Below are 1,048,206 nucleotides of genomic sequence, written 5' to 3'. Positions count from 1 at the left end.
AAGCCACACCATTCATCACCCTAATACACCGTAACATAGGTCTTATCACAAAAGACAGAATTACTGGGAAAAAAATTGTTGTTTTTTTTTAGCACCTACAGGGTGAGAAATTATGTTTATGTTAATAATAACAGGTCTAATAGATTGAGAGTTTCCCAATGAGACCTGCAAGGGGGTAGAAAGAAATAATTTTGAGGACTAAATAAGTGTTAGGAGTTTATTGGGTACAAACCTTTACATTTAAGCAAAAAAAAAAAAAAAAAACTTGTTTCCATTTTTTTTCTTTCACATATGTTGTTTATTCCCATTAGAGCATCCCACGAATACTCTTCATTCTCACTTCTAGATTTGATAGATATAGAAGTATTTTTAAATTTCTAAATTTATACTCACATTGCACTTTATTACTTTAAGTTGTGAAGAAGAAAAACGCATTCTTGTTATTGGGTAACCAAGGATAAGATTCTTTTATTTCACCTCTCATGATGCTATTCCTTAAGAAACTTGCAAAGTTTATCAGAATATTTGTTATATTCTTTAAGAATATGATTAGATAAATAGTCTTTAAAATATGTTGGTATCTATTAACCTTATTTAGAAGAATAGGAAACCTAAGCATATAAGAGATTAAAAAAATACTTGGCAAATTGCATAGCAAATGAGGAACAGAACTGGGTCTCACTTAGGTCTGTTTTTGACCTCGAGTGGAATTCATTATGCCTAAGAGCTCACACTAATATTCCATTTCCTGAAATAACTAGAAGACAGTCTTAATAAGGGAACTGTGTGCTTAATCAGCGACTTACACTAATAAGTACTATGAGTCAAGTGACCGCCACCAACCCATGTGAAAAGTGAACGTAACTGTGGGCCGAGGGAAACTCTCATTCACTGTTGGTGGGAATGCAAAATGGTACAGCCACTTGGAGACAGGTTAGCAGTTTCTTATAAAACTAAATGTACTCTTACCATGCAATCTAACAACTGAGCTACGTGGTATTTACTCAGAGGAGTTGAAAACTTATGTCCACGCCAAAACCTGCACATGAATGTTTAGAGCAGCCTTATTCATAGTTGCCATAACTTGGAAACAATCAAGATGTCCTTCAGTAGGTGAATGGATAAATCAACTGTGGTACCTCCAGATAAGGGAATATTATTCAGTGTTCAAATGAAGTGAGCTATCAAGCTGTGAAGATGTGGAGGAACCTTAAATGCATATCACTAAGAGAAAGATGCCCATCTGAAAAGGCTTCATACTGTATGATTACAACTATGTGACATTCTGGAAAAGGGAAAACTAAGGAGATGGTAAAAAGATTAGTGGTTTCCAGGGTTTGTGGATGTTAGAGGGGTGAAAAGGCTGAACCCAGAGGATTTTTAGGGCAGTGGAACTATTCTGTATGAGACGACAATGGTGGATCCAAGTCATTACACACTTGTCCAAATTCATAGAGCATACAACACTAAGAATGATCCATAATGTAAACTGTGGACTTTGCTGATGATGTGTCAACGTTGGTTCATCATTTATAACAAATGTACCACTCTGCTGGGGGATGTTGATAGTGGGGAGGTTATACGTGTGTGCGGGTTTGGAGGATATGTAAATTCTCTGTGCTTTCCACTCAATTCTTCTGCGGACTTAAAACTTCTCTTAAAAAAGTCTATTAGAAGGAAAAAAAGTGAACACAACTGGCAAAGGAAGTGTCTTTCTCAAAATGGAGGTCAAGGAGAAAGTGTCCATCACCCACATATGATCATTCTCACCGGCTTATTTTGAACCTAAGAATCATATTCTTGGTTTAAATGAGGTAAAATTATCTGAGAAAATTTTATTGTTTAACAATTGGGTCAAGATTCTCTGTAAGAAGAAATCTAGCATTGTCTGGGAAATGGCTTGATGAGATGCTTTGGACTTTGGTCCTAAATCCGGCATGTGGAGTGAGGGTGTAGGATAGAGAGAAGGGTCAGAGACCTCTTCTCCCTCCCTGAAGTAGTGTAGCCAATGCTCAACTTTAGAGAAAAATCAATGAACACCAAAGATTTCAAGTTTACTGACGTGCATGATATTAAAATGCCTTTATCACCTCTAAACAATATTTAGCAAATTTTACATTGCTCATTAATGCAGAAGCATTGATAAGAGTAGATTTTGCTGTTGGGGCAGTTTGAAAAGGAGGATGTCTGAGCTACAGAAGTAGAATGTTTCCCTTATTAAAAAAATTTCATATATATAGAACATACGCCTAAAGCCAATAATTCAGAAGAAAATTATTTTCTAATGTGTCTTCTAATTTTATGGAGATTTACTACAGGACTCTGTTAATCAAACTAACAGATGTTGACAGAATCCAATTATTCTTAGGAACATACAAGGAGGATAATATTTATTTTTATCTTCAAACAGATTAGGATTACTCAAGAGGCCATCTATGCATTTGCTTAGTGCACCAAAAACAGGAAAAAAATTTAAAGAATAACATTTCCCAAAACAAGTATAGAAAATTCTGAAATTTGCTAGACTTTCTTATCCTTATTTGACTGAATAACACCATTTTTATTTTGAATTAGATGTGGTAGTGGAGGAGATGCCAAAATTTTTTCAGTACCTAGGGTCTCTTGAGATCTTAATCTAATCTCTGTCCTCAAGTAATTTAAAAACTTGATGGGGAGGTAAAACACACAGGAAACAAAAAGAGAAAACACAGCATTATATCATCATGTGGCAACTGTGTGTTTCTGTCTATGAGCACAATAGAAATTTTATGAGACATATAGACATATAGATGAGATGAGACTTAGGCAAGGCCAGAAGGACTGGATAGGCCAGTCCTTGATATTCAGAAGATATTCAGAAGGAGATATGGAATTTTTATATCCAGAGGACAGTTTAAATAACCCACACTTTCCATGACTTCTGAAGATGATTCCTTTAAAACATCTTCACTTACAGGTAATGTTTTAGGAACATGTTGTCAAACACCCTCACTTGTTGAGTCTTCAGGGCTTAGAGTCATTAGACATAAGAAATGTAGCATCAGGGGAGTGATTTCCATGGGTTTCTGAATTTTCACCACAGGTATCCTTTGGACGCTAAAAGGTGGGGAGGCATAAATTCCCCTCACAAGCTCAAGATCTCCTGGGAAAACTCATCTTTGTAAAATTCATGGACTAAAAAGGCCAACAGTTTGAATTTGCTTTAAGGACTCCTGACCTTCTAGCCCAATGTTTAGGGAATTTGTTATGTTTTGTTTTAAGAAAAGAAGAGAAACTGGGGTTAATGACAGAGGATATTTTTTATGTCCAAATGATTTAAGAAAACAAAGTCTAAAATAGGCATGTCTTAGCCTCTTCAGCAAACACTAAATAAATTCATTCTGTTTCCTTCCAGTCATGAGAAATCCCTGAACCCTTCACCTTCTCTTTATCCTCAAGTTACCATGTAGGTACTGGGAATCTAAATGAAGAAAACTAATGATGACATATTTAGATGCTAAATAAAACATAAGACATGAATTCCTGTTGATTAAAGCAGGCCTATGTTTTATTGCTGGGAAAAAAATAAAGAAGATAAGGGTCCTGCTTCCGTTTCTTGTGTTAGATAGAAGCATTTTTTTCTTTTCTTCATTGCATTTCTACCAATTTTACTCTTTTAACTGCCAGAACCTGCGAGGCAGTATAATTCCCTTATTTTACAAACTTAAAGAACATTTGATAATAATAGTGTTTTGGTTACTTCTGAGAAAATGTTCAACTGGGAATCTATTGCTAATGGTCTGCAAAGAATACAACACAGATTAAATATGAAATCAGAAGGGAGGTAAGAATGAAGAATGAGAATGGGACATTGTGAAGGTTATCTGTACTCTTAATTGCACTTAGAGCTTTCTAGATCACAGACTCAAAGTGAAATGGAAAATACAGGAAGGAAGATCCACTAGAAAGAGTGAAAAATTAACTCTGTTCAATTGATTATTCTTTCTTTTCTTTTATGGTAAAAATCAAATTACCATATATTATTAGACTGAATATATCTCTGCCTTGGATCACTTGGCCTCAAATATTCACAAATCCTGCATATTAATAAATCTATCCTTCATTAATGAAGAAACACAAAACACCACTTCTTCACTTTCTCTTTCAACAGTTCAATGAAGTAGGGTAGAGTCTAACCTTTTCACATTTTGCAGATGAAGGCACCAAAGGAGAGAGAGGTTAAGTGCCTTCTAAGAGGCTGTACAGTGAGTCAGGGTCAACCTGGGGTATGAGCGATAGGACTTGCATATTATTTTACTATCGTACTTGAACGCTTCAGGGGGACACATACCTATGCAGTGATTCCATTTGCCTTTAGTTAGTGGTAATAAAAGATGATCTCTTAGCAAGCATTTCTCTTCTTTCATGGGGATTGTAGTGAGGCAGACAGGAGCTAGCCATGAAAACAAATGTTAACACCATGTGACAAAAGAATATGCAGAAGAAAAAGACACCACTAATCTCTGCTTGGTGGGAAATAGGAGGTCTTAAGCAAGGATGTAAAACAAAATGAGGCTGAAACAGCATGGGGTTTGCTCTTTAGTTCACCTAATGAAAGGGTGTTTGGGCTCAGAGAATTATGCTTTATATGTATTTCATCCCAAACTGAGGAGCTTGGATTTTTATTTTAAAATAAAAATTAGGATCAACAATTTCTACAAAGGTGAAACCCAGCCTCTAAGTGAATAGTCAGTCCTAATGGTTGAAAACCTTTAGGGTGCATCAGAACAAACTAAGGAACTCATTCAATGCAATTATTGAGACGCACTCCCTGAGATTCAGCAGAATGGGGTTAATCTGAATTTAGAATAAGCACTTTAGGGGCTTCTAGTGCACGTAGTTCATGGACCACACTTTGAGAATACTCCCAACTTTTCTGCTGCTTTCCGGAGCTGATGGGTCATCTATTGAACAAATCCATCTTCAGGTCTCATCTAAACCACTTAGACTTTTCTGGCATCCCATTATAGCTGGATGTTTTATTTGAAAAACCATACATAATTCAAAATACTTATAGGCATACCTGTCTCACCCTCTCCTTGAGAACCATTTTTTAAGCAGGGTGTAAAAAGCCATGTGTAATTCAGATATTTACAAACCAATGGATGTCAAACACATCAGAGACTTGATATATTAAAGAATTTTATAAAGGTACGTAAAATAAAATCACTCCCTATCTATATTTTTTCATAAATCTGAATTTAAGTTGGGCTTACTTTAAAGTAAGATGTACCTATAGGTTAATACTCATTTTTTCTAGCATAGTACAGGTGGTTGTCACTCTACTAAGGTAAACAAAGACCTGAGGGTTTAAGAATGAGATCTGGGGGCTAAATTATTTTAACATAATCTTAGGTTACTCAAAGTTGATCATCTTTTTAGCTTATTTTATACAACAATAACTCTAATTGCTTCCTATGTTTTTGATTGGAAAGAATTAACTGCTTTTCCACTAATATAAATTGTCAAAGCCCTTCAAAAAAAAAAAAAAAACATTCGTGCTCTGTCTGTGAAGTGTGTTTTCCCCTCATTTAATCAAAGACTCAGAGGTAACTGCCTTTCCCAAGATCTCCCAGAGAACAATGACTCTCCATTCATATTTGTAGGCCTGGGACCTGACCCGGTTTCACACAAAGTATGCCTGCAAGGGATGCTGGACAGGAAAGTCCTTCTATCTTCACTTGCCAGCTCATCTGGCCACTTCCCCTGAGAAAAAATACCTCGGAGCAAAGCCATTCATTTTCAAAGGCAACATTTCACAATAAGTGGTGTTTTATATTAACCATACTGTTACTTCGAGTCCACTTACTCTCATTCAGAATTTATGAGCCCTGTTAAAATCAAGATGACCTTTTCCCAGGTTTCTAGATAACTCATAACCTCCTTTACCTGCCCTATGAGCACAGGAATGTGGAAGGAGCACTGAATGGACTTGGGGAAACAGTGATTCCAGTCCTGTTGTCAACACTAAATAGACTGTCTCTTCTTTCTGTGAGGTGAGATTCAGAATCCATCACCTTGCTCTCTGGGCTATACTTCAATGTGTTTCTTTTTCTTTTTGTATAATTATGATGGCAAAGTAGTTGGTGACCTAGCCTTGTTTGTAGTAAGACACTGGTTAATTGGAATGCTGCAGCCCATTGAGATACACACTGGTTATCAGGTCCCATGTCAAGCATTTCACACACAGAATGAGGGATTATCTCTTGTGATCTCACAAGGACCCTCAGGTGGTATGCGGGCACTGGATGCTTTGTGAGGTAAATTAGATTACACTACAGAAGGATTAACCAAATTATAATCTACTTGCTTGTCTCTAATGAACATCTTGTGTCTTTCTTCTATCGGGTACAGGGTACAGGCATAGTGGGAAGACAGGGTAGTCATGGCTTCTCTCTCTCTTTTTTGCCTATAAAATTCAGTTTATTGATTTTTTCTTTTATACACTGTTCTTTTAAACATTATTAATTGAAGTATAGTTGAGTTACAATACAATGTTGTCTTCACTTTACCTTCTAAAAAGAGAATGACAGTAAACGGCAACAACGAAGCTTGGTTAATCCTACAAGTAAACGTGTATACGATTTTAGGAACCCCAAAATAGACAAAAGTGAGACCACACACACTGGAATACTTAAAGAGGAGGAGAAAAAAGGTCTGCTCTTTTTCTTTCATTAGATTTTTTATCCAGAAACCGCATGCTTACTGATGTGTCTCTGGATCATCAGTGTCACTTGTAGAGGCCCCTCAAATTCTCTCTGCTTGCTGTGCTAGATATTCATTCACCATGAACAAATTCCTTGGACCACTGAATTCATATGTTGAGTAAAGGGCATGAGATACACAGTGTTTGAATCTGGGCTTGGACAGGACTTTGGGTTTCTAGGCAAGTCAGTTGATGTCTTTGTCTCAATACCCATTTACAAAAATAGAATAAAAACAACTGCTTTACCAATGTTTCAGAAAGTATGAAGTATATGAGAGCACTTTATAAGATGCTTCACAAATGCTAAAGTGCTTTAAACATGTAAATTATATATTTCATAACATAATTAAAGTTTGTGATTGTGTTTTCTTATGTCTACTGGGCAGGACCCAATCTTTTTACCTCAGTGGTTCCCACATCAGTTGTTCCTTTGTTGCCTTTGGGAAGCTTTTTAAAGATACACATTCCCAGCACCCAACCCATCCCAGATATCCTGACTCAGAACTCCAGGGATGGGCTCAGATATAGGATCTCTCATGTGACTCGGGTGGTCAGCCAGATTGGGGAGCTATTGTTACATGGTACTGGATATTCGCCAACCCCCGCTCAATATAAGTACATAGCAGGAACTTAAATCTGATAATGGAGAAAGATTAAAATATAAATGTCTCTGCAAGACATAGGATCTTGAAAAAGTCATACTAATTTATAAAGCACAATGTGATATTTTGGTTAGAGTAGATCTTAATAGGAGAATAATTCCTAGAAATCAAACTTGAAGCTAAAAATCATCTGTTATTGAATCTTGACTTCATGTAGGAAGGGAAAATGCAAAAGAAATAAAGAAAAAATTTCAAAATGTAATCTAGGATTGAGCCTGCTCTCACTGTGTCCTTCCTATTCCTCCTTTCTGTCTTTTCTCTCTCAGCATGCAGCACACACACATACAGAGGACTGGATTCATACCATTTTCCTAGACTGCTAAGTAAATTAGTTCATCAGATTCAAATTATTAATCATTTGAGCACCTGCTATGTTCAAAGCCTGATTTTATGTAGAAAAACAAGTCCCTGGAATCTTGCTTATGAAAGAGAAACAAGTACAACTGTCACTACAGTAAAAATGAGGGAAGGTAACACCCACCAGTTAAAATAGCCTCATAACCTCTCTCCTCTGTGTACTTCACTGTGACCAGCTTCGCTCACGGTCAGAATCAGAAGCCAGGGGCCATCAAATTAATTAGCTAATTTAAGCATCAGGGATAGAGTGAATTCAAAGTAGAGAATGGTTATCAAACCAAGATACACATAGATTAAAATAAATTGTTCAGGGTCAGTCTATGAATGAGAAGCGTTTTCTAAGGGGTTCCTCTACGTGAGGAGATGCTGGACTGCGTCACCAGATTAGCCAAGGATACTCGCAAGTGTAAACCTCTGCTGTAAACACGTGCTCTGAGCTGAGAGGGAAAGGGAGAGGAGAGGCCAAGAAAGGACTTTATGGAGGAATTGATGTTTGAAATGGACTTTGAAGAATGGAAAAAACATTTAATAAGCAGAGATTGGAGGAAGGTGGTGCCAGTAGCAGCTTGAGCTTTATCTGGGAGAAAACCTTCCCTGCTATTGCACAGCATTTCAGTAGTCATTCAGGTCCCTACACCCTGACAGTTACCCTTCCCAAAAAATAAGACAGAGTTTTTTCAACTCTAACTGCTGCAGCTGCACTCCAAGCCCCAGGCACGACCCCGCTGATGCTGCAGCCCTGAGCAGGCGGCCGGTCTGCCTGGGAAGGAGGTGGGAGGGAAAATGAGACAGTCACTGCCCTTGTCTATTCTGTAATCCCTGAAGGAGAACTCCCAGAGCCCAGACTTCAGGTGACGCATGGCTACTCTTTCAAGAACAGTTTGGCATATGCCACTGCCCATCCCTACCAACTCTGAGAAGACGGATGAGAAAAAAGGAGGAGAGGAAGGGGAGAAGAGAAGATGAGAAACAAGACCACAGATAAGTTTCAGAAAAGTTAGAGAGATGGATTTTTGGAGCTAAACTAGTAAAGACAGAAGAGGTTGGTCCAGGAGATCTCGGGATGTGTGTTAAAGTTCGGTGTAGTAATAAAATTAGCTATCAGTTCCTTGAGTGCTTACCATGGGCATTGGGATCATTATCTTTTTTGTTTTTTTTGCAGTATGTGGGCCTCTCACTGTTGTGGCCTCTCCCATTGTGGGGCACAGGCTCCGGACGTGCAGGCTCAGCGGCCATGCCTCACGGGCCCAGCCACTCCGCGGCATGTGGGATCCTACCAGACCAGGGCACAAACCTGTGTCCCCTGCATCGGCAGGCGGACTCACAACCACTGCGCCACCAGGGAAGTCTGGGATCATTATCTCTTTACGTCTTTACCATGACCCTATATTTTCATCTCTATTTTACAGATAAGGACACTGAGGTTTGCAAAAGTAAATACTTGCATAGATTCATAAAGCTTTTTAAAGTGGCTGAATTTAAAAAAAAAAAAAAAAAGACTGAACCCCGTTCACTGACTCCAGAAACCCAGGCTCCTAGCCCACATCATAATGGGCTTAACCATTTAGGTTCAGCAGTGGGAAGCAATTCGGTTACAATTATTTCAGTTTACCTAACAGAAAGGTTTTCTCCTTCTTCCTCATCTTCAGTGATTCCGAACTGATACATTCTCCATTAGCACCTCCTTTTCAAGAAGAAAAATGTTAATGCTAATACAGTATTCCTTCCTTGTTAACAACCTGAAAACAGTAATTAACTTTATGACTCCAGGATGACCCAATTCCAGGTCCCATCTCCATATCGTTACCATCCATTCTCATTTTTTGACCTCTTCCTGCAATACATGAATCAATACTGATTCCCTTTGGATTTTTGCACCTTCACTCCCAGCTCCAGTGTCCACATGTTCCCAGGAAGAAAAGTTCTGAAGTCAAATAAGTTGCACATTGCTCCTGGTGTAAGGACAAAGCTGCCACTGTCAGGGGAAGCCTGGATCCATTTGGAGGCCAACTGATAACAAAGGCAAACTCTGTCTCTAGTTTTCTTTCCAAGACACCCAGATGACAGGTGGTTTCCATTTAAGCTATAAACACACGACACATATTTTATTCACTTTGAAGTTTGTTAAAATCTAACCACAGATAGAAAATAAAGCCCTTGATATGATTTTACCATGGAGTACATATGTACCAAGCATGAATCATTCAGTTTCTACAGCATTCGAAATGAAGAGACATTAGGAATCAGACTGGTTCCCTTTTCCACTTTTCTATTGGTGAAAAGGCCTGGCATGACTTGCATGAGACCCACGTTGAGCCATGTGCAGGATGTCTCAAACACATGGGTTTGAGAGAATAGACATTTACTAAATTTGTACTATGGCTACTTGTGTCCAGTTTTGAGGTTTTGGGCTGTTATTTTTAAGTGGCTCATTTCTAAACAACAGCAAGTAGAGAAAATTTGAAGGTGTATCTCCAAGTAAATGTAAGGCCAACTTGAATCTAAGAATGAGAAAGTTGGTCAAGTGAAATGGGGTGCTTTAAATGCACATTATGGATTTGAAGGGTTCAGAATGTGCCACCCAAAATATGTTGCTTTGGCATTTTGATTATTTTGAGCTGAAGGCACTTGAGAAAGAGCAGATGCAGGAAGAGGTCTCTGACTTCTCCCTTTCTACCTAAAAGCAGGTTGAAAACTTTCCCATAAGAAAGGTGCACTCCCTGTACCAGGGAGAGAAGAACATTCTTATCACCAGACACTTCGAGCTGACTCCAAAATGGACCTGTACAAACAAACCTACTAAAATAACCCTTATCTTACATAGTTTCCCCCATATATTTCCTAGTCACTGTCCCACAATTTACTGCCCCTAGCCCAAGCCCCTTTGTCTTGTCATATCCTCACAATTTATTGTTCTCTTTGTAGAAAGGTTTATAAGTTCTGGTGTCTAACAGCTTCTTTGGGTCTTCATTTTCCTTCTGAAGACCCTTGTGTACATGTAAAAATATTTAAAAATGTTTATGCTTTTCTTCTCTTAATCTGCCTTATGTCAGTTTAATTCTTAGGCCAGCCACAGGACCTAAAGGAGTAGAAGGAAGTTTTACCTCCTCTGCAGACAATAGTTAAGACCGTGGGCTGTTTTTCCATCACTATCAATCTTATAGGAAATTCACACATGACCTAGTACAGGCCCTCTCACCCTCTTTACAACACTCCCTAAATTCCCGGAAGATTCTTCACTCTTATCCCCATGAACCATACATGGACATGAGCCTTCTAAGCAGAAGGTCAAAACTACACAACATGTCATCAGAACTACAGAGAGGATGTACCTTCCAAGTGTTCTGTGAGTGGCAACGCGATAAACTTTTCTCTCAAAAGACATCTCTTTAAAAAGCTCTATAGCTCTCAAAGTACATGTTTGCCCACATTTTGACAAAAAGTATAAGGTTAAATCTATTTTAGAACAGAAAGACATTTAAAATGAAGTGAAGAATGAAAGTGAAGACATTTCATGGCTTCACGAAAGAAAAAATTTTCATACCCCAGAGATTGGAAGGACATAATCTCTAAACAAATTTCTTGATCAAGGGCTGCTGGCAACCTTAAACACACACACACACACACACACACACACACACACCCCACATAGACAACATTGTCTTTATTTTGATCACTTCACCATGGACTAGCAGCAGTCTACAGCCTGGTATTTGAAAACTATATCTGTAAGCAATGGGGAGCCACTGAACGTTCTAAATGGGGAGTACTAAGAATAGATTTGTTAAAGAAAAGACGTTGATGACAAAGACTATAAATTAAGGAGCGACAGGACAAGGTGATAACTCCCCATGTGCTGCATATGAAGCAAACCATACTTTCCTTCCACTTAAAGAATTAAAAACAATCTAATTGTTTTCATAGATGTACACTATGTGTGCCTAATTTAAGACTGAAAATTGTACATAATACAGAATTGTATTAGGTGATGAGTAAAATATGAGAAAGAATTGGAGATAAGCACACATAAGTTGGGAAGGGGAGAAAAGAGAGAGTGGACGGAGACGTGGGCAGGGTGGGAACACTACATCAGAGACTGGATAGCCATTTGCTATCCAGTTTCCTCTTCTTCCTGGACCACAACTAAGTTACATTTCAAAGAGTCCCTTGCAATTAGATGTGCTATGTGATACAATGAAACTTGAGTGGAAGTGATACTGGGTACTCCCAAGCTGAGAGGGCAGAGAAATGGATGTGCCTCTCTCTGCTCCTTTTCCTTATCTACCAGCTGTATACAGAGAACTCTGAAGACCTAGAGACATAAGATGGAAAGAACTTAGGTCTCTGAGTGAATGCATGGGAGACTCTTTGGCTACCAGGAATACCCATTATGGGAATAAGAAAACAAATTTGCTAATGTGAAGCCACCATAATGTTTGAGTGTCTTTGTTACACCAGCCAGCATTACCCTAAAAAATAATGTATCCAATTCTCATGCCTAAGTTTTAAAGAAAAGTAACAGCTTTATTGAGATATAACTTATATACAATAAGTTTACAATTCAATGATTTTTAGTATGTTTGCAGAGTTGTGGAGCCATCACTGCAACCTAATTCCAGAGCATTTTCATCACTTCACAAAGAAACCCTATACCCATTAGCAGTCTCCCCCCCCACTTCCCTCCAACCCTCCCAGCCCTAGACAACTACTCATCTTCTTGTCTCTATAGATTTGCCTAGTCTGGACACTTTCTATAAATGGAACAATAAAATATATGGTCATTGTGACTATCTCCTCTCACTTAGCACAATGTTTTCAAGGTTCATCAACATAGCGTGTATCAGTACTTCATTCCTTTTCATTGCTGAATAATATCTCATGGTATGGATATACCATATTGTACACTTCCATCCATTAACCAAGCTTTTCTTATCTTTGCTGTAGGAGCTTTAAAATATCCTATCACCATACTGAAGAGGCGATTCATTCATCTGGAGAATGCACACACACATTCAAAGTCTTGTGGGTTACAGCTATCAATACCTTACCAAAAAATGGCTTGACTTAAAAGCATTCAGAAAACTTGAAATTCCTGTTAGAGTGATAACATACAAAGTACCCCAAAGTGAAAAAAACAAGAGGAAAGCACATGGTTTCATACCTTTTAATTCAAGAATATAAGGAAAAATAATGCATTGCAGCCAAACAGTCTGGAAGCAGCCTCCATGAAGATACATTCTGGGGAGGAACCCAAATAACTAAACCAAGTGTCAACAGAAAGCAATTAAGTAGAAATTAGGTATTGCTGGGTCAGGAAGAAAAGTTCATTAAAGGAATTAAATCTCAGTGTTTTCCTAAAGATAAATCCCAGCTAGTCTGAAAATCATTAAATCTTAATGACAGAGTCAATTTGTTAGTGTTGTTTACAATTGAAATATTAACATATTTCTGTAGCCTGGAAGTTTAGAATTGTGATTGCCTTTCCATGGTAGAGAAGTTAAATTTCTGGAATGATTTACAACAGAGGAGAAAAATGCCATAAGACAGAAAAATGCTGCTTCTGTATTCACTCTCTTTAGGTCATCAGGAGGACATTCACAAAGAAAGAACTGACTCTGCAAGCATTACATTCATTTGATAGGCACTTATCAAGCCCCCCTTGTTTCCTGGGCACTATGGTGATGCTGGGAATACAGAGATATAGAGACATTGGCTTGGTAATTACAACAGAATGTAGTAAGATCTGTAAGAGAGTCGTGGATAAAGGGGAAACTGGGAGAGAAAGACTAATTCTGACTGAACTCCTGATCTCAATGGAAAACATATTGTGTAGGGTCTTGGGGATGAGTAATTTACTATGTGAGAAGGACAGCAAGGAAATTCTGGATAGTGGGAATGGGATCCACAAAGATTTGGAGTCATGAAAGGTCATGACAGGCTTAGAAAAAAGGGAGTTATGCAAGGCAGAATTATAGAGAATGCAGAAGTAGGTTGAAAACTATTTTGGGTTCAGTGTATAAAGGGACCTGCATGGCAAGCTCATGAGTTTAGATTTTGTTCTTTAGCCATCAGAGAATTAGCAGATTTTTTTTTAAAGAGTTTCATGGTTGGATTATTTTTAAAATTTTACTATGAAAACTTATACACACACAAAAGAATAAGATGCAAATTACCATATGCATATCAACCACTCAGCAATTGTCAAGATTTTTCCACTTTTGCCTTATTTTACTTAAATGAAGGATTTTAAAATAAACTTCCCACCTGATTTCATTTCACCTCTACATCTCTACATGCAGATATGTTCTTATCAAACCACAATCCACTTTCACATCTAACTAAATTAATAATATTGTATTGGAATAATTTAATCATTGTGGACTGAAATGTTGTGAATTATCTCATAAATATCTTTTTTATAGTAGGTTTGCTCAATTAATTTCCCATGTTGCCCTAAGTTGCAATGATTCTTAAAAATCTTAATTTAGAGCACTTCCTCTTCATCCCATCCTCTTTTATCCCCATGGCATTGACTTACTGAAGAAACCTGGTATGTTCTGGAGTCTGTCCCACACATTGCATTTATCTGTTTGCTTCCTTGTTGAAATAATTTAACCTTTTTTTTTTTTTTTACACTTTTCCTGTTTTCTATAACTGGTAGGCTTAGGCTTTCTATAACTGAAAGGCTTAGTTACATTCACCCTCAATTATTTTTTTTAAGGCAAGAGTACTTCATAGGAGGTATTACATAATTTATATTGCATCCCACTGAGAAGCACTTAATATCTGGTTGTCCTACTCACAGTGATGTTAATATTGATGATCAGATTTTCTTCCAAGATGACTTTACTAGTACTATGTGGAAGATGGGCTATGGTGAAGCCACTTTTGTAGCAGGGAGATCAGGCATTGCAGCATAATAGGAGCAATGAAGTGATGTGAGGCAGGAACCATAGATAAACAGAGAGACTGACATGATAATAATTCTGGAGTAGAAGTATTGGAAGATTGGAAATTTATTATAAGTTTGGATGGGGGATGGCAATCAGGGCAGGTGAACATGTGATGAGGACAAAAGAATGTAAACTCCATGATAGCAAAGAACTATGTGTATGTTGCTCAGTACTAAAGCCTTAATGCTTAGCACTGTGCCTAGCACACAGTAGATATTTGATAAATATGTGTTAAATCCATATATGAATGTATTGTTGGATGGGTGGATGGGTGGATAGGTGGATGGATGGCACTGAAGTTACTAAAATAAAAAACTAGTTGGGTGTTCACACTACTGCTAGTAGCTGGGGAGATAATATGAAATGTCCTTCAAATTTGACTTGCCTCCAATATATTTGTCTATTAGCACCTCAGGAAAATGCTTAACATTGTAAGGTATATTCCAAATCATACAGCCCGGAGATGTAAAAAAAGATCCAAGTGAATCTAAATTTATTCCTTGGAATGCATATCTAGATTTTAGAAATGTAGGAATGAACTTTGTGGTTTTGGAGGGCCTCAAATCATACAAGAGTTTCAGGAAATTCCTAGGATGATGACAATGTGAGAATTTATGCATGCTCACCAGGAGGCATTTCACATAGTAAAGTCAAGAAACATTGAAAATAATAATAGATCAACAAAAGCAGAATCTGGTTCCTTGAAAAGATCAATAAAATCAATAAGCCTCAGCCAGGCTATCTAAGAAAGAAAAGAGATGACACAAATTACTAATATAAAAAATAAAAGTGTGGGCATTACTACAGATCTCACAGACATTAAAAAGATAATAAACAAATATTATGCCTACAGATCTGATAACCTATATTAAATGTACCAATTCCTTGAAAGGCACAATCTACCAAAATTCACACAAAATAAATAGAAAATCTGATAGACTTGTATCTATTAAGGAATTTGAATTAATAAATTAATAGCCTTCCAAAACAGCATCAGGCTTAGACAGGCTCACTGGTGAATTCTACCAAACATTTAAGGAAGAAATCATACCAATTATCTATAATTTCTTCCAGAAGGAAGAACTACATGGAATACTTCCTAACTCATTATATGAGATCAGCATTACCCTAGTACTAAAACCAGACAAAGGCATTACATAAAAAGAAAACTACAGACCAATATCTCTCGTGGACATAGATGTAAAAATTGTTAACCAAATATTAGCAAATTGAATCCAACAATGTATATACAGAATTATACACCATGACCAAGTGGGATTTATGTCAGGTATACAAGTTTGGTTCAACATTCAAAAATCAATTAATGCAATCACATCAACAGACTAAAGAGAAAAATCACATGGTCATATCAATAGACACAGAAAAAGTAGTTGACAAAAGCCAACACCCATTCATGATAAAAGCCTCAGCAGACTAAGAATACAGGAGAAATTCCACAACTTATAAAGAACACCTATAAAAAATCAATAGCTAACATCAGACTTATTGATAAGAAACAGGAAACTTTCTCACTAAGATCAGGGGCAAAACGAGGATGTCCTCTGTCAACACTGCTTTTCATATTGTACTGGAAATCTTAGCTAATGCAACAAGGCAAGAAAAGGAAATAAAAGGTATACAGATGGTGAAGGAAGAAATGAAACTGTCTTTGTTAGCAGATGACATGATCATCTTTTTAGAAAATCTGAAAGAATCAACAAAAATCTCCTGGAACTAATAAGGGATTATAGCAAGTTTGCAGAATATAAAGTTGATACACAAATATGAATCACTTTCTTATATGCTAACAATGAGAAAGTGGAAATTAAACACAGTGTCATTTCCAAAAATAAAATATTTAGGTATAAATCTAATAAGCCAGGTATAAGAACCACATGAGGGGAATTATGCTCTAATAAAGATATCAAAGAGAAGGACCTTCAAGATGGTGGAGGAGTGAGACGTGGAGATCACCTTCCTCCCCACAAATACATCAAAAATATATCTACATGTGGAACAACTCCTACAGAACACCTACTGAACACTGGCAGAAGACCTCAGACTTCCCAAAAGGCAAAAAACTCCCCACGTACCTGGGTAGGGCAAAAGAAAAAAGAAAAAACAGAGACAAAAGAATAGGGACAGAACCTGCACTTCTGGGAGGGAGATGGGAAGGAGGAAAAGTTTCCACACACTAGGAAGCCCCTCCCCTGGTGGAAATGGGGGATGGGCGGGGGGGAAGCTTTGGAGCCACAGAGGAGAGTGCAGCAACAGGGGTGCAGAGGGCAAAGTTGAGAGATTCCCACACAGAGGACTGGTGCCTGAGAGGTTTCTCTGCTCACCTGCTGGAGCGGGTAGGGGTTGGGAGCTGAGGCTTGGGCTTCGGAGGTCAGATCCCAGGGAGAGGACTGGGGTTGGCTGCGTGAACACAGCTTGAAGGGGGCTAGTGCATCACAGCTAGCTGGGAGGGAGTATGGGAAAAAGTCTGGACCTACCTAAGAGGCAAGAGACCTTTGTTTCAGGGTGTGCGAGGAGAGGGGATTCAGGGCACCACCTAAATGAGCTTCAAAGATGGGTGCAAGCCACGGTTGCTCCTGCAGCCACCAAGCATCTGTGCAAGCATAGGTCACTATCCACATCTACCCTCCCAGGAGCCTGTGCAGCCTGTCACTGCCAGGGTCCTGTGATCCAGGGACAACTTCCCTGGGAGGACACACAGCACGGATCAGGATCTTGCAATGTCACGGTGACCTCTGCTGCCACAGGCTCGCCCCACATTCTGTACCCCTCCCACCCCCCGGCCTGAGTGAGCCAGAGCACACTAATCAGCCACTCCTTTAACCCCCTCCTGTCTGGGCGAAGAACAGACACCAGAAGGCGACGTACATGTAGAGGCAGGACCAAATCCAAAGCTGAACCCCAGGAGCTGTGTGAAAAAGAAGAGAAAGGGAAATTTCTCCATGCAGTCTGAGGAGCAACAGATTAAATCTCCAAAATCAACTTGATGTGAAATACCTGAATAGACAACGAATCATCCCAAAATTGAGGTGATGGACCTTGAGAGTAAATGTAGACTTGGGGTTTGCTGTATGTGACTGACTAGTTTCTAATTTTTATGTTTATCTTCGTATACTTTTTAGCACTTGTTATAATTAGTGGATTTGTTTATTGGTTTGGTTGCTCTCTTCTTTTTTATTACTTTTTAAATTTTTTTAAAATAATTTTTTAAATTTTAGTAACTTTTTAATTTAATTTAATTTTGTTTTATTTATTTACTTATTTAATTTATTTTTCTCCTTTTTCTTCTAAGCCACGGGACTGACAGAGTCTTGGTGCTCCGGCCAGGTGCCAGGCCTGAGCCTCTGAGGTGGGAAAGCCAACTTCAGGACATTGGACTACCAGCGAACTCCCGGCACCACGTAACATCAATTGGTAAGAGCTCTCCCAGAGACCTCCGTCTCAACATTAAGACCCAGCTCCATTCAAGAACCAGCAAGCTCCAGTGCTAGACACCCCATGCCAAACAACTAGCAAGACAGGAACACAACCACACCCATTAGCAGAGAGGCTGACTAAAATCATAATAAGTTCACAGACACCCCAAAACACACCACCAGATGTGGCCCTGCCCACCAGAAAGACAAGATCAAGCCTCATCCACCAGAACACAGGCACCAGTCCCATCCACCAGGAAGCCAACTGTTTGCTAGTATTTGCTAGCCTACAACTCACTGAACCAACCTTACCCATTGGGGGCAGACACTGAAAACAACAGGAACTACAAACCTGCAGCCTGTGAAAAGGAGACCCCAAACACAGTAAGTTAAGCAAAATGAGAAGACAGAAATACATAGCAGATGAAGGAGGAAAGTAAAAATCCACCAGATGAAACAAATGAAGAGGAAATAGGCAGTCTATCTGAAAAAGAATTCAGAGTAATGACAGTAAATATGTCCAAAATCTTGGAAAATGAATGGAGAAAATACAAGAAACGTTTAACAAGGACATAGAAGAACTAAAGAGCAAACAAACAATGAAGAATAACAAAATAAATGAAAGTAAAAATTGTCTAGAAGGGATCAAAAGCAGAATAACTGAGGCAGGAGAACGGATAAGTGACCTGGAAGATAAAATACTGGAAATAACTACCGCAGAGCAGAATAATGAAAAAAAGAATGGAAAGAATAGAGGACAGTCTCAGAGACCTGTGGGACAACATGAAATGCACCAACTTTCAAATTATAGGGGTCTCAGAAGAAGAACAGAAAAGAAAGAGACTGAGAAAATATTTGAAGGGATTATTGTTGAAAACTTCCCTAATATGGAAAAGGAAATAGTCAATCAAGTCCAGGAAGGGCAGAGAGTCCCATAAAGGATAAATCCAAGGAGAAACATGCCAAGACACATATTAATCAAACTATCAAAAATTAAATACAAAGAAAAAATATTAAAAGCAGCAAGGGAAAAGCAAAAAATAACATACAAGGGAATCCCCATAAGGTTAACAGCTGATCTATCAGCAGAAACTCTGCAAGCCAGAAGGGAGTGTCACGACATATTTAAAGTGATGAAAGGGAAAAACCTACAACCAATATTACTCCACCCAGCAACAATCTAATTCAGATTCAACAGAGAAATTAAAACTTTTACAGACAAGCAAAAGCTAAGAGAATTCAGCACCACCAAATGAGCTTCACAACAAATGCTAAAGGAAATTCTCTAGGCAGGAAACACATGAGAAGGAAAACACCTTCAATAACAAAACTAAAACAATTAAGAAAATGGTAATAGGAACATACATATCAAGAATTACCTTAAATGTAAATGGATTAAATGCTCCAACCAAAATATATAGATTGATTGAATGGATACAAAAACAAGACCCATAAATATGCTGCCTACAAGAGACCCACTTCAGACTTAGGGACACATACAGACTGAAAGTGAAGGGATGGAAAAAGATATTCCATGCAAATGGAAATCAAAAGAAAGCTGGAGTGCAATTCTCATATCAGACAAAATAGACTTTAAAATAAAGACTATTGGGCTTCCCTGGTGGCTCAGTGGTTCGGAGTCCGCCTGCCGATGCAGGGGACGCGGGTTCATGCCCCGGTCTGGGAGGATCCCACATGCTGCGGAGCAGCTGGGCCCATGAGCCATGGCCGCTGGGCCTGTGCGTCTGGAGCCTGTGCTCCGTGGCGGTGAGAGGCCCGCGTACCGCAAACAAACAAACAAACAAACAACAAAAAGACTATTACAAGAGACAAAGAAGGAAACTACAGAATGATCAAGGGTTCAATCCAAGAAGAAGATATAACAATTGAAAATATTTATGCACCCAACATAGGAGCAACTCAATACATAAGGCAAATGCTAACAGCCATAAAAGGGGAAATTGACAGTAACACAATCATAGTAGGGGACGTTAACACCCCACTTTCACTAATGGACAGATCATTCAAAATGAAAGTAAATTGGGAAACACAAGCTTTAAATGACACGTTAAACAAGATGGACTTAATTGATATTTATATGGCATTCCATCCAAAAACAACACAATACACTTTCTTCTCAAGGGCTCATGGAACATTCTCCAGGATAGATCCTATCTTGGGTCACAAATCAAGCTTTGGTAAATTTAAGAAAAATGAAATCATATCAAGCATCTTTTCCGAGTGAAACGCTATGAGACTAGATATCAATTACAGGAAAAAAAAACTGTAAAAAATACAAACACATGGAGGCTAAACAATACACTACTAAACAACCAAGAGATCACTGAAGAAATCAAAGAGGAAATAAAAAAATACATAGAAACAAATGACAATGAAAACACGAACCCCAAAAATATGGGATGCAGCAAAAGCCGTTTTAAGAGGGAAGTTTATAGCAATACAATCCTACACCAAGAAACAAGAAACATCTCTAATAAACAACCTAAACTTACACCTAAAGCAATTTGAGAAAGAAGAAAGAAAAACACCAAAATCAGCAGAAGGAAATAAATCATAAAGATCAGATCAGAAATTAAAAAGAAACGAAGGAAATGATAGCAAAGATCAATAAAACTAAAAGCTGCTTCTTTGAGAAGATAAACAAAATTGATAAACCTTTAGCCAGACTCATCAAGAAAAAATGGGAAAACACTGAAGTCAACAGAATTAGAAATGAAAAAGGAGAAGTAACAACTGTCACTGCAGAAATACAAAGGATCATGAGAGATTACTACAAGCAACTATGTGCCAATAAAATGGACAACGTGGAAGAAATGGACAAATTCTTAGAGAAACACAACCTTCGGAGACTGAACCAGGAAGATAGAAAATATAAACAGACAAATCACAAGCACTGAAATTGAGACTGTGATTAAAAATCTTCCAACAAACAAAAGTCCAGGATGAGAAGGCTTCAGAGGCGAATTCTATCAAACATTTAGAGAAGAGCTAACACCTATCCTTCTCAAACTCTTCCAAAATATAGCAGAGGGAGGAACACTCCCAAACCCATTCTACGAGGCCACCATCACCCTGATATTAAAACCAGACAGACTTCCGGGTAAGATGGCGGAAGAGTATGACGCGGAGATCAACTTCCTCCCCACAGATACACCAGAAATACAGCTACACGTGGAACAACTCCTACAGAACACCTACTGAACGCTGGCAGAAGACCCCAGACCTCCCAAAAGGCAAGAAACTCCCCACATACCTGGGTAGGGCAAAGCAGAGAGATTCCCGCACAGAGGAGCGGTGCCGAGCGGCACTCACCAGCCCGAGAGGCTTGTCTGCTCCCCCGCCGGGGCGGGCGGCGCTGGAGCTGAGGCTCGGGCTTCGGTCAGAGCGCAGCGAGAGGACTGGGGCTGGCGGCGAGAACTCAGCCTGAAGGGGGCTAATGTGCCACAGCTAGCCGGGAGGGAGTCCGGGAAAACTCTGGAGCTGCCGAAGAGGCAGGAGACTTTTTCTTCCCTCTTGGTTTCCTGGTGCGCGAGGAGAGGGGATTAAGAGCGCCACGTAAAGGAGCTCCAGAGACGGGCGCGAGTCGCGGCTGAAAGCGCGGAGCCCAGAGACGGGCGTAGGACGCTGGGGCTGCTGCTGCCGCCGCCAAGAAGCCTGTGTGCGAGCGCAGGTCACTGTCCACACCGCCCTTCCGGGAGCCTGTGCAGCCTGCCACTGCCGGGGTCCCGGGATCCAGGGGTGGCTTCCCTGGGAGAACGCACGGCGCACCTCGGGCTGGTGCAACGTCACGCCGACCTCTGCCGCTGCAGGCTCGCCCCGCACTCCGTGCCCCTCCCTCCTGCCCGGCCTGAGTGAGCCAGAGTCCCCGAAGAGGCTGCTCCTTCAACCCTGTCCTGTCTGAGCAAAGAACAGACGCCCTCCGGCGACCTACACGCAGAGGCGGGGCCAAATCCAAAGCTGAGACCCAGGAGCTGTGAGAACAAAGAAGAGAAAGGGAAACCTCTCCCAGCAGCCTCAGAAGCAGCGGATTAAAGCTCCACAATCAACTTCATGTACTCTGCATCTGTGGAATACATGAATAGACAACAAATCATCCCAAATTGAGGAGCCAGGAGTCAGTGCTGTGCCTCTGAGGTGGGAGAGTGAACTTCAGGACACTGGTCCACAAGAGACCTCCCAGCTCCACATAATATCAAACGGCGAAAATCTTCCAGAGATCTCCATCTCAACACCAGCACCCAGCTTCACTCAACGACCAGCAATCTACAGTGCTGGACACCCTATGCCAAACAACTAGCAAGACAGGAACACAACGCCACCCATTAGCAGAGAGGCTGCCTCAAATCATAAAAAGTCCACAGACACCCCAAAACACACCACCAGACGTGGACCTGCCCACCAGAAAGACAAGATCCAGCCTCATCCACCAGAACACAGGCAGTAGTCCCCTCCACAAAGAGGCCTACACAACCCACTAAACCAACCTTAGCCACAGGGGACAGACACCAAAAACAACGGGAACTACGAACCTGCAGCCTGCAAAAAGGAGACCCCAAACACAGTAACATAAGCAAAATGAGAAGACAGAAAAACACACAGCAGGAGAAGGAGCAAGATAAAAACCCACCAGACCTAACAAATGAAGAGATAATAGGCAGTCTACCTGAAAAAGAATTCAGAATAATGATGGTAAAGATGATCCAAAATCTTGGAAATAGAATAGACAAAATGCAAGAAACAGTTAACAAGGACCTAGAAGAACTAAAGACGAATCAAGCATCGATTAAAAACACAATAAATGAAATAAAAAATACTCTAGATGGGATCAATAGCAGAATAACTGAGGCAGAAGAACGGATAAGTGAGGTGGAAGATAAAATAGTGGAAATAACTGCTGCACAGCAAAATAAAGAAAAAAGAATGAAAAGAACAGAGGACAGTCTCAGAGACCTCTGGGACAACATTAAACGCACCAACATTTGAATTATAGGGGTTCCAGAAGAAGAAGAGAAAAAGAAAGGGACTGAGAAAATATTTGAAGAGATTATAGTTGAAAACTTTCCCAATATGGGAAAGGAAATAGTTAATCAAGTCCAGGAGGCACAGAGAGTCCCATACAGAATAAATCCAAGGAGAAATACACCAAGACACATATTAATCAAACTGTCAAAAATTAAACACAAAGAAATCATATTAAAAGCAGCAAGGCAAAACCAACAAATAACACACAAGGGAATCCCCATCAGGATAACAGCTGATCTCTCAGCAGAAACTCTACAAGCCAGAAGGGAGTGGCAGGACATACGTAAAGTGATGAAAGAGAAAAACCTTCAACCAAGATTACTCTACCCAGCAAGGATCTCATTCAGATTTGATGGAGAAATTAAAACGTTTACAGACAAGCAAAAGCTGAGAGTTCAGCACCACCAAACCAGCTTTACAACAAATGCTAAAGGAACTTCTCTAGGCAAGAAACACAACAGAAGGAAAAGACCTACAATAACGAACCCAAAACAATTAAGAAAATGGGAATAGGAACATACATATCAATAATTACCTTAAATGTAAATGGACTAAATGCTCCCACCAAAAGACACAGACTGGCTGAATGGATACAAAAACAAGACCCATATATATGCTGTCTACAAGAGACCCACTTCAGACCTAGAGACACATACAGACTGAAAGTAAGGGGATGGAAAAAGATATTCCATGCAAATGGAAACCAAAAGAAAGCTGGAGTAGCAATTCTCATATCAGACAAAATAGACTTTAAAATCAAGACTACTAGAAGAGACAAAGAAGGACACTACATAATGATCAAGGGATCAATCCAAGAAGAAGATATAACAATTGTAAATATTTATGCACCAAACATAGGAGCACCTCAATACATAAGGGAAATATTAACAGCCATAGAAGGAGAAATCGACAGTAACACAATCATAGTAGGGGACTTTAACACCCCACTTTCACCAATGGACAGGTCATCCAAAATGAAAATAAATAAGGAAACACAAGCTTTAAATGATACATTAAACAAGATGGACTTAATTGATATTTATAGGACATTCCATCCAAAAACAACAGAATACACATTTTTCTCAAGTGCTCATGGAACATTCTCCAGGATAGATCATATCTTGGGGCACAAATCAAGCCTTGGTAAATTTAAGAAAATTGAAATTGTATCAAGTATCTTTTCCGACCACAATGCTATGAGACTAGATATCAAGTACAGGAAAAGAGCTGTAAAACATACAAACACATGGAGGCTAAACAATACACTACTTAATAACGAAGTGATCACTGAAGAAATCAAAGAGGAAATTAAAAAATACCTAGAAACAAATGACAATGGAGACACGACGACCCAAAACCTATGGGATGCAGCAAAAGCAGTTCTAAGAGGGAAGTTTATGGCAATACAATCCCACCTTAAGAAACAGGAAATATCTCGAATAAACAACCTAACCTTGCACCTAAAGCAATTAGAGAAAGAAGAACAAAAACATCCCAAAGTTAGCAGAAGGAAAGAAATCATAAAAATCAGATCAGCAATAAATGAAAAACAAATGAAGGAAACGATAGCAAAGATCAATAAAACTAAAAGCTGGTTCTTTGAGAAGATAAACAAAATTGATAAACCATTAGCCAGACTCATCAAGAAAAAAAGGGAGAAGACTCAAATCAATAGAATTAGAAATGAAAAAGGAGAAGTAACAACTGACACTGCAGAAATACAAAAGATCATGAGAGATTAAGCAACTCTATGCCAATAAAATGGACAACCTGGAAGAAATGGACAAATTCTTAGAAATGCACAACCTGCCAAGACTGAATCAGGAAGAAATAGAAAATATGAACAGACCAATCACAAGCACTGAAATTGAAACTGTGATAAAAAAATCTTCCAACAAACAAAAGCCCAGGACCAGATGGCTTCACAGGCGAATTCTATCAATCATTTAGAGAAGAGCTAACACCTATCCTTCTGAAACTCTTCCAAAATATAGCAGAGGGAGGAACACTCCCAAACTCATTCTACGAGGCCACCATCACCTTGATAGCAAAACCAGACAAGGATGTCACAAAGAAAGAAAACTACAGGCCAATATCACTGATGAACATAGATGCAAAAATCCTCAACAAAATACTAGCAAACAGAATCCAACAGCACATTAAAAGGATCATACACCATGATCAAGTGGGGTTTATTCCAGGAATGCAAGGATTCTTCAATATACGCAAATCAATCAATGTGATACACCATATTAACAAACTGAAGGAGAAAAACCATATGATCATCTCAATAGATGCAGAGAAAGCTTTTGACAAAATTCAACACCCATTTATGATAAAAACCCTGCAGAAAGTAGGCATAGAGGGAACTTTCCTCAACATAATAAAGGCCATATATGACAAACCCACAGCCAGCATCGTCCTCAATGGTGAAAAACTGAAACCATTTCCACTAAGATCAGGAACAAGACAAGGTTGCCCACTCTCACCACTCTTATTCAACATAGTTTTGGAAGTTTTAGCCACAGCAATCAGAGAAGAAAAGGAAATAAAAGGAATCCAAATGGGAAAAGAAGAAGTAAAGCTGTCACTGTTTGCAGATGACATGATACTATACATAGAGAATCCTAAAGATGCTACCAGAAAACTAATAGAGCTAATCAATGAATTTGGTAAAGTTGCAGGATACAAAATTAATGCACAGAAATCTCTGGCATTCCTATATACTAATGATGAAAAATCTGAAAGTGAAATCAAGGAAACACTCCCATTTACCATTGCAACAAAAAGAATAAAATAACTAGGAATAAACCTACCTAAGGAGACAAAAGACCTGTATGCAGAAAATTATAAGACACTGATGAAAGAAATTAAAGATGATACAAATAGATGGAGAGATGTACCCTGTTCTTGGATTGGAAGAATCAACATTGTGAAAATGACTCTACTACCCAAAGCAATCTACAGATTCAATGCAATCCCTATCAAACTACCACTGGCATTTTTCACAGAACTAGAACAAAAAATTTCACAATTTGTATGGAAACACAAAACACCCCGAATAGCCAAAGCAATCTTGAGAACGAAAAATGGAGCTGGAGGAATCAGGCTCCCTGACTTCAGACTATACTACAAAGCTACAGTAATCAAGACAGTATGGTACTGGCACAAAAACAGAAAGATAGATCAATGGAACAGGATAGAAAGCCCAGAGATAAACCCACGGACATATGGTCACTTTATCTTTGATAAAGGAGGCAGGAATGTACAGTGGAGAAAGGACAGTCTCTTCAATAAGTGGTGCTGGGAAAACTGGACAGGGACATGTAAAAGTATGAGATTAGATCACTCCCTAACACCATACACAAAAATTAGCTCAAAATGGATTAAAGACCTAAATGTAAGGCCAGACACTATCAAACTCCTACAGGAAAACATAGGCAGAACACTCTATGACATAAATCACAGCAAGATCCTTTTTGACCCACCTCCTAGAGAAATGGAAATAAAGACAAAAATAAACACATGGGACCTAATGAAACTTCAAAGCTTTTGCACAGCAAAGGAAACCATAAACAAGACCAAAAGACAACCCTCAGAATGGGAGAAAATATTTGCAAATGAAGCAACTGACAAAGGATTAATCTCCAAAATTTATAAGCAGCTCATGCAGCTCAATAGCAAAAAAACAAACAACCCAATCCAAAAATGGGCAGAAGACCTAAATAGACATTTCTCCACAGAAGATATACAGACAGCCAACAAACACATGAAAGGATGCTCAATATCTTTACTCATTAGAGAAATGCAAATCAAAACTACAATGAGATATCATCTCACACCAGTCAGAATGGCCATCATCAAAAAATCTAGAAACAATAAATGCTGGAGAGGGTGTGGAAAAAAGGGAACACTCTTGCACTGCTGGTGGGAATGTGAATTGGTACAGCCACTATGGAGAACGGTATGGAGGTTCCTTAAAAAACTACAAATAGAACTACCATATGACCCAGCAATCCCACTACTGGGCATATACCCTGAGAAAACCATAATTCAAAAAGAGACATGTACCAAAATGTTCATAGCAGCCCTATTTACAATAGCCTGGAGATGGAAACAACCTAAGTGTCCATCATCGGATGAATGGATAAAGAAGATGTGGCACATATATACAATGGAATATTACTCAGCCATAAAAAGAAATGAAATTGAGCTATTTGTAATGAGGTGGATGGACCTAGAGTCTGTCATACAGAGTGAAGTAAGTCAGAAAGAGAAAGACAAATACTGTATGCTGACACATATATATGGAATTTAAGAAAAAAATGTCATCAAGAACATAGGGGTAAGACAGGAATAAAGACACAGACCTACTAGTGCATGGACTTGAGGATATGGGGAGGGGGAAGGGTAAGCTGTGACAAAGTGAAAGAGCGGCATGGACATATATACACTACCAAACGTAAGGTAGATAGCTAGTGGGAAGCAGCCGCATAGCACAGGGAGATCAGCTCGGTTCTTTGTGACCACCTGGAGGGGTGGGATAGGGAGGGTGGGAGGGAGATGCAAAAGGGAGGGGATATGGGAACATATGTATATGTATAACTGATTAAATTTGTAAAAAAAAAAAAAAAAAAAAAAACCCAGACAAAGATGTCACAAAGAAAGAAAACTACAGGACAATATCACTGATGAACATAGATGCAAAAATTCTCAACAAAATACTAGCAAACAGAATCCAACAGCATGTTAAAAGGATCACACACTATGATCAAGTGGGGCTTATCCCAGGAATGCAAGGATTCTTAAATATAAGTAAATCAATCAATGTGATATACCATATTAACAAATTAAAAGATAAAAACCATATGATAATCTCAATAGATGCAGAAAAAGCTTTCAACAAAATTCAACACCCATTTATGATAAAAAACCCTCCAGAAAGTAGGCATAGAGGGAAATTACCTCAAAATAATAAAGGCCATATATGACAAACCCACAGCCAACATGGTCCTCAATGGTGAAAAATTGAAAACTTTTCCTCTAAGATCAGGAACAATACAAGGTTGTCTACTCTCACCACTATTATTCAACATAGTTTTAGAAGTTTTAGCCACATCAATCAGAGAAGAAAATGAAATAAAAGGAATCCAAATTGGTAAAGAAGAAGTAAAATTGTCACTGTTTGCAGATGACATGATACTATACACAGAGAATCCCAAAGATGCTACCAGAAAACTACTACAGCTAGCCAATGAATTTGGTAAAGTGGCAGTTTACAAAATTACTGCACAGAAATCTCTTGCATTTCTGTACACTAATGATGAAAAATCTGAAAGAGAAATTAAGCAAACATTCCCATTTACCATTGCATCAAAAAGGATAAAATGCCTAGGAATAAACCTACCTAAGGAGACAAAAGACCTGTATGCAGAAAACTATAAGACACTGATGAAAGAAATTAATGATGATACAGACAGATGGAGAGATATACCATGTTCTTGGATTGGAAGTATGAACATTGTGAAAATGACAACCCTGTCAAACTACTAGTGGCATTTTTCACAGAACTAGAACAAAAATTTCCCAATTCGTATGGAAACACAAAAGACCTCAAATAACAAAAGTAATCTTGAGAAAGAAAAATGGAGCTGGAGGAATCAGGCTCCCTGACCTCAGACTATACTACAAAGCTACAGTAATCAAGACAGTATGCTCCTGGCACAAAAACAGAACTGTAAATCAATGGAACAGGATAGAAAGCCCAGAGATAAACCCATGCACATATGGTCATCTTACCTTTGATAAAGGAGGCAAGAATATACAGTGGAGAAAAGACAGCCTCTTCAAAAAGTGGTGCTGGGAAAACTGGACAGCTACATGTAAAAGAATGAAATTAGAACACTCCCTAACACCATACACAAAAATAAACTCAAAATAGAATAAAGACCTAAATGTAAGGCCAGACACTATCAAACTCTTACAGGAAAATAGAGGCAGAACACGCTACAACATAAATCACCTCAAGATCCTTTTTGACCCACCTCCTAGAGAAATGGAAATAAAAACCAAAAATAAACAAATGGGACCTAATGAAACTTAAAAGCTTTTGCACAGCAAAGGAAACCATAAACAAGACAAAAAGACAACCCTCAGAATGGGAGAAAGTATTTGCAAATGAAGCAACTAACAAAGGATTAATCTCCAAAATTTACAAGCAGTTCCTGCAGCTCAATATCAAGAAAACAAATAACCCAATCCAAAAATGGGCAAAAGACCTAAACAGACATTTCTCCAAAGAACAGATACAGATTGCCAACAAACACATGAAAAGATGCTCAACATCACTAATCATTAGAGAAATGCAAATCAAAACTACAGTGAGGTATCATCTCACACCAGTCAGAATGGTCATCATCAAAAAATCTACAAACAATAAATGCTGGAGAGGGTGTGGAGAAAAGGGCACCCTCCTGCACTGTTGTTGGGAATGTAAATTGATAGAGCCACTATGGAGAACAGTATGGAGGTTCCTTAAAAAAACTAAAAATAGAACTACCATACGACCCAGCAATCCCACTACTGGGCATATACCCTGAGAAAACCATAATTCAAAAGGAGTCTTGTACCACAATGTTCATTGCAGCTCTTTTTACAATAGCCAGGACATGGAAGCAACTGAAGTGTCCATCAACAGATGAATGGATAAAGAAGATGTGGCACATATATACAATGGAATATTACTCAGCCATAAAAATAAACAAAATTGAGTTATTTGTAGTGAGGTGAATGGACCTATAGTCTGTCATACAGAGTGAAGTCAGTCAGAAAGAGGAAAGCAAGTACCGTATGCTAACACATATATATGGAATCTAAAAAAACAATGGTTCTGATGAACCTAGGGGCAGGACAGGAATAAAGACAGAGACGTAGAGAATGGACTTGAGGGCACAGGGAGTGGGAAGGGGAAGCTGGGGCAAAGTGAGAGAACATTGACATATACACACTACCAAATGTAAAATAGATAGCTAGTGGGAAGCAGCCGCATAGCACAGGGAGATCTGCTTGGTGCTTTATGAGCACCTAGAGGGGAGGAATAGGGAGGGTGGGAGGGGGATGAAAGAGGGAGGGGATATGGTGATATATGTATGCATATAGCTGGTTCACTTTGTTATACAGCAGAAACTAACACAACATAGTAAAGAAATTATACTCCAATAAGGATGTTAAAAAAAAAGAGATTGTAATTATGTGATGTGACTGAGACGTTAACAAACCCTGCTGCAGTAATCATTTCACAATATACTCATATATCAAAATCATCACATTTTACACCTTAAACTTACCCAATGTTATATGTCAACTATATCTCAAAAACACTGGAAAAAAATAAAATTAATTAAAAACCTAATAATATATAATGAAAATGATGATGCTTACAAAAATAAAACTTAAAAGACTTAAAATAGGTCACTAAGGCAAAGCCTTTGGTCTTTAATGATGGTGTTTTTCCTTTTTCTTTCTTCAAATAACATCTTTTTAAATTTCATAGATTACTACCTGCCCTCCTTATCCTCAGATTCTGTATCCATGGACTCAACAAACTGCAGGATCATGTAATTCTATATTTACAATCCTTGGTTGGTTGAATCCATGGATGCAGAACCCACAGATGTGGAGAGCCAACTATGTGACTTGAGCATCTGTGGATTTTGGTATCTGCAGCAGGTCCTGAAACCACTTCCCCATGAATACCAGTGGATGACTGTATTAACTCTTCTGTTCTGAATGTTTGAAAATATCTGGTGGTGTTCTTCCTAGTAAGATAAGAAAGTCTGTATTATCATATTCCTTCCTTACTACCAGATTGGTATCAGTCATGCCATTAATAGTTACCTTTCAATGGCTTAATAAGTGAAAGGTTCATATATGTTTTACCAATTTTTTAAAAAATATAATCTGATTCAAACAGCTTTAGTGCAAATGGGGGATTTATCAGTTCACCTAAGTGAAAATTCAGGAATAGCACGCCTTTAGACCTAGGCTGTTCCAGGGACTCAAACCACACCATCAGGGCACCATGACCTTGAGCACTCAATTCTCCTTTTTCTGAAGGGACGTCCTTCTCAATCTCCACTATTTAGAGACTAGCTACAGGCCCACATCCTCCTGGGTTTAATTTCAAGAGAACAGAGAGAGTACCACCAGTAGCTCCCATATAACTCCCCGAATTCATTTCTGATTCAACCAGTTTGGATAAGTTGTCCATCCCTGATCCAAATCTCTGTGGTTATTTTATAAGCATCATCAATTAGTGTTCTGATTTGCTAGGTCTGTGTCACATGCTCTGTGCCAGGTAGAGGAATGGCTAGTTCCCAGAAGAAATTTTGGATACTAGAAAAAGAGTAGATGCATTCTAGCAAGGCAAAAACTCTAAAACATTGTTTTGTACTTTGCTTTCATATTATTTTGTTGTGAATATCATCCCCACCTCACAAATGAAAAACTGAAACTCACTGAGTGGTGTCGTTTGGACTGCAGCTCAGGTCTCCCCTTTCTTAGCTTGGTGTTATCCCGCTGGACTAGATTGTGCTGCATGCTAGAATAAATATTCATTACTCCAAAAATGAATAATGGAACTCTTCCTCCAGAAAAGGTGTACTTTTTTGTTCCTGGATAAAGGAAAAGATTTTGGAGGCAAATGTAAAAATTCCTCTTTCCAAATTTTCAGTTGTTATTCAATTGTTATTCCAATTGATTCTCTGAAATCAATATGATGGATGGAATAAGAATTAGCTCCTAAGAAAGTTGATGGCCCTAAGAGAAAACAATTGCTCATTAATTCACACTGACCTTAAAAAGATCCCATGATTCAAATAGCAAAGTTCCTGGCAGAGAGCGCTGAGGTGGGTTGCTTACCACTAAAGAAATCACCCTAATGTCCTTTTAATAAGATTTACATAGACTCTTGTGCAGTTTCAACGTACTCGAGCTGAATGATTAATTTTCCCCAATAAAAGAAAGACATTAAAATGAATACATCTTTCACTCAGTGTACTGACTGGCCTGGGTTGACCCTAACTGGAGCCATAACAACTTAGAATGATATACTGAAAATTTGCTTTTTAATAAAATGGGCTGGCAAATGGATGAACACTTAAAGTACAGACTAGACTATTCTGTATCAATACCTCCTGCTCTTTGCTTTCTCCAAGAAGTAGGACATGGCAGAACTAAAAAAGTTTTTCTTGACAAACTAGACTTTAAATTCTACAAGAGCAAAGACCTTTGTCTTTTGGACTCACTGCCTGGCACATACACAGACACTAGTACAGGAGAGATAAATAAAGTTTGTTGAATAAATTAGTAAGCAAACAATTCATTTAACTTTCTTAGAGGAGCAAGAGTCTTCCAGCTTTGGGATTCCACTGTGACATATTTTTTTTCTAGAACTCTAAGTCCAAATTTTGGAATTTCAATTTATCACCCTCCAATTTAGAAATCTCTCCTTTTCTTCAGAATTCTCTTGTATTTTCTCTCCATATCTCTATCACTTGGAATTTATTTACTGTCTTGTCATTTTCATATGTGTATGTTTTTGTCCTCAATTTATGTTTCTAGATTTCAGACACCTAGGTTTATCCTTTTTATACCCCCTACCACCTCCTACATCCCTCAGATATTTAAGTTTGCATTTCCACTTGTTTCTGATAACCTGGACAGTTTTCAAAAAGACATACCCCAAAGAAATACAGTATACTGTTTAAAACAAAAAGTAAATAAAAACCAGGCCACAGAAAATAAGAGTCAATGTCAACAGAAGGAAGGGATAAATTCTTTCAGAGCTAGACAATTATACTTGGGCAATAAATTTGGTTTCAAGTTTTCCAGTCCAAAAAGAAAAAGGGGGATGCCCAAATTACATGTCAGATGACTATGCATTGGCAGAAACATTTCCCCCGAGAAATTAAACCCAAGTAAAAATTTATGAGGGGTCTTTGTAATAGAAAGCAAATGGGCATTGGAGTCAGGTCGTCCTGGTTTTACATCCATTTTCTCCCCGTTTCCTAACTGTGTGACTTTGGGCAAGGCATTTAAACTCTCCAGACCTCAGTTTCTTCATCTGGAAAATGAGGACTTTGATGATGATAAGCCCCACAAGGTTACTGTAAAGAGCGTTATTATTAAACTAGTTACATAATAGTAATAATAGTTACTACTACTTCATGCTTACTATACCAGGCACTGTGCCAAGGTCTCTATGTGTCGTATCTCACTTCCCTCTCATTCCCACCTTGTGAGAGAGGTGACTGAAGTAGTGGGATGAAGTAACTGGCTTAAGGTCCCACAGCTAGCTCACTCTGTGACTCAGCATTCGATCAAAGTTAATTCCCTTTCCCTTGCATGGCCTGGTAAATATCTCCCGCCATCACATTTTTACAAAAAGAATAACCAGTGCAGCATGATTTCCTATCATTTCCTCAGGACTGCAAGCCATCTTGGGATAGTATTGGGACCTACGTAAGGAGAAAAGGGCAGATGACACAGAATCTCAAGTCTTGGTAATTACACTAAATAAATTTCTGTGTGCCTTCTTTGCATGTTTATATGCATTAAGTTTAGATCAGTCAGGTCCAACCATAGTTTCCGCTGCTCCTACCTCACTGAATTTTCCCTGCTTATAATACACAGTAACCTAGTGCCTGTCCAGCCTCATCCCATCACTCTCTGTCTCTAAGGAGACCTTAGTTCCAGGTGAGAAAGAAGTCAAAAGAGCATTTACCACTTAAGTGAGTTACAGGAGAGTCAGTGGACTGAGCTCAATTCCAGACACGCTACTCATTAGCCATAGGACCTTAAGAAGGTCACTCTGAAACATGAGTGTCACTGTGTATACAGAGAATAAGTTGGACAAGCTTAGTAATAGTTATTGAATTACTAACTCGATAGGGAGCTGCCTCGGGGACTGCTGCTCCAGGGAAAGGAGGAGATTAAAATGTTCTCAACCCCTAACTTCAACCTGTGGAGCTCCAGTTTTATTGGTTTTTTAATTTACTGGGTGTTGACTTTAGTTTGGTTTAAAAAGGGCTTCTGATAGATTGAACTAAATGATTGCTAAGGTCCTGGTTTAACAATCTGGTTTAACAATGTCAATACACATCTATTCCTGGCTGGACTGACTGCCCTAGGTGGGACTTCTATGTTACAATTTGCCACTAGTAGTAGGCATGGCAGGTTTACCAAGAGAAGAGTTAGGAAGAGACCTTTTTCCTTTGTTAACTTTGTTAACTTCTGAAAAGAAGTAAAATATTCCAGATGATACTCTTTCTCTGAAACTAGCAAAGAGATGGCCAGAGGAAGACACTGGTTGCAAGTGAGACCAGATGAACTGGGAAATTATTTACTGCTTTCAGCAAATTAGCTGGAGGAAGAAAAAAGAACACTTTCTCCCCTTTAGCACTGTGGGGCGGAAGTAAACAAAACATTCCATCAGATGTGATTCAGAATTTCCCAGATGCTAAGCCAATCGGCCCATTGCAGAGTTCTAAATCAGTAGGACTTTCCCAGAGCATCCTCAAAGCAAAGAATCGTCTCTCATGAAAGAGGCAGGGGCAGAGGGGACTGTCCGCAGGCTCCCACTCAAAAGATCTGGTCCTCCTGGTCTCTCCTCTGTCTCTCTTTGTTTGGAGTTGGGCAAGTCGCTTTCTTCTCTGGTCTTGGTTTCCAAATCTGTCAAAGGAAGATTCTGGACTAGGTATGTGTTACTAAAGTCTCTTCTTGCTACAACATAGTGTGTTCCTCCAAATAACCCAGGAGTCAGCCAAATGGACAGCCCCAAGTCGCCTGGCCTCTGTAACACTTCTCAGTGTTGAAGTAGAAATGCTTCAAGCCCCAACCCTGCAGACAATGATACACCCACTGACCCTCTCCTCAGTACCTTCAAGGTTTACTGGGTGGGTTATATTCCTTTTAAGCATATCTCATTCAGATGGTCTATTTACACTGAATTCTTGATGTGTTTTTTCTTTTAGAGCTGATTTTTATTTCCTCTGTACTTCATGCTGATGTTTCAGGACAATGCCTCCTTTTTTCCCCAAAATTTCCCCTAAATATCACATATTAAAGAGTAGTGGGTAATAGACTTTAACAACAACAAATAGGCAATAATAAAGGAAATGTTACATACTAGAAAAGTAGGTTACTTAAAACTAATTTTTAAATATTTCTGTTCTTAAAAATCACAAGTCATTATTATCACAGAGAACCTTCCTTCTGCCAAATTTCTTCATCGTCCCTCAGCCCCTCACTCTGTTACAGATCCTAGCTCACTGCCATCCATTCTAAGTCCTCTCCTTGGCAATTCCTGGATATTTGACATTTTTTTTCAACTTCATTTTATAGAGCAGTTCAGCTCTCTCTCTCTTTTCTAATGATGTTCCTTGGCCATGCCTTGGGGTTAGTTCTCCACATCTAAAAACAACAAAGTATTTTTTCTAATTGATTTCTCTGTGCAGTTTCACATCTCAGTTTCCTTATCTGTAAAAGGGGGAAATCCTATTTCTGTGAGTTATTGTGAAGCTTCAATGAGATGATACCTGCTTGGCCTGCTTGGTACCCCAAATAGTGCCTGGTAGAGTCATAGTCGGTGCTCAATTAATGTTAGCTATTATTAGCTATTGGTATTTGCAATACTATAATCTTTCAGGATTTCTTTGAGGATTAGAGATAAAGTGAATACAGGGCCTGCCTCAAGGAAGGCAGATAAAAGCATGTAAATGTGTTAAAACTTAAAGAGGGCTTACTCAAGGCCAAGCACTCTTCTATTTAAGCACAGTCAATATTCACAACAGCCCAGAGAGGTAGAGTATAGATATTCTTATCTTCACTTTACATATGAGGAAACTGAAACATAAAGAGGTTAAGTAACTGACCTAAGGTCACACAGCTAGTTAGTGGCATAACTAAGATTTAAACTCAGGCAATTGAACTTCAGAGTCTGTGCTTTTACCCACCATGTTGTTCTGCCTTTTAACATTTTTTTAGTAGCATTCATAAATAAATGAGGACAGAAGGTTCATTTAATGCATACTCTAACTATAGGAATCTGTATCAAGGAAAAAATTCTCTTAAAACACTTTTAAAAGTAGCTTTTAGCAGTTCACTAGGTCTTCCAGGAATGTTGTCAAGAAGTCTGGTTGTTTTTTCGTTGTTTACTGTAAAATGCATCCAGTGTCTAAACAGAAGAACCATAGTACACAATACTGGCAAAAATCGTGAGATTTCAACAACTGGATTGGCAAAGTGGTAGATTTCAGAGTTTCCTGTATTTGTTTAGGTGTATGAGCTACAAAGATGACCTTACTCATGAAACTTACAAGCCTGAAAAACATTTGGTATTTCAATCAAATAAAGCCAACAACAATATCAATCCGGTACTTATTTCATAGTCACACAATTGTTCCTGTCCTACATTGTAATTAAGCATCAGTGATCATCTGCCCAGTCAAAAGCTGCAGTTCAAATTATTTTCCTAAAATCAAACCAAACATTTTCGAGGTCAGCTTCCGGGATGGCTAATCCGTTGAAGGAAAAGAGAGTGTTTGGGCCTCCAGGCTTCCCTGCAGCAGATCTGTGATGAGATGAGATGGTCTATTTCTCTTCTTGAAATGAAGGCCTTTTGTTGGGAAGTGTGTGTGAGTAGCCCTTGGTTGGTTGTCAACCCAGTACCCATCTCCTCCTTCCCCAGTCATAGCACATTTCCTCTTTCCAACATTACCTGGGCTTTTTTCAGTTATCCACTCCTCCACTCATCCACGTGCTTCAAGGGACTCTAACCCCCTCCTCTCTGGCTCCAGCAAGGGGACCTTGATTATCCTGATTAACCTAAACTGATCACAGTCATCTCATTTCCCTGGCTAAACCACCGGGTTAGGAATAGACCCAAGACATGAAACATGAGACGTTTGTTTGGGGCTTCTGGGAAATGTATCTGGGCTCTAAACAGAGGCACCCTAGAGACAGCTCCCTCTACCCAGGACACTGTTTTATCCAAAGGTAATGCCTGTGACAGTCATAGCCATTTTGCAATGCTGAGGATGGCAGCACGGAGAAAAGCCTGGATATTTGATGACACTATGGAATCATGGACTCTACTGCTCCTGGAGCCTGTTTTGACTCTCTCTGCTCTTTCAGTTGTGTAAAATAATAAGTCTCATGGTTGAAGGCAGTTTGAGTCAAAGTCAAACTTTCCCCTTATTTGAAGCTCTAAGGATTCTAAGTCACAGCATGCATGCATGCGTTTGTGCAGGATTGTGTCACTCTAAGTATTAGGAAGATAGGGTAAACCAGACTGATTTTAGGGAAAGATGGTAGCTCCACTGTAAGCCAAGATGAAACAGAAATTCAGGATCTGCCCAAAACCCCAAACACGCCAAACCTGTCAGCTTGCTGCCCAAAGTGTGGTCCGTGGACCAGCAGTATCAGCCTCACCCATGAGCTTATTAGAAATGCACAATGTCAAGCGCCGCACCACCTAACCCCACCACCTGACCTGCTGTGTCAGAATATGCATTTTAACAAGATTGGTAGGTGTTTCCTGTACACAGTAAAGTTGGAGAAGCATTATCTTAGGATCCTTGAGTCCTGGAAGAAAAGCGGAAGAAATGGGACCAGCGATATGGTTCCCCAGGGATCTCTTGAGGAATTTTCAAGACTCAGCCTACTTTCCCTTTCCCTTGTCTCTAGCTGGAGGGAAGGGCCTGGAAATCATGTACCCTTGTTAGCCCCTCTCCAGGTCCTGTCCTCTAAAGATTTTTCTCTTTGACTCTTTGAAATCAAATGATAACACCTGCATGGCAGGATTGCAGTTCTGTTCCTTTGCAGCCAGGTGAGAAGGAATACGTCTCCCTGATATGATGGTTGCTGGAGGGGGCTCTCATTAAACAAAGGGCACCACACATCACAAACCCAGGCATTACTTGTTCATTCAACTTGGGGCAAGAAGAGCCAAATTGGTAAGACAGGCTATTCTACAGCTGCCAGTCTAGTCCACTGTGTACGTTAAGTGTTCAGGCAGGACCTGGTACATAATTTGTGGGGCTTGGTGCAACACGAAAATGTAGGATTCCTTGCTCAAAAATTATTAAGAATTTTAAGCAAGTAACAGCAGGGCACTAAGCCAAGTGCACGGCCCTTCTAAGCCTTATGCAACAGGACAGGTTGCACAAACATGAAGCCAGGCCTGCTCTCAGGATAAAATGAGCGGGAGAGAATATGAATGTAGTTGTCTCTGCTTTCAGAAAACCTTTTGCAATAAAAAGATATTGTCAATGGAAGAGGTCTAAGATTGGCTCATGGTGAATAAGACTCCATGATAAAACCATTCATTCTAAATATCATCTACTGTAATTATTTCTTCATTCAGACTCACCACATGCAAGGCACATTGCTAGTTTCTTGGATACAAATTTTAGAAAGAGACATCCTCCATCTTCATGGGGCTCACACTCCAGTGGTCAAACTGACATGAAAACAGGCCTATAATCTGAGGCGGCAGATTGTTATAATGGAAGAATCCAAAAATATTAAGTATTCAAAGCTGAATCACTGATCCATAAAATCTAAGGGTGTTCTATAAATTAGTAAACTTCCCCTACTAACTAAAGGGGAACTTTAATTTTCTGTGTGGCAAACTTTTCAAATGAAGCCAAGAAGTAGGCTGATTTAGGGGACCACAAGTTGAATTGCTTTTTGAGGGACGAGGCACATCATTTTGCCTATGTGGAAATTTTGTCTAGTGTGTACCTACTTATTTTTCACCTTCATGAAATCTTGCCCCTACTCCTCCTTTCTTCACTATATCCTCCTAAAACATCTATCCCAATCCCATTGCCAGAGGTGGGCAGATCAAACAAAGTGACCCATTTTCCTGAGGTTTTTGGAGAATGTTTGTCAAGGAGATAACAGAGAGATCTGCATTTAATGTCAGGCTGAAATTAAAAAGAGGAAAAAAAGAGCCAGCTTATTTTAGACCTTCCAAATCCCAACAATAGTGAGCAATTTTCACATCTTCAAGCACCAAAGCCAGTTAACCTTTTGTGGAGGATTCTGATGCAGGCTGCATCTGGCCAGGGCAGTTGATGGATGAGCAATGTTGGCCATAGGTGTGGAGTGGGAAAGTTCCAAAAGCCTTATGTGAAAACCATTTGTACAAAAACCTAGTCATTTCACCGATTCAGAAGTAGAGTTTACCCTTAACATTTGGACAAGAATCTCCAAATTATAATTTCTACTCCAGAGACTCCAGACATGTGGATGCTGGATGCACAGCTGGGTATATTCTCTAACTGACCCTCACCTAAACCCCTGCATCCCTACCTGGGTGATTCATAGTCACACCTTAGCACATACAAATTATTTCTTGCTGTGAGTCTAAAATGCATGGTATGAATACTGGAAACTTGAATGCTAAAGCTGTAAATATCAAGATACAACAGTTGTCTGTCAAGCATGGACTCTGAAAACATAATTTAACCAGGTTGATATTCTCTTAAATAACTGCGATTCACATGATTAGGCTTCTCTGAGGAAAAAGCTTTCAAGGAGAGCGAAAATATTAAGCTTGAAAATCCAATAAGGGAACCGTTTGAGACATCTTGTGTTACAGATCATTTTATCCATGATGGATCACTCACCCTTTAAAAAACACTTTCTGATCTGCACACTCATTTGAACAGTGTCCAGCTGGCATCAGAAGTAGGGCATCTTGCATAAACCATCCTGTGACTTGTGGGTGGAGGAGGGAAAGTTCTGGAGCCTTGGTTTTAAGGGTACCAGTGACACATATCCAATGCCATGCTTTGCAAGGAAGCTGGGCACACAGCCTGCCTTCCCCCATCTCCATTGCAAGCCTGGAAGCAAGCCTGTCTGTGCTTTTGTGAATGTGAACCTACATCAGGTTGAGCCAACTCAATCAGTGGGGAAATACAAATGCCCACTTCATTTTTATTCAGCGATCAGAGGCTTGCAGTGCAGAGCTTCCTAGGATAGCATGCCAGAGAAACTCTAGGAAGCAGAGCTTCCTTAAATAAGGCGCATCCTGCCGTTATCCATGTAGAATTTTCAGAGGGCCAGAGAAGACCCTTAAAAGGAAAAGGAGGAGCTGGAGCTAGGGTAAGGTTGTTATTATTTAATGCCAAAACACAAGGATACATCTATTCATAAATAGCTAGGAGAGCATCTCACTGGGGATTCTGAATACACAAGAATTGAATCAAAAGGACCATCCATACCTAATAAGATCATATTGTGCTTCATTGATTGTAGAGTCTGCCTTAGGAGATTATTTTTATTCTTGGGGTTAGTCTGATAATATATTCACTATTTTCCTATGCCTTGCAATGGTGTGAGGATTAGCACAGTATAATGCTGACAATTGCATACTCTGTAACCCCTGGATTTGAATCCAGGTTGAATCATGTTCTAGCTCTCTTATCTTAGGCAAGTTACTTAATCTCTCTGGACCTCAGTTTTCACATCAATAAACTGGGAGTAATAAAGCACCTAACTTCACAATGTTAATGTAATGGTTCAGTGAGTAAAGCATTGACAAAGCACTCAGAATAGGGCCTGACACATAGGAAGAGCTTCCTCCTTCTCCAGTCTGTAAGAGAAATGACTATGGCCAGATTTTGGCCAATTTAAAATCCTTTGTTGATTTCACTGATTTCATTCTTCATTAAGTGTATGAAGCAAAGCAGCTTTCTAACACTAAGACCACAGAGCTATAAATTAGTACCACTGGGGTTTAAAGAATCCTGACATGAATGTAGGATACAGTAGTCAAGGATACCCTCGTGGAAGGGAGTCATATACTAATTCAGCTAACACTTACTAAGTTCTCCTTATGTGCCTGGCCTTGTGCATGTGCTCAGGATACATCTTTCTTGATGAACAAGAGGGACAGGGCTCTTCTTTGTACTTGGGCTAGACCTTGAAGGACTTGGAAGAATTCAATGAAGAGAGTTGTAGAAAACAGTCTTGGCAAAGGTTCAGAGAAAAGATAAAGATGGTGGCCATGGGAGTACAGAAAGCTTATTTGGGACAGTTTCTGCTTATGGAAGCCTAGAGAACTTGATATTGCAAGTGATAGGGAAGGAACAATTGAGGTTTCAGACAAGAACAAGAAGTAAGCAAATATGTATACACACAAGAAGGATTGGGAGGAAAACTGGGTAGCGCCTGGGAGTATGGACAGCTTGCAATGTATTTCAGGATTCCAGGAGTGAAATAAGATCCAGATTTACAGTAGAGGGTGACAAAAATAGGAAAGAAGAATACAGAAAGGCATTTTGAGAAGAGAAGTGATGGTACTTGGTGATTGAACCTATGAGATAGGGAGAAAGAAGAAAAAAAGGCAATTCCACATCCGACTTCTAACCAGTTGAGATGACTAAAGCATTAACATGGCTTAAGATAAAATAGAATCTCTTAAGATTACTTAATTTAAAGATAATCAGTTTTATAGATTGATTTTATAGATGAAGAATATCTTAATCAAAGCAGCAAATGAAAAATTAGTAGCAGAGCTGGAATGAAATTTCCAATCTAGTGCCTCTTTCTACTATGAAACCAAAAGAAAGATCACAGTATTGTATAAAAAATATAAGTAGACTCAAATTTGAATTCTCTACACAAGCTTTGGGGCCTCATTCTGTCTGAGCCTTGGAGAAAGTACCTAATCTCATAAGATTGTGAAAAACAAAGCAAAAGATATTTAACTCGGTAGAGCTCAACGGTTGTTGGGTTCTCTCTCTTCTATACTGTACTCCAATCTTGATTAGACTCTGCAGAGCATCATTTCTTCTGAAATTGTATGAACTTGTGGATCAAGGCAGCATACATTCAGGAACTACCAGAAGTGAATTCTTGAAGCCCTATTGGATGCCTTAGAAGATTTGCTCAATGGTAATGGAACAAGGAATGTTTGGTCGGTACAGGAAACACAGTAATGGACTCTGTCATGTGATTGAGAGACAGAGTCATAGACAGTTGCAGCATAAACCAAGCAGCAATGAGCAAATGAGGCCTGTCCATACACATCTGGATGGATGCTCAAGATGGGTACCACTGGCAACGGTGCTTCTAAATTCAGATACCGACCCAGAGCGCTAGAATGTCAGAGCTGGAGGAAACTCTCAATCATTTTACAGATGAGAAAACTGAGGCCAAGAGAGGGCAGTGTAGCAAGGAGGGTGTGCAGCAAAGTGAAGGGAGCAAGATGGTGAGGTGTTAAGAGCACAGATACTGGAATCACATCACGTAGATCTGAGCCAAATTAACTTCTCTTGGCCTCACTGTTGATGACTTAATTTTAAAATGGAAAACATAATATCATCCATAAGAGGAGGTTTCAAATAAAATGCTTCGTGAAAAGTACCAGACAGAGATGGCTCTGAGCATCTTTTGAATTCTTTACACTCGCCCCTCCCCACCTGCACACGAGTTATCATATGTGCACTGATGCATGACTGTTGCAGGCAAGTGAACAGAAAGCCATTGTTCCCCCAGTTTTCTGCCCAGCCTCCTAAGACCATAAGACCCAAACCATGGAGCTATTGCCAACACCCCCCTGCACTGGAAATATGGGAGGCATATGGTAAGACAGGAATTGCAAGAGTTAAGAGAAAAACAACACTTGGATGATGTATTGGTCCCTGTGGCAGTAGGCCAACGTGCTTTGTGGCCAAGGGGAACTTGAAAAGGAAGGAATGGGAAGCACCTTAAAGGGAGAACTTGTCTTGTTTTCTTCCTGGGGGAAGGGTTTTCCTTAGAGTGGTTAAAGTCATTTCTCTCTCAACAAAATGATGGGATTTCCTGATATAAATTACTCACCATTGAAAAATTTATAAAAAAATTTATTAGGCAAGTGATTTCTAAGCTTAGGCACTAACCTAAGCACTTTATATATATTAGCTCATTTATTCCTTATAATAACTCTATGAGATAGGTATTAGTATTGTAATGTTGATTTTAAAGCCGAAAAAACAGAAAACCAAGGCATAGAGAAATAAATTACCTGAGGTTTCAGAACTTGTAAGTGAAGGGGGTGGGATTTGAAGCCCAGCAGCCAAGCTCAAAAGGCTGCTGTCTCGTCAAACGTGACTGCAGGAGGGGAGCAGGAAGCGGGGAGATCACAGAACGGGAACACAGGAAGCAGCAGCATGATGCAAACCAGGTAAGAGAACACGAGAAGAAATGAGGAGAGATGAGAGAAGAGGCAGCAGTGGAACAGTGTGAAATAGCACACAGAGCAGAAAAGAAGGGCCAAGTGAAGCAGCCGGGCCAAGTGAAGCAGCCAAGAGTAGCGCAGCTCCGGAAATTGTGTTGCTAAATGAATTTGATAAAGTCAGTAAAGACTCATTAAAATACGTAGCCAGCAAAACAGGCACACTCAAGAGCTCAGACGGCATGATGAGTGGTGATAAAGAAGTCCCAGGTGAAGTCTTTGACTGCTCTTGACAATGGATGAGAGCTTCACCAGCCCAGCTTCCTCTAACAAGCCCGTGATGATGGCAGACATCAAACACAGAGATGACAGGATCTGGACTCAGCAGTCCCATCCTGCTCTACCATCTCCTAGCAGCGCATGTGACCTTGGGCCTCATTTTCCTCATTTATCAAGTGTGATTAAGAATAACCCTCATTGAATGTAAATTGGTGCAGCTACTATGGAAAACAGTATGGAGGTTCCTTAAAAAACTAAAAATGGAGCTATTATATGATCCAGCAATCCCACTCCTGGACATATATCTGGAACAGATGAAAACTCTAATTCAAAAAGCTACATGCACCCCAATGTTCATAGCAGTACTATTTATAATAGCCAAGACATGGAAACAACCCAAGTGCCCATCAACAGATTATTGACTTAAGAAGATGTGGTACGTATATATAATGGAATATTACTCAGCCATAAACAAGAATGATATATTGCCTTTTGACACAACATGGTTGAACCTAGAGATTGTACTAAGTGAAGTAAGTCAGACATAGAAAGACAAATATTATATGATATCACTTGTATGTGGAATATAAAAAATAATACAAATGAATTTATTTACAAAAGAGAATAGACTCACAGACATAGAAAACAAATTTATGGTTACCAAAGGGGGAGTGGGGGAAGAGGGATAAATTAGGAGTATAGGATTAACAGATATACACTACTGTATATAAAATTATATAAGCAACAAGTATTTACTGTATAGCACAGGGAGCTGTATTCAATATCTTGTAATAACCTATAACAGAATAATCCAAAGAAATATATACATATACAACTGAATCACTCTGCTGACACAGTATTGTAAATCAACACATTATTGTGTGTGTAGTAACACATTATTGTAAATCAACTATACTTAAATTAAAAAGAAAAGAATAACCCTCACAGAGTTATGGTGAGAAACAGGTGATCCATCATTTATACAGTCACTCACTCAGAGCCCTGCACACATAATTACTATTATACATAGTACTAATACTGGCTATCGTTACTACCAGCCTTGGGTGCTCTGGCCAATTTTGCCCTCAGAGAATCTACGTGGTTTTGGACTATTGCACACTTTAGGGGCATGTGCCTTATACAGGGAGTTCAACTATGCTGTTGTTTTTCCTGCTCTGCCTAAAGAGCTTGTGATGAGAACAAGAAACAGTGCACAGGGGAAAAAAAGGCAATACCTAGCACTGTATTTATATTTGCTGCAGAATAAATAGCATAAATGCTCTATTTTGGGTTTATAAATAAACTTGGAGAGGATCTGCATATTTTTACACATTTCTAAAATATGCATTTTATTATAGTTATTGAGGACTGAGCATCTGTTAGGAATATTAAAATCAAAAGCAGTGTTAAGTCTTAACTACAGTGAAGCTATTAATATGGAATTAGAAACTATAACTTTTTCCAAACCACACAGTCAGAAGGACTTTATTTCTCATATTAAACAAAAGTGAACTGGTGATTGAACTGCCTCTGAAATTCTATAAAATAAAAATTGTATGATGTGCCCAATAGATTATTAAGCAAAAGGTGGAAATAGATTTCTCATTCTAGCAGAGGAGAAGTGCTTTAAGTACTGAAAAGGCAGTGCAAATTCCTCTGAAACATCCAGTGCAGTTTATTAAAGTTTGCTTTACCATACAGTGCCATAGAAACCTATAAAGTAAATGTGAGAAACTGCAAATCAATCTGATTAAGAACAATCAGAACAAAAGCATCCTGGACAATGTTTTTTTACCTCTACCATTATCTACTCATTTTTTTATTAGCCAGAAAATTTTATGTGAGGTATTATAGACGTTTTATAATATATGCAGGAATTGAACAGCAATCTCCTCAAAGTCACAATTTATCTGGTGAGAAGAAATTGGTAAGCATGCTGTAATTGTCAGTTGTGATGATGTCGCTGTTTTTCTTGATATGGGAATATATTAACATAATTTCTTTTTGCGGTATGCGGGCCTCTCACTGTCGCGGCCTCTCCCGTTGCGGAGCACAGGCTCCGGATGCGCAGGCCCAGCGGCCATGGCTCACGGGCCCAGCCGCTCCGCGGCATATGGGATCCTCCCAGATCGGGGCACGAACCCGTATCCCCTGCATCGGCAGGCGGACTCTCAACCACTGCGCCACCAGGGAGGCCCTAACATAATTTCTTCAAGGTTAAAAATTTGAGACACAATATTACTTAGTGATTCAAACATAAGTTTGAGAGTCAGATCAGTGTTCAAGTCCTAAATATTTAGGCAAGTCATAAACTCCCTCATCCTCAGTTTTCTTATCTATATAATGGGAATAATTATCATAGTATCAACCTCAGAGAACTGTTGTGAAGGTTAAATGAGATAAATGCTTATAAAGAATTTAAGAACAGTTTATGGCATATATCAGGGGCTCGAGAAATGGTAGCTAGTTTTACATTAATAAATCTGAGCTCTACCCGAACATTCCCTCCTCCTGGGGAGGGCAGTTGTTATAGCTGTAGTTACTTGTTAAGAGCAATTGTGGAATATTTCAGGGATAATGTTATTCTTAGTCTTTCTTATGTCTGGAGATCTAGTGTTGTTCTGGGGCAGCTATCTTTCTATAAGGTATAATTAGAGAATAGGAAGAAAGGAAGGGAGAACTAAAGTCAGTTATGAGCAACTTCAGAAGAAGAGGTGATTCTGAGCTAATGGCTATAAAAAGCTATTCCTCTCACCCATCAGCTGGAAAAATCAACAATTTACCATGCATAGATGTATGTATCACATATGCACAGACAATATAAAAAATTAAAACCATAGTTTCACAGACTTTGGTATGAAGAAATGGAAAGTTTGAGGATTCAACTGATGGCATAGGCTCTAAGGCAGTGATGAACAGGAAAGACTTGCTGGAAATCAGTGTGAAGAAATATTACCTAAGGCTCATAATTCAGCCAGAACAGGTGCTTATGGTGTCGAGCGGGTGTAACCATGGGCTCTTCAAAGAGGCTTAAACAGAGAAGGAGGAATCCTCCTTTTCTTTTGAAAAATCTCCTAAAAGGTTCCTCTTCCCTTCTGGAACAGCATAGCAACAAGGCAGTTGTCATGTTGGGATCTGGATGACATTCATTTAGGAGATAAAGCAATAAGATCAGGAGATCAGGAGCTTTCTAAGGAATCCAGGTGAGTCAAGGCATGGCTGGAACTCAAAGTGTGAGTGGCTAGTCCCAGAAACTACTCAGAAAGCAGGTCAGAAATTAGGTAAACTGGCAGGCATCAGGGAGCACAGATGCAGAGCAGCTCCAGGCAAATAACCAAGAACGCAGTCAATAGACATTTTTGGAGCACCCTGTAGCAAGTTCTGGGAAAGCTCACTGAATCAAGGATACACACATACACATGGTGTATCCATACATGTGTATCCATACACATATACACATACTACATGCACACACATGGTGTGCATGTAGTATTAACAATGACAATAGCAATGATAATATAACAATAACAATGATGATCCACTAAGTGCAAAGGTCCCAGGAAATATGTTATACGTACAGCATCAGTTAATGTTTGCAACAACTTTGACTCATCCCCACCTTATCAGGTTAGGCCCCATAGTTAAAAAGCTCTGTGACATAGAAAACAAACTTATGGTTACCATATCAGAAAGGGAATCGGGGAGGGATAAATTAGGAGTTTGGGATTAGCAGATACAAACTCTTATATATAAAATAGATAAACAACAAGGTCTTACTGTATTGCACGGGGAACTATATTCACTATCCTGTAATAAACCATAATGGAAAAGAACATACATATATATGTGAATCACTTTGCTGTATACCAGAAACTAACAACACTGTAAATCAACTATACTTCAATAAAAATAAATAAATAAAGAGCTCTGTGAGAATCCCATTCAGTACTTCCATCACAGCACTTTGCTTGCTTGCAATCATTTCATCATCTGTATTATTTTTTTTATTAAAAAAGACATTTATTTCCTTTTGGATATGTTTCATTGTTCATGGTAATCAGAACCTCTATATATTAGGTACTTAACAAATACTTGCAGACTAACTATCTGAAAATTTAAATTGTCAATGTGTCTTTTTTTTATTCCATTCCTGTGAACTTCAAACCAGTTTTATGTGGTATTTTTTGAAGATTTTTTAACATCTTTATTGCAGTATAATTGCTTTACAATGGTGTGTTAGTTTCTGCTGTATAACAAAGTGAATCAGCTATACATATACATATGTTCCAACATCTCTTCCCTCTTGCGTCTCCCTCCTTCCCACCCTCCCTATCCTACCCCTCTAGGTGGTCACAAAGCACCGAGCTGATCTCCCTATGCTATGCGGCTGCTTCCCACTAGCTATCTATTTTACATTTGGTAGTGTATATATGTCCATGCCACTCTCTTACTTTGTCCCAGCTTACACTTCCCCCTCCCCATATCCTCAAGTCCATTCTCTAGTAGGTCTGCATCTTTATTCCTGTCTTGCCCCTAGGTTCTTCATGACCATTTTTTTTTTAGATTCCATATATATGTGTTAGCATATGGCACTTGTTTTCCTCTTTCTGACTTACTTCATTCTGTATGACAGACTCTAGGTCCATCCACCTCACTACAAATAACTCAATTTCATTCCTTTTTATGGCTAAGTAATATTCCCTTGTATATATGTGCCACATCTTTATCCATTCATCTGTCGATGGACACTTAGGTTACTTCCATGTCCTGGCTATTGTAAATAGAGCTGCAATGAACATTCTGGTACAAGACTCCTTTTGAATTATGGTTTTCTCAGGGTATATGCCCAGTAGTGGGATTGCTGGGTCATATGGTAGTTCTATTTTTAGTTTTTTAAGGAAACTCCATACTATTCTCCATAGTGGCTCTATCAATTTACATTCCCACCAACAATGCAAGAGGGTTCCCTTTGCTCCACACCCTCTGCAGCATTTACTGTTTGTAGATTTTTTAATGATGGCCATTCTCACCAGTATGAGATGATATCTCACTGTAGTTTTGATTTCCATTTCTCTAATGATTCATGATGTTGAGCATTCTTTCATGTGTTTGTTGGCAATCTGTATATCTTCTTTAGAGAAATGTCTATTTAGGTCTTTCACCCATTTTTGGATTGGGTTGTTTGTTTTTTGATATTGAGCTGCATGAGCTGCTTGTAAATTTTGGAGATTGATCCTTTGTCAGTTGCTTCATTTGCAAATATTTTCTCCCATTCTAAGGGTTGTCTTTTAGTCTTCTTTATGGTTTCCTTTGCTGTGCAAAAGCTTTTAAGTTTCATTAAGTCCATTTGTTTATTTTTGTTTTTATTTCCATTTCTCTAGGAGGTGGGTCAAAAAGGATCTTGCTGTGATTTATGTCATAGAGTGTTCTGCCTATGCTTTCCTCTAAGAGGTTGATAGTGTCTGGCCTTACATTTAGGTCTTTAATCCATTTTGAGTTTATTTTTGTGTATGGTGTTAGGGGGTGTTCTAATTTCATTCTTTTACATGTAGCTGTCCCGTTTTCCCAGCACCACTTTTTGAAGAGGCTGTCTTTTCTCCACTGTATATTCTTGCCTCCTTTATCAAAGATAAGGTGACCATAGGTGCATGGGTTTATCTCTGGGGTTTCTATCCTGTTCCATTGATCTATATCTCTGTTTTTGTGCCAGTACCATACTGTCTTGATTACTGTAGTTTTGTAGTATAGTCTGAAGTCCGGGAGCCTGATTTCTCCAGCTCCGTTTTTCTCTCTCAAGATTGCTTTGACTATTCGGGGTCTTTTGTGTTTCCATACAAATTGTAAAATATTTTGTTCTAGTTCTGTGAAAAATGCCAGTGGTAGTTTGATAGGGATTGCATTGAATCTGTAGATTGCTTTGGGTAGTATAGTAATTTTCACAATGTTGATTCTTCCAGTCCAAGAACATGGTATATCTCTCCATCAATTTGTATCATCTTTAATTTCTTTCATCATTTTCTTATAATTTTCTGCATACAGGTCTTTTGTCTCCTTAGGTAGGTTTATTCCTAGGTATTTTATTCTCTTTGTTGCAATGGTAAATGGGAGTGTTTTCTTAATTCCATTTTCAGATTTTTCATCATTAGTGTATAGGAATGCAAGATATTTCTGTGCATTAATTTTGTATCCTGCTACTTTACCAAATTCATTGATTAGGTCCAGTAGTTTTCTGGTAGCATCTTTAGGATTCTCTATGTATAGTATCATGTCATCTGCAAATAGTGACCACTTTACTTCTTCTTTTCCAATAATCCCAATCTCCCAATTTATCATACCACCGCCACCACCCCTGCCACCTTCCCCCCTTGGTGTCCATACATTTGTTCTCTACATCTGTGTCTCTATTTCTGCCCTGCAGTTCGGTTCACCTGTACCATTTTTCTAGGTTCCACATATATGCGTTAATATACGATATTTGTTTTTCTCTTTCTGACTTATGTACTCTGTATGACAGTCTCCAGATCCATCCACGTCTCTACAAATGACCCAGTTTCATTCCTTTTTATGGCTGAGTAATATTCCATTGTATATATGTGCCACATCTTCTTTATCCATTTGTCTGTCAGTGGGCATTTAGGTTGCTTCCATGACCTGGCTATTGTAAATAATGCTGCAGTGAACACTGGGGTGCATGTGTCTTTTGAATTATGGTTCATCTGTACTAATTTGTATTAATTTAATGTCTATGTCACTATACTGTAAATTCCAGAAGGCCTGACGTTTGCTCACCATAAACACCTAGTACTGAGCACAGTATTTAGAACCTCAATAAATACTTGCTGAAAATCTTGTGAATTTGTGATAGATTAAAAACCTGAGAAAGACACACAAAAAAACCCTGAAGTTTAGGCTTGCCCAAAGGCACACAGTAAGTTGCAGAGGCAGGATTTGAACACAGGTCTGTTTTGACTTCCAAGACTGTGTAATTCCCTGCTATGAATACTTAGAAAAGAACACTAGAGTCCTAAGTATCAAGAAGATTGGAATAGGAGCACGTGCCACCATCAGGAAGGGGACAAACGCATACAGCATTGGCAGTTTTGGCACCTGCAGGTAGGCAGGTAGAGCTGTAGAGCTGGAGGTGTGCACAGGTGAATCTACTTAATGGAAGCAATAGGGACTCAGGCAATGAAATTCAGAAAGGACACAAGAGGTTTTAATGGAAACATTTGTGGAGAAAATGGAACACCAAGAGATCAACCTCTATCAACAGCAAGGTCTCTTAAGTACTCCATCTTTCTGATCTGGCCTAGAGAGAAAGAGCCTCAGTGATGAAAGCCAGCCTAATACACTAACTGATTCAGTATCAAAATGACTATCAAACAACTGAAGTGCTTTGAAGCCATTTAAAAATAAGTACATAAGGGCTTTCTTGATGGCACAGTGGTTAGGAATCTGCCTGCCAGTGCAGGGGACATGGGTTTGAGCCCTGGTCTGGGAAGATTCCATATGCCATGAAGCAACTAAGCCCAGGTGCCACAACTAATTAGCCTGCACTCTAGAGCCCACAAGGCACAACTACTGAGCCCACATGCCACAACTACTGAGGCCCACGCACCTAGAACCCGTGCTCTGCAACAAGAGAAGCCACTGCCATGAGAAGCCCGCACACCACAACGAAGAGCAGCCCCTGCTCACCACAACTAGAGAAAGCCCATGTGCAGCAACAAAGACCCAAAGCAGCCAAAAATAAATAAATAAATAAATTAAAAAAACAAAAACAAAACAAAAAAACAAGTACGTAACACAAACACATATTAATATACTTTAATATCTTCAATTTTTTCACCTGTCAACATGCCTCTGAAAAAAATCTAATGCCAGAACCATTTGGCTTAAACAAAGAATTGATTAAATAAAGTCGAATTAAACCTCACTTTGAGCCCTCAGACCTCAGCACAGATGGTGCTGAGTAGTTGGGGGAAGGGCAGCACAATTCCTTCAAATTTCTCTTAGCTTTCCCAAAAATGAACATACAATTTAAATAAAATCAGAGTATTCATTACTCAAACACAGATTCAAGACAATCTCCTCTCAGAAAAACAAACAAACAAAAAAAAACCCAAAACACCCACTCAAAAAACCATAATGCTACCTCTAGCCACTCAAGTTCATCCAACATCCACAGTAATTGTTTAAAGACACAAATGGAAGCATGACCTTCTGCTAAAACGCCTCCAGTGGATTTCCATTGCCTCAGAATAAATTTTAGATCCACCTCTATTCCTCGTAAAGACATCCCTGACATGAATCTTGCCTTCGTTCTTTCTTGCCTCCTTCCCCCTCCTTCACTGGTCTCCAGTCACCCTGGCTTTCCTTTTGTTCCTTGAGCTTACCAAGTTCCAGGCCTTTGACCCTTGCAATCCTCACTCCTGCAGGATCTTCACATGTCACAGTGTGAAGAAGTCCCAGCTCAAATACTTTCCCGGACCCCCTAAAGTAGCATTCACCACCACTCTCCATTCTCTTCCATATGATTCTCTTTTTAAAATTGATTTTACCACCATCTGAAATTGTCTCATTTATTCATTTGGTTTGTTAGTCTTATCTTCTCATAGAAGAATGCAAGCCCCATGAGAGCAAGGACTCTCTGTGTCTTGCTCACAGGTATCCCACACCTAGATCCATGGCTAGCACAAAGCACTCCACTGCCACCAAAAAACTTCCTCTGTATCTTAGTCAAAGTTTATCAAGAAAGTAACAAGCTCTATCCTTCAACGTGCCAACCTGAAGTGGGTTGCCGTGATGATAGAAGATACCAGAAAACTCTGGAAAAGAAATCCAGATTAAGTAATTTGATCTGGCAATTAGATTGAGCAGATTAGACTTTGCTGAGATTATATATTTGGTTTTGTAACTATGCCAAGATAGATTTTAGTTGGACACACTTTTAAATGTATTTTAAATTGTCCCACTACAAATTCATTATTAGAAACAATATTTTTACCCAGTTTAACAAAATGATATACTATACTGTTCAAATAAATAATTCACCAAATTAGGAAAGTTTTTGGTCTCCTGGTATCCAAAAATGAAGAAAACCATTTGTATGCATGAAACGTGGGAGGTATGGGGAGAGGGGTTAACTCTAGCAGGGACACAGCCCAAAATCCTAGTACCAGATCACAGACCCTCAAAACTAGTTAGCGCCTCCCAAATTACTTAGCCTAAACTTTCACTTGAAGACAGAGTTTCCTAGATACTAAATGTAATTATAGCCCTAATACTATACTACATTTATATAAAAATTTAGAGCTTTCAAAATAATTTCACATTATATTTTGTGCTTTGATATTTATAACCTAGTGAGAAAGGCAGGAAAGTTCATATCATTTACCATCCTACAGATGGGAAAATAAAGAGATAGTGACTTGTCCAAGATACACAGCCAGAACCTTCAAATAAGACATAAAAAATCGATTCCTACCCACCTGGCAAACTCTTGGCCTCATAGCCACAGCTAATAAAGAATGGTGCCAGGAGATGCTAGAATTTTTTGAATTACTATCAATTTCTCTTTCTACTCTTTGCTTTCTCTTCTCAGTGTTATATGGCTGTCCAAGGTCCCTCTGCTGGCTGGGGTAGTGCTAGGACTAGAACCCATACAGAACACGCACCACATCACCAAGCTATCATATTAAATGAAAACCAAGAATTCATACTATTCCATGAGACTCAATGTGAGCCATTCTAGCTCAAAATGCAAATCAAGCTCCAGCTAACAGTATAAATGTGTAACACCAAGGAAATAGTAAAATAACATATGATGTTATGGAATATTATGCAGCCAGCAAAAATAAGGTTTTTGGAGATTATTTCATGAATATGATAATGAGAGCTAACATTTATTTTTTGTTGTTGTTGTTGGCTGAGTTGGGTCTTCGTTGTTGCATGTGGGCTTCCTCTAGTTGTGGTGAGCAGGGGCTACTCTTTGTTGTGGTACATGGGCTTCTCATTGTGGTGGCTTCTCTTGCTGTGGAGCATGGGTTCTAGGCCACATGGGCTTCAGTAGTTGTGGAGCGTGGGCTCAGTAGTTGTGGCACACAGGCTCAGTAGTTGTGGCTCGTGGGCTGTAGAGTGCCCAGGCTCAGTAGTTGTGACACTTAGCTGCTCCATGGCACACGGGATCTTCCTGGACCAGGGCTCAAACCCGTGTCCCCTGCATTGGCAGGCGGATTCTTAACCACTGTGCCACCAGGGAATTCCCAAGAGCTAACATTTCTTTTTTGTTTTTTCAACGTTTTTATTGGAATATAATTGCTTTACAATGTTGTGTTAGTTTCTGCTTTACAATGAAGTGAATCAGTTATACATATACATAGATCACCATATCGCTTCTCTCTTGCGTCTCTCTCCCTCCCATCCTCCCTATCCCACCCTTCTAGCTGGTCAAAAAGCACTGAGCTGAGCTCCCTGTGCTATGTGACTGCTTCCCCCTATCTATCTATTTTACATTTGGTAGTGTATATATGTCCATATATACACTACCACTCTCTCACTTTGTCCCAGCTTACCCTTCCCCCTCCCCATATCCTCAAGTCCATTTACTAGTAGGTCTGCATCTTTATTCCCATCTTGCCCCTAAGTTCTTCATGACCTTTTTTTTTTTTTTTTTTTTTAGATTCCATATATATGTGTTAGCATACGGTATTTGTTTTCCTCTTCCTGGCTTCATTCTGTATGACAGACTCTAGGTCCATCCACCTCACTACAAATAACTCAATTTCGTTCCTTTTTATGGTTGAGAAATATTCAATTGTATATATGGGCCACATCTTCTTTATCCATTCTTCTGTTGATGGACACTTAGGTTGCTTCCATGTCCTGGCTATTGTAAATAGAGCTGCAATGAACATTGTGGTACATGACTCTTTTTGAGTTATGGTTTTCTCAGGGTATATGCCCAGTAGTGGGATTGCTGGCTCATATGGTAGATCTATTTTTAGTTTTTTTGGAACCTCCATACTGTTCTCCATAGTGGCTGTATCAATTTACATTCCCACCAACAGTGTATGAGGGTTCCCTTTTCTCCACACCCTCCCCAGCATTTATTGTTTGTAGATTTTTTGATGATGGCCATTCTGACCAGTGTGAGATGATATGGCATTGTAGTTTTGATTTCCATTTCTCTAATGATTCATGATGTTGAGCATTCTTTCATGGGTTTGTTGGCAATCTGTATCTCTCCTTTGGAGAATTGTCTTTTTAGGTCTTCTGCCCATTTTTGGATTGGGTTTTTTGTTTTTTTGATATTGAGCTGCATGAGCTGTTTGTAAATTTTGGAGATTAATCCTTTGTCAGCTGCTTCATTTGCAAATATTATCTCCCATTCTGAGGATTGTCTTTCCACATTGTTTATGGTTTCCTTTGCTGTGCAAAAGCTTTTAAGTTTCATTAGGTCCATTGCTTATTTTTGTTTTTTATTTCCATTTCTCTAGGAGGCGGGTCAAAAAGATCTTACTGTGATTTATGTCATAGAGTGTTCTGACTATGTTTTCTTCTAAGAGTTTGATAGTATTTGGCCTTTCATTTAGGTCTTTAATCCATTTTGAGTTTATCTTTGTGTGTGGTGTTAGAGAGTGTTCTAATTTCATTCTTTTACATGTAGCTGTCCCGTTTTCCCAGCACCACTTATTGAAGAGGCTGTCTTTTCTCCACTGTATATTCTTGCCTCCTTTATCAAAGATAAGGTGACCATATGTGAGTGGGTTTATCTCTGGGCTTTCTATCCATTAATCCATTAGTTCTATTAATCTATATTTCTGTTTTTGAGTCAGTACCATACTGTCAATTGCTGTAGCTTTCCAGTATAGTCTGAAGTCCGGGAGCCTGATTCCTCCAGCACTGTTTTCTTTCCTCAAGATTGCTTTGGCTATTCAGGGTCTTTTGTGTTTCCATACAAATTGTGAAATATTTTGTTCTAGTTCTGTGAACAATGCCAGTGGTAGTTTGATAGGGATTGCATTGAATCTGTAGATTGCTTTCGGTAGTATAGTCATTTTCACAATGTTGATTCTTCCAATCCAAGAACATGGTATATCTCTCCATCTATTTGCATCACCTTTAATTTCTTTCATCAGTGTCTTATTATTTTCTGCAAATAGGTCTTTTGTCTCCTTAGGTAGGTTTATTCCTAGGTATTTTATTCTCTTTGTTGCAATGGTAAATGGGAGTGTTTTCTTAATTTCACTTTCAGATATTTTCATCATTAGTGTATAGGAATGCATGAGATTTCTGTGCATTAATTTTGTATCCTGCTACTTTACCAAATTCATTGATTAGCTCTAGTAGTTTTCTGGTAGCATCTTTAAGATCCTCTATGTATAGTATCATGTCATCTGCAAACAGTGACATCTTTACTTCTTCTTTTCTGATTTGGATTCCTTTTATTTCTTTTTCTTCTCTGATTGCTGTGGCTAAAACTTCCAAAAATATGTTGGATAACAGTGGTGAGAGTGGGCAACCTTGCCTTATTCCTGATCTTAGTGGAAATGGTTTCAGTTTTTCACCATTGAGAATGATGTTGGCTGTGGGTTTGTCATTTATGGCCTTTATTGTGTTGAGGTAAGTTCCCTCTATGCTTACTTTCTGGAGGGTTTTTATCATAACTGGGTGTTGAATTTTGTCAAAAGCTTTCTCTGCATCTATTGAGATGATCATATGGTTTTTCTCCTTCATTTTGTTAATATGGTGTATCACATTGATTGATTTGCATATATTGAAGAATCCTTGTATTCCTGGGATAAACCCCACTTGATCATGGTGTATGACCCTTTTAATGTGCTGTCGGATTCCGTTTGCTCATATTTTGTGGAGGATCTTTGCATCTATGTTCATCAGTGATATTGGTCTGTAGTTTTCTTTTTTTGTGAAATCTTTGTCTGGTTTTGGCATCAGGTTGATGGTGGCCTCGTAGAATGTGTTTGGGAGTGTTCCTCCCTCTGCTATATTTTGGAAGAGTTTGAGAAGGATAGGTGTTAGCTCTTCTCTAGATGTTTGATAGAATTCGCCTGTGAAGCCATCTGGTCCTGGACTTTTGCTTGTTGGAAGATTTTTAATCACATTTTCAATTTCAGTGCTTGTGATTTGTCTGTTCATATTTTCTATTTCTTCCTGGTTCAGTCTCAGAAGGTTGTGCATTTCTAAGAATTTGTCTATTTCTTCCAGGTTGTCCATTTTATTGGCATATAGTAATAATCTTGTAGTAATCTCTCATGATCCTTTGTATTTCTGCAGTGTCAGTTGTTACTTCCCTTTTTCATTTTTCATTCTATTGATTTTTCTTGATGAGTCTGGCTAATGGTTTATCAATTTTGTTTATCTTATCAAAGAACCAGCTTTTAGTTTTATTGATCTCTGCTATCATTTGCTTCATTTCATTTTCATTCATTTCTGATCTGATCTTTATGATTTCTTTCCTTCTTCTAACTTTGGGGTTTTTTTGTTCTTCTTTCTCTAATTGCTTTAGGTGTAAGGTTAGGTTGTTTATTTGAGATCTTTCTTGTTTCTTAAGGTAGGATTGTATTGCTATAAACTTCCCTCTTAGAACTGCTTTTGCTGCATCCCACTGACAGCTAACATTTCTTGATCGAGCATTTACTCTTTACCAAATGTTCTTTAAGTATATTATATATGACATATATTAGAATAAAATTATAATAACTATATTAAACTCATTTAATCCTTATAGTAAACTTCTCATTGGGGATTATTTCATATAGAAGAAGGAACTGAGGCACAGAGGGGTTAAATTACTTGCCTAAGCTAGCATAGTTGGCAAAGGTAGAGAGATCAGGATTTGAGTCTGGGAAGTTTATCTCCAGTTCCCCTGTGCTTAACAAATATACATGCTGCTTAGGATAGTGGTTACAATCTAATGTAAACTGGAAAAGTCATGTGTATGAATATACACAGAAATATGTATAAATATGTACATATTTATAATGATAGAATTGGGTTCTTTGACATAAATATATATTTTGAACATAAAGCTACTAAGAGCTAGCATGTATTCCGTGCTTACTTAATACACCAGGTAAGTTCCAAGTGCAGTCTATACATTATATTATTTTATTTCCCCACCATCTTGTGGTAGCTGTTATGTCAACTCACTTTACTGATGAGATTGCTGAGGTTTAAACAGTTTCAGATTGTCCATTCCCAAAACCTGTATTCTACACTCAACAAGTTGTAACCGTGTTTGGTTATTTTATTGATATAACAATGAGATTACTGGTGATTTCAATTTCTTCTTCACATCTTCTTTGTAACTTTTAAGTTTTCTACAGTGAAACCTACTCTCCCTTAAAATGAGAGGAACACAATTAAAAGAGTCAAGAGGAATTTGAGATACTAGATTAACTGCATACTCCTGGAACCAGAGTGTGGCTCTTGGCCTGAGGGAGCCTACACAGCAGATGGGTGCTTTGGGGAGAGCAGAGAGAGCACAGTCCCCCGGGGTACTGCCTGGCATCCAGAAACCGTGCTGGATTGTGCCCAACAGAGTAAACTGAGTAAGTCTTTCCTATGGACCAAATACTCTTCTAAATGTTTTATGTATATTAATTCATTTAATTCTCATGATAGCCATAGACTGGGTGGCTTGAGTATCCTCCAAAGAGTCTGTTATCCCTCGACAGGATTCATTCATTTACTGGATATTTACTTAGCACTTTTACAGGCCACACAGTGATAATACAAAAATGAGTAAGACATGGTCCTGGCTCTAGCCGAGTCCTTGGGTCCTTGGGGGAGACACAAACAAAGTAGGTGTAAGAACAAAAAATAGCAGCTAATATTTATTGAGAGCTTAACATTTTGCCTCAAGACTGCAACATCAACCCCACCTAAGTTTCTAGCCTGCCAGTCTGTTCTGTGGACTTTGGACTTGCCAGTCCCCACAATCAAGTGACCTATTTCCTTAAAAATCTCTCTCTCCCTCTCTCTCTCTTTTAGCCTATTGGTTCTGTATCTCCAGAGAACTCTGAGTGCAAAAGTGCACTTTCTGATTTAATCCTCAAGACCTTTATGTGATTAAATTATCCATGAGAAAGATACTGTTATTATCACTCTCATTTTCCAGATGAGAAAACAGGTTCACTAGCTTCTCAAGGTCACACACATGAGGTTTAACCGAGGTCAGTCTGACTCCAAAGCCAAGGCTCTTAAACCTTCTGCTACTTGGCCTTGGAGAGTGGGAATTGAGAATTAAGCACAGGGAAGGGAGCACCTCACCATCAACCTGGGAGACTGTAGGAAGGCTTCCTTGAAGGGGTTGCTTTTGTTTGACCTTGAATGATCAGAACAGACCGTTACCACACAGAGAAGGGGAGGGACAGCATATATAAGGGAAAGAGAAGGCAAGGCACTTCTCTTTGGCAGGGGCAGTGAGACATGAGGGCATAACGTGGCCCATGTGTGAAAGTGTTGCACAGCACACGAATGCATTTGGACCTCATCTTAGAAGCATGAGGAACAATCAAAGGCAAGTGAGGAAAGGGATGTCTTTGATGGTTGTGAGGAGGATGGATTGGAAGATGGAGGCAGCAATGCCTTATCAGGTGTGATAGCAGGGGATGAAAGAGAGAGAACAGAGTCAGGAGCTCTTCAGGAAGGATAATCAACAGCTCTTGAGGACCCACTGACACAAGGCAGGCAGGAAGGAGGAGTCAGGAATGAATCCCAACAAGGACTCTGGTTTGGTTACTTGGTAGACACAGTTCTTTGAATTCGGGGCACAAGGAGGCTAAGAGAAACTTGATGGTTAAGGTCAACAGCACAGGAGTAGGGTCCTACCTGTTACAGGGCTTACAGACCACTTCCTATTATTGCTACCATAACCAGGGCTGTGGGCAATTTTTCACATGTTATTTTTCAGTGACTCACTAAGGGCATTTGTAAAGACTGGGTGCACAGCTAGACCACCCGTATTCTAGTTTTATGCATTGTATTTCAACTTACGGAAACTGCCCGTGAAAGGGAGAGCAAAGTGATATCATCTCATGTGCCAACTTCAATCAACTGGCAGAGGTGGCCTGGAATGGGATGTTGAGATAGGTGCTGAGGCTGGACAGAAAGATGATTATGATTGATTAGTGATGTCTGCCATGTTCAAGAAAGGGGCAGCGTAGCACACGTACACTGAGAATAGAGGATGATAGAATATGCTAGTAACTAACAGTATGAAGAGAAGAGGGAAATCTATAAGCCTTCTCTGCAAAAGAGATGCAGCAATAATCTACTTGAAAAGCAAAATAGCAAGCAGTAGTGCCTAGCCACCAAATGCTAACAGACCCACATGTAACAACCAAGCTGAGAGAGAGCCATCTGAGAAAGTAACTGGCATTTGCATCACACCCTTTCAGATGTTTTCATATTGATGACCTCATTTGATTTTCACAATGACTCTGAGGGAGGGAACCAGCATTATTGCTACCTTACAAATGGGGAGGGTGAGGCCAAAGCAGGTCCAGAACTCACTCAAGGTCACATAGCTACTCAGGAGGTACAGCCTCTTCAGGTCCTGGTCCTTCCCTCCACATGGCCCTGACTCCCAACAGCAGATGCAGGAGGCATGGCAGCCCAGGAGGCAGCTATAAATGGCCCCATTGTATGCTCACTCAGTAGAGCAATGGCCCTGGGGACACATTCATTTGTGTGTCTTTGGGCAGTCACCCAATCAGCCCCAGCACCTTTAAACATGAAAGACACCACAGGTTCCAAGTCTTTGTCTATTCACATTTTTGGAATCATTACTAAAATAAACTTTGACTTGTCCTCTTACAGAAAGAATAAAAATCCTTGGGAAGGTTGTTTCATTTGGTTTTGGTTTCCTCAATGCAAAATGAGGTTGGACTAGATTGGCTAATCTTCCAGGGTAGCACACACCATCACGCTTTCATGATAATGGTCAAGGCTTTCACGGAATGTCAGTGAACACCGAACTGTCCTTCTCAGAGAGAAAGGGCTTTTGTTCATAGTGGGAGCCAGGCTTTCTGATAAAGTGTTTTGTAGAATGTAAGCTGTGAAAGTTTAGAGTCCACTGGCTTAGTGATATCACATGTCCCTTCCCATCATAAAATTCGAGGAACCAGTCAGTGTCATTGAAAGGAGCCCATTGGGCTAAAACACTCCTGCATTAGGTAGCTTTCTTCAGGATGGTGGCTTGTCTAAAGGCTCATGACCTGATAATAAAATTAACTTGCTTAGTTTTTAAGAAGGCTCTTGAAATACCGTGTCAAATTTAGACAGTCTGCTGTTGGCTTGTCTGCCAGAGACCCAGGCCAAACAATTTCAGATTTCAGCAGGATGTTCCAATCACAGCATTAAACAAACAAAGAGCACTTGACTAGGATTCAAGTTTGGCTAATAAATGCTGGTTCTGCCTTTTGGTAAGGTGGTCACCTTAAACAAGTCACTTGACATCACTGAGTCCTAGTTGCCTCCTGTTTGAAATGAAGATAGTAATGCCTATTTCTACCACACAGAGATAGTGTAGAATAAAATATGTACAGAGTACGTGATAATATATACTAGACTCTGAGTTTCTGAGGATGGCAACTACAGCTGCCCCTTTTTGCTATCATATTCACTGGGCCTAGAATTGCACATGAGACTAAGGAAAAAGTTCCAGATATACCTGTTAAATGAATGAAACATTTTGGAAACTTTGAAGTATGTTCAAGTGCCACATAATTTTATGACAATGTCCTAAGTTAGATAGGACATGTTAGATAACATGTTAGGTAACGTCTTCCTTATACTGTTTGTAAAGATATGAGACATGGGTCACTCTGGGCCTTTTAAAAAATCCTAAAGTACTAGCCCTGGTACATAATAGAAATTTATATGAACCAAATAAAAATAAACACCTCTGATACATAGTCAACATATTTGTGAATTGATGTGGAATTCTGATTCTGATATCACCTTATCATGAAACTCTATCTTTTGTGTGGAAATGTTCAAGACTAGAATTGTAGCTGAATTCTCAGCTTTAACTTTGGGCTTGAAACCATAAGCCAAGGCAAGAGCATGATATGCATCCACTTACTGAAATACGGGGGAAGACTGGGTCTGAGAGGAACCATCAAAAGACAGTCACAGAACTAGGATCAGAATACCAGGCTTCTGAATGCCCACCTGATGCTTGACACACGGCTAACACAGGCCCATGCAGACTGACTTCTGCAAAAGGAAACTGGCTTTCCTAGCATTGGAAAGTATCCAGCGATTCCACTCCTGGGTATTTGTCTGAAGAAAACAAAAACACTAATTCCAAAAGATACATGCATCCCAATGTTCATCACAGCATTATTTACAACAGTCAAAGATATGGAAGCAACCTAAGTGTCCCTCAACAGATGAATGGATAAAGAAGACATGATAATATCTTTATATATGTATGTATATATATGTGTGTGTGTACATATATATATATATATATATATATATATATATATATATATATATATATGTACACACACACACATGCACTCATGCAATGGAATATTACTCAGCCATAAAAGAGGATGAAATCTTGCCATCTGCAACAACAAGGATGGACTTGGAGGGTACTGTGCTAAGTGGAATAAGTCAGAGAAAGACAAATACTGTTTGTTTTCACTTATATGTGGAATCTAAAAAACAAAACTAATAACCAAATATAAGAAAACAGAAACAGACTCACAGATAGTGGTTGCCAGCGGGAAGGGTTGTGGGGGTATTGGTGATATAGGTGAAGGTACAAACTACCAATTATACAATATAAATAATAGGAATGTAATGTACAGCACAGGGAATATAGTCAATAATATTATAATAACTTTGTATGGTGAGTAACCTATAAAAATATTGAATCACCATGTTGTACACCAGAAACTAATATAATATTGTAAGTCAACTATATTTCAACCAAAAAAAAAAAAAGAAAAGAAAAGAAAGGGGGCTTCCCTGGTGGTGCAGTGGTTAAGAATCCACCTGCCAATGCAGGGGACATGGGTTCAATCCCTGGTCCAGGAAGATCCCACATGCCGCAGAGCACCTAAGCCCGTGCACCACAACTATTGAGCCTGTGCTCTAGAGCTCACGAGCCACAACTACTGAAGCCCGCACACCTAGAGCCCGTGTTCTGCAACAAGAGAAGCCACCGCAATGAGAAGCCTGCGCACCGCAGCAAAGAGTAGCCTCTGCTTGCCGCAACTAGAGAAAGCCATGCACAGCAACAAAGAACCAAAGCAGCCAAAAGTAAATAAGTAAAATAAATAAATTTTTTAAAAAAGAGAGAGAGAAAGGGACTCATAGGTGTCTGTTTGTTCTTACCTCTCTGAGTACCTCTCTTGAACATTCCCCTGACCTTTGCTCCAGACCCACGGGCCTCCTTGCTGTTCCGCCCACATTCTGAGCCTTTCACTGGCTCTTCCCCCTGTTTCTTTAGACTGTTCCTCCAGGTAATTACTTGGCTGCTCACTCCCTTCCCTCCCTCAAGTCTTTGCTCAAATGTCTTCTCAGCGAGGCTTTCCATCACCACCCTATTTACTAACTGCAACCCCATCTGCCCTGATCCTTCTACTACTTCCTCTATCCCCTTTCTCCACTCGGCTCTTATCCAAAGCCCTTACCCCCATCCAATGTACTCTGCATTTTATTTTATTTTATCATGTCTCTCTTGCACCAAACAGGAAGCTCCGTGCAGGCAGGAATCTGTTTTATTCACTATTGAGCCTCTAGCACCTAGAACCATGCCTAACACCTAGTATTCATTCAATATACAATTTTTAATGGACACATAAATAGTTCTATGCTAAGAGCTATAGAAGAGGGTTGCATAGATGCATTTTTGTCTTCTAGCACAGCAAAGATGCAAGACAAACTTGTAGCATAAGTGCAAAAGGACAGCAGAGGAAGAATAAACCAATAAAAGCAGATAGTAATATATTTGAATCATTTTTTGTGTCAGCAAAGGTATATTCTGAGGTAGGATGAAGAGGAGTCAATCATTAGAATTTAAACCTTGGAGGGAGTGAAATGCGGAATCCACATCATTCAGCAAATGCCAGAGACTCTTAGAGCTGGAAGTTCTAGAGGGATGACAGATCAATATTCATATTTTGTTTGCAAGGAAACAGAACCCCAGGAAAGTAAAGTAATCCTCTCAAGACACATAGCCAAGAAGTTACAACTCTTAGTCTCAAACCTAAGTCTGACTTCTGAGTCCATGCTCTTTCAACCAAAAAAATTCAGTCTGCACAAATTCAGAGAACATATTGAGTTTCTAAGGTTCATAGATTCTCCAATCAAGAATAATTTGGCATCTGAAAAACCTCACATACCAACACATTGCCACTGCATGCACAAATACATCGTACAATATTACACTAGTTTACATACATTAACTTATTTAAAAACACTTTCCCAAATTCCAAGTCAAACTTTCTAGCTCTATAATCTATTATTTTCAGATCTGGTCTTAAACCAGAGAAAAGGAAAGAGAGCCCCGGAATGAAAAGGAAGAATGGAAGAATGAGAAAAATGGAGAAAGGAAGGCAGAAATACAAGGAAAGCAGAAGGAAGAGAAAAAAAAAAATGTACAGGATATTGACAACAATGCCTCTGGGAATGTCTTTGAATAGCTCTGCTGTAACTTGTCTTTTTCCAATATGAAATCATTTTCTTGGAGCTAATCACCAAAATAATTTAAGCTCGAGTACATATTTTCAAATGGACTATTTCTTTTCTTTTGCTTCTCAAAAGGTATTATCTGTATCTGACAATTAGTACTCCATAACACATATCTTTTCCCTAGTTATCTCATGTTTATAGATCTTGTTTCTCCAGCAAGAATATTAATTTGAGCAATTTATTTTTCTTATATCCACCATAATGCCCCAAATAATACCTTATAATGTAAACTATGAAGTCATCAGAGTCATTTACATCAGGTTTTATTCACTTAGTCAATAAACAAACATCTAAGCATCCACTCTGCATTAAGAGCTAAGGATACAGAGGGGAGATGACAGACCAGATTCCTGCCCTCATGGAGCTTACCTCTGAGTGAGAGATTTAGCCGATACACCGTTAAACAACCATGAATAATAAATACAGCTCTTAGGAGAGAGAGGACACTGAGTTGGACTCAGGGCCCAGGGTGTGTGTCTGGGAGCTTGGGATGACAAGGATGGTAGGGAAGGCCTCCTGAGGAGGTGGCAGTATTGCTGGGATCACAAGAGAATCAGTTACTCCATGAGCTGGCAAAAGAGCGTTCTAGGCAGGGCAAAAGCACTGAGACAGGAAAGTATTTGTTCTAGACACTCTGAGACAGGCAGTAAGGCTGTCGGTGTTAAGTGCCACGTGAGATGAGCTTGAAGAAGCACAGAAGGCCAGAGTGTGCCGGCTCCTGTATGCTCTAGATTTTAAGAGAAATGAGAAGGTATTGAAGTTTTTTTAAATAAGGAAGCAACATGATAGAAAATATTAAATAGAGATACTGAATATCCTTCTAACACCCTGTAGGTACAATTAAATGGCATACATGTTCCAAGAATGGAGATTCATTCCTCCCCAAGTCTACACCTCCTTCCCTAAAGCTCTTCTGCTAGTGAGCAAGCCATCCTAAGCCCATAGAAATATTAGGTAGTCAGTGCACAAACCCATTAGATCCAATACCTCTGCCTCACACCCTACTTTCTCCTCAAAGGAATTCTGCACTTAGCATGCTCCCTAATTCCCTTCTACCTATGATCTCTTCTCCAGTTAATTTCTCCTCAGAGACTTTTGTAGACACGTGAGCTCACATCCATTATAATCCCTTAATTTTGTCAACTCCTTTACAATTATCTTTCTCTCTTTCTTAATTCCATTTGTGAGTTTCTATAAAGTGATCACAATTAAACAGCATTAGATTTGATAAAATTGAATTACAAATAGGTAAACCACAAGTATGGACATAAAATGGAACATAATTGAAAAATCCAGTGTTGAGTCTCTAAAACTTCTAAAAATACCTTAAAAAAAACCCTTCAAAATTTCTCCCCATCTCCTCATTGTCCTCTAAGTAAACCTTCTTCCCCTCATGTAGCAATGTTAGAAGTTGAAAATACATTTAATGCCATTGTTCTCTTTTGGCTAACTACTATAGTAACTGTCATGTTCTATACATTTCATGGCAAATATTTAGTTTCAGGTAGATAACGGGTTAAGAGCCTTTGATGGACTACTGAAAGAATGCAACCATCATTTATATCATCATTTCTACAGGAAAACTTGTTTCAAATGACCAGTTCCCAAACAAACACAGGAACATAAAAATTGAGTTGCTGACTTCCTGCAACTTGTTTATTTGAAACATGGATAGTGTATGTGCCAAATCCAACAGAAAGAATTATCCACAGTCTTCTAGCATGGTTTATCTAAGTTAATTTTTTTAAAAAGACTACATGTTCTTTTTAGAGATTTAAAGTTGGCCTTGGGAATTGGATGGGAATTTATACACAACAGGAGGCTTTTTCCAACCCTGAGCCCCTTAGGAAGGAGAGAAATTACATAAGGGATGGAATACATATTATAATCTCATAGGCATGCTTAAGATTTTCCAAAATATCATCACCATTTCTGGGAAGGGAATTGGTAGGACAGTGAGAAGCATTCCCTTTAAAACTTCTTAGCTAACTAGAAAATGAACAGTTGTAGCTTCAAAATGCTTCGTTCCTTTTTGATTACAGCAAAGAAATTTCCAAATAAATAAACTTCATTTCTAGATAGGGGAAAGAAAAGCCTTTACTGTTACAAGGTTCACTGCCACAACAGAAGATCAGTTAATCTAGAATTGTTTAAATTTTTCTAAATATTGATTTTGGAAGTAAAAGGTATTAACAAGGAATTGAGAGGTGTGATCCTGTGAGTACTCACATTTAAAAGAGAGACAGATGAAACCAAAGAAACTTAAGGCTTAGCTTTCAATCAGGTTAATATACCCACCTTGAAACAAAGTAAAAAGAAAAAGTTCATATTTAAAACGTTATAAGGGATCAAAAATAGGAGCTTTCTTGTTAAATGAACTTGGGTCGAAAATCCATCCTCCCATTTTTCTGCCTCAATGTATTAGTTTTTATTTTTACAATTTATAAAAAGTACTGCAGAAGCACTCAGTGCAGAATACATTTACTTGCAGGTTATTGTGAATAGTAAAAATAATAAAATTAATTAAATTACTCTGCACATTGCAATTAAACCCAGTAAACCCTTAAAATATATTGGTAACTTCAAAAATTATTTATAGGATGAAACTATTGGCCGCCCCTAAACTTTTCTTTCCAGTAAAACACCTAAGAGCCTGAATAGGGAACTGAAAACACGAGCACTTCCGGTCCAGTTCCTCCACACAAGGGAAAATTTCCCAGACTGCCTTACAAATTAATAAATGTCCCTGGAAACCCTGCTTAGTTTCACTTATCTTAAAAAAAGTAGCTAAAAGGTCATTTTCAAACTTTAATAATATATGAAAAACAACAGAATCCCTGAATAGTTGCCCTAATCACACAGACTGCACTGTAAGCTTGGCCAACATATATGCCCTTTAGCAAATAATTCCCTTTGCTCATCCTCTTTCCCTTCACAGTCATACTACATAAGGTTCCACATCACAGGTCATTCTTTAGGAAAGACCCAATACTAACCACTGCCAAAAAATAAAGAATGCAGGAATCAACAAATCAAGTCCCTTAAAATATACTTTTTAAAAGAAAAATATTTGAAAGGAGTCATGAAGCCACAAACTACCGATAACGTGCTTGAGGTCCCTACAGAAGTACTTCACTGCCTTCTGTGATACTTGAATCACTGGGGAGGTAGTAACGGTTCTCTTTTATGGCCAGAATTTCCAATAGGCATGGAATGAATGGAGCTTATATCCTGTTCCATCAAAATGAGAACACAAAATTAAACCATAAGCCATTCTGATGAATATTTGTTTACTCTTGTTTTACACAAAGTAGAGAAGTAGCTTTGAAAAGTTGCCATGGCCATGCTTTTCCTGAGCACTAGACTAAAACACTTCAGTAAATATAGAAATATATACACACACAAATGCAAATGTGGGTTCTCTCCCTTTCTAAAATACTGTATATGTGTGGATGACATATACGTGTGCAACTCTGTGTTTGTGTGTGTGTGTCTGTGTGTGGCATATGAACTAATTGAGAAAACAGCATGTTACCTATCTGGATGTTTGGTGACACATTCTCAGAGCCCACTGATGTTTTGGCAGACGGCTGCCATGACAGGATTTCAGGGTGCTTTTTAGGGGCTTTCTTATCTTTCCAAAGCTATCATGATAGATGGAAGCCTAGCTTCCTCTAGGGAAGAGTTAAGTGGGAATGACAACTGCTATAACACACTTTCAGAGTAAGAGCAATTCAGAGGTGAAATTCTGAGATGCAGTATCAGAAATATGCATATATTGCCAAAAAGGCTGGCAACTAAGTTGGAAGGCCATTGATAGGCAAATTGATTCCTGATTAAGGTTCCCACCAGCCTTTCTAAGGTCCCTGAACCGTGAAGATAATAAGTCTTGAATAGTATTTAAGTAGGAACTATAGGTAGATAAAAATTATTAGTTTCATTTAAATGTTTAAGCCACTGGAAACACCTGTCCAATTTCTTTTGCAGGGATCTGATGGATGGCCACTGCACCTCTAGTGTCACCTTTAATTCATAACAGTGCTAAGATAGCATCCTTCATTAGATACATTTGGTCAACGCAGAGCAATAGTGTTAATTCAGCTCCAACACTTGTCTTTGTTACAGTTCTCATTTCAGTGTAGGCAGCTCAGATAAGCTTATCACAGGGCTCTGAACTGACATTCTGGGGTGGCACAATAGACAATATTACCAAGAGAATCATTAATGAGCATCAAAAAATATTACTTCCTTCAAAGATACTTTAAGTCCATAGTTTATAAGGTAAGAAGTAAAAGGAAAGCTCTTCCACTTCCCCGTGTAAGATTAAAATCTAATCAGAACGTGTGCAGATTTATTCTCAAGAAATGCTACGTGAAATTTAGCTGGAGAAACCTAGTACCTCTATAGACACAAATTTTTTCTGAAGGGGGTAATCCACCCTGAGCTTCTAATTGAAAAGTTCATCAGTAATGCTCTTTCTTGTTTGTTTTGCCTTGTGACTCAAAGGTTAAATCCATTTTGGATTTCATTTTGAGTTAATGAAAATGATTTAATCTTAGAGCATTAGTAATCTCACTTTATTTAGGCCTATATTTTAAAAACTAGCTTGAGAGCCCTTTGCAAACAAGACCAGTCTCCACAGCAAAATGATACCCAATCTCTCTTTTCAGGCTATTTTCTAAAATCTGTGGGCCATGACTGTAGAATTCTTCACTCCCCAAATCACATTAACAATGTTTGACATGATGACAGAGAAAGCAAAAAGAATTCATTTCTGCCAAATAAGTACAGGCAATGCTTCTGGTTTTTGCAACCATTCTCCTCTTATTCCATTTTGGTAAATTTCTAAGGAATGTTTAAAATCTGTAAGACAGACCTTGGCTTAAGAGGTGGCCTCTCTGCCATTTTCATGGCTGATTTGAGACCCATTATGCACTCGATTCCGCATTGTGAAATCCAGGCTGGGGACAAATTTCTGCCTGTCATCTTAGGAAAGGCCAGGAGTTTTGCACCATCCTGTAGTGTGAAAACAGAAAATCAAAGCCAGGGTAGGGCTGCCTGCTTCTTTCCTAATCAGCTTGCTGCTTTTCTGAGGCACTCTTGGTTGTCACCATCTCAAGCTTAGAAGGGTAATTTAGTAGAATAAAATATAGTTTAAACAATATCTCCCCAGGGAAAGTTCCTCCTTACACTTAAAATTGAATGCAAAAAGGTAATCAGTTAAGTAATCATTTGATGCTTGGCTAAGAACCATTGCATGGAGAACACATTTAGGAAGCACAAAATTCTTTTTTTTTTTTTAACCTGATAAGACCCCTAATCAGAAGCCAAGAGTCCCACATATTTTCCACATATTGCTCATTCTGTTGCAATGACAGCCCCATAAAACTATAGCTTATGGACTAAATTTGCTGCACCTCTCGCTCCAACAGTATGATGTAAATTGCAGAGAGAAAAATATCTTACAAGAATTTTTTAAAATTTTAAACAGTTCACTGAAAATGACAGCATGCATAACTCTGTCAATGACCTCTCCTGTCTAATGTTAATTTCAGAAGACAAGTTTCCGTTGTAAATGTTTAATCAGTGTAGTCCCAGGAACCCAGAGCAGAAAACCTTATCTTCTCTCCCAACTTCTTTGCTTTGCAAGCTCTTTGCTAGCTCTATCTCAGCTCCTTGCAAGCACTTTAGGCAAGCTCTGTAGGTTCTGAGCTAAACAAGAAGCCCTGTGGTTTGATTCCATTAGTCTGAGCCCTGGTCCGCTGCAAGCAAACTGCAGAATTTCTGCTTGCAAATCCTGGCAACCAGGTTCTAGACCAGCCACAAACACAGATTGTACACATAATTCAACACTGTTCTGCCCAAACCTTGCCTGAAGCCAGTCAACCACAGCAGAAAGCATCCTACCTTCCATCATGGTGGCAGAATTGCATTCCTTAATTTCCAAAGAGTCTGAAAAAATACAGGAGGATACGATTCCAGGTCCCAGCTAAGTCCTCACAACGCTGCTGCTGCTGCCGAGGGATCTGCTCTGTCCGATGCTGAAGCCAAAGGAGACAAGTGTTAACCCCAAAGATAGGCCATGGATGCTGCTGGTGCTGCTTCACCTACAGGCTCCCAGGAAGATGCTGCGAGAGAAAGGGAGAGGAACAGCAAGCCGGCCAAGCTGCACCGCCTGCGCTGCCTCGGCCAATCCCTTCAGCTCTGGACCGCGTCACATGGTAGCCAGCCTGCATCTCCTGACACAATACCCCCGGAGAGCACACAGAACCTATTTCCCGTCCCCATTCCCCTCCACCCCCATCCCCTCCTCTTGTCACCAAATGCACAGCCCCTTCCCCACCTGGTGACGCACTTCCCCCGCCCCTCCTCTTCGTCTTCTTAAGCCTATTGCAGCGTCTGGGTACCCGAGATTAATTATCAGACGCTGCCACCTTAACCGGGGACTCTGGCATGAAACGAGCACCTAAGTGGCTCGCTTCGGAGGAGACTTTCTTTTCTTTTTTCTTTCCTTTCTGTCTTTTTTCTTTTTTTTAAGAAAAACTTCTTAAATATTCCGTGCAGCCTGAAGTCTTGGCTGCACACTTTCAAGCTCCCATTGCTATCTCCCTTTGCCCTGAAGGAATTCCAAATGTCAGTTATCTGTGGCCTCCGCACACATCTGTGACCCTCTCTCGCGCTCTCTCTCTCTCTCTCTCATTCAGGAGAGAAAAATGAATCCGGCTGACGTCACATCATAAACAATTATCCCCAGAAGGATGATGCAGAAGAAATATCACCCCAGTTGCCTTCAAAAGAGCCAGAGAATTAATCGCGCATGACACGCCGAAGGGCTGGGAACTGTCATTAAAACAAAGAAACAAAAGAACCCACCCGAGTGGGGCTCTGGAATCGCACTGGCAACGCTTGAGATAATTTCTGGGGCGGGAGGCGGGAGAGAGGGGAGCAGGCGGGGAGGGAGGCCTCAGCCCGACGGAAGCCAGCTGTGCGCGCCGCTTCCTCCCACTCGGACCTGGGCCGCCGGCCGCCGACCAGACCGCGGGGCGCAGCTCCGCTCGGCGTTCGAATCCCGCCGCCGGCGCGTTCCCGGGCCCAGCGCACACGTGAGCCACCGCGCCGCCCACGGCAGTCCCTGTAGAAATCAGCTTTCTTAATGACACCTTTCTCGCCAAGCGCCTCTAGGATCCGTAGTCGCCGTTAAACCCATTCGTTCATTCCAGTGGGAATCCGGCGGGAGACAAACGTGCCGGGTTCCGGCCCGAGGGGTGGGTGGAGCCCAGGGTTACGCAGCTTCCAGGGATGGGGTCGGGGCGCCGTGCTGCTACTTAAGTGGAAAGGGTTAGAACACCCCAGCTGCTTGGGTTGAGACTGTCACCCGACTGGTCCCTAGGGATCCAGGAGCCTTTGAGAGGGCTCCAAGCCCCGGGGTCTGGCTGTCCTTGTTTCATTTCAAGCAGGCTTAGCCCTCAGAGGGCCAAGGAAGGAGAGGGCAGGAGGAGTTTAGGAGTCAGGCGAGAAAGAAGGGAGATGGGCAGGGGAGGAAAGTCCTCTCTAGAACCCTAGGCGACAACATCTGGCAACGTGACTGAGAGAAAGGCCACTACATCACAGAACAATTCTGAGCATCGAATGAAATAATTTTAAGAAGTATGATGCATTAGACCATCAAGGTTGAGTCTCTAATACTATTCTTAATTATTTATATTAGAAATATACCCATGAACTTTGGATATTGCCCAGCCCTTGTCATAGTCTAGTTCTTTCTATGAGAGCAAATATGAGGTATTGGTGGCTGAGGACTACTGAAGAAAATATAACTAAAGGAGCTAACTGAAGTACCATATTAACAGATGAAAAAAATTCAGTTCCTTAGCAACTTAGAAGTTTTGAAAAACTCATTGTTCTCCCTAAGGACACATACTTCAATGGCCTTGAAATTTCAAAATGAAACTCTCCAGGGAGATACAAATGCTTGTGCCTTATTCCATATATCTATGAGGTAGTTGAATTTTAAAAGAGGAAAGAATTCCAAAGTAAAACCTGTCTTGAGTATAACCTACACTGCTCTGAAGAATACAAGGGTATTATTGCAAAAATCAGATTGATTATTGTGGGAGTATTTAGCCAAATGTTTTGTAATGGTTAAGAACATGGATAGATATTGGTGTCAAACAGACTGGGATCAAGTTCTATCTCTGCCACTTCATGAGCTCTAGTGACCCTGTACAAGTTATGTAATTCTCTGTGACTCACAGCTTCCTTATCTGCGAAATGAAGATAATAGTACCAAGTTCATAGGACTATAAATAGTACTAATAACAAATCTTTATTAATGGCTTACTGTGTGCTAAGCAGTGTTCTAAATGCTTTGCCAGTAAATTACTTAGCATTGTGTCTGGAGCATAATATACGTTCCATGTTGGCTTTTTAATATTAGTATTATTACCACCAAAGGGCTGCCAGAGGCATCAAAGAAGTTTGCAGCCAACTGAGAGTTATACCACATGCACAGAGAACAACTCAGTGAAAGTTTAGGTGTTGCATCCAGAGGTGTAACATGTCAGAGAGTTCTCAGAGACTGCTCTGTAAAAGAGTGATTACTAAATAAGATAGGGAGCTATAAATTAGAAAATTGGCTCAATATAAAATCTGGAGGTAAGTGTAAGCACTGAAGTGTAGGGCTAGGCAACATTGTCAAAGATGTAAGGGGAGAGAAGAGCCAGGGAAACCTAGGCTGCCTGGCTTTTCTCACCCAATGTAAGTTTTACAGTGTGTTAGAGCAAACCTCTCAGATAGATTCAATGTGGGCACACATCAGTTTTGTTTTCGACTTGGAGCAAAGCAACTAGCCAGAGACAGAAAGATGGTTCAAAGATTCTTTTGGTCACTGGGGTGGTTATAGAAAAAAGAAAAGTGTCTCGTTAGGATTGTTAGAAAAGGAACATGAAAGGGATGTGTAGTTAAAGGTTATAAGGCCAGTATCAAGACTGGTTGAACTTTATGCAACCTCATCAAAAAAAATGTTATCAATTATAAAAGCATCCGATGAACAAAGTTCTGCTTCAAATAAAAAACTGCTCAAGTATGTTATCAGAAAAGTTTAAGCATTCTAATTTTTTCTCATAGGTTTTCTGGGGAAAAAAATTGTTTTCTCAAGAACAAAGACAGTACTTTAGATTGTAACCCCAATTTCATCCCTTCCTAGGATAGTTTTTACTTACCAACAAGAAGGAGAATTTCTAGCTGCTATAATAATGGAATACTTTTTACAAGTCTTAAATGGAAGTCAAAGGATCTGTGGAAAAGATCAGTCAAATTACTGACTTGCACCAAAGTACAGGGACTTCCCAGGAGTCTAATCCAGGATAACAAGTGTGTGCCCAGATCACACCAGGCTCTCAGAGAGTGCCTGAGATTTGTCCAAGACCAAAAACTTAATTGCTGAAGTCACTAGACATTTAGTTTTTTTTCTGAGATATTTGTATGCTAATGATGCCCTATTACACATTGGTTTTTTACAAATCCTATTATATTTTACTATGCACATTGAATTTCTGCACTATATACCAATTGTCATGTGTGTGTGGAAAATCAGCTCATATCTCAGAAGGAGGAAGAAAATAATGAGAACTGAGTCACAAATGAAGAAGGAAACAAAATTAACACAGAAGGAAAGTTTAAAAAATGGATCCAGATATGTATCTCCAAGACAGTGATCTCAGCACGACATTGACTCTGTCCCTCTTGCTATCCCTGCTGAGGCAGTTCCATGAATGTAGAAAGGAAAATATTGTCCAAGCCCTGGAAATCAGCAAGGGTCCCACTTAGAGAATTAGATTTCCACAGGATGAAACAGGAAAATATATATACCCATGCTCAGAATGTTTATACTCTTTGTTAGAAGGAAAAACTCCAACTGGAACTGACATGGGCAAAGAAGGGGTCTATTTGGGTAGCTCACAATATGTGAAGCACTGCACAGCTGAGGGAAAGCCGGAATTCAGTCCTCCAGGAAATGTTGTGACCAGAACCAAGTACTTACAACTCTGCTTCTCCCAGTACATCAGCTTCTTTTTGCTGCCTAGTTTTTCTCCCTGTGATCAGAGAGCTGGCCGGTATGAGATGATATTTCACTGTAGTTTTGATTTCCATTTCTCTAATGATTCATGATGTTGAGCATTCTTTCATGTGTTTGTTGGCTATCTGTATATCTTCTTTGGAGAGATGTCTATTTAGGTCTTCTGCCCATTTTTGGATTGGGTTGTTTGTTTTTTTGATATTGAGCTGCATGAGCTGCTTGTAAATTTTGGAGATTAATCCTTTGTCAGTTGCTTCATTTGCAAATATTTCCTCCCATTCTGAGGGTTGTCTTTCCAACTTGTTTATGGTTTCCTTTGCTATGCAAAACTTTTAAGTTTCATTAGGTCCCATTTGTTTATTTTCGTTTTTATTTCCATTTCTCTAGGAGGTGGGTCAAAAAGGATCTTGCTGTGATTTATGTCATAGAGTGTTCTGCCTATGTTTTCCTTTAAGAGTTTGATAATGTCTGGCCTTACATTTAGGTCTTTAATCCATTTTGAGTTTATTTTTGTGTATGGTGTTAGAGAGTGTTCTAATTTCATTCTTTTACATGTAGCTGTCCAGTTTTTCCAGCACCACTTTTTGAAGAGGCTGTCTTTTCTCCACTGTATATTCTTGCCTCCTTTATCAAAGATAAGGTGACCATATGTGTGTGGGTTTATCTCTGGGCTTTCTATCCTGTTCCATTGATTTACAGTTCTGTTTTTGTGCCAGGAGTATACTGTCTTGATTACTGTAGCTTTGTAGTATAGTCTGAAGTCCAGGAGCCTGATTCCTCCAACTCCGTTTTTCTTTCTCAAGATTGCTTTGGCTATTCGGGTCTTTCATGTTTCTATACAAATTGTGAATTTTTTTGATCTAGTTCTGTGAAAAATGCCTGTGGTAGTTTGATAGGGATTGCATTGAATCTGTTGATTGCTTTGGGTAGTATAGTCATTTTCACAATGTTGATTCTTCCAATCCAAGAACATGGTACATCTCTCCATCTATTTGTATCATCTTTAATTTCTTTCATCAGTGTCTTATAATTTTCTGCAAACAGGTCTTTTGTCTCCTTAGATAGGTTTATTCCTAGATATTTTATTCTTTTTGTTGCAATGGTAAATGGGAGTGTTTTCTTAATTTCACTTGCAGATATTTTCATCATTAGTGTATAGGAATGTAAGAAATTTTTCTGTGCATTAATTTTGTATCCTGCTACTTTACCAAATTCATTGATTAGCTCTAGTAGTTTTCTGGTAGCATCTTTAGGATTCTCTATGTATAGTGTCATATCATCTGCAAACAGTGACATCTTTACTTCTTCTTTTCTGATTTGGATTCCTTTTATTTCTTTTTCTTCTCTGATTGCTGTGGCTAAAACTTCCAAACCTATGTTGAATAATAGTGGTGAGAGTGGGCAACCTTGTCTTGTTCCTGATCTTAGTGGAAATGTTTTCAATTTTTCACCATTGAGAATGATGTTGGCTGTGAGTTTGTCATTATGGCCTTTATTATGTTGAGGTAAGTTCCCTCTATGCCTACTTTCTGGAGGGTTTTTATCATAACTGGGTGTTGAATTTTGTTGAAAGCTTTCTCTGCATCTATTGAGTTGATCATATGGTTTTTCTCCTTCAATTTGTTAATATGGTGTATCACATTGATTGATTTGCGTATATTGAAGAATCCTTGTATTCCTGGGATAAACCCCACTTGATCATGGTGTATGATCCTTTTAATGTGCTGTTAGATTCTGTTTGCTAGTATTTTGTGGAGGATTTTTGCATCTATGTTCATCAGTGATATTGGTCTGTAGTTTTCTTTTTTTGTGACATCTTTGTCTGGTTTTGGTATCAGGGTGATTGTGGCCTGGTAAAATGGGTTTGGGAGTGTTCCTCCCTCTTCTAAGTTTTTGAAGAGTTTGAGAAAGATAGGTGTTAGCTCTTCTCTACATGTTTGATAGAATTCACCTGTGAAGCCATCTGGTCCTGAGGTTTTGTTTGTTGGAAGATTTTTAATCACAGTTCAATTTCAGTGCTTGTGATTGGTCTGTTCATATTTTCGATTTCTTCCTGGTTCAGTCTCAGAAGGTTGTGCATTTCTAAGAATTTGTCCATTTCTTCCAGGTTGTCCATTTTATTTATTTATTTATTATTATTATTTTTTGTGTGTGTGGTAGGCGGGCCTCTCACTGTTGTGGCCTCTCCCCTTGCGGAGCACAGGCTCCGGATGCGCAGGCTCAGTGGCCATGGCTCACGGGCCTAGCCGCTCCGCGGCATGTGGGATCTTCCCAGACCAGGGCACGAACCCGTGTCCCCTGCATCGGCAGGCGGACTCTCAACCACTGCGCCACCAGGGAAGCCCCAGGTTGTCCATTTTATTGGCATATAGTTGCTTGTTGTAATCTCTCATGATCCTTTGTATTTCTGCAGTGTCAGTTGTTACTTCCCTTTTTCTTTTCTCATTCTATTGATTTGAGTCTCCTCCCTTTTTTTCTTGATGAGTCTGTCTAATGGTTTATCAATTTTGTTTATCTTCTCAAAGAACCACCTTTTAGTTTTAATGATCTTTGCTATCGTTCCCTTCATTTCTTATTCATTTATTTCTGATCTGATCTTTATGATTTCTTTCCTTCTGCTGACTTTGGGGTCTTCTTGTTCTTCTTTCTCTAATTGTTTTAGGTGTAAGCTTACATTGTTTATTTGAGATGTTTCTTGTTTCTTAAGGCAGGATTGTATTGCTGTAAACTTCCCTCTTAGAACTGCTTTTGCTGCATCCCATATGTTTTGGGTCGTTGTGTTTTCCTTGTTATTTTTTTCTAGGTATTTTTTGATTTCCTCTTTGATTTCTTCAGTGATCTCTTGGTTATTAAGTAGTGCATTGTTTAGCCTCTATGTGTTTGTATTTTTTACAGATTTTTTCCTGTAATTGATATCTAGCCTCATAGCGTTGTGGTCAGAAAAGATACTTGATACAATTTCAATTTCCTTAAATTTACCAAGGCTTGTTTTGTGACCCAAGATATGATCTATCCTGGAGAATGTTCCGTGAGCACTTGAGAAGAAAGTGTATTCTGTTGTTTTTGGATGAAATGTCTTATAAATATCAATTAAGTCCATCTTGTTTAATGTATCATTTAAAGCTTGTGTTTCCTTATTTATTTTCATTTTGGATGATCTGTCCATTGGTGAAAGTAGGGTGTTAAAATCCCCTACTATGATTGTGTTACTGTCGATTTCCCATTTTATGGCTGTTAGTATTTGCCTTACGTATTGAGGTGCTCCTGTGTTGGGTGTATAAATATTTACAATTGTTATATCTTCTTCTTGGATTGATCCCTTGATCATTATGTAGTGTCCTTCTTTGTCTCTTGTAATAATCTTTGTTTTAAAGTCTATTTTGTCTGATATGAGAGTTGCTACTCCAGCTTTGTTTTGATTTCCATTTGCATGGAATATCTTTTTCCAGACCCTCACTTTCAGTGTGTACTTGTCCCTAGGTCTGAAGTGGGTCTCTTGTAGGCAGCATATATACGGATCTTGTTTTTGTATCTATTCAGCCAGTCTACATCTTTTGGTTGGAGCATTTAATCCATTTACATTCAAGGTAATTATCGATATGTATGTTCCTATTACCATTTTCTTAATTGTTTTGGGTTTGTTATTTTATGTCTTTTCCTTCTCTTGTGTTTCCTGCCCAGAGAAGTTCCTTTAGCATTTGTTGTAAAGCTGGTTTGGTAGTGCTGGATTCTCTTAGTTTTTGCTCGTCTGTAAAGGTTTTAATTTCTCTGTCAAATCTGAATGATATCCTTGCTGTGTAGAGTAATCTTGGTTGTAGGTATTTTCCCTTTCATCACTTTAAATATGTCCTGCCATCTCCTCTGGCTTGCAGAGTTTCTGCTGACAGCTCAGCTGTTAATCTTATGTGGATTCCCTTGTGTGTTATTTGTTGTTTTTCCCTTGATGCTTTTAATATATTTTCTTTGTATTTAATTTTTGATAGTTTGATTAATATGTGTCTTGGCATGTTTCTCCTTGGATTTATCCTGTATGGGACTGTCTGTGCTTCCTGGACTTGATTAACTATTTCCTTTCCCATATTAGGGAAATTTTCAACTATAATCTCTTCAAATATTTTCTCAGTCCCTTTCTTTTTCTGTTCTTCTTCTGGGACCCCTATGATTTGAATGTTGGTGCATTTAATGTTGTCTCAGAGGTCTCTGAGACTGTCCTCAATTCTTTTCATTCTGTTTTCTTTATTCTGCTCTGCGGTAGTTATTTCCAGTATTTTACCATCCAGGTCACTTATCCGTTCTTCTGCCTCAGTTATTCTGCTATTGATCCCTTCTAGAGAATTTTTAATTTCATTTATTGTGTTGTTCATAACTGTTTGTTTGCTCTTCAGTTCTTCTAGGTCCTTGTTAAACGTTTCTTATATTTTCTCTATTCTATTTCCAAGATTTTGGGTCATCTTTACTATCATTATTCTGAATTCTTTTTCAGGTAGACTCCCTATTTCCTCTTCACTTGTTCAGTCTGGTGGGTTTTTACCTTGCTCCTTCATCTGCTGTGTGTTTCTCTGTCTTCTCATTTTGCTTAACTTACTCTGTTTGGGGTCTCCTTTTGCAGGCTGCAGGTTTGTAGTTCCCGTTGTTTTTGGTTTCTGCCCCCAGTGGCTAAGGTTGGTTCAGTGAGTAGTGTAGGCTTCCTGGTGGAGGAGACTAATGCCTGTGCTCTGGTGGATGAGGCTGTGTCTTGTCTTTCTGGTGGGCAGGTCCACGTCTGGTGATGTGTTTTGGGGTTTCTGTGGCCTTATTATGATTTTAGGCAGCCTCTCTGCTAATGGGTGGGGTTGTGCTCCTGTCTGGCTAGTTGTTTGGCATAGGGTGTCCAGCACTGTAGCTTGCTTGTCATTCAGTGGAGCTGGGTCTTGGTGTTGAAATGGAGATTTCTGGGAGATTTTCACCATTTGATATTACATGGAGCTCGGAGGTCTGTTGTGGACCAATGTCCTGAACTTGGCTCTCCCACCTCAGAGGCACAGCCCTGACGCCTGGCTGGAGCATCAAGAGCCTGTCATCCACACAGCTCAGAATAAAAGGGAGAAAAAAAAAGAAAGAAAGAAGAAGATAAAATAAAGTTATTAAAATAAAAAATAATTCTTAAATTTTTTTAACTTATTAAAGAAAAAAAAAACGAAAGAAAGAAGAGAGCAACAAAACCAAAAACCAAATCTACCAATGATAACAAGCACTAAAAACTATACTAAAACAACAACAACAAACAACAGACAGAACTCTAGGACAAATGGGAAAAGCAAAGCTATACAGACAAAATCACACACAGAAGCATACACATACACACTCATAAAAAGAGAAAAAGGGAAATATATATATATGTATAAATAAATAAATAAATATATATATATATATATCATTGCTTCCAAAGTCCACCTCCTCAATTTAGGATGATTCATTGCCTATTCAGGTATCCCACAGTTGCAGGGTATCAGGTTGATTGTGGAGATTTAATCTGCTGCTCCTGAGGCTGCTGGGAGAAATTTCCCTCTCTCTTCTTTGTTCGCACAGATCCTGGGGTTCAACTTTAGATTTGGCCCCGCCTCTGTGTGTAGGTTGCCTGAGGGCATCTTTTCTTCGCTCAGACAGGAGGGGGTTAAAGGAGCAACTGATTCAGGGGCTCTGGCTCACTCAGGCTGGGGGGAGGGAGGGGGTACGGAATGCGGGGTGAGCCTGTGGTCGCAGAGGCTGGAGTGATGTTGCATCAGACTGAGGCAAGCCGTGTGTTCTTCGTTAGACTTTGGATGTGCAAGAAATAAACTTGCATTGTGTTAATTTCTATACTATGAATATACATTATATATATGTGAATATTTACATATTGTTTCACATTATATGTGTGAATAATCTTTTATGAATGATTTATCCAAAAGTATATATTTTTAAAAGAGATAGAGGAAGAGTAATCCAAGCAGAGGACCCTCCAGGTGTAGGGGCCATCAGAAGGGGGAGAACACTGAGCAGCACTATGGCAGTCAGCCAGAACAAGCACCTTACAAAAGGTGGCCAAAAGGGGGCAAGAAGAAAGTGGTTGACCCATTTTCTAAGAAAGATTGGTATGATGTGAAAGCACCAGCTATGTTCAATATAAGAAATATTGGGAAAACACTAATCACGAGAACTCAAGGAACCAAAATCGCATCTGATGACCTCAAGGGTCATGTTTTTGAAGTGAGCCTTTCTGATCTGGAGAATGATGAAGTTGCATTTAGAAAATTCAAGCTAATTATTGAGGATGTTCAGGGCAAAAACTGCCTGACTAATTTCTATTACATGTCTTACCTGTGACAAAATGTGCTCCATGGTCAAAAAATGGCAGACCATGATTGAAGTTCATGTTGATATGAAGACTACCCATGGTTATTTGCTTCATCTATTCTGTGTGCATTTTATTAAAAAATGCAACAATCAGATTCAGAAGACTTCTTATGCCCAGCACCGACAGTTCCTCCTAATCTGGAAGAAGATGATGGAAATCATGACCCAAGAGGAGCAGACAAATAAATGACTTGAAAGAGGTAGTCATTAAGTTGATTCCAGATAGCACTGGAAAAAGCATAGAAAAAGCTTGCCAATATATTTATCTGCTCCATGATTCTTTGTTAGAAAAGTAAAAATGCTGAAGAAGCCCAAATTTGAATTGGGAAAACTCTGGAGCTTCATGGTGAAGGTAATCGTTCTTGGAAAAGCTACTGGAGATGAGACAGGTGTTAAGGTCGAATGAGCTGATGGATATGAGTCACCATTCCAAGAATCTGTTTAAAATTCAGACTTTTAATGGTGACAAATAAAAGAGGTTATTTGTGTGTTTTTTTAAAAAGGGAAAGAACTAGGTATGTTCTAGAATCTAAAACTACTCTGTCTAATACAGTAGTCACTACTACACGTGCCCCTTTTGCAATTGAAATGTGTCTAGTCTGATAGAAAACAAACTTATGGTTACCAAAGGGGAAAACTGGTGGGGGGAGGGAGGGATAAATTAGGACTTTGAGATTAACATATACACACTACTATATATATAATAGATAACCAACAAGGACCCACTGTATAACATAAGGAACTATATTCAATATCTTGCAATAACCCATAATGGAAAAGAATCTAAAAAGGAATATATATGTAAATATATATAGAGAATATATATATTTTATACTCATATATATAAAACAATGTACATATATATAGCACCTTTTTTTTTTTTTTCCGTACGCGGGTCTCTCACTGCTGTGGCCTCTCCCGTTGCGGAGCACAGGCTCCGGACGTGCAGGCTCAGTGGCCATGGCTCACGGGCCCAGCCGTTCCATGGCATGTGGTATCTTCCCGGACCGGGGCACGAACCCGTGTCCCCTGCATTGGCAGGTGGACTCTCAACCACTGCGCCACCAGGGAAGCCCAATGAACATATATATATAAACAAATATAATTTGATAAACAAATATATCATTTTTTATTTTGTTATGTAAATCCAGTAACAAAACATTCTGCTTATTCTCATAATTTCTTTGGCAGTGAAAAAATTGAGGAGAAAATAAAACTTTCTTGTGTAATCTCCTCAGAGAGGTCCCATTGAAAGTCCCAGTGGGAATATAAACCTGGCAATTACTTCTCAGATTGGATCCAGAAGCCAGACCTGGTTGGGTGGAGTTGTTATTAGAGCAATCAGAAGCAGAAACCACAGAGCACCATGATAACAGCCAGAGTTTATGAAGCATCTCATAGCATTCTATATTTTATTAAGTATTCTATAGGCAGTCTACTAAACACTTTCTGATTATTATTTCATACAATTCTCCAAACCTATGAGTTAGGTATTCTATTCCCATTTTACAGATGAGGAAATAAAGACTCAGAAGTGGTAAATGACTTGTCCAAGAGAACAGCAAGTATCAGAGTTGGGGTTTGAACTCACATCTGTCTGACTCTAAAGCCTATGACTTACCCTTAAAATTCAATGAGTATAAATTTGGTTTGTTTTTTTTTTTGTTTGTTTTTATAAATTTGTTTTGTGAATATTTATTGGTTTGGGGGGAGGTCTAATATTCCTTATTTCCTCTGGTAATACAACTCCCTTCTTTGGGGAAAAATTCCCCTCTTCTTTCCACCATGCTCCATCATGAAGAAGAAATGGTTACTGTCATCTCTCAACATGGCAATACCTCCCTACCCATAATGTTTAGTCAAGGGAGAGATATCTGCCCAAGCTGAGCCAACAATACCTGATTTCCCAGATCAGAACCCAAGCTGCCCCAATTAGAATTCTTCCCCCAAATTCAAGAAACTAAACCTGTGAGTGAGGAGTGTTTCCTGTTAGGTACTCAAACTATACAAATGTAAACCTGAAGCCATGGCATGTCCTTCACCTCCTGAAAGAAGACTGTGTGCAGGAGAGAATAAAACTGACATGGGGAGAGAGGGAGAGAGAGCCAGCCCTACTGCTTGTGAAACGTCCTCACTCACCTTTTCTCCCTTGCTGCTTCTGACCTTCCCATGGTGAGTGGAACCAATAACTTCCCCATCTTGCCCAAGCAAGTGCTTTCTGTCACTTGCAAAGGAGTCATAAATGATTCAGCCCAACCCAGGAAGTGCTGAAGGTCAAAAATCAGTAAAATTAAGACTCATTAACGTAATGAAGAAGTAAATGAAATATTGGAAGCAAGAGACAAAGCCAAGAGGTTGCAAATCAGACAGCACCAAGAGTGGATTAGGGGTGAGAGACAATGGAATTAAAGCCACCTAAGATCATCTATCCTGGAAGAGCTCTGTGAGACCTGAAACTATTTTCTTTTTAAAGGTCACTAGCCAAAATAAGAGTCAGCAGGTCAGTTAGTTCAAAGACATGGATGGAGTAAGAGCAATAATCAGAATTTCATAAGATAAAATTATTCCTTTTAAGAATTAAGGCCAAATAAAGCTATCTCCATCTTAAAAGAGTGTTTTTTACTGGTATTCGCCACCTTCTTTTTAATGACCATTACAAACTACATAAATCATATGTTAGACCCAAGGAAGGAATTCAAAGGAAATCAAAGACATTTGAATATGTAATATGTCATATTGGCTAAGAACTAAAGTTATATAGAATTTACTCACAGAAGAAAAAGAGGCTTAGCTCTTGGTAGACTTAATTTCACCAGGATGATGTGCTGAGGTTTAGAGTAGGTGAGAATCAGTCTTTGACAATGGACCAGAGAGGCACACTAATATGGCTGTAAAAAGAAGCTTTCTCAGTCTGCATTTTCATTTCAAAAATATAGGTGCACAAACTTAATTTCTTAACTGGGTTTACCTGGAGATCAGTGTCAAGGAGCAAGCTCTAAAATGTAAATAATTCATTGGTTCACCGAGTGATTTTCCAAGCTACCACGGACTTTAGTGCCCTGACCTCTGGGAGAAAAGGGTGAAGGCTTGGATTGAAGCTTTTTTTAGCAAATCCTTTCCATTCAAAACCCATAAGCTTCTTGTCCTTGTCCGCAAGTGTCCAGAAGGTGCCTTGTCAACAGATCCCATTCGAGGGGAGTACAGCTGGGAGCTGACAGAAGTGGGAGGAGCCTTGGGAGCTTTTGCTACAATCTGGCCTGTGACATGAATTGAAAACTGCTTTGGTTTTTCAGCTGGATGTAAATTACATTCCTTTGACTCACTTTCTGCTTTGTGATGTGCCTGTATGTGTACACAGTATGTGTGGTTTGGACATGTACATGCACACACACAAGTGTGTTTATCAGTTGAAACTGGGCAGTGTTTTCACATAGTGCATAGTCCAATAAAAACTGTTGAATCTCCAATTGCTTCCTGTGGGTTTTGTGATCATTGCCCAGAATAAGAGCCAGATCCAATCCAGCTCATTGCAGAATCTGCCACCAATACAGTCATGTAGTATGATCAAAAATTGTTGAGAACTGCTAATTTAAATGGATAAATGTGCACCCAAAGTATAATATTAATCTTTCAACTTTTTTTGCTGAAGTCTTTAAAATTAGGGCATGGCTTAGGATTTACACACAAAAAAGAGATGCTTATACAATTGCTTTTTTTTTTCTCTTTAAGAAAATCATTGTGCCTCCATTTAGTCACTTCATTGGAAATAGGCCATGGTGAAGTGTTTCTACCATAAAAAGGACAGATTACTAAGTTCTCTAAATCCTATCACTTTTACAGTTGACAATTAAACCAAATTATTACACCCATAAAATGGAATAAGAGAAGGTCCTTGGTAAATAAATCATTTCAGTTTCAGGGTTGCTTGATAAATAGTGACAGGAATATAAATTCTATTAAGTGAGAAACTCTACACTCTAAATTGGATACACATGGTGGACTTGAGAAATGAATTTGAGATGAGAAATATATTCGCTTTGTGAACCAAAGTAATATAGTGGTTGCTAAATTCATTAAACCATTAGCTGATTATAATTCAGTGTGTTAATTTAATATTATGGGAGATAAGCTTTGCCCTAGTTCTAGTTATGATCTGTAATAAACCTGGATGTTTATTTGTACCCCATTTTCAGTCTGTGCCTTTTTCAGTCCCTTTGAACTAACACTGTTGACACCTTTTTATCTGTAGCCTCAACTGCACTTCTTATGAACCTCTTCTGACAAAAGCTGGAAAGAATGTTAGTAATTGCATTCATTCCTCCCAGCAGGTGAAGCCACGAATCATTTGTGTTTGCAGTGTGGTATCAGTGTACTGAGGGTCAACTCTGGATGCTTGAGTGCCCTCCATCATTTTATTCTGGTCCATATCCCTTATCTCCCCTTAGTTTTCCTCCCAGCTTCTTCAGAGGGACTGCTTATCAGGGGCTCTGGCACCTTTTCTGGTTTTACCAAACAATTTCTATGGTATCCACCTTCCACTTGCAGTTTTACATCACTGGACATAACTGCCACAGAGGCCAAGAGTACTGAATATAAACCAGCAATAGAGGATCACTCATTGTGTCAGTCTGAGTTTGTTCAAAAACATTGAGGCATTGCAAGTATTGATGGGTGTAATTGATGTTTAATAATGAAGACAGGGCTTACACAAATATGGAAAGAGCTGCAGGATTATCAGTCTGGATGGCTGAAGCTAGAGAATCAAGAAAGAGTCACAAATATCAGACTGAGGCAAAGGAATAAAGAAAGAAGCATACCACTTATGGGGGGGAGTTTTCAAACCAGTATGACCGCTAGGTGAAAGCTCTTGAAGAAGTCTTGAAGCCTACCACATGGGATTATAATAACTTTCCAAGAATTCATTTGCTTTACTTTACCTTCCAAATCTCAAGAAAGTTGTTCTCATTGGAAAACTCTAATCCAGAACCGTGTATGGAAGGAGATTTTAGGAAACATACTTTCCAGCCCTAAAAGGGGATTTTGAAGATACTGCTAAATTGACAACAATCTAACAGAGTCAACCCCTTTGGAAATTTGACAACTATGCCCCATTCCATTTAACTGCATTTAACTCGATAAGTAATATAAGGACATCATGTTTTTAATTAGCACAATGCAACCATCCTTTGACAACCAAAGACCAACAAACCCTCTTCCCGAAGAGTAGACTCAAGTCTCATATATCATTTTAACTATCTCTAAATGATGCTTAACCCTCTTTAGATAAATTATACTTGCCCCTTTGAAATCCTGTAATACAAATGCTAATGTTGTGTTAAAATATCTGATGTTAGATAATACAACATGAAGAGACAGAACAGAAAAGAATAATTCATTAACGTATGTAAATATAAACAAATCAAAGCAATAAGGAAGATGAGTGTAATCATTATAGTTATTGTTTCTACAAGTGATGATTTGGCCATAATTGGTATTTATATCTTTCTTATTCCACTAAACTTTCCTTAGCCTCTTTGTTTTCAATAAGTGGTTCAGTTGGTTGTGGTTCTTTGCTCAATGGAATTACTCAAATCCTCCTGAAGGATCTGTCATCAGCAGTCTTGTCTGTATTGGGTTTCTGTAGTTTCTAATTATCTTTTGCTAGTGGACATAAGAGGACTAAGAAACACACCCATAGAATATTCTGGGTTATAGTCATGTCCTCTTTACTCCCATTTTGTAGTAGCAACAAAATTTCCCCTTTATAATCAGAATGAATTACCCCACCTATTAGAGTAACACCCTCTTTTGCTATTGGTTCAGTGGCATGAGGTACCCATAGTGGCCAGATGGAACTGGCAGTTTCTAGTTCATAATAACTATGTTGTGTCCCCTGATTCTAGGAATTAAGATCTTAAAGCAGCAAGCCCAAGTTGTAATATTGGGAATAGAAAATTTGCTAGTGGATTGTTAGGGGTAATAATGAGAGAATCCAGTTCCATTTCCACCCTGTAGTTCTTAAATCCATACATCCTGGCTATGGGTGAAATAACATCATATACTGATTGCTGATTCAAAGCATGTACAGTATCCTGAGGACATTTTCCCAGACTTGCAACGTTTGTCAAGCACCTAAAGCCCTCCATCTATAACCTATAGAGGGTTATATTGTCCCTCTGATCATTGAAAGTCTCCTCTGTTGTGGTAGCCCTTTCATGAACATTTATATGACACAAAAAAATCCTAATATTCTATGCCAATTTGGAAAATTACATCTACTTATCTCTTCTCCAGACCTCCTTTTCTACAGTTTTCCAGTTTTGTGTCTTCTCACTCCATGATCATCTAGCTAAACTGTTAGCGACTGCCCACAAAACTGTATAGATCCATACCTCTGTCTACATTTCCTTCCAAGAAAAATGAATAACAAGGGGCATTGCTCAAAGTTCTTTGTACTGGTAGGATTTCTCTTTACTACCATTCTTTAGGATCACCCCTGTGTGGCGCTACAGTGTTGAAGCTGCCCACTTTAAATTGTTACTGGGATATAATACAGAATCATCTTGTAAACAAGCTCTGTGTTTGTCCATGAGCTGATCACAGAGGACTCACCATGAAGCTAGAGGTGCTGATCAAGGAAAAGAAGTCTGGCAACAGGAGTAGGGACCTCAGGAGTCTTGAGTAATTCATCTGGGCAAATTGCTTGTGCCTCCAACAGCTGCTTGGGCCCTATCTTGTATATAGTACTTGATGATGAAGTGCTGTTGTACACATCCAAATTTATAACTTCATGAGCCAGACAGCACACATACTATGAGAAAAGCTTGTCATTTTATCATGAAAAGCTTAGGTCACATGGTAACTCGATGGCCCATTATCACACATTCAGTCTCTTTTAGGACCCAGGAGCAAGCTGAAAGCTGTTTCTCAAAAGGACAGTAGTTATCTGCAAAAGACAATATAACTTTACTCCAAAATTCAAAAGGTCTGTACTGTTATTTATCTATAGGACTTGCCAAAGACTCCATATAGCATTCATATCTGTCATAGATACTTCACCACCATTGGGTATGCAGGCTTATATGGCTCAAGTGGCAAAACAGCTTGAAGAGCAAGCAACCTGGACCTGTTGCATAGCTTTTCCTTGTCCTGTTTCCACTCAAAACTGGCAGTCTTAACAGATTACTCAGTAAATGGATCAAATCTGTGTTCCTAAATGAAGAATAGATTGCTTCAATACCCAAAGAGGTACCCTAGGTGTTATACATTTTCCTTACTGGTTGGAGCCACTTGTCCTTCACTTTGTAATGATTATCTCAATGTATCCCAGAAATTCCTAGAATTCCTAGAAATTTCACTGAGTTTTCAAGCCCTGAATTTTGTGGTTTTACCCCCTGGTATGCATGAGTTTTATTAAGGGGTACAAGGATATTAGCTACTTCCTGCTCACTAATTTCAATCAGCCTGATAACATCAATGCAGTAGGCCAGAATAATGTCCCATCGAATCACTAGATAATCAAGGTCTTTGAGCACTGGAGTATTGAAGGGGTCTGAGGTAAGTCCACCTAGTGAAGGTATATTGTTACTCCCCCTATATCAAAGAACACTTGTTCTGATTGTGCTTACTAACAAGTGTAGAAAAAAAAAAAAAGCACCAGCTAGATCAACAGCTACCTACAAGATATCCGGAGCTGTGATGATTTGTTCAGTAAAAATCCACATCTGGTCAATAGCTTCAATTGCAGTCACCATCTAATTAAGTTTATGATAATTCACTGTCATTTCCAAGATTTATATATTCTCTGTCCTGGCCAAGTATGTAGGTAGTAGGTAGGTTGAATGGGAAAAGTGGTAGAGACAAATATCTCTCCATATTTCAAGTCTTTGATCAGTATTACTTTTGGTTTTCAATTTCAGTAGGAAGAGTACTGAAGAGCCTTTCCCACCATAATAACTCCCACTCCATGGATCAAGGTGCTAATATGACAAGTCTGAATATGCCTATCCTACCTATGTATTCAGAACTAAGAAACAGCCAAAAGCTTGGACTTATAGGCAGGCATGAGCCAAAACTCCATTAACCAACTGTTCTCCATAAGTTCCTACTTTTGACTAGTGGACCACAGTGGCATTTGTGTCTCCAGGAATGAGCATCAATTCAGAGTCAGTTTCTATTAATCCCTGGAAGATTTGGCTACATTCCTTTCCTCACTGTGCATTCACCCTGGTAAATGGAAACAAGTCCCTTTGGGAAGGTTGGGAGGCAGACTTACAGCATAATTTTTGTAAGTATAGCAGATCCTTTACTTAAAGTGACCTTTAATATAGCATATTAGTTTCCTATAGCTGCTCTAATAAATTACCACAAATGTAGTGTCTTAAAGCAACACAAATACAAGTTTATTAACTTACAGTTTTGGAGGTCAAAAGTCCCAAATGGGCTAAAATGAAGGTGTTTGTAGAGTTATGTTCCTTTCTAGAGGCTTTAGGGGACAACTCGTTTTCTTGTCTTTTCCAGATTCTAGAGGCTACTTGCACTGGCTCATCACTCCCTTATATCTTCAAAACCAGCAGGGACTAGTTATTTCAAAATGGCTCATTTCCCTTCTCCTTGTGGGAAGCCTGAGGGGATCCTTCTCTGATATTTACTGAGAGTTCCTGTAGGTAAATCTCACAAAATTGTGGGGGCCCTTATGCTTGGATGCCCCTGGAGTTTTTATTTATTTATTATTTATTTTATTTATTTTTAAAAATAAATTTATTTATTTATTTATTTTTGGCTGTGTTGGGTCTTCGTTTCTGTGTGAGGGCTTCCTCTAGTTGTGGCAAGCGGGGGCCACTCTTCATCGCGGTGCGCAGGCCTCTCACTGTCGCGGCCTCTCTTGTTGAGGAGCACAGGCTCCAGACATGCAGGCTCAGTAGTTGTGGCTCACAGGCCTAGTTGCTCCACGGCATATGGGATCTTCCCAGACCAGGGCTCAAACCCGTGGCCCCTGCATTGGCAGGCAGACTCTCAATCACTGCACCACCAGGGAAGCCTGCCCCTGGAGTTTTTAAATCTCAGAGTTGTCCAGACTGAGTCTCCAGCAAGTGATTGATTACAGCTCAAGTTTTTCTACCCCAGCACTGGTTCCTGAGGAGGTTTCCACTGCAGACAACTCTTCAAGGACAACTACTGAACCTTGTGGGCTGAAGAAAAAAAATAACAGATTTCCAGATAGACTAAAAAACAATTTAGCACTCAGCAAGAAAAGAAGTGAGAACTCAGGTTAAAACAAACTGTGCAGACAATGTCACCACAACACTTACAGATACTAAGAACAGTGGAAGCCTGGACAGACCAGAAGCCATCTCCACCTGTGCATAGAAAAAGGAAAGCGCTTACCTGAAACAAGAAAAAACAGAGCAAGAAGGACCAGAGAAACATCTCTGATGACTTTTGAAGCAGAAGGACTCAGTAGTGCCTGAAACCATTTAGCTGAATGGAAAATCTTTCTTGTATTTTTCAAAGGAAGTTTGGAGTTTTTATAATTTACAGCTATAAGACTGAAGAAATACTGTTGTTAAGCATCTGAAACAACAGAAGCAAGAAGAACTACAATCTAGCAGCCTGTGGAACAAAAACCACATTCACAAAAAGATAAACAATATGAAAAGTCATAGGGCTATTTACCAGATGAAGGAACAAGATAAAACCCCAGAAAAACAACTAAATGAAGTGGAGATAGGCAACCTGCCAGAAAAAGAATTCAGAATAATGATAGTGAAGATGATCCAAGACCTCGGAAAAAGAATGGAGGCAAAGATCGAGAAGATGCAAGAAATGTTTAACAGAGACCTAGAAGGATTAAAGAACAAACAAACACAGATGAACAATACAATAACTGAAATCAAAACTACACTAGAAGGAATCAATAGCAGAATAACTGAGGCAGAAGAACGGAGAAGTGACCTAGAAGATGGAACGGTGGAATTCACTGCTGTGGAACAGAATAAAGAAAAAAGAATGAAAAGAAATGATGACAGCCTAAGAGACCTCTGGGACAACATTAAATACAGCAACATTCACATTACAGGGGTCACAGAAGGAGAAGAGACAGAGAAAAGACCCGAAAAAATATTTGAAGAGATTATAGTCGAAAACTTCCCTAACATGGGAAAGGAAATAGCCACCCAAGTCCAGGAAGTGCAGAAAGTCCCATACAGGATAAACCCAAGGAGAAACACACCAAGATACATAGTAATCAAATTGGAAAAAATCAAAGACAAAGAAAAATTATTGAAAGCAGCAAGGGAAAAATGACAAATAACATACAAGGGAACTCCCATCAGGTTAACAGCTGATTTCTCAGCAGAAACTCCACAAGTAAGAAGGGAGTGACATGATATACTTAAAGTGATGAAAGGGAAGAATCTACAACCAAGATTATTCTACCTGGCAAGGATCTCATTCAGATTCGAAGGAGAAATCAAAAGCTTTACAGACAAGCAAAAGCTAAGAGAATTCAGCCCCACAAAACTAGCTCTACAACAAATGCTAAAGGAACTTCCCTACATGGGAAACACAAGAGAAGAAAAGGACCTACAAAAACAAACCAAAACAATTAAGAAAATGGTCACAGGAACGTAGATATTGATAATTACCTTAAACGTGAATGGATTAAATATTCCAACCAAAAGACAAAGGCTTGCTGAATGGATACAAAAACAGGAACCATATATATGCTGTCTACAACACACCCACTTCAGACTTAGGGAAACACACAGACTGAAAGTGAGGGGATGGAAAAAGATATTCCATGCAAATGGAAATCAAAAGAAAGCTGGAGTAGCAATACTCATAACAGATAAAATACACTTTAAAATAAAGAATGTTACAAGAGACAATGAAGGACACTACATAATGATCAAGGGATCAATCCAAGAAGAAGATATAACAATTATAAACATATATGAACCCAACATAGGAGCACCTCAATACATAAGGCAACTGCTAACAGCTCTAAAAGAGGAAATCGACAGTAACACAGTACTAGTGCGGGACTTTAACACCTCACTTACACCAATGGACAGATCATTCAAAATGAAAACAAATAAGGAAACAGAAGCTTTAACTCACACAATAGACCAGATAGATTTAATTGATATTTATAGGACATTCCACCCATAAACAGCAGATTACACTTTTTTTCTCAAGTGAGCACAGAACATTCTCCAGGATAGATCACATCTTGGGTGACAAATCAAGCATCAGTAAATTTAAGAAAATTGAAATCATATCAAACATCTTTTCTAACCACAACCTTATGAGATTAGCATTGAATGAATTACGGGGAAAAAACATAAAAAACACAAACACATGGAGGCTAAACAATACATTACTACATAACCAAGAGATCACTGAAGAAATCAAAGAGGAAATCAAAAAATACCTAGAGACAAATGACAATGAAAGAGCAATGACCCAAAACTTATGGGATGCAGCAAAAGCAGTTCTAAGAGGGAAGTTTATAGCTATACAAGCCTACCTCAAGAAACAAGAAAAATCTCAAATAAACAATCTAACCTTACACCTAAAGGAACTAGAGAAAGAAGAACAAACAAAACCCAAAGTTCGCAGAAGGAAAGAAATCATAAAGATCAGAGCAGAAATAAATGAAATAGAAACAAAGAAAACAAAAGCAAAGATCAATAAAGCTAAAAGCTGGTTCTTTGAGAAGATAAACAAAATTGATAAACCACTTGCCAGACTCAACAAGAAAAAGAGGGAGAGGACTCAAATCAATAAAATTAGAAATGAAAAAGAAGAAGTTACAACAGACACTGCAGAAATACAAAGCATCCTAAGGGACTACTACAAGCAACTCTATGCCAATAAAATGGACAACCTGGAAGAAATGGACAAATTCTTAGAAAGGTACAACCTTCCAAGACTGAAGCAGGAAGAAATAGAAAATATGAACAGACCAATCACAAGTAATGAAATTGAAAATGTGATTAAAATTTTTCCAACGAACAAAACTCCAGGATCAGATGGCTTCACAGGTGAATTTTATTAAACATTTAGCGAAGAACTAACACCCATCCTTCTCAAACTCTTCCAAAAAATTGCAGAGGAAGGAACATTCCCAAACTTATTCTATGAGGCCATCATCACCCTGATACCAAAACCAGACAAAGATACTACAAAAAAAGAAAATTACAGACCAATATCACTGATGAATATAGATGCAAAAATCCTCAACAAAATACTAGCAAACAGAATCCAACAACACATTAAAAGGATCATACACCATGATCAAGTGGAATTTATCCCAGGGATGCAAGGATTCTTCAATATACACAAATCAATCAATGTGATACTCCATATTAACAAATTGAATAATAAAAACCATATGATCATATCAATAGATGCAGAAATAGCTTTTAACAAAATTCCACACCGTTTAAGATAAAAACTCTCCAGAAAGTGGGCATAGAGGGAACCTACCTCAACATCATAAAGGCAATATATGACAAACCTACAGCAAACATCATTCTCAATGGTGAAATACTGAAAACATTTCCTCTAAGATCAGGAACAAGACAAGGGTGTCCACTCTCACCACTATTATTCAACATAGTTTTGGAAGTCCTAGCCACGGCAATCAGAGAAGAAAAAGAAATAAAAGGAATACAAATTGGAAAAGAAGTTAAACTGTCACTGTTTGCAGATGACATGATACTATACATAGAGAATCCTAAAGATGCCACCAGAAAACAACGAGAGCTAATCAATGAAGTTGGTAAAGTTGAAGGATACAAAACTAATGCACAGAAATTCTTGCATTCCTGTACATTAATGATGAAAAATCTGCAAGAGAAACACTCCCATTTACCATTGCAACAAAAAGAATAAAATACCTAGGAATAAACTTACCCAGGCAGACAAAAGACCTGTATGCAGAAAACTATGAGACACTGATGAAAGAAATTAAAGATGATACCAACACATGGAGAGATATACCATGTTCTTGGATTGAAAGAATCAATATTGTGAAAAAGATTATACTACCCAAAGCAATCTACAGATTCAATGCAATCCTTATCAAATTACCAATGACATTGTTTACAGAACTAGAACAAAAAATCTTAAAATTTGTATGGAGACACAAAAGACCCTGAATAGCCAAAGCAGTCTTGAGGGCAAAAAACAGAGCTGGAGGAATCAGACTCCCTGACTTCAGACTAGACTATAAAGCCACAGTAATCAAGACAATATGGTACTGGCACAGAAATAGAAACATAGATCAATGGAACAAGATAGAAAGCCCAGAGATAAACCCACACACCTATGGTCAACTAATCTGTGACAAAGGAGGCAAGGATATACAATGGAGAAAAGACAGTCTCTTCAATAAGTGGTGCTGGGAAAAGTGGACAGCTACATGTAAAAGAATGAAATTAGAACACTCCCTAACACCATACACAAAAATAAACTCAAGATGGATTCGAGACCTAAATGTTAGACCAGACACTCTAAAACTCTTAGAGGAAAACATAGGAAGAACACTCTTTGACATAAATCACAGCAAGAGCTTTTTTGATCCACCTACTAAAGTAATGGAATTAAAAACAAAAATAAACAAATGGGACCTACCGAAGCTTTTGCACTGCAAACAGAACCATAAACAAGATGAAAAGACAACCCTCAGAATTGGAGAAAATATTTGCAAATGAATCAACAGACAAAGGATTAATCTCCAAAATATATAAACAGCTCATGCAGCTCAATATTGAAAAAACAAACAACCCAATCCAAAAATGGGCAGAAGACCTAAATAGACATTTCTCCAAAGAAGACATACAGATGGCCAAGAATCACATGAAAAGTTGCTCAACATCACTAATTATTAGAGAAATGCAAATCAAAACTACAATGAGGTATCACCTCACACCAGTTAGAATGGGCATCATCAGAAAATCTACAATCAACAAATGCTGGAGAGGGGGTGGAGAAAAGGGAACCCTCTTGCACTGTTGGTGGGAATGTAAATTGATACAGCCATTATGGAGAAGAGTATAGAGGTTCCTTAAAAAACTAAAAATAAAATTACCATATGATCCAGCAATCCCACTACTGGGCATATACCCAGAGAAAACCATAATTCAAAAAGACACATACACTCCAATGTTCATTGCAGCACTATTTACCATAGCCAGGTCATGGAAGCAACCTAAATGCCCATCGACAGACGAATGGATAAAGAAGGTGTGGTACATATATACAATGAAATATTACTCAGCCATAAAGAGGAACGAAATTAGGTCATTTGTTGAGACGTGGATGGATCTAGAGACTGTCATAAAGAGTAAAGTAAGTCCGAAAGAGAAAAACAAATATCGTATATTAACGCACATATGTGGAACCTAGAAAAATGGTACAGATGAACCTGTTTGCAGGGCTGAAACTGAGACACAGATGTAGAGAACAAACGTATGGACACCAAGGGGCGAAAGCGGCTGGCGGTTGGGGGTGGTGATGTGATGAATTGGGCGATTGGGATTGACATGTATACACTGATGTGTATAAAATTGATGAGTAATAAGAACCTGCTGTATAAATAAATAAATAAATTCAAAAATTAAAAAAAAAAACAAAAGAAAGCAATAAAAAACATCTGATTAGGGTGATTTGATTAAAAGTATTATAAAATATTCAAGAGTCTTTTGAAGTAGCTTTAAATAATATGAGTTTGTAGTAAATGATGCTTGATTTATTGTATAGTAAGTAATTTTAAGTAAGTATAATCCTTAAAATAGTTATAGCAGACGTATACATTTAACAAATGTTCTATTTTGTTTATTCTTTTTGTTTATAAAACTTTGTACTTTAATTTTTCATTAATTTAGACTTTGTTTTATATTATTTTATTTATTTTAAATTAATGGTATCTTTAATAACATGCCTAGGTTATTTTTTTAGATGTAGAAGATATACAATCATTATCTCCCTCCAAACCCTGCCCAGTTCCTCTCCATCAAAAAGTGACAGGCTACTCAGTAGATTTCCATATGTAGATCTTTATGCATATTTCTTATGTGTAATTCCAAAGATTTTTATCCATATGCAAGTTAGTATGATTATATATCCCCCCTTTGTTTTTACACAACAGGCAGCATAATATACACAGCAATCTTTCCCTTACTCATTGCATTTAACATCTAGACTGATAACTCCCAAGTTTATAGGCCAGTCCTCTCCCTCTAATTCTAAACCCACATGTCTAACCACCTAATTAGCAGCTGCACTTGGGTATGTAATAGCCACCTGAAAATGAACTTGTCTAAAATTGAACTCGAGACCTCTCTCCACAGCAGCTCTATTTCTAGTTTTCTTCATCTCAAGTCACTAACATTTCCATTCTACCTGTTCAGGCAAGTGATGTCACCCATCCATTTCCCCCTATTTCTCTCACAACAGTTCCAACAATAAATCCTTTGGGCCCTACTTCAAAATACATCCAGAAGTCAACTGTGGCTCACCATCTCTGTTTTGCCACCATCCTCTCTCCCCTGGATTATTGCATTAACATTTGAGCTGGTCTTCCTCTCTATTTCCCTGCAGCCCACTCTCAATGCAGCAGCCAAAGTCTGCTGTATCACCTGTAAGACCCTATGTGATGGGTACCTCCTATTCTCTGGACACATCTTTTCTGATCTCCTTCTTATTCTCACTGCTTCAGTCTCATGGCTTTTCTTTCTGTTCCTCTAACATTTCTTTCTGTTCTGTTCCTCAGCCTACTGCTTCAAGGTCTCAAACTACCTGCTTTAGTTTTTCTGTTGTCATATTCATTAAATTCTGTTTTAATAATTTTAATAGTCTTTAAAATCTTTGTTCTTTATTTAAAATTTTAAAATATCTGAGTCAGTATTAAATAGTTTGCCATTTTCTGTTTGCATATTTCTCTAGGTATTGAAAGCTATTTATTTTCCACCAAGCACTGCCTTAGAGAAATCTCATAAATTCTTCAATATAGTGTTTTCATATTTATTATCTTTATTTTCTAGATATGCTATGGTGTCGCTTTACATTTGCTTCATGAACTGGGACTTATTTTAAAATACAGTATTAAAATTTATAGTTAGAATGAAAAAAACAAAACAAAACCCAGCAGGGACCAGTAGAATCATTCTCACAATGATATCTCTTTGGTTCTGACTCTTTGGTCTCTCTCTTCCATCTTTTAAGGATCCTTTTATTACATTGGACTCACTCAGATAATCCAGGATAATCTCTTTATTTTAAGATCAAGTAAGTAGAAACCCTATTTCTGCAACCTGGTTTCCCCTTTGACATGTAACAAGACACATTCACTGATTCCGGGAGTTAGGACATGGACATCTTTGGGAAACCATTATTCTCCCTCCACACCTATTCTCTCCCTTTTAAAAAGGACTCCAGGTCTGTGATTTGGCTCAAGTATGGGAATTTGTTAAGGAAATATGACCATCTATTATATCGGCTCATGTCAAACCTCTGTGATCACATCAAGTTTTGGTTTTTGTTTGTCTTGCTTATACAAACGAAGTAGGTGGCTCACCATGGTCCTAGGGACCCCATCATAAATTAGCCACCACTAAAGATCTCTATAAACAAAATCATTCTAATTACTTCTTGTATCTTGTCACTCAGGGATTTCACCACCCATTGCATTCAGAGTGCCTATTTCCATGGCAGCATCTTTTGCTTTCTTTGCAGACAACTGCCACTACAGAGCCTTTCAAGGATGCTGACACTGCCTTCACCAACTTATTTTTCAAAGCCTTGATGAAGGGTATGTACTCTGGACTCTCCTAGGTGATATAACCAGGAAGCCATTCATAATAAATCTATTCCAGGTTTCATATCTCCGTAAGCCTTCGAATACCTTCTTCTATAGCAATTGTTCTCAACTGGAGCCAATTTTTCTTCCCCCTACAGACGTTTGACAATGTCTAGAGACATTTTTTGTTGTCATAAATTGGGGAAGGTGCTACTGGCATCCAGTAGGTAGTGGCTAGGGATACATCTAAACATTCTACAATCCACAGTCTCCCTCAACCTCCAACAAAGAATTATCTGTCTCCAAAATATCAATAGTGATAAGACTGAAAAAACACTGCCCTACAGTATACCACAGGAATTCTGATATCTTAGCTTCATTGATTATAGACCACTATTGAGCCCAGATTTTAGTCAACAAATCTAGAAACTAAGTCATTCCCAGCTTCTTGAGCTAATGCATTGTATTCAGAATCTCTAGTTGATGCATCCATATTTAGAAATTCAGTCTGATCAAATGTTATATTCCTCCCACCCTGGTCTAACATATTTAAGATCTCTTTTTTTAAATTTTTATTTGTACCATTTTACCAACCTCTCCCTATTTCCCCCATATACCAGTCCCTGGAAATCACTTTTCTACTCTCTGTTTTAAAGTTTAGCTTAAAAGAAAATTAGATTCCACGTATAAGTGATATCATGTGGTACTTTTCTTCTCTGTCTGGCTTATTTCACTGAGAATAATGCCCTCAATGTCCATCTATTTGTAGCAAATTGCAGTATTTATTCTTTTTCATGGCTGAATACTATTCTGTTATAAATATACACTTCACTTTCCTTATCTATTTATCCCTTGATGAACACTTAGGTTGTTTCTATGTCTTGGCTATTGTGAATAATGCTGCAATAAGCAAGGGAATTCAGATATCTCTTCAATATCCTGTTTTCATTTCCTTTGGATATATATCCAGAAGTAAGATTGCTGGATTTTATAGTAGTTCTATATTTACTTTTTTGAGGAACCCTCATATTGTTTTCCACAGTGGCTGCAGCAATTTACATTCTCACCAACAGTGTTTAAGTGTTCTTTTTTCTCCACATTCTCTCCAACACTTGTCTTTTGATAATAGCTATTCTAACAGGAGTGAAATGATATCTCATTGTGGTTTTGATTTGCATCTCCTTGATGAATAGTGATGTTGAGCACCTTTTTATGTACCTGTTGGCCATTTGTATATCTTCTTTGGAAAAACGTCTATTCAGTTCCTTAGCCCATTTTTTAACTGGATTGGTTTTGCTATTGAGCTGTATGAGTTCTTTATATATCTTGAGATTAACTCCTTATCAGATATGATTTTCAAGTATTTTCTCTTATTCTGTAGGTTGCCTTTTCATTTCATTGATGGTTTCCTTTGCTGTGCAGAAGCTTTTGAGGTAGTCCCACTTGTTTATTTTTGCTTTTGTTGCCTTCCTTAAGATCTCTTCTTATCCATACTCCCCAAATTTCTACTGATATGAATTGATAAGCCTTATATTCTGTGCCTGTGCATCTGGGTTATACTCAGTGCTGAGCTGTATTACAGGCCTAGAATCAATAGAGGTGGTGGGAGTTGGTCTTTGTTTTTTATTGAAGTAAAGTTGATTTACAATGTTGTGCCAACCTCTCCTGTACAGCAAAGTGACTCAGTTATATATATATATATGTATGTGTATATATATATATGTATGTGTATATATATATATATGTATGTATGTGTATATATATATATATGTGTGTCTGTATATATATGTATGTGTGTGTGTGTATATATATATATATATATATATACACACACACACATTCTTTTTAAAACATTCTCTTCTATTATGGTTTATCCCAGGAGACTGGATATAGTTCCCCATGCTATACATTAGAACTTTGTTGTTTATTCATTCTAAGTGTTGTAGTTTGCATCTACCGACCCCAAACTCCCAGTCCATCCCTCTCCCTTCCCTCAACCTCTTGGCAACCACAAGTCTGATCTCTATGTCTGTGAGTCTGTTTCTGTTTTGTAGATAGTTTCATATGTGCCATATTTTATTTTTTTTATTTTTTTATTTTTTAAAAGCCTTGGAGGACTGGACTTTGTTAACACCTGCCAGATATATATATATATATATATATATATATATATATATATATATATATATATATATAAATTAATTTATTTATTTATTTATTTTTGGCTGTGTTGGGTCTTCATTTCTGTGCGAGGGCTTTCTCCAGTTGTGGCGATCTGGGGCCACTCTTCATCACAGTGTGCGGGCCTCTCACTGTCGCGACCTCTCGTTGTGGAGCATAGGCTCCAGACGCGCAGGCTCAGCAGTTGCGGCTCACGGGCCCAGTTCCTCCACGGCACGTGAGATCCTCCCAGACCAGGGCTCGAACCCATGTCCCCTGCATTGGCAGGCAGACTCTCAACCACTGTGCCACCAGGGAAGCCCCATATGTGCCATATTTTAGATTCCACATATAAGTGATATCATATGGTATTTGTCTTTCTCTTTCTGACTTACTTCACTTAGTATGATCATCTTGAGTTACATCCATGTTGCTGCAAATGGCATTATTTTGTTGTTTTTATGGCTGAGTAGTATTCCATTGTATATATGTACCACATCTTCTTTATCCATTCATCTGTTGATGGACATTTAGGTTGCTTCCATGTCTTGGTTATTGTGAATAGTGCTGCTATGAACATAGGGATGCCTGTATTTTTTTGAATTATAGTTTTGTCTGGATATATGCTCAGGAGTGGGATTGCTGGATCCTACAGTAATTCTGTTTTTAGTTTTCTGAGGAACTTCATACTGTTTGGTGGGGGTTGGTCTTAAGGATCAGCATTCACCTACAAGGAAGCTATCTCTGAAACGGTCATTACAGATTCTGCAGGCAAGAAGAATGTAACTCTCTTACATAGGGAAGGAATCGTGCTTCCACTGGCAAGGGAGGCTCAGGGGAATCTGGAAGTTCCAGGTCCTCAGTTTAATTAAAATATAGCCAGATCTTCTCATTCCAACTTTAAAGGTCCAACTCTTTCCCAATCAGTGCCCTAAATTTAACATGAGAGAATAAAACTTTGGATTTGGTTGTCAGAAATTTCAACTCTGAGGCTATAGGAAATTGGATTTCCTTTTGGACAGTCATAGAAGTCTTCTGATTATTTATCTACCTTTGAGCTGGAATATTAGAGCCCTAAGTGCAGCTCCTCACCCTCCCTACGTTCTCTATTACATTTAGAAGTAACCAATCCATCTGACAGTACATTATTTCCATTACAGTGTTCTATTGCAGCAGCTTACAGCCTTGACTCCTATAGGTACTTGGCTCCAGGTGACTACAGTGCTCAGTTAAGTAACTGTTTTGCTACCACCTGCCATAAACTACTAATGATTCATTACCACTGAAAATGAAGGTTATTAATACCTTTAAATCTAATCAGGTCAGAGAACCAATGCAAGACTCCCATCCATAAAGTTCTGTGTCCTTAAGACTACTTTAAATAGCAAAAGTTGCATTCGTTTGGGTTTGGTTGAGAAAACAGAGCTATAAGAAGTTTTATGAAAATAAGTACTTTAATACAGGAATTAGAGCTTACAAAATGGAAGGACCTGGGGGATCTGGGATATCTGGCATGCCGAAGCAGAAGAATTGGAGAAACTTTCACTGTGACATCAATGAAAGCCCTGGAACAGAGAAAGAAAGCTGCCGCTTGAGAAGTCTGCAAACCACTGTAACTTAAAAGTAAAAACTTCAAAAGGCATTTGAAAGCCTGCCACGTATGTCTGCTAGACCACTCCAAATATAATAGCTTCTGCTTCACTTCTGCTTTCCCAGATCTCATGCAAGTACCTTCACTGACAAATTCTAACCCAGAGACTTACAGATAAGAGAATCCTGGGTAATGTCGTTCTTGGCTTTAAAGGGACTGGTGGTGACGGTGCAAAGTTGACAACAAATGCAGCACATTCACCCATTTTACAAATACTCATGAATCTCTGTTGTTAAGCTTTGCCACCTGTAACAACCCTGGTATTTCAATTCTTGCTTGTTTGACCACAACCTGCTTTTGAATATCCTTCCTAGCATTAATGAATCAGATTCTAAAAGTGACTGTTCAGCATTTATCTGAAGATTTGTTTTAACTCTGCTTTTCGGAACACTACCCTGGCATGGAGGACCACGTTTCTGGACTGAACTAGGTAGTTTATGTGTTTGAACTTGATTTTGCTTTGTTAATCCTTTGGGCTTTTGAAAACCAAGTCTTCATGGTAGCTGCAGATAGAAGCCTTTCTGCGTTTCCTTTGCTCTGTGATCCCGCCACCCCGATTTTAGTTCAAACATCACATCCTTGGAGAAGTTTAGCCTGACTTCCCATAGATCTGATCTACGCTATCAGATCAGATTGATTACATTCTCACAGCAGTACTTTGTAGTCCCTTACAGCACTAATCATAGTGTGTACTTTATACTTGTGTGCCATTATTTGATAAATAGCTCTAACTCCCACTGAACTATAAGTCACAGGAGGACAGAGGCTATGACTGTTTTGCTTACCGTCACGTCACAGTGCCTGATACATAATAGGTGCTCAGTAAATATTTGATGATGTGTCATCTGATAGCCTCATGCCATCCCTTGCAAAAGTGACAGCATGATATAAAGAAAGGAGTGCTAATAGACCATCAGGAGAGCTCGGTTTTAGTTCCACCTCACTTGCTACCTTGTTCGATGAGCTTGGGCAGGTGACTTAAACTTCCTGAGTTTCAGTATACTCATTGGGAAATGAAGCAGTTGAACTAAGGGAGGTCCATTTCAGTTCTGAGCCTATGACTTTTCTGTATGACTGAATCTTGTACATAAAATTTTCTTAAGATTAGGATATACTATCACATACTCCTATTGAATATGGAGGGTGTGGGAGATGGGGCATTCTGAGATGACCCCCCAATTTTTAGCTTGGATGACTGTTTTTTTTAAAATATATCAATGAAAGCAATCAAAGTTTGTAGCATGAGTCACGGATCTTTCTTTGGATTCAAGATTAACAATATCTTCCTTATTTTTACTTATTTTTATTAATTTGGGTCAGTTTTATTGGACTGCACTCAAACTACCATTTTTCCTGAAAGGTAGAAGTGTGTTTTAGAGGCAAATGCATGGGCTGGGAATCATATAGATTTAGTTTTTAATCCTGATTCCTCACTTGCTGGTCATCTAATCATGATGAAGTAACTTCATCTCCGTGAGCCCCAGGTATCTTTTCTTTAAAATGAGAATAAGGGACTTCCCTGATGGTCCAGTGGTAAAGAATCCACCTTCCAATGCAGGGGATGTGGGTTCAATCCCTGGTCAGGGAACTAAGATCTCACATGCTGCAGGGCAACTAAGCCCGTGCACCACAACTACTGAGCCCATGCACCTCAATAAGAGAGCCTGTGTGCTGAAACTAGAGAGAAGCCTGCATGGTGTAACTGGAGAGAAGCCTGTGCACTGCAACGAAGACCTGAAGTAGCCAAAAAATAAATAAAATTTACTTATCCTAAATTATTCAAAAATAAAATAAAATAAAATGAGAATAAGAATGACTACAGGGCCTCCCTGGTGGCACAGTGGTTGAGAGTCCGCCTGCCGATGCACGGGATACGGGTTCGTGCCCCGGTCTGGGAGGATCCCATATGCCGCGGAGCGGCTGGGCCCGTGAGCCATGGCCGCTGGGCCTGCGCGTCCGGAGCCTGTGCTCCGCAATGGGAGAGGCCACAACAGTGAGAGGCCCACATACCGCAAAAAGAAAAAAAAAAAAAAAAAAAGAATGACTACAGTATAGAATGCTTATGAAAATGAAATAGATCATCACTGTGACTATCTAAGCCCATTTCATGGAATAAAGGAGGCACTCAAAAACTTAATTGAGTTTACAAATAAGGAAATTGAGACAACAATTTCATGTGTGTGTATGTTGCCTAAGCTCACGTGACTGGAGCACTTGTTTCTCAAATCTGCCTGGATCTCAGATCTGTGGGCAATCCTGTGGAAAAGGAAGATAATAAAGGATGAAAAAGAATAGTTCAGAAAGGAAGCCAAGTGAATAAAAATAGTAGGAACATACATGGTATAAACAGTTCTCAGTATCTAAAAGAACATTAAGCACTTTGTTTTTTATTCCTTTAATCTCCTTTAATGTTTACCTTGGAACTGCATTGAGCACAATGAACAGCATTTTTACATTATAAGACTTTCAAAAGGGTAAATCAAAATACAATTTTTAATTAACCAAAATGCTCAGAGAAGAGCAGGATTTTGGTTAACTGAGAAATGAGTCCAACAAGCATTTTTTTCTACTTTGAACTTGAAAACCTTTCAAGAATAATGTTTTAAAAGTTTCTAGCTATAGTACATAAAATATGTACATTCTTGGGAATTATTTTGTTGTTGATGTCTAAGGATCTATTGATAGGTGTGTTATCATTGATTATCAATGATTCATTTAATCTATTATATTTTCTTAGTGTCTAACAGAACTTGCTAGATGCTAGGAATACAAAGACAATAGGTATAATTTCTTTACTCAAGATTCTTACAGTGTAGTGCTATCAATAGTAAAAGTAAGAAATTACTAAACATAACTAAAAATTGAGTGTTTTAGTTATCATTGTTGTTATTTAATTATAGAAGCTTTACTTTTGGACACCACCGACAAGCTCGGAGGAGAGGTGAGGGGCCCCGGGTAGAATGAGAAGGGCAGCCCAGTTCACCATGAACATCCATCAGGCACGGCCTAGGCCTGGCCCCGGCGAGCCAGACGTCACCACATCCATCGATTACCCTCAAAGATAGAGAGATTTTTGTCATCTCCGGTGGAACTGAAGATAAGAAAGAAGACAAAAGGAAGAAGAGGACTTCAGGAAAAGCGAGTAAAGAGTGCAGAGAGAGGGCAGACAGCAGAAGCAAGGAGAACTACAATCCCACAGCCTGTGGAAGAAAAACCACATTCACAGAAAGATAGACAAGATGAAAAGGCAGAGGGTTGTGTGCCAGATGAAGGAACAAGATAAAACCCCAGAAAAACAACTAAACGAAGTGGAGATAGGCAACCTGCCAGAAAAATAATTCAGAATAATGATAATGAACATGATCCAGGACCTTGGAAAAAGAATTGAGGCAAAGATCGAGAAGATGTAAGAAACGTTTAACAAAGAGTGAGAAGAAGTAAAGAACAAACAAAAAGAGATGAACAATACAATAACTGAAAGGAAAACTACACTAGAAGGAATCAATAGCAGAATAATTGAGTCAGAAGAACGGATAAGTGACCTGGAAGACAGAATCGTGGAATTCACTGCTGCAGAACAGACTAAAGAAAAAAGAATGAAAAGAAATGAGGACAGCCTAAGAGACCTGAGGGACATTAAATGCAACAACATTCACATTATAGGGGTCCCAGAAGGAGAAGAGAGAGAGAAAAGACCCAAGAAAATGTTTGAAGAGATTAGAGTTGAAAACTTCCCTAACATGGGAAAGGAAATAGCCACCCAGGTCCAGGAAGTGCAGAGATTCCCATACAGGATAAACCCAAGGAGAAACACACCAAGACACATAGTAATCAAATTGGAAAAAATCAAAGACAAAGAAAAATTATTGAAAGCAGCAAGGGAAAAATGACAAATAACGTACAAGGGAACTCCCATAAGGTTATCAGCTGATTTCTCAGCAGAAACTCTACAAGTCAGAAGGGAGTGGCATGATATACTTAAAGTGATGAAAGGGAAGAACCTACAACCAAGATTACTCTGCCCAGCAAGGATCTCATTCAGATTCAATGGAGAAATCAAAAGCTTTACAGACAAGCAAAAGCTAAGAAAATTCAGCCCCACAAAACCAGCTCTACAACAAACGCTAAAGGAACTTCTCTACGTGGGAAACATAAGAGAAGAAAAGCACCTACAAAAACAAACCCAAAACAATTAAGAAAATGGTCATAGGAACATAGATATTGATAATTACCTTAAACGTGAATGGATTAAATGTTTCAACCAAAAGACACAGTCTCCCCAAATGGATACAAAAACAAGAACCATATATATGCTGTCTGCAAGACACCCACTTCAGACCTAGGGACACATACAGATTGAAAGTGAGGGGATGGAAAAAGATATTCCATGCAAATTAAAATCAAAATAAAGCTGGAGTAACAATACTCATATCAGATAAAATAGACTTTAAAACAGAGCATGTTACAAGAGACAAGGAAGGACACTACATAATGATCAAGGGATAAATCCAAGAAGAAGATATAACAAGTATAAATATATATGCCCCCAACATAGGAGCACCTCAATATATAAGGCAACTGCTAACAGCTCTAAAAGAGGAAATCGACAGTAACACAATACTAGTGTGGGACTTTAACACCTCACTTACACCAATGGACAGATCATCCAAAATGAAAATAAATAAGGAAACAGAAGCTTTAAATGACACAACAGACCAGATAGATTTAATTGATATTTATAGGACATTCCATCCAAAAACAGCAGAGTACACTTTCTTCTCAAGTGTGCATGGAACATTCTCCAGGATAGATCACATCTTGGGTGACTAATCAAACTTCAGTAAATTTAAGAAAATTGAAATCATATCAAGCATCTTTTCTGACCACAATGTTATGAGATTAGAAATGAATTAAAAGGAAAAAAACATAAAAAGCACAAACACATGGAGGCTAAACAATATGTTACTAAGCAACCAAGAGATCACTGAAGAAATCAAAGAGGAAATCAAAAAATACCTAGAGACAAGTGACAATGAAAACACGACGATCCAAAACCTATGGGATGCAGCAAAAGGAGTTCTAAGAGGGAAGTTTATAGCTATACAAGTCTACCTCAAGAAACAAGAAAAATTCTCAAGTAAACAATCTAAACTTATGCCAAAAGGAACTAGAGAAAGAAGATCAAACAAAACACAAAGTTAGCAGAAGGAAAAGAATCATGAAGATCAGAGCAGAAATAAATGTAATAGAAACAAAGAAAACAATAACAAAGAGCAATAAAACTAAAACCTGGTTCTTTGAGAAGATAAACAAAATTGATAAACCATTAGCCAGACTCATCAAGAAACAGAGAAGGACTCATATCAATAAAATTAGAAATGAAAAAGGAGAAGTTACACAGACACCGCAGAAATACAAAGCATCCTAAGGGACTACTACAAGCAACTCTATGCCAATAAAATGAACAACCTGGGAAAAATGGACAAATTCTTAGAAAGGTAAAGCCTTCCAAGACTGAACCAGGAAGAAACAGAAAGTATGAACAGACCAACCACAAGTAATGAAATTGAAACTGTGATTAAAAATCTTCCAACAAGCAGAAGTCCAGGACCAGATGGCTTCACAGGTGAATTCTATCAACCATTTAGAAGAGAGCTCACACCCATCTTTCTCAAACTCTTCCAAAAAATTGCAGAGGAAGGAACACTCCCAAACTCATTCTATGAGGCCACCATCACCCTGATACCAAAACCAGGCAAAGACACTACACGAAAAGAAAATTACAGACGAATATTATTGATGAATATAGACGAAAAATCTTCAACAAAATACTAGCGAACAGAATCCAACAACACATTAATAGGATCATACACCATGATCAAGTGGGATTAATCTCAGGGATGCAAGGATGCTTCAATATACACAAATCAATCAATGTGATACACCATATTAACAAATTGAAGAATAAAAACCATATGATCATCTCAATAGATGCAAAAAAAGCTTTTGACAAAATTCAACACCAAGTTATGATAAAAAACTCTCCAGAAAGTGGGCATAGAGGGAACCTACCTCAACATCATAAAGTCCATATACAACAAACACACAGCAAACGTCATTCTCAATGGTGAAAAACTGGAAGCATTTCCTCTAAGATCAGGAACAAGACAAGGATGCCCACTCTCACCACTATTATTCAACATAGTTTTGGAAGTCCTAGCCATGGCAATCAGAGAAGAAAAAGAAATAAAAGGAATACAAATTGGAAAAGAAGAAGTTAAACTGTCACTGTTTGCAGATGACATGATACTATACATAGAGAATCCTAAAGATGCCACCAGAAAACTACTAGAGCAAATCAATGAATTTGGTAAAGTAGCAGGATACAAAATTAATGCACAGAAATATCTTGCATTCCTATACATTAATGATGCAAAATCTGAGAGAGAAATAAAGAAACACTCCCATTTACCATTGCAACAAAAAGAATAAAATACCTAGATATAACCCTACCTAGGGAGACAAAAGACATGTATGCAGAAAACTATAAGACACTGATGAAAGAAATTAAAGTTGATACCAACAGATGGAGAGATATACCATGTTCTTGGATTGAAAGAATCAATACTGTGTAAATGACTATACTACCTAAAGAAATCTACAGATTCAATGCAATCTTTATCAAATTACCAATGGTATTTTTTACAGAACTAGAACAAATCATCTTAAAATTTATATGGAGACAGAAAAGACCCCGAATAGCCAAAGCAGTCTTGAGGGAAAAAAACAGAGTTGGAGGAATCAGACTAGACTACAAAGCTACAATAATCAAGACAATATGATACTGGCACAGAAACAGAAACATAGATCAATGGAACAAGATAGAAAGCCCAGAGATAAACCCACACACCTATGGTCAACTAATCTATGACAAAGGAGGCAAAGATATACAATGCAGAAAAGACAGTCTCTTCAATAAATGGTGCCGGGAAAAGTGGACAGCTACATGTAAAAGAATGAAATTAGAACACTCCCTAACACCATACACAAAAATAAACTCAAGATGGAATCGAGACCTAAATGTTAGACCAGACACTCTAAAACTCTTAAAGGAAAGCATAGGAAGAACACTCTTTGACATAAATCACAGCAAGATCATTTTTGATCCACCTCCTAGAGTAATGGAAATAAAAACAAAAATAAACAAATGGGAACTAATGAAGCTTTTGCACAGCAAATGAAATCATAAACAAGATGAAAAGACAGCCCTCAGAATTGGAAAAAATATTTGCAAATGAATCAACAAAGGATTAATCTCCAAAATATATAAACAGCACTTGCAGCTCAATATTAAAAAAACAAACAACCCAATCCAAAAATGGACAGAAGACCTAAATAGACATTTCTCCAAAGAAGACATACAGATGGCCAAGAATCACATGAAAAGTTGCTCAACATCACTAATTATTAGAGAAATGCAAATCAAAACTACAATGAGGTATCACCTCACACCAGTTAGAATGGGCATCATCAGAAAATCTACAATCAACAAATGCTGGAGAGGGGGTGGAGAAAAGGGAACCCTCTTGCACTGTTGGTGGGAATGTAAATTGATACAGCCATTATGGAGAAGAGTATAGAGGTTCCTTAAAAAACTAAAAATAAAATTACCATATGATCCAACAATCCCATTACTGGGCATATACCCAGGGAAAACCATAATTCAAAATGACCCATGCACCCCAATGTTCATTGCAGCACTATTTACCATAGTCAGGTCATGGAAACAACCTAAATGCCCATTGACAGATGAATGGATAAAGAAGGTGTGATACATTTATACAATGGAATATTATTCAGCCGTAAAGAGGAACAAAATTGGGTCCATTGTTGAGACGTGGATGGATCTAGAGACTGTCATACAGAATGAAGTAAGTCTGAAAGAGAAAAACAAATATCGTATATTAACGCATATATGTGGAACTTAGAAAAATGGTACATATGAACCGGTTTGCAGGGCAGAAATTGAGACACAGATGTAGAGCACATATGTATGGACACGAAGAGGGGAAAGAGGCCGGGGTGTGGGTGTGGGTGTGTGATGAATTGGGTGATTGGTATTGACATGTATACACTGATGTGTATAAAATTGATGATTAATAAGAACCTGCTGTATAAAAAAATAAATTTAAAAAAATTCAAAAAGTAAAAAAAAACCTAAAAAAATAAAATTTTAGAAAGAAATATATAAAAGAAAAAAGAAGCTTTACTTTTTAAAAATAAATCAGGTTAGTTTCCAAAGGTTATTTCTGAACCCACTTGTTTATAACCTTAAAATGTTGGAAGGGGTTTTTACATGTATTTCCTTGATGCAGTTCTAACTAAAGTGAGGTATGATTTGTCCCTTCAAAGTTTTAAAGTCAAATTCAAATTGGATGTTGTCTCAGGGAACTTTTCCCAAAATAGATCAGTTTCATCTATATTAAAAATTAGCAAAGCCTGTTGATCACCAAACCCCCCTCATACAGCCCCCCCACACACAGACGCCACACCCTGATAATCTCCAAGGCAACCACAGAATGCCCCAGTGTCTGTTTGCTTCTTCATCACTCCTTTGATATTTAGAGTCCAGTAGGTGTAGAACCGTTGCACATTCAAGAGCTGCACTAGAACTTCTTTCCATCAAGAGCCTTTTTAACTTGTTTAGTCTTTACTCCTGTAACAAACTTTGAACCTTCTTCTGAATGAATATTAGACTAGTGGGCTTCCAGCATGGATGCTGACTCTCTAGCCACACATGTAGAAGGTTATCCGTTTTGCTCATAACCTTCTTCATATCTTGCTGGAGCACCGTATTTGTTATCAATGGCATGATCTAATCTCTGTCTTTTCAGAAGCTTTCCTTCTCATTATACTGCAAATTCATCCATTTGCAATATTCATACTCTTTTCACTACTTTCTAATTTTAAACATTCATCTTGTTTCTTATACATTGTACATATACACCTCTTACTACTAGCATTTACCACACATTGCTCATGGTAACTAGGGAGATATAGGCCTATTGTCTGGAAGCATGAAGGACCCACTTGAGGTTCTTCGTCAATATTTTAAGGTGATTTCTGTCAGCACGGTTGAATGTTTTCCCCTAGGCACCTCCAGCTGAGATGTGGGTATGGAATAGAGGAGAATTGGATTTAGCCAGGGTTCTGGTTTTGCCTGCAGGTAAGATGATGAGAGAGATGGCCAAGAGATTTGATTTGTGCAAGTGACTACAAACATTGACCTTGGAGTTTTAAGCTGGATAGGAAGAAAGAGAAGATATTGAACCATGAGAAATAGTGATAAGATAGAATGATCAATTGATTGGAGATGAAGAGTCAAAGATCATTGGAACCAGCTGTCAGGGTAGAGAAAATGAGCTGAAAAGATGAAAGATGGTGATCAGAGTGGAATGGTATGATGGCTGGGTTGCAGGTAACAATCTTCACAAGGTCTACAGTTTGACTTGGGGAGTGAGGGGGCTGAGGTAGGATGGACAGCAAGCTCATGGGGAGAAGAGACATTAAGGTTGTGAGCAGCCATGCTGTGAAAGCGTCATATATACATATATTGAGATCACCAAGAGTTAAGACATAAGTAGTATGAAGAGCATGAGAGTGAGCCAGGGACTGAAATTGCCAAAAACAATGAGGAGATGGGGTGGTAACCTGGGAGTCAGTAGATAACAGCCAGGATTCCACTAGATGCAATAGTAATATTACTAAAAACCTCAGAACTGAGCATAAAGACCAATACTCACATTTTAGCCCATAGGTCTAGGCCAGTAAGGCACTAGAACCATGAATAAATCAAGCCCATTGACAAATTTTTATCTGAGGGACAATACACTTTTTAAAAGTTTGGATTAGTTGTCAACAGATAAAAATGGAAGGAATCGCATAAAAGTCCAGTTTCCACCTTCTCTTGAAAAATGGAAAGTTTTGTCAATATTGGACTCAAACTGACATACAGGAATAATACAGTGAAGTTGAGTGCTGACTGCTCCATCAAACAGGACACACTCGCTCCAGTTTACCACAGTCCCCACCACTCTCTAGTGTCTCATTTGGCCTCTTTTACCAAGTTACTTATCAGTTCACCTATAGGCATTTGAGTTTTTAATCTTGTGTCAAATCAATAGACAATATTTTGGCCAAAAGACTGTAAAGATTGCTATGCTTAAAAGTGAATCTCACGGAAGGAAAAGTATTTACGTGTTGGAGAGCTCTTTTCAGTTGGAATTTAAATTTACTGAAGTTTTACCGCCTTGCCTCACCACTTCACAAGCAATTATCCTCATTGAATCAACATTCCTAAATTACAATGCATTTCAAATTATATTCCAAATATATTCTTTGTGTCATAGAGATAAAGATTAAGAGCCTTTATTAAGGCTCTTAAACATACCTTACGCTCAACCTTCTTAACTTATAAGAGAATGGAAGGAAGCGTAAGGAGTTAAGGTAAGATGTTCAAGGTCATGAACCATGCTGCATGGCATAACTGGTATTTAAATTCTTGTCTTAACTCCTCCAAATTAAATTTAAAAATAATCATTTATCTGGTTTAGGATCTTTTGGAAATTCTTTTGTTGTAAAATATTGCAAAAGATTACAGAGTTTAATACATTAATATATGTGTACTTATCACCCAACTTTATTTAAATTTCAAATATCTTTAGATTTGGGAAAGAAATATTTTAGATAGAGTTGAAGCCCTTCCCACATGGTCACCCCAAGTGTCTTCAATTCCCTTCCTCCTCAGAGGCAGCCATTATGGCAAATTTGGTCTCTTTCATTTAGGAAGGCATTTAAAAGGAAATAAATTCTGAAAATAATTATATTTATGGAGATATTTTATTCCTACTAAGATGTGTGAATGTACAGTGCTAAAAGGAGAATGCATATAGAGTTTATTTACAGAGCAAAATCACCCTACAAAAGGAAATGGAGCCATTCCAAATATGCCTCCAAGCGAAGTCCCAAATTGAAACTAAGTATTACTGACTCAAGACAATACATGAGACTCATTGATTTCAATAATAAGAACTAAATCCTGTTTCTCCAAGAGTAAAAGTGAGGAGAGATGCTTCCAGGCAAGGCCAGGTTCATGGGCATGCAACCTGTGTGGGTCACACAGAGCCCCACAGCTCAAAGGGTCTCATGCTTGTTTTAATGCTCTGCTATTGCTGTCTTGAAATTCTGGATAGTTTTTGAACAAGGGGTGCCACATTTTCATGCTGCACTAGGCCCTGCTTATTGTGTAGCTGGTTCTGGTCTCGGGGCAAGTGAGAGCCAAACTGAACCTTCCATCCCCAACTCTGTCTCCCTAAGATGTAGCTGTCTTCTAGTGACTCCTGAGCTGACAGTGGCTGCCAAATTTGCTTTTTCCTCAGAAGGGTGCTGTTCTACCTTGAATAGTTCTAATCTTAGATGCAGATTTCTTGCCTAGTTTCCCATGCACAGCTGTATATAAAAGAGGGAATGTTTAAGTAGGGTTTTAAAGGCCAAGTTACTTCAAAAGGGAAATGGACATGGAAATACAGATAGGTAAGAATTACAGTCATTTGTTGAGCTCTTATCTTGTGCCAGGTGCTATGCTAAGCAGAGTAAATGCAGTATTTCTTTTTTCTGTACAACACCTTATGAGTTAGATGTTATTATCTCCATTTTACAGGTAACAAAACTGAGGACCAGAGAGTTTAAGTACCTTCCCAATGGCAGATAGCCAGTGAGAGGAAGAATTAGAATTTGAGCCTTGTCCTGTCTGCCTCCAGAGACCATGAATGGAAGGCTTTTGTTTGTTTATTTTTATCTCTCTAATAGATAGATCTTACTTAATCTAATCATTCATCCTTTGAATAAATCATTTCCTTTTGGTATTTCAAAAATATCTCTAGAGAAAAACATCAGAGTAAGAGGGATCAGTTAGTCTCACTGGATCAATGGCTTTCTAAGCTTAGTAAATCATTCCCAGGTCATCATTCAAACAAGTGCTCCAGGAAAATTCCTTGTTTCTCCATGTTAGAGGCCTTTGAGGCAGCTCACAAATGATTTAAATCATGAATAATCTGTGAGTGTTAAGGTGTTATTTTTGCCAATAGCTTTAATGAATGTTTAATACATTCTAGATGTCATTTTAAGTATTTCGCATACATGGTCTCTTTTAATTCCCACATTGTTAATTCTTATAACATGAATCGTTCAACCATTGGCCCAATTCTAAAGAACAAGGACAAGATCATGGAACATGTGAAGTCTGCTGTGCTGATGAAGTCGACAATGATACTGAAAAAGTGAATAAGAAGAAGACAGTAATATGGAAGAAGAAAAATGATGGAGGAGATGGAGAAACTTCTCAGTGTGTGGATGCAGGATCAGTATAAGCATCGAGTCCCACTCAGCTTAATGCTGATTCAAGAGACAGCTAAAAGCCTTTATGAAGACTTGAAGAAGAAACACGGCAAAGAATCAGAGGGTGCATTTTTAATGCCAACCATGGCTGGTTTCGTTGGTTCAAGGCTAGAGCCAAACTTCACAATGTAAAAGTAAGTGGTGAGGCAATGAGTCAGGTACCGTAGCTGTCTGGGAATTTCCTGGAATGCTTCAAGAAATTATTGATGAAGGTGCATATTTACCTGAGCAGGTTTTTGATGTGGATGAGACAGGAATGTACTGGAAGAGGATGACAGACCGAAGTTATATCAGTAAGGAGGAAAAGTTGATGCCAAGATATAAAGCAGCAAAAGACAGGCTAACTCTGTTGTTAGGTGACAATACTTCTGGTGATATGAAGCTAAAGCCTCTCTTAGTTTATCATTCAGAGAACCCAGAAGCCTTTAAAAACATAGCCAAGAGCTCTCTTTCTGTTGTGTGGAAGAGTAACCCCAAACCCTGGGTTACACAGGCCATTTTCCAGGACTGGTTTTTCCACCACTTTATCCCAGAGGTAGAGAAATATTGCTTAGAGAAGGACATTCCATTCAACATTCTTTTGCTGCTCGACAGTGCTCTGGGCTACCTCCCATTCATGGATGACTTTCAACTCAACGTCAAAGTAGTGCATCTGCCACCAAATACTATGTCACTCATCCAACCTATGAACCAGGGAGTTGTAGTGACTTTCAAGAAATACTATTTACGACACACTTCTCATCAAGCAGTAAAGGCAAGTGATGAATCAGGAACAAACTTGCAACAATTTTGGAAGACTATAATATCTACAAGGCCATAAAAAAATTGACTTTGCTTGGCGTGAGTTTACAGCCGTCACCATGAATGGGGTTTGGAAGAACCTTTGCCCACAGTTTGTTCACAATTTTCGTGGATTTGAGGTGGATGAGGAGTCCAAAAATGTCTTCAGCAGTTTAGTGAGAAGCTGGAGCTAGATCTGCAAGAGGACGATTTCATTGAACTCCTTGCTGTGCAACATGAGGAGCTTACTAATGAAGGCCTGATGGAATTGGAGGCCCAGAGAAAGGATGAAGAGAGGCAAGAGGAAGAAGAAGTAACTGAAGAACCAAAGAGATTCACGACACAGGAAATGACAAGGGGATTTTCTTTATTTGAGGAGGCACTGTTAGTTTTTGAGGCACAGGACCCAAACATAGAATGGTACATGAAGGTTGCAGCAGCTGTTCAGAACACAGTCCAGTGCTACTGTGTCATCTTTGATGAGAAAAAAAGAGCTACTGCCCAGACATCACTGGATCATTTTTTCAAGAGGGTAGGTAGAATTGAATCCAGAAAGCAACCAGAAACTGTGCCGTCAACGTAAGGCCTGAGTGAAAGTGCAGGTTGCACTCCGTCTCCTATTGCTGAAGATCCTTCAGCTCTACCATCTCCCACCTCCTCTCCGTCCTCCAGTCAGTAACTTTTCTTCCCTGTTCACTCGACGCCAGCCCCTGTATGCCGGCTGTTGTACTGTACTACTGTACTTCTCAAGGTACTGTACTGTAAGATTAAAAGTGTTTTTTTGTGTGTGTGTTTTTTAATGTATTATTTGTGTGAAAAGTATTGTAAATCTATTACAGTACAGTACTACATAGCCGATTGTGTTATTTGGGTACCTAGGCTTACTTTGTTGGACTTAACGAACAAATTGGACTTATGAACACACTCTTGGAACAGAGCTCATTCATAGGTAGGGGACTTACTGTACACAAGATTGCAAAAGTGGTAATTTCTGTGTGCTGGGATTACTGTTAATGTTTAATATTTTTCTTTAAACTTTCCTGTATTATATTTTATTTAAACTAAAAAAGAAAAACAGATTTTTTTTCATAATCTAAAAAAATCTAATAAATATTAAGGTTACTTTAAAAATTTAAAATAAATAGATTTTAAGTTAAACCTGTGAGGTATGACATAAGAATAGAGCTCTGACTGTGGATTTTGTCATAAACATTATGTCCAGATGGTGAAACTCTAGAGTGAAGAGTTCAGGTGATCTGCCACATGGCCTCCAGTTGAGGGATGCTGTTCTACTATACACACACCTCAGCTTTAGCTTTATCCATCACCTGACCTCCATTTCTCATTGCTCTATAAAAAGGAAGAGCAAGGGAGAAGCTGCTGACATTAGGACTATTTATCCCATTCTTTATGGCTCATTTCATTAACTGATTATTTACATACTACCTATTGTGACCTCGTGGAAATCTTTGATTGGAACAATTATTCACAATTGCAGGCCTTAAATACATGCCTTTTTTGATGGATAACTTGATGCGGTATTACTTTTTATTCCCCCAGAATTCTAATTGGATAACTCTCATTATAGCTCTCCTTTGTTTTATTACTCCCCAAGTCCCAATTTACCTTTCGATTACTTTTTGGTTTATTTGTTTTTCCCCTAAAATCTGCAGTTATCATTTTACATATGATGTTTCTCTGATCTATTTTGTTTCTATCCTTAAAATGACTCAAAAACTAGCCATGGAAGAAAAGTCAATTTTTGCAATATAAGTAGACAACAGAAAATCTGATTGGTTGTCTCCTCCTGCCTCTAAATCACAGGAAAGTCTATAGATTAACATGCCTAATTTGGAGATGCTAAGTTAGTTATGAGAAGAGCCAGCCTGGGGTTTACCCAAACTGTACTCAGTGCCATATCTCTGCCACTGGTGATGGACCACTGTTCTTTCCAAGTTCATATGTTTCCGTAGACTGGGTTTTCATGGTTTTGGCCAAGTATGCTAAAGAGCCTTGGTATGTCTATGGTGAGCAGAGAGTTTTTAGCAATGAAATGATTCAAGCAGCTCTGAATCATTCTGAACACAGAGAACAAATATTATAGGAACCTTGAACCCAGGGTGTCTATGCTGTTCCTGCAAATGGTTGAGAGTTAAGTCCAGATGGCTCAAAGGAGCCTTCCTGGATCTTGACTGAGACCAAATGGATATATTATGCCTACACTTAGAAATATTTTTTAGACCAAAAATCAGCAACTGGCTCTGACAGCATAAGGAAGATAAAGGTATTCAACATAGATGATGATGATGATGATGGTGACAACTAATACTTTGGGGGCACTGTCCTTTTTTTTTTTTTTTTTTTTTTTGGTACACGGGCCTCTCACTGTTGTGGCCTCTCCCATTGCAGAGCACAGGCTCCAGACGTGCAGGCTCAGTGGCCATGGCTCACGGGCCCAGCCGCTCCGCATCATGTGGGATCTTCCTGGACCGGGGCATGAACCCGTGTCCCCTGCATTGGGGGGCGCTGTTCTTTACATGTATCAGTTATTTAATTCTCACAGCAATCCTGGGTGGTAAATATGTAAACAATCAGTTAATTAAATGAGTCATGGGAAATAAAATAAACATTATTTTTTTTTACATCTAGAATAAACACAGTTTCTCCATTGCATTCTCTTTTAATAGAGAAAGGAGAATTGGAGGCAAGTGAGGAATGTTAGTACTCCTATTATCACAGATGAGAAAGCTGAAGCACAGAGAACTCAAATTGCCTGTCCAAAGTTATATTGAATATTTAACATTGGAGTTTAAATTAGGGGATATATTTAATATTGGAGACATGACCTGGGTGTAATGGTAATAGTTTTCCTTTTCATACATTACATCTAATCTTTGTAATAACCCTGGCAGGTAGGTATACCATCCCCATTTTACAGTGAGGAAACTGAGGCTCAGTTTTAGTGAGTTATTCATGGTTGCATAGCAAGAAATTGGTGGAGCCAGAGGAGATGCTCAGCTTTCTTTGACAAAAAAGCCTGCACTGTTTTACTAGATCACATCGCCAGACACATACTTCCTGAAGCTGGTCCCAGACCTTCTTTCTTTCTATTCCCTCCCTTTTCATAACTTGCCCAAATGTTAGTCAAGGATATAATTCAAGAAAATGAGAAAATTCGGATTTCAAGTAGATTAGAAACAGGAAAATTGCCTTGTTTTTTCTCTTCTGGATTTAGATATGGGGTCTAGAGTAGAATACTCTAGCTGTTTAAGAGTGAATAAATAGTAGTAATGCTAGTCAAATAGCATCACCAGGTAGATGAGAAAAGATGAAAAGAATAGAGGAAATGAAATGTAGCTTAATATGATTGAGGATAGGCTTTCAATAGGAGGAAATAAGGTATTGATGGAATGGAAGTCTAGGAAGATTTAATAGAACAATTAATTGAAAATTAGACTCAAAGAGCATTGTGTAATATACATACAAGATCAGTTACACAATACATGCAGTTTACTCTAAGGATCAGAGCCACTTCTTTATAAACACACATACACACACACACAAACACATGCACACATATCCTTATCTAATGAGGTAGGTCTCTTAAGGAAAGAGTCTTTTTCTGCATGTGTAGCTCTTTCAGGAGAGAGAAATGAATGATAATAGCATAAATTGATAGCAATTATTAGTTCAAAGCATTACCCATCATGTTCATTTCAGATTTAGTATTTCAGATTCAATAGTACAAATGCAGGATAGTATTTTAACATGATTTACAAGCATTTTCAATAAAAATAATTAAAAACATTAGAAAAGTCTTTTGGTTTATTTTCCAATTGCATCTTTCATGTAGAAATGTTGGCAAGTAAAAAAAATAACATGAAAGGAAAAATAACTTTTTTCATTAATCCTTTCCAGAAATAAGTATTGCTAGATCTCTGCTATAAATATATACATGTATTTATTCAGCAGGTAGAAGAAATGCTATTAAAAATTAAAAACTGACTGCAGTTGCTCCTGCCTTCTAGATTAATGGCAAAATTCTTATCTAGTTGATAGATTATTATTCTGGTTTATTTGCAGAGAAGGAGGAAAAGCTGTTCATGGATCTTTTTGGTGACAATAGACAATGTTGTTACCATATACACCAACACACTTAGCACAGAACACAATTTAGATGGGCAAGTGCAGGACAAAGGATGAGGAAAAGTAGAAGGAAATTCAGTGGCTCAGATTTCAGGGAGGTCTAGCAACAAGGTGGGAGGCTGTGGGTACACAAAGCAGCAGAACCCGTGAGAAACTGAAAAGAAATGCAAGACTGATGGTTGCCAGATTTCTAGGTCTGGCAACATCTGCCTTTGAACTGGAAATTGCTTCCTGTCCTATATTTTATCTATTGATTCTTCTCCAACCCAATTTTCTATTAAAATTTCAGTAAAATTCCATTACACAAAAAAGCTTTGTGTCTTTGGATGAAAATTATGTGCAATGCATTTAAAAATCAAAATCATATTGTACATATAGAAATTTTTCTTATTGAAGAGCTAAATTTTAAATAATGAATCCCTTAGTTTTGGTATATATTTTGATATGGACATGAATATATTTAGGCATATATCTTTGTATAGAATTCTATTTTCTTAATGACAAATGTCCAAAGTCAAGACACAGCTTGGCTGCAATTGGCACATTTTGTTAAGAAACAGTTATGATTGTTATATCTTTATTCACACGTTTTATTCTCTTCCAGTTAATCAACTTGTACATGTAGTTATCAATCCTGGAAGTTTCACTCAAGTTGATTCATCCATATGATAGCTAAAGTTGCCACCAAAGTAGCCCTCACCCTTCTGAGTTCTGAGTCCTTCTCAGAATTGGTCTGCTTAGAGATTTGAACATCCTTGCCTTTCACCTTGAGCCCTTCTGAGTCTGCTGGCCTCTAAACCTGGCAGTGGAACAGGTTAGAGGAGCTGAGCAGCAAGGTCAGCAAAGGTCAGCTGAACCAAAGTGGTTAAACGTGGGGATCTTGCCCTCAGCTCCATTCATGCTGGTCATTGAGGTGCCTATGGAAGTCAGAAGGGTCTTGAGAAATGATATTTTTCCAGTTGTAAATATTACCTTATTTGGTCCTTGTATTATCTGCAAAATATAATTGTTATTATTATTCTCTCTATAAAGATGAAAAAACAGACTCAGACCAGCTCCTGGTCATGAGCTAATATGTGGCAACCTAAGGCTCTGTTAGCTTGTTTTGCTCCTGTTCCTGCTCCCAGATTCTTGAAAATCCTGAAGAACAAGCATAATATAGTTTGAATGATATCTCCCTGATTTTATCTCTCTCTTCCTCTTCTCACTCTGGTGCAGTTGTTAAGGGGATTTAGGCCAAAAGGAAGTGGGAGGAAAGGAAGGTGTCACAATGGGACTTTGTACCTAAGAGTTAACTACACCCTCCTGGGAGCAGAACCGAGGAATATATGAAATCTTAGACTGTGAATCTGATGCTTCTGGGGATTTTGTGGTCTCCTAAAATATTAGTGACCCATCCCCAAAATATAACAAAATAGAATAGAAGTACTCCGTGTGACTTCTAAGTTTGAGATGCTCTCATCTCTACTTCCCCAGAGTCAAGTATTTCACAAACATTATCTTAGTCATCTAGCACAGTTTTATTCATTCCGCCTTGAAGAGGAAAAAAATCTTTAATTCAAAAATACTGCAACTTTGGGTCAAGGTCATACTAAAGCAAGACTATAATGAAAGCAGGCATAATTTAGTTAAGTTCTGAGTCATCTGGGCAAAAGCCTAAGGCTATAAACTGCTGTGTGGCAATAGCCTTCTATGTGCTCTACTTCTGCTTCCCTATCTCTCTACTAACCCTTCCTTTTCTCTACTTCCATCCTTCCTATCTCTCTGAAGAGTAAATAGCAAGTAGTTTAGCGTGGTATTTCATGTTTGCCCCTAATCTAGCTTTTCAGCTTTCACTTTCACCAAACACTTTTTGAGCTCTGCAAGTCCTGTGCATTTTTAGGTCTCCATGGCTTTCCAAACAATGTTCCTTCCTCCTTGAAGCCCTTCCATCCTCCTCCAGTTTCCACAGGCCCTTTGCTTCAAGACTCACCTCCATGATTAGCCATTTAAGAAGCTTTCCCCAATCTCTGTTTCTCCCACTCCATAGTATTTTTTTCCTCTTTTACATCTCTTTCTACCATTGTAGGGGATAACTTTGTTTTGTCTATCCTGAGACCTGGCTACACCAACTTTGGTTCCTTCAACATCTGTTATGATTTTTTCAATGGCAGTTGCTTTGTTCTTATGGTTTCTTTTGGCCACATTTGACTGGTCTAGATGGGGCTCCCATCTACAGTCAGAAGTTTATTAATTAGTCTTAAGATTTTTTAAACCAGAATTGAGGAAAAAAATAGTCAGGTTCTCTCTGGTGGCCAAAGTTGTTGGGAGTCAGATTTGGGAAATGTAGGTAGCCTGCCATGTGCTTCCACAGAGAATAGTACTGCCTAAGCTGCTGAGCAATGAAAAAGAAGGAGTTGGAGAAGAGAAATAAAATGCTGGCAACATCCAAGTCCTGCTTCCCATGGTTTCTGAGTTGAACCTTCCTTGCAGACCATGAGCCAATTTGCCAATTTGTTACCTGTTGTCTCTTAGCTCCAACCTACAGTACTTTAGTCTATAAACTGCATTTCCTAGACCTCTATACCAACAGGCTCTTGGATAGCTTGCAGGAGGCACTAGAGAAGGATAAGAAGGCTCCAGAAGAGCAGGGTCTTCTTTTCTGTTTTCTGGTTGTTATTATCAGTGTCTTCCCAACAGTGACAGTTTGCTACAGATTCCAGCTTCTTTGACGCTCCCAGTAACTGATTTATTGCACCCTCTCGGAGAGCTGGAGTAGGAATTACCCCTTCCTCAAAGTCTAAGCATCAACTCAACAGTCACTGCTCTGAGATCCAGGGTTCTAGAAAGACACCCCTTCTGTTTTGGTCCCCTGGTCTGGAGGAGGTAGCTTCTTCTTGCAGTTACCATCTCTGTTCCATCTTTGCCCTTTCAGCTTTCCAACATCTGTGAAACTATTTTCTATATATTATTCCCTCAGATAGCTAATTGTGATTTCTGTCTTTCTGACACAACTATTAAAAAAAACTCCCCTTTGGCTATTTGGGGACTTCTTTATTTCCATACAAATTGTAAAAATTTTTGTTCTACTTCTTTGAAAAATGCCATTGGTAATTTGATAGGGATTGCACTGAATCTGTAGGTTGCTTTGGGTAGTATATTCATTTTCACAGTGTTGATTCTTCCAATCCAAGAACATGGTATATCTCTCCATCTGTTGGTATCATCTTTAATTACTTGCATCAGTGTCATAGTTTTCTGAATACAGGTCTTTTGTCTCCTTAGGTAGGTTTATTCCTAGGTATTTTATTCTTTTTATTGTAATCATAAATGAGAGTGTTTCCTTAATTTCTGTTTCTGATTTTTCATTGTTAGTGTATAAGAATGCAAGAGATTTCTGTGCATTAACTTTGCATCCTGTTACTTTACCAAATTAGCTCTAGTTGTTTTCTGGTGGCATCTTTAGGATTTTCTATGTATAGTATCAAATAGCCAAAGCAATCTTGAGAAAGGAAAACAGAGCTGGAGGAATCAGGCTCCCTGACTTCAGACTATACTACAAAGCTACAGTAAGCAAGACAGTATGGTATTGGCACAAAAACAGAAATATAGATCAATGGAACAGGATAGAAAGCCTAGAGATAAACCCACGCACATATGGTCACCTTATCTTTGATATAGGAGGCAAAAATATACAATAGAGAAAAGACAGCCTCTTCAGTGAGTGGTGCTGGGAAAACTGGACAGCTACATGTAAAAGAATGAGATTAGAACACTCCCTAACACCATACACAAAAATAAACTCAAAATGGATTAAAGACCTAAATGTAAGGCCAGACACTATAAAACTCTTAGAGGAAAACATAGGCAGAACACTCTATGACATAAATCACAGCAAGATCCTTTTTGACCCACCTCCTAGAGTAATGGAAATAAAAACAAAAATAAACAAATGGGACCTAATGAAACTTAAAAGCTTTTGCACAGCAAAGGAAACCATACACAAGATGAAAAGACAACCCTTAGAATGGGAGAAAATATTTGCAAACGAAGCAACTGACAAAGGATTAATCTCCAAAATATACAAGCAGCTTATGCAGCTCAATATCAAAAAAAAAAGGACAACCCAATCCAAAAATGGGTGAAAGACCTAAATAGACATTTCTCCAAAGAAGACATACAGATGGCCAAGAGACACATAAAAGGATGCTCAACATCACTAATCATTAGAGAAATGCAGATGAAAACAACAGTGAGCTACCACCTCACACCAGTCAGAATGTCCATCATCAAAAAATCTACAAACAATAAGTGCTAGAGAGGGTGTGGAGAAAAGAGATCCTTCCTGCCCTGTTGGTGGGAATGTAAATTGATGAAGCCACTGTGGAGAACAGTATGGAGCTTCCTTAAAAAACTAAAAATAGAACTACCATATGACCCAGCAATCCCATTACTGGGCATATACCCTGAGAAAACCATAATTCAAAAAGATACATGTACCTCAAAGTTCATTGCAGCACTATTTACAATAGCCAGGACATGGAAACAACCCAAATGTCCATCAACAGATGAATGGATAAAGAAGATGTGACACATATATACAATGGAATATTACTCAGCCCTAAAAAGGAACAAAATTGAGTTATTTGTAGTGAGGTGGAAGGACCTAGAGTCTGTCATACCAAGTGAAGTAAGTCAGAAAGAGAAAAAGAAACACTGTATGCTAATGCATATATATGGAATCTAAAAATATGGTACTGATGAACCTAGGGGCTGGATGGGAATAAACACACAGACGTAGAGAACAGACTTGAGGACACAGTGGGGATAGGGAGAACTAGAACGAAGTGAGAGAGTAGCATTGAAATATATACATTACCAAATGTAAAATAGATAGCTAGTGGGAAGCAGCTGCCTAGCACAGGGAGATCAGCTCGGTGCTTTGTGACCACCTAGAGGGGTGGGATAGGGAGGGTGGGAGGGACATGCAAGAGGGAGGGGATATGGAGATATATGTATGCATATAGCTGATTCATTTTGTTGTACAGCACAAACTAACACAACATTGTAAAGCAATTATACTCCAATAAAGGTGTAAAAACAAAACAAAACAAAACAAAAAATCTCCCCTTTTTTTTAAGGTGGTTCAAACTGAGGTTCTGTCACTTGCTATCATATCCTTCCTGACCAACACAAGCATGCTTTATGGTTACTGTTTAGAGTAGCAGCCACTCTGTCCTGAATGTTTACTATATGCAAAGCACTGTGTAACTACTTCATATGAATACTTTTATTTAATACTCTCATTGTTATGAGATAAGCATACTAACCAAAGTGGCTCCCTTCAGCACTCATCTGTTATCTTTACCCGACTCCGTACACACACACACACAGGGTCACACACTGTGCTCCCACAGGTACCCAGAGGCACGTAAATCCTTTCCCTTTCTCTATCAGCAGCTATATGGACAGACTTCATACCTGTTATCAAGGAACTGGCTTATTTCTAAAGGAAAAAGGGTTTCTGCATGACTGAATGAAGTGCATCTGATATGTGAGGGATATTGTCAAAAATACCAGACCAACCATGTGAATACTCTCTACTGGTCCCTCCACCAGCCAGGTAACTGTGGAAGGCAGACCTGGGACAAGGGGCCCTGGGCTTTGAATAGACTATCTTTGCTTTCCAGAAACTTATTTTAAAAAAGAAGCCTTGCAAAGGAACTTTTGAATTTCCAAGGCCAGGGACAGAGGGCCTTGATCTCATCTAACATGTTAAGGGTCCAGGTCTTTTCTCTGGATACCTTCCTATAGATAGGAGGTAACCATGGTCCAGGCATAACTGCAGAACAAGTCCAATATAGAATCATTCACTGGGCTCCAGAACATTCTGTCTTGATTCCTGATTCTAATACAGCATCTTCACTGTGTTATATTCTTATTGTTCAATCTAGTAAAGCTTTTTTTGATAAGGGGTGTGATTTATACATAATATTTGGAGATAATTGCCTACCAGGGACCAGAAATAATTCGATGAAGGGCCAAGTCCTTCACTTGCTTTTTTTCACATCTGAGAACACTGAGGCATAGTAAGGTTGATAAACTTACCAAAGACCACACTGTTAAAAAGTGAAAGATCTAAGCTCCGAAACGATATGGCTTAAACCTCATGTTTTAACCGTTATATCTCACTGCTTATCTCTTCAAAACTGTGATCAATACATGATTTCTTTTTATCCCTTCTCCAGTCTTTAATCTTGCCTTCAATTTATAGGGCAGTGCCTTGCACTGACCAGAAACTCAAAGATTAAATGTTGAATATCTTTTAAAAAAGCACAAACAAACAACCACTCTCTGTGAACTTAAGCATCTTCCTCTTTGCTCTGAGGGCTTTGAGGAAGGCCCAAGCATTCGCCAGGCAATCACATCTCTGAGACCTCTGCCTCATCTCATCCAGAGCAGTTCTTTTTTCTGTGTTGTATAGTATATCATCTGTTTTACATAAGATGTTGTCCGAGAAAAGGGCTTCTGCTACCAAAACAACTTTAAAATCCTCTGATATAGAAGATTCTTCAAACTACCTAAACTCGTTCCTGTATATATATATATATATATATAATAGGAACAAGTAAAAGGGTGTGTCCATATATAAATATATATATGTGTACATGTATAATTTCTTTTCCCAGACACTTACCCATCTATAGTACTTAAAAAGTTGAGCTGCTCGGGCTTCCCTGGTGGCACAGTGGTTGAGAGTCTGCCTGCTGATGCAGGGGACACGGGTTCGTGCCCCGGTCTGGGAAGATCCCACATGCCGCGGAGCGGCTGGACCCGTGAGCCATGGCCGCTGAGCCTGTGTGTCCGGAGCCTGTGCTTTGCAATGGGAGAGGCCACAACAGTGAGAGGCCCGCGTACTGTGAAAAAAAAAAAAAAAGTTGAGCTGTTAAATCCTTAGGGACAGGCCACTAGTACTATAATGCTGATGGCAGTAGAAAGAGGTGAAAATTGAGTGGTAACAAAGGTGGCAGAGTACATGGCAGAATAGGAATGTTTCTCTTGCTACACATATTCGGAGAAAACATGAGTCATGTGCCTGCACCTCCAAGTGGCATTGCTGGCAAGGATGAAACCTCTGGGACTGGCAGGACAGAGATCAATGGAATTGCTTAGAGGACCCTGCCCAGCCTGGCTTCTGCTAGGTTCACTTTCTCACTTTCTTCTGGCTGCTGTTCACCTGTCACCTCCATAGAGAGCCTACCCTGACATGCTATCTATCAAAACATCTTCTCCCATTAGTCTTCCAACCCTACTCTGCTGCATTTGTCTTAACTTTTTTATCTCTACCTGAATTATATTATATATTTGCATTTTTTATTTGTTTATTGTCGGTCTCCGTGCACTAGAATGTAAGCTCTGTGAGGGCAGGCACTTTGTCTCTTATATTCACTTGCTTCCCCAGTGCCATAGACACTCAATTCAACGTTTTGTTGATGGATGGATAAATGAATTCCAGATCTTGAACTTGTCTTTGTCAGAGCTAAAACTCTACAACTTTATGCATTTGAAAGGGTTTGGAACATACCCTTGGCCTATGGGTTTTTTTCCTTCTTTGCCAAATTAAACTAAAAATGACTTTTCCTATCACGATTATTAAGTTTACACTGTGCATCTATGTTCACAACTATCGGGGAGATAGAAATCCTTCGTAACTGTGAAGTTAACTTTGACTTACATTGAAAAACCCTGATATTCTCAAACACATTAACATCTCATTTATTTAGCTCCCATAAATTTGCAATGGTATGGGCATTACAAATTGGTCTGAAGTATATTTCCTCCATTATTTGAAGTAAGGTTTTGCTGTGTTGATTGATAGTCTGAACAAGATTGCAGGGAAACTGATTGACTACTTAACAAAATAAATTCTCATACAAGTTTTTTTTAGAGTATTCAGCAATACCAATATACTCATGTTCCAATGGTTTAAATGGTTCATCTCTACTGAGTAAAGCAGATCCAATAGAACCTTGAATTGGAATGCTAACTTTGGACCTTGTTTGACCCTTAAAACAATACAACTTTGCAGAGACTGGGACATGAAATTTCTGTATTCCATTTTTGGCAACAAAATTTAAGAAGGAATTAACAAAAGAGATGCATTCAAAGATGGTCCCCTTGATGGCTGAGACACAGATTGCACCTCTAAATTCCTCACTTTCCTTGACTTGCTCATCTAGAACTTACGACATGATTGTCAGGCAAACTCATCTAGTTCCTAAGTCAGTCCTGACTAGGGCCAGAGGCATATTAGCAATCTTTGCTCCTGTCTGTAAAAAAATAATTTAAATAATAATATTGACCATTTTCTGAATATTTACTACATGCCACACACTGAACTATGAACTAAAATAGTATTTCCATTAACCTTCTTGATAAAGCCCATGAGTTAGGCATTATCTCATTTTACAAATGAGGAAACTGAGGTTCAAAGAGGTTTATTAATTTATGCCATGAAGTCCCAGAGCTGGTAAACAGCAAAGCCAGGATTTAGAAGCAAATGCTTTTAACCCCCACATCACTCTTCTTATCCAGCGCATCAAAGGTAGGTGGCCTTTGGTTCCATAAACTCAGCCTCAGTGTGCTGAATAAATCCTGTGTGCCCTAGTATCTCCCATGTTTTTTCCCTCCAACACTCTTGTGGCTATCCCAGTCCATAGGCCTGCAGCTTTGCCTTGGTTTCTCTGCCTAGGCCTGTAGTTATTTCCAGTAACAGCCTACTGGCTAGGCCCAATATGTAACTCAGATTTGGCATGTTTCCCTTTCCTAAGGCAACTTCCAGGGACATACTCCACCCCACTGATGAAAACCCTTTGATTCTCATGCCAGTCAGAATGACATCTGAGCTTGCTCAGTCCTTAAAAATGCCCATTAGAGCCTTCTCCAGGCTCTGTAGACAACTTAATTTTCCCTCATCCCATCCTAAAGACCATGCCTGCCATCTTTTTTGTTAAGGTTCCATCATGTCTTGAGGTCTAATCTACTTCCCATAGTTTAGCCCAAAGACTTCTTTGGCAGAGGCTTTCTGCCCACATCATTATTTTCATTTCTTTCTTCTAGTGTAATGATTGAACTTGCTCAGTAGCAATTGTTTATCCAAGAACTTAGCAAAACAGCTACTGTTGATTGCAGTGCACCTGGAGATACAGCCTGGTCAGATGGTGCATTCTTATTCCAGGTGGATAAACTAATTGGGACAGTTGGCTACCTGAAAGAATTGAAAATCTTCTAAGCTGACATTCTAGGTAAATTAACTTCCTCCCTTATCTCCATCTTTCTGGCCAATCCACTTGCTTCTCCCAGGTAAATTTACTCAATATTCTTTTCGTGTTATCATCTTAATCCTGCCATGAAGACTTCATCAAACCCTTGGCCCAGAACAATTCAGTTCATCCATTTATTATGTGACCATCTTCTAAATGTATGATTATCCATAAAACTCCATCTGACAAATTGGAAGGGAGGTTGCAATTATCTCCCAACTCTACCTTTTTTCTAAGCAAGCAACTATTCTTTCTCCTCCTGTCTTTCTACGTTACAAACACATTATCAGTTAACAGCAACTATCAAGATTTCTCTAATGCATTGGTTATGTCTCCAGTTGCAAAATAATGCAAAATTAAACTGATAAACTGTATTTTAATAAAATACAACGAGTAGAATTAATCTGATTCATAAAGAGTTTTAGATTTCTATAATTAGGGCCTATGGGGACCTTAAGAGTCAGGCAGTTGGTAATAAACATTACGCTGGGCAACCAAGGTACTGGACTGGGTGTCCAGAAGACTGAATTTCAGTTCTATCTCTTCCACTAGTCCTGTTATATTGGACAATTCTTTCCATATTTTTGGATTCTCTGAAAATACAAAAACTTGGACTACATGATGTCCTAGGTTCTGAAACATCCCATGATTATAGCATATTACAAACCTGTTTAATGTTTTATTAAGGAACAGATGTTAAGATTTTTAAAAATTTCATTGTAATCTACCAGATAATTAATTTCTACACCATTCAAAATTTCAAAAAAATTTCTTTAAACTAGACAATTGAGGCTTCCTGTACTCTATTTCCCCTTTATTATCCCTAAGTCTATAATAAAATTTCATTTGAGTGTTCTAGTCTTGCATCATCTGGGATAAGAGATATGAAGAGAGAGGCCCAGTGTCCCTGCTTGGATAGGAGTGTGAAGGGGGTGTGGGTCAGGATGGAGATGTCAGGGACAATCAGTGACTGACCCCAAAGGAAAAGATGAATCTCTGGGACAGACTTGGGTTGATTCACCAGCCACCCATCACCACTGAAAGATTCTTCCTTTGGTTGCAACCTAGAAAACTATGGGTTTAATATTTACAAAGAAAGGAAGGTTTTCATTTATGTAGTTAACTTTCATTCATTTTAATAGAGTAATTACTACATGCCAGGCAAGGAACCGGAGACACAGAGAGAGGAGAGCAGAGGAGTCCGCTGTGTAGAGACAAGCATTAGCCCAATAATAAAATTACACCATGTGGTAAGTGCTATCATGGCTCTGGTGTAACAGGTTCCCCCTGCCCACACTGTTTGCTCCCCTGTGATTCTCTTTACTCTACTACATGGTAGCAAGTGAGTGTGTGTGTGTGTGTGTGTGTGTGCATGTGAAGATCTGTGCATGAGAACAAGGTCCCAGTCCTTTATCTTAGCTAACATCTTTGCCTAGATACAAAAGGATTTCCAGAGCCCAGGATTTGATATCTCACAAATGGAAAGGGATGCATTTCTCATTCTATGAGTGAGGAAGACTGTGGATTCTCTGCTTTCAGATTACTCTCTATATCAACAAGATCTGATTACATCACAAATCACCTATAAGCAAGCACTCTTCACCTAAGTAAATATTATTTTCTTCTAAGATAACTTACATCTCTTATGAGTTATGAGGCTAGTGCGTTTGTCCTATTAACATAACTTTTGACCTTGCTTCTTACAAAATAATAATCCTGGAAGGATACTGTTAAGAAATATCTGACCTCCTCCTAAACTTACATATATTATAAAACCCACTATATTTGCTTGGAAAATCTGTGTCCAGACCAGATGGACCTGACCTAAAATACTCTTTTTGATCTTATTATCTCTCCCAAGATAGAAGATTAAAATTGTATATGTGGAAGAGCTCCGTTCACCCAATTCATCCAACTAAATTATGAAGGAAGATAAACTGGAGAATCTGACTTTGTCTAGGGATTTTGTTATGGGAGTTGCTAATAAGCAATGGCAGCAAAAATCTAAAGACCATCTCACTGAGAGAGGGTCTAGAGACCCCACCGGGAAACACCCAAACCTCATGATTCAAGCCAATGTCAACCATTTGTAGGTTTGATCCTGTTGGTTCAGTTAGTTATTCATGAGAATGTGTACAGCATTATCTACCATGCATGCAAGATGATGGTAAAAACAGAAGTATTCTGATGTTGTTTACAATCTACCTGACTCTTTTATCTATCACAAACATATAAACAGTCCATGTTTATTAGCTGTGATATCCAAAAGATGTATTTTTCTTCTTATAGCACATTGCTTCTGCACTAACAATGTAAGAGATCTGTGTTATTCAGTGTTGGCTGAACATTTCCCAGCACTCTTGACTATTGAGAAGAACACAGAGAAACATGATTCTCTACAAAGTTACTGACTCTCCCTTGTGTGGGATAGGAGGGTCCAACAGGTGCTCTGGGAACCCATTAAAATAAAAGCACATTTGTGAAAAGTGAAGTCAAAGGAATAAACTAAATTTCTTAGCATATGACCCAGTCTGGAATTTGTGGTTCTATTACTCTCATGGTATGGTTTCACTAACTGGAGTGTTCATAGAAATGGTATCAGAGGAAGACCTGTGCACATCTCAGCACAGATGCTGGCAAAAGTCCCACCAAATAGAACTCGGCTCTATAACTGATTGAACCAAAGTAACCCAGGGCTGAGAAGCTTGCGATTTCCTGAAAAGTCTTTAATATTGGGACTTTGAGATCCAATTCAGCTGCATTTCCTACATGTTAATAGTGTTCTAATTGGATGAATCTTAAATGTCGTTGGCTTAGTTTTTGAGAGTTTCTTGAGTGCTCTTAAGCCTTGTAGAATGGTGCTCAGAAAAATATGTCTTTAGTGTGCTGGAATCTTGATGAAAAAGCTAACAAACTTAGACTGCATTCATTGAAATTTAATATGAAGTTGAGAACAGACTACAAATGGAGTGTTGTGTCCTGTTCTGGGTGCTGGACTTCAACAGTGACACTGACAGTTATAAAATGTAAGGTACAAGAAGTGCCACTCAGGAAGGAGCCTAGGAAGAAAGTTTTACAAATAATAGTTGAGATCATACTGGATGTTTTCCCTGAAGATATGAAGACTTGGGGTTGGTGAAGATGGCAGGAGCTTGGGAAAAATCGAGTTACAGAGAATTGGCTTGTTTAGGTTTACTCCAAAAGGATGCATAAAGACTCATGCAAGTTTCTGGTAGACAAATTTCGGGGTATAAAATTAGGGAAAACACCCCAGAGGTATTCAAATATAGAAACAACTGTCTCTTAAAACAGAATCCACCCCAGTCTGTGATATTCGAGGTGAAGCTGGGACTCCACTTTCTGTAATCTGTGATTGGAGGACGTAAATCTGATTTAGGTAGAAAAGGTTAAGGTCTTGGAGTTGGACACACCTGAGTGTGTATATCACATCCATAACTTCTTGGCTATAAATATAAGTAAGGAATTTACTTTATCTGAACCTGAGTTCTGTCATTTTAAAAATAGAGGTAACACTTTCCTCCACATGTTTGTTTTGTAATGAATGAATAAGACATTGTATGTCAATGGTCTATTGAAATGCTTAAAACATAGAAAGCACCCCTGAATAACTTGTAGTTTTAAGAATAACTTCCAGTTTTAAGAATCCCAAATTCTGAGAATGGTGCAGGAAGTATATAATATTTTTTGCTAGGTAAATTTTTCTGTGCTTTTCTATCTTTTCTTGTACATATTATGGTCCTGCCTAAACATGTCACTTATTGACTGGGAGTACCTTACATTCAAGTCTGTGATCAGAGGTTCTGAAATCAATATAAGGTTACTCAGGAGGTGTTTGGTATGTTTAGTATTTCCATTATGGGATCATGAGTGAGCTCAAGTTAAGATTGTCTGTTTGACTTTGCCTTCAGTATTGGGGGAAAAAAAATCCCATGATACTTTACTGACTCTTGGGATTTCAGGATTTGTGTTTTGGATTTCCTATAAAGTAGCTCTATTGGAGAAGTCATTTCAACTCTGATGACCTCATATTCTTTATCATGGAAAAAAGAATGTTGATTAGATAATCTTTAAAACCTTCCCATCTATAAAAATAAAAAATAGGATTTTACTATATGGTCAACTCTGCCAATATTTTTCTAGAAAGATTTGCACCTTGGAAAATGCAATTTGAATTCCAAAAAAATTTTATGATGGCAGAGATGTAGGAAGAAAAAGTGAAAAATTGTTCACTGGAAACTAATAAAGAGAAAAATAAATTGTACTAATTCAAGGTTAGAAAAATACCAAATTTGGATTACATAAGAGACTTCAAATATACATGAGTCAGGAAGTAAATAAAGAATAATGAAAAGAGATGCACAGGATGTCCTGGAAGACCCAAGTCATGCATGAGTTGGTCAAGAAAGCCTTCAAGATCCCTTCTTGATAGAGGAGGAAGGGTTTGCCAGATGGACCAAGAGAGAAGACATTTGAGGCTCATATCCAAGTGTGTGAGAAAGGACATGCTGTATTTCAGGAGTAGCAAGTGGGACCAGTATGCCAAGAATTCCAGGTGTATATAAAAAGGCAGCAAAATGTGAAGTGGGAGAAGGAATGGGGTCAGAACTTGAAAATGAGTGTTTATTATTCTCTTCTCAAAAAAAATTCAGGCGTGTGTAGTTATGCAGGAGACTTGATAAGTACTGCACAAAAAGAACTAACCAACTGACTTCTTTCTTTCCTACCTGCCTTCCAAAAGCATTGACCATGCCCCTGTAATAGGGAGGGCAGACCTTGCGTGAGATACACGAGGTATTCAAATCCTCATTAGAGGCTGCAGGGCATCCTTTGTCTGCACAACTCCATGGTTTGGGAAGCTCAGTCTATGTCCAACTTACTCATACCCCCAACCCCCCTAAAATGTGCTCCATCCTGCTTGGGCTATCTGATTCAGCAGGCAGCCCAGGCTAATATCATTCTTGGTGCCGTCCTCAGGAATCTCAGGTAAACTCAGGACATACTGCTTCACTATGCTCCTTTTTCAGCTCTGCTGTTTTCTAGTTCTCTCTTCCCCTGTTCAGAGTGATAAAGGGTCAGATTAATAAGCCACTAGTCAAGCACGTTTCTGACTAGGGAATAAATTCAGGTCTCCTCTTGCAGGCACCCCAAATCTGTATGAGCTATTCTCCCAGAGCCTCTAAGGAGGAAGTGAAGCCACCAGCCACCCCTCCTTCACAGGTGATAGTGAGGAAGGAAACAGCCCCTCTTTGTGAACTCTGCTCTTTCTAAAGGGTTCACTACCTTTTACCTTCCTGGTTCTTCTTATAACAACTAGAGTTTGGGCAGTTTTGGTGCCTCCCACAAAGCCCTTCGGGCAAACTTCTGGAGACTCTTTGTTCTTAAAATGTGACATAATTTGCAGAGTCTTTTGCCCTAAACTTTGGGCCTTAATTGCCCACCTGACTTCTTATACTGTTTTGGAAACTTTGTGGTGCCTATAACTGTGCTTTGCCTTTTAGACATGGAAGTTTAGGAAATCAGGACAATTTAGAGGATTACTATCCAATCCCTTAATTGTTCAGTGGAAGAGCTGAGGTCCAAAGACATGAAGAGGTCTGTCTAAGATTACATATTTATTATTGGATACTGGAACCATATCAGTTAAGTTGCTCTTGGTTGTAAGAAACTATAACTCTAAACTGGTTTAAACAATAACAGAATGCATGGTATCATGTAACACGAAGTCCAGAGGTGGGACAGTCTACAAGGCACAATCAAGAGCTCTGACTGTATCACTTTGCTTTTTGCTCTGCCCTTCTACCAGGTGTCAGCTTTGGGTCAAGCTCTCATCCCTCATGCTCTCAACATGCCTGCTCACTGTAATTGTAGCAAAAATTATTCCTTGTTCTTATTTAACCAGTGAAAGAGATTCTTCCCTCCAACCATACAATGGAAGTCCTTCTTTGTAAGCTGATTGAGCCAAATTGGACATGTGCTCAATCCTGCACCAATACAGCCCCTGGGGGATGCCTGTGCACTGATTAACTTAAACCTGGGTCCCTGAATAAATCACTAGCTAGGGGATGGTATTACTCTAATTGGCTTAGTTGTTAGGATCCATTTTTTGGAGTGCAGATAAGTTCAGCTATTCCTGAGATACATATGACTGACAAGGAGTGGTGAAGGATAGTTATCTAAACAAAATTACAAAGGAGGAAATGGATACTGTATAAACAACAAACAGTATCAACTATAGGAACCCAGGGACCCCATATATTCCAGTCCTATGTTGATTGGTTGACAAGAAGGAAGAAAGATGAAGGACTCTGGAGCTTGTACTTGAAAGAGTACCACATTCCGAACAGACAGTGTGGTATCATTCTTATGAGTAATGACGCTGAGACAGTCCAAACAGAAAATAGCTAACTAAAGAGCAACCATTTTATTCTGCTGCCAAGACAATTCCATCTTCTATGACATCACAGGTAGATACAGCAACACGTTTTATCTTCTGAAGTTGCCAAGGCAACATAGTCTGACCGTGACAGTAGAATAAGGTGGGCAGCATAGAAACTGACTTTCTTTTTTTCAATATATTTTTTTCACTGTGAAAAGCAATTTAGACTAAAACAAAACTTACGTTGGAGAATATTTTAGATACCCAGAGATAGGTTAGCCAGAGAAAAGGTAATTAATTTTTTAATTCTTTTTTTTTTTTTTTTCGGTACACGGGCCTCTCACTGTTGTGGCCTCTCCCATTGCAGAGCACAGGCTCTGGACACGCAGGTCCAGCGGACATGGCTCACGGGCCCAGCCGCCCCGTGGCATGTGAGATCCTCCCGGACCGGGGAACGAACCCATGTCCCCTGCATTGGCAGGCGGACTCTCAACCACTGTGCCACCAGGGAAGCCCTAATTCAATATTTTTTAGACATTCTTCAGTGGGTTAAAATGATCAATACATTATTATGGGTCGGAGCCTTCTATGGTGGGTCTCAGCTGCTTTATTGTACTTCTTTGTCTAATTCTTTTTGACTTTTTAAATTTCTTATCAATATGACACAGGTCTGTGCAGATCTGGCTGTTTTTTTCTCTTGAATTTTTTTTCTCTATCAACTTCTGCCCAACTCTGTTGAAGCCAACTGATGAGACTCATTCAATACTTTTTTGTACTTATACTCCATAGTGCCTATGATAGAACTAGACAAATAGAATGTATTTAATAAGACTTGGTGGTGAATTGCTTTCCTTGTGTTTTCTTATTTTATTTTATATTCCACCACCAATTTTCTAAATTTATTTTTCTTACTTGCTTCTTTTTAGTAGAGATTTGTCCAAAACTAATAATGGATTGAAAATGCAGTTTACAAAACAGCATGAATCTCAGTAAAGAAACATAACTTACAATATCTGTTTACCAGCCTAAGATGTAATTTGATATACCTCTTTCATCTTTTCAGTTAGTGACTGAAACTTTCATAACCCTAATAAGCAACAGAAAGCCCAGCATCTCCTTCCTCAGGCTTCAGCACTAACTGTGTAAGAAACATGGGGCTTTGTCATTCATTAATTTATTCATAGAAAAAAATAATTATGGCGTGACCATTATGTGCTAGGCACTGCTGCAGATGCTGGAGATACAACAGTGGAAGAGTTCTGCTCTCAGATACTTTTATATAGAGAGAACTAGCAAATCTATGTGCTCTAGCACTGATGCTTTGATCATTTCTACATAGTTCACTGTTGAACACTCATTCTATACCATTAGGTTAAAACCTGTCCACAATTAGGTGTTACCTTTCCATGTCCAGATCCTTAACCAGTGTTGCATTAGCACCTCACCATGAGGTCCAGAGTTATTTTACCTTTGTTTGAATTCATAGCCATTTCCTCCAAAGCTTATAATTGAACCAGGAAAAATAAATCTTGCAGGCGTTGTATTTGTGTGAAATAATTTCCAGGTAATTTAATTTTTTTAAAGTAACTTTCACCATGGCTTAAACTTTTTATAGTGATCATGCATCAAATTTGTAAACAAATAAACAAATAAACAAAAGAACAACTGAAAAATAATACATCTGGAGGCTTCTAGTCTCTATCTAGGATATAGAAAGCTGAAGAGAATGTTGCTTCTAACAACAGAAGATTCCAGAAAATCCAACAGAATTCTAAGTTTTCTTAGGAAAGCCTGGACAGGGGAGAAACCACTGCTATGAGAAAAGCAAAAAATCCTGCCCAGACCCTTCTCCCCTAAGGAACAAACACTTAGGTTGTTAGTGGAAGGGCAGCAAATACTTTTGTCCCCAGAGTACAGGTGAAGACTCCTTTCGGCTGAGGGAAGGGAAAAAGAAAACTTCCTCTATGACTAGAGAACGGGCAGGGAACTGGACCTGGCTCAGACAATTTGAGGTCTCCTATTCTGGGGGAAGGGCAAGACCACCAAGTTTAAACTCTGAGACCCTTGGATATAGAGCCTGCCTAAGAATGAGGCAGAAGCAGGGCAACAGAGAATACCTCCCACATCCCACTACTACTGTGCTAGCAACCACCAGGTATCAAGTAATAGTAGTCTACTGCTGGGTGAAAGGCAAGAGTATAGGAGAGACAACTTCTCTGATATGCAGGTGCACAGGGAAGGTGTAAAGCTGAGAGTAGAGCAGGAACATTGACAAAACCATCTGGCAAACCAGCCCCCACCTTAAGCACAATGTAATCCTAGGGGAATGAAACTGGTGAGACACTAAAGTAACAACAAAGTTGAAACCAGCTGAATTTCTGATCACGTTGACTCAAACCCCAACAGAAGACGTTATTCCTATTTGCAAGCATAAATAATATTGATATTTATTACACTCTCTACTATTCTAGGTACTATATCCAGCATGCAATAAAAAGATTAAAATAACCACTGTCAACAGTGTCAACCACTGTCAAGATAAAAATAACCACTGTCAAAACAATCAACAGGATCATACCCAGTGATTACCCAAGTATTGGGACTATCAGCCAGGAATTTAAATCAACAATGATTAATATATTAAATACTCTAGAAGAAAAGATGCACAACGTGCATGAACATATGGGGACTATCAACCCAGAGAACTGAATACTGAAATAGTATGCCAAACAGAAATGCTTGAAATAAAGGATACACGTAGCAGAGATAAAGAACAATCTAATGGATACATCAGGGGAATCAGTACAGCTGAGGAAAGAATCAATAAACTGAAGAAATTACCCAAACTAAAACACAAAGTAAAAAATGAAAACAGAACAGAGAATTCAGAAACTATGGAATAAGATCAATCATCTCATATATGTATAATTGGAACTCCAGAAGGAGAAGAGAGAATGACATGGAAAAAGGTATTTGAAGAGATGACATCCAATAATTTTCCCAAATAATGAAATATATCAAATCACAAATCCAAGAATCTCAGAAAACGCTAAGTACAAAAATACCAAACACATGCATACCTTCCCCCCACCAAGAAACATTATATTCAAACTACTGGAAATGAAAGTTTAAGAGTAAATTGTAAAGGTATTCAGGGAAAATAAGACATATATAGGGAAACCAACCAACCAACCAAATTACAGCAGACTCCTCATCAAAATCTATGCAAGCTGGGAACCACAGAGTGGTATTATTGGAGTGCTAAAACAAAATCTGTAAACCTATAATCCTATACGCAGTGAAAAGACATTTAGAAACTGAAGGAGAAATAAAGACTTTTTCAGAAAAATAAAAGCCAAGAAAATTCTTCTTAGCAGAACTGCACTGCAAGAAATGTTTAAAACAGCTCTTCAAGCAAAGGAATGTGCTACCAGAGAGAAAAGTTGATGTACACAAAGAATGAAGATCTCTGGGAATGGTGAAAATAAATGTAAATATTTTTTTAATCACTCTAAAAGATAATTGACTATCTAAAGTAAAATTAATAATGATGTATTATGGCACATGTAAAAGTAAAATGTATGACAGTGACAGAACCAAGTATAAGTGGGAGGACTAGGGAGCATGTACTATGAGCTTATTACATAACACTTGAAGTAGTGTAATACTAGTTTAGGAAAACCATGCTTCATTTATGGTGAACATTGTGAACCTTAGAACAACCACTTAAAATAAAATGTTTTTAAATGGTAAGTTTTAATAAAAATAATATATTAATTGTTACATCAAACATAAATTGTTTAAACAACAACTAAAAGAAATTATCAGATTGGATAAACAAGCAACTCAACTATATGCTCTCTATAAAACATTTTAAATACAGGTTAAAAGTAAAAGACTGGAAAAAAGATTTGCCATAAAAACACTGATCGAAAGAAAACTAAAAAGGGTAAATATCAGACCAAGTAGACTTTAGAACAAGAAATATTACCAGGAAAAATGAAGGACATTGCATAATGCTAAAGGGGTCAATTTATCAGGAAGACGTAACGATCCTAAATGTGTATGAACTTAACAATGGGGCTTCAAATTATCTGAAGCAAAAACTAGTAGAATAAAGAAAAAATTGACAAATCCACATTATAGGTGGAAACTTCAATCCTTCTCTCTCAGTAACTGATAAACAAATGGATTTTTAATATCAGTAAGTATAGAGTATAGAGAAGATATGAACAACACTATCAAAAAACCTGATCTAATTAACATTAGCAGAATACTCCTTCCAACAACAGCAGAGTACACACTATTTTCAAGTGCAGGTAGAAGTACACAATAGACTATTTTTCTGCAAAATGTTTCCATAAAAAAACTTCAATGAATTTAAAAGAATTGAAATTGTATAAAACATGTTATCATATAGAAATAGGACTGATCGTCAACAGAAAAATACCTAGAAGACCCTGAAAAACTTAGAAATGAAACAACACAGTTCTAAGTATCCCATGGTTCAAAGAGCAAAACACGATGGAAATCAGAAAATATTTTTAAATGAATGAAAGTTAAAACACAATATACTAAAATTTGTGTAATATAGCCAAAGCAGTATTTGAAAGGAAATTGTTACCATAAGATGTTTATATTAGACAAGAAGAAAGGTGTCTAATCAATAAGAAAAGCTTCCACTTTAAGAAAATGGAAGAATATTTTAAATCCAAAACAAACAAAAGAATGAAATACTAAAGATCCCTACAAAAATCAATAAAATATAAAGCAAAATAATGAGAGAAATCAAAGCTGGTTCTTTGAAATCAGTAAAAATCAATTAATCTCTAGCCAGTCTGATCAGAAAGGGGAAAGTCACAAATGAGAATAGTGACACCTCTACATATTGTACAGATATTAAAAGATTCTAAGGGAATATATGAGCAACTTTATGCCAATAAAGTAGTTGCCATGGGCTGAGTGTTTTCGGGAAAAGTTTGGCTGGGTGTTTTAAGGGACTGAGTGACTACAAAGTAGAGAATAAAGAAATTTTTGTGGATGATGAAACTGTTCTATATTTTGATTGTGGTGGTTGCACGACTATATGTGTTTGTTAAAATTCACAGGACTGTGCATTATAAAAAAAATTCTATTTAATGTAAATTCATTAGTTTCTTTAGATTAAGGATCTCAATTGTCATTGTTTCTCAATCATCCTTGACATATGTAATAGCTATCCTTAGCTTCTGGGCTTTTTTAACCTCTTGTTTTTAATTTATGTAGATTAAAAAGCTTAGATATCAAAAATTTTAGTTATTAAAAATTCTTTTCATGAAGATTGGAGGAGATTATACAGACAGGATAACTACATACAATGCATGATTGGATCTTGAACTGAATCCTAGAACAAAGAAGGACATTATTTGGAAAACTGGTGAAGACTACAAGATAGAAAAATAGAGTCTGAAATATGATTTTTAATTTAAATATATTGCTTAAACTAATAATGTATGTAATTTAAATGAGAACAAGATTTAAAATTAAAGAAGAAAAAATACACCACGTCTTTGTGCTGCTGCAACTGAAGGAAGTCCCAGCATCACCCACCACTGGCCACCTCCCGAGTTGACTTGTGTACTGAAGCAAAGGACATAAGACAGGAAAGACGTGCTGCTCCTGAATGTTTGTGGCTGCCCCGGTCTCTCTTGACTCTCCATTCTGGGATATGTGATATTACTATTTAACAAGAAGGAAAGCTTAGAACTAGTCCAGGCAAAGATAGAAGGTGAGAGATCTAAGCCTCATCTCACACTTGTCACAGACTTCTTAATGAAGCTTTGTGTGCGCCAATGGCAAAGAATCTGAAATCAAGAAATCCATAACTTATAACATTGCACATTTACATTTTGCATATGACAACTCTTTATTGTAGAATGAAACATTTTCTTGTTGACATAGCCATCCATCACTTCCTGGGCAGGTCTAGAGTTGCTCATGAATTTCAAGGATCAACTCCCACACTTCTTTTGCAGCCCTCATGTGTTCACCACACAATCTGGCATTTACCTCGTCCTTCACATACAGCATTTGAGCCATTTCTTTTTAGAGATTATCCCATAAAACTTTCTCAAATCTATTTATCTGCGTGTCCTTGGTGCCCCTCAGTCTTCTGCCAGAATTTCTATATAATTGGAAGGAGTTCAGACTTTTTTTTTTTTTAAGGGAAACAAGCTTCCCTGAGTATTTCCTCAGTATGTTAATGCATCCATGGCAGAAAGAACTGGCTGTTGTCCCCCATCCCCCAACGAACACAATAAAAATGAGTGCATCACCGAATTAAAATAATTTAATCTTGAATCTCTTTGGAAGCAAACATCCAAAAGGGAGCTAATGTTATTCTTTTATGATAAAACTTTTGTCTAGATTCCTCTAAAAAAATGACTGCAAGATCAGGGAAACTTCTTGATAGTTGAAGAAATTTTCCTTTACATTATAGGTTTAGATTACACTGCTCCCCAGCCACCATTCCTCCAAAGTAATGACTTTTCTAAGGTTATATGCATATAACAGGTAAGAATTTTCAAGCCATATGCTTAGATATGTATAGGAAATAAATTTTTTTTCCCTGAGAACTAAACCTAGTTTCTTCCTTAAGCCCTTGCTCCATCAGTAATGGGACACATGTGGCCAATTCAGAGTAAATTTTGACATCTTAGGCTTTTTTAGATGATTTAAGGAAAGTATTGTCCCTGCACACTTTTTCCTCAATCGTTTTTCCTCTGATATGGTACCTAGGTTTCTGGCAGCCCTCAGAGCCTCCTGACAATGACATGATGGAGAAATTGTCCTAGCTCCTGGGTACCCCCAGCTCCTCCATCTTTTAGTGTCACATCCACATCCTCTTGGCTACACCAGAAATATTTTGCTGCTCTCACTGAGTGAAGGAGCTCAGAGTCCACCTCTGGCCCATTGGCCTGGGATCCTCACACTGCATCTCCACTCTACTCCCATAACCATGACGATGCGGAAAACTCCCCAGCTGCTCCCTCCTCCCAGTACAGGTGGGAAGCCGAGCATAGGCCTTCACTAGTCTAACACCCTCACATTTCTCTGAGTGCATTATCATCCCTTACATCCACCACTTTGACATTGAAGGAAGGACAGGGATCAGTGCCACTTTTCAAAGCCCCTCACCAGGTTCTCTTCTGAATTTCTTAGAACTCTCTCTTCTCAACTCGGAGGTATTTTAACATCTCCTCAGTGTTTGTGCTTACTTATATTTTTGTGTGTGTCATGGGGGATGAATGAGACAATGGAGTGGAAAAAAATAACTAGAAAAATGTTCTTAGAAATCTGCAGTGTATTCCAAGACCTCAGCTTTTTTTCTTTTTTATAGATTTTATTTTTTAGAACAGTTTTAGGTTCACAGCAAAATCAAGCAAAAGGTACAAAGACTACCCCTTACAACATGGGTATGCCTTCCCTATTATCAACATACCCCAACAGAGGGTCCATTTATTATAACTGATGAAGCTACATTGTCTGTAAATGTTCAACTAAATTGAACCAAAGTTCATACTTCACATTAGAGTTCACTCTTGGTGTTGTACTTTCTATGGTTTGGGTCAAATGTATAATTACATGTAACTGGGATTATGGTACCATACAGAGTAGTTTCACTGCTCTAAAAGTCCTCTGTGCTTCACTTATTTATCCCTCCCTCCACCTAAGCCCTGGCAGCCACTGATGTTTTTACTGTTTCCAGAGTTTTGCCTCTTTCAGAATGTCATAAAGTTGGAATCATACAGTATATAGCTTTACAGACTGACTTCTTTTACTTAGAAATAGGCACTCTTCTAAAAGATTCCACTAACTTCATTGATGCTAGGATGCATCATTTGTAAGATACATTACTGTTTTATGCACCACTAGGGGAAAATACACTGCTAATTGAATATGAACCATGCTTTCTTGCATTCTGAATTTTATTTTATACTAATCAAAGATGGCACTTAATGGATTTTTTAAATCAGAGGTCACAATTGTTCACACATAAACAGGAAAATACAAGTGAAATAAATTATTTAATGTCTTTCTAAAACTCATTTATCTTTGGAGACTGTCTCTTCTTAGTAACTTTTGAGGGTCCCCACTTCAGAATTCCTGTTCCAGGATTTTTTTCCCAGCCCCTGACACCCATTTTCTAGTTTTGACACTGGAGTTTCCGGGACCTTACTAGAAGAGCATTTTCCAACAATCAAGAGGCACGTTGCTCCTAAAATCGTCCTGAGATGGCTTGTGGCCTGACACCTGGAGCGATTGCAAGGGTCCTGTCTCCCCACCTCAACAGCAGTCTTAGTCCAGGAGCAGCTGATTACAATTTTATCAAGACCACAGTGTGGACATCAGTGGGTGGAAGCCTCACTCATTGTCAGCACATCCTGATTTTAAGATGTTAAAACATGGAAAAAAAGTGCTCTTAGAATTGATGATATACAGGTAAACCATCTAATCTTCACACCCCTCTGAGGCAACTACAATTATATCTCCATTCTACAGATAAGGAACCTGTCTTCATCTGTTTGAGAGGTTATAACAAATTACCATAGACTGGGTGGCTCATAAACAACAAAAATTTATTTCTCACAGTTCTGGAGGCTGGAAGTCCAAGATCAGGGGACCAGTATGCTCAAGTTCTGGTGAGGGCCCTCTTCCAAGTTGGTTAAGAGGTTTTATTGAGTTTTAACCTCCTTCCCCCTTTACCAGTGGGCAGTGGGTGAGGCTGAAAGTTACAAACCTCTACTCACTTTTTCTTTTTGGTGACCAGCCCCATCCAGAGGCTATCTAGGGGCCCCACCCTGTCATTTCATTAGCATAAATTTAGGTGTGCTCAAAAGTGAATGACAAAAAATACTCCTGCCACTCAGGAAATTCCAAGAGCTTCAGGAGCTCTGTGCCAGGAGCCAGGGACAAAGACTAAATGTATTTCTTACTAGGCCGCAAGCCCAAATGTCCATTGATGGATGAATGGATAAGTAAAATGTGGTATACACATACCATGGAATATTATTCAGCCTTACAAAACAATGAAATTCTAATATATGCTACAACATTCATGAACCTTAAAAACTTTAAGTTAAATAAGCACAAAAGAGCAAATGTGACATAATTCCACTTGTAAGAGGTACCCAGAATTTGACTAAATTTACAGAGACAGAAAGTAGAATAGTGGTTATCAGGGGCTGGGAGCAGGGAGGGAAGAATGGAGAACTATTGTTTAATGAGAATAAAGTTTCATTTTGGGTTGATGATGCCAACGAAAAGTTGGCACTTGTCATCTGCCTCTACAAGGATTAAGACACTAGCTACTGTAGTCGTTGACCTTCAACTCACCCCGAAGTGAGTTCGGGGTGGAGATCAGGAATGAGGCACTCTGTGCTCTGGCAGAACAGGCCTTCAGATAGTTAGATATTTTCCAGAGAAGATTTTATGAGCCCAAATTCTTGCATCTTCTCACATCTAGAAAAGCACTGAAATCATTAACAGAGACATCTGCTCCTTGTGACGAGCAGTATAACCTTCTACAAAAAATGTGTGCTTGATTGCATGTATCCCATTTCACCAAAATCACATATATACTGACTGCACCCACACCTTCAGAGAAGTTCCTCAAAGCTATCTGAGAGGCTATTTCCCAGGCTATAGTCTTCATTTTGCCCCAAATAAAACTTAACTCACAAATTTCTAGAGATAGCTGGTGGTGATGGTGCACAAAAGTGTTAATACACTTAATACCACTCAATTGTATGTACACTTAAAATGGTCAAAATGGTACATTTTTTGTTATGTATATTTTGTCCCAATAAGAAAAAGGAAGAACACACACATACACACACACAAATGCACTGTATGAGGCTTTGTTAAAGAATTGGATGTTAAGATATCAAGCAAAGCACCTCAATCTGTTGACTTTCTAGCCACCCTCCCTTGATAAGAAACTGTAGGGAAGCATTATTTCATGGTGTTTCCAGGGTCCTCTGGGAACTGTATCCATTGAAAACATAAGACCTGGCTTTGAAGCAAGGAATCCAAGAGATTCCAAGAGTCAGGGTAAAGAATTTGTGAGCAAATTCTCCTTCGTGGCTGATCATCTCCTAAATCTAAGGACTGGTTATTCTTTTTTGAGTAGTCCATTGTGTTCAGTTTCCTGAGGAGAACAAGGTGGATGTTCAAATAAGCTTCACCTTTTAGTCGGATGTAACCAGTTTTGCCCAGTCAAGTTATTTATTTAGATGTATGGCACCAACTGGTATGGGCAATTGTGTCCAACCAAAATTCATGGGTTGAATTTCTAACTTCCAGTATTTCAATGTGACTGCATTTGGAGATATAGTCTTTGAAGAGCTAATTAAGTTAAAATGAACTCATTAGGGTAGGTCCTAATCCAATATGACAGGTATCCTAAGAGGAGATTTAGACACTTACTACACAGAAGGATGACCTTGTAAAGACGTGGAGAAGACAGCCATCTGTAGGCCATCTGAGGCCATGGAGGGAGGTCTTGAAGAAATCAAACCTGCTGACAACTTGTTCTATAACTCTAGCTTTCAGGATGGTGAGAAAATAAATTTCTCTTGTTTAAGCCACTCAACCTGTGGTATTTGTTACAACAACCCTAGAAACAATACACAGTCTTTGAGGGAAGACTCTATTTGCTACAGATTGAAGCAAAAGAACTTCTTGGATAAAAACTGTGGTATTTGACTAAACATTTCTCCCCAAAGGGTAAGCTTGTTCCTACCAATATAACTTGCCTTCCAGATAAAAACACAGGACATGGTACACCTTATTTTTTTTTCTTTTTCTTTTGATACTAATAAAAGACTGTGAGCTCCTACTTGCAGGGACATACTTCATTTCTTAAGTTGTTCTGTCAGTCTTTATAACAGACATTGCTACTTTTCTAATGCACTGCTAAAGTGCTACAGCTTCCATTACTAAACACCTGTTTGCTCTGTTTAAAATTTTTTATTTTCTTTTATTTGTTATAGATTCAGCTAGAAATGAATTAGCTTGATCTTGGTCATCAATTCAAAAGGGAGCCCTCAGGTGGTTATAATCAAGTGTTATAAAGCAAAACTTATCATGAGATTCAGAGGAACAAATAGAGGTACAACATCTTCATGTCTTTGGCTGGAAAAAAATACTGAATTACTGGGTAAGATTTTTAAAAACATTTTTGTGTAAAGCAATATTCTATGTGTTTTACATGTAATAACTAATGTAATGCTTACAACACCATAGAGACTCTTATTATCCCTATTTAATAGTCACAATGAGCTTATGTTACTTGCCTCTAATCACATAGCTGAGAAATGGGAGCACCAACTTGTGAGTTCTGGCCTTGTGGCTCCAGGGCCCACCCTCTCAATGGCTATTCTTCAAGACCCCCTCCCACTTGCACACCAATTTTTACTTGTGAGACTCTGGTTAGTTATGTTAGAATTTGTTTTTCATGATCTGTGTCTCTTGGTCTTTTATTCATATATACCACCTCTTTATCCCTCTAGGCTGCATTATAAGTAATTCCTTCAAATTATATTTTCCAGCTCATTGTCTCTTCAAGTCTGTTTAACTTTCTGTTTCACTCAACCACTGAGATCTGTGTGTGTATTTGAAATCTATGAATCTTATTTAGTTCTAAAACCTGCCTTATCTTTTTTAATATTCTGGGTTTTGTTCCTTATTTTTTATATTCTCTCTGATTTCTTTGAACCCTTTACACATGGTTATTTCACATTTTCATCATATCATTACAATATCTGCAGTCTTTGGAAGGTCTAAGTCTTTATTGTTTCTGCTGCCTCTCAATTATTCCTTGTATGTTTTGTGGATTTTTAAAAAAATTGTGGATTATATTTTATTGAATGAAATCTATGAGAATCCCAAGAGCCTATGTTGGGCATGTTGATTGCAAGGATGTGAACATTTTCTTCCAGGCCATCTCATCTTACAGCTCCCTCCTCTGCTCACTTACTTCTTGCTTACTGTTACGATTACTGTTTATTTAATTCTTAGACCCTCATAAATTTCCCTTCACTCTAATAAGTGCTACAATGCATTAACATTAGTTTACTGTGTTTGTGTAATTCATCATCTAATTATATTTTATCTGGAGGGCCCTTTAAAGTAACTAGTTGACCATATTGCCAGAAATTGAAAACCATATCTTTCTTTCATAAGGTAAAACTTTCTAGGCAGGCTGAGTGTGGGTTGTCTGAAACTCTAAAAAATTTTTGCATGCATTCTCCAGGAATATAACACACCCTCTGGTTATCTACGTGCAATCATTCCAGACTCTTTGATTTTCTAATGAAAGAAATGAAGGTTAGAGGGTCAAAATGACTTGTCCAAGTTATCTCTGCAATTGAAAAACAAATTTAATAAAAGAATTAGAACTGATCACTAGGAACAAAGAAACTTTTCAGGTTTACCCAATGGTCTGTGAATTAGACTCAGAAAAAAATTGAGAGAAAATGGCAAAATAAGAGCTCTCCTAGCAGCAGACTGCTTGGCCTGTCTAAGCAATCCAGGATATTCAGCAAAGACACCTTCTCCACCTGTTTGGGGTTCAAACCACAGTTCTTTCCAACTTGAATCTGATCAGCACTCACAAGGTGGAGTGATAAATTGGAAGGAAAGAAAATTTAACAATTGATCAGATAACTTTTTGTGTCCTAGACACATAATAAGTTACCTCATTCTAGGATTCCATGGGAATGACCCAGATCTAGATGCTTTACTCTCCAAGACTCAAGAAAGCATATACATTTGCATTCTTAGATTGATTAACAACAACTGGCTGGTAATATTCCAAGGGAAATTTTGCAAAAGTCTTGCTTGCCCAGAAATGTCCACATCAGGAGCTTGGGGTTTAAAAGGTCTCAATTTTGTGGGCTCTGAGAAGGTCTGAGATCACTTTGGATCACAGATTAAGGAGTGAGGAGGGAAATCTGTCTTAGCGACTTGTCAGAAGCCTGGCTCAGCTTTTTGTAGTGAAGACAGCAGATTAGGGATGCCTATAAACTAACATAAACAGATCTTTCTGAAATCAGTGTATAAGTTTTTGTAAATAACACTTGTTATACCCCCAGTGGCTAGAGTAAAGCCACACATATCAAAGGCTTTCAAATAAATACTTGTTGATTGAATTTGTTATGAAGTAAAAATTATTGAACCCTGTTTCTGAGCTTTAGTGACAGAATTGCTTTGTGCCACTGGATGGTGCTGTAAAACCGCTCACAAATACAGATTCTGATGCTTTATGGCCTCCCAAGCATGAGATATTTCTCTGTCTCAGCTTTTCAAGTGACCTTAATCTGGATATCATGCACTTTTCTTTCTGAGAAAAGCTGAAAGCATTTCCAATTCATTCTTTATTTAAACGACTTTATTTTTGTAGAGCAGTTTAGGTTGACAGCAAAATTAAGAAGATACAGAGATTTCTTATATATCCCCTACCTGACATGACACATGCATAGACCCTCCGCATTATCAACATCCCCTGCCAGGGTGGTACACTTGTTACAACTGATGAACTTACATTGACCCATCATAATCACCCAAAGTCTTCAGCTTACATTAGGATTCATTCTCAGTGTTGTTCATTCTGTGGGTTTCAAATGTACAATGACATGTATCCATCCTGATATTATCGTACAGAGTATTTTTCACTATCCTAAAAATCCTCTTGTTCTGCCTTTTTATCTTTCCCTCTGATTCATTCCTGAAGGCAGTGACTGTTCCAGCAGCACTTCTGCTAAAATTGGATCCACACTGGGAAGATTTCTACAGTTCTGACATTCGGATGATAGACACATCTATGGAGCATTTTGTTGTTTTTGTCAGGGGTGGCAGTTGTAGATTAATTAATAGAAAGAAAGGAAACCAGGAATTCTAGGCTTTGGGTCCCAGACTCAACATCCCCTTATGACTTTCCTCAAGTGAAAATGTTTAACTTGACCGATGATTTTCAAATTGTTCTCTTGTTCCTCAGTGACCTAAGGATTCTTCAGAGATACTTTCAGCTACCAAGGTGTGTGTGTGTATGTGTGTGTGTGTGTGTGTGTATTTGGAGGATGTGCAGAGGGGGAATGAGAGCAGGACTGTTCCTTCCAACCCTTTCAACCAGAATAGCTCCATGTCAGGAATGGGGATAGGAAACAAAATCTTTTTGTTGTCGTTGTTTTTAAGAATGTTACCCTCTTTCAGAAGAAAATTTGAACAAACTACCAGGCTCAATGATCTCAAAGGCCCTCCAGTCCTAACAGCTTATGGTTCTAAGTTCTTTCATTTCTTGGTTGAATATTTCACCTTGGTCGACCTGTATGCAGGCTAAGAGGATGAGAGGCTCTGGATTAGCCTGAAAGCAGCAGGCAGGTCTGTGCTCACGCTCAGTGCCCTTTCCTTGGTGCCATCTCCTTCCTGTGACCATGAGTGCTGGCTGCCTGGCTCAAACAAGCCACCACTTAGGAGGAGGTCTTTGGAGAAAGATTGGAGAGACACAGAGCACTGTGGTAGTACAATTAATTGAAAAGATACCCACTTCTTATAGTGGGCTGGGGAAAGTACATAGGCAGAAACTGAAGGCCAAGGCCCTGTAACAGGAAAGCACCAACCCAGGGCCGACTGTGCATAGAGGCAGGAGCCAAGTGTACACAGAGAAGAGGGTCCCAGAGATGGGCAAGTGAGAAGACGATGTCAACCAGTTCAACAAGCATGTTTTGAGTGTCTGCTGTATGCTGCACTCTAAGGATACAGAGAAGAATATAAGGAGATATCAGGAGATGGGAGACAGACACATAAATGGAGAGCCATCAGGCCATATGTAAGTGCTTTGGGAGTGAATGGAATAGGGTGTTAAGGCAATTGAGAGAGAAGGCACTGAATCTAGTTGGTGGGTTTGGGAGACATCCTGCAGGGGCAGACACCTAAACTGAATCTCTATTGACCCAGAGACCACTGCTGCAATCATACTTAGTGAAAAGGCTTTTATCAGTTTTTTATGAAAGTTGTTTTAAATTAATTTTTATTGGAGTATAGTTGATTTACAATGTTGTGTTAGTTTCTGTATGAAAGGTTTTAAACTCAGACTTCTGTATATCTTTGATGGTTGCTTTCATCCCATATGTAGTATTAATAACTACTCTTCATTAAGTTCTAAGCATAGTGCTAAGCACTCTACATATAATTCCACATTTAATCCTCACAACAATCTCATGATACAGGCAGGTATTAAGACCCTTACATTGGAAACTTTTTATGGAAAACATCAAGCCCATACAAAAACCTTTTTTTTAAGTATGATTATTCTTTTAATTAATTTTTATTGGAGTATAGTTGCTGTACAATTTTGTGTTCGTTTCTTCCTGTATAGCAAAGTGAATCAGTCATACATATACATATATCCACTATTTTTTTTAGATTTCCTTCCTATTTAGGTCACCACAGAGCGCTGAGTAGATTTCCCTGTGCTATACAATAGGTTCTTATTCGTTATCTATTTTATACATAATAGTGTATATATGTCAATCCCAATCTCACAGTTCATCCCTTCCCCCCTTGGTAACCATAAGTTTGTTCTCTACATTTCTGACTCTATTTCTCCTTTGCAAATAAGTTCATCTCTACCATTTTTTCAGGTTCCACATATAAGTGATATTATATGATATTTGTTTTTCTCTTTCTGACTTACTTCACTCTGTATGACAATCTCTAGGTCCATCCAGATCTCTGCAAATGGCACTATTTTTTTTCCTTTTTATGGCTGAGTAATATTCCGTTGTATATATGTGCCACATCTTCTTTATCCATTCCTCTGCTGATGGACATTTACGTTGTTTCCATGTCCTGGCTATTGTAAATAGTGCTGCAATGAACATCAGGGTGCATGCACCCTTTAGAATTATGGTTTTCTCCAGATATATGCCTAGGAGTGGGGTTGCTGGGTCGTATGTAGCTCTATTTTCAGTTTTTTAAGGAACCTCCATACTGTATAATTAGTTTCAGTATACTCATCACCCAGTATGAACAGTTATCAACTAGGAGCTGATGGTATTTCATCTATACCTCACACATTTTCTGATGTCAGGAGTATGTTGAAGCAAATTTCAGACATCATGTCTTTTCTGTACATAGGTCAATGCCTTAATCTAAAAGATAACAAACAAATGTAACCACAAGTCTGATGACAGCTAAAATGGAGTTAAGGGACTGGATTCACACTCCTGCCTGAAATAACCAAAGAAAAAGACAAAATACGTGAAATGATTTTTTTTTAATATAGTGGATATCAAACAATGAAGGACAATGATATCCCAGGTATGAGGAACAGATGAGGTATGCCCTCCCCTTGCCCTGCTTATCTCCCTGAGTTCAGGTGTGACAGGGCAGAGGAGCACAGAGGAGCAGGATGGGGTCCCTGGGCAGCTTTGTGTAGAAGTGATCATTTGACTGTAAAATTCAAGTGGAAATGCAAATGACTCAAAATAGCCCAAGTAACTTTGAAACAGAAGAGCAATTTTGGAGTAGTACTACCTGATTTCAAAACTTATGATAAAGTTACAGTAATGAAAACAGTGCCATAATTGGCATCAAGATAGGCAAATAGATCATTGGATCAGAACAGAGGGTCCAGAGTAGATCACATGTATATGACAACTGATTTTTTTTTTTTTTTTGCGGAACGTGGGCCTCTCACTGCCGTGGCCTCTCCCGTTGCGGAGCACAGGCTCCGGACGCACAGGCTCAGCGGCCATGGCTCACGGGCCCAGCCGTGGGATCTTCCCGGACCGGGGCACAAACCCATATCCCCTGCATCGGCAGGCGGACTCTTAACCACTGTGCCAGCAGGGAAGCCCTGACAACTGATTTTTAATGAGGCACAAAGGAAATGAGTGGAGAAAGGATAATCTTCAACAAATAGTACTGGAACAAGTAAATATCCATATGCAAAAAATGAAGTTTGATACATCACGTACAATATACAAAAAATAACTCCAAATGGATCATAGATCTAAATTTAAAACCTAAAACTACACAACTTCTAAACCTCTAGAACATTGGAGACTTTTGTGACCTTGAGTTAGGCAAAGTCTTCTTAGATATGACATCAAAAGCATAATACGCAAAAATAAAAAATTGGTAATTTGGATTTCATCAAATTTTAAGACATGTGCTCTTTGAAAAATCCTGTTAAGAGAATGGAAAGACAGCCTACAGCCTAACAAAAGATGTTTGCAAATCATATGTCTGATAAAGGACTTGATCATATATATAATCAAGTCACTTCACCAAAGAAGATATAGACATAGATATAGACAAAGATATAGACATAGACGAAGATATAGACATAGACGAAGATATAGACATAGAGGTAGATATAGACACAGATATAGACATAGATGTAGATATGGAAAATAAGAACTTGAAAAGATGCTCAACATAATTAAGCATTAGGGAGATGCAGATTAAGGCTAAAGTGCAATCCTATTACAAACCTATTATAGTGGCTAAAAATAGAAACGATGGACCATGGCAAATGTTGGCGAGGATATAGAGCTTTAACTAGTATGGAACCTGGAGACAGTTTGCCGAACACATTGCCAGTTGCTTTGCTTTGCCAACGCTGCAAGGGGATATCTAGTTAGGGAACCAAAATGTGAGGTAAATGCAGTAAAATCAGACCTGAGAATATGGTCATTTGCCTTCCAAGTTAGGAACGTTGAACAGTGAGGGACCCTAACAGATCTGGGAGTTTTGAGGTTTAGTGGGCACCTAACACAGAGTAGGCTTCAGGGGGTTACTAACTGAACCACACCTGAGGGATCCTCCTGAAAGAAGGTAGGCAGGGAGGTCTCTAAACTGGGATATACATCAGCAGGACACATTTTCTTACCTGGATTGTCAGTCTTCACAGTTCAAATCCCCATCATGAATGGAAGTTTGATATTGCACTCATCTACTAAGAATGGAAGGGAAATTAAAGGGGGAGAAATATCGGATGCATTGTGGAAAAATTTTGAATGTTGTCCTGCTGGTGAGGATTACCTAGAAGTATTTTCAAACAAGCAAAACAATAAATCAAGTATTTAAAAAAAATCATTAAGTTCTTATTTCTGATCAATAACTTAACACTATGAATTAACAAGGCAGTTAGGTAATAATGAGTATTCGAACTCAACAGTTGCATTTTTAGCCAGAGAAGCACACATTCTGGATTCAAATCATGGAACCGAGAATTGCAGTTTTTAATTGTTCTGGACACAGCTCTTCGGGCCCTGCTGCCTTTCCCCTTCCTCCTTGGTAAAAACTGTGAGGTTGCCTCGAATAGTCCCTTTAACCATCTGGTGCCTTAATGTTCTCATCTGCAAAATAGAGACAAATATTATTGTTCTCAAAGAGCATAATAGGGGCCTAATATCTATTCCTTAAGTGAATTAATAGATTGGTTTCTTCAACACTTAACTGCTATCACAGGTCACATCAGTGACCATTATCTTTCAGGAACTCTAAACCCTACAGAGGATATAAATTATTTCCTGACTCCAACTGTAAAAACCAACTTCCTCATTTCAGTAGAAATGACACCATTAGCAGCAAGTCAATACCATAAAACATGCATTTCCTAATATGGATATATTTTTCAAAATTTCTCAGTGCTTTATTTATTTATTTATTTTGCAACAAGTCAATACCATAAAACATGCATTTCCTAATATGGATATATTTTTCAAAATTTCTCAGTGTTTTATTTATTTTAGTTTTTTTAAGTTGGAATGAATTTCAGCAGCCTTCCAGCTGTTATTGCTCTTTCACATAGGAGAAAAGTGAAACCCTGAATGAATGAATGACTTGCTTATATTTACATAGCACAGACCCTGGGACTATTGATCTTTCTTCTATCCAAGAGCAAGTATTAGTAGAATTGCCCATCCTCAATTAAATCCTAGGATAAATATAAGTATCTAATGCTCCATTAAACCTGCCATTGGTACCACGTGGCAGAGGTGAATCTGTTGTAAAAATTGACTGAAGGGCTGGTAGGAGCCATAGTGATAATGGAGTTTGGCCACCCAGATTGGTTTAATCCCCCATCATTTTGAATTGTCCTGAAGTCCTAAAAAGTCAACAGGGAGGCTATATCAAAGAGGGAGGATGTGGAAGGTCTCTTTAGCCCTGAAGGTAGGGCATTAATGCCAAAACACAGGATGGCTTCAAATCCAAAGAAATTGTTGGTGGGAGCAGTGGGGATGGGGAGTTGGGAATGGGGGAATGAGATGAAAAACTTTCATGGAAGTCTCTCCCTATTGGGAGACACATCCCAGCCAAGCCAATCCTGGTGAGACCTGGACTGAGGAAGGGGGAAGTTGTTGAAAAGTAAGATGGGTCCTAATCCAATGGAACAAAAAAGCTATTTCCAGAATATGGAAACAAGTAAAAGGAAAGAAGATGCTTACCTGGGGGTTCTAGGTTATATTCATAGAAGTTACATGTCTGCTGCTTTGAAATGTATACCGTCTCAAACAGATATCCATGGCTGGATTTCCAGTGAATAGACAGGAAGCTCTGCCCCATGCTTTATTTGCCTGTTGGTTCTGCAATTATAAATGCAGTTAGGAGATTAAAGCTGGCCATTCCTAGCCACACCCATTATTGCTCATCATAATCTCCTCTGAACAACAAGAACAATTATAGGTCAGAATCATAGAACTTTAGAGTTAGAGGGACTCCCTGAACAGGGTTTCTATTCTTGACACTACTGACATTAAAGGTGCAATAATTCTTTTTATGAGAGACTGTTCTGTGCATTGTAGGGTGGTTAGCAGCATCCCTGGCCTCTACACACTAGATGCCAGTAAACAGCTCCCCAGTGGTGACAACCAAAAATGTCTCCAGATGTTGTCAAATGTCCCCTGGGGGTGGGGGTGAAATCACCCTCTGTTGAAAACCACTGTCCTAGATCACTGTACCCAACCCCTCTCACACCTTTTACACATAAAAAATGAAAATATTTGTATAGGACAAGGAGTAAACTGGAGGGACTCTGAGGATAGCTATGTAAGCCTCAGTGAAAAAATTCATTACACTTTATACACTTATAGGAAAAATAAAATACAGAATATTAAATACTTAAATTTATACAAAAGTTCTAAATAAAATCATTTCAAAATTTTAAATGAGAAATTTGAACTTACTTCCACTGACATATCTTTTTTACCGACAGATATTATGCTTGAAATGATTTTATGCAATGCTGATCAAGATATTTTAATGATGATCGCTTCAAATTCTTAGTGGTCTCTATCAACAAGGAATTTCAGTCATACAAACAGGTGATTAAAAAAATTTAAATCATTGTTTATAGTCAATTTAAGATTTGTAACTTTTGATATTAAAGAACCTAATAGCTTATTCTTTTCTTATACAGATAAATCAGTGTTTGAATTTCTTATGATAAAGCGGAAGTATTTCAAATTTGAACTTTTATCTATCTTGTTTTTCAAAATAATAATGAAGGTTGAATTTCTACATTGCATGTGTACTGTACAAGTGGCTGTCCTGCAGCCAGTGTGGAAACCACTAAATAGACTTCTTGTCTGTCAGCTGCAGATGGACAAGAGAATCTGATACATGTGAAGACAGAAATCCTGGGCTACCATTTGTCACTGGGCAGACCAGAAAGCCCCACCATATATCTGCACCCATCTATCCCCAACTGGCTGCATCTTGGCCTAAGCTTCAAGCTCTGGGCACCTGGAAACAAACTCCCTTCTGGTCCTTAGACTTTATCCAGGATGGTTATTGGTGTGCTCTGAAGCCAGCTGCTGAGATACCTAGGCTGTAGAGCACCTTCTTGGCCGCACTCAGGTCATCATGGTGAAGCAACACATGGTAAATATGGCACAGTGTGCTAGTTGTCTTCTCTGGGGTTTGTGAGGCTGGTGCTTGGACTCCAACACTGCTAAGACCACTCCCCACAGAGCAGTGATGAGACTCCTATTGGTTAGAGGCACCTGGCTCCAGAGTCTCAGCTACCAAGTCCCATAGGGCACGCTGAGTGTTGAGAGACTCAGTAATTCATAGCACACTTGGAATCCATCTGCAGCACACAGTTGTAACATGGCACACAGCTTCGGAAGCTCTGCCTTAGAGAATTCTTCCTGGCTTTAGGTGAGTACCCCATGGCCCAGAGAAGGGTGTGAGTCACCCCAGGTCACATGCTAAGTTAATGACAGAGCTGGGACTGGAACCTAATTCTTCTGGCTTGACATACCACAACCATGTAGATCTTTCTTTTCTTGTCATTTTTTTCTTCCCCTCTGCATCTTCCTTCCTCCCACTGACTCATTCACCATAAATTTCTCATGTAACCAGCCTACTAGTCAAAGACATTGGCTTGTACAGCACCTACCACAGGGAGGGCAGTGTTTCTCAAGCTTTGGTGTGCATAAGAAAGGAAGTTTAAAAATGGGTATATTTTACTGCTGTGTCTCTGTGAAGAAACTTGCCGCAGGAAGAGAGAAGAGTAAAGATTTACAGTAGAGAACATGAGGCAATATTTTCATTTTACTCCATCTAATATCTTTGGCTGCATCTTACGCTGAACACTACTAGATTTTGGTGACCCGTAAAGAGACATGGTGACCCAAAGGCTACAAATATGCAAGAGGTCAAAATAACAGATCATTTTGTCTGAGGAAAAAAATGGAAATAATTTCGAGTGCTTGGAGAGACATGGCAGTGGTTTCCAAACTCCAGTGTGCATGAGAATGTCATTGGAAGCTTGTTTAACTTATCTCGGCAAATAATTCTAAATCAGTTGGTTTGGACTGAAGCCGACAGATCTGCATTTTAACAAGCACTCTGGGATTATCTGATTGAGAAATGCTGAAACAGGAGTAAGACCTTAGAGCTTGATTGCATTATATAATGGGGACATTGCAAAACGTGAGAGGAAAATGATTTTTGTAATTAAAAAATTCTAGTTTCTCTAAGGTAACTCATATTCAGGATATTCATGTTGTAAATTATTTCTTAGAGATAAAAAAAATTCATCTCTCCCTCTCTGCTTTCCTCCTCTACTTTCATCTATTTTGAAGCTGGGAAAAAGGGACTTTGGGTATTTTCCCTTAAACGAATGCAAGCCATTTATATAAAGACCCCATTCCAAGTGGAATAGCCAAGCTGCAAGCTCCCCTGGTCTTCTGAGCCTTTGACCCTTTGCTGTGCACCCCAAGTTCAAATACCTGTTAAGGCTCCCCTTGTTTTAGGCAACCTGATGCAACACACTTGTGTTAGACCCCCCACTCCCTGTCCCTAGAAAAGGTGAGGCAGACAGCAAGAGAATAGGATAGAGATGGTATGCTAGTGACAGCCTATCAGAATGTAGTATGTGGGAAAGCTCAGAGCACCGCTGGCTAGTTATGGTAGAGGAATTGCCCCAGGAAACCACAAGACAGTCCATAGTGTAGGCCCAGAAATGGGTTGATAAACACATTTTTACCCTGAGTTAATAATTTTCTTCTCAAAGTCCTTCTAAATAAATCTTACGTGTGTACGTATACATCATATTATATTGTTATACATGTATTATGTGTGTATGTGTGTGTGTGTGAGAGAGAGAGAATGATTACTACCATCTTACTCATGTGAAAAGAGAAGATTAAAAGCCCCTGATGTACACATCAAATACCACGATGTATTTTCATATATATTTTCTCATTTGAGCCATACAGAAGCTTTGTGAGGAAGGTAGACTTGATATTATTATTCTCATTTTGAGGAAATGGAGATTTAGAGAGTTAACATGTTGTGTAACTTTGAACAAGTTATTCTTACTCTTCTGTTGTTGTTTTTTAACCTACAAAGTCGGGGGATTTGTATAGCTTAATCCCATGTTAACAATATATCAAAATTAATTTAGCCCAAATCACACAGCTAGAAAAGAACTTTAACTCATATCTTCTCCTTCCAAATTCAGTATACGTTCTTCTAAACAAATGGCTTATCAATGAGGATGACACTCAGAGCAGTTAACTGGAGTCCCGCAAATCTTGCTGTACCCAGCGTAATGAAGTCAAGAAAAGTCCCTGCACAGCTGTCTGTCTCAGAGCCAGAATAGTCTGTGTGGACCAACCTCCTCTGTGTGGTCATGTGTTCAGGCTACCCTGAGGAGGTCATCTGGCCCTACTCACGGGTATTCCCATGAACCCACATGCTCAGTGTCCAAGAGTCAGGCTGTGGTGAGAGGACCAGGAGAGCAGCAGCAGCCTCCTATAGGATGGTTCCCTCTGCCAGAGCAAGGAGACAACAGCTTGCTGGAATTTTAAGGCAGGTCACACCTGCATCCATTAGGCCTTAGTTTTTCTGCCTCCCCACTTTGCAAGTGAGGAAATAGTACCTTCCATGCAACACCCAACCATGAGATATCTTGCAGTCTTGCATGGCATGGCAGAACAAGTCAAACCTGTGAGTTAGAAGATCTCATCCTAGTTACAGAGAACTGTGTGACCTTGGGAGTGTCACTTAACCTCTTTGAACTCTGATTTCCACATCTTTGAAACAAATTCAGTTGGTCAAATAATCTCTAAGACAGGTGATTCTCAAGCTTTTAACAGACATTAAGAATGACTTGGAAGATTTGGGTATAAAAATGGGTTTAGTATCATACAGGTTCATCATATTAAACACAAATAAGAATGAATACATCTTACATATTATATAATATTTATATTGGACATAATAAATAGAGGAACTGATCAATTTATACATTTAATTTCTTTCTCATTTCCAAACAGACAGTTTTAGCAAAATGTTATTCCTCAGTGTACATGTGTGATTAAACTGTTTGAATTTCATAAAAAAAAACACTTGGTGTTAAAATGCGTACTTGTGAGGGTCTTGGTCCCTGTGATTCTGATTCAGTAGGTTGAAATAAGGTACAGGAATCTGATTTTTTAACAAGCACCCAAGTAATTCTGCTAGAAGTGGTCTGTAGACAATATCGCAAGGCTGAGGGCCCCTCCAGCTCATGCTGTGTGGATTATTCATCTCTCTCTGTAGTTTACAGTCACCAAGTGCTGGTGATTATTCAGGCAAATTATCTGCATCATCCACCCCTTCCTTTGAATCCCACAGCAAAGACAATTTTATGTCAGTATGACAGCAGTGACCTTTGATTTGAATTCCTGCATCCATTATTTTGTCCTCACATCCTCTTATCACAGTCTGCGTATATTCTTAACATCTTCTCGTCAAAACCATGCAATGGGTGTTGGTTGTCTGTAGGATGAAATCCAAACTTCTTAATCTAACAATTGTCTCCAAATCCTTGTCTTCCATGGGTCCTCCATAGGAATGCTCTGCACAAAGAGAATCTGACTGCTTGAAGTCTCCTGAATGAGCCTGTGTGTCCTCGCCACCAAGCCCTTTGCTCATATTTCGTCTTCCTCCTGAAACTTTCCCCTTGACCCCTCTGTACCCACTGTCTAAATTCTATTCATATTTTGAAGAACAGCTTTAAAGTTCACCTCCTTTAGGTTGTATTTTCTGACCACTCCTCTTGGCCGTGAGCTCTTTATTCCTTTAACTAGCCCAACCTCACGAAACGATCATTCTAACGTTTCTACCTACATTGTGTATCTCCATCTCCTCACTTACCTAGAGCACAGTGGTGTCTCTAAGTAGTTGTGCATTTCTGAAGCCTCCACAAGGCTGTGCACAGAGCAGGTATTCAACTCAGATGTACTGCACAGTCTTTTCTCACAGAAGGCCTTCACTGTTTCAACAACAAAACTAGTATGAACCTGAGTGAGCTAGATTAACTTCTGACATTTTTCTCTGTTTGAGAAATACAAGAACCAAAACAGGATACTCCTCTTCCCAGGATGTTACAAGAAACCATTTTTTCAAAATGAATAATTGTTGATTAAGAAACAAAATGAACAGGTGTATCTGCCTGCTTGGATTAAGAATGCTTCCTCTAAGTAATAACACAAGCTTCTTCCCCTCTGTGAAGGATTTCCTGGCATCCTCAGCCATACTTGTTGTTGTTAATGATAATAACATTTATTGAACATTATAAAGAATCATATACATTATTTTATGTAATTTTCACAACCACCCTATGTATGAATCATTATTAACTTTCTTTTATAGGTAAGGAAATTGAGGCTTAAGAGATCAAACAGTTTAACAAAAGTCACCAGCTGATGTCAGAGCCAGAATTTGTGCCCAGGTCAGTCTGATCCCAAAGCTTAGGCATTTGGTCATTGCATTATCTTGCTAAACTAACATCTTGCTGACCTAATATCACAGGGCCTTTCAGTTGTTGCTTGCAGGCTAGTTATCTGGGGAAACTGTAAAATTTTTGGAAGCCAGCTGTGTCTTTAAAGCCTGGCACATAATAGGTGCTCAATGAAACCCAAATAAACGCAGACTGAAAGGGAAGATAAGAATGTGACAGATTATAACATGTTCCAGGCCAGGTGGTTATGACAAGTGCTAATCAGTGGCATCAACAACGTGAGAGGCAGAAGAGGGAGGGAGTCCCTTCAGCTGCCACCAAGAAAGGTTGCGTGGAGGAGGTTGCCTTTGAGATAGCAATGCCCTTCTACCTGAGGGTCCCTTCCTCAATACCCTTGGCCTGTACAAACTCCTGATCAGTAAACATCATGGTATGCACAGCACAGGGTCCTCAACCACTTAATCATTCAGATAATCTGTGTGTCACTTGGGTTCTTAGCTATAACCATAGGAACCCGCCCTAACTAGCTTAAGCAAAAAGGAATTTACTAAGGATCTTAGGGAGCTCAAAAAATCTCCAGGAGGACCAGAGAATCAGTGTGAGGAGCTATTCAACCAGAAAGAACACTCAAACCCTCTGTGGACGAGGTGTTTATACCACTCCACGACTGGGGAAAAATACCTCAACCTACAGGGGTGATGTTAGATCGAGAATGCCCGAATCTCAGCCAATGCTGTACCCCGAAGCTGGTTATTCCTCAGTGTATTCCTCCAACCACCCTTTTTATTAAAAGATGGAGTCCATGGGGTGTCTGCATCATCACACTGCTCTCTTCCTAATCAGAGAGCGTGAGGTTGCTGGGGGAAGCCCAGATTTATGTACTGATGTTTGAGCTTCAAGATAGGCTGGAAAAAAGACTCTGGCTTCTTACTTGGCAGAGCAGAATTCAGAATGCAAGCCACTCTCCCAAATATAGGAATGTAGTTCAAAAGACGCTGAGGGGTTCTATGAGGGATACCAGATGTTAATATTGTATAACAACAAGAATAGATGAAACTTCCTGAGCATATACTATGTGCTAACCATTTTACATACATTTCCCTTTCTTCCTTGCAAGACCACACAACTGATAATATTTGTATCCCCATTTCACACAGGTGGATACTAGGACTGGGAGTGGTTAGTTTAAGGCCATACAATTGAGGTGTTAAATTCTATACCAGATTAAATTACAGGTCCTTCTACTTCCCCTATCATAACACTCTTCTTATCTTGTTGTTATTATGTACTTAACAGCTGCCTTTTCGGCTAAGTGCCATGAGCATACAGGAGGCCTGTTTCCTGTTATACCCCAGCACCTGTGATATTTATTCATTAACAGATACTCAACTTCCATTGTGGGTCTGGCACATGCAAATGGTGACTCAACAATGATACACTGAATTCATCTAATGTGCCAGGCACTGTCACTAGGTGCTGAGGGTGCTGTTGGAACAAGATAGGCAAGGTCCCTGCCTGAGGGAGACAGACAATCAACAAATAAACAAGTGTATAAAATAACTGGAAGTAATATGTGCTATGAGGGAAACTAAAGCAAAGGAGGGGATAGAAAGTAATGGGGTGGGGTGATGAGGAGGAGCTCTGCTGGGATGGTGTTCAATCACCAGAATGAAGGAGAGAATGACTCCTATGAAAACCTGGGGAAACCATGATCTAGGTGGTGGGAATAACAAGTTCAAAGGCCCTGAGGTGAGAATGAACTTGGCCTGTTCTGGGAATAACAAGACCAGTATGGCTAAAGCATAATAAATAAAGGGGAAAGTGGTTGGAGATGAGTTCAGAGAGATAGGCCAGGTTATATACAGCCTTGAAGCCACTCCCTGATATGGAATTTAAACTTTACTCAATACAAGGGCAGCACTGGAGGGTTTCAAGCAAGGGAGTGCCATGATAGTGCTTTAGTTTTAACTAGATTATGGCAGAGGCTGTGTGGAAATTAGACTGTGAGTGGGACAAGATTTGAAATAGAGGGGTTGTATAGGTATTTTAGCAATAGAACAGGAGAGAGAGAACTTGGACTGGGGTATTGGGGATGAAAGGAAATGGCTGAATTGGGGGGTCTATTTTGAAGGTGAAGCAGACGGGTTTCCAAGTGTATTTGATTGGGGGTGGAAAGAAAACTGACTTGAGTAACTGGGTAAATGGAATACCATTTCATAAGGTGCAGAAGACTTGGACGAGAAAAGCTTTGGAGGAAAAACTCAGACTTCATGGTACTTGGATGTGGACACTTTGAGGGGCTTCCTGGATTTGAGTGGAGATGTTCAGAGGCATTGGATGGATGGATGTAATAGTTGGGATTTGAGGCGAGAGGTCAGGACCAGATGTACAAACATGGGAGACGAGTATACAGCTGAAGTTTCAAGTCTTAACACTAGATGATCACCTTAGCTAGAATTCAACAAACTTGCTCAATATTTAGGGATAGAGATTGTGTTGAAACATAGGTCTGACTCAAAGCCTTAAGGCACATAACTTGCAACATCCTTTCTGCCTGTACTTTTTTTTTTTTTTCTTTCAGTACACAGGCCTCTCACTGTTGTGGCCTCTCCCGTTGCGGAGCACAGGCTCCGGACGCGCAGGCCCAGCGGCCATGGCTTACGGGCCCAGCTGCTCCGCGGCATACGGGATCTTCCCGGACCGGGGCACGAACCCGTGTCCCCTGCATTGGCAGGCGGACTCTCAACCACTGCGCCACCAGGGAAGCCTGCAACATCCTTTCTGAACTTCAGGACAGGAAGAGGAAACAATTTTACTGAGGGAGAGAGAGAGTGGTAGAGGGATAGAGACACTGAGTTAAAAAAGGGGTAGAAAGAGCAGTGCCAGATAAAGGGGAAAAACATGAAAGGGAGAGGCCAGCAGGGGATGGGGAAGAAGAGGGCAAGAGCCTATGGTTTCTGGCTGGGACTCCTTTAATCTTTTGTGATTTGTGTACTTATAGTCACCCTCTGCCCATTGAGTGCTTTTCTTGTTTTGTTGACTGCATTTTCTAAAATTATTCATGGAGCTAACTTTATAAGACCTCTTGGGAGCAATTTATTTCTATTTGGTATCAGGAATAGCTGTCTTTTCTTGAGAAATTTAAAGCAAATCCTGAGAAATCTAGGGATCCCATAACTAATCAGGTTTTTTTTTTTTTTTTTGGTCATGCCACGCACCTTGCAGGATCTTTTTTCCCCAACCAGGGGATTGAACAGTACCCCCAGTAGTGGAAGTGTGGAGTCCTAACCACTGGACCACCAGGGAAGTCCCACTAGTCAGGTTTTCTTTTTGTGTATCAAAGCCTCTTGAGTGACATTTTTTCATGAGCCTAATTTCAACTCCGTTTTAGGCCCCAATCATGTTTGTCTTTTTTTATGTATATGTGCTTCTTGTTTAAATTTCTTTGCTCTTTTTAAATATCCCTAAAAGTTACATCAACTGCTCTATGGAGCAAGGCAGGTAATAACAAACACATGTGGCAACTGAAAGAACCTTCCTTTCAAATCAGCTGTTCCATTGTTCCTATAAACGCACTTGTCAGACGTGTGTCTCAACTTCTGGTAGAGAAATATGTCCCTCAGTTCCACCCAGGGACTGTCCCCCACATTTCTGCTCTGTTTTTCTTTTCCCAGGAGAGGGAGTAACCGAGCTCCGTTCTCCTTCCTCCAGTCACCCTACAAATGAGAATTAGGTTTATCTTAACTATTTATACCGGAATAAAAGAGGCCCAAATGTTACCAGCATCACTTAGCATCACCTCTTTGGTCAAATCCAGACTAGTGTAGCTACTGTTACAACCAATGCAGTAGCAGGGGTTGCAGCTTGACAGTTTAAGTTGTAGTTGTCCTCGGATACAGTTCCAAGCACATATGGCAGACTGGTGGTTTGGGCCTCCAAGGTTGTGTCCCTATGAAGGACTACAACCTGAGCCAAAGTCAGCTCACATCTGGAATGGAGAGGTCACCACTCTCCAGAAGCAAGGTTATATCAAGGTTATATCATCTTTGGCATTGGTCATGACCGAAGACATCAGTGCTACAAGCCTGATCAGGAAAACAGGAAAATGGTAGCCAAGGGCACTACATGAGATGGGCAACTTCCTGGGGACTCCCAGAACAAACATGGAGGAGTTTGAGGAAACTGGAAGTACTGCAATAGCAGGTGGGGGAAGAACCAGAGATATACTGTTTTGATATGGAGTTATTGGTTTGGCCTAGAGGAATTCTAGTTAAAGACTATTTTGTGAAAGAGTTCGATAATAACAGCATAGACAATGTTTATTTAAATCTGCTTATGTTAGCGTCCATGAACCCTGTGGTAAATTTCCTTCTAATGCAGAAGAAGCCTTTAAGAACTCACTCACTGTTGGGAATGAGAAAGCTGTACACTGGAGAAGGGAGATGTATTTCCATTAATCGATCATTTGTTTGTGAACATTTATTAAGAACTGATTACAAGCTTCTACTGTGCTTGGGGCAGATCTACTTATAGAACAAAAGGTGGTTGTTATGGAAACTGCAGATAGCTGCAGTCCTCTCTGGACTTGAATGAGCAGCTAAAACCCCTCTGACCAAGTTATTGTCTCTAGCTAAGAAGCCCAGGAGCTTCAAGACTGTTCAAGTCAATACTAGACTTCTGATTTTATGCACTACTCCCCCACTTTAATTCTGAAATGAACTGTGAAATCAGGGCTCTTCTGATGAAGAGGACAATAACGACTCAAGCAGTTGACACACTCCTCAAGGTCTGTGTTGCCTTTTTTGAGTGTGCAAATCCACCCTTGTCTTTGCATTTGCATTATCCTAGGTTACACAGCAGAGAGAGCAAGGGGCTAAGAACAGAGAGCATCTGATATATGAGATGGACTAGGGTGAGTTGATCATATAATATGTACTTCTGTTTGGTTCACACTAATGATTTAAACAAACCCAGAATCCCAAAGACAAATGGCAGAGACTAAGGATGAGTGGTTCACCCTTCTCTTAATGTACCTGCCCTCTCAAATTCCAGCTCTACTGTTTAATGGTTCTTTGACATTAGGCAAATCCCTCAAGCCCTCAGAGCCTCAGATGCCCCTTATGTTAAATGGACAGATCAGTTATTAGATCACAGAGTTATTTGAACAACAAATGAGAAACTGCCTGAAAAAAGTTTTTGTTTATTTTTCTTTCAAATATTAGAACTTAGTGGTAATCTTACTTAGCTTCATGGAAAGAGGTTGGCACCCTAGTGAGGGCTGTGTTTGCATTTATTCAGCTTCATGTCCTCAGATTCTGGCACAGTGCCTGGTTTACTGTAGTAGTTTAATAAATGTTTGTTGTTGAAGAAATGAGAAAGGGTTGTAGTCGCTTTGCTTGTAATCATTCTGATATTCAATTCCAAGAATTGGGAGGGAAGTCTCAAGGTCATCTGATCCATGACTCTGCCTCTGTCCGTAAAGAAGAGGTAGGTTGGTATAAAATGAAAGCTCTTCCAAGGATATTACTTCCATGGATCTCATGGCTGATCAACGGGGGCTTCGGATAGAAGCGCCAATAAGACACAAAACAGAGTGGAATTGGCCTATCTCTAGATGAAATAGGCTGTTTTTTTCATGGGTGCCAGTAGATCTACCTTCTCTAAAATAATTCCACTATCCTTATCTTCCTGTTGGCTTACAGGATCATGTCTCTAGAAGACTCCAATTGAAAATACAATTATGTTCTCAAAGAATGGTAACTTACAAAGTCATTAATAAGTTCTTGAACCAGCAGAGTAGGGACCACTGAACAGCAAGATTTTCAAGGGATGGAGGAGGGATTGAGGATAGATTTGGGGTTATTTCTTGAGGACCATGAACAAGCTGGTGTGCCTAGGTGGGTCCCAGACAAGCTGGGAACATCCCAAAAGCACCAGGGAAAAGAGGACTCAGAAACTGTGGGATGGACTTCTAAGGCAGTTGTGGCAAACTCTGTCATTTTGACCAATATTTAAGGTAATTAAAATTCTCAAAGCACAGTTACCTTAATTTTCTCATGTCACTCTCATAACAACTGTGCAAGGTGGTCAAGGAGGATGATGATCATCACCCCATAGTTTCAAGTGAAGAAACTGAGGCCCGGATCAGTCAAATGGTCTGTTTAACAACACTCAGGTAATATGTAGCAAAAGTGGTACTAGAGTTTATTTCTTTTGACTCCTAATTGAGTTTTCATTAAATTCTACTGCCTCCTTGACTTGGACAACTGACCAACAAACCAATGACAATGAAATACAGATAATACTAGCAGCCCTCTTTCATCATGCTACTGCTGTGTAGCAGGCATTGTGCTAAAGAGCTGAGAAACATTTTGTCATTTATTAATTACCACCTCATCTTACAGATGTGGGAAATGAGTCGTGGAGGGGATAAAAGTACGTGCCCACACCCCTGCAGCCAGTGAGAGATGGAACATGGATTCTAATCCTGGTCTGTCTGCTGTCAAAGTCTGGGAGTGCTCAGAGCTTTTGCAGTAAAGGATCTCTGGGTTGGAAGGATCTTAAAGATAGCTTGACATAACCGTCCATCAAAATCCTTCTCCAATGTCTCCCTAAATGCTTTTCCATGTGTTTGTCTTAGAGAAAGCAATCTCCCTATTTCCTGGGGCAGCCTGTTCCATTTTAGGACAGTTCTCATTGTTAAATCACCAAGGGAGAGATTTTTATTCTTTCAGCAGCAGATACAAGAACATTTTCACAGGAAAACACTTTGATAGCCTCACTTGAGACCAATTTAAGCCTCTTGAGGTATGAGAGTCGGCTGGTGCCACTTTAAAGAAAAGGACCAGGATTGTGTAAGAGGGGATGAATTGTAGCTCTCAGAGCATTTGGAGAATGAGAGTATAAAAAAGGAGGAAAGGAGGGAGGGTGAGTAAAATGGTGGCATGATGAGCACTTCTTCATGTATCTCCTCTTTAACTACTACTCCCCAAAACAAAACAAAAACAAAAACAAAAAATAAAAAAACTTATGCAAAGTCTACAAAACCTAAAACATTTGTTTGGATTTTTATAGAAACCTTTGACAGGGTCAGCCTGGGGGTATTGCCAAACGAATAGAGGTAGTGTTTGTTCGGGGAAGCTGACCATATGAGCATAATGGGCAGAGGGCTGGCAGATGACTCTATGAGGAAGCTTGTGGATGGTAGAATGGAAGGTTGTAGTATATCTAATGAGATTTTATAGCCTACAAAGGCCTCCATTGATGCTTGACTTACAGTTACAAGAGTTCTTCAAGTTATTGCACTTATGTTTTTTCTTTTAGCTGGATTGTTTCAAGTAGAGAAGAGGAAAATTAGTCCAGTAGTTTCTTGACATCCAAATGAGATACTTTTTGAGACTTTCTCAAATCCTCATCTTCACGACTATTGCCATAGACCATGATCTCCTATACATTAATCTGTAAAAGGAGGGTAATAATATCCGCCCAGCAGGGCTCTTTGTGAAAATTTAGTGAAATCATGTGTTAAGTAGAGATAAAACACCATAGAGAATCTGATGCTGGACAGTCAGCTAAGCTCACTCATTTGCAATGACTTGCTTTTCATAGTGTGATCCACATTTGTGCCTCAGCAAAAATTTTAAATGGTAGCACAGCATGGCCTTTGGAGGGTAGCATGAAAATAACTGAAAGCTCAAATTTGAAAACGTCAAGTGCCCAGATTCTCCTATGTCAAGCAATGTATTCAAAGTATCTTCCATATTCTCTGGGTTTGAAACACTCAGGTCTTTGCATGTTAGCCATTAGTTTCACACTTAAAAAGATGAATGAACCAGAATAATACTGCCAACTTTTCTTGCCAGCTTTTTCCTCTAGCTAACAATGATCTCATCTCCAAGGTCTAATTCTCCCTCATATCCAGGAGCAGGCAGTAACTATTGATTCGATCTCCACTCCTTGCCTCTCTGTCATCAGCAGAGCTAGAAAGAGATGTTGTGTACCCGGCTGGAGTCATGTTGAGGACCAAGGGAAGGACTGGGGTCAGAGATCAAAGCTTGTCTGGATGCCAGGTTTATGAACTAACATCATCTTGTTTTTGTCTCCCAGGGGAATTGTGAGGGGCAAAAACTGCACTTGTTTGATTAAAGAACATGAATCTTAAGATAGAATGAGTGAGATTGGTATCATAAATAATTTTGGGAACGATAGGTGGTCACAAACACATTGTAAGCATCCGTGGGCGGGCCGGAACTCCAAGACTGCACGTTTATACAATCTACGTGAGACCCTGAGCGCCCCGCATGGGATGATTGACTCTCCTTGGAAAGTGACCAGCTCAGGTCCCCCAGCCCTCTAAAGTTAAGATAGGGGAAGCGATGACAAGAGGGGAGAAGCTGAGAAATTGCATTCCCAGGACGATCACAGGGGATCAGCAGAATGGCTCAGGAATGTTATTTCTTGCCGGAAAGACGTGGCATTATCTCAGAACCATCTGGTGGCAGCAGGAACGAGAAAGGGGAAGGAGGCTCTGAGCAGTGGTCACGTAACCTTGTCTTACAGTTTGCAGATGCCCACAGTCAAGCTATTTCCTGACAGAAGTGGGTAAGCAAATAGCCTGGGTTCAGGAAATGTGGAGCTTCAAGGAATTAGAGAGATGATCTGCAGAGACCATAGGATTCCTCTACCAAGAAACCTTAAGAGACACTATCCAAAGCTTCCTGTAACATGGGCAAAGTCCCCAGACTCAGGGAGAGTGTAGGGTGCTCTTGATCTTTCGGTGTGAAATTCATCTGGATTCAGGAGGACCAGCTCTCTCACAGCCTCAGTGTAAGATGGCATTTATGGACTCCAGGGTTCAATCTGGCCTCTATATACCTTTTAGCCCACATTAGTGATTACAGAACTATTGGATTAGTTCCCAACTTTAAAATATCAAGGTATTTTACATAGAATGCAGATTTCTGGCTCCCCTGAAGAATGGGAATGTGTGGGCCACTCTGGGCCCACATTCCCACATGGCAACACTTGGCTGGAATTGAGCAGCCTCTGTCCCCAGAAGCAAGGGATTTACTCTCCACTACCCCATATTCCCTACCCAACCACTTCACTTAAAGCCCCTGTAGGCATTTGTTGTGACTCTTGCCCTAGAATGCAGTATCAGTGATGGCAAGGAATGTGAGCATGTGTCCCGAGTGTACCTCTGTCCCCAGCATGTCTGCACAGGGTTGGGCAGTGCACAGGCATTTAATAAATATTTCCTTAATAAGAGATGGTAAGTGAAGACGGTTCTGTCGAAGCAGGTCTGCATTTAAATCCAGGCTGTGTGAGCTTGGGTAAATGACTGAACTTTCTAAGCCTCTGCTTTCCTCATTTATGAATTAGTACTGACCTCATAGCACAGTCTGAGAGAAGGAATGCAAAACATTTCATGTGGTGTTGCCCAGACTGAGCACCCAATAAATATTTGTTGAATGGCTGAAACCATGTTCAGTCACAGAGTTGTGATCCCTGGGCCTCCTTTTTTTGGATAAAGTAGAAATTATTTCATGAAACAAGCATGGGAATTGCAAAGTGCCAGAAAAGAATCACAAATGGCGACCAAAACAGTGGTTCTCGTGGGGGTGAGGGAATGCTGGGCAGGGAAGGATAACCTGTGCCTCCGTTTCATTGTTAACCACCAGGGTAACAGCACAATGTGCAGCACTAGGGGCGAGCAGCTGGGTGAATTTTAGGGGGATAGAGTTGGGGTTATGAGTACAGGATTTGGAGATGTGTAATGTGTGCTAGGCACTTGGCTAGGCTACTAAATCCATTTGAGACCTCAGCTTCCTCCATTAGAAAGTGAAGATCATAATGCCCACTGTTTGGGGTTTGGTCTGATTAGTTAATATGCAAATCCATATAATATGTTTAATATGTTGGCGAGCACATAGGAGATGCTTAGCAAATGATATAGTTATTGGTATGAGAGGGAAAGCACTGTTTTGAAGTTCACAGTCCTGAGTGCTGTTCATTTTTTTTTTTTTTAGTTTAGTTTTTTTTTTTTTAATTGAAGTATAGTTATTTTACAATGTTGTATTAGTTTTTGGTATACAGCAAAGAGATTCAGATTATATATATATATATATATATACATATATATATTCTTTTCCATTATAATTTATTATAAGAAATTGAATATAGTTCCTGTGCTGTACTGTAGGTCCTTGTTGTTTATCTATTTTATATACTTAGTAGTGTGTATCTGTTAATCCCAAATTCCTAACGTATCCCTCTACCCTCCTTTCCCCTTTGGTAACCATAAGTTTGTTTTCTATGTGTGAGTCTGTTTCTGTTTTGTAAATAAGTTCATTTGCACTATTTCTTAGATTCCACATATAAGTGATATCATATGATATTTGTCTTTCTTTGTCTGACTTACTTCACTTAGTATGATAATCTCTAGGCCCATTCATGTTGCTGCAAATGGCATTATTTCATTCTTTTTTATGGCTGAGTAATATTCCATTGTATATATGTACCACATCTTTATCCATTCATCTACTGATGGACATTTAGGTTGCTTCCATGTCTTGGCTACTGTAAATGGCACTGCTATGAACATTGGGGTGCATCCTTTCAAATTAGAGTTTTCTCCAGATATATGCCCAGGAGTGGGATTTCTGGATCATATGGTAACTCAATTTTTAGTTTTTTAGGGAACCTCCATACTCTTCTCCATAGTGGTTATACCAATTTATGTTCCCACCAACAGTGTAGGCAGGTTCCCTTTTCTCCACGCTTTCTCTGGCATTTATTATTTGTAGACATTTTGATGATGGCCATTCTGACTGGTGTGAGGTGATACCTCATTGTAGTTTTGATTTGCATTTCCCCAATAATTAGCAATGTTGAGCATCTTTTCATGTGCTTATTGGCCATCTGTATGTCTTCTTTGGAGAAATGTCTACTTAGGCCTTCTGCCCATTTTTTGATTGGGTTGTTTGTTTTTTTGCTTTGAGTTGTATGAGATGTTTGTATACTTCAGAAATTAAGCTCCTTTTGGTCACATTGTTTGCAAATATTTTCTCCCATTCTGTAGGTTGTCTTTTCATTTTGTTTATGGTTTCCTTTGTTGGGCAAAAGTTGTAAGTTTGATTAGGTCCTATTTGTTTATTTTTGCTTTTATTTCTATTGCTGTGGGTGACTGCTTAATGCTATTCTTTATTCATCACCTTACCATGTGACCCTGGGCCATCCAACTTCCTGCTCTAGGACTCTGCTTCCTGTAATGTGAGAGAGTTAACTTGTGTAGTGGATGCTGTGGAGTGCCACCCCAAACTACCTTCAGAACAGAGGCATTCAGTACCCCCAGTGGCAGGGAGTGTATGTTGGTTGCTGATGGCCCATGGCTGAGTTCCTCTTGAAGAATTGCTCTCAAAGATAACTATCTCATCCCAGGTTCCACCCACCACTCCCTGGAGGTGGGTCTATGCAGAGGTTCAAAGTACAGAGAAGCTAATTTAGGACATCTCTGAAGGGCCATCCCAGCTTCAGAGCTCTCCCACGGAATCAGCTGAATTCTCTGTTTCATTGTAATTCAACTTCTCCTCTGCCCAGTCTCCTTTCCCTCATCCCCTTATAGATGAGAGCACTCACCAAGAATTTGAGGGTATAAGTTTCCTTTTCAGAATATATTTCCAGGAAATATGACCAATGGCAATTTGGGTGATTTCAGCTTAGTCTCTCTGAGCTCAGAACTGTTTGCCTTGCTGTATTGCGCTTAGATGACAAGGAGTTGGTGTGTGTTACAGAGGGAGATCAAAGTTATCTTCCTCTGAAATTCTTAATATAGACTCTAGAGAATTCTCTATGAGAATTTTAAAATAACATGGGATAAAGGCAAATATTTTCTGGAAGGCCATGAGGATTCAAGGAAGTGGCAGGCCTCCTCTTGTGCAGCTGATGCAGGATTTGGGATTTTGAGACACACACAAGGCAGCTCAATTAGATAAGCCTTTCAAAGGCCTGCATAGAAACCTGGCAGGGAAATCCTGCCTCAAACCTCGGGAAATGACCAAGGTTTCTTCCCCAAAATGCAAATGCAGGTTCTGCTGAGACCATACCTTCTTGCCAGCAGGAGGAACAGAATTTGGTGGCTGCTGCCTCCATTCCAGAGAGAGGAAATTAGGAAAATCAGCTGGGTTGGGAGAGCCAGTACTCTCCGGCAGCACTGCCTCTTGCTGGCAGTTTTCTTCCCAACATCAGGCCTGTTTATGCTAGGAATGGTGAGGAAAGCCCGCCTTTTCTTGCAGAGAATTAGGCATCTTAAGCAAGGCAGGATGACCCCTAGGTGTCACTTCTGTACTCAAAAGGGGACAGTGTGCTCAGCTCCTCAGAGAATGGGTCTGGGCCCCTCCAAGCACTGAATGTGCAAAAGGAGCCACAGTGGCAGCTGGTGTTTGCACACACTCTCCCTGGGGACCCGATACTCAGAGTCATATGAGTCTTCGGTCTGGTTCAGAAGCAAAGATGCAGAGGCAAGAAGCTAAATTCGTCCTTCACAAATATTTCCACAGAGGAAAGCACCTTGTCTAGAGCTGGAGGAAGCCAAGATGAGGTGTGGTCTTAGGGTCTGAGCAAATGAGGGGAGAAGCAGGAGGCCCTCCTGCAGGACTGGGTACAGCATATCTGCCAGAGATTCCTCAGGCATCCAAAGGACTTAAGGACATGTCTTGGAATCAGAAAACTGATTCTTCCTTGAGCAAATTCTTTAATTCCATAGACTGTTTATTTCCCCTTCTGTCTAACGGGGATGTTAGTAAGAGTCCTGGCTTCATATGTTGCTGTGAGGCCTAAGTGAGGTCACATATGTGTCTAGAGAACTTAGCTTAGGCCCTGACCCTCAGCACACACCCTCTAAAGCATTGCTGTCTTTAACCTCATTCTCCAAGGTAGCTGGAGCTCAGAGGTGCAGGCTGGAGGAATCTGGCTTCTAGGTCAAGTGTCCACCAAGAGTCAGTTTAAGAGACCCTGTTACACATAGTGACTCATGCCTGCAATTGTCCTTGCATCCTGATGGGGTTGTCCTCCTGTATTTAAAGTCTGAATCACCATCATCAATAGAAAAGGATGGTCTTTCCCTTCCAATATTCCAAACTAGCTTCTACAGGTCCCTCTTAATTTCTATGGCCTTTTAGTTTAAATTGGCGCAAGGATCCAGCAGAGTTGTTTTTCTCCATTATTGATGCTGTTATTACAACTAACTTGGATTTGTTCAGTGCCTGCTATGTGTCACTTCATTTAATCCCCATGCTCACTAGTGAGTGAGGTAACTCCATCACATGGAATGAAAGTCTCATGGAAAGTGAATGCTGGAAGAGAAGAAGAAAAATGGAGTAGAAGCAACATGGTAGCCAAGAAATCTCATTCATGAGTACATGTGGGACCCCTCCTGGGGACTCCTACTACTGGGGTGTACTCTCTGGGACCTAAAAGTTCTTCATTAACAAGTGGAGGCAAGAGCTAGCCACAGCTCATGTTACAGAGTCCTTCTGAACTAGCTCCTTGTCAAAGGTTTTGTGTTTTACTATAAAACACCTGCAATATCCTTCTCCATATCTCCAGGCCTGGATTTTGCTTTGCCAAAGAAAACAAACTTCATCTCCTACCCCTTCACATTCTCCTTCACATGGGAGCTCACCTTTTTAATTGAATCTTTCAGTTCAGAAGAATCTAGTATTGTCTGTGAGAACACAGAAGGACCTCTTTGTGAGCATTTCTCAGAAGCTTCCTTGGGGGTTTCCCTAATCAGAGCCAGAACTCTCTACTAATGCTTTCCATTTCTGTGGGATAAGCCAGAACCTTCCCAGATTTCTTTTGCTCTGGAGAGGCTCCTCAACACAGGAATTGCCTGCCTACCTGCCTGCCTGCCTTTCCTTTCTCCCTCTCTCCTTTATTTATTTATTTATTTTTCTCCGTGCGTGCGTGTGTGTGTGTGTGTGTGTGTGTGTGTGTTTTAATCAAACTCACTTCCAAGTCCTGGCTTGATCACTGTCTATGTGTCCTTGGGCATGTTAAACTCTCTGAGTCTCTAAAATGTATAAAGTGATTTCTAATACCTCTTTCAGCCCTAAAATCAAATTTAACACTAATATCCAAGATAGTAAATAAGAGCTTGGGCGTCGGAGTTGGTCGGGACTGGGTTTAACTCCCACCTATTTTGCCACTTACTCCATGACCTTGGAGTAGGAAGGCACACATTCTTTGGGCCTCAGTTTTTCTAGCAAGGAGATAGAATTGACCTCATATGATAAGAGGGCTGGATGTGGTAGTGGTACTGAGCAGTACACTTATTATGTGCCTGATTCTGCTCTAAGCTCTTTACATGTGTTGACTCATTTAATTTGCATGATATCTCCGTAACATTTCATTTTGTTAGGGTCTCTGCTTATTTTTCTAGCTTGTTGAGAGTTTTTATTTGCTTATTTTAAACTTAATTCCATGACTTCAAACATAGGAAGTGATGGAATTAAGTTTAAAATAAGCAAATTAAAAAACTCTGAACTATAATCCAAGTAGCTTCTCTGTCTTCATTCAATATGTTCTTTAAAAATATATTGTAAAGCCTATGACCAAGAAGACAACACTAAGGAAGTAGTGTTAAACCTTTGTACATTAGAACGCTAGAGAGTTGTTGAAATATACAAATAGCTGATGGCAATGTCAGACAAATGAAATCTGAGTCTCTGAGGGTAGGGCCAGGTATTGACGTGTTTTTAAACTTCCCCTGTTTATTCTAACCATCGGCCAGGACTGAGAACCACAGCCCTATGTCATGAGTTTAAGGATACTCGCCTAGACTAATAAGCTGTGAAGGGATGTGGGTAAAGTGATTATCAAATATGACTCTGGCTTATCACTGCACCCACATTTCTGCAATTAACCTAATTGTCAAATCTCCCTCTAAAATCAGAATCCACTCTTTTCAGCATGTTCCTGACCAGGCCACTCCAGTAATCCTCTCAGACAAGTGCTGGGTCCTAGTGACGACCATTTTCATGCATAAATGTTTAGAAATATCCTCTAGGGTTTTGCCCAAATCAATGGCATAGGCTTATCATTTCTGAAATTCAGCTTTTGGAAAAGTAGAAACTGCTTATTTCCAGTCTTCTGGAACCTTACTCCATACTTGTCAAAGATCATAGAAAAATGGCTCTCTCATCAGATATGTTAGCTTTCTCAACCCTATAGGTTATAACACCTATGTATTTACAGGCAAAAAATTAAAGAAACTTTATGCTCCTTTCCTATTCCTCACTTATTTCAGGTTCTACATATTCAGAAACACTGGGGGTGGCTGGCACTGACAGTGCACTAACAGCTCTTTCTGAAGAAATCCTCTTCACAAATCCCCTCTTAATCTTCAGCATCCCAAACCTCTTACCCTCTCAGTGTGTTTGAGTTATCCAACAGGCTCCTGACTACTTCATGTTTGCAGGCCTTCTGGGTGGACAGCCTCAAAATATGCTTCAGTGTCTAAGATCTAGGCTATCTTGGTACTTTGGTTTACATCCCAGTTATCAAACCTGGTAAATGAATGCAAAATGCAAAACTGCCCACTCAGCTGTTTCTGTAAAAGTCTATTGCACAACATTCATACTTGAAGCCAGCTTGTATTCTCCAAAACCTTCCTCCGTGTCCTGGAAGCCTGATTCAACATAGCCTATGTGTTGGCTGTCAGTTCCCTGTGCTAAGAGTTTTCACAGTATACAGAAAACAGGTCAAAAATCTGTTGTGAATAGATGAAATCAATTGGCCTTTCTATTTTTTTCCTTCCTTCTCACTCTAAGGTAATTTCAACTTTTATTATTCCATGATTATATTCCCCAATTTCCTTTCAATACTAAGGGAGCTTATTATTATGGAGTCCATCATGGGAGATTGTTTAACATTTTAATTCTTATAATCCTCACAAAATCTCCTGCAGGTGAGTGCTGCTTTGTTTATTTTACAGCTTGGGAAGCAGACATTCTGAGTTATTAAGTAAATTGCCTACATAATGACAGACAGCAAGTGGCAGAGCTGTGAGTCAAACCTGGGTCAGTCTGAGCCACTGTACTTTATGCAGCCACTGTTAGAGCAGCCAGCTCGGGCCTATCCCAGGCATATATCATCAATGGATAATACTTATTCCCACTGGATCCAGATATACCCACAGAGTCCCCAACACATTGTTCCCATGGCCACTCATTACCTTTCAGAGTTGACAGGCAAGCGGAAGACTTTGTCATCTCTTCACAACACGATGGGTACTGTTGTATAAACCATATCGTAAACAGATGACTTGAACTTTTACATTCTATAAAAAATCCTAATTCTTTTGAACTAAATCCCTTTCTATTCTCTTAGAGCAAAGACTAATTCTGGGTGCTCACCAATGTTCTGCACACTCTAGTTTCTTCCTAGCTTGCCAGCCTCATCTTGAATCTCTTCTCCCCTCTATTTCTGTCCTCTAGACACAGTGGGAATCTTTCATTCCCTCAAATAATCTATGTTCCCTTATCCTCAGGGCCTTGGCACGTGCTGCCCCTTCTCTCTGTAATACTTATCTTCTTCTGTATCTGGTGAGGTTCTCATCTTCCTTTAGACCTCCACATGCTGTCTCTTGAGTCCCACCTAGATCAGATCAGACCTTCCATCTATCATTTTTAACACTCTAGAACTTTTTTTCATGCAACTTACCATGGTTTGTGAATATGCACAGATTGTGTTGTTATTTAATCAATTCTATCACTTCTACATTTACTATCAAAACCTCAGTGTCTGGCACAAAGCAGGCAGACAATAAACAATTACAGACCAATGTCTTCAAGTTTCAAATCATTACAAGAGTCTCCTGAACTGCCAGTTTCCTTTCTCCTTTGAATATTTCAAGTATTAACCATAATAAACTTGCAGAGAACCTGTCAGGAAATAATGCTTTTGTGAAATGGAGCCACACCAGTCAGATGGCAACTTCCCTTTCCCTAGCTGGCTCCTAGTCACATGAACGCAAACATGCTCTCTTGCTGGGCTATTCCATTTCCATCCATAGGCAGTGGGTAGAGTGATAAAAGAGAAAGTGGAAGTGCTGGGGCCAAGCTGGGATTTGAGTTCCAGCTCTAATGCTCTGTAGCTGTGCAATATTTGTCATGTGGTTAACTTCTCTAGTCCTCAGTTTCCTCATTTGTAAAATCCCTCACTCATAAGATTCCTGGGGAAACACAAGGGGCTAATGAATCTGAAGCATGCTCCCAGCACAGAGACTGACTTGTTGTATAATACTACATTCGCCCAGGGTACACAATATACCTGGGAAAACAGCAATGAGTTTCTTCAATCAAGTTATATGATTAAAATAGTTGACATTATGTTATGGTCTGTGGTCTAAACATTCCTCATATGTTAATCTATTTTAAACTCACAGGACCTGAACCAAGATGGTGAAGTAGAAGGACATGCTCTCACTCCCTCTTGTGAGAACACCAGAATCAAAACTTACTGCTGAACAGTCATCGACAGGAGGACACTGGACTCACCAAAAAAGATACCCCACATCCAAAGACAAAGGAGAAGCCACAATGAGATGGTAGGAGGGGTGCAATCACAGTAAAATCAAATACCATAACTGCTGGGTGGGTGACTCACAGACTGGAGAACACTTATACCACAGAAGTCCACCCACTGGAGTGAAGGTTCTGAGCCCCACGTCAGGCTTCCCAACCTGGGGGGTCCAGCAATGGGAGGAGGAATTCCTAGAGAATCAGACTGTGAAGGCTAGTGGGATTTGTTTGCAGAACATCAACAGGAAAGGAAGGGGGTAACAGAGACTCCACTCCAGTATTGGGTTGCCTCAGGCAAAACAACCAACAGGGAGGAAACCCAACCCCACCCATCAGCAGTCAAGTGGATTAAAGTTTTACTGAGCTCTGCCCACCACAGCAATGGTCAGCTCTACCCACCACCAGTCCCTCCCATCAGTAAACTTGCACAAGCCTCTCAAATAGCCTCATCCACCAGAGGGCAGACAGCAGAAACAAGAAGATCTACAATCCTGCAGCCTGTGGAACAAAAACCACATTCACAGAAAGATAGACAAGATGAAAAGGAAGAGGGCTATGTACCAGATGAAGGGACAAGATAAAACCCTAGAAAAACAACTAAATGAAGTGGAGATAGCCAACCTTCCAGATAAAGAATTCAGAATAATGACAGTGAAGATTATCCAGGACCTCAGAAAGAGAACAGAGGCAAAGATTGAGAAGAAGCAAGAAATGTTTAAAAAGACCTAGAAGAATTAAAGAACAAACAAACAGAGATGAACAGTACAATAACTGAAATGAAAACTACACTAGAAGGAATCAATAGCAGAATAACTGAGGTAGAAGAACAGATAAGTGACCTGGAAGACAGAATGGTGGAATTCACTGCTGCAGAACAGAATAAAGAAAAAAGAATGAAAAGAAATGAAGACAGCCTAAGAGACCTCGGGAAAACGTTAAGTGCAACAACATTCGCATTATAGGGGTCCTAGAAGCAGAAGAGAGAGAGAAAGGATCCGAGAAAATATTTGAAGAGATTATAGGCAAAAACTTCCCTAATATGGGAAAGGTAATTGTCACCCAAGTCCAGGAAGTGCAGAGAGTCTCATACAGAATAAAGTCAAGGAGAAACACACTAAGACACATAGTAGTCAAATTGGCAGAAATTAAAGGCAAATAACAATTTTGAAAGCAACAAGGGAAAAATGACAAATAACATACAAGGGAACTACCATAAGGATAACAGCTGATTTCTCAGCAGAAACTCTACAAGCCAGAAGGGAGTGGCATGATATACTTAAAGTGATGAAAGGGAAGAATCTACAACCAAGATTACTCTACCCGGCAAGGATCTCATTCAGATTCGATGGAGAAATCAAAAGCTTTACAGACAAGCAAAAGATAAGAGGATTCAGCACCACCAAACCAGCTCTACAACAAATGCTAAAGGAACTTCTCTAGGTGGGAAACACAAGAGAAGAAAAGGACCTACAAAAACAAACCCAAACAATTAAGAAAATGGTCATAGGAATATACATATCGATAATTACCTTAAACGTGAATGGATTAAATGCTCCACCCAAAAGACACAGGCTCACTGAATGGATACAAAAACAAGACCCATATATATGCTGTCTACAAGAGACCCACTTCAGACCTAGGCAAAAATACAGACTGAAATTGAGGGGATGAAAACAGATATTCCATGCAAATGGAAATCAAAAGAAAGCTGGAGTAGCAATACTCATATCAGATAAAATAGACTTTAAAATAAAGAATGTTACAAGAGACAAGGAAGGACACTACATAATGATCAAGGGATCAATCCAAGGAGAAGATATAACAATTATAAATATATATGCACCCAATGTAGGAGCACCTCAATACATAAGACAACTGCTAATAGCTCTAAAGGAGGAAATCGACAGTAACACAATAATAGTGGGGGATTTTAATACCTCACTTACACCAATGGACAGATCATCCAAACAGAAAATTAATAAGGAAAAACAAGCTTTAAATGACACAATAGACCAGATAGATTTAATTGATATTTATAGGACATTCCATCCAAAAACAGCAGATTACACTTTCTTCTCAAGTGCACACGGAAAATTCTCCAGGATAAATCACATCTTGGGTCACAAATCAAGCCTCAATAAATTTAAGAAAATTGAAATCATATCAAGCATCTTTTCTGACCACAACACTATGTGATTAGAAATGAATTACAGGGAAAAAAATGTAAAAAGCACAAACACATGGAGGCTAAACATTATGTTACTAAATAACCAGAGATCACTGAAAATATCAAAGAGGAAATCAAAAAATACCTAGAGACAAATGACAATGAAAACACGATGATTCAAAACCTATGGGATGCAGCAAAATCAACTGTAAGAGGGAAGTTTATAGCTATACAAGTCTACCTCAAGAAACAAGAAAAATCTAAAGTAAAAACCTAACATTACATGTTAAGGAACTAGAGAAAGAAGAACAAACAGAACCAAAAGTTAGCAGAAGGAAAGAAATCATAAAGACCAGAGCAGAAATAAATATAATAGAAACAAAGAAAACAATAGCAAAGATCAACAAAACTAAAAGCTGGTTCTTTGAAAAAATAAACAAAATTGGTAAACCACTAGCCAGACTAATCAAGAAAAAGAAGGAGAGGACTCAAGTCAATAAAATTAGAAAAGTAAAAGGAGAAGTTACAAGAGACACCACAGAAATACAAAGCATCCTAAGGGACTACTACAAGCAACTCTACGCCAATAAAATGGACAACCTGGAAGAAATGGACAAATTCTTACAAAGGTATAACCTTCCAAACTGAACCAGGAAGAAATAGAAAATATGAACAAACCAATCACAGGTAATGAAATTGAAACTGTGATTAAAAATCATCCAACAAACAAAAGTCCAGGACCAGATGGCGTCACAGGTGAATTCTATCAAACACTTAGAGAAGAGCTAACACCCATCCATCTCAAGCTCTTCCAAAAAATTGCAGAGGAAGGAACATTCCCAAACTCCTTCTATGAGGCCACCATCACCCTGACACCAAAACCAGAGAAAGATACTGCAAAAAAAGAAAATTACAGAACAATATCACTCATGAATATAGATGCAAAAATCCTCAACAAGGGCTTCCCTGGTGGCGCAGTGGTTGAGAGTCCGCCTGTCAATTCAGGGGATGCGGGTTCATGCCCTGGTCTGGTAAGATCCCATGTGCTGCGGAGCGGCTGAGCCTGTGAGCCATGGCTGCTGAGCCTGCGTGTCTGGAGCCTGTGCTCCGCAACGGGAGAGGCCACAAGAGTGAGAGGCCCACGTACAGAAAAAAAAAAAAAAAAAAAAAAAAAAAGTTCCTCTACAAAATACTAGCAAACAGAATCCAACAAAACATTAAAGGATCAAACGCCACTATCAAGTGGCATTTATCCCAGGGGGTAAGGATTCTTCAATATATGCAAACCAATCAATGTGATACACCATAGCAACAAATTGGAGAAAAAAAACATATGATCATCTCCATAGATGCAGAAAAAGCTTTTGATAAAATTCAACACCAATTTATGATAAAAACTCTCCAGAAAGTGGACATAGAGGGAACCTATCTCAACATCATAAAGGCAATATACGACAAACCTACAGCAAACATCATTCTCAATGGTGAAATACTGAAAACATTTCCTCTAAAATCAGGAACAAGACAAGGGTGTCCACTCTCACCACTATTATTCAACATAGTTTTGGAAGTCCTAGCCATGGCAATCAGAGAAGAAAAAGAAATAAAAGGAATACAAATTGGAAAAGAAGAAGTAAAACTGTCACTGTTTGCAGATAACATGATACTATACATAGAGAATCCTAAAGATGCCACCAGAAATCTACTAGAGCTAATCAATGAATTTGGTAAAGTTACAGGATACAAAATTAATAAACAGAAATCTCTTGCATTCCTATACATTAATGATGAAAAATCTGAAAGAGAAATTAAATAAACATTCCTATTTACCATTGCATCAAAAAGAATAAAATACCTAGGAATAAACTGACCTAGGGAGACAAAAGACCTGTATGCAAAAAACTATAAGACACTGATGAAAGAAATTAAAGATGATACAAACAGATGGAGAGATTTACCATGTTCTTGGATTGAAAGAATCAATATTGTGAAAATGACTATACTATCCAAAGCAATCTACAGATTCAATGCAATCCTTATCAAATTACCAATGGCACTTTTTACAGAACTAGAACAAAAAATCTTAAAATTTGTATGGAGACACAGAAGACCCTGAATAGCCAAAGCAGTCTTCAGGGCAAAAAACAGAGCTGGAGGAATCAGACTCCCTGACTTCAGACTATACTACAAAACTACAGTAATGAAGACAATATGGTACTGACACAAAAACAGAAACACAGATCAATGGAACAAGATAGAAAGCCCAGAGATAAACCCACACACCTATGGTCAACTAATCTATAACAAAGGAGGCAAGGATATACAATGGAGAAAAGACAGTCTCTTCAATAACTGGTGCTGGGAAAAGTGGACAGCTACATGTAAAAGAATGAAATTAGAACACTCCCTAACACCATACACAAAAATAAACTCAAAATGGATTAGAGACCTAAATGTAAGACCGGACACTACAAAACTCATAGAGGAAAACATAGGAAGAGCACTCTTTGACATAAATCACAGCAAGATCTTTCTTGACCCACCTCCTAGTGTAATGGAAATAAAAGCAAAAATAAACAAATGGGACTTAATGAAACCTCAAAGCTTTTGCACAGCAAAGGAAACCATAAACAAGAAGAAAAGACAACCCTCAGAATGGGAGAAGATATTTGCAAATGAATCATCGAACAAAGGATTTGTCTCCAAAATATAAAATCAGCTCAATATTAAAAAAACAAACAACCCAATCCAAAAATGGGCAGAAGACCTAAATAGACATTTCTCCAAAGAACACATACAGATGGCCAAGAAGCACATGAAAAGCTGCTCAGCATCACTAATTATTAGAGAAATGCAAATCAAAACTACAGTGAGGTATCACCTCACACTAGTTAGAATGGGCATCATCAGAAAATCTACAAACAACAAATGCTGGAGAGGGTGTGGAGAAAATGGAACCCTCTTGCACTGTTGGTGGGAATGTAAATTGATACAGCCACTATTGAGAACAGTATGGAGGTTCCTTAAAAAACTAAAAATAGAATTACCATATGATCCAGCAATCCCACTACTGGGCATATACCCTTAGAGAACCATAATTCAAAAAGACACATGCACCCCAATGTTCATTGCAGCACTATTTACAATAGCCAGGTCATGGAATCAACCTAAATGCCCATTGACAGATGAATGGATAAAGAAGGTGTGGTACATATGTTCCACAATGGAATATTAATCAGCCATTAAAAGGAACAAAATTGGGTCATTTGTCGAGATGTGGATGGATCTAGCTACTGTCATACAGAGTGAAGTAAGTCAGAAAGAGAAAAACAAATATTGTATATTAATGCATATACCTGGAACCTAGAAAAATGGTACAGATGAACTGGTTTGCAGGGCAGAAATTGAGACACAGATGTAGAGAACAAATGTATGGACACCAAAGGGGGAAAGCAGTGGTGGGTGGGGGTGGTAGTGGTGTGATGAATTGGGCAATTGGGATTGACATGTATACACTGATGTGTATAAAACTGATGACTAATAAGAACCTACTGTATAAAAAAATAAATAAAATTAAATTAAAAATTAAAGAAAAAAAAGGATAGCTGGGTCCAAAGAAACTGGAAGTTTAATCAAGTCATTAGTTCATCACCCTACTATCACATTTTCTTTCCTGAATCCATTTAACATCTCTTTTTACTGTTTCAAAACCACTTGTGCCCAATGGAGGTCTATGAGCTGTTTCTGGAAGGTCATAGAGAACCCTCTGGAGACCAAGAGGCACTGGGGCAATTCAGCATCATATTGTCTTTAGTAAGAATTTCTGAACATTTGAGGACTATTGCTATTTATTTCTTTTAATACCACTCAGCATCCCCTGTAAACTATTTTTTTTAAACTAAAATGTGCTTTTTTTAGTTACCCCAAGATAGCTGAGGGACAAGATAAACAGTTTTTACAAATCTTGCTATTTCTTTTGTTGTAAGCATGCTGTTGAAGATATGGGTCAACACAGCACAGTTACCTTTACAAGGAGTCCCAGGAAATATTCCTCTCTGACTTCACCCTCCTGAACCATTGTGGGGCTCATGAACAATTGGACAGTTTCTATATACAGACACTGGGAATTGTGTAACTGCTTCAATTTTATTGTAGAATTGACTACTGAAAAGCTCAAACTTATGAGTGACTTTCTATAGCAAGTGTGTTCGTTTTATAATAGGCATTAAATAAATAAATAAATAAATAAATAAATAAATAAATAAATAAACTCACAAGACTGCTATGAAGCAAGCACTAGTATTAACAGCTACATTTTACATATGAGGAAACTGAGGTTAAGAGAGATTAAGTAACTTACCCAAAGTCACAGAGCTAATCATGATTGGGCCAGGATTTAAACCTAGTCAGTTTATACTCTTTTTTTTTTAAACATCTTTATTGGAGTATAATTGCCCCACAGTGGTGTGTTAGTTTCTGCTTTATAACAAAATGAATCAGCTATACATATATATATATATATCCCCCTATCTCCTCCCTCCCACACTCCCTATCCCATCCCTCCAGGTGGTCACAGAGCACCGAGCTGATCTCCCTGTGCTATGCTGCTGCTTCCCAGTAGCTAACTATTTTACATTTGGTAGTATATAGTAGTCCATGCCACTCTCTCACTTTGTCCCAGCTTACTCTTCCCCCTCCCCATGTCCTCAAGTCCACTCTCTACATCTGTGTCTTTATTCCTGTCCTGCCCCTATGTTCTTCAGAACCATTTTTTTTTTTTTTTTAGATTCCATATATGTGTTAGCATACAGTATTTGTTTTTCTCTTTCTGACTTCCTTCACTCTGTACGACAGACTCTAGGTCCATCCACCTCACTACAAATAACTCAATTTGTTACATTTTAGGGCTGAGTAATATTCTATTGTATATATGTGCCATATCTTCCTTATCCGTTCATCTGTCAATGGACACTTAGGTTGCTTCCATGTCCTGGCTATTGTAATGGAGCTGCAATGAACATTGTGGTACAAGACTCTTTTTGAATTATGGTTTTCTCAGGGTATATGCCCAGTAATGGGATTGTTGGGTCATATGGTAGTTCTATTTTTAGTTTTTTAAGGAACCCCCATACTGTTCTCCATAGTGGCTGTATCAAGTTACATTCCCACCAAAAGTGCAAGAGGGTTCCCTTTTCTGTACACCCTCACCAGCATTTATTGTTTGTACATATTTTGCTGATGGCCATTCTGACTGGTGTGAGGTGAGACCTCATTGTAGTTTTGATTTGTATTTCTCTAATTATTAGTGATGCTGAGCATTCTTTCATGTGTTTGTTGGCTATCTGTATATCTTCTTTGGAGAATTGTCTACTTAGGTCTTCTCCCCATTTTTGGATTGGTTTGTTTCTTTTTTTGATATTGAACTGCATGAGCTGCTTGTAAATTTTGGAGATTAATCCTTTGTCAGTTGCTTCATTTGCAAATATCTTCTCCCATTCTGAGTGTTGTCTTTTCGTCCTGTTTATGGTTTCCTATGCTGTGGAAAAGCTTTTAAGTTTCATTAGGTCCCATTTGTTTATTTTTGTTTTTATTTCCATTTCTCTAGGAGGTGGGTCAAAAAGGATCTTGCTGTGATTTATGTCATAGAGTGTTCTGCCTATGTTTTCCTCTCAGAATTTGATAGTGTCTGGCCTTACATTTAGGTCTTTAATCCATTTTGAGATTATTTTTTTATGGTGTTAGAGAGTGTTCTAATTTCATTCTTTTACATGTAGCTGTCCAGTTTTCCCAGCACCACTTATTGTAGAGGCTGTCTTCTCTCCATTTTATATTCTTGCCTCATTTATCAAAAATAAGGTGACCATACATGCGTGGGTTTATCTCTGGGCTTTCTATCCTGTTCCATTGATCTATATTTCTGTTTTTGTGCCAGTACCATCCTGTCTTCATTACTGTAACTTTGTAGTATAGTCTGAAGTCAGGGAGTTTGATTCCTCCAGCTCCATTTTTCTTTCTTAAGATTGCTTTGGCTATCCGGGGTCTTTTGTGTTTCCATACAAATTGTGAAATTTTTTGTTCTAGTTCTGTGAAAATGTCATTGGTAGTTTGATAGGGATTACAGTGAATCTGCAGATTGCTTTGGGTAGTATAGTCATTTTCACATTGTTGATTCTACCAATCCAAGAACATGGTATATCTCTCCATCTGTTTGTATCATCTTTAATTTCTTTCATCAGTGTCTTATAGTTTTCTGCATACAGGTCTTTTGTTTCCTTAAGTAGGTTTATTCCTAGGTATTTTAGTCTTTTTGTCACAATGGTAAATGCAAGTGTTTCCTTAATTTCTCTTTCGGATTTTTCATCATTAGTGTATTGGAATGTAAGAGATTTTTGTGCATTAATTTTGTATCCTGCTACTTTATGAAGTTCATTGATTAGCTCTAGTAGCTTTCTGGTAACTTCTTTAGGATTCTCTATATGTAGTATCATGTCATCTGCAAATAGTGACAGCTTTACTTCTTCTTTTCCAATCTGGATTCCTTTTATTTCTTTTTCTTCTCTGAGTGCTGTGGCTATAACTTCCAAAAATATATTGAATAATAATAGTGTGAGTGGGCAACCTTGTCTTGTTCCTGATGTTAGTAGAAATGGTTTCAGTTTGTCACCATTGAGAATGCTGTTGGCTGTGAGCTTGTCATATATGGCCTTTATTATGTTGAGGTAAGTTCCCTCTTTGCCTACTTTCTGGAGCATTTTTATCATAAATGGGTGTTGAATTTTCTTAAAGCTTTTTCTGCATCTATTGAGATGATCATATGGTCTTTCTCTTTCAGTTTGCTAATATGGTGTATCACATTGATTGATTTGCATATATTGAATAATCCTTGCATTCCTGGGATAAACCCCATTTGATCATGGTGTATGATCTTTTTAATGTGCTGTTGGAATCCGTTTGCTAGTATTTTGTTGAGGATTTTTGCATCTCTGTACATTAGTGATATTTGTCTGTGGTTTTCTTTCTTTCTGACATTTTGTCTGGTTTTGGTATCTGTGTGATGGTGGCCTCTGAATGAATTTTGGAGTGTTCCTCCCCCTGCTATATTTTGGTAGAATTTGAGAAGGATAGGTGTTAACTCTTCTCTAAATATTTGATAGAATTTACCTGTGAAGCCATCTGGTCCTGGGCTTTTGTTTGTTGGAAGATTTTTAATCACAGTCTCAATTTCACTGCTTATGATTGGTCTGTTTATACTTTCTATTTCTTCCTGGTTCAGTCTCCAAGGGTTATGCTTTTCTAAGAATTTGTCCATTTCTTCCAGGTTGTCCATTTTATTGGCATATAGTTGCTTGTAGTAATCTCTCATGATCGTTTGTATTTCTGCCGTGTCAGTTGTTACTTCTCTTTTTTCATTTCTAATTCTATTGATTTGAGTCTTCTCCCTTTTTTTCTTGATGAGTCTGGCTAATGGTTTACCAATTTGGTTTATCTTCTCAAAGAACCAGCTTGTAGTTTTATTGATCTTTGCTATCATTTCCTTCATTTCTTTTTCATTTATTTGTTATCTGATCATTATAATTTCTTTCCTCTGTTAACTTTGGTGGGTTTTTTTTTCTTCAATTTCTAATTTTTTTAGGTCTAAGGTTAGGTTGTTTATTTGAGAAGTTTCTTGTTTCTTGAAGTATGATTGTATTGCTATAAACTTCCCTCTTAGGACTGCTTTTGCTGTATTCCATAGGTTTTGGGCCATTGTGTTTTCATTGTTATTTGTCTCTAGGTATTTTTTGATTTCCTCTTTGATTTCTTCAGTGATCTCTTGATTATTAAGTAATGTATTGTTTAGCCTCCATGTTTTTGTATTTTTTACAGGTTTTCCCTGTAATTGATATCCAGTTTCATAGCGTTGTGGTGAGAAAAGATACTTGATATGATTTCAATTTTCTTAATTTTACCAAGGCTTGATTTGTGATCCAAGATCTGATTTATCCTGGAGAATGCTCCATAAGCACTTGTGAAGAAAGTGTATTCTGTTGTTTTTGGATGGAATGTCCTATACATATCAATTAAGTCCATCTTGTTTAATATATCATTTAAAGCTTGTGTTTCTTTGTTTATTTTCTTTTTGGATGATCTGTCCATTGGTGAAAGTGGGGTGTTAAAATCACCTACTATGATTGTGTTACTGTTGATTTCCCCTTTTATGGCTGTTAGTATTTGCCTTATGTATTGAGGTGCTCCTTTGTTGAGTGTATAAATATTTACAATTGTTATATCTTCTTCTTGGATTGATCCCTTGATCATTATGTAGTGTCCTTCTTTGTCTCTTGTAATAGTCTTTATTTTAAAGTCTATTTTGTCTGATATGAGAATTACTACTCCAGCTTTCTTTTGATTTCCATTTGCATGGAATATCTTTTTCCATCCCCTCACTTTCAGTCTGTATGTGTCCCTCTGTCTGAAGTAGGGTCTCTTGTAGACAGCATATTTATGGGTCTTGTTTTTGTATCCATCCAGCCAGTCTATGTGTTTTTGTTGGAGCATTTAATCCATTTACATTTAAGGTAATTATCGATATGTGTGTTCCTATTACCATTTTCATAATTGGTTTGGGTTCGTTATTGTTGGTCTTTTCCTTCTCTTGTGTTTCCTGCCTAGAGAAGTTCCTTTAGCTTTTGCTGTAATGCTGGTGTGGTGGTGCTGAATTCTCTCAGCTTTTGCTTGTCTGTAAAGGTTTTAATTTCTCTGTCAAATCTGAATGAGATCCTCACTGGGTAGAGTAATCTTGGTTGTAGGTTTTTCCTTTTCATCACTTTAAATATGTCCTGCCACTCCCTTCTGGCTTGCAGAGTTTCTAATGATAGATCAGCTGTTAACCTTATGCAGATTCCCTGTGTGTTATTTGTTGTTTTTCCCTTGCTGCTTTTAATATTTTTTCCTTGTATTTAATTTCTGATGGTTTGATTAATATGTTTCTTTGCATGTTTCTCCTTGGATTTATCCTGAATGGGACTCTCTGTACTTCCTGGACTTGATTAACTATTTCCTTTCCCATATTAGGGAAGTTTTCAACAATAATCTCTTCCAATATTTTCTCAGTCCCTTTCATTTTCTCTTCTTCTTCTGGGACCCCTATAGTTTGAATGTTGGTGCATTTAATGTTGTCCCAGAGGTCTCTGAGACTGTTCTCAATTCTTTTCATTCTTTTTTCTTTATTCTGCTCTGCAGTAGTTATTTCCACTATTTTATCTTCCAGGTCACTTATCCATTCTTCTACCTCAGTTATTCTGATATTGATTTATTCTAGAGAATTTTTAATTTCATTTATTGTTTTGTTCATGATTGTTTGTTTGCTCTTCAGTTCTTCTAGGTCCTTGTTAAATGTTTCTTTTATTTCCTCCATTCTATTTTCAAGATTTTGGATCATCTTTACTCTCATTACTCTGAATTCTTTTTCAGGTAGACTGCCTATTTCCTCTTCATTTGTTTGGTCTGGTGGGTTTTTACCTTGCTCCTTCATCTGCTGTGTATTTCTCTGTCTTCTCATTTTGCTTAACTTACTGTGTTTAGGATCTCCTTTTCGCAGGCTGCAGGTGTGTAGTTCCCATTGCTTTTGGTGTCTGCCCCCAGTGGCTAAGATTGGTTCAGTGGGTTGTGTAGGCTTCCTGGTGGAGGGGACTAGTGACTGTGTTCTGGTGGATGAGGCTGGATCTTGTCTTTCTGATGGGCCAAACTGTGTCTGGTAGTGTGTTTTGGGGTGTCTGTGACCTTATTATGATTTTAATCAGCCTCTCTGCTAATGGGTGTGTTGTGTTCCTGTCTTGCTAGTTGTTTGGCATAGGGTGTCCAGCACTGTACCTTGCTGATCATTGAGGGGAGCTGGGTCTTATCGTTGAGATGGAGATCTCTTGGAGAGCTTTTGCCATTTGATATTACGTGTAGCCGGGAAGTCTCTAGTGGACCTATGTCCTGAACTTGGCTCTTCCAACTCAGAGGCACATGCCTGATACTCAGTCAGAGCACCAAGACCCTGTCAGCCACATGGCTCAGAAGAAAAGGGAGAAGAAAATAAATAAAGAATAAAATAAAATAATTGGAATAAAAATAAATAATTATTAAAAATAAAAAATTTTTAAAGTAATTTAAAAAAGGAAAAAAAAAAAGAAAGAAGAGAGCACCAAACCAAAAACAAATCCTCTAATGATACAAGCACTAAAACCTATACTACAGAAAAAAAAAAAAAAAAAAAACAGACAGACAGAAACCTAGGCGAAATTGTAAAAGCAAAGCTATACAGACAAAATCACACACAGAATCGTACACATACATGCTCACAAAAAGAGTAAAACGAAAATATATATATATATCATTGCTCCCAAAGTCCACCGCATCAATTTTGGTATAATTCATTGCCTATTCCAGTATTCCACAGATGCAGGGTACATCAAGTTGATTGTGGAGATTTAATCCGCTGCTCCTGAAGCTGCTGGGAGAGATTTCCCTTTCTGTTCTTTGTTCACACAGCTCCCAGGGTTCAGCTTTGGATTTGGACCCGCCTTTGCGTGTAGGTCGCCCGAGGGCATCTATTTTTCACCGAGACAGGACGGAGTTAAAGGAGCAGCTGATTCGGGGACTCTGGCTCACTCAGGCGGGTGTAGGGAGGGGTACGGATGCAGGGCGAGCCTGCGGCGGCAGAGGCCGGCATGACATTGCACCAGCCTGAGGCGCGCCGTGCGTTCTCCCGGGGAAGTTGTCCCTGGATAACGGGACCCTGGCAGTGGCGGGCTGCACAGTCTCCCGGGAGGGGAGGTGTGGATAGTGACCTGTGCTCTCACACAGGCTTCTTGGTGGCTGAAGGAGCAGCCTTAGTGTCCCATGCCGTCTCTGGGGTCCGCGCTAATAGCCGCGGCTCGCGCCAGTCTCTGGATCTTGTTTAGGTGGTGCTCTGAGTCCTCTCTCCTCACACACCCCAAAACAATGGTCTCTTGTCTCTTCGGCAGCTCCAGACTTTTTCCCGGACGCCCTCCCGGCTAGCCGTGGTGCACTAGCCCCTTCAGGCCGTGTTCACCCAGCCAACTCCAGTCCTCTCCCGGGGATCCGACCTCCGAAGCCTGAGCCTCAGCTCCCAGCCCCCACCCGCCCTGGCGGGTGAACAGACACGCCTCTCAGGCTGGTGAGTGCCGGTCAGCACCGATCCTCTGTGCAGGAATCTCTTCGCTTTCCCCTCCTCACTCCTGTTGCTGCGCTCTCCTCCGCGGCCCCAAAGCTCCCCCCTCTGCCACCCTCCATCTCCGCCCGCGAAGGGGCTTCTAGTGTGTGGAAACCTTACCTCCTTCACAGCTCCCTGCCACTGGTGCAGGTCCTGTCCCTATTCTTTTGTCTCTGTTTATTCTTTTTTCTTTTGCCCTACCCAGGTACGTGGGGAGTTTCTTGCCTTTTGGGAAGTCTGAGGTCTTCTGCCAGCGTTCAGTAGGTGTTCTGTAGGAGTTGTTCCACATGTAGATGTATTTCTGATGTATTTGTGGGGAGGAAGGCGATCTCCACGTCTCACTCCTCTGCCATCTTGAAGCTGCCTCCAGTTTATACTCTTAGATCACTACATGATACTGTCTCTTGGCTGGAAATTTAGCAAGGAATCCTAGGCAGTGAGAAGATCATTAGCTTTGGAAAAAGAAAAATCTCCCAGTTTTACTATTCACTGGGTGACCTGGCCAGCTCAGTTCTCCATTCTGTAACATGGGGATTGTGGGATTTCCCTGGCGGTCCAGTGGTTAAGACTCTGTGCTTCCAATGCAGGGGGTGAAGGTTTGATCCCTGGTTGGGGACCTAAGATAGCACATGCCATGCCATAAAATAAAAATAAAATAATAAAATAACATAAAATGGGGATCGTGTTCCCCACCCCACCCTCTAGCGTGAGAGCCATGTGAGAGGACGAATGTAAAAGCCCTGCACACACCCGGCATCAGACAAACATTGGCTCTTTCCTCTCATTACCATAAAATCTCTTTCCTTCATAAAAATGTGAACTTTGAGTTTTCTTGCCAATAACCTGGGAAAGGTAAAGAGAATTTTGGCCCTTGACCAGCTCTAGAGTTTCTCGGATACAAATTGTTGACATCGAGCCCACACAAAGCTGGAAACGCCCACAGGGCTAACTACATGGGCTCTGACCCAGCACAGATTTCCCCTGAATTCTACAGAGTTTCAACACAACTGAGGCTCTTAGAGAGCAAAGCCCAAGGTTCTGGAAATACAGAGCCCAGCATGGAGGAGGGGAGCACTGCTCCTCTGAATAAGAGGGAGTCTTGGTGATCAGATTTAGCAGACAGGGCTCCAGCCACACTGCCCCTGCCTTTCACAAACTTCATGAATGTCACTCTAGGAACCTCCTTCACACAGCTTTACCCAGAGAAGTGTTTTTAATAGAAAAAAAAACAAATTCTGACATTGGCCCTTTGATTGCCAGAGTCTCCCTGGGCTATAAAGGACAGGGTCTGCCCAAGGTGGCCTTAGGACATATGCTGAGCACTCTGAGCCCCAAGAAGACGTGGGAGTCTGCTCAGTGCCTCAGTCACAGCCGTGAAAGTGAGAACAGAATGGATCCTATCTCCTAGGGTTACTCTGAGGATGCAGTGGGGTAATAACTGTTCAAAGCTTAGGACAGGGCTTCGCCCTTACTAAGCACTCCATGAATGTGAGCTGTAGTTGTTGTGTTATTACACTTGTCTTAGATCACACAGTAAAGTAAGTAAAGAAACTAGAATTGGAGCAAAGATCTCAGAGAATCACAAGCCCAGCTCTTTCTGTCCTGTGAAGCAGCCTCTCTCTGGCATGTCTGAGCCTCAGTATCCTACTTCGTGGAGGGAAAGGGCTAAGCCATGTTAGGGAGTCTTATAGGACATGTAGTATGAAAGAGTCTCCCCCAACTCTCCACCCCACCACAGATTCCACCCCCATGATCCCGCTTCACTAACATCTTTCCCAGCCCTTCATCCCTCTGGGTTCTCTCTACCCTCACAGGCTTCCTTCAGCTCCAGAAAGTCCCTGTGCCATAGAAGCACACACACAGTTTTCTGATCAGTGTTTTCCTCTGAATTCCCATGTTTTGCTAGGCCGTGGACTCTGCATGTGGCGTCTCTCTGTCAATAGGGTGCCTGTGACCCGCAGCAGTCCTGAGCTCAGGAATGGCAGATCTGACTCTGTCCTGGCCTGGGTCAGGTTGGCTAGTAAAACCAGGGCAGTGTTCCAGGTCTGCGTGACTGAGGGGCAAGGAGCCAGGTTCCCATGGCAGCAGGTGTGTAGGGGCCATGGCACTGAGTTTGTGGGCATTTGGGCCTGGGAAGGCAGCACGGGCTGGGGGAAGCCTGACTGCCAGATCAGGCAGGAATTTTTGAAGAATACAGAGTTCTTTGTCTGCTTCAAGTTAGATCTTACACAAATGACTTAGCTTCTCTGAGTTACGACTTCTCTGCAAGTGAAAGATCTTACTGCCCTCCTCGTGGGCCCTGGGGAAGATTAAGAGGACAGTTAGTGTAAAGCATGGGGCAGAGACTCAATAAGTAGCTGTTTGCTTATTATTCCATTCCTCTTCTCTTCTAATATAAATGCAAATAATGGATCTGGCTCCCAGGAAGATGAAAAGAGAAAGAGAAGATAATAATAACTCAGTGTTATTCATGCTCCATGCAATATATCCTTTTATCTTCTCCGTAACCCTACAAGATAGGGATTATTATTATCCTCATTTTATGTATGAGAAAACGGAGGCTTGGAGAGGATAAGTAACTTGCTCATCATCACTAGGAAGTGGTGGAGTGGGGACATGAACATGGGCCTCCAGCCCCAAGCTTATCCACCACCCAAGCCTTTCTGATACCCACGAACTGAGCTGGCAGCTCTCAGCCAAGCAGCTGTGGACCAGGCCTCCTTGCAACCTTTCTGGCAGATTTTCCTGATAGCTGAGAATTATTCTCAGCAAGGTTCTGCCACCTCTTCTCTTGGTTTAGTCTCAGCTTCACCTTTTTCTTTTGAAACCATAGATCTGTCAGCTGTCCACTCTCTGCCATACAAGGAGAAAATGCACAGCCAGGGCAGGATTATGGTCTTGGCAATCCAGACCCTCCTCCTGAGACTGTCCAAACTGGCCTGGGCCTGAGGCTGGAGGCATTTGTTGACTCTGGCTGTGGTCTTCCAGGATGTGCTTCTAATTCTCGTCATGGGTCAGCTTATCCCCACTTGGTCAGTGGTGGCTCATCCTCTGTCAGGGCTTGGGCCTTGCTTTGTCCATTTCCTACTCCTTCCCACTTGCCCACCCCTGCTTTTGATTTCCCACAGTCCCTGGGTTGTGGTTATACCCTCCACTTTCTGGTCTTAAGGTATCAAGCAGGAATGTCCAGAGCTTGAGATGAATGGGAAAATTGCCATTGGCCTTCCATGTCCCCAAGAGCACCATGACTGCACAGGGACCCTCCAAAATAGTCTGGGCTTTGGAGGGATACACCTTCTACACCTGCAAAGAATACTTGGATTCTCCAATCATCAGTTTTCTGGTTTCTTTGTCTGAAAAATGAGGGAATTGAGTCAGGTTCTTGCTAATGCTCTTTCAAGTGCTGACATCCTATGAGCTGGTGATTAAGATCTTTAAACATATTTTTAATCCTTTTCTTCTTTTTTTTCTGATTATAGAATAGTGCATTCTAATTGTAGAAAATCTGATAACATAGAAAAGTGTAAAACAGAAGACAGTCGAAATCTTATCCCTCAGAGAAACTTAATGTATTGGTGTTAATTATTCTTTTTCTTGTAGCATACATTTGTGTGTTTAATGTGGTTTTTGTTTTATATATTTATTATACAATTTTTAATAAATTTAACCTAAATATATTATATAATTAAATATTATTCAAAAATATTAGTTTGATGGCATCATAGAATCCCATCATTTATTTGTTTTCATGGTGTTGGACGTTGAGGCTGTTTTAAGCTTTTTTTCCAATTTAATAATATTTTAGTGAATATGTTATATATGATATTATAGAGCAAATATCGATAAATCTATGTGTATACTTAAATCATTTCCTTAGTCAGTTCCACTTAAAAATAGAATTACTAAGTTAAAGGATTAGAATTATTTTTAGTATCCAAATCCCTTTCAGAAGACTTGTATTGATTGATACTTCTACCCAAACTGAGTATGTGAGAATGTGAGTACTACTTTTACTGGGTCTCAGTATTGGATTTGATTTTTTAAAATAACTTTGTTGGGCCTCCCTGGTGGCGCAAGTGGTTGAGAGTCCGCCTGCCGATGCAGGGGATACGGGTTCGTGCCCCGGTCTGGGAGGATCCCATATGCCGCGGAGCGGCTGGGCCCGTGAGCCATGGCCGCTGAGCCTGCGCGTCCGGAGCCTGCGCGTCCGGAGCCTGTGCTCCGCAACGGGGGAGGCCACAACAGTGAGAGGCCCGCATACCGAAAAAAAAAAATAAATAAAATAAATAAAAATAAAATAAAATAAAATAACTTTGTCAATTTGAGGAATGGTATCTCATTGTTACTGTAACTTGCATTTGTATTGTTATTTGTAAGGATAATATTTTTCACATAATAACTGGCCATTTTGATTTCTTTTTAAAATGAATTCTCTATTTATGGGCCTTACTCACTTTTTGAGTATTCATCTTTTCTTTTTTATTGATTTTTGAGAACTGTTTATTGATTTTGAGTATAAAAATCATCCCTTATTGATCTTTGGGAAGCCTATTACATAAAAATTATATCCTTTGCCTTTCATATATGTGACATATATTTTCTATATTCATTGTTTCCTTTACTTTTGTTTATAGTAAATTTTAGCACATATATTTTAAATTTTATGGAGAAGAATTGATCAATCTTTTCCTTTATAGTTTCTTTCCTTGTTTTTATGCTTGGAAAACCTATCTCCACCTTGAGATAAAAGAGTATCCTATAATTTCTAATAATTCATTTCTACCTTTAATTCTATAACTAATTTAAATTTAGTTCATATATAATATGAAATTTGAGTCTATTTTTCTCTGATGATTAATAAATAGCTATAGGTTTGAACTATATTAATCAACTTCCTTTTTTTTTTTTTTTTTTTTTTTTTTTTTTTTTTTTTTGCTGTACGCGGGCCTCTCACTGCTGTGGCCTCTCCCGTTGCGGAGCACAGGCTCCGGACACACAGGCTCCGCGGCCATGGCTCGCGGGCCCAGCCGCTCCGCGGCATGTGGGATCTTCCGGGATCGGGGCACGAACCCGTGTCCCCTGCATCGGCAGGCGGACTCTCAACCACTGCGCCACCAGGGAAGCCCAATCAACTTCCTTTGAAAAATGATTTGATATGAAGTCTCTATCACATTTTGAAGTTATATATAAACAGTTCAGTTTCTAGACTTTCTCTTCCATTGTATATGTCCATTTTCTGATCTTGTAACACTGTTCCTTGTCTTAATTATTATAGTTTTATAATAATTTTCATTACCTGGAAGTTCATGTTGTCCATAACTTTTTCTTTCAACAGTTCTTCAACTATTCTCACTGCTTTGATCTTTCAGATGAATTTTAAAATCAGTTTGTTAAATTTCTCCAAAAAACTACCATTGATTCTTTTTTGAAATTACATTAAGTTCATATGCAAACCTGAGGTGAATTTAGATTATTATGACACTGAGTTTACCACTCAGGGATATAGTATATATTGCCACTTAGAAAAGCCTTCCTTTATGCCCTTAAGTTCCAATTTCTTTCTATAGTTCCTGCCTATTTCCTCTTAAGTTTATTCCTACCTATTTTAAAATATTTTTGCTATACTCTTGTAACTGTGATCATATTTTTTATGACATTTCATCTGTGGTTATTATTTCATGCTGATTATTTAGCATTAAACATGACTGTTTTCATTTAGCATTACATAATCAATAGTAATCGTTTAGCTTTAGGTGATAGCATACAAATCACACGGAAATAGCATTTCTTCTTTCTTACTGGTGCTAGGAAGCAGGGGATTTGCTTTTATTCCTGTTCCTAAACTCTCCCCACCCACCAAGAGTCAAGTAATCATTTCCGCACATACTGAGTGTCCTCCGTTTGTCCCATGTTGTTCTTGGCAGTGGGGCTCAGCACCTTCCACCTTAAAGTCACCTTTCTGAGTTTGTCCTTCCAAGTCCTCTGCCCCTTTAAGCCACAGTGAGAGGTTGGGTGTGTGTATTAATAACACTTTCTGGCTGCCTCACGATGCTTATTTGGAGGCTTCCCGGATTTGGCAGCATGGGCTTCCATTTTAATTAGCTTCTCAGAAGGTGTTTGCACAATTCATGAGACAAATAAGCCTTCTTTAGAAGTGAGAAGCCTGGTGCATAGTGGCCTGGTCTCCTGAGTAAAACTCCTGGGAGCCTTGTTTCTGGGAAGGGTGATCAAATTGTGACAGGGATCTGGCTCAGCTCATTATGGATGAGAAGCTTGGCTGTTTCTGGAAGTGAGTGGCAAGCTAAGCCATATTAGAAACCCGAAAGGAAAAAAAAAAAAATCACTGATTCTGTCTTTATTTACTTTTTCAATATTTTTTTAATTGTTGACTTTTGGCACTCATTTTGATTTAGAGAAATATTTTATTAAAATATTTATTTCTGGGGGCTTCCCTGGTGGCACAGTGGTTGAGAGTCCGCCTGCCGATGCAGGGGACACGGGTTCATGCCCCAGTCCGGGAAGATCCCACATGCCGCAGAGCGGCTTGGCCCGTGAGCCATGGCCGCTGAGCCTGCACGTCCGGAGCCTGTGCTCCGCAACGGGAAAGGCCACAGCAGTGAGAGGCCCGCGTACTGAAAAAAAAAAAGAAAGAAAAGAAAAAAAATTATTTCTATTATTAATTTATTTATACTGCTGAGTTTTTTTGGTGTCCCCTGCAGTTTTGCAGCTGAGTTGAGTGCCTCACTCTCCTCATCCCAGTCCTGACCCTGCTGGGAATGCCTCTGGAATGAGTTGAATTGTGGGTACCCCCCCAAAGCTATTCCCATATTTAGCCTCTAGCATCTGTGAATGTGACCTTATCTGGAAAAAGGGCCTTTGCAGATATAATTAGGGATCTCAAGATGATCTCATTATCAGGGTGGGCCCTAAATCCAATGAGAGGTGTCCTGATAAGAGAGAAGAGAAGGCGACACAGAAGAGGAGGCCATGTAAAGACAGAGGCAGAGACTGGAGTTATGAATCCACAAACCAAGGGCAGAAACTGGAAGACACAAGGGGGATTCTTCCTGAGAGCCTTTGGAGAGAGCACAGTCCTTCCAACGACTTGATTTTAGAATCTTGGCATCCAGACTATGAAAGAATAAATTTCTGTTGGTGCAAGCCACCAACCTCGTGGTCATTTGTTATGGTAGCCCTTGGACATGATTACAGCCCCAAAGGCAGGTGTGTTGTGAAGAAGTTTATAAGTCATACTGAGGAGAAACCTCAACCATCGGGTCCAAGGCAGGGCAGCTGCAGGTGTTGCAAAGTGTGTAGAGAGAAACAGAGGTGCAAAATGAAAAGTTAAAGACAGCTTCTGGTGGGTTAAATGGGCATGTGTGTATGTGTAAATTTCAGTTGACTCATCAAATATTTGAGTACTTTCTCTTTGCCAGCCCCTTGTGTGAGGCAGTCTGTGGCTCTCACACACACGTGCACATACTCATTGAGCACAGACATGCATGACTTAAAGCAACCTTAAAAGACAGACTAAATTGTGAAGCTACTATAGAATTCTAATCAGCTCTTCCCAGAATAGTTGCCACAGTTCTTCCAGCTCCCTAAGGAGACCTAGCAAAACCTTCTCTCTGTGACTTCATAACACCCTCTGTTTTCTACTAACGATGTACTTTCCCCACTACGTAGTAAGGAAACCTTCTGTTACCTGCCTCTTACCTGCACTAACTATGGGCTCAGTGAAGTCAAAGATTATCTTTTAAATCTCTATTTCCCCAGCACTATACACACACACGTATATATACATATATATATGTATATATGTACATATACGTATATATATATATGGAAAGAATAAGTTAAGCCCAAACCCCAGATAACATTTTGAGAGAAATAATCAAGGCCCCCCAGTGTTAGATGTGCTAAGTGAGGTCAACAAATGTTAACTGAGAAGATTTTTAAAAAGCAGAATCCCTAATAAACAAAAATGAACAAACAAAAAGAGAGGGCAGTATGTGCAGTGGTCAAGCTTACAAATTCCAAGTCTGAACTTCTGGGTTTATGTCCTATCTCTACTTTTTTTTTTTTTTGCCATACGCAGGCCTCTCACTGTTGTGGCCTCTCCTGTTGCGGAGCACAGGCTCCGGACGCGCAGGCTCAGCGGCCATGGCTCACGGGCCCAGCCGCTCCGCGGCATGTGGGATCTTCCCGGACTGGAGCACGAACCCGTGTCCCCTGCATCGGCAGGCGGACTCTCAAGCACTGCGCCACCAGGGAAGCCCAGCAGTACTTTATCCGAGATTAATTATTCCCTACTCAAGGCAGTTCATCCTCAGTACTCTAACTAATGCCCCATGAATCATGAGATTTTCCAGTCTGGCTGGAAGGTACAGGTACTCTTTCCAGCTCTATGTGAACACAGGGGACTGTTATCTCTTATCCATTCCAATAATCCTTACCTTTGACTTGGGTTGTTTTCTCATAGGTATGTGATGATCAGTACTCTGACATATACTTGAGAAGGGCTTTCAGCAGACCTCTGAGGTTCTGTTAAGCTCCCTCTTTCCTGATACTCCATCCTGAGAACTATAGCCCCCTTGTTCTCCTCTGACTCTCAGCTCTGTCTTCAACTCAGGGAGTCAGCTGGGCTCTGCTTGGGTTACATGGCTTGGCAATTCTTTCAAGGGAGATTATTGGGCTCACATCACTTGTTCTCTGTTTCTCAGAAATCACTCCCCTTCATTGACTAATGTCTAGGGTTTTGAAAACCACTGCATCATAAACTGTCAAGTTTTTTTATTTTGGTTGTTTCAGTCAGGATGGTAAACCCAGTTAATTTATATTAAATGGAAGTGGAGTCTGAGACTGCATTTTAAAATTTCGTATGTCCTGGCTCCTGCAAAAGTCTGATTCATAATTTGTATTTTGCAAAACTAGATATTCTGATGGATACTCCTGTTGTACACCAGAGAACTAGATCTTTGATATTCAAAGTACTATCCATGTACCAGCAGCATCAGCATCATCTGGGATCTTGCTAAAAAATACAGAATCTCATGCCTCACCCAAGATCTACTGGTTCAGAATCTGCATTTAATAAGATTCCCAGTTGATTTGTATGCACATTCAAGTTTGAGAAGTACCAGACTGGCTAATTTCAAAGTTCCCTTCTAACTAAAGTTCTTTCTCCCTGTGAAATAGGTAAGATGGTTTCTAAGAGAGCAAGGGACATTGTGGGAAAGTTGTATGTTAAAAAGTATGTTAAAGACATAATTTTCTAGGGTAGGTTTGTCATATTAACTACAAAAGTCCTAACAAAGGAAAGAATAAAAGAGCTAACAAAGGACAAAAAGGAAAAATAAATACTCACTTGACTAACACATATTTTTGCAGTTATTTGGTTAATGTTTCTCTATATGGTTTATGTATTTCTTTTGTTTTTCACCAATCTATCCTAAGAACCCAAACAGTGCTAGGCATGTGTCAGGCACTCAGTAAATAGTTTTTGATTGACTGAATGACCAACAGACTGAAAGATTAGAGACACTGTCAAGGCGGATATTTTTATGCCTCTAAGAGGGACAATTTAGACACAGAGAGCTCAAAAGGGACAGAATAATTTGACTCAGAGAAGATGGCTCCGACTACCTAAGAAATATTAATATTCAAGAGAATTTCATAAAGGAGGGTGTCCCAGAAAGTTTATTCAATAATTCAGTAAGCATTCTTTGTAACTAAGAGAAGTAACGAAGGGAACTGCAATTCCATGTAATTTCAAACAAAGAGGAAGAGTGTGTTACAGAGGAAATAGCAGGCAGTTTTGGAGAAAGCGACCATGCCAACTCTAACTTTACAATAGCTGAGGACACAAGTCTTGGGGCAGCAGCTTTACATATAGAAAGAGCCTAGAGTTTCACATCATGAAGATCTCCCCTTGAGTCTCTGCTTTTCATCGGTCCAGTGAAATGACGTGAGGCACTTTCTTAGTCTTCTCTGGGCCTCTATAAAACTGAGTTGGTGGAGATGATTATGATGGTGATCATGGTAGTGGTGATGCTGTTATAGCTGGGTGGCACATAACTTGTATCTCAAGGAGTCTTTGTAATAATCAAATGTAGTGATGCCTATGAATGGATACTATAATGTTTATTAAGTGCTATGCAAATGATCATTATTCCTGGATTTTAGAAAGGAAATAAGAAAAACTCATGTGACTGCACAAAGATGCTCTCTAAAGAGCTTAGTTTGTAGTATAATAGGTATAAAAAATGATAGGAAGAGAAACAACTTTTCCAGAATGAATACAAAAGTTTGAGACCATAAGAGTCAAGACAGCCACTTGATGAACATGAATATATGCTTAGCAAGAAAACAATGAGAATAAGCTAGGTGCAAAATTGTTGAGGACAATAGAGGGAGTATTCAAAGCTCTGATGAAAATCAAGACAAACAACACACACACACACACACACACACACAGTCAAAGGACAGGGAGTCTTATAGCTTGGCAGATAGTGTAGAAGTTATATAATTCACAGGAAAACTCTAGCCTAATAATCCTCACATCCTATCTTCTCTTTCTTTCCTATCTTTCCCTCTTTCTATCTTCTCAGGGAGAATGAATTTCATGCTGAAGAAGGAGAGAACAAATTGTCTTCATGTGTAAAGGGGAGAAAAACAGTCAAAGAAAGAGAAACTCCCAACATCCAACCTCCCATCTCATGCTTGAATTTTCCCTTTAGCATCAGCCCCAACGTAAAAGTCTCCTTGAACAACCACTTCTAATATCTTCAATTCACCACATCTTTGATCATATTATTCCATCTTTGAGCAATAAGAACAATTAGAAAATCCAGTTTGTCATAATTCTGGGCCAAAACAAGACTGCCCATATCTTCCTTTGGCCTGGGTCCCATCCTTACTGTAATTAAGTACAAACTAATTTTCTTTTTACTTAAGAATTACACATTTAAACGTTTCTTCTATTTCCCTTCTCCAAGTGGAGTTATCATTTCTTCAGGCTGAACACTCAGTTTTCCTCCAACAGTTGGATGCTTGAGTTCCTTTACTATCCTCCAAAAGTGCTTTTACTTGATTTTAACCAAATGTTCCTCTTGGTTAAAAGAAATGGCTAGTGCGAAAGGACCCATGTTCTTTTGTTGAAAGAATATCAAAAATACCAGGAGAAAGAAATTCTTTCAACTTTCCTTCACTGAACTCACAAGTCAACTTATACATATACCACTCGTTTTCTGGTATATTGGAGAAAGTAGCTTTTCTTCTAAGACTAATCCTTCCACCAGTGCTTTGGACCACACCACTCTGCTTTCCCAAGCAGACATTATCAATGATCCCTCCATCTTCCTTCCCTCAGTCCCTCTCAGTCTTCCTCTTCATAACTGAGCTTCTTGTCTGGTCTCACTGCCTCCAGTTTTTCACTTCCCCCTTACTCTTTATTCAGTGAAAACTGGCCACTGAGCCATTGCTTCACTGAAAATGATCTAAGTTCACCAGTAATATCCATAATTCTAAATAAAATGAATATTTTTTCCTTCTTACTTATTTAATCTCTCAGCAGAATTCAGTACTGTAGACCAACTTCTTATTTTATTTTTTTACATCTTTATTGGAGTATAATTGCTTAACAATGGTGTGTTAGTTTCTGCTTTATAACAAAATGAATCAGTGATACATTTACATATGTTCCCATATCCCCTCCCTCTTGCGTCTCCCTCCCACCCTCCCTATCCCACACCTCTAGCTGGTCACAAAGCACCGAGCTGATCTTCCTGTGCTATGCGGCTGCTTCCCACTAGCTATCTACTTTATGTTTGGTACCAACTCTTTATTAAAGCAATCTTTTTCTTTATCCGTCTTAAACACCAGGTTCTCTTGGTACACTCCCCACTTCTTTGCCTTCTCTTTCTCATTCTTCTTTACAGACCTATCCTTTTTATATTCTGTCATTGAATAACAGAGTTCCTCAAAGATTAGTCCTACCCCTGACCCTCTTTTCTCACTATATAGTGTCTCCACAGGACATCCCACGGCTTCAGTAACCATATGTATGATCTGTGGGTATCTTGTAGCCCAGGCTTCTTTGAGTTCCAAACTGTCATATTCAAACTATTTCACATCCACTTGGATGTCACAAAGACAATCAAACCAAAAATCAACACACCCCAAACTGGAATCATGCCTCCCCACAACAGTTCTTCCCTAGTGTTCCTTTTTTCAGAAAACAACTTCACTACCTTTCCAGTTTTATAAGCTAGAGACTTGGGATTTATTCTTTAGTCTTGTCTCCCTCTTTCTTCTCTAATATCATCCATCACCAAGATCTGTAAAGGCAAGGCTTAAATTGCTCCACATTCATGCATTTCTCTCCATCTCTACTGTCCCATCCTAGTCCAAGATATCATTTCATTTTTGCTGGACTACTGAAATCACCGGCTAACTTTTCTCCCACATTTTTTATTGTCCTCTCAGGATCTGCCCTCCACTCTATAGTCAGAATAATCTTTCCAAAGTTCAAGTTTGATCATATCACCTCCCTGCCTCAAATTTTCAGTAGGTTCTCATCCTGTTTAAGGAAGAGCAAAATCCTTAAAATGTCCTGTGAGTTATAGCCTGTGCCTGCTTCACCAGCCACCATCTCAAGTCAAACCAGCCTTGTTTCAGGTCCTCGTGGGCACTCTGCTCCCTCCTGCTACAGAGCTTTGGCACCAATTGTTTTTACAATCATGAAAATCTTCCCTCTCTCTTTCCTTAGAAATAGGTCCAGGTGATCTCTTTTAATACTCTCATGTAACTGTATTTCCATCCTTTGGAGAACTGATATCAATTCCTAATAATACACTTACATTAAAAAAATTTGATTACTATCTGTCTCTCTAACTATAACAATATTTAATGGGAGTAGGTCTTTTATTTGTTTAAATATCTCTGTATCTCCAGTGACTAGTATAGCTTCTGGCCCAACAGTATGACTCAATAAATTTTTGTGGGATGAATGAGTATATGGATGAGCCTCAACGATACCCTTTCATATCCCTACTCTTTTCCTGTGTTCTTCCTTCCTCCTGGCATACAGCCCTTCCTACCCTTCTTCCCTATGCTCTTCTTCTAGACTTGCCAAATAAAGCACAGAGGTGGGGCTTCCCTGGTGGCGCAGTGGTTGAGAGTCCACCTGCCGAGGCAGGGGACGCGGGTTCGTGCCCTGATCTGGGAGGATCCCACGTACCGCAGAGCATCTGGGCCCGTGAGCCATGGCCACTGAGCCTGCATGTCCAGAGCCTGTGCTCTGCAACGGGAAAGGCCACGGCAGTAAGAGGCCCGCATGCCGCAAAAAAAAAAAAAAAAAAAAAAAAAAAAAGCACAGAGGTGTTAGAAGAGCATCTCTGTTCTTTAAGTGCTTCATGTCTCTAGGTACATGATTTCCCAGGATGTTAAAAGAACTTAACTGATGTGTTTTTTGCCTCATAATTGGTGATCTTTGAGGAATCAGAGAGAACACATAATATGTCATACATCTGGGGGAATGTGATAGACAAATATTATCCCAATCTTTAGAAAGAAAGATAGAGTCCATCAGTACATGTTGAGCATGACATCAGTTGTATGAAAAATTCTAGAATAGATCATCAAGAATTCTAGAATAGATTAATGTATGGTGTGTGGGTCATTGAGAGAAAAGTAACTAGCATGAGTTCCCTTAGAAAAGTCATTCTATAATAGTCACTTCTCTGGTTAGGGTTTCATAGATTGTACTAAGGAGGGAAGTGCTTTAGACACAATATGTCTAAATTTCAGAAAAGTCTTTGATCACATTTTTTCTGATATGTTTTTTGCACATAGGTGAATGGCATACAAAGCTGAATTTATAATTGACTGACCACCTATGAAACACTGACAAATGGATCGATGCTGATCTGGAAGACTGGTGGTGGTTTAACACACCTCCATTTTTTGTTAACATTTTTACTAAAAATGTAAATGAAAATATAGAATACATTTTTATTAAAGATATAGATTACAAATGTCTCAGTGGGGGTGGGTGCATAGGTAACAGATTATCAGAATCAGAATTCAAAATTATTTTTAGGCTAAAAGTAATTTGGTTTTAGGATTAAAACAAACAACACGAAGATTTTCCCACTCATACATATACTGCCTCATTTAACCATCATTGTAGGGTGTTAATATTATTAATAATTCTCATTTATGACATGTCTGAATGTGCCAGACTCTTTGCATTAGTTATGTCACTTAGTTTTTCTAAATCATGCTTTGATATGGATATCATGCCTCTATTTTACAGAAAAGGAAACTGAAAATCAAACAAGTTAAATGCCTTCTCTAATGTCTTAAAGGTAGTCCTAGAGCTGAGATTGACACACAGGTCAGTCTGACACCCAAACAAAAAACCCTCTTTTCTATACTCCACTAGTTTTTCAGATAAAACATATCAGTAAAGTGTAAATGTTGCACTGAGTTGTAGGAATTCAATTCTATAAGCACAGAAAGGTGGAGACACGGTTTCACAGTGGTTCATGTGAAAAGGTGTGAAGGGCTTCTTTGCCTGTAAGCACCTTGTGAATCACCAGGGTGAGTCACTGACTTCTCACAAAATGAGTATGATCTGGGCTGTGGACCAGTGCCCAGAACAAAGAAGGGCAAGAGTCACACTGTGCTCCACCATGACTGAAACACGGTGCTTTTGGACACTCATCCTAAGAAAACACTGTCAATGTGAGCAAACCCAGGATAATTAGACCAGAATGATGAATTTTAGTCATATAGAAAGTGCTTGAAGGAACTACAATATAGAAACCATGCTACCTCTAGCTATATACAGTTAGCATGTGTTAATGTTTACTGTAGGACAGACACTATCTTGAATATTTTACAGCCTTAATTCATTTAAGTCTCACCATAATCTTTGACATAGGTTCTGTTATTATTGCTTCTATCTTATAGATAAGGAAACTGAGGCACAGAGAGGTTATATAACCTTTCCCAAGGTCACATAGTCACAAACTCTGAAAGGTTGGCTCCTATTTTCAATTGGAACAAGAAATTAGAAGAGGAACTATTTGGCTACAGAAGAAAAAAAGAAACAGAGTGGGTTCTCTAGAAGAGTACAATTTGATTCCATCTCAAAAACTTAACAATTTACCTCATCTCAGAAGAATCTTGCTGAGTTCTCTATCACTGGAAGCTTTCAATCGGGCATATTTTTGAGGGATTCTACAGCATTGGAAGAGCGTGGACTAACATGATTACATGTTTCTTTCCATTTCAAAATGAATCTATCAGTGTCAGCATAATCCCATATTGGTGGGTTGAAGTGAGAACATTTATCCTCTTGGGGTCTTAAGGTGTGTTTGGAAAAATCTAGATTAACTGGAACTTAATTTACAGAACCTTAAATTAATCAAAACGTATTGTTGCATTCTGTTTTCAAAGGAGAAAGTGATTTTTAATCCTTCCATCCATAAGAACACACATCCAGATGGTAAAGATTTGTTGATCCCCTACTATATGTAAAGTTACATCGGATTCCATTTTTAACTGCCTATTGTTCGTTCCTGTTAATTATGAGAAAATTTAGGCTTGGAAAATTTAAGTGATTTGCCCAAATTCCCACAACTAGGACAAGCATAACAAGGGCTGGAACACAGGTTTGTCAAACCTTGCTTTCCCCAGCGTACTGTACTCCTTCCCTAAGAAAATCAGATAGAAGGATAGATAGATTTCCCAAGTAATTTCAACAACAAAGTTTTCTACCTTGTTTCTTGGGTCATTTGCTCAACGAACATCACAGGGCACTCCTTTCATTAAGGGCCAGCATAATGATTGTTGGGGAGGAATACTAAGATTAATCAAGCAAACAAAAAACATTGTCCTATCTCGAGGGGCTCAGTACTGAGTAGAGAGGCAAGTCTGAAAACAGGGCATTGCAAACTAGTGAGAAAAACTGAGAGACAACTTGTCTGCAGTACATCTTCCTATTAACTGGGGGTTTACTGCCCTCATCATCAGATTTATTCAAAAATATTTGAGCATCAACTCTGTGCCAGGCATGATGCAAAGCACTGTGGAACCAGGGGCAAAGCACCAAATGTGGTTTCTGCCCTCAAAGAGGTTCCAGTTGCTTGATCTCATGTGTTCTGGCCTGGCTCTTCTTGGAGTATCCATATAGGAAAACAGAGAAACTGTGGAGTCACATCTTACTTGGATGTTAGTGAGAAAGACAAAAATAAATATAAACATGATTACTGTTGAAAATTGCTGTATCAGACATGACATACTATAAATCTAATCATCCAGAACAGCCAGGTGTTTTTTTTTTTTAATCCCCTGCTGTTATAACAGACCATTTTATACTTTGTTTTTATTTTTACCTAAGCACCAGACAGCAGGCTTGCTTTGAGGGCTCATGCTGTATGATAAAATCATATCTTGGAATATTAAATATCACAGTCAGGAAGCACAATGCAGGAACTGAGACAGAGTGAGGGAGTAGTATTTTTATGTGTCTCCACTTACTCTCACTGAGGGCCTGCACTCAGGGCTCTAAACTACAGAGAGCTGTGAGAGCTGCTTGAGGAAAAGCAGGAGACCCAAAGAATATTTGCAAGCAATGAAAGGGCCTGGTAGAATTGTTCTATCAAAGATATGGAGAAGAATCTGTGTCCTTGTTGGGATGGGATGAAATTTGAGGGGGAAAATAAAAACAAAAACCAGAAGGATCTGGTAAAAATCACTACCCAAGCCTCCAAGTCCCAACTACCAAGCAGAGGGCAATTCTCAAGCATCCGTGCAAATCTGGTCAAGGGTGTGGGCAGGGTTGGGCCTTGAGGTGGGGAGACTTGGGAGACTCTTGAGTTTTGTCTTCTGCTCACGCATGTCTCAGAAAGTTTGTGACTGAGCCTTCCCATTTTTACTGGGGGAAGATATAACAAGAGGCAGAAAGGTTCTTATACTTGAACTTCTCTTGGGAGAGCAATGTGTATATGTTTACAAAATACCTATTGAGAAGCTCTCTGGTTTGGAAGGTAAGATGCCCCCAAATCAGGCTCCACCCATAAAAGATGAATGCTGACTCTGGTGCAAAAGCCAGGGAAAATAACTGGTTCTCCTCCTGAGAAGGAGGTTCAGTGAGTTGGAGGAAAGAGTGAAAAGGAGAAAGAGGAAATGAGGCAGCTCTGTGGTGGCAGAAAGCGGCATGCTGTTGCAACTGACCTCCCAGACACCCTGTAGTTTCTAAAAAATTCTACAAAATTACAAAATGCTGGGTGTGGACAGCTTTCTTGAGGAAGCTACTGAAGGGGTCCCAGTGTGGGTGAAGGATGATTTGTGGTAAAACAGAGTTAGCCCACGTGGACACAGAGCCAAGTGGATAGGGAGTCTCCTCACTGATAGCTTGGGGACTCTCAGGAACCCTGACCTGAATTCCGGACACATACATCTGACTGCCTCCTCAGCATCTCCACTTGGATGAACAAAAAGCACCTCAAATGTCAAGAGTCCCTCACCAAAATATGTTCCTCTCCAAAGCTCCCCATCACAGGAAATATTTCCACCATTCAGTGGCTGCTCAGGCTACCTCTTCGGGCTCTTTTTCACACCCTTTCCTGTGGTTTCATTTTCAAGTCCATCAGCAAGTACTGTTGTCTCTGCTTTAAGAGTCTACCCCAGGGAATTCCCTGATGGCCCAGGGGTTAGGACTCTGCCCTTCCACTGCGGGGAGCATGGGTTCAATCCCTGGTTGGAGAACTAAGATCCCTCGTGCCATGCAGTGCGACCAAGAAAAATAAAAAATAAAAAAATAGTAAAACCAGGCTGAGGATGATTAAAAAATTTTTAAAAATAAAAATCTACCCCAAATCTTCCAACTCTTAACACCTCTGCCACCACTAATCTTGTCAAGTTCCGGTCACTTCAGAAGACCCTTGCGGGAGCCTCCTGGCTTGTCTCCCTGATTCTGCATGTGCTTCAATATTGTTATTCTCCTCACAGAGTGATCTTTTAGAAATGTAGGTCTGATCATCTCAGTCCCCTGCTTGAAACTCTCCAACAACTTCCCCATATCCTTACAATAGCCTGAGGACTCTCTGTGACCTGGTTACCAACTTTCTTTCCTACTCCTCTGCCTTCCCTGGTCTTGTTGCTGCTCTTCTCAGTGGACAGGCACACTGTATTTTCAGGGTCTTTGTATTTGCTGTACCCCAGTCTGTACCATTAATAATGGGTGAAGCTGGGATTCCAGGCCAGGTAGCTGAACTCCAGAGCCATTGCTCTTAACCACTGTCACTCACCAACCCCGTAGCACAGGTCATACTACCTGATACTGTATTACTTATCTTTTCATTTATTGGGTTTTTTTTCTCCCCCTCTAAAATATAAACTTCATAAGGCCAGGGCCTTTTGTCTATTTTGTTCATCACACAGTGCCTGATGCACAACTGGCCACTCTATAAATATTTGTGGAAGGAATGAGCCTTAGCTGACATCTGTGATACAATGGCTAACATATGCCCATTAGATGCAATATTCACTAGTCTTTACAAAATCCTCACTTTAATGAGGATGGAACTGTGGCTTGAAGAGGTTAAATATTTGCCCACACTACACAGCTAAGAAGTACATGAGCAGGGATTTGAACTGGGATCAGTTTACCTTCAGAGCCTAAGCTCTTAACTCCTGGGCTATGTTTGTCCTCCTACCCCAAGGTCCTGCTTCCTCTTTTTTTTTTTTTTAAAGAAGATGTTGGGGGTAGGAGTTAATTAATTAATTAATTAATTATTGCTGTGTTGGGTCTTCGTTTCTGTGCGAGGGCTTCCCCTAGTTGTGGCAAGCGGGGACCACTCTTCATCGCGGTGCGTGGGCCTCTCACTATCGTGGCCTCTCTTGTTGCGGAGCACAAGCTCCAGACGCGCAGGCTCAGTAGTTGTGGCTCACAGGCCTAGTTGCTCTGCGGCATGTGGGATCTTCCCAGACCAGGGCTCAAACCCGTGTCCCCTGCACTGGCAGGCAGATTCTCAACCACTGCACCACCATGGAAGCCCCCTGCTTCCTCTTCTCCCTGATCTCTCCACGTGGAACCTAGCTACACCAAGGAAATAATTAGTTTGAAGAGCTCAGAAAAACCTTAAGAAAACAAAAACACCTTGGTATAAAGTATTACACATTTTATAACTGAATAGTACCTGTTCAAACATATAGTCCATTCCTCTGATTTTATAGCTGAGATTAAGGTGCAGAGAAGTTGAATGGATGTCTAAGGCTCCCAGATTCCAAGATGCTGCAGAAAAATCCCTGTGTAAGGAATCAGGAAATATTCTAGTGAGTAACTGTGTGTTATGGTTTGAGTTATATCCCCCTCAAATTTATATGTTGAAGTCCTAACCCCTAGTACTTCAGAATGTGACTTTATTTGGAAATAGCGTTGTTGCAGATGCAACTAGTTAAAGCGCTACTGGACTACGGTGGGCCCTTAACCCATGACTAGTGTTCTTATAGAAAGGGGAAGTTTGGACACAGATATGCACACTGAGAGAACATCACGTGAACATGAAGGCAGAGATTGGGGTGCTGCATATACAAGCCAAGAATGCCAGAGATTGCCAGCAAATCACCAAAAGCTAGAGGAGAGGGAAGAACAGATTCTCCTTCACAGCCCTCAGTAGGAATTCACTCTGACACCATGACCTTGGACTTCTAGCCTCCAGGACTGTGAGAATAAATTTCGGTTGTTTAAACTACCCAGTTTTTGGTACTTGGTTACGGCAGCCCTATGACACTAATATACTCTATCATCTCAGGCAGGTCGCTGGCCACCTCTGGGCCTCAGTTTCTTTAATTATAAAACAAAAGGCATAGACTGGAAGATCTCTGAGGAAATTTTGTTTCTGGAATTGTATGGCTTATCATTCCAGGGCTCTGAGACAAACACCTTTTTGGTTGGGAAAGCCTGAGACATGGGGTTGTATTTCACTCTTTCACAAAACTACTTGGTTCTATTCAGTTTGACAAATGTATGTTTATTTCAGAAATTGGATTTGGTACTGGAAGTTCAATAGCAAATAAGATCCATCTTCTGACTCCAATGATTTATAGTCTTTTGGGAAAGACAAAAACCTAACTTAAATACATAGTGGTAGTTATTAATAGTCATAACATTTCTTAGAACTTTATGTATATCAGTTCATGTAATTCTCACATAACCTTCTATAAGCTAGGTATCATTATAATTATCTCCATTTTACAGATGATAAAACTGAGGAACAGGGGAGTTAAGGGACTTGCCGAAGGTTACACAGTTAATTAGTGTCAAAGCATGAGATGTTCTGGGATTTCCAGAAAAGAGTCCTTATCCCAACCTTGGGGATCAGGGAAGCTTCTTGTAGGAAGTCACCTGATCTGAGTCTTGAGGGATGTAAGAGATGACCAGGTTGGAGAATTCTTGGTAAGGGGCACAGGCTGCACAAATTGTGGGTTGATAAATGGCATTTACCAGACATCTTAGTCCATTGTGGGTCACAGGTTTTAAGGCTCATACAATTGCTGATTTCATCACTCTCAAAAGCTATGAAGCTCAGAGAGGTAGCAATGAAATTGTAGAAAAAGCCCTGGGTTTATTATCCCCATCTGACAGATTTATAATCCCCATTATACTGCAGGCCAGTGAGTAAGTGACTTATTTAAAGTTGTACAGGTAGTAAATGAAGGAGTTAGGATTTGAACCCGGGCCATTTGGCTCCTGAATCAGTACAATAAGCCACCTCCCTTCACTTGGACTCCATTAGGCTTCCTTCAGTGGACTGAGAATTACCATGACCCCCAACTTATTTATATCAAAATAAGCCTGTAGGAATATGTCAATGAAATGCCATCCAGCATGTGTGTGTGTGTGTGTGTGTGTGTGTGTATGTGAGTGTTTCTTTCCAACTCTGACAGTTCCTGAGTCTGTAAATCAGCCTTTAGCTCCTATGTATTTTGTTAAGCACAAATTATCACCCTCAGACTTGGCAAAGATGCTGCAATAACTTCTGCTTCTGCAGTAGTTCCCTACCATCAGGTGGGAGGATGACTACTCTTATGGCCTATGTTTTGGAGTCAGAAGATGAACTTTCTTTTAGATTGATCTTCACTGTGGTTTTCCTGAGAGCATGATTATGATTTTACAATCTGGAAGGCAAGTAGTGAGCAACAACAGCACATTGTAAGCTCCTTGAGTGCAGAGCTCCATCTTACTCATTTCTGATCCCTACTTGTCTCTATACTTGAACCAGCGCCTGGTCATGATGGGTGTACAATGTCTGAAGACAGCTGGGGTGAAAGAAAGCTGTTATAGTCTGAATGTTTATGTTTCCCTAAAATTTGTATGTTGAAATCCAAAACCCCAAAGATGATGTATTAGGAAGTGTCACCTTTGCAAGGTACTTTAGTCATGAGGGTGGAGCCCTCATGAATGGGATTAGTGCCCTTGTTAAAGAGGGTCCAGAGAGATCTCCAGCCCTTTCTACCAGGTGAGGATACAAGTGAGAAGGCACCAGCTATGAAGCAGGAAGTGGGCACTCACCAGAATGTGATCATGCTAGTATCTTAATCTTTGAATTCCCAGCCTCCAGAACTTTGAGAAATAAATTTCTGCTGCTTTTAAGCTGTACAGTCTGGAATTTTGTTATAGCAGCCTGAATGGACTAAGACAAAAGCCTTAGCTACAAGTATGCTTCTCTCTTCTGGAGCAGTGGTTCTCCACTCAGATTACACGTTAGAATTACCTGGGGAGACTTTAAAAATCTGATGCCCAGGGCTCCACCCAAGACCAATTCAAACAGAAATCTGGGAGTGAGGATGGAATTCAAACATCAGTATTTTAAAAAATATTTATTCCCCAGATGATTCTAATTTTGCACCAAAGGTAAGAACTACTCTGTAGGAAGAGACCTGCAAATAGTTATAAATATTTATAGCTCTAGATTTTTTAAAGTCACACCTGTGGCTCTTCTAACCAATTCACTTTTGTCACTCAATCTGTAAAAGCTTAGAGACAGTGGGGTGCAATCAGAAATCAGGGATGGTGGCAAAGAGCTATAAACACTAGCTCTGGAACCAGCAGGCAAGCTGGTTCTGCAACAGTGGCTCACCTTCAATTGTCTTTAAAAAGAAATACAGTAATTTCAGTTTATTTAGTGGAATTTTTCTAGAGCAGACCCCATCCTGTTTCATGAACCACTACCCCGTGGTTAAAATATCATGGGCCATCCACTGATTCTTATTTGCAGGCTTTCTCAACACACACACACACACACACACACACACCTTTCTCAGGATAATTTTTTTTTAAGCTGACTTTTTCAACAAAGCATTATTTTGTTTATGATATTTACACAGTTCTTTCCAGAAAGAAAAGCATAACCATATTATCAACAGGAGACTCCATGGATCACTGAGATGACTATGAGTGTCAGCCAGCACTCCTTGCATTGTGCTTTAAGGTGACTCTTTGGACCTCAGATTCTTCATGTGTCAGATGAATCAATGGGACAATCTGACTACACTAAGCTAATGTTGGACCATCTGACTACATTAAGTTAATGTGCTGTGTGTCTATGATTCATTTTTCTAGAGGACCCAGCCAAGTTAGAGATTCCCTTTATTCATCCAGTAGATTAAACTCTTCAGATTCTTAAAGTGGCTTTGTCTCTTTTAATTCACTGTCTCCCTTCTCGTACCACTAAGCTAGTTGAACAGTTGTTAAAAAAATAAATGTTTCAAGCTAGGGGACTTTTTGGACACAGATTATGAAACTTTAGTTGTGATGCTGGCCAAGCAAAGTGGGTAGTTTTCTCTGTGGGGTATGGTAGGAGAGAAGAGAAAAAAAGATCTGCTTTCAATGCATCAGAACTAACCACAAAATAATTGGGCCTACAGTCTAATCTAATCATGCTTTTGTTTATTCACCTCATATAAAAGTCTCTTAAGAATGCATCTGAGCACAATATATAATAATACTATAACATACATTGTGAGAAACTTTGGAAAACAATAAAATGTCCACCTGAAATAAGCAGTGTTCATAGACATACAAACCCATTGGTCATGCACATTTGTGCCATTTCTTGAACTACTGAGTCACAATGCTGAACTGAAAGCATGAAATAGATTTTACAAACAGAGACTGAAGCCACTCAGAGGCCTAACAAGTGTTATCAGAAGCTTCACATTTGCATAATTTACTACGTCAGTTCACATTTTATTATAAAATTCACATTGTTTTATTGTTTTCTTTTGTAATTAATTGGAACATGACATTCCTGCTTAACAGCAGGCAGGGGGCTTCCTCTTCAAAGTCAGTAGTTTGGGGACTCTCCGGAGAACTATTTGTGAGTTGCTTGTTAAACTGAATGTAGTGTTTTTTGTTAAACCGAAGCCACAATTATAGTAGAACCCAGTTAAAACTCAACTCATGTGTACAGATTTGGATAAAACAGGGGTAAAAACCGCATCCCACTGCCCCCTACCCCTATCAAACTATACAAAAGTAAAAGCTCAATAGAAACCATTAGTATCTAATGTGAGAATCCTGTTTCCAAAACAGTTCATGAAGGGGTTGAGCAGTATTAGCAACTCAGACCGGGAAAAGGGCAGACCCAACTGGTGAGGGGGCCGTATGTCTCCCTTCAGCGATGTTCAGGCTCTATAATAATACACAATACAAAATGTTACAGGAAAAGTTGTAACTCTTAGGCAGAGTCTTCTACACAAATTGAACACCACCGTTGGCAGGCAATGTTAGATATATAAATTAATAACTTACAAAACATTACATTATATACATTAAGTAATAAATACATGGTTATAAACAGAAATGGAGGTGACAGCACAGAAGGCAGTGCAAGAGAAAGACGGCAGCATTAAACTGGAAACGGTGTAACTGGTGTTAGTGTGAAGAGGGGCACAAGAGAACAGGATGGGGACTGTGCGACCCCAGTGGCACAGGGGTTCGGGACCCGACAGGGCAACTGCTCATGAAGCTGAATTCTACACAGACTGTTACTGTGAACAACATGACTACCCCTTAGTTTGTTCAACTTTATTCTGTTTACAGCAAAAAAGTGCAACTCTAGAGGAGAAAAAATACTGTTGGAAGCAGGCAAACAGAGATACGTTATAAGGGCAACTGAGGAGTTGTTTGGGACCATAGGAGAAGGAAGTTGAATGTGGTTAGAAGCGTAGCCTTTCTATTTGCAAAAGTAACTATAGTCAAGTGAAAGATATTGCCCAAGAAAGAAGGAAGACCATTTTCTTTCCTTTTTTTCCCCCCCAGAGTCAAAAAAGTTTATGTCAACTTTGAACGCTTATCTGTGTAGAAGTTAATACTAAACTCTAGGTATTCAACAGGCATTTTAAAGACGTGAAAATGTTTTACAAAAAAGGCACACAGGTTGGCAGACAAGGGGACAGGTGAGCAGATTTAGAAATGACATTATTAGTCAGTCAGTTCAGTCACTAGAGGGGACAGATTCCCAAAACTTAGTGCAGAAAAATCTCTCAGTTTTGTGTCTTCCATTTTCAAGCCATTCGGTTGTGATGCGAACTTGGCCTCCAGAACCACAGAAAGCTTCAGCTCTCCACTAAGCTTGCAAGCAAGGCAAGTCAACTGTGGAATTTCCTGAGCTGCGATGTGCTTCCCGGTCTTGCATTCTGGCTCCAAACTCAAGTAACTGGAAAGGCCGGGAGGCCCTTGTCCTGTGCAGGCCTCGGCCCCCATGGTGGGCTGGCCCTACCATACAGCTGGCATGCTTGTCAAGGGTGGAATGTTCATCTCCATGTGAAGAGGGAGATTATGTGTCAATCAGGGACTTGTCTTCTGTTGTGATGTCTACATCAGTCTCTCCCAGTGAATCCCTATTTTCCGGATCGATCACACAGAGTGTCTTTGTGTTGCTGAAATAGTTGTGGCCCTCTCCTTCTTTTTCGGGGCCTTCAGCATCCTCCTCTTCGAGGGTCAGTTCAAATTGAAACTTCTCCATCAGACCCTGGCAGTCTCTGTTCTGCTCATCCAGTGGTGGGGAGGGACTCTGGGGTATCATGCTCTGATACCAGTTCCTGTTATCTTCTAAAGTATCCAGAATGTCCTGGGCATCAGGCTGTACCAGGTCCGCCCAGGTCTCCCACAGCGGATGGACAATGTAGTCGATGAAGCCCACCTGGAGAAAAATAAGGTTACACATCTGTTATTGTGATGGGCCCTGGAACACCAAACAAGCCATCCTGGTTTGCATGCAAAGAAAGAGCCACAACAACCCAAGAGAGGTCAATAATACTGGAATCTGTTATTTGAGTACCTACTATATGGTGCAACCTGCACTGAATGCAATATATACATTATCATTCTTAATCACACAGAGTAAGTATGGTTATTCACCCTTCACAAAGGAGGAAACTGTGACTCGTTGAGATGAAATATCTTGTCAGAGATCACAGAGCTAGTAAGTGGTGGAGATGGGACTCAGTCCCAACTTTGTCTGATCCCAAAGCCTGTGTTGGTCTCACTAGAACTGATTACTTTTCCTCTGACGTCTGCCAGGTAAGAAGTCTGGATGTAACCCTGGCTGGGAATGACTTTGTCACTCCTTGGATTCTGTGAGTCATTCTCTGAAGAAGGAAGCTCCAGGTCTACTGAGCTCTGACTCAACATTCTTTCCCTGATAACTTTAAAATATGCCGTGGTTTTAAAATGAAAGGGAGCCGGCCTCGTATGACTCTGAGATGTCTCAAGTTCTGTGGAACATTTTAGGTTTGTAGACGACGTAGGTAAAACACTTAAAAACACTTCAAGCCCCTAAACAAACAAATATCCCCTCTGCAGACACGTCTGCAATTGTTTTAGATCCAGAGGGCATACCGTCATTTCCATCAGGAGAAAGAAGGAAAAATAAAGACAATTAAGCAGTTCCTTTGCTAGTGTTCCTGTGAAGAAATATGAAGCTTATGGTTCTGTTATGGTTTACACAGGGGCTATGCATCCTGCATGAGCTGGCTCTGTGGCCTCATGCTGACCTTTCCACTGTGGGACAAACAGGAAACATTGGGGGTGGGAACAGGCTGAGAGAAAGAATAGGCCCTAGTTGAATGAGGGAATGGAATTCCCCTGTCATGGTCTGGGGAGCTGGAGAGATGCTGGGTCGGGATTCAGGGGTAGATGAGCAAAGGCAACTTCTGTGCACCCATGGGCATTACATAGCTGTCTTTCCACACTGCTGGAAACTTCCCTTTATTAACATTCTGGATTTGGGCCAGTTATTTAACACATCAAAGTTGTACCATATCAAAGAACCTTAGTCGTATGTGACTTTTATCTATCTGTTTATCTATCATCTATCTATCTATCTATCTATCTATCATCTATCTATCTATCTATCTATCTATTATCTATCTATCTTTTCTCTGGTGTTTCCCTAGCCTAACAAACAGAATTCATACCACAGTCAGGGCATCTCTGATCTGCACTGATTACAAGAACTTCGACTGTGGATGATTCAGATATTTCTCTTGCTTCCACCCACTCCTCTTTCCTCCCTTTTACTTCTTTATGTATGTTTAGTGGTTTTTAGAGATGATTTTCAAGGTATTTTCCAGGGACCTGAAAAAAACAAGCTCAAGGCAATGGAGAAAATTCAATCAGCTGAACACAGTGCAGCCATTTTCTTTCTTCATTTGTTCTGCTTCTGCTAAAGGTTCAGCACTTTTTTGAAAGGCAGCCTTTAGTTGCTTATTTCCTAGGCCCTGGGACGAGAGAACTCTACAAATCCAAACAGCACCTAGTCAAGGGCTTCCTTGCCAGACTACTCAGACGATGCTCACCAGAACCCATCTGTGGGAAATACCAGGGTGGACCACAACATCACGGAAACAGTGAGACTTGTTCTCAGTGATGGACAGTGAAGAGTATTGGGTAGAGGGTAGCTGGGTGAACTGGACCAAGAGGACAGCTTCTTCACCTGACACACTGGGGAAATACCTGCTATGTCTATGTCACAAGGCTGTTTGGAGGTTCAAATGGGATAATGTATGTGAAATGTGTGGAAAACCACACAGAACATCATATACATACAAAACACCACTGTTGCTAACAAAAGGGCAATATGCTATTTAATTAACTAATTCATGAATATCTTGTTCTAATTAAGGCATTAGGGTATTTGAATTGGCCCTAACTTAATGTTATCATGTGTTTTTATGGCATATTTGACCTTCAGAGCACTTTCACAGATTTTAAACTCATTTGATTGGGTTTCTTTAAAAGGCAACACAACAATAATTGCAAAGGAACTATACATTGATATTATAACTACATGTAAATTTGGGAGTAGAAGGTAGTGGGGAAAGAGGATAAACACTAACAAAAAATACTCTGAATGCTTTTGTGATAAAGGCCTTGGGCAGCCTAGAGACACAGTCTTTTTTTTTTTTTTTTTTTTTTTTTGCGGTACGCGGGCCTCTCACTGTTGTGGCCTCTCCCGTTGCGGAGCACAGGCTCCGGACGTGCAGGGTCGGCGGCCATAGCTTACGGTCCCAGCCGCTCCGTGGCATGTGGGATCTTCCCGGACCGGGGCACGAACCTGTGTCCCCTGCATCGGCAGGCGGACTCTCAACCACTGCGCCACCAGGGAAGCCCGAGACACAGTCTTAATCATGACTGCCTGGCTCAGGTTGTTTGTTTTCCTGAAAAAAATAGCATCTCAGCCGGCTCTGAAGCCTTTGTAAGAATATCGATACCATCTAGTGCTACATATTTTGCAGCTAGCCGCATCTGGGGCATTTCTGCATCTCCCTGCCTACAGTGTAATGTCCCCCCAGTCCTTAGCACACAGGGAGTTTGTAGCTTTGGACACAACCAAAAGATGTCAGCATGCTCTCAGAAGTGTAGATGCGACCTTGGAAGGGGACACAGGACAACGCTTCAACTATGAGGCAGAGAGATGTGTGGGAATGAGATTCGTCGCCTCTGGTGATGGTAGCAGTGTGCATGATTATGGAGAGACAACGAAAACAGGAAACAAGGGTGAAAAGCAGAAGTCCTGGATAAAGACAGAGCTGGGGGAAACCTAGAGGGATGAGATTGAAGGAGATGGCAGCATTCAGTTAACTCAGCAGGATTTGCTAAGGTCATAGACAGTGATCTAAACTGAGAATACACAGTCCAAACTTTGATGGATTTCTGAAGACTATTTTATCTCTTCGTTGTGAAATTGAGCGTAATGGAGAAGGCGAATGAGTCATGAGCATAATGGAACTAAATAAGTAGTTGCTTCCTTATAATTTCACACACACACACACACACACACACACACACATACACACACACATATATATATTTAGATGAAAATAGCTAGAAAAAGCCCTCCAGTTCAACCATCAGCAGAGCTCACAGAAACTTTGAAACCTTATATTAGATACCTGGGATTTTTCCACGGAAGCTGTGTGCTTATCACACATGGGGCTAATCTCCATTCCCCTCTCCCGTTCTTTGTCTCCCTGCTGGAAAAATTCCTCCATGATGCGGTCTGTCCATTGCCGATACAATTCCAGGGACTTGGTGGGGTTGCTCAGGTCTGCACAGTGTACCATGTTGCGAAGGACCTGAAATCATCAAATTTTGGAAATCCCATAAAATAAGGTATAAATACTACCAGAACATTGCATCCCTCTCGTACTAGTACACTTGGTACCGGACCCAAGAACATTTTAGTTGCATTATAATTATGGTGCTTGCGCCAAAAAAGCAGGATTACAATGGTGCTGGCCAGAGTTGGTTATTTATCATTACAAGAGTCCCCAAAGGGAAAATGTGTCTTCTTTGATTGACAATCATTGAATTTAAAAACTGGAAGGGACATTAGAGGTCAGATGTTGCCATGGTTTCTCCTCCTCAGTTCGGAAAAAATGCAAAGAATTACTCAAAGTAGATGTCTTCATATTTTCCACTTGTGGAAAGAGGAGACCAACTGAGGGCAATTTGTATAACCAAAACAGACCTAACAAAGTTCAAGTCAGTGGGATTTATATCCAAACATGAGCTTTTGGGATCAGCAGTCACGTATACCCTATTACAAAGAGATTTTGCTGTTTATTTTTAGAATTAAGCAATTCAATAAATAGGGTTCTGTTTTTCTTCGTAAATTAGAGAATCAACTTGAATGTCCATTTTCCTTTGCTCATTCTTAAAATAAACCCAAAGCCGTAGTAGTAACCTAGGACATGCAACTAAGTAAACTTGTTTTTCTTTTTCTAATTGTTGTTTCATTAATTTGGTGTGTCTTTGTGTTAAATCAAAGGCTTCTGTCAAATACCTGTATACGATCAGTATAGTTGTCCAGGAGAAGAACACCGGAACTTGTAACTTTCTTTGTTTCTACCATTGTCTTCAGGTCTGCCAGCAGGCTCATGTGTTTGGACATATCAGTTGCTAAGACCTGAGGTTAAAAAAAAAAAAAAAAGGAAACTCTCAATAAACTCAGTTTATCAAGGAAATGGATTTTCTCTTCCCACAAAAGTAAATGAGGAACACAGGGAGGCCAAAGTCTTACCATGTCAATAACCATCTTCCTGAGTGTCTGACGCTGCTTCTTGGTGAGATTCTGGAAGATGTCACAGTGTTCTTCTTGGAGCAGTTTGAAACCCACGGCAAGGTGATGGTTTTCCAACACAGATTCATCATTATACATCAAAGCAAGTTCTGAATCTAATAAACGAGGAAAAATGATGATTTAATAAAAAGGGATACAATTCAAACTGTGGAATTACCTCAGTGTGAAATCAGATCTAGTTCTCTCCATATGATTTCAAGAACCAAGACCCCATATGTTATTTTCTATTAGAGACAGATTCTCCCTCTAGAAAGAGAAATAGTCAGTTCCTAAGTAAAAAAAAAAAAAAAAAAAAAAAAAGTTTCCAGTAGATATTAGCTCATAAACTTTCTCTTTGATTAAAAGTCACAGTATTTTTAAAATCCTTTTTTTCCTTTTCACTTCAGATGAAGAATTTGACATTTTAGGTAAGGGCATTCCCAAGCAATTAATCCTATTTTTATCTCAGTTTGTAACTTCCCTTATGTCTTCACAAATGTGTGCTTTGGAAAAAGAACAGACCGAAAATGCCACTAAACTTTACCCAAGGTATTAAAAATTTTCACATTATTTCACTTTTTGATATGTTTCCCAGCTCCATCAATTGGGACTTTTGGATTTTCAAAGAAGATAATGGTGTGAGTGTAAAATTTCACTTTATCCAAATAATGTAGCTCTTTGGAGCTTTCTATAAATATGGTAAAAAAACAAGAATTTTTTACAACAATCTTGATATCCCAGTTTCTGCCCTATGGCCCTATACAACAGAAACTGCATTATCTAGATACCTAAACTACAGCTTCTAGCCTGCCTTTCACACAGAAGAATCACAGACATCCTTTGTTAGGCAGCGCCATGGTCTGCAATTGAGAACATGGTCATCAAACTCATGAAGCCACATTTTCTCTTAACCAAAATGATAGCCAAGTGATGATAATATGTTACTAATTGTAGGTGTTGTTACTCATAAACCATTGCTTTTATAGTGTGCTTTGAGTTACATCTTCAGAAAAGGTAGTGGGATATGTGATGACGTTTCAGCACTCTTGCCTTGTTCATCCTGCGATAAAGGGCATAGCTCTGCAAGCTGGCTTTTTATGGTACGTGACTTTGGCAGAAAGACCATTTTTCTGTGTGAAGCTAACTGGCCTATATATGGAATGGTTCATGACACCACAGTACACCAGCTGATATAACCCACACAGACAAACAAAGTTTACGTTATTTCAATAGAAAAACAAGGTAAGAAAAACCAAGGTACCTCACACTTAGTCATTCAAATATCCTGATGATAAAGTATGATAAGGGCTCTTTCACAGCAAGTAGCTCCAATATTTCTTAAAACTGTCAGCACTTGATGTTAATCTTGACCACAACAAGATAACCAGTATTCTCAGAAGAAAAAAATTCTTAGCTTTTCAGCATTTAGAAATGGTACATTAACTGGGAAAAATCATGGATTTTCATTAGCATGGATATTAATATTTCGAGCATGACAAAAGCTTTGGCCTAAGGATGGGCCAGCCCTTGAAGGTCACTGAAGTCAGACCAATCCATACTACAGACCAGTGCATAATCAAACCTATGAAGTTGGAAGAGAGTGTGTGAGACTTTTAATGACCCGACACGCCATCCTGAATTGTGGAAGCTTTTTCTTGGAGTCTTATTTCTATATGGAGGCTCCCATGCTCAGATACAACATTTGGACCTGCTTCCTCAGTAGAGAGGGACACTAATGGGTCACGATGCTCTGTGTGAGAGCCCTGCATAATCCTGGAAAATCATTACCACATTATTCCCAAGCCTTTCTGTATCCTTACTAGATAATTCCACATGTGTTACTCTTTCCTCACATACTGCATTTTCCAAACACTGAGTACTTTTTATGGCTCCCCTCTGACCCTTTCCAAGTTCTCCATGCAGCTCAAAATGATGTTGCTAGACTGGACACAGTATCCAGGAAAGGTCTGACCAGTTTGAGTGGAATGGAAGGATTACCTCATTATTACCCTTATTATTATCCATAATGAAAACATCAGGAGGAAAAAAATGAAGCAGTGACTCATACAATTATCTCAAATGACTGTTCTAGTGGCTAACTCACTTGTGTTGATGAGAAACTGATTGGAGACTCCAGGATGATCAACGTCATGAATAGCAGCTGCAAAAATGGCGGCCAGGATTTCCAAATCTGTGAAGACGGCCTGCAGGGCAAAATGAGTGCACTGAACTCCACATTCCATTTGCCTATCCTGCTTAATTAGTTTCATACTAAGGTACCCCATCTCATTCTTGTTGGGAGAAAGATGGTTTGTTGATTTATACAGTGTCTCAATATACTATTTTAATTAAATGTAGATTCTGTCCATCATCATAAGGTCTCTTATGTGAGAGGAATGATGGTCAGAGCCCATGCCCATATCGAGCCTGCAGGCTGACGCTCAGGAAAGGCATTAGCACAATGCTCATGGTAAGAGATCAGGTGGTACCTGATATTTGTTTCTTGGATAAGTGGTAATGACAGGATGGTGCTTATGCAACATAAGCACATATACTGGTCAAAGAAGCATGTCAGACTGGCTCTGCTCTGATATAAAAAGCTTCATTTACTTTCAGGCTGAAGAACTAAGGCCAAATTCCAGATTTATAAGCCTGCCAATAAGTTATTTCTTAAAGCTAAATTTGTAGCATGGTCAGAGCTTTCACACATTTATTAATTCATCCATTCAGTCAATACCTATCCACTCAGTGATTAGTAGGGACAAGATTTGAGGACATTTCTGAGAAATGAGACCTAATGCCCACTGCTCAACTCCTTCATGCCATCCCGTGAAGCCTCCTTCCTCTGCCCTACCTGTATGCAATGACTTAAACCTAGTATTTATTTAGGTATAAATTGCTTCTGGTTGAAATGTCTTTCATCATTCTCTGTGGTTACTTAAATCTTCTTTTTTTTTTTTTTTTTTTTTTTTTTTTTTGCTGTACGCGGGCCTCTCACTGCTGTGGCCTCTCCCGTCGCGGAGCACAGGCTCCGGACACACAGGCTCCGCGGTCATGGCTCGCGGGCCCAGCCGCTCCGCGGCACGTGGGATCCTCCGGGACCGGGGCACGAACCCGTGTCCCCTGCATCGGCAGGCGGACTCTCAACCACTGCGCCACCAGGGAAGCCCCAACTTAAATCTTCTGATCCTTCAATTCAATCTAATTATGCAAGGACACATTGAACTCTCCCTTCTCTAAACATCTGTGGTGCTCATGCTCAATTTCTAGCCACACAGTAGGTAACAGCAGCAGACAGTTGATAAACAGTGTTGGCCCACCGTGTGATACTGACACAGAACATAAAAATAACACTGTTTTGTTTTTTTCCTTCAGGGCCATAAAACAGTCTTAGCTTCTTGGATTTCATTTCTCAGAATATATGGAACTCAAGCAATAGAGTGGGGGGTCAGTTTAATCTTTCTTCACCTTCCACGCTGAATCTGCAGAGGTGGGCTTGGCTTGGCCAGTCCCTTCCCACAGTGAGCCTACACATTTTGGAAATACCTGACCACCACTGCCATCTGCCAAGGAAGAGCATGGACTGCTGTACCCACTGGGCTGCTTATAGTGATATATACAAATGCATTAATCTGTGAGAGAAGCAGTCACAGCCACCTTCTAGAGAGATGTCTAACAAGTTGGAAAGCTGTCCCTCTTTCCTTCAGCATTGTTAATTCCTCAGTTCTAGATTTTTCAGTTACTTTTCCTTCAGTCCATAGAACCAGTTTTATGAATTCTTAGGCAAATAAGCCTATGGATGCTTATTCCTAACAGGAACTAAATAGAACATTTTATATTATATTTCTGTGCTATCCCTCAGAGTACCTGGAATGGTGTAGGCAGCTCAGATCAGCACATGCATACTGAGGATATACTATGTACTAAATGCTGAACTAGACACTTATTAGGTACTAGAGATACAATGACAAATAGAGCACCCTATTAACTGCTTGATAATTAAATAATTTTTCAATTGTAACAGAGGTAAAGAAAAGGTCACTCTGATATGAGAAAGCAAGTAGAAATGTCATCCATTTATATTAATAACCCAATTGATACATTCTCTACATAATAAAGAGCCAGTTCCAGCATGCACAAACATCTAATTACATTATTTCTATAAATATATCACATGTTGTATGGCACTTTTTAAAGAGGATGGGCAGGGTATGCAAAACAGATCGTAACTACTCACATCTAATGCTGGCGTAGAAAGAAGAACATGGGTTGACTGGGCTACATCAGCAGCATGTAGGCTGTTATGATATGCCACATCAGCATGGTAATGGTCTTCTAAAGTCATCATGTAGGTAACAAAGGTGTCAGATGAAATTTTGAATGTCTTTAGGAGGTCTCTTTCCTATGCAGCAAAAAGGAATAGAAAATAAATAAGTGGATGTCCACAAATGAAGAAAAGCCAAATCAAAAAAGTAAACTGAGATGGAAAAAAATCATAAAGAGCATCTAATTGGATAACCAACATTCACTCCTGTTTACTCACCTGGAATATGGCATACATGATGCATGTTAGGGGCCTATTGTGTGAATATCCAGCCACATTGAAGATGTTAAGGCCCCATTTGTTCAGGTCTTCCAGCTCCTATCATCAAAATTAGAGAAATTTAGAAATAAGTACAGTTTTGTTTACATGCCTCATTATTTTTATTTATTCTGCGGACAGGGGTTGGCTAAATCTTTAGAGTATCTATTTAGAGTGTTCTGGTTGCATGAACATTTGAAAATGGAATGATCTGGGAAGCTGAGTATCCTCTTCATGCTCGTTAGAAGTTTCTGTATATATTTTTCAGAAAAGGGAGAATGTGTGTTTATTGATAAATTTTGATGCTGACCTCTAATTTTTTGCCATATGTCAGTCCTCAACCAATGTTGCTTTCAGAAGTAGGTGCAAGTGATTAGAGATCATTCTAGCCCCATTTCCCTGTCTCTCCCCTTCTCTGCTCACTGGTCCATGGGTAACAGCTAGAAAACAATCTCAGGGAAACTCCTCTGCCCTTTGACTATTATCACTGAGAGCCATGTTAAGGAGACTTAGCTGCTAGAATGTGTGTAAGTCAACCCTGATTTAGTATAAAAGGTCATGAAGATGCTAGTGATCCATTACATCCTAGAGCTCCTGGGCCACAGAAAGACCTGAAAGAAACATCATTCCATCCTGTGTTGTAGGATTATTCCAAGATTATCTGATTAAAGGAGCCCAGAGTAAGGGATCCAGGCTCTCCCCAGAGGCTTGACCCAATGTGTAATCAACCTTCTAATGACATCTTTCAGATGCACCCTCACTGAATGTTCATTTGTTCTCATTTCATATTCTCACAAGGCTGAAAGAACCTCAGCAGTCACCTTGCACAGCCTCCGAGAGGAGGTATGAATGTTTTCTGAGCCTTCCTCCACTACTAGGGTTTGGGCTCAAGGGTCAAGGCTGTCAGGTTCTCTCATTTCTTCTTCAGCTCTGCCAATCAGTGCAGATTTTCTCATTGGTCCTTGGCATACAGTCTCTGAAATATCCTCTGCGGTAATTCAGCCCTGCCTATTGCCCTCACCTTGGATTCTCCCAATATGTGTTCAACAGGATTCTCCATTCATGGGTTAATGGACCCAACTCAGGACAAAATATGGTCCTTTGGTATAGAAAAAGGGCCTTTAACTAGGTGTTCAACAATGGACAATGGGCTACATCAGCCTCATCATACTATTTAATAATAAAGCAAAAGAGATCACTGTTTTCTAGTAGGAGGTTTTAGACATCTGCCTGCTATAAAGCAGAGCTACATGAGCACACACCCAGCTCATACACACCTTGGCTAGATGATCTTCATTTTCCGTGTTGACTCCAAAGCGTGAGATACTTGTATTATTTAAGCTTGAACTATGCATCAGTTTTTTCACTCCGCTTATCTGTGTCATGAGCTGTTGCTTTTTCTTTTTCTCCCTGTCTTTCTGGGTGGGAGATGGAATCTCCACATCATTCTGCTTGTCTGCAACAACACAAAAATAGGTTTTCCAGTCCCTGTGTGCCAATGAGAACCCACTGCAATATTCAAAAACAACTTCTAACGGTCTATAATGGATGGCTCATCTTATGAAGGTCTGTCATAGCGTTATCTCACTTGATCTCCAGGACAATCCGGTGATACATGATTTTATTGCTAAAGCAGCAAACTGACGTCCAGAGGAGCTAAATAAGTTGTTCAAGAAGTGGCAGAGGTAGAACTCAATCTCATGTCTTCTGTTTGTAGGGTGATTTGGGACAATTACACTCATACATTTTCAAGGTGAGGCATCAATATTTATATGCAAATTTCTTATTAAAGTGAATAACTTGTATGTTTGTAAAAATAGAAAAGGTTCATGTAGCCAAGCCCAGGTTAATAAAAACAGGCTTTATGTTTTGCTCACTTTATTATGTGTGTAATTATTGTTTAATTTAAAAGATCCATATAACACTAGCTGGGTTCCGTTTAGATGAGTAGTATATATGTTAGAGAAATAAATGGCTTCTAATCTTCAAATGATGACTCTAAAGCCTTGGCTTATGACGATTTGAGGTTAAGAGGAAGACTGTAATTTAAGTTTTATTTCATGCCTTGTGTCTATGAATTCTGCTAGTAAATAATAACAATGCCTCTCATTCATAACAGGCGTTACATTTATTAATGTATTTGTGCTTATTAAATATTTATAATCATCTCATTTAATTTTTTAAAAAATTCTGCTACAACAAGATAAAAGGAGAGCTAGGGTTAGTGAGAAAAACATATCTACCTGCTCATAGAAGCTCTTTCTTCTATATCATGCTATTAAAAATATCAGCAAACAAATATTCTATTTCACTTCATAGGGAGATGAATGGATCCCGAGTCCTTCTGGAAAATGCATTAACTCTCTCAGGCCACAGGGATGACTGTGAATGCACTGAGGCAATCATTTATTGAGGTGCTCTACAGCTACTTCATTGAACTAAATGACACCCTGTGGCTGAAAGAGTTAATGCAGCTTTCAAAAGTTTCTACATTTATCTCTACTTGTTTCAGCGAAAATGAATCCAAAGACAACTTCTCTATTTGAAAATGACACATTTCCAGATGGCCTGCTGGGATCTAGATGATTTGTTTTCAACTCTTGCAGTTGATGGCATAGTCACACGTTCTCCCTGGAGACCTCCGCCTGCTCACAGAGCCCTGTGGACAACTCATCAAAGCAAAGTGAGCACAGTGAGGTGGAAGCAGCCATCCTGGACCCTTGGCATCTGGCTGTAGGGCTGGAGCAAGAGATTTCTCTACCCCTAGCATCTCAGTGCTGTCTCTGGGTGCCCCCAAGTTCCTAGATTCATCAGCCTATGACTCTGCCTTAGGGAGGAATTTTAGTGGTCATCCCAGTTAGTTCAGGGGTTTCCAACCTAGTTCAGCATCAGAAGCACCCAGGGAACTTTTGAAAAATACAGATTTATGAGCCCCACCCAGTCCTACTGAATCAGTGTTTTTTAAAAATCTTCCCAAGTGACTTTGATGATCAGAGTCAGGTTTGGGAACCAATAATAATCCCACATGTTCACATTCCAGATGAAGTCAGCAACTTTCCCAAGCTCCAAGGGCAATTCATTCAACAGATATTTATTTTGCAATCACTTTGTTCCAGACGCAGTGATTTAATAGCTTAGAACCCAGGCCTTCAGGTTCCCGTTAAAATCTCTTTCTGGTCTCTCAACCTTTAGCATAAAAACTATATATGACATTACTTTTGAAATTACTTTTCTCCCTGTCACTTCACTCCTAATAATGACTACTTTTGCTAAAATAAAAGGCCACAATAGCCCCTGTGCTTCCTAACCATCATTCTTCACCATTCTTCATGCCTGGTTAACGAAGCTGTTAGATTCTTCTGTGCCAATGCAAATATAAAACCTCTAGTGGGACTAGCAGCTTTTTCCCTTTGTTTAATTAAAGATTCCCTGCGACAGCGAGAAATTGAGCCGAACCACTACTGTGTCTGGAACATTACGATAAAGAAGAAAGCCATTATCCACAGAGAGTGTCGTTTTGACATTAATGGGTGTTTCCCTATGCAGGCATTGGAACAACTGATGGGTTTCCCTATTCTGAATTTCCTCTGCTAAATGCTTAGCCAGCCCCATGCGGAAATAACCTGAAACACACACTCAAAGAATCATACTACATGTTTTGTGAGTTCACATTTACAGAATGGTCAGACTACAGTGGGGAAAGAGTGGAACAGTAGCAAATAAATAAACAGATGCAAAAAACGTCACATCAAAACTCTGATAATGGCGTCATTGGAGGTGCTTTTCTTGCTACCTTACAGCATTTAATCATGCAAAATTCCTGAGTTCTCTTCCCTGTGTCTTGGGAAGTCTATGTTCCAGCTTTGGAGACAGTAAGTCAGGGATTTAAAGGGGTGATTCCTCTCTGTTTGAAAAAATATTAACTAACTTGTAATATCACATCTAAATATCTTGCTTTAATCTGTGTTCCCTCCCCCTGGGTCCTTTACTTCCTTCTGTACCAGCAATCCAAGCCCATTATCCTGTATGAGCATCACAGAGTGCCTGCACTGATGGTCTCTTGCCTGCATGTCAGCCTGTCCATCTGGATGCCATCCTTTTAAATGGAAACAACACAGGTTTCACACATTCCCTGCAGTGAGGGATTTCCCTCCTTTCTGGATGACACATTTTAACTTTCAATGACTCTTATTGAGGTACTGCTCTTCAAGTTTAACTGAAATCAATAAGGTCTTCCCATTTTGTGCTCTTGGAGATGGTTGCTGTGCTCTGACAAGAGGCTCTTATATTACTGGAAGCTGTTAACAAACACATTTTTAAGTCCAACAATCCTGATTCTAAAGACTTTTCTCCATAGATTACATCTATTACTGAAGGGCGATTTTCTTCTGACAGCCTAATAACCTTTCCTAGTTAAAGAAGTGACAGGTATTTTGATCTAGGAGTCAAGAGAGTGAAGTCATAGTTCTGGCTCAGGAACATTTCAGCCAAGTAATCTTGGTAAAGTTACATACCCTTCTGGGCCTCAGTTTTCTTTCTTGGAAAATGAGGGAACTGGAGGAGGCCATTAAGGTCCCTTTCAGATCTGACATTTTGTGAAGAAGGCTTCATGGCCCTCCAGGAATACTCGCCATGCTCACAAGACAGGACGTAGAGTTCCATGTCCTGCATTTGCAGTTTGGAAACAAGCTTTGTTTGTTTGCTTTTTAAGATTATCAAATTGTAAGCCTACAGGCTATTCCAGAAAATCCAGGTTGCCAGGTATGTCTTAGCAAGACTGATAAACTCCATCCATACAGAAAGTTAGAGCTGGAATGGACAGAGGGTGTCATCTACTCCAGTGTTCCCATTTTACAGTTGAAGTAGCTGATGAATCTTTTGTTTATATGATGGATTTTTTTTCTCCCTAAATTTTCTCAAGAAGATAATCTGTCTGTCTAGTCTGTTTGATCAGGTCTACCTTGTGTGTGCACATGCGTGTGCATGCAAATGCACACACACAAACACATACTCAGGCTCACCACCCTCCTAATGTTGAGTGTGTAAGGACTGAGGTTCTAACAACCTACCTCAAACCACTTGTTGTTGATAATTTAATTTTTTTTTGAATAATGAGAAGCCAAACGATGGTTTTCCTCAAGAGATATGCCTCCATAGCAAATGGAATATTCAACAGAGTTGACAGTTACCCGTTCTTGAGATGCAAAGTGTTGAGACTGAGAACTCATTTTTATTATCTTCTCAGCCTCCTCACTTGATAGCCTTTGCTGCTAAAATAAGAATAATTGGTATACTAAACTATTCTCATGGTCCTTGGCAAGCAGATAGTGAAAGAGGCTACAAGCCAAGAGGACTGCTTAGGTACAACCTTGGATGATGAAGGGCTCAGAGACTTCCTGCAGCTTTACTCCAATGGTCAGAGTCTCTTCTGAGATGACAGACAAGCCCTGATATCTTAACATGCAATGTTTATGAAAACAAAAATGAGTTCTTGCACTTATTGATTTTATTCTTCTTTCCCACAGTCATTAACCTGAGACTGTCCCTAAAACAGTCCCTAGCTTATGAAAAATAATTGGGTGATGCACAGATGGACAGGAGAAGATGTCTGCCTTCAAAAGACTAAAGGGGGATAATGGAGAAGAAAAGGATCAGTACACAACATTTCTGTTCAATTAGATTCTAGCTCCTCTTGGAGCTAGGATGTATGAAAAAAATGTCTTTGTTCTCTGACAAAGGTCGCCACAACTGCCGCTGGAGAAAACCAGGTGCTGCAGACACCCACATACTGGAAACAGTTGGAAAGGCACTTGTCAATCATGCCAATGCCCACTGGCCACAGAGTAGCGCCATGAGCTTTCCACTAGGCTGATCAAAGATTGATCTGCTGATAGCAGGAACTGCTTTGGTATTAGAGAAATAGAATTGATTTTTTTAAATAAAACTAGAAGAGGTATGTGTTTCCATAAGACATCGGGCAAATGCTCATTGATTTAAGGATATGCAGCAACACCAAAAAGAAGGGAGGTGTAATGTTCAGCTGTAAGAATAGGTCATTTCCCTGGAAAGTGGAGTTCTGCTAAATAAGCATAATTCAGTGGTAATTGAAAGCCAACAGAATCAGAGTCTAAAGGCTACCCATTCACTCTGAAGTTCAGATTTGCAGGTTCTTCAGGCCTTATTCAAGAAAAATACACAACAGAATGGCTTTAAACATAAGATCAGAAATTCCTAGTAATCAAACAGGATGCATGACAGTAGTTGAGAGGCACTGATGCAAACCTTTCCTGTCAGTGACATGTGTTAAAGACTAGCAATGTGAAAGCAGAGATTGATAGGTAAGTAGCAAATTAGGAAGATAATGATGCTGCTTGCAGAAGCCTAACTCCTTCAGAGAGGTGGAGATTCTTTCTGCCCTCCCCCCATGTATCGTTAAGAAATACCTTAGCAAAGCAACAGTCGAATTATTTCCAAAGCTTATTATCGTGGGTCAAATCACCATACAGTTCTCCAGCCATCTCTCGCAAAGCATCTAAAAGGAAACCTTTTGCTCAAAGCCCAGTTACTGGAAGAATTTAAAGAATACCATGTCAGAGGAGCCAATTGGAGTTGTCCCTAAGGCTTGGATGATTGGAACCTCCATCACCTCCCCCTTCAGAGGTCTTGACAGAGATAGAAGTGGGTGGGTAGATAAGGAGTGACCTGAGGTCTATATAAATTTAATTAGCCCATAATAAACTTCTCTCTTTGATGGGTATTTTCATTCATTTTTTTCACAACACCTTATAGCTTTTTTTTTTTTACATTAAAGATTGTCTTTAGTCCTTATTTTAAATGGATTTGTTTTTCTGTCACTTAACCCCATTCCAAACTCACAGAGTGATGTTCCTGACAGGTTGCAGAAATTAATATTAAAAAAAAAATCTCAGTTATGGAATAAGTTTCCCAGTGAATATCTTACCTAAGAAAGTATTTGAAATGTATTCAGACACCTGGTTCCCCGATCGGCTCATTTCTGAAAGGTGTGTCAGCTCCCGGTTCAGCATTCTTTTGAACTGTTTATAAAGAACAAAAACGTATTAACCACCTAAAAAATAGCAGATTATCATTTTAGATGTTTCCAACTTTATTACGAACCAAGAGACCGAGTGAGCAGACATCATTAGATAAATGATACTGTTTCTACAAAATACAATAATGTGAAATTATTCCAACGTCACCTTAGGGAAAAAAAGGTTTTCTTAAGATTTCTTAGAATTAACATCTGATTTCTTTTGAAGATGCAAACATAGGAAAAGGAATTTTAACAGAGGTCAAGATCATTCACTTAAAAATGTAACCACATTTTAAAATACGTTTATTGGAAATTAACTCTGAAATATAATTTGAGTTAATAACCTATACAGTGAGAGGTGATTAAATGTGAAAAGTTTAAGGGAAAACAGAAGAAAAGATAAGCATCCTTTAAAAATAGACATGTGTAAAAAGAATAGGGTTAAAATACAACACAGTCTATTTAAATACAATGTAATATAACATGCCCCTATTTCACCATAAGCAGCCTCTGTGGGCTAAGTGATAACACAATTAAATCATTACAGAGGTTTTCTACTTCACAGAAAACATACACATGGAAATGTTTCACATTCTATCAAAGACACATAATGGAATCAAATTAACCCACCTTGATGTAACCCCAAGATACAGATAACAGATAGTTTGCCTCAGGCATTTTGGAATGCACTCCTTGCCACAATCCACAAATCCCTTTGAAAGAATTCACAGTTCTGAGAGAGCAGTCCCAAAAGGATCAGGAAAGCCTTGCAGATTCAGTGGTAAAATAATCAAAACTTATGATAGACAAAGCCTCCAAAATTTAGGACATTTTCTAATCCAAACAAAGCCCATCTTCGCACTCCATTCTTGCAAGAAGCCTATGTTCCCTGCTTCTTCTCTGGCAGAGAGAGTAATGAAATCAGGACGTGCACGAAGGAGCAAAAGCCTGTCCAAATGCATTCAGCTGGCTGGTTTGCAGCACTTATGAATTATGAATAGTCCTGGTGGCCGAAGGGGTTTCCACTCTAGATTAGTCCTGCTCAGCTGAACTCTGCAAGGAAGGAGCAATTCTTCTTTCCCGAGGGGGTGCCAGACTAGGAAACACAGCCATCTTTTTAAAAGGAGAAGATTAAAATGGAGGAAGCCCCATGAATATTTAAGGCAATCCGAAGTCGGTACCCTCCCCCATTTCATCTAGGTGTTCTTCACCCTCTCTCCACTGCGGAGACCAGGACACTGCAGACGCAGCCTCCGTACAGAGCTCAGCCGCTCTAAGGGTTTTGAAGTGATGGTTTGTTTGATTAATGTACTTTTCGAACATTAAAAAAAAAACAACATTGAAAAAGCGAGAACTGTGGCTCTTTTCAAACTAGGCTTTCAGTATACAAGAATATTTTTTAAGCTAGCTTTTGGGGAGATTTTTTGCAACCAACTGCGTGCCAGTGCATTTAGACTTCTTTCACAATGAAACGAATGGGAATAGAATTAATGGATTTCGTTTTAAAAGTACTTCGTACGCAGAATGTAATTTTCTGCCCTCCATCAGCTCATTAATATGCACATGAGACTGCATTCGACAAATGAATTAAACACATCTAACCTTTCCATCTAGGATCTGGAGTGAGTTAGGAAATACAAGCTATCGTTTGCTGCATGAATGGAGAATTATTCGGGGTTATGAAAGACTGTGCTGTTTTGGTATTTCAGTGTTACATCTTCTAATTCATGCTAGAAATATTTAAGAATTAAATTAATTTTTATTTTGTTTTTGCAATCTGGAGCATGCTGAGGAAGTCTTTCCTATAGTCTCTCTCTCTCTCTCTCTTTCTCTCTCTTTCACCTTGTCAGCTTTAGAAAGATCACAAGCAAGAAGAGAGTCTGAGACTAGAGCCCTGCAGTGGGATTCCCTACCCAGGCCCATCCCACTCCTCTCCTTCTCCCTCCTCCATTACCCCACCCCTGGACTCCCAGGAGTTCAAGTACAGCACGTTAAAGAAATAACGAAGCACCATGGCAACAGTCTCCGCACGCAATTGGCTCTCTTTCCTGTGAGGCACTCCCCTTTCAAATCAGCATCCTGCACAGACAATGGCTTCACTTCAGGCGTCCAGGCCCCCTTCATGCCACTGCCTGTGCCCAGGAGACTAGGCCTTTTGAGGTGAAGCCAATGCAAGTCAGCAAGACAGCAATTGCTGTCCTTTGGCTCACTGCTCTATGCATTGTCCTCAAAGATGCATGCACAATCACCCTCTTTCTGGGGAACCCTGCTGGTGTACGTGAGGGTCTTCCCATGATATAATATGTTAGTAACAGTCACCAGAAATCTCTGAATTAATCGTCTCAGCTAGTGTGTTTTACTTATCGAACTGCTCTGCAATTTGAACTCCAGGTGAATCATGCAAGTTCTAAGTTGTTTATTTTTTTAAGACAAAACTGCTGTCATAATAGCCTCTCATTTTCAGTTCTCAAAAGACAGGCACTTACACTAAAGACTTAGAAGCTGAAAAAGACAGGTTTATGTGCTCTGATGGATCAGCTGAATTTTGGCAAAGAAGCAAACTTTACTCGGAGCATTACAAAAAAATGTCTTGTAGAAAGCATAGAGACAGATGGTTTTTTTAATTATGTCTCTGCACTAGACTTAACCAAATGTAACGTTCAAGCAATCATCCTCATTTTGGTTCCTTTGGTCTCTTGGAAATACTTAGGAAGATTTTGGAGTCAATCAGGTTTGTACTAGTTGAATAATGCCATTTCATCTCTTGTATTTGGTAAATATTTACTGAACCCCAAAATGTGCCAAGCAATGCATTAAGGATATAGCAGTAAAAAAACAAAAACAAAAAACTCCCCCAAACAAACAAAAACACTTTTCATGCTTTTAATAAGCTTTCATGCTAATAGAAATAGTCAGATACATTAGGGCATGTTCGTTAACCACAACAGTTACTAACTGCTGACTGGGGCCAACTCTTTATTAGCTGTATTGACCCTTCAGCTCAGAATATAGGAGCAGCTAGAAATTCAATCATAAGAGACTAGGAAAGACTTTCCTTCTTACTTTTTTTCTATCACCTCCCATTGCCACAGGATCCTGTTGGTATACATTGTCAATCAGTCCCAACGTGGGTACAGGGAGGTGGCTCTAAGCTACAGGGCTGAGAACAGAGCAAACTCCTCACCTTTCTCGCAGAGCTCACAGATGGGTTAGTGAACTCATGTACGTAGTTAACAGCTGAAAACCACCTCTCTCCTTCTCATGCCTAAATTAGTTCTCCTATGAGCCTTTTGCTAACGGCATGACAATGCCACCAAAACCCAAAGTCATTTTAAGGCAACCATAAAACACACAACATGATGAAGTACGCAGATGGAGGTCACTCAGTGTCAGAAACTGACCCAGTCCTTTAAATGTTGCTTAGCAACAGCCTTTGGTTTTCCTCCTCCATAAGGGAGGGTCCAACCACATTGACTAAGGCAATCACTGCTCTCATCATAAAACATTTATGAAGGGCCCACTTATATTGGGCTCTGTACAAACTAAGCAAGGCAGACATGGCCTTGGAGGAGCAGACAGGGGGTATCTTTTACATTCTAGTAATGCAGAATCCAATTAGTATGATTAGTGCTGGCCTGTGTGATGAGACACGTCACAGAATGGAATAGGTTGTGTTTGAGGTTAAGGCCACGGAGACAGTGGGAAAGCTTGGCTTAGTGGGGTTTTCAGTGTCTGATTCCCATATGGGAATTGCTTCTGTTGAACCAGAGGTAGCTACGATGTAGTAGACGAATCTAGACTTTCATTCTCAGCTCTCTGATACCAGGTAACAGTCTGGTGAAGTCACCTTAGCTCTCATATGCAAAATGAGAGTGATGCATGATTTTAGGATCTCAGCCCAAACCTGTCAAGATTCTATGATAAATTTTGTGGCAGCCTCCTACAGTCTGGACATATTATTTACCGGCAACCAAAATTTCCCAGAAAACAAAACTCTCTTAACACTACAGAGAAAAACAACCCAAATCGGAAATGCTTCAGTCCAAAAGAATAGGTCACCAACAAAGGAAGAGAAGTGGTTATCATCCCTCCAGAGTTTTATATTCTAAGACCCTTGGAGTCTCCCTGTCTCCTTATCAAGTTGGGTATTCAGTCCAGATAAGAAAATTAAACAGCTCCTGAGGTTAACTGTGGCCCCAGGAGTTACAGGATTGAAAGGGAATAGACATTATTTACTTTATCAAATGCAGTAGAGAAATCCACAAACAGGAGCACACTATTTTAAAGATAAATGTGTCTCTACAACCTAAGGTACACATATCCTATTTTTCTGTTAAGAAGCTGCCTTCACAAGAAAACCCTGTTAGAGCTTACCTAGAAATAATGTCCCCAGAGGAAATGGCCAAAGCCCCTTTTCAACACAGACAAGCAAAGTTTGTGAATGAACCCTTAGTAATACAAATTCCTCCAATGCTTCCTTAAGCTTATGCCCAACACTAGATTCATGAACGCGGCCAGAAGTTAGTTATTTTCTGAAAAGGGAAAAAGATATCATTCTCTACTTAAATAATTCGATATTGTTTGCCTAGCATATATCTTCTCTATAAAATCATATGTGGACTTTTTTGAATAGGCTACCTTTAATAGTGGGAAGTTACTTAAAATATATAGAATAGCAAAAGCTGAAATTGAACATAAACATTTTGTTTTATGGCTTCAATTTTTCTTTGGCTTCAATGCTATATACAGAGAATATTTTCTTCTGAGCCAATTTCTCCTGAAGGGATGGAACACTTCATCATTTTTCTATATTTCTCAACAGAGGACTAGTTTGGGCTTTGTGCAAAGATCCACAGTAAAGCTAGAAACTCTCTTGAAAAAAGTTCGTGTTAGATCAAGCACACAGGAAGGCTGGACTAGAATGATCTCAGAAATTCATCCTGGTTCTAAAACTTGGTGATTCTATCTTTCTAAGAATAAAACCGTCTAGAAGAGTAATAATACAAGGGACTAGTATCAAGCACATAAAAGACCTACTTTTAAGACTAATCTGGGCTTGTTAGGGGGTGACCTGGAAATCACTTAAGAGTGAATCTTTAGTGATCAAAAATATTCTTCAGCCTATCAAAGGCTAGATAAAGCAGGCACTTTCCTCTCATTGATAACCTTAAGATGAAGTAAGCAGATGAAAACTGCAGATGAAAAAAAGGTGCCCCTGAGAGGAAGACAGCCTCAGGAGTCACCCTTGTGGGTGGCCGTCTGTGCAGAAGCCCATCTGTGAGACAGGCGCCTTATTGTGTGAGATCTTCCTGTTTTTGCAGTATGAAACAACCGCCAAAGTCATTAAAGTCACAATGACTTTATTAGGGACTAAATTTTGACTCAGATTTTACACTTTGTTAGTCATAACTTAATAAGAATTCCCGGGCATAAGAAAAAGTGAAGGGGCTGAAAACTCTGCCTGGAATCACAGAATGCTGTAGTGGTAGAAGGAAGTTGAAACTGCAGTGGCCGGCCCAGTTTAGTGAGAAATGGAAGTAAGGCAAGCTCGTCTCTTAGTTCTGGCACTCACCTGATGTGTGATCTTGGGTAAGATGAATGACCTTCTTGGGGCCCAGTTTCTGTGGTTGTAAAATGGCAAACTTATCAGGTTCTTTCTCATTTTGAAAAAATTGCTTCTTCTATATACCTAATTTTACATATGAAGTAACGAAGAACCAAAGAAGTGAAGGACTCGAATTCCTAAACACCTAAACTTTCCTTTGCAAAATCTGATTTAAACAACAACAATGGGAATATAGTGAACTTTTTCTAAACCCCTTTATCACACTCACAATTCCCACAATTTGTAACATTTCAGGTTATCTGACAATGCATCTCATCTCCTGTCTCCTTTTTGTCTTTCCCTATGAACTCTACCATCTATTTGAAACTTGATGTCCAATTTCTTTAATGACATATTTGTCTTATTTGAGAGGCAAATGAAATTGAACTGAGTTGGTAATGGGGTTAAGAAAGGAATAACTTGCCATTGTCCATTAATATCTACTTAACTGGAGACTATATAGTTCCATGATGGGGCATTGTAGCAGAAAAGTTCTGCTCTATTACTGGAGAAAAACCCCTGGTGCTCCAAGGAATATAGTTAAAGTCATTCTAACTGTCCATGTGCCAGATCAGAAAGAAATGCATCGAAACGTATTAGAATTGAGTGATTCTCTTCTTAACTGTCCAGTGATGTAATAATCCACAATAAATATGTAATGAAAAACAATCATGGACATCTCTACCATAGTTCTGTAACAAAACATTGGCATTTATGATGAAGCTAAAAGAGAGTAAATTCCATTTGCTGGTTAGAGGACTAGTATCTGTTCAAGAGACATTTTAAAAGTCAACGTAGGGACAAACCATTAGTGCTTTCATAGAGAGAACTGAAAAAAAAAATCAAAAGAATTTAAATATATCTTTGAATATAACTTCCCTACAACTTGATACTAGGTCTTGAACAATTCTCAAAATTATTACCATCTTTGTTTCTTCTTATCCAACTGTCTATCTATACTCTTTGCTGCTGTCTCTTTTTCTCAGAATTTCTGGAAACTTTTCAAGAGGAGATATGGCACACATTATTGGGATGCTAAAAAAATGGATTTTACCTAGACCCAAAGTAATCCCCATAAAAATATTTAGAGAAATTTCTCATGAACTAACATTCCCCTAACTCTGAGAGTTGCTGCAGTGACACAATTTAATAGACAAAAGACACTATATTTATACCCAAAGACATATTTTCACTATGCATTTTTAACTATATATACATATATATGTATATATATGTATAAGCTATGATTTATAAATATAGTGCGTTAGTATATATATGTTTTCACATATGTAGGGTTTCTAGATTTAGTAAATAAAAATTCATGATACCCAGTTAAATTTAAATTTCAGATAAACAACAAATGTTTCTTTTTAGTATAAATGTGTCCCAGATATTACATGTCCTAAATATCCCTTAAAGAGACTGGATTTCAAAGTCATACACTCATAATGTGTAAGGTTTACAAGTACTGTATATTTTTAGATAATTTAAAATATTCAAACTTGTTCTTTTTGACAGAAGTCTTTCCTTCTGATGAAAAACACCTGCAACTGTTACTGAAGCTTCACAGTTTCATTTTATGTACCTGACCTTTCCCTTTTAATATGGTTGTTAATAGTGACAGACCCCAAAAAAGGTACTATGACAGACTGAGGATGCTGGTCTGATAATTACACACAGCAGAGGCTTTATTTTTCTACAGATGACAAAAATCACAGTAGCAATGAGAAAAATCAAGGAATCAAGGTAAACTATTTAGTTACTCTTTTGTTTTTCCATTTAAGCCTTCTACAACTTTTTCTGTGCACGATGGCTAATATTTAACCTCAATCTTCTAAAGCCAGTTCCAGGGCCATGGGACGTTAATGCGATTCCAAAGCAGAAGAATAAGGTTTCTTTTGAACGATTTCATAGCCAGAGGTTCTATAACTTGTTACATTTTTAAAATTAGAAATCTTATCATGGATCAGACCCACGGTCCTTTCAGTTTAGTGTCCTCTCCTGACCAGCGGAAAACACGACCTATGCTTCAAGGCCTTCATATTTAACTTGAAAACAATGTCACAGAACAGGAAAATCATCCCCCAAACATTCTACGTTCTTTTCATAACCCCATAAAAATTGGTCATGATTCTCTTTAGGAACTGATTTCCAATTGTATCCTATAACATCTCCTGGGTTGCATTAAAATCCTGCCTTATTAAAATTTCCAATATTTTTGCAGCCATAAAAATCTACCATAGCTGATTTTTGAGATTACTACTATACCTCTTTTAAACACATTATGCAGCATATCTTGTGTTTAATATTAATTATATTGATTTCAGCTAGCAACTTTCACATATCCTTTGAGATAAAAGACAATGGGATGCTTCAAAACGTCCCCTGGGAATTGCTGCTTCTGGATTAGCAGTTTCCCAGGGTTGGGATAGCCCCTTAGTCTGGAAATGTTCAAGATCAACTCTAGGGACCATCAACTAAATAAAGAAAATCCCTGGGTTGCATAGAAATATTCTTTTCTTCCCTGAATAAATATATGTTATCTGTTGGTATTTTGGTAATCCCTATGCTAGAATACATCCTTGCAAATTGAGAAGAATCTACCATAGGTTAGAGATTTGAACATATTTTTAAATCATATAGGATGAATACAGTAGTCTTAAGTAATTTTATCCTCAAAAAAGACAGTTATACTTGTTTTGCATTTTGTTTTTCCTATTATTAGCTACCAAAGTTTAGAAGAGGTGGATGGATGCTTTGCAGAACAGTGCACCCCCAGATGTACAGGTTTGTTGGGTGCATGAAACCACTTATAAAAGTAGTTTCAGAGTTAGGTGCATAGGTTATACATGAAGTAGAAGGGGTTCTGACTACAGGATGGCCTTACTGGTGGGGTCTAACAGCATAAATAAGACTCTAACAGCAGACCCAACATCATAATAACATGACATAGGATCAGCTGAGTATACAACTGGGTCTGAAAATAAAGTCCTGTATTGTAACTTAGACTGAGAAACTTGGCAAGTTGTTGAGTTTCTTGGAGACTAAGTTTTTCTATCTTTAAAATGGGAAGGTTAGAAACAATATATATACAGTGGTTGGTAAGGTGTCTGAGACTGTTGTAGAATTTGTACTTGAAACTGCGTTTTTCTCTAAATTTTCAAAGAATCTGAGCTCTTGGCACCTTTTTCACTTGGTTTGCATCTGGGTGGAGGTTTTCATTGGCTCTTTAGCACCTAAACTCTTTTCTTTTCATTGTTGACAAGAAATTAACTAGAGAATTCCCCTGATATGCTGCTGCAGGTGTGATGCAGTGCTATGTCATATAGATTACGTGACACGAGTTACTCATAGAAGTTCTGGCTCGCTGGTTGACATTTAGATTATTCATCAGTCTAAGGAGTGTAAACCAGAATTGCCAGAAAGATAGATGAAACCTGTGAGATAAAGCCGTAACTCAAAATGGCCTTGTGTTAAAGCCATACCTTTAAAAAGTTTATTTTGGAGATGTCCAGCTGTTTCAAATCTAGCCTTTCATGATTTCATAACTTAGCCAATTTCCTCAAATTAAGAGACTTCAGAACTCTTTATGTATTAACCAGAAGCCATGAATGGCCACAGATTGCCTGACATAAGGACAACTGTACCAAGTATGCATTTTACTCAGATTTCCACAGTTCAGGTCAATCTAGCAGCATATCTGAATTAACTGAATATGTGGCCAAGGTGGGGATGAGAGGAGTACCAGCAATATGTCAGGAATGAAAAATACAACCAAACAATGGCATAATGACTAAGCTCCTATGCCCCAGACACAACAGATACGGCAAATGGCTGAGTTTTAGACACAACATGTATTCACAGATATGCTCCCAGCTGAGTGTGCAGTGGCTATTGTCAGTCTCTGTAGAGCTTAGATTCTTGTCCACAGGATGCAGACTTTTCAAGAGAAAGGTAAGCTGAATACCCCAATGTCGAACCAAACAACAACAAAAATGTGCTTCATATTTCTGCTCACGAGGAAAGAACATTTGTCCCCAAGACTTCATTCTCTGTTATCTGATTGCATTTGGAGAAGGCTCTGGTGCAAGCTTTTGCTGCTTCTGAGGGTACTTTGAAGAGCCACTCTGAACCAGATGGGAATTTCTCATCAAAGCTAACAATTAGAAAAACTAGAATTGGTCATGGGAAGCACCTATGTGTAGCATGGTACAGTGCAACAGGAAACAGGATTCTTGTGTTCTAATAGATTTGCCACTAACAATATAGTTGGTCCTCAATAAATTAAGTTTCAGAGCCATCATGCACATGATCCAACAAATATCTATTTGAATGCCTAGAGCTATTCTAAACGCCAGAACTACAATAATGAACAAGGTAGACACAATTCATGTCACCAATAACCTTACAGTCAAAGGGAGGAGATTAGTAAAAACCAAGTTCTACAACAAAAACAACAAAAAAAGTCAAAAATCATAAATTGTGACAGCAAATTGTAAAACAAATAAGCTACTGACTTAGGATAATTAGAGAAGACCTCTCCAAAGAGATAACATCTAAGCTGAGGTCTGAAAAATAAGAAGGTCGAGCTCTAGATTCAAAATTCTATGATTATATGTTTTGTTGCCAAGTCATAGAAGAATATAATAAATTACCCTGTGGATTTCCTTTTAATTATTATTATTATTTTTAAAACTTTTATTGGTGTGCAAAATACACACAAAATAGTGTACAAAATGACCATACTTATTTAACATGCACTCAGGCGGGAAAGGAGAATATTATCAGCAAAAAAGTCCATTTTGCTCTCTTCCAATCATTAACCACTGCATTTCAAAGGTAACATCCTGATAAAAAATATTAGTTTTTCCTGCTGTTGTTCTTTTATAAAAATGTAAACATACATCCTATTAATCTTTTGGTTTTCCTTTTAATTATTATTTTTAAGTCATTTGACTTTGAAGCCAAGAGAACAGATTTAATTCTAAGCATCATGATTTAGTGGCTGAGGGTCTTGGACACAGCTTGCAGCTTGGTTTCACATTGAATATGGAGATATAATAATACTTTCCTCTTGGTGAGCATCAGATGAGATAACATAGGTGAGAGTGCTGTGTGTGGAGCAAAGGGCTCTTCAGATAGGTTTCCTTACCATGCTATCTTGGATCTGGCAACACAAAAATAACAAACAGCTACACACTTAAAGAGAGTGGCCCTTTATGTAATGCTCCATCTTGGTACCGCAGGAAGCTTTGAGAGCAAATAAGCTGTAAGTGAAGAAATGGGCCTTAAAAATCTCTACACTGCCCCATAATTAATGTTCCCTCAGGCAGTACCAGAGTCCTTGGGAAAGTGCAGTCCTGGCTCATGTAGTTAGATTTGAAAAGTGTTCAAAGAAGAAAAATCTCTCCTGAATTATTTCTTACCAGTATCTCCTGCTTCTTCATTACCTTTACCAAAAAGCTTATTTTTTACTCATTTTAACTCAATATATTTATCTTACTTTCAAAAAAAGAGAATCCAGTCTTGCCCAGGGGTTCATGTTTTTGTTTGTTTATTTTGGCAAAGTTCTCCTATTTTAGGATTTATCAAGGGCCCTGAAAAGCCTTTTTTTGAAAAGCAATCTATGACCTTTCTCAGTTAGAAATTTTACTATTTTACTAGGCAGCATTCAACAATGACCTTACCTTAATGCCTCAAACATACAAAAAAAGATTATTAGTAAAGGAGTATTTTTAATTATTGCAAGCGAAATAAAATGAACGTACTGAAATTAAATTATACTGATTTTAAAGTGTTTAAAAAATAATACTGATAAATGTTGAGATATTATCAGGGATGCTCCCATGCAATTGGTAAGACAGATGCAAATAAATGTGGTGCAACTAGATCTTAAGTGTGTTAAAATACAGCAGGGAAAAATCCAGTGGCAGCTCATCCTGTCAAGAACACAAGTAATGTACTGGCCCTGGCCAAGAAAAACATACCCATTGCATCAATAAACGCAGATCTAGCTAAATCACTCCGACTCAATTACAGAATGGAGCTAGGAGTAGTGATCGCAATGGACAGGGACTAAGGCAGGGAGGGCACTGTGCCCTTTCATCTTGGTGGATGGGTAGCATCTGGCCAGTGAAACTGACCCTTCTGGGCTATCTATAGCAGGAGTTGGAGTCCATCTCATTAGTGACCCATCAGAAAGTCTCTAGCTTCTCACAGGCAAATGGGTGTGCAAAAGGATACTGGAAATGCACATTACCCCTGGATAGTCTAAGCATGTTCCATGAATTTAAAGTTTTTGAAAATGCAAAAAAATTTTTCCATCTTTAAACAGTGCTGTGCCCACCGGTGAGGTCATTACCTGTCCTAGCATTGGTCAAAACCAGGATAAGCTATCAAAACTCCCAATGCCAACAAATTTCCTAAATGACCAAGTAGAACTGCAGAGAGCTTTTCCAAATAAAACAAAACCAAAATCAATTACCACCAACTGACAAAAGCCTTCATCTGCTTTTCACTTCCCTCCTGACAGACAGAAGTAGATCAATGGCTCCTTGATAATTTTTAGCCCGACTACCACTATAAGCAAATGTGGAGCCTCAAAAATGCAAAGCAGAATTTCAGGGCTCAAGAGCTTGAAAACTGGATCAGACATAAATAAAACCCCAGATAATGAAAATTTTAGCTATGAGATTAACCAATAAGATAGCTAAGAGGATGGTCTATGAAAATCTGATCCAAGTCAGGGTAGCTAAGGCAGAGTTTCATAAAAAGAAAGCCAAGAAGTCTAGCAGACCAGGAGTAGGTTCATAGTACAGGGCCTGATGATGTATTTGAGCCAAAGGGAGGTTTTCTAGGCAACAGGATACCAAGAGAGGGGTAGAGCCAACATTTCTTCATTCTCAGGTTATAATAAAACTCTTCCTTGTTTTCAGTAGATCTTCTGATATCGAGGGTAGAGAGGAAGTTGGAAGTCCACTGTTGGGAACAACCAGAGCTATTAAAATTTTAGTCTATTTTTTTCAACTTTGTCAGTTCCTTTCCTATACTCAGCTGATTATCCTGGTTATTAAATAATCTCCTCTTCCGCCCTTTCGCCCCCAGCAGTGAAATCTCCTTTTACGTATTTTAACTTTTAAAATCAAGTCTTCTGTATCATATCATAACGGCTAAAAAACTAAGTTTTCTTATCCATCCAGGAGTTGAAAATTTTCTTTTCATTTCCTACATTATATGCTAAGAAAATTTCTAACTTTGTCCTACTTGATAAAATAAGTAATGATTAGCAATGGGTAAATATCAAAAGAGCTAAAGTTAGACTATCAAGGATATTTTGGCATGGAATGATTTCCCTTAATAAACATTATCCACTAGTCCCTTTTTATTGGTGGAGGATATGTTCCACCCCCAGTGGATGCATGAAACTGAAGATAGTACTGCACTCTATATATACAATGTTTTTTCCTATACATTCATACCTATGATAAAGTTTAATTTACAAATTAGGCACAGTAAGAGATTAACAACAATAACTAATACTAAAATAGAACAATTATAACAATATACTGTAATAAAAGTTACGGGAATGTGGCCTCTCTCTCGAAATACCTTATTGTACAAATTTAATGCTTTTTCCATCTCAATTAAGTACTTATCACACAGTGTGGCCATGACTTTTGCAGCTTGAGGCACAAAACTGGCACAAATTTCTTTTTTCTTTTTCACAATTTCACCAATAGAAGATTTATTCTTAGCATAGATCTTAGCAACCTCAGCATATGATTTTTTTCTTTCCTTATTGAGTTAAGAACTTTTACCTTTTCACTTAAAGGAAGCACTTTATAACTTCTCTTTGGCATATCTGAATGGCCAGCAGCACTACTCTACTGCTTTGGGGCCATTGTTATGTAAAATGTAAAGTAAGGGTCACTTGAACACAAGCACTGAGATACCAGGACAGTTGATCTGATAACCCCGTTGGCTACTAAGTGACTATTGGGCAGGATATGCTGGACAAAGGGGTGAATCACGTGCCTCCGGGTGGGTGAAGTGGGATGGTGTGTGATTTCATCACACTAATCAGAACAGCGCGCAATTTAAAACTTAGAAATTGTTTACTTCTGGAATTTTCCATTAAATATTTTTGGACTGCAGTTGACCATGGGTTACTGAAATGGTGGAAAGAAAAACCACAGATAAGGGGGAGGGACTACTATAAACGAGATGATCCGTTCTTCCCAAGTCATTTTCCCTTCATTTTTTCCTGCATCTGCTCATTTTAAGTAGTTAGGTTAATAGTTTAAAGTTTGTCAATGTTTTATGGCAAGATATTCGCAACATGTGCTTAATAACTCAGACATCTGAGTTAAACATCAAAACTCATCTTGAGCTACCTAAACACATCAAAATGTATCTCTATCTACTGTAAATGAGGTTTATTTGATTTAAAATGTTGACAAGGCATTAATTACATCAATATTATTTCTAAATGTGTAGCTGCCCACACTGTTGAACCCAACTCCACCAAGATGTTGATAACACAACTCAAGAATCCAGAAATCTTATTTGAGTTGGGAGAGCTTTGCATAATTTGGGCCACTGGGCAGAAACGTTCTGGGGTGCAGGGATAGGGTCAACCTGAGATCACTGTCTTCGTTTCTACTTCCTAAGCCAACAGCTCTGCTAAGTAGCAGAGAGAATCGGAACATTGACTATTTTGTTGGTAAAACTCTCCAATTTATCACCTTCAGTTTCAGAGAGAGGAAAGGAAGAAATAGAAAGAAATTGAAGGAGTTTTACTAATCACAGGGTTTTTACTACTTAAACTTGGGCATTGGGATCAGTGGGAAAGCAAATAAGTATCAAAGCCTTAAAAATGTTGCCTTTTAATCCATTAATTCCATTTATGGAAATCTAACCTAAGAAAAGAATGAAGAAATAGGCTATTATGTTAACTGAAAAAGTTGGAAATAAATTACCTGTAGGGTAGCATTTCAATTATGTGCGGATGAAAATGTTAATCCTGGTTGCCTTAATGAGATTTTTTATCTGATGATATATGTATGTATATATATGTCTTATATTAATATGTATTAATTCAGATACATTAATATGTGCATTTATTCAGAAATTGAAACAACAAAAAGCAAAGAGAAGAAAAACAAAACAACCAATGCCAGGGACATTTAAAGTAACTTGTTCCAACTATTTCCTGCTAGATTTTGATCACAAAATTTTCAGGAATACTAAATTAGTTCTCTTTACTTGAAATGATTAAGACATGTAGAGCTTTTATTCATGAAGAGTAATGAGAAGGTTAAAAATCAATGCAAGCTAAAGAGGGAATGTCCCACGTCTTTCTTAAGCTTAATCAGCTTTTTGCTGAAGATGAAGAGCAAGCTGGATTTTAGTACCTTAATCTTCCACTAATTAACCTGATAACTCTGGAGAAGTCATGTCATAATAAAATTACTTTTCATTTAGATTGCTTTTTTATATTTTACAAAGATCTCTGGAGCATATTAGATATTTAACCCTCAGTTTTTATAATCCTCATCTATAAAATGAAGTCTTAAAATAGTTAATACCTATGGTTCCCTTATGGGCTCAAAGTTCTGGAATTTTGTCTAATGCAACCGCATAAGACTATAGCTAGAAAGAATACATTCAGGTCTCTTTTGGTTAGGTTTATCAACTTTTACCATCCATACTGACCAAAGACATTAGATAGATGCCAAATTATCACTCCACTTTGCCCCATTTGATTAGCTTTAGCACACAGACTATGTGGTTGAGTTGGACAGATATTTTTATTTAATGATGACAGCCCTTCTTACTGTTTTCTTTTCAAAATAACTGTTCAAAATTTTCAAATATAAAATGCCAAGACCTCTTGTCTTAAATGCAATTTTTTTTTTTTTTTTTTTTTTTTTTTTTTTTTTTTTGCCGTAGGCGGGCCTCTCACTGCTGTGGCCTCTCCCGTTGCGGAGCACAGGCTCCAGACGCGCAGGCTCAGGGGCCATGGCTCACGGGCCCAGCCGCTCCGCGGCATGTGGGATCTTCCCGGACTGGGGCACCAACCCGTGTCCCCTGCATTGGCAGGCGGACTCCCAACCACTGAGCCACCAGAGAAGCCCTTAAATGCACATTTTTAAAACTGGATAAGTCACTTTTACCTTCTGGTATCTGTACTCAAATTTCATTTTTATAATTTGCTGAGGGTTGTAACATTATGCACTATGCTTTAGCAAAGAATAAAGGGAACTGGGCCATTTAGAGTTTTAAAATGACTATCTTTAAGATGACCATATTCTGAATAGCTAAAGAAAGAAAAAAGAGATGAAATTGAGCCATGAAGATGAATTTTCTTTTCAATAAGTTCACTAAACTTCAATCTCTGAAGGTTTTTAAATGGCAAGTAATTAGCTGAAGAAACATGTGACTCATGAGCAGAATTGCATGATTTATAGCTTTTAAACTCTACTCCATAAAGAGAAAAAAGTATCAGGCACTTTTTAAAGAGAAAAAGATTATCAGTGACTTCCCACAACAGAAACAAAAGAAACAGGAGTTTTACTGTCTTCTTCATTTCTAAATAACTTAACAGTCCTTTCTTTGTGGAAACACTTGGCTACTTTAAAGTAAATCAAACAAAGGAAGTTACAGTAAAATATCCAAGAGACTAAACAGTTTGGCACCAGTTGAGGGAAACATCACGTACAACTGGGCAAGACAGAGAGGGGTTGGCAGATCCCTGAAAAATGCTAAAGTGGAGGGATGTGCAGAGATGCACAGTGACAACTGGCACAGAGCCTTCTAGAGTGTGAAATCTATTGACCGTGACACAAGTTTGCCCTGGTATCTTCTGGTTTGGTAAGTCCTGGCTTCCAGATCTGAGCTATCTCTACTTGCTGAGCACACATTTACTTAGAAGTAAGATGTGCTGGAAAAATAGCACAAGAACAAGCTCCACCCTTGGCCTTTTCTTTCATAGATAACAATGGCATGGATCTGGGGAGGCTTCTAGACCAGGGCATACTCTAAAAGAAAAAAAACAATGAGAAAGAAGTATAAAAAGATGTAAAACAAACTTTTATTCCATTGACATAGTGTAATTCTATTTTTCAAAACTAGTGTTCTAGATTTATACTTGCACTCTAAACATAATTACCTGATTTTTTTAATGTGGAGAGAAAGGCTCCCATTAAAATTACTTATTTATTCTATTTTGAGACTATCAGCTCTTATCAGCTAGCCAGAGGTGCACCAATCAATGGTAATGTTCCTTCACTTCATTCCTTCTTGTTTTTTAGAGATTTGTTCACTTGGGTACTTTCAAGTGAGTTAAGTGGGCTAAATCGATTAGAATTCAGTGGAGAAAATGGTTCTGTAAATACCAATGCAAAAGTATTTCAATTAAGCAAAACAGATTACAGATCAAATTTACTACAAAGCGCTAAACAAATTTCAAAATCTTCAATTTAGGTTTTGATAAGAATAGAATGTGGAATACTGACTTACACTCAATAATACAACTCTATTTTGTCAGAAAGAGTAACTGAAATAATGCTGGATAAAGAATAAACAACTTAATTTTCTATTTAATCTCTGCATGAAGACAAATCTAAGGGAGACAGTCTCCATGTTACTTCTAGGAAATTTCCCTCTATTGACTACTGCTACAGAAACGTCGCTCCTCTGTTTTATGGTCATAGTGCATGCATTGGAAAGGACATAGTATATGATGAAATTGCCCCAATTATTTTAATCATAATAAAATGAAAAAATAACAGGAACAGCCTCTCTCTGTTTTCTTTTTATTTTGGGGGTTGCGGGGGTGGGTAAAAGGGAAATTAGAGGGTAGGCTAAAGTCCTTTAAACAAAACTTACTATCTTATTTTAGGTCATGTTAGAGAAGACTTTGGGGAAAAAAAAAGATCTTGAATTTAGCAAACTGATACAGTGGATTAGTTTAATATCATTATTTACAGTTTTATGGATGCTTTAGAACCATTTTCTATAACTATGGTTATTCTTCCCCCTCTTCTATGTTAATGGACACTGCTTCCCAGCCACAAAGACTGAGCTGGAGGTTATTAATGGGCAATCTAGAGGCCCAGAATATGGTAATTGCAGATTAGGATTCTGAACCAGACCTACCCATTGGTGATAGTCAGAGTTAGAAGAATAAGACTTCCCAGAAACCACAACAAAATTCCCTTATAAGAATGATTAACTATCTCTTTATTTCTATATTTATCTGTCCCATTGGGGTCACTGATGGTGAGTCAGATGGCCCTGGGTATGAATCCTGGCTCTCATCTTTACCTTAGGCAATTTACTTCAACTCTCTAAGCCACACTCTACTCATCTGTAAAATGGGGATAATAATAGTACCTATCCAAAGAGTTTCTGTGAGTATTAATGACAGAATGTAGATCAGGAGCTTAGCACAATATCTGCACACAAAGTATACACCTGCAAAAATAGATTGGTTGTTCACTATTTTTGTTCTATCGATAAATACAAGAGCTGAAGTAGACCATGGAGACAGTCCTCTCCAACAGTTTTTTTTTTTTTTTTTTTTTGTAGTTAAGAAAAGGCAAAGATTCAAAATGATTTAATTGTTTAAGATAAAACACCTCAATAAAGGCAGAGCTAGAACTCAAACTCATGGCTTATTCCCAGGCTCTTTCCACTTTGCTGTCTCTAGTACCATACATATCTGAGCAGTAGAGAAAGAAAAATTGGATCAAAACACTGTATGATTCCCCCTCTTGGCCATCAGAACTGATTTTTATTCTATTCTGCCCTCTAATCCGAGGTCACCTCCAACATTTGTGGAGCCACATGTCATAAGTCCAATCGTATAAGGATATAAATTGAGCTACCTCCAATACTCCTACTTTGACAGACATCCCTTCCTATGGAAGGCCAGATTGAATTTAGAAAACTTGAACACCTTGGATATGGTAGTGCAGGGGGATCTAGTTCGTGGACCACACCCTGCCCCATTCTTTCCCCATGTCCTAGCACCAACAGGGACCTTGTATGTGGGTCCCATAAGTACACCCTCTGCTTAGACAGCCTGCATGTCCAAGCTTCTCCCACACTACTGTCTCAAGCCAAATTGCTGCCTCTTGGCTACTCCTTGGGCTTAAGGTATGCTTTCCTGCAGCACACCCAGGAAAGAGGTCTGCATAAGCCCTGGAAGTGAGTTCAAAGCCATTTGAGCAGACAGTGTGAGGGTGGACGTAGTATGAAAGGGGGAGCACAGGTGCTCCCTCGACCCAGCAGCCTCCCCACATCCTGGAGCAGGGTACAGCTGCATGCAGACTAGGCTAGACTCTCTATAAGCACAGTGCCCAGGAAGAGGGGTCCTTCTGCCCCATGGGGGGCACTGCTCTAATCACGTCATTCAATTTTGCGCCAAAGTAGAATTAATCCATTTCAATAATTGGTTACCTGTCTATCATCTTCCCAACAGAGTTCTAAGATGAATCCATTGATCAATAAGATCTATTTCCTTTCAGTTCTGCTGAATCCAACATTTCCCATCCTTACAAATTATACAATTGGATAGAGAATGACTCATCAACTGTAAGGGAATCAACCTGTCATGGTCACATTCCAGTGACATGCAGCTTGGGTCCCAGGAGGCTCCAGGCTGGTAGAATTCGATGACTTAATTCCCTCCCACCCAAGAGCACAGGCAATTAGTTGGCTTCACGTTTGGTACTCTAGTAAGGCTACACCTGAAGAATTGGAAAAATAAACCTGTAGAGCTGAGAGGACTCATTTCCCCTGTCATGGTATCTGTAGCGGACTTTCTGATGCCCTTTAGAGAAAACGGTCCGTCTCTCTCCCGTTCCCATCTTATAGCCTTCCTTAGCAAACATTTACTGAAATGCTGGGTCCTGGTGCTCCATTCTCAAGAGAGTACTGATATTATTCAGGACTGCTCTTCTCAACAATAGAACATCCATTTTCATCGATAAGGCCCAAACCTTTGTACTACACATAAAATAGTCCCAGGGCAAAGCTAGTTGAGAAAGAAAAGTGTAGTGGGGGACTTTGGGGGGAAAGTTAGGTCAGTGAACAGCTGCTTGAAGATAGCTCCTTACTGGGTATTATATCTTTTTTTTTTTTTTTTCGGTACGTGGGCCTCTCACTGTTGTGGTCTCTCCCGTTGTGGAGCACAGGCTACGGACCCTGTGCTCAGCAGCCATGGCTCACGGGCCCAGCCGCTCCGCGGCATGCGGGATCCTCCCGGACCGGGGCATGAACCCATGTCTCCTGCATCGGCAGGTGGACTCTCAACCACTGCGCCACCCCCTGGGTATTACATCTTTTGAAAGACATTCAACATGCCGGGTACGAATAACCCCTTTGACATTTTTCACCTGAAAATTTTAGGCCAGAGACACTGTTTCTCAGTCAAAGCTCCCTCTTTGCCCTCAGTCACAACGCCACCTCACTGGGATTGTTCTGTGTCGGTCCTTCCTCAGCCACTGTTGTTGTAACTCTGTACTTTTCTGCCTGCGTCTGTCAGGAAGGAGACAGGAAATTCTAGTCACCCTCACAGCAGCTGCGCCATTCCTCCTCTCCTCCTCCAATGACGTCGGTTGGCTTTGGTGACACGAGGTCAGGAACTGAGCTACAGTGAAGGTCAGGAAGATAGGTCAGTGTTTATGCCGCTGTTGGGCTGGGGACCCTGCTGAGGCTATTTGCTTTCTTCCTTTCTATACTGTTTCTCTTTCCGTTCCTCTTTTTATAATGCGCAGCCAAAGCATCCTGTTTTCAAAACATCTGACTGTTTTGCCACTGAGGAACTCATGCTCTGATGCATTTCGCTGAAGTGTAAGACAATTCTTCTAATTCAGGAGGTGATAAAAGTTGAAACAAAAAATTAATGAACAAATCTAAGAAGGCAATCTGTGGTTACAGAAAACAGCTCTCACGCGTCTAGCTGCTGGCAGAAGGTTCACTAGACATCCTTTTCATCTTGAAAGACAATATCATTGCCCTGTAAAACTTCTACTTAATTTATTCCATCTTGTTGTAATTCTTGGGGAAAAATAATCTACAATCCTGACCCACCTGGCTGCATCTTTCTCTGTAATTCTGGAATTCTATTTGGCCTGTGGCCAGCATTAAGGAATGAGGGAAATTTGAGCCAAGGAAAAGACTATGTTTTTGTAAGTCACAGAAACAGTTCCTCATCTTACTCTCTGGGCTCTGAAGCACACTGGGGATGGTTGCAATCTTTGAGTCACGGTTGTCTTCAAAAGGGTTAAGAAAAAGCAACAAACAAATCCATCCCTACCCAGATGAAGTGAATATAAAGACTACTTGTTTTCCTCTACTAGACACAGTTGACGTTCTACCATTTGCATGTAGACTGGCATACATGTAATCTCCAAACCCCTAAGCAAAACACAGGCTCTCCCATCACCACTGTCATGCAAGTTCAGAGGCTGCAAACAAAACTCAGCAGTCACTTAGCTGATCAGAACTAGAGACAGATAGTTTTGTGCAAAGATGTAGCAGATGCTATTAATAAGTTATCACTCATTGAACTTTTGTTACACATCAGGGGTCTTGCTGAGTGCTTTAGAACGCATTATCTCAATCTTCACAGCAACCCCAGTAAGGTAGGGACCACGTTCATCCCTGTTTTACAGATGAGAAAGTTGAGTCTTAGAGCAGCTAAGTAAGTTGGCCAAGGTCAAGTAGCTAGTAAATGATAGAAACAGGATCTGAACCATGATCTGTGGACTCCAAAGCCCATGCTTTTCACAAACTTCCTGTATAGAACATCTTCACACTTACTTCCAAGTCTGTAACTCAGAGATTTGCCACAGCTCCTGTGTTCAGTGAGAGTAAGCAGAAGATGATCGAAAAAGACTACACAGTAATGATGATAATGACGATGATGACGCTGATGATATTTTTAAACAGCAGCTCAGATGGAACACTCAAATAATTTTGAGAATTTTTAAAATCAAATGTGAATTTTAGTTTTACCACAGATAATTCAGTTCCCCCTAAACTGGTATAGATCAATTTCTTTTTGGTGGCCACAATAATATTCACATTATATTATATCATATGTGCCATGGATTAACCCTGAGATGATTATCTGGATAATCAAGACTTCGAGATTGGGGGTAGGTAAAAAGAGAGCTAAGTAAAGAGAGAGAGATCTTTTTAAAAATTGGAACTGACTTCAGCTGTCATCTGGGCATTATTCATCCACTGGGTAATTGCTTTGCCCTACAACCTCTCCACTGTAGCTCTAGAAATAGGTGAAGCTGCATGCCTTCTACTTAAGCTAACTGTGTCAGCATTAAGGTTTAGCCCTTTCTTTAGGGTTAGCTCTATTCAACTTTCATTGCTTCCTGCACAGGACACCATAAAGGAGGAGCGGAAGCCTGAAGCGATTGGAATTCTCACTAGGTCCTACACAGTCCCTGTTGTGTCAGAGCCTCATTAACTGTACACTGAATGTGAGATTATTTGTAATAAATCTGCAAGACAGACAATGTCTAATTTCAGCAGTCCAGACACAAACCTAGTTAGAATCTACAAGGCATCAACAGTCGAAATGAAAACTAATGGCAATTTGCAGTTTCTCAATGAATAATCTTTCTCTCCAGAGGGAGAAAGTTGCCCACTTTATCTTAGTGACTCCAGAAGAAAGTTCAGGGTGTCCTTTATGGTGAAGCCTGCTAAAAAACTACCCCTAAATACCAGATCTACATCTTGCATGTGTATCAATGATCACAAAATGCAAAGAACAGAGTATCTGTGAATGTTTCACAGGAGTCTAAAGCCTGTGTGAAAATCCTCCTACATGAACTCCAGTGTGGTTTGGAGAAGTTATGTAGTTACGCCCTCCTCATGGGGAAGCAGCTGGTTGAGATTTACAACAGCCTGGAAAAACCCAGAATTTAGCTTCAATTGACAACTTCAGAGAAAAGTCAGTCAGTAGTTAAACCTCAAACTTTTTTTTTTTCCAATTTGAATCTGAACTAAAATTTGAGAGAGGCTTATTTTTTTTTTTTGCCCTTTCATTAACCAATAAACAAGAGTAAGAAAAATCTACTCTCTATACCACAACCCCGTACCCCGCCAACCTTCAGGACATGATGCTTCCTCTACTCAGATCCTCTGAGCAGGAGCCAGCAAGTCTTGAAGGGAAGGTGATACTTTTAACCCCAGGGAAAAGGGAGGAGGAACACACATGCAGGGCTGGAAAGGGTATGTTGGCAGGTGTGGAGCAAAATCTCTTCCCAGCCCCAGAACCTTAAGACAATAAGATAATACCTCAGGCTAGGATGATTGGAATTTTGAAATGTGTATTTATGAGGGTGCAGTGTTAAGGCTTTCAATTAAAATAATATATACACAGACACATATATGTACATATAGATAGATAGATGATAGATAGATAGATAGATAGATAGATATAAAATTAACAGTCTCCAAGAGAAAAATACAAACAAAAAGCAACAACTCTCACTACATAAATTAGCACTCTAAATCCAGATGTTACTTAAACAAATGATATAATGGTAGATAATTAAAGCTCTTCAACACTAAGTTTTGCCTGGGCACGGTACATAAAATCATTTCTTTGCAGTATGAGTGGAACTTCATTTCATATGATTCCACTTTGCAAAGCAGCAAACTTTAAAAAAATAACTTTCTTTTTTGGAGGCAAAGTATATTGTTTCTTTTTTTAATCTTAGGTCATACCAACATCACAAAAGAAATGTTGGAGAATATCAGAACACCCTTCTGAGGAGAATTTCAGAATTTATGAAACTTCAGGGCAAACCATTCTCACCATCGATATACAGAAATCACATTATTTTCTTGTTCAGACACACATATATAACACCTGATTGCAACGCAACATTTGACCCTATGGATTCATTCAGATTTTATCTTCCTGCTAACTATTTACAAAACAATAAAAAAGCATTTTCACTTGTATGGTGATTGGTACACTTTATAAACACCCCTCACCTTAAACACATTCCGCACGGCATCAATAAGAAAGAAGTTCTCGGAATTAAAGCCTGCTGAGGAATTTAAACTTTTGCTGTAGCATCACGACGCAAGCAAAGTGGAGCACTTTGGAACAGAATCATCGGAGGCATATCAACAAAGCTGACAGTGGCGTCCCCATGCACCTCTGCTGCTGGCGGAGGCCAGGGCAGCCCGGAGCTCCCCGCGCGGTCACACTTTAATGAATAAAACTGTCATCTCTTACCTTGTTAGACGCCATCTCGCTGACAGAGCGGTAGGTCTGTATGGTCTCTAGCTGGTCTAAGCACCAGTCCAATTCCTCCAGCGTTTCCATTGCTAATTTTTGATAAGATTCTTCTGCAAACAAACACACAGACATGTAGTTAGGCTGGAGCTGCTGCAGGCTGTCCATAGCCGAGTCACCGCTGCCGCCGCTGATCCCGGCGCTACTGAAGGTGGCCCCGTGCTCCTTCATTATTTGCACGCCGACTCCTTCCTTCCAGCTCTCTCCACCAGGAGAACAAATCACCGTGGTGCTCTGCCCGGGATGGCTCGTGCCAAGTTTTCACCCCCACCCCCAGGCTGGATGAGGTGTCTGCGATCTACCAAGAAACTTCCTCTGAGGAAGAAGGCGGGGAACCGGCTCTTAAAAGCTCATCTGCATACATGAGTCCTAAAACTCAAGGCAGAAGCAGTCAGTTTTCTCAGGCTCTCTCTGCCTTCGTCATCTTGGGGCTCTTTAGGGTGCGTGATGTCATTTCTGAGTGTTTGCAGTCTAGAGGAGAAATGAGGAAAGCATTTTCTCATTTGGCTTTTCTTCTAAATGAAACGTACAATCGAAAACTGGAGGGGGAAACTGACAGTTACGTTGTTGGAAGGCTAAGCAGTCATTCATTCTGGGGAATGTGCAAATGTTGGAATAACTTTCAATTCAACAAACACTGACCAGCACAAGTCTCCCTCTCTTGCGAGTCTCCCTTTTAAGTAGAGGCAAAATGAGGTCTCCCTGATAAGAGTGCAGTCTCAGAGAAACTGTCTGGAGTTTTACATGAACACATGTATTGGCTGGGGAGTTGGGCAGTTCTTGTTATACTAAACAAAGCTAAAACTTCTCTTCTGCAACTGCCAGGATCACAGGGAAATTCTGAACCAGACTTTCAGGTGGAGCCAGATGTGAACGCTGCAGATTTTCTGATTAAAGCCGGGGCCTCGGATTTGTCATTGTAGGAATCCAGACTTTCTGTAAATATGTCTCAGTGGCCCATTCAAAAAGTATTGCTTTTAAGATCATATTTTTGCTGGGTAATGAAACTCTTTTTAAGTGTTCACAACACGTCATTTCATACCCAAAATTTCGTGAGTCTAAGCTAATACTTAAGATTATTGACTTAAGAACCCTATGTTAATAAACACTGAAATTAATTTTATAAATGCTAGATGAACCAGTGATGCTACAGACAGTTATAAAAACCAGTCAGACTCTCCTGCATACATGACTGATTTTTGAAGGGAACACCATCCATTAACTCTACCAAGCTTTCTGGAATGCAAGCACACAATAGGCGCTAATAAAATTAAAAATCTCACATGAAATTCTATTATAAGAAAAAGACTCACACATTCCTGTCATATTTAGAATACATTTTTCATATGCTCATGCAGAAGTCCTAGGGAGATGACATAGCTTTTTTATTATTATTTGAATACTTTTATGTGCGTGGCACTCACACTTAAGCAGAAAAGGGAATAAACAGAAGAGAGATTCCAAGTGACAAGGAGCCACTTGACACCGATGCACATTTCAAAGAATAGGTGTCTTGTTCATCCTCCACATATGCCTACCCTTCAGGATAAACAGGGGTTAAAGTTCAACATCCTGTATGTCATACTTAAAAAGCCACAAAACCACTGAAGGTGACTTCCTCCGTTTTTCTTTTCACACGCCTCAAAAATGTGCAGACAAGAATTGAAGTGTTTTTAGTGAAACTCATTTCAAGCCAGACTTGCACATACCTTCCCTCCTTTCTTCCTCAGTTTTGCCATGCTGCTTCAACACGAAGAATCTCCTCACTGACTCTCTTGTGAGTCTGAAACACCCCCTTGCCTCTATGCCCTTCCAGAAGAGTGCTTCATCCAAGGAAGCTTTTCCTGAAGTGACAGAATCCTCCCGTTCTCCCTCCTGGCCTCTCATAAAAGAAAAAGTCCAACCACTTCCCAGTCACTCGTGCTTCACGACCCTGGTGTCTTCCATATCACAACCCGTGGTGCTCAAGATCAGACATTCACCATGGTGGTGGGGAGTAATTAACTTGCTTGGAGCATTTTGAACTGACTGCGGGATGATATATTACACTTCTCCTCCCGGAAGAGGAAAAAAGGGATCTGATCTCCACCCACAAAGAAAATATGGTAATTATAGCAGTGAAGCACTGAAGAAGGAGAGCTCTTCAATGATCTTCTAGTTAAGTGCCATTGCCACAACTCATTCCTTGTCTATTACACAGAATGAACACACGCATGCTCCTAGAGTTGGGACAATAGTGAGATGCCAGTAACTGGCCAGTGGATATGGCAGGAACTTATTTCACTGCCCTCTCTGATTCTGGTCAGCCACAATAATTTTTAGGTAAAAAGTTAAAATTTGAAGTTAATGAAAACTTGTCTCTTCCCAGATTCTTAATCCATGGTCAAGCCTTTCTTTATGTGCCATTTTAGAGCCTTCTTATCACAGTAACTGAGGCAGGAGGCACAGATGTCAGAGTGGGCTAAGGATGGGAGCATCAAACCCCAGCTACTTACTGGTACTGCCAAAGGAAAGGACCAGTGCAGCTCAAACTGGCTTCCACACTAGAACTTTGTAGCTCTAACACAAGATCCGGTGCTTGGTACTTAGTAGATACTCAGTAAATACTCAGAGGAATGGAAACCACAGTGCCGGCCCAAGCAGCCTGAAAATATTGATACTTGGCTATCTAGAGGCTGAGGATACATCTGTAGCACTCTGAAAAGAGCATCAGCTTTGGATTGAGACTCAGGCATTTTGACTTTCTCTCCTACCACTTACTGTGTGATCCTGGACCTCCATTTCCCACATCTTAAAATAAGGAAAAGAATATTTATCTTATAAAGTTATAAAGGGGTTAAATGAAAAAAAGTATAGAAAGTATGGTAACCAGTTCTTAGTAGGTGATCAGCACACAGGAGTATAATTATTAACGGCAGTAAAAGTAACCCCCAAACCTGGTATGTGTGGGGAGAGGAATAGGAAGGGAGATAGAAGAACTGCATATTCAACAAGGGGTTTTATAGTCAGGATCAGTTCCATAATTTGCAGGGCCCAGTGCAAAATGAAATGCATAGTCCCTTTTCAAAAAGCAGGAAAAAGTGCTGTGAAAGGTCTTAAAATATGAAGCCTTTTCCTTTCTTCTGAAGTTGCTCTCCCTCGACCTGTCATGGTGGTATTGTATTTTTTTTTTTTTTTTTTTTTTTTTTTTTTGTGGTACGCGGGCCTCTCACTGTTGTGGCCTCTCCCGTTGCGGAGCACAGGCTCCAGATGCGCAGGCTCAGCGGCCATGGCTCACAGACCCAGCCGCTCCGCGGCATATGGGATCTTCCCGGACCGGGGCACAAACCCGTGTCCCCTTCATCGGCAGGTGGACTCTCAACCACTGCGCCACCAGGGAAGCCCGGTATTGTATTTTTAAAATAAACTTCTAAAAAATAGTTCTAGATTTACAGAAAAGTTGCAGAGCTAACACAGAGAGTTTCCATATACCCCACATCCAGGTTTCCCGATAGCTAACATCTTAAAACGGCACATTTGTCACAATTAATCAATAGCATGGTGTGTTTTATTTACTCTTTAAAATTGTGTTACTTCAGGCAGAGGGATACCAGGAGGAGAGCGCAGACCCTTATAGGACCCCAGAGGCCCTGCAGCCTCTGACTTAGGGCACATGCACAGCTTACCATTTTCTGGGGTGTCCGAACCTGTCAACTTCCAAACTGCGTGCTATGCCCCGGCCCAGGGCAGACTCTGAGAAAGACAGACATTTCCCTTCACCATGGTACCAATGCCCCAACCCACAGCAGACAGGTGACCCTTAAGGGTGCTACAACTTCGGCAGCAGGATGTGCTCGATACCTGGATCAGGGTGGACAAGAGGATCACCCCCACCAAGACGTGGCCTCTGTCTACCATGGTACAGCCATGCCGGCCCAGGGCAAGGACGGCTGCCCCCATGCCCCACCTGAGACTTTGCAGGTCACCCATGTCCAGCTCAGATCCTCTCTGCACCTGCACCCAGGCCCCCGCTGGGAGTGGACAGCAGCAGTGGTCATGGGGTAGGGGTAGGGACATGGATGCTGGATGAGCCCCGGTGTGCCAAGGATCAGGGAAACAGGTGGCTGAGAACACGTCCAGGGGAAGCAGGTAGGTGGCAGGTGATGGGGCAGTACGTGAGCCGAGGCTTCAAGCCACGGAGTATATGCTCCATTTTCCCATCCAACTTTACTTACAAAACACAAAGACAATAATATTATGAGTTTCAAGGCTAACTATGGGGCCCTTGAGTGAGGGCACAGGTTACATGCCCATGAAGCTGGTTTTGTTCCTTTTCTTACAAAAATGACTCTGAGAAGGAACGATGCTTGGCACCCCAGAAGCAAGTCTCAAGGGGATAAGGGGAGGTATTGGGGCCATCTGTGGCCATGGGGTGACCCTACTTGTCAAGAATTTCCAGAGAAGAAGGAGCAGGGAGAACCTCCCTTCTATTCTCCCCTTCTTTTGTTCTTTCACTTCAACAAGAGCGACAAAGGAAGATTTACTTCCTTCTGCAGGTCTGGTAAGTATTGCATTGAATAATTATAATCGTTCAATTATAATTAGTATTAATCTGGTAATAATACGTGACATTCATAGAGCTCTTTTCTCAAAGGAGCACCAAGCACACTACCCATTAATCCTTGCAACATCTCTGTGCCATAAACACCGAAGAGATATGATTATCTCTAATTCACCTTAAGGCACAAGTTAAATCAGAGGTTAAACAGAGCAAGATTCTGGGCAAGACCCTATCTTGGTCAATAAAATAGAGGATTCACCTCAGGGCTGAAAATGCATGCATTCCTGAAATTGCTGCATTTAAAGTGGCATCTTACCCTTGGGTCTTTTCTATTTAAAATTGTGTAACTGCTTTCCTAAATGTTGTCATTTCTTGAGTCTCCTCTTCCCTTTTCTGATCCACCTAACACAGCCATTAGCCCAATATTTACTGTGCAGTATTTACTCAGAAGACCTGGATTGGTTCCGGTCCCGCCTCTTGTTTCCGAGAGTAACCTCAGGCAAGTTACTTAACTTTGCTGAGGCTACATTTCTTTATCTGAAAAATGAACATACGAAAAATACTTACTCTGTTCTCACAAGGAAGGTAGAATAGGAGAATACACACAAAACCAGACTCTTAACCTTTAAGTATAACGCACATTTTACAAATATCACATTTATTATTACAGACAGGATATAGGTGCATTGTAGACAACAAGAAAATTACAGAGAAGCAAAAAATTTGAAATGATAAAAATGTCACATTTTACCAAGTAGAAATCACCATCGCTACCCCCCTTGTGCATATCCTTTCATGTATGCATGTATATAATCAAAACTAGACAACACTCATAATTCCCTGATAGTCCAGTGGTTAGGACTCTGTGCTTTCACTAATGAGGCTCTGGGTTTGATCCCTGGTTGGGGAACTAAGATCCCACAAGACGCCCAGCGCGGCGAAAAAAAAAGAGAAAAGAATAGACAACACTGTACAAACTGTTGAGTAACATTCTTTTTTTTTCAGTCAATGATCTCCCCTCTTCTGCTTTAATAATTTTCAGGTTCAGCTAATATTTAGCTCACATTTCAATATTCCCATTTTTTTCATGCAAATTCAGTAGAGTGTGTGTGTGTGTGTGTGTGTGCGCGCGCGTGTGTGTTTTAGCAGAAAGGTGTTGGGCAGGAGAGATGCAGAGAAGGGCAGGGCAACAGGAAAGGGCAATGGGAAACCTCAGCCTTGCCACGAATAGCGAGCTGCTCAGAGCTGGAAAGCATGGAAACAGATTTTAGCAGTGATGGAGTCAGTGGCCCAGCTGGTAAGAGACCTCAGGTGCCCTAAAAGTTGGCCCCAAGCTCTGTGCAGGAAAGCATGATCTTATTACTGATCTCTGGGAAAAATCAGGACAGAGGCCCTTCATGTACTTATATCATTTGACTTTGAAGCCCTCAGTATGAGGGTTTCTCAATATAGAGGAGAAAAACTGGGGTTCAGACAGGTCCTAAATCTCTATTATTAGCAAGTGAAAGCATCACAATATACCCCAAATATAAATTTTCTACAAACTATATCTAAATGCAATTTTTTATTGAGATATGATTGACATACAAAAAAGCTGGGCATGTTCCATGTATACACCTCGATGAGTTTGAAGATAAGTATACACCTGTGAAACTGTCATCATAAATAATCTCATAAACTTAGCCATCGCCTCTGAAAGTTTCCTCCCTCCCTCTGTGTGTGTGTGTGTGTGTGTGATAAGAACATTTAAATAAAATCTATCTTAAATTTTTACATATATTATACAGTATGATTAGCCATAGGTACCATGCTGTACAGCAGGTCCCTAGGACTTAGTCACCTTGGGGATCTGAAACTATGTACTTTTTGATCAACACCTACCCAATCCCCCTTCACCCAACCCCTGGTAACTACCGTTCTACTCTCAGCTTCTATGAGTTTGAGTATTTTAGATTCTTAATATAAGGGGTCATTCTAAATGCAATTTTAACACAGCTCTGTATATATCAGAAATGTCTTTGTCAAGATTCCAAGACTTTCTACCCCAATACAGTGCATAGAAAGGAAATGTAAATAACATTTTGTTATTTATTATTTATTATTTTGTTTATCTGCCTCACATAATCAGACTCTTTTCATTAGAGAAGGTGGTACTATTTGCAAGATTTTATGGTGGTTAAATCAATCAGAACAATTGCCACAGGCAACAACAGGGATGAATCTCATAAACGTTAATGTCAAGCAAAAGAAACCAGAGATTAAAGAGCACATAGAAATATGATGTAATTTATATATATATAAAGTTCAAAAGAGGCAAAAATAAACCTATGATGTTAGAAGTCAAGATAGTGGTTAACTTGGAGTGTTAGCAACCGGGCGAGAACTGGAGGGGGACTTCCATGGGGCCGACAGTGATGTACTTCTTGGTCTGGGTACAGGTTACATGGGTCTGTTCATTTTATGAAAATTCACTGACTTCTACACCTATGATTTGTGCACTTTTCTCTGTCTTCCTGATTTTCTGTGCATGCTTTCAACAGAGAGACCAACCTAGGGAAAGCCTAATTTTTGTTTATTATTATTTATTTTTATTTATTTTATTTTTGGCTGCGTTGGGTCTTTGTTGCTGTGCGCGGGCTTTCTCTATTTGCGGCGAGCAGGGGCTACTCTTTGTTGCGGTGCGTGGGCTTCTCATTGGGTGGCTTCTCTTGTTGGGGAGCACGGGCTCTAGGCATGCAGGCTTCAGTAGTTGTGGCTTGCACGCTCAGTAGTTGTGGTGCCCGGGCTTAGTTGCTCCGCGGCATGTGGGATCTTCCCGGACCAGGGATCGAACACGTGTCCCCTGAATGGGCAGGCAGATTCATTTTTTAAAAAATTTTAATTATATCACTCTTTAATTAAGTTATTGATTTGTACATCATAATATAATGTATGATATGATAAAATTGTTGTTGATCACATCAGCTTCTCTCTTTTTTTTTAACATCTTCATTGGAGTATAATTGCTTTACATTGTCATGTTAGTTTCTGCTGTATAACAAAGTGAATCAGCTATACATATACATATATCCCCATATCCCCCTCCCTCTTGCATCTCCCTCCCACTCTCCCTATCCCACCCCTCTAGGTGGTCACAAAGCACCGCGCTGATCTCCCTGTGCTATGTGGCTGCTTCCCACTAGTTATCTATTTTACATTTGGTAGTGTATATATGTCAATGGCAGGCAGATTCTTAACCACTGCACTACCAGGGAAGTCCCAAAACCCCAGTTTAAAAAAAAAAGAAAGAAAGAAAGAAAGAAAAGAAACAAGAAACAGGGTTTCTAAAAACATGTTTCCTTTCCTTTCGTTGAACTGTAGCAATGGGTTTCAAAAGAGCTTGAGGGCTTCCTTGGTGGCCTAGTGGTTAAGAATCCACCTGCCAAAGCAGGGGACATGGTTCCATCCCTGGCCCGGGAAGATCCCACATGCCGCAGAGCAACTAAGCCCACGCACCACAACGAAGAGTAGCCCCCGTACGCAGCAATGAAGACCTAACACAGCCAAAAATAAAAATAAATAAAAACAAAATAAAACAAAATAAAAAATAAGAAACTTATGGTTATCAAGGGGAAAGATGGGGGCAGGCAGAAATTAGCAGGTTGAGATTAACATACAAAAAAGGCAAACAAACAAATAGAGTTGAGTAAATCACACACAGCTGAAAAAGGTTGTTGGTTTTGCCATTGCATAGACCAGGAAGCTCCTACTAACTCAAAATTCAGTGGAACATATTGGTGTCTGGCCCAGCTGTTTACACATCCTGACCCTGCCATTTGTTTATTAGCACTGTGACCTTAGGGTAAGGAGCCTGATTGTGTCTCTGTGTCTTTACCTGTAAAACAGGAAGAGAGCATAAACTAGCTATGAGAATTAAGTGACGCAAGGCATGCCAGGGCTTTGATACAGAGCTTAGTACCTGTCAGGAACTTTTTCCTCCACCCCACGCCCTACAAGCCTCTCCCTGGTCCTGGACACTTTCCTGAGGGTAGATAGCCATATGTTTGGTGGTTGAGTTGGTAGAGTTGTGCTCTGGCCCTGGGCATTGGAGGTGGAGGGGGGGGTCACATATAAAGTGGCCACGAAATCCTACAGTGTGCCTCTGGCTGCATGACCTCAGATAGGGAATTGGCTCTTGGTTAGGTTAGAGTTTGTTGGTTTTCACTTCTAAAATATAGAACTTGCCTGATGTATCATTCTGCTTTTACCCAATGCATATTGACACAACAGATCAGTGGACCTTTAGACATGGAGAATTGTATAAGAAAGCCATTTGTGCATTCATTTATTCCACAGGATATACGTTGAGTGTCTACTACGTGCCAAGCCTGCTGCTGCCAGGTGCTGGGACCACAGCAACGAAGAAGACTCGGTCCACTGAACTGAATGATTACATGGGAAACCCCTTTCCCATCTTCAAAATGGTCAGTCTGTGAAGCTGGGTGCCTTATCATCTTCCTCCCCTGCCTTGCTCCCCATTCCAAGCTTATACAGTACCTTTGGGAAAATTAGGAAAATGTGCTGTCTCTTGGCAGACATAGCCCTTGGGCAGAAAGCTTGGGAAGTGACGCAAGGGTTGAATTTCAGCTCCCCTCACCATCTGGCTAAGTACCTTTGATCAGTACCCAAACTACACAATGACCTTTTGCAATGGCCCAGTGGCACATGGCACAGTCGGGGCAACCTAGCATGAAGCTTCGCCTGGTCACAGCAAAACCTGCACTTTTAGCCTCAAAATAGAGTAAACTGTTGATGTTGAAAGGAAAGCATCCCAAGACCTTTCCTAGCTCTTAATTTGTGAATATCATCAAATAACTGAAATAACATTAAATAAACCTCCATAAAATAACAAAATAATTTTATTTGGTAGACTAATTGTTATCTTTAAATGCAGTTTTTGTTTTTGTAGACTCAATTTCTAAAGCAAGGGCTCCCTTGGGGAAAATATTAAAGGAAATCTTGATGGAGAAAATTGAAAAAACACTCTTCTGATTCTTGGAAGTAAGAAGTGTATATGAATTGGACTCTACATCCAGCTAATAACCAGCTTTTTCCACAAGCTTCTAGCCCTGTAGATGTCCTCCCTAGATTCAGTGGGCCTTGAGGTTAGCAGGCTTATTTCACTCCTTGGTTCCTCCTCAAAGTGCAATAAGTATTTGTTAAAATGTAAAATTGTTTCATACATATGGAAATCAGCCTCTCTTTATTTAAAGGAGTTAGGTTGGGGCTGTGAGCTTATTTATTTAGTGATCTTGGTTATGATGTTTTTTCCCTGACAGTTAGCAATAGCTTTTCTTTTTGTTGTAAGTTATTAAGTCCAAAGGTATATATTTTCTTTTGATCACTCTTTGGTAAATGAAATGCACTTGTGTTAGAGTGCAACTTTTCCAGAAGGCTGTTGTTTTAACCTTGAGTAAAACATTCTTAGAACAAATCCCAGGAACTGGAGAACACTCATATACACTCTGTAACACAGTTCTTCCAAAGGCCATCTGTAAGCCCCAAATGGCCTTTCTTCAGGCAGGACTTTATTAATGTGTCTTTATAAATATGAGGAACTTTGCAATTGCACATGACAGGGATTTCACTCTGGGTGGATTCACGGAAGAAGAGGTTCACTGCCCTCAAGGGAAATAACAGTGAAAGTAGGTCATTTTGATGCTGATCTCCTTAGCAAACTCCTGTAAGACTACAAGTTAAAAAAAAACTCCAATCACAGCTAGCTTTGGTATATACAACTTGACAGTTTACCAAGCACTTTCACTTGTGGATCTCATTTTTTCCTTGAAAAATAAACCCCATGAGATAGAAATTATTATTATTATGACATATATTTTCCATTATGCATGTTAGAAATTTGAGGCCTAGAGATGTTTAATGATTTGCTCAGAGTCATCTGATGAGAGACAGAGAGAGAGAGAGAGGAGAGATGCAGAGGAGGGAGGGAGAGAGAGGGAAGGAAGAAAGAGAGGAGGAAGAAGAACCAAAGTTCTCTGATTCTGAATTCCATGATCTTTTTTGCTAAGCCGTGGGGCCTGTTATAAACAAATGGTCCAACTTTCTCTTTGTTTCACCCAGGCAAGATTGGACAAGGTGAAACTGTCTTTGATGTGCCAGCCTCATAGCCCTATTCCCTTTCAGTGTCCTTACCCTTGCCAAACTCTGCTCTCCAGAAGGACTCTGACTTTGGCTTTACTTACTAATGAGAGTCTGTACTCATTCAGTTAATAACATGTACCACAAATGTGAAAGGGTGCCCAAGGAACTTAATTATCCACCTGTGTTGGTGTTACAGGGCAATGCCACAAGAAAGCAATCAGACATGGAGGTCAGTCGGTGTCCAATTATTTTTCTAATACATTAAATATATACAAGAAATATTTATGAAGAATATAGAGTAGTGGTTAAAAGCTTGGTCTCTGGAACTACACTGTCTGGGTTCATATTCCATTGTCTAATCTTAGAGAAGTTACTTAACTTCTCTCTGCCTCAGTTTCCTCACCCATGTAATGAGAATAATAATGGTATCTATATAATGGGTTGTAGTCTTAATGAATAAATGTAAAATGCTTAAGACAGTCCATGGTATAATATAAGTGCCAGATAAATGTTGGCTATTGTTTGTTGAATATGAGACAACAAATATTTATTTAATGAGTGGATTTTTTTTTGAGTGCCTATTATATTGTAGGCTTAGCATGAAATGCCAAGGGTATAATGGTAAATTCTATGGACATAGTTTTTGCTTACTTAAAGCCTATATTCTAGTAGGAAAAGACAAATAATTATACAAAAACTTATTTAATTACAATTGGAGAAGGAGCTGCTACTAATTTTAGAGTGTCCTAAGAATTTATAACAGGGATAACAGAGGACTCAAAAGTCTAAGAAGTGGGATGTGATAAAAAGGTCAGGGAAGGCCTAACTTGGAAAGTTATGAGATTTGGCAGAATGAGAATTAGGTGCAAAGAGGGAGGAAAGCATACCAGACAGGAAGAACATCAGGGTGCATTCCATGGACTAAGATCTGTCCATGTGTCAGGAACACACCGAGAGAAAAAGACTGGTGTGAGAAGTTCAGATCAGGCCCTACACAGCTATGGAAGGCCATGGAGAGAAGCTTGGAGTGGCCTAGCCAAATCTGCATTTAAAAAAGATCACGCTCCCTGGTGGTCCAGTGGCTAAGACTCCGTGCTCCCAATGCAGGGGGCCTGGGTTCCATCCCTGGTCAGGGAAATAGATCCCACATGCCAACTAAAGACCCCGCATGCCGCAACTAAAAATCCTGCATGCTGTAACGAAGATCGCACGTGCTGCAACTAAGACCCAGGGCAGCCAAATAAATGAATAGATAAATAAATATTAATAGATAAATAAAAATCTTAAAAGAATAAAAGATCACTCTCCATGCGATCTAGAGAATGAACTTGAAGGTGGGAATGGCTGCAAGGAGGCTAGCTAAATAGTATTTAAAAACTCAGGATATGGAGGAAGACAGATAAGTTTGATTTCTGGCTCTGTCATTTATTTTATTAGCAGTGCAAACTTGGGGAAGTTACTTAATTTTCTCTAAGTCTTAATTTCCTCATTTCTAAAATTAGGGGATATATATCTTTCCGGTGGGGTTGGTATGAGAATTAAGTGAAGTAATCCACATAAAAGTACTTAGCCCAGTACCCAGCACCTAGTAAGTATTCATGCCAGTTGCTAGCAGCATTACTTATTTTATTGCTTTAACCTATGCAGGAAGTAGTGATGGCTAGAATTACGTTGTAGCAATGCGGATGGAGAGAGGTAAATGCATTTGAGATATTTATGAGTTGAAACCTTATCGTCCCTAGGACAGTGGTATTTGGTTGGTGACCAAAACTCTCAGTCATCTCAGCTTTTCAGGTCAGAATGTGATTTCTGTCAGTGTGCTTTAACTTCATTCCACTTACAGTACTAGTCCAGCTCATAAGAGTGCAATGAGAAATCAGAGACCAATGAATTAATTTACAAGAGCAATAATTTATGGTAAGATTTTCATGTCATCTAGTCATTACACGTTCCTCAACATGGGAGACCAAATTCTTATCATAAGATTGCTTGGCAAGCATCAAATCAGAGCAGGGGACTTAGTTGGATGGTTTTAATCTGCTTTACTCAAGCCTGATACACTTAGCTCAAGTGTTTCCATTGGCCTGAAATGCCCTTCCCAACTTTGTTCACCTGGCTAACTCTTATCTTTTAGGATTCAGCCTAGAGTTATCTCCTTACAAAGCTTTCCAAATATTCTGAGGTTGGATTAAGTTCCCTTCCTCTCAGCTCCCACAACAACTGTGTTCAGGCCTCTTATTTCCAACTGACCATGTCACTGGAATTCTTTCTCTTCGTTTATTTTACCCATGACTTCTTGAGAGCAAGGAACATATCTTTTTGGCTGGTCTTTAATGTAGCACAGTATCTACTTAACTAGTAGAAGCTCAAAAAAATATTCTTTCAACTGCTGACTTGCCCAGCATATCAGTAGATGGGATATCCACTACCCAAAGGATGGCATCTTGGCTACTGAACAGTATTGGAGAAGCAATATCAGGAATTCCTGTTCTTGGTTCTTTTTTTACTAGTCTCCAAATAAACCACCTTCTTTTTGCTGACTTATTCAATGTTACCACAATTAATAAGCTCTCTATTTCTTTTGCATTCATGTATTGATTAGATTTCTAGCTGGCTCTTTTTTTTTTTTTTTTTTTTTTTTTTTTTTTTTTTTTTTGCAGTACGTGGGTCTCTCACTGTTGTGGCCTCTCCCATTGCGGAGCACAGGCTCTGGACGTGAGGCCCAGTGGCCATGGCTCACGGGCCCAGCCGCTCCACGGCATGTGGGATCTTCCCGGACCGGGGCACGAACCCGTGTCCCCTGCATCAGCAGGTGGACTCTCAACCACTGCGCCACCAGGGAAGCCCTCTAGCTGGCTTATTTTAACATAGGGGATATTCTGTCTCCAAAGGGGACTTTTGCAAAATCACACACAGACTTTGTTATTTAACTCTCACAGAATAGCTGCAGGTGTCTGTGCACTAAGCAATACTAGAATTCCAAATTGATTTTGACAGTTGTCATACAAAAGATACAAGTAAAGTTCAGAGGCAGCACAGACAGATCTTAAAGACATGGGGGAAAGGGCGATAGGAGAGACTTGGAGGCCACGTAAAGAAGAATGGGTGGAATTTTGAGAGATGGAAAAACTGAGGTAAGGCAATGAGCAGCATGAATAAAGGTATGAAATTGGAAACACGCCACACCATTCAGTCCTGTTTGGGAGAATAAGCAAAATAGTCCTATTTGATTAGAACACTGGGTGTCAGCAAGGGTGCAGATTGGAATACATTTGCAAAAGTAGCATGGTCAGGGCCCGATACTGGAGACTGTTTTATGCTAGACCAAGGAATCTGACTTTATTTGGCAGACAGTGGGGAGCCATTGAAAACTGTTCAACAGAAGGATGGCACACACCGCGGTTTATAAATATCTTAATATTGTTATACAGTTGTTTAATGTTTTGCAGTTACAGATCTCTTTCATATGTATAATCTTTTAAAATCCTCATCGTGCCTTGTGAGAAATGTTTTACTGTCTCTATTTTATACAGGAAGAGACTGAAGTTTAGGGAGTTTAAGCATCTCACCCCAAATCCCATAACTGATAAATGCAGAACCCGGAGACCTGAGACTGGGCTTTCTGCCTCAAGTTCCGTGCTCTTGCTATTACAGTGAAGCCTATAAGATGAATAATTGATCTGATAGATGTAAGTTGTAAGGATAATAGAATGGAGTAGAAAATAAGCACCTGGTAAATTATTATTTTCGGGGATTATTATTTGCAGAAAAAGTTAGCCGCTAAGAAGTAATGAGGTCCCAAACTGAGTGGGATCAGGGGGAATTGAAGGGTTATTTATACCTTAAATTTCTCTTTACTTGTAGAGTGAAAGTTGTCAAAGGAATTTCAAGAATCAATGGAGAGAAGAAGAAAAGGTGTTTGCCGTTGGGAATGAACATGGTAAGTGGGGAGAAGAGGGGTAGAAATTTCCTGTCACTCAAAACGTTATGGGCTGAAATCTCTTTCATTTACCTACAGGAAAGTGCCTCTACCTAGTGCTCTCCTGGGTGATGTCTCCGATCACACAGGACTTGGGGTACTTCACCATGTGAGAACGTCATTGCATTTGACAGTCAAGAGTTTGCCAAGGGCTTCCCTGGTGGCACAGTGGTTGAGAGTCTGCCTGCCGATGCAGGGGATACGGGTTCGTGCCCCGGTCCGGGAAGATCCCACATGCTGCGGAGCGGCTGGGCCTGTGAGCCATGACCACTGAGCCTGCGCGTCCGGAGCTTGTGCTCCGCAACGGGAGAGGCCACAACAGTGAGAGGCCTGCGTACCGCAAAAAACAAAAAAAAAAACAACACCAAAAAAACCAAAACAGAGTTTGCCAAGAGCCAGAAGTACTACATACAGTCCTTTCCAGTTGACAAAGCATTTTCAACTGTGCTCATTTTCTTCTACAAACAAAGCCATGAACCTTCTCTCCATTTTTATAAATGAGGTCATTGAGGCTCATCAAGGTAAGGGGACTTTCTTTAGAATCTGGAATTTCTGCATTGTCCAGTATGATAGTTATTAATCATGTGTGGCTATTGAGCAGTTAAAATGTGGTTTGAGATGTGCTGCAGGTGTAACATACACACTGGATTTCACAGATTTTATATAGACAAATGATGTAAAATATCTCTGAAAAGTTTTACATTTGACATGTTGAAATTATAATATTTTGGATATAGTGAACTGAGTAAAATACATTATTAAAACAAATCGCACCTGTTTCTTTTTATGTGTTTACTAGAAAATTTTAAATTTCCTATGGGTTTTGCATTACATGACAATTGGACAACACTGTTCTAGACCATAAAGCTATTGCTATTGACGTGAATACTCCAAAGCCAACATTCATTCCCCCCACACACTCACTTTAGAAGAGGTGGTAATAAGGATAGTAATTGGAGTTATTATTTATCCATTACCAAAGTTTCTAAGCACTTTACATGCATGAACTAATTTAATCTTCATCAAAATTTCATGACCTGAGTATTATTTTATATATAGTAGATCATTTTATTTTGCAGATGAGAAACAGAGAAATACAGGAGCTCTCTGAGAGCCACAGATTTAGTGGCGTCAGAATTCAGACTTAGCCAGTCTGCCTCCAGTGCCATTAGGAAGGCTTTAGTGGCTGCCTCTGTTGGGTTAAGTCCCAAGGAGACATTTGGATTGATTTCACTTTATTGTTGACCTACTATAACTCAGGCAGCATGTGAGAGACTTTAGATATTATCTCATTTAATCTTTGCAACAACTCCATTAAGTAGTTATTATTCCTATTTTATAGGTGAGTAAACTGAGGCTTGGAGTGATTGCACAACCTGCCCAAAGTCACACTAGGTACATGGTGGAACTCAGTTTATAATCTGGCCTGAATCTAAAGTTGATACTCCATCACTATGCTGGTCTGTGAAAGAGCTACACCCGAATCTCCTGGGGGTGCTTCCCAGGCAAGCCCCAAGGTACTGAAGCAGTCTCTCTGGGGTGGGCTCTGGGAATTTGTTCTTCTTAGAATTGCTTTGGGTGACCCTCATCCTCAGCCAAAAGTCTGGCGATAACCACCCTCTCTGAGTCTTTCATTTTCCTGGGAGTCCCACCTCTTCAGTCTCTTCTGGGAGCTGATGAAAAATTGAAAAAAAAAAAAGGAAAAGGAAAGAAACAAACAAAAACAGTATTTCCCTTAGGCAGCTTCAGTGGGGCTGACCATTCATCTCAGCAGTGTCCCTGCTTCTTTCAAATCTTATCATCGTCTGCCCTAAAATGTGGGCTGAAATGCTTTAATTAAGCAGAGATAATCATAGGCTTCAGAGATAAAACAGACAGTCCTCCTGAAGACATCCTTAGAAACATCTAAGCAGTCCAGGGCTGTGTCTGAGATGAGAGAGGCAGGGATTTAGGGAGTGTAGAGATGGGATGGGAGGAAGGAACGTAGCGGTAGACCCACAGGCTCTCAAGGTGATTTATGGGGTCCTGGATGATTCACTAAGAACCACTGGATGTGAATTAAGGCACAGAATGAATAAAACCTAGTGATTCTTGGGGGTGGGGTTGTGTGTGTGTGTGTGTGTGTGTGTGTGTGTCCCCACGTGCACGAGCATGCACTCACGTGCACATGTGGTAGGAAGGTTATGTTTTTGGCAGCCTTGTTTGCACATAGACAAGCAATTGCTTTATGTGACAGATTCAGAACTTCTGACTAGCACACAAATATAAAATTAGGTCCTAGGTTTCATGGCAACCCAACTCAACACAGTAGCAAACAAGAATTGTTTGAGAATCTGAGAAAGAAGCCAACATTGTGTATGTCACAGCTAGCTTGCCTTCCTTTGACCAATTTCTCCTAATTTAGCAGTACTTCCGTTCCTGCCCTAATTTCCCCTGGTTTGTAAACTACGTCATTTAACTGAACTCAGCTCCAGACTTTAGAAAAACAAAATTTTGTATTTCAGCAATGGTTTTCTTGGCATTTCTGCCTCTAAAGAATTTTACTTGATTCTGATTTTTCCTTTTCACCCTTGAAAGATCGTAGCTATCAGTTGTGTTTCCCTGTTTCTCCTTTTCTAATGGAGTGTCTAACGCAGTATAATGCAGTGTCTGTTAAATGTGATTAAAGATTTCAGTGTTTGGTAAAAACCAATATTTACCAGGGAAATCCCGCCAACATAAATGTGCAGGCGAGGTAGAAAATATTGGCTCAATCTCCCCTGGACACACACATACAAACAAGAACTGTAAATGTTTTGCATGTCACTTCTGACATTTCTGGCCTCTTTTTTGCCAGTTTCACATATGTATCCATTTAACACAGATTCCGAACAGTCTTAAACTGGAATACTCTAGATAATAGACTCCAATAGTCATTTTTAAAGTTGTTTTCTTATTAGCTGAGGTTTGTTGTTGCTTGTTTTGTTTCTGCTCTGGTGGTTCTTCTAGCATTTATCACACACTGTCACGTAATTTGTTTAAGAGGTTGCCTTGAATTATGAGAGTTAATATTATTTGAAATAGTAAACAAGGGAATACTGATCTTTTCCAAAGCAGATTATACTACAAAACTTATTTGCAGAAACATCAACAGACATCTTGAGATTAAGTCAGTCTTGTTTGAGTGATTGCTTTAATTTAGCAAACATTTACTGAATTGAATTTATTCACTAATTGAATTTATTGAATGAATGAAATACTGCTACACTTTGAATGAATTTCAAATAGTTGTAGTTTGGATTCGAAATTATTTCTCTGAAACTGAATAGCCTGGGCAGCCAGCAGACAGAAGGCCCCAGCTGACACCTGGCAGCCACAGCCTCAGGAGGAAGACTGGAGAGGGAGGAGACTGAGTGAGTTTCACGTGGCCAAAGCTCAGGACCAATCCCTCAGTAAAAACTTTAAACTGCAGTTCCTATACCACACTTCCTCTTAGTACAGAGGGCTGGGTCTGAGACGAGGGAGAGGGAATGACTCATCTACAAAAGAGGTCACTGAGATTGCTAATGGCAAACCCTGAACAGTGCCTGGTAAACAGCAAGCACTTAAGAAATACTTACCTTATAAACAAGTAAAATGAAACCCAATAACCTGCTATAACTTATGGGTTCAGTGTGGAATGTTCTGATCAAGATTTAGGAGCAAGAACAATTTCTATGTCTAGTCGTCATGATAAAATACCTTTGGTTACTTTCTCTGACTCCAAATGCTCAAATGCTTATGCATCAAAAACTGAAGGACCATGGGAAGGATGGATAAGGATAAGGTTAGTCAAAGCAACCATTAATTGAGAGTCTGCCTGAACAAAATCTCTCTAATCTTCGAGACAACCTCGTGAGGTAGGCTGCATTATCATTAACATATAGATGACAGAACAGGTGGGAAAGGAAATGGTAAATGAGGCTGGAAAGGTGGCCTGGGTGTCTGGGCTCAATAGCAGCCCCCAGTCTGGGATACAAAAGAAGCAAAAGACAAGTCATTGCTGTCCTCTAGGAATGTGTGATCCGAGAGGGGAGCAGGAATGCTCAGGCACAGAAGGCAAACAGCAAGGGCACACTGTGGGCTGTGGGCTGGATCATCCAAGGACCGGGGGCAGCAAAGGCATGCTTGTGCTTTGAACAGAGCAGGTGCTTATTAATACATGCTTGTGGAAGTGCACTGAACTTAATTGAATTAAGAACCAAATAACGGTAATCTAGGTGGAAAAACATGGAATCCAAAATGAAATGCAAAGCAGCAGGGAGATAAGTCTTACTGAACAGAGACTGTTGAAGAAAAGTGGTTAGAGAGTCAGAGCGGGGCCAGATTGTGAAGTGCAGGAGTCTGGACTTGATGTACGTCCGAGTAGCAAGGAGCTACTGGAGGTTCTGGTCGAGGGGCGAGGCATGAGGAAAGAGGGAATTTAGGACAATGCAGCCAACAGGAGTGTGTAAGATGCCTCTCAATGGGAAACAGCTAGAGTTAGGGGTCCCAGGAAGACCCAACTGTGGGGATCTAAGCTGAAAACAATGCAGGCTAGAATGGGTGGTGACAATAGGATGAAAGAGAGAAGTTCTAAATAAGGTCTGGAAGGAAACAAATATATACCAATTCATGACAGGGCAAAAAATATACCATTCTCCGTAAGAGATGACCAGGGAGAGGAAGGTGTGCAAAACTGTCACCACAGTTTCTAGCCTTGGAGTGGACAGAGCAGGACCACTGACAGATATGAAGGAATTGGGGGAGGAGGGGGAAACAGTAATTTGGACTCCCTGGAGTTTGGTGTGATTCCCATATGGTTACAAGGACTTGGGGTGGGTCTCTAGTAAGTGGACTGAGCTCCAGGCATGGATTGCTGCTGAGGATTATGAGCTGGGGATCGTGAGCACACACTGCCTGGCCATGACTCTCCAGGGCATGTGTTTATCTTCTAATTGGTTCCTGGAGAAAGGTCAATAACAAATACAAGATCCCACCCACGGCCCACACATTATCTCACCAACTTGAGTGATTTCCAGCTCTGCAGGGCACAAGCCCAATGCAAGAGATTTCTCTCTTCTCAGCATCTGCAAGGTACAAGGCCAAATCCTCTGTGGAAAGGACCCCTAAAGCTGGAAGTGGCCCAAGAGACCAATCATATTTAAACCAACTCCTTGGTTCATAGGTGATAAGACTGAGGCCAGGAGAAAGGAATGGACATCTCCAAGATCATACAGCCATTCCCTCTGTGAAACAGCAGGAACCAGTTTTGAATTTTTACAGAACCTGTTGTTGCCACTTCACTGTGCCTCAACTCTGACTGGCAACATTTAAAGTACCATTCAATTAAACTAGTATTTGTGGACACATAATAGGTGTCAGTCTCCATGCTAGACACAGAGGATACCAGAAGGGTAAATAGAGCAATCACTGCCGTTGAGGCACTCACAGTCCAGAAAAGACTGTTTGAGAATAGGAGTAATGCTTTTCCTTGGGTAGGAGTGATAGGGAAGGCTTCCTGGAGGAAGTTATGCCTTGGCAGGGTTTTAAAGGATGAGTAGGAGTTTTCTCAGCAAGAAATAGGAAAAGAAGGTAAAAGTATTTTATAAGCAAAGGGAACAGTGTGTATCAAAGTAAAGAGATGATACAGTATAATGCTTGGTGTTACTATTAAGGGTTTAGTAGTTTCATGGTAATTGAAGGTAGAGAAGAAACAGCAGGAGAGGCAGACAGAGCACTGTTAGGAATTTTAAAAGTATGTGTGTTGGGGGTGGGGGAGTGGAAAACATGAGGAAGACATCCACAAAGTCCCTAAGTGATATTCCTTAGAGTTATAGTTATAATCAGAAATATATAGAGAGTTAGAGAGCAAAAGTCAGTAAACTTTTTAAAAAAGACCAGATAGTAATTATTCTAGGCTTGAGCCACATGGTCTGAGTTGCAAATATTCAACTCTGCCAATTAAGCATGAAAACAGTCACAGATAATACAGAAACAAATGCAAGTGACTGTGTTCCAATGAACCTTTATTTTCAAAAACAAGTGTACGGCCCGAGGGCCATGTTTGCCAATCACTACTACAGAGACATCCTGAGATGCTGACATCACTCTCAATACCTGTGGTAGACAGGACAAAGGCTTCCCAAAGAGGTCTACATCCTAATCCTTGCAACCTGTGAATATATTATGCTACTTGGCCAAGGAGGAATAAGGTAGTAGATGGGAATAGGGCTGCTAATGAGCTAATCTTAAAATAAAAATATTATTTTAGATGATCTAGGTGGGCCCTATGTACAAGGGTCCTTAAACGTGGAAGTGGAAGACAGATGAGTCAGTGTCCAAGTGACGGAATGTGAGAAATATTCAATGGACTATTGCTGCCTTTGAATGTGGAAGATGGCCTGGAGCCAAGGAAGGCAGGCAGCCTCTAGAAGCTGGAAAATGCAAGAAAATGGATTTTCCCCTAGAGACTCCAGAAGGGAACACAGCCTTGCCAAAACCTTGATCTGTGTTGTTTTAAGCCACAAAGTTTGTGGAATTCCGTACAAGGGCCATAGATAACTAATACAATGCTCACGTGAGTTAAACCTTCTAAACACCATGGCGAACTCTCCAGCCTCCAGAGTAAAGAACTCAGGTTTAACATCCATTTAAGTGCCTCATTTAAATCCAAAGGGTAGGTTAAAAAATCTGGATTTGGATGTGGAGAAATTAGGCCATGCTTCAGGGAGTGTCTAGAATCAGGAGCTGCTTTTACACTGAACAGGCTTTACAGGTCCCTGATGGAGCCGAGGAGGCACTGAAACAAACTTTCCCATGATGTGTGCTTCTCAGGGGGCTCCCAGACCTATACACTTGGGGATTTAGAGAACTGTGTGCGTGAGGGTGCAGGTGAAAGTCCCAGAGCAGGTCCCGTAGGCAGGCTCAGAGTGGGGAAGTGGGCCGTCAGACATCAGCGCCTGACTTTCTCTTCCAGCCGCAGCAGGCCACCCTCTGCTCTCTGCTGTGCCACTGTAACATTTACGTCACAGGGAATACACTTAGCTGCCCTAACATGTGTGTTACGAGGGAACTGAGAACGTGAAGCTGGTGGCATTTGACAAGAGGCAGCATTGCAAAGACGAGCTTGGGCAGTCCTGGCAGGCACATGCTGTTAGGGGTCATTTCAGAGACCGCCACCGCCGCTGGGCACTCACAGAGGTAGGTCGGTTGAGGTCAAGGGCCTCTGCCCAAGAGTCCTCTCAAACTACCTTCCGTGGCCAGAGGCGGAGGCCATGGGTTCCAACCTCCCTTCCACACTGTAAACATCCTGAAAGCAAAGACTTCCTCACAGCAGCTAACGCAGTGCCTTCCACTCCAGAGCCAGGCGTCACTGCCCAGTGGCTAACTGATTATTAGTAAAATCGAGGAGACGGTGAAGGCAGATCTTGTCATAACAATAACAGTCCTCACAATAAATTTGGAAAGTACATTTCAATGTACAAAATATCCTCACATACACTGTCTCGAATGATCCTCCTAAGGCTTCTAGGAAGGCAGTATTAGCAAACCCATTTTGCTGAGAAGGAGAATGAGTTTCATAGGCATTAAGTGACTAGATTAACACTCCACAGCTCGCAACTGGAAGAGCTGGGTCTGAACCCAGGTCTTTGGTGTCTTAGATTGGGAGTTCACCTGCATCTTACAACTTCTCCTCCTTTCCTACCTTCTCTTCGTCCCTCCCTTCTGGAAACACTGAGTATCTATTATGTAGCAGACAACACTGTTCAAGGTACCACAGATATAAAGTTAACTAAGAAGGTTCTGGACCTGAGGAAGATCATAGTTTGGCAGGGGAGCCAGACATGTCAATGTGCAAACTATCATACAACCTAAGACTAAGACATTTACTGAGTACTCTATGTGCTGTGCACTGTACGACTAACGTTCAACATCTTATGATGTAGGTGTCATCTTCCCCACTTTACAGGTAAGGAAATGTAGCTTTAGAGTCATTAAGTATCTCGTAAGTTGCAGCCAGGATCCCCATTCTCTCCTGATTCTTCATCTCACACTCTCAGCCACTCTACGGTGCTATGTCACCATAAGCACTAGCACAGAGCTCTACACCGGGACAGTGAAAGTGCAGGGGAAAGATGGGTTGACCGCCCAGCAGAATTAGAGAAGCAGAATAAAAGATGGGTTGACCACGCCTAGAAAGTGGGACATGTGCATATAATGCAGCAGAGAGGAATGAACCAGGTCATTTAAAGATGATCTTTAAGTTTGACCCCTGATTCTAAAAACTGAACATGAGAAGAGAGTATCCCACAAATCTGATGCCATTTAAAAATATTTTTCTGAGTAACTATTAGGTGCAAAGCATTGCCCAGGGGATTCCACGAGGAATCAGATTCAGGCCCAACTCTTAAGGAGATAATCCTGTATTTGCACTGAGAGAGTAGAGGTGAAGCCATCCTCTAAGGTCACTGTGGGGTAGAAGGAAAAGTTCTGAACTGGGAGCTGGGAGATCTGGACTCCAGTCCCAGTTTTATCACCAGTTCACCCAGCAAGCCCCTCAGCCTCTCAGTTCCATTTCTGCAGCTTTGAAATCCAGTGTTGGAACAGATAATGTCTAGAGCTAAAAGCTCTGATATTTTATTATTCTGTTTCATTAAGGAAGTAGAGGAAAAGAGCTTACCTGTCACAGCGGACTGGAAAGGGAGAGAGTAGTTCACCTCATCAGAAGCCATCCCACAGGAGGTGCCTTTGGCACCCCAATCCTGCAGGTGTCCAGCAGCCATATGGTGTGATCTGCCAGAGTCTCCACCTGTTTTCCACTCTCAGACTTGCAAGGGATCCCCTAAATCATGAAACCATTGACTGGTACCCCCAAGAGGTCAGTGTTTTTCAGATGCCTTGCACATCCACAGCACTAAGTGGCTACTTGAAGTTATTATACCATTATTATCATTGTTGTTATAGAATTACGGTAATTAACACTATTTACTGGGCGCATTCTATTCACAAGGTGCCATGAGGGGTGCTTTGCTGACAATTACCTCCTCCTCTTGCCATATGTAAGCAGTGTAACTGTCTCTACACTAGAGATGAATCTGTGGCTGGAGAAGGTTAAATAACCTGCCTGAAGCCACACAGCCACCAGTCTGGGGCAGAGCCTGTACTCCCACCCAGGACCCTCATCCTAACCCTCATCCTAACCCTAACCGTAATCCTAACTTCATCCTCCTGCTCAATTTTGCTACAATTGGCGATGCTTCCAATCCGGGTATCCTTCCTTCACTTTAACCTGCCATGAGCAACTGAAAAGGAGGTAAAATGGCCGATACGAATCATACCATAATCTTACCTTCCAGTTTGCAAAGTGCTTTCTCATAAATCCATCATCTGATTCTCATGTCAGCCAGAGAGCGAGATGGAGCATTATTTCTACTTTATAGAAGAAGAAACTGAGTATCAAGGGAAGTGAGTAACCTGGAGGTTTCTTAAACCCTCTTGCCATGCTAATCATGTACTCATCTAAATTTCTGACCACTCTGCGACATTAATTTTCAGAACATTGTATCATGTGTCTTAAGATGTATCTGGTTATTTATATTTGCATTGCAGCATGGCTAACATAGGGCCTTCCCAAAAAGATATTACCAAATGGCACCTGGTGTTTCCTTAAATCTTCTTCCAGGACTCAGTGTAAGTGATTCGCAAATAACTAAGAATAGTTCAGTGAATGCTAAAGTTCCAAACCCTCACAATAATACAATTTTTTTTTTCTTTCAAAGTGCCATTACATTCATTGAATCCCATCCTCTTTACTGAGTTGACAGTGTTTATGTAAACTTCACAGAACATTTTGAACCTTCTTTTCTGAGTGTAAGGCTGTATGTAGTGCTGTGAAGTAGATCATGAAGAACTTTCTTATACATTTTCTACAAACTGTGTCTAAACGCAATTTTAACATAGCTTTGTATACATCAGAAACATATCCATCAAGTCTTCCCAACTATATACCCAAAGAAAGCACAAAGAAAAGAAATTTAAATAATCTTTTGTTTCTCTGTCTCACATAATCAGACTCTCTTACCACTGGAGAAGGTGGTACTATTTGCAAGGTTGTGTGGTGGTTAAATCAATCAGAGCAATTGCCACATGAAACAACAGGGATGAATCTCATAAACTTAAATGTCGAGCAAAAGAAATCAAATATTAAAAAGCACATAAAAATATGATTCAATTTATATAAAGTTCAGAAGAGGCAGAAATGAATCTATGATGTTAGAGGTCAAGAGAGTGGTTACCTTGAGGGGGATTGTGGCTGGGAGGGGACTTGAGGGGGGCTTTCATGGGGCTGGCAATGATATATTTCTTGTTTCAGGTTCTGACTACGTGGTTGTGTTCGTTTTATAAAAATTCACTGACTTCTACACTTGTGATTTGTGTACTTTTCTCTCTGCATGTTATATTTCAATAAAACGTTTCTGGAAAAAAATCAATTAACTCTAGCTTCTTGGGCCTTGACATCTGTAACTAGCATCTTGTCACTTCTGTTTCCCTTTGGAGCTTCTCAGTGGGAAGTATTCCACCTTTAACTCTGAAATACCTCTACTAAGCTCAACCTTCTTACCTGCCTAATTTTGTAATTTTTTCATGGCTACTGGAGGGCAGAGCCAATGTGGTTTGAAGAAGAAAAGGTTCTACCATTTACAGGTGTGAGTCCTTAAGCAATTGCTTGTTCAATGTGACTTTGAGGGTCTCTACCTGTGTAACTGGGGTCATAATGGCTGCTTCGTAAGGTTATGATTCCTCGTCATGAGGATTGCATGAAACAATGTGTGCAAATGCCATCAGAAATCCTAGCATAAAGGTACTCTTGGAAATCTGACTTTTGCCCTTAACTCCCCCCACATTGCCCATTCTGCTTGGATCTTCATCTAACATGAATCCCATCAACACTAGTATATAAAACAATAATATTCCCCACTACCTGGGAATTCCTGGGAAACCCCCATTGTCCATATTTTCTCTTCTGCTGCCATAGTTGAAAAGCATCAATACTAGGTTAATTACATCTACCACAAATGCCCGAGTCTAACCTCAGCAGGGCTCTTAGTGCAGTTTTATCATCTCGCTACTGATTCCTCATAAGTGTATATGAAAACATTCCCACTGCTCACAAATTCCCATTTCCATGTCTATCCTCTCACTTTTACCAAAGATCCAATTTCCTACTTCACTGGTAAGATAAAGGTCAATTTGAATTCTACCAACTTCACCCCTTTCGTGCCTCAGGAGGCTTCTTTGCCTCCACTTTTACCTATCCATTTTAGTGTCTCTCCTCATTTTGTTTTGCTTTTTTCTCCTCCACTCTAGTTTTTTTTTAAAGACCTTGATAATTTCAGTTATACCCTCACTCATTTACACCTTTAACCACTTGTTCTCCATGACCTTCACTGTTTCTACCTATACACTCATTTTTTTCCCATCCTACAACCTAAAAGCTTTTCTTTAGGCCCTGCTTCAACATTATCACATCATTCTTCTTTTATTGCCACCTTCCAGAGAAATAATTTTAAATTCTAGTTCCACTTCTTCACCAGCCCATTAACCTTCAATGTTTGTAGTCTTGCTTCTGCTCCTTCCATTCAATGGCAACTGCTTTCTCTCTCTCTCTTTCTCTCAAAACCTAGGGGCCTCCTGAATGTGAAATTTAGTGGGCACTTCTTATTTATTTTATTTTATTTTTTAGTGGGCACTTCTTAGTATCCATGGACATCTGTCACACTTGACTTAGTGACTCTAATCTCTCCTTTGGCAATTTCATTTACTTCCATGTCTTTAAATGTTATTTTCATTTTGATAGCTCCCAAATCATTGTCCCTGATCTGTTACTGAAATGCCACATCTACGTTTCCAGCTGACTAATGCATCTTGCCACATCATTATTCTACTTCTACAAATTCAAACTCATCATAAAATAGATCATTTTATGGAATAAACATTGTTCAAGGCATCTGATTTCCCCAACTGGTTATTCCACTAACTTGCAGAGTGATCATAGACAAGTCATTTACTCTCACTGGATTTTCTTCTACACGAAACAAAGGGATTGGGCATAATCATAATGACTTTAATAGCTGTGAAATTCTATAATGCTATGTTTAAAAAGATAAAGCCATTATCTTCTTCCTACCTACAATCTGCCCTTTTCCCTGACTTCCATATTTTTATTAATGGTATCCACATTCCCATAGTTATCTAAACTTAAAATCTCTGCTTTATCTTCCATGCCTCCTTTTTTTCTCAGTTTCTACAACCTACCATTTGGCAGGCTCAGTGGATTCTACGTCAAAAATATCGATTGCATCCAGTCCCATCTTTCCCTTTCTCTCATTATAAATTATAGTCAAGCCCTCATTTAACCAACCAGGGCTTTTGCAGTCACTTTCTCACTGGTCTCCATGTTTTATGCCGTCAAAAGATTGATTTTCTTCATACATGACTCATTACATCAAGTGCCAGCTCAAAAATCTTTAATCACCCCCATAACCTTTCTAATACATCCAAGTACCTTTATTTGGTGTTCAGGGTTCTTTCTAACCCAGGTCTAACATCATGTACTCTTCTCCTTTACTTAAACCTCAGCTGCAAACACAGGGATGGATTTGTTCCCCAAGTAAGTCCTGTTATTTTCACCACACTCTCCTGGTTTGTGCTATTTTCTCTGCATGGATGATGTTCTCTGTAATCCTTTATTGAAATCCTTGCCATCAATCAAGTCCCAAGTCATTTGGAACTTCTACTTGATGTCTTCCTTGAATCCTATGGCTGGAAGCCATCTGTCCCTGCTCTGAACACCAGTGCCATCATGCTCTTCTGCAGTGACACTTTATCATGCCCTTGGTTGATTTAAAGTGATTTATATATACTCATTTTTCATTATCTGAAGGACAGAGGCCATGTCCCCTTTGTGCCCAGATCAGTACTTCTACTGTAGGCTTATAATAGAAAGGGGATAAAAGAATGAATTTAGTACTTCATATTGTACCTTGTGTATGACAAAAAAATAAAAGTCACAGGAAATATGACCGTAAGGAGTTGTTGGGGAGACAAATCACTACCCAAGGAGACAGTTAGAAAACAATGTAAGATATTCTAACATATCAGCACCAAATTGAATTGCCTCTGCTTTACATTCAGATTTTGTTCCAACTCAGCTCCAAGTAACTGGATGGTATCAAACATAAATTGCCCTGGGTTACTTTTCTTATGAGTAACTGCAGAGTTGTCCAATTTAGCCAAAAAACAAACAAAATGAAGACAAAGACAGCCAGTTAAATTTCAATTTCAGATAAATAATATATTTTTTTTAGTTCTTATACTATAATCTGTCCTTATACAATAATCTGTCCTTATACTAAAAAATTATTTGTTATATTTCTGAAATTCAAATTTACTGGGCATCCTGCATTTTATTTGGCAGACCTCAATAAGGGAACTGTTGTTAATCATCTCTGAGGCTGACTACTCCAACATTCTACATTCAACAGCATTTTCAGAGAAAGGAAAGATAAAATTGTGCTGTTCCCTCAGCTTGTAATTCCTTTCCCCTAGATCTCTGCACTCAGCTTTTAGCTCAGTTATAGATGCCATAAAACCCTTTTGATTCTCCTATCCAAAACAGCACCTTCTTATCCTTCCAGCTCCCTTCTCTGGTCACCCCTTATCCCATTAGCTTGTTTCTTTTTTTTTCATTATCTGAAATTATCTCCTCCATTCCTTTGGGCACATGCTTATTGCCTGTCTCTCTCTGTCACTAGAATGTAATCTTCAGAGAGAAGGGTCTTTACTATCCTGTTCACTGCTGAGTCCCCAGCACCTAGGACAACAATGGCACATACATGAAACACTTAAAAAACCAAAAAAAATACAATAAGTGCTAAAAATGAATTTTGTGGCCAAAGAGGACAAATGGGGTCCAAAGGAAGAAAGCTGAGTATGGGTTAACGTGGTTAGGAAAGGTTTCTTGGAGGAAGTGGAACTTTAGCAATGCCATAGAGCACTGGTTTGGGGGGAGAGTGTCTATCACCTGAATAAGCTTAGGAACATTTGCAAGCTATACAAGTCCCTGCCCTGCCCCACCTCCTCACTGGGCCTATCAGAATTTAGGGTGGTTGACAAGCACTATGTTTAATGTCAAAAGGCTCCACAGATGATTCTGATATAACCCCTCTACCCCATTTGAGAACATTTTCCACAAAGGATGGGTAGGATTTGGTTAAGCAGAAAGCCTTAAGAACAGAACGATGTGAACTGAGCACAAAGAGAAGAAAAAGAGCATAAGCTCTCAGGTGGTATGAAAGTACTGCTCACATTGGAATAGAGTTAAGGAATTTGTGCTTCAGCTTGTAGGCAAAGAAGAACAAAGGAAGGATTTTCAGAGGAAATAAAATTGCAAATTGCTACCTATACTTTACACCAGGATCAGGAAACTCTGAGGAACCAAACACAGCCTACTGCCTATTTTTGTAAATAAAGTTTAACTGAAGCACAGCCATGTCCATTTGTTTACACACTGCCTAGGATTGCTTTTGCTGACAGTTCAGCACAATGCCTGTAATACTCAACCCTTGTCAAGCTCTCCATGTCCTTTAAGATTCTGCCATTGAAGAAATGGCCTTGCAGCCAGCACTCCACTAATTCATTTTACGTGATGATTACAATTATGCATTCATTAATTCCTAGATACTTGAAAGGATTTGGGATATACAGGTTCTAGGTTAAAGTGCTGGGTTCTGTATTTACATGACTTGTGAGTCCTACACCTTGCTCATCATCTACCATGATTATCATACTCTGTCGATATGTGGTTCTGATAACATATATCAGTGGTATTGTAGGGTCTTCTAATCTGGCACCAAATAGGAAGATACAGTTATAAATAACCACATAGCAAGTTCAAGTCTCTTCTCAGAAACTGATATCTGACAGAGGATTGGTATGAAGCTTGATTCCCAGCAATAGCACCAGACACATGAGCAGGCAGGGTGTCATGGCTAAGTTTTCCAGTAACTCCAAAAATATCTACTCTCACCTCTTTCCCCATAGAGTTACACAAACACTAACTTCCATCCTTATCACACTTTTAGTCCTTTCCCAACTCTAAGTCTTACTTCTGGGAATAACCTAATGTTTTAAGCAAATGGTTACAGAGTTATGTTTCCTGAGAGCCTCTCCTGGAAATGGTACTGTTTTAGATGGCTTTAAAAGAGCTTTCCATCTTCTCCTACCCCCAAGGGTAATGTGGAAGCAAAATTCCCTTTTGGTTACAGTAGATTATGCAGCATTTACTCAAGAAATATTTATCCAGACAGAGTTTATCATCTTATATGTTGGGGTTAAATGGTGAAAAAATAACCACTGGTGAATGACTTGTAAATAACTAGTTTTAGTGCCTAGACAGTGATATTCCAATATGGGTAATTTAATTAGAATGGTAAGGATAAAGTGGTGATAATCACTGGGTACCACATAAGCCTACAGAATAGTCACCTAACGAAGTCTTGGGGACTTCTTGGAGGAAGTGTTGTCTAAGTGGTAAGCTGAAGGAGCTACATAGATCAAGAGGAGGTGGGAAGAGAAGTCAAAACAAGAGAAGTTCTAGAGGTCCAGGAAGAATAGAAGACTGTAGTCCCGTGTCAATAATATACTATAAACAGTTGCTGATTATCTGAGCATAGCTAAAAAGCTTTGTGGTAGATTCTCATCACTCTCTGGTATGTCGCATAAGGAAACAAGGGCTTTGGCTTATATTCTACTTTTTATACTGCCACCACTGTTTTTGTGTGTGAGCTCTGGACATTGCTTAACCTTTTAGAACATCAATTTTCTCATTTGTCAAATCTCATTTGTCTCATCTGTCAATAGGAATACCTGCCCTTGAAGGACTTTGCAGGAATCCAATGACACAATGTGTGGGAAAGTGCTTTGCAATCTCTAAAATGCAAGGGATTGTTATTCTAATTCCGGTCACCATCCAGGCCACTCCCTGTTTCCACCCACCATTGTCCACCTAGATTTGCTCAGCAAATGCAAGCTACTTTTAATGTCATCTGCTGACAATAAATCAAATAAATCAAGAGCCCCCAAATCCAGATTTTTAGATTCTCCCAGGCTACACAACACCATAGCCCACGTAATAGGTAACAGTAAGGTGACCATCAGGGAAACTTACCAAACTGTCAATCTGTAATTCTTTATGTTTTTCTTGCTCATTTGACAAATGTGGAAACCGAAGGGAAAGAGTCCCATGAATGTCACCCAGCTAGGGAGTGATGCTAAGAGCATCTGGTCTGTGGATGAACTGTGCATTTCCATCATCTCTTGCTTCCAAAGCCAATGGGTCCCTTCTGCTTCAGGACTTTCTCAAGTCCTCCAGAAATCAGTATAGGGACAGTGAACTGCAATCTGGAAGCAGTTTAGCTTTCCCCGTTTTCACCCAGGGAAGCTGTGTCCTAATCCCTCCCTGCTTCTGGGCTTAGTGTAACTGAATAGTCCAAACCTCTGGGGTTTGGGAGGCTAATGACCACCTCCCAGACAAAGTTAATCAGTTGGATGAGCAGTAAGCTCCAAGCTTTAGCAGGAGATTTCTCTCGAGTTGTAAACGCCCAGTGAACTTGCTACTTGTATTTCTCCCATCACAGTCATTCCCTAGGAGAAGTTCAGCAGGGATCCCTGTAATAAAAAGGTCTTTGTAACTCACATGGGTGTAAAAAACCAAACCAGTCATTTGGGAAAGGAACTCATTTATGCCCATGGGGAGGAAAGGCTAGGGGATACATTCATGACCTAGTTTTAGGTAGCATTTAAAATGAACTTAACATTTTCATTTCATTGTTATTATTCTATCATGAGGTCACAATTATATGTTTGCAAAGAATTCTTTCTCTAATATATCCCGTGTTTTTGAAAAATATTGGCAGGCAATCTGGTGTAGTTAAAAAAAAAAAAAAAAAAAAAGAGTACTGTCCAGTGGCAAAAATATCAGAGATCTAGCCCCAGCTTTATCACTTACTAGTATTGGGGATCTTGGCATGTCACTAAACTTCTCGGGGCCTCAGCTACCTCCTCTGTGACATACGAGTCCTTTTTACTTCAGGATCAACTGAAGCAAGAATGACAGCCACAAGAAGCATGAAAGTGACTTGAGGATCATGATCTCTGACTCAGTTTCCCATAGCCCAAAACTTTACAGGACTTGGAACACAGTAGGCCCTCAGGAAATACTTGCTGCTCAAATGAAGAAGCTCCAAAATGGGTCCTTAAAATAATGAGAAAAAGTATGCTTAAATTATTAAAAATTACCAGTTGACAAAAATCTGCTTATCTGATATTGGTAGTCTGGTGTATGTGGCAGCCATGTGAGGCCCAGAAGAAATCTGTAGCTTGTACTGTGGCCCATTCATGAACAAATGGTTTTCTTCTGAGTGTTTCAGTGCACTACACCCAATGCACACACACACACACACACACACACATGCATACACATCCATGCTATCTTTTACTAGGGAGAAAATGGAGACTACTTGAGGTATTAATAGCTTGATCTTCAGAGCCCACCCATTTAAACATTATCTATCAATAATGTCATGTTTGGGTGAGAAACCCCAATAAAAAGAAGATTAGAGAATAGGCTGTTTATGAACAATACATTTGGGTACTAGAAATGGAACTGTACGTAACAAGTTGTGATTGCCCAATCCATCCAGGGTAGAGAGATTGCCCTGGCATAGAGTCATTTTCCTAATGGAACTCAGACCCTCTGGAAATCAAAAACATAGAGAAGGGTAAAGGCCTTGAGTGCAGGATCTGTGTCTTAAGTCAGAGCTCCTTACATGCATGTAGGCATCTAACACATATTTGATGAATGTATTAATAAGTGAGGGACTGGGGAATGGAAAGAGTTCTGGACTGGTCAAATGTGGATTCCAGCCCACATTCTATCATCAGCTATGTGAGCAGAGGGAAGTCATTCCAAATCTCTGTCCCTCACACGTGAAATGAGAAGACTGGATAAATCAGCAGCTCACAATCAATAAAGTGCAGTGAATTGGCTGATCTCTCCTCGGTGGGCAAGGAGAAGTGAGTCCAGCCAGAAGTGATGTTCCAGGCTGCAGCCAGGAATGCGGTCTGAGTGCTGAGTGCCCAGAACTAAAGAGATAATATTCCCTTCCATGATCAGTATCTCAGGAAGTCTTGTGAAGAGGGGAACCCAAATCACCAGAAAATGAATTTATTCAAGGAAGACATTAGCTTTGGCCAGTCACTCTGCTTGTTGTAGGATGAGGCTGTCACTCTGAGAAATGAAATAGGACCCTTGAAAGTCTTCTCACATGGCTAAAGATAAAAGCAAGAACAATAGAGAGAAGACATCACTCTGGATGCCTGTGTTTGTGCAATAGAGCAACTGTCCTCAATATGTATTTGATTGCATTTTAATATTCATATGATTAGGATTTTATATTATAGCATGTTACTTTTCCTTGTAATATTCCCATTCTGCAATCAACTTTATTATTATTAAAAAGTACTATAGAGAGAGTCAGAGGAGAAGCCGTGATGACACAACATTGCCGGCGTTGAAGATGGGAGGAGAGAGCCACGAGTCAAGGAATGTGGGCAGCCTCTAGAAGTTGGCAAAGGCAAGGAACTGGAGTGTCCACTAGAGCCTCAAGAAGGAACCGTCCCTGATGACACCATGTTTTTAGTCCCATGAAACTGATTTTTGGACTTCTGACTGAGGAATATAAGAGAGGCCATTTCAATCGAATATCTCATGGTCTGCAAGGAGTTTCTACAGTGCCACTGAGAACTTATGCAGATCCACCAATTGATGCTGATGTAACAGTGATAGGTTCTGGTCCTGGAGGATATGTTGCTGCTATCAAAGCTGCCCAGTTAGGCTTCAAGGCAGTCTGTGTTGAGAAAAATGAAACACTCGGTGGAACATGCTTGAACGTTGGTTGTATTCCTTCTAAGGCTTTATTGAATAACTGTCATTATTACCATATGGCCCATGGAAAAGATGCTGCATCTAGAGGAATTGAAATGTCTGAAGTTCATTTGAATTTAGAGAAGATGATGGAGCAGAAGAGTAATGTAGTAAAAGCTTTAATGGGTGGAACTGCCCACTTATTCAAACAGAATAAGGTTGCTCATGTAAATGGATATCGAAAGATAACTGGGAAAAATCAGGTCACCTCTACGAAAGCTGATGGCAGCACTCAAGTTATTGATACAAAGAACATTCTTATAGCCACAGGTTCAGAAGTCACTCTTTTTCCTGGAATTATGATTGATGAAGATACAGTAGTGTCATCTACAGGTGCTTTGTCTTTAAAAAAAGTTCCAGAAAAGATGGTTGTCATTGGTGCAGGAGTAATAGGTGTAGAATCAGGCTCAGTTTGGCAAAGACTTGGTGCAGACGTGACAGCAGTTGAGTTTTTGGGTCATGTTGGTGGAATTGGAATTGATATGGAGATACTTAAAAACTTTCAACGCATCCTTCAAAAACAAGGATTTAGATTTAAATTGAATACCAAAGTTACTGGTGCTACTAAGAAGTCAGATGGAAAAATTGATGTTTCTACTGAAGCTGCTTCTGGTGGTAAAGCTGAAGTTATCACTTGTGATGTACTCCTGGTTTGCATTGGCCGACGACCCTTTACTAAGAATTTGGGACTAGAGGAGCTTGGAATTGAGCTGGATCCTAGAGGTAGAATTCCAGTAAATACCAGATTCCAAACTAAAATTCCAAATATCTATGCAATCGGCAATGTGATTGCTGGTCCAATGCTGGCTCACAAAGCAGAGGATGAAGGCATTATCTGTGTTGAAGGGATGGCTGGTGGTGCTGTGCACATTGACTACAATTGTGTATCATTGGTGATTTACAAACACCCTGAAGTTGCTTGGGCTGGCAAATCAGAAGAGCAGTTGAAAGAAGAGGGTATTGAGTACAAAGTTGGGAAATTCCCATTTGCTGCTAACAGCAGAGCTAAGACAAATGCTGACACAGATGGCATGGTGAAGATGCTTGGGCAGAAATCAACAGACAGAGTATTGGGAGCACATATTCTAAGACCAGGTACTGGTGAAATGATAAATGAAGCTGCTCTTGCACTGGAATATGGAGCATCCTGTGAAGATATAGCTAGAGTCTGTCATGCACATCTGACCTTATCAGAAGCTTTTAGAGAAGCAAACCTGGCTGCATCATTTGGCAAATCGATCAACTTTTAAATTAGAAGATTATATTTTTCTGAAATTTCCTGGGAGCTTTTATAGAGGATTTACTTACATGGATGGAGCTGGAGTATGCTATGTGAACAGCTGTGTTTGAAACAAGGTGATCAATTATTTTAAACTTGGTGTTCACATTGGAAACAGTCATTAGAATAAGTTAAACATGTATAAACTGAACTGATGTAAAAAAAAAAAAAAGAGCACTATAGGAATTTTTGACTACCATGAACACAATGCTTTCCACTTTACTAAATGTTTTCATATCCATGTAAAAGGCTACAGTGATGCCCTCAGAGGAACCATTCACGGGTAGAAAGCGGAGATGATATCTCAGTTCCATTGTGTGGAACTTCTCCCTCAGTTTGTCAAGAAATGTTTGTAAAGTGGAAATTTAAAAGATGTCAAGTGCAACATTCACCTGACTGGACACATACAAGTGTACCTGGAGTATTCTAAGACCGTGTTGTTAGTGGAAAGAACACAAGTTGTGAAAGCTTGGGTTCAAATCTGGACCCTGCCCCCTAGGAGTTGTATGACTTTGGACAGATGACTGAATTTTTGTTATGGGCAGCATGTCTTTAATTTAATGCAATAATCTTCTCCAGAATTTCTGTGTGAGGATGTAAAAGACTGTGAAACAACTAGCACGTAGTAGGCATTCCATAAATGTTAACCCTCCTCTTTTCTCCAGAAAGCTCTGCCCTTCTGTGGTCTACCTGTCCTCCATCACTGAACCAACTAAGTGAAACCTATTAGTTAGCCAGGCAAGCTTCCCCTTCTCTTAATTCCACTTACCAAAATACGTCCTCTTTCTCCCCAGATATATTCCTCCTCCTACTTTCAAAAATATAATGAAGAGCCCCACCTAGTCTGATATGACTATAGTAACTTAGGGGTAATCTTAAGTTTGAAAATAGAAGTCAGTGTGAGAACAAAAGTATACTAGTATATTGTTCCATTGATGGACTTAAGATATTAACTTAATATAGTGTCATAGGATTTACCATTCTTTTTTTTGTATACACTCTGTTATTATATATCTGAGGAATTTATGATAAGGAGCACACTTTGGAATTCACACCTAAATTCACTAACAAATGAGTAAAATAGTTTTTGGCAGACTTTTACATATAAAAGAGTAGGACAACCCTGTTGTTACCATGTGAAATATAAGGCAAACAACCATAATGGACTAATAATCTGGATCATTTAACCCTACTACTTAAAAGATCCTTCAGTAAATACTACAATGAAGTGGCTTTTGGCATGAGAAAGTTAAGGTTAGAACATTTTGATGTGGATGTTTTAAATGAAGCAATACCATCATTTTATTTGTCCTGTTTTGTGGAAGACTTTGAGAATTGCTTTTAAAAATTTCTTTCTTTGTTTTGTCTTTCTGGTAGAAATGTAGTATTGAGAGTTGTCCGTGAGCTAATGAAATTCAAAAAAGCTTAAAACGATACTTTCATTATTTGGCACAAGATACTCAGGAAAGTACTGAAAATAAGAAAGGCCCAAAATGAAACCTAGGAATACAAACATCTATTCATGAAATGGGAAACAGTAAGGACATTAGGCAATAATGGATTTTCCATCCTTATGGACCTTACACAAGATCTCTGCAGAGGAAGAGAATGAAACAACTCTAGGAACACTGAGAAATTCAGTCATGTTTCCCAAGACCCTGAAACAGAATCTGTGTGAGTCTATCTAATACGTAGTGAATGATGATATGGTTCATGGATGTCTAACAAGAAAAGAGACAAGAGAAGAAGAAAGAATCAAAAGCCCATACATGGCAACTCAAAAACAGAACTGAAGGACCTCTACAAAATCAACCAAGCTTGCAATGACTAAACTTCATTCTAGACTAACAGCATGAAATACAACATTCTTCAGGAAGACAAATGTTTCTACCTGCATCTTGAATCGTTGAATGTCAGGGTATGAAAGTGTCATCTCACAGGTAGGAACCTAACTTCTGATCAAAGAAGTTACAAGGAATTATCATGCACATCATGCATATTCCAAGGAATCCTGTGCAAAACTTGATAAGATATTCACAGGAATAAGAGCTGCTTTGAATTACTGAGGGCCTATTGAGAGCAGCAAAATATTCACCTATGCAACAAATATGTGCCAGCCATTTTTCTAAGTCCATGACAAGGTACCAAAGTGACAAAAATTCCTGCCCTCACGGAGCTTATATCCCATTATTTAACATCTACACAATCCTAACAACAGCCATAGAAGGTTATTATTGCAGATGAGGGAACTGAGATTTTTTAAAATTGAGTAACTTGCTTAAGGTCACAGAGCTTGTAACCAATGGGCCAGAATTTAAATCCAGTTCTGTGCAGCTCCAAAGCCTGAGTCTTCCACCTGCTTTGCTACACTATATCTTATGAGCAACATAAAAAAGATTCTGAGGGTCAGCACATCTACTGCAACTCAGGTGCATATTTTCCACTAAAGAATACTCATTTCTTGTTTGTGGTAAACAGACTACAACTTACCAAGGAGTCAGCAACTCAGTACTGTGTGCTGACCAACAGCCAGGCTCTCATTCATCCAAAATTTATGAACCAGGTATGTGTCAAACCTTAGACCAGTTCCTGGGGATATAAGACATAGCCTTTGCTTTCAGGGAGTCTAGTGGGAAAGAAAAGCATATAAATGGATCATCATAACATAGCAAGATGAGGCTGAGATAAAGACAAGGATGTCTCCAGGATGCTCAGGAGAGAGCAGAAAACAGGTCAACACAGCCTGAGGGTAAAGACTTTTGAGCCCTGGGTTGAGTCTTAAGCAGATGGATTTAGCTTGGTGCAGAAAAGGGAGGTGGAGTGAGAAAGCTCTAAAGTGCTTTGAGTGGAGACAGAGAATGACATGTGCAGGGAAGTGAAAGAGAGCGTGGTGCTCAAGAAACTGCAACTATTTCGACGTGTGGGGTGGAATGAGAGGGATGCTTCTGAAAATGGGCTGTACTGTATTTGAGCAATGTGTGTGTGTCTGGGGGGAGGTGTTGCAGACAGGAAAGAAACTGGGGAACATATGTAGAAATCCAATAATAAGTTATGAAATCTATTTAATGGGTCTTGGCCAGTATTTATTTAAATAACAAAAGACTAGACTAGAATAGAAAATATCAGGTATAACACATGTAGTAAGATATTGTTTTATAAAACACACGCATATGTGGGGACTGAGTCTTGATGTAAAATATACGTCTTACTGCGAGTCATGGTCCCAAAAGTTCTAAACCACTGGTCCAGTCTATCTTTTCCAAGGTGCAGACTGTCCCCTTTGGACCTATTCAATGGGCCTCTCTTGCAGGACCTACTATCTATCTATTCCTGTCAGGAGACAAAGAGAAGTCACTTGGAACAAATCTGTCCCAGTTTCTTAAATACTTTCCATACTCCAAAGTCCATGATCTAATTCTAAATCTCAAGTGCTCAAACAGATAAACTCCAATGGCCAGGGCTATTTCTGAAAAGCAATTAATATTTCCTTTGAAGAAGTGAGAAAAAAATACACACACAAAATGAAGCTTCAAATGACTCCAAGAAAGTTTGGGGCCAGCAAAAAGTTCTCCGACCCAGCTATGTTTTCCACCAAATGAATCACCCAGGTACAAAGCCAACACTTTTGAGTCATGAAGCACATGTGTTGTATCTTTGGATTCTTTTCCTTTACACAGGGATTTTCCCTAAAAAACTTTTTTGGATTTTATTCCTCACTTTCTCTTCTAATTCAATTTCTTGCCAGTTTCTCTGCTCTTTGATTTTTCCTTTACGATGCCTAACCTTGTTTCTCTCCTCTTTTGTCTCATCATTCTGAATTAATAAAAAAGTTCACATGCAAAGAAAATCCGTATAAAATACAGCTTTTAAAAAAAAGAACTTAAGATGTTATTGTTTCTTTCTTTTAAATGTATTACTCATTTGTTTGTAAGGCACAAGAATTAAAGAGATCCCACAATATTAAATGCTGGGAAAATTGATAACATGAGAAATTCTTTTCACCTGCAAGGAAGTGAGGGTGGAAGAAGAGGAAACCTTTTTGTGGGACTGGCATTTGAACAGCTCTTAAGAAGATGGGAGGAATTGGATATGCACAGATGGTATTAGGGAGAGATCAAAAGTGTTACAGAAAGTTGGGAAGCTTGGGATCTGAATTTAAACTGTAATTAAAATAAAGTTTTATAATTTAACCTTCAAAGAAAAAAAAGAGTTAAAGAGAAAGTTAACCGAAGTAGTTTAATAAATACTTCTTCATTAAATTATCTGGTTAATTTAGGCTAGTAAGATATTAGAGATTGATAATTCAAGTCAAAAATTCACTTCGGGCCTAAATTAATTAGATTGCTGGCCAATATCAGTAGAATTAATCAGAACTTGTGTTTTGTGGGTCAGCACACACATTTGTTTATGAATCAACAATCAGAAGTCAGTGTTGGAAATGACTGAGTCTCTCACAAGCCCTGACGATTTATCCTTCTCTAAGAATACATCTCTCTTCTTTGAGCTATAAAAACACCAATTGTTTTGGGGAGGCGATTTTGTACAACCATATATTTCTTGAACTTGAAAACAACCTTAGAGATTATCTGGTCCAGAGTTTCTCAACCAGTTTTTTTTTTTTTTTAAATTTTCTACCGGTTTTATAAGGTTAAAAACATAAAAGATCACATACCTTTCCCTTATGTAGATTCAGATGGCCCTTTTGTTGGGATTCTATGCTTTTTATATCCGTATTGGCTAAGAAGAGTTTGTGAAGCTTTATTTTCTGTGGTTTCTGAAGATATTGTTCTTCTCTTTTTTAAATGAAAAATGAAAAATTGAATATGCTTTATTAAATATGTATAAAACTTGGGAATCACTAATGTAGTCTAATTCTCCATTTTACAGACCAGGAGAATGAACCCCAGAGATGATAAATGATTTTTCCTCATGTTCCATCCTCCATGGACCTGGTACAGGATATGTATAGCAGATGCTTAATAAGTAGCCATTCCAACCACCTTGAAAATGCCCATAAAGGAAAAAAGTGAGTAAGGAAGTGAGTGACAAGAAATCATCCATTGAGTTACCATCCCAAGGCTAACATTTGCCAGAGACGGTGATTTTCCAGGGGACTTCAGAGTGTGTCCTTAATTTCTGTCCCATTTTAGTCATTCTGCCAAGAGCCCTGCAGCAAATAGCTGCTGCACATGAGGGGACATTTGTCCAAACAAGTGGTGTAAAGACAAAGCTGCTTTGTTTAGAGCGCCTCGGTGCTCCTCCCTGCTCCCTCCCTAACCTCAAGGACCTCAAAAAAGGTCATTTTGTAAAGCTCTGGTGTGTACATGAGTAAACTTGAATCATCATATGTCACAACTGGAACCACTCAGCCAAATGCCACGGACCAGATTACCATGGCATCCCCAAATAGGTTATTATGGCAAGTCTGGGCTACTGGGTCACCAGGATACTCCAGCTGGGTTTGTTTTTCATCTTACCCCCAGGGAGCTCTGGTCCATTGCAAACATCTATATCTAAAGCCATTGGAAAAATATCTTGAATTCATTCAAATTTACTTAGAAAGAACAGAAGGACAACAGAAATATTTATGTTACTTTTCAAATTATGTAGAATTAGCGAGTCTGAGGGAGTCTTGGGTACAGATCACATCCAAAAAGGTAGAAGGAAGGGGGGCGTGAGTTGATTACCTGAATGATTTGGACACTTAAAACAATAAGGAGAGAAGAGCATATTTGATATGGGTCAGGTATTTGAAATACGAATGTTCACCAATTAAATCAAAATTATGGAATACTTATTCAACTTTCCAGCTCATTCCATTTAATAACCATAGCTACCATCCAATGAGCATCTACTAGTTGGCAGGTATGTACTTAATGCTTTATGTGGATTTTTCTGCCATCCTTGCAAAGTCAGTTTTGTAAACTTCAAACTGCTAAGTAGTGAAGCTTTGATTTGTTTCCGTGGTTTTCTGTCTCCAAATGATGACTTGGCCTTCAAAAGCTCTAAATTCTCAATTCTCATTTTCCCTTTTAGTAACTATGTGACCTTGGGCTAGTTACTTAACCCCTCTCCATTTCATTTTCTTTATCTTCAAAATAGGGTTAATGATAGTCTCTAAGAATTTGTTATATATGAAAAGGGCACATAAAGCCCTTAGCTAGCACAGAGTAAGCATTTGACCTGTTGTTGGCTTTTATCATTATTGTAATGATAGCATATTATTAGTATATCCTTAAATAACCTGGACAGCTAAGATGCCCAGATGCTGAGACTAAAATTTTCAAATTGACCTCAATTATCTGGGAAGTTTTTGTAAAGGACAATTCTCAATTCATAATTACGTGGTGGGAAAAGATCAGGTCGTTGCCAGTCCTTAGAGCCCACAGAGCTCAGCTTACACTGTGTCACATGTATCAATACATTTGACTTCAGGGAAAATTATATTAACGTAGGTCATCAGGCTTGCAAAAACCAACAACCATAAACCCTTCTCTTTAATAGGCTGGTTGCTATGAAAAGAGGGAAATTTGAATAAAAGCCATCAATTCTATAATCACCCCCAATGAATTAATCCCTCATTTTGAGAGCATGGGAGACTAGAAACCGGTCTCAACATAGTTGAAAACAAAATTCATGTGTTTTCTGAATTAAATTTATAGAATGGTGGCAGTGTGTGATAAGATGAATATGCACAGTAGTTTCATCTGGCAAGGCTGCTCACTGATATGCTGTTATAATGTACTTTTTAAAAGAGCCTAGATCCTGGAGTCAGGCTTTCTGGAATCAACTCATGGCTTCTTCACTTGATAGCTTCCTGATATTAAAAAACTTAATCTATTTAAGGCTCATTTTTCTTATCTGTAATACAGATATTATAACAATACATACCTCACTGTGTTGTTTTAAAGATTAAGGAACACAGTCCATAGTAAAAAAGCACTTTGCCCTGATCCTGATATAGAGTAAGTGCTCAGTAAATCTTAGCTCTTACTGTTTGTTGTCAATCAAAAGCTTTCTGTGTCAAGTAAAGATTGTGTACCTCTTCTGCCCTCACGAGAGCTTGGCAATGGGGAGAGCTAATGGTGATTTCTCAGGTAAAGGAGGTGCCCTTGTTGCTGATGGAAACCTGGCAAGCTGTGAGGTACAGTGGGACAGAGCATCCAGCTTGGACTTCTTTTAAGTATAAGAGTCAAAATCAGCCAGTGCATGTCTATCATCATCCTGGTGGGCTGTGGTAGTTCATTCTATATATCATTCTCTCATGGAGGCCATGGTTCCTCCCTCTGAGCAGGGGCAAGAGGGGTAGTGGGGTAGGGGAAGGGTTCCTTGTGGCCAAGTCTCCAAAGCAGCTTCATGAACATTTATTAAGGGCTAGGATGCTAGTAGGGGATTCTAGTATATTTTATTACTCCTGGCATTGGAAATTACCCCTGCTGCTAAATTAATCATCAATTAAGTCAGGCCACTGAAGTATGACTGCTGAGTGCTGTAAAGACCCACTTGGATTTTGTGTTACATTCACTTTAAAGTATATATATTTATTTTATTTTTTAGCTGCATCAGGTCTTAGTTGCGCCATGCAGGATCTTTCGTTGTGGCGCGTGGGCTCTTCGCTTTGTTGCGGTGCGTGGGCTTCTCTCTAGTTCTGGCTCGTGGGCTCCAGAGTGCGTTGGCTCTGTAGTTGCGGCATGCGGGCTCTCTAGTTGTGGCTTACAGGCTTAGTTGCCCCACGGCATGTGGGATCTTAGTTCCCCGACCAGGGATCCAACCGGAGTCCCCTGTGTTGCCTGAAGGATTCTCAACCACTGGACCACCAGGGAAGTCCCAGATTCACTTTTTATTGATGATTTCAAATCTCAAATGAACTCCCAATACTGCCTGGAAGTCCCAATGAGTACTTACTTTCTGTGACACTATGTCCTACCTTTTCCCTTCTCAAACTTCCCATCTGCCTTCCACTCCACAATTTAAACTATCAGATGAGAAAGAACTCTCTAAGTTTTAACTGAGTATGTGTAAGAACCTATCTCAAAAGATTGTTATGAGGATTAAATGAGTTAATAAATGAAAATTACTTAGAACATTACCTGGCACATAATAAACTTAATAAATATTAGCTATAAGGATGGTGATTATTTCCTGTGCCTAAAGCTATCTCCTCCTCTTTCACCTGAAGAGGTGTCCGTGCTCCGATCAAAAGGCAAGCCCTCAACCTACTTTCTGGATTCCACTGCCCTTTACCTGCTCTAGGATTGTTCCCTTGATTATTTCCTTTCTCTTTCCATCAGTAACCTCTCCTTGTCTCTGAATTTTTTTCAGCAATATACAAATATGCTTTACCATCCTCAAGTGTTCAACCCACTGTGAATCTGGCTTCTAACCTTATAAGTCCCATAAATCTACTCTTGTCAAGATCATCAATGACTTCTTTGTTGCCAGAACCAGTGGTCACTTTTCTATTCTCAACCTACTTCAACACAGCTGATGGCTGTCTCCTTCTCAAAATACTCTCCTCACTCAGGCTCTGTGATACCATGTTCTCCATGGTTTCCTCTTACCTCTCGGATCACTCTTTCTGACTCTTCTTCCTGATCCCCTCCTTCTCTACTCAGCATCTCCCTGCATTTGTATACTCCCTCTACACTCTCATTCAACCCCATGGATTTATTCACAATTTATATGCTGAAGACTCCAAATATGGATCTCTAGCCTAACCTTTCCTATGCTGACCTGACATCTACTCAAGGATGCATCACAACACTCAAAGTGAGCAGCTACAACCAAACTCTTGACTTCTTTCCCACCCCACCTTCCACAATTTCCTCCTCTAATCTTATCCATTTTAGTCAATGGCAACAACACCATACAATGGCTCGAGCCAGAAGCCTGAATTTCATTCTTGATGCTTTTCTTTCTCTTAGTGTTTCTACTTTTACCTCTCCCCATCTAATCCATTAGCAAGTCTTGTCTATCCCATCTCCAAAATATATGGCAAAGCTGTCCATTTCCTTCTATCCCTGCCTCTCAACCATCCAGGGCTAAGCAAACATCACCTTTTTACCTAGACTGCTTCAATGTTCCTCTCACTTTCTCTTTTCTTTCCAATCCAACTTACTATCTACATTGATGCCTGAGTGAGTTTTAAGAAGTTATATAACATTTTCCCTTCTACTTTTTGGTGCCTTCCCAGTTCGCTTTAATATAGTCTTAACTCCTTACTATCCCTTACAAGGCCCCACAAGATTAAACCCCTGCCTATCTCCAACCCCATTTTCTACCTGTTTCCCCCAGGTCACTCTGCTCCAGCCACACTGGCCTTCTTTCTTAAATACACCAAGCTCAAGATCTTTGAATATTCCATTTCCCTGCCTGGAATAGTCCCCTTTTTTCTTCTTAGCTTTCTGGCTTCAGGTGAAATGTCACCTGCTTGGAGAGACATTTTCTCCTCTAAACAACCTCCCCTTCCTTTCCATTATTTTCTACCTCTGTGCCCTCTTAATACACTTCAAAGCACTTATCAGAATTTGTTTACTTTTCAGTTCATAGTCTGTATCTCCCTCCTGGTCCAAAAGGGGTAAGGTCCATTTCTATTTTATTCACCACTCCTTAATGAAATGCCTGATACTTAGTGGAATCTACAAAATACTTGCTCAAAAAATGAGTGAATAAATAAGCAGTCATCAAAGTCTTAATTTGAGCAGTTGAAACGCTAGAAGAATTGAAGCAGAGTTTTGGCCAAACTCACTTAAAGAGCTGGACCACGACAAATTATTCTTCCAGAAAGTGGTGCCAAGTCCTGTTGATGATGGAGCATCTTGTGACTGTGATTGGATTTTTCCTCCCTCCAGTTTATGCAGATTATATGCCTCCTCCATGAACTCCTTAACCCTGACTATTTAATTCCTAACCAAGAGCCAACTTTAATTCCCTGTCCTTGATGAAACCCCTCCCCGTATTGCTAGCCCACAAGGTCCTCGTGATCCTCAGAAAACTTAATAGCACTCTCTTAATAATTATATTCCATTTTGTGCATTTTTTAATGAGCCAGGCACTGGCTTAGGAAATGAGGATCAAATATAAAGCTCTTTGAACTAACATTTATTCAGCATCATTTGAACCAGGTTATGTTAAGCATTTTACAGCATCAATACTCATTAATTCCCATGCAAACCCATTTTCTTTTTCCATTTTATTTATTTATTTATTATTATTTAACAAATATTTTTATAGCACATACTACGTGCCAGGCCCTCGTCTAAGGACTATACAGATGTTCATTTATTTAATCCTCACAACAAACCTAAGAGGTAGGAAGTATTACAATATTATCCTTACTTGATAGTGTGGGAAACTGAGGCAAAGACAAGTTATTTGCTCAAAACCACAGAACTAATAAATGACAGGTCGGAATTCAGGCCCAGACAGAGGGACTCCAGAGTCTCCATCCTCAAACATCATTCTGGACAACTTCCTAACGCCTATCAGGCAGGTGTGATTACTCCTGTACCACCCCGGTGGGGGACTCTGGACTCACAGGTTAACTTTGCTAGGGTTCCACGGTTAATTTAGGTATTCAACAGCAAATATTTATAGAGTGTCTAGTAAATGTCAGGCACCGTGCTGAGTTCTAAACACCATGTTTAAACAGACTTGTCCTCTGGGAGCTTACAATCCAGCTAATTCATGGGCAATGGGGAATTTAGATTTGAGTGCTTCTGACTCTAAAATTTATGACCTTTCCGTGATCCCATTCTAGTAGAGTTACATCAAATTGAGTTCAGACATGAACCTTCAACACACAAGTGGTGAAGGTGGGGCAGCTCTGAAAGGCTTCACTGAGGAGGAAACCACCTCTTACCACTTTGACCATTATTTAAATGATTAAATGGTTCACATTGAAATATTCCCATCCTCACTCACTGCAATCTCCTCGAAGGCTGCGACCCTAATTTAATATTGTTCACAGTGTTTGGGACAGTGCTACACATAGCGTCAGTGTCCAATAAAGGGATCTTGAATGAGCTCTGATTGGGTGAGCTCTCGAAACAGTGAACAAAGCTGGCAGAAGTAGTTTTGCTACATTTAAGGTTTCTTCAAGCTTCTTCAGACTTGAACACTTAATTACCATGGCAGACACACACTAGCTTTTCCTGGCTCTTTGGGGACTGTGACTCAAAGACTGAATGCCATAAAACCAGGAGGTGTTTTGAATAGTCTCCATACCACATGGCTTAGATCCTATGCACTTCCACATTCAATACTGTCCTCCCTAGGGAGCCTCATGACCCCATCCGCTGCTACCAAGCCCAACGGAATGAGGAGTCCTGACTTGGTGACCACAAATTGTCTCATGTTTATGTGGCCAAAATAGGCAAATTGAATTCTCACTTTTTTTTTTTCACCAGTGCAATGGGAAACATCCAGGGCCTTGGTCCTTGGAAATGATGAAAAACCAACCCAAATGTATAACAGAGCAAACACCACTGTTTGCCATGCCGTCTTGTTTGTTTGGGGGGAATGTGGATTTATTCATAATAAAGTTTCTCCATGTGGCAGACACATCTGGGTCACAAAGTATCAATCATCGAAAGTAACTCAGGAAAAACCCCATTCAGTCCTGCAGAGTCCGACATCTGCCAAGGCTGTGGGCTGTGTTTCTGCCTTTGGAGTTTTAACAGCATTTCAAAACAAAAGAGGAGATGTTAGGTGTGATCTCTCACCTGTGATTCAGAATTATTATTAACAGTGGTGCTCTTCATGGGAAAATGTAAAACAAAACATCCCCAAAGTTTCAACTCCTTAAAGTTTCAACTCACAACCCTGAGTAGGCTGGTTCCCCAAATTTACACAGAAGGAAACGGACTAGTAGACTTCAATGAACAGAAGCACGTGGCATCTTCTGTAGAGACACATGGGCAAAGGAACAACATCTACATTTATTTATTTAGCACTTATTTATTTAACCTTCTGGCTGGGTTGGGCTGTTGGATTTGGTTTTACATCCTGAATTACAAAATTTATGATGGGAATGTGTGTCAGCTGTTTGCTGAAGGAAAGAAAGACCTCTGTTCTTTGTTTTAACTCATAGTAGAGCCAGGCATCCTACATGTTTATTTAGATAAGTTAAAATATGTGACGAATAAGACCCTAATCCTAGCTGGCCTTCCTCTTCTACATCTTCTGTTCTTTCCTCCTGATTAAACCCTGGGCAGTCTCCTGGTACCTTCTGCCTGGACTGCCCTTTACCAGGTCTCCTCTCAAACCCCTCTAATCCATCTGGCCAACGGCTACCAAAATCAGAATCCGCTAAGATTTTCTGAGAGCTGAGCACATGCCTGCTTTATGTATAATGTAATCAAATGTGTATCCTACATTTAATTTAATTCTCACAACCACTTTGTCACATAAGAAAGGGTACAGTATGAACAGTAGCCAAGGACATGGGCTCAGGATCAGGCAGAAAGAGTTTCCAATCCTAGCTCCACTACTCCCCCCTAACCAGTTTTATTGAGATATAGTTGACATACAACATTGTGTAATTTTAAGGTGTACAGTGTGATGATTGCTACACATATATGTTGTGAAATGATTACCACAGTAAGCTTAGTTAACATATCCATCACTTTTCTACTTTTTTTTTTTTACATCTTTATTGGAGTATAATTGCTTTACAATAGTGTGTTAGTTTCTGCTTTATAACAAAGTGAATCAGTTATACATATACATATGTTCCCATATCTCTTCCCTCTTGCGTCTCTCTCCCTCGTACCCTCCCTATCCCACCCCTCTAGGCAGTCACAAAGCATCAAGCTGATCTCCCTGTGTTATGCGGCTGCTTCCCACTAGCTATTTTACGTTTGGTAGTGTATATATGTCCATGCCACTCTCTCACTTTGTCACAGCTTACCCTTCCCCCTCCCCATATCCTCAAGTCCATTCTCTAGTAGGTCTGTGTCTTTATTCCTGTCTTACCCCTAGGTTCTTCATGACATTTTTTTTTCTTAGATTCCATATATATGTGTGGCTTTGAGAAAGTCAGTAGCCTCATCTGTAGAGCAGAGATGAGAACAGGAATTCCTTCATAGAGTTGTTTTGGCTTTAAGAATAATTTTATTGAGGCTATTTTGCATGCCACATACTTCACCTTTTTCAAGTGTACAATTCAGTGATTTTTAGTAGATTTACTAAGTTGTGCAACCATCAATACAGATCAACTTAAAACCATTTTTACCGCCCCAATATGATCCCACATGAACCTTTACTGTTAATCCCTGTCTCCTACCACTGCCCCAGGTTTTGTCTTTATGTCTTTGTTTTTCTGGATATTTCATGCAGATAAAATACAATTTATGGTATCATACAATATGGAGTATCTCATGTCTGGCTTCTTTCACTGAATATAATACTTTTGAGGTTCATCCATGTTGTATGTAGCATGTATCCTTAGTTTATTCCTTTCTACTGGTGAAAAACATTTCATTGCATGGATGTAGCACCTTTTTCTATCTATTCACCAGTTGATAGACAGTTGGGTTGTTTCCACTTTTTAGCTATTGTAAATAATGCTGCTAAGAACATTTGTGTCAAGACTTTCTGTGGATATATATATCTTCAGTTCTCTTGTATAGATGCCTAAGAGTGATCATATGGTAAACTTATATTAAGTACTCATAGAGTTGTTTTGAGGCTTAAACATTACATAGAAATGGCCTAACCCAATGCTACACAGGGAGCAGTGATCAATGAAAATTGTGGTTGTTTTTGCTGCTGCTCTTTTAAGGAGGTTTAATCTTGTTTACCATGTAGGTGAGGAGGCTAAAATAAAGCTCAGAAAGGGTTATCAACTTGCTCAAGATCACACAGCTAGTCAATGGATGAACTGAAATTCTCTCATGATTTCTGACTCCAAGCCTCGCACTGTTTCCTGCCACCATAGCAAACACACCACATTAACCATCCTGAAGAGCACAGCTCTGACAACGTGCTCCCCGGCAGAACAAATATCAGTGGCTCCGTGCTGCACATAAAATAAATTTTCAGCTTGTGTGCTAGGTATACAAAGCCCCCTATTGTTCTCCCACCAATCTTTCCTTCCTGCTCCCCCGCTACATACCCCTACCTATCCTCCCTTCACGAATCCTTCACAATGACTTTCGTTCCAATAACTCAGCCCACACTCTTTGGGCCACTATACCTTTTTTTGAGCATGATCTACTTTCTTTCTTTCTTTCTTTCTTTCTTTTAATTCAAACAGAAAGTCACAAAAATTATAATCATCCTCATCAGTTCACTCAGTCCCATGTAATTAATTTTTTTTCATCTTGATCTTTTGTTCACACTTTTATGAATTCATCAGTTTTCCATTAGAGTTCTGAAAATGCTTATTCATTCAGTTCAGCAGTATAGTCAGTTACCAGAAACCTGTACTTGTCAGAGTCTTTTCCATGAATTCCTTGATCTACTTTCTTGAACAGTATTTCTCAACTTTTGCCCTGTGAAGTCTTACCCATCCTTCAGGGCAGAGTTCAAATCATATCTCCTATACCTTCGTCATTCTAGTGGCTCAGGACAAAATTAACCCGTATTAATGAGAACCTACTGTATAGCACAGGGAACTCTACTCAGTGCTCTGTGGTGACCTAAATGAGAAGGAAATCCAAAAAAAGAGGGGATATGTGTATACATATAGCTGTACAGTATACAGTAACACAATATTGTACAGTATACAGTAACACAATACTGTAAAGCAACTACACTCCAATAAAAAAATCATAAAAAATAATAATTATATAAACAATGAAAAACAATTAACCCATATTCTCCTAATCCACTTAGTAATAACAGGTACTCAGTGAACACACTGACTTGAGCTGAAATGGCTAAAAGAAACTTAGCTGTGTAATGAATGATCCGGCTATGGGAAATACTAATATTTTTAAATTCAATAACAACTTATTTATAAAATTCCTACATATAGCACAGTACAGAGTGTTATTTGTACCGAGGGTAGAAGCCCGCTCCTAAGCACTGGCCTTCCTCTGAGTGTCCAGAGCACTCATGCTTTAGGCAAATTCTTATCATATGCTATTATATAACCATTTATGTTTGTCTACCCCACAAGACTGAGCTCTTCAAGAGAAGAAACTGCATCTTATTCACTCCTGTATACCCATCACCCAGCACAATGTCTGATTCATGTCATAGTGAGTCGTCACTGGGTGATTTTAGAGTGAATGAATGAATAAGTGAATGAACAAAATGGTGAGTGAATGAGAGAATGTCTGATTTCAGAGTTCTAAAAGAGGTTTTTCCTTTAAGAAAGACTAATCGTCCCATTGGCCTACTGTTAACCCCTCTGCTTCCAGATGGCTTGCCTGATTAAGTCAATAAGTACATATGAAGAATATTTTCCTCCTAAGCCCTTCCTTAAACCCTTTCTAAACAAGGGCCACAAGAAAAGAATATTTAAGGAAAAAAAGTTTTCAAATTATAATTACATAAGCTTTAAGACATAGTGACTTTTTCCTAAGTAGGCTGTTGGATTCTACCAAAGCAGAGGGCTTTGCACATAGTACAAGCATTGTACATAGCTGTTGAATAATTGCATCCAGCAAACTTTTATTAAGTGCCAATGAACAAGACCCGGTTGCAACCTTCCCAGGCTCCTGCCATAAGGGGGCTAACAAACATATATAATAGTAACAAGAACAACAATTATGTATCCAGTCATTACTCTGTGACTGGCACTATTTTAAATGTTTTATATGAAGTAACTCACTGAATCTTCATAACGACTCTAAGAGGAAGGTATTAAAGATGAAGAAAATTAGAATGAAGATCTGAGGTAACAAGCAGGTTTAAGAAGTCATTAGCCTAATAAGTAGTAGAATGGGGATCTAAACGCAGGCAGTCTGGCTCCAGAATCTCCCTGTGAGAATGCTTTTAAGCTGAGGTGAAGGACCACCTCCCCTTCAGTTTTGTTTCCCCAGCACTCATAAGGACTCAATGACCATTTGCTGTTGAATTGTGCCAACTACGGCTGGCAGGGATTAGGAAAATAATAAAGATGCACTGTGTTATGTAACAATAATATAGCCAAAGTCAGGGTGGGAATGAGTGGAGGTTTTGGAGCCAAACCCATGAGACCTGGGCTTGAACTCCAGAATCACCAGTAACTAGCTCAGAGGCTGTTTCTTCTCTGACAAAAAAATGATCCATCCCAACACCCACACACCACCATTTCTGGGCCAGGAGCCATTTTGGAAGTTTGAAGGCTCTGTAAAATTGGATTCTAGACTCAAAGACTCAAAATAATTCAAAATAAAGATGACTAAGTCTGAGGTTAAAAGATTTACCTCAGGTCACACACCTGGTTGGTACCAGTACTAAAATTCAGTTTCCTGAGTTCCAGCTCAGTGCTCTTTCATTTAAGTCACACAGTTTCATTTGAGGTAGAGAAGTTGAACAAACACCGTAAGAAGCAAATTATTCAAAACGGGACTTTCCAGAGCCAGCCTAGAATTGGACAGCTGCCTCCTTGTGTGCAAGTGAGCCAAGCCCCAGTTTCACTACAGATCTGAAATCGAACTCTTGCTCCTTGTGATGTCAGAGGCCAGGATATCTTCCCAGCAGTGAGTCATGGTACGGAGATAATTGCCCCAGTACTCTGCTCTGTCCTAAAATTTCTCCCTTGCCTCCTCTCCCTGCCAGGTTGTCCTACTCAATACCCCAAAGAAATACCTTTCAGTGAAGAGGACTTATTCCTAGAACAGAGGAAGACTGTCACCTCTCCACTGGCTCAGTGATTTCCTTGAGGGGAGACAAGGGCTTGAATCACACTTTCCTTTAGATTTTCTCTAGTCCTAGAATCCAGAGTAAGGCATAGATTAAATGTAGCACAGGAACAAAAGGGTATTGTCCAGAGAAAGCTGAACATGATTGAAGCAGCTGATGTAAACACCAAATCCATGGTGTGTGTACCTTTAAGGCAGGTACCTGTGTGGCCATAGCCAGAGGCACTTGTACTTACCTGATAGCACAGAGGGCTAGTGCCAAGTATATAGGCTTTGGAGTCAAACAAGCCAGGGTTCAAATCCTAGCTTTGTTACTTACCAATTGAGTGCTATTATACTGTTAGTTACCCTCATTGAGGCAGGATTTCACTGATTTAAAAAAGGAATAATAATATGGACTCTATAAGGGGTTGTTGAAGAAGAAAAGAGATCTCATGTGCAGAGTTCCTAATAGCAAATACAGTATTTACTTAGTAGGGGTCTAATAGTATGTTAATACTTCTCTCCCATGCCTTGTAATTGAAACAAGTGCTTTATGGAGAGCTCTTTGGAAATACACACTTTGGGGGCAGTGTAGAGCTGAAACTAATTGATCAAACCACTGTCCTCTCACAGATACTCCTAATGCAGAAACATCTCAGAATTGACCAAGTCCACCCTTCTGCTGAATGATGGAATCCCAAGTTAAACTTTCTACATCTATCTAGACAAGTGATCTTCCAACAGGGGAAGGCAGAATGAGTCACTTCCCAGAGAAACCCCTTCTATTTTCTGCCAAATCTCTAATGGGGCAAATGGCTCATGGACACAAAAATCTCTCTTACAAATTCCACCCACTGTAATCTGCCTTTGCTTTCTTCCCTAGTAGCACAGAATGGTGAAGAAAGACTGTTCTCTGTCAAAGACTGGAGTGAATTCCCTCCACAGAAACTTGAGGAGTCAGGGGTGGGGGGTGGGTAATAAGTAATTCCTCCAACAAAATTAGGAAATAGATGAGAAGTAGCACATTCCAGTGCTGTAGAAAAAGAGGAGGTAGAGGTAAGTGTTTCTAGAAGTTGAGTAAAACAAGTTACTCAAGACCTGAAGAAAAGGTAAGATTTGGGGGAACAAACCTGGTGAGATGCTAATTCTCTAAACTCCAGAAAATATCAACAGTTAAATCATTTGCTGAGAGCAATTCTTTATGAAAAGATCAGTGAGACTTAGGAGGAAATTGCACCTTGAAGGCAGGATCATAGGTCTGAGGTATTCCAGACTGGGAGGGGTTACAGGAGCCACGTGCCTTAGGATTAAAATACCTGGGGATCTTACTGAGATGCAGAGGTAAGAGCAGCCACTTGGAACCCTGGTGAACACAAGCCTGTGAACAGGGCATGGAGAATTGCCTGGTGCAAAGTGTTCTGCACGGGGGCTGGAGGCTTCAGCTCTGAATACGTGCTTTCTCAGTGACAGGAGCACAGGACTCAGAGGGGAAATGGAAATAATGGAGATGTTCAAACTCACATTTGAGAAGGAAGGAGTCCCAAGAACGACCTGGAGAATAGGGTTGGTGTTAAAATTTCCAAATTGTGTAAGAGGACATGAATGTTTCAAAACCCCATTTGGTGGAAATAAGTAATATACATAAAGAGGATTCCCACCTCACTCCTCCACTCCCACCACCCTGAGATATTTCAGGCCAAAATTAACCTTTTTTGAGATATTTCTCCCTATTAAGTCCAAGATCATTGGTTGTGGTCTCTAGACATGGGGCACAAATTGACTGGCATTATTGTACATCCTGTGAAGCCCAAGATTTTCTCTTTTTTTCTCACAGCCACTCAGTAGAGAGAACGACGTGGAGGATGCTGATGCGGTGTCACCAGCACTGAGGCAGGGTGCTGCAGCTGCCTGGCCACCATCCCAGGCTCAGAATCCCACCACTTTGCACTCCTGGTCTTTCAAAACTATCATATGGTTTTCAAAACATTTCTGTGAGCTGAGAGGAATGGTTATTTTACTGTGTTTTGAAGAATAGTCTCGATTAGTCAGAAGAAATATAAAGACTTTTATTTTCCTGGATCTTATATATTTATTTGTAGCAGAGCAGGGCATATTTCTGGTCTGATTCCCAAGATGAGATTTTTGTTGGTTGGTTGGTCCCTGTGATGCTTAGTTTTATGTGTCAACCTGGCTAGGACCCAGCTATTTAATCAACGCAGATCTAGATGTTGCTGTAGGCATTTTGTACATGTGGTTAACATCTACCATCAGTGGACTTCAAGTAAAAGAGATAACTTTGGATGATGTTGGTGGGCTTCATCCAATCAGCTGAAGGTCTTAAGGGCAAAAACTGAGGTTGCTCGGTAAAGGACAGATTCTGCCTCGAGACTGAAGCATTTACTCTTGCCTGAGTTTCCGGTGTGCACTGTGGATTTCAAACTGCTGGTCCCCACAATCACATGAGCCAAATCCTCAAAATAAGTCACATATACATATGTATGTATGTATGTATGTACGTATAAATAGAGTCTCCCACGGGTTCTGTTTCTGTGGAGAATCCTGACTGATATGGAACATATCTTCATATAGCTTTTTCTCTAGAGTCTTATTTCTACTTGGTGCGCAATCAAGATCAGATTCTGTGTCTTATTCACATTAGTACTTCCCCTCTCCACTGGCTTGGTGACAGGCCATAATAAAAAAAAGTGTAGCATAAGGAATACACTAAAACCTGAACAAATGGATGAATGATGTAGAAAGAACTTAGGCCCATGGCCTAAAGAACTAGGATGCTTTTTAAAAGCAACACAGGACATGCATAGTCCAATATAATGTAATTACAGTGCGCAGTTATGACACTAGGCAGGACTAATTGCAGGAGGCTTTCCACAGGTAACTTTTGAGTCAGATTAAGAGGACTGGGGGGCTTCCCTGGTGGCGCAGTGGTTGAGAGTCTGCCTGCCGATGCTGGGGACACGGGTTTGAGCCCTGGTCCGGGAAGATCCCACATGCCGCGGAGCGGCTGGGCCCGTGAGTCATGGTCGCTGAGCCTGCGCATCCAGAGCCTGTGCTCCGCAACGGGAGAGGCCACAATAGTGAGAGGCCCGCGTACCACACACACAAAAAAAGAGGACTGGGAATTTCCTGGTGGTCCAGGGGTTAGGACTCCACGCTTCTGTTTTAGGGGGCATGGGTTCCATCCCTGGTCAGAGAATTAAGATTCCACAAGCCTCGCAGCGTGGCCTCCCCCCACCCCCAAAAAAAAGGACTGCAGGGAAGGTGGTTTGGAAGTGTGAGGGGCGTGGAGAGATTGGTAAATCAGAGGGAGGCCTAGAAACGTTCTGAGGGTAAAGAGAGACAGGCTGGTCAAAACTGTGATGAGGGAGGAAAAAATAATGGAAAACCAGGTCAGTGAAGATAGAGATGCATCGTGTTGACAAAGTGCATGAGAAGAACCCTTATTTCCCCTGGGATAAAAAAGTAACAAACCGTCATGCACATGCACTCACATACGCACACATGCACATGGCATTGAGCTGGCACATTTAGGGAGCCAAAGGGTTCATTGTTTGTCTGGGCAGGTACTCTGCATGTAGGTGTAAAGGAGCTGAGTGCCTAAGACTGCCCAGCTGTACAAACATGTGAAAAGCCTCTCTCCATGCTTAGGTACCACACTTAAGGTGTGTGTTGACTTCCTAGAACTGAGCCTCTGTTAGTTTGAGGCCCTACTAGCAATGCAGGGATGAAAAGGAAATCACAGTGTCAAGTTCTCGGTAGGATGACTGGCTCTTTGATGGGACTGTCCTTCCAAAGCAAGCACACAGAGAACTCCGGAGGGTCAGCCTTGCCTTTGCCTTCAGAGAGACAGTCACTTAGCCTAGGAAAATGAAACGGCTTTCTTTCATGAGCCCAATTTTCTTTTTGTGCAGATGGCAATCTAGATTCTGAAACAAATTTTTTGTCCCACTGTTTCAAGTTCACCAAAGCTGGAGCAGCCGGGCAGCTGCAAATCATCCAGTTTCTCTGTCCCCCATAAGTAAGTTCCTCCTTATCAGAATCCACCCCTGACTCAAGGAAGTCCATTTTTCCATGAGTAGAACAGCCATATGTCTCTTCTTTTACTTACAATTCATTGCACTACCTCTCTTTCATTGTTAATTCTTTTTTCAGTAGGTTTTTGAGCACCTGCCCTGTGCCAGGCACTGACCACACAGCTAATGGTGTAGGCAATCAAGAAAACAAGCAGTTACAATATGTTAAGAATATTAGCATTTATTTAGTGCTTTCTGAGTGCCAGCCATTGTGCTAGACACTTTACATAAATTAATTTAGCTCTCATAACAATAGTATCCTATGCCAAAGGTCCTATTATTTTCCCCATTGTACAGATGAGGAAACCAAGGCCCAGAGACGTTGAATTACTTACCTACAATCATCCAGAAAGAAAGGAATAGAACCAGAACTAAACTCAGGCAGTCTGCCTTCCGAGGTTGCCTTCTTAACTGTGCAGGTGGACAGAAGGGGCAGGTGCTGACTATCTTTTTGTGTGTGTGTGTGTGTGTGGTACGCAGGCCTCTCACTGTTGTGGCCCCTCCCGTTGCGGAGCACAGGCTCCAGATGAGCAGGCTCAGCAGCCATGGCTCACGGCTCCAGCCGCTCCACGGCATGTGGGATCTTCCCGGACTGGGGCACGAACCCGGGTCCCCTGCATCAGCAGGCAGACTCTCAACCACTGCGCCACCAGGGAAGCCCAGGTGCTGAGTATCTTGATAGAGAAAGCCCAGGTGCTAGGGAGCACATAGGAGGTGTGGGCACAAGCCCAAGCTTGTGGTTCAGGAAGTACTGTATTTAAAGTTCAAATCAGATCATGTCAACCTCATTCTCAAAATCCTTTAATGGCTCCCCAACTGGATTTAGAATAAAAGCTACACGTTCAACCATGGTTTACAAATTCTCTGCCCAATCTGGCCTTTCTGGACCTCTGGCCTTGTGCCTTGCTGTCCCTCTATCAATCCGGGTCTCTGGCTGTAGCACCTTTTAGGTGTTAGTCACTGTCTCCACCCACCCAGCTCCTACTCAGTGTTTAGGTCTCAAGTCCAAGTCATGTATTTACAAAAGGCTTCCCCATCCCCTAATCTACATTAATCCCAACCATAACCAATGATAATGATAATTAGAGCAAACAGTAAATAACACTAGTTGGTAGGCAATGTTCTAAATGCTTTACTTACAATAACATTTAAATTTTATAACAATTCTTATGGGGAGAACTAGTATTATTCCCACTTTCACAGGTGATAAAATGAGGCAATGTTATAGCATTCTGTACTTTTCTTCATTACAATGATCAAATGTATAATCATGTACGTATTCATTTGACATTTCCTGGGCAGTAAGCTCCACAAGGTCAGGGTCTGAATTCATTCTCTTCTCTGAATTCTCTCTCATTGTATCCCCAGTGCCTAGTACAGTGTCTCATATACAGTAGGCATCTAATAAATGTTTATTGAATAAATGAATAATGGACGTATATGAAACATTTCTCTCAAGACTTACACATTACAAGGAAACGGATAGATGACAAAGGAATTAAGGGAAATTCTCTATTATATAGAACTTATTGAGGCTGCAGATAACTCAGTTCCTTTGGTTTCTCTCCTGTTGTGAAATTCTAACCATCCCCTTTCCGTTTGTTATAACATCCGAGGTTTACAGTGCAGGGAGGCCAGGACGGTGTGGTCTAGACTAGAGGGAAGAGCATGGGTTTTCAAGAAACACAGATCTAGGTTTCAGTTCAGACTTAATCACTTACTAACTGTGTGTCTTGAGTAAGCCCCATATACCCACTGAGCCTCCTTTTCTAAATCTGTGAAACAAGGACAATAACATTGGCAAAACAGTTCAGTTCATGAGAAAATAATGTCTGCAGAGGGCCGAGCACAGTGCCCAGCATGGAACAGGAGTTCTTCTCCTGCAATAAGAGGCAGGCATGTGGGGTGTTGGAAATGATCTAGCGTACTAGACAAGCAGCACTAGCCAGACTAGACCCCAGGAATGTGAAACCCAAAGAGTAACTGAAGGACGGGGCAAAGGCTGCATTATCTGACCTGGCTGCTTCCACGGATCAAATGAGCTGGATAATCGCCATGGCCCAAGCTCGCTCCGAGGACAGTCAAAGAGGGGGTGGGAAAAGTACACAAACCTCCAAGGGGTCACTTTTGGTCCATGTCAATAGCTCTAGCTGGGAGTAAGTCAAGACAATAAACCAAGACAAAGATCCAGTGAGTTCTGTTGCCTGTTCTCTATTTCTAGGGGACAGTCCCTGCTTTGTTTCTCTTCTCTCTGGTGAAAGGACTGTTCCCTGAAATGTTCCTGGTTTCCGAGAACAGCTCTGGAGGCAACTTCATGAACTGCTGGCCAGATGAGAAGCAAGCAAGATGAATTCACCCTGCCCGCCTGGGATCAAGTGGTTTTGCGGATGCAGGAGGGAGAAAGGGGAACTTAGATGGTCCTCTTCCTTCCTCCTTCATCTCCCAGCGTCCACATTCATCCTTTTCTAGGCCAACCCTAGCTCCTTCTCATCTCCCTCCCTCCCAATAAAGAGGAGAGAAGGGAGTAGGTGGACACGGGGATATTGAGAGAGGCATAAAAGTTTTCCAAAAGGAGTCAAAGCCCTCTCTGATGCTGACTCTGCTAGTAGGTTCTGTCTTCTCTCCAGAAAGAAGCTCTGCACCAGCTTATGCTGTTGTTCTCTGCTGAGCTCTGTGGGTTGAAACCCCTGTGCCCGTATAGGTGTGTGCCCAACCCTGAACATGGTTTTTACATACAACCGTAATGGGTGGTGTAGCTGCAATTATTCTATCCTATAAAGTGAAGTCCTCTCAGGTTTATACAAAAGAAAACTCTCACTTAACTAAGATCCAGCTTATCAGCATGCTAATTGGACTTTCTTCTTCACACTCTGTTTTTAAGAGACAAAGTCACACTTGTGTCATGTTCTGTTACATTTGGTAACAGCTGCATTCTGCCCCCACCTCCCTTAGCTTCCCACTGTATGTCCTAGAGACTCCTATCTTCAGCTCTAAATCTACTTCCATAAAATCAGATTTTCATGGTTTCAGGGGGAAAGAATCTTTCAGAAAAAGACTGCCTTCTAGATTGTATTACTATGAAAGAGAACGTGATCAGAACCTTCTAGAAAGATCTCTACAAGGCTTGTTTTGGGTCCCTACTGATGCCAGCAGGCCTGAGCTCTCACCTGTCACACACTGACCGTGTGTTTTGTGCTGGGTGCTATGGGAAGTGTGTTGTAAAACACTAATAATATCAATACCAATATTGACACTTTCTAAGGGCCGGGAGCTATTCTAAGTGTTTTACATGTGTTTATGTATTTAATCCTTATAACCAACATATGAGATATGTACGATTTCCATCACAGTTTTATAGAGGAGGCAACTGGGACACTGTCCCAAGATCACACAGTGGTGGAGCGAGGATTTGAGAGAGGCAGTGTGGCTCCAGAGTCTTCACTGTTAATCCCTATACATAGCTTTTCTCATTTAATCTTTCCTGCAATTTTAAGAGTAGAATATTAAAATACCCATTTTCCAGAGAAGAAAACTGAGTCTCAGAGAAGTAACTTGTCTAAACGGTTGACCCATGATCCCAAGCCAATTCAGTTCAATATGCTGAGTACCTACTTTGTGCCAGGCTCTGTGCTAGACATGAAGAGCATAGTATAGTGCAAGAAACTAGTCACATATAGTTATTTTCATTTTTTTCCATTTCTTTTAACACTGTCGCTTCTTGCTGAAGTGATGGATAATAAAGAGTTCACTTTGAGTGAAGGAAAGTCACCTGCAGTCAAGATTATCCAGGGATGCTGGTACTGGGCACATGCCTGAGAGCTAGAAGATACTTAGGCCAGGCCGAATGAAGCCAACTATGAGCCTCAGTTCCTTTCCAATCCTTTTTGATTCAGGAACAAGCATTCACCCTTTTGTCTGATTATTCCATAAACATTTATTGAGTACCTACTATGTTCCAGATCTTATGCTATAAATTACGGATATATAAAAAGAGGATTCATCCTTTATCGGGACACTCTCAGTTTAGAAGAGGTGAAAATTAAAATAAAGATTACAGCATAATACAACAAGTGCAATAATTGAGATTTTGAGATAATAATTGAGAGTGGTTTTGGATGAGTTGTGGAAGATGACGTATATGTTGAGATCTGAAGGATAAGAAATGCACTTTCCAGATGGGAATGGGTAAAGGAACTAGTATTTACTGAGCATATACTATATATCAGGCACTGGATTGAGACTCTATATTTAGTTTAATCCAGACTCTAGGTCCAATAATCAGAGGGTATAAAGAACTCATTCACCGTGACAACGTAAGAAAATCCCTGAGCTGAATATGTGAATGATATTTTCGGGGAAGGGCAGCCCAGGCAGAAGGAACAGCAGGTACAAAGGCAGGAAGGCAAGGAAGAGCCTGGCGTATTTGAGGGACAGTAAGTTCAGTGCATCTCAGCCATTAGCTGTGCACGGGGCCAGGGGTTAAAGGGGGAGGTGAGGACAAAGAAGGAATTAGAAACAAATTCTGAAAGACTTTGCATACCTGGTAAGAAGTAAGGATCTTATCCCGAAGGTAAAGGTTAATAACCAACTCAGAAAATAACATAATTGGGTTTTAGAAGAATAATTCTAGTACCAGAATAGAAGGTGGATTGAAATGGGGAAAGACTGAGCACAATAAACCAAGTTGGAGGGCCACCACAATGGATTAGGAAGGGAAGATGAAGCGCTAAACTGAAGGAGAGGAGATGGGGAGGAAAAGGAGAGTGTAAGATTAGAGGAAATGACTACAAGAATTGTCTGTGGGAGGCAAAGAGCAAGATAAAAGATAGTGAACAGCCACTCAAAGCCAGGAATATGGGAAAAGAAGAAGAGGTGGAGGGAGGGATGGGTCTGGGCCTTCAGATGAACCCAAAGGGGTTACTAAAGGTGGCTGGATGTCTAGCATTCCTGTACATACTTACTGATAAGTATGTACACACTTACTGATAAGGAGTGCAGGGAGGAAAGGGACAGGGTGGAGAAGGGAGATGAGTGCTGAGCCAACATGGTAGATTCTGACAACCGGATATGAAGAAAGCTGTCTGCTCAAGATGGTTCCCTGACTCTGAGCCTGGGAGGGGGAGGTAGGAGACTCCAGGTGTGAGGGGAGGATTTGGCTCTGACTCCTGGGGCCGTCCAGGTAAACAGACCTGTCAAGAACACCCAGAAACAGACAGATGTTTCCTGAAGGGCTCTCTCTGACACGCCTGGGAGCTGCGTGACCAGGCTTGAGGCTGGCAGCAGCTGGGGTTTGGGAGGACACAGGCACGTGGGCAGCCTCCTGCGGGGCTCTGCGGATGAGGCAGCTGAGACAAGGGAAGCTTTTTTCCCAGCCTCGTCCTCCACCTTTGCTTTAGAGCCCCGGTGCTGCCACAACACAGTGCCGGCTGGCTGCATAGAGGTTGAGTCATAGATGACAGGCTGCAGCTAGAAGACACATAGAAGCAACAGACAGGGCAAAATTGTGTGTGTGTGCGTGCGTGCATGAGCATGTGCAGGAAACTGTATTCAGGGAACTATCAAGCACAGTCTTACGGGTAGACAATAGCGATTTGCCTAGATAATTTATGTCACCAAATAAACATCAGGATGGGCTGTGCAGAGCTAAAGGTGAGACACATTTTTAAAAGTGGGGTGTCTCCCTTTAGGGTCTCAATGACAGGAGATGCTTTTGCACACAAAGCCTTCAGGCAACAATATCTAAGCTTTGTCTGAGCTTACTGTAACCAAAGAGAAAGAAAGGCCGGAACTAAGAGGCAAAAAAAAGAAAGAAACTGTGTTTGGAGATAGGTCTGCTACAGTATAAACTTTTCCCTTTCTCTGGCTCACTGCTATAGCAAAACCTGATGGTTGTCTTTGTAAAAAACGTGTCTGTATCTAGGTCCCTGGCAGTGATTTGCTTCTGGGAGGGCCAGCAATCTATTTAATGACTCCATTGACGTCAATAGCATAACTGAAATACTTACTAACATGCATGATTCCAACTTTCAGGGGGGTGGGTGGATGGTGTTTCTCAGCAGTACAAAAAACGTGAAGTGGAATCAAGGCGGAATGAACTCCAGTCTTTAGGCAGCAAGTGAGAGTTGAGATGCTAAGGGTCTCATCAGTTCCATTTAATACTAAGAAATATTCACACTAAATTTAGAAATTAATTTCCAAATAGTGGAATAGCACTTAATGAGCAAGGTATTATTTTTGGTGATGTTTGCTCAAGGGTAACATTTTAACTATTCACACTTTAGTTGACTTGTCAATGTTTTTTTTTTTTGCAACTTACACTTACCTAATTTTAGACACATATGGAATAATTGCAAATCCATATAAACAGCTTAATGTTGATGCTCTGAGGTAAACTTACAACAGGAGGGCTAATTTAGACAAAAGCAATTCTTATAAGACAACCATTTGTGAAATTATTCTCTCAATGACTAGGACTTTTCTAGTGCATCTGCCCTATGGTCCTGTATGCAGACTGCCTAATTACTCAAGGTGAATACTTAAGGCAATTATCCCAATAATTCAGGCTACACAGCATTCGAACAAAGAAAAAAAATATTTGATATTTTTGTTTTTTTCTTTTTTTCCTTTCCTCCCTCTCTCTTCTTCCCGCCCTCCCTCTCTCTCTCTCTTTCTTTTTCTTTTTCTTTCTTTTTTCTTTATCTCTCTTTCTTTCTCTTTCTTTCTCCTTCCTTCCTTCCTTCCTTCCTTCCTTTCTGTTTGTAATTCCTTCCAATTTCTCCTTTTCCATGAGTGGCCATAGCCTTTGGTAACAAGATTGATTTTATTAATATTTGTTGTAAGTGTTGTAACCCTGCTTGACAGTTCTTGCTTAATGTGGAAACCGAGAAAACGTTCTGCTTGTGCTGGGCTTCATTTCCAGTCATCTGACTCAGATCAGCTCTCAGGCCATTGCTGTCATTCTCAGAGAGCCCTTTACTGGTGCACACACAGCCCATCTCTCAGCCTAGGCTCTGGCTGCTCTGGCAAAGAATGAAAACTGAATCAAGATCATGACTTTCCGAATTTCTTAAGATCCAAGGTAAATCACTGAGCCTCTTGTTTACTCCTCAAATAGACCCTACGTCTGACACATACACATGAACCTCCAGGGGGATGTTCATAATCAAGCAAAGACATGGGAGGAACTCATACTGAGAAACAGGCTTCTTAGGAGAAAGTCTCTTCTGTTTTATCAACCGGTAAAAAGCCATTTCCTCCCCAGAATGACCTAGAGGACACATATTAGAAGAAATGGATTCCCATGAGCACTAAAAAATATTAATTAAGTCTGTTTCTCACTTAGGCCCAGCTATTTCAGACTTACTGGAAAGCCTTGTGTTGTCTCATCCTATTTCTCCGTACACAGGCTTTTCCTGAAATACAACTAATTGACTGGTGTTGAAACCATCATGAGCTGAGGCTGTGCATACCCAGGCTGAGAGACACTTCGGGCCTGCAGCAGTCTAGCCTGAAGTCCTCAAGGCAATACTCTAGTCATCTTTGTGACATGGTTTGCTGTCATCTCCGATGACCCATAGCCTTGGGGGTTGTTCTTCAAAACATCTTATCTGTTACATGGGTGATATTCCTGCTCAATACATTTATTAGTAAACTTTGGAAGAAGAAAATTAGTGTAGAATATTCCACCTTACACATTGACTTGGCTGCTAAAATGTTCCATATATGATACATATTATTAAAAATCAAGTCATATTTATAATAATCAGAAGTGCTGGTCATTAAAAGGAATACTTCTCTAATCCTTTGCAAAGCAAACGATCATTTCATAAAGGCAGTGAACACTTGATAATTTATCTTTTCAGTAAATTCTTACTTTCATGACACACCCATGATCACTACTGAAATGCATGCAAAAGCAAGGGATGGTTTAGGTGGGAAAAGTGGGACAATTATCCTACACACACACACACACACACACACACACACTACACATACAACATACATATGCACACACTCACTCATGTACACACACACACATACACAGTGATTTTCCTCAATTACCTTTTTTTTTCTGTTGAAAATAATTTGGGGGACTGAAATCCTGAGAATTACTTCAATTTTCCAGTTTGAATGTGTATAGATGACAGAACCCAAGTTCCTTGATAAATTATCAAGTTCCTGCCTTGTTTGGAGTGTTCTTTTTTCAATTCTATTTTTTTCCCTTTCTGTTCCAATCCTTACATATCACGTAGAGAAGGCCTGGAATTCATGCTTGGGAAAAGGCAAAATGTGATAAAAATCGAGATGCTCATTAAACTCCACAGCATTAACATTTTCAACACCCCAGGAGGATTTACTACATTTTCTCCTTAATGTGGGAGCATATGATTTCCACATTGCTATATTTTCTGGGTTTTAAATTCTCTATTACTTTACTCTGGCTTTCCTATTTAAAGTATAAAATGCCAACTTTTTCAATTTAACTTTTTTTGTTCAAAATCTATGTGACCATACTAATATATAGATTTAGATAGTGCAGTTATAGAATGTGTCTCAAACTTCTTTCAATTTCAATGCAATAACTGATTTTTAACAGTAAAAACATGCATGGCTTTTCATAGCCATGGAGGTAAAATATTGACTCATTACTAAAATTTAATTTATGAGCATTTTCCTTAAGATAAAGTCCCTAAACTTTATGTAGTCCTCCTGCTCGATTCAACATTTACCTATCTTCCGACTATGTGAAAATAACTATGCAAAAGTATCTTAAATGATAAAGAGAGGAATAAGGTATAGACAGTCCCAGTCTTCAAGGAGCTCCAATAGAGGAGACATATAAGCCACAAATTGGAGTATATCCTAGAATGGAATTCTCTCCATAGCACAAAAAAGGGAGCAATTACATTGATTTAAAAAAAAAATCTGGATCCCTTTGCAGAAGAGGGAAATCTGTATTGTAGCATGGGAGCTAAAAACAATAAGCTTAGTTAAACCGTGAGGAGAAAGGTACTGCAGACTGAGAGATTTGTTCTGACTTCCCCTATGAATTTTTTCAGTTAATGATCAATTTGTAAGAGCAAATGTATCAATTTAACCATGTTTTTTGACGACTAGCTTTTAAAATGAATTGCATTTCCTTCATTTAGATGCATTTAAAAAAAACGTTTTAAAAAGAAAAAAGAATCTTTCCTCTGGCTTTTCTCTGTCTCTATCTTAAACTTGCTTTTTATACAAGAATACAGTTACCTAAGTCAGCCAGGCTTTACCAACAAACTGGGTTGTTGTTAAATCTGTTTAAATCATTGTGGTTTCTTGTATCTTTTATCTTAGATTTCAATTGAAATACATGAGTTCAGCATCAGTGCTAATAAATGAAAACCTGGTCTCATTATCATGATAAATCATTTTTTAAAGCAGCACTGCAGCTTTCATTTTTTGTGTGTGCTGTGAGCCACTTATTTTTCATTCCCCTTTAAAGTTTCTATTTAAACACACCTCTTTGTCATATGCTGATAAATATTAAAATAACAGGAAAAATCTGCCTGACTTATTTAAGCTGATAATAAAAACAAAACACAGGATGTGTGTGTCCTCCTTCCTTTTTTGACTGTGGTTAAGCATTAAGAAGGTTTTGAAACCTATAATTATGTAATAATTGGTATCACTACATTCTCTGCCCAATGAAAAGTCAGGATTTTTGTAGTTTGCCACAAAGACAGACAAAAACAAATTGCCTAAGTGGTATTGTCATTTCTTTGCTCCATTGTTTTAAAAGAATTTAGCAAAAGACTCTGTACTTGCCAAGCTGTAGTTACTGTGCCAATAATCACAACGTGATCTTTCCAACAGCATCTTTGGCTAATGAGCTAATTTATAGTACCATAAATATCACAAATTCTCCTGATGTTTGTCAGTATTTATTACAAGAAAAAGAAAACATAGCTTAAATATTCGATTTGTTGTCAAAACCACCTTAGTAAATTTGGCTAATAGAAATGGTAGTGATGGTGTCTCACAAGTGGGCCAAGATGATGAAATGACAGGAGTTTTGAAACCACCCCCTTTGATCTCCAGCACGTAACACCAGTTACATGTTAAAACACTCTAGTTATTTCATTTCATTTTATAAAACTTCTAAAGGACATAGTACATCAGCACACCACATTTTTAAAGTCCATGGATAGAGTACCATTTTCTTCTATTTCATATCATGGGGCTCTAGAGGTAAACTTGACTTTGCTTAATATCTTCCTTTTAGTTTTATTCTTGTTCTCAATATTTTTCTCACAAACATATGTTTTAAAGCATGTACCATTAATACTTCAAACGCCAGTGAGCCAAAGGAACCTACTGCCTTTGTTCTCTTCTTTTAAAAGTTGGACTTTTGTATTATTTCTGTTATATGTATGGCCATCATATCAGCAAGAAAACACAACATCTGAGCATGGAAGATCATAAGACTAAAGCGAAGGGAAACAGAAACCTATGAGGCAACATTAGGTGTTAGGTGATCTCAGCATGAGTTCATCTTACTGTTTCTCCTGTGGTTCTACTCAAATCCACTGCCATACTAGTGGGACAGATTAAAGAGGAAAAACTGCATTTTGCACTTTCAAAAATGCCATGTAACTGGCTGCATCTTGTGGCAAGAAGAATTTTATGTCCAACACGTCTCCAAGATGTTCCTTCAAGGTGGCCCTTCCTCTCTCCAGCTCTCAACTCCACATGAAAAGCGTATGCACAGTACTAAAAAAAATGAGAGGTTAGGTTTCTCTTACTAAAAACACCTTTGAGGAACAAAGTTGGATGACCTCCAAAAGAAATGATTTGTGACCTGGAAAGAGCCTTTGGTTTCACACCTGGAAAGGATGTAGATTCAAGTGGGATGTATAGTTGACGCTAAGAGGAAAACCACTAACATTCACCATGGGGCCCTCAGGCCAATGTGGGAGCACCTGGGACCTTTGAGGTTAGCTATCCTGGAGTTCACTGGGGCCGGCAAGCTGAGGTCAAAGCTGCACTCCTGCTCTTGTTCTGGGAAGCAGCATGACCACACATCCATCACATTCTGAAAGCTGAGGCATGCACAGGATGGGAAAATTATTTCATACTGCTTTTCATTTGGTTTCACATGGAGTGAAGTAAAGCTCCAGCCTGCCTTTGAAAAAAGTCACCAAGAGACCTATTTGGAGGGCCGTGATGTGCAAACAAATGCCATTATTCTACAAAAGGTTCTGGAAAAGAGGCACATTTGTTATTTGGAAACATGGAGATAAGCCTCATAACATGGCTTACCTGGCAGGTTGACTTTGGAGACAGATGGCTGACTAGCAGCTGGAGACCTCCTGTGGAGAGGGAGAGAAAGGAAGGTCTGAGTCTCTGTATGAATACCCCTCCCTGCACCCCCATGATCACTGGGAAGTTTTCCAGGTCAGAATGAGCTACCTAGTGACATAATGCTATCTCTGGAAGGCGGGCTCCTGTAACTTGTGGGTGACTGCAATTCTCACATCCAGATGGCTTGGAATTTCCCTATGCACAGCCTCCCGGATGCTCCAGCACTCCAGGAAGGAAGTCATTTACTCCAGGTCCCCAACCAGTCCTTCTGGTTTAGGTTTCCCTACCCTAGGAGGCCCTCCAAAGATGATACCCTTGCTCAGAAATGACACCAAATATAAGCATGAATCCCAACTCCTTTGGGCAGTGCTATAGAAAGTTACAGCCAGAGGAACCCTTGGAGATTAATCAGTCCAGGCCTCCCATTTTTGCACCTCAGAAATCTGAGACCCAGAGAGATGAAATCACTCGCCAAAGGTCACATAGCCATTAGGAACAGCAATCTAGGTGGCCTAACTTACGGAAAAGGCTTTTCATCGTCGAACTGGGCATTATTCTACATCACAAAGCAAGTCAAATGAAACAAGCAAACACACTCATGCTCCACAAATATTAGGGTTCCTTCTCCTTTTCTTTCTTGTTCTTCTTTCTTCCTTCTTTATCTTTTTTACCCCCCTCTCCCCAAAACCCTGATTTTCTTTGCTGCTCTTGCCATCCTTCTCATGCTTTGCCAGACTCTCCAGGATTCAGGGTGCATTGCTAGAGAGCCTCCCAAAAACAGGATAGAGCAGTGGCCCTCAAACTTTAGGGTGCAGAGAATCACCTGCAGAGTTCATTAAGACACATTGCTGAACCTTACTTCCAGGGTTTCTGATTCAGTCTGCCTGGGGTGGGCTTGAGAGTTTGCATTTCTAACTAGTGCCACATGGTGCTGATGTTGCTGATCTGGAGGCCACATTCCAGAGCCATTGGTATAGAGGGCCATCTGCCCCACTAAAGGGCAAGCAGGATATTAGCAGTAAGCAAGAGAGTGGCACTCCAGGCCAATGGGTCTCAAACATGGATGCCATTTGATCACTTGTGGAGCTATTGAGAATATGATTCCCTTCCCCATCCCTGGAGGGTCTATTTCAGGGTATCTGGGACAAGGCGTGAGAATCTGTAACTTTACTATTGCTCTGTGAATTCTGATGCACTGGCAAGGTTGGGAAGGAAGCCAAGTTCTAAATGGCCTGCAAAGGGGTTGAAAAGGAAGGGTTTCCCTACTGGTGTGGCCACAAAATTACTTTCCTAGATTTAAAGTATTCCAAATCCATTTTTGGTCCCTTAGGTGTAATAGAGTTTCAAGGTAAGAATATCTTATTGTTGCAGGGTCTGATGGACAGGGTTCATATTTATCACTCATTTACTAGCTGGGTGATTCTAGGCAAGGTACTTTTAAACTCTCTGTGGCATGAAATTTTCATGTATGATGTAGGGGAGGAAATTTTCTCTACCCTTCTAGGTTCTTTTGGTTGGTCTATTAATTAAATTGACATAAGACAGATTAACAGGTGACAAACAAATTCAACTACATACTTAAGGGAGCCCCATAAGAATATGAGACCCAAGGGCAAGTCAAGCAGTTGAGACTTATCTGTCATCGTGAGCTAAGGAATGGAACAGGAGCCTAGGGCTTCAAAGCTTAGGAGGGTCATTCACCAGACAATGAGAAGAGCAGATCATTTGTAATTAGATGTTTGCTCTCCCATACAGATGGGTCATTCAGATAAAAGTTATCTCTGATATTAGCTCTGTCTTTCTTTCAGCCAGGCCCCCAACTACAATTATTTTAGGTAGTTGAAGGAGAGGTGAAAGTTTTTCTTGAATCTGCTGGGTCTTGATTGCCTTCAGCTAGAAATAATCCATGTGCCAAAGTGGCATATTTTGGGATCACACATTCTGCTTTCCTGTGGTGACAAGCAAAGGGAAGTTGCCATCCAATGTGTGCTTTCATCTGCTAGGCACTGTGCTGCTAGGCACTGTGCTGGGTACTTCTTAGCTTCCATTGAGAGTATCATCATCTTACTTTAAGGATAAGGAAACTGAAGCTCAGAGAAGTTAAGAAATATGCTGAAGCACACATGGCTTATAACAACAAGGTCAGGATTCAAAGCTAAGTCTTTCTGAATTCAAAGTGCATTTTCTTTGTACTATCCCATCTGCTGATAACACCTGCACTAATACTGCGGGCTGTTTTTCAGAAATATTAAGAGATTAAATTCCAAACTCCTTAGCCTGGCATTCAAAGTCTGCTCTTTGGCCTCAACATATGCTTTTATATGTCAACTACTCAGTAAATACTCATTGAATGGAAGAATGAATGAATGAATGAGGGAAAGAACTAACTCATACTTTGCCAAGGCCAAACTTGATCACTTCCTTCTTCTTGAACATGTGCTCTTACTTTCCTGACGCTGCTCAGGCCGTTCCTCTGTGAAGGAAGCTTTCCTCTCACAAATCTGCACATTTAAGTATCACCTCCATTCTATAACATTGCCAGTTATGGTAAGAAATATACATATATATTTGGCCTTTGGCTCCATTTTTGGCACAGAGCTCCAAAAATCCTTGGAGCTTCCTAAGTGAGGAAAGCCATCAAGGTGTCTTTTGCTATGTTAATGAGGTGACTTTTGGACCAGCAACTACATAACCTAAGGAGGGGGTTGCCAGGGAACCCAACCATGTGATTAGAGAGTTTGAGCTTTAGGCCCACCCTGAACCTCTGGGGAGGGGAGAGAGCCTGGAGATTGAGTTCAGTCACCAATGGCCAATGATTTAATCAACCATACCTTTGTAACAAAGCCTTCATAAAAACTCAAAAAGACTGGGTTGGTGGACACGTGGAGATTCAGAGAGAGTGATGCACTTGGAGAGCATGAAAGCTCTGCGCTCCTTCCCCCCCCCCCCCCCCCCCCCCGGCACCCTCTTCTTTGTTCTCTGCATCTCTTCCATCTGGCTGTTCCTGAGTCATATCCTTTTATAGTAAGCCAGTGATCTATAAGTAAAATGTTTCTCTGGGTTCTGTGAGTCCCTCTAGCAAGTTCATTGAACCCAAGAAAGGGCTCCTGGGAACCTCCAACATATAGCCAGTGGGTCAGAAGCCCCGGCAAGAGCCTGGGCTTTCCACTGGGGTCCCCAGTGTGTGTAGCGGGAGAGGGGTGTGCGGAGGAGGGGCAGTCTTGTAGGACTGAGCACTTAACCCACGGGATCTGACGCTATCTCCAAGTTAATAATGTCAGAACTGAACTGAATTATAGGACACCCAGCTGGTATCAGAGAATTGCTTGGATGTGTGGGAGAAAAAAACCCATTATCAGAATCATACCTTCAAAGGTCAAATGCCATCTTCTCCAAAGAATGCTATTGTAGGGAGGAAAACTTGCTACCCAAAATGCTCTTGGCATACGGATTATTTCAAGCTGAAAAGGCCCGAAAGACTGAGGAAGAAACTTTGACCTTTCCCTTAACAGCCTAAAAGAATGTAAATAGAGGAAGGGAGCTCTGACCACAGATAAGTATAGTATGAACTAGGTATGGTAGACAGGGAGGAACCCAGCAAAGTCTGTTTGTTAAAATTCCATTCTGTGTGCCATTGTCTGTCTCCGCATGGTCCGGCAAACATTTATTTACCAAACATTTGCTTTTCCACTTCCACGTCAATTGCCTTCCTTCCTTTTCAAGTCCCAAACCCCTACCCCACAAGATCCTCTTTGGTCTTTAGCTGAAAATGGTGTTTAAGGTGAGGGTTTCAGCCACTTTGTCCAGTTACTTAGTTTTCCTGGGCCTCTCCCATGTATACATGCTATTAAACTTCTGTTTGACTTTCTCCTACTAATCTGTCTCGTGTCCACTTGATTCTTAGACCAGCCAGAAGAACCTAGAAGGAAAGAGGAAAATTTCTTCCTTCCCAAAAAGGAAGCTAAAAAATGATTCCTCCTCTAATCTCGCATGGTGCTTCATTTGTACCTTCTGGGTTATTTCCTCATGTTACAACTCATATGGCCATGGTCTATCCCCACCCCTAATCTATGACCCACTGATGGTGGGCTCCAGTTCTGACCCCTTTCATGTGACCTCTGCAGGACCTACCAACTTCCCTCACGTAAAGTAGGAACTCCTTAAATACTGGTAAACTGTCGATTGACTAAACCATTGATGTGAAAATGATTTGAGAGGCCAAATACCATATGAATGTTTTATCTGGTTTCCTTTTCCTCTATAGTCTTGGTTTTACATACTCCACACTTTGCACGTATTTTGCTCCTCTGACCACTTTTCTCCTCCTCTTTAAGCGGCAAACTCCTTCACATGTTCTAGGACTGCACTCCGGCATCACCTCAGAGGATCCTTCCCTCCTGTGACTTGTCACTGGGCTACCTATACTTTCCTATGCCCCACCCTAGTGCTGCTCTTACTGCATTACAATTCCCATTCTCTTGTCTGTCTCAACTAGGCTGTGAGAAATTTAAACAAAGATTGAATTTCATTCATCTTTGTAACCTTATAATTGACAAAGTATTTGGTACGATATAGGTAGTCAGTAGCTGTTGATTAGATTGATAATACATTTTTTTAACTACTTTTATTTTAACTATCTTCCTGAGTTCCAAAGAAGACTTCTGTGAAAAGAGACATAGAACCAAGAGACCCTCCATATTGGAAATCTCTGCTTTCTTAATAGCACAGCGACACATAGCACCTGATCCTCCCAATGACTTCTTAAAAATTACACAATTTACATAAACTCCTTTGTCCCAGGAGTTATTTTGAAAATATAACTTTTATTTAGAGTTGTTAATTCGGGTGAGCATCTGTGTGTGTAAGCTTTGGAAAGGCAAGGAGTACGTTTATAAACGTTCATCACTTTTTCTCAAGAGCTGGTGCAAAGAAGAAGCTCGATACATTTTAAATGAATGAATGACATCTGGAGGCTGCATTATTGCTTGTGGGGCATGAGAGGACCAATTAGAAAACTGTGATGAGTGCCAGAAGAAAATGGCACTGGTTGCCCATTACGAGTCCAAAGGTCCCTAACTTACAGAAGAATCATAAGTTCTACGCCTGGGTTGTAAAGATGGTTATGTTAACAGGGAGGATAATATGGCCACAGCAGTTAATACTTGCCAGCCCTGAATAACACAGTGGAAAAAGAGCAGGACTACGAATAAGAAGACAGGAATTCTAATCCTGGTTCTGGCACCTTCTAACCATATAGCCCTGGGCAACTCACTGAACTTCTCAGTTTCTTCCTCACCTGGGGAGAACAGGCAGCAACTAACATTTTCTGCTAATTTACAAAGTGCCAGCTCCTGTGTGAGAGGTTTTACATATATTTCCTCCCTTATTCTGAGGAAATTTGGCTAGGTTCTGTCCAGCTCTGAATGCTCAAGATTTTTATTATTCTCAGCAATTTAAATGCCATGCCAAAGGACACAAGGCAATGAAAGCCTGAAACCACCCCCCCAGTGGTTATTAATTCTTTCTCAAAGATTTCATACATGTTCATTTAATTATACCTCGGAAGAATGTGAATACAGTGATGTTACGTGATCTCCCGGTAGCCAACAGTGATGTATGTGATGTTAGTGACAGAGTTGGATAATGGGGACAGCTCTTTGCTCCCAGCTCAATTCTCTGGTTATCAGTCTGCTGAATGTAGGTACTCTCATTCACATGTGATTTCTCCATCAGTCTGTTTAAAGTCAGTAAATGATTTAGGGAATGCTTATCCGAATGAACAACTCTAAATGAAAGCCATAGTTTCAAAATTCCTGGGACAAAGGATATATAGGTTTTAATCTGAAGCCAAGAAATACAAGCCCAATCAAGCATCTCTCAATAGAACATTTCAAGGAAGTGCAAGGAAATCACCTCAATAGGAACTTTGAGATTTTCACCCTTTGGGTGGTAAAGCTCAGACAGACAATGAACTGATTTTATGCTGAGCAAAGAGCCAAAAGATAAAGGGAATCTTGACTTATGAGAATTATAGTTCTATGTGGGAGTTCCTTTTCATATAAAAACAACACATTATCCAAATGTCTCATGAAAACCATTCCAAGGACATAATTATTGCTTAAATGTTACATTCAAGGCAAGGAGTAGCACTTTGGAACCCAAGTCAAATATTCCAGAAAATGACTTCTGAGTTCCATGAACCTTACAGTTTCAATTGTTGAGAAAAGTGAATATCTGGGTTGGGGTGGGAGGGGGAATGCTCTTAGCATGGTGGATCCATTCCTGACAGATAATATTGTCTTCAGTTGTCTTTATTTGTTTGAGGGTATTGACTATCTAAGAATAGAATAGAGTGCATTAAATGGACCCTCAGTTTTCCAAACTGCCCCTGCCAGGCTGCTCCATCATTCACTTCTCAGCCAGAGCTAGACCAAGGCAATCTCAACTCCCTTTGGTGAAGCTCTAGTGGTGGACATGTTGGTTTTAAGGAAGTACTTGAACTCAGTAGGAGGATCGACTCTGTACAAATATGGGTATGGATTTGGGAATGATCATTAGATGCAACTATTCTACTGCTGGTCTATTATGTTTGCCGAGTGTGGTTTGGACCAGAGATGACACAAACAGCCATGATTTGGAGGGTGGTCCTCAGCCAGAGTGTGAGAATTGGCTCTGGGTGAGCTCTCTATATGGCAACTATGGTCTTAAGGCACTCTGAATATGGCAACTATGGAGGTTTATGTGGCTCAAAACCCCCAAGGCTATGGAAAAATCTGATCTCGAGAAAGTAACTTCAGCTGACAGCCTATAATAAGCAGGGTTAGGCTTAATTCCCCAATGCTTTAACAGAGGAAGGACCTCCGAGCCCATGACAACAAACCAGTAACTGAAAACACCCCGACACATCACCACTGGCACCCCTTCTCCATGGAGCTGTGCAGTGTAGTGGCCTTGAGCCCTGCTATGTTAAAGAAGCCTTTGGAATGTATCCTTATTAATCTCTTCCTCCTCAATTCCTACCTCTATCATCTTGGTCCAGGGTTTTACTCTTCATATTTTAATTCCTGAAATGCTCTCCTAGCTCATGTCTCTGCTTCAGGCTTTCTGACCTTCAGCTATTCCATAAGTTCTTCCTAAATGACTCTGTTCCAAAGCCTTCAGAGATTTCGTCCCATAACCCAGAAGACTGAATAGGTATAGTAAATGGAAAGATGTGAGATAGTAGAACATACATATATTGTTCTCTACCCTTGCTTCCTGACACAGAGGTCCTAAAATTCCCTGTAGTTTCCTAAGTAATAAGAGCACTAGCAGCATCTTTTGTTCTAATGAGGTGACTCTGGGTGGGGTCCTGGATTTCTCCTGGATGGGGGCTGGTCCCCAGAAACAACAAGCCATGATTAGAAGCTTAGAATTTTCAGCCCTACCCCTCATCCTCCAGAAAAGAGAGAGGGGTTAGGAATGGAGTTAATAATTGATCATGCCTATGTGAAGAAGCCTCCAGCAAATCCTAATAATACAGGGTTCAGAGAGCTTCTAGGCTGGCAAACACATCCACACCAGGAGGGTGATGGACCCCAACTCCAAGGGGAAGAAACTCCTGCACTCAGGACCCTCTCAGACACTGCCCTCTTCATCTGGCTGTTCACCTGTATCCTTTATCATATCCTTTAATGAACTGGTAAACATGAGTAAATGTTTCCTTGGGTTCTGTGGGCTGCTCGAACAAATTAATGAAATTAATTAAGGGGGGTGTCGTTGGAATCTTATAGCTGGTGGGTCACAATCAAAGATGATAACTTGAGCTTACAACTGGTGTCTGAAGTGGGGAGGGAGGCAGTGGGCAATCTTGTGGGACTGAGCCCTTAACCTGTGGGATCTGATGCTATGTCAGATAGCATCAGGATTGAGTTAAACTGTGGGACATCCAGCTGGTGTCGGACATTTTCTTGCTGTTGTGAGGGGGAAAACCTCCACGTATTTGGTGACCAGAAGTGTCAGAAGTGAAGTGTTTTGTGTGACTAGTAAAGAAGACTCACTGGGAAGACAAACCCGGGAGGGAAGAACTAGGTTTTTCCCTACAGAGGAAGGAAAAAAACTGAGTTTTCCTACAAAAGAGCACTGCAGGAGAATCAGGATACTATGTTTCAACACTGGCTCTGCTCATCCCCTCAGAAGTGAGCTGGTTTTGCACTAGTCATTTAATCTCCCTGAGCTTTGTTTCCTTGTCCATAGTGTGGTGGCAACATGTGGGTCATAAACATCATTTACGGTGATGATAACTGTGATAATGGATGTGAAAACTCCAAAGTATTACACTCTTTCTGGATTCAGCAAGAGAACCGTAACTATCACTTATAATAACTCACATTTATTGAGCACCTACTACTATGTGCTAGATGCTATTATAAATGCTTTACAAATATTAACTCATTTCATCCTCAGAGCAACCCTATTTTATAGATTGGGAAACTGAGCTCTGGAGAGGTGAAGTAACTTGCCCAAGTTACATAATTTTCAATTGGTAGAACTGACTTATGAAGCCAATAAATAAAGCACCAGAGGCCATATCCTATAAAGAAAAAAAGATGGAAAAATGGAAAGGATCACTTCCGAAAAAATAATTTTCGAAACATTTGGTGGTCTTTCTCTAACAATTAGTAATTCAGAGATTTATATGCATGACGAATACTTATGGAGCACACACTATGTGTCAGGCATTCTGCTAATTCTTAGAAAGTCAAGGAAAAGTAAATGTAAATTTCAAGTGTCCTTACGGGGACACACAGTCTAGTGGTCGTGGCAGAGATCCATACATGATTTGCAGAGTGCTCTGGGGCCACTGGTGGGGGGGTGCTCAACCAGGCTTGGTAGGGTCAGGGGAAGCATCCTGGTGAGGTACCACAAATGAGTGTTGTAAAAGACAAGCAGGATTCAGTGAGGCAATCACTGGCAGGTGGAGAGAGACACTTTAGGAAGTGAGAACAGTAAGTCCATAATTAGGATGGAGAATAGAACATGCAGGGAACAGCCAGGCCGCAACTGTTAGAATGTGATTCCATGTGGCCAGAGACCTGGTCTGATTGTACACCTCTGTAGTCCCTGGCACTTCCCATCAGAATGTAAACCCTGAAAGTGCAGAGAATTGTCTGTTTCGGTCACTATTATATCACCAGTGCCTGGTACAAGGTGGTGCTCAATACATATTTGTTAAGTACACACATATATGTGTGGATGAATAGTACACTAAATAAATACTTGTTGAGTGAATTATTTAACAATAAACAGGAAGCACCACTACAAATGAGGCTGGGCAAGCCTCTAGCTTTCCTGTATACTGCATCCAATATAAACCCAATCAATAATCAATCAAAGTACCTTGAGCTGGATCATGTGGTGCCTTGGGGCCAAGCACACGCATTTAAACTTTATCGTAATGATTAGAGTGGACCACTGAAGTGCCTCAAGCTGGAGAGTGACATGGCCAAACAACAAGTGAGAAAGAGGACTCTGGTGGCAGTTTGGAGAACAGTTTAGAGGAGGAGAGACCAACAATGGGAAAACTCCACGGGGCTATGCAGGACTCTCTCACAGGAAGCTCCGGGAAAAGGGATAGAACAGTGAACGGAAAAGTTAGCTTTCAAAGCAGGGTTTACTCTTGCTTTTAACAACTCCACGCAATAAAAATTTGGATAAAAGCATAGTAGAGGGTCAATGAATAATTTCACAAAGACTGGAGAGACAGGGTGTCCTATAATGAACACTAGCTGAGAAAAATCAGGAGATTTAGGATTTGGCCCTGGTGCATCTCTGGCCTATGGTGTGGTTGTTAGCAACTTGCTGGATTTCTGAGGGCCTGATTTCTCCTTCTGTAAAACAGAGAGACTGAGTCATTTCTCAAAGTTCTCCTCTGGCCCTACCATCCCAGGATCATTGATTCCATGACCTTCTGATCCCTGTGATGAGTTTTAAATTGCTGGATAGTGAACTGCATAGCACTTAGACCCACAGATTGAAATGATTTCAGAGGAGAAATTACTGCAGTATTATTAAGTTCAAACCTCTTGTTTAACAGATGAGGAGACCAAGGTTCAGCCCTGTTAGTTGAAATGGCCAAGCTTATGTAGCTCATTAAGGGCAGAAGAGAAGATAATCCCACTCTTATCATCAAATTACATGAATCTGTTTATATATTATCAAAAAGTAGGCAACCTGGGGCTTCCCTGGTGGTTCAGTGGTTGAGAGTCTGCCTGCCGATGCAGGGGACATGGGTTCATGCTCTGGTTCGGGAGGATCCCACATGCCGCGGAGCAGCTGTGCCCGTGAGCCATGGCCGCTGAGCCTGCACGTCCGGAGCCTGTGCTCCGCAATGGGAGAGGCCACACAGTGAGAGGCCCGCATACCGAAAAAAAAAAAAAAAAGGCAACCTGGACCTGAACTTTTGGTACGTGTAATTTTAAGTTTGAATTCTCTGAACTCATTAATAGTTTATTCCAAAAGAACTTTAATAGAATTTATGGCCTTTACTGATGAGTATTCACACTTTCAAGTAGTAAATACAAAGGTAAAAAAAAAAAAAACCCATCTCATTTTTTCATCTGTTGAACTCCTGTCTACTAAGTGTTAAAGGCACAAAGATAATAAGATCTGGACTAATTTCTAACATCTTACCAGTTCTAAAATACTGTGGTGATCCATCCTACTTTAAATTTTATCATGTATCCTAACTTAGCTAGGAGGGCAAATTTCCATGCATGAGTGTTGGGTTGTGGGTTTTTTTTAGTGCTGTTCAGGGTTTCGCCTTTATGGAAAGGATTTATAACTCCACAAAAAGTGCATGCTTACTTGTTGGATGTTCCATGGAGGTTTGTCAGTACGGTGAAGTTGTTTCTCACACTTCGCAAGCTGGCAAGGACCTATAAGTAAAATGTTTCCACTGTTAGGAATGGTTAGGAACAAAAGGAAAGGAATGGGCAGGTTTAGAGGCTACACTTAGAAACTACACCCAGAGACAGAGTGAGAACGAGCCAGGCCAGCATGATACATACCTGGGCAAAAGGCGTTACAATCAAGTCATCGCCATGTCTGGTGAAAAGAGAGAAAAGAAACATTTTTTAAATGCATTTGAATTATAACTGTGTCATATAAGGTGTAATATGAAACTTCATCAGTGTTAGCAACACAAATGTTATACAAATTCTTCCACCTGGATATAAGGCAGGACTGATTTAGGTGCAGATGGGGATTTCAGGAACTCGAAAGAAAAAAAACCACCAGGTTCATGGCTCCTGGATTTACAGTGGCTATACATAAAAACACTTGCAAGTAAGCATATATCTTCAGCGTATTTTCCCGTTAAATAGCAGACCCAGAGTACTGTAATTCAGAGCAATTTGTGGACTTTTGTTGCCAGAGCCAGGAAATTCAAAAGGAGGGCTGCTCACAGGCACACATAGAGTTGGAAAAAATGGCGTAACAGTCTGGATAAAGGTTAACTTTGGATTTCCTGGCTTTTGTTGATTTGAACCACAGCCTTAATGCCATTTAAACACAGATTTCTGTCTGGGAATCCCATTACTTTTTGTTTTTAAGACAACTTTTTTCTTAAAGTACCGAAGGAAAAGCTTTTAAGGGAGTATAGTGTAGGGACTGAACCTACTATTATATCATTGTCTCTCACTTTGTTCCAAAGATCTGATTAAGCTGAACCTAGTGTTACATAAATCTGTACTTAGGAAGAGTCAAAAGTGTGTTTTCAGAAGTGCACTCTCTCTCTGACACATGCTTTGAAACCTCTTCTTAAATCCACATTCAGCAACGTCTCCATTAAAACCATTAGAAGACAGGCTGGACTGAGCTGCAGATGCACAATCAGGCCAATTCGCTATCACAGTATAAATCATAACAGTCACACAGAAGGTGGTGGACAATGAGTTTCCTTCACTGTCTGATCATCTTCTCTGTCTTCACGATCACCACACATATATGGCACCTTATCCGCTAACTACGGGAGTGCAACCAATGGTTATTAAACACCTGTCCAGTACCAGGCATTAAGTGAGGCCTAGGGATCCAGGGTTGGATAACACCTACATCCTTGGGGGCCTCTTCTCTAGCATGGGCTTTTACTTTGGGGTATTATTTAATACAATATTTTCCTTTCTACCTTGGTCTTTAGCTAGAAGTCCCCCTTCAATTTCATTAAACTTCCTGTGCATCTGATTTGTACAGTGACTTCGTGACTATAAAAAGAACACTGACAAGAGTAAGCATTCTTTGAGTGATTACCATCTGTCAGCCCCTGCATGAAATCTCATTTAATTCTTGTAACAAGAACTGGGGCAACGACTCTTATTCCAATTTTATAGATAATATCAACACTCAGAGCAAGTAAGCAACTGCTTAACTAGCACACAGCTAATAAATGAAAGAACTAAGACTGATTCCAAAAATCTATGCTTTTAAACATTATGTTTCCTGTTTTATGACGACCCTGCATAGTTGATTGAATTATACAGAATTCATGATCCCCACAAATTAAAACAGAGGAGACAGTAAAATGTCCAAAACACTGCAGTAGATATTATAAATACAGAATGAGAAATACAAACAATTGATACTTAATGAGGTGCAAAGGAGATGTGATAATTACAGATTAGACATAGTAGAAAAGGCTTGATTGGATGAGTGGTATTCGAGATGAACCTTGAAGGGCAGGCTTTAAAAGGCACAGATGATAGGTGCTACTAATGAGAACAATGCAAGAACCGAGGCATTGAAATGGGAAAGTCCTGAACATGGAGATGCTTGGTGGCTGTTTAGAGCTGAGCAGTGACAGACATTTGTAGGGGATAAGACTCAAAGGTCCCCCCACACCCACGTTATGGACATTGTGGACAACGGTGGTGGAGCTGGTGCTCAACTCAGTAAAAGAAATGAGCCAGGGGCTTCCCTGGTGGCACAGTGGTTGACGGTCCGCCTGCCGATGCAGGGGACGCGGGTTCATGCCTCGGTCTGGGAGGATCTCACATGCCACAGAGCGGCTGGGCCCGTGAGCCATGGCCGCTGAGCCTGCAAGTCCGGAGCCTGTGCTCCACAGCAGGAGAGGCCACAGCAGTGGGAGGCCTGCGTACCGCAAAAAAAAAAAAAAGAAAGAAATGAGCCAGTGAAGGTTTTTAGTGAGATAGGGCAAACAGAAAAGTGCTTTAGAAAGTATTGGGTTGGCCAAAAAGTTCGTCTGTTTTTTTGTTTTTTGTTGGCTGCGTTGAGTCTTCGTTGTTACATGGGTTTTCTCTAGTTGCAGCGAGCGGGGGGCTACTCTTGGCTGCGGTGCGCGGGCTTCTCATTGTGTGACTTCTCTTGTTGTGGAGCACGGGCTCCAGGCACGCGGGCTTCAGTAGTTGTGGCTCTCGGGCTCAGTAGTTGTGGCTCTCGGGCTCAGTAGTTGTGGCTCTCGGGCTCTAGAGTGCAGGCTCAGCAGTTGTGGCTCACAGGCTTAGTTGCTCCCCGGCACATGGGATCTTACCGGACCAGGGATGGAACCCATGTCTCCTGTATTGGCAGGTGGATTCTTAGCCACTGAGCCACCAGGGAAGTCCCAGTTTTTTCCATAACATCTTATGGAAAAATCTGAACAAACTTTTGGGCCAACCCAATAAAATGTTATGGATACAAGAGATGGATGGAAGAGAGGACAGAGCCAGGAAGATGGGTTAAGGGGGTATCGCCATCATTCTGATGAGAAGACATTGGTGAGGCAGAGGAAGAAACAGGAAAAGGCAACTGGAAGAGACCCTGAACGTCTTGCCAAGGACTTGGCATTGAATTGGATATGGGGTCTTAAAGAAATACTATTTTCAGTTTTAAAAATGGGTATCTGGGAAAATAGTGAAGTCGTGAGTAGAAGTTAAAAAGTGAGGAAGAGTTGGAGGAGACGTGTCACTTTCTCACATGTTGAGTTTTAAGATATTCGTTGATATCCTGGTGGAAACAGCAAGTGGGAAGACTGAAATATGGGGGTTAGAGCTAGAGATTTAGGAGGTGCCTACAACAGTGGGGCCCCTTAAAGCAATGGCAGGGAGTGGCTTCCTGGAGTGGAGTGTATATAGAGAGAGAGTCAAAGGAAGAACCTCAGGGCTCTTGTTAAGACCGGAGCAGTTGTGATAAATGCAGGGTGGTGAGCTATTACAAGAACTGCCCCTTCCCATGCTATTTTTTGGAGATGGGTGAAATATCTTTCTATTTGTTCAGACTTCTGCTGTGAAGTTCACATTGATCAGAAGACATCAGGGTGAGTTGGGTATAAAGTGACAGTGTTAGACTTAAGTAGGTCATCTATGGCTCCTGGATTTCTGGAGTCTACATGTCCAACAAGTTAGATGATACAAGCAAATCTCATACATATGAGGTACCTAAAGCTGATGTATTGTTGCATGAGTGGGGAGTTACTAAAACTGTACAAACTAATGATTACACAGAGGTTAAAAGAAAAAATACATTAAGAGAGGGCTCAGTGTCAAAATGACTATTATTATGAAAGTTTTGAATTTTAGGAGAGCAGAATACTCAGAGGCAAGAGACGAATTTTCAGATCCCCAGCACTGGGTCCCTTAAAGAATTTGAGCTGTAAAAGCTAATGCTGTATATCAGACAGTAGCTGCTAGAGAAACGATCAGATAATTCATAGGTAACTCATAGCAAGTTGAAGAAACAAAGAAAAAAACTTCTATTTGAGTTATAGCCAGATTATTTATAAAACGGTCTAAATTTTTAAAATCATAATTTTGTACATTAATAATAAAATGCATGAATGTAACAAAACACTTGATTGGTTATGAAAACAGATGTACTTCTTAGTTGTCCAAACCACTAGAGCGGACAAGACCTCTCAGGAACGAGGCCAGATATTCAGAACCGTGGCACGAGCACCATCTAGTGACAAAACTAGCGCATTACAATTTTGTAGGATAATTGGAGATCAGAACTCTGTGGGTCTTAGAATTGAGTGTAGGTCTGCTCTCAACAATGAATGCTTTTCTAGGAAGCAAAAATGCTGCTTCCTACTGCTACGCTCTGCGTTTTATTAATATTAACTTCCTCTGTTTCATGACTACACGTACTTTTCTTGTAATACTAATTTTCGTCTGCTTTAGAGAGAGACATATGCTATTGTAGTTAAGAGCACAGCTTTTGGAGCCAGACAGCATTGGTTTGTTTCTCAGTTGCACTATTACTAACTATGAGACATTAGGCAACCTCTCTATGCCTCACTTTCTTCATCTGTAAAATGGGGTGTTGTGAGAATTAAGTAAGTTATTATATATGTACAACTCTTACAACAGTGCTAGGCACATAAAGGCACTTTCGTTAGTTATAGTTATTCGTATTAGTAGTAGGTATCATTATTTCATTATAGTAGGTATCATGTCTATCTTCCCAGCTGGTGAGAACTTCTTTAGGGTAGTCATTTCTGCCCCCATTACAATCAAGAGAACTAATATTTATATTGTACTTTACAGTTTACAAAGCATTTTCATGTCCCTTATTTCATGTGGTAAGAGTATGTGCTTGACCCTGGGGAATGGTGTAATCACCTATCTTGTTGGTCAAGCCTGAAACCTTCTTTTCCCTCATCCCACAGTCAACCACCAACATCTGCTGAAATATTTATGAATCGCCCACTGGATCTGTTCTAATGTAGATCCCCATCCTTTAAGATGCAGATTACCAAAGCAGCTTCCCATTTGGCTCTTGGACACATCTTTAGGCTTGTCCACCCTTCAAACTGTTATTTAGACTGTAATCAGAGTTATCTTTCAAAAACATTCATCTGATTATGTATTTTCCTGTTTTAAAGCCTTTCGTAGCCCCCCACTGCTTGTCTGCAGCATAAATGCCAACTCCTCACATAGGCCTTCGTGATGAGGGAACTGCTTACTTCTCTGGCTTCATCTCTCACCACTTCCTCATCCTTTCACGTTCTCTGCCTGAGCCATATTGAGCTGTGGTTCCCCCAATGTTCTTGACAACAAGAGAGTTAGTGAGCACATAGCCCTTCCTCCTGCACACTTTTCTGCCTGGCTAACTCCTTTAGCTTAGCTGTAACCTCTCGAAGCAGGCTGCTCGCCTTGCCTGGCCAGATCTCTCAAAGTCCAGTGCATCCCTTTCCACGGACATTGCCCTTTTCCGAAGGCATTACAACTGCCTATTGACTTACTAATCTTTTAGCTCCCCTGAAGACAAAGAAAATGTCTCATTTGTTTGCAAAGTGCCTAAAGGTAAGTAAATTTTTGTTAAAAGGAAGGATGTATATAATCTTCATAACAGCTGGAAAGGCAGGCAGAGCGGAGATTCGTATCATTATTTTTATTTTTCATCATTATTTAGAGTTTGTTTATGTACTGGATAACCATATGGTTTAATCATCTAGACTCCCTGGATTTAAGCCATGATTCCCCATTTACTGGGCAGGTTACTTAACCTCTCTGTACTTCAGTGTCCTCATCTTTAAGACAAGAAAATTACAGCACCAACTACCTTGAGGTTATAGGGATTAAATAAATTAAAATATGTAAAGGACTTTAAATAGTATATAGGAAATGCTTAGTAAACGTGCGCTTTTATTTACAGGTAATTTAGACACTACGAGAAATACTCAATGTCTTAAAGCTGTGGTGCTAGTAAGTATGATGGCTGTAACTCAAGTCTGAGACACCACATTGTACTTTTTTGGTAGTCCATCAATAAACAGGTCTTAACTTTAAGTGCGCTCTTATTTCTGCTTTTCCTTTTGGTTCTCAGATCTCATTTTTCTTGACCACTCTCTCTAGAGACTACTTACTTCTCATACAAATGGTGGCTTTAAAAAGTTCCTTGTCTGTGTAAGACTACAAATGGGATGACCAAATGAAGGAAACATGGATCTTGCTTCCTTGTGGCTTTATTGGTGGATAATTAAAACTTGTTCCTGTCCAGGGTGGTTCCCGCCACAGTTTGGGGCAATCTAACTGGCCTCACCAGTTTCCGGTACTTTATGTTCCTACTGGGAAATCTGTACCTTGGTATACAAAGACATTACGTTAAAGATGACTACAGCACAGGAACGAAACAGAAACCAATGAATTATTGCCACATCTAGGAAAGCATGTGAAATTTCCTTTTGGGATCCAATGGCGATCTTGTTTTCTTTGCTAGAAAGCATTACTTCAGTCTCTCTTTTGTTGCTGTATGCTAAAGCCACTTTTAATGTTCCATTCACTTTTTAACTCGATATCTTTTTCACTCATTCTCCCTGCCTATATGTTTCCTCCTGAAATAGCTGAGATGAGAAATTTTAAAAAGCTGGTGTTGTCTCTACTGTTAAGATTTAATGCTGAGGAATTATGCAAAGTTTTCTACCTCTTGTGTAAATTCATGACTGTTCTGCTCTGGAGAGAGGGGCTCCTGAGCAGGGAACACACTGCAACCCCCATCCAGCGGCCTTCACATCAAGACTCCAAACTTATTACTGTCCTTCTTTTTCTTGGCTTTATGGGTAGAAGGCAGGAGAAGCAGTAAGAGGTTCAGGGGCTGCTGTTCCTCTATTTCAAATCATCCTGAAGAGTAATAACCGGGTGAAATAGCTTTGAGAGCATTACTTCAGGTTAGCTCAAAATACCTGTGTAAAACTGGATTTTCCAACATGGTCCTGATAAAACAAAATTTCAGAAGAATCTGGATATTCAACTTCTACTTCTTGTTGTGTTGAGAAATATAAATTCCTAAACTGACAAACACATGAAAGTTTTACTGTCATGCTGAAATATTTCCAAAACAAAATTCTGGGCTATTTTTATTCACTCAAAGCTTTTAATACATCTTGTTATTAGTATCTTTGATAGGATGAGATCATGTTTACAACTGTGTTTTCTTGGGAAGGACTATTCTTTATTATGAAAATGTGCCCTTACTATTTTTTTAAGCTCTGGTTTGTTTTCTTTCTAACATCTTTATCGGAGTAAAATTGCTTTACAGTGCTGTGTTGGTTTCTGCTGTATAACAAAGTGAACCAGCTATACATATACATATATCCCCATATCCCCTCCCTCTTGCGTCTCCCTCCCACCCTCCCTAACCCACCCCTCTAGGCAGTCATAAAGCACCGAGCTGATCTTCCTGTGCTATGCGGCTGCTTCGCAGTAGCTATCTATTTTACATTTGGTAGTATATATAAGTCCATGCCACTCTTTCACTTCGTCCCAGCTTACCCTTCCCCCTCCCCATGTCCTCAAGTCCATTCTCTACATCTACATCTTTATTCCTGTCCTGCCCCTAGGTTCTTTAGAACCATATATATATATATATATATATATATATATATATATATATATATTGGATTCCATATATATGTGTTAGCATACAGTACATGTTTTTCTCTTTCTCACTTACTTCACTCTGTATGACAGACTCTAGGCCCATGCACCTCACTACAAATAACTCAATTTCGTTTCTTTTTATGGCTGAATAATATTCCATTATATATATGTGCCACATCTTCTTTACCTATTCATGGGTCGATGGACAGTTAGGTTGCTTCCATGTCCTGGCGATTGGAAATAGTGCTGCAATGAACATTGTGGTACATGACTCTTTTTGATTTATAGATTTTTCAGAGTATATGCCCAGTAGTGGGATTGCTGGGTCATATAGTAGTTCTACTTTTAGTTTTTAAGGAACCTCCATACTGTTCTCCATAGTGGCTGTACCAATTTACATTCCCACCAACAGTGCAACAGGGTTCCCTTTTCTCCACACCCTCTCCAGCAATTATTATTTGTGGATTTTTTGGTGATGGCCATTCTGACTAGTGTGAGGTGATACCTCATTGTAGTTTTGATTTGCATTTCTCTAATGATTAGTGATGTTGAGCATCCTTTCATGTGTGTGTTGGCAATCTGTATATCTTCTTTAGAGAAATGTCTATTTAGGTCTCCTGCCCATTTTCGGATTGGGTTGTTTGTTTTTTTAATATTGAGCTGCATAAGCTGCTTGTAAACTTTGGAGATTAATTCTTGGTCCGTTGCTTTGTTGGCAAATGCTTTCTCCCATTCTGAGGGTTGTCTTTTAGTCTTGTTTATAGTTTCCTTTGCTGTGCAAAAGCTTGTAAGTTTAATTAGGTCCCATTTGTTTATTTTTGTTTTTATTTCCATTTCTCTAGGAGGTGGGTCAAAAAGGATCTTGCTGTAACTTATGTCATAGAGTGTTCTTCCTATGTTTTCCTCTAAGAGTTTGATAGTTTCTGGCCTTATATTTAGGTCTTTAATCCATTTTGAGCTTATTTTTGTGTATGGTGTTAGGGAGTGATCTAATCTCATACTTTTACATGTACCTGTCCAGTTTTCCCAGCACCACTTATTGAAGAGGCTGTCCTTTCTCCACTGTACATTCCTGCCTCCTTTATCAAAGATAAGGTGACCATATGTCCGTGGGTTTATCTCTGGGCTTTCTATCCTGTTCCATTGATCTATCTTTCTGTTTTTGTGCCAGTACCATACTGCCTTGATTACTGTAGCTTTGTAGTATAGTCTGAAGTCAGGGAGCCTGATTCCTCCAGCTCCATTTTTCATTCTCAAGATTGCTTTGGCTATTCGGGGTCTTTTGTGTTTCCATACAAATTGTGAAATTTTTTGTTCTAGTTCTGTGAAAATTGTCAGTGGTAGTTTGATAAGGATTGCATTGAATCTGTAGATTGCTTTGTGTAGTATAGTCATTTTCACAATGTTGATTCTTCCAATCCAAGAACAGGGTATATCTCTCCATCTATTTGTATCATCTTTAATTTCTTTCATCAGTGTCTTAGAGTTTTCTGCATACAGGTCTTTTGTCTCCTTAGGTAGGTTTATTTCTAGGTATTTTATTAATTTCTCTTTCAGATTTCTCTTTCAGATTTAATTTTTCTTTAATTTCTCTTAATTTCTTTAATTTCTCTTAATTTCTCTTTCAGATTTCTCATCATTACTGTATAGGAATGCAAGAGATTTCTATGCATTAATTTTGTACCCTGCTACTTTACCAAATTCATTGATTAGCCCTAGTAGTTTTCTGGTGGCATCTTTAGGATTCTCTATGTATAGTATCATGTCATCTGCAAACAGTGACAGTTTTACTTCTTCTTTTCCAATTTGGGTTCCTTTTATTTCTTTTTCTTCTCTGACAGCTATGGTGAAAACTTCCAAAACTATGTTGAATAATAGTGGTGTGAGTGGGCAACCTTGTCTTTTTCCTGATCTTAGAGAAAATGGTTTCAGTTTTTCACCATTGAGAATGATGTTGGCTGTGAGTTTGTCATATATGGCCTTTATTATGTTGAGGTAACTTCCCTCTATTCCTACTTTCTGGAGGGTTTTTATCATAAATGGGTGTTGAATTTTGTCAAAAGCTTTCTCTGCATCTACTGAGATGATCATATGGATTTTATCCTTCAGTTTATTAATGTGGTATATCACATTGATTGGTTTGCATGTATTGAAGAATCCTTGCATTCCTTGGATAAACCCCACTTGATCATGGTGTATGATCGTTTTAATATGCTGTTGGATTCTGTTTGCTAGTATCTTGTTGAGGATGTTTGCATCTATGTTCATTAGTGATATAGGCCTGTAATTTGTGTGTGTGTGTGTGTGACATCTTTGTCTGGTTTTGGTATCAGGGTGATGGTGGCCTTGTAGAATGAGTTTGGGAGTGTTCCTTCCTCTGCAATTTTTTGGAAGAGTTTGAGAAGGATGGGTGTTAGCTCTTCTCTAAATGTTTGATAGAATTCACTTGTGAAGCCATCTGGTCCTGGACTTTTGTTTGTTGGAAGATTTTAAATCACAGTTTCAGTTTAATTACTTGTGATAGATCTGTTCATATTTTCTATTTCTTCCTGGTTCACTCTTGGAAAGTTATACCTCTCCAAGAGTTTTTCCATTACTTCCAGGTTGTCCGTTTTATTGGTATAGAGTTGCTCGTAGTAATCTCTTCGGACGCTTTGTATTTCTTCAGTGTCTGTTGTAACTTCTCCTTTTTCATTTCTAATTTTATTGATTTGAGTCCTCTCCCTCTTTTTCTTGATGAGTCTGGGTAATGGTTTATCAATTTTGTTTCTTTTCTCAAAGAACCAGCTTTTGGTTTTATAGAATCTTTGCTATTTTTCCCTTGTTTCTATTTCATTTATTTATGCTCTGATCTTTATGATTTCTTTCCTTCTACTAACTCTGTGTTTTGTTTATTCTTCTTTCTCCAGTTCCTTTAGGTGTAAGGGTAGATTGTTTATTTGAGATTTTACTTTTTTCTTGAGGTAGGCTTGTATAGCTAGAAACGTCCCACTTAGAGCTGCTTTTACTGCAACCAGTAGGTTTTAGATCGTCGTGTTTTCATTATCATTTGTCTCTAGGTAGTTTTTGATTTCCTCTTTGATTTTTTCAGTGATCTCTTGGTTTTTTAGTAATGTACTGTTTAGCCTCCATATGTTTATGTTTCTTATGTTTTTTCCTCTGTAATTCATTTCTAATCTCATACCGTTGTGGTCAGAAAAGATGTTGGATATGATTTCAATTTTCTTAAATTTACTGAGGCTTGATTTGTGACCCAAGATGTTATCTATCCTGGAGAATGTTCTGTGCGCACTTGAGAAGAAAGTGTAATCTGCTGTTTTTGGATGGAATGTCCTATAAATATCAATTAAATCTATTTGGTCTATTGTGTCATTTAAAGCTTCTGTTTCCTTATTAATTTTCTGTTTGGATGATCCATCCATTGGTGTAATTGAGGTGTTAAAGTCCCCCAGTATTATTGTGTTACTGTCAGTTTCCTCCTTTAGAGCTGTTAGCAGTTACCTTATGTATTGAGGTTTTCCTATGTTGGTGCATATATATTTATAATTGTTATATCTTCTTCCTGGATTGATCCCTTAATCATTATGTAGTCTCCTTCCTTGTCTCTTGTAACATTCTTTATTTTAAAGTCTATTTTATCTAATATGAGTGTTGTTACTCAAGCTTTCTTTTGATTTCCATTTGCATTGGATATCTTTTTCCATCCCCTCACTTTCAGTCTGTATGTGTCGCTCGGTCTAAAGTGGTTCTCTTGTAGACAGCATATATATGGGTCTTGTTTTTGTATCCATTCAGCAAGGCTGTGTCTTTTGGTTGGAGCATTTAATCCATTCACATTTAAGGTAATTATTGATATGTATGTTCCTATGACCATTTTTGTAATTGTTTTGGGTTTGGTTTTGTAGGTCCTTTTCTTCTCTTGTGTTTCCCACTTAGAGAAGTTCCATTAGCATTTGTTGTAGAGCTGGTTTGGTGGGGCTGAATTCTCTTAGTTTTTGCTTGTTTGTAAACCTTTTGGTTTCTCCATTGAATCTGAATGAGATCCTTGCCAGGTAGAGTCATCTTGGTTGTAGGTTCTTCCCTTTCATCACTTTAAGTATATCATGCCACTCCCTTCTGGCTTGTAGAGTTTCTGCTGAGAAATCTGCTGTTAACCTTATGGGAGTTCCCTTGTATGTTGTCATTTTTCCCTTGCTGCTTTCAATAATTTTTCTTTGTCTTTAATTTTTGCCAACTTGATTACTATGTGTCTCGGCATGTTTCTCCCTGGGTTTATCCTATATGGGACTTTCTGCACTTCCTATACATGGGTGGCTATTTCCTTTCCCATGTTAGGGTAATTTTCGAATATAATCTCTTCAAATATTTTCTCAGGTCCTTTCTCACTCTCTTCTCCTTCTGGACCCCTATAATGTGAATGTTGTTGCACTTAATGTTGTCCCAGAGGTTTCTTAGGCTGTCTTCATTTCTTTTCATTCTGTTTTCTTTAGTCTGTTCTGCAGCTGTGAATTCCACCATTTTGTCTTGCAGGTCACGTATCCGTTCTTCTGTGTCAGTTATTCTGCTATTGATTCCTTCTAGTGTATTTTTCACTTCAATTATTGTAGTGTTTACCTCTGTTTGTTTGTTATTTAATTCTTCTAGATCTTTGTTAAACATTTCTTGCATTTTCTCGATCTTTGCCTCCATTCATTTCCCGAGGTCCTGGATCATCTCCACCATCATTATTCTGAATTCTTTTTCTCGAAGGTTGCCTATCTTTACTTCATTTAGTTGTTTTTCTGGGGTTTTATCTTGTTGTTTCATCTGGTACATAACCCTCTGCCTTTTCATTGTCTATATTTCTTTGAATGTGGTTTTTGTTCCACAGGCTGCAGGATTGTAGTTCTTCTTGCTTCTTCTCTCTGCCCTCCTGTGGATGAGGCTATCTAAGAGGCTTGTGAAAGTTTCCTGATGGGAGGGACTGGTGGTGGGTAGAGCTGGCTGTTGCTTTGGTGGGCAGAGCTCAGTAAAACTTTAATCCACTTGTCTGCTGATGGGTGGGGTTGGGTTCCCACCCTGTTGGTTTTTTGGCCTGATGCTACCCAACACTGGAGCCTATCCAGTCTCTTTGGTGGGGCTCATGGCAGAGTCTGGGAGGGCTCATGCCAAGGAGTATGTCCCAGAACTTCTGCTGCCAGTGTCCTTGTCCTCACGGTGAGACACAGCCACCCCCTGCCTCTGCAGCAGACCCTCCAACACTAGCAGGTAGGTCTGGTTCAGTATACTATGGGGTCACTGCTTCCTCCCCTGGGTCCTGGTGTGCACACTACTTTGTGTGTGCCCTCTAAGAGTAGAGTCTCTGTTTCCCCCAGTTCTGTCAAAGTCCTGCAATCAAATCCCGCTAGTCTTCAAAGTCTGACTCTCTAGGAATTCCTCCTCCCATTGCTGGACCCTCAGGTTGGGAAGCCTGACATGGGGCTCAGTACCTTCACTCCAGTGGGTGGACTTCTGTGGTATGTGTTCTCCAGTTTGTGAGTCACTCACCCAGCAGTTACGAGATTTGATTTTATTGTGATTACACCCCTCTTACCATCTCATTGTGGCTTCTCCTTTGTCTTTGGATGTGGGGTATCTTTTCTGGTGAGTTCCAGTGTCTTCCTGTTGATGACTGTTCAGCAGTTAGATGTGATTCTGGTGTTCCTGCAAGAGGGAGTGAGAGCATGTGCTTCTACTCTGCCATCTTGAACAAATCTCCTCTCTAATTGCTTTAGGTGTAAGGTTAGGTTGTTTATTTGAGTTGTTTCTTGTTTCTTGAGGTAGGATTGTATTGCCATGTACTTCCCTCTTAGAACTGCTTTTGCTGCATCCCATAGGTTTTGGGCCATCGTGTTTTCATTGTCATTTGTTTCTAGGTATTTTTTGATTTCCTCTTTGATTTCTTCAGTGATCTCTTCGTTATTTAATAGCATATTGTTTAGCCTCTATGTGTTTTTATTTTTTACAGTTTTTTTCCAGTAATTGATATCTAGTCTTATAGCATTGTTGTCAGAAAAGATACTTAATATAATTTCAATTTTCTTAAATTTACCAAGGCTTGATTTGTGACCCAAGATATGGTCTATCCTGGTGAATGTTCCATGCACAGTTGAGAAGAAAGTGTATTCTATTGTTTTTGGATGGAATGTCCTATAAATATCAATTAAGTCCATCTTGTTTAATGTCTCATTTAAAGCTTGTGTTTCCTTATTTATTTTCATTTTGGATGATTTGTCCATTGGTGAAAGTAGGGTGTTAAAGTCCCTTACTATTATTGTGTTACCATCAATTTCCTGTGTTATGGCTGTTAGCATTTGCCTAATGTAATGGGGTGCTCCTATGTTGGGTGCATAAATATTTACAATTGTTATATTTTCTTCTTGGATTGATCCCTTGATCATTATGTAGTGTCCTTCTTTGTCTCTTGTAACATTCTTTATTTTAAAGTCTATTTTGTCTGATATGAGAGTTACTACTCCAGCTTTCCTTTGATTCCAATTTGCATGGAATATCTTTTTCCATCCCCTCACTTTCACTCTGTATGTGTCCCTAGGTCTGAAGTGGGTGTCTTGTAGACAGCATATTTATGGATCTTGTTTTTGTATCCATTCAGCCAGTCTATGTCTTTTGGTTGGAGCATTTAATCCATTTACATTTAAGATAATTATCAATATGTATGTTCCTATTACCATCTTCTTAATTGTTTTGGGTTTGTTATTGTAGGTCTTATCCTTCTCTTGTGTTTCCTGCTTAGAGAAGTTCCTTTAGCATTTGTTGTAAAGCTCGTTTTGTGGTGCTGAATTCTCTTAGCTTTTGCTTGTCTGTAAAGGTTTTAATTTCTCTATTGAATCTGAATGAGATCCTTGCTGGGTAGACTAATCTTTGTTGTAGGTTTTTCCCTTTCTTCAATTTATATATGTCCTGTCACTTCCTTCTGGCTTGCAGAGCTTCTACTGAAAGATCAGCTGTTAACCTTATGGGGATTCCCTTGTATGTTATTTGTTGCCTTTCCCTTGCTGTTTTTAATATTTTTTTCCTTGTATTTATTTTTTGATAGTTTTATTAATATGTGTCTCGGCATGTTTCTCCTTGGATTTATCCTGTATGGGACTCTCTGTTCTTCCTGCACTTGATTGACTATTTCCTTTCCCATATTAGGGAAGTTTTCAACAATAATCTCTTCAAATATTTTCTCAGTCTCTTTCTTTTTCTCTTCTTCTTATGGGACCCCTATAATTCAAATGTTGGCACATTTAAAGTTGTCCCAGAGGTCTCTGAGACTGTCCTCAATTCTTTTCATTCTGTTTTCTTTATTCTGCTCTGCGGTAGTTATTTCCAGTATTTTATCTTCCAGGTCACTTATCCGTTTTTCTGCCTAAGTTATTCTGATACTGATTCCTTCTAGAGAATTTTTAATTTCATTTATTGTGTTGTTCATCATTGTTTCTTTGCTCTTTAGTTCTTCTAGGTCCTTGTTAAACATTTCTTGTATTTTCTCTATTCTATTTCCAAGATTTTGGATCATCTTTACTATCATTATTCTGAATTCTTTTTCAGGTTAACTGTCTGTTTCCTCTTCATTTGTTTGGTCTGGTGGGTTTTTACCTTGCTCCTTCATCTGCTGTGTATTTCTTTGTCTTCTCATTTTACTTAACTTACTGTGTCTGGGGTCGCCTTTTCGCAGCCTGCAAGTTCGTAGTTCCCCTTGTGTTTGGTGTCCGCCCCCAGTGGTTAAGGTTGCTTCAGTGGGTTGTGTAGGCTTCCTGGTGGAGGAGACTAGTGCCTGTGATCAGGAGGATGAGGCTGGATCTTGTCTTTCTGCTGGGCAGGACCATGTCCAGTGGTGTGTTTTGGAGTGTTTGTGCCCTTTTTATGAATTTAGGTAGCCTCTCTGATAATGGGTGTGGTTGTGTTCCTGTCTTGCTAGTTGTTTGGTATGGGGTGTCCAGCAGTGGCGCTTGCTGTTTTTTGAGTGGCGATGCATCTTAGCGTTGAGACGGCAGTCCCTGTGAGAGCTTCCGCCGATTGATGTTATGTGGGACCTGGAGCTCTCTGGTGGTCCAATGTCCTGAACTCAGCTCTGCTACCTCAGAGGCTCATGCCTGATACCTGGACAGAGAACCCAGACCCTTTTTGGAAGTTGAGGTCTTCTGCCAGCATTCAGTAGGTGTTCTGTAGGAGTTGTTCCACATGTAGATGTATTTTTGATGTATTTGTGGGGAGGAAGGTGATCTCCACATCCTACTCCTCTGCCATCTTGAAGGTACTCACTCTTTTTTTTTTAAAGGGAGAATGATACTAGTTAACTTACATATATAATCCTTACTTGCCTAAATCTAAAGTTGGCAACTCTATGTAGGTTCTAAAGTTAGGGGAGAATTTTTCCTGGTTGGTAAAATTGAAAAGAGGGTAACCATTAGTATTAGGGACCTGAATGCAGAGTCGTTCAGAACTAGATGTCTGTTTCTACAGCTATAGACTTAGTTGGACTGTGGTCTTGAAAGTCTCTTCATGTTCAGAATTTCTATAACCTTTTGGTCCTAAGTAAGGAATCACTGGAGTTTAATCTGAAATTTGGTTAGAACCTACTGGGGAGCCTCTGAGTGACCCTGAGATGCATCAGGCTGTTTGTCAGGAGTCTGGGGGTGGGGGGTGGGAGGAGGCATTAGCTGCCTTCCAAAGCTAGTCTTTCACCCGTGAAGCACTATGTGAATGAAGCTCTAATTACTTCAGCTCAACACATCTCCTATGCTCTCCCTCGGGGGTGTCTAGAAAGTTGTTTGTTTTGGTTGAAGAGAGAATTCAAGGGATGTTCACTGTCAAAGCCCCCATCCAAACCTTGGTCAGAAACTTCTGTGGTTCTACATGATCTACAGCAAAGAGGTTACCTCTACTCCACTCATGTTTTCTACCTGATAGGAGAGGTTCTACTTTGCAGTTTGAAGAACATAAGTAAATAAAGTCCCAAAGTTTTGCCTATGGTCTTTCTTAGCTACATCAAGGTATATAGCATGGCATAGAGTCATGGGGGAGGGGCAGGTTTCTCATTTCTCAGAGTCTTCGTTTCATCATTTATAGAGTGGAGATAATAATGGTGCCTACATGACGGGACTTTTGTAAAGATTAAAAGAGATAACGTATGTAAATGAACAGGGCCCTATAGTAAGCACTCACTAAATGTTTCCTTCCACACAGTAGCAGTGTTCCTCTTATCTTTCTTATTTAACTGTAACCTCCCTGAGAGCATGCAAACTTTTAGAGAATAATGTCTGTTTTTAATGCATCTGTGATTTTTTTCCCACTTTTCTGCTCACCTTTTATGCCCAAAGCCTGGCACACTGCATGGCACATAGGAGAGCTTCAGTAAATTTTTGCCAAATGAGTGAATAAATGAATTTTGGTCCACCTGATGATTGAGATATTTTAGGGCAAGGGTGTCTCTGTCAAAATTAGCTGATGAAAATTCCCTGGGGAATACTTTTTATTGGTAGCTTTAAAATGCCCCCTGCCCCTTTCACAAGAGGGTGACCCTTTTTAGCTTCCTTTCCAACAGCAGAAGAGAGCCCAGTGGAATTTTCCAGGCTGGAGACTTTAGAGAGCTACTGATATTTTTATAACATATGATGTTAAATACAATTGTACATGTGCCTAGAGATCTTTTAAGGCATGAATCCCAGCATCCAATTTTATTTGGTTTCAGAAACTTAATAAACAAGTAACACAACCCGGTCGTTGTTTTTTAAATAAAAATTAGAGATCTCCAATTAATAGCAGCAAAACAGAAACATCAGCCATGCTTAATAGGGCGGTGGAGTATGTTCTGTCTCATCCAGGAGCCAGGCAACAAGTGGGCATTGTGTTAAGGTTCCAGAGAAGGGACACAGACATGTGACTAGATGACAGCTTCTTAAATGTCGCCCAGCAAAGGCCACTCAGAGAGGATGCGTGTCACCAACCACCATTTTCCTTCTCTGCTGTAGCCTCATGCAAACTGCACATGCCTTGGAAAGTTTGAATGTGGTTTGCAAACAGTGTTAAGGTTCTCATGCCATAAACAATTCAGCAGTTCAGGAAATGAAGCCAAATAATAATTTTTTTTAAGTGTCAATAACCGAAGTAAATCAAACACTGTTGCCTGAGGTTTTAAACACTCTTGGGAACCCCGGCTACATATTTCTCATGCAAGACAGCATTAATATCCTTAAGGTGGTCATCGTTGTCACCTTTGCTCTGTTCATTTTTCTCCTCCCTCTTTCCTGTGGGTTAAAGGGGAACAGTGTTGCTGCTCTGATGTGATGGGGTTAAAGATGAGGTAAGTGTGAAACTGGGAGCCAGACAGCTCATACTTACTGCTCATTTGGAAGTGAAGAGTTTCTCGACATCGCCTTTGGTGACAAGTCATAGTCGCTGTCTGATCTATAGAGAAAGGACTCTCTGCGTTGGCTGTGCCCGGGAAAAGTGGCGTGAAGCACCAGCCCAGAGGAAGAGCTGGCCTGGGGATCCAGCGGGCTCCGACCTGGGGAAGGGCCATTTTCCACATCAAAGCTTAAAGAGAAAAAAGAAAACTGGTCACATGAGAAACAGAGAGAAGGGCATCTGACATACATACATGGAGAACCCATGCGTGCCAGGAACTTCACATAGCACTTCACACTTCATGGAAAGTTTTAAGGCTCCAAATAGTTCTGAGTTGCAGTCATTTTCATTTTATACAAACGGAACAGTCCCACAGAAGTTCAGTCATCAGCAGAGACTGGAGCCAGGATTTGACCCCCGGAGCAAAATCCCATGGCCTTTCAGCGGCATGAGCAACATTGACAAATTCATAAAATAAACTGTTGATAATAAGCGACTCCAGATACAGCATCTAACACAGCTCTAAGTGCCAGATACTCAACTATCACTTAATGAGTCTTCTTAGCTGGGAGGCTTCTTCCTACCATAAATAAATATCACAGTCTCATTAAAGATACAATGTGCACATTTCTGAATGTTTCAGGAACAGAGTGCTATCCTGAAAACATCCACAGGCTGATTAAACCGGAGGCCCAGCCTGACACTTAATATTTATATGCAAGTTTAAGCACAGACAATGACTTAATTAATCTGATAATGCCAAAGAGCCCTCCAGGGGTGCAGAGCTTTCTCTCTGGAGGAGGATACAGCTACTGACTCTGGCAGAGGAGTGCCGTTAAGATTTCTGGTCAGTCTACCTCACTCTAGAAAGGTGCCCTCAAGTCCAGAATTAGTTGAACAAGCTCTGATCAATGAACACACAGGTGGGAGCAGTAGACATTTTGGCTGTTGTTTACTCTCTCCTGGTCCTGGTGTTACTTTAGGCACTGTGTCCTTCCCATGCTCTCCACCATCCCCTATGCACTTTTCCTGCATGCACAACCTTCCTTAGCCTCAGACTGACAGTAACCCTCTTGCCTAGTATTTCTCTAGACAACTCACTGCTCTCTGGCTAAAGCTCTGTAGAAAGGTGTTGGAGAAGTACTGGGATAAGGATGCTCTCTTTTCCAAGCTGGACCACAGTAGCGGGCTTCCTTTATACACATCCAGCTGCCATAATTTATTTCTACATTTGTGGTTCTTTTCGTTCACTAGTTCTTATAGCCTTCTCTCTTGGGGTGGATTTTGCATATATTTTTTTATTTTATAAATTGCTTTCTGATCTATTATTCCATTTACAACCCTTATCATGACCCTATGAAGTATGTAGTATGATCTCAGTCTACATTTGAGGAAAATGAGGCTTAGAGAGATTTTAAACACCTGCTCAAAATCACAGGCTATTAACTGTACAGTAAGAATTGGAAGGCCCAAGTCTTCCAATTCAGTCTTCTACAACCTCAGACTTCAGTAATCACAGAACTCCAGAATGGCTCACTGGGTCACTGAGTGCAGTTTCCCCTCAGTCTCTACATTCAAGCAAAATGTGTGTTTGGCATGTAGAGAGTCAATCGGATTATGAGCAACCTTGGCTGTTATCGTGGATGAAGACAGGGGAGGCAGTAAATTACCCTGAGGCTGTAGGTTTCCCTGAAACAGGGAAAGAAGAAATGAAAGAATTCAGGGTCATAATGCTTCCCCGGAGACCATTCCAAGAAGCTGCTTTTAGCCAACCCACAAACTCCAGGTGTCTGATAAGAAGCAGCAAGTGAGAATCTCCAGTTAAGAGAACAAGGAAGAGCCATAACAATCCAATGTATGTATTTGGGCTTTCATGGTACTGCAGATGGATTTTCACAGCAGGCTCACGGTCTGGGATGGGACTGTCTTTCAGAGACTGCAACAAGCAGGCAGGTGGGCAATCACACACTTCAGCCTGTTTGCCAGCCTGCCTGGAGGTAGAGCTATGTTGTAAGGAAAATACGTTGCAGCAAGTGAAAATATAATGTAAGCTGACTTGCACACTTTCCTTGGGTGAGATCTGTACTAGTTGTTGAGTAAAAAAAAGAGCTCCTTTGTGGATAAGGACTCCTTTGTGCCACCCAGAGCTTGTAGAACTAGGACTTGATGCTGGCTCTGAACTCTTCTTAAGGACAAAGAGGGAAGGCTCTTAAAAGGTAAAGATGGGACTACATAAAGCTTAAGAGTGGGCATAAATAAACTTTGAAATTTCATGACTAATCATGTAATTCATTTGGTATCTATCTGTACAGCCTTTATGGGTATTAAAACATTGAAATCCTTTTTTTTTTTTTTTTTTTGATGTGGACCATTTTTAAAGTCTTTATTGAGTTTGTTACCCTATTGCTTCTGTTTTATGTTTTGGTTTTTTAACCCCGAGGCATGTGGGATCTTAGCTCTCCAACCAGGGATTGAACCTGCACCCCCTGCACTGGAAGGCAAAGTCTTAACCACTGGACGGCCAGGGAAGTCCCTGAAATGCTTTTGTAACAGTTGGCAGCCAGCCACTGCCCCAGACCATCCAGGATCTGCTGATGACTGGAACAGCAGGGGGCCTCTAGCTTCAGCACGGTGGCCTGTGTCCTTTTAATTGGTCAGTGCCCATGTGGTACCAGTCATTACATATTATGAATGTCACCGCTGTGTACATCGGTGCTAAAAGCTTAGAAGATGTGCCAAGTGGGTATGCCTACCAAACTCTCAGAACTTTTTCCATTGAGGGTTTACACCAGGGCTCACTCTGCCCTCTTTCCTGCTGCAGGCCTTCCTAGTGGGCAGAAAGTAAGCCCACAAGTATTACTCTTTAAGTAGATGTCACAAAGCATCTGCCCCCAGTGTTAGCAGGAGTACCAGGAGGTTTGGTCCTGCCAGGTAAGCAGGGACTAGGCCCAGACACTAAAACTCCCTCCATGGTGCTTTCCTTTGTTTTCTTCTTTTCCTTTTTTCTTTCTTCTTTACCCTGCCTAAACTCATAGAAGAGCTTGCGGGAATTCAGAAAAAAGCCAAGGAAGAATTCTCTGGGGCAAAGAAGCAGTTTCAGGGAGACAAATGGCCTTTCATATTCCCTGGGGCACTGTTTCAAAGCAACCAACACAGATGTACAACTTAGGAACAAACATGAATCACCAACCAGACACCAGCTCCAGTCACAGCAAAATTAGTGGGCAGACATCACAATACGTCCCACAGATCCAGGGTGGGAAGAGGGGTGTGGGCAAGGGGAAGACGGAGGACAGGCTTCACAAGCAAAACGAACATGCCACATAAACTGAAATACAATTAGGGAAAAAACAGAATCTGAGATATCAGAAGCGAACATACAAATGGGGTCATTATTTATTTAGAGTAATTTTTGGCCCTGCCTTAATCAGGACTCATATTTCACCTTTAGGCTTCTTTATATTAAAAAATACTATTATAAAAATAAATAAGAATGTTATGTAAAATATAAACAATAGAGAAAAAATATTAGCAGGTTAGTAATTTCTTTCTGAGTGTTAATATTTTTCCTGCAGGCTTGAATCATGATTTTTTTTCCACATAGTGTGCAGTTTTCAGAATTATCATTTTCCATGCCCATGGAACTTAATGGTTCACACAGAATTTGTGCCGAACTTCCTCAGGCATTTTCCCTATTGTGGGTCACCGAATTTCTAATTTTAAATAACATTGTAAGTGATACCTTTGAGCTTACAGTTACTTCAGTATTCGGATGACGTCAATGAGAAGTTTCAGATAGACTGAGAGGATGTCATGCACAAGTTTCTGAATAGTTGACGGGACCTGCCGAGAGCCAGCATATGGACTGAAACAGTATTGAAAGTGGCCTTTTTTCTAGGATCAGAGACACTCCCCCACCCCCAAGTCCTGCTCTCTGACGTCCAGGATTCTGTATGCTGCCGTCCCCCGTGATTCTGCCTGCCTCGGCAGATCGCCCTGGACTGAGTCAATTGCTTGTTGTCTAAGACCTAATATTTTAACAACTTTCTCCTGCTTTGATTCTAGAGGTCTCAGCTTCTCGAGGCAGCGGTGATAGTGGGTGATGCTGTGTGTGAGAGGTGGTGCTCCCCGTAGCTGGAATGCCCTTCTCCCCACTGTCTCCAATCGATCACTACTTCAAATTCAGCTCGTGCCACCTTCTCCAGTAAATATTTTCTAACATTGCAGCTACCAGCTCGATTTAGATACATACTCCTCTTCTGTGTTCTCCTAGACTCTTTTACAGCAGTACCTGATCACAGTACTTGTAATCTCTATTTAATTTTCCATTTATTTAATTATCCACTTATTTAGCTGCTCCCCAATAGAGTCTTATCTCCTAAAGAGAAGGGACCCAATATTACTTAGTTTTGTATCCCAGGCATCTGGATCGGAGCCTTGTAAATAGTAGGTCTATCAAAAAATATCAGCTGAACCAATGAAAGTCAGTTTACTATGAAATGTTTCTCCTGTCCCTTCCCGCTTCCTGCCTCCTTACCCTCATCTCAATTCCCACTGGCAGGGGTTTCTGCTGTTTCCTTCAAATGAGTCTATACAGATGCATCATTAACTTATTTGATAAGCTTTGTGAGACAATGATGTAAAAATAAAATAAATAAATAAATAAAAGGCACAGCTGTGTTCTCCCTGAACAAAACAAACTTATATACAAAAATCACTGGCTTAGATGTTTGAGATGGTGATATCTTTACACAAACCCCCATGATGGGAAAAGCCCTCCTATACCAGCTTCTGTCTGCCATCTTCTTGTCTCTTTCTTTTTAATAAAAGCAGGAATATTCTCTGCCCCACGTTCTCTCCTGGTGGACTCCATTGCCTAGGAATCCATGCAAAGCCAGCCCTGCACTGGTGCTAAGAGGGAGCCAGCAGGCGGCAGAAGACATCTACAGCTTCCCCAGCCTGCACTGCCCAGCCTCCAGCTGGAGCAGGTAGGGCCACTTGCCAGTCTCCGAGGGAGAAATAGGACTGAAGCCTTATTCATAAGCCTGGGAGGAAAAATCAGGGATAAAGAACAGAATCACAAGGTGTACATGAAACTTTTTATTAAATGAAAAGAAGCTCTATTTCCAAGAATTCAAGCTAAGCCAGGTGGTTACAGAATTGCCTGCAATTGTCCCCAGGGTGGTTGTTTCCTGATCCCCAATTACCTGCACATACCCCAATTTTTGTAACAAAGAGTCATGAAGCAACATCCTAGGAATCACTCATTTCTGGATTAGAGGAGACTTTTCTTTGACAACTCATTCCTTCTCTAGGTAATACATTGTCAAATTCTCACAACTCTGGGCTGATTCTCTTCCCCGCATTTCAAAAGGAGAAAACAGAAGCCTCCAAAATGTGAAACTTCATTTGAAAAATTCTCAAGTGTGACCTCTTTTAATTTCATCCTGCAATCTGTGCCCAGGGTCCTCTCCTCCATGGCCTCACAGACTCTTTTTGATCCCAGAACCTACCACCCTGGATTGTATGTCTCTGTTTACATTATCTCTCTCACTCCAGTAGACTGTGACCTTGAAGCAGGGACTAAGCCTTATTCATTTTGTATTCCCAGGGCCCAGAACTGAGTTTCACACCAGAAAGCATCCAACAAATATTTATTGAATGAATGTGAGGATCTCACCAGTTCATATCTCTTATCTGACAAAAAGCCATTTTTATTTGGATTAAAACCTCTGGCAGCTAAAGATCTCAGAGGAGTCCCCAAATGGAGTCAGTAGGGTCCTCTTTCTCCGTCCTCCCTGTAGTATGCCAGGAACTCCATCCCACGAGTTTTGGAGAACTTTTTTGTCTATCATAAGGTGTTTGTTTGGGTGTGGAGTGTGTGTGTATGTGTGTGTTTTGGGGCGGTGGTATATTTGTGAAAAAATGCTGTGTTTCTTTAAAGTTCTGTTGGAAAATATTTCCCTCAATTATACTCAGAAACTAACATCTTCAAATGCTTGCTTACCACTTTGATAAAAATAACCATTCACTTATGTACTTACATTGGCCATCACCTCAATGTGCAATCTGGTCCCTGTAGATGAGGAAGCTGCACAGGGGCATGCATTTTTACCCACAATGACAGTGACTCACCTTTGTATAATTAATGGCTGCAGCCAGTCCTAATTTCTAATGAAGGACTTAACTGTGCAAAATCATAGTTAGCATGATGTAGAGCCCATGTCCCAGCTGAAAACAGGCAGACCTCCTCTGGCCACAGTTATGGCAGAATATCCCAGTTTTGCCCTAAAAATCCAGTTCCACAGTCTTGACTTCCCTCCCATAGAATAGGAAGGAGAGCTATGATGTTCAGCTCATCTGAATTCCAGAAACATCTTCCCACTCCTTTCCTTTTTTCCTAGGGGCTTTGAAAATTACCTCCACTGCAATAACCCAAAGATGCTTTCCCCACAGAGAAGTTTAACCAGAGGGAGCAGAGTAATCCCAAAGAGCCCTGGGATTCTGGAGCCCTGGGTTCCAGCTCCTGCTCTGTGAAGAAATAACTGCCACGAAACAGGCACTCCCCATATTCTGGCCCCCAAGGCTTAGTTTTTCACCACTGAAATGAATGAAGAAATGAATCTGTACAAAATCTTTGAGATGCCTCTGAGATTAAACATGTTACAGAGATTTTAGAAATAGATCAGTTCTCAAGTGTGGTTCAATGTGGTTTTACATTGTTAACGATAACTCATTCACTGAACAAATATTTATTAGCATCCATTATGAAACAAGACACTGTTCTAGGCTGGAGAATTCAACAATGTATAAGACAGACAAAGTCCTTGTGGGGAGAGATGGACAATAAATAAATCAAATGAGATGATTTCAGAAAGTGATAAATGCTATGGGGAAGATAAGGCATAATGGTATGGTAGAAACAGGTTTGGAGAAGAATGTTTCTAGGTTGGGTGGTCAGCAGGCCCACTCTACACAGCCTCGTAGACTGTCTATTGCTTTACACCGGGTGCACTACCCATCTTCCTCAGATGCTGTCATTTGAGTTGAGACCTGATCAAGTTAGTAGTAAATTTTGTCACTGGGTTCCTTCCAATCTCTATTTTCATACCCTTTTAAGCCAAAGAATTGTGTCAAATGATATTTGGGTTTGAATGTGGTGCCATTTATTAAGCTACTGATTTAATTTTCCTCTTCCCTGCCCACCTCCCTTTCTGAGTTGAGTTAGGTGTGCCATTGTCTCATACAGCTATCTCTGCACTGATATCTATCTATTGATATATCTCTACCATAACACTTGTCCAGAATAATTGTAAGTGTTCTAGTTTGCTCCCAAAGGGGTGTGTTCCTCAAAGACACAGAACCTCTTTTTCATATTATTTATCCCATTTCTAAGGGTCATGCCTATCAGAGGTACTTAGCAAATGTCTGATGAATGAAAAAAAATGAAGGAATAAATGGTTCGAGACCAGGAACTTTATTCTAGCTCCTCTTTGATGCACACCACAGACAGCACAGACTTCTCCAACAAAAAGGAGTGTAAGTGGTGTGGAGACATGGAGTCATCCCCTGCTCTCTACTGTGATCACCCCTAAAAGTCAGCTCCATAAAGAAGAACCAGGGGGTTGCTACCAAATACCAAATACCACCTGCAAAGAATGGCTGGAATACCTTCCATAGGGCATCAAGCCCAAGAAGAAGGCAAATGATCCTGTCTGGCAATGATCATCCTCATCCCTTGATGTTGATGGTGGATGGAAATGCCATGAATATTCCTCTTGATGTCCCTTTAGCTGAGGACTCTACATTGCAAGTTCTTTTATTTGTTGTTTGAGATCTTTTCTCAGGGTGTTAATATTTCACTAAGGAAATGCATAAACAAATAAGTAATATCAATACCTAATTTTTCTACTGGGATTATAAAATGAGGGTCATTTAAAAATATCGTTGTTTCAAATGCTTAGGAGCATATTTTAATGATCCTTTAATAACTTCACACTGTGTTTTTCCTATGTTATGTAATTTGATGCACAAGAAAAACAGGACCAAATGTAAACAATCCTACCTCATAATTATAAGAACATTATCATTTCTAACCTGTTTGCAAAGTGTTCTGCCCATCTCTTTCCATGTAAAAAATAATTTTCAGACATAGGAATGTTATAAAGTGTGTGTTTCTCCATGTTTTATAATTATGGCTGAAATTTCATATACCCACTCTCAAACTTTCATCCACTGAAACATTCTAAGAGCTAGGACAACTCTTAACAGTAAAGGTCACTTCCTATAGGACAGTGATTCCCAGGAAAGGTAGGGGCCTCCCAGATGAGAATAATTTTGTGTAGGAATGTGTTTTGTATGTGGACTTTATAAAGTGGGGGTGTGGGAGGTCGAGACCTTACTACAAGGTCGAGAACTTACTACTTTGTGTTACTGCTGCAATTATTCTGGACAAGTGTTATGGTAGAGATATATCAATAGATAGATATCAATGTAGAGATAGCTGTATGAGACAATGGAGCACCTAACTCAACTCAGAAAGGGGGGTGGGCAGGGAAGAGGAAAATTAAATCACTAACTTAATAAATGGCACCACATTCAAACCCAAATATCATTTGACACAATTCTTTGGCTTAAAAGGGTATGAAAATAGAGATTGGAAGGAACCCAATGACAAAACTGCACTTTGGATGTACAAATTATCCTACTAGCTCAATATTTTTCAGCCTACTCTCTCCACTTTTCCTAAAAGGTTATCATAAAATTTATTCAAATGGTTTGTTTCTTAACAAAATAAAAATACTCGCATTTATAAGTTTGGTAGCCCTGCCAATAATAAACTCTAATAATTAAATAAAATATTTATTAAAATATATGGTACCAGCTTCCAGTAGCTCAAAGGCAAGTGAAACTACCTTTGAGAGAAATGAGATCAGTCTAGGAAAACCATTTCTTATTCAACGAATGATGGTTTCAAGAAATTGTTGCTTTCTTTTATAAGTTCTCACATACCACCTGGAAATCTGTTTCAGAATTCTGCTTGAAATCTATAGCTAAAATATTGTAGATAAATGGTCATTTAGCATGTTTGTATATACTCCAGTGATGGGGGACATGTTAACCCTATGAGACACTGAATTTCACTTTTGTATTGATTTAATTGTTTAAAACTTGGGCCAGAAAAATGAATTTATTTTAATCTTTAGCCCAAACCTCCTCTAGTAACCCCCACCAACCTCCATCCACTTACCCAGTCTCCCTCATTGTGGTAAATGAAGCCGCCATCTATTCAGTTGAATCATCCATGATTTTACATCCTTCCTCAACCCCTCTTCTTCTTTTTCAGTTGGCCAGAAAGTCCTTTCCCTCCTACATCAAAACTGTACACTCTGTCTCTGCTGCCATCACTGTTTCAGAGCATTAAAATTGCACTTGAACTAGCGTAGTCACCCTATGAACCTCCTTGCTTCCACCCTGCCTCCATCCTCCAAACCCTTCTCCACATAACAGCAAGAGCAATCTCTTAACACACACAGCAAATCATGTCATTGTATTTAGCATAAAGTCCCTACATAGTATTGCCCCTGCCACCCCTGAAACCTCATCTTGTGCCACACTCCCCTTTGCTCAGTATGATTCATCTTCAAGGGCTTCCTTTTTGTTTCAGAAACATGCCAAATCCTCTCCCACCTCAGCAGTTTTGCATGTGTGTTTTTTTTTCACTGGTATATTTTCTTTGCTTTGAACAGTTCCTGGTTTATAGAAAGTGCTGAATAAATATTTGTTGAATGAATGAATAAATGCTGCTCTCTGCTTATTATCTCTACTTTTTTATGACTGCCTTCTTCTCATTCTTTAAGCCTCGGATTAAGTCACCTCATAAAAATTCCTTCCCCAAACCATTGTATAAGTAGGGCCCTTTTGCATCACAGGACTATTACAGCTTTTTGCTACATCTATTTTTATGTTCATTATTTTTGTAATTGTCTTCCTCTTGCATAAAATGCCAAGCTCCATGAGGATCATTTGTTGTGTTTACCAATGTATTAACTAGTGCCTGGCAATGTGCTTGGCACATATTGCTAGTCCTGGACCAATGTCTATTCAATGGATTAGTGAATAAATAAATGAGTGTATGAGTATATTAAACACCAACAATCAACTTATTGATTCATAGCAGATCCAACTTAATTGCTATTTTAAAAGCAACTCTTCTTCATTAGGAGAAGGACTCATTTATTGATTTCCTGTCATTGGCGTAGCACCCACACTAATCCTTAGGAAGCTCAAATTTAAAACATCAATTGGCATAAAAACTTGTTAGAGGTTTGAAGCATTTTTTGTGATTATTACTCTGGGCTTATTTCAGAAAATGAGACTAGTTTTGAGATCAAATTTCACAAGTTGTTGACCTTTCAGAGGGCTCTTCACGTAGGTGTTGAGGTCTGCACTGAAGCTACATTTCCAGTCCTAAGTTTGTGAAATGGCATTACTTAATGTTTCAAGAACTTTGTATTTCAAAAACTTATATTCTCTTGAGAATGAATAGGCTACATACCTCCCTTTTGGTGGAGTCAGGGGGTGAAAGGAGTGGCAGTATGGTTTGCTATTAACTTAAATAATAATCATAAAATTGGAAATCATTGCCTCAGCCTCTGGTCTACAGAACACTTAATAGTGTTTACATCAGTTAACATCTGGCCTCCAAATGTTATCAGTCTTGAACACTGTACCTGCAGACAGCCTGGTATTTGAGTTTTAAATGTTCTTTTAGAAAGGAAGGTGGGGGGAGGTGAGAGGAGGAAGATAAGAGAAAGTAGAGGTAGAAAAATGAGGTCACAGAATCTTTTCTCCTTGACTTAGGCAGTAAAGCTAAGAAAAGCAACACATTTTTTTCCCTCATAGGTATAGAGCACTCACTGTGAGCTGGGCCACATGTTATGTGCTTGGTAGACATTAACTCATTTCATTGCTATATCACTCTGTGGGGAAGATGTTAACTTGATTCTATGAATGTGAAAACTGAAGTTCAAAGGGTGTAAAAATTTTGCTGAAGACCACTCAGCAATTGGATGGTGGATCTTGGACCCCCAGTTTGATTGGAACCATTAACAAATTCAGTCAACTCACTCACATCAGTAAATATCTGCTCAGTATTTCCTCTTGTTACTATCAATAAATCTCCATGATTATATCTGAAGTCAAGTCTTCTGTTCTGAGCCTTACCCTTTCCCCCTATTCAGAGACTATGTTACTTTACTTGCTCATGCATCATCACTTTCCATTTTGTACATTAGCAAGGAAATCCTTTAGGCAGAAGAAAAATAATAACAGATGGAAATCTGAATCTACACAATGAAATGAAAATTTTTTGCTTCTTATTAAAATATCTGAAAAATATAACTGACTGAAAAGCAAAAATAATAACAATGTATTGTGATATTTATAACACATGTAGAAGTAAGACATATAACAATAAGTGCACAAAGGCAAAGAAGGGAGAAATGGAAATATATTGTGGAAAAGATTATACTATATGTATACTATATGTACTGCTTGAAGGTAGGTTGTGGTAAGCTAAAACTTACACTAGAATCCCTAAAGTAACCATTAATTTTTAAAAAAATAATGAAGAGCTATACCTAAGGAAATAAAATGGAAGCACAAAACACCTAATTACCCAAAACAAAGCAGAAAAAGAGAAAAAAAGCACATACTGAAGAGATAAGACAAATAGAAAACAAATAGCAACATAGCAGCTTTAAACCTGACCACCTTAACAGTCTCCTTTAATGTAACTGGTCTTAATACTACAATTAAAAGGCAGACATTTTCAAGATGGATAAAAGAGCATGACCCAACTATATGCTGCCAAGAGAGATAATATTCTAGGCCATAAGACAAGTCTCAATAGGTTTTTAAAAATCTGAGTCATACAAAGTATGTTTTCTGATCAGAGTGAAATTAAATTAGAAATCATAACAGAAAGATCTCTAGTAAAGTTCCATATATTTGAAACTAAACATTCTAAATAACTCATGAGTTAAAGATAAATTCAAAAGAGAAATAAAAAGTATTTTTAACTGAATAAATTTAAAAACATGACATATCAGGATAAGGAGCGAGGAGACTTTCAAGATGGCGGAGGAGTAAGACATGGAGATCACCTTCCTCCCCACAAATACATCAGAAATATATCTACATGTGGAACAACTCCTACAGAACACCTACTGAACACTGGCAGAAGACCTCAGACTTCCCAAAAGGCAAGAAACTCCCCATGTACCTGGGTAGGGCAAAAGAAAAAAAAAAAAAAACAGAGACAAAAGAATAGGGATGGGGGCTCCCCTGGTGGCGCAGTGGTTGAGAAGACCCTGCCAATGCAGGGGACATGGGTTTGTGCCCTGGTCCAGGAAGATCCCACATGTCGCAGAGCGGCTAGGCCCGTGAACCATGGCTGCTGAGCCTGCGTGTCTGGAGCCTGTGCTCCACAATGTGAGAGGCCACAACAGTGAGAGGCTCGCGCACTGCAAAAAAAAAAAAAAAAAAAAAAGAATAGGGTTGCGATCTGCACCACTGGGAGGGAGTTGTAAAGGAGAAAATGTTTCCACACACTAGGAGCCTCTTCACTGGCAGAGACGGTGGGTTGTGGCGGGGGGGGCAAGCTTCAGAGCACAGAGGAGAGCGCAGCAACAGGGGTGCAGAGGGCAAAGCAGAGAGATTTCTGCACAGAGGATAAGTGCCAGCCAGAACTCACCAGCCCAAGAGGCTTGTCTGCTCACCCACCAGGGCAGGTGGGGGCTGGGAGCTCAGGCTCTGGCTTCGGAGGTCAGATCCCAGGGAGAGGACTGGGGTTGGCTGCGTGAACACAGCCTGAAGGGGCCTAGTGCAACACAGCTAGTCGGGAGGGAGTCTGGGAAAAAGTCTGGAACTGCCTAAGAGGCAACAGACCATTGTTTAGGGGTGCGTGAGGAGAAGGGATTCAGAGTACCACCTAAACGAGCTCCAGAGAGGGGAGCGAGGCACGGCTATCAATGTGGACCCCAGAGACGGGCAAGAAATGCTAAGGATGCAGCTGCAGCCATCAAGAAGCTTGTGTGCAAGCACAGGTCACTATCCACAACTCCCCTCCTGGGAGCCTGTGCAGCCCACCACTGCCAGGGTCCTATGATCCAAGGACAACTCCCCCAGGAGAACACATGGTGAACCTCAGGCTGTTGCAACATCACGCTGGCCTCTGCCACTGAAGGCTCGCCCCACATTCTGTACCCATCCCCCCACTGGACTAAGTAAGCCAGAGCCCCCTAATCAGATGCTACATTAACCCTGTCCTGTTTGAGCAATGAAAAGACACCCTCAGGTGACCTACACGCAGAGGTGGGGCCAAATCCAAAGCTGAACTCCAGGAGCTGTGCGAACAAAGAAGAGAAAGGGAAATCTCTCCCAGCAGCCTCAGGAGCAGTGGATTAAATCTCCACAATCAACTTGATGTACCCTGAATCTCTGGAATACCTGAAAAGACAACAAATCATCCCCAAAATGAGACAGTGGATGTTGGTAGCAATGATATATATATATTTTTCCTTTTTCTCTTTTTGTGAGTGTGTACGTGTATGTTTCCTTGTGTGATTTTGTCTGTATAGCTTTACTTTTACCATTTGACCTAGGATTCTGTCTGTCCTTTTTTTTTTTAACTATAGTTTATAGTGCTTGTTATCATTGGTGGATCTGTTTTCTCATTTGGTTGCTCCCTTCCTTCATTCTTTTTTTTTTTTCCTTTTTATTACTTTTTAGTTTTTTTATTTTTAATAATTATTTTTTATTTTCTATTTTAATAACTTTATTTTACTTTATTCTTTCTTTGTTTCTTTATTTGTTTGTTTGTTTCTTTCCTTCTTTCTTTCTTTTCTTTCTTTCTTTCCTTCCTTCCTTCTTTTCTTTCTTTGTCTTTCTCCTTTTTCTTCTGAGCCGTATGGCTGACAGTGTCTTGGTGCTCTGGCTGGGTGTCAGGCCTGGGATCTGAGGTGGGACATCTGAGTTCAGGACATTGGTCCACCAGAGACCTCCCAGCTCCATGTAACATCAAATGGTGAAAGCTCTACCAGAGATCCCCCTCTCAAGGCTAAGGTACAGCTCCACTCAACGACCAGCAAGCTACAGTGCTAGACACCCTGTGCCAAACAACTAGCAACACAGGAACAAAACCACACCCATTAGCAGAGAGGCTGCCTGAAATGATAATAAGGTCACAGATACCCCAAAACACACCACCAGACACGGACCTGCCCACCAGAAAGACAAGATCCAGCCTCATCCACCAGAACACAGGAACTAGTCCCCTCCACCAGGAAGCATACACAACCCACTGAATGAAACTTACCCACTGGGGGCAGACACCAAAACAACAGGTACTACGAACCTGCAGCCTGCAAAAAGGAGACTCCAAACAGAGTAAGTTAAACAATATGAGAAGACAAAGAAACACACAACAGATGAAGGAGCAAGGTAAAAATTCACCAGACCAAACAAATGAAAAGGAAATAGGCAGGCTACCTGAAAAAGAATTCAGAGTAATGATAGTAAGGATGATTCAAAATCTTGGAAATAGAATGGGGAAAATACAAGAAATGTTTAACAAGGACCTAAAAGAACTAAAGAGCAGGGCCTCCCTGGTGGCGCAGTGGTTGAGAGTCCGCCTGCCGATGCAGGGGATACGGGTTCGTGCCCCGGTCTGGGAGGATCCCATATGCCGCGGAGCGGCTGGGCCCGTGAGCCATGGCCGCTGGGCCTGCGCATCCGGAGCCTGTGCTCCGCAACGGGAGAGGCCACAACAGTGAGAGGCCCACATACCGCAAAAAAAAAAAAAAAAAAAAAAAAAAAAAAGAACTAAAGAGCAAACAAACAATGATGAACAACACAATAAATGAAATTAAAAATTATCTAGAAGGAATCAATAGCAGAATAACTGAGGCAGAAAAATGGATAAGTGACCTGGAAGATAAAATAGTGGAAATAATTACTGCATAGTAGAATAAAGAAAAAAGAATGAAAAGAATTGATGACAGTCTCAGAGAATTCTGGGACAATATTAAATGCACCAACATTCGAATTAGAGGAGACCCATAAGAAGAAGACAAAAAGAAAGGGACTGAGAAAATATTTAAAGAGATTATAGTTGAACAATTCCCAAATATGGGAAAGGAAATAGTTAATCAAGACAAGTAAGTGCAGAAAGCCCCATACGGGATAAATCCAAGGAGAAACACAACAAGACACACATTAATCAAACTATCAAAAATTAAATACAAAGAAAAAATATTAAAAGCATCAAGGGAAAAACAATAAATAACATACAAGGGAATCCCAATAAGGTTAACAGCTGACCTTTCAGCAGAAACTCTGCAAATCAGAAGAAGTGGCAGGACATGTTTAAACTGATGAAAGGGAAAAACCTACAACGAAGATTACTTTACCCAGAAAGGATCTCATTCAGATTTGACAGAGAAATTAAAACCTTTACAGACAAGCAAAAGCTAAGAGAATTCAGCACCACCAAACCAGCATTAGAACAAATGCTAAAGGAACTTCTCTAGGCAGGAAACACATGAGAAAGAAAAGACCTACAATAACAAACAAAAAGCAATTAAGAAAATGATAATAGGAACATACATATCAATAATTACCTTAAATGTAAATGGAATAAATGCTCCAATCAAAAGACACAGACTGGCTGAATGGATACAAAAACAGACCCGTATATATGCTGTCTAGAATAAATGCCCCAATCAAAAGACACAGACTGGCTGAATGGATACAAAAACAGACCCGTATATATGCTGTCTACAAGAGACCCACTTCAGACCTAGGGAGACATACAGACTGAAAGTGAGGGGATGGAAAAAGATATTCCATGCAAATGGAAATCAAAAGAAAGCTGGAGTAGCAATTATCATATCAGACAAAATAGATTTTAAAATAAAGACTATTACAGGAGATAAAGAAGAAGACTACATAATGATCAAGGGATCAATCCAAGAAGAAGATAAAATAATTGAAATAGTTATGCAACCAACATAGGAGCACCCCAATACAAAATGCAAATGCTAACAGCCATAAAAGGGGAACTTGACAGTAACTCAATCATACTAAGGGACTGTAACACCCCACTTTCACCAAAGGAGAGATCATCCAAAATGAAAATAAATAAGGAAACACAAGCTTTAAATGATATTAATCAAGATGGACTTAATTGATATTTATAGGACATTCCATCCAAAAACAACAGAATACAGTTTCTTCTCACATGCTCATGGAACATTCTCCAGGATAGATCATATCTTGGGTCACAAACCAAGCCTTGGTAAATTTAAGAAAATTGAAATCATATCAAGTATCTTTTCTGACCACAACACTTTGAGACTAGATATCAATTACAAGGAAAAATCTGTAAAAAATACAAACACATGGAGTCTAAACAGTCTAAACACTACTTAATAAACAAGAGAGCACTGAAGAAATCAAAGAGGAAATCAAAAAATACCTAGAAACAAATGACAATGAAAACATGATGGCCCAAAACCAACGGGATGCAGCAAAAGCAGTTCTAAGAGGGAAGTATATAGCAATACAAACCTACCTCAGGAAACAAGAAACATCACAAATAAACAACCTAAACTTTCACCTAAAGCAAATAGAGAAAGAAGAACAAAAAATCCTCAAAGTTAGCAGGAGAGAAATCATAAAGATCAGATCAGAAATAAATGAAAAAGAAATGAAGGAAAGAATAGCAAAGATCAATAAAACTAAAAGCTGGTTCTTTGAGAAGATAAACAAAATTGATAAACCATTAACCACACTCATCAAGAAAAAACGGGAGAAGACACAAATCAATAGAATTAGAAATGAAAAAGGAGAAGTAACAACTGACACTGCAGAAATGCGAAGGATCATCAGAGATTACTACAAGCAACTATATGCCAATAAAAGGGACTACCTGGAAGAAAAGGACAAATTCTTAGAAAACCACAACCTTCAGAGACTGAACCAGGAAGAAATAGAAAATATAAACAGACCAATAACAAACACTGAAGTTGAGACTGTGATTAAAAATCTTCCAACAAACAAAAGCCCAGGACCTTACGGCTTCAGAGGCGAATTCTATTAAACATTTAGAGAAGAGTTAACACCTGTCCAACTCAAACTCTTCCAAAATATAGCAGAGGGAGGAACACTCCCAAACTCATTCTATGAGGCCACCATCTCCCTGATACCAAAACCAGACAAAGATATCACAAAGAAAGAAAACTATAGGCCAATATCACTGATGAACATACACACAAAATCCTCAACAAAATACTAGCAAACAGAATCCAACAGCACATTAAAAGGATCATACACCATGATCAAGTGGGGTTTATTCCAGGAATGCAAGGATTCTTCAATATACACAAATCAAACAATGTGATACACCATATTAACAAGTTGAAGGAGAAAAACCATATGATCATCTCAATAGATGCAGAGAAAGCTTTCGACAAAATTCAACACCCATTTATGATAAAAACCCTGCAGAAAGTAGGCATAGAGGGAACTTTCCTCAACATAATAAAGGCCATATATGACAAACCCACAGCCAACATTGTCCTCAATGGTGAAAAACTGAAACCATTTCCACTAAGATCAGGAACAAGACAAGGTTGCCCACTCTCACAACTATTATTCAACATAGTTTTGGGAGTTTTAGTGACAGCAATCAGAGAAGAAAAAGAAATAAAAGGAATCCAAATCGGAAAAGAAGAAGTAAATCTGTCACTGTTTGCAGATGATGTGATACTATACATAGAGAATCCTAAAGATGCTACCAGAAATCTACTAGAGTTAATCAATGAATTTGGTAAAGTAGCAGGATACAAAATTAATGCACAAAAATCTCTTCCATTTCTATACACTAATGATGAAAACTCAGAAAGAGCAATTAAGGAAACACTCTCATTTACAATTGCAACAAAAAGAATAAAATGCCTAGGAGTAAACCTAACTAAGGAGACAAAAGACCTGTATGCAGAAAACTATAAGACACTGATGAAAGAAATTAAAGATGATACAAACAGATGGAGAGATATACCATGTTCTTGGATTGATAGAATCAACATTCTGAAAATGGCTATATTACCCAAAGCAATGTACAGATTCAATGGAATCTCTATGAAACTACCAATGGCATTTCTCACAGAACTGGAACAAAAAATTTCACAATTTGTATGAAAGCACATAACACCCCGAAGAGCCAAAGCAATCTTGAGAAAGAAAAATGGAGCTGGAGGAATCAGGCTTCCAGTCTTCAGACTATACTACAAAGCTACAGTAATCAAGACAGTATGGTAGTGGCACAAAAACAGAAATAGAGATCAGTGGTTCAGGATAGAAAGCCCAGGGATAAACCACACATATATGGTCACCTAATTTTTCATAAAGGAGGCAATAATATACAATAGAGAAAAGATATCCTCTTCAATAAGTGGTGCTGGGAAAACTGTAAGCTACATGTAAAAGAATGAAATTACAACACTCCCTAACACCATACACAAAAATAAACTCAAAATGGAGTAAAGACCTAAATGTAAGGCCACACATTATAAAACTCTAAGAGGAAAACATAGGCAGAACACTCTATGACATAAATCACAGCAAGATCCTTTTTGACTCACCTCCTAGACAAATGGAAATAAAAACAAAAATAAACAAATGGAACACAATGAAACTTACAAGCTTTTGCACAGCAAAGGGAACCATAAACAAGATGAAAAGACATCTCTCAGAATGGGAGAAAATATTTGCAAATGAAGTAACTGACAAAGGATTAATCTCCAAAATATACAAGCAGCTCATGAAGCTCAATATCAAAAAAACAAACAACCCAAATCCAAAAATGGGCAGAAGACCTAAATAGACATTTCTCCAAAGAAGATATACAGATTGCCAACAAACACATGAAAGAATGCTCACCATCATTAATCATTAGAGAAATGCAAATCAAAACTACAATGAGATATCATCTCACACTGGTCAGAATGGCCATCATCAAAAAATCTAGAAACAATAAATGCTGGAGAGGGTGTGGAGAAAAGGGAACCCTCTTGCACTGTTGGTGGGAATGTAAATTGATACAGCCACTATGGAGAACAGTATGGAGGCTCCTAAAAAAACTAAAAATAGAATTATCATATGACCCAACAATCACACTACTGGGCATACAACCTGAGAAAACTGTAATTCAAAAAGAGTCATGTACCAAAATGTTCACTGCGGCACTATTTACAATAGCCAGGACATGGAAGCAACCTAAGTGTCCATCAATAGATGAATGGATATAGAAGATGTGGCACATATATATAATGAAATATTATTTAGCCATAAAAAGAAACAGAATTGAATTATTTGTAGTGAGGTGGATGGACCTAGATTCTATCATATAGCATGAAGTAAGTCAGAAAGAGAAAAAAAATATCATATGCTAACACATATATATAGAACCTAAAAAACCAAAAATGGTTCTGAAGAACCTAGAGGCTGGACAGGAATAAAGATGGAGACATACAGCATGGACTTGAGGACATTGGGAGAGGGAAGGGTAATCTGGGAAGAAGTGAGAGAGTGGTATGGACATATATACACTACCAAATGTAAAATAGATAGCAAGTGGGAAGCAGCCACATAGAACAGGGAGATCTGCGCAGTCCTTTGTGACCACCTAGAGGGAAGGGATAGGGAGGGTGGGAGGGAGACTCAAGAGGGAGGAGATATGGGGATATATGTATATGTATAGCTGATTCACTTGGTTATAAAGCAGAAACTAACACACCACTGTAAAGTAATTATAGTCTAATAAAGATGTTAAAAGAAAAAAAAAGAAGAAAGGATAAGGAGCTAGTCAAAGGGAAATAGTATGTAGACCTTATTGAAATTAGAATTTGAAACCACATCTGCCTGACTCAAAATAGCTACAATATCTCCCCAATAAAATTATACATTCATTAAGAACAACAAAAAAACCCAAAACAAGACATATGAAAATCTGTGGGATGCAGCTAAAGCAGTACTTAAAGGGAAATCTATAGCAGTAAATTTTTATTAGGTAATAATAAAATAGACCATAGGGCATACAGCAGAAGCAAGAAGAACTACAGTGCTGCAGGCTGTGGAACAAAAACCACATTCACAGAAAGATAGACAAGATGAAAAGACAGAGGGCTATGTGCCAGATGAAGGAACAACATAAAGCCCCAGAAAAACAACTAAATGAAGAGGAGATAGGCAACCTTCCAGATAAAGAATTCAGAATAATGATAGTGAAGGTGATACAGGACCTCAGAAAAGGAATGGAGGCAAAGATCGAGAATATGCAAGAAATGTTTAACAAAGACCTAGAAGAATTAAATAACAAACAAACAGAAGAACAATACAATAACTGAAATAAAAACTACACTAGAAGGAATCAATAGCAGAATAACTGAGGCAGAAGAACGGATAAGTGGCCTGGAAGGCAGAATAGTGGAATTCACTGCTGCAGAGCAGAATAAAGAAAACAGAATGAAAAGAAATGAAGACAGCCTAAGAGACCTGTGGAACACCATTAAACACAATAACATTTGCATTATAAGGGTCCCAGAAGGAGAAGAGAGAGAGAAAGGACCCGAGAAAATATTTGAAGAGATTATAGTCGAAAACTTCCCTAACATGGGAAAGGAGATAGCTACCCAAGTCCAAGAAGTGCAGAAAGTCCCATACAGGATAAACCCAAGAAGAAACATGCTGAGACACATAGTAATCAAATGGGCAAAAATTAAAGACAAAGAAAAATTATTGAAAGCAGCAAGGGAAAAATGACAAATAACATACAAGGGAACTCCCATCAGGTTAACAGCTGATTTCTCAGCAGAAACTCTACAAGCCAGAAGGGAGTGGCATGACATATTTAAAGTGATGAAAGGGAAGAACCTACAACCAGGATTACTGTACCCAGCAAGGATCTCATTCAGATTTGATGGAGAAATCAAAAGCTTTATAGACAAGCAAAAGCTAAGTGAATTCAGCACCACCAAACCAGCTCTACAACAAATGCTAAAGGAACTTCTCTAAGTGGGAAATACAAGAGAAGAAAAGGACCTATAAAATCAAACCCAAAACAATTAAGAAAATGGTCATAGGAACATACATATCGATAATTACCTTAAATGTGAATGGACTAAATGTTCCAACCAAAAGGCACAGGCTTGCTGAATGGATACAAAAACAAGACCCATATATATGCTGTCTACAGGAGACCCACTTCAGACCAAGGGACACATACAGACTGAAAGTGAGGGGATGAAAATAGATACTCCATGCAAATGGAAATCAAAAGAAAGCTGGAGTAGCAATACTCATATCAGATAAAATACACTTTAAAATAAAGAATGTTACAAGAGACAAGGAAGAACACTATGTAATGACCAAGGGATCAATCCAAGAAGAAGATATAACAATTATAAATATATATGCACCCAACATAGGAGCACCTCATTACATAAGGCAACTGCTAACAGCTATAAAAGAGGAAACCAACAGTAACACAATAATAGTGGGAGACTTTAACACCTCCCTTACACCAATGGACAGATCATCCAAAATGAAAATAAATAAGGAAACACAAGCTTTAAATGACACAATAGATCAGATAGATGTAATCGATATTTATAGGACATTCCATCCAAAAACAGCAGATTACACTTTCTTCTCAAGTGGGCATGGAACATTCTCCAGGATAGATCACATCTTGGGTCAAAAATGAAGCCTCAGTAAATTTAAGAATATTGAAATTATATCAAGCATCTTTTCTTACCAAAATGCTATAAGATTAGAAATCAATTACAGGGATAAAAATGTAAAAAACACAAACACATGGTGGCTAAACAATACGTTACTACATAACCAAGAGATAACTGAAGAAATCAAAGAAGAAATCAAAAAATACCTAGAGACAAACGACAATGAAAAAATGATGATCCAAAACCTATGGGATGCAGCAAAAGCAGTTCTAAGAGGGAAGTTTATAGCTATACAAGTCTACCTCAAGAAATAAGAAAAATTTCAAATAAACAATCTAATCTTACACCTAAAGGAACTAGAGGAAGAAGAACAAACAAAACCCAAAGTTAGCAGACGGGAAGAAATCATAAATATCAGAGCAGAAATAAATGAAATAAACAAAGAAAACAATAGCAAAGATCAATAAAAGTAAAATCTGGTTCTTTGAGAAGATAAACAAAATTGATAAGCCATTAGCCAGACTCTTCAAGATAAAGAGGGAGAGGACTCAAATCAATAAAATTAGAAATGAAAAAGGAGTTACAACAGACACCACAGAAATACAAACCATTAAGAGTGAAAGACTGAATTATTTCCCACTAAAATTTGGGAAAAGAAATGTCTGTTCTTATCTCTTCTATTTAGCATTTTACTAGAGGTTCTATTCAGTGCAATAGGCAAGACAAAGGTATGAATGTATCTATATTAGAAAGGAAGAAGTGAAATTGTTTCTATTCATAGATGATATGATTGTCTATGTTGAATATTCATTGCAGCTTTGTTATAATAAAAACTGGAAACACCCTAAATGTAAAGGTTCATGAATAAACAAATTATAAAATATTTATATAATTAAATACCACTTAGCAATAAAAAGGAATGAACTAAAAAAAAAAAAACTGTGATTACCACTTGTGACCGTCCACCTATTTTCTCATTTTTTTGCACTATTTTTAAAGCAAAACTCTTCAAAAAATTGCCTTTATTGACTGTCTCCATTTCTTCAACATCTGTGTAATTCTTAACACATCATAATCAAGATTTGGTCCAAAGCACTTTGTACGAAATTCCTTCTGTCAAGATTATCAGTGCCCAAACCAATGATCAGTTCTCAGACACCATCTTTCTCAAAGGGTCAGGAGCATTTGACATAATCTTTCTCTTATTTTGACTTTCAAGATATCATCTTCTCCTGGTTTTCATCCTATTTCATTGACTTCCCTAAGTCTTTAATCTCTTCCCAAGCCCTACATGTTGGGAGAGTCCCTGGGCTCAGCTCACAAATCTGTTTTCTTTATCTACATTCATTTCCTATGTGACTTGATCATTGCTCTTATCATGGTATAAAATATTACCTGTTCAGTAATGACTCACTAATTTGTTTAAAACAATGATGATTATAGGAATAGTACAATGAATGGCCGAGAGGCTCACTAACTAGACAAAGCTGGAAACCACAAGAGGAGCAAAGACTATTTAAAGGACAAACATTTGAAAATGTGGTATGGACGCCAGGTGCTGCCAGAGAGGGGTCCAGACTGTGCTTTCCAGTGTATTCGAGACACTGTCTGCACTGCTTTTGTGAATCACTGTCCTCAGCTCTGGTGGTAATTTTATATAAAATGCATCCAATTTATATAAAATTACTTAGCATTGATTTTGCATCTGAGGAGTTTCAGAAACGTCAACATTCCAAAAATAAATGGTATCATGATTCTATTAGAGCTTAAGCAAAGTCTCCAGGCTTTGCTGTTCTTTGCCATTATTTTTGGAAATTAAATCTTCCTGTAATTTAAACCAAATGCCTCTGAGCAGGTTACAGCTTGCCCTCATCAGGGTAGGCAGGCAGTCCCTCTCTTCCTTCCCCAAAGCCAAGGTTAAGGTGGGATCAGTCAGGCTTGGGAGGTGGCCTTACAAGTACAATCTCCTTGGGGAACTGAGGATCCTTTTACCTCACACCTGACCCTCACATGGAGAATGAGAGCCCTAAATCACTAGGACAGGCTTCAGCTTTTCTTCCCAGAGCAATCTTTTCAAAAGAGAGTTACAGCATCAGTGTTTTGAAGTAGATAGAGAAGATTTAATTTTTTTAATGAATGTGAATTCATATTCCTCTTCAGATATCAAGTCCCATTCATGACTCTTTATTTTGGAAAGGGCATTGTTACTTTACAAATCCAGCTTTTCAATAACAGCAACAATCATTGCCTCCAAATTTCAGTACTGAGGAAACACATTGCCAAAGCATTCTCTTCCTTTCAATTGCTTCTCCTACATCCCAGTGCTTTGACTGACCCACTCACAAAGACTTAAACAAGTCATTTTAAGGGCTGATTTATTTGATAAAGACATCCCCTGAATACTTTTTCTCATTTCTGTCAGTAATCCCATTTCCTCGTTTTATCTTTCACAACCAATTCTCTCAACATGGATTTCCTCTTTAATACTCAATTATCTTAACTTACTGGTAAATTACCCAGTCAAACCAAAACATCAGTTTCAGTAATCAAAAGGACAGAGGGCTCTTCACGTAGTGTTTATGACTCACATACTTCTGATTCACAGATGGATGGACTGTGCTCTGTGCCACCTCAATAACGTAGCATTACTTGGACAAATAAAAGCCACTACTTTATGCAGTCTAGCTAAGTTTCTTGCATGTTTCCTTCTCAATTTTATAAATGAGTCACTTCTTGAATATTCTTCAACAATTTGTAAAATTCTATTCTGGAATATGACCATTCTACTCTAGACAAAGAAGCCATGATACTCTTTCTATTTCTCCATGCAGGTTTTACACCTTAGAAAATATTTTAATATAGAATTGAGAGTTGCTTAAGGCCATTTATTATTTAATGAAAATAGAAGCAACTTTTATTCATATTAGGAAAATTTAGTTTGGGAATAGTTGTTTTTTTTTTCTGTTTTTAGGCTAACAGTTCTTCTGATGCACAAGCTATAAATCTCATTGTTAGCTTGGAAAAAAATATGACAGAAAAGGGCAGGAAACATCCCTTAATAATTCCTGCAGTGAGATTATCATGTCTGCTGGGTACTCAAGGCACTTTTCAAAGAACTTCTTTTTTTTTTTAATTGCAGCACAAAATACAAAGTGTAATTGAACTTTCCTGTGTCAAATCCTCTAACACATCACCACTGTAGACAGAAGAAAGTTCAAACTGATTTGTCGGGTAGTCAAGGTCCTTATGGTATAGTCTGAACCTGACCTTCTAAGCTAGGATCACTTATCTATGCTCTAACCAAGTTGAATTACACACTCTCCCAGAGATATATTTACTCGGTTTTGCTTATGCTCTTCCTACTTCCTAGACTATCCTTCCATCTAGAATATGCTTTCTGAAATTTTCACAAATCCAGATCCATGTGTGAGCAAGGGACTAGGTGGGGGATGGAAAGCCCAAGAATTAGGGAGAATTCGGCAGCTCTAACTCTGGGAGTGACTGTGCAGAGACTGTTAAGCTTCTCTATGCTGTCAGCCCCATTAAGAAATACTCAAAGTGATTCAAGGGGTCCTATATATAATGGGAAATGATTGCCCTGGGAAAGCTCTACTTAGAAGCAGTTTAATGTAATGGATCATGTAGAGGCTTTGGAATGAAACAAACCTGGGTCTGAACAGAAGCCCTGTCATTTGCTACCTAAAAGGGCTTGGATTTAAACTTTCTGAGCCTTAGTTTCCTCGTATGTAAAATCATAATAGAAGAGAACACTGAAGGCTTGCTATGAGCATAAAATTGAATATGTGTAAAACTATAGACGTTCAGTTCTACAGTTCAGTAGCAATGCCAGCAAAGAACAAATGCAGAACAGAAATGGAAGTATAGTTTATGTAGACAGAGGATTTGAGATTTTATTATTACCTGTCCCAACTCCTGAAATGTAATTCCCCACGATCTGTAGACATCACGTAGCAGACCTAAAAGCTTTCATGTGGCCTTAGAAGCTGCTGAAGTGTGGAGTAGGAATTCAGGAAAGAGTTGAGAACCCCTAGATCTGTGAAGGCGTGGTGGCCACCTGGTAACAGAGGTTCTTGGTGGGGGGGGGGGGATGGCCCAAAGCCAGGAAACTGAATAGAATCTTGGAAGATAAGCAACTCAGGAAGAGCCAAACTGTATGGCAGGCATGGGACTGGCTGCCCTAGAGGCTCACACAATCTTTGTCTCCTACTCTGCTTTGAGGCTAAGAGTGTTCAAGTGGCATAGTTTCAGCCAATGAAATGTAGCTGGACGTCTCCGGGAAAGGGGTTCCTTCCTAAATCTTAGGTCAGACATACAAAACTGCCATTTTTTTAGGTTAAAAAGTAGCTGAAAGTCAGCAATTTCAGACGTTCAACCTATAAAAGACAAACCTTTCTATCTAGGAGAGCTCTTCATCCTTTTTTACTCTAGGAGAGCTCTTCATCGTTTTTTACTCTTTCTCCTTTTTTTTTCCTTCCCTGGAACAGAGAACTCAATGCACAGACAATCAGTAGCAATCTTATGGCTATGAGGATAAGCACCAGGGTGGCAGAAAAAGAAGATAAAAGGATACTGAATCTCCAGACACCACTGAGTAACATAAGGTCCTGGACCACCTACCTCTGACATTCCTGTTGTATGAGACAAATACGGCTCTCACTGTTTAACCACTGTAGTATGGAGTCTTGTTTGCATCTGGAAACACCCCTAGTTGATGTCATGGTGCTGAGTCAGAAGGCAGAGAACCAATGGACTTTAACTGGGCAAAAGAACTGATCCTGGAGAAACTGGCCTCAGGGAGTAAAGTACCTCTCAGGATGATTAAACATTAGAAGTAGAAACCAACCTTCTGCTGCCTCTGCAGGCAACATGGTATGATACCTTTTCTGGAAAAGAAAGGAAGAGAAGGGAAGAGAAAAGACAGGAGGAGAAGGCGAAGGAACATATTGTTCCTTCTCCTAGAACAATAGTTCTAGGAGAGCTGCAGTTTTAAACAGAGTGGTCAGGTTGGCAAAGCAGATATCTGAGGAAATATTTGGCTGAGAAAACAGGAAGTCAAAAGGCCCTAAGGCAAGAACATCCTTGTATTTTTTTTTGAATTTTTGAATCTTATTTTATTTTTTTATAGAGCAAGTTCTTATTAGTCATCCATTTTATACACATCAGTGTATACATGTCAATCCCAATCTCCCAATTCATCCCACCCCCACCCCCACCCACCGCTGTTTTCCCCCCTTGGTGTCCATACGTTTGTTCTCTACATCTGTGTCTCAATTTCTGCTCTAGAAACCGGTTCATCTGTACCATTTTTCTAGGTTCCACATAGATGCATTAATATACGATATTTGTTTTTCTCTTTCTGAACTTACTTCACTCTGTATCACAGTCTCTGGATCCATCCATGTGTCCACAAATGACCCAATTTCATTCCTTTTTATGGCTGAGTAATATTCCACTGTATATATATACCACATCTTCTTTACCCATTCATCTGTCGATGGGCATTTAGGTTGCTTCCATGACCTGGATATTGTAAATAGTGCTGCAATGAACACTGTGTTACATGTCTCTTTTTGAATTATGTTTTTCTCTGGGTATATTCCCAGTAGTGGGATTGCTGGATCATATGGTAATGCTATTTTTACTTTTTTAAGAAAGCTCCATACTGTTCTCCATAGTGGTTGTATCAATTTACATTCCCACCAACAGTGCAAGAGGGCTCCCTTTTCTCCACACCCTCTCCAGCATTTGTTGTTTGTAGATTTTCTGATGATGCCCATTCTAAATGGTGTGAGGTGATACCTCACTGTAGTTTTGATTTGCATTTGTCTAATAGTTAGTGATGTTGAACAGCTTTTCATGTGCTTCTTGGTCATCTGTATGTCTTCTTTGGAGAAATGTCTATTTAGGTCTTCTGCCCATTTTTGGATTGGGTTGTTTGTTTCTTTACTATTGAGCTGCATGAGCTGTTTATATATTTTGGAGATTAATCTTCTGTCCATTGATTCATTTGCAAATATTTTCTCCTATTCTGAGCGTGTCTTTTCTTCTTGTTTATGTTTTCCTTTGCTGTGCAAAGCTTTGAATTTTCATTAGGTCCCATTTGTTTATTTTTGTTTTTATTTCCATTACTCTAGGAGGTGGATCAAAAAAGATCTTGCTGTGATTTATGTCAAAGAGTGTTCTTCCTATGTTTTCCTCTAAGAGTTTTATAGTGTCTGGTCTTACATTTAGGTCTCTAATCCATTTTGGGTTTATTTTTGTGTATGGTGTTAGGGAGTGTTCTAATTTCATTCTTTTACATGTACCTGTCCAGTTTTCCCAGCACCACTTATTGAAGAGACTGTCTTTTCTCCATTGTATATCCTTGCCTCCTTTGTTATAGATTAGTTGACCATAAATGCGTGGGTTTATCTCTGGGCTTTCTATCTTGCTCCATTAATCTATATTGCTGTTTTTGTGCCAATACCACATTGGCTTGATTACTGTAGCCTTGTAGTATAGTCTGAAGTCAGGGAGCCTGATTCCTCCAGCTCCATTTTTTTCCCTCAAGACTGCTTTGGCTATTCGGGGTCTTTTTTGTCTCCATACAAATTTTAAGATTTTTTTGTTCTAGTTCCATAAAAAATGCCATTGGTAATTTGATAGGGATTGTACTGAATTTGTACATTGCTTTGGGTAGAATAGTCATTTTCTCAATATTGATTCTTCCAATCCAACAACATGGTATATCTCTCCATCTGTTGGTATCATCTTTAATTTCTTTAATCAGTGTCTTATAGTTTTCTGAATACAGGTGTTTTGTCTCCCTAGGTAGCTTTACTCCTAGGTATTTTATTGTTTTTGTTGCAATGGTAAATGGGAGTCTTCCCTTAATTTCTCCTTCAGATTTTTCATAATTAGTGTATAGGAATGCAAGAGATTTCTGTGCATTAATTTTGTATCCTGCAACTTTACCAAATTCATTGATTAGCTCTAGTAGTTTTCTGGTAGCATTTTTAGGACTCTCTATGTATCGCATCATGTCACCTGCAAAGAGTGACAGTTTTACTTCTTTTCCAATTTGTATTCCTTTTATTTCTTTTTCTTCTCTGATTGTCGTGGCTAGGACTTCCAAAACTATGTTGAATAATAGTGGTGAGAGTGGACATCCTTGTCTTGTTCCTGACTTAGAGGAAATGCTTTCATTTTTTCACCATTGAGAATGATGTTTGCTGTGAGTTTGTCATATATGGCCTTTATTATGTTGAGGTAGGTTCCCTCCATGCCCACTTTCTGGAGAGTTTTTATCATAAATGGGTGTTGAATTTTGTCAGAAGCTTTTTCTGCATCTATTGAGATGATCATATGGTTTTTCTTCTTCAATTTGTTAATATGGCTTTATCACATTGATTGATTTGCATATATTGAAGAATGCTTGCATGCCTGGGATAAATCTCACTTGATCATGGTGTATGATCCATTTAATGTGTTGCTGGATTCTGTTTGCTAGTATTTTGTTGAGGATTTTTGCATCTATATTCATCAGTGCTTTTGGTCTGTAATTTTCTTTTTCTGTAGTACCTGTGTCTGGTTTTGGTATCAGGGTAATGGTGGCCTCATAGAATGAGTTTGGGAGTGTTCCATCCTCTGCAAGTTTTTGGAAGAGTTTGAGAAGGATGGGTGTGAGCTCTCCTCTAAATGTTTGATAATATTCACCTGTGAAGCCACCTAGTCCTGGACTTTTGCTTGTTGGATGATGGTTAATCACAGTTTCAATTTCATTACTTGTGATTGGTCTGCTCATATTTTCTGTTTATTCCTGGTTCAGTCTTGGAAGGCTTTACCTTTCTAAGAATTTGTCCATTTCTTCCAGGTGGTCCATTTTATTGGCATAGAGCTGCTTGTAATAGTCCCTTAGGATGCTTTGTATTTCTGCAGTGTCTGTTGTAACTTCTCCTCTTTCATTCTAATTTTATTGATTTGAGTCCTCTGCCTCTTTTTCTTGATGAGTCTAGTTAATTTGTTTATCTTCTCAAAGAACCAGCTTTGAGTTTTATTGATCTTTGCTACTGTTTTCTTTGTTTCTATTTCATTTATTTCTGCTCTGATCTTTATTATTTCGCTCCTTCTGCTAACTTTGGGTTTTGTTTGTTCTTCTTTCAATAGTTCCTTTAGGTGTAAGGTTAGATTGTTTATTTGAGATTTTGCTTGTTTCTTGAGGTAGGCTTGTACCACTATAAACATCCCTCTTAGAACTGCTTTTGCTGTATCCCATAGGTTTTACATCGTCATGTTTTCATTGTCATTTTTCTCTAGGCATATTTTGATTTCCTCTTTGATTTCTTCAGTGATCTGTTGGTTATGGAGTAACGTATTGTTTAACTTCCATGTGTTTGTGTTTTTTACTTTTTTTTCCCTGTAATTCATTTCTAATCTCATAGTGTTGTGGTCAGAAAAGGTGCTGGATATGATTTTAATTTTCTTAAATTTACTGAGGCTTGAATTGTGACCCAAGATGTGATCTATCCTGGAGAATGTTCCGTGTGCACTTGAGAATTGTAATCTGCTGTTTTGGGATTGAATGTCCTATAAATATCGATTACATCTATCTGATCTATTGTGTCATTTAAAGCTTGTGTTTCCTTATTTATTTTCATTTTGGATGATCTGTCCACTGTTGTGAGTGAAGTGTTAAAGTCCCCCACTATTATTGTATTACTGTTGATTTCCTCTTTTAGAGCTTTTAGCAGTTGCCTTATGTAATGAGGTGCTCCTATGTTGGGTGCATATATATTTATAATTGTTATGTCTTTTTCTTGGATTGATCCCTTGGTCATTACATAGTGTTCTTCCTTGTCTCTTGTAACATTCTTTATTTTAAAGTCTATTTTATCTGATATGAGTATTGCTACTCCAGCTTTCTTTTGATTTTCATTTGCATGGAATATCTTTATCCATCCCTTCACTTTCAGTCTGTATGTGTCCCTTGGTCTGAAGTGGATCTCTTGTAGACAGCATATATATGGGTCTTGTTTTTGTATCCATTCAGCAAGCCTGTGCCTTTTGGGTGGAGCATTTAATCCATTCACATTTAAGGTAATTATTGATATGTATGTTCCTATGACCATATTTTTAATTGCTTTGGGTTTGTTTTTGTAGGTCCTTTTCTTCTCTTGTATTTTCCACTTAGAGAAGTTCCTTTAGCATTTGTTGTAGAGCTGGTTTGGTGGTGCTGAATTCTCTCAGCTTTTGCTTGTCTGTAAACCTTTTGATTTCTCCTTCGAATCTGAATGAGATCCTTGCCGGGTAGAGTAATCTGGGTTGTAGGTTCTTCCCTTTCATCACTTTAAGTATATCATGCCACTCCCTTCTGGCTTGTAAAATTTCGCTGAGAAATCAGCTGTTAACCTGGTGGGAGTTCCCCTGTATGTTATTTGTCATTTTTCCCTTGCTGCTTTCTATATTTTTCTTTGTCTTTAATTTTTGCCCATTTAATTACTATGTGTCTCAGCGTGTTTCTCCTTGGGTTTATCCTGTATGGGACTCTCTGCGCTTCCTGGACTTGGGTAGCTATTTCCTTTCCCATGTTAGGGAAGTTTTCGACTATAATCTCTTCAAATATTTTCTCGCCTCCTTTCTCTCTTCTCCTTCTGGGACCCCTATGATGCAAATATTGTTGCGCTTAATGTTGTCCCAGAGGTCTCTTAGTCTGTCTTCATTTCTTTTCATTCTGTTTTCTTTAGTGTGTTCCGCAGCCATGAATTCCACCATTCTGTCTTTCAGGTCACTTATCCGTTCTTCTGCCTCAGTTATTCTGCTATTGATTCCTTCTAGTGTAGTTTTCATTTCAGTTCTTGCATTGTTCATCTCTGTTTGTTTGTTCTTTGTTTTTTGTTTGTTTGTTTTTTTTTCTGGTACGTGGGCCTCTCACTGTTGTGGCCTCTCCCATTGCGGAGCACAGGCTCCAGACACACAGGCTCAGTGGCCATGGCTCACGGGCCCAGCTGCTCCGTGGCATGTGGGATCCTCCCAGACCAGGGCATGAACCCATGTCCCCTGCATCGGCAGGCAGACTCTCAACCACTGTGCCACCAGGGAAGCCCTGTTTGTTTGTTCTTTGATTCTTCTAGGTCTTTGTTAAACATTTCTTGCATCTTCTCGATCTCTGCCTCCATTCATTTTCTGAGGTCCTGGATCATCTTCACTATCATTATTCTGAATTCTTTTTCTGGAAGGTTGCCTATCTCCACTTCATTTAGTTGTTTTTCTGGGTTTTATGTTGTTCCTTCATCTGATACATAGACTTTGCATCCTGTCTATCTTTCTGTGAATGTGGTTTTTGTTCCACAGGCTGCAGCATTGTAGTTCTTCTTGCTTCTGCTGTCTGCCCTCATCCTTGTATTGTTAAATTGAAGGACAGTTGCTATAGAATATTATATAAGTTACAGATGAACAATATAGTGAGTCGCTATTCTTGAAGGCTATACTCAATGTATAGTTATTGTAAAATATTGGCTATATTCCCCGTGTTGTACAATATATCCTTGTAGCTTAGTTTATAGTTCGTACCTCTTTCTCCCTTACCCCTAGGTTGACCCTTCCCCTTCCCCTCTTACCACTAGTCTGTTCTCTATGTCTTTGAGTCTGCTTCATTTTTGTTATATTCACTAGTTTGTTGTATCCTTTAGATTACACACATAAGTGATATCATACAGTATTTGTCTTTATCTGTATCTTATTTCACTTAGCATATTTGAATAACAGCAAACAGGACAGGGTAGCTGGGGCAAAGTGAGTGAGGGGGAAAGCAGGAGATGGGGGAGGGGGCCATTTCATACAAGGCTTTCATAAAGCATTTGTGAGAAAGAAAGACAAGGGCCAATGATGCCTGCAAGGTTTTATACCTAAGCAGTTTGAAAGCCCAAGATGTCATCCATCATCTGACATGAGGAAGACAGTGGAAGGTGTCGATTGTGGTTCTGGGGGTGAAGACCAGATCATGTTAAGTTTGAGATGACAGACATCAAAGAAGAGATGTCAAGTGGGCAGCTGGATATAAGTGGAGAGAGACACATTTCAGGTTCATATGAACGTTTCCCAGATTGATAAATCAGGAGTAGTCTGTGTAGGTATGCTCTTGTTTTTGAAAAGTGAAAGATAAATTTATATTTGCATCCATCTGTTCTCAGTCTCTTGTATACTGATTTTTTAAATTTAATTTTTATTTTATATTAGAGTATGGTTGATTTACAATGTTGTGTTAGTTTCAGGTGTACAGCAAAGTGATTCTGTTATAAATATACATATATCTATTCTTTTTCAGATCCTTTAACCATATAGGTTATTATAGAATATTGAGTAGAGTTCCCTGTGCTATACAGTAGTTCCTTACCTATTTTATATATAGTAATGTGTATATGTTAATCCTAAGCTCCTAATTTATTGCTCCTCCCACTGACATGGTTGATGTGAGGAGTTTGGGAGGATTTAGGTAATATAATGTATACAAAGGGTATCACAGAATAGATGTTCAATAAATAAAACCTAATATATGTCGTGTTCTTATATTTTTCCAGGAATTTTGGTAAGCACTATGCATAAACTAACATATTTAATCTTTCCAGTCAATTGATGGGGTATGCAATATTTTAAGCTCATTACATAAAAGAGGATACTGATGTTCAGACAACGTAAGAATCTTGTTCAAGTTCAGAGAGCTAGTAAGCAGCAGAACCTGGGTTCATACAAAGATTTTCTACTCTTGAACCAATGTTGTTAACCTGCAAGCTATACCAGAGTAACAAACTCAGAAGCCCTTAGGGGTAACATAAATTCATGCTGTGATTCCTATATCCAATACCCAGTCAACATTTACACACGGGTATCTAATGGGCATCTTAGACTACACATGGCCAAAACAGAATCCTTTACTTTCCCAACTAAATCTGTCTCTCCTTCAGTCCTTCAGTGTCCCATATCAATTAATGGCATTGTCATCTGCCCAGTTGCTTAAGCCAAAAACCCAGGAATTTTCATTGATCTCTCACTTTTCCTCAACAGATGCATCCAACTCATCAGCAAGGCCTGATGGCTCTATTTCCAATATTTATCCCTTATTTGTATATTCTGTTGATATTCACAGGTCCAACTGTGATTTCAAGCTAACGTTATCTGTTATATTGATTTCTTTCACTACTCACTGTTCTTTGTGTTTCCATTCTTGGCTCCTATAACCATCTTTACCCATAGCAACCAGAATAAACTTAAATATGTAAACCAGACAGTGCTTTGAAATCTTCTACAGCCATCCATCACACTTAGAATAAAACCCCACATCCTCACTACAGCCTATATTGTTCTCCATGATCTGCTCTCTGCTATCTTTCTGACCTCATTTTAAACTAGTGTCCCTCCTTGCTCATTATATTTTAGTTGCATTGTCCTTCCCTTTCCTTGAACAAACCAAATTCTTCCTCTGCAGGGTCTTGTCCTTGCCATTGGCTTTGCTTATCATCCTCTGCCCCTGGTTCTTCATATCACTGAGGCCTCAGAGCAAATAGTATCTCAAGAAGGCCTTTCTTGTCTACTCCATCTATATTATCACTTCCTTCCACCAACAATCCACACCACTGCATCTTATTTTATTTACTTCATTATGTACTTATCGTTATTTGAATTTTTCCTGTTACTTGATTTGTTGACTCATTTTTATCAGTCTCTCTCCAGTAGGATACTAGACTCATGAGATGTGAAACTTTGCCCTATCTTATTCCCTGCTATGTCTGCAGGGCCTAGTACAGTGCCTGACACATAGAAGACCTTCAACAAAGATCTGTTAAATAAATTTGTTGATTTATTGGTTGATTGGTTGAATATCAGATAACAGGGAGTAATTGTTGGGGTCTTGATGAACTAGATGCATATTCAGCTTAAAAATTTTTAATTTAAATTCCTTTAAAATACTTTATTGGCCAAATCAAAAGGTCTGTTAGCACTGACAATCCCTGCAGCTCACCACTTCACCTCCTGACCCATCCTCACTAATTCCATAAGGTTGAAGACCTGAAAACCTAGAGACAGAATGACACAGAATTTCAGTATGCAAATGAGCAACTGCTTCCCAGCAAAATATTCTTGTCCTAGATCTGTAGTGATTGCACCAATAGAAGAAATTATCCAGCTACCTAGTCCTCCTTTAAACATGACATATAAAATGAATGTGTTATTTCCCCCGGTGGGAAATTTATTGATGGGAAATGTTGCAAAATCCATGAAAACAAATTTGTGTTCAAAGGAAAATAAGGGATTGAAACCTCCAGTCACCAAAACCAAAATAAAACAAAATAAAACTGGAGACTCAAAACATAGTATGAATTTACATAAGTTAAACAGGGTGCTTTTATTTAATTGATTAATTAATTTACTTTTTTTTGATGTTACGATTTTAACTTTTTCCCCATGTACACAGGGGTCTCACAGATAAGGAAATGAAAACCCAAAGAGAGAAGTAGTTAGGCTTTAAACAGGGTGCTTTTTAAAAGATTTCATAGCTAGGTTAAGCATCAAATATACTTTCTCTGGCTGCTGGGCCCAAATATTCAGTTTATAATTTCTAGAACCCAAGTCTAGAGGCATCCTGGCTTGGGCTGTGCATAGTCTTGCTTCAAAGTCTATCAGGAGAAATGTCATAGGAGTTGATGTATCCATACCCAAGGAGAAACAGGTTTCTTCACTTAATTCAGTTTGAATCCACTTGATGAGTGTAAAAGAATTCCTCTTACTCGGGATTTCCCATTATAAAATGTGAGGGTAGAAAATATTTGAGCTAACATTAAGATTGCAGTAGTCCTTAGAAATACTATGTACTGAGTAGAGTAAGATGGGAATAGATCATGCGCTATAGGTTTTGGAAACAGGAAAAAATACTGATGGTAATAGACAAAAGCCAGATTGAAGTGGGTTGAAGGGAGAACGACAGGGAAGGAGATAAAGACAACTTTTTACAGAGTTCTGCTGTGAAGGGGAGGGAAGCTATGGAACAGACACTGAAGGGGGCTCTGAAGTCCATCTGGCTTCTTTAATGCCATGCTTGAGTGCTTGAGAGGAGAGAATGATGATCAAGGTGCAGGAGAAGTGTTGCAGGTGGGAAGTCCTGGAGAAGGCAAGGGGGCATAGGGACTAGTCTACAGTGGAGAGGTTGGACTGGGCTCATGGATTATGTCCAAAGAAAGGGCAGAGGGTGTTGATAGATTTGGGGACAGTTAGGTGAATTAGCTCTCCTGTGATTTCTTCTATTTTCTCAGTAAGAGTGAGATAGATGAGCATGATACTGTAGGTTTCAGGAGCAATGAGATTGTGTGAAATAGTTGTTTTAGAGACTGGGAGAGTGCACTGACCTGAAACACTAAGCAAAACTGCTGAGTATTGCTGACAGCTCATTTGAGATTTGTGGTCATTAATTTCAAATGAGCCCACGAAGCATGGTTGAGTGTTATTCGCCAGCCATGCTCAGCTGCTGTTTCTTGTGTGGATGCTGAGGAGGTGAAGAGCTGGTCTAACAAGTTCTGAAATGTTGACCATAAGTATGGTGGGCAGCTAGGGATGTTTATAAAGGGGTGATTTTAATGATAAACCCTGAAGTGTAAGCTGGGTACAGGAAGAAATAAGGGATGTGTGTGTGAGGAGTTGAGGGGAGTGAGGGACAGTGGGAAGGTGGTAGGGTCAGTGAATTGGAAGTCATCACGGGGTACAAGCCTAAGCAGAGGGGAATAGAGAGATGAGCTGGAAAGATGGAAAGTGGGAGTCTGATAGTGGGATACTCGACATCAAAATTCTGGAGATGGTTCAATTATTGGTAACTAAAAGGGCTAGGATAAACATGGGAGAGAAAATGGCTTAGTTGGTGTGGAGGAAAAGATTATTCAAAGTGATAGCAAGTAACTATGAGATGAGAATACTGAATGGATTGTATACGTGGGTGTGGAAGTGATTGCAAATGATGACAAAATTTATAAAGGAGAGAGTGAGTCAGATGTTGCAATATTCAGTTAATTAGGAGTGACCCAGAGGTGGATGACTGCACTCAGGAGGAGTAGTGGGTGATATAGTCTGATGGCATACACTTCAAAGGAGCTAGGTTTTCAAGAGAGAAGGCTAATAAAGTGGCCCCTAAGCAGCAATGAAAGGTAAGGAGGATGCCTCCTCTACCTTTAGGCCTTATAGTGCACAGAGTATGGGAGGAAAGAAGGGAGCTATCTCTTGAGGGCACTGCAAGGGTAGCTCGGTGGCCAAGAGAGAGGCAGTGTCAGAGCAAGGAAAGGGAACAATGGCCTAAGAGACTGAGAATGCAGGAAATCTTGATGATTCCCAGACCAGGAGTTCTAGTGATATGGTGGAAATGTTAGGGGAGATTAGTTTATATTGGGGGATGTGTCAGGCCATACAGGGCTAAATGTCAGGGTGATTATGGAAGGCTTGGACTTTTAATGGTAACAGAGGAAGACAGGAACTAAGAAATAGGAGAGGGATGGTGATGGAAGGTGAAACAATCAGAGGGAGGAAACAAGAAAATATTTTGGAACTGAAGTTCCTCAAGGATCTTACCTGTTTGAATATCAAATAACCACAGAATAGGAGAGACAGAGAGGAAAGACCATAAAGTACATAAACAGGAGTCTTGGTCTCGAATATGATTCTGTCATTTAATTGCCACGTGACTTGGGAGAATTTATATATTTAATTCTAAATTACATAATCTATAAAAGAGTTTTAATCCTGCATACCTCGTAGTGTTGCTACAAAGATTAATTGTTGATTAATACATTTTACTTTTTTAATGAAAAATAAAGTACGCTGCATTTATTTTTTGGTTGCCAAGCGTGCATTTCATTTTTAACAATATCTTAATTTACCCTTAAGCAATTTTGTCTTCCCCATTAGAGAAAGTCAGTTGACATAACAAACAATCAGAGGTCCTACATAACCTGGCTAAACAAGATGTCCCATCCTTGGAATTTAAGTCTCAGCTAGAGGGACAAGAGAGCTAAAAATGGCTACAGTTCCTTTTCATTGTGGTGGGGTGGTCTTTATCAGATGGTCCTGTTTGGGAGGTTTTCTGGGGGGTCATGCTTCTTTCCTCCAGGGCTGCCTTCATTCTTCCCTATTCTCAGGGCTGGCTTTTCAGGCTTCCAACAATTGTAGGAGCTCCCAATAGCTTTTCAATAAATTCCCATTTGTTTAAGTTAGTCAAAATCAATATCTGTTTTAAGAAACCAAAGAAACCTAACTGATATATTAATACATATTATATAAATATTGTTATTGCAACTGCTACTACTAATAGCAGTAAAAAACAATGTGTCTGTTTACCACTTTAGACAGAAATAGCCAAGGCTTAATTGGAAAAAATAAGTGAAGAGATCAAGTTCATATTCTTCCCTGGAGCCCTGACAATATTTTCAACTTATTCTCCTTCAAAGGACTATCAATCCTAATTGATGACATTACCCATTTCCAACAAGGCTCTCAGCAACAATTTTAAGACACCTTTCTAAAGCTATAAATTTGCCAAACCAGTCCCAGTAAATCCAAGTCTATGCCATTATGAAACAGTAGCAGAGGGAAAGGCAGTTTAATAATGTGAGTGGGGAAGGATAAATCACAGATAAAAAGATAAATTATCAACCTGAAAAAGCAATGACTCAAAAAAGAGAGCATCCATTATAATTTATAATGCAAAAGTCTCCTCTGTCCTCATCCGTCTTAGCCTGCAAGCAGCATACAAAGCTTCTTTGCAATTTCAATAATCACTCTGGATAACCAATATCCATATTAAAAGCCCCTCAACTTCATACTCCATTAAGAGGATGCTGGTGTGCCAGGCTCCTGAACGTCTCCCATTTTATCCCTTGAAATTTAAGGAGAGACAATTTGGAAACTGTAACATGTTTTCTCTCTCTAATGTATAGGAGGTGAGGCTAAGAGAAAAGTACCTGAACAAAGAAATACTGAATATTAATCTAAGCTCTAATGCTTTGAAATAGAAGGGGATCAAAGAGCATTCTTGTTATCAGGTACTCTGCTCTTCTCTTTCTGTGGTAAGTAAAACATCCAATCTTGTGAGCTTTTTGGCTGCTTCGCCTTGTCTCAGACCACCTCCAAGACTCCAGACGTTCCTGTCCTCCTTGCTTCCTTCCTTTTACTTTATTTTGTCCTGTCATTAGGTAGCTTCTGCTAGCCATTGTGAATTTCTCTGCCCAAACTGGCTTGGATTATGTAGCTTCCTCAGCCCCAAATTCCATGTTGCCTTGGAAGACAAGTAGTCAGGTCTTTCTAGTTTTAAGGGTTTTGATGCTAATCATGATAGAAAAACTATCAAGGAATCACAAAAATAATAAAATAGAGAAATGACAAAGTTTTCCAGAATTGTACAAAGTATATAGTCTCTGATCTTTCATTTCTACATACTGGTGACTGGAAGTCCTTTTGCACTCTTGCTCTCTGATTTTGCTATTGAGGATGAGGCCCATCTCCATTCCTAGCCTTTGTCTGATCCTGCCTCTCCGCAATGTCATGCAGAATCCTTCCTCATCAATAGTCTTCTTGCCAGTGCTTGACCTGAAGACTCCAACCATAATTTTCGAAAGCATAATTTTTGGCAAATGGAAATGAGACCATTAAGGAGAATTTTATTTGGATAATTTGATCTCTGTATTGCAATGTCAGATGAAGTAACATCTCTTCAAATGTCACGGCCCAACCCAGATCATTAAAACAGGTTTCAGCATGAAAATGGGGTGTAGAATCCAAACATAAGCCAGGGACAAAGGAAGGGCTAATACTGTGCTTTGTGACAGTCTCTGAATTTCAATTTTCCCCATGACTTGGTCTTCATAGGCAGAATAGAGACAGCATACTTTGTGACCACAACTGAAACCACAACTTAGGAAAATGCTTTTACATGTGAAATGATTTGAGTCAACAATAAAAGCTCTCTCTTTGATGGTTTACTAATCAGTTTCAACCTGAGAAACTTCTATGGCAGCAAGTAAAAGCAATTGATCTTTAGTAGCAGCCAATAGAATTAGATAAGAATCATGTCACTTACATTATGATATATTACATGCCCACTGGTACCTGTGACCAACCCCTGCCATTATGCTGCCCTTGCCACTGGACCATATTCCAGGGGAAACCATATTAGAAAAAGAATCTTCTAGGGACTTATCTTTCCTGAGCTTATATATAACAAAGTTCTCCACTTGTGAGAATGGGACTCCTACATATTAGCAGCCCCTAACTGAGAGGTAATTTGACTTTATTTACTCAATCTGAGAAGACAGACTACTGATGCTATCAAATGCTGCTAGCAGAAATGGTGCATGTTAGTAAATGCAATGAAAGCATGATTTTTCTATAAAAACTAATTGAACCCCACAGTTAAAACCCAATGAAACAGTTTTTTAAAAGATGGCTATTGTTATTCTTATAACTGTATGTATCCAATCAATCAAAAATTGTTTTAATTCTATCAAATACAAGGTCCTATGCTAGATGCTAAGAGCACTAAGATGAGGAAATAGTATTTCTGCTTGCAAGAACATCACTGTCTACTGGTAGAATAATATACGCACAAGGATCTGAAAGAAGTTTACATCCAAGATCACAGCATTCCTGAAGGATAGGGAAGAGGTCCCACGGGGGTCTTAGAAAGATTAAAATTTGTTGGGCTGGAGGTAGGGCAATAAACACTGATATTGAAAAGGACTGATTGCCTAGGAGGAGCATAACTTTTTAGCAAATGGAAATGAGACCATTAAGGACAAGACACAGAAGTGCAGCTAGTGGGTTATCTCTCTACTTCCCTCCTCTGCACTTTCCAGACAGCTGAGAAAGAGAGAGATAAAGAGAGAGGCCAGTAAATTCCTGTCCTAATGACTCTGCCCTTGGACTTTGTAGGATATTCTCTCTCTCTTTGCATTTGAGAGCTCAGCAGACCCTGAGTGGGAGTATCCTAGCTTCTGTCTAGTCCTCTGTCTAATAGTTAGGAGTTAACTGTTTTGGATGGGGACTGGATCTTCCTGCATTTCCCATGCACTGAATAGTAATATCACCACTATCTGTTTGCACCCAACAGCCTTACAAAGGTGTTCGGTGGGCTATTACCAGGCTACTGCTGCTTCCCCCAGTGTTCTTCCTGCCTTTAATTTCTCCCCCATCAATCCATCTGATATAATGTTGTCAGCTTAATCTTTCTATAATTCATTTTTTTTGCTTTAAAACAAATTTAATCAGTTATACATATACATATGTTTCCATATCCCCTCCCTTTTGCATCTCCCTCCCACCCTCCCTATCCCACCCCTCCAGGCGGTCACAAAGCACCGAGCTGATCTCCCTGTGCTATGCGGCTGCTTCCCACTAGCTATCTACCTTACGTTTGGTAGTGTATATATGTCCATGCCGCTCTTTCACTTTGTCACAGCTTACCCTTCCCCCTCCCCATATCCTCAAGTCCATTCTCTAGTAGGACTGTGTCTTTATTCCTGTCTTACCCCTATGCTCTTCATGACATTTTTTTTTCTTAAATTCCATATATATGTGTTAGCATACAGTATTTGTCTTTCTCTTTCTGACTTACTTCACTCTGTATGACAGACTCTAGGTCTATCCACCTCATTACAAATAGCTCAATTTCATTTCTTTTTATGGCTGAGTAATATTCCATTGTATATATGTGCCACATCTTCTTTATCCATTCATCCAATGATGGACACTTAGGTTGTTTCCATCTCCGGGCTATTGTAAATAGGGCTGCTATGAACATTTTGGTACATGTCTCTTTTTGAATTATGGTTTTCTAAGGGTATATGCCCAGTAGTGGGATTGCTGGGTCATATGGTAGTTCTATTTGTAGTTTTTTAAGGAACCTCCATACCGTTCTCCATAGCAGCTGTACCAATTCACATTCCCACCAGCAGTGCAAGAGTGTTCCCTTTTTTCCACACCCTCTCCAGCATTTATTGTTTCTAGATTTTTTGATGATGGCCATTCTGACTGGTGTGAGATGATATCTCATTGTAGTTTTGATTTGCATTTCTCTAATAAGTAAAGATGTTGAGCATCCTTTCATGTGTTTGTTGGCAGTCTGTATATCTTCTGTGGAGAAATGTCTATTTAGGTCTTCTGCCCATTTTTGGATTGGGTTGTTTGTTTTTTTGTTATTGAGCTGCATGAGCTGCTTATAAATTTTGGAGATTAATCCTTTGTCAGTTGCTCCATTTGCAAATATTTTCTCCCATTCTGAGGGTTGTCTTTTGGTCTTGTTTATGGTTTCCTTTGCTGTGCAAAAGCTTTTAAGTTTCATTAGGTCCCATGTGTTTATTTTTGTCTTTATTTCCATGTCTCTAGGAGGTGGGTCAAAAAGGATCTTGCTGTGATTTATGTCATAGAGTGTTCTGCCTATGTTTTCCTCTAAGAGTTTGATAGTGTCTGGCCTTACATTTAGGTCTTTAATCCATTTTGAGCTTATTTTTGTGTATGGTGTTAGGGAGAGATCTATTCTCATACTTTTACATGTCCCTATCCAGTTTTCCCAACACCACTTATTGAAGAGGCTGTCCTTTCTCCACTGTACATTCCTGCCTCCTTTATCAAAGATAAGGTGACCATATGTCCGTGGGTTTATCTCTGGGCTTTCTATCCTGTTCCATTGATCTATCTTTCTGTTTTTGTGCCAGTACCATACTGTCTTGATTACTGTAGCTTTGTAGTATAGTCTGAAGTCAGGGAGCCTGATTCCTCCAGCTCCATTTTTCGTTCTCAAGATTGCTTTGGCTATTCGGGGTCTTTTGTGTTTCCATACAGATTGTGAAATTTTTTGTTCTAGCTCTGTGAAAAATGCCAGTGGTAGTTTGATAGGGATTGCATTGAATCTGTAGATTGCTTTGGGTAGTAGAGTCATTTTCACAATGTTGATTCTTCCAATCCAAGAACATGGTACATCTCTCCATCTATTTGTATCATCTTTAATTTCTTTCATCAGTGTCTTATAATTTTCTGCATACAGGTCTTTTGTCTCCTTAGGTAGGTTTATTCCTAGATATTTTATTCTTTTTGTTGCAATGGTAAATGGGAGTGTTTCCTTGATTTCACGTTCAGATTTTTCATCATTAGTATATAGGAATGCCAGAGATTTCTGTGCATTAATTTTGTATCCTGCAACTTTACCAAATTCATTGATTAGCTCTAGTAGTTTTCTGGTAGCATCTTTAGGATTCTCTATGTATAGTATCATGTCATCTGCAAACAGTGACAGCTTTACTTCTTCTTTTCCCATTTGGATTCCTTTTATTTCCTTTTCTTCTCTGATTGCTGTGGCTAAAACTTCCAAAACTATGTTGAATAAGAGTGGTGAGAGTGGGCAGCCTTGTCTTGTTCCTGATCTTAGTGGAAATGGTTTCAGTTTTTCACCATTGAGGACGATACTGGCTGTGGGTTTGTCATATATGGCCTTTATGAAGTTGAGGAAAGTTCCCTCTGTGCCTACTTTCTGCAGGGTTTTTATCATAAATGGGTGTTGAATTTTGTCGAAAGCTTTCTCTGCATCTATTGAGATGATCATATGGTTTTTCTCCTTCAGTTTGTTAATATGGTGTATCACGTTGATTGATTTGCATATATTGAAGAATCCTTGCATTCCTGGAATAAACCCCACTTGATCATGGTGCATGATCCTTTTAATGTGCTGTTGGATTCTGTTTGCTAGTATTTTGTTGAGGATGTTTGCATCTATGTTCATCAGTGATATTGGCCTGTAGTTTTCTTTCTTTGTGACATCCTTGCCTGGTTTTGGTATCAAGGTGATGGTGGCCTCGTAGAATGAGTTTGGGACTGTTCCTCCCTCTGCTATATTTTGGAAGAGTTTGAGAATGATAGGTGTTAGCTCTTCTCTAAATGTTTGATAGAATTCGCCTGTGAAGCCATCTGGTCCTGGGCTTTTGTTTGTTGGAAGATTTTTAATCACAGTTTCAATTTCAGTGCTTGTGATTGGTCTGTTCATATTTTCTATTTCTTCCTGATTCAGTCTTGGCAGGTTGTGCATTTCTAAGAATTTGTCCATTTCTTCCAGGTTGTCCATTTTATTGGCATAGAGTTGCTTATAGTAATCTCTCATGATCTTTTGTATTTCTGCAGTTCAGTTGTTACTTCTCCTTTTTCATTTCTAATTCTATTGATTTGAGTCTTCTCCCTTTTTTTCTTGATGAGTCTGGCTAATGGTTTATCAATTTTGTTTATCTTCTCAAAGAACCAGCTTTTAGTTTTATTGATCTTTGCTATCGTTTCCTTCATTTCTTTTTCATTTATTTCCGATCTGATTTTTATGATTTCTTTCCTTCTGCTAACTTTGGGATGTTTTTGTTCTTCTTTCTCTAATTGCTTTAGGTGCAAGGTTAGGTTGTTTATTCGAGATGTTTCCTGTTTCTTAAGGTGGGATTGTATTGCTATACACTTCCCTCTTAGAACTGCTTTTGCTGCATCCCATAGGTTTTGGGTCGTCGTGTCTCCATTGTCATTTGTTTCTAGGTATTTTTTAATTTCCTCTTTGATTTCTTCAGTGATCACTTCGTTATTAAGTAGTGTATTGTTTAGCCTCCATGTGTTTGTATTTTTTACAGCTCTTTTCCTGTAATTGATATCTAGTCTCATAGCATTGTGGTCGGAAAAGATACTTGATACAATTTCAATTTTCTTATATTTACCATGGCTTAATTTGTGACCCAAGATATGATCTATCCTGGAGAATGTTCCATGAGCACTTGAGAAAAATGTGTATTCTGTTGTTTTTGGATGGAATATCCTATAAATATCAATTAAGTCCATCTTGTTTAATGTATCATTTAAAGCTTGTGTTTCCTTATTTATTTTCATTTTGGATGATCTGTCCATTGGTGAAAGTGGGGTGTTAAAGTCCCCTACTATGATTGTGTTACTGTCAATTTCTCCTTTTATGGCTGTTAGTATTTGCCTTATATATTGAGGTGCTCCTATGTTGGGTGCATAAATATTTACAATTGTTATATCTTCTTCTTGGATCGATCCCTTGATCATTATGTAGTGTCCTTCTTTGTCTCTTCTAGTAGTCTTCATTTTAAAGTCTATTTTGTCTGATATGAGAATTGCTACTCCAGCTTTCTTTTGGTTTCCATTTGCATGGAATATCTTTTTCCATCCCTTCACTTTCAGTCTGTATGTGTCTCTAGGTCTGAAGTGGGTCTCTTGTAGACAGCATATATATGGGTCTTGTTTTTGTATCCATTCAGCCAATCTGTGTCTTTTGGTGGGAGCATTTAGTGAACTTACATTTAAGGTAATTATCGATATGTATGTTCCTATTCCCATTTTCTTAATTGTTTTGGGTTCGTTATTGTAGGTCTTTTCCTTCTGTTGTGTTTCTTGCCTAGGGAAGTTCCTTTAGCATTTGTTGTAAAGCTGGTTTGGTGGTGCTGAACTCTCTCAGTTTTTGCTTCTCTGTGAAGATTTAAATTTCTCCATCAAATCTGAATGAGATCCTTGCTGGGTAGAGTAATCTTGGTTGCAGGTTTTTCTCCTTCATCACTTTAATTATGTCCTGCCACTCCCTTCTGGCTTGTAGAGTTTCTGCTGAGAGATCAGCTGTTATCCTGATGGGGATTCCCTTGTGTGTTATTTGTTGTTTTTGCCTTGTTGCTTTTAATATGATTTCTTTGTGTTTAATTTTTGACAGTTTGATTAATATGTGTCTTGGCGTATTTCTCCTTGGATTTATTCTGTATGGGACTCTCTGTGCCTCCTGGACTTGATTAACTATTTCCTTTCCCATATTAGGGAAGTTTTCAACTATAATCTCTTCAAATATTTTCTCAGTCCCTTTCTTTTTCTCTTCTTCTTCTGGAACCCCTATAATTCGAATGTTGGTGCGTTTAATGTTGTCCCAGAGGTCTCTGAGACTGTCCTCTGTTCTTTTCATTCTTTTTTCTTTATTTTGCTCTGCAGCAGTTATTTCCACTATTTTATCTTCCACCTCACTTATCCGTTCTTCTGCCTCAGTTATTCTGCTATTGATCCCATCTAGAGTATTTTTTATTTCATTTATTGTGTTTTTAATCGATGCTTGATTCATCTTTAGTTCTTCTAGGTCCTTGTTAACTGTTTCTTGCATTTTGTCTATTCTATTTCCAAGATTTTGGATCTGGGAAATAGAATCTTGGATCATCTTTACCATCATTATTCTGAATTCTTTTCCAGGTAGACTGCCTATTACCTCTTCATTTGTTAGGTCTGGTGGGTTTTTATCTTGCTCCTTCTCCTGCTGTGTGTTTTTCTGTTTTCTCATTTTGCTTATGTTACTGTGTTTGGGGTCTCCTTTTTGCAGGCTGCAGGTTCGTAGTTCCCGTTGTTTTTGGTGTCTGTCCCCAGTGGCTAAGGTTGGTTTAGTGGGTTGTGTAGGCTTCCTGGTGGAGGGGACTAGTGCCTGTGTTCTGGTGGATGAGGCTGGATCTTGTCTTTCTGGTGGGCAGGTCCACGTCTGGTGGTGTGTTTTGGGGTGTCTGCGGGCTTTTTATGATTTTAGGCCACCTCTCTGCTAATGGGTGGCGTTGTGTTCCTGTCTTGCTAGTTGTTTGGCATAGGGTGTCCAGCACTGTAGCTTGCTGGTCGTTGAGTGAAGCTGGGTGCTGGTGTTGAGATGGAGATCTCTGGAAGATTTTCGCCGTTTGATATTATGTGGAGCTGGGAGGTCTCTTGTGGACCAGTGTCCTGAAGTTGGCTCTCCCACCTCAGAGGCACAGCACTGACTCCAGGCTCCTCAATTTGGGATGATGTGTTGTCTATTCATGTATTCCACAGATGCAGGGTACATCAAGTTGATTGTGGAGCTTTAATCCGCTGCTTCTGAGGCTGCTGGGAGAGGTTTCCCTTTCTCTTCTTTGTTCTCACAGCTCCTGGGTCTCAGCTTTGGATTTGGCCCCGCCTCTGTGTGTAGGTCGCCGGAGGGCGTCTGTTCTTCGCTCAGACAGGACAGGGTTAAAGGAGCAGCCTCTTCGGGGACTCTGGCTCACTCAGGCCGGGCGGGAGGGAGGGGCACGGAGTGCGGGGCGAGCCTGCAGCGGCAGAGGTCGGCGTGACGTTGCACCAGCCCGAGGCGCGCCGTGCGTTCTCCCAGGGAAGCCGCCCCTGGATCCCGGGACCCCGGCAGTGGCGGGCTGCACAGGCTCCCGGAAGGGCGGTGTGGGCAGTGACCTGTGCTCGCACACAGGCTTCTTTGCGGCGGCAGCAGCAGCCCCAGCGTCCCACGCCCGTCACTGGGCTCCACGCTTTCAGTTGCGACTTGCGCCCGTCTGTGGAGCCCCTTTAAGCAGCGCTCTTAATCCCCTCTCCTTGCGCACCAGGAAACCAAGAGGGAAGAAAAAGTCTCTTGCCTCTTCGGCAGCTCCAGAGTTTTCCCGGACTCCCTCCCGGCTAGCTGTGGCACAGTAGCCCCCTTCAGGCTGAGTTCTCGTCGCCAGCCCCAGTCCTCTCCCTGCGCTCTGACCGAAGCCCGAGCCTCAGCTTCCAGCTCCGCGCGCCCCGGCGGGCGTGCAGACAAGCCTCTCGGGCTGGTGAGTGCCGCTCAGCACCGATCCTCTGTGTGGGGATCTCTCCGCTTTGCTCTACCCAATTATGTGGGGAGTTTCTTGCCTTTTGGGAGGTCTGGGGTCTTCTGCCAGCGTTCAGTAGGTGTTCTGTAGGAGTTGTTCCACGTGTAGCTGTATTTCTGGTGTATCCGTGGGGAGGAAGGTGATCTCCACGTCTTACTCTTCCGCCATCTTACCCGGAAGTGTAATTCATTTCTAACTAAGCTGCTCCCATATCCTGAACATCCTTCAGTGACTTCCCATTGCCTATCTAGCTAATGAAAGTTCTCAGTGATCTGGCCTCAAACTACTTTTCTAGCTGTACCTTTTTTTTAGTCTTTTCTTCTTAAATCTTAACAAGCAGCTACACAGAATTTTTCCAATTGCATGTGTATAATTCAGTTTCCTGTCTATGGATTTTTGCCTGTTATTCTGTTGCTTGGAAAGCACTTTTTCTCTCCCACTCTTGAAATCCCAGCCATCATCCAAGGCTCTCTTCAAATGCTGCCTGCAGAAAGTTTTCTCACAATATCTCCAATATACTCTATAAATTATATGTTTAATAGCCTCTGAATTAATTCAAGAGATATTTAATAAACAGCTACTATGTGCACAGTACTATTCATGACACTTAGGATTTAAATAGTTACTGTTAAGAAATCTACTGTTTAATAGGAGAGGGGAATATAAAGAGTAACAACATAAATTTATTGAGAAAACATGACTGCTGTTCCTACTAGATTCCAGGCACACACAAAACTATTTTTTGGAAGCTTAAAGGTAATTTCTCTCTTATTTCTTTTTTTTTTTTTTCTTATATGGATCACAGTAGAAGAAATATACCTCATTTTCTGTCTAGAGTTAGAAACACTTATACTCTTCAATTTTACAGCCTCATCACTGGTTGCATTTTAAAGGGAAAAAAAATGTGACACTACAGTTTAAGTTTAAGGATGAGGGTATGATTTAGAAACAGAAGAGAAAGAAAACAGAATCATAGAGGATAGCCTGTTATAAATTTAGGTCTGGAAAAATCCAGTGATTTCACAAATTAGCTGAAACCTGCTAACTTGAGAAGTTATAAACATTCGGTTTTCCCTTATCTTCTAGAAATTTTACCTAGTATGTTGCCACTAATTGCTAGTGGAAACATGGCCAGAACTCTTCTCCCTGCTCTTGTGTTTACACAGTGTAGGGAGATCAGTTACAGACCCACACAATTTTAGAGATTTTGATTGGGTCTTAGAAATCAGGAGTGACCAGTGGTTGTCTACTTGTACGCTATGGAGATCTTTGAGGGTAAACCCAGGTGGGGTTAGGATTCAGGAAAATACTAGCAGGATTCCAGGCATCTACACTCCAGGCTTCACATCCAGAGAACTGCAATTTCATTAATTTTAAGTTTCTGAGTAGGATCTTACTTTTTAAAAAGTTTCCTGTGGTTTAAAACCACTAATCTAGGCCATTTCTTTTATTTTCCAGTGAAAAAACGGAGGCTCAGATAGTTAATGGGACTTGCTCACGGTCACACAAAGGCTGTGACAGAGCAGTACTCAATAACTTAATGTACATTTCTTCATTTCAGAACATTCCCCAAAGGAGTCTAGAGAAGGAATTAAGGGATGGATGAAAGGATGGATGGATGGGTGGATGGGTGGGTGGATGCATGGATGCATGGATGGGTGGATAAGTGATTGAGTGGATGTATAAATGCATGTGTTTTAGGGTTTGATCCAGTTTAACCCATGCTGAAGTGCATTCATTTCATGGTGCATGAAAAGGAAAATGGTTTGGGCATCAGAAGTCTTGGATGCCAATTTCAGCTCTGCCATTTACTGTTATGAGAATTTGGGAATGTTTATCCTCTACCAGCTGCAGTTTTTTCATCCACAAAATGGGGTTAGTAATATATTCCCCTCACGGTTACAATAAAGAGTAAATGATATATTGTTTAGAAGAGCCTAGGTGCAATTCTAGTGCCAGGAATGTTAGGAGATAATAAATAATAATTGCATGAAAAAACCCAGTCCTTGTTAGAGAAATAAACATTTTCACTATAAAGTATTTTAATAAGAAATATAAGACTAATGAAAATAATAAGCCAAACCATATAAATATTCCAAATAGCTAGGTTGGTTATTATCCATTTGCTTCTCTCTACCCCTACCTACACTCCAATCCATTCTCCACCCTTCTCTGTGATCTATGGGGTTGACCCCTAGATTCCCTTGCCATCTGACTTTCGGTTGAGTTAAGCCAATGGAAGGCACTAAACAGAGACAGGCAGGCAGGAGAAGAAAGATGTCACAGCGTTTCTTCTCTTGCTCTCTCCAGCTTGGCACTGCAGTTCTGACGGTGGTTGCATGCAACACTGTCCTAACCCTGTTCCCTCCTCCTGCTTCTTCCAGAATAGCACTACGAACTACTCCCCACTCTGGTCAGACCTTAGGCACCCCAATACCCCTTACTGGTTCCTTTAACTGCGTATACTTTTGCAGATAAACCTTTATCAAATTACATTCATAATCCCAGATGGATGTGCTTTATATTTCTTGCCAAGACTATAACTGCTACATTGTTGGGGTTAACTGTTGATGATGAAATGTAACAGCCTCATATGGCCTTCAAAAATGAATAAGGTAGATTAAACATGATCCAGTAGATTAAATGTGGGCACCAATGACCCACATGGGCAGGGGCCTAGAGGGGATAAGCTAAGACCTCTACAAACCACTGTTTCCCTTCTCTTATAGTTAATGACCCACCTTACTTTTCACATTGAAAGAATAAACTTGGAGCAAACGAAGCAGATAGGATGGAATAAGAAGAGAGTAATTTAAGTTCAAGGCTTTATTCAATCTCAAAAGCAATGGAATTTGTAGCTGGGGCTGGATTTAGGGCCATGACTTATCCTCAACTCATTTTGCTGTGCATAGGGACTGAGACTGATGTTGGGAACATGTGGTCCAGAGAGTCACGGTCAAATCCAAAAAGAATTGGGCAAATTAATGATTGTACTACCTCTAAGATAGACTTCTTCTCCAAATAGCCTTCTCTTTCCTGTGGCTAAATGAGTTGTTTCAGTATCCCTTTTCCTTTCTTCTCTTGCATACCATGCACTGACTAGTTGGGAAATGAACATGTCAAATTGTGTCCCCAGCTAACAGCTGACTATGCTTTAAGACATTTTCAGGGATGTCTTAAGAAAGCAGGCTCAGGGCCAAATTGCATTGCCTTCTCTAATAGTAAAGTATGCTTTTGTTAAAAGTAACATATTGCATTTAAAGACTAACTTGTTAGATGAACTGGAACTGAATCCATGAAAGTAATTCAGGAAATTCAGATATTTAGTCGAATATTCATAGTTAAATACTGTGGTACCACTGGATAACACTAGTGTAGCCAGTTTACAGCAAAATATCAACTCTGTTGGGGATAAAATAAGAATGATTATTTTTCTAATTCCTCTCTTCAAACATACTTCTGAAAATTTCCTTTGCTGTGACACTTGAATAACATCCTGGGCAGACACCATAGCTCTGCAAGCAGTTTTAGGAGTATAATTCATGCTCCTTTAAAACTCCAATTTCATGTTTTCCCCCTCCTCACTGCAGGCAAGGCATTTGGCCTTTACTCCTTCACTCCACCTCCCAGTCCAGCACCTCATGAGACGGGGCACAGAGTTTCTTGTTGAAGTAGAGTTGATTTACAATGTTGTGTTAGTTTCAGGTGTACAGCAAAGTGATTCCATTCTACATACATATATATCTATTTTTTATCAAATTCTTTTCCCTTACAGGTTATTACAAAATATTGAGTATAGTTCCCTGTGCTATACAGTAGGTCCTTATTGGTTATCTATTTTAGAAACCCAGCCCAGCGTTCTCTGCACTGTGATACCACTGGCTCTCTCATCTCTCATCTCCTTCCTGGCATCTCCCAGCCCCAGGATCTAGTCTCATGTATTTTACTAGAAAAATCATGTTCTTGGGGCTTCCCTGGTGGCGCAGTGGTTGAGAGTCTGCCTGCCAATGCAGGGGACACGGGTTCGAGCCCTGGTCTGGGAAGATCCCACATGCCGCGGAGCAACTAAGCCCGTGAGCCACAACTACTGAGCCTGCGCGTCTGGAGCCTGTGCTCCGCAACAGGAGAGGCTGCGATAGTGAGAGGCCTGCGCACCGCGATGAAGAGTGGCCCCTGCTTGCCACGACTAGAGAAAGCCCTCGCACAGAAACGAAGACCCAACACAGCAAAAAATAAATAAATAAAATACTGAATACATAACTACTTTAAAAAAAAATCCTAGTTTTTTTAAAAAAAAAATCATGTTCTTCACTGACTGTCAAAACTCTTTGCCTCTAGAGTGAAAATATTTGCAGATACTAGCTCAAACTATAACCTTTCCATGGACATGTTTCCTATGACCTGCAATCTTGCTGAAGAGATCGCTGAGACCTTTTGTCTGCATCTTTATACACTGCCTGTGCTGAGCTTTCCACCTCCTGGGCTCTGTCTACTTGTCAGAACACCCCATTACCTCTTACTAAACTTCCCTCTCCCATCACAGAAGGTTTCTACTGACTGTTACTAAAAAGTCTAGACTTTCTGCTTTCATCCTTACCCACAGCTGTTCAGTTTCTAACCACTACTCCACCCCAGTAACTGTTCTATTCCAGGAGGTGTGCCTTATTCTTGCTCCTATCCTCCTTTTGTTATTCACCCCTGCCAGCCTGGCCATGTTATGAGAGAGGATCACTTTCAATTTCATTCAGTTTGCACTGAGCTGCCCTAGCCAGTTATGATTATTTTGTATTCTGAATTTGTCATAATGAATTGTAGGTACTTACCCAAATTTAAAGTAACAACTTGATTTGTTAATGGGTTTTGGAATTACTCAGACCTAAGCTTTAATCCTGGCTCTGCTACTTGTGACTTGGGAGGAATAATCTCTTTGGTTACAGAGTCTTGATCCGTAAAACTTAATGAAGATAACACTTAGATTAAGCAAGGCATATTTCATTAGATATAAGACACTATTGATTTTAAGATACATTTATGAGATGTTGATATTTAAGAGAAATATGTGTCTTAGAATTGATGTGAAACATGTGTACAACCCTTCAGCCCAACACCTAACCAAGAGTAAGTGCCCAGTAGATCGGAACTCATTTCCCCTTCCTTGTCTCTGTGATTTCCCTTTACTCCACTGTCTTCTTCCTCTTCAAAAATCCATGAAAGTTATGAAAAAACACCAGAAGGGAAAAGTAGGGGATGAATAAAAGATCTGAGGATTCTTTTGATTTTTTCTTTTTGCTTAAATGGAAACTTTTTTTTTTTTTTTTTCCACTTAAAGTCTAAACATAGAGCTGATCCCAGAAGTACAGTTTCGGGAAAAAATGGTTGTTCTACTTTAGGAGTTAGGGAACATTTCATGGACCAGGAATAAAATAGTTTTTCACTAAGAAAAAGGAGATGTTGCTTAGCTTTCATTGTATTATCCCCAAGATCATAGTATATCTCTTGCCACAGGTATGTTTAGGGGGACATTTCAATTTTTTAATGCAGACATGCTATTTTTGTACAGTAGGCATCCATATGGCAAGCAGAAAGGGCTGTAAAGTTAAGTAGGACAAGATTATGGAGAAACTTTTGGTCATGATAATTAGTACAAATTGTTCTCCTGAATGTGATGGGAAAACATGGAAAGATTTTGTGTGGATAAGAATTTTACTGTGGGGCTTCCCTGGTGGTGCAATGGTTGAGAATCTGCCTGCTAATGCAGGGAACATGGGTTTGAGCCCTGGTCTGGGAGGATCCCACATGCCGCGGAGTAACTAGGCCCGTGAGCCACAACTACTGAGCCTGCGCGTCTGGAGCCTGTGTTCTGCAACAAGAGAGGCCGTGATAGTGAGAGGCCCGCGCACCGCGATGAAGAGTGGCCCCCGCTTACCGCAACTAAAGAAAGCCCTCGCACAGAAACGAAAACCTAACACAGCAAAAATAAATAAATTAATTAATAAACTCCTACCCTCAACATCTTCTTTAAAAAAAAACTTTTTTTTACTGTGGATCATCAGATTTGCATTTCCAAGGAAATCATCCAGGGCACTGTGATGAAGAACTGAATGAATGAAAGCAGAGGTGCTCTAACTACACTGGAGCCCAAAGCCACCAAGGTTCTTAAATTCCAAACCACAGCAAATGCATGGTGGAGGAGCAATGGACCAAAAGCAAATTAAAACAGGGAAGTCCAGCCACAAGTGTGGTCCCCATTAAGCAGGAAGAAGAAAAAAAATGGACTTTACTATATACAGTTGTTTATTGCTTTCAAATTTAGTTTTCAGAGAGGAGAGCCTAAAACAGTGAAAAGCACAAACTATGTTAGGTCAGTTTGAAACCTATTATTCTGCAGTAATAATGTTTATAGTGCTTAGGTGAAGTTGCTATAAAACAGAAATGTTGGGTGAAGGTAGTCAAAAGGTACAAAGTTCCAGTTATAAGATAAATAAGTACTGGGGATGTACCAACATGATGACTGTAGTTAACACTGCTGTACAATATATTTGAAAGTTGTTGAGAGAGTAGATCCTAAAATTTCTTATCACAAGGAAAAAAACATTTTTTTCTCCTTTTTTAAACTATATGAGGTGATGGATGTTAACTAAACTTACACGGTAATCATGTTGCAATATATCTAAGTCAAGTCGTTATGCTATAGACCTTAAACAGCACCATCTGTAAATTATATCTCATTTATATATATAAAACTGAAAGAAAAAGTAAAATCTGAAATGCCACAGGTATATAGCAAGGATCTAGGGATTAAGACAGCCCATGGAACACCTGAATACCATGTCTGGGAACCAAGAGTCCTATTTGCAGACTTAATAGGCATCTAAGTGTACACATGAGAAGAGATTTTAGGACTAATGATTTCCAGCTGGAAGGCAATAGTTGGAAAGGAGCTCCTGGGGAGGGCAATAAAATCTCTCTGAATAAGAAAAAAGCCAAGGTACCCTGGTCCTTTCTTAGGACAGTTATTTATGCTTGGTGGACAAGGTTGTGCCTCTGAAGTACATCTAGTTCAGTCTCTAGGAGCTTTTTTTTTTTTTTTTTTTTTGCGGTACGCAGGCCTCTCACTGTTGTGGCCTCTCCCGCTGCAGAGCACAGGCTCCAGACACGCAGGCTCAGCAGCCATGGCTCACGGGCCTAGCCGCTCCATGGCATGTGAGATCTTCCTGGACCGGGGCACGAACCCATGTCCCCTGAATTGGCAGGCGGACTCTCAACCACTGCGCAACCAGGGAAGCCCCTCTAGGAGCTTTATACAGCTTCCTCAGGAAGGAGATTTTCTTTAGAGAGTTTCAATGATGCACAATGAAATAGTGTCCATAGGAATACAGGCTAATTAACTATAGGGTCTCGAGCTGAAATACATGCATAGAGTCAATTAAGGCCCTTATTGATTTAACTGGAAACAAGAACAACAATGAAAACCCATGTCTGGAAAACAAGGCTTGACTGAGCCACCGCCAAGAAAAAGGAACAAAACTTCAGGGGCCTCCATAGACTTTGGAGGCAATATATACCATATTATGATGCTCTGCCTAAACTCACTGACCAATGACTTGAAGGCTTCTAGCTCTGAGAAAGGTCCAGAGCGAGAGCAAGCCCTCCTGCCGGGCTGTGCTGTGTTGAGCTCCAGTGCACGCAGCCCTACCACTTGCTCCTTAGTACTGAGCTTATCCAATGATGCTGTCAGTGTCGGTGTAGATTAGGAAGGTGTATGGGGTTTACAGCATGTCTCAGAAACTGTATCATGATGGCAGTCTCCAGGATTCATGTCAATTCCACAAATATTTAATGAGAACCTAATGGGCCAGGAACTGTTCTAGGTGCTTATGATAGGTCAGTGAACATGAAAGAAATGACATGAAGGAATTACATTCTAGTGGAGAGAGAAGACAATTAAAAATAAAATGATAAAGTGTATTTCATAGCATATTAAAGAGTGATACATGCTACTGAAAAGAGTAAATAAAACAGAGCAAGGTAATGAAGATCAGGAATTGGGGTGAGGGAAGTTAGGTCTTTTGGAGAATATGAGATTGGAGCAAAGTCCTGAAGGTGGTTAGGGAGTTAGTCTTTTGGACACGGGGATGCAGAGCATTTTGGACAGAGGAAACTGCTGGAACAGAGGTTATAAGGCAGGGGTGTGCACATACGCTCTGACTGAAGAACAGCACAAAACCCCATGTGGCCGAGAGAAAAGAGTGAGAAGAAAAGTAGAAATCAGAGAAGTAGAATTTAGAGAAGTAATAAAGGGGCAGATTAAATAGGCCTTTTACTTAGGTTCTGAGAGAAAGAGGATTCAATAGTGGCTCTACACAACGTTTGAAACCAACTGTAAGCAGGTCCTGTCACATGAAAGAGGAGAGGTTGCCTAGCAGCAACCAGGACAGCAGGGAGAAACAATTTCTCCAGTGGCTGAACCTCATGTGACACATGTTGCTGTCACTTTTCTTGGTAGAGAAGACTAAGGTAAGAATCCAAATTTATCAATAGGCTGCAGACAGTAGTTGCTCACAAAGAGGGCAGGAAAAATTTCTGAGGGAATCCAAGGAATTCTCTGGAGTACTCTCTGATGCCCCATGTCTGGTGGTAGAAGGCAAGAAAAGTTTCTGTCAGTACTGTGCTTTCAGGACTGCAAGGACTTGATCCATCAAGAATAAAGGCTTGGGTTCCCCTCATTGGGTAAGAATATCAGGTATCTGAGATACAGGCTGAAGGCTTTTCTGGTAACTCTGTATGAGAGACCTGCTAAACAACAGTGCTACAGTCTGCTATATGCTTAAGGAACATCCCCAAGTTATGACGACATCTTCTGAAGCTGTCTTTCGAAGTTAAGCAAACCTGGTTTGCTGCCATGTACTAGTTGTAGAACTTTGGGCACAAAGCTCCCCCACCCCTTACTTAGTTCCTCCTAAGCTGCAGTTTCTTTCTTTATAACTCAAGGCTAATTAAAGTATCTACTTGAAAATGTTGCTGAGATGATTAAATGAGATGATGCATGCACAGTACTTAGTAGAGGGTTTTTTTATTATTAATAAACCATTATCATTTAATCCAGTATATAGCATTATTATTTAACTGGCCTTAGACAGAAGCATAGATAATTCATCTATAGGCAGGAAGGTAGAGTATTTGAGAGCAGACACTAGTAACTGGGAGTCTGTGGAAATCTTCTGTTGCTTCACTTTACTCAGTGAATTAGAAAAAAGGATCATCAACTGAGAGTAGGGATAAGAGAGGAGGTCTTGAGGTTTGAGCAGCAGGGGAGGTATGAAATACTCACCTAGAATTTTAGGAGGGTGAATGGACCTGGAATGTATAGCCTGATTGCCTGGAGAAAGGCCATGCCTTTTACACAAGTAAGAAGTTGTATCTGGCTAGTGTCTAAGTCTTAGTAGAGACTCATAACCATGTAGTATCATGTTCACACCACACGGGATTCAGATGACGATGTGGCCCAGGCTGTCCATCATGAATGGCATATCTAATCTTTCTAGCCTTAATATCAGGCATGCCCTGCCTTGCCATGCTCTTTCAGAGGAGAAAGTGCTCAAGCAAGTCTTGATGTCTCAACTAGAAGGCAAGGCTTTCAACACACACCTGTGGTGTGCCTACACCTGCCGCTCTACTCCTCCTCCTCAGCCCATATCAATGGCCCTATTGGAAATTTCTTAGGAGCAGACTTCTAAAGGCAAAGGGAAAAAATGGAATAACTAATTATGGTCTTATGATCAGGAGCAGAAATAGAGTCTAGTGTCAACGGCTGTGAGAGCAGTGTCATCAACAGCCTGCTTTTTGTGATGTGACCTTGGCTGTGGTCCTGGCAGCTGCCTAGCTTTCCTCTCTCCTGCCTGTTTGACAAACCTTGTCCTGTAGGTTCTTGGTGATTGCACAAACTACCATATACCCTTTGCATAAATTCATCTACTTTATAAGGGAGCCCAGATTGATTTCAGAATCTTGGAACTAAGAAGCCTGACTGATAGATAGAGGGATAAATATCACTCATGTGGAAGTAAAGGGATCACTGACCCTAAAAGCAATGTAATCAATCAGAAGGACATATTGCAGTGCAAATGGAAGTCAGTGTAAATACATAACCAAATACCTGAGAGAAAAATGCCAAGACTAAACACGAGTTTCAGAAATTGGCTGGAGTCCATGTTATCCTCCATGAGATTGGGCTTGTATGAAGGGCAATCAGAGCATCCCTCAAGACAAATGCAGAGATCAAGACATGTTTTAAGATAATGATGCCCATGACCCCATAAAACTGGAATGTGAATGTTCATAGAAGCTTGATTTGTTGTAATAGTCCCTAACTAGAAACAACCATATATCCATCATCAGGCAAATGGAAAAACAAATATCATGTAACAATAAAATGGTCTATTATTCAGTAATAAAAAATGAACTACTGATATATGCTATCGTATGTGTGAATCTCACACAATATTATGCTGAGTGAAAAAAGCAGATGCAAAAGAGTATATACTGTACAATTCCTTTTACACAAAGTTCTAGAACTGGCAAAACTAATCTGTACTGATAGCAATCACATCAATGGTAGTCTGAGGCAAGGGGGTGGGGTGAACTGTAAAAGGGCACAAAGCAATTTACTGAGTGGTGGACATGTTGTATTGCTTGAGAGGCATGGTGGTTCCAAAGATACATAAAAGTTTCAAATCTCATCAAATGCAAAGCACTTAAAAGTATGCTTTCCATTGTATGTAAACTATATCTCAACAAAGTTGATTAGAAAACTCACAAGCTGGCCAAACACAAATTTATGGTAAACATAAGCTCTGACTTAACAGGGTATTTTGTGTAGATTTTGGAATCAAACAGCTGAGTCTGAATCTAAGACATTCCCTTCATTTTGTAGCTATGCAATCTTGAATAAATTATTCCAGATTTTAGAATATTGGAATCCTCACCTATTTTACAATGAGGATTAAAGGAAATAACGTGAAACTACCTAGCACATAGTAGAAATTCAAGAAATAGTTTCCATATACAACTGAACTGAATTCATGGTGCTCTGAGTAATACTACATACCAGCTTACTTCTGAGGAAAGCAGAATTAGCAACTCCTTGCATGAAGATCCCTGTGGGACAAGAAATCATTACACTGAATTACCACTATCTGTGGAACACACATGAAGAAGGTCTAAAGCTTATGAGGTGGTCTGACATGAGACTAAGAATTCATATCTGGCATACATACACTGTTGAGCATAACAGAATTCTGATGAAAGAGTCTGAAGCTGTACAAGGTTGGAGCATGTTTTCTGGAGTCAAGACAATCCTGGCCTGCTGCTATTTACCAGCTAAGAACTTTGGGCATGCAAGTTCCCTCCCTAAGCTTCAGATTTTCATCTGTAAATGGGAGTATATACAACACCCACTTCAAATGGTTGCTGTAAGAATTAAGTGAGATAATACAGGGAGAGCATTTAGCAGAGTATTATTTTGTAATTACTAAATTGATGCCTTTTCTGCATTTAGTTAATTGACCCATCCATTGTAGTCTATGTGTTATTTGTGATAGCTTTATTTTAAACAACATACAGAATAAGTCTTGTTTTGTAAAATTTGAGTGACTTTGGAGGAGCAAGAAAGTGTAGTGTAGGAAATTAATAATTTTATTGTATGGCTCTGGTTATAACAATAAGCTTACTATGATAAAGCATATTTTAGGCTCTCCATATCTCCATCTCTTCAAAAGAATGAGAATCTTTTGAAGAGAAAGAATATTAGTGCTTCCCTTGACAATTACCTTAGGGGTCATCCCAGAAGAATCTTCAGGGAGTTAAGCACTTATTAATAATTTGCTTGGGCATCTATAGCAGGAACCGGCAGGTGCTAGCTAGAACAGCTTGCTGGAAGTAGACGCCACCCAGACCATGAATTCTTTGAGGACGCATTCATCTTTCTACCCTCATCACCTGGAACATAGTACACCTTTAACAGTTGTTAGCTGGGGTCAGGGAGAGGAAGAGTAAAAGCAAGCAGTACCAATAATAACTTGTATAAAAGAACCTGTGCTCATCCTCAATGCTCCTTTCAGAGAAAATGATGGGAATGATTAGCAACCATTTATGATCAATGGCCCAAAATGACAAAAAATATTGAAGGAGGCACATCTAGACAGCATGGAACATTAACAACATAGGCTATTTAATTTATACAGGAAGCAGTTATAATTAGTGGAAAAATATACAGTGTGATTGTGAAAATAAGAGCTTTCCCTTAGGTTTGATTTAAAATTAGTCTAAGTAGTTGAGCTACACAAAAGATAAAGAAATCCCATTTTAAAACCTAGAAAGCTACCCTATTAATTGGTAAAATCAAATGCGAAGAGGATTAACAAGCTGAGATCAAACCTTATGGTTCTTCATGCAATTCTAAAGACTTAATTTCAGGATACAAAAGTACTCAAAGAGTGTTTTGTAATTACAAACCAATAAGAAAATCCATCCAGGAGGAATAATTATATAATTTCTGCATGGCTTCATTGTGCAAGGCTCAGAGAACAGGAATAGATTCCTCTATCATTATGAGCGCTGCAGGGAATGACTCACCATTACAACTGGGACGGCATCCTAGAATAGTTTTTTTTCCCCCCGTTGTGTATCGTATAAGAAATTAAGCAGGATATAGTTCCCAGTAATTTTTTTAAAAATTTAGAAACCCCAAACCTGATTCAGTTTCTGAGACTCTTGCCAGTAACAAGATCAGCAACAGGGTTAAGCTATTATTAAAAATATAAGAAATTTCTCTTTTGAAAATGTTTTTCATTTGCCTTAAATTGTTGGTCTTCACTGGCAGGAAATTAACTTATATCTTCAGTGACCTGTGGTTTCATACATATTTATGATAGCAAAATGCCATCTGTGTAAATAATTGGGGCATAGTTTCTAAATTCTTGAGACTAACATCCTATATCACATGATGTTGAGACTAACACCATAAATTAAGAAACATTTCATTTACTCTAATCCTGCTACTGAATTTTAATCAGTAAATATTATAACAACCTCATTATAAACCTACATATTATTAAGAATAAATTATGGCACTCAAGACTAAAAATTTATCAGGTAATAAAGAAATACCATGACTATAAACAAGTTATTCTAAAAATAAAACTAAAAACGATCTTTTTAGATGTTAGCTGAACTTGTAATTATTTCACACTATATGTAAATCAAATGGCACATCTTCAACTTACAATGATGTATGTCAATTACTTCTCAATAAAACTGGGGGAAGAAAACCCTTAATCTTTTAACCTTCCATTTATCTCAAAGAGAATTGAGAATTGTAAATTTTTGCCCCATAAATTGTGCTTATTTACTCAGTTCCATTATTATTTTCAGCAAAGCTTGTGGCTAAAGAAAAAAAAAAATGTAAGATTTTCTTTCAGTATAAACCTTGGTAATCTTTCACCAACAAGTGGGCTCAGCCTTGGATATTTTGCCTGAGAAAGAATAAGAAAACACTAAGGGGCAGGAGGGGTAAGCGGTGATAAAATTAGTCCATCTTACAACATGCTGTAATGCAGAATCTTGCTCATATTTAGCCTTTTAATAACCCATCTTCAGTTTAATTTACATGTTTTAGACTCATATACTAGAAATTCAAAGACAAATGAAAACCAGGCCCTGAGCTGGAAGATCATACAGTTTCTGAAATTCCACGCATGATTATATCAGTTCCACACTCTCTGCCCTATAGGTTCCCCACTCTAGGCACACTTGGACTACCTGGGTCAGATCTCAGCTGTGGCACTAACCAACCTCTTTACCTGCGACAGATTCCTAGCAAGCATACTGCTGAACCAAGCCAGCTGCTGGCAAAATGAATGAAGGTCTTTACAATAAATGATCCATGTACTACAGCATTGTTTATTATTATCCCACTGAAAAGATTGTTTTTTTTTTAAATCTAGGAAATGATTATACACCTACCATGCCCAAGACTTCTATGTTCTTGCTGCTTCCCCCACCTTCTGTTTCAGGGTTACTAGACACATCTATTCTTTGGTCACTGGGCTATATGTGGGATGGGATGCTGGCATGTGGAGCTGGGCTAGATGGCCCGCAGAGGGTCTATCTGTGCTCCAGGCCAAACAACCTCCTGTTGCTGAACCTTCAGGGACCCTGAAACAGGAGCTTTCTGGGAGATCATCTGAACCTACCCCAGAACTGGATTTCACTCCTATGGGGTATATTACAAGTTTCCCTGAAGGAAACTGGATTGGAAAGAGAAATTAAAAGAGGACCTGGAGAGAAAGTACTCAGGTGTGAGGGTGGAAAGCAGTGCAGGCCATGGTGAGGAGTGGCAGAGGTTCTGGGGAAAAAGTGACTGGGCCCGACCATTTGGAAGCCATGCTACTGCCACCAGTGACCAGTGTCCTTGGAAGATGATAGTTTATGAACTCCTGATTCCTGGTATATTGCTTCAGCTCCCTTCTTCCTTTGCCCCTGAAGTCACTGGATGTGTCCAGAAAGGTCCCAGAAGGAAGACAGATATTACTGCATCTTGAAGAACAGTGGAGTTAGTCAGCCTATCTGAATGCAGAAAAGTACCAGGGAAGGCAACAGGGCATGGACACAAGGGAGTAGGACTTGAAACTTTGACTGGAAAGGGCCATTTACTAGCTGTATGACTTTCCTGTTTCCTTTTTTCATATGTAAAATAGAGAAATTAATAATAATACCATGATGAGTGAGTGTAACATTAAGATGTAGGACTCTAAAACCAACTATTTTGCAATCACTCAGAAGAGTGGGTTTTTGTATCAGGTTTAATTAATGACCTCTACATCCAAGACTCACTAGGAAAGGGACCTGAGGCTCCTTGCAGGATATTAGCCACTTGGTTTTCTCCTAAGTCTCTAGATTCAAATTAACATTAGTAGCTTAATAGTGTATTAATACAAAGCCACAGCCTACTTGATCTCCAGTTGCATTCTTCTTGCAGCTGAGTACTTACTTGTAGCAGTCATGGACTTGGTCCAAAAAAGCTCTTTGCAAAGAAAGTACTAAAAGCAGTGTGATTTCCTCGGCCTACTTCTCTTCCATTCAAGCACACTAACTTGCCAACTCAACAGAAACCTGTTCCTTCCTATTCTAGTGAAACAGCAGAAAATTTTGAACAGAAATATACAGCAGTAGGGTCTTCCTTTTCTTTCTCAAATTGAATGCTAGTGCATTTTAAATGCTTTCAGGATGAATCTTAAGTTGTTAGGGATTCTAAATTCTGTCTATGTATTTCTTGTTTGCCTTAACCTTAGGTTTCAGTTTATTTTTTATTCATATCTTTAGAGAGAAAAAAAAATTTATACAAAATATGGATTCCAAGTCCCAGACAGGAGATTCTGAAGAAACCAGTGCCCTTCAGGTTTTGTATTTTCCCTCATCAGCAATGGGAAAAGAGCAAAGATGGTTCTTCACTGTAGTTTAGGTGGCATATCTGTGGAATATTTCAATTCAGTTTTTACTGTGAGAAACACCATTCCTGAATATTCTGCTTATAAAAGCAATAAACATGATGTGTGTCTGGCTGATTTTTTTACCCTCTTTAACAGTAGGAAAGACTGCTGCTAGCTATAAGATATTAACATCTATAAATTATTTTGCTTTTTTGGTTGGGTGAAGTGAGTTGATTTATCATCTGTTATGGCCAAGAATACAGTTCTAGGCCAAGTATACAATTAGACACGGTCCATTTTCAAGTGCAAAGAACATGGAAAAAGAATAAAAATACAAGCTTGCAAATATATTTTTTATTCCAAATAAAGAGATCTAATTTAGGCCATAAGTGGGAGAGTCACAAATATCTATACCCTGCCAGCTCCATGAAAATTAAATTACAGAGTGATATTTGTATTTGGTAAATTCAACAGAGACCGTGGCAACAAAAAACGGATTCAGACTCCAATCTCTGAAATTTGATTTAGCAGAGTAAATTATTTGTCTGATTTCAGATTTATATGGTTTTTAATCTCTTTTTTGTCATTTTTTAAAATCCTGAACACCAGCTTAGTGTTTGTTTTGTTGTTATTGTTCTTTCTACATTTCTGATTAGTGACAAACTTTCTTAACAATCAAGGCAGTATGATCTTCATGTAAAAAAGAAATATGAGGGGGCGGAGTGCCTGCAGAATCTTCTTGTGCTCACACCTGGTCACCTGATATTTTCCCTACAGAGATGTACTGGCCTAAGGGCCATGTCATTTTGCAGAAGTTCTCCATGTCTGAAGTTCTGATGGCAAAACATCCCTCAACACTTCAGCGCTGCAGGCAGTGTCTCTTTGAGAGAATAACAATGTCTTAATCTCAGAACCTAGACTGTTGATACAGGAAGGCCTTGGATATAATTCTCTCATTTCAAAGATGAAGCAGTTAAGACCCAGTAAAGAAAAGTGACTTACCCAGGCTTATCTAATTTGTGGCAGAGCTGGCTCCAAAGCAGGCCTCCTGTTCCTAGTCCAGAATTTTTTTCCCATACTGTTTGGCCTTGGCAGGCTGTAATCAATTTTCACTTTTAAAGATACAATTTTTTTAACTTAGTTCCTCAAAAAAGAACACATTCTCAGAGCTTTGTGGCTTTGTGTCATTATCAAGAGATCAATATCACTCTTGAAAAGAAATTCAATAAAATGCTTTATCGAAGTTTCAGCCTCTTCTTGCCCGGGTCTCTTAAAATCCATTGAACATACTAGTTTTGTAAGGCATATTAACTAGCCAATTCTTACTAACAAGATATGCAAAAGAGAAGGATAACAGAAGGTGAAGAAGGTAATGAAGTTTCCCCAAATCCAATAGGGCCAGGAGTCTTAGGAACTTGGTGACGTATTTCCCATTTTACAGATTAGAGAGACTGAGTGATATTCCCAAGGATCTACTTGCATGGCAGAGTTAGGATCTCAACCTGAACCACTTTGATTACAAGCTCAAGCTCCTTGAGTCAAATATTTGTAAGTCAAGTACAAAGACAGGGGGAGGGTGTTCTTTAAAAAGATCGAACTACGACTTACAAAAACTCCTTTTTAAGCCTGTGACATAAAAATTTTCCCTATATTACTCCTCTGGTCCTCTGGCAATGTTCCCCGTGGATGAAGGTCAAGAACCTAAAAGACTTCTTCTAGTTATGTTGTTAATACATAAAGCAATGTTATTTAAACCTTTGGGTGCTTTTATTAGTCAGAGATATCACTGATTTTCTCTCCTACATAGGGAAATGTACACAAGGTCATGGGAGCCCTGGAAAAATATAAATTTTTCAGAGTAGCTCTATTCTTCTGGCGCCAGGGTGACTTTTGATTGGTCCCAGGAGGTCACCTTAGTCACATTTTAAGTTCATTTGTCATTCTCGGACTGCTCATCAGAAGAGACTAAGCATTAAACTCCAAGTAGTAAGTTGTGTACTATTGATTATTCATTTTAGGAAACATACCTTTATCAAATTTTTATAAGGTATGCAACAAATGGATAGCAGAAATGTTCCTGGAAAGATGAGTGCAAATCAAAATCTAGTTTAATTTTTTTTAATTCACTACTAATAATGACTCTCTAAAAATTAATAGTAATGACTCACAGTTATGTAGAGTTCAAGAGCTGACCAAATATTTTCATATACATAAATCTCATTTAATTCTCACAATCAACCATTCAGTAAAATTCAAATATTAAGTGACCGTTAATCTATCCTATGAATTGCGCTAGGCCCTGAGATACAAAAGAGATACAAAAATAAATAAGAAATAGCCCTGGCCTTCAAGGAATTCACCATTTTTATTATTATCATCTTATGTAACATAGTATGTAAGCAAAGCTTATAAGTTAGAATATACTTGCCCATTGAGTCCAGTTATATCCAGACTGAGACTGGAGTTGTTTGAAACCAAAATTTATTCTTGTCTTACCACATCAAACTTCTGCTTAGCTTCGGAGTAGAAATGTGAGGAAAGTGGCTGTGGATTTTTTAAGAAACAGTCTCCCTTAATATATTAGTTCTTAGTTTATGACTTTTATAAATCTGGGATTTTTAAAGGCAATGTGCACCCTTGTAATCTCTCTTGCTGTTACACAATGCTTTGCATTTCCAAGGTTAAAAGGAAAAGTTTTCAGCATATGTTTGCTTAAACAGAAACAGAATCCAAGTTATCATGTTCATGTATAATATTCAACTGAGCAATTCACAAGGTATAATTGTTAAACATGTGATTATATATTATCCTGGGACTCACAACTGAGATGAAGACTTGGGGAGAGTTTATGTGTGCAAAAGGAAGGTGATTAAAGGCTTAGACAAAGAGAAATTATGAAGAAAGGTTCAAGGAATTTGGCTTTAGGATGAGAGCTGAATAATATCTTGGTAACAATCTTCATGTACATGAGGAGTTATTATACCAGCTGTGTTTTACCTCTAGGGATGGAAGAAAATGAATTCAAACTGCAGCCCTAGGGATTTAGGTTAGCTCTGAAAAGCTATTTGCTGACAGGTGAGATTGTCTTACTGGAAAAGGATACCAGGGGAAGTTGTGGAATCTCCCTTAAAAAAAAAAAAAAAATATTTCTAATCTCTTTTTAAAGCTCAAATGTGACATGGCCCCAGGCAGAAAGGTGGACCAGATACATAGCACCTCAAGGTTCCTTTCATCCTAATGACTCTCTAACTATGATGATTTCAGCCACTAAAAACATCCTACCATGGCAAAAGCCCATTTGATGCTGAAGTTATAATACCTGAAGTTTCCCTTTTACTTTGCTAATAGTTCCATATAAACATTCCATATAGACAATAGCTTCAATTTATGGTTTTCCTCCAAATGTCAGCTAGAATCAATTTAGAGGTGTCTTGATCAATGTTTCTAAAGGTTAAAAGGCCAAATGTAGGAAAGTGCTAATATTTTGTAAACGGTTGTCCTCCTCACTCATTATTTCATTTTAATCCCAAACCATGGAGAACCCAGTAGAGATTATCATTATAAAGCTCTGAGATGATAATAGCTCCCTACAATTATCCCCATAAGCTTTTTCTCACCAAATTAAGTTGATACTGGACTTCAGAGGTTGCTCAGAAGCAAACTAAGCACAGCAGAGGGATTGGAAGGTATGGGATATGGTGAACCTAAGACATCACTCCATTCAGTTCATTTATTTGACAACAAAGAAATAGGCTCAGGATTGTTAAAAAATCAGTGCAGGATCATACAGGTTAGCAAAACACAAAGCTGAGATTAGAATTCAAGTCTTTTGACTCCTTATACAGTGACTATTTTATAAAGCATATTTTTCATATTAAAAGAACCAAAGCAAAAATGAATTTAAAAGTAATCATGTTTCCAAATATATCTAGATGCTAAAAGACTAGATAAACGACTTGAAATTCCTTTCTTGTGGAAACATCTGCCTTTTCTCTCCATGCTATGATAATGAAATCAGGAGGGAGGGATAGATTGGGAGTTTGGGATTGACATGTACACACTGCTTTATTGAAATTAGATCACCAACGAGGACCTACTGTATAGCACAGGGAACTCTGTTCAATATCCTATAATAACCTAAATGGGAAAAGAATTTGAAAAAGAATAGATACACGTATATGTATAACTGAATCACTTTGCTGTACACCTGAAACTAATACAACGTTCTTCATCAACTAGACTCCAATATAAAATAAAAATTTAAAAAAATCAGGTATCTTCCTGCATGGACAGACACATGTAACAGTTATTCCATTCATATGTGACTACCATATTCCATAAAATCCACATAAAATCCATGTCTTTTCTAATGGATTTGATAGATGCTCACTTGCCAATTTCCTCTAACTGTAAAGAGTAGGCTTTAGAGGCAGAAAAACAGGTTAATCTTGACTTTTCCAACTGCTAATATTTCTGTGGCCTTGGGCAAGTAACTTAACCTGTTTGTTTCCCCTTCTGCAAAATGAAGATTTACCTAGATTGACCAAGATATTGTTATGTTAAATGCTTAGCACAGGCCTGGCAAACACTAAGTGCTCAGTAAACTATAGGTGCTGCTGTTATTATTATTGTTACTATTATTATTATTCCCATATACTTCAACACTCAGAAAGTTACCCTGAGACCTGATGAGAAATACAGCCTTTCCATTAAGCATACAGATATAAAAGAGCTCTTTCTTAGGAAAACAATCTCCCATCCCCCAAAGCCATGAAATCCATGTCTTCAGAGTCAAAAGTTCAATTTAACTGACATTTTCTGCATTTCCTGAGGAGCCAGTATATGTCAGAGGCTCTACTGAGTGCTGTGGACATAAAAATGAAGGAAACAGTCATACTCCTCAAGGGTTTCATGGTCCAGAGTTTAAAAAAACAAATAGACAGATAAATACAATATGACAGGGCAAAGAGAGCAGAAAGGGCAGTATGGGATGAGAGGATGGGGGAGAATGGGGAAGGGTGTTGGGTGGAATTTGGAAAGGCTTGTCAGAAAATTCCATCACTTCAGCTGAGTCTAAATTTTAAGCAACAAGGCGATGGAGGTTCATGATCCCTGAATAGTTTTTTTAAAACTAAAATTTTGTAGGCTAAACTAAAAGAGGTCACTGATCAAATCTGTCCCTTATTTGTCTCATCTTAAGTCAGTTTGACAGAAAGGATTACAAAATATAAGCGTCTGAGAGAGAGAGAGAGAGAGACCGTTATTTCAGCACCACGCCTGGCACATCAGTAACTGTTTGCTGGGTAAATCTTTTTCAGTGAATCTGCAATTTGTTGGAGGTAATTATCAATAAAAGAAGGTCATTTTATTATCATCTTATTTTTACTAACACAACTCCTCAAAGATAATTATGCAGGTAATGTTCTCAAGTCCTCACTTCAGCTTCCATGTGGATTTTTTTTTTTAAGTATATTCTTCTACATTTGCCTTGCCTTATGCATTTTTTTTAAGATGTTGGGGGTAGGAGTTTATTAATTAATTTCTTTATTTTTGCTGTGTCGGGTCTTCATTTCTGTGCGAGGGCCTCCTCCAGTTGTGGCAAGCGGGGGTCACTCTTCATCGCGGTGCGCGGGCCTCTCACTATCACGGCCTCTCCTGTTGCAGAGCACAAGCTCCAGACGCGCAGGCTCAGTAGTTGTGGCTCACGGGCCCAGCCGCTCCGCGGCATGTGGGATCCTCCCAGACCAGGGCTCGAACCCGTGTCCCCTGCACTAGCAGGCAGATTCTCAACCACTGCGCCACCAGGGAAGCCCCTTCCATGTGGATTTTTATTCTTAACTTGACAAAAGGCAGACACTTTAAATAAAGGGGGTCATTATCAAAATCCTCAGGGTTTCTATTGACTGGATGATAACCTAATTATATGGCTCACATTTGTTTGGATGTGAGCTAGGATTCTTAATGTCCGCTAATTTTTAAATATGCACTGGTAAAAACATCTTACTTGTAATGTAACCCACAGGTCAGCATTATAAATAAGTTCTGAGACCTGTGGATATGTAGGAAAAATCACCTATACTCTATCACTCTTCTAAATAACCTCAGAGCAGATGATTAGATGTTTAAACTGTTAAATGCTCAAGATGACATAGCTCACAAAATGTATCAATATATAAGGTCGAATTGAATCTCTCCCCACAGGGCACTAGCCCCCTAGACCCTCATTTTAGTAGCTCCGCACACAATGCATAATATTTTTCATAATGTATACTGCATTACCATATAGGCAGGGTCACAGCAGCAATGAGATAAAAAGATTACATGGCAAGGTAAGTTCCAAGCAACATTCCTTTGAAATAACTTTCCTGAGATTATTTGAAAACACATTATGAATATAAACATCTTTTGACTCTTTGCTTTAACATGATAAGTAAAATGGGAAACAATTTACCTGATTAAACATATTGAAATATCTATATTTTGTTAGAATAAAAATACACTAGGGCTTCCCTGGTGGTGCAGTGGTTAAGAGTCCGCCTGCCGAGGCAGGGGGCACGGGTCCGTGCCCCGGTCCAGGAAGATCCCACATGCCGCGGAGCGGCTGTGCCCGTGAGCCATGGCCGCTGAGCCTGCGCGTCCGGAGCCTGTGCTCCGCAACGGGAGAGGCCACAGCAGTGAGAGGCCCGTGTACCGCAAAAAACAAACAAACAAAAAAATACACTAAAAAAAACCCAGTCACGACTTGATAATATTGATAATATTTATGCAGCACTTGATGCTTTGAGCTATAGAGTATCCATGTGAAGTATTATTATATTGTCGAAGAGGCTGACTTCATAGTGAAAATGCACTTTTAGCAAACAGGCTATGGGGCTTGTTCCCTTGGCAGAGAAATTTCCAAGTCAGCACTGACTCTTCTTCCATTCAGGACCACTTGTTACTAAGTGCTGTTAGTTCTGACCCCTTTGCTCTTGGTGAATTTATCTCCTCTCCATTTTAGGCAGGCAGCTTATCAGTTTGTGACTCTCATATTCTCATACCTAGAAGAGTGCCTGACAGATAGTAGGTGCTCAATAAATACTTTAAAACAAATGAATGAATTCCTATATCACCACATTATCCTATTTCCTCAAACCTCTCCTCCCACTTGTCTCTGAAAACGCCTAATTGGCATCATGAGCCAGATTTTCTATTCTCTCATGTACCTGACACACTGTTGCTTAACCAATTACACTAAAGCACAGACTTAATGGTTTTACTCCCTAGATTAAAGCATTTAAATGTCTCCTTTTTATTACAAACTCCTCACCCTGGCATTTAACATCTGTCACTAACGGCCCTAATCAAACTTTGACCAGATCCCAGCCTTCAGTTTCAAAATAAGATCCTTTGTATCATTCCTGTCACCCCTCAGACCATCTTGCCTATTTGACTGTGTTCATGCAGGTCCCTTGGCCCACATGGCTGCACCCACCATCTTTATCTGCTGAAATATCACCAGTCCTTCAGTATTTATGTGAAATGTTACTTCATTCCAGATGCACTGATCAGATACTATCATTTCATCTTATACACCTATCTTATTCTGCCTAGTAATATAGTTATATGTGGATCCATGTCTTATTCCCAGTATTCTAAGTTCTCTAAGTCCAACGACTGTATCTTATTGATACATAGCTTTTATCCTAAAGCATACAGTAAATGGTCAATACATATCTGCTAAGATAAAGGGAATCCAAAAGATAGGTCATAGGATCAAAAAATACTACCTCTTTGAACATATGGTGGGGAAAGCAGAGGATGAATGTAGTTTCAAAAATTGGGGTTTGAATCTTAGCCCTGCCTTTACAAGATGAGTAGCTCAGGCAAGCTTTTTTATTTTTCCTTTTAACCTGACTGAAGCCGTCTCCTCATCTATAAAATGATGACAATTACTTTATCAAACTCACAGAGTTGTCTGCCAGACAAAGTGAAAAATGGAAGAGATGTTTTGTAAACTTCAAATGTTATAAAGATTCAGCAGTTTTCCAATTGTATGCCATGTAACTTGTTGGCTCAAAAGGAATGGAAGCTACCTGGTAATTTTGAGTCCTTTCCTGCCTTTCCTGGTGGAGAATGAGGACTGGGTATGCATAAGAACAGAAATAGAGAACATTCTCCTTCTGCCAGAAGTCCAATTGGCCAGCAGAGGAAAAAATCAGAATTTGGACACATATTTTTAACATTAATGCTCAGCTAGGTCACTAAATTATTATGTTACAGCCTGTAGAAAGATTCCCTATAATAAATTATTTTGAGGCTTAGAGTTTATCATATTTTTAATGTATTAAGCTGACAAAGTAGCTTAAAAAAAAAACATTGCCAAGGGTTTTCTTTTTCCTCCTCTGCTTCCTCTTGTGTATTTTCTTTTTGCTAAATTCATTAAAAAAAAAAACAACGATAAGAGTCTGTCATTTTCCTTGGAAAATACTGTAGCTCTACTGTGCTCATGTCATGGTTTTGGGGCACTTATTTAGAGCTCGACACAAAATACTGTGTATAGTGTAGAGACCAGGAGGAAAGGGTGCTGGTAACTAAGCAGGATGGTTAGACCAGTCCTGCCCCCAGGGAAAGACATTTCCCAGGCCACTTTCTGCCTCAGATATCCCCGATGGTAAGAGACAAGCCGGATGCAGGTTATGATATCTGAGTACCCTGGACGAATGTGGCTCACTGAGATATAATCTGATTTTAGAAGGGCTTATCCAACTCACATTCCTCGTCTGAGGCTTTCCCACATTTCTGGATAGCTGATGACATTTTAATAATTTTTTTAAGTGCAGGGAAGGAGACAAAGTCTGTCCATTATCTGAGAAAATATAACAGCTACGTCTTTGGAGTGAGGACTGGGGTCTGAATCAGTGTTTTTCTGTTTCTTCATTTCATTTTTATGCAGGTTTACTAGACACTCTGGACTGGTTTGAAACCTCGCAATGACGTCAATGGGGCAGAGAAATTGGAGCAGCAGAGACAGCTGCAATGCAGCAAGTCTACTGAGGTTTTATTCTTTTCTCCCAGGATGACATCTGAGACAGATATTATCAATCAAACCCTCCTGGCTCAGCACCAAATCAAAGGCACTTTATCATTCAAAGCAGTAAAAGCTGCAATTAGATGATCTGCTCAGCTTTTTCCCTAGGAATATCTTGTTCACGACAATTAATAATGCAATTAAACCTAAATTAAACAAGAAAATGTGTACTAAAATATTTAATTTAAATATGGGATTTCTTTCCTTTAATGGTTCAATTATCAAATTATTAAAGATCACTCTCTACATATATTTTGTATAAAAAATTCAAAACAAAGTAGTACCTCTTTTGAAAATACTAATAAAAGCCAAATAATAAACTGTAGCCTGTTTCCAAATGTCCAAATGTCCAGGAAAAAAATGTAGGTACATAAATAGCAAAGCTTTACTATCATTTAGAAAACAACAAACAACAACAAAAACCCAGGGACAGTTTACAGGAAGGAAACCAGTGCTCTGCGAATTAACATTTCTTTCAAAAACATTCAAAATAAAACCAAAAGGAAGAAAACCGGAGCCAACTGCTTTTTTGTTTGTTAAGCACAACGTATTATTTACTGACTTTTCAAGCGTCTCTTCTTGGGAATTGTCTTCCTTGCCTGAGTATAAAATAGCATATTGAAATCTGAAAAAGTACAGCACTTAATCTAATTATATAGTTTTAAAGTAAAGGTCTTCATTCTGTCTGTCTGTCTGTCTGTCTCTCTTTTTAAAGAAGAAAACTTTAAACTACTAAGGACACCCAAGGCTAATCTTAGCAAATCTAACTAATAAACATCCTTAGAACAGATTTTTTTTTTTTCAAAGTTGCCTAGAAGAGCTAGGCGTAGAACATGCCCACCAGAAGGAAGAATACAAAACTGACTGCTATCCTGTCTCGCCTTGCTTTCTGGAGTGTTTGTTGGCAAACACAATGCTGGTGAAAAAAATAAGTGCAAAGTGGACTAGAGAGAAAACTGGGGGTAAAAATCAGGGAGAAAATACCAATGTCAGTCTCAAGGTGATGTAGCCAAACTGAATGGGATTCAAAGTCATTTAGTCTAGAAAGGCAAACTGGCCAAATACAAGAAATATAGAAAACAATATTCTTCAGCAACGGTCTTTTATCCAGGAAGCATCATCAGCTCACTCAATGTTATCACACTAGGTAATATTATATATGATGTATATTTCTCTATCTTAATAACAGATTCCAAAACTAGGAAAGGCCATGATGCAGGAGACTTACTATTTTAATGAGGAATAAAAAAGAGGACATGTGTTAAGTCAGCACTAAGAGCTTAGTTTAGCTAGAATAACAAATATCTTGCCAATCAGTCATGTTTACCCAAGTGTAGGGTACCAAAAGTTCTCTTTATTATTTAGATTTAAACAATAAGTTCCTTTTTTCCAGCCTTTTTCATCCATTTAGCTGTGAAATAGACAATAAATCATAGCTAACGCTATGAAATACCTTGTACATTATTTACAAAGCTTCCTAACTGATCCAGCCCTAAAGTTTCTCCCACCACGAGATCCATCATTCCTTTATCCATTCCTTTCAGTCAGCATAATGGTAATAACATGGGCACTGAGGCCTGTGGATGTGGGTTTATATCCTAGCTCCATCTAGATACGTGTCCTTGAATAACTCAATCTGCAAAATAATAATGAAATGAAATGACACATGAATAAACATTTGTAGGCATTCTAAATGTGATAGCTATTATTTTTAGATGTTTGTTTAAAATGTGTATTATTGTGCTTCAGTGCCAAGTACTGTGCTATGCAGTCAAAACACACACACACATGTGCATGCGCACACACAGAAAATAACACAAAATGCACAGGGTAAACCAAGCTAGCAACTTGAGAATCATTCTTACCTTCCCGTCTAATCACCACTACCACTACCAACAAAAGCAGAGTAGGGCCCTTTCACAGCTGTCAGAAATGTCTTCTCAGCCACAATGTGCCAAACCTTGCCAATGTCATAAACAAGCAAGTAATAGAAGTTCTAGAATCAGATTCAGATTTAAAATCTACACATTCTGAGTGTCCTCAGTTCTTCTAAGGAATGTATAGCCTACCATTTCAATCCAGAAATCGCAGGGATGCCAGAAGTGAGAGCCCATTTCAGCCCATGCAGGAAGTTAATCACTTACTGACAACTACCGTTGTCCAAATGACCTGAGCATCCTGGATCATTTACTCATTCATTTAGCAAATGTTGATTGACAACTGTGTCATCCTAGACACTGCAAATTCAATGGTGAACAAACAGGTTAGTTCACTTTTATTGAGCATCTGCTGTGGTATGCTTCTTTCCTTCTAATACTTTTTTTTTTTTTTTTTTATGGTACGCGGGCCTCTCACCGCCGCGGCCTCTCCTGCTGCAGAGCACAGGCTCCGGACGCACAGGCCCAGCGGCCATGGCCCACGGGCCCAGCCACTCCGCAGCACGTGGGATCCTTCCAGATCGGGGCACGAACCCGCATCCCCCACATCGGCAGGCGGACCCCCAACCACTGTGCCACCAGGGAAGCCCCCCTTCTAATACATATTGATGTGTAAGCAGCCCATGACGGAGGGCCCTTTTTGTCACTGGCGAGATCTCACTCTCACGCCATCCTACTGGGTCTTCTTCTCCATGTAATTTCTAGTTCTGTGTGCAGTTCCTACCCTCCCCTGTATCCTGTGTTCTAATACAAAGTGTAGTCTCACTGTCTCTTGCCAGATTAAGGAGAAAAGGATTTCTTTAAGCAGGCAGAGCAGGCACCTAGATAGTCTGGCATTGGCCATTCACCATTTGATGGTATTTTGATATTAAAAAAATATGTACTGGGTGAGTTTCCCTGGTAAGGTTGGCAAACACTAATGAATAATTGACTTGGAATTAATCAAAGCAGTAAAGAATGAAAGTGAATTTTTTTCTGACAGGTGATTGACAGGCAGAAACTAAGTATTGAGCATAAATGCTTCATTTTCCAAACTTAATTATAAGGTCCTTGAGGGTCTTTCCCTTATTTACATCAGTTTCAGCACACAGTATACCTCATATAGTACCTCCTTGTCCACAGTATTATTACCATAAAAATTTGTGGACTGTTGCTTTTGGAAGCAATTAAAATATTTTCAGTTGAAAGTACCAAATATGTTTAAGTAAACTGGGAAACAAATACTATTTTTCTGTTAATAAAGGCCACAAAGGAATTTAAATATATTCACTAAATAAAATGTAAATATGTATAAATTTATAAATTAAAAATTAAAAGCACTGTCGTTAGCAATCAAGAAATCAATACTTATACAAATTGTCTTTATTATGTGGTAGAAAGAGTAAGAGTTTTAGAACATACAGACGAGAGTTTGTGTCCAAATGCTGTTCATGATATGCTTCATGAAAATGGGAAAATTAATACCATCTAAGTCTCAATTTTTAATAAAGGGATGATAGCTTATCCAGTAGTTTATTATGAAGAATAAATGAGTATGTATAAAGTATCCTAAACTGGCATAGAGTAAATATTTAATATTTTTAAGTGATATACTATAACTTTTTCCTATTTTGAGGTTTTTGGGGGCACAGGGAAAACTGTTACATGGAAATTTCAGAATATGTCACTATAGTGAGTTTTTTCAAATAATATATAAGAGAATAAGAGATGCATAGATAATCTTTCTTTTACTGTATTTAAAAAAATTAATTGTAGGCATTGTGAGATTTTATAGTATTTTAAAGTCTGAATTATAATTTCAAGACTGGTCCTTTGTATCACAGAAAGTGATTTTTAACTATATGACTAAACTTTGGGGGTTTTCACAGCAACATAATGCCTACTGATGCTTGTGACAACTCTTCCAAAGCTCTGTTTACTGAACCATCATGGCACCCCACCTTTAAGAAAGGCATTCCTGTTGCTTACTCAGAAATAGCACCAAAGGCCTACACTAAATATCCTTGAACAGGGTTTCCTAAGATGACACAGAGCCTGAGTATTTATTATCTGGCTTCAACATGCTATGGACGCAAGCCAAAACTTGACTTATTCCTGTCTGCAGCTTATGATACTTCTCAATGACAAAAAGATCTCCCAGGGCTTTAAAACTCTGCTGCCACAGAGTGAAGTTTTGTTTTAAAATAAAATCCTCTTTTGGGTCAAGTATTCACAAGGAGAGAAGAAGATCAAAGACCAAGGCTTGTCCGAGGCTTGTTTCTCCAAAATCACTTGAACTCATGGAGGTGCATAAGTCCCAAGTCACAGAATTACAACTCAAACATGCACACACACACATACACACATGCAGTCTTTTAACAAATATTTATTGAGCATTTACTGTGTGCTAGACACTGTTCTGCACATGTAAGATATATTCATTAACCAAACAGACAAAATACCCTGCCCTTATGGAGTTCACATTCCACCTTGGAGTATGGGGTGAGGTGGGAAAAATGGGGGAAGAAACTATAACAATACACATAAGCCACAGTGTAGACTTTATCTTTCCCTGGACCAGTCACGCCCATATCTCTTATCATTCCTTTGCATTTTCTTTGCTCTCTACCTGGAATGCCTCCTTTGTCATCCTGCTAGACCAAGGTCAAATATCACCTCCTCTGTGAAGTCTATGCTAGCTCTCCTTGGGGCCTCATGGAGCTTTATTATAGCTCTTCTATGGCATTTCTCAGATTGTCTTCTAATTGACATGTGTCTGTCTCTCTCAGTGGCAGACAAGCTCCTCCAAGGCAGGAACCTAGCAAAGACTAATTCTTAGTAAGTGTTGTATCACCAGGGCCACCCAGTACAGAGCATAATCAAGTAGCACCCTCAATGAATATTCAGTTAAAGACTGAATGCAGTTTTATTCTATAATAAAGAAAAGAAAGATTAATTGTGAGGTTAGCTATGACTAGGATGTTTCCTTGCACACAATCCACACCAAAGTTTGGCTAATACACAACTTTAAGAAAGATTATTCTTGAAATCGAACTATTTTATGTGAAATATAACAGCATTATTTAACTAACAGCTGATTCAGCAGGCACGGTAATTCAAAAGCAAACTTTTAATTAGTTGATAAAAATAACCTTGATAGAAATACTAATTTTATGGCTTGCTTATCTTTTTTTTTTTTTGATTCTCTTTTTTTCTAATTTGAAGCTTTTTTCTTTACTTTTATTTATTTATTTATTTATATTATTTTTGGCTGCACTGTCTTCGTTGCTGTGCACGGGCTTTCTCTAGTTGCGGCAAGCAGGGGTTACTATTCATTGTGGTGTGCTGGCTTCTCATTGCGGTAGCCTCTCTTGTTGCCGAACACGGGCTCTAGGCACACGGGCTTCAGTAGTTGCAGCACATGGCCTCAGTAGTTGTGGCTCGAGGGCTCTAGAGCACAGGCTCAGTAGCTGTGGCTCACGGGCTTAGTTGCTCTGTGGCATGTGGGATCTTCCAGGACCAAGGATTGAACCCCTGTCCCCTGCATTGGCAGGCGGATTCTTAACCACTGTGCCACCAGGGAAGTCTGGCTTGATTATCTTTTAAAATGCTTAATTTTATCTGTGCTATAATCATTTAGATAAGTTGAGTTAAGATGTTTATTTTCTTCAACCTTCTAATTATCACAGGAAAATTAAATTACTGTGTTACTCTAAGAAGGAAGTCTTAGCCCTCTAACTTACTGTGATTGGCACAGTGGAGATTACTTTGGGGAGCTGCAATTTAAGGCAGGGGATATTCCAAGAGAGGATGTCCTCGTAGGCTTTAGAAAGTGTCTACGCCCCACTGAGGTATTAGATCTGTGGTTCTGTAGGCTGGACCCTCTCAAGACATTATCTATCAGATTAGCTTTTCTTCAGTCTATCTTCAGCTCAGAGAACATTGCGTTCTTCGTTGATTCAGCTTTGCAATCAAAGAGGAAGCTGCATTTCTGATACAGAGGAAGGTATTAGGAGCAAGCTAACATCCCTTCCGGCAATCAACTCTCAGGGTAATGTTAGGTCTTCTACTAAACAGATAGCTGGAGCCATCTGCCTTTAACCAGCGTATAATACGAAGCACTACGTAGCTATTGATACTAAATAAGAATGTCTTCCTTCTTTATCTTTTCTCTACTGACTTTTCAAGGAAATAATCTCATGGGAAAGGTTAATTTCTCTGCCCCAAATTTGAGGCAAACACATTCACACTTCTCTTGCATAGGCCCAACACTTAGCTTCATGCTGATAACAGCAAATATGTGATGATAGATAGAGTACACTTACTTAGAAGCGTGTACTTTTGCTTGAGCAGGCTGTATGCAGTTCCTTTAAATAGCATAGGAAGGAAGAAGTAATGTAATTCTTCAAATATTATATACACTTTTCCTCATTAAAGTAGGCTCACAGGCATTCACTCATACTGCTTGTGCTATGGTGAAAGTCTCAAGAGTAGGATAATGTCTATAACACAGAGAAAATTATGAATATATTTTTTGGAAGTCTTGGGTGTTTATATTCCAGCTAAATAAATTAGTTGTTGATTGAAATGAGTTTTTCTGCTCTCTGTACCTATCAGTGACTACCAGTAGAAGATAATGTATTTGAATTTTTGTGAGTATTCAAATTTTACTGTTTTTTAATTTAATCACAGGGACCTGGTCATGGGCACATTTTTTCCTTTTGGGTAATTAAAGCAAAGGGCCTTCTCTGAGCTAAAAAAAAGGAGTATCTTTCACAACATAATTGCACACAGGACTGTAACCTAATGGTGGTCAAAAATCAGCTCTTGAACGTTAGTTTCTGTGTGGTGTTTAGCAGTGACAAATACACTCTGTCAGGCTCTATAGATTTTCTATCTATTGTTTCAAAGAATAAACAAGTATTTACTGATTTCTGGAAACATTTACAAATCTGTAACTTAGCTTCTAATATGATTACCTTGGGAGCCAGCACAGTTTCAAGTTAAGCCCATAATCCCACCTACTAAACATACTAAATGTAGGTGTGCCCTGTTTTAAGGAACCATGCAGTACAAAATATATGTTTACATAAAACAAATAAATTGGGAAGTAATTTTACTATAAAAAGAATTCTTCTGGGCCTCCCTGGTGGCACAAGTGGTTGAGAGTCCGCCTGCCGATGCAGGGGATACGGGTTCGTGCCCCGGTCTGGGAGGATCCCATATGCCGCGGAGCGGCTGGGCCCGTGAGCCATGGCCGCTGAGCCTGCGCGTCCGGAGCCTGCGCGTCCGGAGCCTGTGCTCCGCAACGGGGGAGGCCACAACAGTGAGAGGCCCGCATACCGCAAAAAAAAAAAAAAAAAAAAAAAAAAAAAAAAAAAAGAATTCTTCTTGCTAAAGGATTTCCTCTAGGGTTCCTTTAAAGTTTAGTTCTTCTAGTGCTTTTAAGTGATGTTTATGTATAATTAAACATTGAAATTGTAGAGCTCAATTTTATTTTCTCACTGAATTCATCATTAGCTATAGCTCAATTGGAAAAAAAATGTCAATAAAATAACTAAAAAAAATTATGTAAGTCAAACGAGCCCAACTAGAAAAAATAACTTTACACTTAACTCTTAAGGAATTGATAAAAAGAGATAAATCTTATCAGGTAGAGGGCCTATAAGTGTACTCTAGGCAGCTTTCCAAGCCTTTAGCTGTTGAACCTTGAAAACATTTTAATTGAACAATTTAATTGTGAGGTTCCATTTTGATCATTGCAAATTGCCATCAAAGAGTTGACCGAGCCATTGGGTCACCTCGAAGATTCTTATACACACAAATAGACTTTTGTGGGTTTAGTAGCACTTGCCTGAATTTTTTTTTTTGCCTGAATTTTTTCCTCTAAAAATATTGAGAATAGAATACTACTCTACTTCTATGAAAGCCCCCTTTGCTTTCGTAGAAAACACTCAAACCAGTCTCTGCTTCCAGACTGGTGCCACACAGTGGTCTATGGCCTTCCCTGCTTTAAGACCCTTAATGGTCCCTCGTAGTTTGGGGGATAAAGTTGAAATTATGAGGGCTTATCTAGCCCTATTTGTCTTTTCTGCATCATCTCAGGCATCCACTTCCCTTCTTATGATTTGGAACAGCAACAGCTTTTCCCCAAATGAATCATGCTCAGCTATGTTACACCTGGAAGTTCTTTCTTCTGATTCTCTGTCTAGCTTTGGCCTACTTATCCATCAGAATTCTAGTTATGAATCACTTCCTTTATGCCCCCATCTGATATAGGTGAAGCCAAAGCAGGCTAAACATACATTATTGTTTTAACACATTGATTTATAATCAGTGATTTATTTGTGGGTTTACTCTATCTGATAGTTACACAACTTTAGATCCCAGAAGCCTAGAGCAGTACTTAGTACATAGTAAGTGCTCAATAAATGTATGCTGGAAAGATGAATGAATCAACCATATCAATGGATAAGTGGAATTTTTAAAAAGTTAATTTGAACAGCATACCATGACTAAAAATATCCCCTGGATTTTCAACAAAATGCTAACCAATTTATAAATATGTGAAGGTGATGAGATAAGGAGTAAAGAGGCTAATATTTGTTGAGTTAATTATTTGGACTAGGCACTGTGCTACTTTTCATCTCATTTAAATACCACAGACACATAATACCTATATCATTTTTCATATTTCATTCTTATTATAACTTAGAGTTATTGAGAGTTTCATATGTGCCAGTAACTGTGTTAAGTGATTCACATCATGTCACTTAATTGTCACAGCATTTCAAGGGAAGCATTATAACTTCATTTACAAACAAGAAAATTAGCGCTCTGACCTGCCCAAGCTCATAGAGTTTGTAAACAATGAAACTGAGATCTTCACTCACACTGATCTGGTTCTCTAGGCAGTGTTTATTTCATCGAAACAACATCACATCACCCAAATTGTTTTTCAGAGGTCTATGAAGATATTAATAGGTTGCTCCGCTCCCCAAAAAAGTTTTACGGTTAGATAAGTTTAAAATACTTTTTCCCTTTTTAAACATATCCTTTTTTAGAAATTCGCAATGACATTAGTTGCTGTATATCACAGCTCTGAAAGCATTAAGAAACCTGCGTAACTATCTAACCAAGTGTTTTCAAGTTTTAAGAAACTGCCTCCTTTCCATTTCTTCACAGACCACTAACATTACACCCCATAAAGTTCATGACTGCCTTCAACTGAAGTTATATTAAAATAGGGTAAAAGGGATTCTTTTGGACCCCAACCTCTTTTGAATTCCATTCTTGATGGGAAGGTTAGAAATTCTAAGTTCCTTTTCCTTTCATGACCCCTTTATTTTCAATTGACCCTAGCAAAAAATATAAGATCAGGAAAAGTTTTGGTCTGATTTATGAGAACTAATTATGCTCAAAATTGAAAGTATTTTTCTTCTCTGATTTACTCATCAATACCACCAGAAGTATTTGTTGAATGAACTGCCTGAAACCTATGCTACACACTGGGCAAAAAATTATGCCAGCTGTAATTTCTGTCCTCTGGAAGCCTTGGCATTCAGAGAGTTGGAAAATGAAATCTCCAAATAAGCAATGCCTATGTTTAAAATGTATGCTCATATTCCACTGTTTTGATGTATATGTCAATCTGGGACTGTGAGATGCTACCAGGCTAAATCAGTGTAAAATCACACAAATCACTGCTTGGTTCTAGTTTGTGATGCCCATTGTCTCCCATGTACCCAGAATTCCATGTTTCTTATTGTCTTAATTCTCAAAATGAAGACAGTTCATAGACAACAAAATATTTTAAAAATGCAAAGTAGTTTACCTCTCTTCCACAGCTCTAAACAACAAGATTTTTAAAAATATTCAACTATTCATTAGCCACATAAAAATACATATTTGAGAATGGTTAAAATAATCTTTACAATTTGTAGTAACTGCTCATTACCTTATAGTTCTTTTTGTACAAGTCTAATAAAGGAAAGCTTTTCAGAAAGTCTTACTTTAAATTTCAAGTTGAGAAAAGTGAATATCATTCACAAATTTTACCAAGGCCTGAGGAAACAGATAATTTATTCTTACAGAAAAATTTCACCCAATTCACTATCTACTCCTATAACCTAAAAAAAAAAAAAGGTAATGTAAAGAACTTTTAATATATGAAGGTACTCAAAGTATTTTTCCTAAAAAAGTCACACAATTTTACAAAGCATAACATTTTCCCGTTGTTTTGTTTATATTTATTTCTTATTATTCAGTGATTTTAAATATGAAACCATGTCTCAGCTCTGTTCCTGAACTGTCAGATGAAGTTTGTTGTTCACAGTGTTACCAACACCTACCATATCCATGAATGTCTCCGGGGAAGAGGTAAATCTCCAACATGCAGCATCCTGAAGGGCTGGTGCTGTCTCAGTATCCCAGCACTCAGGAACTTAGTTCATTTTCATTAATTTCCCTGTGTTCTTGAGGCCACATAGTTATTGCTTAGCTCTTTGTCCTTTTAATTTTCTTTCCGATGGCATGCCACTTCCCATTGCAGAGTAGATATCATTTTCGATATGAATACAAATGACTTAGCAATCAACATGTAAGCATTCAACTGGAACATCATCAGTAGTATCCTTTAGACATCAAATGAGAAAATCGATTTGGAGTCACATCTGAATGATAGCTTCCCATGGTGCGTGGAGCATTTCTTCCAATTTACCTCAGAAAAGGAAAGCATTTGAGTTTCTAAAATTGTTGAAAAATCTCCCTTTAAACAGTATCCTCTGTTTTCTCCCTCATTTTGCATTTTCTCCTCCATGCCTGGTGATGTGTCAGCATGTTTTCGGGTTTTCTTTTAACTGAGGTAGTGATCAGATTAATCAAATACAATTCTCTCTCCTTCTACCTTTTGCTTTGCGTTTGGAGCTATCAAAACTCCTGTCTGACTCGTTCTGCATTGTTTAGCCCATTCGGGGCACGATGAAAGAACACCTAACACACAGGGTCAGATTTCCTGAATGACATATGTTAGACCACAACAAAGGAGAAAACCCTAGAGAGATTATAAGTCCTTTTCATCGCAGGAGATTACAGAGCAAAGAAAATGTCTATGTTACACAAAGAAATAACAGCGTGACTGGAATAACAAATTCTACTTTGCCCAGGTTTGGGATCAACGTCCCTGACTGCTCTAAGCATGCTGGTGTGCATTTAAACTCCCACCTCTAGCCCAGGAAGACCTGCCTTTAAGCAGATACAATAGCCCTTAACAGCCACAAGGATCATCATAAACACCGCACAGAAGTAAACAGGTTCAAAGATCCTCAGATCCTGAAGAGCTAAAGGCATCTTCCAGAGTGACAAATTATACCCCAAAGACATTCAACAGGAAAGACAAGGGTCTCAGCATTCTGGATCTCTGAGTGGAATGTGATCATGGCTACAGCTCACAGTGACAAACACTGGTTTACAATCAAATGAGACATGTCTGCATGGCTTCCCCTTTGCCTCTTATTATAGGACTTAGTCTTATTTAACGTCCTTCTGGATCCTGATAATCCTGTATTTTAACTGGGTCTGTGCTACTAAAGGGATATCCAGTTTCTTTACTTCAGATTTGCCTCCACATTTCAACTTCCTAAACCTCACTATGTCCCAGAGAAGCTGACCTTAAGATAGGACTCATTTTATGCAATGGCAGCAACAGGCATGAATTTATATATAAAAGGTATATATATATATATATATATATATATATATATATATATATATATATATATATATATATTCACAGGTGATCAAAACTTAGACATGAAAACCAGTTTTCTAACTCGACTTCCTCTTGTGTTCTGGCCCCGCTACAGTCTATTGTCAAAATAGTAGCCAGGGTAGTTCTTTAAAAACCTAACTCAGGTTACATCATTCATCAGCTGAACACCTTCCAGTTGTTCCCCCTTTCATTCAAAGCGAGAGATAAAGTCCTTATAATGATGTATGAGGCCCTAGTACAAATCCCCAAGATCTCCCTAACCCCACTGCTCACTAGGCGTTCCCTTCCTCACTCTACTTGAGCTTGTGCTGGTCCTTTGCTTTGTCTAGAACATGCCAGGCATGCTTCTGCCTCAGGGAGTTTTCAATGGTTATTCTCTCTGCCTAAGATGCTCTTCCCCAGTTCCCTCTCTGGCCCAGGCCCACACTTCCTTAAGTCATTGCTCAAATGTCCCCTTATTACTGAGACCTCCCCTGACCACTCCTAACCTGACACTCTCTTTACCTTGCTTTATTATTTTTGTGCACAGCATTCATCACCTTCTCACATACCTAATTTATTTATTGTTAGCATCATCTGTATCCTCGCACTAGAAGTGACTGCAAGAGAAACAAGATTCCTGGTGTTTTATTGTCAGTGCCTACTTTAGTGCCTAGTTCACAGGCTTACAGCTCACAAAAAAAGAAGGTAGTTGGTCGAGTTCATAATTAAATAGAAGTTTTTAAGAAAATAATATTTTGGGTCAGGATGAATGTTCCAATAACTCTCCTACAGGAAAAAGTTTTATTTTCTTTTGTGGTTTAGGGAGCAATATAATTGTTGAGAAGGACTAAACAGAAGAGAGAGGCATTGGGGAATGTAGTTCATTTAATACAATAGGGCAGCATGATGATTTTGAAAATGCTAAAAAGGATTGTTTTTAGATTATGAAGGAAATATAAAATTAGCGAAGGCTATATGGGAAGACTTTGATAAGGGGAATTTTAAAGATATATGCCTAATTCACTACCACAACTACCACAAGAGACTATGCTTTTACTCTTGGAAATAGGAAAAAAAGCAACTTATATTCTTTTTCAATTCCATAGGATTATCAAAAAGCTTAAGTTCCTTTTTCTTTAATAACAGCTTTATTGAAATATAATTCACATGCCATAAAATTCAACTTTATCAAGTGTCCAATTTGATAGTTTTTAGCATATTCACAGTCATGCAACCATCACCACCATCAATTTTAGAACATTTTCATCATCCGAAAAAGAAATCCCATCTCCATTACCTTGCCCCTAGCCCCTAGCAACCAATAACCTACTTTCTGTTGCTATGGATTTGCCTATTCTGAACATTTCATATAAATGGAATCATATAATATGTGACTTTTTTCACTTACCATAAAGTTTTTAAGGTCCATTCATGTTGTAGCATGTATCAGTACTTCATTCCATTTTATTGCTAAAAAATATTCCATTTTATGCATATATCACATAAATGAATATATGTTGATTACCATTTTAGTTGTTTCCACTTTTTGGCTATTATGTATGAATAATGCTTCTATGAACACTCAAATACAAGTTTTTGTGTAAATGTATGTTTGCATTTTTCCTGGATATACACCTAGGAGTGAAATTGCTGGATCATATCATAACTCTATGTTTTACATTTTGAGGAACAGTCAAATTATTTCCAAAGTGGCCACACCATTTTTCAATGTCATCAACAATATCTGAGGGTTCCCCTCCTACACTGGTGGTGGGAATGTAAATTGGTGGAGCCACTATGGAGAACAGTTTGGAAGTTCCTTAAAAACTAAAAATAGAGCTACCATATGATCTGAGATCCCACTTTTGGGCATATTTCTGGAGAAAACTATAATTTGAAAAGATACATGCACCCCAATGTTCATAGCAGCACTATTTACAATAGCCAAGCCATGGTAGCAATCTAAATGTCCATCAACAGAAGAATGGATAAAGAAGATATGGTACATATATACAATGGAATATTACTCAGCCATAAAAAAGGATGAATTAATGCCATTTGAAGCAACATGGATGGACCTAGAGATGACCATACTAAGTGAAGGAAGTCAGATAGAGAAAGACAAATATCATGTGATATCACTTATAGATACAAATGAACTTACTTATAAAACAGAAATAAACTCACAGACATAGAAAACTAACTTATGATTACCAAAAGGGAATGGTAGGGGGAGGTCTAAATTAAAAATTTGAGATTAAAATATATACACTACTATATATGGAGTAGATAACCAACAAGGACCTACTGTATAGCACAGGGAATATCTTATAATAACCTATAATAGAAAAGAATCTAAAAAAGAATATATAGAGATATATTCTATATCTATGTCCATGTATGCATAACTGAATCACTTTGCTGTACACCTGAAACAAACACAACATTCTAAAACAACTGTATTTCAATAACAATTTTTTTTTAAAATGTCTGTGGATTCCAATTTCTTTACACCCTCTCCAACATTTGTTATTGTCTGTCTTTGCTATAGCCATTTTAATGGATGTGAAGTGTTATCTCATTGTGGTTTTGATTTGCTTTTCTGTAATAACTAATGATGTTGAGAATATTTTCATGGGGTTATTGGCCATTTTTGTATTTTCTTCTGAGAAATGTCCATTAAATATTTTGCCCATTTTTAAATTGGATTATTTGGCTTTTTATTGTTGAGTTTCAAAAATTCTTCATATATTCTGGAAATAACTCCCTTAACAGATATATAATTTGCAAATATTATCTCCCATTCTAATGATTATCTTTTCATTTCTTAATGGTATCCTTGGAAGCACAAAAGTTTATGATCTCAATGAAGCCCAAGGACATAATTAACAAGATAGAGTGGTAGCACAGGGATTCAAATGCAAGTTAAAGAAACTAAGTCTGAGAGACAGCTTGCTTATGGTCACTCATCTAGAAGAACCCAGAGTCAGGGCCCAAACCTAAATCCTCTGACTCTGTATTTCATGTGCAGTATGTCAAGCTGCCTATAACAGATATTGTTGGTCTTCTCATAAAAGCTGAACTACTGGTAGTAGAAAGTCCTCACAATGGGGAAAAAAAAAAGAGTATACATATGAAATACATTACTCTAGGATTATGTCTGCAAAATGGATTTCTTTTGGATTTCTACTAATGCATGTTTGCTGATGGAGTGGATCCCAGTTTCCAGCTGAGAGGGCTGGACAACATCAGGAAATAAATGGAAGAAAAGTGATGGCAGAGACTTGCATACTTATAGACCAACACATCCTAAGATTTGTTCTTAAAGTTCAAAAGGAGGAAAAGCAACAGGGAAAACAAATGTTATCTGATAGCACAAAGACATGTAGGCCATCCATCAACAGCTAATAGCACGAAAGACACCAAACAACTTTGCCTGAGCAGGCCATTTTTCTTTTAGTAATAAGTCACGCACCAGTGCCGGGTGGAGATATTCCCAGGCTGGCGTGGAAAATCTGAAGTGTGATGGGCAGCTGGACAGCCTTTAACTACTTAAATAGGGCAGCACTTATCTTTTCACTAATTTTTAACCTCACTAGTTTTAAATGACGTTTAAAAAAATTATTTTACTCAGAAACAATTTTACATGCTGAAACATGATTTTATTAGTTCAAGTATCTTACAATAAATGTGGCTCTGAACAAAATCTTATGGGCTAAGGAATTTGAAAAGTTATTTCCAAGCCATCTCCTAACATGGGTATTTCTCTGATATAAAAACTTAGAATCTATACTATTTGACCTAGAAATAGTAAAAGCAAAAATAATGATTAACAGTAGTAATAAGCAATAATTATTATTACTTATAAGCAATAATTAGTATTACTTATTAACATTAATTAGTTACTACTATTATTATTTTTACATTAGTAATAATAGTATTATTTTAAGTGATAGTGATGAGATTAATGATAACAATGATAATAATACCTTTTACATAGTACTTTGGAGTTTACAAAATGCTTTCACATATATTGTTGCATTTAATCTTCATCACAACCTTCTAGGGTTGAGTATCCTATCTTCATTTTATAGATAAGGAAACTGAGATCCAGATTCAGTCTCAACAAACATCAGTGTATCAGGTGTATGCTAGGTATTGCCACCCAAGCAATCTTATCTACCACTCACAACACCATTTGAGGAAGGTATTGTTAATTCTGCAGATGAATCTCAGGGAGAATTAAAATTTGCCCAATTCTATAGCTAGTAGGAAGCAGTAAAGAAATTTGAGCACAATTTTTTTTTTGACTCCAAAGTTAGGCTCTTCTAGTAAGAAACCATAACTCCTGAGAATGTTTATAAATTAAATTTTTGACAAAAAGTTTTCATGGTGATTATAAAGATGGGAAGTTGTATTTTGCATCTGAACCTCAATAAGAAAAACAACAATGGCAATAAAAATAAAAATGGTTTACATTCCTTGAATACTTACTATATGTCAAACATTGGGTTAAGTAAGCACTTTGAACTTATTATCATTTAATCCATATAGCATCCCTATATTATTACCTCTGTTTAAAATGTTGAAAACTGAAACTAAGAGAAGTTTCAATAACCTACCTATGACCCCAGTATGGTTAATTGACTTCAAGTCACGTTGAATTGGGTCTTCTGTTTCTCACAAACAAAAACACAATAGGTAATTCATCTATCCATTATCCTAATGATTGGTAATCCCTTAATTCATTTCTCAGTTTATCTTAGGTCCAGCACCAGTCGTCCATGCACTATGACTGGAAGCCAGTATAGACTAGGCAGCAAGCTGAGATCTGTAGTTACAGAACAGAGAGAAGCTAGCTGGCTTACCCGAGATCTGATATATGCTCTAACAAAATATACCGGCTCTGTTAGATACTAATCCCAGATGGCAGCATCGACAGACTGTGGAACAGCTGCTTTCCCTTGCCTGGAAGCCACAGATTGTTAGATTCTGTGTGTGTGTGTGTAAGAGAGATTAAAGTGTCACCGGGATGATAGAAAGCAAAGTAGGCAAGTCCATGAACCTTACTGCTAAAGAACCTTGTGAAAACACAGCTTGTCCTGTGCATTAGTTTTCAATTAAGGATAAAGTAAGGCCATAGAAAATTCTTAGTGCCTCAAGACCATTTTGTACTATAAAAGTGTGGAACTTTCAAGGGCTTTCCTGGTGGCGCAGTGGTTGAGAGTCCGCCTGCCGCGGCAGGGAACACGGGTTCGTGCCCCGGTCCGGGAAGATCCCACATGCTGCGGAGCGGCTGGGCCCATGAGCCGTAGCCGCTGGACCTATGCGTCCAGAGTCTGTGCTCCACAACTAGAGAGACCACAACAGTTAGAGGCCTGCGTACCGCAAGAAAAAAAAAAAAAAAAAAAAAACAGTGTAGAGCTTCCAAAGACCCTCACGATACCAACACTGACTAGAGCACTTTTTTTTTTCAGCAGTAAAAGTTCTTGGATTAAAACTAGATTCGATGAATACCTACTTGGCATTGATAAGTACCCACATTGGTTGTGATGAGTGTTAAGGGCTTTACATGGCTTCTCATTTAATTCTCCAAAGAAGCTTATATAATTTGATATCATTAACTCCATTTTAAAGATAGTGGAATCAAAGATGAACGAGATTAAGTTATATGCTGGGGTCACAAAACTTGTGGGCAAACTTAGGAATTCAGCCTAGATATATTTGGCTTTAAAGCCCTTGCTCTGTGCTATCTGAAGCCTGAGTAGAATATTTGCCACCACTTATTAGCTGTGTGTCCCAGGATGAGTCATCGATATCATTGAGCCTCAGGATCTTCATCTTTAAACACAAATAATAACAGAGTTGCTGTGATGATGAAAGACAAATAGGTAAAATATAAATAATAATACTACCAACTTCATAGTTTTTGGTAGATAACTTAAACAGAAAGTTTGCAATGAAAACCCCTGGTAGACAATAAGATACCATATAAATATGAATTTAAAAATAATATGAGCTTCTGTGACTAAGAGATTCTAAAAAGATGAATTGATTTTCTTATTCAAAGAATTGAGTGTTAAACCAGAAACATACTCAGAGTAAGATTATCCTGATACTTTAGACTTGGGTAATTATCAAAAGGCTGGGAAGACAATTTCCCAGCACCCAGTCTAAGAACACATTCCAAAGAAAACAAAGGCTATTCTGTGTGCCTGTGTGTGTGTTTCTATTCAGGTTTGCATGCCTGTTCCTGTTTGTGCATGTCGGTGCTAACATGAGCTTTACCACATTGATTTTGCCTCTCAGTGTGGTCATCTGGAGCAGTCCAGATGTTCTGTGGGAGTTGTCAAGCACCCAATTTGAATGCCAAAAAAAAAGGTGCTTACAGCAACCATTCCAAAATAATGTGTTTCCAAGATTTGGGAGTATGTATTATAATTTTCAAGAAAAAAAATAAGAAATCTTTTTCATCTTTCAAAAGATTGGTTGCACCTGAATATTTTAAAATTCCTTCCGGACAGCGCACGCATGTCCTTTAGGATTCGACTCTGATCTGGAAATAATAATCTATTGATGTTCTGACAGCGCCGCTCTGGAATTATTGCTGGATGGCTGGAAGCCAACTTGGCTTCTGATCATGAAGGCTAAGGGAGAACCTCCTCCTGATGACTCTTTGTTTTCATATTTAAATAAACCTTAGAGGTAAAATCAGTATAATTAGATCTTCAGAGGCACTAAGATCTTTAGAAAACTTTTCATGAAAAAAAAAAAATCTCAGAGGTCACTGAATCCAACTTGATCATTTTGCAAATAAAGAAACTTAAACAGAAACTTGTGTAGGGCCACTTGAGTAGTTAGAAATTGTTTTCTATAACTATAGTAGATATTTGTCTCCATCAAAAAACAAAAGAACAACAGCAATAACAAATCCCTAAGTTGTGTTAAACTGTTGGCTGAGTGCTAACTCCGTTAGGAGGGTAGAAAGCTTTGGCAATGTGGTGTGGTGGACAACAGAGGAGGAGGCAATGCTTAGATACCCATAGACCTGAATTCAAATCTCATTTTGCCACTTAACAAGTTAGCAAATAATTTAATTTCTCTGTACCTTAAAGAAAGGTTCTCATCTATAACATGGAGATAATACACTGTACTATTTAGTGTCAAAATTTTAAAATCTAAGAATTCCTTTTTTGTTTTAGGGTGCTTTTTCTGCCACTCTTGGCACTGTGCCTAAATCATCACAGTGGCGCATTGGTGTGAGGTGACTCTTAGCCAGTGGAATGCTACTGATGTTCCTTTCACAAGCCCACACCACACCAACCCAAACTGCAATTTACATAATTGCTCTAATATGATGCATCTTCATTTATCTAGAAGAATCTGAAACCAAGGTTCTCAAATGTTTCCTCAGAATATTCTGGAGATATCACAAAATAGAAAGATGATCACTTTTTATAAGCCTTTGGGTTAGGGAAAAAGTACTCAAACTCTAGTAAAAATATTTATATTCAAGTCTCATTCCCTCATTCAACAAATATTTTTTGGGTACCTTGAAATAATACAGCACTTGGACTTACGTTCTAGTGAGGAAAAGAGGGACTACAACGAATTAAGCAAGTATATAATATACTGACAGGTAAGTGAATAAGAAAAAATAAAGTGGGTTAAGGGACATGGAATTGTCAGGGAGGGATTACCTTTGAGTAGAATCAGAAGAAATTCAGGTAGTGAATCATGGGAAAATGTGGTAAAAGAATATTCCAAACAGGACTAGTAAGTACAAATACCTTAAGTTAGAAATAAGCTTGGAAAGGCAGAAGCTAGATCATGTAGACCTCATAGGTTCTAAAAGAGACTGTGAATTTTAATTAGAATGAGAAAGGAACCCACTAGATGGTTTTACATTTGAAAGGACTACTCTGGCTGTTCAGTGGAGAACAGACTATAAAAAGGGGAGAGAAAGGAAGCAGAGAGCCAGTTAGAAGGGTATTTTGGAAGTCCAGGCTGGTGATAACGGTGGCTTTGCCTAGTTTGGTAGAGGTAGAGATGGTAATAAGTAGTCGGATTGCAGGTAATATTTGGAAGGTAGAGTCAATAAGACTTACTGACTGATGAAATGCTGGGCCTGAAGAGAGGCGTTAAGGATGACATCTAGGTTATTGGCTAGGGCACCTGGATGAATTTTGTACCACTTCCCAAGAAGGGGAGCACTGGCATTAGAGCAGGATTTTCCAGAGTTCTGCTTTAGGAGCTGTTAGCTTGAGATGCTTATCTAGAGAGAATTAAGAAGACTCTTGGATACACAAGTTTGGAGCCTCAGGGAGCAAACTGGGTTGAAGATATGAATGTGGGAGTCACCAGTTTGCAGACGATATTAAAAACCAGGATCTGGTTGAGATCGCCTTGGGAGTATAGACAGAGACAAGAGGAGAGACAAGACCTGACAGTGGGCCACTTAGAAGTCTGGAGGAGGAGGAGGCAGTGAGTAGCTGGGAAACCAGGGCAATATACTGTGTTTAAAGCCAAGTGAAGGAGGGAGTGAATAGATAAGATGTAGGTTCCTAATTACCTTGATAAAAGCAACTTCAGTGGAGTTGTGGGAATGAAAACCAGATCTGAGTTGGCTGAGGAAAGAATGTCAGATGAGAAAGTAGAGACAGTGACAGCTTTGCTATAAAAGAGAAGACACATAAGGTTTGTTTCTGATGGGGAACATGAGGTCCAGAGAGGGACTCTTAAGGATGGAGATATTATAGAATGTTTACACTCTGAAGATAATGGTCCAATGGAGATTGAGAAATTGAAGTTTAAATGACATAATGTGAGTGTGCTTTGTAAATCAGAAAACACTATACAAGTTTCAGGTGTTTAGTAATTTGATGTAATTAAACATTTACAGTCTAACCTTTCATAACTCACATCTCACAAAACATTGCATCATATCCCTTTTATAAATATTTATGATGACATCATAAACACTCTCCTGACTACTTCTTGTTTGTGTTCAACTCACAAGAGTTGCTTTGTTAGTCACAATAATAGCTATTGAGTTTGAGAAAAGATGAAACTGTTCATGTGCCAATGAACTTATCCTTTTAAGGTCCTTTCATTCACTCATTCTTACTGGATCTGAAGCCAGATAAAAACACAAATGCCACTTTTTAATCCACTCTAATAAGAACATACCAAATGCCTACTACTTAGAAGGCAATAGTAAGTTGTGTGAGATTTACACATTAGTTAAATCATTTAGACATCTTATCAACCTGTCTCTAAGACCCATCTTCACTCTGTCTCATACATTGCATTTCTATTGATTCTTCCATGTACAAAGGCAAGGACATGGAACACTATAGTATATTTCATGAGTGACTTTGGCTTTGTAAAGCATCAAGTACAAGAAATTGAGCAGGAGCAGAAAATAAAGCTGGAGAAGTAGGCAATAAATATCCTCATACGAATTTGGATGATAAATGTCATTAATAATTTTTAACACGGAATATCATGGTTTGATTGGTGTTTTGGAATGATTGAAGGTGGATTAGAAGAGGATGAGTGAGAAGTAAGGTGTCAGGACTTCATTTAGCCATGCATTCAATGTCTGGAGTACCTACAGCATGCCAGGAATTGTGTGACATTCTGGGGAAACCACCAAGAAAAAAATGTGACTCTGCCTTAGTGGTAATAACTATATTACATATATATTTTAAAAGAAATAAATACCTAGAATAAGGTATAATGTGTATTAGAACATACATATATAATAAATAGCATACTGGTAATAATCGACAGATAGGTAACTACAATGTATGATCAACTCTTGGTTATATTATGGAAAATGAACCAATCTGTGGATCAACCTGCTAAGAATTAATTTGAAAAATACATTTGTGGAAAAATTTAAATTCGTATGAACCAGAGGGTATCTATTTGGAGGCATATATTTTTGAAGCTGAAAAGTCATAAGGTAGTGAGTGTCTAGGGTAGCCATGATGTGTCATGTGAAATTGTGAGAGAGGAGAAATTATAGGTAAGCAGAAGACATGAGAAAAGAGAAGAGACATGTAGGGCTGGAGGAGCAAGAGGAAAATGGAACAAGTCTACAGAGGAGACATCATGAAAAATAGAGAGCTCATTCAGCTAATGAGAAAGAAACAGATAAGAGCATAAGACTCCAAAGGCATCTTGGCTTCAGCTCCAATCTAGATGCACCTTGAAAACTCCAGCCCTATTACTTGAGAAAACTTGCGTAGGTCTGCATTCCTTGCAGACCTACACAGGACTTGGAAAAAATACTTTGTTGGCTGTCTTTACTAGCTGATAACTTTGAGCAAAGGCAAAGGGTGGAGGATGGGAGAGACAAGCATGGGAAGATGTTTATGTTCTCAGTTCATGCAGAAATAAAAGATATTTTGAAAGCATTTTTTTTTATATAAATGAAGCATGTGTAGCCACTTTTACATTCAACAAATGCTTCGAGAAAAAATCCTGCCAGCTAACAGTGTTTCAGATTGTGTTTCATAGAACAAAGAAAAGAGCATGTTTAGTTCACAAGGTACTTTATCCATGAATGAAAGCAAAAAGTGGACAACAGCAAAAAGCAGGATCAAGGATGGCCCCAGGCACAAAAGTGGTTTCTTTAAGGATCTGTTTTTTACACTTCCTCCATCTCTTCCCTTCGATTCCCTTTCATAAAGCCTGTCCCCTAAATGTGCTCAGGGCTCATTCTATCAAAGAACCACTTAGTCATACCAGGAACCCTTACAGAGCATCCCACTATGTGTTTGGTACTATGCTAGATGCTGGGGTAACAGAGGTGAAAAACCCTTTCTTTTCCTTTAAGAGCTCAGTCTAGTGGGGAGTTTGGGCAAATATCAAACAGGTAAACAATAGAGGATGGAAAAAAGATGTTGTAATAGGCAGAGTGCTGTGGGGACCCAGGGGAGAAGCCCCTAACTCCTCAGGGTGGTGGCGGCCTTCAGAGAGGGCCATTTAGCTGCCTTAAAGGAGGAGATGATACAGAGGTAAAGAAGGAAGAGAAAGGAATTTGAAAACGATATCAGGACATGTATTAAATAATGTCTCCCAGGTACATCTGGAGATTGGATAATTCCAAACCCAAATGAATGGATTCCCAATGGTGGCATATCAAGCATTACAGCATCTTAGCAACAGAGCTATTTTTGGATCAGTTGACTTCTTTGATGCCCCTCAGATCACACCACACACATTATTCCTTTACAGGTTTTATGAGGACAGAGTTTCCAGCCCACTACCAGCCGGCTGTCTGCTCTGGTTAATGTCTGTATGTAGGAGGATTAAGGTGAGGAGATGCTGAGGGGAAAGTGATTACACTTCTACAGCAGGAAGTGATTCAGTTCAACAAACACTTATGGATACCTACAGGTTACTTATTCGCTCCCCCCACTAGACTATGTAATCTCAGAGTGCTGAAAACTTGTCTAATTGATCTTTACATACCCTGGCAGTTAGCATAGGACCTGGCACAGAGTACGTATAAAGATTGGTGCATGAAGGAAAGCTCTACACCCTGTAGAGAAGATAAAAATTTGATACAAAACAAAACAAAAAAGCATAAGATTCTTGACTCCCTCAAGCCACAGAAGAGGGGAGTGGTTGCCATGAATACATTTTAGAATAATGCAAAGCAAAGTAAGGTGACTGAACTGCCAGGAAATTTGTTGGGGCTTCAGGAGAGGGAGAGATGATATTTAAACAGGAAAGCAGCCAAGATTTGGGAAGGCAAAGGGTATTTGCCTGGGGTCTAAGGGATAAATGGAGGAATTTGATAGCTGGGATAGAGAAGGAGAAAGACTCTAGAGTAGGTATGGGGGGACCAGCAAGGCAGAGAAGTGTGGCATTCCATTAAAGCATGATTATTAGCCCGGTGTGGGGCATAAAGTGGCCTGGAAAATTGTGAAGTAGGAGAGCGAGGCAGGCCCATGTGCCAAAGACCTTGTAATGATTCGTTTTATGGATCAACCCGGCTAGGCTACAGAATCAATATTTAATCAAACACTAATCTATGTGTCTCTGAGAAGGTGTTTAGTAGATGTGGTTAACACCTACAATCAGTTACTTTAAGTAAAGGAGATTACTCTCAATAGTGTGGGTGGGGCCTCATCCAGTCAGTCAAAGCCCTTAAGGGTGAAAACAGGTTTCCCAGAAGATGAAATCCTGCCTCAAGGCTGGCTGCAGCACTAACACCTGCCTGATTTTCCAGTCTTCTATTTCAGTCTTAAGACTGTAACATCAATCCAGCCTGGGTTTCTAGCCTGCTAGCCTGCCCTACAAATTTGAACTTGCCAGCCCCCATAATCATGTGAGCCAATTCCTTAAAAAAAAGTCTCTCTCTCTCTTGCTTCTGTTTCTCTGGAGAACCCTGACTGATACAAACCCCAAATGTCAATGTTAAAAAGCACAGACCTTGCTTAGGTAGCAGTCATGTATTGTCATTGCTGCTACAGGCAGTGCCACCACTCCATCTGCTCCCTTTGTCTTGTGATAGAGGGAGAATATAAGAAATACTAAATGTATTGGGAACTCCACAGTGATCCTGAGTTTCCCATATTCCAAGGCATTTAAGTAAACAGCACTGGGAATAGCTTCCAGGTACAGAAAATAAAACTTGTCACTGAAAAGCTTCTAAAATGGATTTCCCCTCTCCTAGTATCAAGCAGTGTTGTGATGATCCACAGAATCCCTAAACACAGCTCTGTCACACCAAAAATCTTCAAGTGTAATTATGTTTCAAAACACAACAGATTTGTTTTTGTATTTTCAAAAAGAGATGTCATCCAAATAGATTTTTATCATCTCTATTTTCTACAGCTACTTTGAGGCTTTTATGGTGCCTTTTTACTGAAGGGTTCAAAATGTGCTACTGACATTATAATATTAGTTTGTCATTCAGCTGAGTTAGCTTCAATGAGCATTTATCAGTATCACACCAGGTGCTGTGAGAAACACAGAGAAGTACAATAACATCTCAGCTACTCACAATGCTAGGGGAAAACCTCATTCTGGATAGTGAATCTATTAGTTTAACAAATATTAGTTTAACAAATATTTGTCGAATGTTTACTATGTGACAGGTACTCTACTAGATTTGAGATAAAGAGATGAATCAAACATGGTTACTGCCATCAATTATTTATAGTACATGAGAATAACAGATTAACAAAAATACTCAGATTTGTTAGATGCTCTTCACTGATATTTTATTTAGGAACATAAACAGTCTTTATTGTGATAGATGCAAAAATCCTTAACAAAATACTAGTAAACTGAATCCAACAATACATAAAAAGGATCATTCACCAGGATCCAGTTGGGTTCATTTCAGTGTTGCAAGGATGGTTCAACATATGCAAATCAACCAGTGTGATACTCCACATCAACAAAATGATAGACAAAAACCACATGATTATCTCAGTAGACACAGAAAAAGCATTTGACAAAATTCAACATCCATTCATGATAAAAACTCTCACTAAAGTGGGTATAAAGGAAACATATCTCAACATAATAAAAGCCATTTACAATAAACCCACAACCAATATAATACTCAATGGTGAAAAGCTGAAAGCCTTCCTGCTAAATTCAGGAATAAGACAAGAATGCCTACTCTCACTACTTCTATTCAACATAGTATTGGAAGTCCTAGCCACAGCAATCAGACAAGAAAAAGAAATAAAAGTATCCAAATTGGAAGGGAGGAGGCAATACTGTCACTATTTGCAGATGACATGATACTATATATAGAGAACCCTAAAGTCTCCACACAAAACCTATTAGAAGTAATAAAAGAGTTCAGTAAGGTATCAGGATACAAGACTAATATACAGAAATCTGTTGCATTTCTTTACACTAACAATAAAATATCAGAAATAGAAAGTAAAAAAAAAATCCTGTTTAAAATCACATCAAAAAATAAAATACTGGACTTCCCTGGTAGTGCAGTGGTTAAGAATCTGCCTGCCAATGCAGGGGACATGGGTTCAAGCCCTGGTCCAGGAAGATCCCACATGCTGCGGAGCAACTAAGCCCAGGCATCACTACTGAACCTGCGCTCTAGAGCCCACGAGCCCCAACTACTGAGTTCACATGCCACAACCACTGAAGCCTGCACACCTAGAGCCTGTGCTCTGCAACAAGAGAAGCCCCCAGTTGCTGCAACTAGAGAAAGCCCACACACAGCAACAAAGACCTGAGGCAGCCAAAAATAAAAAAAAAACAAACAAACAATAAAATAATTAGGAATAAACTTAACCAAGGTGGTGAAAGGCCTATATGCTAAAAACTATAAAACGCTGATAAAGGAAAATGAAGATGATTCAAGGAAATGGAAAGATAGTCCATGCTCTTGGATTGGAAGAATTAATTTGTGAAAATGACCATACTACCCAAAGCAGTCTACAGATTTAACGTAATCCCTATCAAATTACCCACAGAACTAGAACAAATAATCCTAAAATTTATATGGAACCACAAAAGACCCAGAATTGCTGAAGCAATCCTCAGGAAAAAGAACAAAGGTGGAGGCATAACCCTCCCAGATTTCAGACAATACTACAAAGTTACAGTAATCAAAACAGCATGGTATTGGCACAAAAACAGACATATGGATCAGTGAAACGGAATAGAGAGCCTAGAATTAAACCCACACTCCTATGGTTATCTTTGACAAAGGAGGTAAGAATATACAATGGAGAAAAGACAGTCTCTTCAGCAAGTGGTATTGGGAAAGCTGGACAGCCTCATGTATCAATAAATCAATGAAGTTAGAACACACCCTCTTACCATACACAAAAATAAACTCAAAATGGTTTAAAGACTTAAATATAAGACATGATACCCTAAAACTCATAGAAGAGAACATAGGCAAAACATTCTTGAACATAAATCATAGCACTATTTTCTTAGGTCAGTCTCCCAAGGCAAAAGAAATAAAAGCAAAAATAAACAAGTGGGACCTAATTAAACTTAAGCTTTTGAACAGCAAAGGAAACCATCAACAAATCAAACAGACAACCTATGGAATGGGAGAAAATACATGCAAATGATGTGACCAACAAGAGATTAATATACAAATAGCTCATACAACAAAAGAAGATGTCATATGTATCATAATGGAGTATTACTCAGCCATAAAAAAGAATGAGACACTGTCATTTGCAGCAACATGGATGGACCTAGAGAATATTATACTTGGTGAAGTAAGTCAGACAGAGAAAGACAAATATTATATGATATCACTCATACATGGAATCTAAAAAATAATACAAATGACTCTATATACAAAACAGAAACAGCCTTACAGACATAGAAAAAAAAAACTTATGATTATCAAAGGGGAAAGGAATGGGGCATGAAGGATAAATTAGGAGTATGGGATTAACAGATACAAACTACTACACATAAAATAGATAAGCAACAAGGATTTACTGTGTAGCACAGGGAACTACATTCAATATCTTGTAATAACCTAAAATGGAAAATAATCTGAAAAAAATATATATATATAACTGAATCACTTTGCTGTACCCCTGAAACTAACACAATGTTATAAATCTCCTAAACTTCAATTTAAAAAAAGAGAACTAGTACCCAGTTTTCAATGGGAAGATTTTCTTCCAAATGCCATTTACCATATAAAATAAAGAATAAAACATATTTTATTGTTTTTTAAAAAGTCTTTATTGTGAAAGTGACACTTGATGTGAGTCTTAAACCATGAGTAGGTGTTTGGCAACTGCACAAGACTGAAGCAAGGAGGGAGCAGGGATGAATAAAGGCATAGTCTATTGTGGGTAGTGGGAACTTTGTGAACAAAGTCATGAAGTGAGAAGGGCTTTAACTTCTGGGAAACTGAATATAACAGTTAATTGAGATTGTATTATATACTTAACATAGTGCCTAGAAGAGAATTACTATTATTATCATTAGTTCAGCACAGATGATACTTACAGTGTGACAGAAATAGTGGCAAGAGATGGGTGAAACCAGAGAGGTTAAGCAAGTTCCCCATGGAAGAGTCACGAACCAAGGTAAAGAGATTAAATTTTAACATGCAAGCAATGGGGAATCACTTCAGCTCCAGCTACCTTAGCTTTCTAACTGTTTTTGAAAAACCAGTCAAATTCCAGTATGTCTTCACTGTTAAATTAACACAAGTCCTTATCAAGCCCTTCTAAAAAAATTAAGTAAAATAAAAGAAGAAGAAACACTTTCCAACTCATTCTATGAAGCCAGTACCACCCTAATTTCAAAACCACACAAAGATATCACCCAAAAAGAAAATTATAGGCCAATATCCCTTATGAATATAGATGCAAAAATTCTCAACAACATAGTAGAAAACTGAATTCTGCAACATATAAAAAGAGATAGACATCATGACCAAGTGGAATTTAACCTAGGAATCCAAGGTTGGTTTAACATATAAAAATCAATTAATATAATATACAATATTCATAAAATGAAGGATAAAACCCATGTGATCATCTCAAAAAAGGCAGTAAAAGCATATGACAAATTCCAACGTCCTTTCATGGTATAAACACTCAATAAACTAGGAATAGAAGGAAACTTCCTCAATTTATGAAAAACCCACAGCTATCTTCATATTTAACAGAATGATTTCCCCTTACAATTGGGAACAATAAAAGGATGTCTGCTCTTACCACTTCTGTTCAATACTGTACTGGAGGTTTTAGTCAGTACAATTAGGCAAGAAAAAGAAATAAAAGGCACCATGATTGGAAAGAAAGAAGTAGAAACATTTCTATTTGGTGAAGACTTGATCTGGTAAATAGAAAATCTTAAGGAATCCACTAGAAAACTATTAGAGCTAATAAATGAGTTCTGCAAGGTTTTGGAATATAAGATGAATATACAGAAATCAACTGTATTTCTACACACTAGCAATAAACAATCAGAAAATGAAATTAAGAGAACAATTTCATTTACAATGGCATCAAAAAGAATAAAATGTTTAGGAATAAATTAGATCAAGTGATATGGTCTGAATGTTTGCATCCTCCCAAAATTCATATGTTGACATCCTAACCCTCAAATGTGATGGTATTACTAAGTGGGCCCTTTAGGAGGTGCTTACATCATGAGGGTGAGGTTATCATGAATGGGATTAGTGTCATGTAAAAGAGGCTCCAGAGTGACCTCTAGCTTCTTCTACCATGTGAGGACACCGTGAGAAGGTGCTGGCTATGAACAAGGACATGGACCCTCACAAGAAAACAACCATGCTGGCACCTTGGACTTCCCAGCCTCCAGAATTGTGAGCAATAAACTTCTGTTGTTTATAAACCACCCAGTTGGTGATATTTTGTCATAGTAGCCTTAACAGACTAAGACACCAAGGAAGTGTAAGACCTGTATTCTGAAAACTATGAAGGGTTGCTTTAAAAAATTAAAGAATTAAATAAGTAGAAAGACATCCCAAGTTTACTGATTGGAAAACTGAACATTGTTAAGATGACAATACTCCCTAAAGTGACCTACAAATTCAGTGCAATCCCTATCAAAATCCCAATGGCCCTTTTTCTTTCTCACATAAATAGAAAAGCTGATTCTAAAATTTGTATAAAATTCCAAGGGATTTCACATAGCCAAAAACAGCCTTGAAAAAGAAAGTTGGAGGATTCACAGTTCCTGATTTCAAAACTTAACTGGTATGATATCGCTTATATGTGGAAGCTAAAAAAGTGATACAAATAAACTTGTTTACAAAACAGAAATAGATTCAGAGACATATAAAACAAACATATGGTCACCAAATTGGGGGGGTGTAAATTTGGAGTTTGGGATTAAAATACACAACAGTACTATATATAAATTAGATAATCAACAAGGACCTACTGTATAGCACAAGGAACCATACTCAATATCTTGTAATAACCTTTAATGGAACCTACATATATATATGACTGAATCACTTTGCTGTACACCTGAAACTAACACAACATTGTAAATCAACTGTATTTCAATAAAACTGAAAAACAAAATAAAACAAAATTTTAAAGTCTAACAGGATTAGGAATAAGGCTAACTTCTTAAGTGCTGTGTACTGACCAAACAAATCTATAGAATAAATTGTGTTAAATGTCATAAAAAAAAAAAACTTAACTTGTAATCAAGACAGCGTGGTGTTAGCATAAGGACAGACATATAGATCAGCGGAATAGAATTGAGAATCCAGAAATAAACTGATGAATCTATGGTTAATTGATTTTCTACAAGGATGTCAAAGACAGTTCAGTGTGGGAAAGAATAGTCTTTTCAACAAATGGTGTTGAGAAAACTGGCTATCCACATTTAAAATAATAAAGTTGGACCCCTACCTAAGATCTATTCAAAAGTTAACTCAAAATGTGTCATAGACCTAAATATAAAAGCCAAAAATTTAAATTTTCAAAATAAAACACAGGAGTAAATCTTCATGACCTTAGTTTCAGAAATGGTTTCTTAGATATGACACCAAAAGCATAAGCGATAATAGAGAAAAATAGAAATTTGACTACATCAAAATTAATGTGGTACAAATGATATCATCAAGAAAGTGAAAAGACAAACAGAATGGGAGAAACTATTTTCAAATCTTATAACTGATAACTGGATATATCTGTGCTTGGAATAAAGAACTCAATTAAAGAACAACTCATTTAAAAAGATATTTCACAAAAAATTATATACAAATTACCATAAGCACATAAAAAGATACCATCATTATTAAAGAGAGATGAACATCAAAACACAATTAGATACTACTTACTCCTACTAGGATAGCTAAAATAATGAAGACAGGCAATAACAAGTGTTGGTGAGGATGTGAAGATATCGGAACCCTCATTCACGTCCAGTGGGATTATAAAAACGGTGCAGCCACTTTGGAAATGTTTGGCAATTTCTCAAAAAGTTCTTGTATGACCTAACAATCCCCCTCCTAGTTATATACTTGCATATGAATGTTTCTCATTACTCATGAGAGCCAAAAATTACAAACAACCCAAATGTCCATCTATTGCTGAATGGCTAAACAAAATGTGGTATATCCATACAATGGAATATTATTCAGTAATAAAAAGAAATGAAGTGTCAATACATGCTACAACATAAATGAATCTGAAAACATTATATTAAGTGAAAGATGCTAGTCACAAAAGACCACACATACTGTATAACATCATTTATATGAAATGTCCAGAGTAGGCAAATCCATAGAGGTAGAGAGTAAATTAATGGTTGCCTAGAGCTGAAGAGAGTGGGATTGGAGAGTGAATGCTAATGGAGAGTAAATGCTAACACAGGGTGTATTTTGGGGGTGATGGAATATTTTAAACTTAGATTTTGGTGATAATTGCAAATTATGTGAATATACTAAAATGATTCAACTGTATACTTTATAAGGATACATTTATGGCAAGTGACTTATATATCAATAAAGATGTTAAAAACAACAAACATATGCTGAAGTCAGATATGGAAGCTACTATGGGAGACAGAATTGTCATAGAAAGTTTAAAGGAAGAAGGGGATGTCAGCAACCCTGAAAAATAGGCAAGATTTGGACATAAGGGAGCAGGTCACAGAAAATTCCATGGGGAAGCTGGTGCAAATTTTTTTTTTTAATGATACAGATATGATAGCCATCCCCCAAAGAGGAGAAAACATATTTATTCTCATTTCTATTGTCCTTCTGCAAAACTTGGTAGGGTGATTTTGGTACACTGCAAATAATTCTAGCCTCGAATGATAGAGTAATGAAAATCATTAGATACCTGTCAGGACAGAGCTCCTACTACAAGTCAGACTTTTTCATTCTAGTTTCTCTTCCTGAGTGATTTAAAACAGTTCCATGTGGAATGCCAAGAAGCAGAATAAAGTAGGTAAGAAGTAGGTAAGAAATACCTGCCTGGAAGCACTCTATTACTGCCATCTATAATTTGTTCATTCCATCCTGAAGTTTGACTGAATCCAAGCTGACAAGAAGAATTACCCGATATAGAAAAAAGCTTTTACTCTGAACCAGATATTTGAACCAGAAAAGACAAGGTGTTATGTGTGGATCTTGAAATTGTGTGGTTATTGAGAGGAAAGCATGAATGTGGGAATGTGGAAGGTATCTAGGGTCACGGATGGTGCATTGTTGATGTACCAGTGGGCATGGGTTCATGTTCCCCCTCCCAGTTCTGCCATGAACTAACAACATTATCCTGAGCAAGTTGACCCTCAACCTCCAATCCATCCTCTGCAAAATGGCAGTATTTCCCAACTTATGATATTGTAGAGAGGGTCAGAAACGATAAATGTTAACTAGCTCAACAAATCTTTATTGAGAATCTACTTGAAACTATGACATGATGAATTTTAAGTTGTCTTTGACTTCAAGAAGCTCACAGTCTAGTGTGAGAGCACTTTCTAAAGTATAATATACTGACCAAACTTAGATGCTATTTTTGTTTTTCTTCCACATGAGTTATTCCTTCTCACACAAACTGGCTCAATTAGGCTTCACAGCCTGTCCACCTATGTCAAAGCTGTTGGCTGGTTCATTAATGTAGACTGGAGAGCATGCACTCACAAATCAAAAAAGGTTGAATTTCCAGGCCCTGGAGTTGCACACAGCAAGTCAGCAGAGAAGTCATCCTTAGTGTTTACCCCTAATTTTTAGTGTGCAATGGGTATAAAGAAGTATAGGATTTTAAACATGGTAAGTTTTTCTGGGGCATTAATTTGCCTCTATGGTAAACAATTTAAAACATGATTTATAACTTAGACATATATTAGAATAGAGTCAAAATTTAAATGAAATTTTAATAAATAACCTTGAGTCTTTAGGGAGAGCAAGCAGACTCCCAAAGTGTATAATACTAAGGTAGGCAGATTTCAAGTATCTTAGCTCAAAGCTGTGAGGTTTGACTGTATGGATTGTTTATTGCACAATGTCAGGGCAACCATCCACATAGACTCTGAGTCAAACAGTGCCCCCAGGAGTTATGAAACAGTGGTAATTCTTCAGCTGCTCATCTAGGCAAAAGTCTTGGTAGACTAAGTCTCTAAAAGTCATACTGCCTAGGATATGGCCTTCTAAGTCTTGTTCAGGATGAGTGGTTTTAATATATTCTTATTATGCTGTGAGCAAAAAAGGATAAGAATATCTAACAGCAGGTTTTGGAAGTCACTTTCAGAAATGAGTTGGGGGGCTGGGCGGTGGACTGGTTGACCTGTCAAATGTTTTTCTATCCTTGCTGACTTTGGTGAAACAAAACAAATATTGCAGTCATATATCAGTGCCACAATTTTCAAAACACACACTCACAAAATCTTAATAACAGCAGGGATCATCACTCAACGTCAAAGAGCTGTTACTATCCCTCTGTGGAAATAATTAGGAGAAATAGCAATATTCAGTATCTGTCCAGAAAAGCACAACAATCCACTGTGGGAAGCAAAGCAGCAATGAAATGGCTGGAAAGGCACCTTCTTCATTTTATCTCATCCCACATTTCTTAAAAGGCAAGCAATAATAAGGCATAAAAGCTTTTGTGGAAATCACTTACTATCATCTGAAGACCACAAGACTGTTACTTAAATAAAACATTTGAAAATGACTTTCAGAAATCCCTGAGACTCAAGATCTCAAAACACACTGCAGGTGTCATACAAAGAGGGATGATGAAGTGTCCTTCTTCCCATCAAAGGCCCAAGTTTTGACTTTTTCAGTATATGAGAGCTAACAGAACCTCAAGTTATAGACCTGAGTGTTCTTCTCCACCTATTTGTAGTAAGGTCCAAATATCTGGGCAGAGAAATAACAGCCTTGCCCATTGTTGCAACAGGCTCACTAGCACTGCTTGAGTTACACTAGCTACAAGATTCTCTTGGACTCTGATGCCATCAAAGCTGTTTGGCTTCCTACTAACTAACCAGCCATGCACCTTCTGCAGCTCTGTTAGGTGCTTGCTCTGGAAACTACTACCTACCTGTTTTCTCTAGCATGCATAGGCTACCAGGAGCTTGAGGACAAACAACATGCCACTCTACTCTGTCTTCTCATCACATAACACAGTGTGTGGCAAATAGCAGGTGACCAATAATGTTTTCTGAGTGTCTGGAAAGAGATGCATTAACGCTCAAATTAAATGTTTATTTTAGGAGCTAGCACTCAACCTTGTGGATTGCTTTTTGTGATAACCAGAGCATTACAGGGGCATAAAGAGGTTGTATGACACACACCAGTCCATTTTACTGCCTTAAGAAGTTAGATGTTTGATGGGGTGTGGTGATTTTGAAAAGTGGAGATTAGAGCCTCTGGAAGTCTATCAAAGCAAAGTAGCCATCCATAACTCTCCTGTGGTGGCATTTACATGTCTTCCAAGATGTTCTGTCTTCAGCTACTTAATTCATTTTCCATTAGAAAGACACTAACTGTGTATTTCCTTAATTCAAGGTCACTAGTAATAAAACATGATAGCCCCTTTTCTTCTGTGGTACTAATTTATCAGTAACCAATTTAAATTCCAAATTGTTGGTGCAGTTGAAAGAGAATAATTTATTCTATGTTAGAATTTCAGAAATTTTTTTAAATCACATTTTTCAAATCCAGACTATTTATGATTAACCTTGATACCCTTTTTTTATTGGATCATGTGCTTCCTAAGGAGCCACATCATATACCTTTTTGTATCCCTGCAACCCAGCACAATGCCTGACACATAGCAAGTGCACAATAAATATTTATTTGAATGATGAATAGATGGATGTTCTAAGAATGCATAATAGTTCAGTAGGAAAGAAAAGAGGAACTGGAAACTTTTGCTAAGTACTGACTTAAGAAGATTGGAAAGTTTACTTTTCTCCATCCTCACTATTTTTTTCTGTTGAAATAGAGTTGACATACAATATTATGTTAGTTTCAGGTGAACTGCATACAGACTTGACATGATGAAATGATCACCATGATAAGTCAAGTAACCATCTGTCCCAACAAAGTTATTACAATATTATTGACCATATTCCTTATGCTGTATATTATATCCCCCATGGCTTATTTATTTTATAACTCAAAGTTTGTATCTCTTAATTCCCTTCACCTATTTTGCCCATCCCTCCACACCCCTCCCCTCGGTCAACCACCAGTTTCTTCTCTGAATCTATGAGTCTATTTTTGTTTTGTTTTGTTTATTTATTTGTTTTGCTTTTAGATTCCACATATTAGTGAAATTATACAGTATTTGTCTTTGTCTGACCTATTTCACTTAGCATAATACCCTCTAGATCCATCCATGTTGTCACAAATGGCAAGATTTTGTTTTTTAAGGCTAAGTAATATTCCATTGTGTGTGTGTGTGTGTATATATATATATCCCATATTTTCTTTATCTGTTCAGATAACAATGGACACTTAGGTTACTTCCATATCTTGGCTCTTTTAAATAATGTGCAATGAATACTGGTGTGCATATCTTTTCAATTAGTGTTTTTGTTTTCTTCAGGTAAATACCCAGAAGTAAAATTGCTGGATCATATGGCAATCCTGTTTTTAATTTTTTGAGACACCTCCATGCTGATTTCCATAGTGGCTGCATTAATTTATAATCCCACCAACAGTGCATGAGGGTTCTATTTTCTCCACATCCTCACCAAAATTTGTTATTTGTTGTCTTTTGATGACAGTCATTCTGACAGGTGCAAGTTAATATCTTATTGTGGTTTTGATTTGTATTTCCCTGATGATTAGTGATGTTGAGCATCTTTTCATTCATCTGTTGGCTATCTGTATGTCTTCTTTGGAAAAATTCACGTCCTTTGACCATTTTTTAATCAGGTTTTAAGGTTGTTGTTGTTTTTGTTGTTGTGTGAGATATTTGCATATTTTGGATATTAACCCCTTATCGGATATATCATTTGCAAATATCTTCTCTCATTCAGTAGGCAGACTTTTCATTTTGTTCATTTTCTTTCTTCTATGCAAAAGTTTTTTAGTTTGATGTAGTCCCATTTGTTTATTTCTGCTTTTGTTTCACTTGCTTGAGGAGACAGATCCAAAAATATATTGCAAAGCCTGATGTCCAAAAGCATACTGCCTATGTTTTCTTCTAGGATTTTTATGGTTTCAGGTCTTACATTTAAGTGTTTACTCCACTTTGAGTTTATTTTTTATATGGTGTGAGAAAGTAGTCCAGTTTGATTCTTTTGCATGTAGCTATCCAGTTTCCCCAATACCATTTACTGAAGAGGCTGTCTTTTCCCCATTGTATATTCTTGCCTCCTTTGCCAAACATTAATTGACCATAAAGTGTCAGTTTACTTCTAAGATCTGTATTCTGTTCCACTGATTTATGTTTGTTTTTGTGCCATTACCATACTGTTTTGATTACTGTAGCTTTGTAGTATAGTTTGAAATAAGGGAGTGTGACACTTTCAGCTTTGTTCTTCTTTGTCAAGATTGATTTAGTTATATGGGGTCTTTTGTGTTTCCATACAAATTTTTAAATTATTTTTTCTGGTTCTGTAAACAATACTATTGGTATTTTGATAGGGATTGCATTGACTCTGTAGATTGCCTTGGGTAGTAGGTTATTTTAACAATATTAATTCTTCCAATGTATGAGCAGAGTATACATTTCCATTTGTGTCATCTTCAATTTCTTTCATCAGTGTCATAGTTTTCAGAGTACAAGTCTTTTATCTCTTTGGTTAGATTTATTCCTAGGTATTTTATTCTTTTTGACGCAATTGTAAACAGAACTGTTTTCTTAGTTTCTCTCTCTATGAGTTCATTATTAGAATACACAACAGATTTCTGTATATTAATTTTGTATCCTGCAATTTTACTGAATTCATTTATTAGTTCTAATCGAGTTTTGGTGGCATCTTTAGGATTTTCTATAGTATCATGTCATCTACAAACAGTGACAGTTTTGCTTCTTCCTTTCCAGTCTAGATTTTGGGTTTTTTTCCTTGTCTGATTGCCGTGGCTAGGACCTCCAGTACTATGTTGAATAAAAGTGGCAAGAGTCGGCATCCTTGTCTTTTTCCTGATCTTAAAGTAAATACTTTCATCTTTTTACCATTGAGTAAGACATTGACTGTGGGTTTGTCACATATGGCCTTTATTATATTGAGGTATGTTCCCTCTTTACCTACTTTATTGAGAGTTTTTATAGTAAGTGGATGTTGAATTTTGTCAAAAGCTTTTCCTGAACCTATTGAGATGATCATATAATTTTTATCCTTCAATTTGTTAATGTGTTGTATCACATTGACTTGCGAGTATTGAACCATCCTTGCATTCCTGGGACAAATCCTTCTTGATCATGGTATATGATCCTTTTAGTGTACTGTTAATTTGGTATGCTAACATTTTTGTCAAGGATTTTTGCATCTGTGTTCATCAGTGATACTGGCTGTAATTTTCTCTTTTTCTGTGGTGTCTTTGTCTGGTTTTGGTATCAGTGTGATGCTGGTCTCATAGAAAGAGTTAGGAACTGTTCCTTCCTCTTCAATTTTTTTGGAAAAGTTTGAGAAGGAAGGTTGTTAACTGTGCTCTAAATGTTTGGTAGAATTCACCTGTGAAGCTGTATGGTTGTGGACTTTTGTTTGTTGGGAGTTTTAAAATTATTAATTCAATTTCAGTACTGATAATTGGTCTGTTCATATTTCCTATTTCTTCCTGATTCAATCTTGGGACATTGTACATTTCTAGGAATTCATCCATTTATTCTAGGTTGTCTATTTTATCAACATATAATTGTTCATAGTACTCTTATGATTCTTTGTATTTCTGTGGTGTCGGTTGTAACTCCTCTTTCAGTCCCATTTTATTTATTTGGCTCCTCTATTTTTCTTGATGAGTTTAGCTAAAGTTTAGCTAAAGGTTTATCCATCTTATTTCTCTTTACAAAGAACCAGTCCTTAGTTTCACTGATCTTTTCTACATATTTTTAAGTCACTTGTCATTTATTTCCATTCTGTCTTTATATTATCTTTCCTTCTACTAACTTTAGGTTTTGCTTGTTCTTCTTTTTCTAGTTCCTTTAGGTGTAAGTTTAGAGTGTTTGATATTTTTCTCATTTCCTGAAGTAGGCTTATATTGCTTTAAACTTCCCTCTTAAAATGGCTTTTTATCCAGTCCATAGATTTTGGATTTTTGTGGATTTCAATTTTTATTTCTCTCCAGGTGTTTTTGATTTCTTCTTTGACTGGCCCACTGGTTGTTTAGTAGCATGCTTTTTAGCCTTCACATATCTGTGTTTGTTTTTGTCTTGTAGATGGTTTCTAGTCTCATACCCTTGTGGTCAGAATAGATGTGTGATATGTTTTTGATCTTAAATTTATTGAGACATGTTTTGTGGCCTTGCATAAGATCTATTCTGGAGAACATTCCACGTACATTTGAAAAGAATGTGTATTTTGATATTTTGGATGAAATGGCCTGTATATATCTATTACTTCTGGTCTGATGTATCATTTAAGGCCAGTGTTTCCTTATTGATTTTCTGTCTAATTGATCTGTCCATTGATGTAAGTGGAATGTTAAAATGCTGTACTATTATTGTGCTACTGTCAATTTCTTCCTTTATGTTTGTTAGTATTTGCTTTATGTATTTAGGTGCTCCTATGTTGCGTGTATATATATATGTATATATATAGGCTGTGTTGCTGTGAGCGGGCTTTCTCTAGTTGCAGCTAGTGGGGGCTACTCTTCATTGCAGTGCATGGGCTTCTCATTGTCGTGGTTTCTCTTATTTCAGAGAACAGTTTCTAGGTGCATGGGCTTCAGTAGTTGTGGCATGCAGGCTCAGTAGTTTTGGCTCATGGGCTCTAGAGCACAGGCTCAGTAGTTGTGACACATGGGCTTAGTTGCTCCATGGCATGTGGGATCTTCCTGGGTGAGGGATCAAACCCATGTCCCCTGAATTGGCAGGCAGATTCTTAACCAGTGTGCCACTGCAGAAGCCCCTGAATATACTTTTTAAATTGTTATATCCTGTTGTTAGAGTGATCCTTTTATCATGTTATGTCCTTCTTTGTCTCTTATTACAGTCTTTGTTTGAAAGTTAATTTCACCTGATATAAGTATTGCTACCCAAGATTTCTTTTTGTTTCCATTTGCAGGGACTACTCTTTCCCATCCTCTCACTTTCATTCTGTGTGTATCTTTAGGTCTGAAATGAGTCTCTTGTAGCCAGCATATATATGGGTCTTGTGATTTTGTTTTTGTTTTATTGAACCACTCTATGCCTTTTGATTGGAGCATTTAGTCCATTTATATTTAAAGTAATTACTGATAGGCATGTACTTATTGCCATTTTGTACATTGTTTTCTGGTTGTTTTCATAGTTCTTTTGTGTTCTTTTCTTCTTTTGCTTTCTTTCCTTGTGATTTGATGACTATCTTTAGTGTTATGTTTAGTGTTATGTTTAGAATTCCTTTCTCTTTTTTTGTGGGTATATCTATCATAGGTTTTTGGTTTGTAGTTACTGTAAGGTTCATATATACATATAATTTTTTTGATGTTCTCTTATGTTCAATTTCATTCTAACAACTCTACATTTTACTCCCCCAACTACATTTAATGTTTTGATGTCATATTTTATGCTTTTTAAATGTGTATTCCTTAATTACTTATTGAGGATATAAATAATTTTACTACTTTTGTCTTTTAATTTTTCTACTAGCTTTGTAATTTGTTGATCTACGACCTTTACAGTATGTTTGCCTTTACCAGTGAGATTTTACCTTTCATAATTTTCATATTTCTAGCTATGCCTTTTTCTTTTCTGTTAAAGAAGTCCCTTTAACATTTCTTGTAAGGCAAGTTTAGTGGCGTTGAAATCTTTTAGCTTTTGCTTCCCTGTAAAATTCTTTATCTCTCCTTCAGATCTGAATGATAACTTTGCTAGCTTGTTCTTGGTTGTAGGATTTTTCCTTTCATCACTTTGAATGTATTGTTCTACCTCCTTCTGGCCAGCAAAGTTTCTGCTGAAAAGTCAGCTCACAGTCTTAAGGGAGTTCCCTTGTACATAACTAGTCGTTTTCTCTTCCTAATTTTAAGATTCTCTATTTATCCTTCATTTTGCCATTTTAATTATAATGTGTCTTGATGTGGATCTATTTGGGTTCATCTTGTTTGGGACTCTCTGTGCTTACTGGACCTAGAGGTCTGTTTCCTTTCCTAGGTTAAGGAAGGTTTCAGCTGTTATTTTTTCAAATAAGTTCTTCTCCTTTCTCTCTCTCTTCTTCTGGAACTCTTATAATGTGAATGTTGGTACATTTGATTTTGTTCCAGAGGTCTCTTACACCATCCTCATTTTTAAAATATTCTTTCTTTTTACTTTTTTTTTTCTGTTCAGCTGAAGTGATTTAGACTACTCTGTCTTTCAGATTGCTGATCCATGCCTATGTATCATCTAATCTACTGTTGATTCCTTCCAGTTATTTTTTTATTTCAGTTATTATATTCTTCAGCTGTTTAGTTCTTCTTTATGTTTGCTAACTGTTGAAATTCTCATTCTCACTGTGTTCATCTATTCTCCTCCTGAGCTCAGTGAGCATCTTTATGATCATTACCTTGAACTCTTTATCAAGTAGATTGCTTATCTCCACTTGGTTTAGTTCTTCTTCTGAGCTTTTGTCTTATTTCTTAATTTGGAACATATTCCTCTGTCTCCTCATTTTGTCCACTTCTCTGTGTTTATTTCTATGTGTTAGGTAGATTGATTACATTTCCTGATGTTAGAGAAGGGACCTTGTATAGGAGGTATCCTATGGGGCTCAACAGCACACTCCCCTCTAGTCACCAGAGCTATATGTTCTAGGGGTGCCTTCTATGCGGGCTCTATTCACCCTTCTATTGTGGCAAGGGTGACTGCTATGGTCATACTGGTGGGTGGGATTGGCCCCCAGCCCAGCTGGTTGAAAGGCCCTGCCTCATATGGTGGCTGTAGGCCCACTGGAGGGAACAGTAGGTTTTCCACGTGGTTGGCTGCATGGCCTTGTGGTGGGGAGTGTAGGGTTGCTGCCGGCCACTGGTGGGTGAGGCTGGGTCCTCATGAAACTGTCTGCATGGACACAGTGTTGGGGGTGCTCAGCACTGGTGCTGGCCTGCTTCCACCTTCACAGTGCTTGGGGCTTTAAACTTCCAGTTAGAATTGCTCTTACATTTTTGCTCAACTATTTTTGCCTTCCCCCACAAGTTATCTCTATCAATCAGGACTGAATTTAACTGCATTAGTAGGTACCTGGCTACAGTGAGTTATACAAATTAGTTTATTTTTCTCCCATAAAAAGGGACCCAAGGTACATAGCCCAGAACTATTACTCAAGAACCAGGCTCCTTCCTGCTCTATCATCCTCAGTGTAAGACTTTTGCCATCCTAGTTATGAAATGGTTGTTCATCTCTGCGAGTTGAGTGGAAAGAAGGGCAAGGGTAATATGAACTACAGACGTCAGGTGTGTCTGTTCCATCTTAAAAATACCCTCTGAGCAACTTCTGCTTATATCTTAATGGCCCAAACTGTTACATAGCCATCCCTGGCTGCAAGGGAGTTCTGAGAAGGTAAGTAATTTTATGCAGGCACTTTGGCTCCCAATTTAGAATTAGGTCCCTGTTCATAAGGAGAAAGGGGAGGATGGATACAAGTTGGACACCTAGCAGTGTCTCCTATACCACCACCCATCCTAGAAACACCCTGGCTAGCACAGTGTCAAGGGTCTTCTGACTACATTGCCCTGCTTCAATTCACCATTCCTGTTAGTCTCATCTCCATACCTCACTTCCTGATGCTTTGACCATGATCAGATTATTGTCCTGGATTCCTGATCTAATGCTGGATCTTGACCTATTATTCCCACTTTTCCCCTCTCTGCCTATTGATATTCTCCCTATTTGTCAAGGCTCCACTCAAATGTTTCCTACTCAGTGATGCCTCCTTACCTCTTAATTAATCAGAATTAATCAGCATTTTAGAGTACTAATAAGTTAGACTGTATTAGGATATAGTTAGTTGTGGATGGACCTGTTTCCCTCAGTAGAAGGTAAACTCTTAAAGATAAGGGCTATGTCATATTTTATTGTAGCTCAGTGTCTGGCAAAAAGGTAGGTCCTCAATAAGTATCTTCTATACTACTGTGATGTTTTTCTTGATTCTTCAAGTATTTTCTGTGCTTCTTATTCTAAATCACTGTCTGTCTCCTGTGTTGAGGTTCTCACTCTGCATCTACATTATAAATACTTGCTATAACACAGATGCAAAGCATGGATGTGAGGGGAACTGTTCTCTCTGCCTAAGCTTATTCTCCATCTTATCCATCCATTCCCTGATGCTGGGAGGAGGGTTTTCTTCAGAGATCTTTCCTGGTGGCTGATGTGAGTGTTCAACACAACCCTTAAATGTTCCTTCCTTCTAGCCCTTCTCTTCCAAAGGATGGAGATATATATATATATATATATATATATATATATATATATATATATATATATATATATAAATGAAAATTACCAGGTGCAGACAGATGTCAACAAAAGAGTGAAAGACAGATATTACAATATCATTAAATCAGAACACGACCCTGGTACTTCAAATGAAATATAAAGTGTAGCCCACAAGGCAAATTTTGCACATATAACTAAAAGCAACTTGACATTTTCAATTCATCTGTGGATTTTTCCACCCTCCCCCAAAAAAAAGACAGTTGAGAAATTGTTTCCCCCTAACAGGGGTTATTTTTAAAGCAGGTGTTCTTGTAAATAAACTCTATTGTGCTTGCTTTCTAAAGTTGTTTCCCAGTTAAAAAAAACAAAAAACAAAAAACACTGTCAGTATGTTGGCACACTGCAACAAAATTCAAGTTCTTCCTGTGGTTTTCTATATCAGAAAATATTTCCATACTGAATTCTTGGCGAAGGATTGTAGCTTTTCTAATCTGGGGGAGAACCATGGGAAGTAACATGTAAATTGGCAGAAGTGACTTTGAATCTTTTATAGTACTACAATTTACTGACTTTTTTAGAGGTTATATAGAATTGTTTCCTTTTCATTGCTTGTTTTCATAATACCTCAAGTGCATGACACATTGTGTTGCTTTCCTAGTTGGAGCAATGACTAACCTGAAAGGGAAGTCCATGTAGTCACTGTATCACCACCCAAGATTGGCTGTGGAAATGTGGCCCTAAAGGCAATTGTTCTAAGAATTGCACAGCAATTCAAGCCCTGCCTCTCAGAGACCCAGAGAGAATTATATACTCTTGTTTTGGTTTCTCCCATAATCAGGGAGATGATCTCCACTCTCTGCTCCTAAGAGACCCAGAGCCAAAAAACAATCATCTGTAATAGAAGTTATATTCCAGGGCAAACCACAGAGGCATTCTGAGATGGCTCTTCACTCTCTCTTTTCTTTCTAACTCAATCTCCTTTCCCTTACATCTCATCCTTCACTAAACTGGGTAATAAGATATTGAAAATATCAGACACCTGAACAAAGAAATTACTTCTAAACACTGGTTCACTAAAATAAAGTCATCTCCAGGAATCCTTGCTCAATTCTTTCTATCCTAGTTTAGAGCAGGTTTCTTTCTTGTGTATTCCCAAAGCTCTCTATGTTCACTGCTGGCTGCTAGTACAGCATTTACCATAATATACTGTTCCAAGTTTCTTTCAACCAGAATTCTGAGAGCTCTTGAGACCAGGATGCTGTGTCTTAATAACCTTAGCATTCTCAGTGTTCAGGTCACTACAAGGAACACAGTAGGAGCTTAATAAATGTTTAATAAATGAACAAAGAGTAAACTTCCTAAGCTATAGCATATATATATATATATATATACACACATATAAATGCATATTATATACGCACAAATATATATACATATGTATCCATATATTTAGCTTTCATTAGATTGATATCTCTGACAACCAAAAACTAGTAAAATTCTGCATCTGTTGAAGAACAACATATGTGAAACCACTGTATCCAGACAGAGACATAAAACGTTAATATGATGTTTTTAAATATATCTCACAAGCTTCAAAACAGAGAACTAAAATGTAAGTGGGTGGCAGAAGTAGGGAAACCAACTGCTACAAAGCTAATTTTCAAGAGAGCAAAATGTACGTGAAATCATATTCCAAGTAGTACAGCAAGAGCAATCTGTAATACACCTACTCCTCCCAATGAAAATGTACCCTTCATATACATCAGACTTAACCATAACTTTAATAGGCACACATATCACATTCAAGCACTGCCATAAGCTGAATGACACCTCCTTGTATTCAAATATAAACACAGTCCCTTAAAGTCATAAGAACTTTTAAAAGATAGATATTTTTACAGTTTGGGAAAATAAACATAGGGATTCCTATAAACAGTGTAAAAACAGTATAAAGACTGATTTTTGTATTTTTGCATTATAAAACAATGCCATTTTTACTTTTCACTTGTTTTGTAGAGTACAAATGGAGATGTTCAACACATTTTGCCATTTTTTTTTCTTACATGATTAGAACATCTTCAGCTCTTGTGACATTTAAATTATATTTTATGCTGCTTATGTAATGATGTGTCATTCTTTGCATTTAATTTGTAGTTGTAAAAGTTGCATCAAATCCTTTGTTTCCTGGCTCTGTATTTTTAAATCTGAGAAGCTATGCTGACCTTTTCCCAGTTTCTAGCCCTCTCTGAGGGATTTCATCAAGTGGCTGGCCTTTCTGGGCTTGTGAGATTGGCACTACATAGACTGAGACCACCAGTTGGGGCAAGCTGCATGTTAACCAACTGCTCTTCACACTTCATATCATTTTCATCTGGGTAAATGAGCATCAAAAACAGCCATCAACAAAAACAGAAATATAGATCAATGGAAGAGGATAAGAAAGCCCAGAGATAAACGCACATACAAATGGTCACCTTATCTTTGATAGAGGAGGCAAGAATATACAATGGAGAAAAGACAGCCTCTTCAGTAAGTGGTGGTGCAAAAACTGGACAGCTTCAGGTAAAAGAATGAAATTAGAACACATCCTAACACAATACATAAATAAACTCAAAATGGATTAAAGACCTAAATGTAAGGCCAGACACTATAAAACTCTTAGAGGAAAACAAAGGCAGAACACTCCATGACATAAATCACAGCAAGATCCTTTTTGACCCACCTTCTAAGATAGGGAAATAAAAACAAAAATAAACAAATGGGATCTAATAGAACTTAAAAGCTTTTGCACAGCAAAGGAAACCATAAGCAAGACGAAAAGACAACCCTCAGAATGGGAGAAAATGTTTGCAAATGAAGCAACTGACGAAGGATTAATCTCCAAAATACACAAGCAACTCCATATCAAAAAAACAAACAATCCAATCCAAAAATGGGCAGAAGACCTAAATAGACACTTCTCCAAAGAACATATACAGATTGCCAACAAACACATGAAAGGATGCTCAACATCACTAATCATTAGAGAAATGCAAATCAAAACTACAATGAGGTATCACCTCACACTGGTCAGAATGGTCAACATCAAAAAATCTAGAAACAATAAATGCTGGAGAGGGTGTGGAGAAAAGGGAACACTCTTGCATTGTTGGTGGGATATAAATTGATACAGCCACTCTGGAGAACAGTATGGAGGTTCCTTAAAAAACTAAAAATAGAACTACCATATGACCCAGCAATCCCACTACTGGGCATATACCCTGAGAAAACCATAACTCAAAAAGAGTCATGTACCAGAGATTGGTTCAAGATGGCGAAGTAAAAGGACATGCTCTCAATAGCTCTTGAGAGAGCACTGGAATCACAACTAACTGCTGAACAATCATCGACAGGAAGACACTGCAACTCACCAAAAATGATACTCCACATCCAAAGGCAAAGGAGAGTCCACAATGAGATGGTAGGAGGGGCGCAATCACAATAAAAACAATCCCATAACTGCTGGGTGGGTGACTCACAAATTGGAGAACACTTATACCACAGAAGTCCACCCACCAGAGTGAAGGTTCTCAGGACCACATCAGGCTTTGCAACCTGGGGGTCTGGCAATGGGAGGAGGAATTCTTAGAGAATCAGACTTTGAAGGCTAGTAGGATTTGATTTCAGGACTTTGACAGGACTGGGGTAAATAGAGATTCCACCCATGGAGGGCACACACAAAGTAGTGTGCACATTGGGACCCAGAGGAAGAAGCGGTGACCCCATAGAAGACTGAACCAGACCTACCCACAAATGTTGGAGGGTCTCCTGCAGAGGCGGGAGGTGGCTCTGTCTCACCGTGAAGACAAGGACACTGGCAGCAGAAGTTCTGGGAAGTACTCCTTGGTGAGAGCACTCTCAGAGTCCACCATCAGCCCCATCAAAGAGCCCAGGTAGGCTCCAGTGTTGGGTTGCCTCAGGCCAAACAACGAGCAGGGAGGGAACCCAGCCCCACCCATCAGCAGACAAGCAGATATAAGTTTTACTGAGCTCTGCCCACCAGATCAACACACAGCTCTACCCACAACCAGTCCCTCCCATCAGGAAACTTGCACAAGCCTCTTAGATAGCCTCATCCACGGGAGGGCAGACAGAAGCAGCAAGAAGAACTACAGTCTTGCAGCCTGTGGAACAAAAACCACATTCAAAGAAAGATATACAAGATGAAAAGGCAGAGGGCCATGTACCAGATGAAGGAACAAAATAAAACCCAAGAAAAACAACTAAATGAAGTGGAGATAGGCAACCTTCTGGAAAAAGAATTCAGAATAATGATAGTGAAGATGATCCAGGACCTTGGAAAAAGAATGGAAGCAACGATCGAGAAGATGCAAGAAATGTTTAATAAATACCCAGAAGAATTAAAGAACAAACACCAAGAAGAATTAAAGAACAAGCAAACAGTGATGAACAACATAATAACTGAAATGAAAAATACACTAGAAGGAATCAGTAGCAGAATAACTGAGGCCAAAGAATGGACACATAACCTGGAAGGCAGAATGGTGGAATTAACTGTTTCAGAATAAAGGAAAAAGAATGAAAAGAAATGAAGACAGCCTAAGAGATCTCTGGGACAACATTAAATGCAACAACATTTACATCCTAGGGGTCACAGAAGGAGAAGAGAGACAGAAAGGACCCGAGAAAATATTTGAAGAGATTATAGTCAAAAAATTCCCTAACGTGGGAAAGGAAATAGCCACCCAAGTCCAGGAAGTGCAGAGAGTCCCAGGCAAGATAAACCCAAGGAGAAACATGCTGAGACACATAGTAATCAAATTGGCAAAAATTAAAGACAAAGAAAAATTATTGAAAGCAGCAAGGGAAAAAAGACAAATAATATACAAGGCAACTCCCATAAGGTTAACAGTTGATTTCTCAGCAGAAACTCAACAAACAAAGGGAGTGGCATGACAAATTTAAAGTGATGAAAGGGAAGAACCTACAACCAAGATTACTCTACACGGTCAGGATCTCATTCAGATTCGATGGAGAAATCAATAGCTTTACAGAGAAGCAAAAGCTAAGAGAATTCAGCACCACAAAACAGGCTCTACAACAAATGTTAAAGGAACTTCTCTAGGTAGGAAACACAAGAGAAGAAAAGAACGTACAAAAACAAACCCATAACAATGAAGAAAATGGCATTAGGAACATACATATTGATAATTACCTTAAATGTGAATGGATTAAATGCTCCACCCAAAAGACACAGGCTACCTGAATGGATACAAAAACAAGATGGGTATATATGCTGTGTACAAGAGACCCACTGCAGACTAGGGACACATACAGACTCAAAGTGAGGAGATGGAAAAAGATATTCCATGCAAATGTAAATTAAAAGGAAGCTGGAGTAGCAATACTCATATAAGGTAAAATAGACTTTAAAATAAAGAATGTTACAAGAGACAAGGAAGGACACTACATAATGATCAAGGGATCAATCCAAGAAGAAGATATAGCAATTATAAATATATATGCACCAACATAGGAGCACCTCAATACATAAGGCAACTGCTAACAGCTATAAAAGGTGAAACCGACAGTAACACAATAATAGTGGGGGACTTTAACACCTCCCTTACACCAATGGACAGATCATCCAAACAGAAAATTAATAAGGAAACAAAAGGCTTAAATGATACAATAGACCAGATAGATTTAATTGATATTTATAGGACATTCCATCCAAAAACAGAAGATTACACTTTCTTCTCAAGTGCGCACGGAATATTCTCCAGGATAGAGTACATCTTTGGTCACAAATCAAGCCTCAGTAAATTTAAGAAAATTGAAATCATATCAAGCATCTTTTCTGACCACAACGCTATGAGATTTGAAATCAATTACAGGGAAAAAAATGTAAAAAGCACAAATACATGGAGGCTAAACAATACGTTACTAAATAACCAAGAGATCACTGAAGAAATCAAAGAGGAAATCAAAAAATACCTAGAGACAAGTAACAATGAAAACACGATAATCCAAAACCTATGGGATGCAGCAAAAGCAGTTCTAAGAGGGAAGTTTATAGCTATACAAGCCTACCTCAAGAAACAAGAAAAATCTCAAGTAAACAATCTAACCTTAGACCTAAAGGAACTAGAGAAAGAGGTACAAACAAAACCCAAAGTTAGCAGAAGGAAAGAAATCATAAAGATCAGAGCAGAAATAAATGAAACAGAAAGAAAGAAAACAAGAGCAAACATCAATAAAACTAAAAGCTGGTTCTTTGGGAAGATAAACAAAATTGATAAACCATTAGCTAGACTCATCAAGAAAAAGAGGCAGAGGACTCAAATCAATAAAATTAGAAATGAAAAAGGGGAAGTTCCAACAGACACCGCAGAAATACAAAGCATCCTAAGAGACTACTACAAGCAACTCTATGCCAATAAAATGGACAACCTGGAAGACATGGACAAATTTTTAGAAAGGTATAACCTTCCAAGATTGAACCAGGAAGAAATAGAAAATATGAACAGACCAATCACAAGTAATGAAATTGAAACTGTGACTACAAATCTTCCAACAAACAAAAGTCCAGGACCAGAAGCTTTCACAGTTGAATTCTCTCAAACATTTAGAGAAGAGCTAACACCCATCCTTCTCAAACTCTTCCAAAAAATTGCGGAGGAAGGAACACTCCCAAACTCATTCTATGGGGCCACCATCACCCTGATATCAAAACCAGACAAAGATACTACAAAAAAAGAAAATTACAGAACAATATTACTGATGAATACAGATGCAGAAATCTTCAACAAAATACTAGCAAACAGAATCCAACAATACATTAAAAGGATCATACACCATGCTCAATTGGGATTTATTCCAGGGTTGCAAGGATTCTTCAATATATGCAAATCAATCAATGTGACACACCATATTGACAAATTGAAGAATAAAATACATATGATAATCTCAATAGATGCAGAAAAAGCTTTTGACAGAATTCAACAACCATTTATGATAAAAACTCTCCAGAAAGTGGGCAGAGGGAAACTACCTCAACATAATAAAGGCCATATATGACAAACCCACAGCAAACATCATTGTCAATGCTGAACAACTGAAAGAATTTCCTCTAAGATCAGGAATAAGACAAGGATGTCCACTCTCACCACTATTATTCACCATAGTTTTGGAAGTCCTAGCCATGGCAATCAGAGAAGAAGAAGAAATAAAAGGAATACAAATTGGAAAAGAAGAAGTAAAACTGTCACTGTTTGCAAATGACATGATACTATACCTAGAGAATTCGAAAGATGCCACCAGAAAACTACTAGAGCTAATCAATGAATTTGGTAAAGTTGCAGGATACAAAATTAATGCACAGAAATCTCTTGCATTCCTATACACTAATGATGAAAAATCTGAAGGAGAAACTAAGGAAACACTCCCATTTACCACTGCAACAAAAAGAATAAAATGCCTGGGAATAAACTTACCTAGGGAGACAAAAGAGATGTATGCAGAAAACCATAAGACACTGATGAAAGAAATTAAAGATGATAAAAACAGATGGAGAGATATACCATGTTCTTGGACTGGAAGAAACAATACTGTGAATATGACGATAGTACCCGAAGCAATCTACAGATCCAATGCAATCCCTATGAAGTTACCAATGGCATTTTTTACAGAACTAAAAGAAAAAAATCTTAAAATTTGTATGGAGACACAAAAGACACTGAATAGCCAAAGCAGTCTTGAGGGAAAAAAACTGAGCTGGAGGAATTGGACTCCCTGACTTGAGACTATACTACAAAGCTACAGCAATCAAGACAGTATGGTAATGGCACAAAAACAGAAATATAGATCAATGGAACAGGATAGAAAGCCCAGAGATAAATCCACACACCTATGGTCAACTAATCTATGAGAAAGGAGGCAAGGATATACAATGGAGAAAAGACAGTCTCTTCAATAAGTGGTGCTGGGAAAACTGGACAGCTACATGTAAAAGAATGAAATTAGAACACTCCCTAACACCATACACAAAAGTAAACTCAAAATGGATTAGAGACCTAAATGTAAGACTAGACACTATAAAACTTTTAGAGGAAAACATAGGAAGAACACTCTTTGACATACATCACAGCAAGATCTTTTTTGATCCACCTCCTAGAGTAATGGAATTAAAAACGAAAATGAACAAATGGGACCTAATGAAACTTAAAAGCTTTTGCAAAGCAAAGGAAACTACAAACAAGATGAAAAGACAACCCTTAGAATGGGAGAAAATATTTGCAAATGAATCAGTGGACAAAGGATTAATCTCCAAAATATATAAACAGCTCATGCAGATCAATATTAAAAAAGCAAACAACGGAATCCAAAAATAGGCAGAAGACCCAAATAGACATTTCTCCAAAGAAGACATACAGATGGCCAAGAAACACATGAAAAGCTGCTTAACATCACTAATTATAAAGAAATGCAAATCAAAACTACAATGAGGTATCACCTCACACCAGTTAGAATGGGCATCATCAGAAAATCTACAAACAACAAATGCTGGAGAGGGTGTGCAGAAAAGGGTGTGCACTGTTGGTGGGAATGTAAATTGGTTTACATTTACATACAGCCACTATGGAGAACAGTATGGAGATCCCTTTAAAATCTAAAAATAGAATTACCATATGATCCAGCAATCCCACTACTGGGAATATACCCAGAGAAAACCATAATTCAAAAAGAGACGTGTACCACAGTGTTCATTGCAGCACTATTTACAGTAGCCAGGTCATTCAAGCAACCTAAATGCCCATTGATAGACAAATGGATAAAGAAGATGTGTTACATATATACAATGGAATATTACTCAGCCATAAAAAGGAATGAAATTGGGTCATTTGTAGAGACGTGGATGGACCTAGAGACTGTCATACAGAGTGAAGTAAGTCAGAAGGAGAAAAACAAATATCGTATATTAACGCATATATGTAGAACCTAGAAAAATGGTACAGATGAACCAGTTTGTGGGGCAGAAATAGAGACACAGATGTAGAGAACAAACATATGGACACCAAGAGGGGAAAGCGGCAGGGGGTGCTGGTGGTGGTGGTGGGATGAATTGGGAGATTGGGATTGACGTATATACCCTAATGTGCATAAAATAGATAACTAATAAGAACCTGCTGTATAAAAAATTAATAAAATAAAATTCAAAAATAAATACTGTTGGTGATAGAGAAGCAAATAAGGTGTGGTCTCTGACCCAAGAATCCTGACAACTCCTTCATGGAACATATCATTGATCAAAGATGCGACAAATACTTCTTGAATAGATGGTTGCATAAATGGATGTATATGAATCCTCTGCTTTGTCTAAAACCTAGCTCTTGCTTTGTCATTTCTTCATGAAAATGTAAATTTTGATAGACGTTAAAAGAGTGTTGCTGTCTATTGCCAAGCTCTGATTATTCTTACCTCCCTTGCTTTGTGAGTCAAACCATTCTAACCCTTCCTGCCAGGCAATCAAGCCCACACTGAGATCTCCTCCCTTACATTTCTAACTGGACTAGTCCTTTTGCAATTCATCATGCTCTGCATTACTCTTCTCCTTGTATTTGTTACATTATCTTGCTACTGATTGCCTTATTTGTTAAAGGCAATTCTGTTTACTTTCTGCTTTCCCAAAGAAGATAAGCCCCTTAACAGCAGGAACTATACATACTATAATGGATAAAAGTGTAAGTGCTTGAGCTAGTCTAGCCTGGCTTTGTGACATAATATCTGTGTGATCCAGTGTAAGTGACTTAACCTCGCTGGACTTTGGTTTCCTTACCTGTAATATGGAAATAATAGGAGTTCTCCACTCTCAATGGGTTGTTGTGAGGATTACAGTCATTAATATGTATAAAGTACTTAGAATATTTTGTGGCACATAGTATGTGCTCAGTAAATATCAGTTACATATTTGATTTCTCAGCATAGCACCTGTCACAAAATATGATAGAATATATGAGATACTCAGTAAATAATTTTTAAAGTTTAGCCATAAATAGGAGAGTGAAAAGATGATGAGATATGCACATTTAAATCTATTTTTAAAAATTTCTATTTTTACCGTTTGCTCTTTGATTGACTGGTAAAGATAAAACATAAAAACCTCTTAAAAATAAAAAAACAAAAACACTTAAACTCTCCAGTGCCAATAGACTAACAATCTGGAGACTCCTGATACAGTCCAGACTCTGACCTTAGCCACCTGGGTGACCTCTGGTGAGTCACTGAAGTGTTCTGATCATTTGTTTCCAAATCTCTCTGTTAGGCATAATAATACCACTCCCCTCAACTGAGTCTTTCAAATTTCTAAATGAGTGTATAAGAATAAGTGACTTAAGATCCTGACTCATCACATTCAGCATAATAGCCTTACCCCCTACTTCAGTGAGAAAACTAAAGCCGTCACACGTGATCTCCTTCAACTTTCTGCCACCATGAATAAATACATCGAAAGATATGCTTAATTGATTCCCCTCCTTTTTCAGAGAATGAGCTTTCCCTCCTGGTCAGCCCTAACTTCTTAGCTATGTCCTTGATCTCCTTCTTTTCTACCCCCTATGAAATGATGAAAATGCTCACAAAAGCAGTAATCAGCTTTAAACATCTGCCAGCAATTATCCTCTCCCTTTCCTGTATCTTCAAATCACCCCTCTCTAATGCCTGTTTTCCCTCAGCCTGTGAGCCTGCTTAAGTTTCTCCCATTCCAAAATCCTTAATCCCACACCCCCTCTAACATCTAAGATCTCTCCTCTTTCATCTAGACTTCTCAAAAGGCTTCGCCATTTCCCCTTCTTTTACTGGATTTGCTTGATATGGTAGTGATTGATCTCCTAATTGCTAAATCCAACATTTTCATATTCTAGCCCTCATCTAATTACATGCATCTGATATGCTGAATATGCCCTCCTCTTGTAACCCACTCTACAATTTCTGTGACTCCTTTATCTCCTGGTTCTTCTTCTACCTAGACGATTGTTTCTGTCTCTCTCCTTCACTGCCTCAGCTCACTTTCTGAATGATGGTTTCCCCTAGCAATCTGTCCCTATTCCACTTGTCTTCCCTCATGAGTCTTCTTGCTGGGGGAGATGGGGGGTGGTCTCATCATTTCAGTTACAACTTCTAATGGAACAGTTCACACATATTTGAAACAGGAACTGAAAGTGGAATTCAGTCTACTTGGGTTTAGGTTGAGGCCCCAAGACAACAGATGTCAACTAGTCCCATGCTCCAGAATGAAATTCTATAGCACCTGAGCAGAACTGGAAGTGGAAAGCACATCTTATATTACAGCTTTACTAATGTATCTTCACACAGTAGAACTGCAGAGGTGAGGATGGGACAGGGTCATAAGTAATCAGCCAAAGGAAACACACTGCTGGCATGTGTAGTTAGCATAGCGGTAGTCACCATAGCTCAGTACACAACTCTTCAATGAGCCCATGGAAGTGCTCAAAAGGGAAAGAACCACCTTGAAACATCTGGAACAGCCAGTGCAACCCCATACCAGATTACACTGGTGCCACTCAAGAGAGACCTTTTCTGACCCTTACTTTCCTCCCTCCTCCCATCTATTGCCTGCTCACAGTGGGAAAGCAGAATTTGACATGAAATGCTGATTTGCAATTTCAACTACTACATAAGGTCAGATATTTTAATTATTAAAATGAGACTATCTAGGGAGCCAAAAGTGACCAAAAGGACTCAATGGTGACTGTCTCTCAAGTTGCATTTATTAAGTATAATGAACACATCTATATTACTAGTCCAGACTCTTATCTGAGCCTTGTATTCATAATCCTAACATCCAACCACACATCTTCACCTGGATGCCTTAAATTACACATGTTCCAAACTAAACTCATCCTTGCCTAAACTTGTTTCTACCTCTATATTTTTTCTCAGATGGCATCAACCATTCTTGGTTTCCATATTTATATCAATATCCCTAAGAGCAAAATAAAGTTCCAAGGATCACTCTATTCTTTTATACTCTATTCTTAATGCCATTGTGCTAACTCAAATCTTCATCATTGTTCCCCTGGACTACTGGACTTTCTCTGACTAGTCTTGATATGTCAAACCTGCAGCTGACCCAGTGAAACCCTGCATTGTGGTTATCTATTTAAAATTAAAATCGAATGGCTTAAGAACCTTCAATGATTTCTCATCACCCAAAGAATTCCCTTATCAGAATATTCTGGCCTTTAACTACTTCTTCATTTTCATCTCTAGTTATTTGTTGCTTCAAATTACATGCTCCACCCATATTAATATGTCTGGAACCTCTGTTTCCATCAACAGACACCAATGTGGATGTTTACTGCTTTACTGTCTTGTTCTGTTATTGATACCCTGGAATGTCTTTCTCACCAATCCTCCTCATACTGCCAAACTCTTCTTCATCTTCTAAGACTCAATTTGGGTATCAGCTCCTTCAGGAAGCCCATTCTAGCACCATCTTCCTGTATACAGACTATGTGGTTACCTCTCTTATACATGCTATGACACATTTCTATAGCTGCAGATACCGCTTCACACTGTACCCTTTTGTCTACTTATCATTCTACTTTACTAGATTATATTTCTGGAGGGAAGTGACTATATTTTATCTATAAAGCTCCAAAGCAAAGTGTTTGGCACATGGCACACATGTAACAAACATTTTTGAAAAGAAGGAAGGAATTGTATAAAAGTATTTTACAAACCTTCTTTCATCACATTATTTCATTTGACCCTCAGAACAAAATCATGGAGTAGATATTTTAATTTCTATTTTACAATAAGGGAAAACAAGTCTTGGATAGCATAAGCAACCTGCTGACGACCACCGAGGGGATTAAGTGTAGCAAGGATTATGTATCTATGTCTTCTAGGACCAGGGTCCATGTTTAGCCCACTCAACCACACTGGCACCTTTGAACACTGAACCTAAATGTATATGTGAGATAAGGCATGAGGTGTCTGATACTGTTAACAGGAGTTTCCTCTAGCCCTAAAACACCAGAAAGAGAAGAATCAAATTCCAGTCAAAGTAAAAGAAAGAACCAGAGCTGTCTGAGTATAAGAGATGAGGTAAAGGGCCATCGGACCTTTGAGAACTGTGCTGCTTTACACACCACCTGCCTCTTAGAGCATCCTATTATTAAGCAGAGAAGTTTTTAAACCACCATGTAATTACACTGGATTATCCAAAGTAACTCTACAGTGCCAACCCTGTAACTCTCCGCCTGAGACACAATTGTTTCTCAGGCTGAATCAGAGTATGTTTTCCGTAGGAAGCCAGCATGGTTCTGGCACAACAAGAAAGCTGTTCTTTTGGTTTCAACATATTCATCTGGATCTCTATCTCATCTTAGAAAAGATTTCCACTCTTTCATGGCAGACTTAGGAGTCTGATTTTCCAGTTTTGTCTATATATTTGAGATGACAACCTACGCTTTTCTCTCCCTGCCTTTTCCCTGCTCACTTATCTCCCACTAAAGTAAGAGGTAGGCTCTAAGCTCATTGTCTCAAGGGAGGAATGGGGAAAGGCAGAATGCTTTCGGGACAGCAGATAATGGCAACACAGAGAGGGCTCAACCTCAGCTACCAACTCTCCTCACTGCTCCAGGCCAGGTTCCTGAGAGTACAGAGGTCCTAGGCTCTGCTCCTCAGCAATATCAACAGGCAGGTGTCCAGGGCCCAGGAGGAAGATGGCTTCTTAGGGTTTCTAGGCACACAGGATCAGAGGAAGACTTGCTTAAGATTCCATAAGGGCCACAAGCATGGCAAGGAAGCAGCAGAAGAATGCCAGACCTAAATAAATGATGAGGATAGGGACAACAGGCTTCTTCTCATGGTCAAGCCAGCTTGCAGGTCCAATGGCCAAAGACAAGGTTGCCCTATAGTCATACTTGGCAGTAAGACCAGGAGTTGTGACTCACCCTTGAACCACTCACCCCTGACTCACCCTTGAACCCCAGGGAGTCCTAAGCTTAACTTTTCCACTGGGTAAATAGGACTCAGAAATAGAAGTTAAGGCACGTTAGTGAAAGTAAAGGCAGTAATATCTATTGCGATTCGAAGTTTGTGAACTGAGATTCATAGATAAGTTATTGTCATCATCATCACTGTCATCATCATCACCATCATCACCATCATTACCATATACTGTGGAATTTCTTCAAATACCTGACTGACAGTAATTTCCAAAGCTACCTCTATTGCACGGGAGATTGGCAGGACCACCTGAGGCCTACTATTTTGTGGGGCATTATATTGTGGGGAAAATGTGCACAGCAATGCAGAAGAACAGAGGCAACATCCCTACTTCTATATCTGAGTCTTTATCGCCAGGTCTTCTCCTGTTCCCACCCATGTTCTTCCTATTCGCTTTAAAGAAAATCACAGGAGTTTGGGATTAGCAGATGCAAACTATCATATAGAGAATGGATAAACAACAAAGTCTTACCACATAGCACTGGGAACTGTATTCAATACCTATGATAAACCATAATGAGAAAGAATATGAAAAAGAATGTGTGTGTATATATATGTGTGTAGGTATAACTGAATCACTTTGCTGTACAGCAGAAATTAACGCAACATTGTAAATCCACTATTCTTCAATAAAATAATTTTTTTTTTAAAAATCACCAAACTGCAAAATTGGAAAGCTCACTGGCACACCTTGCCCTTCATGTTCCTCTAAGCGAGGAGCCCTGGTTGTATCAACTCCTGTATCCAGTTGCCACTCGGAGGAATAGATTTTCCAAACATAATATTTTTCATGCTACACTGTTGCTGCCACCTCTGAGCTGTATCTGAATTTTCCTAATCCTGAAAATCCTGTTAAAAAAGTTGGATGACCTTGGTCTTCTCCGGCGCTTTGCTCTTGAATCATTGAGAAAGCAAAGAAGAGGAATATTACATGCAAATGCACACTGTGTAAATCACTCGTGTCACCCCGGCTGCTGTCTAGGGCTGTGTGATCTGGAGACAACAAAAACAGTCTGCCTGAGGTATAGGATTTCAAGGCAATGAGAAAAAGAGAAACATTCCAGTCTCATAGACTCAGCAGCCTTTCACTTCCAACTCCCTTTGAAGCTAGAAGGCCAATAAAGCAATTGTTTTTCTCTTTAAGAAAGGTCAGAGTTTATTTCTAGGCCTTTCTAGCACAACAAAAGTAAGATCAGAGAAAAGCCAGCATATTTACATCAGTGTTCATTCAGTCCTATATTCCACATTCGTCTCTATGACAAATATGAAACATCTACCCTGGTCAGGCACTGCACATGACTCATTTCCTCCTTTTACAAATGGGGAAACTGGGACTCAGAGGATAACTTCCAGTTAGGAAGAGCTGGGATTTGAACTAAGGTGGGTATGATCTCCCCACTGTACTGCACTGCTTCCTCATCATGTCCTCTTTCATCCATGACACTAAATAATGCTTGAGTGGCTATTGAATAGACCCACATTTTTCAGGGCCACTCCAAGTCAGAACAATCTCATAAAAATACGAATAAGGTCACGACGTCACTCCATGGCTTGAGATACGCTAATGAATTATCACACTTAGAATAAAATCGAAACACTCTTTCACGGTCCGCAAGTGATCTGGCCCTTGCCTAACCCTGGCGCTTCCCCTACACTCTCCACATCTCTTGCTCTGCTGCAGCCATCCTGCCCTTCTTTCTGTTTTTTCAAGGTTCCCCTCATTCCCTCACAGGGTTCTACATTGGTCTTTTGCCTGAAGGTTCTTCTCACAGATCTTGAAATGGATGACCCCTCAATGTTGAGATGTCAGCTCACAGACTGGCATTGCTTATGTGTTTATTTTCTTGTTGGCTGTCTGCATATCCCTGGTATAAGGTAAGGTGATATGAGAGGGAACATGCCTCCCACTCACTGTTCTATCCCTAGCACTCAGAACAGTGTGTGGCACACAGTAGGTACTCAATAAATATTTATTAACTGAATTCATTTGTTATTACTAGAAAAATTTTAAATGCTAAATCATAATCCTTTCCCTGGTTATGAATATATATTTGGCATTCACAAAATATTGAAGGTTAATATTGGCATAAAGTTTGATTTTGCCATTTTCATAGGCAACATATAACTATTGTTTAATATAATGATGATTTTTCTCATATCCACAGCTATTCTAAATTCAGAATCTGTTTTCTATGTTACTAGCAGTTTTAAAAAAAAAGATTTCCCATAAATATTTTATGTTGTTTATAGCTCCTTATTTTGATCATTCAATATTTGGTGACACATTGAAAACAATAAAATAAGTATCTGCTAAGTGGGACTGACTTATTAACAAGGTCCCAGTAAAACAAATGAAGTAAATTCCTCTTCCGGATGGCAATACTGACACCAAGTTTCATCTGTCCACCAGCTCCTGCCCTCTTTCTTCCTGCTAATGGTGACATTTCGACATATCCATCTTGCCCTTGGAATTAGCTCTGCAGAGCCCTTTAAACCAATTCTGAGAGCATCAGACTGCCAGTCTGGGACTGAGAAATTAAACTGACTGGGAAGAGGCTTATGTGCAACCTTGAACCCCATTTCTAATTGCCGTGTTTTACAATATCCATGACATTTGGAGACAGCATCCTGACTCTACAACATATCGGCTGTGTGGGCTTGGGTGAAATAATAATCAAAAAAAAAACCCCAAAAAACAAAACTCCCTTAACTTCAGATTCCTCGATTGTAAAATGGATGTCTAGGAAATAGGCTTCTAGTCTTTATGATTTGTGTGCAGGAGGTTTTTAGGCCAATGCTTTTGGGAACAACACACTTATAAGGGGTGAAGAGAAAGGACTGGGCAGAGCAGATGAACTGTGATGCTGCAACAGAGGCCTCAGCTCAACCTACTACTGATGCTTTGGAGCTGGGATGGCCTTTCAGTGATGTTGAGACTAGGTACTGAATCTTGATAATCTACATCAATCAGTCACTGGATACAGGCTGCCCACAGAAGGAACTGTGACCCTGGACAATTGCTGTCTTTGGTTGACAGCAATTCCTGATAGGGAGTCAGGCAAGAGCCTTCAACTGCCAATACTTGGGGGCAGCTGGGGGAGTGAGTAGCTTGGTCCTTAAGGATGTCTGGGTGGCGCCCCGCAGCATCCACTACGTGGGGTTGGTCATATTTCTTTGCCAGATTTCACGTGATATCAAACAAGGTCATGTGTGTTGAAAGCATCTAGCCTAGTTGCAACACTTAGATGACACTCAATAAAAATGTGCCATATGAATGAACAAAAGAAAAATGAGTAAATGTTTTATTGATGCCATGTTTTGTTTTATTTGCTAGCTCCCGTGTGCTGCCCGTGTTTGTCACCTGTGTCTCTCTTTCATAAAGTATGTGATTATAAAGATTTAACTTTTTAGAGAGGCTCTACTGGGTCTACCATGAGGGGCCTGTCTCCACTTCACAAATTGACTCATTTTCCCATTTGCTTTGAATGATCAGCTACACTTTTAAGTTATAGGAAGTACTGTACTAAGTGGGTCACGTTTGACAGCTACATGTTGGACCTTTGAAGACAGAATTTGGGGGATTTTTATCATCAGAGTTAGGCTGACTGGAATCTAATCTTTTATAGATTTTTTTTAAAAAATCACTTCTATTTTTCAGGCTTTAAGGCTAGCCTGGAAAGGTAATATTTTCTAATTATTTCATTTCAGCTGGCCCATACATGAGATTTGCAGTAGAAACAAGGCAAATGTTATACATCTGAATCAAGAGAAAGTCATGTTTATAGTTATTTCTTTTACAAAATAAGAATTCATTTTCCTCTTTATGGACTAGATCTCCTGTTTTAAAGAAATTCCCCCAATAAATACACTTTTACACATATTAATTAACAACCTTTTGAGATAAATACGTATTTCCCCATTTATGGAGAGATTTAAGTGACTTGCTGAGTTGCAGAATTTGTAAGGGACAGAGCTATAGCTTGCAATTTTGACTATTGTGCCATGTCCACCTCCAATAATACCACAGTGATTTTGTTTTCTCTCTCAAAAATTTGTTTTCTCACTGTATAATTAGTTAATTCTTTAATTCCATTATGAAATATTTTTGTACCACTTATTATATACCAGGTCCAGACTGCAAGACGAGTAACAGTGTCCCTAAATGCAAGTACTCACATAGGTAAGACCAACTACTACAACAAGAGATGTGTCAGAACAAAGCCTTAGACCTTTGTGAGATGAATCTATTTCCTTCAGTGTCTTACTTGTTATTCAATCATTAAGTCAGGCTACTTATATGGTTTTCAAATTTCTTAAGAAGAAGCAGTTACTTTTAACCTCACTTTTAATCCTCAGGGTGACAAATATCCTTAGAACAGGCTGTTTCTTCTCAAGTGAACATCCTGATACATGCTACTTAGACTCCAATATAAATGAAACCTAATGGCTAGAGGAAAATCACATTCTCCTGGAATTGTACATTTATGACCCTAATAAGGTGAACAATGGCTCTGTTAATTTTTTGAAATCCAATACATTCACAATTACACTAATACAGGCTAATTTTCAAGGGAACAAAAATAAAATAAATTGCTTCTTTGGAGAAATCTCCAATGAGAGCTATCTTATGACATGGTATCTCCCTGGAGACTGGTTATAGAATTTTCTTGCAGAAAACATTTTATGTGATGAAAATGGAGTGCATCTGTTTCCTTGGAAACAAACCCTTTCACCTTCATTGCACAGAATTTTAAGCAATGAAAATTTAGTAATTAGGCCCAGAATCTACCTATTTTAAACTAGTGGAATTTTCAAATGCATGATATTATTAGAAGTAATGTGCAATAAAATCCAGTTAGCTCAGTTAAAGTCAAACAAATAACCTTTACATATCCTAGAAGTATAGACATCTGGCATTTTAAGCAGTGAAATAGAATTACCTAAGGACTCATACTTGAATGGGTTAGAAAATCCTTCAGTTCAAATCATCAGATGACTAAAATAATCTGTCCTAAAGAGCGAGCTAAGAAAGGCACAAGTTGAGTAAACAAACATTAGTTATTAGAAAGTTTCATCATGAGAAAGGCAGTACTGTGACTATTGGCCAGTAGTCTCAAGCAAATAACAGTTTTGGGTATAGAAAATGTTTTCTACAGGGAAACAAGAAGTCTGTTTTCTTTGCTAAAGTGTGTGCGGGAGGTGTCTTACAGTCCTTTGGGGTTTTTTTCCCCTGAGCACTTATTTTTAGAAAAAATTTTATTGATGTACACTTGATTTACAATGTTTCAGGTGTACAGTAAAGTGATTCAGTTATACATATATATGTGGACATACATAAGTAGTCTTTTTCAGATTCTTTTCCATTACAGGTTATTGCAAGATATTGAATATAGTTCCCTGTGCTATACAGTAGGTCCTTGTTATTTATCTATTATACGTACAGTGGTGTGTATCCGTTAATCCCAAATTCCAAATTTATTTCTCCTCCCCGTTTCCCCTTTGGTAACCATAAGTTTGTTTTCTATGTCTGTGAGTCTATTTCTGTTTTGTAAATGTTATTTGTGTCATTACTTTATATCCCACATATAAGTGATATCATATGATATTTTTCTATCTCTAGCCCTTTTCTTTTTTACAGAATCAACCAGAATCAGCCTCCTGGATATACTTGAGATATCACATGCTTTCTTTTTTTGTATTATATACTATTTGCAGGGTAAAGATAAAAATATTGGGGGAGCACTAGACCAGTTAAGACTAATTCTGACATTTCTCAGGCTCAAATGATTACTTCGATAAAAGTAATCATATACTTTAATTAATTCTACACTTTATTTAGTTTCTACATTTTATTTAAACTCTAGAAGAAAAATGTTACAGAGCATTTTTCTCCTTTTTTTTCTGTTACAAAATTTTCTTTATTGAAATGATTGGATAAGCTTTGAACATTTTACCCTGGCTTTAAAGTTCAAATCACTTAGAAGTGTCCCTAATGTGTAGACAGAATTATATTTAAAATTTTTAAACTTTGAAATAAATTTAACCTTACAGAAAAGTGGCAAAAACAGTAGAGAGTTATGGGGTACCCTTCATCCTCCACCTAGTTTCCCAAAAGTTAACATCTTGCATAACTATAGTATAATTATCAAAATTAAGAAATTAACATGCTACAATACTATTAACTAAATTGTAGTCTTTATTCATAATTTACCAGTTTTCCTACTAATGTCCTTTTTTTCTGTTCCATGATCCAATTCAGTATCTCACATTACATTTAGTTTTAAAATTTCTTTATTCATCTCTAACCTGTGATGGTCCTCCCTTGTTCTTTGTCTTTCATGACCTTGATACTTCTGAAGAGTACAAGTCTGTTACTTTGTAAACTGTTCCTGAGCAGTGATGCACCTTTTAAGTTTATCCTACGAAAGGGTACATGATTTCAATTTATCTTATTACCACTGATCATTGGTTAAACTTGATCATTGGTTGAGAATGAATCTGCTGGATTTCTCCACTTAAAAAAAAATTACTATTTTGCCTCTGTAGTTAAATAAGTATCTTGGGACAGATACTTTGAGACTATGTTCTTTCTCAAACCCAATAGTTTTAGCCTCTACTGGTGGATCTTGCCTACAGCTATTACTGCTATGTTTTACTGGTGACTTTCTGCTTCTCTCATTCTTTCTACATTTATTAATTTGAATTCTACTGTAAAAAGGGGCTATATGGACAGTTTTTTGTTTTTATTTTTGGTTGGTTTGAAAATAATCATTTTACTGCTTTGTCCTAGGTCCTCTGAAACAATTTTAAGTTTTAGAAGATCAAAGTTGTTATCTTAATAAGGCGGGGTTGGTATGAAGAAATGTTACCATGGGCCAAGAAAGTTAAAGCTTAAAAAAACAAACAAAAAAAAGAGAGTCCATAAAGCAAATGCTTTAAGGAAAGCTTCAATCTCTGAAACAATTTATTTGTATTTGATGTTAGTAACAAAAGAGGCATATTAGAAAGTTACCAAGTCTTGATTATTCAATTATGTATTCAATGGATTGAAGACATTTTGCTAGGTGAGCAACTGACCATTTTTCATGACCCAACTAAAATAGCTCTTCTCAAAATCCTTCTCTGACTTACTCTGCAGTGTAATTATTCACCCCTTTTTTATTGTCTATTAGTGTGTGCCTCTGATATTTGCTGCTTTTTTTTTAAAAGATTTTTTTGATGTGGACCATTTTTAAAGTCTTTATTGAATTTGTTACAATATTGCTTCTGTTTTATGTTTTGGTATTTTGGCCACAAGGCATGTGGGATCTTAGCTCCCCAACCAGGTATTGAACCCACACCCATTGCATTGGAAGGTGAAGTCTTAACCACTGGACCACCAGGGAAGTCCCAAATTTTTAAAATTGTATTTCAATTGTGGACTTTCTCACCTGCGCTCGACCCCTCTCCCTTTCTCTTTCCTCTAAGACTGCAAGCTTCTTGGGATCTGCCACCTCATCTGATTTACCCTTGTATTTCCAACACTTAACCCAGGGTTAATACATACAGGTCTTCAAATTAATGTTTAATAAATTCTCGACAGACGGATGGATGGATGGGCCAAAATACCTGCCCTCAGGAAGCTTAATCTAGTTATAATTTGAATTATTACAGGCAAAATAAGGGGGGAAATATATAAAAAGAGTCTGGCTTAGCCATTAAAAGTCATGTGGACATAGCAAATTCATTTACCTTTCTGGGTTTCAGTTTCTCCATCAAAAAAAAGGATTAGATGATTCCTAAAGTTATTTTCAATAATAATACATTCCATCATTCTAACATCTATTTGGATATTGCTGAAATATGAATACTGTACTAATATGTACTCAAAATGTCCAATTGAATAAAATTTAAAGCAAGTACACATGTTCTTTCTAACACCAGAACATGTATATATTTTATCTAAATTGCATCATTGTATAAAATTAGATCCTTTTTTCATATGACTGTCAATCTGTTAGCTCTTCAGAACTAACCAAGGAGCATGATCATTTTCTATCTCAAGTTACGGCAAAAGTAAGCATTTTTGGTGCCTTCCCAACTCCCCTGGAACAACATTTACCAATTATGCTAACCCTGCTTCACACATGCTGATGTTGTATGCACATCGCCTTTCATGGGACGAATCCATAATTTGATAAATAAAATTTAATGCTTAATGGCATCATACAGACTTCTTTCTGTGTAGAACAGTTTGCCTTAAACTTACTAATGAAAATAATATCTTGCATTTGCTTTGCATTTTATATTTCAAAGGGCTTTCGCATTCATCACCTTGTATAAGGAAAGACGTTAAAAATATTTAGGAGCGGTCTTGGCGGAAGATGGCGGAAGAGTAAGATGCAGAGATCACCTTCCTCCCCACAGATACATCAGAAATTCATCTACACGTGGAACAACTCCTACAGAACACCTACTGAACGCTGACAGAAGACCTCAGACCCCCCAAAAGGCAAGAAACTCCCCACATACCTGGGTAGGGCAAAAGAAAAAAAGAATAAACAGAGACAATAGGATAGGGACTGGACCTGCACCAGTGGGAGGGAGCCGTGAAGGAGGGAAGGTTTCTACACACTACAAGCCCCTTGGAGGGCGGAGACTGCAGGTGGCGGAGGGGGAAAGCTTCGGAGTAGTGGAGGAGAGCACAGCAACAGGGGTGCGGAGGGCAAAGCGGAGAGATTCTGGCACAGAGGACCGGTGCCCTCAGGCACACACCAGCCTGAGAGGCTTGTCTGCTCGGCCGCCGGGGCGGGCGGGGCTGGGAGCTGAGGCTCGGGTATCGGCTTTCAGTCGGAGCGCAGGGAGAGGACTGGGGCTGGCGGCAGGAAGAGAGCCTGAAGGGGTTAGTGCACCACGGCTAGCCTGGAGGGAGTCCGGGGAAAGGGTCTGGAGCTGCCAAAGAGGCAAGAGACTTTTTTCCCTTTTGTTTCCTGGTGCGCGAGGAGAGGGCATTAAGAGGGCTGCTTGGGGAAGCGCCGGAGACAGGCGCAAGCCGCGGGTAAGGCGCGGACCTCGGAGACGGGCGTGGGACGCTGGGGCTGCCGCCGCCGCCGCCGCTGCCGCCGCCGCGGGGCCTGTGTGCGAGTGCGGGTCACTGTCCGCCCCGCCTTCCGGGGGGCCTGTGCACCCCGCCACTGCCGGGGTCTCGGGACCCGGGGACGGCTTTCCCGGGAAAGCGCACGGAGCGCCGCGGGCTGCTGCAACGTCACGCTGGCCTCTGCCGCCGCAGGCCCGCCCCACACTGCGCGCCCCTCCCTACCTTCTGCCTGAGTGAGCCAGAGCCCCCGAATCAGTGGCTCCTTTAAACCCGTCCTGTCTGAGCAAAGAACGGATGTCCTCCGGCGACCTACGCGCAGAGGCGGGGCCAGGTCCAAGGCTGAGACCCGGGAGCTGTGAGAGCAGAGACAGGGAAATCTCTCTGTGCAGCCTCGGAGGCAGCGGATTAAAGCTCCACGGTCCATATGATGTGCCCTGTGTCTGTGGAGTGCATGAATGGACAGCGAATCATCCCAAATTGAGGAAGTGGACTTTGAGGACAAGATTTCAGACTTCTCGCCCTTTTCCTTTTTTTACAACGAATTATCCCAAATTGAGGAGGTGGACTTGGAGAGCAAGATTTTTGATTTTTCCCCTTGCTCTCTTTTTGTGAATGTGTATGTGTAGTCTTCTATGTAAGATTCTCTCTGTATAGCTTTGCTTCCACCATATGTCCCAGGGTTCTATCGGTCCGTTTTTTTTAAATAATTACTTTTTAATTTTAATAACGTTACTATATTTCATACTTTATTCTATTTTACTTTACCTGCTCTTTCTTTTTTTCCTACCTTCCCTTCCTCCCTCCCTCCCTCCGCTCCTCCTTTCCTTCTTTCTTTTTCTTTCCTCCCTCCCTCCCTCCCACCCTTCTTCTTTCCACTTTCTTTTTCTTTCCTTCCTCCCTCCCTCCCTCCTGTCTTTCTTTCTCTTTCCTTCCTCCCTCCCTCCCTCCCTTCTTCCATTCACTCTTCCTTTTGCTTTCATTCCTCCCTCCCTCCCTCCTTTCTTTCCTTCTCTCTTTCCATCCTTCCTCCCTCCCTCCCTCCTTTCTTTCTTTCTTCCGTCCTTCCTTTCTTCCCTTCTTCCTTTCTTTCCCTCTCTCTTTCTTTCTTCTACTAATTCTTTCTTTCTACTTTTTCTCCCTGTTATTCTGAGCCGGGTGGATGAAAGGCTCTTGGTGCTGCAGCCAGGAGTCAGTGCTTGCCTCTGAAGTGGGAGAGCCAACTTCAGGACACGTGTCCACAAGAGACCTCCCAGCTCCACATAATATCAAGTAGCGAAAATCTCCCAGAGATCTCCATCTCAGCACCAGCACCCAGCTTCAGTGAACGACCAGCAAGCTACAGTGCTGGTCACCCTATGCCAAGCAACTAGCAAGGCAGGAACACAACCCCACCCATTAGCAGAGAGGCTACCTAAAAACATTATAAGGCCATAGGCACCCCAAAACACACCACCAGACGTGGACCTGTCCACCAGAAAGACAAGATCGAGCCTCAGCCACCAGAACACAGGCATTAGTCACCCCACCAGGAAGCCTATACAACCTATTGAAACAACCTTAGCCACTGGAGACAGACACCAAAAACAACGGGAACTACGAACCTGCAGCCTGCAAAAAGGAGACCCCAAACACAGTAACATAAGCAAAATGAGAAGACAGAAAAACACACAGCAGGTGAAGGAGCAAGATAAAAACCTACCAGACCTAACAAATGAAGAGGTAATAGGCAGTCTACCTGAAAAAGAATTCAGAATAATGATAGTAAAGCTGATCCAAGATTCTATTTCCAAGATCCATAATCTTGGAAATAGAATAGACAAAATGCAAGAAACAGTTAACAAGGACCTAGAAGAACTAAAGATGAATCAAGCATCGATTAAAAACACAATAAATGAAATGAAAAATACTCTAGATGGGATCAATAGCAGAATAACTGAGGCAGAAGAACGGATAAGTGAGGTGGAAGATAAAATAGTGGAAATAACTGCTGCAGAGCAAAATAAAGAAAAAAGAATGAAAAGAACAGAGGACAGTCTCAGAGACCTCTGGGACAACATTAAATGCACCAACATTCGAATTATAGGGGTTCCAGAAGAAGAAGAGAAAAAGAAAGGGACTGAGAAAATATTTGAAGAGATTATAGTTGAAAACTTCCCTAATATGGGAAAGGAAATAGTTAATCAAGTCCAGGAGGCACAAAGAGTCCCATACAGAATAAATCCAAGGAGAAATACGCCAAGACACATATTAATCAAACTGTCAAAAATTAAACACAAAGAAATCATATTAAAAGCAGCAAGGGAAAAACAACAAATAACACACAAGGGAATCCCCATCAGGTTAACAGCTGATCTCTCAGCAGAAACTCTACAAGCCAGAAGGGAGTGGCAGGACATAATTAAAGTGATGAAGGAGAGAAACCTGCAACCAAGATTACTCTACCCAGCAAGGATCTCATTCAGATTTGATGGAGAAATTAAAACCTTTACAGACAAGCAAAAGCTGAGAGAGTTCAGCACCACCAAACCAGCTTTACAACAAATGCTAAAGGAACTTCTCTAGGCAAGAAACACAACAGAAGGAATATACCTACAATAACGAACCCAAAGCAATTAAGGAAATGGGAATAGGAACATACATATCAATAATTACCTTAAATGTAAATGGACTAAATGCTCCCACCAAAAGACACAGAGTGGCTGAATGGATACAAAAACAAGACCCATATATATGCTGTCTACAAGAGACCCACTTCAGACCTAGAGACACATACAGATTGAAAGTAAGGGGATGGAAAATGATATTCCATGCAAATGGAAATCAAAAGAAAGCTGGAGTAGCAATTCTTATATCAGACAAAATAGACTAAAATAAAGACTATTAGAAGAGACAAACAAGGACACTACATAACGATAAAGGGATCGATCCAAGAAGAAGATATAACAATTGTAAATATTTATGCACCCAACAAAGGAGCACCTCAATACATAAGGCAAATACTAACAGCCATAAAAGGGGAAATCGACAGTAACACAATCATAGTAGGGGACTTTAACACCCTACTTTCACCAATGGACAGATCATCCAAAATGAAAATAAATAAGGAAACACAAGCTTTAAATGATACATTAAACAAGATGGACTTAGTTGATATTTATAGGACATTCCATCCAAAAACAACAGAATACACATTTTTCTCAAGTGTTCATGGAACATTCTCCAGGATAGATCATATCTTGGGTCACAAATCAAGCCTTGCTAAATTTAAGAAAATTGAAATTGTATCAAGTATCTTTTCCGACAACAATGCTATGAGACTAGACATCAATTACAGGAAAAGATCTGTAAAAAATACAAACACATGGAGGCTAAACAATACACTACTCAATAACGAAGTGATCACAGAAGAAATCAAAGAGGAAATTAAAAAATACCTAGAAACAAATGACAATGGAGACACGATGACCCAAAACCTATGGGACGCAGCAAAAGCAGTTCTAAGGGGGAAGTTTATAGCAATACAATCCCACCTTAAGAAACAGGAAACATTTCGAGTAAACAACCTGACCCTGCACCTAAAGCAATTAGAGAAAGAAGAACAAAAAAACCCCAAAGTTAGCAGAAGGAAAGAAATCATAAAAATCAGATCAGAAATAAATGAAAAAGAAATGAAGGAAACGATAGCAAAGATCAACCAAACTAAAAGATGGTTCTTTGAGAAGATAAACAAAATTGACAAACCATTAGCCAGACTCATCAAGAAAAGAAGGGAGAAGACTCAAATCAATAGAATTAGAAATGAAAAAGGAGAAGTAACAACTGACACTGCAGAAATACAAAAGATTATGACAGATTACTATAAGCAACTCTATGCCAATAAAATGGACAACCTGGAAGAAATGGACAAATTCTTAGAAATGCACAACCTGCCAAGACTGACTCAGGAAGAAATAGAAAATATGCATAGACCAATCACAAGCACTGAAATTCAAACTGTGATTAAAAATCTTCCATCAAACAAAAGCCCAGGACCAGATGGCTTCACAGGCGAATTCTATCAAACATTTAGAGAAGAGCTAACACCCATCCTTCTCAAACTCTTCCAAACAATATCAGAGGGAGGAACACTCCCAAACTCATTCTACGAGGCCACCATCACCTTGATACCAAAACCAGACAAGGATGTCACAAAGAAAGAAAACTACAGGCCAATATCACTGATGAACATAGATGCAAAAATCCTCAACAAAATACTAGCAAACAGAATCCAACAGCACATTAAAAGGATCATACACCATGATCAAGTGGGGTTTATTCCAGGAATGCAAGGATTCTTCAATATACGCAAATCAATCAATGTGATACACCATATTAACAAGTTGAAGGAGAAAAACCATATGATCATCTCAATAGATGCAGAGAAAGCTTTCGACAAAATTCAACACCCATTTATGATAAAAACCCTGCAGAAAGTAGGCATAGAGGGAACTTTCCTCAACATAATAAAGGCCATGTATGACAAACCCACAGCCAACATTGTCCTCAATGGTGAAAAACTGAAACCATTTCCACTAAGATTAGGAACAAGACAAGGCTGCCCACTCTCACCACTCTTATTCAACATAGTTTTGGAAGTTTTAGCCACAGCAATCAGAGAAGAAAAGGAAATAAAAGGAATCCAAATTGGAAAAGAAGAAGTAAAGCTGTCACTGTTTGCAGATGACATGATACTATACATAGAGAATCCTAAAGATGCTACCGAAAAACTACTAGAGCTAATCAATGAATTTGGTAAAGTAGCAGGATACAAAATTAATGTACGTAAATCTCTGGCATTCCTGTACACTAATGATGAAAAATCTGAAAGTGAAATCAAGAAAACACTCCCATTTACCATTGCAACAAAAAGAATAAAATATCTAGGAATAAACCTACCTAAGTAGACAAAAGACCTGTATGCAGAAAATTATAAGACACTGATGAAAGAAATTAAAGATGATACAAATAGATGGATAGATATACCATGCTCCTGGATTGGAAGAATCAATATTGTGAAAATGACTCTACTACCCAAAGCAATCTACAGATTCAATGCAATCCCTATCAAACTACCACTGGCATTTTTCACAGAACTAGAACAAAAAATTTCAAAATTTGTTTGGAAAAACAAAAGACCCCCAATAGCCAAAGCAATCTTGAGAATGAAAAATGGAGCTGGAGGAATCAGGCTCCCTGACTTCAAACTATACTACAAAGCTACAGTAATCAAGACAGTGTGGTACTGGCATAAAAACAGAAAGATAGATCAGTGGATCAGGATAGAAAGCCCAGAGATAAACCTACGGACATATAGTCACCTTATCTTTGATAAAGGAGGCAGGAATGTACAGTGGAGAAAGGACAGCCTCTTCAATAAGTGGTGCTGGGAAAACTGGACAGGGACATGTAAAAGTTTGAGATTAGATCATTCCCTAACACCATACACAAAAATAAGCTCAAAATGGATTAAAGACTTAAATGTAAGGCCAGAAACTATCAAACTCTTAGAGGAAAACATAGGTAGAACACTCTATGACATAAATCACGGCAAGATCCTTTTGGACCCACCTCCTAGAGAAATGGAAATAAAAACAAAGATAAACAAATGGGACCTAATAAAACGTCAAAGCTTTTGCACAGCAAAGGAAACCATAAACAAGACCAAAAGACAACCCTCAGAATGGGAGAAAATATTTGCAAATGAAGCAACTGAGAAAGGAGTAATCTCCAAAATTTACAAGCAGCTCATGCAGCTCAATAGCAAAAAAACACACAACCCAATCCAAAAATGGGCAGAAGACCTAAATAGACATTTCTCCACAGAAGATATACAGACTGCCAACAAACACATGAAAGGATGCTCAACATCATTAATCATTAGAGAAATGCTAATCAAAACTACAATGAGATATCATCTCACACCAGTCAGAATGGCCATCATCAAGAAATCTAGAAACAATAAATGCTGGAGAGGGTGTGGAGAAAAGGGAACACTCTTGCACTGCTGGTGGGAATGTGAATTGGTACAGCCACTATGGAGAACAGTATGGAGGTTCCTTAAAAAACTAAAAATAGAACTACCATATGACCCAGCAATCCCACCACTAGGCATGTACCCTTAGAAAACCATAATTCAAAAAGAGACATGTACCACAATGTTCATTGCAGCTCTATTCACAGTAGCCCAGAGCTGGAAACAACCTAAGTGTCCATCATCGGATGAATGGATAAAGAAGATGTGGCACATATATACAATGGAATATTACTCAGCCATAAAAAGAAATGAAACTGAGCTATTTGTAATGAGGTGGATAGACCTAGAGTCTGTCATACAGAGTGAAGTAAGTCAGAAAGAGAAAGACAAATACTGTATGCTAACACATATATATGGAATTTAAAAAAAAAATGTCATGAAGAACCTAGGGGTAAAACGGGAATAAGGACACAGACGTACTTGAGAATGGACTTGAGGATATGGGGAGGGGGAAGGGTAAGCTGTGACAAAGCGAAAGAGAGGCATGGACATATATACACTACCAAACGTAAGGTAGATAGATAGTGGGAAGCAGCCGCAGAGCACAGGGAGATCAGCTCGGTGTTTTGTGACCTCCTAGAGGGGTGGGATGGGGAGGGTGGGAGGGAGGGAGATGCATGAGGGAAGGGATGTGGGAACAGATGTATATGTATGACTGATTCACTTTGTTATAAAGCAGAAACTAATAAAAAAATTTAAAAAAATATTTAGGAGCTGAACAGAAGTCAAATATTGTTGTTCTCATTACGGTGATATGACAACCTGGTGAGGTAGACAGGGAGAGCGAGAATCATTATCCAAGTGTACAAGTTAAGTAACAAAGCCACAGCCTGGCCAAGGGATCACTCATGATCACATGTACTGTGACTTCCAGGTATTGTGAAGGGTATTTTGTCCTTGGCCTAAAGGAACTCACATCTAATAGCTGGTCTATAAACACAACTAATATGTTTTTATTTGATGAATTGATGATGAGCAGAAGGCTAAAGTGTCTGTGATGATTATTTAATGGCAACATTTACGAGTTTAAAGAATCAGAATGATACTAAAGCTTTCAGAAAAAAGCAAAAGAAATCAATAAAGGAGGGAAAGAAGGAATGGGAGGAAGGGAGGGAAAGAGGAAGGGAGGAAGTCAGGCCCATTCCCCATCATATCCTACCCCTTCACTTGAAAAAATCAAATATCTGAAAATGCTGATGAACATAAATATTTCAGGAAGCAAGGTACACAGATATGCAAAGGTACTCTGCAGGGACAGCCTTCAAAGTGGTGTCAACGTTACATTTGGGGCTTCCCTGGTGGCGCACTGGTTGAGAGTCCGCCTGCCGATGGAGGGGACACAGGTTCGTGCCCCGGTCCGGGAAGATCCCACATGCCGTGGAGCGGCTGGGCCCATGAGCCATGGCCACTGAGCCTGCGTGTCTGGAGCCTGTGCTCCGCAATGGGAGAAGTCACAACAGTGAGAGGCCCGTGTACCACAAAACAAACAAACAAACAAACAAGTTACATTTGAATACTTTCTTGTCAAATCTATTAGGATTTCAGTTATCATACCCGTTGAATTCACACGAACTAGAACAGGCTTAAGTCATGCTATTTTCTTTTGTTAAAATCACTGTCTTAACAAAAAAGTCTCATTGTCCAACCTATTTCAAGTAGAACATGCTTACTAGCATGTGGAAAAATACTGACCTTTTCAAATGTCAAGTTACGATAGGCTGGATATTCCCGTAAAGGAAAAAGAAAAGAGAAATAGATAAATGGTCAAAACACACAGCTCTTGAAAAATCCCAGTGAAACCCAAGACTCCTCAGGCCTTATGTATAAAGTATGTTATATCACAGACAAGCTTCTCTTTCTCAAGAGCATAGAAGAAGGCATCTACAATACGGCTATATTCTCCTAAAAGTGATCTAAGGGTTGGTTATATTTGTAAAATTAACCTATTTATCAGTCAGCCTCTAATAATTCATGATTTTCATTATCTGAACCTAGGTTGTAGATTCTACATGTTATTTCATAACAATTTTTTCAATATCAAAATAAATCTTTTAGGTCTAAAATTAAATATAATTTCTCTCCATATTTTAAAGAGTCCACCTTCAACGAGGACAAGAACAGTAGCAATACTAGTTAACACTTACTGTGTACCTAACAGGAACTAGGCACTGTTCTAAGTGTTTTGCATATATTAATACATGAATATTCTCAAGAACCCTACGAGGTAAGTGTTATTATTATTCCATTTTGCGGATAAGAAAACTGAGGATCGAAGAATCTAAACAGCTATGTCAGTGTTGCATAGCTAGTCAGTAGTAACTCTAGGATTATAATGCAGGCCATATGACTCCAAACTTATTGTTCTTAACCTCTACATGATGTTACAAAGGTACAAAGGAAGCAGGAAGGAAGAGAGGGTGGGAGGAGGAAGGGAGGAAAGAATGGAGAATGAAGAAAGGCAGGGAGGGAGGAAGTCAGAAAGAGCTGGGAGGGAGAGAGGAGGAACACTGGGAGGGTGGAAGGGAGACAGAAAAAGAATGTAAAAGGGAATAATTTAACTCAAGTTTCAAAAGGACAGATGAGCTTTCTCAGTGAACAGTTGTGAAACTCATCTAGTAAGTCACTGAGAATACTTTTGTGGAAGTGAAGCATGCTAACACGCTCATGTGAGAAAGTTGGGAGAGGGGAAGTTGTGGCAGAAATAGGAATGCTGTACTACTTCTTCAGGACTACTTACCAAGAACTGTGTTAGACCCATTCCCTGAAAACTGCTACTAAGAGAATAAAAAATAAATAAATAAAGGGAAATTTTCCTCCATGCATCTACTAGATGCAAATGTTAAATAGCCAGTTTTCTTCTTGAGCAACAGAGGTTAAGGCACAGAGTTCTTGGCTAATTCTTAGTTACTCTTGCCTATTCTTAGCCAAAGAATAAACAGAGCTCCTTTAAGAGACTCATAACTCACCACTGCCTAGCCTTAGGTCTGACATTCGTGTTGTGATTGGACAATTCCAAATAATCCTCTCTAGCTTGTTCTCCATAACTTCCCTCAGCTCAGGCAAATTGAACTATTTATTATTTCTTAAATTACCCCATACTTGCCCACTCACATGCTCAGTTTTCTTCATGTTTGATCAAATCCTACATTTTTCCAAGTCCCAGCTAAAACATCACTCACCGTCACTACAAAATTTCCCTGATGGCTCTACCTGATGGCCCTAGCCAGAGTGCTCTTTCCTTCCTCTGAATTCTTGTTTAACTTTGTCTGCATTTGTCTTTACACTTTTCACTTTCTTCTTGAATCTCTTACATGGATGATTCATTATCTTACTTCCTCAGGGCAGACTATAATCCTCTGAGGTAGTACCACTATTTGGTCTATCTTTAGAGATCTCATGGTACTTAAAAGATTGATTTTGAGGTAGTGGACAAAACAGGTTTTAAATAAATATTTGTTTAATTTCCACCATATTGGAATTAGTATAATTTCTCTATACTAGTACTAATTAGTACTAATTAGTACTAATTTCCACCACTATTGGGGGCATATACATAATCATTACAGGGCACACACCCTTTGTAGATATATAATGTACACATGGGGCAACTAAAATGACTTAAACTAAGCTCTAGACTCCCAGAGGAAATAGTAAGAAAACAAAGAGTCCTCATAATGATGTCTACAGAGGTCCCAAACTCAAATGCCTGGAGGGCCCGTGAAGGTAGCATTCATGAGAGAAGCCAGCACTGGGCCTCATGCAGGAAGAAGAGGGAGGGCTGGCGACAGTGGAAGTGGAAAGTGAACCCTTCAAAAGTAATCACTGCTCATTGTAAACGAGCTGGAAATAGTTCACTGGTACTGCATGGGAACGCCAGCCTATTATGCCAGAAATTCAGATCTTGATGTTCAATCTTGTAATGTTTATATCTTTGCAACTAATCATTATGATTGTTTTTGTGCTTTTTACTTTAATAAAACACTGTGCAGGCAAATAAAACCCATTTGTGTGCTGAATCTAGGCTGTGATCACCAGTTTACTGGTATCAGACCTGAAATTTTCAGGCAGGTGTGATGGAAAGATAGAAGGACAGAGATCTGCTACGTTTACATGAGACCCAGGGAGTCTTTCCTCTAATTCTTGTCATCACTACTGGGGTAGGGGAAGGGAGCACTTACGATAAATTTCTCCAGAAGACTGGATAAGGGTAAGATGCCCCTAGCCGTGATATCTGCATGGCTTAAACACAGAAATTTATTGTCTCACCGTCCCAGGGGCTGGAAGTCCAAAATCAAGGTGTCAGCAGGGTGGGTTCTTCTGAAGCCTGGGTGGGAGAATCTGTTCCATGCCTCTCCCCTAGCTTCCAGTAGCCTCGGGTGCTCCTTGGCTTATAGATGGCGTTCACACTGTGTGTTCATGTCATCTTCTTTCTGTGCATCTGTCTCTGTCCAAGTTCCCCCTTTTTTATAAGCACACAGTCATACTGGCTTGGGACCTACCCTAATGATCTCATCTTAACTTATCATCTGCAAAGATCCTATTTACAAGCAAGGTGCATTTACTGGTCCTGGGTGCTGGAACTTCAGCATCTTTTGGGAGAACACAATTCATCCTATTAACAGTGATACCATCCACAATCCAGCGCTTCTTGCAGAGCTCCCTCTTCTCCTTGAAAATCCCAGCAGAAGTTTGTGCCATGAAGAAAGAACTGGGAACAGTGGCAGTAACATCAGTTAAAGGGCTGGGTCCTGGGACACAGAAATGCTTTTTTACTCTGGTGATGTAGAATGCTGAAGACAATATTATTTCTCCTGAGAAACAAGTAAATATCTTTCCTTCCTCCCTGTAATATGAGGATATGCTCAGCTATCTGTACATGTGGCCAAGTGCACTAGCAGCTGTTCTGTGTGTCCTGCTTCAGACTAACGGCCTTAAAGGGTCAGGTCCTACCTGATGCTACAGGACTTAATGTACCAACTGCCTCTGTACAGAGTGGTTCACTGGCCAAAGTCATAGTGAAAAACGCACTGCTGTGTTTCTGCACATACAGGAACTGCATGGTGAAGAGATCTTCGGAAAGCCCCTCCTACAGTGAACCCCTGACTTTCTCCTCCTCTATTTCCTTCTCAAATATCATTAGAATTCAACCAATACAGAGATGATCCAGAATCCAGCTGGGCCACCCAGTTATATATATGGAGATTACATGGGTCTTAAATGAGACCCCTCTCTTTCTCTGAGGCCTTTATGATGTGAAGCCTTGAAAACCCAATTCATTTCTCTGGACAAATTTTGCTATTTGTAAGATGAAGAAGGTTATGAATAAAGATGAAGAAAGTGATATACATAGAGGGGAATAGCATTAGATGTTTCTGTGAGAATCCCAGAAGGCTTTACCAAAGAGGTAACGTTTGAACTGGTTTTGAAAAAGGTAGTGAGGAATTCACTAAGACTCAAAGAGGGAATGAGCATTCCAGGCAAAGATAAAAGCATATAACACATATATATGGAATCTAAGAAAAAAAAAATGGTTCTGAAGAACCTAGGGGCAGGACAGGAATAAAGACGCAGACATAGAGAATAGACTTGAGGACACCAGGAGGGGGAAGGGTAAGCTTGGACGAAGTGAGAGAGTAGCACTGACATATATACACTACCAAATGTAAAATAGATAGCTAGTGGGAAGCAGCCACATAGCACAAGGAGATCAGCTCAATGTTTTGTGACCACCTGGAGGGGGGATAGGGAGGGTGGGAGGGAGACACAAGAGGGAGGGGATATGGAGACATATGTATTTGTATAGCTGATTCACTTTGTTATACAGAAGAAACTAACACAACATTGTAAAGAAATTATACTCCAATAAAGATGTTAAAAAAATTAATTGGCCATAAATATAAAGGTTTATTTCTGGACTCTCAAATCTGTCCCATTGATCTATATGTTTATCCTTGTGTCAGTACCAGACTGTTCTGATTACTGCAGCTTATATTAAGTTTTAAGATTAGGAAATGAAAGTTATCCAACTTTGTTCTTTTTCAAAAAATTTTGGCTATTCTGTGTCTTTAGGATTTCCATATACATTTCAGGTACAGGTTGTCAACTTCTGCAAAATAGCCTGTTGGAATTTTGGTGGAGATTGAGTCGAATCTATAGATAAATTTGGGAAGAACTGCCATCTTAACAGTTCTTCCTAACTGTGAATGTGAAATGTCTCTCCTTTTATTTAGATCATATTTAACTTTCCTCAGCAATGTTTTGAAATTTTCAGTGTTTAAGACTTGCACCTCTTTTGCTAAATTTATGCATTTTACTCTTTTAAATACTATTGTGAATGGAATTGTTTTATTTTTATTTTCAGATTGTTCATTCTAGTATATAAAAATACAATTTATTTTTATATATTAAAAAAAGATAAAAGTATGTGCAAAAGCATAGAGGAAAGAAAAAAACAAGCAAGGAATTTATCTACTTAATTCTTGTACACGGGCCTCGCACTGTTGTGGCCTCTCCCCTTGCACAGCACAGGCTCCGGACATGCAGGCTCAGCAGCCATGGCTCACGGGCCCAGCCGCTCCACGGCATGTGGGATCATCCCGGACCGGGGCACGAACCTGTGTCCCCTGAATCGGCAGGCGGACTCTCAAGCACTGTACCACCAGGGAAGCCCTTATCTACTTAATTCTTAAATGCCACCAACTCTGAGACAGTTCATCAATGTAAGAGATGTAATAACAGTTTTGTTGTATTTTTTTTTTAGAAAGAGAAGCAATAATACATTACCTGTGCATCTCAATTTTCATGCACACCCTATTTTCAGCAAAGATGATATATGAAAAAGAAAAATATCCCACAATCAAGAAAAAACTAGGTGATCTGATCAATTCTTTCCAGCTCTAATATTTTATAAGTAAGTGAGCTGTCCAGTCCCAGTTGATCAATGGAAAACTGAGTACTCACTATGGATAAAGCTCTGAACTGAATGCTAAGGGAGGGTGGGGATATAAAATAATTTAGAAATAGCTGTGGCCTTGGAAACTGAGCAAACATTGAGGTAAATTCTGTGTTATTACCACATCGCTTCCAACTTGTATACTTGATCTGCTAATTTTTCTGCAATCAAGTACAGTCTTATATCTAACAGTATTAAATGTTACCTTGCCAGATAATTTCCATAATTACAGCTTGTGAAGGTTCTCTGGGCTCTCAAGTTTTCTAATGAAACTATTTTAGTGTTACAATGGGGTGGCTATTCATAAACAGTTGTGAAGAGGGTCAGAAGGAATTTCTCATTAACACTCAAGTACCTGGGTCCGTGAATTTGATTCAAGAAGTTAAAAATAAAAAAACTCTATACTATCAACAATCCTTTTTTTTTTTTTTTTTTTTTTTTTTTTGCAATTAGTAAGAGCCTCTTGAGCAGAACAAAGAGAAAGAATGCAACTAGAGTAGCTGGAGTTGTGCATAATCTACATCTACTTATCTATGCTGCAGCCCACACGCAACAATTTTCCTGAATGTCTGTTTTACTTTGCTCACAGGTGTTTGTCTTCTTTTCTTCCTTAGGTATTTTAAAAGTAAAAATGGAATTTAAAAAAATCTGATGAATACACAATGATAAAGTGAAGGGGGGCAGGAGTCTGTCATCAGCATTTGGAAGATGAAAGCTGGACTGAGGAGTGATAAATGATGAGGCAGGGCAAGAGATAACACAGCCTAGTGATGTCCTGGGGGCTGCAGTTGAAAAGGAAGTCACAATGAGCTCTAGGCTGGAAAACTGGAAAAGCTGTTAAAAGATTTTTTATAGATAGACCTCAAGATATTTACACCCCCATGCCAAATCCTCAGGCGAAAATCAGAAGAGCTCCTCTAAAGAATTAGACTAACCTGTATGGTGAAAGTTCCAGGATATGTGTGTGGTGCTGGGGGTGGAAGGGGATCCCAGCACTAAGTACCCAGTTCAATGTCCTATCCACTCACTCTGCCTGATTCCCCTAAAGCTAGACCTGCTTTTGCACATGGAATTCCAAACCAGCACTTTTATTGACTCATTCCTAAATATGAATGGACAATCAAAAATCATCACACATTTGAGGAAAGCCTAAAACACGAGACAGCCCCAGATAAAGAGAGAGGAAATAGAGATAATTTGACAACGTTTTCAAAATTAGGTATGCTCATGCAAGTGAACATCCACCTTGATGAGTGTCTCAGCAGAAAAGCAGGTTAAGAAATAACTGCTCTTCCAATGTTTGATCTATCCCTCCAAATTTCCTATCTTCTGTACATTTGATGAACATTCTATAGCTATGCTCCAAGAGCCCTAGAACCCTTGACTAAAACAATCAAGGAAATACAGTAGAAATAGAATGTTGCCAATGTTAAATATTTCTTTGGAATCAAAGTAGTTTTGGCAATGTAACTTTAGAATATCCAGGGGACAGTTTCAAAAAAGTGATAAATATACAATCCTGAATCTATTATCAGGATTCCCTACACCGTAAACAAAATATGTCAACACTCAATCCTTTCTGCTCAGACTCCAGCCTTCCAGAGCAATAATTTAATAAGTACATCTGCCCAGCTAATCAAAAAGGAGGAAGGGGTTTTCAGACAATGGATGTGCCCAATAGAAAGTCCTTACAGTCTCAGCATTCTGTATTCTATAGCAGACAATTTGGTATTTGATTAACATGTTACCAATTTCCTAGGGTCTGATTAACTCCTATGCAAGTTTAGAATCAAATTTTGTACCTCAACTCTTGAAGAATTCACAAAAATAATGTCATTCTGGAATGTCTTGACTGGATGGCTAGGTTACTCCTTGCCTGGCAATAATCCTTTATATTTGGTGCATTTTTCTAAAACACTGATTCTCAATTTTGGCTAATTAGGATTATCTGGGGAGCTGTTAAAGAAAATTCTGATATCTGCACCATCTCCAGATATTCAGTTTATTTGATCTTAGCTGGAACCTGGGCATTGATAAGTCGTAAGTGCTTCCCAAGTCACCCAAAAGTAAGCGAGAGAAGAGAACAATTGCTCTGAGGTAAGTTATTGTGGGTCAGGAGTTTAAACTAATACTGGGCTGCTGACAGCCCAGTATGAATCTTATCATCCATTTTTGATATCAATATTATCTTATCGATATTTATCATATTCATTTTTGCTCCACAATCAGACAATTTCAACAAGGGGAAATTATGGGGAGAAAGATTGTTACCTAAGAGATAAAATAATTTTTAATGCCTGGAACTTCTTAAGAACAGATTGGATCGCAAACTCCCTAACCTTGGAAGGCTTTGAGTTGGACACAATTCAGTTCAATATTTTCTGTGGACTACTCTATGCAAGGAGATCCAAAAATGAGTTAAACACAAGACTCTGTTTTCAGAGAGGTTTCAATCTAAGTTTCCTTCTCATTCTAAGCTTGTATAATTTGCACATCAATTATTTTATTTTTATCAGACTAATAATAAAATTCAGAACCAGTCACTAGTACTTTCTGCCTTTTCCTGGATTTCACTTTCATTTAAAAATCTACTTTATTATTTGATGCTTTATCTACCTCTTACTGAGAATAAAACCTTAAACTTAAGGTTTTAAGTTTAAGGCAACTTAAACACTCTAAACTTTAGTTTCCTCATTTTTGAGAAAGGGTTCATAAGAGTAGAAGTGCTTACCCTCAAAAGATTCTTGCAAGCATTAAATGAATTATGCATACAATGTTCTTAGCACAGTGCCTAACACAAAGTACTTAATAAATGTTTATTATTGTCTATCAACTCTCAAAACAATATATTCAATGCATAATTTATACCTCTTTTCTTCCTGCTATTATTAGAGTTTAAAGAAAATGAGATTTTTATTAGAATTTCTCTAACTCACTGACAAGAACTCTATTGACAGTGTTTGTAGTGAACATATTTTTGTGTTTTGAAAAAGGGATAAGAAGTAAGAAACACCTAACAAATGGAATTAGGCTTGTAGTTAATCGAGTTATAAGTGTTGCTTAGACAGACATTCGATGCACATTTCATAATCAGATGTTTCATTTTCTTCTTCACATTTGGGCTTTTCATTCTCTTACAGCAGCTGTGTAATTCAGTGATTAGAATTATCTTATTATGGACTAGCACAGTTAATGTACAACACATGTATGAAAATAACAGGATCTTGTATTAGGAAATGATTACAACACAGAACAGCAACAGCAATTCTGTACTCACTTGTCTTGATGAAACCCATTTTTGTTTTATAAATCATTAGATATTTTCCAACTCTGCAAAATAATGTAAATTGATGTTTTCCCTCACAAAATGCTAGTTAAAGAAAATTTTTGATGGCAATTATAATTGTTAGTTGATCAAAAGCTTTGAAATACCATATGCAAATAAATCAGCTCAAAGCATAAGACATCTGGAGCAACACAGCAATGCAACTCTGTGATTTTTTTCTGCACTGCAAAATGTTCTACTTCGGTAAACAGTTTAACCTTTTTGCATGCTATTCGCACATCTGATTCACTTCCATGGGGGAAAGCACCTTTCGGTGCTTGAGAATTCTAAATGTGAATCCCAATTTTGTCTTAAAACTTAACATCAAGGGAGAGGAGGAACAAAAAGGAAACTTGGCCACTTCAGATGCTGTCACAATCACTAGAAACAAGCCAGAGTGCCATTTTATTGCTTGGGGCAACACTAGATTTGGAAGTGGAAGACCCAGTTTAAGTTTTGTTCTGCTATTTACTTGCTGTGTTATCTTGGGAAAGTCACCACATTTGTCTGAGTCTCTGTTTCCTCCTTTGTAAAGTGGGGAGGACACCACATCCTCCCTAGAGGCGCTATGGAGATTTGTCGGTTCATGATAATGAAGTCCTCTGTAAACTGAAAAACACTTCAAAATGTTTCAAAATGATAAGGTATGGATACATCAATGCCAGAGGCATGTGAGGAAACACACATGACAGCAGAGACAGAGGGAGACTGGATCTGTATAATAATCAGGCAGTATGAGTGGCAGCGGTATCATGCAGTTAGGTGAATCCTCACCTCCTTATTTATGATCGTCATCCTGACAAGGTCAATTAAATGAGAACCTATGCAAAGTATCTGGCTCACAGCAGACAGCCAGTAAGACTTTGTTTATTCACTTTCAAGTACTAACCTATGACTTATTTTTGCTATGTTTATATGGTTATTTAATTAACTCATTCAACAGACATTTAGCAATGTTTCACTGGAGGGAAAAATTATTATATAATTCTATTCTCATCAAGGTTTGGGGTGAGACAGACATTCAATAAATAATTTCCTCAAGTACATAATTATAAATTGTAATGAATGCTCTGAAGGGAAGGTACTAAAAGGAAGCAACACAAGAACATTCAATTTAGAAGAGTTAGGGATGATTTCAACCTCTTTATGAGTACTTTGATTTTTCAAACATGTCTCCCTTTTCTCTACAAATAAACTTAACCTCCTAAGTATGAGTCAGTAGTTATAGTTCTTTGTATTTCTCCCAGAACCTCACTCAATTATTTGCCTATAATACTTACTCAATGTATATAAAGTGATCAACTTGTCTCATACTCTCTCTCTGGTCATTTTACTTGCCTTGTATACATCCTTGGATAAACACATAAATTGTGAGTTTCCAGTATAAAAGATTGTCGTGCCAAAGATACTGGGACCATTCAGTCCTTCATTATGTAGGAAATAGTGATTGTTGTAAGCTCTGAATCACTCTCTTTTGATAGAGAACCATAAGCAGGCGATACAAAAATACCTGATCAAAAGAAGTATGAGCCCTTCTAATCAACTACAAATCAGACCAAGCTATATGGATTGTAATGAACATATCACTTGTTGATGTACTGCCAGTGAGAAAGCTGAAATCAAGTGGAGGCAGTGTCCTTCTCGTCCAAGCCTACATGTAATCACACCTGCAAATGTCTCTGTGACATAAACAAAGCCCTAGACTATAATGAGTATGACTAATCAACATCTGTTAGACACTGACAGTTATGCTCACTTGGAGCTGAAAAGGCCAAGAAACATGATTTAAGATCATGTTTTGAGACACTTTAGTGGCAACAGAAAAAAAAAATAGCTGTGATTTTTTTGTTTGTTTTTAAAAAACAACTTACTATGATAGATTTCCAGCGGCTGCTTCCTCTATTTACAGTTCTGTTGTGTTGGGTATTCTGCTTGCTTCCTCCACATGCCCACTCCACCCTTCCCTACTCTGCTTTAGGCTACAAAAGGATGCCCACCGTGACTTACATCACCTGCCTCTCTTGCTCCAACTTCTCTTTGTGTTCAGCCAGTGGGGAGTGGAAGCAGGACTGAAGAGGCATTCATACTCCAGGCTTACATCCCGAGGGGTCAAAAGAACTGCTGAAAGGCTCGTCTCCTTAGAACGGCTATCTCCACTCAAACTTGCATGGAACAGCTCCCTCTTCTCTCCTCTTGAATCTTAGGGAAGTAAGGGCACCACTGTTTCTAATCTGGGTGACTGAACTATCCTTGGTGGCTTCCTTTATGCACCTTTGAACATAAATCTCTTTATAAATCTCCTCCAATTATCCTAATTTGGGAGCACAATCTGTTTCCTATTAGGATCTTGGCTAACACATACATATGTAAAATTTTAGATTAGAGGGAAGTTCACACATATTAGTGTACCACTTCAGTTTTTAGATGAAGAGAGAGAAAGTTGCTTGCTCAGAGTGGCAAAGCTAGTGGAAAACCACTACTAGAGGGTATTTTTATCAATGCTATAAGGTAATGGTTCTTAAAGTGTGGTCCCCAGACCAGCAGCAACAGCATCACCAGGCAATGTGTTAGGAGGGCAAATTCTCAGGCCCTTTTGTAGACCTAGTGAATCAGAAATTCTGGAGTCAGGACCAGCAATCTGTATCTTTCCAGTCCTCTAGGTAGGTGATTCTGATTCATGCTAAAGTTTGCTAACTATTATTTTAAGGTACCATTCTAATATCAAACATATGAGATAAGAAAAAGCTCACTAATTCAGACTATTATGGAAGAAAGTTCATTTTAATAGGAAGCCTAAGTTAAATAATAGTCTTAAAACAGAAACAGGTATATCAATGTTCATAGCAGCATTATTTAATAACAGCCAAAAGATGAAAAGAAGGAAGCAACTCAAATGTCCCACAGATGGATAGGTAAACAAAATGTGGTATATACATACAATATAATATTATTAAGACTTAAAGAAGAATGAAATTCTGACACATACTACAATGTGGATGAACCCTGAAGACATTATGCTAAGTGAGATAAGCCAGACACAAAAGGACAAATATTGTATGATTCCATTTACATGAGTGCCTAGAGTAGTCAAATTCATAGAGACAGAAAGTAGAATGGTGGTTGCTGGAGGTTGCAGGGAAGAGGATGGGGAGTTGCTGTTTAATGAGCAGAGTTTCAGTTTGGGAGTATGAAAATGCTCTGGAGATGGATGGTGGTGATGGTTGCACAACAACGTGAATGTACTTAATGCCACTGAACTGTATGCTTAAAAATGGTTAAAATGGTAATTTTTATGTTATGCATAATTTACCACAGTAAAAAAAAGAAACAAGTGTCAATTCTTTTAAAACACCAAAAATAACTGCTAGAAAACTGTTTCAAAATTCATATCACATAAGGCTTTTCTTAATGAATCCTGGTACTCAGGTCTTTTCCTGTTGGTAAGAATTTGGCACGCCTTAAATCTTTGTTCAAAAGAGCAACATTTCATCATTTACTTATAAATAATTTGCTAATGTTGATAAAAGTGCTTTGTTTTACCACATAGGTTAATTCTCATGATTCATAAGTGTTACAAAGTAAGATTCTGCCCTGTCCAAATTGGTCATATTAATCAGCTTGTGACATACCTAATGCTGCTTATCCAAAACCTCAAAAGTTCCCAGCCAATTCCTAACAAGACAGTAAGGATAACAATAGTTGCAGTATTAGTGGTAGTAGCAGTAGAAATTGTTGTCATCACCACAGTTGTAGTTGTGGTAGAAATAGCTGATATTTAACTTGAGGGCTTACTACATACTAGACATTGTTTTTTTTTTTACTTTATATGTATTAATTCATTTATTTTTCTGACAACTATGTGAGGTAGATACTATTATTATCTTGTAAGCTTCACAGAGTAAATAGTATTCCCATTTTACCCAGCTGGTTATTGTGGAAGATGAAAATACAGATGGTTTGACTTTAGAATCTATGCTTCTTAGCCATTAAGCATTACTACCATCCTTAGTAATATATCTACCATGTATTTGGCACTTACTGTGTGCCAGGAAGCATGCTATGTGCTGTATCATACATTATCTCAGAAAATCATACTGAAGAGTTGGAGACACGACTTATGGAGTCAGTCCATCCATTGCGCTCTTCTATATACCTCAATACTTACATGTTGGAACTCTCCCCATCTAGTTAATGCTGCTTAAATTGGAGGCAGTGAGGAGCTCCAAGCTCCTCCAAACACCTCCATTCACACTTCCCTACTTAGAAACGTGACAGAAATTACTATTTTGACTATGTCCATTGGCAGTATTATCTCAAACTCTCATCAATTTCTGTTCTTTATTGAAAAACTAGGTTTAAGGAATGATTTAAAAATCAGAACCCTCTTCACCAGTATTGATCTGCATTTATGAACACTTTCAAGCTTTTTGCTAGAACAATTTGGTTTATAGGGTATCTAGTCTCGGCAGACATACTGGAAATTTACAGTAAGGTTAACTTTTCAATTGAAAAGTGTTGACAGTGAATGACTTGATCATTCTGCAACCAGACGAATCAGAAAATCTCTTGTCTAGGAGTACTCCACAGAAATTAACTGAGTCATCCATGTATCATTTTAGAAAGAGTCCCACAGATTTGAAACCTGATATCCTAACAAAAATATCTACTGCAAAAATCCTAGCACTGTTAATATAGCCTTATAACTTCACTAAAAAAAACTATGGCTATGCTCACTAAAAGAATTATCCCATCATCACCAATTACATGTGTATTCTCCAATATACTTGGCAAAGAAACTCTAAAAAACAAAAATAATTTTAAGAAGTTTCCTGAGACATCTGTTGGTGTATTTTAGATAAATCTTCACCAGGATTGTCTAAAATAGAGTTTTACTAACTCTATACCCTAATTACAATACATTAATTACCTCCCCCTTTAATTATCAGGTGCAATGATTAGCAAAGAATATTAAAAAAAAAACTTGGTTATTTGGGTCAGTACAGATTTCATTTCTCCATGTACCATGAGCATTACAATCAAGACACTGGGCAGAAAAATGGTTGATGAGGAGACTAATGGGACAAAGGTAATGCTGTGAGAACAGAGACTTTCTATATGACCAATGGTTTGACTTAAAATCACTCAAAAACTAGAAATTAGGCAAGCTAATTTCATTAAAAATGATAAGAAATCATTTGTTTGACTAGATTTTTCAGTTGCATCAAAATAATTTAAACCAGCTCTGTAAGTAGAAATTGAATATTTAGATACTATGCTCAATAACTACTCATAAATATATATTAACACCATACTACCATTCATAAAAGATATTAAAATGAATGTACATCTTTCTAAAAAAATCCAAATGAAACCTCCGAACATTTCACTATAAGTGTCAAGGTTTGTTGTTGCTATTGTTGTTTTATATTGACATTTAATTCATAGCAACGAGCTGCAAAATAGCTTTTACTGTCTTGGGTTGATGCTTATATAACTAAGATTGATCACATTCACCTGTTAGCTTAGAATAGTTTTGTATTCGACAGTATCCAATTTGTCTTCAGAAAGACTTGCTTCACCCATCTCATAAAACGTTTAAAATCAGGAACGTTCCTAAAGGAAAAAACACCAACAAATAACGTGGTGTTCTGCCTGGAAATAAATGTATCTGCATGAGAGCATACCATCTCCTGAGGCAAGGACTCAACAAATAAAGTCTTTTTGGTTGCCACACTGGACTTATCATGAATTCTCATGGGAAGGAAGGTACTTTTTGCTGTTTTTTGAATGACTGGAACAGCTTAAAACCTTTTTTTTTAAAGTACAAAGACAAAAATAGTTTTAAAGTTCACTGTACACCATAATCTTGAATAAATAGAGGTAAATGTGTTGGCATTAACAACCCAAGTTCATTACTGTGCTTTTCTCATTTCAGGGGCACTGAAAATAATGGAGGATGGCTATCCATCTTAATTTAATTTGTATGTACTGTGTTGGTATGTTTTTATGCATTCACAGTAGGCTATGACTTCCCATTTTCTGCAAAGTAAAGGAGCATATGCTTTAGTATAAACAGATTTTGTAATGAAAAGTGAATTTCATTCAGAGACTACTTGGAAGCCTAAAATGTTCTGATAGATTGCACAGGGGGAAATATATCTGTATAGATGATTCAATGGGTTTAATGGCTATCATTCCAACTCAATGTTATGGAATTATATTGTTTATTTATGTGTACTTATTGGCTGGTTTTCCTCTGTGGTTTTAATACCATACTGGAAACTACAAATATAGAGTAAAAAAGGTTGCCATGATCTTCACTAGAAAAGCCAAGTTTCCTTCTAGAGATTTATCATGCTAAATCAAAGTCTAAATTCTATCGCTATGGACATGGGCAGACAAATATTCAACTTCACTAAAAGAGGAACTCTAAGGCCATTTTTCAGTGGCAGACATGCTGGCCCCATTTCATAAGTTTAAGATACAGAATAAGAAACAGGGCAAGACCAGGAAGTTTGATGAAAGCAAAAGTTCAAAATCTTTTAAAGTTCCTGCTTTTTGGGAATTCCTTGGTGGTTCAGTGGTTAGGACTCTGTGTTTCCACTTCAGGGGGCATGGGTCCGATCTCTGGTCAGGGAAGATCTCACATGCTGTGAGGCATGGCAAAGGAAGGAAAGAAGGAAGGAAGGGAAGGAGGGAGGGAGGGAGGAAGGGAGGAAGGGAGACTAAATAAATAAAGTTCAAGCTTTTTGGAGAAATATGTTCAACATAAGCCTTGTCTCGGGTCCTTGAGCTTCCTCAAGATCTAGATAATGAGGAAGCAACTTGGAGAAGCATGTGTAAGGCAGGATTTCTCTTACTCAACAAAATCAACTCATTTTAACCTTTCCATGAAGGGTCATAGTGATTGTCCAGAAGCAGATGCCAATTTTTAACAAAATCAACAATTTACAAATACATTTCCAATGCACTTCTACAACTAAACTAAGTAATCCAGGGAAGGCAATGTGATTTTACTCTATTGCTAATAACAAACCTTCATTTATCTGTTTTAGAAAATATTATTTTCATAGAGAATCATAAAGAACTTTCCTTTTATATAATTAATTTCCTAAAAAGTAGACTGTGATTTATTCTCTGGAATATCTACCTCTAAGAGGAAAATGTTACTATTGAAACAATACTTAAGGCACAATATCTAAAGAATTTGGAGCCAAAGAAACTTGGCATGTTAGTAAGCTGGACATGAGGTTTCTAATTTCTAGTCCTCTCCACCATTAACTTTGTGTCTTGGAGGAAGTCATGTTCTGACACAGGAAAGTTGGGCTCGATTTTATTTTTTCATTTGTAAACAGAAGAAATGGATCTAAATGATTTTGAAGATCCCTTCCATATCTAAGAATAAAAGATATTGGTTTGCTTCATTTTAATGAACCATATTTAAAAATATGCAAGTCAAATCAAAATATAGAAAAGAGAACTATTTTGCAGGCATTTTAGCAAAAAGATGTTAGAATAAGCCCAGATATTTTCTAATAAGTTGAAAATGTTATGATTAAAAGATCTTAATGGTAACCTTCTAAAACATCAAAGATTCTAATAATAACAATACTGCTTACTTTACCAGCTATACTCACAGCAAAATTAATCCCATCACTTCCCATGTGCTGCTAGAATGATAATTTCTGATTTACAGGATTTAGTCTATCTGGGACTAGTTACATTTTCATAACATTCACAATAAAGAACACTCAGGTAGACACACCTATTCAGGGAAAATCCCTGAAAGCATAATGCTATAAATTCAAAGCAGAATAATGGTACAATGCAGAAATTTTTTCTTAAAAACAAACAAACAAAAAACCCTAAAAGATCTTCTTAGTATTTAAAACTACTAGCGTCTCTTTGAATTAGCTACTAGAATCAAAGTATAAAAACTCAAAAGCTTAGAGTTTAGTTTAGCCATATATAGGTAACAACAAAGGCTTTAGGCATCTTAACTCAGCAGTAATGCTTTTTGGGGATGTGCAATTAAACTCTACACCTAGAATACCCTCCATACAAACAACAGTGAGTTTGGAAACTGTATTCTCAATGAGTTCTAGTATGGCTGGCCAGCAATGGGAAATTCTAGCAAGCTACAAATAGTTTAGGCCAAACTTAAAATGTCTGCAATCATCTGAATAAAGAATTCATTTATTCATCATTGGTTGATGAAGCAAATACTTATTAAGCATTTATTTTACTAGGTACTATTTTAGGACCTATGGATACCATGATAAAGACACCAGTCAAAGTGCCTCCTCTCACAGAGCTTACTTTGAAGTCAGGGGAGAGGGAAATAAACCTATACATACATAATATTCAGGTGGTGACAAAAGCTATGAAGAAACATAAAGCAGAGTAAGAGAACAGAGTAAAGAATCAGTGAAGACATCTTCAATAGAATGACATTTAAGCAAGGATGGATTTAAATGAAGCAAGAAACAAGACAGGATATTATCTAGGTGAGTTGTGTCATAGGGAAAAGAAACATTCCAAGCAAAGACAGCACCCAGTTCTGATAACATCAATAAAGAAGGAAATTATGGAGTAATTATTCCATGAGGACAGAGACCACATCCCTCAATGTATTTCCCAGCACCCACCACAGCATTTTGCACATTGTAGGAGCTGACATGTGCTTAGCACTGAGATAAATTGACTAAATAATTCAATGCCTGCTAACTTAAGGATTCAAGAAAGGAAGAAAGGATATGTTCACTAGCTTTATTCTATCAGCAATGGACTTCCATTTCATCAGGGTTTACTGAATGCCAGCTATGTGTTCAGCATTGCAAAAAACATTTTATTCTTTTATTATTTAAAAATGTATATTCTGCTATTAAAATCATAACATAAAAAGGCATTAAAAACAAAGTTGAAATGAGTCAAAACTATAAAAATATGATAAATAGCATGCATTAATTTATTCTTTCAAATTGCTCAAGATTTTCACCAAGTCAAAAGCAAAAGGTCTAAGAATTAGATTTAGTTCAGAGCTTCTTGGAAACAAACGGAGCAAAAAAAGTGATGGGAGGTATATTAACGGTAATAAAATTTTCATTGTGTGTGTGTGTGTATTTTTTTTATTGGAGTATAATTGCTTTACAAAGTTGTGTGTGTTTTTAAACAGAAGGTGTAATATGTTTTTATAAAGCCTTCATGAAAATGATAAGGTTTACATAGCTGAGTGAAGCTGTTTATGGAAGGGTTAAAGAAAAGTACTCCAGTTAAAATGCTTTTTAATGCTTTAACTTGATACAGAAATGAAACCTAAAAATTTAGAAACAAGCATATACATTCTAATCTGTAGACCACCTTTCTTTTTTTATTTTATTTTATTTAACATCTTTATTGTAGTATAATTGCTTTACAATGGTGTGTTAGTTTCTGCTTTATTACAAAGTGAATCAGTTATACATATACATATGTCCCCATATCTCTTCCCTCTTGCGTCTCCCTCCCTCCCACCCTCCCTATCCCACCCCTCTGGGTGGTCACAAAGCACCGAGCTGATCTCCCTGTGCTATGCGGCTGCTTCCCACTAGCTATCTATTTTATGGTTGGTAGTGTATATATGTCCATGTCACTCTCTCACTTTGTCACAGCTAACCCTTCCCCCTCCCCATATCCTCAACTCCATTCTCTAGTAGGTCTGTGTCTTTATTCCTGTCTTGCCCCTAGGTTCTTCATGACCTTTTTTTTTTTTTTTTAGATTCCATATATATGTGTTAGCATACAGTATCTGTTTTTCTCTTTCTGACTTACTTCACTCTGTATGACAGACTCTAGGTCCATCCACCTCACGACAAATAACTCAGTTGCCTTTCTTTTTATGGCTGAGTAATATTCCATTGTATATATGTGCCACATCTTCTTTATCCATTCATCCGATGATGGACACTTAGGTTGCTCATCTCCTGGCTATTGTAAATAGAGCTGCAATGAACATTTTGGTACATGACTCTTTTTGAATTATGGTTTTCTCAGGGTATATTCCCAGTAGTGGGATTGCTGGGTCGTATGGTAGTTCTATTTTTAGTGTTTTAAGGAACCTCCATACTGTTCTTCATAGTGGATGTATCAATTTACATTCCCACCAACAGTGCAAGAGGGTTCCCTTTTCTCCACGCCCTCTCCAGCATTTATTATTTGTAGATTTTTTGATGATGGCCATTCTGATCGGTGTGAGATGATATCTCATTGTAATTTTGATTTGCATTTCTCTAATGATTAATGATGTTGAACATTCTTTCATGTGTTTGTTGGCTATCTGTATATCTTCTTTGGAGAGATGTCCATTTAGGTCTTCTGCCCATTTTTGGATTGGGTTGTTTGTTTTTTTGATATTGAGCTGCATGAGCTGCTTGTATATTTTGGAGATTAATCCTTTGTCAGTTGTTTCATTTGCAAATGTTTTCTCCCATTCTGAGAGTTGTCTTTTCATCTTGTTTATGGTTTCCTTTGCTGTGCAAAAGCTTTTAAGTTTCTTTAACCCCATTTGTTTATTTTTGTTTTTATTATCATTTGTCTAGGAGGTGGGTCAAAAAGGATCTTGCTGTGATTTATGTCATAGAGTGTTTGCTTATGTTTTCCTCTAAGAGTTTGATAGTGTCTGGCCTTACATTTAGGTCTTTAATCCATTTTGAGTTTATTTTTGTGTATGGTGTTAGGGAGTGTTCTAATTTCATTCTTTTACATGTAGCTGTCCAGTTTTCCCAGCACCACTTATTGAAGAGGTTTAGACCACCTTTCTTGAATGCTAATGTATTAATATTCTTAAGTGTATTTTTCTTGGATCCTAGGGAGCAACGATTCAACTAACCTGGTGATGGAAAGGAAAAACTCAGGGTGCACATGCCATATGTATAGGTTTAAAAGATGATGTTTGATTTCAAAGTTAAAGTGTTTGGACTTCTGCTTCTGACCATGATGGAATAGGAATTAACTCTCCCACCTCAAACAACAAGGAAATATATAAATATATTTTATTTATAAATAAATATAAAATATATAAAATAATGGACTGTGATTCCTTAGAGAAGGTAAAAAAAAGCCAGGTGAGTCCAATGAAAGCCCAGAGTACAGCCCACAGGTATCTGCCTGGATGCAGTTCAAGGAGAAGAACCCAGACAGAGCCCAGCATTCTTACTGAGTTGAGAAGATCAGAGTTTAGGAAGGGTAAGGGGGTTGGAAACCGCACGATAGAACACTAGAGATGAGGGAGCTGTGCAGACATAGAACTCCAGGGATCTGCTGAGGGTTGCCCATTGAGTCAGGCTGAATATTGATATGCAATTGTGTGAGAGGAAACTACCCAAGGCTGAAGAATGAATCTCAGTCTGAACAATTATCAGAGTTTATGCAGAGCTAATCACAATTCATGTTTCCACCATGCAGTGTGATTACATGGAGTATCAATATGAATCATCATTTAGTTATCACCATAATAGTGAAGGATAATCAATCTTAGACTAAAGGCTACTGTGAACCTGCTTTAACTAGTTTAAAAGCAAGCTTCAAAAGAATCAAACTGATTCCAAGTAGCTTAACCGTGCCAGAAAAAATGTCTATCACTATTTAAATGAACACAACAAAATCCAGCAGCAAACAATGTAAACCCCAAAATGTCCAGCATCAATAAAAAGGGGGGAAAAGATCAGTAAATAGGGGAAAAGTCAGTAAAAAGACCCAGAAATAACAGACATAATGACATGTGCAGAGAATGATCTTTTTAAAAAGCTACAATAAATATGCTCCATTTGTTTCAGGATATAGATGAAAATATAAATATAAGGAAGAAAAAAAATGTAAGCTATAACAAAGAGCCAACTGGAAATTTAAAGATGAAAACTGCAACACCTGAAATAAAAAATATAATGTATTATATTGTCAGCAGATTAAATACTGCAGAAGAAAATTATAACTGACTTGATAACATAAAAATAGAAACTACCTAATCCAGTATATAAAAAGAACCTTTTACTTTTTCAACTCAATTAGAAGACAAATAACATTTTTAGAAAGGGCAAAATATTTTAATGATACGTTTCACTAAAGAAGAAATGTAAATGATCAATAAGCCCATGGAAATATCCTCAACATCATTAGTCATGGGAAAATATAAATTAAAACAACACCAAGACATCATAGACATTCACTAGAATGGCTAAAATTTAAAGAGTGATAATATCAAGCTGATGAAAATGTGGACCCCTGGAACTTTCATACACTGCTAGTGGAAATGTAAAGTGTTACAATCACTTTGGAAACAGCTTAGCTGTTTCTTGTAAAATTGCATATATATTGATACTTTCTATACATCATCCAGTCATCTCATCCTGCTATATTTACCCAATAGACATGAAAACATGTGTACATATAAAGACTGGTACTCACATATCCATAGTGGCTTTATTACAATAGTCAAAAACTGGAAACAACCCAAATGTCCATCAGCTAAGTAGATAAACAAATTGTGGAATTTCCCTCCATAAATACCACTCAACAATAAGGGAGCAAACCTCTGATTCATAACAACACGGATAAATCTAAAAAGCATTATGTTAAATGAAGGAAACCCGATACAAAAGACTATACTCTGTATGATTTCATTTATTTGATGTTCTAGAAAAGGCAAAACTATAGTGACAAAGAATCTCAATGATTGTCAAGGGCTGGGGGGGGGAAAGGAGATTGACTGCAAAGTGGCAAGAAGGAAGTTTTTAGGGGTGATGGCAAGGTTGTATATAAGCATTGTCCAATAGAAATGTAGTGCCAGCTATACATGTAATTTAAATATTCTACTAGCCACATTAAAAAAGTAAAAGGAGGTCGCGGCTGAAAGCGCGGAGCCCAGTGACGGGCGTGGAATGCTGGGACTGCTGCCGCCGCCGCCAAGAAGCCTGTGTGCGAGTGCAGGTCACTGTCGACACCGCCCTTCCGGGAGCCTGTGCAGCTCGCCACTGCCGGGGTCCCGGGATCCAGGGGCGGCTTCCCTGGGAGAATGCACGGCGCGCCACGGGCTGGTGCAACATCACGCCGGCCTCTGCCGCTGCAGGCTCGCCCCGCACTCCGTGCCCCTCCGTCCCGCCTGGCCTGAGTGAGCCAGAGTCCCCTAAGAGGCTGCTCCTTTAACCCTGTCCTGTCTGAGCGAAGAACAGATGCCCTCCGGTGACCTACACGCAGAGGCGGGGCCAAATCCAAAGCTGAGACCCAGGAGCTGTGAGAACAAAGAAGAGAAAGGGAAACCTCTCCCAGCAGCCTCAGAAGCAGCGGATTAAAGCTCCACAATCAATTTGATGTACCCTGCATCTGTGGAATACATGAATAGACAACAAATCATCCCAAATCGAGGAGCCAGGAGTCAGTGCTGTGCCTCTGAGGTGGGAGAGCCAACTTCAGGACACTGGTCCACAAGACACCTCCCAGCTCCACATAATATCAAACGGCAAAAATCTTCCAGAGATCTCCATCTCAACACCTGCACCCAGCTTCACTCAACGACCAGCAAGCTACAGTGCTGGACACCCTATGCCAAACAACTAGCAAGACAGGAACACAACCCCACCCATTAGCAGAGAGGTGGCCTAAAATCATAAAAAGTCCACAGACACCCCAAAACACACCACCAGACGTGGACCTGCCCACCAGAAACACAAGATCCAGCCTCATCCACCAGAACACAGGCACTAGTCCCCTCCACCAGGAAGCCTACACAACCCACTAAACCAACCTTAGCTACTGGGGACAGACACCAAAAACAACGGGAACTACGAACCTGCAGCCTGCAAAAAGGAGACCCCAAACACAGTAACATAAGCAAAATGAGAAAACAGAAAAACACACAGCAGGAGAAGGAGCAAGATAAAAACCCACCACACCTAACAAATGAAGAGGTAATAGGCAGTCTACCTGAAAAAGAATTCAGAATAATGATGGTAAAGATGATCCAAGATTCTATTTCCAAGATCCAAAATCTTGGAAATAGAATAGACAAAATGCAAGAAACAGCTAACAAGGACCTAGAAGAACTAAAGATGAATCAAGCATCGATTAAAAACACAATAAATGAAATGAAAAATACTCTAGATGGGATCAATAGCAGAATAACTGAGGCAGAAGAACGGATAAGTGAGGTGGAAGATAAAATAGTGGAAATAACTGCTGCAGAGCAAAATAAAGAAAAAAGAATGAAAAGAACAGAGGAGAGTCTCAGAGACCTCTGGGACAACATTAAACGCACCAACATTCGAATTATAGGGGTTCCAGAAGAAGAAGAGAAAAAGAAAGGGACTGAGAAAATATTTGAAGAGATTATAGTTGAAAACTTCCCTAATATGGGAAAGGAAATAGTTAATCAAGTCCAGGAGGCACAGAGAGTCCCATACAGGATAAACCCAAGGAGAAATACGCCAAGACACATATTAATCAAACTGTCAAAAATTAAACACAAAGAAATCATATTAAAAGCAGCAAGGCAAAAACAACATATAACACACAAGGGAATCCCCATCAGGATAACAGCTGATCTCTCAGCAGAAACTCTACAAGCCAGAAGGGAGTGGCAGGACATAATTAAAGTGATGAAGGAGAGAAACCTGCAACCAAGATTACTCTACCCAGCAAGGATCTCATTCAGATTTGATGGAGAAATTAAAACCTTTACAGACAAGCAAAAGCTGAGAGAGTTCAGCACCACCAAACCAGCTTTACAACAAATGCTAAAGGAACTTCTCTAGGCAAGAAACACAACAGAAGGAATATACCTACAATAACGAACCCAAAGCAATTAAGGAAATGGGAATAGGAACATACATATCAATAATTACCTTAAATGTAAATGGACTAAATGCTCCCAACAAAAGACACAGATTGGCTGAATGGATACAAAAACAAGACCCATATATATGCTGTCTACAAGAGACCCACTTCAGACCTACAGACGCATACAGACTGAAAGTGAAGGTATGGAAAAAGATATTCCATGCAAATGGAAACCAAAAGAAAGCTGGAGTAGCAATTCTCGTATCAGACAAAATAGACATTAAAATAAAGACTACTGGAAGAGACAAAGAAGGACACAACATAATGATCAAGGGATCGATCCAAGAAGAAGATATAACAATTGTAAATATTTATGCACCCAACATAGGAGCACCTCAATACATAAGGCAAATACTAACAGCCATAAAAGGGGAAATGGACAGTAACACAGTCATAGTAGGGGACTTTAACACCCCACTTTCACCAATGGACAGATCATCCAAAATGAAAATAAATAAGGAAACACAAGCTTTAAATGATACATTAAGCAAGATGGACTTAATTGATATTTATAGGACATTCCATCCAAAAACAATAGAATACACATTTTTCTCAAGTGCTCATGGAACATTCTCCAGGATAAATCATATCTTGGGTCACAAATCAAGCCTTGGTAAATTTAAGAAAATTGAAATTGTATCAAGTATCTTTTCCGACCACAATGCTATGAGACTAGATATCAATTACAGGAAAAGAGCTGTAAAAAATACAAATACATGGAGGCTAAACAATACACTACTTAATAACGAAGTGATCACTGAAGAAATCAAAGAGGAAACTAAAAAATACCTAGAAACAAATGACAAAGGAGACACGATGACCCAAAACCTATGGGATGCAGCAAAAGCAGTTCTAAGAGGGAAGTGTATAGCAATACAATCCCACCTTAAGGAACAGGAAACATCTCGAATAAACAACCTAACCTTGCACCTAAAGCAATTAGAGAAAGAAGAACAAAAACATCCCAAAGTTAGCAGAAGGAAAGAAATCATAAAAATAAGATCAGAAATAAATGAAAAAGAAATGAAGGAAACGATAGCAAAGATCAATAAGACTAAAACCTGGTTCTTTGAGAAGATAAACAAAATTGATAAACCATTAGCCAGACTCATCAAGAAAAAAAGGAAGAAGACTCAAATCAATAGAATTAGAAATGAAAAAGGAGAAGTAACAACTGAACTGCAGAAATACAAAAGATCATGAGAGATTACTATAAGCAACTCTATGCCAATAAAATGGACAACCTGGAAGAAATGGACAAATTCTTAGAAATGCACAACCTGCCAAGACTGAATCAGGAAGAAATAGAAAATATGAACAGACCAATCACAAGCACTGAAATTGAAACTGTGATAAAAAATCTTCCAACAAACAAAAGCCCAGGACCAGATGGCTTCACAGGCAAATTCTATCAAGCATTTAGAGAAGAGCTAACACCTATCCTTCTCAAACTCTTCCAAAATATAGCAGAGGAAGGAACACTCCCAAACTCATTCTATGAGGCCACCATCACCCTAATACCAAAACCAGGCAAGGATGTCACAAAGAAAGAAAACTACAGGCCAATATCACTGATGAACATAGATGCAAACATCCTCAACAAAATACTAGCAAACAGAATCCAACAGCACATTAAAAGGATCATACACCATGATCAAGTGGGGTTTATTCCAGGAATGCAAGGATTCTTCAATATACGTAAATCAATCAACGTGATACACCACATTAACAAATTGAAGGAGAAAAACCATATGATCATCTCAATAGATGCAGAGAAAGCTTTCGACAAAATTCAACATCCATTTATGATAAAAACCCTGCAGAAAGTAGGCATAGAGGGAACTTTCCTCAACATAATAAAGGCCATATATGACAAACCCACAGACAGCATCGTCCTCAATGGTGAAAAACTGAAACCATTTCCACTAAGATCAGGAACAAGACAAGGCTGCCCACTCTCACCACTCTTATTCAACATAGTTTTGGAAGTTTTAGCCACAGCAATCAGAGAAGAAAAGGAAATAAAAGGAATCCAAATAGGAAAGGAGAAGTAAAGCTGTCACTGTTTGCAGATGACATGATACTATACATAGAGAATCCTAAAGATGCTACCAGAAAACTACTAGAGCTAATCAATGAATTTGGTAAAGTTGCAGGATACAAAATTAATGTACAGAAATCTCTGGCATTCCTATATACTAATGATGAAAAACCTGAAAGTGAAATCAAGGAAACACTCCCATTTACCATTGCAACAAAAAGAATAAAATATCTAGGAATAAACCTACCTAAGGAGACAAAAGACCTGTATGCAGAAAATTATGACACTGATGAAAGAAATTAAAGATGATACAAATAGATGGAGAGATGTCCCATGTTCTTGGATTGGAAGAATTAACATTGTGAAAATGACTCTACTACCCAAAGCAATCTACAGATTCAATGCAATCCCTATCAAACTACCACTGGCATTTTTCACAGAGCTAGAACAAAAAATTTCACAATTTGTATGGAAACACAAAAGACGCCGAATAGCCAAAGCAATCTTGAGAACGAAAAATGGAGCTGGAGGAATCAGGCTCCCTGACTTCAGACTATACTACAAAGCTACAGTAATCAAGACAGTATGGTACTGGCACAAAAACAGAAAGATAGATCAATGGAACAGGATAGAAAGCCCAGAGATAAACCTACGGACATATAGTCACCTTATCTTTGATAAAGGAGGCAGGAATGTACAGTGGAGAATGGACAGCCTCTTCAATAAGTGGTGCTGGGAAAACTGGATAGGGACATGTAAAAGTATGAGATTAGATCACTCCCTAACACCATACACAAAAATAAGCTCAAAATGGATTAAAGACCTAAATGTAAGGCCAGACACTATCAAACTCTTAGAGGAAAACATAGGCAGAACACTCTATGACATAAATCACAGCAAGATCCTTTTTGACCCACCTCCTAGAGAAATGGAAATAAAGACAAAAATAAACACATGGGACCTAATGAAACTTAAAAGCTTTTGCACAGCAAAGGAAACCATAAACAAGACCAAAAGACAACCCTCAGAATCGGAGAAAATATTTGCAAATGAAGCAACTGACAAAGGATTAATCTCCAAAATTTATAAGCAGCTCATGCAGCTCAATAGCAAAAAAAACAAACAACCCAATCCAAAAATGGGCAGAAGACCTAAATAGACATTTCTCCACAGAAGATATACAGACTGCCAACAAACACATGAAAGGATGCTCAACATCTTTACTCATTAGAGAAATGCAAATGAAAACTACCATGAGATATTATCTCACACCAGTCAAAATGGCCATCATCAAAAAATCTAGAAACAATAAGTGCTGGAGAGGGTGTGGAGAAAAGGGAACACTCTTGCACTGCTGGTAGGAATGTGAATTGGTACAGCCATTATGGAGAACGGTATGGAGGTTCCTTAAAAAACTACAAATAGAACTACCATATGACCCAGCAATCCCACTACTGGGCATATACCCTGAGAAAACCATAATTCAAAAAGAGACATGTACCAAAATGTTCATAGCAGCCCTATTTACAATAGCCCAGAGATGGAAACAACCTAAGTGTCCATCATTGGATGAATGGGTAAAGAAGATGTGGCACATATATACAATGGAATATTACTCAGCCATAAAAAGAAACGAAATTGAGCTATTTGTAATGAGGTGGATGGACCTAGAGCTTTTCATACAGAGTGAAGTAAGTCAGAAAGAGAAAGACAAATACTGTATGCTGACACATATATATGGAATTTAAGAAAAGAAAATGTCATGAAGAACATAGGGGTAAGACAGGAATAAAGACACAGACCTACTAGAGAATGGACTTGAGGATATGGGGAGGGGGAAGGGTAAGCTGTGACAAAGTGAAAGAGCGGCATGGACATATATACACTACCAAACGTAAGGTAGATAGCTAGTGGGAAGCAGCCGCATAGCACAGGGAGATCAGCTCGGTGCTTTGTGACCGCCTGGAGGGGTGGGATAGGGAGGGTGGGAGGGAGACGCAAAAGGGAGGGGATATGGGAACATATGTATATGTATAACTGATTAAATTTGTTATAAAGCAAAAAAAAAGTAGAAGGAAATAGGTTAAATTAATTTTAATAATATCATTTATTTAATTTGAGATATCTAAATATTTTTCAATGTATAATCGATGTAAATTATTAATGAGATATTTAAACTTTTTTCTTACTAAGCCTTTGAAATCCAGTGTATATTTCACACTTAAAGCACAACTTAATTAGGACTAGCCACATTTTGAGTGATCAATACCAGAAGTGGCTAGTGGCTACCGTTTTGGACAGAGCAGTTCCATATCATGATTGTGGTGGTGGTTACACATCTGTATACTTTTGTCAAAACTCATTGAATCATACACTCAAAGTTACTATAGTTTATCGTATGTAAAAGATATAAAGCTGATTTTTTTTAAAAAAAAAGTAGTTGATTTGTGGGTTTGCTCACATAAAAGACTTTTCCTCCCACCCTGGAAGGCAAAGCACTAGGACACAGAAGAAAAACAATCAAACAAGAAACATTGCTATGTGAGAATTTTATAATTGAATTGGGAAAGCAAAAGTAATACACGTTATATTACACCACAATCCATGACATACCTAATACAGAAATAGCTTAGTTCCAACTTCAAGTTCAGTAAATTAGTTCTACAAAGTAATGTCACTGATTCTGAACTGGAATAGCAAGAGACATATAGAGAAATTGGTGGGTTATTTTTCTATGAACCTTGTCACTACTAAGTCCTTTAGTTCAATGCAAGAAATACCGTAGTCAAGAAACCTCATTTGTATCTTGGATATTCCACTGCTAGCTAGCTATGTGATATAATTTCTCTGACCTTAGTTTCCTCTCCTGAATAGTAATAATGGCTCCATTTTTTATTGTCTCATATATACTCTTTTAAATTACCTCATATATACTGGGTGCTGTGTCAGGCATTTTACGTCATTCCTCTCTCTCCTCAACATAATTTAGCAAGTACGATTATGTGCATTTTATAGATAAGCAAACTAAGACTTAGGGAAGTTAAGTAACTTACTCAAATTGCAAGCTAGTAAGTACAGAATTGGAGTTAAATAAAGGTTCTTCTAGTTCAAAAAGTCCATGTACATTCTATTAGACAGCATTCACTCCCAAGGTGGAGTTAAGACTCGATGTTCTCCCGGGATTGATGGTACTCTGTAGCACAAAGTAACGATCAAGAACTCAAATTCTAGGGTCATTAGGATAAGGCTAAAATTCTACCTCTGCTTTCCAAGGATTTGTTCTGTGGTCTTGGGGAAATTACTTAACCCCTGTGCTCCTCAATTGCCCCCATCTTAAAAAAGAGGGGATAATAACTTCCACAAAGGTTGTGAAGACAAAAAGTTAATATAATTTAGGCATTTAGGATTGTGGTTGGCTCTATAAATGTTGTCAGTTATTAACATTGTGCTTCTAGATGACTTTGGCGATCACTTTAAATTCTACAAGTCTATGATTCTACAATTTATAAATTATTGTGCATGGATAATGAACAATTTTCTCTCTGAATTTGTTTGTGTCTTTGCCTTAAATAATTCTAAAGTGATTTTCAAAGTTTGTAAGCTAACAGTGGTTTTTAGTTTTTAGTCAATTAAACCCTAATGCTAAAAGGAAACTGCTTTTAATACAACTGTCCAAAGTAAAAGAAGCTAGATTTGGATGTATATGTCTTCTGCTGCAGGGACTCATTAGGTCACTAGGTAAGTGAGAGATCTTTTAACGGGTCTTCTTTTATACAAGGACTATAAACTACATTTATTAGTTTGAAAAGTTGTTAATCATTAAGTTTTCATAAAATCTAAAGTGCAGCTCTTCTTCTAACTTATCAAGCTGCTACCTCTTTCAAAGTCTGTGTTTTCTATTACCTCTGTCTTGAATTCTCTTGCCCCATATAGCATTTCTTAGCTTCCCTCAGGTCTCTGATCAGCTATCACTTCCTCAGAAAGTCCTTCCCTAACCACCTTTTACTGCTCTCATCCATTTGTTTTACTTCATATCATTTCTCACCCCCTAACTATGAATTACAATGAATTGTTTTGTGTTTTGTGTGTGTGTGTGTATGTGTGTTTCCTCTGATTTCAAAGACTTTGTTTGATGGAGTGTCCACAGTACCTAGAACTGTACCTAGCACAGAGTAGAAGTTCAATTTTAAAAATAATTGAATGTATGAATGAGCCTCAGAGGTCCAAATGACCTCTTGGTGCTGGTTCTAAATGTTTGACTCTAAAATTTAAGGGGCATAAATTTTAAGGGGCATATTCTTCCTCTTAGTACAGAACTAAAACATCATATTACAAAAATGTCCATTTGAAAATGATTGCTAAACAAGCAATTTTAAGGATAATTCAGTAAAGTTGCTTGAAAAATAAGTGCATAAATAAATGCTTGTATGAAAAAAGTTAAAGAAGAAATTGACTTCAGCTAAATTAGATTTAGTGTTGCCCATTTCCTGGAAGCCTCAGTTAAGCAAGACTAGGGTAAGTCTTTGCCTCCCTCGCTGCTGTCAGCCATTATAGAAAGGGCATCTTGATAACAAGACACTTTGACCCAAACTACAGCCTAGAAGAGTGGAAATATGATGTATCATACTGAAAAAGAGCACAGCTTTTAGAACCTAAGAGTGTCCTAGATCCTAACCTCAGCCTCACTGCTATTACATCATCCAGTGTATATTATTTACTGTCCCTATTCCTCAATCTCTTAATATTATGAAAAAAAGAGGTAAAACAACACCCACCTTGCTTTGCAGTTGTTAGAATTAAGTTATGTATCTAGGGCATGTACTCTAAAATCATCTTTAATAAATGCGGTTTTCTACCCCCTCTCTATCGCTATGCTCTTTGCCTGGCTCTGAGTGTTTGGCCTCTAGTCTTCTGCTTGGATTACTGAAGCAATGACTGGCCTTCAGTCTTCCCTAAATTGGGCCTGTAGTCCACTAGCACAGTCTATCCAAATGCCACAGTCGCACTACCAGCCCTATCTTACAGTGACTAAACTATTTCCGTAACCTCAGTATTACATTTTCACCTTCAGATCAAGGTCTTAAGTGATTTCTAAAACACACTTACTACTCTAAATATTAAAGCACAACTATGGGCAATGTTTCCAAACTTTTTCTGGATTGTTTCTCCTAAGTGCTGAATGTGGCAGAGAAAGCCAGTTCAGGGATCTTTCTTGACTGAAGTCTCATCCTGTTCTGTGCTCACTTCCGCTTTCTGAACTCCAGTCTCACTGGACTTTTTTAGGCTCCTCTCAATTCTCACAGGTCCTTTGCATATGCCCTCCTCTCTGTCTCTAGTATTTTCCACTATCTTTTCTTTTGCTATGTTTACTCAAACCTTCATCTCTCATCTTAAATGTTACTTCTTCTGAGAGATTTCCCCTGACCACCCCAGTCTCAAATCCGAATGGGCTTCCTTGCTAAACTCATGCCATCATGTAGCTTCTCTTTACAGTATTGATCCGAGTTGTGTTTTTACTTTTGTTTGTACTACCATTTAATTAATTTATAATTCCTAATAACTTCATTTTTCAAGTTTCTTGAGGCAGGAATTATGTTTAATTTTATGTATCATTGTACTCTGAGCACTTAGGATACAGCCTGGCACATGGTAGGTCCATGATAAATATATGAATGAATAAATGGATAATATGCAAAGAAAAAGACTGACTCAAAATTAAAAATTCTTATGTACAGAATTCATTATAGTGTTCTCTTTTTCCAAATGTTCATCACTTTAGCATGGCGATCTTCATCTAAAAATCTTAATTTCCACTGGAAAAAGTAAAAGAGCTGTTGACCCTTTGTCATTCATTAATTCAGTCTTTCATGTTTATCACAACTCATGTTCTATGACAGGCACTGAAGATGCAAAGATGAATAGTGTATGTAGCACAAATTCTACTTATTGTGTAAGCTTCTACTTCCTTCTTCTGTTGCCGTATTATGGATTTTAGATATATCACCAGTGAATACAGCTACCCAATATAGTTCTTCTTTAGAAGTGAATATAGAAGGAAAAAATACATAAAAGTGGTTAATGCTGATCATGCTGGTGCTGGAAATTTATTGATTAGGATAAGTTAACAGTTATTTAATGAACTCCATCAGCAATCCTTCACATTGCCATCCATCTAAGCCGCTAAAATACACTTCATCAGTGAAAACAAGGCAGTGTTATTGGGTCCCACTCTTGAGCAACTTCAACTCTGTTCTCTTTATAAATGGCCCCTCATGTAATTATTAAAAAGTGTCTAAATTTCATCTGTTGGGTATGTCTATGGATAGTAGTCAATTAGAAGAGATAGGAAAAGTATCTTAATTTAGAAAAAAAATAGGATCGGCATATTACAAAAACAATGAAAAAGAATGTATAATCTAGCATGTAATTTTACTTTGCAATTTCCACATAATTATTTATTAGAGTCATTAATACCCATGGGGAAAGAGTTCTTCTTATAAACAGAGACAATCAGAGAGCAGTAACCTGAATTTTATGGAACCTCATTCTTTAGAAGGAGGGTTTTCTTCTGAGCTTTTGAAGTTGCCCACAAGAGTTATGTCATTGCTTATAACCAAGGAAACCACAGGAAACTTGGTTGCTAGGAAACCACTGAATTATCTCCATGAAGATCACCACAGTAGTCTTGGTTTGAATAGAACAGATGCTAGGAAAATAAAATTATGAAGTTACAGTTACTTTTTTTTCAACCTAGGATGCCTCTTTAATTGCCAGTTAAATCTTTTCACCTAAGAGGAACTGTTTGTCACTTCTGAAAGGCCATCACACAGGTAGAATGGGGAGCCACGACAGGGTGCTGCTGGGGCTGCAGGAAACGGGCACTGTACAGTGTGTGAGCCTAGGCTCCAATGCACACATTCTTCCTTTTCCCAATTAATTCAGCTACCTAGGGAAGGGATGTAGTGACAGCTACTGTCACCCTCACTGAGGGATAGATTATTTTAAAAAATCACACACACTTGTAATTGAATATTTTCAGACCTATGACTTCCAACATTCTCTAGTATGCTTTATGCAGAATAGAATTCCACGCCTCCTTCTTAAAAATTTAAATTGAACTGTGATGACACAATATAAGAACAAAAAATGGCTAACCTTGGCCAAGCTTCTGAATGGTCCAATATAAGTTCCCTTTTAGAAAACAGGGTGATCCAAAGTTTTCTTCAAATATCATACATATTGTCCTGTCACCTGTCCTTCCCTCCATGGAATTATTAGTGATGTATTTGTAAATCTATCTAAACTTGGTTAGACTCCAAATATATTTCCAGCTCATACCATACCTGGAAAAATTAGGATTTATAGCCTGTCCACACCATGACAGGAAGTGATACTTCCTTTTATATGCCTCAAACCTAACTTTCAAGGTAATTCTTCTTTCTACTATTCTAGAACTACATTTACCTTATTCACACTCTTTTCTTTCTCTGGTTCTTCTACCTCTGTGTTTTCCAAGGTTACTTTGTCCCAAAGTTGCCACCTCCTCCATATTACCAATTTATGTTTTTCAAAATGAAATGGGATGCAATTCTGATCATCCCTTCTTCTGTTTTCTAAGAGTTAACTTGTCAGCCACATAATTCAAGGGTCTATTGTATGCCTCTCCAACTGTAAATTTAGATTTTCAGTTGGTAGTCAAATGGATACAAATCTTCCATAAACTTTATCCTGTGGGCAGTGATCCTGTGGGACCACTGGAGAGTTTTAAATAAGGGGGATGATATAAGCAAATAATCAGATCATGATAGATAACTTTGATGGCCGAATGACAAGTTTTGGTGTAAGACTACACTGGAAGTAAACAGAATAGTTAAGAAACTATCTGTGTATTTCAGAACACTCACAACAACAAGCTTGTCTTTGGGAGGGAAAAAAGCTGGAATATCACTAAACAAATAGTTGACAAGTATTCAAGAAGCCTATGGCATGATCTCATATGCAATCTCAGGAAAATGACTGGCTTAGTGCAATGCCTTTTATACAGTACAAGGGGGAAAAAATCTCTACATCTTCATGGACAAGATGAAAAACTTAATTTTTTGCAAGTGCATTGTTAGTACAATGCAGTCTAAAGATAGTCCATTAATAAATGGCATATTTGTAAGAAGATCTATGTTGGCATAGCCAATCTGGTCCTGTCCTTGGCTCTATCTTGCTCCTCTTTCGTAGCAACAACTCAGATCAACATTTAGCTAACATGTTCAAGGAACCTGAGTACAATACAAATCTGAGAGGGAAATGACCATAAGGTGTTGCAAAATCAGTATGCTAAAAATGAGCCACTATCTATAAAGATAATAATAGCTGCAGTGTAATGAATAGCTTCTATTTATAGGGTAATTTATATACCTTGTCTCTAGTACTTGCTGAGCTCTGGCAACCTCAATATCATTATTCTTATTCCAAAAATGAAGAAATTGCTGCTCAGAAAAGTTGTGTAAGAGTTAGTTAATTAGTAACAGAGCCAGGTATTGTGCCCATGCCTAGTTAGCTGTTTACCAGTCTGACTGGTTGGTTTATACTTTGAGAATAACAAGCTCAGTGGCTTAATGCAGGAAATTTTATTACTCACTCATACTACCTGTCTAAGTGGGTCATATGGGGGACTCTGCTTATTATAGTCACTTAGGAAACCTGGCGGATGAGGGCTCCTCTCTCTAAGGCTGCAGAGGCAGAAAAAAGGAGTGTGGTGATTCACAAACTAACTCTTAGAGCTTCTGCCTAGAAATGCCAAATGCCACGCTCCGTGTACTCACATTCCGGGAGCTAAAAGCTGGTCACAGAGCTAAATCTAACTTACAGGGGGCGAAGAATGTAATCCTGCTGCTCCAGGTGTAAGAAAAGAACTGAAACATTTGTGAAAAGCCCTAGTGATTATCAGGCCCCTAAGTTCAAGTTCTCTCCACTTCACCTTGTTGAATACTCAATAGGATGACACTGAGTGAAGTAAGCCAGAAAGAGAAAATCAAATACCATATGCTAGTGCATGTGTGTGGAATCTAGGGGAAAAAAATAAGGGGGGGGGGAGTCATGAAGATCTTAGGGGTAGGACGGGAATGGGGACGCAGATCTACCGGAGAGTGGACTTGGGGATATGGGGAGGGGGAGGGGTGGGCTGTGGCGGAATGGGGCAGTGGCATGGACATGTATACACTACAGAGCATGGAGTGGATGGCTGGTGGGAGGTAGCCGCGTGGCGCAGGGAGATCAGCTCGGTGCTTTGTGACCACCTGGAGGGGTGGGATGGGGAGGGTAGGGGGGAGGGAGACGCAGGAGGGAGGAGATGTAGGAACATATGTATATGTATGGCTGGTTCGCTTTGTTGTGAAGCAGAAGCTAGCACACCAATGTGGAGCAATTGTACTCCAGTGAAGATGTTAAAAAAAAAAATAAGAGTGCTGTGTCACACTACTATATATAAGATAGATAACTAATGAGGACCTACTGTATAGCACAGGCAACTCTACTCGATACTCTGTAATGGAAAAAAAATCTAAAACAGAGTGGATATATGTATATGTATAACTGATTCACTTTGCTTATACCTGAAACTAACACAACATTGTAAATCAACTATACTCCAATAAAAATTAAAAGAAAAAAAAGACATTGAAAACAAAGACAAATGGATAGGTCTCCATTTCATTTAGGGTGAACAAATACAGAAATACAAGTACAGTCTAGAGTAGATCTGACACAGCAGCAGGAGGTATAAAAATACTTAAGATTTATGAGAGTAGAACCTTGCAGGGAACCGTCATGAATAGGTTTACTAATAGCATTATAAAGTCATGATTCAGAAAGGCCAATAAAAAATCCCCACACTTTCAATCCAGGTCTCCTGTCAAAACTTTCTTCACGAGCTCCAGGCCTCTTCATCTAACTAAATTCTAGACGTCTCCAATTGGATATCCAGGGTACTTGGAACTCATCATTCCAAAACTGAACTTTAATTTCTTGTCCTTAAAATGTAACTCAAGAACATCCTCGCATTTGCCTTATCTGAACTGACACGGCCCCAAGCCAGTGCCCCAAGTTAGAAACCTGACTCCTTTCCTTCTCTTCCCTCTCCTCTTCTCTGCTTCAGACAGCTGACCACCAAATTCATTTGATCTTTGCTCAGCAACGCCTCTCCTTCGCATAAATTGTAGTTCCTCTCAGCTATTTTTAGAACTATTGCTATACCCTCTTAACTGATCTCCGTGCCTTCAGTTTAGTCCACTCCAAATCCTTTTGCATACTTCTTCTAGAGTAATCTTTCTAAGACACTTTTTTTCTTTTTCTTTTCTTTTTTTTTTTTTTTTTGCGGTACTCGGGCCTCTCATGGCTCTGGACGCGCAGGCTCAGCGGCCATGGCACACAGGCCTAGCTGCTCCGCGGCACATGGGATCTTCCCGGACCAGGGCATGAACCCGTGTCCCCTGCATTGGCAGGCGGACTCTCAACCACTGAGCCACAAGGGAAGCCCTAAGACACTTCTTAAAATATGGTCTCCCTATTTAAAAGCCATTGACTGGCCTTCTAATACCCACAGAAAAAAGTTCAAGCCCAACTGTGTGAAACATAGGCCCTTCACAATTTGGATCCTGTATTTCTGGTTTCATCTTTTGCCTTTCAACCCATACTTCACTGGCGTGAATCTACCAGCCGTTCTCTGAACATCCTGAACACTCTGCTGTTATGACTCTGTGCCCTTGTATGTGCAGGTCTCTCCCTGGCATGAGTACCTGTCTCTTCACAGTCTGGTGAATTTCCATTCAATTTGTAAAGATCCAACTCAAATATCACTTTTCTCGATTACACTTCTCTCTTCAAACACCTCTTTTATTATCCTTATCACACTGTATTAGAATTATTTCTTTACAAGTCTATCTCCTCTGCTAGACTACATGCTGTGGTAGGAATTAATTGTCCTAGAACTTAACATGGGCCCTAAAGTTTTGGAAGAATTAGGACGGAGATGAGCTGGAGAATGAAATGCTAATTGGATGGAACTAATGGTGCAGTTTGCAAACAGTACTGTTGGGTTAAAATTTTTAGGAACTAAGTAAATTGTGAACATATCACTGGCAAAATAAAAAATCAAGATAGAAAAAATAAAAGGTGATTATTATCAGTATTAATAAGTAAAATGTTATTGGCCTATTCACTAATTAGAATTCCCTAATGATTAATGACATAAGAAAATAAACTTGAGGGTCTGGGATATCAGGAGGGGCAGAATGGTCTTGAAAGAAGGTCATAGTGAACTGCTGGCCCCAGTCACATAGCTCCCAAACTCTGCTGATCCTTTATGATACTGTACTGACCAACCCCTTTATAAAAAATCTCAGGTAGCAAAGAGCCCAAATATTAACAACACACCTGACTTCATGCTCTTTGAGGAATTTTAAATTAGCACAAAGGAAAGTGTTTCCCTTGAGAGCTATTCTGGCATTTTATACTCACTTATTGCAACTGGTATGTGAGACCAAAGCAACATGCTTTTAATAAAACACTCCATGAACGTGAGAGGGGTGTGTTTCATTACCCTGGTTATAATTTGGCTTTTTTCCCTTCAGAGAAGAGAGGCTCTGAACCCTGCTGAGCTGACAAAATAGGCTCGATGAATCCCTATAGCAAGAGTTAACATTAGCAGTGGGATTGCATATATTTCAGATCGCAAAAGCCTGGGTAGCATTTCATTATTGAAGTTGCCTGATTGCTTTGGTTCTAATCTTCGCCCCAATTCCTTTCTTTCTCTATTGAAAATCACTACAACAAACAAATGAAACAATAACACCACAAGCAGCAGCGTGGGCTGAGCCCCTCATCACAAATGACAGCTGCACAAACTTGCAGTCAAAACACCTATTTTTGAGGCTAATGCAAACAAAGCCTATCATGATTCCCCCTAACCTGTCAAGATCAAGGGCGATGTGCACTGCATGTCCCAGATCATTGTGCTCATGCTGGTCAAATGTATACAGAATCCAGGAGAAGTTTCTGGAATCAGAGTGCCCAGCCATTCTGCTTATTATGGCAACCTATGGTTCTGTTTTCATCAGCTGACAAGTTATTATTTCCCTAGCTACATGTAGAACCACTCTAGATTTCCCTTCTCCCAAAATAATACTTCTCAGATGCTCTTAGAGCTGCTTCATAGGAAGGTAAATGGCAGGAAATGCTGCTAGCTCATATTAAAACTTCCCCATTCATTAAATTTGTACCTTCTCCCATTATTAAGAGAACTTCTAAATTTCCCTGTCTGTACTTTTCTCATAAAAAATCATTTTTTTAATTCAATGACTTGTTCCAAACCACTTCATCATTCTATGTTTCATAAAAAATTTAATGGCATCTAACCCTCTAAGTCCCACTAAAATTACTTTGTATCTAATGTCAGCTCCAAGCCAGTCTAAGAGAGATACTTATACCTAAAGCCTGTAGGTTCTGTGCCATTTGGTCCCTAAACCACTGGTTCTCAAATTTTAGTCTACATGACAATCACTTGGGAGTTTGTAAAACATGCATCTCCCGAGACCTATGCCAAAACTACTGACTCACTAGGTCCTGAGTGGACCTGGATGGGGCACAGGAGCATGAATGCTGATAAGCCCCTCTAAGTGATTCTATTCCATATACTGAGACCCACCCATAAGCCAATGAGAACAAAGCCCCAGCATAGATATGTTTTCAGCCCCATCCTCACTAATCCTAACATTTGGTGTATCCTGATTTGAAAGCCATCAGGCTAAACCACATCCTCCAACATTTCTGCCCTAACTTAGTGTGCATGGCAGTGCTAGGCTACAATTCTTGATTAGTACTTTGTTTCCAGCCAGAATGAAAACTGTGCCTAGAATCTCAGCCTAATTTGCTGGGGCACTAACACCCCACCTAGTTTCCATCAGGGAGAGCCCTGTCCCAATTACAGTCTGAATTTCTATCAAAAACCAGAAAGAGTCACCAGGAGAATGAAGGGACCACCACATATCCAAAAAAAGACTGGAATTATAGGTGAGATCTACCATATCTGATCCCACTGGACACATGCCATCCCCCAACTTCTACATCTGAGCCTCCAGATGTCTAGAGTATTCATCAGGACCAGCACATTCTCTAACAGTTAGACCCTTAGACCTTTTACTGGATGAGAGTTTTGGGGGTAAAACCACAGTGTTTGCCCTGCTCACCACGTGAGAAATTTTTCTAACTGTATTTTACTTTGTTGCCATGATGTCATTGGCTAGACTCAGAGTCATTATAAGAAAGATTCCTATGAAACCCTTTATTGTAACTACTGTAATGATGTTGGCAGGGATGTTGTTCACTAATTTACTCAATTTCCTCTTAATTTCTCCTTAGGGAGAAATTCCTGTCTGGTCTTGATACCAAAAATAGATTTACTGCTCATGAACAATTGATTTGTTTTTTATCTCATGGACACTGAGTTTTGTAAGAGAGAAGACTTCTGTTTTTGACTTTGACTGCTAGAAAGCAGAGCCTACCTCTAGTGTTATGTTGTATGTTTTAAGTCACATTCCCAGCAACACTGTCCCCAGTTTTATTTTTCTATTTTCTTTCATCCCAATACTCTCTTACTGTATTTCTCATATCTCTTATGGGGTGTCTTAATTTTTTTTAACTGAATGAAGGTTTACTCTTGACTCCTTTCTGTCCTGCCCATCTGGGTGTAAGATAACAAGATAACTCAAAGGCTAAGGATGAGCAGTGGTCCTATCAACAAGCATCTATTACATACCGACCTGATGCTCAGAAAAACTGCAACTCATCTGAGGGATTTTGAAGTAAGACAAAGTGCTTGCCTTTAAGGTACCTACAATGCAGCTGGGGAAAGAAGACTGGCACATATAGACTGGCACAAGAGAACACAGTGCAAGGGGAAATGCTAGGGACAAGGTGGTATTGATGGTTAATATGCCGGAGTTCAAAGATGAAGGAAATCACTGAAGGCAGGTAGAATTAGACGCTTTCCAAAAGAGATAGGACTTGAACTTGCACTTAGGTCATGGAGAGAATTTAAGGTTTTAGATTAATAGAATGGGAAGAAGGACATTCTGGACCAAATGAAGTATGGAGTATAATATAGAGTACAGCATGGAATAGAGGCACAATGAACAGAAAAGAAAGTTGAGGTAAAGAGACATGAGTTTGGATCCTGGCTTGACATAGGTAGATTCCTTAACCTCTCAGCATCCTTCTCCTAATTTGTAAATCAGGATAAGGATGTCTACTAAGAGTCTCACTTTGATAAGAATTACAGATAAATTGTAAAACAGCTATACAATACCTAGCACAGGTTAAGCACTCCAAATGAGCCAACTCTATGACAATGGTGAGAAGTCTGGAGGTGAGACTTAGTGCCTCTGGCCTGCAGATTCCTTCCTTCTACAGCAGCTGCTATACCCTGAGAAGTGTAAAACAGAATTACATAGACCTGGGGACAAATGTTGGGTGGTCTGGTAAGTTAGCAGGTAACTTTGGACTTGAGAGAGGAGGAACAAATGAGCTATTTAGAGTTACTAAGCAGGGTAGTGACACGATGAAAGCAGTGTTTAAAGAAGATTAACATGGTCATGGAGGAAGAAAATGAAGGAGAAAATACTACAGGCATGGGCACTAACTCAAAGGCTGTTGTGGTGATAGGCATAAAGTGACAAAGTACAGGATGAGGGAGGTGGCAGGGGACTGCAAAGCCGAGGCTTGGAAACCCTTTAAAGAAAATATTTCTTTACTTTCTTTAGAAAGGATTTTGTGACTGACTATACAGGGGAGATGAATGAGTCAAAGGGTCAAGTCGTATCATAGTAATTGTCCTACAAATTGCCAGTTGTTTGTCTTTATCTCCCACTAGATTCTGAATTCCGTAAGGGAAAACAACATTTCTACCTGGCACACCAGTGCCTAACATGGTATTTCAAGCATAGATGACAATCATGATATTTTAAAATGCATTTCATTAATGAATAATGAATTCATGAACTAATTTTATTCATGGAAAATAAACTGAATGAATAAATAAATAACATTAATGACTACCACAAACAAAAATGGTGAACATGTATTGATCATTTTCTATTGAGCATTTTGTAAGACTTCATTTACATTAAATATCTTATTTCAATCCTAACAAAATTCCTATAGACCAGATACTGGGTTTTTTTGTTTGTTTGTTTTTTGTGGTACGCAGGCCTCCCACTGTTGTGGCCTCTCCCATTGCGGAGCACAGGCTCTGGACACGCAGGCTCAGCGGCCATGGCTCACAGGCCCAGCTGCTCCACGGCATGTGGGATCTTCCCAGACCGGGGCACAAACCCGTGTCCCCTGTATCGGCAGGCTGACTCTCAACCACCGCGCAACCAGGGAAGCCCAGACCAGATACTGTTTTATCTGCATTTAAAATGAAGCACAGTAAATTCAGGCTATTTACCCAAGGTTGCTTAACTAGAAAATGACAGAGCCAGGACTCAAACCTATGTCTTCTGCTGCCAAAGCCTGTGCACTTACTCAGCAAAGTGGGAGTGGGCCTTGGAAAAAGAAAGTCCTGTCAAAAGAGAAGCAGAAGTAATGGAAGCCAGTTACCTTTTATACACTTTTCACTTTATAAATATTTACTCTTCATATCAATTCCACAGGTAGATATTCAATTACAGTGATCTCCTGTGGATAAGCAGGGGCCCTAGAAAGAAAAAAAGGAGCTTCCTTGTTCTCAAGGGCAGGAAAAACAAGTAGAAGAGAGTAGATGTGACAAGAAAAATCAGCCAAAAGACGACAGTAAAAGATAAACTGCAAAACCCCACTTGACGGGCTTCCCTGCTGACGTAGTGGTTAAGAATCCGCCTGCCAGTGCAGGGGACATGGGTTTGAGCCCTGGTCCAGGAAGATCCCACATGCTGCAGAGCAACTAAGCCCATGCGCCACAATTACTGAGCCTGTGCTCTAGAGCCCGTGAGCCACAACTACTGAAGCCGCGCGCCTAGAGCCCATGCTCCGCAACAAGAGAAGCCACCACAATGAGAAGACTGTACACCGCAATGAAGAGTAGCCCCCGCTCACTGCAACTAGAGAAAGCGCACACGCAGCAACGAAAACCCAATGCAGCCAAAAATAAAAAACAAACAAACAAAACTCACTTAAGTGTGCAAGGAAGATGCAGGTTAATAAACATTAGGATTTGGGAAGTGAGAATGAATGCTACCATGTTTCTTTGTTCCAATGGCCCTCTGATTACTTCTTTCTGCAAATACGATTCCATTTGTATTTCTCTATTATAAGACTGTATAAATTGCAATTGCCCATTTCAAGAGCATTTTACAAAAATCCCCCTTAAAAAAAGAGCTCTCTTTCCAGGCATCTGATGATACTTTAGAATAGATAACTTGTGAAGTGAACACATGCCATTTTAGCAGGCAAAGCTAGAGTATTTGTAGCTACACACACATTGCCCTTTTCATTCCCATATAGAAGTTTTCTGTAGTAAAGAATTTCAATTGAATTCAGAATTACCAAGTTGCAGCAAAGGAAACCACTGACAAAATGAAAAAAACTTGCTGAATGGAAGAAAAATATTTGCAAATGATATGACCCATAAGGAGTTAATCTCCAAAATATATAAACATCTCATACAACTCGATATCAAAAAAGCCAAACAACCCAATTAGAAAATGGGCAGGGCCTCCCTGGTGGCGCAGTGGTTAAGAGTCCGCCTGCCGATGCAGGGCATACGGGTTCGTGCCCCGGTCTGGGAGGATCCCATATGCCGCGGAGCGGCTGGGCCCGTGAGCCATGGCCGCTGGGCCTGCGCATCCAGAGCCTGTGCTCCGCAACGGGAGAGGCCACAACAGTGAGAGGCCCACATACCGCAAAAAAAAAGAAAAAAAAAAAAAAAAAGAAAATGGGCAGAACAACTGAATAGACATTTTCCCAAAGAAGACATACAGATGGCCAACAGGAATATGAAAAGATGCTCAGTATCACTAATTACCAGAGAAATGCAAATCAAAACCACAATGAGATATCACCTCACATCTTTCAGAGTGGCTGTTATCAAAAAGACTACAAATAATAAATGTTGGCAAGGATGTGGAGAAAGGGAATCCTTGTACATCATTGGTGGGAATGTAAATTGGTGCAGCCACCGTGGAAAACAGTATGGAGTTTCCTCAAAAAACTAAAAATAGAACTACCCTATGAACCACAATTCCACTCCTGGGTATATATATCCTAGGAGAATGAAAATGATAATTCAAAAAGATATATGCACACCAATGTTCATAGCAGCATTATTTACAATAGCACAGATATAGAACCTAAATGTCCATCAACAGAAGAATGTGTAAAGGAGAGGTGGTATATGTATATACAATGGAATACTACTGAGCCATAAAACATAAGGAAATTTTGACATTTGCAACAATGTGGATGGACCTGGAGGGTATTACGCCTAGTGAAATAAGTCAGATTGAAAAATACAAATACTGTATGTTATCACTTATATGTGGAATCTAAGAAATAAAATAAACTAGTAAATATAACAAAACAGAAACAGACTCACAAGTACAGAGGACAAACTAGTGGTTAACAGTGGGGAGCAGGAAGGGGAGAGGGGCACAATAGGGGTAGGGGAGTAAGAGGTACAAACTGTTATGTATAAAATAAGCTACAAGAACATACGGAAAGGGAATATAACCAATATTTTATAATAACTTTAAATGGAGTATAGCCTATAGAAACTTTGAATCACTATGTTGTATACCTGAAACTAATATAATGCTGTAAGTCAACTATACCTCAATTTAAAAACATTTTTAAAGAATTATTGAGTTACAACACTAGAACTAGTTCTATGAAGTATTTTAGATATCTCTATGCTATAAGAAGAGCCACCGCAGACCAAATGTACACAGAGGAAACAGTTATGGAGGTGAATCTAAGTCAGTGAACATTACTCAGTTTCCCAGAAAGCTAAGAGAAAGCCCCCAATTCCTCAAATAAAGACATTTTACAATGGAAATATTTTAAAATACATACTATATGGTCTTCTGCCACCTTAATGATGGTATGCAAAATATATAATTCATCTTTAAATCACAGATTTGGTTGTACCTTAGAATCAACTGGAGAACTTTAAAAAATATCCATTTCCTGGGCCCCACCCCTCATGAATTAAATTAGAATCCCTGAATGTTAGGCCAAGAACATCAGGCTTTCTTTTTTAAATGCCTCAGATGATAATAATGTAAAACCAGATTGAGAACCATTACTTTAGCCTATGACTCAGAGACATATTTATCAATATCAGTTATTTCTGCATTCACTACCCATAGCTATAGAAACTGATGGGGAAGAATTGATGGGACCTTAGCCTGATGACTTAATTTGCCCCATATCTTGTTCTCTGTGAGTGAATAGTTCCTCACTATGTGTCAGGTACATTTATGCAGTGTATACTTCTCCATACACAGCACTTAGTTTCTGCTGAAAAGGACAGGCTTGTCATTGGGTTGGCCAAAAAATTCATTCGGGTTTTTCCGCAAGATGTTATGGAAAAACCCGAAGGAATGTTTTGGCTAACCCATTATATCAACATATCACCAGTCACCCAGGGCAAACCTTTGCAACACCAGCTGGCCAACAGCAGTACATCCAACCCTCAGGTCTCCCATCCACAACCTCTATGTTCATTCTGGTTACTCAGGAACTGGCTCCTCATCATTAAAGTATGGACGGGTATGGCTCACACTGCTTACAGTGCCTGAACCAATCTAGAAATAGAAAAGTTCCACAAATTTGCCTCCAGATAATGCCAGAGACGATCACTTCTTGAATGTCTGCTTTATGCCAGGCACTGGAGTAAGTGCTTTTCTTAACATTATCCTACTTGGTGCTCACAGGGACCCTAGGAGTGGGTATTTTGTTCAGGGTCCTGAACAAGACCAGGCTAGATAAGCCAAACCAAGGGGATTTCCTTACAGGGAATTTGTTACACAGGTATTGAAAGAGAAGTAATGAAGTAGAGGTAAACTGGGTATCAGTAACTGCAAGAAGTAGCTAAAAATCCTCGGGCTGGAAAAAAAGGGAAGATGTGGGGTTAACAGAACTTATAGACTCAGAGGAAGAGGCACCACACAGTGGTGCACAGAAGGCTGAAGGGACATGACTGCTACTAGGAGTAAGAACAGAAACTGAAATCTGGAGCCTTCCCTCTCTTGTGCTGTGGAAAAGATGCTAATAGGATCTGAAATCAGGAAGGTGGTCTTTTCTTCCCACCTCCCATCTTTTGGGTTCCTACCAGTATCTCCTATTGTTAGAACCTGACTGGAAGCAAGCTAATAAGTGAGATTGAGAAATGTGGTCCACTGAGTTCCATCTTCAGTATCACAGAATGGTAAAATAAAAAAGGAGAGGGCAGAGTTTGGAGGTGAGAGTCAATAGGTGAATAATTGGCATTTGTAGGTATTATCATTTTCCCTGTTTTATACAGGGATAAGAAAGAAAACTAAGTAATTTGACCAAGGTTACAGTTAGCAAGAAGAGGAGATTGACTCAAATCTGTTAGCACATTTATGCTTCTAACTACTGACCAACATTGCCTTCCGTGTAGTACAGCCTTAAGATTTTCAAAGCACATAATAATAATCATATTCATTAATGAGAATTAACATTTATTGAGCATTTTTCATGTGTCAGGCTTTGGACTAAACCCTTTACATGGATTTGTTTATTTAGTTCTCACAATAATACTATGAGGTGGGTACTAGAGTATTATCATCTTTGGTGGCAGTATAATGACATGGTGATCAAGACTTTGACTCCAGACTTTCAAGTACCTGGATTAAAATCCCATCATTATCACTTATTAGCCTAATCTACTGTAGGTAGCTATTTAACTATTTTATACTTTAGTCTTCTCACGTGTAAAATAGGTTTATTAATAATACTTAACTTAAACAATTGTAAGGAAAACTAAATGAGATAGTGATATTAACTTCCAGAAATTCTGAATAAGCATATGATACGTACTACCTATAATGGTTATCACCATTTTGCAAGTGATAAAAGTTGACCCTTACCCCATTGCATATTCTTGCCTCCTTTATCAAAGATAAGGTGACGATATGTGCATGGGTTTATCTCTGGGCTTTCTATCCTGTTCCATTGATCTATATTTCTGTTTTTGTGCCACTACCATACTGTTGTGATTACTGTAGCTTTGTAGTATAGTCTGAAGTCAGGGAGCCTGATTCCTCCAGCTCTGTTTTTCTTTCTCAAGATTGCTTTGGCTATTTGGGGTCTTTGGGGTTTCCATAGAAATTGTGAATTTTTTTGATCTAGTTCTGTGAAAACTGCCATTGGTGGTTTCATAGGGATTGTACTGAATTTGTAGATTGCTTTGGGTAGTATAGTCATTTTCACAATGTTAATTCTTCCAATCCAAGAACAGGGTATATCTCTCCATCTGTTTGTATCATCTTTATTTTCTTTCATCAGTGTCTTATAGTTTTCTGCATATAGGAAAACTGCATAGGTAGGTTTATTCCTGGGTATTTTATTCTTTTTATTGCAGTGGTAAATGGGAGTGTTTCCTTAATTTCTCATTCAGATTTTTTTGTCATTAGTGTACAGGAAAATGCAAGACATTTCTGTGCATTAATTTTGTATCCTGCTACTTTACCAAATTCATTGATTAGCTCTAGTAGGTTTCTGGTAGCATCTTTAGGATTCTCTCTGTATAGTATCGTGTCATCTGCAAACAGTGACAGTTTTACTTCTTCTCTTCTGATTTGAATTCCTTTTACTTCTTTTTCTTCTCTGATTACTGTGGCTAAAACTTCCAAAAATATGTTGGATAACAGTGGTGAGAGTGGACAACCTTGTCTTGTTCCTGATCTTAGAGGAAATGGTTTCAGTTTTTTACCATTGAAAATGATGTTGGCTGTGGGTTTGTCATACATAGCCTTTATTAAGTTGAGGTAGGTTCCCTCTATTCCCACTTTCTGGGGAGCTTTTATCATAAATGGGTGTTGAATTTTGTCAAAAGCTTTTTCTGCATCTGTTGATATTATCATACGGTTTTTCTCCTTCAAGTTGTTAATATGGTGTATCACATTGATTTATTTGTGTATATTGAAGAATCCTTGCATTCCTGGGATAAATCCCACTCTATCATGGTGTATGATCCTTTTAATGTAGTGCTTGGAAAACTGGACAGCTACATGTAAAAGAATGAAATTAGAACACTTCCCAACACCATCTACAAAATTAACTTAAAATGGATTAAAGACCTAAATGTAAGGCCAGACACTATAAAGCTCTTAGAGGAAAAAATAGGCAGAACACTCTATGACATAAGTCACAGCAAGATCCTTTTTGACCCACCTCCTAGAGAAATGGGAATAAAAACAAATAAACAAATGGAACATACTGAAACTTAGAAGCTTTAGCACAACAAAGGAAACCATAAACAAGACAAAAAATAACCCTGAGGATGGGAGAAAATATTTGCAAATGAAGCAATGGACAAAGGATTACTCTCCAAAATATACAAGCAGTTCATGAAGCTCAATATCAAAAAAAACAAACAACCCAATCCAAAAATGGGTGGAAGACCTAAACAGACATTTCTCCAAAGAAGATATACAGATTACCAACAAACACATGAAAGGATGCTCAACATCACTAATCATTAGAGAAATGAAAATCAAAACCACAATGAGGTATCACCTCACACCAGTCAGAATGGCCATCATCAAAAAATCCACAAACAATAAATGCTGGAGAGGGTGTGGAGAAAAGGTAACTCTCTTGCACTGTTGGTGGGAATGTAAATTGATACAGCCACTATGGAGCACAGTATGGAAGTTCCTTAAAAAACTAAAAATAGAATACCATACAACCCAGAAATCCCACTACTTGGAATATACCCTGAGAAAACCATAATTCAAAAAGAGTCATGTACCACAATGTTCATTGTAGCTCTATTTACAATAGCCAGGACATGAGAGCAACCTAAGTGTCCATCAACAGGTGAATGGATAAAGAAGATGTGGCACATATATACAATGGAATATTACTCAGCCATAAAAAGAAACGAAACTGAGTTATTTGTAGTGAGGTGGATGGACCTACAGTCTGTCATACAGAGTGAAGTAAGGCAAAAAGAGAAAAACAAATACTGTATGCTAACACATATATATGGAATATATTAAAAAAAAAAAGGTTCTGATGAACCTAGGGGCAGGACAGCATAAAGATGCAGACATAGAGAATGGACTTGAGGACACGGAGAGGGTAATGATAAGCTGGGACGAAGTGAGAGAGTAGCATGGACATATATACACTACCAAATGTAAAACAGATAGCTAGTGGGAAGCAGCTGCATAGCACAGGGAGACCAGCTCAGTGCTTTGTGACCACGTAGAGGGGTGGGATAGGGAGGTTGGGAGGGAGGTGCGAGAGAGAGGGGATATGGGGATATATGTATATGTATAGCTGATTCACTTTGTTATACAGTGGAAACTAACACAACATTGTAAAGCAATTATACTCCAGTAAAGATGTTAAAAAAAAAAAAAAGTTGAGCTTTACAAGGTTAAATAACTCTCCTCAGGCAGAGCTTAAAAGTGATACATGAAGTTTATTAGTGACACAGCCAGTTTTTGGACTCCAGATTCTAGTTCCTTGGTCACTATAGTATAATCTATCCTATAAATTTTATAAAGATAATTTCTAATCCTTATATGATGTTGCAATAATAATAATACATACTTCTATAATATTTAGCTTGTGTCAGACATTATTCTATGTACTTACATATCTTGGCTCATTAAATCCTCACAACTCAATGAGGTAGGTATAATGTTATCTCTGGTTTTCAGATTAGAAGACTAAGGCACTGATGTTAAGTAATTCACTGGAGGATGCTTAGATGGTTAATTGGCAGAACTAAACTTCTAATACCTTACAGAAAGAAAGGTTTTATTGACCTCTTTTACCAGTGAGGAAACTGAGGCTCAGAGAGATGACTAATTCAAGGTGAAGCAACAAGACAGTAGAAACGTGACAAATCTCTCCAATGCTACCACCATAGGTTGAACACTTCCCACTTAGTCCACATTGCTACCAAGTTCTCTACCAAAAAATATGTCGTTTCCTTTAGAGTCACTGACATCATAGAACTGATAATTCCATAGGCAGAATTTTCTTTATTCCTGAAGTATCTATTATATATCCTTTATTCTACTTTAGAAATTAGTACACACTGATGATGATTAGAATATATATATTTCAATTAGATTTTTTTAAAAAAATGACTTTAATATTCTCTAAATTTAACTTTGTTGAAATTTTATGAAGAAAGTGTAGTCCACAAAATAGCTGGGACATCGAATATCAGCTCTGTAAGAATCTCAGACAAAGGCTGGGGGAACTCAACATCCAAGTGAAGGGCATCCAGCACTGATGTTTTTTGAATGAGATTGAGAATGTTGATAATAGAAAAGACATACACTGGATCAAACTAATCTCAACCTATGACAATGTTAGAAGTTTTACCTCTTGAAGGTTAAACAAAAACCCTTATGAAGAAAAACAAGAAATAATAGATTAAAATAGAATTTCCTCACATGTGGGGAAAAGCCATGCAGAAAACTCTGTGGGATGTTCAACAGCAATGAGTCAGGAAGACCATGATGGAAAAGCAGAGGAAGATTCAGAAGGTCTATGCTAAGAATTGAATGTACTATGAGAGACCTCTTTCTCATTAAACATCTACAATATTCTCATAAGGGATGAGAAAGCTGGAGAGAATCCGCCTGTAATACACACAGTGGCTGCCTCCATGTTGCCTCTAAAATGTGGCCTCTCTGTTAGCACTTGAAGGCACTTTGGTGAAGACATCCCCCGGTCCAACTTTGTTTTCCATATTTTCCATCAAAGTTAGACTTCTTACTATTTTTCCTATGAGTTCAGGCTATCTCAGCCATAACATCCAAACACCAAAACCTGTGCCAATGTTTTCATTGATTATGTTTGGAATTTTACTCACACAATCAAGCCTCCTTTTTTTCCTTTTTTTCTCAATACTGTAATCTTAGTTATAAACCAGTATCTGTTCACTCACTAAAAAGATGACCATATTCTTTAACTGGTTCATTTTGTCAAAGTAATTCCTTAAGTTCATTTTATTTATTCAGTTTTCAACAACTTACAATACAGATATGTTCTATTGGTTCTTTCATGATGGTTTTGGGGGCTTGGATAGTAATACTTTGTCACAATTTTTCTATGTGAACTGGAATAACTTTCTCACTCAGGAAAGGAAAACACAATGGCATAGAAACATGGAAATGTCATAGCCTGGTGGACAGCTCCCATTACTCTGAGAACCGTGCCAATGAAACAAAATATTAAAAAGCAATTATTCTAATATTGCTACACTGGACCTCTCTCATACAGTTAGAGACCTAGGATTTTACAGGACAGACATTGTAGAAACATCTGGGACAGAATGAGTTTTTGTTGGAAGAAAAAGATTGCTCAAATTGAAGACTAATAAACGTGAAAAAACAGAAGGTCATTTAAACTGCCCGACAAATATTAAAATTATTTTTTAACTTGTTAGCCCATTTTAAATGCTTATTTTTATTTCTTCAAGGAGAGGCTTCTACGTGATAATTGGAAAGACTACTTCATAATTTAATACATTTTATCTTTAATAGAGTTCACATGTACTTCATTTAAATATTCTCATTCTCAATTCTGCCTCATTGCTCTTAATAGAGTTTCATTGTATTACATAAAATATTTTTTCCTCCTCAGCATTCAGCATCTTCAAACAATATCAAAGAGTCATTAACTCTCCCTTTAGTTTCTGCTCAGTCAAGCTGTGTATAATTAGCTCCTTTAATCTTTTCTCTAAATAACTCTCTCCATTCTCTTAATCAGTTTGTGCATTCTCTGAAGTTTCTTTAATTCACTGGCATTTGTTGCACTGCATTACATGTGGCTTTACAGGTGTAGTATAAAAACTATGTACAGTACACTTAATTAACTACCCTTCAGAATATCCATGGGGAATTTAGAACCTCAGCAGGTTTATATGACATATTTCACATGTAACCTGAGGGCTACCAGGTATATAAAACAACTGAGATAAAAGATCAGAATCCTCAAGTTCCCTTAAGTCGCCAACAAGGGCACCTGTGCAACCATGACTCAATCAGCAGGAGTTTTTAACAAAAAAATAAAAATAGTTATATTTTAACCAGAAATACGTGTCCACACCCCAGAGCCCACTAAGAAATCTTTAAATAGAATTGAGAGAGACCAAGACAAAAAGGAAGAAGATAGAGGCAGAGAGATATAGACAACTCAGAAAATGAAAGAGAATGCTCTGAGCACACATTTTAATTTTTAATTCTGTTTGAAGTGAATCAATATGCACTAAATGAGAAAGATGTGTAGGCTACCTGGTTGCAAAATTCATTGCTCTTTTGAGCACCAGACCCATCTGATCTGAATGTGCCTGAGGTCAAGCTCCTCAGAAACAGGGAATGAGTCTATTATAGTATGTAGTAGAGGCTCTAAAACCAAAAACACTTCTTGCATGAATAAATGAATTCATGGGTGATGCCACTTTCCTTCCCCTACTGCCCACTCCCTTCCCCAAAGCTGTGACACACGTTTCAAGAGAACAGGAATATTCTCTGATCAAAGTTATAAAGTACTTCTACCCACCTGATAGAATCCTCATGTATTGTGTGATTTTCATATGAGGTCCTGTGCCAGGCTGTGGTGCAGAAATGAAAGATAAGAGCTAAAATATATGACAAGATTTAAAGTACAAATTAATATAATAATAGGGGAAAATGTCACAGCTTTGTACAAAATGAATTGCCCAATAAATAACAAAGAAGGTCAGAGAAGCGAGAGAGAAAAATTTTTGACCATATTCTAGGGACTAAGTAGATGCTGCAGAGAAATAGGGAAAGGAAAAGAATATTCAGGAGATGGGCAGTACGCCATGGTGGTTAAGGAAAGAAGCTTTAAGCCAGGTAGGCAGTGGTCTGAATCCAAATTCTGCAGTTTGCTCGTCATGTAACCCTAGACAATTTACTCAGTCTACTACTAAATTTCCTCTTAGTAAAATGGGCATAATAATAGTAGCCAACTGTATTGAATGCTCACTGTGTGCCAGCAAACTAGAAATGCTTTACATGAATTAACTCATTTAATCCTCACAAAGTCCAGGAGCTATATATAATTAAGAGAGATCATTCCCATAAATTGCTTAGAACAGCACAGAGCACATGGTAAACATGAGGACAGGATTCTCATTACATCATTATCACCATTTTGAAGATAATAACAATAAGGTACATAGAGGTGTGTGACTTGATCACGATCACACAAATTATAACTAACAGAGGCGAGATCAGAATCAGAAAGTTTTTCTAGAGACCCAGAAACCAACTTCTTCATAGTGTGTGCTTTATTAATAACCTAATAGCTCTGATATGTGCCTGACAATATCCCAAGCACATAGAAAGCCTTAAATATTAGTGACTGTTTATACTATTTTAGAGTAGACAAGAATTATACAATTCTTAGAGACAGATACAATTCATTCATTCACTTAACTGAAATTTAGAGGGTATCTACATATACTTGGCACTGTACTCAGGCCTGGGGTCATGAATGTAAATAAAGCATTGTCCCTGCCTACAAATTGCCTACAGTATATAAAGGAAGTCAAATTCAAAAATAAGTAACTGGGCCTCCCTGGTGGTGCAGTGGTTGAGAGTCCGCCTGCCGATGCAGGGGATACGGGTTCGTGCCCCGATCTGGGAGGATCCCATATGCCGCGGAGCGGCTGGGCCCGTGAGCCATGGCCGCTGGGCCTGCGCATCCGGAGCCTGTGCTCCGCAACGGGAGAGGCCACAACAGTGAGAGGCCCGCATACTGCAAAAAGAAAAAAAAAAAAAAAAAAGTAACTGAAATACTCTAAGAAGTGCTCTACAGAAATGATGATAAAGAAATTACACCTACCTCATTGAATTGTCATGAGAATTAAATTAAGTTGACATGTGTCAAATGCTTGGACTAGTACCTGGAATGTAGTAGTCAGAAGAAATGCACTAGGTATCATTGACCTTATTGTTATTGTAAAGTTCTGAATGGTGGTATACTCATGAAGAAAAAGAGAGCAAAATTAGTAAATTGATGGTCTGTTAGCCAAACTAAGTTCCCAGTTTTGTTTTGCTTGGCTCACACAGTGGTTTGTTGGTTGGTTGGTTGGTTGGTTATTTATTTATTTATTTATTTATTTATTTATTTATTTATTTATTTATGTGAATACATTGCCAACATTTAAAAATTAGAATATTACATAAAACCTAGATTTCCAGTATCTCTTGAAAAAAGTAAAAATATGAAAGCACATTTCTGCCTGGCAAACACTAGCAAGAGCCAGGATTTAACCAGCTCAGAAGGCCTGGATGTCCTCATCCCAATGGATGGTGTAGAGACCAACTTGGAAGCAGCAGGCTCAGGGTCCCACTTGCACAACACCTAGTGGACAAGGAATGATATGGAAAGCTGGCCTGAGGACATGCAGAAATCCCCCTATAGATTTATACATTTCCTAAAAATTTATTTATAGGATTTTGGTCACGATCATGAATAGAATTTTTTTCCTATGTCTAAGTGGATATTGCTAAATCTCTAAAGAGGTGAGAATAAAGGTACTGACAACCTTTTCTAATACTGCAAATTGTAGGCAAACCAGAGAATACGAAGCCTGAAGTCTCACATAAAAAAGAAAAAGAAGGGCTTCCCTGGTGGCGCAGTGGTTGAGAGTCCACCTGCCGTTGCAGGGGACACGAGTTCATGCCCCAGTCCGGGAGGATCCTGCATACTGTGGAGCAGTGGGGCCCGTGGGCTGTGGCCGCTGAGCCTGTGTGTCTGGAGCCTGTGCTCCGCAACAGGAGAGGCCACAACGGTGAGAGGCCCACATACGGAAAAAAAAAAAGAAAAAGAAAAAAAGAAAAAGTTCCTCAGTAAGTTAAAGAATTATCATATGATCCCACAATTCCATTCCTAGGTATATACATAAACAACATAAAACAGCTATCTAAAGAACTTGCACAAAAGTGTTCACAGTACAACTATTCACAATAATCAAAATGTGGATACAACCCAATTGTCCATCACCTGATGGATGGACAAAATGTGGTATATCTATACAGTACAATGGAATATGATTCAGCCATAAAAAGAAATGAAGTATGGATACATGCTGCAACATAAATGAACCTTGAAAACATTATGCTTCATGAAAGAAGCCAGACATAAAAGGCCACATATTATGTGATTCCATTTATGTAAAATATCCAGAATAGGCAAATTCATAAAGACAGAAACAGAAAGCAAGTTAGTAGTAGCCAGGGGCCGGGGGAGGGGGAAATGAGTGATTGTGTTAATGGATACAGGCTTTCTTTCCCTTTAGGGTGATGAAAATATTCTGGAGCTAGAGTGGTGATAGTTACAAAACACTGTGAATGTACTAAAAGCCACTGGATTTTATACGTTAAAGAGGTTAAAATGGTAAATATTATGTGTATTTTAGCACAATTTTTTGTTTGTTTGTTTGCAGTACGCGGGCCTCTGACTGTTGTGGCCTCTCCCATTGCGGAGCACAGGCTCTGGACGTGCAGGCTCAGTGGCCATGGCTCATGGGCCCAGCCGCTCCGCGGCATGTGGGATCTTCCCGAACCTGGGCAGGAACCCATGTCCCCTGCATCGGCAGGCGGACTCTCAACCACTGCGCCGGCAGGGAAGCCTTAGCACAATTTTTTAAAAAGGCATTATTCACAGGACTTAGGTTCTTTAAGTCCACCGTATTTGTTCTCTTTTGTTCAAGTATCTTTGCTCAGTAAGCTTCTCTTTCATGAATGGATGGTTTAATCAGCACTATGTGAATGAATATCAAATAATTATTGAGCGAAAGAAAGCATGACCTGATTACTCCTTACCAAGGAGTGTGTCATTTTAACTAACAGTATTTTGTGACCAAGAAACATTTGGATATGTTTGCCATTATAAGTGTACAAACTAATTCATTAACCCAGAGTACTTCTAACCCCCCTCCTAAGGACATAACAATGGGCAATCATATCTCCAGAACCTTTTCTGACACAGGCAGTGAGTCTCAAATGGGCAGAGATGTCTGCCAAAAAAGCAGGTGCTATTTGTTTATGGTCTACTTATAGCACTACAAAATAAAAGCAATGTCTGAAGGGCTCTGGGCTTGACTTTCCTAAGGATGACTCCACTCTGCATTAACACCCTTTCATTATTTAAAGATGGCTCTCCTATATCCTGTGTCTACTCTTTTTCATATGAAATATCCCTACGTCTTTCAACTCTTTCCTTCTATACTGTGGTTTCCATAGCATTAAACAACCTGCACACCCTTCCTGGGGTGATTTCTCTTTGTTAATGTCCTCAAGGACAGCATCAAAAACTAGGCTCAGAGTTCCAAATGGAGTCCACAAAGGTGCCAGAGAAGGATTTCCAGAGTTCTGGAACCCACACTTGCATTGTTGCAGTTTAAATTAATACGTGATTTAGGGAACACCATGTTATTTGATCTCCTATTGAGCTTTTTGCCAACAAAAACTTGAAGGTAGCTGTAAATGATTTTTTTTTCAAAAAGCTTAAGAGGGAGACATAGTCATACCATTATATCTCAAAGAAGGGACAGGGGGTAGGAATAGGGAAAGTGGGTCTGGAGAGGCTGGAAAAAAAAGTGATATAAGTAATATAAAAGTGATATAAGTATTTACCTTTCTCTGACTTATTTCACTAAGCATAATACTCTTCAGGTCCACCCATGTTGTTGCAAATGTCGAATTTTCCTTCTTTTTTATTGCTGAGTAGTATTCCATTGTGTGTGTGTCACACACACATATACACACCTTCTTTATCCATTCCTCTACTGATGTACGCTTAGGTTGCTTCCATATCTTGCCTACTGTTAATAATGCTGCTATGAACATTAAGGTTGATGTATCATTTCAAATTAATGTTTTTGTTTTATTTGAATATATATATACTCAGGAGTGGAACTGCCCGATCATATGGTAGTTCTATTTTAAGTTTTTGAGGAAACTCCACACCATTTTCCACAGTGGCTGAACCAATTTACATTTCCACCAACAGTAAACAAGGGTTCCCTTTTCTCCACATCCTCACCAATGTTTATTATTTGTAGTCTTTTTTGATGACAGCCATTCTGACAGGTGTGAGGTGATATCTCATCATGGTTTTGATTTGCATTTCTCTGATGATTAAGCAATGGATCTTTTCACGTGCCTGTCAGCCATCTGTATGACTTTATTGGAAAAATGTCTATTCAGGTCTTCTGCCCATTTTTTAATTGGGTTGTTTCTTTTTTGGATATTGAGCTGTATGAGCTGTTTATATAATTTGGATATTAACCCCTTATTGGTTATATTATTTGCGAATATTTTCTCCCATTCAGCAGGTTGTCTTTTCATTTTGTCGATGGTTTCCTTTGCTATACAAAAGTTTTATTAGGTCACATTTGTTTATTTTTTCTTTTGTTTCCTTTGCCTTAGGAGACAGATCCAAAAAATTATAGCTACAATTTATGCCAAACAGTGTTCTGCCTACATTTTCTTCTAGGAGTTTTATGGTTTCTAGTCTTACATTTAGGCCTTTAATCCATTTTGAGCTTACTTGTGTATATGGTGGTGTGAGAAAACATTCTACTTTCATTCTTTTACATGTACCTGTCCAGTTTTTCCAGCACCACTTATTGAGGAGACTCTTTTCTCCATTGTAAATTCCTGCCTCCTCTGCCATAGATTAATTGGCCATAAGTGTGTGGGTTTATTTCTGGGCACTCTATTCTGTTCTACAGATCTATGTGTCTGTTTTTGTGCTGGTACCATACTCTTTTGATTACTGTAGCTTTGTAGTATAGTCTGAATTCAGGGAGTATGATACCTCCTGCTCTGTTCTTCTTTCTCAAGATGGTTTTGGCTATTCAAGGTCTTTTGTGTTTTCATACAAATTTTAAAATTATTTGTTCTATTTCTGTGGAAAATTCCATTGATATTTTGATGGGATTGAATTGAACCTGTAGATTGCCTTGGGTAGTATGGCCATTTTAACAATATTAACTCTTCCAATTCATTAACATGATTTATCTTTCCATCTGTTTGTGTCATCTTCGATTTCTTTCATCAGTGTCTTATATCTTTCCAAGTATAGGTCTTTTACCTCCATAGGTATGTTTTTGCCTAGGTATTTTATTCTTTTTGATGCAATTGTAAATGGGATTGTTTCCTCAATTTCTCTTTTTGATAGTTCATTGTTAGTGTATAGAAATGCAACAGATTTCTGTATATTAATTTTGTAACCTACAGCTTTACCAAATTCATTAACAGCACTAGTAGTTGTTTTGTGGCATCTTTAAAATTTTCTATGTATAGTTTCATGTCATCTGCCAACAGTGAGTTCTACTTCTTCCTTTCCAATTTGGATTCCTTTCATGTCTTATTCTTCTCTGATTGCTGCGGCTAGGACTTCCAATACTATGTTGAATAAAAGTGGTGAGAGTGGGCCTCATTGTCTTTTTCCTGATCATAGAGGAAATGTTTCAGCTTTTCACCATTGAGTATGATGTTCCCTGTAGGCTTGTCATATATGGCCTTTATTATGTTGAAGTAATGTTCCCCCAAGCCAACTTGCTAAAGAATTTTTTTTATCATAAATGGATGTTGAATTTTGTCAAAAGCTTCTTCTGCATCTATTGAGATGATCATATGGTTTTTATTCTTCAATTTTTTAGTGTGGTATTATCACATTGATTGATTTGCAGATATTGAATAATTCTTGCATCTATGGGATAAATCCCACTTGATCATGGTGTATGATCCTTTCAATGTATTGTTAGATTCAGCTTGCTAATATTTTGTTGAGGATTTTTACATCTATCTTCATCAGTGATATTGGCCTGTAATTTTCTTTTTTGTGTGATGTTCTTGCCTGGTTTTGGTATCAGGGTGATGTTGGCCTCATAGAAAGAATTTGGAAGTGCTCCTTCCTCTGCAATATTTTGGAATAGTTTGAGAAGAATAGGTGTCAACTCTTATCTAAACATTTGGTAGAATTCACCTGTGAAGCCATCTAGTCCTGCACTTTTTTTGGGGGGGGGGGGTTAAAATTACTGATTCAATTTCATTACTGGCAATTGGTCTGTTCATATTTTGTATTTTTTCCTGGTTCAGTCATGGAAAATTGTACACTTCTAGGAATTTGTCCTCTTCTTCTAGGTTGTCCATCCTATTTGCATATAATTGTTGGTAATAGTCTCTTATGATCTTCTGTATTTCTGTGGTTTCAGTTGTAACTTCTTTTTCATTTCTGATTTTATTGATTAGGGCCCTCTCTCTCTCTCTCTCTCTCTTTGATGAGTCTGGCTAAAGGTTTATTAGTTGATTTATCTCTTCAAAGAACCAACTCTTAATTTTGTTACCTTTTTATATTTTTTAGTGTCTGTTTCATTTATTTCTGTTCTGATTTTTATGATTTCTTTCCTTCTACTAACTTTGAGTTTTGTTGTTCTTCTCCTTCTAGTTCCTCTAAGTGTAAGGTTAGATTGCTTGAGATTTTTCTTGTTTCTTGAGGAAAGCTTGTATTGCTATAAACTTCCCTCTAGAACTGCTTTTGCTCTATCCCATAGATTTTGGATCATTGTGTTTTTGTTTTCATTTGTCTCCAAGTGTATTTGATTTCTTCTTTGATTTCTTCAGTGATCCATTGGTTGTTTAGTAGCATACTGTTTAGCCTCCACGTGTTTGTGTTTTGGCAGTTTTTTTCTTGTAGATGATTTTTAGTCTCATAGTGATGTGGTTGGAAATGACACTTAATATGATTTCAGTTTTCTTAAATTTGCCAAGGCTTGTTTTGTGGCCTAGCATGTGATCTGTCCTGGAGAATGTTTCATGTGCACTTGAAAAGAATGTATATTCTGCTGCTTTTGGATGGAATGTTTTATATCTATCTATATCTCTATCGATCTCTATCTCTATCTATATCTCTATATATCTAGTAAGACTATCTGGTCTAATGTGTCATTTAAGGCCAGTGCTTCCTTACTGATTTTCTGTCTGGATGACCTGTCTGTAGATGTAATTAGGGTGTTAAAGTCTTCCTACTACTATTGTGTTACTGTCAGTATCTCCCTTTAGGTTTGTTCATATTTGCTTTAGGTATTTAGGTGGTCCTATGTTGGGTGCACATTTACTTGTAATTGTTATATCTTCCTCTTGGATTAAACCCTTTATCATTATATAATGTCCCTCTTTGTGTCTTGTAACAGACTTATACTCAGAAAACTATAAGATACTGATGAAAGAAATAAAAGATGACACAAACAGATGGAGAGATATATCATGTTCTTGGATTGGAAGAATCAATATTGTGAAAATGACTATAGTACCCCAAGCAATCTACAAATTCAATATAATCCCTATCAAATTATTGATGGCATTTTTCACAGAATTAGAACAAAAAAATTTACAATTTGTATGGAAATACAAAGACCACGAGTAGCCAAAACAATCTTGAGAAAGAAAAACAGAGCTGGAGAATCAGGGTCCCTGACTTCAGAGTATACTACAAAGCTACAGTCATCAAAATAGTATGGTACTGGCACAAAAACAGAAATATGGATCAGTAGTAAAGGATAGAAAGTCGAGAGATTAAACCACACACCTATGGTCACCTAATCTATGACAAAGGAGGCAAGAATATACAGTGGAGAAAAGACAGCCTCTTCAATAAGTGATGCTGGGAAAACTGTACAGCTATATGTAAAAGAATGAAATTAAAACACTCCCTAATACCATACACAAAATAAACTCAAAATGGATTAAAGACCTAAACATAAGGCTGGATACTATAAAACTCTTAGAGGAAAACATAGGCAGAATGCTCCTTGACATAAATCACAGCAAGATCTTTTGTGATCCACCTCCTAGAATAAGGAAAATAAAAACAAAAATAAACAAATGAGACCTAATGAAATTTCAAAGCTTTTGCACAGCAAAGGAAACCATAAACAAAACGAAAAGACAACCCACAGAATGGGAGAAATATTTGCAAATGAAGCAACTGACAAAGGATTAATCTCCAAAATATACCAACAGCTCATGCAGCTCAGTATCAAAAAAACAAACAATCCAATCAAAAAATGGATGAAAGATCTAAATAGACATTTCTCCAAAGAAGACATACAGATGGCCAAGAGGCACATGAAAAGATGCTCAACATCACTAATTATTAGAGAAATGCAGGTCAAAACTACAATGAGGTATCACCTCACACCAGTTAGAATGGCCGTCATCAAAAAATCTACAAACAGTAAATGCCAGAGAGGGTGTGGAGAAAAGGGAATCCTCTTGCACTGTTGGTGGGAACGTAAATTGGTACAACCACTATGGAGAACAGTACAGAGGATCCTTTAAAAAGTAAACATAGAGCTACCATATGATCCAGCAATCTCACTCCTGGGCATACATCCAGAGAAAACATTAATTCAAAAAGACAAATGGACCCCAATGTTCACTGCAGCACTATTTACAACAGCTAGGAAATGGAATCAACCTAAATGCCCATCAACAGAGGAATGGATATAGATGATGGACAATGAAATATTACTCAGCCATAAAGAAGATTAAAATAATGCCATTTGCAGCAACATGGATGGACCTATTGTCATAGTGAGTGAAGCCAGACAGAGAAAGACAAATATCATATGGTATCACTTATATGTGGAATCTAAAAAAAGAGTACAACTAAACTTATCTACAAAACAGAAATAGAGTTACAGATGTAGGAAAGAATCTTGTGGTTACCCGGGGGTAAGGGGGGGGGATTGGAAGATTGGGATTGATATATACACACTACTATATATAAAATAGGTAACTAATAAAGACCTACTGTATAGCACAGGGAACTCAATACGCCTGTGATAGCCTACATGGGAAGAGAATCCAAAGAACAGTATATGTACATTCTTATTACCATTTCGTTAATTGTTCTGGGGTTGTTTTTGTAGGTCATTTTTGTTCCTTTTGTAAGTCTTCTTTTGTTCTCTTCTATTGTAATTTGATGACTGTCTTTAGTGTTATGTTTGCATTCCTTTCTCTACTTGTATGTGTATCTATTACAGATTTTTGGTTCATGGTTACTATAAGGTTTATATATATAGCAATCTATAAATATACCTGGTTATTTTAAGTTGCTTATCTCTTGATTTCAAACTCATTTGAACAACACTGCATTTTTACTCTCATCCCTTCACAATTACTGTTTTTGACATCTTATTTTACATCTATTTGTTTTGTGTATGCCATAACTGCTTATTGCAGATATAGATGATTTTACTACTTTTGTCTTTTTAACATTTCTACTAGCTTTGTATGTGGTTGATTTACTACCTTTACTGTATATTTGCATCTACCAATGAGCTTTTTCCTTTCGTAATTTTCATGTTTCTAGCCATGGCCTTTTCTTTTTTGCTTAAAGTCCCTTTAACATTTCTTGTAAAGCTGGTTTGGTGGTGTTAAACTTTTTTAGCTTTTGCTTGTCTGTACAACTTTTGATCTCTTCATCGAATCTGAATGAGAGCCTTGCCAGGTAGACTATTCTTGGTTATAGATTTTCCCCTTTCATCACATATGGTGCCACTCCCTTCTGGCCTGTAGGGTTTCTGCTGAAAAGCAGCTGATAGCATAATGGGAGTTCCCTTATATGTAACTTGTTGCTTTTTCCTTGCTGCTTTTAATATTTTTCTCTTTATCTTTAATTTCTGCCATTTTAATTACAATGTGTCTTGGTGTAGTCCTCTTTGGGTTGATCCTGTTTGGGAATCTCTGTGCTTCCTGGAAGTTTTCAGCCTTTATGTCTCCAAATACGTTCTCTGCCCCTTTCTCTCTCTCTTTTCCTTCTGGGACCCCTATAATGTGAATGTTAGTATGCCTGATGTTGTCTCAGAGGTCTCTTAAGCTGTCCTCTTTTTTCTTTGTTGTGTTCAGCTTCAAGTTTTCCACTACTCTCTCTTCCAGCTCACTGATCTGTTCCTCTGTATCATTTAGTCTGCTGATTCCTTCTGTAGAAGTTTTCATTTCAGTTATTGTATTCTTCATCTCTGTTTGGTTGTTCTTTATATCTTCTCTTTGTTAAAAACTTCTAACTTCTCACTCTGTTCATCCATTCTTCTCCCGAGTGTTTTGATCATCTTTACAATCATTACTTTGAACTCTTTCTCAGGTAGATTGCCTATCTCCATGTCACTTAGTTCTTCTTCTGGGGTTTTATGTTGTTCCTTCATTTGGAACATGTTCCTCTGCCACCTCATTTTGCCTAACTTGCTGTTTTTGTTTTTGATGTCTCTGGTAGGTTAGTTATGTTTCCTGACCTTGGAGAAGTGACTTTTTGTAGGAGATGTCTTATGCCTCCCAGCAGTGCACATGCCTCTGATCAACAGAGCTGTATGCTCTAGGGGTGCCCCCATGTGGGCTGCATGGGTCCTTCTGTTGTGGTAGGCTGACTAATGTGTGTGGTCTGATAGGTGTGACTGGCCCCTGGTCTGGTTCGTTTCCAGGCCGTTCCTTGTGTGGAGACTGATGGCCCCTGGTTGGCAGGGCCGGATTATAAAGCAGTGGCTGCAAGTCCCCAGGGCTAGTGCTAGCTCACCGACAGGAAGAGCCAGGTCCTGAGGTCTGGCTTCAGGGCCCAGGGGTTCCAGAGCTCATGTGGAACTGCTAGTGGTTGGGGCCAGTTCCTGAGACAGCTGACTGCCGTGTCCTGGGTGTCCCAAAGTGTTGGCCTGCTGGTGGGTTGGGTCAGGGCCCAGCTGGTCATAGGGCTGGTGGTGCCCTGCTGGTGGGTAGGCTCAGTACTGTGACATCAGGTTGCAGGGCTTCAGTGGTTCTGGGCTGGTGTCTGCCTGTTGATGCGTGAGGCTGGTCCTAAAGCTAGAGCAGGCTCACTGGTGGGTTTGGCAGTGGATTCTGGGGGTGCCTGCCCATTGGTGGACAGAGCTGGGTCCTGGGGTCTCTGGATGCAGGGCCCTAGGGGGGTCCTAGGTCTAGTCCTGTGCCCATGTGAGGCCAGGACTTGGGCACTATGGTGGGCAAGGCCATGTTCAGGGGAGATTGTGGGCAGCCTGTCTGCTGGTGGGTGGGGCTGTGTCCCTGCCCAGTTAGTTGTTTGGCCCCAGATATCTCAGCAGTTGTGCCTACAGGGTGGTGGGAGGGTGTAGCGCTGGGTCCTCAGGCCAGTGAACTAGAAGGAGGAATGAAAAATGGCACTTGCCAGCACCAGTGTCCACGTGGTAATATAAGTATCCCAAAATGGCTGCTGCTAGTGTCTGTGTCCCCAGGGTGAGCTCCAGTTGTCTTCTGCCTCTCTGGGAGACTCTTCAAGATCGGCAAGTATGTCTGACCCAAGATCCTTTCAAATTAGCGCTTCTGCCCTGGGTCCCAGAGCATGTGAGATTTTGTGTGCACCCTTTAAGAGTGGAGTCTCTATTTCTCCCAGCCCTCTGGGGCTCCTGAAAGTAAGCCCCACAGACCTTCAAAGCCAAGTGTTTTGGGAGCTTGTCTTCCCGGCACAGGACGCTGAGGCTAGGGAGCCCGATGTAGGGCTCAGACCCCTTGCTCCTTGGGGAGAACCTCTGCAATTGTAATTATTCTCCTATTTTTGGATCACCCACCTATAGGTATGGGTCTTGACTATACAACGGCCCTACCCTCCTACCCATCTCATGGTTCCTTCTTTATATCTTTAGTTGTAGAAGATCTTTTTTGACAGTTTCTGGTCTTTTTCATCAATAGTTGTTCTGTAAATAGTTGTAATTTTGGTCTGCCCATGAAAGGAGGTTAGCTTAGCTTCTTTCTACCTAGCCAACCTGGGACCTCATCCCAATAGTAGAATTTTTCTTAAAGATATTGCAAGAAAATGTCCATATACTGAGGTACTGAGAAGAGGTAAGGAAAGTCTTACTAAAGTAATTATAGAAGAAGTCAGGTCTGCCTCCTTCATTTGTAGTGATTTGGATACTTATCCTTTTGGAGGAAGGTTAATCCTTTTTAGACACACACACACACCACTCTTTACTGCTTTGTCATTATTTCTCAAGCATTTTCCATGGTATTCATCAACCTCTAGTGTAGAAGAAGCACCCAGTGAACAGGATTTGTTTTGAAGTTTTATTTACATAGTGAGCAGTCTATTGGTGTACATTTATTTGTGGTGGCTTAGGGGTAAGTTAATAGAGATGAGGGTATAGGCTAAAGTATACCCAAGCCATGCCTTAGAGACCTACTGGTGCCATGGAGAGAACACTACAGGGACAAACAGCAGACACAGCCTTAAATTCATCACCTAACCTCGTTCTTCCTCAGTGTTTTTCCCTTTGAAATGAAATGAAAGAGTTGGACAAGTTCACCTCTAAGTCCTTCCTACCTATCAAGTTGTATGACCTTAAGAAAATAAGAGGGCTTTCAGTTGCCTGCAGTGTATGAAAAATCAACATGTTGTATTTTCCTAAGATTGTGGATAATACCTAGTCTTATAGCATCTAATGAGGCTTTTCTTGTAACATATTGTTGGAGATACAAAAGATCAGGCTATCCACAAAAGGTCTACATGCTCTCCTTTTCAAACACTGAATTCTGAATGCCAAAGAAGATGACAAGAAGTGACAGCAGGAGGAGAAAGCAATTCTCAAAAAGGTAATTCAATCTAAGTGTGACACTTAAGGTGTATCAGTACCTGGCAGGAAATCATGTATTCTCTGTAACCTCTTTATATTTTGGTTTTACAGGACTAAAAAAGTAAAGAATCACTTCAGGATATATTATCTAAAGTACTCAGCAAAGGGAACTTTAAAACTTGAATCCTACAATGTACAGGTAACACTAAAGTTTAATATCCTGCTTTATCAATTCAAATTTCTGCATGTTGCATTTTTATAAATATGGATGTTTTTCAATCACCTAATTTCTACATATTCCTCAACTACAAATATACTGTCCATAATAGAAACTTCCTTGTTTCCATAGTAAGTTGACAGTCAAAATAACCCAAATAAAATTCTAAACCTAAAATTCTAGATCCTAAAAAGGATCTCAAAATCCAAGTTATAAAAACTTAAAATATACACTCTACTATATATAACATAGATAACCAAAAAGGACGTACTGTATAGCACAGGGAACTACACTCAATATCTTGTAATAACCTATAATGGAAGGAAATGTGAAAAAAGAATTGATATATATATATATAGTTATACATATATGTGTATAACTGAATCACTTTGTTCTACACCTGAAACTAACACAACACTGTAAATCAACTATATTTCAATAAAAAAAATTTTAAAAACTTGTTTAGAGAAAAAGTGAGTCTGTTTTTATGGTACCATCATACTAATTAATGATCTCTTAATATTTATATTTTATGCTGCTATTCAGTGCAAATTAAAAGCAATAATGGAAATTTCATTAAAAAAACTGTCACTATTAACAGTACTTTAAAGAAAAGAGTATGCTTTAAAGAAATCTAAATGATTCATGTTTATAAAATAATGTTTTTATAGCTTCTCAAATAAATATATCACTTAAAAAGGATTTTATAATCATAAAAGAGTGATGTCTTATAGAATTGAAATAAAAAAATATTCCTTAAATTTCTGTGAATATAACTTACTAAGATAGAAAAAAGTTCTTAAACAAATCTTAAGGAATATTAAAAATACATTAGAAACTAAGGTGTAGCAATTTTAGATTAATCAGATATTTAGCTGAAAGAAATAAGTAGGAATCTCTTCAAGTGCATTTCTCTGAATGTCCATGTTTCCATGGCAACTATCTCTTTCCTTTCCTGCTTCCTAATATCCTCCTCAATCAATATTTTATGATAATTGTTTCCATGGAAATTTGAACTTACCTACTTTTTCCCTAGCCTAAATTGCTACCTTCCCAAAAACTGAACCAAAAAGATATAATTTTCAGCAAAGATTAATTTAGATTTTAGCTGGGACAAATTATTTTTAAATGGTTTATTGTCATTTTGTGTTTCACTTTACCACCTTCACTGTCCCCAGCTTCCTACTCCATCTATTTCTCCCTCTGCCATTCTCCTGTGTATTGACACATTTTTTTTCTCCAGCTTGCAAATCTGTCTCTTCCACCCTCAAAGACTTTCCTCCATGAAGTTACAGACTATATATAGTAACAAGAACACTTATATATTCCAACTAAAAATTGCAGCAGACCTTTTCCTCCTGAAAAAAAATGTACATAGACACGTTAATCAATCTAATTTAACATATTTATTGAGTACTTGCCCTGTATGTTACAGGTATTGAGCTGAGTACCTGTGCATATGATTAAGAGTAAATGGTAGCATTTGCTTCAAGAGTTCACAGCCTTGTAAAGGTGTAAGGACATGAAACAAATACTTTCAGAGTACAAAGTGTACAGACACACTATATATCCTAATCAAGGTTTCACAGTCCTGCTGGATAAACACACAAATACCTCACACACACACACACACACACACACACACACACACAAATACAAGCATAAAGAAACATGGAATAAATATTAGAACAGAGATTTGAGCAAAGAATTAAAAGACAGTAAATCTGATTTTTAACAATTATAGGGACAGAACTCCACCCAAAATGGTTTAAATGAGAGAATATGAGGAAAGGGCTATTTACAAAGTTAATACTTAACTTCCTCCTGGAAATTTTTTCTGACCCAGACCCTTAGTATGCCCTAAAATGAAGATTAACTTAGGTGTCACTCATTTATACCCTGTGACACTTTTTTATAAACCTACAATGGTATTTATCAAACTCAATTTCAGAGATTTTCTTTTCTGTGCCCTTACTAGATTTTCAATCTGGGAGAGCAGGGAGTATGGTCATTTCATCTCCATACTGTTATAGTGTCCAAACACAGTATGTATTTAAAATATACATAAAATACATGTGTGGCAGTATGTATATAAAATAAATGTGCAATCTTTACTAGAAAGACAGAATCATAAATAATCAGAGATATAATGTCTAAGAATTAGTACAATGCAAAGGTAATCATAGCAAATGCTAAAAGCAGAAATACAAAAATGTGCTAAAGAAGAACTGAGAGTAGGAATTAATCCTATGATAATCAAGAAAATTGTCTTAGTGGATGGTAACAATTTGAGTTATCCTTTGAAGTTTCTTTAGGATTTCATCCTACAGAGATAAGGCAGGATGGTGGGACATGATGAGTGACAGCATGGAAGCGGGATAGAAACAGCATGCTTACAGAAAGATATGCCTTGACTGGATGTCAAAGACATAGCTGAGGGAATGAGGTTGGAAAAGTGGATTGAACTATGGTCAGAGCTTGACTGCTGATGGACTTCAATATCCAAAATTAAATAGACAATAGGGAACCATGTAAGGACAGAGTAGGGGGTTAACACAGTCACCAAACAGAAACAGGCCTTATCTGGAAACCATTCTTAGAAAGCTTCTTGCATGTTCCACCTACTCTTTGTTAAACAATTCTTACTGCATTTATCAGATAGATATCCATCTGGTCCTGGCACCTATCTGTACAATTAAAAGCTTTATTCACTACCTGTCTTATAAAATAATTGAATTCTTCTAATTCAGGACTTTATGAAGACAACACAAAATTTAATTCAAAGGGATTTAGCCACTCTGTGAGGTGAAACCTATGTACAGTTAACCAAACAGTGAACTGGACATAAACCTACTGTCTATAAACCATAAGAAATATACTTGTGGTTCTGATATTAAGGAATTGACCAAACAATGGGAAATATCTATGTCTTGATCCCATTTTGGATTTTCCATTTCTGTGATCCTGGATTGGTCTTCTTGAGTGTCCCATTATATTTGACATTCCATGTCAGTCTATGGTTTTATATAAAAGTATGGTTTGTATTAAGGATTATGTTTAAATAAGAAGAATTTTTCCATATTTCCATCTGCAATTATTCAAAGTTATTAATTAATACAGCAAAATATATCTTATTTCCTCAACCCAGAGATATGAGTTATTGTAAGACAAATAATTAATTTAATATCCCCCTCCATGACCAGGCAGGAGATAAGACATTAAGCTCAACTATAAGGTCAATTCCAAATTCAGAAATTTTAAACTACAAATTTTGAAAGGGGGAGGAAGGGTTGAGTGTTCTTTGGTTTTAAAAAATACAGTAAGTTATTATCTCAAAAATCCTATCAACTCTTCCCCAACTCTGTTTCTATAGTTCTAGCTATTGGTTATTTCTGATAGCTGCTGCACAAATCTCCATGGAGGGCTCCTCTTAAGTGGTTACTCACCAAAACACTTGCTGACTCTTACCCTGCTTTCCTGGGAATAGCTTCACTGGTTTTGAGCTGTATTTCTGCTCTGTGTTATTCTTTCAGTGAGAGTTCTCTAAGCTGTGCTGTACTCCTGGCTTTTTAGTGAGACAGGACCATCATATCCTCAAGGCACTGACTTTGGTTGCTCTAGCTTATGTGTTCCCTAGCTTTAGGAATTTAATTTTTTCCTGTGTAAGTAGTGCAAAATAGAAACAGCAGTTAAAATATATCAGTGTTATGCACTGAACAACAACAACAAATTCCATTCATTTTCCTACTAAATTGTCACAGTAATCTTGTGAAGTTCTATTACATTTTATATTTTACATATAAGAGAACTGAGTCTCAGATCAAGCAGCATGTCTAAAATCATATATCTAGTTAGGAGTCTGAGCCAAGATTCATATTTAAGCCTTTGTAACTCCAAAACCAACATTTTTTATCTTTTTTAAAAATTTAATTTAATTAATTTATTTTTTTATACAACAGGTTCTTATTAGTTATCTATTTTATACACACCAGTGTATACATGTCAATCCCAATCTCCCAATTCATCACACCACCACCCCACCACCACCTTCCCCCTTTGCTGTCCATACGTTTGTTCTCCACATCTATGTCTCTATTTCTGCCCTGCAAACCGGTTCATCTGTACCATTTTTCTCGATTCCACATATATGTGTTAATATATGATATTTGTTTTTCTCTTTCTGACTTACTTCACGTTTTATGACAGTCTCTAGGTCCATCCATGTCTCTACAAATGATTCAGTTTCGTTCCTTTTTATGGCTGAGTAATATTCCACTGTATATATGTACTACATCTTCTTTATCCATTCGTCTGTTGATGGGCATTTAGGTTGCTTCCATGTCCTGGCTATTGCAAATAGTGCTGCAATGAACATTGGGGTGCATGTGTCTTTTTGAATTATGGCAAAACCAACATTCTTAAATACTGGGCTTCAGGTGCTGTGCCTTCAGAAGATTATCTGAGGAGGGTGAACAAGAGATGTCAGGTATGAGGGACTGAAAAGCAGAAATGGACATGAAGCTTTAACTTTGTGGTCAGAATGAAGAAAGACAACTGGTATTTATGTGCATAATTATATTCTGCAGCTTTTAAGGAATATATGTCTCCACCTGGAACTTTCCAATTTGATTTACATTTTTCTGAATGTTTACACATCACATCTACATTAACATTTCAACAAAGCTTAGTGCCAAAGTAGTTATATTCAAAGGCAAAATCAGTTTTATTTACTCAACAGAAATACTACCAATCATTTCCTACTTATGCTGGAAATAATTTGTCTTTGACTACTTAAGAATTTGTATAAAAAGTACTACTCAACAATTTGCAAGGCTTCAGGGTAAGCTTTTTCTTTTTATGTAATCAATGATATAAAAGTAAATGTAGAAGATTATATACTTGAAAACAGTAAATTAAAAGCACATTAGAGCACAATAGTTCTTATGACGAAATAAGTTAATTCAGTGTGTCCAAGACATATTTCTTTCTAATTTCCACTATATCTACATGACTCCAAAATGAATAGTTAGCTTAGGAAATGGGGGAGCAGTAATCTTATTACTAAGCACAAGAAAATTAATTAAGGAAATGAGAACACTCATCACTGAAAATGAATAATTAAGTGCTTAATAAGGATTGGATGAATAAATAAATGATCAAATTACTTATACATATTCTATTTTTTAAACATACAAATTACTTATACATGTTTATTTCTTTCATTCTAATTCTTGTTCCTGGAAGGAAGAATAATGGCACCCAAAAGAAGACTGGATAAGCCATTCAGTGTAACAAAAATTGGATGAAGCTTTTCTAAACTAAAAACTATTAACACACAAATGCACCTAAAGGTGACACAAAGGTATCACTAAACCTTTTGGTACTAAGGTTAAATGACAGTAAAGTTCTAACACCTACGTGGGGTATTAATATTTAAATATAGCCCCAATAACTAATTAATTTTGAAACGGTAAGCACATAGTAAGCACATGTGCTATTATTCACTGAATATCTACCTCTTAAAAATGTACTGGATAATGAATAAAACACTAGACCAGGAATTTGAGAACTGGACTTTAGTCTCCACTCCACTTAGACTAGCTGAGTAATTAGGGCAAGTCTGATCCACTACTTTGATTCCCTCTTCTGTATAGAAGGAGTTTGGGCTAGATCACTCAATGATTTCTAAAGCCTCTTTCATCACTGACATTCTATGATAATATTGTGTGATCACACTACAGAGACTGTCAAAGAAGTATAACACAGCTCTTACATTCAAAGTATAAATTACACTTACTGAAAAAAGAAGAACAACATACAAAAATGACACCCTGGACCCAGATATTGATTTTTTTTGTTTTATTTTGCTTTCCTTTGGTTATAAATTCTAGATTATAAGCTATTTTCCAAGTCAAGTTATTCTAAATTGAAATACAGCCACCACGTAGATCATTTCAACAATTCTAAAATGCACATTTTTTCATATTTTAATATTTCTGAAATCAGGATGTTACTTAAATTGATGACATATTCAATGGCATATGGTAATAGTCATCAGTAAATATTTTGTTCCACGAATGAATGGATGAAATAATAAAAGATTTATGTGAACTAAGAACAAGTTGATTTTAGTCTCTAATTTCATTTCTATTAATGAAACCATAAGGAATTTCTTTCATATTTAAAAGAATAAATTTAATATATTATTCTTGAAAACTATCTGTGTGCAAATGATGGACTTTGATTTTAAGTATTTAAAGAAAAAGTTCTATACAGAAACCTAAGGAAGTACATAAAAGTGTTTTAAATTATTAATAAAACATATCAGCAACTTATATACTTATTACATTTAAAAGCAACCAAAATGTTTATCTTATTCCCAAATTCACGTTTCAGAGTTGTAATATGGGAAAAGCAAAAATAATTTAGGTGAAAAAACTGCAAATTGTTCTGGAAAGTTTTGTGTGTGTGTGTGTCTTTTTTTTTAATATATAGCCAATATTTTATAATAACTTTAAATAACTATAAAAATAACTATAACTTTAAATAACTTTAAATAACTTTAACTTTAAATAACTATAACTTTAAATAACTATAAAAATACTGAATCACTATGTTGTACTCCTGAAGCTAATATAATATTGGAAGGTGGTTTTTTTTTTTTAGTCTTCTGATTCTGTAAGAAATACCAAAGACATAAATCTTATAGAATAGTTTTTAAACAAATGCTACTAATAGGAGTTGGCACTCAAGTTGAAATATATGGTATAACATTCTAATAAAGACTGGGGATCAGAATGCAAAATGCAAGAAATCAGTAAGGCATACTGCAACTTTAGAGTTCCATATAGGTAGCAGGAAAAAACAGACTCCAGAGTCCCAGAAAACAATAGACCATGAGGACAAGAACCAGTGAGACAACTTCTGGTAAGTGGTCTGAGGAGAAAGCTCCACCTGGCTTCCATTTGGATTTGACCAATGGTAAACACCAGTAGCCATAGGGCAAAAGAGACCCATGCTATGGATATTTCTTCTGCATGTCCTTCTAGCTCTGGACTGCTCTCGTTTCTTTTCTTTTTTCTTTAAGTAATCATGACCTTCCATTTCCCCATCTCCTTTGGGTGGGTCTTTAGCTTCAGCTCATAGCCCATTAACACTCTTTTACTTCTTGCCACTTCAGGCCTAGGTTTCTCACTGTTGTTAGGCTCTTGGTGTCTCATAGACCTTCGCTTTGTCCCCTACTTTGACCACACCTCTGTAAGAAGTTCCGTCACTAACATCTCCTTATTACAACCATCTGATTTGAATTCTGTTTTTGCTGTCTGACTAACAAAGGCTAGGAGAAACCCAGGTGAAACCTCCAGTATGAATAATCTTGAGGAGTATGAAAATCTAATTCTGTTTAATTATACCTCAACATTTTTTTCACAACTTACCTCATTACTCTCAGGAGAAAAGCATTGACTCAACTTTCAGTAGCTATTGTTAATCCTGACCTTTCTGAAACCTCATTAGGATGTTCAGCATTGACAGTTCTAACTCATTTCAGTAGTAAACATGCTGGATGTTCTTTATGGATTATTTTCTGCAAGAGCATCGTCTAAAAAACAGTCAGCTTCTGATATGATAGTTCATTTATTTTAAAACATTTAGAAATTTTCTACTTTGAAATTTAGAAAATGAACATACCAAAAGGAAAAAATAAACACTCCTTTACTCAATGTTATTTTTTAAAATAATAATTGCTCTATTTGGGGTATAAGCTAAGCTTTTCTAGGACTTGAAAGAATACTAATTAAATCATTTATCCATAATATAATAGTATTTTAGATAGGTACAACGGTGCCTGGAGGGCTTCTGAGACCTCAGGGGCAGCATATATGGTAGATTGGTGGTACCTAGAGAAAGGGGGCTGGAGCAGGAAAGAAATGACAGATGTCGCATAAGAACTGCCTGACAGGTGACCAGACACGCTAAAGAGCACCTGGACGATAACCCCTTATCCTCTTTATGTTGTAGGCTTAGTAGCTAGGTGGCTTATTAGCCAGGGACTTACATAATTTTTCTCAGGACTCAAGGCTTTCAAAATTGGCAAGGCAACCAGAATAATAAGTAGCATGAGGACAGCCTGGTTGTCAGTAAGTGCAAGGTCATAGCCAGTGTATGAGAAGCAGGCTCCAGATACTCCTAGACTCACATACCTAGGAAATCAGCCAGAAGGTTGTAAGTCAGATGCTCCTGGCTCCCAGATTTCTGTAACTCAACTTACATCACTGAGACACTTTGAAAAATAAAGTCTTGTTCTCACAGTCATCAAAATGCCATCCTTTACAAAATTGCTAAAAAGCAGGTGACATCACCAGTGTCTGAGGGTCCTCCACCTTGCTTTTTTATGGCCTTTTGTTACCAGGGCCTAAGATTTTAGATACTTTTATTCCACATCAAAGCAGGACTCTTGTGACATTCTTTGTATGCTTAGCATTTGCATGGTTCAAGGCAGAAACCCACGTCCTTAACGCTTGTTTACTCTGTTGCAGCTTCCCTGTGAGAACAAGAGTCTTTTCATCTTCACTCACACTCACTCATTCATGCACCTACCCCATTGTTTATTTTATTTCAGTAAACCTTTCTCAGGTGTGTAATACACGCCAAAAACTATCCTACAAGATACATCAATAGATTAAACCTTTGTCAAGTGTCTAGCTTTGAGGAGTCCAAGTTTTGTGTGAAGGTAAATAAATTGTAAAACCAAGAATATGACATGGAGGACAGCTATGGACTGAATATACAGATTATGGGAGTAGCTAATACTTCCTGGAAGACATGAAGGAAGTCTTCAGGGAGAGTGATACTGGAGTTGGATTTAAAGAATGAATAGGTTGGTGGGAATGTAAATTGGTGCAGCCACTATGGAGAACAGTGTGTAGGTTCCTTAAAAAACTAAAAATAGAGTTACCATATGATCCTGCAACCCCACTCCTGGGCATATAACCACAGAAAACTATAATTTGAAAAGATACATGCACCCCAATGTTCATAGCAGCACTATTTACAATAGCCAGGACATGGAAGCAACCTAAATCTCCAGCAACAGATGAATGGATAAAAAAGATGTGGTGTGTATACAATAGAATATTACTCAAACATAAATAAGAATGAAATAATGCCATTTGCAGCAACATGGATGCAACTAGAGATTATCATACTAAGTGAAGTAAGCCACACAGAGAAAGACAAATATCATATGATGCCACTTATATGTGGAATCTAAGAAAAAATACAGATGAACTTATTTACAAAACAGAAATAGACTCACAGACATAGAAAGCAAACTTATGGTTACCAAAGGGTAAAGGATGGGGAAGGGATAAATTAGGAGTTTGCAATTAATATATACACACTACTGTGTGTAAAATAGATAACCAATCAGGACCTACTGTATAGCACAAGGAACTATACTCAATATCTTGTAATAACCTATGAGGGAAAAGAATCTGAAATATATATATATATATATATATTCTGAGTCACTTTGCTGTACCCCTGAAACTAACACAACACTGTAAATCAACTATACTTAATTTTTTTTAATTTTAAAAATAAAGAATGAATAGGCATTCTCTGGTATAAAGTAGGAGAAGAGCTTGTCAATATGTTGCCACAGCAGGTGCAAAGGCTTAAAGGCAGAAAATAATATTTTTTCCTTGTATCTTCAGTCCCTAACCCTTACTTCAAGGCAACACCCATCACCTCTGAGAGAGTCATGTTAATTCAGAGAGAGGGGTGGCAGCACTTTCCCGGGAAGACTGTCTCACTGAAGCTCCTCAAAAGACCTAGCTGGAGATTTCTCTGTAGAAATGAATACCAGCTCAATGGCCTGACTATTAGAATAAAGATTATTTTTTCATTATTTATAAGATGTTTGAATTTAATTTTTAAAAATCCCTTAATTTTTAAAACAGAGGGTTGAAATGGATAAATATTGAGCTATGACTAATTATGAGATTGATCAGATATAAGAAGGTATAGAAGTTTGAAACGTAGGTGTCTATTTTAATTCAAGCATCAAAAATAACTCTACAATACTCTTCTCATTTATATGCACGCATATTCTTTCATGACTGGAAGAAACAGGAGTGGACATTTAACAATTGGATCGAGAATGTGTATTCAAAGAACTATATCATCCGTCACGTGGTCTCAATAGAAAGGCTGGAGAATTGCTGATCCATCTATTTTCTCTGCCCTTCCTTAAGTTTATGGAGGACTTGGGCCTATTGTCCAGGGACACTTTAGCAGGTTTACTTTCTTATAAATAACTCTAAGCACATTGGAGAAACTGATTTATTCTATTCAGAAAATTAGAAGGGAATAATAGAACATGCAAGGGGCTTGATCTGAGTTAAATAAGCACAATGTATTTTAAAAATCATCTTAAGCACCTCATTTTACAACTCAATGTCAGGTCAGGTTGACTATTCTTTTTGTGAAGACTCCCTATCAAAAATGCTGGGATCCATTATTATAAATGCTGCTATGCATGAAATTTTTTATATCATCCTTGATTCCAAGACTATTTATAAAAACATTATATCCCTTACCACTTGTGCAAATTCAATAGTTTAACAATATCAATAACCAATTTTTCACTGATCTAATCATTTCCAAGCTTTGCAAAGCAGCACTTCAACTCATTATATTTGTTACATTCCTAACTGAAATCCTTTAACACTGGAACCATTCTGAGGTATTCAGCTAAATTTTGATCAATATATACAATCATATTTTGTTACAACTGAGTAGCAATTGTTAAAAATACAGTAGCTGTTTTTGTTTTTTCTCACCACCACATCTCCAGCAATGAATGAATGGAGGAATGAAATGTCTGTTAGGTGGAATGTTGATCAAGGCGGGTCATGGAAATGAGTTACAAGGACAGTAAAGCTTGTTGCAATTAGGCGCTAATAAGAAGCTGACAAAAAAGAAAGATCATACATTTGGAGAAGCTGCCAGAATTTTGACTGTGAGACAGCACGGTCAGGACAGTAAAGAATTGTTGACAAAGTTGACCAAGACACCAGCACAATAACCAGGGATGCTTTTGTAGACACTGTGAGTCATCATCATGCTGCAGCAGTGAATGTGTCGCACTGTAACCATCACTTTTGTGGTTTAGAGTGGTTTTCAGTCTTCTGATTTCCTCAGGTGTATTGCCCAAACTTACAGCTTTCAAGAGTATGTTACAAACATCAAAGTTGTTGAGAACTATTCCTCTAAGTCCTAATATCCCCATTAAAAAATGAAGAAGTTAGAAAAGACTAGTGTTTCCCAACCTTGACTACACATTAGAATTACCTGTGGAGCTGTCAAAACAAAAGAAACAAACAAACAAACCCTAAACCAGAGCCCAGGAACCACTTTTAGCCCAAGTAAAAAAAACCCTGAGTATGTGATCCAGACCTGGATTTAATTTTTAAATTAAAAATTCCAAGTGAGATTCAGGGTTGAGAACCAATGAAACAAATAATTTTCACCTTCTCCTCTTGCTCTAATATCTTATCATACGACTTAGTAAGAAACTAGGCAAGAGACACAGTCCCATCTTCACAGTTTTGTGAGGGTTTTAAGTTTGGTCTATTTCAAATCCTAGGGCACAAAATGAATGCTATCTATTACGAGGCAGCTGGATGCAAATAAGCTTCGCAAGGTCTTAGCTGATGGATGTTTTAATAAGGTCAGTGTACAGACTAGCTGTACCAACAGAACTACCAACTACCAGGCTCTGCCACATGTGGGAGGGTTGCATAAACACCTACACTCTTTAGTCACCTCTCATCAAAAGGGCTCATGCCTAGAACATAGAGATCCTTGCTAATAAACATGTGTTTCATTGCACTCAACTGGGGATGTGAATTATAATACAAATAGTCAACAGTTTTAAATATGTAAGTGCATTTCATTGGATTTGCAATGGATAATGCAATCCAGATACCGAAAGTTTTCTTTTTAGAAACCTGTTAACACACGTCATTGCTTTTCATATAATCTTAACATTGAAGGGTTTTTGAAAGTTAGCTGGTCTAATATCCTACCAAATTTCAACCCAAGGTTGAAATTCCATTCTAGCATACTTTATAGACCTCTGCTTAAACACAGCCTCTCATGGGTGAGACCGACTTCCAAGCGTCACCAATTTCACTGTTATCTCTATTTATTAGGATGCTCTTTGGTAAACTTAAAAGAAATTTCCCTCATCTTTCACATCATCTCTTCTTCCTAATTCACCTGAAGCCACATAGAACAAGTCTAATTTCCTATACTGTCTGAAAGCATTCTAAATTCGTGGAAGAGACCTATACAGCATCTCTAAGCTGTCTCCCCAGTGTACCCTTCAAAGCCTCTTCTGTAAACTCTCCATGATGCTGATGTATGGAATGCCATTTTTATTTAGGTGCTATAACTACTACAGTTCCCGTGATTAGCATCCAAGTGTTTATCTGTCAAGTAGAAAAATGCATTTTGTAAAGAAACCCAGAGTACCTCCTGCTTTTTATTTTAACCAAGATATTATAGTGTTTGGTTTGCTTGCCTAGACAAAATTATCCATTTTTTCATGGCTCAGGAAATGGAATATTAGCAATTTTCAAATGCTAAAATGACTAAAGTATTCAACATTTTGCAAACTAGATGAATAAGCAAACCCCCCACTTCTGCTCCTAAGACAAGCAAAGACCTATTTGGGGAACCAAGTGTGATCACTTTTAAATTGCTTCTGCATGAACAACACTATTATGTCCCTCTCTCCCTGGAGATAATTAAGAACTTCTAAAACAGATGTTCATAAGCAGTAAGAGGATATTGAAAACCTCTCCCTTTTTGCTAGCACAAAACTCATGGTTTCCTCTAGTGTATTAGCTTAAGTAAAATAATAAGATTCAACAGATTACGTGGTCATAATATTATCTTTCATTAATTCCAAACAATGAGCGTAACTCACAGCACTGCAACAAAGCCTTGAAAAAAGGCAAGAAAAAAATCTTAAAATTGGACAAAAGCTTAGACACTTTATAGTTCAGCCTCCTCTCCATCCTCTTCTTCATGAAACTGAGAAGTCTTTACTTTTAGTGGGAGGACAGTCTGAACTCTGTCCAAGAGACATCAGATGTTTGGCTCCTTCTTTAGAAAGCATGGTCACTTGAATAACCACTTCCCCTTGCTGTAAGAACACTAGTGCGATAAAATGATAAATGCTATGTTGCAAATCAATTTCCATCACTATCAAATCTGAAGACAGTATAAAATCATGATATTTAATCCATCCCACCCAGTTATTTCCTCTCCCCTCAAATAAGGTTAAAATTTGTCATTCTCACATTCTCCTGGGTTCACATTTCTGGCTGTAGACATGACCTAATCTCTATCTGGTGAATAAGCAGGCTCTTTGTCATTTTCAAGGGGTGGGTTCTAGAGCTTTCTTGAAAAAGGACAAACAACCTAGTTGCAGCTGATAGAATATGCTGCCACTTCTATCTCCACTCTTCTGATGGCATATCAATGTTGCTGTAAACTTTCTCTTATGTCTATTTTACCTATTAATCTGTCTCTTATCAAGAAGGGTACCCCTCTTCCAGGTTCAGAAAGAGGGAAAGGACCAAGCAGGGGTGGCCTCACAAGCAAGAGACACTGACCTCACACTTAATATTTAAAAACCTGAACATGGTTGCCTATATTCTCCTACAGCTGAAATGACCGATTCAATCATCTAAAGCAGCACTGTCAAGAAGAATATAGTGTGAGACACAAAAGCAAATCACATATGTCATTGTAAATTTTCTAGTAGCCACATTAAAAGAAGTAAAAAGAAACAAGTAAAATTAATTTTAATAATATACTTAGCCAAATATATCCAAAATATTATCATTTCAACATATAATCAATACAAAAATTACTGAGGTTTTTTTTTTTTTTTTGATTTATTTGTTTTTGGCTGCATTGGGCCTTTGTTGCTGTATGAGGGCTTCTCATTGCGGTGGCTTCTCTTGTTGCAGAGCACGGGCTCTAGGCACGCGGGCTTTAGTAGTTGTGGCACGTGGGCTTAGCTACTCTGCGGCATGTGGGATCTTCCTAGATCAGAGTTCGAACCCGTGTCCCCTGCATTGGCAGGCGGATTCCTAACCACTGGGCCACCAGGGAAGTCCCTCTATGAGGTATTTTACATTATTTTTTCTTTTGTATGAAGTTTTCAAAAGCTGGTGTGTATTTTACACTTATATCACATCTCAGTTTGGACTAACTACATTCCAAGTGCTCATAGTCACATATGTGGCTAGTGGCTACCATATTAGATAGCACAGGGAGAGTGCTACATCTCTCTGAATGTTTTTTCAGGGGAAAAAAAAGTTATTGTATTATATATTTTAAATGAAAGAACAAATTTTATAACATGTTAAAACTCTTAGAATTTAATAGGTCCTATATTTTTCTTCCTAGTTTTTGCATAATACCTAGAGTTAGAAGTAGCAGTCAAGGACATTTGAGAAAGGTCTTATATCCACTAGTCCTACAAAATTTAGTCCCGAAGCTTCAGAACACAGTGATAAAAATAAAGCCAGATTGGGAACCACAAGACATAATTTATTGGTTGTAGTCCCTTCTGAATCAAATAAGAGCTGTTGGCATTCATGAAATATATTATGCCATAGTAGTTTAAGAATTAATCTTGGCAGAACTGTCATTTATGATTTAATTTTCACAGAACAACTTACTTATAAACTGTTTCTGAAGTCAGGGTTGGATTACCATTGTGTGTCTGCTCCTGGAATTCTATTTGGGCTTTTACCTTGCTCACTGCTGTTTTGGCCAAAAATTGTTTTAAATTCTCCAGGATTCCACTGTAAGAGGTACCTTAAAAACAATGTAATACAGCCAAAGAAAATGAGCTGTCTCCTGATTCCACATTATATAGGGAAATCTTAAAAGACATGAGTATATATGTATTAGCTTCCAAAAGACTCCCATCCTTTAAAAATGGCTTATGTCATAATGCTAGAACAATGCTGAGTACAAACAAAGGAAGAAAGTGTCCTTATCCTCAAGAAATATGCAATCTAAAAGGCTGTACCCCTGAAATGAATATAATATTATAAATCAAATATACTTCAATAAGTAAACAAATATTTAACAAAAACAGAAAAGGGGGAAAAGTCTGGCAGAACTAGTCATGACTAATGTGATAATATAGTAAGAAAATGGCTATTCTTTTTAAATTGAAATATAGTTGATACACAATATTATATTAGTTTCAGGTGTACAACATAGTGATTCAATATTTTTATACATTATACTCCATTAATATTTATTATAAAATATTGCCTATATTTTCTGTGCTGTATGTTGCAATTTTGTATCTTATTTATCTTATACCTAGTAGTTTGTACCACTTAATCCTCTTCCTCTGTCTTGCCCCTCCCTCCACCACTCTCCCCACTGGTAACCACTAGTTTTTCTCTGTATCTGTGAGTCTGTGTCCGTTTTGTTATATTCATTCCTTTGTTCTATTTTTCAGATTCCACATAAAACTGAAAACATACAGCATCTGTCTTTCTCTGTCTGACTTATTTCACTAAGCATAATACCCTCCAAGTCCATCCATCTTGTTGCAAACGGCAAAATTTATTCTTTTTTAATGGCTGAGTAGTACTTCAGTGTGTGTGTGTGTGTGTGTATATACCACATCTTCTTTATCCATTCATCTGTTGATCATCGCTTAGGCTGCTTCCACATCTTGGCTATTGTAAATAACGCTGCTATGAACATTGGGTGTATATATCTTTTCGAATTAGTGTTTTAATTCTTTTGTATATATAACTAGGAGTGGAATTACTGGATATTACTAATTTTTTTTGTGTGTGTGTGGTACGTGGGCCTCTCACTGTTGTGGCCTCTCCCATTGCGGAGCACAGGCTCTGGATGCACAGGCTCAGTGGCCATGGCTCACGGGCCTAGCCACTCCACAGCATGTGGGATCTTCCCAGACCGGGGCACGAACCTGTGTCCCCCGCATCAGCAGGCAGACTCTCAACAACTGCGCCACCAGGGAAGCCCATGGATACTATTAATTTTTGAGGAACCTCCATAATATTTTCCATAGTGGCTGTACCAATTTACATTCCCACCAACAGGGTACTAGGGTTGCTTTTTCTCCACATCTTTGCCAACATTTATTATTTGTTGTCTTTTTGATGACAGCTATTCTGACTGGTGTGAGGCAATTTCTCATTATAGTCTCGATTTGCATTTCCCTGATGATTAGTGGTATTGAGCAGTTTTTCATGTGCCTGCTGGCCATCTGTATGCCTTCTTTGGACATCTTCTCACACCATATACAAAAATAAACTGAAAATGGATTAAAGACCTCAATGTAGGATCAGAAACCATAAAACTTCTGGAAGAAAACATAGGCAGTGTACTCTTTCACATGTCTTAGCAATACTTTTTTGGCAAGGAAAGGAAGAGCAAAAATAAACAAATGGAACCTAACCAAACTTAAAAGCTTTTGCACAGCAAAGGAAACATCAACAGAATGAAAAGACAACCTACCAAATGGGAGAAGTATCTACAAATGATATGTCTTATAAGGGGTTAATATCCAAAATATATAAAGAGCTCATACAAATCAGTTTCAAAAAACCAAACATGGGGGCTTCCCTGGTGGCACAGTGGTTGAGAGTCCACCTGCCGATGCAGGGGACACGGGTTCGTGCCCCAGTCCAGGAGGATCCCACATGCCACGGAGTGGCTGGGCCCGTGAGCCATGGCTGCTGAGCCTGTGCGTCCGGAGCCTGTGCTCTGCAACGGGAAAGGCTACAGCAGGGAGAGGCCCACGTACTGCAAAAAAAAAAAAAAAAAAAAAAAAAAAAACCAAAAAAAACACAAACAAACATGGGCTGAAGACCTGAATGGCTATTATTCTTTACAGCATCTCTGGCACTTAGCAAAGTTCCTGGTATATACCAATGAATGTTCATGATACAGCAAACTGAGGGCTTCTGTAAACAAATTTGTCTTTGGTAGGGGATGGTAATTTAAACATATATTACACATGTAACATAACAGATCATGGTAGAATAAATATAAGTGAAAAACGATAAAAATAAATGTACTTCCCTCAATGTGATATGAAATGTGTACATGCTGGTATTAATTTTTTATTGCTGCTCTAACAAATTACCACAAATTTAGTGGTTAAAACAATGCAAATTTATTATCTTACAGTTCTGGAAGTCAGATATCTGACACAAATCTCATTGGGTTAAAATCAAGGTGCTGGCAGGGCTGTGCTCCTTTCCGGATGCTCTAGGGGAGAATCCGTTTCCTTATCTTTTCCAGCTTCCAAATGCTGCCTGCCTGCATTTCTGGACTCCTGGCCACCTTCCTCCATCTCCGAAGCCACTGACATTACATCTCTCTGACCATTCTTCTATAGTCACATACCTTTCTGTTCACGATGGGAAAGCGAGAAAGGCTATATTTACTTCTCTGAAAGGTTACATCTCTGTTTCACCCTCTCTCTTTTTTTGTCTCTCATTCTCTCTTTGTCTCTCTTTCCCTCTTTCTTTTTTTTTTTTTTTTTTTTTGCTGTATGCGGGTCTCTCACTGTTGTGGCCTCTCCCGTTGCGGAGCACAGGCTCTGGACATGCAGGCTCAGCAGCCATGGCTCACGGGCCTAGCCGCTCCGTGGCATGTGAGATCCTCCCGGACCGGGGCACGAACCCATGTCCCCCGCATCGGCAGGCGGACTCTGAACCACTGCGCCACCAGGGAAGCCCTCCCTCTTTCTGTAATAGGCCAAGGGTCTGAAAAAAAATAGAGATAGCATGCACATAGCAATTTAAATTAAAAGTGAAAATTCTATTTAACTCCCCCTGGCTATCTGTTTCTTATTGCCTTCAGAATTTCCATCAGCCTGATACTCCCTACATTATAGAAGAATGAGAAAAAATATTCGATAGCAGAGATGAAGTATCACCTACACACCTGATTATAAAATATATCAGAATAATAAAGTTGCATCCATCATGGGCAAAATATAGTTAAAGTCACTTTGGCCCTCATCATTTCATCCTATGGGAAGTGTAGCCCGAAGTTTCACATATTTGTATTTAAAAAAGCAGCTGCTCTGCTGAAATACGTATTCAAACTGTTGAGCAATGAACCATTTCTGATATTTACCTTTCTGTGGACAAAATATTTGATCAGAAACTCCCTGCCAACCTCGGTGTCAACAACCTAACATATTAGCATATTTAAAAGCAAAATTTTTTTCAGGGTTTTTGCTGCAACAATTTATTTTATATCACAACATTTCATCTCCTATCTATATTCAGGTTTCTGACACATCATTTTAGGTGAAAAAGTATCCTTTAAAAAGTAAAAATATCTGGCCTCTTAAACATTTAGTATTGAGGCACAGGGGGAGAGCACTTACATAAATCACAATCCAGACAGAAAAGGTGTAGCTATAGAGGGAACGAATGGGATGTGTTTAAAAATAGTGTCTTGTTACTGACCTAGAGTACTAACCAGTCACCCATTCCCATCTACTTGTTATCAGAGTATTGAAAGAAGCATAAAAATCAGTTGTTTTTAATGTGCTTTTTTATTTATTTATTTTTTGCAGTACACGGGCCTCTCACTGTTGTGGCCTCTCCCGTTGAGGAGCACAGGCTCCGGACGCGCAGGCTCAGCCGCCACGGCTCACGGGCCCAACCGCTCCACAGCATGTGGGATCCTCCCAGACCAGGGCACGAACCCGCATCCCCTGCATCGGCAGTCAGACTCTCAACCGCTGCACCACCAGGGAAGCCCTAATGTGCTTTTTTAAATCCATGAACAGAATAATTTTTTTGCTAAGGCTAATAATAGCTATTTTGTGCCAGGCATCAAATTAGCTATATTATTATTATTATTATTATTATTATTATTATTTATTTATTTATTTTTGTGCTACGTGGGCCTCTCACTACTGTGGCCTCTCCCATTGTGGAGCACAGGATCTGGACGTGCAGGCCCAGTGGCCATGGTTCACAGGCCTAGCTGCTCCGTGGCATGTGGGATCTTCCCAGACCAGGGCACGAACCCGTGTCCCCTACATCAGCAGGCAGACTCTCAACCACTATGCCACCAGGGAAGCCCTAGCTATATTATTAATAAATAGTTTCTCTATTTTTATCCTCACAACAACTCTATGCAATAGATATTGCTAGCCAGAAGATAACTGAAGCTCAGAGAAGGTAAGTGGGTGACAACCAAAAGTTACTCACCAGGTGAGTGTTACACATATGTTCTTTACAGTGCTAAGCCAACCTCCAATACAATTAAGCACTGTCAGCCACCAGGCATTTACCAAACACTACCTTCAAATACAGAGACTATAAAAACTGGATAATTAAGATAGTCAGTGGTTAAGTTACTTATGGTTAAGATCATGTAATTAAAAGAAAAACTAATTTAATATTCCTTAGTTCCTAGACTGTAATTCTCCCTCAAAATCAAAATCAAGATCAATAAAATCAAGCCTTTGATTTTAGTGATGCTCATCTAAATTGTCTGCACTCTCAAAACCTGGCTTGATTAATATCTTCTCTACGAAGCTGTCCATGAAAACATAATCTAAATTGATTTCTCTCTTCTTTTAAATCCTCAGACAGTTTTATTGGAACTCTATTATAGGGAGATGCCATGAAACTAAGGACGTAGTAGGGGTAGGGGCAATAGGGAGAACAATGACACTTAGAGAAGGAGGAGCCTAAGGGAGAAGCATGACATAAGAGGATGCTGAGAGGCACCTGCAGATACTGAATGCATGCATCCTGTGCTCCAGAGCCATGGGGGAAAGTGAAGTAGAAGTAAGGTACACAAGAGAAGGGTGTCATTCAGGAGTGACCCATGGGAGAGGGGAAAATAAGGCATCAATCCATACTACGAGTCCTAGTGACTTAGGGGAAGCAGGGAATAGGCCTGGAAGAAACCAAACCAAAGTGTAAGAAAAATAAATGGCCTACCACCAAATGAGACAAAGCCAATTAAGAATCATAACATGAGCTCTACCCCTTTAACAACTTTTTTAAAATCACACAATACAGTATTGTTAACTATAGACACTATGTTGTATGATGGATCTCTACAACTTATAAAAAAAAGGGCACAAGGAATTTCTGGAAGTATTGGATATGTTTATTACCTTAATTGTAGTGATGATTTTTTCACAGGTGTATGTATATGTCCAAGCTCATAAAAATGTATACATTAAATATGTGTGGTTTTTATATATCAATTACACCTCAATAGAGCTTTTGAAGTAAAAGAATAACAAATATGAGGCCCATGACTACCTGTCCAAACACATTACAAGTTAGCAAATCATGATCTCTTTTGTGATATATTTGTACCAAAACACAAACCATGGCCACAGGATGGAAATAGAAAAGGCAGCCTTCAGAATTACATAGAGGAGGGTTCAAACCTTGAATGCACCACCTTTAACTGAGAGACAGAAGAACTAAGTGCCTAAGAGTGCGAGCAATTGCACAGACAACCTGGATCTAGTGTGACAAATCATTCCAGTTTGCCTGGGACTATTGCAGTTTTAACAATGAAAGTTCTGTGTCCTGGGAAACCCCTCAGTCCTGGACAAACCAGGATGGCTGGTCACCCTAACTGCGCTGAATCCCATTCCCATCGTTAACCCACTGTGAGACCTTGGTCAGGTTACCTCATCTCTGTGTGCCTGTTTTCTCATCTACAAAATGCCACTGATGATAATGGGGCCTACTTTAATGGAGCCATTCAGAGCAATAAATAATTAATATACATAAAGCTCTTAGAGAATGTCTGGTACATAATAAATGGCAAGTGAAAGGAGTTATTGTAACTTAAACTTGATGAAGCTTAGATTTCTTATCCGAAAATGATCCTATCTACTTCACATGTTTACTGTGAGTAGATATTAAGTGAAATTATATATAACTCCCTTCTCTAGTATCTGAATATAATCACATGTATGGTATTATTTTTTTGAAAAACATTTAATATACATAAGTGAAAGCATTTTGTACAATGCTAAACAATTATAAAACTACTATTAAGGTATTAGAGGAAGGATAAGTGGATATCAACTACTTACAGATAGAGATAAATAGGAATGAGATAAATACAGAATACACCCAGACCACCCCTCTGGAACACATTTAGCAATAAATATACCATCTTTTCCACACTGCAAAGGCTAACGTGGTCTCTGAAAAAAATACATTTTTCTAGACTGAAATATCTCTACTTTGTACACTCTAATTCCCAAGAAATACTGAATACAATTCTTGTGATCATGGGAAGAAGGTCCTGAATGTGAAATGAAGAAACTCTCCTTCAGCTCACCTCCTGCATTCTCAGAGGAAGAGGGCTAATATTCACTGCACTGTGGAGAACAGCTTTGTGTCATGGGGTTCAGAAAGCACCCTCCAATTTGATCAATTTTAAGCACAGTTATAAGCTGACAGAATTACAAGAGCTTTACGTGCCCTTTGTATACCTTCCTATACACACCACACTCCCAATCATTTCTCTAAAAGGATTTTACATTTGTGGTAAACAGCTGTGGCTTAGGATGATGAGGAAAGAAACTGGGTTCAAGGAACAGAAGAGGAAAGAAGGAGAGAAGAAAGATGAAAAAATGTCTCTGAACACAGGAAGCTAAGGAGCAGTAAACCTGCCTTGTGTTCTAACCTCTAGTATGACAGTAGGACCTTGAGTGAGTCCTTTTACCCCTCTGGGCTCCAGCTTTCTCATCTATATGAGTGCATTTAGTGGGCTCTGTAGGATCTCCTTAAACCCTGTAAATGTAATTAGGTATTTCCTTAGAACTCTTTAGTAGCTAAAGCTCTGCATGTAAAACATGAGCAAACTGAAATTTTGCAAGCATTACTTCTTTTCCTTGTGAATTATTGAAGAATATAAAATAGATGATTTGATGGCATGTATACATTTGAAAATTGACTTTTTAATTTTATGTACATATATTTATCCATATGAGAATATGCACACAATAGAAAAGTTTATGAAACCAATTAAGTCCTCCAGAATTCAGATTCTAAGATGGAGTTCAGGATGCAGGATGTTTGTTAAGGAGTGCTTTGGGGCTGAACACCTGTGGAAGGGAAGGGAGGGAAGCAGGATTGGCAGAGGGAGAATCTGAGCTGCAATGCAGGTCCTCCCACTGCTTTGGTTAACCCCATTGGACATCAGAGTTGTTCCATATTGAAGCAAAATGGTTGGACCCTTATACCCGCAGCCTCCATCAGCCATGAAAGTGGGCTGCTCTGGGAATGGCATGATCTTGAATGAGGAGGCCAGAGCTGAAAGAAATTTTTCTTTGGAGGAGTATCTGGATGGTATATCAGCATGTTCACCATAGCACATGAATAATATTAATCTATAGATAAACATTTTCCAGGAGATATATCAAATTTTATAAAAATACCACCTTTGCATTCTATTCATGGCATGAATAGATGATTAAAATAAAATTTTAGGGCCTCCCTGGTGGCGCAGTGGTTAAGAGTCCGCCTGCCGATGCAGGGGATACGGGTTCGTGCCCCGGTCTGGGAGGATCCCATATGCCGCGGAGCGGCTGGGCCCGTGAGCCATGGCCACTGGGCCTGCGCATCCGGAGCCTGTGCTCCGCAACGGGAGAGGCCACAACAGTGAGAGGCCCACATACCGCAAAAAGAAAAAAAAATAAAAAAAAATAATAATAAAATAAAATAAAATTTTACTTTGATAATCTACCCAAAATAGCAAATAAATGAAAGTATTAAGTCCATTAAGATCTTTTTGAAGGTCAAAAGTAACATTTTAATAGCATTTTATTAATTCTCTTTGCAAATTATTATCCACTTATATATTCACATGTGTATAATGTTTTCTACCTCTACCCATGGTCATCAAACATGAACGGGTCATTCTCTATTTTTAGAGAGAGGGATAAGGGGAAAAAAACCCTTCTTACCCTTCTTTTTCTCTTCATTCTCAAACACTCAAATTAATGATTTATATCTCAGATTCCATTCCCTAATCTTTTCCCCTAATTAAAAATGTTCACTCCATGGACTGGGGTTTGAATTTGATTCTCTCATATATTAACCCATTAACTGTGAGGTTGGTATTATTTAATACCCTATTTTAAGGTATGATCAAGTGACTTGCCCCAAATTCCAAGACTAGGAAGAACTCAGGATTAAAATACATACTCTAGAACAAACGTTAATATTTTCCTCATTTTGTTTTCTTCCAAATTTAATTTTTAAGAAAGACTACAGGATTCAAGAAGTAGCTCTAAAGGCAAAAAGATACAATATGTCTAATTTAGAAGAAAATTTAATTTTTTTTTTGGCTGTGCCCTGCAGCTTGTGGGATCTCAGTTCTCTGACCAGGGAGTGAACCCGGGCCCCAGCAGTGAAAGCCCGGAATCCTAACCACTAGACCACCAGGGAACTCTGAAAGTTTAATTTTTAAAAATAGAAAAGTCACCATTTCTTTGCACTCTCCACCCAAGTTGTGATATTGTTTTTCACATTTCCTCTGGGAATTTTCAAGATCTAGGTCCCCCACCCTGCTTCATGCTGCTCTTTTGTCAATAAAGTAATTCAGTGTAGTTTCTCCCATTCTCATTGGATGGCAGCCTTTCTTCCCATTGCTTTTCCACTCCTCAATGTTCAGTCTGTCCTTTGTGTGCCCCAACAGGAGCAGCATTCATTTCTATGGTAACAATGATGCTCCCCTCACAGATCTCCCAACACTACTGACTAACACAGCTTTGCAGGATAACCTCCCTTTCATTATTTTTAGTTAGTGAGGTCCGGAAAGGAAAAGCTGAAGGGATCTTTTTCACGAAGGCATACCTCAGATTGGAACCAATGTTGTGTGTTTTCTGGGCCCTGTTGAATCTATATGCTATATAATTTAAAGGTATTGCTTTTAAAGTAGGGCATGGCTTTGCAATACAAGAACAACATTATTTGCAGATTCTATAGAGCATTGTGAACCTCATGCATTAGTATGAAAATTTAAGTAAACATTTTATGTATATATGTGTGTGCACATATATAAAATTGCTAAATATGTGCAGAGAAATCAACATTGCCCATTATACTAAGTATTCATTAGGTTCTCACAGAGCCAAACAAAGAAGCCACTGCTTTGTTTCCCAAATGTTCCAAATTCTATTTCCACTAAATGATGTCACTAATGTCATGGTTACAATACTGCACAAAGCCTCATTCCTGCCACTGGCCACTGATACAATAGATCATTTGAGCAGCTGAGTCATTAGTAACAAACAATAGATTTTCTACTGATCTTGAATTAAATGTATATTCTCACTTGAGCTTATGATTTATGGAAACAAATTTTAAAAGTTGCTCAGTGTTTCATTAAGTGACAATGAACATCCTGTACTGTTCATTTTTTAAATTTTTAAATTTTTTGGATATATGACATTATGTATTTTTTAGAATCTTTTTAAGATTTATTTATTATTTTTGGCTGTGTTGGGTCTTTGTTGCTGTATGTGGGCTTTCTCTAGTTGCAGCTAGCGGGGGCTACTCCTTGTTGTGGTGCACAGGCTTCTCGTTGTGGTGGCTTCTCTTGTTGCAGAGCATGGGCTTCAGTAGTTGTGTCACGTGAGCAGGAGTTGTGTCTCGTGGGCTCTAGAGCACAGGCTCACTAGTTGTTTCACACGGACTTAGTTGCTCCACGGCATGTGGAATCTTCCAGGACCAGGGCTCGAACCCATGTCCCCTGCAATGGCAGGCAGATTCTTAACCATTGTGCCACCAGGGAAGTCCAACAACCTGTATTCTTTAATTCATTGAGTCCACATCTGTCTCAATAAGCCTGGATGACAAAGTACTGAATGAGAGAAACCTAGTCAAAAGAAATTTTTTGTTGTTGTTGCCTAGTCCCCAAAATTGCCTCCATTTCAAGTTATACTTCTAGGAGTATTTTAAAATATATTTTTATTTCTTTATGTGGGTTTTTCACACTGCTTTTCTTTAATTTTCAGCATCAGTATGGGAAACCTTAAATATATTTTTCCCTCCCTAAGGCAGAGAGTAACTCAGGGTTCAATTTGTATTTTTTTTTTTTTTTTTTTTTTTTGCAGTATGGAGGCCTCTCACTGTTGTGACCTCTCCCGTTGCGGAGCACAGGCTCCGGACGCACAGGCTCAGCGGCCATGGCTCACGGGCCCAGCCGCTCCACAGCATGTGGGATCTTCCCGGACCGGGGCACGAACCCGTGTCCCCTGCATTGGCAGGCGGACTCTCAACCACTGCGCCACCAGGGAAGCCCTCAATTTGTATTTTTGCAAAAGAAAAGCAAAAGGCATTTTGATGAGGTACATAACAGTGGAATACCAAGGGCCAAGAGATGCTAAAAGCAAGTTCTTGACATCACTGGTATCAAGACCCACCCCAATGCCTTCCATGTTTATGCTTTCAGGAAGACCCAGACCACACTGCAAATGAGCATGAGTCAGGTCCTATAACCCAAATTCCTGCTCTATTCCCTTGAAAGATTTAGAAAATCCATGCTTGTGTGATCCAGTTTTAGAACATATGCTAACATACTATTTTTAACACAAATCAGCTACATTTTAATTACATGAGTTTTTTAAAAAATATGAAATAGAGGCCTAGTTGAAAAACCTCCAAAAATATCTCAGTGCTCTTACTCAGAAAATCTCTTCAGCATCCTCTTATTATTGAGTAAGAAACCCTGAGATGGTCTTTTTGTTACTCAAACCATAGGACTCCTATTTTAAAGTCCATCAGCTGACAGTACAAACACAGATGCCAAACTCCCACCCTAGTCCCTCTTCCAACAAGCATGCATTGGAAATGTATGAAACGCATGAGGCTAACTGACAGGACAGGTGTAACATTCAAGGACCGGAAGGTTTTCCCATTCATAACTGAAAGGATAAACTGAGACCAAAACTGGTAAAGTGATTTGTTCATGATCAGCCTTCAGGTTCAAAGTGGAACTTGTAGTAGAACTTAAATTACTTATCCTAAGTTTATACTCTTTCGTCTGCCCAAATCACAAGTAACTAATTTTTTAAAAATTAATTCAAATATAAAAGATAGAGAATCTAGTAAAAGCTCCACAGTTCAGGGGGTCAATCAATTACTGCAGCAACTGTAGCAGACAGGTTCAAGATGAACCAAGAACTAATTAATTGGGAAGTTTTCTCCCCTCCCCCAACAATATAACCTAAATATGAAGAAGTCTATATGTACTCCATCACTGACTGACTGACAGGTTAAAAGTAGACTTCTTGTGTGTCCTCTGACATATCAAGTGAAAAGGAAGCTACTTCAAGTAGTCTCCCAGCCAGAAACGTTTAGACATTTTCAACCATGTTACCAGATATAAAATGTTCGTTTGAGGATGAAGAACACTGGGCTGTGAATCAGAAAGCTATTCCAGTATCACCGCAGCTCCTTGACTAAATGTGTGCTCTTGATCAAGTTAACTCCTTACCTGCCACAACTATTGAATAAAGGAGCCAGACTAGACAACCATCATGTTCCTTTTATCACTGAATGCTCATGAATTCCATGATTTATTTCTCCTTGACTATTTTCTTATATAGCTACACATTCCACAGAATTATTAAAAAGCATATTGAATACCATATTCATGTTGTTCTACTATCTCAAAGCAGATGATATCTGGTCAAGTTTCTTTTCCATCATCCCCAAGTCATAAGAGGGTACACTCGTGGGAGCCTGTAATATTGACTGAAGAAAAGATTACTCATTGTTATGTAGGAGGATGGTGGAGTTGATTGCTCCTTAGCTGTCAGGAAACGGCTCATCTAGAAGCCTTCGAGTATGGGGGTGGCTCAAAAGGAAAAGTTTACTCATAAATACAAGTGATGCCTGGGTAATGGAATTTTAGTGATCAAAAGCCAAGGGAAGTGATGATGGCAGTCACGTAAACCTCATGTTCAGAGAATGGTGCAAGAGGAACAGCAATGAGGAAACTGTGAGCTCTCTGCCTGAGTTAAGGGACAAGTTGCTGGCGTGCGATGAGTAAGAGAGGATACTGGAAGCAAATCTGAAAATGGCAGTGGTCTGCCAAGGACAACTCTAGTCACGATCCAAAGAACAGAACTGATGTGCACACCCAGTGGAAATGATTCATCTGTTACTTAGCCCATTAGCCCTACTAACACCAACAGGTAGCCATCGCCAGTACTGACAAGGTCACAAATGCTAAATAAACAAGCGACACTTCCCTGGACAGCGCAGGACAGCTGATGCTGGGGTGTGATTTATTTGACTGGCACTTCCAATCTGCCTCTTCAAAGAGCCTGAACTTGCACCACCTAAAGTAGGTAAGGCCAAAGTCTTAGCATAGAAGATCGTAATCAGTGAAAGCCCATGGTAACAATAGTATTTCCACAATATCCTCAAACAGAAAAGTTATTGTTCAATCATCTTCAGAGCCCATGTCTGTACCATTTGGAGTTATGGGTCTAGGGCATGAAAAACTACTTGGAAATTTCTGCTACCTCTAAAACATTTAATTTAATTCAGCTCAACCTTTGTGGGGCACCATAAATTATCTCAGAACACCCACGTGGAAGAGTTTAGGAAACACTGGGCTGGAGCTCAGCATACCTGGCACAGTGGCTAGCGATAAAGTTTGGAACTCTGACCCCTCAGTATACAGGGAATACAGGCCATTCTAAGGAAAACTATGGTTCCTTTTCTTTGGAAAACAAAAGGAGCAAACACTAATATAATGCTTATTATTATATGCCAGGCATTGCTTCTAAGATCTTTGCATCCATTGATACCTATCATCCGCTCAACAATCCAGAAAGGTAGGTATTATTATACCCATTTAATAGCTGATGGAACTGAGGCACAAAGAGCTTAAATACGACCAGTAAGCAGTGAAGCGGAGAGCACAACTCAATCAGTCAGGCTCCAGGGTCCTTACCCATAATCTCAGTGCTGTTCTGTCTCTCAAAGTAGAGATAGAAAACTTCATAAATTTTGTGTTTCACCAAATCTTGCCTCATTTCTCACTGAATGACCAGTTGTCTAACAATTACAAACAAAATCATAGGAATTAATACTGTAAGGTTAACATTTACTATTCTCTAAATAAAGCAATTTACAAAATCTTCTCACTCTTAGTTTTGCTATCTTGCTTCCACTTAGAGATCTCATACTGGATTAAAAAAATCTAAAGTTCAGAGAGGTTTATTTGCGTTGACTCATTAGAGGTTTCACGTGTTTTGGTTCTTAAAAAGTACACTCTAAGAGTGGTTCATATCAGAGTACAATGTATGTGAACACTGCAGGTCTCTTTTACTCAGTAAGATACAAAAAGAATAAATACTGAAGAAGGATAGTATTTCTTTGCGAAGCAATGATACAATTATTTTCCCCATTGTATAGTCTTCCTCACTCCTCACTGTTAGCAGTTATAACCATTATTCTATTCTTAAGGCCAAAAACATGTAATTCCTGATAATTCAGAATCTTATAGATAAAAAGTTGGCAATATTTTGTGCAGATAAGAAAGAATAAGAATAGTATATATCCATGCTGACTAATCGCCAGACATGATTACTCAATTTACCACCAAGAACAAAATGTTTTGGGTGTCCTACTCTCTCCTGACTGTCTTTCCACTCTGCTCTGCTTTCACCTCTGTCATATTTCTTTGTGCTGGGAGATATTTAAAATGGGTACAGACAGTTCTGGGCTATGGCTAAAGGAAAGTTGAGGTGGTGATACATTTAGTTTGTGCTTAATGAAATATATGTCTCTGTCTTAATTTTGTGAGGTTTATGGTTTCTGTCATGTTCTTAAAATGTGTAACTTTGTGGTTTCTTTTCTAATTTTAAGTAAATGTTTACTTTTGTACTTCATTTTGAATTCAAAATTTTGCATTCTTTTTCATCAACTGTGTTAAGTTTCAGGCCCCACAAAACCTGGATTTGTTCTGCTCCTTGTAAACATTTAGGAATCTCTATGTCATTTAAGACTTTATTGAATATTTCTCTAAATTGTCTCCTCCTCCACCTCTATCACCATGGATTTAGTCCAAGTCTTTACTATATTCAGCTTAGGTCATTTGTACTCACTTCCTGACTGGTTTCCCTGCCTCCAGCTTTGCCCATTTCAAGTGTCTCTGCACACTGCTGTTAGAAAATAATTTAGCTAAACTAAAAACACTCCAGTAGTGCCCCCACCATGTACAAAATCAAGTCTGGTTCCCCAACAGCCCCAGTCTTGGTCTGGTTCTCACTCCACGGCCTGCTCTCCCTCTACCCACCATCTTTCTCACTTCTCTGGTCAGCATATTACTGCACACACTTCCCTAAGCACAGCATTTTTTTCCATGTCCCTTGTCCCACTGCCTGTCATGTCCACTACCAATTTCTTAATCAGACTCTCACTCACTCTTTAAGACTCATTTTGCATGAACAACTCTTCTTTGATTGAATCTTATATTTTTTTACAATAATCCACACATATACATCTTTATGTCTCTGTCCCCTACCTTAATGCATCTTAGGCGTTCAGTATATGTCTTAGACTTCTTTGTGTGTGCAGCAACTTAGAGAGTGTCTCCCATATCGTAGGTAATTTATCAATGCTTAATGAACTTCCAGCTACATATATGAACAAAATTATGAGGCATATATTGGGAAAATATTTTGGTAAAAGAATTGTGTGATATGAATCATTTTAGTGAAACATGTTGGAAGGAGTTACTTGAGGGATTATAGGGATTTGATCTAAATTTGAGTTAAGGATGCCTTCTCTTTGGGAATCAACATTGTCTCTGGGAAGCAAGAAGAGTTAGATTAGACTTCAAAACAGAAGAAACAGAAATGTGGCACCAAGCACTATTTTGAAACTCTAAAATGAAGGAAAAGATTTAAAGGCAATTAAAGAAAAGAGTTGGGAAAGAGTCATAAATTCTGAGTTAAAGCTCTATCTCTAAACATACATCACACTCCTAGCAGGAGCTTCACCTATACCATGCGGTTGGAATTAAAATGCAGGTGGGTCAAATACACATATTGGTTGGTTATTCCAGTTGCAGGGGACTTAAAAATACATCATTATTACAAGGAAATGAGTATTTTAGGTTTTGGGGTTTTTTCAAGCTAGGACCAGTAGTTACTCAAGTTTATGTTTCATAAAAGTGGCATCAGTGGCAGTAAACAGAAGAATTCAATAGCTGATGTATATAATAATGACCAAGATTCAAGGAAAGGTAAGATTTTACTTAGGACATAATAACATAAGGGAGGAATATGGAATTTTTTATAGGAATCTTTATTCAAAATTCTAAAAATAATACCTTTCCCTCTTAGAGTTAAAATTCAGTTTTAGCGATGTGGAATATCTCATTTATACCTCGCAAAGCATAAAAGAAATGTAGTGTAACTTTGCTGAACATGTGAGTTTTGACTTTAATATAATACTATAAACTATAATATACAGTCAAATATAATTGGCATAAAATACCAATTTTCTCAAGTTCCTTTGCCCTCTGTAAGTCCAGAAAATTTTATCTAATGAAAGATATAGCCAATCTTTCAAATATTTACCTAAAAAATATTGAGCTTATATTCCCCCCTGCTAAGACATTTGAAACAAGCAGCATATGGAAACACTGCTGAGTCATCAAATAGTCCATTATTTTTTTTCTTTTAAAAAATAAGTCTTCTCATTTCACAGCAGATATCCACGTATGTAAAAACTTACTCAAAGCAGTAGTCAAAATTTTTAGGCATGCAAAGGCTTTTAAAATAATTATTTTATTTTATTTTTTAATCTGTCAATACTTTGAGGATGAATCAACCTACTCTAACAATTTTTAAATCCATACAAATAAGAGATAAATTATAAACTCCTCAAAATAGAGTGCAGTATGTTGAAAAGGGCTTGAGACACACCTGAGATTCAATGCTGAATCCACCTCTTCTCAGCTATATGACCCTCAGAAGACACTACATCTCTCAGTCAGTTTCTTCAGAAGCTAAAAATGAGGCTAAAATAATTCCTACCCCATACTGTTGGTGAGAAAATTACAGAAGAAAATGCATATAAGAAGCTTAGCATAATGTTTGGTCAACCTTCAGTGTGACTCTCAGTGCCCTCCTATAACCAAGTGAGAAAGAGATTTTTGTTTTAATTTCAAGACTATACCTTTAGTCCTTGCCAATCATTGTCCCTAGCTGACTATAATTTACAATGCTCAACCTAATTTTCTCATTTGCCTCTAGACTACTGCAAAAGAAAAACAAAATATTGCACCATCCAAGTTTCACTACAGAACACAATTTTGATGCCTATTTGGTTCTATTTGGACCCTTTGCTGATGTTTAGGTGAACCAGTTCCAAGTGCTCCAGAACTTTTTAAAGGAGATTAAACTGGATTTCCTCTTTTCACTGTTGTTAGAAATCTGTTTACATAAGTTTGATTGATTCTGTTCATCTTTGGGAAAGAAATCCAGTTTTTCAGGAAAAAAAAAATCTTCAGGGTCCTGGGGCAGTTGAACAGAGACCCCTGAAATAGCAGCTGCTCTCAGGTGGTACAATAGGAGGGTTTAGTTTCTATGCTCCCCTTGAGTTTCCATATGGAAGTTATATAAGTTGAAACCACTAAACCAGTTCCATGAAACCCAAACTGCTGAGTTTTGCACTGCTTTAAAAGAGGCCTTCTGTTTCCTAACCAGCATGAGCTTGGGAAATTTTCCATTTACTTGGAGGGCTGTCATGTAAAGCTGCTGGACCAGTTTTACTCAAAGATTCAATACAGATTAACTGAAATAATGGAATGAATCCAATTAGTTGACTTCTCCATTTCACTTTATTTTATAACTACATTCTATGGTCAAAATTCAAGGGAATTCTCTTTAGTTTCCTTTTCTTCTTCTAAAAGTTCTAAAGAGCTATTGTTAAAGGCAGGGGCTCAGACTTATTTTTATTCCAAAAGCACTAAGAAATGTAGCTACTCAGTAGAACACACAGTAGGCACTCTGATCCATCTGTCCCCTTTTTCTTTTATGAGGCCTCTTAAAGCTCAACCCATAGCCCTAAACTCAGAATTACATCAGACTTTTTACAACTGCACATTTATGGAAAGAACACATGAATTTCACACAGTAAGAAAATAGTTAATATTGAAGATTACATTGTAAAGAATTACACCATTGCTAGAGTACAGTTCCAATTTGATTCACTAGTTACTGGGCTCAAACTATTGATGTTGTTTAGAAATTTCATAGGCGTTACATAGTCAAAGATTTTTAAGTAATACATTCAATTAATTTTTCCAGCTTTATTCAGACATAATTGATGAATAGTACATGTACATTTAACGTGTACAACGTGTCAATTTGACACACTTATATACTGCAAAATGACTACCACCATAGCGTTAACTAATACCTCCTTTATGTCACATAGTTACCAATTCTTTGTATGGTGATAACATTTAAGATTTACTATCTTAGAAACTTTCAAGTACATAAGAAATATCATTAACTATAATCACCATCCAATCTATTTTATATTAACTATTATATCTACTTTTGATAATACAAAATAATCAGTCTTTTCAATAAAAATTTTCTTCCTTTAACAGATCAAAAACTTTTCAATGCCAGTGAAGTCCCTTCTTAAATACGGACTGTCTGACAAAAAAAAAAAAAAAAAAAAAACACCACAATACACTTCCTCAAGAACAGTGAAGATATAAAGAAAAGAGAAATGGTGCTTTATTGAGCACCTGCTGTGTGCTGGGAACAGGGCTGATTGCTTTCCCTGCATTATCCCTTTCAAACTTCTTAACAATGTGAACTAGATAACATTATCAACCTGTTCCACATGAGGAAATGGGGGCTCAGGAAGGTTAAGTAACTTATTAAGTTCTCAGAGCTATTAAGTGAGGGACTCCGAATTTGAACTTTATTGTTCTCTACAATTTTGTTTTCCCAACTCTGGCCATGCCTTCTACTTCATTTTAATTTATTCTCTTCCTCAAATTCAGTAAGTAAATCTCTCATTCAAAAATGTACTTCAGGGCTTCCCTGGTGGCAGTGGTTGAGAGTCCACCTGCCGATGCAGGGGACGTGGGTTCTTGCCCTGGTCTGGGAGGATCCCACATGCTGCGGAGCGGCTGGGCCCGTGAGCCATGGCCGCTGGGCCTGTGCGTCTGGAGCCTGTGCTCCGCAACGGGAGAGGCCACAACAGTGAGAGGCCCGCGTACCGCAAAAAAAAAAAAAAAAAAAGTACTTCAGACACATGAGAAGAATCACTGCCATTATGTATGTAGTAATAAACCAGTATATTAAGATATACTGAGCCCCAACATATACTTTCTTCAGATAAACAAATACATTATTAGTTTTTCATCTATTAATGTTAAAAATACATCATGAATTAAGTAGCAGTAGTATAAATTCCTTCTTCTGGAAAACACATGAAGAAAATATACTTTATGCTATTTTTTGGTTTGAGAATATAAATATTAAAACATCATTTTAAAAGCTATTTAAGTGTAATAGTTATATGAATCACTCCAACTTCTACACAAATAATTTTAGTACTTACTTGAAGCTATGTGGAAAAAAATAAACAGAAGTTAGTTAAAAAGGAACTACTGCATGATTAGTGACCTCCATGTATGACATTTCCTTTGAAAATGGGTAATCAAACCCTATATATCTTTCTAAACTTTTATATTAAAAATAAAATTGAGGGGTTTGTTTTCTCCAAGAAAAGTAACTCCTTTAAAAATATTTATTTAATATTAACATATCATATATATATATATATATATATATATCCATTATGTAAAGCACTTGAAATTCATATATTCATTTATTCTTTCCATCTACTGGTTATCTACTAAGTCAGAATCATACATCGAATCATACATTAGGCGCTCTATTTATATATGCAAGAACACGATCTCTCTCCTCAAGTTACTCATGACCCAGGAAGAGAGGGGCAGGAAAACAACATGTTCTATGTTGTGATAAATGTTATTATAAAGAACAGTAAACCTAACTGGAGCACATAAGAGAGACAGCTAACTCTGACTTCATCTGCAACCAGCCAGGCTTCTATAGGACATTGAGCCTTGTTTTGAGGATTCAGTAGAATGAGACAAGTGGAGAAGGAAGTGAAAGTGTTCCCAAAACTGGGTATCACATAGCCAAAGACAGCATGTTGTAGAATCTGCAAAAAGTTATATAGAAGCTGGGTCTTAAGTTTGAAGAAAAAGATAAAAGGAAAATAGAGAAGTTGGTAAGGTCTAGTGACAAAAAGCATCTGAGGCCACATTAACAACTTCTGACTTTGGACCATAAATGCAAAACAAACCAATATAAAGGGGCATTGTCAGTACAAAGATAGTGCCCATTTGACTACTGGGAAAATACTGGAAGCTTTTTGCACATATGTGAGTACTGAGTGGCCAAAAAACTGAGAAGCCAATTACTAAAAGCGAGTCATTTTAAACAATATTTCACTAAAGAAAAGCCAGCAGTTTTTCTTTGAGCCATGATGCTCTCTAAGCTACTTTGCTTAGCACGTTTACCCAAGAAACAGTTACTAAGACCTTAATACTTCTGTTTACAACACAATGTTAATATGGGTCAGTTTTAGTGAAGGAATTATTCTATTCAACAATAAATCATTTGAGGATTCTCCCAGCTCTTACCCACTTCTAATCTTACCAATTCCAGAAAAGATAGGCTGAAAGATTTCAAAGAAGTTGGAGCCAAGATCAAGCACATCAGATTTTAAGCAAAATTATCGAGTGAATGAGGTATGGTTTTGTCTTTACTACTTGCTTTGATAAGCCTTCCTCTCCCTCCCCTATCCCAATACCCTGAGCTCAGGGCTGACTCCCAAATGGCTCTTACATGACAACACCTGAGGTCCTTCTTAAAATGGGCTCAAACTGTTAATCCCATCTTTATCTTTGCTCTTTCTGATCAAAAATTTCATTTCCTGAGTAAAGTTACTTCTTTAAAACTGCATCCAAAAAAGTCTCAGACATTTCAGGATTATATTTTTTTTGTGTGCCACATGAGAAATGCACCTGCTTTTACTCCCAGTCATTTCATCAAACCCGTTACCTATTCTTTATTTTCCATGCCTGAGTATATTCTTCTTATTAAACAGACAACCCAAAACAAACAATTTTTCTCCCTAGGTGTCAGGCTTATCAAGAGAAGTGTCACCTATCATTTTAATCTCCTAATGCAGCAAAGAACGTTAACAGAAGATGTGGCACATATATACAATGGAATATTACTCAGCCATAAAAAGAAACGAAATTGAGTTATTTGTAGTGAGGTGGATGGACCTAGAGTCTGTCATACAGAGTGAAGTAAGTCAGGAAGAGAAAAACAAATACCATATGCTAACACATATATATGAAATCTAAGAAAAAAAAAAGGTCATGAAGAACCTAGGGGTAAGACAGGAATAAAGACACAGGCCTACTAGAGAATGGACTTGAGGATATGGGGAGGGGGAAGGGTAAGCTGGGACAAACTGAGAGAGTGGCATGGACATATATACATTAGCAAACGTAAAATAGATAGCTAGTGGGAAGCAGCCGCATAGCACAGGGAGATCAGCTCCATGCTTTGTGACCACCTAGAGGGGTGGGATAGGGAGGGTGGGAGGGAGGGAGACGCAAGAGGGAAGAGATATGGGAACATATGTATATGTATAACTGATTCACTTTGTTATACAGCAGAAACTAACACACCATTGTAAAGCAATTATACTCCAATAAAGATGTTAAAATTAATTAATTAATTAAACAAACAAACAAACATCCAACCTACTCCCTCTCCGTAGCCTTTCTCTTTGGGGATGCGAAGAAATATGTGTTTGTGCCTCCAGCCCCCTTCTTCCTGCTGGCAAAGAAGGGGAAAGAATTAAGTATCCCTTTAACAGACTTCAAGATTCCTCTAAAGAGAACAGAATGCTTGTTTCTCCATTCAATGACAATGAGGACCTGAGTGTCCTGGGTGCCCTCTGCTAAAAGATTTACTTGCTAGGAGTTAGGCATAGACAAAACTAATATCAGGAATCACTCTTCCTGCCAATACAAGAGTCTTCCTTGTTGAGAACGCTGAAAGATGAACATAGAGTCCTAGGAACAACCAGTGTTCAGATGGTTCAACTACCTTCCATGACAGGAGGACCCTTCTCATTCTCCATCCTGAAGGCTCCAGTTTGGATGCTGATGGAGGGAGGGGAATGCCGAATCCAGCTGCATCCTCCCAACCTTCCATTCTTAAAGAAGAAGTCGCTGAACTCAGACTTTCCTCTCAAATACTCACCAAAATTGATTAGAAAACATTGATTAAGTCAGTTATGGAAAGCAATAGCCATGTATGCCTATTTTCAACTGCAGAACAATAATACCATAAAATATAGCAAAATAACATCCACTCTGTATTGCATACCAATTATGAAATCCTTCATAGATATTTTGTCTAATCCTGCCATAAACTCCACAAGACAGAAGAAATTATTCACCTTTTTTCAAATTCAGAAACTGAAGCTCGTGACTATATGGCTTTTCTGGGTTACAGCTGACTGAAGCCAAGATTAAAACCCATGTTTTTCTGCCTTCAGAGTACGTATACATGTGACAATAGGTAGGTAGATAGATAGATAGATAAACAGACAGAGAGAAAGAGATAGATCAGACAGAGAGAGAGAGAGAGTGAATACTGTCTTTGGTGACCTCTGATATCAGCCACTAAGAATGGAAAAAAATGTTTTGGTATGTAGCATACTGAAACCTAAATAAAGTTTCAGAGAAATCATTTACCACTCACTCTTTGTGTCTTAAAAAGTAAGGAATCTTTCTGCTTTGGGCATGCAACTGATTTCAACAAGAAAAGTACTCTTTCCAAATTACAAAGTCCTTTACTTGAAGATACACTAAGAAGCTAGGCAACAAGACAGGCTACATGTGGAAAATATAATGCAAATGCAATACAATGCAAATGTTCATTCTACTCATTTAGTAACTCAGTCAATCAATAACTATAGCCACAGTGTGTTCAACTACTTTCCAAACTCTGCCTTAGGTGCACTATGTAAAATAAATAACAACTCTCTCGGCCCATGGGAAGTTAACAGTTTTATTAAGAGAACAAGAACATAAATAATTAATTATTTCATAAAGTATGTGCTAACAGAGGTAGAAATAGAATTCTGTGGGATTCTGGGGAGTAGCTATAACTCTTCCTGGGGGAATAGGGAGAGATTTTACTAAATATATGACTTTTGAGATACACACGCTCAACTCCATTTTTTAAAAAATAGGAGTGAAAAGACGTCACAAAAACTGAAAACACATACAGCATATTTTTCACATGGGCATTAAGCTCTCTTGATTCATGACCTTATTACTCTGTACCTGCTCATATGCAGCAATCTTCCATCTGACCTTTTCCTACTCCAATCATTCAACAATCCACTGCCACCAGATTCTTAAAGCAATGCCTTCACCAGTTCACTCCCTGCTCAAGAGCCTATTTGCTAAACAATCTCAACTATTTTTACCATTTTAAAAGTACCACCAAATTGTGAAATGTCATCTAAAATCCTGCACTTCATATCCTACTTCTACCATTTTGGATACTTCACAGACATCTTCCTTTCCTCCATATTTTCAACCACTCTCTAGAGTGGGTTGCCAATCTTAAAGCAAAACAAAAAGAATTTTCACTTCACCCCATTTTAAATCTTAAATCAATGTCCCTTCATCGTGGAATTCTCTGATCCCATACTCTAGATATCAAGACTCTCAGCTGTATACTTTTATGACTTCAAGTTCTTTCCCTGCAAAACACATACTACATAGTTTACCAATAAATTCTTATGCAATTATTCAATTAATGCCTATATAGGAGTATATTTTATGTTACCTGTTTTTAATTACCACTGAAACTCCAAAACCTAGTATAATGATGGGGCACGAGGTAAGAGCAACTAGATAATATTTTAAATGTGTGACTGACTGAATCAATGAATCCTGCCCACTGTACACATCTCGTTCTAGGTGTGTACCATACCAACATGTACCAATTTTATTCCACCACCTAAAACCCTGTTACTCTTGCTGTTCTGAGCTCCTGAAAGATCCTCCCTAATTTTTCTCTATTCAAATTGTGTAAATCCTTCAAATTTCTAGAAAAAGCTTAATAAAGCCTTCGATTTTATTGATCTCTTCTGTTTCTGATTTATCATACAACTTAGACATAAGTTGAATAAGGCAGCATCAACATGTCTTATTCTCTTTCCAGTAACATTTTTCTGACTCATAATCTTTCACCCAATGATAAAATTACCCTGCATAAATAATTTGTACTGTAACCCAAAATTTTAAAAAATATTTTTATTGTTGAAAATGATGACAGTCTTTAATCAAACTAAAATTTGAATTATAGTTTAGCCCATTTTTGCAACTGACACCAGGAAATGATCCAAACTACATAGAATAAGAGTATAATACAAGGAAGTATTAGAAGACTTAGCTGCAAAGAGGGCCCTAAAGGACTCAGATAGATTGAGAAGCTCCTCTCCAGCAGAGAGAAGATAAGAGAGAAGAAGTAGGATGGTGACCTGAAAGTGAAAAGGTTTAAGTAATCCCCCACCTCAATTCTATCAAGTAGAGGGAGTGAATGCTGTAGCAAAAAGAAATAACAATGCCAGTCCAGTTGAGGGGCTTCTGGGAGAAAGTGGACAGTAATATCAAAACTTTAGGACCAGAGGGGGAAAGCTAGAGCAGATGGAACTGAATAGAGGTAGAAATAAAAAGGAAATATGGTTACTTCTAAGATTCAGCACATGCAGCAGAAGTTCCTAGAAATGCTAAGGGTTTGAACAGAAAAGTAAGGTTCTCTCAAAACATAGAAGGAAAAAGAACAAAGGTGATGAGTGAGTTCAACAGATTTACAGGCAGAGGTTTGTACAGAATTGTTCAGTGTCTGAATGCTTTCTCCCCTTTTATAGCCTTTTAATGTTTGGCATATATTTCAGAGAATATTTTCTGTAGTTAAGCCAATTCATAAAACTATGTGGGATATAACTAGAGGACCAGGCAACCCAGCAATATTCCATGATACCATGTATCAATTAAATTTATTGTCTAATAACATTAAAATAATAGCTTAAATTAGGGCTGATGACTCTCTTTCTACTGAAACATTCTGACCTAGAGTCCAAAGGAGGAATTGAGTACATAGCAAAAAAACTCTTTTTCTCTCTTTAAAACATGAAATTTAAAGCTTTCAACTCGTTATTTAGGGGGAAAACTCGAGGTTGTAAATCTTTATGAAGTAACTACAGTTAATACGTTCAACATACAATTCAACATCCACATACACATAAGAGTTAAGGGTATGGAAACCACTTAAAGGGAAAAAAAAGAAGAGGAAAGAAAAAGCTAATTCACAAAGATAGTGGTGGGGAAGAACTATAGAAACAAAGAGATAGAAAGATTAGGAAAACAGAGGATTCAGTAGAAGAGGCAAAAAGAGTCTGATAAAATACAATGACAGAGAAGCACAGAAAGATCAAGATTAGGGGAGAGAATTCTGAGAAGTGCAGCATAGGGGTGGGCTAGGACCTGTGTCACTGGGTTAGTCAAGCTGTCACTCATTAAAGCCGGTGATTCACAGAATCATCATCCATTGTCTCTAATCTCTTTGAAATGTTAATTAAAAGTCTAATATTAATAGCTAGTCCAAGAAGCACAAGATGATTTGAATGGAAACCTTAAGGCAAAATTACAAAAAAAAAAAAAAAAAAGGAAATTTACTTTCAGCCTCCTTTCCTGCCCCTCCCATTTTTTCAGGTTTGGTGCTTTTGTCTTCTCCTGTTTGGCACATCTAACTGGCTTTCTGGCATCTTTCCTGGGTTTGTCTTGCTTTCAGCTGGCTGCTAACATATTCCAGCTAAAGTTCTAACTAAAAATCAAAGTATACCCTCAAGCACAGGTATACCTAGTTTTATTGCACTTCTTTTTATTGAGCTTCACAGATATTTTGCTTTTTACAAGTGGAAGGTTTGTGGCAACCCTGCCTTGAGCAAGTCTATCAGTGCCATTTCTCAACAGCATTTGCTCCATTCGTGTCTCTGTGTCACATTTTGGTTATTCTCGCAATATTCCAAACTTGTTCATTATTATTTTATTTGTTGTGGTGATCTGTGATCAGTGATCCTTGGTGTTACTATCATAATTGTTTTGCAGAGCCACGAACCAGTCCCATATAAGACAGCGAACATAATAGATAAACGTGTGTGTTCCGTCTGACTACTCCAAAGACCGGTTGTTCCCCCATCTCTCTCCCTCTCCTTCCTATTCCCAGAGACACAATAATATTGTAATTAGGCCAACTAATAACCCTACAATGACCTCTAAGTGTTCAAGTGAAAGAAAGAGTCCAACATCTCCTACTTTAAATCAAAAACTAGAAATGATCAAGCTGAGTGTGGAAGGCATGTTCAAAGCTGACAGGCTGAAATCTAGGTCTCTTGTACCAGTTAGCCAAGTTGTGAGTGCAAAGGAAAAGTTCTTGATGGAGATTAAAAGTGCTAAGCCAGTGAACACACAACTGACAAGAAAGCTAAGCAGCCTTATTGCTGATACAAAGGAAGTTTCAGTGGTTTGGATCAAGCCAGCCACAACATTCCCTTTTAAGTCAAAGCCTAACCAAAGCAAGGCCCTAACTCTCTTCAATTCTATGAAAGCTGAGAGATGTGAGGAAACCACAGAAGAAAAGTTTGACGCTAGCAGAGGTTAGTTCATGAGTTTTAAGGAAAGGAACCGTCTCTATAACATAAAAGCTCAAGGTGAAGCAGCAAGTACTATTCCGTAGCCCATGTATCAAGGAATAATTTTGATTTTCAAGTCTTATTATTTAAGAAATACATTTTGTAAAGCCATAGTTACATAAGACAGTGATTCCTCTGATGGATCAGGACAAAGTAAATTGAAAAGCTTCTGGAAAGGATTCACCATTCTAGATGCCATTAGGAACATTCATGATTCATGGAAAGAGGTCAAACATCAACATTAACAGGAGTATGGAAGAAGTCGATTCCAACCCTCATGTATGACTTTGAAAGGTTCAGGACTTCAGTAGAAGAAGTACTGAGAATTTGGAGGAAAAAAATGATTTAGAATATTACATAAACTTAATTGATTAAGCAACCACAGGGCCTGAGAGGATTGATTCCAATTTTGAAAAAATTTCTACTGTGGGTAAAATGCTATCAAAAAGCATTGCATGCTACTGAGAAATCACTTCTTGAAAGGAAGAGTCACTCAACGTGGGAAACCTCAGTGTCTTATCCTAAGAAATTGTCACGGCCACCTCAATCTTCAGCAACCACCACCCTGATCAGTCAGCAGCCATCGACATGGAGGCAGGACCCTCCACTGGCCAAAAGATTATGACTCGCTGAAGGTTTAGAAGATGGTTAGCATTTTTTAGCTACAAAGTATTTTTAATTAAGGTACATACATTTTTCTTCAGATGCAATGCTATTGCACACTTTATAATAGACTACAGTAAATATAAACATCACTTTTATATGCACTGAGAAACCAAAAAATTCCTGTGACCAGCTTTATTGCCATATTTGCTTTGTTGTGGTAGTCTGGAACCCAGCCTGCAATATCCCCAAGGTATGCCTATATACTACTTCTCAGAGGCATGTATATTTTAAAAGAAGAGACCTCTTAATGCATTCAGTAAATTGGAGAATAGTATGCATTAGTCCTTGGATTCAGTGGTGAATAGGCACTACCCTCTTTAAGCTAAGTGCCCCTCTCAAAGAAGCCAGTGAGCAGTGAGGAAGGATGAGCAAGGAGAGCCTGGGTCAGGTACTGTGTGGTAGAAACCATGGGAAGCAAGATGCTCTGGTGGGTGCAAAGTGTTCACTGCTCCACTCTGCCCATATTGCCTTGTAGGATGCCTTCTCCTAGAGAGTTCTCACCCGATGCTTTTGCTCAAAATTTCAGTTGCATAGTGTTGAGATTAGAGCGACATCTAGGAATAGAAGGCTCAATTATTTTTGGACAGCCACTACCCTCTTAGGTTGTGACACCCATTTTATTTTTTATTTCATAATTAAAACACAGTGTGTGCACAGAATAGAAGTAAGGGAAGGGGAGAAGAAAGGGAGGGAGGGAAGGCAGAAAGCAAAATGGGTTGCTTATTAAGAACTGAATAATGATACCACGGCATATCAACCTCTATTTTAGAGACCCTACCCTGAATGGAACTGAGAGTCTATTTGCACATGGAAAGATTAGGTATGCGACCTTGCCCTTATGAAATTATTTTAACTGTTTGTACATACCATCAGAGAAAATTAGACCATATCCTAAGGATTTTCACCAGTTCAGTATCTTAAAGGATATTTTACAGTTGATCATTCAAAGTGGGTGAATTTTACATATGTCTTTACACAAATCTTAGAGTTGAAAAATAAAAAAAGCATAAACTGTAGTGTCTCAGTATTGTAATTGAAAGATTCAGGTCTCTCATCAAGAAAGCCATAATTACTGTGAGCAGTATTATCTCTACCACTTCATTATACTGCCAACACTGTAACACTGTAGAGAATGTCTTAGAAGAGATTATTAAATATTGACATCAGTAATAATAAGTGCCAAGCATCTTATATGTATTACTTCAATTCTCAGAACAGTTTTATGAGGTGGGCACCATTTTATCCCCATTTTTACTGAGGATGTAACAACATTTAGAAAAATTGTACTACTTGCCCAAGTAATAAGGCCAGTTGGTGGTATGGTCATGGTTTACATTTAGATCTGGTCTGTCTCAGCCGTGGGCCAGAGCTACGTTCTATCTAACTAGTCATTTTATTATTTACTTCAATAAATTTCAAATTCTGTTCAATGGAAGCCCCAGGCTTTAAAGGAGCCACCTCTGGGGCCACCACAGAGGGATGGAAAGTTGAGGGGACCATGGAGTAATAGTCCTTCTCAAATACAAACCAAGCAACTCTGCTTAAATAAGTTTTAAAAGCTTGAGTCCAGATTATAATTTAACTTGAAGAACTATTTTTACTGCTAATAGGAAACAAGGAAAAACTTTGAGAACCATTGATCTAGATTTTTTAAACTTGACTTTTTTCCATGATAAGCATGAATTATTGAAGAGCAGTGAGTACCAGAACCATATGGGGTTCATCAAGAGCTAAAGAGAAAGGAAAAAAACAATTCCACCTCTGCATTAATAGAAAATGAATCTTACAGGCAGCTGATCAATAATTAAAAATGAAAACAAGTGCTCTCTAATTTACTTGCAGGCTGCGCACAATTCTGGAATAATAGGCAAACACACACACAGGCACAGACACACACATAAAAGTAAATATATGAGTCACTGAAATATTTTCTTTTTCTTCTACATTATCGATTCCAAAATTTTGTCATTTTAAAAAATATGAATTTGATTTTTTGTTTTGGGTGTACTGCACCAAATTTTCACCAGTGGGGGATGGCTTTCCTCCTGGCTAAACCACACATATTGATCATGAAACCATTTCCTTCTTTGACCATGTCTCCTTGCCCCATCCCCATTTCCATTGCCCTTCTCTGTAAAGGAATGCCAGATAAAAGAAGAAGTGTTATTAATTCCTATTGCATTAATCCATGGCAAAAGAGTTTATAGCCTCATCTATGATTCTCTAATCAACCATTTTAGTTGATTTATTTAAATACCCAAAAATGCAGTATTTGCTATCAGAAGTCCAGATTTAAATACTAATTTTGTCACTACATTTGACTATGTCACTTAGTTTCTCTGAATTTTCTGAAATTAGGATTAATAATTTCTGGTGAGCAAAAAGAAAAAACAGGATACCAGTTGAAAATACTTTTGTACATCAAGCAAATATAATTTATCATTATGTACACTGGATGAAAAATTAAAAACTAGTCATTTCAAAGTTAATATTATAAAACAAAAATATCATAAACTTAAGAGTCAAAATATTTCATGATTTTATGTCTAGATGTAAGGAAATGATTTCATTATGTTATGATGATTACAATTAAGAAGAAATTTTGTCCACAGTTCTATCTATTACAGTAGCATGACTTGTAATTATCCTAAAAAGTAAAAGTATCATTCATAAATATCATATATAAATAGATATTGGGATTGTCACTGCTTAAGAAAGAAGAGTCAACAGACTCTTTATCTTCTAATCTAAAACATTTTTAACAATGGTAAATTGGAAAAATATTTGCTCTAAAGTATTTGTAATGTAAATCATATTTATCTCAAAATGTTTCTACTCAAACTCTCTTGTATAAAATTACATTCTACCAGCTTAGAGCAATTTTCCTGTATAGTCATACAGTTTCAAATTTTACTGGATTACAATACTTTAAAAAAGTACACAAAGATAACAGGTAAAATAAGGGTCACAAATATAGTTATGCATTTTCACAGTAACACTGGGCAACAAACTGATAGTATTACTCAAAGCAAATCTTGGTTTGCAAGTGGGAAAGAGAAAGAGCAAGTTTACTCAGTCATGTACTGTATAGTAGTCCTTTACAGGCATATGTCATGGCATTACAAGGTGAAGTGTACATCCTCCCTCACAAGGCCATTTGCCCAGCTTATTTTGTTGGTTTCTTTGAAGTAAAGATCACAGATTTGTGTTAAGAGGATATATTCTCATCTGTTTTTCTGTGTGGCCAAAGTCTGAAATATTGCTTACAGAAATTGGAATGGAGTTTCTGGCAATAAGAATAACAGCCAGCACTTTACTGAGTACCCACTACATGCCAAAAACTAATCTCAGTGCATTATAAAAATATCAATGATAGCAAACAAATAGTAGTTTTTATTTGCTAATCAGGGTCCTAAGCATTTTTAATATATATTCACTTGTGAAATTCTCACAACAGTCATATGAATTAAGTGCTATTATTAACCCCATTTTACAGAGCAGGAAACAAAGACATAGAGAAATTAAGTACCTTTTCCCTGGTATCAGAGCTAACAGAACCAGGATGTATACCCAAACTTCCTGACTCCAAAGCCTGAGTGCTTAATCTTGAAGCCATGCTGCCATCCTATAGACCTCTACTAATTAGGGTGACATGGGGATAATAGAGGACATGAGACACAGTGTTATCTAGATCTAGAGAGGAATCATTGACATTATCAAGTCCAAGCTCTATTCTGACTGAGACTAATTATTTACCCAAGGCCCAAAGCCAGTTAGGTCAAAGCAGAAAGTATAGCCATGAGTTCTGATCATACCCATGGCCCTTTCTACTGCACAGGTTAAACTCTTGAGAAAAAAAACCTATCATTGATACTTCAAGGGCATTTTCTAGGTTTGTATAAGTAAAAAACTAAACTTGTATTCACATCTTATCTTATAAAGCAATAATGGCCAAATGCTATTGATATTTAAAATTCATTTTCAGGGTTGTAAACCTGATTAACTAAAAAGGACAGTGAAAACAATAAAACAGTTCATCAACCAGAAAAAAAGTATATTATTAGTGTTTATATTCTGAAACATATATTCAACTAGATTCTTCAAAACTGAAACTAAGAATAAAATTGCTAGTCTAAATCTATTTGCCATCCTAAGCTTGACATTTAATACTGTGAAATTTTACAGCACTCACAACGAAAATAAAAGCATAAAACTTCTATGGTTGGTAAAGATCTAAGTGTTTACTGTACCTAAGGAGATAAAATAATTTGCTTGCTGGATTTGCAAACAGAGAAGCAGAGTTTGGTAACTAATTAGTTGTGAAATGGGGGAGAGGAGGTTGAGTTTAAAATTTGCAACCTGGGAGATTTAGAGGGTGTGATACCATAAACCAAATTAGGAAACTCATGAAAGCATCAGTCTGGGAAGAAATTAGTTCAAATTATTTCAAGCCTGTTAAATTTGTAGTGTGGTAGGTTAAGCTGGCATAGCAGATAGTAGGGATGAAGGGTAGAAAGGTATTCTTCTGTTTCTTTCCCCCCTTTGTTACTTACATTTCGTCTTGGTACAATTGCGTTCTTTGAAAATATCTATCTTTAATAAAATCCTAGATTTCTACTATATGTGGTACTCCAAATGGTTTATTAGGTCCCTGAGGAAATCAAGATATTAGCTTCTTAGGCATGGTTTCAAACTTTTACTCCTTTTTATGCACTGCTATAGTAGGGTTTTTTTTCTGTAGTACTTCTATATTAAAAGTATGCAGCTTTCTTATAAATTGTTTGTTTTTCAGACATTACTTCTACCATAGCCTTCCTTAAAATACCCTAACTCTCCTAATATTCTCTCAAAGCCAATTTTTTAAAATTTAGTAAGTTCTAATATGGCCTTGAACCAAATCTTAAATGCTACCATATTTCAATCACTGGACTCCTATTAAAAAGAATAAAGATGTAATGGACAACTGAAATGCTGGTTGAGAGGCTATAAATGTGAAGAGCCAATAAGGCTATAAATCTTAACTCTCTATCACACACATGGTCTTCAAAGTGGGACATGGAAGGCATTTTACTGAGATATTGAGATATGGGAATAAACTGTTTATATATATATATTTGTATAAAATACTTTAAAATATGTCTATTTAGTATACATACATTTTAGTCCAGTATTTCATATTTATAATTTTATATGTATTAAAATAAATACATATATATTGAATTTGCCTGAATTTTTTATACTATGCAATAAAAATAAATAAATAATAATATCCTTCTAGAGGATATTAATATGCTCCATTTCACGTTCTTCATTTATCAAGAAATAGCTCAACTTTACTTACAGAGTTTATTATTTCATAGTGAAAAAGAGAAATCATTATAAGTTATTTATCTATCCATCCATCTACTGATATAAGAAACATTTATTAAAAATCTGTCTTCTTACCAGAAAAACATTATATCCTTATTCATAATTTTAACATTTGTGGGTCTAGAAAATTCCTTGCACACATTATGTGCCTGATAAATTTTGATGAATAAATGTATGAACTGACCTAGTTTGGTGTAGCTTCCCTAGAAAGAAATTGGAAAAATAGTTTTAAAGTTTTGGACACAGATGCTAGCTTAATGCAAGGTCTTTCTAAGTGTTAAAGTTAGTCAACAGTGGAATGGCTTCCTTAGATAGTGAGCCTCCCATCTTTGAAAACATTCACACAGAGCCTGGTGACCAGCTGCCAGAGATGTGATGCAGGTTGAGTGGCTACTTGATTGGGTAAGGAGTAAATGAGGCAACCTCTGAAGTACTTCCAACTCCAAGGTATATTGATGTTAGACTTATAATTTTTAGAGACATGCTGAAAATGCCCTGGTAAAAGATCTAATAGAATACTATTGAAAGTAATGTTTTTCTATTGTTTGTACCTATTAATGATTATTTCTCTAGTCTCTAGAATGCTTCGTAAGGACAAGCAGCTCTACTCCACATTAATGGATGATACTTGCATGGAGAGTCTCTCAGAATGGAGAATCAAAGAGCCAAGAGGCAGACAGAAGCACAAGCACTAGTGGAGAAGCAGAACAAGAGCTAAAAAACGAACTCAGGCCTAAATAACCCACAGAAGTAATGATCAAATACGTATAACTGAGATCTTCCTGAATACAAGAGATTTTTCCTTTATTTTACAAGCATTTCTTCCTGAGGTCAATTCTCCAGGTAAATAAACACAACATAACTTTATGAAGTACTAATATAAGAAACAGAAAATAGTAACTCAGTTCAGAAGACTAATCTCTATAACACTGCCCTAGTTAGCCCTCTCCACACTGATCCTTTATTCCTAAGACTTTATCTCCTAAGCATCATTATTAAGTTTATACTCTACCTCTTTATTCTTTTACTATGTAACTGGTAATTATTCGAATGTTGGTTCAGGCCTGCGTGTTTCTTTTCTTCCTCAGGTGGATTGAGGGCTATTTAAAGATAAAGACTTTGTCTTGTAATGATCTTCCCCAGAAATCAATGGAATGTTAATGTTAACAATTTTCTCCTCCTGGAAGTCCCTCTCCCTTTTCCCAGATGTCCGAACTCTTTCATTACTACAGGGCCAGTTATTGTGTGGAGTCTTTCAAAGGTTCTATAGCTCTTAATAACAACTTCCTTTTCTGAACTCTTATGTAGAGTGTTTATTGTCTCCACCACTAATTGGAACTGAGCATATGTCACCTTGCCCTTGGCAACACTTCTGCTGTCTGAGCCAAAAACAGGATCCTTCCCCAGGAGAGAAAGCATGCCAACGTTGTGAACCCATGAGAAGCTTATTTGTCCTCCTCCATACATAGGAACCTTGAGGAATCCCAAAATACTGCCCATGGTCTAGTGAGAGGGCCAAAAGGTTTAACAGGATGAAGATGATATCCTGGTACCATGCAGTTTAATCGCAGCTAACTGGGGTACAGCTGTAGTAACTATCTTTCAGTGCCACCACAATGATAAACCTTAGGTAGGACAAAAAGCCTCAGTAGGACCTTAAGCAAAATCAGTTACAGTAGGACCTTAAGTAAAATCAGTTACAGGTTATCGAGAGCTCTCCAAGGTACCAAGTGACTAGAGCCACTCAGTCTACCCACCCAATGGTAAGAGTTCTGCTTCTCTGTGTTCTTTAGGTGACACTGTTTATTTACTTGTTTATATATATACTTATTTATGTGACTCTCACTATTATAATGCCAGACACCTGCCTTAATCTGAATCCTACTGTACCTAGCAAAATGCTATAGTGCACCTATTATCCTGACTTAATTATGACATGTTTTTGCAACTGGCCTGGTTATCTACACTGTTGACCAGCAGCAAAATTTCCTGACCAAATTTCCAATGGGCATTTAAAAAATGTATATATCTAGTCTCCCAACATTAGTGAAAGCTCTTAAAAGAGAAATTGTGCCTCTGTGTATCAATAACTCTTGTTGATAATGAATACTTAATTTTTCTTTGACTTCTATGTATACAGTCTAGTGCAGGCCTCTGTCATGAGTGACCACACAGTGAATTCTTGTTTGGCTGACCTAAACTGAAGAAACCAAACCCAGTGCTCGAGTGATGCCTACAAGTGAAACAGAGAAGTACACTTAGCTTATGCAACTCTCTGAGTGTATTGTCTAACTAGCCCTCCAAACCAGATCTGGACAGACTTCCAGCTTAGATTTAGGTTAGTGCTATATAGTAGAATAAAAGAAAAAAAGAGTATGGTTACATGTGTAAATATCTAACTGTGTTTCTGGATGCAAAGAAACTCCCATGCATTACTGATTTGTAAAAGATTGCACAAAGGATGCAATATATTGAAAATAATTTTCTAAAATATTGCTGGAGCAATAAAGTGCTGCTGGATGATTTCTAAAGTATGCTGCTGGAGCATCCCATAAATTTGCATGGGACATTTAAATAACTCTATGTGAACCATAAACTTATTCTAAAAATTGCTTTTTAAATAAATTAGGCTTCAGTTCCTTAATTAATGATTTCTAGGCTAGTAAAAGCACTAATACATTTAGTTGTCACTTCAATAATATCAAAATAAAATGTGCAGCAACTACTAGCCCCCATCAATGACACTGAAAGTTTTTGCCAGTTTTAACCAGATCATCAACAACTATATGTCATCATATCTGGATGCATCTGAATGTGAAAATAAGAACTCCTACCATTAATTTAAGAATATAATTACTCCCAGAAGCAACAAAAAAATGGCGTTTTCAATTTTATAGGTAGTTTCATCATTATAAAATATGAAATTATATAACTGTTACATCTTATAGCATTTTATCCTTAGATCACAATCTATATCACAAAACCTTTTCATTATTATCATACACATTTGTATTCTGCCTCAGCACACAGTGGGCTCTCAATTGATATTGGCTGGATAAATATATAGTGGAATATGCTTGAGTATTCCATTTCTTCTTATGTTATCTTGTATTTCTTATCTCTCTTGTATTGTGTCACTTAGCTAAGACATTTCATCTTTTATTCCTTTTAGATTTTCTTGGCATTTTTCCTCTCACTGACTGCATTACACTTGATCTCACAGTTCACAATTTTACCTAAAAATTATTTGTGTAATTTATGTCTCTAATATCTATATTCTTCCCTCCACTGAAGGAGGGTACATTGAAGAGGATGATGCAGATGTTAAAGTATGACAGTCGAATAATGATGGCAAAGATAATACAGGCAATAAAATAGGAGTATGTGGAAAAACAGAAAAATAGTGTCTGGGGGACAGTAGGTATTCAATACATATTTATTAAATAAATATAAAAGTGAATGAATGAACTCAAACTTCACTTTTTCTTTTAAACTTTCCTAACCTTTGGAACTGAATTAATTCATCCCTTTCTGCTGTTCTGTAAAATAATCACAACAATAATAGTAGTTCATAGGTACCGGGAGATTGTTTTGTGTCAGACATCATTTATAATGCTTTCAAGGTATTAACTTACTTCATCCTCACAGCAGCTCCATAGGGTAGCTACAATAAGCTCCTCATTTTATAGATAAAGATACTCAGACACAGAGAAGTTAACCTACCCCAGGTCACACAGTTAAAAATCAGTCAACAAACTGCCCACCCACAAGCAGACAAGAACTCCTTGACATAAGCATTTTGTATTGTTTATCTCAGTTTCTCCAATGTCTAGTTATAGAACAGCACCTAGAATATAGCAAGTGCTTGGTAATTTTTGATAAATGAATGCATGGATATCTTAAGAGTAATGAATAATATGAACCAACCATACAATATAAAACCAATTCCTGACATACTTGCCAACTACAGGTCTCCAAAGTTGAGAGGAGCTCCCAGCCATTTTCCCTATCACAGGGGATGCTCTGCCTAACCCTTTCCTCTCTTTGCTTCTGGACGAGGAAATATTAATTTGATCTCTGTTATATCACGCTGCTGTCATCCTCACTTCCTTATATCATCAGCCTCACTGGCCTTATTTCTAGTTCTTAAACACGCCAAGCATGTTCCCACCCGAAAGCCTTTTCTGTTCTTTCTGTTGGAAATGCTCTTTTGCCAAATTTTCTCATGGGTAGAGACCTTTAGCCAGTCAGATCTCAGCTCAGTCATGATCTGCTCAATGAAGTTTCCTTGACCAAATATAAAATTACCTTAGGCGGAAGCCATGTGCTCCAGTTCAGCTTGGCAGGGAGATAAACTGTGGAATTTTATTTTATTTTATTTTATTTTATTTTTTTATTTTTTTTGCTGTACGCGGGCCTCTCACTGCTGTGGCCTCTCCCGTTGCGGAGCACAGGCTCCGGACACACAGGCTCCGCGGCCATGGCTCGCGGGCCCAGCCGCTCTGCGGCATGTGGGATCTTCCGGGATCGGGGCACGAACCCGTGTCCCCTGCATCGGCAGGCGGACTCTCAACCACTGCGCCACCAGGGAAGCCCAACTGTGGAATTTTAGATACAAGTTCTGGTTATTATAAAGTAACTTACTTCTAACTTATATTGCCCTTTGGGCATTTTTCTCCCAAAAGTAACTCAGAAATAAGAGCAGTAGCTGGGCCAAAACAAGCTGTAGGCCCGCCTGTAATCTTTGGCCATTATACAATCGAATAGCACCCCAAATTCTATGATTAACCCTACAAATATTCATTTGCTTCCTGACTGAAAAGGGAAAATTAATGTACGAATGAGCAAAGTCATGGTGACAGAAAGTGACAAAGAACAATCTTGAAGGGAAAAATAAAATGCAAAATAGTATTCCATTGTTAAAATCTAACTAGATATATATGAAATTCAGGTCTTTTTATAAACCACCAAGCCATAAAATTGGTCCCCTAGGCAGTCACCTCTGCAATCACCATTGTCAAGCCTTCAAATGACATGAGAGGATTATCCAATTTTCTGGATCCCTTTCTCACTATCCACTAGGCCAGAGTGTCTCAACCTCAGCACTAATGACATTTGAGGCCCGATAATTCCTTGTTGTAGAAGTGTGTTCTGTGCACTGTAGTATGTTTAGCAGCTTCTCTGACTGCCACTCACTGGATACAATTAGCAACCACCCCCATTCCCACACCAAGATATGATGATCAAAAATATCTCCAGACATTGCTAAATGTCCCCAGGGGGATAAAATTGCCCTCAGTTGAGAACTCTAGAAATAATTCCTTCTAAATCCACTGTAGTTTGGACCAGAGTATGAGAAGAACTACAGGTTTACAGCTATGTGGCTTGCATTTCACTTAAACTTGTAGCAGTCTTTTCAACAAACAATGCTGGGAAAACTATACATTCACATGTAAAAGAATGAAGTTGGACCTTTACCTTACACCCTAACAAAAGTTAACTCAAAGTGAATCAAAGACCTAAGCATAAGAGCTATGACTATAAACTCCTAGAAGGAAACATAGGAGAAAAGTTTTATGACTTTAGATTTGGCAATGATTTCTTAGCTATGACACCAAAAGCACAGGCAACAAAAGTAAAATTAGACTACATAAAAAATTAAAACTTCTGTGCATCAAAAGATACACCCAACAGAGTGAAAAGGCAACCTATAAAATGGGAGAAAATATTTGCAAATCCTATATCAGATAAGGAGTTAATATCCAGAATATAGAAAGAGTTCAACAACAACAACAAAACAACACAATTAAAAAATGGGTAAAAGGGACTTCCCTGGTGGTACAGTGGTTAAGAATCCACCTGCCAAAGCTGGGGACACAGGTTCAAGCCCTGGTTCAGGAAGATCCCACATGCCACGGAACATCGAAGCCCGTGTGCCACAATTACTAAGCCCGTGCACCACAACTACTGAGTCTGTGCACCACAACTACTGAGCCTGTGCACCACAACTACTGAAGCCTGCGCGCCTAGAGGCCCTGCTCTGCAACAAGAGAAGCCACCGCAATGAGAAGCCCACACATTGCAATAAAGAATAGCCCCCCACTCACCACAATTAGAGAAAGCCTGCAAGCAGCAACGAAGACCAAATAATATTTATTTACTTATCCAAAAAATAAATAAATAAAAAATTTTAAAAATAGCCCCTATTTTTTTAAAAAATGGGTAAAAGACTTGAATATACATTTCTCCAAGAAGATATAAAAATGGCCAACAAACACATGAAAAGATGCTCAATGTCTCTATTAGGTAAATGCAAATCAAAACTACAATGAGATATTAGATACATCTTATACTCAGTAGGGCAACTACTGTCAAAAAAACAGAAAATAACAAGTGTTGGCAAGGATGTGGAAAAACTGGAACACCTGTGCATTGTTGGTGGGAATGTAAAATGGTGCAGCCATTAGGGAAAACAACCACTATGATGTTTCTTCAAAGAATTAAAAATAGAATTAGCATATGATCCAGCAATTCTACTTCCGGGCATATACCTCAAAGAATTGAAAGCAGGGTCTCAAAGAGATATTTGTATACCCATGTTCATAGCAACATTATTCACAATAGCCAATCAGTGGAAGTATGAGACCAAAAGGTCCATAGGTGAATGAATAGATAAAATATGGTGGTTTCCAAAGGCTGGAAGGGAGAATGGGGAGTTGTTGTTTAATGGGTATAAAGTTTCAGTTTTGCAAAATGAATGTGTTCTGGAAATTGGTTGCAAAATAATATGAATGCTCTTAACACTACTGAACTATATACTTAGAAATACTTTAGACAGTAAATTTTATGTTATGTGTATTTTACCACAATTAATTTTTAAAAATTGTTATCAGTAAGGAGCGATGAGTGAAACGAAGACAAATTCTCTCAGATTTGGAAATCCAAGATGCAAAGCATCATCCTAGGAGTATCAAGGCTTTAAATATGGGTTATTATTAGATACTAGGACCCACCGGCATCTCTGAAAAAAAGAGCAGCCTCTCCACTGAGTACCACTGTGAGTTGCCTTTTGTTCTGCATATTTCAAAGTATGTCAAACTCAGTCATTATTTCACCCATTCTTTTTTTTTTTTTTAAGAAGATGTTGGGGGTAGGAGTTTATTAATTAATTAATTTATTTTTGCTCTGTTGGGTCTTTGTTTCTGTGCGAGGGCTTTCTCTAGCTGTGGCAAGCAGGGGCCACTCTTCATCGTGGTGTGCGGGCCTCTCACTATCGGAGCCTCTGTTGTTGCGGAGCACAGGCTCCAGACGCGCAGGCTCAGTAGTTGTGGCTCACGGGCCTAGTTGCTCCGCGTCATGTGGGATCCTCTCAGACCAGGGCTTGAACCCGTGTCCCCTGCATTAGCAGGCAGATTTGCAACCACTGCACCACCAGGGAAGCCCCTCACCCATTCTTAATTAAACACTTAAGTAAATAAAAATTCATCCAGTGCTGATTATAAGTCAAGCATAGCACTGAGGGAGGAAGAGTGTGTAATTCAATTCTGGGGAAGTAATATTTGATTTTTGGAAATCTGCAGCTGAACACAATCATAGCATAGTTTAGTAGTTAAGAACACAGACTCGGGCCTGACTACCTAGGTTTGAATTCTGGCTCTGCCACTTGCTAGCAGTGGTCATTTTGCTTTTTTGCCTCAGTTTCCTCATCCTTAAATTGGGGTTACTAATAATACCTTATTCATAAAGTTGCTATGAGGATTAAATGGTTTAATATTTTTGAAGCTGTTAGAACATTACCGGATGTGTAATAAGGGCTACATAAGTACTCATTAAACAAATTCACAAACATGTGCTGAGCACCTAATTAAATAAAAAAGACCCTGCTAGAAGCTTGAACATTTGCTTGAACTGTGCCCTAGAACCTACTACTTAACATAGTGAAAGGGGATCCCTAGATGTTGGGCTATTTCAAGAAAATGTTCAAGTCCTTGAAAATATCCCCTCCATCTGTGATGAGTGAGAACAGATTGTTTAATGAAGAGGAGGTGTGACGACTGCTAAGTTTCCTCGTACCGGACTCACAGTGTAGTTACTTCTCCTGTCCTCACAGATTTGAACTGCACAGAAGGAAGTGGGGAGCAAGCACGTTGTCATGGTGTGCAAACTATGATTGTTTTCAAAGAGAAATGCACCATTAAAATCAAATGTTGTTTAAGAAAAAAAAAGCAAAAACAAAAAAATGCGAAGTTAAAAACGTATCTACTCTATCAAAGTAGAGTCATGGATAGAATTATAATGATGCTCTCCGAGCAGGAGCCTGAGCTGCATTACAAATGTGAAATCTTTTATGAGAACCAGATGGAAACAATAAATGCCTAGAGAATTGAGAACATGTTAAAAATGAAAATCCCAATCCAAACAGAATAACTATGTCTGATGTATGCTACTGCAGAACCAGAAAATATTTAGAACATAAACTCCTAAAAGGTTGTCTTTCATTGAAAATTAAACAAGTCCTAAGAGCTCCCAACTGGTAAAAACTTGGATAAAAAATTTTGCATAGCAGTACAAGAAACAGCACTTGGACCTGGGCAAAAAGTGATAAGACATAACTCTTGATATTTGTCATTATTACAATGAAAAAGGAAAACAATTATAAATTCTTGGTCTCAATTAACAATAAGTTTCTTGAGTACCTAGAAGGAAGAAGTTTTAACTACCATAATCTAGAAAACCATATATAAATTCTCTGTGTTTATATCAAAAACAAAAAATGGGTTGTCTTTCATTTTATACATCCATTCATGTTTTAGAAATATTCTAATTGTTCGACAAATAGTGTCTGTGCAGGTTTCCTCACACCCTATAATTTTGGATGTTACATTATTATATCACCCTCGGCCTTGCCAATATCTCAGTGGTAAAACAGTGACCAAAATAAGTTTGTCTCATATGCAACAGAAATACAGACACCTTAGAAAAAAAATTAAGAAATTCAGTTCAAAAGTTACTTACCAGATACCATGCAAGGTAAATAAGACTAAATTATTGTGGTGGTCGTTTTGAAACATATACATATATAGAATCAACATGTTGTACACTTTAATATGTGTACATATGTTGTACCATTGTATAAATGGTATATGTCAATTATACATCCATAAAACTAGAAATGAAAACAAAATAAAATAAAATCCTTTGCCAATAAAGAAAAAAAAAAGAAATAGCACCTGGCCTCAAAGAAATTAGTCTAATACAACTTATGGTTACCAGAGGGGAAGGGTCGGTGAGGAGGGATAGTCAGGGAGTTTAGTATTGACATGTGCACACTACTATACTTAAAATGGACAACCAACAAGGACCTACCGTATAGCACAGGGAACTCTACTCTATATTATGTAACAACCTAAATGGAAAAAAAAATCTGAAAAAGAATAGATACATATATATGTATAACTGATTCACTTTGCTGTACACCTGAAACTAACACAACATCGTTAATCAACTATACTCCAATATAAAATAAAAAATTTTTAAAAATTTAGTCTAATACAATGACCTCTAATATTTTTTCTTCAACATAGTGTCTTATGAATGACATTTACAATTCTGATACTCTGTCCTAAAAATACTCATGTTGCTGTTGTTGTTTTAATAGCCTGGTTGTAGCATGGGGGAAAAATGGTCATGGTAATTTAAACTTATGTGTAATTCACACTGCATTTACTCTATGAATACCCTTTTCACTCTTGCTGATTCGTGACATATTAGTGACATGGGAAGAACCACTGTTCTAGTGTGAGTAAAAGAAACATACTTCCAATTAAAGAAATATACATGTATTACTGTCCTGTAATGCTGAAGACTGATCTTTCTGCTCTTAGAAGTACAGCTAAAGGACTCACCAGTTTATATGTATATGTTAAAGCAAGGAGAGAAGTTTGATTAATCTTTGACAGGTTGGTGAGGTTGATTATAATATCACATGATGCCAAGAAGTCTTGTAGGAAGAAAACAGAAGAAAGTCAATGGGGCAGAAATTTAGAAAGTCACTGAAGCGTGGCGGAGGAGTAAGACAGATCGTAGAGGGCTAATCTGTGAGTGTAAATTGAAGTCCTGCATATAGGAAAAATGAAAAATAATATCTACTCAGTGCCTATTATGCATCATATTATTTGACTCAACCTTCACAAAAATAAAGTTGATGGCATAGTGGGTATAATGGGAGGAATAGACTAGATTATTTATTTGCCTAAGATCATACAACTAGTAAACAATATAATCAGAATAGGAATTAAAGTTTTTTCATTGTAAGTTCGATATACTTTCCTTATTGCCTGTGCATCTCTCTCTCCTCTCTCTCATACTTATCTATTGTGAAATTTTAATATTTTTTTAATGTTAAAAATGTATATTTATTTGCAGGCTTCCCTGGTGGCGCAGTGGTTGAGAGTCCGCCTGCCGGTGCAGGGGCGCAGGTTCGTGCCCCGGTCCAGGAGGATCCCGTGTGCCGCTGAGCGGCTTGGCCCGTGAGCTATGGCCACTGATCCTGCGCGTCCGGAGCCTGTGCTCTGCAATGGAAGAGGCCACAACAGTGAGAGCCCCGCGTTCCGCAAAAAAAAAAAAAAAAAAAAAAAAAAAAAAAGTATAATTGCATATAAAATTGCTTCTTTGAGGGGCAGTTACTTTTACTATTTTATTTATCACTATAATCATTCAGTAATTATTTCTCATTGTACTTTAAATTATCTGTTCACATTTCTCTCTCCTATTCAACTTGGGGCTCAGTGCTTAAACCTGGAAGGTATGCAAACAGTCTGCCCAAATCATTTTTTATTCGTTCATTCATTCATTCAAAAAATATGTATTAACTGCCTACTATGTGCTAGCTTGTGTTACGGGTTTAGGAGATTTAGCAATGAACAAAATAGACAAAGTCTCTGTCATTATGGAGTTTATATTCTAGTGGGAAAAGTCAGACAGTAAGATAGACGATAGGCAGAGAGAGATGATGTATGTCATATATGGACATGAATATAGTTGTGCGTGTAGATATATACATACAGACAAAGAGGTAGAGCTATACATCAGGTATGGATAAGTACTGTAAAGAAATCAAAACAGATTTAAGGATAGGAGGAAGGCTATTTTATATTGCTTTTTTTTTTTTTTTTTTTTTGCGGTACGCAGGCCTCTCACCATTGTGGCCTCTCCCGTTGCGGAGCACAGGCTCCAGACGCGCAGGCTCAGTGGCCATGGCTCCCGGGCCCAGCCGCTCCGTGGCATGTGGGATCTTCCTGGACCGGGGCACGAACCCACGTCCCCTGCATCAGCAGGCGGACTCTCAACCACTGAACCACCAGGCAAGCCCTTATATTGCTTTTATATCGATGGTCAGGAAGATCCTCTCCAATGAGATGAATTCAAGCAATGATCTGAAAAAAGGAAGAAGGCCATACAGATGTCTGGGGGATGTTGTTTTCTGACAACAAAAAAAAAGCAGAGGCTTTGATAAGGGATGCTGCCTAGACTGTTTGTTTGAGGACCTGCAAGTAGATCAGTGTGTCTGGAATGGTGTGGGGAGAGAAAGGAGTTTGAGAAGTAATCAGCTGAAACCAATATGGCCTTGCAGGTATGGCACATACATGTCAATCCACACTCTGAGTGACATGGGCTGCTCTTGAAGGATTCTGAATAGAGGAGTGGCACAATCGCTCATGTGTTATAAAGAATCACTGTGGCAGCTGCGTGGGGAATACATTGTAAGGAGGAAAGGGTGAAAAGCAGGAGTGTCAGGTAAGAGGTTAATTTAATAATCCAGGTATGAGATAATGGCGACCTGGATCAGAACAGTGGCAGTGGTGGTGATGAGAAGTGGTCAGATTCTGGAGACATTATGAAGGCAGAGCTGACAGAATTTGTTGATGCATTTGGAATGTGAAATACCAGAAAAAAGCAGGTGCCATGGAAGACTCCAAGATTTCTGGCATGAACAATAAGAAAAATGGAATTGCATTTTACCAAGATGGAGAAGACTGGGAAACAGATTGCAACAAGGGTGGGATGTTGGGGATGAAAATTATGACATCAGTTTTGGACATTCTCAGTTTTAGCTGTCAAGAAGGCTGTTGAATAGATACATAGGTCTGGAGTTCACAGAAGTCTGGCTAAAGATACATATTGGAATCATCAGTGTACAGATATTATTTAAAGTCATGAGGCTGAGATACTTGACCTAGGAAGTGGTGTAGACAAAACAGAGAAAGAGAGAGACAGAGAGAGAGAGAGACAGAGAGAGAGAGAGACAGAGAGAGAGAGAGCACATTCCTCTGGGGACATTCCAATGTTTAGAATTTGAGGAGAAGAACCAGCTGAGGAGATTGAGAAAGAACAGCCTCTGAGGAAGGAGAGAGATTATAGTATCCAGGAAGCCAATTGAAGGCAATGTTTCAAGAAAGAAGAAGTAATCAACTATATGATATGCTGCTGATGGGCTAAGTAAGATGAGGATTGCTAACTGATCATTAGATTTGGCACATGGATGCCATAACCTCAGTAAGAACACTTTTAGTGGAATTGTGAGGGGAAAACTTGCTTAGAAGTTTTCAAAGAAGGACTGGAGGAGAGTAAGTGTAGAGAGACATATAGACTATTATTTTAGAGAGTTCTGCTGTAAAGGGGAACAGATATAGGGTAATAGATGGAGGGGTTCATGGGGTCAAAGAGGGCCTTTGAAAGAATCGAGCTATAGACTGATAAACATAATCAAATAGGAAGGAAAACTGATGATGCAGAAGACAGCAGGGATAAGTGCAAGAGCAAAGCCCTTTGAGGGGGAGAGGGGAGAGGCTGGCCTTAACCAGGTACACAGAGAAATAGGAAGGAGGGCAGGAAACATGGGCATGGAACAGGTAGGTGGTAAATTCAGTGAATGAGTGAGAGGTTTGCAAAAACAACTACACGCCTGGGACATTCAGCCCATCATCTGTGTCCCAGACCTTGAGGGGACTGGAAAATGCCCTTTCATCCTCCAAAATACTTCCCTTTGCCTCTGCTCCCTATTGTGCCAAATTCAGAGATGAATTTGTCTGGTTTAATGTTTATTTCGCTAAAATGGAATAACACATTAAACCCCGTGAGTCAATTATGCTTAAGTGCGAATGAATTTGTGAGGCCCTCACTGTGAGGAGGCTTTTAATAAGGGAACATGAGAGTATGATAACTCTGGATGTTTTCCCATAGGAGTTGGGAGTTGGGGGTTAAGAAGGGGGATGGAGTGGATTGTGTGAAGGAGCACCGCTGAATCTGTGGACCTTGCCAATACGTACGATGTGTAACTCTAAATCAGAACACATGGGCTAATGTGTTCTTGGTTTACCACTTTGTAGCTTGGTTACCCAGCATCAGTCAGTTGACCTTCCTGAGTCTCAGTTTCCTCATCTGTAAGTAGAGGTGAGGATTAAATGATATAAGGTGTATGTGGTAGCATTTTTCTATTATTGCCCCATTTTTTATTTAAAAAATTAAAATACTGCTGTCTTGTTCCTTCCTCTCCTGGAGCATATGTTCTGCTTGCTCACACCAGCAGTCTGCTTATACCTGACCTCTTGCTGGTACATCAGATTCCCAAGTACAGCTCACTATACTTAATACTGATTAACTGCTCAAGAAAATAAGTCACCATAACATATGCTGATTCAAGGCTCACAGACATTTGGAAAGGGGAGCACCACAGTTGCTCTGTAGACCTTTAGTTTCATAATCAGATTGACACCACTTGGTAGTCATGAGAGAGCACTGTATTTTATACTTGTATACATTTAACATTAGAATCTGTCAAATAAAATGATTTCACATGCCAAATTATTATATACACTCTTTGGTTAGATAAAAGATCCTTAATGGCAAAGCATATCATGTTTGCATCATTCCACAATACACATTTTGTTGATTGGAATCAATAAAAAGTAAAAATGCAAGCCACGTATCAGAATTAATTCACTAAGCAATGTCTATCTGGTTTTCAGCCATTGAAAAAAGGACTAACATACACAAATATAGTAATGCTTTATGAAACTCTAAACATAAACATCTAAACTTCCAGAGTACTAAATACTTGGCAAAAGCATTGTTAGGGTTCACATAAAATATAAAATTCATTAATACATTTTAAAGCCGAGTCACATTTTTGAAAATCTGATATGTACAAAACTTCTTATAAGTTTTATACATATAAAAACTTATTTTTTTTCCATTTGAACGTCTTTGCCAAGTTACTTTGCAGAAAACCAAAGCACTCTATAAACACTGGCATTCAATATTCATACCATAATGCATAAAGTAAGGATGGTAGGGCAGGTAATTATTAAACCCTTTTGACAAAAAAGCTACCAGCCACAAATGTATGCATATGTGCTTACTGGGCATTTTGGGTGCAGCTGGCATTAAAACCCAAACCCCTTGAATCCCGAGTAAGTACTGTGTTTATAAAGATAGTTCTTTCATAATAAGATAGCTCTTTCATAATATTAGACTCTGCAAAGCTTTATTCAGATGAAGCAGTTGCTTAATTTAATCTACAGTTACCAGATAGGTTCCTAAAAATCTTATTTTTATTAATTTAGACAGAATCAGAAACTTGGCATAATTCTTTTGAAGGCTAAAAGTACTTTACTTTATGGCACTGTTGCAAAGCTTTGAGTTTATATGGATAGCCATTTTTCAATGATGTACAAATTCACTTGAACAGAGCCCCTGGTCTTAAAGATATAACCTTTTACTGCCTTTCAATTGCTCAGAGACAGAATCAACCTGATCAATGATAATGTGAGAAGGAAGTCTTTTGTCAAAAGAGAAGCCATAACCTTTATTTCTGTTTTCATCCTTAAATATTCTTGGAAATGGCCAAGAAATACTGAGCAATTTGACTTAAATGCTGTAAAGTCATCTGGATAAAGGTGAAATACAACTTGCACTGGTCTGAACATTGGTTATCTGAGCTTTCTGTTATCTTTCTGCAGGAAGCATGAAAGTGATGTAAAGACCCATGAGGGTAGTAAGACCCAAAGGTACCATTTAGTCTAGCCCCTTTCTCCACACTGTCTCTCCCTTAAGTGGTTCCATAGAGCAGAAACTCCTCCCTTTCTGAAAAATAAAATGTTTGTGAGGCAGTGTTCATGGTATTTAATCATGTTTATTAAAATGATGTTCTTTACATACAACCCAAATACACCTGTAGCATTTTGTACTCATTAGCAATAGTTTATCATTACTTTCTGTCCTATAAACTTATCTTTCCTCTTCTTTCAGAAAACAGGTTCCAATTCTTTGTGCTTTTCAACAATTCTATTTAATTTTATAAATATCATATATGAATAGGGAAATAATTGTTTTATCTATACTTTACTGATGAGGAATTTGTGATTCCAAAAGGTTAAATGACTATCCCTACGTTGTTCAAAAAACAAAACAAAACAAAGCAAAACAGTTTGTAAGTAGTGGCGCCAGGATGCATGTCTAGAGTCTATGACTCTAGGTCCTAAGCTCTTTTCCCATTGCCTCTCTTGAATAAACTTTCTTACATAAACAAATCACTAGGAGGTTAGATTCTACTGACTAGGGAAAACAACACAGGGACATTCTGGTACTTTGAAAAGAACATTATTTTTTTCAGTTTAGTAGTAATTTATTTAAATTCACTTAAAGAAAAAGTGTTTCATCAGCATCTAGTTTCACGAATGGAGACAAGTATCAAATTCAGGAAGGTAACTGGAATTTTAAAGAATAAAGAGCATTTTATGACCAAAGTCATTTGCAGTTGTCTCTGTGAAAAATGAGAGTGATGAAACCCCATAATGCAGAGTGATTTCTTTTTCTTTTTAAATTTTATTTTACTGTTGTAAGAACACTTAATATGTGCTTTAAGATAACGTACTATCCTATGAAACTAAGGAGTATCTAAGTGGCCTAAAAAGAATGAATTTAATATGTACAACATTGCTCAATAACAACTTATGTAATTAAACCATGTTATATCAAATATTTAATTTATATTACTACACATATATATTACAACTTGTTATATGAAATCATAAGCTCTGGATACATTTGTGAACTGATGTCTGCTGGTTACCTCTCATTGGCCAAGGATTGTGCTAAGCATTGTACACACATTACTTCATTCGATCTTCACAGTGGCCTAATGAGATACAAGTAGTATTTTTCTAATTTTGCAGATGAAGAAAAGAGGAACTAAGGTTAAATGGTTTGCCTAAAACCTAGTATCTGGTAAAAGGTGGAGTTGGGATTCAAACGCTGTGCTCTTTGCACCGCCCAGCTTCCTAAAGTCCCAAGTTGTTTTGGTAAATTTGAGCATGTTAGAGACACAACCCTGTTTTCTGGGTGAGCTCAGTCCTGGCTGAGCAGGCTGATAGGTAAGGACGAAGGCCATGGTTATCCCCAGGAAGTTAACATTCTGCATGTGGATTTCAAAGGTAACATCTCAGAAGGAAGTCTGGGGCAGTTAAGACATCAGCAAGAGAGACTTGGATCCCTGAGCTTCTTTGTCCTGCCTTCTTAAACTGCTCTTCAGGAGACCTAAATAGTTCTGATGGTGAGAGACAGGTTTCCTGTGTAATCTGCTGAGGTAATTGTGGCCCAAATAAGCCACAAAAGCACTCTCAGATTCTCTGCACCGTGACAAACAGTCTGTGCTTATTAATTTGTGCAGAAATATAAAGGGTAGCAAGGAGACATTTTGAGAAAAATGAGTTTTTGATGACACTGGAATTTTTCCAAGGCATTTGTTCACTGAATCTTATATTGGCTTTTTATATGTAGGATCCTGAAATAGACAAGGCATCTTCTTATGCTTTTCTCTTTTTTTTTCCTCTCAAGCTTATTGGTGCAAGTGGATGGAATTCAAAGTGCTTTTCTTCCTGTCTCTTTCGCACAGTACATGATAACACATGGCTTTTTCAAATATGTTGGTGATAGCAGCCAAACAAGGCTATGAAGTTTCTTATTGGGGATGTAAGCTATTCACATTGGGTCTTCTGATATGCGTTTCAATATAATTTAGCTTGGTTCATTAAAATGTGATTATCACATGATAATAAATGAATGATATTTTGTTTCCTCAGTATGTAGAAGGGTCACACTGTGAATATTATAAAATTATTCATTTACAAATGAAAGTGCACTTTGACTCTTTCAAATTAGCACATTTCATACCCACTGATGCTTTTCAAATAATGAAAAATAATTTCTGCTTTACCAACCAAGGTTGACAATAATGTGAATGTTTGGTTTAGAGATTTGGTAAGATAATTAAACAGTAGCATCTATTATGTGACTTATAATGCATGAAGTATTCCACTAAGTACTTTAATACATTTCCTTAGGAGATAGATAGTGGGATAGATAGTAAATACATTTTTAAAATTAAATTAACATTTGAAAATATTTAAACATAAGGCTATTTTCTCCACTTTGAAAATGAAGGAATTGAGGTCCAAGACAGATAAATAACTGGTCTAAAATTTCAATAGCAAGTCAAGAGAAAATCCTGAAACCCAACCTAGCTTTCTTGACTCCAGATAATGTAACATAAAACAAAGATCAACAGTAAACATAAAATTCAAGATAACATCAAAATTATATAATGATAGAACCCCATGTGTAGTATATTAAGAAATTATACAATATTCCATATTAATGATACAAGTTTTATTGTTTTAGAAAAAAAATAACATCTCTTCTGGGGGGAAGAAAAAATTGAATGCTACAGACATCCATCCTCTTAGAAATGGTTTCAAGTACCTAAAACCAACAATTTATCACCAAGAAAAGTCATAAAATATTATAGATACCTCTAACCCTCCACTATAACTGCTTCAATAATTTACTTTTTAAAATGGCCCACAAACTTATTCATAACTTTTCAGTATATTAGTCAACTATTAAGAATTAAACTCAAATTTTGATATGAGAACATGTTGATGAAATGGAAATAATTAATTCTGTACTTTTAAAATATGAGGCTCTTTTTGATCCCAAACTAATACTTTCCATCTAAGTGTGCTCCCTTCAAACTAAAGAAAACATATATAAGAGTTTGTATATGAAGAGAGGTACAGAGATAGAGTAAATATGTAAAAACACTAACAATCAGTAAATCTAGGTAGAGGGTGTTCATTGTACCACTATTCTTTCAACCTTCTGAAATTGTAAATCTTCACTACCAGTAACCTCTCCTTGACTCACAGATAGGTCCATCCTCCTCGTTTATTCTGCTGCCATTCCTGGACATCTTAGATGCATATAATCTTAATGTTATAAATTGTCTGGAAATTTCTATGACTCTATCAAGCACAGCTACCCAGAATTTTTTTCCCTATCTACTCATTTATCTCTTACATTGGTGGTTTTCAAGCATCTGGAGATTACAGAATCTACGTGTGAGACTCCGCCAAATTTCTCCAAGCCTAGATTCATCCATACTTCTTTGTTGGGACCCGCGACCAGGAAAAAGATCATCACTATCTTATTTTTTCAAGGAATTCCAAAAATGGGTCCAAGAACACTAATGTTTCACAAAATACAGTTTGAAAGCAGTTTTCCTTAAAGCCACACTACCCCTACCCCTTTATTTCCAATCTGTGTAATTTGCAGAAGTCGGAGTTGTGAGGGGTATAGGGAGGAGAAGGGGGACAAGCCGGGCCTGTCAGGGGTGCATGCCGAGTGACAAGTGTTCTTTTCCACAAAAGGTCAAGAGAACTAGTCATTCGTATTCTCCCTCAAAGAGGAAATGTCTAAGTTCTAGCAAGAAGCAATCTGAGAAGGTCAACAAATTACTTTTTTTTTTAACTTAAAGTACACAGTGGGATTCAAACATATCTCTGTCAAACAAATTACTAGGAGTGACAGAGGTCCCAACCTCTCAGTTCAGAAAAAAATGAGACAGCACCAAGTGAAAATTTTCACTCCTGAGGATGTCTCTTCTAGAATACAGGGTTATTAATTCACAACTTCTTCACTAGAATACAGGGTTACTAATTCACAACTTCCTCACTCTGCAAGTCATGGACTCTTACTTCCAAGTTCCCCAGGGAAATTCTATCAAAAGCTCAGTGTCAATATTTTTTAGATGTTGCATCAGTGGGAAAATATCAATACTTAAGCATTCTAATATATAATATGCAGATATGTTAAAGGGCAAATAACAAATATATTCCTCTGTACAACACTTCCACTGAGACAGTTAAGAGATATGTAGAGCTTCCCTGAGCTGAAACACCAACTGTGCTGTTTGATACATGAAGAACACCCAAATAAATAACTGTACAGTGCTACAGACAAATATTTACTTTACAGCACTACAGGCTAGGTAATATGATTTGTACACAGTGGCTTAATTAAATAGGCTATCATGTAAAACACTTAGCCTCTAGTGAGATATTGTAATTAAACCTGTATCTACAGTATCATAGAACACAAAATAGAAAGCAAGTTAGAGTAGCCCTACTGGCAGAAAGGGAACACAACTATTAAGAGATGGATGAAGTAAGGATGCTTGTAGAGTATCAACTAAGCTTCCTTTTCTCCTCCTTCATAACAGGCTAAAGGGAAAGTGTTATAAGAATAAAGAACAGGACATAGGAACAATATTCATTTTTTCTTTCATTTTTTCATCAAATATTTACAAAGCACCAGCCTTTCTTTAGGTGCCTGGGATATAGTAAACAGGACAGAATCCCTGCCCTCATGCAATTCTGCTGGGTTGGTATACAATAGAAGAGAAAAACAACGTAACAAAGAAGCACGTCTTTTCCAGTAAATGTATTTCCAGGTAATGATAAGACCCAAGAAGATAAATAAAGCAGAACAAGGGACAAGAAAGGGAAAGGTGCTTTTTTAGACAGAGGGGTCAGCAGAAGCCTCTCTAGCAAGTGATATTTGAGTAGAAGCCTGAACAGAACTGAGAGAGTGAGCCATGTCAACATCTAGGGAGATAGACTTCCAGGCAGAAGTAATACCAAATGCAAGGTCCCGGAAGTGGAAACATGCAAGGTTGTTGAAGAACAGAAAGGAGGCTAATGTGGCTGGAGAATAGGAGATGAGGTCACAGGTAGCATGGAGCCAGATAATATAGGGCCCTGTAAACCATGGCAAGCATTTTAGATTCTTTTCTGGGAATCATTTAAATGCCTCAAGTATAATTTTGCTGACATCTTGACAGTGATGTTAGAGAAGGAAGCACCATAAACATCCAAGTAGAAAAACTAGGAGACAACAAAAGAAGGAAGAATGGGAAAAGAAAGAAAATGGAATTTCACAAAAGGGCTTAGACTTTAGCAGTTGGGCAGCAGGCATACCTGCTAGGCCACCTTCCAGTGTGTGTCCTGGGGGGTTGTCATCATTACTTTACAAAGCCCTTTTTCCAGTAAGTATTTTTTAAATCCAATATATTGAAGACTTGTGGACACTAAAAGGCCAGGAACATACCATTTATAGACTTGCATTACTGAGAAAATGCTTGCTCTGATTAAAGCAATAGAATCATGCTATGAGGCATAGATTTCCGCTGGCACTGAGTTCAGGCTGTGGACTAAAATAATCTTTGTAAAAAACTCACCAGGATTATACACAAAACACAACACAAAGCACCCCTAGTAAATGAGGACTGAGCTACTAGGTTTTCCCCAGATGCACCCATCCTCCCAAGCACCTTCGCTAAGACTGATACATTTGGAAGTAGTGCATCAACTAGAACTATGCACAGCATCATGCTGGAGGTGATAAATGCAAGGGATACCAAATTTACATACTTCTCTCCCAGTTTCCATAAACCATAATTTGTTAAGTCATAAAGAATGCCATAAGCACAGTTTTTGATGTTTTGGGATATACACAAAAATTAGAAGTCATTATCTCTCAAATGCACATTCTCCCTTTTCCCCCTCCTTCTAATCCTCTCATCTTCCAATCCACTCTCCACAATGGAGTGCAAAACATCATTCCAAAGTAAAAGCTATTTATGGCAATCCCATTCTCATAACCTTGCAGTGGCTCCCCACTGATGATGGAATAAAGCCTCAAGTTCATGACATTGGAAGCCCTAGGGTATGGCTGCAATCTATAGGCAAAGTCTGACTTCCTATCTCTCCCACCTTGCACTTTAGGCTGTAACTCCAATGAACTTTGCTCACCTTCCCCCACGCTCTGAGTCAAATCCCAACTCAGCCCCTTACTTGCCATGTAATCTTGGGCAAATTACTTGTCGTCCCTATGCTTCATTCATTTTCTGATAAAATGGAAGTAACAGTATATAACCCATGGGCCTTTTATAGCACAAGATAAGCGAATATATTTAAAATAATGCCAGATGCATTTTTAGTACCAAAATAAATGTGAACTATTATTACTGTTATTTGTTGATGGAATTTTCCTATTATTGTTTCTTTGGCCAAAAAAAAAAAAAAAAATGCCCTCCTGCCCACTCCTCAAAAACTCCTATTCATTCTACAAATGTCATCTCCTCTCCAAACCTTCCCCAACACATTGGCTCACTTTCTAGTGGTATTTATTTCTTCTGCTGCTCTTATGATAAGTTGAGTGTCATTCTTCAACAGCATTATTTATACACCATTGATTAATTATTAATTCATAAGTTTGTCTTCCGGGAGTATATGCGTTCTTTGAAGGCAAGTGCTCTATCTTTCTCATTTTGTATCTCCCAGAGTAGGGCCCAGAGCATAGTAGGCTCTCAACAAATGTTTTGTTCAATTAAATGTTGAATCAGTAAATATTTAAAGACAGATATTTCTCAAAAAAAAATGTCCAGGGCTTCCCTGGTGGCGCAGTGGTTGAGAGTCCACCTGCCGATGCAGGGGACATGGGTTCGTGCCCCGGTCTGGGAGGATCCCACATGCCACGGAGCGGCTAGGCCCGTGAGCCATGGCTGCTGAGCCTGCGCGTCCGGAGGCTGTGTTCCGCAATGGGAGAGGCCACAGCAGTGAGAGGCCCGCGTACCGCAAAAAAAAAAATAAAATAAAATTTAAAAAAAGTCCAATACTGCTAGGAAATAATTCAAGGACATTTAAGAATAACACAATGCACAGATTTAGTAGATTTAGCTAACAAACTAGGACTAAATTGTGTAAGGCAGTAAATGTGCTTAAAGGTTCAGAGAAAGGTTAAGCATATACTATTCATCACTTTCATTTTACTCTTCTCCAGTTATTCTAGCTTTGTCTTGTCAGGGGTAAGTTCCTTTAGAGTATGAACTATGTCATTTAAAACATTTGTGGTCAAATATGAGGCACAAAAGTGCACATTTCATGAAACTTTGATAAAATGAGGAAATATTTCCAAGGTACAGGTAGAACTAAATGGGGAAAAGGAAGAAAAACCTAAGTCTTCTTTCTAATACTAACTCTGAAAGCATATTGTCCTCTGTGAAGCATATACCATGTGAAAGCAGGGACAGACAGACAGAGTGGTGCTCACCAATCCATCTGCTCTTCAAGAGCAGTGTTGTAGGCCTGGGATGTACTCAGGACCATCACCAGTAGCTTCCGTCACAGAGCATCATGTTGCTTGCTGATAATGGAGGCGAACTGATGACTGAGGTTGGAACGTGAGCAAAGGAGAGAAGGTTGACAAAGCTGAACACCATGTGGTAAGTGCCAGTCAAGAACAAGCAGGTCCCATAAGACAAGGAGGATAAGGTTATGTCTCAGGAGTTTTCACCCCGGATTTGGGGCTAGGGATCAATAATATGTTGACCTTAAGGACTCTGGCATTAATTTCCCCACTCATCAAAGCTCAACATTCCACTGACACTTTGCAGCGTAGGATATGTTTGTTTGTTTTTTCTATATTGTCTCATTTCAACTAACATGGAGTTTGGTGTCCACTTCTTGGTTTCAGAATTCAAAGAAGAAATTAGAAATTTGGGATAATGGTACAGAGTCAAAATAATGATTAATGGAGTAGAAATACTTGGAAGAAGCTAAAGCAATTCAGAACATTTTTATATCTGCAGCAAGCAACATTGAAAAGAACACAAATTTAGAATATTCTTATCCCCCAAATGAGACTTAAATGAGATAATACATGTGAATATTCTAGTAAAGAACCTAAAATATAGTAGGTGTTGGAATCCATGCAGATCGAATCAGCATTTTTTACTTTTCTTGCTCACAGCAGTGCTCAATTATACATGATGAGTGAAAAAAAAAATTCTGGGACTGGTTAATAATGATCTTTATTTTCATGCAAGTTCTTATAAATTTTTTCTTTATATCCATTTAAGACCAAAAATATTATATATATATATATATATATATATATATATATATATATATATATATATATATATATATTATACATATATAATTCAATACCTGGACTATGAAGTAGTAAGACTGTGTACTAAGTGAGGTTATAGAACTGCTTTCTCCAGAGTCTTAAAAATAGGCCAGATTCCCATATGTCAAAGATGGAGCAATTGCGGTCCTGCCCAAAGGTAAAAGGAAGCAATGAGATAATCACCCAAATTCCTTCCAGATTTAGGATTGCATAAATACTCTGATTAGCGACAACACATTGGATATTTACTATTTGTCAGATATTTTAAAAATAATCCCAGAGTCAGTATTTCACAAGTGTTTCTTACATCTTCTGCCATTAATCCACACTTCATAACTTGGGTTTTCAAAACCAGAACTACATGTTCATCTGACCAAAATATGAAATCTACAAATAGCCGAAGATAAAAAAAATTGTTCAGCGGGTTTAGATATAAACTGCATCCTCTTCATTGTTTAGCTTCATCATGAAAGTTACTTTAATTTCAATGCTGGAATCAAAACAATCCAGTCTTCTTAAAAGACATCTACTGTCTACTGTAAAGTAATAACATGTTTTTGGAGACTTCTAAGTGCATATCTTGGAATTTCTAACTTAAATGCAAGGTTTGGAAAATACCAATTGTTGATCGTGAAAGAATGGTTACATTTCATCATGACAAAGAGGCAAAAATAAAGTACTTATGCTCTTATTTCCTCGTGTAAATTACATAAGATGCTTTAAAAAAGGAGAACATAATTTTTAGGATTAGTGAAAAAGTCATTCAAATACATATGTGTGTATTTTATGAAAAGAAATTTTCATTGAATGTTTCATGAAAATAAATTTGAAAAATATTAAACATGCACTCAGATAAAACATAGAAATAAATATAAATATAGACTTAGGAGTTAAAACAAACTGTGATACAACTTTTCTAAGAAACAGAAGAAGAGTGTGTGAGTTGGTAGGTAAAAATGGTTGAAAATGAACCATGGTCATAATTAAAGTTATTTTATAAGTTTGGTGGTTAGTGGATTCTTCAAACCTATATAATGGTACATCATACCAAAGTCATGTGTTTTGTTTTTTAGCAATTTGCAGAAAAATTTTTTTAACTTAGCTAGAAAAAGATCACTTTAATATCATAAGTTACCTCAAATACCATTTAATTGTTCTTTGTGTAATTTGCTGCAAGAAAATTTGTATAATGCAGGAGTGAAACTGGCTCTTTAGTCATTTTAAAATTTGGGTTCTTTTGAAAAGAAAAAATTCAGTATTTATAGCTCTACCTTCCTAGCACATCAAAAATCTATTCTAAGTAAAAGAAAGGTCATGTTATTATATTCAGGAACTCTACAATAAGGAAATATTAGCAAGGCTTTATGAAGATTTACCACTATCTGAAAATCAGTTAATTAAAATTAAGTATCCTTCTTGTCAAATTATTAACCCAACTAGTAAAACATATGAGTCTATTATCTAATTATATGTTTTCTCACCTTTATTCCTTTTATGAGAACTAATTAACAATATACCTATATACCTTCTCCTATTCAGTTATACTACTTAGCAAACTATGTGAAAATACACACACATTAGGGGTGGGGTAAATCATGAGACAGAAGACTTCCTCAAATCAGTACATACTTATACATAAACCTTCTATTTATTAAATGCTACCACTGGTAGGTTTTGAAAAACTAATCACATGGAATCTACAAATATGAGATTACAATTAAATAATAAGATTTAACTCATCAAAAAAGATGACCAAAAAAAGTTCCCTAATAAAGCAATTATGTGAACAACAGTGCATTGTCAGAAAACAAAAATAACCATATTATTTTTAGCTAGGTAAAGTATGTGTACTGGCTTTAACATGTGGTGTCCATCAAAGGCAAGCTACATATTTCCAGGGGTAACTTGAATTTGCCAATATACTGTGCAGTAGATTAGGCAGACAAACATTTCAGACGAGTAAAAAAACAGAATTCAAGTAAATATTAATTTTTGAAAACCAGATATCCTCAGTTTATAATGTTGGTTGGCAATCTAGTATGCAGTCAAAATCCCTGTGCTAGAAATGTATTTAAGAGGTAATAGCTCCCTGCACTGCTATGGGCCCTGGGAAATAAAAATTATAGGTACCCAATTTTGAAAGGTATATTAATCTGAAAGAAAATATAACCTTCAAAGAAATCTGAAAAGGCCTATCTTTTACAATTAAAGTTTTAAAATTTCTTTTGTGCTTCTCCTTGTATTCGGTTATTATACTGGTTTAAGGAAGCTACTCTATTGTACATAACATATATATTAAAGGTGGCAGCCTCAATACAGTTTTTACAGAGGGTTCTGGAATTTACATGGGCATTCCCAAGTAACTTGGGAATTTATTTATTATTATCTATAAATTTTGTCACTTCTTTACAACAAGAATCTCTTAAAGATAATAGCAATTTGAATCATAAATAAAATTAATTAACCATGTAATTTCAGAAGTGGGAACTTAGTTTTCCCTTTCCTTAAGTACTGTAAAGATAGAGGCAATAAATCAAAACCACTAGTTTACATACTACAAAAATGGCAATGCTGTAAATTAAGTTTGACTTTATTGTCTCAAGAAATAACTCCAAACTAAGATTGAATCACTTATCCTTGTACCAAAAATATACTATTCAAAAACATCATCAACAACAACCGCAAGATACACACAAAAAAGTCAGCAATAACCTCAACAGAGATTAAACAAAAAACTGAATTTTTATAACTCCTTCAATACTCGGTTGCCCTAGAATTAGCTAGGTGTTTTCTTAAAAGCAGTAATTTTAAAGACTCTCTATAGTGAGAAGCTCATATTATCTGGAAACAGCTAGTGGCACAGTGATATTAACGCACAGAACACTATGTATTCTTCAGCTGACCTGCTCACCATTCATCTCATACATGTGTTCTGTACTATGAACAAAATTCAAATGTCCTACTTGCTACATTTCTAAATCACTGTTGCTAATGAAAAGCACTCCAGACACCTCCAAGTCCCATCTTACCACGTATGAGCCACAGTGAAGCGACGACGCTGCCGAATGCTTTTATTCACCAGCAACTTTCTGAAAAAGCATGGTGAGTTCCTTGGCGAACTGCGTGGAGAAATTTTAGGAGATGTAGGTCTGTTTCCCGGTAGTCTCGGAAGCTCAAGTTCTAAGTGCATTTGCTCCTTGAAAGTCTTTATGCAAACCTCAGATTCAGAAGCAGTAAGTTCTTTTGAAGAATCTTTTGCTGTCATGTCTTATATGGAGTGCTGGGCTTCACCATCCAAAACAAAAACCTCAAACATAGCAGAGACACAGCTGCAGGTTAGGAGGCTGGTAAGTCTGCAAACTGTTCCCAGTTTAATTTAGGAAGCTGTGGCTCCAGTGTAGGAGCTGCTTAGAGCAAGAGCAGCATAATCGAAGAATGGCAAGTCAGGCTGTCACAAGGAGCTTTATCAGCCTGGCTTTGCCTCTGAAAATGCGCCAAAGTGCTTCCTATGTCAGTAGCCTCCTTGTGGATGAGGTCTGTCTGCAAGCTACACACTGACACTCGCTGAATTCATTCAGCTGAATATATCAACTCATGAAATATTCATGAGGGCTTCTGATAAATCCTTTGCATGTATTTTTTAAAAATCTTTTCAAACATGCTGCATCCACTAATGGATAGTAAGCAAAACCCAGTCACCTATTTTTGTTTGCACAAAGCACAGAACCAGAGCCCATCCAGCACGTGCGATGTTTAAAGTCTTCATTCAGAATTATCTTTCTTTGTAATGCACACAACAGTAACTCCACCTACCAAATGCTTATTGGCCCAGGACTATTTAAACAACTGCACTCTGTTTCCCCCTCACAACACCCTCCATTGCCCAGATTTTCACAACATTTGTGAAGCCACTCTCATCATCAGTGAAAACATTAAATCAGGGATTGTCAAAAAGCCTAGCTAAACCAGCCCCCCAAATTCCATTTCTGAATGAAAGAGCTGATTTGCTGAAAATTTTTTTTTCCCTCTTCCCTCCAGAAGATCCAAAACTGCATCCATATAGAAAGTGTCAGCTAACAGGAAAACATTAGATTTGGTTCATTCCCCTAAGGAATTTAAAGACTAATCTTTAATCCCATAAAAATTGCCCTCATTCTTCTGCTTAACTTCATTGTCCCTGAGGTGCCCATAGCAGCCGCTCTCTGTTAGATGTAAAGTCACTTCTGAAAGTCAAAGTTCCCTAGAATGGAAATGGAGGTAACAACCAGGAGAGATGAATGCTCCCCTTTACACCTGCAGGGTCCAAAGTCAAGCATCATGCATGTGTGTGTGCACGCATGCAAGTGCAGGTAGACGTACACAACAGTGTCTGTGTGTGGGCATCTTTACTTGCTAGCATGTGTGTACTTGGTTCACAAGGGCATGCCAGTGAGACATATGGGCAGGGGAGTCCAAAAATATGTCTCAAATTCCGAAGCAGATCATTGTAACCTGAAATTTCATTTAGAAATATACTGGCATGCAGCTTCTACACTTTAAAAGGAGTAAAAAGAATATTTTAGTGCTTGAAGTGTACAGATGCTGTGAAATTCTGTACCTGCAATGTCTACTACTAGGGCCAGCCTGATCTCACACAAATTTGGCAAAACAGAACTGGGGCTAGTCAATGTGAGTGACATTTCAGGAATGATTCATAGTAAGACTTCAGTGAAAAAGCATGAAATTCATTTTTTCCTCTAAGTCGTGAGAACTTCCACTTTTATAAAATCATTTATATATGTCATATACTCTGGCTGAATATCTAAAGGGCTGAATAAGAGCAGACGATGACCTGTGAATAGGAAAAAATAAACCCCACTCTAGCCCTTGGGGGAAATGGTTTAAACTTAATAGGAAGGATTTAAACTCCGAGTTTACAGGTACTGTCTTGGAAGGATATAAGTATTGCAATAGTACCCTAAAATATATTACGAACAAAGGCAAAGTCATGGAATTTTAAAGTTTGAGTGAATTCCAGTAATCACATTGTTTGGCTCCTGATTTCAAAGACAAGGAAACAGATCTAGAGAACTTCAGTGACTTGTCCAGAGTCCTATTTGTAGTTGACATTAGAGCAAAAGCTAAAACCAAGGCTTTCTGATTCCCAGCTGAATGTTCTTACATTATACAATAAGAGAGGTCAACATAGTCATTTTGTCCAGCAAAGCCCTAGGACACGCACTTTATATATTTGAAGATACTTTAACTGCTCTATTTGAGAATAAATTGTTAGTAATGTCATGAGAGAAAATATAGTTAAAGCTATCTATTATTTACTGCATTATGAAAACAAAGCTAGGACTTTCTTCCAACAATAATGGGATATAAAACTGGAATGTGAGAATATGTGAACATGCCAATATTCAGAGTGACTTATTTGCAAAAAAATCAAATAGGAATTTGATGTCTTTCTCTTAGTCACCTTTTAAGGCTGCCAAAACACAATAAGCATTTTAGGGATTTTTACCCCTCTCAAAATTATGGCAAATTTCACAACCCAGATTTAGTATGTGAACTGGGATTCAGATAAGGAAATGTTGACATAAACTTACCTAAAGCAGCAGAGCAGTACAATTATAATTACTTTCTAATTCTTACTGTCAACTTACGTGACATTATGTGACACTTCACATTATTCTCTCTTTGCCTACTATGACAGCCAATGTCCCAGTTAAAGAAATTTTGAGAATCATCCTAAGAATTAGAATGCTCAAAAATATGTAAAGTCAGTTAATTCTACCTACTCTAAATAACATTTAGGAATACCAAAGACAGCTAATTGAAATACAAAACTTAAAAGATAACCAGACTGTTTTAAAGTCTGAATTAGTTACCTCTGAGAAAAGGAAATGCACGTTTACAGATATATGCAGAAAAGTTTGTTTCTAGAGTCAAAATGCTATAGAAAAACTTGATGCTGTGTTAAATATTGAAATCAAAGATGAATATAGACTGTAAAAAACAGGAGATGGTATCTAAGAAAATGTAAAACAAAAGCACAGTAAAAGCAAATAACACCCTGCCATAGTTTAGCAAAGAATATACTGTTTTGAGAGAGAGAGCCAGAGAACCGGAGAAAAAGCCAAGAAGAAAGCAAATAGAGTTATTGTGTCCTTCTAAGTGTCTCAGAAGGAGCTAAAGAACCACAGTGAAAACCCTCCTGTCCACACGTAATGCTTAGCTGTTTCTCCTCAAAGGGAGAAATGAGTAACTGACTCAATTTATTAATGTGCAGATAATTCACCTTGGGAATTACTTGAGAATTCCAATTACACCTAGGTCTCAATTTTAAATAATGAAATTCCTGGTATCCACATCCTGTCAAAGCAAAAAGAATCAAGAATTATCATCATAAAGTATCATTCAAGGATCTGAATAGAGTTGTATGGTCAATAACAGTCAATAATGTATTATGTATAAATATTATGGACAAATCAAAATGTTGATTTTTCATTAAATTGAAATGGAAAGCAAATTAATTTCAACCAAACAATATGATAAACTTACAGTGCAAGTATTATAATAGTTAAAATGTGTTTTAAAGGTAACAGCTTTGTAATCAATTTATTTTAAGTGAAAATAATTGTACTCTTTTTATATTCAATATCTTTCAGGTTTTAAAAGTTAACTTGGGGGCTTCCCTGGTGGCGCAGTGGTTGGGAGCCCACCTGCCAATGCAGGGGACACGGGTTCGTGCCCCGGTCCGGGAGGATCCCACATGCCATGGAGTGGCTGGGCCCGTGAGCCATGGACACTGAGCCTGCACGTCCGGAGCCTGTGCTCCGCAACGGGAGAGGCCACAACAGTGAGAGGCTTGCGTACCGCAAAAAAAAAAAAAAAAAAGTTAACTTGGAATATTTCCTCTGAACTGAGTGACTAATTTTTAACTAACTGTTCTTATAAAACTAAAGTATTTTAAAGGCACAAAACTACTGATTCTGTGCAATAATATTATACATAAAAATATTAAATGCAATATAACATGGCTCACATTTACTGTAAATACAAAGCTAGAGATTTGAAAAGACAGAGTTTATTCAGAAGTTTCTTTTTAAAGAGGAACAGATTTAAGACTGTCAATATTAACAGTTAAATTACTGTGGATTGTATCTTTATTTATATCATTATTCAGTTCTCTTTTTTTAAAACAACACACCATCTCAGCACCGCCATTAGGCTCTACTCAATTGAGTAGAAAATACACAAGCTCTTCCTTCAGTCAGACAAGGTAGTAAGTAAATACAGAACAGCAAGAAACAACTGTTGCCTCTTTCAACAGAATACCCTACTCAACACAGACGGCAACTCATCCCAATTTCTCTCTTTCAGTTAGCAGAAATGGAACTAGAGAATTATTCTAACATGACTGAAGAAAAGACAACATTCAACTGAATGAAAATATTAATAGTTGTCTAGCCATCTTGGAGGAGAAGAGTTAGCTGACCACTCTTAAGAATTAAGAGATTATAAAGAAGGAATTTACATTTATTGCATACCTCCTGGATGCCAGATATTATTGTAAGCATTTTTAATAAATTGTTTCATTTGGTTCTCATTACAAACATATCAGACAAGTGCTATTGAAGTGCTTGCTGGACTTCCCCCTAGTATTAAACCATGAGGTCTTTTAGGGCTGGGTTGAGTCTTGTTCATTTCTAGAACATGGAACAGAGTTTGGCACAGAGTGGATACTCACTAAATTTTGTAGACCGAATGCACATTATTTTGCCCATTTTCAAATGAGAATATCAAGACACAAAATTGCATAGCATTTAAGGAGTTGATCCTACACCAAGCTTTTTATAACAGAAGATACCTAATGAGACAGAAGAGGAAATGCAGGCTCCTAGGGTGGTCTAGTCATGTCACTAGAAGTATATGTTCACAAGTACTAAATGCCTTGAGTCTGAAGTTATCTAGCATGTTATTTTTATACGATGATAAAAAGGCTTCACTTTTATCAATATGATACAATTAATTACTCATCATTAGTAAACTGATGTTCCAGAAAGATCAGTTTTAGCCTTAACCACCTTCAGTGTCACCTGAATCCTAGGGAGGAAGTAGGAAGCCTGTACTCTAAATGCTTGAGCATGGTATCATAAAGTTCTCAGAGATTATCATATTCAAACAAGAAAAACCCTCCAGTGGCTCCACATTACACTCAGAGTAAAAGCAGAAGCCCACACAATGGCCTAATGTACTCCACCAGCACTGGATTCATCTCTCAGAATGTTTCATTGTATACCATAATACATATTTTCATTTGTCTCCTGAACTAACCTATGAGCTCTCTAAGGACCTAAGCTATCAATATTTTACTTATCTTTGTATCTCCAGAGTCTGAGATTGCATCTCGATTGATTAGTATTTATTGATGGAAAATATGAATAGAAAATTAAGGTACTGCCCCAAATCATGTTCTCCTGTTAGTCTCAGATTTTTCCTTTCTGTCTTGAAATCTAGTCCAGTGTATATCCTAATTTCTTATACTTGATCTTACACAGGATTCCAAAATGAACTTCTTAATCATAGCCGTTTGGCTATGTTTTGCCATTTTTACTAGCATTTCTTTGTTCTTTAAAAAATTATTATCATTATTATTAATATCCTCACTGCAATGCAAAAGCAGAACACCTATGCATTGCAAACTCTGTTCATTTGGTGGTATACAGGCAGGACAGACCTGCTATGCCTTCTCTTCACACTGTTTTCTGGTTTTCGCAGAGTAATTAGGTGCTTCTTTTACAAGGCACATTCTATGAAGGGAGACTGCATAGACAAAAAAAAAAAAAAAACAACTAAGGAAGCTCCTCTCTTTGTTACCCAGGTCATTGTTAACATCAAGATATATTAGCGCTCCTGGGAAGATGGCGGAAGAGTAAGACGCGGAGATCACCTTTCTCCCCACAGATCCACCAGAAATACATCTACACGTGGAACAACTCCTACAGAACACCTACTGAACGCTGGCATAAGACCTCAGACCGCCCAAAAGGCAAGAAAATCCCCACGTACCTGGGTAGGGCAAAAGAAAAAAGAATAAACAGAGACAAAAGAATAGGGACGGGACCTGCACCAGTGGGAGGGAGCGTGAAGGAGGAAAGGTTTCCACACACTAGAAGCCCCTTCGCAGGCGGAGACTGCGGGTGGCGGAGCGGGGAAGCTTTGGAGCCATAGAGGAGAGCACAGCAACCGGGATGCGGAGGCCGAAGCGGAGAGTTTGCTGCACAGAGGATTGGTGCCGACCAGCTCTCACCAGCCCGAGAGGCTTGTCTGCTCACCCGCTGGGGCGGACGGGGCTGGGAGCTGAGGCTCCGGCTTCGGTCGGAGTGCAGGGAGAGGACTAGGGTTGGCAGCGTGAACACAGTCTGCAGGGGGTTAGTGCACCACAGCTAGCCGGGAGGAAGTCCGGGGAAAAGTCTGGGCCTGCCGAACAGGCAAGAGACCTTTTCTTCCCTCTTTGTTTCCTGGTGCAGGAGGAGAGGGGATTAAGAGCTCTGCTTAAAGGAGCTCCAGAGACGGGCGCGAGCCACGGTTATCAGCGCGGACCCCAGAGACGGGCATGAGACGCTAAGGCTGCTGCTGCGGCCACCAAGAAGCATGTGTGCGAGCACAGGTCACTCTGCACACCTCCCTTCCGGGGAGCCTGTGCAGCCCGCCACTGCCAGGGCCCTGGGATCCAGGGACACCTTCCCCGGGAGAATGCACGGCACGCCCCAGGCTGGTACAACGTCCCACCGGCCTCTGCCGCCACAGGCTCACCCCGCATCCGAACCCCTCCCTGCCCCTGGCCTGAGTGAGGCAGAGCCCCCGAGTCAGCGGCTCCTTTAACCCTGTCCTGTCTGAGCGAAGAACAGACGCCCTCAGGCGACCTACACGCAGAGGCGGGGCCAAATCCAAAGCTGAGCCCTGGTAGCTGTGCGAACAAAGAAGAGAAAGGGAAATCTCTCCCAGCAGCGGATTAAATCTCCACAATCAACTTGATGTACCCTGCATCTGTGGAACACCTGAATAGACAACGAATCATCCAAAATTGAGGAGGTGGACTCTGAGAACAGATTTATTATTTTTTCCCCGTTTCCTCTTTTTGTGAGTGTGTATTTGTATGCTTCTGTGTGAGATTTTGTCTGTATAGCTTTGCTTTCACTATTTGTCCTAGGGTTATATCCGTCCGTTTTCTGTTTTGTTTTGTTTTTTGTTTGGTTTTGTTTTTGTTTGGTTTTATTTTTGGGTTTTCTTTTTACTTTTTAAAAAATTTTTTTCTTAATAATTATTTTATATTTTAATAACTTTATTTTATTTTATCTTACTTTATTTTATTTTATTTTACCCTCTCTCTATTTTTCTTTCTTTTTACTTCTTCTCCCTTTTATTCTGAGCCATGTGGATGAAAGGCTCTTGGTGCTGCAGCCAGGAGTCAGTGCTGTGCCTCTGAGGTGGGAGAGCCAACTTCAGGACACTGGTCCACAAGCGATGTCCCAGCTCCACATAATATCAAACAGCGAAAATCTCCCAGAGATCTCCATCTCAACACCAGCACCCAGCTTCACTCAACAACCAGCAAGGTACAGTGCTGGACACCTTATGCCAAACAACTAGCAAGACAGGAACACAACCCCACCCATTAGCAGAGAGGCTGCCTAAAATCAAAGTAAGTCCACAGACATCCCAAAACACACCACCAGATGTGGAACTACCCACCAGAAAGACAAGATACAGCCTCATCCACCAGAACACAGGCACTAGTCCCCTCCACCGGGAAGCTTACACAACACACTGAACCAACTTTAGCCACTGGGGACAGACACCAAAAACAACGGGAACTATGAACCTGCAGCCTGTGAAAAGGAGACCCCAAACACAATAAGATAAGCAAAATGAGGAGACAAAAAACACACAGCAGATGAAGCAGCAAGATAAAAACCCACCAGACCTAACAAATGAAGAGGAAATAGGCAGTCTACCTGGAAAAGAATTCAGAATAATGATAGTAAAGATGATACAAAATCTTGGAAATAGAGAAAATGCAAGAAACATTTAACAAGGACCTAAAAGAACTAAAGATGACACAAGCAATGAGGAACAACACAATAAATGAAATTAAAAATACTCTAGATGGGATCAGTAGCAGAATAACTGAGGCAGAAGAACGGATAAGTGACCTGGAAGATAAAATAGTGGAAATAACTACTGCAGAGCAGAATAAAGAAAAAAGAATGAAAAGAACTGAGGACAGTCTCAGAGACCTCTGGGACAACATTAAACACACCAACATTCGAATTATAGGGGTTCCAGAAGAAGAAGAGAAAAAGAAAGGGACTGAGAAAATATTTGAAGAGATTATAGTTGAAAACTTCCCTAATATGGGAAAGGAAATAGTAATCAAGTCCAGGAATCACAGAGAGTCCCATACAGGATAAATCCAAGGAGAAACACTCCAAGACACATATTAATCAAACTTTCAAAAAGTAAATACAAAGAAAACATATTAAAAGCAGCAAGGGAAAAACAACAAATAACACACAAGGGAATCCCCATCAGGTAAACAGCTGATCTTTCAGGAAAAACTCTGCAAGCCAGAAGGGACTGGCAGGACATATTTAAAGTGATGAAGGAGAAAAACCTACAACCAAGATTACTCTACCCAGCAAGGAACTCAATCAGATTTGATGGAGAAATTAAAACCTTTACAGACAAGCAAAAGCTGAGAGAGTTCAGCACCACCAAACCAGCTTTAAAACAAATGCTAAAGGACCTTCTCTGGCAAGAAACACAAGAAAAGGAAAAGACCTACAATAATAAACCCAAAACAATTAAGAAAATGGGAATAGGAACATAGATATCGATAATTACCTTAAAGGTAAATGGATTAAATACTCCGACCAAAAGAAACAGAGTGGCTGAATGGATACAAAAACAAGACCCATATATATGCTGTCTACAAGAGACCCACTTCAGTCCTAGAGACACATACAGACTGAAAGTGAAGGGATGGAAAAAGATATTCCATGAAAATGGAAACCAAAAGAAAGCTGGAGTAGCAATTCTCATATCAGACAAAATAGACTTTAAAATAAAGACTATTAGAAGAGACAAAGAAGGACACTACACAATGATCAAGGGATCGATCCAAGAAGAAGATATAACAATTGTAAGTATTTATGCACCCAACATAGGAGCACCTCAATACATAAGGCAAATACTAACAGCCATAAAAGGGGAAATGGACAGTAACACAGTCATAGTAGGGGACTTTAACACCCCACTTCCACCAATGGACAGATCATCCAAAATGAAAATAAATAAGGAAACACAAGCTTTAAATGATACATTAAACAAGGTGGACTTAATTGATATTTATAGGACATTCCATCCAAAAACAACAGAATACACATTTTTCTCAAGTGCTCATGGAACATTCTCCAGGATAGATCATATCCTGGGTCAGAAATCAAACCTTGGTGAATTTAAGAAAATTGAAATTGTATCAAGTGTCTTTTCCGACCACAATGCTATGAGACTAGATACCAATTACAGGAAAATATCTGTAAAAAATACAAACACATGGAGGCTAAACAATACACTACTTAATAACGAAGTGATCACTGAAGAAATCAAAAAATACCTAGAAACAAATGACAATGGAGACACGACAACCCAAAATCTATGGGATGCAGCAAAAGCAGTTCTAAGAGGGAAGTATATAGCAATACAATCCTACCTTAAGAAACAGGAAACATCTCAAATAAATAACCTAACCTAGCACCTAAAGCAATTAGAGACAGAAGAACAAAAAACGCCCAAAATTAGCAGAAGGAAAGAAATCATAAATATCAGGTAAGAAATAAATGAAAAAAAACAGAGAAAGAAATGAAGGAAATGATAGCAAAGATCAATAAAACTAAAAGCTGATTCTTTGAGAAGATAAACAAAATTGATAAACCATTAGCCAGACTCATCAAGAAAAAAAGGGAGAAGACTCAAATCAATAGAATTAGACATGAAAAAGGAGAAGTAACAACGGACACTGAAGAAATACAAAAGATTATGAGAGATTACTACAAGCAAATTTATGCCAGTAAAATGGACAACCTGGAAGAAATGGACAAATTCTTAGAAATGCACAACCTGCCAAGACTGAATCAGGAAGAAATAGAAAATATGAACAGACCAATCTCAAGCACTGAAATTGAAACTGTGATTAAATATCTTCCAACAAACAAAAGCCCAGGACCAGATGGCTTCACAGGCGAATTCTATCAAACATTTAGAGAAGAGCTAACACCTATCCTTCTCAAACTTTTCCAAAATATAGCAGAGGAAGGAACACTCCCAAACTCATTCTACGAGGCCACCATCACCCTGATACCAAAACCAGGCAAGGATGTCACAAAGAAAGAAAACTACAGGCCAATATCACTGATGAACATAGATGCAAAAATCCTCAACAAAATACTAGCAAACAGTATCCAACAGCACATTAAAAGGATCATACACCATGATCAAGTGGGGTTTATTCCAGGAATGCAAGGATTCTTCAATATATGTAAATCAATCAATGTGATACACCATATTAAGAAATTGAAGAAGAAAAACCATATGATCATCTCAATAGATGCAGAGAAAGCTTTTGACAAAATTCAACAACCATTATGATAAAAACCCTGCAGAAAGTAGGCATAGAGGGAACTTTCCTCAACATAATAAAGGCCATATATGACAAACCCACAGCCAACATTGTCCTCAATGGTGAAAAACTGAAACCATTTCCACTAAGATCAGGAACAAGACAAGGCTGCCCACTCTCACCACTCTTATTCAACTTAGTTTTGGAAGTTTTAGCCACAGCAATCAGAGAAGAAAAGGAAATAAAAGGAATCCAAATGGGAAAAGAAGAAGTAAAGCTGTCACTGTTTGCAGATGACACGATACTATACATAGAGAATCCCAAAGATGCTACTAGAAAACCACTAGAGCTAGTCAATGAATTTGGTAAAGTAGCAGGATACAAAATTAATGCACAGAAATCTCTGGCATTCCTATACATTAATGATGAAAAATCTGAAAGTGAAATCAAGAAAACACTCCCATTTACCAATGCAACACAAAGAATAAAATATCTAGGAATTAACCTACCTAAGGAGACAAAAGACCTGTATGCAGAAAATTATAAGACAATGATGAAAGAAATTAAAGATGATACAAATAAATGGAGAGATATATCATGTTCTTCGATTGGAAGAATCAACATTGTGAAAATGACTATACTACACAAAGCAATCTACAGATTCAGTGCAATCCCTATCAAACTACCACTGGCTTTTTTCACAGAACTAGAACAAAAAATTTCACAATTTGTATGGAAACACAAAAGACCCCGAATAGCCAAAGCAATCTTGAGAACGAAAAACGGAGCTGGAGGAATCAGGCTCCCTGACTTCAGACTATACTACAAAGCTACAGTAATCAAGACAGTATGGTACTGGCACAAAAACAGAAAGATAGATCAGTGGAACAGGACAGAAAGCCCAGAGATAAACCCACACACATATGGTCACCTTATCTTTGATAAAGGAGGCAGGAATGTACAGTGGAGAAAGACAGCCTCTTCAATAAGTGGTGCTGGGAAAACTGGACAGGGACATGTAAAAGTATGAGATTAGATCATTCCCTAACACCATACACAAAAATAAGCTCAAAATGGATTAAAGACCTAAATGTAAGGCCAGAAACTATCAAACTCTTAGAGGAAAACATAGGCAGAACACTCTATGACATAAATCACAGCAAGATCCTTTTTGACCCACCTCCTAGAGAAATGGAAAGAAAAACGAAAATAAACAAATGGGACCTAATGAAACTTCAAAACTTTTGCACAGCAAAGGAAACCATAATCAAGACCAAAATACAACCCTCAGAATGGGAGAAGATATTTGCAAATGAAGCAACGGACCAAGAATTAATCTCTAAAATTTACAAGCAGCTCATGCAGCTCAATAACAAAAAAAAAAAAACTACCACGCAATCCAAAAATGGGCAGAAGACCTAAATAGACATTTCTCCAAAAAAGATTTACAGATTGCCAACAAACACATGAAGAATGCTCAACATTATTTATCATTAGAGAAATGCACATCAAAACTACAATGAGATATCATCTCACACCAGTCAGAATGGCCATCATCAAAAAATCTAGAAACAATAAATGCTGGAGAGGGTGTGGAGAAAAGGGAACACTCTTGCAGTGCTGGAGGGAATGTGAATTGGTACAGCCACTATGGAGAACAGTATGGACGTTCCTTAAAAAACTACAAATAGAACTGCCATATGACCCAGCAATCCCACTACTGGGCATATACCCTGAGAACTCCATAATTCAAAAAGAGTCCTGTACCAAAATGTTCATGGCAGCTCTATTTACAATAGCCAGGAGATGGAATCAACCTATGTGTCCATCATCAGATGAATGGATAAAGAAGATGTGGCACATATGTACAATGGAATATTACTCAGTCATAAAAAGAAACGAAATTAAGTTATTTGTAGTGAGGTGGATAGACCTAGAGTCTGTCATACAGAGTGAAGTAAGTCAGAAAGAGAAAGACAAATACTGTATGCTAACACATATATATGGAATCTACAAAAAAAAATGTCATGAAGAACCTAGGGGTAAGACGGGAATAGAGACACAGACCTACTAGAGAATGGAGTTGAGGATATGGCGAGAGGGAAGCATAAGCTGTGACAAAGTGAGAGAGTGGCATGGACATATATACACTACCAAACATAAAATAGATAGCTAGTGGGAAGCAGCTGCATAGCACAGGGAGATCAGCTCGGTGCTCTGTGACCACCTGGATGGGTGGGATAAGGAGGGTGGGAGGGAGGGAGATGCAAGAGGGAGGAGATATGGGAACATATGTATATGTATAACTGATTCACTTTGTTATAAAGCAGAAACTAAGACACCATTGTAAAGCAATTATACTCCAATAAAGATGTAAATAAATAAATAAATAAATATATATATATATATATATATATATATATATATATATATATAAATAAAATAAAATAAGATATATTAGCAAGGATGAGTCAGATACCTATATGCAAGGAGAGAAACTCTTCCTTGGTGTTTTAAAATCTGCATCAAAAGAGCGTACTCCACTTCCCAAAGATAATACTAGCCTGTCAGCAAATTACATTAAAGGGTGATTTCAAATGAATACGACATTAGGGACATATATGTTAAATACAAAGGCACATTTGGGAAAACCCCTTTCTCTACTATGAGCTTTTATCTTTTTGTTACTTTCCACCCTGTCAGCAGTCTTCTATGAAATATGTAATAAAAAATGGTATAGTATTAATCTAAAGTTTACAATTTTAAATGTAAATAATTATCTCTGTAAGACCAATTAATTATGATACTACAGAGATCATATAAAGAGTACAGCACACATGAAAATTAAGTCAAATTCATTCCACTGCTTTTAAAAAGAGAATAATTTTCAGGGATCCATTTTGTGTTTAAGTATACATTTGCAAGCTAAACAAAATTTTCCTAAATTAATATTTTAATTGCACGAATCTAAAAAGGGTACAGAATACATATCAATATGGAAAATATTTCCAAAATAGTGGGTTAAATCAAGATTGGCTCACTTAATTTCAAGATTTGTTTACTTATTACACATTTTGTTAATTTAAAATATATTCATATTAAATTGTTTAAATTCAGTAACATTAATAATGATGGCTTTTGACTCATAATTAAGAAAATAGAATTTTATCTACCAAGAGCGACTAGTGTTAAGAAGTAACTCAAACTGAATTTCATATAAATATTTCATATCATTAACACTGTAATATTAGCATATGTAAAATTCAAGACTGGAGACATATTTATATAAGCATGCTGAGCTTTGTAGCAAACACTTTTAAATAAAATATATATGTTTGTAAAGTTCCCTTGGCTACTCTTTTATTTTCTTTGTTTTATTTTTAAATGTATCATACAATATGATTAACATGTTTGGTGCACTGTTCTATGAAATTTAACACATGTATAGCTTCATGTAACCACTACTACAATCAAGATACAGAACAGTTCAAAAATCTCTCTTGTGCTGTACCTTTATAGTCATAGTCTCCTCCACTCCTAAAAGATGGCAAGCCCTAATCTACTCTCCATCACTATAATTTTGTTACATTTATTAATAGCTCGTTCTTTTTTATTGCCAAAAAGTATTCTGCTGTATGGATGTATCACAGTTTGTTCATCCATTGAAGAACACTGAGCTGTTTCCAGTTTGGGACAATTATGAATAGACCTGTTATAAACGTCCATGCACAGGTCTTTCTATAAATATATGCTGTCCTTCCCCTATGGTAAATCCTCAGGTGTAGGATTGCAGGCTCATATGAAAGTGTACATTCATCTTTACAACAAAATGTCAATCTGTTTTCCAGAATGGTTGCCTCATTTTGCATTTCCATCAGCACTCAATGAGAGTTCCCAGCTGCTCCACAGACTCACCAACACCTCTTTTCATTATTTTTTACTTTAGCCATTCTAATAGATGTGTAGTGGTATCTCACGCTGATTTTAGTTTATACTTCCTTAATGGTTAATGTGATTATCTTTTTGTGTGCTTATCTGCCATCAATATATCCTTTTTGGTAACGTATCTATTCAAGATTCTTGCCCATTTTTTAGTTAGGTTGTTTCTTTTTTACAATTGAGCATTCTTCCCCAATCTGCCCACTAATATTTACTTTTCAGAGTTCTCAAATAGCAATCCACACATTCCATCCAGGATTTAAAGTTGTATTCAGTGGTTGAAACAAAATGGAATGTGATTACTCCCAACTCCCCTGGAACCAGAACCTTTAATAGAACACAGTCTGTCCCTCAGTATGCACAGGGGATTGGTTCCAGGACCCCACACAATACCAAAATCTGCAGATGCTCAAGTCCCTTATATAAAATGCTGTAGTATTTGCATATAACCTATGTACACCCTCCTGTATGCTTTAAATCATTTCTAGATTACTTACGATACCTAGTACAATGTAAATACTATGTAAATAGTTTTAAATACAATGTAGAAGCTGCATAAATAGTGTAAATAGTTGGTAGCATGCAGCAAATTTAAGTTTTGCTTTTTGTAACTTTCTGATTTTTTTCCCAAATATTTTCAACCTGTGGTTGATTAAATCTGCTGATGTGGAAGCTGAAAATCAGCAGGAGGACAAGCAGTAACAGTAGTTACAAAATCTGAAATTTTCAAATTGATTTTATAGTTTATAACCCTTTTAATTAATCAGTGCTCTTTCCAAAGCCCCCAATGTTTACATTCTTGACTTTGCTGTTTCTTTGCTTCTTGGGGCTTGCAGCTTGGCTCATCTTCAAAGCTCACTCTGGCAGTGATTAGTCCTCCATACCACCAATGGGGCAAGGCAGTGGGGCGGGGCGGGGTGTGGGGCACAGTCACTACCATCAAGGCACAGCAAAAGGTTTCATGCTTTTTGTGGCTATTGAAAGAACCCCTTCTAGAAATGGACTCTAGGTGACTCCCAATCTGCATCTCCTAGCCTCTCAATCTGTACCTTCTTTCCCCACTGCCAGCTGTGGCACCATGAATACCTCTTAAAGAAAACTGATCTTTTTGCTCCTTCTCTTTACTTCTCTCTATTATTTCTACTAATTCATACACTCTTCAAAGATACACTTACTGAGTAGGTACTATGTGCTAAGAATATGACTCCCTATTTTCCTTGGTAAGCCTGGGTTATTGCTTGAAATTTGCACACTTGTTACTAACATAATCTAACATAATCATAATTCTAGAAGGCTCCATGCAATTTTACTTTTATCTGCCTTAATCAGTTTTTAAATTATTTTAATTAACTTTTTAAATTTATATTGCATTTGAAGAATCTTTTTTTCTATACATATATAGTAAGTCATCACTGGCATGATAGTACACTTTCTGAGAAAGTTTCAGCATCAGACTTACAATTCCTTTCTTGTATGTATATGCCACACAAAGTATTTTATGCTCTTAGAGAGTAAAGGCCATAATTTATTTTTTGTTTGTTTGTTTTTGTTTGTTCATTTCAGTATAGGTTATTACAAGATATTGAGTATATCCCTGTGCTATACAGTAGGCCCTTGTTGTTTATCTATTTTATACATAGTAGTGTGTATATTTTAATTCCAAACTCCTAATTTATCTCCCCCTCCAATCCCCTTTGGTAACCATAAGTTTGTTTTATATGTCTGAGTCAGTTTCTGTTTTCTAAGCAAGTTCATTTTTATCATATTTTTTAGATTCCACAAATAAGTGATATCATATGATATTTGTCTTTTTCTGTCTGACTTACTTCACTTAGTATGATAATCTCTAGGTCTATCCACGTTGCTGCAAATGGCATTATTTCATTCTTTTTATGGCTGAGTAGTATTCCATTGTGCGTGTGCGTGTGTGTGTGTGTGTGTGTGTATACCACATTTTCTTTATTCACCTGTCGCTGGACATTTAGGTTGCTTCCATGTCTTGGTTATTGTAAAGAGTGCTGCTATGGGCACAAGGAACTCTGGTCTGAAGTGCCAAGTGTGAGGCCTCTGTGCGTGACACCGTATGAGCAAGTGAAACTAGACGAAGCCTAGAGGAAAAGAAAAGAGTTGGGACCAGATTAAAGGACATCCAGGGCCAATTTGCCAGTCACCAAGGAGCAGCTTGACCTGGAGGGATGAGGCCCGGAGGCTGACTACAAGACCGTAGAGGAAGAGACTGCCCAATTGCATTCAGAGAGAGACGGCTGCTGGCTGGGATCTTCCTGTGAGGATCGGCGCCTTATCAGACCTGGACAAGGTCCCTCAGAAGGAACCCCATGCAGATAGGCAAACAGAGACTTAGATCTGAAGTCATCCAATCTGGGACACTTCTAAGAGCAAAAGTCTGAGCCGGGTAGATGAAAGGCTCTTGGTGCTGCAGCCAGGAGTCAGTGCTGTGCCTCTGAAGTGGGAGAGCCAACTTCAGGAAACGGGTCCACAAGAGACCTCCCAGCTCCACATAATATCAAGCAGTGAAAATCTCCCAGATATCTCCATCTCAACACCAGCACCCAGCTTCAGTCAACGACCAGCAAATTACAATGCTGGTCACCCTATGCCAAGCAACTAGCAAGGCAGGAACACAACACCATCCATTAACAGAGAGGCTGCCTAAAAACATAATAAGGCCACAGGCACCCCAAAACACACCACGAGACGTGGACCTGTCCACCAGAAAGACAAGATCGAGCCTCAACCACCAGAACACAGGCTCTAGTCCCCCCCACCAGGAAGCCTACACAACCTATTGAAACAACCTTAGCCACTGGGGACAGACACCAAAAACAACGGGAACTACGAATCTGCAGCCTGCAAAAAGGAGACCCCAAACACAGTAACATAAGCAAAATGAGAAGACAAAAAAACACACAGCAGGAGAAGGAGCAAGATAAAAACCTACCAGACCTAACAAATGAAGAGGTAATAGGCAGTCTACCTGAAAAAGAATTCAGAATAATGATAGTAAAGATGATCCAAGATTTTATTTCCCAGATCCAAAATCTTGGAAATAGAATAGACAAAAGGCAAGAAACAGTTAACAAGGACCTAGAAGAACTAAAGATGAATCAAGCATCGATTAAAAACACAATAAATGAAATGAAAAATGCTCTAGACAGGATCAATAGCAGAATAACTGAGGCAGAAGAACGGATAAGTGAGGTGGAAGATAAAATAGTGGAAATAACTGCTGCAGAGCAAAATAAAGAAAAAAGAATGAAAAGAACAGAGGACAGTCTCAGAGACCTCTGGGACAACATTAAACGCACCAACATTCGAATTATAGGGGTTCCAGAAGAAGAAGAGAAAAAGAAAGGGACTGAGAAAATATTTGAAGAGATTATAGTTGAAAACTTCCCTAATATGGGAAAGGAAATAGTTAATCAAGTCCAGGAGGCACAGAGAGTCCCATACAGAATAAATCCAAGGAGAAATACACCAAGACACATATTAATCAAACTGTCAAAAATTAAACACAAAGAAATCATATTAAAAGCAGCAAGGCAGGGCCTCCCTGGTGGCGCAGTGGTTGAGAGTCCGCTTGCCGATGCAGGGGATACGGGTTCGTGCCCCGATCTGGGAGGATCCCATATGCCGCGGAGCGGCTGGGCCCGTGAGCCATGGCCGCTGGGCCTGCGCATCCAGAGCCTGTGCTCCGCAACGGGAGAGGCCACAACAGTGAGAGGCCCGCATACCGCAAAAAGAAAAAAAAAAAAAACAATCAGCAAGGCAAAAACAACAAATAACACACAAGGGAATCCCCATCAGGTTAACAGCTGATCTCTCAGCAGAAACTCTACAAGCCAGAAGGGAGTGACAGGACATAATTAAATTGATGAAGGAGAGAAACCTGCAACCAAGATTACTCTACCCAGCAAGGATCTCATTCAGATTTGATGGAGAAATTAAAACCTTTACAGACAAGCAAAAGCTGAGAGAGTTCAGCACCACCAAGCCAGCTTTACAACAAATGCTAAAGGAACTTCTCTAGGCAAGAAACACAACAGAAGGAAAAGACCTACAATAACGAACACAAAGCAATTAAGGAAATGGGAATAGGAACATACATATCAATAATTACCTTAAATGTAAATGGACTAAATGCTCCCACCAAAAGACACAGAGTGGCTGAATGGATACAAAAACAAGACCCATATATATGCTGTCTACAAGAGACCCACTTCAGACCTAGAGACACATACAGACTGAAAGTGAAGAGATGAAAAAGATATTCCATGAAAATGGAAACCAAAAGAAAGCTGGCGTAGCAATTCTCATATCAGACAAAATAGACTTTAAAATAAAGACTATTAGAAGAGTCAAAGAAGGACACTACATAATGATAAAGGGATCGATCCAAGAAGAAGATATAACAATTGTAAATATTTATGCACCCAACATAGGAGCACCTCAATACATAAGGCAAATACTAACAGCCATAAAAGGGGAAATCGACAGTAACACAATCATAGTAGGGGACTTTAACACCCCACTTTCACTAATGGACAGATCATCCAAAATGAAAATAAATAAGGAAACACAAGCTTTAAATGATACATTAAACAAGATGGACTTAATTGATATTTATAGGACATTCCATCCAAAAACAACAGAATACACATTTTTCTCAAGTGCTCATGGAACATTCTTCAGGATAGATCATATCTTGGGTCACAAATTAAGCCTTGGTAAATTTAAGAAAATTGAAATTGTATGAAGTATCTTTTCCGACCACAATGCTATGAGACTAGACATCAATTACAGGAAAAGTTCTGTAAAAAATACAAACACATGGAGGCTAAACAATACACTACTCAATAACGAAGTGATCACTGAAGAAATCAAAGAGGAAATTAAAAAATACCTAGAAACAAATGACAATGGAGACACGACGACCCAAAACCTATGGGACGCAGCAAAAGCAGTTCTAAGGGGGAAGTTTATAGCAATACAATCCCACCTTAAGAAACAGGAAACATCTTGAGCAAACAACCTGACCCTGCACCTAAAGCAATTAGAGAAAGAAGAACAAAAAACCCCCAAAGCTAGCAGAAGGAGAGAAATCATAAAGATCAGATCAGAAATAAATGAAAAAGAAATGAAGGAAACGATAGCAAAGATCAATAAAACTAAAAGCTGGTTCTTTGAGAAGATAAACAAAATAGACAAACCATTAGCCAGACTCATCAAGAAAAAAAGGGAGAAGACTCAAATCAATAGAATTAGAAATGAAAAAGGAGAAGTAACAACGGACACTGCAGAAATACAAAAGATCATGAGAGATTACTACAAGCAACTCTACGCCAATAAAATGGACAACCTGGAAGAAATGGACAAATTCTTAGAAATGCACAACCTGCCAAGACTGAATCAGGAAGAAATACAAAATATGAATAGACCAATCACAAGCACTGAAATTGAAACTGTGATTAAAAATCTTCCAACAAACAAAAGCCCAGGACCAGATGGCTTCACAGGCGAATTCTATCAAACATTTAGAGAAGAGCTAACACCCATCCTTCTCAAACTCTTCCAAACAATTTCAGAGGAAGGAACACTCCCAAACTCATTCTATGAGGCCACAATCACACTGATACCAAAACCAGGCAAGGATGTCACAAATTAAGAAAACTACAGGCCAATATCACTGATGAACATAGATGCAAAAATCCTCAACAAAATACTAGCAAACAGTATCCAACAGCACATTAAAAGGATCATACACCATGATCAAGTGGGGTTTATTCCAGGAATGCAAGGATTCTTCAATATATGTAAATCAATCAATGTGATACACCATATTAACAAATTGAAGGCGAAAAACCATATGATCATCTCAATAGATGCAGAGAAAGCTTTCGACAAAATTCAACACCCATTTATGATAAAAACCCTGCAGAAAGTAGGCATAGAGGGAACTTTCCTCAACATATATGACAAACCCACAGCCAACATTGTCCTCAATGGTGAAAAACTGAAACCATTTCCACTAAGATCAGGAACAAGACAAGGCTGCCCACTCTCACCACTCTTATTCAACTTAGTTTTGGAAGTTTTAGCCACAGCAATCAGAGAAGAAAAGGAAATAAAAGGAATCCAAATGGGAAAAGAAGAAGTAAAGCTGTCACTGTTTGCAGATGACACGATACTATACATAGAGAATCCTAAAGATGCTACCAGAAAACTACTAGAGCTAATCAATGAATTTGGTAAAGTAGCAGGATACAAAATTAATGCACAGAAATCTCTGGCATTCCTATACACTAATGATGAAAAATCTGAAAATGAAATCAAGAAAACACTCCCATTTACCACTGCAACAAAAAGAATAAAATATCTAGGAATAAACCTACCTAAGGAGACAAAAGACCTGTATGCAGAAAATTATAAGACAATGATGAAAGAAATTAAAGATGATACAAATAGATGGAGAGATATACCATGCTCCTGGATTGGAAGAATCAATATAGTGAAAATGACTCTACTACCCAAAGCAATCTACAGATTCAATGCAATCCCTATCAAACTACCACTGTCATTTTTCACAGAACTAGAACAAAAATTTCAAAATTTATTTGGAGAAACAAAAGACCCCGAATAGCCAAAGCAATCTTGAGAACGAAAAACGGAGCTGGAGGAATCAGGCTCCCTGACTTCAGACTATACTACAAAGCTACAGTAATCAAGACAGTGTGGTACTGGCACAAAAACAGAAAGATAGATCAATGGAACAGGATAGAAAGCCCAGAGATAAACCCACGCACATATGGTCAACTTATCTTTGATAAAGGAGGCAGGAATGTACAGTGGAGAATGGACAGCCTCTTCAATAAGTGGTGCTGGGAAAACTGGACAGGGACATGTAAAAGTATGAGATTAGATCATTCCCTAACACCATACACAAAAATAAGCTCAAAATGGATTAAAGACCTAAATGTAAGGCCAGAAACTATCAAACTCTTAGAGGAAAACATAGGCAGAACACTCTATGACATAAATCACAGCAAGATCCTTTTTGACCCACCTCCTAGAGAAATGGAAATAAAAACAAAGATAAACAAATGGGACCTAATGAAACTTCAAAGCTTTTGCACAGCAAAGGAAACCATAAACAAGACCAAAAGACAACCCTCAGAATGGGAGAAAATATTTGCAAATGAAGCAACTGACAAAGGATTAATCTCCAAAATTTATAAGCAGCTCATGCAGCTCAATAGCAAAAAAACAAACAACCCAATCCAAAAATGGGCAAAAGACTTAAATAGGCATTTCTCCAAAGAAGATATACAGACTGCCAACAAACACATGAAAGAATGCTCAACATCATTAATCATTAGAGAAATGCAAATCAAAACTACAATGAGATATCATCTCACACCAGTCAGAATGGCCATCATCAAAAAATCTAGAAACAATATATGCTGGAGAGGGTGTGGAGAAAAGGGAACACTCTTGCACTGCTGGTGGGAATGTGAATTGGTACAGCCACTATGGAGAACAGTATGGAGGTTCCTTAAAAAACTACAAATAGAACTACCATATGATCCAGCAATCCCACTACTAGGTATATACCCTGAGAAAACCATAATTCAAAAAGAGACATGTACCAAAATGTTCATTGCAGCTCTATTCACAATAGCCCGGAGCTGGAAACAACCTAAGTGTCCATCATCAGATGAATGGATAAAGAAGATGTGGCACATATATACAATGGAATATTACTCAGCCATAAAAAGAAACAAAACTGAGCTATTTGTAATGAGGTGGATAGACCTAGAGTCTGTCATACAGAGTGAAGTAAGTCAGAAGGAGAAAGACAAATACCGTATGCTAACACATATATATGGAATTTAAAAAAAATGTCATGAAGAACCTAGGGGTAAAACGGGAATAAAGACACAGACCTACTTGAGAATGGACTTGAGGATACGGGGAGGGGGAAGGGTAAGCTGAGACAAAGCAAAAGAGAGGCATGGACATATATACACTACCAAACGTAAGGTAGATAGATAGTGGGAAGCAGCCGCAGAGCACAGGGAGATCAGCTCGGTGCTTTGTGACCGCCTGGAGGGGTGGGATGGGGAGGGTGGGAGGGAGGGAGATGCATGAGGGAAGGGATGTGGGAACAGATGTATATGTATGACTGATTCACTTTGTTATAAAGCAGAAACTAATAAACATTAAATTAAATTAAAAAAAAAAAAGAATCTGCCTGCCAATGCAAGGGACACAAGTTTGAGCCCTGGTCTGGGAAAATCCCACATGCCGTGGAGCAACTAAGCCTGCGAGCCACAACTGCTGAGCCCACGTGCCACAACTACTGAAGCCCGCACGCCTAGAGCCCGTGATCCACAAAAAGAGAAACCACTGCAATAAGTCCGCACACTGCAATGAAGAGTAGCCCCTGCTCGCCGCAACTAGAGAGAGCCCGCGCACAGCAACAGAGACCCAACGCAGCCATAAATAAATAAATTTATATTTAAAAAAAAAAAGAGTGCTGCTATGAACATTGGAGTGCATGTACCTTTTCGAATTAGAGTTTTCTCTGAATATATTTTTTTATGTGTTAGCTTCTTTATCTAAACCTCTTGCGCACAACTAAAAAGTTTTTTTTTTACTGTTACTTTTTTAAAATTAAAATTTACCTTTTTTTTAAACATCTTTATTGGACTATAATTGCTTTCCAATTGTGTGTTTGTTTCTGCTGTATAACAAAGTGAATCAGCTATACATATACATATATTCCCATATCTCTTCCCTCTTGCATCTCCCTCCCTCCCACCCTCCCTACCCCACCCCTCTAGGTGGTCACAAAGCACCGAGCTGATCTCCCTGTGCTATGCAGCTGCTTCCCACTAGCTATCTATTTTATGTTTGGTAGTGTAGAAAGTGTTTTGTGCATGTTAAACAAATGTTTAAAAACCCAGGAATATGAATCAACAGTTATCTATTCATTTACTGGTGTTAGTTAAATGTCAACTATGGTCAAGCATTGTGCTAGTCTGAGGAAAAGTGCAATGAATAAGCTAGACGTATGCCTGCCCTCATGGTACTTAAAGTCTAATGGCACAATTATCACAGCCTAATTCTAATCAATATTCAAAACTAATTTGCCTCCTCATTCACCTGATCTCCTTTTAAAGGAGGTCAAAACCAGGTTCTCTTCTATTTCGCTCCATACTTGGAGTCCTCCTTGTCTCACAGTGGATTATTCTTATCCTGACTGTCCTACAAGACAAAATATGGACGCATTCTTTGTACAGAGTTTCAGGAAGATTTTTCCCCTTAGTCTACCCTGTTAGTGCCTATTCCTTGCTCCTAACTCAGCCTATGCTTTTTTTAATATTGAAGAGAGGTAGATGTACATGCAGTGATACACACCAACAAATACAAACAAACAAAAAACCTCTTGTTTCAACTCTCCGTGAATTCCAACTGGGGCACAGGCGATTTCTGTCCCATTTTAATAATAAATGGCAAGTAGTTTTTCTTTGTATTGAACCAAAGTCTGACTCTCAATAATGTCCTCCTATTGATTTTAGTTTTGTCACCTCTAATTACAATGAATAAATCAACTGACTACCTTTCAAAGATATATCCTCTAACACACTTACTTTCCCTCCTAAATAACTACAGCTCCTTCAACTTTTTCTTATGAAACACATATTAGATTTTTTTTTTTATAATACTTAGACTGAAACTTTGTGAGAGGTATATTAATTAGTTTGCTAGGGCTGCCATGACAAAGTAGCACAGACTGGGTGGTTTAAACAACAGAAATTTATTATCTTACAGTTCTGAAGGCCAGAAGCCCAAAGTCAAGATGTTGGCAGGGTCAGTGCCTTCTGAGGGCTGTGAAGGAAAGATCTCTTCTAGGCCACTTTCCTTGGCTTGTAGATAGCCATCTTCTCCCTGTATCTCCTCACATCATCTCCACTTTATGTATGTCTTGGTGTCCAGATTTTCCCTTTTTATAGGAACACCAGTACTACTGGATTAGAGTCCACCTTAATGACCTCATTTTAACCTGACTACCTCTGTAAAGGTGATCAAGTTACCTTGAAACAAGATGTTTTTTGTTTGTTTGTATTTGTTGGTGTGTGTGTCACTGCATGGACATCTACCTCTCTTCAATCCTATCTCCAAATAAGGTCACATTCTAAGGTAATGGGATTTAGGACTTCAACAGAGGAATTTGGGGGATACATTTCAACCCATAACATTCCACGTTCTGACTCATCAAAATTCATGTCCTCACAGGCAAAATACACTCACCCATTTTAATGTCTCCAAAAGTCTTTATTCTGTCATCAACTCTAAGTCCAAAATCATTTAAACCATCCAAATCAGTTATGTGTAAAATTTAAGGGAAGATTCATCATAGAGCAAAGTTCCTCTCTATCTGTGAACCTATAAAATCAGACCACAACAATGATGGGACAGACATAGGATAGATATTCCCACTCCAAAAGGGATAAATTTTAAGGAAGAAAAGGGTCCCAATCAAGTCTGAAACCTACTAGGACAAATTCCATTAGAATTTGAGGCTTGATAATAATCCTCTTTGGCTCAATGCTCTATCCTCTGGGCTCACTAGAGTGGTGGTCCCACCCCCTTAGCCCTGAGCAGTGAGGGCTCGTCCCTCTGAAACCAAGGAGGTGGCTCCATTCTCAGAAACTAAGAAAGTAGCCCCACCTTCTGAAACTAAGGAGGAGGCTGTCCAACCTTCAGGGGCTTGTGTCCTGTGGGCCTGTGGTGTCGGCAACAGCTGCTGGCCTCTGAATTGCCTTCAAGGTCAGTCTTCACTTTCCTTGAAGGATGACACATATTTGCAGCTGGATAGATATCAGCCTGTTTCCTGCCCATGGTATCCCAGAAGTCTGAGAGCCTTCCTTCATTTCATCCTGTCTATCCTTCAGTCAAAGCTGGCAATGTTTCCTTTCATATAAATTTCTCAAAAATCTTGTTGGCCTCCTGAGCAATTCATGGGAGTCCAAACTATCAGACAGGAGTCCCCCACAGATCTTTCCTGCATAACCACATCTCTATTCCTGACTTTTGCTAAGATAGTTGATTGGATCCATGGGTCACATGCCTAATTTCCTTGGCAAACAGTAGTCCAGTTACACCCTTGATGTTCTCTCTAGAACATATTTTCTCATTTTTTTGCAATAGGAATAGGCTGAGAATTTTCCAAGTCTTCCAGTCCTGGTTACTTTTTGTTTAACAATTCCTTTTTCAATTTATCTCTCTACTCTTGCATTTTAGTATTAGCAGAAAAAAGAAACCAAGTCGTGCCTTCAACACTTTGCTTAGAAACCTCCTCAGCTACAAACCCAAGTTCATCACTCATAATTTCTACTTCCCATCCAAACAAAAAATGAGAACACATTTCAGCCAAGTTCTTTGCCACTTTATAGCAAGGATCGCCTGCCTCCAGTGTCAAAGAACATGTTCCTCATTGCCATCGGCTCAACAGAAGTACCTTTAACATTCAAATTTCTACCAAGACTCCTCAAGGCAATCTAGGCTTTTTCTTTATTTTTTTAACAACTTTATTGGAGTATAATTGCTTTACAATGGTGTGTTAGTTTCTGATGTATAACAAAGTGAATCAGCTATATATATACATATATACCCATATCTCCCCTCTCTTGCATCTCCCTCCCTCCATCGAGTGTCTCTTCCAGTCTCTATCCACAACTCAATTCCAAAGCCACTTCCATATTTTAAGTACTTGTTGCCACAGCAACCCACTCTCTGGTACCAAAATCTCTATTAGTTTGCCAGGGCTGCTGTAAGAAAGCATCGCAGGCTGAATGGCTAAACAACATAAATTTATTGTCTCAAAGTTTTAGAGCCTAGAAGTCCAAAATCAAGGTGTTGGCAGAGTTGGTTTCTTCTGAGGGCTGTGAAGAAAAGATCTTTTCCAGGCCTCTCTCAAGTGGGAGGCAGAAGGAGAAAGAGAGAGCAAGGTGAGGAATAAGACATCACTAGCATTTATTGATGGCGGACTATGTATTAGGCACTTTTGCACACATTATTTTCACATTTAAACCACACAAAACCCCTTTAAAATATATAATATACCCTTTACAGATAAAGAAACTGAATTAAAGAAACATAGGATGAATTACCCAAGATCACCCAGTCAGTAAGGATTCGTACCCAAAGTCACCAAACTCAAAACTCATGCTTTAATCCACTATACAGCATTGCAAAGGAAAAATGATAAAGAAGCATAAGGATATGTCCTAAAGATAATCAACTGTATAAAAACCTGTTAGCTCCAATTATGTTATATCCTGAAACTAGATTTGCTTCTCTATAAATGCCATATTTCAATATAATACGAAATAATTTGAATATGCAACAAAAATGATTAGTTTCACCCAGGCAGCCATAAATTTCACTAATGAGTTATTTTTTAAAATAATTTTGTCTGAATGCACCTTTATCAGTTTTAAGTCAATTTTGAAAGAAGATATTGGCTTAACGTACCTTAGCATGTTCATTCATTGCAACTCAAAATGAGAATTTGTTTGACCTTCATGTGTAGTTAAAAACTAGAAAATTGTCTTATATTCCTCCCTTTCTTTATGATCTTAAATATTAAAGATAGAACTATCCTCCTATGATTCTATTTCTAGCCTGTTTTAGCTTCTAATAGACACTCCCGAGAGTTACATTTTGGGGACTCCCAGATTAGAAACTTCATTCTCTTGGCTGAGATTACTACAAACAGCGTTTTGGTATGAAATCTATACTGATTTTGCAAATTCTACACGCAGATTTTAAACAATTTCATTTGTGCTACATTAGCCATAACCAACATTTTCATCTTATTTTTGGTAATTTAGAAATTTTAGAAGTGGGAGACCAAATTCTTAATGATACTGTTTTTGTTTAATCTCTTCTAATTTTTCTCTTTTTTTTGGAAAGCAGGTCAACTTTTAGAAGATCCTCGAAGGTGCCGCTTCACACCAGCTGCCAAAATAAAATCTAGCAATTCTTTAATTCCTCCTTCCAATCTGTGCCTAGCACCATTTCTTGGTTCAGTTTCCTGGATTTCCAGACACATTTTGGGACTCAATTGGTACAGTATGCACTAAAATTAATGGGCACCACTTGTCAAGCATAGAAGCCAAAGAAAATTTCAACTTCATGAGAATATAAACAAACTCAAAGTAATGCATATTGAGAACATAAATGAAAATCAAATGAAAAGAAAAGAAATGCCCTACCCCCTTTATAGCAGGTGATTTGTATTCTAAAATCACAGCCTATGATTATGGCTGTAGATTCCATCAGATTATTTTTTACAGCTAAGGAAATGTGACTTTTAAAGCCGGGATCCAAATTTCTGAATCGTGACAGCAACAGCTGAAGACTAAAGATAGACAGTCAAAACAGCATTTTCTGTACATTTTCAGTTGTTAAAAAAGCAGTTACAGTACATTATGTGTGAAATATACCATTTTAACCCTGTGATGGCCCCACTGGGAAAAAGATTTATAACAGAAAACGTTATTTTATGCCTTCCTTATACCACATCCTTAAAATGGCAATGGCTCTTTTTCTTGATGTAATATTTTAATGTATTTTATATAGATGTGTATGCTCTTTATTAACAAAACATCCCTATTTCAAATAAACGCTGTTTACACATGGCTCGTCACATGCCTACACACACTCGCCTGAGAGGCTATTTGCTTTTACCTCTGCTTGGAAAGCTCTTTCTCTAGAGCTTTCTATGGTTCCCTCTCTATTTCCTTCAGGGACCTGTTCACACATCTTCTCCTGAGAGAGGTCTTCCCTAGTTATCCTCTGTAAAGAACCCCATCCTTCCTCTCACCTTACTCAGTTTCTTCACTAAAAGCATCTATCACTCTCTTGACTTTGTTATTGTCTGTCATTCCCACTATAATAAAAGTCCCATGAGGACAGATTCCTTTAGTTTTATTTTCCACACTGATGTCGGCACCCAAAATAGTGCCTGGCATATAACAGGTGTTTAATACTTTTCTACTTAATAAACAAAGGTCACTTAGCTAAACAGCAAGAACATTTACTCTGTGCTCCAATTAAGCACCATCTCTCTCCTTCTCAGTCACATCAATCAGGTCCTTAAGCAAATTCATTCATAAGGCCACTAAAAAGGATGCTGAAAGACATGTTCAGAACAACAGAGCAAAGGTGAGGATTAAGACTTGTCTTGAATTCACCGCTTCCAATGGTCTTTTAGCCACCACTACTAGGACACCACTGAAAGTCTAATCTTCAATATGTAGAGGAATACTGCAATTATCTATTGCTTAGCTGGAGCACTTCTTGCTAGACAGAAGGAAAAGCAGACATGAACTTGTGACCTTCCCAGTGGAGCAGCTCTGCCACCACCACCCAGCAGGATTCAGATAGCACAATGGTAACACTGTGTGCAGAGGCATGATTCACAGGAGAAACAGGAGCTCCGCCAAAGGCAAGAAGGCAATCTGTACAGAATACTATATGCTGAGAGGGCTTTCTTTTCATTTCAAAATGAGAAACAAGCATTTGGGGGGATGATAACTATCCAAGCAGCAATATGTGTCCCTTAGGTGGGATGACCCAGGATATGTGAACTGCTCCTTTGTTCTGGAGTGGAGTTCCAATAAGGAGCTTCACTATGGTAAACTAATCAAAATGTTTCTTGAACTTGATTTTCAGTTTTTCACAGCTCAATAAATATAGGAGAAATGTGGTGATGATGATGATGATGATAAAAATTAGGGAAACAGTGCAAATATAACTGAGTTAATGACAAAAACATATACGGATAATGTTTAATGTGATTTTGAAAATTACCTATGAAAAACCCAGATATATATAAAAAATTGAGATGCTAAGGTGAAAGATCCTTAAATCTGCATAAAATTCTAAATGATTCAGTATTCAAAACATTGAGCTTGTTGTCAAGGAGATTTATGGTAAGCATAGTAATTCTCCTTTCCATTCTAGGCTATCATTTATACCATCCAGAAGCACTGCATGATAATTAAGAACTATTTTGCCATAGATAGCATTATATTTCCTAAAGAGTAATCTTGATGCTTTTTATTAAGATTACTAAGCACAAAAATATACCAATCTATGTTTACAAAATCTGTATGTGAAAATACTTATTGGAAACAAATTAAACCCCTGATAAACTGAAGAGCAATCAAATAGGAGAATGAACTAAGTGAATGAATTATTTATCAGGAGTCTGTGCTTTGAGATCTAAAATAAGCCAGTTTCTTCATTATCACTGGGCAATTCCTTCAAACTTTCTGTTTCTCAATTCCTCGCCTGTAAGATGTAAGTGTTCATACCAAGTATTTTGCAGGGTAATTCATGTAAATTAACAAATTATAATTTAAAATGTAAATGGCATTGCGCTTGCAATGCAATCTGGTACATATATTTAGTTAGTACACTCCCTTGGAGGATCTAAAAAGTGTTACAGACATAATCACATTCATTTTTAAGTATTCCCTGTAAATAGGGAAATTCCAGCCTCAATGTGGCTCCTTGGCTTTTTATACACAGTTCCCTACTAAGTTACCATTTGTCCACTTTCCTAAATTTAAATAAAGTTAAACTTTCTCCTCAGGGCCTAAGGCAAGATTTTCAAAGCAAAGAGAAACTATCTTTAAAATACCATAGAATGAGTTTGTGAAGATTAGAATCTGTAACATTTCTTAGAAGAAAGAGCAAGAACAATACATGACTGTCTCTGTTTCTCTACAGTATCCAAAAACATGCTCAACCTGATTGTTTTTCAATTACAAAGTACAAAAAAAGTACACAAAGAGAATAAACATTTGTTGAGGGATTATTTCCACTAAGTGATTGAAATATCATTTCACATAATGCTTAACATAATACTATGATACAGGTTTTATTACACAGAAAATTTCATAGATAAACATTTGAGGCCTAGATAGGTTAGGAAATATTCAAAGTCAGAGCACTAGTAATGATGCCCCAGGGCTTTTCTGTCTGTAATTCTGTGTTCTTTTCACTACACCAGTGGTTCTCCAAGTGTGGTTGCATAACCTGCATCACCAGGTTATATTTCCTCTTGTGGTTATATTTCCTAAAGAGTGTTCTGGACCTGTTGTTAAACATTGCTACACTGAATCGGAAACCCTGATGGTGAGACCTGCAATGTGCTGTAACAAGTCTTCAGAAGATTATGATGAACACCAATGTTTGTGAACCATGATATTCCATGATGTTTTTGGAGTTGATCTCATGGAATTCAAGCATATAATGAGATCAAAAGGGGAAAAATGCAGAAATAAATAATAGGTCAAGTTTCCTAAATACATGTTTACAGATTTACTGGGCTAGAGAAATCTGCCTTCATTTAAGAGAGTGATCAGGGACATTCTCAAACTCCTAAGAAATGCTTAGGTCAGGATGACACACAGGTGTTATCTCAGGTGTCAAATCAAATCAATTTGTTGTGACTGCCTGAAATGTGGAGGCCAGGTTTGTGAGGCTGCATTCAATGGGAAAGAATGCTGTGATCAATTAGTAAGGTCTGAGGACTTCCCCGGCGATCCAGTGGTTAAGGCTCCACTTTCCAATGCAGGGGGTGTAGGTTTGATCCCTAGTCAGGGAACTAAGATCCCACATGCCCCACGGTGAGGCCAAAAATTTTTTTAAAAATCAGTAAGGTCTGCCATGGGTCAGGGAGAAGGCACCCACTACACTGAAGCACCCAAGCAGTGTAGTGATCAACTCTGAGTACCTCTAATTATGCCTACATCTGAGTAGGCATACTACATCTACATCTGAGTACTTCCTACATAAGGAGCCAGCTTAAAGATATAGTTTTAGAGATTGGGGGCCGAATGGAGATAATACAGAATTGAGTTGAAGCAATTCATGATAATAACAAGCACAGCCTTATTATTGCAGTTGGACCAGTTATTGATAACACCAGTTATTGTCTTTGACTTTATTAAAAGTATTTTATTGGAACCTCAAATGTATATTACTAAGTGAAAGAAGCCAACCTGAAAAGGCTATATACTGTGTGATTCCAACTATATAACATTCTGGAAATGGCAAAACTATCGAGATAATAAAAAGATCAGTGGTTGCCAGAGGTGGAGTGGGTGGGAGAGATTATTAGGCAGAGCGCAGATTTTTAGGGCAGTATAAATACTTTGTATGGTACTATACAGAGTATCTTCTGTATATATGTATGGATATATGTCATTATACAGATGTCCAAACCCACAGAATGTACAACACCAAGAGTGAACGCTAAGGTAAACCATAGACTTTTGGGGAGTGATCATGAATGTCAATGCAGGTTCATCCTTGGTAAAAAAATGTACCATTCTGGTGAATGATACTGATGCTGAGGGAGGCTATTTATGTGTGGGGCAGGGGATGTATGAGAAATCTTTGTACCTCTCTCTCTATTTTGTTGTAAATCTGAAACTACTCTAAAAAATAAAGTCTTTCTTCAAAAAACAAAGTATTCTATTACAGCTTCATCCAGGGAGGAGATTTCTAAATACAGATTGGGAGAGAGGCCAATGACAATAAAGAATTTCCATCCTTGTGACATAAAAATTATTTCAGAACTACATTTCTGCCCTATAAAGGTTTTGCATTGTTTTGTATGTATTATATTCGTATTGTTTCAGAATTATTTGATGTACGAATGTGTCTATCTCCCCATCCAAACTGTGGAAAGCTCCTTCAAAGACACAGATCTTATTTTGCTTCTCTTTGTGTTCCTCCCATAATATCTTCCTGCAATCTTTTGCTCATAATAGCATTTCAATATTCATTTAAAAATAAGTTAACAACAAAAGGCAAATAGCTACCAATTGTGAAGTGTCCACTGTGTTCTAGTAGCTTTGCAGATACTAAAACAACTTTGCACATACATATTTTTATCTCCCATTGTACACTTAAAGAAACAGGTTCTGAGAGGTAAGGTTCGAAGCTGAAAACTGATAATTCCTGAAGGCTTGATTCAAACTTGGCTGTCTCACTCCAAAGTTCTTTCTCCAACTAGAGTGTCTTCTCTAATAATCAATTACTCTATAAAATATAGTATATATTTATTATTTTATAATATCTAATACAGATAAACATAAAATAGTCACTGAGTTTGAATACCTATATAAGTAAACCTACTTAGTTAGTAAAATAATTAGTAAACCTAATTATTCATTCATAATTATCTATGAATTAAAGCATTTCTTTGTCATCCATTCACCTTCAGTTTAGTTCTGTGGAAATGGAACTATATTAAGGAATAATTCTGTGTGGTTTCCAAGCAATAAGAAAAGGGACATGGTTCTGGAGCTGATATTTTTTCCAATTTTGTCAATTAGCTAATGCTCAAAGCTGGCTAGCCCTGGGGTTTCCTGATAAAAACAGAAGGGATAGATTTTCAGCCAAAAGAACACTTTGCTCTTAGAATTTTACCTAAATGCAATCAAAAGAATGTACAAGACAAAATATTCACTAGACTAGAAATTCTCTAGGGCAACCATTTGTCACAATCAACTTTATGCCACAAAATAGGCATTCAGTAACCGTTTGGTCCTAGAGAAGCTAAAAACAATAGAGTGGGTTATCTTCTCCTCTCTTCACTGCAAAGGTAAGAATAATTAGTTATAGTATAACTGCATCTAAATAAGGGGAAAAATGAAAATACTGTCCAGAAATAGGCAGAAACAGCAAGTTGGAGTATATCAAGTAGGATGTAATCCCTTATATCTGTTCCTCCACTTCCACTACTTTTTGGTAAATATCACAGACCTTCAGGTTGATTCTGTCTCATCCAATTCCACACTCACCAATTGAAAAGTATCATCATTCTTTGGCCTAAATTACTTTGATCCCAGAAAGATTGATCTAGGAGTTTACAAACTATCCCTTCTTCAGAAAAATATTCAGCTTTATTACACCTCTTCCCAAACAATTGAGACCTAGAAAGTATTCTAGGAAAAAGAAAAAAAAACCCTAAGACTCAAAAGTATTTTGACCTTATGGATTTCCTGAGATATCAAGATCTGTAAACACATAATCCAAACGACAAAAAATTCTTCTGTGTAACATAGCATAATATGGTCCTCTAGGGAACTGTACAAACACACCCAGCAGACCACATGAAGGAATAACCCTCTTAGCTTTTTGGGAGACTGACCATCTAAATGGCAAACTGATTTGTAAAACAATTGGCCATCTGACCACAAAATGTAAGCATCAAAACACACCTGTAGGGCCTCCCTGGTGGCGCAGTGGTTGAGAGTCCGCCTGCCGATGCAGGGGATACGGGTTCGTGCCCCGGTCTGGGAGGATCCCATATGCCGCGGAGCGGCTGGGCCCGTGAGCCATGGCCGCTGGGCCTGCGCATCCGGAGCCTGTGCTCCGCAACGGGAGAGGCCACAACAGTGAGAGGCCCGCATACCGCAAAAAAAAAAAAAAAAAAAAAAAAAAAAAACACCTGTATGTGAAAGTGTGAAGGACCTAAATGCTTAGAAACTTAAAAATCAAATATATCAGTTTAAAAGAAAAAGAAAATCCAACAAATATACAGTAATAACATTTTAACAACGTTTTCTTATACCATAGTCTCTACCCATTCTGGCTGGAAAGAACAGTATGATTTCATAACAGGGAGACACAACAATAGTGGATATTTCTTGGTAACACAGACAATGGCTTTTATATTCATAAGATACAAGACATGGCATTTGAAAGTCCAAAGGAAGAATAGATCATGACCTACTTTGTTTCATTAATAATGATGTTAATTTCTGAAATCTCTCAAATTATATATTGTTATATAAGATTATAGCAAAACACCTACTTAGGCATTCTAGAGATAATTATTTAGAATTAGTCAATTTTGGTACTAATCATTCTCCCTCACCTTTATTCTTGATTTGTCAAAAATAGCTAATACTGTTGATAACAGCAACCTCTCTAAGCACTGTCAGGGACTATCACATTCTACTTTTGAAATAGTTGAAATAAATATCATTCTCAGCGCTTTCATTTCACTTCGACTATGTATCATTCTTCAAACTACTAATGGTTACATATGTGACTCCTTTCCTTTATTCACTGATGGGTTCTTGCATTTAAGTCACATGAGGCTCTTCATGAAATAATTCGTTGAGAAATCTCCCCAGTATACCTATTACTATCTATTAATAGAAATGTCTAAGTAAGTATTTAGTACAAGGCAGATTTACACATCTGAGGAAGGCAATGACTGCTGTTAACATGTATGCTGCTTTCTATCAAGTGTATTGGTACTTGAAAGAAAATTTAATAGAGATGTCTTATGTAGAAAAAGCAGTCAAGTTATTAAAGGACCGGCTGCCATTTTCAAAGCACACAGTCATAATATTATAAGTTAAAGTACAAGAATTAGTCACCTATCTCAATTGCCTAGAACCTAGTCACTGGAGAATTAAGCTGATGAAAACAAGATTTAAGTTTTGTGTGCCTCCCAGTCTCACTATTTCTAGTTTCTTCTCCCTCTCCATCCCCCACTACGATTACTTATCTTCCTAAATATATCAACCTGACTGTGTCATTCTTTTGCTTTGTAAGTTTCAACAATTTGAGGTAAATTCCAATCCCTTTAGTTAATGCCTCTCTTTTCTTATCCTGAAAAAGTAATATATTCTTCTGAGGCAAACCCAAGCCAAGACCCTGTTCCATCTGGCTCAGGGCTTTCTTTCAGCCTCATCTCCTGCCAACACTCCCCAAACCCATGTACACAGCCCTTGGGCTGTGCATGTTTTCACACGTCCATGCATTTAATAACTCATGTCACTTGCTATGCTTGCAGTGTTCTTCTCCCTCCTCTCCTGCTCAGTGAATTACACTCAAGACCCCAGTATATGTCACTTGATTACCTCACTCTTGGAAGATCTCACCAACACCTCCAGGTTGCTTTTCCACAAGCTCTTGGTACTTCCATTGTATTCGATAGGTACATTTATTATAAAACTTATTACATTATACACCTGTTAATTATACATTAACATATCTATTTCCCCCAGTTTACTGTGAACTACATGAGAATATGGTTTATGTTTTAATGATCTTTATATTCTGTTTCTACCAAAGAGTAAATAAGGCATACTGTAGACCTATAGTTACTTTTGGCTAATTAAGTGAATAAAGTATGTATTCCAGAATATTTAATGGCAACATATCATACCAGTATCTCCAGTCAATAATCTTCCAAATGTATATATCACTCTTCTGCAAAGGATCACAGGAAAGAATGTAATCTAGCCCCTGCCTCTGGACATGTGTTTCAGAGTGGATGTTCCATTGTTAAGCTTCTATTGCCAGTTTAATATAAAAGAATAGAACCTTTACAACTCTTAAAGTGTAACTAACTTAGAAAATTACCTGTGATTCCTCAGAAATTCTTAGTAATAGTCATATAATTAAATCAGTTTGAGTGCCTGCTACACTAGGAGTGCAATAAAAATTTGTTGAAGAAGTAAATAAAAGAAAAAAATGAATAAAATTGGTAATGCATATAAAAATGCATTAGTTTGAGGAGGTAAAGTAAAAGCCATTAATACATTGTTTACTATTTTACCTAAGAAAGCTGAATAGTGAAATGAACCTTCCAGATTGATATTCAGAAGCATTGTGAGTCTAAAATGGTCCTCTGACAAATTCCTATCTACCCTGGCTCAGAACTGCATTAGAATGGAAAATGAGCAAGCACTAGTAGAGTGCTGTCAAAGGATAATACTGAAATAGCAATGCAAAGCAAAACACTGAAAGGGTCTAATGAAAACACAAAAGGTAAAAGAAGCATTAAAGAAATAAAGCCTCTACCATAACCTAAAGTTATTTCTTTTTTAATGCTTTTGAGAATCATAGTAATAAGCTGATTAACGTCCATGGGCAAGATTTAGAAATATACACCATAGCAAATATCATAAATCTAAAATTTGAAGATGTTGATGAAATTTCAGCAATATATATAATGCAGTAGATATTTTCAAGAAAGATGGTACTTTGATATTTTTTAAAAATGGTTTCTCAACTAAACAAGTGTCTAGGATAACCAACAGTTAATTGATTCCCAAGCCAATTAAGAGAGCTAATGCCTGAAAACAAGTCTTTCACACCATGTATGGTAGTAACTGCTGTTATTCATCAAATATCCCAGCTGTCTTCCTTTCAGGCAGATGGTAGGATAACACTTCCTGGCTCCCTTGGGAGATGATGGAGCATGTGACTAATTCTGACCAATGATATGCAACTGGATGTAGCCAAATAATTCATTGCCAGCGTGAGACCCTCCAGAGCTCTCTTTGTCCCCTTGCACGTCTTATGAAAATATTTGAGGTGGCTACTGTCACCCTGGATCTCAGAAGGATTATGATAAGTCTAGCTCATCCATATCCAAGGTGAATATGCAGTATGAGCAAGAAGAAAACCTATACGGTTTTAAGCCTCTGGGAGTTTTGGGGTTTTTTGTTACAGCAGCATGACCAGCTTATTCTGACTTACCCTAAGAAAGCAGGATGTTTCTGAAGTAAAACTAGATAGAATATTTTAGTACATCACCTAATAGATCAAAGTAATAAAAAGATCTATGCTGTGCCAAAATATGCCTATGATTATTTTAGAATAATTCATTTTATTAAAGTATAGAGATGCTTTGCATTAAGAAAAATCTTAAAGTAATAGAAAAATATATGTAGGTTGGGTCATAATTACATGACAATATGCCTTCATTATGTCACTGAAATATTACTTCTAATCATCAGTTTGCTCTGGTACAATGAAAATATGACAGTTTATAAAAATATAATTTATAAACTGCATTTTAAACACACGTCTACATTGTAATGTGAAGTATACTCACTATGTCACTAAAAAGCTAGAAAATACTAAATTTGTCACTGTTCTGGTCCAAACAATTAAAAAGAAAATATAAATTATGCATTTAAGCTTTCTGAATTAATTTATCTTATCAAAGAGAGCTCTATGATGACAACCCCCCCAATAAGAATAACATCCCATTATTATAAGATCATACTTTAAACAATGAATAAAAATTTTCAAAATGTAATCTGTTGAGTAGAAGGGCACACAACTCTCTCACTGCAGGAAGGGACCCCAAGTCCAATGACTGTGTGTGCCTTGTTTGCAGGCCTATTCTGTATGGCATAGCACAATGCCTAACACACAGAAGACATTCAGTAAGCATCTGTGGAATACATTAATAAATACATGAGCTTGGGCAATAGGGAGAGAAAGGAAAAAAAAAACCCTGAGGGATCCCTTAGAATCTTAGGTACTTAAATATGAAACAAACTCTCGTTGGAGTTAATCTAGTCCAATCCCCTTTTTAGCAAATGGGTAAATGGAGCCACAAAGAGAAGTCATACACTGAGTTAATAGAAGAGCTGGGATTAGAACTCAAGTCACTTGTCTCTCCGTCCATTATTCTTTCCATCATGCCATTCTACTCGACAGCAAGCACAGATTGGAGATGACCAGGTAAGCACATTTTCCAGCTCTATCAAGTAAGCATACTTTTGGTGAGTGCCTATTATGTGTCAGGCACTGTGCCAAGCACTTGGGGAGAAGGTGATAAGATATGATGTTTGGTTTATAGAAAGTTATTCATGGTTACCTATCCATTAATTGGGAACCATCACAGTTAACAATGTTATATTTCAGTTCAATTTTTTCCCACCATATAAACTGTTAAAATATGTTGTTTTGCATTTATGGGAAATAAAGGCATTTATTTTTAAGTAAAAAATGCTGACAAAATTCCTGGAAATGTTCATTACTCTTTAACATTTAAAACTATGAACTTGTCTAATGTGGTTTGCTCCATATAAAATGTATTTAATCTTTATTCCAAGGATGCCATCTTTCTGTACTAGAATTACTTTGACAACAATATGTGCTTTGTAACCCTTTGAGAATAGGATCCTGCACCAATTTCACTGAAGTTTGTAACCACAGACTATGCAAAGCTGAATTCTAATTAATAGTACAGTAAAAGCTTTGTTCTCTTTGCTCTGTGGGGGGATGAGATAGATGCCTTAACTCTTTAAGCAGGCATCAATTCATGTTGCCCAAGGTGTTCCCATTCCTCTAGGTCACCCTGCTCACCTTTCTAAAGCCTATCCCTGAATAGAAGGACAGGAATTTAATGAATTACTCACATGTCCCCATTCCATAAGTTTAGCACATATATATGCCTCACTTTATAGTCAATTGTGTATGACTCTACCCCCTTCAAACTTCAGTAAGTTCATTGAGAATAACTTTTCCTTTAAACAAAATAGTCAAGCATGCTCAGGGCAGTAAAAACAGAGCAGTGAGCAAGGCAAATAGGAAATACAGCAATTTAACTTTAATCATTCCACACAGGTATAACCACTGTTAATAGATCATGTTGGTATACATTTTTCTAGTCTTATAAAACACACACACACAACACACAACACACCCATATGTGTAAAAATGTTGTCATAAAGTTTTGTAGATTGTTTTCACCACTTGGCAATATATTCTGAACATCTTTCCATAGCAGCAAATATTCTTCTACAACATCGTTTTAAATGATCTGATAGCAATCCATTAAGTGGCTGCAAATTAAGTCATGCTTACTTATTAGACTGTAGAATTTTTACCCTTCTACAGAATTTTAAACATTGTTTTAGCAAACAGCTTTAATATATACACACACATATATATGACACTTTATGAATATCTGTTATTTAGATTTATATCATTATTTCACATTATCAAATACATTAATGGACACAGTGGAAACACATAGAATTTTGCGGTGAATTGATTGTCACACTATGGTTTATGAAAGTTAACTACTCTTGCTATGACCAAAAGTACCAGGAACAGTGAATCCTGACCTTCTTGATTCTGGTGCATGTCTACTAAAAGCTGAGACTTAAGAGTCTTTGTTTACAGGTGTGATTTTGTACCTAATTTTTTATAGTACTTCGGAATAATTCACCTTGGGAAATGATCATTTTATTGGTTGGCACATAAGCTGAGAAGACTTTTTAAGTAAACAACTCTTTAAGCAATTCAATTAAAAAGGACAGTGGTAGTACAAGTACAGAACTGTCATTTCACTTGATTTCATTTCAGCTGAGAACTGCTGGAACAGAAAGTGTGTGTCTGTGTCTGTGTGTTAGCATGTGTGTGTATGAGCGCACGTGTCTGACTTGGAATAAATTCTGTCCCAGCAAAAGTGCAGTATCAACCACTGAACAGTAATATATATTTAGGATTTCCAGAGGCAATGTCTCCCAGTCTTATCACTTCTCAGAAACAAGGAAAATTGCTTGTAGGAAGTCTGTTAGAAACTGAATTCTTCTGATATTTCACTAATCTTCAGAAAGGTATAAAGATCTTTACGTGCAAGCAGAAATAAGAACAAAAAGGGGGGAAAAGAAAAGAAAAATCTAGAGGCCAATTAAGAACGTATCTGCACAAAGCCAGGCTCAGCTAATAACCTCAGGTAACCAGTTTATTTCCAGAGCAGTTTGGAAGATTCTGCTTCTTGGAAGGCAAAGACTGTGTTATTTGAAGAATGAGGACCAAGGAATGAGTGTGTCAGCGCTTGCCTCAGGCCAATGTGAACAAGCCAAGGAGGAACCCTGATCAGGCACTTAGTACCCATGTGGCTATGGGGGAAGATCATCCTACCCCTGAATGAATAAACTACATTTTCTGCGCACGGAAGGCTGCTGTTTGACAGGGGATGGTGAGCTGACAGCAATCAGATCTGGGTGAGAATGTCAGAGCCCAGGTGTCAGAATCCCCTGAGAAGCTGCTGTTTGCTAATCTGTAACAAAGGTGCTCTCCCACTGCTGACAGGCAAATTGCAGACCACAGCTGAGTAACCTTACTCTAGGGGAGCCAGTGAGTGACCCCTGAAGCACTAATCAGCAGTTATTTACTGACAGCTCCTGCATATCCCTCACTGTGCTGGGCACACTGGCAGTGGAAAGGAGGTTGCAGGCAGTCTCTCCCTTCAAGGAGCTGGAAGGGAGGCTGTGAGGCAGACTTCCCACTGCCTGTAGTTTCAGACCCAAAGGCAGCACTGTTCTCATCAGTGATTCTGGAGTTTTAAGAATCACATGCACTTTAAAAACCTAAGTGAAAATGAGGGAGAGTGGACCTGAGGAGAGAGTATTTTAGGTAGGGCAATATACATCCAGTGGAATGTTGGAGCTGACTTGTCACAGCTTGAGAAGGCTGATTATTAAATTTTCTGGAATTTTGCCACCAGTTGATATTGCATTGGGAGTTTAGAATCAGCCGTGGTGGGAGTATTTATACCACAGAAATAGGCAAACACTACAAATTAAATTTTGCTCTGTTGTTTTCATCGTCATCACTGTTATTTCCTGGAGAGCAAGTGGTTCTTCCACCCACCATTGCCTACATCCCAGTTTTTATCTGTCCTTGTCCATTTTATGCTTGTAATTATTAACAGCACCCACTTTCACTCTCACAAGTATGTCAGTTTCGATAACAGTTACATGATCCCCCTAATTTTAGAATACAGAGATCTCTGGGATCCAAGACAGGAACTAGACCTGCTTCATAAGCCCTAAAGAACTGGGAACTGTGAATGCAGCAGAAACTAAAGAGCTGATGTCCCCATTTCTTTTCCTCAGAGACCTCATGATGCTCCATCTTTGCTCATCTCTGCACTTGCTGTGTTTTTCTCTTTCTAGAGTCAGTTTCCTAATCAGTTTTCACATGACCTCAAATAACTTCCTGAGCCCCCAAATTCGGATAACCTCCTTATTTTAGGGCCCTCCACAGACTAGCAATAGTCTTCGTATCCTTGCTTCAAAATTTTGAAAGAGAGAATCTGATTCAGCCAACTCATACATTTAAGCCAAGCGACACAGATCATATGTCCCTAATAAGACAATAGACTCTGATGCATTTGGGTCAGGGCTCTATCTCCACCCAGCCATGGCTGGGAGGTGTCCTATATCGAAGTAACAGACCTTCATCCTGGCACCTGTACGCACAAGAACGTATCTATTACGTTTAGTGTTACAGATTCTCCAGCTACGCTTAACTGTGTGCTATTTCCTGCATAAATGGTGCTCTTCCAAGCCTCCAACGCTTTGTTTCTGCCAGGAGATTCTCTCTCCACTCCCAACCCCAGCTTCTCCTCCCTTAAGAACCCAAGCTCATCCTTCAGGCACAAGTCACATGTCACCTGCTCTTGGTAGCTTTCCATAACTCCTGTCACATTATTGTTTTTCTCTTATCTGTCTTCCCATTGAATTACTCTGCAGCCTGCACTTTCAAACAAGACAAAGTGTTGCCTCACCCACTTCCTGGATATGTTACCTTAAGAAGGTTCTTTAGATTCTCTGAATAATAGGGTCAGGTTGTAAGGACTAACCTAGTATAGAGTGAGTACTCAATAAGTACTAATTATTATCATTATTTTATTATAATATTATAGGTGAATACATTTATAAGAGAGGAGCTATAAAGTTATAATATTATAATAGATATTGTCTCCCAAAGAGACAGTGAATTACATAGGAAACCCATCAACTTGCACGTTTTGCCCTGGTCTCCTTGCTGTTTCTCAAATATAACAACCACACAACTTGCTTTCAAGGCTTTTTACTTTTTATTCTCTCTGATGAGAGCTCACTTTTCCTGGATATATATGTGGCTCATTCCTTTATTTAATTCAGGTTTTTGCTCAGTTTTAACCCTCTCAAAGAAGGCTTCTAAGACATACTACCTAAAATGGCATCTACCATCATTCTCTACTTTACCAAGCTTCATTTTTCTTCATATTATTACCAAACATTCTACCGTTCTACATGTGTGTATGTGTTTGCTTACTGTCACCCTTACAAATATAAGCTCCAGGGGGAAATGATTAGCCCATTTTGTTCATTGCTGAATATACAGTGCCTAGAACAGTTCAAGTTGTAAAATGGATGAATATTTCCCTAATATATATTAGGTGCTCTATAAATGTTTATTGATTTGAACTAACTAGATAAATGCTAAACTGTAGGTATGTATCAATTAGAAATTGAGTTCAGAGAAGGAAACATTATAATCTTATTTTTTTACAAAGCTTTACAGTTTATAAAAAATGTTCACAAGCATCTTTTTTCTTACTCTTCAAATTAAAGCTTTCTATAGACACCCAGTGGCTTCAATGGGCACTGCTCGAAACTGCAGATGGCTCTGAGTTACAGAGATTGGTGCCCTTGTCACAGAGCAGAGTAGATTAAAATGAAATTTTTTTTAAAGGTTGGCCATTATTTACTGAATGGATATGTGTGTACCAAAAAATGTATATATTTATATTTATATATTTATATATATACACACACATATATACATACACACACATATACATACACACACACAAATATTTATTTCATAATCCCAAGAAATTGATATTATTCTTATCTTTCTTTCACAAATGAGAAATCTGAGGCTCAGGGAGCTTGCCCAAAGCCAAGAGCCAGCAAAAGGCAAACCTGGGACAAAAATTCAAGCCTGACTCCTAAAGTGATGTTAAACTCAAAAGATACAGTCCTGGCATAGGAACAAACACTGGTGGTTCAAAGATTTCAATTAGCAATCACAGGCAATCTACTTCAGCTATTTGTTCTTGCCTCAGTTTCTCTTTTTCAAAGGTTGAGATGCTGTCTTCCATATCTGCCACTGGTAGGTAATGGAGATAGTAACCCACCACCTTTGCTGTGCCTTGGGTTTCGCAGAGGAAAATGTGTGATGTGAATCCACTGTGCTACCATACAAAAGCAAATACCCCTTCCTTAGTCACTGATTCACTAGTACAGTGAAACACAACTCTAAAGGGACTGGATGCTTCTGGGATCTCCTCCACAGTTCTGTTGAGATCAAGATTCTCAGACATAAGGCATTAAATGAATGCTCAGATGTAAAGACCTACAAATAACAAATGCTATATATATATATATATATATATGTATATATATATATATATATATATATATATATATATATATATATGTATATATATATATATATATATATATATATATATATACACATACACATACAGAATGGAAATTTATTATAGAAATTGGCTCACATTATTATGAAGGCCAAAAAATACCACATCTGCTGTCTACAAGCCGGAGAACCAGGAAAGCCAGTAGTGTAATCCAGCCAAGTCTTGGTCTGAGTCTAAAGGCCCAAGAACCAGGAATGCTGATGCCCCAGGGCAGGAGAAAATGGGTGTCCCAGCTTAAACAAAGAGCAAATTCACCCTTCTTCTGCCTTTTTGTCCTACTCAGGCCCTCAAGGGGTTGGATGATGCCCATCTACATTGGTAAGGATCATCTTCTTTACTGATTCAAATGTTAATCTCTTCCAGAAACACCCTGACAGACATACCCAGAAATAATGTTTTACCAACTATCTGGGCATCCCTTAGCCCAGTCAAGGTGACACATGAAATTAACCATCACAGCAGCCTAGACTAAATCAAGTATATGAATTGGATGGGGTAAGGATAAAGAAGTTTGAATATCAAATCCAATAAGTTTTTACAGTGAATCCCTGAATTCAATCTCTTTTACTGTGGATGGAGAAGCAGTGTGAAGTGGTGGGAGAAGCCTGGGTTTGGCAGTCAGTGCTGCCACCTATGAGCTTCATGAATTGAGGGTTGAATCACTTAACCAAGCTTCTACTTCCTCACCTATAAAAAATGAACGCAACTTTTCAAGAGTATTATATTAAGAATAATGTAGTTAAGCAAATAATAAGGATCTAAGATAAAATGAGCAGCCAAGAATGGTACTTCTTCTTACCATCATTATTACTGTTATTATTGCACTCCACCCCCATCTGCAAGTCCATTCATTTGTATGGACCTGCCAGAACCCCTGGCACCGGTTTCTCTCTCTCACAGACTTGTTGCATCACTTCTGACAGGAAGCTCACCTGCTCGGAGGGTTACTCATCCTTTATGTCAAACAGGCCTATCTCCTGGTACCCTGTGTACTTCCCAATAATGTGATTGAAAATCCCGTTTAAATGAATTCAGATTTTTAGAAAATTACCCAACATAAACACTACAAAACACAATAGTACCTTGTCTTCTCAGAATTGGGTGATTATTATATAATAGAATCAGAAACAATGAAGGAAATATGAAATGTATACAATTTGTATGAATGCTCACCAGAGGGTACTGTTTCAAAGCTTGAATTAAAATGAATATCATGTGAGGGCTAAATAGTCTGGGTCATCCTTTGTGCAATTCTCAAATGATTATTCATTTGGAAAAGGTACACTATATTTAAACCTGCACAAAGTATAGCAACGTTAGGCCTACAGGAAATGAACAGTGCTACAATACTGACCCCTTGTGTTGGAAAATAAAACAAATGAAAATATGTTATTTCTGATTATCTGGGAGGGGTTGAATGATACATAGTTATAAACTTAAATATTTCAAGAAGAATTTTTAAAAGAGCATGTTCACAATTGGAAGTGAGATGCCATAAATAAAAGGCATCTGTAATACAACTCACTACATAGATCTATTGCCCTTTCTATTTTATATAGCTCGCTCTACACCTGAGACAAACATGCTGTGGCCTTTCATCCATCACAAACTTGGCAAGAACTAGACTGAAATTACCTCCCATCCACCATCGAATATGCATGTACACTTTGTTCATTAGTGGCTGGTTGGATTTACTTAACAGGCTAAAGAATGTGTGGGCCCTGGGGGACTGGGTGGTATTGTGCCATGGATTCCATACCCACTGCAACTCTTTTTTTAAGTAAAATTTTTTTTGAATTTTAATTTTATATTGGCGTATAGTTGATTACCAATGTTGTGTTAGTTCCAGGTGTACAGCAAAGTGATTCAGTTATACATATATACGTATTTATTCTTTTTCAGATCATCTTTTATTCCACAAAGCTAGATGACTAGAATGTAAAAGGTCCTCACACCTGTGTATCTTGTTCATCTGCTTTGAAGGCAATTGTACTGATGACAATCACTGAGAGAAGAGGCTAAAAGCAAGAATAAAATACTGCTTGAATGAAAGAAGGCAAGTGTATTCATTTCCTAGGGCTGCCATAACAACATACCACAAACTGAATGATTTAAAAATATATTCTCCCACAGTTCAGGAGGCTAAAAGTCTGAAATCACAATGGCAGCACAGCCAGGCTCCCTCTGAGATTCTGGGTAGAATACGTCCTTGCCTCTTCCTGGCTTCTGATAGTGGCCATAGGTCCTTAGCATTCCATAGCCTTCAGCTGCATCCACTCCAATACCCGCCTCTATCATCACAAGGCCTTCTCCTGTCTGTCTGTGTCTTCACATGGCATTGTCCTTTTCTTATGAAGAAACTAGTTATATTAGATTAAGGGTCCCACCCTACTCCAGTATGACCTCACCTTGATCACACCTGCAAAGACCCTATTTTCAAATAAAATCACATTCATGGATACTGGGAGTTAGGACTGCAATATACCTTTTGGGGGTCACAATTCAACCCACAACAGCAAGCTAAATATTCTCTCAATGCTCTTATGGGGAAGAATTTATTAATTTTTACCTAAATATTTCTGGTAAATTTATCTATTAGTGATCAGAGAGCATCAATCCAAAGGAGGATAGGAGAAAAAACACATGACAGAAGAGAACTGTCAAAAGGGATTATCTTAGCTCAGGCTGCCATAACAAAATATCATAGGCTGCGTGGCTTAAACAATAAAAATTTATTTTCTCACAGTTCTAGAGGCTGGGAGTTTGTGATCAGAATGCCAGCATGGTCATGTTCTTGGGAGCACTCTCTTTCTGGCTTGCAGAAGGCTGCCTTCTCTGTCTGTCCTCACATGGTCTTTCCCTGGTGTCAGCGTGTGGAGAGAGAAATAACTCTCTTCCTTGTTGTAGAAAGCCACTAATCCCATCATGAGGGCCCCATACTCACAACCTAGTCTAACCCTAATTACCTCCCAAAGGCCCCTTCTCCAAATGCCACCACAATAGGGGTTACAGTTTCAACATAGGGATTTGGGGTACACAGTTCAGTCCACAGCAAGGATAGAGTAATATAGAGGAAGCCCATGCCTGCTTTTTTTGGGGGGGAGGGAGCTTATTTGCTTTAGTTTAGATATTCACTGCACTATACCTTGGGAACATCCTGAGCTATTCTGCAAGAATTTGGACTTCCCTCTCAGAGTTCATCACTTTGGGATGACTAATGAGGTAAATCATGATAGAAGGAGTCTGTACTCCAAACAGGCACTATATATAAAATTGAAGACAAGGGGCATACGACCATCATGGGGACTCTGTGCCTCCAGGTTTTCTGTTTCAGAGGTGAAATTGTGTAAACCTGTACACCAGAATTAACTATTTAGAACATATTGACAAGAGATTACCTATTCTCCTCAAGGGTACGTTGACCCATCCAGAGGTGAATGTTAAGTGGAGTTGCTGTGCTGACCAGGACAAACATTTTACTCTGTGGTTTGTAGTTGTCATGTCCTTCACTACAGTGTTGTTCACATGTGTTCCAAAACTTTTCCCTACAAATGACCCTTTTGATTATTTTTCTCTCATAGCATGCATGTTTTAGAAGCGTTTGGGTATCTCTTCTAAAACCAAGAACAGTTAATGTTTGAATGAATACCATATAACAGATACCATGCCATGGAGAAGTTACAATTAACTCATGTAACATTCACACATATCCTATGATTTTCAGATGGGACACAAAGAATGTTTAGGGAACTTACCCAAGGTATCAACATTGGTAAATCACAAAGCTCAGCTATGAACCCAGGAAATCTGACTCCAGCACCCACTGGCTTAACTTCACTAATTCTAACTTTTTCACATGACAGCTACTGTAGTAGTGTTTGTTAATTAGTTTTTTAACTAGCAAATTTCAAATACTTATAGGCCCTGTCATCAATATTTTCTCAATGAGGAAAAAGGTCCAGAGGGTTTAAGAATTTTGCCCAAGGCCATAAAATATAGAGGCATGATTCAATCCCACATCTTTCAGACATCTAAAGGCCATGTTCCTCCTTCTATACCAAATTGTCTACCCAGGACCAGCTATATTATTTGAGGCCCATTGAAAAATTAAAATGTGGCACTCCTGGTTAAAAAATGATTATGAATTTCAAGGCATCCACTAAGCATGAAATCAATAGTTGGGACCCTCTGAATTTGGGGCCAGTCACATGCCCATGAAGCTGGCCCTGCACCTACATCCATGCCCAATAGTTATGAGGGTGTTGCAGGATACAAGCAAGCAAAATAGATCAAATTTCTTTGTTATAACATCTTTGGCTACCTTTTCTATACTCTATTTTATGGCCATGTTCAAGACTATTTAAAGAAATTTGCTAGGAGTATCCAAGGAAAGAACAAAAAAATACACAAAGAGGCAAAGAAGGAACACAGCACTAAAGGCTGGTAAGTGCCTTGGTCTCAAAGCTCAGAACCATACATCACTTGAATAATAGAACTTAAAGAGTAAAGATCAGAGTTCTGTCCCCTTTGTTTGGAGACAACGGGAGACCACAAAGTGAGTTAATGACCTTTTATGAAATATTTCAACTCTGGGTCTCAATTTTTTTATTTTAGAATGATGTAAAGCTAGATTATTTCTAAATGTCTCCCAGGACTAAAATTCATGACATGGTATAGATATTTTAAGTATGTACTCTACGGGGCCATGTAAGTTCTAAAAATTTTTGGAAATGAGACTGTTTTAGCTCAATGTCCTCCAGGAAAGCAGACTCTGAGACCGATTTGCATGCAAGAAGTTTATTGGGGGGGGCGGTGCCCATAAGATCATCAATACCTGTGGGGAAGTGACAAAAGCAGGATTTGCAGAGAATGTGATACAGTCACGATAAAGGTCTCAACCATCTCCACAGGGGACTCTCAGCTAGGATAGTCCCCGAGAGGTGTCCTGAACTGGGCACACACAGATACATCAATAGTCACTGGATGCAGATTGACCCTTGGGCATGACAGTCCTCTTCAGACAAGGGCAAGTCAGAGAGGATAGTGGTGCCCAGCAGCTAGGGAAATGAGTGCTTCAGTCCTGTAAGGGCGGGGAGGTGGGGTCAAGAGGGGATTCTGGCAACAATCCAAGATGAACACTACAAAGACAATACAATTTTATTCAGTACTCATTCCAAAGATCAATAACCACTGTCACCTTTTCTATAGAACTTCTGCTTCCAGCAATATGGTAGGCTAAGAGTTTTATTGACCTTCTGCAACAAAGCAGCTGGATCTTCAATAGGACCTAATTTGTGATATACTGCTGTGCTCACAAGCCCCACTAAAAAACAAATAAACCTTAAGCAGGGCAGCCACTGAATGCAGTAAGCAGTGAGACTTGAGGAGAGGCAGAGTTGCCTCGAGGGCAAAGGACCACAACAGGACTGCAAAAGGATGCAGAATGGGAGGAAATATGCCTGTTATTCCTTCACCAAGCCAGGCCTCTATGGGTCTCAAAATGGTCCTGGGTCGGTGGCATCAAAAACAGACCAGCAAAACAGACACAAATATCTCTGGAAGAAGCCACCCCAGCTTAGGCTGGCAGGATTCTCACATAATATGATTAAGTAATGAGCTCACATTAAAATGTCCCAAAGCACATTAGGGTCAGCTGCAATGAGTAAAAGTCAGAGGTCTTCAAGGACTATAGATATTGGAATTGTCCAGTACAGAATGTAGAATTACTAGGTTTGAAATGTTTAAATAAGTGCAGAATAAAATTACAAAGAAGAGTGATACTACACTGTAGTTTTGTAAGATGTTGAGGGAAACTAGGTAAACAGTATGCCAGGTTAAGGGTACTCAGCTACATATGAATCTACAATTATCTCAAAATAAAAAGGTTAATTAGAAGAAAAAGCAGTTGCAGCAAAAAGACAGATCACCTACAAAGGAAAGCTGGTCAGACAGGAGAGCAGTCTTCTGACCAACATGAAAATCAGAAATGAGTAGGTGGAAACATTGAGAGAAGATGACCATCAGACTAGCATTTTCAATCAAACAAAGTAATCTTTTAAGAAAGAGAGAAAGTAAAGGCAAACTCAGACCATCACCAAACCTTCATTAAAGGAACTTCTGAAGGATGTAATTCAAGAAGTAATGATCCCAGGGCAACAGATCTAAGAGGAAAGAGCAAATGGTGAGCAAACAAAATGGAAGATGTGTTACTTAATCCAAATATACAAATATGATAAGAACATCAGATATGTGGCAGTTGTTTAAAAATAGGGCAGAACTAAAATAGCATGATAAATAAGGAAAATATTTGAAGATTTTGAGGCTTTTTTTGAAGGGTTGTGGCTTAAGAGTAACCACTAAGAATAGTAGAAAACAAAGAATAAAATTGTGAAAAAACTACTTCAATCAATCAAAAAAAATCAAAAGAAGAAAAATGCCTAGAGGGAATTCCTTCTCAGTCCAGTGGTTGGGACTTCACGCTTTCACTGCCAAGGGCCTGGGTTCAATCCCTGGCTGGGGAACTAAGATCCCACAATCTGCACAGCATGGCCAAAAAAAAAAAAAAAAAGGAGAAAAATGCATAGAAAAATGGAGAGAGAACAAAAATAATATGATAGAAACAAGCCCAGTGGTACCAATAATCATAATGACTATGAAAGGCTTAAATTTGTCCTTTAAAAAACAGATTATGAGACCAGAAAGAAAAACAAAACAAAACCATTCCAGATATACACTATTTATGAGAAACACTTCTAGCTCAAAAAGACATGGAAATTTTGAAAACAAATGCATGTAAAAAGGCACCCTAGACAAATACACGATGGACAAAAAAAAAAAAAAAAACTCAGAGTTAAAAAATAGAGTTAAAGTCTATAATTATTAGCACTAAGGTGAGTCACTATATAGTGATGGAAAGTTTATTACATCAAGAATACATAAAATTATACTAAAGGTATTTGTAGCACATATAACTGACAAAACATAAGTATTCAAAATATGTAAAGAATGCCTGAAAATCACTAATAGAGAAGAAAATACAGAAAATAGTTAAACCACACAAGCATGTCACAGAAATAAAAAAAAAATGGTAATAAGCTACTCTATGCCCACAAAAATGATGTACATAAAATGGACCAATTCCTTCAATGACACAATCTGCCAAAACTCACACAAGAAGACACAGATGATCTGAATAGGCCTATATCTATTAAAGAAATTAAATCAATAATTAATAACCTTCCAAAACAGAAAGCACCAGGCCTAGCTGGGTTCCCTGGTGAATTCTACTGAACATGAAGAAAGAAAGTATACCAATTCTCTACAATCTCTGTTAGAGGATAGAAGCAGAGGGAATACTTCCTAACTTATTATATGAGACCAGCATTACCCTCATACCAAAAACAGACAAATACATACCAAGAAAAGAAAACTACAGAGCAATATCTCTCATAAGCATAGATGCAAAAATACTCAACAAAATTTTAGCAAATTGAATCCAAAAGGTATAAAAAGAATTATACACGACAACCAAATGGAAATAAATAGTACACAAGGCTGGTTCAACATTCGAAAATCAATTAGAATGATCCATCACATCAACAGACTAAAGCAAAATCATATGATAATATCAATAGATGCAGAAAAGCATTTGACAAAATCCAACACTTATTCATAATAAAAACTCCCAGTAAACTAGGAATAGAGGAGACTTTCTCAACTTGATAAACTATCTATAAAAATTTACAGCTAACATCATATTTAAGCATAAGAAACTTGAAATTTTCTCACCAAGAATCAGGTATAATGTAAGGATGTCCCCTCTCATCACTCCTTTTCAACAATGAACTGGAAGTCTTTGCTAATTCAACAAGGCAAAAAAAGAAAATAAAAGGTATATAGATTGGGAAAGAAGACATAAAACTGTCTTTGTTCACAGATGACATGATCATTTATGTAGAAAATCCAAAAGAATCAACAACAACAACAAAAACCTTCTGGAACAAATAAGCAAATATGGCAACGTTGAAGGATACAAGATTAATATAAAGTCAATTGCTTTCCTATATAGTAACATTGAACAAGTAGAATTTGAAATTAAAAATGCAGTACCATTTACAATAGCACCCCTCCAAAATAAAATGCTTAGGTATAAATCTAATTAAATATGTACACTATATATAGGGGGAAAATTACAAAACTCTGATGAATGAAACCAAGGAGGAACTAAATAAATGGAAAGATATTCCATGTTCATGGATGGGAAGACTCAATATTGTCAAGATGTCAGTTCTTCTCAACATGATCTACAGATTCAATACAATCCCAATCAAACTTCCAGCAAGCTACTTTATGGATATCAAGAGGTAAAGTCTATCATTATTAGCACTAAAGTGAGTCACTATATAGTGATGGCAAGTTTATTATATCAAGAATACATAAAATTATACTAAAGGTATTTGTAGCACATATAACTGATAAAACGTAAGTATTCAAAATATGTAAAAAATGACTGAAAATCACTAATAGAGAAGAAAATACAGAAAATGGTTAAAACACACAAGCATGGCACAGAAATTTTTTTAAAAATGGTAATAAGCAACTAAATTTTAGATGGAGAATAGCCATGCACTGTTGAAGGAGAAGAACAAAGTTGGAGGACTGACACTACTTGATCTCAGGACATACTGTAAAGCTACAGTAGTCAAGACAGTGTGGTACTGATGAAAGAAGGGACAACTAGATCAATGGAATTGAAGATAGAGCCCAGAAATAGATCTCCATAAACATAGTCAAGTCATCTTTGACAGGAACAAAGGTAATACATGGAGCAAAGTCTCTTTAGTAAATGACACTAGAACAACTGAATATCAATATGCAAAAAAAAAATCTGTGCACAGACTATATCCTTCACAAAAATTAACTCAAAATGGATCAAAGACATAGGTGTAATGTGTAAAACTAAAAAACTCCTAAAAGATAACATATGAGAAAATCTAGGTGACCTTGAGCATGGTGATGGCTTTTTGATACAACACCAAAAACACAGTCCATGAAAGAAATAACTGATAAGCTATACATCATTAAAATTAAAATTTTCTGCTCTGCAGAAGACAATGTCAAGAAAATTAGAAGACGGGTCAAAGACTGGGAGAAAATATTTGCAACAGACTTCTGATAAAGGACTGTTATCCAAGATATACAAAGAACTCTTAATACTCAACAATAAGAAAATAAACCCAATTTTAAAATGGGCCAAATACTTTAACAGACACTGCACCAAAGAAGATATACTAATGGCAAGTAAGCATATAAAAAGATCATATGGGGCATCCTTGGTGGCACAGTGGTTAAGGGTCCGCCTGCTGATGCAGGGGACACGGGTTCGTGCCCCGGTTCAGGAGGATCCCACATACCGCGGAGCGGCTGGGCCCGTGAGCCATGGCCGCTGAGCCTGTGCATCTGAAGCCTGTGCTCCGCAACGGGAGAGGCCACAACAGTGAGAGGCCCGCGTACCGCAAAAAAAAAAAAAAAAAATCATATGTCATCTGGGAAAATGCAAACTAAAACAACAAGATACCATTACACACCTATTAGAATGGCCAAAATCCAGAACACTGACAAAACCAAGTGCTTGTGAGGATGTGGAGCAGCAGGAACTCTCATGCATTGCTGGTGGGAATGCAAACTGGCACAGCCACTTCGAAAGATGGTTTTGCAGTTTCTGACAAAACAAAACATACTCTTACCACACAATCCAGCAGTTATGTTCCTTCATATCTACCCAAAGGATCTACAAACTTATGTCCACTCAAAACCTGCACAGGGATGTTTATAGTAGGTTTATTCATAATCAGCAAAACTTGGAGGCACAAAGATTCTCTCCAGTAAATAAACAGATAAATAAATATGGACATACAGACAATGGAATATTATTCAACACTAAAATGAAAGGTGATATCAAGCCATGAAAAGATATGATGGAACTTTAAATGCATACAACTAAGTGAAAGAAGCCAATCTGAAAGGATACGTACATATGATTCCAACTATATGACTTCTAGAAAATGCAGAACTATAGAGACAATAAAAAGATCAATGGTTTTGGGGGTGGGGGATGAATAGGTGGAACACAGAGAATTTTTACGACAAAAACTCTGTATTATATTATACAAATGAATATATATTCATAGAACGTACAGCACCAAAGGTGAACCCTAAAGGAAACTGTGGACTTTGGGTGATTATGATGTGTCAATGTAGGTTCATCCTTGGTAAAAAAAAAAAAAAAAAAAAAAGTACCAATCTGAAGAGTGATGTTGATAATGAGGGAAACTGAGTGTGAGGAGTAGGGGGAGCAGAGGATGTATGGGAAATCTCTGTACTTTCCTCTCAACTTTCCTATAATCCTAAAACTGCTCTAAAAAATAAAGTCCAAAAAATGGCAAATAAATGCTTGAAAATTTGCTGAAATTCATTAGTAATTATGTAACACAAACTAAAGCCACAATGAGATATCATTACATACTACTAGATCGGCAAAAACCAAGATGTATGAAAATATCAAGGGTCAGATAGTGAATAGATAAATAGGAACTTTTACACACTGCTGGTAGGAATGTACATTTTCGACCTCTTTGAAAAATAACTTGGTGTTTCCTGGTAAAGTTCAAGGTGTACACACTCTATGCCAGAATTGTCACCAGTGCATATTTCTTAGAGAAAATCTTACACAAATGTACCAGGGAGACAAGTATACATAACATTCACAACAATAGAAACAAAGGTAACAAGTTTATTTCAAGCTCCACCTTGCTTTATCTCACTCATTATTTCTGGTATTTCACAAACATTTACTGAAAGTCACTGGAAAGTCACTGGAGAACCGCACAAGGAGAAAACCCTCAGAAAATCAAGGAACTACAATCTATATCTATATCGCTTTGTATATCTATATCTAAAATAGCATTTATGCATGATGTAATACTCTGTGTGCATATGTGTGTGCCTGTGTGCATATTTGTGTGCCAGCAGGTGTGTATGTGTGTTTTAAATAAAGTGGCTTTGAGAACATGGAGGAAGGAGTGAACTATTGTGCTTGGAAAGGAGAATAATTGATGGAAAGGCCTCAGAGAGGAAACAATGAGATGCTATCACTGTTACTAAAACCAACACCTTTTGTTTCCTGAATTAAAACAGGACAATTCAACCAAGAAACTAAAAATACTGCTCTTTAAAATGTGCTGAGTTAAGATGTTCTCAAACCTTAAATATGCCCCAGTGGTAAGAAAGAAACTTTGGCAATTACAGCAGCTCTCTCAGAGTTGCAGCACATCATTTAGAAAGCACTGCTTCAGGTTAAAAATCAGTAAGAATTTGCTGACAGCATGAAATAGCCTTGAAGAAAACTATGCAGTCTTCTCTGGATCCCTCTTAAAATACCCCAGGGGCTAATCAGTCTGGAACCTAAAGACATTTGAGTGACTTCTGTATGTCATGACATGCTTATGGTTCTGTATTTGCTGAATTATAAGAGGTGGATTTCTTTTTCCAGATCAATAACTTTCTTATTATTCCATTTAATTTAGTTAAAACTTATTTGTTCAGTTCCTAATATATTCCAGGCACACTGTGAGGTCTCAGAAATACAGAAATGAATAAGACACACCCTGTCCTCAAGAAACTCAGAGATCAATAGACTAGCATGCAATACAGTAGGTGATTGTTTTTCTTCCAGTTTTATTGAGATACAGTTGACATACAGCACTGTATAAGTTTCAGGTGTACAGCATAATAATTTGGCTTACATAGATCATGAAATGATTATCACAATAAGTTTAGTGAACATCCATCATCTTATATAGATACAAAATTAAAGAAATAGAAAATTTTTGTGTGTGATGAGAACTCTCAGGATTTACTCTTTTAACAGCTTTCATATAACATACAGCCATAGTAATTATATTTTTCATGTTGTACATGACATCCCTGGCACTTATTTACCTTATAACTGGAAGTTTGTCCCATTTGACCACCTTCATCCAGTTGCCTCTCCCCCCACCCCCGCCCACACCTCTGGTAACCACAAGTCTGTTCTCTTTTTCTGTTATTTTTTTTTTGAAGTATAATTGACCTACAACACTATGTTAGTTCCTATCACACAACATAGTGATTTGATACTTCTATATATTTCAAAATGATCACCATGAGTCTAGTTACCATATGTTACCATATAAACATATTATATATTTATTGACTATACTCCCCACACTGTACATTTCATAACCACGACTCATTTATTTTGCAACTGGAAGTTTATTCCTCTTAATCTCTCTCACCTATTTCTTTCCTCCCATCATTCCCTTCCCCTTTGCCTATTTTAAAATTGAGTTATTTTTCTTTTACTATTGAGTTGTAAGAGTTCTTTATACTCTTGCTATAAGTCCCTTATCAGATATATGATCTGCAAATATTTTCTTCCATTCTATGGATGTCTTTTCACTTTCTTGATAGTGTTCTTTGAAGCACAAAAGTTTTAAATTTATACAAAGTCCAATTTATCTTTTTGTTGTTGTTGTTGCTTGTGCTTTTGATGTCATATCTAAGAATCCATTGCCAAACCCAAGGTCACAAAAATTTACCCCTGTGTTTTCTTCTAAGAGTTTTATAGTTTTAGTTTTTACACTTAGGGCTCTCATCCATTTGAGTTAATTTTTGTATATGGTGTGAAGTAAGGTTTTGACTTCATTCTTTTGCATGTGGCTATCCAGTTGTTCCCAAACCGTTTATTGAAAACAGTGTTCTTTCTCAACTGAATGGTCTTGGCACCCTTGCCAAAAATCAATTGACCATGGGTGAATTTCTGGACTCTCACTTCTGTTCCATTGATCTGTATGTCTATCCTTATGCCAGTAACAGTCGGTCTTGAAGTAGGTGATTAATAGATGTGTTACTTGTAACATCAGAATTATGTTTACAAAATTCAAAAGGGGATCAGAAGGAATTCCCCAAAGAACAAAATATGAGCTGGATTTGAGTGACAAAGGTTATGGTTAAGATACTGGACAATTAACTGAGAGAAAGAGGTATAAATTCCTACTCTTCAGGAAACAGCCTAGAGTACCAGAATGAGCTTTGTGTGAAGCAGACCTGGGCTTGAACCACAAGTCTCACTGTTATTAATACAAGCTTGAGCAACTTACCTAAATGCTTCACTTGTGTATGTGTATGTGTGTGTTAGCTTGCACACATGTGCCACTTATACTGTAGTAATGGATTATGCCTTTGTTGTTGTCATCATTTGTTTTTTTAGGCAATAGGGGGAAGACACATTTCTGTGGGTAGAGAATAGAATATCCCCTAAACGGGTAGATGTTCCCCCAATACCATGCTTGACTTTAGAGGGTATTTCACAAACTGTTCATGGCCTGGAGAAGCACTTGTCTACGTTTCTTGTCCCAATCTTCAAAATAGAAAGTCACTGTGTCTTAATACCAGGTTTATGGGCTGTGCCATAACTGACATTGAGACGGATATGGCTTCAGAAGGATTTAAGGGACTTAAATCCTTCTGAAGGATTTAAGGAATTTAAGGATTTAAGGAAAAGACAACACAAATTACTTAAATATATCTTCTCCTATAGAATGAATGCAATAGATTCTCTCATAACATATCATTTTCCAGCGGGCCAAGCATCCATTATCTTACATCTGTGTTCCTGCTCATGGTTCTTGAGGTACTCACAAATTGTACAGTATTTTCAACAAAAACACAAACAGACATGAGTTTGGCTACTTTCCTTTAAAAATAATAAAAAGGATTTTTAAATTTTTTGAAAAGAATTTTCTAAATTGAAAAAAACTGCATGTAAAATATGCAACGAAGTGACATTCTAATAAAATATAAAGAAACTGGAAAAAGAAAATGAAAAACTTGCATGAAGGATAAGATTTGTATACAAATAAACTTGAGACTCATTCTGGCCATTCTAGGTCTTGCTGTAGTTTCAGCTGAGGTGAGAGGCTTGAACAAATTAAGCATTATATTTCTATTTTTTAAAATTTTCTCTTAATATCCCAGTATTTTAAAAAATAAGAAAAAAAAAGAATTTAAGAAAAGCTCTACGCATCTAGATACTGCTTTACAGATGTGAAAAATCACAGCTATATATGACAGCAGACTATTTCCTTAAGTTAAATATTTGGTTTTTTTCCAAGATCATGATAACTTATTATATGTAATTCCTTTAAAATGTGTGAACATGATATATAAACTAATAGTTCATTTTTAAATCTAAGTATTCATTAAGAGTTTTAATGACAATTCAGTTGCCACTGCCTCAGTAGAGCCAAATGTTGTAATTAATAAAAAATATTATCTAAGAACTACAATAACTCAAAAAAGGTGATCTAATTTGGCAATACTTTCTATTAAAAGCAAGTTCTCTGAACAATATAACTCATAATTATGCTGAAATAAAGGTAAGAAAAATAAATAGAATGGAATAAAAATAATTAATGACATATATTAATTGTACTATTCAGTTAAATATCACTGGATCATTCACAGACCATTCACTATGCAAAATAATCATTAAGTTTAATCACCACTGATATTTTGCCAATGTGTACTCTTGTAAAAGCACATATACATATATATTATTTTAATTTCATTTCATAGTTATGAAGGTAGGAGGGCTATTAGTTTCTTAATGTTGCTATAAAAATTATCACAGACTTATTCACTTAAAATAACACAAATGTGTTACTGAATAATTCTGAAGTTCAGAAATCCAAAATTGGTCAGCAGGGCTGTGTTCTCTCTGATGGTTCTAGGGGAGAATCTATTCCCTCTCTTTTTCTATCTTCTAGAGGATGCCTGCATTCCTCACTCATGGGCACCAAACCATGACTGTTGCTTGTTGTCACATGTCCTTCTCTGACTCACCTGCCTCCCTCTTACAAGGACCCCTGTGATTACATGACTGATTATTCCGGATAATCTCCCCACCTCAAGGTCTTTAATTAATCACACTCACAAAGTCCCTTTATCACATAAGGTAATGTATCCACAGGTTCCAGGGATTGTGGGGCTGTTATTCTGCCCATACACAGGGGATAAAGCTTTTTTTAAATCTTGCCCTGTTAAATTATAAATGTAAGTGTATGTTGTGTGGGACTCCAATTTATACTCTTGTTCCAAACCCTGTAAATGTTGGGGGTGGGTCTGATATCCCCCCAAAACGACAGCCTAGATAATAGGAAGGCACTGAGATGATAAATTAGTATTGGGGCTGAAGAGAGAATTCCTGTACTTCTTTTGGCCTAGACTTCAAGTACCCTAGATATTGTTGAGGGTGCTTTGGAATTCCAAGGGTGAAAAATGTTCCAAGCCCTATGGAGGTGGCCTGAGAGCAAGTTGCTGAGATCCACTGCCAACAGGGGGCTATGCATTGATGATGACTAAGCAAAATCCAGTTTATTACCCTTTAGTGAACACCCTCTATGAGTCAGGTGCTCTGCTAATTGCTTAACTCTCATCATCTCACCTAATTTTCACAATAGGTTTAAAATATAGGTATTATTATTACAGATGCAGAGCCTTAATATCAACATGATTAAGTGACAAGGTGGATTCAAAGCCTAGTTTGTCTAACTATAAAACTGGTGCTTTTAGCCACTATAATGCATTTCCATATTTGATGAATCATTGTATGTAATTATACATTACTGGGGAAGTTCATTTTCCTTTTATTAGGGACAAGCCATTAGGAAAGTTGTTTAAATGTTACAATTGTTTCATGGCAATTAAGGGTTTATTTGGCTTCAGTGGTATATGGGAAAGTACTCCCTGAGGTCAGAAGGATGTATCAAAGGTGATCAGTAAAAGACTCCCTCAGACAGTGATTCTCAAACTTTAGCAGACCTCCGAATCACCTGGAAGGTTTATTAAAACCCAGATTGTGGACCGTACACTTAGAGTTTCTAATTTCATAGGTCTGGGGTGGAGCCAGTAATTTTCATTTTAACAAATTCTCCAGTGCTAATACTCTAGCTTGGAGACCACACTTTGAGAACTTCATCCTAAGGAAAGGAGTTCCCTTAAGGAAGGAGAATCTCAGTAGACAAGAGTGAAACCCACAGGTTTCTGCCATGGTTTCCCACAGGGAGATTCACCTTCTGTTGCCAAATCTTGGAGTATCAGGATTTGTTTCCTCAGAGCGGAGATTCAAACCAAGCTTAGAATTATGAGTGGAATTTTGACAGCTAGGAAGGAGAAGATGAAAAGGGGATTCTGCAGCAAGTAGAAGGAAAAATCGCAAGCTAGAACAAGGGATTTATGTATGGGGGAAATGGAACATAAGCTGAAAGACAACTTTAGTGCAGACTTTGGAGAGGTTCGCTTAAAGAAACCATAATACCCTATTTTTTTATGTAGATTTTCACAGTTTTCAAAGCACGTTAGCATGCATCACCATTTTTCAAGTGTTTATGGAGCAGGGACTACTCATCCCACAGTGTACTCTAAGCTTTGTAGAGTGAAGAACAGGATGGTACTAACCATAAACTGCTTTTTATCAACTTGGGAGAAAATGAATTATTTCCGGACCCTTCAAGAAGACTGAAGTCCTGAGCGAGGTTATACATTGTTTTGCTGGCAAAAAAGTACAAATTCCCAAACTCAAACTGAAATAACAGAAAATCAAAATCTCACTCTCATCCATTTGTACACTACCTTTGGATATTCTATATTCTCTTTCCTTTTTTACTTTCTGTCCCCTTTTCATAAATAGTGTACTGGTATAGAGACATTTTCACTTGTACATGGAAAGCAAAAGGGTAAAGCATTGTTCACAGTACAATCATGCCATTCCAAATGGGACAATGTCCTCATAATCTCTCACTCCAACTACTATAGAGTAAAAGTAAGGATAAGAAGGAGGGGGAAACAATGAAATTAACCAAGGGTCACAGTGGGGAATAACATTCTCAATTTGAGGATGCTGAGTTGATAGCAGACTAGGAGGGAACACCTCATTTTCATGAGGGTCTCTAGTCAAAGATGGTGAATTAGGCATTTGGGACTCATGGCCAATGGGATTGAGTGTAATTTTGCTAAAAGGAAAGAAAGATAAACACAACTTTCCTACCCAAGCATAGAGAAGATTTCCAAATAGTTCAAAGAAATATATTTCTTACCTTGGATACAGAATAGAAAGAGTTTACTGATCATAAAGAGTGTAGAGTTCAGAATAGCTCTACCTGTTGTACTGAATGCTGTTTATGTCCACCCAGATCCCCTCCTCAGGCTGGTGCACCCTTAACCTGTTTGCTGTAACTGTTGGAGATAACAGTACAGAGAATTGCCCTGGACCAAATGGAAGCACCTTGCCTGGGAGGCTATACCTCTCCCCACTCTCCACCAGGGTTGACTCCGTCAGTGACCTGCTGGCGTGAAATAGAGAAGGTCGGCCCCCTTGCCTGAACGTGAGACTAGCTCTGTCATGCCATTTATGCTCTAGAGTATCTTGTGGGATCAGACTGAAGCCAGTCTTTACTGAGACCACATTCTTTATTTTTTTAATTGAAGTATAGTTGATTTACAATATTGTGTTAATTTCTGCTATACAGCAAAGTTAATTTCAGTTATACATATATATATAATTTTTTTTTTTTTTTGGCTGTGTCGAGTCTTCGTTTCTGTGCTAGGGCTTTCTCTAGTTGCGGCAAGCGGGGGCCACTCTTCATCGCGGTGTGCGGCCCTCTCACTATCGCGGCCTCTCTTGCGGAGCACAGGCTCCAGACGCGCAGGCTCAGTAGTTGTGGCTCACGGGCCTAGTTGCTCCGCAGCATGTGGGATCCTCCCAGACCAGGGCTCAAACCTGTGTCCCCTGCATTGGCAGGCAGATTCTCAACCACTGTGCCACTAGGGAAGCCCCCTATATATACATTTTTTATATTCTTTTCCATTATGGTTTATCACAGGATATTGAATATAGTTCCCTGTGCTATACAGCAGAACCTTGTTGTTTATCGATTCTATATATAATAGTTTGCATCTGCTAATCCCAAACTCCCAACCTATCCCTTCCCCACCCTGTTGGCAACCACAAGTCTGTTCTCTATGTCTGTTTCTGTTACATAGATAAGTTCATTTGTGTAAGACGACGTTCTTGCTTGACATTTTTCCCCTGCCCTGTTATATTTTCCTCACTTACTTTCTTCTGAGAGCACATTCCCAATAAATCCCTTAATCATGGGTCCCTATTTCAGGTTTTGTTCTGAGGAACCCAATCTAAGACAGTTGATACCAGAAGTGATCCTGGGAAGCAGACTCTAAAGATGGGAATTCTGGAATTAGATCATTTTCCAGGTGGATGCCAATAAGAACCCCATCACTGGTGACAGGTAGAGTGGGGATATTCCTTGGAATGCTAGAGCATGTTTCTGCCTTCCACCAGTGGTCACCTGTGACGGGATACAGGTGGAAGGGGATGCAATGGCTGGAACCACACCCTGAGTATTTTAGTGGTCTGAGGAAATAATAACTATAAGAACTGGGGAACTGGTTGGCTGTTGCTAAGCACCATTGATTTAAGAGAGAAAATGACAGGCTTGGATCTGTTAAGCACCAATTTTAATCAAAATGTGAGAAAAGGAGGGATTCCTTGGTAGCATTTAAAGAGAACTTCTGTTCCTGTAGCTGGACGGCAGTCATAGTAAAACAAGGACAGAACTTAATTGCTAGCAGAGCTTCAGAAAAGGTTGAATCTCAGCCTAGGCAAGTCTCTTACACAAACTCAGGGTCCTGCAGGGAAGGAGAAGCATCCTGACACTTGGAAGGAGATATCTGTGAAGATACAGTTAAGAACCTCAAATCCTGAGGTTATCCTGAATCCTATGGGCCAATTCCCCCTTATCAGAAGATAGAGCTAGACACACACACACACACACACACACACACACACACACACTTGAAGTTATACATAAGGCCTCAAATGAGGCAAGTGCCTCAGAAGATTTTTTTTTAATATATTTATTTTATTTATTTATTTTTGGCTGCTTTGGGTCTTCATTGCTGCGTGTGGGCTTTCTCTAGCTGTGGCGAGTGGGGCTACTCTTCATTGCGGTGTGCATGCTTCTCATTGCGGTGGCTTCTCTTATTGCGGAGCACGGGTTCTAGGTGTGCAGGCTTCAGTAGTTGTGGTGCGTGGGCTCAGTAGTTGTGGTTCACAGGCTCTAGAGCTGAGGCTCAGTAGTTGTGGTGCACAGGCTTAGTTGCTCTGCAGCATGTGGGATTTTCCCGGACCAGGGATCGAACCCGTGTCCCCTGCATTGGCAGGCAGATTCTTAACCACTGCACCACCAGGGAAGTCCTGATATTTCTTATCCTTCTCAAGATTTGCCCTACCTCCTCTGTTGGCTCATAACTAGAATCAAATGTTAGCATAACCTAACTCAGGAAGTGCTGGGCCAGCTAAGGCAGAAGAGAAAGTATGTGCCCAGAAAACTTCAGGACTTGGATAACACATTACCATCAGGAACCACAAGCAGTCCCTGATGGGCTAGATCAAGAGGGCACAGAATATAAAGCTGGATTCGGGAAAGTTTTGCAATATGATAGTACTTTCCACTGATACAGGATTTAATGTCCTAGTAGGGACCCTGGTAGCAGTTGTAACAGAATGTTGCAAAGGCTCCTAAAAGCTTGAAAAAACCAACGGCCTATATTAGACAAAATAGAGATGCCAGAATTGCTGTAGCAAAGTGTAGAAGAAGGGTTTAAAAATCAGACAGAAGCATGTATAGGCCCTCTATTAGACAGAAAACCCTGAAGCTATGCTTAGGAAGGCCCAGAAGACACTCCCTTTATAAAGGCAATGATGTTAGAGAGACAACTGCATCGTTCAATAGGCTGGGAATAACATCAGGAGATATTGTGATAGTACTGTGTTCCCCAGTAGCGGTACGGATGATAGACTCTGGGAATAGCAGATGCCAGGTGGCAGCACATAACCATTAGAAGAGAGTTGGACAGAATTACTATAAACTGTAGCAAGTTCAGAATGAATCAGCAAGGCCTAACCCACAGAAATTTATGGAAATGGCTCATAGAACACAGTATTCCTAGGAACAAGATAGATGGGCAGCCAAAAAGTGTATAGACACATATATATACAATAGAGATCAAGAACTAAAGAGAACAAGTTTGAGGTTAGCCACCCTCAATGAAAAGCTATGTTCACATGCCCAGTTCTCCGACCCAGAACACATCATCTAAAGGGAAGTCCCTGCAACACCACAGCTAGCCCTGTGGATTATGCAGACCTTTCAAGGCTATTGAACACAGATTGATGCTGATAACCAGAGATCCCAAATACCATCATGGCCTTCCCTTTAAGAGCAGATGTGTGTGGAAGTCAGCTGATAAATGGTATCCTAACCATGTTTGTCTCACAGTGGTCATTTCCCTGGTTTCCAAATGCATAATTCGAATGAGTATACTTAGCAATTGGCAGAAGTCTAACTTTGTTCCTTGAATTGTAAAATTAGAAATGTTTTGTAGGAAAGCCAAGAGAAGATCCTGAAAGTGCCCCTACAATGATTCCATGAGAATAATAATTTTTTAAATATTTATATTGCATCCATATATGTTTCTTAGGGCTATTATAACAAAGTACCATAAACTGGATGGCTTTAAACAACTGAAATTTATTCTCTCATAGTTCTGAAGGCTGGAAGTCTGAAAGTAAGGTGTTAGCAGGGCCACGCTCCTTCCAAAGCCTCTAAGGGAGGATCTTTCCTTGCCTCTCCAGCCTCTGGTAGCCCCAAGGTATCCCTTGATTTGTGGTAGTACAACTTCAATCTTCCTCCTTCTGTCTTCTCTCTAGCTGTCTTCCCTCTGTATCTGTATCTGTGTCTAAATTTCCATCTTCTTATAAGGACACCTGTCTCACTAGATTAAGGGCCCACCCTACTCCAGTATGGGTACATCTTAACTAATTACATCTACAATGACCCTATTTCCAAATAAGGTTATATTCACAGGTACAAGAGGGTAGGACTTCAATATATCTTTGGGGGGATACATTTCAACCTATAACAGCATCCAAAAGGGGTGACAGAAATCAGTGTCACCCTCAAAATCTTAAAGAACGTAGGAGTGGTAGTCCCCAGCATAACACTATTTAATACACTAGTCTGGCCCATGCAAAAGTTAGGTAGACCATAGAAGCTTATGGACTACCACAAGTTAATCAAGCAGTCACTTCAATTGCAGCTGCTGTACCACATGTGGTATATTTACCAAAGCAGATTAATACAGTCTTGACAAATGTATTCTTTTTAATTCTTATCAGGAAGAAGAATCGTAAGTTCCCATTCACATGGACAGACAACAGTGCACATCCACAGTCTTGCCTCAGGGCTGTTTTAATTCTCCTTCCTCTTGCCATAATATTGTCAGAAGAGCCTTCTGGACGTTCTGCAGATCATCACACTGGTCCACTATATGGATGATGCCATGTTAATCATATGCCTTAGAAGGATGCCTTAGAAAGACACACGTGCTCCAGAGGGAGACAAAACCCAGACAGATTTAGAAGTTTGCACACAGGTAAAGTCCCTAGCGGTCCAGTGTTATAGGCATCCTGGGATATTCCCTTGAAAGTAAAGGATAAGTTATTACTTTGCATCTCTTAGCAGTAAAAAAGAATCATAATGTTTGATGGGCATCTTTGCTTTTGAGAAGCAGCATATAATACACTTGAGAATACTGCTATGACCCATTTTTCAGATGATATAGAAAGCCATTGAGTGGAGGTCAGGGCAAGGAAAGGTTCTGTATAAGGTCTAGGAAGGTTGCTTGGACTACCTCACCCATGGTACTGGAATTATTGATATTTGTGGCAGCAAAATACATGATGTACAGTATACACTCCTAGGTTTCTAGAGAAAAGCTATGACATCTATAGCAGAGAACTCTGAAATATTGATAAACAACACCTGGCATGTCCTGGGGCCCCATTAGAAACTGAGCATCAAACAATGGGATCTCAAGTGACATCAAGTGGACCATATAGCCAGAATTGACCACCACTCGCTGTATGCAGTGGTGTGCTAGAGACAGTTCATATTGGCACATCTCTTCCCAACTCCACATTCTGTGACCTTACTTTGGCAGCTTGAAATCAGCCATGATAGAAATATTTACACCACAAAACTCAACAAATGCTACCAAACCAGGTGATATTTTTCAGAGGTGATTATTAAACATTTGCCAGAACACCACTGATACTAATAGACCCAACAGGTCACATAGTTAGGCAACCCCAGCAGCAATCCACCATAACGTGAATGTGATACATCTGGGATCAAATGTGAGCAGGCCTAGAAATATATTTGTGCAGAGAGCTGCACAAATGTATGTCCCAAAACCCCATGTCATCTGTCACGGTGACAGCAATGCTTTTCCCTCATTTCACACCTATGAACTCATGGAAGGCTTCCTGTGACCTACTGATGAAGAGGAAAAAGCCCAAGATGGGTGCATGGCTAGGTCAACTCAGTATGTGGGTGTAAGCTGAAAATGAATTGCTATTGTGCTACAGAGCAGCCCTGGAAAATTGCAGTTAAGAGAAGAAAAAGAGAAGTGGACTGAGACTGGGATATATGAACTAAGGACTTAGCTGACTGACTGGTCAGGACCCTGGAATATGTAACTTTGGAAGATGGGTATAGGAAGGTCAGGGTAAGAGGCATGTGGATGAACCTATGAAGGTGGGCACAAAGTATGGACATTGTTAGAGTGCATGTTCATGCCTACCAGAGAGAATCCATTGCAGAAGAAGAGAAAAGAACACCAAGGATGAATCAGAGAGTAGATATCAGCCAGATTCTGCACGTGGCTACCCTGAAACCTGGTCAATGGTCTTCTGAACAGAGTAGATAGAGTGGTAGCAATGGAGAATATGAATGGACCTAATATCATGGGCTCCACCTCTTCGAAGCTTATCTAGTAACTGCTGCTGCTTAAGGTTGGGCCTGCCAGCAACAGAGAGCAATGCAGAGACCATCCCTCAAGGAGATCAACATGCCACCTGGTAGCAAATTGATTACATAAGACACTTTTCATGCAGGAAAATGGGTGAATGTTTAATCTATGTTTAATCAAGCTAGGACTAACATGTATTCTTGGTCTGAGTTTGCCTTTCTTGCCAACAGTGTCTCAGCCAGCCCACGACCCAAGGACTCAAATTGTATGATGACCAAATTGGAATCCCACATATTATCAACTTGGGCCAAAGGATCACTTTACAGCAAAGGAGGTATTGTGGAGAGGAAATGCCAAGGGGTACAATAATCCTACTACCACCATACCATCTAGAAGTTGCCAGCATTAGAATGGAATGTAGTGGACTTAAAGTCATTACTGAGGTGCTAGCTTGAAGGAGACACCCTTATGGCATGGGGCACTGTACATGTTAAGTACTCTTAACATGCTTCGAGTGCCCCTCTTGGGAACCAGCACCACTAGACTCATAGAGCCTAAAGTGGGGGACTGTGAAGTCATAAATGGTCTCCAAATTGTCAAACTCAATTCACATTCCCTGCCCTAGCCTGAGGTCTTGGTAGTAAAAGTACAAGGAATAAAGTTTGGAGACACTTATAGCACCCTAGCCCATGGAAGTTCATAGAGAAGGATGCTCTGTAATTGCCAAGTCTCTATGCATAACAAAAACTAAACATATACTAATAGGAGTGTCAGAATTGGAAACCTACTACAATTGACTATAATTTTACAGATGCGGAAAGATGGGTATCACTTAAATATAAAGTCCATTGGGGACCTGTATCAGTGAGATCGTGTAGTATGAAACAGGGTATATAGCCATACCCATAAGAGACCCAAAATCAGAATTTACTGAGATTTGGCATTTAATTTATACTCCAGTCCATTACAACATCTATTATATGGGCAAGAACTGCTCTTGTTAGGAATTTAATTCTAACTGACATTTTATAATGATTGTAGTCTAATTCATAATGTAACTACATAATAATGAGGAAATTGGTAAGGATAACTTGATTTTTTTAATCCTATCATAATACTAATAGCAATGATCAAATGTATTAGGAAATTGAATTAAAATCCCTATAGAATTTTCTCCCAATGGAAGCTAATTGGCTAGAGGAGGAACTAGATTTACTTGGCAATCAATTAATCTTTACATTAAATCAATCTATTAATGCCTTACATAAAAGTCATATTTTGGTGATAAAAGGAGGAAAAGGGGTTGACAAACATGTGCAAGATTACAAATAAACCAGTGCTGGATATTTGGAAAACCAAAATATTTCTTTAAAACAATACCTATACTCTATTAGATGAAACAAGTAATTAGTATTTTGTTATTTGCATTTCTGCTTATTTTGGGGGGGGGGGTTCTATAAATGGTGCAAAAGATGTATGAAAAGAGAACAATAACAAACAAGTTATAATTAAGAGGCTTGACCAAAAGTCAGGTGGGTGGACTGCATAATACAGTTACATTGCAGCTAGACTGGAAGAGTTTTTTGGTTATCTCCAGGGACAACCAGACATCAGGAGCTGATTTTTGGTCAAGATAACAATGAGTAGGCTAACAATGTATAATGTGCTGTTTAAAGTTTAACACCACTGATGGCACTCAGGGCCAGCTTGATTGTTGATGGTTTACAACGACTGTAACCAATTAAAGAGACTGACTTGACTATAGGAGAGAGATCTGCCTGGAAATTTCTGCCAGCTCTCCTGAAAAAAAAATTCCTCACTTGCATCTTGGTGGCTCATGATCCAGAGACGAAGTGCATTCTGTACAACTAAGAAAGGACCCTGGGGACTCCTCTCGGAAGTCTTCTGCACTTTTTCTCCTGGAATCACTTATACTTTGTCTTTATTAAGAGGCTTCCATGGGGCCTCCCTGGTGGCGCAGTGGTTGAGAGTCCGCTTGCCGATGCAGGGGATGCGGCTTCGTGCCCCGGTCTGGGAGGATCCCATGTGCCGCGGAGTGGCTGGGCCCGTGAGCCATGGCCGCTGGGCCTGCGCATCCGGAGCCTGTGCTCCGCAACGGGAGAGGCCACAACAGTGAGAGGCCCGCATACCGCAAAAAGAAAAAAAAAAAAGAGGCTTCCATGAATATGGGCTGAGGAAATCTTATGAGTTATTTTAATTATCGAAACTGTATAATCTTTGCTGCAATTACAAAGGCATTCTTGATTTAAGTTTAACCATAGTTAGTAACAACTTTCACCACTTCCCAAATGATATGTGTACCTTATAAAGGTAAGACTGTTTTTGTCCTCCAGTCCTTCTGGTTCCACCATTTCTGGAACTAGGCTGAAAACCTAAGGCCCTGGATGAGCATCTTCAACAGTTTTCCTCAGTTTCTGTTTCCACTCCTTGGGCCCAGCCAGTCAATGGCTTCAACCTTATACCCTGTTTTGTTTTTCTATTTCATTTCAGGTCTAGAGAATTTCTGTAATCTGCAACTGCTGTGTTTTTCAAGCAGAACTTACATTTTATCAAAACTCCCTATATATGTATTTTCAAAGATTGTTTAATCTTTTAACTGTGTTCCTTAAAAACAGCATGAGGCTTAGGGGTCATATGATCCAATCTGACAGGCTCTGTCTTTCAGTGAGATCATTCAGTCTATTCACCTTTAGTGTTATACCATGTATATTTTACTTCCAATTCTCCTTATAGTTACCAACCTTATAAAGCTAAATAGCAAGGACATTTTTTTCACTTTGTTGTACCCTCTTTGTATTTTTCTTTTTTCTGTTTTGATTACATTGATTTTTATTTCTTTTTTCCCCATTTTAATTTGAAAAGACTACTATACTTTTGTATTCCATTAATAGCTGTTTTCCCTTTCCCAGTGCTTATAATCAAAACAGCTTCTCTACTGTTATGTGACCACAAGATACGTTATGTCCTTTACCATTATGTGCTCTTCCCTCATTTCTCCCAAATACAGTTGGTCTTTTATAATATTTTCCCTACCCCCCAACTACTCAGAAGCAAATTTTGCAGGGCTTTCATTGAAACCCCCAAGTCCCAGGATACGCTAAAATTGTTATTATATTTATTTCTGGATTATTATGAGTTTTCCTTTCATCATGTCATTTTTATTCCAGAATTTTATTTTATTTTTTGTCTTTGTTCTAAGCCCAGGTTGGTTGGTTGCTTGGTTGATTTATTTTTATTTAGGTATAGTTGATTTACAATAATTATATTAGTTTCAGGCATACAATTTAGCGATTCAGTATTTTTACAGTTTATACTCCATTAAAAGTTACTGCAAGACAATGGCTATAGACTCAAGGAGGCGGAGTCAAGATGGCGGTGTGGGAGGACGCCTAGTGAGCATCTCCCCACAACTAGGGTGCCTGCCAGCCACTGGTGGGGGACACTGACGCCCAGGTAGACAGGAGGAACCCCCAAGTGAACCGATAGGACATGTTGGGGCTGAGGGGGGAGAAGAAGTGCAGGACAGACAGGATCAGCTCTTGAGGCGGGGGAGATAAGGAGAAGCAGGTGGGAGGGGCCCTACAAAAGGAGTGGAGGGCGACTTGGGCCCCAGGAATCTGCTGAGCTCCCAGGTGAGGTCCCCCGCTCTCCAAGGCCACCCCTCCCCTTGGCCACATTGGTCCTGAGGGCATAGGAAAGAGGCTGAGGGGAGAACAGGAGAGGTAGGTGGGAGTGGCCCTCCGGGACCAGAGCAGGAGAGGAGAGGAGGGCGGTTGCCTGAACACTCAAGCCCAGGAAGCCTGCTGGGCTCCCAGGTGAGGTCCCCTGCCCTCTGAGACCAGTAGTGAGGGGCACACCTGGGCCCCTTCTGTTCCGTTGAGCCTAAGCCACACCCCCCACAGCCCTCAGGGCATTTTCCAGCCCTATGGGTCCTGAGCATAGGCCCCGCCCACTGCCCAAACCTCGCCCCTGCTTAGGCCCTGCCCTCCACAGCCAAGGCCTTTTCCCCCGTTTTTCTTTTTTTTTTTCCCTCCTCCTCTTTTTCACTATTGTGGTACCGTTGTACCTTCCAGTTGTTGATTCATCTATATTTTTATTTTTATATTCTTTCTAACATATATGTTAGTTTCCTAGTTGAATTTTATTTTTTACTTTGTTATCATTCTCTCTTTTCTATTTTTATTTTTTGCCACCCCCACACAGCTTGAAGGATCTTGGTTCACAAGCCAGGGGTCTGGCTGAAGCTCCTGCAGTAGGAGCTCCAAGTCCAAACCACTGGACTAATACAGAACCTCAGATACCAGGGAATAATTATCGCAGTGAGGTCTCATGGAGGTCTTCATCTCAGCACCAAGACCCAGCTCTACCTAATAGCCTATAAACTCCAGTGTTGGAAGCCTCAGGCCAAACAACCAGTAAGATAGGAACACAATCCCACTCATTAAAAAAAAAAAAAGAGAGAGAGAGAGAGAGAGAGAGAGAGACAGCAAAAAAAATACCACACATGAAGGAGCAATGTAAAAACCCACAAGACTAAATAAACGAAGAGGAAATAGGCAATCTACCTGAAAAAGGATTCAGAGTAATGATAGTAAAGATGATCCAGAATCTTGGAAATAGAATGGAGGCATGGACTGAGAAAATACAAGAAATGTTCAACAAAGATCTAGAAGAACTAAAGAAGAAACAAACAGAGATGAACAGCACAGTAACTGAAATGAAAAATACACTAGAAGGAATCAATAACAGAATAACTGAGGCAGAAGAACAAATAAGTGAGCTGGAAGGCAAAATGGTGGAAATAACTGCAGAGGAGCAGAATAAAGAAAAAAGGATGAAACAATTGAAGACAATCTCAGAGACTTCTGGGACAACACTAAACACAACAATATTCGAATTATAGGGGTCCCCAAAGAAGAAGCAAAAAAGAAAGGGTCTGAGAAAATATTTGAGGAGGTTATAGTCGAAAACTTCCCTAACATGGGAAAGGAAATTGTCATCCAAGTCCAGGAGACACAGAGAGTCCCATACAGGATATACCCTAGGAAAAACACACCAAGACACATATTAATCAAACTAACAAAAATTAACTTCAAAGAAAAATTATTAAAAGCAACAAGGGAAAAACGAAAAATAACATAGAAAGGAATTCCTACAAGGCCATGAGCTGATTTTTCAGCAGAAACTCTGCAGGCCAGAAGGGAGTGGCAGGATATACTTAAAGTAATGAAAGAGAAAAACCTACAACCAAGATTACCCAGCAAGGATCTCATTCAGATTTGACGGAGAAATCAAAAGCTTTTCAGACAAGCAAAAGCTAAGAGAATTCAGCACCACAAAACCAACTTTATAACAAATGCTAAAGAAACTTCTCTAAGGTGGAAACACAAGAGAAGAAAAAGACCCACAAAAGAAAATCCAAAACAATTAAGAGAATGGTAATAGGAACATACATACCAATAATAACCTTGAATGTAAATGGATTAAATGCCCCAACCAAAAGACACAGACTGGCTGCATGGATACAAAAACAAGACCCATATATATGATATCTAAAAGAGACCCACTTCAGACCTAGCGACACAAACAGACTGAAAGTGCAGGGATGGAAAAAGATATTCCATGGAAGTGGAAATCAAAAGAAAGCTGGAGTAGCAATACTCATATCAGATAAAATAGACTTTAAAATAAAGACAGTTGGGCTTCCCTGGAGGCGCAGTGGTTGAGAGTCCACCTGCCAATGCAGGGGACACGGGTTTGTGCCCCTGTCCGGGAAGATCCCACATACCGTGGAGTGGCTGGGCCCATGAGCCATGGCCGCTGAGCCTGCACATCCAGAGCCTGTGCTCCACAACGGGAGAGGCCACAACAGTTAGAGGCCCATGTACCGCAAAAAAAATAAAAATAAAAATAATAAATAATAAATAATAAAATAATAAAATAAAATTAAAAATAAAATTAAATAAATAAATAAAATAAAATAAAGACTGTTACAAGAGATAAGGAGGGACACTACATAACAATCAAAGGATCAATCCAAGAAGAAGATATAGCAATTATAACTGTTTATGCACCCAACAGAGGAGCACCTCAATACATAAGGCAAATACTAACAACCATGAAAGGAGAAATCGACAGTAACACAATAATAGTAGGGGACTTTAACACCCCACTTACATCAATGGACAGATCATCCAAACAAAAAATAAATAAGGAAACACAAGCTTTAAATGACACAACAGACCAGATAGACTTAATTGATATCTATAGAACATTTCACCCAAAAGTGGCAGAACACCTTTTCTTCTCAAGTGAACATGGAACATTCTCCAGGATTGATCACATCTTGGGTCACAAATCAAGACTCAGAAAATTTAAGAAAATTGAAATCATATCAAGCATCTTTTCTGACCACAATGCTATGAGATTGGAAATCTATTACAGGAAAAAAAAAATGTAAAAAACACAAACACAGGGCTTCTCTGGTGGCGCAATGGTTGAGAGTCTGCCTGCTGATGCAGGGGACACAGGTTCGTGCCCCAGTCCAGGAAGATACCACATGCCGTGGAGCGGCTGGGCCCATGAGCCATGGCCGCTGAGCCTGCACATCTGGATCCTGTGCTCCGCAACGAGAGAGGCCACAACAGTGAGAGGCCCGGGTACAAAAAAAAAAAAAAAAAACACAAATACATGGAGGTTAAACGGTGCACTACTAAATAACCAAGAGATCACTGAAGAAATCAAAGAAGAAATTAAAAAATACACAGAAACAAATAACAACAAAAATACCATGACCCAAAACCTATGGGATGAAGCAAAACCAGTTCTAAGAGAGAAGTTTATGGCAATTCAATCTCAGCTCAAGAAACACGAAAATTTTCAAATAAACAATCAAACCCTACACTTAAAACAACTAGAGAAAGAAGAAAAAAGAAAACCCAAAATCAATAGAAGGAAAGAAATCATAAAGATCAGAGCAGAAATAAATGAAATAGAGATGAAGAAAACAATAGCAAAGATCAATAAAACTAAAAGCTGGTTCTTTGAGAAAATAAACAAAATTGATAAACCCTTAGCAAGACTTATCAAGAAAAAAGGGGATAATATGCAAATCAATAAAATTAGAAATGAAAAAGGGGAATCACAACTGACACCTCAGAAATACAAAGGATTATAAAAGACTACTACAAACAACTATATGCCAATAAAATGGACAACCATGAAGAAAGGGACAAATTCTTGGAAAGGTACAATTTTCTAAGACTGCACCAGGAAGAATTAGAAAATACAAACAGACCTATCACAGGTAATGATATTGAAACTGTAATTAAAAATCTTCCAACAAACAAAAGTCCAGGACCAGATGGCTTCTCAGGTGAATTCTATCAAACATTTAGAGAAGAGCTAACACTGATCCTTCTCAAGCTCTTCCAAAAAAATTGCAGAGGGAGAAACGCTCCCAAATTCATTCTATGAAGCCACCACAAAAAAATAAAATTATAGATCAATATCACTGATGAACACAGATGCAAAATCCTGAACAAAGTATTAGCAAAGAGAATCCAACAACACATTAAAAGGATCATACACCATGATCAAGTGGGATTTACCCCAGGGATGCAAAGATTCTTCAAAATATGCAAATCAACCAATGTGATACACCACATTAACAAATTAAGGAATAAAAACCATATGATCAACTCAATAGATGCAGAAAATGCTTTTGACAAAATTCAACACTGATTTATGATAAGAACTCTCCAGTAAATGGGCATAGAGGGAACCTCCCTCAACATAATAATGGCCATATATGACAAACCCACAGCAAGCATCATACTCAATGGTGAAAAAATGAAAGCATTTCCACTACGATCAGGAACAAGACAAGGATGTCCACTCTCGCCACTCTTATTCAACATAGTTTTGGAAGTCCTAGCCACAGCAATCAGGGAAGAAAAAGAAATAAAAGGAATACAAGTTAGAAAAGAAGAAATAAAACCGTCATTGTTTGCAGATGATGTGATACTATACACAGAAAATCCTAAAGATGCCATCAGAAAACTACTAGAACTAATCAATGAATTTGGTAAGGTTGCAGAATACAAAATTAATGAACAGAAATCTCTGGCATTCCTATATACTAACAATGAAAAATCAGAAAGAGAAATTAAGGAAACACTCCCATTTACCATTGCAACAAGAAGAATAAAATACCTAGGAATAAACCTGCCTAAGGAGGTGAAAGTCTTGTACTCAGAAAACTATAAAATATTGATGAAAGAAATCAAAGATGATATAAACAGATGGAGAAATATACCATGTTCTTGGATTGGAAGAATCAATATTGTGAAAATGACTATACTACCCAAAGCAATCTACAGATTCAGTGCAAACCCTACCAATGGCATTCTTCACGGAATTAGAACAAAAATTTTGACAATTTGTATAGAAACACAAAAGACCCCAAATAGCTAAAGCAATCTTGAGAAAGAAAAACGGAGTTGGAGGAATCAGGCTCCCCGACTTCAAACTATACCACAAAGCTGCAGTAATCAAGAGAGTGTGGTACTGGCACAAAATCAGAAATATAGATCAATGGTACAGGATAGAAGGCCCAGAGATAAAGCCACACAAATATGGTCACCTAATTTACGACAAAGGATGCAAGAACATACAGTGGAGAAAAGACAGCCTCTTCAATAAGTGGTGCTGGGTAAACTGGACAGCTACATGTAAAAGAATGAAATTAGAACACTCCCTAACACCATACACAAAAATAAACTCAAAATGGATTAAAGACCTAAATGTAAGACCAGACAGTATAAAACTCTTAGAGGAAAACATAGGAAAAACACTCTTTGATATAAACCACAGCATGATCTTTTTTGACCCACCTCCTAAAGTAATGGAGATAAAAACAAAAATAAACAAATGGGACTTTAGTAAACTTAATAGCTTTTGCACAGCAAAGGAAACCAGAAACAAGACGAAAAGACAACCCTCAGAATGGGAGAAAGTATTCGTAAACGAAGCAACTGATGAAGGATTAACCTCCAAAATATACAAACAGCTCATGGAGCTCAATATCAAAAAAAGAAACAATCCAATTAAAAAATGGGTGGAAGACCTAAATAGACATTTCACCAAGGAAGACATACAGATGGCCAAGAAGCACATGAAGACATGCTCAACATCACAAATTATTAGAGAAATGCAAATCAAAACTACAGTGAGGTTACACCTCACACCAGGCAGAATGGTTATTATCAAAAAGTCTAGAAACAATAAATGCTGGAAAAGGTGTGGTGAAAGGGAACCCTCCTGCACTGTTGGTGGCAATGAAAATTGATACAACCACTATGGAAAACAGTATGGAGATTCCTTAAAAAACTAAAAATTGAACTACCATATGACCCAGCAATCCCACTACTGGGCATATACTCTGAGAAAACCATAATTCAAAAAGAGTCATGTACCACAATGTTCACTGCAGCTCTATTTACAATAACCAGGACATGGAACCAACCTAAATGTCCATTGACAGATGAATGGATAAAGAAGTTGTGGTACATATATACAACGGAATATTACTCAGCCAGAAAAAGAAACGAAATTGAGTTATTTGTAGTGAGGTGGATGGACCTAGAGTCTGTCATACAGAGTGAAGTAAGTCAGGAAGAGAAAAACAAATACTGTATGCTAACGCATATATATGGAATAAAAAAAATGGTACTGATGAACCTAGTTGCAGGGCAGGAATAAAGATGTAGACATAGAATGGACGTGAGGGCACGGGGTGGAACGGGGAAGCTGGGGTGAAGTGAGAGTAGCATCGACATATATACACTACCAAATGTAAAATAGTTAGCTAGTGGGAAGCAGCAGCATATCACAGGGAGATCATCTCGGTGCTTTGCGATGACCTAGAGGGGTGGGATAGGGAGGGTGGGAGAGAGGCTCAAGAGGGAGGGTATATGGTGACGTATGTATGCATATGGCTGATTCACTTTGGTGTACAACAGAAACTAACACAGTATTATGAGTGATTATACTCCAATAAAGATCTTTTTTTAAAAAGTTACTCAAAAAAAAAAGATAATGGCTATAATTCCCTGTTCTATACACAATATATACTTGCTGCTTATTTATTCTATACATAGCAGTTTATATCTTTTAATCCCATACACTTCTCTTCCATCTCCCCAGTGGTAACCACTAGTTTGTTTTCTATATCTGTGAGTTTGTTTCTCTTTTGCTACATACATCCATTTGTATTATTTTTTTAAATTCTACATATAAGTGATATCATACAGTATTTGTCTTTGTCTGACTTATTTCACTTAGCATAATACCCTCCAGGTCCATCCATGTTGTTTCACATGGCATGTACATGCTATTGTACATAGTGCTGCTATGATCATTGGCATGCATGTATATTTTCTTATTAGTGTTTTCATTTTTCCAGATATGTACCTAGGAATAGAATTTCTGGGTTATATGGTAGTTCTATTTTTAGTTTTTTGAGAAATCTCCATACTGTTTTCCATAGTGGCTGCCCATCCGTAATTCTTATTTATCCCCTGTACTACATATTCCCTTATAGTCCACAATTGTCCACTTAGTTTTAACTTTACATATTGTAAGATTCATTTCTAATCATTGTTTCTACTCTTTGTCTTCAACTATGTGGAGTTTTCTGTTTTAATCTGCTACTTGTTAAAGTTCTTTGACGAGTATTTTCCTCAGATTGGGTATGTAGATGACATATGCTCTAAACCATTCTATCTCCACAAATACCCTTTTTTTCCCAAGAGAGATTATATTCATTTTCTATTCTTTCCATAATAAATGACCACAAATGTAGTGGCTTAAAACAACATAAACTCATTATTTTACATTCAATGGACTAAATGTTTGTGTCCCCTCAAAACGCATATGTTGAAACTCTAATCCCAGTGTTTTGGAGGTAGGATCTTTGGAAGATAATTAGGTCATGAGGGTGGAGCCTTCATGAATGCAATTAGTATCCTCATAAGAAGAGGCCAGAGAGCTAGTTAGGTCTCTTTCTGCCTTGTGAGGATACAAGAAGTTCACACGCTGCCACCCAGAAGAGGGCTCTTACGAGAACTGACCATGCTGGCACCTTTATCTCAGATTTCCAGCCTCCAGAATTGTCAGAAGTAAATGTCTGTTGTTTATAAGTGACCCAGTGTAAGTTACTTTGATATAGCAGCCCAAACTGACTAAGACATTACAGTGCTGTAGGTCAGAGGTCTGATATGGGTCTCACCAAGCTAAAATTAAGGTGTCATCCCGGCTGGGTTCCTTTCTGGAGGCTCTAGAGGAAAATCTGTTTCCTTGCCTTTTTCAGCTTCTAGAGGCCACCCACATTCCTTGGTCCATGGCCCCTTCCTCCATCACTAAAGCCAGCAACAGCAGGTCAAGTCCTTCTCACACTACCATTTCTCTGGTTCTCTCCAGCTAGAAAATGTTCTCTACGTTTAAGGTCATATGTGATTAGATTGAGTCCACCAGGATAATTCAGGATAATCTTTCCATCTCAAGATCCTTCATATTAATCAACCCATCATTTTCCTTAACATAGTTGTGAATTACTTCTTGGTATCTTGGTTGAATACAGGATTCTTGGGTTGCAGTCCTTTTTTCTTAGTAGTCTGTAGGTTGTACCCTTCTATTTAGTTTCTCATGTTGAAGATTAATAGTCAAATTTCATTTTACATGTTTTTCTTGTAACTGAATTGTTCTTTCTTGCTGAAAGCTTAAAGACATTCTTCTTATATGTACCTGAAATCCCAGCACTTTGCTAGAGTATATCTAGATGTGAGTCTGTTGTCATAAGTCTTGCCTGGAATTGTAAGTGCATTCAGTTTTCAGACTCAGGTCTTTCTTAAACTCTGGGAAATACTTGTCTGATATTTATTTAACTATTGCCTATCTTTCATCTATGTCTTTTTCTTCTTCCAGAACCCTTATTATTTACACGTTAGGGTTTATTGAACTAAATTTCGAGTATTTTTTTTCTTTAAAGATTTTTTTACATCCTTGTATTTTTCTCTGATATTTGAGATAGTTCTACCACTTGATCTTTCAGAACATTAGTTTATGTATGTGTACGTGAGTTGTGTGTTTGTATGTGTCTCTGTGTGTGTGTTATTTTTAATCTCAAAGATTTTACTCTGTTTCGATTCATCTGCTGAATGTTTTAAATGATTTTGGTTTCAAAAAGTCTTTCTTTGTTCAATACTTGAATGTCAAGTACTTTGTTTTTGCCTTAAGTCTTTGTCTTCCCCAATAACTCCACTTCACAGGAACCTCCTCTGTGTTTTCTCCTTGCTCTTCATTTCTCCAATAACTTAATGCCCTTAGTTGCATTGATATTTTTCCTGGTCTTCTCCTGGGGGCTTAAGGTGATGGGGTTCATTAAGCAGTAGCAGTCTTGCCAACCTCCATTCTTATAATTCAGTAGTGTGGGGGTTGGTACCTCACTGGTATCATGTCGAGGCATCAGGAGGAAACTTCTCTCATATTCTTGCTTTGGCCTCTTCATGTTCTCCCAACCTAAAAGGTAGAAAGGATCCAGCAACTGGTTAGGTTACTTCTCAGTGTTTAGGAATCCAGAAGTAGAATATTAGATATATTCCTATGCATGTAAATTTGTGTGAGATCACGAGTTTCTGAGGGCTAAGCTGTCGCAGGATGCGGGCATGCTCATCCTCATTCTGGGACTCTTCACTGCTGATTTCCAGGCTCTCCCCTTGCCAGAAGGGAGAAAGTCCTGTCCTATCTTTGGCAAGGTTGTGAAAGAATCTGAGGTTTCTTTCTTATCCTCCAGGACCTGTCTACTGGCAGAAGAGGAAGAGCTCAGTGTGAATGAGAACTGAAATACATTTAAGCCACTGTCTTCCCAGCATCTTTAAGAATGCTCTCACTCCTTTATCTGCAACATCATATTTTTAAAAGGACTGAAGCAAAAAAAGGCAAAGTGTGAACATTTGTTAAATCTGGATAGCAGGTATAGCAATAGATGGTGAGTATTTGTTGAATTATTTTCTGTACTTTTAGTTTATTTGAGGTACTTATAAACCAAATGAACTTTTAAAGTATTAATGCTATATTTATTCTGATGACTTATCAGATTTCTAACTCTCCTCCAGACCCATATACCTCCAACTGCCTGTGGCCATCATGAACCATCGCCACCTTCATACTTGACTTGTCCAAAATGGGTCTTTTGGTTTATACCCACCAAAATCTTTCCCCAGGTGGTTCTAATTTCAACAAATGGCACCACTATCAACCCAGCTGCTCAAGCAAAAAGCATAGGATTGGTTGTTGATGCCTTCCTCCCCCAGACCTCTACATGCATTCCCTTTAGCAAGCCCTATCAGTATACTTCTAAACAGCAATTAAATCCTTTCACTTCTCTCCAGCTCCTCTGGAATCATCCTGTTTCAAATCACTTTTCTGCAATAGTCTCTGCTTCCACTTTGACCCTGCAATTCATTATACCTGTACCCAAAACACTATTCTTTTAAAGTCAGATCCTGTCATGTTTCTAAAACATTGTAATGGCTTCTCATTGCTTACAGAATAAAACAAAACTCCTTACTATAGCCTACAAGTAACTAGGTGATCTAACTGCTCCCTGCCTCTCAAATCCCAACTTCCTTCCTCCCCCTTGCTTTCTGTGCTCCAGCCACACTGGTCTCTGGTCTCCTATTGAAATATACTAGGCTCTTTCCCATCCCAGGGCTTTTATATTTCTATTCCCTCTGCCTATTAAGAGCCTGCGCCCCCTCACCACCACTTTTTAAATAGATTAACTGCTTTCTATCATTTAGGTATCAATCAAACATCATCTCCTCTCAGAGGTCTTTCATAGCTACCTTATCTAAGTACCATTCCTTTGCTCAGCTCATAGTTACTCCATCACATCACCCTGGTTATTTCCTTCATCACATTATTTCAGTCTATAGTTTTCTGTTAATTATTGTAATCACTATTGTAATCAGCTTGCATCTCAATGAACAGACTTGTGACTTTATCAACTAACTAACCATTTTACTTAAGATTGGATTAGTAAGTACATCAGATAATAAGAAGACATAATGAAGGGATATTCAGCTCTCATCACATTGGCTGGCATACTCAGATGTAAGTACTTTGTATAAGTGGGTCTTTCTTGTCTGAAGAACAACCAACTAACTGGCTTGGGCATTCTGTAAACCTCTTCCTTGCATGCAAATTACAGCTAGTAGTTATTTTGAATAATATATTAAGCATAACAGATCCAATTGTATACAACATACTTATATAACTTATTTATATTTTTAGATGACTGACTGCCTTTGTAAGATTCATGATCTGGGCATCCCCTTTATGTAAACCTCCACTACAATTGTATATCTCTCCCAGTATTACTTATGATACAGGTTCAGATGCCGTATCAGAGAGAAGCACAAAACAACAATAGAACTGTATTTACTTCACATTAAAACCCAGTGTGGTGTGGTGGCTCTCTATGAAGTTGTCACATACTCAGGGCCCTTCAGTTTTGCTGCTCCATCAGGCCCGTGGTGTTAACCTTGGCCACAAAGTGCAAGAAACCTCACCACTGCATACTCATTCCTGCCCATACAAAGGGGGAGAATGGAAGGAAAAGGATGCCTTTTGATTTCCAGGGCATGACCTGGCCAGAATCTAGTGTAACTAGGTTCTAGCTAGACTAAAAGGAAGCTGCAAGAAAGGTCAAAAAGAACCATCTATTTTCTGGGGAGCCTTGTGCTCAGCTACAATTCTAAAGTTTTCTTACTGCTAGAGAGAAGGAAAGGGTGGACATTAGGGGTTCTCTCCTACGTACCCTTTTAGAATGTAAACTTCATAAAAACAGAGATTTCTCCATTACATCCCATTGTATCTCAGCTCCTAGAACAGTGTCTGGCACAAATATGTCCTCCTCTGACCATTTTCCTTGCCTTTGTCCTGACTCAGCTGCCATTATCACTGCTCACTTGGACTTAAAGCAAGTCTAAATTATCTTTGTGTCTCAATACCAATCTATCTTCCACACTACCATCAAAGTGAACTATTTAAAATAAAAACATTCTTCTTTGATTCCATTTCTTAAAGCCCTCCAGTAGTTCAGCAATGTCCTTAGGATAAGATCTAATGTACAAGCAGAGCCTTCAAGGCCCTTGCCAACTGCATCTCACCACACTCACCCTGTTCTACAGCCAAATAAACATGAATACAGTTCCTTCAACATTCCATCCTCTTTCATGCTTTTATGACTTTACACACGTGTTGTTCAATCCAGGAAGATTCACAGCCATTCACTCTCCTGCTTTCCCATAGTACCTTGTACATACTACATATGACATAATTTTGTAGTTTTTTAATTTACATGTCTGCTTCTTCTACGAGACTATAACTACTGACGAGAAGGACAGAGACCATGTCCTGTTCATCTTTCGGTTCTTAGCCCTGAGTTAACCACAATATTTTTTCATTATTTTTATTGTCTGAAATGACCACATATCTGAAGGAATAAAGCACCATTAGCTTATCTAAAACTAAGAAACCTGTTTTATCCGGGCACCTAACATCCCCTGCAGGATACTGGGCAGCCCCTGCCCAGGAATTTATGGATGTCAGGATGAACGGCACATAGGACTAATAGATATGAAATTAGTTTACTACTCATATAATAAACAGCAAAAGGATTCCCCAAGGAGAAGGGCTCAGGTTCCATCTAAGGTGAAACAAAGTTGAGAGGGAGGTGGAAGGTGGCTTAGGGTTTTATTATGATTAAGGGGTGGGGGGTAGGGCTGGGATGAGGATTCCCAGAGAGAGCAGAGTTTTGCATCTTTCGAAATTCTCACAGGCACCAAGGGAGGGAGTGTGCAGATTTACTTATCCTTCCTAGATGTGGGGCAAAAAGAAAAGGGGAGAGGAGGAGAGTTGAAAGCTGTCAGCCACCAGTCATCAAAAATGGAGTCTTTCTCTATTATGAAACATTTCATGCCCATGATCATACTTAGGTTGAAGTCATTTTTATTTTACCTTAAGGAAAAAATGCCCACCTTGCAAGGTTGTTGTGGGAGTTAAATTTAAATAAAATAGGAGTTGGAAAGGGCCTTATATACTAAAATGTATTATAGTGAGAATATTATCTATATTACACTAACATTACATTACTATATTATATTATTATATTATTGTATAATATTATATTATTGGTATTATATTTAATACGAATATTAAAGTATTATACCAATTATTATAATCATATAGACAAGATCCTACCCTAAGTACCTTCTATATAATATATATCCTAATATATATCCTAATATTCTAATACAATTTTGACCTTATCGAGAATATATAAGCAACGAGGTATGGAGTGGATGATGCATGATTTTAAATATCCACTGTCTATTATCTCACATACCTGACAGGGGGAATCCAGGGGGAACTTTGTGAATTGCTGACTTGTAGATTGCAATGCCTGATGCACAAGTCACAAATGCAGTTTCTGTAGCCAAAAGATTTCAGTGGGTGGTAAAGCCTGGTGGGAGCTAAACAGATGTGTCATCAATTTCCTATCGTCACACCAGCTTTTGTTGAATCTATGGCATTTGTGCACAGCATCTGTGGGTATTTTGATCTTTAAAACAGGGCTTTAGGCTTTGTAGTTGACAGGCAACCCCAAAGCATAAAATATTTTTATTGAAAACCTCATCAGACTGTAAACTTGTTACAGATTGTGGGAGCAATAAAGCATAGCCCATGTTTCTGAACCACCACCTCAGCGTTTCCCTTCCGTGATAATGAGAACAGTTGAAATTGCTCCCAGCCTTCCAGACAGCAACAGGGCAACTGACACCACTCTCCCCAATGTAGGTGAAAGTTGGGACAGCGAACATTAAGGACATCACACCTAAGTTAATAGATGCCCAAATAGAATCATCATGTTCACAACTGAAACATTTAGAGAAGCAAAGCACAGCCCTCAGGCAGAAAGAGGTGGGAGACAAGCAAACTGATATTTATAATCTTCTTTGAGCGAATAACAAAGGAGAAGCCAGAACTGTTTCTTATGAAAAAGTGCACCATTAGGAAAACCCTGAAACAAGATTCCCTGCCTACTTTATCTCTGAGCTCTTCCTATTCAACTGAAAATGCAGCTGACAATAGTTCTATTGCATCATTAAGATGTGAGCATTCTTAGAGCAGTACTGTTATCTCACACCTGAGAGTTCAGTCCCACCACAGGTCAGCTGGCATGGCACAGAAAAAAGAAATGCCCCCAGACAGAAACACATGCTTGGTGTTCTGGAACAATGTATGCCTTTGGTTGAAAGGACAGTAGAGGGTCTGCACCCCCTTATTCTCAGCAGATGACTTAACCTCCTACTTCTGAGAAAATCTAGGCCAGAGTCCTCAAAATGTGGTCCCCAGGTCAGTTCCACAAGTTTCACCTAGGAACTTATTAGAACTACAGATCCCCAGCCCTATCTCAGACTCCCACCTCTAGGGTTGGGGTTCAGAGATAAGTTGAACCAACTTTTTCAATAAATTGTCCAAGTGATTCTGAACCACTCTAATATTTGACGACCACTGATCTCTACCTTTGGAAATAAGGTCCTCCTATTTCTCTCCTTGTCATTTCCAATATATTCATTCTTTTCTGCATTGGATTTACATGTCTCAAAAGAAGATCTTTCTAATCTTGTCTAAAGTTTATCTTTCCTTGTGCTACTCCTACTATATTCTATATTAATTATTGCCCATCTCTCTTATCTTCAATCTCTCCCCATCTACCAGTTCCTTCTGTTCAGCATAGATAAAAATGTCTCCACATTATAACACTTTTCCATAATCTTGTCTACCCATAAGCTTGTCAATCAGCTTCCATTCTCACGCTTTTCACTAACAAAAAACTTGAACGAGTAATATTTTATTGCTATCCTTTCCTCCTCAGCTCTAATTTTTGCTCTTTTAAAGTTGTATTTTGTCCTCCAGTATCACTTTTTTTTTTTTTTTTTGTGGTACGCGGGCCTCTCACTGTTGTGGCCTCTCCCGTTGCGGAACACAGGCTCCGGATGCGCAGGCTCAGCGGCCAGGGCTCACGGGCCCAGCCGCTCCACGGCATATGGGATCTTCCTGGACTGGGGCACGAACCCGTGTCCCCTGCATCGGCAGGCAGACTCTCAACCACTGCACCACCAGGGAAGCCCCTCCAGTATCACTTTTAATATAATATCTGATATACAAAAGAACCTGCCCAACAGAACTAGCACAGGACCTATGCATTGCTGTGCATTTCTCTGCATCCTTCTGCCTCCCTGGCTCACTTTTAATCCCATGCATTCTGATTCCATGATTCTACTAAGACTTCCACTAGTGTTACCAATGTCCACTAAACTGAATTATCCGAAGGCCTTTTCTCCGTCCTCATCTTACCTGTACTCTGTGCAACTTCTGTTTTTGCTGACCAAACCTTCCCTATGGCCTAACCTCTGTCCTTTTATAATAATTCTCTATTCTAATTCTCCTCCTATTTCTCTGTTCATGTTCTGCCTTCTCCCTGCTCTTCTTTCCCCCTTATTTGACCCCATGTTATTACTATTCCTTAGGGCTATGTCCTTAGTTCAAGACAAAATTGATATTGTCTAATCTCTGCATACTTGGTCTGGGTAATCTCATTCATTCCATTACCTCATTACCACCTGTACACCTATGATCTCCAAACTATGATATTCACACACACACACACATTTTTAACGGCTCCCAGACAATATCCACTTAGTAACATGTTTAAAGTACTTTAAACTCACCCTATTCAAAACTAAACCCACCACCATCTTTCCCTTTACACCTTAACCCCTCATCTTTTGTCCTTGTTCATGGCATTTCCATGCATCCAGCTGAACAAGAAACTGCTGCATATTCATGGCTTCTCCTCCTTGCTCCTAATCCACATTCAACTGCGCACCACTTCCCATCCATCCAACCCCAGTGTTGTTCAGTTTTCCTCCTCCTTCTCATTCCCACACCTACTGCCTGTTCAAATCCCTCAGCATCCATCATCCACCTCGCTCTGAAATCTTCCTCTCTAGATTTTCAACCTTCAACCTTTCTCTTTCCAAACAGCCTCTACATTGTCTCTCATTATCTTATTACCTTACAGATCTATATTCAATTTATTTAAAAATTCCAATGGCTTCAAGTTATTAATTTGGATAAAGGCAAAAGTGTAAGACCCTTCACATTCTGACCTCTACCCACCTTTTCAAACTCAGATTTCCTGCCTTTTACTTAAGCCATATCTCCACCCACACCATCTCACATACCCTACATGCCCTATGAATACTTGCATTCCTTGAATATGTCACTTTGTCTCAAGGAGTCATGGTCTTGTCCATGCTATTTCCTGTGTCTGAAATGTTACTTCTACTTCTTTCCAGCAGATATATGCTTGCTCAGCTTCAAGTCAAGGATAAATAACAGCTTTCACTGTTGCTTCTCCCCTCCAAGGAAGAATTCATTGCTCCTCACCTGTATTCTTATTCTAGAACTAAATATACTGTATTATATTAATTTGTCTACATCTACATTTCTCACTAAATCTGTGGGTTTTAAAGATTCATTCATTTTTTTAAACACTCTCCTGAGCCCCTGGCAACCATTGATCTTGTACCATCTCTATAGTTTTGCTTTTTTCTAGAATGCCATATAAGTGGAATCATACAGTATGTTGCCTTTTCATACTTGATTCTTTCACTTAGCGACATGCATTTAAGATTCAACCACGTCTTTTTGTGGTTTGACAGCTTATTTCTTTTCATCATTAATGTTGCACTGTATGTATGTACCACAATTTATCAATTCACCTATTAAAGCATATCTTTATTGCTTCCAGCTTTTGGTGATTTTTAATAAGTTTGTTATAAATATGTTTGTGCTGGTTTCTGTGACAATGTAAGTTTTTAAATCAGTTAAGTAAATATCTAGGAGCATGACTGCCAGATCATATGATAACACTATGTTTAGTTTTGTAAGAAACTGCCAAACTGTATTCCACAGTGCCTGTGGCATTTTGTACTTCCACCAGCAATGAATGAGAGCTCTTGCTCTACATTCTTGCCAGCAATTGGTTTTTGTGTTGTTTTTTTTTTTTTTGGATTTTGGCCATTCTAATAACTGTGTAATGGCATCTCACTGTTTTAATTGACAGTTCTCTAATGGCAAATGATGTTGTACATCTTTTCAAATGCTTGTTTGCCATATGTATATTTTCTTTGATTTGTTGTCTCTTCAGATCATATGCCCATTTTCTAATTGGGTTATTTGTATTCTTATTGTTGAATTTTTTATGTTTCTTGTATATTTTGGATACAAGTTTATTATCAGATATGTGTTTTGCAAATCTTTTCTCCCAATCTGTGGCTTGTCTTTTCATTCTTTTAACAGTGCCTTTCACAGAGCAGAAATTTTTAATTTTAATGAAGTCCAACATATCATTATTTTTTCTTTAGACCATGGGGTGTTTTTTTTAGTGTTTTATCAAAAACTCATGGCCAAATCCAAGGTCACCTAGGTTTTCTCTATGCTATCTTCTAGGAGTTGTGTAGTTTTGCATTTTACATTCAGGTCTATGATCATTTTGAGTTAATTTTGGTGAAATATGTAAGGCTTCTGTCTAGATTATTATTAATTTTTTGATATGAATGGCTATTTTTTCCAACACAATTTGTTGAAAGATTATGGCTTCTCAACTGAAATACCTTTACTCCTCTATCAGAGATCGGTTGACTGTATTTTATCAGTCTACTTCTGAACTCTCTATTCTGTTCCATTCATCTATGCCACTATTCTTTTGCTAATATAAAGCTATCTTGATTACTGTAGCTTTATATTAAGTCAAAATCAGGTAGTGTGACTCTTCCATCTTTTTTCTTCTTCAGTATTTATTGTGTTGGCTATTCCAGATTTTTGTCTTTTATACAAAGTTTAGGCTCAGTTTTTCAATATCTACAAAATAGCTTGCTAGAATTTTGACTGGAATTGCATCAAATCTATAGATCAAGTTAGGAAGAATTACACCCTAACAATTTTGAATATTTTAATCCATGACCATCATATATCTATTTATTTAGAATTCCTTTGGTTTTTTATCAGAATTTCATAGTTTTCTGAATACATATCCTGTACATATTTTTAATTTATATCTAAATACTCCTCTTTTTGTTTCCATGCAGTTATAAATAATATTATTATAATATTTATTTATTTCAAATTCTAATTGTTCATTTCCAATGTATAGGGAAGTAATGAATTTTATATATTAACCTTGTAATCTGCAACCTTGCTCTACTCATTTATTAGTTTCACAAGTTTTATTTGCCAATTCTTTGGGATTTTCTGCATAGACATTCATGTCATCTGCAAACAGAGACTGTTTTATTTCTTCCTTTCCAAATTGTATGCCTTTTATTTCCTTTCCTTTGCTTATTGCACTAGCTAGGACTTCCAGTGCAATGCTGAATAGGATTGGTCAGACAGAACACCCTTACTTTGGTCCCAATCTTAAACAAAAGCATCTAGCTTCTGACCATTAAGTATGTTAGCTATAGGTTTTTTGTAGAGGTCTTCAAGTTGAGGCAATTCTCCTTTATTTTTAGTTTGCTGAGAGTTTTTACCATGAATGGGTGTTGTATATTGCCAAATTCTTTCTCTGCATCAACTGATAAGATTATATGATTGTTCTTCATGTATTGGTGTGGTAGATTGCACTGATTGACCTTAAAATGTTGAACCAGCCTTGCATACCTGGAATAAACCCCACTTGGCCATAGGGTATAATTTTTTTTATACATTGTTGAAGTTTATTTGCTAAATTTTTTGAGGACTTTTGTATCTATTATGTTCATGAGAGATATTGCAGTTTTCCTTTCTTATAATGTCTTTGTCTGGTTTGGGTGTTAGGGCAACACTGGCCTCATAGAATGAGTTGGGAAGTGTTCCATCTACTTCAGTTTTCTGGAACAGATTGTGGAGAGTTGGTATCATTCCTGTTTTAAGTGTTTGGTAAAATTTGTAAGAAAACCATCTATGCCTAGAACTTTCTTTTCCTTGGTAGGTTAATAATTTTCTATTCAATGTCTTTAATAGATACAGACCTTTCATGTTATCTATTTCCCCTCTGTGAGTTTTGGTACTTTTGGGTCTTTCAAGGAATTAGACCATTTCATCTAAATTTTCAAATATGTGGGTATAGAGTTGTTCACAGTAGTCCTTTATTATTCTTTTCATCTCCAGGGAATCAATAGTGATGTTCTCTCATTTCTTAAAGTGGTAATTTATGTCTTTATTTCTTTTTCTTGGTGAGCCTGGCCAGAGGTTTATCGGTGTATTGATCTTTTCAAAGAACCATCTTTTGGTTTCACTGACTTTCTCTACTGTTTTCAATTGCACTGATTTTTGCTCTAATTTAATTATTGATTTTCTTCTACTTGCTTGAGTCTTAAATTACTCCTTTTCTTTATGGTTTTCTAAGATAGAAGAAGTACTGATTTAGTTTTTTGTTCTTGTCAAATATATCTCTATATAGAGATAGACAGAAATCGATATATAGACATATATATAGGTATAGATATAAATTTCCCCCTAAGCACTGCTTTTGCTGCATCCCATAAATAATAGGAAATTTTAATTTTATTTTCACTTAGTTCAAAATATTTTTAATTTTCTCTTTGGCCCATTTGGTCTGTTATTTACAGTTGGGTTTTTAATCTCTGAATAGTTGGGACTTTCCACTTATCTTTCTGTTACTGATTTCTTATTTAATTCCACTGTGGTCTCAGAACATACTTTATATGATTTTTACTCTTTTAAATTTGTTAAGGTGTGTGTGATAGATGTATCTTGGTGAGCATTCAATGCAAGCTTGAGAAGAATGTATACTCTGTTGTTGTTGGATGAAGTATTCTAAAAAACTTCAATTAAATCAAGTTGATTGATAGTGCTGTTCACATCAAATATATCTGTAATGATTTCTCCCTGTTTGGTCTATCAATTTTCTGCAGTGTTGAAGTCTACAAGTATAATAGTGGATTTGTCTATTTCTCCTTACTCTTGCTATATTTAAAGAAATTTTTAAAAGCTTGAAAACATCTTCAATGTGGTGGGCAACCTCTAGATTTGTCCCCAGTGATGCCCACCTCCTCATATTCAGGCCCTTGCACAGTTCCTCCCCTTGGGTGTAGGCTAGATCTAATGAACGGAATTTGTAAAAGTGATGGGATGCCACTAAAAAGATTTTGACTTATCTCTTGCTCACCTTCTATTGGTCCATCTTTCTCTATCAAAAACCCTTGCTCCATAAAACGCAAACTTTCATGTCATGAGTAGCACAATGGAGAGGCCCATATAGCAAAAAACTGATGTTTCCAGTCATCAGTCAGCAAGGAGGTGAACCTGTCAAAAACCGTGTGAGTGAGCTTGGAAGCAGATCTCTCCCACTCAGTCAACCATTGAAATGATTGTAACACTGGCTAATAACTTGACTTTGGCCTTGTGAGGGACCCAGTCAGAGGCACCCAGCTAGGCCACAACTAGATTCCTGACCCACAGAAAATATAAGATAACAAATGTTTGTTACTTTAAGCCATTAAATTTGGGGATTATTCGTTATGCAGCAATAGATAACTAACACATGTAGGGAAAAGAAAACTACATAAAATTACCTCACATATTTAAAAACTAAATAAATACAAACTTTAAAAACAGAAAATACAATAATCAAAATTGAAATACTCAATATAATAGGTTTAACAGCAAATTTAACATAGTTTAAAAGAGAATTAGCAAACCAGAAGGCAGACCAAAAGCAGTTATCAGAATACAGCCCATAAAGACAAAATTTTTAATTATATATATATGAAAGACATTAAAAGAAATGGAAGATAAAGAAGTAGACTCAAAATACATTTAATCATAAGTCCAATAGCAGAAGAGCAAAAGACTGGCAGAGAAAATACCTGAAGAGATAATAACAAAGAATATTCCAGATCTGATGAGAAAGATACCAACTGACATATTTGAGAAGTCCAGTAAATCTCATATGGGATAAATAAAAGGAAATCCACCCCTAGTTACATCAAAGATGGAATTCAGAAATCAAGAGCCCACCCCCCCAAAAAAATGCAGATTATTTACACAGAAAAACAATTAGACTTACAGCCATTTTCCCAACAACAGTAATGGAAGCCAAAAGGCAAGGGGGAAAGTGTGGAAATAAAGAAACTGCTACATAATGAAAAAGAAAACACTTTCAAGAATGAGAGCAAAATAAGGACATTTTCAGAGAAACAAACTAAAAAATAAGAGTAAATTCTAAAGGACTTACTTCAAGTAAAAAGGCAAGTAATCCCAGACAGAGAGCTAGTGTATTTGGGGGTTAAAATATATAGATAATTAAAAACTGTAAACAGGGAAGGGCTAGAAGGAGTTAAAGAGTTAAAAGATCCTCATGGAGGAAAGTTAAAATTATAGATTAACTGTAGACATTCAAGGCTGAGTATTGGCTTATTTTCCTAACTTGGTTGTGGTGACATTGCTTTGATAAATTTGGTAGATCAATAAACTGCTTTAATTATTCAAAAAGTGAAGACCACCAGAGGCTTGGCATTGGCCACATCCCAAGTGTGAGCCCAGACCAAAGGTGAAAAGAGGGGGGGGAAAGTTGGGGAATGTCAGGAAGAATGTATTTTTCCCACTTTTTGATGTGTCTTCCAAGTGTCAGGAATGCCACCAGCTTAACATTCCTAACCTCCTTCTGCCTTTTTACTCAGTCTTCCCTGGAAAGAAGGAGTAATTTAATCTGCACTGGTCTTTCCAGAAGGAAAAAGTAGACATGCACAACTCAGTCCTTCCTTCCTACTGTCTCACCGGGGCAGGATTCTACAACTCCTCCATTTTCAAATTTCATAGAGGTAGATTCTCCCTCTGAGGACGAGGGCTGCCTGCACAGGCCCAGCACCTCCTATTACTGGGTGGTAAGTCTGTATGATTACGGTGTACAGTGTTAGCAGCCTACTTGCCCACGGACACAGAGTACATATTCCAATATTAACTTTATCAGTAATGAAGATAACATCTTGTTTTCATATCTGACTTCTTCTTTCATCATATTTCCAAGATGGTTCCAATAACTCAGGTGGTGAAGTTCCTCCAGAACTCCCAATAATAGAAAATGCACAATTCTGGCTATTCAGTCCATGTATAACAATAAAATAACAATAATAACAATAACATCAAAATAACCACTAAGTGCTACATGTATTACATTTTCTTTCTCACACAACTCTGAAAAGCTGTATCATCTCCACTGTTTATTCATTTGAGTTTTTGTAGGATAAAGAAACTCATCCAAAAGGTAGCAAGATGGAAGTCCACCCAACTGGACTCAGGTCCTCACTCTTTCTTTCTCCATAGTAAATCAAATCATTGTCCTTCTATTCCAGGCCTTTTGCCTGCAGTGATGGCCACCTCCCTTCACCAATATACTCTCCCCAAACAAGGGCTAAATTTATATCAGTGTTTTTCTATTTAACTTTATATACCTTGGGCAGTAATTTTCATTTGTTCTCACTCAAATTCCTTCACTGGCTTTAAATACTTGATCTGTAGCACATATTCCCAGACTTTTGACATATTTAGGACACCAACCAGGAACTCAAGGTCAGTTTCACCCAGTTACAACTGTCAAAGCAATTATCAGAGCAGGAGTCATATCCTAGAGATTTTTATAAGTCTAGAATAGGAGTCATCAAACTGACTGTCAGGCAAAATCTAGCTTGCTGCCTGTTTATGTAAGTAAAGTTTCACTGGAGCTGAGCTACACATTCATTTATGTACTGTCTACGGCCATGTTCACACTACAATGGCAGTGTTGAATAGTGGCAACAGAGACTATAAAGCCCACAAAGCCAAAAATATTTACTAACTGGCAGAAAAAGCTTATTGACCCCTCGTCTAGACCTGGAAATTGATTCCACATTCTCCGTGTTCTAAGTAGTGAGTATAATTCTTTCTCACACATGATTGTAGGCTGCACCCCTTACCTCTAGGACCTTTCATCAAGTTGATGGCAATGATGGTATCTGGAACCCTACTTCCTCACTTCTAATCAAATGATCTTTCAATTAGATTCCTCTGCCAGCAATTCCACCAGTATTCATCAATATTGCAAAGGAAGTATTTTTAAGGGATGTATTGAAATGCTTTTAGTTGCTTATACTTAAAAATAAATTTGGAGTCAATGACTGAATACTCTCACACTTTAAAAACTATCCAGGTAGCTGAAAGAAAAACGGACATATTATGAATGAATTACTAATATGTGGTGTTGGCTGACTGCATGACAAACTGGATAATGGCTAAATCTTCCATTTCACTCAGCATGAGGCTAGTGATACTTGAAACGTGGTTTCTAATTTTCAAAAGGCTTTAATGGATAATGATCAAGGGAAGAGAAACTAATGTTTGCTGATTGCCTAACATGTGCTTTTTACTAAACTAGGTATTTTGGAGATATTACCATATTTAATCCTTACAATAGCTTATGAGGTGAGTACAATTACTCTCTTTGTACAGATGAATATATTCAATTTAGAAAGGTAGACAAGTGTGCCCCACATGTCAGAGTCTGGATTCGATACTTCTAAGGAAGGAACAATTCTGCAACTCCCAAAGGGTCTTTGAGTAAAATGAACTCCAGCATTGCAAGGTACTCCAACAGTGCAAGGTACATCTTATCTGGAGTGTTATTCTAACAGATAAAACACCAACGCCCAACAAAACTGGACTCCTGCTGTGCCAGTCATCACCACTTTAGTTGTTGGTTTGTAAGGAATTTGCTTCTGGGGAAGAGTCTGGAATAGTAATAAGGGCAATCAGAGAGCTCAAGAAAGCATGTATTTACCAACTGGTATGGAAGCATTTCAATATTGTAACAACTGGTAATACTGCACCAGTGCCAACTTGCTGAAAAATAAATCCGTGGAAATCTGAACCCCAAATCTGCCATCATGCAGAAGCAAACCAAGACTAAACACATAAGTTATGTGACTGAGTAAGCAATGCAGAAGCAATATGCCCGTTTTAGTGCTCAATGATTGGTTATGACTATTCTAATGTTAATTCAGCTGAGGAGCAGATGTTAGTCAGTGCTTTTCAAATTTTTAACCTATTCCCCCTACGACGTGTTCACATGCTTCTCTATCACATACAGACTGATGAACCATTTCAGGCTAATAACTGTGATAGCTGAAGTCTCAGTGATCTAATTCTTAGTATATTTGATAACCACCAACTAAAAGCTTTCCTGCATCATTCAATGAGCACATAATGAACTACTCATCAGCACTGTACAGCTCAGCATGTGGCAAGGGTATACAGCACACCATAAAAGTCACATATTTTAAGGATTTACTGTGATAATATTGCACAGTGATTTAATATATTTAGTTTTTCTCCTTAACAAATGAGTTAAATGAAAAGTGATTTTTAAAGCACCATATTATTATAATTTAAAATTACATAAAAATAGAGAAAATATTTTTCTTTTTAATAAGACTCCACGTTATGTAAGCAGACTATTCATGAAAAGTATTTGGAAATTATGTAGGGCAAAAAGAAAAACCAGAGAAAGTGCTAAGAACTAAATATGTGATTAAAAACACGTATTTGAAGAAATATCACGGCACAATTTTAACCATAGTTATAAATTATACGTATTCAATTAACGTTTCAACAATAGAATAAAATAGCCTCTTTCACAAACATAGACTCTGCAAAACTGTCCAAGCATCTCTCATAGTACAATCTTCATTCTTCTTTTGATTTATAATGAAGTGTTTTATTTTCTAGATAACCACAAACTGAAATTAGTAGAGTAGGATTATAATAAAAAGAAGCTAAGAATAATTATATTTTGAGTACAGTAATGAGAATATCTCCTGTCATTCATCTATATAATATATATGTTTTAATTCCTTTAGGCTCCCATATTTTGATTTTCTAAATTAAAACATCATATTGACATACACTAATAGTTTTTTTTAAAAAAGATCATAGGCAGTAATTTTGCTTTCCTTGTCATTAATAAAAATGCATCTCATTTCTTCCTCAATAGGCCCCTTCCCATCTTAAGAGGTAGGAGATACCTCCACTCTTCATTTTGCTAGCCAAAGGGAAACAAATTCTCAAAATGTCAAAACCCTTAGTTACTCCACAGATGACTAACATTTTAATAACAAGAAATTGTACCGGTAGTAACTGGAAAATCAAACTTAGAACTGACATTTAAGTTGAGGGCTACTCACCACTCCTGGCTTACAGTTGTAATAGCAATGCTTGGAAGTGTCATCAAAGGAAGCGTGGTCGGTCTGGAAATGCCATCTCCCTCAGGAGTCCTTGCCCTTCCGCTCTGTCTTTGGGACAGTGGTGGCAACTGCAAATTTCCTGAGCAACACCTTCTCCCTCTCCAGAGGTCTATCCCAAGTGTGTTACTAGAAGAACTGTAGGATTTACTCAAGTTGCATTCAAAATAATCTTTAACATTCTAGAGGAACCACAGGGAAAGAAAAAAGAGAAAAAGAAAATGAAATTCAAATGTTTAAAATGATGCACGATGGAGTAAAATAAGAAGCTAAATGATCAAGCTGTCACTCATAAAGTCCTGATTCATTATCTCACAATCAGAATCGAACACTGACATCAAAAGCTTAAGAGAAAACATGTAGGCACAGGGGGCTAATTCTCAAATTTTAAACACATCAGTTGCATAGTCTTGGTGATCTTCAGGACTGTTGATAATATTTTCCAGTTAGAAGCATATGGATTGCAGGGCTTTTTATCTTCTTTCTCTTTTTTAAATTATTCTTTTTTTCTTTCTTTTTTTTAACTTGCTAAAATGAAAGCTTTTCATAGAAAATATATTTTGGACATCAGTGTTATCATTCTGCAACACGGGAACAAACTGTACTAGCTAAATTATAACATTTCTTGTTCAATGTTTTAAAGTAAATATATTTTCTATCTCAGGCCAGCAAGATACTCATAATTGTGGGTAACTGGGTAACTAACTTTTCCTATTCTTATAAAAGGTCTCCTCAGAGTTGAGGGGATTTGGGGGTGGTTTTTTTTTTCTGGTCAAACATACAAGAGCTCAGAAAAAGAAGAATATACTTTTATCTGGTCCTGAATTGAACTGCCATGTGTTCAATATATGCCCTAATGCTGACATGAATGATATACTTGTGAGAAGATAGAGGCATTGTATTATAACCAATAATAAGAGTTATTCATTCTTCCTATATCTCTTGGTGACTCTGGTTCCTGGTACTGTGGGGAGTGGAAGCCCCAAAAGAACCTCTGCCTGCATCACCATTCATACCGGCTTAAAGACAAGAAATGTTACAGCAATGTAAGTAGCCACTGATAGCAACTTGGAGTTTAAAAGTTATAACTGTCACTCTCCACTCGTATCTTAAGCAATAATGGAAGTCCTAACACCAGGCCAAGGTCTCTCACCTGGAAGTCATTCTGTAGCCCTAAAAAGACAGGTACTTCCTACTAGCCCTTCAGAATAGATTTAAGAGAGCCTGGGACTAGATTGCCTTAGGTTTAAACAAGCTAAAGTTCTCCGCCCACCACTCCTCCACCCATCCCTATACTAGTTCATACGAGGATAATTAACTCAAGTTTAAGGGTCTAGCTGGGTTCATTCAACAAATATTTTCTGCACACCTATTAAAGTCTTGCTCTGTGCTACTTAAGAAAGGATACAACAGCAAAAAGAGACAGAACCTGTATTCTAGTGATTATGCTTATCTCATCCATGCAAAACCACATTTTCATGATGAAAATCTGGGCTTGAATAGGCCTGACAATTTTCAGGCGCCCCACTCTCTCCACCTGGAAATGGGATATCATCATATTTTTTGTGCTTGACTTATGGTTTTGGAATACCACTTATTTAAAATTCAGTAGAACCACAATTCAGTAACAGAAAGGAGACAAAACAATTTACAATTTTCCAGAATTTGAAATATTCTGGAATGTGGCCAGTGTTTTACTGTTTAGTAACAGGTTATATTAAATCTACTGTAGGCCTAGCACTTATATGTCTCTGTGTGTGTGTGTGTGTGTGTGTGTGTGTGTGCATGTGTATGTGTTAGAAATAAGAGGCTGAGGAGAAAGCATAGTATATGTAAGTTTCTTTCTCAAAAGACTTAGAGACTAGTTGAGGAGACAGGAAGTCTTAGGAGAGACAAAGTCTTCCTAAAGAGATTCAAGAACAAACTAAAAGTCAGAACTTTTATAACTCAGTTTGTTCCAAATCTGCATTTAAGAAAGTACTGATTATCTGGAAAGCAAAGCAGTGTTTCTTGTATAGGTGGTAAAGCATATACTTTACCACCTATACAAGAAACACTGTACCAAAGAACAGAAATGAGGATGTCACTTAGTTAAACCACCAACCACAATAGTCTTATAATAAAGTTACTGGATATTTTTCCTCTTTTAGAAATGGAAATATTACCAACCAGGTTTAATTGCAGTGAATAAACTAAATGGGCATTTATTTGGTACTTGTTATTTGAAAAGTAACAAAGTCACACCTATCACAAAATATATACCATACTGACTTGGGAACAAGCTTGAATTTACAGATTTGTACCCATTCTTTGAAGAATTTGTTTCAAAAGACCTCAGTTAATGTGAAAATGCATTGCCACAAAAGAGCTTAATGGAATAGCTTTTTAGAAATTAAGTTAAATACTAAAAACAGTAACATTGTTATGCAAACATTCATTAACCTAAGTTGAGTTATTCATAATTACCTCAAACTTTCTAATTCATACTCATAATTACTGCCCCAAATTTGCTAACATCCCCAAAGGCAAAATCTAATTCAGTCAATTCTAAACTACTGAATTTGTGATCTTGGACTTATTTTCCTATTTTAACCAGCATGATACTGGCCAACTACCCCACTCATCAGATCAAAGATTTGGGGGAAAAAAACATTAATTTGAATGTTACTTTTGGAAATCACACTGTTCCCTTTGTCAGAAACTCTCTTCCCCCAGATCTTCACAGGGCTCACTCCCTCAATGCTTATATGTCCTCACTGTCCATATTTCCTCTCTTCATGTTATCCTTCTATGAACACCTATTGTCACCATCCAACCATTTTTTGCCCCCTGACCAACTTCATTTTTCTCCACAGCTCTTATCATAGCTGGGATTATTTTATAATTTATTGATTGATGTATGCCCTCCCCTCTAGAATATAAGCTACAAAGGGACAAGGACTCTAATCCCTAGAACCTAACCAGTGTGGAGTGTATAATAGGTGCTAAATTAATATTAGGTGAATATTTAAATCGCTGAGTAACTGTTTGTTGAGCTGAAATAATGAGAATATAATAAAATATCCTTGACTTAAGGGTGAACCTTTCTTCAGAGTGTGGTATAAAAAATATAATATCTGCCAATTTGCTTTTGTTGTGAGGGAAGAGATACTGTGTATAACATTTGATATGATCTTCTGTACTATACTGGAAAGGTGAGGTGCATGGTGAAAAGTTTTAGGTTATGACTGTCCACCAGAAATAAAGTACAAGCCACAAATAGGAGCCAAATGTATAATTTTAAATATTCTAGTAGTCACATTAAAAAAGTAAAAGAAAAGGAAACAGATGAAATTACTTTTAATAGTATATTTTACTTAGCTTAGTATATCCAAAATATTGTCATTTCAACATGTAATCTATATCAAAAATTATTAATAACATATTTTATATTCTTTTCTATTTGTACTATTATGTAATCAAAATCCAAGATGTATTTCACATTTACAGCACCTCCCCATTCGTACTAGTGCTTAATAGTCACGTGTCAGACTATTAAGCACTAGTACGTTTAAGTGTGTCGGCTAGCAGCTACCATGTCGGACAGTGCAAATCTAGGTAATAATACTAACCCCACCAGTCTAGGTGGGGTTAGTATTCTTCAAATGTGCTTTCTCTTTTGCACATTCTTCTATGCAACCTTCCCTGTCTTTTGATTGTGGTAACCATTACCTCAGAGAGGATTAGGATTATTACTGCAATGATAGAATGAAAAAGAAAAAAATCATTGATCAACCTTTATAGACAAGATGCATTGCTTAGTTTTATTCTTCCAAAGAAATAGAATCTGGAGCACACAGTATACAAATAGTATTATGGGGCAACCCTAAGCTTTTTTTTTTTTAAGAGAAACAGAATTTCTAAATTCCAGAAGTTTCCCCTTAGATATCCTAACCGGAGCATGAAGGTATGAACACAGCTTTTTACCACTGGTACTGAGGACTTAGAATATGACTTAAGGGCAGTTCCCTTGTGGAAAGGAGCAGGGAAGGGGAAAAGAAGAAAAGGAAATATGGCACAGGCGATGAGACTAGATCACTAACCAAGAGTCTCAACACAAAAGAGTAGAAACGGCAATGGCAAAGGAGTGTGCTTTGGTGGGCAAGAGCCTCATGGCACAACTAAGTCTCACTCTGCATTTGCAGGTCCTAGAAGTTCTTACAAACCCAGATAGGGACAGAGAAGGAAACTGAGAATTAGTCTCAGCTTCCTTGTCAAGGGGTTTTCTGCAGCATAAGGTAAAGGGACCAGGGGTTCATGGAGTGAGCAGCCCAAAGGTAAGGGCTGCACAGAAAGCAAAGCTGAGTCTTTTAAACAATCAGAGCTCCACTGGAAGGTTAGGTGAAGAGCCCAGGCAGCAGGGGAGAAGGTCAAATTTACAGCAAGCTGAGAAGGTCCCCTGATCAGGCTGAGAGCACTCATCACCTGTTATACCTACCATGTGCCTAAGCACACTGGATCAAGGGCAGAGACTGACAACCAAATATCTGGGGAAATGAGTTATCCTCAATAGGACAACAGTAAGAACCAGTGGAAATACAAGACAAGGACAATACCACACACCTGTGACTATAACATCAATTAATGTTGTTTTCCCACTTGCCCACAGGGAAGGGAAGGAGTAAGAACTTGGAGAAATACTCATAAACTGGGCATTTACTCAAAAGATACCAGTTTACATTATTTATCACCAAGTTCAAGTTCCTCCCAGCCCCTCCCCCATCTGTGAAATAGAAGTTTAACAAGATGAGCTATTACAGACAGCAAGGAAAATGACTTCTTTTTCCTTCCTCCCTCCCTTCCTTCCTTCTGCACATCTTAGTGGCATATAATTTTTGGCTCATTACAAACAGAAGCTGAGTAAACACTGGACAATTAAAAACACACTAATGGGGGACTGGTCAATTGAAAGGAAAAAAGATAATCTCAGCTGACCAAGATGCAAAGCTATTAAAAATGATGAGTCTACAGATTTCTTCAAATGACCCAGAGCAGAGCTTCTCAAATATAATGTACATATGTAGTCAGCCTGGGACTTACATATATTAAATATGCACTTGGTACATAGTAGGTTCTCAAAACTATTTGTGAAATGAGTAAATCAAAGAATATAATGAAATGTTGAAATACTCAGGTTTCAAGGAAAGCTTTGGGAAGGAAATGCGGTTTCTTTTTAGCCTTAAATAATAAGTAGAATTTGTTTAGTGAAGATAATGGAAATTTACATATGTACATAATGTACATATGTAATCACCTTGGGAATAAATTCTGATCTTTAGGTCTGAGGGATGGTTCTAGAATCCTGCATTTCTAATAAATACACAGGTGATGCTAGTGTTGCTGGTCTGAGGCCCACACTTGAGCCAAGTCCTAGAGGATGGGTTACAAACAGCTGTCAAAGATCCCACCATAGGAGATGACTCAAGGATCAGCTGAACTTTGATAAAAGTGTGCAAGAAAGTCAACAAGAAATGCAAACAAGGTGAAAAGAAAAATTTCCACAGATTGGTGGTTTTGTAAATGAAAATCACAAAGCTCAAACTGAGCCTATCTCCAAGCTGCAGAGAGGGCAGTGTGCCTGCTGCTTAGCATGCAGAGTGCTGGGTCCAAGGGCTGGCAATATCCAGGTCACAGAAGCACCTAGAGGCAGAGTGGTACTATTAGACAACCTTGTCCGCCCTTGGAACAGAATTATGGAGTGACTTTTTTATTGAGCAAAGAGTGGGTGGAATCAGCAACTCTGACTTTTGGAACTTACATCATCGGCCGTCACTGTCATCACACTCCTGCTTTTCTTCATTATAAAGGGGAAAATCAGCCCCTTTTAGGGTGTCCGTTATTCAGTGCAGCTTTGCTGACAATTATTAAGACCTGCAGGGGAAAACAAGACACACACAAAAAAGAACAGTTCGGTATCCTTAAATACAAATACGTAGCTTATTTGTATTCGCCACACTAACATCTGAACGTACACAATGCACATGTATAAGTAAATATCACAATTTACCAAGCCAATTAAATCTAACATGTGAGGAAAGAGGTTTACAAAATGCAAAAATCCAAGACATCAGTGCAAAGATATTTGAGAGGAAAGAAAAAGAATAGAGGATAACAATTAGGCTCCCAAATAATGAATGATCCTTAAGAATACAGAAATAATATGTATTAGTGAAGGCCTTTAAACTTACAAAGTACTTTCCCATATAATATTTCACTTGATCCCCATAACAATCTGTGAGATTATTTTCATCTTTTTTTTCTAATGAGAGAACAGAGGATCAGAAAAATAATTGGGCCAAGGTAACACAGCTAAAACATGGCAGATTTAGAATTTAATGAATATGATCCATTGATACTATTGTCAAAGAAAAAAGGAAAAGACAGAAAACCAATACAAAAATATGCATGACCAAAAAAAAAATCTTAATTTCAATTGTACCATCAGTTTAAACCTCTTACACGTATAAGTACATAGGCAAGTATTCATCACAGAGTATTTTAGCAACCAATAGTTAGAAAGAGCTAGTATTCCCTGGTTTAAATCACACAAACTTGGCCATTCTGAAGCAGAGACACTGCAGTTCATGACATTTGCTTTGTGCAGATCACTGGAAGCCACTTCAGCAACAAAGAACCTCAATAACGTTACCAAAATTTAAGGATGCACCCGACTTGTGCCAGCTCCAGAGGAAAAAGAGTCACTGGTTTATGAAAACTCAGGCTATTAAAACAGGCCCAAGTTTAAAGTTCAGACATACAATAGTCTAAAAGAGAATATGAAGAATTTTGAGTTTGCAGAATTGAACTGGAAAAGGTACAGTATAGAAACCATTGAATCCAAGAAGCGTTGGTCCACATGGCAGATTCTCAAGATCTTAACATCAAAAATGGCCTGCATCAATGCTGAGCTCAAAAAGCTCCTGTTTTCTCACTCTGTACATTTAAAATTCTTAATACATGCCTGATTTGAAAAGTCTGCTTCTCGAACATGAAGATATATATAGATTAAGAGCGTGATGGAATTGTAGCTATGTGACTAGGATACTAAGTAGTGGCATTGTCCCATCACCCAGGAAACCACGGTTGAATTTCTAACACATAATTTGATGACATTATGCAGGAGTTGGTAGTGAAACTGACAGAGTGGATAAGAGAGTGGAGGGAGGGAGAAACTTTGCCTTTATAAGTCTTCTAGGGAGAGAACCCTACAGGCCTTTCAGGTGTTCAATTCAATATGCCAAGGAAAAGAATTTCCTCAGCATACACCAAGGAATGGTTACAATTACTGAACTCCTCTAACACTGACTAAAGAGGAATAGGCAGAATTTTAGAGCTTTTTACTCAAAGGCTGCTTGAAACTTAACAAAAGTCAACAAATAACAGACATTTTATCTCTGTTATATTCAGTCTTGAGTGCCTCTATAAGGCCGAACCTGAAAAAAAAATGTTTATACTCCTAAGCAAAGAAAAAGCAAGATTAAAAGATGTAAGTTTTAAATGCAGGATATAGGATTAGATATCCCCAATCAGTATAATTCTGTAAAAATATGAGCATAGAAAATTATTAAAGAAGCTGTGTAAAATTAAAACAGTGAACATTATATAAGAGTTATTGGAGATTTTTCTTTCTTTTTCATATTTTCCAAATTTTTGTGATGTATTCTTTTCTGAGCCAAAAAAATGATCCATTTTGCTTGGCAGGAAATGCACTTAAAAATAGGATAAAACAACACAACTGGAGTAGAAATCTCTAGGCTGTCTTCAGCAGGGAGAAACAAAGATCAAGTCTCCCCAGCAAAAATGAAGAGTAAGACCTTAGCTATAGCTTCTTAGACGTGAACAAGGCATTCTAGGATCCAGATGAAGCTCAATGCAAACCCAGCCCTCAAGAATTTTAGGTCTAGTCTGGCAGGGAAGACTTGCATATATTAAATGTGCACTTGGTACAGAGTAGGTTCTCAAATATGTTTGTAAAATGAGTGAATCAAAGAATATAATTAAATGTTAAAATGCTTAGGTTTCAGGGAAGACTTTGGGAAGGAAATGACATTTCTTTTTAGCCTTAAATAATAAGTAGAATTTGTTTAGTGGAGATAATAGAAAAGTATATGGTGTGCAAAAATATGGGAAAGAATTTAATGTACTAAGGGTGTGACACATGCAGGAAGATGCCATGATAAGGAAATTTATGACAGGCAGAAAGACATGTTCCAGGGTAACATCAGTAGATTTGGGGCATGCAAGAGTATTTTTGTGAGGTCTTAGCCATGAAACTAAACTTATGTTTTAAAACACTTTGAGTGTGAGAGCTGACCGGATAAATTCATATGCCTTCAACTGGGAGCATGTCCTGGCTAGGAAAAAGCAAGATCTCAAGTTACAAGGAAGTTTTCCAAATGCTCTACATTTAAAATATATTACTTTGGGCTTCCCTGGTGGCGCAGTGGTTGAGATTCCACCTGCTGATGCAGGGGACGTGGGTTCGTGCCCCGGTCCGGGAAGATCCCACATGCCACGGAGCGGCTAGGCCCGTGAGCCGTGGCCACTGAGCCTGCATGTCCGGAGCCTTGCTCCGCAACGGGAGAGGCCACAACAGTGAGAGGCCCGCGTACCACACACACATAAAAATTAATTAATTAAAGTAATGACAAGATGGCTCAATCCACAATGTACTTATCCAGAATAAGTTCAAGCATCCTTGTTACCCCAAGTGGCGAAGGTTAAGCTTCTTTGCTGCCATCTCTTCTCTCTGCCCTGCTATCTCTCTCCATTTCCCCTTTCCCTTGCTCAAGGGGACATAAAGAACCAATCAGAAATTCTTCTGCATAAATGATCAATGGAGAAATTAGATACTGCGTCAGTTTTTTTATCATTGTCTTTCAGACCAAAGCCAATCATTCAGTCACTCTGCTCTGGGACGCTGGGGTTGAGACATTGCAAACTGTATTTCACAAATTCTCTTCCTAGCTGGCTTCCTTTAGGTGCTAACAACAGGAATCATGAGGAGGAAAGTGGAAGAAGAGAGTTGGAGAGAAGGGACTCTCTTCCTTTTATCAGGAGCATAAACAACACTGGCCCTCCCTCCAGGCAGACCCAGAAACAGCCATACAATACCCCGTCAGATGTCTGCTCACTAGCTTCAGAGCCACCCCTTGGTGGTTCCAGCTCCTAAGGTGGTGACCCCTCCTTTCCACTGCTAGACTCTCATAATACTACCTTCCCTTTCTCCCTCAGCACTAGGAATGGTAGCTGCTTCACTAATCTTTGGGTTACCTGGCTGGCCTGTTTTCACTTTCATTATTCATATTTATGTAATCAATTTATTATATTACATCCCTTTTGTTTTACTAAAGGATATAGAATCTAACCTTCTTTTTATTGACGGCACCCCCAATCTCTAGAAGTGGTTCTTCATCTTCAGTAGGCCAACAATTCACCTCCCCAACACCTCTTCACATACCATCCTCCCCCCACCCAGAGTCAGTTTATATGAGGACTGGAAGGTTGCTGGGGTGATGACTGGTGTCAGAACCCATCTGGCTCCCTCTCAGAGGGAGCTGCCTGAGCACTTTTATATACAGCTCTCCTTGGAGAATGTGGGATATTTGGATGGTTCTTGGTCCTCTGTTTAGGGTTACAGTCCCCATTTTTTTAAACAGGAAAAGTCCTACTCAGCATTCTTTCAGAGGTGAAAATGTCCATTTTTGAGACGATGATAATGTAATGTGGCATGAGCATTTCTTTCTTCCGTTTCTTAATGGCCTCAATTGAGAAAATTAGACATTGGCAATTTCTATGTCATTCCTCTAGTTCTCTGGAAATTTCACTGATTCATAAAGTACAAACGTCTAAGAACCTCTTTACTAGACCAGTGGATATTAACCTTTTAAAATAAATAGCATAAAGTCTAGTTCAAGAAGATAAGGGTTTTCTGTTTGGGGCTAGGATCTAATGTAGTATGACTGGAAGGAAGAAATGCTGGCCAAAGAGGAGTGTGACGTGCTATCCGCATTCACAGCCCCACAGCTGCCTAGCAGAGCTATCAACCTTGCTCTGGGTCTTGTAAAAGGGTTGTGGTATAATTATCCACAAATTTTATGAATCTAATGAAATTCCAGGAAACTAGCATAAGTAAACACAAACCATAGAACCAACTCTCTGGAGTCAGCAAATGGATAAACATGTCCAGAAGTCAATACAGAAAATATAAAGTCCTCCCTGGAGTTTATATCTACTGGTCTCATCACACTTTCAGAAACTCAGGGCTACTGTGCCCAGTTAGAGCTGATTTGGATTTGACTGTTGGGGAGATAAAAAGGAGAGACAAATGTGCTTCCTCCTAAAAACTCTTGTAATGGGATGCAAATAATGGAGAGCAAAAAACAAGTGATAAAAAAAAGTGTATGTAATACAAAAAGACATGTTTTATGTAAAATTTCTTAAGACTATAAGCACCCAACATTTAGATATGGCATTTCTGGGAGAGAAAAATGTTTGTTTAATTAAGCAATAAGCATCAAGGGCTTTTGAGATAAGAATTGAGAAGTATTAAAAATTAATATGAACTTAAACCATTAGCTTAGCCTGAGAGAATTATAAGTAACAAAGAGATAATGGCGTTCTTTTAATAGTTGTCAGACTGCAAAGTAGCTAGGCTAAATTCTGCTCTGAGTAAAACATGTCTCCTAAACAACCATTTAAAACCAATTTCTACTATAAAATGTGTTCTTTGTAACTTACTAATAGAACACAAACTTGACATCAATACACATGTTGACAAGAAAGAAAGAATTCTTACTGTACAATTTGTTTGGATGAATGTCAATTCCTGACAACAACAGAACAGAGAGAAAGTGACAAACTATTCCCATGTTTCTACTAGTATAAATACTGTAATGCCTCAATGGGTTTATTAATGAGTTTCTCTCCAATAAAAACTGTCTAAATGGAAAAATTTTAGTGTTGAATTATTTTTCCTACTCTAAAAAAGTAACTGGTACATTGATAATTTTTTATAGTTTAAAGTGCCATAAGACATTATATAAACTGCTTTGTTTTTTCAGCCTCTTAACTAAGAGGGAAAGAACAAAGAAGCCCTACATTCAAATGACATATTCAAGCCGTATATTCAGATCAATGAACAATTTGATATTGTAAGCTCTCTCAACATCTGAGGGTTTCCATCTCAGAGTTATCATTGTACCAAAGTGATGATGTGATCAGGAAGACTTAGGAAGCATGAGGAATTTTTACTACCTCCTGAAGTGAACCATAGAAGGTCTACAAACAAATGTAAAGGGCCAGTATGGATGAAGGATCTTCAGTTCCCTTAAGTATTTGTGGGGTACGTGCTCAGGCTCAAATTGAAATATTTTAATTCCACCTTCATAGCTACTTACTAACTTTCACAAACCTATTACAGCTGCTCTAAGACCCCAATTAATGTTACCAAATTTCAATGATAGTATAACAAATTAAATTGCATCTATGATCCAAAATTCCTATTTCCACCCAAAATGAATAATGACACTTCTTTTCCTTCAGTTTCCCAAGAGCAGCAACAAAAACCATTGAGAACCCAGTGTGTGACAGAGGCTTGCTAGATGCTGTGAGTAATACAAGATGAATATGACATAATCCTCAACCTTAAAATGTCCACTGTCTAGTCTTCAGAGAGATGAATCAACAATTTTTCATTCTGCAATACTTATGCCTCCTTGGCACGTGTCAGGCTCACAGAGCAGAGTGATAAGTGCTGTGACAGGAACAACGATGTGTTCATTAGGCGAATAAATTAGGGAAGGCCACCTCTATGGGTAAAAATCATCAAGGAAAGCTTCATAGAAGAGTTCCAGTCCTTTTACAGGTACTGTAACTAAGGGACAAAGAAAGAAGCCCTTCTGCTCCCCCTCTATGTATTCTCCAGAATGATCTTTTGAAAATGCAAAGTTCCTTATATACTTCCCTGCTGTACATCCCTCATGGCTTCCTGTTACATTTAGGATAAGCCAAAACCCTTCATGTGACATACCAGTCCCTACAGATTCAGTCCCAGCTTGCCTTTTCAGCCTCAACTTCCTATGTTGGCTTCCGCTCGCCTCCCCACCTTACCCCACATCACTGTCCCCTTTAACTCATTTATCTTTAATTAAACTGCATTTAGGGTTTACCCAACATGCCTTCCTTGCCACAGGACTGTTCCTGCACTGTAATAATCTCTCCATTTTGCCTGGTGAATCTCTCCATTTTGACTGGTGAATTCATTCTTCAGCCTTCAGCTTACGGGTCATTTCTTCAAAAAATACTTTACTGACTTCCCCTACGTGTCACGGGGACTTATCACATCATTACTTTTTTCTTATCCATACTATTCATCATAATTATATATTTATTTGTAAGAATGCGTAATTTTGCACTGTAGTTTGCAGAACGTATGGAGCCTATGAAAAGCTACTCCTTTATGTAATCTCATACAAATTTACATCAAACTGAAAAACTTGGACTATGAAACAACTGTAAATCTAAAACATCTAAAATGGCATAATAATTTGCCTCTGCTTTCTCCTATGCTTGAGCAAGAATTCACAAGTATTTTCTTCTTCTAAATTAGGTCTCTGCTTCAATACCTAAAATAATTTTAAGTTAATGCAGAAGACTCTTAATGTTCATTCACAGGTGCTATGTCTTTAGACTTTTTAGAATTGTCCACCAGTATAATGCTTTTCAGACATGTTTCATGGAACATGTGGGAGATAGATAAGATTTTGGTCAAAGTCTTCTTCTTAGGCTCAAAAACCCCAAATGCTCATCATCAGTGTAAAAGTCTTCTTTTCTTGGGAAGAAGACTGAAATAACAAACTTCATTATTATTTTAAGCAAGCAAGCACACACAATTTCTGTATGCTCCTTTCTCAGAAATATAAATAGTACATCATTACAGACTTCCTATGAGAAAGATGTAAAAAATGTGAGGAATCTTCTGAGGACCTCAAATGAATTAATGGCGTGTCATTTACTGGCTTAACTGAATTAGTGGGATATTAATTCTGGCAATGACTACCACCTATTTAGAAGCAGACACCCAATTTTGAGCCAAACAGTCTGTCCCAGCCCTACTAAAAGTTTGGGGGTCCAGATTGAGGCAAACATATGAAAAAAAGAGGAAATCTCTCAAAAACAGAAGGCTGAAACTAATATGGCAATACTAGAATGTTGTGTAACATTATTTTGATAGAGCATAAAGGAATATATGGAAATATTTTTATTGGTCTTTAAATATCTTCATATTCAGAAACTATAATTTCTTTGTTTATTTTTAAAGATGCAAAATTAGGCCTCACCCTAAGAATGGACTCACTCATGAATTTGACAAGTACCTAAAACATCTGATATATAAGTGATGAGTGAACAGACTGAGCAAGTATTAGAAAACAAAGATGCTTGGCAGCCACAAAATCTCAATTTTTACCTATTTTATATTCTGGGGCTCTATGGAAGATTTTATTTGACAAGAAGTTCTGCCAGTTAGAAAAGTTTGAAAACCAGAACTGCTTATAACACTCCTCCCCCATTAGTTCCTTAGAGCAGTGTTTTTCAAAGTTTATTTATTCGAGTGCCATCTCTGTATCATTTGCCATATGGGATTCCCTCATTTTACAGATGAAATATAAACCCTAAAAAGCTGATTTGTCATTCACCTAATGATGGCACAAGGAGGACAAAAATTCCAGCAACCTGGATTTGGTTCTACTTCAGTGCTTACATTTGCTACCTCTAAATTAAAGGGTTTTACCTGTTTTTGTTTGTTTTTGTTTTAGCAAAACTTTATACATTAAAGAGCATGCTAAAGCACACACACAAAAGACTTCAGCACAAAGCAATTCATTTATGAATTCATATATGCATGTACTCAGGTACTCTTTTATTCATTCATTTATCTGAAAATCATTCACTGAGTACTACTGAGGGCCATGTACTGTACAGGCCCTGAAAATACACAGATGAAAAGGCATGAGCTCTGTCTTCAAGGATTGTACAGTCTAAGTTGAGTAGCAGAGTGGAAATGGACAATTGATGTAACCTTAGGGGTGGCAACAGCATACAGGAAGGTTATATAAGACTGCCTAGGAGGACCAGGAAAGGAATCACAAAGATACATCTGAACCATGCTCTTGTTGGATAAGTAGGATTCTATCAGGAAGGTGAAGGAGAGCAGTCCATTCAAAACAAAACAAGACTTCCTCTCAATGATCTTTAGCTACCAGTAAGAGCCCAATTACTGATTATGGAATCTTTATTAAGTCATTTGATCCTTCTAATCTTGTACTTCTATTGGTGAAAAACAATTTGCTGTGTCTATTTTTGATATGGCTGCAATCATATAATAAACATTAAATGTGGTTACAATGTTGTGTGCTTTAGAATGACAGAAGCAGTAAGATTTCTGGTTTTAGTGATAGGCATTTGTAGATTCTCCAATATAAACTACATTCAATGCAAGCCAGCAGTTGTATAAAGGAAAGCTCTCTGAAACTGGATTCAGACAATTCTACATTGAGATTCCAACTCTATCACTACTAACTGTGGGATGTTAGCAATTTGCCGTGACCTCTCTGAGACTGTGTTTTTCCTTGTAAAAACAGGCGCAATGCCTCCTATCTCACGGGGTTATTGTGAGGATTAAATGAAACAGTTAGCAATGCCTAGCAGGGTCTTGTTTGTAATAGGTCCTCATTAAGTGGCTTGCTGAATCACAATCCCATCAAAACATTTCAGTTAAGTCTTATCTCTTGACACCTCACCACAAAGATGCCCTCTTTCAACTTCTTTCCTTTAAAAAAAAAGCACAACTGAAATAACACGACCTTATATAACTGTGCTTTAGAGCTATTTATGCCTGAATTTTATTATCAAGAGAATATAACAACTGCTTCACAGGGGAAAGACAATCTCCAGGGATCTGAGCAGAGAGTCAAGATGAATCTGACAAGGTAAATACTACAAACATTACAAAAGGGCAGATCATAAGATGAGGAAATAATATAGTGCCTGAATTGGTATTAATCCCAAGTCCTTTAAACTATAGTCCATTCATGGATGATTGTGGGAAATAACAATACTGAAAAATTATTATACAACCATGAATGTAATATAGAACACTATTCCTCAGTATTTAATGAATAAGAAGCAGTACCTATTTCTCTCTTCTATCATAAAGCTAAATAACATCATCTGGGTCACAAAAAGTCTTTTGGCCTTCCCTCTATTTTACAGGTTTTGTGTGTGTGTGTGTGTGTGTATAATGAAAATACAGATCAAATTTTTGTAAAAATATGAAATTCAAACACAGAATGACAGAATGCAAAGGTTACACAGGTCTTCCTTCTTAGGGAATTATAGATAATTTGAGATAGTATTGTTATTTTCTTTTTTATCTTTTCCAAGATGATAATAAAACAAATACCATTACCATTTGTTAATCATGTTAAATCTAGGACTATATTAAGTAATACTGAATAGAGAGAAAATTACCTTCAAAGTCTGCAATTTCTGTCTGTGAGTTCTCCTGTTTCATTATCAAGTGGCCATGTTTTTAAGTGTCAGAAAGGAAATGAGGCAATGGTCTCAAGCCTAAATCTTATGAGATCTTTATTCATTTACTTAAAGAAAATAAATAGCATAGGTCTACTATTTGACAGGCACTGCTACCAGCAGAAGATCCCCAGTTTGCCTGCCAAAGAGTTCACAGTCTAGGACACTGCAGTGTTGAATGGCGATAATGAGCATTATTATTCATTATGTAGAGAAGAAACACATGAAACGGATTGATTAATGTAAATAAGAGGATTATAGATCTATAGGAGCATGGTTTTGAAGGATGAATGGATTTCCTCAGAGCAAAAGAGCTGGAAGAATAATCCAACTGGAAGACACATCACGGAGATGTTCAACATTATGGTATGTTTGGTGAAGCATATCCAGTTTGTATGGCTCTGAAGAATAGCATCTGAAGGATGAAAAGCAATAGAAAACACAACTTAAGAAATGTGGAAGAGACAAAACATGTTAATCTTTTAAAGTAATGCTAAATGGTAAGACTTTAAATGGAAGTGGGAATTGTTTTGAAAGAATGTAAATAGGGGATTGAAATGTTCAGCTCTGCACTCTAGAAAATGTATTCTTACAGCAAGAAGAAAGTAAGCTGAAAAGTAGAATTTTGAAAGAAGAATAGTAAGAAGACTGATAACAAGGCATCAATAGTGACAGAAACCAAGGAGCTTTAAGGAGGATGCACAATGGACATGGTCTTATGACACAGAAAGGTCAAGCAAGATAAGAACTGAGACTTCCGGGTAAGATGGCGGAAGAGTAAGACGCGGAGATCACCTTCCTCCCCACAGATACACCAGAAATACAGCTACACGTGGAACAACTCCTACAGAATACCTACTGAACGCTGGCAGAAGACCCCAGACCTCCCAAAAGGCAAGAAACTCCCCACATACCTGGGTAGGGCAAAGCGGAGAGATTCCCGCACAGAGGAGCGGTGCCGAGCGGCACTCACCAGCCCGAGAGGCTTGTCTGCTCCCCCGCCGGGGCGGGCGGCGCTGGAGCTGAGGCTGGGGCTTCGGTCAGAGCGCAGGGAGAGGACTGGGGCTGGCGGCGAGAACTCAGCCTGAAGGGGGCTAATGTGCCACAGTTAGCCGGGAGGGAGTCCGGGAAAACTCTGGAGCTGCCGAAGAGGCAGGAGACTTTTTCTTCCCTCTTGGTTTCCTGGTGCGCGAGGAGAGGGGATTAAGAGCGCCGCGTAAAGGAGCTCCAGAGACGGGCGCGAGTCGCGGCTGAAAGCGCGGAGCCCAGAGACGGGCGTGGGACGCTGGGGCTGCTGCTGCCGCCGCCAAGAAGCCTGTGTGCGAGCGCAGGTCACTGTCCACACCGCCCTTCCGGGAGCCTGTGCAGCCTGCCACTGCCGGGGTCCCGAGATCCAGGGGCGGCTTCCCTGGGAGAACGCACGGCGCGCCTCGGGCTGGTGCAACGTCACGCCTACCTCTGCCGCTGCAGGCTCGCCCCGCACTCCGTGCCGCTCCCTCCCGCCTGGCCTGAGTGAGCCAGAGTCCCCGAAGAGGCTGCTCCTTTAACCCTGTCCTGTCTGAGCGAAGAACAGACGCCCTCCGGCGACCTACACGCAGAGGCGGGGCCAAATCCAAAGCTGAGACCCAGGAGCTGTGAGAACAAAGAGAAAGGGAAACCTCTCCCAGCAGCCTCAGAAGCAGCGGATTAAAGCTCCACAATCAACTTCATGTACCCTGCATCTGTGGAATACATGAATAGACAACAAATCATCCCAAATTGAGGAGCCAGGAGTCAGTGCTGTGCCTCTGAGGTGGGAGAGCGAACTTCAGGACACTGGTCCACAAGAGACCTCCCAGCTCCACATAATATCAAACGGCGAAAATCTTCCAGAGATCTCCATCTCAACACCAGCACCCAGCTTCACTCAACGACCAGCAAGCTACAGTGCTGGACACCCTATGCCAAACAACTAGCAAGACAGGAACACAACGCCACCCATTAGCAGAGAGGCTGCCTCAAATCATAAAAAGTCCGCAAACACCCCAAAACACACCACCAGACGTGGACCTGCCCACCAGAAAGACAAGATCCAGCCTCATCCACCAGAACACAGGCACTAGTCCCCTCCACCAAGAAGCCTACACAACCCACTAAACCAACCTTAGCCACTGGGGACAGACACCAAAAACAACGGGAACTACGAACCTGCAGCCTGCAAAAAGGAGACCCCAAACACAGTAACATAAGCAAAATGAGAAGACAGAAAAACACACAGCAGGAGAAGGAGCAAGATAAAAACCCACCAGACCTAACAAATGAAGAGGTAATAGGCAGTCTATCTGAAAAAGAATTCAGAATAATGATGGTAAAGATGATCCAAAATCTTGGAAATAGAATAGACAAAATGCAAGAAACAGTTAACAAGGACCTAGAAGAACTAAAGACGAATCAAGCATCGATTAAAAGCACAATAAATGAAATAAAAATTACTCTAGATGGGATCAATAACAGAATAACTGAGGCAGAAGAACGGATAAGTGAGGTGGAAGATAAAATAGTGGAAATAACTGCTGCACAGCAAAATAAAGAAAAAAGAATGAAAAGAACAGAGGACAGTCTCAGAGACCTCTGGGACAACATTAAACGCACCAACATTCGAATTATAGGGGTTCCAGAAGAAGAAGAGAAAAAGAAAGGGACTGAGAAAATATTTGAAGAGATTATAGTTGAAAACTTCCCTAATATGGGAAAGGAAATAGTTAATCAAGTCCAGGAGGCACAGAGAGTCCCATACAGAATAAATCCAAGGAGAAATACACCAAGACACATATTAATCAAACTGTCAAAAATTAAACACAAAGAAATCATATTAAAAGCAGCAAGGCAAAAACAACAAATAACACACAAGGGAATCCCCATCAGGATAACAGCTGATCTCTCAGCAGAAACTCTACAAGCCAGAAGGGAGTGGCAGGACATAATTAAAGTGATGAAGGAGAAAAACCTGCAACCAAGATTACTCTACCCAGCAAGGATCTCATTCAGATTTGATGGAGAAATTAAAACCTTTACAGACAAGCAAAAGCTGAGAGAGTTCAGCACCACCAAACCAGCTTTACAACAAATGCTAAAGGAACTTCTCTAGGCAAGAAACACAACAGAAGGAAAAGAACTACAATAACGAACCCAAAACAATTAAGAAAATGGGAATAGGAACATACATATCAATAATTACCTTAAATGTAAATGGACTAAATGCTCCCACCAAAAGACACAGACTGGCTGAATGGATACAAAAACAAGACCCATATATATGCTGTCTACAAGAGACCCACTTCAGACCTAGAGACACATACAGACTGAAAGTAAGGAGATGGAAAAAGATATTCCATGCAAATGGAAACCAAAAGAAAGCTGGAGTAGCAATTCTCATATCAGACAAAATAGACTTTAAAATAAAGACTACTAGAAGAGACAAAGAAGGACACTACATAATGATCAAGGGATCAATCCAAGAAGAAGATATAACAATTGTAAATATTTATGCACCAAACATAGGAGCACCTCAATACATAAGGGAAATATTAACAGCCATAAAAGGAGAAATCGACAGTAACACAATCATAGTAGGGGACTTTAACACCCCACTTTCATCAATGGACAGGTCATCCAAAATGAAAATAAATAAGGAAACACAAGCTTTAAATGATACATTAAACAAGATGGACTTAATTGATATTTATAGGACATTCCATCCAAAAATATCAGAATACACATTTTTCTCAAGTGCTCATGGAACATTCTCCAGGATAGATCATATCTTGGGTCACAAATCAAGCCTTGGTAAATTTAAGAAAATTGAAATTGTATCAAGTATCTTTTCCGACCACAATGCTATGAGACTAGATATCAATTACAGGAAAAGAGCTGTAAAACATACAAACACATGGAGGCTAAACAATACACTACTTAATAACGAAGTGATCACTGAAGAAATCAAAGAGGAAATTAAAAAATACCTAGAAACAAATGACAATGGAGACACGACGACCCAAAACCTATGGGATGCAGCAAAAGCAGTTCTAAGAGGGAAGTTTATGGCAATACAATCCCACCTTAAGAAACAGGAAATATCTCGAATAAACAACCTAACCTTGCACCTAAAGCAATTAGAGAAAGAAGAACAAAAACATCCCAAAGTTAGCAGAAGGAAAGAAATCATAAAAATCAGATCAGAAATAAATGAAAAAGAAATGAAGGAAACGATAGCAAAGATCAATAAAACTAAAAGCTGGTTCTTTGAGAAGATAAACAAAATTGATAAACCATTAGCCAGACTCATCAAGAAAAAAAGGGAGAAGACTCAAATCAATAGAATTAGAAATGAAAAAGGAGAAGTAACAACTGACACTGCAGAAATACAAAAGATCATGAGAGATTACTATAAGCAACTCTATGCCAATAAAATGGACAACCTGGAAGAAATGGACAAATTCTTAGAAATGCACAACCTGCCAAGACTGAATCAGGAAGAAATAGAAAATATGAACAGACCAATCACAAGCACTGAAATTGAAACTGTGATTAAAAATCTTCCAACAAACAAAAGCCCAGGACCAGATGGCTTCACAGGGGAATTCTGTCAAGCATTTAGAGAAGAGCTAACACCTATCCTTCTCAAACTCTTCCAAAATATAGCAGAGGGAGGAACACTCCCAAACTCATTCTACGAGGCCACCATCACCTTGATACCAAAACCAGACAAGGATGTCACAAAGAAAGAAAACTACAGGCCAATATCACTGATGAACATAGATGCAAAAATCCTCAACAAAATACTAGCAAACAGAATCCAACAGCACATTAAAAGGATCATACACCATGATCAAGTGGGGTTTATTCCAGGAATGCACGGATTCTTCAATATACGCAAATCAATCAACGTGATACACCATATTAACAAACTGAAGGAGAAAAACCATATGATCATCTCAATAGATGCAGAGAAAGCTTTTGACAAAATTCAACACCCATTTATGATAAAAACCCTGCAGAAAGTAGGCATAGAGGGAACTTTCCTCAACATAATAAAGGCCATATATGACAAACCCACAGCCAGCATCATTCTCAATGGTGAAAAACTGAAACCATTTCCACTAAGATCAGGAACAAGACAAGGTTGCCCACTCTCACCACTCTTATTCAACATAGTTTTGGAAGTTTTAGCCACAGCAGTCAGAGAAGAAAAGGAAATAAAAGGAATCCAAATGGGAAAAGAAGAAGTAAAGCTGTCACTGTTTGCAGATGACATGATACTATACATAGAGAATCCTAAAGATGCTACCAGAAAACTACTAGAGCTAATCAATGAATTTGGTAAAGTTGCAGGATACAAAATTAATGCACAGAAATCTCTGGCATTCCTATATACTAATGATGAAAAATCTGAAAGTGAAATCAAGGAAACACTCCCATTTACCATTGCAACAAAAAGAATAAAATATCTAGGAATAAACCTACCTAAGGAGACAAAAGACCTGTATGCAGAAAATTATAAGACACTGATGAAAGAAATTAAAGATGATACAAATAGATGGAGAGATGTACCATGTTCTTGGATTGGAAGAATCAACATTGTGAAAATGACTCTACTACCCAAAGCAATCTACAGATTCAATGCAATACCTATCAAACTACCAATGGCATTTTTCACAGAACTAGAACAAAAAATTTCACAATTTGTATGGAAACACAAAAGACCCCGAATAGCCAAAGCAATCTTGAGAACGAAAAACGGAGCTGGAGGAATCAGGCTCCCTGACTTCAGACTATACTACAAAGCTACAGTAATCAAGACAGTATGGTACTGGCACAAAAACAGAAAGATAGATCAATGGAACAGGATAGAAAGCCCAGAGATAAACCCACGGACATATGGTCACCTTATCTTTGATAAAGGAGGCAGGAATGTACAGTGGAGAAAGGACAGTCTCTTCAATAAGTGGTGCTGGGAAAACTGGACAGGGACATGTAAAAGTATGAGATTAGATCACTCCCTAACACCATACACAAAAATTAGCTCAAAATGGATTAAAGACCTTAATGTAAGGCCAGACACTATCAAACTCCTAGAGGAAAACATAGGCAGAACACTCTATGACATAAATCACAGCAAGATCCTTTTTGACCCACCTCCTAGAGAAATGGAAATAAAGACAAAAATAAACACATGGGACCTAATGAAACTTCAAAGCTTTTGCACAGCAAAGGAAACCATAAACAAGACCAAAAGACAACCCTCAGAATGGGAGAAAATATTTGCAAATGAAGCAACTGACAAAGGATTAATCTCCAAAATTTATAAGCAGCTCATGCAGCTCAATAGCAAAAAAACAAACAACCCAATCCAAAAATGGGCAGAAGACCTAAATAGACATTTCTCCACAGAAGATATACAGACTGCCAACAAACACATGAAACGATGCTCAACATCTTTACTCATTAGAGAAATGCAAATCAAAACTACAATGAGATATCATCTCACACCAGTCAGAATGGCCATCATCAAAAAATCTAGAAACAATAAATGCTGGAGAGGGTGTGGAAAAAAGGGAACACTCTTGCACTGCTGGTGGGAATGTGAATTGGTACAGCCACTATGGAGAACGGTATGGAGGTTCCTTAAAAAACTACAAATAGAACTACCATATGACCCAGCAATCCCACTACTGGGCATATACCCTGAGAAAACCATAATTCAAAAAGAGTCATGTACCAAAATGTTCATTGCAGCTCTATTTACAATAGCCAGGACATGGAAGCAACCTAAGTGTCCATCGACAGATGAATGGATAAAGAAGATGTGGCACATATATACAATGGAATATTACTCAGCCATAAAAAGAAATGAAATTGAGCTATTTGTAATGAGGTGGATGGACCTAGAGTCTGTCATACAGAGTGAAGTAAGTCAGAAAGAGAAAGACAAATACTGTATGCTGACACATATATATGGAATTTAAGAAAAAAATGTCATCAAGAACATAGGGGTAAGACAGGAATAAAGACACAGACCTACTAGAGCATGGACTTGAGGATATGGGGAGGGGGAAGGGTAAGCTGTGACAAAGTGAAAGAGCGGCATGGACATATATACACTACCAAACGTAAGGTAGATAGCTAGTGGGAAGCAGCCGCATAGCACAGGGAGATCAGCTCGGTTCTTTGTGACCGCCTGGAGGGGTGGGATAGGGAGGGTGGGAGGGAGACGCAAAAGGGAGGGGATATGGGAACATATGTATATGTATAACTGATTTAATTTGTAAAATAAAATTTAAAAAAAAATTTAAAAAAAAAAAAAAAAGATAAGAACTGAGAAGTAATTACTAAACAGAGAAAGTAGTTGGTCATTAACCAGCTTTGAAAAGAAGAGGCTTCAAAAAGTGAGAGGGATAGAAGCTTGATTTGAGTGTCTACAGGATGAGATTAACATCTTTGGAAGCCCTGAGCACTGAAAAGATTAGAGTGTCTCCACATGTGGGATTCAAAATAAAAACAACACTGAAGAGCCAATTTCCGTTAGCTGAGAAGAAAAAAGTCTAAAATAAATCAGGCATACACTCAACCCTATGACAAAAGGAGGATTTGTTTATTCCTAGAACAAAGTACTGACTCCGCCCTCATACAAACCTCCAACAAATGACTGGCCAAGAACTCATTTTACTCAAAGATAAATGAGAATCAAAAAGGAAAGAACACAGATCTATGTAAGCAAATGAATGAATGAAGGAGCAAACCAATGAATGAATAAAAGAATAAAGAGGTAAGTAAATGAAAGAATATCACTAGAAAAATACTATCATGAGACTAAATAAAAATTTTAATTAAGCACATTGCTATTAAATTGTGTCTGTGTGTATGTGCGTGTAAAGAAAGAGCATGTGCTTGAAAGAGAGCAAGAGAGAGAGAGATTACTTCTATAAAATAAGATCACAGAAGAGATGCAACAATTGAGAGAAGTGTCTAATACATGGTAGAAGACATTCCATAAATATCTGTCAAGTGAATGACCTGTAAAACAATAAAAGAAGATAAACATGAATACATGAATTGGCAAAGTTTAATGAAAAAGTGAAGTACATAATAAAATCAACATAAAAATAAAGGCCAAATTGGAAGCAGCAAAAAGCTGAACTGGCAATGTTAGAAACATAGTAGGTAACTCACTTAAAGTAGGCTAAGTAAATTGGAAATGAGCAAAGAGTTTAAAGGAATTAGAGAAATAATGACAAATAAAGAAAAGAAGAAACACATAATTAGCATCTCTGAGAAAGGAACCCCCAAAAAAGGAGGCATTAATATGAGACAAATATCTAAAGGTATAATTTAAGACAATTTTTTAGAAATAAAAGGATATAGAAGAAGAATGAATAGATATACAGTATGGCCCAGGAAAAAGTGACCAATAACAATCATATCTTAGTAAAATTAATAGATTCAAAAATGAAAAAAGAATTGAGTAAAAAAATGTAGATTCTAGTAAAAAAATTAAGCCACTAATAAAATCTCTAAAAATAAACATTTTTATCACTGTATCATATAAGCAATCATACAGGTTGTTCTCTTGTGTCTAGTTTCTTCTGTTCAACTTAATGTCATTGAGTTCCATCTGTTTTGTCACATCTACCAGCAGTTCATTCTTTTTTTTTAATGCATATTGCTGAGAAGTACTCCACTTTATAAATATATCAAAATTTGTTTATGTTTTCTCCTACTGACAGACAATTGAGTTGTCTATCAGTAGGAGTATTATGAATATAACACTCCTACTGACAGGAGTATTTGGGAGTATTATGAATATAATGGGAGTATATTATGAATATAACTGCTAAAAATGTTCTGTACAGGTTTTTGTTTGTTCACATATATTTATTTCTCTTAGGAATTACCTAAGTCTGAAATTTCTGAATATAATTACAGAGTATGCTTAAATTTAAAAAGAAACTACTAAGCAGTTTTCCACACTGATTTTAGTATTTCACATGACAACCAGCAATATATGAGAATTCCAGTAGCTGCAAACTCTCACCAGCATTTGGAAGTGTTAGTTTTGGGGGTTTTTCTGTTTTTTTTGTTTTTGTACTTTAGATATTTTACAAGGTTTGAAGTGGTATCAAATTGTGGCTTTAACTTGCATTTCCCTGATAATTAGTAATGTTGAGAACTTTGTCATGTGCTATTGTCCTTTGGCAAATCATCTTTTATGAAGAGTCTGATCAAATACATTGACTATTTTAACTGAGTTATTTGTGTTTTCATTATTAATTTTCATAGGCATTCCTTATATATTGATACAAGTCCTTTACTAGATATATCTCCTCCAGTTTGTGGCATGCCTATTCAGTTTAATAAAAGTGTTTTTTTGGTGAGAAGTTTTTAATATTAGTGAACTCAAATTATACATTGTTTTCTTTTACATTTAGTGTATTTTATATTCCTAAGATCTTTGCTATCCAAAGGCACAAAGAGCTTTTCCTATTTGTTCTTCTAGAAGTTTTATAATCTTACTCTTTATGTTAAATACTATGGCCCATATTAAATTAATGTCTGTATGAGGTAGGAGACAGGACCAATGACCATGTTGTTCCAATATTTATCCAATTGTTAAAGTGCCATTTTAAGAATCAACATACCTGAAGTAAAAATAACCTGTTAAAATTCACTAACTTTAAGTTAACTAAAAGTTCTATAACATCAACACAATCAAGTTATAGAATATTTCCATCATCCCAAAGGGTTCTCTCTTGCCCATTTGCAATAAATTCCTTCTCCTACAACTAGCTCCTGGCACCCACCAATATATTTTTTGTCTCTGTAAGTTTGCCTTTTCTAGAATTTAATATGAATAAAATAATACAGCATGTAATCTTTCATGTGTAGCTTCTTTCACTCAGCATAATGCTTTTGAGATTAATCCATGTTGTCATGTGTATCAATAGTTTTATTGTTACTGCTGAATAATTGTCCATGATATGGATATACCACAATTTGTTTATCCATTAACCAGCTGATAGACATTTGAGTTGTTTGGGAGTTTGGGTTACCATGAAAAAAGCTGCAGTAAACATTCAAATATAATAAAACATTTGTTTAAAAATATGTATGTTTTCATTTATTTTGGGTAAGCACCTAGGACTAGGATAGTTGAGTCAGTTGGTAAGTGTGTATTTAACTGGGTTAAAAAACTACCAAGCTGTTTACCAGTGTCTAAACTATTTTGCATTCTCCTTAGCAGCGTTATCAGAGTTCCAAACGCTCTGCATACCTGCCAAAACTTGCTATTAGACAGCATTTTTTTGTTTTCTTATTTTAGCTATCCTAATAGGAGTGTAATGGTATCTTACCATGTTTGTATTTACATTTCCCTAGTTACTAATAATGTTGAGCATCTTTTCATGTGTTTACTTTTCATTCATATATCTTCTTTTGCAAATTATGTGCTCAAATCTTTTGTCTATAATTTTATCTGGTTGTTTTTCTCTTTACTGATTTGTAGGAGTTATTCATATATTCTAAAAACAAATTTTATACCAGACATATATTTTGCAAATATTTCCTCCAAAGCTAAGGCATGTAGCTCTATTTTCTGGATAGTGTCTTTTTTAAAGCAATTTTTTTAAGTTTTATGTTTTCCAATTTATTTATTTATTTTATATTATGTGCTTTTTTGTGTGTTATAAGAAATCTTTGTTTAACCCATGGTCACAAAGATTATCATACATTTTCTACTAGGAATTGTATATATATTTAACTTCCAGTGTAAGTCTAAATTCCAATTTGAGTTTTTTAAATATATGGCATGAGTTATGATCCAGATTATTTTTCCCCATATGCAAGTTAAAACATCCAGCACTAATAGTTGAAAATACTATCATTTCCCTCATTGAATTATTTAGGTGCTATACTCTAAAAATTACTTAATCATATATGCATGTATTCCCCTATGTTCCACTGGTCTTTAGTGTCTATCCCTACATCACACTGTCTTCAAATCAGTTAGTATAACTCCTCTAACTCTATTTTCCTTTTTCAAAATTGTTTAGCTATTGAAAGACCTTTATATTTCAATATAAATTTAAGTAATATCTTAAAAGCTTACTACAGCTTTATTTCTAAGTGAAGTTAGAGTGGAAGATAGCCATGAACCCCTAAAAGATCAAAATATTGGTGAAAAGTGGCACAGAAAGAATATTCCTCCCAAGGAATGACTCTGGAGGCCAGGTGGGCTTGCATTCATGGGTCCCATGGGACTGTAACAATGGGAGAGAGAGTTCTTAGCAGACTATAGCCCCAGGGCACTGAACAGACAGCAGACTAAAACACACCCCCAGTCCTTCTGAGAAAGAGGCCTATTTGCTTGTCCAGGAGCTTTAACCTGAGGGGCAGGCCTCCCTGGTCTGGCACACTTCCAGAGGCTTCCAGACGTGTTCTCAAGGAACAGAGGCTGATAGATTCAATCTTTGCACTCTTTCTCTACCTCACTCCATCTCCCTTGTATCTCCCAAAGAAATTTATACCTTCGTCTGACATCCTGATTTTTGTAGCTGCTTCCAGGGGTCACCTCTATATCGCTTGGCTCTGGTGCCCAGCAGGGCTTATGGTCACAGGTCCCATAAGACTGTAACCAACAGAGAAACAGTTCTTAAATAGCTACCATCATCAGGGCTCAGCAAGAAGCAACAGTCACAGGAGCTCAGTTTTTCTGTGAAGGAGGCCTATTAGCTAATCACCATAGCTGCAACCCGAGGGGCAAGCCTCTAATTAAATACACATATAAAGGCTGACTGTAAACATTTCCAGAGACCTCAGAAGGTGGGCGTTACCTTTGTACTCTCCCTCTGCTGCACTTCAAAGTGCCAGCACCTCTTGGAGGGAAGCTCTTTCACATCTTGTGCCTCAGTATTTATATCTGGTGCCCCAGTTTTTGCAGCTGCTGCCCATGGGATGCCCCTTGAATGCCTGGCTCTTGTGTCCAGGGATTCCTGGGTCCCACAGGACTGTGACAATAGAAAAGACAGTCCTTGGCAGGCTATCACCCCCAGGCACAAAACCGACAGCAGACTGAAACACACCTCCAGTCTTTTTGTGAAACAGGCCTATTTGCTTGTTCTGGAGCTTCAGCCTGAGGGAAAGGCTTCAGGTTTGGCACACATCTAGAGGTCTGCGAAGGGGCTCTCAGGAAACATTGTCTGGGGATGTCATCCTTGTGCTCTCCCTCTGCCTCAATACAGTGCACTGGTATCTCACAGAAAGAAACTTATACATTCATCTGGAGCCCCAACTTTTATGACTCTTGTTCAGGGGACAACTCCAGATGACCTGCCTGGTTGGCCATCAGGGATTATGCTTATGGTCCCACAGGACAGTATACTTTGGCATACTTTAACAGCTGCTGACTGAGTGTCTGGCTTCCAATCAGCCTAAATCTAGATGCTGACCAAGATACCCCACTGTGGAACACTGAAAAGTCTAGGCACAACCTCAAAAACTCGGAGCTACTAAAAATAAGATAAGCTTTCAGACAATCACAAAGGTTTGGGAGACAACCAAGGGCTAGGGCACAGCTGAATGATAAGTTTCTTCTCCTCCACAAGGCCACCCCTTCAAGACTAGGAGAGGTGATTTCTTCAACTAAAACAGAGAAATATGTTCCAAACAAAAGAACAAGATAAAAACTCAGTAAAAAACTTAATGAAATGGAAATAAGTAATTTACCTGATAAAGAGTTCAAAGTAATGGTCACAAATATGCTCACTGAACTTGAGAGAAGAATGGATGAACACAGTGAGAACTTCAACAAAGAGAAAATAGAAGAAAGTACCAAATAGAAGTCACAGAGCTGAGGAATACAATAATAAAACTAAAAAATATACTAGAGGGGTTCAACAGCAGACTAGATGAACCAGAGGAAAGGACCAATGAACTCAAACAGGAGAGTGAAACTCACCCAATCAGAGCAGCAAAAAGAATAAAGAATCAAACAAAAGTGAAGATAGCTTAAGGGACTTATGGGACAACATCAAGCAAACTAACATTCGCATTATAGGGGTCCTAGAAAGAAAAGTGAGAAGGCGGCAAAAAACTTATTTGAAAAAATAATGGCTGAAAACTTCCCTAACTTGGGGAAGGAAACAGACATTCTGAGCCAGGAAGCTCAGGGAGTTCCAAATGAGATGAACTCAAAGAAACCCACATCAAGACACATTATAATTAAAATGTCAAAGTTAGAGACAAAGAGAGAATCCTAAAAGCAGCAAGAGAAAAACAACTTGTTACATGCAACGGAACCCTCATAGGATATCAGCAGACCTTTCAGCAGCAACTTTGCAGGCAAGAAGAGAGTGACATTCAAAGTGCTGAAAGAAAAAAGCTACCAACCAAGAATACTTTTTCCAGCAAAGTTATCATTCAGAATTAAAGAAGCAATAGCATTTTCCAGACAAGCAAAATCTAAAGAAGTTCATTACCACTAATCCAGCCTTACAAGAAATGTTAAAAGGACTACTTTAAGCTGAAAAGAAATGGTGCTAATTAGCAACAAGAAAACATATGAAAGTATAAATGTCACTGGTAAAGATAGTGGATTAATCACTTAAAGAGCTAGTATGAAGATTAAATGACAAAAGTAGTAAAAAATTAATTATAATTACAATAATTACTTAAGGGATACACAAGATATAAAGATGTAAAATGGGACATGAAAAACATAAAATTTGTGTGTGGGGTGAGTAAAAATTTAGAGTTGTAGAATGCATTCAAACTTAAGTTGCTACCAACTTTAAATAGACTGTTATAAAATATAGGTAGTTACATATAAGGCTCATAGTAATCACAAAGCAAAATCCTATAGTAGATACACAAAAGATAATGAGAAAGCATTCTAAGCATAACACTAAAGAAACTCATCAAACCACAATGAAAGAGAGGAAGAGAAAAATTAAAAAACAGAGAGGAACTACCAGAAAACAATTAACAAAATGGCAGTAAGTACATATCTATCAATAATTACCTTAAATGTAAATGAACTAAATTCTCCAATCAAAAAGCATAGAGTGGGGCTCCCCTGGTGGTGCAGTGGTTGAGAGTCCACCTGCCAATGCAGGGGACAAGGGTTTGTGCCCCAGTCCGGGAAGATCCCACATACTGCGGAGCAGCTAGGCCCGTGAGCCATGGCTAATGGGCCTGCGCATCTGGAGCCTGTTCTCCGCAATGGGAGAGGCCACGAGAGTGAGAGGCCCGCATACCGCAAAAAAAAAAAAAAAAAAAGAAAGAAAAAAAAAAAACAGAGTGGCTGAATGAATTTAAAAAACAGAACATCTAATTCTGCTTACATGAGACTCAGTTCAGATGTAAGGACATGCATAGACTGAAAGTGAAGGAATGGAAAAAGATGTCCCACACAAATGGAAACCAAAAGAAAGCTTGACTAGCTATAATTATATAATTATATCAGACAAAATAGACTTTAAAGCAAAGACTGTAATAACAATCAAAGAAGGGCACTATATAATGATAAAGGGGTCAATACAACCAAAGGATATAACATTTGAAAATATTTATGCACCCAACATAGGAGCACATAAACATATAAAGTGAATATTAACAAACGTAAAGGAAGAAATGGACAGCAACACAATAATATTAGGGGACCTTAATACCTGTTTACATCAATGGATAGATCATCCAGTCAGAAAATCAACAAGGAAACACTGGCCTTAAATAACATCGTAGGTCAGATCATCTTAACAGATATATACAGAACATTCCATACAAAAGCAGCAGAATACATATTCTTCTCAAGTGCAGAGGGAACATTCTCCAGGATAGATCATGTTAGGCCACAAAACAGGTCTTAATGAATTTAACAATACTGAAATCATATCAAGCATCTTTTCCACAATGATAGGAAAACAGAAATCAATTAAAAGAAGAAAACTGGAAAATTCAAAAATATGTGATATTAAACAAAATGCTGCTAAACAACAAATAAGTCAACAAAGAAATCAAAAGACAAGTCAAAAAACACCTCGAGACTAGTTAAAATGGAAATACAACATACCAAAATTTATGGGATGCAGCAAAAGCACATAAGTGAGAAGTTCATAACAATACATGCTTACCTCAAGAAACAAGACATTTCAAATAAACAGCCTAATTTTGCACCTCAAAGAACTAGAAAAAGAAGAATGAAGCCCAAAGTTAGTAGAAGAAAGGAAGTAACAAAGATCAGAGTGGAAATAAATGAAACAAAGACTGAAAAGACAATAGAAAGATCAATGAAACTAAAGAGTTTCTTTGAAAAGACCAACAAAGTTGACCAACCTTCAGCTAAACGAACCAAGAGAAAAGGAGAGAAGGCTCAAATAAATAAAGTTGAAAATGAAAAAGGAGACATCACAACTGATACCACAGAAATACAAAAGATTATATGAGACTACCACGAACAACTATACACCAACAAATTGGACAATCTAGAAGATATGGATAAATGCCTAGAAACATATGATCTTCCAAGATTGAATCACGAAAAATTAGAAAATCTGAAGACTAATTACTAGTAAGGAGGTTGAATCAGTAATCACAAACTTCCCCATGAACAAAAGTCCATAATCAGACAGCTTCAGTGGTGAATTCTACCAAACATTCAAAGAAGAATTAATACCAATTCTTCTCAAACTCTTCCAAAAAATAGAAGAAGAGGAAACTCTTCAAAACTAATTTTAAGAGGTCAAGATTACCCTGATACTAAAACCAGACAAGGATACCCCAAGAAAAAAACAATTTCAGCCAATATCAGAAGAACATAGATGCAAAAATCCTCAACAAAATGTTAGTAAGCTGAATTCAACAATACACTAAAAGGATCATATACCTTGATCAAGTGAGACTTATTTCAAGATGCAAGGATGGTTCAACATCAGCAAATCAATCAAGGTGATTCACTACATTAACACAATGAAAAATAAAAATCATATGATCATCTCAGTAAATGGAGAAAAAGCATTTGACAAAATTCAATATCCATTTATGATTCTAAAAACTGTCAATGAAGTCAGTATAGAGGAAGCATAACTCAATATAATAAAGGTCATATATGACAAACCACAGCTAATATCATACTCAACAGTGAAAAACTGAGAGCTTTTCTTCTAAGATCAGGAACAAGACAAGAATGCCAATTCTCACCATTGTTTATTCAACATATTATTGTAAGTCCTAGCCAGATCAGTTAGGCAATAAAAACAAATAAAGTCATCCAAATTGTAAAGGAAAAAGGAAGACTGTCACTATTTGCAGATGACATGATGTTATATATAGAAAACCCTAAAGACTATCAAAAAACTGTTAGAACTAATTAAAAAATTCAGTATAATTGCAGGATACAAAATCAATATACAAAAATATGTTGGGTTTCTATGCACTAATAACAAGCTATCGGAAACAAAATTAAGAAAACAATCCCATTTACAATTACATCAAAAAGAATAAAATACATAGGAATACATTTAACCAAGGAGGTGAAAGAACTATACACTGAAAACCATAAGACACCAATGAAAGAAACTGAAGAAGACACAAACAAATGTGAAGGTATTCTGTGTTTATGGATTAAAAGAATTAATATTGTTAAAATGTCTATAGTACCCAAAGCAATCTACGTATTCAATACAATCCCTACCAAAATTCTAAGGGCATTCTTCATAGAAATAGAACAAACAATCTTAAAATTCATATGAAACCACAAAAGAAACAGAATAGCCAAAGTAATCTTGAGAAAGAAGAACAGAGCTGGAGGAATCATGCTCCCTGATTTCAAACTATACTACAAAGCTACAGTAATCCAAATGGTACGGTCTATATTATCTGAGGAAAATGAAAACACTAATTTCAAAAGATATATGCACTCCCATGTACATTGTAGTATTATTTACAATATGCTATAAAAATAATCTAAGTGGCATCCATTGGTGGATGGAAATCCCTTCAAGATGTTTGCATACACTTCTTTCTTTTGCTTCTCCATTCTTCTCCATGTATTCAAATTCTTTAAAATCAGCTTAAATCTCATGCCTCTCATGGGACCCTATGCCCCTCTCAACTCTGATTACAGCAGACTTCAATTATTCTTTAATTGTTCAATATTACTCCAAACTAGAGTGTAGGCACATTGATAATGAAAACATATATTTTTCAATCTGTCACAATATCTACTTTTTTAATTGATTAAGTTGGTTTCAATACTTGAGTTACCACAGTAAAAAAAAAAAATACTGAGACTATGAATATTTGCACTTGGTGTCTAATGTATCCAATGATTTAAATTTCAGAACTCACACATTACAAGAATCATACACCATGATCAAGTGGGATTTATCCCAGAGATGCAAAGATTCTTTAATATATGCAAATCAAACAATGCGATATAACATACTAACAAACTGTAGAATAAAAACCATATGATCATCTCAATAGATGCAGAAAAAGCTTTCAACAAAATTCAACGCCCATTTATGATAAAAACTCTTCAGAAAGTGGGCATAGAGGGAACACACCACAACATAATAAAGTCCATATATGACAAACCACAGCAAACATTATTCTCAATGGTGAAAAACTGAAAGCATTTCCTCTAAGATCAGGAAGAAGACCAGGGTGTCCACACTTGCCACTATTATTCAACATTGTCTTGGAAGTCCTAGCCACAGCAATCAGAGAAGAAAAAGAAATAAAAGGAATACAAATTGGAAAAGAAGTAAAACTGTCACCGTTTGCAGATGACATGATACTATACATAGAAAATCCTAAAGATGCCACCAGAAAACTACTAGACCTAATCAATGAATTTAGTAAAGTCACAGGATACAAAATTAATCTTGCATTCCTATACACTAACAATGAAAGATCAGAAAGAGAAATTAAGGAAACAATCCCTTTTACCATTGCAACAAAAAGAATAAAATACCTAGGAATAAACCTACCTAAGGATGGAAAAGACCTGTACGCAGAAAACTATAAGATGCCGATTAAAGAAATCAAAGATGACATAAACAGATGGAGAGTATACCATGTTCTTGCATTGGAAGAATCAATAATGATGTGAAGATGACTATACTACCCAAAGCAATCTACAGATTCAATGCAATCCCTATCAAACTACCAATGGCATTTTTCACAGAACTAGAACAGAAAACTTTACAATTTGTATGGAAACACAAAAGACCCTGAATAGCCAAAGCAATCTTGAGAAAGAAAAACAGAGCTGGAGGAATCAGGCTCCCTAACTTCAGACGATACTACAAAGCTACAGTCATCAAGACAGAATGGTACTGTCACAAAAACAGAAATATAGACCAATGAACAGGATAGAAAGCCCAGAGATAAACCCACCCACTATGGTCACCTAACCTATGACAAAGGAGGCAAAAATATACAATGGAGAAAAGACAGCTTCTTCAATAAGTGGTGCTGGGAAAACTGGACAGCTACATGTAAAAGAATGAAATTAGAACCCTCCCTAACACCATACACAAAAATAAGCTCCAAATGGATTAAAGACCTAAATGTAAGGCCAGACACTATAAAACTCTTAGAGGAAAACATAGGCAGAACACTCTTTGACATAAATCGCAGCACGATCTTTTTTGACCCATCTCCTAGAGTAATGAGAATAAAAACAAAAATAAACAAATGGACCTAATGAAACTTAAATGCTTTTGCACAGCAAAGAAAACCATAAACAAGACAAAAAGACAACCTTCAGAACAGGAGAAAACATTTGCATACAAAGCAACAGACAAAGGATTAATCTCCAAAATATACAAACAGCTCCTGCAGCTCAATATCGAAAAAACAAACAACCTAATCAAAAAATGGGTGGAAGGGCTCCCCTGGTGGCGCAGTGGTTGAGAGTCCACCTGCCAATGCAGGGGACACGGGTTTGTGCCCTGGTCCAGGAAGATCCCACATGCCGTGGAGCGGCTGGGCCCGTGAGCCATGGCTGCTGAGCCTGCGCGTCCAGAGGCTGTGCTCCGCAATGGGAGAGGCCACAACAGTGAGAGGCCCGTGTACCACGAAAAAAAAAAAAAAGAAAAAAAATGGGTGGAAGACCTAAATAGACATTTCTCCAAAGAAGACATACAGATGGCCAACAAACACATGAAAAGATGTTCAAGATCACTAATTATTAGAGAAATGCAAATCAACAGTACAATGAGGTATCACCTCACACCCGTCAGAATGGGCATCATTAAAAAATCTACAAACAATAAATGCTGGAGGGGATGTGATGAAAAGAGAACCCTCTCGCATTGTTGGTGGGATACAGCCACTATGGAGAACAGTATGGAGGGTCCTTAAAAAACTAAAAACACAACTACCATATGACCCAGCTAATCATACTACTAGGCATATACTCAGAGAAAACCATAGTTCAAAAAGACACATGCACCCCAATGTTCACTGCAGCACTATTTACAATAGCCAGGACATGGAAGCAACCTAAATGTCCATCAGCAGAGGAATGGATAAAGAAGATGTGGTACATATATACAATGGAACATTACTCAGCCATAAAAAAGAAACAAAATGGGGTCATTTGTAGAGATGTGGATGAACCTAGAAACTATCATAGTGAAGTAAGTCAGAAAGAGAAAAACAAATATTCTATATTAACACATATATGTGGAATCTAGAAAAATGGTATAGATGATCTTATTTTCAAAGCAGAAATAAAGACACAGTCATAGAGAACAAACATATGGTATATGGATACCAAGGGGGGAAGAGGGGGTTGGGATGAATTGGGAGATTGGGATTGACATATATACACTATTGATACTGTGTATAGAATAGATAACTAATGAGAACCTACTGTATAGCACAGGGAGCTCTACTCAGTGCTCTGTGGTGACCTAGATGGGAAAGAAATCCAAACAAGAGGGAATATATGTATACGTATAGCCGATTCACTTTGCTGTACAGTAGAAACTAATACAACACTGTAAAGCAACTACTCTCCAATAAAAATTAATTTTAAAAAATAATAAATTTCAGAACTCTCTAGCTTCCAGGGTAAACAATGTTTAGATTTTAACTGTATTAAAATAAACATACAACTTGATGTACTCAAACACATGTATTCACACATACAATCACATATGATTGGACATAGAAACAGCCTTTCCATGAAAATGCAGATCAACATAAGGCAAATAATTCTTTTGGTTTCATTTAAGTAGAAGAATTGAAACCAAATTTGAAAAATAAGCAAAGATCATATTGGATTTTGCCACAGAGGAGAAAAAGAAATTCATCAAGCTTTAAATTACAGAAATTCCCCAAGTCATTATAAGATTTACAGTTCCAGTAATTCTAAATCGTTCATACAGATCTTCCTCGACTTACAGTGGGGTTATGTGCCGATAAACCAATTGTAAGTTGAAAATATCTTAAGTCAAAAATGCATTTAATACACCTAACCTGGGCTTCCCTGGTGATGCAGTGGTTGAGAATCTGCCTGCCAATGCAGGGGACACGGGTTCGAGCCCTGGTCTGGGAAGATCCCACATGCCACGAAACAACTAGGCCCGTGAGCCACAACTACTGAGCCTGTGCATCTGGAGCTTGTGCTCCACAACAAGAGAGGCTGCGACAGTGAGAGGCCCGCACACCGTGATGAAGAGTGGCCCCCGCTCGCCGCAACTAGAGAAAGCCCTTGCACAGAAACAAAGACCCAACACAGCCAAAAATAATTAATTAATGAATTAATTTAAAAAAAAATACACCTAACCTACTAAGCATCATAACTTAGCCTAGCCTAACTTAAACTTGCTCAGAACACTTACATTAGCCTACAGTTGGGCAAAATCATCTAACACAAAGCCTATTTTAAAATAAAGTGTAATTTATTACTCATGTAATTTTTTTTTTTTTTTTTTGGCTGTGTTGGGTCTCTGTTGCTGCGTGCAGGCTTTCCCTAGTTGCGGCAAGTGGGGGCTACTCTTCATTGCAGCGCACGGGCTTCTCTTGTTGTGGAGCACGGGCTCTAGGCGCGCGGGCTTCAGTAGTTGCAACACACAGGCTCAGTAGTTGCGGCATGCAGGCTCAGTAGTTGTGGCACATGGGCTTAGCTGCTCCGCGGCATGTGGGATCTTCCCAGGCCAGGGATTGAACCCATGTGCCCTGCATTGGCAGGCAGATTCTTGACCACTGTGCCACCAGAGAAGTCCCACTCATGTAATTTATTGACTACTGTACTGAAAGTGAAAAAGAGAATAGTTGTCTAGGTATAGAATAGTAGTAAGTGTATCAGTTGTTTATCTTCACGATCACATGACTGAGTGAGAGTTGCAGCTCACCGCCACCACCCAGCAATATGAGAGTATCCTACTGCATATAGCTAGCCTGGGAAACGATCAAAATTAAATATTCAACTTAAGCTTTCGACTGAACATATATCTCTTTCACAACATTGTAAAGTTGAAAAATTGTTAAGTCAAATCATCGTAAGTGGAAATCATTTGTATTCTCAATGGTACAAATAAGATTTTAAGAATTTTTTTAATTGAGGTATAGTTGATGTGCAATATTATATAACTTTCAAGTGATTTGTAATTTTACAACTCAGTGATTTGCAATTTTAAGATTATACTCCATTTATAGTTATTCTAAATATTGGCTATATTCCCTGTGTTGTACTATATTTCCTTGTAGTTTATTTATGTATACATGGTAGTTTGTACCTCTTAATCCCCTACCCCTATACTGCCTCTCCCCCCTTCTCTCTCCCCACTGGTAGTCATTAGTTTGCTCTCTATATCTATGAGACTGTTTCTTTTTTGCTATATTCACTAGTTTGTTTTATTTTTCAGATTCCACATATAAGTGATATCATACAATATTTGTCTTTCTATGTCTGGCTTATTTCACATCGTATAATACCTTCCAAGTCCAACCATGTTGTTGCAAATGGCAAAACTTCAATCTTTTTTATGGCTGTATACTACTGCATTGTGTGTGTGTGTGTGTATGTGTGTGTGTGTACCACATCTTCTTTATCCATTCACCTGTTGTTGGATACTTAGTTTGCTTCCATATCTTGGCTATTATAAATAATGTTGCTATGCATATCAGGGTGCATGTATCTTTTCAAATTAGTGTTTTCATTTTTTTTTTCAGAAAAACACCCAGGAGTGAAATTGCTGGGTCATATGGTAGTTCTATTTTTAGTTTTTTGAGAAACCTCCATATTGTTTTCCATAGTGGCTGCACCAATTTACATCGCCGCCAACAGTGTATAAGCAATATCTCCACATCCTTGCCAACATTTATTATTTGTGGTCTTTTTGATGATAGCCATGAGATTTTTTTAAATTTATGGATTAGCTATTTAATTTGAAGATAGTTAAACTTTAAAACTATTGAGTTAGCCAAATTAACAGCTATTCAAACTTGGCGTGATTCAGTTGGGGAATGTTTAACCTTTGGCAGGATTATGAATCCAGTGAAGGCTCTAAAACAGGAAGGAATATGTGCTACATTTATTGTTCATAGCTATGGCCCCCACTAGAGCAGCAACCACACAGTGTGAGGCTTGCCAGAGAGTACTAGGAAGATGTCCCTGTCTTTTCCCTGGCCACCTCTCAGTCAGATGCTGAGTTATCTGGCACCTCATTAAAAGGACAAATATTTTCAGCAGCAACATGTGCCTTCCTTGGCTTCAATTCTAAACATACTTGACCTTCAATTCTAAACATACTTGACCTTATGGAGAATTTTATTTGTCAAAAAAATGTATGATTTAGTTTTGTTTTATATTTTTAGCAATTAGCTATGAGTTACCCATAGTGTAAATATTAAGGTGTGAAAAGCAGGATATTAATAATAGAGTTTGCATAACATTGTACAGTTTTACAAAGCCCTTTCACATAGGAGTCTCATCTAATTCTCTTAACCCCATAAGGTACACATATAATTACTAGTCCCATTTTACGGATGAGCAAATGAGGCTCAAAAAGGACAAATGGTTTGCCCAAGGTCACATAATTAGTAATATGATACAAATTAAGGACTCAAATTAAGACCTCAATTCCAAGTTCAGTGTTCTTTCTACTCTTATGGCCTAAATTGAAATTAGTTCATGTGTATCTTAAAGGCATTTTGATACTCAAATGCCTATACTTCTAGGAAAAGACTGATTATTCAGTTACCACGGTAATAAGTAGGTACCCAGTGGGTGTTCAAACTTATTTAACTGGTCAGTGACAACTCACCTCAAGAACCAAGTTTCTGAAAGTCAGCCAATCAATGACACCTCAGGAAACCCAGTGATCACACTTTTGAAAGTCAGAAAATCAACAACAGACATACACTGGTAACTATGCTTCTAAAACAGTCAACGAATCACTAAGCAGTTCTGTGTTGTTTTAGGCCCCCAAATACCTAAACTCTATGCTTCCCCCAAATTTCACAAAATCAGATTCATGCTTTGCTCACAAAGGGCCATGCCTAAAATGCAAGGCTCTCCCATGCTTATAATAGTAAGAAATTCAGTATTTTGCTTCAGATATTTAGTGATGGTCTCATCTCTCAACAAAGATGATAATTTATGCATACAGATTTGTTCTTCCTTTTAATTGTTTAAGAATAAAGTCTCAGGAAAGTGACTATTAAGCAAAATAGCACAATGACATATAATGTCATGCATTTTTCTCAGAGTTATTTTGATTATCAATGTTGTGAGCAGTGTATAAACACGTCTGTGCCCTAACAACTTCAACTATACTGGATGCTATTATATTTTTAAATATTTGCTGACTTAGTAGGCATAAATTGGTAGTTTAAGGTAGTTTTAATGCTAGTTTTAGAGAATTTTTCAAGGGCACAGATTGACATAAGAGTATGAGAAGACCATAAAGGATCCTAGGGAAGTGAACTGGGAAGGTACAGAAACAAAATTATGCCCATTGTGGGTCCTATTGGTAACTACAGGCAAGAGAAGACAATTACTCTTTAGAGGAATTAGCCAGCTCACATGCTTTTTAAGAGGAAGTGTTGTAAATTGGGCTCCCTGTGAGGGAGATGCAGAGTCTGAGCTCAACATTCCAGGAAAATATTAGGGAGCGCTCTCAGGATTCAGGTTTCTGAAAATGAGGACAAGGAAGCAGGTCTGGCAGGGGCAGAAGCCAAGCTTCAGTGCATCCCCAACAAAGGTCTCGAACAATCCTACACTGGGTCCAAAGGACCCTTTATACTTGATGTTGATCAGTCCTTGGATGCAGGCTGCTCCAGGAAGGGGACAGAACCTTGGTGAGGGCAACTGACTGAGGGTAATTCCTGAGAGAACTGGGAACCATTCATCAGTCCTGATGGAGGGTCTGCTTGGTGTAGCACAGCATCCATTAATTTAAGGGACATTTTACAGAGGTATACGCAGGGTTAAGGAAACTGACAAAAGATGGTGAAGCAGCCAAAGACTAGCAACAGTGGGGAGTTGTTATCATCCCTCGATCTGAAGGGAGAGGGAAGGGTACAGTGTCACTGAAACCTGATAAGGGCTGGAGTCAAGAATGAGCGGCTATCTGACAGTAGCTACAGGAACACAGCCGCTGTCAACACTATGGTCTGGGAATAACGAACACCTCAGCTCTCTTCATCTTCCCTTTCTTCTTCCTCTACTGCTTCCCAGAGGCCAAAATCAAGAGGATTCAAAAGGACAGGAATACCATTAATGTAGAACTAGAGATCAGCCTCCTAGAAGAGAGAAGAGCAGAGGATGGATTTGGAGGAACAAACAGAGAAAGACCAGCACAGGCAGGGAAATATTTTGCTACTCAGAAGATTTACATTGTATTGATGGCCACCTACTCAGTCCTGACCTGATTCACTTTTCTTTAAATTCTGAGCCCTTGCTAGTCAAAAGTCAGCAGAGGTGTTCTCAGTGGCCGATATCATTGGAGACTCCTTCTGTCCAGGTATTAAAGGGAAATTGAAGCAGCATAGCTGGAGCTATTGTCCAGATTATTTCTTTTCTGGTCAGATCTCAAATCTAGCCATTGTGGCACCTTCTCCTGTCTTGTAGTGATCATGATTGAATATTTGGGGAAGCAGCATATACTAACGTTGTGGGAAAGGCAAGCCAGCTGCACTTCCTCCTTTTGTCATTCTTTTTCAGAGTCCTTATATAAGGCAAGGAAGATACTCAGACCAAGAATAGTATTAGACCTATGCTGGTCTATGCAAGCAATGAGAGGAGAAAGAAGACAGATGCAACTAATCTTCAATAATCTAGGGTAAACAGTCCTGAAGTCTGGTCAGGAATCAGTACTCTTCAAATGCATAAGTGACCTTGAGTTAAAGTGCAATTGACCATTCTTCTTCCAAGTTTCTTTCATATCCCTTGTACTGCAGCTATAGAGGCCTCACCACTGTACTTGATCAACACTTGAAGTCTTTCAATGCTTTTATTCATGCTTTTTCTGTGCCTGAATGCCTACCTAACTGGGTTCCAGCCAATCTCCTACTTCTTTTAAAACCTGCTCCAATCACATTCTTTCTCTGTAGCCTTTCACACTTTTGCTTCCTCTGGTCTGAATTAAATTTTTTCTCACCTGTTCTTCTATAACACTTTTTATACATATTTACTTTATATTATTTATGTTTTACCTATGTTTATTTGGGAGCTTGACTCTTCCCCTACTAAGCTGTTTATTTTATATATCTTTTCATCACATTCACTAGCAGGTACTTAACATCTGTTAAACAAATGAATGACCAAGTAATATTTCATATGAAACCTTGGAAATATCAGGGACAAAAAACAGCATACACCTGTGCCTGCTACACAGTAGGCATGTGTTAGTTCTGGGCCTGTTTGTCCTGGGATCCACTCTTCACCCTTCCCCAGTTTGGCGTATATTTCAGGAATATTGAACTTTGACTACTGTACTTCCCAGGAAGCCCTGACGGATGGCTTATGGCTGGGTTCAGACACTACAAAGGCTCATAGGGAGCGAGAATGCAAGGGAATATGTTGTTTCTTCTCGCTCCCCACTGCTGCAGCAGGGGCCCCAATAAAGCCTTGCCTGAATTTCTTGTCTTGCCTCTAGTCAATTACTTTTTGTTCTATTTTTTGCGGTACGCGGGCCTCTCACTGTTGTGGCCTCTCCCGTTGCGGGTCACAGGCTCCGGATGCGCAGGCTCAGTGGCCATGGCTCACGGGCCCAGCCGCTCCGTGGCATGTGGGATCTTCCCGGACCGGGGCACGAACCCATGTCCCCTGCATCGGCAGGCAGACTCTCAACCACTGCAGCACCAGGGAAGCCCACCTCTAGTCAATTTCTATTGATTGGGGAAGCCCAAGAACTCTGGTCAGTATCAGATTTATCGTGCCCAACATGGGGCAGTCGTCCTCTTCTAGGGAGAGGATCTGGGCACCTCCGGGACCACTGAACGCAGCTTCCCCGTAGGTGAAAAGTGGCCACCTGAACCTCTTGTCTCAGTGTTACCACATTTGTTAAGTCTGCCTTCTTGGCCCCTGGAGGCCTCAGTACCCTCATTAAGGCAACGCTTTTCCTCTCCCCCTTTTCTCTCTCCTGACATCTCTCTAGTTCTCCTCTCTCTGTCCTCTCTCACTTCTGTCCTATCCTTCCGAGAGAGTGGACATTGGGCAGCTACAGCATCACTCCTCTCAGCTTGTGAGGCCATGCTCCCTCTGGCCGGCAATGGCTCACTTTGACGGGTGACAGGCAGAGGTGGGAGAGGCTCGCCTCACACCATGCAGACCCTGGTCCATCAGGCTCTCCCTGATGGGAGATTTATGAGAGTGATAGAGGTTTAAACCTCATTCCATGAAGCGGCTGGAAGTCCTATCGTCCCAGTATTCTCACCTTTATTTTCCTGCTATCTCTTTCTCTTTTTCCATCTTTTCTGTCCCTCCTCCCTTTACCTCTCCCTTGATCTTTATACCTGCACTCCTGTCCCTTTTATCCTGAAAACTTCTTGTTTGTGTCTTTAAGTATTTGTCATTGGTATCTTTATTTTATGTAGTTTTGTCTATCCAACTGCTCCTGCACGTCTCTACCAAAATTATGGGCACGGTTGAGCATTTAAATCTTGAAATACAAACGCAGCCTACATTGCCTGAGACTCCAGCCTTGGGTTACTTGGTGGCATTTTAAAGGACAAAAAGAAAAGAAGAGCTTGCATTTTTCCTTCCTCTGCTTTTGCAATGTAACTATTCTTTCTGCCTGAGCTCAAGGAGCTTGCATCTCTCTCCTCTGCCTTTGCAATCTAACTATTCTGCCTGGGCTCTCAGGAACTACCTGATTCATCTGTAGTCCCCCAGACTGAGGGAAAAGAGGGAGGCCATTTTAAATTCAAGCAGGAAAACTATGAGATCTCTGGTTCTGTCTGTCTTTATGTAAAAATTCACTTGTAAATGAGCTGTATTTAATTAGCTTAAAGGAAACTGAGCACTTATATACATGCTCAGAAATATAAAAGAGGATCACCAGAATACATTTTGGGTTCATGTGATCTGGGAAATATTCAATATTAAATTAATACCTGGTATTAAAACTAGCTTAACCTTGTGGGTTTAATTAATACAGACCTGTCTTTAGAATCATCAACATTAAGTATAATGCTTTCATTGTACCTAGGGTTACTGAAAGTCAGTAAGTGCATATTGTTTTTTGTCATGAAACTTGTCAACAGGGAAAATAACCTGATGTGATTAATTTTTTAAGTAAATGTAACTGGGATAAGAACTTATTGGTAAACTCTATAGGAATAATTATGTTTTGGAAACATCCATCTAAAACAGTCCCTCCAAATTTTGGTAACTTTAAAGTAAGTTAAATGATAGGAATTCATTGAGTATCCAGGCCATTTCAAATAAGATAAAATATTGGGAACATTAATTGCTAAACAGGTCTAAATTTACCTATTTTTGTCTTCTTGTGAGAGAGAAACTAAGGATGTTTGGTGCCACCTTGAGATGTTCTCTACCAATCTATAGAACGATGATGTAAAACACAGTTCATGGTTGTTTAAGGAAAGTAGGATGTGTGTTTTCAGAAAAGAAGGTATGAGGAATGGAAATAAATTTTGTTAAAGGAAAAAGATTGATTTTTGTTCTAAAGCTGGTTATTTCTAAATGGAAAGAAAAGGGACAAAGTATGGCTACAGAAAGTAGCAGAACATTTGCAGAAGAGGAACATTGAGAAAAGAACTTTGTATGTGGTCAGGATTTTCTAAGGTTGAATTAAATTTAATTAGGTAAGTGGATTTTATTAAGAGTAGGCTGATGTAAGAGTGGATTTGGATTCTCTCTCTCATAAGAGAACAAAGTTTTCCTGGAATGCTGCTTTTGATATCAGATTGTGTGAGTTTCTGTGCCTTTAAGTGATTTGTATTTATTTTTGAAATCTTTTTTCACCTTAGCTCAAGGAATGATTGTTTCACAGCAACTTATGAGTCTATCTGACCAGGTGTTTTTAAATTTTTTAATATTTTTGACAGACTTCCCAAATATCAAATTGTAACGAAAGTTCTTTTGACCTCCAAGTAACTTTGGGGTGCTTCAAAGGGCCCTTGGAGCATTCCCAAAGAGAGATCCTAAACTAATTGGGTTCAGTTGGTATGTTAATTTACATGGGAAACATTGTCCAAATTCGCTATTGCCTGTGCCAGATGGAATCATCAGGCTCTCCCCAATTTTACTGCAGCCATCAAACAGATAGGGGAAAGGGTTTGGGGGTCTTCTCCTGTCTAGTCTCTCACCTTAATCTATGTCCAAAAAAAATCCTCTGTGGGAATACTCCCACCTCTAGGCCCTCAGATCCTGACCCCCATGGCATTTTGCATTGCACCCAACTCCAATTCCTCCAGGAGTTCCTGTTTGCACCTCTAGGACCCCCTTCACTCCAGGCCTTGGCATCCCATTCACTGTTACAGACTACCTATTGGGTTGGCCACTTCCAAGCAGTCCACATCCTAGGCTTTACAGATGCTCGATCTCGAGGAATACACCCCAACACAGGGAAACTTACTATAGGACATAAGCTTTATAGACAACAGATTCCCCCTCAAGGAGAGCCCTGGCAATGCACTGGCACTGGTTCAAACGTCCCCTATCGGGGAGCCCTCGCATGAGGGACTGGGACCAGAGACGTCTGGTTAGGAATCGATGGGAGAATAGAGGACACTCAAAATCCCATTAGGTAAGAAGGGAATTTGGAGGACACTCTGACCCCCTTCCGACAAAAGCCCTCTGGTAAATGTTTCCGGGATGCCAGACTTCATTTCTAGGAGTGCTCTTGGTTGCACGTTACTCAACATGGAGGCTCCTCTTCTAAGCCAGAAGAAACGCCTCTGGAATGTATCCTTAAAGATTGGAAATTTTTAAAAACAGATGGGCTGAAAAGGGAAAAACTTAACCTCTATTGTAACACTGCCTGGCCTTTATATAAGTTGGGGGGATGGAGAAAAATGGCCTGAAAAATGGGTCTCTAAATTACAATACCATCTTGCAGTTGGATCTTTACTGTCACAAGATGGGGAAATGGACTGATTCCACATGTCCAAGCCTTTATGGTCCTTTACCAAAACCCCGCTCTATGTGGCTCCTGTAATCAAAAGCCTGGGGAATCAGAAAGCACTCCCGACATTTTAGATGATCTCCTAACATTTCCCAATTCTCAGGGGGGAAACCAAGTTTCCCCTGCTTCTCCAGAGCCACCTACTTCCCCAGAGGCACCTACTTCTTCAGATCCCTCTGACCGATCCCAAACTCCAACTCCCTATGTCCCTTTATACCCTCCAATACCCCAGGAGGGAGAAACTAATCCCTCCAGAAGCTATTGCCCTCTTAGGGAAGTAGCAAATGGTGAAGGGACAGTCAGAGTACATGTGCCCTTTTAAGCAATTTAGCCCAATGCAAACAGAGACTGGGCTAATTTTCTGAAGAACCTAGTAAGTTTGTTGAAGGGTTTCAGGCCCTAATTCTGGCCTTTGATTTAACTTGGAAGGATGTCAAAATAGTTCTATCTACTTGCTGTACCCCTGAGGAAAAATAGAGAATTTGGGCAGCAGCCCAGGGGCATGGTGACCAGCTTGCCAGGGACCAACCTGAACATTTTGTTATGGAGGAGACACAGTCCCAAACCAGAAGCCCTGTTGGAATTATAATTCCTGAGAGGGAACAGAAGCTAGGAAGCACATGATCCAATGTGTATTAGAAGGGATGAGAAAGTGTATCAAAAAGTCAGTTAACTATGAAAAGGTTAAAGGAATGACCCAAGAAGAAAAAAATGTAGCCCTCTTTCAGGGATGGCTTGTGAAGGCTTTTAGAAAACTTACTAACATTGATCCATCCACTCCCAAGGGTAAATCCCTGCTGGGACAACATCTTATCAGCCAGTCCATCCCTGATATTAGGCGGAAACTCCAAAAGTTACAATTAAGCCCACAAACCCCAATGCCCCAACTCCTAGAGGTGGCCTTTGGGGTATTTAATAATCGAGATCAAGCTGAGGAGGAAGAGAGAACCCAATGTGAAAACAGGCAGGCTAGGGCTCAAGCTAAACTGATGGCCATAGCTGTCAGCCATGCCTTGCAACCTCAGGACAACCCAAGGAAGCCAAGGAAGTTTAACCATCCACCTGGAGGTAAAACCAGCAAGGGGGAATGCTTCAAATGTAAGTCAACCAGCCACTGGGCCCAAAAGTGCCAAAAAGAACCCCGTGGTCCATGCCCAGTCTGCAAACAAATAGGTCACTGGAAGTGGGACTGTCCTCAGTCCCAAAGGGGAAGGGGGCTCCCTCTCCCAAGATGGCCATGCTTGATGACTGAGGTGGCCCCAGGGATTCTGGCAGCTCCCCCCAGCGAGATGTCTATCTTCATCCAGAAGCCCCAGGTGGGCTGTTTTTAAATTGATACAGGACCCACTTACTCTGTCCTGATCTCTCATGCTGGGCCTCTTTCCTCCAGAAACTGTACTGTGACTGGTGTTGACAGAAAGTCTCACACCTGTTTCTTCACTGGGCCTCTTACTTGTCAATTTGAACAGTGTTTGACCTCACGTGGCTTTTTAGTTTTGCCTGAGTGTCCTAACCCACTTCTGTGGAGAGACTTTCTGGGCTCCCTCAGATCCATATTACAATTAGGAGGCCCCGAGCAGCCCCTTTTCTTGACTCTACAACAAATCAGTGGGAAGAGCAAGGTCCTATCCCTAGCCATATTCTACACACAGTAAACCCTGCAGTTTCGGGCAAAGAAATCCCTGGGAAGTCTATAAATGCCCAACCTGTAAAAATTAGCCTTAAGCCAGAAGTCACTTAACGTAACAAGAGACAGCACCCCATAAAGTTGAAAGCAGAAAAGGTCTGCAACCCCTCATAGATAATTTCTTAAAACATGGCCTCTTAGTGCACTGTCAGTCTCCATGCAATACCCCTATACTACCAGTTGTTAAGCCAAATGGGGAATATTGAATGGTACAAGACCTTAGAGCAGTAAATGATGAAGTGGTCCCTATACAACCCCTTGTGGACAATCCTTACAATATATTAGTCCAAATTCCTGGAGATGCCAAATGGTTTACTGTGCTTGACCTCAGGATGCCTTCTTTTGCATCCCAGTTCATTCCTCATCTCAGTATCTGTTTTTCTTCGAGTGAACTAACCCTCACTCGGGCCAAAAATGCAACAATATACCTGCACAGTATTGCCTCAGGGCTTTCGGGACAGTCCATACTTGTTTGCCCAGGCCCTAGAAAAAGAACTAAGGGAAATACACCTAAAAGAAGGGGCCATTCTACAGTATGTAAAAGACATATTAATATGTAGTCCTACCTCGGAGGCCTCAGATCAGAACACCATTGAAGTCCTTTATTTCCTTGGGGTCCAGGGGTACAGGATCTCCCAGAAAAAAGCACAAATCTCAAAGCAACAAGTTAAATATCTGGCATATATTATAAACCTTGGAAGCAGACAGTTATCTCCAGATAGAAAACAAGCTATACTAGGCCTAAGCACCCCAAAGGAAAAAAAAAAATCTGTACTTTCTTAGGCATGGCACGATTTTGCAGAATTTGGATTCCAGGATTTGGACTAATGGCTAAGCCTCTATATGAAGCCACTAAAGGCCCAGATACAGAACCATTACTGGGAACTGGGGAACAAGAAAAGGCTTTTAATAATATCAAATAGGCCCTCACCAGAGCTCCTGCTCTGGGTCTCCCTAGTTTTAAAAAAAAAACAAAAAACATTTATCTTGTATGTAGCTGAAAAACAGGGGACAGCTCTGGGGGTCCTTGTACAAAAGCTAGAAGTTCCTCAGCCTATAGGCTATTTTTCAAAACAACTAGATTCCATGGCCCAAGGTTGTCTGGGCTGCCTCCAGGTAGTAGCTGCCACTGCTTTATTAGTGGAAGAAGCTAACAAGCTTACCTTTGGACAGCCACTGGAAGTCCAGACCACCATCAAGTACAAGGGATTCTGGAGATTAAAGGCCACCACTGGCTAACTGGAGACCACCTTACTAAATACCAGGCTTTACTCCTTGACTCCCCATAGCTAACCCTCAAAACTTGCCATACCCTTAATCAGGCTGTACTCATGCCCACAGAAAGCCCAAAACTAACACATTCCTGTCTTGAAACCTTGACCACCTTTATGCCTGTAGGCCTGATCTAACAGACCAGGCCACAGAAAACTGGGAGGAAGAAGAATGGTTTAATGATGGCAGTAGTTTCATTAAAGATGGAGTCAGGAGGGCAGGGTATGCTACTGTGAGCACTTACAGTGTAATAAAAGCAAATCCTTTGTCACCTAACACTTCAGCCCAAAGGGCTGAACTAATATAGCCCTGACTCAAGCTTTAACCTTAGGGGAAGGAAAAATTATAAATATATATACAAACTCAAAATATGCCTTCCTTGTTTTACATGCCCATGCAGCTATCTGGAAAAAAACAAAGGAGTTTTAAATGCAAAAATTCCCCTGTAAAATATGGGGCTGAGATATTACATCTCATAGAAGCAGCTCAAAAACCAAAACTAGTAGCAGTCATTCACTGCCATGGTCACTAAAAGGAAAATTCTCAATTTACCCAAGGGAACAACAGGGCAGATTGGGAGGCAAAGAAAGCAGCCCTGATGCCCATACCAGATAGAAACCAATACTGAGAAAAATCAACAACAAGCCACTCGGCTTCAGCAGACAATTAACTACCAATCCTCGCTATTCAATATGGGCGGGGAAATTGAAAACTGGTTCTCCACAAGGTATAAAACAGTTTCTGTCAGGAGGTTTTCATTTTCTTATAACCCTTCTCTTTTCAGTCATACTGATTTATGCCATATTTCGTCTAGTACTCTGTTGTCTTCCCTACTGTTGTAAACTTGTGACTAAGACTTTTTGGTCCAAGAAGGAGACCCTGGGACCAACAGATCTAGACCTTCCACTCTAAAAATGGAGAAACATGTTAAACTTTAACCCAGAGATTAACAAAAATGTACAGAGATTAACAAAAATGTACACCCAAGCAGAATGGCTTCTTGGCAGGGGCGACATCACCTCCCCTGCCTGGTCAACAGTTAAGGAAGCCCTCCCAGAGGTAACCAGGTTCCTTCCCTTTTTAGGCCTTTTAATGGCTATTGTTGTTCTCCTTTTTAGCCTTTGTTTGTTTAACCTTTTGGTTAAGTTTGTGTCTTTTAGGCTTCAACAGTTTGAAGTAAGGCTCACAATGGCTCCAGGAATTTAGCCAATTCTAGTGGAAAGTGGCCCAGGTCCCTACAGGTCCTTGGAAAAGTCAGAGAGGGACTTTTACACCTCTAGGGTAGGCTAGGGTCTGCGGCACTTGTCCAGCAGGAAGAAGTTTCAGAAAAAGACAGCTTCGGCCCCTTACCCCTTAAGAATAAGGGTGTAGAGTCTCTGAGGGAGGAATGAGACGGGCCTGGGACCTGGGACCCTTTGCTGCAGTGCTGCAATGCTTGCACCTGGACACACCTCTCCTTAAGCAACAAAATGCAAAGAAACTGTATGGGACTAAAAATAACGCGCAGTTGGGACAAAATTATGGACTAAAGATACAGAAACCAAAAAACTCAACTGCCACTTCTGAAGAGCTGGGAGCGAAAACAGGGTGTTGGGAGCAAAAGCAGGGTACTGAGCATGCCCCCTGCATACAACACCACCTAAGGGGTGGGCAACCACCTAAGCTACCCCTCTGGACCAACCCCTGGACACATCCCTACCCTCACCCCATATAAGGAACAAGCTCACCCCCCGAGCGAGCAAGCAAGCAGGGGAACCTGTTGTTTGTTCTCGCTCCTCCCTGCTGCATCAGGGGCCCCAATAAAGCCTTGCCTAAAAAGAAAAAAAAAAGAAACACTGATAGAAGATTGGAAGGCAAGAGGAAGAAAGAATCCAGGGTATCAGTTTTCTGCATCTCAATTTCTTCATTTCTAAAATGAGAATAATAGTTATCTCATAGAGTATACTTAAAGATAAATGTGTAAAGAGTTCAAGTAATATAATAATACCTAGCATATAATAACGCCTCAACAAATTAGTTTTTCTCATTATTTAAGTACTTTCTAAAATTTTTCATAATGACTTTATAATCTTTGAAAACTTCTCTGCTAATTGCATTAATTTGAAAATGTTACACAGAAACATACTTCCAGGCTATCATGCCCAACCATGAAAATATTTCAAATTGTATGAATAGAGACAACAGTGATTAATAAGTCTATATATCTACAATGTGTGATAAATTATAAAAAATGTATTAATCGACAGTTTTAAGATCATATATTTTGGGAACCCTGACCACCAATAATTTAAATAAGTTACTGAAGAGGACCCTAAAGAATTTGGTCTGTGCACTGACACTAATAAAGAAAGATTTGATAGTAAATAAAATATACATCCATTTTATTTTTCTAATTTAATCAATCTCAATCCAACAATAAAATTTTACACACATATTATATACGTATATATGTACATATATATAATATATACGTAACTGTTTATTTTGCTCATTTGACAAAATGCTAAGTATTTTTCATTGTGTTCTATGATATTCATAAGAAGCTTTATGGTCCTAAACAAATACTTTTTAGAGAGCATCTTTTAGTTAATTGAATTTTTGTAAGGATGGACAGCATTAAATTATATAAAGAAATGTTTCTGATAAAAAAAATACTGTGTTTTACTGATTAATAATGGGGAAATCTAAAGTTAAAACTACAATAAAACAATTAATAAATGATTCAGGTTAAAGTTGGAGGTTTAGAATATGTAATAAAACTTTTTATCTATACTGGCCTTTATATCCAGAGAAATTCATCCTGCCCCTCCCCCTTATATCAATTTTTGAACTACTTTGTACATGAAAATAAATGAGCTGCAATAGGATGAAGATCAGAATATAATATAAAGAAAAATGAAAAAGAATTACAGAGAATACCCTTGAATAAACTGTGGAGAAGAAAATCAGAATTTGGCAAAAATCTCTAGCTCCATTTGTGAAGTACCATGCCAAGCCCCAGTATGTATATGTAGAACTCAATGCTTCTACAAAAATAAGTCTTAGACACTGATCTGATGAAAAAAATATCTTGATAACAAAAGATAATTGTTCATTTTCAAATATTCAGTTAAAAGAGTTCTTTTATATCAAATTCCTAATTAATTACCAAAATATTTTTAAATGTCTTTTAAAAGGACAATTTAGGAAAGTTTTATGATTATTATTATACTAATTGCTTCATACAACATAGTTAGGTTTAGAAGATAAATGCTTTAAACTGATCATTAAAAAAATGAGTTTCTTGCACCTTATCTTACCCTTTATAATCCACACATCACACTCTATAATATTTATCTTCATTATTTTTCTGTAGATCATTCTAACGCTTAAAAACTCCCTATCTCACATTTCCTGGGTTCTATTTTGTTGCTCCTGATCCCCTCTCCCACCCACCTGCCCACACACACAACTTCAAAGCCCTGCCTTTTTTGCCTGAGTGAAAAGGACCTCCCTCTCTAAACTGTTGGTTGATTTCACTTGGCCTCTGTACCACCCACCCAGAGCCCAGCATTTTCTTCTTAGGATTGTTATTTTCCCCTCTCCCCTTCTGGACTGTGAGCTCTGGAAGAGCAAGGGCTTTCTATCATTGCGCCAGTACTTGGTATGGTGCTTGGCACATAGTAGGACCACAATAAATATTTTCAAATGAATGAATATTTGTATATGAAGATGTGGATCCAGATGCCAGTTCTGCAGAGGATTGGACAAATCATTTAATTTCAAAAGGCCTTAAACTGTTTTACCTCTAAAGTGGGAAAAATAATAACATCTGTATTTCTTCCTTACAGGGATGTTGTCAAGATTCCATGAGATCATATATGTGAAGGAACTTCCTTTACTTGAAATGTGTTACACAAATGCTTTTATTATACTTTTTTGTATTCCTCCACAATGCTTAATATACAGTACTTTGCACACAGTGCTTTGCATGCAATAAGTATTCAATGAAGCATGCTGAATGATTGAAGATGGAGAAAAAATCCACGTCCATTATCACTGCCATTCTGTCCCCCTTTGAAAACTGTGACAGCTGAATAGCTGCCTTTTTCTCTTCTCTAGACATTAAGCAGCCTGACCTTTACTTCAGCAATCTATTCATTGAGTGCTGAGGATTACAGGGCTGCTATGGTTCTGAATTGTTAGTAACTCTTTGATCTAAGTGCTAAGTAAAGTACAGTGGTTTAACTGTACACTGTTCTTTCTTTACTTCCCATTCTCACAGTGAACCCAGTGTCAGCTGAAACACTGACCTTACTGAGAGGTATCTCTCATGATTGCATTTTAAGGACTGTACATTATTCAAGGCTAGAATCTATCTCTTGACTGTGTTTCATTATTTGTCATTAGTTACTAACAATTATTCAATAAATTGCACATTATTTCATTACTCATAAACATAACCCTTCATTATGTCATTACTCATAAACATAACTAGTTTTCTAAAAATGATTTCAGAAATTATTTTTTTAAATAATTTGGTGTGTAGGTGGTAATTATTTTAAAAATTTATATTTTCTAAAATATGGTTAAATCTGGCACTTACAAATTTGAAAAAAAACGTAAGTCTGATAAGTGAAAAGAAAGAAACTGGATAACTTACACAGTACATATGTAGGGTTTTCCCATAAAATTTATCATGAAACCAAAATGGTAACCATTAAGAAAACAATTATTAATTTCATCTACTCTTTTTTAAAAGCATATTTGCATCTTATTCTTAGTACAATACTCAACATTTTCACAAAAGAATCATACACACACACACACACACAAACTCTCCATATTATATTGTATTCAGAAGAGAAAAGTCATACTCAGAGCTTAGGCAAAATTGATTAATATATTAAACAGACCTCTAGAGATAGGATTTAGGATGTTATGTTTCTTAGCAAGCATGATTACAGTATTTTTATTGATACTTATTATGCAACTGCCACACGATTCAGCCAGGCTGACAGGCACAAAGGAAGAGGTAGAAGTGGGAAGCCCACTGAATGTCTGGTCAGATGATGGAAGGCTGTGTGTCTGAGTATCAACCCTTCAACCAAACTAGTCAGAAATAAAAATAAAGTGCAAATTCTAATGACCTCTGTGCCTGGCATTATACCAGCTGGTTCTACATCAATGCTAACAATCAGGCTGTGAAGTATTTTACTTATTCTCATATTATAGATAAAGACACAGAAGCTTTGAGAAGTTAAATAACCTGTCCTGGGTCCCAAAGCTAGTGAAGGGGTATGTCTAAAACCAGAACTTCTCTGTGTTTAACTACTGTCCTATACATTAGTTAGCAGTTAAACTAACAGATCGGTTTAGATTAGAGCAAAGCGAACTGTGTTTCACCAGGGGATGAATCATGAATGTGAATATTTTAGATCTTAATTCTCACCTGCAAGCCCTGGTTCAGCACTCCAGGTCCAGGACCAAGTCTGGCTTTAATTTGGGGAGATGTAAAGCATACTCAAAAGAGCTCAATTTACCCTGCCATTTGAAGGGTCCTGACTGATACGTCTTACCCTAACAGCCAAGCTTCTATCTTGTGCTTGGCAGTAAATCTCTACCTTGAACCCCAGTTCTGATAACTAAGTCCCTGTTATGCCCCCTTGTTGCTGGTCAAAATATTCTGCCCAGGATCTCAATGTTGATCACATTCCAGTGCTGCAGTGGTGCCCTTGGACATCAGGCTTAAGGCATGGCCCTTCCTCTAATTGTGCCATCACTAATTTAATAGGTCCAACTCTCTTGACCCGGATACTCTTTTTCTTACCTGCTTGGCTTTTAGACCATTAAAATTATTTATACTTCGACCTACCTAGGTCACAGAATATTGCTATCTATCACTGTGCTCTCTGATCATCTTTCATGGCTCTCAATTAAACAAGGACAGGCTTAGCCACACCCATTAGTGACAATAAGATACTCGTTTTAGTGTTGGTAATTTATTTAAATGGTCTGATCTACGTGGGGAAAATGAAAATGCAGATCCCTCTCCTCTCACTATAAACTTTAGTTATTGGTGGTTTAAAAGATAAATTACTGCATTGAAACTATTTTGCTAATTTTCTTGTTAGTCTCAAAGACATTTACCAAGGAGTGCCATCTAGGCACTCAGATGAGAATTTATTTTTTAATTAAACCCCAAATATGATCTGGATGATTTTAATGTGTTCTAAGTAGAAAGGGATTTTTTAATCCTCTACTCTTTACATTTTTAGTTTTGTTTTGGTTTGTTTTTGTTGTTATTGTTTTTGGCTAGTGGCAAGGGAGGTAAAAGGGTTGGTGGAAGACTACTGAGAAATGATATCCTTTGATGAAATAACTTTGTGCTCAATAAGCAACTGAATGCGCTATTGTGAGCATTCCAGGGCATGACTTGACAGAAAGTAACACATAAGAGCATGAATATGTTGGTTCTGGAGACATGGTTAGAATATGCAAACCTTTTACACATTTCTTGGCCTAGCTCTGAAATTTATTCAGCTTGGAGAAGGATATAAATGCAAAATATTGTTTAATCCTCTTGGGAAATAATTCTCTCTGTCTCTCTGGTCAAAAATTTCTTGGGTATTTTAAATCTTAGCATGATACTATAAAAATGGAGAAAGTAAGCAAGCATTGAATGGAAAAAATACCTCGTCTAAAATTAATCTTATGACATATGTGAGCTATCTCAGTTCTCAAATCCTTCCCACAATCATACTCACATTTTCTCATCTCTAATGAAAGCAGTCAAAGTTCTGGAGATAACGATGAAAGACTCTAATTGCCTTTATGGGAGCATTTTCAGGAGATGATGAAAAAAATCAGGAGTTATACCTTAAACTGGAATTTTGTCTTTCATATAAAAGACACAAAAATCCACTTTTTAAAAAAAAATGTGATAAAGGCAGGTAATAGGTGCAGCTCTATTCAAGCACTCCGGTTACCAAAAGTTAAATAAACTAATACTAATATCACCTCAGAAATTTAAAAGAGTGGATTTAAATAGATTTCAGCTATTGAAAAATGTGCATGAACCATGTAGCCTCCTTCTCAGAAAAATAAGGTGGAACTCGAACACACTTTGATGTAATTTGTACACTGGAAACTGACAACTGATAGTTAACTCCATGATAATGATTGGCTACTATCACTGGTTCACAAATTAATTCTTTCTGTAACATTCTATAAGCTCCTGCACTCTGTGTACCTACAACATACACACACACACACACACAAACACACACACACACACAAACAGACCCCTGCTGTTTCATCCTTTTGGAAATGTTGCAACTAACATTGGTTCAAAATCCCCAGACTTTAAACAATTATATTTATTGAACACCTTCCAAGTGACAAATATTCTTGAGTTACATAAGTTATGTTTATCACTCCCAAGAATCTGTACGGTGGCTATACTTATTTTCATTTTACAAATATGGAAACAAGGGCACAGAATGAATAGCTTTGCCCAAGATAACACATTTGGAATTTGCATCCACATAAATGACACTGATTATGCCTGAAATGGAAAATGATTTACCTGCCTTATCTACTTGCACTTCCAAAGCTGTCTGATTATGAGCCTATCCAAGAGCATCTGCCAAGAATCAGACTGAGTGTGTCATTCCCCATACCTGGACTTGATCTGTGAACATCTGATCCTATTCCACTGCCCATCCGTGACCCAGATTATCGGTATTCCCCAGATTGTCTCTGGATTGGTGCCCTTTTCACCTGCTCAATCAGTGCCTAGCAGAGTCCCTGCCGTATAGTAGTTACTTGATAAATATTTGTTCAATGAGTCAATAAATAAATTAGTGCTCTATGGCTAACCCCAGCTACATGGAGGAGAGAGGGGCAGTGGAAAGAAAATGTTAACCCAATTGTGTATGTCATCCTCTGAAACCCAAACTAATTTTCACACTCTGCGAAGCCCTTCCTTAGCCACCAAGCATTGTCATGCAGAATTCCCTCTGTTCCTTGTACACTTTTATACCACCAGAGTGTTTAACCATCTCTGTCTCTCACTAGAGAGCAGTGTTCCCAGGGCCTGGAACATAGCAGGATGCTCAACTACTGTTAAATGAATGGGGAATGATGAGAGAAATGCCTATATTTCATCAGAGGCAGCAGCAACTGGCGAATTGTCCAAGAGATGGAATAAGCTTAGACCAGAGGGAGTCTAGGGAGCCATCTGGGACCTTAAGAATTAGAAAGTTTTTTTAAAGCAGAGGACGTCAATGTCAAATATAGCACTGAAGAGAAAGAGACTGAGCACTAAGAAAAGAAAGAATAGGGGAGCAAGAACCGTGCCTCATATGTTCACCTCTTATCTCCAGCACCCAGCCCTGAGTCAGCATTTGTTAGCCATTCATTAAATGTTTATTAAATGACCACCAAGTGAGTGCACCAGTGACTTCTGTAATAACAGTGTCAGTGGAATTTGCAATATCAGAGTCAGTGGATAAATAAACGGATTTTGATCAAGAACAGAATGGTGAGGCAAAGTATGTATTCTCCCTCACCCACTATGCCTAGAAAATCAATAAATAGGGGTTGGTTGACAGATTTACATCTGCTCCTTTCTGAAGTGTGCATCTCTGTTTGAAAAAAGACACTGACCACTCTGAACAATGATGTAGGCCATAGAGAACAGTTCCTAAGTAAAGGGGATAACAAGTCAGATTTATAATTTAGTCTAGTGCTTCCCAAGCATTTTTAGAGGATGACACAAATAAGAAATTATAATCTCTATATCATATATTAAGGTCAAAGACAATGTTACTTACAGCTGGACACTGAAAGTTGTAGCCCAGGAGATTATATATCCCAGGCACCCCAATGGATAAAGCAAATCTGTAATCCATGCTCATCATGCAAGCTGGAAACACTGGTTTGGTAAAAAGTGGGGGAACTGCCAATCTGTCAGACAGGTCTTTTTAAGTGTAAGTCACAAATATATTACAAAGTTAAAAAAAAAAAAAGAACTTTGCATTTACCTGTTATTGTAGATCGGGGTCCCCAAACCCCGGGCCACGGACTGGTAGCACAGAGCAGGAGGTGAGCAGCGGGTGAATGGCGAAGCTTCATCTGCCGCTCCCCATCACTCCCGATCGCTCCCCATCACTCCCCATCGCTCCCCATCGCTTGCATTACAGCCTGAACCATCCCCCCACCCCACCCCCGTGTCCGTGGAAAAACTGTCTTCCATGAAACCAGTCCCTGGTGCCAAAAAGGTTGGGGACTGCTATCATAGATTGCCAGGGAACCACAATATTTGAACAGAACTGGATTGATTTTATCCAGGATTATTAAATCTTCTTTGGCCTTCCTTCACTTTATACTCTGAAAACCACGTTCTCTAAAGTCTTACTGGCCCATCCTCTGGTTCTTAGGGTCTCATTTAAACATCTTTGTTCTCTCTTTTTTTTTTTAATAGATCTTTATTGGAGTATAATTGCTTCACTAGACTGTGTTATTTTCTGTTGTACACCAAAGTGAATCAGCCATATGCATACTTATGTCCCCATATCCCCTCCCTCTAGAGTCTCCCTCCCATCCTCCCTATCCCACCCCTCTAGGTCATCTCAAAGCACCGAGCTGATCTCCCTGTGCTATGCTGCTGCTTCCCACTAGCTACCTGTTTTACATTCGGTAATGTATATAAGTCGATGCTACTCTCACTTTGCCCCAGCTTCCCCCTCCCAACCACGTGTCCGCAGGTTCATCCTCTATGTCTACGTCTTTATTCCTGCCCTGTCCCTAGGTTCATCAGTACCATTCTTTGTTCTCTTGGTAGATGTTTTTTAAATTTTCATTACAGAAAATTTCAAACATATTCCACAACAGAGACAAACTACTATAATGAACCTCAATCACCAGCTTCAAAAATTATTAACTCGTGACCAATCTTACTCCACAATTTTATTTCCTCCCTTTCAGACATCGTATTATCTGCAAGTACTTCATTATACCTCTCTAAAAGTTAGGTATTCTTTTTAAAATGACCACATACTATTATCACATCTTTTAAAATATTATTTATGATAATTCCTTAATATCATCAGACAGTTCTATTCATATTTTCTAAATTTTTCATAATTTTTATAATTTGCATCAAGATCCTAACATAATCCAGACATCGCAACTGGTTAGTATACTAATGTGTCTCTGGAGTCTCTTTAGTCTATTTTTTTTTTTTATTTTTACAGTTCTTTGTTAAAGGTACCTTTTCTCTAGCAGGGTTTCTCCCCATAACCCAGAATATGCTGATTGTATTCCTATAGCCGGGTTCAACACGTTCCTAGGCTATATTTCCAGGAAATGAGTAGTCACATCTAGAGCTCATTATGATGTACATGATATTACTGTGGGTAGTTTTACCTAACCTGATCATATTTTGGAATTCATACTTGATCAGCTAGTTTTGTTACAGGTATTTTCTATAGGTTTGGGGCCTTGCTATCCTAGCTGCTTTTTTGGTTTTTTGTGGTGAATTCAGGAAAATTTTTAAACTAGCTATCATCATTACCATATTCTAAAAATATTTCTTAAAATTGACTTCATTTTTTAAAGTTTCAAGAGATATTGTTTTAGTATTTATTTTGAGATTGAGTATGTTAATGACAGTTCTCTTATCTTAGATTTCCTCTAACTTACGTGACATATGGATGCATATTAAAGGAAAAGCATGCTCGGGGATTCTTGCTGTTGACAAATTATTTTCATTATAATTTTTCTTATATTTATGTAACACTAAACAGGAATGAAATCCTTTGAATTTTGCTCTCATATAATCTTAAAAATAAAACAAATTTACAAAATAAATAAAAAGAAAATTGTCAGGGTTTAAGATGCTCAGTAATGATTAATTTCTCTCCCTCCCAAAGTGGAAACCAATCAAGAGAAAGAGACAGACAGATGGAAATCAAAACATCATATTTCATACTGATAAGGCAGCTAAAGAACACGGCTCAGTGTTAGGATAAGCATTCCTTGCCCTAGCCCTTCCAAGTCCAAACCTCGGGACAACGTACTTGTACAAAGTTTGGGTCTACTGAGCAGCCACAACATATAATGAATCAGTGCTTATTATCCTTCAACAAGGTAATTCACTCCACCTTTGTGGACAAGAATGAGGGTTGGAGCAAGATGTCAGGAGTGTTTCTTTAATGGGCATATATCCACACAGAAATAGGGAGAGGGGAGAAATTTCCTCTCACTGAAATTACAAAACAATTACCAATCAATTTAACTACATTAAGTTAATGTGATATATAATGTTTTTCTAAAACTGAGTGAACTAGTAGAAAGCTGTATTTGTCTACAGTATTTATATGTTTTATGTCAGTTGCTACTGGCTTGATTATTATTGTTTTGAGCATATATATATATATATATATATATATATATATATATATATATATATTTTTTTTTTTTTTTTTTTTTTTTTTTTTTTTTTTTGCGGTACACGGGCCTCTCACTGTTGTGGTCTCTCCCGTTGCGGAGCACAGGCTCCGGACGCGCAGGTTCAGTGGCCATGGCTCACGGGCTTAGCCTCTCCACAGCATGTGGGATCTTCCTGGACCGGGGCATGAACCCGTGTCCCCAGCATCAGCAGGGGGACTCTCAACCACTGCGTCACCAGGGAAGCCCTTGAGCATATTTTGATCATAGATTAATTTTCATTATTTTCCCCCTTTTTTTTTTTATGCTCTCAGAACTTTATTAGGTGGAGTTTGGGCAAAAAAAGAAAACCTCTGAAACAGTCACCCACCTGGTTCAGGACAACTGGAATAGAGGAGCCTTTGCTTGGAGACATGTTGTCACTGAGATGAAAGCATATCTTTGACTTTTTTTTTTTTTTAAAGGGGAGCTGACTGGCTGAGTATCACTGAGCGCAAATTCAGATTATTTAAAAAATGGTCAGCCAGAGGAAGGCAAGTCTCTGGGGACAAGACCAGACCAGAAGCCGAAGCCCCTGCTCTCTGTGGAGACAAACAGGTGCCACCTCTATGTGGGTGGGGGGCAGGGCTATCTCTCTGCCACTCCCAGATCAAGGTTTGGAGGGAGGGGAACATGACAGATGACAAAAGGACCAGTTTCTCAAAAAGCAAGGGATAAAGTAATTACACAGGGACGAAAACTCAAAGAACGGTTTACAAGGGAGCGAGATGAGTCGTGATTCTTCGTTGGTACCTGACCCCAGTCCCCAAACTGCCTCGAGCCAGCCCTTCCAGACGCTGCCCGCCGCGGGGGGACGGGGGGGGGCTCTATAGAAGGCCTGAAGGCAGAAGGGGGGAAGGGGGCTGCTTCTGCTACAGCGGGAAGGGGCTTGAGTGGGGAGAGGAGCAGGTGCTCCCCCCTCCCCCAAGCCTTCTACCACATTTACAAATACATACATAAATACATTACATACAACAGGGAGTCTGGGAGGCAGGCTCCCCACAGAGGCTCGGCTGACACGGCTACATGTCTCAGAAACTCTGGGGAAGGGCGCCGGGCTCCGTGTGGCAAACTCCTTTGGACAACCAATTGGTCACTTTCTGTGACAAAGAATATATTAGTATACCAAAATGCAATACCAATGTTTCTTAAATATTGCTTACGAAAATATCTTCACTGAATTAAAAAGCATAAAGAAAGAAATGTTGCAATTAGTACAAAGATAGAATCCACACAATCACCCAGCACATTCATATGCAAGATAAACATCCTATGGTACATATTCTTTTGTATTTGACATCCCTATAGCGGTGTCCTGTGATGATTCAATTCTCCCAACTCTTCTCATTCAAACTAGGGCAAAACTTTTGCATTAATTATGGTGACGTCAGTTGACTTTCACTTTGTTCCAATGTAAATGTAAAGTCAACAGAAAATGGGCATCCAGATAATCTAGAATATTTTATGTCAATTACTTTACATCATCAAATAGAAAATCTAAACATTCTCCTTATATTCATGGATAACTAAAACTAAGTTGTCAAGGTTCCAGGTATCTGTAGATGCCAGTTTGAGAAGTACTGGGCAGAGAAGGGGAATACACAAATATCTGAGGTTGAATATATGGATGACAAAATGTGGTAATACAGCAAGTGACAAAATTCAAACATATCCAGAGAAAACTAAGAATTCACATACTACCAAAGGCAAACATCTCTAAAATGGGATCAAAAGGCTCTCTCTTCCCATCTCATTCAAAAATGGTCTACTATGGAATAGGGATTGTTAAGTAATGGAAGGGAAGCTGAAGAGAACAAAGGTAAGGACATATACAAAATCTACGGTAGAGTTATTGAATCAGCCCAGAGACATTGCACAGTCTAATCTCAACATGAGATGAGAAGTTTGTTCAGTCTTCTCGAGGATGAACTGGTCTCTTTTTGTCTGTAGGTCACTGTGTGATTCTAAGGGACCACAGTTACAGCATCATGATGGCAGGAACATAGATTATCTTCACAAATGTTCCAGACCAGAATTCAGAGCTTAATTGCATCACCTATCTCTCATTTCCTCTGTTAACAGGTTGTTTGGCAAACAAAATCAGGGCCACAGGAATGGTCCATTACCATTCTGTGGTTGTAAATTCTCTGTCCTTCTGTTAACAAAATTGCTAGTCTTTTAAATATTAAAATGGCCAGTCCTAAAGTCTGATTTGCTAACCAGGTGATGTAGGCCAAAAGAAGAGAATTCTGTATACAGGCTGATAAGAAGGGCCACATGTTTGTATGAGAGAAGGATGAAAAAAACTACAAAATTAAGCCTAAATGTTATAACAATGCTTTTAAACTTCTTATTCCTTTATACTACATTTAATCAACATTGTCACATTTTATCCAAGATAATGAAATGTTTTCAAGTAAATGTAATCCCCAACATGTCATCAAGCTATATTTCAAAAGTGTTTGTAAATCAGTTACTTGGAACTTGTAGCCAGATAACCCTCACAGCTGCTTAGAACTCAGATATAATTTCTCATATAAAAAAAGCTTATAAACCATGTAGGTACAATGATATTATTAGAATTACCGTTCAGCTTCATGTGGATAAAAGAGACTTCTGTGGACCTAACCACCATTTATAACAAGGAGTTGGCAAGGAATAAACATTGATTATATGAATTTGAATGTTCACAGCTGGACTGAACTCATTTTTAACACATTCAAAGAGGTTATCGGTGATTACAATGAGTTGCCCTAAAACTTAAAGTTGCCATCTGAGAATGAAACTTCAGAAAGAAACCACAAATAACGAAATTAATTCTCAGTAGAAATAACACACTCCAAGAGGTATATACCTGAGTCTACTTGGACACTTTCAAGTCTAAGCAAAATAACTAATGTACAAAGCCAGGAAAATATGTCTGAAAACAAAAGAAAGCTCTACCCTACATATGGGTATTATGAAACTGCCTGCAGGAAGAGAATGCGGTCTGTGTGAAGTCTCAAGAAAAGGGGGAGTCATAGGTCAGGTCCCTGCAAGTTTTTGTAAAACACCACCAATGGCAAAGAAATACTGAGTTTGCAAGGCACAAATATCTGGTCACTAAAATAACTGACTTCAAATATTCATTTACTCCAAAAATATCTCTTGAGTGTGTATGATGTTCTCAATGGTGTTTTAGGCAACAGGGACAGTCTAGTGATTAAACGGGATAAAAATTACATTCTAGGTGGAATAGAAAGAAAATAAACAAACAAAAAAAGAAAATATTTGGCTATGTTTGATGATGAGCAATCCTATTGGGAAAAAAAATAGAGAAAAGAAGGAGAATAACGAAGAGGTAGAGGGGTATAATTCTAAATAGGTCTAACAGAGAAGGTGACTTAAAATTAAACCTGCTGATGGTAAGAGGAGCAATGTGGATACCAGTTGCAAAAACAAAGAATGAGGAAAACAGGAATGCTAAGGCATTGGGGTAAAAGCATGCCCGTGGTGTTTGAGAAATAGCAAGGACACCACTGTGTCTGGAATGCTTGTATCATAGGAAAAAAGAAGCAACCGAGGCTAGTCTATGTAGGCCCTTATAGACTATTCTCAGGAGTTTGGCTCTTACTCAGGGTCAAATGGAAAATCACTGCAGAGGGTTAATATGATCTGACTTGCATTTTAACAGCATTACTTTGGGTACTCCGTCAACATTAAACTGGGGGGAGGAGTGTGTGCAGGTTGTAAGGGACAAAGCAGAGAAAATGGATAGGGAGCTACAATATTCCAGGCACAAAATAATAATGGCAAGCACCGTTAATGGTGACAAGCATGGTGGCAGTGGAAATGATGACAAGACGTTGGATGATTTTGATGGTTGAACAGACAGAATTTCCTGAGAGATTGGGTGATATGCAAAAGAAAGTGAGACATCAAGGATGCCTCCAAGATATTTAGCATGATCCACTGACAAGGCAGGGCTGCAGTTATCTGAGGTGAGGCAACTTGGGAAGAACATATTTGTGAGACTAACAGAGTTCCCAAGACTATTCTGTGGCTGAGGCAAACAAACACTTAAAAATCCTCATCTGGGCTTCCCTGGTGGCACAGTGGTTGAGAGTCCGCCTGCCGATGCAGGGGACACAGGTTCGTGCCCCGGTCTGGGAAGATCCCACATGCCACTGAGCGGCTGGGCCCGTAAGCCATGGCCACTGAGCCTGCGCATCTGGAGCCTGTGTTCCGCAACGGGAGAGGTCACAGCTGTGAGAGGCCCGCGTACCGCAAAAAAAAAAAAAAAAAAAAAAAAAAAAAATCTCCATCTGCCTGTGTGTTGCTTCCATGCTCACCAGGAAAGCTTTCAATCATTAATGCAATCCACCCAATGGTATTAGGGAGACAGTACCCAGGATAACAAATGTGAGTATTTTAGTCATAATAAAGTTTATCTTCTATCACTTTAAAGAGGGTGTTCCATCTACACCCTCACTTGAGAAGTCTGAAATCATTCTCATATTCATTTATCTATATATAATATGTCTCATATTCTCTGACTGCTTTTAAGTATTTATGTTTATCGCTAGCCTTTGGCAATTTAATTTTGATGTGTGTGTGTGTGTTTTTCTTGTGTTTATCCTATATAAATTAAACAAAATAAATTTATTATTAAAATCTTAGCAACTACAAAAATTTCAAACCCAGATGGCTTCACTGAAGATTTCTATCAAATATTTATGTAAAATATAATACTAATGCGACATAAACTCTTTTAGATATGTGAAGATGAGGGACTACTTCCAACACATTTTATGAGGCCCCCATAATTCGGATACCTTAGCCAGACAAAGAAAGAAACAAGAAAACTACAGATCAATATCCTTCATGAATATAGATACAAAAAACTCAAGATATTTTTGGAAATAGAATCCAGCAATATACAAAAAGGGGTACTACACCATAACCAAAAAGGTTTTATCCCAGAAATGTAAGGTTAGTTTCACATTCAAATATCAATCAATGTAATTCACCACATTAATAAAATAAGATATATATTATCATCTCAATAGATGCTGGAAAAAGGATACCTGATTTTAAAATGTTTTAAAATTCTCAGAAAACTAGCAACAGAAGACATACTTATCAAAACTCCTTCTAATGATGAAAGAATGAATAATTTCCCCTTAATGTTCAGTAAAATAAGTAAGGATTCCAATCTCACCACTTCTATTCAACAGTATAATAGTGATCCTAGCCATTTCAGCAGGTGAGAAAAGGAAATAAAAGATATACAGACTAGAAAGAAATAATTAAATTCCTAAATAATTTAGAAAAAAAATGCTTATAGAACAAATACGTTTAACAAGATCTCAAGATTTAAAGCCAAAATTTAAACATCAAGTTTATTTTTATATACTAGCAACAAACAATTGGAAATGCTTTTTAAAATATGAAGAAAGGAAAGGAAAAAAGAAAAATAATAATAAAATAGTATCTAAAACCATGAATTATTCATTGATAAATTGAACAATTTATGTGTAGACTTGTACAATGAAAGCTACAAAGCACTGGGGGGAAGAAATTTTAAAAGACCTAAATAAGTGCAAAAACATACTATGTTAATGGAATTCAAGACCAAAATTGTTCAGATGTAAGTTCTTCCCAAATTGACCTACAGATTCAACTCAATCACAATTTAAATCTCAGCAAACTCTTTTGCAGACTTTGACAATATGATTCTAAAATATGTGTGAAAATGCAAAAAAAAAAAGCTAGACTATGTATGAAAATGCAAAGAAGAAGCAAAAACAAATTTGAAAAAAAAAACATATGGAGGAATTATACTGTTGGGTTGCAAATTGTACCATAGAACTACTGTAGTCAATACAGTGTGGTACTGGCATAAGGATAAAACATAGATTAATGGAACAGATCAGAGAATCCATAAATAGACAAGGCATACATAGTCTATTGATTTTCGACAAAATGCCCAAGGTAACTCAATGGAACAAAGAAAGTCTTTTCAACTAATAGTGCTAGAACAATTCAGTGTCCACATGTGAGGGGAGGGGTGGATTCATATTCATATCCAGATAAACCTCAATCTTTATCTCACCCTATACAGAAAAATTAACCTGAAACGGATCATAGACCCAAACATAAAAGCTAACTATCTAAAACTTATAGAATAAAATATGGGAGAAAAATATCTGTTATCTGGGCAAAGATTTATTAGATTGAACAGAAAATCACTGTTTAAGAAAAACTGTTAGAGCACAGGGAGATCAGCTCGGTGCTTTGTGACTGCCTGGAGGGGAGGGATGGGGAGGGTGGGAGGGAGGGAGATGCATGAGGGAGGGGATGTGGGAACAGATGTATATGTATGACTGATTCACTTTGTTATAAAGCAGAAACTAATAAAAAAAATGGAAAAAAAAAAGAAAAACTGTTAAATTGGACTTCACCAAATTTTAAAAGTTCTGCTCTTTGAAACACATAATTAACAAAATGCCAAGGCAAGACACAGACTAGGAGAAAGCATTATAATACATGTATATGACAATGGATCTTTTTCCAAAAAAAAAAATATATATATATATGTATATACACATACATATATATATACCACATGTATGTATGTACAAACATACATACATACACACACTCTTACAACTCAGTTATAAGAAGACAAAAAAACCCTACTTTTTTACTTTGGTTTTTGTTTGTTTGGTTTTGGTTTTTTGGCCATGCTGCACAGCTTGTGGGATCTTAGTTCCCTGACCAGGGATTGAACCAGGGCCGTCGGCAGTGAAAGCACCAAGTCCTAACCACTGGACCACCAGGGAATTCCCAAAACCTACTTTTTTTTTTTTTTGTGGTACGCCAGCCTCTCACTGCTGTGGCCTCTCCTATTGTGGAGCACAGGCTCTGGACGCACAGGCTCAGTGGCAATGGCTCACGGGCCCAGCCGCTCCGCAGCATGTGGGATCTTCCCAGACCAGGGCACGAACCAGGGTGCCCTGCATCGGCAGGCGGACTCTCAACCACTGCGCCACCAGGGAAGCCCCAAAACCTACATTTTTAAATGAACAAAATATTTGAACAAACACATCAAAAAAAGATATACAAATGGCCAGTAAGCAAATCAAAAGCTTATCTTTCACCCTCAGGGAAATGTTAATTAAAACCAAAAAGATATACCATACCAAATTCATTGCAATAGTTAAAAGTAGAAGGACTGATAATACCAAGTGTTAGTAATGATGTGGGGCAACTGAAACCCTCATATGTCACTGGCTGGTGGGAATGTAAATGTTAAAACCACTTTGGGGCTTCCCTGGTGGCGCAGTGGTTGAGAGCCCGCCTGCCGATGCAGGGGATACCGGTTCGTGCCCCAGTCCGGGAGGATCCCACATGCCGCTGGGCCCGTGAGCCATGGCCGTTGAGCCTGCGTGTCCGGAGCCTGTGCTCCGCAGCAGGAGAGGCCAGAGCAGTGAGAGGCCCCAGCAGTGAGAGGCCCGCGTACCACAAAAAAAACAAACAAACAAACAAAAAAACACTTTGGAAAACAGTTTGGAGGTTTCCTATATAGTTAAACATACAGTAGTAACATATGACTCAGCAACTCCACTTCCATGGATTTATCAAGTGTGCCAGTTATCAGTTTATCAACTCCCAGCTCCATATTCACATTTCATTGTCTGCTCTGTGATAATGGAGCTTAACCCTGTAAATACTTCTCCTCTGCCAGAGGGCACAACATAAGGCTTTGTAGTAGAGGGTTCTGGAAAAACAGTGGAGAAAGAAGAGGTTTCTCTTTCTGGTTCTGGTGAACTCCTCACATCAGGCTCCTGAAGTATACACAATGCTTCCCTGAGGTGCCCAGGGGTCAAAAGCATATGGCACCTTCTTGTGAGCAGCTTCATGTAGCACTTTGTAGTAGAATGCCACTGTCAAGGCACCTCACTGTGAATCGCTTCCCCCAGGACCCATATAGTTGCTTCCCTAGCAGTGCCACCTGCTAAGCACCTTCCCTTGAACAGCTTTCCCTGGCAGCAGACAAAAGTATCACTGGCAAGGCGACTCCACTTGACCAGCTTCCCTCAGCACCCCCTTAGGATGCTTCCCTGTTGAGTGCCACTGCATGCCCCTCTTGGTGAACATCTTCTTCCATTGATACCCCAGACAGTGATTTCCCATTGAGTGTGGCCATCTAGGCACCTGCCATTGAACAGCTTCCTAGCCCCCCTTGGGTATCTTTGCAGTGAGTTCCAGAGTACAGCATCTCCCTGTGGACACTGCCCTCCTTCTCCAGCACTCCTGAAGGCAGATATCAGGCACCTCATGGATAGTCTCCACCTTCCGTTGAGCCATGAACATACCCTCTCAATGCCCTGGATCTCAGCTCAGGAAGGGGAATGGCCTCCTCCGTGGGTACTCTGTCTCAATCCTAGGGGCAATGGCTCTTCCCTATTATGCTAATCCTGTATTCCTTAGAATTTTCTTTACCTCTTAAGAGCCAAGTTCCCATTACCCCAATCCTCTAATAATAATCTCCTAGTAATAATTACCTGCTATTTTTATGATTTTAACAATATTTCTCCATGTTCAAATTACTGTGTGGTTTCCATCTCTTGATTGAACCGTGACTAGTATACCAAGACAAACGAAAACTTACATCCACAAAAAAGACTTGTACATACATATTCAGAGTAGCTTCATTTATGATAACTAAGAGTTGGAAACAACTCAAATATTCATCATCAGGGAAGTGGTTAAACGATTATAGTATATTGATACAATAAAATACTGTCAGCAATAAAAACGAACTAATGATATGTGAAATGACATGAATGAATCTCAGAAATATTTTGTTGAACAAGAGAACCACCCACAAAAGAGTATATACTACATGATCCCATTTATATGAAACTTAAGAAAGCAAATTTAATCTATGGTGAGAGAAAGCCTGTCAGTGGTTGCCTGACGCTGAGAGTAGGGCATGGGAAGTGACTGGAACTTGGCATGAGGGACTCTGAAGAATAATGGAAAGTTCTACACATTAACTGTGGTTGATTTTTCACAGTTCTATACATTTGTAAAATTCATCACACTGCACCTTAAAAACTGGTCAATTTTACTGTTTAAAAATTATACCTCATAGTTGATTTAAAAATTAATGAGTTGGGGCCTCCCTGGTGGCGCAGTGGTTAAGAGTCCGCCTGCCGATGCAGGGGATACGGGTTCGTGCCCCGGTCTGGGAGGATCCCATATGCCGCGGAGCGGCTGGGCCCGTGAGCCATGGCTGCTGGGCCTGCGCATCCGGAGCCTGTGCTCCGCAACGGGAGAGGCCACAACAGTGAGAGGCCCACATACCGCAAAAAGAAAAAAAAAAAAAAAAAAAAATTAATGAGTTCACAAATTGATTAATAATACATTAGTCCCTGTTCATTCAATTTTGGTGACGTTGTCCCCCTGAGCTTACTCAACTCTTAATATACTGACAAAACTGAGTTTCCAGATATTTAAAACTAAGGACTTGGTACTGCATGATGATTTTATACTAAAGAAGTTCCATTTGCTAGACTTTCCCTTGATACTCTCTCTTTCTGAGTTCTCTCTGTGCTACGATTACATTAAGGTGGGAATGACAATAAAGCAGGGACAGTGAATGCAGCTGTGTCACTCACATACAGGCTACTGAGACTGTAGAAAAGCATGGTACCTCACCAAGGCCCCACACTTTAGAGATGTCCAATCTGCTCCAGTCAGACAGTGATTGAGAGACATCCAGTAAGGAGGAAGGCTAAGAAAAGGACCCATGGTTGACAAAACAATAGTTTTAAACAAAATCATAATTTTATTCCTCTCCTGGTTAAAAACACTTAACGACTTCATAACTCTCCCTAAATTAAATTAAATGGAAGCTCTTCATCCCAGCATTCAGGGCCCTCCACAGCACATCCCAAATGTTTCTCCTTTCTACAGCTTACTTCTCTATGCCACAACCAAACTGGACTATTTCTTTGTGTCCAAGCATGTCTTATGGTTTCTCACCTCAAGGTTCATTCTCTAAAATCTCACAATCTTTCCCTATATCCATTTGTTGAAATATAATTTATCAAATATTTATAAATATTTATAAATTATATATATTATATATATTATAAATATAATTTGTATATAAATATATATATAAATTATATTTATATAATTTATAAAATATATTTATATAATTATAAAATAAATTATATTTATTTAGAAATATACATTATATTTATAAATATTTATAAATTATATAAATTATATATATATTATTATATTATAAATATAATTTATAAATATTCAACCAAGTCTCCTGATGCTTGTTGTCAGTCCTGAGAAGCTTTGAAGAGTGCAGAGCTCATGGAGAGAGGCCAGTCTCTCCTCATCCTGTGCTTTTTTCTTGCTGGAACTAAGTAAGAGAGGCTCCCAGAGACTTGTTCATAGAGATTAAGAAGTCCTGACATCCACCCTGGCTGGATAGAGAAAGAACATGCAGGCCAGCTTGAGTACCATCATGGGGTTGCCAAGACGATGTGGAACAAAGACCCCAAAGTTATAGTGATAGGTGACCACAGAGCCTGAGGCACTTTTCTGGAAAAGAGATTTCTGAAGCCAGAAAGCCCACTGAAGTGGCCAGGCCAGCAAGGCTTAAAGACACTATAGTACAGTGCATTTTGAAGAACAAGAAGAGAACTCTCTTCTTTATATTCTAAGCCCACCAGAAGGCACTGAAGAGAACCTTGAGGGTTCTCGTGAATTCTGCCAATGGCACACCCATCCAGAGAAGGGATATACAGAGAAAGAAAGATACAAGAAAGATTTGACTTCCCCAGTCTAAGGGGTCCTTTGGGACAAAGGGAGCAGGCATAAAGCTAACCATTACCTAAAAAAGACCATATGCACAGCACCTGTGTGGACATCCCTGCACACTAACAGGCCACCAGGATCAGCCATATCCAAGATGGAGTACAGTGACAGCAAAGGCACTTTCCAGCATCACCAACATAAAACCAGCTATACTACAAGATCTCTGTCTTCCTCCATTCTGCCCACCTTTCCCCAAACCAAAAGAGCTTAACCTTGAAGAATAAAGTGGTGAAGGTATCTCTGAGGCAGATGTGCCTCACCCCTACAATAAAGTCAGGGTTACAGCTCTAGCCCACAGTATAGAAGGAGGGGGCCTTGATTCAGATATGAGAATGAAGTCTTAAACTAGACTAAACTAAGTTTTAGTAGCTGAAAATGATTAAAAAGTTATAGAATCTATCCAGGTTATTGTTAAGGGATGCTAACAGGGGTTTCACATAGCACAGTTAAATATTTAGACTTGAAAAAATAAAGGTATTTCATATTTATAGTGTAATGAATGTATATACCTCAACAAGTCATTTACAAGTGTTGACAATTGTGGAAAGAAGTACGTCATATAAACTCACCTCTGAAAACTGCCAAAGATGCTATGTTGGAGGTTCTGTTGGATGCTGAGATATTTATTATCCAGAGAAGGATAAATTGTTTGCAATACTAATTAAAGAGTCTGTCATGTCATAGAAACCCAGAACACAGAAATGACAGGTGGAGGGGCCCCTTAGCCAGATGGCGGGGTGAGCAGAACTCTCCATGGCAATTACAAATTCAACAGCTAGGATTGTCTGGGCTTATGGTTATCATTGTGGATGTCAAACTACAGCCCATTGAAGTGATACAAACTTAAGAACAAATACTCCAAAACAGAGTTGCTTTACAAATCACTTTTACCTCATAATTCCTTAACAATTCTATAATGAAAACAACTGGCCCATTCTTCTGCTTATGATTCTGGAAATCTGTCCAACTGGTAGCACCATCTTTTTTTTAATTTTTTTTTCTTTGTGGTACGCGGGTCTCTCACTGTTGTGGTCTCTCCCGTTGCGGAGCACAGGCTCCGGACGCACAGGCTCAGCGGCCATGGCTCATGGCCCTAGCCGCTCTGCGGCATGTGGGATCTTCCCGGACTGGGGCACGAACCTGTGTCCCCTGCATCAACAGGTGGACTCTCAACAACTGCACCACCAGGGAAGACCTAAAATATTTTTTTACTGAAGTATAGTTGATTTACAATGTTTCAGGTGTACAGCAAAGTGATTCAGTCATGTGTATATATATATATATATATATATATATATATATATATAGAGAGAGAGAGAGAGAGAGAGAGAGAGAGAGAGAGAGAGAGAATATATATATATATATATATATATTCTTTTTCAGATTGTTTTCCATGATAGGCTATTAAAAGATATTGAATATAGTTCCCTGTGCTACAGAGTAGGTCCTTGATGTTTATCTATTTTATATATAGTAGTGTGCATCTGTAAACCCAAATTTCCAATTTATCCCTCCCTCCCTTTTACCCCTTGGTAAGCATAAGTTTGTTTTCTATTCTTGTTTTGTAAACAAGTTCATTTGTATCATATTTTAGATTTCACATATAAGTGATATATGATACTTGTCTGTCTCTGTCTGACTTAATTGACTTAGTATGATAATCTCTAGGTCCATCCATGTTGCTGCAAATGTCATTATTTCATTCTTTTTTATGGCTGAGTAATATTCCATTGTATATATATACCACAACTTCTTTCTGACTTTTGAGCCAAGAAGCAGCAAAATAGAATGCCCTGTGTCTTCCCCCTGCTTCTTTTTTATCTCCCTTTTTTAGTTGCTGTTCTTTCAAGTAATATGGTCAGGTGGAAAATAAACTACATGTTAAAGAAAGCAGCCTTTTGGTTTTGGTCACTAAACGGTCTTGGAACAAAACTCCTGTGACAAAAGAGATTATAAGAAACCCAAATTAGTTTTTGTTTTGTTTTGTTTCGATTTTTTTGAATTTCAAATCCAAAACAAAATGAGTTCGTAAACCATTTTCAGGTGCCAAGTTAATACTAATGAGTAAACTAGTTTAACTGGAAAGCTTCCATTTGTCTAAGAGAATACAATGGTCTCTAAGTTTCCAGCTCTGAGAACACATTTCTTCAGTAACGTTAGAGCCATCATCAAGGCAATCCTGAACACTCCCATGTGTACTACTATTATTCCTCTTCAAAAAAGTATTTGTGTTTGGACTGCCTGGCTAAATTAGGCTACCCGAAAGCATAGAAAAAATTTTCTTTCTCAATTTTTTTAGCTCCTACAGCACTCCTACAGCACCAGTACAATCATTAGTGTCCAATAAATGCTCTTATGCTATTGGCTGCTTTTCCCATCTTGCCCACAGGCCTAAATCCACATTTATAAAGCAATTTATGAATGTCAGATGTCAGGCACTTCAGATGTACCAAGTATTATTATATGTTGAAGACATGGATAAGAAATGTTTGAGGTACATGCAGTTAGATGGTAGTTTGTTTCCCTCAAGATCAAATGGAAAGTAAAAACCAGGAAAAAATAAACTTAACTACCCGAAACAGACAAACAAATCTAACTAAGCCATCCACTCAGATGAGCCTTGTATGGCAACTTTGTTACCAGAATTGTCTATAATTGTCTTATTCCCACTTATGTCACACTCTAGAGGCAAGTAATATTCAATTTCACCATGCAAGCATATGTAGAGATATGCCATTTTTAGAATAATTATATTTAACTGAAAGGAAATTTTAGATTACAGCTTTTAAAAAATATATCTTTATCCTTAAAAAATTTGGAAGAATGATATGTTTAGGTACAAAACTTCTTATTTGCAAATGTAACAAAAAAAGCTGCTTGGAAAAAATATATTCTATCTTTCAACATCTACTGATTTAAAAATAATCTAACAAAGCGATTAAATGTATTTTCTTATGAAATCTTAGCCTTATTTTTTCAGGTGAAGAAAGTCGAGTTTAGATATATGACCAAACTTACCCCAAGTCAGATAGCTAGGAAGTGGAAAAGATGAAAGTCCAAAATATATCTCATGTTTTTAACTGATAACATGTGGTGCCTCTCATGGCCAAGCATGGCTTTAGTAGTAGGAAATTTTCATGGGCTCTCTAAATAGCTGTACCTTGGGAATGAAGGGGCAAAGTTTCCCATATAGGAATTAGATTGATGCCAAATGATGGAGAAGCCAGCAAAGGAATCTTTTTAAGTATCTTCCTTAGGATTTTTCCTGGGACCTTCCTAAGGGGTCTGACTACATTTCCAGTGTTTAGGAAGTTAGGCCTTCTCAGCCTCATTCTTTCTGGCAACTATGCCTAAGAATGTAACTCTGACATCACCTGTTCTCTTCATGATCCCTCAGTGTACACCCAGGGCCTTCAGAATAAATCCACAGTTCCTTAGCATGATAGATATGGTTCTTTAAGAAATGGCCTCCATCTAAATCTCCAGTCTCAGCTTTTCCCTCTCCCTTATCCATATGGATCTTAGGAATTTAGGAATTTCCCCAACAATCATACACTTTCAGACCTCCATGCCTGTGCACATGCAACGCCCTCTGTCTGGAGCTGCTTCCTCCACTTCCTTAGATGTCTGACACAGCTCCCATGCATCCCACTAGATGCCACCCATTTTCTGAGGATGCCCGTGTGAAGCCTTCTTGAATGTACCTCAGGTACTTTACATACAACTCTAATTCCTACATGGGTAAAATTTCCCAAGTAGGAATTAGAGTATCTAGCTCCAAAGACTGAAGTCAAATAATGGAGGAGAAGCCAGGATATTAATCTTTTAAAGTATCTTCCTTTAAGGATCTTCCTGGGACTGTCCTAACGTAATGAGTATGTTTCTGAGCGCACACACACACACACACACACACACACACACACACATACCTTTTGACTGCGAGCTCTTTGAAGGCACAGATTTATTCTTCTCTGCCTCTATTCTCAGTATTTTGCACAGTGCTTGGCATGGAGTGGGTCTTCATTTATTTATTCAGCATTTACTCATCACATGCCAAGTACTAGGCACCACACTATCTCAGAATGATAAGTCAGATGAACTTGACCTCTGACTTTACGGAACTTACATTTCAGTAAATTTCAATAAATATCTGCTGAATTAAACCATATGCCTTATGGTTTGCTTAAATATTCCCACTCATGAGCAGCCATGCATGCTGGTCCTTGTGCCTGGAATATCCAATGCCCTCCTCCCTCCACGTTTACCCAAATTCAGTTTGTCCTTCGAAATACAGCTCATATTCCATGCTCCCAAGCTTTACATAACCAATCTCATCTATGCCGACCTCCATAAGAATTAAACTCACTACCATCATCTTTCCTTACTCATACAATTCACCCTTCTAACTTTCTTACTTCTGCCGACAGCCACAGCCTCCTCCCAGTGACCCAGTGCAAAATCCCTAACTCATCTTTGCCTCTTCCTTTGCTCAGCAGCTGTTGCATCCTGCCGCATCCACCCCTGCAATGCCATGGCAACCTGTTCCCTCCTTTTAGTTCCCAGTGCATTTACCGCCATCCAGCCCCTCATGACTTCTCTCCAGTCTATTGCTACAGCAGCTCTCTTTGTCCCGCTCCCTATTTCAATTCACTCCAGGTTAAGCTTCAGAGTTCTATTATAGTTCTATTTATTTTTACCTTTGTTCATAAATCCATAATAATACTTCCTCACTACCTCACAGATAAGGTTCAGACTCCTCCCTTGACCCCACTTTACTTTTCTAACGTTAGAGGTTTACTTCAGGTAAACACATATGTGTCATGAATATGCCTTTAGCCAGTGTCTTTGCTCTGCTGCTCCCTCTCTGCTCATCTGAACTATTATTAAATCCCAATCATGGTTCCACGCCTTTCTCAAAGCGTTTTTTTTTTAAATTAATTAATTTATTTTTTATAAATTTATTTATTTATTTATTCTTGGCTGTGTTGAGTCTTCGTTGCTGCACGCCGGCTTTCTCTAGTTGCAGAGAGCCGGGGGCTGCTCTTCGTTGTGGTGCGTGGGCTTCTCATTGCAGTGGCTTCTCTTGTTGCAGAGCACGGGCTCTAAGGCGCACAGGCTTCAGTAGTCGTGGCACACAGGCTCAGCAGTTGTGGCTCGTGGGTTCTCGAGCACAGGCTCAGTAGTTGTGGTACACGGGCTTAGTTGCTCCACGGCATGTGGGATCTTCCCGGACCAGGGATCGAATCTGTGTTCCCTGCATTGGCAGGAGGATCCTCAACGACTACCCCACCAGGGAAGCCCTCAAAGCATTTTTTAGATTGTTCCCTCAAACACCCTTCCCCATAGATGACAGAGAACTCTCCATCCTCAGACGCATCATGGAACTTCATAGCAAATTTTGCTACAATATATTTTGTCCTGTGTTTTAGTTGTTTATTTATTATACCACTCAATTAGACTTGAGACCACTGAGAGCCATTTTGTGGGTCAGCTTAGAGTGACTCTTCTGTTTTCTCATGCACTTTTTGCATATCTGAATATAATAATGGATCACAACACTATAATGATTTGTTTTTGTGTCTATTTCCCACACTATGACAGTCCCTAATGTTGAAAGACTATGTATTATTTTTTAGTGTATTTTTGTGCCTGGCATACAGTCAGTGCTCAATAAATTTCTCTTGCATGGATTAACACAAAACTTTGGAAATATCTCCTAAATACATCAGTTAGAATGAATAATATGTTTCACTTACAGCCAGTATAGTCTTAAATATAGCTTCCCTCTAATTTTCCATGGTGTAAGATTCATCTCTACAACTACACTGAAATGAAAGATTAGATTGATTTAGTCTTTGGGTTTTAGTCTAGGTTCTTTGAAGAAAAACATTGGTGTACACTTCACTATTCCCCTTTGTTACGACAGTTCAAAATATATAACAGTTATCGATAGATGTTCATTAGCTGATTGATAGGTTAATTATTTGATTAAGGTAGGAAACAGAGAATGACCCAAAATGGGATTTCTCTTATATAATAACAAGCTAAAAGTTTTATTTCCTAACTTTTATCTACTGAACAAAATTTTTGCATGTTACGCCAAAGACTATTTTTTAAAGTAAAATAAACTTTAGAGACAGTTTAGACCAGAAATTAAACTTGGGTGGTAGAAAGAAAATTTGAGTGTAGACTCCTGAGAATCTGTTGAAGTTTTTCTCCAGGTAAAAGTATATACTCTCAAACATCCACACATCATTTTGTATACCATATAAAGTCATTCAAGGCCTCCATTAAGGTCATTTGTGACTTCAGATTAAGAAACTTTCTTTGGCCCTCGGGTTAAAGATGAAAAATCTCAAGTTCAAAGACAGTAGGCACTTGCCCACAATCACACAGGTATCTTATCCCCAGACTCCTGCTCTTTCCACTATACTGTTAAAACAAATAGAAATGTTTAACACTATAAATGCTTAAATGTAATGCTGTTATTTGAATACTGTTAAGTAATTTGCATCCTAGCAAGTTCAAGAGATCCTACACCTGTGTTTTCTTCCATTTACAAACTTTCTGAGAAGCCCAAACATGACTCAACTTAGTGAGTGCAAAATCTTAGTTTTTCACTCTGGCAACAAATATTTAATTCAACGCATCGAGCAGATATTGACTGCTTTTTATGTGTTGAGCTTTGCACTAGATGCTAAAAGCACAGAGATGAATAATACACATACAAGGAACAAAGCTAGCCACTTCATCTGTTCTTGGAGACAGGAAGTATGTCTAATTCATCTGGTGTCCAGCACAGGGCCTGGTAACTAATGAGCACTCCTAAGGTTTTTGTTTAAAATAATATAAGAGGTGGTACATGGCCTTAAACAGCTCATATTTTCTTGAAAATTTTTTCATTGTTATTTCTATTTTCCCAGACTGAATCATCACGGTGTTGCATTTTAAAATTTTTAGTATCATTAGTGCTAATCATAATACTGAAAAATTCTAAAGACAAACCAACTAAACTTTTAAGAGGTTATAATAAAAATACACATATTCATTTAAAAATTCAGGATAATGTTTTTAATGTCCTAAGAAAATCATTCTATTAAAATCCAATTAGTTGTTATTTTTGGCATCAAGTTTAAAAAGCATAACTATATGTTTCTCTTTTTAAACTTTTATTCTTTTAAATAAATTATTTTAAAGTATGCTACACTGAATATAGCTTCTTGGTTTAATCTACATTTATTTTGAGGAATTTACATTCATTTACTTCCATTACAACTTCTTCATGCTTTCCATAGTTTTGTATATACATTATATATATATATATATATATATATGTAACTATATATATATATATATATATATAAGCCACAATCCTTACCACATTTGTTGATGAATAATTAACTAATAGAACTATTTTTTTTCTCGTAAATGTGATCATTTTCTTTCTTTTTCAGATAATTTTGCTGTTAGTGTAGAGACACGCTACTGATTTTTGTATGTTAATTTTGTACCCTGCAGCTTTACTAAATTCATTGATTAGATCTAACAGTTTTTTGTTAGAGTTGTTAAGATTTTCTATATACAAAATCACATCATCAGCAAATAGAGACAGTTTTATTTCTTTCTTTCAAATTCTGATGCCTTCTATTTCTTCTTCTTTCCTGATTGTTAGACTATTTATTAACTGAATTTTAAGGACATGGTTAGATTTCACAGTTTAGCTTTCTTTCTTTCTTTCTTCCTTTCTTTTTTTTTGGCAGTTCTGCTTGTGGGATCTTAGTTCCCCAATCCCACCAGGGATCACACCCAGGCCATGGCAGTGAAAGTGCCAAGTCCTAACTACTGAACCACCAGGGAATTCCCCAGTTTAGCTTTCTATTAACTTTGATGAACACCTTTTTTGTTTCATGTTTTGTAGCATACATATACACTACCTTCATTTTGCTTATTTCTTTTTTCCTATATTTAAAATCACAGAAAAATATGCATCTAACAAAAGAACTCAGGCCTAATCTTGGAAAGCTGAAGGTAAAAAGTATGGGATTTTAACTTCAGCTGTTATAGTTATTTCCAAATCCTAAAGGATAGGACAAAATTTCATATCTTACATATGCCTACTGCACAAGCCACTAGTTACAACTGGTTTCAGAAATAAATTTTTTTTCCTAGTACAATCTTTTTAAGCTCATCATTCAACACAGTGAAATCATACAAAGCATTTATTATCTTCAAGGTCTTTATTGGTTGCACAAAAACCTTCACTTGCACTTGTCATTTTTAAGCAACAGAAACCTAAGAGCTTATAAATCAGTAGGAATGATTAACATTAGAAGAGCTTTTCCAAAACAATCCAAGGAAAAACAGGAAATTTTTTTCTGCCTTTCTTATTAAAAGAAAAAGAAAGTAAAGGAATGAATGCAATTAGAGTACCATGGTATTTTCAAGTCATCTCCCAGGGCTAGATCAGTCACTAGCACTATATGCTCCTGCAATAAAGAAATGGAAGAGAAAAAAGAAATATGCAATGATCTAGAGGAAGAAGAAAGAATCAGTGGGACCAAACTGTAAATTGTACAAACAAAATTTTCTAAATTAGACACCTTATTAAATCTTAAAAGTATGTGTTTCTGCTATAGGGGTTTTTTTTAACATCCTTATTTCCACATAAACTCTAATATTATCCTCTGCACTCAGGAGCCAATTAAATTTCTTGTCATTCTGCACATTTATTTAATAATCTAGAACACAAAATAGCAAAAAGTATCAGTGAAATACCTTTGCTCTTAAGAAAGACAGTGTCAATTCTTAGGCAATTTAAATACAAATTACATACAGAGGCTTCACTGGCTAGAGATACATTCCTAATTTGAACAGAAAAATTGAGAGGAAAAAAACTCTTCACACAAGTAACTATGCATATCTCATCCAGCTATGAAATTTTTTTAAAAAGTATTTCATTTTTATAATGATGTTTTATATCCAAACAGAAAAAAAAAGCATCATAAAAGTACAATCCATTAGATGTGCTTGAAACAAAACCATATCCCAACAAGGCTGCCCATCAGCTTTTACCTTATATCGGGTCCTCAATCTACTACAGAAGCTAGCATACTAGAGACAGTATCTTTATCGCTGTGAACCAAGTTTGAGAAATACTGTTTCAAAAGCTGTACATTTAGATGTGGTAAACAGTTTATCCTTTATGTAAATGGGTATTTTATGTAGACTACAAAGAAAAATATAAATTGTTTTGTTCTTTATATATGTAAGTCTAGGATATCTATCACCATGGTAGCTTAATGCCAAAGACATGTCTGGCTGTTATATTTTACTTAGAAAAGTATACAATGAACATTTTCAGCAATTGACCTCTTTGATATTTCAAGCAAATTATACTCAGAAAACACAGTGGAAATTAAAAAAAAAAGAAATATTTTCCCTGAGTTGTGGAATCCTCTTTTAGAATCACCATTTTTTTTCTGCTTCAAGCCCTATAAAGATTCTAAACAAAGCAAATGTTCTCTCTTATAAGAAGAAAGAATAGAGACTGGATAGTTAGGCACACTTCTTTACTTCTATCAAGTCCCACACTCTTTCTCTTTACCACACATAACCTTTAGGCATCATGGTCTAAAATACACAGTAAGAGAAAAATAATCTTTTGCATAATGATAGTGATAGAGATGGAGATGGAGAAAGAGAGCATAGAGATAGAAATATGAGTTAGAAACAAAACATGTAAGAAAACAGTATAAGTGTTTAGGTTATTCAGTGTGAGCATAGAACACCAGAGTAGCAAGAAGCCTTAGTGATCATGTGGGGTGACCATTTCACTTATACCTAAGAAAATGAGACTTAGGGAGGCTAACTGTCTAGTGGAAGGATTACTGGCTCCTAAACAACAGAATGTAGCCCCTGTTAGCCACCCAACTGTCAGATGTTATCAATATTACATAGGAAAATGGCTATTCAACAATATCAAAAGAATACAAGGACTGGGCAAATAACCTAACAGAACAGGGCAGATCAGGTATGGACATCAGGACATTGGGACATGGTGAAGAAGGTGATGAGCTGTAGAGTTTATGACCCATCTAAAGAGGGTAAAACTACTTGACTCGGGTGGATTTTCGCCTTGTGGGAATACAGGTCTGTTGTTACTGGATATACTGAATTTTCAAGAGAAGTCAGAAATCCAGATATCTAGTGGAAATCCCCTGATATTTAATTGTGAGAAACTAATTCAAGTTCCTTAACTTCCACATAGACCTAACATATCTGTAGCCCAGACACTGCCTACAGATTGCTAGCTCATGAACCTTGGTGTACAGCAGCTCAAATGTCCTCAGAAAACCTTTTTATACTTGGTCAACTGGTCAAAAGTTGGTGTCTCTAGTTACTTCATTAAGATAACCAATAGACTTCAGGCTAGGGAACTTTTCGGTGAAACCTCTTTAAGATGGTTGGTGTAATTTGCCTTCATTTTCCCTTCTCAGTTTTCCTTGATGGCCACCTAACTCTACTGGCTTCTCTAGACTGACAGACAATCCACTTCACAGCCTTATCTTCGTCTTTGGTTTTGCTGAGAGTGAGTTTTGGGGGTTAAGGTATTTCTGAGTGAAGATTTTATCTCTTTGCCCCCAAAATCAGCAGCCTTGCCTACAAATGCAATTGCATTAGATACCGCAAGCAAAGAAAATATGTCAAATTTTCTTCAGGAAATTATGAATGATGCAGAGATTGCTTTGGAAAGATCTCCTTGGAGAACTGGGAGGGATAATCCCTGTTTGAAAACTGAATGATGTTAGGTGCCATTTTCTATGCACTGTCTATGTAATACAGCCCAGGCAGGCACAGACAAAAGAACACAAAGCAATTTCAACCTCATCAAAACCTTCCCACTCCATGTTCCCTGGTTTCTCTCATCTTGCTTCTTTTAAACTCTCTGCTGGCCCTGTCATTAATCTATTCAATAAATAAACACTTACTGAGCACTAACAATAGTGAACATAGACTGTATCCTCATGGAGCTTAAATTCTAGAGGCAGGGAGAGATATAGATGGACATGGTGAGTGCTGGTAAATGTTTAGCAATCAGTTCTCCAGGGAGAAGACTCTGACTTGTAGTGTTTGATGATTTGTTATAAATACTCTCACCATAGCTGATTTCAAGCTATCAATGTACATCACTGAAGGCAAAGTTGGAAGAGACATCAGTAGCATGCCATTGTATGTTTCCACCATACAGATGTGATCGATGAAAATAATCGCAAGAGCATAAATAATAGTAAAACGTAGCAAAGTAATTAGGAAGTGATGAGTTTTTAGTGTTATTACCTAGTTTTTTTAATATAAATTATTTCATTGTAAGTTTACATAATGGAACTTTTAATAATGTCTGTGTTCTTAACAACTAGCTCTAAAAATTACTGAAAATTTAAAATTTGGTTATCTTGGCTTTGTACAAGCACACTACTGGATACAGATAGATTGATAGATAAATGGATTTTTAATAAAATGAAAAAGGAAGTGATAGACTAGACAAAAAAAAAGTGGGGGAGAGATAAAGAATAATAGAGGAGGTTATCCATTGAAAGAGATCTAAGAATCAGAAACCCTGAGGCTAGAAATGGCCAGCCAATGAGAGAATGTCTTCTACCACATACCCAGTATAATCAATCAGTGCTTTAACATTTCCTGTGACAGCAGCTCCCGCTTTAGTGCCCCACTCTATCTTTGGATACTTCTGACTGAGGGAAAGTATTTCCTTTTATTGAACTAAAATCTATCTTCTTGTAGTTGTGGTTTATAAATTGAGCTTGGTTAAGACTTAGGAGTTCTATAAATGGGACCCAAGGATCTCAGAGACCTCAAAATCTGGTGAGGAGAGGGATGGGAAGGCTGGCTAGAAGGAGCCATTCAAGCTTCTGCTCTAAGTAGTTGCACAATTTATACCTTTATATAATAGAAATCTCCTTAAACTTGTATTTGAGAAAATAGTTTTATTTTTAAAACCTAGTTGAAACCCACTTCTATAATTATATATACTTATTACTTATATATTACTTATTATATACACTTGTATATTATATATTTCCACCAATTTATAAATTTCCACAACGATATATATCTTTGTCTCAGTAAGGACAGGCTAGATTATGCAAGAGTAGCAAAATGATCCCCAAAGTCTAAGTGCCTTAATTTATTTATTTATTTTTATTTTTGGCAGTGTTGGGTCTTTATTGTTGTGCGAGGGCTTTCTCTAGCCGCAGAGAGCGGGGGCTACTCTTCGTTGCGGTGCGCGGGCTTCTCTTGTTGCGGTGGCTTCTCTTGTTGCGGAGCACAGGCTCTAGGCGCACGGGCTTCAGTAGCTGTGGCACGTGGGCTCAGTAGATGTGGCTCGCAGGCTCTAGAGCACAGGCTCAGTAGTTGTGGCGCACAGGCTTAGTTGCTCCGTGGCATGTGGGATCTTCCCAGACCAGGGATTGAACCCATGTCCCCTGCATTGGCAGGCGGATTCTTAACCACTGCACCACCAGGGAAGCCCCTAAGTGCTTTAATATGACAGAAGTTTATTTCTCATTCATGAAATGTTCTCCAAGTCCATGTAACATTGCTTACTTTTGCTCACTTTCACTCATCATAGAAAGTGACAAGGTTACATGTTCAAGGAAGAAGCAGAGAAGGGCATACTTCCTATGCTCAGAGGAGCAGAACTGAAAACAGTATTGAACTGCACTAATGCCTAGTACACCCTTCCACTCACTGGACTGTATACTACTTATACCCCTAATAACTTTAACCAGGACTATACAAAATTTGATCTTTAAAAGTGACACGTGAAATTCTGACATTTACCATTACTTTAACCTATTATTCCCTTTTGAAAACCACTGATTGAAGAAGAAGAAAACGTATCTTTCCACCACTTGTGATTTTGACTTTTAACATTTTCAAAGAGGTTGTCTGTGACTACAATGTGGGAACTTAATGTTGCCATCTGAGAACGAAACCTTCAGAAACAAACCACAAATGGCAAAATTAGTTCTCGGTAGAAATAACCCACTCCAAAAGATATGTACCTGAGTCTCCTCAGGGACTCTCGCTTATTACGTTCAACAAATGCTAAATGCTAGAATACTTTCTTTTCTTTCTCTTCTCCCTCTCTTGACTTTTGTTAAGTACTCTCAGCTTTTTTACCTCTATTTTGGGGGTTTTGGAAGCTTCTTATGCTTACATTGCAAAATAACCCTCTAGACAAAGGGTTGGTAAACTACAATCCATGGACAGAATCCAACCTACGCCTTGTTTTTGTATGAACCATTAAGAATTGCTTTTGCATTTTGAAAGGGTTATAAAAACAAAAATAAAAATATGCAAAAGTGACCTTCTGCATGGCCTGCAAAGCCTAAATCATTTACTTTCTGGACCTTTTCAGGAAAAATCTGCCTACACCCACTCTAGAACAAAAAGCCCCATATTCACTGGAAATCTATGACTGAATTTCAATGATTCCATTAAATTCCATCAGGAAGTTAGGAAGCATGGACAAAAAGATAAATAACAACTTATCTACTAAAGTTATTTTGCAAGGAAGCATTACAAGGATTTCTGGGTAAACCTAGCTCCAATAAGGCAATTTTTCCAAAATAAGAAGTCTCATGAATTTCTCGGAAATGTGGACTTCAGGAAGGAAAGTTGTCCTGTAGGTGGAGAGTTTGTTAAAATTCAGTAAAGGGGCAAAATTAGCAATTCTTCTGTAAGCCAAGCATTCCTACATGTAGATGAGCACAGGCATTTTAGGGCAGTCCAGATGTAAAATACGATGAAATTTTAATATGAGTCAGATTTCCATAATGATAATAATATCATCATCATAAGAGTATTCACACTCCGTGCCAGAAAGATGTAGTATATAAAAAGAATGAGTAAGAAGTTGTTATAAAATCTTGGGAAAGGAAATTAAAGGAGAGTCTTGTGAAGCTCATTTCAGGACAGATAACAGAAAAACTCACCAAGATGTTGTTAAAATTATATAGATAGATAGATAGATAGATAGATAGATAGATAGATAGATAGATAGATATTTTCAAGAAGATTATAGAGAGAATTACAGATGGGTGATTCTATCACTTAGGATGTATTCAGCTTCAAATAACAGAAAACCCAATGAACAGTAAACAGTAAGACAATTATTTTTCACTTCTACCAAATGTGGAAGTGGCATTTCCAGGGTTCATTCTGTTGCTTAATAGGATCATCATGAACCAGCCTCTTTTCATTCTTGTGTTCCATACCTCAGCTCAGTGCACTGGCTTTTTGCCCTCATAGTCACAGAATGACTGCTACAGTTTCACATTTAGTTATCACCTCAACAACATCCCAAGAAAGAAGGGAAGGAATGATGTCAATGACCTCTCTTCATATGCCTATCCTTTTCATTGGGAAGAAAATTATCATTCTCAGAAGGTTCTCAATAGTCTTTCACCAAGTCTCTTTGAGTCACATCCAAGTATCTGGATTTTCAACTTATAGTGTAAGGGGACAAGACATAAAAGAAGAAAGGGGTAAGAAATACTTTGGAGTTACCAGCCAAGCAGATCTGCTACTGATCTAAATGATATTGGGAAATTTCATTAAGGAAATATCCACATTCTTGTACTTTCACTCTGAGAGATAGGCTAGGTCTACTGGACCTTTGGTGTCATCCAAAGTAATCATTCTAATGATATGGGGTATCACTAAGGAGCCTGATTCATCTGGGCTTCTGAACCTGGTCCTCCTTATTGCTTTCACACCAGCCCAACTCAGAGACCTGAGGAAGCAGCAACAAAGTTGCATTCAGAATCAACAGCACAAAAATCTACCAAGAAAACTTTATTGTAAGACGAGATTGTAAAACGACAAGAAAGGTTTTAAACAAGAGAATCTATTGGTGAATAAATTGGATATATATGGAATATTTTGGTGGAGACTATATATATATTTCAATGATGTCATCTCTAAAAATATTTTTTGGAACATTCATGTAGAAATGACTTTAGGGTCAATTTATAAGCACACAAGGAATTCAGTCTTATTCCTTTCTATTTCTTCATAATTAATCCTTTAATATTTTTTGCATACAGAGCCCTGTCAATATTTTTTATAAGTAAAATTGCCCAGTTACTTAAAAAGCTTAATCACCAGATTTAATTCCTAATAAATTTAAACTGCTTTCTTTAAGCAGACTCACATTAAAATATTTACTATTTCTCATCACTGAGAATTTTTTTCAAAGTATCTTTCATCTTAAAGGTAGAGTTTATTGTGTAATTTTCAAAACATTTGTCAAAGCAAATCAACAATAAAGCCCATGACCTTCTTTCATCTTCACACCAAGCATGTGAAAGATACTCTAGTTAGGAAAAATCATAGACACAACTCATAAGACTCAGTTCTTGGCCTTGAGGAGTTGATTGGTTTAACAGAAAAAGAAAAAAAGAAGACTAAATTCTAAAAGTTGGGTTCTATTTCCACTCCACAATTTTATTCATCCACAAAAAATTACTATCACCTAGTATATAAAAGGCACTGAGATGGGGGTGGGGAAAATGAAGGACTGTACCTTCATGGATTCACTGCCTGGCAAAGACAACAATAACACCAGGTAGAAAGTGGTAAGTAGAATAAAGGAACTATATACAATTACAAAATGTTACAGCAGTGGAGCTCATGGGTGACCAGGCATGAAAGAAGAAATCGTGGTGCTCATGTTGCTATTAACAAGATATTAGGATCAACAGAAGTAAAAGGTATATGATGAAACTAGAGGTACCCAATATGTAGGTAGGTATTAATCAAAAAGGTACAAGAAATTCAGACTTTATTTGCAAGCAATATGAAGTCAGCAACATTTTCTACAACGAAGTTGGATAATCAGTCAGAACCAAGTTCCAGGAAGAAGAACCTGGTCAGATGAATTAATGGTGGGAGACCAGATGCTCAGAGACCAGTGAGAGGAGTACCGTAAATAGATGAGATGTTCCAAGGTGATGAGGGCCTGAACATGTGCAGACACAGTAAGAACAATGAGGAAGGGACAGACACAGAGGCAGTTCCTCTCACTCCTGGCTGCTTTCAGAATTACCCGTGGAATTTTAAAAATTCAGATGCATGGCAAAAGAGAACACGAATTCTGCAGAAGAGGAAACAAGAATGGTAAATACACGTAAGAAAAGATGCTCAGCCTCATTAGTTATCAAGAAAAGGCAAATTAAAATCACTGTGAGATTCTACTTTACATCCTCCAGTATGAAAACAAAAAAACAAAACCAAAAACTTGGGCATTAACACATGAAGACAGAAATATGGAACAACACAAATGCTCATGTACGGCTGGGAGTACATGGATACAACCACTATGGGGGGAAAAAGTGGCATTATTTTGGAAAGCTGAAAATGTAAATGTGAAGATGCAGTACAGTAATTCTGCTCCTAGGTATATGCCCTAAAAAAGTTGTATAATATGTGCCTCTGGGGAAAAAAGTAAAACAATCTAAATATCTATCCATGGGACAGTGGATGAATCAATTGGGTTGTAGTGGTAAGTGGGGTACTATATTAAATAAATGAGCCACAACTGTAGGCACCAGCACAGACGAAACTCAAAATGATAATGGAGAATAAAAATGGCAAGTCACAGAGTATAGACATAAGGTTCAACAAACAAAATTTGACCATATGTTGGTTAGGAAGACACATATCTGTAAGAAAACTACAATGAAACCTAAGCGGAAAATAATTTTAACATTCAGAATAGAAATTTCCCTTGAAGAGAGGGAGAAACAAATGGTAGACCAGTAGTACTTAAGAGACTTCAGTTCTACTGGTAATGTTCCATCTTTTTGAACTGCATGGTAGCTTTAAAAAATCATTTTATTATATCCACACTTTATTTTTGTATTTTATATTGTATTTATTCTTCAATATCTATGAAACCTTCATGACCCAAAATACAGATACTTATACCCCAACATATCCAGGGATGGGTTTTAGGAGCAGTATTTTTTAAAGGCTCCACAGGTGACTCTCCCACAGGCTAGGAATCACTGTATTAGGACAGCAAATTTGGCAGGAGGTCAACAATTTTAGGCTGTAGTATAGGAGTATCAAATGACACTCAGTTGTGAACTTTTATTTCTAGAGAGAGAAACAGGTAACATTAACCAAAACAGGGAATTCAGAAGGAGAACTGGATTAGGAAAAACTATGACGAATAGGGCCAGGATCATTTGTTGAAGGTAACTGGTTAAAGCAATTAATTTTTCACTTAATTTTCATTAAATGGAGAACCTTTATCTGTCTGAAGACCAGGACTGGAGAAAGTAGACTTCTTTAGGAGGTAGCTTCCAGCCCCAAGAACTATTATATGGAATTTATGCAGCTTCCCAGGAAAATATGATAAAAGGACTTGTTAAATTGCTTTAAAATTAAAGGGTTTTTTAAATAAATCATAACAGGATTAGAACCTCCCAAATCGCCAATCTCTCTAATAAGGGATATTCTTGTGCTTATCTGCATTGGAGGGGATAGCCGTTGCTATGGTAATTACTCTCCTGCAACCTTAAGAATAAAAAGGCTGCTGTTTATAAATGACACACCACTTTATTCTTTCCAAGGGCAGCATGAGCTATGCTCTCTGTGCCTGACCAAGCTGTGTTCAAGTTGGAGTCATCACTAGAGACAGACTTCCCTGTCTCCTGCTCTGCACGCATCTCTCCTCAATGGATTTACACAAGCTGTAGGGTTTGCAAGTTATGGTCAGGGTACCGGAAATTTTTTTATTAAGTTTTCAAGTAGTTAAATGGATTCTGAGGCTCTGGGGAAAGAAATTTCCCTTGCTGGGGACTTCCATGCATCACTATTAACCCTGATTTATCTTACAGGGATACAGGAAGTGTCCAAAAGTAAATCAGTGCTGATCAAATTATTTCTAACCTCTCTTACCCTGCAAGTTCCTAAGAACTAAAAGTGGATGAGTGAGTCATTATATTATTTCAATTAGTACATCGTCGGAGCTACCACTGATTGTCAATATTCCACATACATTATTATTTATCATAATAAAACATCAAGGTAAACATTATTATCCCTACTTTGTAGATGAAAAAGTAGGAATCAAAGAGATTCATCTTCCCAGGGTCTCTGCTATCAAGGAGTACAGGCTGAATTAAAAATCTAAATCCAAGAAGTTAAAAAAAAATTTTGATCCATCTTACTGAAAACGTGTGCTGTTCCTCTGCTTCTAGATCTCCTCTTCAAGTAATTCTAATTGCCCCCACTGAATCTCCTGTATTAATACACATTTCTGACCACACACAGTCTAATCTCAAAAGTGAGAAAGCAATGATTCGATTAACCTTTACAATTTCATACTTTACCTTACCAATAAAATAAGATTACTAGAATTTCAAAAAGTGCCTATCTAACTTAAATATTTGAAGGTCCACTTTTTTTCTGTAGAGAATTACTGAGACTAACTGCAGTCATTCAAGGAGATTAATGTGGTTATTCAGGGATAGAATCCATTCTTCATTTTTAAAGATACTTCCTTCTGTGTATCTGAGAAAATGAAGAACTAGACCACCTGAATATACTGCAGAGAGAAAAACCTGTATCTCTCTGATACAGGATCTTGACAGCACTCCCACCCCTGATCTCAGTCTCCAAATGCTCTGAAACATAAATATTGTCACTATCACTTCTGCCTTTTAAAGTCTGATCAAATCTGAAAATACTCACTTATCTGCCCCCTTGGCCTCACGGAAGTATCTGACAGCAAAGATCTTTTCTAACCAAATCTTACAGTCTTGTTTCCTAATCAGTCTCTTTCTATGTTTGATACCGTTCCTGTTCTTTTCCTTCAGAATTTTTTTTCCTTAACCTGATTTCTCTGAAATGATACATTTCTGGCCTCTTTCTACCACTGAGGTCATTCTTTCTCTTCTTGAATCAACACTGCAGATATTTCCCTGCGCTTTACAGAATAAAAGCAAACACAAGAGAGAATGAGCAGAGAGATATTAGAGAAAGAGATATTAGTAAGTATCTGAGGCTACGTAATACAAACAGCAAACTCATTCAGAATGGGTTCTGATGTTAGACTAACCAAACCACAGCTCTGGCGCACCTACTAGCTTTGTGACATTCAGTCATTCAGCCACCAAATACTGAGATCTTCAATGTACAGGCATAGTAATAAGTGCTGAATAGGCAGTGGTAAACAAAGTAGTTCCCTGTGGTAGATTATACTAATGTTTGCCAAATATTTCATTTTTCCTCTCTTGGGTGCCATCCTCATAGAAGGATTATATATACCAATCCTGTTGTACAGTACTTAGGAGTGGTCATGTGACTTGCTTTGGTCAATAAAACGGGCAAATATTCAAAACCCACCATGTGGTGGTTCCATGTCCCTTTTCCTTCTGCTTCCTTGACAACTGGCAACGCTCCAGATGAAGGCTGTTCTGTCAGCAAATAACACAATAAATGTGTCTCTAAGCTTCCACCTCCTAGGTGTGTTGCAGGGAATTAAAAAAGACAATGTACATAAAGTTCCTAACTTTTATACATGTAAGTATTAAACACCCATCACATAACAAGCCCTCAGCTAGTTGAGGAAAACATGGTGTGAGTACTTTGAGTACTTCCCATATATATACGCAAGGCACACAAATAAGGGAAAAACTGCAGTTTTGTATATATGGTGCTGGGAACACAAGGTAGGAATAGATTATTCTGCCAGATAAAACTAAGCTCACTAAAGGAAAATTAGAAGTTTTCTCCAAAGAAGGAGACAATAGCAAGAATGAAGGAGGGAAGAAAAAAAAACATGAGAAACTAAGAAAAAGCATGAAAAAAGATCACTGCACTCTAGGAAAATTACAAGTAATTTAATAAAGTTAAAGAATAGGATGCAAATATGGAAAGAAGCAAGACGCCCGGGATGGCATTTAAGGGGAGTCTAAGGGGGAAAGGCATCGTGTGCCAGGCCCAGATTTGGCTTTAAACAGGAAAATAACCACAGCCAGATTTGCATTCCAGAAACATCCCTCAGAAGGCAGTGTTGAGGGTAGAAGAGGCTGGAGCAGAGGCTAGTTAGAAGGCAGCCAAGGCATTCTAGATGAGATGTGATGAGAGCAAAATCAGTGGCAGTGACAGCTGAGCAATGAATTTTAGCTTTGTGTTCTGGTAAATAAAGCAGAAGAGGCCCCATATTTTTGTCTGACAGAAGAAATCTTACAAGTTTATCTGGAGAAACATTTTCCTGAGGTGTTAATCTTTGAAGAATGACACTAGTATATGGATCCTTCTAAAATGCAAATCAAGTAATACAATGAACATTATGTTTAATTACAATTTTTCAAAAGACATATTCTTATAATATATATAATGGTAAGATTATAAATTATACTTATTCGTTGTTGAAAAGATAGGGAAGACTAAATATATGAATATAATGCCTAAATAATCCCACTACCAACAGATAGCTATATTTAATTTTAGTGTGTATTCTTCTAGCCCTTTTTGCTCATTCATATAGATAAAACACAAACACAATTCTATTTTTTTCTCAAAGTAAATTTTTTATGTAGCATCCAGCCAACATAATAAGTTGCAATAACAAAAAAGGAAGGCTAGAGTTTTCCAATTGGGATTGGAAGAAAATAAAATCAATTCCTGTGTATACTGCAATGAGTTAAGACTCCTCAATAAACCACACGCCCACTGACACACACATATAAACCTTCAATTATTAGAACAGTCTCGCTTTGATATTTAAGGCTCAGTCCTTTTGTTTTAAATTTTCAACCTTAAACTGAATTCAAAGCTCTTCTATTCCCCTGCCACCAGTGAAAGCTGGATTTGAGTTGACTCTTAAAAGCTGTGAAAGTGAAGTGAGGCATCCCGACACCCCACCTCCTTCCTCTTAAAGGCTAACTCCTCCAAAGGAGGGGAGGGTAAAAGGGGCAAATCTCTCCTAGTTTTACTGGGAGAGACTAGCATCCTCTCCCATTATTTTCCTGGTTATTGCTTCTCTGATTAGTAATGACACACTGGCTTCCATGCAGCAGGCATCTTGATAATGTCCCTTGCATTGGGCCTCTCTTCCCAAACACTGTACTCCCCCCAAAGACAACCATCTCTCCAGGGTACATTGTAATTAATCTTTGTTCTCAGCTTTGGAACTCAGCTGCAAGTCCAGAAAACAAGAATAATCTCACCTGATATTCTATTCCATGACTATGTTTATGAATGTTTTTGTTTTGTTACAAAATTCATTTTCAAATTATAATTTTAGAAAAATGCTTTTTACAGAACTTATTTCATAGAGAAAGGCTGCTTACAAAAGTAGGATCGCACACATGGTATTATATCTTACTTTACTTAATTTGTACTTGATCGTATGCATTTTCTCAATTCTTTAAATACTCCTCAATTGCTTCCCATTTTTGCCCATTATAAATAATGCTGTGATTCACATTCTTGTTTATATATCTTTGATTACTACCTTAGATTTTATCCTAAAAATGCAAATGAGTATCAACCTTTTATGGTTATTGATACAAACTGATGACTTATTTGCCTTTTGAAAAAACTACACCAATTTTTACTTCTACCTACAGTTTAAAAGATCCTTTCATAACAATTTCTTCAATACTAGCTATCTTTCCTTCTGAAACCTTTTGTAAATTATCAGTTTGGTAGCAGAAAAAAATGGTACCCTCTTGTTTTAAATTGCATTGCTTTGATTACAATGGAGAATTAATATTTTCAAGTGTTTATTAGCTGTCAGAGTTTTGGATAATTAATAACACTCCACACACACACACACACACACACACACACACACACACCACCCCCTCTCGGTCTCTGTCTCTCCGTCTCTCTCTTACATACACACGCTCTCACACTCACTCACACACACACACACATATACACACACACATGCACACACAAACAGTACATTAATAATCACTAAAAATTGAAGCAGGAATCACTTTCACTAACCTAAAAATAACTTTCTTAATGTTTAGTCTGATCAAAAAAGAGAACGTAACATTAGATAACAATTGGGAGTCCCAAGATTCCTCTAACATTGAAACATAAGCAGCAGAGGTGCATCCAAAGAAAAGAGAAAATAGAGAAAGAGCTGAGCCATGCATGTGCGATTTTTTTCTCCTAAATCCTTAAAACCAGATAAGTAAATTCTCCTCACGTAAGACAGAGTGAGAAATGGGGAAATGGGCTAAGGCTGATGGGTTCCTGTGGAAACATGAGGCAAGGAAATAGGATCTATTCCTTACATAAGCCATATGTACAAATTATTTTATTGACTGCCTTTATGTTCTTGGCCCATTTTTCTTAGAGGGGATTAGTATTTTTATTATTGACTTATAACTGCACTTGATTTAATAAGGATTCATCTTGGGACTTCCCTGGTGGTGCAGTGGCCAATGCAGGGGACACAGGTTCGAGCCCTGGTCCGGGAAGATCCCACATGCTGCGGAGCAACTAAACCCGTGTGCCACAACTACTGAGTCTGTGCTCTAGAGCCCGTGAGCCACAACTACTGAGCCCATGAGCCAGAACTACTGAAGCCCGCGCGCCTAGAGCCCATGCTCCGCAAAAAGAGAAGCCACCGCAATGAGAAGCCCGCGCACCGCAACCAAGAGTAGTCCCCGCTCGCCGCAGCTAGAGAAAGCCCATGCGCAGCAACCAAGACCCAACGCAGCCAAGAATAAATAAATAAATGAATTTTTAAAAAATTATGGATGCATCTTTGTCATATATACATCAACTGTTTTTCTCGCTTTATTTCTTGGCTTATAATTTTATTGAGCAGAAACTCTTAATTATGCATTTGGTATCTCAATGAAACTTTTTTTAAGTTTCTGTAAATTTAAACTTATTTAAATTTACAGAAAATTTGCAAAGATTTCACAGAGTTCCTATATACAGTCTACCCATTTTCCCACTAATGTCCTTTTACTGCTCCAGGATCCAATCCAGGGTACCATATTGTATTTAATCTCAGTTTGATTTTTAATTTTGGTTGTACTTCTTTTTTATTTAATTTACAGAGCCAAGAATGTTAAATTTCTTCTCTCAAATTGACCAATCATTTGACAAGTAATTACTGTGTTCTCCAGTGACTACAAACACCAACTTAATCTTATAAATAACTTCAAATTTGTATTTCTTAGATTAAATTCCTACAAAAGCAGAGATGCAATATTTAACTTTGGCTCTCAAAGCACAAAATGCGTTTGCTCAAAACTGTCTGTTGAATGCAGAATGAATGAATATTTTTTCTGCAAAATGTGATAATTTTAGTATAGCCATATACTTTTTGATAACCTAGAACAACCAAGCTATTCCATAACTAGGTATTTACCCATGACAAATGAAAACATATATGCACACAAAGACTTATTTTTTTAAAAGTTTGTAGCTGGCGTATTTGTAATAGCCCATTGCTGGGAACAACCTAAATCCCAATCAGTAGGTTAATGGATAAACAAATTTTGGTATATCCATACAGCAATTAAAATGAAAGGCATTGACTGGAGGGGAAAAAAAGAGACAAAAAGAGTACATATTGTAACCTATTTATATAAAATTCTAAAACTACAAACTAAGCTACAGTGAAAGAAAGGAGATCAGTGATAGCCAAGGGCTGAGGCGGAGGGACAACTGACTGCAGAAGGAGGAAACTTTTGATGCTAATAGAAATATCTCGATAGTTGTGGTTGCTGTGGTGGTTTCATGAATGAATGCATTTAATACCAAAACATCACCAAATCGTAGACCTCAAGTGAGTGTAATTTATTGTACATAAGAAATACCTCAGTAAAGTTGCTTTCAAAACATTGCAGAAGGTGCACAAAATAATCTGTTCGTTATAGCAATATACATTACAACTCATTCTTTATCAATTTATTTCATCATTATAAATTTGTTTTCATGTTTTCTCTACATTACACACACATATATGATAGTATGCTTTTTAAAAAATGAACCCTTTTTAATTTTTAAATGACTTTCTTTTTATTGAAGTAGAGCTGATTTACAATGTGTTAGTTTCAGGTGTACAGCATACTGCTTCTTTTTCAGACTCTTTTCCATTATAGATTATTACAAGATACTGAATATGGTTCCCTGTGATATACAGTAGGTCCTTGTTGCTTATCCATTTTATATACAGTAGTGTGTATCTGTTAATCCTAAACTCTTTATTTAGGTAAATTAGGAGTTTGGGATAGTGAGCTTTACATGAATTTAGTTATAAGGATAAAGGAGCAAAAAGATTTAAAGACTATTAATCCAGAAAACTGGAGGAAAAGAATGATGATATGTCTTTTGAGCTGTTTCTATCAACCAGCAGCTGTCTCAAGCAAGGCTTTGCAAGCAATGTGCTTTAGTCAATTCAGGACTGAATTTTCTGTCAAGTGTGCGGAGTGCCCCAGTCCTTCTGTTCACCTGGCTCTCTACTCTAGGTATTACCCAGAGCTCAAAACTTGGCCTTCTGCACTGTTCTGTCTTTATTCGAAACCTTTGCTTAGAGCTCGAATACACTTACGGCTCCCAACATCACTGTGACGCTGAAGACTAACAAATCTGCACTCCAGATCTCTCACTGGTTTTCCTTTGCCTCAACCCCTGCAGCCTGTTGGACACCCTAATTTCCAAAGTTCTATTCCAACGCAAATATTCTAATCATATATCTTCCCAAACCAGTTCCTTTCCATACTCTTGCATTACTGCCAAAGAAAAAAAAATACACTGAAGTTATCTTTGATTCATTCACCTCTTTTACTTTAAAAATACTAATTTCTGCCAACTTTCGTCTTCCGGTCTTAATTTACTGTCTGTGGTACTGATTCCTTGAACATGGTGGACCCTCTCCTCCAAAAAACCACACTGGTACACAACATTTTCATATAGTTTTTCATTTTCATGGACCACTCCCCACTCCCAACCCCTAACCAAAAATGTATGGATCTCTATACTGTTCACTTCTAAAATCTGGATTCTGTGACGTGGCTCTTTCTTGAGAGTTCCAGAACCACTTTCCAAGTACTTTCCAGACAGCTGTTATTTTACGCTGCACAAATATCTCAAACTCAGGAGGTTCAAAACTCAATGTGCCATCTCCCCACCCAAAATTGCACCTTTTTCTTGCTCCTTTTTTTTAAGTGAGTCCCAACAACGTCCTCCCAATTATTTAAAATAGTAACTTGAATAGTATTGTTAACTCCTTTCTCCCCACACCCCTCACATCTAAATAGTAATGATGGTAGTCTGACAAAATTGGTCAAGGGTGTAAATACAGCTTCATTCGCCAAGGTGTTAAATGGCCCATCATATACACTCAAGTCTTTTCTGTATGAATAAAGCAAGTGACTCATTCCTTTCCAGTCTGGTAGCCAATACTCAAGACCTCACCCTGGGATTGAGTCAGGAGCCTCCTCACTCCCCCTGTTCGCAATCTTTTCCAGTTCTAACAACTCCCACCATGTACGAACGTGGATTTAGCTTTTCCCTCACTGGTACCCTACAGAAACGTGTCCTTAGCCTCATTCTTAAGTCTTTCTATCCCTAGGGCAACTTATCCAGGGCTGCTTGGACCTTTTAGAAAGCATCTGATAATTAAATAGAAAATAAAGAGGCTAGAGAATCACTGTTTACACTCTCCCACCCCACATCCGGTGCTATTATTTGCATTTTCCTGGGGAACTTCACAATAATAAGCTTCCTAGTATGACACATATAGTTTCATACAGGAGGCTAAGATATTCATGCCCCCACGATAGCTACGCAGGTCCTGGAACTAAGAACAGCTTTATCTATGTATCTCAGCATTCCCAACAAACATTAATATTTCCAAAGCGGGGACTTCCCTGGTGGCGCAGTGGTTAAGAATCCGCCTGCCAATGCAGGGGACACGGGTTCGAGCCCAGTCCGGGAAGATCCCACATGCCTCGGAGCAACTAAGCCCACGAGCCACAACTACTGAGCCCGCGTGCCACAACTACTGAAGCCCGCGCATCTACAGACCATGCTCCCCAACAAGAGAAGCCACCGCAATAAGAAGCCCACGCACCACAAAGAAGAGTAGCCCCCACTTGCCACAACTAGAGAAAGCCCGCATGCAGCAACGAAGACCCAACAGAGCCATAAATAAATAAATAAATTTCTTTTAATGTTTTAAAAAAATAATTAATTAATTTTAAAAAATATTTCCAAAGTGTGCCAAAAGATTAAAAAAATTGAGAGGCATTGCAAGCACAAAAAAAACCCTCAAGAGTCTAAAAACAATGAATTTGCATCATGGCATTTTACTGTCTGGGGAATTCAATGTCACCAACCTCTAGTTAAAACCTAAATAGTTATGGCCAATTACACTTGGAAGGGATTTGTTAAAGATGGTTTACGGCCGGGGGAGCAGCAGAAGGTGAGAAATGCTAGCTCTGAGCAGTCCATGTAGCTCAGGCATGGCGGGGCTTGGAGTGTCCTCACCAAAGGAAGGAGTCCAGTGGAGAAACTAAATCCAGTCAGGAACTAACTGGAGGACCTGGGAATCTAGAAAAGGAATCCTCAGAGCAGAAGCTGAAAGCCAGGAGCAGAACCCAAAAATGAGTCAGAGGAAATGTAAAAGGTCAGACCTTGGGGAAGGAAGCAAGAGATGCCAAATCAGCAGAAGGCTGTGGGCTGAGATCAGGGATGAGTCAAGTCAGCTGTTCTTGAGGTCAAAAGAGGGCTCTCCTTTGAGCCACCAAGAGGGTTAATCATTCTTTACTGAAATGAAATGAACTAAACTTAATTCTTTGTCAAAACCTAGATAATTCAGTACGTTATTTTAGTCTGTGTAATGACGCTATGTTTTTTGGTTTTACTTTGTTTCCCCCCTACTTTCCTCATTTCTCTTCTGAATGCTTTTCTATTTTATGTAATTTTTATTTAATGCTAAAGCAAAAGCAACTTTCAAGTTGTTCCACATAAACAAAAGAATATATTTTTTTAACTTGATTGAAATTAAGTATATGTAATGATCTCATATTATAAAGGGAAAATCCAAAACATTTTTTATCACTAATATTATGATTATTTGTATGACTAGCAGCTACCATTTACTAAATTTTTTGTAACCTCATGTCATGTACTCTGCTAGGTGACATTTATTCCTCACGATATCTACAGGAGGAATTATTAGTCCCAAAACAGACAAGGAAACCAAAGCTAAAAGTGGTCAAAAACTTTTCCCTGGATCCTAGAACTAATAGATGGCAGGAATGAGATTTAAATCTGTAACGTGTCTGATTCCAAACCCTGTGTTCTTCATTACTGCACTAAGCTAAATTTTGTTTAAAAGATTCCTGTTTAAATATGACCCACATAAAATGGGCCATTTGTTTAATGAGCAGCTGTCAAAGCACTGCGATATTAAGTACTTTTCCAGGCACCCCTGGGGCAAAAGAAAAAGAAAAATCCGATACAGCCCAAGCCTTCTAGAACTCTGAAGTTAAGTTTGAAGACAGAATCCATGAAATAAGGCGAAAATTAGACCAATGTGACATGTAAGCCTTGAGTTTGAGTCCTAGAGATGCCCCTGCCCAGCAATGTGACCCTGAGCAAGTTATTCCTTCTGTGTGAAACTGAGATCATAAGGGTGTGAGCTTCACAGGAGCCTCTGAGGATAAGATGGGAAAATACGGACCAGTGGTTCTCAACCTCAGCTGGTTTCTCCCCACCAAAGGATATTTGGCAATGTCTGGGGGCATTTTTGGTTGTCACAACTGGAAAGAAAGGTAGGGGTGCTATTGCAAGAGGCCAGGGATGCTGCTAAACACCTTACAATGCACAGGACAGGCCACTCCTCCCCAACAACAAGGAATCAGCTGGCCCTAAATGTCAATAGTGGGGAGGTTAAGAAACCCTAATGTAGAAAAAGCACATAGCAGAGCGCTAATAGTATGTAGTACCTTCATACTAGCTCTTATTGCATTTACATTAAAAGATGGCACTGTATGTACTTGAGCAGCAAAATAATATTAATAATTTTAAAATAATGGTGAAAAAGGAATAATAATTTTAAAACATAACTTTTAAAGACAAAGACTTCACGAAGCAATGTAGTAGGTAAGAGCATAGGCTTTGGAATCAGATGGACATACCTTTGAATACCAGGTCTGTGTGATGCTGAACAAATTACTCAGACTTTGAACCTCTTGGTTTCTTCATCTTTCTAATGAAAATAAATGTATCTACTTCTCTTTGTTTTGGTGATGATTAAATGAGATAATTTATGTACCTGGAACATAATAAAACTCTCAATAAGTATTTTTAATATATTGAGTCTTAAGCAGGGCCTAGGAAAAGTACTTTGGATTAGTGAAAGGAAAAATAAATCATTTATTTCTATATAAACTTAAGCAAGGTACTTAATCTAGTAGAGACTTATGGTTTGTATCTTCAAAATGTGTATAAAATACCGCTATTGCAAAGTTACACTAAGAATTAAATGAATCAGCATTTTAAAGCACTGAGTAAGGTGCCTGGCATATGGGGGGGGGCAGTATTCGATAAATATTAGTTACCCTCTCCCCAAAGGGTTAAAAAAAGTTTTTATAAAGGTACCAAGGTTGAAACAAATAATAAAAATTGCCTTTGCTAGAGCAGAAAGTCTGGCCTGAGAAGGACTGGGAATACTCCATAATTTACAAACAGTTCACCTTGGAGAAGCCCTCTGCATTTGAAAGGGAAGTTACACATACACCTCATCTCCTTCACACCACTCTTCAGCTTTCAACAAGCATCCTTCTTGTGGCCTAGGAATGCCACTGTGACTTACCTAGGCCCAAAGAGAGCACAGCCCTTGGCTGCAGTTACTGGAAGAACAGAAATTGAATTCTTCAACTACAAATGTAACTGCATTTTAAGAGAACCAAAAAGATCCACAGCAATAACTATTCATAAATGAGCTAAGCACAAGGCATGATTTATTAGAAGACATCTGCCATTCTACCTCTAAAAAATAATCATTAATGAGGCTTTATGATCATCTCTGAAAATCACTGTTTGTCAGGCAGTAATACCAGAGATGAAATTACCTATTCAGTTACTGACTGCCAAGGCAGACTATATCTAAGAGTATAATAAATGCTATTTCAGAAAACACAGTTTAAATTTCAATGAAAATAAGAAAATAATCATAAACCATCCAATTCTAAGCTATTAACGTTAAGGCCTTTTTAAATATCCTGTACCATTGTGCTTAAGATAATTTCCCAATCAAATGAAGACAATGCGTAGATCTCATTTACTCTATTATTTCAAGTATGAAAGATGTGTCCATATACAAATGAAATAAAAAATATAACACTTATAACTTTGCCAGTCTAAATGGCTTAATGAGTGCATTTTCCATTTGAAATTACACATTAGCTGCCATTTGGCAAAGTTGATGATCTTATGGTAAGTCTGTATGATTCTCTGATGCAGTTTCTGAATTCATTTTGCCTTTTTATACACCCAATATCTACCCACCTACCACATGACATGTTCAAAAGCAATTTTACTTTCTGTTACAACCTATACATATTCTAAATGCCTCACCTGTCTGTCAAAAATGAACTACTTCCTACTTTCCTTTCTGGGAAATAGAGAATAACAACAACCCTGCACTGGATGCATTCACCTGATTCTATGTCATTCTGAACATAAATCAGCCACATGGAAAAGGTTCTAGGTCCAGTGGTTAAGATTCCCCACTTCCACTGTATAGGGGACAGGTTCAATCCCTGGTCGGGGAACTAAGATCCCATATGCCATGTGTCATGGCCAAAAAATAAAATTAAAAAAAAGAAAACAAAAGAAAAGGTTCTAGCCTTTATCAGCTGTAAGATACATGTAGAAACCAGGAATACAACATTTTGTATTGCCTGCATCCATTTCCAATGCGATCTAATGCTATTAACTTTCCAAAATCATGACATTTGTCAGGTCTTACCATACTAGGACTCCAAAAATCTTAGAAGTCCCCCTCTGCCCTTAAGATAAATAACATAGTCCATAGATTCACATTCAAGGCACACTCAAGTTTACAACGTGACCTCATTTCACCTTTCAAACACATCCACCCTTCCTTTCCTATATGGACAATTGTCTAGAGTTAAACTTCCTTCACTCTGCTTTCACACGCTTGTGCTCTTCACCTACTTGGTAGACCCTCCCTTTACTCTCTATTGACTCAAAGCCCCACTTACACCTCCCCTACTTATTGCCCCAAGGCCGCTCAGTCTGTGGGATTAGTGAGGATAATACAGTCTGGAGGTTGCAGCTGTGTCCTCAAAGACACCACAGGCAAAGTAACAAAACCTATGTATCTGGAAGGCATCCTGCACTTAGGGAAGTCAAGGAAAAGGATCCCTGTGAAGGTTGCAGGGTTTAAACCACAGAGTTCCCCAGACCTTCCAAGCTTCCAAAGCCTCCATTCCCTGCCAGATACCTTCTACTGACAACAACCCAAAAGCCACTCCAGCTGCCCTGCTCCAACCACCTGCTTAAGCAGCCTCCTACTCTCACAGGACACCATGGCACATAAGAAAGTTCTTCAGGCTCCCTAGTAATCAAATAAAACAAACTGAAAACAGCAAGGAGATAATTTTATTCTCCTCACGTTAACAGAAGACTGACAAAACTCAGAATTATTGGGATCTGGGGAAATGATCATGTTGATGGATAGTTGTGACAATGTAAATTGGTGTAACCTATTCTGAAAGGCAATTTGGTGGCAAAAAGCCTTTAAAATGTGTATAGCCTTTAACTCAGCAAACTACAAACATTTGTCTTAGGATGTTTATCAAAGCATTGTTTAATTGCAAAAATTACAATGGAAGCAATTTAGTGATCAACATTAAAGAAAGGATTAAATAAAGCACCATGCATTTATTCAATAAAATACTATGCAGCCATTCATAAAGATGTAGGAAATCTATATTTTTCATTCAATTTTGGGTGAATAGATCCAGTTATACTATAGCATATACACTATGATTGTGAATCTATACAGAGCGACAGCTGGAAAAATGTTTTCCACTGCTTTTAGGCATGGTTCCCTGATGCACCTGTAAAAGGATGCCTGAACCATAAATGTGGTACTTCTTTTGTATTGATCACCTCCAAGTTCAGGTGAGTTTTCTGGCACATGTGCTGCTTTTAGAGGTCAAGGACCCCCAAGGATCTTTACCATATCATCTTGAGAAAATTCAAGCTCTTCTTCCTTACAATTAAGGCACACAGTAGGAGAGTGTCTGTCTATGTATACTAAAATGTCATTTATAACAACACGTAAGATGTGAAAACTGAATTTTAAAAGATAAGACATTTCTAGAGGATTCACCCATCTGGCTCAACATCTAAATATCATGCACATTTTCCACATTATTATAGCCCTCAAATCAGATACATCTCACAATCGGTAGTATCTTACAATTGTTCTCAGAGAGGCAGCGGTAATGAGCTAGTTGTCATGACCTGCACATTTATGAAAACCTGCAGAATGAGTGTTAGTTTGGTTGCAAGAAAACCCAAGAGACAATAATGGAACACTGTTTTAACATCTAGAAACCATATGCTTGTGAGGAAGCAAAAGGAAGAGTGGAGAATCAAGCATTTTTAACAACATTCTTGTAGAAGGAATCACAAAGCAAACTCACTCAACATGATTGCTAAGCATCTTTTCAGGACCAGCACTATTCCTGGCACACAAAGTGATAGTGCATGAATGGGCACAGAAATGAATGACTTGGAATTCAAAAGGGATTCAGAAGAGATGAATTCTGAATATGAATAAGTTTTTAGAATAAGTTATCCAATTTATTTTAGTGCATGTTCTTTTTTATGAACCCACAGGAGAAATATAGGATACATTTTATACTTAATTAAGTTTAAACATATTCTTTGAATCAGAATAAAATTAACATTCTAAGCGATAACAAAACATTTTTATAGTTTAATTGAAAGTATGTTTTCCTTAGTGATACATAAAATAATGGTTATCTTACAACAGAAAGCATATTAGATTAATTGAAATATATAGGAATATAGAAGTTCTAGAAAGAGGGAACCAAGAAAACCAAATGAAAGAATTTACATTATTTCATGGAACCTAAGATTCTTTGATGCTGGCCCTTTTCTTATCATACAAGAAAGTGTCAATAGAATGTTTTTTTACACAGCCATGTCATGACTGCCACCTGGCTGATGGTTATTATAAGACACCATCAATTTAATATACATCCCGATTTGAGATGTTAAATTGCAGGGGGAAGTTGACTTTACAATTAATCGGATCAGTAATGCAAGAAAAATATCGAAACTGAAAGGCATACGTCCAAAAGGAAAAGATCCATTCCTTTCCCCACACAATCAATTAAAAATGACATACATCCAGGCACATCATCTTGAAATTTCAAAATTCCAAAGATAATAAGATGATGCTAAAAGCTTCAAATTGGGAAAAAATGTTCACATTTAAAGGATCAAGAGTCAGAATAGCATCAGACTTTATAGCTAAAAATGGCAGCAGGAAGACAATGAAATACTCCATCAAAATGCTGAGGGAAAATGACCTCCAACAAGAATCCTACAACCAGAAAAACTATCCACTGGGTGTAAAACAGAATAAAAATATTCTCAGATATAAAACGTCTGAAAAACTTCACCTTCAACATATCCTTTCTTAGGAAGATACTGGAGGATGTGCTTCATTCATCGAAACAAGAGACTAAATTAAGGAAAAGCAAAAGATATAGAAATCAGGAAACAAGGGATCCAACATAAGAAAGAGGTAAAGAAATCTGCAGAATGATTGCACTGCAGATACTATTAGCTCTCCACCAAAACCCATTCCCTCTTCTCTGGACACACAGTTAGACATTATCTCAGCCACCCTTGAAATTAGACTTGGCCACAAGACTGAGTTCTAGACAATGATATCTAAGTGAGAGGGGTGTGAGCCACTCCCAGGACTATGTCCATGCCTGACTGAATGGAGTTGACCATGACAACTGTGGAATCCACGTACTGAAAATAGTAGTACCTCTAACCAGGGTCCCTGAGTGACCGCAGGAAACAGCGCAGCACCCCACCCTATTCACCTAGAAGAGCTCAGTAGTTTTACATGAGTGAGAAATGTACTTCTGTTGTGTTTGAACCATTATCCATTTGTGGACTACTTGTTCCCTCAGCCTAAGATTACCCTAACTAATTTAGATGTAAAAGGAAGATTCCACAATGACAACGATGAGCAAATGTATGAACAGCTTGAGGATGAATGTGGCCAAGAAAAAGACGAATGTATAGGTTGTCTGATTAAACTAAATATATTAAGAAGAGTTTTACAACTTAGTTGGAGATTTTGACAGTAAAATAGTGAGAGAGACTTCGAAAACTGAGCAAAATAAAATAATTAAAACAGTCATAAAATATGGGGAAAATATTGGGTTGGCCGAAAGGTTCGTCCGGGTTTTTCTGTAAGATGTTACAGAAAAACCCGGACGAACCTTTCGGCCAACCCAATAAAAACATTTATAAGAAAGGAAACGTAATCATATCATAATATGCCAAAGGATTCAGCTGTGAGTGATAGTTACAGTCAGAGCAATTTAAAAATTAAATTGAGGAAGCAAAGTAGGCGAACGTATGTGTGTCATCTTCCACAGCAGGAAATAACTATATAAAGAAGAAAACTAAAAAAATCAAAAAATAGCATCATAAGCATCTTGTTTTCACAAAATGGAGGCAAACATGAAAAAACAGTATACTATTTGAAGGTAATCCCTCTAGAAAGTAAGAACCAGAGATGCAAAAGGGTACAACAGGGCAATGGGAACCACTGCTTTTGATGACATATCAAACTGTAAACTTGCAATTTGATAAATGTGCCAACATTTATTACATTCTTGCTTGAATAAAAATACCAAATTTGTTTGCTTTAGGCTGAATGATAACTTCTCCAAAAGGTAACACTAGTTTTCTCATGTTAATTGGAAGCTCTAATTGGCAGCTTTATATGCTGCTAATTACTTTTAAAAGATATAATTATGGAAATAATTTGATAGATAAAATATTTCAAAACAAGGGAGTCAGAGGGGGGGAAATAAAAATGGCTGTGAAACTAACCAGGCCTAATCCTTTCATTTTCTAGATAAGAAAACTGCAACCCTTCTGGGAATCGGCTACCATCTTCCACAAAAGTAAACCCCAAGCTTTTAAAGTGCAGTGGAAGAAGAGCTTTCATTTGAAAAATGGAGCTAGACCTCGAGTGTTTGGCAGCCACATCTCCTCAGTTTCCACCATAATCTCCTCTGCTATTACCACACTGGTTTGGGCTGGGGGCACTCTTCCCACCTATAGCTATTGCCGGATTGGATATTCCCCTTAATTTTCATAAAACAGATAAGACAATTAAACAAGACTTCCTACAGATTTGGAAGATAGATAGATAGATAGATAGATAATAGATAAAAAATAATCTGGATAATCTTTACAAAGTAGGACATGCTTTCCTTAACTGGCGAACTTTGTTCCATTTTAGCTACTGTCTGTTTAGTATATACCACCAATGAGCCCACAATGAAACACTACCTTCCACAAATCACCCAAGTGAATAAGACACAGAAAAAAGCAAAGCTTCCTTCCTCATACCCATTTCCAGACCACCTTTCACAGGCCAGTTTCACAACTGAACACACATCTCAAAAGACTGACATGAAAGAGGCCCAGCATTGTTCCCAGAGAAATATGACTTTCTCCTGTGACCTCAGTTGGTCAACGTTAGCAACGTAAGTCTAGAATGGCGGAAATGGAGAAGGATATGGCCTGAAGGTGTTTCTTCACAAAGAGCAATTGAAAATCTTTCCCAGTTACAAAGATAAGTTAGTAGCAAACCTGAGACAGGAACCTTACTCCCTGGCTCAAAGTCAAGGGTTATCACCATACAATTCAATTCATCTTTACTGCGGATCAGAACATAAAAAGCATGGCAGTTAAGTCGGAAATAAGGAAAAACTGCCTTTCTCAAATTTTCTTTCAAGGAAAAAATCTTGTGGCCAAGGAGATGACAAAAACCTTTACTGAAGATATTACAAAAACCTTTTTTGAAGATTTTTATGAGTCAGGCAGAGGCTCATTGTTTTCAAGAGAGAGCCATTGAAAGTTGCATTCTAGGTTGTAACCCACATTCACATTTTAATCACAGTTTTCCCATTTCTTCAACCATTTAAGAGACCCAAAGACCTTTTATATCTGGACAAAACTTATTACTATGTTGCATTATTCAATAAATCCCTCTCTTTGAAACTCTTTCTATATATTCTCTTCCCCGCACAATGAGGTTTACCTTTCATATTTCAATGCAAGAATGTAAGAGTGTGTTGCTATATTGCTCTTCATTGAAAAAAACAGACACTAAAGACGGCACTCAAGGGCTTTCCTGGTGGCGCAGTGGTTGAGAGTCCTCCTGCCGATGCAGGGGACACGGGTTAGTGCCCTGGTCCGGGAAGATCCCACATGCCACGGAGCGGCTGGGCCCGTGAGCCATGGCCACTGAGCCTGCACGTCCAGAGCCTGTGCTCCGCAACGGGAGAGGCCGCAACAGTGAAAGGCCCGCATACCGCAAAAAAAAAAAAAAAAGATGGCACTCAAAATTCCTGGTTATGATACTCACTTTTGGAAATGCTCTCCCATTATCTTATTTACACAGTACTGATACTATTAATAGAATTTATATAACACCTTCTTTCAGAGGAAAAAAAATGCACTTCACATCCATTATTTCATTTATCTTTGTACTCTCTCTCTGAAGTGTAGCGAGAACAGTTGCCTCACCCTGTTTTTATGGAAAAAAACTTAACCAGAAAAGATCTATTATCCTTGATGTGGATAAACAGTTTCTAAGTAGAGTGCCTACATCAATTAGAGAATAAACCCTCAATTACAGAATATTTCTGTCAATACCCTGAATGAGAACAGCAAAGTAGAAATACTGGAATTCAGCCAATTTTATTCTTTTTAAGATAAATATCTGTTCTTGGATATTATTCATATATGTCATTAAAATTTTTACAACAACAAAATAGCCCAAAATAACTAAATGCAAATTTACACAAAAAATAAAGCACAGTATTTCATGAATGAATAGTATATAATATTGTCACTGTCTGATTTGTCAGAATTTCACACTTATAGATGTCATTGCAGAAGGAAATTATGACCTTTTCCACCCACAATTAGCTTAATACTAATTTCTATTAATATATAATTTGAGTTTTATACGTCAGTCAGCTATCTTGACACAAAGTGACAACTTATACAAAACTTTAAAGGACTAACTTCTAGGACTTTAAGACAAGTAATAATAACTATTTTAAAACTGTCATATTTTAAGAAATCTCCAGATTATACATTATTGATACAACACAACAAATATTTTTAAAGCTGAAAAATATTCTTCAAATGCAATGACAATGATGGTTGCTTACCCAATATCCAATCTCCCCTTGTTTCTTAATAATAATGGAATCCTGGCATTTGGGGAAGTACTGATTTCCCCAATTTAAAAAAAAAAAAATTTAAGCCTTCTATTTCTCAGACCTCCCTGCCATTAAGGATGGGCACTGGCATAGTTCTGGTCAATAAGATATTAGTAGAAGTCTACCAGATGCATCTTTCCTTATTAAAAGGACTATCAGCTGATGTGTGCCATGCCTTTTGTCCAGCCTCTTCTTCCTGCCTGTAGTACAGAAGCCATGCTTGGAGGCTCACTAACTGTCTTTCCACCAAGAGAGGGAAAGCCATACACTAATGGTGGTAGGGCCAAAAGCAAGAAGGAGCCTGAATTCTTGATTACCTCAAGGATGGTGCAGTTGCTCCAGCCTTGTACTCTCTCCCTCCAGATATCTCATGGCATGTAAAACAATAATAAACTCCTTACTTGTGATTGCCAAGGGGAAAAGATGAAGGGGAGGGGTGAATTGGGAGGTTGGAACTGGCATATGCACACTAGTATATGTAAAATAGATAAATCAACAAGGACCTACTGTATAGCACAGGGAAATATACTCAATACTCTGTAATAACCTGTACGGGAAAAGAATTGGAAAAAGAATAGATATATGAATATGTATAACTAAATCACTTTGCTGTACACCTGAAACTAACACAACATTGTGAATCAACTATATGCCAATATAAAATTTAAAAATTAAAAATTTTGAAAATAAATAACTCCTTCCTTGTTAGTATTACATGTCAAATTTTACTCTCAAATGAATACAATCCTGATAAAATAACAAATATATCCCAATTGAATTCTTCTTTCCTCTCATCAAATGGTTTAATGCAAAAATTAATCCCTTACACTTATGAAAGGCAAATCCAAATGAAAAGTGGGCAGATACTCTGTCACACAATAAATTATTTTCCATCTTTTATATTCACTTACTGTGAATGGCTATCCTTCTTTAACCTTTAAAGTCCGGCTTTAAAGTATTTCTCATTCATGTGAAAGTGTGAAGTCAGAAGGAAACAAACCTAGACTAAACAGCAAAGAGGGTAACCAACTCTGCTATACATTTTTGCCTATAAACCAAATGAGGAAAACATTTTTTTCAAGACTCATTGGTATTCTACAGCTGTATCTCCATCTTACTGAAGATTATAGATAAGTAGGAGGTGTGACTCACAGAAATAGTTTTCCTCACATAAGTTTCACCCATTGAATAAAATCTGAAATACTCTCTGAGCAATACAAAATAGATTTTTGGAGTCTTATGCTATTCTTCATGCTATGAACAATAAAATAAAAATTTTACAAATTATCCAAAATTTTCACACCCAAGATTCCTCAGAATGATAATATTTATAACAACTAGCCTAAATTTCACAGTCCAAGATCAGTAATTACAAAGATCTGTAAACACTAATTTTATCCTTCAAAAATGTAAAATGCAAAGTCATAACAATCACTTTACGTATTCTGTTGGGAATGTATTTGGCTGGGAGTAACAGAGAACCTAATAAATAGTGGAAGAAATAGTTAGGAGTTTTAATTTTTTTCTCTTGGAATAACAGACTGGAGGTAGGCAGTGCAGAGCTGATATATCCACTTTAAGATGTCATCAAAAATCCAAGTTTTATCATCCTAAGTTTGTGGTTTTATTCCTCATGCTTGCAAGATAGCTGCTCACCTCAAAGCAAAAAACGTGATAAGGGTCAAGGGCAATAGCCGTGAGAAACTTTGCCTTTTCAAAAATGTGCGTGGTCCCCAGAAATCTCCATCTAATCTTTGTAATGTGGGCCATTCCTAGCTTCGAGGGAGATTAGGAAGTTGAATAACTTCCTTTCCAGCTTGTAGAGCAGCAGAAGATGAAAGAGAAAGAGGGTGAATGGATGCTAAAGGAGCAATCCACAATATCGCTACACCTCCAGACCAATTAAATCTAGAGCCATCCTCATTCGCATCCTCATTATTATTAATTATCACCATCAGCATTAAAGTGTTCATTTCCCAAACTGTGTTGTGTTGTATCCATATAGTTGGGTAGTCCTCATCCAACCATGACCTCTCTAATTATTGTAAATTTCAGATCAAATCAAGGTATTATATTATAATAACTTCAAATTAAAAAGTTGATTCCTTGGAGTGCTTTCTTATGAATAATTAAGTGGTCCCTCAGTTTGCAGGGAGGGAAGAGGGTGGGGAAATTGGCTTCAGGACCCCCACAGATACCAAAATATGTGAATGATCATGTCCTTTATATATAATGGCATAGTACAGTGGCACCTCAGTATCCACAGATTCCACATCCACGTAGTAGGTCAGCCCTCATTCAATGGCGGGTGTGGGAACCTGCAGATATTGACTATGCTTAATTACACAGGCTTATCCAAAAATTCCACTAATTTTGTGTCAAATAATACCTTTTAATCTAAAGTTTCACCAAATCATAATGCTAGAAAGAATCTTAGAAATTATCATAATTCAAAGTCTTAATTATACCCTGAGCCTTACACAGGGGATGTCATTTACCCACTTAGTTGCATAGCAGGACAGAAACTCAGGGCTTCTTATTCCCAGTCCTCACTTATGCAGTTATTAAAGAGCAACCCTAAAAACAAAACTCCTTTCACTCTTTTAAAAGATGTAAAATCACTAGGAAGAAAAACCTGTCATTCTATTATTTGTTTCCCTACAACCGCCTCATTTTTCCGCATTGAGTTTTTCACCATAGTATACATCATGGCACTTCAAGTCATCCCAGGGTCTTAGTTACAGAGAAGTACAGAGTAGCTTCCTTTAAGGATTATAGGTAGCTTCCTAAAAGTAATTTCAACTACTCTAATAAATACTTCCTGATCTCTCAATTTAGAGACATGTATCATTCTGTGCTCTTAAATTATTATGATCCATAATATAGAAAAACCATGGATGTCATTTTCTTCTTACTCTCAAAAAGTCCCCAGTCGATACATCAAACGCCACTCTATGCTTTCTTCTTTCAACCTATAACACTTGATATGGGTGAAATTAGGTTAAAATGACCACCAGAGCAGCCTTACTAGAGGAAGAGAGAATAGCCTCCAAGGGCAATGTTTCTCTCTACAGTGAGAGAGTGAAAGGAGACAGGAGCAGAGGAAGAATCTTTCCAAGGAATCTAGAGATCTGTGTATGTGTGTGTATGGAGGAGGAGGGAGCAAGTATTGTAGGCTGAGTTGCCTGTTTTTATTTCCCACAGTCTGTTTTAACATCTGCTGGTCCTGCTATATCCTTCTCACCTACTGGCTCTCTAGAACCTGCAGGAAAACAAATTCCTCAGCACACCAATGCATGGTGCCACAACCCACAAGCCTTTAAAGGTGAATCTGTCTATAAAATGAGACATTTAAGTCACTTTCCCAGCAAAGACCATCCACAGATATCATCACAAGGTACAAACAGTACAAAAACAGAATCTAGGACTCTTCCTCAGGAGTTCATAAATCTCCAAGATTATATGCAAACTTTTGAGTTTATGTTAATTTTGCAGGATAATTGGTCCATATGTTCATCACATTTTCAAACATACGTATTTTTTAAAGAGTACTATCATGCCATCCCAACTTATTAAAGTATTATTTTCTCTTTAGAAAAGGGTACTGAAAACCCATGCCTCAATATAAAATTTTAAGTCTTCTCAAAAGAAAGTGATTCTGATTTCTCAAAGAAAACATAAAATTAAGAAATGCTAAGAACTTATAATAAACAAGCCCTGCCATTATTGAATTAAAGGAAATTAAGCTCCCTATGGCCTTTCAAGGTATCAATGTTCTTAACTATAAAACAATAGGATTGAAATAGGCGATCTCTAAGTTCGCTTTCAGTTTAGAAAGGCTGTAATTCTATGAGTCAGCACTGTGGTATAAACCAGGATAGCCAAAACCAGAATCCTGTTATCTTTTCCTTAATCTACACAAAATATCAGTACGTTGCTTGTGCAAATAATGTCATTTATTTTATCTACTGTTTAAAGTCCATCTGATATAGGCTATTTTTAGCAATTCCCAGAGATGGCAACAGATAAAAGATATTAATATTTTTCAAATGCTTTAAGGCAACTTAGAGGAAAATATTCAATACAGAAAATACAGTATACATAGATTTTTTTGTCTTATATTCCACTGGCAAGATGTGACTTAACATTCAATTATTCAATTATAGTAATATTAATTAAAGTAAATAAGATATGTACTGATTTTTTAAACTGAGGTTATACTGTGTCTCTGAAACAAATGCAAATTACAGGGGAACACAAGTCAAACTAGTGTTTTCTACTATATTAACAGATAACGTGGCTGAGGAGTTAAGAGTTTTTTTAAAAAGCATATACTTCCAGTGCAGACAAGATGGCATATACTTTCCTCCTCCCCACTTGATATAACTCTAAACCTTGAAAATAAGGAAAGAGGCAACCAAAGGAGGACTCAGAACAGTGAAAAGGAGGTGGACTGGTTAGTGGCCTTGGACTAGAGGAACAACAGAGCAGAAGGTACCTTATGACCTCCTACCCAAAAGCAGGTTATGCAGGTCCAGGGTCTCCCAACCCCCCAAATCTAGCAGTAGGTGATACAGGTGAGCTTACATTCCTCCCCTGTATCTAACTGCGATCCAGCCAACAACACCAGATGGCCTCTCAGCACTGGCAGGGGGATTCCTGCCATAACAAGCTCCAGGCCCGGGAGTGCTCCTTATTCCTGCAGGCTGAAAAATCCCTTCCCTCACCTACAGGCATCCGTGGGACTGGCCTTGGCAGGCCCCTTCTGCCCCCTTCAGGGGCATCAGCAGAGTTCAGTGGGAGCTCCAGAAGCACCAGTCAAGCCAGGCAGACTGAAGCAGCACCATAAAGCTTCTGGAAAGTAAATTGTCATTGGAACCACAGCCCATAAAAGTAATCCTGGACATGTGTACTAAACCTACACAGGGTGACTGTCTGCTAAAGTATAAGATTTCAGCAGGACCCAGACCCTTTTAACATGGTAGCCAAAATACCCAAGACATGATCACAACTGGAATGAGAAAAGACAATCAACTAAAACCAACACTGAAGTGAATCAGATGTTAGAATTTGGAATTATTTAGTAAGAATTTTAGAGCATCCATTATAAAAGTGCTTCAACAAGCAAATTCAAATTCTCTGAAAAAAAAAAAGAATGGAAAATTTCAACGAAGATGCATAAGTTCTAATAAGTTCTAATAGCCAAATGGCAATTATAGAACTAAAAAATACAATAACCAAAATAAAACACTCACTGGATGGGTTCAATAGTGGAGATGACAGAACCAGTGAACTTCAGAATAGATCAATAGAGTTTGTCCAATCTGAACAACAGAGAGAAAGTAGACAAAACAAAAAAGAAGGAGGAGGAGGAGAAGGAAAAGGAGAAGAAGAACAAGAACAGAGCCTCAGGGTCCTGTGGGACAGTAACAAAAGATCCAGTATTCATATCATCACTTCCCAGAATGACATGAGAAAGACAGTAGAGCTGAAGAGTATTTGAAGAAATATGAAATAATGCTAGGAAAAATTTGGTGCAAGACACAAACCTATAGATTTAAGAAGCTGATCAAATCTCAAACAGAATAAACTGAAAGAAATCTATACCAATACACAACATCACTAAGCTTCTAAAAAACTAAAGACAATGAAAGTATCTTAAACTAGCCCAAGAGAAATGGCACATTGCCTTTAGCACAGCATCAATTTCAAATGACAACAATTTTCTCATCAGAAACCATGGGGACCTAAAGGAAGTGGTACATTTTTCAAGTGCTGAGAGAAAAGAACTGTCAACCACAAATTCTTTCCCAATATGAGTTGTTTAAATAATATTCAATGAGTGAAACAAAAAACATAACACTGTTTTACACTCAGAACAACAGCATTTAAATAGAACCAAGAGAAGAGACCTAAATGCATATAGTAATAGCTAGAGCAACCACTGAGAAAACCGTACAAAGAGATACACTCAAAAACACTATAAATAAATCAAAATGGAATCCTATAAAATGTTCAAATAACTCACAGGAAGACAAGAAAAGAGAAATAAAGGAACAAGAAACAGAGGAAACAAAGAGAAAACATAATAAAATGGCAGACTTAAATGCTAACATAATGCAGAGAAATTGGATCGCTCATACATTGCTGGTCGGAATGTAAAGATACAGCCCCCCTGGAAAATAGTTCAGCAGTTTCTTATAAAACTAAACATGAAATTATCATAGGACCCAACAATCACACCCATGGGCATTTATCCCAGAGAAGTGAAAACTTATATCCACACAAACACCTGTACACACGTGTGCATAGCAGCCTTAATCATAATAGCCAAAAACTGGAAACAACTCAAATGTCCTTCAATGCCTAAACAAGCTGGGGTACACCCATACAACGGGACAGTACTCAGCAATAAAAATGAACAAACCATTGACACATATGACACCTTGGATGACTCTCTGGGGAATTATGGTGAGTGGAGGACAAAAACAACCTCAAAGATTATATAACCTATGATTCCATTTATATAACACTTTGGAAATGACAAATTTATAGTGATAAAGAGCAGATTAGTGGTTGTCAGAGGTTAGGAATGGGGCAGGGAGTGCAAGGGAGGTGGGTGTAGTTATAAAAAGGGCAGCACCAGGGCTCCTTGTGGTGATGGAGCTATTCTATATCTTGACTGTGGTGGTGAATATAGGAACCTACATATGTGATAAAATTGCATAGAACTAAACACTTACACAAATAAGTGTAAAACTGGTAAATCCGAATAAGAGCTGCAGATTATATCGTGTCAGTCTCCTGGTTGTGATACTGTGTTATATATACTTTTCCAAGATGTTACTCTTGGGGAACACTGAATGAAGGGTACACAGGATCTCTCTGTACTATTTCTCACAACTGCATGTAAATCTACAATTGTCTCAAAATAAAAAAATTTAATTAGAAAGAATACTGGGTGAAAGTTGTGGGGAAGCTGGTCTTTCACATAGTCTCAAAGTATCACTTTACAGAGTCTATATTAACCTCAAAGGAAAAAAAAAGGATCAATTTGGTAGGGACCATCTTTCAAGTGCTCTGACTTAGTCACCAGTAAAGGGACAAACAGACTCTCCTGTTGTGATGCAATAGGAAGTACATATCACCAATGTAGGAGTATTCTTGCTGAAAATATTTAACCTGAACCTAACCAAGTGAGTAAGCCATTAGACAAATCCATACTTAGAGACACTCTGTAAATCAACTGCCCTGGACTCAACATAAATAGTAATGTCACAAAAAGAAAAAACAGACAAGGGGACTAGAATAAATTAAGCTTTTAAAAATAATGTGAGGATAGTACAAAAAAAAAACGAAAATAACTGAAAAGAGTTGATTCTCAGTGTATATAGTCACAGAAAGACGTCTTATGCCACTGGCATGGCAGACTGAGTTCACGTGAACCAAATTCCCTTCCGCTACAAACACATATATACTGAGATTTTTAAAAGACCAGAAAAATTGAAATAGGTTAAAGTGTTAAGCCTGAAGGAAAAAAAAAAAAAAAAGATAGGTAATCTGTAGTTGTCAGAACAGAAAGGAAACAGATATGGTAATAGCAGGCACAGAAATCGGTAATACAGCAACCCAAAATTATACACAACTTAGATGCAGGCACAAATGCCAAGAAGCTGGAGATTTCACATGTGTTTAGGGACAGGAAACTTAGTTTGGGACCCATGAAAAGAAGGAGCTGAGACCTCTGCCTAAGAACCCTGAAAGAATTGACCATTTAGTTTAAGAAGGACTAGAAGTTTGGCCTGGAAGCAGCAAGAAAGTTTGTCTCTTCCTGTGGCTCTGGATAGAAGAAAAAGAAAAAGGATTCTTCGAATTAAATCCCTAAACAACCTCCCCACACACAGTTTGAATTTACATCACCTGCATGGTATAGGAATCTCAAGCCAAGAAATTAATGAAAAAGCCGATTCTACGGATGATCTAGACTTAATGTGATCATTTCACAATACATACAAACAGCAAATCGTTATGCTGTACACCTGAAACTAATAAAATGTCAATTATATTACATGTCAATTATACCTTAATAATTTTTTTAATCTGATGGATCCTAGACCAGCAAAGTCCCTAGGTTAATCTACAGAAGCAAACACAATATCACTCTACAGGGAAACTTCCAAAAACTAGGAAGAATATGGCTACCACAGGGAAAAAACAAAAGCAGAAACCCAGCTGAAGATGAGTTCATAATCCCAATAACAAACCACATGAGGAAAGGATCCTCCTTTAAGCAGATATATAGTTCTGGAAGAACCAGAAGACCTAACCACTGGGATGAGTAACTCCCAGAAGAATTCAAGTAAGAAAACAATCTGATACTTATTATAAAATAAGTACATGTATAATTATTAAAGAGACAAAATAAGAATAGAATCCAAAATAAAAGGATAGAAAAACTTAGGGAAAAAACAAGAAGATATGAAAAGGCATCAAATAGCACTCTTAGACATAAAAAAAATAAAACATAGCTCAATGGAAATTTAAGCAATAGATATCAATGAAGAATTAGTTAGCTGGAAAATAGTCCTGAATAATTACCCAAATGCCTTTTTGAAATATTTCTTAATAGAAAATAATACAGAGGTAACAGACACGAGACATAAAACAGCAAGGTCCAATATATATCTAAGAATTCCAGTGGAAAAAATAGAGACAATATAGGCAACATAATGTATGATGAGATACGCTATGAATTTTTAATAATTCAAGAAACAGAAGAGTCATCTGATTAAAGAAGCATAAGAAATCCCATGAAGAAAACGTAAAAATCAACCCACACCTGAGCATACCTCAGTAAAACTGCAGAACACCGAAGACAGAGTAATCTCTTTTTTGTAAATTGAAGCATAGTTGATTTACAATGTTGTGTTAGTCTCAGGTGCACAGCAAAGTGATTCAGTTATATATATATATATGTGTGTGTGTGTGTGTGTGTATATATATATATATAATACATACATATGTACATATACTTTTTCAGATTCTTTCCCATTATAGGTTATTACAAGATATTAAATATAGTTCCCTGTGCTATACAGTAGTAGTACCTGTTTTCTATATAGTCCTGTGTATTTGTTAATCCCAAACTTCTAATTTATAGAGTAATCTTAAAAGCAATGAAGAAACTACTCATCATCAACAAGAGAGACAATATCTTCAAAATAATGAGAAAAATAATTGTCAGCTTAGAATCCTGCTCTCAGATAGTCTATTATTCAAGCGTTAGGATGAAATACAGTTTCAAACAAACAACAACAACAGTAAAAAGATTAAGAGTTTTATCTGTATATGCTTACCAAATAGCTACATACTTCTAATAAAGAGGAATTTGAATCTAGAAGGAAAGAGAGGAATGCAAGAAGCAATAGCGAACATAGAAAACGTGGGTAAATTTAAATGAGCATTGACTATGAAAACAATCCAAAAAAAGGAAAAACTAAATATATAAAAAATGACATAATGGCTGTAAAAAATGTAGTAGAACTATATCACTATACAATGTTATGAAACATGAAGTATGATCAGAATTATAATATTGTAGAGCCTTTTAGTATTCGAGAGGAGAGTAGATATTTTGATTAATATCATCTGTTAAGACAAAACGTGAATGTTGAAAACATAAAAATACCTACTACTCAAAGTATAGAAATATATACAATATTTAAATCAATAGACCGAAAAGAGACTAAAGAAAGTATAAGTCCACTAAAAGGAAAGAATGGTATAACAAGGAGGGACAGAAGAGGATCAAGGACATAGAAATGTCCTCCAGTGAGAAGTGACACTATATTTTAAAAGATTAAAACAGGCAAAACTAATGTGCATGAAGGACGTGTTGCTATAGGATGGCTTCCCCAGGGCAGCCGACTCCGAGATGAAGTTGAGCATGCAATTCTATTAAGCACTGCCTTGCTATCAACATCTGAGAATGGGGAAGGAAGCAGAAATGGGCAAAGGGAGACTTGGTGCTGCAACACAAGCCCCATGAGGGCTTCCAGAGCCAGAATGGTCCTTCAGAGTTACCTGGAGCTGGACTGAGATGGCCGAGCCTTTATACTCTAACATGGATCAGCCATTGGATGTGAGCTGCCCTGGAAAGTGGCGTGACCTTGGACAAAGGGGCTTTCTACAGTTCAAGCAATCCTCAAAGGGACTGGCCCTCGAAGACCGTCTGCTGATAGCACTCCCACAAGCTGGGGCAACAAGCTCTCCTTGAAGGGGGGTTTGGCACATCACAGCGTCTGCCATATTACCACAAGGTGACTGCAAAAAAAAGAGCGCTCAAAGGAACCCATTGGTCCCGTGATCAACATCCCCAACACTTTCTCCTAAGCCTGCTGCTCAAATTTTCTTGGAAAGAGCAATGACGTTTTATGCCATAATAATAAAAGATAAATCCAAATTACTAACCCCCAAATCCTTCTAACTCAAGACTACATCATGTACCTCTTGCTCCCTAATCAAAGTAGGCCAAATAAGAAAGAGATTAAGAGCAACCTGGGACTCTTTATTCCTTCACAATTTTAAAGCTTAAGTTTGTAAACAACATGAAAATACCATTTCTGTGTCTAATATTTTTATCAAGCACAAATCCTTACCCGGGCACAGTACTATTATTAAATAACTGTCTCTAGACAGGCAAAAGACTCCAAGATCAGAAAACCATATATGATTGATATCTCATTCCTCATATCAGAACCAGTTCTATTCAAAAGAAACAAGCATGCTTAAGTGGGTACACTCTAGAGAAATTCAATATAATTTATCTTTGTAAAATATGTCAAGTCAGAAATAAACTAAAAGGCAGATCGGCTGAGAAAAAAATACAAGTAGACATATTGCAAAATTGATTACCTCACAACTGTTATGAGAAATACAGAGAGATGATAGATATAGAGACAGATGGCCTCAATGTATCAATCATGCCGTCTCAACCATTCCAGTCTACTCAACAACTTTACTCAATTTTTGTAATTGGGATTCTGTTGTTGAAAAAGAACACAAACAGCCAGCAAATATGTTACTAGCCAAGTCCTACAAGTACAGGTTTGAAGAGTTGAATAGACCATTGTTATGCTGAAGACACATGTTGACATTAAGGGGATTTCTCTCTTGGCATATCGTAATGTAAATGAGGTAACTTCAGAGGGAAGTGCAGCTGAATTTCCTTTCACCTGAAGTGAAATCATTTACCTTATCCACCTTCATGTCGAATTCATGTACAGATAACTTCCAGACCCCTCCCTACACCTCAGGCTTAGGTAAAAACACTAGGTAAAAGTCCCCAAATTATTTTTGCTTTTATGAAAATTATTGGCATAACAACCAGCTTTTAGTAAAAGGAAGATGAGGAACGTGGATGGTCCACTAAAAAGAAACCAGCAACTGTACTTTTTTTTTAATTTAATGTGCCTTTTATTCTTACACTGTAGCCCAGGGCTTTCAAGTAGCCAGAAACCTCTGAATTTAAAAGATGGATGTGATTCAAAGAACAGTTGTATCTCATACAGACCGAAGAGACGAAATGCACAGATTTATCATTTCTGTTTAGTAATATCACATACATGTGATGTAAACATAATGTAAATGTAATGTAATTTTAGGCAGGAGCCTCAAAATATTTCTTTAAATTTATCCCAGGCATGTGTATACACATACATTTGTCTTTAAAATGAACCACACTGTTTATGAGCTATTCCTCTGTGCTCTCTTCTTCATACTTGCGTTAAAAGCTATTGACTACAGTAGGTTCAGAATATTTTGAAACACAGCACTTGGAAGGGGGCTGGTCTGTAAAAAAGGGAAGGAAGGAAGCAAAAGAGGAAGATGGAAGAGGAGGGAAGGCAGGAAGGAAGCGGGAAAAAACCCTACACACACACACACTCACACACACACACTCACACTCACACACACACACACACACTCGTAGCTTAGAAAGGGCCAGGCCCTAAACACACCCCAGCACCCCTCCCCAAACATGAGACAAAGCTTCCCAAAAGTTCCTAGCGGAGCCTTCGTTAAGCCGTGGCCTGGGTGCACCCACTTGTGCCCCAAACCCCGGGCAGGCAGGACCATCCTGGGGCTGCAGCCCTGCAAACTCTCGGGTACTTCAGGCTCCCTCCCGTGCCCGCTGTCAATCACCCGGCACAGCGCGCCAACCCTTCGCCCACTCCCGGGCGAATCCTTCTGCCTTTCTCCATCCTCCCTTGGCTCTCTCCTTCCCAGGGACTTTCCAAGGAGTTCAGGGCCGAAGGCAGAGGCAGAGGAGGAGCGAGCGAAGAGTAAGGGCCGGCTGGCGGATTTACCACAAGGGGTAGAAACGTCGCAGTCAAGGCGACCATCCTGGCGCGGCCCCATATTCCCCCCGCGCTCCCTACCAGCGCCGCAGCACCCACACTCTCCATTTCGGCTTCTCTGTGTGACCGAGTAAGAGACGGGGGGAAGTAAACCCGCAGCCTACGGGACAGCCCTTACCTCAGGCTACCCTCGCGGAAGCCGCCCTCCTCCTGTTCGACGCGCCGCCGGTGCACTGCCGCGGCCGCCGCGCTCTGGACGCGCGGGCTCCGGCGGCGGCTCCGCCCGACGCAGCTAGTCCGTGCGAGGCGAGCGAGCCCTCCGCGCTTCCCTGCCTGGGGCACAAGAGGCAGCGGGGAGACGCCAGCGAGACGCCGGCGAGAGGCTGGCGCGCCGCTTGCGTGCAGCCCGGCCGGCGGTCCGCAGCCCGCAGCCACCGCGGAAGCGGGGCCGGCAGCCCCGGAAAGGCGCGCAGAAACCGGGGGCGGCTGCGGAGCGCGCGCGGACCCACCGGCGTGGAGGACCCCGCAGGGGCGACACGGACGGCCGCGACGCGCCCCCGAGCTCCTGTCTCCTCAGCTGGCCCCGCAAACTCCCCCTCTGTACTCCCACTGCCCCGCTCCCCCGGAGAGACAGCCTGCCGGCGGCACTTGGTCTGCCGCGCTGCGCTCTTCAGCCCTGCGCGGGGAATAACAATTGGATCATATTGCACGGACTAGATGCTGTGTAGTAGGTTGTAACTGCTGCGGCGGCCACCTGTCAATTCTAAGGAGCAAGGCACACGGTCCCCAGCCGTCTGGCCTCTCCCCGATTCCCCACCCCGCTTATTCCCCCACTCCACCCCCACCTACCTCGCCGACCGCCCGCAGTACTCCACCAGCACTAGACCAAGGGAGTTTGCAAAATAACCCTCACTCTCAGCCGGGAGCTCGCGGCATCTCCCTTCCCTCCCCGGCTGAAGGATTACGCACAGCCCTGCGTGCTTAGCCAAAGCCGGATGCCGAAAAGCCTGGTTTGAACCCCACACTCGCCGGCCCCCTCCCCGCTCCCATTCATAATCCCAGCGGCCGTCTGCCACTACGCACCCTCCCCCCTCCGGCCGCGCTCGCCGCGATTGGTAGTCCCTGGAACGTGTCAGTCACTCGCTCTTCAACTGCCGTGAATACGGTGCTAGAGGCTCCGAAGCCAAGGGTGACACAAAGAGGGATGGGGAGGGAGAGCACTTGGAGCTCGGGTGCGGGGAGGCGAGAGAGTGAGAGGGGCAATTACGTGGAAGGATCCCGAGGGAGGGTGAGAGCCCGCTGCTCTCGGGTTGCACAAAGGATGTCCAAGAGTGGATCAGCGCAGTGCTACTGAGCCAACCGGTCAGATCACCACCGCGGAGGTGCCCCACCAAGATACCCTGGGAGTGGGTCCCAAAACTTGGGAATTTGTGTGACCCAGCAACAGGCACCTGGGAGCCTGACTGCCCCACCTTGAAAGAACGCAGCTGCGTGGAGGCCTGCCAGCTATGGGGGTCTTGGGAGGCGGGGGGCGATGTGAGAAACACAGGCTTCCTTCTCCCCAGTTGTCCAACCCTTGCAGTCATGGAAAGAGAGAAGAAAGCTGGTAAGGAAAAGAGAAAGATAGGAATGCAGTTAACTCTGCCTACTGAGCTGCTCCAACAAGCTAGAGACCAGAAAGACCTTAATGGATAAAATTGGCTTATTCCTCAGTTTATGCCAATAAATATTAGGGTACACCCATTTGCAGTGAGCACAATATACTGTGCCAGATGCTGGCTTACAGAGATGATTAGGACACAGTTCCTAAACCCAAGGAGCTCACAGCCTAGTGGGAGAAGCAACTATGAAAGCCCAGAACGGACGATACAAGTATTAAACAACAGAAACACATACCAATTACATTAGTGGGAGGAATTTTCTCTAGCTGGAGGGGGAATGGGTCATGGAATTAGATCCCTTTTGAACTGTGCATTAAGGAGCAAATAGCAGTGTCCCAAAGAAGTGGCAATAACCTTCCTTTATTCAGCAATTAATCCAAACCAGCTTTACGTACCCACTCATTCAAAGTCACACCTGAGAGCTTATTAATGTAGATAGGTAATGAACTCCTGCCCTGCACTGTTTCCCAGTTACAGTTTCAGAGGAAACATTACCAAACACTAGCCCTTGGAGTGTAGAACACCTGGTCCTCCCCAGCTGAGATGCTGCCTTCTTGGACCTGTTGCTTTACATCCTATACCATCTACCTTATCTATTAGCTTGAAATTGAGCCCAAAGCCAAAATTAATAATATGGAAGCAATGAGCTTCTGGAGAGAAGCCAATAAATCCTGCAACGCGGTCATGGCTCTGACACAGTCTTTGTAAAATGATGACAATATAATCTCTTTTTCCTGAAATCCAGTGATGATTAATTAGTCAGACTCATTAAATATAAAGAGACCGTTGCCCGAATAGAGCGTGGGATGGGAACCTAAACTGTGATTCAGTCTCAGAAAAAAAGAACCAGTCTGAGTGGCACGCTCCCCCTCTCTGAATATTAGAACTTTGAAAAGTATTAACAATTACTAAAGCACTCAAGGTTATTATATCGTCTTCTGAAAAATATGTCCAAAGTGTTCTTGTTGCAAAAAAAGAATTAAATGGACTCCAGTATGAAGATGATGTCATTGATTAAACTATAAGGCAGAAGAGGCACACATGGAGGGAATAAGAGGTACAGAGGGTTTCCAGGGAACCCAGTAGCAGGTCTCAGGGTCAACAAAACTATAATCGTTAAAGATGAGGTAGTTGTTATGAGATGTAGGAGCACTATTCCTTGTTTGCAAGAACTGGGGAGCACAGAGCTGTTAGCAAAAGGTCTCCTGAACCAAATTTACTTCAGGGACTCAAAGGGAGTACGTTTACAGGAAGCCATCATTACTGGAAGCAGTCTGTTTTTGAGGCAGCAATAAAAGTGAATCTGTAATGTACTGCTGCATGACAAACCACCCAAAACAATGGTTTAAGAAGCTACCAGTTATTGGCCTACAATTCAGTGAGGTGACAAATTGGGGTGGGCTCAACTGGGATGGCTGGTCTCTGCTCCATGTGGGGTCAGCAGGTCTCACTCATGTATTTGGGCCTCAGGAGGAAAGGCTTGGACACCTGGAGACTCTTTCCAGAAAGCTAGCTCAGGCTTTTTCATATGGAGGTGAAAGAGTTCCCAGTAGCAAGAGAGAGGGCAGGTCCCAATGTTCACACCCTTTCAGAATGCTGCATATGTCATGTTTGCTAATGTGTCATTGGCTAAAGTAAGTCATACAGCTAAGAATAGAGTCAATGTGGGAGGGCATGGATATGGAACGGTGTCATTGTTGGAGGTCTTTAATACAACAATCTACCACAGAAAGTAAGAGCTTTTTGACTGAGAGAACAGGAAAGCTACCTTGAAGCCTCCATGTCAGGAACTTTCTATAAGGACTGACCAGAAAAATATAATTCATTCAGTAGTGAGGAGTGATAAAGAAGAAACTGGCACAAAAAGGATACAAAGATACTATAAAAGGATACAAAGACACCATTTAAAAAGAACCATCAAAATTTACCAAGAGATGAGAAAAAAAGAGTTGCCACAGAGCCAATGAAAATTGTGACTATGTATTTTTGCAATGCAAAAGAATCCAATAGATAAAACATGAATAGGATTTATTGTTGCCAGGCAATATTCTAACCACTTCACAGATATGAACTCAATAGATTCTCAAAACAACTCTGTAAATTAGGCATCATTGTTATTCCTATTATGTATATGAACAGAACTAAGGTACTTAAAAGTTAAATAACTTGTTCAACATCACACAGCTAGTCAGAGGAGGAGCCAGTATTGAAACCCACTCATTCTTTCTCCAGTGTCTGTAACTCTTATTTGTTAAGCTATATTGCCTCCCTAAATGAAATATATTTACTATTATGTTAACGAAGCAATATGATCTATTATGAAAGATAACAGCATAAATGAAGAAACAAAGAAAAGAGACGAGGCTGAAATGAGCTGATATAAATCAGGTATGAAGAAGAAAAAGAACTGAACCATCACAAAAATGAATACAACACAAATTGGAAGAAACAGAGAGGAAAAAGCACTGTGAATAAGTAAGTAACAGTGAAGACAGGTATAAGAAGAATGGCCAACATTAAATGAAAATAATGAGAAATATATTTTTTAAGTATTACATGAAAATGACAGCAATAGAAGAAATATAATGAAGATCCAGCATACCTAAAATCAGAGTCTCTGAAGGAGAAAACCTTAGCAGTGGGACAGAGCAAATACTTTCAAACAGAATTATGAAAGAATTTTCCTGAAATTAAAAAAAATCCTGAATCTAAATGTTGAAAGTAAACAACATGCACTAAAGAAAGTTGGTTTATGATAGTTAACTCAAGACATATTATTCCTTACAATTTAATTTCTCTCACTAGGGAGAAATTAAGTTAAAATTTTCTCTTAAGGGGGGCAAAAATGAAAAAAAACTTATGGGGACACATTATATTCGATTAGATTATAGTAGATTAGAGTAATCCTTACGATTATATTAGCATTCTCTTTCTGTGCTTTAAGCCTTTATCATTTCTAAGTCTTAGTATTTATATCTTTTTTATTTTTTTAATTGAAGTATAGTTGATTTACAATATTGTATTGATTTCAGGTATACAACATAGTGATTCAGTCCATTTATAGATTATACTCTATAAGTTACTACAAAGTAATGACTATATTTCCCTGTACTGTACAATAGATCCTTGTTGCTTATCTATTTTATACCTAGCAGTTTGTATCTCGTTTCTTGCTTAATTTAACAGTATTTTAGATGTTTTAGTTTTATAATGATAAAAACCCAGCTTTTAGAATTATGTATCAATTCTAATCACTTTCTTTTCTTCTTCTAAATGACTTAGTTCTTTGTTTCTGTTTTCCTTCTTTTTACTTAGTAGTGTTTTTCTACGTTTTTGAGTTGATGCTTATTTAATTAATTAAGCTAATGATGTGTCACAGAATCCTGCTAAGTAGTGTTTTCTTTTATCATTATTTTTTAAAACTCCTTCAATTTTTTTTCATGAGTATGTACAAGAATTTTTTAATAATTTCCAGTTGGAGAGTTTTTTGATTTTCTGACTTTCTATTGATTTCTATTTTCAGCATAGATTGGGTCCATAAATCCTTATTTTTAGATTTTATTGAAGTTTTTTTTATGGCTTAATATATGGCCATTTTTCATCAATTAAGGCTGCAAAACCATCACAATTTATAGAAAATATGAGAGTATATCTGGAAAACTGAAGCAACTACATTGAAAACTATTACAAATAATAAGCAGTATATCAATATAAAAATATTTTTACATATACAAATAACAGTTAGACAATATAATGAATATAATATCTAATTTATATTAGCAACAAAAAAGCTGAAATATCCAAGAATACACTAAACAGGAAATGTATTAGATCTATACATAGAAAACTTTGGTAGACTACTGAAGGACACAGAAGAAGTATGAACACATAAAAAGGCATTCCACGGGGTTTTTTTAAATTTTTTTTTAACATCTTTATTGGAGTAAAATTGCTTAACAATGGTGTGTTAGTTTCTGCTTTATAACAAAGTGAATCAGCTATATGTATACATATATCACCCTATCCCCTCCCTCTTGTGTCTCCCTCACACCCTCCCTATCCCACCACTCTAGGTGGTCATAAAGCACCAAGCTGATCTCCCTGTGCTATGCAGCTGCTTCCCACTAGCTGTCTATTTTACATTTGGTACTGTATATATGTCAATACCACTCTCTCACTTTGTCCCAGCTTACCCTTCCCCTGCCCAAGTCCTCAAGTCCATTCTCTATGTCTTCATCTTTATTCCTGTCCTGCCCCTAGGTTCTTCAGAACCCCCTTTTTTTTTTTTTTAGATTCCATATACATGTGTTAGCATATGGTATTTGCTTTTCTCTTTCTGACTTACTTCATTCTGTATGACAGACTCTAGGTCCATCCACCTCACTATATTACTATGGCTGAGTAATATTCCATTGTATATATGTGCCACATCTTTTTTATCCATTCATCTGTCGGTGGACACTTAGGTTGCTTCCATGTCCTGGATATTGTAAATAGAGCTGCAATGAACATTGTGGTACATGACTCTTTTTGAGTTATGGTTTTCTCAGGGTATATGACCAGTAGTAGGATTGCTTGGTCTTATGGTAGTTCTATTTTTAGTTTTTTAAGGAACTTCCATACTGTTCTCCAGAGTGGCTGTATCAATTGACATTCCCACCAACAGTGTATGAGGGTTCCCTTTTCTCCACAACTTCTCCAGCATTTATTGTTTGAAGATTTTTTGATGATGGCCATTCTGCCGGGTGAGAGATGATATCTCATTGTACTTTTGATTTGCATTTCTCTAATGATTCATGATGTTGAGCATTCTTTCATGTGTTTGTTGGTAATCTGTATATCAGCTTTGGAGAAATGTCTATTTAGGTCTTCTGCCCATTTTTGGACTAGGTTGTTTGTTTTTTTGATATTGAGCTGCATGAGCTGCTTGTAAATTTTGGAGGTTAATCCTTTGTCTGTTGTTTCATTTGAAAATATTTTCTCCCAATCTGAGGGTTGTCTTTATGTCTAGTTTATGGTTTCCTTTGCTGTGCAAAAGCTATTAAGTTTAATAAGGTTAAACTTAATCCATTTACATTTAAGGTAATTATCGATATGTATGTTCCTATTCCCATTTTCTTAAGTGTTTTGGGTTTGTTATTGTAGGTCTTTTCCTTCTCTTGTGTTTCTTGCCTAGAGAAGTTCCTTTAGCATTTGTTGTAAAGCTGGTTTGGTGGTGCTGAATTCTCTTAGCTTTTGCTTCTCTGTAAAGGTTTTAATTTCTCCATCAAATCTGAATGAGATCCTTGCCAGTTAGAGTAATCTTGGCTGGAGGTTTTTCCCTTTCATCACTTTAAATATATCATGCCACTCCCTTCTGGCTTGTAGAGTTTCTGCTGAGAAATCAGCTGTTAACCTTATGGGAGTTCCCTTGTATGTTATTTTGTCAGTTTGATTACTATGTGTCTCAGCTTGTTTCTCCTCATGTTTATTCTGCCTGGGACTCTCTGCGCTTCCTGGACTTCGGTGGCTATTTCCTTTCCCAAGTTAGGGAAGTTTTCAACTATAATCTCTTCAAATATTTTCTCGGGTCCTTTCTCTCTCTTTTCTCCCTCTTGGACCCCTATACTGTGAATGTTGTTGTGTTTAATGTTGTCCCAGAGGTCTCTTAAGCTGTCTTCGTTTCTTTTCATTTTTTTTCTTTATTCTGTTCTGCGGCAGTGAATTCCACTATTATGTCTTCCAGGTCACTTCTCCGTTCTTCTGCCTCAGTTATTCTGCTATTGATTCCTTCTAGTGTAGTTTTCATTTCAGTTATTGTATTGTTCATCTCTGTTTTTTTGTTCTTTAATTCTTCACTGTGTTTGTTCTTTAATTCTTCTAGGTCTTTGTTAACCATTTCTTGCATCTTCTCGATCTTTGCCTCCATTCTTTTTCCGAGGTCCTGGATCATCTTCACTATCATTATTCTGAATTCTTTTTCTGGAAGGTTGCCTATCTCCACTTTGTTTAGTTGTTTTTCTGGGGTTTTATCTTGTTCCTTCATCTGGTACATAGCCCTCTACCTTTTCATCTTGACTATCTTTCTCTGAATGTGGTTTTTGTTCCACAGGCTGCAGGATTGTTGTTCTTCTTGCTTCTGCTGTCTGCCCTCTGCTGGATGAGGCTATCTAAGAGGCTTGTGCAAGCTTCCTGATGGGAGGGACTGGTGGGTAGAGCTGGTTGTTGCTCTGTTGGACAGAGCTCAGTAAGACTTTAATCTACTTGTCTTCTGATAGGTGAGGATGGGTTCCCTCCCTGTTGGTTGTTTGGCCTGAGGTGACACAACACTGGAGCCTGCCCGGCTCTTTGGTGGGGCTAATGGCAGACTCTAGGAAGGCTCATGCCAAGGAGTACTCCCCAGAACTTCTGCTGCCAGTGTCCTTGTCCTCACAGTGAGCCACAGCCACCCTCCACCTCTGCAGGTGACCCTCCAACACTAGCAGGTAGGTCTGGTTCAGTCTCCTATGGGGTCACTGCTCCTTCCCCTGGGTCCTGATGCGCACACCACTTTGTGTGTGTGCTCCAAGATTGGAGTCTCTGTTTACCCCAGTTTTGTCAAAGTCTTGCAATCAAATCCCACTAGCCTTCAAAGTCTGATTCTCTTGGAATTCCTCCTCCTGTTACTGGACCCCCAGGTTGAGAAGCCTGATGTGGGACTCAGAACCTTCACTCCAGTGGGGGGACTTCTGTGGTAATAGTGTTCTCCAGTTTGTGAGTCGCCCACCCAGCAGTTGTGGGATTTGATTTTATTGTGATTGCTCCCCTCTTACCATCTCATTGTGGCTTCTCCTTTGTCTTTGGATGTGGGGTATCTTTTTCGGTGAGTTCCAGTGTCTTCCTGTCAATGATGGTTCAGAAGTTAGATGATTCTGGTGCTCTCGCAAGAGGGAGTGATCGCACGTCCTTCTACTCTGTCATCTTAAGCCAATCTCTCCAAAATTTGGTTTTTTAAACCATTTTCACAGAAAGGTAACAGGTTTATTCCCCAAGTTGGAAATCTTATTTTTGTTACAAAGAGGAACAGCCAAATGGAAGCAATGCATAGGGCAAGGTCTGGGGAAATGGCACAGAGCTTCTTTGCTGTCTCTGAGCAAGCCACTCTCCTGCAGCCTCCAAGTCTTCCTATATAGTTCTCTTTATCTTCTCTATTTGGTGAGACATCGTTCATGTACTTTTTTTCATACTATCCTTTTATTCTCTAGACATGATTTCCTTTAGTTCTTTGGAGATATTTATAGCTCATTTAAAGTCTTTGTGTGATAGGTCCAACATTGGGGCTTCCTCAGCATACTTTCTATTTGGTGTTTTTATTTTCCTGTGTATGGCCCATACATTCCCATTTCTTTGCATGAATCATAAATTTTTGTTGAAAACTGGATGTTTAAAATAATATATTGTATTAACTCTGAGAAATCAGATCCCCACTCCTCAGTGTTTGTTGTTATTGCTGCTTGTCATTTTTGTCTTTTCTGTTTGTTAGTTTAGTGACTTTCCTGGACCAGTGTTATGAAATCTATATTCTTTATCATGTACAATCACTTTGGGTTCTGCTCAGTCATCTTAGTGTGGTCAGGTAACTACTGGACAGGGATTTCTTTTATGTCTTGACTCATTCGGTATCCCAGCCTTTGTTGAAGGACTCTGTGTGTGCATGGGGGCATGTCTTCAACACCCCAGAGTCAGTTTAATGTTCTGCCTTAGCTTCACTTCCTGCTTGCACAAAGCCTCAAGGACAACTATACGTGAGAGTGTAGGGTCTTTTCAGGTTTTTCTGCTGCATGTCCACAGCCCTGTATATGAATGTGATTTTCTAGATTCTCAGGAATATTTGAAGCTTTTCAAAACTCGTATAGACTTCTTTTTCCCCAGGTTTTCTTTAAAGATTTTTGGTCAGTTTCTTATTAGCCCCAACTGGTAATGCCACGGCAGGCAGCTTTTATGCTAAATAACTGCTGCTAATTCTATTCAACAAATGGCCTGTGGGGAAGGCTGTTTGCACAGAGCAGAGCTCTGAATCAGGTAAAATAAAGGACCCAGAGAATAGAGTTTTTCAATGAACTTCCAGACAGGTCAATAGTAACAATCCTCTTTAGATGGGGCTTTTAGAGAGCTCAAAACCTGTTCTGAACCTTTCATTGGCTACTAGGTTGCTAGTTTCACAGAGACTATATTTGCAGGGAGTGTTGTTGGGCTTGTAGCTGGTACGTTAAATTAAACTTACACAGATTATGACCTGTAAAATGAGGAGGCACAAGCCACCCATGTGGGGTCAGCAGGTAGGTCCCTCAACACCCAAGTTCCCACTTCAGGGAAATGGAAACTTAGGGCTTTTTTGATTGAAAGTGCAGTTTCATTATACTCACACAAAGGAAGTAAAGTCACAAGATTTATTACTTACATATTCTAGAAATGGGAGGGTAGGGTTGGAAGAGTGCAACAAGCAGAGGGAAGGGCAGTCCTCTGTCCCAGGTTACCAGTGGGCCGGAGATAAGAGAGCAGAGTAGTGAGCACCTATTACTTACAAGGTGGTTGGGGTGACAGTCACTAACTTTTCATGGGCTCAACTCCAGTTATTTTAAAAGATGCACTAGGGAAAGCAAGGCAGGAACTTGTGGCAGGAATCCTAAACTCAGGTCCTTATCTAAATGTCCATGCTTGGTGTGAGCAGGGTTATCATACTATAAAGTGCCTAGGCAACGACTCAAAATAGCTGTTTTCTCTTCACACAGGGTTGATTATTTTCAAGGCTACCATGGAGCTGGGGAAAGGGATATGGGGTTAGGGCAAGTTAAAAAGCTCAGTTTTATTGAGATGTAGCCATTTTTCGTGAATAAACACTCTTTGGATTGTTACAAATCTTTAATTTTCAGAGTTTGAAAAGGTTGAATTTGACAGATTTTGCCAGTGTTCTTGTTGCTTTTATGGAGGAATAGATATTTGGAGGTCTTTATTTCATCATTGCAGAAGTAGATATTGCAGACATTTTTCACATATAAAAAATTCTTCCTTTCAGATTGGTGAGCACCTTGAAGATAGGAACTGGAATAATGGAGGGTGAATAGCATAGTAGACCGATCATTAGAGAGGAAGAGACTAGCTTTCTAATCAAACAAACTTGGATTAAAACTGTTTTGCCATTTACATGTTGTACAACTTGGAGACTCAGTTTTCCCTGAGACTCAATTTTCTTACCAATAAAACAGGGAAAATAATTTCTATGTAGGCTATGGTGAGAATAATAGGTAATGTAAGCAATATTAAAGGTAATATCAACAACAATAATCCAAGCAAACTCCAATTAAATTTTCCTCTTCAGTCCTGTTATGATCTAGATCTTGTGTCAGCAGTTAGCTTTTGGGAAGTACATCTACTTCTAGACTGGAAAAAATCCTGAAAATGCTGACTCAGTACACTGATACAGTCTGAAAATTGTCTAAGTGATGTCAGCTGAGAGGGCTTTACCCAAGATTTTATTTTCCAAAGCATCAATTTTTCAGAGAACCTGGAACAGTCCTTTCTTCAAGGTTCCAAGTGTGTCTATATATGTTGAAGATATAAATTGTATACTAAAGCTTACATAGCAGGATCTTTAAGCCAGTATCAGAGGGACACAAAAACCTATTGGAGAATGAGACTGAGTGGTTGTGATTATTTTAATCCAGTGACCAGTAATCTCAGAATGGAAGAAAGTAAAATTTTCTATTGATAGTACATTACTATTTTCCAGGAGGTTAATCAAAATTTCCCTTAAGGGTAAGAACATATTATAGATTATGAAAACTGAAAAATCTCCAGGGCCTTGCCATGAAGTGTAAATTTTGTGGAATGTCTCTATGAATAGCATGCTTCCTATATAAACTTAATGTGGGAAAGATTGAGCATCTTTTGTAATTTGATGATTCTTCCCAGTGAGAAATTACAATAGTGTTAACCTAATAAAGAAATATGGAGCAAATCAAACAAACCTATTTTTAGCACTCCTATTTTTATAAGGCACAATAACAAACTTTTGCAAATTCCAGGGGCTTTAAGAAAATTCAAAAATAATTTCAAGTTTGAAAAATATCCTGAAAGTTTTTTTTCTGTTTTTTTTTTTAATTTAGAATCTAGTCTTAAGAATGAAAAAGGAAAAACAAAAGTATAAGAAAATGTGGTTGTTTGATTAAGACAAATCAGAGGTGGATGAAATGGTGAAGGTGGTGAAAAGATATAAACTCCCAGTTATAAGCTAAGTAAGTCGTGGGGATATCATGGACTGCATGGCGACTGTAATTAATAATACTGTATTGCATATTTGAAAACTGCTAAGAGAGTAAGTCTTAAAAGTTCTCATCACAAGAAAAATATTTGTAACTATATACAGTGATGGACATTAACTAGGCTTATTGTGGTGAGCATTTCACAATATATATAAATACTGAGTCATTATATTGTGCTCCTGAAACTAATATAAGGTTTTACATCAATTATACCCCAGTTTTAAAAAGACTGCATCCTGGATCCCTGAGAAATAACACTTGGCTACCTAGGTAGTCAAATTGACAATAAAATATTTTCAAATAGATATAGAAGCACAATGTGGAAGCAGCTCTTTTACAAGTGAGGAAATTTTGTTCCTTAAAAACAATAGCAAATGGGACCTAATGAAACTTAGAATCTTTGGCACAGCAAAGGAAACCATGAAAAAAAAAATAGCAACAACAACAAAACAAGGATATGATGCAATCAACCAAATGCAGAGCTTATTCTGGTGAGATGTAGAGTTCCTGCTATTTGGGAGCATTACCTGAACTGTAAAAGCTCTAACACCAATTTATTATCTTACAGAGATAGCCAAATTCTAGTTTTGTATTTAGTAACATTTTCCCCCCAAGGGAGAAAAATAGACTTTATTTACAAGTAATAACATTTAGAAAAGATCCAGACCTAGTCCTTAAAACCGTCCCCATGACTCCAAATCTTACCACAGTGCATGACTGGAGAAGGCGGGGGTGAGCTGCCTCTAAAGACTGCCCCTGATATCTCCCCAAGGCATGGGGCCCATCTGTCCTGGAAAAGAGCATCCCTTGGGCAACCGTGGCCTTGGGTGGATGGGAGCACGTGGGAGTGAACATAGACCCACTTGGTCAATGGCCAGTCCTGAACTTCAAGAGCAACTTCCCCTGCTAGGCCCAGCCACCAGGAGCAGCAGGGACCAGGGCCTGTTCCTCCAATGGTCCCTTCTACAATCAGAGGCTGAGAGGAGGACTGGCTGAGCCCAAGGACCCAGCCACTGAGTGCCAACCTCAAATCTGGTTGTGATGGAGAAGTGACTTTGCTCTAAGAAAACATCAGGAGGCAAGGCACGGAGAAGACTGACTGTCAAGGCTCCAGGCCTCCTAAGACAACTCTGAGAACACATCTATTCACCTGGTGAAGGTCCAGGTACCAGGCTAGGATGTGGGCAGGCATCACTGTCTATCACTAGGGATTTGGCCACTGTTGGCCTGGGAGCTGAGAGAAGTCACAGAAAGAGACAGTAGAATACATATATATATGCATATATTTAGTAATAAAGGTTTCATAATCTCTCTTTTTTCCTTAACTTAACTTTGTGACTATGGCCATCAAAATTATATAAAATTTGCCAAATTTAACATATTTCATAGGTCCTTTACAGATTTATGTACTATTATAAACCAAAGCAAATAAATTCATCCCTTTTAAACCTACATTCATCTACTCCCCCAGGTTTTCTCCTTTACTAGGCTTTTCCTTGTTCTGGAACAGGATGTGCTTTTACTTTAGGAGAAAAGGACTCTCCTTTTTCTTTTTTTTTTTTTTTTGCGGTATGCGGGCCTCTCACTGTTGTGGCCTCCCCCGTTGCGGAGCACAGGCTCCGGACGCGCAGGCTCCGGACGCGCAGGCTCAGCGGCCATGGCTCACGGGCCCAGCCGCTCCGCGGCATATGGGATCCTCCCAGACCGGGGCACGAACCCGTATCCCCTGCATCGGCAGGCGGACTCTCAACCACTTGCGCCACCAGGGAGGCCCTCTCCTTTTTCTTGAAAAACAAAATCATACCCTGTTGCATGTCTCCAAAGATAGTCTCAACTACACATATTGATTATAACTTTTAATTAAAGTAACTACTCATTTTACAGAGAAACCAAAAGGTAGGAAATTCGTAACAGTCCATCATTCACAAGTCTTTTAGCCAACCAAAAAATCTCATGAATATACATAATTCAATAAATTGAATGCACCTCTTTTTTCATCCTTTGATGTTCTCTTAAAGAAGCAAAAATAAACATTTTCACTAATATAATCCTAAAATATATATCCACTCTGTAGCGTATGTAAAAATTAGAAGCAAAAGTTTATAAACTTACAATTATGCTTAGTAATCAATGTTTTAGTATTCCAAATTATCCAGCTATTCAAAAAGATTATTCAAAAATAACTTAACTTGACGATAATACAGATATTTAAGTTATCTAAGGATCTTGGAAATTAATTTTAAGTTAGCACACTATAAAACATGGTTATTGCTATTAAAATGTTTGTTGGAATTATTATTCAATTCAGTTGAACACGAATTTGCCTTATTCATAACCTTAAACTCTATGTAGGAGTAATGTTAACTTATTTAATCAAGAAACCAATATATGAAGTTTAAAATATTTAGCTTAACTAGTCTTTTCATGAGAAAAACAAAAACAAACCTTATTTTTTTAATGTATGCTTACTTCATACTCCATAATTATTCATTTAAAGAAAAGACAAAAAGCTATTATTGTTTTTTAAAACCAAAATCACTAAACCAGTCTAATTTGTTCAAATATTCATCAAAATTATGTAAACTTAAGTTCTTTTTTTTTTTATTTTTTTATTTATTTATTTATTTAGGCTGCACCAGGTCTTAGCTGTGGCACATAGGATCTTCGTTGTGGCATGTTTTAGTTGCGGCATGCAGGATCTAGTTCCCCAACCAGGGATCGAACCCGGGCCCCCTGCACGGTAGCATGGAGACTTACCCACTGGACCACCAGGGAAGTCCCAGTAAACTTAAGTTCTTAAGTTCTACAAACATTGTCCTAAGCCAGCAGCTTATGTAAGAAGTTTTTTTTTTTTTTCCTTAACGATCTACCACATTTACAGTCATTAGAAATTGGGCTTCTTTTTATTTGTGAATTTGGTAAATATTTTATTTCATAAAGCACTTATTTATCTCATCAAATGAATCCAAACAAAGTTCCTGTGTTTTAAGAGACAATTATCTAATCTATTAACAGTTTCTGCAGTTAGGAAACTACTTTTCTGATCACAGGCACACAGAAACAGAGTTTTTAGCTTGTTTTACAACTCAGTCACAGGTCGGATGTCAATGTAAAAATACAAAACCTCACTGGTCTAGATCTCAAACAACAGTTTTTCTTCCTAGTGTGCATGAAATTTTTAATTGATTTGAGCTCACTAGTAGACAAAAAACACAACCCAACTGGATTCTGTTTTCTCTCACCCAGCAGAGAATAGATCTGCATCAACTTTCCAAGCGATCAGATCATAAAGCCAAATACACAATTTTAACTGCTACACACAAAGAATAACTTATCAGCCAGGAAAGGACAAAGCAGGGCTGTGAGGGGAGGAGGTGGGGGATGAAACTGGAGAGGAAAAAACTGAGAGATTCGGCAAAGTCACTGAAATTCACCCTAGGAGCCAAGAAAAGATGTGTGTGGGCTTAGTAGCCCATGAAGTGTACATCTCTGTCAACACAATTCACTTGTTTTTGCCAGTGAGTTTTATTGGTCACCTTGGTGGATGAACTCCAAAATTGTTAAAGGTCTAATTCTTGAGAGATTAAAAATCATGATTTCATACAAATACAAGACAAACACATGTCATATATTTTATTTAATTCATTAATTAATGAGAAGGTTATTAAAGATATTAAAACTGGCCCAAAGAACACTTTAATAACAATATATATATAGGGAATTTAATCCAAAATGTTAGGATAAGATAGCTGGATAAGATACAAGAGTGGTTAAAGTCTTCCAGGGAAACAAATTGTAAGCTTTGCTGTATCTGTTCCACTGGATGGAAATTATTTGCCTCTATACAAAAATCTACAACTTAACTTCTGCTCCCACTGAGTTATAAAATACCCAAGTCAATAAAAACCCAGCCAGTAGCACCCTGAAGGAATGCCCAATAATCTCTTTTTCCTATTTCTATGTTTTAGATAATTTTTCTGATTCCCTATTTTCTGTTGTAATACCCCTTTTTACCTTGCATAAAATTAGTAAGTATACAAGTCTTTTCTTTTATTGATTTAGACTCAGCCTTTGAGTTTTCATGATTTTTCATCTTGGCTCTCTCTTTCCAGGAACTGGATTTCCATCCCAAAATCCCTGGCCCATACTTTCACTCGAGGTCAGGGGGTTTGGCCAGGTTATGGATGAAATCTTTTAGATCCGTTTTCTTCTCCTGGTCTAATTAGCTATAGGCAGGGGGACAGCAATGGCAGTGAGTGGAGAGTGTTCCTTAAGTAAGGAGATAGAGTGGGGCAGGTACAGTGTTCAATATATGTAGTAATAATACATCAAGAAGAGAATCAATCACCTGTGGGAGGAAGACCTCAGAGAGGGCAGGACTTTTCAGATATTTCCAACTTAGAAACAGGACAATCCATAAGCAAAGTCAGGGGTATCTAACATCAGACACTAGTTCTTTCTGCTTCCTCTTCACTCTTCTCATATACCCTGAACCTGCCTCCTTAACTTTTCCTGGCCCACACCCAATTCAAGGTCTTTCTTCTGGGAAACACCAAGCTGTCTCTAAGGTACTTACGCTTACTTTTTCTTCCACCCAGTTAATTTTTAAGTATAGTGAGTGAGCTCAGCTCTCCAGGTCTAGGTATTCGGAGCTTAATGATGAACACCATAGAGTATGTGGGATAGGCACTTACTATCTCTTAGTTATTCTGCAAAGTAATGATATCTTGGAGGAATGAATTAGAAAAACTCTGTAAAATTAAAATCTTATTATAGTAAACTGTTTGGAGCATGGATGTACAGAGGTAATACATTTTTAAATTCTTTGTAACTATTGTCAGTAACAGTTTAGAGATTTTTAACATGAAAAGAATATTAAACTGTAATTTGCTTCTCATATTTTATTATCTTAGTTTATAGTCTGTGTTTCACTATGCTTGGGTGATTTGTGACTTTTGTTCCTAGTCGGTAAAAATTTTTGCTCTCTTGGTGATTATGCAGTCAAAAAGGCTTAGGAGGGAAAGATCTAACTAGTGTTTCCATGAATTTGTTCTAAGGACATTTATAAGAAGTGACTTCAGAAATGGTCTTCAGGGGTAGGGTAAGAGCATGGTAGAGAAGAGAAAAAGAAAAGAGAGATGTGTTTTGAAATGCTTTGTAGGTGATTCTGATGTTCTTATATTGTTTCCTGTTGAGAAAAGCCACGTGTTTGAAATGATGGCTATGGAACAGATAAATTAGTTGTGATACTTAAGGAGTAGATCTTTAAAAAACAATAAAAAAAAACAACTCTGGAAATTTAGGTAACCAATAGGCCAATAAAAGAAAGTTAAAATGATGACTGGTGGGTTTAGAAATCAAGGCTTGTAGTCTTACCTCTGCTCTAAAGAAAAGACATTGGTAAGTTTGGTGTTTATTCTTTATGCTGTATCAGATTTCTCAGTGAAAAAAGCAAGATGATTAAATTATTCCTTTCAGGATCTATTTTATAAGAATTCTTATTTTCAAAAAATAAAAGGTTAGTGTTTCTTATTCACTTGGAGTCAGATCTTATAAAGGATTAAACAGCTCACTAATGTTTTCATAACAGACCAATCACACAGTAAGATCACACTTTCCTGATAATTCACCTCTGCTAAGATACCCTTTTATCTTTCATCAGCTGTTTATTGAGCATTCTTGGTATTTGAAAACAATTAATTCCTGATGAATGCCTAGATGATTTATATATATACTATCCAAACTTCTTCAGAGTTTTTAAATAGTAATATATTAATGTCCACATGTTTTTAAAGGGGTGAGCTTTCACAGCACGGTGGCAGAATAATTTTGAGTGTGCAGTACTGAATGTTATTGTATGCAGTGAAAGAGAAAAAAGTGACTGAGTACAAAATTAATAACATAGATAGCCACATGGAATGTGGCTGACACCGTGTATAGCACACCAGCAGATCATAGCCTCTGAGTATGAGTAATAAACCAATAAAAAGGTGAAACACTTTTTTAATCCACAGGGCTTTCTTCATATTTTCTGAGTTTTATAGCATATGTTTTCCTCTGCAATAATAAATCCTTCTCTGTGGGATGACTTGATACTGGCAATCAGGGTTGGTTTCCCACATAAGAGAAAAAGAAAGCCAGGCTGATGCCCAGGTGGTAGTATTTGAGAGACAGTGTGGTGTAGTGGAGAGAATTCATGGGTAGTAATGTACAGACATGAGTACTGTTTCCATTTGGTCTCTTTGGACCAAATATGTAACTCCTCTTAAACTTAATTTCCATGAAGGAATACCTTCCTGCCTACTTCACATCATTTTTCACAGCTCAAGAGAGAAAACCCATGTGATAACACAAGTAAACTATAAAGAACCAAGTTTTAATTTGCTACGTAAATGTAAGGAATCACAAGTATGAGGACACCAAAAGATTCCTTGATCAAAACACATCTCTCGGGCCTCCCTGGTGGCGCAAGTGGTTGAGAGTCCGCCTGCCGATGCAGGGGATACGGGTTCGTGCCCCGGTCTGGGAGGATCCCATATGCCGCGGAGCGGCTGGGCCCGTGAGCCATGGCCGCTGAGCCTGCGCGTCCGGAGCCTGCGCGTCCGGAGCCTGTGCTCCGCAACGGGAGAGGCCACAACAGTGAGAGGCCCGCATACCGCAAAAAAAAAACCAAACAAACAAAAAAAAAACACATCTCTCAAAGAGCCCAATTATAACTTTTCAGTGTTATTATCTTTCCTGAATTGCTTCAAAACTTTTGGAAACGTAGCTTATTTGCTTCATAGATTATCAGTAGTCCATCTAGTACATTAGTAAGTATATCTGTTGGTTGCCTATTTAGAAACTATGCTCAACTAAAGATTTGTGTTGCTTTCTTCATGACAGTCTGTGATTTAAGGGGTTGAATCACATCAGAGTCAATTGTTTCTCTGGCCAGCCTACATGGACAGATCCAGAAGCTGAAGAGAAACAAGTTCATGTGCTGAGTATATTACACTTGCTGCAGTGTTCCCAATTTGACAATGAAACAAAATAAGCATTTTTTTTGCCAAGGCTTAACTGCTACTTTAAAAATCTCCACAGTGATTCACTCAGGTGACTCATTATACACAGGCTCTACAGTCTGACCTATGATCAAGTCCCATCTTCCTCAACTGTGTAACCATGTATACCTTTGTCTATAAAATGATGGTAGTTGTCAAGTTTACCTTCAAAAGACCTGACTGAAGGGAGATAGCAAGCATAGTTCATGTAAGGGTTTAATAGGTCAGGCTTAGGACTAAAAGACATCACTTCTACCACCACTTCTGCCACTACCTCCTGCACCAAGCCACCATCATTTGTCACTTTAACTATTGCAATAGCTTTCTACATGGTCTCCCTGCTTTCATCCTCACCTCTTTAATTCTGTTCTCCATAGAAGTCTCAGATGAACATTATAAAATATGTCAGATAACATTGCAGCAGATAAAGCCTTGCTGCCAATCATTTATTTAAGAACCCAGTCATTGAAGCCTTCGTAGTCTTTAATGGTTGCTCTAGGCTGCAATATCTAGCCAGTCACTTGGGAAAGAGAGTGCACTTGGAGAATATATGGACGGTTTTTATGGCTTAGGCCTGGAAAGGGCACGCAATATTTCTATCCACATTCTATTGGCAAGACTCAGTCACATGAACCCCCCTGGTTGGAGGGGGAGGGAGAATTGGAAGATGTATTCCCTGTCTGAGTAACCACTTCTCAACATTCAATAATATCGCTACCTTCTGGAAGGGGGTCTTAGTCTTTAGTAGACTAGTTGACTTTGCCACAAACATAACATAAAGAACTCTGTCTATTTAATTCACTGCTATATCTTCTGAACCTAGAACAGTAGTGGCTTGTACATAATGGAAATTCAGAAATATTTGTACAATAAATGAGCTTTTCAGGAATCCGTGAGATATATTTCCTGTAAGAGCTAACACAGTGCTTGACACAGAGCACATGCCCCATAGATATTAACATAGTGTTAGACTATCCTGTGTTTTCAGTGATCTTCATTGCATGGACTTTCCAACAGATGGAGCATATACGTTACCTTGCTTATTTGTATCTCTTTCCCAATGTCTTGAGACTTCTTTTTGTGGATGACAGCACAGGTCAACAAAAAGTGTTGACATAAAGGGGAGTTGCAGAGTATAACTATAGTAAACAAAACATCCTACCCTAAATATACTAAAGGTGATCTTTGACAATACATCAAGCTATTTAGCTCTCTTGTACTTTATGCTAGATTAATCAGAGTCAAGCCACATTAAACTGTTAGGGATCCCTTATGCATGGCTGCAGTTCAGCAGCCTTGCAGTTCAGCAACGTTGGCTAACGAGAAATGTTATTAATTCTGTCAAAACAGAAATAAAATGAAATTATCAACTGGGATACCGTTTGCAAACTCTTGTCTCACTATTTACATGGAAAGGAACTTACTATTGAGAAACATATCTAATTATTATGTTTGAGACTTAAATATAAACACAAAGTAACCCTGAAGTTTGTTAAAGAAATACACTCATAATTTGTATGCAATAAGATTAAAAGGCCTTGTTTATTTATTGCCCAATCATTTTCATGTATATTATCTTTCAAGGAGTAAGTAAATTGTAATTATCAATATGTTTCTACCATGGTTGGTTGGAATAAAGAGATATTAAAGATCAATAACCAATGAGTCAGGTATGAATGCTTGAGTCTAGAAAAATGGGTGGGGTGTTGTAGATGAACAATAACAAGGCTTTTACTGTCCTTTCAAGCCCTCTCTATAGGTACATTTCAGTCAGAAGACAAAAACTAGAGTAATTTAAACAGGGACATTTTAATATAAAGAATTGTTGAGCCATCATATGAGATTAACTATAAGGTTGGAAAGAGAAATCTGAAGGATACTTTAGTACTGAGGGAGAATACTCAAAGAAGGACAAACTTGGAAGGGTGATTCATACCTTACTGAAGAAAGTAATGGATAGTGGAGAAGTTCCCTGAGTTTCACTGCCCATAGTCTCTAGCAAAGCACAAACGACCTAGCGGGATGCAGGCAAGCTGAGATTGGAAGCAGATACACAGACGGAGTGAGTTCAGAAAGAAACAAGCACTACTGTCCATGTGTGGCCTGAAGCACATGATGTCTGCATCAGAAGGCCATGGAAAGCAAATTTCCAGTGGTGCAGTCAATCCAAGGCTGATGAATAAGCATGTGGAGGGAGTAAGGTGCCACTGTGGGTGCTTCTAGAACTGGAAAGATCTCCTTCATAAGCCTAGTGAACTTCTGTGTATGGCTTGGGCTGTAGTGGCTCTAGGCTGCTGCACAGGACAAAAGTCAGGTGGCTGGTTTACTGGATGGCCTGCTCCATGGGGCCCCAGTGTACGTGCACATGGGGTTGAGGAGAAGAGGTAAGGAACTGGGCTGCCTGGGGCTTCTGGCTATGCCACTGCTGCCCATATATGCTGTGAGAACATGAACAACTTAACCTTGCTCAGATTCTATTTCCCTCTTTGTCAAATCAGGTAATGATGGTGTGCACTTCATGGGATTGTTGTGAGGATTAAATGATTTATCACATGTAAAAGGCTCAGTATGTTAATAATGCATAATCAGTGATCATTATATGTTTCCTATCTCTGCTCTTGATTTACTGTCACTATGATAATAGGAAGTTATTCATTCACTAAATATATTACTGCTGTCTGCGGTTTCCAGGTACTGTCCTTGGTGCTGAAACCTCCCCCTAAGGCTTACTTCCTTCAAGCCCCAGGTTGTCATCCATAAAAGAGATGTGATAATAAAATAATAATATCAATTTCAAAGGGTTGTTCTGACAATCTAAATGAATTAGTGTATGTTAAAGATCTTTATTTCTGTATTATTGTTGAAACCACAATAATATAGTGGGTAAATATGCTTTCTTTAGGTTTTGAACATGAGATCAGTGAAGACTTTTTTCTTTAGTGCCCATTTTCAATGAAAAAGGTTAAAAATTGGCAGTGAAAACATTCTAACATGGAATTCTATACCTTTTAAGTGTTCTTAAGTGAACTTGAGTCTATTAGGATAAGATGATTGCATGTTCTTTTACTATAAAGGACAATAAGATTCATATCACTTTATCACAGAGAAAATGATTTTATATAACTATCTAGGAGTGACTTTTACATCAGCTACTCCTATTACCTGATTATTTCAGAGAGAACAGCTACAGATGAACCATTCTCAAGCTAAAGATTAATTTGTTTGTATTTGTCTTCTAAAGTTCTTTAGAACAGACTTCCCTACTCATGAACATAGATACACATTTTATAGAGTTATCTTGAAGGGTATACAGGATGTAGGATTATCCAGACTCCAAACTACTGGGATTTAAAAGAAAAAAAACTGAGTAGAATTCATTATTTTAAAAATTCTTACATATATAAAGAAACAAAAGTAAAAGAAGACCATTATTCCATTATGTAGGTAACATATGATGACACTGTTAAGAAAATTAAAACATGAAAGTGATTTTAATATTCAAACAATCCAGAGGATAGAAAATGAAAATTTTAAGTTCTCCCATACACTTCCCAACAGTTGCTCCTCCCAAGAAAAGCTTTGGAATACTTCTTTATTTTCAGAAAAATTTTATGTATACACCAGGATATATATTTCCATATATTTTTTTCATTATTTGTACAAAATAGTCATATATACACATAAATTTATAAAATAATAATAACACACCTTGTATGTTTCTTTTTTGCTGATCCTTTTATGCTAATACATGGAATGAGCCATCTCACTCTTTTTTCCTGGCAGCATTATATTCCATTACTTGAAAGTTCATTTTATTTAGCTAATTTCCTGCTGATGAATGTTTATAATTATATTTTATTTTATCAATGCTAATAATATTTTAATAAATATCATTATGCATCTTACTGAATTTTGTGCATATATCCATTGAGTAAATTCTTGGCAGTCAGATTCAGAAGGCATATTTACATAAAATTTTGTTTGAACTATAAATTTAATAGTTTGAACTATTAAATTTAAATTTAAAGAAGTTACAATAATGTCCATTCTCACCAAAATTATGACAGCACTCTTCATGTCACCACAAACACTGGGTCTCATCAAAGTCTGTAACTTATCCCACTAAGAAAGGTGAATAAAAATGATCTCATTGTCACGTTTATTGTGACTTGGATTTATTATGAGTGAGAATGAGCATTTTTCAGTATGTGCATTGGACATTAATTTTTTCTATAAGCATTCTCTTCATGTTATCCCCCTTAATTTTTTCTGTTAACTATTTCTTATTTTTTCTTATTGATTTGGATGTGCTATGTGTGAATCCAAGAATAAACCCTTTGTCAACCTTCTGTGTCAGTCCTATCTTTTATGGTTTCTTTATTATATAGCCTTTTAGAAAAGCCTTCCCAAGTTCAAGATTAAAATAAATTTATCCATGATTCATCCAAAAACCTTTATCATCTTGTACACATAAAAATTACAGTTCATCTGAAATGTTTTTGGTGTGGATATTTTCCTTTGGTTTTGGATGTAAATAGATCTTTTTAAAAATGTACTATTAATCAATTACTCCTGCACCATTAATTGAATAAACCCATTTATTCCACTTTATTTGAAATAACTTATTTAAAATAAATTAAATTCTGATATATATCTGAGTCTATATCTGGACCCTATTCCATTAAACTTCTATTTCTTACTCTGAAATGGTTTTGTTTTTGTAGTGTCCTAATTTGTTTTGATATTTTGTTAAGTAATAAGTCAATGCCATCCTCATTAATCTTCCCCCCACCCGCAGGGTTTTTCAGGATATTCTCGGATGTTTATTTTTCCAGATGAATTTTAGTATTATTTTCTTCATTCTCCAGATTTGTTGTTGTTCTATTAGAATTTATATTGCATGGTCTTTGTTCTTCATTTACTTAAGTGTTCTTTTACCTCCCTCAGAGAGCTTAAACATTTTCTTCATACAGGTCCTATACATTTCTTATAAGATTTACTTCTAGATATCCATTCTTCTGGTTGGTATTTATTCTTTGATTCTATTTTCTTATTGACAGGGGGTTTTTAGGGGGGCGTATACTGGGAAGTTATTTATTTTTGTTTAATAAGTTTTCAGTCCATCACCTCACTGATTCCTTTTGTCTCTAATGGCTTTTCAGATATACTTAGTTTTTCTACTTTATATAATCATATCATTTGCAAATAAAGATAATTTTGCTTTCTCTTTTGCTTCATTTATATTGCTAATATAATTATCTTGTCCAATTGCATTAACTAATCTTTTTGCAGAAATATTAAACAATAGAATTAGTAGTCACTATTATATTTCACTGTACTTCTTTTCAACCTTTTCATTCTTATGTATTTGCAAAGATAATAATAAAATTTATATATTATAAATTATTTTACAAAGTATTTTGTCTGCAAATTTTAACAGAATTTTTATTCTACAGAAATTTTTGAATTTTATTTTCCTTCAGTTTACAGATAGTGCATTTCCCTTTCACCAAATATTCTTTTAATGTTAATTTTGATGAATGTATTTGTTTAATCATTTAGTTATGCCATGATTCATTTAGTCCTTATCATATTATTGAATAAATATATATCTCTAACTCTTCAACTTCTCTAAAGATGTTGTATTCATTCATTTATTTGACAAAAATATATTGAGTGCAAATATGCAACAGGCAGTATTGTAGATGATAGAGACAAAATTCCTGCCTCATGGAGCTTACATTTCTAGTAAAATATATAACAAGCAAGCAAAACATATGTTATATAAGAATTACAGAAGATGGAAGATAGGGAATAGGAACAAGAATTTCTAGAAAAATGGGTTATAATTTAAATAGCCTGGTAATGTAAGGTGTCATCTGATGTGCTGTTTGAACAAAGAACTATAAGAGTTAAGGAGCGAGCTATATGTATGTCTGATGGAAAGCATTTCAAGCAGTGCCAGTGCAAATGTCCTGAGATAGGCTTTTACTTATGTGTTCAAAGAACAAGGAGATCAGAGTGTCTAGAGTAAGTGATAAATGGACCAAGAGGCAAATGGTAAGAGCAGTGATCAGAGAGTTAGTGGCCAGATAATAGGGAGCCCTGGTGAAAACTAAGACTTTCAACCTGAGGGAGATGGGGAGACTTAGAAAGTTTTACACAGAGGAGAGATATGATCAGACTTACATTTTTAAAAGATCACTCTGAATGCTGTACTGAGCGAACTAAAATGGGATAAGAGTGCAGTAGTCTAGATAAGAGATGAAAGTAGTTTGAGCTAGAGAGATAGTGGGGAAACTAGTGAGAAGGAGTCAGATTCTGGATACTGACGGTAGTGCCAATTTTCTAATAAATGACATAATGGAAAGAGAAGTTAGTGATAAATTTAAGGTCTAGACCTTGACTGCTGGAAGAATCAAGTTTTCATTTAATGAGATTAGGAGGAGCAAGATGGGACAATCATTTATATGGTCAGGTTTTGTTCAGATAAAATTGACATGCAAATTAATCCCCCAAGTGGAGAGGTCAAATAGGCAGATGGATATTTGAGTCTGGAGTTCAGGGGACTGGTCTGGCATAAAGAATTAATTCAGAAGCCATCAGCATTAACATGATATTTAAAATCATGAGGATGGATAAAATAACCTTGGAAGGAAGCACAGAGAGAAAAGATGTTAGGACTGAGTCCTAGGGTATTCCAATATTTAGAAGCCAGGACATAAGGAGAAACCAGGAAAAAGAGACATGCAGGGGCTTCCCTGGTGGCGCAGTGGTTGAGAATCTGCCTGCTAATGCAGGGGACACGGATTCGAGCCCTGGTCTGGGAGGATCCCACATGCGCGGAGCAACTAGGCCCGTGAGCCACAACTACTGAGCCTGCGCGTCTAGAGCCTGTGCTCTGCAACAAGAGAGGCCACGATAGTGAGAGGCCCGTGCACCGCGATGAAGAGTGGCCCCGGCTTACCACAACTAGAGAAAGCCCTCGCACAGAAACGAAGACCCAACACAGCAAAAATAAATAAATTAATTAATAAACTCCTACCCCCAGCATCTTCTTAAAAAAATAAAAAAAGAGACATGCATAACCATTGAGGTAGAAAGAAAACCAAAAGAGAGTAATATTCCTGAAGCTAAGGTGGAAAAAAGTGGTTCAAAAAGGAATGATTAACTATGTCAAATGCTTACTGTTGGGTCAAATAAGCTGAAGACTAAGAATTGATCTCTAGCTCTAGAAACAAGGTGGTCACTGATGGTTTTTATAAAAGCTATTTCTCTGGAGTGGTGGAAAGGAACGCTCCCTGGAGAGAAATCAAGAGCAAATATGGGAAGCAAGAGCAGCAAATGTGAGAGAAGAGGAAGGAGAGGATGATAGAGATTTAGCAAGCTGATGGGAAAGTAAAAAACTGAGTGTAAAATAATAGAATTGCCAGGCAATATGAGCCCCCTTGTGGCTACAGGTCATAAAATTAAACTGAGAGCAGTCACAAAACTTATTTTTCTCCAGCCAATTCAGCAGCTCGAATACAAAGATGGAATACCTGGAGAAGTTGCTTTAACCAGAATTCTATTTGAGCCACATGAGTGCAGCAGAGGGAGAAAAAGTCAGGAGAATGCCTATAATGAAGGAACATTGAACTGAATGGAGAGAGGAAGAAATTAAGACATGAAAAGGACAAGGTGGATCATAGGTCTTGAAGGGGTTTATGAATTGTTAGAATTGGGTTATCTTATCTCTAACAGTCTTTCTAAAGTTATCTTAGAGGGAATTAATTGTAAAGACACAAGTGGTGTTCAAAGAATTAGGATGTTCAGAACTGAGACTATGCTCTTGGGCAGCATGACAAAGTCTAGGAGGGAAACAATGGAATTGGAAATCTCAGGTGGGATGGAGATAAAAACCATTGGAAGAGAAGAGGTTTAGTAACTAAGAGGTTGGGGTTTTGAAAGGATTGTCGATACAGATATTGAAGTCACTAAGATTTGATGCAGGAGCAGTGCTTAAGATATTGGTAGTGAGTCAGAAGATCAAATCTTTGAGTGAGAGGGAATAACTCACAATCTTTAAAAAATTGCACAGGAAGTGGTAGCAGGTGGTATATTCTACTTAAATATGTTTAAAGCTGGGGATGGGGGTGGTTAAGAAGATACCAGTGAGAAAGTTACTGCATTTGCAAGAATAGCCTTCTGTGTAACTCTGATTATTTCCTTAAGTTATATTTCTGAATAAAATTCAAAGGCTATGAACATTTTTGAGCTCTAGATCCAATTGTCAAATTACCCTCTAGAGATGTGGCATCGATTTACAAATTCACCAGCAGTGTATAAGAATGTCCTTTTTAATGATCTTCACTAACACTGAAAATTATCAGTTTAAAACTCCTTGCAAATTTTGAATGCAAGAATTATATCGAACTGTTGCTTTCATCTCATTTCATTCATTAAATTAACATCTATTGAGTGCTTACTGTCCAACATTATGTTAGACTCTGGATTTGTCCCTGCTTTTATGGAGGTTATAATCTCACCAGAGAAAGACTTTACACAAATAACTAATTAATTACTATTGTGTCAACAGTGAGGGAAGAAAAGTACTGGTTCTGCAAGGGAGTACCAGGATAACAAGGAAGACCTATCCAGTCTTGGGTGTGGAGTAAATACTTAAAGTGTTAAGCTGAGTCTTGGTGATTAGTGTTAGTTGGTGAGACATTTTTAAGATTGTTTTTGGAAATTTTATTTCTTCATTTATAGACTTTATGATCATGTGTTCTGTACACTTTTAATTGAAACTTGCATCTGCTTTTAAACAGACAATGTATAATTTTAGATGGTTTTTCTCATGGCATGTCTTAGAACAGAACACTAATGAAATGTTGTCTTTGTGATGGCTATTCTTTACATAACATTGTACCCTTTTTCTCCTCTCCCCACCCTTATAGCCTGGTAACAGACCCTACCTTCCTGGCCCCAGGGAGGTGGGCATATGACAATGAGTGGGCTAATAATGTACCCAACCAACTGGTCAAAAGTTGGGCACATCCTTAGGTCATGTAGGAACCTTCTATTTAACTGAAGCTGGTTGGGAAAAGTATAATTTCTTCTCCAGAAACAAACCTGTAAAGATATAAACTCCCTGTGGCTATAGTTGTATGCTTATGGGACTAGGTAGCCTGGGAGAACAAAGTTAACATCTAGAGAGAAATAGGAGATATTTAGATGGAAAGGGAGAAAGGGAGTACAGGAGGGAGAGCAAGGAAGAGAGAGGAAAAAGACAGGGAATACAATAGTCAAGTCCTTGTACGCAGCCTCCCCTGAGGCCAGGCCAGAGTTCCTGCCAGCTTGGATCTTCTGTGGCATAGGTGAGCCAAGAGAGTCCCTACTGATCAGCCCTATGAGACTAATCAGTCTCACCCATTAGCAACAGGCAGAGTGCCTTGTTGAATATATTAACATTTTCTTATGTGTGCGTGTGTGTGTGTTTTAAATTTTTATTGGAGTATAGTTGATTTACAATGTTGTGTTAGTTTCTGCTATACAGCAAAGTGGATCAGTTATACATATATTGATACATATATCCACTCTTTTTTAGATTCTTTTCCCATATAAGTCATTACACAGTACTGAGTGGAATTCCCTGTGCTATACAGTAGGTCCTAATTAGTTATCAATTTTATATACAGTAGTGTGTATATGTCAATCCCAAACTCCCAATTTATCCCTCTCCCTTCTTTCCCCCTTGGTAACCATAAGATTGTTTTCTACATCTGTGACTCCATTTCTGTTTTGTAAATAAGTTCATTTGTACCAGTTTTTTAGATTCCACATATAAGCGATATCATATGATATTTGTCTCTGGCTGACTTATTTCACTCAGTATGACGATCTCTAGGTCCATCCATGTTGCTGCCGATGAACATTTTCTTATTTAATTTAGTACCTGACACACAGTAGGAACTTAATGATTGATTCATGAATTGAATTGAATATGAATTAACTGAATGAATGATTCAAGAACAACATTTTTTAAACAGTATACAGAAAACACAGGGTTTTGTTAGTGGTGATGTTTTGTTTACAACACTGCAAAGATCCTAAACTGGTGCTGTCTGGATAGCTTCAAGAAAACAAGACAAGAATTGGTTCGGAAATACCAAGTTCATCAAGGCTGTATGTTTTAATTGGATTTTTAGGGATGAGATATGTTTCAATGTACTTTTATTTAATAAAAGTACATAATGTTGCTATCACAATGTTGCTTCTGGAAGCCTTCTTCCTGGTGGGTTTTTTTTTTTTTTCCATTCCATGTATTGATGTATTAGTAAACTCCATCTCCCTTCTTCCTGTTGGGTGAACTAGCTACGGTTTGGGAATGGAAAGAAGAAACTGGAAGAGCCATCATTTCCCCCGTGCCTGGGAATGTATTTTTGCTGCTGTCTGTGATCAGATATCATTATAAATGAAGATCGCTCCATACAAACAAAGGGAGAGGAGGACAAATAACAGTGTGTCCTCTGTTACATGGTTAAAGCTGGGGTCTAGGGAGTAAGTGGAGCCAATAGAAATGAGCCTGGCAGAAATACAATGATTCTTTATTTACCAGTTTTAAATAAGAAGGAAATCATCTTTTTTTTTTTTAAGATGTTGGGGATAGGAGTTTATTAATTAATTTATTTATTTTTGCTGTGTTGGGTGTTTGTTTCTGTGCGAGGGCTTTCTCTAGTTGTAGCAAGCGGGGGCCACTCTTCATCGCAGTGCGCGGGCCTCTCACTATCGTGGCCTCTCTTGTTGCGGAGCACAGGCTCCAGACACGCAGGCTCAGTAGTTGTGGCTCATGGGCCTAGTTGCTCCGCGGCATGTGGGATCCTCCCAGACCAGGGCTCGAATCCGTGTCCCCTGCATTAGCAGGCAGATTCTCAACCACTGCGCCACCAGGGAAGCCCCAGAAGGAAATCATCTTTTACCTGTATTTCTCACTAGTGTTCAGCTCCCAAAATTATTTTAGAACATAAAACACTATAAAATGAATAGGAAAATATTTTCTTTTGCATTGGTATAGAAACATGCACTTGGCTTTACTTTAATATTTAAAAAAAATAATAAAATAGGGACTTCCCTAGTGGTGCAGTGGTTAAGAATCTGCCTGTCAATGCATGGGACACAGGTTCGAGCCCTGGTCCGGGAAGATCCCACATGCCGTGGAGCAACTAAGCCTGCGAGCCACAACTACTGAGCTCGCGTGCCACAACTACTGGACCCCATGCACCTAGAGCCCGTGCTCCACAACAAGAGAAGCCACCACAATGAGCAGCCTGTGCACCACAAAGAAGAGTAGCTCCCGCTTGCCACAACTAGAGAAAGCCCGCAGGCAGCAACAAAGACCCAACGCAACCAAAAATAAATAAAATAAAATAAATTTATAAAAATAATAATAATAAAATAAAAAGGTAAAAACCATGACGTTACTTCTAAGTTCCATTGACTATAATGCCACCACAAAACTGTTACTATAAACTTTGCATACACCGTTTCCCTTTGAGAAGCACTTTTCGAACCATTAATTTCAACACGTAGTACAATGTAGTATACGTAGTACAATGGATAAGTCACAATGTCTTGAATCAGAAAGTTTAGTCTGCATTTGGACAAGTCATTCAGGCTCTCTAAGCATGTTTGCTCTTCTATAAAGTGAGGATAGTAATACCTACCCATTTGACGGGTAAAGAAAATGAAGAACAAGAAGAGTAAGTGACTTGGCCCAAGGTACTATCAGAAGGCTGGCCGAGGCAGACACTGGAACTCAGTTCTTTTGTCTCTCCTAGGATTCCTTAAAGGATAGTGTAAATAATAGCTACTGTTCTATATATAAGTACATAAACACTTTTAGGAAAATTGTTTATATATTCTGTAGACTTTTTTTTAAGAATAACGACAAATTATTTTTGTAACACATGATACAGGCTCATTATAAATAATACACAGAATTTTTAAAAATATCTGAGTCACATTCCTCTACCCATTGAGAACAATGTAATAGCCAATACCTCTTGTACATATGTGCAGTGACAGATTAAAGATCAGAACTTTTGCTTTTGTCTGTCAACATTTCAGTCAAAGACCCAAAGTTGAAAACAATCTATGAGAAGTACTCCTATATCCTATAGAAGCATAGAGACTCTCTAAGGGTTTCTGGTTTCAACTTCTTACTTCTTTTATTTTCTTAATTTTCAAGGGATCTTTAAAAAGTCCGTGTCATTCATTCTACATTGATTTTCCTACTTATCAATCTTCATATTCAGTTCTTTCATTTCAAAAACATTTTTGAAGATCTTTTCTGCCTCTTTGCTGGAATCTCTACTTCAAAAACACCAAGTGTAGTTATGTTTTGTCATCTCTTTTCTTTACTTCTAATATCTCTAAAATTGCTTTAAACTCTTCATTTTTTTCTCTTCATTCAATGTGATCATTTCAACCCTTTTCTCCACTTCAGTAATTTGAATATGAGTCATATATATTCTGTTCTTGGTGGTTCCCATTTATTTACTCATTACATAATGTCATTATTTTGGTAGCACATTTTTTTTCTCATCTCTGCAGTTTCCTGTCATCTTATTCTGTCGATTTATCAGAATTTTCTTTTTGCCAAACTTGTGCTTTTTTAATCCTTTTATAGCAAAAAATGATTGCAAGCAATTGCCTTCTGACCCTTGAGTTATATTTTTTCCAGTCTCAGTTGTCCACTTTTCTTTTTCATATTGTTTCCTTCCTCCAAATTTTTAAATTATATATTGTTTGCATAGTTGCCATACAATTTTTTCATATATATATAATGTTAATGTTGACTACTCTGAATATATATTTTATTTCTCTGATATTCTACTGATGAATTCTCTTCCCACGCTATCTGAGCTGTAGTTTGAGAATAAGAGATGGGTTTGCTGAGATGTCATCTTGGGTTAGTGCAGTTTTTGTAAAGTGGCCTTAGTTTTGCTCTCTCTTTTGGTGTTCTGTTAACTATCTCTTATAATTATTTACTTGACCTGGAGGGTGTATAATCTATTCACTGGGGGTATCTTCAGGCCTTTTAGTGTTACCACTATTTAATATGAACCACCTACACTTCATCAGAGTTAGCCTATGCTAGTTGTTAACTTTGCCTATTTTGCCCCGGTCCTTGAAGCCACTTCTATTCATCCAAAACAAGAGAGGAAAAATAAAAGATCAGAATTTGACCTCTTTTATTTCACTAGAACTGATTTTGTGGAGTTGGGGCCAACAAAGCAAGGCTCAGGTCTTCTTTCTTTCCATGGCTACATATATTTTTAAATGTTATGTCATAAAACACTGCTCCTATTTCCCTGTTAGATTTCTTATGATTATATTTTTGCTAGTTTTTTTATTTTACTGTTTTTTTCTCATTCAGTTAAGTACTAATAAGGAAATTATGTGATTCATCCTCACGCCATCATTTTTACCCAGGTGTTATTAGTGGAAAATAATGTTTTTATATTTTATTCATTCAACATGCAATATCTATTTATGAAACACCTACTTTGTTCCAAGTAATGTAGCTACACTCCCATGGGCCAGAGGAGAAAAAAGGTTTCCATGATGCAAAATTTGCGTGATCATTTTCTCCAACCTCTCCAAGCTACATCAGCCAGTACTTTTGATTTTATCAGTTTGGCAACTTACAAACTTTTCAAGCTCCCTAGTTAATCATTCATATCCCCAATCTTGTCTACATCACCAGCCATTACTGCTATTCTCTCTTATCTCCTCCAAAAGCTTTGACAAAAGCAGAATGATCTCTGTACCAGAAAGGAAGGCTGTTAGTACTCAAAGAACTGTAGAACTGAAACCACAAATAACAATAAAAGTAATTGATATAGGGCTTCCCTGGTGGCTCAGTGGTTGAGAGTCTGCCTGCTAATGCAGGGGACATGGGTTCGAGCCCTGGTCTGGGAGGATCCCACATGCTGTGGAGCAACTAGGCCCGTGAACCACAACTACTGAGCTTACGCGTCTGGAGCCTGTGCTCCGTAACAAGAGAGGCCGCGATAGAGAGAGGCCCATGCAACGTGATGAAGAGTGGCCCCCCCTCACCCCAACTAGAGAAGGCCCTTGCACAGAAACGAGGACCCAACACAGCCAAAATAAATAAATTAATTAATAAACTCCTACCCCCAACATCTTCTTTCAAAAAAAAAAAAGTAATTGATATAGATTGACATCCATGTGTGGATTCTACAAAAACAAGAAAACAAAGAAATTCTACTTTATTAACTAAGTAGTTATCTCTGAATTGTATTTATCTCCAGATTCTTCAGCTTTCAGAGGAGTCCCTTTGGCCTCTGCAAACATCCAGGGATAGGAAAGAGGAGCTGCTGAGGTTACAGACCTCGTTATGCCCTAAAGCCTAGTTTACCCTGAGTATTTAGCAAAGAAGAGATGATATGACCATTAGTTCTTATTCTTGCTTGTGCAAAGAGCATTGTCAAGACTGAGTGTGATTGGCAATCTCTTCAGGTGTTATGGAGCAGATCTGGGGATGTTATCAAGTAGCATAGCACTTTCCAGATTGAATGCTGCCATGCATGTAGCCGGGTATGTGCCCAGTATGCAAAACTAGAATGTCTTGGTGGAGCAGGTAAATACTTGGTATTTGTTCTCTAATCAGAAATACAAATTTCTGCATAATAACACCCCACTATTAGTTAAGGTATTTCTTTGCAATAAATATAGTCTGTTATACTCTGTTATACAGTGAAACTAAATCACAGGTTGCAATGAGCTCCACATTTCTCTTCAGAAGATTTCATTATACATGTAAGTTAAACTTCATATTGCTTTATACGTGTACGGTAAAGTTTAAATATATATTAAACTGCTTGCTTTGTCACTTTTGATGGTATCATATATTTTGTGGAATTATTCCAACTTAGCAAGAGTGGAAATCGATGTATTTGTATAACTTATAATGAGGTGTAGCAGAAGCTCTCCTTGACTCTGTAATCTAAGAAAAAATTAGTATTGGTCTCTCAAAGAATGTAACATGATTTTTTATTTTTAAAATGCAAGTCAGTCAAATATAATGCCTTTTTTATATACATAATTTATAAAACCAAGAGGAAAGGTGAGGTTTCCAAGATGTATTTTATAAAGCAGGGGTCCCCAGCCTCTGCTTTAAAATTGTCTTCCATGAAACTGGTCCCTGGTGCCAAAAAATGTTGGAGACCGCTGGTTATAAAGGATCTAGGGTTTCTCAGACTCCATGATCTGAACTTTATTTCAAGATTCGAAAATCCGAATGTAGGTTTGAAATGTAAACACTTAGGGCTGATAACCCACTAAATTACTGAAACTTCTATGTGGATGATTACGGTAGTTACCTATTATCTTGACGCCCAGCATCTGTGTTTTCTTCTCCTGGTAATGAATCTTGATTTTCCAAAGAAAAACGAGTCTCTCCCCTGCTTTCTGCCCAAGATCACAGGTGGTACATGTGGTTCAATCCTAATTTAAATACATCCAAAAACAATCAGCCTAACACATCTGCTGGATACATTCAGTGCTTGGCTCTTGAAAGGCAAAGAGATGTTCCCAACAGTAACACTTATACCAGCTATCTGACCCTTCTTCTATAAGGTCTGTAGCTAAGGCCTCCATAGCCAGGGCTGTTACAGGAAATTTCTTTTATAGAAATCCATGGGAGCTTGAAGTAGAGGAAAATTTTGAAAAGAAAGTTGAGAATGGGACTGAGATATTAAGACTATCCACAGAATCTAAACAGGTTACAGAAAATGAAACCACAGCCAGGAGATAGCAGTTGGAATATACATGTGAGAATCAAAGAGCCAAAAAATGATAAGTTAAGCAGGTACCAGAAAAAGGTCTGTTTTCTAAGGCTAGCTTTTTCCATCTTTTTGCAGCCTTATGCTTAGACAAGTCAGCTTCATTTAAATGCAGACACCAGATATCCACTTGTTATACACTTGATATGATACCTAGATCATAAGATACCTATAAAGCTGACGTATGCATTCACAGATCATTGTATATCTGATCTTAATGCTGGCAGGTACTATAGACCTAAACTTAAAATACAACATAACAGAAATCACAGGAGATGGAGGTCTGAGGATCGGAAGGTTCCTTGGAAGCTTCTGTACAGTGATAGTCCCAGAAAGCATTCCAGAGGAACACAGCGGTGGTTTATGGTTTAGTAACATAGACATTCTGGGAAAATGTGGGGAGAAACTAAGATGCTACTCACTGCAATGTTGAGCTCTCACACACTCAAATGCTCCAGCTTTAAATTCAGCCAGGAGCAAAACCGAAGAATGGGAAACTTCTCTTACCAGACAGTAAGCACAAGGCAATAGCCTCAGAATCACAGCTCTGCTGAATTTCTCATTATAAATTGTATTTTTAATGACCAGAGGCACAAAGGATGCCAGCCATTTAAGAGCCACTCCTTCTTTTCAGAACCCAGCTGGCAGAAACTGTCATTCCCAGCAGCCCTTGAACAGGTATCCCAGCAACGGCACCTTCCCCTGACTAATTACAGGCCAGCAGGGCTTCTCATCCCTTTATTTCCTTTCTCTTACCTGTCACTTTATTCCTTATCTCTCTTCAGACACTCTTCCAACTGTGCCCTGTATCTCTCTAAATCTTGAGTTCTCTGCATCCTGCTGCCTCTTCAGAGGGCCTTCTCAGAACCACTTTTACCAGGGCTCACACCTTCTGTGCAAACACTTCTGGTACACCATTCTTGTACCATGAGTTCCCTTCTGTGTTCTCTCTTTGGGAATACTCCATCCTTTCTCTCATTCTTTTCTAACTTCTCCTCTTTTTCCCTAGCATCTGGGCATTCCCTCATTCCTCAGTATAGCTCCTAATCTTAACAAGAGTAATTTTTCTCATAATTTTCCCTCCAGCGAAAGAGCTTAGTGTTTAGCTCTATAAAAGCTGATGTAGACACAGTTCCTTGCTTACCCAAACTTCATGACTCTCACTTTCTTTATTTATAGAACAACTCTGATCTGGTTCAAGTAACCACCATTACTCCACAAAGCCATGTGCTTCAGAAGAAATGAGCTCCCCTTGGGTGAGCTAAGTACTGTAAGTACTGTAAGCCAACTGAAATCATCTCATTCCTTTTTCTTTTTTTTTTAAATTAATTTATTTATTTTTGGCTGCATCGGGTCTTCGTTGTTGCGTGGGGTCTTTCTCTAGTTGAGGCGAGTGGTGGCTACTCTTCATTGCAGTGGCTTCTCTTGTTGCAGAGCACAGGCTCTAGGCACACGGGCTTCAGTAGTTGTGGCACTCAGGCTCGGTAGTTGTGGTTCGTGGGCTCTAGAGCAAAGGCTCGGTAGTTGTGGCTCACGGGCTTAGTTGCTCCTCAGCATGTGGGATCTTCCCAGAAGAGGGCTCAAACCCACGTCCCCTGCATTGCCAGGCAGATTCTTAACCACTGTGCTGCCAGGGAAGTCCTCATTCCTTTTTCTAAGCATAGGCTTAGAAAAGGAAATCTGTTCTGGCACATGAGACATGAGAGGAAGTCGGCCGGAAGACTTACGGGAAAAGAATTTCCATTTTCTTAAGAAGACCTCAGGTGAAAGCTGCCCCTTTCTTCTAAATGCCATCATTGTGCTTTAATAATAATATTTTAACCATTTGTTGAGATCATATTTCATCTCAGGCTCACTGATTTATAAATGACCTTTCATCCTCCACAGTTCTGCAAGTATGTATTATAATCCCCTGAGCTTTAGAAGATATAAATTCATACAAATAACGAAGCCAGGACATTAACCCACTTCTTTTTGATCTGTGGTACATTCAGTCATTTTAATTAGACTTTTTTCTTCCTTATATATAAAAATTCTTTTAAACATGAACATAATTACTAACTGGTATTCTATGGAAAGAAAGCTTTTTATAAATATAGTAATAAATTAAGGTTATTAATTTGCTATATCTACATTCAATTATATTTGAGCAATATTTTTCTAATTACCTTATTAATACATTATAAAACTAGGAAAATCAAAAGAGAAACAATTATCTCTTATAATATAAAAGTAACTACTATCAATATTTTCATATGTGTTCTACCAGTATCTTTTAATTCAAACTTATAAGATTTATAAATGCATTGCAAAGTTGGTATCATATTGCATGCACCATGCTGTAGCTCATTTTTTAAATAAAGCAATATATAGTGAACAATTTCCCCCACCAAAAATACTCTTCCACAACATGATTTTTAATATCCTTGTATGATATACAAATATATTTTTCTTAATTATCCTACATAGTTGGACATTTTTTTTTCCAATTTTGTAACTGCAGAACCAGACCAAACTGGTCCTTTCCTGTTTCTAACAAGATACTGAGTTGTTTTCCAGAGACAACAGAACAAAACCACAAGGCATGCAGCAAAAGCATGTGCAGAGAGGAAAATTTTGACCTCAAATAATGATGGGAATCAAAGTTTTCTCCCCACCTCCCACCCCCCACCATGTAACCAAAGGACTAGGATATGACCAGAACCTAAAGGCAGATCTGGAAGATCAGATGCTGAAGTCTCTTAACCATACCTTACCATAAATTGCCAAGTTCCAAACCCTCCAACCAAAATCTGTCCACCAGCGCTTCACATATCAACTATCCTCCCCTAACTTATAAAAATTTGACTGAACCCCAGATGGGGAGAGAGATTGAAGTCCTTTCTCCTGTCTCCTTGCTAGTTGACCTCGCAATAAAGCTCTTTCTTTTCTCAAAAGCCAGTGCCATGCTATTGGCTTCTATGGGTGTCGACAGTGAGCCCTTTGCTTGGTAACAATTTTTGCTATCATAAATAAGACTATGCTAAACATTTGTATACACATATTTTGTCCATTCCTCTACTTCCTTTCTTATTTTTTTGGTTTTCTTTCCATAGTATGGATTAATTTTATTTTTTTCTCATTAGTTAACTATTTTATACATATTATTAGTTAACTATTTTATGCATATTAGTGTATATATGTCAATCCCAATCTCCCAATTCATCCCACCACCACCACAGTCCCACCTCCCGCTTTCGCCTCTTTGTGTCCATACATTTGTTCTCTACAATTATGTCTCTATTTCTGCCTTGCAAACTGGTTCATCTGTACCATTTCTCTAGATTCCACATATATATGCATTACTATACGATATTAGTTTTTCTCTTTCTGACTTACTTCACTCTGTATGACAGACTCTAAGTCCATCCATGTCTCTACAAAGACATGTGTTCCTTTCTATGGCTGAGTAATATTCCATTGTATATATGTACCACATCTTCTTTATCCATTTGTCTGTCAATGGGCATTTAGGTTGCTTCTATGACCTGGCTATTGTAAATAGTGCTGCAATGAACATTGGGGTGCATGTGTCTTTTTGAATTATGGTTTTCTCTGAGTATATGCCCAGTAGTGGGGTTGCTGGGTCATATGGTAATTCTATTGTTAGTTTTTTAAGGAACCTACATACTGTTCTCCATAGTGGCTGTATCAATTTACATTCCCACCAACAGTGCAAGCGGGTTCCCTTTTCTCCACACCTTCTCCATCATTTGTTTTTGTAGATTTTCTGATGATGCCCATTCTAACTAGTGTGAGGTGATATCTCATTGTAGTTTTGATTTGCATTTCTCTACTAATTAGTGATGTTGAGCACCTTTACATGTGCCTCTTGGCCATCTGTATGTCTTCTTTGGAGAAATCTCTATTTAGGTCTTCTGCCCATTTTTGGATTGGGTTGTTTGTTTTTCTAATATTGAGCGGCATGAGCTATTTATATATTTTGGAGATTAATCCTTTGTCCATTGATTCATTTGCAAATATTTTCTCCCATTCTGAGGGTTGTCTTTTTGTCTTTTTGTTTATAGTTTCCTTTGTTGTGCAAAAGCTTTCATGTTGCATTAGGTCCCATTTGTTTATTTTTGTTTTTATTTCCATTACTCTAGGAGGTAGGTCAAAAAGATTTTGCTGTGATTTATGTCACAGAGTGTTCTGCCTATGTTTTCCTCTAAGAGTTTTACAGTGTCTGGCCTTACATTTAGGTCTTTAATTCATTTTGAGTTTATTTTTGTGTATGGTGTTAAGGAGCATTCCAATTTCATTCTTTTACATGTAGCTGTCCAGTTTTCCCAGCACCACTTATTGAAGAGACTGTCTTTTCTCCCTTGTATATCCTTGCCTCCTTTGTCATAGATTAGTTGAGCATAGGTATGTGGGTTTATCTCTGGGTTTTCTATCCTGTTCCATTGATCTATATTTCTGTTTTTGTCTCAGTACCATATTGTCTTGGTGACTGTAGCTTTGTAGTATAGTCTGAAGTCAAGGAGTCTGATTCCTCCAGCTCCGTTTTTTTCCCTCAAGATTGCTTTGGCTATTTTTGAGTCTTTTTTGTCGCCATACAAATTTTAAGATTTTTTGCTCTAGTTCTGTAAGAAATGCAACTGGTAATTTGATGGGGATTGCATTGAATCTGTAGATTGCTTTGGGTAGTCATTTTCACAATGTTGATTCTTCCAATCCAAGAACATGGTATATCTCTCCATCTGTTTGTGTCACCTTTGATGTTTTTCATCAGTGTCTTCTAGTTTTCTGAGTACAGGTCTTTTACTTCTTAGGTAGGTTTATTCCTAGGTATTTTATTCTTTTTGTTGCAGTGGTGAATGGGATTGCTTCCTTAATTTCTCTTTCTGATCTTTCGTTGTTAGTGAGTAGGAATGCAAGAGATTTCTATGCATTTATTTTGTATCCTGCAAATTTACCAAACTCATTGATTAGCTCTAGTAGCTTTCAGGTGGCATCTTTAGGATTATCTATGTATAGTATCAAGTCATCTGCAAACAGTGACAGTTTTACTGCTTCTTTTCCAATTTGTATTCATTTTATTTCTTCTTCTTCTCTGATTGCCATGGTTAGGACTTCCAAAACTATGTTGAAAAATAGCGGTTAGAGTGGGCATCCTTGTCTTGTTCCTGATCTTAGAGGAAATGCTTTCAATTTTTCACCATTGAGAATGATGTTTGCTGTGGGTTTGTCATATATGGTCTTTATTATGTTGAGGTAGGTTCCCTCTATGCCCACTTTCTGGAGAGTTTTTATCATAAATCGGTGTTAAATTTTATCAAGAACTTTTTCTGCATCTATTGAGATGATCATATGGTTTTTATTCTTGAGTTTGTTAATATGGTGTATCACATTGATTGATTTGCATGTATTGAAGAATCCTTGCATCCCTGGAATAAATCCCACTTGATCATGGTGTATGATCCTTTTAATGTGTTGTTGGATTCTGTTTGCTAGTATTTTGTTGAGGATTTTTGCATCTCTGTTCTTCAGTGATATTGGTCTATAATTTTCTTTTTTTGTAGTGTCTCCATCTGGTTTTGGTATCAGGGTGATGGTGGCCTCGTAGAATGAGTTTGGGAGTGTTCCTTCCTCTGCAATTTTTTGGAAGAGTTTGAGAAGGATAGGTGTTAGCTCTTCTCTATATGTTTGATAGAATTTACCTGTAAAGCCCTCTGTTCCTGGACTTTTGTTTGTTGGAAGATTTTTAATCACACTCTCAATTTCATTACTTGTGATTGGTCTGTTCATATTTTCTATTTCTTCCTGGTTCAGTTTTGGAAGTTTATATCTTTCTAAGAATTTGTCCATTTCTTCCAGGTTGTCCATTTTATTGGCATAGAGTTGCTTGTAGTATTTTCTTATGATACCTCATATTTCTGTGCTGTCCATTGTAACTTCTCCTTTTTCATTTCTAATTTTATTGATTTGAGTCCTCTCCATCTCTTTCTTGATGAATCTGGCTAAAGGTTTATTAATTTTGTTTATCTTCTCAAAGGACCAGCTTTTAGTATTATTGCTATTGTTTTCTTTGTTTTATTTCATTTATTTCTGCTCTGATCTTTATGATTTCTTTCCTTCTACTGACCTTGGGTTTTGTTTTTTCTTCTTTCTCTAATTCCTTTAGGTGCAAGGTTAGATTGTTTATTTGAGATTTTTGTTGTTTCTTGAGGTAGGCTTGTGTTGCTATAAACTTCCCTCTTAGAACTGCTTTTGCTGCATCCCATAGGTTTTGGATCATCGTGTTTTCATTGCCGTTTGTCTCTAGGTATTTTTTTATTTCCTCTTTGATTTATTCAGTGATCTCTTGGTTATTTAGTAGCATATTGTTTAGCCTCCATGTGTTTGTGTTTTTCATGTTTTTTTCCCTGTAATTGATTTCTAATCTCATAGCGTTGTGGTCAGAAAAGATGCTTGATATGATTTCAGTTTTCTTAAATTTACTGAGGCTTGATTTGTGACCCAAGATGTGATCTATCCTAGAGAATGTTCCATGTGCACTTGAGAAGAAAGTGTAATATGTTGTTTTTGGATGGAATGTCTTATAGATATCAATTAAATCTGGTCTACTGTGTCCCCTAAAACTTGTGTTTCCTTACTAATTTTCTGTCTGGATGATCTGTCCATTGGTGTAAGTGAGGTGTTAAAGTCCCCTGCTATTATTGTGTTATTGTCAATTTCCTCTTTTCCTAGTTTTATTGAGATATAATTGACATGTGGCACTGCCTAAATTTAAGGTGTTCAACATAATGATTTGACTTCTATACATCATGAAATGATGATGACAGTAGGTTTAGTGAATATCCATCATCTCATATAGATACAAAATTAGTGAAATAGAAAATATATATATGCATTTTTCCTTGTGATGAGAACACTTAGAAAAGGGGGTCATTTTAATGCATTACTTTGCGTACTAGAAGGCTGAACTTTTTATTATTTTGTGAATTTCCTCTCTTGACTTTTAACTATGTTTATTTGGAGAGTCATCTTTTGATGTTGATTTGTAACACATGATAAGGTAGGATAATAATAATTTGCTATATCCATTACCAAAAATTTCAATTTTCCATTTGCCTTTTATTTTTTAATGAAAATATTTAGCTTTTATTGCTTTTAAAATATATGTACCATTTTTTAAATCAGAAAATAACTAAAAGTATAAGGAAAAAGTGAGAAATCTCAAGTAATTTCCCAGTTTAGAGACAACAACTGATAAGATTTTCTTGTATATCTGTCCAGCCTTGATAGATGGATACATAGATGCCTGGATAGAAATGTGTATGTACAAACAGGAACACACATATCATTTTATAAAAGTTGGATCACATTTGCTGTTTTGTAGCCTGCAACATTTGCACTACTATCCTTGCAAATTCATCTTTATTTCACTTTTTAAAAATTAATACTTTACTTTTTTAGAACAATTTTTGGATCACAGCAAAACTGAGGAGAAAGTAGAGATATTTCCCATGTACCCTTGTCTTCACACATGCATAGACTCCCTCATTATCAACCTTACAAATTCATCTTTATGCCTGTGTCAGTTTTTCTTTAGGACATATTTATAGAATGTTTATGTTTTTGATGTAAAGAAGTGAACTCAATTTTTTTACAACTGAACAGTGTATACTGTTAACCACATGTGTAACTTCTATAAGGTGGAGAAGATGAAAGATTTTCTACAGAATGTCAAATTTATACAAGTATAGGCAGTAACAACTGTGACACTTATTCTATCTGGTGGATGACAAGTTCATTTTGATATCTACTGTAATATTCACATTAGTTTCAGGACATTAAAATGGTGAGAAAACATGTGTTTCTGGGAAACAAGAAACTTTGGATCTTAAAGCTGTTTATTGTAAATTAAAATGTGGAAATACATGCACCCTCTCATTTTTATTTCAATGTATTCTTATCTGTTTTACCTGTTTTTCTTTCTAGATCAGTGAGCTGCAATTATTTTCTATGAATAGTGAATATTTTAGGTTTTACAGGCCTAATGGTTTCTGTCACACTACTGAATTCTGCATTTGTAGAGCAATAGGCACCATAGAGCATATGTAAACAAATAAATGTGTTCCAATAAAACTTTATTTACAAAAATAATATCAGGCCAAGTTTGATCCCTGGGCCTCAGCTTGCAGACCCCTGTTCTAAATAAATATTAGAATCATTTTGCTGTGGGGAAATTTCATTGGAATTCCATCAATGGTCAAATTAATCTGGGGATGGTTAACATTTTACAATAATGCAACTTCCCATCTTGGAGCAAGATACATTACTAAATGGATTTAAATTCTTTTATGTCCCATAGCAAAATGTCATCTATCTTAAAAACTGAACAAATTATCTGTCAGTTACCTCCTGTACAGTGCACATACCACGGATCAGTCTCTCCGTCCTTTAATCTCAGAATACGTCACTTTGTATAGAGCCCATTCTAAGGAGAGGGTTATTTTTTTTTATTTTTATTTTTTGGCTGCACCTTGCTGCCTGCGGGATCTTAGTTCCCAGACTAGGGATCAACCGGTGTCCCCTGCATTGGGAACACTGAGTCTTAACCACTGGACTGCCAGGTAAGTACCAGGAGAGGGTTCTTTTCTCTTCCTACTTTAGTTACAGGTGTGTGGATAACTGACCGTGTGGTTCAGCTTTTTTCTTCTTTTAATTTAATTTTTTTGAGAAGTTTTAGGTTCAAAACAAAAATGAAAAGAAGTTACAGAGATTTCCCATACACCCCCTGCTCCTACCCATGCATAGCCTCCCCCATTATCAACACCACTCAAGAGTGGTACATTTGTTACCAAGGTTGAATCTACCTTATACATCATAATCACCCAAAGTCCATAGTTTACCTTAGAGTTCATTCATGGTGATGTACATTCTATGGGTTTGGGCAAATATATAATGACATGTATCTATCATTATAATACCATATAGAGTATTTCACTGCCCTAAAAATCCTCTGTGCTCTGCCAATTCATCCCTTCCCCACTAGCGACCACTGATCTTCTCACCATCTATATTTTTACCTTTTCCAGAGATCAAATAGTTGAAATCAATGCATCCATAGCCTTTTCAAATAGGCTTCTTTCACTTAGCAATATGCATTTCAGCTTCCTTGATGACTTGATAACTATTACTTGATAACTATTTCTTTTCAGTACTAAATAATATTCCATTGTTTGGATGTTCCACAGTTTATTTGTCCATTTACCTACTGGAGGACACCTCGGTTGCTTCCACGTTTTGGCAATTATGAATAAAGTAGCCATAAACATCCTTATGCAGATTTTTGTGTAGATATAAGTTTTCAACCTCTTTGGGTAAATGCCAAGAAATGAAATCGCTAGATCTTATGATAAGAGTATGTTTAGTTTGTAAGAAACTACCAAACTGTCTTCCAAAGTAGCTATATCATTTTACATTTTTACCAGCAATGTATGAGTGTTCCTGTTTCTCCACATCCTCACCAGCATTCAATGTTGTCAGTGTTCCATATTTTAACCATTCTAATAGATGTGTAGTGGTATCTCATTGTTTTAATTTTCCTGATGACATAAGAGATGGGACATCTTTTCACTTGCTTATTTGCCACTTATGTATCTTCCTTGGTGAGGCATCTGTTAAGGTCCATGACCTATTTTTTAATCAAGTTATTTTCTTACTGTTAACTTTTAAGAGTTCTTTGTATACTTTGGATAACAGTCCTTTATCAGATATGGCATTTGAAAATATTTTCTCCCAGTCTATGGCTTGTCTTCTCATTCCCTTGGCATTGTATTTTGCAGAACAGACATTTTCAATTTTAACAAAATCCAGCTTATGAATGATTTCTTTTATGGATCATATCTTTGGTGTTGTATATAAAAAAGCATCACCATATCCAAGGTCAACTAGGTTTTTTTCTATGTTATCTTAAAGGAGTTTTATATTTTTGTGCTTTGCATTTAGGTCTATGATACATTTTGAGTTAAATTTTGTGAAGAGTGTAAGGTCTGTGTCTAGATTCTTTTTTTTTTTTTTTTTTTTTTTTTTGCTTGTGGATGTTCAGTTGTACCAGCATCATTTGTTGAAGAGATTGTCTTTGCTTCATCGCATTGCTTTTGCTCCTTTGTCAAGGATCAGTTGGCTATATCTATGAGGGTCTATTTCTGGGCTTTCTACTCTGTTCCATTGATCTTTTAGTCTATTCTTTTTTTTTTTTTTTTTTTTGGTCTATTCCTATACTGCACTTTTCTTGATTAGTGTGGCTTTATAGTAAGTCTTAATGTTAGGTAGTGTCAGTTCTCCAACTTTGTTCTTCTCTTGCAATATCGTATTGGCTATTCTGGGTTGGTTCACCTATTTTACCAATAGAATTTAGGCATTAATAACTTCTTTCTCTTACAGGCCAAGGCTTCAGATCAACTGAAAAGAGAAAGTGAAGAGAGTGAGAAGGTTGATGGAAGAGGGTGATAGATCTGATAAACATATTCTGAGAAGCCAGTTTGGCCTTAATGCATTAGCTCCCTTGCCCTCTTAACAGAAACCTGCTAATGGTTTCCATTTATTCCCACAAATACTTTCTCCCTTTCATGATTTATAGATAAGATATAATGTGAGCACACTTCTCTCCATGGCATAAGAAACAGAGCTAGGGAATCCCCTTTTATTACTGGTTTCCATCCTGAACAGCAACAACAAATTCTTACTTCACTGAGCCTGAGATAATCACATTTGTTATTAATGAGTGTGTCATTTTTTCCTTTGGATATAAGATGGTATGATTGGAGCTTTTCCATTTCCATAAAGTTTCCTTAGAAACATTTGCCTTGCAGAAGAATACACTTGCATTGTAGATGGGAGTTTGGTATAAGGGTCATTCTGGAGGCTTTAGCTGAACTCAGATGGAATGAAACTACCATGCACCCTATGTTAATTACACATAACTGATATCTTCTATTGTAGAAGGGAAACATGCAAAAATAAAAGACCAATTTTCCCTAATTCAGTTTAAGAAAAAGTAAGATAGAATTCAAAATCTATTGACATTAGTAGATGAATTATTGGGGACAGAATCTAGGAAATTTAACTGAACTCTTCATTCAAATATAAAATGTGTACTTATTAAGAAAAAAAAAGCTCCTTTTACCTCATCTTTTTGCCTTAGGTATCTCAGGGATTCTCTGCTGCACAGAACCATATAGTTAACAGGTGATCAATAACATTCATTGAGAAGAAGATTCCAGTTTTGCTTTTTCCATAGCACTAAGCTATATTTTTCTCTTATACCCATCTGTATTTAATGTTAGGTAGATGCATTTTTTTTATCTTTTGATTTTTTTTCTTGCTTCTGGACCACATAAAACCTCTTCTAATTATTTCTTCTTTTTAAGTGTTCTTAATTCATATCTGTTATGGAAAAATTATAAAATACCAGTAGACAGAAAAGGTGAACCATTCAAAATTCTACTACTCAGAGACAACCACTGTTTAAATGTTGGTTCTTCCTGACCTGTGTATCATGCATTAATATACAATATGTAAAACAAACATAATATTTGATTCTACATATTCTTCTGTACCTGTTTTCATTTGAACATTTTTTGTATTGATAAATATAGACTCATAGGATTCCATAAAATGTCATGATATATATATGTGATAATTTAGTAAAACCTTTATCGTTGAACACTAAGATTGCTTCACTTACAAAAATGTCATTTAAAAAATACCTCTGCATGTTTTTTCTTTCTGTAGAATAGATTTTTAGAAGAGAATTACTGGGTTTAAGAGTAGGAAGTTCTTCCCTGGTGGCACAGTGGTTGAGAGTCCGCCTGCCGATGCAGGGGACATGGGTTCGTGCCCCGGTCCGGGAGGATCCCACATGCTGTGGAGCAGCTGGGCCCGTGAGCCATGGCCACTGAGCCTGCGCGTCCAGAACCTGTGCTCCGCAATGGGAGAAAAAAAAGAGTAGGAAAATTTTAAGGCTGTTGATGCATATTGTCAAATTATTCTTTGAAAAGGTTGTAACAACTTCCACCTGTATTATGTAAAAGTTCCTATATACCTACACTTCATCAATACCAAGTATTTACATACTTATGCTAATTCACTCCTAAAGGGCATATTTCTATTATCAAAGTGGTTGCTATGGGTTAAAAGAACAAAGAAAGAAAGATCGTATCATTCTTGAAAATTACAAAAGTTCTGTTGGTTGTTCCCCATTTACTGAACCATCATGGAGCCCCATCTCAATCTCTAACTCATAGTAATATAAATCCATATTCCTAATTATTCCTGTAGTTAAATGAAATGTATTAAGAACTGTTTGTTTTCAGCAAAGCCACTATTAAACCTGAGAATACTATTCATTTCAAGATCCTGCAATTATCAATCTAAAAAGCTTTTAACCAACTCCGTAAGGCTGAATATTGGCATCTTTCCCAGTGGTTTAATGAAATAAACAACATAGAAAAGAAGCTTAAATTGAGCTGCCAGTTTAAGACTCGTGACTTCTACCATCTTATGACTGAGATTTGACCCAGCTTTTTTTTTTTTTTTAACTTCTAACTGCTTCTATATAGGTGATTCTTCACCAATATTCTTCAAAATGGAGAGATTACCAGACATTTTTCTTCAGCTGAATTTCCAGGTCCTTGATATGGCAAAAGGGAGAAATAAAAATCTGTAGGTTTTCCTGTTCTCAGTTGTGATTAAAAAGAAATAATGACAGAACATTAAAATGAGATATTTTTATCTCAGGCGTTTTTGGGGGGGTTTGTTTTGTTTTTTGTTTCTTTGGCCGCTCCATGTGGCATGTGGGATCTTAGTTCCCTGACCAGGGATCAAACCTGTGCTCCCTGCAGTGGAAGCGCAGAGTCTTAACCACTGGACCGCCAGGGAAGCCCTTTATCTCAGTTTTGACTAATGTGGTACATAGCAGATATCAGACTACAAGTTCAGCCTATAAAGGGGGTGAGGGGTGGATATAGAGACAGGACTTGTAGAGAGATTTCTTTGGAAAGAGCTTGGCTTTTCTGTGATACCCCAACCTACTCCACCCAAAATGAAAAAAGGGTTTATCTCTGTCTCCTTTAGCTACTTGCAAGTTCTGCAAGAACTTTAAATTGTTCTCTAAAGCTGAAGAACACTAAGGAATGTTGCCTTAACCCTCATATGAGAAAGATTAACATGACCTGCAGTTAAAGGATAAAAGTCGCTGCCTTGTTATGAGCCAACACTCCCAGACTGTCAGGGTGAGCCATGAGTACCTGTTCCTTGTGAGTCTGATATGAACCAGACAAGAGAGAAGGCCAGCCTGGAGCTATGTTAAGCCCCTTCTAGAGCAATATCTAGAAGGGTGAAGAACTCCAATAAGGGGAATCTTCTGGAGAGAGGGCTGGAAAACTAGGGACTCGTGTGGCATAGTGGCATTGGGTGGAGAGTGAAAGGCAAAGCATTGCCTGCATCAGGGAGCTGCACTGAGGCCACAAAAGCCCCCCAAAAAGTGAGTCCACTTGAAGGTCGTGAAACTATGTGGCCAAGGTCAGAAATAGAAGTTGGCCTCCTTGGGCAGGAAGTGAACAGAGAACAGAGGCCCTGGAAGCTGGTGGCTCACCAACTAGAAGAAGTCCAACTTTTCAGTTAACCTAGAAGGGAAAATCAATATTCTGGACTGGATATTTTAAACTTATGATCCAGACTGATTTGAAAGTTAATGAGAATTGTCTCTTGGGACCTGACAGAAATAAAGTTTTATCCAGGAAAAGAGCACTATTTCCTCTCCAAATATATATATATATATATATTTACGGGGAAAACGGCAGACTATTTTTTTTATATATAATGCTATTTATTTATTTTTGTCTGCGTTGGGTCTTTGTTGCTGTTTGCAGGCTTTCTCTAGTTGTGGCGAGCGGAGACTACTCTTCGTGGCGGTGCGCGGGCTTCTCATTGCGGTGGCTTCTCTTGCTGCAGAGCACTGGCTCTAGGTGCGCGGGCTTTAGTAGTTCTGATGCGCGAACTCAGTAGTTGTGACTCGCAGGCTTAGTTGCTCCGCGGCATGTGGGATCTACCCGAACCAGGGCTCAAACCCATGTCCCCTGTATTGGCAGGTGAATTCTTAACCACTGTGCCAGCAGGGAAGCCCCAATGGCAGACTTAATGATAGTGCTGGAGCCCAGGGAAGGCAGTCTCAAAATATGCCTCAGGGACATTATTTTGAATTAAAGTTACTTAAGAAATGGCTAATGCCAAAGATACAAGTCTCTATACTATTGGCCCAAATTTTCCACCTCCTTTGTGAGAAGTCTCAGTGATATCTCCCTCTCTGAACTTCTGTGTGGCCTTGTCTATACCCCTGAGCTGGTGTCTTGTGACTTGTAGCTACCTCTAACCAGGCATTATCTATTATTTGATATTCAAGACCTGTCTTAACAGCACTGAGATCAAGGACCTTGCCTCATTCCTGTCCATTTGTCCTATAGCCACATACTCTCAGTGTGGAATGAGTTGAGAAGGAATGAAATCAATACCCGACTGGAGTGGCATCATGGTGCTTAGCTACACAGCAGGTTCTGAAAGATGGCCAAGAATCTCCCTCACAAAGAGAAGAGCTGATACTCAAAATACTGAAGCAGAATGGACTCCCAAACAATCAAAATGGACACCAGCTATAATGGCTGCATGTAATGGCTGAATATTCTCCCTGCCTAAGGGGATACTAGTTATGGCATAAATATAGGAATATGAGCTCTTCAATTAAATAAACTGCATTGAATCATGTGGCTGTTTAACCATAGAAAAATTTTCTTTGTACTCAATCTCCTTATCTTTAAAGGGTGTATAAAAATAGTGCTTTCTTCACAGTGTTGTTAAGAAGATTAAATATGCTAGAATAGACAACACATTTAGAATTATACCAAGTATATAAATGCTCAGTAAGTATTGGTAGTATTTGTTAATTTCTTTGAGTTACAAGGCCAAGTCTGTGCACGTAGCCTGGTAGGAGGCACCAGGCAGAGGTGGAACTTGCAGTCAGACTGTCTAAGGCTGTTTATTAGTTAGCCATTGTTGCAGCACAACCCCTGCTAGACAGCAAAAGAGGGACATACTCCCAAGCATAGGAACGAGACTGGGAGGTCAAGCACCTCCAGGCATCTCACTCCGAGGTTTCATCCAGATACAACAGATGCTGGACTTACGGCAATGAGATTTACTCCAGAATCCACCCACTGGTAAGGAAGTGATATATGGCAAAGTCTCCTAATACAAACTCAGGGATGGAGTAGGGTACTGATCTATGGGATGATGATCATTGATGTCTATAGCTAAGCAGAGCAGAAGGAATAAGGACCTTCCTGGGTTTCCTACAAAATTTGGGTGCTCAAGAGAATAGTGTTGATGATGATCATGATGATGAAAGAATCATTTAATTATTCATCCCATCAGAACATTTTCTTGAGGGCTTACTATGACCTAAGCACTATGCTTTACAATGGGAATGCAATAGAGAACAAGACAGACATGGTCTAGCAGGTCCAGATGAATACTACACAATATTCCAAATTTACCACCCTTTAAAACTTGTAGTGACCATGTAGAAAGGTAAATGCTCTTTACTTTGAAAGGGAGCTGCTGACTTCCACAAATTTGTTTGGCTGGTATCCTAGAAATCAGGGTGGGAAATATTTAGATTATAAATTTCACGATCTGACCCCAAAGCTCTCAACCCCAGGCAGCACCTAATCTAACACTTCTAAATTCAAATCTTAAAAGAAACCTTTTTTAAAAAGTAAAAATAAGAAAATTCTTACTCCTTGAGAGCACTAATCATTCAGGGCAGATATGATGTGCAAATCTGAATAGAAATATCCATCTTAGCACAGTTCATTAATTTTCCCTTAGAAAGATAACTGCATATTGAATTCTTTCTTTTCTAAAAGGTCTTAGAAAACATGCTGTGCCCAGTAGAGAAAAGCTTTGTTCTTCTCTTTGGCTTCTCTCTGTTCCTTTTTGGTAAGTAATCGTGCTTTTTAATAATGTAGTCAAGGAGGGTGTGAACTCTCTGCCTCCTTAGATTCTAGTTCTACAAGCGGAGCCAGAGGTATCAGAGACAAAACATAGGAAGGACTCCAGAGCTTCAGGCCAGTGGCACTTTCAAGAGACAGCACGATACCCACCATTTCAATTTCATGAAATTAAATTTGCCCACAGTGATAGATGCTTTGGAAATAGAGAACCTCATATCAACACTGCTTCTCTCTCTGTCTCTCTCTGTCTCTCTGTCTCTCTGTCTCTCTCTCTCTCTCTCTCTCTCTCTCTCACACACACACACACACACACACACTTGTGCTTTTGTTCTTAACCCTTCAGCTGGTCACAGGGTGAAAGACACACACCAAATTAAAAATTTTCTTTCTTCCTCTGGCCTTCTAATGAGCTGATCACCTCTCTCACTTGAAGGACTAAATGTCCTCCTTGTCATAACATCAGGTAGCAAACGGCTTCCCAGCAGGTGTGTGGTAGCTCAGCTTGAAACACAGCTGGTATTAGGATCAAGAAGATGAAACTGAGAAAAAGAGTTTCCTCTCCAGCTTTAATCAGTGGCCCTCAGCAGCACCCAGGCCAGCAGGCAGTCTGCATTCTGTACTTGTCTTTCCTCCCACTTGAAGGAAAATAGAAGGTGGTAATGAGAAGAAAGTGAAGGCAGCTCACAGGTGGTCAGTGACCCAGCCATGCTGGGACTGTTGCCTCCCTTTATTACCTGCCTATCACACATGTGCTTTGCTTTTTCTATTCCTAACTCTGTGAGCTTCCCTAGCATTGAGCCCTGGCAGCAGATGTGTTGATAGTTTTAAAATCCACTCTAAACATCGCTGTGCCCTGAGCAAAATAGTTGCTCCAGAAATGTTCGATCATGATCACAAGGATGGATGATGGGAACATGAGAAAACCCAAGCTCACAGTATCTTGATTGTATTCTTACATTCAAACAAATCTTTGAATGTTAAGTAGCTATTGAGTGATTACTATGGGACAGACACTGATGGTCTTCATAAAAGTGAATAAAAATGGTCATAGCCCTGCCCCTTGGAAGTTACATTTAAATGGGGGAAAATAAGTCAAATGAGTGTGAATTTGTAATAGTGATCAGTGCTAACAAGGAGAAGTTCAAGGTGCCAGAAGGGGGAATTTTAGAAGAATTTGATCTAGACTAAGGGGTCTAGGAGGTCTTTTCTGAGCAAGGACAATTGACCTGAGATCTAAAAGATGAAGAAGAATTACTAGAGGTGGAGAATGGAAGGAAGAGGAAAGTATATTTCCAACACCTGGAAGAGCATGGGCAAATTCCTGAGGTCAGAGACAGCACCGTGAGGACTGAAGGCCCACACAGGGAGACTATGAGGGCCATGGGGGACACAGTATGAGATGAGGCTGAAAGGCATTTGTATCCTGTGTTAAGGATTTGGGTCTTGATCCTAGTGGCAAGGGAAAACCATTTAAGATTTTTTCTGGGGGTGAAGGTGAGAAAGGAAGGGGGCAGGGCACAACCTTTAAAAGAATGACATAGCCCAAGGACATGGCATAAACTGATTGGATCCAAGAAGGTCCAAGATGGGTTGATTTCCACTAGACCTTGAGCCTCAGTATATGCTCTTTGTAACACATCAGCACGCTAAATGACACACCCACAGGGGCCATGACAGTTCCAAGGCTGACCATAAAGATCAAAAGGTTCCTTAAAAAACTACAAATAGAGGGCTTCCCTGGTGGCACAGTGGTTGAGAGTCCACCTGCTGATTCAGGAGACATGGGTTCATGCCCCGATCCGGGAAGATCCCGCATGCCGCGGAGCGGCTGGACCCGTGAGCCATGGCCGTTGAGCCTGTGCGTCCAGAGCCTGTGCTCTGCAACGGGAGAGGCCACAACAGTGAGAGGCCCACGTACCGCAAAAAAAAAAAAAAAAAAAAAAAAAAAAAGATTCAGCAGACTCAAGAAAAACATTTACCTCTCCCTTAACTAAAAAGAATTTATATAGTGGGCCTGACCCGGAAAGAGAACTAATACCAGAGATAACTTTCTTTACCTGAAATGGCAGGGTAGACATCTAATTACCAAACATCTGCTCTTTTTATTGTTCTGTGAATTTTTCTCCTCCCTTTTGAAGCCCCAGGCCCCTATCCCAAGATGGCATATAAGTCTCAACTTGCCCTTGGGTCTCATACCTTTGGGACTCCAGTATATACAAAATTAAATGTGTTTTTATTCTGTTACTCTGTCTTATGTCAATTTAATTATCAGACCAGCCAAAGAACCTAGAAGGGAAGAAGGGAAAATTTTTCCACCTCTACCCTTCTTACCACCTGTGTCACCTTGGGCAAGTCAAAGACTCTGAGCCATTTTTATAAATGGACATTAATGGTACCTACTCATAGAGGTGCCTTCAGGATAAAAATCAGATGATGCATGTCAAATTAATGATAAGATGATTACATTTAGAAAGTAATAAATGGCAGCTATTTTCCTGATTCATAAAACAATTGAAATATCAAAGATATGTCAAAGTTAATTTGCAAATGCAATGCTTATTTAAAGGATACATGGTTATAAGGTAATACTTGGAGAGTCCTTTCTAGTTAATGACGTGAATTTACCACAAGCTAGCCTACTATCAAGGAAGCTATATTATACTTCACACATCATGTCCCAGATGTGTAAATTGGCATAGAAAACATTTGCAACATAACCTACGTTACATAAATATCTCCTCCACATCATCTATAAATACTCAAGACCTCCCCAAGACCTCCCCATGCCTGTTATGGCTGAAATAAAATTATATCTGGTTCACTCAAAGGTAGCTATAGACTAATGTACAGGATAAAGCCAGTATATTAATTTGACCCCAAAAATCTTGCTTTTGTAATCTTCCTTACCATAAATAAAACCCCACTGTAATGATCAGCACTTTTATGTATAATTGTTAATGACTTTGGGCAATTCTAACATGGATCCTTCTTGGCAATAAATAGATTAGCTGGTTGAAGTCAGATACACTCTGTGTTTTGAGCAAAGAATCAATGAAGAAGGTAAAGTGACCTTGGAAAATCTCCCTCACCTCTTATTTCATTCAAATGTTTTCAGTGGCATTCATGCATATCCAATAACTATAAAAAATTTTGGGATAAACAATACTAATATTGAAAACAGTTTGAAAATACTTGGAGCAATGAGACGACCTATACTTGGTGTAGAAATGTTTATCAGGCTCAAGTTAAATAAATTCTTCAGCCAATAAAACTCATGTAGGAAAAAGTCTTCCAAAGGGAACATCTTTAATGTGAATTCCATGTTCATAACTGTTTCATTTTTCTTTACCCTTATTTTAATGACTGATCTTGGATTTAGTATGGTTTGAAATGGGGTCTCAGAAACAGATCACAAATTTTAACATTGATCCTATAGGAGATAAGGATTCTACTCACAAAGGCACTCTTGTGACTATCATCTAGAAATGATAGTCAGTGGCTTTCAAATTTTTCTCAGATCCTCACAATTCTTCAGAGGTGTCTCAGAGCTGGAGGAGGGCCAGGGGAGGCTAGGAATTACCTGGATGAGTACAGCAAGTTCCATCCCAGTCTCATCCATTTTAAATGTTAATGTTTAGTACAACATGTCACTTGATGAAAAAAAAGTCTGAAGCTTTAAAAAAAATTGTTTTTAAATAACTGAATGAGGATTTCTGCAAAGCAGAGGTAAGTGGGTTGTCAGTTGTATGGTCCCAAAGCTTCACATACTTTTTATCCTCTCTGCAATCCTATTTTTCCTGTTCTGCCTCTTTGTTTCTTCCCCTTCTCTTTCCTCTTTCTCCTTCTTCTCCCCTTCCTTCTACTTCTTCTCTATCATAATAAATATTCGTTCTGTACTTAAAGACAAAAGAGAAAGTTGAGGGTGGAGAGAGTCAGTTATGGGAGGTTTCTAGGAGAAGCACAGTAAACAAGGGTGATTGTGATGCAGATTTAAGTTGTAGCTTTCTTCATAATAAGAGTTTCTAGAGATTTGGTCATCCTCCTCTTCCAGGTACAGAGAGGGAGACACACTTAAGTGGAGGTTTCCTTTACAGATGTGTTTCTTACAAAAGGGCAACTTCTAGTTGGTTTTCAGAGCCCTTCCCCTGTCTGCTGTTTCTTAAAAAATAACCACACTAAAACAATGAATATGCCAAAGAGACATATTTTAGGGTGGCAAACTCTACTCCCCTACTCTCCCATGTATAAATGTTACTAAACTTTTGTTTGATTTTCTCCTGTTTGTCTCATGTCAATTTAATTCTTAGATAAGCCAGAACCTAGGAGGACAGAGGAAAATTTTTCTCCCTGACAATTTTATTATCCAGAAATAATCACTAAATAATTTGCCTATTTCTTTCTAGACTTCATAAGGCCTACTTGCTTTTCAGAATAGAAATTCATTATGAATATTTCCCCCTGTCATTATTCTTCTACAGCACATTTTTAATAGCTACGTAACATCCCATGTTAATTTATAAATAACATGCTTGTTCATACATTTTTAGCACATTTTAATTATTTCCTTTGAATGATTTCCTAGAATTAGAATTGCCAAGTTAAGGAGTATATCCATTTTAAGGCTTTCGATGTATACATACAGTCAAGATGTTACCGAATTTGTGTAACAAGTGTTGGTTGGAAAGGAAAGGTTTCTTTGTTGTTCAGGAGGCCAGAAACCTGGGGAGAAAGTGGACTCATGTCCAGTAACCAACTCCAAAGATTCTACTTAACCATGAAAGTTTTTAAAGGGAGAAAGGGGAAGTTGATTGTTTGGAGAGGGCGTCAGAGTCTTCGTTGTCTTCCCACCCTGTGTAGACTTTCTTCTGTTTGGCTGGCAGTGAGGTAACAGTGCGATGCTCCAGGACTCTTGTGGGGGTCCCCTCAGTGGGGGACTTAGTTCCTGCAGAAGAACTCAAAGGTATTGTTATGTGTATCCCTTGAGGAGAAACCAGGACCCTGCTTTATCACTGCATTATTGTTTCTTGATTGTTCCTCCTTTGTTTCGGCTTTCCCTCACCTTTCTGATTAGCCACCATTTGAATCTGCCCTTTGGAACTCAGGCAAGATCTAGGAGGCTGAAGCTTCTTTCCTGCAAACAGGAAACGGGAGACCCAGAAAGGATTTGTACCCAGGAGGGCCCCTGTGAGGGTCCTGCTTGGTTTCAAAGATACTCTTCAGAAAGTTTGTATTATAAATAGGGAACTCGCTGGGTGTCATTTTTCGTTACAATAATGCAGGCACTTGCTGGAGGTTATGCATCTGTCCAAGAGTAAGGACAATTTGTGGGTGAAACCTGAATGCATACATAACTGGAGACACAGAAAAATTAATCCCATGTCTAGAGGAAAAGATAAAAGCCAAGAGGTGAGAAAAATGACACAAATGTTCAGTGGCATTTCTGGTCATGTATTTCTTTCATAAAACGACATTCCTTGTATTTAGTCAATTAATTTGTATCACCTCTAGTCCATTCCCATTAGTGACTACAATACTTTCTGCCTATTCCTGTTCACTTGTCACTTCACTGGGAGTGTGTGTGTGAAAGTGAATTTCCACCTTTGCTGTTAAGTAGCTCTTGGTGAAACCAAGCAGGACACTGTCTTTGAGTTCTTCTGCAGGAACTAAGGCCCAACCAGGTGGAGGATGGTGACTTCAGGCTGAACACAAGAGTCCTGGAGCTCCACCCTGTTACCTCACCACCAACCAATCAGAAGAAAGTTTGCACATGAAGGAAGATAACGAAGACTCTGAACCCGCTCCCCAAATGATTCTCCCTTTAAAAACTTTCATGGTCAAGCAGAATCTTGGGAGTTGGTTCCTGGACATGAGTCCACCTTCTCCCCAGCTTGCTGGGCTGATGAACAAAGCAAACTTTCCTTTCCGACTAACGCTTGGCTCTCAAGTATTGGCTTTCAAGCAGCAAGCTGCTGAACCTGAGTTCAGTAACGTCGGAAGGGTCAGTTTAAACTTTTCAATAAAAAGCACTTTTGTGGTGCAGGGTAAACATTCAGTGAGACCATGCTGGAGGTTGGAAGGATGGGAAGGATCTAATATTTGTTAAGCATCTACTACGGCCCAGCAATTTGCCTACATATATTATTTAATCCCTCAGTTACTGTCTAGGTAGTTATTATAGTCGTTGCTATTTTTAAAGGATGAAATTGCAACTCAAGAAGATTAAGTGATCTATGTGACCCCGCTGCAGATAACTTGCAAAGCAGGGGCTCCACCCACACCCTGCTGAATTCCAAGCTCCCTCCTGCTTCCACCACCTCCTTGAAATGGAGACGCCCACAAATGCGAACTCCACACAGGCATATTCTAGCAGGCTATCCAGTCTTTTTCCATTGCTCCTTTGGGTACCATCTGGATTGATGTGCTAAACACTTAAATTAAAAGATAAAGGGCTGGGGCTTCCCTGGTGGCGCACTGGTTGGGAATCCACCTGCCAATGCAGGGGACATGGATTCTAGCCCTGGTCTTGGAAGATCTCACATGCCAGGGAGCAACGAAGCCCATGCGCCACAACTACTGAGCCTGCACTCTAGAGCCTGCGTGCCACAACTGCTGAGCCCGCATGCCACAACTACTGAAGCCCGTGTGCCACAACTACTGAGCCTGTGTGCTTAAAGCCCATGCTCTGCAACGAGAGAAGCCACTGCAATGAGAAGCCCATGCACCGCAACGAAGAGTAGCCCCTGCTTGCCGCAACTAGAGAAAGCCTGCACGTAGCCAACGATGATGCGACGCAGCCAAAAATTAATTAATTAAAATAAATAAGTAAATAAAGGGCTGAGGAAGGAGTGGTTTGGTGCCTTGGGAAAGACAGGGGACGTGAGCAGCAAATAACCTGGCACAGAGTAGGTGTTTGGCTACTATTTGTTAAATGAGACATTTAAAAGTACAGGCTGTTTTCAGATGCCACTTTATTCTATTCTTTCACCAAGATACCACCAGGTAGCCACTCTCTGAGATGACAAACGAAATCAGAATATCACTTTGGGATTGGGGTTCAGGTCTTGGTTTCAAGGCTCCTGGCTAGAGTCCTGTGCAGAACTTCAGATCAATTTCAGCCAAGACACTTCATTTGCACTAGAAACCCAGAGCTGAAGAGACTTCTGGGAGTGTGTGTGGTGGAGGTGAAGTGGATGTTAAGATTAGGAGGTGTGAGAAGGAGATTCGCTTCTTGACACTCTTTGTGGGAATGGGAGGAGCTTTCTGCTCCAGATTACCTCTACTGGCTGGAAAGCTGCGTTCAGCTCTGACCTTCAAATTATTCTTGAGAAAACCATAATTCAAAAACAGTCATGTACCAAAATGTTCATTGCAGCTCTATTTACAATAGCCAGGACATGGAAGCAACCTAAGTGTCCATCAACAGATGAATGAATAAAGAAGATGTGGCACATATATACAATGGAATATTACTCAGCCATAAAAAGAAACGAAATTGAGTTATTTGTAGTGAGGTGGATGGACCTAGAGTCTGGCATACAGAGAGAAGTAAGTCAGAAAGAGAAAAACAAATACCATATGCTAACACATATATATGGAATCTAAGAAAAAAAATGTCATGAAGAACCTAGGGGTAAGATGGAAATAAAGACACAGACCTTCTAGAGCATAGACTTGAGGATATGGGGAGGGGGAAGGGTAAGCTGCGACAAAGTGAGAGAGTGGCATAGACATATACACACTACCAAACATAAAATAGATAGCTAGTGGGAAGCAGCTGCGTAGCACAGGGAGATCAGCTAGGTGGTTTGTGACCACCTAGAGGGGTGGGATAGGAAGGGTGGGAGGGAGACAGATGCAGGAGGGAAGAGATATGGGGACGTATGTATATGCATAACAGATTCACTTTGTTATAAAGCAGAAACTAACACACCACTGTAAAGCAATTATACTCCAATAAAGATGTTTTAAAAAAAAACAAAATAAGCTATTCTTCTTCCTGAACCCAGGACCCCGACTTCTTCCTGAACCTTGTCTACTTCCTTGAGAAGGAAATGGAAACTCAGAAAGGGGAATACACGAAGCCAGGGCCACACTGAGAGTGGGAGATGACAAAACTCCAGGGCAGAGTAAAATTCTCACTTTGAGTCTGGCGTGAGACAGTCAGTGTTCTGTTTCCCTAAGGGCTATAATGGAATCTATGTTGACTCCAGTGAAGAAGTGGGACCCCAGTGTTGTTGTCCTGTGGGGTTGTTTTCTAGTCTTTAGAGGCCCTGAGCTCTCTTACTTTTGAAGAGCCCACCCTTCAAATACCAAGCCTATTACAAGCACCCACATCCCATATTACATTTAATGCAGGTGCAATATGTTTCAGTTCAGTGGCAAACTTTTCCGGGAAAGACATGTAATTACTCATTTATTCATTTCAATTTTTGTCGGAGACCGTCCTGGATCTGCAGGCAAGGCCTAGCACAGCTAGGCCTCCCAGCACAGCTGGTGGAAAATGCAGTATGAGAAAGCAAAGCTTCTCACACCAAGGACCTGGGAAAATAATGCAGTTAAAGTTAATTGGAATTGTTTGTATGATGTTCATGTCTAAAGTTCTGGGGGCTTCCCAAAAACAAGGTAATAGATGCTTTTCCCAAGGGAAAAAGATAGATGTGTCACATTTACCAATATTGGCCTGAATGGAGGGCAGGAGCATATAAAGCAGAGAGTACCTATAATAGCATGGACATAGGAATAAATGTAGGGCAAGCCATATTTTGTAAATACTTTCTTAACCATCCAGACATGCCCCCTATTACAGTTAAGTGCCCACCAATTCATCAGAGAAAATTAAAGACCTTTAGGAATGAGGAAGAAATAGCAAAATGGAAAAAGAAGTTAGGAGATAATTACTATGTTAAGACAGGTTAAATATCTAACCAATGTCTAGACTGTGGTGACCATTAATATGACATTAGAATGTTAAGACCTGTGTAATCTTTATATATGCTAATAAAAGAACCGAACATCTTGGACCCTGAACTTTATAATAATGAAAAGGACATGATGTTAACATCTTGAAACGGAAACCAAAAGACCATATTCAATAGAACTGGACGTAACAGCTGTGAGTAAAACGTGCCAATACCCAGAAACTGAGAAACCAAGAAAAGTTCAAAGGACTCATATTCATATAACCACAAACAAGAGAGTTTTGCGACATGTAATGACCTAATGTTACCCCTATTATGCCTAAGGTAAAATGAAAGTGTATAAAAGAACCCTGTGCCATATAATAAATTGGCAGAATCTGCATGCACCTAGGAGTGTCGTGTACTCTGTCCGCGCCGACTCCGTCTTCCCCTCAGGCAACTCCTGTCCCGCTGGAGCAGGACTCCGGCAAATTTTGCAGTTTTTTGTGTGTGTATTTTGAGGCCAATGTGTTTTGTTCTTTAGGCCTTGAATGTTTTCATAAGCTCTCGGCAAGTTGGTCCTAGAGATTTTGGCTTTAGGGCTGTCCTACAAAATTGAACAAAGGTGCCTCCCTCTAGGCAATTGAATTTTTTAAAATGCTCACCCTTCTTGGGTTAAATTCAAGGCCTTTGTACTTCCAGTTAGGATTCAGCAGGTGATAGAAGGTAGGCGGAGGGGCATCAGAGCTAAGAAGCTGTCTTCCTAAGCCAAGGAGGACTGAGGTTGGGTCTGAGGTTCTGTGTGGGGTGAGTTTAAAGGCTCAAGGTTGAGAGGCCTGGGGTTCGCACCTGGATTCTCCCTGCCCTTCATCAGACAGCCCCTCCAACTGATATTCAGGGGGGCTAAATTCCTTAGCCCAACACTCACTTTCTAATTAATAGCCTTTATTCTCTATCTTTTCTGACTTTCAATAAAGATTAAGGTTGAAACCTCTAAGGCTGAACTTTTCCCAAGGTATGTACTTGAAAGATCCTTGGGCTTGGGGATTCATTACCTTCATCATGGGTGTTGAAAGCTTGAGTCAATACAATTCACTAAAAAGATGAGAGAGGGAAGCTAAAGATGAAGAGTCTCCCTAATCTAAAAATGGCATTAAAACAGGAAATTGAACTTTAGAGCACATGCCAGCCTGGCAGGGACAGATACTTTCTAGGTATCAAAGGTGGTATCACAGAGGGGTCCAAGCTCAAATGCCTTTAGGGACCAGGCTGGTAAGTTTAATGTTGGAAACGGCCAGTTATAAAACAACTGGACATGTGGAGTGTGTAGCATGGGGAGTGTATGTGCCCAAGGTTCAAATGGAAAAAAGCAAGTGAATGAATATTTTCTTTCCCTAAATTTTTCACTGAGAGACTCAAGGAAGGGAGAGGATATTATCTCTCATGTACTCTTGTACATATTTAGCAGACATACTTTAGTTTCATATAAAGATTAAAGAATTCCTTGTGGAAATTACAATTTAGTAGAATAAATTATTTACCCAAAGGTTTAGATCAGAAACTCAACTACAACAGGGAAAACTGAGAAAGATGTGCACCTAAAGAACTGAGCATCCAACATTTTTTTCGTTTGGTGCGTACCTAAATAATAAATGAGCAAAGTGATCGGAAATTTGGCATGGCAACATCTTCTACATTTTCATTCAATTTAAATTATTTTCTCTGTTCTTTAAAGTCTTTATTATGGAATTTTTCACACATTCACAAAAGCAGAGAGAATAGTATAATGAAGTACCCATCAACCAGTTTCAACTAATGTCAATATTTTGCCATTATTATTATTTCACTGATACCTAACCCCCACACACAGTACATACACACACACACACACATACACACACACACACACACACTTTTTTTTCCTTTGGCTGGACTATATTAAAGTAAATCCCAGATATTGCATTCCTTCTCTGTATATATATTTGCATATACACTATATATGACATGAACATAACCACAATATTAATATAATACCCAATAAATTTTTTTTCAATTCTTCAAAATCATGTAATTCCCAACTTGTGTTTGATTTTTCCTGATAATCTAAAAATATTTTTTATAATTGAAGGTCCACATATTGAATTTTATTAATATGTTTCTTAGGTGTATTTCAATATATAGAAGTTCTTCCTCCTTTGTTTTCATATCACGTATCTGTTGAAGAAAACAAGTCATTTGTTTTGTGGAATTTCTCACATTCTGGATTTGGCTGATGGCAACTGCATGGTATCATTTGACATCTTCCTCTATGCTCTGTAATTCTTGGTTACTTGAGGTTAAATCTAGAGGAAAAGTCAGCAAACTGTAGGCCAAAACTATAGGCCAGCTACCTGTTTTTGTAAATAACTGTTTTTGGAACATGGCCATTCTCGTTTATTTACATCTTGTCTATGACTACTACATCAGTAGAGTTGAATAGTTATGACAGAGACTGTATTGCCTGAAACGCTGAAAATATTTACTCTCTGGCCCTTCAAGAAAATGTTTGCCAGTTGCTGATCTAGAGGCTTGAATAAATTCAATGAATTCTCTGAGTTTCAAACATACTCCTTCCTACCCCTCCCCATTCTGTAGCAGCAATACTAACCCCTCACGGTAATCAGGGTCCACTGTGACAATCAATATAGTAATTCCTTTATTTACTGGATGGCTTACATGCATGAGGCGCCCAATGTGGCCAGGTGGCTGTCACTGCTTCCAATTCAGGAAACTGTGCAGAGGCTTGCCCTGAAAGGGGCCTCTTCCACTCCCCTGGGAATCAGGGCCTCTCACATAGCAGAACTGAAGGTTGTGAGGACAGAAAGCACCATACCCTACCTGAGTCACTGGAAGTAACAAAGTCAAACCTAGTTCCATGCATTGCCTCCTGATCCATCTAGTCAAGCTATTGAGGAACTATGAGAGTATGACATTATAGAAGCCAAGATGATGTAATATTTAAAGGAAGGAAAAGTTATCCACAGAGTCAAATGCTGCCAAAAGATGAAATAAAATAAGGTCTGTGGTGAGGAGTCACTTTTCTGCCTAAATGCCTTCAAAAACTCACCTTTCCCTACAGAGAAATAGTCATGAACATGATGTAATAACTGGGATCTGCTCAGGACACATGAAGTTTTTTAAACAGAGGCACTTAGGATCAGGAATTGGTCACTCAAGTACTGGCAGGCTGAGAGTGCAAAGGGGAATAGGACGATAACCTGGAGAGTAAGAACTGCAGGAAGCAAGAACTCCTTCTCAGAACGGGGAACCTAAAGGGAAAGATGATGTTTCCAGAACCAGAGAACTTAAAGGAGGAGTTCTGAGAGCCTGGAATTTAGACTTCTTAGAGGAAGCTCTGCAAAGCTGGTACTCAGACTACCGAGGAAGGAGAATCCAGCAGAGGCTTTGATTAATTATCAAGGAATTTTAAGGCCCATCTGGTGAAGGACCAGCAGGGCTGGTTCACTGATTGTCAAAGGGGTTACAACCCAGCAGCTGCTGGCACCCAAGGGGCCTTGGAAAGGCTGGAGCCAACTGTCCATGACTCTCAAGAAACATGGAAAACAGGAGGTCAACTTTCTCCTTCTTTCGCTCTCCAGCGCTTTCTAGTGCCTCCTATTGGCAAAACCGAATAGAGAAGCAGCTGGCATCCTAAACTGCTTTAGTCATTCTAAACCTGCCATGTACCTGCCATGTACTCTTCCACTTCCACGCATCTGTGCGTCTGTTGCCTCTGCCTGAAATGTCCACCGATTCCCCAGCCCCTTTATCCACTCCAAGTTGGTGAGCTAATTCCCATTCCTTACCTGTCCCCAGCCTGACGCTCTCCAGCTTGGACTCCTGGAGAGCCTTGGGCATCCCTCTAGAGCACTTATTACACTGTGGCTGCTTCTCTAACAGGACTTGGGGCTGCTGGTGGGCGTGCACTGTGTCTCACTTGTGTCCACAGCCCCAGGAGCCATTAGCATGCCTGGAACATAATCGTCAAATCTGGCTGCTGACTAAGAAGTTACAAGGAGGGGAGTAGAGATAATAAGCCTGAGATTGGATTGTGGAGGGGCTTATACTCCCAGCTTTGGAATTCAGATTTTATTTGGTCAGTACTGGGTGTCGACTGAAAAAAAATACACAACCTGAAAGTTGAGAATTATATTTTCTTCGGCGGACTTGCTGAGGACTTAAGCCTGGAAGCTTCTCAGATAGTTCTGAGGGACTGCTCCAAAGAGGTAAGAGAGGAGCCAGGATATATAGGAGTTTCTGCAAAAAAAAAAAAAAAAGGAACATAAAAGACTACTGATGGGGGTGTGGTGGTGGTGGTGGGATGAACTGGGAGACTGGGATTGACATGTATATACTAATATGTATAAACTAGATAACTAATGAGAACCTGCTGTATAAAAAATAATAAGATTCAAAAAAAAAGACTACCGATAATTAAATAAAACATCTCAAAGTAATGAATTTAGGGCTTTTCTATGTATGGGAGGATGCAAGAGCCTGGGCTCACTGAAATCATTCCTTTGATCTGCACTAAGGTGCGGGGCCAGTATCCTGCTTTCCTTCATCCTGAATCCCCTCAGAGTGCACAGTCTGGGGCAGCTGCCATGGCTGATGGCTTGATGGCCGCAACATCCTTTTCTTTACTGATATGGCAGGCGACATTCTTAGTCCACACTGGGTAACTTGTGAATGTTTTTGACAGCATGGTGAGAACTGACCCTCCTCGTAGTTAGACGGACTGGACCAAGGCAGACTGGGAGCATGAAACCTCTTAGGAAACCAGTGGTATGGGGTGAGCAGAGGCAATGGAATGGAAGAAGGAAAGCACAGAGGGAAGGAGAGAAGATACAAATATCCTGGAGACAGAATCTTCAACGCTGAATACTTGTTTAGATGGGGAGAAGAGGCAAAACTAACTCCCAGACTTTACGTGTAGGTTTCTTGAAGGGTGATGGCCCCATTTTCAGATGGGCAAAGGGGAGAAAAAAAGAGTTCATTGTGAGTGAGGAGAAGCTGGGTCCAATTTCACTCATGTGGTATTTCGGTTGCTAATGGGGAGAGCCTCGATTTTAGCCTCTCTCAGCTCATGTTAAATTGTGTAGGTTCATAAGTCTTAAACTTTGATATTCACAAACATCACCAATGGTAAAAAAGTCCTTGTGGGGGGCTTCCCTGGTGGCGCAGTGGTTGAGAGTCTGCCTGACGATGCAGGGGACACGGGTTCGTGCCCTGGTCCAGGAAGATCCCACATGCCGCGGAGCGGCTGGGCCCGTGAGCCATAGCCGCTGAGCCTGCGTGTCCGGAGCCTGTGCTCTGCAACGGGAGAGGCCACAACAGTGAGAGGCCCGCGTACCGCAAAAAAAAAAAAAAAAAAAAAAAAGTCCTTGTGGTTCCCTCCCTCTCTCCCTTGACTTAATACTAAATGATCAATGTCTGTCTCTAGCCACTTTGTGAACATTTCCCCAGGCGATGGAAAGAGATGTCATAGTGAGGACGGGACAATTTCCATTAGCAGGGAGGGTTAGGGACAGAGGAAGTGATCTCCTGATCATGGGTGAAGCAAGCATGAAAACAGGTGGGGACACAAGGCAGTGCCAGGTCTCTGGACTCCAGGGCCAGCAGCATGCCATCCAAGCCAAGCTAGAGGCTGCATAACTGTCTACCATCTTCAAATTGCTGATGTGAGTGAGCTGCAATCATGAAATAGAATTGTCTTTTCTTTTCTTTTTTTCTTTTGGCTGCCGCGCAGCTTGTGGCATCTCAGTTTCTGGACCAGGAATTGAACCCAGGCCACAGCAGTGTAAACCTGGAATCCTAACCACTAGGCCACCAGGGAACTCCTCAGAATTCCCTTTTCTTTTCTGCTTTCCCAACTCCAGCCTGGGAGACCTGTATCCATCCTACCCACAGCAAAAATTCCCAAGTGCCAGGTCTCTGATTAAGAAATATTGGGGTGTTTTTTTAGGTTAAAAAAAATTACACCAGTAATAAATGTTCACTTTAGGGGGAAAAACAAAACAAAACACCTAGAAAATGCAGTAAGGGAAAATAATAATCTCATCACCTTGTCTTCTCAGATAAGTATTGTTGATATTTGGTCTTTTATCGGAAATTTATATTACTTGTATATATGTAAATATATGCATTTGCACATTATTTCTTAATGTTTCTCCCAGATTTTAGGTGGAAAAAAATAATGGTCAGTCTTCTGAAGTCACTAATGGATGTTTTTCAGTCCTACTGCACAATCTGGAGTCTGAGTCCCCTGCTGACCTCAAAAGCCCACCTAGCTAAAGCCCTGGCATAACCAGGTCAGCTTCCTGCCAACTCTCCAGTGGTGCACACACCCCAAATGAGGAGGGTCTCTCTTGCATAAGTCCATGACAGATTTTTTCAGCTAGGGAGTCCTAAATGCCAGCAAGAAGTCTCCAAATTCTTGGAACTATTTCAGGCTCTAAGCATGCTCCAGATGGGAGGACTACAAGGGCCAAGCATTTCCTTTGGGGCGGGGAATAGTTGGGGAGGACGGGGAGAAGAATGAAGAGCTCTCATTTGGAAAACGCCCACTATGCACCAGTCAGGCACTGCTGAGTGAACCATTATTTATATCAAAGGTTCGGGAGACACAGGGGAGAGGCCTCTGTCGGCATCCTGTTTGAAGGCCGGAACATCAGACTCTGGGGAGAAGTCCTTCACTGTGAATTTTTCAGAAACACCTGAAAAATAGAGACAAGCCAAGGATTTCAAAACCAGCCCCTTAAGAACAACTGCAGGTGACGCTGTAGTCACTCTGTAGGGCTGGACTGGTAATGACAGCTTCACATGCGAAGCTTCCCATAGATGACCAGCAGGTGGTAGCAGAGCACAACTCAAATCAGGAGAGCTGTGGGCAAGATCTGGGAAAGAGAAGTTGGAACCATCATGCTTTTTTTTTTTTTTTTTTTTTTTAATTGATGGATGCTCTTTTCACCTCATGTATAACTTATGGTTGGGCTTCTAGCAGCTCAATATGTATTTATTCAGGAAAAAAAATGATGGGTGTACTTTGTTTCAGGCACTGTTCTAGGTATTAAGGATATAAAATTGAAAAAACAATTCCATGCCCTTTGAAACTTATAAGATTATATTTTGATGAAATATACAGGCTATAAAAAGTAAGTTATTAACATAACTTTATTTTGGGTTTTTTTTTTTTTTTTTTTTTTGCGGTACGTGGGCCTCTCACTGTTGTGGCCTCTCCCGTTGCGGAGCACAGGCTCCGGACGCACAGGCTCAGCGGCCATGGCTCACGGGCCTAGCCACTCCGCGGCATGTGGGATCTTCCCGGACTGGGGCACGAACCCGCGTCCCCTGCATCGGCAGGCAGACACTCAACCACTGCGCCACCGGGGAAGCCCTATATATAACTTTAAAGAATGGTTTTATTTTAAAAAGAAGAAGAATGGCTTGAAAAGGCACAGCTTAGCTAGTTTGGTTTCGGATGGTCTCTCTGAGGTGAGGAAATCAATTTGAGCAGAGATCTGCCTGAAGTGAGGCAGTGACCAACGAACACACTGGAGCATTTCGGGTTCACAGGTCCTAAGTGAGAACCAGGATGTCAGTGTTCTGACAGTCTGACTCTCAATATGTTCTTATCCAGGTTAATTTATCTGACCTCTTGACAAGGATCTTTGTGGGTCCTCCTTATTTATGTTTTTCTTTAGCTTTCTTTAGGAAGAGCAAAAAAATATTCATGCGGCCCATTTTAACATATATTACTGCCATGTTGGAAGAAATGTAATGTTTTTCTTTCTACAAAGACACTAACTTATGAATTTCCATTTCTTTTCTGCTGAGAGGATACAAACATTTCTTTGCCTTTCCTCTGCCTTACTCCCCTCTTTTCCACATTTCTCTTTGCCCCAGAAGGCTGACCTGTATGGACTGCAGCAACAGGGCTCCAAGTCCTCTTTCTCAGGATGGGTTTGGCTGGTTGAAGCTCTGAGAGGAAACTGGAGGGAGATGAGGAGAGCCATGCTGATGTGGTTATTCCCTGGATCTCTCACTGAGGGGAGCTGCAAGGCCTCCAGTTTTCTGTGTCCCTCGGCCAACCCCACTGCTCCTCTCAAAGTGGCTGATTCTCTTTCTCTCTCTGTCTCTCCCTCTCATGTTCTTGGGTGGGAGCTCCATCCCCTCATCTCTTGGGACCCAGGACAGTAACAATTTTTTTTGTTATTTTCTTGGCATCCTTTTGAAAAAGGAGACCAAAGTCTTAGAGAAATAGGTGGGTTGGAATGGACATATGATGGGCGACCTGCTCAGGATCTCTTATCATACCCTCCTCAGAGGACTTGAGGACCCTCAATTCACTATACAAGTCCTTGTGAAGAGGCACCTGCATCCTTGTAGAGCTCGGTGGTGACTCCTGTGAGACTGGAAATGACCATGCAGTATGATGCCATGAAATTGGGTTCCTGGCTTCAATGGGAAAAATAGATATGAGTGTGGTAGAGGCCAGGAGATGACACTTAAGAAAAGCAATAATGTGGCACAAATGCTACTGTAAGCCACTGGACAGAGAGTTAATCCGAGTATTTAACAGTAGCCTTAAACTAGAAAATGAGGAAAGAAGATAGCTAGGAAAATAAAGAACAAAAGAATGAAGATTTAAGCATGACAATCTATGTCTTGTTCATTGAATCTGGGGAAAAAGATTTATATATTTCATGCAGTCATCTGCATGTTTGAAGGTTTGAGGGTCTAGGGTGAGACCTGTCATCTCAAAGGAGACCATAGGTTTCCAGAAGATTCCCAAGAATCCCCAGCTTGAAGTCTGGTAGGAAGCACCACAGTTGCAGCTGTCATGGTGGCAGTTAGCTCTACAATTGTCCCCCTGGGTGGAGCAGCTCCAAGGCCTTCCACTTGGCCTTTCCCACCATAATAGCTCTCACTCCTTGGGTCGGAGAACAAACATGGTGATTCTGACAGTTACAGAGAAAGTCTATGCCCACTCCATAATCTGGGACTGGGAAAAGAAATAACGTAAATCTGAGGCTCAGGCCAAGACTCCCCCATCACTGATCTCCATAAACTCTAATCCATGGAACACTGTGATGTTTCTGATCTCTGGGAATCAGTGTAAATTCACAGCGAGTATCTAATAACATTTGGAAGATCTGGGTATTTACCTGTCTGCAGTGCACCATTAACTTAGTAAATGGCTGCAGCTTCTCTTTGTCAAGGGTCTTTGGTTCTGTAAACTGGCTTAATTCTAGCAACCTGGTAAGAAGCCGTGAATTTCCACTATGGGTCCCCATGTCTTCTCAGCAAACCCCCAAAGTTTCATCCTATATATGTCAAGCAACATCTTACTAGGGTGCCCATCCATTTCATTTCTAGAGACTGTTATCAGTTAGCCATCACCACAGATCCTTGTGGTTAAAACAATCCTGCAATTCTGCTTTCCCTATCAAATTAGTAGGTCTGACATCACAGAAGAGGAAAGAATGTTCTTTGGTTAAAGGTCTGAGGGTAAACCCAGTCATGGTCTGGAACATGAGAAATATCTGAGGTTTGTTAGGGATACCCACCATTTGAGTTTGTTGATTTCAAGGGAGAGCTTGGGAATTTGTGGTAAGGTTTAAGGTTTACATTGCAGTGCCTATGGATATAAAAAATTTGCAAGGTAATCCTTTAATATTGTATGCAGAAATTTGTCCTTGTGAGTTAGTCAGCATTTGTATTATTGTTTAATTCAGTCAATTTACCCACATGCTTACCAATTTGTTTGCTGAAGAATACATCTTGTATCTCACTCTGTCCTTATGGATTCCATTTCTTTCTTTCTTTCTTTTTTTTAAAAATATACATTTATTTATTTGTTTGTTTGTTTGTTTGTTTGTTTTTAGCTGCGTTGGGTGTTCGCTGGCGCCCACAGGCTTTCTCCAGTTGCTGCGAGCAGGGGCTGCTCTTCGGTGCAGTGCACGGGCTTCTCATTGTGGTGGCTTCCCCCGTTGCGGAGCACAGACTCTAGTCACATGGGCTTCAGTAACTGTAGCTTGTGGGTTCAGTAGTTGTGGCTTGTGAGCTCTAGACCACAGGCTCAGCAGTTGTGGCACACGGGCTTAGTCGCTCCACGGCACGTGGGATCTTCCAGGACCAGGGCTCAAACCAGCGTCTCCTGCATTGGCAGGCAGACTCCCAACCACTGCGTCACCAGGGAAGCCCCATTTCTTTCTTAGCAATGTTATTGGGTGGCTCTTTTAGCAAAGATCTGTCAGTGGTAAACTCTAGCTGCACTGTTCTTTTCTCTCATGACTTCACAGATATTATTCTATTTTGGTTCCCACTGTTGCTTTTGAGAAGTCTATTTACAGTTTAATTGTTCTTCCTTCGTAGATTGTCATTTTTTCTCTGGTTTCTTTTAGTATCTTTTCTTTGTGTTCATGGTTTGGAAGTTTCATCATATGTCTGGGTATGGATATAGTTTTATTTACAATTTGGCCTTGTGATTCCTGGGTTTTAAGATTCATGTTTTTCTCTAATTCTGAGCCATTGTCTGTCAGACAACCCTTTGAATAGTACTGTTCTTTTATTCTCTTCATTATCTCTTCCTAGAATTCCTATTACACACCTTTTCTCTTCACCCCCATATCTTTTAACTTCTCTTTCATATATTCTTTTTCTTTATTTTTAGGGGCAGCATTCTGGGTAAATGCATGAGCTTTATCTCCTAGCTCACTAAATCTCTCTTTGATTGTATTTATTCTGTTGTTGAATTTTCCATTACTTTTAAAATTGTAATGACTATTGTTTTACTTTCTGGAAGTTAATTTGGTTCTTTTTAGAATCCACATGTTTGATTAGTAATAATGATTTTCTGTGTCACTTTTCATTTTTTATTTTATATCTTTAGTTATTATCAGCATGCTAATTTTAAAGTTCTTATGTATCTAACCTGGTTTTCATTGGGTATGATAACTGATTCCCATAGTGCATGGTTTATTCTTTTGATTGTGAGCTTCTCTTTAGTGAAAGTTATCTGTGGGAATCAGGTGTAGCTCAGTTGAAGGCAATTGCTCCTGCTGTGTACCTTAGATTTACCAGTGGCACTCACTACTTTTTAATTTCAATAACTATATATTTTATTTCTGTAAGTTGTACTTGTGTGTTTTTCAGACCTGCCTGATCTTTGTTAATATCTCTTTCTTATCTCATATATTTTATTCCTTTGTTACTTCAATTAAGTTACTCTCATCCATCTTAGAGTCTGATAATTCCAATTTCTTAAATTCTTGAAAGGTCTAATTGTGATGTTTTTCTTCTCTCTCTTATTCATGGATGGTTGTGTCCTCATGTGTTTCATAATTTTGGACTGTGAGTTCATGTCTGGATGATTTAAATCTATGTAATCCTGTGTAGTCTGGATTGAAGATGTATCCCTCTAGAGTAGTTTTGAATTTGCTTTTGGCAAAAGCTGTAAGGATATTACACAGGACCACATGTATATTAACATCTTGACTTGTTGGTTATAGACCTTGCAAAGGGTGTAAATTTATTTCCCAAACTTGTGCCAGGACAGAACTCTGGTTATAAATTCTCAGGGAAGATTTTTTTCCTACTCATATCCCAGGACAAAATAGACAAGGTTAATGTTATTCCCCCTTGCTAAAAGCAAAATTTTATCTAATATTTTCACTGGTGGTGGAGTCCTTCAAGGAAGGACTAATCTTAGTTCTAAATCTATGTCTCCCAAAGACTTGACATCTCATTTGCCCCTAAGATGCTACTAAAACATCAAACTCCTGTGTTAGACCAGCAAACAGTGCAGAGAATCAACAGCAGAAGTTCAGGTGCTTACAGTTCTGGTTTTCAGTTCCTATTTGTTTTAAGCCCACGAAAATATGCCTTCATTTTTGTGGGATTATCCAAGCATTTAAAAAGATATTTATCATAATTAATGTGTATTTCTAGTTTTTTTAATAAGAAGAATGTTTAACTTATTTAACCTACTCTAATGCTGGGAGAAGAGACCTCCTTCTGCAGTATATAGAATATAATTCTAATAGTAACCCTCTAGGCTATGGCTCTTTGTACGCGGCACTTTATCACCACCAACAAAATATGGCTCTTTTAAATGAAGTTCTAGCTTTCCAGACTCTTGTTTTGTCCATAGTCTTAAAAGACTATTATTTTGGCCACAGTCTTAAAAATTTTATTTGGAAAGTCAAATCTGAAAAGTGACCTCTTTGAGCTGTATATATCTTCCCCATTCCCTGGACTAATGAACTTTAGCCCATGACTTAGTGTTAATAGGAACATGGCTGTGGAATAAGGAAATCAGGAAATTACTGGGAAGAAAAAGTATGTCAGGTAATAGTTCACAATATACTGGCTAATAAGGCTTATCTTTTCCAGTATCTTCTTTTTTAAATATGGTTCTCTTTCTTTCAACATTTTATTATAAAAATTTCAAATAGAAAGTTAAAAGAATGATATAATGCACACCTACAAATCTACCACCTGGATTCAATAATTGTTTACATTTTTCTACATTTTAAATGATATGTATGCATAAAGAGATTATATATGTATGTATTTGTATATATACTTACATACAATCATTTGAAAGTAAGTTGTAGACATTTTGTACCTCACCTAAGAATGAAGACATTTTCCTACATAACCTAAGAAGGTTGAACAATAATTCCCAGATACCATCTAATTTCCAGTCCATTTGTAAATGTCCAAGTGTGTATTATAGCTTTCCCCACACCCTTAACAGTTTTCGATAAAGAGAACACTCTTGGCTGATACTGGATGTTTTTAGTATGACAAAGCTTTGGAAGAAGGGGATGGTTATTTCATTATTTGTACAAAAAGCCCTTGAAAAGAAGGATATAATCTAAATATTCTTCATTTCCCAGTATATGAGAATATTGGAGCTGCAAGAGTCACTTTATCAACCTCAGTTTTTCAGGTCAAATATAAATCTCCCAAACTCAACAAATTTTTATATGCTATAATGTTTCCTATTTAGAATGTTAGTTGGTTCCAACTGCACATAAACTTTTTAATCTTTGCAGAACTGATATTATTACAGAAAATGAATAGTTATACTTTCAATTTAGGCTTTCAAAAACTACCTGTGATAGTCACCTTAGGACTGAGGGCATGGGCACTGAATCTGCCTCTCTTTGTTCCCCAGCCATGATTCATGAATATGCACCTAGCTAGCCAGCTCCTAAGGTAGCCACAAGGGGTGTAAGTGAGTTGGTCTAGAAAGCTGATGCATACCCTAGCTGTAATAATGCAGACAACACAAATATACAAAAACACCATCTAGGCCTGATTCACATCAAGCCATTCAGAGCTACAGTTTAGCTCCAGCTAATATTTTGCCATTACTATAAAGCCAATGGCTTCATTTTTCAATTTGTAAATTCCCTGGCATATGCCTCCCAGTGCTTAAGATGCTAGTCTTTAACTGGGTAAGATTTCAAAAGTAATGATCATAATATGTTAGCTATTTAAAACAGGATTAATGGGCTTCTCTGGTGGCACAGTGGTTGAGAGTCTGCCTGCCGGGTTCGTGCCCTGGTCCGGGAGGATCCCACATGCCACGGAGTGACTGGGCCCGTGAGTCATGGCTCCTGGGCCTGTGCGTCCGGAGCCTGTGCTCTGCAACGGGAGAGGCCACAACAGTGAGAGACCCACGTATCGCAAAAAAAACACAAACAAACAAACAAAAAAAAAAACAGGATTAACATTACATGTCTGCAAGGAATTTTTATTTTTAGAAAACTAACTTTCTCCTATGGAATGTTTTAAAACCATATAGTTTTCTAGCTGTAAGTGTGCATATTTCTGATGAAGTTAAGGCTGATATGGCTGACCTGCATTTCTATACTTCCAGGTACTACACGGCATGAATCTCTTCCTTCCCAGCCTGATTTTTCTCTCTAAATATTCTCTCTCTTCTGCTATGCTATACTCTCCATGGCCAAAACACCTGTTAATCCCTTTACTCTCCAGCAGGCTTGGCCTACACATCTGGTGGAGCTATTGAATCTATCTGCAAATCTCAGCTGGGAGCAGTTTCTCGGCTCAGTCTTCATGACCAGAGCACGCAGGGCAGATAGGCTTGTACCAGAAAATGCTGAGAACATATTGCTGAAGTTACTGAAAGGGGAATTTAGGGAATCTGAGGCAGTTAATTTGCTACAAGGACTCTAATGGGTCAGATGCCCTGGAGAAAATGATGAACACTTCTCAATTCAAGTGCCCTCTACTGCAGATCCAATACCTCAGAGCTGAGAAAGTATAGCTGCCTCCTGTGCACCTCTCATCCATTTCACCAGGCTTTCATTTCCTTTCGGCATTTTCCTATTTAAATGACCTCATTTGTTAGATACAATTATCCTTTCCTCTGATGTTTTGATGATATTAGGAAGCGTAAAAATGTGATAATTCTATGTGGCACAGAGAGCTTTAGAGCACACAGCACTCAAAGTGATCTTCTACTCTTAAGCTTCCTCCCAACCCTACCCCAGGGAAGAAACAACAAGTAATTCTTTCCACACTGATACCCAACAACTGTATCAGTGGTGGGTGCGTGACTAAAGGCGACATGCATCCAAGCAGAAGAACTGCCTAATAGGAGTGCTGGAAATTAGTGAAAACAATCAAACTATCTCCCTCTGTTATTCAGAGAGTAGAATACAGAGAAGAGCTTGAATCTACACATATTCAGAAAAAGAGATGCCTGAAAGACAACCTGCCCTGGAGTTGGGACAGAGATCATGAAATTAGCCTCTCCTGGAGCTGCCTCGGTCGCTGACAGGCTTCTGGTTCTGGTGCCAGCTCCAATCTTAATCTGAAGTAGTTGGCCGGATAGGTGGGTGCTCAAGGACCATCACAGGGAAATCAAAAGGGGCAGACTAAGAGCCCAGGTGCTCAGTACTAAGGTAACTAAGAATGTAATTTTTCAAAATTAAATCTAAAGTATCTCCATTCATTCAAATAATATTAGTTTTGCAAAGATGAAAGATTTTACATACAGTTGGAGCCAACTAAAGTAGTAAGTAGGAAAGATTCTTGCATATAAAAACTTCTTGAGTTTGGGAGATTTACATTAGGTCTGAAATAGTAAGGTTGATAAAGTGATTCTTTTGTAGCTCCATTATTCCCAGAATAATTGGGAAACATACCATAGAAGATCTATCTGGTTAAGGTTATTTCCTTAAAATAAACACTTATTTCCTTAAATTCTCCTAACTATTCTTTGAAATCAAAGAGCTTATCTCACTCAGAGATATACAACACCTTAAAGTAATTAGATAATGTCCAAGACTAAATAAAGTATTACATAAAGCAGAAGTGGGGAATCTGCTTTAAACAGGAGGGTAGACTAGAGATTCTCAAACAAATAGACATCCCACTGCAAAACACTTAATGCTGGACAAAAAGTTAATGAAATCCTCAAGGTCTTAAAACTTGACCAGGGAGCTGAAACAAGAAAAATAAGAAAATCAAAATCCAGTTATTAAATTTAGCAAATAAAAATATAGAACACCCAGTTAAATATGAATTTTAGGTGAAAAAAAATATTTCATGGGACATGCTTGTACTAAAAAATTATCCATTTTTCATCCTAAATTCATATATAACCGAGTGACCTGTATTTTATCTGACAACACTGTCCCAGGACCAAATGGTTACTGCTTATATGCTACTGGGCTGAGGCTTTGTATTTGCAAACAGTGGGGGCTAAACCTGGGAGCTTCACACAAAGCTAGGACTCTCTTTCTGTCCAAGGGAACCAACAGGGAAATATGTCTGTCTCTCCTACATCTCTGATTAGAAAAAAAATACATAGCCCTAGTAAGTCTCCCCATGAGAACATGGACTGGAATTCAATTTGTATTTACAGTTTGGTGGGTGAAATTAAAGTTCTAAAACCTTGGTAGAGCCCTTGACTCAGAAGACGATGCAAATTCGCTCTGAGGGAAAGCATGTTTAACTCAGATCTCTTATAGTTTTCAAAAATAAAGTTCAATCAAAAATGATTCCACAGGGCTTGCCTGGTGGCGCAGTGGTTGAGAGTCCGCCTGCCGATGCAGGGGACACGGGTTCGTGCCCCGGTCCGGGAGGATCCCACGTGCCGCGGAGCAGCTGGGCCCATGAGCCATGGCCACTGGGCCTGCATGTTCAGAGCCTGTGCTCCGCAATGGGAGAGGCCACAGCAGTGAGAGGCCCGCGTACCACGAAAAAAAAAAAAAAAGATTCCACAATTTTAAAAAACATGCAACAGTAAACAAGCCACTTTGAGTTAGAGTTAACAGAAATAGCAATAGATTTAGATGACCTAGGACTTCAAATATTGACATTATCAGCTACAGAATATAAGGTAATTACTAATAAGCTACATTAAAAATAGATATTGAGATTTTTAAAATAAGCATAAAACAAGATACAATAAAAATGCCTAGAAGATTTGAAAGAGAATTCCTCAAGTTATAAAATAATGTCATTGAAATTTAAAATTCAATAAATATTTGATACAATAAGGCTAGGCTACTCTAACAAAAAGATCCAACAATAATTCAATGCCTTAAAGGAGACTAAAGTTTACTTTCTTCCCACATAATAGTCTGAGGGAATGTTCAAGGTAAAAGTTGAGCCTCTATTTCATTTGACCATTCAGGGATATACTATCCTCCAGGTCCTTGTTTTCATCTATAGTTGTCATGGGCTCCAGATAGCTAGAAGGGAGAAGAGAAAATGGAGGAGTTATGAATAGGCCTTACATTTCCATCCTGGAAGTGGTACACTTCTATTCTGTTCATGTTTTATTGACAAGAACTTAGACCTAAGTGTGCTCCTTGGTAATTCCTCCTCTCACCCCTCCCCAACCCACTGACCCCAGGCATACATTGTCCTACTTTCTGTAACCATAAATTACTTTGAATTTTCCAGAATTTTAAATAAATAAAATTATATGGTATATACCCCCTTTTTTTTTGGTGGTGGTGTTGGGGTCTGGTATTTTTCACTCAATAAAATTATGTTAAGATTCATCCATGTTAGGATGCTAATAGAGATCATCATACAAAGTGAAGTAAGTCAGAAAGAGAAAGACAAATACCATATGATACACTTATATGTGGAATCTAAAATATGACACAAATGAACCTATCTACCAAACAGAAATAGAATCACAGATATAGAGAAAAGACGTGTTTGCAAAGGGGGAGGGAGTTGGGGGGAGGGATGGAATGGGATGTCAGGGTTAGCAGATATAAGCTGTTATGTATGGAATGGATAAACAGCAAGGTCCTACTGTATAGCACAGGGAACTATATTCAGTATCCCATGACAAACCATAATGGAAAAGAATATTTTAAAAAAGAATGTGTATATATATATATATATATGTATGTATAACTGAATCACTGATGTACAGCAGAAATTAACACAATATAGTAAATCAACTATACTTCAATAAAAAAAGATATATCCATGTTACTGTATATATTACAGACGTTGGTATATATTAAAAACGTTAGTGCACAAATCTTTGTATGAACACGTGCTTTTATTTCTCTGGGTGAAATGGCTAGATCATATGTGAGGTGTATATAACATTATAAGAATGTTAAAGTAACCTTGCAGGTTTGGAATAAATCTCACTTGGATATGATATATAATTCCTTTATATATTGTTGAAATAATTAGGTAAAATTTTATTAGAAATTTTTGAATTTACATTCAGGAAGGATGTTATTCTGTAGTTTTATTTAGTTGTAAGGTCTTTTTCTTGATTTTGGCATCAGGGAAAACTGGTTTTATTGCTTTCATGAGTAGGGAAAAAATTCTCTCTACTTTCATTTTTCCTGAGGAATTTCTGTAGAATTAGTATTATTTATTCCTTAAATATTTAGTAGGATTCACTGGTGAAGTTAAGTGGGCCAGGAATTCTCTTTGTGTGAAGATTTTTAACTACAAATTTAATTTCTTTAAGAGTTATTACGATGTTTAAATTACCTATTTCTACTTGAGTGATCTTTGGTAGTTTGGGTCATTCAAGGAATTTGTCCATATCATCTAAGTATTGATTTTACTGAGAAAAGAATGTTTATAATATTCCCTTATTTTCCTTTTGATATCTGCTGAAAATGTTGGATATCAATCATCTCTGTCATTCCTGATTTTGGTAACTGTGTCTTCACCTTTTTTTCCTGCTCAGTCTGGCTAGATTTTATCAATATTATTGGTCTTCTTAAAGAACCACTTTTTTGTTTTTCTTTCTTGTTTTTAGGCCTTCTATGTCATTGTTTTCTGCTTAGGTCTTTATTACCTTTTGGCCTTAAAATATACCGTGTCTGATATTATTATAGGCACTTCAGTTTTCTTTTAATTAGTGTTAGTGTCATATAACTTGTTTCATCATTTTACTTTTAGCTTATTTGTATCTTTATGTTTAAAATAGGTTGCTTTGATCAGGTGTAGCTCTTACATATTTCATCTTGATAAAAGAAACTAACAGTAAATTGTTGAAAGATCCCCCTGGTATTGGTAATGAGATAAAGATGCTTCTTCTCACCACTTCTATTCAACATTATAATGGAGGAGCTAGCCAGTGAAATAAAACAAGAAAAAGAAATAAATGGATTAAGAATGTATGAGAACAGGGCTTCCCTCGTGGTGCAGTGGTTAAGAATCCACCTGCCAATGCAGGGGACATGGGTTCGAGCCCTGGTCCAGGAAGATCCCACATGCTGTGGAGCAACTAAGCCCATGCTCCACAACTACTGAGCCTGCACTCTAGAGCCCACAAACCACAACTGCAGAGCCCACGTCCCACATCTACTGAAGCCCACACACCTGGAGCCCATGCTCCACAACAAGAGAAGCCATTGCAATGAGAATCCTGTGCACCACAACAAAGAGTAGCCCTCACTCACTGCAAATAGGGAAAGCCCACATGCAGCAATGAAGACCCAATGCAGCCAAAAATAAATAAATAAAATTTTAAAAAAGAATGTATGAGAACAAATAAAACAGTCATTATTCACAAATTAAGTCATTGTGGATGTAGAAAATCCAAAAGGACCTACAGACCTTTTATTGATTAGAATTAATCAATACATTTATAAACACTATAAGGTTTGTATACAAAACCAAATGTATTCCTATATACTGACAATACTAATAGGAAATAAATATTTTTAAATTTTATCACTTGTAATAGCATCAAAAAAGCAACAAACATCTAGTAATAAATCTAAGAAAATTATATATGAACCTCCACACTGAAAAAAAAACATTATTGAGTCAAATTAAAGGAAATCTAAATGAATGAAGAGCTATACCATGTTCATGCATTGGAATATCTGATACTTCTGAAATATAAAGTCAAGGAAATTCCTCTCAAAATTTTTGACACATTGATTTGGGAAATTAACCAACTGATTGCAGTAAGTCCCCTACATATGAACCAGTTCCATTCCAAGAGTGCATTTGTAAGTCCAATTTGTTCATTAGTCCAACAAAGTTAGCCTAGGTACCCAACTAACACAATCAAATATATTGTACTGTACTGTAATAGGTTTATAATACTTTTCACACAAATAATACATAAAAAACAAACAAACACAAAAAATAAAACATTTTTAATCTTACAGTACAGCACCTTGAAAAGTACAGTAGTACAGTACAACAGCCGGCATACAGGGGCTGGCATTGAGACAGCAAGCAAGAAGAGTTACTGACTGGAGGAGGAAGAGGAGGTGGGAGATGGTAGAGCTGAAGGATCATCAGCAATAGGAGATGGAGGGCAAGCTTCAATTTCACTCATGCCTGATGTATGTTGATGGAACGCATGTTCGCGTCTTTGAAAGTTCACAACTTGAAGATTCATAGGTAGGGGACCTACTGTATAGGATTTGTATGGAAATATAAAGGACTAAGATCAGTCCATGCAATCTGAGAAAGAACAAAGCTGAGGGACATATTATCAGATATCAAGATTTATGGTAAAGCTACAGTCATGAAACAATATGGATACTGGCATGAGGGCAGACAGAAAATAATGGAACAGAATGGTGTCCAGATACAAGCCCACACATAATATGTTTAGGACAAAGTGATACTATAATTCAGTGAGGGAAATGATAGTTTCTTCAATAAATGGACCTGAGTCTATTATACCATGGGAAAAAAAATAGAGATTGTGGTAAGCAGAGTACTAAGGATGGTCTCCCATGATTTCTACTCCCTGGTATCCATGCCTTTGTAAATTCCCTTCCCCTTGACTGTTGGCAGGACCTGTAACTTGATTTTAATCAATAGAATATGGCATAGGCTAAGGGATTTTTTAGAGGTTATTAAGTTCTCTAATCAGTGGACTTTAAATTAACCAAAGGGCAGATAATCCTGAGTGGACCTCACCTAACCAAGAGAGCCCTTTACAATAGGATCTAGGGGTGAGCAACCCAAACAAGCCAAATATCCCCCTCTCCCTAGCTGACTTTGAAGAAACAAGCTGCCATGATTCAAAGCTGCAAGAAAATTAAGTCCGCTGTCGTATTAGCTTGGAAGAGGACATCGAACCTCAGATGAGCCCCTAACCCAGTTTACACCTTGATTGTAGCTTTCTGAGTGGAAGATCCAGCTAAATAATTTCAAGGACTGCTGACTCGTGGAAACTATGAGATAATAAAATATATGTTGTTTTAAGCTACTATATTTATGGTGATTTGTACACAGCAATAAAAAACTAATACAGAGAATTTAAACTGATACCATACAAAGAAAACAAACAAGAAAAAACCAAAAAAAAAAAAAAAACTAACTCTAGATGGATTGTGAAAATAAGTAGAAGAATATAACGATGATCCTAGGATAGGTTAAAAGTTCTTAAACAGAACTCCAAAAATGCTAACCATTGAGAAAAATAATAAATTGTACTATATTACAATTATGTTTGCAAATTCACATATGTGACAAAATATTCACATCCAGAATATATTTTTAAAATTTTACAAATCAATTGAAAACAAAAGCAAATGACCAAGTAGAACAAATAGGCAGAAGACTTAGTCAAATACTTTTACAAAACAGATTATCTGAATGACCAAAACATATAAGAAAAGATGCTTAATCTCATTTCTCATCAGAGAAATGCAAAACATTGGTCTACCATACTATTACGCATTCACCCAGATGCCTGAAATAAACAGACAATTGCCATCATCTAATGAGATATCATGGAAGCCTGGATTAGAATGGTGGTAGAGGGACTTGAAAACCATTACAGATTCAAAAATATTCCCTGACAGCCTTCCCATGAATTTACAGTGCCTTGAAATATCAGACTTTGAGGCCGTAGACAAAATATTTAGTAAAAAGATTTTCATAAAGATAGGCCATCAATATTCATTTAATGTACTCTGGTGTCTTGTTTTATAAGTATATCATTTTGCTTTAAAATATATACATGTAAAACTACCTCTATTTATACACACACACACACACACACACACACACAGACACATATTTCTCTCCGTCATGTACCCCACTGTGTTGCCAAAATAGTCTGCCTGAAATTGCAAGCAATTCTCAACCAATCTGAGACTCTTAAGACTAAATATTCTGCTTATGTTTTGCTGGACCACACAAGTAGTATGAATTTTGACCCCAAATCCATGTGATGGGAAATCTGAGGACAGAAATCTGAGGGGGATGGAAACCTGAGGTAGGAATACTCAGAGCAGCTTTTCTTTTTCCTTTTCTTTTTTCGACTCAGTCCTTAGCAATGGCTGAGATAAAAACGTAAGCCCCACCATTTTTCTCTGCTGAGCACGATTTTATCCTGTTCACCTCTGAGGTCCTTAACTCATGGGAAGGTCTCCCCACTCTTTTTCTCCCTAGATGTTGCCCTTTCAAAACTAGGTTAAAGGTCATGGAGATCAGTTGACTCCAAAGTTAGCATACTCTTCTGGGGTTTTCTTACTATCTCTTCAGTGTAACCATACATTAAAATGATGTTTTAATCTAGCATTTTTTTTTTAGCTATGCTATATTGGAAGAGATTTCTCTGAACATCTAGTTTACTGTATTGATGAATAAAGAGAGCTTTTATGTTATTTTTGAGAAGGAGATACATATATACAAATAATAGTAATTTGCTAATAGACAGTTGTTTCCAGCTGATAAAATAAGAAAATTAAAGCAATATCTTGATGTTCTTTAAAGTGTTCCATGATTTCCAAATGTTCTACACCTGAAAAAATTTGATAAAAACTGAGATAAAAGAGAAAAAAACAATGTTAACAATTATTGTCAACAAGGCTAGTTCTTTACAGTATGAACATAAACTCTGTTGTTGAAACTGAGACACTTATAAGATTGAAAGGCGTCTCATATATACATAAAGGGAGAGTAGGCCAGGCACAATGAGATGGATAATCACCTTATTTATAACTCCACATCTAAAGCACAAAGTTTAGCTCACCTATCACATTTCTATTCTCTAGAATCAAAGGTGAATTCTGGGAAGAGTTTAATATTATAGATATGAATTATTTGTCTTTATTATTTAGGAAGATAAAAGTAATATTTTGCTCTCAACATTTAAAAATTGACAGATAATCTTGGGCAACTAAATACTGCAGTGATGACATTTTTCAGTATTTTTATCTTAACTCTGAATGAAATATCAGAAGAATATTTTTTACAAAAATTTAATTAAACAACAATTGGTCTAGAAAGATATCAGTGAGGTAAAATGAGCAGAGCTGAGGGATCCAGCCATCCAGATATTAAAATATTGAGTAGCTGGTGATAATTAATAAACTTAGTAGTAGAGGAAAATAGATTGAACAATCAACAAAAAAGAATAGAGAGCCCGGAAATAAAAATATACTTGAGGATTAGTAGGTGATAAATGTGGCATTTTATGTGGAGAAAAAAAGTTTTTTTTTTTTCCCAGAAACAAATTGTGTTGGGACAACTGATTAGCCACTTGGAAAACATAAAAGCTAAATCATTATTCCACTCCTTATATCCAAATTAATTCCAAATAAATGAAAAATATTAACCCCAAAATAACAACATAAATATAAGAAAAATTAATTATCAATGAAGTGTTAGAATTTGGTATACTTTTCTAAGTATGATGCAAAACCCAGAAGGAATGAAGGAAAAGTTGAAAAATGTAATAATATAAGAATGCAAAATGTATGAATGGAATAATACTACAAAGTCAAAATATAAGTGAAAAACTGTAACAAATGTTTCAATATATGAGAGAAAAGGAAAAGCTTTTTAATGAAAGAATTATTGCATACTTCTAGTAGTAGCCATGACAGAGTCTTATCAGATTTACTCTCCCATAAGCAAGTATAAAACTTAACACAACTGCTTTCTGGCATTAGACAGAAGCTATCACAAGGAGATGAGGGAAGGAAGCACATGGAGAAACCCCATATTTAACATGGCTTTCTCCCTTATTCTCTAAGCACAAGAAAATTAGGCCCAGAAGAGAGCATCGGTGTTTCTGGGAGTGTCAAAGTTTGAGTGGTAAGGCAGTTGGTATTTAGAGGGCAAGATACTCAATAGGAACAAGTTGTTAAGAATCTTCAAAACTCCACAAGAGGTGGGGTTCCTTGGGTCCTTGACCAAATTCTAAGCTGTGTATTTACTGAGTGAAACTCTAATATCCCTAGTTGAAAAGAGCTAGTTGTGAATTAAGAGCTGATTAGTAATAATAGCACAATATTGGGGAAAGTTTAGAATTTCATCCCAGCCATAATGAAAAGACATTGAACAACACCCAGGAGATTTAGTTGTAACTCTAGAAAGGTCATACCTAGGAATAATAGTAAAAACTAAAACCTAGGATGGGACAAAACTGAAATATACCCTTCTCAAGTAGCCTAAAACAAATGTAAATAAGATCCAAGTGATCCATAAATTCTTTAACTGCCCAAAAGAATGAAACTCAACATTTGGAGGGAAAAGATAACACAATCCAGAGCCCCTACAGCATATTATTCATAATATCCAGCATACAAGCAAAAATTACTACATATATGGAAAAAAACAGGAAATCAGGAGATAAACCAATTAATAGAAGCAGGTCCATAAATTCACACATTGAAGCTAGAGAAACATGTTAAAATCATTATAATTAACAAAAAGGAAATAGAAGAAAATATGGACAAAGTAGAGGAAAAGTATAACATTTCAAGAGACTATTAAAAGATATAAAAAATAATTAAAAGAACAAGAACACATTGGATAGTTTTAACTACACTCTATTCACAGAAATGACGTTAACTAGTGACCTCAAAGACAGATCAAGAAAAAATAAACAAAACTAAGAATAAAGACAAAAAAAGATTGGGAAAGAAATAGACATGTGGACCTAGACCAGAATAACTAACATGTGACTCAAGAGTTTCAGAAGGGGGCACAACTAGGGCACCTACCAGGCACCAGTGGGGGGACCACAGACACCTAAAGGGATGGGAGGAACCCCCAGTGACCAGGTAGGACGTGGGGCATGGGGGGATTGAAGGGGGAGGAGAAGTGGAGGGGGGATGGGGCTGGTGCCCCTGAGGGGTGGCTGGGGGAGGGGAAGGGATCCCACACCTGAAGGGGGAAATTGGGGAACCATTAAGAGGGCAGAGGATCAAAAGGGAGTGTGGCCAATTTTCCCCTGCCCACTTGGGCCCCCAGGAACCTGCTGAGATCCTGGGCCTGATCCTCTGCCCACCGAGACCCCCTCCAGCCACGTGTGTCCTGAGGGAGTGGGAGGGAGGGAAGGGGGAGCAAAAGTAAAGGCCAGACCTCTGAGACTGACACCCCTGAGGGGTGGCTGGGGGAGGGGAGAAGTTCCTACACCCAGCGGGATCACCCACAGTTTGGGGTCCAGCAGCGATGGGGGAGACCCTGGGGGAGATGGTGGGGGAGTGGTGCAAAGGAATGGAAGGGAAAGTGGCCAGTGTTTTCCCTGTCCACTTAAGCACCAGGGAGGCCTCTGCCCTCAGAGCCTCCCTCCTGCTGTGCAGAACCAAAGCCCCGCCCCTACACCCCCACCCAGGGCCCTACCTCTACACTCGGAGACCCCCTTCAATGTGCTGGGCCTAAATCCCAACCACACACCCTCACTCAGGGCCCTACCTCCAAACTCAGGAGCTCCACACTCCAGAGGCCCTCCTTTCTACATGCTGCATCTCCCCTTCCGTGCAGGTACTAAGTAGAGGCCCCCACCCCACACTTGAACGTCATCCTGCCTAGGCCCAGCCCCAAGCTCAAACGTCACCCCCCCACCCACCTAGACCACTCCCCACCCTAAACCCCGCCCCACCTAAGTCCCACACCCGCCTAAACTCTGCCACCATAGCCAAGTCTTTTTTTTCTTTCTTTCTTTCTCTTTTACATTGGGATTCTGTTTTACCTTGTTGATTCATTGTTGTTGATTCTTTTATATGGTTATTTTTCCTAATAAATCTTTATTTTTCTAAGTTTATTTTATTCTTTATACTTTGTTATTGTTCTCTCCTTTTGGCTTGTTACCCCCCCCTTTTATTTTTTCCTTTTTTTTTTTTCTGTTGTGGTTTTATTTGACCTTGTTGCAGTTTCAATTATAGTTTTATTTTACCTAATATTTTTTTATCTTTCTAATTTAATTTTGTTTTTTATTCTTTGATATTGTACTGCTCCTTTTTTTCTTTCTTTCTTTTTTACCATGCCACAAAGCTTGTAGGATCTTGGTTCCCAGGCTGGAGGTTGGGCCAGAGCTCCTGTGGTGGGAGCTCCAAATCCAAACCACTAGACTAACAGAGAACCTCAGACCCCAGGGATTATTAATTGAACTGAGGCCTCCTGGAGGTCCTCATCTGGCTGTATGCAACTGCATTCAAACTCCAGTGCTGGACTTCTCAGCCCAAGCAACCAGTAAGACAGGAATATAGCACCACCCATCAAAAAAAAAAAAAAAAAGAAATGGCAAAAAATATGTTACAGATGAAGGAGCAAGGTAAAAACTTACAAGACCAAATAAATGAAGATGAAATAGGCAACCTACCTGAAAAACAATTCAGAGTAATGACAGTAAAGATGATCCAAAATTTCAGAAACAGAATGGAGAAAATACAAGCAACATTTAACAAGTATCTAGAAGAACTAAAGAGCAAACAAACAGAGATGAACAACACAATTACTGAAATTTAAAATACTCCAGGAGGAATCAGTAGCAGAATAACTGAGGCAGAAGAATGGAAAAGTGAGCTGGAAGATAAAATGGTGGAAATAACTGCCATGGAGCAGAACAAAGAAAAAAGAATGAAAAGAATTGAGGACAGTCTTAGAGACCTCTGGGACAACATTAAATGCACCAACATTTGAATTATAGGGGTCCCAGAAGAAGAAGATAAAAAGAAAGGGTCTGAGGAAATATTTGAAGAGATTATAGTCAAAAACTTCCCTAACATGGGAAAGGATATAGTCAATCAAGTCCAGGAAGCACAGAGAGTACCATTCAGGAAAAACACAAAGAGAAACAGGCCAAGACACATATTAATCAAACTATCAAAAATTAAATACAAATAAAAAATATTAAAAGCAGCAAGGAAAAGCAACAAATAACATACAAGGGAATCCCCTTAAGGTTAGCAGCTGATCTTTCAGTAGAAACTCTGCAAACAAGAGGGGAGTAGCAGGACATATTTAAAGTGATGAAAGGGAAAACTCTACAACCAAGATTACACTACCCAGCAAGGGTCTCATTCAGATTCAATGGAGAACTTAAAAACTTTACAGACAAGCAAAAGTTAAGAGAATTCAGCACCACCAAACCAGCTTTACAACAAATGCTAAAGGAACTTCTCTAGACAGGAAACACAAGAGAAGGAAAAGACCTACAAAAACAAACCCATAACAATTAAGAAAATGGTAATAGGAGCAAAAAAATTGATAATTACCTTAAATGTAAATGGATTAAATGCTCCCACCAAAAGACATAGACTAGCTGAATGGATACAAAAACAAGACCCATATATATGCTGTCTACAAGAGACCCACTTCAGACCTAGGGACACATACAGACTGAAAGTGCGGGGACGGAAAAAGATATTCCATGCAAATGGAAATCAAAAGAAAGCTGCAGTAGCAATTCTCATATCAGACAAAATAGACTTCAAAACAAAGAGTATTACAAGAGACAGAGAAGGACACTACATAATGATCAAGGGATCAATCCAAGAAGAAGATATAACAATTGTAAATATTTATGCACCCCACATAGAAGCACCTCAATACATAAGGCAAATGCTGACAGCCACAAAAGGGGAGATCAACAGTAACACAATAATACTAAGGGACTTTAACGCTCAACTTTCACCAATGGACAGATCACCCAAAATGAAAATAAATAAAGAAACACAAGCTTTAAATGATACATTAAACAAGATGGATTTGATTGATATTTATAGGACATTTCATCCAAAAACAACAGAATACACTTTCTGCTCAAGTGCTCATGGAACATTCTCCGGGATAGACAATATCTGGGTCAGAAATCAAGCCTTGGTAAATTTAAGAAAATTGAAATTGTATCAAATATCTTTTCTGACCACAATGCTATGAGACTAGATACCAATTATAGGAAAAGAACTGTAAAAAATACAAACACCTGGCGACTAAACAATACATTACTAAATAACCAAGATCATGGAAGAAATCAAAGAGGAAATCAAAAAATACCAGGAAAAAAGTGACAACAAAAACATGATGACTCAAAACCTATGGGATGCAGCAAAAGTAGTTCTAAGACAGAGGTTTATAGCAATACAATCCTACCTCAAGAAAAAAGAAAAATCTCCAAAAACCTAACCTTACACCTAAAGCAATTATAAAAAGAGGAACAAAAAACAAACCCCAAGTTAGCAGAAGGAAAGAAATCATAAAGTTCAGATCAGAAATAAATGAAAAAGAAACGAAGGAAACAATAGCAAAGATCAATAAAACTAAAAGCTGCTCCTTTGAGAAGATAAACAAAATTGATAAACCACTAGCCAGACTCATCAAGAAAAAAAGGGAGAAAACTCAAATCAACAGAACTAAAAATGAAAAAGAAGTAACAACTGACACTGCAGAAATACAAACGATCATGAGAGATTACTACAAGCAACTATATGCCAATAAAATGGACAACCTGGAAGAAATGGACAAATTCTTAGAAAAGGACAACCTTCCAAGATTGAACCAGGAAGAAATAGAAAATATAAACAAACCAATCACAGGCACTGAAATTGAACCTGTGATTAAAAATCTTCCAAAAAACAAAAGCCCAAGACCAGATGGCTTCACAGGCAAATTAGATCAAGCATTTAGAGAAGAGCTAACTTCTCACACTCTTCCAAAATATAGCAGAGGGAGGAACACTCCCAAAGTCATTCTATGAGGCCACCATCTAAAACTAAACAAAGATGTCACCAAAAAAAAAACTACAGGCCAATATCTCTGATGAACATAGATGCAAAAATCCTCAAGAAGATACTAGCAAACAGAATCCAACAGCACATCAAAAGGCTCATACACCGTGATCAATTGGGGTTTATCCCAGGAATGCAAGGATTCTTCAACATATGCAAATGAACCAATGTGATACACCATATTAACAAATTGAAGGAGAAAAACCATATGATCATCTCAATAGATGCAGAGAAAGCTTTTGACAAAATTCAACACCCATTTATGATAGAAACTTTCCAGAAAGTAGGCAGAGAGGGAAACTACCTCAGCATAATAAAGGCCATATATGACAAACCCATAGCCAACATCATCCTCAATGGTGAAAAACTGAAACTATTTCCTCTAAGATCAGGAACAAGAAAAGGTTACCCACTCTCACCACTATCATTCAACATAGTTTTGGAAGTTTTAGCCATAGCAATCAGACAAGAAAAAGAAATCAAAGGAATCCAAATCAGAAAAGAAGAAGTAAAGCTGTCACTGTTTGCAGATGACATGATACTATACATAGAGAACCCTAACGACGCTACCAGAAAACCCCTAGAGCTAATCAGTGAATTTGGTAGACTAGCAGGATATAAAATTAATGCACAGAAATCTCTTACATTCCTATACACTAATGATGAAAAATCTGAAAGAGAAATTAAGGAAACACTCCCATTTGCCATTGCAACAAAAGAATAAAATACCTAGGAATAAGGTATACCTAAGGAGAAAAAAGACCTGTATGCAGAAAACTATAGGACACCGATGAAAGAAATTAAGGATGATCAAACAGATGGGGAGATATACCATGTTCTTGGATTGGAAAAATCAACATTGTGAAAATGACTATACTACCCAAAGCAATCTACAGATTCAATGCAATCCCTATCAAGCTACAAGTGGCATTTTTTACAGAACTAGAACAAAAAATTGCACAATTTGTATGGAAACCCAAAAGACCCCGAACAGCCAAAACAATCTTGCAAAGTAAAAACAGAGCTGGAGGAATCAGGCTCCCTGGCTTCAGACTATACTACAATACTACAGTAATCAAGACAGTATGGTACTGGCACAAAACCAGAAATATAGATCAATGGAACAGGTTAGAAAGCCCAGAAGTAAACCCATTCACATATGGTCACCTTATTTTTTGATAAAGGAAGCAAAAAGTATACAATGGAGAAAAGACAGGCTCTTCAATAAGTGGTGCTGGGAAAACTGGACAGCTATAGGTAAAAGAATGAAATCAGAACACTTCCTAACACCATACACAGAAATAAACTCAAAATGGATTAAAGACATAAATGTAAGGCCAGACAGCATGAAATTCTTAGAGGAAAACACAGGCAGAACACTCTGTGACATAAATCACAGCAAGATCCTTTTTTACCCACCTCCTAGAGAAATAGAAATAAAAACAAAAATAAACAAATGGGACCAAATGAAACTTAAAAGCTTTTGCACAGCAAAGGAAACCATAAACAAGACCAAAACACAACTCTCAGAATGGGAGAAAATGTTTGCAAATGAAGACAGTGACAAAGGATTAATCACCAACATATACAAGCAGCTCATGAAGCTCAATATCAAAAAAAAAATAACCCAATCCAAAAATAGGCAGAAGACCTAAATAGACATTTCTCCTAAGAAGATACACAGATTGCCAACAAACACGTGAAAAGTTGCTCAACATCACTAATCATGAGAGAAATGCAAATCAAAACTCCAATGAGGTATCACCTCACACCTTCCAGAATGGCCATCATCAAATAATCTACAAACAATAAATGTTGGAGAGGGTTTGGAGAAAAGGGAACCCTCTTGCACTGTTGGTGGGAATATAAATTGATACAGCCACTATGGAGAACAGTATGGATTTTCCTTAAAAAACTAAAAATAGAACTACCATATGACCCAGCAATCCTACTACTGGGCATATACCCTGAGAAAACCATAATTCAAAAAGAGTCATGTACCACAGTGTTCACTGCAGTACTATTTACAATCGCCAGGATATGGAAGCAACCTAAGTGTCCATCAATAGATGAATGGATAAAGAAGATGTGGCACATATATACAATGGAATGTTACTCAGCCATAAAAAGAAACGAAATTGAGTTATTTGTAGTGAGGTAGATGGACCTAGAGTCTGTCATACAGAGTGAAGTAAGTCAGAAAGATAAAAACAAATACCATATGTTAACACATATATATGGAATCTAAAAACAAAATTGTTCTGATGAACCTAGGGGCAGGACAGGAATAAAGCCACAGATGTAGAGAATGAGCTTGAGGACACAGGGAGTTGGAAGGGTAAACTGGGACAAAGTGAGAGAGTAATACTGACATATATACACTATGAAATGTAATAATAGATAGTTAGTGGGTAGCACCTGCATAGCACAGGGAGATCATCTCAGAGCTTTGTGACCACCTAGAGGGGTGGGATTAGGAGTGTTGGAGGGAGACGCAAGAGGGAAGGGATAGGGGGATATACGTATGCATATAGCTGATTTACTTTGTTAGACAGCAGAAACTAACACAACATTGTAAAGCAAGTATACTCCAAAAAAGATGTTAAAAAACAAGTTTCACAAGGGAAGGATAAATGAAATGGGACGACATTGACATGTGAAGAAATAATGGCTGAGAATTTTCAAGTCTAATAAAACCTATTGGTGGTCAAATAAAAGAAGCTCAATGAATACCAATCTGGACAAGTAAAAAAGAAAGCACACCTAGACTTATAATAGTCAAACAACTAAAAACAAAAGATAAAGAGAAAAATCTTAAAAACAAACAAACAAACAAAGAGAAATTACCTTAAGGAAACAACAATTAAAATGACGGCTAACTTCTCAACAGTAACAATGGACACAAGACACCGGAAGACAATAAAAAGACAACTTACAAAGATGGAAAATAACTGCAAACTTAGAATTCAATATTGAGCAAAAATATCTATCAAAATTGAAGATAAAATATAGATGTTCCCAAACAAAGCCTTAAAGAATTTGTCACAGTTGATTCACAGTACAAGAAAGTTCTTTAGGATGAAGGGAAATTATCCCAGATGGAAGCACAAAGATGCAAGAAGTAATAAACAAACAGTACAAAGGGGAAATTTGAAAGACTCGGTACTGCCTAAAGCAGCAATGTAACAATATTTTAGACGTTTATGAAATACACAGAAATAGGAGAGGGATTCGTTAAATGTCTCTCAAAATTATTACATTTTAGAGAAGTGCAAGATAAACTCTAAGAAACCCTTACACAACCATCAGACTGACTAAAATTCAAAAGGCTGACAATATCAATGTTGATTCGGAATTGGTATATAAAGCAACAGAACTCTTCTACCTTACTGACAGCAGTGTAAATTAGTATGTATTTACATATGTATTTGGCAGTATGTATCTATTAAGCTAAACTAAAACCTATCCTGTGATTCAGTGATTTTACTCAGATATGAAGTGTGTAAAAATTCATTAAGCTTACACTGAAGACTTGTGTACTTTACAGTACATAAGTCATATCTTAATTAAGAAAACTTAGATCACATAATATGAAAAATAATGATAAGAAAGCAATAAAATTATAATAGCCCAGTAGAAAATTAGGCAACGAATAGGAAGCTAGAGAAAAACAAATGGCTTATAAACATGAAAATATGCTCAACTTCATTCATCAAGTTAAAATTAAAATAGCAAAAAGATACTTTAGACAATTTCAGTTGGTTTCTTACACTTGAAACCAAGAATCCTGACAAGTAGATTTGTAAAAGTATGCCAAGGCATAATTATGTATGAGAATGCTCACTTCAGTATTGTCCATAAAAGTAAAAGATTAGAAACAACCTAAATGTTCACCAATTTTGAACCGTTTACATAAATCATTGTACTTTGATATAATGGAATAACTATGTAACCATTAAAATAATAAAGTAGGTATATTTGAGTTTCTATGGAAATATCACCAAGATATATTAAGGGAAAAGGGTAATTTTATAACAGCAAGCAGAATATGATCCCAACTATATAAAAACTTTAAATGTATGTGGTATAATAATAACAGGTTATTTTTAGGGAATAGGAACTAAAGGTTGAGAGTGGAGGGAGAAAACAATTTTTATTTTATATTTCCATGTACTATTTGAAATTTTTATGTTCATTTTATTTACATTTTAAAACTAAGCAAGAAGGAGAACATATCTGAATCCTAGCCCAAATACTAGCCCCCAAACTAAAATTGCTAGAAAACTAAGTGATGAAACAAATGTTCACAAATGACTGTAAATCAAGATTTCTAAAGGAAGTAAAGAATCAAACTACAGAGCTCTTGATGTTTAAAATGAGTAATTTTTCATTGCAAGTGGCTATAATGCCAGCAAGTATTTAGTGTGGGTGATATACTGAGAATACAGAGAGAATAACAGTAAAGAGAGTCAGCTGGATTTAAAATGTTTTTAAATCCCTTCCAAAGGCAAGGCATGTTTGTAACAATTTTAAAAACACAAATGCTAACAATGGGTAAAAATAACGTAGTAACTATTCACATAAAATACAAGGATTACTTCATATTTTTCAAATCTTTGCTGAAAGCAGTAGCAGTAATCATACAAACATAAAATAATCCTAAAATAACTTAAATTCATAAAAATTTTATTTGGACTTTCCATTTCTCATATTTGATCTCATATCAATTCCAACATTGCTTATGATTTATAATGATAAAAATTTCACAGTCATAATTTACACATCTTTCTTTATGACTTTAGGGACAAAAAGGAGAATTAGTTTAAATTAGTTTAATTAAATTTTATAAAACAATTAGTGATGCATGTCTCAGCATTTATGTTTATAATGTTTATTAACATACCAATTGTGACTAAAGAGAAAGTGTTATCTGCTTGCCAAATACTTAATGATAAGTTTAAAAAGTACAATATCTACAATATAAGTATTTCACTACAAAATTAAATATCTTCCAAATTTTTTCTCAGTTCAGACTTTTTGAATGGACATGTTATTTAAAATATCCTGTCAAAGATCCTTACAAAATTGAATTTGATGCCATACATTTTACGTATAATTAATTTTGAAAAATAGACAACAACTTCCCACAATAAATATTGATTGATAAACTTTGTATAAAAATATTTCATTCAATATAAAAACCCATGGAAACCATTTCTTGATGCTCATACAAATGCAAGTAGCAATATTTCAGTTCTAAAGCAGTCTATTGTATTCTAAGCTGCTCTCCGAACATCATGATGAGGTACAGGAACACTTTCCAGCTTTAAACAATTGTTCAAGAAGGAGTAAAACGACTGACTTACCCAGTTTCTTTTTATAAACAGTTCTTCACATTTTTGGTAACTATGTTTAAATTTTTTTCTCAAATGTGGCTTCTTTTAAACATAATAGAGTGGACAATTTTAATTTTGTGTTTTAAAATTTGAGACTGTGTTTTCTCAATAGTAAATACTTTAGAAGAGTCTGTAATTATCAAGATGACCCTTGGAAGATGAAAAGTAGAACACATTTCTTTTAAAAACTACAGGAAATAATTTAGAGAGAGGGTTTTTTTCAGCCAAGTCTATGTGACATATGGTTGCAGTATGTCTTGATTCATTTAGCACGTTGTCCAAGCCCACGGGAGACCCGTGGGCACAACTCTTACAGCCTAATCTTTATATTGTGCCAACGAAAGTAGCTTTGGAATCTGGTATCAATTTGTGGAGGACGTTTATCTTCTCTCAACTTTTGAGTAGTTAAAATGGATATTCCTAAGAGAATATGACCATATGTTTGATATATGGAAAGAGGGAGTTGGTTTTATTGGAAATGGATGAGAGGAGGTAGAAGAATGTCATGCTTAGGGTCATAAAACCAGGATCACCCACTGGTTTGGGACTTTCACCCAGGTCTTTTTACTACTTGAGACTAGGTTTAAAAATAAAAGACTATCTGTTCCTATTCCTCTTGTCACTATGTAGCTCATCTCTAAATGGAAACACAGGGCTCCAATAGGAGGTCCCTATTCATACTGATGTGTATCTCATCTTCTTTCTCCTTCTTTGTTCTTGGAGGCTTTAACCTAGGACATCTATAATCTCATTAACCCTGACAAATGATTTATCTTCAAACAATCTGTTTAAACTTGAAGCCATAGCTCAAATTATTAATTTCTGAGTTTATTTTCATGAAGCTCAGATTTAGAGAGATGGATTCACAGCTTGTGTTGCAATTTTAGGCCTTTAAATGAAATACTCAAAATTCCAGATTTATCCTAAGTTTAAAAGTCCAAATCTATATTTCAGCTCCTCTCTCCCTTAAAATTTTTTTACAGAATCTCTGCAAAGAAATGGAGAATATCTAACCAAACTGAAGTACAAAACATTCTAGATTTTCATCTAAATGGTAATTTTCATAAAGGCCCAATAATATACAGTAATACATACAGTGAAATGAACTTTTGAAAGTGAAAATCAGAGCCCTAGCACACTGACAGTAAATATGATCTAAATTTATATATACCAATAGGCCAGACTGCACCACTTCAACCCACTCTATGAAAAGAAAGTCCCTTGGAATTTCAATTTCTGAAATGTTCCTGTTTGTTTGGGGAACTGAAGCTGCACCAGAATGGTATCAGTGATCTCAGGTTTAATGTGCTGTCAAAAAATTCCTTTAACTCAGACCTGCAGCACTACGGTGGTCCTGGGACGTCTGAATTCACTACAGAGTACACACAGCATGGCAAAACCTTGGGCTGACTGGAACATTTATCAGTTTCTCTTCCCTCTTGTTCTGGGTCCCACACCACAGGAGAATGGGAGGATGTCGTATCTCAGAGGACTTGCTCAGTGTTTAATCTCTAATTATATGCAGAATTGGGGCAAAATGTAATTTTCTATCTATGCATATTCTGTGAGCAGTATTAAAAATAATGGTCAATTTTACTAAAGTTTCCATACATGTAATAATTCTGTTTCTGAAACTATAAATCACTGAAAAATCATTGAAAAAAATTTTTTTCTCTCTTTATCTTTGTATAGAACTAATTATTCAGTGAGTTGATGTGGGTCCTCTACCTTTCTCTTGTAAGAGAGTCACTGGTTGAGTGTATGAGATCCTGAGATATCTCAACAATACTTATGGCATGAAACAGCTTTATTGATTTCTAGTTGGCAAATGATCATGAAAGGTGTGAAAAAATATCTATCAGTTGGGGTCTGAACAGCTCATTTCATATGGTCACAACTGGAATAGAGACAGGGGGAGGATTTTATTTATGGTAATAGTAAATCAGTGGAATCGTCTCTCAGTCTAAGTATGAAACTAGTGATGTTTAACAACTCATAGGAATATTTCTGAGGACTGAAGTATTTATTTTGATGATACCGATAATCTTGAAATTCTTACTTATTGCCATTGAGCAACTATCTCTGCAGGTTCCTTAATTTAGTTTGTTGTTCAATATGCTGTCTGGGTTTCCTTGCAGTACCAAGAACTGAAATAAACAATAAACATTAAAGTCTTTAAAGGCAAAGACAACATCTGTGTAATTCTCACTTAATTTTCATCCAGTGTTATATTTCTACTTAATAAATTTTATTTGATTACAAGTCAGTTTTTTTAATGGATGATAATGTAAGGTATGGGTTAAAAACATAATCACTAGCATTAAAAAGATCCGGGTTTATATATGGATTCCACTAACTCTGTGACCTTGGGCAAATTACTTATTCTTCTAATCTTTAAAAGGAATGTAATAGTAGTACATGTCTCATACAATTATTTCAATAATTGAGCTAAAGTATGGAAAATATTAGCACAGTGGTTGATTTATATACAGGAAGAATGCTCAGTAAGTGAGGTAAAAAACAGTGTACATGCAAGTGGGAATGGGGAAGATGATTCCAGAGTGATACACAGTAACATTTAGCAATCTAACTGTAGCAGAAAGTGAGCATTTCAACATCTTTTATAGAGAAGAGGTGAAGTAGACATTATGTTTTCATAAGGGCTTGTGTTCTCATCAAAATACTTGCTGTGGGTATCACCATTCTAACATGTAGTTTCACTCTATGGTACAGATCTTAGATTTGATACATAAACATTTGTTTCCTGTATATCTTCACAAGTATATCCCCTAGACCAGGGCTAAATCATCTATCTGCAACATTCAGTTGAGTGCCTACCACAGAGTAAGCACTCAGGGAAAGTATGTTAAATAGAAACATCTTCAAATCACACAGTTTAGTAGCACAAAATACAAATACATTGCACACTTTTAAAATGCACAAGGATGCCTATTAGGTATAATTGTGTGTATGTGTAAATTAGTGCACAGCAAAGACAACTCAAGGTAAAATAACCACACCCTTGAAAATACAGTTACATTTCACAAGTGTTAGTGTGAAGTGTTCTTTCAGATGTGAGTGTAATTCAGATGACTAGCTCTTTCCACATGGGTTCAATGTTCAAAGAAAATAGTATTGTTGGGTTTATGGCTAGCTAGACACAAGCCACTGGAGACCTTCCCAAGGTGCTGATTAATCATTAGAAGAGTCGGTCTACACTGCTAGGCTCTTGAAGGCTTTCTCACATTTTTTGTCTATATTACTGAATGAGGACAAACAGATACCATTCGTTTTGAAACAATCATTTTCAAATTTGCCTCTGACAGTTTTCTTTTCTCTCCCCTAACCAACACTATAGTGGAATATATTACCCTTCATATGACTCATTGCATAATAAATCTGAGATGTGTCTGGAATGAAATTAGACAGTTAGGTCACACATCTTGTTTTCCACTATTTTCTGAGTCTGAGTGGAACAAGTCTGAAATTGAGGTATGTAAGATACAAAAGTCTTCTGATCAGAAGTTCCTAAATTGAAGTTATTTTCTACAAGGTGTGAGCAACTTTCTTGGAGGATTCTGATGTCGGTGAATAAACAGTGGGATGGGAATGGGGACAACACTCTTGACTCATCAGTCAAAAGCACATCACTGTCTCTCTTTTTGATTGAAGTGACTCCTAAATAATAGACAGACTTTTCGTCATTATTTTCTTCAGGGAAATTTCCCTCGAGTTTCAAAAGTTCATCCAATCCTCCTGAGAATGGAAGGTGTGGTGAAATTATATTGGGATGCTGATCTGATAATATAAAAAATGCCTGGGTTTCTATCTCCCATGAGTTATTAGAGAAAGAATCCTTAGGTAGAGAATTGTTGCTAGAGAAGCATTTGCTGACTGAGCTATTTACAAGCCCTTGCTCTTCCTCAGTTTCACCTGATTTAGAGTTGCTGAGCAGGGTGGCATATTTAACAGAGGGTTGTCTCTTGCTTTCCTCCTCACAGGTTATCTCTGTGCTCTCAACCTCAGAGAAGTGAGCATTGCTGCATTGGTCACTAATACAAATAGAACCCTTTTCAAGATCCCGAGTCACCAAAAGTAGAGAGACTGTAGTTGGTGGTACCATCTCATCTTTATTTTTCCATGATGTATCAACACTGATATCTTCTGAAATAGTTTCAGGCTCCAAAAGAAGAGGACCAAATGTCACTGATTCTGTATGCTTGATAAAAAGATGCTCAAATGTTTCTGGCTAAAAGAAAAGACACATTTTAATACTCAATTGTGTTAATTTTTTTTCTTTTTGCTTCACTGTGATATCATGGAAGAAATAGAAGTGTGAAAGGTTAATACCAAAGGACATAAGTCAAGCACAAATTAACTGGTTTTGGTCTGAAATAAACAGATCAAAAATCATAAGGGAGAGGCAGTATAAGATAGTGTTTAAAAGTGGGATGAGACAGACATGAGTCATTCTGTTTCTATGACCATGGATAAGCACATCAACCTCTCTGCCTTTCAGTTTCCTCATCTGTAAAATTGTGTTCAATATTTACTTCATGGTGTTGTGCAAGGAATAAATTAGATAGTGTCTGAAAGTGCTTAGCTCTCAATAAAGATTGGTTACTGTAATTAGAAAGTGCTATCTTCAGAAGAATTCTTAATATTTTATAGCAAATTACACGTCCATGAACTAAAAAATTTAACCCAAGTTTAAAAAGTAAATTGATATAAAATTGAATGAGCAAAACAACTTGTCCAAAGATAGCTAAAATAAGTACTCCATGACATAATATATGATATGAAGGTAAACTATATGTGGCCTTATCTGCCTTACATCATACTAAAAATCTGTTTATGACTATCAGAAAATAAGAACTAAGAATATCTGTTTGTTGAAAACAATGAAGGTGAAAGAGATGATCACAGACTTTTAAATTACCATTCCTTAAAAATAACTTCATATAAAAATACAAACTATAGGACACGTGGAATGAAGACAAAGATGCAAAACAAATGTACATCATATTTTTTATAAGAACAGTGGTTACATCACAACAAAAAATCCTGCCAAGCAGCTACAAGCAAGAATCTGTGCACAAAAAAAAAGCTCAACTCATACAATGTAAACACGTTGAAAAAATAAATGCAAAATAAAAAATACTGTAGACACATCACATTAAAAAATTAACACAACTAAATGAAGTGCTATAGAAAATGTGCTCAATTTTTTGTTATATATATAATTAAACTTTTGAATTTTACAATTTTTAAACTAATAGAATGAGTTCAGATTTATTGCTTGAAATAACAATATAACCGACTATTCTTCATACTGGCAAATATATTCCATATAAAAACACAATTCATTTAACATAGTTTTGAACTCTTAAATGAAATATATTGGTGATTATAGCCAAAAAGGAATAAATATATGAAACACCAACTATAATGGAATAGACTTATACAGATATTAAAATACTGCATAATAACAAATACTATATTAACACAATCTTTTCTCTTATTCTATGAACATAGTATGTGAAGAGAAAACTGTTCCTGTGCCTATTTTCTTTCTGACAGAAATATATTAGATTTATAATTTCCTTCAAATATTTTCTTGCTCATTTTGTGTTTCTTAAGGTTATGACTATATATGTATTGAATTTCTTAAAATTTAAAGTAACCTAGAAATTAAGATCTCCAAATAAAGGAATGTCGTGCTATCAACATGAAAACAAAAAATACAAATAGCACATAGCATACAGTCAAACTCACAGCTGTTCTTCAAATGACATGTTTGGAATATTTCATGCCCTCTAAAACTTCATAATTGGTAACTAATTATTATGTCAAATAACTTACATGTCTTCAAATGCATTTGATGAAAGATTTCACTAATAATTAAGAAATCACATATCCATAAATTATTAAAGTATATTTTATAAATGGGTCACAAACATTTATTAAAAGTATGTTTATTAAAAAATCATTTCAATCACCATATGCATCTAATTTTTCAAGATTTTAGAACAGTCTGGAAGCATATTGAATATGTATTCAGCTGGTAAGAATTAAAGAATATCCTTTCATATTTTCATACTTCAATTTTACATTACAATGTCTATTTAAAGTTAGTGAAAGGGGAAAGGACACATTCTTCCTGATTTCGGGGGGGGGTTTAGATTCAAATCAAACTATGAATGGAATCTAAATGTAAGTAATATATATGTAGCCTAAATCTGAGTATTATTTGGGTTCATCAAACAGAGGCTTTGGTTTATTTTGAATGTGAGCAATATACCTCACAAGTTAAATTCATAGAAATAGCAGGTGGTCTTTTTTTCAGGTAGAAAAGTCCTATGTTTGCCTTGAACTAGTTCTAAAAACTCCAGAGAGTCTCCTTTTTTGCATCACTGCCCACTTACCTGACTGCCAGAAGCTTTGGGTGGTTCAGTGCAAATAAATTAAATTTAGTAAAGAATTTCATGAGGAGGTTGAATTGGAGGCTGATGTGTTTTCTGATCTGGTCAATTTGACCTGGATATGTCAGGTCATCCTGATACAAACTGTAACTTCTATTGGCCTTTGACCAGAACAAAGTGTCTTTCTTTGAACTGAAATGGAAGTTAGCACTTAAGCCATTTTTAAGGCTATTGAAAATGAAAATTCCTATATTGATCAAAGTTAGATATACATAAAAGCTATCAATATAAGACATTCAAAAGAATACCCAAATGGGTCAGTTTATAGGCTGAAGTGTCTAAAAGAATATAAAACGGACAATTTTGGACATAAAAATATGAACTAAATATTTTGACTGCATTCTATATTTAGAGCCATTGTATTTGCAAAGCTATGTGTCAGAAGTTGCAGTTTTCACCTAGTCACAGCATAGTCTACTATATATTTGATGATGTCTAATAAATCTGTGGTAAGAGCAACAGTCATAATTCTTTAACATTTCATAACCAAATGACAAATCAAAAGCTAGATATCATAAATATTACTTTTTAAACTTTAGATGACTTGAAAAGTAATCATACATCCAAACTGAATTAGACTCAGACATACACCTTGAGCCCAAATTTACCCATCTATTTTAAGTTCTACATCAACATAATCCACCATATTTTAGTTCTCAATAGTTCCACCAAAATTTTTTAGATTGTCTCCCCTTCTTCAAAATGTAAAAATCTTCTAATACTCTATAGAATGTTGGGAAGTTGGTAGATTGGGTTCATCTGTAGTGATCATGATTAGACTTCAAAGAATGTCCATTCTCTGTTCAGATAAAATAAAACAAAATAAGAAAGAAAAATAAAAAAATCACTCAGAAAGCAAAAGATAAAAGATTCCAAAAAGATGTTCTGTCAAGCATGAGTTCTGGATTATAAATTCTTGTGTTATACTACAGTAATGCATGTTTTTAGGAAAAGATAAAATTCTGACTTAAGGTGGCCTCTAACATTTTCTTAATGCATGCCCAAATATCACACTCTAAGGACACTCTTAATGATCCCAGAAAAGGAAAAACTGTAGAGGAATAACAGAATAAGTATAATGAGAGAAAAACAAAGAGCTGGAAAAATAAAAAGGAAGTAGAGGAACAGCACTATTAAAGAGTTTGGAACAAGAAAGAGTAAAATAGTGTATCTCTGAAAACAAATATTTAAAAATTAAAAGAAAGAAGAGTTGAAATAGTGAAGAAGAATAGAACAACAGAATCATTATCATGATTTTTTTAATCTAGAAAAATGTTCTAATAAATCATCTGGTCCACATTTCTCCCTTTTTATAGACAAAGCAATCAAGCATTAAAGTTGCACAGCTAATTATAGCAGAGTGAGACCCCTGACTTTTTTTCTACTCCAACAAGCTTTCTATAATGCAATGGAAGATGAAAAGATATTCCAAACACAAGTAAGGAGGAGAACATGTTGTTTTGCTTTTTCTATTTGTTGTCATAGATTTGAGCTGATTAAATTAATCCTCTCTTCTGGTTCCTTATAACCCAAGGACATATATATAGATATTAAGAAGAACAAGAAAATAGAGAAAACTGAAGTCATATTTTAGGGGTGTGAAATATATACTTCTAAGCCCAGTCATGTGCCCTTCTAGAAAGAACTTCTTACTCAAAGCTGTACCAGCTCTTCTACACTTCTGTACGGCCATTCTAGCAATTTCAGGGATGCTCTGCCTCAGATCCATGAGGATGGTGTTCTGGGAGCTTGTGGGTTGCTGAGCTTCTTATTTGGAGAGCTAGAACAGGCTGAGGAATCTAGGATGGTCTTTGAACCACAAGAAAAAAATCCATTTGTTTTTAGATTTAACACTCTTAAGTAGGGTGTTAAGTGGAGTACACTCTTCTGGAAATGGTCATAAATGTAGACAACAAAGGAGCAGGGTTAGACTCCTCCCACCTCAAATATAGATGGTTTGGATTTAGAGGAAGAAGGTAATATTTTAGGCAAAAATGCTAAGGAAAAAGGTAAAACAAAAACAAACTGGCTACAGTCTTTTAAACACTGCGAAATTTGAATTAGAAGAAAAACAAGGTTATTGACCCACTGCAATACATTTTCCTACCACAAGAATTCAACCTTTGTTTAAAATTTTTATCTTTATCCTCTCTAAAAACTTTTTAAGAGATTCTGTTTTTTTTTCATTTATTTTATTGGAGTATAATTGATTTACAATGTTGTTAAAGATTCTGATTTCTAAAGTATCATGAGAAATGGTGTAGAGAAGTATTCTCGTTCAAGATGGCAGTTTGAGCATATATATTTCTCTCTTATCTCTGTAGAGACTCTGTTAGGATGAAAGTATATGAATAAATCAAATATATACCCACAACAAAGAAGATAGTCTGAGAAGGTTAAGAGGGAATGAGATTTTGAATTTCTAAAAGATGGAAAACCAAAGGAGATGAACAAAGGAAGCTGCAGACCAGAATATCTCCAGAGTGGGCTATAGCTGAAAAAAGACAGTTTGCCCTGTTGAATACAGTGGAGATGGGAGGAAGGGTGATGGGGGGCGAAAAAATGGAAGGTAAAAACACAGGAAGAAGTGAGACCTCTGGCTGAAAACTGGAAACTCTGCATATGAATGGGGATCTTCTAACTCTGCTGCACATAGAAGAGCCTTCATACTCTCCACACCCAAATTGAGGTTTTATTCTCAAAAGTAATTAAGAAATTATCTGGGAAGGAGACCTTCAAGATGGTGGAAGAGTAAGACGTGGAGATCACCTTCCTCCCCACAAATACATCAGAAATACATCTACATGTGGAACAACTCCTACAGAACACCTACTGAACGCTGGCAGAAGACCTCAGACTTCCCAATAGGCAAGAAACTCCCCACGTACCTGGGTAGGGCAAAAGAAAAAAGAATAAACAGAGACAAAAGAATAGGGGTGGGACCTGCACCTCTGGGAGGAAGCTGTGAAGGAGGAAAGGTTTCCACAGACTAGGAAGCCCCTTCGCAGGCAGAGATGGGGGGTGGCGGGGGAAGCTTCAGAGCCACGGAGGAGAGCACAGCAACAGGGGTGTGGAGGGCAAAACGGAGAGATTCCCACACAGAGGATCGGTGCCGACGGGCACTCACCAGCCCGAGAGGCTTTTCTGCTCACCCGCCGGGGCGGATGGGGGACTGGAAGGTGAGGCTCGGGCTTCAGAGGTCAGATCCCAGGGAGAGGACTGGGGTTGGCTGTGTGAACACAGCCTGAAGGGGGCTAGTGCACCACAGCTAGCTGGGAGGAAGTCCAGGAAAAGTCTGGAACTGCCTAAGAGGCAAGAGACCATTGTTTCAGGGTACACGAGGAGAGGGGATTCAGAGGACCGTCTAAACAAGCTCCAGAGACGGGCTCGACCCACAGCTATCAGCACGGACCCCAGAGATGGGCATGAGACGCTAAGGCTGCTGCTGCAGCCACCAAGAAGCCTGTGTGCGAGCACAGGTCACTGCCACACCTCCCCTCTGGGGAGCCTGTGCAGCCCGCTACTGCCAGGGTCCCGTGATGCAGTCACAACTTCCCTGGCAGAACACACGGCACACCTCAGGCTAGGGCAATGTCATGTCAGTCTCTGCTGCTGCAGGCTTGCCCCACATTCCGTACCTCTCCCTCACCCCATCCTGAGTGAGCCAGAGCCCCTGAATCAGCTGCTCCTTTAACCCCATCCTGAGTGAAGAATACACACCCTCAGGTGACCTACATGCAGAGGCGAAGCCAAATCCAAAGCTGAACCCAAGGAGCTGTGTGAACAAAAAACAGAAAGAGAAATCTCCCCCCAGCCTCAGGAGTAGCGGATTAAATCTCCACAATCAACTTGATGTACCCTGCATCTGTGGAATACATAAATAGACAATGAATCACCCCAAAATTGAGGCAGTGGATTTTGGGAGCAACTGTAGACTTGGGGTTTGCTTTCTGCATCTAATTTGTTTCTGGTTTTATATTTAACTTAGTGTAGTATTTCAAATTTATTATCATTGGTAGATTTCTTTATTGATTTGGTTGCTCTCTCCTTCCTTTTTTTTAGTATATAGTTTATATATATTTTTTCCTTTTTCTCTGTTTGTGACTCTGTATGTGTATGCTTCTTTGTGTGATTTTTGTCTGTATATCTTTGCTTTTACCATTTGTCCTAGGGTTCTGCCCGTTTTTGTTTTTGTTTTTTTAAGTATAGATTTTAGCACTTGTTACCATTGGTGGATTGGTTTTTTGGTTTGGTTGCTCTCTTTTGTTTCTCTCTCTTTTTTAAATTACTTTTTAATTTTTTTATTTTAATAATTATTTTTTATTTTAATAAATTTCTTTTCTTTTTTTCTTTTTTTCTCCCTTTTCTTCTGAGCCATGGGGCTGACAGGGTCTTGGTGCTCTGGCCGGGTGACAGGCCTGTGCCTCTGAGGTAGGAGAGCCGAGTTCAGGACATTGGTCCACCAGAGACCTCCTGGCTCAACATAATATCAAATGGCAAAAGCTCTCCCAGAGATCTCCATCTCAACATAAAGACCCAGCCCCACTCAATGACCAGCAAGCTACAGTGCTGGACACCATATGCCAAACAACTAGCAAGACAGGAACACAATCCCACCCATTAGCAGAGAGGCTGCCTAAAATCATAATATGGTCACAGACAGCCCAAAACACACCATTGGACACGGACCTGCCCACCAGAAAGACAAGATCCAGCCTCATCCACCAGAACACAGGCACTAGTCCCCTCCACCAGGAAGCCTACACCACCCACTGGGGGCAGACACCAAAAACACCAGGAACTACAAACCTTCAGCCTGCAAAAAGGAGATGCCAAACACAGTAAGTTAAGCAAAATGAGAAGACAGAGAAATACGCAGCAGATGAAGGAGCAACATAAAAACCCCCCAGACCAAACAAATGGAGAGGAAATAGGCAGTCTACCTGAAAAATAATTCAGAGTAATGATAGTAAAGATGAACCAAAATCTTGGAAATAGAATAGAGAAAATACAAGAAAAAATTAACAAGGACCTAGAAGAACTAAAGAGCAAACAAACAATGATGAACAACACAATAAATGAAAAAATTCTCTAGAAGGAATCAATAGCAGAAAAACGGAGGCAAAAGAACGGATAAGTGACATGGAAGATAAAATAGTGGAAATAACTACTGCAGAGCAGAATAAAGAAAACAGAATGAAAAGAATTGAGGACAGCCTTAGAGACCTATGGGACAACATTAAACGCACCAATATTCAAATTATAGAGGTCTCAGAAGAAGAGAAAAAGAAACTGAGAAAATATTTGAAGAGATTATAGTTGAAAACTTCCCTAATGTGGGAAAGGAAATAGTTAATCCAGTCCAGGAAGCACAGACAGTCCCATACAGGATAAATGCAAGGAGAAACACACCAAGACACATATTAATTAAACTATCAAAAACTAAATACAAAGAAAAATATTAAAAGCAACAAGGGAAAAACAACAAATAACATACAAGGGAATCCACATAAGGCTAACAACTGAACTTTCAGCAGAAACTCTGCAAGCCAGAAGAGAGTGGCAGGACATATTTAAAGTGATGAAAGAGGGCTTCCCTGGTGGCGCAGTGGTTGAGAGTCCGCCTGCCGATGCAGGGGACACAGGTTTGTGCCCCGGTCCGGGAGGATCCCACATGCCATGCAGCGGCTGGGCCCGTGAGCCATGGCCGCTGAGCCTGCACGTCCGGAGCCTCTGCTCTGCAACAGGAGAGGGCACAACAGTGAGAGGCCCGCGTACCGCAAAAAAAAATATAATAAAAAAAATTAAGTGATGAAGGGGAAAAACCTACAACCAAGATTACTCTACCCAGCAAGGATCTCATTCAGATACAGCAGAGAAATTAAAACCTTTACAGACAAGCAAAAGCTAAGAGAATTCAGCACCACCAAACCAGCTTTACAACAAATGCTAAAGGAACTTCTCAAGGCAGGAAACACGAGAGAAGGAAAAGACTTACAAAAACAAACCCCAAACAATTAAGAAAATGGTAATAGGAACATACATATTGATAATTACCTTAAATGTAAATGGTTAAATGCTCCCACCAAAAGACATAGACTGGCTGAATGGATACAGAAACAAGACCCATATATATGCTGTCTAAAAGAGACCCACTGCAGACCTAGGGACACATACAGACTGAAAGTGAGGGGATGGAAAAAGATATTCCATGCAAATGGAAATCAAAAGAAAGCTGGAGTAGCAATTCTCATATCAGAAAAAATAGACTTTAAAAGAAAGACTATTACAAGAGACAAGGAAGGACACTACATAACGCTCAAGGTGTCAATCAAGAAGAAGATATAAAAATTGTAAATATGTATGCACCCAACATAGGAGGACCTCAATACATAAGGCAAATACTAACAGCCATAAAAGGGGAAATCGACAGTAACACAGTCATAGTAGGGGACTTTAACACCCCACTTTCACCATGGACAGATCATCCAAAGTGAAAATAAATAAGGAAACACGAGCTTTAAATGATACATTAAACAAGATGGACTTAATTGATATTTATAGGACATTCCATCCAAAAACAACAGAATACACCTTTTTCTCAAGTGCTCATGGAACAATCTCCAGGATAGGTGATATCTTGGGTCACAAATCAAGCCTTGGTAAATTTAAGAAAATTGAAATCATATCAAGTATCTTTTCCAACCACAATGCTATAAGACTAGATATCAATTACAGGAAAAAGATCCATTAAAAATACAAAAACATGGAGGCTAAACAATACACTACTAAATAACCAAGAGGTCACTGAAGAAATCAAAGAGGAAATCAAAAAATACCTAGAAACAGATGACAATGAAAACAGGATGACCCAAAACCTATGAGATGTGGCAAAAACAGTTCTAACAGGGAAGTTTGTAGCAATACAATCCTACCTCAAGAAACAACAAACATCTCAAATAAACAACCTAACCTTACACCTAAGAGAAAGAAGAACAAGAAAACCCCAAAGTTAGCAGAAGGAAAGAAATCATTAAGATCAGATCTGAAATAAATGAAAAAGAAATGAAGGAAACGATAGAAAAGATCAATGAAACTAAAAGCTGGTTCTTTGAGAAGATAAACAAAACTGATAAACCATTAGCCAGACGCATCAAGGGAAAAAGGGAGAAGACTCAAATCAACAGAATTAGAAATGAAAAAGGAGAAATAACAACCAACACTGCAGAAACACAAAGAAGGATTATGAGAGATTACTACAAGCAACTATATGCCAAAAAAATGGACAACCTGTAAGAACTGGACAAATTCTTAGAAAAGCACAACCTTCTGAGACTGAATCAGGAAGAAATAGAAAACATAAACAGACCAATCACAAGCACTGAAATTGAAACTGTGATTAAAAATCTTCCCAAAACAAAAGCCCAGAACCAGATGGCTTCACAGGCGAATTCTATCAAACATTTAGAGAAGAGCTAATGTTAATCCTTCTCAAACTCTTCCAAAATATAGCAGAGGGAGGAACACGCCCAAACTCATTCTACGAGGCACCATCACCCTGATATCAAAAAAAGACAAAGATGTCAAAAAGAAAGAAAACTACAGGTCAATATCACTGATGAACATAGATGCAAAATCCTCAACAAAATACTAGTAAAGAGAATCCAACAGCACATTAAAAGGATCCTACAACATGATCAAGTGGGGTTTATCCCAGGAATGTAAGGATTCGACAGTATACGCAAATCAATCAATGTGATAAACCATATTAACAAATTGAAGGAGAAAAACCATATGATCATCTCAATAGAGGCAGAACAGCTTTTGGCAAAATTCAACACCCATTTATGATAAAAACTCTCCAGAAAGTAGGCATACAGGGAACTTACCTCAACATAATAAAGGCCATATATGACAAACCCACAGCCAACATTGTTCTCAATGGTGAGAAACTGAAAACATTTCCTCTAAGATCAGGAACAAGACAAGGTTGTCCACTCTCAGCACTATTATTCAACATATTTTTGGAAGTTTTAGCTACAGCAATCAGAGAAGAAAAAGAAATAAAAGGAATCCAAATCGGAAAAGAAGAAGTAAGACAGTCACTGTTTGCAGATGACATGATACTATACATAGAGAATCCTAAAGATGCTACCAGAAAACTACTAGAGCTAATCAATGCATTTGGTAAAGTAGCAGGATACAAAATTAATGCACAGAAATCTCTTGCATTCCTATACACTAATTATGAAAAATCTGAAGGAGAAATTAAGGAAACACTCCCATTTACCATTTCAACAAAAAGAATAAAATACCTAGGAATAAACTTACCTAAGGAGACAAAAGACCTGTATGCAGAAAACTATAAGACACTGATGAAAGAAATTAAAGATGATACCAACAGATGGAGAGATATACCATGTTCTTGGATTGGAAGAATCAACATTGTGAAAATGACTATACTACCCAAAGCAATCTAAAGATTCAACGCAATCCCTATCAAACTACCAATGGCATTTTTCAATGAACTAGAACAAAAAAATTTCACAATTTGTTTGAAAACACAAAAGACCCTGAATAGCCAAAGCAATCTTGAGAAAGAAAAATGGAGCTGGAGGAATCAGGCTCCTGGACTTCAGACTATACTACAAAGCTACACTAATCAAGACAGTATGGTACTGGCACAAAAACAGAAATACAGATTAATGGAACAGGATAGAAAGCTCAGAGGTAAACCCATGCACATATGGTCACCTTATTTTTGATAAAGGAGACAAGAATATACAATGGAGAAAAGACAGCCTCTTCTATAAGTGGTGCTGGGAAAACTGGACAGCTACATTTAAAAGAATGAAATTAGAACACTCCCTAACACCGTACACAAAAATAAACACAAAATGGATTGAAGACCTAAATATAAGGCCAGACACTATCAAACTCTTAGCGGAAAACATAGGCAGAACACTCTATGACATAAATCACAGCAAGAACCTTTTTGACCCACCTCCTAGAGAAATGGAAATAAAAACAAAAATAAACACATGGGACCTAATGAAACTTAAAAGCTTTTGTACAGCAAAGGAAACGATAAACAAGACGAAAAGACAACCCTCAGAATGGGAGAAAATATTTGCAAGTGAAGCAACTGACAAATGATTAATCTCCAAAATTTACAAGCAGCCCATGCAGCTCAATATCAAAAAAACACACAACCCAATCCAAAAATGGGCAGAAGACCTAAATAGGCATTTCTCCAAAGAAGATATACAGAAACCCAACAAACACATGAAAGAATGCTCAATATCACTAATCATGAGAGAAATGCAAATCAAAACTGCCATGAGGTATCACCTCACACCAGTCAGAATGGCCAACATCAAAAAATCTACAAACAATAAATTCTGGAGAGGGTTTGGAGAAAAGGGAACCCTCCTGCACTGTTGGTGGGAATGTAAATTGGTACAGCCACTATGGAGAACAGTATGGAGGTTCCTTAAAAAACTACAAATAGAACTACCATACGAACCAGCAATTCCACTACTGGGCATATACCCTTAGAAAACCATAATTCAAAAAGTGTTATGTACCACAATGTTCATTGCAGCTCTATTCACAATAGCCAGGACATGGAAGCAACCTAAGTATCCATTGACAGATGAATGGATAAAGAAGATGTGGCACATATATACAATGGAATATTACTCAGCCGTAAAAAGAAACAAAACTGAGTTATTTGTATTGAAGTGGATGGGCCTAGAGTCTGTCATATACAGTGAAGTAAGTCAGAAAGAGAGAAACAAATACCGTATGCTAACACATATATATGGAATGTAAAAAAAAAAAAAAAAGGTTCTGAAAAACCTAGGGGCAGGACAGGAATAAAGACGCAGATGTAGAGAATGGACTTGAGGACACAGGGAGGGGAGAAGGATAAGCTGGGACGAAGTCAGAGATTGGCATGGACATATATACACTACGAAATGTAAAATAGACAGCTAGTGGGAGGCGGCCGCATGGCACAGGGAGATCAGCTCGGTGCTTTGTGACTGCCTGGAGGGGTGGGATAGGGAGCGTTTTGGGGAGACACAGGAAGGGGGAGATATGGGGATGTGTGTGTATGTATAGCTGATTCACTTTGTTGTAAGGCAGAAACTAGAACACCATTTTAAAGCAATTATACTCCAATTAAGATGTTAAATAAATAAATACAAAAAAAAAAGCAAATTATCTGGGGAGGAATCTAGTAGCTGTGAGGTACTGGTGTCTATGACCATATCTCTCCTCATCTAGCCAGAGCCCTGTCCACCCATGTAGGCCAACAATCCCTGCTTATGTGCATTATGCTCTCCCAGTCAGCCTTTCTATTATTTCATTCTTAAACATGAGAGAAAAACAAAGGGTCTCTAGATATATGGGGAAATTGTGAGATTAAAAAAAATAAAGTCAAGATAAATAGGAGGAGAACAGGATCCTAGCAGAAACAGAGAATTCAGGGAATAGAAGAAAATAGAATTTCTAAAACAAACAATGATCCTCTAAATTGGTATTTCTAGTAAGACTTAAGAAAATATTTCATGCATAAAACCAGGACAGAATACAATGAAAATGAATACTTGGAAATTTAAAAATATAAATAGCAAATAAATGTCTAATAGAAGCACTGAGGAAAACAGGGTATGGCAAGGTCTCAAACATAAAACAAACATATTAGAGAAGTGATAAGAAATATAGAAGATCTATGCAGAGGGTTCAACATCCATGTAATACAGATTCTAGAAAGAGATCCAAAAAAATAAGAGGAGAGGAAGTTATCAAAGAAATAATATAATTGCTTAGAGTTGCCAGGAGACATGGAATCAAAAGTGTCTTCAAATGAGGACAAAGTTACATGAAAAAGAACCCCCTTAAATAGGTTTAGACCTATCTCTAAAATTTTAGAACATCAATAATGGGGAGGATATTTTAAAAGTCAGAAATCTGCAAGTAACCAGTGAGAAGTAAAAATCAGAATGGCATCTGACTTCTCAGAAGTGATACTGATGCTAGATGATAAGGCAGGAATTTTCTCAAAGTTTTATTGGAAAGGCTCGTCGACCTGGAAATTGATATTCCACCAAACTATCAAGCGAGGAAGGCACAATAAAAAGAATTTCAGGCATGCACAGACTCCGACTTACACAATATTTCCTGGCAGGTCATATAAGGAATTAGTTAATTAATAAGGAGGAAGGGAAAAATATCTAGAAAACAGTATCCATTAGAAACCAGTTAAGGGAAAATTCAGAGTGATGGCTTGCAGCAATTTTAGAAAAGGCCTAATCCAGATTGCAGTAGGAGGATAAAGGGTTTCCTGGACAGGGTGCCCTGGGAACAGGTCTCAGTGAAGAAGCTTATATAATAGCAGCACACAGAAGGTTAAAAAAAACATTTTTTAAAGAAGCAATTAGAAACTCCAGAAAAAGCAAAACAAACACAAAACAAAACATAAAAACTAAAAATGAAGCCAAGTAAAATTTGGCACAATTTAAATCAACAGGGTGGAATGTTTCTAAAATTTTTTGAAAAACATTCTCCTGTGACCTGTCTCCTGGAACCAACAAAAACTGTGGTAATATAATCACATATTACTTGCTTCTGCAAGGAACAATATTTACATACTCATAACAATGCAAATGCAGTTTATTGGGTTTTTTATTTTTTTAAATGAACCCATAGACAAACTATAGCACAGAACATATTATCAACCCTGACTTAAGTAAAAGTGTAAAGTTACAGTTGACAGAGATTGGGAAGTGGAAGGAGAAATGGAGGGAAGGGTAAGAGTGCTAATGTCTTTATTTTATTAAAAAGAAAAAATGGGGGAAGGGGAGCTCCAAGAAACAGTCTCTATTTCGTTGATCAAGAAATGGAGTTTAAGAAGATTCTTCTGAGGTTGAAGAGTGATTACTGAAGGAATTGAAAAAAGTGACAAACTATATATGGTAGGAGCATGGGGAAAGAAGGGGAGAAAAAGTATGTGTATAAGTAAATCCTCATTATAGCCAGAAATTAGTAAATAATGTCTATATTTCATAATGCCATAAGCATACTATTTTTAGAAATATAAAGGTGACCTGACAGAAAAATTAAAAGCAAACCAGTTTAAAGTAATGGCACTTGGGAAGCAAGACTAAAGGTAGAGAAGGGTGCAGAAGAGACTATACTGTCCAATAAATGTTTTTCCATACTATTTCACTATTAAACCATGCACACTAGGCATACCGTAATGCAAAATTCTTTTTTAAATAATGGGACATATCAAGGCATATACTCCCAGAGAACAAAGAGACATATACAACCATGTGTCCTGTAGCATTGTTTGTAATAAATAGAAAAGAGTTTTCTATCTATCAGCAGGGGAATGGATATATGAATTGTGGTATGTATTCATAGGATGAAATATTATGGATCAAATGATTAAACTAAATGAAATATATCAACATGAAGATATCTCGAAAAGAATGCTGAGAAAATAATAATTTTTGAATGATATGGGAGATGTATTAACAATAACCAAATGTATTATTGTTCATTGGTCATGGATACATACATGCAGGTGTAAGAAAAAAGGTGTTGTATAAAAGCATGAACTAGACAAATACATGCTATATTCTTGAAAGTGGGTGCCCTAGGAAGGGAAGGAGAGACCAAAACTAGTAAGGGCAACAAGGAGGACAAACTTTATCTATAATTTTTATTAATAAAAATATATGAGGCAAATATGAGAAAATTTTAAGATATTGTGTTAGTACACAGACGTTTTTATATTACTCCATTTTATGTACTTATATTGTCTTAAAATAATTTTAAAGGGTAAAAGGAAATGGAACATACAAAAGAAAGAAACTCAAGGGGAAATTATGTGAGAGAATTTTCATCACATATGGTATCATCCTATACTAACGTTGTTTTAAACAAATGTGGGGTTTGGGGGAAATACCTTAGAATACTGGCTTTTTTCATCTTTGATTTGAGTACTTACAGGTTTAGTATGGATTTTGATTTACTATAAAGGGAAGGAGAATGACAGCTTAAAAAGTGGAAGAAATTAATTAATTTTAGGGGACATTTTAGAAAGCAGGTTTATTGTCTAGAAATTACAGGTATAGATAAAAATCAATGTTCAAAAAGATCTGAATTTGAAGAATTAAGGGAAATAGTTTATACAAAAATTATTACCTCCTTTTAAACAATACTGTATTTGAATTGTTTTTAAAAAACAATGGGCTCCCATAGTCTGTTTGCTTTGCAATGCGTTGTGGGTTTTTTGTTTGTTTCCTTTTGTTTTAGAATTGGAAATCTCAAATTTTGCTTATCCATTTCATCATTTGATGGATATTTGGGTTGTTTCCATGTTTTGACCATTATGAACACTGTTGCTATGAACATTCATATACAAGCTTCTGTGTAGATATATGACTTCATTTCCATTGGATATATACCTCAAAGTGGATTGTTGGGTCATATGGTAATTCTATGTTTAACTGTTGGAGAACTGTCAGACTATTTTCCAAAAGCGCTGCACCATTTTCACATTCCCATCAGCAGTGTAGGAGAGTTACAATTTCTCCACATTCTCACCAACACTTATTATCTGTCGTTTTTATTATAGCCATCCTAGTTAGTGTAAAGTGCTATCTTGTGTTTTTGGTTTGCATTCCCCTAATCGCTAATGATGTTGAGCATATATATATTCACTTGTGCTTATGGCTATTGGTACATCTTCTTTGCAGAAATGTCTATTCAGCTCCTTTGCCAATTTTTTTGCGTGTTGATATGCGTAACATAAAATTTACCATTTCAACTATTTTTAAGTGTATAATTTAGGGGCATTAAGTACATTAAGCAATACATTGTTAATATGGAATTGATGGCTAGGGTATCAATGTGAGTCCGATGGACCTGAGTTTAACCAAGATTTTCACACCTACAGGCTGGATGATCAAGACAAGCTACTGAACCACTCTGTGCCTCAGTTTTGTCATCAGAAAATATAAGGCTATTAGGTCTACAAGAGAATTAAATAAAATAATATGAATATGAAAGTATGGAGCAGATAGTAAATTTGTCTTGGCCTCTTTAGAAATATAATGTGAATTATACTATATTACTTTTCCCTAAAAAATATATTTTAGTTATTTAGGAGATTAAAGTAGAAGATGAAATTTTAAGAAGTTATTGAATTTTAGAAGATTAGATTTTTATCATTAGTAAAACTTTTGAAATTATATTCTTCTTTACTCTTCAAATATTCCTGATATATTCCAAAAACTGATTTATTCCTAATTGTGTACCTGTTAAACCCTAGTAATAAACTAAGCATCTTGAGGGCTAGTTATGCTTAAAGAATATCTTAACAAGATTATGAAGGCTAACACTGGCAAAAGTAAAAAAAAAAAAAAAATCAGTCTTACAAATAAGGACATTCACACCTACTGTACTTAAAAAATTCTTCACACTTCCTCAGTTTACCAGAACCTGGGGAAATGTGATGATATTTCCATCTATTATATATGTCTGCCAGATGATCTGCTGTGGCATTACACTCCTCCTCAGGGAGCTCAGCGGGGTAGTGCATAGGCTAAAAACAGTCACTGACTGAACCTACATCCACCAAGTGGTTCCTTTGTGTTGGGCATTTTCTGGAAAAGGGAAAAGCCATTTGGTGCAGGTTCAAACTGCATTTTGCTGAGGTGGGCCTAATCATTTCCCTGCCCTGGTAAACACTTAGAAACCATTTTCCTGGTGGTTCATAGAGGAGATTTCAGAGCTTAACATATTGAAGACAGAGTGTTTTAGCTTCTCTGAAAGAGAAAGTAAGATTGTAATAATGCAGTAATAATGCAGTTATTATAACAGTAATAATGCAGTTATTCCCTGCATTTATATGTACTGACATGGTGAAGCTTTTAAGTTTTTATTTAGATAGGTATTTAGATTTTTTAGACAAAACTCCTCTCACACTAAAAGAAGAAAAAAACCCAATATTTAAGAAAAATCATCTCCTCCTTACTCTCTGTCTTTTAATCTCCCTGCTTTCAGCTTGCAAATGTGCTAAGGTACTTCCTACCACAGGGCTTTATATTCACCAGTGGACTTGCTGGGCTCTACCCTCCACCACAAATCCTAGTTAATGACTGCTCATCTTCCAGATCTCAGCTCACCCCCGTCCCACACACGACACTCAGCACACTGGGCCCTTTCTTTCACAACACATAGTTTATCATTATTAGTGTCTGTAATATTATCATAATATATATTACATATAACATATATAATGTATATTATTTGTTATTTCAGTTATAAATTGATTAATGCTTATCTTCCCCATCAACTGCACGCTCCAAGAGTTCCTGTTTTCTGACCATTTTAACCCTAAGGCCTAGCATAGTGACTGGCATAGGATAACTATTCAATAAATACCTCTTGAATGAATGGATGGAATGAATTAATGAATTTTAAAATAAATAAACCATTTTAGAGAGAGAAAAGAAAAGTTCTTTCTATTCTGCTTTTAACCAAGTCACTCCTCTATGACCTCACTGTCTTAGATGGTAAGGAGAATCTCTTACAAATTGTTTTCCCAGAGCCTAGCAACATCCTAGACTTACATGTAAATACTTATTTTCATTTTGTGCTTGCTGAATGAATGACAAACAAATACATATGGCTGAAATATCACTATCACTACAATAAACATCACTGTAAGAATTCATAACGGAAGAGAAAGAAGAGGAATAAATACTTTACTAATTGAAAAAACCATCAGCTCTGCTTTAATGAAAGGAGACTCCGTGTCTTACAGTGAGTAAGGGCATAGCTGAGAAGTGTATGGGTGTGGGGCTGGTTAGATTCAGGCTAAGTGAAGTTTCTATAACAAGAATGACCATATGTAAAACTACACTGCTACCATGTTTGAAGATTGGCACTGTCTCTTCCGCTGAAAGATTACAATTTAAATGTCTGCATTATTTTGCCCACATTATTACATATCTGTTCACTCATTCATTCATCAGTAAACTGTAGAGCAGTGTTTTCTAACCACAAATCATATCCATTAGTATGTGAATGAATGTAGAGGGTTGTAACCAGTATTTTTGAAATGAAACAGAATTTTGAAAACAGAGGGTGTTGCAAATAGTAAAACTGTTTTGAGCATCTTTTGTTTTAGTTTTGCACATTATCTACATCTACTCATTTACTAGGTTGCAAGGTAAAGCATTTTTCTCACTGTGGGTCATAGTCAAAAAAAAACAAAAAATCGAAAGCCAGAGAGAACACTTACTAATAGAACAGGCTCCAAAGTCAGACAAATTAGAAAACTAAGCCAGACTCTAAAACAAGTTACTTAACCATTATAAGTTTTAGGTTTTTTCTTCTATAAAATGGAGATTATAATACTTATCCCACAGGGTAACTGAAAGAATAACATAAAACATGTAAATATGTAAAATAATGATAACTAATATTTGTTGAGACAATACTATGTTAGAAGTACTATCTTCTTTAGTCCCCCAAACAACCCAATGAGGTAAGTTCTATTAAACCTCATTTTACAGGAGAGGAAACAGAGATACTGAGAATTGAAGTAAAAAATCTTAATGAGTGTAAGAATATGTATCTCAGTGACTTGCACATAAATAAATGGACATTATTATAAGATATCAGCAAGTCATTAATAAATCCTGACCCTAGTACTTTGCCTTTAGCAGGAGAAGCTCAACAATAGTTGTGATTGGTAAAACACAGCCCTTGAACTCAGAACACTCTTCACAATAAAAAATAAAATGCTCCAGGAACTTAAAGAGGGCAGAAATTCTTCTGAACTACATTTGTTCACAAAAGGCTTGGGGAAAGAAGAGCTTAGAGCAAGGTCTTCATTGACGTGGAAGGGTCTGTAGAGGTGAGGAGAATAGTATAGGCATGACTAAGGCCCACGGACAGAAGCAATGAAATCTGTAGGTTGACAACAGATTGTAGAGAGAAGTCATTGAGTACTTGATCTTGTAACTAAAAGAAAACCACTGAAGACTTGTAACAGTGACTAATGATGACACAATTATTGAGACTGCATAATAACCTCCATATGATTATTGTTCAAAACAGCGTGAAGATATTTTGCCATGAAAATTGAATTCTATTTTCCCAATTTTAAGGATGGAAAACCAACCTTGCTTCAAGGGAAATTATGGGAATTAATGATACATTTGTTAAACTCTAGAGTTTTCTGAGAAATTCTATTATAAAGTGCAAATTATTTGATTAGAGTTGACTGTCTCATAAAGTAGCTTGAAAGGAACTATCTTCATAAATGTAAGTTTTATTATGATAATTGCATTTTTCAGATTGCAATATTTGAGGAAAGGATTATTTATATAGCTTTTAATTGATTTAAGTAATTATGGAGATAATTACAAGGGTTAAAAAATATTGATTCCAGCCTTTTCCTAAGGACAATCAATTTATACCAAAAAAGTATATACAAATATTTGTTCTCCACCAGATTTGACTCTAATATTCTAATATTTATTTTATTATATACTGTGACACAGAAGAAAGATATGTATTTGTTAACTCAGATGATAAACTACCTATTGAATTTTTTTGTCCCAGTTTCAAACCCCTGCATCTTGCTATTCTTGAAAACAAATAACAGATTAAATAGACTCATATTAAGATGAATTGAATAAAATAAGATTTAAACCTTATCCTTAAAATGTTTTAAACCTTAAAAATGTTTGAAGCTCTAGAAGGCATATAGCATCTAAAATGTGATCTTATATATTCTGGGGTTTAAAAAACTGAAAAAGGGACCTTCTGAAAATTAAGTCCTTGTGCCCAGGAACAATTCTTGGGGTTTGGAACATCTTCCCAAAACAGCTTTTTCATCCTACAAAAGATAAACAAGGCATTATAAGTAAAGAAAAACATTCACATTGAAAATGTTAACAGTTAATAAATGTACAAACTAGAAATTTATCTACCAGACTGGTTATGCCTCAGTAGGATAAGATTCACTTTCACATGCTCTACCATGAAGATCTCTACCAACTTTCTGTCTAGACCAAAGTTAATGATCACTATAATAAACATAGCCAACTTTTATTGAAAACTGTTTGCCAGGCACTGTGCTAAATGCTTTGCACAGGTTTTTCTCAGAGAAAATTAAATATTAAATATGGCCATCAATTGAGTTTCCGAAACAATTCTACTGGATGTGGCCCAATCAGCTCACTTGACTGAAAGGTAAATTCAGATTGTAAAATCACTTTTCCCTCTTCACTGCTAGAAGACAAAATTTTCTGTAGAGATTTGGCATGTGTGAAATAACCTCAATGGTCTGGACCTCTCAGCACAGAGTAATGGGGCACCCGAAGAACCATCCAAGAAATTCAAGGCCATTTGCCAAACCAAACAGAATGGAGCCACTCAGCGCTGACGTTTAAAAAGCAGAATACCTACTGACCGTAAGTGAACTGACGGCTTCAGATAAATCTTCACCACTAAAAGTTCTCAACCTTGATTGTACAACTCTGAAAGCTATTCTTCTCATCTCTAAGAACATACTGTCTAGGATTTCCTATTATAAGCTTGTTATTTCATGAATGTATATACAGTAAAAAAAAACACAAAATCTAATTTCTTCCCTGAGGCTTATGTGTACTAGCAAAATGGAGTGTGGTTTCCTGAAATCAGGCTTTTTCTTTTTATGCCATCTCATTGGCATCAAATATATATAAAAATATTTAGAACACTTTAGTGTTTCTGATTTGGATTTAAAATCAAGGTTTAAATATGTTCAGGATTTTAACACCAAGTACAATACCTTTGGTGTGATATTAACAAGGTTCCAAGCAATAAGATGGAAGAGGAAATAATTATTGGCACAATTACATATAGACCTGCATCATGCTGGTGTTTTTCATCATCTGAAAAAGAAAAAAATTCACACAACACTGAAGCTTGAGGAAATAACACCTTTCTGGATCAGAAATTATAATAGACTTTTTTTCTGATTTCAACATAAATCTGAATGACCTTTAAAGATATAAAAATCAGAAAGAGGAAGATAAAAGTATAGCTTTGACCACATTAATAAAATTATTATTTTGGTCAGAATGATGGTTCTTGTAATTTAGCAAAACATTTTTTCAAAAGTATTTATTTGCCAGCTCTCTCCATCTGGTCACTTTTAGGTTATATGAGTCCAAGTGTCAATAAAAGTTGTTATGATGACTCTTTGTTTCAGCATCTGCTTTTAGAGGAGGCAACCTACAACACCCACCAACCTCTACCTTGCTCACTCCAGACACATTGACCTCCTTACTGTTTCTTGAACCACAAAGCATGCTCACTCTTCAGGGCCTTTGCACTTGCTATCCCCTTGCAGAAATGCTCTTCCCTTTTGTTCTTGCAGGGCTTTACCCAAATATCACCTTCACAGAGAAAAAGACCATTTTGGGCCATCCTTACTAAAGCACCACATTTTAACTCTATCCCTTCATTTTATTTTGCTTCATGCACTTATTTCTATCTGACATTATATTATACATGATTTGTTTATTATCTGTCATTCTTATTAGAGTACTGGAGTTTAAGCTCCATTTAGGGCACAGACTTATGTTTACTGTTCAATCCCCAGTGCTTAGAACAGTGTTCAGTGTATATTTGTTGAACAATACATGAATGAAGCTTTATAATTATTTTAATTCTAAAACCAGGTGAAATGTTTCTCTCTTGAAATTTCATTATTGGGTTGCTTGGATTTGAAGACAATCTGAAAAGTAATAGCAAAATCAAAATGTTCCCACTTCAAGTACAGTAAGGTGAATCAGAAATATAAGACACCCTGTGGACTTTTTTCTATAATTATTGCTACAGTTTTATTTTTAGAAAAAGATTTCCTTTAGAAGATGATTAAAATTTAAAAACTCATAAATATGAGTCAAAACATATTGTTTGGGGTAGGTATATTTATATTAATTGTACAGAAAATTAATATTTTTCCAATTAATCTTTATGATGATGTATTTTATTGTATAGCTGGATACTTCCCTTTATTTATTTTCCATCAACTTTTAGACTGAAATTTTTACTTACCAATACAAGAATACAATACCACGCCTGATTATTCTTCTTACCACCACCATGGAACCATGTACCCTTACTTCAGTCACCCATGAGGCATCTACATAAGACTCTGGGCTATTCCATGATTCCATCAGAAAGAAAATAATCAGATGGCAGCATTACTGCTAGCTAAGGAGGAAACCACACATCTGTGTAAAAAGAAACTAAAAGTAAACATTTTTACCTTGGGTGAAACTATCAATTATCTTCGGTTTCCCCACTCCCTCCATAAATATTGGGTAAAGACTGAACTGATACTTCTCAATGGGGATAAAATGATCTGAGGAGAAAAAATATTTTAAAGAGTCATTCCCACTGAATTAATATAAATGAGTGAAATCTATGTAAAAAAAAATGTTAAGTGACTCTCTCTTATATTTCCATGGATGTAAAACTGATGACTTATGGGTTGAAACTGATGGATTAAAAACTGATGATTGTTACCTATGGATTGAAACTGATAATTAGGGAGTTTCAAAGACAATCTAAGCACTACCAATTCTACTGTAATGACAATAATTTCACAAATAATGTTTTAAAATCTTACCCAAAGATAGAAGATTGCAATTTTTAAAGGCATGTTCCAGTGATAGCCGGTTTGTTCAAGTTCAGGGTGTAGGAGTTGTTTTATTTCCCTTTCCAGGACAATACACTCTACCTCCTAAGACCAAAGCCAGCAATATTCCCTTTTCATAAGAATTTAGTTTATTTAGCCTCCCCATTCAAAGCAGCTGGGAGACTAAAGTCTCATGAAATCCCATGCAAAGAAGATGGGAGTGGGGACCAGGAATTACCTTATATATCCAGGTGTCTAGATCTATGGAGGATGATCATCTTCATAGCAAAGCTCAAAATGGATCTATCAGTGATCATTTTTACAAATGCTAATAAGATATAAATATTATTCCACAAGAGATAAATCTCTTTGAAGCAAAGAGAGTAACCTCCTAGACAACAGTATAGTAATGAACTGGATTTAGTTCTCTATCAATAATTTGTTTCTATTTACCTTGATGCTAAATTCTAGGGTCTTTGCAATGAAATAGAAGTAGGTGCCTTTGGGATGATGTTGTAAATAAGAACATGGCAATCCTTAGCTTCCCTGCTTAAACCTTACTCAGACTCAGAGACTCTGTATTGTGCACTAATATTTTGCATTTTAATCACCTTGTGGGGTAACTGGTCTACTTTGGGAATATTATGCTGGCTTATGATCCTCAGACCTTCAGCCTGGCCCTCCCACTCATTGTTAGTGGCATCATAAGTTGGTACACAATTTGGGAAAACAATTTGTCAGTAGATATCAAAAGCCATTAAAATGGTTTTTAAAAAAGGTTAAGCTGGAAGCAACATAAATGTTCTCAAATAAATAAATGGTTTATGTAGATTCTGAAATAAAATGCTATACAATCATTTAAAAAATAGTTATAAGGATTGTGAACAAAATAGAAACATGCTTGTGATATATCAAAGGAACAAACCATAAGAAAAGTGGTAGATGATATGATTACAACTATATAAAATATTTAAATGGAAAAGGATCAAATGAAATAGAATTAATTGTAATAGGATGACAATTTAGGCAGCAAGATCTATCATCTATATTTTTGAAGTTTTCATTAACTGTCTATGTTATTTGAATTAATAATCTGTAGCATCATACTAATCCATAGGAGAAACTTAATTAAAGTACAGTAAGCTTACCGTGGACATAATACTTCTTAACAGAGGAAGGGATTCTAAGCCATTTAATTTCATTGTCTTCATGAAGAATTTTCCACTCAAGAATAAAATACATCGGATTGTAATCACTGGGTGATAGCATCCAGGAAAGAATTACACAACTGCTGTTTAAAGGATAAGCACTGAGTGACTGCACGATATTTACTGTGGGGGAAAGAAGGAAATTTATTTTTAAATTCAAAATTAATGAAGATCTCCTAATTGCCTTTAGGAACATATAACCTACTGAAAAGGGGAGAAGGAAGAGAAAGCAGACATTTATACAAATAAATAAAGCAGACATTTACACATGGCAATTATTTTTGTATCACAAGAGTCATATAAGCAGAGAGGTGTGGGAATATATGCTATGAGGAGAAATAAGATTCTACCTAAAATCCAAAAAGGAGATTTTTGGATATGGTCAAAAGGTGTTCTCTACTGTAATACTGTACAAGCCTATTAATCATTCTAATTCCCTCCAAATCTTCTCTCCCGCTGATGGAGTCAGTGCTTTCAAAGAACAAATCTGATCATTTTAACACCCTCTCCACAGGGTCCCACTTAAAAGCCTCCAGACTTCCGCATGTGAGAACAAAATTCCTATCATGCCTACAATTCCCTGAGAGCCATGCCTCAGAGCCTCTGTCAGCCTTTCTGGACTTTTTTTGCACCAGCGCCAACCCGGTCTTCCTTCATATCCTCTCCTGGACCACAGGACTTTTGGTCAGATTTTTCCTCTCGCGGGAGCGCTTCCCCCGACCTTCTGGGGAAGTTTAATTCCTCTACTGTATCCTCAAGAAAGCTTCTCTGACCCTCAATACCAGGTTAGGCTCTTATTTTCTTTTCTTTCATAAACTTATACTCCTTTCCTGGGAACACTCGTCTCAGTTTGTAAATAGGCACTAACTTGCATGATTATTTGATTCATGTTTGTCTCATCTATTGGACTCTGTGAATGCAAAGTGAGGTGTACCTTTTCTTACCTTTGCTCGTGGGCCATGAGAATGTTAAATTAAAATTTGCAGAAGAAGCACCAATTGAATTGATGGCAAGAACGGTAACAGAGTGTGCTTGCTCTGTCCAAAGGAAAGTGAATTTAGTGTGATTTCCTACGTCTTCTGACCATGTTCCATTGCGAGAAGTATGATGTTTCACCACGTATCTTCTCACACTGCACAATGAGTCATTTTTCATCAGGGGCTGCGGTAAACATAAAAATTGATTAGCTCAAGGGCTACAGTGCTTTTTATACTGACTGAGCTCACGGAAATCCTATTAAACATTTCCCATTGGTAAGCAGGGGTCAGGCCAGAGCAAGCACTGCTGAATTCAAGGCTGAGGTATGGGGGTCTGACCACAGTCTCCCTGAAGCCGTCTGGATGGCTATGGAGCATGGGAAACTTATCTCCCTCCTTTTGGGTTTTTTTTTTTTTTAAGACTCAAAGACTAAATAATGAAGTATGGATACAAATAGGACACTTTTCTACCTGGAAGTTTCACTCTAATTCTAGAGAAAAGAAAGACTGAAAGAGAGTTGAGAGTTTCTTAATCTAAAAAGCAAAAAAGGAATAACCCTCTGTTTTCATAAAGCAACAACTAGAGAGAGTTGAAAGGATATTAATCCTGGTGAGACTGGTCACTCATTTTTTTTCTTCCCTTGATATGCTGTCCCTTCCAGTAACAGAGGCTATCAGGACCGTGTACATGGAACCCCAGAATTTGTGCCTTTAGTTAAAAAAAAAATCATACCAGGTCATTAATGATTCAGTGTAAAATATATAATTAGTCCAACTGTATTCATCCATTCTACAGAATATAACAATATGTCCCACTTCCCCCATCACCTTCATCTGTTTCAGGTAAGATTTAAGTGCTACCAATCCCTTGTAAACCCTTAGAAAGCTTAACACAATAGACTAGAACAGTGCTTCTCAATTTTTGTCACTGAGATAATTCTAAGTCAGAAATTGAGAAACATAAATACAAACAAACATAAATATGTCCCTGCAGGGCATGGAAGAACCTGGGTAGGTAGTGAGTAAGACTTTAGCAGCCTCTGCAACAAATAAATGTCTGAAAAATCATGCAAATTTTGCATTTTGTTTTTTAAAAAAATCTTTCAGTTTTCATATACAAATATTTACTTTTATAACCATCAAGTAAAATTGATGATAAAGTCCTCACTTTCTAGTCCTACAAGCTGCTCTAGGCTCATCTTGTGTTATTTCCTGCCCTAGCCCTATAACCAAGCATTTTTTCACAGAGCCCTAGTTCCTTTTATTGGAGGATAGTATTAGAAACAAATGTGGGAATACTCCTTACTACCAGAATATGGATTTCTCAGCTTACAGATCAAGGAAATACATCTGTGTATACTACATCTGTATACACACATATCTATGAAAATTTCTAAATGAATCCATCTGTATCCATATTAAGCTAAACATGAGTTCATACTGATGTCTCCAACCCTAATCCATTACCACATGGATCATTCCCATCTTCTCCTTGCTTGTCTGTAACCAATTCAACAGTGAGAAACCTGGGTCCTTCCTACCATCCATCATCCAATGCTTAATTGTTCAATTCCAGTTTGCATATCTAATGATACAAGAATTGTTAACCCATACCTCGTGAGAGAGATGACTTTATCAACTAGAATACAGTGGTTATGTACAGTTTCTTTTGCCTTTAGTCTTAAGAATCTACTCATTAACAAGGTTACCTAGGCCTGAAGCTTTTTCTCCCAACTCCTTCAGTAAGACTGTTCCACACACTTGTAATACAGTTAGTTTCTCTTATTGCAGTCTGGATTCCATCCTGGGATTCTCCAACCTCCTAACGATTTATCTTTAATTTGTATACACTAAGGTTTCTTCTTTGTGGTATAAGGTTTTATGAGTTTTGGCAAATGCATAATGCTATGTACTCACCAGGACAATATTATACAGAATAGTTTCACCATCATAAAAAATCCCCTGTTCTTCACCCATTCAAACCTTTCCCCATCAACCAAATCCCTGGAAACCATTGATCTTTTTGCCATCTCTACAGTTATGTCTTTTCTTGAATGTCCTGTAAATGGAATCATAATGTAGTCCTATGGGCAGCCTTCTAGCACTTAACAACATTCATTTAAGAGTCACCCATATCTTTTTGTGGCTTTATAGCAGTTTCTTTTTATCACTGAATAATAATCCATTGTATGAAAGTAACAAAGTTTTTTGTAAGAAGCTACCAAACTATATTCCAAAGTGGCTGTACCGTTTTCCATTCCCACCGCAAAGAATAAAAGTTCCTGTTGCTTTGCATACTAGCCAGCAAGTTATTGTCAGTTTTTTTGGATTTTAACCATTCTAATAAGTGTGTAGTGGTATCTCATTGTTGTTCTAATATGTATTTCCCTAATGACAAATGATGTTTGCTATGGACTGAACGTTTGTGTCTCCCTAAAATTCGGACCAAAAGAAATACATTCACTAGGGATAGAAATCAATTCATTTGGGGGAGAGAACGCTTTGAAAATTTCTAAGCTGTATACTCATTGTTTTTGGAAATATCCGTTGTGTATTTGCCATCATACAAAAAGAATAATCTAAATGCCCTTGAGATATGTAGGGAAGGCCACGTTTACTCTGTTTAGGATTAAATACAAATGGAATTTTTGGACTTGAAGGAGCACTAGATATCATCCAGTCCAATGTTATATTGACACAGATGAGGAAACTGAGGCTGAAGGGTCTAAGTGACTTTGTCAAAATAGCACTGAGTAACTATACTATGTTAAGCCAAGAATAGAATTAAAGTCTCCAAACTCCAGGCCAGTGCTCCCTCCATTCTACAACTTGGTTCTCTGTAATCACTTCTCCAAATTGAAATAAACTTGGGATTGCAGAGACTAAAAATGATAGAATTATTAAGTAAGTCTTTTATACAATGAAGTCTTTTTTACAATGAAGCAAATCTTTCAAGAGTGTAGAAGTAAAATTTAAGAATAACACAAAAATCAGGAATACCTTCCAAAGCAAAGTGACATTTCTCTCTTTTTTAGTGTTGTCTTCATTAATTATTCTCCAAAATTCAGGTCCTCTGATAGGAACTGCAAAATAACAAGGAGCCCAAGTTGTACATGTGTTCTTGGAAGGATTACTTTTCAGTCACACTGGAAGCACATACTTATGCATTTTTAAGACACATTCACAAAACCTTTGCAAACCTTTTATATCCGTGACAATTGTGTAGGCTGGAGTACTCCAATTACTCCAATATCCCAGTCCATCTAGCCTCTTACAGCGCACCTGGACAGCATAGACTGCACACAGGTCTGACACCGGGAAACTGGCAGATTTTAATTTTGCATCATACACCTCAAATACCTATAAAATAAGTCAAACTATTAGATTGATCATTACTAACACATATGTAGCTAAAGGGCCCTGAAGTGCATTTTATTTTAAACCCTAACACTATTCCAAAATTAAGAGAGAACTGACTTTGTGTTTTCTGGCTTTATAAATACTCTTATTAGGCTTGAATCATGAGCTCCTTCAAGTTAAGGATTGCCTCAGTCATCTTGTTATTTCCATCTCGTGACAAGATTTGGATTGGCCCACTTGCAACCTCACTTCCCAATCACTCTTTTAGCCTATTACTAATCTCTGTCCACTAATCCTCTATACACCAAGATGTTTAAGAATTTTAACCTAGTGGTTAGATAGGGCCTGCTGTAGAGAATCTCTGATATTCAGTCTCCTCAATAAGCAAGTAAACTGTCACATTTATTACAGCTGAACTCATTGTGATCTAATTCTATTCTAGGGTTCCTGCTATTTCTAGGTCTTTGCAGGCTGCCATCAGAAAACTGACATAGGAAGGCATCACATGCACACTTGCCACTATGGGTATGATTCTGGTTGTTTGATAAAAGCAGCTTCTTCCAAAATGTGTCCCATTGAACATGTGTGTACTAAAGAACATTGTTAAAGGGAAAAAGATTCCTTGGTAAAATGAGTTTGAGAAACATAGGATGAAATAAAGTCACAAATGTTTTTTAAATTCAGGACTTCTCTAAACCTTTAATGTGTAATATACCATGATTCTACACTAGGGACATATGGTGATTCAGGGTTCCTTAAACTTTATTAAGCCATGTGACCTTTCTTCATGAAACATTGTATGGGATCAATGTACTATAAAACACATTTTGGGAAATGATAAATAGCAGGAAAGTTCATTTCTTAAAAGGGTTAAATTAGATCAATCTATTTAATAAAAAGAGCTATGGAATACAGGAGGATGTACTTTTATGCCAATAAAATAAACCTTATGCAATAAAATTCTTAAACAGTTATAAGACATAATACTTAGTGAGGCAAGCTGAAGAAATTTCCAGGTAAAAGGTACCTTCCATTGTACTTCTTTTCCACTTAAACCATAGCGAATCTGGAACTGAAGATTATTCTCTGGAAAGACTGGCTTCTCCCAAGATATTTTCAATAATCCAATTTTTACAGTAATTTCTGCTTTCACACTAGATGGAGGCAGTGGTTTCACTAGAAAATTTTTTTAAGTATTATATAACAGTAATTTAAACAGTAACAATATTTTTAAAATGTTATTATGATGTTATAATCTTCCATATCTTCTATTTATAAAGTAACATCTCTTTCTCAAAACCTTCTCCTTCATTATCTCATTTGATCCCCTACAACTTTATGTGATACATAAGAAAGGGATTATCTCTATTTTGAAAATAGAGAGGTTGATTGAAAAAAAGATCAATTCATCGTCCATGTCACTCTGCACGTTAATTGTAAGACGCGATTAGAAATGGAACCATTGGCTCTGCATGCAAAAGATACCATACTGATCACATGAGGAATATCAGTAGCAAACTCTGTTCTACATAGAGCTTTACTTAAAAGCAAAAAACTATACACCGCATTCATTTCCACATGTGTTTCAAAATCTTCCACTGTCTGTTGTTAGGTATTTCTAGGTCAAGGTCAGAGGAAGTCTTGCAGAGTAAAACCTTGGTTCTCTACAATCTGAGGAAAATAAACTTTTTAAAGGGTAGAAATAGAGGCAAAGATGAACAGAACAGCAAGGGCTTTAAAAAATAATAAAAGGCAACATGCAAGCTCAACGTATTTGGGAACTAACATCTCACAGCTCAACACAACAGTGTGAAGCTCTGAAGCTACAGACTTCATCAACAATCCTTCTTTAGACTGTTGATGATCAAAACACCTAAACTTTTTAATTACTATAGAGTATCTCATGCTTATTCAATTCCTCATATGCCAAGAAGACGTTCTTCACCAACTAGTAAGATGACATATATTTCATCTCTCGAAAAGATAATTCCTCTTCAGGAAAGGAAGTATGAGCATTCAAGAGACCCAAACACATTAAAGCTGTGATTGCACTTGACGGAATCATATGGCTATCACACGTATATATTCCATGAATATCTAGTTTATAGAAAGAATGCTTTGAAGTACAATGGTTTATGTGATACCCACAATACCCACATTAGGGAGGTATAAGGAGCTTTCCACATTCTATAGGTGACAAAATAGTCACGGAGCACTTAAGTGACTAGCCCAAGTTTACAAAGCTAATAATAAGTGGAGCTGGCATTTGGATTCCAAAATTGAATTTTCACATTGTTTTCTAGTACTCAGTAGGCAATATAAGCACAATTTAAATATCTTATGTTAGTACTGAAAAGAATAACATCAAAAATTGTTCAGGTATCGAACTGAATCCATGTTGCAATTGTCATATAATACATGTGAGGGTATATCTGTGCATGTCTGTAGGGTAGGGAGGTAGGACAGTTCCTTGCTATCTTAGTATATTTAGTAGCAGAGAAGTATTGCTTACAGTAAACTCACTTAAAATGGAACCAAACTAAATTGGAAGGAGTGGTGAGAGGGCAGATCAATTAACTGGGACTTCATATTGAAAAATTTTTTTTAATTATGACAACTTTATGCTATATTTAACAAAATATAGATTTGAATTCAGATGTGTACTAATTATTTGAAAATACAATGTATCAAAAGTTAATTTTTGGTACAATTCCCTAACAAAATATTATATAGCATCAAAAGATACTCTTCTACATTTGCTGCAAAATCATAAATGGATCATTTCCCAAAGATTTCACAGTGATACTTAGAGTAATATATCAAAATCTCCAAAGGGTCTCTTATTCCTTTGAAATCAAAATATCCTTTTAAAAGAATGTTTAAAATGTTTTTTTTTTGTTTTTTTTTTTAATTTATTTTTGCTATGTTGGGTCTTAGTTTCCGTGCGAGGGCTTTCTCTAGTTGTGGCAAGTGGGGGCCACTCTTCATCACAGTGCGCGGGCCTCTACTATCGCGGCCTCTCTTGTTGCGGAGCACAGGCTCCAGATGCGCAGGCTCAGTAGTTGTGGCCCACGGGCCCAGCCGCTCCGCGGCATGTGGGATCCTCCCAGACCAGGGCTCGAACCCGTGTCCCCTGCATTAGCAGGCAGACTCTCAACCACTGCGCCACCAGGGAAGCCCTAATTTGAGTTATTTTGAATCCTTTGCTCCTACCCAGCCTTACAAATTAAAGCCTTGAGCTATGACTACTCAGATTAAAAAAACTGTCAGAATATCCAAATTAAACTTTTAGATTAAAAGCATCAAATGTTTTCATAAGTACATTGGAAAAAAAACATAAAATAGTGCATTATTTAGAATAATATTACTACTAAATTTATACCCAGTGATCAATATAATTCATCAAATTATATGCTGAAAATCTTCCTATTATTGATTTAAAATAAAGCCAAAAGTGTAAAACTTTCTAAAGCTAATTGTCTTTTCAATTCCACTGTAAGTTAGAAAAAAAATTTTTTAATCTAGTGTGATCAGAAAATTCAACAGTTACCCTGAATCAACCTGAATCCAAATATGCTAATAAAAATGAAGACATACATATAGTTTTTGACATACCCACGGAATCAGGAATGACACATGTTGGTGGAGAGTCCAGTGAACCCAAGGAGTGATTAATTCTAATCCACATTGTATAGCCGGATAATAGAAAGATTGGCTGAAATAGGCATTCATAAAAACCATCTCTCTGCAAGTGGCAGTCTTTGGGTTCAGATATGGGATGAATAGATGGAACATCAGAACAGTAAAGGCTGCTCCTTAAAAGATACAAAAACAATCAATAAATATACAACACTGATGAAAGCAATATTTGAGAATTCTGCTTTGTTGTTTAAAATAGACAGTTTTTGCTCCATCTAAAAGTAGTTGTTCTTATTAGAAAGGCATTTTTGAATTCTCAGCTATATCACAATCTTTCCATGAAAACAGAAAATAACCCTTCTTAAATATTTCACTAGACAGTAAGTGGGTATGCAAATGAAATAAATGACAATGTTCTAACAGGGAGGTAGGGATCCAATTGGAGATAGAACTTACAACACTTTGGAAGCTACGCTAATATTAAAGCGAAGTGATCGAATTTTTAAAATAAAGATCACAAGTGGCAATGGGGAATTCCTGAGATGGAAAGGAAGATAAATTCCTTGCACTTTAAATTCCACAAAACAAATTGAAAACATAATGATAGTAAATTGTAGCTTAATTGACATTGTCCTAATCTTTTCTAGTTCAAAGCAATATAATTAAAATAATATCAATTATTGACTTCTATATGGATCATATAGTCAGGTATATCACTTATTTTCTCAGAGAAGAAAATTAGGAAAATATATTTTTATCACTACATCCCAATCAACACTCCACCTCAGAGAATACAAAGCATTTCTCCTCTTCTTTGCAATAGCCCTTCTGCCATTATTTGCTTTAAATATGGTATTTAAGTGGCTAAAGTAGCAGTTACTGTTTCCATAAGAATGGGAGTAAGGTTACAAAAAAATGAAAAATCTATATTTTTCTGTCTCTCATTTTCCATTTTTTTGTGACTCCTTTTTCTTCCTATTTCCTCAAAATTACAACTGTTTGTGTGTGTGTGTGTGAATCAGTGTGGTGGGTGGGGTTAGATGAGAAAGAAGGATGAAGAGTCATTTGTGCATAAAAAATAAGAACCATGACCTTGTACAGAAGCACACTAATAGTCCACTTGGAATCCAAAGGTTAGCATAATTATCGTCACGACAGATATAACCATTTATTGAATGTTTACCAGCAGAAATCATATCACTTAATTATAATTAAATAAAATGTCATTAATTCTCACAGAAACCCTGCAAGTCCTATTATTCATTCCATTTTACAGACAAGGAAATTGAGGCCTTAGAGAGGTTAAAAAAACTTGAACACGTATATTCAGCTAGTTTCATGGTTCTTCTATAAATATTAGGAAGATAAATGAGTCCAAATGCTTATGGAATAGTTGTCCACAAACACCATTTTTAATGTGAAAATGCCATGGAAAGAAAGTAAAGACAGATTACAAAAGTAAAATGGTATGCCATGAATATTCTATTGATTTTAAAGTTCTCATATCAGGTAAGATGAAGACAGATATTATTCCCACGTGAGAAACAAAGAAATTGCCTCATTTTTTTCTAATATTACTTAAGAATAGACTGGTAGCATTAGGAATAGGAATCGAGCACAGTATTTGAGGAAATGGATTTTTTTCAAGCAGAAATTTTAGATTTTAAGAATAAATGAGCACAAGCTCTACAAATTGAAAGTCCCAGTACAAACTGAGATAGAGTGTTTAAGAGTAGTACACACACTTGAAAACTACTAAAGAATGTTATAAAAATTGTCCTGATCAAGAGTGTTATTATTTTAGATATAGGTCTCTGTAGAGAGAAGAATACTAGAGGAAGACGATGACTTGAATTCTTTTCAAATCAGAGAACGGTAAAAAAAAAAAAGCCACACAAATTACTCTTTACTAGAATTGTTTAATCCTTATTAAGTAAACAAAGTTATGGTTACCAAAGGGGAAAGGGTGGGGAGGGAGGGATATTTAGGAGTTTGGGATTAACAAATACACAGTATTATATATAAAATAGATAAACGACAAGGATTTACTATATAACACAGAGAATTATATTCAGTATCTGATAATAACCTATAATGAAAAGAATCTGAAAAAGAATAGATACATATATATATATATATATATATATATATATATATATATATATATATATATATATAACTGAATCACTTTGCTGTACACCTGAAACTAACATAACATTGTAAATCATCTATACTTCAATTAAAAACTAATAATAATCTTACCTATTTCTAAAGACCATTCATATTATCTCTTACAATATCTGTACCACTACCTCCAACCTTTTTCTAAAACATTAATCTTCAGCAAATGATACGAGGCTTCTATAATCCTTGATATTCTCCTCTAGCCAATTCTCCAAGTCAAATTAAAATGTATAGACATTAATTTTTTGGATTTCATTTATTAACTAAAATACAATTGTGGAGAATTAACTGATCATCAGAAAAAAATAATCTGAAGCAAAAACAAATTACAATCTTTTTGTGTGTGAATTTTTTCAAGAATCACCAATTTATTTAACCCTCTAAAAATTTCCTAATTAAGAATATTCTACCTTCCTCTTTCGGGAATAAATCTACAAGACTACTGCTATGGTGATATTTTACAGGAGATGTTTATCTCACCATATCCACAGAAAAATACAACAGCAAAAATATACATACCTCTGATACCTCAACTGCAAAGTGCTTCCCACAAGTGATTGGATTGCACTGGGTGACCATCTGCAAGTCATTTTAGTTAAGTACCCATCAGTTTCACATGATATATTGATATTGACATCTATTTAAAACACATTAAAATATTACTATAAAGCAAACACACCAAAACATTTTTAATGAAAATTAAATTTCCTTAACATTTTCAATGGGACTCTAAGATAGAGTCCATAATAAAAATGTATCTCATGGAATAAAATGAAGAAAATCCCGGGATTCTTACCAATCACATATAACTCAGCATAGCGATGGTGGCATTCATGCTCATTGCAGCAGTACACTGCGTCATAGGTGAACTTTCCTCGGGGTTTGGTTGCATTCAAATTAGGAAAAGTAACTTTGCTAACATGGTCACCCACAACATCATACTGGCTTTGGGGAATTTTCTCAGCTAAATTCATCCACCAAACAATCTTTTTTGAGGCAACTATCTTGTATTCATTTTTATAGATGCAGTGAAAAGAAACGTTAGACCCAACAGTTGTCAGAATTTTAGGTGGAAAGTATATGACATCTGTAATGGGGAAAAAAAGGTAGGATGTTAGATGAAGACAGAAAACATCACGTAAGCAATTGATACCATGTAAAAAAGATTCACAAGGCATTCAGGATTATACTGCCCAAAATAAAATGAGTGTGCTGAGAGACTGCAGAACTGTAGCTGCCTGTTCATGCACAATTAGTAAGTGTCCCAAGCATTCCCATTCCCAAGTGACTTGAGCCTCCATAAATGTCCTCAGTATTTTCTAAACACAAAGACTTATGCATTATAAAATATGTTTTAGAGAGTAATTGTCACTTGCTAACTGATAGGCAAAAGATTAATGAAAATGAAATGTAGTCTAATTCTACAGTGGTATATCTTCCATCAGACTCTGCTTTCAGAATCAGTGAACCTTAGCGCAAGTTCTTAAGTCAAATCCCTGCAAAACAAAATCTTGAAGAATAAATGGTGATAGCCACTGTCTCATTTGGATACATGAAAATTTCAAGTAAGCAGGTAGAGAAATAAGCTTTAAATATGAAAACTTATTAGGAAATGTAAAATCAATGATGCCGCAGTAAACAAAGTGGCAAAACTGTAAATACTGTTCTGTAGTATCATTTTAAGTTATTTAGTGCCGATACCCTGTGGTTGAGGACAAGGGGAATCAGTATTTTTCTAAAATATCATTTTTAATGCCTACACACTATTCCATACTACTCTTTCAGTCTCCTATTTTTGGAAACATAGTTTGTCTCTATGTTTTATTAGAAACAATAAAAATAAATGAATGTTTACATAGGACGAAATTATTTCTGCCATAGTGTATTACAAAAACAGGGTATTTCATTTGTACAATTTAAGGTAAGCTATTTTCTGCTGATAGAATATGAATATCTGTTTTCATACATATTTGGATTACCCTCAAAACAAGTCCAAAAAAACCTTGATTCGTTTTTATTATTTTTCTCTTTTCAGTAATAGCATGCTAAACTCCAATGTCTTTATATTTATAATTCATATAAGATATTTGCATCTTGTATGTCTACAGTCAAGCATAAACAGGAAAAATTTTATTTATTTATTTATTGTAAAATAAGGAAACAATAATGATTTTCTTCTCATGACCAAGTATCAATACCTTTACAGGATCTACATTAATAAATTTTATTTAAAAAGGAAATTCTATTGATAAATATTAGTGAATTACTCAAAAGAACATAAATTATGGATCAAAACATTTAAGTTATTTTAAAATGTGTTATCATAGCTCCAGAAAATAGCTTTTTAAAAAATTCTTGGAGCAGATTACCTATCTTTAAGGATAAAATATTTTCTTTAACCTGGTATAAGCAACATTATAAAATATGTAAGATAACATTGCAGCAGATAAAGCCTTGCTGCCAATCATTTATTTAAGAACCCAGTCATTGGGGCTTCCCTGGTGGTGCAGTGGTTGAGAGTCCGTTTGCCGATGTAGGGGACATGGGTTCGTGCCCCGGTCCGGGAAGATCCCACATGCTGCCGGGCGTATGGGCCCGTGAGCCATGGCCGCTGAGCCTGCGCGTCCGGAGCCTGTGCTCCGCAACGGGAGAGGCCACAACAGTGAGAGGCCCGCGTACCACAAAAAAAAAAAAAAAAGAAAGAAAAAGAAAATTGAAAGTAAAAACTCTGAAAAGCAAGCATCTGGAGTGAAAAGAATTGCTTAATTATATAATATGTAATACTCAAATAAAATTTTAATATTTAAAAATCTATGCCAAATAAATATATCTGATTTTCAAGTGTAAATTCAGGAGCTGTCAATACAAGTAGTGTTCTGAATTTGTAAATTTGGAACTATTATATTAACTTTATCTTTTGGGTAAGAAAGAGTAATTCAGCAAGATACTGCTATGGATGCACATAAATGTGGGAGCTCTCACACAAGTTTTCATTAACAGGTTAAAAATTTTAATTGTTCAAAATTTAAATTAAAAGTTAATATAGTGTTCCTCCTTTAGGTTTACTGCCACAAAATTTAAGATGCATATAATATGACAAAGGCAAATTCAGGAACCATATTCCCCTGTCAGTAGAAGTGACTCTTATAAAACCTACCTTGTGTGGTAAAGGTAAGGGGGGTGCTCCAGTCACTCCAGATTCCTGGGCCATCCAGTCTCTTGCTCCTCACCTGAACTTCATATGAAGACCCAGGAAGCACACTGTCTACTAGCAGAGATGTAGCTGAGACAATCTCATCAGCCTGTTAAATATTATTTGAAAATATCAGAGCATCAGGTCGGTGTGAAACCTTTACCAAAACTGATCGCAAGCAGGTCTCAACTAATCTCAAAGAACTAAAATCTTACAGAGTACTTAGCTGGTCACAGTGGAATTTAAAAGAGATCAATAACCCAATAACAAATGTTTGACTGACAATAGTCAATAAAATTTTAAATAGCCTGTAAGTCCAAGGAAAAAACTCACAATGATAATCAGCATTTAACTGAATGATAATGAATATTGACCTCTCAAAACTTGAGAGATACAGCTAAAGTCAGTGGGAAGCTTCAAGCCTCTGCTGACATCTGTAACACACACGGTAGAAGATGATGCACGGGGGTGAACAGAGAACTATAAGCATCCTAGAGCAAAGTGTCACAGAAGGAGAGCATGAATAATTTTAAGGACCCAAGGCTGATGATCAGCTATAGTGAATCAAAATATCCAAGAGACCTAACTGCATGAAACAACCAATGATGTACTCCAAAGATATTGAACTCCCTGCTCATTAGACTGTGGAGCACCACAGACTAAAAATGGCGAAAAGCATCAGAAATGCATTAAACAATTTCAGATCACCTGTAGTTAAAATCCTATTATCTCCATTTTACAGATGAGAAAGCTAAAGCCTAGAGAAGCCTCAACTGCTTTTTCCATACATGACACCAGATTCCCATTCTGTTCTTTATGAATATAAAGTCTTAAAAAATTAGCCCAGATCTGAAAAGACAGGCTTTTACCTCTAAATTCGATAACAATTAGTTTCACAAATTAAAGTACCAAAGTCTCTGCATGGCCCACAAGGCTCTTTATGACCTCCTCCTCCCCTCCCCCTCTTTGATCATCCACTAATACTATTGCCCTCACTCACCACCCTGGCCTCCAGCTTCTCATCCAGCTTCGGGCCTCTGAATTGCTATTTTCCCTATTTAGACTCCAATTCTCCCAGATATCTACATCACCACTTCCTTCAAATCCCTGCTCAAATATCACCTTCTCAAGGAGAGCTTCCCCTACCTCCATTTAATATTTCAACCCACCCTCTCCCACTAGCATTCCCAAGCTCCCCTCATCCTGTTCTACTACACAATGGATCCTGAGTTCTTGGCACCTAGTAGGCACTCAATACTTACTGAAAGAATGAAAAAAGGATTTGACACACTATACATGTTTGTACTGCATGTAAACAAATACATTGAGCAATAAGGAAAAATAAGGATGACATGTAAAATCAGAAACCAGAGAAGGTCTTTAGGTGAAAATATTATAATTATGAATTCAATAATTCTGTATCTGGACTTCTTGTAGCCATTAGTTGTGCGTGTGTGTGTGTGGTGTGTGTGTGTGGTGTTAATGAGAGGGAGAGGGAGAAGGAGTGAGAGGGAGGGTGAGAAGAGAGAGAGAGAGAATTAATCTAATATACATAAACTTTTGGAAAAGAAACATTTCCTCGCAGTAAATTCTGGGAGGAATTTGTCATGCTCCTCAAAATATAACATGGATCTACATGTAAGACATATTGAGTAACACCAAACAATTTTTCTAAAATCATTTTATAGAAGATGCAGAAATGCTGTATATATGCTCATTTCTTATGCTGCTCTTGAATGAAAGCCAATGGTATGATATTAAATTATGACTGATTCTGCTCCAGAAGCAGTATGCACATTTGATATGCAGAGGTGTTCTGTATGGGATTTGGAGGGGGCCTCACTTTTCCTTAATTGCTTCTCAATTTTTCATTTTATTTACTAAAATATACTTACTTTTCTCATATTTTTTGTAGAATTCTCTGAATATTTCACTTGATATTGAAGTTGAAATGGTACCAATGTTGGGCTGGACCAAGAAATCTTTAAATTACCAGTATCTGTGATTTTCATACACAAACCTAATGGTGGATCAGGCTTCACTTAAGAAAAAAAAAGAACACTTTTAAGTCATGTAATTTTCATGATAATCATAAAGTGAAGTCAAAATGAGTTTTTAGCATATCCTATTCTTTCAACTAAAGCGTCTTTATTCAAAGGCTACTTACAGAACCAAAATATTGGTTCTACTCCTGTACCTTACTATAGCAATCCATGTATCTTCATTTCCTTCTCCCTACATGGTAAAAACTATAAATCAGTAAATGATGTTATTTTGATAAATGTGAATTCCTGCTATAAAAAAGCCTGCCGTACTTTATTTCACCTAGCTTTTGCCATGCTTATTTGAAGCCTCCCCTGACAAAACCCACTGTTTTAGCAAACGACAAGGGGAAAAAGTATATTACAGAACACTATTTGGAAAATGCATATAAATTTTGCATGCAAAAATCAATGCACATATTCATGCAGATTCATGTAAATATGCATGCAAAATTCAGTATATTTATTACTTTTAAAATACAACAAATCCAGATATACCCATTCAAACAGCCCAAACCATGCACAGTTTATACGCAGTAAACACAGCATTAGCAGGCCCTGGCTTGTCACACCAGAAACGGGGATGGAGTTTCTTATCCTAATGGGGTATTTAACTCAGTTTATAATTTCTGAGTTCACGTGTATATGTGTTTTTATGTACGCCTATGCATTTGTGTACATTCATACATGGAGATTTGTTTGTGTGTGGCTTTAAACATAGAATATAACCTTTAAATCATTTGTAGAAACAACGCAAATAATAAAGGATTGATTCATCCCTTTAAGGGAAATCTATACAGCCTTTAAAAATCATATTAGAGAAGAATATTGAAAATGTTTAATACTGTTAGTTTTAAAAGCTTATTAAACAACATCTATACTTGGATTCCTGATTTATTAAAATTTACAAATTAAAGGATATTTGTAAATACATATTAAAATAGAAATAAATGCCAAAATAATAGATAATAAATGAATAAAATAATTTTTCTGCTTTGTCCATCTCTATGCTTTCAAGATTTTTGTGATTAACAGGAATTACTCATGAACACAGAAATCACCATTACACTGAAATATTTACTGACTTTTATTTTCAAGAAATAAAATGGCACATTCTTTACACATTCCATATTTTCATGAATTTAGTCATAGTTTTTTTTTCTTTCCTTGAGTCAAAATTAAAGAAGTTTTTACTTTCTGTGACATATTACAAATTGTAGTTACTTTAAAGCAGGGATATCTAAACTCTAAAGTCCAGAAACAACAGGTGAAATTCGCTGAGTTCTTGTGACAAATAAGACAGAAAACAAAGACACCAAAAGAAGTGAAATCATAAAATTATAAACTATTTTACATTTCCTATTTGTACACATATGTCTTCATATTAGAAATCTAAAAATAAATCTTTCCCTGGACCCCCTATGTACTCAGTCCCAGACCCCATCTACCTGCTTCTTTCAGAGGAAAATTCCTCCAAAGAGCTGGCATACTCACTTTCTCCACTATTGCATCCCATTTTCCTGAGCAACCTATTCTGATCAGGTCTTTCTTCTCGCTAGTCCACTGAAAATACTCTTACCAAGGTCACTACACTTTGCCAAATCCAATGTCAACTGTCTGATTCATTTTACTCCATCTCTCAGCAGCATTCCTACTGCTTGTTCCGTGAGTAGCTGTAATACTTTTTTCACTTGGCTTTCAGGCCACCACACTCCTTTACTCCTCTTTTCTCTCTGATCATCCCTCAGTCTTTCTCTCACTGAACTCTAAATATGTGATCTCATACAATCCCATAAACATCTGTATGCTAGAGACTCCCAAATATATATCGCCCCTGAACTCCAGGCTCATATATCCAACTACATACTCAACATCTCTTCAGTTTCTAATAAGCATCTCAAACATAATATGTCACACACCTAATCCTCTCTAATATCCCCATCTCAGCATCTGGTACCACTATTCTGGTACCACCCAGGTCCAAGCCTAACTATTATCCTTGATTCCTCTCTGTCCTTCACATTCCATACCCAATCCACTAGAATGTTCAATCAGCACCATCTCCTAAATAGATGCCAAGCCTGATCATTTCTTTACTTCTCCACTGCAACAACCCTAAGCCAATGGGACAATTCCAACAGCTTGCTATCTGATTCCTCTGCTTCTACTCTTGCAACTATCCTTCCTTCCTTCCTCATCAATTTCTTTCTTCACATGCAGCATAAATTTTAAACATATGCATGCTTACACATGCACACACACATACACCCTTGATCATATCACTCTCCTGGTTCAAAAGCCTCCATTGCAATTAGAATAAAATCCAAAAGTTGTAACCCTGGTTTATGGTATGACCTGGACCCAGATGACTCTCTAATCACATCTCTAAATATTCTCCTACTTCATTCACTCCAAGCAAAAGAGTCTTGTATTTGGTTCTTCCAACTTCCAAGCTCATTCCATCCCAGGAATTTTGTGAGTGCTATTCTTCCTGCTTGGAGCACCTTTTGTTTTTGCATGGCTATCTCTTTTCTTTCAGCTTAAATGCTATCTCCTAAAAGAGGACATCTATAACTGAAATAGTAGCCCCTACACCTGACATTCTCCATCACACAACTTCTCTTATTTCTTTCATAGCACTTTTTTAGATATTATCACATATACCCCAATACGAGGAAAGATTTTTTCCCCAAAATTATCTGAAATAAGACAAAATCATTTTTAAGGTTCTTATAAAGTCTATCACAGCAACTGCTCTTAACTACTTTACTTTTAAAAACAATTTAATTCAATGCTGGCTCTAAATATTTCTAAATATCACCTGATAGAACTGGTTTTAAAAAGAGAAAATGATGATACTTTATAGATTTTGTATTTTTCCCTGTGGGATAACGTCATGACTGAATTCCTTGGATATCATTGTAATTACGTTGTGGAGATCACAAATATATCCCTAGAGGACAAGTTATTTTAAAGTCCTAAAGTTAAATATGATGTTATATGCAGATTCAAAAAGTGCTATTTCCTCAGTAACTTAGACAGAAGTGAAGGTAAAGCTGTGTGGGAAAGTGTGTCAGATACTTGGAAAAGTGGCTCTAGTGATGTCAAAAACAATGATGCAGAGATGCATATAAAGAGTTTGTATACAATCGTTTCAGGAAATGTAAATGTAAAATAGTAACACCGTTAAATTATGTATCATATGTAATATATAATTTAACATACACATACAAAGCTGACTTAATAAATTAAATAGTTTGTTAACATTCGCCTATATTATTCACACTGAATAACTGAATACACTGAATATATGTAATTACACATTCCAGTTGATCAAATAAATTGGGGGAATCTTTGCACTGAAAATATGGGCCTTTGCCTATTATTTGAGTTTTTCTTAAGGTCAGATTTGTACAGCAAATTATTTGTTTACATTTTTACTGTTTCTCTCTGCCCACTACTGTCTGCCCCTGTTCTGTGAGGCATTCACCATTGTTTTCCCAGCTCCTACGTCAGTGGCTGACACCCATGAGCCTCTAAGAAATGCTTACTGAAGGCATAAATTCAGGTAAAAACAAGCTTTCAATTATTTTCAGAAATAGTTATCCGAGATGTGAAAAAGTAATAACCAAGCAATAAATATCCATTAGACAGATCCAGGATTTAAAGAAATCAAACTGTTTTCAAAAAGAATTTAAGTTACAATTGCAGAGATATCTATACTGCTGTTAAATCATTCCAGAAGCTGCTTTTAATACTCCCTAGAACTACACTTACCATCTTTAGAGTGTCAGTCAATGCAAGATAAGCTAGTGAAAAATTTTGTAAGCAATCTTCAACCTGTTTGTATGACTGATGTTGATATCTATTATCTTTTTTATGCACAACTTACCAACATTAATGGGCTGAACTGACATTGGAGGTGAGTGAAAAATTACTCCACCAGATGTGATTTTCAAATACATAAGAAGGGTGTAATTGATTTTGACTGTTGGCACGGGCACACGACATTCACAACTTTCATGAATGCTGCAGTTGCACTGAACAATCTGAAAACTGCTTTTCTGGGGGAGCAGAGGCGACTCTTCTAATACTTCAAGCCTATATGGAAAAAGAAGACCTAAATATTAACACAGATGTGAAAGCACTGGATATATTTAAAATGTAGGACACAATATCCAAATTGAGGGCAGCTATTCTGCACACTCAGCTTAAAGAGCATCTGGGGAAAAAAGATACATTATAACAAGGATACAAAGACAAGGGTTAAAGCAGGTTAGCCATCAGAAATAATATAAACAATGGGCTTCCCTAGTGGCACAGTTGTTGAGAGTCTGCCTGCTGATGCAGGGAACACGGGTTCGTGCCCCGGTCCGGGAGGATCCCACATGCCGCGGAGCAGCTGGGCCTGTGAGCCATGGCCACTGGGCCTGTGCATCCTGAGCCTGTGCTCCTCAGCAGGAGAGGCCACAACAGTGAGAGGCCCGCGTACCACAAAAAATAAAATAAAATAAATTAAATAAAAAAGAAATAATATAAACAAGAAGACAGTGAAGAACTGAAAGGAAAGAAAAATTGTGATCCTAAACCCTATATGCAGTAAAAATATCTTTCAAAATAAACATGCAATAAAGGTTCTTTCAGACACGCCAAAATGGAAATAACTCATTATCATCAGACCTGCATTATAAAAAATGCTAAAGGAAGTCCTTCAGGCAAAAAGAAAATGATAGTAGATAGAAGTCTGGTTCCACACAAAGAAATGAAATTTAACTAAAAGGGTAGATATTTATTGACTGATTAAGGCAAAAATAATAACCGTGTAGTGTTGGGTTTATAACATAGGCAGAAGTAAAATGTATGGCATTAGTACCAAACTTGGGGAAGGGGGAGATCTGTAAGTACACAGTTGTAATGGTCTTCTACTATACACAAAGTGGTGTAATAGCAGCTAGAGGTGTAATATCAGTTCGACTATAATAAGTCAAAGACCTATATTCTAAATCCTAAAGCCACCACTAAAGTAATAAAACAAGAGGTTACAACTAATAAGCTACAATAATCAGCCATTGGAGTATGAGTGTAAAGGTAGAAAAATAGATTAATGGAACAGAAGAGAGGCCAGCACCTATATGTACAATCAATTTTCTACAAAGGTACAAGCAGTTCTGTGGAGAAAAAGTAATCTCTTCAATAAATTGTGCTGAAACAGTGGGATATCTACATGCTCCCCACCCCAAAAAGCAACTTTAATCCATACCTCCCACCAGATCTAAAAATTAATTCAAAATGGATCATCAATCCAAATGTCAAGTCTAAAGCTATGAATCTTTTAGAAGAGAATATGGGAAAAAATTTTTGTGGCCTTGGTTTAGATACGAATTTCTTAGATGCAACACAAAAGCATGATCCATAAAAGAACAAATTGATATTGTTATAAAGTAGAAACTGACACACCACTGTAAAGCAATTATACTCCAATAAAGATGTTAAAAAAGAAAAAGAACAAATTGATAATTGGACTTCTATCAAGATTGAAAACTTCTGTTCTTCAAAAGACACTGTGAAAGATAAAAAGTAACAAAAGACAAGCCATAGACTGAGAGAATACATTTGCCAGTCATCTCTCTAATAAAGGACTTGAATCCAGAAGATATACAGAACTTTCATAACTCAATAATAATATTAAAAAATCCAATTAAAAATAGGCCAAAATGTCAATAGTCACTTCTCCACAGAATATACAGAATGAAAAGAAGCATGTGAAAAGAAGCCCCAAATCACTAGTTATTAAGGAAATGCAAATTAAAACCCCAATGAAATACTACTATCCACATATTAGAATGGTCAAAATTGAAAAGATTCATCATATCACATATTGAAGAGGTATGCAGGAACTGGAACTCTAATACACTGCTGGTAGGAATGTAAAATGATACAACTTTGGAAAACAGTTTTGCAATTTCTTAAGTTGTTAAACATACACCTACTATATAATTTCCATATTCCATTCCCAGGTATTCATCCAGGAGAAATAAAAGCATATATCCTTACAGAGATCTGTAAACAAACAAGTACAGAGAATTGTAGCAGCTTTCTTTGTAAGAGCCAAAACCTGTAAACAACTCATTTATCTATCAATAGGTGGGTAGACAAACAAACTGTGGTATATTCATATAATGGAATGCTACTCAGCAATGAAAAGGAATGGACTGCCAGTAGATTCACACAGCATTAATGAATCTCAAAATAATCATGCCACGTGAAAGCAAGACAAAAGTTCTGTAGGAATGTATTTATATAAAATTCTAGAAAATGCAAAGAAACCTGTGGTTACAGAAAGGGGCAGATCAATCATCGCCTGGGGACAGTGGGGGATGGGAGGCGGGGCTGGTGGTAGGGTACCACAGGTAGGAGTAGAGGGTGGGATTACAAAGGGCAAGAAGAAATTTTGTGATTGACAATAGATTCATTTTCTTTATTATGGTGAAGACTTTATGAGTGGTTTCATATAGCAAAACTTATCAAGTTTACACTAAATATGTACAGTTTATTTTATATTCTTATATGTCAAAAAAAGCTGTTTACAAAAAAAAAAAGAAATCTAGGGAAAAGTTTTTAAGCAATACTTTGCCTATCACTGTAAACCTACAAATGAATGGGTTAACTTTAAAAAATAACTGTAATTATCTTATAGGGTTACCCAACTCAAGGCACAGAGAATAACAGCATGCAACCAAGACACAAACAGTTGTTATTTCTGATTTTTTCGTGTTTGCTTTTTTAATCTGCCTCATCCCATGGAGAGTCTAAGCCTTGGTATAAATGAGAAAACTTTAGGGTGGAAGTTCATGGCAGGGGCCGGGGGGGATCCATGCCTCATATTCCCTGTCTTGCTTGAGCTACCCCCATTCTGTCCATAAACACCTGCTGCCTCGTATCCAAGCCACTGCATGCTTTTTAAAGAACCTGGGGACAGGGAGAGAGCATTAATATTTAGGCATGATCACTGCCTTCAGAAAAGACCTCAGTCCTTTTGGAGGAAAAAGCTGTAAGAGATAAATATACTAACTAAAAATTCGATGTCGAGAAAGCGTTGCTTTAGAAACCGTGCTAACTAGCCTATACATGAGTATTCATATGTAAACACAACATGAGAGAAACGGACCCTAACCTTTCCATACACACCCCATGAACTATTAAGTGTTTTGAATTATGATAGATTTTTCAAGTTTCCTGAGCTAGACTTTAGTATTCCTTTAGTCCTAAAAAAAAACATCAATCAGGAAACAACATGTACAAGACATTTTAATGTGCAAAGCAATATCCTGGGCACTGTGGAAGGGATATTGTTATTGTAAGAAGCACACTAAATTAACATTGAGACCTAAATCAGGTTTTTCTGTTTGCTTATGAACCATAAGACCATAGACAAGTAAGTTCATCTTTGTGAGCCTTGGTCTCCTTAAACAGTAAAACAGAGAAAATGCCTGAACCATCTGTCTTTATAAAGTTGTTGTGAATATAAAAGACAATTATATAAAAGTATTTTTAAAAACTTTAAAGGGCTATACACCCATGAAATTCCATTTTGAATTGGAGGTGGAATGACTTAGCACTTTCAACTTTATCTAAATCTTTAAACAAATCCAATGAAATGTTATTTTTAAAAATATCACGCCGTGGCTTTTATGTGTTTTTCAAATATTAAAATAAAAGCTTTTATCAGAAGAGTATGGAACAAATTACATGAATTGTGGTATTTATGTCAGAAATATGCTTGCAGCTTGTATTATGTTTTGACTGAAGAACTCCCACAATTTTAAGTCACAAATAGAACTGAACAGAAAACAAGACACATATACTCCAGTAATATTTTTTAAAGGATAGGAAATTCTGGTGATATTTTTCTTTTTTAAAACAAAAAGAAAAGTTAGAATTACACTGTCTTACTTTACATGGTCTCACCAATGACATCTTTTTCTAAATATAGTGGACATTTGTAGAATACGGATGATTACCAATGAAATTAACTCTGTGGTTTCTCTACCACTTCACTGTTGATCAATCAACAATTTAATCAATTAATTAAATTAATTAATTGATTAATCAATTTAATCAATCTATTTTCATTTTCTTTACAATTTAATTATATGCAAATATATATATTCATAATAATGACTATATACAATGATTATATATTATATAGTATGTATATATACAACATATATTGTAGTATTTCATAATTTGTGTTTTTTTTTAAAAAACAAACTCCATTCAGTAATTTCCCAAACCACTCCAACAGATAACCCCGTCATGAAAGTCTAAGAATGAACCTAAACCTAGTTTTCAAATGCTCTAAACAGGGGTGAGAAACCTGCAGCCCAAATAACACCCGTTTTTAGAAGGACTTCTTACACTAACCAATGGTTTAAAACAATACAAAGAAAAGAGGAAGAATATTCCATGATTCATGTAAATTATATGAAATTCAAATTTCAGTGTCCATAAACACAGTCATGCTTATTCATTTACATATTAATTGTGACTACAAGGTTGTGATAGAGACAGTATGGTGGGCAAAGTCTAAAAATATTTACTCTCTAGACTTTTAAGAAAAAAATTTTTAATCCCAACTATAGGCCAAAAACATTTTGTACTCCCTACAGGTGGGTATTTGATGGGCAAAAGACACAAAAATAAGGAAACCACATTAAATATATCATCAAATTTCATTACATAACATATTTGCAATGTACACGAAACACCTTGAGGATCACTAATTCAATTTTTCAAACCACCTTATTAGTTCCCTTATGAGGGAACTAATATCACCTACTTTACAAGTAAAAAACTGAGCTCAGAGAGAACGTAGACCTGGAATTCATCTTAAGTCTCATGCTTCCATGTTCAGTGCTCGTTTCATTACACCCAAGCTGTCTTATCATTACAAGCTGTCTTATCATTACAAGATAAGTTTCACTTTTACCATTGTCATTTTATTTAGGAGATTGATAAAGACTTTAATGGCCACAACTAAAGAATAATTATAATCTGAATTATGTTAATATTTCTATAAATCAGAATATTAGAGAATTACAGAATTATTTCAAATTATTTTTTCCTTGAGGAAAACATTAGATATTTCTCATATTTATGACAGCAGAAGTTTTTCCAATTTTGTGTGAAACCTGGAATACACCAGCCTTGTTACTTGCCAAAGTCAGCATAAGAACTTCTATTACCTTCCAAAAGATTTTTTAAAGTTTTAAGTATTTATGAACATCAGGAGCTTCCCTGGTGGCGCAGTGGTTGAGAGTCTGCCTGCCGATACAGGGGACACGGGTTTGTGCCCTGGTCCGGGAAGATCCCACATGCCGCGGAGCGGCTGGGCCCGTGAGCCGTGGCTGCTGAGCCTGCGCGTCCAGAGCCTGTGCTCCGCAACAGGAGAGGCCACAACAGTGAGAGGCCCGCGTACCGCAAAAAAAAAAAAAAAAAAAAAAAGTTTTAAGTATTTATGAACATCAAATGATACTTTAAAATTTTGATAATACTACTTTTAAACCATCAAAATTTTATAGTATAAGTTAAAATGATGATCAAATTTTTAAAATAAGAAAGAGATACACTGGCTTAAAATAACCAAAACTTAAGAATTTCTGAAGTTCTTGAAAAATGTTTATGCAGCAAAATATTTTATGCATTGCCAACACACACACACACACAGTGTCACTATTTATTTAATTTCTCTATATGTGAGTAAACTTTACTTGCAAGTGAAAATAGTGAAAAAAATGGTCAAATAAATTTTAAATTTGGCTTCTTTGCAAATTTCACAATTTGGGCAATATTTCTACTCAAAAATTAGATATATAATTAGTACTGAAATTTCATCTTTTAGCCACAAATGGTTTATAGAAAGCACATTCTATCATCTGACCTTTGATCAAATTACTTGTTCCCCCAAAATTTTTCTATGAATATATTAATGTTTCTCTAAGCAAAGATCTATACTAAATTATTATAGGAATAACACCAAATGAGTGTTCTTGATTGTGACATAAACTGAGAGCAAAACATAGTGGGCAAACTAATAAGCATGAATTGGAATATTTAGCATTAGATTTGTGTATAATTTAATCAATTCACATTTTAAATCTCAGACTGGTAACCTATACAAATGTTACTCCCCAAAATCTAGTTTACCAATCCCAAGTAATTTCAAAGAACAGGTTAGTGTTCCAGACTAGTTTCATCATAATAGACTCCTGGACCCTCCATGGAGAATTCAGTAGGTCTGGGGCCAAGGAATCTGTTTTTAATAAGTGTCATAGACCAGCAGTTCTCAAAGTATGGTCCCCAAGCCAGTAACATCAGCATCATCTGGAAATTGACAGAAATGCAAATCCAGCCCAGACCTCATGAATTAGGCCCAGGTGAGAAGTTGACTTAGATGTATTTCATCAAGGAGACAAATTTAAGAAGTATTCTGTAAAACACAAAGTACTCGTCAGATGTACAATATCACCAAACAAACGGAAAATCAACAAGGATGAGAGGGAGGAAGAAAGAAAATAAAAAAGGAATGCAAATGAAAACATATAGACCTAAATGTACATCAAGTTAACAATACAACCACCTGAGGCAGAAGGGGAGGGGATATCCTAATTAACTTCAGAACACAGAATTTTAGCAAAGGCAAAATGAGTCTAAACAAACATTGCACTCTAGTTACCCTATTTGTTTTCTATGGTGGTATGGCTTAGCTATTCCAAAACTACTTGTGTGTATTCTAGGACTGAGCAACTAGGTAATATATTGTTGGAAAGGGAAGCAAGATTTCTCACTGCTAGAAAAAGGAGTTACAAAAAAAAAAAAGAAAGGCTAGGATAGATCCTGTGGTTTTGAACTAGAACAAGAGACATTAGTATTGCCAGAACGAAATCCAACATTCTTTGGATTTTAATATGCTTTTAATATGTGTATATACAGAGATATAAAAATATAGACTTGTGAGTATTATATATACACATTATGTGTGTACTGTGTGTATGCATACATATAACTAACTCTGTAGCTGAGAGGGCCTAGAAACAATACCACCCAAGTAACAGTGAGCATCTAGCCCCCTGATACCACTTTGTAAACATCATTCTCCAACAGAAAAGAATCAGGACTCCTTGGAAAAATGGCTGATTCCAGTGTCAGAGCAGGAAAAGTATAAAATCAACCTGAAACATCTTGTAGTGCTAGAAAGTAAGGAGTCCTATTTAAAAAAAAAAAAAAAGATCTAACACATCAAAAGGACACAGAGGCCAGTTTACATAAGCACCCACTGCCAAATATGGGACAGTGTGAGCAATAAAATAAATAATGATAGTAACTAAATATAGCTCACAAAATAAAATAATAATCCATGAGTCCATCTTGATAGGAAGGAAGAAAGGAAGGAAGGAAGGGAGGGAGCGAGGGAGGAGGAAAAAAGGAGGGGGAAGGAAAGAAAAAAGTTAAGAGAGAAAGAATGGAAAGTGTACTTCTCACAGAGCCTAGCACTGTGGCCTGCACACACTGTTTCTGAATTAAATAACACTATGCCTAAAATGTCCCAATTAACATTGAGCACGTTTGTTTACAAATAATGCATCTTTCTTCTCTAAAAATTTCAGTTGTTCTTTTTTATATTGTCAATTTCTCTCCTCATTATGTTCAAGTTTTCCTTCATATCCTTGAGCATGTGGAGCATGCTAAAACTAACTGTCTGCTAATTCTATTATCTCTGCCATTTCTGGGTCTGCTTCTATTGTCTATTTTTTCTTTTGGGGTTATGTTTTCCTCTTTCTTCATATATGTACCATTTTTTACTGGATGCCAGACATTGTGAATATTACAATTGAGTGTTGGATTATGTTGTTTTGCCTTAAAGAATGTTGGATTTTGTTCTGGCAATCAGCTAAGTTACTTGGGTGACTTAAGTGTGAACCTTTTAAGCTTCTTTTAAGCTCTTTTGAGGGGAGTATAGAATCGCCTTGACTCTAGGGCTAATCTGGCCCCACTTTTAAAGTGTGGCTATTATGGGGTTTCTACTGAATGTCAGTGATATTCAACAAGGTCTCTCCAAGTCTCCCTGTTGGAAACTTTCATTATTCCTGGCCCTGTGTGACCTCTGGGAATTGCTTAGATAACAGCTCCTGGTAGTTGTTCTCTTCCTAGAAGTTTTCTGGCCCAAGATCATAGACAGATGGGTATTCAGCCAAAGAATCAAGGGGACCCCAGTGCTAATTCCTGTGTACCTCCCTGCTTCAGGTACCCTGCCCTATGAATCAAGCCCCCTTTTACCCTCTGAACTCTTCTCTCTGTCTCCTCAATCCAGCAATATTGCTGGGCTCTGCTTGAGTTCCCCAGCCTTGTGCCATGTCCTGGAAATTGCCTCCAGCCCGGAAAACCTGAGTAAAATAGAACTTACTTTGTTTCCTCCTCTCAGGAATCATGTTCTGTTCTGCCTTTGTCCAATATCTGAAAATAGATGTTTTCTACTTTTATCGACTTTTCTAGTTGTTTATGACAGAAGAGTAATCCTAGAACTTATTATTCCCTCATGGCCAGAAGTCACTTTTGCTGACTTTTTATATTAACTTCTGAAGATATATATTCACATAGTTCAAAACTTGGTTTTCTTTAAAGGGAGTAGTGAAATGGGGTGATTACTTGATGGAAATGTGTGATCAAGGAAATCTATGTTTTAAATGGGAGTTACTGCAGCATGTGTATCGGCTGAGAGGAAAACTTGATGATGCAGGAGAGAGAGAGAATAATTGCCGGAACAAAGTCCTTGAGTGACAACAGGGGATGGGACTCAAAACACAGAAGAAAGGGTTCATTTTATATTGGAACCCAGAGAATTCATCAGCAATTAAAGAAAACAAGGAAACTGCATAGGCACTGACATGAGCAGGCTGGTAGATTTTGGTGAGAAAAGCAAAAACTTGAACCCGCCCCCTCCACCTCCTGCTTTCCCAGTGAAAATCAAAAACAAGGTCATCAGTGGGTCTCTCTGGCTCTCTCTAAGGGAAGCCAGCTGCCATGTTGTAAGGTGCTCTATGGAGAATACACAGGACAAAGAACTGAAGAAGGCCTCCAGTCATAGCCTGGGATGAACTAAGGCTTTCTGTCTAGTGGCCCATGAGGAACTTGGAAGCCTAGGGAGTGAGCTTGGAAACAGATCCTCCAGAAGTTGAATCTGGAAATAACTGCACTCCTACCTGACATCTGCATTGCAACCTTGTGAAAGACCTTAAGGCAGATGTCCCAGCTAAGCTGCACCTAGACTCCTGACCCACAGAAACTGTGAAATGATGAATGGTTGTTGTTTTAAGCCACTAAATTTTGGGTAATTTATCATATGGCATAGATAGCCAAGGAAGATACTGGTACCTGGAAGTGGGATGCTGCCATAACAAATACCTAAAAATGTGGGTGTGGCTTTGGAGCTAGGTAATGGACAGAGGCTGGAAGTATTTGGAGAGGCATGATGGAGAAAGCCTAAAACACCTTGAACAGACCGTTAGTAGAAATCTACAGTTTGAGGACACTGCCAGTGAGGACACAAAAGGAAGTGAGGAACATGATATTGGAAACTGGAGGAAAGGGAATCTTTCTTACATCGTGGTTGAAAGCTAAGTAACACATCTGCAGTTCTGTGGACAGTGTAGAATGTGCCTACTGATCTGGTGATCTATTTCAGGAGATCTCCAAGCAAGTGCTGAAAGTGCCTCTTGGTTCCTTACTGTTTCAAGAGGAGAGATATTCATTGACAAAAGGGCTGTTAAACAAAGGAACTAGTACTTGAGAGTTGTAAAGTTCCCAGCCTCTCCAGATGGCTAAGGATGTTTGAAATGGCTTCTAAGCAAAGATCAAAGAGAAGGCAGAGAAGAGCTTATTTCTAAGAGACCTGCGGGCTTTTATCTAATGGAGTGAACCCCAGAAAGATTCCCAGGAGGCTGTGTGATCTTGTGAGAGAATTACAGTAGCAGAAACACTGCTAGCTTAGACTGAAGGAGTACAAAATGAAACAAAGCCACTAGATTCCCAAAATTGTGCCAACCGGAAGCATGCTGAGAAAACTACTCAGCTGCAGAGATGTGTAACTTTTCATAAAAAAATGGAAGGTGACTCAGAGGGCAGAAACAAGTGTCCAGAGAGCAGAGCCAAGGGGCATGAAGATTTACTCCTGAGGTTGAGGTGACAGAGGGAATAGGCCTGACATGACGGGTAGGGGGAGAGATGGTCAAAGAGTGGAATCCTTGAAACTGAGATTAGAGAAAGAGCAAGCTTATCAGCAATGACAAGATCCATGGGAATGGGTAAGCTAGGTTGGATGAAAAAGAGAAGAGTAAAAGTAAAGTTTTCAATAAATTGAAGATCATCCAGGTTGATGCTGAAATCACCAAGAATGCTGATAAGAGTGACAGTGAAGAGACAAAGTAAACTAGGTATTAGCAGTTACAAAAGTCCAAACTCCCTGGACGACCCTTGCTTATTCATCCACCTTGATTTCTCATCATTCCCCAGCTTCCCAACCACAGAACTTTTCAAGTCCTCAAATGTCTATATGTGACTGTGTTCCTTTGCAAATGCTCTTCACTCTCTCTGGCTCACTCTTCTCTGCCCCCTTATAATCTAGGCAGATACTTCTAGCATATGTTTCTGAAAATCCCCATATTTATTACATCACAGCATTTTCAAACTTTGTTATGTTCTTTGTCTTACTATCAGCTCCAAGAAGGCAAGGGTTGAGTCTGAGTTGTTTAACACTGTTCCCTACACTCAGCTCAGTGTCTGATGTACACATAGGCACCTCACAAAGGAAGAAGAGGATTTCCTTCCTAGGTCTAAGAGAAAATTCAAAAATAACACATTTGTACGGTATCTCTCCTTCAGTTTCTCTGACAAACATTAATATCTGACCTTAAACAATGCTTTCCCTTAAGGGACATATTTATAGGGCTTTAAATCCCTTATAAACATTAGGTTTTAGTTCCTTTTAAATACATACTTATTTACATGGAAGCATTTGAAAGACTTCTCTCATGAATTCTCTAATGTCTTGGGGAGGTGATTTTGATGAAAAACTTTTCTATAGTAACCATCCTTATGGATTTCCTCTTCCACAGAGGTTTCATTTGTTATATTGGCCAGCTCTTCCTCCTGATCTGAAGAGTCTTGTTTAAATTTTTGGATATATATTGCCCAAAGATGCACACAAAAATAGAATTCAAGGTGGAAATAGTATGTGACAATTGGTAAAACTAACCAAATCATACAATGGAGAGGACAATGAAAATGGCAAGAAAAAAGAAAAGAAAAGAAAAGAAAATGCTTCTCAAATTGCATGCACTTAGGTTTTCCTGTATTAATATTTTTACAAACCTGAGTTTGAATAAAAGCAGGTCAAAAGAATCTACTAAATTCATCATATGAGCAAGTTGAAAAATCTATTTAGTTTATCATAATTTTCTCATTTTCCTGGGTCTTACCATTTAGATGAACAGACCAATGACTACTTAGCTGACTGAAGTTCAAATTTGCAGCTGTAGCTAATTTACTATGCAATTTTGTAATGTTCTGACATATTCATATATAATATCTTTTTCAGAAAATGCAGACCTCAGACATAACTATGGCCTATACATTATAAAAATTATAAAATATAAATCCTTACACATAGTCACAGAGCTTTAAAACTGAGCACATTACCCTAGCCCACTGATGTTATTTGAAATTATCTTGAATAGGCACCTAGTGAGATTTTAATCATCACCCAAAGTATTCAGGTCATCACAAAAATGTACTACATTGCAAAGGAATTCTTTTCTCTGAGCTAAAATCTGTCTTGGTTAATAAAGCAGGAAACTTTCTGCCCAGGCTTCAAATATATCCTCATCCACCACAGTGCTTCCTTTCTTCTCTCAATACGTTTTAAGACCAACCCTTCATCTGTGCTCTTTTTCTGGAACTTGCCTATTCAACCATTCACTCTCTGTCATGTATCTTCAATGGGTCCCCTTCTATCACATCTTCAATTTCTCTCTCCCTGCTGGGTCATTTTCTATAGACTAGAAACAAGCTCATTCCTTCCCATCCTTTACATGTTCACCTTTGGCTGTGCATTGCCCATTACTCCTCCACCTTCCCACTTTACTACTTCAGCGAGGCTTCTTGGGCCTCTAGAGATTTATAGCCCAGTCATTCTGTTGTGGACATTTATCCACTTGGCTGCCCAGCATCTGCCTGGGAAATCTACTCTTCTGTTAGGCTGAAACACTAGCAGGTACGGCACATTCTCACCAATCAGATACTCCCATTCAAGACACTGGCCCTAACGAGAATTGTACTCATTAAAGCAACAGGGGCTAGCAGGGGCTTCTAGATTCATCTAGTGACCAGCATTAGAGGTGGTAATCATCACAGAGATACTCAATGTCCAGATGTGACAGCAGGGGCACCTTATCTGGGCTACTCCTGTGGGGTGACTTTAAGAATTAGTTCAGGGAATTCCCTGGAGGTCCAATGGTTAGGACTTGGCACTTTCACTACCGGGGGCCTGGGTTCAATCCCTTGGTGGGGAACTAAGATTCAACAAGCCTCGCAGCGAGGCCAAAAAAAAATTAGTCCAGCAGTCTAACGTAAGTTATAAATATTAACTACAGTCTGATAATCAGTACATAATGGGGATGGTAGCAGCTATGCAAATTTTCTTCTAAAATTTGTCTTATTTACCTTTACACCAGAAATTTTCAAATTTTAGTTCCATCAGATTCATCTAAAGGGCTTGATAAAATACAGATTGATGGGCCTCACCCCCAAAATTTCTGATTCTAGTTCTGGGACAGAGTTATCAAATTTAAATTTCTAAAATATTTCCAGGTCATGTTGATATGCTTCTCAATGCTACCTGCCCACATATTTTTGTTATTAGCTCTTATTCATTCCTGAAGTTTCAACTTAGCTATCTCCTTCCTTGGGAAATCTTCACTCCTTTTGCTACCAGTGCTCTAGACATCCCCACATAAGGCTCTCACACCAGTCTTGTGCTCCCACATCTTCATGTGCCTACCAAGTGCACATCAGTAACCACTAAAACTGAAACCCTATTTTGATACATATTTGTACATATCTGTCCCAACCACTAGCCTGTGAGTGGCTCAAGGACAGAGATCATAACTATTCTTTTTTAAAAAAATATAAGACAAAATATATATTTAAAACTAAAGGCAAGATACAAAACAAAGAAGAATGTTGTATAAAGGTTAATAGTAAAATACATCAAGAAGATGTAACAACCAAGAACATAGATCCACCCAACAATATAGTCTAAAAATACATAGAACAACATATGGCAAAACAGTGAGAATAAATACATAAATCAACCATTGCAGTTATTTTTAAAAGTTGAGGTAAAATACACATTTAGTGGGGCTTCCCTGATGGTGCAGTGGTTGAGAATCTGCCTGCCGATGCAGGGGACATGGGTTCGAGCCCTGGTCTGGGAGGATCCCACATGCCGCAGAGCAACTGGGCCCGTGAGCCACAATTACTGAGCCTGCGCGTCTGGAGCCTGTGCTCCGCAACAAGAGAGGCCGTGACAGTGAGAGGCCCGCGCACCACAATGAAGAGTGGCCCCCGCTTACCACAACTAGAGAAAGTCCTCACACAGAAACGAAGACCCAACACAGCCAAAAATAAATAAATAAATTTATTTTAAAAATCCACATTTAGTAAAATCTATGAATACATCTTTTTCTTGACATCTTTGTTTCTTTAAAATTTTTTTACTGTGGTAAAATATACGTAACATTTACCATTTTAAGTGTACAGTTCATGACATTAAGTACATTCACATTGTTGGGTAACAATCCCTACCATTCAACTTCAGAACTTTTTTCATCTCCCCAAACTGAAACTCTGAACCCATTTAAACAAGAACTCTTCATTACCCCTCCCCTAGTCCCTGGTAGCCATCATTCTACTTTCTGTCTCTATTCATCTTTATATGGACAGTTTCTAGCGCACTGCCCCTTAATTATATGACCTCAATAACTGCAGAACTGAGGGAGGTGAGTGACATTTTTCTTAAGCATCAAATAAAAGAACAAATGAGAATGAATTTTAAAGAGTTAAAATTCAAATAGAAATGGTATGTATTATCACTGGAATTATTAGAAAACTTGAATGACATATTAGCTGTTAGAATCGTAAGTGTATGGCTGTTTGAAACCACCATCGTGGCTCTCTACCTAGCACAAATAAATAAAAAGCACTTACATTTTTAAGATAATAAAAAGATCAAATATGAGAGAAAAATCCACCAGAAAAAGAAATATAAACTATTTCCCTTTCTCCACTCAAATATCTAAGACTACTGAATTGAGTTCACGCTTCTTTGAGAATATATGCCCATCCATATCTGCAATGCTTTGCTACCTGAACCAACATGAGGAGAAAAGAGGAAACCTAATGGAGAAGAAGGTTGTATAAAAAATACAGAAATGTACATTGATATAAAAGGAAATGCAGAGATAGAAGAGCTTTCATAATCTACTTCTGTATATGGAAGCTCTTGCATTTCAAAAAAACTGGTGTCATGGAAATGTCCAAATTTATTTATTTGGTACTTACAGAAGATATAAAAGATGGACCTTAAGGTCATAATTCTTGAAAGGACTCTTAAATAATGACTCCATATAACAGATGAATAATTTCAAGTCCTCTTTCATCCAGCACTGTATGTTCCAGTTTGCACCTGAATTAAAAATAAACTAAATTAAACCCGAGAAAAACATTCTGAACAACTCAGTGAAAGAGAAGAGCTAAATTAAATTTACCGGTGTTCTGATACAACTTCCACTGCCCATTCTGAAAGAAAAAGAACAGGCTCTAACTGATCATATATGTTTGCCCATTTAGTCCCTTTGGCCTTCAGTTTCCTTTTTCATAAAGTAAGATAATTAAATTCAATTATTGTTTCTCAAACATTTTTAAAATCCTGAACCACTTAAGTAGGACAGAAGACCCTAAAACTCACCTAGCTCAGTTCATCCTCACTTTCCAAGAGACAAGAGAACATGAAATATCAAGGTACAAGCAAATTTGGGGCAGTATTTAAGTGTCTGCTTTAGCAATAAAGCATGGTGATTCACATTGGAACTAAGATGCATATCTTAAATTCTTGTTATTGTAATATTATAGACCCCACATACAACTTATGTGAGTATATTTCACTGTACACTGAAAAACTCACCTGACAATGATAAACTATTAGTGATTTGTAATTTAGAGAGCAAGAATAGCAATAGTTGAAAATCATGACTAACTTAAGACAACACTAATACTTATCTTTAAGCACCACTAACATATTTCCCCATTTGAAGGATTTCTAGCTAGTAGGGACTTTGCATAGGTTGAGCCCTATGAAATAAACAGCCCATACGGCAGAATATTAAATGGAAATCCTGAATAACCACCACTTAACCTAGTAATTTTAGTTACAAAAACTTAAACTCATTTAAAAATAATGAATTATTAGCCTTTATATATATATGTAAAATTAAAATCTGCATCAAAATTATTTCACTTAATAATCGAAAAAAGTGCTAACATTTTTTGATCATTTCACAGCTCATCACAGGGACCCTAACATTTTAAGTTCATTCTTAGTATATTTAATAATCATTGGAATGGCTAAGTTAAGTTCCCTTACAAATTAAAGAAGTGTGTCATTTAAAATTAACTTAAATGCTTATAGTCAGTTGGAGACACAGGGAGTTATTATTTCTAACTTGTTTTAAAACTCTGATTTTATTGCAGTTATGCTTTATCCTTACTCCTAACCTGATCTCAACAAACTGAGTGTTTCTTCCATCTAATCAGTGGTGCTTTGGCACTCCAAGGGACATCTGGCAAAGTCTGGAGATATGTTTTGATTGTCACAACTGGGGAGTGAGTGTTAACAGACATTAAGTGGGCAGAAGGCAGGGATGCTTCGAACATCCCACAATGCACAGAACAGTCCCTGATAACCAAGAATTATCTGGCCCACAATGTCAATAATTTTGAGGTTGAGAAATTCTGACTAACCCTACATAGGAGTGTTATATTATGTACGTCTTTATTTTCATACTGTAGGTCTCTACAGTGCTATGTCAATTGTCTCTGCTCTATTTAGCTTTTCCAGAGGCTTGGAGATAATTTTGTTGTTTAGATTTCCAGATGCAGAATTATTAACAACATGAGCTACATTTAGTATGCATTACACTTAAACAACAAGAAAAACCTTGATTTGTTTTTTTTTATCTCTCCTTGGTTACGGAGAGATTCCTTGCTTGCTTTAACTAACTCAACAGTATTATCTGCCATTTGATATTTTATCTACTTAACAAAAATAAGTTGTTCTTTTTCTTTTTTAAAGCCAATTTAGAAGACTACAAGAAATGTATTTTAAGGTTTAAAAGTTCCCTCATTACATTTTTATTTTATTTTTTAGGGGATAGAAAATAATTGGGGACTTATTAGTTTGGTCCTAATTTTATTACTAATATAAAATAATAATGTGTGCTCAGAATCACATCCATAAGACATCTATTTCACACACAGGTTTCAGAGAATAGAACCATTTTGTTCAATACAGTTAAGTAAGAGGTAATGCTTGGAACATTAAAATACTCACCTATTTGTTGAAAAACTAAAGAATTTACTGTTGAAACAAATGCCTTCCCTTCAGTGTTGTCTGCATGTACAGAGCAGTTTTTATCTTCCTCGCTCCAAAAGCAACAGTGGAAAGTTGTTTTGGATGATACGTTAGATAGGTAGGTACCACTTGAATTAAGTTTAGTTTCAACAACTGCCTCATAATGTCCACTCAAATTTGAAGTGTTCTTTGAGATTCCAGCAGGCAAGAGGAAGTCATATGTTGTATTTGGCGGCATGCAAGACAACTTAAATTTCCAGGGAGTAATTGGATACGCCAAGTTAAATGCAGTTATCACATAAATAAATTCTGTTAGGACATTTAAAAGACACAGAGAAAAGCAATTAATCATTTTGACTAGACATAAATAGGAAGTATCTAAGATTAAGCCACGTAGTGCTCAATAGTAATTACTTAACTTTCTAAGTGTTCAATCAGTGCCTAATGCATAGCTCTGTGCTTCCACTGAACAAAGTGTTACACTTAAGAGGGTGAATTTATTTATAGAGGTAACTTCACTTCTTAGCACCCCTTTTTGGAAATTCACACTTCATTTTCCTCATTAATCTAACATCTCATATTTATATTTTAATGATAGGAAATTATAGCTAAATATTCCAATTTCCTTTTCTAAAAAATAAATTATTCTAATGAACTTCCAGCATAAATGATAAGTATCTGGATGTGCAATTATATAAGCAAACATTAACGTGCTGTTTTAATATTTCTTAATGAGAATAACACCAAAATGTTAACACTACTTTCACTGAGTGCTTTTAGAAAGGGTTTTTCTTCAACATCAGGACAGCTGGATGATTTCCTGAATCTGCCCATGGTTCTCCAGATATATGACATCATATAAGACATGTCCTTAATGCATTCTCCAATAATTGATGCACAATGACAGACTTCTTACAGGAAATGTCCACTGCTGATTAAAGATAATTTATCACTTTTTAGACACATAAAATTAAGAACAATTTTATAATCCTGTACCCCCCACAAAAATCCTCAGAAATGATACCTGTATTTTAATGAGTAGTTGTTTGATAATAAAATAATGAATTCTCCATAATTCTTTCTTTTATAAGTTACCCTAACGATCCAACAGCTGTGTTTCCTCATATACAAAGTAATGAAGAATGAAAATTCTAAGAATTTTTCATTGATTTGTATAGAATGAGACTTCTGAAGGATTATGGTAAATGTAAAAATGTAAGAAAATAGAAATTTTTTTAAAAATTCACAAAAGTATTGTTCTAAATTACAAAAGTAATACATGTAAAAATATTCAAATACACAAGTGATGACTGTTAACAATTTGGTTTCTAGAACTTTCTATTAACATTAATTAATATAAACATGTATCAGATGCAAAAATTAAGGTAAAAATTATTAACATGACTAGTATTATTTTTCCCACACTGATAACAATTAGGTATTATAACATCACCAAAAGTGAATCCTCACTGCAACTATGTTCTTTGGACTTCAATCCTTCTAACATTTATTTCTGAAATTAGAACTCACTAAAAAGAGAACTGGGTATTTCTTTCATTTTACAAAACCATGAATATGTATTGGTACTAATTAAAAGCATTATATTTCCTAGCTGCACATGGAAGATTCGGTTGGCTGAACTGAAATTAGCCTAAAATCCTCTAAGAAGTATTTAAAACTTAAAATGTAATAATGAATGTCTTAGACATAGTAACTACTGAATCAGTTTAATTAAAAGATGATTCTATTTTGTTTACATGCTTCCTTTGCAAATGATATTTCTTTCCCTCCAAAGAGGGAAATATATATTCATCTGAAGGCATATGTTATCATGTTATGTTACATGACATCTGTTATCATCCTATCATATGTTATATATCAAGGCCCCAGACCTCTTCCAATTCACAAAGCTTGACCAAACCACAAACCTTTTGGAAAGCCAATGTGAAACATTAGCATGGAGCCTAATAAAAATTAGATAGAGGGGCTTTCCTGGTGGCGCAGTGGTTGAAAGTCCGCCTGCCGATGCAGGAGACACGGGTTCGTGCCCCGGTCCGGGAAGATCCCATATGCCGCAGAGCAGCTGGGCCCGTGAGCCATGGCCGCTGAGCCTGTGCATCTGGAGCCTGTGCTCCACAACGGGAGAGGCCACAACAGGGAGAGGCCCGCGTACCGCAAAAAAAAAAAAAAAAATTAGATAGAGAATATAAGAGAGAATGTTACCACTCTTTGATAGCCCCCTGTGGTCTAGTTTTTCTGAGATCTGTTAACAGTGGAATTATCCTGTATATTTTCAGTAAATATATATATGGCTAAAATGACAAAGAACAGTATATATAACAAGGAAAGCTCCAAGCACTTTTAAAGATTGGAAGTTTGGGATTGACATGTACACACTGCTGTATTTAAAACAGATAACCAACAAGGACCTACTGTACAGCACAGGGAACTCTGTTCAATACTCTGAAATAATCTAAATGGAAAAAGAATTTGAAAAAGAATAGATACATGTATATGTATAACTGAATCTCTTTGCTGTACACCTGAAACTAACACATCATTGTTAATCAACTATATTCCAATATAAAATAAAAATTTTTAAAAAAATTAGAGTAGCCAAAAAGATGCCCAGAACTAGCTGACACACAGGTAATGGTTGCTAGAGAAAATAGATTTTGTTAAAGATAGCTTGACTTTAATTTCAAAAACTTGGAACACAGTCTAAATATATGATTTGAGTTTAAAAAAAATCAAAATATCTCTAGAATGCTGTAAGAAACAACTGAGAATAGTACAGTGCGGAGATTAAGGGCACTGACCCTCTGAGCAGTGGAAAATTTGCATATAACTTATAGTTGGCCCTCCTTATACACGGTTCCTCTGCATACACAGTTCTTCTGCATCTGCAGATTCAACTAACCTTGGATTGTGCAGTACTACAGTACTTACTATTGAAAAAAATCTGAGTATAAGTGGACCTGCGAAAACCCATGCTCTTCGAGGGTCAACTATATACTCAAAAGTCACTGGCATTGTGTGACTACTTTCCAACAGAAGCCTGCTATGCTTCACAGAAATTTAAAACACAAGATTCTAAAAAAATGTCTATTAAGCTTTCTCTCGAGGATATTTGAGAGACAGGAATAGGTAAGAGGAAGACTAGTATACATTTAATTTTTGAAAGCATTCTTCTGGTGATAGTCAAGGTGGGAATTCCCAAGGTATACACCATCCCTTGATAACATCCCCTTATAACATTATCTTGTCATTGTTTACCAGAGTCATAATGGGGAATACCATTTTAAATGACATTTCCTTTCCATTTTAGAACAAATCCGTTATTCTGTATGGTAGCCATTTATTTTAAATATTATCACCAAATATTATCATTCATAATTTAATAATGCTACATTTGCTAAATAAAATTAAAATATTTAAATGTCATGATATCTTGTTTCCAAGTATGTATAAGGGTGTTAATGTGTATGTATAAACATTCTGAACTGTAAAAGAAAACCAAGTTAGAAAATAAATGATGGGCAAGGAGAAAAAATCTGCAAAACATAATAAATTCTTAGGGCTTGTGATGGTTAATGCTATGTGTCAACTTCACTAGGCCCACGGGGTGCTCAGACATTTGGTCAAATGTTAATCTGGGTGTGTCTGTGAGGCTGTTCCTGGATGAACCAGTAGACTGAGTAAAGCAGATGCCCTCTCTGATGTGGGTGGGCCTCATCCAATCAATTGAAGACCTAAATAGAACAAAAATGACTGGGTAAGAGGGAACTCCTCCTGTTTGACAGGCTTGAACTGGGATGTCCGTCTTTTCCTTCCTTTGGACTCAAACTGAAACTTTACTCTTCCTGGGTCCCAAACCTGCCATTGTTTGGACAGGAACTTACACCATCAGCTCTCCTGGGTCTCCAGCTTGCCAACTGCAAATCTTGGGACTTCTCAGCCTCCATAATCATGTGAGCCAATTCCTTATAATAAACCTCATCCTAGATATATATAAATCCTATTGGTCCTGCTTCTCTGGAGAACCTTGACTAATACAGAGCTAAATATCTACATTTTAGAAATTTCTAAAAATCAATTGAGACAAATAAAATCCAACAACAAAATAGTCAAAGTATGTGAATTAGAAAATCACATAAAAAAATAGAAATGGTCACTAAACAGTACTCAATCTCACAAATAACCAAATAAGTAAAATTAAAGTGAGATGTTGTATTTTGCTTTGACAGGGCAAAAAGGTAAAAGAATGATAACATGCATCTTTGGCAGGAATACAATGGAATACCACTCATATACTCATGTTGGGACTGCAAAAGGCACAGAGCTTTGTGGAGAAGATTTCACAGTATCTATCAAATTCAAACATGTGCTTACTACTCAACACAGAAATTCCTCTTTAGGAATTAATCTATAGAAATACTCTTCCAAATGCACAAAGATATATGTATACGAATTTCAATGTAGCATTATCTGTTATGGAAAAAGAAATGTCTATCAATGGGAATTGTTCAAATAAATTTATAATTTAAGGTACATTCATACAGTTCGTTGTCATGCAACCATTAAACAAATAAGTAAATCAGTAAACTCTGGCAAGAATAGTTGTGATGATAAATTGAAAAGCTGTTAAGTGGAAAAAAGAAAAATGCAGAATGTATAGGCCAGTTCTATTTTTGCAACTAGAGATATGAATGTGTGTGTGTGTGTTATGTTCCTGGGAGGATACACATCACATTGTTTCCAGGAGGTTGGGAAGAGTTTTCATTTTCACACTTATACGTTTGTTTGGTTTGCATTTTTAACCATGAGCAAGAGAATTCCTAACTGGAAATGGGAAATTTGATTCGCCATTAAAAGAAACAGCATCTCTAAGGGCAAAATCTCTACTTCATATATGGATATTTAAAAAGCAAATAACTTACCCCAATGTAACAAAGCCACACAGAATTTCTGACAACTCATCTTACTTCAGAGAAGTGCGCCTGAAAAACAGTAAATCTAAAACAAATACACACGCACATAAAAAAAAACTGACATATACACAAGCTGTCTGTGGAAAAATATAAAAGGAAAAGGATTATAATTAAGAATTCTTTAAATTGTAATCCTCTATTATACTCTGGATCAGTATCAGTGTTTAACATTAACGTAAAACTGTAAGTTATAGATTCATTCCTATGCACATGCTATTTTACACAGTTAAAACATAAGCGATACATTCACACATGGCTTAATCAAAAAAATGGCAATGTTCCTTTATGACATGACAAACCAGGACAGGTATCACAGATGAGATTGAATTTTTAACTACAGAAAAGTGCTCACGATGTTAATATGTACAGCTGATCTAACATTATAAGTATCACACTCTTCATTTTATGTGTGTGCTCAGTTCTTAAATTTCTCTTATTTCCTAAAGCCTTTATCTTCACTATGATACTACAAAGCCAAATGATTATAGCATAGGTAATGCACTGCACATTTATTTCCAATAAAGACGAGGAAATTTTCCCATATGCTTTTGGAAACCCCCATTCATTTGCAAATGAGGTAATATTCATTCACATTGGCAAGTTATCAGTAATTGAAGGAAAGTCTGATGGCTTCATATATGCAGATGATAAGGATGACTTCAGAGACAAACTTTCCCATGAGTTCTACTGAATTTGAATATATTATGAATAAGATTATTTGTACTACTATGTTAAAATATTGGACTTAGATTTGTAAGGAAACACTAAAGGCTTTTGATGTCCAAGTCTTTTTCATTATCTCATATTTGGAATTCAGTTCACTATATGAAAATTAATCTGAGGTAAAATGCCCTGAATTAAGCATCGAGAATGTTGGGTGCCAATCAAGGCTCTTTGTCTAATCAGCTATAGGACTTGGGACATCACCACTCTAGACCTCAGGTTCCTCATCTTCAAATCAGACTGAAGGACGATCTCTACAATCCCTTTCAGAGCTGCCTATGATTCTGGGGAGACTTTGGTTTAAAACAGTAATCACAGCTTGAGCACAAAGAATATTATAAAGTATTGAGTGAGAAACATGTCTCATAAGTCATATTTGAGAACTGGTAGCATGTGATGAGCAAATAGAAAAACGTGTTTGTTTAGTTCACAACTTACATGACTCTTAGGAAAAAGATGGATGAGTATGACCATTTTGTAGTCTTGTAAATTTGTTTGTCAGACTGAGTTTTTCACCAGGATTTTGGCTCTTTACACACTTGACATCAGAATGTATCTTTAGGGTTTCTAGAAATCGGTTCAGTGTGCAATCTTAATTATCTAATGGTATTAAATGTGTGCAAAGTCCTCCCAGTTTTTTTATGCTATCTGTTTCTGATACAGCATTGTCTCATAAAACAAACCCAAGGTCAATTTCATAATCAGGATGTGTCATAAATGCAACACATCACTAGACTAAGTGTTTCGACTGAACTGACTAGTGACTAAGTAATTCAGTCCAACAACTGATCTGACTCACTGTTAACTCAACTGTTCTACTGAGTCAAGTGGATCAACAATACATCATATTGTTCTTCCTTACATAAGAAAACCATTCTTTTATTTAATGTTCCAGGTGAAACACAAACTACTCTTAGGTTTGAATTCTTGCAATCAGGTTTCACTCTTCTATAACAGAGTAACAATCACAAGTGTAAAGAGGGCATAGCCGTAACATTGAAGAGACTGTGAACGGTGATATTTACATAGACACAAAGAAAGAAATATTTATATCCACCCTAAATTGTACCAGAAAGGAATATACAAGGAGGTCTATAAAAACGTAAATAATAGGGAAAAAATGATGTATCTTAAAACTGTGAGGAAAAAAATCAAGCAAAGGGAAAAATTAATGGTAAGATGACCAAAATGAGTATAATATACAAAACGCCATTAATTGAAATTCATTTCCTACAGATGAGCTTTTAATTTGTTTTAAGCTTTTTTTTTAATTCAGAGAACTTAAAGTGAAACCAACAGTTTAGGGGGAAAGTACAAATAATCTAGGAAAATAATATAACACTAAGAATAGAAAGAAATTTTGCCTGAGTAACTTCATAAGATAAAAAGTAACATCCTCATAGGTATCCTAACAGCACCGAGTTTCACGGGAATTTCAAAATTCAATCATTTCTCACTCCCTCCACTGCCAACACCCTGCTCCAAGCCATGACCATCTCTTCCCTGGACAATCAGAAGGGCCTCCTAACTGGTCTCCTGGCTGCAGCCCTTGCTCCCCAATTCAGTCTGTTTCCAGTGCAGCAGCCAGAATGGTCTTGTTAACATATGGGTCAGCCCATGTCTCTTTTCCAAAACACTGCAGGGCTCACCTTTTCACTCAGAGTAAAAGTCCCAGTCCTGTGCAACACTACAAGGTCCTGGATCTCTAGTGCCCCTCTGACCTCATCAACTGCTGCTCTCCCCTTTGCTCGAGTCACCTTCTCAGAGGAGCCTTCCCTGAACAGCCTACTTAAGATTCCAACACCTTCCCCACCCCGTCATGTCATATCTGCTGTTCTGTTTACTTGTCTTCTCCTTATTACTTAACACTATCTAACATGAATATGGTTCATTATTTTTCTTGCTTATTTTCTAACTCTTCCTGCTAGAATGTAAACTCCTCTAGACCAAGGGATTTTTTGACTGTGTCCTTTTCATGATATCCTTCCCACATAGAAGCCTGCCTCTCATACAGAAGGTGCTCCATATATAGTAACTGAATGAATGAGTGAAGAAATGAATAAATGAGTGTCAAGATAAGACTCTTTCTTGAAATATCCTTCGAAATAGGCTGGTGGATCACACCAAGACAAAATTGAATAAAAGCAATCTTTAAAAGAGGCATTCTAATATCATCCAGATACAGCTCTTTGAGAAACTGTCGTAATATCAGAGAGAACTTCAGAATGGTGATTCCTAACTATTTTTGGATCATTGACCTTGTTGAGAATTTGGTGAGAGCAATGTACCAACTGGCAGGAGGAGGCACATATACCTAAAATTAGGGCTATAATTTCAAGGGGTTAATAAACTCTCTGAAATTTATCCAAAGCTCCCAGATTAAGAATTCCTAATGTAGGTAAATGAAGTGCACATCCCTCTATAATTATAGCTCCATGAATTGAGTCATTGATAGACATCAAGTTATGAGGAGCTTGAGATAATACGGCCTAGCATTTCTCCTGGAATGTAATCATTCTATGTTGACAGTTAAAAGGAGTAATGTGTCTTATCTGAAATATCTGAAGAAATCTTTAGTAAATTATACAAAGATTCACCCATAGTCTGATCTAAACGACACATCCATTATATCTGGATGTACAGGCACTAATTCAATTTGCATAATATACCAAACATAGTAAAGCATATTAAACATATCACTAACTCTTCAGTTATTACTGAACTTAAAACAAAAGGAAAAATTAAAATCTGTATTCTACATAAATTATTTTATCAGACTTTAATATCTATTGTAGAGAATTTTTGTGTTATTTTTATGTATCAAATTCTACTTATATATAAACAGAATAGTCTCAATTAGTGTTTGAATGAATCATTGGGCAGAAAAGAAATTAACTACAACTTTCTCCAATGATGTCAAAAAGTCTCTAGATTTGTAGAAAATTTTACGAGTAAGAAAAGCAATTCTGGCAATGCTGTTGTTTTGATGAACAAACTCAATGAGCTCCATCTGCCACTAATTTTTGCTATTACTTTCTGCTAGAGAAGCAGCCATGTATCTTTCACCTAAATAACAACATTTAAGCATTTTATTTAAATATAAATGAAAACCACTCTTAGAGTGTCAAAATTTAGCAAATATAGCCTGGTCTATTTCTAGTAACCTCATTATTTTAAGTATGTTTACTTTTATTTCTTCACTTAGGAAGGAAATTGGTCATGTTATTCCCATTAAGTAGCTGTTACAGACTTAAATTAGTTTTTTAATTAAAAAATAAATTTCTTCCTTCATCCTGGTATAAGCATTTGTCCCTTTGAAAACATAATTTCGAGCTCTTTAATTCCTGATATGACTCTAACTGTGTGTTCTTGTTGCAAATTAATTCCTTGAAATTAGAGTAATAAGCTATGATTTATTAACCTAGGTACCAAAGTCAACACAGTTGAGTCAAAATAGGCATCTTATCAATGTGAAAAGTAACTTAAAATCTGTACATAAATCAACTCATTTAAATATTAGTTGAATACTTGGTAAAATGTAAGTTATTACATGGGGTGCTACAAATACAGAAATTAAGAAGAAATCATCATTTACTTTAGAAATAATATTATTTTTAAATTTTTATTTTATACTGACATTATTTTATTATTTTACATGTCAAAGTACTATAATTCCAGTATGAATAAAGTGCCATGGGACTTCAGATTCAAGATGGCAAACTAAACAAATTGATCTTCTTTTTCTCCTGAGATGTCTTTAGAATTATAGTAAAGTCAATCCACTTAGAACAGAGAGAATGATGGGACCAGCAACAAAAAAGAGATTTAAACAAACTTCTGGAAGATGAAACAAAGACTAACAAAGTAGAATGAAGGAAGGAACTACCTAGGACATTTGGGTAAGGCTCTGTCATCAATGAGGAAACAAACTTGCTTGGGGGAGCCCTGGATGTTGGATAGTTTGGTCTCTATATGTAATGTTTGACTTCTTTATCCCCTCATAAACAGCAAAATCTAGCTCCCTGTAACTGTCAGTGGAGTGGTTTACAAACAACAAAAATCAACTCTGGCTAGTTTAAGTAGTGCCAACTGAAAACTGTCACTTGCCATCTGGAATGAAGTCATTAGCCACTGTAGTCGCTGATCTTCAACACACCCTGAAGTGAGTTCAGGGTGGAGATCAGGAATGAGGCACTCTGTGCTCTGGGAAAACCTGGCAGAACAGGCCTCCAAATAGTTAGATATTTTCAGAAGACTTTATGAGCCCAATTTCTTGCATCTTCTCACATCTAGAAAAGCACAGTCATTAACGGAGACATGTGATCCTCGTGACTAGCAGCTACCCTCTGCCAAAATGTGTGCTTGATTGCACGTACCCCCTTCACCAAAATCACATATATACTGCCCCCCACACACCTCTTCAGAGCAGTTTCTTAGAGCTGTCTGAGAGACTCTCTCCCGGGCTATAGTGCTCATTTTGCCCCAAATAAAACTTAACTTACAACTCTCACATTGTGCATTTTTTTTAGTCAACAGTAGAAAAGGAACTTACTAAAGATTACTGGGTACCCCACAGAACCTCAGCAAGGAGCAGAGAATCCAGCCAGTAAAGCACACAGTCAAGAACCATACCCAATATCTAATGTAGAATTGCTCTAGAAAAGACAGCCCTGACACCACAACAGGACACTGTATGTTATGACTGAAACCATAGTGCCTACTAGCTCTGAGTTCTTCTGAGCTCATCTGTCCCTTCATGTCCCACACTTCTCATCTAAAATCTGGCATGAATGCCTCTAAGTGGTAAAACCTAATTCACAATCTACCTTCAGACAGCCAGAAAACTTGGTAAAATATGGATCTATGATGTGGGGAATTCCCCAAAGACAAACAAAGTATTCAAAAGTGTCAAATGGCCAAAGAGAATAAATAATTGTCCTTTATACTCCTATATGATAAAGGCGGGGGGAATACAACTTATCTGAGGAGAACTTGGGCTTCTAGTATAGGCTTGGCACCAACATGGTAAAGACCTTATACATCCTGACACTTAAGGGGATAAGGCTTCAGCATAAATGGCAGCTCCTTACTCAAGTGCCTAAAATGAAGCCTGTCAGATGGCAAACAATGCCGATACACTCAGAATTCACATTCTTCTTATTTCTTCATGTAAAGCCACCCTGAATGGAGACATGAGCTAAGACATGAAGAAAGTCTTCAGCATAATGGAAAAATTTTGTAAAAAGAAAGATAGAAAAAAGAAAACCTACCACAGGGGACACAGAGATAAATCAGAGAAAAAAATGTAGCTTTAACAAATGTTAAAGAGGACGTGTCAAGACTTTGCACCCATAAACTCAAAGATTGTTCTGACAAAGGAATATCAGAGGAAGAAAGAGCTTTGGGGAAAAAAAAAGGAAGAGTTGCAAAAATTTTTTTCCAATGGAAAGGTTAGAAAACACATTTGCATAATTAATTCCTCCCCAAGGTGGGGGGAGGGGAATAAAGTCAAGTGATTCATATCTAACCAATAGCATTTACAGAAAAAAAGAATAAAGAGAAAATGATCAGTGAAATAATATAAGAAAATTTCCCAGGGCTGATAAGAGACATAAGTCTTCAAACTGGAAAAAAAAAAAATTCTACCAAGTTCCAAGAAAGAGGAATGGAAAAAAAATCCATTCCTAAGCATATCATTAAGAAATTGCAGAAGAGCAAAGGAGAAGATAGGAAGAGTTTCCAGAGAGAAAAAAATCACTAAAGGAATGATAAACAGAATTAAAACAAATGTTTCATCTCAAAACACTGAATTCTAGAAAACAATCCAGTAATGACTGATGGAAAATTATTTATAGTTTAAAATTCTATTAGCCAATCAAGCAAGTATCAGAGCAGAACAAATATATTTTCAATAATGCAATGGTTTAGAAAATTTCTATCCCATGAATCTCTTTCTCAGAGGTAATTTTATGACGTATTCCAGCAAAATGAGGAATAAACCAAGAAAGAGGGATTCAGGGACTCAGGATACAGGAAAGCTTGACTACAACCCAGATGATGACCCTGCAGACTTGAGAATGAACTCTCCAGTAGTAGATGGGGTACAGATGACCGCTGAAAGGAAATGGCCAAGAAAAAGGTGAGGACAGAAGGCAACTTAATGCATAATATGATTCTGAAGATGCAAAAATTTGAAAATAAAACAAACAAAAAACCAGAATAACATGAGGGAAGAAAGGAAGCCTTAGTTCAAAATTGAAGCCACTAGTCCAAATAAGAATATGCATTCAATAAGCTTCAAAAAGAAGAACGAAATGGATTCCAAAACATAAAGGAAATGAGTAAAAAACTTAAAATTCAAGACATAATGAACAAGGCTCACATATCTTTTCCCAATAAGAAAAAATTCAGCTAATTGAAAAAAGCTTTATTAAAAAATCCTGATCTAAATAAATAAACTTTTTGGCCTAACCAATAGACAAAAATGAAAAATTTAATTGCAAATATTAAGCATAAAATATTCTCACTGTACAGCTGTCAAAATTGGAGTGGTATAATTATAAAAGGTGAGAGGGCAAAGGGTGAAATATCCCAACCTCATAAAGTAGGGAGTCAAGAGAAACCATCTGTAGTGAATGGAACAAGAAATGGTCATGGAATTATAAATGGAACCAATAAAAGAAGTCAGAAAATTAATATAATTATATGTAGAGGAGGGTTAGAGAAAGAAGGTGAAATTAGTAAGCTAAATTCTTTCCTATTATGGTACCTGTTTAAAGTTGATAAATGAAAAGAAAAGGAAAAAAAGTCAATATAAGCATATTATTTAGCCCTACAGAGGTAGCCAATGGAGGAAACAAACCCAGAAATGATTAAAGTTAGTTGTTCTCAAAGTCAGGAATAAAAAAGTGAAGGGAGTGGGGCAAGGGACCACTGTGTTTTATTACAGTAGGTTTTTGTAACCATGTGCATGGATTCTTTTCATGTAAAATTATTATCTTGTCCTTTTAATTAAATTGTTAATGGATTTCAAAGAAAGTAGCTACTAACAAAGTCCTAGGAGCTAACTAAAGGTTCACAGAAATGACATATTAGTTGAACTCCAAGAAATACAATACAAAGGGAGAGAGTAGTATTGTATTTCCTCTATTCTAAGATTCACAATACTTTAACACCTCTGACACCAGGATCCTTGTTAAAATCGATGTCATCTTAAAACCACTGATGGCCTGGTAGCAGCTGTGATCTCGTTGTCATTGATTGCATACACAGAAACCTGGGATGCTTTTCTAATGACAGACTGGACAATTTTAATCCATCAATATTTCAGTTAACAAACTATTTAAAGACCATTTGAGGAAGGAAGGAATACGAGCCCTGTGTGCTATCTGAAAACCTACTGTGGAAATCTTTTGTGAAGATCAATATAGAGCCAGCATAAAATTTACAAAATGGACCAACTTAAAAGAAAATCTTGGAGATTGGTTCAAGATGGCGGAGTAGATGGATGTGCTCTCACTCCCTCCTGTGAGAACACCAGAATCACAACTAACTGCTGAACAATCATCGACAGGAAGACACTGGAACTCACCAAAAAAGATACCCCACATCCAAAGACAAAGGAGAAGCCACAATGAGATGGTAGGAGGGGCACAATCACAATAAAATCAAATCCCATAACTGCTGGGTGGGTGATTCACAAACTAGAGAACACTATTACCACAGAAGTACACCCACTGGAGTGAAGGTCTGAGCCTCACGTCAGGCTTCTGAACCTGGTGGTCCGGCAACGGGAGAAGGAATTCCAAGAGAATCAGACTTTGAAGGCTAGCAGGATTTGATTGCAGGACTTCGAAAGGACTGCGGGAAACAGAGACTCCACTCTTGGAGGGCACACACAAAGTAGTGTGCACATCAGGACCCAGGGGAAGGAGCAGTGACCCCATAGGAGACCAAACCAGACCTACCTGCTAGTGTTGGAAGGTCTCCTGCAGAGGCGGGGGGTGGCTCTGTCTCACCGTGAGGACAAGGACACTGGCAGCAGAAGATCTGGGAAGCACTCCTTGGCATGAGCCCTCTCAGAATCAGCAATTAGCTCCACCAAAGAGCCCGGGTAGGCTCCAGTGTTGGGTCGCCTCAGGCCAAACAACCAACAGGGAGGGAACCCAGCCCCACCCATCAGCAGTCAAGTGGATTAAAGTTTTACTGAGCTCTGCTCACCAGAGCAACAGCCAGCTCTACCCAGCACCAGTCCCTCCCATCAGGAAACTTGCACAAGCCCCGTAAATAGCCTCATCCACCAGAGGGCAGAGAGCAGAAGCAAGAAGAACTACAATCATGCAGCCTGTGGAACAAAAACCACATTCAGAGAAAGATAGACAAGATGAAAAGGCAGAGGGCTATGTAACAGATGGAGGAACAAGATAAAACCCCCAAAAAACAACTAAATGAAGTGGAGACAGGCAATCTTCCAGAAAAAGAATTCAGAATAATGATAGTGAAGATGATCCAGGACCTCAGAAATAGAATGGAGGCAAAGCTCGAGAAGATGAAAGAAATGTTAACAAACACTAGAAGAATTAAAGAACAAATAAACAGAGATGAAGAATACAATATCTGAAATGAAAACTACACTAGAAGGAATCAATAGCAGAATAACTGAGGCAGAAGAATGGATAAGTGACCTGGAGGACAGAATGGTGGAATTCACTGCTGTGGAACAGAATAAAGAAAAAGGAATGAAAAGAAATGAAGACAGTCTAAGAGACCTCTGGGATAACATTAAATGCAACAACATTCACATTATATGGGTCCCGAAAGGACCCAAGGAAATATTTGAAGAGATTATAGTCAAAAACTTCCCTAACATGGGAAAGGAAATAGCCACCCAAGTCTAGGAAGAGCAGAGAGTCCCATACAGGATAAACCCAAGGAGAAACAAGCCAAGACACACAGTAATCAAATTGGCAAAAATTAAAGCCAAAGAAAAATTATTGAAAGCAACAAGGGAAAAATGACAAATAACATACAAGGGAGCTCCCACAAGGTTAACAGCTGATTTCTCAGCAGAAACACTACAAGCCAGAAAGGAGTGGCATGATATACTTAAAGTGTTGAAAGGGAAGAACCTACAACCAAGATTACTCTACCTGGCAAGGATCTCATTCAGATTCGATGAAGAAATCAAAAGCTTTACAGACAAGCAAAAGCTAAGAGAATTCAGCACCACCAAACCAGCTCTACAACAAATGCTAAAGGGACTTCTCTAAGTGGGAAACACAAGAGAAGAAAAGGACCTACAAAAATAAACCCATAACAATTAACAAAATGGTCATAGGAACATACATATCGATAATTACTCTAAACGTGAATGGATTAAATGCTCCAACCAAAAGGCACAGGCTTGCTGAATGGATACAAAAACAAGACTCATATATATGCTGTCAACAAGAGACCCACTTCAGACCTAGGGACGCATACAGACTGAAAGTGAGGGGATGGAAAAAGATATTCCATGCAAATGGAAGTCAAAAGAAAGCTGGAGTAGCAATTCTCATATCAGACAAAATAGACTTTAAAACAAAGACTATTACAAGAGACAAGGAAGGACACTATATAATGATCAAGGGATCAATCCAAGAAGAAGATATAACAATTATAAATATATATGCACCCAGCATAGGAGTACCTCAATACATAAGGCAACTGCTAACAGCTATAAAAGAGGAAATCGACACTAACACAATAATAGTGGGGGAATTTAACATCTCACTTACACCAACGGACAGATCATGCAACAGAAAATTAATAAGGAAACACAAGCCTTAAATGACACAACAGATCAGATAGATTTAATTAATACTTATAGGACATTCCATCCAAAAACAGCAGATTACACTTTCTTCTCAAGTGCACATGGAACATTCTCCAGGATACATCACATCTTGGGTCACAAATCAAGCCTCAGCAAATTTAAGAAAATTGAAATCATATCAAGCACCTTTCCTGACCACAACGCTATGAGATTAGAAATGAATTACAGGGGAAAAAATGTAAAAAACACAAACACATGGAGGCTAAACAACACGTTACTAAATAACCAAGAGATCACTGGAGAAATCAAAGAGGATATCAAAAAATACCTAGAGACAAATGACAGTGAAAACACGTGATCCAAAAACCTATGGGATGCAGCAAAAGCAATTCTAAGAGGGAACTCTATAGCTATACAAGCCTACTTCAAGAAACAAGAAAAAGTTCTCAAATAAACAATCTAACCTTACATCTAAAGGAACTAGAGAAAGAACAAACAAAACCCTAAGTTAGCAGAAGGAAAGAAATCATAAAGATCAGAGCAGAAAGAAATGAAATAGAAACAAAGAAAACAATAGCAAAGATCAATAAAACTAAAAACAGTTTCTTTGAGAAGATAAAAAAAATTGATAAACCATTAGCCAGACTCATCAAGAAAAAGAGGGAGAGGACTCATATCAATAAAATTAGAAATAAAAAAGGAGAAGTTATGGGGCTTCCCTGGTGGCACAGTGGTTGAGAGTCCGCCTGCCGATGCAGGGGACACGGGTTCGTGCCCCGGTCCGGGAAGATTCCACATGTTGCGGAGTGGCTGGGTCCGTGAGACATGGCCACTGAGCCTGCGCGTCTGGAGCCTGTGCTCCTCAATGGGAGAGGCCACAACAGTGAGAGGCCCGCGTACCGCAAAAAAAAAAAAAAAAAAAGGAGAAGTTACAATGGACACCACAGAAATACAAAGCATCCCAACAGACTACTACAAACAACTCTATGCCAATAAACTGGACAACCTGGAAGAAATGGATGAATTCTTAGAAAGGTATAACCTTCCAAGACTGAACCAGGAAGAAATAGAAAATATGAATAGACCAATCACAAGTAATGAAATTGAAACTGTGATTAAAAATCTTCCAACAAACAAAAGTCCAGGAACAGAGGGCTTCACAGGTGAATTCTATCAAACATTTAGAGAAGAGCTAACATCCATCCTTCTCAAACTCTTCCAAAAAATTGCAGAGGAAGGAACACTCCCAAACTCATTCTATGAGGCCACCATCACCCTGATACAAAAACCAGGCAAAGATACTACAAAAAAAGAAAATTACAGACCAATATCACTGATGAATATAGATGCAAAAATCCTCAACAGAATACTAGCAAACAGAATCCAACAACATATTAAAAGGATCATATACCATGATCAAGTGGGACTTAACCCAGGGATGCAAGAATTCTTCAATATACGCAAATCAATCAATGTGATACACCATATCAACAAATTGAAGATGAAAAACCATATGATCATCTCAACAGATGCAAAAAAAACTTTTGACAAAATTCAACACCCATTTATGATAAAAACTCTCCAGAAAGTGGGCATAGAGGGAACCTACCTCAACATAACAAAGGCTATATATGACAAACCCACAGCCAACATCATTCTCAATGGTGAAAAACTGAAAGCATTTCCTCTAAGATCAGGAACAAGACAAGGATGTCCACTCATCACTATCATTCAATATAGTATTGGAAGTCCTAGCCATGGCAATCAGAGAAGAAAAAGAAATAAAAGGAATACAAATTAGAAAAGAAGAGGTAAAACTGTCACTGTTTGCAGATGACATGATACTATACATAGAGCATCCTAAAGATGCCACCATAAAACTACTAGACCTAATCAATGAATTTGGTAAAGTTTCAGGATACAAAATTAATGCACAGAAATCTCTTGCATCCCTATATAGTAACGATGAAAAATCTGAAAGAGAAATTAAGGAAACACTCTCATTTACCACTGCAACAAAAATAAACAAATAAAAATAAAATACCTAGGAATAAACCTACCTAGGGAGACAAAAGACCTGTATGCAGAAAACTATAAGACACTGATGAAAGAAATTAAAGATGATACCAACAGATGGAGAGATATACCAAGTTCTTGGACTGGAAGAATCAACATTGTGAAAATGACTATACTACCCAAAGCAATCTACAGATTCAATGCAATCCCTATCAAATTACCAATGGCATTTTTTACAGAACTAGAACAAAAAATCTTAAAATTTGTATGGAGACCCAAAAGACCCCGAATAGCCAAAGCAGTCTTGAGTGAAAAAACAGAGCTGGAGCAATCAGACTCCCTGACTTCACACTATACTACAAAGCTACAGTCACCAAGAAAATATGGTACTGGCACAAAAACAGAAATATAGATCAATGGAACAAGATAGAAAGCCCAGAGATAAACCCACGCACCTATGGTCAACTAGTCTATGACAAAGGAAGCAAGGATACACAATGGAAAAAAGACAGTCTCTTCAATAAGTGGTGCTGGGAAAACTGGACAGCTACATGTAAAAGAATGAAATTAGAACACTCCCTAACACCATACGCAAAAATAAATTCAAAATGGATTAGAGACCTAAATGTAAGACCAGACACTATAAAACTCTTATTGGAAAACAGGAAGAACAAGCTTTGACATAAATCACAGCAAGATCTTTTTTGACCCACCTCCTAGAGTAATGGAAATAAAAACAAAAATAAACAAATGGGACCTAATGAAATTTAAAAGCTTTCGCACAGCAAAGGAAACCATAAACAAGACAAAAAGACAACCCTCATAATGGGAGAAAATATTTGCAAATGAATCAACGGACAAAGGATTAATCTCCAAAATTTACAAGCAGCTCATGCAACTCAGTATCAAAAAAAAACAAACAACCCAATCCAAAACTGGGTAGAACACCTAAATAGATATTTCTCCAAAGAAGATATACAGATAGCCAAAAAACACATGAAAGAATGCTCAGCATCACTAATCATGAGAGAAATGCAAATCAAAACTACAATGAGGTATCACCTCACACCAGTCAGTGGCCATTATCAAAAAATCTACAAACAATAAATGCTGGAGAGGGTGTGGAGAAAACGGAACCCTTTTGCACTGTTGGTGGGAATGCAAATTGATACAGCCACTATGGAGAACAGTATGGAGGTTCCTTAAAAAACTAAAAATAAAACTACCATATGACCCAGCAATCCCACTACTGGACATATACCCTGAGAAAACCATAATTCAAAAAGAGACATGTCCCACAGTGTTCACTGCAGCACTATTTACAATCGCCAGGACATGGAAGCAACCTAAATGTCCGTCAACAGATGAATGGATAAAGAAGATGTGGTATATATATACAATGGAATATTACTCAGCCATAAAAAGGAACGAAATTGGGTCATTTGTAGAGACGTGGATGGATCTAGAGACTGTCATACAGAGTGAAGTAAGTCAGAAAGAGAAAAACAAATATCATATATTAATGCATATATATGGAACCTAGAAAAATGGTACAGGTGAACCGGTTTTTAGGGCAGAAATTGAGACATAGATGTAGAGCACAAACGTATGGACACCAAGGGGGGAAAGTGGTGGAGGGTGGGGGTGGGGGATATTGGGATTGACATGTATAGACTGATGTGTATAAAATGGATGACTAATAAGAACCTGCTGTATAAAAAATAAATAAAACAAAATTCAAAAAAAAAATAAGAGTCCACAAATAGCATTCCCCTTGGCCACAGTCCCCCTCTCCCAAGGGAACAGATAAAAAAAAAAAAGAAAGAAAATCTCAGAAACCATAGTGAAGCATTCTTTTTTGAAGTGCTGTATAGCAAATAGTCTTGATAACCCAGAGTATGATACCATTTGGGAAAATACTGACATCAACAACACTGAGTTGAAAAATGATTCAGAAAAAAACAGAATCTGAATAAGAAAAAGAATTCCTTAATGGATTTCTTTGACTTTTACTTTCCTTATGAGAGTGATATGATTTAAACAAAATCTTTACCTAAGTAATTCTAAAAGAGCTCTTTCAGTAGATATAAAACAAAAATTTTAAACAATGAGAAAGCATTGTAAAGTAAATAGGCAGAGCTTTTTCTTTCTTAGCAGTGCAAAAGCAGTGGTGTATCTTAAAAATCCACAATGTCTTCGATTTAAAGAATTACAACTAACTAGAAAGAGTGGTAACTAGAAGGAATCAGAGATTACTTTTAATTTGGATAACTCATAACAGATTTCAGAGAGGAGTGAGGATTTAACTGCCTCTTGAAGAATGGGGAGGAATGTGAAGCATATCATAAGTATTATTTTAAAACGTTTTCTTACAGAACTTTTTCTTCTCTCAGATCAGACCTGTAACCAGCAGTGTTACTGCAAGACACCCAGGTCACTAGAGAAATACTCAGCTACCTCCTGGGTAGGTCACGATCCTAACAGATAACATCTTCGTAATATAACAGCAACTACAATTATCAGGTGCTTATTATGTATGTGCCAGTACATTTTCTCTCTGTTTATGCATAAACACATAAACACACACACACACTTATATGTGTGTGTATAATTTATTTTCTCTTTCATTTCCTACACACTGACTAGTTTGGTTCAGAAACTTTGTTGGTGCATACAGAAGTCTAATTATTTGATTATCTCATAGGTTTAGACACCCAAATAACACGTGCTAGTTAAAGTAAAATGAGAAAATATAATTCTGAGAAAAACTAAGTTGTCCTACGCCTTCACTAAACAGCTCTTTGGTAACAGCTGTTCTTAAACATGAGTTCACATTTTAAAGCCTAGTATAATACCATTATAGACGCCGCTGAGAATCCTTACTTGGATCACATCTTTAGCTATTATCTAGTACAACTAGATAAAACATTTATACATTTCCATAAACATTATAGAAATTATTAGCCCAAGAGTAGAGTCAGCAAGTCAGTCTGTCAATCTGTCTTTCTCTCTTCCCCCCATTCCCTCCCTTCCTCCTTCTCTCTTTATCTTTCTCATTCACTGTTATACACACACATATATATATACAGATTTGTAAGTCTGTATTGCTTCTGAATTTTCTCTCTAATTGGCAAGGACTTAAAAATTAGTATCAATGTCACAATGCCCCTTTAGGGTGTCTCCATTTGGGTCATTTTTATTTGCTAGTCCATAGTACTCTAGTCTGATTTAAATAGATCCACAGGGTACCAGAAAATTTCATTAAAATAGTTCTCATATGCGTGACTCTCCTTTAAGACCATCCACGGACAATGGTTCCCACAGCTCTGTTCTCTCCTCAGCGAGTCTCCATGCTATGCTCAGCAAAACCACAGCTTTAACACAGCCGACTGGACCACTTAAAGATGCTAATGCCAGGCAAAACTGAAAGTGGTCTGTATTCACTTTGGAGGACACTTTATTGGTATGATAAAATTGTATAAGTGGGAAGAATCTGGCCTATCATTTCTATGGAAGAATAAGTGACTTGCTAACTTTCATTCAGTGAGAATCAATATCCACAAAAATTTCACATAGCCTACCTTAGACATATTCAGTGTTCACATTCTAGAAAAGATTTTAGGGACTTCCCTTGTGGCCCAGTGGTTAAGGATCTGCCTTCCAGTGCAGGGGACGCAGGTCAGTCCCTGGTTGGGGAACTAGGATCCCACATGCCACAGGGCAACTAAGCCTGTGCGTTGCAACTACTGAGCCCAAGTGCTCTGGAGCCTGGGCACCACAACTAGAGAGAAGCCCACACACTGCAACTAGAGAAGTCCACACACCGCAACGAAAGATCCCGCATGCTGCAATGAAGATCCCGCATGCCACAACAAAGACCTGACGCAGCCAAATAAATAAGTAAATATTTTTTTAAAAAAGATTTTAAACTTCCAAGTTGATGGCACTTAAATTTGACAGGGATTTTTTTACTACATAACCAGTATTTCTGTGTCTGATATTTCTTATAAACATCTACTAAATCTCACTTAAAAATATTACAATGGCATTAATCACATCTTTAAGCTTGGCACATCAGCAGTGTGGATTGAAGGGTTACAAGAGTGGATATTTCTGGTTTTCATTTTAAAGCCAACAGGAAGCATGCGGATAATTATAAGTCAGAACTACTGAAAAAGGTTGTTAAACATATAAATACATATTTTAAAGTAGTATCCCTTTAATAAAACCCTACAAAAACAGAAATATAACTCAAGAGAATCACTCCAAATTAATGAAAGCATCCATTCAGCAGGAATATATAATAATTTTAAATGTGTACATGTAGTATAACCTCAAAATAACATATGTTTATTATAATGTAGCTTTGAAATGTATATGGTGAAAATTCAGAGTACCGCAAGGAAAAAGACAGATATCCACATATATGGTAGAAAATTTTAATACACTCTCCTAAAGAATGAATAGAACAGCAGACACAAATACATGAGGATATATGAGAATGAAATAATACTAACAAATGATAATGGAACAAAAACATTAACAAATTTGACATACATTGAACTCTGCTCCCCCAAACTGTAGACTGCATATTATTATTATTATTATTTTTTTTTTTTTTTTTTTACCGGTACACGGGCCTCTCATTGTTGTGGCCTCTCGCGTCGCGGAGCACAGGCTCCAGATGCGCAGGCTCAGCGGCCATGGCTCACGGGCCCAGCCGCTCCGCGGCATTGTGGGATCTTCCCGGATCGGGGCACGAACCCGTGTCCCCTGCATCGGCAGGCGGACTCTCAACCACTGCGCCACCAGAGAAGCCCGACTGCATATTATTTTTAATCACCAATGGGGCATTTACAAAAAACTGACCATGTACAAAGACATAAGGCAAGTTACAAACAAATCCAAAGGACTAAAATCATACAGACCACGTTTTCTGCCCACGGTGTTTTTAAAACAGAAAAAAATAGCAAAAATATAACTACACAAATGCCATATATTAGGACATTAAGAAAAAAAGTAAGCCACTGGGCAAAAAAGATATAATATATTTTAAACTGATGATAGTGAAAAAAGCATCTCAAAACTTAAATTATTTCATGCAGATAAAGCAGTACTGAGAGGAAATTCAAAGTCAGAAAGAAACATCATTCTTAATGTGACATGACTTCACCTGTGAGCACTTCAGATCAACATTATACCTGAGGTCCTAGGCAAGGCAGAAAGAGAAGTGGAAAAGTTTTAAGGATTATAAAGGAATAAACAAAACTCATTATTCATGAATGACAAGAAAAGTGGAAAATCCCGAAGTATCTATATGTAAGCTGTTTAACTTAATTACAAAACTTAGCAAGATTGCTGGTGGAAAATATAACTACCTAAAACCAAGCATTTAAAACCCTTCCCAACTTATTATATGAAGCCAGTATTACTCTGATACCAAAACCAGACAAAGACATCACAATAAAAGAAAACTACCGACCAAAATCCTTTATGAATATAGATGCAAAAATACTAGCAAACCAAATCCAGCAATGTATAAAAAGGATTATACACTATGACCAAATATGATTTACCTCAGGAATGCAAGTTTGATTTAAAATGTGAAAATCAATCAACATATCAATCATAATAATAGAATAAAAGACATGATATGTCCATAGAAAAAGGGTTTGACAAATTCCAATGCCATTTCATGACAAAAACACTCAACTAGGAATAGAAGAGAACTTCTCCAACTTGATAAAGCTGCATATGAATAACCCATAGCTAACATCATACTTAATGGTGAAAGACTGGCTGCTTCCCTGCTAAGATCAGGAACAAGACAAAGTTATTCACCTGCACTTTCTATTCAGCTAGAGGTTTTAGCCAGGGCAATTGAGCAGGAAAAAGAAATAGAAGGCATCCAGATTAGAAACAAAGAAGTAAAACTATCTCTATTCTCAGATGATGTATGTAGAAAATAATAAGGAATTCACAAAAACTATATTGCACCTAATAAATAAGTTCTGCAAGGCTGCAGAATACAAGATCAATGTACAAGAATCATCTCTACTTCTGTGCATTAGCAATGAACAATCTGAAATACAATTAAAACGTAATTCCATTTCCTATAGCATCAGAAATAATAAAATACTCAGGAATATTTTCAACAAAAGAAGTGCAATTATTTGTACACTGAATGCTATAAAACATCACTGAAAGAAATTAAAGAATACCTAAATAAATGGTAAAACATCCCACGTTCATAGACTGAAAAACAATTTTATTAAAATACTTCCCAAATTGATTCAATGCAATCCCTTCAAATTTATAGCTACATTTTGTATATATATTGACAAGCCGATTCTAAAATTCATATGTATTGATATATGCAAGGGAATAGCTAAAACAATATTGAAAAAGAAGAACAAAGTTGGAGGATTCACTTCTGATTTCAAAACTTGCTTCAAAGCTACAGTAATCAAGACAGTGTGGTACCTGGTATAAAGATAGAAATATAGATCAATGGAACAGAGTTGAGATTCCAGAAGGAAACCCTACGTTTTTGGCAAAATGATTTTTGACAAGACACTTAAAAATGGGGAAAGAATGGTCTTTTCAACAAATGGTGGTGGGACAAGTAGATACCCAAATGTGAAAGAATGAAATTGGTCCTTTCCTTCATTCCATATATTCAAAGTAATCAAAAACCTAAACATAAAAGCTAAAACTCTCATATTCTTATAAGTAAAACACAGAAATGAAGCTCTGCAACCTTGAATTAGGTAATGGCTTCTTAGACTGAAATTAAGTATAAAAATAGATAAACTAGACTTAAAGTTAAAACCCTTGGGCTTCAAAGGATACCATCAAAAAAGTGAGAAAACTCACAGAATGGGAGAAAATATTTGAAATCCTATATCTTAAAAGCGATTGTACACTATATAAAGAACTCTCACAACACAACAATAAAAAGACAAACAATCCAATTAAAAAATAGGCAAAGAACATTTCTCATAAAAAAGATATATAATGGTCAATAAGCACATGAAAAGGTGCTCAACATCATCAGTCATCAGAAAATGCAAATCAAAACCATAATGAGTATCACTTCACATCCACTATGATAGCTTAATCAAGGTTCTGAACTGTGACAAATGTTGACAAGGAGGCGGAGAAATTGGAACCCTTGTACATTGCTGGTGGGAATGTAAAATGATGAAAACTGCTTTGGAAAATAGTTTGGCAGATTTTCAAATGTTAAACATAATGTTACATATGACTGAACAATTCTACTCCCAGGTATATACCCAAAAGAGATGAAAACATACATTCACACAAAAACTTGTATGCAAATATTAGTAGCAGCACTATTCATAATAGCCAAAAAGTGAAAACTACCCAAATGTCCATCAACTGATGAATGAATGAACAAAATGTGATATATCCATATAAGGGAATATTATTTGGCCATAAAAAGAATGAAGTACTGATCCATGATACAGCATGGATAAACCTTAAAAACATGCTAAGTGAAAGAATCTGTTCTCTAAAGTCCCCATGATTTTATTCATCCAGAATGTCCAGAATAGGCAAATCCATAGACACAGAAAGTACATCAGTGGTTTCCAGGAATCAGAGGAGGAGGCATGGGGAGTGAATGCTAAGGGGTATGGGGTTTCTTTTGGGAGTGACAAAAATGCTCTAAAATTAGATAGTGGTGATGGTTACATAACTCTGTTAACGTACTGAAAACCAGTGATTTGTACACTATAAAAGGAGGAATTTTATGATATGTGAATTATAGTCCAATAAAGCTATTATTTTTAAAATACTTTTAAAGGTCAAGTTTATCTCTATATGGCAGTAACAGAAACACAATGAATTTTTTGAAAAGATTCATTTAAAATAACTTCAAAAATATGCAGTTCCTGTGAATAAATCAAACAAGAAGATGTTCAAGGACTCCTAAGGGAAAAATTAGACTATGTTTACATTTATCATGTTAGAGAAGACCTAAATATATTGAGAGACAGTCATGGATTCTAGAACTGAATATTTACAAGGTATCAATTTCCTTTTAATTGTTTATAGACTCAAAACAATCTCAATAGAATCTCCATTAAATTCCTAACAAATTTTTTAGAACTTGACAAACTGATTGAAAAAATGTATATGGAAAGATAAAGGGCCAAGGAATGCTATAGCACTCCTGAAAAAATTTCACCAAGTGGGAGGATTTACTCCCCTACCTACCAGATAGCAAGACAGTTTAAACCCGTAGTAATTACAGAAAGAGGTCAAAGGAACAAATACAGAGCCCCAAAACAGCCCCACACATATTATCAACTCTTGATATTTGAAAACAGTAAGTACTTGTTGTTTTAAGCCACTAAATTTGGGGGTAACTTGTTACACAGAAATGGGTAACTAATACATTGCTGCTCACCAGTATTCTCAGATTTATTTTTTCTTTTAGAGCAGAGGTTAACCTTCCCCACCTCCTTGAAGTTAGGCATACCATATGACTTCTTTTGCGTCTAAAGTATGAGTGTAAATCATTCATGTCATTTCCAGATGGAGGCATTTAAAGCTAGTTCATGATTACCCACACTTCTTTTTCCCATACCATACCAACTGGGAAAGTCCTGTGTTCCAGATTGTACAGCTACAGAATGACAGAGGTTCCCTGAATTTAGACCTGACAATAGTTGCCCTGGAAAGTTGCCTTAATCCAGAGGAAACTTTTCTTGAATGAAGAATAAACCTTTATTGCATTAAGTCAATGAGATTTGGGGATAATCTGTTACCGCAGCGTAACCTAGCCTATTTTTACAGATACTAGGCTCGATCTCACTAGTAATTGAAGAAACAAGCAGTAATGATACAATACATACCTATCAGATGGGCAAAAATTAAAGGTCATGATAATACTAAATTTTGGCGGGGATTTAGAGGAATGAAAGTAGGAATATAAATTGGTGGAACCATGCTGGAAAAGTGTGACATTATCTAATAGAGCTGATATCTGCAAGCCCTGTGTTCTAGTAATTTGACTAGCAGTTTTATACTCTAAAGAAACTCCTGCATCTAAGCACCAAGACATTTGTAGAAGAAGAATCGTAGGTGGTTTATTTATGGTAGTGAAAGAAAGAAAGGGACAGAAGGAGGGAGGGAGGGAGGGAGGAAGAAGGAAGAAGGGAAAAAGGGAGGGAGGGAAGGAGAGAAGGACAGAAATGACCCAAATATCCTTAAACAGAATGAGTAAAAAATAAAGGTATTATATTCACATAATAAAATATATCCAGTAATGAAAACAAACAAACAACATCCACTGTCAGCAACAGCATTCAATTATCAAAAAAAATTACTGAGCTCCCCTTATATGCTGGGCTCTATTTCAGGTACCAGGCTCTATTGTGGAGCAAAACAGGAAAAAAAAAATCCACCCTCATGGAGTTTGCATTCTAATAGAAATGAGACAGGAAAAATGGGACAGGAAACATGATTAAGTCATACAGTATTTTTAAAGGTAGTAAGTACATGCGGAAAAGCAAAGGAAAGGGGAAAGCGTTTTGCAAGGTAAGATGTACAATTTTAAATGTGATAATCAGAGTAGGCTTCACTGAAAAGGAGACAACTGAACAAAGATTTAAAAGAAGTGAAAGTAACAGAGTAAGTCCTGTGGTATCTGGGAGAAGAGCATTCCAGCCAGAGCAAAGATGGTCCCTGATATACTTAAAGAATAGCAAGGAGACCAGTGTAGCTGGAACTGAGTGAATGAGAAAAACAGCAAGAATTGAGATCAGATAGGTAAATGGGAGAGAAAAAAAACAGGTAGCACCTTTATAGGTAATTCTAAGGATTTGGGTCCTTTAAGACTTTACTCTGTGTGAACTGGAAAGGCACTGGAGATTTTGGAGGAAAAAAGTGACATGATCTGAAATATGTTGCAAGAAAAGAGCTCTAATTGCAATTTTGAGACTGGATTATGGAGGGAAAAGGATGAAAACAGGGAGACCAGTTAGGAGGTTCTTGCAATAATCCACGTGGAAGATGGTGTCAGCTCAGACTAGGATGGCAGCCATGCAGGTGATGAAAGTAATTATATTCAGGAATTATTTTGAAGATAGAGCAAAGAGGACTTCCTGACACATTACATCTAAGGTATGAGGGAATGGAAGATATCAAAGATGACTCCATGTTTGGGGGCATGAGCAACGTGAAGGATGAAGGTAGGGAAGGCTGCAGATAGAGTGGGCTTGGGCAAGATGAAGATTCCATTTGGAGCATGCTGAACTGGAGATGTCTACTAGACATCCAAATGGAAATGTTGAGCAGGCAGGTGGACATAGAGGTCTGAAGTTCAAGGAGATAACTCAAAGCTTGAGCTATCATTTTGGAGGCATCAGTGTACAGATATAGAGATTGCATGAAATCATCAAAGAGTGTAGAAAAAAATGAGCTCCTAAGGACTACAGCTTAAGATATTCTAAGGTTAAATCCTCTGAGAGCAGAAGAGAGATCAGCAAAGGGGACAGAAAGCAATGGCTAGTGAAGAAGGAGGAAAAATCAAGAGTACATGGTGTCCTGGAGGTCAACAAAGAAATATTACAAGGAGCAGAGAGTGATAACTGTGACAATGCTACCAACAGGTGAAGTAAGATCAAAGGTGACAACTGACTACTGGATTTGGGAGAGGTGATGTCACCGGTGACAGGAATAGTTTTGGCAGAGTACTGAAAAAAAAAAGAGTGATAGAAGTAGGTTTAAGAGAGAATGTGAAGAAATGAATCAATGACAGGGAATATAGACATCTCTTTTTAAAAGTTTATGCTTTCAAATGGAGGGGATATGGCTTAGTCTCCTAAGCATAACATTAAGCAAAAGAATCTATGAAAGAGTGCCTCCTCTATTCATATAATTTTTTTAAGTAAAAGGAAAATTGTGATTAGGAAGGAACAAGCAAGAGGTTTCTGGGTATTGGCATGTTCTCTTACTTGTATGGTAAATAATGGGTATTTGCCTTGTAATTATCTGTTATAATGATTTGCTACATTATTTGTCAACCAGTACATTTGTTTTATGTACTCTTCTCCCTGTGTATGTCATAGTTCAAAAAATTTAAAGATTAATAAGATCATGTGTATGAAAAGACAACAGGTAATATCACTACAGAGTTAAAAGAAGTTTTAAAAAATATTTGAGGAGGAATATTTCAAATTATAAGCAGACCAAATTTGAACTGAAACTCCAGAAGTTTATATGTACTAGGTCTGGCCAGGAGGCGAACACTTGTGCCTTTCTGCTTTAATTAAAAGTGGAATTTGTAAATCACATAAAAATCTTAAAAGAATTAGAGCAGACTGTAAGCCCTTTTCTTCATTTTTAACTCCACAGGACATGTTTTTTAGTATGTGTTTGGCTCTCAGTAGGAAAAATGCAGTGCAATATCTGCCAAGGCAATTCTTTTCTTTTTCTGGATATTTTTTAAGTTTTATTTCTAAGACCCCTTGGGATACTGCACTTCACAAACACAAAACTTTTCGTTATATAATAGTGATCTAACTGTGAAGACACACTGTTTTTTTTTTTTAATTCATTACAAAAGAGGAATAGAGCTTCTGCCAACCATGATGGCTCTCCCAAGCCATGAATGAGTTGGACCATGAGCAGATCCATCCACTGTTTTCAGTTGTTTTCCAATAAGCGACTAGAAGCCAGGATATTTGAGTTCTACTACTCTCTGTTCATTCAACAACCAATTTCTTTAACATTCTGGGCATCTCTTTCAAAGGAGATGATCATCTACATCACCAGAGACTATGATGGAAGACAAATGACTGAATAATTGATGACACTTCCAGTCCAAAGGTGAAAAGGCAATGAAAATAAATTTAAATGTGTTCATAAAAGAGTACTTCAAATCTACTCCACTCTTCCAAATGGAATACAAAGCACATGCTAGGTGCAAACACAGTGTTTTATTTTAGATCAAAGCCACCAAAAAGAGCCAGAGACACTTCTAAACCTATCCCAAATACTGATGACTAAGTCTCAAATAATTTTGAATTACAAGGAACAACAAAATCTATGCTAATATTCTGTCTGCTAAAACAAGTCAACAGTTGTTTGTTGTTTTTTATCAAAAGGAAATAAAAATCTCGCTGACACTTTATAGTACACACTTCTTGTACAACTTTGTGTGTGTCTGTGTGTCAATTCCTAATTTCTGGTTTATCTGTTTAGTTAACTCTGCTATTTTTCTAGGATTCATCCCAAGACAACTAAAATGCATTACTAAAATTGGCACCTTTGCTACTGAACTTAATTTCAGAGAGGCTCTAAAGTGGTCTGAAACCATTTTTTTAATATCCTGCACACAACTTCATGCTAAAAAGTAACACTGTTCAAGAGCAGAAATTGATAGGAAAGGTGCAATTTTTGTTTTCCTCCAAAACAATGTTTATTTCCTCCAAATATACAATACTGAAAGTGAATAAGTACTATACTAAAGCCACATGTTTTTGTTGCAGTGTTGCAAATATTAACTTCAAGTTGAACATGATTCTTTAAGCTAGACTCAGAGATGACCTAAATATTTACATATAAACTACATATTTCTGAGCTCTTTTATAAGTGTTTTTCTCTTTAAGTTTTGGTTGGAAAACCCTAAAATCATGAGTCATAAATGCATATGAACAAACATGCCAAGATCAGTATACATTTTTAAAATTTCATGAAATTACGAATCTAGCAATGTTTGTAACATGTTAAAAAGTTAAAGAATTATAAATTGTTAAGTTGGGAAACATCTTAGATATTATTAAAAGGCCCTCAGAACTTGACAGATGAGGAAACTGAGGCCCAAATAAACTAAAGTAACCATAGCTGTCACCATAAATGGCAAATCATACCAAAAGCCAGATGTCCTGACTCCAAGTCCAGAGCTCTGAAAGAGCTATTTGTTTCAACATACTTTAATACTTAAGGAAATGAAAGTTAACAGAGGACACTCCAGGCAGCCCCTCAATATAAGGAACTCCCTCAGGCTTACAAGAGCCAGTCTCCTCTTCTGCTTGCAAACCCAAGTCCTAGAAATAACACCCCCAAATACCCACTTTCTCAAATGGCCTCATCCTACCTGGGGTTTCCAAAATGATTCCTCGGTTGGGTCTCTTTTTCACATCCCTACAAGTCCCTTTAAATAAGTGCTTTGGTTGGGATTGGGTTTTCTTGTTTTTGTTTTGTTTTATTAATTTGCTTGGGGAGAGCCAGAGATGGTGGAAACAGAAGCTCCGGGCTAAACCATCCCTAGAACACATTTTTTTTTCTTTCGTCATCCAAACCAACAAATCCTTCCTCCGGGCCCCAGGGCTTACTGGTTTCCGTCGCAGTCCCTTCAGTTTCCAAAGTAGGAAGGAGACCTGGAAAAGAAGTTGGCCAGGTGGCACTTCCTTTCGGGGGCGCCCGGCAGGTGCGCACCCAGGCTGGGCTGGCTGCCCTCGGGCGCGCGCCCCGACGCGCCTTGCCCCGGGGGAACGAGAGCCCCCGCCGCCCCTCCCGCCTGGCGCGGGCCGCTCCGGTGGCGCCGCCGGACCCGCCCCGGCCTCCCGGTCCCCAGGTGGCCAGCGGGCTCCGGCCGGCCACGCGCGCCCCAGCGCCCGGCTCCTCGCGTGGCCGGGAGAGGGAAGAGGTGGCAGAAGGGGGTAGAGGAGAGAGAGAGTTGGGTCCCACCTCGAGGCCCAGGTCCCACCCAGGCGGAAGCAGAGATGGCGGCGGCGCGGGGGCTCGGCCGGCTGTAGGCTCTGCGGTGGGGCGGCTCCAAACTCCCTGCCGAAGGTGCCGGGCAGCTGTCAAGAGAGAGGAGGCAGCGGAGTGTGGAAGGAGGGGCGGGCTGAGAGGGAGCGGAGGGAGAGGCGGGAGTTGGGGGAGAGAAGGGAGGAAAGGCCGGGTCGCCGCCCGCGCGCCCCGCGCCCTCCGCCACCGCTCCCGGGGCGGCAGGAGTGGCCCCTGAGCCGCCAGGGCGGCCGCGCAGGTGACGGGGGCGGCGGCGGGGATGCGGCTGCGCGTGGCGGCGGGCCTGGGGGAGGAAAAGCTAGGAGTCTGGGGAGAAGGACCCTCTGCCCGCAGGGAAGCCGAGACTCGAGGCGAACTCGGCAGAAAGGTGGCGCCACTACCTTACCCAACTGTCAGCTACCGCGCGCCCACTCTGAGCCCGGGGGTCTCAGGCCCTGGACTGCGCCCTGGGGTTCCCTCTGTCCCTCCCACTTACAGACTTCCAGGCCTCTGTGCATCAGGTGTGCAAAATGCTACAGTAGAGATTGTAATAATCGGGAGGAGTGGGAAAGAAAAGCGAAGTGGAAAAGACCAGAAGTAGTGAGGTAGTGAGTTTCCTGTCACTGAGAATGTTTCAGCCAAGCATTTTGGTCATATTTGTCAGGAAGGCATGATTCGTTTCAATCTTGAAATTCAATGGCGTTTGACGTAGTAAGTAAAAAAAAAAAAAAAAAAAAAAAAAAAAAATCCGTCCTTGAACAGTCTGATTCTGACCCCAAAGTAATAATCATTTTCTTGCTCTCCACTCAAAATGTTCACTCATTGATTTATTCATTAATACATTTTTGTTGAGGCCCTACTGAGTGCCACACAATATGCTAGGTGCAATTATTATGTTCCTTGAACTTGGAGTTATGACAAGCAAGTATGCATATAATTACCAGTTGTGATGGATGATATGAAAGAAACCAACAGAGTGAGGAAGAAAGAATAAAGGGGAATAGAGCACTCTGGAGTGGGTGGATGGTTCATTTTCAACGGAACTTGCCTAACATCCTCATAGGAAGAAGCATCAGAGACACAGAAAGAACTTAGCCCAGAGATGGGTAGAGCCAGAAGCAATGTCTCCCTGCTCTCTGACCCAGACACTTGGCCAACCTGTGGAGCTTTGTAAACGGAACTTTTCCCCCAGAGGAATATCGTCCCAGGGTCAGTATCACTTTAATGGAGACAAATGTCTTCACTGGATGAAAATAAGAATTGGAGTAGAAGTACTGACTTCCTCAAATTATTGTGAAATAAAACAACCCAAGAGAATCCTTAATGAGATAGTTGCTATGAACTAGCGTATTAGTTTTCTAGGGTTGCCTTAACAAATGACCACAGGCTCAACGCTTAGTACAAGAGAAATATATTTGTTCACTATTCTGGAGGCCAGAAGTCCAAAGGAGATATCGTCAGGTCCATAGACTTCCCCAAGGCCTAGGAGAGAATCTTTCCTTGCCTCATGCAGCTTCTGGCGGCTCCAGGACTCCATCAGCTTATGGCTAAATCTCTCCAACCTCTGCCTCTATCTTCACATGGCCTTCCTCTCTGTGTCTGTGTCTTCTTCTCTTCTGTCTCCTTTAAAGACATTTGTCATTGGAATTGGAAACCATCCAGGTAATCCAGGGTGATCTCAGCTCGAAATCCTTACTAATTAAATCTGCAAAGACCCCTTTTCCAAATAAGGTCACATTCACAGATTCTAGAGTTTAGGATGTGGACATATTTTGGGGAGAAGCCACCATTCAACCCACTAAAGCTAGTAAACTAATAGGGGCCAAAATCATTGCCTACTGTGGAATCAGGGTGCCATTCCAGGACCACTATTCAAAATTGCACTGATACTAAGCATAATTAATTATTTTATTGTGAACTGCTAAAATTGTGTCATTAAACCTGGGCTTATGAGGAGTAACTGTAATAAGGAAAAGAAGTACAGAGGCTCAAGCCTTTAATTCATGTCCGAGTCATAGGAAATATTTGAAGGCCAAGCATAGCTTGCCAGAATCTACCATTGTTAAATTAATACAGAGATACACTCCACATCCATATGTATGGATTTCTGATAGTGTGATCTAATACTGAATGTCTGCTAGGCACCAGGCTCTGAGTCATGAGCTCCTATGCAGCTTACATTCTAGGTTATGGGACACGTTTGAAACTCATTTCCTCTGGCACAGTGTCTGATGCATACCTGAAACTTGATAAAGAGTTGTTGAATGAAGAGATGAGTACAAATAAATCACTATCAATCAACTAGGCAATTATCACCACACTGAAAAACATCTCCATAATAAGAAGATAAGATTCATTAGAGCAAAACAGATTAACACCCTGACTCATTCAGTATTTTCCCGAGTGAAGGAAAAATCCCTAAAAGGAAACCTTTGATTTAAAAAAGAAAATAATGAGATCACCTATCTTCTCTTTTTAAAAAAAATCAATATGTGCCTATTTACACAGATACAAATCCTGCTGGGAACAATCAATTATAACTGAAGTTATGGTTACTGAAAGTGAATAAAATATTTTGTCCAAGTATTTTGGTTGATAGTTTCAACTATTAATTTCATTATATTGATGCATTACTTCTTGAAACTCTTTACAAACAATGATTTCAATGACTCCACTCTCTCCTGGTTCACGTCTTTCCTCTTTGAGTTTCCTCCTTGCTCTTCTACTCTTACAATTATAAACCATCTACAAATATGTTACTATCTACTAAACTGAGTCCTACTCATTGACTTACTTGGGTCATGAGCCCATCTCTGAATCAGTCATGGTGGCCAATAACTTCGAATATGATGACCGTACAGGTGTGAGTCACCTGTGCACTCCTGGAAAACAAGAAATGGGAAGAGAATTGATCTCACTCTAACCAAATAACTTACAGTGGGGGAAAAGTGGTACCTCAAAATAAAATTAGGTTGATCTTACTGAAGGAGCAGTGGGCGAAAAAGCCCAGATACATATCCACTACATTAGACACTCAAAAAGTTTTGCTGTGAACTGAACATAGTTTTAATTGAAACAGTTGACACTTCACCGTTTTCATGGTGTTCTAAATGTTTCATAGAAAGTTATTTGTAAAGAAATGACAATTGTGACTATTGATTATGTGTCTGATTACCACACAAATCTTAAAATTTTACATTTACAAGGACTTTGAAAAATGTTTTTATATGCATTGGAGACCATATATTCAAGCACGTGGGCTCTGGAATCTGATTGTCTAAGTTTTTATGCACACATATTATGAAACATTGAATAAGTTCCTTACCCTCTTTCTGTCTCAGCTTCCTTTTTTGTAAAATGGAGATGATAATAACCACCTCGCTGAAATGTCATCAGAAGTAATGAGATAGCCACTATGCCTTTAGAATGGTACTTATTACCTAGTACTCTATTATGCTTGCTTGTTATTCATCTCATTTAGTCTTCAAACATCTCTGGAAAACATTTTGGTACATTGCTGTATGCTGATAATTTATTTTTCCCTTAATAGATAATCAATATCTATTGTGTATCAGGTACAATTACCAAGATAAAGAGCATGGGTCCTTTATTCCCAAAAAGAGTAAAGTGAGGATTCCCAAAGTTCAACCAGGTTGGTGTAGGGCACTCCATTCAGGGGAACAGAGGGTGGAAAGAAAGGCACAGAGGAGGAAAGGCATGGTACCTTAGGGAAATTCAAGCAGTATACTAAGACCTCAGGGTATGTTCAGAAAAGTATACCTGGAAAAGTACTTAGAAGTCTAATAGGAAGAACTTTGAAGGTCATGTGGATTTTTAAGGTCATCTGGACTTTAACCATTATGCATGATGAAATGTTGAAAACTTTTAGACTTAGGAATTATATTTTCAGGTTTGTAGGAAGGAAAGCACATCCCGGGTGTGTTAAGTATGGTGGAAAAGGTAGAAGATAAGCCTAGAGCTAGGGATAACAGTGAAGAAACTAAGCCATTGCAGTAGACCAGTGCTTCTCAAACTTCAGTGTACAACCAAATCAATCTTGGGATATTTAAAACACAGATTCTACTTCAGGAGTGCTGGGGTGAGACCCTGGAGTCTGTATTTCTAATAAGCTTCCAGGTGATGTCAATGCTGCTAGTCCCCAGTAGGACAACAGACTACTTAAATACCACTAATGCCATTGACAACAAAAAGAAATTTATATGTAATGGACATCAAACTTTTAAATCCTCATGGAGAAATAATTTGCAGCTTATACAACTGCTAATTGAAGAACTATTACGTACAGCAAGCTAATAAGGTAGAATTATTTTATTTTGATCCTTAAAATATCTCTGAGAATAAATCCTTTTAAAGTCTGAATATCCAAATGAAAATTACTAGGGTATATGTGAGGAGGCAGCTGGGTTCATGAAAGAAGCATAATAGAGTATACTGTGATGGTTTCTTTATGTGTCAACTTGGCAAGGCTACAGTCCCCAGTTATGCAATCAAACTCTAATCTAGGTGTTGCTACGAAGATATTTTGTAGATGTGTTTAAAGTCCATAATCAGTTGACTTTAAGTAAGACAGGTTATCCTAAATAATCAAGATGGGCCTGGTTCAGTCAGTTGAAAGGCCATAAAAGCAGAGCTGAGGCTTCCCTTTTGAAGAAAAAATTCCACCTGTGGACAGAAGTTTCAGACCATGACCAAGAGTTCTAGCTTGCTGTTCCTGGCAGTCTGCTCTATGGATTTTGGACTTGCCTGGCCAGGCCCTGCAATCACATGAGCTTTGCAATAAATATCTTACTATGTATCTTCTACTGGTTCTGCTTCTCTAGCTGAACCCTAACAAATTTTGGTAACTGGAAGCAGTGTGCTGCTATTAAAAAGACTGAAAATGTAGACATGGCTTTGGAATTGGGCAGTGGGCAGAAACTGGAGGAATTTCAAGGAATATGATGGAAAAAACCTATCTTGCCTTAAACAAGCTGTTAGTAGAAACATGAATGTTAACAACTCTGCTAGCAATGACTCAAAAGGAAGTGAGGAAAATGGCAGAAAAAAACATATATCACCTTAGAGAGTGCCTAAATCATCACTTATAGACTGTTGGTAGAAATATGGACGTTAAAGTGGCTGCTGGTGAAGACTAAGAAGGAAGTGAGGAACATGCAATTGGAAATTTGAAGAAGGTGGATCCTTTTTATACAGTGGCTGAAAGCTTAGCAGAATTGTGTCCTGCAGTTATGTGGAAAATAGAACTTGTATACAATGAAATTGGACATACAACTGAGGAGCTTTCCAAGCAAAGTGTTGAATATGCATCCTGGCTTTTGCTTACTGCCTATAGTAAATTGCAGAAAGAAAGAGGTGAATTGAGAAAAGAACTCTTTTTTTATTTTATTGAAGTATAGTTGATTTATAATGTGTTAATTTCTGCTGTACAGCAAAGTGATTCAGTTATACATTTATATACATTCTTTTTTAATATTCTTTTCCATTATGGTTTATCATAGGATAGTGAATATAGTTCTCTATGCTATAAAGTAGGACCTTGTTGTTTATCCATTCCATATATACTAGCTTACATCTACTAACGCCAACCTCCCACTCCATCCTCCCCCAATCCCCTCCCCATTGGCAACCACAAGGATGTTCTCTATGTCCGTGAGTCTGTTTCTGTTTCGTAAATAGGTTCATTTGTGTCATATTTTAGGTTCCACATATAAATGATATCACATGGTATGTGTCTTTCTCTTTCTGACTTACTTCACTTAGTGTGATAATCTCTAGCTGCATCCATGTTGCTGCAAATGCATTACTTTTTTCTTTTTTATGGCTGGGTAGTATTCCGTTGTATATATGTACCACATCTTCTTTATCCATTCATCTGTCGATGGACATTAACATTGTTTCCATGTCTTGGCTATTGTGAATAATGTTGCTATGAATATAGGGGTGCATGTATCTTTTTGGATTACAGTTTTGTCTGGATATACGCCCAGGAGTGGGATTTCTGGATCATATGATAATTCTATTTTTAGTTTTCTGAGGAACCTCCTTACTGTTTTCCATAATGGCTGCACCAACTTACATTCCCACCAACAGTGTAGGAGGTTCCCCTTTTCTCCACACCCTCTCCAGCTTTTGCTATTTGTAAAGTTTTTAATGATGGCCATTCTGACCAGTGTGAGGTGATACCTCATTGTAGTTTTGATCTGCATTTCTCTAATAATTAGTGATGTGGGACATCTTTTCATGTGCCTCTTGGCCATTTGTGTTTCTTCTTTGGAGAAATGTCTATTTAGGCCTTCTTCCCATTTTTTGATTGGGTTGTTTGTTTTCCTTTTTGTTGTTGAGTCGTATGAGCTGTTTGTATATTTTGGAAATTAGGCCCTTGTCAGTCACATTGCTTACAAATATTTTCTCCCAGTCTGTAGGTTGTCTTTTCATTTTGTTTATGGTTTCCTTTGCTGTGCAAAAGCTTTTAAGTTTGATTAGGTCCTGTTTGTTTATTTTTGTTTTTATTTCTATTGCCTTGGGAGACTGACCTAAGAAATCATTGGTACAATTTATGCCAGAGAATGTTTTGCCTGTGATCTCTTCTAGGAGTTTTATGGTGTCATGTCTTATGTTTAAGTCTTTAAGCCATTTTGAGTTTATTTTTGTGTATAGTGTGAGGGTGTGTTCTAACTTCATTGATTTACATGTGGGTGTCCAACTTGAGGAAAGAACTCAAACAAAAAGGAACCAGGGCTTGATTTGAGACGTTCTCAGCTTATCCAGTTTCAAAAAAAAAAAACACAAAAATTAAGAGATTCACTACCAGGAAAGCATTCTGCAGAGAAAAAGCCAAGAATGTGGCTGGTCAACCTTTGGCTAATACGTCAGAAAGATTAATAAGTCAGAGTATTCAGTCCCACAGATCTCTCTGGAGAGATTGACTCATAGTTCCCCTCAAAGCTCCAATATAGAGATGGGATTATCTGGGGAACATCTATAGACAAGCCTCTGTTCTTCTGGAGTGAATTCCTTTAACATATGCAGGAGACCTCATAGATTCTTGACAATTTTATACCAGTAGAAACACTGCCAGCTTGGAATTAAAGAGACAGCATACAAAATGGAAGAAAGCTGTTGGACCTCCAAATTACCACATACAGGAAACAGGCTGATAAAACTACTCAGTTGCAAACACAGCTCATACAAAAATCCTGGAGCCCACTACAGACTTAATGAATAAAAGCCTCCAGATATGGGGAAACAGAACTGTGTATTTTTTTTAATATCTATTTATTTATTTTTGGCTGCGTCAGGTCTTAGTTGCAGCACGTGGGATCTTCACTGTGGCCCAGGCCTCTCTCTAGTTGTGGCACATGGGCTTAGTTGCCCCGCAGCATGTGGGATCTTAGCTCCCCGACCAGGGATCGACCCGTGTCCCCTGCGTTGGAAGGCAGATTCTTAACACTGGACCACTAGGGAAGTTCCCAGAACTCTGTATTTTAATAGGCACGCCAAATGAAACTAGAGAAAATTTGCTTTTGGAAGCAAGCAAGAATTACAGTTTATCTCAAACACTGGAAAGACAATCATCAAAAGATGTGGTAGTTTTTTCTGTATATAGCTCCTGTAAACCAAACTAAAATCAGTGAATAGAAAGCATAGGTAGCTAAATTTAAACCAAATCAAAGAAATAACTTTCTAGCTCTCACACCCATTAGAAGTGAAATGGGCTTCCTGGTGAGTCCAGGCCAACAAACTGATCCAGAATCAAAGCTTGAGTATCAAGGTTCGGCCTTCTTGCTGTCTTCAACAAGAGGTAATGTTTGATCACATCTCAAGAAAGATCAACTACAAGAATGGATGGGAAATGTGGTTTATTATGTTTATCTCTAGGCTGAGTTTCCTAGTGATTTGTGAAGCTGTTTATAGAAGATGAGAAACTAAGGAGACTTCTGTCCAGGTTTCATAGCTATTTGTCTTAAGAATTTATTTTAGCTTATCAATTTCATGATATTTATTTCTGAAAACATTTTGACTGCAAACTTAGGGATTAACAGGCAATGTCGCATGAGTGCTCTGATCTAAATATGCATGATTGGCCTGAAAATAGAGTTGTACTTATGTTGACTATTATTCCTACCTGGAACAATTGTCATATGAATAATGAGAAATCACATTTTTCTTATGTGAGATACAGGTACATATGTATTCTGTAGGTAATGCTCAGTAAGTTAACTGCATAATATATATTTATCTTTCTCTTTTCAGTTGTAAACTGTGCTTAACAGGATGATAATGAAAGGAATGATAAAAATATCAAACATTCAAAAAAATTTTTTTCCACCATTCAGCTTTATTTTAGTGCTGGTTTTTGGTTCCCCATGAACTGCATGAGTGATCATCTTGGCCACCTGACTAGAGCCCTTGAGGACTGGGCACTGTGGGCAGAATGCCTCTGAAAAGAGCTGAAGATAAAGGAATCATACTTATCTTTAACATCACTGGGGAAGGCCCAGGCTGAGGGCAAGGAGAGGTTCCAGTGCCACCTGGGGAGAAAACAGGAGAGGCTTGGGCACCAACTCCTAGTGGTCCCTCAACCTGGTGAGACATTAAGTCCTTCATCACTAAATATTTTTAAATAGAGACTAAAAGACTGTCCATCAGAAATATTGTAAGACAACATTGGGTGGGAAAGAGGTTAGACTAGAGTGATGGTAATTAAGGCCCCCAGCACACCGAATAACCTATGATTTGGAGCTGCAACTTCA

At 38.3% G+C, this 1,048,206-nt stretch overlaps 3 protein-coding genes and 1 pseudogene across 5 annotated transcripts; 2 read left to right on the top strand and 2 right to left on the bottom strand.

The window, feature by feature from the left end:
* The first annotated feature begins 80,542 nt into the window (after positions 1–80,542).
* On the top strand, positions 80,543–81,337 carry LOC132480289 (small ribosomal subunit protein eS1-like; annotated as a pseudogene).
* Positions 81,338–213,789: 132,452 nt separating this feature from the next.
* On the bottom strand, positions 213,790–850,110 carry PDE4B (phosphodiesterase 4B). 2 transcript variants are annotated; one of them, XM_060089922.1, is made up of 17 exons: positions 850,041–850,110; positions 736,070–736,182; positions 730,216–730,454; positions 351,966–352,160; positions 334,293–334,329; positions 334,090–334,160; positions 323,203–323,252; positions 255,995–256,107; positions 232,017–232,110; positions 226,333–226,511; positions 225,017–225,115; positions 224,711–224,875; positions 222,578–222,677; positions 220,435–220,589; positions 220,198–220,320; positions 219,305–219,487; positions 213,790–216,051 (listed from the first exon to the last, which is right to left on the bottom strand). In XM_060089922.1, the coding sequence occupies exons 2-17, from the start codon at positions 736,109–736,111 to the stop codon at positions 215,686–215,688; spliced, it is 2,211 nt and encodes a 736-aa protein (XP_059945905.1). In that variant the 5' UTR covers positions 736,112–736,182; positions 850,041–850,110; the 3' UTR covers positions 213,790–215,685. The 2 variants fall into 2 exon arrangements, with proteins under 2 accessions (XP_059945905.1, XP_059945904.1); XM_060089921.1 differs by lacking the exons at positions 323,203–323,252; positions 334,090–334,160; positions 334,293–334,329; ... (2 more) ...; positions 736,070–736,182; positions 850,041–850,110 and adding an exon at positions 256,357–256,424.
* LOC132483964 (dihydrolipoyl dehydrogenase, mitochondrial-like) lies at positions 289,518–291,047 on the top strand. Its single transcript, XM_060089923.1, has one exon. The coding sequence runs from the start codon at positions 289,774–289,776 to the stop codon at positions 291,004–291,006; it is 1,233 nt and encodes a 410-aa protein (XP_059945906.1). The 5' UTR covers positions 289,518–289,773; the 3' UTR covers positions 291,007–291,047.
* A 96,882-nt stretch (positions 850,111–946,992) lies between the features above and the next one.
* Positions 946,993–1,039,489, bottom strand: LEPR (leptin receptor). 2 transcript variants are annotated; one of them, XM_060084369.1, is made up of 20 exons: positions 1,039,391–1,039,489; positions 1,039,036–1,039,080; positions 1,013,065–1,013,124; positions 1,008,104–1,008,433; positions 1,006,057–1,006,180; positions 991,274–991,482; positions 987,235–987,380; positions 985,304–985,448; positions 982,943–983,233; positions 982,666–982,783; positions 979,939–980,138; positions 977,351–977,499; positions 976,164–976,323; positions 975,964–976,046; positions 972,931–973,147; positions 971,927–972,109; positions 970,407–970,502; positions 968,919–969,021; positions 967,907–967,982; positions 946,993–947,820 (listed from the first exon to the last, which is right to left on the bottom strand). In XM_060084369.1, the coding sequence occupies exons 3-20, from the start codon at positions 1,013,102–1,013,104 to the stop codon at positions 946,993–946,995; spliced, it is 3,498 nt and encodes a 1,165-aa protein (XP_059940352.1). In that variant the 5' UTR covers positions 1,013,105–1,013,124; positions 1,039,036–1,039,080; positions 1,039,391–1,039,489. The 2 variants fall into 2 exon arrangements, with proteins under 2 accessions (XP_059940352.1, XP_059940360.1); XM_060084377.1 differs by lacking the exon at positions 946,993–947,820 and adding an exon at positions 950,700–950,852.
* Positions 1,039,490–1,048,206: the final 8,717 nt, after the last annotated feature.

The sequence above is a fragment of the Mesoplodon densirostris genome, chromosome 2, assembly GCF_025265405.1.
Source record: "Mesoplodon densirostris isolate mMesDen1 chromosome 2, mMesDen1 primary haplotype, whole genome shotgun sequence".
NCBI lineage: Eukaryota > Metazoa > Chordata > Mammalia > Artiodactyla > Ziphiidae > Mesoplodon > Mesoplodon densirostris.
Note: the sequence above shows the minus strand (reverse complement) of the source record. Positions and strands in the feature narration are given on the sequence as shown.

What these genes read in the sequence shown, in the direction of transcription:
- LOC132483964 (XM_060089923.1), top strand. Translation starts at nt 289,774, where the DNA reads ATGGCCCATGGAAAAGATGCTGCATCTAGAGGAATTGAAATGTCTGAA.
- PDE4B (XM_060089922.1), bottom strand. Translation starts at nt 736,111, where the DNA reads ATGAAGAAAAGCAGGAGTGTGATGACAGTGACGGCCGATGAT. An exon ending in TTTCTACGCCAGCATTAGAT is followed by an intron (nt 222,678 to 224,710) that starts GTGAGTAGTTAC and finishes TTTGCCCTGCAG; the next exon opens with GCCGTCTTCACAGATTTGGA. An exon ending in GGAAGATGGTTATTGACATG is followed by an intron (nt 220,321 to 220,434) that starts GTAAGACTTTGG and finishes TTTTAACCTCAG; the next exon opens with GTCTTAGCAACTGATATGTC.
- LEPR (XM_060084369.1), bottom strand. Translation starts at nt 1,013,104, where the DNA reads ATGAGTTGTCAGAAATTCTGTGTGGCTTTGTTACATTGGG. An exon ending in GTCCATCTTTTATATCTTCT is followed by an intron (nt 991,483 to 1,006,056) that starts GTAAGTACCAAA and finishes TTTTCCATATAG; the next exon opens with GCTTGAAGTATTAGAAGAGT. An exon ending in AGTTCAGCCCATTAATGTTG is followed by an intron (nt 987,381 to 991,273) that starts GTAAGTTGTGCA and finishes TTTTTTCTTAAG; the next exon opens with TGAAGCCTGATCCACCATTA.